Source organism: Cydia splendana, chromosome 15 (assembly GCF_910591565.1).
Source record: "Cydia splendana chromosome 15, ilCydSple1.2, whole genome shotgun sequence".
Lineage (NCBI taxonomy): Eukaryota > Metazoa > Arthropoda > Insecta > Lepidoptera > Tortricidae > Cydia > Cydia splendana.
The window spans coordinates 2,830,092-3,965,076 of NC_085974.1; the positions used below are offsets into that span (position 1 = coordinate 2,830,092).

At 38.4% G+C, this 1,134,985-nt stretch overlaps 31 protein-coding genes, 4 long non-coding RNA genes and 2 other non-coding genes across 42 annotated transcripts; 17 read left to right on the plus strand and 20 right to left on the minus strand.

Annotated features, from left to right (window-relative positions):
* Positions 1-41,880: 41,880 nt before the first annotated feature.
* Positions 41,881-61,251, minus strand: LOC134797414 (activating signal cointegrator 1 complex subunit 2). Its single transcript, XM_063769640.1, has 15 exons — positions 61,090-61,251; positions 60,933-61,010; positions 59,274-59,425; positions 53,096-53,276; positions 52,632-52,741; positions 51,809-51,896; positions 49,519-49,665; positions 49,167-49,270; positions 46,751-46,930; positions 45,787-45,927; positions 44,572-44,870; positions 44,141-44,378; positions 43,264-43,411; positions 42,640-42,806; positions 41,881-42,298 (listed from the first exon to the last, which is right to left on the minus strand). Exons 1-15 carry the CDS (start codon positions 61,117-61,119, stop codon positions 42,148-42,150), a joined length of 2,214 nt encoding a protein of 737 aa, XP_063625710.1. The 5' UTR covers positions 61,120-61,251; the 3' UTR covers positions 41,881-42,147.
* LOC134797418 (phosphoglucomutase) lies at positions 51,984-244,365 on the minus strand. The gene is made up of 12 exons (XM_063769644.1): positions 244,015-244,365; positions 243,461-243,542; positions 242,921-243,120; positions 241,584-241,740; positions 240,887-241,075; positions 239,112-239,227; positions 237,943-238,027; positions 237,211-237,418; positions 236,415-236,598; positions 234,673-234,752; positions 233,710-234,200; positions 51,984-52,013 (listed from the first exon to the last, which is right to left on the minus strand). The coding sequence occupies exons 1-11, from the start codon at positions 244,252-244,254 to the stop codon at positions 234,062-234,064; spliced, it is 1,680 nt and encodes a 559-aa protein (XP_063625714.1). The 5' UTR covers positions 244,255-244,365; the 3' UTR covers positions 51,984-52,013; positions 233,710-234,061.
* On the plus strand, positions 83,338-84,203 carry LOC134797236 (uncharacterized). Its single transcript, XM_063769460.1, has 2 exons — positions 83,338-83,713; positions 83,844-84,203. The coding sequence occupies exons 1-2, from the start codon at positions 83,438-83,440 to the stop codon at positions 84,126-84,128; spliced, it is 561 nt and encodes a 186-aa protein (XP_063625530.1). The 5' UTR covers positions 83,338-83,437; the 3' UTR covers positions 84,129-84,203.
* LOC134797432 (S-adenosylmethionine decarboxylase proenzyme) lies at positions 84,812-523,917 on the plus strand. Of its 2 annotated transcripts, none has more exons than XM_063769666.1 (9): positions 84,812-85,153; positions 87,849-87,935; positions 123,241-123,442; positions 125,072-125,168; positions 125,552-125,715; positions 126,044-126,136; positions 126,803-126,958; positions 129,917-130,104; positions 523,906-523,917. In XM_063769666.1, the coding sequence occupies exons 1-8, from the start codon at positions 85,029-85,031 to the stop codon at positions 130,049-130,051; spliced, it is 1,059 nt and encodes a 352-aa protein (XP_063625736.1). In that variant the 5' UTR covers positions 84,812-85,028; the 3' UTR covers positions 130,052-130,104; positions 523,906-523,917. The 2 variants fall into 2 exon arrangements, with proteins under 2 accessions (XP_063625736.1, XP_063625735.1); XM_063769665.1 differs by lacking the exon at positions 523,906-523,917 and adding an exon at positions 135,907-136,801.
* Positions 141,634-155,634, minus strand: LOC134797402 (fatty-acid amide hydrolase 2-like). Its single transcript, XM_063769625.1, has 12 exons — positions 155,460-155,634; positions 154,546-154,809; positions 153,079-153,205; positions 147,564-147,735; positions 146,986-147,110; positions 146,225-146,314; positions 145,527-145,672; positions 144,962-145,044; positions 144,463-144,649; positions 143,199-143,321; positions 142,345-142,482; positions 141,634-141,805 (listed from the first exon to the last, which is right to left on the minus strand). Exons 1-12 carry the CDS (start codon positions 155,496-155,498, stop codon positions 141,659-141,661), a joined length of 1,641 nt encoding a protein of 546 aa, XP_063625695.1. The 5' UTR covers positions 155,499-155,634; the 3' UTR covers positions 141,634-141,658.
* On the minus strand, positions 157,385-163,177 carry LOC134797403 (fatty-acid amide hydrolase 2-like). Its single transcript, XM_063769626.1, has 11 exons — positions 162,932-163,177; positions 162,602-162,728; positions 161,807-161,978; positions 161,316-161,440; positions 160,858-160,947; positions 160,293-160,438; positions 160,106-160,188; positions 159,435-159,618; positions 158,754-158,873; positions 158,304-158,441; positions 157,385-157,633 (listed from the first exon to the last, which is right to left on the minus strand). Exons 1-11 carry the CDS (start codon positions 163,160-163,162, stop codon positions 157,490-157,492), a joined length of 1,560 nt encoding a protein of 519 aa, XP_063625696.1. The 5' UTR covers positions 163,163-163,177; the 3' UTR covers positions 157,385-157,489.
* On the plus strand, positions 173,269-232,281 carry LOC134797237 (sodium-coupled neutral amino acid transporter 9 homolog). Its single transcript, XM_063769462.1, has 12 exons — positions 173,269-173,378; positions 177,909-177,986; positions 218,286-218,406; positions 219,800-219,888; positions 220,037-220,194; positions 220,738-220,899; positions 221,983-222,186; positions 225,552-225,748; positions 228,827-228,931; positions 229,379-229,447; positions 231,263-231,438; positions 232,060-232,281. Exons 1-12 carry the CDS (start codon positions 173,299-173,301, stop codon positions 232,229-232,231), a joined length of 1,611 nt encoding a protein of 536 aa, XP_063625532.1. The 5' UTR covers positions 173,269-173,298; the 3' UTR covers positions 232,232-232,281.
* Positions 228,354-231,659, minus strand: LOC134797238 (uncharacterized). The gene is made up of 2 exons (XR_010145056.1): positions 231,589-231,659; positions 228,354-228,491 (listed from the first exon to the last, which is right to left on the minus strand). It is a non-coding gene; the product is annotated as an uncharacterized LOC134797238 (long non-coding RNA).
* LOC134797450 (protein bicaudal C) lies at positions 278,722-300,085 on the minus strand. The gene is made up of 22 exons (XM_063769691.1): positions 299,820-300,085; positions 298,913-299,054; positions 298,793-298,836; positions 298,649-298,718; positions 298,138-298,217; positions 296,295-296,357; positions 295,149-295,298; positions 294,451-294,564; positions 293,847-293,972; positions 292,172-292,390; positions 291,351-291,519; positions 290,344-290,422; positions 289,733-289,881; positions 288,801-288,944; positions 284,014-284,099; positions 282,477-282,579; positions 281,534-281,629; positions 280,975-281,108; positions 280,518-280,634; positions 280,140-280,290; positions 279,357-279,476; positions 278,722-278,853 (listed from the first exon to the last, which is right to left on the minus strand). Exons 1-22 carry the CDS (start codon positions 299,898-299,900, stop codon positions 278,741-278,743), a joined length of 2,550 nt encoding a protein of 849 aa, XP_063625761.1. The 5' UTR covers positions 299,901-300,085; the 3' UTR covers positions 278,722-278,740.
* On the plus strand, positions 300,794-378,918 carry LOC134797422 (sialin). 2 transcript variants are annotated; one of them, XM_063769648.1, is made up of 12 exons: positions 300,794-301,007; positions 306,945-307,009; positions 332,183-332,355; positions 335,407-335,537; positions 342,754-342,956; positions 354,107-354,193; positions 354,771-354,907; positions 359,162-359,311; positions 376,113-376,260; positions 376,942-377,082; positions 377,962-378,047; positions 378,719-378,913. In XM_063769648.1, exons 2-12 carry the CDS (start codon positions 306,970-306,972, stop codon positions 378,887-378,889), a joined length of 1,467 nt encoding a protein of 488 aa, XP_063625718.1. In that variant the 5' UTR covers positions 300,794-301,007; positions 306,945-306,969; the 3' UTR covers positions 378,890-378,913. The 2 variants fall into 2 exon arrangements, with proteins under 2 accessions (XP_063625718.1, XP_063625719.1); XM_063769649.1 differs by lacking the exons at positions 300,794-301,007; positions 306,945-307,009; positions 332,183-332,355 and adding an exon at positions 332,398-332,484 and having other exon boundaries at positions 378,719-378,918.
* Positions 392,571-413,031, minus strand: LOC134797451 (zinc finger-containing ubiquitin peptidase 1-like). Its single transcript, XM_063769692.1, has 18 exons — positions 412,575-413,031; positions 409,093-409,241; positions 408,545-408,630; positions 407,985-408,123; positions 405,527-405,674; positions 405,093-405,148; positions 404,857-404,967; positions 403,822-404,166; positions 403,117-403,224; positions 402,633-402,746; positions 402,040-402,211; positions 401,412-401,535; positions 400,714-400,867; positions 400,213-400,304; positions 399,243-399,373; positions 397,640-397,728; positions 394,052-394,192; positions 392,571-392,999 (listed from the first exon to the last, which is right to left on the minus strand). The coding sequence occupies exons 2-18, from the start codon at positions 409,237-409,239 to the stop codon at positions 392,964-392,966; spliced, it is 2,193 nt and encodes a 730-aa protein (XP_063625762.1). The 5' UTR covers positions 409,240-409,241; positions 412,575-413,031; the 3' UTR covers positions 392,571-392,963.
* Positions 456,505-462,840, plus strand: LOC134797239 (lysozyme-like). Its single transcript, XM_063769463.1, has 4 exons — positions 456,505-456,744; positions 460,424-460,603; positions 460,905-460,978; positions 461,579-462,840. Exons 1-4 carry the CDS (start codon positions 456,669-456,671, stop codon positions 461,723-461,725), a joined length of 477 nt encoding a protein of 158 aa, XP_063625533.1. The 5' UTR covers positions 456,505-456,668; the 3' UTR covers positions 461,726-462,840.
* Positions 471,508-471,578, plus strand: Trnag-ccc (transfer RNA glycine (anticodon CCC)). Its single transcript has one exon. It is a non-coding gene; the product is annotated as a tRNA-Gly (tRNA).
* LOC134797442 (uncharacterized) lies at positions 499,999-740,655 on the minus strand. 2 transcript variants are annotated; one of them, XM_063769683.1, is made up of 7 exons: positions 740,471-740,655; positions 599,510-599,649; positions 533,506-533,593; positions 509,787-509,896; positions 509,060-509,194; positions 504,411-504,554; positions 499,999-502,143 (listed from the first exon to the last, which is right to left on the minus strand). In XM_063769683.1, the coding sequence occupies exons 2-7, from the start codon at positions 599,642-599,644 to the stop codon at positions 502,063-502,065; spliced, it is 693 nt and encodes a 230-aa protein (XP_063625753.1). In that variant the 5' UTR covers positions 599,645-599,649; positions 740,471-740,655; the 3' UTR covers positions 499,999-502,062. The 2 variants fall into 2 exon arrangements, with proteins under 2 accessions (XP_063625753.1, XP_063625752.1); XM_063769682.1 differs by having other exon boundaries at positions 499,999-502,140; positions 504,405-504,554; positions 740,471-740,651.
* Positions 513,925-513,997, minus strand: Trnaf-gaa (transfer RNA phenylalanine (anticodon GAA)). Its single transcript has one exon. It is a non-coding gene; the product is annotated as a tRNA-Phe (tRNA).
* On the plus strand, positions 620,324-621,613 carry LOC134797404 (mitochondrial import receptor subunit TOM40 homolog). The gene has a single exon (XM_063769627.1). The coding sequence runs from the start codon at positions 620,458-620,460 to the stop codon at positions 621,418-621,420; it is 963 nt and encodes a 320-aa protein (XP_063625697.1). The 5' UTR covers positions 620,324-620,457; the 3' UTR covers positions 621,421-621,613.
* Positions 740,656-794,499: 53,844 nt separating the features above from the next.
* Positions 794,500-795,799, plus strand: LOC134797240 (uncharacterized). Its single transcript, XM_063769464.1, has one exon. It carries the CDS (start codon positions 794,611-794,613, stop codon positions 795,796-795,798), a length of 1,188 nt encoding a protein of 395 aa, XP_063625534.1. The 5' UTR covers positions 794,500-794,610; the 3' UTR covers position 795,799.
* Positions 795,800-804,289: 8,490 nt separating this feature from the next.
* LOC134797436 (aquaporin-11) lies at positions 804,290-841,370 on the minus strand. Of its 3 annotated transcripts, XM_063769672.1 has the most exons (8): positions 841,153-841,370; positions 840,888-840,995; positions 826,960-827,143; positions 821,279-821,401; positions 819,503-819,654; positions 808,865-809,003; positions 805,915-806,019; positions 804,290-804,563 (listed from the first exon to the last, which is right to left on the minus strand). In XM_063769672.1, exons 2-8 carry the CDS (start codon positions 840,936-840,938, stop codon positions 804,337-804,339), a joined length of 981 nt encoding a protein of 326 aa, XP_063625742.1. In that variant the 5' UTR covers positions 840,939-840,995; positions 841,153-841,370; the 3' UTR covers positions 804,290-804,336. The 3 variants fall into 3 exon arrangements, with proteins under 3 accessions (XP_063625742.1, XP_063625741.1, XP_063625743.1); XM_063769671.1 differs by lacking the exon at positions 841,153-841,370 and having other exon boundaries at positions 840,888-841,069; XM_063769673.1 differs by lacking the exons at positions 805,915-806,019; positions 841,153-841,370 and having other exon boundaries at positions 840,888-841,065.
* LOC134797441 (trypsin-like) lies at positions 823,193-824,635 on the minus strand. Its single transcript, XM_063769681.1, has one exon. It carries the CDS (start codon positions 824,315-824,317, stop codon positions 823,475-823,477), a length of 843 nt encoding a protein of 280 aa, XP_063625751.1. The 5' UTR covers positions 824,318-824,635; the 3' UTR covers positions 823,193-823,474.
* A 1,570-nt stretch (positions 841,371-842,940) lies between the features above and the next one.
* LOC134797453 (uncharacterized) lies at positions 842,941-845,033 on the minus strand. Its single transcript, XR_010145079.1, has 3 exons — positions 844,902-845,033; positions 844,267-844,382; positions 842,941-843,640 (listed from the first exon to the last, which is right to left on the minus strand). It is a non-coding gene; the product is annotated as an uncharacterized LOC134797453 (long non-coding RNA).
* A 1,979-nt stretch (positions 845,034-847,012) lies between these two features.
* LOC134797405 (aladin-like) lies at positions 847,013-852,454 on the plus strand. Its single transcript, XM_063769628.1, has 6 exons — positions 847,013-847,219; positions 847,301-847,896; positions 848,317-848,529; positions 849,130-849,281; positions 849,823-850,021; positions 851,286-852,454. Exons 1-6 carry the CDS (start codon positions 847,097-847,099, stop codon positions 851,425-851,427), a joined length of 1,425 nt encoding a protein of 474 aa, XP_063625698.1. The 5' UTR covers positions 847,013-847,096; the 3' UTR covers positions 851,428-852,454.
* Positions 852,455-852,632: 178 nt separating this feature from the next.
* Positions 852,633-855,659, minus strand: LOC134797406 (uncharacterized). Its single transcript, XR_010145077.1, has 2 exons — positions 855,273-855,659; positions 852,633-854,188 (listed from the first exon to the last, which is right to left on the minus strand). It is a non-coding gene; the product is annotated as an uncharacterized LOC134797406 (long non-coding RNA).
* Positions 855,660-858,131: 2,472 nt separating this feature from the next.
* On the minus strand, positions 858,132-955,724 carry LOC134797449 (espin). Its single transcript, XM_063769690.1, has 15 exons — positions 955,563-955,724; positions 934,711-934,866; positions 907,740-907,923; positions 901,764-901,946; positions 898,098-898,202; positions 896,598-896,832; positions 886,565-886,738; positions 884,155-884,293; positions 883,508-883,591; positions 882,252-882,354; positions 880,763-880,964; positions 870,946-871,505; positions 861,632-861,840; positions 860,844-861,031; positions 858,132-859,856 (listed from the first exon to the last, which is right to left on the minus strand). Exons 1-15 carry the CDS (start codon positions 955,652-955,654, stop codon positions 859,756-859,758), a joined length of 2,715 nt encoding a protein of 904 aa, XP_063625760.1. The 5' UTR covers positions 955,655-955,724; the 3' UTR covers positions 858,132-859,755.
* On the minus strand, positions 912,790-1,068,275 carry LOC134797425 (26S proteasome regulatory subunit 7). Its single transcript, XM_063769653.1, has 11 exons — positions 1,068,086-1,068,275; positions 1,067,963-1,068,000; positions 1,067,709-1,067,882; positions 1,067,022-1,067,161; positions 1,065,252-1,065,420; positions 1,064,486-1,064,618; positions 1,062,783-1,062,909; positions 1,060,785-1,060,881; positions 1,053,569-1,053,777; positions 1,053,066-1,053,239; positions 912,790-912,805 (listed from the first exon to the last, which is right to left on the minus strand). The coding sequence occupies exons 1-10, from the start codon at positions 1,068,156-1,068,158 to the stop codon at positions 1,053,095-1,053,097; spliced, it is 1,305 nt and encodes a 434-aa protein (XP_063625723.1). The 5' UTR covers positions 1,068,159-1,068,275; the 3' UTR covers positions 912,790-912,805; positions 1,053,066-1,053,094.
* On the minus strand, positions 940,166-941,291 carry LOC134797438 (uncharacterized). The gene has a single exon (XM_063769678.1). It carries the CDS (start codon positions 941,082-941,084, stop codon positions 940,170-940,172), a length of 915 nt encoding a protein of 304 aa, XP_063625748.1. The 5' UTR covers positions 941,085-941,291; the 3' UTR covers positions 940,166-940,169.
* LOC134797351 (uncharacterized) lies at positions 971,207-972,106 on the plus strand. Its single transcript, XM_063769571.1, has one exon. It carries the CDS (start codon positions 971,207-971,209, stop codon positions 972,104-972,106), a length of 900 nt encoding a protein of 299 aa, XP_063625641.1.
* LOC134797408 (uncharacterized) lies at positions 1,039,851-1,042,141 on the minus strand. The gene is made up of 2 exons (XM_063769630.1): positions 1,042,121-1,042,141; positions 1,039,851-1,041,824 (listed from the first exon to the last, which is right to left on the minus strand). Exon 2 carries the CDS (start codon positions 1,041,814-1,041,816, stop codon positions 1,040,026-1,040,028), a length of 1,791 nt encoding a protein of 596 aa, XP_063625700.1. The 5' UTR covers positions 1,041,817-1,041,824; positions 1,042,121-1,042,141; the 3' UTR covers positions 1,039,851-1,040,025.
* On the plus strand, positions 1,043,398-1,046,032 carry LOC134797409 (TBC1 domain family member 31). Its single transcript, XM_063769631.1, has one exon. It carries the CDS (start codon positions 1,043,521-1,043,523, stop codon positions 1,045,918-1,045,920), a length of 2,400 nt encoding a protein of 799 aa, XP_063625701.1. The 5' UTR covers positions 1,043,398-1,043,520; the 3' UTR covers positions 1,045,921-1,046,032.
* Positions 1,045,964-1,051,460, minus strand: LOC134797410 (uncharacterized). The gene is made up of 9 exons (XM_063769632.1): positions 1,051,381-1,051,460; positions 1,050,450-1,050,581; positions 1,049,944-1,050,069; positions 1,049,409-1,049,581; positions 1,048,962-1,049,124; positions 1,048,385-1,048,458; positions 1,047,550-1,047,724; positions 1,046,888-1,047,146; positions 1,045,964-1,046,190 (listed from the first exon to the last, which is right to left on the minus strand). Exons 1-9 carry the CDS (start codon positions 1,051,435-1,051,437, stop codon positions 1,046,060-1,046,062), a joined length of 1,290 nt encoding a protein of 429 aa, XP_063625702.1. The 5' UTR covers positions 1,051,438-1,051,460; the 3' UTR covers positions 1,045,964-1,046,059.
* LOC134797455 (uncharacterized) lies at positions 1,055,327-1,060,719 on the plus strand. The gene is made up of 3 exons (XR_010145081.1): positions 1,055,327-1,055,390; positions 1,056,383-1,056,611; positions 1,059,966-1,060,719. It is a non-coding gene; the product is annotated as an uncharacterized LOC134797455 (long non-coding RNA).
* Positions 1,068,276-1,070,057: 1,782 nt separating the features above from the next.
* Positions 1,070,058-1,087,714, plus strand: LOC134797462 (GMP synthase [glutamine-hydrolyzing]). The gene is made up of 16 exons (XM_063769696.1): positions 1,070,058-1,070,245; positions 1,072,829-1,072,951; positions 1,073,308-1,073,494; positions 1,075,554-1,075,671; positions 1,076,320-1,076,476; positions 1,077,847-1,077,993; positions 1,079,029-1,079,125; positions 1,079,509-1,079,597; positions 1,079,707-1,079,861; positions 1,080,337-1,080,517; positions 1,081,390-1,081,524; positions 1,081,943-1,082,114; positions 1,082,626-1,082,743; positions 1,083,757-1,083,871; positions 1,084,432-1,084,623; positions 1,085,570-1,087,714. Exons 1-16 carry the CDS (start codon positions 1,070,216-1,070,218, stop codon positions 1,085,669-1,085,671), a joined length of 2,118 nt encoding a protein of 705 aa, XP_063625766.1. The 5' UTR covers positions 1,070,058-1,070,215; the 3' UTR covers positions 1,085,672-1,087,714.
* LOC134797461 (protein MCM10 homolog) lies at positions 1,087,471-1,090,163 on the minus strand. The gene has a single exon (XM_063769695.1). It carries the CDS (start codon positions 1,090,013-1,090,015, stop codon positions 1,087,922-1,087,924), a length of 2,094 nt encoding a protein of 697 aa, XP_063625765.1. The 5' UTR covers positions 1,090,016-1,090,163; the 3' UTR covers positions 1,087,471-1,087,921.
* Positions 1,090,164-1,090,322: 159 nt separating this feature from the next.
* On the plus strand, positions 1,090,323-1,095,734 carry LOC134797473 (protein phosphatase 1 regulatory subunit 7-like). Its single transcript, XM_063769707.1, has 6 exons — positions 1,090,323-1,090,460; positions 1,090,532-1,090,748; positions 1,091,445-1,091,573; positions 1,092,451-1,092,613; positions 1,093,963-1,094,271; positions 1,095,315-1,095,734. Exons 1-6 carry the CDS (start codon positions 1,090,454-1,090,456, stop codon positions 1,095,486-1,095,488), a joined length of 999 nt encoding a protein of 332 aa, XP_063625777.1. The 5' UTR covers positions 1,090,323-1,090,453; the 3' UTR covers positions 1,095,489-1,095,734.
* A 7,631-nt stretch (positions 1,095,735-1,103,365) lies between these two features.
* LOC134797463 (NADPH:adrenodoxin oxidoreductase, mitochondrial) lies at positions 1,103,366-1,105,107 on the minus strand. The gene has a single exon (XM_063769697.1). The coding sequence runs from the start codon at positions 1,104,871-1,104,873 to the stop codon at positions 1,103,464-1,103,466; it is 1,410 nt and encodes a 469-aa protein (XP_063625767.1). The 5' UTR covers positions 1,104,874-1,105,107; the 3' UTR covers positions 1,103,366-1,103,463.
* Positions 1,105,108-1,106,244: 1,137 nt separating this feature from the next.
* Positions 1,106,245-1,111,684, plus strand: LOC134797464 (fumarylacetoacetase). Its single transcript, XM_063769698.1, has 9 exons — positions 1,106,245-1,106,482; positions 1,106,632-1,106,742; positions 1,107,652-1,107,767; positions 1,108,242-1,108,382; positions 1,109,057-1,109,154; positions 1,109,442-1,109,597; positions 1,110,007-1,110,213; positions 1,110,632-1,110,780; positions 1,111,137-1,111,684. Exons 1-9 carry the CDS (start codon positions 1,106,405-1,106,407, stop codon positions 1,111,335-1,111,337), a joined length of 1,257 nt encoding a protein of 418 aa, XP_063625768.1. The 5' UTR covers positions 1,106,245-1,106,404; the 3' UTR covers positions 1,111,338-1,111,684.
* Positions 1,111,685-1,112,080: 396 nt separating this feature from the next.
* On the plus strand, positions 1,112,081-1,119,807 carry LOC134797466 (zinc finger protein 813-like). The gene is made up of 14 exons (XM_063769700.1): positions 1,112,081-1,112,244; positions 1,112,876-1,113,050; positions 1,113,772-1,113,897; positions 1,114,422-1,114,559; positions 1,115,046-1,115,429; positions 1,115,779-1,115,898; positions 1,116,156-1,116,293; positions 1,116,550-1,116,680; positions 1,117,006-1,117,234; positions 1,117,715-1,117,833; positions 1,118,156-1,118,327; positions 1,118,741-1,118,866; positions 1,118,966-1,119,160; positions 1,119,640-1,119,807. The coding sequence occupies exons 1-14, from the start codon at positions 1,112,159-1,112,161 to the stop codon at positions 1,119,805-1,119,807; spliced, it is 2,307 nt and encodes a 768-aa protein (XP_063625770.1). The 5' UTR covers positions 1,112,081-1,112,158.
* Positions 1,119,808-1,120,521: 714 nt separating this feature from the next.
* Positions 1,120,522-1,131,019, plus strand: LOC134797465 (H/ACA ribonucleoprotein complex non-core subunit NAF1). The gene is made up of 6 exons (XM_063769699.1): positions 1,120,522-1,121,118; positions 1,122,426-1,122,586; positions 1,124,319-1,124,425; positions 1,128,283-1,128,419; positions 1,129,694-1,129,855; positions 1,130,561-1,131,019. Exons 1-6 carry the CDS (start codon positions 1,120,739-1,120,741, stop codon positions 1,130,904-1,130,906), a joined length of 1,293 nt encoding a protein of 430 aa, XP_063625769.1. The 5' UTR covers positions 1,120,522-1,120,738; the 3' UTR covers positions 1,130,907-1,131,019.
* Positions 1,131,020-1,134,985: the final 3,966 nt, after the last annotated feature.

Consider the following 1,134,985-nt stretch of genomic DNA (forward strand, 5'->3'; position numbering starts at 1 on the left):
AACTAAAACAAATTTCGGAAGATTACGGGTAACTTCTGGATGAGTTTAGCTCAGGACCGGGACAAGTGGCGTACTAGAAGAGAGGGCACTCAGCAGCCATACTCAGTGTGCGATAAAGAGCTGATGATGATGATGAAACAAACTTTACGATTTGTCAGTTGACAGTGTGAGCGATCGATGGTAAAAAGGCGTTGTTGTTATGTTGGCATTCTCTCATTTACCAACAAAGTTGTTATCGTTGCGTCTCATGCGCAGTCTATATTTCACAATAAAATGTCAAACCATATATGACGAAGCGATCACTCTATAATTGAATTACTGCAATTATAAGTTCAAGCCCAGAATAACTAATGTTCTATAATTGCACTACGCGATTAAGATGGGTTAATGTCTTATTGTTTCATGACAAGCGTAACTTTCTTGACGCCACCATATTCGTAAAATTAATTCTAAGAACGAGGAAAATTATTGTAAGGTAGGTACGTCCACACCGTCTTCAATAATCGTAGTTAGCACCTTGCGAGTCAAGTCAGTTGTTTTGTGCCCAGGACTCGAACATTTATGGTGCCTCCAAACGTCACCGATAACGACTTAACGACCGATAACGCACGAAGAGTCTGAGCCCTGAGTTTGACACTGGACATATTCGCTAGCGTGTGCGTTAACTTTACTTTCTATGCATCTCGCTCTTGTTGGCATATTAGTGCGAGCGAGGTGTATATAAAGTAAGTTACGCAAACGTTAGCGAATACGTCGGTGTCAAAATTCTGTGTTCGTGGTCGTGGTAAGGCTGGTGTGGACGCACCAAAATACAAATACTTGCCAGTAGCAACATTGTTGCTTAGTTAAACTCATACACGTACCTTAAGTTAATTGATTTAAATTGTCTGACCATTTCTAAGTACAGCGGCATTATCCCATAACCTGAAGTAGTAATGTAGCTTTTGAGCCTTAATTGGAGGTATAATGGGGCCTGGGGCCGATTGGGTATTAAATAAGATTTCCGTAAGGAAATGGAAAATAGCATGATAATATATCAGATATAATGTGGTTAGTTACCTATAGTAGCTAATAGTAACGGTAAAACGTCTATTGATTTCAATTCCTGCCATTTTTCCTGAATGATACCTAATACTATAGTCTGTTCGGAAAAAGAAGAGTCGTGGAATGTATTGGGCCCCATACATTCCACGACTCTTCTCTTTCCGCACAGACTATTAAACACATTTAATTTTCTTAAATGAGGTCCTTAAAAAAACTAAATGCTAAGCTAAATCAATTTCTCTTATTGTAAAGCTTTTATACTTAGACAATGGCGGATGACGTTTAGCCTCATCCGCTTAGATTGATCTGAGTGCTGACTGTACTTTGTTACAAACGAATATACAAGATATTATATTGTGTATTATTATACCATCATCGATATTTGATATGCATAGTCTCCTCTACGGGATAGATACGTCAGGCAACCTGAAACTACAAAATCAATAAAAGGAATCTACAACTGCACCACAAAATTACACGCACATTAACACAGTTCGAAATCAAAAATGCATCGGCATTTTTTACATCCTTACGCAACTTTGAAAAAGCTATTTTCGACCTTGTATCGCATGACTTAAGATTTAAATTGTATTGCTTTAACACACAGTAGTGTTGGTACTAACAACGTTTTGGAACCCATAGTGTTTGGTTGGACTCACGCTGGGAGAATAGGTGTTAATGCGGTCTCCCGCCGCGCCGGGACATCACTACTGTGGGCAAGTTTTTGTTATCTGTACGCGATCTATGGTATTAAAAAAAATGTTGTTTTTGACAGGCGTGGACAGAAAACTACGACAATTTTTTTTTGAACCATTTAATGAGCGTGTCAAAGTCCCAGTAGATCGTATCATGCATTTCTACTGATTCGGTCAAATTGTGTTTTTTGAAAAACTAATTATAGCCAGCCTTTTATGAATGTAGTATGATACCTTAGGATATGGTGCTTTACGCACACTAGCGTCCCTTCCCCTCCCCCTGACGCAACCCCCCCTTTTTGCATGAAATATGTCCCGGTTCACAGTTTTTTACATTTTTTGAGGAAAGTATACATTTTAGGAAAAAAGTGTCAATGAAAGAAATAATCCTTAATAAATTCTTAATAAAAAAGGTCATATTTTTTTTGATATGATGCACCATATTCATGTATTAGCTTGTCAAAATTCGAAATAACATAGTTTTTACTTAGGGTTCGAAACTGATTTATTATACACGGTGTAACATGAGGAAACCGAATAATTTTAACAGCGTATTCCTGATCATATTTAGAGAATAAAATGTCCTATAAGCTTACCTAAGGTATCATACTACATTCATAAAAGGCTGGCTATAATTAGTTTGTCTTCCCCATACATTAGAACACAATTTAACCAAATCATACGGGATTGAACGCAACTTGGGCATCTGTAGTTTAGAAAATTTCCCATCTTTGTCCTTTTTCACCACGACTTCTTTATAGCTTTTAACAGATTTTCTCCACATCTAAAAGACTTGCCAGATTTTAATAGGCTCATTGAGAATCTTCCGTCAACCAACCACCGTGTGTGTCAAATGCGCCGCACAATGGGGCTCCATAGCACGTCGGCGGGTGACGGCGCGCATGTCAATGCTAAAGGCCGGGACACACCAGTACGGCTACCACCAGTTTTGACATTGACATAACGCTCACGTTTACGTAACTTACTTTCTATGCATCTCGCTCGTACTGGCATATTAGTGCAAGCGAGCTGTACAGAAAGTAAATTACGTAGACGTGAGCGTTATGTAAACGTCAAAACTGGTGGTAGCCGTACAGATGCATATGCATTGTTACTTAAGGTGACTTGAGTTCGGTTCTCGGGCATTTATCAATTATCATACTCCTGGAAAAAAAATACAGGGACATTCTTACACAAATTGACTAAGTCCCACGGTAAGCTTAGAACTTAGAAACTACGTGCATGCGTTGCGTTGCGTACCTATGACAAGATGTTTCTAAGCATACAAATTTCAAGGTCCAGATTTGATAATGCACTGCATACGTTGCGTTGTGTGGTCTCAGTTCGTCCCTACCTTTATCCTATCTTGCATGGAGTAAGTGTAGCCCAACCTTAAGAACGGTGCAGAGAGAGCGTGAAGTTAGTATATTCATGAGTATCGGTATTATTTCATGCAGGTATACAGCTAGTACAATCACGACTGTTCCTAGGGTACCTTACCTACCTACTTACCTAGGAAGATACTACTACACCATCATCGGCATAATATGGTGTCAAGAGATCTGGGGGCCTAGCAGTGGCGGAACGTCCATAGAACTCGATTCCTATCGGCTTGTCTGATATTCAGGCTCTTGGGCCATTTTCTTTAAACTTATTGAAGAAAAGGATGGGCAAATCAGCTACGGCTTGCCTACGAACAATCGCGCGCCGCCACTGGGGCCTAGCCAAGGTGACAATCGTTTGCAGAAAACGATACGAAACGCTAACATATATGTAAATAATTATGGAAATTATAGCGTTTCGTTTCGCTCTTCCAGATAAATTTTGACAGATGGGTACCTTTCATCATTTGTTAGTTTCAGTACGATAATCGTATAGTAGGTGTAGGTTCTACCACCATAATGTTTGTTATGATGTATTATGTAAGCTGTCGACGCCTCAATACTCGGTGACCTTACGCGCCGAACCGAACGGAACAATAGCTTAAATTATGGATATCACTGCCTACAGCTACTCTATACTTGAACATGGTATGTAACTATTATATGTATTAAGTATAAAATAGATAGCGACGGCCAGTTTGTCGTAACACCGCTTTTGTTCTATAGAAATAAGGATGTGGATGTGTCCTGATATATTTGGCCACTTTAGCCGTCACTATCTAATGGTAACATTCCATTTCTAACCGCAGCTGCACTACCGGTACTGAACGCGTCGCTGTCATTGTCAATTTCCATAATAAAATTGACAGTAATGCAGCTGCGAATGGAATGTTACCCTAATTGAGGCTGACTGCTATATAATTATTAGATGTGCCTGACGATTGTATGACATAACAAGGTCTTCATGGCTCTACAAATAAAATTGTGTCATATATTTTGTGTACGACCGAAGGTTCGTTTTCTGCCAAAAATCTATCAATCCTTTCGAGTCTTTCGAGCGCGCCGAAACTGTATTTTCAGTGGTGCCCGGCCAAAGTTTCGGTTTCAGCCGAAACCACAGCAAGACCGAACATTCGGTTTCAGCAAAAAACCGGTTTCGGTCGGATATATTTCGGTTGCTAAATGTAATAGTAGTTACTCCTACGCCAATTATTTCAATTACATTTTCTTAATATGTACTTAGGGGCTGTCCATAAATTACGTCATCGATTTTTGACGATTTTGGACCCCCCCCCCCCCCCCTATAATCATCCAAAAATCATGCTTCAAATGACCCCATTTCCTCCTACTTCATGCTACCGTCATCCGATGTCCAGACCTCCCCCCCTAATTTGAAATGACGCAATTTATGAATAGCCCCTTAGTAATTTACTATTACCTTGCTTAATTATCACAGTTTGCTGTGTACATAGCATACAGCTTACCAAAATAAATTACAACCCAAATTAGACTTTAAATCCATCCGATATGGATTCTATTCCCGCAGAGGTGTACTTACATTGCAACGCTTTTGTTAATAACAGTGTAAAATATTTCTCAACTTTGTCTCACGTTCCTGTTAAGTTGTTTATGAGTAGGCATCTAACCTTTTTAGGGTGACCACGTATATCGGCACAACTTTGAAAATAACAACGGGTTGCACTCCGGGAGTGCCGGCAGAAGTGAAAACTCAGTGACATTGTAACAGTTTTTCGATCAGGTCACGTGTCCGTCTTGCGAATTTTCAATCTGTCGAATCTGTCGGCCACGTGACCTGTCGCGAGTTTAACATTTTTTCCCCATCACAATAAGTGCACAGCGCCGCTAAAGAAGTTTACACTTCAAAAATCTCGTATCTCACACACTGCTACTGAAAGTTGAAAGGCAGTAAATCTGTATGCATCCCATACATAGATAACACATTTCTCTTATGATAGACAGAACAAGATTCGAGTATTTTTCAAAGTAGTGCCGATATGACCTTAGTTAGCACTAGCAAAATTTTAAACAAACGTATATTTTCAGAGTGATAGAGGTAAAACCTGTAGGTAACGTTTTTTTTGCCTACATTTTGCACTTCTACTTATTCTGTTCTATTATATTTATGGTACTTTCTTATTGAGCTTACTGTGGAACTAGGTCGATCTGTGTAAAATTGCTATAATATTTATTTATATTGAATACGTCAATTAGGTACGTGGTGTTAAGTAATTAGAGATTTTTTTACATCTATTGTTTTAGGTATAAAATTCTTATTTTAGAATAATTATGTATGTACTCGTACATACATATTACGATATTACCCACAAAAAACGTGATATGACCTTATAAATATAGAGTCATCTTATACTTTCTTTGGACTCTACGTTAATACTTAATATTCTCACAATAAGTAAGTGTAACCATAAAATACCACTTTTTACTTCAAACCGTTACGAAATCTACATTTCAAATATTATCACCCTTTTTTCTAATTTCCTTTCAACAAAGGATTTCAGGGTTAACTTTGTTAAAACAACGCAATAAAGTCATGCCGACGTCGGTTGAATTTATAAAGAACAATCAAGCTATTTTGGACCTTTTATTTTCAACAATAAGGCTCAAATTGAATGGATGTGTTTAAACATATGGTACTTTAGTAAGGCTATCCAATATTGAACTTTAAGGTCATACAAATTAAGTCCAGGAAAGGATTGTAGTGTAATCGTTGTTTAACGATCATTGTTTCAAATTGCATTTACAACAGGAGCTTTGTTACAACTCACAACAATACTTATATTGTGGGGTTTTCAGTCGTTATCCAGGAACAGCTGTTATGGCCTTATTGCGCTGTTCAATTGTTTTGATTATCAGAAGGTCGGTAGAGGAATTGAAGCGATTATCCAAATGCTGCCGACAGCTGTCTTTTAAGGGGCCCACTGATTAACAGTCCGCCGGACGGTATCGGCCTGTCAGTTAGAACATAATTTTGACAGTTCCGAACAACTGACAGGCCGATACTGTCCGGCGGACTGTTAATCAGTGGGCTCCTTTAGAGAAACGTGGAAAACCTCTAGTTCTATATAACTACGATCGTAATATCCGTACTGATACAATTTTACTTTTCGATTTGCGTTTGTCGATGCATAGGTAGGTATACATATAATTGTCGTCTAAAATTTGGTGAATAAAATAAATAAAAAAACTTTTTTTCTACCACACATACTTCAAACAAAATAGATATATAACATTAAAGTAAAAGATAACTTAAAAATTAACTTAAAAGATATGTGGGCCCCTTTCGGGTAAAAGCCTCCCCCAAGGAATTCCACTCCTCTCTATTTTGGGCTGTCTCTAGCCATTTTGGACCCGCCGTTTCTACTAGCTCGTCTGACCATCTGCCACGTGGTCGGCCTTTGCCTCTTGAGCCCTGCGGCCCAGACCACTTTACTGTTCGTATGGTCCATCTGTCGTCTCTATATCTGGCAACGTGTCCTGCCCATTTCCACTTTCTCTGGAGTGAGAATGTTAAAGCGTCTGTAATTTTTGTTTTTCTTCTAATATCATCATTCCTCACTCTGTCCTTTAATTTTATGCCTAGTAGGCTTCTCTCCATTCGCCTCTGCGTAGTTTGTATTTTTTGTTTGGTTGTGTGGTGAATAGATAGAGTTAATTCTATAAAATTTGGTGAATAGATAGAGTTAATTCTATACAATATAATCGCAATTTCAACGTAGGTATGTCCTAACAAAATTGCCCTGAGCTACGAAAACGTATGGAATTTTGTTAACTCGACGAAAAACGAAATAATTACATTTTATTGTCCCAAATTGAGATCGTGTTTATTCTATTCCGCTCAGAAATGAGGAGCTCTTCAAACTTGCCATATTATCAAAATATCAATATCAAATTATAAATCGGCCCATTTGGAAAATTTCACATTTTTTTACCTTTTCAACGGCACATCAGTATTACTAGTCGTATATATTATTATATAAAAAGCATTTAAACCCATTATTTTAGCTCTACCCGTTATTTAATTATAGTTAGAATAAATTATATCACGAATAACAATGATATATAGCAAGAGAGCGCTTTATATTTTGACACCTGCCTTAGGACCTGTTTGGCCGGACCATATATCTTGTTTTTGATTTAGAACATGGCCAGAGAGAAGATTGAATTATTAACATACTTAAACATATAAATTCATAATCATACTACTATATTATATTGATTGTTGGGTTGAGAATTTTGTTGCTTCAATATTTTAAGTAGGTAGAGCTTTGAATATATTTATATGTGACGTTCCACGGGAAAAGGTACCTTATGAGGGTTTCTAGTTTCGGAGATATTAAATGTTTTGTAAAGAGGTGAAAAAATGCTCAATTTTTTTTTATTGTGTGATCTGAAACCTTAATGCGTAACGTTTGTTTACCTGTTTTTATTTTTGTTATAAGTTAGTTATAAGCCTAGTAATGTCGTCTCAGAGTTTAGTAGAAAAGGTACCTTATGGAAAAAAGATTGAAAATTCCCAAAAAAACTAGTCAATACGGGAAAAGAAGTTTGGTAGAGAACTGTATTAGCATTCTGCAAAACTAATTTGATAATTTCAGTTCTGGTTGGGGCGCCTCGCAAATATTATAACCGTACATAGACCGACATCACAAATCCAAGTAGACTGCTATTATACCAAAGTTACTCTCGTCAAGTCTTTCTTAACTAGAATAATCTTCATTTGGTTTGGTCGCATGCAGTAAATCAGCCATTGGTTTGCTGAAAAATGCCAATACCCGACGCATTACCTTATGGAATATCTGAGGTCATTGAACCTCAATGCCGCTTATCTTCAATAGCAACCGAAATATATTATTGATAAGAAATAGACGATTTATACCATCTTAACCCCAAAATATTATTAGTTTATCCTAACTGTTCCATCATCATCATGCCTCATCATGTAACTTGACCACAAGGTACCTTTTCATTACATACAAATTATTGGTCTTTTTTAAGATTATTATGACGAAGAACTAATTAAATTGGGGGCAGTTTAATGTAAATTAATATTTTCTATTCATAAAAGATAAACTATAATATGATTGATATTTTGTAGTGATGTATTATTAGATTTATTTCCATAAGGTACCTTTTCGTAAATGTATGGAGCAAATACTGTTATTGTTATGTAAGTTTAAAGTGGCATAAGGGGTTAAATATAGTATTTAGTTGGGGTTTTAGGATTTATTTCATTTGAATGACAGAATTTATTTCATATGTGCTCAGAAAAATTGATTGTGTGTCACATTAAAAGTAAAAATATTCAATTTTGTGATTTTATATGAAAAAGTCAGAAAATACATTTTCACCTCTAAATCGGTATTGTTTTTTGCTTAAACTGTCTGTCAGTGTCGTTTTCTAATAGATAAAATTTAAATCTTGAGAGCTCATTGCAATCAATCGTGAAAATGAAATAAAACTTTATTTTCAAGAGATTGGTTAGTATACACATAAATCAGTCGATATCAAAAGTTTCTATTTGCATTACAGAACAAGTCGCAATATTTTTTTAATCTCAGATATATAAGGCATTATTATTTGTAGTCAACTATGTAACTTACTTCAGGAACATAGTTTTTTAGGCGGCTAAACTTAAAACTTCTCTATCGTAAAGTTGCTCATTTCACAACATTATTTTCAAAAAATCATATCTCTGTAACTACGCAACCTAGAAGGTTGATCTTTTGTGTTATCGATAGCTTATTTATTGTAGATTACTGGGGTATGCATAACTCCATACCCGCCATAAGGTACCTTTGACCGTGGGACGTCACATATTTGCTTATAAGCTATAAGTAACGTAGTTACTTAGGTACCTACATACCTATCTACTACATAATATTTTAACAAGCGTTGGCGTTAAATTTGTGAAATTTGCTAATTAATCAGAGTAAGCGAGAATATTTTTAAGGTAAATACTATATTTTTTATGAAAAAAAATCATATAAAAGACGTGTAGGTACTTAGGTACAAAATATTCCTAAAAATTCTTTGCAACTTATTTATGGGCTACACTGTTATAACGTTATAACGTCACATCACCCACGATGCCAGCTAGTTTACAATTTGCAATCATATAAATCATATTTCATAAGTTTCATGTAACTCAATACCGAACCAACGATCAACCACCATTCAATTACCGACATCCCAATTAAAAACAAAATACTGCGCAGCGCGCAGTCATAAGGACGGAGCCAGACAAAATCACCATTAAAAGTAGACCTGCGCTTTTATAAAATAACTACAGTGCGACATAAAGTAGTAGAAATTAATTAAACTAACAAAATTCCATACTACATTGTTGCCATGTTAGCATTTTACGTCAAAAATGTGAGTTACGTAGGAAGTGGCGCCCTCATTTAAGGCCTGTGCACACCGGCTTGCGTGTGCGTGACGTGCACGTGCGCGTGCGCTAAAATGTTGGAGCCGCACACGCACACGTCACGCAAGCGGTGTGCCGTCTCTCATAAGGATCTGTATACTACAACGCCGCCCGCGCACGTGCACGTCACGCACACGCAGCCGGTGTGCACAGGCCTTTAATCTCTACAATTTCTTGTCGGACTATAGTGTCTGACCAAAGTTTCTGTTTCGGTAGGTTTCAGCTATATATTATACAACTCTTTGGTTTCAGCTTAAAAGTCACACATCAGGGTGCTTAGCCAACGTGCCAATCGTTAACGCTCCTTAGCGTAGCGTAGTCATCTCTCTCTATCACTCTTCCATATTAGTGCAACAGTGACAGTTGCGTTTCGTTCGCTACGCAGTGTTAACGATTGGCACGTTGGCAACGCACCCACAGCTGAGAGATCCCCATCAGTGTGATAGCTGCGAGGTCTTGATATAATGGTAGCGGCTTGCTCTTCACAATTATGTACAATTAAGCTATCATTAAAGGTTTTTCTCGTAGGACGCAATTTGTCACGCACGCGGCGCGCGCGCAGCCCCGCGGGAGGGTGATAAGGGGGAGGGGGGAGGTCCTAATTAAATTGGCTCTTATAAGGTTCGAGAGGTTTTGATCGATCGCGTAGATCAATGCTACGTCAATTAAAGGTGGGAGATTTATACCGGATGATTCGCAGAAAAAAACTAGGAACAGACGTGAGACTTCTAGATCTAATCAAACGTCGGTTTATATTGATCTAAAGCTTAAAAGGAAAGGGGATGGCCGCATTCCATACAAACAAATATGAAAAATATTTTTACATAATTTGATGTATATTAACCATAGCCCCCTATAGGCTATGCCCCTACGTTTGATTATTTTCGATTTTTTGAATATTGTAAAAATTTGGAGAGTCAAATAGATTTCATACCGGAGCGGGTCGCTAGTTAGCTAGCTAATAGGTATGTCAGGTATTAGTTTATGTTGCTAAAATTTTTAAAACAAATAAAATAGAGCGATAGCTCGTAGACGCTACCATAGATGACAAATCTAAGGTACACACTCGTCGAGACACCCCGAGACAGGCCGAGAACGAGTGCATACTGCTCCCTCCTCGTCTCGCCGTTCTCCGATCGGTTCGGACTTCGGAGCGGTGATATGAGACGAGACTCTTGGCGAGAGGCTCTCGACGAGTGTGTACAGCCCGCATAGGGTTCAGATAATAATTCTAATAAAAATTCTCTACACCTACATTCATTCAACACAAAGCGCACATTACAAGAACCCGATCTTCCACGTACTAAGTCTAAAGCCGCCGGTATTATTTATCGGGCGTCTAATTGAAAGCAATTAAAGCCTGCGTGGGATTACGAATGGCCGCTAATGGCCAAGATAAAGGCCATTAACTGGAATTCGATTAAACTCAACACAAAGCTAGAGCGATGAAAACAAATGCATGGTTTTAGATCAAGTTTCAGTCAAGTGTTTAAGAGTTATTACAAGAACCCGCCGTAATAAAATAGAGCGAGTACAGTCTGTGCGGAAAGAGAATAAGAGTCGTGGAATGTATTAGGCTCCATACATTCCACGACTCTTCTCTTTCCGCACAAACTCTACCTAGAAGTTTTGTAAATAAATATGACAAACTTCTAACAGGGCGAATATTTAAACGGTGGGATGGAATAGGATCTAAGAAGTATGTTGAGATAAATTTTACTTGGAAATACAATGAAAATATGAACTTAATATATTAACCATACAAAATAATTCGGCTCGCAATAAAGCAACACGGAATAAAGGATGACTCACGTTAGACCGAGCCGTGTCCGGGCCGGAGCTTCCGGGGCTTACTTTTTTATGACATGACAGGTGATACTTTCCATATAAAACGATGCGCCGGAAGCTTCGGCCCGGACACGGCCCGGTCGAACTTGAGTCATTATTAAGTTTCGAGATTCCAGGTTTGTTAAAGTAACTGTCAACGCTTGTTGACAGTGAGTATTAAAGGCTCGTATTAGTCGTATTTATTTTATTTCGTATAATGTCATGTATTGTTATTTGATTGTTATGTCTCGTAACGGTAAATTTTCAAAAATTAGTTGCGGGGTCATAATTAAGTGAAAATTAAAAAAAAACTTTTCATTACTTAATGATTACACGGATAAATTGTATATCTGATTTACACACTGTAGGTAAATTGATTGTGCGAGAATGTTTCAGAATGTCGAATGGATAAATAAAGTTATATCTTTGGTCATTGTTAAATAGATGCATATATACTTGCATAGCCACTACCCAATTTTATTATCACTCAAGTTCCGTTGCTAAAGCTATTTAAAACCCCAAAGATCCGGGAACTCACTTTATTAAGGCAATTAAACGTCTTCTCACGTTTCAATCTCCATCCCATTTCTTTAACGCCTTTCCTGTCTAAAAAGCAACTAAAGGGTGCTAATACTGCTAATCTAAAAAAATGCCTCAAAACTAAAAGTTAGTTTATTTCTAAGGTAGTATAGTTGATTTTTGCGTGTGTTGAAACGCAGGTAATAAACTTTTAACATGACAACACGAAATTAAAGAGTATTAAAACAACATGCTCGGGACAATGAAGGAGCGGCGTCTCAAAGAGGGCGGCGGCTTTGATGTTTGCCGGCCCACACGGGCGTTGCAATGCATGCATGCGATAGGGCAATAATGGCTATTGTTGTGGAAAACTAGTGAATGGACTGGAAAATAATATTGGAGGTTTAGGATTCTTGGGCTGCTCGCGGTGATGTTTTAATTGTAATGCAGCTGCAATAGATGGACACATGAACCCAAAACGATAAATTGCTATTGGCCAATAGGGTATTTTCCTACTAATCAAATCAATTAGGTACTTTTTTAGAACTGTCAAAACTATTTGCTAATATGGAATTTATATGAAACATTAGTAAAATTACATCGTGACGTCACGGTCAACTCGCCTACTTCTTATATTTCTATCCGATTTATTAAATAGAACTTGTGTTAAAAAATAACTCCTATCTGTGTTTCTCTAATAATTATCTGGTGCTTTATTTCATGCATGGTGTAAAATAATTTATTTTAAATACAGTATAATTTTACGCAGGTAAAATCCTGAAAGCCTCCACGGCTACAAACTGCGGGATCGCGTGTTTGGATGAGGCCACGAATGCTTGGCTGGCTGGATCGAGCCCAAGCTTGCCATCCAAACCCACACAACAAAGAGCATGGGACACAATAGCCTCCGTTGCCACCCTGAACTCTCTCGTGGCAACATCTTCAGGCAAAGACCTCGCGAGGCTCTTAGCCGTGTCCAAACCAGAGTCGGGTCACTGGCTTCACGCCTATCCCTCGCCCAACGCGGGTACTTTAATTGACCCTGGTACCTTGCGCATAGCCGTTGGCCTCCGGCTCGGAATCGAGATATGCACAGACCACACTTGTGCTTCTTGTGGGGCCCAAGTGGACCGGCTTGGCCACCACGGCCTTTCCTGCTCCTCGGGCGCCGGCCGCCTGTCTCGCCACGCTGCCCTCAACGACATCCTTAGAAGGGCTCTTGTCAGTGCCGGCGTCCCCGCAGCTCTGGAGCCCCGGATCGCGCGGGACGATGGCAAGCGCCCGGACGGGATGTCGTTAATCCCATGGAGAATGGGCCGCGCGCTGGTGTGGGACGCTACCTGCGCCGACACGTTGGCGGCGTCCTACATCCAAGCAACCAGCAGAAATGCCGGGGCAGCGGCGGACGCCCGAGAGCGAGCTAAGGCCCATAAATACAGCTGTCTCGGCGCCAACTACGAGTTCGTAGCTTTTGGCGTCGAGACACTCGGACCGTGGGGTAGAGGAGCGCGTGGGCTCCTTAAGGAGCTTGGTAAGCGGTTAAGGGAGGCTACAGGGGACTCTCGCGCGGGCAGCTTTCTCGCGCAAAGGATTGCCATCGCTATACAGCGCGGGAATGCTGCCTGCGCGATGGGCACCTTGCCGAGGGGCCTAGGCTTAGAAGGTAGGTTTTAGGGATTTTTTTTTTTGTTAGGTTTAGTTTTAGTTAATTTATTTTATAAGCTACTTGTATTAAGTTTGTTGTATAATTGTGTCTTTTAATAAATATATTTTCTTTCAAATATATTTAATATACAGACATATTCTCATATCTCAAGTATAATACCCTATTGTCAACGTATACCGGGTGTGGCCTGTAACATGAGCAAATAATTAAAACATAGATTGTACTCCTCAAACGGTGACACTTTTGTTCAACAACTTTAAAAAATTATGAAGTATTTAGACTCCCTATTTTTCATACAAAATAAATATTATTTGCAATGGACGCCATCGCCACGCCATATTATTGTGATTGACGTTGCTTGTCACGCCTTTAAACATAACAAAATTCGCAATACATTGCATCTTTGAATAAACTTTAAAGTGTATTAAAAATCAAACCACAAGTTATTTTTAAAAGTTGCTGAAAATGTTGGTCAGTATGAGGAGTACAGCCTACAGTTTAATTTTTTGCTCGTATTACAGGTCACACCCGGTATATACAATGAATGTACTATAGTGTAAATAACATTATTTGCGGTATTTGACGTCTGTCACTCACAACAGCAATACTACGTAAAATGTTTTGCACATCGAAATCACAAAGGAAAACAACTGCACTGCGAACGTTTACGTTCTACGTCTTTTTTTTTTTAACTTTAGGGTTGGCCGGACACCACCGTTATGAATCGGTAGTCGTCTAAGTAAATCGATATGAATTTTTCATTTTTCTTTTAATAAAAATAAGGAAAAGGTGGATAATTAACTGTAAATATGGATATATTTATCGTCACTTAACAGACAACAAATTTGACACAGAAATAACATAAATAAACTTTAAAATAGATCCCCAGTTACTTTCAATTTTGACAATGGGTGCGACCTACTCGGTCGGTGTATTTAATACACCGACCGAGTAGGTAGCTTGCGGGAAAACCATATAATTCTAGCTTTATTTAAATCTCAAATAAAAATTCATTATACGTCACAATTCGATACCTCAGTCTACGTGCCATCCAATCGTAATCGCTTGCTGTGACAATCGATTTGCGTTAGTTACATCTCTATATACGTCAGTCATAATGTGTCAAATACCGCAAATAATGTTATTTACACTATACGCGAATAGCATCTTTAACAAATATTGGGGTATTCAGAAAATAGTGTATTTACCCAATTAGCGTAGCGTAGTTAGTACCTAGTAAAGATAATCGCTAACCAAAAGTAAGTTTAGTATTAATTTAAAGATTAGTTTTATTAATTTTTAGATTTAGTGTGGAAGTAAAAATTAAAATAAATGTAAGTATTTATTCAATAAATTTATTATTATAACCATTTTGTAATAATCAAAAAGTTAAAACATCATACGGCCTTACTGCTTGGTGGAAATCATTCACACACCTTTTAGTATATTGTCTCCAATAGCTAAATACTCATCTTAGGGGCTGTCTATAAATTACGTCATCGATTTTTGACGATTTTTGACCCCCCCCCCCCTATAATCATCCAAAAATGATGCTTCAAATGACCCCATTTCCTCCTACTTCATGCTACCGTCATCCGATGTCCAGACCCCCCCCCCCCCCCTAATTTGAAATGACGTAATTTATGAATAGCCCCTTATTGACTTTCACAATCTTAAGAGCATGACATAATTGCAATTGAAACATATGTAATAGTTGCAACACTGCGGGCTCAGCATGGTTCCATTTTTATCGACTATCACTATGCCCGTCACTTTCGCACTTACATACTTGTTAGAACGTGACAGGCATGGTGATAAATGATAAAAATGCGACCGTGCTACTAGGGCTGGTTGTTGAATATAAGTGGTATTACAGTCGTTATCTAGTTAGCAGTTGGATAACATTATTTACTGCAGTGAAAGTGAATCTAAACGGCCTGTTGGCAGGCGCTTTTGTAATAAAAATGGTGTGATTGTTTTTGAACTAGGTTTCCGGTTATAGTAGTCATATTTTGTTATATCATTCTTTGAATAGAGCTCTTACGAATGTTATTATTATTATTATTTATTTATTGGGAAAACCAACAGCACATGAAACATATTAACAATATGTATAAAAATCGGAGGCCATGCAATTATAGGTTCTCACAGACTATGATCTTTTATATGAAGATGTGTTATACACGTTCCAAAATTGAAGCACTCACCTCGTGTCATGTGTACGAGTTTGTCTCAGTCTGCCTGACGCAAGCGCGAAGTGTACACCGGTTAATACTTTTCCACAAATAACGTGTATTAAGCAACAAAATGCCGACCTGCGTTATGTTGAAATGCTCAAATTATCCGCGGAAGCGCAAAAAAATTGACGGCGTCACATATCATTCGTAAGTAAAAGCTGAAATAATCCGTTTTTCTTCGGTTTAATCTTGAAAGAAATAAAGCTGCCCGCCATTTTCGCCGGCTGACAGAAAGAGATAAGTTTATGTTCTTATCAGCGAGAATGACAAGGACGCACCAACTGCGTACATAGATTATCATAGCAGAGGTGTCATGGTAAGTTGCATTCATTGTTTGGTGCTTGTCGTACAAATAAGAGAAGTAAATTTCAACTTTAATATTAAAGTTTTTAACTTGCACGCATTTTTTCTTGTAATTAATTACAACAATTGGCAAATTAAAGATTATTATTATCCGGGTCGCGTCAATTAAGTAAATAGGTACCTACATTGCTGTTTATACAAAGATTACTACAAAATTAAGTTACAAAAGTATTTTTTTTAGGTATTTCATTTTCTCACACAATAACAATTATTATAACATAAAATTGTTAGTAAAATAAAAGGTTTTGTTGTTATTGAATTTGCTTTTTTTTAACTCGGTTTCGTGGAAAGGAATATTGTTTATTTACATAGTTATATATTTTTACCGCTTTATTTACATTTGCGTATGAACTGTGCGAGTACCAGTATTCGCCACCACTTGATCAAAGGGAAGGTGAATGTTATATTAATAGTATTCACGAAATAGGTAGAATCCAGTACATATAAAATATAAAAATAAGGGGTGAAATTTTAACCACCATACATACATACTCTGCGTACTGAGTTACTGACCTAGCCAAATTTTTTTTGTTACAAAAGTAACAATGATAAGTATATAATATATTTTATTTACATAACTAAATGTGAAAACTTTTTACTTCGGTAGCGAGTACATTACTACATAGAACTGCACTAAAATGATTTGCACCTTCTGTCAAACATCTTATTCTTTGATATTTTTTTTCTTAATAAGTTTTACGGTTCGCGCCATCTCCACTATTTGCCGTCGTGTTATGGTGGTATCACTGATTTACCAAATTCACGCGCAAGTGACAAACACTAGCCGTCTCTTTTTTACTTAGGTATTCTTTTAATTGTGCCGTCTCTTTTACGCATTTGCGTATGAAGTTGTAAACAAATTGTAACTGATGCTGCCGTGACGTTGGCAGTATTGGTTAGCATCATTTTTTTCGCTTGATATGTTAGTGTATGGCATATCTACATATAAAAGATCATAGGCTTACCCGTTTTGCGCAATTACTCAACTTACTCTCAATTTTAACGCAAAATCAACCCTACCTTCCTACAAATAAAGTTCAAATTTGAGATCAATATGCAAGCTTTAAAATTTAAAATTGTGTTTCGAAATTCAACCTTCCGACTTGGTGATAAAGTGTAATTTGGTAGTAAAGGAGCGATAAGAGCTTTTGGAAAATCTTTCGCGTGAAATTGCTGTTCTTGGAAAAAATGACGTCCCTGGAGATAAAGCTTGTGTTAAATAACAATCAAATTTTGCATGAGTAGTCATATGTATGCGTCGAAGAAATACAAAAATTACGAGCCTATTAACATCATATTTTTGTATTTCTTATGCGTCATTTTTAGGACTATATCATGAGGCGATGAGGCAATCGTGTATTTATTTAAATCTGGTACTTAATGCATAGAACAAAAGACATTAACGCATCTCTTACACTTCGTTTTTGTGCAGAGGGACACCTGAAAAATGTTATTTTAAAATATATCTGACGCTCCCTTTATTTAAAACCTCTTTTTATTTTGTTTTAGAAAGATAAGTATATCTGAATTTCTATTTATTTGTGACGGTTACTTTTTATTCGTGCCAAAAACCAAAGTGTACTTTTTTTAAATAATCGATTAGAAGAATTAAAAACAAAATGCCAACTTTTTGCCCTCGTAAACCTTTTAATGAGCAACGAAATGGCAGTGCAGAAGATAATATAAATCGAAGACTCTGAATTAAGGAGATAAAACGCTGCTTTTATACGCCGCACCGATAAACAACCAACTTTATTGATGGTCACAATGTTTTGAATATTAAGATTTTAGTGAACTCATAAAGTGTGAAGACGTTATGCACAGGTATAAGTAGTACCGTAAAATGGGGTGAGTAGGGTCAAAACTGAAATTCAAACCTCGATAACATTTTATTTTTACATATGAAAACTGAATGGTGTATATAATAAGTGTTCCGGACGTTTGTATTTTAGTTTTTATTTTATTTTGGGTAGTTCCATTTCATAACTTTGACGATAAAGAGGAAAACCCACCTCACCCCGTAGTGCCTCGTATTTGGAGTGAGAGGGGTTTTCATACAAAGGTGATTTTGGAAGATTGTTGGATCGACTTTTTTTTATTATGCGTATTACTATAGCTCCATTTTAAATTGGAATACATTATTTTTGTAGCAGTAGCCTTAAAATCCCTTCCCACCCCCCTCTCAAACCTTCTCTCCCCATTCATAACCCACCTCTCCCCGCGAAACCTACTCACCCCGTTTTACGGTACCTAGTTTATGTGACTGCTACATAATGAAAGGCATTAAAATACGAGTGTGGGTTTATCGAGCTGAAAGCGAGTTTCATAAAAACATCATGTAGAAAGCAGTGTATGTATTCAGTCAGCAGCAAAAGTTGCTAAGCGGGCATGGTGTTCAAAATTACCTTGACACAACTATTAGAAGTATTAGAACAAATTAAATTATTTTCAGAAAATATTTTAATTTGTTTTTATTTCAAGTAGAAACACTACTAATTATAAATTTATATGGCCATCCGGCCACCGGGCCACAGCGGCATAGGTCAAATTTTTCCAAGTATATGCACTTCTTACTTCTTACTGAAGGCTTATGCCGCTGTGACCCGGTGGCCGAATGGCACAGGCACCTGCCGTGATAGCAGAGGACGCTGGTTCGATTCTAGCCTGGGGCACTGGAGGCCTTGGTCACTTATTCTTAGTATATGACATTTATTTCAGTTTACCTTGACACGCTCTTATTCTCTTAACAATAAAATCACGTCAAGATCATTTTGAACACGTCGCCCGCTTAGCAACTTCGGCTGCTGACTGTAAAAAAAGAACATAACAGGAGGATACCTCGCAGCGTAGTGCTGGCGCAGTCTGAATCTGAACGTCACCTTTACCTGTATTGATTGACCTTAAGGCCCCAGTACTCAATGGACCATCGCCGGCCACTCCAAGGGACGCAGCCATGCGTTAGAATGAGATAGCAATATCACTTGCTCCCTCTAACGCATAAATGCGTCCCTTGGAGCTTGGAGTGGCCGGCGATGGTCCATTGTGTACTGGGGCCTTTACATGACTTCAGAGTGGACCATCGCTATAAAACCGGTCAAGTGCGAGTCGGACGCGCGTTCCAAGGGTTCCGTACATTACCCAATTTTTTACAATGTATTTTTTGTGTTCTGTACAAAACTTTGTTCACGGAACACTTATGGGACCACTTCGGTCTTGCAAATCAGTTATTTTATGTGGAACGTGAATGAAATGTCTTTAAAAACCCGTAGGGGTCAGTCACGCGTGAGTACGCGTGACTGCATATTTCTAATAGGTTTTCCTGTCATCTATAGGTAAAGAACTATTTCGTGTATTTTTTTCAAAATTTTAGACCCAGTAGTTTCAGAGATAAAGGGGGGAATGGTCGGACAGACAGACAGACAGACGCACGAGTGATCCTATAATGGTTCCGTTTTTTTCAATTGAGGTACGGAACCCTAAAAATCGTGAAACCATCATTCTCACGACTCAAACCAGCATCAAACCAATACCAGATAATAATAATCTTAATTAATAGCATTCCATATACCGATGTCTATCGAATAATTATATACAGGACGAAACAAAACTATTAGGAGTACAGTCGGCTGAGCTTTCAATGACGGCTAATGAATGTCGGCGTTTTATTCGTTTTGGTGTCCGTCACGTGGATATAATATGCTGGATACGCCATTAAACAGATTTGTTGGTTCAAATGTGTTTTGTGTTCCCGAAAGTTTGTGTTAAAATGGTAACCAAAATTACCTGGTGTTCAAAATTACCTTGACACGCTCTTATTCTCTTAACAATAAAGTCGCGTCAAGATCATTTTGAACCCCTGGCCCGCTTAGCAACTTCTGCTGCTGACTGTACCTGGTGTTGAAACTGCATCAGGGGTTTGGAGTCACAACACATTTAAGTCACAGTGAATGAAACTAATACTCTGGTTTCCTAGGATAGCGGTGCCGTCATATAGCGGCCGTTTCCATACAAATACTACGACATCCATATTTAGCCGTATTATTTAGTATGGAGACGGCCGCTATATGACGGCACCGCTATCCTAGGAAAACAGTGCGGGAGGGCCTTTGAGTAGTCAAATCAGCTTCTTTTTCGAACTATCCAAACAATTAGGTAAGCTCTAGTATAGGTGTAGGTATGGTAGGGACCCAGACCCAATATTAAGTCATCTTTATTCTTTTTTTTCGAGGACAATTTTTCTGCTCTATACAGCACAACCGAAGTTTGAACTCACGATTTTGACAACCGTGTGCATAATATAATATCAAAAAGGTTGAATACTTAAACTAATTATAAATCTATGGGTTGAATATATAACAAAAACCTTATTTCATTCCAGTAGTCGTGGATCAGTGGCGCAAGACGAATCGTGCGCCGGAACAATGACGTCACCATTTTTTATCCAATAAAACATCTCGGAGCCTTAATATCGATATCTATTGAAATATTTCGGGCTATAAAACTTTTTGCTGCACTTTAATAGAAAACCTGTGATGAAATAACAATCAATGCTTTGTGAACGTACACTTGAGGTCATAAGGTCTCGATTCGTGATATTTTGATATGTTTTTTGCAACAAATAATAACCAAAAGACATAATTCGACCCATCCTCATTTGGTCTTCCAAGGAACTCACTGATAATTTCGGTGCCTCAAAATCGAAATGTCATAAGTCCATTACGTATTACACACGAATATGATGCTTATTTTTAGAAGTTTGTACCTACATTAAAAATGCGTGAAGAAATACTTGTTCGTGGAATACTTTGGCTCTCTAGTAAGGATTTCAGAGGTTTCATGTAGGGTTGCCAACCGTACTATATTATATAGTATTGTACTATATTTTGGCTCTCTGTACTATATACTTTTGGAAAAATATATAGTACACTAAAATACTATATTTCCGATTAAACGTATATTACACTCATGTTTAGTATTTTATCTACAAGTACTATATTTTTTTGAAATGTACTATAAATACTATAGTCTACCAAAAAAAAGTTGGCAACCCTAGTTTCAGGTGACAATTTAGTCACTAGTTAAAAAAAATTGGTCGTTGACATTAACTTTAATTGTTCAATGGCAACCATTTTGCGACCGGTCTGGCCTAGTGGGTAGTGACCCTGCCTATGAAGCCGATGGTCCCGGGTTCGAATCCTGGTAAGGGCATTTATTTGTATGATGATACAGATATTTGTTCCTGAGTCATGGTTGTTTTCTATGTATTTAAGTATTTATATATTATATATATCGTTGTCAGAGTACCCACAACACAAGCTTTCTTGAGCTTACCGTGGGGCTTGGTCAATTTGTGTGAAAATGTCCTTAATATTTATTTATTTATTTATTTATTTATTTATTTATTTAACCATAATAAAAGTTTTGATTGGCTAAAATAAAGTCTTGCCAAACTGCGCGCAGTAGGTACAATATGGAGTCGCTCGCGGCACAATTCCCGTGGGCACGGACTAGCCTATACCGTGATATAATTATAATTATTGGGCTCTAGTTCTAGTCAGACTCTCAGACTTCTACGTCACTATCTACGTCAATTCATGGGATTAAGTAGTTGTCAAGCGGACCCCAGGCTCCCATGAGCCGTGGCCAAATGCCTGATGTATTGGATAACGCGAGGAAGGAGAGTTCTAATCTTCTATAGTTATTCTAGTTCGTTGATGGCGATATATTGTGTAAGCATTAGAAGTTGTCACTGTTAGGTGACACTAGGTTAAGATAAACTACACAATTATATTAAAATGCCCTTTTCTTTGCAAAAAGCTCTTTCATTATTCCAATACCCTTCTCTGTATGTAAGGCTTTATAAAGGTTAGCGTGCCGTTTGGGCGTGTGATGTAACTCGTATGACCTTGCCCTTCAGAGCCCACTCACGGTCAAGTGGCATATTCTTATTGCTTTACTCTCTAGGGGTTATTTTTGAGGACTTTTCCTAAGCTAATTATACGGTTTAACTCATGTATATTAGTCACTCGCGCGACATGTTTCGGAGAGCCTAGGTCTCCATTTTCAAGCACTAACAGTGCATGAGTAGCGGTCACGATGTCCGGCGCGCTGCGAATTTTCCGTGAAGAAGAAGCAACAGGGAAACTAGATATACTTACCTCATCTTGTTTCTATTAGCAGCAAGATAACAGAACTACAGAAAGTGCCCAGCTAAATGATAGATGTACTTAGTAGGAGGCGTTCCACGAAATTATCTACCGTGTTCCCGTACAAACGCGAATTTTTTTGTTTGAGTTTCTTTATTCTGAGACATATGGTCAAAAATATACCTTCTATTATACGAAATAAAATGCGTTCGTACGGGACAGCTCGTGGAATGCTTCAGTAACACCTTATAGAATAGAATAGAATAGAATAGTTTTTTATTCGTTTTACACAGACAACAGACATACATTGAAAAAACATAGTGAAAAATAAAGTGTCACGAAATGGTCCCATCTCAGCTCTCAGCTCTCAGCTCTATGCCAGAACGCTCCAGTAAAATTGACAGACACTTGACCTAATAGGATAATGGGGATAACATTAAAATGTACCCCGTAACACGAAATGGAGCAAATTGTGAGATTTATTCGACGCCTGAGTTACGAGCCTAATGCCTGCCGCAATCAACCGCACACCGTAATCAAATTGTGCCACAAAAAATATCAAAATCATCGGTGGATAATGCCGGGACGGGGACGGGGCATCTTTGGCCGGCTGCGTTCCACTTGTTGACTTGATTTTAAAATGGGCGCCAGAACTAGGTTATTTTAAAAGTGTATTGAGCTTATTACGATAGGTTTTGGGGTGAGTTCAGGCAGTCAACATGTTCTTGACTGGATTGGACAGTCTAGACTTTAAAAATATCATACAACTAATACCGTTATTGTTTAATTGGATATTTTGAAATCATTGTCTAAAAAGATCACTCGACATTTGTGCTTTCCAATGCTTCAAAAATAAGATTATTTCTGAAATCTTGGATTAATTCACATGTAATTATGAAGACAACACCTTATTGAATATATGTTAACATTCACAAGACACGGACAGCTAAGCTAAAGCTGGCGACTGGAACGAACGGCAGCGGGAGGTCAAATTGACATACTTACCATATTATCAATTTAGAGTGTTGAAAGAGATCAGTGTCTTCGTGGAAATTGTGATTATCGGATTCGCTGAGTACCTATATTATCAAATGCAAATTATGAGAAAGTACCAAATATACTGCGTCAAGCAAATCTTGTCAGTAGAAAAAGGCGGCAAATTTGAAAAATGTAGGCGCGAAGGGATATCGTCCCATAAAAAATTCGAATTTCGCGCCTTTTTTTACTGACAGGATTTGCTTGACCAGCTATATTAACTCTTACGATAACCTCGGCGGCATCCAAAAAAACTATTGAAACACACCTTACCACAAACTGGAACGCACCTCCGAGACAAACAAAAAAAAAAACAAAAAAAAAAACAAAATGGAGGCACCGAGCTTTGTGGCGGCCGCCATCTTTGCGTCCATTACCTCGCTCGTAATTACCCGTCATTAGGGCTCCCGTGAGGAAATTAATGCCGCTACAAGAGATATTGCCTTTTAATATCGCTGCATTGGCATTCGGGATGCATCGGGTAACGTCTTGATATACTTGGAGTAACGGGTTTTCTCCGCGGTTGTGTGTTGGGACTGTTGGGATTGGAAAATAAATATTAATATTGTGAGAATACTCTTACTCTTACACAGATCGACCTAGTCCCAAACTAAGCAAAGCTATACTAACAGCTAGGTAGTACTAATTGCGTGGAGAGCACGGACCTTCCAATGCCGAATAAGCAGGTGCAATGAATTCAGAGGAGGCTGTATTTTACAGACGCATTGCTAAAATTTAACCTTACTAAGCTTTACGAATATCCAGAATGTGGGCGCGGAGTGCTATTAGGGTCGGCAACGCGCATGTAACACCTCTGGAGCTGCAGGCGTCCATAGGCTACAGAGACTGCTTACCATCAGGCGGGCCGTAAACTTGTTTACCACCGACGTAGTATTAAAAATAAAGATAAATGCGGTATCAAATATAAACACTAAGAATCTCACACACGCAAGGCAAGGGCATTTAAGCAGGTATTCAAATAATAGCTGAATCTCGGTGTTTATCACATCGGTCCGTCGGTCCCACGGCGGACGCTCGTTATTATATGTCATCAGAGGTTTGGCGTCACTAAAAAATAATTAGCCCTTTAGATGGCCGACCAGGGCCGTTTTTAGGTGGCGACTTCTTTACGACAAGCCTGCGTTTTGGAAAACTTGAGGTGTTGGGGGTGAGGTGGAAATAACTACTGTATTTGGTAGGTACAAATATAAAAAAAAATTCAGCACACCAGCTCGTAAAGTACTACACTACGATGCAACTTGAATGCAAGTAAAGATCTCTCTCACTCTCTCTCTCTCTTTTATTACCTATATTCTCAAATACTAAACGATTCGTTTTTTTTTTTCAAATAAAAATAATAAAAATGTAATATTTGCCGTTTTTTAAGTACCTAATAATCTTGACATCCGCTAAATACCCGCGGATGTCAAAAAAACTGCATCCGCAACATCCCTGGTTTAGACGTACGATCTCGTTGTTCACTATATCCTTTAAAATCGTAGCCGTATCGTATCTGTAAAGCTCCTCAACGGTATAATTTTGTACCGCCGTTTTTGTCCGCTAACATTGTCATTCCAACCCGGCGGTTCCACTAAATAGAGCACGGTGCCTTTGTCGTTAGTCGCTAGATGACATTTTTGACGACCTATAATGACCATTAATTGTGGACTCTCGGCCATTTTCAGAATTGTAGAGATGCTGTGTTTTTTTGGGATTGAGGGAAAATAAATAAAATGTGGGTAGATAGGTTGCTTAAGATATAAGTACTATATACATAATATAACTAAATAGATATTTAGTCACCAGCAGTTCTTCCTACCCGTAGAGCACACAGTAAGCGTTTCACTTTAAAATCTCGAAACTCGAATCTTTCGCTTTCTTGGGTATCAATATTAGCATGAGGAACTATTTAGATAACAAAGGTTTCACTCACTTGAATTTTTAGTCGCTATTGGCGACATGTTTCGGGCCCGTCGGGGGTCCTTCCTCAGGCTCGAGTGCTCACGGCGGCTGCACTTCGTGCACATGTCGCCAATAGCGACTAAAAATTCAAGTGAGTGAAACCGTTGTTATCTAAACAGTTTAAAATATGTCTCACGAAAGTTTAATTTCGATTAGCATGATGAGGAGTTTAACTTTTCTATACGTAGAACACCTAATAGTACCTAGGTGAGACTATTCTGAGTTCTGCGCTACATACACAGGAATATAGGTAGGATATATATTTAGGTATGTATGTACAGTATATATTAAATACGCAGGAATGCATTCGTATCATTTCATTTATTTATAATCTAGAATGAATCGGTAGAGCGGGTGGTTTGAGCAAAACAAGTTCCAGCGCAAGACGGACAGGACAAAGTCAGACGGAGCGGCTAGCCTTATGGGTATCCTAGGGTTGCCAATGCTGCTCTAATAATTCACTAAGACAAGCAAAATAGGTTGTGTGGGACTGAAACCGGTTTTTTTTAAACCGAAACCTAAACCTACCTAACCTATAAGTGGTTTGATCTAGTTTCGGCCGAAGAATGATTTTTATGCCGAAATCTACCGATCCGCAAACCAAACTTAGCAAGTATTTTTTGTAGGTAATAGCAGTAATAGCTAATGGAAATCTCTATAAAAATGAATTAGTTAAAGCTAGAATAGGGGACACATACATATTTAATTTTATAACAAAACTTAAAATGAATGAATAGATAGAAAGTGAACAATCTATCACAATTATTGAACACAAAAAAATTAAGAATTCACACAGAAAAGAACGGAGATTCAAAACTAAAGTTTTTTTTTTTCAAACTTAAAAATCAATTCATGATAACCCTACCACAGCACACGGTAAAATTGAATGTACAAAGCGTTCATCATCCGGACAATTTGAGCTCGGTGCGGCGTGGCAATCGGCGCGACAACCCCGAGACATTCGTACCTTCAACCCGATTGCGAATTTACAACTTATGGTTTCGATCTTATTTTGATACGACCTTAAAGATAGCTCACGCTATTGGTGCATGTAGAGATGGGTCGCGGGTATTTACCCAATTTACCCACCCAGGTAAATACCCGGTAAATACCCATCTACCCGGTATTTACCCGTATCTACCCAAATGGACGGGTAGATTCATTTCTTGTTGCACATGTCGATTTGTGTTAAAGTGGAGATTATTGTGTGTCATTTAAAATGAAATGGTTTAGTGAAACCTGCAGTTATAACTAAGGAATTTTTAGTGCAATTTTGATAAATATTAAAAAAGGCCGTCATAAGAGTATTTTCTTTAGATTTGAGTAAATTATCGTATTTATACGTTGATAATAAACATTCCAACTTCGGTCGGCGGGGGGTGTGGTTGGGGGGAGGGGGGGTAAAAGTGAAGTTTTTCATATTTCTTGGAATCTGTCATTAATATCGAAAAGTGTTGTATGTACAAACTAAAGTAGACATAATTTTCTACAAAAAAGGTTATATACATTTTTGTCCTAAATCTAACTGTATTTAACTTATGAGCTTCCCAAGTTGTGATACTGCACATTCATAAGTAGTCTTTATTTTCATCTTTCTAATGTATATATTAAAAGCGTTTTAAAACATTTCCGGAAGCCAGGGAATGATTTTACACGATTTTCATAATTGTACTGATATGTTAAAATCAAACTTCACCTCATTTCGTTATTAGTTTGAACATACATTTTATGTAACATTATAAAAAAATACTTGAATTAATCTTATTTATACTCACATACCATTAAACACATCAAATTTAGAAGAAAAACGAAAATACACCCGTATTTACCCGCGGGTAGGTAAATATCGGGTAATTACCCGTTCTCGGGTATTTACCCGGGTAGTTACCCATCTCTAGGTGCATGCGAAATGATGTCAAAGTCTTGGTTGAGATGCGCGTCAATCACTGAGAAGGTCGTATCAAAACCACCCGCGACCGCTGCATGGGACCATCGAGTGCGCCGACTTCTGGCCGAAAGGTGTAGTGTTCCGGAGGTTCCGGGGCAAACTGCCGAATCCGACACAAGACCAGACGATTCAACTGAGCCACGCCGTTTTGTGTGTAGTGTTTAGATTTAAGTTTATAAAATAAATATGTATGTAGTCTGTAAGGTATTTGTAATATGGGCCTTGTTGACTTATTTATATTTCTAAATAAATAAATCCCGTGCTTTTAAACGTAACAACTTGTTAAATTTAATTCTGGCTCTTTTTCGCCTTAATCGCGCGTTTCCTGACAGCACTGTATTGCTTCAGAAAACGGAAATAGAAATGCTATGGAAGTTGTATATGAAAAATTTTAAATACTAATTCCACGCAGACGAATTTGCGGGCATAAGCTATTTACCTAATTATAATTTATGAACGTAACAGAAGCCGCAACCTTTCAGCCTCAACTAAGCTTATCAAATAATTAACATAATTTATAGCTAATATGGAAGCTAAAAGCTTAATTAATGTGGGCAGCGTAACCTTTCGGTCCATTAGCGAGCCGATATGGGGATTAGACAAAAAATAATAAAGACATCGGCAGGTGCACAGATATGTTGATTTTTATATGTCTGTATATATATCGCGCATGTTAAGACACGGATAATGTCCTGGTTTGTGAGCGAGCAGGCTTCAAGGCTCTATTAGGAAGGTTGAAGTTAAACAACAGAAAATCGGCCACGAAATTCGTATAAATATTATGTCGGAGAGCAGCTGAATCATGCATTCTATCGCATTTAAGAGAGTCGGGATTGTCGGGAATCTCATGATAACGTCAAATGTTTCGTTGATCATGTCATGACAACTTTGACGAATATATTGTCAAACTGGTGCTATACCTTATTAGAATATGTAACGCCTAAGTAGGGTTCGTAAGCAGTGCCGCCAAGGCGTAATAGAAGGCGCTGTTAGTCCACAGCGCCGCTAAAGAAGTTTTCACTTCAAAAAAACGCGCGTTGACGGAATTTTTCGTATGACGGATTTGGCCGCATTGACCTTAGGTTAGGTACATACTCGTAGGCATAGGTAAGTACCTACTACGCAGGGAGCCACATGCCGATGCCGTGCTGCAATACGCATGCGGTGTGGTCTGGTCTTTACTCTATTTAATAGAGTTTGTTAAGCCCCCTCCAGACTATGCGCGTGAATCAAGAAAGATGACATCGAGAACAATTGAAGCTATGCCAATTAATCTCGGAACGGGAGAAGTTGACGTTGGTAGCGATGGCGGTGCCTGGATCTACTGTAATATAATATTACATATCCTCATAATTAAAGAAAGTATTGGAGGCTCCAATACTCGAATTTGGAGCTTTCTTACCGTTTATCGTCGGCTAAAGCTTGCAACAGAAAGGTATCGCGGCTAGGTCGTTAAAGCCGAGCTTGCTCGATAACGTGCATTAATTCCAATATGTAAACTCGTATGTTTTAATATGCCGGGTCCACACCAACCAGACTTGTATAGACTGAAGAAAGGTCATGGTTTCACGATGTTCAAGTGACGTTCCTTTTTCAATCAAGATAGGTATCCATATTTTTATTAAAATTATTTTGATAATAATTTCCCCCATTCAAATGAAATAAATAATATTATCTTTTCAATAATGAAATGCTGGCCAAAAGGTGTAATCTACTGCAATCTACATGATTGGTGATATAATTTTTATAGACGCCGTTTCTTTTGTTTCATCTTATGTAGCTCAAATAATCTTTAATTTAATTAGTATTACTATGTATTATTACTAATAATACATAGTATTAGGTACTTTTCGAATGTCAACCATTCTGTCAACGTTTCTGAGAAGTTCGGTTACCCGTTTGGTTGTACCGTACCCGATTGATACCATAGCGGCATACTTATTGTAATTAAATTACGATAAATGTCAGCGAGATAAAGGGGGAATTTATTGCAGCTGAGACATCCGGACGATATGGGAAAATGATTCATTAATTACAAACTGTTTAACAGTACTATGTTAAAAACTCTAACAGTACCTATACATTAGGGACATAGTAGTATACATATACCTAGTTAGTCTGGGTATTTTTTTACATAGCCAAATCTTGTCAATTAACAAATCAAATATAATTTATTATCAAGCAACAAAAGCTGATTGGTACAGTTAAATGTAAAAATATGGGTGCATACAACTTACTCAAAAATATGTCCCATAGTTCTTAATTAGTACTCAAAACTGAGTCGTAGGATCGTAGGATCCATAGTCCTCAAAACTGAGTCGTAGGAACAAGAAATGTAAGCGCAAGCAGGTTGTCGGTTGGAATAAGTACGTGAGGGAAGCTCATGAGCGTGCAAGGATGTACTTTCGGCAGTGGCAGCTGTTTGGGAAACCAAGGGCAGGGCCGTTTTATGAAGACATGTGTTCTTCTCGGAGAATATTCAAGGATAGGCTGAAGTGGTGTCAGGACAATCAGACTCAAATTAAAATGGACATATTAGCTACTCACCACCAAGCCAAAGACTTTGCAAAGTTTTGGAAGCACACGAATAAATTAAATCCCAAAACGGGTGTCCCTGCCGCGGTTGACGGCTTCTGTGAACCGGTTGACATCGCTAATCTGTTCAGAGCTTCCTTCAAGACTGTAAAGCAGGTCCCTGAACGGATGGCTCAGGTGTTCTCTACTGATGGTCGTCACGCCGATGTACAAGTAAGATTTTCTTATAAGGAGGTTGACCACATCATTAAGTCCATGACCAGAGGGAAGTCCCCGGGGCATGACGGGCTCAGTATAGAGCACCTGGTACATGCGGGTGTTCACTTACCTCGAGTGCTCAAACTGTTATTTAACTTGTGTATCAGCCATTGTCATCTTCCGGAGGATCTCATGAAAACGATAGTTGTCCCAATATCAAAAAACAAAACTGGGAACGCCTCCGATAGTTCCAATTATAGACCAATATCACTGGCAACTACGGTGGCCAAGGTGCTTGACGGTCTGCTTGATAACTTACTGGCGAAGCACATTCAAACTCATGACGCGCAGTTTGGTTTCAAACCGGGTCTGTCAACAGAGAGCGCCATTCTTTGTTTCAAGCATACCGTTAAGTACTATGTTGAAGAAAAAACTCCCGTAGTTGCCTGCTTTTTGGACCTGTCGAAGGCGTTCGATGCGGTGTCATATGACATACTATGGGATAAGATGGAAAAGGGCACGAGCACTCCGAGGGAGGTGATTAACCTGTTTCGGTACTGGTACGGGCATCAAACCAACCAGGTGAGATGGGCGGGCGCGCACTCGGACGTGTACAGGTTGGAGTGCGGGGTGAGGCAGGGTGGACTCACCTCACCGCGCTTATTCAATCTGTACATGGATGAGCTGATTGCTGGACTCAGCGGCACGAAGATCGGATGTTCCATAGGTGGCACCACGGTGAACAACATTAGCTACGCAGATGATATGGTGCTGCTGTGTCCATCAGTCAGTGCGCTAGTGAAACTCTTAAAGGTGTGTGAAGATTATGCGGTCGCTCATGGTCTGAGGTACAACACAAGTAAAAGCGAACTGTTAGTTTTTAAAGCAGGTAACAAGGCTTTTGACGAACTACCACCTGTCAGCTTGTGTGGTGTCGCTCTTAAAAGGGTGACGCGCTTTAAGTATCTCGGACACTGGGTGACCGAAAATCTCCACGATGACGTAGATATAGAGAGGGAGCGTAGGGCGTTGGCGGTGCGTTGTAATATGTTGTCTCGCAGGTTTGCGCGGTGTAATGGGAATGTCAAAGTAACGCTATTTAAAGCGTTTTGCCAGACCCTTTACACGTGCAGCCTGTGGACAAATTATACTAAAAGAGCCCTCAATGCCCTGCGCGTCCAGTACAACAATGGGTTCAGGATGCTGTTGGGACTGCCTCGTTTTTGCAGCGCGTCCGGAATGTTCGCGGAGGCGCACACTGACAGCTTCGGTGCGATAATACGCAATAGAACTGCCTCTCTGATGCGTCGCGTGCGTGACAGTTCCAACAGCCTCTTGCGCCTAGTGTTAGAGTCACCTGCTTGCGCCTTCTGGAAACACTGGGACGATGTACATATGGGCTCCAGAGGCGTAGTATATAAGTTGTTATAATTTATTAATTTTGTTATAATTTTGTATAGGTTTAAGTACTAACATAATATTAAGGGAATGTATACTAACACTATGGACATGGTCTGAATTAAATAAATTGATTGATTGATTGATTGATTGATTGATTAATTCGCTGACATAAGAGCAATGGGACATATTTTTGAGTATGATGAGTGCACCCATATTTTTACACTTGGCTGTAGGTACCTACATACCTTACAGACTAATATGCAAATAATTATAATCTTAAAAATATAAATTATTCTGACAGATTTTGCTGCGGTATTTGCTCTGCTATAGTATTCAGCAAACTCCCACGGAAATACCACACCCTTCGGCCAAAAGTCCGAGCTCGCGATGGTCGTGACTCGTGCTGATAGTTGGTTGGTATGACTCGAAATTCTAGTCTGCTCTACTTATATGAGTTCATAGTCTTTCTAAACAAAGTTAGCTGTGCACCCGACAACATCGCATTTATTCGAAATAAACATAGAATTTTATGAACCGGGGTACCATAGATAACTTTGTCGCTGCAAACCTTAAAATTTGTGAGGTCACTCAATAGGCACGAACCCACTTCCTGTGAGAATTGTATTTATCTAGACCCTTTAGTCTCAGATTGCTCACAAGGCACCAGTCATAAAAGTTTATGAGGGACCACCTCGGTGGGATTTGGGCGTGACGTGCAAAACATGGCACAATTAGGGTTCGTGGTTAGACAAAAACTATATTAAACTGCATTATAATTATGTGCCTGTAAGAAAGGGGTTGTAACCAAACCCATGAATCCAAGTGAATTTTATCCAATACAAGTTATAATGGATGTATTTTACTTTTACGTGTCATGCATGTTATTTCAGTCAGTCGCAGCTAGGGTTGCCAGATCGAAAGGCGCTATTATCGGGAAACAATATCAATTTTTCGGAATTTCGGGACTTAAGTCGGGAAAAAAAATTAGAGATGCCACGATTGCCACGATGCCATGATTCCGCAACTATTCGGTATTCGCGCCTATTCGGACACTTTGCCCAATATTCGGTATTCGGCCGAATGTTGCCTACTATTCGGCCGAATACCGAATATCTGTTGCATCTACCTAAAAAGAAAAATTACCAAAAACTAGGTATATTTAATATTTAAAATGTATTCTTGGAAAGTAGTTAAATACGAAGGCACGTTTTTGAGCATTTATCGATTACAAAATATTTTATTTTTATCATGGGTCTGATTTGATTGACTCTAATATACATTCATTAATTCTGTTCAACATAAAAATATATCTTAGCAAGCAAACGTAGTGCTTTATTTGATGGCGAACAGTTTGCATAATAATTGTGACTCAAAATGTTCGCATGTCATGCCGAATATTCGGTATTCGGCCGAGAGAGGGGCCGAATATTCGGTATTCGGCCAAATTCACTATTCGGGGCATCTCTAAAAAAAATACATTCAAATTAAAGTAATTGTATTAAAAACAACGATATTTTACATTATTGGCACTACGTCAGCTCGCTCGCTCGACGACAGTTCGGAACTTGAAATTATTGTTTTATAACGTAAAGCTGTTTTTCGGAACAGTTTACACTTTGTCGGGAATCGGGAACACCTGCAAAAATCGGGAGAATCCCGCCAAATCCCGACCATCTGGCAACCCTAGTCGCAGCACTCGCAGCACAAAAGGTACTGAGGCTGACTGAAGCAGCATGACAAATACGATTTTTTTCGAGAAAATACGATGGAATAATACCTATCTTTCTGACAACAACAATCGTCCACATGTATTACAAGTTACAGGCATTTATAAATCGGCCCCCAGACATAGTTGACATCAATTCTAAAACGATGATTGCAATACAAATGGCCGAATTAATTCAAAGACCACACCTGGCTCTGATCGTTATCTACTCAATCGATTTCACATTATTATTCCTATACATCAATAATCGATAACTAATTATATAATTGCCTATTATAGAAACTTTTTCTTTAAACGATTGGGTTTGGTTGATTTGATATTATATAATAATGAACTTTCTTTTTACAATCCTTACCATGGTCAAAGCCATGGTAGTAAGGCAAAGCTCAGCTTTCGGTCGTGGTTGCATGATGTGATGAGATGGATCCATTGAGGATAATGCAGCCCCTGCAATGCGCCTCTACCTACTTGATACGGTTATCAGCGTCATGGCTCCTCTTCACCATGGACCAGCAGCGCTGGACCAGCGAGATGGTCATGCGATGATTATTATGGCTCCTCTACACGACGGCCCAGCGCTGTTCCAGCGAGATGGCCATGCGATGGTTAAGAGCACGCACTATGGAATGCGCCACGTGTAGATGCGTACCTACGGACGAAAACCGACACCGTGGCCATCCCATCGCCATCCGCCATCCCGGCGCGCCATAAGCCATCCGACACCACTACCCTCTATACACGTTGACCCACATCGTGTAGAGGAGCCATCACGGGAACATCGGACCATGGTAGTTTGTGTCGCAGCTTTTATCTAGGCCAGGCATTAAAATAAGTACCTACTTGAATAAATGGTTCCTCAGAAGTCCAAGAATTAAAGATCTATTTGAGGAGTATGAAGCCAGGTTAAAAGACACATCAATGCCGGAGCCTGCGCAATTACGGGACAATGTAGCGCGGTTCATGCTTTCGGGGAACAATAATAATCGACGCGCACTGAATGAGAAATAAATTACTCACGACGCCGTAGGGATGGGAAAAGGTAAGCATCAGCAGGTGCCGATATTTTCTCGGGATTTATTTTTTACACGGATATTTCTTTTACACGTGTGTGGGCCATTTTATTTAAAGTGGTATACTTCGCTTTTTTTATTAAGATTTTTTTTCATTTAATCGTAATTTAGGTGAAAAAACTATCCCAAGATTTAAATTTTCATTCCGATAACATTATTCATAGACTTTGTATGACGGTCACGGAATGGAAGGAAAGGCAAATTATATGGAAATTTTGGGATACCTACCTTTTTTCTCCTATTAGGATTGAAAGAGCACTTGATTTGATTTTGAGTTACAAAAGTGAGGTACAAATTCTCTAATTTGGAAAAAACATTAGTTAACAACCAACAAGATTAAATAAAACGGCCAGTGAGCCTACTCGTATATCGTCTATCAATTTTTACTCTCTGAAAAGATCCGAGAATGTAAGTAAGTATAGGTCACGTAACAATTAAGTAACACCTAACAAACAAAAGAGGTCCTACCGCGATATATTCCGGATACGACGTATACGATAAACCCACTATCGACTTTGTCCCGCCCTAGCTGCGCCCGCGGCGCTGCGCGGGCGCTCGCAATTTGCCGCGCCGCTCGCTTATTAAATCCTTCCGCCCCGCCCTAATACCCCCATTACCAGCCGTATAATAAACGCACTGTCCTGCGTGTGCAGCGCGATTTATGTTCAGCCTTTAATTGATATCTTCAGGTTCTTGTCCCTGACACAAAACGCATGGTACTTATTATACAGGATGACATTTAAGTCGTGAACCGTAATGTTTTTCTAACTCCTGAACAACGAACAATTTAATGCCCCTATTCTTACTAAAATCAGACAAGATTCTTTTATTTTTTTGTTTATTTTTTGTCATTTATTTTACTTTTATAAGGGCAATGTGTTATTATACCCTGTATATGTTAAAGTTTGTATACACAAAATCGTAAAAATACGCCAAATTATGGAACAAGCCCACGCGCAAAAGATCCAATCAATCGAGGTTCTTAATATGAGTAGGTACATACCAAACGTACCAAATAAGTACAGTAAGCTGCAGCGATGACTGACCCCCTGCAAACAAGTTTCTACGCAGTAAGTATATTTATATATATTTTCATAGAAACTAATTTAATTTGTTCATTTCATTTATTGACTGTAAAGTCATGTAGGTAGGTACCCAGGTACATATACATTTTATAATTAAGGTTCTCTTACAGTGGATAACTGAACAAAGCATACCATCAACCGGGGTGAATAGGGACAAAACTTGAAATGTGATTTACCTGATAATTTCTTACAAAATACCCACACAAATTGTATTATACATTACTACTATTTTCAATCGAATGATATAATTCGTGTACGTATATTTTAAGAAATTGTCAGGTAAATCACATTTGAAGTTTTGTGTCTATTCACCCCAGCCGTCCCTATTCACCCCGTTTGACTGAAAACCTGTCTAGACCTCCCAATGCACAGCCTAGAATATAACAGCACATACTGCTATGTCGATGAACCTCGGGGTATGAAGACATAGCTCAGAGTTATGGCTCGAGCTTACGGCTGTTTTATGAAGGCGGCAATCTTTGATGCTGGGGTATGAGCTTAGTGACTAATTAGCAGCGATTTTGAAAAAAAAAAACTGTATTTAGTAAGTTCCTTAGCCCTCTTGCTCTTACTACTAAAATAGGCTTCATTTGTTTATGGCGTCTATGTAAATTAAGCTTATAATATACGAGTACCGTGACTTAATATCTAATTTAATTACCTTTTAGATTACTCAATAAGCAATAAGTAACGCTTAAAAAAATAAGGTACAAATGATTTACTTGGCCCATCATAAGCGACATAGGTACTTAACCGTGCCGAAGCTGCAATATGATATACCTATGATATGATATATTATGATTATTGATTTATCTGTTATATCTCAAAATATACAATTTCACTTAAAATTACACATGGTAAATTTTTAGGAATTTATATTGTGATTGTCAGTTTTTAGGGTTCCGTACCCAAAGGGTAAAACGGGGCCCTATTACTAAGACTCCGCTGTCCGTCCGTCCGTCCGTCTGTCACCAGGTTGTGTCTCACGAACCGTGATAGCTAGACAGTTGAAATTTTCACAGATGATGTATTTCTGTTGCCGCTATAGCAACAAATACTAAAAACAGAATAAAATAAAGATTTAAGTGGGGCTCCCATACAACAAACGTGATTTTTGACCGAAGTTAAGCAACGTCGGGCGGGGTCAGTACTTGGATGGGTGACCATTTTTGCCGTTTTTTGCATTATGGTACGGAACCCTTCGTACGCGAGTCCGACTCGCACTTGGTCGGTTTTTTACATTATGAATAATTGAATATCAAAATGAACACTGACGATCAAAATTTCATTCAAAATGAAAATCGCAAACCGCCCCGCTCATCACCGCGCTCAACGCCCCGCGATGAGTTATCGCGATTGCTTGCGATCCGTTCGTAATAACAGGCTGTATGACCCGTGCTTTGTGCAAGGCATTGCATACAGAAAACCGCTTACTATACTATAAACACACGCTTTAATATCTATTTGTGCCAGATACTTACCGGATTAGGATGTAGGTAAGGTAATTTTCCTTTACTGATATTTGCAATCACTTATTTTATTTTGGCGATACGTATTGCAGATACATATTATACGAATTGCATACGAGTAAGTATGTGTCCGATTATGTGTCCGATGCATGTGTTCTCGTCTAGTCAACCCACTTTTTGAGGTTCTCCTGTTTGTACAAATATAATGTTTTTAAAAAATCACAAATAATTTATGCTAATACATGGCTGATACTACAGTAGTTTAATTTTATACGGAAATTGTCTGTTTGTACCTAATGAACGAAAAAATCCCGTTTTTTTTTCGGGTAGAAATATAACATAGAAAGGGCTATTGCCAAGGAAAGCAACACGGCTCTGCCAATGTACTGACAATTTTGTGTCGAGCATGCAGAAGTGCCCACTAGGTAATATGCATCAAATATAAACCGCAAACCTATATAATACGTTCTATGAACATACAAAGTTAAACATATAACTGAGAACAGGACGTAAGCCAAAATCGTAGAAAACAATTAAATAAACGGCAAGTTAAACAGATTTAATTTAAACCTTAATTTAATACATATACGGTTGAATTTTGAATCAGTTTCGGTGACGGTTATAGGAATGATGGGTTTTATGGGAAAGGTTCGTTTTATAGTTTCGCAGACTTGCGATAAATTGTACACATCTTACATTTAGTGGGTTAATTATACGTGTAGGTCTAGGTAGAATTTGCTTTTCTTTGAATCTAGTCATAAAATCCGTAATTATTAGCAGGTACTTTGACTAAATAAATACCTAAATTAGTTTTCCTTGAAAAGTTAACAATTTTAAAATTGTTTTATGTAGCTATTGTACTGTCTTGAAGCTTGATTGTGGGTATGGCGTCATTTTAAGATGGCATGCGTCACAGGCAACATAAAAACTGAGGACAAATCTAATACCTTTATACGAGCCATTCTTGTAAGTATAGGTACATATATATTGATTTATATATTTCGGGGATTGTTCGGGTATCTCGGAATCGGCTCAAACGATTTCGATGCAATTTGCTATATGGTGGTTTTTGGGGCCGAAAAATCGATCTGGCTAGGTCTTATCTCTGGGAAAGCGCGCATTCTTGAGTTTTTATATGTTTTCCGAGCAAAGCTCGGTCTCCCAGATATTTATTGTAATAATAAATGCCATAGCACTCAGGCTGCGTTTACGATGACGTGTCACATATACGTGCGTTTAAATATTGGAGCCGTGCACGCACACGTCACGCAAGTGTGCCGTCTTTTATAAGGTTCTGTATATTACAACGCGCATGTGCACACTTACGTACTCATCTGGTCAGCACAGGCCTTAAGAGCCAACGGGAGTGGTCATTTCTCCATACAAACGTACTCCTCGTTTTCCTCCGTGGTTTTTGAAGCTAGAGCAATGATTTTTTCAACACAGATTAATATTGCCAATATCTGTGTTTTGCTTTTTTTGATATTTTTGTTTTTTAAGGCGCTAGAGCCCTTCAAAAATGGCCATAATGGCCTAATTGACTATGCCGCAATGAGAGGCGTGGCATTCAAAACTGATATCAATTAGCCAAAAAAGCAAAACGGTCCGACACAGATAATTTCATAATCATTTAGATTTCCAAATTTGTTTACGATTGGTTACGTTTTGGAGGAGGAAACAGAGGAGTACGAAACCTCGATTTTTGAGATTTTTACGCAGGATTTTTCGCCTTGTCCTTATCGCACTACTTTTAGGTGCCGCTTCCGTTAGCGAGACGGGTATATTTACACTAAAATATATAAAACTCAGCTCCTGTTTCGTTTTAAAGTGGTCATTCTATTTCAAAATAGAACTGTGTAATAAGGAATTTAAATTATAAACTTTATGGAAAAGCGCTGGTGGCCTGGCGGTAAAAGCGTGCGATTTTCAATCCGGAGGTCGCGGGTTCAAACCCCGGCTCGTACCAATGAGTTTTTCGGAACTTATGTACGAAATATTATTTGATATGTACCAGTTTCTTTTCGGTGAAGGAAAACATCGTGAGGAAACCGGACTAATCCCAATAAGGCCTAGTTTCCCCTCTGGGTTGAAGGTCTGATGGCAGTCGCTTTCGTAAAAACTAGTGCCTACGTCAAATCATGGGATTAGTTGTCAAGCGGACCCCAGGCTCCCATGAGCCGTGACAAAATGCCGGTATAACGCGAGGAAGAAGATGGAAAAGTAGGTAAATAAAAAATACGTGTAATAAATAGTTTTATTTCACCTGTATTGACAGTTAGTAATACCTAACAGTATCTTAGATTGGTATTCCAATTTCTTGGTCCAATGTGTATTTGCGTCGCAAATTTTGCTTAATGAGAGAGTGAGACGCAAGGCACATTGGACAAAAAAATTGGATAGGTGGAATACCACCCTTATTGACAATATTGACAAAAATACAGTAAAATGTGTAAAGTATATATTGGTGATGGTTATTTTAGTTTAACATTTATGCCACGGCGGCGGAGCAACGTTTAGTTATATATGAAGCGGGCCAGGTATCCAAAATGGTCTGCACACCTCGTGGTCTCTTAGGAACAAAGTTGTTCTCAGGACATTTTGAACACTAACCGCTTAGCTACTTTTGTTGCGATTTGCGAATTGTAGATACTAGTAGAGCTGGAAAAGTGCATACCCGTTTTATGATTGGAATTCATTTAAGTGGATACGCACTTTTGCAGTCTGGTGTAAAGTCTATTTCAATAGAACTTGCTAACTATGTAAACAAACAACGTAACTTTGTTTTATCATTGTTTCTCTTTGAATTTTGAAATAGACTTTATATTATTAACTCGGTCACTTCGCTCACCGAGGCAAATAGAAATGTAAGTAGGTATGTGAACGCAAGATACATTGAACATGATCTTTTAGTTACTTAGAACATTTAGTAACTGGAGATGTGATCGCTGTAATTTTCTTTACGAAACAGTCTGCCGATTTTTGCGGGGGAGGGGACGTCAAATGTATTGCTATTTCTACATGATTTGTACGTAACGTACAAATAGCCATGTCAGTCCATACAAAAGTGTGCACAATTGTGCAAGTTTTTCGGCAGAGGGGTAAGCTCTTAAAGGAGACTCCAGTTATTAAATGCTCTAAGTTTAGTTACACTGTACATTTTTTGCATTAGAAAAATAAGTACGATTTGCTACTTTTTACAATAAAAAAAAGTCCTTGCAGCGCATGACACTTTCGCTAAATATCACGATCATCACTATGTACGTATGTATGTTCTTATTAAATTTACAGTACATCTGGTACATCACGATACCAGGTGCTGTAATAAGCACATTATGAGAATTTCCATAGTCTAATAAAACATGGTCTTATCTTCCCAGAGTGACACAAGCCTACGTCACAATAACATTGCCACTTTATATAGCGCTATCGCGTATTATCATATAGCGCTGTCGCATGATGACGTAGGCTTGTGTCAGTCACGTGACCACGAAAAGACGGGAAGAGAGTACCAGGCGGAGTATATTATTATACCTTGAGAATTTCTAAACAGGTAGGTAACTCTTCAATAACTTCCTCATATCCTTCCCTTTCTACATTTGGATGTCTAAAGTTAAGGGCTCCGGACGTGCCTCTATTTTTACAAAATGTATTTCTCTTCCTGCTCTTTGTCGGCGTCCTCCATAACTTCTAGACTGAGTCATCACTTCTGTTCTTGGTAATACACGGTTTTACTTTATTTTTCACGTCACCTATTCGGAAAAGGGCTTTTTCTTCCCCGCTAGGAGGGATCGAAGTGGCACTTTTCCTCCCTGCTAGGGGGGATCAAAGAGGCACATTTCTGTTCTAGGATACTGTATTTGTTATTTTTTGCATTCTTTTTTTAGCTTGAATAATATTTTGAAACATAATAATTGTGTCAACGTGTGATTTTTTTTATTTTCCTCATAGTTGATGTGAAAAGCAGTATGTGTCACACGGTATCAAAATTATTTCGTCTTGGGCGTTAATACTTGAATCCCTCATTACGCTCAGGATTCAATGTACGCCCTTGACGGAAATTTTGATTCATTTTGATCCCTTGTAACACAAACTACTATTGACAGCCTTTAGGATCTGAGAGACCCTGATAATGCTTTTTGATAGCATCTTCATCACGATCGCCATCTACATTACAAAGTACACCTCTACTTTTACGACATGGTGAAGCTGTGTGGTTTATACTTTGTTGTTTTTTTTTTTGGCGCTACGGGTGAAATTGATTCAAGTGGCCGTATCAATCAATCGTACCGATTTTCATACTTTTAAGTTAACACCATTTGTTGCGATTATTACCAGCATTATTTTACAGAATTTCGGGGTGTACCTCTAGGACAACATGGACGCCGCACCGCACGGCCGCGCCCCACACGAACGTCCAATCAATTAGCATTTTATTTAATACATTTTGTAGCAGTTTTGGACCTAAAATTAACTCCTAACCAACAAAACGAATGTATACAGACTAGAGATGCACCGGATATTCGGTTACTATCCGGTATATCCGGCCCTTAATCTAATATCCGGCCGGATACCGTATAGTAGCTTTGCTTGATTTCGGAGTAATCAAATTGGATTTTAGAAACAGTTACGGTCATAATCGTAATCGTTTATTATTTTAATGGCTCCTCTACACGAATGGCCAACGCCGGCCAATCCAAGCGCCGGCCAAGCCATGCGGTAGACTGAGATAGCAATATCACTTGCTCCCTCTAATTCATAAATGCGTCCCTTGGATTGGCCGGCGTTGGCCGTTCGTGTAGAGGAGCCATAAAACAATTTAAACATTCCACTTACTTCCTACTAATTTCGAAGTTTTCGAACCAAGAAATGATTTCACTACGAAAGTTACGAAACAGGTCAAAACCTGCACAATGCCCACCTGATAAAACGAAATGTAGGTAAATTTCTGCCGGCCGAATATTCGGCGGCCGGATACCGAATATTCGGCCGATGGTCAGGCCAAACATCCGCTATTCGGCCAAACAACTATCCGTTGCATCTCTAATACAGACAATAGTTGACTGAATGCGGTATTTTTCGAAAGTGCCATTATCCGTCGAGTACCCTATGCATAGACTAGGAATCCTCTAGACGGAGTTTAGAGCAGTTATTTCAACAACCGATGCTGCCAAAAATACTGGGGTGCGGGGGACGAAGTGAGCAAGTCCCGTGCCGTGATTGGTCCGTTCAAAGGCACGGACGTCACACAAAGACACTTTGACTCGAAAATGGAGTAAAACTACCGTATATTTGTGGCAGAGGGGGTAGCGCTACTATGCTCAGCCTGGAGGATGTCTTGTCTGTGACCCTGTGTCAGAAGGGAAACCCTAAAGTATGTTATGAAGGCATCATCCCCTGGCTCCGTTTCCACTGTGCGCCCTGTCTCCTGGAGTGGTTGCCGCGGGCGCCTTTATGTTTCTCCTTGCGATCCCGGTTGGCCAACACCTCCTTCTCTTGCCCCTGCCCGCGGGGCTTGCCCACCACGTCCCTGAAAAGAGGGCTCATGTTGCAGTTTGGTTAAGCTACTCTAAAGCCCGTCACAGACGGAGCGATAATATATCGGCAGATACCGACAGATATCTTAGAGCAGGGTTCTCCAAACCCCGGCACGCGGGCCAAATCCGGCCCGCGAAGCGTTCCAATTCCGGCCCGCCGACAGCGTTTCAATCCGGCCTGCGGGAGCCAGGCCTAGAGCCTGGATTCAGCCCTAACAGCAGCGAAATATACCAAAATATATCGTAATATACCGAGGTATAACATCTTAAGGTATCTTAAGATGCAAGCACAGCAGACCTGTTGAACGAGATGTAAATAATAAGGTTTACTAACTTGTTAGGCGGCGGTGGAGGCCGATGGCCGCCGCGGCCTCGCCTGGCCTGGTAGTTGGCCTCTCGCCTCGCTCGGATCTCCTCAGGGTTTTGGCAGAAGTCCATTCGGTTCCGCGCGTTGTAGCTAGATGGCGCTGGCGTCGGTTCTGGTTCGTCTTCGGATGAACTCTGTAGATTGTAAGATATAATAGTTTTTGTATAATTTAGGGCAATTTTATATGCATAAACCAATTATGCTGGCTCGAAGAGGATTTTGGCGTCCGACACCAGAAAATTTGTACCTATCGTGGTATTCGTTCTAATATGGATGGTGTTGTAATAAGGTTACCTCTTGTCGTGTCTGCAACGCTCTTGGTGTGACAAATGGTCTCCGTTCGTCGGTGGGGTCTGCTGGAGCGGGCGTTACGCCATCAGGATCGTATATATCGTGGTATTCGTTCTAATATGGACTCTACGGTGTTGTAATAAGGTTACCTCTAGCTCCTGTCGTGTCTGCAACGCTCTTGGTGTAACAAATGGTCGTCGTTCGTCGGTGGGGTCTGCTGGGGCGGGCGTTACGCCATCAGGATCGTATGTATCATCGATTCGTTCTAATATGGACTCTACGGTGTTGTAATAAGGTTACCTCTAGCTCCTGTCGTGTCTGCAAGGCTCTTGGTGTAACAAATGGTCTCCGTTCGTCGGTGGGGTCTGCTGGCGCAGGCGTTACGCCATCAGAATCGTATGTGTCGTCGTATTCGTCGCTGTACATCGCTTGCTCGTCGCATACCAAACTGAAATAAAAGTTTACATTCTTTTAGTTTATATCTTAGACAGTGAGCGAGTTTATTGCATTGTAGTGGGTTACACTCCCTTAGTTTAGCCCTATATAAGCTCTTATTATTTTATTATTATTTAGCCTTTAGTCGGACAATACATTATTGATGTTCATATTCATATAAGCTCTTACATTATGTTATTCAATATATTAATATCTGGGAGACCGAGCTTTGCTCAGAAAACATAAAAACTCAAAAATACGCGTTTTCCCAGAGAAAAGATCTAGTTAGATCGATTTTTCGCCCCCGAAAACCCCCCATATAGCAAATTTAATCGAAATCGTTAGAGCCGTTTCCGAGATCCCCGAAATATATATATATATAAATATACAATAAATGCGCATTTAAAGGTATAAGATAGATCTATACTCCAAGCGAGTAGTTTCATTTAACGTCCAACACTACCTATCGCGACCGTAATAATAGCATAATGCATACCTCTATTAAAACTAACCCGTTGACCGTCAAAGACGTCAACTGACGCGCGCGGATGCAACCTATGGGTGTCAGCTGAGGTCATATTTCCGATAACGCGCCGCGCACGATAGGCGTGGCGTGCAAAGGGTTCATTTTGACCCCGCCGGCCGTCCAGTGAGTTTTTTGGGGTGATTGAGACCCACGATCATTGAGACTAAATTGAAAATAATCTAGAAAATAGACTTGAGGATAAATCGAAATACTCACTTATACTTGCTATAGATATCCACCCGCTGCCTAACATCGCTCTTATCATCCAGCAACTCTTTAATATTCTTATGTTTATCCTTCCTTTTCCCCACATGTATTTTAGATAAGTCCACGTCGTCTCGAGTCATGATGTCGAATTGATCTCCGTCGAACACGTTCAGTCTTTGCACGCCGGTCTCTAAGAATTTCTCGTCGAGTAGGTCTTTTGGTATGATTGGGAGGGACTGGTCTAGACCTGGAAATGAAGCATTGCATTATTTATATTGCACAATATTGCATTATCACCGGTTTTTGTACGTAAGTACCAGATTTGACCCCATCTAACGTCAGAACATGGTTCTAAAATCTAGCGTCTAAACTAACACAAGTAACACAACGTAATATAAAATAAAATATTTTGTAAAATGGAAGAAAAAAAGCGACTTTACCTCTTAACGAAGCATCCAAAGTATCCTCCAATATACTATTAATAACCCTCTCCGAATTGAAACCATAATGCTCCAAACATTTCAAAATGAAACCATCGCCCAAATGTGGCAGAATATCTCTCACTTCACTGATCAGAGACTCCTGTCTTATGTCTATGGGTATTTCATGGTCTAAGGCCGGTGGGGGGTTAGGGGGGTCGGGTGAGGGGTCGGAGTGGCCGTTGGTGAGGGGTTCGGGGATTGGTTCGTCGAGGTTGGAGTAGATTGCTTGGAGGATGAAGTCCGTTTTCACTGGGTCGCTGGGTATGTATAGGAAATGTTGTGACAAAAAATGTATAATCATTAATCGAATAATTAGTAAGGGTGGTATTCCACCTGTCCAATTTCTTTGTCCAATCTGTATTTTGTCTCACATTTTGCTTAATGAGAGAGTGAGACGCAATGACATTGGAGAAATATATTGAAAATGAAATACCACCCTAAGGTAACTAAGGTAGGTATAGACTTTATTCCCGATCCCTAAAGACCCAGGCCACAGACTGCATATATACAGGGCGTTTTTTGAACAACTAGCCATATTGTACGAGGTGATTAGGTAGACCATACTGAACAACTTTTTCTTTATATTTATTTCTACATATAAGAGTTCTTACTATCTTGCTGAATGAATACTAAACTTGTTTGCCACCTTCAAGCAATAAAAAAACAACAGAAAACGTCGGCTCTATCTAAAAGAGCCAGTGCCAGTGCCAGCCAGCGGAACAGACGGACTGCAACCCAACTGCACCCTGTATGGGAACTGCACGCCGACTGCAACGTCGCTGACTGCAGTTCCCATACAAATTACAGTCGGGTTGCAGTCCGTCTGTATCGGCCTTAAGAAACTCGGCAAGTTACATTTTTCACAAATCAATCAATAATATAAATAAATAAATAATAATAAATATTATAGGACGTTCTTACACAGATTGACTAAGTCCCACAGTAAGCTCAAGAAGGCTTGTGTTGTGGGTACTCAGACAACGATATATATAATATACAAATACTTAAATACATAGTAAACACCCATGACTCAGGAACAAATATCTGTATCATCATACAAATAAATGCCCTTACTGGGATTCGAACCCAGGACCATCGGCTTCGCAGGCAGTCACTACCCACTAGGCCAGACCGGTCGTCAATAAGCTTTTTATTATAGGTTTAAAAGGATACACATCAGGGTATGCCACCCTCAGCATCTCCAGATCCTCATGGACGGGGTAGCAGGCATGGTAGTCGCTGATGAGGAGCCGCTCCGAAAGGCCATCCATCATCACAGCCAAGTAGTCTTCCACGTGGGCGCTCACGCTGCCTCTGAAAATATATATTAGTTCGAAATCAAATGAAAGATGGCGCTGTTCCGTGTAGCAAACCTCCTACATCGCGCTATTAAGATTTTTCGTGGGATAATAACCTGAACGTATTCAAATTTCAGTTTAGTTACTGCATTGGTCGCTAGATGGCGCTGTTTCCTGAAGATAAAATTCTACATCGCGCTACTAAGATTTTTCTTGGTTTAATGACCCCCGACTGGTACATTTTTTATTTAGTTTACAAACCTGACCCAAGATGTCGCTGTACCATCTAATTTATTATGATTTTTCTTGGGATAATGACCCCAATGGTAGCATACATTTTGATTAGTTAACTAATATGACGCAAGATGGCGCTGTTATCTGAAGTGAAAATTATACATCGCGCTGTTAAAGTTTTCCTCGGGATAATGACCCCAGTAACAATTTTATATAGACTGTTCGGAAAGAGAAGAGTCGTGGAATGTATGGGCCCAGTACATTCCACAGACTAAACTCACAACCTCACGGTAAATGACTGTTCTGTGTTGAAAATCATGTAGTGAATTTTGTAAATTCTTAATGAGATAATAAATGTCTTAAACCATAAATGCTGAATCGCGCTATCAATATTTTATTTTCAATTATAGTGTGTTTTGATTACTGATATGCCGACGGAAACTTTCCAAAATTGCGAAATTTTCCACATGGGAAAATTTCAGAAATTCTTTATTTTATTGTATGGGGATTGAATCTTTCCGAAACGTAAAATGGAAATTTCTTAAATTTCAGACAATATTTCCGACCTTTTGGATTTAGTATCAGTAGTTTTGATATTTACTCACTCTCCATTCAAAATGGCGTTCTTATACACCGCCAGCATTTCTCTGAATATGTCTATGAGTTCTGCGCGCGCCGTGTCTATGTGCCCCTCCACTTCTGTACACGCGACGCTGGTTTCATCCCCCACCTCTTTGAGCTTATTGTACAAGTTCGGTATGCCGTATTCATAGAGTTGCACTATACTGAAAAAGATACAATATCGATGTAGTATTGTGTAAGAATTTTTAAAATAAAATAATAGTACATTATTGTCGAGGCTCGGAAGTAGCTACTTGCAGGCTGAGGATTCGTTTTAAACGGACGACCTTGGGAGTCCGTTTAATTGAATCCGAAGCCAGCAAGTAGCCTTCCAGCCGAGTCATATATAGTGCTTTTCTCAAAAATGGTGCAAGAAATATAAATATCATAGAAATATTTTACAAAAGCAACGTTCTTACGTATATATTTTGGCTACAAATATAATGACCACCAAAAAATACTTTGGTACCCTAAATAAAAAAATCATGCTTACCAAAAAAAATTACTGAACACCAAAAAAATAAGGCCTAAAATTACAAAAGTACCACCGTTTTAATTACGACTGCACTTCAAATTGTATTCGAATACCAAATATATTGAATGATCACCAAAAATCATTAATGATCACCAAATCTTGAAGACCAAATTAATGCGATATTTTCACCTAAAATTTATACATATCACCAAATAAAGTAAAATGATGCCAAAATTACTAGCCCCTCCCGTTCAACCCCCCGTACCCCGCACCGCATACCTAACTAACCTAGGTTTGAACTGCTATCAGTTAAGTGGGCTAGGTTAGCACTGCGACCCTTACAGAAACGAAGTGCTACTAGAAAAGTGGGTTAGGTTAGGTTTGAACTGCGACCCTTACAGAAAAGAAATGCTCCTAGAAAAGTGGGTTAGGTTAGGTTTGAACTGCGACCCTTACAGAAAAGAAATGCTACTAGAAAAGTGGGTTAGGTTAGGTTTGAACTGCGACCCTTACAGAAAAGAAATGCTACTAGAAAAGTGGGTTAGGTTAGGTTTGAACTGCGACCCATACAGAAACGAAATTCGACTAGAAAAGTGGGTTAGGTTAGGTTAGAAAAAGGTGACGAAGTGGATTAATTAATTTAATAGGATAACGATATATTAAATATTTGCACATTTTTAATTAAAATGTGGTTAAAATTTTGGTGGTCATTAGGTACTATTTTTGGGTTTACAATGATTATTTTGGAGTCATTTGCTTTAATAGGATAGCAAGATTTAAGAATTTGGTTATAATTTTACATTAAAATGGAGTTCTAATTTTGGTGGTCATTTACTATTTTTGGGTTTACAATGATTATTTTGGTGTCATTTTATTTAATAGGATAGCAAGATGTAAAAATTTGGTTATGATTTCACATTAAAATGGGGTTTGAAATTTGGTAATCATTTACAGTTTTTGGGTTAATAATGATTAGTTTGGTGTCATTTCCTTTAATAGGATAGTAAAATGTAATAAAATTGGTAATCATTTCACATTAAAATGGTGTTATAATTTTGGTGATCATTCATTATTTTAGGGTGGTAAAGTAGATTTTTTTGGTATTAAATTTTACTAAATCTGGTGATCAGTTAAATAGCAGCCATATATTTTCACAGAAAAAAGTAGAAACAATTGAAAAAATTAGCTTTGTCGCCTTTTTATTTTTTTAATAAAAAAATAGAAGTGTATTTTTCTGCCGAAAATACGTCAACCTATTTGAGACAGCTAAATTGTCGCGGTACTAATCATCTGTTTGGCTGTTTAATGGGCCTGTGCCTTCATTTGATATGGTCATTTCAACTTTTAAAAAGTTTGGAACTCGACAAATAATGGAATTTGTATGCAACATTGCAGTCCCAAAATCGAGACTGCAATGTTTTTAACTTTTTAATTTTTGACTGACCATAAACTACGCGCTTCGCGACCTATTTTTTAAACGGCAAAGTCGACTTTGCCGTCCATTTTTGAGAAAAAATGTTAATATTCACCGCCTCCTGTTAGGCTGCGTTTCCACCAGAGATGTGCGAGGGATGTGTTTGTTAACACATTCACTGCCCTTGTGCGCACATGTGCGTTCACCGCCATACAAGTTTGTTCCTAGGCCACGCCCCCTGGCAGTGAATGCGTTAAGAACCAATAGAGTCACTCCACGCTGGGCGAGCGAAACAAATGAATTGATTCTATTGGTTCTTAACGCTTCGCATCCTCGCACATCTCTGGTGGAAACGCAGCCTTAGGATCGAACTAACATATAGTTTTGAAGTAAAATAAGTCCAAGTTTTAAAATTGTTTTTTTTTTCCTAATTTTCTCCACTAACTTATATTATAATAAAAGATATATTATATATTTATGTTCTAAATAGGTATATTTTTATTCAACTTACCTATTTACAAAATTAGTCTTCCTGAATATCTTAACTCCCTTAGGGTACGCTTCCAGAAATATCCTCAGCGTCATCGCCATATCCAACAAATGTATGACCAAATCCTACAACATACCATTAAAGTAAAAAAATTTTTAGTACAGATGTAATGCATAATTGTACTATTTTCCTTCGTATTTTCACGGAAACGTACGAACGTGTCTTCCTATTTCAGCCAGTCTCGGTACAAAAAGTACTGACGTTGACTGAATTAGCATAAAAAATACGAACGTTTCCGAGTAAATACGATGGAAAACAATTATATATGCACAACAAATGCGTTTTGAATAAGTAGACGTTTCAAAAACCGTACCTTTAATATACTAAACGTGAGGGGTCCCTGTTCCTTGCTGTTGGGAGGTCTCTTAATCTCGCTGAAGCCCTCGAAGGTCTTGGGCAGGTTCGGCGGGTCTACGGCGTCGTAGTCTTTGTTCACTTGCAGGATTATGTATTTGAAGGCCTGTAGAATAATAGGGTATTATACTGTATTTAAAATAAATTATTTTACACCATGCATGAAATAAAGCACCAGATAATTATTAGAAAAACACAGATAGGAGTTATTTTTAAACACAAGTTTTATTTAATAAATCGGATAGAAATATAAAAAGTAGGTGAGTTTACCGTGACGTCACGATGTAATGTTTCATATAAATTCCATATTAGCAAATCGTTTTGACAGTTTTAAAAAAGTAGGAAACTAGTAGGAAAATACCATATTGTGTAAAATTTGATTCGGTGAAAAGTCGTTAAAGTCAGTGGCGTAGCTAGGTGTGGGCGAAGTGGGCCGTCGCCCACGGCCTCGCGCCCCAGGGGGGCCTCGCGCGAGGCTTCTTCGGTCGTGCACATTGAAAGAAAAGGGCCTCGCAGATGCGACTTGCGACCAGGGCTCGATTAGTTCACGCTACGCCACTGGTTAAAGTTCTCAAGTCAAGGATTTAAAAACCGCTTATTTTAATTTGATTTCAAAATATTGAAAGAGGTTCTCAAGTTTTTTCTTATTATTCGATTTGCTCAAGTCTTTTTATGGTGGAAAGAGCTTCTCACGTCTTAAGGGTGACTCACGCTAGACCGGGCTGTGCCCGGGACGAGACGACCGACATGTCATTTTCTATGACAACTGGGGCCCGTTTTTCAAAAGCTTGTAACTTGTAATACAAGCAGATTTTGCTAGAAAGGGATTTCCAGTTGTATTACAAGTTACAAGCTTTTGAGAAACGGGCCCCTGATCGGTGATCACCAGTGATCGGCACGACCCGTGACACACCGCGGGATTCAAAGAGGAAATAATAATATGGACATGACATGATTCGCAAAAATTAAGAGTTATGTATTTGTAAATAGAAGTCAGAATATTTAATAAACTCATAAAATGTATCATTTTTCATTAAAGAAAATATTGATTAACTTTGGTTTTATTTTATACTGCGTAAAATATTACGTGCACTCATATAAAATATGTAAGTGTTAAAATATAATCATTTGAAGTGCATAAAAACCCTTTTCCCTACCTGGCTACTACTACCTGGCATGTCGAAGGTCACAATCGTGTTTTCTATTGTTTGCGTTTATGACCAAACACATAGTTTAAAAAGACAGCTAATAGTAATATCAACAGAGTTGATGTCATCCTTCTCTAATTTACTGATAAGGAATGCAACCAATTTCTAACAACAAATATGTTTACTTTTACTTATGTTCTTCAGTTCATTAAGTTCGGACGTGGTGATTTAAAGTTATTTACTCATAGTTTATTTCAACGACTTTGGCTTGTTTTACGGACCCTGTGATAATTTCTTATGAATACTGTGGCTTACTCTAACTGGACTTTCTATTTGCTTGTGATTGGATTAAGTGAATGATTCGAATGCTGGAATCCCGAGGAATATCCATATGATTGAAACATAATGATTGAGGTCATTGACACCATGTGGCACGGGTCGTGCCGATCACTGTTTCCATAGATAACTAATTTGAAATGAAATTTTGTTTTAGCTTGCCATGAATAAATGAAATTATTCTTATCCGGCCCGGCCCGGGCCCGGTCTAGCGTGAGTCACCCTTTATTCTCCTAAGGCTCAAAGTCCTACGTATAGTACTTATTAAGTCTGATGATACTCAAATAATTTTCAAATGGACTAGAGTAGCATTTCTTTTGTTAAGATTTTTTTAAACAAAGAAAAATCTACTATATTTATTACGCTTTAAGTTCAAATTCACTGGCAAATTTCGTATTTTTTCTAGAATGGCTGGGCCTTAGGAGGTTATTAAACTGACTTCAACATTTTAAATATGTTTTTTTTTAAGTGTTTGGATTTCAAAATTATAATTTTATACTCTAGTCATCTATAGTCTGTACCTCTAAATAGGTATATAAAAAAAAGTAAACAAACAATTTGTAAATTTTCGGGTAGTAATAACATTTATTGATTAACCAACCAAATACAAAACCGCCTGGATTAGTCACTGAACGACCTGATTTTAACCTACATTATTTGATCATGTAATGTTTTCAACTACCCTCAACTGGCTTAAGGAGCCATTTGAGGGTAGATTTTGTTTACTTTTATTTAAATACCTAAAGATACAGAGTACGGTCTCACCTCATTGACAAAAGCCACGGCGGCCGCCGCGTCGCCCTCGTACCGCGGCTGCAGCGTGAACACACTCTCCAGCACTCGGGACACGTGCCTAAACATAAATAAAATAAGTTTTTGGCAAATATTTCATTTTGGTACAACTTAACGCCATCTACTCGACAGTAGGCCAAAGGTTATGGCGCCATCGCTCGAAACGATTGCACCATACCTTTGACCTACTGTCGAGTAGATGGCGTTAATTTCAATATTAAACAAATTAACACATATCAGTGAAAGAATAAGGATCAAAGTCAAATGGCGTTCTAACAGTTTTAATCTTCTGTTGAAAGAGAGCAGTAAATTTACTGTGGCTACATAATTTTCCATGACAGTAATCCTCCATACACTCGTCTATTCTCTTTGGTACAAGCATTTGATATAGGTAACCGAAGAAAGGACCTTAGTAACTTTTTATCATTCGTCCCCCACGGATCCTCCAAAAGTGCTATAGAGGTTTTAAATTTGAGTGCCAGCCAAAGTGGCCAAGTATTTCGCAACAAAAGTAATACCGTATATGAAGTCGGCCATGTATTCTTTACTTGTATAGTTATAGTTACCTAGTGTTGTCCACGCCGTACACCAGACACGTGTCCCATAGTATAGGTATCATGAACACGAAGTTGTCGTATATGAGATCGGCCATGTATTCTTTACTTGTATAGTTATAGTTACCTAGTGTTGTCCACGCCGTACACCAGGCACGTGTCCCATAGTATAGGTATCGTGAATACGAAGTTGTCGTATATGAGATCGGCCATGTATTCTTTACTTGTATAGTTATAGTTACCTAGTGTTGTCCACGCCGTACACCAGGCACGTGTCCCATAGTATAGGTATCGTGAACACGAAGTTGTCGTATACGAGGTCGGCCATGTATTCTTTACTTATCCACTGGGACTGAAAAACAACACAAGTATTATAAATGCACGATTTACACGATTCCACTCGTTTCATGATGGCTTCTAACTTATATAGTTCAGATCAGAAGTCACTTACTACTAAAATAAGTCAAAAAGATACTTCTGCTAGTATTATAACCTAAAAGCTGATTATATTGGTCATACACTTATTTTCTGGTCATTCCTTTAGCGACAACTGATGATAGTTTTGAAATATTATTCAAAATGTTGTAGATTGGGCTGAATTTATTAAAGAAGGTGAAAAACTTTCAACCCCAAGTAATTAACGACTTCTATATAAACGAAAGCGTAGGCGGGGGCAAGTTATAATAAAATTACTGGTACAACATACCTTACTCTCCTTATTAGTAATAAGCCTGCTAAACACAACCAGGATCAGCCTTCTAATTTCGCCATACAGTTTCTGTACGTCTCTACTCTCGTGCGGCGGCATGTACGGCGGGCTCGCCTCCTGCAGGAAGGATACCAACGAGTCCATGCACTGCGGGTGGTATAGCACTGTGCTCCAAAATCTGCAGTGTTATATTAATTAGGGCTTAGTCAAGTCAGTCAATCATTGAAAAAAAAACCATACAAGTGCGAGTCGGACTCGCCCACCGAGGGTTCCGTTCATGAGATACAGCCTGGTGACAGACGGACAGACGGACGGACGGACGGACGGACAGCGGAGTCTTAGTAATAGGGTCCCGTTTTTACCCTTTGGGTACGGAACCCTAAAAACAATTGCAAATTCGTTGTTAAAATATTTTTGTTGTTTATTTTTATTATCCTTCTTTTTTAAGTACGCGGAAAGCACAATTTTTACGAGTCCGAGGGTCGTTGCCTGAAGAAAAATCTTAATAAAGCGATGTAGGATTTATGTTATATGAAACAGAGACATTTAGCGTAGGATTCATAAACTAGACAAAATTTGTGTGTCGCTGGGGTCGTTAGCAAGGGAAATCTTAATAGCGCGATTCAAGAGTGTTATTCGTTTACTAAACGAAATACAAACTTGGAATCATTATATACCCAACAAGAATAACCTATAATAGTACATTACTACAGAGGCTGGGAAGTAAGGGGTTGCCGGCCGAATGCATATAGACGGCCGAACGTAGTGAGGCCGGATAGTTATGAGGCCGACAACCCCTTTTAGCAGGAGATCTAAGGTCCCGTTTTCTAAGGGGACCTTGCATTTTGGAGACAAAGCAAACCGCTTGGAACAGGTGTTCCTGGGGGTGACCTGAGCTGATTAAGCCCGGTTGCCAAGAGGTTCCCCCCTCGTAGGTGGGCAGGGGAGGGGGGGAAATAGTGCCTCCGGCGCGCCTCACTCTAAGCTTAATATCTGCATACATCTCGCAAATATATCAAGTTTGGTGTCATTTTCGTATAATTCGAGGATTTAGAATTCATTTCTGTGATTAAATTTTTACTCACCCATACAAAAAATTCGAAAAATTCAAAATTCCAAAAAAATCTTTAGATTTTTGTTTCCAAAATTCTCTACAAAATGTATACTATGAGGATTTGCTCTAGAAAAAAAAATACCTGTGAATAGCCCAGTTATCCTACTATACAGAATAGTAAACTTGTCAAACATTTTTTTTCATATCTCTGTTAAAAAAAAATGTTTTGTGTCGCGCGGCGTACCTGCATTGTAAGAGCGGTATGCAACGTTTAGGATTTTTAAGTATGTTTAGATGATTTCTGATAAGTTGTTATTCTTCTGGTGGTAGATTACATTAATAAATGACTTCTGGACGTGATATATATATACATATATAAATAAAGATGTTGGGAAAACTTTCGCTAATAGAGTTAAGTATTATAAATGTGATAAAATTAACATAGGAGATGTTTGACAAAAAATGCGGGTTAAAATAAGATATATATTGTTCGTAATTGCCATTACATGCCCATGGGACTGTGCATTTTAGGTTTTTTTAACGCAGCGGCAACGATTAAGCTCTAAACAAGCAGCAGCCGCCGCAGGTAGGCTTGTCCATATGGGCTCGCAATAACCATGTTGTTTGGACCAGCCCCAGTCAGCAGGGCATGGTGGCTGTTGCTGAGGGGCTATAATCTGTCCCCAAACATAGACCAAATCCTACACCGGAACATGCGACACAACTGAAAACCGCCGTGTCGCCGAAATAATTTTCAACCAGGTTGACAAGGTGCAGAAAACCCTAGAGGAAAAGCAAACCGCTCTATGTGCGTTCCTTGATGTTGAAGGTGCTTTCGACAATACGCACAAAGACCATACTCAATGGTATGAAATTAGAGGGAGTAGACGAAACCACCAGATGGGTACATAGCATGCTCTCGAACAGAGTAGCCACTCTGACCATCAATACTATATATAGAGCATGAATTTTATACCACTAAAGGGTGCCTACAAGGAGGGGTTTTATCCCCACTATTATGGACCCTAGCAGTGGACCAACTTCTTACAATCATGTCAGGCCAAGAATTTGATACACAAGGATATGCCGACGACCTTGTAGTCATCGTCAAAGGCCCTTGCCTCAACACAATATCCAACCTAATGCAAGGAGCTCTAAACACAATATTCAAATGGTGTAGAGAAAATGACTTGTCCATTAATCCGAGCAAGACTGTAATAGCCATTTAACCATTCACAAGGAAATGGAAGCTCGATAAACTCACAAAACCAAGACTTAATGGACAAATAATACCGTTCTCGGCAGAGGTCAAGTATCTAGGGGTCACCTTCGACCAAAAGTTAACTTGGAACCCTCACCTGAGAAACATTATACAAAAAGCGAAAATGGCCATGTGGTCATGCTGTCGAATGGCAGGAGCAAGATGGGGCTTAAGACCCAAATTGCTATGTGGTTATACACAGCCGTAGTGAGGCCAATTGTCACCTACGCCTCCGCAGTCTGGTGTAACAAAACCAGCCAAAAGACAGCAATAGACACTCTAAACAGCCTGCAACGCACGGCTTGTTTAACAGTAACAGGCGCCTACTCCTCGACACCGGGAGCGGCCCTAGATGCACTGCTGGACATCATACCACTCCACTTGCAGGTGCAAAAGGAGGCCAAGCAGTGCGTCTACAGAATATACACGCTCAACAGGCAAAAATGGCGCTCTCAGGCATTAACCAATCTAAAGGCCTGGGTTTTCGCGAATAGAACCCCTAGCATGCCCACTGATGACACGCACACCAAATGTCATCTCACCAAACTGTACACAGTAGAAATACCTCCTAGAGACAAATGGGTCAACAACCAAATGTACGTCGAAGAGGGAAGCCACATCTGGTATACAGATGGTTCCAAGAAAGGCAATGATGTAGGATGTGGGATCTATGGTGAGAGATCTAAGCTCAGAGCTAGCGTCAGCATGGGCACACTGGCCTCAATCTTCCAGGCAGAAGTCTTCGCCATCAACAAATGTGCGGAGATCAACCTGGATAGAAACCTAAGACACCAGCATATCTACATCAACTCAGACAGCCAGGCTGCTCCGCTGGCACTAGAATCCCTTGAGTCAAACTCAAAACTAGTCCAGAACTGTAAAACAAACCTAAATGCACTGGCTTACTCCAACAAAGTTACACTTAGATGGGTACCAGGGCACTCCGACATTAACGGAAACTAGGAAGCGGACGAACTTGCAGACACACTCCTGGTCGGCCCAGAACCCTTCTGTGGAAGCACAAAACGAGATGCATATTCTCTGCTCAGCAACTTAGAAAAAACGAGAGCAATCGATTGGTGGAAGTTCGTTAAAGGACAAGAACACTCGAAAGCTCTGATCAAAGGGTTCAACAGCAAAACTGCTAAGGAGCTTTTAAGACTCAAAAGGCACAAAACCTGCGCGGTGACCAGAATACTGACTGGACACTGCAAGTTGAACAAACATATGTTTCAAATTGGCAAGAAACAAGATGCAACATGCAGGTTCTGTCAGGAGTCAGAGGAGACTGCAATGCACATTCTCTGTTCTTGTGGACTACTAATGTCAACAAGAAGTACCTACCTAGGGCGACACGTAGTGCAACCCTATGAGGTACAAAACATTACGGCCCAATGAAATTGGAACTTTCTGGATGCAACGGGCATTAGTAATGAACTTAAAGGGCCGTCACAATAGATCAATGCTGGTCAATGCGACACTCAAAGGCCCACAACACCACAATAATAATAATAATGTCCCGCGGGGGCAGCTTGTGGCGAGCTGACGGTGAGTGGCGACACCGCGGACCCCTATTCCAGAGGGCCCTGTCATCTGGCCCTCGCCTCTGTGCTTGCCTTGATTGGCCGGCCAGAATGGAGAAGCAAAAGCGGGACCTATGCTCCAGGTTGGAAGTGTAAAATGTCATAACGCCGGCGGCCTGCTGAACGCATTACCGGGATCTGGCTACCGCAGACTCACCTCTCGACAACCTCACAGCCACTCCAAAGTGTTGCCCTGTTGTCGCACTGTGCGTGCGGCCATTGCGGGGCCCACTCAATGAGTTGGCGAGTCACCACCTGTCATTTACAATTTTGAGACTGATTGTCACGGCAGATGTCCGCTAGTCTCTCCCATAGCCCATTATCCAGTCCATCCAACTTTCAAATCTATAGCCCATGACCTTAGTTCCCATCGCAGCACAAAAGTGCTGCACTGCAATAGTCTTTGCACCTGGCGGGGACTATCTCCGGATGTATCACATTGTGCGTTCGGGGATAGTATCCACCACATGTATCCCTTGCTTTTAGATTAAAGTGCCTTAAAGGGCCTCTGCGCTGTTGGCTTCGGCCCCACGTACGCCTCCCAAAGGTCCGGGACCCCATGGTCCCGAGATATGGAAAAGACATACAAATAATAATGTTAATTTTATCACATTTATAATACTTAATTCTGTTGGCGAAAGTTTTCCCAACATCTTTATTTATATATTTAATTTATATTTGTATATATATCACGTCCAGAAGTAATTTATTAATGTAATCTACAACCAGAAGAATAACAACTTATCAGAAATCATCTAAACATACTTAAAAATCCCAAACGCTGCATACCGCTCTTACAATGCAGGTACGCCGCGCGACACAAAATATTTTTTTTTAACAGAGTTATGAAAAAAAATGCTTGACAAGTTTACTATTCTGTATAGTAGGATAACTGGGCTATTCACAGGTATTTTTTTTCTAGAGCAAATTCTCATAGTTTAAATTTTTTAGAGGATTTACGAAAAAAAAAATTAAAAGTTTTTGTTTTTAATTTTGAATTTCTCGAATTTTTTTGTATGGGTGAGTGAAAATTTAGTCACAGAAATGAAATCTTCAACCTCGAATTACACGAAAAAGACACCAAACTTGATATAGTTGCGAGATGTATGCAGATATAAAGCTTAGAGTGAGGCGCGCCGGAGGCACTATTTCCCCCCCTCCCCTGCCCACCAGCTGGGGGGAACCTCTTGGCAACCGGGCTTAATCAGCTCAGATCACCCCCAGGAACACCTGTTCCAAGCGGTTTGCTTTGTCTCCAAAATGCAAGGTGGTGGACCTTAGATCTCCTGCTATTTTCACGCCGAGGTATGTATAGTGCCTTTCTTAAACATGCAATGAAATAATAATAAAAATTGATGATGATGATTGTTTCATGTCCTAATGTGATAGGTTATTACTTGCGTGGGGTTCATGAGGGGAACGAAAATTTTATTATTTTTGCGCTACGACGCACGGTTTAAGAGCATTATAAAGTATTTTTAGTTTTTTTTTATCTTTTTCTTTAGTTTTTTTTTAAATATTAATTAGGGGTTTCTTACAGAGGAACGAACATTTTATTATTTTTGCGCTACGACGCATGGGTTAGGAGATACAGCCCTATAAATATTTTTAATGCTTTTTTTTATTTTTTTTCTTTTCTTGTGTTTTTTTAAATGTTATTAAGAGGTTTCCTAAAGGTGAACGAAAATTTGATTATTTTTGCGCTACGACGTACGGTTTAGGAGATACAGCATTATAAAGTTTTTTTTTGTTATTTTTTATCTTTTTTGTTTTTTTTAAATATTAATTAAGGGTTTCTTACAGAGGAACGAACATTTTATTATTTTTGCGCTGCGACGCACGGTTTAGGAGATACAGCCCTATAAAGATTTAAAAAAAAAGAAATTGTACCATAAACCATAAACTGCCTATAGTTTTTTTTTAAAGCGGTGCGATAGTGTGTTATCACTTTAATGGCTGAATGCCACGATGGTGTGTCACACATATCTGTGAAATGGAAATTTAAAAAAAAATTACTTCCCGGCCTAGGCCTTAAATTTTGTATGAAATTCCTTTACAGTTCTCTGGAGTTGCTCCGCCCTAAACGTGATACTTCGAAGCCTGATATAACGCCCGGAGTAACGACATTTCATTGCATGTTTGAGAAAATAACATGAATATCTTTTTTTTTTATTCTGAATGGGCTTACTCATGGCCACAGAAAACAATTGAAACGTCTGAAATCTATTGTTATAATTTTAAAGATGATATCCAACTAGAAATATGGAACAAAATTACCTGTAATGTTCTAAACTAAGAAGCCACTTCAGATCTTCCAAGTATCCCTCCATCCGAGTCTTCCAGGCATCTACAGCACCGAGAACCAGCCCACTGCCCGACGGAGGGCTCTCATACACTATCATCTCCCTTGATTCCACCCAATATGGGTCCTGGAAACACAAGGTATGTCTTTATTCCATTTGTCTTTTGGAATAAATGGAATAAAGACAAATGACAGACAAATAGTGAGGGTGTTAAGTGCAAGAAATTTAATGTTGTCAATAAATAATAAACAAAAATTACACTTAAAAAATTAGTTTTTTTGAGTTTTTTTTAATTTTTTTCTCTAAATTGCAAATTTTTTATACCAGACATGAATTCTACGTTATTGATTTATCCGAAATTGATACCAAATATGACCTATTAGGTAAACGGGGCCTGCTACAATTTTGCCAGAGGGGGGGCTCCTGTGGGCTACCGATCTAAATCGGCTTGTTTTGATATAAGGAACAACTGTGCCAAGTTTCATGCTTTAATCAAGAAAAAAAAGGTTCGACCTTATTTTGTCACTTGCTAAAATGGAGCAAACTAGTCACGCAATGGTACCCAAGAGATGGAAACAGAAAGAAAACCAGACCAAGGAGAAGGTGGGATGATGACATAAGACAGGTCGCAGGAACAACTTGGGGTAGAGTGGCCATAGAAAGGCCAGAATGGAGAAGATTGGAGGAGGCCTTTGCCACCTGGCAAACGGACACACAAAAATGGAAAAAAAAAGTGAAATATATGAACATGAATAAAAGAAGAAATGTACTGTCTGACTAAAGGCTAAATAATAATAATAATAAAAAAGTCTTTATTACACATATTAAGGATATGCAAGTTGCGGCAAGTTTGAAAAAAGTTGTAAAGTTCTCAGAAATTTCTATCCCCATACAAAAATATGAGGATTTTCAATGTATACATTTCACAATCTATAGCTTGAGTGTTATTATTTTTTGTTACAAGTTGTGATAATTTCATACATCCAAATCTTATCATTATCATCTAATTCTATGAGACCTACAAAAATTATTAATTTGATAAACTTATTGTTTAGGTACATAGTTCAGAACTTCATTAATAAAACAATTTTAGTAACATGGTACATTATAGTATATAGCAGGGATCATCAATTAATTTCTTCAGGGGTCTGGTTCTTAAAATAATATGACGGTTGCCATCTTTTTCTACTTGAGTAAATAAAATAAGCAAAAAAATTAAATAAGTCGGATCCGGACTGCAGACCGCAATTTGGCGATCCCTGCATTTTTGTATATTTTTGTCCATTCTGTCCATATACATAGTAAAAGGTATGGAATGCTGATGGGAATATGTATGGCATAGTACTCTGTAGTAAATAAATTCAGACTATAGCAGGTTGTAGTTTGGCTGTAGATACAAATCTACAGCCAGTACACAAATCTAAGAATTGTTAATGAGACATGGTGTTATCTTAAATGTTTTATTTCAATTTGTAGTAATGAGTACAGAGTCTACAGACAACTATTATACTCATTATCTGTTACATTAACGCCGCATAGCAACAGCGAGTTTGGTACAGTTTACAAATGCCACATGAGTGCGTTCATATTGCACAACCTTGTACAAAAATCAAAACAAACTACAATGTCTCACCAACGCTTTGATTTGTCGCATAACGCCCGAATCCGACACCGACAGCAATAGCCTCTCGGCTGGCAAGTTCTGCGGGTTCTGAAAACGATAAAAGTTTACAGTAAACCAATTTAATTAACTTCGATAAAAAGTTATTCAGTTAGTGACAAATTCTCACCGAAAATTCAACATTTTTGTTACTCATCATACGTAAACGTATTTAAATAATTGAAGATACTAGTTACTAAATTACGATATGAAATTTTAGTTTTAAATACACTTAATGGAGTTAAATAAATTATTTAGCAGATTTCGTTCTTCACGTACAAAACCACGATTGCAATATTCAATTCATGTCAATTTTGACATTTTCATTTTTGACAGTCTTGATGTTTCGTCGAAATCCCCTAGCACGTCGGGTAATTTCAGAACGTCATTGTCTCTGGTCGTCATTTTTTTTGTGTTCTTGTCGGAACGGAACGCAGCCATAACCAGGGCTGTTTCACTTAGAACTACCAATATGAAGTATGGGGGGGTCTGTCTTGACAATTATCTAGAGATGTCGCCGGTAACGGCAACAATTTTACCCCTCACCCACTTGTTTTATTTCCTGGTGCAACATTTCACGGTGCTCAGCGTTTAGTTATACGCAGAAAAAAAGCGGTGCGGTTAGTCTGTTACGGCTATCAGTATTTATGGTCTGTAAAAACGCGGAAAATTTAAAAAATATAAGCGGGATGGGTTATCGTCCCATAGACAATCAGAATTTCGCGTCTTTTTCTACTGACACAGTTGTTTGACCGGCTATACTTTTGTTATTTTTGCTACATAAAATCATATTGTACTGGCATAATGTCACTGCAATGAAATAAAAAAATACCTAAACTGTCTTTCAATTGTCTTTTTGACTTTTTACTAGGTAACCTGATTTTCAAAACAAACATTTCTGAATATCGTGACTTGTGTCTTGATTTTTAGTTTTACGGCCAACTCGGCGGCGTAGATAATGGCCGCATCTGAAAAACTTTGCTGCGTTCGGGGATGCAGCAACTCTCGTAAGTAAAATATCGAGCGGGAAAATTTAAAATAATAGTGCTAACCGGCCTGTACCGGCCCGGCGTGCGACCATGATGTGTTTTTCATATATAATAATCGCTCACGCTGATTAGTACATGCGAAATGGATTCTAAAGCGTATTTTTAATATGCAAGCTATAATACATGTCAAAGAATTGTCATCATAACATGATATAATATTTATAATTCATGCTATTTTCCCGTTAGTTTTGCCTAAAACACTACTAGAGTTAGACCAAAAGAAGTCTGCAACGATTTTGATAGCACACGCAGTGCAAGTTTGACGTTTAAAATAACACTTGCACAGCGTGTGCTATGTAAATCGTTGCAGACTTTTCTTAGGTCTAACTTTACACTCAAGTCTAAACCATGAATCTAGTACCTATAACTGGATCAGGCATGAGGGGTGGGGGATATGACCGAATGGGAGAGTTTTATGTATCTTTCAGTAGGAGTAGCAGAGAAAGCGCTAATTGTTTGTCCTTGTCGCAGTATCACATTTTTATTCCCCAGCGTAAATTTAGTATGCTTTATGGTGGGCAACAAACCAATTCGCATTGCTTATGTTCTGTCCCTCACGGACGCACGCGTATAGCACATCATATATTAAGATCATCTATGCTCTAATCCAGGGCTCTCCAAACCCCAACCCGCGACGCGTTCCAATGACAAAGCATCCGGCAGCGGGAGCCCTGCTCCAGGGGTTCAGGCCTAACAGCAGAGCAACCAGATACACCTCACCTGACTCCAATGACCTGGAACCGGATGAGAACCAATTTAGCGGTCAAGGTACAACAAATAATCTATATCTATAGTTGACCCAAACCAAACGGACGACCGGGGTCGTAAAACTTCTCATACACGCTCGCATGATTGAAGGTGGGGTGAGAGAGATAGAGATATGATCCCAGTCGTCCGCTTGGTTTGGGTCTAAATATAGCCTATGTGTACTTACTTGTACAAAACAGTGTGTAGTATCAATGTGTGAATGCGTTGAATTTGCTATAGTAGATAGGTAGGTAGGTAGGTACCTACTAAAGCAAATTGTGTTTGTTTACACAACGTGTATTTTGAATTAGAACTTAGTTGTACTTATTAATAAATTTTTGCTTACCCTGTAAGACTGTTTTCCCGAAGAAGGTCGTAAGTGCTATAGATCCCGATGGCGCTTATAGATTGTTCCTCGTAAAAAGACGGGACATTTGTATAGGTATATTTAATTAGACTCAAATCTTTAATCGACAAACGCCAAACGATAAAAAGAAATGTATCGGGGTGATAGATGCTGCGAAAAGACACGCACTATTTAAGTTTCTATTTTCTATTGTGATCTTGGCACCCTGGGCATTTCGCTGTTATGTGTGATGACTTGATGAGCAAGAAAAAAATTATAATTCTTCAAGTAAGAGGTTCACAATTTTTTTTATTTGGGTTCTGTACCCAAAGGGTAAAAACGGGACTTTATTACTAAGACTCCGCTGTCCGTCCTTCTGTCCGTCTGTCTGTCTGGCTATATGTCTGTCTGCTTGTCTGTCTGTCTGTCTGTCTGTCTGTCTGTCTGTCTGTCTGTCTGTCTGTCTGTCTGTCTGTCTGTCTGTCAACAGGCAATAACTCATGAACCGTGATAGCTAGACAGTTGAAATTGTCAGATAATGTATTTCTGTCGCCGCTATAACAACAAATACCAAAAACAAAATAAAATAAATATTTATGTAGGGCTCCCATACAACAATAGTGTTTTTTTTGCCAATTTTTTACATATAAAACGCTCACGCCGCGCTCACGCCCCGCCCGGAAAACGCGCCTGTGTGACGGAACCTTTAAGTAGATGCTCACATAACGCTCATGCTCATACTTTACATACATTACTACCTGCGCCAGCTATCGGATGCCCTATGTCATTCATACAATTTTGTTAATTAAGTTAACTTAGGTAGATACAGCTAATAGGTAAGTAGGTAACGATGCGAGTTGGGTTATAAAGTTCAATAGTTATTATGGGTTAGCTTAGGTTTAGTTTTATTTATAGTTAAGTTTATTGCAATCACATTTATAACACCACAAGTATTGGTATAAGTACAGGCGCTATTTATAAGAAAGGAACTGCCATCGGAAGTTTAACTTCAGAAAGAAATCTAGGCTTTATTGTGATAAGATTTTTTTACGATATTTTTCCTCATCGAAGATGATCAGATCGTAAATATCCCTGTCCCAAAATGTGATAATGAAACTGGAAATCTTTAAAGGAACCGCGGTTCACGTGATCGTTCAGTGATATTTCGTTACTACCGGTCTATATTAACAGTAGGTAGGTATAGGTACTTGAACACTATGAAGTTCCAGGACCTGAGTGATGACCTGACGTACGTGACACGCTAGACGCTTACCAAAGCCGGGCGCCTTCGGCGCCCTCATACTCAGCTCATAGCGTCGGGCGTACGAGGCCCGCTGTAAGTATGCATTCCAGCCGGTCCTGATGTTCATGCATGATTTATGATGGCGTGCATATCCAAATCCATGCCATTATTGCAGCTTTCTAGCACTAACGATCACGGAGGTAAAGTATAAAGTATACAGTTTGTCAAAATCCATTTTTGATGATGGGATCGATGAGGAAATGAGGGAACTCTTAAAATATTATAGGCTTACATTTAGTGATTTTTATTATTGTACAAAAAGTAACATAAAACAAGAAAAAACACACATCATTTGTACAAATGCGAACATACTCGTATATCTCTTTCAGGGATCTTTCCAGTTAATCTTAATGGTGTAATGTTGGCGCACGATGGGAACATAAGAAAATCAAGAAAGTGCGATAAGTGCAGGGGGGCAATTTCAACTGCGGGAAATTTCAACTAATGGAAATATAGGGTCATTGCGCTAGTTTCCGTCCGTGCTCTAGTTTTCGTCCACTTGACAGAAAAGCAAATAATAATATATATGTATTTGATTTTTAATTTTCTAAATGCGAAATATCATTTTTATGTACTTAGACAGATATATTGTTTTGACATTAAGGATTGCAATACGTACAAATTTGTGCACTAATGTAGGTTGGTTTATATTCAAATTTCATCAAGTGGTCGAAAACTAGATCTGGACGAAAACTAACACACCTACCCTATTCCATGTTTTACATTATTAACTAGAGTGCTTATTATTATTATTTTACATTATGAACTATCAAACTCTGACATCAGTGTCTGAGGTATGTTCATATGGGTTAGTTTTAGTTAGTTGAGCACACAGACAAAACATCCTCCAGACTTAGCATAGTCGCGCTACCCCCTCTGCCACGCATACGGTAATTTTACTCCATGTTCGAGTCGAAAGTGTCTTTGAACGGACCAATCACGGCACGGGACTTTGCTCACCTCGTCCCGCGCACCCCCGCATTTTTAACCGACTTCCTTGGCATCATCGGTTGCATGAAATAATTGCTCTGAACTCGGTCTAGAGAATTCCTAGTCTATGGTTGAGCACAAACCATTTCGTATTTAGGTGGCGCACCGCAGTCCAGCATATCTAGAGTCTTCAAAAGGCGAGTGGGCGGACAGGAGGACGCCGACACCGACCGGTCGGGACGCAGTACGGCAGTACGGCGAAATCAGCAGGGAACAGTTCCGAATCATGTACGAATCATCGTCATAATTATTATTGTAGTATGTATATGTATATGTAGTATAGTATAATGGACACGTGTTTTGCTATTTGGGCTCAAATGGTGTACTGCCATCTCGCCGAAATATTTTTCGCCTAATTTCACTTCCCAACCAACTTATTGCAGTACTTTTAGTTGGCAAACCAATACTTAGCATATTATTATTTAGCATAATTTTTATTTGAACACAATTTTATTTAGCAGATGTTCATTTTACCACGATTCATTTAGAAAAATAGTTACTAAGCAAATGTTTTATTATACCTAACTATTTATTGTTAAATAACGTTTGCCCAAATTGAAATTTCGCATACTTTTTATTGGATCACAACTATATTTAGCATTTTTTTTATGACCCGTAAAACGAAACTGCTCCCAGAGATAGGTAGGTTATGGTTATTTTTTTTAAGACCCTAAAAACGAAACTGCTCCCAGAGATAGGTAGGTTAGGGTTATTTTTTTTTGATGACCCTAAAAACGAATCTGCTCCCAGAGATAGGTAGGTTAGGGTTATTTTTTTTTTGGTGACCCTAAAAACGAATCTGCTCCCAGAGATAGGTAGGTTAGGGTAATTTTTTTTATGACCCGTAAAACGAGACTGCTCCCAGAGATAGGTAGGTTAGGGTTTTTTTTTATGACCCTAAAAACGAAACTGCTCCCAGGGATAGGTACGTTATTCACAATATTAGGCGAAAAATAATGTATGCCTATCAATACATTCGACATAACAATAAAAGACATTTTGAAACATGACCAACTAAATATTTTGCTATACGATAATATTGTAAATAATCATTTGCGACATGTTATATATGCGGGCTCAAATTCATATTTTACAAAAAAAAACACACTTCAAAATGTCATACTTGTCATCGTTTCACGCGGGTTTACTAATATGTGGCCGAAAATTGTATGGCAAATTATCACTACCCAAACTATTTTTCCCATAGTATAATTTGGCAAAACTATCAGATGGCAGACCAATGTTTCGCATATATAACATGTCGCAAATGATTATTTACAATATTATCGTATAGCAAAATATTTAGTTGGTCATGTTTCAAAATGTCTTTTATTGTTATGTCGAATGTATTGATAGGCATACATTATTTTTCGCCTAATATTGTGAATAACGTACCTATCCCTGGGAGCAGTTTCGTTTTTAGGGTCATAAAAAAAACCCTAACCTACCTATCTCTGGGAGCAGTCTCGTTTTACGGGTCATAAAAAAAATTACCCTAACCTACCTATCTCTGGGAGCAGATTCGTTTTTAGGGTCACCAAAAAAAAAATAACCCTAACCTACCTATCTCTGGGAGCAGATTCGTTTTTAGGGTCATCAAAAAAAAATAACCCTAACCTACCTATCTCTGGGAGCAGTTTCGTTTTTAGGGTCTTAAAAAAAATAACCATAACCTACCTATCTCTGGGAGCAGTTTCGTTTTACGGGTCATAAAAAAAATGCTAAATATAGTTGTGATCCAATAAAAAGTATGCGAAATTTCAATTTGGGCAAACGTTATTTAACAATAAATAGTTAGGTATAATAAAACATTTGCTTAGTAACTATTTTTCTAAATGAATCGTGGTAAAATGAACATCTGCTAAATAAAATTGTGTTCAAATAAAAATTATGCTAAATAATAATATGCTAAGTATTGGTTTGCCAACTAAAAGTACTGCAATAAGTTGGTTGGGAAGTGAAATTAGGCGAAAAATATTTCGGCGAGATGGCAGTACACCTTTCACGCGCTTCACTTCAAATACCGTGTGTTCACGTCGCCCGCCCGGCGCCGCCAACACGTTGCCGCGCGCCTAACAGGGTATTCAAATATTTCAAATGTACACTTTTAGGATCTTTGATGTTTCAAAATATGCTAGGACTTAATGTCCAAACCGGTTTACAACCATGATAACATTGATAACATTTTCTTCACTACCGGGAAGTTTTTAGTTTTCATGATAAAAAAAACGAAAAGATAACTAACGTGAAGTTCGAGTGAAAGGATAAGAATTATGAAACTTTGAAGAGTGTTTTTTTTTGTAAAATATGAGTTTGAGTCGAAATAACAAAACACGTGTCCAGTATTTTTTCATGTTCTGTAACGTATATGCAAACCAGTAATTAACTTGAAATTTGCTTGAATAAAACTCTCTACAGAAGTTAGAGCGTTTTGTCACTTTTCAGTACTTTGGAGGCCAATTTCTCCCAGGAAGTTGAGTATGGGCAGCTAAACAAAACACGTGTCCGTTATTTTAGACTACCTACTCTATAACATATATAAAAATTTATCAAATTTGAGCTGACCAGTTGGGTACCCTTCCGTGTTAGAAAACAGTGTTTTATATTAACTGTAACAGCCTAGTTTTTGTAAAAAGGATCTAGTATGTTGGTACATAGTATAACTAGTAAAAGGTTTTGAACATAAAATCAAATTAATAAAACCGATAGACTACAGTAAGTTTAAATACCTACCTACTTATAATAACCGTAATACCTATCATAAAAGTAGGTACGAAAATAGATTAGAAGCTAGTTTGTTAGTAATAATACCTGCTTAAGTTAGTTTGGTACCTATAGTAATTTGTAAAGATAGATAAAGCAAATGAGAAATAGTCCTTAAATATAACGGAATAACCAGTTAATTTGTTACCTAATGAAAATATGTAAGATAACTTGCTGTGCTTGTATATAGGCGGTATCTGTACCTATGAGGTGAACAATAAACAAAGTGTCAGACAATCGATTCTGGAGTGGTGGATAACGTGAGAAAGAAGAAGAATAATGCAATTAAGTCAAATTGAGATCATAATATATTAGTACCTAGGCCTAGCACAGGACGGATACGACAACAGCATCTCGCCTCGCTCGCGAGACAAGACTACCCGTCTTTTTCAGATTAAGTATGTATTTATATAAATAGGTTGAAGCGAGACACAGCGATCGGACCTTTCGTTTCCATCTATGGTTGTCGCTGCCGCCGTCGCCAATCGCTCAATGACGTGGTCGAGCCGTAAGTCCTTTATGCCAATTTCCGCATTATAAAAAAATCCAAAATTTGGATCGATAAACAAAAACTATATTGTCATGGCGTGACATGACCAGATGGTCACAAAATTTTACGAAAATAATCATAGGAAGACTACTAATCCAGTAAACTTGTCGAATTTTGTAACGTGGCTCTTCTGCGTCAAATCCGGTAATAGTTATATAGAGGTTCACAATTCCTTTATTTAGTTTCGTTTATATATAGCCTATAGCCCTTTTCGATCGACCGAGCAAAGCAAAGCAAAGTTCTTACATTCAACTTGGAACTCACGGGCCATACGGCTGGCTGCACTTTCGCCTTGGATTTTATCAACGATCGGCCAAATGTCGCAGGTAGTAACGTGAAATCCAACATTTGACTAAATGTGTAAACCTGCAAATTCCAGAGGGAGTAATACTACCGACGCCAGTCCACCTGTGGCTCCGGAGAGCACACAGTACTGCCCTGCTGATCCTGGCCGTCCTGGGACGCGGCGCCTGTGACGTCCCGCCGAGACCTACGCGCACACTCCACCACAGCGCCGCCGCCGCGCCGTGCAGAGAACGTGCCACTCTTTTTAACCAGGTCACATCAATTGGCTAATACCTAATAATAAAACAAGTAATAAAATTAAGAAACTAAAACTGAAAATTACAAAATAACTTTTACACAATACACAATATCCAACTTTCAAAAATGCTAGAAAGATCTCAGGGAGCGACTACTAGTTACACTTTAAGACTTGACTTTGGTTTAATTTCTAGGCTCTTCTAGCTCCATAACACCTTCATCGAATCTGTAGGTACGGTCAACCAAGAAAGTGATCTACCACTTTCTTGGCTGACTGTACATAGGCAGGGTAGGTGGACTGTTGTTTGATCAGCCTAATCCAAAGGATTAAATAATAAATATTATATGACAATAATTACACAGATCGACATAGCTCCACAGTAAGCTCAATGAGGCTTGTGTTGTGGGTACTAGACCACGATATATATAATACACACAAATATATACCTATATAAATACTTATATACTTACATAGAAACATCCATAACTCAGGAACAAATATGCATTATTGCGATAAGTTAAGTTTTCTTACTATTAAGTTATTCCTTATCGAAGAGATCGTAAACCATTGTACTGATGTGATTTTAAACCCTGACGATGGAACTGGAACTGTTTAAAGGAACCGTGGCCGTCATTTCAGGCCGTGCTGGCGAATCGAACGATCACAGTGATAAGCATACATCGGATTCTAGGGGGCAAATTGTATGACGGGATCCCTATCCGCCATACAATTTGCCCCCTAGAATCCGATGTTTGGTGATAAGTGTACGTAACTTTGCTATCAAGATCTATAAGTACTTACTTTTTAGATTTTTTACACACAATTCAACGAAAATTTATTTATTTAATTCCACGCAAACGAAGTTGTGGGCGGCAGGTAAGTAGTCCGACATAATTATAGGCTATTATAGTAAAATATTTTTTAAGAAATATAGGGCCATCTCATCCATCACCATCAGCCACCCAACATTATAACATAACACAGACATCATCCAGACGTCACTAGGCTGCTGAGGAAAGAAAATAGAATAGTACGTTTTGGAAAATAATGAAACAATTCGTCTCTGTACTATACGAGTATACGTATTAAAATTAAAAGTCTCGGGGATCGAACTCAGATACTTTGCGAACAATTAGTGCCAAGCCAAAACATACGCTCGATCGTACCTCTAAGCTAAACCGAAAAAGTGGCAGATTATGATGTTGACTCCACGGTAGACATTATAAGTAATAATGGGACTGATGGTCATCATTATCCCAAGAAAAATCGAAGAAATAAAGGAGAAGAAGCCTGGCCGTGAGCTCCATTCCCAGTAAATAAAAAGTTAAAAACCATGATTACGCGAAGCAGAATTTTGACTGCACGAAACAGCGACATCTACGTGTAAACTTATCTAAATGTACGGATATTTGTTCAACTTTCAATTGTAATTTATATATAAGATACCTATTTATATTCAATTGTAATTTATTTTTGTTATTGTACATAAGGCCGTAGGCCCGACGTGAGGTTGTCAAGACACTTTTCCTACTGGGTCGTGTTTAAGCTCCAACTTCCCCCTCTCGTGTGACGCTTCGGGCCTTCAACCCTACGCGGAACTCGGCCTTCGGCCTTCGCGAGCCTCGACAATACTTAACTTTGAGTGTATACCCTAAAAATCTACCGATCACTATGCCTATTTTATAAAGCTACAAATTACAATTTACAAGCGGAAGTCTCGTTCTAACACATAGGGTTAGAAAGAGACTTCCGCTTGTAAATTGTAACTTGTAGCTTTATAAAATAGGCCACTGGTAGGTACATACCTCTGTACCTGTATTCTTTTTGTATGATGGACTTTTAAAATTACAGGTGAGCCCCATGTTTCCAACCAACAAGACAAACGAAAGAGACTGCAGGCTACACAAGTACTACTATTGGATATCTAGCAGGTCAGCTAAATTCAATTAAAGAGAATTATGAATTTGTCACTCTAAATACGCCGTAATGGGAGTAAACGAGAAATATGCCCGCAATTTGCAAACTTCGGTGTTCGCGGTAGACTCCCAGCGCTGATTTAAATATCGTTTTAAGTAGATAATTTATAATCCATGCATTAGTCGTCCTACGTCTTGAAATATATTTTTCATTAGATAGCTTTATTTTTCCACTTTGAGCTATGTGAAGTAAAATCTGCTTGAGTGTTTGATTACAGTCAACAAAATAGGTATATCTATTCATGCACCGCAATATAACAGCGATAGGTACAGGAATTGCGAACTTGTGTTAATTAAGACGAAACAGGAGCTGAGTTTTAAATATTTTAGGTAAATATACCCGTCTCGCTAACGGAAGCGGCTCCTTAATTAAACTAGTGCGATAAGGACAAGGCGAAAAATCCTGCGTAAAAATCTCAAAAATGGAGGTTTCGTACTCGACTGTTTCCTCCTCCAAAACTTAACCAATCGTAACCAAATTTGGAAATCTAAATAATTATGAAATTATCTGTGTTGGACCGTTTTGCTTTTTTGGCTAATTGATGTCAGTTTTGAATACTAGGCCTCTCATTGCGGCATAGTCAATGAGGCCATTTTTGAAGGGCTCTAGCGCCTTAGAAAACAAAAATATCAAAAAAAGCAAAACGGTCCGACACAGATATTGACAATATTAATCGGTGTTGAAAAAATCATTGCTCTAGCATCAAAACCCATGGAGGAAACAGTCGAGTACGTTTGTATGGAGAAATGACCACTCCTGTTGGCTCTTAAGCCATTCAATACACACTCGTGTGTAAATTTATGTTTAAAATATCTGGGAGACCAAGCTTAGCTCGGAAAATATATAATAATCTCAAAAATCCGCGTTTTCCCAGATATAAGACCTAGTAGCTAGATCGACTTTTCGCCCCCGAAAACCCCCATATAGCAAATTTCATCGAAATCGTTAGAGCCGTTTCCGAAATAAATAACAAGAATTGCTCGTTTAAAGGTATAAAATAAGATAAGATAAGATACCGCCCATTAATTTCTATATTTTTTTTGTAAATACATAATTTACATCGCGGTCGGGGATCGAACGTACGACACGGGTTTAGTTATTCATTTTGAAATCTTTTACAAGCTTTTATTTAGTTTCACCTGTCCCGTTGTCTGTAATCAAATCTTGCAAGTTAAATTTGATCTCCACTTCCCGGTGTCCGATTGAGCTGAAATTTTTCATGCATGTATAAATCGGATGACAATGCAATATTATGGTACCATCGAGCTGATCTGATGATGGAGAATTTAAAAATAATATACGGCAAGTATGTAACAATTATGAATCTAATACGATCATTTATATTCTTCTGCTTTCATAAGTAATAGCAAAATAGTTACTGATTTTTAAAACGCGCTTTTCAATTAAAAGACATGTCAAGATCGCTTACCTTCTTTCAAGTTATTTCTAATGCTAAAAAAACGAACTATAACAATTAGTAAAGAACATTATTTATTTAGCTGAAGCATATTTTTTTAATCTTGTTAAAACTAAAAAAGGATACAAATTGCAATCAAAATTACAAATAATAATTAAACACAAAAAGTTCACCTTTCCTGGGAATCGAACTCAAGTCACTTATGCGATCACACTTTCTGACGAAGCAAAATGCCAGCAATATGACTGTAAATGAGGGCTAGCGTTTCTTTGCTCACCAGTTGGCGCCACTGTTGATGGTGGTCCAGAAAAACAGAAGATATCAAAATTTTTACATGCTTATTTTTCTAAATGCATATAAGTATTTTAGTTGGCACTTTTTTTATAAGTACCACTAATATTTATTGAGCTATAGCTATGGTTTACCATGATTACAATCAAAGATTTATCACAATTATGAATAAGGAGTGAAAAAAGCGATAATTAAATGAATAAGGAGTGAAAAAAGCGATAATTAAAAGCTTGAAACCCTCAAAACTTCTATACATTTGACATTTTGAAAGATAATCCATCCATCTACAATAGCGCGGGTTTACTTATTAATTTTGAAATAAATATATTTTAAAATAAACACAAAAAGTTCACCTTTCCTGGGAATCGAACTCAGGTCATATGCGTTCACACTTTCTTCCGAAGCAAAATGCCAGCAATATGACTGTAAATTAATGAAGTTGTTTTTAGAATTTTTAGGTTATTACAATAGTTACATAATGTTTTAAAACTCAATAAAATTTTCTTTGTTGCTTTTTTTTCAGAACACAAGAAGAGTCTCAAGGCTGCAGGAGTGCACTTAAACAGCGGACGATTTATAAATAGTTACGAAAAGAAGGTACTTAGTTCCAAAAGCTGCAGAACAATGTTACGGGCTGTGACTCCAATCTTAGGCGGTTGGTAAAGAACTTGTGCGGTAGTTTTCTAATAGAAGGCAACTGAACTTTGGGACTAAAACTAATTAAAAAATATTATACTTTTCTCAGTGAACATAATAAAAATGACCTTGATCCAGGCAGCCTACGGACTGGGTCAGTTAGTAACTTCTTACCAATCGCCTCAGTTAGGCCTCTCACTAAAGTCCAAGAAGCAGCGAGCAGGAGGGACCGAAAGTCAATGAGTAAATTTTTCACTCGACGACTATTTAAGGCACATCACACACTACCTGAATCAGTACCTAATAGTCAAATGGCACCTGTCTTTTTGTATAATACCGGTTATTACATCTACCCGGGGCCCAGGGCACTCTTTGTAGGAAGGCCGGTCAACGGTTGCTATACCATCCTAGTAAGCATTCTTACAGCAGTTTTCCGTTATACTTAATATCTAATAATACGTAACCCTTCGTATGCCTTTGTTAAACATTTGCTACTGATTTAATAACCTACTGATATGAATGAAAATTGTAAATTACAGTCCAAATTGTGTGGTACGTACTATCACGTACACGGGACAAGGCATACGAAATTTTAAGAGGAAATAGGACAGCCGCTTCAAACAAACGTAGTCCCCATTTTGCTCTCAGGATATTGACATTATGGAAAATTATTTTTACATAATTTAATTTATACTTATTATTCTTATTAACTATTATTACTTAGCTATGCCTCTACGTATGACATTTTTCTCTGCAGCTGACTGGTGGCAGACCCTCCAACGCGTTCGGTCCCTATAAGCTATAGCTCAATAAATTCAAAAAATAAAACGATGCGGCATGTCTGTGATTGATATGTACCTACTTGACATCAAATTGTGTAAAAATATTATAAATTATAAATTGAAATAGATGATTTGTTATGAAAGGTGATTTTGCGCCGGTCGACTTTTCAAATAGTTATTGTTAACGATCTTTTGATATTTTGTGAAAGGGTAACAGCCCAAAATGTAAAAAAAAAAACAAAAAGTTCTCCCGTGGCGGGAATTGAACCCAGGTCACAAGCGAACACTTTGCGTTGGGCCAAGCATACATAGATCTGCTTGCTAGATTAAGACCAAGATAACTCTGCAGAGATTTTCATAGTAGTCGATTAACAAAATATCTTTAATAATGTTAGTTATAAATTGAAATATATGTCCATCTATCCAGAGATAAATCTATCCTGTCATCCACTTTTATTCTATAAAAATGAACTACATTCATTTAACGTTTTTAGCAAATCAAGATAAAACATTTTTTTAGTTTTAAAACATTGTTAACGATCTTCTGATATTTTGTGAAACGGAAAAGTAACGGAAAAAATAAAAATAATAATAAACAAAAAGTTCACCCTAGGTGGGATTCGAACCCGGGGTCACAATGCGTGCACACTTTATGAAACCATGTTCTAAACCTTATTACAAAAAGCATAAGGTCCACCGATGGATAGTTAAGAGTATTGCTGTTTGTACCTAAGCCGGTTTTCTGAAAGAAGAAACTCAGCGCAAAAAGTAAAAAAAAAACAAAAAAGTTGACCGATGGCGGGAATAGAACCCAAGTCACAAAGCGAATACTTTGTGCTAAGTCAAACATACCTAAGCTGCTAGCTAGATTCAGACCAGACATGCAAGTGTTATATTTTAAATGTCAAACAGCTATGAAATTATGACTTTAAAATAACACTTTGCAAGACTTTGCTTTGAAAAACACTGCAGCGTTACCTTGGTCTTACTCTGCCACCCTAGTTAGTAAGCATGCTAAAAGCAGTTTTCCAGAATTATTAGTCGATTAATGTCTACAAGGAAAAATGACAAATTATAATAATGTAAAAAAAAAACCGCCCAAGTGCATGTCAGTATCGCGCACGAAGGGTTCCGTTACTCAAAAACCCTAAAAACGGGGAAAAATCACGTTTGTTGTATGGGAGCCCCATTTAAATATTTATTATAATCTATTTTTAGTATTTGTTGTTATAGCGGCAACAGAAATACATCATGTGTGAAAATTTCAACTGCCTAGCTATCACGGTTCATGAGGTACAACCTGGTGACAGACAGACGAACAGACAGTCTCAGATAACGGTTAAGTATACTATTCAGTTATATTAGTGTGACAGAGACATTGGGCGTTTCGTTCGCTACGGAGTGTAAACGATTTGCAACTTGGCTAAGCACCCAGCTTCCTCGCACATCTCTGGTGGAAACGCAGCCTAAACCTGTCATTTTAAGCATCGCCTTGGTTACATTGATTTAGAAAATACGATTCTCGACATTTTTTTTCGGACTATTCTCAGTTAGACTTTTAGTTTCATTTTTGTACTTCGTTATTGATACTTTTAGTCTTTTAAATTTCTTGACAATAATAGGTATTTAGACATTTTAGGCGTTATCCGTTTTCCGTTCCACATAATATCAGGACACTGTTACGTCCGTTACCAATATACTTTTTAAGAGGAAAGGTGTCGAAAAAATATTAATCATTGAATATTATCGGCAATTCAAGGCAAATATTTTTTTTTATTTTAAAATATTGTAAACAATCTTCTGATATTTTGTGAAACGGAAAAGTAACGGAAAAAAATAAAAATAATAATAAACAAAAAGTTCACCCTAGGTGGGATTCGAACCCGGGGTCACAATGCGTGCACACTTTATGAAACCATGTTCTAAACCTTATTACAAAAAGCATAAGGTCCACCGATGGATAGTTAAGAGTATTGCTGTTTCTACCTAAGCCGGTTGTCTGAAAGGAAAAATTCAGCGCAAAAAGTAAAAAAAAAGGAAAAAATTCACCGATGGCGGGAATAGAACCCAAGTCACAAGCGAATACTTTGTGCTAAGTCAAACATACCTAAGCTGCTTGCTAGATTCAGACCAGACATGCAAGTGTTATATTTTAAATGTCAAACAGCTATGACATTATGACTTTAAAATAACACTTTGCAAGTCTTTGCTTTGAAAAACACTGCAACTAACGTTACCTTGGTCTTACTCTGCCACCCTAGTTAGTAAGCATGCTAAAAGCAGTTTTCCGGAATTATTAGTCGATTAATGTCTATAAGGAAAAATTACGAATTATAATAATGTAAAAAAAAACCGCCCAAGTGCATGTCAGTATCGCGCACGAAGGGTTCCGTTACTCAAAAAACGGGAAAAAAACACGTTTGTTGTATGGGAGCCCCATTTAAATATTTATTATAATCTGTTTTTAGTATTTGTTGTTATAGCGGCAACAGAAATACATCATGTGTGAAAATTTCAACTGCCTAGCTATCACGGTTCATGAGGTACACCCTGGTGACAGACAGACGAACAGACAGTCTCAGATAACGCGGTTAAGTATACTATTCAGTTATATTAGTGTGACAGAGACATTGGGCGTTTCGTTCGCTACGGAGTGTAAACGATTTGCAACTTGGCTAAGCACCCAGCTTCCTCGCACATCTCTGGTGGAAACGCAGCCTAAACCTGACATTTTAAGCATCGCCTTGGTTACATTGATTTAGAAAATACGATTCTCGACATTTTTTTTCGGACTATTCTCAGTTAGACTTTTAGTTTCATTTTTGTACTTCGTTATTGATACTTTTAGTCTTTTAAATTTCTTGACAATAATAGGTATTTAGACATTTTAGGCGTTATCCGTTTTCCGTTCCACATAATATCAGGACACTGTTACGTCCGTTACCAATATACTTTTTAAGAGGAAAGGTGTCGAAAAAATATTAATCATTGAATATTATCGGCAATTCAAGGCAAATATTTTTTTTAATTTTAAAATATTGTAAACAATCTTCTGATATTTTGTGAATCGGAAAAGTAACGGAAAAAAATGAAAATAATAATAAACAAAAAGTTCACCCTAGGTGGGATTCGAACCCGGGGTCACAATGCGTGCACACTTTATGAAACCATGTTCTAAACCTTATTACAAAAAGCAAAAGGTCCACCGATGGATAGTTAAGAGTATTGCTGTTTCTACCTAAGCCGGTTGTCTGAAAGGAAAAATTCAGCGCAAAAAGTAAAAAAAAAAGGAAAAAATTCACCGATGGCGGGAATAGAACCCAAGTCACAAGCGAATACTTTGTGCTAAGTCAAACATACCTAAGCTGCTTGCTAGATTCAGACCAGACATGCAAGTGTTATATTTTAAATGTCAAACAGCTATGACATTATGACTTTAAAATAACACTTTGCAAGTCTTTGCTTTGAAAAACACTGCAACTAACGTTACCTTGGTCTGCCACCCTAGTTAGTAAGCATGCTAAAAGCAGTTTTCCGGAATTATTAGTCGATTAATGTCTATAAGGAAAAATAACGAATTATAATAATGTAAAAAAAAACCGCCCAAGTGCATGTCAGTATCGCGCGCACGAAGGGTTCCGTTACTCAAAAACCCTAACGGGAAAAAATCACGTTTGTTGTATGGGAGCCCCATTTAAATATTTATTATAATCTGTTTTTTTGTTGTTATAGCGGCAACAGAAATACATCATGTGTGAAAATTTCAACTGCCTAGCTATCACGGTTCATGAGGTACAGCCTGGTGACAGACAGACGAACAGACAGTCTCAGATAACGCGGTTAAGTATACTATTCAGTTATATTAGTGTGACAGAGACATTGGGCGTTTCGTTCGCTACGGAGTGTAAACGATTTGCAACTTTGCTAAGCACCTAGCTTCCTCGCACACCTCTGGTCGAAACGCAGCCTAAACCTGAGATGTTAAGACATCGCATTGGTTACATTGATTTAGAAAATACAATTCTCGACATTTTTTTTCGGACTATTCACAGTTAGACTTAGTTTCATTTTTGTACTTCGTTATTGATACTTTTAGTCTTTTAAATTTTTTGACAATAATAGGTATTTAGACATTTTAGACGTTATTATTTTTAGTCATTTTTCCTTACGACAATAGTCGCCTAATTCGTTTTCCGTTCCACATAATATCAGGACACTGTTATGTCCGTTACCAATATATTTTTTAAGAGGAAAGGTGACGAAAAAATATTAAGCCTTGAATATTATCGGCAATACAAGGCAAATTTTTTTTTTTAATTTTAAAATATTGTTAACAATCTTCTGATATTTTGTGAAACGGAAAAGTAACGGAAAAAAATAAAAATATAAATAAACAAAAAGTTCGCCCTAGGTGGGATTCGAACCCGGGGTCACAATGCGTGCACACTTTATGCAACCATGTTCTAAACCTTATTACAAAAAGCATAAGGTCCACCGATGGATAGTTAAGAGTATTGCTGTTTGTACCTAAGCCAATACTGCTACCGGCTGTGGTGCCGGTAGACAGGTAGAATAACGTTTTTCGATTTTGTGATGTTGGCTGTAGTAGACCCTCAGATATCATTCGCGCGCCAAAAGTCTAGCTGTAAATTACATTACGACTGTTACGAGTAATAAAAGCCCGATATAAGTCGGTCATAAAATAAAAAAATAAATTGTTTATTTCCGAAAAATATTTCTTGGATACAGTTATAACAAAGCATACTAAAGCAATTCACATAGGTACCTTACTTATTGTGTACCTACTTAACTGACGGAAGGGGCGCAGCTATACGTTATAGTTATCGACAGTGATATCAGCATTTCACTTCTACTCTACGTATTGTTTACGTATTAAGCGTCGGGCGATACGTATTAATTATGTGAAACTAGACGAGTTTATTTTCGAATAGAGATTGAAATAAATCTAATTATTTTACTACAAATAGGTGTACCTAAGTATAGTATGTCAAAGGACTGTCTAATTTCAAACATAGACAGAGAGAATCATAGTATCTAAAGATCTTACACTAGTGCTAGCATCCAAAAGCAAAATATAGTTTTATTGTTCTTATTTACTGACAAATTGGTTTGAGCTACCATATCCATACTTTTTGAATATAATATAATTTAATATTTAATATTATAAAAGGAACTCTATCTGTCTGTCTGTTACCTCTTCTCGCTTAAATCGCTGAACCGATTTAGATGAAATTTGGTATTTAGATTGTCCGAGTCCCGAGGAAGGACATAGGATAGTTTTTAACCCATAAATCATCCCTGAAAGAGGTGAAATTTTGTATGGGGACTTAACAACAACTGCATAACAAACTTTGTCAATAGGAACTATACCGCCCGCGAGGTGTAGCACCGGCGCTGGTGTACGATTTAGTTGAAATTTGGTATAGAGATAGTTTGAGTCCCGGGGAAGGAGAAAGGATAGGTTTCATTCAATAAATCACCCTTTAAGGGGGTGAAAAGGGGCGTCGAAGTTTGTATGGGGAATCAACAAAACGCAGTATGGATAAAATAATAGCTACCTAAATTACTAATTCCACGCAAACGAAGTCGCGGGCAAAAGCTAGTAAATTATGAATTGAAATAGATGTCTTAAACTAAACAAAAAGTAACCACGCCCTCTAATTGCTGCCGAGGCCACAATCGACCATCGGAAATCCATGGTACAGTCAACGGTAAAAATATGGGTGTAGACAACTTACACAAAAATATGTCCCATAGTTCTTAATTCACTGACATAAGAGTTATGGGACATATTCTTGAAATGATTTGTACACCCATATTTTTACCGTTGACTGTACACCCGCCCTTTCGAAATTGCTCGGCAATGGTTTAATGTAATAAAAAGCGATATAAGCTATAAGCGCTTAGTAAAAAAAATATGTATACCTACTAGTCACGGTACTAAATTAATTAATAGGGTATGAAGCGTATTACTTAATTCTACTACTTTTTCTTCTTCATTTGACATGCCCTAACGGAAGTCGGCGACCGCCTTTGCCATCTCTCTCCTGCTCTTAGCCATTCTTACCAGTGTGGCTGCGTTATCCATGTTCGTCCACTTTTTTACGTTGTCAAGCCAGGTGACCCTCCTTCTTCCCCTTCCTCTCTTGCCATCAATTTTTCCTTCGAATGTTAGTTGTATTCTACTACTTAACTAGTGACAGTAGTGACCATATATTAGATTCCCGGAGAAAAAGAAAACTTCTATTTTAAAAAATCAGTTCGCGTGTGATATGCCGCAGAAGTGTGAAAAAGTGCCGAGCGAGAGCGGGGCAGCCTTTTTAAAAGTTGACACAGTAATATATATGAACATGAAAGGTATTGAAATCTGTAATTTTATAGTTTGGTAAACAAGTAATTGTCAGTAAAAAACTGTTACGAAAAAGAGAGTACTGAGCTATAACCGCGAAAATGAAAAGTTCGCAAATGGCGGGGATCTTTCTCTTTTACTCCAATGAAGGCATATAATTTTTCATTGCAGTAAAAGCGAAAGATCCCCGCAATTTGCGAATTTCGGTTTTTGCGATAGCCTCTCTGTTCTTTCTGCTTAAAATGCTCCACAGAAAAACGACTCTTCCCAAACTATAGATTAAGTACAGGTAAGTAGTTTACCTAGTTTATTTAAAATTAGCAAATACCTAAGTTAACAATGTAACGTTAGGTATATGGTCTGGCAAACCAAATTTGTTAGAAGAAAAGGCAGCAAATTGAAAAAAAATTGGCTGGAAAATTCTATCTCCCATATGAAATTTGAATTTCGCAACTAAATGCTTGGTTTGCCAGGCGATATTAGATATGTATCTGTATTTGGATACATGTGGCCACTACATGTGTATAAGTGGGTGAATCAACTTGTTTTACCACTTATTGCCATAGTTATGGTTTTCTGAACTACAAAACAATGGGTACTCATCCCTTTCTTTTGGGTGCTAGTATCAGCGTAACACTACAAAGACTCTTTCTGAAAGATTATTTGTCTAAAGTGTAATTCTATGGAACTTGCTAACTACTTATGTAAACAAAAGTCAGAAGTAAGTTCATCATTCAGAGACAATTTCAATATGTTTACGTAGTTGTATGTTTACATAGTTAGCAAGTTCCATAGAATGACACTTTATGTTTGATATGAGACAGTCCCTGGACACAATAGGGCTTATTACACTTATCCTGCCTTCAGACGGCTAACGATGAGCCGCGACGTCGGCCCCGATATCGGGCAAGGATCGTTTTACGTTTCATGTGGTTTCATGAAATATTGTCACATCGTTCACAATATTTCTTGGTGTAAAAAATAGTTCAACTACAAAAATATCAACCATGATTGCCAATTCGAGACAAAGTATATGTTACATGTCAAATATTGTTGACGATGCTCTTATATTTCGTGAAATGCAAAACGATCTTGCTCGGGCGCACCGTCGGCCACGATCGTATTAAGGCCCGACGGTGTGGAAGTGTAATAAGCGCTTATAATGTACATAACGTCAAGGAATAGTTGATCCACCCATTTTTTTTACTAGTTGTGACGTGGCTTCGCCAGTCTCCTTTGTGTCTTTTGAGAGTGTGTGGTACATGTATGGTAACGAATATTGTCAGCTAGAGGTCGGTTCTGTAACTTCCAACAACTTCTGTAAACAGGATTGACATCCGTACAAACATAGCTAACGTAATGTTACATTTTAAGTAAAAATTAAGGATGACTCACGCTAGACCGCGCGGGATCCGAGCCGAGGCGTTCGACACGTAATTTTCTATGACGGCTGATCGGTGTTCACGTGGTGCTTTCCATATAAAACGAAGCGCTGGAGCTCCGGCTCGGTCTCAGCCCTGTCTAATAGCGTGAGTCGTCCTTTATGGTGATCTCCTTAATAGAAATAGAAGGGCTAAATCTATCCTCTCACAAGTGTAACAGGATAATTTCTGCTGTGAGAGACAGCTCTTAGTAGCAAGTTAGCAGAAAGTATCCGGTAGCAGAAAAGGTATAATCCTTAGCCAGAAGATTCCTCCGACGATCTCACTCCTCACATTTTTTTTAGACAGAATAGCATAATCTAGTTATTTATTTGTGACTATATCCTAGAGCCTCAGCGCCCGTTTTTGTACCCGTTTACTATCTGTGAATTATGTAGAATATTGTAAAATATAGGTAGTAGGCAATATAAACTGACTACCTGATAATTATATATATTTTTTTATAATCAGGCAAACCACTAAGCTTATAATGTTTAACGTAGGTATTTTTAGACACTCGCGCGACTTGTAGGTACCTTTACAAACACCACCACCAGGCCAGTACAAACGGCAAATATCAATTTACGCTTTTCCTACTGACATATTGGTTTGCCAAACTACAATTATAATGTACCATAATTGGAATATGCTTAGGTATCGACTGCAATGTATTATTAGTTACTGCAATAAAGAATTTGTATTTCCAGTTCGATTGTCAAAGCCTCCATTAGTAGTACCTAGGTGATCATAGGTCCTAGATCCGGGTCATCCGGGGGCTTACGATAACTTGCTTACTCGTCAAGATATGACGAGTAATTATTGTATTTTAAATTGTTAAAAGATTTTTATAGTACTTATTGTTGTGTTGCTATAACTTTGTTAGTGGATTTGTTTAAAATTGCTGTTAAATGTTATAAAATTTGGTAAATAAAGTAATTTAACCATTTTTAAAGTTGTTTTACTTAATGATTAACAGGATGCCTTTAGTTTTTAGGGTAATCAAACTATTTATTATATTAATTTAACCGTACAAAGAATAGTTTTATTACCCTAATCAACCATGAACAGAATTAAAATTTCCCTAAAAAAAACCCTAGTGCAAGTTATTTTGACATATTTCGCTAGATGGCGTAGTGTCTCAACGCTGAGTGTATACTCTATCTCAGTATATATAAGTTACTCTATGGCCATAACGAAATGTCAAACAATCAAAACAAGGCTGTTACAAATTACGGTTTTAGATGATAATTTTGAACCTTTAATTTAATTGTTAAATTTTTTCGTATTTTATAATGAACAGGTGTGGTGTCGATCCAAAAGTGAAGAAAACACTTGTCAGGAACGTGGAACGTAAAGTTAGGCCTACTGCGCGTATGAAAGTGGTACACAACGTTGAAAATACCCCGTCCACTGAAGACCCGTCTGCATTACAAGCAAGGGAATTAGATCAACCAACACTTTGTTCGAGTGAATTATTGGCTAATTATTTATCTGGAGTTAAACATTCTCTTCCACCACCCTTATCTTCTAAAGATCTGTGTGAAAGTAAAACAGAAATATGTACCAAGGTAAGTGTAAGTTAATTATGCTGATGCTGCTAACATCCAGTCGGAATTTCGGTGTGGACTGTATCGTCTGTATCTATTTTTGTTACCTATGAATCATAACAGTTTGATTTCACATCTACTTCTGTTTCAGATGACAAAAAAGTTGAACTTCCACATAAATGACCGAATGTACAAGGATCTTATAGAATTAAATGCCACTATTGAAGACCAAAAGACAAAAAGAGATATGCGGCCCTCAAGCAGCACTAGTTCTGTTAAACGGGATACAGAGCCAAATATTGAAGACTTTTTTGAAGAAGAGACAGACATAGACACACCGCCTAAAATAGGTGTAATAAAACCTAAATTCAGACGTATCCGGAAGGTGGATGATGGTGAACTACATAAGTTAGTTGCTACTTTTGAATGCTTATGACATGCATATGCCATTAAAACCTATGCTCAAGCTGGTTCAATTATTAAAAATTGTAATAAACTATTTATTTTATAACATATTTTTTTTTATTATGTAGGTATAATATAGCATAATTGGGCCACAGCCCATTACTGCAAAATTTCTCTCACACTGGGCCATGGTCAGACAACCGTTATTTGGGGTTGTAGCATCATTATGTGACATACACGTATTGTAGTTTTCTGCTACAATAGAAAAAAACTCATTTTAATTAGCTAAAGAGAATCCTTTGAGATTTCACACAATGCACAGAAGCTTTTCAACTTGTTTGAGATATTATCAAAAACGCCAGGATAACGATGTCTAAATATTTTTATTTTAACCTCAGGTGAACTTAATAATTAATTTACTGAATTTTATTCTCTTGAATTTTATATTTTATTTAAATATAAAAAAAACACATATATTTTTAAGCGTTTTAAACAATAGCTCTATTTTACTGTGTTATCAATTTTTCTCACCATAGACAAGGCTATATAAAGAAGAGAAGCATCTGAGGGGCTACCGCGAAAACCGAAATTCGCAAATTGCGGGGATCTTACTCTTTTACTCCAATGAAGGCGTAATTAGAGTGACAGAGAAAAATGCCCGCAATTGACGATTTTCGGTATTGGCGGTAGCCCTACTGTCTGTCTGTGTTTTCTGAACGCACCCGCGCCGCGTGTCGACTCGCTCGTTCAGTAGAAAGAGAAGTTCGTGCTCCGTCTCTTCTTTCACCTGCATTTTGCCAATAATTTTGTTTCGTTCAGTCAGTCAACTTCCGACATTTCTTCTTTGTGGTTGTGCCCGAAGTCGTCTAGTCAAAACCCAGTGGGAATAAAATTCTCTATATAACAAAAATAAAGGGAATAATCTATCGCTATGGCTGAAAAGGAAATAATATCAAGTAATCAAATTAATAATGATCAATTCTTTGAAGGTGTTGAAAAGCTAATAGAAATTTGGTTTACACCGGCTAAAAATGCGGATTTAAGAAAAATTACACGGTAAGTTTCACTTAGCAATAAAATGGGAAATGATGAAATAAAACTTCTGTTAACTTTATTGGTGCGATGAAATTGTTAGTAGGTATAGGTTACCGGCATTTTATTACGAGTTCATAGCCGGCTGAATAGTTGGTTCCTAGCAGCAACTTGTTCGTTAAGTTACGAGAGAAGTTTTCCTCTTGAATTGTTTTTTTTTTGTGTATTCTGCCACTAGCCGAGTACCTATGTTTGTAAAAAAATTAGAACGATGTGGAACGTTCTGGAATCAGCTGTTGTCGGACGCGGCAGTTGGTCGCTACGTTGGCCAATGGCCACCACCGCCGGTGCCGCGATGTTCGAAAATATTTTCTCCTGATTACAATCCTAACAGATGCTCTCTCGTTATTTATAAACAAGCTGTGGGTTGTATTTAGATTAGCAGAATTTGATTTATAATAAGACTTGGTAGTTAGAATACCATGTTTCCTATTGCTTAATTTGTTGGAGTATCAAAGCCATAGACCTATATAATAGGGACAAGACATATTGTTCTATACGTACAATTGCTTATAGAAATAGCACCCATTTTGACGGCACACACATAAATATATATCTATCTCGTTTTTACTCAGCACTGTAACCCTTAGCAAAAAAAGATGACAGTATTTCAGTACGTACATAAAGTGTTCCATGAAAATACGTAAATACCTAATGCGGCCGAAAATCCGCCATGTTTAGTCACCCAAATGTCATTGTCTGTCAGTTCAGCCGGTACTTGTCCTGTCAAAAAGTCGTGGTGAAAATTAAAATTATTAATTATCTTTCAATATTTTGCTTGTGATTGAAAATAATTGAAGCCAAATGTGAATAATTACGTCGCGAATATGCCAGTGTGTAGTGTATTAGGGTGCGGCATAAGAAAACCACCAAATCAGCCATCTTTAACCATACACAGGTACGCTATAATTTACATGAAAAATATTGGTTATTGTTAATGTTCCTGGGAAATTTAAGGATGTTTCACATTATAAATAGCAAGGTTCTTCTGTGCAGTTATAGATCATGAAGTGATTGGATTTATTTAACTATATTTTTACGCTTAAATAATGTAAACATTTCAGCTAGGGTTGTACTTTATTTATCGACTTTGATATCGATATATTATGATTGCCTATTTATATTTTCTTATTTTATTATGCTACCCCGCTTCAAACCAACTAAATTATCTTAATTTAATAATTAAATCATTTTTTATAGGTTACCAAGAAATGAACATAAAAAGAAAGACTGGCTGGAGATGGAGACCCTGACCGACTCTCGGGAGCACTCGGGTAACTCGGGTCCGTGGGGTCGTTACTCCACAAGCTGCCCTGCGGGCTTTTTTATATCGTTATTATAGTTTTTTTATAGTTTTATAGTTATTCGACATTAAGAGACCATATACATATAGTTGTAATTTATAAAATGGTTAATGTATTGTTATTATTTTTGCTTGTATGTAAATTCAATGTTGACGTATAAAAATGCCCTTGTGGCCTATTTGCTGAATAAATGTTGAAGAAGTTGAAGAGCGGAAGTCATTCCTTATTTTTGTAATAAAAAAAATGTTCTGAAGGTGTTTTGTTTTTTTTCACCCGTCGCTTAATAAGCTTGAATTTTGTATCGCTCTCACTTATAGATATGGCGCACCAAGGTCGAGGTGCAGTGCGGTAGTGTGTTACAGACTTTAGGGTTAACAACACAACGAAATTGATTGTAATAGAGAGGTAAAGTCCAAGAAAAACACGTACACTTATTCTGACATCCAAAACAGATGGCGCTGTACTGCGCCATGTGTTTTGCGGTCACTAAGTTGTCAAACGTCAACTTTTGAAAATCAGAGTTACCGCAAAAAATCGTAATATGTATTGAGTAGTACAGCGTCATCTGGTTTACCTGTCAAATTTGAAGCACGAAATTGTCCTAGACTCCACACATCTTACTCAATCAAAGTATCTTTTCACATAACAATATACTAATAAAGAATTTTTATTTATTTACTTACTTGCTATTAAAACATAAACTCCACAAATAATACATACTTAGTATTTTAAATAAAATGAGCCGAACACGTTAAAAAGTTATCGATGTATCGATAAAACCTAGTAGCAGTAAAAATCTTCTGGGCAGCACTAAAACCGCCATGTTTTGTTCCCGGATGACGTCACACTGGCACGCATTTTTCGTTGACGTTTCACTTCCATAGGTTTCATATTTCAGTGATCAAAGCAGACTTAACCTATACATATTGTTAAAAAAAAAGTTATAGGTTCATCTTTGATACACAACCACTCTGTCTGTAATATGTAAATAACAATCTACAAAGAGATGATATTAGTTACTGATATTCTATATGTTTATCTTATTACTTTACTTTCATTATCACTCCTTATCTTTTGAAAACCAGATTTTGCCCATGTGAATTAAATAAAGCAAATTCCATAAAAGGAAAACATAGGTATATGACATTTTCAACTAAAAGGTACTACATTGTTAGTTGTCGATAAGGTTGATTTCAAATTGAAGCTTTATGGAAATAGGGCCTTACTGACAACCGACAATAAGTATCCTCTTGGTTAAAAATGCCACATATTCTAAGTTTAAAAATTTGTATCATGACATCTGAATCTAGTCTGTGATTTTGCATTGTAACTTATCTATGGTGTTTTTCCTGCAGCCAACAATGGGAGAATGTGCTGAAGATTGTGCGGTGCGAGATCATCTCTTTCACACAGAGCGAGCAAGTCGACGCCTACGTCCTCAGGTTAGTCTTATTATAATTCAGCCTGATTTTCAATTTATTTCTATTGACTTCTTCTTCAACCTAGCGTTTTCCCGGCCTAGCGCCAGGGTCCGCTTTCCTACTCAATCTTCTCCACTTTGCCCAGTCTTTGGCATCCTCGGGTGTGAGATTGTTCTCTTCCATATTTACTAAGGTTATTTTTTGTGAAATGCGTCTTAGGGATAAATTGGATTTAACATATATCTTTTTAGTATTTTCCATCTAATTTTACAGAATAAAAACAAAGCTATTCATACTTAACTAAATCTTATCTGTTCATACTTAGTATTTTTATAATATTATTGCAAAAATATAGGTTTTTGTTTTTTGATCATTCAATTTCAATTCGAATTTCTTTGTTAGATAAAGACAATTAATTGAAATGCTGAATTTGATAGATTACTACTATTTATAACAAATATTTCAAGTGTTAACTATCAAAATGCTTTCACAAGTTTAGCATATCAGTTATCTCTATTGATCCAAATGTTTTATGAGTACCATGAGTAGAGTATGAGATATGAATAATTAGTATAATTACATCATACATTAACAAGATAAGGATTCTGAAAGTTCCACTCACTTGAAGGGATCGGCTTATCTCATGTGATGTGTCAAATTAGACAGAATTTATAACACTATAGATAATAAATTACAGTTTAATATTTAAAACTTTCGCGTTTTGAACACATATTAACTCACATTTATAGACGGGTCTATCGCCACCACCAACCAGTGAAACCTGTGTCGAAACGTCGGTAAATAACGATGATAAAATAAATTCGCGATAGACCCGTCTATAAATGTGAGTTAATAGATATTACAGTTTTCCACGCATCTACTAGGTTAGCTGGAAGAGATCCCTTAAAGGGTTTGCCTTTGTACCTCAATTTCTGTAAATTTTATTTGAACCTGCTTTTGTACATTAAAGTGATTAGGTACTATGGTAATTCGCCAGTAACTGGCCACCGGCCAATAACTGGCCACCTGAAACTAAAAAAGAATTCTATTCACCTATAAATATAATTCATTGTAGTATAAGGTTTCAATAACTAGCCACCTTGTACTAAAATGAATTCTGTTTATAGGTGAATAGAATTCTTTTTTTTTAAGTTTAGGGTGGCCAGTTAAAATTGTTTTTCAAACTGTTAAAGCAGCTACCCCTCTCCAAATCTCAGAGAAATCGGAAAAATAAGCTATAGTCAGTAGTGTAAAATTGTAAATAATAAAGGCTCCGTCACACAGGCGCGCCGCTTTTACAAATAAAACGCTCACGACATAAGTATAGTACCTACATATATCATAATATCATATCAGTTTTACCAAGTTTTACTAAGCTTGGGCACATTTGTGACGTTCCACGGCAAAAGGTACCTTATGGCGGCTGGCGCTTACGTCGCATAGCGCCGCAATAATATTGGAGCGGCGTTAATAATAGCGTAAGCGCCAACCACCATAAGGTACCTTTACCCGTGGGACGTCACATTTAATCTTAAATTACATAATTGTTGCGTGGACGGCAGTTCATAGTAATAATAGGTGTAATTATCAGTACAGAACTACAATTAGTACAATTACTAACCAATAAATGGGTGTCTCAGATAAATTCACCTTAATGTAATTTTTCTAACATTGTTGTGGCATTATCTAAGCGGCACCATTGAAATGTTCTGATTAGTGTTTTTAATTATAAAAAAACCGTTCAAGTGCGAGTCCGAGTCGTCCACCGAGGGTTCCGTACTTTTTAGTATTTGTTGTTATAGTGGCAACTGAAAAATTTCAGCTATCACGGTTCATGAGATACAGCCTGGTGACAGACAGACGGACGGACGGACAGTGGAGTCTTAGTAATAGGGTCCCGTTTTTACCCTTTAGGTACGGAGCCTTAAAAAAGGACTCGGTAGGAATGCATGCACTTCTGAATTGCAAAGTGGAAACCCTCACTTCGCTCAAACGTCAACATTTTACTCAAGTATCAATTAACTAAAGTAAATGAACTTAGCCGATTGGTCATACAGATAAGTAATCGATCAACTTTAACGATGTTTACTATAGGCACGCGTTAACGTTAGATAACAGGCGAACTATCACGAACTTTGGACGTGAACTTCAGTTGAAAGGAATAACGTAATAACTGCGTTTATCATACAAAATTAGTCATAATATTTGCCTCGAGAAGGATGTCTATAGCGGAGTGGTGTTAACGGAATTGGTATAGATAATTCCAACTGAAATGGTAAATTAAGGTTAATATTAACGTTATTAACGCTAATTAATCGTTAGGGTTGATTTGTTTATACCAATTCCGTTAACACCACTCCGCTGCACCGAAAATGCTATAAAATTTACGATGTCAACTCATAACGTACTTACTACTGTACTCATATAAAGATAAGGCGGTACACTTGACCCTTTTATCTAATATTCCATACATGGAATATTGGTGAAATCGCACTAAGCTGTTACTTATTTTCCTTGTGGAAATCTTCTATGGAATAGGTACTTAGTGGATTTTTTTCAACCGTTAAAATGACTCATTTAAATTGACCTTGCGTGTAACTTAGTGATAAAATACCTATGATTTCTCTGTCTGATATTTTTAGATCGTTTATAATTAATAAGAGGATTATTTCATAGAATAGTTCAAGTCACTTTTATAGTATAACATTAACAACGTTTTCATGCCAAATTTAACACTAATCGATAGAATAAGACCGTAAAACTGTAACTAAATAAAAAACCGTAATGCGATTGTATGGTCGTTTTAATAATTTTATTATTGACATAATAGTAATCGGTTCCGCTTGACTGGTTATACGTAACAAAAACATGTTGTAAACTATTTCGTTCAAGGTTATCTTTTTACACCAAATTAAGACTTGCGAATTCAGTAATCTGCAATAATGATTAAAGTTTTAACGATGATTTTGGTGACTGTCTCTTTACTTTTCGCTTAGCTAACTTCTATGTAAACAAACGCACAGACCGGATAGCAACAGCATCGCAAAAACAAATATCTAACCAACTAGGATTTATTAGCATGCCCATAACAATATAAGTGTACCACTGTCCACCCCGTTTATTGACTCATTTTAAACCTTATGACTAAAGACATACGGTTCACCGATGGTCAGTTAAGATTGCTGTTCGGTACAGTCGCCATCAGATATATCGTAGCGACCAAGGTGCTCTCAAATATCTGAACACACCTCTATTGTCAAGGCGTTAGAGTGCTTGTTCAGATATTTTTGAGCACCTCGGCCGCTCCCATATATCTGATGGCGACTACACCGGAGTAACTTTCCGGCTGTCAGCCGTAGTCTTTTTTTAACCGCCAATTTATCCATCAAGCAAGCATTATATTTAGATAACTGACAATTGGTTTGGATTAGGGGTAAGACAGACGGAACGACTTTACGTGGCGGATGTTATATAGAGACATTTATGTATTATCCGTAGGTACCAAATTGGTTAAACGGAACAATTATGGACATTATGGTATCACCTCAGCGTCTGTCAGAGATTGTTTGATTGTTTTATGTGCTATACCCGTTCCCCTATACGGCTATGCGGGCTATGTGCTGCCTAAATAAAAACCATCCTTTGAAATTACATAATTTCAAGACCCGCAGGGCAACTGCATAGGTATATGTATAATCTCAGTCCATTAAAGATTCTCTTTGATTGTGAATGATCACACTAAAAAATATGGCAGTGCAACGTTGACACACTTAAAAATTTATGGCGAAAACGTAACTGTGCTGTGTCAAATCTTGCATGGTATGGCCAATTCTTTAGTCTTTTGGCAATACATATATCTGGCCCCTTAGAGATTATGTTTGTCTCAATCGAGTGATTTATTGATCAAGTGACCCCGACAATTGCCTCTTGACCTTCTTGTAGCCATTTGAAAGTTACAGATGTAATACAATAAATTGTCCAAGGGTAGAATTGCTCGAAATTGACTTTTGGCAAAGTAGTTTGCCTTATGAGTTATATGTGCCACCTTCCCGTGAATAGAATTTTATTTGGTGTCCTATTAAGACCAAAAGTTTTGGTATATGAACATTAGCTTGTTTAATGTTTTCAAAGACACACAGCTCTAACAGCTTTTTTAACCCTTTATAAGGCATAAGGGTGTCAGGAATTATGCAAAATTTAACCCTATCACTTTAAAATAAAGTTCAAAATCAGGTGGGAAATATATTCCCTCTGCCCTATAAAGGCTTAAGACAGTTTTTAGATTTAATATACATACTTTTAATTATTGGACTTGTGATTGTGATTTAGTGTTTACTTTCTCTCAAGTATTGTTATGGCAATTTGCAAGTGTTAAATAAAATGACGGTAACACGTTATGAACTATCAAAAACGAAATTTTCTACGACCATGGTCCCGAGTTCGAAGTTCCCGCTATGTTACATAGATAAAGCACAATCCTCATACACAATTAATATAATTTTCCACAGCTAAAGCGACATAGTTAATGCCTTCCAATTAAGTACATTGATTCTTGACACGCGCATCCCCGTCTGTGCCTCCAAGGCTATCGTCAACTATAGGTTATCTCCAATAGTAAACTACGCATGGTAATGATGTGACGTCACTCGTTAATCGATATCGTGTTGCCATGCAAGCGTCAAGCGGGGCAGGGTCATTGATAAACATTATCATCTTCCTAAATTGCCAAATTGTGATAAAAATAACGAGTATATGCGTCGAAATCATTGCAAGATCACCAAGGGCATCTTAAGGTTCAACATCAAATATACGTCTAGAAACATTTATGTCGGATTATTAATTATAACTGTTGTTTGTTGCGGATCATATTTAAAAAAAATAGACGCTCTGCCAAATAACGCAAATCTCGATTTAAAAATATTCGAATAGTGATTTTGATCCCGATGCCGTTGCCACATAAATATTGGACGGGTCTACGCCGTCTACGTTAAATATTGCCATACACAAAATCGTGGACGGTATTTATGTCTCCTTCGGGACATCCCGGCGTCAATATAAGGATGTGATACCTAAAAAAAAGGTATTTATGTGTATTATGCATTTGTAGCTTTGCATCTGAGTTATGGCAAAATACATTGGGGAAATGCAGTACTTAGGTGGTGGGTATATACAGAAATGTTGGCGTATAAAGATACATGGGTTTTAAAATAGGGCTAGACAAGCAGGAAATGCCAAAATACCGTAAATAACAAACTACTACTTTATAGTATAGGTATCCCTTTGGCACTGGCTAATTCTTACAAACAGTCACCTGTTTACGTAATTCGCTACGTCGACGTCGCCAGACGCATTCGGTGACGTCGCTGGCAGGCTGCCAAGAGTGAAAGCCGTATGCGGTATATCTGCGAAACTTCACGCCTGAAATGTACTATTGAATGTTTTCATTGTAATAGCTATTATTTATTGCCAATGAAAGAATAATGTTCTAAAGATTCTGCCAAGTTCATATGAGGTTGGATTGTTAAACATCCCGTTTTCACGTGAACCTAAAGTGATTAATTCGTGCTTTGAGATATTTACTTAGTTACTTTACTTCGTGTTTTTAGAAACTTTATGCAAACGTCTTTGGTCTGATTTTTCGTCTTAGTTGTACAGTCAGTGTAAAGATATGGGTGCATACAACATACTCAAAAATATATCCCATCCTCCTCCTCGCGTCGGTATCCTCATTGCTGAGGGTCGTGAAGTCCCAGTGGGATCAACTTTCTTCTGACGGTATCTCGCCATCTGTTTCGGTTCTTGGCATCGTGTAATGCGACTAGGGCTTGCAATATCCGCCCATTTTTTGTATCCGGATATTTCGAATATTAACTATTTTACTATCCGGATATCCGGATAAAACGGATAATTCGAATACTTGCTTTTTATTTAACAAAACTCACATGAACTTTATAAAATGTGTAATAGAATCAAATTTTACGTATAAAAGGTTGCGTAACAGCAAGTGTTAAGGTATTTTTAGGTGTTCTACCTTTTCGTCGAAATTGTATTGTCCGAATTTCACTTCGAATTTTTTTACGTTGAAGCTTTACTGTGACAAACAACCTTCGGCAATTTTTATTTATGAGAACCGTATTATTTGCATCAATTTTGCAAACGCATATGATATGACTTTATCGATATGTATTTGTAAAAAATTATAGTTTATGCACTGAGAGAAAAAACTAACAAAAACACACTTAGAATTACAAAAATAAAACTTAATCCGGGGACAAGGAGAGTCAACTAATAGGAACAAATAGACTTTTGCAATTTCCATTTAGTAGGAAATACAACTTCTATATTTGTAATTTGAAGTATGCTAGAGTAATTTCAGAAATTTGGTTTTGTTATTCCGAGAGGTGCTTTAGCAATATCGGAGGTGATGACGTCATGGGTGAAAACTAACCGTTTTGTAATTCTAAGCGTGCTTTAGCAATATCGGAGACGATGACGTCATAGGTTTTACTAAACTGTACTGCGATTCCAAGCTAGCTGTTGTTATTCTAGAGATAATGACGTCACAGGCAAAAACTAAACTGTTTGCAATTCCTCCGCCCCTAGCAAACGGGCGCCGCGAGAGCATGTCGCGCGCGTGGTAGCTACCCGTCTCTATTTCTGTCTGTATTAATAAAAAAGCATTTGGTAGTATATCTCTGTACTAAAGAGGCACTATAAAAGCCTGTCGAGATATTCTACCCATTTCTTTCTTATTCATACAGTCAGAAAGAGACTAGTAGTTATTACGCGCGCAACATGCTCTCGCGGCGCTCCTGTGCTAGGGAGGTTGGAATTGCAAACAGTTTAGATTTACCTTTGATGTCATTATCACTAGAATAACAACAGCTAGCTCGAAGTTGCAGAACAATATATTCCTGTAGACCCCAACTACACAGTAGGTCGCGGGTTAATATGTCCATGGCCCACAATATATCCTAAATTTATTATTTAACTTAAGTATGTTTTAAACAAAGAAGACACGAGACACGCCCGCCCGACATCCGACACAATACTAACTCTAACCAAATGAACGTAGCAAGTAGCTGTGTTGGTATTACAAAACTCGTTTAGTGATTGGTACAACAATGAACGTAAACACAACAAGTCTATCTACTAAATACCAGTAAACTTTGTAATGTCGCTATAGTAACAACTGAATTGTTATTTTAAATGGGGTAATGTTATTCCCGCGAACTCGTTTTTTAGATATTACAAAACTATGTAAGTGAGACATTTACTAAAATCATAACTTGAAATCACAGATGCTTTTTTCCAAAAATCACAAACTTTACTAGTAAAAATCGGAGAATTTTAGTAGTAATAAAAATGGATTGTAACAAATACTGAACTTTGTTTAATGCTCCATTTACTAAAGTCTGTTTGCTGAAATTAGATTTAGTATTACTGAGCTGTTTGTAGAAATAAATAAAGTTTACAGAAATAGTGAAACTTCCATGATTACTACTAAAACTTCATTTTTTCCCCCAGTACAGAACGGTTTATTAATTCCTGGTGGTGATTTTTCTCTCAGTGTGGAGATACTTCAACCCTCCGCTTAATATTGGCAGCCTGCGCTGTGAAATTCATTTCTTAATTGACTTCATATGATCACGCGATATCTGGCGTTATTTTATGTCAATTTTACAACCATGAATTATACAAACTACTACTATTACTAGTAGTCAAACTATTCTTCAGTTAAGAAATCTGTCTTATTGGCATATAGTATAGTACTGGCCGTGGTTTTGATGATATTTAGAGAATCGAATACGTCTTCTAACTGTTGAGACAGTCTCTTTTTGTTGAGATATTACATTGCATTTAAGCTCAATCAAGGTTTTCATTACAGATTTATTCAAATGCAGAATGCTACAACTTTCTTATCATATCTGCTAAACAGCTACTGCATCTCGTTCAGTTCAGCAGTTCAATATCATCCGATGTTCTCCTCCATTGGACCCATTTTAATTCTGTTCGCACGTTATTAATAATGTATTCAGACGCTAACAATAATGCAGCGCAGCGCATTTGACAGGAACACGGTACAAGTACATTCAAAATTTCAAAGTTATTTTGCACATTTTATGGAGCTAGGTCGGTCTGCATAAAATTGTTCCCAAATATTTAAGAAAATAAGGGAGTAGTCGGCAATGAAGGAGAAATACTTATATAAACAGTTTTATATCGTAAAAATGTATCCAAATAAAGAAATAAATCAACCGACATCGTTTGTACGTTATAATTTTCAACGTTTTTGAGATATATTTAAAAAAAATTGACTGATATTTTTGTCATAAATGCTATTCGAATTATTCGTTTTATCCGGATATCAACCTCATCTAAATCCGGATAGTAAATTGGACGGAGATCCGGATAAATCGGTTATCCGGATATCCGGATTGCAAGCCCTAAGTGCGACGTGCAGATGTCAGTCGTTTGCCATCAACGGAAGAGGAGGAGGGTACTAGAGGTATTGGATATCAGAGCTAATAACCTAAACTTCCCACTTAACTCTAGATCAAAATGTTCATTCATCCTTCTTAGATACGAAAGACTTCATTTCAGATTGGTATTCAAACAAGGAACTATACGATAGAATTTAGACCATATATCTAGTGTTTATTTACTTAAATGTAACCATACTGCAGTGATTCATGATTCAGGGAAGTTAATGCTCGTATGATTGTTTTTTGATAACGTTTTATTTTTACACTCGTGCAATCACTTTTACATTATCATTATTCACATTAATATTTAAAGATCGGCTTCCTCTTTCATTGTTAATTTTGATTCAAAAAACATTCATCCTTTCATATATCAGTGGCATTGTACTCTGTACGTTGAAAATTTGATAACATATTTTGACGTGATAGAGTCGGACCAAAAAAAGTCTGCAGCGGATTTGATAGTCCACGCAGTGCAAGTGTCATTCATACGTCATAATTTCATAGAAGTCTGACGTTTAAAATAACAGTTGCACTGCGTGGGCTATCAAATCCGCTGCAGACTATTCTTGGCCTGACTCTAACGTCTTATAAATTGATGAACACCGGTAGCATGCACGAAAAAGTGTCACGTTGTGGACATATCTCCATGGTAACGTTGTGGACGGATTTCCATGGTAACGTTACGGCCACGTTTTCTTATAACGTTATCACGCAAAATTATCGTCCGTAAACCGACTTTACAGACAACCATATTTTTTAATTATTATATTTCCATTGATATAATGTTTGTATGGCAATTGGCATTTACTATACATATCTTCACTGTGTAGCTGTCCTCACTTTTTATAAACAAGTCTTTGCCAAATTCTAATTTATTTTATTCCGAAGAGTTTTGACGTATATCCACTAGTGTCCGACCGAAGGTTCGGTTTCGGTTTCGGTTTCGGCCAGTTTCGGCCAAAAAATCATGTTTCGGCTGTAGTTTCGGTTTCGGCCAAAAAACGGCCGAACCTTTCGGCCGGGCCGAAACTTACGAAGTGGTACTTCAAATCAGACAAAGACCAAAAGTTGGGCAATAAGGTGGCTACGCTCAACTAGTGCCGCGAAGTTGATTTTCTCAATAGTTAATATTTTGCGAGGCTGAACAGCCAACTATTGATTAAAACGAAGAAAAAACCCTTAAAAGTGTCCCCAGTACAGGTTTTCATACGAGTGCTCGACCTTAGCCTCACTTTTTACCTCGATTTACAATTTTTTTGTGTTCCACATGTCCTCTACTTCAGCTTAGCCTTTGGCCTCGCCATGCTCGGCCTGCGGTCTCGCTTTTTAATACAATGGACATTGGTTGGAGTCTGTGCTCAACTACTTATCCTGAAGCCTGAAACACGGCTTTGACTTCGCATGAAAATTCGCCTCACTGACGCACTTCGGACTTTTAGGCCCAGGTTAAGATCGGTACCCGGCCTTTCAATATTGTCAACAAAAAATTTCGCGCTCGCTACGCTCGCGTTTCTGGTTCATTCTTGGTTGACCCTGTATCTACATGTTAGCATACGCAGTGTAACTGGTGCAAATGTTATTTATACGTCATAATTACATAGAAGTTTTGTCGTTTAAAATAACACTTGCACTGCGTGTGTTATCAAAATCGTTGCAGAATTATCTTGGTCTAACTCTAGTAATTTTCTTAAAAAACTGCTTAAGTATCATCAATTTCAAGGACATTGGGTGTTGACAACCCCATAATATGTGTGTAAAAGCGGTTTTAGGAATTTTTTTCAACGATTTTAACAAGTCTACAAAAGTTTCGGTTTCGGTTTCGGCCGAAACTAGAACCAAAGCCGAACATTCGGTTTCGGTTTCGGCAAAAAAACATGTTTCGGTCGGACACTAGTTTTTATATTTAGTCCTATAGTTTGCTAAAAAGGTAAGCTTACAAAACAGTTACAGGACACTGTTACTAATAGTAACATTTCACAAGCGTAAATACTCTCAAGATCATTTGTTTTTATATCACACTCCTATAGTTTGCTACAAGACAAGCGCACAAGACGGTTACAGGACACTGTTACTAATAGTAACATTTCACAAGCGTAAATACTCTCAAGATCATTTGTTTTTATTTCACACTCCTATAGTTTGCTACAAGACAAGCGCACAAGACGGTTATAGGATACTGTTACTAATAGTAACATTACAGAAGCGTAAATACTCTCAAGATCATTTGTTTTTATATCACAGTCTTCTAGTTCCTTACAAGATTATCCTTAAAAGACTCTAATACGTATAAGTATCCTATAATAGTCTGCAGAAAGATTAAATAGTCCTGAATGATATTTGATCCTATAGTAGTATTTTGTAAGAGAACAAGATATAGTAATACACTAAGCTGAGCTTATTATAAGTTTGCTTCATTAATAGACTTGTTCAAGATTCTTTTAAACGTAATTGTACTTGGTTAGAGCGATACAAGATTAAACAATCCCTTAAGATACTCGATCAATCACTTTACTAGTAATACATTTTAAGAGCCAACAGGAGTGGTCATTCCTCCATACAAACGTAGTCCTCGTTTTCCTCCGTGGTTTTTGAAGCTAGAGCAATGATTTTTTCAACACAGGTTAATATTGTCAATATCTGTGTCGGACCGTTTTGCTTTTTTTGATATTTTTGTTTTTTAAGGCGCTAGAGCCCTTCAAAAACGGCCAAAATGGCCTAATAGACTATGCCGCAATGAGAGGCGTGGTATTCAAAACTGATATCAATTAGCCAAAAAAGCAAAACGGTCCGACACAGATAATTTCATAATCATTTAGATTTCCAAATTTGGTTACGATTGGTTAAGTTTTGGGGGAGGAAAAAGAGGACTACGAAACCTCGATTTTTGTCATTTTTACGCAGGATTTTTCGCCTCAGCTGCAGTTGTCCCTATCGCACTAATTTTAGGGGCGGAGTCAAGTTTCTAAATACGTACACAGCCAGAAAAGTGATGGGCAATAGTCGACATTTAATGTCGATAATCTAGTGATGTAAGAAGTTATCGATAAACCGTCTTGTGTGAAAATATCTAGATCCTAAGATACAAGGGGTTTTGGGTTGAGAGTAGGGAACACATTTTTGTAGTTATGATATACAATCTATTATGAACTTTTTGATTCTATTAATATTTCAAATTAGAAATCAAAATCAAAAATATTTTATTGCATGGTTAAAATGGGTTAACAAAATTTTTAGGTACTTACCTACAGGCACGCTTCGTAATTGTCGAGCAATTTAGGGTCCTAGCTGAATTGGTTGTTCCATACTTACTCGTGCTCTATGGAATGTCCAATTTAGCTAGAACCCTAAATGGCTCAACAATCACGGAGCGTGACAGTACAAATGATTCATGTTCTGTATATCCTGTCCTACAATGGCGTTAATATTTGGTTGTCATGTCTATACTTCGTTTTTAAGCATTATTGAAAAAAAAAATAGTAAATACTAAATATACTAATATTAACCACTAAGTACATAACTATTACAAAAAAAGCTAAATCATTATACGATTGCATGCTTAAAAAAGACACGTCACCTTCACTCTAATGCTAAACAAACGAAGAATAAGAACTAACAGCGATAAGACCGCCTGTTGCTACCTTTATCTACATTGTAAATCGGTTTTAGGTTTCCGTACCCAAAGGGTAAAACACGGGACCCTATTACTAAGATTCCGCTGTCCGTCCGTCCGTCTGTCACCAGGCTGTATCTCACGAACCGTGATAGCTAGACAGTTGAAATTTTCACAGATGATTTATTTCTGTTGCCGCTATAACAACAAATACTAAAGACAGGATAAAATAAAAATTTTAGTGGGGCCTCCCATACAACAAACGTGATTTTTGACCGAAGTTAAGCAACGTCGGGCGGGGTCAGTACTTGGATGGGTGACCGTTTTTATAAATAATGGTACGGAACCCTTCGTGTGCGAGTCCGACTTGCACTTCGCCGGTTTTTTTTAAATTTGTTTTTATGTTTGTGGTGTAATAAAGAATATTTTAGAGTCAGACCAAGAAAAGTCTACAGCAATTTTGATAGCACACGCAGTGCAAGTGTTATTTATATGTCATAATTTCATAGAAGCGACGTTTGAAATAATACTTGCACTGCGTGTTCTATCATAATCGCTATAGATTTTTCTTGGCCTAACTCTACTTTAAATTACAAAGTAAGGCCTAAATTATAAAATAAGGCCCATTGATGTTTTTTTTTTGTGTTTATTAAACTTGATATTTTGTCTATAGTATTAGCGGACATGGCCTCAAAATTTAAACCCGCTTAAGAATCGGGCCTTATTTCGTGCATTATATACAATACTACCCATTTTTGTGTAGTCATTATTTATACTATAGAAGCATTGTTTGAGTAGCCAATTATTTAAACAGTATTTTTTTATCTGGATAATAAGATACAGATCTTAATAAGGATATCAATGTAAGTGAATGTTACCATGACTACCAAACAAACAAATGTGATAGAATTTGCCAGCTGGCATTGTAACATTCAGACAGTTACCTATGTACCTAATCTGAAATATGAATAAATTAGTAATATTTTAAACAGGAAAGTAAACCGAATTTTGGCCTTTTGCTGGACACAATCACAATAGTAATTTGTTTTACAAGAGGGCAAAGTTTATCGCCACCGGTTGATGCATTTGCAGCACCAATGGTAGAAAATGCAAGCTCATCATCAACTGCATAATCGACGTTTGATATGACTATTGAATCCGAGCTTTTTGATCATGAATCATGATAAAACAAAATTTTAGAAGGTCGCAGAATAGTGGATTTAAAATATTTATTTTCTGTGATCTCAAATATCAGGCACGATCATACAAATTGTACATTTGCTGATCTTGCCTTTGTCATTGAAAGACGTAAGGGTTTACACAGAGAATATATATTTAAGTGTAATATGTGCAAAAAAAAGGAAACGATACACTCTGAAGACCCAAAAAGAAAATGTTAGTAAATACTGCTCCTCCCCATGGTTACTTGGTTCCTTATTCAACCTACCTGAAATTAAACGAGTAGGTTAGTAAATTATATCATTTTACATTATAAAGTTAAATGTTTAGGTATCTCAATCACTTACTCACTGGTGGACATGGACGCAAAATTTTTGCCCATCTACTTATACTATCTTATAAAAAATGAAATTTTGAAAGTTAGCACGCTTAAAGTTCGTTTTTTTTGCATTAAGGTAACAGATTTTGACATGTCTTATTAAAAATTACCATTGAAAAATAAGTCATAGCAAATATGTTAGAATTATAAATCATATTAATCATATTAATGAGCAAGAGCACCCTAAACCGGCGAGCGTGTATGAGGAATGTTATGAATGTGAAGGAAGCGAAAGTGGTATGTCAGGATCGTAGCAAGTGGAAATCCGTGGTCTCTGCCTACCCCTCCGGGAAATAGGCGTGATTGTATGTATGTATGTATGTATGTATTAATCATATACTTTTTTATATTCTTTTGCTTTCATAAGTAATATAAACTAATTTTTGAAAGCGTTTTTCAATAATTATTAATAAAAAGACACGTCATGATTGTTTACCGTCTTTCTAATGCTAAAAAATAACGAACTATAATAACCGGGCCTTATTTGGTACAGAACCTTGATTTGATAGGTACATCGGATATTCTGGGCCCCTGAGTTTGTTACGTAAAGGACAAAATGGTGACATGTGGTTAGAGCTGATACTGTTAAACTAGTGGTTCTGTGCGCTAAGTATAAAAAATAAGCTTCAGCGAACTCATTAAGCCTAGAAAAAACCCTACACCCTACTGCCACTTAAGTCAGTCTTGAGTCTTTGAATCAATTTCCGTAGTAGTACTACTACTACTAAGGTACTAGGAGGTAATAAGGCCTATAGTAGGTATAATAAGGCCTACCTGAAAAATAATGTTCTTACAACAGTGTAACCGTGTTAGTTATTTGAGTAACATATATGTAAAGTGATACAATTAAAAGCTAACAGCAAACCAGTACATAAATTATATCTTATGTACTTCTTATGAATTACACTCTTATAAAGGTTTCGGCTAATTACGCTTAATTACTTGAATAAAGGTAGATGAATTGCGTGCGGTCCAATAGGTAACCACAACTCACGGAGTCCAAAACAATAAGCTGATCAGCAAAGTCAAGTAAACAAAGCCAAGTCACAGTAGTAGAAAGATTATCGAGTTCCGTAAACGTAAGCCGGGTCAAAAAATTCAATCGCAACACAGTAAGTAATAAGTGAACGCCTCGTGGCAGTAACGCACGAAAAATAACATTGCAAATTGTCGGCAATGAGGCGCGCGCGGGTGCAAGCGTACGCATCTGTGTGCGTGCATTACACACACAAATACAGTCTCTCACGCCCCGTCAGAGCGACGGGTATATTCAGCTTGAAATCTCAAAATTGACTTTTAGCTCAGCTCCCGTTTCGTCTTAATATGGAGGCGAATTATCTTGATTGAAACTGATATAAGTGCAAATTTACCTACAATTGTCTTATATCACACTCGATGCAGAGTATTTTCAAAACATGGCGGATATTCGTAATAATTGTACGAATATTATTTTAATAACTAATGTTATATGAGCTTCTTTTCGAGGCGCATTGTAAAATTAAACAAATTTTGGTAGACATTTACAATAAAAAATAATTCCCCGGCGAGATCACACACTATACATACAGTGTTTACAATACTTAGATTATGTTCTACAATGAAACAAATTTCATTAAGTTACAGATAAAATATACTTAATTACGTTTTGTTTTCAATTATTTATTCTTCGTAACCGACCGGCCGACACAACGAAGAAATGTTTATGAAACGTACTTATAACTAATAACTATAAGAACGTTCGTAGACTTCGTAGTTCATTATAAACAATATTACTCTAATAAGATACTTATGTCAGATACTTATAAGAGTATTTGTGTTTAAAAATGTGGTTTCTCAGAGCATTATAGAAAAAATTGCGCTTCTGAAAGTGTATTATAAGATCGTTACAAGTAAACAATGCTCCTATAACTGCGCCCATAGCCAAGATTATAGCAATGCATATGTATCTTATAAGTATAAGTACAAGAATACTATAAGTATCTATTTTGCTAGTTGGGTGATTGATGTCTGGAACATTATTTAGTCCGTTCTTAATTATTATGTCCACGTTCTGTTTGTTGGTTTCCATGCGATATTTATCCTACACATCACCGGTATAGAAGAAATTCCCACTTTAACTGAAACTTTTCCTACGAGACATTTGAAGTAGTTTAGTACCCAGACGTAGGTACTTGAGACGACGTTAAAAATTACACGAATTTTCTTAACCCAACTTATCTTGAAGCATAAAAAAGCGGGTGCTTTAAACCTTTTTATTCCAGCCAGACTTTAAATTTGTATCATAATGTAATATTGTACGGTATCTATGTGTATTATGCATTTGTAGTTTAGCAATTGAGTTATGGCACACTACACTGGGGAAACGCAGTATTTAGGAATATAATGAGTATATATAGGAATATTTGGCGTCCATTGGCGTCTAAATCGGTTAAAGCGTTTAATATAATATTGTAGAAAACGAAACGATAAATGATTTCCTGTTCACGACTTTTATTTACATAACGTCTATTTAGTACATAACGACTATTTTATGTAGTAAACGTGTCAACTGAACCACGAAGGGGTGGGTTGCCTCGACGCCGAGCCGGGATTAGTGATAGCGGTACAGCCTGAAATTCGGGAATCAGCTGCAAATGGTGTTAAAGGTATGAAAATCGGCACGATTAATCTTTAGGCCATTTGAATCAATTGGACCCGTAGCACCAAAAAAAAAACAAACGGAAAGGAGTTATGACGTCATCTTTTTTTGTATGAAAAAAAAACAAATTTTTGTTCAGAAACCTATCGTGTGTGGTATTAAATGAAAGGGCAATTTGAGCCGGTTCTAAAAATATATTACATTATTATATTTCCGTCGCTTGCATTCAATTAAAATATAAAGAATTTTCAAAACATACCAAGTTTGGGCTCCTCCAGATACGAAACCGTTGAATTATTTTATGTAAAATATACCTCAAGTAATACCCAATAACCTCATATCTAACCCCAAGAAATTAATTTCGAAAATATTTAGTTTTAGTATTTGTTTTAATTTTTTTATTATTACACATTGTGATCTATCAATATATCAATGAAACGGCCTCCTAGCCTAGTCGATAGTGACCCTGCCTATGAAGCAGGAGGTCCCAGGTTCGAATCGTAAGGGCATTTATTTGTGTGTTCATCACCATCATCACACAAATAAATGCCCTTACCAGGGCTTGTATATATTGGGCAATAAAAAAATTAAAACAAATACTAAAACTAAATATTTTCGAAATTAATTTCTTGGGTTAGATATGAGGATATTGGGTATTACTTGAGGTATATTTTACATTAAATAATTCAACGGTTTCGTATCTGGAGGAGCCCAAACTTGGTATGTTTTGAAAATTCTTTATATTTTAATTGAATGCAAGTGACGGAAATATAATAATCAGTGGCGGATTTGCCCTAAGGCACAGTAGGCGGGCCTAGGGCGGCGAAATATTAGGGGCGGCAAATTGTGACAAAAAATTCGCTAATGATAACAAGAAATAACTCAAAACTCAAAATTAGGCCAGGCAACGAATTCTCAAAAAAAGGTATAGAGGGAAATGCTTGGAACACAATGTTTGACTAATCAAAAGTCCCCAGCCGTATTAGCCCTAGAGCCGGGGGGTTTGAAGGTACCAATTTTCTATGCGTCCTTCAGACCCCCCCGGCTCAAGGGCTAGGCAGTTAAAATTCTGTCCCAAGCATTTCCCTGAGAAAAGGGCGGCTACAGGGCCTGGGGCCTAGGGCCGCAAAGACTGCAAATCCGCCACTGATAATAATGTGATATATTTTTAGAACCGGCTCAAAATGCCCTTTCATTTAATACCACACACGATAGGTTTCTGAACAAAAATTTGTTTTTTTCCATACAAAAAAAAGATGACGTCATAACTCCTTTCCGTTTGTTTTTTTTTGGTGCTACGGGTCAAATTGATTCAAATGGCCTAAAGATTAATCGTGCCGATTTTCATACCTTTAACACCATTTGCAGCTGATTTTGGTCAACCGCTACTACTAAATATTATATGTCGGGTCGCCATGCCGTATATACCACATGCGTCGCGTTCGATCGATCTTACATTACCTAGAGTTTATGATTGCTGGGTTCTAGGTAATCGCGTGAATTTGCTGAGGTTATGGCGATAAATTTGAGTGCACTAGCACCTACCTACTGGTAGATCGGTATAACTATTTCGTTCTATGTCATAAAATGTTGATGTATAACAGTATGTTAAAATTACTGTATTATACTCCCTCCTGACTCCCTCTTAATACAAGTATCTGTTTACTTAAAAAGAGGTACCAACCCTGTACAATGTAACCTAACACTTATAATGAATAAACAATTTTATTATTATTCTCTTTATTTATTTTTCGTCTTAAGTTAGGTTTGTTATAATATGAATATAAAAGTAAAATATAAAAACACTTACAAAACAATAAAAAATACATATAAACACATTATAAAAAACCTAACCTAGGGTGCCGCCGGCAGCGGGGCTTGGCCCAAGCTGCCGGTGGTCAGGGCCGCAGAGTGAGGAACCGACGTACTATACGCGCCGTGTCCAATATTACCGCCTTCTGCATCTGACCCTTGATCCAACCACCCAGCGAGAGTCTCTCTAGGTGTTGGTCGAGACTCTTCGCTATGAGACCGTTCGCTGACACAACTATCGGAACAATGATCGTCGAGTCAACGATTATTATTATTATTTATTATTATTATTATTTATTATACTTGGTTACCCTTTGCAAAAAAAGTGTTTTTAATGTCATCGTTCATTATGTATAAGATGTTCCAGAAAATGCATAATGTAATCAAATCAAATCTTAATGACCTAATTTACAGTTGAGTTCGCTACTACCTAAGCAAGCCTCAAATCAGGCATTTTTCTAATCATAATATGAAATTAATTATAACCTAATCTACTACCTACCTACCCTATTAGGGATCCACCCCGAAATAAAAAAAAAACGTCAGTACTGTGAAACCGCAAAAACACCTTTACTTTCCAGAATTAATTGGGACGAAGTCATAGAAATAAGTGAGCTTAAAAGTGCTTATTTCTATATATCTTCATTTCCTTTACGATCTAAAAATATGTATATATATCTATCTACATATATGTATAGCCATTTATTTCCGATCCTTGGGTACAACGGTTATTAAAATGATATTATCTTTTTTTTTGTAAACTACAAAATGTCCCGCAGTTCGGTGTGCCTCTTGACATAGGCCTCCTCCAACCTTCTCCACTGTACTCTGTCTTCTGCAACTCTGGACCAGTAAGGCCCCAAGGTTAAGCGGATTTCATCCACCCATCTTGTTTTTGGATGTCTTTGTTTTCTACTTCCGTCTCTTGGGTACCATAGGGTAACTTGTTATAAATATATAAATAGGGCAATATAAATCCAGAAGCTTCGATGAAGTACTTCCTCAAGATTTGTTATCAGCCACTATCTCGAATGGCCGCCCGGGTGACTGACTTTACATGACTCGGTTCAATGCTATAGCGTCTAATCGGACACCGATAGCTGAAGGCCTACCGCGAACCACGTTCCACTTTTTGCCTCTCTGTTGCATTTGTAAATTCGTACGTATTAAGTGTGACAGGGAGGCAACACGTCGAACGTGGTTCGCGGTAGGCCTTCTGAATTGCCCTTAAGGTCCCTCGCAATCGATTGTGGTGAAGAAATAAAACAATGTACTTATTAACTTGACTAATAGTTAATGAGAGAAATCTTTCGATGTACGAATACTTAAATATGGATACTGATCATACTGATGCAACTATTACGTTACGTATAGGTTTACATTTAGAAAAAGCTACATTTTCTTTGGTTTGGAAATGAACTTTTTGTAAGCCCCCTTACAAGTTTTTTGCTAAAGCATTTTCGTCGCATTCATTGTGCAATCTGTGCATAGACACTTTAGACCCAGTTTGGGCCAAAAACTATCGAATTTTGCGGCCGCGCCGAAACATACAAGATTGTAATTTTCGGTAGTGACAGACCGCTGTTTCGGTTTCGACAGATTTCGACATAAAAATCATGTTTCGGCCAAAGGTTCAGTTTTGGCCGAAATTAGAGCAAAACCTAACCTTTGGGAAAAATCCGTTTTCAGTCGGACACTAGGATAAGTATCGATCGATAGCTAGTAAACAAACGCTTCCTACGGCCCGTGACTCATGTCACACGTCTATTTCTGCACGCGCCGATCACGCCGCACGCGCACCACCGTAACTCTGTTTGACACGTTCAAGAAAAACGGGGCACTTTGTTTGGATATATGTTCATAGACGACGATGACCGCTTCCCATCAGTCGGCTTTTCTGCTCGTTAGCTGATTATTAATTAAAATTAATATATAAATCGCCCCGTTTGTATTGCTCTCGAGCGTAGATGGACTGGTGACTTATCTAGAGGTCAATTTATAATAGGTGCCTATGAAGAGGAACGAATAAGTTGGCTTAAGAAGTGGGCAACTCGTTTTGTGGGACAGATTCTCGTTCAAGATGAATGAGAGATAAAACCTAGATAACTTAAAAAGAAGATTGGTATTCACACATAATCTTTTCAACCGCCTCTCTTATCAATTGTAACGCTAGTTTTGATCGCCGATACCGTCATACCATTACATAATCGCAAGTAGAATAACGAAGCAGCTATCAAAACAATAATATCAACATTCCCCATCTATTTTTGCCTACGAAGCGTATCATGACACAAACACCATTAACACAGCCGTTAGAAACCATGACCACGATGTTCTTTTCCACTCAGTTTGTTAAGAAAAGTCGGAAATAGTCTGTGATACGTAAAGATTTTTTTCGAAATGTATTAAGTACAGCGGCGGAAGCTAAGTGGTTCAGGTGTTCACAGCGACGGAAAATATGCAATGTATGGACGAACGTACATTTTTGATTTCGACGACGAAAACGAATCATATGACTGACACATAACCAGCTTAATATTAAGCAACAAGAATTCTCACATAAGAAATTTGTTCTAACAAAATAGTCTAAAGTTTATTCTCGTGCCGGTCGTAATTTGCAGTTTCTGAACGCATCATAGTGGGTTTATGTATTTTATGTAGTTACTTAGGATAAAACCCAAGCGCCTGGTAATGGGCAAGGTTTATTTTATGAACGGCTATAAACCTACTTTTGCTTAATAGTATTTCTACCGCCTCGCGGTGACATTGACACCCCAATTTTATCCACCGCAAAATGCTTAGCTTCAACTTTCTTGCCACGTAACCCGATTTTCGGCAGCATGCACCGCTTCGCAAACTTCTTCTACTTCGCCTTTTCCCATATCATTTGGGGTCGGCTCTCCTGGTCATTCTTCGCTAGGCCTACCTGTTCTGGGCCGTCGAGACATCTATTTCGGTTTTCTTTAGGTCTTTCAAAAACTTCGCAAACTTGTTGATGTGAATTTTTTTCCAGCATATTAAACTCCTTCCCCTTTGTATTTTTTATAAATATCTTGGTGACAAGGAATGTTCCTACATTATTGAAGATATTAATTAAATTATCTACATTTTTAAATTTTTTGGCTGCCTTACGAACTTGTCCAGTCGCCATCAGATATATCGGAGCGGCCAAGGTACTCAAAAATATCTTCCTGAATCTGCACTTCAATTTCATGATAATGCTCAGATGTTTGTGAATACCTTGGCCGCTCCGATATATCTGATGGCGACTGTCACAAAAATTATGTACCAACAACTCGAAGTATTTCCACATATTGAATTCACATTGGCTTTAGTAAGCAGCTATCAAGCAGACACTGTTATCACACCATTGTCCGTACTTAGCCTTATCAGCAGCCGTAATGACCCGGCCAATGACCTGGTTACCTACATTCTGAGCCTAATAAAACACGTGATCATAGGGCTCATCTAGCCTTTACCTACTTCGTTTCTAGTATTCTGGTCAAATCTAATGTTCAGAGTCGGGTTAATTTAATAATTATTAAGGACAACACAATCTTACAATAATTGACCTAGCTTCTCGTCTTTTAATTGAAAAACACATTTTAAAAATAAGTTACGGCAAATATGTAAGAATTATGAATCTAATATGATCATGTATATTCTTCTGTTTTCATAAGTAATAGTTACTGATTTTTAAAAAGCGTTTTTCAATTAAAAGACATGTCAAGATCGCTTACCTTCTTTCAAGTTCTTTCTAATGCTAGAAAAAACGAACTATAATTATTATAATTAAGGCATGCTATTCATATCTAATGCTTAGCTACACTTGTATAAAATACGATCTAATTCAATTCAATATATTAATTTTCAGACCATGTCCATAGTGTAAGGGCTGATTTAGACGGCGCGCGTACTCGCATGGGATTTTAATTTAGTTACATTGCGGACTGTTGGTTACGTCCAATTCAACCGACCGATCAAAAACCGCAATGTAATAAAACTCGCATGCGAGTTCTCGCATCGTCTAAAATGAGCCCTAAAGTGTACATTCCCTTAATCCTATGTTAGTTAATCCTATAGGATAGGGCCCACTTTCATTAACCCGAGGTTAATCGGTTAAACCTTGAGTTACCATGGTTACCAGTACAATTTGATACTGGGTTGACGGTTTAACCGGTTAACCCCGGGTTAGTGGGTAGGTGCAAGTGACGCTAGGTATAATAAATTATAAACTAAGCATCTGGGTACATCACCCCCGTGTTTCCAGAAGGCGCAAGCAGGAGACTAACACTATATTAGGCGCAAGAGGCCTACACATACAACTACAAACATTTCATTTGCCAAAATATAAACTTCCCATTTTAATACACGGCTGTTCTATTTGGTTATTTATAGAATCTTGTTTATTTATATTTAGCATTAAGAAATTGCTCTCCCAACCGGTTAGTCATTTACAAAGTTTCCTCAAGAACCCACAGTACGTCCAAAACAAATTCTTGGTCCAAACTAAGACTTATGTCGTTCCAACAAGGTTCACTATTGGCTAATTGTATTCAATGGTTCAAATGTTTGATCAAACCAACCCGACATTCGTCCTTGCCCACGTCCCATCGATTTCCTCGTTAAAAATATAACAAAGAAATGAGTGGGCCGGATCCTATTTTAAGGATTCGCGAAATAGATTAACAAAGACGTTGCTTTTAAGAACCTTTACATAATGGAATATTTTTTTTCGTTTACTACCTATCCCCTTAAAGCCTAGAGTTAAAAAGTTTAACGTTTTGTTTGGTACATTTTCTAGACGCAAAAGTAACCTAATCTCAGCTAAATTAAATAATGTCTACCGGCACAGATTAATAAATAGTTACTACGTAACAGATACTTCATTCCCAAACAAAAGCAAAAATACCTACGCTATAATAGCCTACAGAACCTTAATAATAATACCTGCTGCTCAGGACAAGAAGAAATGTACCATAATTACGCGCACAAAGAGTCGAGACTGTGTTGCCCGCCGTTCGAGTCACGTGCCAACGCGTCATCGTAAGAATGCGCTAGGGTTGTAGCTACCCTACCTATGATGATTATTGTAATAAAACGAATGTTGCGAATCAATTATGTTTTAGTTTTAATATAATGATTTATAATTTTTTCACTTCTCGGAATTCTCTGTTATTAAAATTTAATAAGTAGTTGAAAATATCCTAAATCGCGTAAATAATTTTAATAAATATTCAGGAGCAAAGCAACGGACAATCAACGGTTTTTAAAAGTTGTAATACCAGGCTCCAATTTCACCACGGTGACAGGTGCGACAATTGTAAAACATCACTGTTGCTGACGTCACAGGCATCCATGGACTACGGTTACCGCTTACCATCGGGCGGGCCGTATTCCTGTTTGCCACCATTATTGTTTTATTAAAAAAAACTTTATTATATCGGAAAAAAACAGATATTTCTCTTGCTAAGTTTATGACAATTGTCACAAGAAACACTACAATTGTCACGAAATTCCGACATATAACTCATTACCTGTCAAGAATTACCTACAATTCTTCTAAATCTTGACAATTGTCAGAAACTTCGCAAAAGAAATATCTGTTTTTTTCCGATATAATAAAGTTTTTTTAAATAATACAATGATGGTGGCAAACAGGAATACGGCCCGTCCGATGGTAAGTGGTAACCGTAGCCCATGGATGCCTGTGACGTCAGCAACAGTGATTTTACAATTGTCGCACCTGTCACCGTGGTGAAATTGGGGCCAGGCCGATTAATTATTACGTCGTCAAAGTTATTTAAAAATACTTTTTCTAACCCTTCAATATAATTATTAAACTTTCAGGTGGGACCTTTAGCCCGCCATAAAAAGATGAATTTTTATTATAGGCTTTTTCCTTTGTTTTTTTGACTTTTTCACCCATCTACTGCACAATAATTACGTGGTTTCGGCATTTCGAAGCATAAGCGCGGGAAACGCGCGGTGCAATGCGGTGCGAGCGCTGAGGCGGGCGTTCGGCGGCCCTCTGTCGGTTGTATCGTCGACGATACGCCGAGCGGTAGGCATATAGCGCGTGGCCTTGAGCGTGTGACGGAGGCCTGCTACCGGTTCGTTTTTATTGCTACGAAGTTTATGATTGTGAGGTTTTCTGCCAAAAAATCCCTTAGTCGCTCTTAACATAAACGATTTTTCGGTCAGTCTTCATCGTCATGCCAGACAGGAGCGCCAGGGCCTACCGCGAAAACCGAAATTCGCGAATTGCGGGGATCTTTCTCTTTTACTCCAATGAAGGCGTAATTAGAGTAAAAGAGAAAGATGCTCACAATTTGCGAACTTCGATTTTTGCGGTTATAGCCCAGTAGCGCCTTTTTAACAACAGACAAATTCGTCAAAAACGACATACATAATGTAACGGCTGCGTATACTCGTGTTCCACGTAGTTGTCTACACAAATTGTATGTTGGCGACATCCAGAACGTTCTTTCGCCACTCGGCATATAAATTCTGTCGCCTAACAAAGTATCCAATAATTTATAGTTTGACCTCACTACGGGAATTCGGAATGTTAACGCCAACGCTTTCGCTTTCAGTTGTTTTATTATTCACGGCCCTGAAATTTATTTTGGGTACAAGTTTGAGCTACGAATATTTTGGGTACAAGTTTGACCTACGAATATTTTGGGTACAAGTTTGAGCTACAAATATTTTGGGTACAAGTTTGAGCTACGAATATTTTGGGTACAAGTTTGAGCTATCCAATAATTTATAGTTTGACCTCACTACGGGAATTCGGAATGTTAACGCCAACGCTTTCGCTTTCAGTTGTTTTATTATTCACGGCCCTGAAATTTATTTTGGGTACAAGTTTGAGCTACGAATATTTTGGGTACAAGTTTGACCTACGAATATTTTGGGTACAAGTTTGAGCTACAAATATTTTGGGTACAAGTTTGAGCTACGAATATTTTGGGTACAAGTTTAAGCTACGAATATTTTGGGTACAAGTTTGAGCTACGAATATTTTGGGTACAAGTTTGACCTACGAATATTTTGGGTACCTACAAGTTTGAGCTACGAATAAAGTAGGGACACTAGAGACTGTTCAATTATATCCTCAGAGTACTTTGTAACCTGTTTTTTCATCATTGTTCTGATTACACTTGAAGCAGTAGAGTGAAGCTTTTTATTAAGAGTTTTTTTTTTTCATTTTCTTACAAATATGTAGGCGGAATCTTATTACGGATTTAATTACATATTCAATATTTTCTTTTATTGGATATTTTCCGCCCGATCAAGATAACATCGCACTGAAATGAATTCTTGCCAGAATTGTAGCTCCATTTAATGTATATTCAGACAGTAAAGATTCCTACTTATAAAGCCCTTTTTTAATATTTAAACCTAATTTACTGTAATCAACCAAATGAAGTATAACGAAAACCTGCAAACTAGCAAACGTCGAACTCCCCACCTCCGGGGGCCATTATTCATCCCCCCTACCTGGGTGTAAGGTCAAGGACAGCGCGCCTGCGCACTGCACCGCTGCAAGTGCATACAGGTAGATGATGGGTATTGATTAAATTTGATTTGTCACCTCATAGACTACCTAAGCGTTCTGCATATCTTGGCGTGTAAATAGGTAACTAAAATGGCGGATAGGGGTCGTCCAGAATCATGTGATCGTTTGGGGGGGGGGGGGGGGGGGGTAAAGAAAAATAATACGAATGAACACAATGGGGGAGCTTCCGTCAGAGAAGATATCACGTGTAATTTTTTTCAAAGCGGGAAAGCCAAGAACGACAATATTACTCAAAAATTTAATCAGCCTTTGTGCCTAAATAAATCAAAGGAGCTATCCCATTGCGTAATACTAAACAAGTTTGAAGCGCTAAATCCCAGCCGCGTCGAGCTGTCCATTAACCTATTGAAGTCTAGGCATAGAGAGATCTGGATCAATTTCAGCACTTATCCTAATACAATATAAACAATCTTTATGTAGCCTAATCATTCCAGGGCATCTAGGCGAGTTGAGCTACTCAATTTACTTAATTAGACCTCAACAAACTATGCGTAAAAGAACATGCATGGGGTTCTTTTTCCTACTCTTACAGACTCTATATGCCTACTCTAGAAGAGGACATATTGGTCATACTGTATGACTTCGAGTATGACCAATCAACCCCAAAATCTCTGCGTAGATTTTCCGTTATTTTGTCAAAAATAAATTGTCCATTTTGGAGTTGGTCTTAAAGGAAAAGTCGTTTAGTATGACCTGCATATTTTGCACTAGTTTTGGCCAAAACCGAACCGACCGAAACACGATTTTTATGCCAAAACCTGCCAAAACCGAAACTTTGTCGGACATAACCGAAAATCCAAGTTTCACCGCGGTCGAAACGTTCGGCAGTTTTTTGATCGAAACCGAACCTACCGGAAGACGATTTTTATGCCGAAACCTACCGAAATGGAAACTTCGGTGTCGAACGAAAGAAAACACAGCTTACTCTCTCTCTGGTTCACCTGAGCGTTCGACTCTCCCGTATTCGATAAGCCATTGGAACGAAAACCCGGTTTGTTGTGGCGAATAGCACGCAAAAAACCGTCACAGCCGTCCGAACAGTAATCGTCGGGTTCCGTCGCACAATTGACAGTAAAGGCCTTCGTCGATTTATTGCTCCGTGTTGCCATGCCGCGGTGACAATCATTGACAATGCAGAAAGGTATCATTGTGAGCACGACTTTTAAGTAAATCCCTAATTATAGAAGTGGACTGTCACATATATAAACATCACAACCTATAGGAATTACAAGAAACGGCCATATTATTCGCTATTTCGATGTTGTTCCTCTAGTAAATGATCAGTGTGATAGTATGTGTGCAGAATTTTCAAATCCTCAAGATGGGCGTACTATATAGCATTATAAATGCCGGCAACGCGTTTACAACCACTCTGGTGTTGCAGGTGACCATGGGCGACAGTAATTGCTTACTATATCATAAAAAAGTGATTTACATCTTCACTTTGTAAATGATAGTTAATTAATTAACACCTCTTACATTAGCATTTGTAGCAAAATCCTTATTTCAGTAGTAACTAGCTATCCTCATCTGTAAATAAATAAAATACCTAGTAGTAATAATAACGTAGTATAGTAGTAGTAGTAGTTAGTATATACTAACTCGTCCCCTCCGAACTTGACCTAAATTGCCCAAATGGCTGACCTTTAAACGAAAATTAAACTCAAGAAGGCTTGTATTAAGATGCGTTTGAGACGAGTGGCCCAGATTTTAAATGATCTAAAAGTCTACTATACTGTCGAACCAAGCTAAAGTGGCATGGTATTCGTAATAAAAAGCGTCGCCAAAAACTGGTTTAACCTTCGTATTGTGGACGTCTCGTCCTGAAAATAAACGAACTGAAATAATGATAAGAATCTTAGAATAGCTACGTCATCGACGCGTTTCAAATGTCAAGGCCAAGAAATCTATTAAAAATTAAAAACTAATGAATGTCGTATAACACTTAGTGCACCATCCCACAAACCCGGGATTAACCGGCAAAACCTGGAGTTACCATGGTTACCAGTAAAATTTGACACTGGGTTAACGGTTTGACCGGTTAACCCCGGGATAGTGGGATGGTGCAAGTGGCGCTTAGCATTTTATTAGCACGTGGTTATTTTCGTAATGTACGTAATATTTAAGTTTTGATTAGCGTTTTCTGTCACTATCACCGATAGTCATTTTGGTTAGGCCCTCGGTTCAGGCTCAGAAGCGTAGCATCTAATTATTCGATTGTTTATTGTATCACGGCCATCAGAGATAACTCAGATAACGCTGGTGTGCTATCAATTCTCGGTATGCATCTCACTGAAACTGCCATAACAAGACACAAGAATCCCGTTAATAATTTCTCTGAAACCAAACGTGCGAACCTGCAGCTTACAACCTGTTGTTGCATTCGGTCGGCAGTTCTGGCTAATTGTTGATAATTCTGGAGTTGCTGCGTCATTTCAAGTCGGAGAAAGCATTTTAAAATTTGAAGGCTGGACTTTTTTAAAATTTAGTTTACTAATTACATATTTTAACCTTACTGCTAAAGATTTTCATTTTTTATTGTAGGTACTGTCTCCAAGACATGTAAATAAATAAACCAGAAAAACGAAAGATGCCTTTAAAAAGTTTAAAAGCACATGTTCGAGGCGAAGTGAATTGAAACTACCTTTTCAAAAACGGTGATCCTTACATAATAGATAGTCATAAATCCCGTACACATTTGCATCATAGCATATGCAGAGGATCGATAGTTTCTGGAAGGGCCGTTTGACGAATGCGCCTGCCCGCAACAGAATGGCGCTTCAAGCCGCCTATTGATCGGGGCCTGCGCGCAGCACGCAACAGTTCTACCATTCACCACTCACCAGTCACCAGTTCATTCACCAGTGACTCCAGTACAGTACTCGCTTTAGGTGTTCGAAAGTCAAGTTGTGGTAGACGAGTAGCGAGTAGGTGTGTTGGTGAATACAGTTGTGACGCAGTACGCTGCAGCCACGAGGGTTTGATAACAAATAACCTCAACAGGACTTATGCTCGCGTTGCGGCAGCTTTCCCTTTCTGTGGTGGAAGGATGCTTTATGTATTATCTCCCTTTCTTATTATATCTAAACAAATATATATGTACTTAAATAACCGGTGGTCTTAACTTTGCTAGGAAAACCTCTTCGTGGCGTTACTTCGCGTATTGTGATTGTGACCTTTTAGTATTATGAAAGTCAGGCTAAAGCGAACACTACAATAATAAAATTGCGGAGCCCTATGTGCGTTGTAATCCATTAGTAATCCTTATTATTCTTATTAGGTCTGTTATGATTTAAGTTTCGTTTGAACGGATTATATTTGAAATAGGGACTGGATTTGAAATTTGGTGGTTGGTCGACTTAGGATTTGATTCAAAGTACCCTTTATTGTTTTTAAGTATCTGTATTTATATAGCAGGAAGTCTCTGAATTCTTGTGTTGTCGAAAATGTCACAAGGATTTCCAGTAAGATTCAGTTGTTTATCCGAGAGGAAAGTAACGCGACATAAATATGAGACAATACGGCCTCGAGGCCTTTTGGTTATGACTATGGGAGCCCGACAACGACGTCAGAGGGCTTATACATAAGTGGGTTAGGTAAACCGACACCGAGCGCGCTCGATAATATATTATGAAAACTTTTATACATATCTTGCCTCTTTTGGGTACTGCTATGACTTTTATAAACATTATTTTACATAATATGTTTAGTATCTTAACTGTATTGGGTACTCCTCATACTGTTATAAACATTATTCTTCAGTCCATGTATTTACACACGTAGTAAGTAAGCAGTTCATATACATCATACATTAGGATAAGGCGAGGCCGTAAACGATGTTTGTATTTTTCTAATTACACATGTATTTAACACATTTTCTAACTTAGTTTTCTCTCAAGCGGGCAGACAAATGTGATCTGTTTCACGTATAGTAGGTACAAATGTACAAACAAGAAGCATATAAAATATAAATGAAAAAAAAACTATTGGTCACTCATACCATCGTATGGCAAGGTTGCACACGTTTCTCAAGCGTATTGGCTTTACGTCAGATTAGCCGTTGAAGCTATGTTGTGTCATGTTACAGCTAATATTTATTTAAAACACACAGGAATAAACACACGGACAAGGTTGTATCGTGTATGTGTAAGATATTGTTTTTTTCCTAGTTCTGATAAACTTAATACCACTGCTTCGCAAGGGAACAAGCACGAAACATAATATTGAGTAGAGTATGTAGAACGGATTCAGGGATGTCACCACGATCCTCTAATGTAAATTGTAATGCTATTCAATTTTGTTGCCAAGTACCATAGAAAACCACCAGAAAAATACAAGTAGAAGCTGCACTGAAATATAATTTCGAGAACAGGGGACTGGTAACATGGATGAACTATATTTGACGATAACAGTTTTGAATGATTCACGGTTAGTTCCACTAGAGTTGCTATGTGGCCCTTGGCTGCTAAAAGGTTGCCGACCGCTGCACTAGACATATCGACCGGGATATGGACCGTGATTACCTTTTCGTATTAATATCGGGAGCTCGAAAACAATACAAAATGTAATCACGGTCCATATCCCGGTCGATATAAGTCTAGTGATATTTGACGTCTTAGAACTTTTGGGGTCAAGTGAATTAGATTGCTCGAGCTACGGCCACGGACGCAAACATAGGAATTACTCCACTTCTACTATGGTTGGCTAAGGAATGTAGGTCAACTAGTCCCATAAACTGAAAACAACGGCGATTTTTATCCGGCTCGTTTCTTTAATTGTCGCGAGGTCTTGAACCAATAGTAATTTAAACAGTTTGTTTGAACATAAATTTAATGTTGTGTTTCGATGATTGTTCTGTTTATTGTTTTGTTGTTTAAGATGTCTCAACAAATTGAAAGATAGACTACTGTGAAACCGTAAGATATGGGTCAATAACGCACATAGTATAGCTATAGATCCTCATAGACGACTTATGTTAGGCAATATGTAATCATAATCATATTTATTTGCAGAAAAAGGGTTAGTTACAGGTCTTAAAGTTAGGTTAGTAATTGATCCACCTTGATCCGCTATCTCATGACAGCATGCAAATTTAAAATTATTCTTAAAACTACAACATTCATATAGGTATTTACAAAGAACATTAATTATACTTATACACAATACATTTACATTAATTTATGAACAATTAACTAGGTCACCCACATTATGTTTTTTTTTGGCTAGTATTAGTTTTAGTTTTGTAGGTAGTTTTAATTTTAGGTTACTTTTTATTGTAAGTTTGTTATTAATTATGTCAAGTTAAAATTATGCCAAATAATAAGAAAACAAAAAATTAAAAATCAATACATTTTTCAAGTCATCATGTTTTTATAATTCCAAAATTCTTTCACTAAGATACTATCAATAAGATATTGCCATATATCAAAGATATTTCTTGACTTTTCGTGATATTGCCATATATATCAAAGAATGGTTTCTTATCATTGACAGCCAGCCCTTTTCCAAGTAATTAGTAGCAACATATAGTATGTACACAGACGGACAGACACTGTGAGAAACTGTTTAGACGCCTGATTACAATAGGTCCTAAATATAGCTATTTCTATTTGTCTGCACCGATAAGTAGGCTATGTGTGTTGTGCTAACACGAGCTAATGATAAATCTATACTCGTACTAGTTCAATGTAACATTATCAATTATCAGTCAACCTCACATTGTGAGAAACTAAAATTAAGCAAAGTGAGAAACTGAAAAGTTTCTGGACATGGACTCTAAAGAATTATAAAAGAATTTGAGGTGTGAGATGTTTTACAGGCCTATCCGGATTTCGAGCAAATCACAAGATCTTGAGACGATTTAGAGATCAACTAGATCTACATTAGATATCGACTAGATGTGACTTGGATATCTAAGTCATAACTTGTCGAAATCGTTCAAGAGGACCTCCAGAATCGCGGAAACGTCAAATTTGACATATCTATCCTACAAATATCTTTAAATTACCCGTATAACTTGTTGAAGTCTAGCAGAAATCTAATTCATTTTCCGAATCGAGCCGTTTCAATTAGGTTTCGTAATAACGTTTTTAAAAAAACCAAGAGCAAGTTCGACGCGCCCACCGAGGGTTCCGTACTTTTTAGTATTTTTCGTTATAGCGGCAACAGAAATACATCATATGTGAAAATTTCAACTGTCTATCACGGTTCATGAGATAAGCCTGGTGACAGGCAGACAGACGGACGGACAGATAGACAGACAGACAGACAGACAGACGGACACTGGAGTCTTAGTAATAGGGTTCCGTTTTTACCCTTTGGGCATGGAACCCTAAAAATACATATACATATGTACAACAATATATGTGTAACGGTAATCAATATATTACAACATTTCCCTGGCAAGCTGTTTTATAAGGTTTGTTTGTATACGCAACATTAAATGCTGCAACATTATATGTCTGTGTCTCACGGAAGTTATGTTATTAAAACATTAAATGCTATTAAAGGTTATGCATTACATAACATATTAGCATAAGAAACACAACCCTTTGCATCAAATGTGGTCTAGTCAACGAAACGCGAGCTGCATCAAGACATCACACTGATAGACCCTGACCGTCAGTGCAACATGACTCACTGTCCCTTATGTAACATGTAAACAGTATACAGTAAAACGTGGCCAATGTACTGCGATGATTAAGCTTATAAGACATTTTGGATTTGGATAGCCTGTTTTATGTAACTTTAGTAGCATTAATAATGCGTTTATTATATAAGGTGCACATAATAAACGCGTGTAAAGCTAAATAGGATTACCTACTGGTATATATACAGGGTGGCTAAAAAAATACTGCATTCCCGTTGCCAGGGAGGTTTTGGGATTATACTGAGCAACTTTTACTATGGGACTAACCCCGAAATCGCGTAATATGCAAGTCGCATAACATAGAGTCTGTGTGTATGCCCCATACATTCCACGACTCTTCTCTTTTCGCACAGTCTCTACCTACGTATTTGTAGCGCTGTAATTCTTACGTAGATATAGTGCAGTAGTATATCATGCGATTTTTTTTTATTTCACCAACCGAAGCCGAAAAGCTCACCTGATGTTAGCTCTAGCTACCATATTTAGTAGCCGACCAATGTCGTGTTAGATTCTGGCCGGACCTTGTGAAATGCGGAGTTTTTGTTATGGGATTCTCATAGTCATCCTTAGGGCTGAAACTTTGAAAAGTATGATTTATTTTCAGTTCGTTTTTTCAGTTCTTTTAATTTTGTTGTCGGTAAAGGTACTTTGGCCCCTGGCATAGCTGTTACATGTATATGGGCAAAATACTACAACTGAGTTATAAACCACATCGTTTTCTGCATAGATAAACAGCAGATTGACGCATGCGCGGTATCAGCGACATGTGTCGATCTCCTCGTGTCGCTACTCTACTACGCCGTGCGGGCATGTGTAGGGTTAAATATGAATTCATTAGTAGGGCGTGGATGTTGTTTGTTTCTATTAGTATCGGATCGCCCTATAAATATCTCCTGTGCGTCTATAAATGAAGGAGTAACATCTGTAGTGATTTCTGCATTTAGGTATTTGGCAACGCGAAATCATGCTTTTTGCTCGTACGGTTAAGGAGTTTGATTTACTGAGCGAATTCAGACCATTTCACCGTGACAATAATGATTAAATATCACATCCCAGCATATCCCAGTATAATAGCAGCTTTTATATTGTTTGTCACTGTGACGTAAACTTTCGAAACCGTACAATTAATTATACTTATCCGTTTTGTTTAAGTAACTTAAAGGCTAAATTTTGCATGCAAAATTTGACAGTTTTATATTGTATACTCTCTAATGTGTCTCTAATAAATAAACAGGACCTACACTCTTTGTGCCTTTTTCATTCAGGAAGCTAAATTTAGCCTGTAAAGCGGCCTTAACTTACGACATAACTGTATATTGAATCGTTTATCCAACAGCCACACACACACACTCGCCAACAGAGTAATACTATGTACTATAAAAGCGCAATTTGCAGTAAAACTAACAAGTAGGTGCCTTCACTTCCGTCATAAATAATAATTTCTCTATAATCTACAATGTTATATTTTAATTGGAATTTTAACACAATGTAAGATCGCTTACACGACAACATCATGTCGGCCTAATTGCGATAATAGGCCTTATCACTTACCACACTACGTTGTATTTTGTGATCTAAAGTGGATAGTAAATAAAGATATTAGAGATCACAGTGGTTCCGAGAAATAGTAGTAGATGATCAACATAGTCGTTGAAAAGATGCACCTATAAATTATCTCTGTGTGCAATAAGTTTTTCCAAACTTTCGCTCACAGGGTACCTACTTATACTTAATATACTCGTAGTATATTGCCTGTGCAGTGTAATCAACCCGTTGTGGTAAAATAAACCATATGTTATTTACCTAGATATATTTGAACATTCACCCACAACTACTTTATTTAGTCAATGATTCCTTTGTCCTATTGCGGATGTCATTATCTCTGTTCGTTAGTTTTTTCTCATTGAACTCATGTTGTATAATAATCACTCCGATAAGCCGTACGTATAACCTTTGGTCTTGTGAGTTTTGCTATCGTGAGTTTTGTTCTGGAATGAACTTTGTAAAGACGTTGATATAAGTACTTATCTACTTTACGTACGTATAATTACAATGTACGGGATCGGTCTTAGAACCTATGGCTAGAGAATCAGCTAAGCTAATGGTGACGCCGCTTAACAGAAAACTGTTATGCTAAATGTCTTTTTTTAATTTGTTTATAATTAAATATACATTAACTAAACCGTCTTGCTATTAGGTAACTCTTAAAACTAGGCGCCATTTCTTATCTTTTCTCTCAAATTAGGTGACACTAAAACGTAAGCCACTTAATTTATTAAATAAGGTGCATGAAATCTTATGAAATGTGCCAACTGTATGAAATTTTATATAGCCAATAGGGCGTCAGTAACTGGCCACTGTTAGTAATTGGCCACCAAATGAATTCTATTCACCTATAAACAGAATTAATTTTAGTATAAGGTTAAAATAACTCGCCAGCCAATAATAACTAGCTGCCTTATACTAAATATAATTATATTTATAGGTGAATAGAATTCATTTTTAGTTTAGGGCGGTCAGTTACTAAAAGTGGCCAGTTACTTAAGAATTACCCTACTTGCTTTTATTTGGAATCAAAATATCTTAACGACTCTAATGAAAAGTTAACTTAAGAAAGTAATAAGTTTGGGGCATAAATTATAATATTGGTAGAAGCTTTTATCGCTGACTGTACTTTTCTTTCCATGGGCAACTAATACTCGAGACAATTTCAAAAATCCCAAACACAATTATGTATCTTATTTTATCACAGAGTCCCTATGACCACCACCTGTCTCCATCATCAGGTCAGCTCGATGGTACCATAATATTGCATTGTCACCCGACTGACATAGCTAAATATATGCAAAGTTTCAGATTCATTGGAAGACGGGAAGTGGATCAAATTAAATTTGCAAGATTTGATCCGTACAAACAGATACATACATTCCAAGTTAATTAAAAGCTTGTAGAAACCATTATTAATGAAGTCCATTTGGTTGTCTATAGCGAGAGCAGCATGTTCGTGTCCCGCCGCCGCTGGATCCTGAAGACGTGCGGCACGACGACGCCGCTGCGCTGCCTGCGCGCCGTGCTAGCGCTGGCGCGCGACGTGGGCGGGCACGCGCGCGTGGACAACGTGTTCTACTCGCGCCGCGAGTTCGCGCGCCCGAGGGCGCAGCGCAGCCCGCACGACAACTTCGACAGCGAGGTGAGTGACAAGACAGCCTCGCCCATCAAACGCTCCGAGCATATACGCTCGATGCTGACGCCGACCGCCGTACGTTGGTTAGAAAGTGGGTATACCTCCTCTCCCCCTCTCAATAGGAGAGGATGGCTGCAGGAGGGAGTCCCACATATCCCCCATGGATTTTGGATGGATTCCGTAACGCCTTTTGCCACCCCGTTAACAAAAAAAAGGTGTAGGGCGGTGAGCGTTAGCGTCTGCCGCGTATGCTTGGAGCGTACGTTATATGTGTGTAAGGGCTTGGCCACGGGAAACGGTGCGGCGGCGCAGAAATTCACGGTGTCTCACGCCGCAGACGTGGGGATTCAGGGCACCGCCGCGACGTGTTCGGCTATCCCTTTGTGTGCTGGGCAGCCAATCAAGTGCTGCGTCTTAAATAATTATCTCCAATGCGTCCGCACGAAAATTATAATAGCCAGGACTACTACCTTCTACCTTACTATCTGCATTTTAGTGTCGAAAACCTTAAATGCTAACATCCTAATTCCTTTTACGTGTTTATGTATTCTGTATTTTGATTTGACATATCTTGGCATATAGTTTGGTAGGTAGGTACATTCATTTGACGAATCAGCCAAAGTTTCGGCCGAGACATCTGGTTTCATTGTACTCGCACACCTACTTAAATATCTATCTTTCGACCTTTCATTACGGTTGTTATGGTTATCGAACTCAAGTGTGAACGCACATTACTCGCTACATTGTAGAATATTTCCAACTACATCACACATTGTCTGCCTGATCACTCGATTCCAAGAACAGATAATTCAGTGAACGGCATATAGGTCCTGAACCCAGATAACGGTTTACTAGACGTTTTTAATTGTGCAAATTATATCTCGCTTGATTGACGTTACTAGAAATTGCGTCACATTATGCCTATGTAGTGATTATATGAGTAATATTATTTTCCGTAAAGCTGGAAATTTTCCCATAAGCAAATATTTTCATAACAGTTATGGTTTCCAGTTAGAATATGTTTATTTCCGTTTCAAACCGATTTTAGATCTATTCAAAGTATCCAACAACAAATTAAGCTGCAGATAGCTATTAATTTATCAATTTAAAGTGACATTCTTGTGACGAACTGAACTCGTAACCCTTAATAAAATCCACATTGAGATCATAGATAGCCTTCCTCGTGTGACACGTTTAAAGTTAATTCGTTGATGAAGAGAAACAAGAAACAACAACCACATAACATAACGGAAATGGAGTTGTCATTTTCCACACCGGACGCGACGTAACTTTTGCAACGTTAACTGTATGAATACTTTTGTCTCAAGTGACATGCCGCCTCTGATCGCTTCTAAGAAAAATAACTTTGCGTTCTTGCAATTTTTGCTTGTATGGTGCTCGGTTATTTTATTAATTCACTGAACTGTTTGTAAGACGACACTACATACTGCTGCATATATGCTGGCTGTGTGTATGTATACTTCCCTAAATGAGTATTCCTTAGGGTGGTATTCCATCTGTCTAATATCTTGGTCCAATGTCATTACGTCTCACTCTTTCACTCATCTCTCACTAAGCTAATTGTGAGACAAATTACACATTGGACTAAATGTTTTTTTTTTCTGTGGTTCGCAGGTGGAACTGCTAGATTCGTTCTTCGGCGACGGGCGCGCTTACATCATGGGCCCGGAGAAGGACTGCTGGTATCTCTACACGCTGCTGCCACTTGAAGGTAACCCCATCATATCATCTATAACAGGGTTTTATAAATACCTTGCCCCCTTTTTAGGCTAAAAAACAGATATGTTCTTGTCTATGTGTGTTATTTTATTACTTTTGTTAAACTCGGGCTTTTCTTTTACACCTGCTGGTGTAGTCTTTCATCCGAACCTCCGTCTATGACTCACTCATTTTTATGGTGTTGACTCATATGCATTCTCTAATTACACAAGATTACAAGTACAAAATACCTAATAACTTAAGATTTTGCCTATTACACCAAAGCATTTAAATTTCTATAGATAAAACCTGTAAAATGTCTTCTGCCCTCGCAGAAAAATCTAAATTAAAGCCCTATTCACAGAAAAATATGTAAATTTCTCCAAAACCCCTCAGGGACAGTAGATGCACTGGAGAAGGAGGAGCGGAACAGCCGCGAGGCGGCGGGCGCGCTTCCAGAACCTGACCAGACCCTCGAGATCCTCATGTCGGACCTGGATCCAGAAGTCATGGACATCTTCACACGTGCAGCATCCGCAGACGCCAAGCAGGCCACCAAGGTAACTACCTACAATATCTGAAACTACTGTATCACTTCTTTGAATTATCTCGAATCAGGATACCCATCATACCTATAGTGTTGGTAGGTAACCCAAACTTTAAAAGTGCCTACCGAGCGGTGACCGAGATGTATCGTGTGAGATTCGCCGTGTTAATAAAATGAAGTAATAATCTTATGATTTAATATGACAGAGCAAGACACAAAAATATGTAGAAATGCGAATTAATTATGGCCATGTTGGTTGCTCTCTCTACCACTCAGGCATTAACCAAAGTAAAACTGACCCTACATAAGTGGCGTAGCTAAATAACCTATTTGTTTTACAGGTGTCGGGTATAGACAAAATCATTCCAGGCATGGTGATCGACGATTTCCTCTTCGATCCCTGCGGGTACTCCATGAACGGGCTTGATAAAGATGTAAGTAATATCAAACTATTCTCGTTTGTAAATAGCTTTTTGTGAATGAATCCGCTAATCAGGTTCAGGGGAGTCGGCAATATACTTATTTTTGGGGTACAATTGCTGTTCTTCAAGTCACCCAAGAAATTAACAGTCAAGAGTTTTTAGACCACTAAAATCAACATTTGTCGCTCTTTGCGATTCCTAAAACTGGTGAATCTAAGAAATTAACAGTCAAGGGTTATTAGCCCACCAAAATCAACATTTGTCGCTCTGTGTGATTCCTAAAACTTTCTATTTCTACTGCGGATGATTCTTCTCAAAAGTATTAGATGCTTTTTAACCTTTTGAACGCCAAACGGAGCATCCATTTACCGTGCCTCTGACGCCACGGGGGTAAAATTTAGTTTTGTGAATAAATAATACCAACCTAAAAGTGGGGTGTTTTTCAGTAGATTTTCATCAAAAAACGATCGACGTCAAATGCCGTCTTTGGCGTCGTTGTCACGATTTTGCGTTTACGTGAATTGCCGTCTGGCGTGACTTGCGTGAATTGGCGTGTGGCGTTCAAAAGGTTAAGAAATTAATATTGTTTGATTGATGTGTCTAATTAGTTATTTGACGACTAAATACGTAGATTTTTATGAATTATGGCTTCAAATCTTACCATATATTGTGTCCCAGGGCTGCTACATGACGATCCACATCACCCCGGAGCGGTCGTGCTCGTACGTGTCGTTCGAGTCCAACTGCCCGGTGGCGAGCTACGACGACGTCATCGCGCGAGTGCTGCACGCCTTCCGCCCGCAGCGGTTCGTGCTCACCGTCTTCGCCACCCCGGTCAGTGCTCATACAATACTGCCAATATATTCAAATAACATAACCTAGTATTTTTGTAGGCAGTTAATTACTTAGTACCTGGGAGACTGAGCTTTGCTCGGAAAACATATAAAAACGAGATAAAACCTTGCTAGAACGATTTTTCGCCCCCGGAAACCCTCACATACACATAGCAAATTTCATCGAAATCGTTACAGTCGTTTCCAAGATCCCCGAAATATATATGTCCTTGTTTAAAAGTATAAGATTATCTGTGTGTTACGCGTATGTTGTATATATTGTAGCCACCCACTGGGTCTCGCAAATTGTAAGGCATCACAGTAGTGAGTAGACCTCGTTGGAGATGGAGCTTGACGCCTTTGCGGTGACTGACGGGAGACTTCTATGGACTGACGTATCTCTATACGTGCAAAAATAAGGGTAGAGGCATTTTAGGCTCCGTTCGGCTCAGCATTGCTCCGAGCAATTATTAGGGTTGGCACAAGTTGACGTCCCTTTGTGTGTAAGAGCACAGATAAGATAATAACTTGCATTTTGACAATGCTAAATAGCCAAAACCTAAACAACAAAAACCTAAATAAACCTTTTGGCTATTTAACCAAAGTTTGTTGTCCTTTTCTTACATAAGAAAGGGACAGCATGATTCGTCCCTGAATCACTGTCAAACTTTGGTTTTGTAGGAAGTGTACGGTAGTACTATTATTTATTCTGTGGCAGTGTGATAATATGGGCTCATAATAATAATGTCATGTTCATGATGGTATAATAATATACTCCGCCTGGTACTCTATTCCGAGATTCGCGTATGACCTAACTGACACGGGCCTACGTCATCATGCTGTTTACAGGTTCTCAAACTTTGAAATGTGGGAGAATTTTAACCAACGGTGAAAATTATTTTAACGGCATTAATTTTAAGTTATTAATGTAGAAACTAGTGTCCGACCGAAGGTTCGGTTTCGGTTTCGGCCAGTTTCGGCCAAAAAATCATGTTTCGGCTGTAGTTTCGGTTTCGGCCAAAAAACGGCCGAACCTTTCGGCCGGGCCGAAACTTACGAAATGGTACTTCGGACAAAGACCAAAAGTTGTGGAATAAGTAGGACAACAATATTAATACATACCTACATATACCGATTCATGTATAGGTACAGAAATTAATTGGTTTATTATAAAACACAATTCCACTAATGAGAGCGCCACTGGACGGTCGACGCAGTCTTAAGAGGCTGTCAATACCTATAACGCGCACACTGTCTAACTGTATCGGAGTGAATGAGATAGCACTGTCGCACGTAGCCGTTGGCCGAGTATCAGCTCGGCACGAGTCGAACGATGTCTTTTTCCCTCTTATTCACTCATTTTTCTATCTACCTCTAATGGCAAATTTTAAGCGAGGCTAAAGGCTACGCTCAACTAGTGCCGCAAAGTTGATTTTCTCAATAGTTAATATTTTGCGAAGCTGAACAGCTGACTATTGATTAAAACGAAGAAAAAACCCTTAAAAGTGTCCCCAGTACAGTTTTTCATACGAATGCTCGACCTCAGCCTCACTTTTTACCTCAATTTACCATTGGTTTGTGTTCCACATGTCCTCTACTTCTGCTTAGCCTTTGGTCTCGCTGCGCCATGCTCGGCCTGCGGTCTCGCTTTTTAATACAATGGACATTGGTTGGAGTCTGTGCTTAACTACTTATCCTTGAAGCCTGAAGCACGGCTTTGACTTCGCATGAAAGTTCGCCTCACTGGGGCACTTCGGACTTTTAGGCCCAGGGCTATAACCGCGAAAATCGAAGTTTGCAAATTGCGGGCATTTTTCTGTCACTCTAATTACGCCTTCATTGGAGTAAAAGAGAAAGATCCCTGCAATTTGCGAATTTCGGTTTTCGCGGTAGCCCCTCAGGTGAAGATCGGTACCCGGCCTTGCGATATTGTTAACAAAAAATTTCGCGCTCGCTGCGCTCGCGTTTTTGGTTGGTTTTTTGGTTGACCCTGTATCTACATGTTAGCTTGACTGGTGAATGAATAGAGTTAGACCAAGAACATTTTGCAATGATTTTGATAGCATACGTAGTGCTACTAGTGCATATGTTATTTATACGTCATAATTTCATGGAAGTTTTTACGTTTAAAGTAACACTTGCACTGCATGTGTTATCAAAATCGTTGCAGAATTATCTTGGTCTAACTCTAGTAATTTTCTTAAAAAACTGCTTAAGTAACATCAATTTCAAGGACATTGGGTGTTGACAGCCCCATAATATGTGTGTAAAAGCGGTTTTATGACATTTTTTCAACGATTTTAACAAGTCTACAAAAGTTTCGGTTTCGGTTTCGGCAGAAACTAGAGCCAAAGCCGAACATTCGGTTTCGGTTTCGGCAAAAAAACATGTTTCGGTCGGACACTAGTAGAAACATAGTAAAATAAAACAAATCTAATGTATTAAATTAAACTTTATTTATCTATACATGACAAACGTTTGAAAAACTAATTCACAGTTACACATTAATTACCAAGCTTACGACGTGAAAAGTTTGGAAAACACTGCGACTGCTGACACTGAGCGAGAAGGAAATAACAATTAACACGCGTTCGACAAGGATGACGGTCAGGGCATGAAGTTATCTAGATCCGAATTGTCAAATGTGACAGCGCTATCCTGTGTTGCCAGTAATGTAAACAGAATTACCCGAACGTCTGAAATTTCTTTCGTGAATCGGAAGATATTGCTAACGAATAATTAAAAATGACGTGTTATTGTAAAATTTAAGATAAAATACATATAAATGAAAATTATAAACTTATAAAGAAATATTTTAACTTATTAACCATAGGTATAATGTACCCATGTAACATGTTATGTTGAAATAAAGTGGCAATGTTATTGTGACGTAGGCCCGTGTCACTCTGGGAATAGAAGACCATGTTTTATTAGACCATGGTCATGTTATTGTTAACAGGAGCCGACAGCCACCGAGCCGCGCTCGCTGAAGCGCTTCTCGTCGCTCCGCGAGTACTCCACCACGGACGCGCACTACTGCCGCTTCGCCAACTACGAGCTGCAGTACGCGCTGTTCGCCAAGTTCCCGAGCTGAGGCCCGTCACTCCCGGCGCGCGAGCTCGACACCCGCACTAGACACAACTACAGGTGACTTACTTGGATTAAGAAAAAACGGTCAAATTGACTTTCATGGTTAAAAATTTGATGTCGAAGTAATTGATGGTAACGGCATCTCTCTCGCTAGCCCGGAATCACCCTAGTTTATTCGGGTAGGAGGTACAAACTGTAAAGTATCCAGTAAATCCCTCGGGATATTTATATTAGCGGGAGCACAAGGAAACACTACCGTTAGGAATCTACATATATTGCAAGAATGAGTCTTAGATCTACCCGCGCTGTCAAGCGTTTATTAATGTATTTGTATGTACCTACATTACATCCCTCCACACTTAATTACAATTACAACCCAAATGAAGGACTTATCTACTTAACCTAAGGTAACCCTTAACCTAATACTTATACTTAGGAGAATTGTCTACACGACATTGTCTCACATGACGCTCAGGGCGAGTCTGGGGCGGTACAGGTGCGTTCGACGCTTTAGCAGGGCTCGGCTGAGGATCTTCGCAGTCGGCGTCGTGCCACATCTCTTCTTCTCCCTCTTCTTCGAGCTCGCCATTACCTACGCCCTCACCCAACTCTTCGGTCCTCACCACTGGTTCCTGTGTAGTTTAAACCAAATCTTCATTTGGCCCTACCAGCGAACTTAACCTACTTGTCCTCCGTCTCAACTGATCGATATGTCTGTGCACTTCCTTACCATCCTTATCAATAACCTTATAATTTGTTCTGCCTAATTCTTTTGAAACCGTACCTGGAACCCACTTCTCACCTTGTAAGTATTGTCTGTACCACACTGTGTCTCCCGCCTCCACCCTCCGCTGCGTCCCTCCCGCCGCCTCCGTCTGTTTTTTCTGTGCGGCTAAGACCTTAGCTCCGGTATCTGGCTTTAAAGCGTCTAACCTAGTGCGGAGTCTACGATTCATTAGTAGCATAGAAGGCGTTTCCCACGTTGAGGAATGTTCCGTGTTACGGTAATGCAATAAATAAGTATTTAAAGATTCTGAAACCGGTTTCTGTTCCGATATAGCTTTCTTTATCACTCGTTTCACAGTTTTAACCGCGTTCTCACAGGCCCCATTGGACGCGGGGTGGTAGGGCGCTGTGAATATGTGCTCAATAAAATTACGACTGGTGTGTTCTTTAAATTCCTTACTGGTAAACGGTGGGCCATTGTCAGAGACCAACTGTTTAGGCAAACCGTACCTACTCCACAATTCAGTTAGTATATTTATAGTAAAGCTAGCGGCCGTACTTGGCACTTGAAATACCTCAATCCATTTCGACATGGCGTCTAGCACGACGAGATACATTTTTCTTTAATAGGTCCCAGGTAATCTAAATGCAGCCTCGCCCAGGGCCGCGCGGGCCAGGGCCAGGCGCGGCGGCTGGTCCGCGTGCTTACTTTAGCCCTACAGCTCTCCGGTATCACTACTCTATGGCCCCGCATTAGGCAGCCGAGCTCTTCGTAAAGCTCTTGTTTCCTATTAAAATATGGCCTTAAGTTATCTATGTCGCATTCTGGCGGCCAACCGTCCCTAACGTACGATAAAACACTACTAAGCATGGCGTCCTTAGCGGTTTTTAATTTTACTACATTGTAATCTAGCAGTAAAGCCTCTTGAGCGAAATGTAAATATGTCTGCTCCGTAATAATAGCCTCCTCCGACCGCCCCGCCTCCGGCAACCGACACGAGCCGTCCGCGCAGTTCTCTGTAGTTTTGACGTATTCTATCTCGTAATCGTACGCGGACAAAATAACCGCCCACCTCTGTATTCTACTAGCGGTCATTTGAGGAATGTTTTTATGTTGGCCGAATATTGAAACCAAAGGTTTGTGATCGGTGCGTAATAAAAATTTGCGACCGTATAAATATTGGTGAAATTTCTTTAACGCGAATATTATAGCTAACCCTTCGCGATGAATCTGCGAATAATACTTTTCCGCATCACTAAGTGACCTCGACGCAAACGCGACTGCCCGCTCGCGCCCCCTATAGTCCCTTTGTGAAAGCACTGCCCCGACGCCCCTGGGGCTCGCGTCACAAGTGAGTACCAGCGGGAGGTCTGGATCGTAGTGAGCCAGTACCTCCGCGCTCGTCAGCAATGTCTTTACTTCCCGAAAAGACCACTCACATTCCCCATCCCAGTTCCAGATTACATTTTTCCGTAATAAGTTATACAGAACGTATGGAATGCCTTTTAATAAGCCCGTCATTATTCTTTGGAAAATACCTACACTTGATGCCAGTCCATAAACTAAACGATTATACCTGAAAAGGCCTCGATGCGTATTTATTACTGTGTACATCTTAGACTCGTCCAGTTCCACCTGGTTGTATGCCTGCGATAAGTCAATTTTGCTAAAATATTTATTACCGTTCAAACCTACTAGCACATCGTCAATTTTAGGCAAAGGATAACGATCGATCAGTAAGACGGGGTTCAAAGTAGATTTATAATCCGCACACAGTCTAAGAGTGCCATCAGGCTTAGGAATAGGTACCAGTGGCGAGGCCCAGTCGGAGTGGTCCACGGGCTCGATGACGCCCGCGCGCAGCATGGCGTGCAGCTCGGCGTCCGCCCGCGCGCACCGCCAGCGTCGCCTTGCCGCCCGTGTACCGACCCAGACCGCCACTGAACAGCTCCTTATATCTGTCGAGTAAATTTACAATCTTGTCATTAACATGCTTTAATTCCTCTTTCCCAGATACAAAGTTACAGCTAAATTTGGGAATAGGTATATCTGGAACCTTAATACCTAATTCGGCCAACCATTGCCTTCCTATTAATGAAGTCGTAGCGGAATCTATTATAAACAATTGCAAAACTTTCGTTACATTGCCGTATCTAACTTTAGGTCTAATCATGCCGAATGGTTTAAATTTACAATTATTAATAAATGTGAAAACAGTATTTCCGGGTTCTAACCAAAGAATATAATACTCACTAGTTCTAACTCACAATAGTTAAAAAGGTCGTCATACCTACATCTTTTTACTTATACAGGCCATTGCGGTGCCTGTGTCAATCTCCATGGTAACAAGTTTATTGTCTATATACACAGAAACACTTACTGGTTTATAGTCGTTCAAGCACAGATGGTTTAATTCTTGCTCGACGTCATACTCGTTCCCGCTGATCTCCTCGTCCTCCGTCTGTTGCGCATTTCCGAAATGCAGGCCGCTTCTATCCGCCCTTGCCCACTCTGGGCAAACCCGGCGTAAATGACCCGTGCGCTGGCACTTGCTGCAGACAAAGGTCTTATAGCGACAGCTCCCGTAAGTATGGTTTTGTGCGCCACAGGCCCCACAAGACGAATAGCGCTGTTGCGGCCCGACTGTAGGGCCCCCGCTGGGCCGGTTGACCCTCCCGAAGCCCGCCCGCTGCTGGCTGGCCCATGCCGGGCCCACTCCGCCACCTCCCCGCTTGCGTAGGCCGCTCCCGCCAGCCGGCGCGAGCGCATGTACCGCGGCCGCCTCGCCGCCGCCGCCGCTCCCGCTGGCCTCCGACTCCCGTGACCCCTTCGCCTCCACCGCGGCCGAGTCCCGTTCCGCCGCCTCGAGGGCGGTCGCGACCTTCACCGCTCGCGCATAGGTCACGCCGTCACTCTCAGCACAGTATAAGAACAGTAGTGAATCTTCATAGAAATGTGCCGCTACCGGCTTGAATGTGTGCGTGCGCGCCGGGCGCCGTGTACGCACTTGCTGCCACGCACACATTAGCATAATATACGGGGGAATACGGTGGCGGCAGTGTGGGCCGTACCGCGACTGTGATCGCGCGCATTCGAGTACGCTACCCGCCCGCTCGCATTTGTCTGCTCTGACGGTACGCCTTAATTTTATTGATCATGACTATGAACAGAGGCAATAGTATAAGTAAGGTACTAGATTGAAAAGCTTGATTATATCACTATTGTATACAATACTTTTTCTACGAATCAACAAAAATAATACTTTAAACTAGTAGAATCATACAAACAAACCAAACCAAAAGTATACACTGTATACAGCTAAGATACGGGAGCAGCCGCGATACCTTCATAATACTGGTACGCGCCCCGGCCGCCGCGTTGGTTGGTCAATGACACCTTCTCGTAACTCGTGAGGCCCTGGTACTTGCTCCGCGCTAAATTCAATTTTTAGACAGTTGTTTTCCCGATTTTGGCCACCGTAGCCTATGGAGACTAACAAGCAACACTAAGTGGTTTTCGTAGTCTATGGATGTTGTTATATTAAGGGTGTCACATGCGCGTTTCTGATTTATTACCCAATTGTTTCTACTATACAACCTAAAATTAATAATTAATTTGAGCTATGGTTTTGTTTCGCCCTCTTGACCGCGGCGAGCTGTAATTGGTCATTTTCATTATAGTTGACTAATCTGTATCGAAATGAATATTATAGTTGAGTTGGGAGCCCGTACATTAAAAATACCCATTTGCAGTTTGGTATAAGAAATCTTAATTCAAAAATTACAGTCGTACAGTAGAAAAAAAATATAGTGTCTCAATAACGACTCCTCAAACCCGGACTTGTCATTCTTCATAATACCTACTTGCCCATGCTTCCCTAAAACCTTTTTACTAAATTTATACGTAAGGATGAGAATTTACTTTACTTTAACCGCTAACAATAAAGCGTTCCGAACATGCAGAAACCGGAGGATTTTTTTCTGTATCGAATTTATATTTTTTTTAATAACTGCCATTTCCTAATGTTAATATTTAAAAAGCGTTTTATTTATACTTCATTTATGAATTGATAGAACATTTCATTATATTATAATAAATAGAAACGTAGTGCTACTCATAATATGCAAATAATATTTAACTAAAAATAAAAGTGACAACCCTAAGCGCCAACGCAAGAGTAGGCAAATAACTTGCCGAGCGGCCTTAGATTCACTACTGTTCTTAGTGTACTGTGCTCTCAGCAAATAACCGCTGGCGAATAATGTCACTATTTATTCCACACACGAACTGATCCCGCATGTTGTCATCCAGTTTATCTCCGAACTTGCAATACCTTGACAATTTTTTTAATTCCGCAACATAACCGGCTATAGTTTCATCCGCGCCCTGTCTCCTTTGTCTAAACCGGAACCGCTCTGCCAACGCCGATGGCGCCGGCTGTAAGTGATCACTCATGCACTTTACCGCCTCGTCAAATGTTAACTTTTCAGGTTCTTTCGGGCTGGCCAAATTCACTAATAGTTCATATGCTTCGTCCCCCATGGACGCGATATAAGCACTGGTAACTTCATATCGTCCGCCACTTTATTAACCTTTATGTACATTTTGAGCCGATCCACGTACGACGACCACACCCCGCACTTAACGTCGAACACACTTAATTTTCCGATCGACATATCGAACTCCGGTGTTAATTTTAATGTCCGTCGAGAGGTAACTTATTTAATTGATTCGTCGCCACTGTAAAGTATCCAGTAAATCCCTCGGGATATTTATATTAGCGGGAGCACAAGGAAACACAACCGTTAGGAATCTACATATATTGCAAGAATGAGTCTTAGATCTACCCGCGCTGTCAAGCGTTTATTAATGTATTTGTATGTACCTACATTACACAAACCATACTGTTCTAACTTAGAGTTGGCTAAAAAGCGCTGTAAGTGCTTAAGGAATTGCATATATTTGAGAAAATTCTACTCTCGCCGCCGTGATTTGGGTGGCCGAAAGGTTTAAGGCATCTGCCGCGAATGCAGAGGACGCCGGGTCAATTCTAGCGCTGGGCACCGGAGGTCACTTTTTCTTTCGTATATGACATGTATTTTAGTTTATAATGTAGTATGAATTGTTTGCAGGGACATCAACAGCATTCTAGCCGTAGCGCCGGACCACTGGGCGGCGGCGTGCAAGCCGCCTCCCCTGCTCGCCCGCCTCGCGCGAGCACCCGCAGAACTACTGCGCGCGGCCTGCGCCGTCGCCCGCGCCTGCCAGCAGCGCGCGTGACCGGACAAGCCCGGCGCGGACCTTCTGCGCCGCAAGTACCAGTGCGAACAGTGAACTAGTGTTACTGACATACCACCAGCCAGGGCAGGGGTCTCTCGACTTCCCGTAGGCCCGGCCCGAATTGTATGTAATTTGGTAACTGTCCCGGGCCGTAGTTTGGAGATCACCGCTTTAGCGGATCATATTTGTCGTCGGACGTCAAAGACGCCAGCGGAAGCGTTACGTGTTGTCAAATATGACCTCCAAATAGCCGAAGCCCCGCGACGTACGCTCGTATCGAACGCAGCGTGTGACGCTTGAAGCGTACGCGTGCCGGACTTCGCCAAGTGAGACGGTTTCAGAAGCCTCGCTCGCCACCTTAGCTTCGTGTTAGATGCTTGCCTCCGTAGTGAGCCCCTAGGAGCTTCTCCTGTACAAACTAAACTAAACTAGAGACCCGCCGCGGTCTGTACAAACTAAACTAATTGTAAATAGTTAGCGTAGGGCGCGGCCGTTGTGATGTAATGTTCCATTCCGATGAAGTGATTCCCGGGTGATATTATTATTAGCGTAGCCTGGACGTCGATGTTCGAGTATCGAAATGTATTTTTTCAATCGAATCTTCCATTTAGCGGATACTTGGGCGTGTTTTTCGTCTGTAGAATTGTGTAACATATCATTAAGCCCCCTAGTGGTAGGCGGATGTGTAGTGAGCGTCGAGAGTGGCGGCCGGAGGACTATCCAATCAAATAAACGATTTTATCTCAATCATGTTTCATTTTAATCCTATTACTTTAATATCCGTAAATTATATTAATCCAACATACTTTAGCAAGAAAATATATGAAATAAATAAACCTAGTATGTATCAATTGATTTAAGACAAGAAACAATCTTGCTACTTAAATCCAACAGCATAATAGGCATAGCATTATGTAATGAAACTAGACATAAAATTTCTCACTAAATTTAACCCTTACCATGATACGAAGTCACATACGGCGGATATGATATTCAACTCTATTGACAACTGTTAAAGTTCAAATTTCAATAAATATTTTTTTATTACATGCAGTAAGGGTTAATACGATTTTTATGCCATATGCACACGTTTTCATGCTTTATTAACATTTCACAAAGACAGTTTAACGTGTAATATCAAGCATATTACATAAAAATACATCTGTAGTAATTCAGAGATACATAGAGGCATCTTTACGTAAAAGGGTGGTATTCCACCCAAATTCCACCTGTCCAATGTCATTGCGTCTCACTCTCTCATTAAGGCGCTCTTATACTCGAGTTTTACGTTTTCAAGGGGGTGAAGCAGACGCGTGGTAGAACGGGCAGGCGGGCGCCCCGCGCGGCGCACCGCACCATTCCCGCGCAGCACGTCTACGTCCTTATTCTGACGACATCGGTATTCTGAATTGTCAGTTCCGGGATTTTTTCCGGCAATTAATATTGAATAAGATTTATTAGCAAATTCGAATTTTGATGAGTACTTAATGAAATTAAAAATGGTAGGTAAGACGGTGAGTGTAAATAATTATTAATTATATACAATATAAGTGTATACCGCGACAAACTGAGAATCTAATCAAATTATACCAAATTATTATGAGACAAAAAATAGTACTTACTAATAGACATTAAAAATGTAATAGAGCTAAACCAAGAAAAATCTGCAACGATTTTGATTGCACACGCAGTGCAAGTGTTATTTTAAACGTCAATCTTCTATGAAATTATGAATAATACTTGCACTGCCTATGCTATCAAAATCGTTGCAGACTTGGCTCTACTCTACTCTTGGCTTGACTCTAGCAGTCAATTTCGGGCAAGTAGGTAGTGAAAATAAGGAAGAATACTAGCAAAGCTAAGATAATTTGTGGGACTATTGAGTTATGCATAGCTCCAATAAGTACATAAAATTAGCTGTCTTCACAAGAAAGAATTATAACAATTTATAACTCTAACTGTAATACTTACTATTTTTCTAATTTTGAATTGACGAGTAAAAGTCAAGCATTTAAAGATTGTAATGACAAAAAACACTTCTACTTCGACATTCGAGTTAGTTAATAGCTCAAGAAAATAAAAAAAATCTGCGGAAATAATTCGTATAATTTTGAAAATTGGCACAGTTATACCTTGTGGTGTCCAGATAACCATACTTAATGTCCTCGAGCTTAGCGGGTGTGCTGAGGGTGTAGGGGGGAGGGGGGGTGAAGGTCCCTTTTTTTAGTTTTTCGTAAATAACTCGTAAATGGTGGCCAATATAAAAAAATCTTATTAAACGTTAATAATCTACACAAAATTTTGTACAAAAAAGATTCAGTACACTTAGCAGGGATCAATATTTAAAAAGATAATAAAGAGAGAAAGTTAATTATATTAAATTCTAAGGTTCCTTGTTTTTATTTTTTCGTTAATAATTTGAAAAGTATGACTCATAGCAAAAAAAATCTTATACATAAATAATAAACATAAAATTTCCTACAAGAAACATGTAGGACACTTTTCGCTAGGATCAATATTAAAAAAAACCGGGCAAGTGCGAGTCGGACTCGCGCACGAAGGGTTCCGTACCATAATGCAAAAAAAAACGGAAATAAATGCAAAAAGAAAACGGTCATCCATCCAAGTACTGACCACGCCCGACGTTGCTTAACTTTGGTCAAAAATCATGTTTGCTGTATGGGAGCCCCACTTAAATCTTTATTTTATTCTGTTTTTAGTATTTGTTGTTATAGCGGCAACAGAAATACATCATCTGTGAAAATTTCAACTGTCTAGCTATCACGGTTCGTGAGATACAGCCTGGTGGTATACGGACGGACGGACAGCGAAGTCTTAGTAATAGGGTCCCGTTTTACCCTTTGGGTACGGAACCCTAAAAAGACAAAGCAGCGGGTAAGTTGTTATTTATGTAGATATAAGATTTTTTTTGCAATGAGTCATACTTTTCAAATTATTAACGAAAAAATACAAACAAGGAACCTTAGAATTTATTATAATTAACTTTCCTTCTTTATTATCTTTTTAAATATTGATCCCTGCGAAAAGTGTACTGAATCTTTTTTGTACAAAATTTTGTGTAGATTATTAACGTTTTACAACATTTTTTGATATTGGCCACCGTTACTTACGAGTTATTTACGAAAAACTAAAAAAAGGGACCTTAGAAGTGATTATAATTGAATTTCCCGCGTTAATATCTCTTTGAATATTGATCCTAGTAAAAAATTGTACTAAATCTTTCTTGTAGGCAATTTTATGCAAATTACTTATGTAATAGAATATGTTTTGCTATGCGCCACCGTTTAAGAGTTATTTACGAAAAACTAAAAAAAGGGTCCTTTAATATCAAATATCTCACTTCCGGTCAAGAATTCGATCAAGCAACCGGCAAATTCGGATTCAGCGGGGTCTAATTAGGTTAAAAAACCCGGTCGCCAAAAAGTAATACGATTTGCCAGACGAAATCGATATTATGAAAAATATGACCAGTCTAAAATATTTGAATCCTGTATATCTATGTTTAAAAATTATTCAATTTGATTAATTTTATAGCCTTTTAAAATATGTTTACACAATTTATCAATCGTGACTGAATTCCGGATTGGTTAGATGGGTGTGTGCCTTTGCTGCCCAACTTGTTATAAAATGACAATATGACGGACGAATGTCTGAAATGTCACCGTATTTAAGAATTATTTTGCTTTTCTTCGTAAGCATGTTGAAAAACATTGTGTGTATAACATATTTGCATATTTATACTGTGATTACCCATTTTATGAAACGTCCGCTAAACTAGCATAGGTCCGACGCCGACAGTGGTCACGGGCGTACTGGCGTGAGGAATGGGCGCAAGGTATTGCCGCGTAGGGTGTAATTTAGTAAGCAAAATGTTGAATTCATCAAATGATGAATGAAAACATTAACGTTTCGATAAAAGGACAAGCAATAATGAAGATTTACTTAAAAGCTATCGACTGAAGTAAGTTTCATAAACATTTTCGTCGTAGTACTTCTAACATAAGGAAATAAAGACAGTGGTAGGCATGTTTTCAACTTAAGATTCTATCGAGAAAATTATGAGCCGTCGTGTTCCTGACAAGCAATAACGTAGTTCAAGGACTCAAGTTATACATACTAGAAAATAATGCATGAAATCCTTGTAAAAGTCTGTAAATATGGTGACAAAAAAGCGCATTTTACTACACACCGCGCCTTAAGCAAAATGTGAGACGCAATACACATTAACAAGCATCGAGGTTTCATTTTGGAATCCCTGTTTTGCGTGTTATCTTTTGCTTTTTCTGGCGTAAGGAGCGCAGCGTTTCGTTTCTGAAGCTGGCGGCCATAAGCTTAAATAAATCCGTACGTCTTAAAGCAATAGTAACAGTAACTTTAAATTAAAACAGATCCGAATATTTAGGAATGTTCTGAAGGTAAAAAACTTGTATAAAAAAAAACAATTTAATTGAATAAATCAATAGATATAATTATTTAATACTTGCACCAACCCATGATAATCACATTAAAATATCAGTCTACAAATATCAAAAATATTCAATGCAAAACATTTAAAAAATCTTAACTTAGTACCTACTTAATCATTTAAATGCAAGAAAGTAATAAGATTTTTAATCTTAGGATGGTATTCCAGCTGTCCAATTTCTTTGTCCAATGTGCAATGCGTCCCACTCTCTTATTAAGCAAAATGTGAGACGCAAATACACATTGGACCAAGATATAGGATGGATGGAATACCATCCATACACATAATCTGTATATTCTTAAAATGAAGGCATCTTTTGTGGAGTAAGGCCAGTCCAGGCGGGACCACAATCCTGCGAAAAATTTATCAACTAATTTAATCAGCGGGCTCAGCACGGTTCCATTTTTATCGACTATCACTATGCGCGTCCCTTTCGCACTTACATACTTGTTAGAACGTGACAGGCATGGTGACAAGGAATAAAAACGCGACCGTGCTAAGCCGCCAGATTTGGTTAAATTTTGTTTTATCTCAATCATGTTTCATTCACATATAAGACGCAAAAATAAAATTTAAGAACATTAGATTCATCACTTAATGGTTTATCACTTATATTGTGTACGTGTGGACGCGAGATTGTGATTGACAATCAAATTGCCAATTTTCTTGTCCTGTCTGGAATGGCCCATAGCGTGTAAGATCCATTTGCAACTTGCAACCAAATAGTTAATTTTAGTTATCAGCAGAGGTCGTTACTTTGAATTGAAACTGTAGACCATTATTCTTGCTCGATGCCTAAAATCATTATAAACACCAAAACGTCGCGCTCTATCAAATTGACTTCCAGCCTATATTCTGTATCTTTAGGGTATTTAAATAAAAGTAAACAAAATCTACCCTCAAATGGCTCGTTAAGCCAGTTGAGGGTAGATAAAAACATTACATGACCAAATAATGTAGGTTGATGTCAGATCGTTCAGTGACAGATCCAGGCGGTTTTGTATTTGGTTGGTTTAGTTAACCATTAATAAATATTATAATTAAATACCTAAAGATACAGACTTATATATGCAACCGTTCCCTTTTGCTTCAAACTAATTTAGTAATGTTTTAAGTGGTTAGTGTAAGACCCTGCAGGGTGGTTTGTATCCCCCGAAGAGGTCCTGCAGATGTCGTGCCACCGCGAGGCACAGCGCCTCCTGCCGCGGCGCCGCCACCACCTGGACGCCGAGAGGAATGCCGGCCGAGTTTAGACCCAATGGCACCTGGAATAAGGTGTAAGTAAGCACAGAATAAATAATAGTACTACCGTACAGAAAGGACACTTCCTACAAAACTGTCCCTTCCTAATGTATGGCACTATCCCTATCGGCTATTTAGGGTTGTCAAAATTCGAGTCATTATCTTATCTGTGGTCGTGCACGCAAAAGGACGTCAAGTTGTGTCAACCCTAATAATTATTAGCAATTGCTCGGAGCAATGCTGAGCCGAACGGAGCCGAGAAGGCCCGAAAGGAGGAGTGTCGCCCCACTGGTGTACGTAAATATGTAATGTGAGTCAATGCCAAAGGGTACACTACAATTTATTGCTGCGCTCGTGAAGGCTTCATGTGTCATTTATAGATCTCCTTATACTAGTCTGATTGTAATACCAGTAAAGTAATGTACAGAGCTGCAGAGAGAGCTGTCTAACTGTAACTACAGTATTACCTCAGTACACGAAGTTAAGGGCTGGACTGCAGCAGTGCTATAGTACCGGCGGGAACAGACAACCCAGAATAGGCTAGGGCCGACTGTAACTGTACCTGCGCAGCGGGGAACTTGATGGCGTTGAGCACGCCCCAGTACGCGAAGTTGAACGGCCGGAGTAGCAGCGAGTAGTGATACGGCGCCACCATGGGCGCTGACGGGAACAGGAGAACGCCGGAATCGCCTAACACCGTCTGAAATACACCAATATCACAGAATAAATAATAGTACTGGGTACAGAAGGTTCATTCTCTAACAAAACGCGTCTATTACGACAAATATGACCGCAATGTGGCGCACGCGCGAGCAGGCGTCCGTTCCGTAGCGGTGCGCGGCAACTACTACTACTAGACACCAAAATTGGTGTGGGCCGCATGTACTGAACCACGCCTGCCAATATTAAATTTGTGGAAAGGTAGAAAATGCAATAGAGTACCTTCTCCAGGCAGGTGTGTGGGTGGCCGAGGTCTGTAGAGAGTTTACTAATTGTAATTATTACAACTGACATTCGGAACTCCTTTAGAACGACGTAGGAAATGTTATGGCGCTTCATAGAAGGTTACACTCCTTGTATGGAAGCAGCTCTACTAACGCCATCTGCCTACCCAGAATTGACACGGAACTGGAATTTGCCAAAGCGTCTTGAATTTCATCTTCCAACCCAGAGAGCAAACTAAGCCTTGTAAGACTCTGGTTTCCTCGCTTTCACTGAAGAGCTACTGATAAATATTAAACTATTAAAAATATTGATAAATATTTCGTACACTAATTTCAACGAATTCATTGGTATGAATCACACGACCTCCAGTGAGGAAGCCGCACGCTATAGCGCTCGTTTACCAGTTCAGTGCTAAAAATGGATTCTGGTTTAGTCTTCGTTCGTTACGGGTAAAACAGATAAATATATTACCGTAAGATCTTCCACCATCTTGGCAGTGAGCGCGTCAGCCCACTCAGCATTAACCGGTGGTAGGACTTGTTCATCTAACAGTTTCATGATGGCCGCCAGGGTGTATGGAGACGTGCCGATCAGCTGCAACAACAGGGAATATTACGCAAAACTCTGCGTATAGGGCGTCACTAATACAATCACAGAGCCTACCGCAAAACACGACAATCGAAAATTCGGTTTCTGCCTCTCTATCACTCTTGCCTATTCGATCGATAGAGAGACAGATAACGAAATTTCGATTTTCACGTTTCGCGGTAGGCCACCTGTAAACAAACCGCCTTAATGCATCAATGGCACAGTGAAAACTTGTCCTAGTATGTATAGGTAAGTTACTCTACTTATGGTTTACTGTGTGCACTAGTGCTGCACTCTGGCGGCAGAACATTACAGTAATACTCCCTATTTAAATGCATTTTAAAGTTTCACTAACTTATTTTCGCGTAGATATAGTCTGGCCAGTATGTCGTGTCAGAAACAAACCAGTTAAAAAACCTTACGTGACAATAAATAAATAAATAAAATAAATATTAGGGGACATCTTACACAGATCAAACCTAGCCCCAAACTAAGCAAAGCTTGTACTATGGGTACTAGGCGACGATATACATACTTGTATAGATAAATACATACTTATATACATAGAAAACAACCATGACTCGGGAACAAATATCTACATCACACAAACAAATGCCCTTGCCGGGATTCGAACCCGGGACCATCGGCTTAGCAGACAGGGTCACTATCCACTAGGCCAGACCGGTCGTCATAAATAAAATTTCTAGTCATGATGTAAAAAAATCATTTGGGTTAAAATTAGTTTAAACAGCACATTAATGTTGAGACAGGGAATGAAGGCATTTGCTGGCTTGAGTGTAAATTCCAATGGAAATGCTTGGGAATCTGTTTACTTTAATATGAAGCTAGCTAAGTCCACATTGCCAGACTTTCGAGAATATAGTACCAGTGGGGAGACACTCATGACTTCGTGCAAACTCGGCTCCATTCGGCTCAGCATTGCTCCGAGCAATTATTAGGGTTGGCATAACTTGACGTCCCTTTGCATGCACGACCACAGATACTTGAAATTTGACAACCCTAAACAGTCGAAAGGGATAGTGCCATAAGATATAAAGGGATATCATGATTCGACCCTGAATCGCTGTCAAACTTCGGTTTTGTAGGAAGGGTCCTTTCTGTACTATTACTTATTCTGTGATAGTACCTTCTTTCCCAACTCGGTGAGTCCATGAGCTTCTCCGTTATTATTAGTGAGCATGCGCGGAAAACTCTCAGTTTCCTTCGTCATGCCGTGCTTCCATAATGCGAACATATGGTCGAAGCCGCGGTGGTAGTAGGGCTGCGGGGAAGACGCAGTCAGGCGGGTCACGTCTGACAGCTTCGTTACTACTCTGGAAATTTAAAATGATTAATTTGTAATTAAGATAAGGAATATGTTAGTGGGCTTGGATTAAGGATCGGTCACACCACTGCTCAAAATACGCTGACGGTACGGAATAGCAGTGTTTACTATCCTTACTTGGAGGGTATGCGATTAAATTGAGACATTCACGTTTTGAGTACAATTTAAACCACCATTCCTCCCCAGTCTGCCTGTGACCACGAACGTAACGTCACGTTCGAAACGTCAGGCCATAAATAAACGTAAGTTTTTCGCGATTAAGTTCCGTGTTGGTTATAAAAGTACAAATTAAAAAACTCACAGATTCATGGCCTCTCGGAGCTCGGCGCTGATGGGGCTCACGCGCAGGTCCTGCGCTGTCTCCACGTAGTACACTTTTACATTCTGTTGATTAAAACAAGTATATCACCCGATGGAAGCCATCTTGTGAGGAGTTAGTTTAATTTGGACATTGTAAGTTTTGTATTTTCTGTTATCAGTTATTATTGTGAAATTAAAGGTTATTTTATTTATTTAAGGCAGGGACGCACATTAATCCACGTACAATCAGAAACCTGAAATTTGTATGCTTATAGAAACATACTTGTCATACGCAGCGCAACGCATGACAAGATAAGTGTGTTTCTAAGCATACAAATTTCAGGGTTCAGGTTTCATAATGTATTGCATACGTTGCGTACGTGGGCTAATTGTGTCCCTAGCATTATTATTGTAAGTTTACCTTCAAGTCTACTTAATAAGTTTCTTGGCCTTGTCGGCGGCGACTATTCTAGCCAGCAGCGTGAGATCTCAATCTCTACATACTTGCTGATCAAGCACATGGAAGCCATCTCGTGAGGAGTTTAACTAGGTTATTGTAAGTTTACCTTCAAGTCTACTTCTCTGTCCAAGCCAAGCTCCTTGGCCTTGTCGGCGGCGACCACTTTAGTGAGCGGCGCGAGGTCCTCGACGTGTTTGCTGATGAAGCCGATGGAAGCCATCGTAGGGTCCAGTCCGGTACGCAACGCGGAGCCTGAGACAATCAGAATATGTGTCGCTTAACTTGAAACTCGGGTACATCCATATGACCCTCTCAGCAAATATCTACCGTATTACCTTTTCTTAATACCAACATCGCATAATCTGACGGATGGATTTACCCGAGTTTGAAGTTAAGCGACTCATATTGAGTGAATGTATCGGCTTCTTAGCTAAATCCCTAGTGACCCTGCGTACGAAGCTTGAGGTCCTGGGTTGGATTCCCGGTAAAGGTAAGTAACATAAATGTATAAGATTGTAGTTGAAATTTTTTGAATTCGACACGCAGATAATTTATACCTAACCAAGAAAAGTATAGGATACTTTTTGTTCCAGAATTCATAACTTTGAGACTTGTAGTCATGGGCAGCCTTGGAGCTCCAATTTTAAATACAATGTCCCTCTGCCCTTCTTAGGCCTCCGGCGATATCAACTTGAGTTCACTGGCTGGCTACGCCCTCGCTTGTAGTATGTACAAACGTATTAATTTATCTACACCTACAGTAACACGTGAAAAAGAATAGGTAGTCAATGGTTAGATGTTTACCTTTAAGACTGGTGTATCCGGCGGTGGGGTTGAGCGCGAACAGGCCGCAGTAGAAGGCCGGCATGCGCGTCGAACCGCCGATGTCAGAGCCTGTCACATATGGCATGGTTATCACATGTATTTCAATGATATCAACTAGGTATTTATAAAAATTTGGAACCGAAACAGTGAGTACCTACCACCATTTAAGACTAATGAAAAATAAAGAACCTATATTACAGTATTACACAGTTGCATTCTACATACAAATTATTTATGTTTAAGCAGAAACTTCTGCACAGTACCAATTTAATGTAGTATGGGTTAATCAGTGAATGGAAGGGTTAATGTTTTGTTACCAGTGAACTCTCAATACAACTTGAGACCTTCTGTAGCCGTTAAAAAGTTTTCGTCAGATGTCTCTAGGGCGCCCATAAGGTCTCGCTAGAGGCAGTAATTTTTTTCTTTATCTATTTGTTACCTTATAAAGACAACCAAATGCAATCTACTAAACAATAAACACGAACGACGACGAAAAGTCTCAGTCGGCCTATAAAAACTTTGAGTGTGAATGATGTACAACTAGCCTTTTTTTTTTTAAGAGGGGTAATGCTTTACGCATACCACCCGGCGCGGGGACGGGCCGGGATGGTTATGTGGGACTCCCTGTTGTGGGCTAATGAGACCCCAGGTTTACCCACTAAAACCCCTCTGTTGCCGCCTCGCTGCTATATGGCGAGGTCCCAGGAACGCCGATGTACAACTAGCCTACGACAACTCACACAGGGAGATGGGCGAGGCGAGCGCGGCGTGCAGGGCGGCCTCGCCGCCGCTGGAGCCGCCGACGGTGCGGCCCGTGTGGTACGGGTTGCGGGTCTGGCCCAGCACCATGTTGCGGGTCTCTTGCCTGCAAAACATAATACATATATGTGACGTTTTCAACCAAAAGGTACCACACTGTCCGTTGTAGATAAGGTTGATTTCAAGTTGAAGCTATATGTAAATAGCGCCTTATTGACAACTGACAATAAGTACCCTTTTGGTTGAAAATGGCACATATGTTACGACTTATTGTGATAAAAATTATACACAGAATAGGTATCTAAATGTGGTATTATTATTGAATTCAAAAAAACAAGAAGTGCAAAGGCAAAATGTAAAATGTATTTTTATTTATTTAGAATGAATGGGCCCCGCACGTAGGCTCGACGTGTGCTGCCCAGTACATACACTTGTTAATCTCGGGCACATTAGTGACGGCCACTGCGATGGCGCCGGCGGCCTTCAACAGGCGGACACATTCCGCGTCCTCAGTGGCCCGCACGTTGGCTCGGTGTGTGCTGCCCGGTACATATCTTACCACTTGTTAATCTCGGGCACATTAGTGACGGCCACAGCGATGGCGCCGGCGGCCTTCAACAGGCGGACGCACTCCGCGTCCTCAGTGGCCCGCACGTTGGCTCGGTGTGAGATGCCCAGTGGGTGGAGAAGGCCGGCTACTGCGTGACTCTCTTTGGCCGTGAATGGGACGCCTTTGAACAAAAAACAATGTAAATAAAAACAGTTTTGAATGATTCACGGTTAGTTTCACTAGACTTATATCGACCGGGATATGAACTAAAGCCAGGCGTGGCTCACTCCGCGATTTCGTCGCTTTGCTACAGGTAGCTAAAAGTACATCCGTTCCACACCAATTTTGGTGGCTAGCCATAAGCCGCGCGTGGCGCTGTCGCCACCTAGATGCCATATCTGTCCTGATCCTAACAGACGCGTTTTGTTAGAGAGTGAGTCTTCTGAACCTAGTACTATTATTTATTCTGTGCTAAAGCCTAGAACTTCCACGTCACGAGCAAGTGTGTTGAACAAGTCTATAGATAATATTTCTTGAGTATCATAAGAGCGCTCTTACAAGAAAAGTCGAAATAATGCAAAATTGATGATACTAGTCGACGAAATTCAGGACTTTGCGCTCATTATTAGAAACAATGAGTACTTGTTCCAGTAAAAGCGTCTTCTTATCTTTATAAATATCGTTGTAAATATTAGAAAAAGGACTTATTAAATTAGTAATGATTTTTTTTCTGATGGTCGTTTCCGAAAAACCCCGTGAAGCACTGAATGGCGAGCTCTTATTTGGAAATGTTGAGAATTTTACTCTGCTAAACCTGGCTATTTTGTATTACTAATACCCTGTACTTTAGGCATATCAAACTATATTTTTCCTACATACCTTTGAGAAAGAGAAAATCAAAGTAAAACGAACTCGATTTTCTCTCCGAAACAAGTGTCAATTCCTACGAAAATCTACTTAATATCGAAGTCATTTTCATACTCAAGCAATCTGCAACGTTTGCTTATACTGTTGGTATACATTAGTGTTTATGAAATTCTACTATAATTTTTTGGCAATTTTTTGAAAACTACTCTATATTACCGATGACGCGCGCTGCGCCAGCTCAGTGCCGCGGCAGAGCTTGTAGAGGCAGGACGTGTGTCGGTCGGCTCCGCACATTTTCAACGGCGACGACGAGGTTTTTTATCATTGTGTGCGGCGGGCGCCGTGTAAAACGCTATACTGTGTGCGTGTAAACCGCAACGAGAGACTTTGATCCTAGCACCGTTTTTATAGTATTATAATTTATAATGGTACAGTTTAATAAACTACCGGACAGGATTAAAAATATTTGAAACGACCTGACATTCTATATGTATTTATTTGACTCAAGATAGTACTCAGGGTCTGATGATGGAGCCGGAAGGTGGTCACCGGTACCAATCAACCATGCAACTAAACCACTTCGTGTTTAGGCTCGTTTTATTCATCTCAACAAGATCTTTGACACAAGATAGTACTCAGGGTCTGATGATGGAGCCGGAAGGTGGTCACCGGTACCAATCAACCATGCAACTAAACCACTTCGTGTTTGGGCTCGTTTGATTCGGCTCAACAAGATCTTTGACTTAAGATAGTACTCAGGGTCTGATGATGGAGCCGGAAGGTGGTCACCAGTACCAATCAACAATGCAACTAAACCACTTCGTGTTTAGGCTCGTTTTATTCGTCTCAACAAGATCTTTGACTTAAGATAGTACTCAGGGTCTGATGATGGAGCCGGAAGGTGGTCACCGGTACCAATCAACCATGCAACTAAACCACTTCGTGTTTGGGCTCGTTTGATTCGTTTCTATAAGATCTTTGACACAAGATAGTACTCAGGGTCTGATGTTGGAGCCGGAAGGTGGTCACCGGTACCAATCATCCATGCAACTAAACTACTTCGTGTTTAGGCTCGTTTGATTCGTCTCAACAAGACCTTGGACACAAGATAGTACTCAGGATCTGATGCTGGAGCTGGAAGGTGGCCACGGGTACCAGTCTACCGTGTAACTGAACCACTTCGTGTTTGGGCTCGTTTGATTTGTCGCAACAAGATCTTTGACACAAGGTAGTACTGAGGGTCTGATGATGGATCCGGAAGGTGGTGACCGGTACCAATCAACCATGCAACTAAACTACTTCGTGTTTGGCTTCGTTCGATTCGTCGCAACAAGATCTTTGACACAAGTTAGTACTCAGGGTCTGATGATGGAGCTGGACTGTGGCCACGGGTACCAGTCTACCATGTAACTGAACCACTTCGTGTTTGGGCTCGTTTGATTTGTCGCAACAAGATCTTTGACACAAGGTAGTACTGAGGGTCTGATGATGGATCTGGTAGGTGGTCACCGGTACCAATCAACCATGCAACTAAACCACTTCGTGTTTGGCTTCGTTCGATTCGTCGCAACAAGATCTTTGACACAAGTTAGTACTCAGGGTCTGATGATGGAGCTGGACTGTGGCCACGGGTACCAGTGTACCATGTAACTGAACCACTTCGTGTTTGGGCTCGTTTGATTCGTCGCAATAAGATGTTTGACACAAGATACTACTCAGGGTCTGATGATGGAGCTGATGATGACAGACAGGTACCCGTCGCCACCTTCGCGCTCCATCATCAGACCCTGAGTACTACCTTGTGTCAAAGATCTTGTTGAGATGAATAAAACGTGCCTAAACACGAAATGGTTTAGTTGCATGGTTGATTGGTACCGGTGACCACCTTCCGGCTCCAACATCAGACCCTGTGTACTATCTTGTGTCAAAGATCTTGTTGAAACGAATAAAACGAGCCTAAACACGAAATGGTTTAGTTGCATGGTTGATTGGTACCGGTGACCACCTTCCAGCTCCATCATCAGACTCTGAGTATCACCTAGTGTCAAAGATCTTGTTGAGACGAATCAAACGATCCTAAACACGATGTGGTTTAGTTGCAGGGTTGATTGGTAATGGTACCTTCCAGCTCCATCATCAGACCCTGCGTACTGTCTTGTGTCAAAGATCTTGTTGAGACGAATCAAACGAGCCCAAACACGAAGTTGTTTAGTTACATGATAGACTGGTACCCGTGGCCACCTTCAAGCTCCATCATCAGACCCTGTGTATCTTCAGTGTCAAAGATCTTGTTGAGACGAATCAAACGAGCCTAATCATGTTACTACATGGTTGATTGGTATCCGTGACCACCTTAATCATCATCAGATCCTCAGTACCAGTTCGTTTTTAAACCCTCGTTGATACAAACTTTACAACCTATAGGTTCCAAATGCAATGACGAAACATGTAAATAAGCGAGTAGGTACCTATAATTTCTTTCGAGTAATATACCTTCATAAGTACAAATCAAATCGTCAAAAATAGATGACGTAATTTATGAACAGCCCCTATGTACATTTGCACTGCATTTAGTATTTTCGTACTTACCAAATAACAGTTTTAGAACTTTAAAAGTTAAGTACAGTTAGTGTTGTTATGGTTGATTTCAATATGCTTCGCGAAGGATCAAGAATGTTTAATCCATCATTGTAGTGCGAGTGTGGTAGAAGGGATCGGCGTACTGAGCTCGCACGGCCTGCCGCAGCGCGTAAAATACCTAAACTCGCTCAACGCCGAAATGTAATAGCGCTCTTAATAATCGACTGCAAGTTATATTTTGCTTGAAACGTGAACATACTTTGGCTGGCATATAAGTAGAGTATAAGGACTATAAGGGTGAAATCATCACTAAAACAGTAATAGTAGACTTTAAAACTGCCTTGGTTTTAATTTTCTTTGCGGATTCGCACGCCGCTGCCTGAGACGCCATCGCTAACTGACAATATAGTTTTCACACAACTTCTTTCTACCTAGACTAAATATAACATGGGAAGTAGGTATTCATTGTAAATAGAGTCAGACCGAGATAAGTACACGCAGTGTGCTACTTTAACCTCTAGCGCCCAGAGGCCTATAAAAAGGTCTCCCGTTCCATTCTAATTTGAATCCTTATTTTGACAAATAAAATTGCATTTGTATTGGCAAGTTTTGATGTCTGGGCGGCTAGAGGTTAAACGTCAAACTTCTATGAAATTATGTCGTATAAATAACACTTGCACTGCGTGTGCTATCAAAATCGTTGCAGACCTACCTCGGTCTAACTCTAAACGATTTTAATCAGTTAACACAGACATTTCATTTAAAACATAGTTAAGCTCATAGGATAGGTAAACTCTATGCTCTCGCAGAACCAGTAATAATGTAAGTATCTGAAATTACAAAAAGCCGATGGTAATCGTCTTCTATGGACGCCCCGCCACTGGTATAGTCTGTCTATAACACAAAAAAAGTCTGCAAATTTAACAAACGTAGGCACCGAAAGTAGATGAATAATCCCTTCCAGACATTTTGAATTACGTGTTTTTTTTAGTAACGGAAACGGTCAGTCTGTGCGTATTTTACGGCCGACTAGTAAGTAGGAATCTGGATCATTTCTGTTTATTACTTCGTGAACGAAGCAGCGGAACGGTTAGAATCGCGGAGAAAGTGAAAGGTCGAGACATTAATGGAAGAGATTGAAGCACGTACATTCTACATTACTTCTTAATGAGAGTTTTATGACATTAAGAGCCCATCAACGTGCACACTAGCGCCACTGCTAAATAATCGTGATTATTTAAATTTGTGAGTGTGCACGTTGATGGGCTCTTAATGAAACTACAGTTGTATACATACAATCGCGTTTTACCCGTCCAAATTAACTCACATTAGGGCTACGCAATCTGTAGTTGTTAGGTCCCTTTAGGCTAGCACTTTTTAGAAGATATTTCAATAATAATTACACTTGAAAAAAAAATTCTCCTAGATAGATTGATCCACGAAAGCTGGCGCGGATTTTTTTGGGATTATGCCTCATTGACATAGATATCTAGGGACTGGCCTTACGGGCAATAATAATGAGGCATGATAGCGGCCAGTACGGCGGTGTGACATCGCTGCAACGCGATTGGTTGATTAGTTCGCATCACGCGCGCGATTCAATTCAATTCAATACTTTATTTCCAAGAATATGGTACATACAATGTTGGTTAGTAAAAGGTGTTAGGTCAGCATATTCTGCCGCCATGCATCGGCGTAGAAATATTTACATAACTATGTACATGAGTAAAATTAAATATTAAAAAATTAAAATTCAGTCAGTATAAGATTAGCAAAAATTAATTAACAATTCATAATAAATGTCATTTAAATAATTCATCTACAGAGTAAAAACATTTTTCAAGTAACCACAGAAACATTTTTTTTTTCAAATTTACATGTCGGTGGATTGGTCGCAACTAGTTGCGTTAGACTGCACGATTCGTGAGTGACACCGCTGAACTAGTACCATTTTTAGTGCCCGTAAGGCCAGTCCTCAGATATATACGTCAATGTTTTGACTGTTCAGTCAGTGTACAAATCTCGCGCCCGCTCTTATGGAACAAGCTATAAATAAATAAATAAATATAAAACTTACCTAGGAAGGGTTTCTGTTCAAAATAGTGATCTGGGAGGCCATTTTCTATCTGTTTGTCAATTTCTCGCGCCTCTTTTAATGCTTCGTCGAACCTCTGGTCCACTACTGCATTTAACACTGGATTTACCTAGAATAAATTAGTTTTTTTTAAATCATTTATTTACATACAATATATATACATATACAGTGGTACTACTAAACGAAAGTAATAACTAGATAAATTAGTTATTTAATTTATGTTTGAGCTGACTAAAAATATATTTATACAAAACAATTTAATTTTGAAACAATCTAGGTTCTGTCACACAGACGCGTTTTCCGGGCGGGGCGTGAGCGCGGCGTAAAAGTATATGTAAAAGCGGCGCGCCCCGCTCACGCGCCGCCCGCAAAACGCGTCTGTGAGACGGAGCCTTAACTTTGCCTGGTTGCTTTTTGTGAGTGAATGCTGCCAATTTGATCGTCAATACATAACGAAACAAAAGTAAAATCAAAATTAAATAACTGTATACCTAAATAAATAATTCACCATTTTTTTTGGCTGTTTATTATTTTGAACTTTGAACCTTGTCTTTCAACTTGCAATGTGCTTATTATGGCAATCTATAGGGTAATTGCGTCAGCTTACCGTCCAGTGCCAGTTTCCGTCCACTTGACGGATTAGCATATATTAATACATTTCATTTTTAATTTGCTACTAGCGAAATATATTTTTTATGTTGATAGATAAATTGTTTAGATATTAAGGATTGCAATAAGTCCAAATTTGTGTGGCAATGAAGGTATATATTCAAATTTCGTCAAGTGGACGAAAACTAGAGCCAGACGAAAACTAGCGCAATGACTAGTCTGTCTAAGCTAAGTTTTCTCTGACTTGAATAGGACAAACTGAGGAGATGTCATCTACCCAAGCTGCCCAGGACCGGAGTCAGAGGAAGACAAAGAGTCGAGTCCTACACCCCAGTAGGGGGTAACAGGATGGAAAGAAGAGTGTGCATATCATATTTAGCACATTACCTGGCCCCATAGATAGCATGCCAATCGCTAACACTCTGTAGACACACACTCTGTAGTCACACAAACAAAACGCAACTTACGGGCGCGCGTTTTACGGGCGGCATGTGAGCGGGGCGCGCCGCTTTTACATATAAAACGCTCACGCTCCGCCCGGTAAACTCGCCTGTGTGACGGAACCTTTATATGGAAGAGTGATAGAGAGACACAAAGCAATTCAATGGCGAAGCGCAAGCGTTTGTCACCTTGGCTAGGCCGGCTGCTTACCTACTGCTGCTAGCTATGTCATATGAATATATTTCTATCTATCTATTAAGCCCTTTTATTATGAGTTAGAGTATGCCTCTAAGCTCAGTGTGCCGCTTGGCAAAGACTTCCGCTAGCTCTTTCCGGTTGAGGTCTGTTGTGGGCTCAGGGCATGAATATATTTGCAATTTCTTTAAATATCAAACTCACAGCTTGTATCCTCTCCACACAAGCCCGCACCAACTCCTCAGACTTCAAGGTCTTATTCCTGATCCTTTTAGCCAGCTCCACGGCACTCTCAGCCAGCATGGCATGCCTCGCCTCTAGGTCCGGAATGGCCTGGCGCTCTCCGTCCCAGATGAACCCAAAGACCAAGTCTAATGCCAGGTCCAGGTAGTAGCGGAAGAAGAGGAATGCGTGTTTCAACATGTTGAAAGCCATGCCTTTGAGTATTTTAGTAGTTTTGTTGGGTTTCTGAAAGGTATAAAGAATTTAGGTTAATACATTATGTAAAATTTCTTAGAGTGTGTGAAAGCTAAAAATAGCATAGTCCTGTTTTAGCAGGTGCCAAATATAAATCTACTTGACTAAATCATAAAAAAGCACCATAATTGAAATGTTACCAAGTGAATATTTCTATAAGGATCAATTTCAAATAAAAGCATGTTGTTGTTGGCATTTTGTTTTGATTTTTATCAAAATAATCTGTTGTGATGGTTCCACTACACTTGAATATAATTATTATCATGCATGAATTCTTGAGTTTCATTCATATTACTTACAAAAACATGGTTGTAAAGGGCAGTATTGAATCTAAATACAATGTGAAATTATAGTCGTCAATAAAATTATTCATAGCAGTATGGAGTTTTGGAATCAATAGGTAGATAAGATAATCCAGTAAAAGCAGTATGTACCCTAAAGTAGCTGTAAAACTATCAGTCAAACAAATCTACCTTCTTTTAATAGATACATCCAACTCATTGAATTTTTTGCGTGGTGAATAATTAACTAGCACTTATAATTCCAGTATTCCAGTATACATATGCATTAGGCACGGATAAACTGGTAAATAAATAAAAATGCGGCTTCGTAACTTCGTATATTCCAATTGTTTCACTTACTTTTTCTTTGATCCCTTTGTCAATCTTGTTTGTACACATTTTCCGTTCAATCACAGAAGATAGTAATTAAGAAAATAAATTATAGCAACTTTCTAAAGTAATATAAAATTAAATTAAAGCTAAAGACACTATACGGAAAGTTTTTAAGTACTTTGCACTTTGTTTGACAGCAGATGCTGAAATGACAGTGACAACGCAACGACGCAATTCGGTCCGGCCCGGCCGCCTCGCCGGTTCCGTATTGCAATGGAAATGCAGTGAGCGAAAACCTGTTTTATTTCGTGTTCGTTTTGCTACCCTCACATGCATTTGGCGGGCTATTTAAGTTACTTATTGACCTTATTGTACTTCTTTCTGCATTTGGCGGGGGTTTTAAAGCAAAGAGAATATAATTATTCAATATTTAAAACGTAAAGTAAAGTAAAGTAAAATCGTAGTGTTGAAATCTTGGGGGTTTTTGATATGAGGGGGTTTTGGTATTTGGTATAGAATATAGATGATCAGTGGCGGTATCATGGTCGGATTTTTATCACTTGTCATGTCATACGTCACTTTCGCACTTAATTGTTAGAACGTGACAGGCATGATGACAGATGATAAAAAACTGACCATCTTAGCCCTACTGGACTATCAGGAGATTAATTTAAATAAGGATATTAGAAATAAAACAATTCATATATAGATGGTCAAGCAAATCTTGTCAGTAGAAAAAGGCGCGAAATTCAAATTTTCAATGAGACGATATCCCTTCGCGCCTACATTTTTCAAATCTGCCGCCTTTTTCTACTGACAAGATCTGCTTGACCAACTATACTTATTATTTTTTATTAAATAGGTATTTAATCAAAATATCAATCTTAACGTAATTAAAGTACAAATTAATTAGAAATTATAGCACCGGTAATGAGATTAATACTTTTTACGACTTATTAATACGAATAAAATCCCTATAAATGATTAATAAAATTACAAATAAGCACCTAATTAGGCACCAAACAGTTATGTTTTTCATTTAGCCCAGCAACCTAACCAAGTATATTTTTTTTAAACATATTTATTTACTTTTAACAAATTTCATGATAACATTTTTCATTCCTGATTTCTTAGCATGAAACGCGTATTTATAGTTCGTTTTTTTTAGCATTAGAAATAAGGTAAACAATCTTGATGTGTCTTTTAATTGAAAAACACGTTTTAAAAATAAGTCACGGCAAATATGTAACAACTATGAATCTCATACGATCATTTATATTCTTCTGCTTTCATAAGTAATAGTTACTGATTAAAAAAAAGCGTTTTTCAATTAAAACACTTGTCAAGATCGATTACCTTCTTTCTAATGCTAAAAAAACCGGGCAAGTGCGAGTCGGACTCGCGCACGAAGGGTTCCGTACCATAATGCAAAAAACGGCAAAAAAAAAAACGGTCACCCATCCAAGTACTGACCCCGCCCGACGTTGATTAACTTCGGTCAAAAATCACATTTGTTGTATGGGAGCCCCACTTAAATCTTTATTTTATTCTGTTTTTAGTATTTGTTGTTATAGCGGCAACAGAAATACATCATCTGTGAAAATTCCAACTGTCTAGCTATCACGGTTCGTGAGATACAGCCTGGTGACAGACGGACGGACGGACGGACAGCGGAGTCTTAGTAATAGGGTCCCGTTTTACCCTTTGGGTACGGAACCCTAATAATAGGGTCCCGTTTTACCCTTTGCGTACGGAACCCTAAAAACGAACTATAGTTTAGAGCCAGCACTATAAAAGTTTCAAATGAATCTGCTGCCTGAGTGCCTGACGCACTGGGTACCTACCTACCTACCTACCGTGCTAAGACAGACATACAACCAGCAAGGACGCTGAGCACAAAGAATTTAGTATATTGACCCGCCATTTCCTATCTATATCGCCCTTAAAACCCTTTACCAGGCTAACAGCACTTAACATGTGTTCTATTTTCGATGAGTAAGACTGACATTCGATTGTCATTTTTAAAATGTGAGCCTGGTAAAGGGTTAAGCTATTATTTATAGAGTTTTGCAAGGCATGACGGCCCCGCTGAACTCCTTCTCCAAGAACTTGGCGACGGAGAGACAGAGCGCGTCGTTGTACGGAGCGGCCACCACTTGGATACCGATGGGAAGACCCTGGCTGTTCACGCCCAGGGGCACCTGTGGACAAGGTAGCAGTTAGAAATGTCGATCATACATAGCAATGCTTTGAGAATAAATATTGGAGGCTTTTATACACGCCTAAATATATCGTCGCTCGACGTTTACGTTCGGTGCATGTTATCAAAGAGATATTATTTAGGTACCTATCTAATATGTTCGCAATAAATGCTTATAACTTTGACTTTGTTTATCATTGCGAAAAAACAGCAGTAGGTATATAACATTACATGTGTAGTACGAGTATTAAAGATATAATAAGTACCTACCTATTGTTTTTTCGATGAATGAGTGATTCCTTGTCGCAACAGCATAATATTGGGTCCAAAGGTCAGACATAACTGACATAAGCTGTTTTTCTTCAGTTATTGTCTAAGTAACATTACCTACGTGTGACAATGTTAAATAAAACGTAGAGTTAGACCAAGAAAAGTCTTCAACGATTTTGATAGCACACCCAGTGCAAGTGTTATTTACACATCATAATATAATAGAAGTATGACGTCTAAAATTTATAACACTTGCACTGCGTGTGCTATCAAAATCGCTGCAGACTTTTCTTGGTCGAACTCTAGCATATTTGGTAATGCTTTAAGAGGTATACGAATCAAGCCGTCGCCATACAAACGAAGTTACGCTGGTCTATATTTGTTAAACCAACATTATATACCTGAGTGGCAGGACACTTCAGGACGTTGACGGAGGCCCAGTAGGAGAAGTTGTAGGGCCGCAGGAAGCAGGAGTAGTGGTGCGGGGCCGCGTGCGGAGCGCTCGGCATCAGTAGGACTCCGTTGTCGCCCAGCTTTTCCTGTTACAAGTATACAACGATGGTAAGGGTTTGTCGGATTTTCCACGTGTTTTCTATGAGGTTACCAGCTTTTTACAGTAATAAATATTATGACAAGCTAGCAAGCAAGCTTACGACAGTCCAAGGTGACCCTGAGCGGGAACCATGAGCTACTACCCAGTTGGAACCCATCAAAGTCGTCAGAAACCTCGTTAAATCATGTGTTTTTTTAATGAAGTAGTTTACAATGTGCAAGATAAAAAGTATGTTATAATTATTTAATCGGTAAAGAAAAAAAACGACCAGAATAATGTATGTATTTTGCAAACTTACCAAAAGATCTTCCTTCCATTGCTTGGTAAGATTCTCAGCCCAGTTGGGATACAGTGGCATGACCTGCGTTTCCAGCAACCGAATGACAGCTGATAAACCGTGCTTGCTTAGGCAAAACATCTGAAAGAAGATGTCATTTGTGACTTATGCAGTGACATTAAAAAACTAAAACATATTTAATTAGGTAACCAAATGAAATATTCTACTGTTATCCAAAACACAATCAGCCAGTCTTCACACTCTTCACTATTTGTGGGATATGCTTAGATTTATGTCTTTAGGTCCTGATTTATATGTATATGGCTTACATAAATAAATCAGGCCCTAAAGACATAAATCTTTAAACACATCAGAACATTTTGATCCTGGTCACGGCACCAAATTGTAATGAACGACAATAGAATTATTATATTAGAACAAGCTGACAAAATATTAGATATCCTTGCTCACTTTATATTTACCTTACGAGCAGGTACATGTGGTAGCAAATCCCTTTAAATGTCACTCATCCATCCCAGGAACTCTACAAAGCCAAGTTAACGGCTTTGTGGAGTTCCACTTCTGTTATTGTTGAACAGACTGGCGAAGTTATGAGGCTCCTTGCTCATCCAGTAAGACCACAACTGGTACATGTGGCCGAAGCCTACATTTTTTTTTTAAATCCCTCTAAATCTAACTCACCCATCTAAGGAACTCCACAAAGCCGTTAGCTTCACTTTTGTTATTGTTGAACAGACTGGCGAAGTTATGTGGCTCCTTGCTCATCCAGTAAGACCACAGCTGGTACATGTGGTCGAAGCCCTCGTGGTGGTACGGCTGTGGACTGTTCTCTGGGGACACTTGCTTGCTGATCTTTGATACTGCGCTGTGGAGCAAGGGGCATTTATCTTTTCAATAGAACCTCGATTATCCGAACCCTCAGTTATCCCAACTTTTTACAGGTATTGTATATTTTAACGTTAATTTTTACGTCAAACTTTAATTATACTGTATTATTTTTATGTAAAAAGGTAAAAGGTGTTGTTTTTGTTTGATCTCGTCCCAAAAAACATGAATTAGTTTATCCGACCTTTGTTTATTCGAATTAGTCTCGGTCACAATCAGTTTGGATTATCAAGATACTGTCAAGTTACTGTATTTTAGAAGGATTTTATCGATCCGCTTAAAATTTAGTTTTTTCTTTGCAAGTGTGATGAAAAACATTGTGTGTAACTCCGGAGAAAAGAAAATTGTAAACTCGAGTCTTTAATTCACTCCAGCTTGCGGTTGTCGTGAATCTATAGACTCTCGTTTGCAATATGTCACTTACCTCCCTCGTTGCACAATGTACTATTTACATGTACTTTACTCACTTAGTCATAGCGTCCTTGAGTTCTGGCCTTATTGAGCTTACTCGGCAGTCATTAGACGTTTCCATGTAGTAGAACTTTATGTCCTGGAATACAAAAGTATTTTATTTATCAAAACATAAATTTATGAAATTCCCTAATTAAAGAAGATACCACAATTTATGTAAAATCAATTAGTTTAGTGTTATACCTTGATATCAATATTACGATCTAACTTGAGAAGTGGGGCCTTATTTCCTGCGATGACTTTGGTCAACGGAGCCAAATCCTCGACATGTTTTGTGATGAAACCCAGACTGAACATGGACTCCTCGACACCTTTATGGAACATCACTCCTGGAATACAATTGATAATTTAATTTACAATCTAGATTTTTCGCTCATTTATTACAAACAATGTTTTACATTATTTATAATCATTGAATAAAGATAAATAAAGATGACTGACGAAGTAATTATTGATTAGATTAATTTACACTTATTTGATAAAGTTATCAGCATTGAATAACCTTGTGTTTAATGTTTAATACAATGAAATTCTCATCAAAAGGTTTCTTTTTAATTCAAAGAAAAATTACTGCTAGGTGCTAGCTGATATGTCTGTGACACACTTTCTTCAGCAATTAGGTTTACTATTAGTTAAGCTTATTGCAAAGATTGGGTTTGGGTTGGGATACTTGGGATTGCTAAGAAACGTAGGTTGTTACAAATTGGTGCCGTGACCAGGATATAAAGGAACTGATATGTGAAGGTACCTCTGATGTTCGTGGTTCCAGCAGTAGTGTGGTGTCCGAACAAGCCGCAGTAGAAAGCTGGCATACGGGTGGATCCTCCCAGGTCAGAACCTTAAACGAAACGATAATCATAAATCATAACGCAACCCATAGAAATATAGTTGTGAATTTATTTTCTAATGAAATATTCTTACATTATCTTTGCATTCAGAATCATAACCACATTAAGATACCAGTAGGTATATCTAGGAAGTGATAGAAGTAGAGTTAGACCAAGCTAAGTTGGCATCTTGGGAGCGATTTTGATAGCCCAGGTGAGATGGTGCAACTGTTCTTTTAAACGTCTAACTTCTATGAGATTATGACGTTTAAATAACATTTTGCACCGTCTGGGCTATCAAAATCGCTGTCACATTAGCTTGGTCTAACTGTAGAAGTTATTTTTGTTTTCCAATATGTATTCAAGATTGAATGCTTACACAAACTGATAGGCGTCGCGTAGCTCGCAGTGAGGGCTGCCTCAGCGCCGCTTGAGCCGCCGGGCGTTCGTCCAGTGTGATGGGGGTTGTTCGTCATCCCGTATACCGGGTTGCGGGTTTCAGGCCTGTGGAACAAATATCACGATATTGATGGATTCCTATGCACAGTTATAAATGGCCGATTACAATGATAACGTGAAAATTCCACGTCGACACCTTTCATTTATCAATATTCTTGCTGAATATGACCGCACAAAATGGAGACAAATCACATGTGGTTTCGATCCCCAGCAATGAGGGAACGAGGAAGAAGAAGAAGATTCTTGCTGAATCTTTTCGGTACCATGGTAAACCCTCGTATCGTATCTCCACGCTCCTAACACCTCTACAGTTACAGGCTATAGGTAGTCATAAGTCAGGGCTTTCCATCACACGAGCTTAAGGCTACTTGACAATACTTCCGAAATATTATCTATACTACCACGACTTACCAAAGCAGTAATTCTGGGAGGTTAGTAAGAGCTACTGGAATAGCCCCGGCTTCTTTAAGCAGGACTATGGCTTCGCTGTCTTCATCAGCTCGAAGCTCCCGCCGCGACCAAAGTCCCAGGGTATACCGGAAGCCTTTCATGGCCTGACTCTCCTTTGCTGTGAATGGGACTCCTGAGGAAATACAATTTGATTGGAGTGGGGTCCAGAGATAAATTATGACTTTATGAGTCAGTTCAAATACTTTACAAATATTTTAATCATGGGTAGGTACGTTATAAAACTATAGTGACAGTTAAGGTTAAAGATATCGAAAGACAATGTCAAAGGCAGAAAAAAGTGGAGGAGATAGCCCGCGAGCCAGGAATAGATCTCCATGACCAAATTGACCAATAGTATGACGGGCGATAACTCGTGAAGTAAATGATAATTTATTTATTTTATTTATTTATGTGTAATAAGCCCTCGTGGACGTCAACTGCCACTTCGTTTGGACGGCGAGCTGCTGAATATTATGCAGCACAATATTTACTGACTTTTTGTAAACTTTATTGTAATGATTGGGTCGCTAAGAGAGGTCAGATTGTTACAAGTTGGTGCCGTGACCAGGATAAAAACGCGCTACGCGTTTGGGTGGCTGCCGTTCCTCAACCCACCAACAACCCACAAGCAGCTTATGTCCTTATCGCCCGGGATGCAACCGACGAAATTTGCGCCTGGTCCACGGTCAATTAAGAAAAATGCAATCCCAATCCCACCACGATGTGGGGTACCTAGTTAGGAAAGATAGTACAAACCTAAGAATGGTTTTTTAGCCGCCTCCTCCTCAGAAAGTCCGGCCGCTATGAGGTTGTCTACTTCCCTGGCTTCTGCTAGCGCGGCCTCGAAGCGGTCTTCCGTTATTGCGTTTATGATGGGGTTCACCTAAAAACCGAAAAAACAGATTTCACTAAATCCAGCTGACTAGAGGCCATCTAAGCTAACTTTGCACCGACTTCAATAGGGCCTATGAGGGAGTGACATTACAAACGTCATATTTTCATATGACATTTTCACACTTAGTCATTTTAAATAGCATGCAGAGTTACTTTGGTCCCACTCTTTCAGAAGGGCTCTAAGCTACCTACCTCTTTTATTCGCTCAATGACAGCCTTCACTAAATCTTCAGACTTGAGTTGTTTTGCTTTAATCTTCCGAGCCAGCGTGACGGTGCTTTCAGCCAGGAACGCGTGTTTCTTACTCAGGTCAGGAATGGACTGCTTCCTGCCGTCCCAGTACAGGCCGAAGAAAAAGTCTATCATCTTGTCTATGAATACGCGGAGGCAAGTCAGGAACGACTTGAATGTTGTGCACGCCATTTTGAGGTCGCGTTTCTGTGAAAAATTATACGTCTTGTTAGAAAAGCTTACGAATTAAATTAGTGAAATGAAGAAGGCTGTAGGGAAACTAAATGATCGCACTCGACGTGGCAAAAATGTGAACTTTCCTGGCTCAACTTTGTGGACTATTTGACACCAGTCAACTAACGAATGTGATGACAAGATGACAATCGTACATCGACAAACGCCCAACCAAAAGAAAACATATCGGGATTAGAAGCGGTATCATTTTATCACCTGTCATGCCATGCGTGACTTTCGCACTGTTAACATATTTGTTAGAACGTGACATGCATGGTGACAAATGATAAAGAGCCGACCGTCATAGCCCTACAGGTGCTACGAAGTCACGTGACTATTTCCATACTTCATGTTGGTTAAGGCTCCCAGGGTGAGCGCCTCTGTCGCATAATATAATAGATAGGCATCAAAACGACGTAATCCGGAGTAGGGCTTGCAATATCGGATGGTTTCCAATTCCGGAACTGTTTTCGATATTGGATTCCAATTCCGAAATTCCGGAACTGGTTCCGGAATTAGGGTTTATCATATTTTTATTCGATTTTTTAGTAAAAAACAACAAAAAATGTGAAATTATTATACTTTACGTTTATTAAAATTAGTATTGTTTAACAGAAATTTAATTTAAAGTAGGTACGTTTTTTACCACGTTATTAAAATGGTTACTTTTATTCACTTCAATGATACTGGGTATTTATTTGAGGAAACTATAGTTGCTAGCAAACCATTCGATGCATAATTTTATAAAATATAGTTAAATATAATAGCTTCCTACTCTTCCTAACCTAGTAGGTAGTGGTGTTATTTAAGAAGTTGAAGGTCTAAGTTTGGCTTTTTCCTTCCTAGTTCCTAATTATGATTCAGAATATATCTAATAATCTACAGGATTCGAAATCGTTAATAGAGAAAACCTCTTTTTCTCTGAATTCAATTCAAGATAAAAAGTCCAAATATTATTAAATTTCAATTCTACAAATTCGCTTATGTAGGATTCAGACTATTCTGATTCTGACTATTCTAAGCAAGTAAATCGCTCTGCTTTATTGTTTTTTTATGTTTTTATTATCAGCCCATTTTGTCCCACAGCTTTAGCAAACGGAAAAGTAAAATATACCTATACTATAGCTCACTGAATGACTAAGAAGCACTTAATAACGACAAAAAACACCCGTACAGTGTAGTTTCTTAACAATTTTTAATAATAAAGGTATTAAAACCTACAAAAAGTACTTAAATCCAATTCCGGATATTTCGTTTTCGATATTGAGTGTTATCAATTCCGGAATTGTAATATCGGAAAATTTGTCCGAGATTCCGGAATTTCGAAATTCCGGAATTCCGGAATGCAAGCCCTAATCCGGAGGTCAAGGTGCATTGTCGACTAGACAACAAACAACAGTTCAACAGACTTTGACCTTGTCTTTCTCTGACTTGCGTCTCTTTCTAACAAGCGCAATTGTAAGAAAGAGACAGGGATTACGGGTTACAGCCGTACAGAACTTTTAAAATACCTACCTAGAGTTAGACCAAGATAACTCTGCAACGATTTTCACAGCACAGGACAATCGCTGCAGACTTATCTTAGTCTAAATCTATGCCACCATGAGTTCAAACATCAACATACGTTCGCAACCTCCAAACTGTACATTATGGGCAACTCGGTGTGATTTTAGTGGGTAGGTTGGTAGGTAGGTGGGTAGGCTTTCTCAATAGAAAGATACGGGAGGTATAAGAGTGTGTCCAAAAGCTCAGTCATAAGTCAGCCTCGGGCGATGTAAAACTGCATTCTCACACCGCCAAAAAAAGCTGTAAGTACAACTGTGTTCGACAAGTACGATGACTCACTCTGCATTGTGAAATTGACAGTAATTATTATTCACTAGTCTTGCTCTGACACACATTTAAGGGTGCGCAAACGCAACCCACACATAAAGTCATCGACCTCTTACGCCAGGTAGACGTAAACGTTAATCGTTACGTAACTGTTACGCACGATGTAACAGAACGTGAAATAGCGGGTTTTTGGACTTCATTTGGTTATATTCGGAACTTACGCGACTGGCAAAAACGTGCAGAAATACCTACTAGTTGTCTGCTAGTTGGGTTATAATTAAGTATTATAATCAAGTTAAATAGTAGGTACTTAGATTGTTAATCAAGGGATGATATGGTGCCTTTCACCCGAGTTAAACATTCTATTTTTTATTTCGAATAAGGGGAAAGTTAAAATACATGTGCATTAAAACACGACTAAGTATATAAACTTCAGGGTACTTTCAATTAAAAATGTATGTAAAAATATCGTTATTTATGGCATGGGGAATTAATTAAGGGGGAGTTAATTAATGGAAATTGTACAACAAATCCATTTAAACAAAAATTTGACTTCCTTGTCTTAATAAAAAAGGAAAAAAACGTACTGTACAAAAAATAAAGAAAGTACCTACGTTGATGAATGATCTAGCTTGAGTATATTCTAGAGCAGAAACTTATTATTATCTGCACACTTTAGAAAACAACAACTACCCACTTTCAGAGCGTGAGAAAAGGAAATAACAGGTTTTTTTCTGTTCATTAATTTGTTGATTCTTCGAATCACGGCGACGAATTCGATTGACGACAAAAACGCCCCCGATTTAGTTAGTGACAAAAGACAGCCTTGGAAGAGCGATCTCTTCCAGACAACCTTTACCGAAACTTGTTTCTTCTAAGTCAAGGTTTAAAATATCGAGTTGATTGTATAGTAGGTATAACATAGCTGTGCCGGTAAAGATACCAACATTTTACTAAATATACAAACACTTGAAAAATTACACTTTGTAAACATATGTTTTTAGGCGGCTACGGCTAGGTCAACGGAGTCAAGGTTTTGACTGACACAAGTGACACATGCAGCAAAAAGTAGTAAAAGATATTTTAAATAGTAGTAGGTACCTACGTACCACGTACCTACCTATAGGTATAGGTACCTACTTCTACATTTCATATACATGTAACAGTACCTAAGTAAAAATTCAACCTAATAAAATAAACTGTAGGTAAGTGTAGATTATTTCTAGAACTTCGAACAGTACTTGACACGAACTTTTATTCATGGATCATGGGATGTAAAACAATTCCCACAATCACTTAATCATATATTATAACTTAATGGTAGATTTCCACAACCGTATTATATACATTATAAATAATCAACAATAATATACATGTTACCTACAGTTTTAAATAAAACAAAAGCATCTCACCTCACGCGAATCGTTAACCGCCAAAATTATACAGAAACCATTCGCTTTCGTAACTTTTTAAAAACGGCACAGGCGTTCACTTTCAATGTTTGCATTGGACTGCAAAACAAAATTTAATCAAAGCGCGACTGTGTACGCGTGACGTTATGTCGTCTCTTTCTATAACTGTTGCTATTCAAGTTTTACCAGTACCGGCGAGGGAGTGTTAATATAATAACAAGTTTTGGGATATAATCGACTGCATTGTATACTTACGATTCGACTTTTTTAACTACTAGTCGTGACATGGTGGTGAGGTGGCTATAAGGGGATGTCCATTAATTACGTGAGGCGTTTTTGTAGACCCTATGGAATGTGTATGAAATTGGCAATTGCTTAAAGCACAAAGCACAAGTCTTTAGCCATGCCAGACAACTAGCAATGTCACGAGTCGCCAAATGACAATAACGAATTTAGCCCCAGGCTTTTTATTTAAATATTTTTAAATTTATTGGAAATTTCAAATGGATATCACTACAACACCGCGTCTGTCTGTATGTATATATGTATGTTCGCGATAAACTCAAAAACTACTGAACAGGTTTTATACGGTTTTCACCGATAGAGTGATTCTTGAAGAAGGTAGATGTGTAATTTGTAAAGGTTTTAAGGCTCCTCTTCACGTTGGGCCAACGCCAACGCCAACGAGGGACGCAGCCATGCGGTAGAATGAGATAGCAATATCACTTGCTCCCTCTAACGCATAAATGCGTCCCTCGTTGGCGTTGGCGTTGGCCCAACGTGAAGAGGAGCCCTTAGCTTTGCCAGACAAATCAGAATACGAATTAATCAAGCCAAGACTTCTGGGCGAACTCTGGCCTTTATATTTTATAATATTTAATTTTGGACCTTATTACAAGCCAGTAAGATCTAATAAGCCTTGCACCAAACGCCTGTTCAATGGTACTAGCTTTTTTTGAGGTAGCTTTGATGTTAGAACTTATAAATATTTAAAAATTAATTCAATCAAAAGCTGAAAAGTGATCATATATAAAATGGAAAAAAATTATTATGCAATAATATTATATAAACAATGAGTTTTAATACTATTTTATCACGACCGTGTGCTGAAATTCTGCAATTAGCTAACTTTGTAAACGGAACAGTCAATACAAATGACCTTGAATTTGACACTTTTGACACTGACAGAAGGTCGTGCGGTGTGGATTGGATTTTCATTCATTAAATTTGTATCTTGTATTGCATCACTTTTGCTAATCTAAGAAATTACTGCAAAATGGGAAGCACCAACGCAAAAGCCGTGGAAGCTAAAATGCCCGACGCACCGGCTCCGGCAGCAGTGGAAAAGAAATTGAAGCCTTGCTGTGCCTGCCCGGAAACGAAGAAAGTACGAGATGCTTGGTAAGGTTATATTCCGTATTTACCTCGAGTTATAAATTATGCAATCACGGTAATTATATATATCTAGTTATTTCCAAATAGCTTACAGTCATCAATAACTATATGCTCAAAAATTTGGCGTGAATTGAATCGAGAAACATAAGATTTATGCTATTTTTTTAAGCACTTCCTTATTACTATGTATTTGCTCAACCGTTGCCAGGATAACCGCAAAATCCTTACTAATCTTGTTTTTTTAATCATGACTTTGTGAATGACACATGAATTGATCTGATTACGACAAATATATTGTCAACCTCATTATAATTAACATGTGATTTGTATGTTTTTAAATATTCCTTCTTGGAACTACACAGTAAACTAGAAAGTAAGGAAAGTTTTCACAGAGCACTTACAGGATCACCATTAAAGCTTAATTTTTGCGATTAAAATTTAATTTACATGATTACTGGATGTAATTGTTGGCGCAACTGAAATAAGTGGTATGGGACCTCTAATGTATGGTAACCTTAATTGTCTTATGTGTGCTCCGTCTAGTAGTTGAGGTGATCTGCAGCCTAAACTAAAGGATTACTAAGAATTCTTAACTTAACACTATACTTCGTTTTTTTAGCATTAGAAAGAACTTGAAAGAAGGTAAGCAATCTTGACATGTCTTTTAATTGAAAAACGCTTTTTAAAAATCAGTAACTATTACTTATGAAAGCAGAAGAATATAAATGATTGTATTAGATTCATAATTGTTACATATTTGCCGTAACTTATTTTTAAAATGCGTTTTTTAATTAAAAGACACATCAGGATTGTTTACTTTATTTCTAATGCTAAAAAAAAACGAACTATAAGGCATAGGGAATATATTCCCCATCTGATTATGAACTTTATTAAAGTGATAGGGTTCAATTTTGCATAATTTTTGAACACTTATGCTTTATAAAGGGTTAACATTCATGCTAATATTTTTATTTCCAGCATAATGGAGAAAGGAGAGGAAAACTGCGGTCATCTCATAGAAGCACATAAAGCCTGCATGAGATACTTGGGTTTCAACATCTAAAACATTGTATCTTTTTAAGCAGGTACTTCCTTTGGTAATATTTGACAAATATTTCTCTACAACTCTGACATGACCATACAGCGGAGTTTTTGGTGCGGGAATGATTTCAAAAATGAAAAATTTACTTTGTTTATTGATAATAATTACCAAACTATGAATTTAAAATAATTAAGCTCCAAATGTGCTTAGAAATGGTAAAATAGTATTGGCTATCACAGTTTTTACCTATTTCTTGGATAGTGTATTAAAACATTCCCACACCGTAAACCCCGATGTATGGACATGACACAGATATTTGGCAAATATTGTCAATTGAAGCACACATAATCAGGACAAGCAATCTTGGGTCACATGGTAAGGTTCAGGCCAGTAACCAACTTTACTTCACCTCACTATGGATTTCAAGATTGTTTGATCCTAGGTCCCTACATCTGACACATTATTAGTAACAATTTTTTTTAAATAATAAATTACTTATAAGCTGCTTTCAAAAAGCACATGTTTCTTTAAGTTAACCCTTTAGTTTGTAACGGCTATACTTGCTGTCATAATTAAAACAAAAACGCATCTCTACTATAAGAATTACGGTTCGAAATTGAATGAGTAGAAAGGAAAAGGAATGTCAAATGGTTAACCTCCTAAGTCCCTGCGTAAAATTTTCTGTACATATTCCAAAATCTATTTTGAACTTTATAACTCTTGTGTCTTCATGGAAGAAAACCTCTATCCATCAGACAATTTCGTGGAATACTCTGGCAGTTTAAAATGTCGATGGAGTGCTATCAGGTGTGGAAATATCACTTAAATTTGTCCTGTTCTCCTATGTATATGAATAATTTCACTAATAACATCATTACTTATTACAAAGATTGTGAGATTGTGTAAAATTGCATTTTATTAACTAATTTTATTTGTGTAGTACTTAAATTATTAGGATTTCCAACCAAATAATAAAAACAAATTTAAGGGCAAGTAGTATAAAACTGAGTGATTATTTAGTATTGTAGTTTTAGTATGGTATTTCAAAGTTAAATCTCATTTATGTAGGTAATTCATACTTGACTGTCTGACAAAATTGTTTTCAGCTTTTGAAAAATGTAGTTTTTGTTCAAATAGACCACATGTATGAATTTTTTTATTGTAAATTAATAATTTCATGTTAAGGTTACTTCCAAAAAAAAATTTATGAAAAATTACACTGAATCAACTTCACAAATGCAGACACTGTTTATTTCCATTTTATTAGTAATTGTAACAAAGTTTGCATTAGGTACATATTTATTTTCATTAATGTAAATATAATAAATATTTGTTTTTGTTATATTCTGTCAGTATTATTTTCAATTCCTCGTCCATAGTCCATTCTTGTTTATTTATAAGTATATATATTTCGGGGATCTTGGAAACGGCTCTAACGATTTCGATGAAATATGCTATACGGAGGTTTTTGGGGGCGATAAATCGATCTAGCTAGGTCTTATCTCTGGGAAAACGCGCATTTTTGTAGTTTTTATGTTTTCCTAGCAAAGCTCGGTTTCCCAGATATTTTTCTATATACAACATCTATAGCCTGTTTTTTTAACTTTAAACTATGACTTATGAGGTACTGCCCAAAGGAAATAGTATGGAACGCTCATTTAATTGTGGTAGGGGAGCCCAAGAGGGGATTTTTGTGTTTACTCGAGCGCGTCAGATTAAGATATGAGTGATAATATATCTTGCTACCCCGTGTAGTCTCCCTTTACCCCTTTTAGCCATCTATGATGAGCCCTTGGTTGGTGGGGGGTTCAACAAATTGTTAAGCAGATTGTGTATTTGGTCATATTACTCCAAATTAACGCTAGAATTGCGCTATTACTAAATCTGATAATTATTTGCACGCATTTCCTTAATCTGACGGTTACAATGTAAAAATTAGGCGCCCAACTTGTGTTCGTCAGATTAAGAAAATGCCTACAAATAAGTGTTATACAATACAATACAATACAATACTCTTTATTGCACACCTCACATACACGTAGTTTACAATAAATGAACAATAACATAAACAAAGACAATAGAGGTAACAACAGGCGGTCTTATCGCTTAAGAGCGATCTCTTCCAGACAACCTTTGGGTATCGGAGACATAAGAATTAGAATATACGGTAGGTGGCGCAAAGAAAAAATATGAAAAGTAGAATTGAATATAACTAAACAACACAAAACATTAATATAGATAAACATACTTAAATACGTATAACCATAAACATACATAGACATACACACATACATAAAAAGTATATATTAAATAAAGAAACAACAGTGTCAATATTATAAAAATAAAAACGAAGGTAGGGAAAGATAGTATTCCTTAAGGTTTGATTTGAAGGAGGTAATAGATTGAGAACGTCTTAACTCAACAGGGAGAGAGTTCCATAGTCGAATTGCCTAAAAAGTAAATGAGCAATTATAAAATTTGGAAGAGGAAGATGGCACAGATAGGAGCAAATTTTGAGAGGATCTAAGAGAATTAACATAAGGGAAACGTTCTTTGAGATAGCGGGGAGTTGCAGGATTAAAAAGTATAGAATAAAGAAAAGAAAGTATGTGAGAGTTACGACGATGACGGATAGGGAGCCACTTGAGTTGGGATCGGAAACTGGAAATATGGTCATATTTGCGTAACCCGAATATGAACCGAATGCAGACATTTTGAATGCGCTCAAGTTTATTGAGTTGCTCCTCAGTAAGGTCGAGATAGGAGATATCAGCATAATCAAGAATGGGGAGAAGTAATTAACTGTTTGAGCAAGCGCAATTTTAGTAGGTATAGGCAGAAAATTACTAAGTCGCCTTCTCAGGCCCAATAGCGGCAAACATCTTCCTGCTCACTTCACTCACTTGAGGTACCCAACATAGAGAGCGATCCATAACAACGCCAAGATTTCTCACTTGGCTGGAATAAGGAATTTGGATACCATCAAACACTATCGGACGAAGCTTAGCGAAGTCGATTTTGGAAATCAGCTTACGGCTGCCAATCACAATTATCTGAGTTTTCAGTGGATTTACTCTAAGGCCATAATTCTGACTCCAATTGGATAAGCGCATCAAGTCAAGATTCGTGCCCTCTATGACTGAATCGAGATCACTAAGAGCACCCTGCGAATAAATTTGGAGGTCGTCGGCATAGAGGTGATAGAAAGAAGAGATATTAAGAGTGATGGAATTGATAAATATAGAAAATAATAGGGGAGACAGCACACCGCCTTGTGGAACACCAGCCAGCGTGCTGCACCAAGAAGAGTAAGAAGAATCAATCTGTATTCTTTTGTTTTATTAAGTTATAGAAAAAATATAGCATTAACGTGGAAAAAAACGACCAAACCCACAAACTGCTTAACGATTTTTTAACCCTCGACCAACCCCGAAATAAAAAAAAATTGTAGACGCTTTCCGACTCGCTGGAAAAAAAACTTTATATAACTTTTTTTTCTTCTTATCATCTAATATTTCGATTCCAATAGGTCTGTACGACGCTCGAGTAAACACTCATTTAGCATCGTCGGCTCCCCAACTAATTGTTTCTTGCATAGAAAATGTATGGTGTAGTAATTCATAGTTTTAAAAAAACAAGACTTACTTACCTATTGCAACTCTACCACTTAACCCTTTTCCAGGCATAGTAAGATTTATAGAATCGACAACATACGCGCCAATAGAAGTTCAACTTTAGCATGCCGATTTAAGGTTCGAATTAGATTGCACTTTCGGGAAATGAACCATCAAAGCTCGATTGGAATATATTTTTGCCGCCTGGAAAAGGGGTAACTGAGATGACTCATGAGAGTAGTGAAATCAGTCGCACACAGTTAAACCTTCAATCAATCACGCCACAGTTAACCTGCTCTGCTCATAATAAAATCTTACATAGCCGACTCAGGTAGGTAAGTGGGTAGACTTGAGTTAAGAGAATTATATATATTAAGTAAGCTTGTAAAGATGTAAACAGAAATAGAAAAGAATTTGATTAATTCCCTAGTATACTTAACATTTTATTTTCGCAAAATACATACTTGGATAGGAGGTATTTAACAGAGCTATAAAATTTTCCTGTTTTATTTTTAAAGAGGTCCCAATATCTCTCTCTCAGCAGGTAATAAATTATAAAAATTCGTAAAATTTCAACGGTCAACTCGAATACATCATATAAATTGACTACATTAATAGGTCATTGCACTCATTGCCTTTCTTCAGATTCGCATATGCCACCCTAAACACAACTAAAAGGTCTTAACTCCCATACAATTCATACAATACTTTAATATATTTCTTCTAACCAAACAATAGATAAATCTGAAGCTGTACTGTTTTTATCAGTACTTCGTTGACCGCGGCCCCGTACACGTGATGGTCAAAATTAACGCGCGCAGAAACGTGAGACATGACTCGCAGAGCTCAGGAAATTCGGCTTCTGACGACCATTTTGAGTGAGTCTTTTTAATGTTTGACCATGGATCTATGAGGCATATGATTGTTGATTTACGCTGCAGGATATTGTGTGACTTTTTAACTCCAATTCGAGTGAGTTTTATTTCTGCGTCACTTATTTTATCTCGTGTTATTTCACGCTCCGGTAAACATAAATTTATTCGTCTAACAAAGTATGTACCTCTGGATACTTAGTGCTTTTCAAGAGTAGGTACCTACCACCCTATGTGTACATAGGTACAGAGCTAGTATTTATTATTTCATTGGTCTGCTTCTAGACGTAGGTACCTAATAAGGGTGGTTCCACCTGTCACATTTTGCCTAATGAGAGAGTGAGATGCAATGTACATTGGACCAAGAAATGGAACAGGTGAAATCCACCTTAAGTTGGTCTGTGACTGTGACCTAAGCCCAAACGGGACGCTTTGTTTTGAAATGTGGGGAATCGTTAGACTTATTGTCTAGGTTTTAAAAGGATGTAGATCTCCTTCTTCCTCGCGTTATCCCGGCATTTTGCCACGGCTCATGGGACTCATGGGAGCCTGGGGTCCGCTTGGCACTAGTTTTTACGAAAGCGACTACCATCTGACCTTCCAACCCAGAGGGACAACTAGGCCTTATTGGGATTAGTCCGGTTTCCTCACGATGTTTTCCTTCACCGAAAAGCAACTGGTAAATAGCAAATGATATTTCGTACATAAGTTCCGAAAAACTCATCGGTACGAGCCGGGGTTTGAATTGAACCTCCGGATTGAAAGTCGCACGCTCTTACACCGCACCGCTAGGCCACCAGCGCTCAATTTAAATTAAAAGGATGTAGATATTTTTTAAGTATATAAGTACAGTATATAAGTATACAAGTAGTTTACATCTTTGACTTCGTGTTTTGATATACATTATGTATAAGTAGTAAGTACCGGTCTATCTTTTGTTATGTCTTACAATACAATTAGATAAAGATAAAGCGCCTGAATAAATTAAGTAGTATATACCTATGACAGCACTTTGCCAGCAAAGAAGTCATCAGTATTGTGCACGGAATTTTTTGTGTGTTGTGTTTCATCTTTGTTAGTACCTGGGTAGGTGCTTTATTTATAATAATAGGTAGTACTTCCAGATCTTATAGAACAATAATCACTCCATATGGTTGGAATCTATACCTACTTAGGATTCAAAATTAGGTAGGTACCTACATTCCTATGTAGTTTAAAATATGTAATTACTTACCTACCTACTTAGAGGACGTAGGTAAATGGTATGTGATTTGTTTTTTTTTCTAGACCTTAGATTACAGACTTTCTTTAGATTTTAAAAAGCCATGCAAATTGACCGCTGAAGATGATGGCGCTGTACGGTACAGATGAATTTTCAAACCTCGACTTTTGACGACCAGAGTGACTGCATGGCATACGGAAGTGTACAGCACCATCTACATTAGCTGTCAAATTCTAAGCACGACTTTGTTAAGGACTTTACACTTACCTACGTTAATTAGATTTAACATAGATATACTAGGTAAGTACCTAATACCTAGGTACCTAAGTTGTATAACCAAATTGCATAGATTTATCCCCATCTATAAATAACAGTAAACACTAGGATGACGAAATATCGATTAGAGTTTCGTCATCATATCATAATAATATGTCGCAGTTTGCGTGTCAATTAATAAATCAATAGAAAGGGCAGCGATAATTAATGCAAACAGATAAAACGTCGAAATGGAGGAAAACCGACTGTCGGCTGTTTCTAAGGACCCATAGTATGTACTGTCAGCAGCAGAAGTTACTAGGGCGAGGTGTTCAAAAATAACCTTGACACGCTCTTATTCTCTTAACAATAAAGTCGCGTCAAGATAATTTTGAACACTCGGTCCGCTTAGCAACTTCTGCTGCTAACTGTACCTACACAAACAAATAAAATTTACGGTTCTCTCGACCGGCTAGTATGGGGTTCTTCATAAAAGGAGTGTACAGGATTTTAAAGGGTTGGCAACGAGTATGTAACACCTCTGGAGTTAAGGGTGTTCGTAGACTACGGCGACTGCTTACCATCAGGCAGGCCGTATGCTTGTTTGCCACCCTATAAACGAAGCAAGGTGTAATATACACACCCCTCAGTCCTCAGTTTGAAAGTTCAAAAAAGCCAAGGCGTGGTAAGGATGGACGTTATGATGCTCTAAATACTAGGCATATATCTAGATCTAGACATCATTCGTCTGATCTAATTAGACCTATTCCTGAGATTTTGATGCTGAGGGTGCCCTGAAGCAACCGCTTACTTTGGAGCCTTAGGTTGGGCCATCCGGAGCTAATCTGGGTAGGTATTAGCTAGGTATAATACCTAATTTACTTATACTATTTTTTTTATTAAAATGTATAAGAGATTATAGCCATTATAAGATATGGTTTTATTTATTGCCTAAATGTTTGTAGGTAAACTGGTTGTCTCGTACTCTCGTCAGGAATCTATTATGCACCAAAGAGCACAATCTATTTGGCACGTGCTATATACAGCGCAGACAGGTAAACAACACAGACTGCCAATTTAAGTTCGCGAGCCGCATTCATTAGATAACGCTACGAGCGAAGTATTATTCAAAGGTACTAGCGCTATGATTTTTTTATACCACGTCGGTGACAAACAAGCATATGGCCTGCCTGATGGTAAGTAGTCACCAGTTTGATATTCGTTAAATACTAACGTAATCCCCTAAGCCGACTCAGAAATAGACACTTAAACGACGATGATAGTTAAAAATTCTAAATCCAATTCGAAAATATGAGGATTGCAACCTGCAACATTACATGCAAGATGCATTTTTGACGCCCCTATTTGACGCCATCTACATCAATACCTATATATGTATATATGTCTTGAAACACAACTTTGTATGTTAACTACCAGTCAATATTATTAATTTGTCTCTGTACCTATATAGATAAGAAGTTGAAACTGGGCTTCATCTGATTATGAATTATTTATACTCCAAATTACAATTAATAATATGTTGCTAATCGTCATTCAAATAGATTCACGATCATATGTAGGCGTTGCTATTTTTGGTCTTATCAGAATATTCAGAATGTGTACCTACATGTGTGATATCTACTGAAGTGTACCTACACACTTAAGTAGATATCAGTTTGGGTAGGTACATAAATCCTGAGAGACTCAAAGATACAAAAAATATCGGCTAGGCGGTCTTCATATTAATCGGTAGCAAGGCGATGAAATCGCGGAGTGAGCCACGCCTGATATTGCATTCGAATTTCGAATACGCACAACGGAGTGCCATGCGGCTCCGCATGCGATAACCGCGTAAAAGTGATAATCAAGTGAAAATGGACGTGATAACGTAGGTATGATAAAAATTGTGATCGAATCGGAATAAACCAGCCAGGGATCAAGGCAGGCGGCGGCGACGTCTCCGCTCGGCCCTTGAGTCACCGTGTATCGTTTATCGGTTAATTTGTGCGTCATTTAACCCCGTCATTGCACCTGATACTTAACTTGATAAATATACAAGGAGGGATCCTAAAGGAATACACTATACCTAACTGTATTATAGTTCGTTTTTTTAGCATTAGAAAAAAGTTACACGGCAAATATGTAACAATTATGAATCTAGTACAATCATTTATATTCTTCTGCTTTCATAAATAATAATTACTGATATTTAAAAAGCGTTTTTTTTAATTAAACGCCGTGTCAAGATCGCTTACCTTCTTTCTAATGCTAAAAAAACGAACTATAGGTATAGTAGTGACTCCATCTACCGTCAACAACCTACAAGCAATTTGAAAAGGTGAAGTTATAATTTTTTACGGTATAAGAATAAATTGCTGTACCGTGCCCTGTGCCGTGCCCTTACAGGACCAAAAAAGATGTTTTGAGTTGAGTTTGAGTTACCGAGTAGGTAGAACCACTGCGTTGCTAAAGGGTGCACTCCTAAAACTCCACTTGTTTAAGTCAATACATTGACCCATTTCTGCGCAATAAACTGGTGATGGCCTATAAATCTCTCAGATTAGTGTATTCTTACTGTAGCTATAGCAACTTAATTGTTTATAAACATGCATCTCGAAATATAAACAATGCAGATATAATGTGCTGACGACTTACTCTCTCCACATTCGATCGACCGTTCTGGGGAAGACCACGCTAAAACGATTTTTTAAGTTTGTTTGTTAATAAACCAAAGGTACGTTTTGTATTCGCTATTTAATAGGTAAGTAGTTGTTAGTATTTAGGGCGTTTAGGATTTGTTTGGGCTTATTCTTGACGTGATAAATGTTTTTTGTTTTAAATATTTTTGTTGGCTAATAAAGTAACAGCGAGGTTTTTAAAGCACTGCCTGCCTAGCAGAAGTTACATATTATAACAGCTAGGTAATATAAATGAGAGGCAATCTTAAAAAACGATTTTATCCGAAAAGTAGACATGATTAGGAGCAAAACAAAAATTATAATTTTAACATGCCTACTTTAGTTTGACGTAAGTATATTTTTTTGGTTTTTTGTTTACAGATTATTTGGCAGTGGAAATTCAGATCTTTCTGAAGACGAAAATTTCTTAGACGACAGGCAACAATCATACGCGTATGCGTAAGTAATTTATTATTTCCATTTCATTCTTAGGCCGCGGTACTCGCGGTAGGAAGATATTCTTTTTGTATTTTGAGTCTAAAAATACCTTTTAGACTTTAAGCATTTTGAGTACCTAAACCATTCTTATTGTGTAAATAGGAAAATTGAGAGTAAAAAGTACCTAGGTATGCGTGAAATTAATTCAGATCGAAATGTTTCTGAAAGTTATCTAAGTACCTACTTTATGATTGCTAATGAACTTGAGTATAGGGTAGGTACTTAACTTAAGGCAAATAAGTATTATATATATTTATTTTATAATTAAAATAATACATAAACCAAACGTAAAACAATATATATACAGTGGTACTACTAAACGAAATTAATAACTAGCTTAAATCTAAAATAGGCCCTTGAGGCATTGTACCAAGGATGCTGGCGGCATTTCCTCGCTGTATCGCAATGCTGATACTGGTAGAAGAGCCGGCCGCAAAATTTCTAACCGACTTGATACCACGATGAAATGCACAATGGTTTCCCAGAAAAGTTATGCTAAGTCCGAATTCGATAGTCTGCCACGGCGGAACTTGCCGAAAGTACGAAAAAGAAGGCCACTTCCGGTGCGAAAAAAGGGGCTGATTTAACCCATCTGATACCGAGATAGTAGTTATGGCAGCAGTTAGAAATTTACATGTAGACACAGAAAAGCGAAGTCTGCCACTATTTTTTTTGCCGGAAGTGCTTGGCAGACGCTCTCAAAGGTGACCATCGGGACCCCTAAATTAACCCATCTGATACCACCATGAAACCAATGCCAGTCGGTAGGTATGAACTCTCATGTCAGGAATATATAAGTCTGCCAAGGCTTTTCCTGCCGAAACACCATGGCAGACGAGATTATGTAAGCAAGGTCGCCATCGGTTACCCTACACTAACCCATCTGATACCACCATGAAACCAATTCCATTCGGTAGGTATGAACCCCCATTTTAGGAATATATAAGTCTGCCAAGGTTTTTCCTGCCGAAACACCTTGGCAGACGAGATTATAAGCAAGATGACCATCGGTTACCGTACACTAACCCATCTGATACCGCCATGAAACCAATTCCAGTCGGTAGGTATGAACCCTCATTTCATGAATATATAAGTCTGCCAAGGCTTTTCCTGCCGAAACACCTTGGCAGACGAGATTATGTTAGCAAGGTGTACATCAGTTACCCTACATTAACCCATCTGATACCTCCATGAAACCAATTCCAGTCGGTAGGTATGAACCCTCATTTCGGAAATTTTTAAGTCTGCCAAGGCCTTTCCTGCCGAAACTCCTTGACAGACGAGATTATGTAAGCAACATCCGCATCCGTGGGACCGGTATACGTGATTACTGTAGGCTTATTTATTACTTTATGCTTTTACATATTTGTATATTATTATGTTATTAATGAAATATATTTATAATTTATTAAACCTATACCTAATATATTGGGAATTCATTACCTGCTTACGGCAGTAGTAGGGAGTAGTGGGTGAGTTCTGGCTCACTTAGCCAGGCCAACAGTCCCTCCCCCTTTTTTTCCCTTGTTGAGGCCCTGCAACCTTACCTTGAACCCAACCTAATGTCATTGTAGCTCGAATCTAACCTAATCTATTTTTATTGCTTTTAGAAAATATTCTAATAACAATTATCTACTTTTGCAAAGTTAAATGTTGAATTCTTTATTTCGCAAAATGGAATTTTAATGTGACTATAATGTATGTGCAATCTACTTAGAAACTGGGTTTAGAAATATAAAAACACACATTTTATATAGGATAATAAGTTTATTCAAGTAATATTCTGAACATATGAGATATAGTAACATCATTACTTATTCTGTGTACAGTGGAGAAAACATGCAAGTTGACATTTTTCGTTTTAAAATAAAGATAAACTAAACAGTATTTGCCACAAACCGATGTAAAAAAAACTTTGCAGTTGTTGATTACAATACCATATCTTAAGGCCCCAGTACACAATGGGCCATCGCCGGCCATTCCAAGGGACGCATTTATGCGTTAGAGGGAGCAAATGATATTGCTATCTCATTCTACCGCATGGCTGCGTCCCTTGGAGTGGCCGGCAATGGCCCATTGTGTACTGGGGCCTTTACAATTTCTCTCCATGAACATTTTATGATACCCAACCAACCTTCCGGTTTTCGCCCGAATGAATTAAAATATTCACCAACACCATTGACATCAATATAAATGGCTATCCGATGTCAGCCAGGTTTAAAATCCGGATCTAAATTGATAATAAGCAATTTAAACAGGTGAACAGGTAGCTGAACAAACATTGGCATTTTGTTGGCTGCAAATACATTCGATTCCACGCCTATATTCATTTTACTCATATAGTGTTACACAGAACTCATTTGCTGTCAAGAATTACCGACAATTGTCGTGTTTCTTGTGACAATTGTCATTAGCTTCGCAAAATAAGTACTTAGTATTTGGCGATATAATGGAGTTTTTATTTTATTAACATGTTGGTGGCAAACAAGCACACCGCCCGTCTGATGGTAAGCGGTTACCGTAGCCTATGGAGGCCTGTAACGTCAGTACCAACTGTGATGTCGACAAGTGTCGCACCTGCCACCGTAGTGAAATAGAGGCCAGGCCCCAATTTCACATCGGTGACAGGTGCGACGAATTGTAAAATCACTATCGCTGACGTCACAGGCATCCATGGGCTACGATTACCACTTACCATCGGGCGGGCCGTATTCCTGTTTGCCACCATCATTGTATTATTTAAAAAAAACTTTATTATATCGGAAAAAACAGATGTTTCTCCTGTGAAGTTTCTGACAATTGTCAAAGATCTAGAAGAATTGTAGGTAATTCTTGACAGGTAATGAGTTATATGTCGGAATTTCGTGACAATTGCAGTGTTTCTGTGACAATTGTCATAAACTTAGCAAGAGAAATATCTGTTTTTTTCCCGATATCATAAAGTTTTTTTTTAATAATACAATGACGGTGGCAAACAGGAATACGGCCCTCCCGATGGTAAGCGGTAACAGTAGTTCATGGATGCCTGTGACGTCAGCAACAGTGATTTTACAATTCGTCGCACCTGTCACGTTGGTGAAACAGGGGCCAGGAGTTAAGTCAAAAGCTAGTAAACAGTAATCTCCTCCATAGTCCTCTCTAACTTTCAGGCAGTTTTATTAACTTCTTATGGTATCAATGTGGAGTATAAATAGTCTACTATACATATATCCCAAAAACTTTAACGTTTACGTTTTTAAATACAGGGTGACCTTAGCCATTGGACAAACCCTGAAATCCCACATAGGGTTACTTCTCAGAAATGCTCTAACGGTAATTTCTTTTTAATTAGAACAAAAGATAAAACATTAAATTATCAAACAAAAGTTAATTCCAATAATCGACAACAAAAAGAAACATACTGTATTAATCATTGGCAGTGCTTTTGACAATTTGTTTGAAAATGTGCGGCAATGATGACATTTGTCAAAGGTCAGAATCTTATTAATGTCATAAATAAAAAAGATAATCAAAACGGTCGAAGAAAGTTTTAATTAATTTAATTTAATTTAATTATTTAATAATTAATAATTAATCTTATTTAAAGCTGCAACACGACTGATTAATTGACATGATTGTTCTCCCAGAAGGAGGTTCGTGGGGTGTGAGACTTTGGTACGGTCGTATAGAAGGCGGTCTCGTGACTTCAGAAAATTCTGACTTTTGGCCTACCGCTTCCGGTCAGAAAAATGTTCGACGGCCCGGCCAAACGGTGGGAGGTAGGTGGGGGGTGCTCGACCAAATGTCATAGAGGGACCCTGGCAGTTTTTGACGCCGCCATTTTTTTTCAAAATGGCTGACTTTTTTTTTTAATTTTTTCAAGTTTGTCCTAGCGCGCTGAAATTTTGGTCACGGAATCTCGGGGTCCTCTAGATTCGTATGGGAAAAAAAATTTTCGAAAAAATCCAAGATGGCGGAAAAAATGGCCCCTTTTATTTTGTATGGCAACTTTTAAACGGTGCGAGATAGGTGGGGGGTGCTCGACCAAATGTCATAGAGGGCCCCGAGACAAAGTAAACTGCATTTAAAAATTTTCAAACGGGCCGACTTTTTTTTTTTTTTTTTTTCAAGTTGGTCCGAGCGCGCTGAGATTTGGCATGGCGAGAGATAGAAGCCTCTAGATTCCTATGAAAAAAAAAATTTTTGGAAAAAATCCAAGATGGCGGAAATAATGGTCATTTTAATTTTGTATGGCAACTTTTAAACGGTGCGAGGTAGGTGGCGGGTGCTCGACCAAATGTCATAGAGGGCCCCGAAACAAAGCAAACTGCATTTAAAAAATTTCAAAATGGCCGACTTTTTTTTTTAATTTTTCAAGTTGGTCCGAGTGCGCTGAGATTTGGCATGCGGCGAGCTAGGGGGCCCAGCATTACCATGTAAAAAAAATTTTTGGAAAAATCCAAAATGGCGGGCGACAAGGGCAAAATTCAAATTTCCAAGTAGGTTAAGCGAGCCCGAAGGGCGAGCTTCAGGCCGGGAGGCCGAAGGCCGACCCCGCGTAGGGCCGTCAGGCCCGGAGCTTCACCCCGAATATCCAAGCGTGCCCCACCCCCAGTAATTTTGGGCGAGGCCGAAGGCCGAGCTGCGGGAATGACGAACAAAGCAAAATCCTATACAAAAAGTGTGTTAAGCGAGCCCGAAGGGCGAGCTTCAGGCCGGGAGGCCGAAGGCCGACCCCGGCGGAGGGCCGAAGGCCCGGAGCCTCCACCCCGACTCCCAAAACGCGAGGCCGAAGGCCGAGCTGCGTGAATGCAGTTCCCCCAAGCGTTCTACAAAGTCAACTGTCTTGATAAGCGAAGCCGGCGGGCCGAAGGCCCGACGGCGAAGCGTCGAGGCTCGCGAAGGCCGAAGGCCGAGCTCCGCGTAGGGCCGAAGGCCCGAAGCGTCACACGAGAGGGGGAAGTTGGCCTACGGCCTTCGGCCTTCGGCCCGCCGTTTCGCTTGTCTAAGACACTTTTCCTATTGGGTCGTGTTTAAGCTCCAACTTCCCGCTTAAGCCCCGAAGCAAACCCAACCCTCCCAACTGTTTTAATACGCGAAGCGGCGGGCCGAAGGCCCGACGCTGAGCTTCGAAACCCAGCGAAGGACGAAGGCCGAGCTCCGCGTAGGGCCGAAGGCCCGGAGCGTCCCTTACGAGTTCCCAAGCACGCGAGGCCAGGCCGAGCTGCGGGAATGTACTTAGTGCTTTCACGCGGATCTTTTCGTCCTAGCAAAAGTACAACTTTATTTATTTTTCCCTTTGGAAAACAAACTACTACTACTACAAAAACAACAGCACCAACAACAAACTACAAGAAGACCGCGGGGCCCTCGGGCCCCGCGCACAGGGCAAAATCTAGTCATACTATTTATTACCTCAGGAGCTACTAACACATACAGGTTGCTCCAAAGTAAAAAAATCGTAATTTGTTATGATACTTTGTATACTGGTTCTAAATACCATTGACGTGTAAAATTGTATTGATTTTATGAATAAATTATTGAATATTGAATATAAATACCCTAATGCATGGACAACCTGTATATCAACTTGAAAGAAAATGTTCAATATTTCTTTATAGTGCGACTCCTTAGCTCGATTTAGTATGGAGGTAGAGTCTGGCTAATAAAAGATGAACCTGCAAAAATGCGGTCCTGGTCTGTCCCATCCTAAATCCTGTCCCATCCGGCAGAAAGCACGAAACTTGGCATGCAAACTTCAAACTTCAACATTTATTCAGCAAATAGGCCGCAAGGGCACTATTACACGCCGCTAAAGAAATTTTCACTTCAAAAAGTTTTGAGATGTAATGTGAAACCAAGTCGGTTATTTTAATCAGTGCCAGGGGGTGTTAAAACAGTATCAATAAGATATCTTTAATTTGTAATTTTTAGCGAGTTTTAGCGGTGGGCAAAGTAATCCGGTGATTTGGCATCCATACCAACATTGCCCACCACCAAAAACGGATTAGGGTTGTCACTTTCATCTAATTTACCCAACTTCGCATGTAAAATAAGGTTATGTTTGTACACTAAAGTAAGTTTATAAATATATACTGTATTTAATTTGTCTTATTATCCTTTACTTAGATGTTTTATCCCGTTAACTAATGAAAAACACAGCAAAAATCATATTTTTGGCCATTAAACTATTGTAACAGATTTTCTCAAAAGTGACAACCCTAGCCTTTGTAAAATGCTTAGGCGAGCCTTATATGGAAATGAGCAAAAACGGGTAGGCAACATTGCCCAGCAAATTTATTTAAAAGTTTTTACACTTATCGCTAAGTTATTAACAGGGAATCGTAGGATTGCCCAAAACCAGTGATCCTTAGACATCATCATCATACGAGCTGTATTTGAATACCAAATTGACGTGGGCAATGTTGGCGAAAACTCCGGATATCTTTGCCCACCCTCTAAAACGCAAAAAAATGGGTAAAAACACGATAAAAATATTTTTTCTTCAAATAAACTGATGCGTTTGATCACAATGGACGTGCTGAGCAAAAAAAGTAATTACGATTTGTTTTTTTTTTGAGAAATTCGTGTTTTTTTTAAATGCGGGAAAAGTTGGTGATAATGACCGGTACCTACTCTTCGAAGGCCGCAAAAATATATGACATGCTCTTATGGTTCTACAAATAAGATCGTGTCAGATATTTTTGCGGCCTTCGTTGTGTGTTGTGTAACATAAATTGCAGGTGACTGTATATTAGGAATAATTATTTTATTTAGTTTCAACGAAAGTTTCAAGTTTAGTACGAAAATACTTCAGATTACAATATGCACAAAATGTAGACCTAATCGAAATAAAACATTGCTTTTTATAGTAAATTTTTTTTAAAAACATTCGATACATAGGTATACATAACAATAACCAGGCCACAGCGGTATTGGCCTGTAAGCTTTATCTCGGTCTCCAAAGCCGCAAAAACTCGCTAGTACTTCGTGCTGGTCTAGCCGTTATTTTTTCTTGAAGATTTTCAGAGAACAGCACGTACACGCATTATACATATAGACGGAACGAACGGCATAATCATAATCATTTATTCGTCGCAGGTATTACTTATACGAATTACATAACGCTTTCTGTTAATAGGCAATATTTTAAGATAAAAGTTCTATAATATATTACAAGATTACAATTGTCATCAAAATTAATTGACGTACAGAAGTCAAATACGTTTTTAAAATGACGCAAAATGAAAATTAATCCCAATCAGTAAAGGATGAGTCTTTAAACTTTTTTCATTTTAAGCGAGTTTTGATTTGAAGGAACATAATACTTAAATTCGACTGTAATCGTATTGTTTTAAGATAGTTTACTGAGGTTTTCAACCATTATGACCCGTAAATAACAGCAAATCAAATTTAAAGGAGACGCGAGCTGATATTTATGTACCCTATTTTTTGAAATACAATTTATATATCTACTGGTATACTTTCTCGTGTGCGTATATGATTTCAAAATCACACAATAATTCAATTACTGTCAAAGACAAAATTGTTTTGCTTCTTTCTCAAACGGAACTCCATATTTTGATATTTTGATACTTTTATTGTCGATTTGTAGAGAATAACAGCAAATTAAAAATATAATGGCATGAAGAGTCGGTACACGGTTTCCTCGTGAACAAATTTACGTGTAATAATAATAATTATAATATAATATATATTATAGTGGTTTTCCGGGTCAAGGTCCGGGTCCGAGTCCGGGTCCGAGTCTGAGTCCGAGTCCGGGTCCGAATCCGTGTCCAAGTCCGTGTCCGGGTCCGAGTCCGAGTCCGGTTCCGAGTCCGGTTCCGAGTCCGGGTCCGAGTCCGAGTCCGGGTCCTAGTCCGAGTCCGTGTCCGAGTCCGAGTCCGGGTCCGAGTACGATTCCAAGTCCGGGTCCGAGTCCGGGTCCGAACCGGATCCGGATATGAGTCCGGTTCTGGGTCCGAGTTCGGGTCGCAGTCCAAGTCAAAATCGAAATTAGAAATCACCAAACGTGTACTATGCGTCGTTGAAGAGTTTTGTTCTGGTCATTCCACTTCATCAAATGCGACAGTTTTTAATGTAAATGCTTGATTTTATGACGAAAATACAAAAAAAATCTATACTTATGCCTTTAATATTTGAGGAGTTCCCTCGATTCCTTATGGATCCCATCATTAGAACTCGAGCTTGACAAAAATGTGGCTTTAAAACTTGACTTGCTTAACAAACATAACGTAGAGGAAAAATCGCCAAACGTGAACTATGCGTGGTTGAAAAGTTCTGTTCTGGTCATCATCAGCAGTTCCACTTCATCAAATGCGCCAGTTTTTAATGAAAATCCTTGATTTTCTGATGAAAATACAAAAATGTCTATACGCATGCCTTTAAGATTTGAGGAGTTCCCTCGATTCCTCATGGATCCCATCATCAGAACTCGAGCTTGACAAAAATGTGGCTTAAAAACTTGACTTGCTTAACAAACATAACGAAGACGACAAATCGCCAAACGTGAACTATGCGTCGTTGAAGAGTTCCGTTCTGATCATCATCAGCAGTTGCACTTCATCAAATGTCACTTTTTTGAATGTGTATGCTTAATTTGATGATAAAAACCCAAAAATCACTATATGTATTAGATATGAGCGCCGCGCCGGCGCGCCGCCGCCGCCGACAAAATTTTCGCGCCGCCGCCGCCGACGCTGCGCTATCGGCGTGGCATCGGCGTGACCTTGTTAGATACTATACTACTACTTTCAGAATCAGATAATATATATTTTATCTAGTTTAGATCTTTAACGGCGCCAGTCTGAATAGCTTATAGACATTCAAAAGGTATTTTAGATCCATATAATTCAAAAATATTGATGGTAAATTCAAACTTTTCTGTTTGGTAACCGCGCTACTAGTGTCAGGGCAACGAAATGACTTATTTTGCCAGCTGGCTAGCTCATCCGTCTTCACCGCGAATTTAATCATTGCAACTACTGCAACCATGGTTTGAATGTCTTTAAAGGTGTAAAAAGGGGTTAATTTCAGATATTAAGCGTTTTCACGCTCAAAGGCCCGGCCGTTGGCTTCGCACGGAAGTCGTCGAAAACGGAATCGGGTCTCATTTAAGCTTGGCCATTGTTCAAATTTCAAGCTTTGCTCTCTCGCAGCTCAATCTTTGGCCTCGCATCGCTTGCATAGAAGTAAGACGCTACCTGAACCTCCAAGTTTTCGGCCCTGTTTGGAGCCTAACTTTCGGCCTCGCATTTAAAATGCATTCTTCTCCGATCTTAGTTCCACTTCAGCACGGCCTTTGGCCTCGCACGAATGCACCTGCAGAAAGCTCCTGGTCTTTAACACATGGCATCGGTCTTTAACGGCCTTCGGACTTGCTTACACTGGACCAAGTTCAATTCTAAGCTCTGCTCTCTTGCAGCTTGGCCTTCGGCCTCGCACAGAAGCGCGTCGTAATCGGCGCTCCGGGCTCACTTGGCGTTCGATTCTAAGCTGTATGCTTACTTGCAGCTCAGCCTCTGGCCTCGCATGGGAAGGCGTCGAAATCAGGTGTTCGGGGTTAGGTTGAGCTCGGCCTTGGGCCTCACTTTTTGACATAAATCGGTTTGTTGGGTCGATATTGGTTAATGACGGAGCTTGATTTTCCTCACTTCGGCTCTTTGGACTGTCGACCAGACGTATCCCTGATACAGTCAATCCGCTACTTTTTACTAAGCACAAAAGACAAGGGCCTCGCAAAGATCTTCTGGCCAGGGCCTCGCCAAGATTAAGACCGCATCTGATGCCGCGCAATGCCGTTTAGACTATATAAAACTTTTTTCGTACCTTTATTCAATACAATTTGCTTGAAATTGAAAAATAAACTTATTTTATAACTTTCTTACAGCAAAAACATGTTTTTTCGGTAATATTTTGGTTTGAATTCTTTTTTCATTAATAAAAGGTGTTTCAAGGCCACGCCGCCGATTCGCCGCCGCCGCCGACCGATTTTGACCGGCACGCCGCCGCCGGCTAAATGCCTATCGGCGCTCATATCTAATATGTATGCGTTTAAAATTTGAGGAGTTCCCTCGATTCCTCATGGATCCCATCATCAGAACTGGGTTTTGACAAAAACGGAACCAATCTGTATGCATATACATACAATCAAAAAACTAATTTTCAAAATCGGTCCAGGAATGACGGAGATATAGAGTAACAAACATAAAAAAATAAAAAATAAAAAAAACATACAACCGAATTGATAACCTCCTTCTTTGAGATTTGGAAGTCGGTTAACAAACTAATATTAGCCCAAAATCTAAAATAAATGAAGTACCGATCACATAAAAAGTAAAAAATTAAATTAAGTAAATAAAAACAGGAAGGTATCATAAAATGTTAATGAAGAGAAATTGTAAGAGATGGTATTATGCCAACCAACAACTGCAAAGTTTTTTAACATCGGTTTGTGGCAAATACTGTTTAGTTTATCTTTATTTTAAAACGAAAAATGTCAACTTGCATGTTTTCTCCACTGTACACAGAATAAGTAATGATGTTACTATATCTCATATGTTCAGAATATTAATTGAATAAACTTATTATCTTATATAAAATGTGTGTTTTTATATTTCTAAACCCAGTTTCTAAGTAGATTGCACATACATTATAATCACATTAAAATTCCATTTTGCGAAATAAAGAATTCAACATTTAACTTTGCAAAAGTAGATAATTGTTATTAGAATATTTTCTAAAAGCAATAAAAATAGATTAGGTTAGATTCGAGCTACAATGACATTAGGTTGATTTCAAGGTAAAGTTGCAGGGCCTCAACAAGGGAAAAAAAGGGGGAGGGCCTGTTGGCCTGGCTAAGTGAGCCAGAACTCACCCACTACTCCCTACTACTGCCGTAAGCAGGTAATGAATTCCCAATGTATTAGGTATAGGTTTAATAAATTATAAATATATTTCATTAATAACATAATAATATACAAATATGTAAAAGCATAAAGTAATAAATAAGCCTACAGTAATCACGTATACCGGTCCCACGGATGCGGATGTTGCTTACATAATCTCGTCTGTCAAGGAGTTTCGGCAGGAAAGGCCTTGGCAGACTTATATATTCATGAAATGAGGGTTCATACCTACCGACTGGAATTGGTTTCATGGCGGTATCAGATGGGTTAGTGTACGGTAACCGATGGTCATCTTGCTTATAATCTCGTCTGCCAAGGTGTTTCGGCAGGAAAAACCTTGGCAGACTTATATATTCCTAAAATGGGGGTTCATACCTACCGAATGGAATTGGTTTCATGGTGGTATCAGATGGGTTAGTGTAGGGTAACCGATGGCGACCTTGCTTACATAATCTCGTCTGCCATGGTGTTTCGGCAGGAAAAGCCTTGGCAGACTTATATATTCCTGACATGAGAGTTCATACCTACCGACTGGCATTGGTTTCATGGTGGTATCAGATGGGTTAATTTAGGGGTCCCGATGGTCACCTTTGAGAGCGTCTGCCAAGCACTTCCGGCAAAAAAAATAGTGGCAGACTTCGCTTTTCTGTGTCTACATGTAAATTTCTAACTGCTGCCATAACTACTATCTCGGTATCAGATGGGTTAAATCAGCCCCTTTTTTCGCACCGGAAGTGGCCTTCTTTTTCGTACTTTCGGCAAGTTCCGCCGTGGCAGACTATCGAATTCGGACTTAGCATAACTTTTCTGGGAAACCATTGTGCATTTCATCGTGGTATCAAGTCGGTTAGAAATTTTGCGGCCGGCTCTTCTACTATACGGAGTTTTGAAAAAACTCGCACTTTTCTTTTTGCAATCTAAGCCCTGCTTCATTTAACCTATGCAATACTTTTTTCAACCTATCCATATGTGTTATTTTATCGGGGCCGGTGACACAGATGTCATCGAGCCAACAACTTACTCCATCGATACCTGAAAGTAACATCTCCATAGACTTCTGAAATATAGCAGGCGCATTGGCCAATCCATACACAAGACGAGTGTATTTATACAGACCTTTCTGTGTATTGATGGTCGTGAGCTCCTGTGACTCGTCACTTAGTACAAATTGGTTATAAGCGTTTTTTAAATCTATTTTGCTATAATGCTCGCCCCCTCCTAGTTTTGCAAATACTTCCTCTATTTTCGGTAGGGGATATTTATCGATAATCAGGTCTTTGTTAAGAGTCACCGAGAAATCGCCAGCAATCCTAAGTTTTCCGTTTTCCTTTAATACCGGTACGATAGGGGTGGCATATTGTGAATAGCTAACCGGTACCAAAATACCTAAACTGACTAATCTGTCTAACTCACGTTCAACTTGCCCTTTTAATGCGAATGGAACTGCGCGAGGCTTAAAAAATTTTGGAACACTGTTAGGCTTTAATTGTAAATGTACTTTTAATTTGTTAAACGTCCCTAACTCATCTTGCCATAACTCAGGATATTTAGGCCAAGAAAGGTACGCTCGGCTAGTATGGCGGAATGGAAATAATTAGTAATAGCTGAAGTTTTCGGTGTATGGGACAGATAATAAATCTAGTGATTACGTCGACACATAATCCAAATAAATATATTACATTTAGGTATTTAAAAAAAAATGTAAAAATATAAAAATTCACAGAAAATTTGTAAAAAATATTAATAACATTTTTTAAATTTATACTCATAGAGAAATATTTGCTTTATGACATTAAGCATGAATCACACAAAAAATAATTCTGTATCCTACATTTAAAGTAAGTAACCTACGGTTATTATTAAATTCAGTATATTTCCGTCCTCAAAAATGGTAATAGGCTATTTTTTCTCTCATTATTTCCAAATTACAATAAGTACAAGCGTTGAAATTTAATCGTACACTAAATAATACCGTATGGTGGGTTTTATGGGGTTGTGCATTAATTGCCTGGTTAAAAATGGTAATAGATCAATATCATATGGGATTTTCATTATGAGTTCTCTTTCGTCGAATACTGTAAAAATCGGCTTGAAATATGATTCGTAACACAAAAAACCATCAAAAACGTTATCGTTGCTTTAAAGTTGCCGCGCACGAGCCAGCGAGCTAACGCGATTGGTCGTTGCATGGAGCGGGGCGACGGAACGATGAAACTTCCATCGCCCCGAGCGCGAATATTTAAAAAAGTATTTAGTATATTTACTATTTACTCGGTCAAAACATATGTACCAGTGAACGTAAAAAATATGGGAGACTAGATTCGAACTAATTATCAGCTTTAATCTGGGCAAGAGTGCTGTAAATAAGAAAGTAAATTTTACGTAATTGCAGTCTTTGCGTGCGCGTTAAATTTAATACAATAATAGGCCAATTATCATAGTCTAATAAAACATGGTCTTCCATTCCCAGAGTGACACGGGCCTACGTCACAACAACATGGCCGCTATATATAGCGCTATCGCATATTATCATATAGCGCTGTCGCATGATGACGTAGGCCCGTGTCAGTTAGGTGACCTAGAAAAGACGGGAATGGAGTACCAGGCGGAGTATATTATTATACCATGGCCAATTATATAGGGCTATTATACTGACGCAAACCCAATTTGATAGCAGAAAAAATTATATAAAATTAAAATTTTCAAAGGGAAATCAAATCTTCGCGCCTATAAGTTTAAACCATTTAAGGTTAAAATAGCGGTCATTTAAGTACCACCCCTCACCACTAAAATGTAATTATCAAAAACGACAGTTGCTAATGTTCCGCAAAGTAAGCATTTCTAGTTATTGCTGCATTACAGTGGTACCGGGCACCTTGCGACGCAAGGCCGAGCAGGAATCGCAAACCTTAAAATATTTAATAATAAAATAGGGCAATAAAAGTCGGCACCATAACCAACAAATTAACAAACAACAATAACCAACAAATTAACAAACAACAAAAATTTGCAGTAATATTCCAAAACTGGACTGAACGCAAGCGCACCCGAACCGTGTCGCTCCCCTGACGCGACTCAGTCCTGTCATAAAACGAAAGGCCGTGGTATTAACGTCAGCGGATAGCTGAGCGGCGAGCGGTGACTGCAGGCGGCAATAAGGTGTTCAGTTAATGTTTTTATAATTTGAAATGACTTCGTTTCCATGTAGAAATAACCAAACAGACTTTAGAAGCATTTAATATTTTATTTGTGGCCGTATAAATTATGTTTTATTGGTAAATTAACTACAATTATTCATATTTGTGGATAAAACAATATACATACTATAATTAATACTAAATTAACATTAAATAAATACATTATTTATGTCATAAAAATACATTGCGCGTATTTAACTACTTAGCACTGTTTAATTACGATACTTACAAGCAAGTAGTAAAGTATATGGCTCCATCCTATCCTGTACCACGATATACAAGCGATAACATTTTTGCGACAGTTTTGTATAGATAATGGATTTGTCGCTAGAAAATTACGATATCGAGATAAAAGTCAGGTCTCTGAGCGCTATTCAAACCTTAAATGCTTTTTACTTATACATGTTTTAAATTTGCCGCGCTTTTTCTAGTCAAGTTGAATGTGTTTCACTATAGAATAGTAATCGAATTGGTTCAGATTTAACGTTTAATGCATATAAATAACATAATTAGTAAATAACATAATTTTGGACTAAGTACATTATACATACCTACATGACATCAGGCTATGGTTTGGCGCACCGTGACCCTGAACGGCGCGGTAATGTGCTACGGCTGTTAAGTGAAGTCCAGACGGGATGATCAAATCGACCGATTTGATCAGAAATGAAATTGGGGTCAATCTCCAAATTAAGCAACAATTAAACAACTGTACCGATATTTGGAACCTCAGAATAATATACCCAGCCGGATACCGGATAGTAACTTTGCTTGATTTCAGAGTAAATAAATTGGATTTAAGAAACAGTCACGGTCATATTGTACATTACTCGTTTATTATTTCAAAACAATTTAAACATCCACTCACTTGCACGCGTAGGTACCTACTCATTTCGAACATAGAAATGAGTCCGCGCCAACGTTCACCACGAAACAGGTTAAAATCTGCACAATGCGCACCTAAAAACCGAAATGTAGGTATTGTTAAATTTAGTTTGTAGTTAATTAGTTTTTTGGTGTAAGTGTATGAACCAAGGTCTGAAATAAATGATTTTTTATTTTTTTTATTGTTCCGCCGGCCGAATATTCAGCGGTCGGATACCGAATATTTGGCCGACGGTCAGGCCGAATATCAGGTATCCGACCAAACAACTACCCATTGCATCTCTAATTGAGAGTGGCAACACTGTCGTAGGTCGTATTGCCCTTTTCTAGCATATACGTCCTTCGCTCCTACACTCCCACCACACAGGCAGGTTGCGTTGTCAGTTATACAAGGCAAATTTTCAAGTCATTGGCTTGCTGTTTTTCCATCTGGAAGGTCGTGAAGCTAAACTGCTGGTGAGTTTTTGAATTTGTACCTCAGTTTAGCTGACTATATTGAAATAGTTATTTATTTTACAAGGGGGCAAAGTTGTTGTTTAACCGCTCGTGCTAATATTGATACTTGAGCAAGTAAAACATTCGAAACATGGAATCTTGAGCGTTGCGAGGGTTTCAAAGCACGAGGGTTAAACAAAATTTGCCCCAAGTGAAACACAAAATGTTTCACCATACCAACCCGAAGCAAATATTAAATGTAAAAATATCATACAAAATCAAATACAAATGAATGTTATTAAATATTTATGATTTAAAAGTCAATTCTACCAGCAAACATAAGAATACAACTCAAAATTTGCATTTGATTACTTCGCCTCACTTGTGAATAAAATGAAACTTTGCTCTCAGTTTTTGAAGTGAAAGTAAGCCTTTCCGAGCTGGTGTGGTGAAAAACAGTTTCTAACGGCTTATGCCGTTCGAAATAAATAATTAAATTATTCACGCCACTGTTCGGAAATGTGGCAATAGATGGTCTAAAACCAAGCTGGAAAGTAGGCAATAGCTGTAGCACCTGAACCACCACTACTACAATGTTTCATTGTTATCATCATCTGTCATTGGTGACAGTTCGCTACAGCAATGAGTATAATTTAAAACATAAAAATCAATAAAAGGTATTTTTGGGCGCAACTTTTTCCTTCAAAAATAAATTTAGGTTATTTATAGGACCACTTTCTTGTTTAAAAAAAAACGAAATGTCAAACTATTCATTCATTCAGTCAGTTCATTAGATTCACGCTTAAGGCGTTTTTACTTTTGTAGCTGTTTGTGGTTTTTTTAGCAAAAACGCTTCTAAGTTTAGAGTCGGTTTGAAGCAAACAACAGAAAAACGCCTCTTAAATGTGATAAAAAAGAAAAAAGGCGGGATCGGAAAATTCTCACTGAATTGGATAGTACTATAAAATATAAGAAACACGTATCTACGCTCGGTATAAAAATGAGTTCTTCTAGTGAAGAAAATGATATTCTTACGCTGACGCCTACCGAAATTCAAGAGACAGCACAGGCAGTGGCTAGTAATTTGCTACCAGAGAAATCGCGGGCTAGTACTTATAGTTATGCAAATGTTTCCTTATTTCCTCGCAGTAGTCGTGAAAAGCACTATGTAATGCCTCGGCCGGAAACGCTAAAGATGGAGTCGTATTATTCTAAGCCTCCACCAACGTGTCGGCCCTCAAACTCACTCGTCCATCTTTTAGCGGTTTTCCGTCCTCTCCTACAATGTACTATAGTTGTCTGTTAAATTATCTAGCAAATAAAAACGATCCGGAATAGTGATGTGAAAGTGCAAGAGGATATTAGAAAGAGAGATGCCTAAGAGTACCATACCATAATGAATACATGTGTCTTAGCTGTATATTGTATTGTTATAAATAATGTTAAAAATGCTTTATGTTGTTAATGTGTTCCAAATTGTGCCGCTTTGGCATTAGGGAATGCAAATCGGTTATTTTTTGTATGGAAATAACCGCGGTTTCGGTTAATAACCGATTATTTCCATACAAAAAATAACCGAAAATAACCGATTTGCATTCCCTATTTGGCATTAGCTGTAAGATGCAATTTGTTATTTGAAATAAATAAATAAATACAATAAATGTTAATTTTACAAAATGTACCTATCAAATTGTATACTTTACTAAATATCTCTCTCCTCACAGGTGTTACAATAAAGGGTTTACGTACTACATAATTAATTAAACACTCATAATATAATTATAGATGGTCAAGCAAATCTTGTCAGTAGAAAAAGGCGCGAAATTCAAATTTTCTATAAGACGATATCCCTTCGCGCCTACATTTTTCAAATTTGCCGCCTTTTTCTACTGACAAGATCTGCTTGACCAAGTATATATTACATACACATAATAAGTATATTATAGGATATGTATAATCACATTGGTTTGGCGTCTTCCCACCACCAGGCGATAACAAACATGTTTCAATATTATTCTTAGGTTCCGAATATCGGTACAGCTGTTAAATGACAGCATTTACACAAAAATAAAACGCTAATTAAATAACTTATCATATTCGGAACTACAGATGCAACGGATAGTTGTTTGGCCGCATACAGGATACCGGATGTACGGCCTAACCATAGGCCGAATATTCGGTATTCAGCCGCCGAATATTCGGCCGGCGGAAATATACCTACATTCCGGTTTTTCAGGTGCGCATTGTGGAAGTTTTGACCTGTTTCATAATGAACTTTCGCGCAGTCTATCAATCTATCAATAGGTACGAAATTAGTGCGCGAGCTAGTGAATGGAACGTTTAAATTGTTTTAAAATAATAATCGAGTACGATTATATTCCGATATCAAGCATAGTTACTATCCGGTATCCGGCCGGATATTAAAATCCGGTGCATCTCTATTCGGAACCTAAAGTTTTAATCCTGCATGGTGCAAATATGTATAATTTTGAGACAATGACTTGAAAATTTGTCTTGTATAACTGACAAAGCAACCTGCCTGTGTGGTAGGAGTGTGGGAGAGAGAGGGACGTATATGCTAGAAAAAGACAATACGACCTAGGGGCTGTCCATACATGACGTCATCTATTTTTGACGATTTTTGTCCCCCCCCCCCCCCCCCCTAAAATCATCCAAAAATCATGCTTCGAATGACACCGTTTCCACCTGCGTCATGCTACCATCATCCGATGTCCAGACCCGCTCCCCCCCCCCCCCAAATTTGAAATGACTTAAATTTATGAATAGCCCCCTACGACAGTGTTGCCGCTCTCAATATTATTTATTCTTAGGTTCCGAATATGGTAAGTTATTTAATTAGCGTTTTATTTTTGTGTAAAACGCTGTTATTTTAATGACGTACTTTTCGCCTTATTACAAAGGAGTAAGGTGCAAAAGTGTAAACATATATTTGACGTCGACTCTTATTATACTATGTTATACTTATTATGGAACTTAGGAACGTAAACTATGAATAGAAAGAGCACGAAATAGTCAATATAATACGTTTGTTGAAAAAAAAGTCTACAGACGCTTAGGCGCGAAGTGTTATTGTCTCATAGAAAATTTGAATTTCGCGCCTTTTTCTACTGACAAAGTTGTTGGATAGACGTTAATATCAAATTAAAGAGTGGGCCTACACACTTCGCTGTGACAGAATGTGAAAGTGTCACCAAAACTGTCAAATGACTACGATAATAAGTATTCCTTTTATAATGCCACTCCACACTATGCCATTCTGAAATTAACACATTCAACACCAAGAACCCGACTGTCGGGTACACTGTTCGTAGCGACTACGCGCTACATACGACGAAACCGTGGCTACGCGCTACGAGCGTAACCCGTAGCACTTAGTGGTATTGAATGTGTTAAATAAGAACGATAGATAGTCATGCGCAATTTTTATTTTTGTAGTGGGTCATAATTTACGTATATAATTACGAATATAATTTGAACATCAACCAATATTAAACTAATATTGGAAATGATATCAGTTATTTTTAATCAGCTATCATTCACGCGCGCGTTCATTTTGCTCAGACTTGGCCGCACAAATATTTGGTGCAAGCGAGACGCCCGCGCACGTTCGAATTGGCCTGTCACTTGTAGTAACTTGTAGGTAAGTACATACTTACCTACATACTATCCACGCGTCCTTGGCACGAACTCCCGCCACCGCCCGCATTGAAACTGTCCCCGCGCGCGGCAAGGAAATGTAATCCTTAGCATTAGCGCAAAGAGTTCAAATTTGGTAGTTTCATTTAGCGAATTTGTTAAAATGCACTTATTTATTACATTGACCATATTTTTGTGTGATTATGTATTGAATATCACTTTGATCGTTATCAGAACAAAGTCTGCAAGAAATTATATCTATAACCATTTTTTCTAGCATGTTTAAGGCGTAAATATATATACAAGTGATACAAATAATATTGATGTCGGATTCTCGGATAAATAGCTTAATAAGGTAGTTTTATGGTAATTCAATCAAAGACCTAATTATTACTTGTTTTTTATATCAAGTTACGACGTATATCCGTGAGGCCCCGCCATTTATTGAATTAGTTATTTTCCGTGTTAATATTTTGACTGATTCTATTGTCGACTCATTATAAATATTATTTTCGTCACGTTTACGAACTAAAAATACTATTACTATTTTTAACAAACAAGAACGGCTCTTTTTTTAAACTATTTTTTTTTACCTACTTCCGGACAGAAAGTTTGTTGGATTCGAAAATAAAGTATCTTAAAATGAACTAAAGAACAGGAATAAAAAAAAAATTGCCTATTACTAATTAATGTTTAACGTAACCGTATCTTTACTGGAGTAAGAAGGCAACCTACAGGCCAGTGTATTTGACTCCCTCCTTATCGCCCGCGGGCATGGTGGATAAGAATAAGTCGCCCTATTCCGTGTATATAAGTAGATCAGTACCCTAGCACACACACGCACTAATCACGAGGGAAACTCTGCCGCAACAAAGACTAAGTGTAATATCAGTCACGACAGAAGTCTGTCCCCGCAACCAGCACTAGTATGAACCGGAGCACCGAAATATATAAATATATTTAACAGGAGACCTAGTCTCAATTACTGTCGACTTCAGTGGGCAGGATTTACACCCAATGACGCGCACGTGACGTCCCCACATCCATCTAAACAGGGGGCCTTGAGACTAGTGAGATAATTCGTCTCTTATGTTGATATAAAAGAGACGCCGAGTCCTCTCAAACTCGGAACAAAAGACTCCCAACCATCCAATCCTTTGGCACCGTTAGGTGGATTGAATGCTTAGCAGGACAAACTGTCAGTCCAAACAATGATCTGGTTTTAAAATAGCAAAATTACCCCATAGAAAAACACTGAGATCTCACAATATCAATTAACTATAAACAAAGTGAAATTCCCTTAAACACTGTTATCTATATTTAACGTTACGAGAATTTCTTCCCGCAAAATCAAACAGAGACACAATCCCAAGCCCCGGCTATGCAATGCAACGACATTGTCCCTGCATAACATGACGGCACTTAGAACACACAATGTAGAAAACTTCACAAAACTAACTCCCCATACATGGCAGTAAAGAATCTCTACCAAAATCCAAGTCTAGCGTTACGATGACATAGTCCTCGTAAAACCAAACAAAGACACAAAATTTTAATTCTAAGTTTAAATTTACCAGGATAATTCCAAGTAAAAACAAACACGTAGAAAAAGTAGCAGAGAAACTTCACTTACCAGTATTACGTTACGCCCGAAAACCAGTGTCACTGTTAGTCCGTTGGTTGAAGAATGAATACGCGACCCCTCCTTTCAGCCCTTTTATATGATTTTTTGCTAACTCAGACACGCTAGTTCAGACAGAACACCTGTGTCGCACCTGCCTACTTCAGACATTTCTTCCAAGAATTATGTCTGAAGTACAGGCGCACCTGCACTCTACCCCTAGTTCAGACACATTCACCTTGGAAATCATTCCTACTTTCAATGAATTATCTACAAAAATTAACCTTACATCTTTTATTTAAGACTTATTTAGGCCCGACGAAGTAGTTCAGACACGCTCTGTAACCCAGACATTTGATACTTTAGAACAAAAGGTCGTAACGACACATTTTCTGTGTAGTCCTTGCGCTTCTCATTTAAGATTTACTTTTGATTGACTACGATTCCATCATAACTTAGAGCCATCAATGAAATTTCTCACACAACTACTTGAACGTTAGATGATTTGTTGATAACGCTTCAACGTCAATACGTAACTTGGTATGTACTTAATTCCCTTCGCGGTGTACAGATGGCGTTGTTTTCAAACGTTTTAACTTTGATATTTATATTGGAATATGAATAAAGACTAATTCATTTTCATAATAAAGGCGTTTTACTACATAAATGTTTTATATTTATAGATAGGGCTTACGGCTAGTTACAATAGGCACGTATTGTCCTTAATCCATCCAATCCATCCAATCCAAAATGATTGAGCCATGTGGGTTCAAGAGGTCTTGATATATATGGAACCGGGAGCGATAGCAAGTAAAACGACCGTTTGCATTGGCGACTGATTTATTACTGACTTGTAGGTAGATCACAAAACTACATACAGATCATATCCTCCACCATTAATTTTGGAACCTGTTAAACAAACAAACACACTCATTAACACGTGCTTATACTTAAAAATACTTTTTAAAATCTACGTTGACCCTGGGACGCAAGCGTTGTTGGGCGGACGGCAAATCCTCATTATGTTCAGCCGTGTTATCAGACCCGGCGGCTGCCTGCGGCAGATGCGGAGCCTCCGCTGCCGGCACATGAGGCATTTCTCGTTCACCCTCTGTGTCAGCGTCCTCACAGTCATTCCACTCCTCCCTGCCCTCTGCGGGTTCATTATTTTCACTTAATTCAATTTCTGGGAGCTCTCTGCTCGGTTCAGGTTCAGTGGTAGCCGAAGGTGGGGCAGGTGGGGTTGAAATTGATTGTGACTGTGACATAACGGTTTCACTTATTAAATCGTCAGTTTGTTCCGTTTCCTGACGCTTAAACATTTGGTCAACATGACGAATACATTCGGTATTATAATCAGCTACAAATACGTTATACATTCTACGGCCTATTGAATTTAGCACTTTTCCTTTTACCCAACTTTCTTTTCTATCAATATACCATCTAACCCATACTAAATCGCCGGTGCAAAATTCCCGACTAATATTAGAAGCTTCCTGCAACAAAAATGTTTGGTCACTATCTTTTGGCAATAATAAGTCTAATCGTGTCCTTAATTCGCGACCAAACATTAATTTTGCAGGTGTCGCCCCAGTAGAAGTATGTACTGTATTTCGGTATGTGAACAAATATTCTCGTAAGGAGTCATGTACAGTTTGTACTGGCAAATTTTCTTTTAATATTGATTTTAAGATTTTTTTACAAATTTTTACACTTATTTCCGCCTGGCCGTTACTACAGGGGTGATAGATAGGAGAAGTCATGTGTTTAATACCATTACTGGAACAAAATTCTCTAAATTCCGCGGAAGCAATTTTTACGTCATTGTCAGATACAAGCAAGTTAGGGATGCCAAAACATGAAAATATTTGCTTTAACTTGCTAATCAATGCCTTAGTTGTCGTTCCATTTTCCATATAACAACACTCAATCCATTTACTGTACGCATCTACCAGTACCAAATACGTTCGAGAACCGATTACCATATAGTCAATGTGCACGCGTTGGAAGGGTGCGCCCGGGCGCGGCCACGACGCTGGCGGCGCCCGCGCAGGCGCGGCGCGCGTCTCGGCGCACGTCGCACACGAACCGGCCCTCTGCTCGATATCGTTATCTATACCTGGCCACCACATCCTACTTCGTGCATTACTTTTCATCTTTACTATTCCCGGATGTGAGCTGTGCAATTCATCTAATATGCGGACCCTGAGTGCTGCGGGAACTACGACCTTGTGGCCCCGCAATAGGCACCCGTTTTCATATTGTAAATCGGCCTTATTGCGGAAATAAGGAAGTATCGACGTACATTTGATTTTTCTAGGCCACCCCCGTTGCATGTACTTAATAACGATTTGTAATACATTATCAATATCGGTCGCTTGCTGAATGTCTTTATGTAAAACAGCTGGTGAACATGAATTCAGAAACTTTAATGAGGAATAGGTATCATGCTCATGGTCACTTTTGCAACAAGTATTCGCTAACGGTGCGCGAGAAAAATAATCGGCCACTACATTGTTATCGCCCGACGTATACTGCACATTGTAATTGTAAGCGGATAAAATTATTGCGTACCTTTGCAAACGCAGCGCTGTTGTCATTGAAATGCCCGTATTATTATTAAATATCGATATCAACGGCTTGTGGTCAGTTTTCAAAATAAATGGCTCGCTTCGACCGTACAAGTACTGGTGAAATTTTTTTACTCCAAATATTATAGCCGTCGCTTCTTTGTGAAGTTGACTGTAATTTTTTTCACTAGCCGAAAGCGACCTTGACGCGAAAGCGAGCGGCCGCTCAACTCCGGTGACGTCACGTTGACTAAGTACCGCTCCTAGACCTGAGGGTCCCGCATCTACCCCCAAAACGAGTTGTGCCGTGGGGTCAAAATGGGCCAGGACTCTCTCCGAAGCCAACTCACGTTTTACGCGTTGCGCAGCCTCTCGCTGACGCACACCCCACTCCCACTGAGCTTGCGCTCCGAGCAGATCGTATAAAGGTCGCAGAACACTAGACGCATTAGGGATGAAATTCCTATAATAATTAATCATCCCCACCAAACGCCTAACCTCTGCCACATTGGTAGGATCAGGCGAGTGCAATATGGCCTTGACTTTAGCGGAACTACTTTGCAAACCACTTTTACTAATTGAGTAGCCGAGATAAGTTACTGGTAGAAGAGCCGGCCGCAAAATTTCTAACCGACTTGATACCACGATGAAATGCACAATGGTTTCCCAGAAAAGTTATGCTAAGTCCGAATTCGATAGTCTGCCACGGCGGAACTTGCCGAAAGTACGAAAAAGAAGGCCACTTCCGGTGCGAAAAAAGGGGCTGATTTAACCCATCTGATACCGAGATAGTAGTTATGGCAGCAGTTAGAAATTTACATGTAGACACAGAAAAGCGAAGTCTGCCACTATTTTTTTTGCCGGAAGTGCTTGGCAGACGCTCTCAAAGGTGACCATCGGGACCCCTAAATTAACCCATCTGATACCACCATGAAACCAATGCCAGTCGGTAGGTATGAACTCTCATGTCAGGAATATATAAGTCTGCCAAGGCTTTTCCTGCCGAAACACCATGGCAGACGAGATTATGTAAGCAAGGTCGCCATCGGTTACCCTACACTAACCCATCTGATACCACCATGAAACCAATTCCATTCGGTAGGTATGAACCCCCATTTTAGGAATATATAAGTCTGCCAAGGTTTTTCCTGCCGAAACACCTTGGCAGACGAGATTATAAGCAAGATGACCATCGGTTACCGTACACTAACCCATCTGATACCGCCATGAAACCAATTCCAGTCGGTAGGTATGAACCCTCATTTCATGAATATATAAGTCTGCCAAGGCTTTTCCTGCCGAAACACCTTGGCAGACGAGATTATGTTAGCAAGGTGTACATCAGTTACCCTACATTAACCCATCTGATACCTCCATGAAACCAATTCCAGTCGGTAGGTATGAACCCTCATTTCGGAAATTTTTAAGTCTGCCAAGGCCTTTCCTGCCGAAACTCCTTGACAGACGAGATTATGTAAGCAACATCCGCATCCGTGGGACCGGTATACGTGATTACTGTAGGCTTATTTATTACTTTATGCTTTTACATATTTGTATATTATTATGTTATTAATGAAATATATTTATAATTTATTAAACCTATACCTAATATATTGGGAATTCATTACCTGCTTACGGCAGTAGTAGGGAGTAGTGGGTGAGTTCTGGCTCACTTAGCCAGGCCAACAGTCCCTCCCCCTTTTTTTCCCTTGTTGAGGCCCTGCAACCTTACCTTGAACCCAACCTAATGTCATTGTAGCTCGAATCTAACCTAATCTATTTTTATTGCTTTTAGAAAATATTCTAATAACAATTATCTACTTTTGCAAAGTTAAATGTTGAATTCTTTATTTCGCAAAATGGAATTTTAATGTGACTATAATGTATGTGCAATCTACTTAGAAACTGGGTTTAGAAATATAAAAACACACATTTTATATAGGATAATAAGTTTATTCAAGTAATATTCTGAACATATGAGATATAGTAACATCATTACTTATTCTGTGTACAGTGGAGAAAACATGCAAGTTGACATTTTTCGTTTTAAAATAAAGATAAACTAAACAGTATTTGCCACAAACCGATGTAAAAAAAACTTTGCAGTTGTTGATTACAATACCATATCTTAAGGCCCCAGTACACAATGGGCCATCGCCGGCCATTCCAAGGGACGCATTTATGCGTTAGAGGGAGCAAATGATATTGCTATCTCATTCTACCGCATGGCTGCGTCCCTTGGAGTGGCCGGCAATGGCCCATTGTGTACTGGGGCCTTTACAATTTCTCTCCATGAACATTTTATGATACCCAACCAACCTTCCGGTTTTCGCCCGAATGAATTAAAATATTCACCAACACCATTGACATCAATATAAATGGCTATCCGATGTCAGCCAGGTTTAAAATCCGGATCTAAATTGATAATAAGCAATTTAAACAGGTGAACAGGTAGCTGAACAAACATTGGCATTTTGTTGGCTGCAAATACATTCGATTCCACGCCTATATTCATTTTACTCATATAGTGTTACACAGAACTCATTTGCTGTCAAGAATTACCGACAATTGTCGTGTTTCTTGTGACAATTGTCATTAGCTTCGCAAAATAAGTACTTAGTATTTGGCGATATAATGGAGTTTTTATTTTATTAACATGTTGGTGGCAAACAAGCACACCGCCCGTCTGATGGTAAGCGGTTACCGTAGCCTATGGAGGCCTGTAACGTCAGTACCAACTGTGATGTCGACAAGTGTCGCACCTGCCACCGTAGTGAAATAGAGGCCAGGCCCCAATTTCACATCGGTGACAGGTGCGACGAATTGTAAAATCACTATCGCTGACGTCACAGGCATCCATGGGCTACGATTACCACTTACCATCGGGCGGGCCGTATTCCTGTTTGCCACCATCATTGTATTATTTAAAAAAAACTTTATTATATCGGAAAAAACAGATGTTTCTCCTGTGAAGTTTCTGACAATTGTCAAAGATCTAGAAGAATTGTAGGTAATTCTTGACAGGTAATGAGTTATATGTCGGAATTTCGTGACAATTGCAGTGTTTCTGTGACAATTGTCATAAACTTAGCAAGAGAAATATCTGTTTTTTTCCCGATATCATAAAGTTTTTTTTTAATAATACAATGACGGTGGCAAACAGGAATACGGCCCTCCCGATGGTAAGCGGTAACAGTAGTTCATGGATGCCTGTGACGTCAGCAACAGTGATTTTACAATTCGTCGCACCTGTCACGTTGGTGAAACAGGGGCCAGGAGTTAAGTCAAAAGCTAGTAAACAGTAATCTCCTCCATAGTCCTCTCTAACTTTCAGGCAGTTTTATTAACTTCTTATGGTATCAATGTGGAGTATAAATAGTCTACTATACATATATCCCAAAAACTTTAACGTTTACGTTTTTAAATACAGGGTGACCTTAGCCATTGGACAAACCCTGAAATCCCACATAGGGTTACTTCTCAGAAATGCTCTAACGGTAATTTCTTTTTAATTAGAACAAAAGATAAAACATTAAATTATCAAACAAAAGTTAATTCCAATAATCGACAACAAAAAGAAACATACTGTATTAATCATTGGCAGTGCTTTTGACAATTTGTTTGAAAATGTGCGGCAATGATGACATTTGTCAAAGGTCAGAATCTTATTAATGTCATAAATAAAAAAGATAATCAAAACGGTCGAAGAAAGTTTTAATTAATTTAATTTAATTTAATTATTTAATAATTAATAATTAATCTTATTTAAAGCTGCAACACGACTGATTAATTGACATGATTGTTCTCCCAGAAGGAGGTTCGTGGGGTGTGAGACTTTGGTACGGTCGTATAGAAGGCGGTCTCGTGACTTCAGAAAATTCTGACTTTTGGCCTACCGCTTCCGGTCAGAAAAATGTTCGACGGCCCGGCCAAACGGTGGGAGGTAGGTGGGGGGTGCTCGACCAAATGTCATAGAGGGACCCTGGCAGTTTTTGACGCCGCCATTTTTTTTCAAAATGGCTGACTTTTTTTTTTAATTTTTTCAAGTTTGTCCTAGCGCGCTGAAATTTTGGTCACGGAATCTCGGGGTCCTCTAGATTCGTATGGGAAAAAAAATTTTCGAAAAAATCCAAGATGGCGGAAAAAATGGCCCCTTTTATTTTGTATGGCAACTTTTAAACGGTGCGAGATAGGTGGGGGGTGCTCGACCAAATGTCATAGAGGGCCCCGAGACAAAGTAAACTGCATTTAAAAATTTTCAAACGGGCCGACTTTTTTTTTTTTTTTTTTTCAAGTTGGTCCGAGCGCGCTGAGATTTGGCATGGCGAGAGATAGAAGCCTCTAGATTCCTATGAAAAAAAAATTTTTGGAAAAAATCCAAGATGGCGGAAATAATGGTCATTTTAATTTTGTATGGCAACTTTTAAACGGTGCGAGGTAGGTGGCGGGTGCTCGACCAAATGTCATAGAGGGCCCCGAAACAAAGCAAACTGCATTTAAAAAATTTCAAAATGGCCGACTTTTTTTTTTAATTTTTCAAGTTGGTCCGAGTGCGCTGAGATTTGGCATGCGGCGAGCTAGGGGGCCCAGCATTACCATGTAAAAAAAATTTTTGGAAAAATCCAAAATGGCGGGCGACAAGGGCAAAATTCAAATTTCCAAGTAGGTTAAGCGAGCCCGAAGGGCGAGCTTCAGGCCGGGAGGCCGAAGGCCGACCCCGCGTAGGGCCGTCAGGCCCGGAGCTTCACCCCGAATATCCAAGCGTGCCCCACCCCCAGTAATTTTGGGCGAGGCCGAAGGCCGAGCTGCGGGAATGACGAACAAAGCAAAATCCTATACAAAAAGTGTGTTAAGCGAGCCCGAAGGGCGAGCTTCAGGCCGGGAGGCCGAAGGCCGACCCCGGCGGAGGGCCGAAGGCCCGGAGCCTCCACCCCGACTCCCAAAACGCGAGGCCGAAGGCCGAGCTGCGTGAATGCAGTTCCCCCAAGCGTTCTACAAAGTCAACTGTCTTGATAAGCGAAGCCGGCGGGCCGAAGGCCCGACGGCGAAGCGTCGAGGCTCGCGAAGGCCGAAGGCCGAGCTCCGCGTAGGGCCGAAGGCCCGAAGCGTCACACGAGAGGGGGAAGTTGGCCTACGGCCTTCGGCCTTCGGCCCGCCGTTTCGCTTGTCTAAGACACTTTTCCTATTGGGTCGTGTTTAAGCTCCAACTTCCCGCTTAAGCCCCGAAGCAAACCCACCCCCCCCAACTGTTTTAATAAGCGAAGCGGCGGGCCGAAGGCCCGACGCTGAGCTTCGAAACCCAGCGAAGGACGAAGGCCGAGCTCCGCGTAGGGCCGAAGGCCCGGAGCGTCCCTTACGAGTTCCCAAGCACGCGAGGCCAGGCCGAGCTGCGGGAATGTACTTAGTGCTTTCACGCGGATCTTTTCGTCCTAGCAAAAGTACAACTTTATTTATTTTTCCCTTTGGAAAACAAACTACTACTACTACAAAAACAACAGCACCAACAACAAACTACAAGAAGACCGCGGGGCCCTCGGGCCCCGCGCACAGGGCAAAATCTAGTCATACTATTTATTACCTCAGGAGCTACTAACACATACAGGTTGCTCCAAAGTAAAAAAATCGTAATTTGTTATGATACTTTGTATACTGGTTCTAAATACCATTGACGTGTAAAATTGTATTGATTTTATGAATAAATTATTGAATATTGAATATAAATACCCTAATGCATGGACAACCTGTATATCAACTTGAAAGAAAATGTTCAATATTTCTTTATAGTGCGACTCCTTAGCTCGATTTAGTATGGAGGTAGAGTCTGGCTAATAAAAGATGAACCTGCAAAAATGCGGTCCTGGTCTGTCCCATCCTAAATCCTGTCCCATCCGGCAGAAAGCACGAAACTTGGCATGCAAACTTCAAACTTCAACATTTATTCAGCAAATAGGCCGCAAGGGCACTATTACACGCCGCTAAAGAAATTTTCACTTCAAAAAGTTTTGAGATGTAATGTGAAACCAAGTCGGTTATTTTAATCAGTGCCAGGGGGTGTTAAAACAGTATCAATAAGATATCTTTAATTTGTAATTTTTAGCGAGTTTTAGCGGTGGGCAAAGTAATCCGGTGATTTGGCATCCATACCAACATTGCCCACCACCAAAAACGGATTAGGGTTGTCACTTTCATCTAATTTACCCAACTTCGCATGTAAAATAAGGTTATGTTTGTACACTAAAGTAAGTTTATAAATATATACTGTATTTAATTTGTCTTATTATCCTTTACTTAGATGTTTTATCCCGTTAACTAATGAAAAACACAGCAAAAATCATATTTTTGGCCATTAAACTATTGTAACAGATTTTCTCAAAAGTGACAACCCTAGCCTTTGTAAAATGCTTAGGCGAGCCTTATATGGAAATGAGCAAAAACGGGTAGGCAACATTGCCCAGCAAATTTATTTAAAAGTTTTTACACTTATCGCTAAGTTATTAACAGGGAATCGTAGGATTGCCCAAAACCAGTGATCCTTAGACATCATCATCATACGAGCTGTATTTGAATACCAAATTGACGTGGGCAATGTTGGCGAAAACTCCGGATATCTTTGCCCACCCTCTAAAACGCAAAAAAATGGGTAAAAACACGATAAAAATATTTTTTCTTCAAATAAACTGATGCGTTTGATCACAATGGACGTGCTGAGCAAAAAAAGTAATTACGATTTGTTTTTTTTTTGAGAAATTCGTGTTTTTTTTAAATGCGGGAAAAGTTGGTGATAATGACCGGTACCTACTCTTCGAAGGCCGCAAAAATATATGACATGCTCTTATGGTTCTACAAATAAGATCGTGTCAGATATTTTTGCGGCCTTCGTTGTGTGTTGTGTAACATAAATTGCAGGTGACTGTATATTAGGAATAATTATTTTATTTAGTTTCAACGAAAGTTTCAAGTTTAGTACGAAAATACTTCAGATTACAATATGCACAAAATGTAGACCTAATCGAAATAAAACATTGCTTTTTATAGTAAATTTTTTTTAAAAACATTCGATACATAGGTATACATAACAATAACCAGGCCACAGCGGTATTGGCCTGTAAGCTTTATCTCGGTCTCCAAAGCCGCAAAAACTCGCTAGTACTTCGTGCTGGTCTAGCCGTTATTTTTTCTTGAAGATTTTCAGAGAACAGCACGTACACGCATTATACATATAGACGGAACGAACGGCATAATCATAATCATTTATTCGTCGCAGGTATTACTTATACGAATTACATAACGCTTTCTGTTAATAGGCAATATTTTAAGATAAAAGTTCTATAATATATTACAAGATTACAATTGTCATCAAAATTAATTGACGTACAGAAGTCAAATACGTTTTTAAAATGACGCAAAATGAAAATTAATCCCAATCAGTAAAGGATGAGTCTTTAAACTTTTTTCATTTTAAGCGAGTTTTGATTTGAAGGAACATAATACTTAAATTCGACTGTAATCGTATTGTTTTAAGATAGTTTACTGAGGTTTTCAACCATTATGACCCGTAAATAACAGCAAATCAAATTTAAAGGAGACGCGAGCTGATATTTATGTACCCTATTTTTTGAAATACAATTTATATATCTACTGGTATACTTTCTCGTGTGCGTATATGATTTCAAAATCACACAATAATTCAATTACTGTCAAAGACAAAATTGTTTTGCTTCTTTCTCAAACGGAACTCCATATTTTGATATTTTGATACTTTTATTGTCGATTTGTAGAGAATAACAGCAAATTAAAAATATAATGGCATGAAGAGTCGGTACACGGTTTCCTCGTGAACAAATTTACGTGTAATAATAATAATTATAATATAATATATATTATAGTGGTTTTCCGGGTCAAGGTCCGGGTCCGAGTCCGGGTCCGAGTCTGAGTCCGAGTCCGGGTCCGAATCCGTGTCCGAGTCCGTGTCCGGGTCCGAGTCCGAGTCCGGTTCCGAGTCCGGTTCCGAGTCCGGGTCCGAGTCCGAGTCCGGGTCCTAGTCCGAGTCCGTGTCCGAGTCCGAGTCCGGGTCCGAGTACGATTCCAAGTCCGGGTCCGAGTCCGGGTCCGAACCGGATCCGGATATGAGTCCGGTTCTGGGTCCGAGTTCGGGTCGCAGTCCAAGTCAAAATCGAAATTAGAAATCACCAAACGTGTACTATGCGTCGTTGAAGAGTTTTGTTCTGGTCATTCCACTTCATCAAATGCGACAGTTTTTAATGTAAATGCTTGATTTTATGACGAAAATACAAAAAAAATCTATACTTATGCCTTTAATATTTGAGGAGTTCCCTCGATTCCTTATGGATCCCATCATTAGAACTCGAGCTTGACAAAAATGTGGCTTTAAAACTTGACTTGCTTAACAAACATAACGTAGAGGAAAAATCGCCAAACGTGAACTATGCGTGGTTGAAAAGTTCTGTTCTGGTCATCATCAGCAGTTCCACTTCATCAAATGCGCCAGTTTTTAATGAAAATCCTTGATTTTCTGATGAAAATACAAAAATGTCTATACGCATGCCTTTAAGATTTGAGGAGTTCCCTCGATTCCTCATGGATCCCATCATCAGAACTCGAGCTTGACAAAAATGTGGCTTAAAAACTTGACTTGCTTAACAAACATAACGAAGACGACAAATCGCCAAACGTGAACTATGCGTCGTTGAAGAGTTCCGTTCTGATCATCATCAGCAGTTGCACTTCATCAAATGTCACTTTTTTGAATGTGTATGCTTAATTTGATGATAAAAACCCAAAAATCACTATATGTATTAGATATGAGCGCCGCGCCGGCGCGCCGCCGCCGCCGACAAAATTTTCGCGCCGCCGCCGCCGACGCTGCGCTATCGGCGTGGCATCGGCGTGACCTTGTTAGATACTATACTACTACTTTCAGAATCAGATAATATATATTTTATCTAGTTTAGATCTTTAACGGCGCCAGTCTGAATAGCTTATAGACATTCAAAAGGTATTTTAGATCCATATAATTCAAAAATATTGATGGTAAATTCAAACTTTTCTGTTTGGTAACCGCGCTACTAGTGTCAGGGCAACGAAATGACTTATTTTGCCAGCTGGCTAGCTCATCCGTCTTCACCGCGAATTTAATCATTGCAACTACTGCAACCATGGTTTGAATGTCTTTAAAGGTGTAAAAAGGGGTTAATTTCAGATATTAAGCGTTTTCACGCTCAAAGGCCCGGCCGTTGGCTTCGCACGGAAGTCGTCGAAAACGGAATCGGGTCTCATTTAAGCTTGGCCATTGTTCAAATTTCAAGCTTTGCTCTCTCGCAGCTCAATCTTTGGCCTCGCATCGCTTGCATAGAAGTAAGACGCTACCTGAACCTCCAAGTTTTCGGCCCTGTTTGGAGCCTAACTTTCGGCCTCGCATTTAAAATGCATTCTTCTCCGATCTTAGTTCCACTTCAGCACGGCCTTTGGCCTCGCACGAATGCACCTGCAGAAAGCTCCTGGTCTTTAACACATGGCATCGGTCTTTAACGGCCTTCGGACTTGCTTACACTGGACCAAGTTCAATTCTAAGCTCTGCTCTCTTGCAGCTTGGCCTTCGGCCTCGCACAGAAGCGCGTCGTAATCGGCGCTCCGGGCTCACTTGGCGTTCGATTCTAAGCTGTATGCTTACTTGCAGCTCAGCCTCTGGCCTCGCATGGGAAGGCGTCGAAATCAGGTGTTCGGGGTTAGGTTGAGCTCGGCCTTGGGCCTCACTTTTTGACATAAATCGGTTTGTTGGGTCGATATTGGTTAATGACGGAGCTTGATTTTCCTCACTTCGGCTCTTTGGACTGTCGACCAGACGTATCCCTGATACAGTCAATCCGCTACTTTTTACTAAGCACAAAAGACAAGGGCCTCGCAAAGATCTTCTGGCCAGGGCCTCGCCAAGATTAAGACCGCATCTGATGCCGCGCAATGCCGTTTAGACTATATAAAACTTTTTTCGTACCTTTATTCAATACAATTTGCTTGAAATTGAAAAATAAACTTATTTTATAACTTTCTTACAGCAAAAACATGTTTTTTCGGTAATATTTTGGTTTGAATTCTTTTTTCATTAATAAAAGGTGTTTCAAGGCCACGCCGCCGATTCGCCGCCGCCGCCGACCGATTTTGACCGGCACGCCGCCGCCGGCTAAATGCCTATCGGCGCTCATATCTAATATGTATGCGTTTAAAATTTGAGGAGTTCCCTCGATTCCTCATGGATCCCATCATCAGAACTGGGTTTTGACAAAAACGGAACCAATCTGTATGCATATACATACAATCAAAAAACTAATTTTCAAAATCGGTCCAGGAATGACGGAGATATAGAGTAACAAACATAAAAAAATAAAAAATAAAAAAAACATACAACCGAATTGATAACCTCCTTCTTTGAGATTTGGAAGTCGGTTAACAAACTAATATTAGCCCAAAATCTAAAATAAATGAAGTACCGATCACATAAAAAGTAAAAAATTAAATTAAGTAAATAAAAACAGGAAGGTATCATAAAATGTTAATGAAGAGAAATTGTAAGAGATGGTATTATGCCAACCAACAACTGCAAAGTTTTTTAACATCGGTTTGTGGCAAATACTGTTTAGTTTATCTTTATTTTAAAACGAAAAATGTCAACTTGCATGTTTTCTCCACTGTACACAGAATAAGTAATGATGTTACTATATCTCATATGTTCAGAATATTAATTGAATAAACTTATTATCTTATATAAAATGTGTGTTTTTATATTTCTAAACCCAGTTTCTAAGTAGATTGCACATACATTATAATCACATTAAAATTCCATTTTGCGAAATAAAGAATTCAACATTTAACTTTGCAAAAGTAGATAATTGTTATTAGAATATTTTCTAAAAGCAATAAAAATAGATTAGGTTAGATTCGAGCTACAATGACATTAGGTTGATTTCAAGGTAAAGTTGCAGGGCCTCAACAAGGGAAAAAAAGGGGGAGGGCCTGTTGGCCTGGCTAAGTGAGCCAGAACTCACCCACTACTCCCTACTACTGCCGTAAGCAGGTAATGAATTCCCAATGTATTAGGTATAGGTTTAATAAATTATAAATATATTTCATTAATAACATAATAATATACAAATATGTAAAAGCATAAAGTAATAAATAAGCCTACAGTAATCACGTATACCGGTCCCACGGATGCGGATGTTGCTTACATAATCTCGTCTGTCAAGGAGTTTCGGCAGGAAAGGCCTTGGCAGACTTATATATTCATGAAATGAGGGTTCATACCTACCGACTGGAATTGGTTTCATGGCGGTATCAGATGGGTTAGTGTACGGTAACCGATGGTCATCTTGCTTATAATCTCGTCTGCCAAGGTGTTTCGGCAGGAAAAACCTTGGCAGACTTATATATTCCTAAAATGGGGGTTCATACCTACCGAATGGAATTGGTTTCATGGTGGTATCAGATGGGTTAGTGTAGGGTAACCGATGGCGACCTTGCTTACATAATCTCGTCTGCCATGGTGTTTCGGCAGGAAAAGCCTTGGCAGACTTATATATTCCTGACATGAGAGTTCATACCTACCGACTGGCATTGGTTTCATGGTGGTATCAGATGGGTTAATTTAGGGGTCCCGATGGTCACCTTTGAGAGCGTCTGCCAAGCACTTCCGGCAAAAAAAATAGTGGCAGACTTCGCTTTTCTGTGTCTACATGTAAATTTCTAACTGCTGCCATAACTACTATCTCGGTATCAGATGGGTTAAATCAGCCCCTTTTTTCGCACCGGAAGTGGCCTTCTTTTTCGTACTTTCGGCAAGTTCCGCCGTGGCAGACTATCGAATTCGGACTTAGCATAACTTTTCTGGGAAACCATTGTGCATTTCATCGTGGTATCAAGTCGGTTAGAAATTTTGCGGCCGGCTCTTCTACTATACGTTGTGCGAGGTAGCCGCCAGCTCTTCGGTCACCAGTTACGTCAACCAGACGCTTCGCGATTTCAGCGAACAACTTATGCGCGCTGGGACCCCATGGACCTAGAGTTTCAACACCAAATGGTACAAAATGGTACTCTCTACCGAGGCTCTTATATTTGTTACGTTTTAGAATTTCGGCGCTTTCCGCCGCTCCGCCCGCTTTTACAGTAGTCCGTTGGAGGTGGGACGGTGCCAGTGTGTCTACGCAGGTAGCATCCCACACCAACATCCGTCCCAAGCTCCAAGGAACAAGGACACTATTATATTAGGTATCGAGTTTGAGCTGTTTGAGGCAAATGAAAATATCACTACAAATAGTGTAGGTTAACTTCACTATAGCATGCAAGCAACCCAAGGCTTCGAAATACTTACCTTAACATTGGGTCAACAATAGACTGAGATAAAACGTTATTACGTTTTATCTCAGTCGATCCACACCACACATTAGGGCGTAAACACATACTTATCTTAATAGTTATATACGTACTCGAATATTTGCGTACTTTGGTAGTATTTAGTTTATTGTATCTTTAGTGACTGGGTGGATTTCAAAATCCTGCGAAAACTTATGGTTCGGTCTTTATAAAAAAAAACCGGCCAAGTGCGAGTCGGACTCGCGTTCCAAGGGTTCCGTATATTACACAATTTTTAACAATCAGTGCCGGATTAAGATATGTTGATGCCCTAAGGATTTCTAGGTGCCCCCTCTCCCTCGGGTCATCAAGATTACATTGATTTTTTGGTAAATTGAGAGAAGTTCATTGCCGCGTTACAGCTGAGAATGGAAATCAGTCACATCATTTTATCACGTCACAAAATTGACAGTGCCGCAGCAGTAATGTTGCAACAGAGTACCTAATGCTGTTGCAGCCGCCACCCGAATGTCACCTTTATCATAGCTTAGAAAGTAATAGAAACACGAGCGAAGCGAGCGCGAAAATTTTTCGATATAAAAACGCAATATGATAGACAGTTGTAAATTTTTACTTTTAGTATGGAAATCAGTCACATCATTTTATCACGGAAGTTGACAGTACTGCAGCAGTAACGTTGCAACAGAGTAATGTTGCTGCAGTCGCCACCCGAATGTCACCTTTATCATACCTTATAAAGTTATTGAAAACGCGAGCGAAGCGAGCGCGAAAATTTTCGATATACAAACGCAATTTTACTTTTAGTCCCAACCAGGCGCGAATCCAGGATTTCATACACAGAAGGGATGGGACAGTTTTCTATCAGCCTAGCTTCACATAGGGCTCGATATTTCTTAGGCTTCGATATTCGAGGTTGTTTTCATGCATAACATATGCAAGAAAGCAGAGCTTGGAATTGAATTGGCGAAGTGTGAGAAAGGCAGTAGGCCTAGCTGCGAAAGAGGAAAGCTTGGATTTGGATCCACGCCCAAGTGTAATTAAGGCAGAAGGCCTCGCATAAGACCTAACGCCGAACCGCAAAAGAGTGGGTTGAAATCGAATCTATGCATGTAATCACGACTCTTCTACTGCTACCGATTGTTTCCCAAAGAATTACGCGCCATTATTTTTGCAAATTAGCTTTTGGACAGCTAAAAAAAATCGTGTGGTAAACGATGTGTCTGTCCCTAATTTTAAAATTTGTTCACCTTTTTCAACATGGCATTTTGGTGCCCCTCCTGAACGTGGTGCCCTAAGCACGTGCTTGTTTTGCTTATTGGTTACAAAGTCTTTATTAATTCAACCATTAAAGTCGACGAGTACAAAAAACTTTAAACTAGCTCTCAATTTAACATTTTTTTTAAACATTATTTTTAATTTGACCTTACAATTACTCGTAAGTAGGTAAGACCGTTAAATATTTAAAATGATTATCTTATCAGAAAATTATCACCAATTACTCTAAGAAAACTACTACTCTAAGTAATCCGGCACTGTTAACAATGTATTTTTTATGTGAAACGTGAGTGAAATCTCTTTAAAAAATCCGTAGGGGTCGGATTAAAAACTGTAATTAAGTCCGACTCACGCTTGACTGTACATTTCTAATAGGTTTTCCTGTCATCTATAGGTATAGACCTATTTTATGTATTTTTTTCAAAATTTTAGACCTAGTAGTTTCGGAGATAAGGGGGGGGGAATGGTCATTTTTTGCCTATTTTCTTGAATAACTTTTAAACTGTTGAATCGAAAATTATAAAAAAAAAATTTGAAATCCTTACAATAAGCTCTTTCATTTGATATGTAACATGATATAGTTTGAAAAAATTTTTTTTTTTAATTTTTTCATTTACCCCCCAAAATTAAATGTTTAAAATTCATTTGTTTACGTTATATGTCCGTATTCGGGTCACAAACTTACATATGTGTACCAAATTTCAACTTGATTGGTCCAGTAGTTCCGGAGAAAATCGGCTGTGACAGACGGACAGACAGACAGACAGACAGACAGACAGACAGACAGACAGACGCACGAGTGATCCTATAAGGGTTCCGTTTTTTCCTTTTGAGGTACGGAACCCTAAAAACTAGTAGGATGTGCGAGTTGCAACTTTTTTATATGTTTTTAAGAACTATTATCTTCATGTTCCTTCAATTACCATCTCCAATAACTTAATAGTTTTTTTTATATAAAATGTTTTATGTGTCTAAAATCATCACCGTCTACTGGAAAAATCTGAACTTTTTTGTTTGCAGTGAAAATTATAGCATACCTATCGTACGATTGCGATTTTTCTTTTACGTTTATCTTTTCCATGTTGTTGTTTAACACATGAAAAAATATGCAATAATTCCTCCACCGAGAAAGTACATCTAATTTTTTTTAAAATTTTGTCATGAATATTCGTCAACACCGTCATTGTAATGTCAATGTGAGCTTATCTCCGTGTAGGACCAACGAAATACCGCTAAAGGTCCTTGTCCTATTTTTCACTTTAGTATAAAATGCAAAAAAATATTTCACTATAAAGTCACATCATTGAATCGTGAGAAATATTACGAACAAATTTGTAAAACGTAGTTTGTCACAACAGAGCATCATCACCGTTATGCTTTGGTTTAAAAAAGTTACAAATGATATATTAAAAGTAATTACTGAAATGAATGGCAAAAGACATGAAGTTTATTGTATAGCATAGACATTAACTACTATTATTCGTATTCTAGAAATAAAAACAAGAAACTCTCAAATCGTCAACACCATACCCATCATCACCGGGAAAAAATGACGACCGGTGATGATTTCATGTGTATGGTGATGACGGTTCTCAGAAACTTTTCTAGTTATTTTGCTATATTTCATTACGAAATTAAGCTGTATGTTTGAAAAATGTTCTCTATGTCTTCTAACACTATATAATGTCTACCTTATAAATGTAGAATAAATGTAGAAGAAGATATGTCTATTTCTTTCACACTAGAGTATGGTTAGGTTTTAAATAACATTTTGACTGAAGTAGGCAAAATTTAGGTCACTTAGAACTTAGAACATACAAATTATTATTTTTTATAATCTAATAATGTAAATCGTGCAACTTAGAGTCTGTAATTGCATGTTAGTCGTGTTAAAACAAAGTGTTTAAACAAGCAACATATATTAAGTTTTAAGCGACCATAGGCTACGGTACTGGCTCACTATCGTAATGGCCTTATGTTTTTTGATAATATTATATTAATTGACGTATATAATTACAGCAATTAATAATTATACCATTGGGTAATAGTCACCGGACCCAATACCTAACATTTTGTAACTTATGACATGCATTACAAGTAGGAGTCTTGCAACTTATAAAACACTGATTATATATAAATGTTTAGCTATTAAACAAAATATATCTGAATTTAAAACATTATAGCTATTTTTAAAGTTAATTTATAAAACAACAAAAATACAAACTTATGCAATTAATCAAATTATCAAAAAAAAGTAATATATCATAAAAATTAAGCTCATTGGTAAGCCAGCAATTTTATAATATGATATAAATACCAAGTTATGCAGTAGATAAAAGAAGATGCGGGTTTAAACTGATAATAAGAGTACAATATTGTTAATATGATTTAACATTGTAAAAACGCAAAAATATAATTGAATACATAAATTGCCTATTTCGGAATATAATATTTAAAATTATGGAAAAAAAAACCTTATTATATATTTATTTATATGAGTAAATGTATTTTTTATAATTTTCTAAAAAAAATTTTGGAGCTAGCCTTATGTTCAAAAACAGTTATTTGTAATGTTTATTAAAGTTCTAAAGCCTTACAATTAAAAAAAGTTGTTGTTTTTTTAATACGTTTTTAATACATATATAAATTAGTTCGCAAATCGTCATTACCGTACATGCAGTATCATCACCGTCCATAAAAGAGTCATTACCATACCATGGTTGTCATCACCATCTTGCGTTTTTATTTTCCGAAAGCGATAACTTCAAATATAAGCCACAAATGATTGTATAAATACCATAAATATCCTCAATATACAGCCCCCTATTACTTTACCCAGCTAGAATCGTGTTAAATTAAACATTAAAAAAAATATTTTTTTGTATGGTCAAATTTTTTGTGATGAAATCCACCCGACTTCGTCGTAGTAAAGAAGAGGGTAGATTGTTGTAGAAACTGGTAAGTCTTGGCAATAAGTCGCGTTTAGATTTTTGTAAAAACATGGTAAAAATTTACTCGTTACCTAACCAGAAATAGAAGACGTAATTATATTGAGTTGTAATGTATTCGTGAATTAAAGTTGGGTACTTTTATTTAAGTATTTATGTTATAATATAATAATAGTTATTTACAGTACATATGTATATGGTGCTATTTTACCGCACTACTGCGATAATTAGCACATTACGTAACTATGACGAAAATTTAAAGGGCCATATGTTCTGTAAAACGTTGTACAATACACGTGCGAAAAGGTAATTCACATTTTTCGCACTTGTATCGTAATGTATAATGTACTATTATCGTTACGTAATGACTTTCGTTCACAGATCAGGGAGCAGCGTGAGCTTGGAGACAGTTAACTACAGGGAAACCATGGCGCGGGTAGAGGCAACGCCGTTGCTGGGCTCGGCCCAGCCGCCATATAAGAGCATCGCTACACATAGTCCGGTAAAGCTTCTATTATTATTTATTTAATCTAGTAATTGACGATTCGCGCCTCCTGTGCTGAGGGCCTACCGCGAACACCGAAGTTCGCAAATTGCGGGCATCTTTCTCTGTCACTCTAATTACGCCTTAATTGGAGGAAAAGTGAAAGATGCCCGCAATTTGCGAACTTCGGTGTTCGCGGTAGGCCCTCTGGGAGCCTAGCCAAGATGATAATCGTCACAAAGAGAATGAGTCGGGATGACAGACCATCGAGAACCGCGAATTAACGAAACTCGCATGCAAGTTCTTGAACCGTCTAAATGGGGCTTAAGTCTGCCTAACCCACAATTACTCGTACGTAAAATCGCTGCAGACTTTTCTTGATCTAACTCTAGATACTTGCCTGCATACTACGTAATAATAATATATGTATACTACAAGTACTTACCTGCGCCTGTTCTCGAGAATGGTCGTGCCACGCTCTATTGGGATCGATCTATCATCACTGACAGGACTATTGTCGCCAATAAGCCTGACATCGTGCTGATAGACCGATCGCAGCGCCGGACCGTGCTCGTCGACGTCACCATCCCCCATGATGAGAATCTCGTGAAGGCCGAGAAGGACAAGTCCAGCAAGTACCTCACGACTTAGCTCACGAGATAACCGCCATGTGGGATGTTGACTCGACAATCATTGTTCCGATAGTTGTGTCAGCGAACGGTCTCATAGCGAAGAGTCTCGACCAACACCTAGAGAGACTCTCGCTGGGTGGTTGGATCAAGGGTCAGATGCAGAAGGCGGTAATTTTGGACACGGCGCGTATAGTACGTCGGTTCCTCACTCTGCGGCCCTGACCACCGGCAGCTTGGGCCAAGCCCCGCTGCCGGCGGCAACCTATTAGGTTAGGTTTTTTATAATGTGTTTATATGTATTTTTTATTGTTTTGTAAGTGTTTTTATATTTTACTTTTATATTCATATTATAAATAACCTAACTTAAGAGGAAAAATAAATAAGGAGAATATATGTATTACTTAGGGTCGGTTGCACCAAACTGTTCGTATCGTTAAAGAGTTCGCTTTGTGTATGGAAAGTTTCATATAGTAAAGCGCCGGGGCGCGCCGGCTGACGTTGATCAGTCGTCAAATGTGGTTGGTGCAACTGGCCCATAGGGTCGGTTGCACCAAACTGTTCGTATCGTTAAAGAGTTCGCTAAATTTTTATGTATGGAAAGTTTCATAGTAAAGCGCCGGGGCGCGTCGGCTGACGTTGATCAGTCTGTCAAATGTGGTTGGTGCAACTGGCCCTTAGTGTATCAAAATCAAAATCAAAATCAAAAGTATTTATTGCACACTTATCTTTTTGACATGTTTAGAAAGTCAGTTTTAATTCGATTATTTTATTCTTTTCAGGACCCGACAAACACACATTACGAATATAAGAAGAAAATAGATAATTCAATCAATGTAGACTCTAAAAAACAAAGTTCTTTAGTTACAATGTAAGTATAAAAAATCGTGTGAGTGGTGACTCAAAAGAAGTTACAAAAGTTCAATTTCCTTTTATGTATGTACATTTCAAATATTATCAAAATCGTCTTACCTACACACTCTTTTTGTAATGCCTCAAAAAATTTGGTTTTGTTCCAGTTTCTCAGTATGGAACACAGTGATGGGTTCTTCGCTGCTGACCATGGCTTGGGGAGTGGAGCGCGCTGGTCTGCCGGCAGCGCTGGTGCTGGTCGCTTTGATGGCGGCGTTGTGTTTATACACGGCTTATGTGCTGCTCAGAGTCAACAAACACCATGGTAAATATACTAGAAGGATTAGGATTAAATCTAGAACCTAATACGGTTTGCAAGGTTGAAGTGGCAATTTGCGGGTGAGCCACATAGCCCCATGACCAAGGGAAGCAGATGGTGGACGGTAGACAGGCTTTAAAAGGGTGCAATTTGCAGTTTTCATAACGAAAGTGCCATTTAATAAGCGGGTACCATTTTGATGACGTCATTACGCATAAGACCTTAAAGGTCTGTGCCATAGTGTCTGCTTTGGAGTCTCAATTCAACAACATACTAAAAGGTGTCTAGATCAGCATGGATATCAAGGTTACACTTTTATCGCCTATCATGTCTTCAATGCGTCACTTTAGCACTTTGGGGAAGTAGGGGACTCAATGGTCCCCTACCTCCCCAACATAGGTACTTCTTAGAATGTGACAGCCACGGTGACAGACGTCCGGTAAAAAGGGACGGCCATATCTTAACCACACTGAACTATGTTCACATTATTCCATGATAAGCCGCAGAATCTTCAATCTATTAAAGATGTTTGTTTAACCATGTCGACAGGCACAGCGACGTGTGAGGTCCCAGCTCTATGCCTGTCCCTCCTCGGGCCTTGGGCGGCGCGCGTGGCGCATGGATTCAGTCTGCTAGTACTTCTGGGCGCCAACGTGGTGTACTGGATACTAATCACTAACTTCCTCTACTTCACCGTTAACTATTTAGCGGGTGAGTCTGTCAGCTTATTGTATCTATTGAGGTGAAGCACCTTATTCTTTGTTTCTCACTCGTGAGTTAGGCGGCGCGCGAGGCGCACGGATTCAGTCTGGGCCGTCTTAAGTATGCTGGGGCCCTTGGGCACATAAGAATTTGGGGCCCTTTTGGAAAGTAACTAAAGAAAGCGAATTAAGCTAACATTCTTCAACTATGATCTTCTATTTATTATGGGTATAATCAAATATACTGTTACTGTTTGTCCTTCGGGGGCCCCCTGACGATGGGGGCACGGGCCCCGTGTGCCCTTATGGTAAAGACGGTACTGAGTCTGATAGTACTTCTGGGCGCAACGCGTCGTGTACTGGATACTAATCACAAACTTCCTCAACAGGTCAGTCTAGCTAGGGTCTCTTGAGGAGTAAGAACTCCTGTCTCTCACCAGGGGGGTGTCACACTACGCAGTTTAGGTACATTTGGCCGGCGCGCCGCCCGGGCCGGCAGGTGTATGGCAGTAGGCTGCCGCTCGACCGCACGATAGTCGTGTCACGTGGCGCTCGCGCAAAGAAGATTCACCGTTCGTGCGCGGTTATAAGTTTTAATTTCGTTGCAGGCGGCGAGTATAGGTATAATTTAATACCTAAATCTGACTTTTGTGAAGGAGTGAATTTTCTGTACGGTAGTAGGTAATATTAGTTATTCTGTGATCTCACTCTGGGGTTTGTGGTTGCGCGTGGCGCCCATTTTCACTTTTTTGGTACTACGTCACCGTACTGCGCACGTCGTAAAGCTCGTAGGTGTAATTTCTAGTAAGAGTCAAGAGATAAGTGGTACACATTGTTAAATGTATCCCTACAAACAGAGTGAGACCTTAATTACAAAAAGGAATCAAATAATATTGCCTCACTTATTTGAACAGTGTCATAGTTGACATCCCTAAAGATTATATTATTAAAAAAAACATTATGAAAAGGAAAAACAACTATAATATAGGTATTATAATATAGGTATTATAGTTGTTTTTCCTTTTCATAATGTTTTTTTTTTATATAAGGGTACGTATTTTTTTTTAGTTACCTATATTATACTTTTTCACAGACCTGTCCAGTCCAAACGCAACCTATCCAACAGCGCTGCTCTGCCCAAAACAAGATGGCGTCAACGGCTCCCTGTTAATACCGGAGCCCCACGACTCCAGTTACTGGGGGCTCCACACCACGGTGCCATTTTACGTGGCGCTACTCGTTTTTCCATTACTCAATTTTAGCAACGTATCTTTCTTCACCAAGTTTAATTCACTGGGTAAGTCGCTTCGTCGCTTCCTATACAAGATTTTCTTTTACCACTTCTATCCGTTACTAGATGGCGCTACTAGTACTTGCATTCTCAACAACGCTAGAGTGATTGACGAATCCTCACCACGATGATTTTATCAATACAAAACAGCTTCCTTTTTTTAAGGTACTTCTATTAGGCACTTGATGGCGTTCCTAGTACTTTCATTTTCAACGACACCGTTTATAGGAGCTTCACATCATGGTGCCTTTTTAATTTTACGTGGCACGCCTCGTTTTCCCACTGCTCAATTTTATCAACATGTCTTTCTTCATCAAGTTTAATTCACTAGGTATGACTAGGTAAGTAATTTCGACCATATAAACTTTATATGGTCAAAATATATTATAAAGTTATCTTACTTTTAGTACTTCTATCCGTCACTAAATGGCGCTACCAGTACTTGCATTTTCATTATAAACATAATAACTATATAGTTAAATGTTTTGGCTACAAATGTTCTTAAAGTCTAAGTAGAGTCGGACCATGCTAATTCTGCATGGCATTTGCAATAACAAAGTGTGGAAATGTTATCATTAACCCATTCAGGGCCAGCGACTCAGCGTATGGGTCATGCTCAAACAGTTCCGCAGGGCCAGTGACTCACATGTGAGTCTTGAATAAATTGTGATTTAAACTTAAATGAAACGTACTTTGATGTAATAACGTAAGTATCATATAAGCTAAAAACCATTTCTATAAGGTATATTACGTAAAAAAATTATAAACACGTATTTTTTAATGAAAACAGGGTCTAGAATATTCAAGTTTGGTTTACTATCAGTGCAATGTAGTAAATATACTGAAATTCTAGATACATATGCGATGCAAGCAAACAGAAAAATCCATATTTAAAAAATACAAAAAATATATATATTTCAGAAGTTATTGACATGGCTCAAGGTATGGGTCACCGTGGCCTGGCGCTACTTGTAAAAACTACTAATGTTTCCGTAGCAGGCTAAAATAAACTTTATTGGCTGGTTTTAAAGCTTATTTCATGTTGAAGCTGTTTGATATTGTACCATTTTACAACCGATTACTGTTTGGATGATGGTAAGCCACATTTTATAGGAACCAAGCCGTAGTATAATAATATTTTGTTTTGTATGAGGGGCAAGGCAACTAGGATTTTCTCCCACTGTACTTTTATGTCATAATATTTGGTGATCGTTGTATTGTATCTTAGGCAATTACAGTAGAGTCCGGTTATAACGACGCTCAAGGGACCGCTGCTATTACGTCGTACTAACCGGACGTCGCACTAAACGAACTGCCAATTTAAATATATTTTTTAAGCAAAATAATGACATCATTTAGTATTTATTAATACATATGCGATAATCAAAGAAAAAAAAAGACATTTCAATTAAAATATTTATTTACGTTAGTATTACAACCCTTCAATGGAGAGACTTTTGTGTGTTTAGTAGAAGGGACTTTTGTAGGCAACGCGTAAGACTCATCATCCGCGAAATACTCGAATCCCGTAAAATAAAAAGTCGTCATTCTTGGGAATCTAATCAAGATGACAATTAAAAAAGTTAAAAAAACATTTCAATTTTCACTCAAGCTTTTATCGCTGATTGTGTACTTTTGTTTCAACAAACAACTTATACTCAATTGAGTCAATTCTTACATACACAAACTCAATTAGGATGCGTTTTGTCACACAGTTACTATGGCCACCTCCTGAGTCCATCATCAGATCAGCTCGAAGGTACAGAAATATTGCATTGTCATCCAACTAAAATAATTGTGTATATGAAGTTTAAGTTTTAATAATGGGATTTAGGTTTTATTTTGTTTGCAATATTACGAAAAGTCGCATGACTATTTCATCTTGCTGCATGCGTATAAGCAAAGGGGGGAGAGGAGTTGAGTGCGCGGGACGGAGTAAGTTTCTTACCAACAATTTATTTGTAAAAACTACGTCGCTCGTCGTTGTAACCGGACTTGACGGATGAATTTTGTGTCAATTTCCGTCGTTAAAAGCGGTCGGTCGTTATAAGCGGAGTCGTTCTAAACGGTTGTACTTTCATAGTAGCTTGTACTAAAACTAAACAAGTGCCTATACTTACGTCGCTATAAGCGGTTGGTTGTTATAAGCGAAGTCGTACTAACCGGACTCTACTGTACCTACTAACAATGATGTTAGGGTTCATTTTTTTTTTAATATATAACAAGGCGGTTGAAACAGTCATCACTAACTAATATGTATTGTATTACTAATAGTTTGTCTTTGACGACCGGTCTGGCCTAGGACGATTTATTCGTGGGCGACTTTATACTCCTCCTGTGCTGTTTAGTGATTTCGTATTTTGTGACCATGGCTATGGATTACCGGAATTTGAACCCGCCTAACCAAACTGTAATAATTAGTTTTTTTTTATAGGTACAGAATAACGGTGGTTAGTAAAAATGTTGCATAATGCTGTTCAACTGGCCAGCTTCATAAGCGGCGATTTATTTACCGTGCGCGCCAGGCTCGAGACCCATAAGCTGAGTCATACGTTTTAGCTAAAAACGGTTTGTATGGTGGCCCGGCGTATTGTGTACGCTCAGCGGTTCGTGGCCATGAATGGGTTAATGTTAAAAATGTCTATGTCAATCTGTGACACTGCTTCACTTTTATCTATTCAAATCGATGCAAAGTTAGCTTAGACGGTTACCTATATGTAAGTACCATTTTCTTTAACTACTTTTTTTTCTATTTTTTTTTAATGCCGTCTCCTGCCGGAGGTGGCTATCATTAGGGCTATTTTGACGCTGCAGTTCGAAACAGCGATCTGGTGCTCATCTTGAACCAGCACCTGAGGTTTTTGAGCCACGAGGTACGTCTTCTTCCACATTTTCGTTTTCCCTGGATTTTCCCCTGTATTATCAGCTGGAGGAGGTGGTATTTGTAATTTCGTAATACATGATCAAAGTACTGCAGTTTCCTAATCTTTATAGTATCCAAAATGTCTCTTTTCTTTTGCACTCTCTGCAGGACGCTGTCATTGGTTACTCTATCCGTCCATGAGATTTTCAGTATTCTCCTGTACACCCACATCTCAAACGCCTCTAGACGTTTACTTATAGCTTTAGTAAGTTCTTAAACTACGCAAAAAAAAAGAAATTAAATGAATTTGATACCCGTGTTTTTTTTAATATAAACTATAGTCCGGTTAGGTAACTTTGCATCGACTTGAACACAACAAAGTGAGGTAAATAGAACCATATGGAACGAAACAAAACAACTGAAAGTTTTTGATTGCAAAACACGAGCTTATGCTAGCTAGCACTGCGAAAGATACATCCTCTGCTATAAAATGACCTCTCTTTCCCAGGAACCCTGTCCGTGGTCTACCTACTGATCTTCGTGATAGTAAAAGGCTGGGGTTGGGGCATCCACGTGGCCCCGACGCCAGGGGAGCTCCCCGCCAGCACGGACGCGGCAGTTTTGAGCGGCATGCTGGCGCTCTCGTTCTATATACACAATATCATCATCACAATTATGAGCAATAATGAACGGCAGGAGAAAAATGTGAGTGACGAGAATTATTTTCATCTACTGATCACTAGGTGGCGTTAGTAGGTGGAGCATCAACTTAGCCCTAAGACCAACCTAATGCCGGAACCACACTTCGCTATGCGTTATTTGTTATGCGACTCAGGGCCGGATTAACCCTAAGTCAAAGTAGGCAACTGCCTAGGGGCCCCGCCTCGGCTAGGGGGCCCCGGCGGCTCAGCGCACACCAAATAAAATTTTGTTCCATAGGGTCAAAATTCATGAGTAATTTTTTTATTCTTATAATAATGAGTATGCTTTGTTATTGTTTTTTTTTCGATCAATTCTTTAAATTAATGAAATACTGTAATAAAATTGAAGCAATACGTTACAGTTTACGGGCCGTATTCTGCGTACCTGTTGTAAAGTTGTAATAATAGGGGTTTTCAGGAAAAATGGTTCAGTTTTTTTCGAACAACCAACAACTTTTGGGTTATTTCGACTCAGAATCACGAGGACTAGGTATTGATTAAAACAAAGAAAAAGAAAGAAGATGTAAGTGTCCCCAGTTTTTCATAGGAATGCTCATAGGAACGCAACGGCCGCAGCGTCAGAGTCGCTGCGTCAGTGTCGCAACGTTAACTGACGCAGATTCGCTTACGAGCGGCGCGACTCCGGCGACAGTCGCAGTTGTTATTCCTTACGGTGCAGACGTGATGAACCGATTAATTATGAAAATATTATTAGAAGAAGAGGAGGATGACGATCTTTTGCTTCGTTACTTTTACTGTGGAGCGAAGCCTACCCAACTCAATTTTCAAAAGTAGAATAGGGTAAAGGCACTTATAGCATCTTGAAAAAAAAAAAGCATTTAAACGAGAACGATGACAAATTCAGGAGCTTTAATATTCATTTTTTAGATATTCTAATTATTGACATAAGCTCAAAAACACGTGCGATCGCAGCGACTGCGCGACAGTGCTTGCGCAGACGTAGCACGGCCGCTATCGCCGAGCGATACTGACGCGGCGCCACTGTCGCTACGATAGTGACGCTGCGCTCGGAAGTAAGTTCATACATTTCCATACTGCATAATACTATCGCTCTGTCGCCGCGTCAGTGTCGCTGCGTTAGTGTCGCCGGAGCCGCTTTGCTCGGAAGTCTACCTTTAGCCTTTGGCCTCGCTGCGCAAAGCTCGGCCTGGTCTCGCTTTTTAATACAATGGACATTGGTTCGTGTCTGTACTCAACTATTTATCCTGAAGCCTGATGAAACACGGCTTTGACTTCGCATGAAAGCTCGCCTCACTGGGGAAGTTCGGACTTTTAGGCCCAGGTGAAAATCGGTACCCGGCCTTTTAACACGCTTTCACAATTTGCGATATTGTTAACAAAAAATTTCGCGCTCGCTGCGCTCGCGATTAAATTTGCTTCTTTAATTGACCCTGTATCTACATGTTAGCTTCACTGGTGAATTAATAGAATTAGACCAAGATAAGTCTGCAATGATTTTAATAGCATACGCAGTGCAAGTGTTTTAGTTATACGTCATAATTTCATAGAAGTTTTGACGTTTTGCGAGTGCTATCAAAATTGTTGCAGGCTTATCTTGGTCTAACTCTAGTACTTAATTTAAGTAATTTTAACATATGGGAATTCTGTATTATTAGGTTGATTCTATAGTCAGACCGTAAAAAGTCTGCAGCGATTTTGATAGCCCACGCAGTGCAAGTGTCATTTTAAACGTCAAACTTCTATGAAATTATGACGTATACATAACACTTACTCTGCGTGGGCTATCAAATCCGCTGCAGACTTTGTTTGGTGCTACTCTAATCATGTGGCTCGGCTTTTGGTCTTATGGTCGGACAATCGCTGTTCAGTCTCGCAAAATATGAACTATTGAGAAAATCTACTTTGCGGCACCAGTTGAGCTTAGCCTTTAGCCTCGCTTAAAATTTGCCATTAGAGGTAGATAGGCAAGTGACGCTGAAGCTCTCATCTTTGGTATTCCACTGGGAATTGGCCTTAAGCCGAAAGGGCTCTCCCCACACTTGACGCGACGCGGAATCCGCAAAAACCAATAGAATAAAGCTTTATGTCCACGCAATACGAGCGAAAAAGACATCTTTCGATTTGGATCGGCTCGGCCGACGCCTGAAGATTGAAATTAAAAACGCAAACTTATTTCCCTGTACTGAAAATGCTGTGTGCAGAATTGACTGTAGGGGGCCCCGAGCCTCGCACTGCCTAGGGGCCCCGGCATGCTTAATCCGGCCCTGATGCGACTACACTGTATTCGCTCAAATATTTGTTATGTGAGCGAACAACAAACACGGCATCCACACTTCGTGCCGGTGTGCCAAACTTGGTGCCTTGTGTCCTTTGAAGTGTGTCAAAAAACCGACAGGTGGACGGATAGGCGTATTTGCTATTCGCGCTTATGCGTTATGCGGGCAAATATAGACGAATGAACCCTCCACACTTCGTCGTATGCGGCCGAAGAACGCGCATAACAAATAACGCATAGCGAAGTGTGGTTCCGGCATAAGACTAAAGTAGTTTTGTGCGGCATGCTGGCGCTGTCATTCTACATACGTAATATCATCTATCATCCTCATCATGGTTCATCATCATCATCATCTTCCTCGCGTTATCCCGGCATTTTGCCACGGCTCATGGGAGCCTGGGGTCCGCTTGGCAACTAATCCCGAGAATTGGCGTAGGCACTAGTTTTTACGAAAGCGACTGCCATCTGACCTTTCAACCCAGAGGGGAAACTAGGTCTTATTGGGTTTAGTCCGGTTTCCTCACGATGTTTTCCTTCACCGAAAAGCGACTAGTAAATATCAAATGATATTTCGTACATATACGTTCCGAAAAACTCATTGGTACGAGCCGGGGTTTGAACCCGCGACCTCCGGATTGCAAGTCGCACGCTCTTACCGCTAGGCCACCAGCGCAACGGCAGGAGAACTTTGTAAGCAGGTAATTAACAAGAATAATCAGTCCCGAAAAAATGTTACTGAAAATTCGGTCAGGAACCCTATCATATACACAGACAAGGGGTTCATTTACTTGTATGGCTTGAACTGTAACTATCTTTATTTTTCAGGGCAGAGATTTGACGATAGCGTTTGTGCTAGTAACCATGACGTACCTCTTAGTGGGCGCAGTTTTCTACATATGTTTCCCTCTTGCCAAGTCCTGCATAGAAGACGTAAGTTTAATAGCTCTTTATACTAAATATTATATTAGGTATTTTTTGGAATTATTCTTCACAAGATTTGAAAATAAATAAGTTTGAAACGGTCTGTTGTACCTTCCATTCATCACAGACCCACATAAACGTACCGCTACAGCTATTCAATAAAATGGCAAGTATCCAAAACTGATGTATGGAGTGAGCATCACTCTATTCCATTCTATTCTTACTATATTTCTCTATGGTATAAATAAAGACCGTAGTAAACGCACTAAAATGGCTGGTCCATCCCATCAACTACTGCGACGGGCATCTTAGATGGCATTAATAAGCTTCATATGAAACGTCACTTAAATAAACTTAACATTTGAAAATGTACCGTACTCGTCATTTAACAATTCGTGAGCCTTTACAATATACGCAGGTACCTACTTTTGAATTTATTGTTTATTTTGTTTGCAGAATATACTAAATAACTTCGAAATGCATGACACTATGACTGCAGTGGCGCGAGCGCTGCTGCTGTTTCAAGTAAGTTCAAATAATTATTACTTTTACAATTATCGTAAAGTAATTCAAAATATCCTGCTGTGATACCTCAAAAACGTATAATATTATTTAGATTCGTTTTGCCGTAACACGGCGTATTGTAGCCGATATATTCGACAGCTGACGTAAATGGCGCTGTACTACCTCGTACATCAGACACTGACTTGGTTTATAAAAGTTACGACGCAGTTTACAGTGTGGTAGTAGTAGGATTTCCTGTGGCTTCAATATAGATGGCAGCACTCACGATATTCCATATACTGTCGATATTCCAGGTTTCAATCCAGTCACAGAATAAATTATAGTACTAGGTACATACAGAAGGTTCACTCTCTAACAAAACGCGTCTATTAAGACAGATATGACCGCAAGGTGGCGCAAGTGCGAGCAGGCGTCCGTTCCGTAGCGGTGCGCGGCAACTACTACTGTTAGACACCAAAATTAGTGTGGACCGCATGTACTTGTAGCGTTGCTACGAAATCGCGGAGTGAGCCACGCCTGACCCTGTTAAAAATTCACAGATTTCGTGCCTCACACGACTATCGAGCACATTGGAAATGAATCTACGGAATTCGAAAAAATATTGAGATAAATGACGAGAAAGTCTGGATAAGGAAAAAGTTACAAAATAAAACTACAACGTTGAATGATAATTATTTTATTCTTAGACTAACACAAGTATCCTGGACATAACGCATGTGAACAAACAAATTGCAAAATTTCCACACGCGTATCCAAGTTTGAATAATTGTCGCCGTGGCGCATAAGTATAGGTACATATTTCATTTTTCGATTAATAAGCAGGATATATTAATGTTCAAAGTACAAGAAAATTATTACACGGCAAATCCGTAGTCAACTCGAGAAGTGGATGATCGGCAGCGGCGCCAGCGGCCCATTTGCTGCAAGATATGAAATTTTCTTGACAGCAGTTTGACGCGACGAGAGATGACCATAACAGCGTTTGTCTATGTTGCACCAAACCTGAGTTCCAATAGGTACTACCAGGGTTCAGCATCAGCTATCTTGGGTAATGCTCATCATGACGAATCGGCTATCTGCTAGCAGTAGCCAGCAACATGCTCTCATCTCGCTCTCGCTCTCGCTCTCCCTCTCCCTCTCCCTCTCCCTCTCCCTCTGCCTCTACCTCTGCCTCTATCTCTATTTCTATTTCCACCACCACAAGAATGCATAGATTGTCGAATAGTGCGTTATCTACGCCCGTCTCAAACAGGATAGATAGAGTTAGACCAAGAAAAATCTGCAGCGATTTTGAAAGCCCACGCAGTGCAAGTGTTATTCTGCCGTCATAATCCCGATAATTCACAACAAACACCGATAACGAACTCTGCGAAACATGAAGTCATAAATGTCCTGTGAAAAATGTCGTTCTGACTTTTTGACTATTTTAAGGTTAGGCTACAGGGCAAACCCTTAACCCGATCGTCTTTGTTTTAGGCTCAAATTGTAGCTGACTAAATTGTCCAGAGCCGTTTTTCTCAAATTTTTGATATCATTCTTCGTTTCCAAATTATCGAGCACCAAAATCAAAAATTCGGAAAAAATTGAATTTTATTTTCACTATTTCGATCATAACTTTTTTTGTTTTTGACTTTCTCGAATAATTATTTTTGCACCTTACAGCTCTCGTGATTATGCGTCTTTTGAGCCTATTTTTTAATATCATATCTTCACAACTTTCCGAGATATAAGGGGATCGCACTTTTTCGTGAAATCGGACCGTATACTGGAGCGAACGAAAAGACATTTCCAATGTCAAAAATGTTTATATTTCAGGTTATAACCGTGTACCCGCTCGTCGCCTACATGCTTCGGTCCGAAGCGCTTCTCCTCTTACCAATCAGCAACGTGAACAAATCACGCACGAGATACACTGTCGCCATCAATGTGGTAATCGTGTCAATGTGCGTCACTGTCGCCTGCCTGTGTCCTAACATAGGGACTATTATTAGGTGAGTTTATTCCTAACTAGCGACCCGCCCCGGCTTCGCACGGGTTAACAAATTATACACCTAAACCTTCCTCAAGAATCACCTCTATTGATAGGTGAAAACCGCATGAAAATCCGTTCAGTAGTTTTTGAGTTTATCGCGAACAAACACACTAAGGCCTTATTGGGATTAGCCCGGTTTCCTCACGATGTTTTCCTTCACCGAAAAGCAACTGGTAAAATATTTCCACCATATCCCTCATCTATCATAAGAGCAACGGCTATTGAAGTTCCAAGCCATATTGGAAATTCACCAGTAATGATTCACTATTTTCTATAATTCTCACTATTGTCAGTGAGGAGACACTGCTGACTTCGGGCAAACTCTTCTCCGTTCGGCTCAGCGTTGCTCCGAGCAATTATTAGGGTTGACACAACTTCTCGTCCCTTTGCGTGCACGACCACAGACAAGATAATTACTTGAATTTTGATAACCCTAAATAATCGAAAGGCATAGTGCCATAAGTTAGAAAGGGATATCATGATTCGACCCTGAATCGCTGTCAAACTTCGGTTTTGTAGGAAGTGTCCTTTCAGTACGGTAGTGCTATTATTTATTATGTGCTATTGTCGTCTCTTTCAGATACACGGGAGCAGTGAGCGGGCTGGTGCACGTATTCGCTCTCCCCTCCATCCTCCAAGTCAGGTCCCTGCAGCTCCGAGGCAAGCTAACGTACTGGAAACTGCTGCTCTACTTCCTCATTGTCGTTTTCGGCGTTGTCAATTTGGTCATGCAGTTTTTTATCAAAGAGTGATTAGCGCAAAGAATCTCGTACGTTCACCCGTTATTTTCTATCTATATCGCACACGCATAATTTTATTGCTATCTCTCTGGCACAGAGCGTTGACCGCCGGCATCATGGGCGTGCCGGGCATAATAATTATGCGCGTATGATATAAAGGTCGTTTTTTTATTATTTTAGCATTAGAAAAAGACTATGCGATCTTGACGTGTCTTTTATTTAAAAAACGCTATTTAAAAATCAGTAATTATTACTTATGAAAGCAAAAGAATATAAATAATCGTATATGATTCATAATTGTTACATATTTGCCGTGACTTATTTTTCAAAAGTGTTTTTCAATAAAAAGACACGTCAAGATTGTTTACCTTTTTTTCTAATGCTAAAAAAAAACTAACTATAGTTCAGTACAAGTGACCTTTGAAGCGAAATAAAAATTGAAATGACGAATGGCATAACAATAAGACTATTAATAGTGATAGCTGAACGAGATTTGTTGTTAAGTAATTATTTAGATACAAAATTAAACCTCATGATAATAATTTAAAGGATCCATTAAATTAAACATTATGTTTTAAAAAATAACATAAAAAATAGTATAGGTATAATAAATAAATGCTGCCAGCCTTCTGGGCACGCTGCCAATAGACGGCGATTTGGGCCAAATTTTCTATTTATAGTTTATTTTAAGCTTAGTCATTAATTTTAGTTTGTATTTTTTATTTTAAGCCTTTTTATTGTTTTTTTATGTCATAATATGTATATAAAAAAAGTAACGTATTGCTATCTAAATATAGAAAGAACTTAGAAACTATCCCATCTAGTCATATTTTATAATAATATAGGTTGAGTTTTGTGTTCATAAATAAAACCTTCGTTAAACATATGTACTACTTACTTATTTTTATTGTATAAAACAAAGTTCAAAACAATAATATTCATTTGGTAACAGTTATCTTGTTAGAACTTTTTTTTAAATATTGCAACTTGCGTCCCATAATATTACAGATTATTATAAGTTTTTTATAACTTTAAATATAAATCGTGCAAAACACTTTACATAATAGTGTACCTAAAGTAAATTTCATTCATATTAATAAAATCTCTTAAAACAAATATTAAACAAACCGCAAACCTGTCATAAAGAAGTATATACGAATTTTCAGATTTGAGGAAAGATGTTATGTTAGTTAAATAATTACGGTCCTCATCAATCCATCTTTTTACAGATATGTATAAAGTTTCTTTCGAATCTGTATTTAGAAATAAACAATGAAGGCCGGGTCGTTTAACTTAACATAGCTGTATCAAAGAGAAAAGAGTGTATAGAGAGTTACTGCCATAGTAAATTTTGTAGTCACAGTAAATTTACTGCCATCTTTCGACAGATGATTAAAACTTTTAGAACGCCATTTGACTTTGATCCGTTTTCGTTCACACGAGAATAGGCCAAAGGTATGGCGCCGGTGCTAGAAAATATGGCACCATACCTTTGGCCTATACTCAAGTAGATGGCGATACCTTTTGATATTTAACAAATTTAACACATATCAGTGAAAGAACAAGGATCAAAGTCAAATGGCGTTCTAAGTTTTAATCATCTGTTGAAATCTGAAAGATGGCAATAAATTTAGGTACTGTGGCTACAAAAACTATTTTGACAATCCAACTCTATACTAAATTATCTTTGGCTGTATTAACGCATTCACAGGGGGCGTGGCCTTGGAACAAACTTGTATGACGGTGGACGCACATGTGCGTCGGGGGCAGCGAATGTGTTAAGGATGCCTATGGATTTACCATATCTGCGCCACGTTTGCAACCGCGACGACAGATGGCGTCTTATGTGATGACGGTGGGGGCGTTGCGGCCGGTGTACTTCTGGAGTTGGGAGAGCTGCAGCGCCACCTCGATCAGCGGTCGCAGCATCACCTGCGCGTCGCCCAGGACGTCCTTGGCTTCGTACGAGTCGATGTATAGTCTGAAAAATAAATCCGAATACAATGTTTTTCTTTTTGTGTGATGTTAAATGTACGTCGACTGGGTAGAAAATAACGAATTGTTTTGAAGAAATACTTGCAGATGTATCGATGTATAAGGGAAAAAAACACAGGATGATTAACATGCCTTCTAGATCCACCAAAGACACATCAGCAAATCTGACTTTAATGTCTATGGTTCTAAATGACTAAAATGTGTTTATAAACAAATCAATAAAATTTAAATCTGATGAATTTCGTCTTAAATCCAGCCTGTCTGTTTTACAAAATTTGACAATTCTGTGTGACATATTTCTATGACCACACATCAACACACACATTCAAATTAGAATTTCCGAAGGCCCCAATTTCACAAATATATTCGTGATCATTTGCTAGCATCTTACGCTTAGATATATCTCAAAGCGGCTATAGTTGAAAATGATCTTCAAATAAATAGTATACAATATTTACCGGACGGTAGCTCCGGAACTGCCGGTTCCGCTCAGACGCAGCACGATGCGAGACCCGTCTTCGAAGATAATCCTCAGACCCTGAGGACCAAATGCAAAACATGCGATACATTCTTTCTTATCAAACAAATAAGGTAAGATATATTGTGCTTTCTAGTCTAGCGAGTACATAGTAATGTTCTAATTGGATTTTTTCCTTTTGACTGATGCTTGTTTGACTGGGCGAGCGTGCCAATTAAGCCACATGTTTTGGACTTTCGAAGCGATTATAGTCAAAAGTATTCATTTTTTTTTTCGTAGAAACCTAAAAGTTGTATCGTGTTTAGACTGATGGAAGGACAGACGGAAATGACGAAATTATAAGGGCTCCGTTGTTGCCATTTCGGCTACGGAGCCCTAAAAATAGTCACACTACGGTCTGGTCCACGTAGGACGGTTTATCAACCACTTTAACGACGTAAGTCTTTCATCACTAGGCAACATTACTACTCATACAAAGCAACACATACCTGTTTCATAGCCTCGCCACGGTCGATAGGGTCCTTATGGGTGCGTAACGGTCCATATAACTTTTGATATATTTTTAGTCGATATAACGATTGAGGGACATAATGCACTTTTGCTATAACAATACATGGTATATTCTTAGAGAGTCTAACTATCGTCAAGTATAATGAACTTGTAACATAACAACTTCTAATCTAACATTAACAGCGTATAACGTATATGTGATATAATTATGTTCGATATACTTAACGCTCAGTTGGCATAATGTAGTACTGGTATAATTTGTAATATTTACTACTATTATAACAACCTACGTATTCGAACTTAAGGCAGGTCTCAGTTAGGTACGACGACGAGCGAAGCGAGGAGGAGTGTTAGGCAGAACTGCGACCCTACAGCGCGCGAGCCGAGCGAGCGAAGCGAGCGTGCCGCGGTAGCGGCCGGCGAAGCGCCAGAACCGACTTTTTTTACTACTTTATTTTTTTTAGGAATAAGTAATGGAAATCCTCGACACGTTTCGCTTCTCTCTGCAATCTCAACGAGTTTAGAAAGAAAACAATAGTCACAAGTTTATATATTTATATTCAATACAAACAATGTAAAACAAAGGAAACCACTAATTTTTTTTATTTTAAATTAAAGGCAATTGCTCGTAAAAAGCTGCATTCGGTATATTCATTTTTTCTTGCTAATATATTATCAATCTTTTTTTGTTGATGTATGTACATACATACATTTTCTTCTTTTTCATCACTGGTTCACCATTTATAAGTTGTTCAATATTACAATTAAATAATAATATTACAATTTAATATTATTATGTTGTTGTTAGGTATATATTATACCATAAATACTTATAACAAATATTCATTATATCCAGTAAACGTTGTATCGAATAGCTTTTATATCGATTAAACATTATACCCCATGAAAATAGTTATTTTGTTGTTATATCAAAAGTTCATTATACCGCTTAAGTGATTATACACCATGAAATTATATCAAAAGTTGTTATATCTTTTGAAAATATATCAAAAATTGTTATACGGATCATTATACACCCGGTCCTTATAAGAGAAATTATCGGCCACACTTTAATGACGTAGGTTTTGGAATCCGACGTGTGAGACGAACCAACGAAGCCGGGCACGGTCATGGGTTAGTTTTTAGTCAACATCTTGTTTGAAAAGTATTATTAGATTCCTATCTTTACAGGGCGACCCTGCCAAGACATACCTGTTTCATAGCCACGCTACGGTCGATAGGGTCCATGTAGGAGAAGTTGTCAGCCACTTTGACTACATAAGTCTTAGAGCCGGACGTGTGAGATGACCCGACGAAGCCGGACGAGGTCATGCGTTGCTCGAGGGCGGTCATCATCTCGTTGCACGGGTCGCTTGCGCATTCTTCGTAGTCGTATCTAAAATAAAAATCATAAATTGATATAGGTATGGGTACGGGTTTCCCACTTTGCCAAGGGATTTAGAACTTTAATAAAAGACAATAAGACTCGCCTAGTAAAGTAATTCTTTCCATATTTAGCCCAGTGTTCCTTCAGGATGTCAACCGATTTGCCGGTGATAGCGATGACAGATACCCAAGCTATAGCCCGTCCTTTTCTCACGCATTGTCTGCGCCAAAGCTCACTTTCCCACATTAGCTTGCCAAGGGATTTAGAACTTTAATACGCACCTAGTAAAGTAGTTCCTTCCGTATTTGTCCCAGTGTTCCTTCAGTATTTCTTCTACAGATTTGCCAATGACAGCTATGACTGAGACCCAAGCTATAGCCTATAGCCCGTCCTTTTCTCACGCATAGTCTGCGCCAAGCTCGCTTTCCCACACTAGCTTGCCAAGGGATTTAGAACTTTAACCTTTCCGACGCCGTGTCAAACATAAAACTCAAATTGAACTTTATGCATATGCACGTAGGTCTATGTTGCTCAGTGGTCTGTGACCGATTAATCCGTCTTTGGCGTTGGACCTGCGGTGCGGATATATCGGTCATTGGCGTCCAAAAGGTTAATACTGACCTAGTAAAGTAGTTCCTTCCGTATTTGGCCCAGTGTTGCTTCAGTATCTCCTCCACTGATTTGCCGGTGACAGCTATGACTGACAGCCAAGCGAGAGCGGCCCATAGTCCGTCCTTTTCTCGCACGTGGTCTGAGCCGGTGCCGAAGCTCTCCTCCCCGCAGAGGGAGAGGCGACCGGCGTCCATTAGGTTGCCGAAGTATTTCCAACCTTAATGAATAAAATATAAGGTTAATATTAGCATCTCTTTAAGTACGTACTAAGGAATAAAGTAAGTGACTGTGAAGAAACGTTAATAGAATAAGTTTGCATCATTGACCGAGTGAGCGCGAAGAGCCTCAGTTTAAGAAAGTTAAAATGCTTACGGAAATATTCATTTACCTATTTATTTATTTATTGAAAAACATGTTTACATGACATTACGGTGTATAACTAATATTCATGCATGTCCGGCTTTCTTCTGCAGGTCGCATTTTTTAACCTACCTTTTTCGATTTCGTTTTTAGAAAAAATTCAAGGCAGAGATAGTTGTTGCGAGGTTCACAGACCCATTAGTACACACTACACAGGTAGGTACATATATCGATACCCTAGCTAGTTCACACTCGTACTGATTATGCGGAAAATTAGGTTGTAATTGTAACTTTAGTTGGTCCACTATGGTACTACGTGATTGTGATTACAAAATGTTTAACGTAATTAGTGCGAGTGTGAAGCAGTAAGTATTTTCATACCAGTAGGCACTTCGAATATCTCCTTTCCCAAGTCCTTTGCGACGCGGTCGACGGCGGCGGCGGTGGGCATGGAGCGAGCGAAGCCCTTTAAAACACAACAAAAATGTTTCAATTCATTTACTAAATTGCTATGATGTCCGTTATAAGGTAAGAGTGACGGCGGACATCTTTATTTTATTTTACGTACAAAAATGACCCCCCGTCAACTTTCAATCGAGATTTAATCGAAAATTTATTCGATTAATATTCAGATTAATTCAATTTCAATCGCATGTTAGGTCGACTAAATTAATCGCGATTAAAATTTGACGAATAACTTTTTTATTCGATTAGTTAGTCGAATAAAAAGTTAATCGATTAATGCCCATATCTGGGTAAGACTTTTGTACTGCTTTGCAGTCAGTTCCATATAATATTTTCTTATTAGTTAAAAAAAACCGGGCAAGTGCGAGTCGGACTCGCGCACGAAGGGTTCCGTACCATAATGCAAAAAACGGCAAAAAAAACGGTCACCCATCCAAGTGCTGACCCCGCCCGACGTTGCTTAACTTCGGTCAAAAATCACGTTTGTTGTATGGGAGCCCCACTTAAATCTTTATTTTATTCTGTTTTTAGTATTTGTTGTTATAGCGGCAACAGAAATACATCATCTGTGAAAATTCCAACTGTCTAGCTATCACGGTTCGTGAGATACAGCCTGGTGACAGACGGACGGACGGACAGCGGAGTCTTAGTAATAGGGTCCCGTTTTACCATTTGGGTACGGAACCCTAACGAGCAAACATCTTAAAATGTTCAATACATCTTTGGTTTTTCGTACTAAAAGCTCTAAGTGTCGAGTGTTTGGGTGTCTTAAAGAGTCGCATGCCGCTCTCAAGCCGCGGTTTGCCGATCACCGGCCACAGAATAAATAATAGTACTTACAGAAGGTTCACTCTCTAACGAAACGCGTCTATTACGACAGATATGACCGCAAGGTGGCGCAAGCGCGAGCAGGCGTGCGTTCCGTAGCAGTGCGCGGCAACCACTACTGCTAGACACCAAAATTGGTGTGGCCGCATATACTTGTAGCGACGGGACGAAATCGTGGAGTGAGCCACGCCTGCCCCGGCTTAGATGAACTCTAGATTGACATCATAAAATAAATCTAGTCAACATGCGAAAAGTACCTTGACTCCATTACGTTGGAAATAAGGAATCAGAGCCGCATGCGCAGCCAGTACGGCCAAAGAGTCAGATGGAGTCACGAAGAGGGCGTCACGGCCTATTATCATGTTGCGGTCGCCTGCGAAACATAATTAAATAAGCAATTTTTATCAAAAATAACCGGAAATAGACATTTAGCTCATTTTAACAGCCTGGGAAAAATCAAGTTGCGGTAGGAACGCTAAATTGTTATCTAGATACCTACTTCCTGTGGCCTATCCCACAAAACTTACAATTACTATTTTACAAGTGTCAAGTTACAAGTTTGTAATAATACAAATGTGCGTACCACAAAATATACAAGTAACAAATTTGTAGTGGAAAATTCTTACAAATATGTAAATTGTATCGATAAGTCTACAATTTATTGTATCACAAAACTTTACATACGCTACATATCTTTTCCGCAAAATGTATAAATTTGTAGCTGACAATTGTTTTGTGCTACATTAAATTGTAGTAATAATTATACATATATGTAGAATTGTACCTACAATTTAACAATTCTCTAAACGTGTGTCGCACCCTCTTGCTACAATTGCTACTGTACGAATACTAGTAATTGCAGTATATTTTATCATATTTAGCGATTCCAACCCTTTGTATATAGGTATACCTACCACGAAATATTTAGTTCAAGTAGCAGTGATAGTGATCCTAGGTGTCATGAATTTCATATATAGGTACATATGTAACCCCAATTTTACTTAGCTTTAATTTAATTTACGATATACTCATAGGTCCTGGAAAAAAAATCATATTTTCAAATTGAGCTTACCATCGTACTCCTTTTTCAATTTTGCCACATAGTGTCCCTTAAGTATTTCCGATCTTTTTCTCTCATTATTCCTAAATCATTTAAATTTTGCGTTATCTCCTTCAATTTGTTTATTTACACAGTGTGCGTAATGGTCAGTTTAGCTTGCAAATCCACTGTAATGTCAATTGGTATGTAAATGCTAGTAGATAGATCACTATATAAATATAATTAATGTAATTCTTGCGTATTGCGTATAAAGTGAAACTACCTTCAACATTAAATAAGCAAAATAAATTGTTACATATTTGTAGTTGTAACATTACAAATTTTCGCTTGTATATTTACAAATCAACAATTATACAATTATGTAGCTGTCGTGACATACCTTTATTCTTTGTGATACGCTTTCACAAAAATGACATATTTGTATACTGCAGACTTGTAACGAATAGATATTTGTAATTATTGTGGTACATTTTTTTGTTTACAATTTAACAATATTGTCGAATTGTAAAGTTTTGTGGGATAGGGCACTGGCCTTTATTGATGTAAATGTAGTAGTCTCCGATTATTTGAATTTATTTAACGCGTTGCAAAATCAAATTATTAGAACCTAAAACATTTAATCCTTAAATTATACAAAAAAAAAACTCAACAAATAATTAAAATAAAACTTCACTACACTAAGCCCAAAATAACCCACCTTGCATCGTACCCGGCTCAAAGGTCCCCACAATGCCTGCAGCATTCCCCCGCTGAACTGCTATGGAGACCTGTTGAACCAAGTACGAACCAGGACCACCACCTCTCTCCCGCAAACGCCGGCCTATTTCCCCAAAAAGTCGGCGAGCTTCCACTCCCCACGGCGGCCCCGCTGTGTCTAAAGCCTCCTCTATCCTATTTATTCAGTTTAAAGTTATGCAAAGACAGATTCGCGAAGTCTACAGCGCATCTACAAATCACAGCCTTACTACTTACCATCGCCATCAAAAGCGGCCCCCAAATCATAGTCCCCTCCCTTGACCGCCGCGACCAAATCCGCGGCATACGTCAGGTTGGGGTCGGGGTGGGCGCCGCCGAAGTCCTCCAGCGGGGTCACGCGGCGCACGTTGGTGGCCGACGCGCCGAGCTCATCGACGAAGATGGCTTGCACGTATGGGCCGGTTACTGAAAAGAAAATGAAAGGTTAAGAGTTTAATTTGAAATAATATTTAGAAATTAGGGTCTAAAGTCAATTACAAAAAACTAAAAAAAAAATAGAATCAATGAGTATGTTGAACAGGTTTGCATAATAAATTATTTCTAAGATTAGTCAACCCTAGTGTTGTTTAGCCGGCACTCATTGAAAACATTCCATTGCATTACTGAGTACGCATTTAAATCGGTTGGTATTTGTATTTTCAATGATAAATAACAATATTTTCCGTAGACCTGTCAAAGTTTTATCTTATTTTATAAATTTACGCCCTCATTTATAATTTTACTTACTTTCCTCTAGCCTATTGTACTCAGTCTACCGTTCTTCATCAATTCTCATCAAAGGTTAACTGGAAGAAAACCCCTTAAAGGGATAAGTTCGCCTTGGTACCGCCTATCCTGTGCCATAAATTTGTGTTTTGTACAATATAGAGTTTAAACATACTGTCATACATACGAGTATAATGAGTAAAATTACCTCCGCTCATAGAATCAATGAGTACGTTGAACGGTTTCCTCTGATCGGTGCCTTGTATGAGTGACTTAATTTTCGGGAAGTCGAAGATCTCTTTCATGTAGCTCACATAGTCCTGGACGGGGTCGATGACCTCTACCACGAACGGTTTGTTGTCCACCTGTAACAATGTGTTGTTTTTATTTCAACCAGGCGTGGCTCACTCCGCGATTTCGTCGCTTTGCAACAGGTAGCTACAAGTACATCTGTTCTACACCAATTTTGGTGGCTAGCCATAAGCCGTGAGTGGCGCTGTCGCCACCTAGCGGCCATATCTGTCCTGATCGTAACAGACGCGTTTTGTTAGAGAGTGAGTCTTCTGTACCTAGTACTATTATTTATTCTGTGTTAAACCTAAGTATGTACTTTTAACCCGCATTGGGCCAGCGTGAGGACTATAGCCCAAACCCTTTCGTGCTTGAGAGGTGGCCTGTGCCCAGCAGTGGGACGTAGGTATATAGGCTAATTTTTTTAAATTTTTGTATTACTTTTATTAATCCTAACACCGCCAAAGTAGACAACAGACGCGCGCGGCTACAGCAACAATATCAACCTTCGTGCCTTCCGACAAGGTTCATGATAGCGTGGCCTTCAGAGTTATTGGAAGTTTTGAATTAAGCCGGATTTTCTTTTAAAAAATCAGTGATTTACTGTTAAATTCAGTAATGAAGAGATATACCTATAGTCTGTATCTTTAGGTATTTAAAAAAGAGTAAACAAAATCTACCCTCAAATGGCTCCTTAAGCCAATTGAGGGTAGATGAAATTTCATTACATGATCAAATAATATAGGTTGAAATCAGGGTGTTCAGTGACTGATCCAGGCGGTTTTGTAATTGGTCGGTTAACCAATAAATGTTATAACTACCTGAAGATGTAGAAATTATTTGTTTATTTAAGTACCTAAAGAAAGATACAGAGTATAGGCTGATTGGTCGTCGTCAAACTTGCAGTAATGGGGGGAAATAATGGCAACTATTTAGAATGAATGAATCGTACCCTAGGATTGGTACCCTAGGTTGCACACGGAGCCAGAGGAGACCTCGAACAAGATGGGAGGATGAACTCAAACTCACAGCGGGCCCGAACTGGAGAAGAGTGGCCCACGACAGACCCAAATGGAAAGAGCTGGAGGAGGCCTTTGCCAAGCGGCACATTGAGCTAAGAGACATACTCTAACTCAGAATAAAAGGGCTTAATAGATAGAAAGATAGATAAATTTAGAATGAAACAGGACAGCTGTTTTATCTTACCACAAATAAAGACCAATCAACACTTCACGTGGTAACTATAATACTCACAGTAAAGTTGAAGACACCAGTTTTATCAACAGGGCAGTTGAGGTCCGGAACGGTCTTATACTCCTTGATGGTGGTGGTGAGCGCATGAATCTCGTTGGTCGTGTGATCAGGGGCCGGACCGCCATTGCTGCAGTTGAACTTGATGCCGAAGTCATTGTTGATGCCGCCGGGGTTGTGGGAGGCGGTTAGGACTATGCCTCCTGAAAGAGATTATAAATAATTATGAAACCTCAATCGCCAATTTAATGGCATGTCTATAGTGGCCTAGGAATCAAATTGGTTGACTGTGCACCGGGCCCAAGTTAGAGTGGCTTGGAAAGCACTCACAGTTGTTACGTCCCTCCCGATAAGAGTGGTATTCCATCTGTCCATATCTTCTCACTCTCTCATTAAGCAAAATGTGAGATGCAAATACACATTGGACCAAGATATTGGACAGATGAAATGGAATACCACCCTGAGACATAGAAAAAGATTAACACTGGCAGTATAAAAATGTAAAAAATATTCGACATTTTGAGTGTGTAACAGAGGACTTACCAAGAGTATTGTATTTTCTGATGATGCATGACACTGCTGGAGTGGAAAGGATGCCGTTTTGGCCCACTAATAGTTTGCTAACCTAAAAGAATTGATGAAATAAATTTCATTGAAAAAAAAAAAAGATAAAACCCATGTTTTCTTGTTTATGGCTACTTGGCTAGTAAGTATTGTAAGCGAATTTTGGACAATGAATTATACTTTTAAGATTGTACTATATTACATTTTTACTTTATTACAGTTACAGTTTATTAATTGATAAAAAAAAATCAACAGAATTATTTTATCTCTAACTGCAACACAAAAAGTTAACTATGTATATGATGGTAATTTAGGATAGTCTGTGTGGAAAGATACCAGGCTTAGAAAAATATTTGTTATTTATTTTAAATTACATTTTTACGATAAAACAGAGACTTAAATTATTCAATAATAAAAGCTAAGCCGCAACTACGTCGGGAATGCAGTAAATCGTATTTTAATTGTAAGAAAAAAAACTTTAATAGGTTATTTATACGGTTGTTGGATAAAATAATGAATATTTATATACGTACCCCGTTTCCAGCGCTGATTTTTATAATTTTATCCACGACTTCTTTAACAAGGTATCTTCCATCTCCGCCCACCACGAGCGTGGAATCCACGATACTATCCTTGTTAGCGTCCAAAATACTCTGGATAAAGTTTTCTGTGTAGTTTTCTTGCAGAAAAACTTTGACTTTTTTACGTAAACCACTAGTACCCGGCTTTTGCCCTTCGAAAGGGGTTGTATTAACAATAACAACGCTAGGCATTTTCACTGAACAATAGATAGGTCTGGGTCGCAATTTACGGGCGAGTTATCTCGCCGACGCACTGTTATAAAATAAGTTTATTTATCTCGGTTCGTATAAAGGTCAACGAGTACGGCCCAGGCTGACGCAACTAGGAACAAAAAAAAGTTTTGTATGGAAAATAGTGACCTAACCATAGCCAATAAAGCAAAACAAAACGTCAGTGCTATTTAGCTGTCAAGTCAACTTAGTCAACTGTCAGCCATATTGCTTTGCTTGTCATGGCGCCTTGCATGTATTACTCGCGTATTTCTTGGAGTTTAATTTTCAAAATCCTTTACCATTTTTAAATACAATCAAATGTGATAAAAACATATAGTGACTTCATAGATTTTGTGTAAATGCCACCGAAAATCAGAGCCTTTAAATGCGAAATATGTGGCAATCTCTACACTCGCGATGTTCCCGAAAAAAGGAAATTCATGGCGAAATTCCCGTTGGATGAAGACCGGTAAGTATTGCTTTAGATACTTTTAGCTTTATTTTGGTGTAAACACACCAAAACACATCGAAAATTTGATATTTCATATCCTTTTCATTGTCAACTAGGGATGTACTACAAGTATCGATAACTTCAGCTTTGTTTGTTTATCAATGTAAATAATATAGTAAGACGAGTGAAATTTCCTGTTAGAATTTGACCAAGAAAAGTCTGCAGCGACTTTGATAGCCCACGCGGTGCAAGTGTTATTTCTACGTCATAATTTCAAAGACGTTTGACGTTTAAAATAAACACATGCACTGCGTGGGCAAGGTATCAAAATCGCTGCAGACTTTTCATGGTCTAGCTCTATCTTGCATGCGATATGACTATAATTAATTCTCCGAAAATTTTCCCAGATCTATATCTTCCTTACAGAAACAGAAACAGTCACATAACTTCCCATTTTACAAGCTTTTATTTGCCTTCACCTGTCCCGTAGTCTGTCAAATCTTCGAGCTGATCTGATGATGGAGACAGGAGGTGGCCATAGGAACTCTGTGATGAAACAACGCAACCTAATTGTGTTAGGGGTTTTTAGAATTGTCTTGATGAGTATTAGTTGTCTGTCATAAGAAAAGTACAGTCAGCGATAAAAGCTTGTACCAAAAATGAAATTTTTGCCAAAAACTTATTTAGAATCTTCCTTTCACGCTACATTTTGCTTGCAAACTGTAATTATATAACACATTTAAATGTTTTCAGGTGGTTTCAAGCAGTGGGTCAAATTAATTGGGAACGAAGACCTGGTATATCTTCCCTTAGAAAAGTTACATGAATTAAAATTTGTATGCGCAGACCATTTCGAAAAAGAGCTTTTAATAAAAAAAACAATCAACTTAAAACGTCTGCCATCTGCCATACCTTCAAAAAATTTAAAAGCTGATCCACTTCCTGATGAAATGCTGCTTAATTTTCCTTGTCATGTTTATTCGAAAAGGAACATTCCTACGAATCTCGACCCTCTGGCGATCAGTGACAATGAAGTTTATTCACTACCCCAAGTAGAAGCCATCGCTGGGCCTAGTAACTCGGGTAAGTTTTAAACCTTTATTTGACAGTTATACCTACCTCTTTTAGATGAGATGAGTGATTTTAATTATATTTTTACACTAATTTTTACAGAATCATTCATGTCTGGACAGCAGCTGCCATCTCAAGCCATACCATTAAAAAAGCTTGAAGCTATTCCAATCGCTGATGAAACTCTGCTGAATTTTTCCAATAATGCTTATTCAACATTGTTGATAAAAGGAATGACAATGAAGTTTCACTACCTCAAGTAGAAGCTATCGCTGGGCCTAGTAACTCGGGTAATTTTTAAACCTTTATTTGACAGTTATAACTTATATCTCTTTTGGATGAGTAAAGGATTTTTATTATATTTTTACACTTTTAATATTTACAGATTCATTCATGCCTGGACAGCAGCTGCCATCTCAAGCCATGCCATTACAAAAGCTTGAAGCTATTCCAATCACTGATGAAACTCAGCTGAATTTTTCCAATAATGCTGATTCAAACATTGTTGATAAAAGGAATGACAATGAAGTTTCACTACCTCAAGTAGAAGCTATCGCTGGGCCTAGTAACTCGGGTAAGTTTTAGCTTGTATTTGACAGCTAAATCTCTTGAAACGTTTTCCATTAACATATATCTAAGGACGGGCCTTAGGGCACTATGAATGGTGCTAGTGCTAGTTCAGCGGTGTGCCTCACGAATTATAGCCAATAGTGCAGTCTAACGCAACTAGTTGCAAACAATCGCGCGCGCTTGATGCGAACTCATCAACCAATCGCAGTTGGTTGATTGTTGACTGCACGATTGGCTCGAATTCGTGTCCGTGACACAGTTGTACTGGTGGCACATTCTTATTGCCCGTAAGGCCTATCCTACGTTTTCAGTAGAGTTACTGGCTACTGAAATATTACACAAAGTTTTGGCGGGAAATTCATGTTCTTGTTAATAATTTCTAATTAATTAATTGTGTCTTCGTAAACTAAAAGAATCTTGTTTTATAGGTAACTGCATAAGCGCACGTGGAACAAGTTTAAATGTTTGAATAAATATACAGCTTTTGTTCGCGTGCGTGATGCCGTCACGGTTTCTGGTATATCATATGATAGTAGAGATTTTAAAACGTGTGTAGCGTGTGTACAGGGTAAGGCAAGTAGGGTCCCCTTTCCTAAGAAATCTCTCAACAGGGCTAAAGAGGTCCTGGGTTTAAGTACATGCAGACGTCTGTGGGCCGCTACCATCTCCCTCATTCAGCGGTGCGAGGTATTTCTTGCTTTTCATAGATGACTATTCTAGAAAGAAGTTTGTGTACTTTTTAACTAAAAAAGGTGAAGTATTTGATAGGTTCAAAGCTTTAGTGGAGAACCAGACAGGTAAAAAGATAAAATCGCTACGTAGCGAAAATGGAGGAGAATTCACAAGTTCTGCTTTTCAGGCGTATGTCAAGAGCAATGGCATCGTGCATCAAACCACTGTTCCTGGCTCCGCTGCTCAGAACGGGGTCGCAGAACGCGCGAACAGGACCGTGATGCAGGCTGCAAGATGCGGGCCTAAGCAACGAATTCTGGGCGGAGGCCGTTAACACGCGTCAAAAACCGCTGTCCTACGAAAGCTGTACTGGGGAGCACTGCCGAAGAAAAGTGGAGTGGGTGTGGTGTTCATCAATAAATAAGCAGATGGCTGGCAACACTGGTGCGCAGGATGGCGGCCGCGGTGTTACGGGCGCTCTGTATGGACCGAATAATAAATTGATTTATTTACCTATAATCAATATAATTCCTCTAAAAGTAAACTAGATTAATGATGTTAAGTGAACATCACAAGTGGCGACGAGGTAAAACCGTGAGTAAGTACCTATGAAATTCGCAAATTGCAAATTGATGAAATATTGGCGCCATATTGGTTTGTAAACAGGGCCGACGATTTGCAAAACGAACGCATGTATATCAGAACAAAATAAAGTACAAAACAATGAAATCGTGAGAAATACAAGATATGAGTGACTTTCAGATGCCTGTAATGGGTGTAACTCGGAGGCGTCTGAGGATTAGGAAATGGTGTATGGTTCTTTTGGACATTCAACCAAATAAAGTACATTGGTAGATTGGTGGATGACAAATGTTGAATTTTATAATACAGTCTGTTGAAATAATAGAGCAATTCGTCAAAATTAATTTGATAATATAGAAATACCTAAGTATATGGAAATACAATACAAGATTAAGTTATAACTAAAAGTTATTTTTCTTTTTAAAAGGGAAGAATGGATAATTGTATCAAATATTAGATTCCTTATCTATTTCATATGGTAAAATACAAGATGTTCTATAAAATAATAACTTGTATTTTGTAGCAGTTTCTGTTTCAAATACTTTTTTACATTTTATGCAAGAATACATGTACCTATGTAGTTGCCTTGCAAACTATAAACGATGTACATATTCACCAGCAAAATATAAATTTACTTGTTTCCATATTTCCAAAAGGTCTAAGTACCTGCTGTAGGTACTGCATAGTAAAGTCTGTTTTGTGCTTGGAGTATGATGGTCAAACTAAGAACATTTGTGTTGACCTTTAACGGATCTCATGTAAACATTAATGATTCTCAAAATATACTGGCACAAATGATATAATTAATTACAATGTTTGTCATCTAGGCTATTCAATTCAAGATCTATGAGCGATTGCAGTGATTGTGTGTACATATATATGTACATAAAATGCCAACAAGTTATTGGCTTAGGCTGATGCCGAAAGTATGATGTTAACAACTTGTACGCCAAGTTGTAATACAACATCATAAACCCCATAAAATGATGGGAAAAAAATCGTTTGAAACGAAAAATGTCAAAATGACTACTGGCTGTTGCCGAAATGATGATGTTAACGATTTGTACGCCAAGTCGTAAAGGATAACATCATCAACCCCATAAAATGATGGGAACTAATGGTTGATCATGAATCAACAAGATGGTTAATGGGAAATTTCCATACCTACATATATTATGATGTTAAGGAACTCATACGGTTGAGTTTGCAAAGTAATAGCAACATTTAATGATGTAATAAATAATATACTTAATACCATGAGTAAATGGAACGTAAAGAAGTGAATGTGAGTTGTATTGTACTTTATTAGTTCTTAACAAATCCTGTAATGTGAAGCTGGCAAACACAAATTTGTTAGTAACATGGAATAGAAAAACTACTCAACCTTTCTTTGGGTGCTAGTTCTAGCGTAAGAAAAAGACAGTATGATTTTGTCTCTCTATGGTTGAAATGAGACAGTCCCTGGCTAAACTATCTACAGTACTATAGAGTCCATTGCTACTGTCAGATGTCACAGATGTGTCACTTTTGACACTTGACAGATAGAGATTGTTTCAGAACAATGTTGTGTGTTTAGTTAAATGTTAATAAATAAAAGTAATGTTCCAGATTAGATTCAAGACAATATTGAATCTACTAGATTCTTATATGTACTCCAGGAATGTGTAACTATGCTCGTTACAGTTTTGTGGCAAACATGGACTAACAGGTTGTGTAAGTTTTCAGGTTTCTTGACCATCACCAGATTTTCCAAACTTACGGAGCAAAATGTAGATATTGGATGTTGTTGCAAGTGTTAAAATCATGGATATGTCACAATATGTCCTAAATATAATATAAAAAAGTATAGTTTAACACATTCAGACTAGCAACTAAAATAAGTACAATGTTGTTAACTATATAATTATATTTGCAAGACGTCTATATAGGTGTTGTACGACATTTTCGAAGAAATATCAGTGACCAGAAATGGAGACTGGTTTAGCAGCGTGAAGTATAAGGATCTCATCACATATGGTATGTTACGAGCCATGTTTGGAAAGTATATTGTACAACCCTAAATGTCTGGAAATAGGGTAAGTGTAAGTAAAAGAAAATCTCAATGAAGTTTTGATTTAACCTAACTAGTGACTATGACAGAACTGTCAAATCATGAATGTCAGTGATTCAAGTCACATTGTCGAAATCAGAAACAAATTGGACATATCGGTATTCATATTTTGGACTTGTATCGTTTGCATTTGTAAAAGTACTGCTTTACTGCCTGCCTGTATATGAAATAATAAATACATTAGGTCCGGTGGTATAAAATCATCTTTTGTAAGGGATTATATGTTGTACCCTTATTAAACTCAATAATTCATGAAAATGTGTACATTACAAAGTAGAAATGAATATATGTGGTAAAATTATTTAAATGGATGTCAAAACAAACATCATTAGAATCCCCAATAAAATACATTTTTTATGGTCATACAGTTATGCTTGTTATGCTATTTTAGCAAAACACACCCTTACAAGACAAACCATCCTACCAAAGCTGTTATCAAGCAAAACTGATTTAAACAAAAAAAAAAAAAAACCTTTTTTTTTTCTTTAAGAAGTTATCTACTTAGTCTAAGTAGTTAGACTAAGTAAATACTCTTTTGGATGAGATCATCAGAATAAAATAATTACCTACCACTGTATAGTTGTATACTGCTTATACTACCAGTCAACAAGTCTACTGTATTAGTCAAGAATGACAAGATCAAATGATTAGTCCATCAACTTGATTAGTGATTAATGGTTCACAACAGACAACTGTTTGAATTTCTCATACCTACCCAAATAGGTATAAACACACCCATAGCGTAACAGATGAATTTTCTGTATTTCTCTTACAGGTGACAATGCCAAAGATATGTTGGAATATGCGGCTGACAACTGGCTACGTGCTAAACAGTCCATTTGGGATGTGATGCAAAACCATGTGCGTTACAGTATATCGCTTGTTCAGATTTCTGGCGAAAGGTCTGTGGAGTCCTGTTTGGTGTTTCCAAAGTTTGGTATTGGATTCTTTATTAAGTAAATAACGATACGACACGACATTGTATATATTTATATGACCAGACAACTGATTAAAATTTACAAGTTTAGATCATATTCATACACAAGTACCTATTAGGCAACAAAGGCAAGTAGTAAATAAACAAGTTTTGTTAATAGATATACCAACACAGGATTTGGACCAGATATTCAGCATATTAATTCCTTACTACATAAGCTTTTCAGTGTTACACATCTGTAAAGTGCAGTCATTGTTAATATGATAACAGCAAAGTCATAGTAAGATATATTTAACTATGTATATTTAAATTTTCAGTAAGTAACTATACATAATTATTTATGAACAATGATGTAAAATTTATGCACAGATTATAGTGGTTCTCACTAGATAAGTGACAGAAGTCTGTAGCCTAAAGATATGTTTAACGATTATAGCGCATTTGCGTTAAGTTTGCATATTTATCTTTATATTTACTTGTAGAACTGTGTATGATACAGGAATTTAAAACTATGTGAAACTTGTTGAGATGTTTTTCACTATTTATTATTTATTTTGAAATATGCTATTTTTATGGTGCAAAGGAAAATTCTAAAGCTCCGGCTTGTCCAAGAAAGCTATAGTACGTTACAATTTCACTATTTGTTGATGCTTTTGACAATCTGGTCGCATTAAACACTTTTAGGTACAAGTTGTTAATAATACTTATAGGGGTAATAAAAGTGGCATTTAAACTAATATTTTTACCTAAACTAAATAATATAAAATGTTATTTTATAGAATGTAGCAAGCTAAGAGTTTTAGTTACTAAAAGTTGTTATTTGCAGTGCCCATACAGGGTTCATAACTGTTTCTTATTCAAATGTACCACCTTATGTATGTACCTATGAAAGCAACTAATGACTGATTACTGATTAAAATTATGGAATAGAATGTTAGGAATTTGATAAGGTAACTGGCTCCTATATAAATATTTTAAACTACTAAATTATTGCATGGAATTTTTATGAAAATAATATATTCTACATGTATTTAACTGTAGAGGGTTAATATACAACTGATTTTATATGTATGGATAATTGCTAGTATACCTACTCTCTCTTCCTCGCGTTATTCCGGCATTTTGCCACGGCTCATGGGAGCCTGGGGTCCGCTTGACAGCTAATCCCAAGAATTTACGTAGGCACTAGTTTTTACGGAAGCGACTGCCATCTGACCTTCCAAACCAGAGGGGAAACTAGGCTTATTCGGATAATTGCTAGTATACATTGTAATACAATTTAATTTTAAAGAAAGAGAGAGGAAATAGATAATAATAATAAATGTCATGTATGTAAATACTAATAAGTAAGAAACAGTTATTGTTACAGATGTTACATGTTATTGATGTGTCAGTGAGCAGTCTACCTTAACCATGTTAAGGACTATATTAGACTCTAGTAAAAATATATATTGTACTACAAACTAGTGGTTAATATTGTGGTCTAACATCACTCATTGTTCTTAACATATGATGGCTGGCTAGATAATATATAGTTGTAATCAGACTGTAAACATATTAAAGAGGCTATCTGTATTGTAGTTGTTACTTTAAAAATGTATATGTTACTTGATTACTTATAACAGCAATTAGAAAATTAATTAACTATTAGTAGTTTAGTCATACGTATGGACTTGTGATATTGTAAACTTCCTATTTTACTACACCCTTTTCAGGGTCCATGTATATGTATGTAAAATACCTGGTATGCAAATAAATATCTCTATTTATCTATCTTTGTATACTAAAGGGTATATTTACAAGGAATAAGGTTTCTAAGACTATGTGGAAAGCTGTAAGTTTACTTATTTGTAATTGGAGTATCGACTTCTTCATATTTATCATCATATAAACACTGAGTTATAAAAGTGTGTCGTGATTTAAGAGTTTAATAGTTATGTCAGTGTCTGTAAATGCATTGTTCAAATTGTTATCACTCAATTGGTTAAAGCTAAATGCTGATTAGAAATGTGTTGTGTTGCAAGTTAATTTTGGTTGTACAGTACTGTACAATGATTCATTTTATGTATTCTCCTACAATTTCAAATTTGTTAAAAAGGAAGAGATGTGGTGTTCATCAATAAATAAGCAGATGGCTGGCAACACTGGTGCGCAGGATGGCGGCCGCGGTGTTACGGGCGCTCTGTATGGACCGAATAATAAATTGATTTATTTACCTATAATCAATATAATTCCTCTAAAAGTAAACTAGATTAATGATGTTAAGTGAACATCACAGTGGGAAAAAGGTATCTCTAAGTCATTTACGTATCTTTGGTTCTGTGGCTTATGCGATGACTTTGATGCGTTCAAAATTAGATCCGAAAGGCAAAAAGTACATTTTTGTTGGGTATTGTCAGCATACAAAGGGTTATTATAATAGTGACGGAAATATAATAATGTGATATATTTTTAGAACCGGCTCTGAATGCCCTTTCATTTAATACCACACACGATTGGTTTCTGAACAAAAAAGTTTTTTTTTCCATACAAAAAAAGATGACGTCATAACTCTTCTACTTTTTTTTCTTTTGGTGCTACGGGTCAAATTGATTCAAATGGTCTAAAGATAAATCGTACCGATTTTCATACCTTTAACACCATTTGCAGCTAATTCCCGAATTTCAGGCTGTACCGCTAACACTAGTAGTGAGTGGTAAATCATAAATCATTTATTTTTCGTGATAAACTTATTTTACATACAAAAGTAACAATGATAAGGTTAGACATAGGTACATAATTACATATTGTTTACCATGAAATGGGCTCGCCTCAGCATAATGCCGACCCGAGAGTCGGCGCTGGTCTTCCGGCGAGTCCATTTTTGTGGGCCACGATCACAGCTGTGGTACGTCTGATGATGCCAATTTGACATAAAATTCTCAGAGTACGAGCGATCGAACGAGTACGGTCATAATACATGATTCGTCTAGCTCAGGTGAATGTGATGATCCGGCCGATGCAACTTATATTCCAGAGGAGGAGAGTACGGATACTTCGGACAGTTCAACGGGTTCTCCACATTTTGGATTCCTAGCGGGCACGTCCAATCCAGATGCTCCACTATACAAGAAGCACTGAGTGGTCCAGACGCTGACAATTGGAGGGAAGCAATGTCTTGTGAGTACAACTCATTATAAAAAAAACATTTTATTTTTCTTCTCATTTTTTAAATACTTTTCGCGGTGGTACACCTACAAAAAAAATATGCATGAGTAGCCACTAATACCCACTACATACACATATAAAAATATTTGCATAAATCTTCGTGCGTCATGTCAAAAAATAACCTCCGCGAAAAGTATAAAAAAAAACGAGAAGAAAAATAAAATGTTTTTTTTTTTATAATGAAGTATAAGGACATGATGCAGGTTAAACATATCCATTTTGTAGTCTATTTTATTGTTGTCAAATATAATTTTGTTTGGTTTATCTAACTTGAACAGTTTACAAAATATGACACTTTCAATGATACACTGATTATTTTACATTATCTTGAATAACTCGAAAACAAAAGAAGATCGAGGACTGATATTAAGCATAGAGTGTTCTTAGGACCTGCCAGTACACCACCTGAAAGAATGACCAAATCCGTCGTTGGGGGCACTTCTTGTTCGCTTAGCCTGCTAGACCCTTTGAAGCTTGTGGGTATGCAGGGTATGCTAGAAGTATCTTAGAATTATGATGATCGGTGAGCGAGCGAGTGAGTGAGTGAGTGAGTGTGTCAGTGTCGAAATTAACACATTCAATACCACTAAGTGCTACGGGTTACGCTCGTAGCGCGTAGCCACGGTTTCGTCGTATGTAGCGCGTAGTCGCTACGAACAGTGTACCCGACAGTCGGGTTCTTGGTGTTGAATGTGTTAAGGAACTTTGACGTACAATAATTCTTAAACTACAAGTTCAAATTGAATGTTTTTGAGATTATATGTAAAGCATGTTAAGCCCTATATGTCACTGAAAATTTAGGGTTCTAGCTTTAGCCAGCACAAAATTACAGGATGTCGAATACTCCCATGGAAACAGGACTTAATTCACCTAGGGGCAATCAAAGAGATGATACCTATGATTATAGAGGTCTTGTAGGTTCTCTTATGTATATTGCTATCTGTACCCGACAGACATCTCATACGCAGTTAGCTACTTGAGTCAATTTAATGAATCATTTACTTACAGAGACCCACTGGAAAGCAGCCAAAAGAGTCTTGCGCTACTTGAAAGGTACCTTGGATCTCCGTTTGACTTTTAAGAAAAGCAAGCAGCAGCTGGATATCACTGGATATGCGGATGCAGACTGGGGCAGTGACGACGTAGACCGCCGGTCGTACACGGGCTACGTCTTTAAAATAGGTGAGTCAGTAGTTACTTGGGAAAGTCGCAAGCAAAAAACAGTTAGCCTTAGCTCTACCGAAGCCGAATACTACTCTTTGTCAAATTCTTGTAAAGAGGGTTTGTTTATTAGTACATTTCTGAAAGAAATTATAAATAAAGAAATTGTACCGACAATTTTCAATGACAATTAGTCAGCGCTAAAATTGTGTAGAAGCTCTTTACATCATGCTAGGACCAAACATATCGATATACGGCATCATTTTATTAGAGAACTTGTAAATAGTAATAAGATTACTATTGAGTATCTGAATACTAATGATATGTTGGCAGATATACTGACAAAAGCGTTGTGTAAAGTTAAACACAGTAAGTTTGTGAGACAACTCACATTACTGTCATAGGTAAATGCATATAACTATGTATTCTATGTAATAATTGTGTTCTTAATGTAATTACCATCATGGTTATTTGTTGGTTTAGTCAAACATGATAGTGATTACATGAAATTAAAAGACTCGTTTATTTTATAAACATTTATTGAATTACAATTCATAATGTGGATAACTGAACTTTGTTGATACGGTGTAGCGAAAGTTCAGTGCATATGTTTTTGTTAATTTACTTTTTTATTTATTAGAAGTGTCGGTCACTACTTAAGTTTTGTGTTTGTGTGTTTAAACAAGATTGCTTTGGTTTAAGGGCCAGTGTTGGAAAGTGTCTTCGTAAACTAAAAGCATCTTGTTTTATAGGTTACTGCATAAACGCACGTGGAACAAGTCACAGAGTAAATAATAGTATAGGTACGAAGACTCACTCTCTAACAAAACGCGTCTGTTACGATCAGCACAGATATGGCCGCTAGGTGGCGACAGCGCCACGCGCGGCTTATGGCTTTCCCCAAAATTGGGGCGGAACGGATGCACTTTTAACTACCTGTAGCAAAGCGACGAAATCGCGGAGTGAGCCACGTCTGAACAAGTTTAAATGTTCGCGTGCGTGATGCCGTCACATTCGTTTCGACCTTTCTGCTGAACAGCCTAAATTTGTAATCAGTGCTTATTCCTCGACAATATACATCTTCATATGGACTTATCATAGTTTCCTTTACGCCCAGGTTTAAAAATTCAAAAGATCTTGGGCTGGTCACACTTTGTGTAGTAAGAATTAGTTTTGATACTAGAAAATATTTTTGATTTTCTGTGCACACATAAGGTACCTAAGGAAATAAATTAAATATACGTTGACGTGCACTCAAAGTTGGCGCACATAATTTCTACCACTATGTAAAGTACAGTCAACGACAAACAGACATGTTTACGATCCAATGTTTTGATTTTATTGATATTTTCCAGAACTTCTAGTTTATCCGTTTCTTTACACACTTATCCTGTTTATGAGATTATGGTATTAATAAATTCACATACTTTAATCAAAGTTATAGGCAAATGTTAGAACTAGCACTTAAAGTATCAAAATATATAGAGCACCAACCTACTAAATTTTTTACGCTTGTAAACATTGCAGTTTTTCGTTATACAACGCTTCACGTCGACTTCGCACATCATCGTAATATTCGTAATTGTTTACGAGCTTAAATAGTAGTTTGCGGACCTCACTCGGTATAGTAATTATTAATATTATTTAAAATAAACCCCTTATAAACCGCAAACAATTTGAATGAATGACATAAATTGACAACTGACCTTTTAGCTTTTTTGACCGAAGCGTAGCGAAGGTCTACGTTTTGACTCGGGCATTTTGCTTTCGTATGTCCGGATGTTCTCCTCTACAGGTCACAATTCTCAACCGATTCTCGTGAAATTTTGTGACCAGATTCTATGATTAAATAAAATTTTTATGTCAATCCAGTTTTTGGAAATTTTTAAAAATGGCGGAGTCGTGATACCTCGCGCCTAAACAAATAGTCGTATCGATATCATAAGAAATTTTTCTTTTTGAGATATATTTATAGATTAAATGGCCAAAAATTCAGAAAATTTATTTCGCTGGTTTCGGAGGTATTGAGATATTTAATTTTAACTAATTTTAAATTGAGAATGAGTAGCTAAATTTCGTCAGCTTATCTAAGAACTATTTGGCTCAGTTTGTAAACGTTCGCTTTTTTTGTTTGCACAGAGAGCCTGGGTTCGATCCCCAGTATTTGTATGCTGGGATATAACTTTTTTTATTTTTTAACCGACTTCAATTTCATAGAAGGAGGAGGTTCTGTATTCGGTTGTGGCTATTTTTTTTTCTATGTACGGTCACCGATTACTCCGACATCCGTAGTCCGATTTGAGTAATTCTTTTTTGTTTGAAAGGAGCTACCTCCGAGTTGGTCCCATTTTAATTTGGTTCTGTTCTGATGATGGGATCCATGAGGAATTGAGGGAACTCCTCAATTTGTAAAGGCATGTGCACTTCAAACATATCAGTTGGTAACGCATAGACTTCAAAAAGGATAATATTTTATTTCATCCTTTTTGAAGTCGGTTTGCTTTTTTTGTAAAAAGTTTTTATTTACACGTAAATTTCGTATTGTTTTTTTTAATTTACTATATTTAAAGCTCTTAGCACCATATAATTTAAAGCTCTGCTCGCGAGGTCTACAGCTCACAGAGCCACTAGTTTTTAGATGATAGACAATTGGTGATACAACAAAGAAATATCTGTCAACAATATTTGGCTGGCCAGACTCTATTTAGATTATAATTATATGCTTTGAATATTTACAGAATCATATATGCTCGAGCAACAGCTGTCAGGTCAAAGATTAAGTCACAAATAAACATCCCAATCACGTAAAAGGAAACGGTGACACAGTTCAGGTAAATAGAGTTAATAATGTTAATATACTTGGTCAAGCAAATCTTATCAGTAGAAAAAGGCGGAAACACAAATTTTCTATGGGCCGACAACCCTTCGCGCCTACATTTTTAAATTTGCCGCCCTTTTCTACTGACAATATTTGCTTGACCATCTATATATGATGCACCAGTCACCTGCAATAATTTACAGGGTGAATATAATAGGTCCTACTCAGCAACATTTAATATGGGACCAACCCCGAAATAGCGCAATATAATTGACGCTCCCATACAAAATATCAACAAAATGTTAAATTGGTATTTTCGTGTAAGCAATACATGTAGACAGCAAGACCTGCCGTAGTCGAGTAAAAATATTAAAATGATATAGGTAGACCCTTATTGGCCCATGGCCTGGCACTAGAAATATTAGAAAAATGTAAAGTTACATACCAGTACAGTGAGCTGCGAAAATGCATGGAGAAATTATGAATGAAGTCATTGATAAAGTCGCCATACACTTTTACGGATACAGTACTTCTTAATAATTATCAACATTTTACAGTACATTATGGCCCTTTAAACTTTCGACATAACTATGAACGTGTTGTGCCAATTACTGCACTAATGATTTTTTAATTTACAGACCCACCTACATCAAGACAGTCGCATTTACTGGATCATGATTATTGTAAAAAAAACAAGAGCAGCTTCCAATCACCTAAAAGAAAAAAGTTATCTGCTTCAGGTAAACTCTGCTTGTGTTTCTGTTTTCTTTTGCGTTGTTTCCTTTTATTGAGGTGTGTAATATAGTATTTGTATTGTATTGTCAAGTTTGAGTCCTGATGATGAGATCCATCAGGAATCGAATGGACTCCTTAAATATTACAGGCATATATAGGTATTGTGATTTTAGTTTCACTTCAACAAATCAAGCATAATATATAATATGTTTAAAAAAACCGGCCAAGTGCGAGTCGGACTCGCGTTTCTAGGGTTCCGTACATAAGTCCGACTCACGCTTGACTGCACATTTCTAATAGGTTTTCCTGCCATCTGTAGGTAAAGAACTGTTTTGTGTATTTTTTTCAAAATTTTAGACCCAGTAGTTTCGGAGATAAAGGGGAGGGGAATGGTGATTTTATGGCTATTTTCTTAAATAGCTTCGAACCTATGTATTTTAAAATTATAAAAAAAAACATGTCCCTCTTTGGGTCACTAATTTACATATGTGTACCAAATTTCAAATTGGTCCAGTAGTTTCCGAGAAAATAGGCTGTGACAGACGGACAGACAGACAGACGCACGAGTGATCCTAAAAAACGGAACTTTTTCCTTTTGAGGCACGGAACCCTAAAACGTGGCATTTGATGACGTGGAACTGCTGATGATGATCAGATTGAAATTCTTCAACGACGCCTAGTTCACGTTAGGTTTTTAGCAAACATCTTAGAGATGGTAACTCCTTATTACCAAATGTAATAAAATATTTTATTCATAATTACAGAGCCATCTACATCGAGACAGTCGCATTTACTAGACCATGATTATTCTAAAAAAAAGAAGAGCATCCTCCAATCACCTAAAAGAAGAAAGTTATCTGCCAAAGGTAAACAGCACTGTGTATTTACATAAAGATTTCAGAATCAGAAGGATCCTTCCCTTGTTTTTCAGGGTTCCGCACCCAAAGGGTAAAAACGGAACCCTATTACTAAGACTCCTCTGTTCTTCTGGCACCAGACTATATCTCATGAACCGTGATAGCTAGACAGTTGAAATTTTCGCAGATGATGTATTTCTGTTGCTGCTATAACAACAAATACTAATTAAAAATAAGTTCAAAAACTAAAACCCGACTACTACTGCTAATCGCGCTGTAAAAAGTATGAAATGAAGAAGAAACCTTTTTCAGACGAGTTCCTATATAGTTACTATAATAAACATCTCTCCGAAATAGATTGCTTTCAAAATTCGACGTCTAGTCTAAAAACCATAGTTAAACGTAAGTTGTTTTAGTACCTAAGTACTGATAACAGTTTTTTCTATCTGATATTAATATGCAGTAGTTATAATTGTACTTACACAGTTAACATAATTTATAATTTATGAACCTCCAGGTCTTTTTTTTATTGTATCTTTTGTTGCAGTACATCTTTTGTATTGTATTTTTGATATGTTTATATGACTGTTTGGTTTTCTCAATAAATAAAAAAAAAAAGATAGAATTCTTATCTAAAAATATAATACAGGAAATATAGTCCCCAATCCGCATTGGGCTAGCGTGGGGACTATAGCCCAGCAAGCCCTCTCGATGAGAGGAGGCCTGTGCCCAGCAGTGGGACGCTTATAGGCTGATCTTTTTTTTAAATTCATCATTCTTCTTAGGCTAGGGTTTTTATAATATGAATATAAAAGTAAAATATAAAAACACTTACAAAACAATAAAAAATACATATAAACACATTATAAAAAACCTAACCTAGGGTGCCGCCAGCAGCGGGGCAAGGCCCAAGCTACCGGTGGTCAGGGCTGCAGAGAGAGGAACCGGCGGACTATCCGCGCCGTGTCCAAGATCACCGCCTTCTGCATCTGTCCCTTGTTCCAACCACCTAGCGAGAGTCTCTCAAGATGTAGGACTCTTCGCTATTTAATTAAACCGTTCACTGAAACAACTAGCGGGACAATGGCCGTCGAATCAACAAACATACAAATTATTATTATGTCTGTCTTTTACAATTTCTCGGAACCATGGGGTCCCGGGCATTTGGAAGGCGTGCGTGGGGCCGAAGCCAACACGTAGAGGCCCCTTGTAATAAGACAATTTACTCTACATGTAATGTGACACCAACCGACGATTATCCCTGTTTGCACTATAGTAGTGCACCCAAGGACAAGCCCCGGTTAGTGTAAGACTATTGTAAGAAAAGGTACAAAAATAAACCGGGCTATTGAGTTGAGTTGCTAGTGGGCTAGTAACCGGGACTATGGAGGAGACTATGGCACCTGCCCTGCTCATATGTTAAAAAACATGAAAAAATGGGCCAGGTGGTGACTCGCCAACTCACAATATGGGTCCCCGAAAACGGCCGCTCGCACGGAGCGACAAGGGGACAACATCACGTGAGCGGCTCAGGGCGTGGAGAGGACAGGATGTGCACCGCTTTCTACCCAGTGGCTGTAAGCAGCCACTGTGCCAACTCGCGTCTTAGGCATATTTCACTTCCGCCCTGCGAGCATATAGCTCTGACACCCCACTCTGGACGGCCGGTTAAGGCAAGCCAGAGGTGAGAGTCCTGCGGCCCCTGCTCAGTGTTCACTCCAGCCGGCCAATGAAGGCAAGCCGGAGAGAGGGGCCTGACCGACTCTCGGGGGTATGGGACCCAAGGGACGTCACTTCCCATTCAGCTCGCCACAAGCTGCCCTGGGGGCTTATTATTATTATTATTATTATTTGTATGTCTTTCCATATCTCGAGACCATGGGGTCCCGGACCTTTGGGAGGCGTGCGTGGGGCCGAAGCCAACAGCACAGAGGCCCTTTAAGACAAGTTTGATGTTATGTAATACACCAGCTAGAACCCATTCACGGGTACAAATAGATACCCGTAAATCGGTCCCAGCTGGCGTAGGAGCTATTGTAAATGCAATGGAGAAGAGTGCCGGTTATGGTCAGGGCCGGATTAAGCATGCCGGGGCCCCTAGGCAGTGCGAGGCTCGGGGCCCCCTACAGTCAATTCTGCACACAGCATTTTCAGTACAGGGAAATAAGTTTGCGTTTTTAATTTCAATCTTCAGGCGTCGGCCGAGCCGATCCAAATCGAAAGATGTCTTTTTCGCTCTTATTGCGTGGACATAAAGCTTTATTCTATTGGTTTTTGCGGATTCCGCGTCGCGTCAAGTGTGGGGAGAGCCCTTTCGGCTTAAGGCCAATTCCCAGTGGAATACCAAAGATGAGAGCTTCAGCGTCACTTGCCTATCTACCTCTAATGGCAAATTTTAACCCAGGCTAAAGGCTAAGCTCAACTGGTGCCGCAAAGTAGATTTTCTCAATAGTTCATATTTTGCGAGACTGAACAGCGATTGTCCGACCATAAGACCAAAAGCCGAGCCACATGATTAGAGTAGCACCAAACAAAGTCTGCAGCGGATTTGATAGCCCACGCAGAGTAAGTGTTATGTATACGTCATAATTTCATAGAAGTTTGACGTTTAAAATGACACTTGCACTGCGTGGGCTATCAAAATCGCTGCAGACTTTTTACGGTCTGACTATAGAATCAACCTAATAATACAGAATTCCCATATGTTAAAATTACTTAAATTAAGTACTAGAGTTAGACCAAGATAAGCCTGCAACAATTTTGATAGCACTCGCAAAACGTCAAAACTTCTATGAAATTATGACGTATAAATAACACTTGCACTGCGTATTAGGGTGGGCCGATATTGTATGAAAAAATATTTTTTTGCGTAAATCGTACCTGGGGGGGTCTAAAAAGTTGCTATTTTGTTTAAGCTCTTATATTCAGTTAAAAAAATGTTGATTCGTTATATGATTTAGCCCTCTACAGCTGCTCAAAGTTTTAAATTATTGAAATATTCGACGTCAGTTTCGTGTATGATTATTTATATTTTTTTGTAGTACTAAATAATAAAAACCACATGTATTGTATAAAACATAGTCTAATTATTTATAAATAAGCCATTTTTGTTACAAAATAAATGCATAATGTCGAAAGTTTTAGTGTTGAAAAACTTGAATTTTAACTAAATTAGCAGTTGTATTGTGCCTTATTGTCAAAAGATGGCATTACAGATCTGGATTTCAGTTTGGTCCGAATAAGTCTTCGAGCAACACCGGCTTCCGACACATCGGAAGGGAGGGGCCCAAGCGATATCTCACCGTACAAATCTTTCTGCCATTTTTCGCGGGGGTAAAGGTGCACACAGTCACACTTCTCACACACTTACATACAAAATCCAATCTGTAATGACGACACAAATACATAGAAAATGACACACGTCAAAGACAAATCTTGCAAACCTCGATCTCTTTTTGTGTACGGACGAGTGACAAGTGTCACAACACGCACACTAACACATTTTCGTTGAAGTATGTTATTATTGTATTCTGAAAGATGAGAAGTCGGATTTGTCGCTCGACCGATCCGCAATTTGTACTGAGCGAGCAAAATCGATAAATCCAACAATTACATGAGACTAAAATATAATAATTGTGTTTGAATGTAATTAAACGTATGATATGTAAAAAAAATATTACATGTGAAATGTAACACTTTCTTTTTGTAAATTTGATGTTCCCGACCTCTTTTTATAACAAAAAACCGAGCAAACAGGCATTTTTGTGCAGCAGTGTTCACGCGCGCGTCTGGACTCGGTCTAGTGAAAAATCCAACTGCAACTAGTTTTATTACCCGCGCTAGATTAGATTGACGCGCTAATCTTGTACCTCGGCAGAGGGGAAATAGTGCGAATGCCGCCTCCCTTCCGTGTTGCTCGAAGGAATAAGTCCATCCCGTGCATTTTTTGAAGCCACCGTAATCGATGCTTCCGTTACAAGTTTTATGCACCGTTCTACTGCTTGCGTGTGACAGGGAAACTTAGAGAAAACGACATCTCGAGCTAGCGAGACGTCATCTATCATCTTCTGCAAATCCTCCTCAGACACATGGCTCATAATCGGCGGAGGTGTAACTTGACACTCAGCCCAGATTATCATGTCTATATAATCAGTTGCATTAAAATTGAGCTGAGGCAATTTAAACACTCTGACAGAACCAGTGATTGGCTGTCGTCTTGCTTGTAAAATTTTTCTTAGAGCAAGTTCTGTCACAGATTTTCTCTCATCCGATATCATAGCCACCAGTATGTTTTCAGGGTGAGCAAAAAAAGCATTCCTCTGGATTACTGGATCAATAATAGACCTCACATCGTCACCGAATGATCTAGTTAAACGTATTAAATTAAATACGTGGTGGGCTCCATAAATACACGACGATTTTTTCTTTATTTCAAACCAGACCGGTGCGTACACTTTGACAATGTATTCTGTTAGAATTTTCAATTTATTCGACGGTTTCTCACATCCAATATAATATCGTAATATACGATTTGCTGTGGTAAGCCAACGAGAATGAGCCATCTTTCCAGGTTGTCTATTTGCGAGTTCTGCACTACAAGTTCCCGTCGACACAGCACAACACATTTCGTACAAATACTTTTGGTCCGTACTTAAAGATTTTAGGACATTTTGGTCTATATCAGTAATACCACTAGTAATAGCTGCGTACTTTTTTACACGCAGTTTATCACAGGTTTCTAGAGCTTTTCCTATGGGCCCCGAGTACTCTCTAGGTCCACTTGTGCCTCCATCCAGCTGACAAAATAAGTGTCGTAAAGGCAACTCATTGGCATGGAGTTGGCATACAAGCCACTGTAATGGTTTTTGCAACTTCAACTCAGTTAATCTAATAACTCCTGCTTTCCACCCAGTATTCGTGGCAGTCCTATCACAACCTATACATTTTAATTCATTTAAGTCGATTTCGTGGCTTTGACAGTATTCAACGATTGAATTGCAAATTTCTTTGCCAGTTCCTGTTCGTGGTGTCGTGTGTCCTAAGTATAAAGAGCCTGGTTCACTTATAAGCGATATATGTTCTTCCACAGTAAGTCTACGATAGGAGCGACCATTCGAATTTTCGATAAGCAAGGTTTTGTCCTTCCTGCCGTCAAAATAAATCGCTTCCAATTGATCATGACTCATATTCTCCTGCAAGTTACATCTTTCGTTATTTCGAGCCCGCCATAGTTTGTTTTTATCCACTACTAAGTTTTTGTCGTCGTGAGATATAAGTCCTACGTCTTGCAGCACAGCAGTTGCGATTGCAGCTCCGGATCGATTTGAAATTCCGTACCGATCACACGTCTTCGCCAGTTCTGGCAATCTTAGGGTGTTATAAGGTGTATCAGTCTTCGGCAGTGATATTACAGATGGAGTATCTATGATGGCATTCGAATCAGTATGTGAAGCAAGCGAAGTACGTGCTATTTTTCGGTTGGAGCTTAGACCTGGTTGAGAGTTATAAAAATCCATCATACGGTTCTGCAACTTTTGCTGTCTTTCAATTTTTGAGCAATTTTTTTGAGTCTGAATTTTGTCTACACCAGCTATAATCATTTGTCTGTGAGATCGTTGATCTAGTAGAAATTTTTGTTCGATGACTGGTACTTTATTTTGTTTAGCACAGGAACAATAATCGGTCCTCAGTACAATCGTGCACTTGCAAGCTGCAATGTCGAAAAGTTGCGTTAAACAGCCGTTTTTAAAGCTCGTCAACTTATCCCTATAGTTGTCGTTTATTTTACTTTTAGGGTACCGTATTACCTTTAAGTATTCGTCGTAATACTTTTTTAACAACTCCTTTATTCTCTTGGGACTTACAGTAGGAATAGAAGCGGAAGCCCAGATCTTCTCGATGTCGCAGCTCACACAAGCAAAAACATGGGTTATTGACGGTTGTTTTCCGGAATTAAGATCTTGCATACGGTGTCTTACGATAAGTATATACTTAATAGTGTCTGATATCGTCGGTAAAAGTTTCACGTTAAGATCTGAAGGTGGTCCAAACAAAGGGCAAGTAACTTCACTTCGTGTTTTGACGGTAGATTGCTTAGCACTCATATTTATGAACAAAACTTGAATAAAGTTGAATTATTATAGGGTTTTCTAAATGTTTAATAAGATTTTCACTTGGTTTTATTTATTTTTACTTAAAAACTATTAATGAGTTATGAAAACAACTATTTGACAAATTTATGAACAAATTGGCGGGTAACGCGAAAATTGAGTTGACAGTTTTGACGCAAGAAAGCTTACTTTTGTCTATGATTTAAAAAAAAGACCATTGTAATGTACGTTCCGATACTCGCAATGAATGAATAAACTATAAAATTAAATAAAAAAGCTTTCGGACACATTTTAGATACAAAAATAAAAACGTCGAAAAATATATAATTTAGAAATATTGAAGCCATGGTAGAGGGCTAAAAGTTATATAGGTTTTTTTTTTGATTATTTTTCTGATGCTAAACAGACCAAAACGCAACTTTTTAAACGTACCCAGCATTAAAAATATTATTTTTACAAAATCGACCCACCCTACTGCGTATGCTATTAAAATCATTGCAGACTTATCTTGGTCTAATTCTATTAATTCACCAGTGAAGCTAACATGTATGCATTAAAGAACCAAAAATATCCGCGAGCGCAGCGAGCGCGAAATTTTTTGTTAACAATATCGCAAATTGTGAAAGCGTGTTAAAAGGCCGGGCCTAAAAGTCCGAACTTCCCCAGTGAGGCGAGTTTTCATGCGAAGTCAAAGCCGTGTTTCATCAGGCTTCAGGATAAATTTAATAGTTGAGTACAGACACGAACCAATGTCCATTGTATTACATTGTAGCGACAGTGGCGCCGCGTCAGTATCGCTCGGCGATAGCGGCCGTGCTACGTCTGCGCAAGCACTGTCGCGCAGTCGCTGCGATCACACGTGGTTTTGAGCTTATGTCAATAATTAGAATATCTAAAAAATGAATATTAAAGCTCCTGAATTTGTCATCGTTCTCGTTTAAATGCTTTTTTTTTTCAAGATGCTATAAGTGCCTTTACCTTATTCTACTTTTTAAAATTGAGTTGGGTAGGCTTCGCTCCACAGTAAAAGTAACGAAGCAAAAGATCGTCATCCTCCTCTTCTGCCAATAATATTTTCATAATTAATCGGTTCATCACGTCTGCACCGTAAGGAATAACAACTGCGACTGTCGCCGGAGTCGCGCCGCTCGGAAGCGAATCTGCGTCAGTTAACGTTGCGACACTGACGCAGCGACTCTGACGCTGCGGCCGTTGCGTCAGAGCCGCTTTGCTCGGAAGTCCAGCTTAAGCTGAAGTAGAGGAGATGTGGAACACAAACCAATGGTAAATTTAGGTAAAAAGCGAGGCTGAAGGTAGAGCATTCCTATGAAAAACTGGGGACACTTACATCTTCTTTCTTTTTCTTTGTTTTTAATCAATACCTAGTCCTCGTGATTCTGAGTCGAAATAACCCAAAAGTTGTTGGTTGTTCGAAAAAAAGTGAACCATTTTTCCTGAAAACCCCTATTATTACAACTTTACAACAGGTACGCAGAATACGCCCCGTAAACTGTAACGTATTGCTTCGATTTTATTACAGTATTTCATTAATTTAAAGAATGGATCGAAAAAAAAAACAATAACAAAGCATACTCATTATTATAAGAATAAAAAAAATTACTCATGAATTTTGACCCTATGGAACAAAATTTTATTTGGTGTCGCTGAGCCGCCTGGGCCCCCTAGCCGAGGCGGGGCCCCTAGGCAGTTGCCTACTTTGACTTAGGGTTAATCCGGCCCTGGTTATGGTGTTGAAGTTTGGCTGGTCAAAAGATTGGGCTATTGCCGAGAGGTCCGGACACCTGCCATAACAATGTTTCTATACGTTATCGAGGCAGGCGGTGTCTTGCCACTAACTAGGTGGGCCCCTGAAAGTCGTCGTAAAGACGACCAGGAGCAACACTGATGTAAGCGGCTCAGGGGTGTCGAGAGGTGTGCGCCGCTTTCTACCCAGTGGCTGTTATAACAGCCACTGTGCCAACTCGCGTCTTATGCATCTTTCACTTCCACCCCTGGAGCATATAGCTAGCGACTCCTCTCTGGACGGCCAATGAAGGCCAGAGCTGAGAGTCCTGCGGGTCCCCTTGGGGTCCACTCCGACCGACGAAGACACGCCGGAGACGGAGATCCTGACCGACTCTCGGGAGCACTCGGGTCCGTGGGGTCGTTACTCCCCAACAGCTCGCCACAAGCTGCCCTGCGGGCTTATTATTATATTATTATAATTTTTTAAATTAAAAAATACCACGTAATATAATTTACTATTTTCTTTATATATTTACAGAGATTCAAAGGATCGCCGTGGTCGTATGCCACACAATTATAAACTTTAAGGTAACGTGGCATACGACCACGGCTATCCTCTGAATCTCTGTAAATTTATAAAAAAAAAATAGTAAATTATATAACGTTATATTTTTTAGTTTAAAAATGATAACATTAATAATATTTCCAGTATGATATTTTCAGAATTCTATCTTGTTTTATACTTTTTAGAGCGCGATTTACAGTAGTAGTCGGCTAGTCGTGTTTTAGTTTTAGAACTTATTTTTAATTTAATTAATTTTGGGGTCATGATTTCGTACTGATGACTATTTGAAGCATAGACTAGGAATCCTCTAGACCGAGTTTAGAGCAATTATTTCATGCAACCGATGATGCCAAAAATGCGGGGGTGCGCGGGACGAGGTGAGCGAAGTCCCGTGTCGTGATTGGTCCGTTCAAAGACACGGACGTCACACAAAGACACTTTCGACTGGAACATGGAGTAATGCGTGGCAGAGGGGGTAGTGCGACTACGCTCAGTCTGGAGGATGTTTCGTTTGTGATTTGAAGTCACTTTATATTACTTTTGCGAGGGCGTCGTCAATACAGAAATACACACAGAGCGCCGCATATATCGGACTACGCCTGACTCCTTTGGCTTTGGGACGCGTACACCGCGCCACGTACGTTGGGCTACGCCCGACTGTTTTAGTATATGACGCTCATAGTACATAATATAATTATATTAACGTTCGTGATGACTTTATGACCTCTAGAGGGCGCCGTGTTCAACCAGCGGACGACTAAGGGCCAGTTGCACCAACCACATTTGACAGACTGATCAACGTCAGCCCCAGCGCTTTACTATGAAACTTTCCATACATAAAAATTTAGCGAACTCTTTAAACGATACGACGACGCCGACGGTGTAAACGGTACGTTTCTGAACGATAGGTACCTATCGGTTTGGTGCAACCGACCCTAAGACGATTCGAATGACATGTCGTTTGTCAAATTATAATGAGTACTTTAGAAGTTATGAGGGAACAGATGAACGTACATATATACGAGTACATACCCACATACATACCAGTAAAAATCATAACCCTCCTTTTGCGTTACCGTAGTCGGGTAAAAAGTACAGAACCCTTGGTGGGCGAGTCCGACTCGCACTTGTCTATGTTTGTTACTCCATACGGCAAAGTGCGAGTCGGACGCGCGCACGACGTGCTCCGTACCATTACGGCAAAAAAACCACATTTGTTGTATGGGAGCGACACTTATATATTTATTTTATTCTGTTTTTAGTACTTGTTGTTATAGCCTCAACAGAAATACACTGTGATGTGACTGGTTCATGAGATGTATCTCATCGCTGGCGTGGCGGCTGGCTGGCTGGCATTTCCATCTCCATGTATCCTCGACAGCGATTTTTTTTTAAATTATCTGCATTTAAATAGTGGTAGGTATTTGTTGAAATTGAACTGCTCATGAAAACTATGAATGAAAATCCTCTAAGGCAGCGGTCGGCAACCTGCGGCCCGCGGGCCGCATGCGGCTCGTGAACCTGTTACTTGCGGCCCGAGAGCCGCCTTGGCTATTTTGTATGTAATAGTGACAAACGACAATGTCTCATAAAGTCATAAATATTAACAAAGTACGGCCCGCGTCACCTCCGTTAACTACTATTTGGCCCTTGGCTGCTAAAAGGTTCCCGACCGCTGCTCCAAGGCATAAGATTTTTGAAAGTCTTGATGCACTATGGTTGAAAATAATTTAAATGGCATTGAAAATTATTTATTTCAATTTATATTTTATCAGAAATAAAGAAGTATTGTAAATAACTCGGTTAAATAAGGTATATATTTTATTTTTACAGATTTACAAGTGACACCACGAAAAACAAAATTATTAAAAAAAAATGATTTCTACAAGCAGAAAATAACAACATTGCGTGAAGGAAATGTATTGCCGCGCATTAAATCATTAGCTCTGAAGACCTTAATCACTGCGTATTTACGCAACAACCGTAGAAATGCGCGAGGAAAGAGATGGAGTCCAATTGAAAAAGCATTGGCAATAGCAATTTACAAGAAATCTCCCAGGACATATCGTCATTTGTTACAACTGGTGGCCTTGCCCAGCATTAGAACATTGCAAAGAGAACTACAAAAAATGAAATTAGAGCCGGGCATCAGCCCGATTATATTAAATCATTTAAAAAAGAAAGCCACAGCAATACCTGAAAAAGATAGGCTGGTCGCGTTACTTTTTGATGAGATTGCTTTGACAAAGCGTCTGATTCTAAACACCAGATCAGATAAAGTTGAAGGATTTACGGATTTAGGAGAAACTCGATACAGAAGTGCAGAAGTGGCAGATCACGCCTTAGTTTTCATGGTACAAGGCTTACATAAAAAACTGAAGCAACCGATAGCCTACTATTTTGTTAAGGGGACGATATCAGCGCAAAACCTTGCTGGTATTATTAAAGACATAATAAAGGCACTTGCTGATATTGGTTACACGGTGGTTACCACAGTATGTGACCAAGGACCCACTAATATTGGCAGTTTGAATTTACTCAAAAGGTGGTGTGGCACTACTACCAATTATTTCATATTGGATGATAAGAGAGTTTATATAATGTTTGATATTCCGCATTTACTGAAATCGGTAAGAAACAATTTTCATAATGGAGGAGAAATTGTAATAAACGGGAGAAAAGGAAAGTGGTCTCACCTACGAGAAGTGGCAGAAAAAAATAAAAGTTCCTTACATTTCAAAAAACTAACAGCCCTACACGTGAATCCTACATTTCGGTCGAAAATGAAAATAAAACTAGCTGCTCAAGTGCTCAGTAATACCGTCGCTGCTATTTTAAAACTCATGGCTGAGAAGCACGGTGATGATGATGTTGAGAAAGCTCAGGAAATCTCGGATACTGCCCATATCATAGAAGATCTTGATAGGCTTTTTGATTGCACAAATGGTCCCTCGTCCAGAAAAGACATTATCAAGGGCCGACGAGAGAATGTTTCCAAGAAAACTAACCACGTCGAATTGTGGAGACATTATAAATAAGTCATGAGTACTATGTATTTCCTAAAGACTGATAGTTTTTTAAGACTGAAGAACGTCCGATGCGTACAGGGATACATTACCTCCTTATCATCACTGGAAGACATTTGGAAGTATGTTGAATCGAAAGGATTCAAGTACTTAAATCTTCGGCAGCTAAACCAAGATAGCTTAGAAAACCTTTTCGGAATGATTAGGCAACATTGTCCCACAAGTCGAAACCCAACGTGCCATCATTTCACAGCCGCCTTAAAGTCAAATATATTGACAAAATTAAGCACGCCAGTAGGTAGAGCAGCAAATTGTGAAGAAGATGATAATGAAGCTATTATAGATTTTGAAGATTTCTTCAAAAGTGTCAAAATGACTGAAGAAATGGTAATACCTGAAGATGTTCAAGCTCCTGTACACTTACCAGAAGAAGCTGAAGCGCCAGTTTTACATTTACCTGATGCTTTTGACTTTCCTGAAGACGATGCAGGATTTCTGCAAATTGAAAGCAGTCTTTTCGAATCGTTGGACAAACAGCCTACCGTATATGTCGCGGGATATTTAGCCTCAGTGGTTTAAAAAAATATACGATGGGAATGTGAGAACTATACGCGAAGCTTAAAAACTGAAGAGAAGGAACAATGTGATTCAGCAATGTATAGTTATATTAAACTTCGGGAGTGGTAGCCAGAGAAAACAAGTCTTACGTATCCAACATTAAATCTTTGCGTATTAGTAGATACATTTACCTCATATTTTGAAGCTGAAATCAAACCGATTCTTCATGAGAGACATATTACTGAGAAAGCTGTCATGGTGTTGCTGACGAAATGTGATAATATGCTATGGATATGTAATGATCACAAAGCTCGTCTTCTCCGTGTATTGTTAGTTCGTCTTAGTCATCTTTTAATCCGAAACGAATGCCATAGAGCAAATCTAGCTTTCGTTAAATCTGAAGAACCAACTGCTGACATTATCAAAAGGTCACAGCAACAATGTACATCAAAATAATAAAACAATAAAAACAGCTTGTCATGGATAAAGCCAATCACTTAGAGTTAGTCCAAAAGTTCTGTCAAAAAGGTTTTTACTGATAAAAAGGTTATAGGTAGGTACCTACAGTTTCCTTATTATTCGTACATACCTATACGTATAATTAAAACATTTATTAATGGTGAATTCATTCCAATATATTTTTTCTACTCGTCGACTGCAATTCTTTAATTAAGATTTCGTAATTGCAATTGGGTACTTTTAATGTACGGGCTCCCAACTCAACTATAATATTCATTTCGAAAAAAGCCATACCTTAAATTCATTATTTATTTTAGGTTGTATAGTAGAAACAACTTCTTCGTAAGTTAGAAACGCGCATGGTACACCATTAATATAGCAACATCCATAGACTACGAAAACCGCTTAGCGTTTCTTGTTAGTTTCCATAGGTTACGGTGGCAAAATTGAGAACAAAAACTGTCTAAAAATTGAATTTAACAAGGAGCAAGTACCAGGGCCTCATGGGTTACGAGAAGGTGTCGTTGACCAACCCGCCGAGACGCGTTCGTGTATGAAGGTATCGCAGCTGCTCGAAGGGTAACTTAGCTGTATACCTTTGGTTTGTTTAACTATATGATTCTACTAGTTTAAAGTGCAATTTTTGTTGAATCATAGAAATATACAATAGTGATACGAGTATAATCAATCTTTTCAATCTCGTACCTCGCTTAGACAATTCTCTATTATATCACGATTGTATTGTACTATTAACGTTATTTTCTTTCGCAGTTTTGGAGCGCGCTGGTGGCCTAGTGGTAAAAGCGTCCGACTTTCAATCCAGACGTCGCGGGTTCAAACCCCGGCTCGTTTCAATGAGTTTTTAGGAACTTATATATGTACTAAATATCATTTGATATTTACCAGTCGCGGTAAAGGAAAACATCGTGAGGACACCGGACTATTTCCCATAAGGCCTAGTTTCCCCTCTGGGTTGGAAGGTCAGATGGCAGTCGCTTTCGTAAAAACTAGTACCTACGCCAATTCTTGGACCCAAGGCTCCTATGAACCGTGGCAATGTGCTGGGATAATGCGAGGAAGATGAATTCGCTTCCGCAGGTTTGCATAATTCGCACAACTTTCGTTTTATGACAGAGCGTTAGCGAAGGTCTCCAGTCAGATTTTCCGGATGTTCTCCTCTGCAGATCGTATTTTTTAATCGATTTTCGTCTGATTTTCGTGAAATTTTGTGAGCCGGTTTGGTAATTAAGTAGATTTTTTTTCGTTAGTAAGTACTAAGAAAATTATAGGTACTTAACCCTACCTTTGGTTACTAGAACTAGCGTAAGACAAAGACAGTATGATTCTCTCTGTCTATGTTTGAAATGTGACAGTCCCGTGCCAAATTATTAAAATAGGACATTCTATATCCACTAGACTATTTATTAATTACCCATTTACCCGTTGACTGTCTGAGGGATTTACTTTCAAAGTTTTTATTGTACATAAGAATCATATTTTAATCATTATACGCAATAAAATTCGATTACATATTTTTATTTCATAATTCAAATTCAAAATGGCATATTTACAGCGCGGGCGTACATTGAATCCTGGACGAAACAGGATTCTAAAATAGAATCTTGAGCGTAGTAAGGGATTCAAGTGTTTATGCCCAAGATGGAAATAATGTTGCTACCTATGGCACATACAACTTTTAACATCACCAATGAGGAAATTATTATATTCTAAAATGTGACGTTCCATGGTAAAAGGCACCTTATGGCGGCTGGCGCTTACGTCACATAGCGCCGCAATAATATTGGAGCGGGGTAAATAATAGCGTAAGCGCCAACCGCCATAAGGTACCTTTACCGTGAGACGTCACAAATATTATACATATAACCTTAAAAAATATGCCCCTGCTCCCAGCAGGGAAGAAAAGTAACACTTTGATCCCTCCTAGCAGAGAAGAAAAACCCCCTTTTTCGAATAGTGGATGTGAAAAGGGCTTTTTTTCTCGCTCGAGAAATCAAAGAAACACTTTAGTTCTATAGGACGTTTATTTTTTTGCATAGATTTTTAGCTTAAATCATACTTTGAATTCTTCGCTTCGTTCATATTTCTATGTACGCCCTCGCCGTAAATAATATGTCATTTTGCTCCATCCTCCAAAATATTTCTGGTCCACATTTAAGTCCAACCATGTACCTATTAGTCCACTCAAAGAACACTTAAAATAACGTACGACTTAAATGTGGACTCGATCCTGAGTACGAAATTTGTTGACAAGGAGCCTATGTTTCAACCATACCCATTTTATCGATATCGATAAAATACGCAAGCGTGTAGGTTACTACACTATGTAAGTCTGTTATGTTGGTACTATTGTTCTTTGACAGTTCTTTGACGTACATGTTGGTAATGATTGGATAACCAAACATACACACAGACTAATCAAATCGCTAGTATGGAAGTCCCGTCTCTTAAAACGTAGTGATTATATTCTCTTTGGTACGGCCGCCGAACAAATTCGAAGCTGTCAAACGCAATGTCAATCAAGGTCAACGAATGGCTGCGTTCAGAAATTGCTCGGATTTATATAGAATGGTTAATGATTTTAAAATTATGTACAGTGCATGAAATTTAATACTCTTTACTTATTTTAATCTTGTGATTAATTAGTGCTATTAAAAATAGCGATCTCGAATGTTATAGTTTTTATCCTGCCATTCATAACAACGTCAGTTACGATGATCGCAGGCGAAACATTAATTAAGAATATTGAACCTTATTTCTATATGGTAAGATGTAAAGTCAGCTTAGCATTGTTTAAAGAGCGCGATAAGCAATTAGTTTCAAACAATATACTAACTACATATTAGGCCTTTCATCTAAAATTCGGGCCACGGGGCAAATGGCGTAGATTTTAACTTTCTATTCAATTAAATAAAATTCAAATAGACATTCCCGCTACAGGATTTTGCCTGACGAAGGACTAATCAAGAAAAAAGTAAAATGTACTTTTTCTATTTCCGTATTATGCTTTTAATATCGTTGGGTACCTAAGGGTATTCCACTTGTCCAATGTGTATTTGCGTCTTACATTTTGCTTAAAAAAATGTGAGAGGCAATGCATAAGCATATTGGACAAATATCTTGGACAAGTGGAATAGGTAAGTAAGGCTGTGCGTACAAGTAGGTAAATCAAAACACGAAATCTTATAAAAATTAACCTTCAACCTTTAATCGAACAAGCAAAACTTAAAAAACGACCGTGCAAACTTAAAAAAAAAAAAAACAAACAAAAATGCAAAAACTCCTAACCCATCACTTATCTTAATTAAACATATCAAATTAATAGTAGCTTGTAGGTAGTATTTTATAAACACTAAAAGTTAACACTAAACATCTCATAATCATACTTTAAAACTATTTATCAAATCACAAGTTCATGATTAAAATTACATCAGATCTTAAAAGAAACCAAATAAAAAGTGAAAGAATCGATACATAATTCCATGGTTCACTTTGGGTGATTGAATTTAAAAAAACGGCACTGTATCATGAAAATTATGTACCAACACTTCACTATTCAACACAAATATATGAAAATACATCATTATAAAAGCATTCACAATAAATTAGCATGTTAATATGGTTAAAATAAAAATGCACATGTAAAAACTTAGTAAAAAACCTAAATTCATAATCATATACATAACGATTACTGATAAATATTAAAATGTTAACTGATTAAAATATAACAGTTTTTTCGTGACTGTCCATTGGTAGTTGTCACTTAACCTTTTTGTCGCCAGAGCCTGGATAGAGTCAAGATTTAATTAAAGCCGATTTAGACAATGCCAGTTGCTGGCAGAAAGCAACTGGCATGCAAGTGCCGAAACGGACCGTACATTAGTGTGTAAACTGGCTAGTGCCATGAAACTTTTCCAACTAGGGACTGGCACAGTTTTTTTTCGTAGTAGGTACTACCGTTTCAACACTGGCATGCTAGAAAAACTGGCTCCCGTCACTGACATCACCCAAAACAGCTTTAACACTAAGTATGACATTCTAAATGGCGACGAAAAGGTTAAAAGGTATGTGAGCATCTATTCTGTGTACTAAAATGAGTCCTTTTTAAAATCAAGTCAAATTGCGCGATCCTTAATATTTCGATATTTGATTATTCTTAGTCAGAAACCAATTCCGATTGCTTCCTTTAGAATCATATTCTTCAGAATATGTTTTAAAAAGGAGTAACGATTGGTGTTTTCCTGATTTTCGATAATTGAAATAAAAGAAACCGTCGCCATATTCCCAATAGTGAAATAATCAAATATTAAAAGCATAGAAAATGTAATAACGAAAATCATTTATATTTAGTCGTGACATAATGCTAAAAATGGATGGTTAAAATCAAGAAATAAAACATGCTTCCTCTAAAGCTAAATGATTACGATCTAAGGTTATTATAGTTAATCTTAACACTAATTTATTGGCGCTAGGCCCGTTTACTTCAACAATAGTCTTTCAAAAATTGTCGTATCGCTTTTAGCTATCATAAAAATCTATAAAAAGGAAACAACTTAAAACTAGATATGTAATAAAATCTCATAGCAATCAACGGGCGATCTACGCGAGGAAGGACATTCCATAAAATCTATACATATAGGAACATCTAGTATTTTAAACAAATAATTGTACCTTTTTGGGCATTTCGATTATTTATTAATCTACTGGCGCCGTTTCAAACTTGCTAAGCACAAAAAAAATCGGCTTGACAAGAATGTAAATGCGGCGTTACTCTCTTAATTATAAAGCTGTGTTTAAATGCGCAACGAGCTACAGCGAACAATATATATCTATATCTCATTTAAATTACTTAATTTGTCTAGTAGTTTCGGCCGTTGTACGCAGTAGCTAGGTACCTACTATGTAAACGCAGCATAAGGCACAAACAAGTCTTCGTTGATCACTGATTTAGAGTAAATTTATCAGCGTACATAATTACTTTATTTACTCCAGTCATAATCAGTCTTAATAATCAAATATTTGGTCATGATTGAGGTATTTAATAATAGTACAATCAGCAAATGAAGATATGACCGTCAGTCAAGTTTGCACGTCGTTTAGTTGAGTTGAATCTCTATTATTTATCATTGATTTAAAACATGGGTCATTATATTCATTTGTGATACACATTTGTTCAGTCTATTTAGCCTCATTACATTAGGTAGTTCTTGATTCTGTATGTAAAGGTACGTTTACACGAACACAGAGCGGATTTCTTATTGTAAAAACGTCTAAAAATATAAGGAATTCTGAAAAACTAATCAATAATTCCAATGAAGCATTGCTGATCGTAAGAAAACTTATGTTAAATATTTTTGGACATTTTCTTGCGAAATACGCACTGCTTTGGTACTTACTCCCACTTGACGACAATTTATATTAAACTTAGTTTTTTAGTGCATATATCCGTGGACGTATTTTGAAGCATTTTCCGACATTGAAACAATAGATAATGCAACCAATTTTATCGGTGTATGTCCAAGAAAATGCTTGAAAAATACATCATTTAAAGTCGTAACACACTACCGCACCTTACCAAGGTCGCGGTGCGGTGCGGTAGTGTGTTACGGTTTTTAGAGAGGTGTACTTCGGTCCTATTATGTCTGGCCTGCCACTGTGACACGGTCTAGTGTAGGGGATGTCTACGAGACACCGTCTATGCAGACCCCAGGCAGTTTGGGGTTAGGTCTTGTCATTTTGTAAGCAGTTTTCTAAACTTAACGTCCAGCGTCAGTTCAGTATCCAATGTCTGTGACATTTTAAAAGGTTTTTGGTCATACTCACCGAAGTAGAACGAACATAACCCTTATTTTCCTTTAAGAATAAATACTGAGACTATTTTGTAATGGAATATCAAATATCGACCTATATTTTGCTTGCTGAGATCAAAAATTATGGTTATATTGAATGATAGGCTGATATAGAGCTAAGAATCTACACAACCCGACTACATTTGAACAGCAATCTATAAGAGAAAAAATGCCTGTATGCAGTTGTAGTGTTGACGGTGCGTCTGATCTTGACGAGAGACATTAATAAATTGTCGTCCTTCGAGGAATAAACGTTTGACCATTAATAGAGCTTATCTCGTCACAATAAGGTTTACTAATGATCATTTAATAGTGAAGAGGTCAGTTACCAATGCATATAAATAAAGAAAATTCTACAGATCAAGCCAGTCCATTTATTTTTTTGTTGCTAACTTGATTACTGGCCCCGTGTAAAAGGACTATTATGATTTTGCGCTCGTGGTTCTAAATGCCAAAATGATACTACTTAAACAATTTTCCCATGGGACTAACCACAGAATCGCAAAAAAAAAAAACTAATAGACTCGAAGGCCCGAAGTAGACGAAACATGAGCCTATGGGTATTTATTCACGATTTTCATTACCGGTCCCATGGGAAACCATCAAAGTATGATCATCTTAAAACATTTTTGATCAGGATCACGACTCCAAAATCACCCAGTATAATGGTTTAATGTAGGCTTAGTGAACTGTCTGGATTACTGGCCCCGTGTGAAAGGGCTATAATGGTTTAGTGCAGCTATAGGTACTCAACCAGGGGCCACAAAGATGGTTTTGCCTTGTAGTCCCGGGCCGCAAGATGAATTTGCTTAAAGGTGATTGGATGGCAAGGATCTAACACCAGGATCTGGCGGGCCACCTAAAAATTACCGGTGGACCGCAGGTTGAGTACCGCTGGTTAAATATGTGTGTTTTGTACTGTCTTGGTAACTGTCCTCGTGTATGGTCCGTACTGTGAGTGTGCTACCACTTGTCCTGTGTGAGCGCGGTGGTGTTGTAGGGCGGGGAGGCGGGGAGCTTGCGCTCGGCGCCGGGGGCGGCGGAGCCTTTGAACACGCTCGCTTGTTGTTGCAGCTCTGTTCAATAAATACAGGTCATATGTTGTAAACGAACAATCACTTGTAATAACTCACTAACTCACTTATAATTAAAACAAAAAAAATGGTCTTCATCAACAATTCTCATTTACCAAATCTTTCTGAGAGCAAATGCACGAGTAACTAGTAAATATCCACCCCATCCTTGCATAGGTTCCTCATCACTGAAGGTCATCTCTAGGGAACAACTTATCTCTAATATCTAATACCCTGTCGCAACCTTTTTCTATCTGCATATCAACATATATACAGTGGTACTACTAAACGAAATTAATAGCTAGCTTAAATCTAAAATAAACCCTTGAGGCATTGTATCAAGGATGCTGGCGGCATTACCTCGCTGTATTGCAATGCTGATACGTTGTGCGAGGTAGCCGCCAGCTCTTCGGTCACCAGTTACGTCAACCAGACGCTTCGCGATTTCTGCGAACAACTTGGGACCCCATGGACCTAGAGAAAGCCAATATATAAGAGAAGCATACCTGCGATGATTAGCAGCATCTTCCTGCGAGCTCCGAAAGCCGTTACGCCAATCTCCGTGAGGTCCGCCTCGTTCAGCGACGCGAAAGTAGACATGTCTAGCTCATGCTTCTTGAATAGATCTGTGAAACAAATGAAACAATACATACCTACTCTTCAACATAAAATCATCAAAAACTCATAGAAAGAGGTAAATTCATTGTCATGTCAGTCTCACAGGTTTTATACCATCTTCATATATACTCTGTATCTTTAGCTATTTAAATAAAAGTAAAATCTACCCTCAAATGGCTCCTTAAGCCAGTTGAGGTGAAAACATTACATGATCAAATAATGTAGGTTAAAATCAGGTCGAATTCAGTGACTGGTCCAGGCGGTTTTGTATTTGGTCGTTTAACCAATAAATGTTATAACTACCCGAAAATTTACAAATTGTTTGTTTACTTTTATTTAAATACAGATTATAGTAAAGGGTCTCCCCAAACCTTTCGACGCGGAATAGACAATAGCCGCGAGAAAATAGCTTTATGTCTACGCAATAAGAGCGAAAAGGATGTCGTCATGTCGTAAGGCGTCGGTCGAGACGAGCTGAGCGACGTCTTTTTCACTCCTTGCTCAGAAGCTCAGCACACTATTACTATTGTGGTTCGCTATGGACACAAATGAGTGTCTCAAAGATCACCAATGTGAAAAGCTATTTATACCTATGTACAGTGGATATTTAGTACGGAGAAATGACCATAACGCAGACAGCTGTCTTGTCTGCTAGCAAGCAAGCGACTTACCAATGTATTTATGCAGTCCTATCTCGCGAAGCAGCTCATACAATTGCTGGTAACGGCAAGGTTTCCCGGCACCCTGGGCAGCTTGAGGTGGAGAGGGTTTCTCCATGATGTTGGGGCGCACGAGCTCCGACCTGTTCCAGCCTTTTTCAGGCTGAAAACAACACAAGAATTTGTTTCACTTTCATCTGAAACTTTCAATGCAATTTGTTGTATTGTATGTAGGTACCATCAGCTGTAAAAGTACACGGCGTGGCGACTTTTTCAATGAATTCATTCATAATAATTTCTCCATGCAATTTCGCAACAATCGCAACTCACTGTACGTCAATTTTATTATTCAAGATATGCGGGTATTATTTACTTGAAGGTTTAACTTACAGTAGTGGTCATCTCTTCCTTCAAATTAATAGGTCCAGGGGAGGTGTGGCTGAAGTAGTACCCCGACCAGCGCGGCGTCGGCATGCGATAGTTGCTGCCCACTTTCTCTTGCATGGCCTAAGGAAAAATAACATACTTAGAATAACATACATAGTTTTTATTTCATACCCCCATAGAAGAAAACAATTCAGTGGGCTTAGCACAAGAGCGCCGCGACAATATCTCGTGCGCGAGAATCGCGAGATAGACTATCCGTTTTTTATAACTACCTACTTATATTAATTTGAGAGGGAAGGGTAGTCTATCTCATGGATCCTCTTAACACAATGGCAATTTTCACACAATTTCCCCACGTAGTCCCCATTGTTCTTTCTGGATATTGATCCAGAGAGGAAAATGGGGACTACGTTTGTATGGAGAAGCCATCTTCCATTTTTTTTTCTTAAGTTGTAGGTACCTTGCTAGCCTCGGCCTTCATCTTGCGGTACTCGGTGAGGGGCGACAGCTTGCCGAGAGTCTCGAGGGTCTTCTTCTCGCAGCCCGGCGCGCGACGCTCCGATAGAGGCAGATCCGAGATTATGCTCGCTATTTCTGGAAGTGATATGGTATAAAATTAATAGATGTCTAGCAGAAACAAGATACAGTCTCTCTCATAGTTCGTAGCTCTTATATAACGATGATTGATCGACATGTCATTGAAATTGCATGTATAAATAGTACAGGCGTTTTGTATGTGTAGGTAATGAGTTTGAAAATTTAATTGAAATGCAACTCGATAACAAGCTCAAGGTCAAATTGACTATCAAAATAGTTAAAACCTAGCACTGGTGTAAGGTGGTGGTACTAGTGCTCGACATGCTAATGCCTAATAGATGACACCCTGCTGGTCACCTCTATTGACAATGACTTAAGTTTCAAGATGACATGTAGGTACTGGGACCGCGTCGAGCACCAATACCACCACCTTATCACAGATATTCTACAAAAAAACCGCAGCTAAATAAAGCAAAACATACCTTGTTGAGAGCGATCAGTGTCGGAGGAAGGCGCGGGGCTGTGCCCCTTGCTGATCGGAGACACGGACGGAGACGCGATGTTGCTGCCGTCGCCACCTGACAACATACATCAATGTGTGAACAGCAACCTTTCTTTCTCTACTAACTTCATCGCTTCGAAACCTGATTTTTAAATTTGAATCAACTTTAGCTCGATAAAAACAATCGCGTACATGTTTCATTTTTAATGGTGTGAAAAACACACCATTAAAAATGAAATATTATTTACACACAAACTAAAAATATGAAAATACTTCTAAAAATGCTCAATTTTATTTTTGATCGATCTCATCATTACTTTTTTTTCGTTAAAACTAACTAAATAAAACAATGATACATCCGCGATCCCAGGAACGCACAGCAGTCTCGGTCTTGCTCACGCTCAGTGAGAGTGAGAGAAGAACCTGAACTTACGGCGCCTTAAGGCCCCTGTACACAATGTGCCAGCGTGGGCCATTCTAGGGGACGCCTTTATGCGTTAGAGGGAGCAAGTGATATTGCTATCTCATTCTACCGCATGGCTGCGTCCCTTGGACTGGCCGGCGCTGGCCCATTCTGTACATAGGGTTGCCAGATGGTCGGGATTTGGCGGGATTCTCCCGATTTTTAGCATGTGTTCCCGATTCCCGACAAAGTGTAAACTGTCCCGAAAAACAGCTTCACGTTATAAAACAATAATTTCAAGTTCCGCACTGTCGTCGAGCGAGCGAGCTGACATAGTGCCAATAATGTAAAATATCGTTGTTTTTAATACAATTACTTTAATTTGAATGTATTTTTTTCCCCGACTTAAGTCCCAAAATCCCGAAAAATTTATATTGTTTCCCGATAATAGGGCCTTTCGATCTGGCAACCCTATCTGTACAGGGGCCTTTAAATCAGTAGCTCGGTTTGCGTAACTTACCAGAAATGTTCTGCGTATCCAAGGACACGGAGCTTCCGGTGAAATTGCTCTGGTATCCGCTGCTCGCCTGCGAGCTGGAGTTGAGGAGCTGGCTCAGCGTAGTCTGTGGATCAATTAATCGATTAAACCAGCGGTCGGCAACCTTTTAGCAGCCAAGGGCCAAATAATAGTTAACGAAGTTGACGCGGGCCGCACTTTGTTAATATTTATGACTTTCTCAGACATTGTCGTTTGACAATATTACATACAAAATAGCCAGGGAGGCTCGCGGGCCGCAAGTAAGACGATCGCGGGCCGCAAGTGAGACGATCGCGGGCCGCTGGTTGCCGACCGCTGGATTAAACTATTGGCTATGGCTATGTCTATCAAGTCTTGATAGAATCAACATGCGATTAAATCAAGTGTTGATTTGATGTAGATGCGAAATCTGATAGCTATAGTTGTTCTTACATCTCGAATGCCCTTGTTAGGGTTCCGTACCCAAAGGGTAAAACGGGACCCTATTACTAAGACTCCGCTGTCCGTCCGTCCGTCCGTCCGTCCGTCTGTCACCCGGCTGTATCTCACGAACCGTGATAGCTAGACAGTTGAAATTTTCACAGATGATGTATTTCTGTTGCCGCTATAACAACAAATACTAAAAACAGAATAAAATAAAGATTTAAGTGGGGCTCCCATACAACAAACGTGATTTTTGACCGAAGTTAAGCGCAAAGTCGGGCGGGGTCAGTACTTGGATGGGTGAACGTTTTTTGCATTATGGTACGGAACCCTTCGTGCGCGAGTCCGACTCGCACTTGCCCGGTTTTTTTTTATATTTCAAATAATAAAATGTGACGTTCTCAATCAAAAGGTACACTTTGTCGCTTACCATAAACACGAAATTTGCTTGCATCTTTATAAAAATAACCTGTTAGAGCGTAATATGGCAAGAGACGACCCTGTGGTACCTTTTGATTTTTCATCTATTTCTCATTTTAGTTCAACACGGGTTTTGTAAAAAAGGGGTCATCCATTAATTACGTCACACGTTTAGGGGGAGGGAGGGGGTCAAGAAAATGTGACATGTTGTGACATGGGGGAGGGGGGAGTCACAAACATTGTGATGTCACTTTAACTTCATCAGTAACCGAAAATTAATTTATATTTTTTTATTCGCTGTACAGTTAAATAATGAGATTTTGGATGTAACTTTCGTTGTGTTATAAAATTAATAATATTATTTATATTACAAAAATATTTTTTATTAAAAAAATAATGCCGAGTTAATATTGTTGATTTCGTTGAAAACAAAATTGCCTAAAATGTGACGTCACACCAGGGGGGGGGAGGGGTTTGCAAAATGTGACCAAGTGTGACAAGGAGGGGGGGGAGGGGTTAAAAAGCCTAGAAATTCGTGTGACGTAATTAATGGATGATCCCAAAGAGGTGTACGGTTGAAGCCGGTAAAGGTTTATTTGACGTTCATAAGCGCATTGTAATATGCCTACTTGAATAAACTATTTTTTATCTTTTATCTTTTTTATCTTTAACTTACATGTCTACCCTCGGGCATTTGCTGATAAGTGGGCTGCAACATCATTGGTGGCTGCATGCTGCCCATGTCCGGACCGTTTGACATCGCTGCGAATTAAAGTTTTATATTAAAGGTACTTACAATACATTCTACAATGAATAAACAAGCCCCTAAAAAAATATAGTTGTGATTGGACAATAAAAGTTTTGCTTACTTACCTAAATTAAAATTCTATACAGATGTAGTGCATAATTATTTTCCTTCGTATTTTCACGGAAACGTACAAATGTGTCTTGCTATTTCAGTCTGTCTCGGTACATAAAGTACTGAGGTTGACTGAACTAGTATGACAATAACAATAACAATAACAATATTTGTATTGACAGTAAAAGTTTAACAAATACGAACGTTTCCGAGAAAATACGAAGGAAAACAATTATGCACTACATATCTATAATGTCAAACCTCTTGCGCGGCATTAAAATGTTTGACGTTGTCTAATTGCGCACTGTACATTTGAATTTCTCGCGGCACCATAGACTTGGGGTCATTTTTGAGCTAGTCAGGCTTATAGTTCGTTTTTTTAGCATTAGAAAAAAGGTAAATAATCTTGACGTGTCTTTTTATTGAAAAATACGTCACGGCAAATATGTAATAATTATGAATCATACGAGCCCCAATGCAAATTATTTCGTCTAGTTCCACGCAACAATTTTGTTTATTCTAATAAATTTTAGATATGAACATAAAATTACCCAGTAATGGGAACCATAATAGTAATGTTTAATGCAGTTTATTTGATCGTATAATAAATCTGCATGAGACTTTTATTGCTGAAAAAACGTACTTTTCAAAAACGCTCTCCTACAGCACTGCTGCATGCATGGGCTCGAAATAAAATTGTCAGTACATTGGCAGAGCCCTGTTGCTTTCCCTAGTAATAGCCTTTTTCACATCTGTTATAATCCTACCCGTCAATAAAAAAATAAATAATCGTTATTTTTTTCTTTCAGTACAAACGGTATTTCTTGTATTTGGATTTAGTTATTGCAGAGTATTACCATATAAAATTAAATAACATTAGTATAAGCATTAAATATTAGTAATTTTTAAACTAAAACATTATTTTTGAACAAACGCGTGAACCTCAAAAAATGGTCTGACTAGACGAAAACATGTGCATCGGGGCTCGTATAAGATTATTTACGTTCTTTTGCTTTCATAAATAATAGTTACTTATTTTTAAAAAGCGTTTTCCAATTAAAAGACACGTCAAGACTTTCTAATGGTAAAAAAAGAACTATAGTAGTGAGGCTTCTATAGGTTACTTATTCTAGTTCATTGGTACTTACGGTTCCAAGCGTTATTCTTGTACATGATCACCATGCTGGGGTAGTGGAACTGCCCGGCCCGGGGTTGAGGAGATGGTATCAGCCAGGTGTTCGGGTAGACTGGTGGTGTGATCGCTACCGGCGACAGTGGGCTGTAGCCTCCTGTTACCAGACATGTCGGACGCCCCGGCCCGGTCTAGCGTGAGTCATCCTTTACTCTAGTTGATAGGTACTCACGGTTCCAAGCGTTATTCTTGTACATGTTGACCATGCTGGGGTAGTGGAACTGCCCGGCCCGGGGTTGAGGGGATGGTATTAGCCAGGTGTTCGGGTAGACTGGTGGTGTGATCGCTACCGGCGACAGTGGGCTGTAGCCTCCTGTTACCAGACATGTCGGACGCCCCGGCCCGGTCTAGCGTGAGTCATCCTTTACTCTAGTTGATTGGTACTCACGGTTCCAAGCGTTATTCTTGTACATGTTGACCATGCTGGGGTAGTGGAACTGCCCGGCCCGGGGTTGAGGGGATGGTATTAGCCAGGTGTTCGGGTAGACTGGTGGTGTGATCGCTACCGGCGACAGTGGGCTGTAGCCTCCTGTTACCAGACATGTCGGACGCCCCGGCCCGGTCTAGCGTGAGTCATCCTTTACTCTAGTTGATTGGTACTCACGGTTCCAAGCGTTATTCTTGTACATGTTGACCATGCTGGGGTAGTGGAACTGCCCGGCCCGGGGTTGAGGGGATGGTATTAGCCAGGTGTTCGGGTAGACTGGTGGTGTGATCGCTACCGGCGACAGTGGGCTGTAGCCTCCTGTTACCAGACATGTCGGACGCCCCGGCCCGGTCTAGCGTGAGTCATCCTTTACTCTAGTTGATTGGTACTCACGGTTCCAAGCGTTATTCTTGTACATGTTGACCATGCTGGGGTAGTGGAACTGCCCGGCCCGGGGTTGAGGAGATGGTATCAGCCAGGTGTGCGGGTAGACTGGTGGTGTGATCGCTACCGGCGACAGTGGGCTGTAGCCTCCTGTTACCAGACATGTCGGACGCCCCGGCCCGGTCTAGCGTGAGTCATCCTTTACTCTAGTTGATTGGTACTCACGGTTCCAAGCGTTATTCTTGTACATGTTGACCATGCTGGGGTAGTGGAACTGCCCGGCCCGGGGTTGAGGAGATGGTATCAGCCAGGTGTGCGGGTAGACTGGTGGTGTGATCGCTACCGGCGACAGTGGGCTGTAGCCTCCTGTTACCAGACATGTCGGACGCCCCGGCCCGGTCTAGCGTGAGTCATCCTTTACTCTAGTTGATTGGTACTCACGGTTCCAAGCGTTATTCTTGTACATGTTGACCATGCTGGGGTAGTGGAACTGCCCGGCCCGGGGTTGAGGAGATGGTATCAGCCAGGTGTGCGGGTAGACTGGTGGTGTGATCGCTACCGGCGACAGTGGGCTGTAGCCTCCTGTTACCAGACATGTCGGACGCCCCGGCCCGGTCTAGCGTGAGTCATCCTTTACTCTAGTTGATTGGTACTCACGGTTCCAAGCGTTATTCTTGTACATGTTGACCATGCTGGGGTAGTGGAACTGCCCGGCCCGGGGTTGAGGAGATGGTATCAGCCAGGTGTGCGGGTAGACTGGTGGTGTGATCGCTACCGGCGACAGTGGGCTGTAGCCTCCTGTTACCAGACATGTCGGACGCCCCGGCCCGGTCTAGCGTGAGTCATCCTTTACTCTAGTTGATTGGTACTCACGGTTCCAAGCGTTATTCTTGTACATGTTGACCATGCTGGGGTAGTGGAACTGCCCGGCCCGGGGTTGAGGAGATGGTATCAGCCAGGTGTGCGGGTAGACTGGTGGTGTGATCGCTACCGGCGACAGTGGGCTGTAGCCTCCTGTTACCAGACATGTCGGACGCCCCGGCCCGGTCTAGCGTGAGTCATCCTTTACTCTAGTTGATTGGTACTCACGGTTCCAAGCGTTATTCTTGTACATGTTGACCATGCTGGGGTAGTGGAACTGCCCGGCCCGGGGTTGAGGAGATGGTATCAGCCAGGTGTGCGGGTAGACTGGTGGTGTGATCGCTACCGGCGACAGTGGGCTGTAGCCTCCTGTTACCAGACATGTCGGACGCCCCGGCCCGGTCTAGCGTGAGTCATCCTTTACTCTAGTTGATTGGTACTCACGGTTCCAAGCGTTATTCTTGTACATGTTGACCATGCTGGGGTAGTGGAACTGCCCGGCCCGGGGTTGAGGGGATGGTATTAGCCAGGTGTTCGGGTAGACTGGTGGTGTGATCGCTACCGGCGACAGTGGGCTGTAGCCTCCTGTTACCAGACATGTCGGACGCCCCGGCCCGGTCTAGCGTGAGTCATCCTTTACTCTAGTTGATTGGTACTCACGGTTCCAAGCGTTATTCTTGTACATGTTGACCATGCTGGGGTAGTGGAACTGCCCGGCCCGGGGTTGAGGAGATGGTATCAGCCAGGTGTGCGGGTAGACTGGTGGTGTGATCGCTACCGGCGACAGTGGGCTGTAGCCTCCTGTTACCAGACATGTCGGACGCCCCGGCCCGGTCTAGCGTGAGTCATCCTTTACTCTAGTTGATTGGTACTCACGGTTCCAAGCGTTATTCTTGTACATGTTGACCATGCTGGGGTAGTGGAACTGCCCGGCCCGGGGTTGAGGAGATGGTATCAGCCAGGTGTGCGGGTAGACTGGTGGTGTGATCGCTACCGGCGACAGTGGGCTGTAGCCTCCTGTTACCAGACATGTCGGACGCCCCGGCCCGGTCTAGCGTGAGTCATCCTTTACTCTAGTTGATTGGTACTCACGGTTCCAAGCGTTATTCTTGTACATGTTGACCATGCTGGGGTAGTGGAACTGCCCGGCCCGGGGTTGAGGAGATGGTATCAGCCAGGTGTGCGGGTAGACTGGTGGTGTGATCGCTACCGGCGACAGTGGGCTGTAGCCTCCTGTTACCAGACATGTCGGACGCCCCGGCCCGGTCTAGCGTGAGTCATCCTTTACTCTAGTTGATTGGTACTCACGGTTCCAAGCGTTATTCTTGTACATGTTGACCATGCTGGGGTAGTGGAACTGCCCGGCCCGGGGTTGAGGAGATGGTATCAGCCAGGTGTGCGGGTAGACTGGTGGTGTGATCGCTACCGGCGACAGTGGGCTGTAGCCTCCTGTTACCAGACATGTCGGACGCCCCGGCCCGGTCTAGCGTGAGTCATCCTTTACTCTAGTTGATTGGTACTCACGGTTCCAAGCGTTATTCTTGTACATGTTGACCATGCTGGGGTAGTGGAACTGCCCGGCCCGGGGTTGAGGGGACGGTATCAGCCAGGTGTTCGGGTAGACTGGTGGTGTGATCGCTACCGGCGACAGTGGGCTGTAGCCTCCTGTTACCAGACATGTCGGACGCCCCGGCCCGGTCTAGCGTGAGTCATCCTTTACTCTAGTTGATTGGTACTCACGGTTCCAAGCGTTATTCTTGTACATGTTGACCATGCTGGGGTAGTGGAACTGCCCGGCCCGGGGTTGAGGGGATGGTATTAGCCAGGTGTTCGGGTAGACTGGTGGTGTGATCGCTACCGGCGACAGTGGGCTGGGGTAGCCTCCTGTTAAACGTTTAAGTTTAGATTAGACCAGAGTGGAAATATATTATTTTTAAGTTATAAGATGTTTCTAAAATAATAATTATCATTTAATTTAGTGTCATTAAACTCAATATTAAAGTACAATACATAGATGCACAATAATGTACATAGTTAAATACATACATTATTGCACAATTAGGGAATAATCATAAGTCTAAACCTAAATTAGCCTGAGGCATTGTGCCCAGGACACTGGCCGCGTTCCCCCTCTGCACAGTGTATGGGGAGCACGGGGAGTTGGTGACGGTCGGGTGCGACGGCGAGAATGACGTGTGTAAGTATTGTGTGTTCCCTCTCTCTCTTACCAGGGGTGGGTGTCTGGAACATGGGGCTGGCGTAGTTGGTCATCTCGGACAGCTGCAGGTTGTATGGGGAGCACGGGGAGTTGGTGACGGTCGGGTGCGACGGCGAGAATGACGTGTGTAAGTATTGTGTGTTCCCCCTCTCTCTTACCAGGGGTGGGTGTCTGGAACATGGGGCTGGCGTAGTTGGTCATCTCGGACAGCTGCAGGTTGTATGGGGAGCACGGGGAGTTGGTGACGGTCGGGTGCGACGGCGAGAATGACGTGTGTAAGTATTGTGTGTTCCCCCTCTCTCTTACCAGGGGTGGGTGTCTGGAACATGGGGCTGGCGTAGTTGGTCATCTCGGACAGCTGCAGGTTGTATGGGGAGCACGGGGAGTTGGTGACGGTCGGGTGCGACGGCGAGAATGACGTGTGTAAGTATTGTGTGTTCCCCCTCTCTCTTACCAGGGGTGGGTGTCTGGAACATGGGGCTGGCGTAGTTGGTCATCTCGGACAGCTGCAGGTTGTATGGGGAGCACGGGGAGTTGGTGACGGTCGGGTGCGACGGCGAGAATGACGTGTAAACGAACGGCATGGATGACAAGGCCGGAATGCTGTATAAAAAATATTATATGCAAGAAATTATGACTTTAAATATTAATAATTACAAGTCTTAATTAAGAGTTTAGAAGCTTCTAATATACACCGTGTTTCTTTATATTTCCGTTAATTTCAAGGATGCATTCCTGAACTTAAATTTAGTAACTTTCTCAAAGACACCGCGGTATTCTAATTAGCTTAATTTTATCTAATTTTAGTACGTGTTTATACATTTTCTACTTAACGTAAGTAGGTACCAAAGAGTAAAGTAAGTATTTTACTATATACATTGGGTCGAATGAAAAAACAAACAAAAACCTCACCACATAGGTAACACCAAGGGGGTTATATAGGTACTATCTCGGACGATCGATGTTCGAAATGTCACATGCAGTTTTCAATTTGCAATTTGCAACTCTGACGTCTACTAGAAGCTTCCGAATGGTAAATAGACATTCGTCATATAAAGTCCTCACCTGTATGATTCCGGGATCTCTGCCGTGATGACCGGCTCCTTGCCACCGAGTAGTTCTCTGCGTGCTTCGTACAGGTCACCTAGTAGATAATACAATATTGTCAATGATTTCAGAATTTAAGGCGGGCTTAAGAACTTTTATGTCAAAACTGAAGAGACGCAAACAAAATAATGTATGAAAAAAAAAATGACGTCCCGCGCCTATTGCTACTTGAAAGTTAGGGACTCCCCCAAGCCAATGACCTTCGATCTGAATCCCTTAGTTTTCTTGTTTTTTTGCAGCAACAGCTTTAAGCAATATTTACTTCAAAGTTCATTGCTTTCGAGATATTTGGCATCAAAGTTGAACAAATTTAGGCCAAAAAACTGGTTTTCTGGCCATTACTTTTGTGTTAATTAGTTTAAAAATAAAATCTTAGATACGTTTTTCGAGACGTCAGAGACGAACCCAAATATGTTGATTTAGTATATGTAAGATCCTTCACAGCAGTAGCTTCTATAGATACGAAAAAAAGTGTATTTTTAAAATTTTTAGACAATTTTTTGTTAAACGCGCAACCTCCAGTGTGTCAATAAGTACGCTTCCTGTAACAAATTATAAAACAATATTTCACCTGCACATCTCTCAATGCCCTTGATGACGACGGACACGCGATGCCCTGCTTCGGTTTGCGACGGATGTTGATGTACACGTTGTATTTGTGCATCAGTTAGACGGCAGCCTCATGATCCAGCCTCTACTGTTATACGTACTCATGATTCCTGTAGCATACTATGCTTGGTTGATTGGTGAGAACAAAATGATATTTTACCTGCACATCTCTCAATGCCCTTGATGACAACAGACGCGATGCACTGCTTCGGTTTGCGACGGATGTTGATGTACACGTTGTATTTGTGCATCAGTTTAGCAGCAGCCTCATGATCCAGCCTCTACTGTTATAGGTACTCATGATTCCTGTAGCATACTATGCTTGGTTGATTGGTGAGAACAAAATTATATTTTACCTGCACATCTCTCAATGCCCTTGATGACAACGGACGCGATGCCCTGCTTCGGTTTGCGGCGGATGTTGATGTACACGTTGTATTTGTGCATCAGTTTTACAGCAGCGTCGGGATCCAGGCGGCAAGCTTCCTCGGGAACGTCGAAGATCACTACCAGGGGCAGGCTTCCCTGTTGAGGAATTGGTGGAGGTTAATACTAATGAAAATTTTAGAAAAATTGTAAACATGAAAAATTTTAAACGGTGTTTAAATAGGATTTCATGACTAGTGTCACAATTTTTGAAGTCTTTGTTTTATATGAATGCAACCTGACCATGCAGTACGTGTTTTTAAATATTTCTTTATGTTTATGTTTATTGTGTGACAACCCTATCATACGGTAAATGAAAAATCATGACCGAGGGCGGGTAGTTGCAAATTCACGATATCGAAACGTGAAAATAGGTAGATAAATGAAGATTTTGATAAAATAAAGTGTAATATTACAGTTTAATTTAGGTAAGTATTTAATGATTTCATAATGGACTAATCTGTCCAGTTATAGTCACACAACTCTTCTTGATCACAGGTATGTTGAGATTTGAGATCATCAGCATCAGGAAACATGATTTGAGTATTTGTGTCCTTTATGATGACCTTGACCTTCTATATGACCTTTACTTACCACAAGTTGCTGCCTCGCCGTATAAACATCCTTTATTTGTCCAGTTATAGTCACACAATTCTTCTTGATCACAGGCATGTTAGGGTCATCAGCATCAGGGAACATGATTTGTGTATTTGTGTCCTTTATGATGACCTTCTAATTAACCTTTACTTACCACAAGCTGCTGTCTCGCCGTGTAAACATCCTTAATCTGTCCAGTTATAGTGACGCAGCTCTTCTTAATCACAGGTATGTTGGGATCATCAGCGTCAGGGAACATGATTTGTGTGTTGGTTCCCTTCATGATGACCTTGAGTTGCTCGGCGCCGCGGCCTACGACCACGCTGTGGTGGATTGGAGAGATTTCTAGCGACATTTGGACGTGAGTTTGGCTCTGAAAAAAAAGGTATTAACTAAGTATTTAGGCACATTTAGAGACAACGATGATGTGATGATGGGGCATTCCACAAAAAGTCGGAACGTGACGTGTAAGGCAACGTTAATAACATGTAGAAATCTGTACCCATTTAATACCGTTGAATTTAAAGCTGAGTTATCAATATCAAACTTTATCATGCCAAATATCAGTTACTTATTAGTTTTATCAACAGTGTTAAAAAACAGCGTCAGGTACCCCACACTTTTCTGGAATGCCCCATGGGTACTAGGCACTTTATTAAAGGCTCATATCGTCACGTGTCAACCAAAAATGATGTGATGCAACAAAATGTAAACCAAAAATGTTATTTTTGATAGACCCGGGGGTTTTCTGAAAAAATGATACCATATACTTTTTCGAAAAAACACCAACCTTTGGGTTATTTAGACTCAGAATCACGAGTACCTACATTGAATGAGACGAAGAAAAAAAGTGTCCCCAGTTTTTCATACAAATTTTGGGTGTCAGTTTTGTGACGGTCCAAACAAAATGTTTGTGAAAATGTGTCACAAAAGTGACATTTTATTGAGACACGTTTTTTTTTCTTTTAAAGTCGTTAGTGCTCGTGGTTCCGAGTAGAAATAACCCAAAAGTGTTAATGGGTTTAAAAAATAAAGTAAATGGTAGGTACACTTTTAAGAATGCCCACCTACACTTGGAAATCCTAGGTCTAGGTCTGGTTCGTACCTGGTCCAGCGTATATCGTTGGCTATTCAGCGCGGAAACGCTGGTATTTTGGGGACGTTTGTGCCAGTTAGAGTTAGATCTAGAAAAGTCTGCAGGGATTTTGATAGTCCACGCAGTACAAGTGTTATTTTAAACGTCAAACTTCTATGAAATTATGACGTATTAATAACACTTTCACTGAGTGGGCTATCAAAATCGCTGCAGACTTTTCTTGGTCTAACTCTACCAAATTAAGATATAGGTTTATGGCTCATTATTGTTTTTTTTTGTAATGACCGATTTCCTTTTAATTTTGACGATGCGTGTTGCGGATGACATATGAGAAAATGTACGTTTTAATTTGACGAAACCTGAGGTGGATGAGCTTTCTGTATTATTAAGCCTGTGCTGTGGATCTGGGGGTATTCTGTTATTGTTATGTTTTGTTTTGGTGAATAAATGATCTCTTGAAAATGTATGATATAGCCCTGTAGCTTCCATGGTGGCCTGCACCTCCCATTGTACTCCCTTTACTACTAGAAGATTTGCGTGGAGCTTGGGACGGTTGCGGAGCATGACCTGTTAAATGTATGACTTACCGCGAGCTGACCGCACATGTAGTTCATGAGCAGCCCCGTAGCTTCCATGGTGGCCTGCACCTCCCATTGTACTCCCTTTACCACCAGAAGATTTGCGTGGAGCTTGGGACGGTTGCGGAGCATGACCTGTTAAATGTATGACTTACCGCGAGCTGACCGCACATGTAGTTCATGAGCAGCCCCGTAGCTTCCATGGTGGCCTGCACCTCCCATTGTACTCCCTTTACTACTAGGAGATTTGCGTGCAGCTTGGGACGGTTGCGGAGCATGACCTGTTAAAAAAAAAGTTTTTTCACATCAATTCGGAAAAGGGCTTTTTCTTCCCCGCTAGGAGGGGTCAAAGTGGCACTTTTCCTCCCTGCTAGGGGGGATCAAAGTGGCACTTTTCTGTTCTAGGACTCTGTTTTTGTTATTTTTTGCAATCTTTTTTTGGCTTGAATAATATTTTGAAACATAATAATTTGTGTCAACACTAAGATTTTTTTATTTTCCTCATAGTTGATGTGAAAAGCAGTATGTGTCACAGCTAGGGTATCAAAATTATTTCGTCTTGGGCGTTAACACTTGAATCCCTCATTACGCTCAGGATTCTACTTTAGAATCCCTCACTACGTTCGGGATTCTAATCTAGCCAACTAATACATATTATGACTTCATAAAATTTGCTGTACACCTAGGCAAAATAGGCAGAATGTGAGACGCAAATACACATTGGACAAAGAAATTGGACAGGTGGAATACCACTCTTACCTGCACATTATATTGTTCTTGTATTTGCTGCACGTATGGGGAGTTGATGTCGGGCAGCGGCTGAGACGGCGCCACTATCGGCAACTCGAAGCAGAACACCAGTGGAGTCAGCGCCTGATGAAAAAGGTCAACCAAGTTGCAATGGGTTGCCATACGATCAATAAAATAAGTTGCAATGGGTATTTTTGTAGGCGCGAAGGATTTTTTTCTGCGTTTCCGGAATACCCCGAATACCGGACAGGTCATTGGTGCTCAAGACCCAAGTTTTAATTTAATACACACAGATGTCAACAGTCTATTAAGAGCCCATCAACGTGCACACTAGCGCCACTGCTAAATAATCGTGTTTATTTAAATTTAACGAAATACCTAGGTATATTTAAAAAAGGGGGCCGCTAGGTACTGTATTTTGTTGCTGGATTCGTCGATCTATGATCTCAAAAAGAAAAGGGCCGTTTTAACTTTGGACGCATAGATTGACGAATCCAGCAACATAAAAACTAGTTTGATGTATTCAAAAGGTACTTAAATACAAAATACAGTACGTAGCCGCCCCCTTTTTTTAATATCTTTCGTTAAATTTAAATAATCACGATTATTTAGCAATGGCGCTAGTGTGCACGTTGATTGGCTCTTATGGCTCTTAACGAATAAACAGTCCATAAGCCGCCAGGGCGGCGCCACAGGCATGAACTTACCCGAACGCGAGCCCGGGCCCTCTCCACACGCTCCATATCGCCGGCGATAGAAACTTGGTTGCTCTTCTCGATGGCGCTGGTCCGGTTTGAATCCGGGAAGTGGATGTGGCAGCCGGTCTCCTCCATCACGCGCTTTATTGTTAGACCTCCCTAGAAATAGTGCATAATCATTTTATTGAGTAAAACCGGACAAAGTGCGAGTCGGACTCACCCACCGAGGGCTTCGTACTTATTAGTATTTGTTGTTATAGCGACAACAGACATACATCATCTGTGAACATTTCAACTGTTCTATCACCGTTTATAAGATACAGCCTGGTGACAGACAGACGGACAGACAGACGGACGGACAGTGGAGTCTTAGTAATACGGTCCCGTTTTTACCCTTTGGGGGCTATTCATAAATTACGTCATTTCAAATTAGGGGGGGGGGTCTGGACATCGGATGACGGTAGCATGAAGTAGGAGGAAATGGGGTCATTTGAAGCATGATTTTTGGATGATTATAGGGGGGGGGGGGGGGTCAAAAATCGATGACGTAATTTATGGACAGCCCCTTGGGTACGGAACCCTAAAAATGTCGTCATGTAGGTACTTAACCAGTGGCACACGAGGGCACCGTAGTATCTCGAGCGCCAGATGGACCATCCACTTTTTCTACTGTATAATACAGTATAGAATATAGATTGCTAGTACATACCTAATTTGAATTTTTAACGGGACGGGTACCTAATAGTGCGCGCACGCGAGACACTATCACAGTAGGTACATAAAATGATAGTTTGAAAACAAGGTTCAAGTCATATAAGAAGTTTCTTAGATCCATCTACTACCGCAAGGGGGCTGTCCATAAATTACGTCATCGATTTTTGGCGATTTTTGACCCCCCCCCCCCCTATAATCATCCAAAAATCATGCTTCAAATGACCCCATTTCCTCCTACTTCATGCTACCGTCATCCGATGTCCAGACCCCCCCCCCTAATTTGAAATGACGTAATTTATGAATAGCCCCAAGGAAACTCGCTTTCGCGCAAAAAAAACGCATCGAAATCGGTCCATCCGTTGGAGAGCCACAGACAGACAGACAGACAGCACTCCTCTTTTTGCGTGGGGGGTTAAAAAGATGAATTTATTAATTTATTACCTTTCCAATGATGTGCGAGTGATCGGTGTAGCTGACGTCGATCTTCATCGTCACACGGTTGCTCTGCCGACAACGTATACATAACTACTAGTGGAGTATTTAATTCTGAGGTTATCTATGAAAAGGGACCTGGGATAGTCAATGGCGCTTACGCCATTATTAACGATGCTCCGATATAAATACAATGCCGCGCGACGCTGTGCGGCGTAAGCGCCATCGACAATAAGGTCCCTTTTCATAGATAATGCCCCAATTAATCAGAAAATAAGACTATGTAACGGCACCAGTAAAGGACATTTTTTCCAAAAACTAAATTTTTCAGAAACGTACACTATATTTTTAAACTGACAGCAATATGTTCAGGTTACTGATGGCCATAATAGCATGTCCATGATTGGTGCCGTCACCTAATCAGAAAATACTTAGAGTCGGACCAAGAAAAGTCTGCAGCGGATATGATAGCTCACGCAGTGCAAGTGTCATTTATACGTCATAATTTCATAGAAGTTTGACGTTTAAAATAACACGTGCACTGCGTGGGCTATCAAATCCGCTGCAGACTTTTTATGGACTGATTCTAATTAAATATGCATATTGAACGTCACTAAGTGAAGGAAGCGAAAGAGGTATGTCAGGATCGTAGCAAGACTAGCAAGTGGAAATCCGTAATCTCTGCCTAAACCCAGGGAAATAGGCATGATTATATGTATGTATGTATGATCGTTACTCCACCCCCGCCTCCTACTTTATCCACTGTATCAGGGAGACGCTGGCACGGCTAGATCGGCTACTCAAGTTCAACTTCAACTTCAACATTTATTCAGCAAATAGGCCACAAGGGCACTTTTACACGTCAACATTGAATTTACATACAAGCAAAAATAATAACAATACATCAACAATTTCATAAAACACAACTAGGTACTGCAACTACCAATTCAAACTAACGTATTACATTTACAAGCTAAACACTAGTCAGGCCAAGGTAACTCTACAGCGCATTTAGGCAGCACAGAGTGTTCAAGTGTTATTTAAAACGTCATTATTCATAGAAGTTTGACGCTATACTATCAAATACGCTGCAGAGTTAGCTTAGCCTAACTCTACCTGTACCAGAAGGTATTAATACGCTCTTCAACCCCTAATACAACTCTAACGAGTTAATAAATAAGTACACACCCATAAATAACCGCCGCCATAATGAAATATGTACACTTTTTTACGAACTCAATGATGGCCGGGGCGGGGCCGTAGTACTACCGTGTAGTAGGTAGGGCGCAATACCTGTATTATCATTATCAAAGTCGATGTTAAGAAATACTGTAAGCTAGGGCAATGGGATTTTAAGGTAGGCCATTGCCCCATAATTACAGCCCTGACGGCCTGACGATGGCTAGGACACTTTGATGACCTTGGAGTTAGGACGCGCCTTCTCTAACAACGACTGACGCAAAACAGTTATGCTATTGTCTGTCACAAAAACTATAATTAATCAATACAAATTCCTTTTGCAATTGATGTGTTTTACAATTCGCACAGCTAATGAGACTAAGTATACTTTGTTGCTATTGCTATGCTACAACTTATTTGTTAAATTAGTGCCTACCTACAGTCCTGTACGAGCCTGTTGATATTGAATGTAATGCCGTATAGCATTACATTCAATATCAATTTATCCAAATTAAATAATTATGGCATTAAGATAAAATATGTATGTATTGAAGCTTTCGCAGGATTTGAAGGGTCATTAAATAAATGGACGCTTAGCATTCTAGATTATTAACAAGACCAACTGCGAACTGCAATGCAAGACCTACACCCATTAGTTAAAATTATAACTTACCCGCGTGTCCAGTAACTGCATAATCTTTTCTCTTGCTAATTTCACATCATCGACCCTGCCTGCCACTCTCACGTGAGGATCTAAAGCATAAAAATAGTATCACTATTACGACAAACAACTTTAAGGTTAAATATAGACAACAATTATTACCAAAAAAATCACTAAAATTATTATCACGTATTTTTCTAATAAGATTATACAATAATTCATCACTATTCTCTGTAGAAACCATGATAACTTCATTTAAATGCGTATAAAATAAAAAATTGATTGGTAATTTTGGTTTTAAGTAACGGACGACGCGTTAATATTTTCAAACTTAATGCAAAGTGAGCCGGACTGGCGCCGTTACGACGAGACTTTTTGGCGCCGGCGCGCGCGCCAAATTTTGAGCCCGCTGATAGGCTAACCGAAATTTTGAGTTTTAGGCTGCGTTCAAAAATAGGATAAGTACTTTCACTTCCCCGTTAAGTTGCCGTCCTGATTTTTATTTAAGAAAATTGTGACCAACCTTTTTTTGAGCGGGCTCCGATTTTTAAACGCGTTGGCCAGTTGATCAATGTGTTAGTGTCATTCATTATCTGAAATAACAATTTTAAATTAACAATTGAAGTGTTGACTTTGTTTAAATTAATTTGATCGTAAAAATAATTACCCGGTGGAAGAAAGCTTGTGCCGTTTGAGATTCGTCCAAATTATCTAGAATGCAAAGGAGAAAGTAAAAACTTTGATCCAACATTAAAAAAAAAAGTCTTTTTTTTTAATCTTTAATTACCAGCCAGCATTGTCTCCAACCGGCGTCTGTCAACACGGAATCGTTCTTGGTATACATCTTCGACGCTATTCAAGCCGAGAATCACAGCGAGTTTTTGGAGGTCTTCAGCTGACGTAGAGTTGCTCGTGCCGCTTTCTGACGCCTGTAATAATTAATTACACGACATTCATGTATAACTTAATATCTATACTGTTACAGAATGTGGTTATTTAGTACGTACACATTTGTATTATGTACTTCTTTTTTAGGGTTCCGTACCTCAAAAGGAAAAAACGGAACCCTTATAGGATCACTCGTGCGTCTGTCTGTCTGTCCGACCATCCCCCCCCCCCCCCCTATTTATCTCTGACACTACAGGGTCTAAAATTTTGAAAAAAATACACAATATAGTACTTGACCTATAGATGACAGGAAAACCTATTAGAAATGTGCAGTCAAGCGTGAGTCGGACTTAATTGTACAGAACCCTTGGAACGCGAGTCCGACTCGCACTTGACCGGTTTTTTTAGTACTTACACATTAGTCACATTACACTAGAATCTATGTATAATATAGGTACCTAGTCTACATAGATTGTTTATTTTTAGGTTGAACTGTTGTATCTGTTCAGCGTCATTAAATTATAATTAAGAGTACCTATAGGATCAAGCTACAAGATAATTTGTCTGTGAACAAAGTTTGCAAATTAGGAAAAAAAAAACAAATATATTTTTCATGTTTACGTTTAAAATAAAGGTGAATTAGATTTTTATTTTTAAATTTTGTAACTAAGTAACTAAACATAAAAGCGTGAAATAAAATTATGAGTCATGCCGTTAAATCTTAAAATGGCGGACGGTTACAGAGTTCCAGCCAGAAATACTTTTAATATCGAAACATAAAAATACGAGTTTTGTTTATCACTTACCTCACTTATTGTATCCTTGTCCGAATTATTTTTAAACTCCGATAAATGAGTTTTAACCGTTAAAAAATTACCTGAGGCCATGATTATAATACAATATAGATTCTTGAATGTTATTAATAGCCGTCAAATAACAAAACACATATATTATTCTCTATAAATAATTTTGAATAAATACATTATTATAATAAATAATTCCTTGATTAAAATTTATTATATATATTAGAACGACTGCACGTATTGCTTTGCTGGACCTAACTAGTTCTACAAAAAAGGTCAAGATGTCCATAATGGGTAATCTTATTAAAAAATGAGGGTAGATATTTTATTCAATTGTTGTTTCATTTCAAATTTAAATTTTTTAGAAGTAACGTTTTTAAAAAATATGACTCATAACGACGCTCGTACTTTCACATAATTTTTAGCAATCCATTTATTTATGTTATAAATATGGATTGCGTTATTCATGCTTTTTTTAAGTACTCCTTTTTTGTATCGCATCGCATTTAGAAGGAAAGAGGTTTGCAAACATATATCTTGCCTGTGGAGGCCCGGCATTGCTCAGCCAATCACAGCGCGTCCCGCCACAGGATGTAGCCAACGCGATGGCGCCAAGATGATTAACGAATGTACGACGACGTCGAGAACATTTCAATCATAATTATTCATAAATTCACTTATTTAGTACGAAACCCTAGTTGTATTTAAAAGAACACACACGCATAGTTATTCAAAAATATAGTTTTTTTTAAATAAAGCGTGATCAACTCATCAAGTTTATAACTTTCAAGTAATTAAAATTAGCTGTCAATCAATAAGGAGGTACAATTTATTTAACGTTGACACGCAGTTTAAGAAGTATTAAACGAAATCAATTTTGGTATTTTTGGTATTGTCGGATTTGCTGAAAATGTGGCATAAAACCTTTATCGGAGTCATTGAAACCGAACGCAGCGCTCCCACCTTTGAATTGAAAATAAACTATCTAGTAATCGCCACATGAGGTCGCGCCAGTCGGGTTTCTGCGCTTGTTGGTGAAGGGTGTGCGTGCTCTCGGCTCTAGAATTTTCGTATTTCGTTTTTATTTTATAATTACAATTTAAGTTATCTTCGCTATATTGAAGTTTATTTGAGTGATCGCTAAGTGTTGTAAAGTTAAGTGTGTTTATTAATTTATCGTAGTGTTTTAAGGTGAGTTGATCGGAAATTTAATTTTGGTTAGTGTAAAAAAATATGTCCGTTTTTATAAATGCTTGTATTGTAAGATAACTATGTAGGATTTGTTAAATGTCGTAAGATATTAATAAAATAGTGTGTGGAGTGAACAGCTGTTGATTTAGGTTGCTAACTGCCGGTCGGGCACCCGCAGCCGCCGCGTATTGTTACAAAATTACCTGCCGGTGCTTCGGTATATGTCTGGCTGTGTCTGTAATGCGAGAACGATGTCAAATGTTATAAAATTTATTCAAAATTCATGGTATTCAAGTTCATACAGCTAGCATCTGGCCAGACGGCGGAACGATCAGATTGTCAATTTGATCAGAAATTAAATCGGCGTTAATCTCATCTAGCGCGTCCACACGTACCTACTTTAATCACCAATTTATAAATCCTATGACATTTGTTGTAAGGTCTATAGAAGCCTTAACCTACCGATTTGCGTTTAGTTTTTGAAAGTTTCTTATCTTTCTCTTTGAACGTCAAAATTCATATCAACATGATATCAACCTTGTTTATAATATTTTTCAAACTCGAAGAGTAGGATGACACCTGTCATCTCCATATAATTTATAGTGTCCGACCGAAGGTTCGGTTTCGGTTTCGGCCAGTTTCGGCCAAAAAATCATGTTTCGGCTGTAGTTTCGGTTTCGGCCATAAAACGGCCGAACCTTTCGGCCGGGCCGAAACTTACGAAATGGTACTTCGTACTATGTGACAAAGACCAAAAGTTGGGGAATAAGTAGGACAACAATATTAATATGTACCTACATAATATACTGATTCATGTATAGGTACAGTAATTAATTGGTTTATTATCAAAACAATTCCACTAATGAGGGCGCCACTAGACGCAGTCTTAAGAGGCTGTTAATACCTATAACGCGCACACTGTCTAATTGTATCGGAGTAAATGAGATAGCACTGTCGCATGTTACTGGGCCTGGGTAAAGGAATAATAAGAAAACTCATCATCTTCCTCGCGTAATCCCGGAATTTTTGCCACGGCTCATGGGAGCCTGGGGTCCAATTGACAACTAATCCCAAGAATTGGCGTAGGCACTAGTTTTTACGAAAGCGACTGCCATCAGACTGACCTTCGAACCCAGAGAGTAAACTAGGCCTTATCGGGACTAGTAGTAGTAAGAGTTTACTACTACTACTACTCTAAATATCTAAATCTATAAGTTCCGGAAAACTCATTGGTACGAGCCGGGGTTTATACCTGCGACCTTCGGATTGAAAGTCGCACGCTCTTACCGCTAGGCCACCAGCGCTCAAGGAAATATCTCGCTTTTTAATACAATGGACGTTGGTTGGAGTTTGTGCTCAACTACTTATCCTGAAGCCTGAAGCACGGCTTTGACTTCGCATGAAAGTTCGCCTCACTGGGGTACTTCGGACTTTTAGGCCCAGGTGAAGATCGGTACCCGGCCTTGCGATATTTTAACAAAAAAATTCGCGCTCGCTGCGCTCGCGTTTTTGTTTTGGTTGACCCCGTATCTACATGTTAACTTGACTGGTGAATGAATAGAGTTAGACTAAGAAAATTCTGCAATTATTTTGATAGCATACGCAATGCAACTAGTGCAAATGTTATTTATACGTCATAATTTCATAGAAGTTTTGACGTTTAAAATAACACTTGCACTGCGTGTGTTATCAAAATCGTTGCAGAATTATCTTGGTCTAACTCTAGTAATTTTCTTAAAAAACTGCTTAAGTAACGTCAATTTCAAGGACATTGGGTGTTGACAGCTCCATAATATGTGTGTAAAAGCGGATTTATGTCATTTTTTAAACGATTTTAACAAGTCTACAAAGGGTTCGGTTTCGGTTTCGGTTTCGGCCGAAACTAGAGCCAAAGCCGAACATTCGGTTTCGGTTTCGGTTTCGGCAAAAAAACATGTTTCGGTCGGACACTAATAATTTATAACCTAAAAACGCCAAATCTCGTAAACTTGTATTGAAATGGCAGATGTCATCCTACCCTTCGAGTTTAAAAATATGAAGTTTAGAACATAGCGCGACTGATCCATCTTGATCCTTGCCAAATTTATTGACATACCTATCTCGTATTAAGTCGTATGTAGGTATTTTTAGTTCACGACATGTCAAGCTATCAGGAAGACCCCGAAGACCCGAAGTAATTTAAATGCAACGGATTTGCATACGTACATTATGTACGACGCACGTCATTGTTATTGTTCTGTGAGGAACCTAATAAATACTTAAATAATAATATTAATAAATAGATTCTTAAGAATCTAGGTGAACAATGCGATATCCTACCTCTGTGTGACTAGTGACGAAACGTTTAAATTATCTGTGGTTTAACCGCGAAAGGCGCATGCTGGTCATAATTGAATGTTAAGTTTCAAAAATAACTTTTATAATATACTGTTGAACTTAATGAGAGTGATACAGTACAAATACTCTTTGCACACCTCACATAGTTTATTTAATTGTACAAAAAATTTAACCAACCAAATGATTTTTCATTCCTACCCTTTGGTACAGCTCAGCCCTATTATAGGTATGCCCTATTATAATAATGTATGTAAACAGAGAAGATGAGGAGTTGTAGGTTAGCGTGGTATGGGCATGTAATGAGGAGGGATGAATGCCATATAGGCAAAATAATGTTAGGGATGAATGTTGATGGAGGACGGAGAGCGGATGGTAGACCCAAAAAACAATGGATGGATTGTGTGAAAAAGGATATGAGAATGAGAGCAGTAAGTCCTGAGGTGTCGAAATTAAGACAGGAGAATGGAAGAGAAAAAACATGTGCCGACCCCACAGAACGTGGGATAAGGGCAGGAAGAAGAGAAGAATAATGTATGTAAAGTAATATGTATAGGCGAAGTAAACAAAAAAAAACACAGGATACTGATTTATATTTTTATTTTTAAACGACTAACCCAATAAAAATACCGCCACATTATTACAAGTTGATGAACCATTGTCACTACATATTTATTAAATAACACACCGGTTTGTTGGTAATCTTGAACTGCGCGTGAGACGCGGAAAAGCTCGAAAGTTTGCCGCGAGGAAGTGCGGAAGTCCTCAAGGAAGGTTGTGTTGTTTTTGCTGCGACACGTATTTTGTGAACGCTACCATTGGTAGCGTTGGTAGCCTACCAAAAATCGTAATGAATGAACACTGTTCATTGATTTACTTATTGAAATGCAAATATTAATGAACTGTTGCGTGTGTAAGGTGTAAGTACCGTCACGCTACTAGCGTGTTTACTATTTACTCTCTGTACGTCTACCATCAGTTTTAACATTGACATAACGCTCACGTCTACGTAATTTACTTTCTGTACATCTCGCTCGTACTCGCATATTAGTGCAAGCGAGATGTATAGAAAGTAATTTACGTAGACGCGAGCGTATCTGTCAATGTCAAAACTGGTGGTAGCCGTACTGGAGTCTCAGGCATTTGAGGAACGTTAAGTATTGAATACGGGCGTCTCGCTACCGATCAAAAGTTTCCAGCAGTTTTTTTTATGATAAACTGCACTAAACACTAAGCTATACACGTATATCAGAATTAAATTATGAAGAATTTATAAAATTAATAACCAAAATGTACGAAATATATTCAATATACAGGATGATTCATGAGACATGAGCAGGACTAATCCTGCACAGTCAGTAACTGATAATTGATCGATCACCGTCGTATTTAGGAGAAACAACCACACTTTTTCCTATTTTTAAATTTTTTGGTGAGGGCAAATTTAATTCTCAACAATCATGGTCACCCTACAGGACCTAATTAATAAACATTGGCATTTTGATTACGAAGAAAATAAACCGTCAAACTTGAGTGAGATACGAGTTTTCAAAAGTAACCAGACCGTGATGACAGTAATGACATTCAATTTGACACAGAATATCGGTAGTTTAGTATTCTAATTTTAGGGTGACCATGCATGTCGTAAAAAAATTAATAACTTTTTTTTTCAACACGACTAGAAAATTAACGTTAACCTCAGTAATACTGATACGAAACAGTTGCTTATAATTAACGATATGCGCAGTGTTAGTCCTGCTCACGTCTCCTGAATCACCCTGTATATTGTCTCAGGTCCATTAAAGGGAGATTAGCGGTACTTTTTTCATACACAAATGACATGATGACTAAATAACGTCGGTGCTACAATTATCGTGAAAAAGCCTCCAGGTGCCCAATTTCCCATACACGAAAAGTCAATGCGAAAACCGTGTTTGATCGATTATTTAATGGGCTTGACGTAAGATGTAACCTTGGCATACGATTGAAATAGATTGTGAATCTGCGATTTACGCAATTTAGTCTCAGTTGAATTCACCACTTTTACTTAGGGGCTATTTATAAATTACGTCATTTCAAATTAGGGGGGCGGGGGGGGTCTGGACATCGGATGACGGTAGCATGAAGTAGGAGGAAATGGGGTCATTTGAAGCATGATTTTTGGATGATTATGGGGGGGGGGGGGGTCAAAAATCGTCAAAAATCGATGACGTAATTTATGGACAGCCCCTTAGAAGGTATTTCTCGAAAACAATAAATATGTAGTTTGCCTCTGTATAAAATATACGTTGATTAGACAACATGTCAATGTGTCGAATTATTTTAACATTTGTGAGCTAGAAACCATTTGTTTTCCAAACCAAAACCTTTTTTACTGATCATTTCTTCTCAAGCATCTAAAAGTATTTGTCATAATAAATAGGTACCTACACAAATAACAGCAAAAAATACTTACACTCGGTTTTACTTCCTCGTAACATACATTTTACCAGTGAAATAACGATGGACCGGCATTTGTATCAGAAAACATGACAAGGTACAAATTGCACATCGACTTATCGTCCCACTTAATTAACTTAACACCTTACTATGTTTAAAAAACCGGCAGGAAAAAAGGACTATTTTTCCTGCTCTTAACCTCATTGTCTGTTAATTCACTGACAGCATTTATTCATTTCCGTTGCAACGTTTTATTTTTTTGCATTGGACCGTAAAAGGAGAATCCGTTACCGGCGCCAATCGATGGCTCCGTTTAACGGTGTATTATGTAATGCTAATACGAGAAAAAACATTGAAAATCTAAGTATGTAATACTAAATGTCTTCACGTCGTGACACTGTAAAATTCGAATGCCCATATCGAATCGATTTCAGTTCCCCTCCGAACTTGGGCCCCCTTTGGTGCTCGCCCTATCCCAATACCATTATAATACCTATCTATCTACCTGTTTCTATAAGTACTACTTGCCCGAGTGGAAATAAATCCGAATTTCTATGTCCTCTCTAGCCTACATTTTTGTGAGAAGTTTTTTTCATTCACGCTTCAGTAGTATCAGTAAATGGAACATGCAAATTGCTCATTCGGCCTCACACCCGCATGCTACATTCATGATCTTTAGATAAGTAAACCATTTTTCGCTTTGTTACTACGAAATAAGGTTCAAAAATGTATACCTATTTATGACTGACTGTAATTATCGCGATATTCGCCTATTAGCTGTCACATTTAAACTTTCTCGTCACACATACAATTACCGAATTTTAAGTGTCAAATAACTAGACAAACGTATTTGTATGTCTCGAAGCATCTATAGTCAGGTTAATTAGTATTTACTCGTTAAGCTGATGAGTAGGTCGAATTGTCAAATCGTTAATGCGTAAATAACTGTCGCATTGAGGTTACTGCAAGGGAAAGTGAACGCATTTTTTTGCGACACATGTCAGTGAATGTGAATAATATTTTTAGCCGATCGTTATCGTACGGTGGACATCTGTCCTGCATACATTTAAAGAATCACTTCGGGTCCAGTTATGCTTGGTCATTCAGTTCAAATAATTTTAAATAGTTATGCTTACATAATTAACATTAACTTTTTCTTTCCAGATCTCTAACTCATTCCAAAGGCAGCATGTCTAAAACAGAGAAGTCATTTCCGAGAAACTTCACAGGTAAGTCGTTCGACTATAAATTACTTGTAGCATCCATAACTTGTCAGAGCTAACTGGTAATCGATTTATGACACTATTAGGAAATATAAGTAATGTTTAAATAATTGGCAACGGCCAGACTAACCAGTGACGGTTAGCTTCAGTGACGTATGGCAGATATGTTGGCATTCGGCCACGTGCTTGGTTAAAAATAGCGTGCGAATCTGCTCGGTGTAATCGCACTTCCGGCGCTGTTATCCGTTAGAAAATCGCGAATTTAGTCCAGTGATGTAATTTTAAACGATTTAAGGGGTAGTTGAATTATTTCGTTTAAGCATTTAAAAAACTCAGTAAAAAAATATTTACAGGCTATGTCGCTTTTCTTCACACAAAGTAAGTAAGTAAGTAAACACTTTATCGTACGAAAAGAAAGGAATATTGGTTACATCAGATAATACGTAAATGTGTAGTACAAAGGCGAACTTATCCCTAAGAGGGATCTCACAATGTATCAAATATAAATGATTTCTAATAATTTTAATTAATGAATTTATCAAATAGACTTGAGTTATTATAATTATAATTTCAACGCAAATCGTGCAATATGCTATTGGCACCTAGGTATTATGTAAAATACAATTTTTACAGGATTTTTACGTTAACTATGCTTACTGCAAGGCATAAATAAATAATTATTCATTAATTACGGCTTATTAGCGAGTGCTTTGCATAATTGGTTATGTACACAATAATTGCCTAATTTAAATACCGCCACACCTAGTCTAGTTTTAACGTTTTTATTAATTTCATGATAATTCTCTATTCAACCGAATAAACCGTATTCAGAGTAAATTAATGAATAATAAATATATAACGAATAATAAATAATTATACTCAAATAAATAAATAATTTCAAGTATCAAAATGTTTTTAGCGTCAATAATAATTTGACAGTTAGAGAGTGCGAAAAACATGTCACTTTTTCCTTTGACATCCGGTCAAGAAACCCCCATGTGACCATAGAAAGTGGCTAAACTAGACATCAAATCCTTACGCTAAGTAAATTAAAAACATGACAGTTTTTTTACATCGTGAATGAGGTTAGTTTACACGCTTCATTCGGTGGCAGATTGTTTATCGCCACAAAAAATGCAAAACCAGTCCGGTAGCGTAAGTAATTAGAAGAGCTGTCAGTAAAGATTGAAAGTGTGTTTGTATATTAAGAATGTATAGATATTAGGGACACATTTTAAAGGCGTTATTCATTAAACGCTTGTTAATTTTAACAAGCTCTTGATAATCATTTGCCCTTATGTCATTTTGACATTTGATGTTTGTTAGAAAGGGTTAAAAATTGACAGGTTTGATAAGAAATAAGGGGGTTAGTCTTGTCTCCGCTATTTTAAATATTCCTTTCATTAAGATTGTGCGACAACCAACGTTTGAGCTTGAAGTTTAGGAACATTTAATAAATGTTACATACCGTATTATTTAAGTCATGTTGTGCAGATTATATTGAGCACTTTCGCGCAACTATTTTCGCTACTGACTGTACTCAAGTCACTAGCTTTAGTCAGGCTATAACTATTTATCCATCTCAGTTCAATTAAATTTAGAGTTAGACTAAGATAAGTCTGCAACGATTTTGATGGCGCACGCAGTGCAAGTGTTATTTATATGTTATAATTTCGTAGAAGTGTGACGTTTAAATTAACACTTGCACTGCGTGTGGTACAAAATCGTTGCAGAATTACCTTGGTCTAACTCTTCTAGACAGTTATTCCAAAACGCCGTGTATTATTTATTTCCCAAGTAAACGTACATAGACCAGTAAAACCCACGCAACCTGACAGCTTGTCTCATTATTTCACCATGAAGCTGGAGAAAGTTATTGCAATTCAGATTTCTATGCAATCGAGCGACTGTGTGTAGATTGCTTAAGCTCATTGAATATTTTGGGGCAATATTGGTAAAATTAGTATGTCTCACTATTGCAACAGGTGTTTATTTATTCAGTTCTGGACCCAGAATTGTCATGTTCTAAAATTCATAAATTTGAAGGCCCGGGCGAAGGGCTCCGTCGACTTAAAAATGCCAGTATTCTTTTAGAGTTAGACCAAGCTAAGTTAGCAGCGATTTTCATAACCCAGACTGTACAAGTGTTAATTTAACGTCACAATCTACAAAATTACGACGTTTAAATAACACATGTGCAGTAGATATGTGTCGTTCACGAGTGAGAAACTCCAAGTATTCCGAAATCTAAACATTACAAAAGCATAATCTCTCAAAAAGATTCTGTGACTAACATTCTGTGATAGTGCCAACAGTTAAGTACCAATTAAATTTAGCGAACAATGCCAAGAATGTTTACGCGCAATAGAACATTATTTACTGCGCACACGTTGAACTATTCTTCCGGTTCATGAGCACGAGTGCATTGGTTTTTATTTCTGTAATCTAATCTGATCTTATAATTATACTACACTTGGCTGTGCGGTTACCACAAGTTGACACTTACGTTTACGTTAACGACTGCTTGAACTCGATCTCGTGACATTTGTGACCATCAGCTAGTGATCCAAAGGACTCGAGTCTTTTAGCTCTTTTTTTAGGGCTCGCCTCATTTCTTGACGCCTAAAAGGCTAAAAGCCTATTTAGCTCTTTAGCCCCCGAGCCTAGTTCTATTTAAGATCCTAGACTCTTGGGGCTAATAACCGTATTAAGGCTTGGGGCTAAATAGCTAAATAGGCTTTTTTTAGGGGTTTAATAAGGTTATTAGCCCCAAGAGTCTAGGCTCTTAAATAGAACTAGACTCGGGGGCTAAAGAGCTAAATAGGCTTTTAGCCTTTTAGGCGTCAAGAGATGAGGCGAGCCCTAAAAAATAGAGTTCCAAAGGCTCGAGTCTTTTGGATCACCATCAGCGGTAGTAGTATGGTAGGATTTTTATCAACTGTCACTATCGCACTTACATACTTGTTAGAACGTGACAGGCATGGTGACAGGCGATAAAAATGCGATGCGGTGAATTATGTAGCTTGTGAAGGAACCTTATTTAATCATATGACTCCAAAATCACAATCTCTATTAATATTCAAACCAAGTATCAAGACTGTTTAATCCGCTGCAACCGTCAAAATTACTTCCGATGTTTAGGATTTAGCAAATGAAATGCCAATTTCATGAGGTTACAGGAAAACAATCAACCTTGTCCTCGGAACGTGTCGCTTACATTAATCAGTTGTATGTGTGAGGTATATGTGTATGAGTCACTGGTTGAGCCGGCATGTGTAAGGAAACGGTTAATAAATCCCTGGCATGTCGTTTAGTTTATGCATTGATGCAATAGTTCCATGACCCGCGCTGAGTTTATTTCAATTGTAAATGACAGGTGTACAGAAGTGTCAGAAGTAGTCATCAAGGATAGTAGGTACCCGTTGATGTGTGTACATATGTTTGACAAATTAAATGTAATTTTTGACTCCTTTTTTTTGTATCTGTGCTGTTGCTACCAGATTAGCTCTAATATAAAATTCCAGCTAGTTTCAATGTTAAGGTCAATAATATGTGGCGTACCTTGCCTAAAAGATCCTTATGCTCATGCGCATATTTAAGCTTCTATGTATGTACATACATCATGCAAAATTTATCAATATATCATTTCATTTTACGAGCGTTACTTTTATTTTTATATTTGTGACAGGTCACAAAGACCTTTTTTGTCACTTTTGTGTTATTTCTAGTCAGGATCGCGAGCCCTTTTCATCCTTATAGGAGAAAAAAATTGTCCTAAAATTTCCATAAATTTTTCAAACTTTGCTTTTTGTTACGCCATACAAAGTATATGGGGAAATGGTAACACAATAGGAAAAAACTCTGGGCGCTTTTTTATTCCATTAGGATCGAAAGAGCTCGTGATTCTGAATAGAAATAACATAAAAGTGGCAAAAAAGGTCACAATATATAAAAATGGCAAAAAATAAAAGAAACGCTCTGTAATTTGTTGATTTGTGTAAGTACATGTGTGATGTATGGCCCGGTTGCCATGGCATTTTCGTCATGTATATCCAGCTTCGAGCAACACGGAAGGGAGGCGGCATTCGCACTATTTCCCCTCTGCCGAGGTTCAAGATTAGCGCGTCAATCTAATCTAGCGCGGGTAATAAAACTAGTTGCACTTGGATTTTTCACTAGACCGAGTCCAGACGCGCGCGTGAACACTGCTGCACAAAAATGCCTGTTTGCTCGGTTTTTTGTTATAAAAAGAGGTCGGGGACATCAAATTTACAAAAAGAAAGTGTTACATTTCACATGTAATATTTTTTTTTCATATCATACGTTTAATTACATTCAAACACAATTATTATATTTTAGGCTCATGTAATTGTTGGATTTATCGATTTTGCTCGCTCAGTACAAATTGCGGATCGGTCGAGCGACAAATCCGACTTCTCATCTCTCAGAATACAATAACATACTTCAACGAAAATGTGTTAGTGTGCGTGTTGTGACACTTGTCACTCGTCCGTACACAAAAAGAGATCGAGGTTTGCAAGATTTGTCTTTGACGTGTGTCATTTTCTATGTATTTGTGTCGTCATTACAGATTGGATTTTGTATGTAAGTGTGTGAGAAGTGCGACTGTGTGCACCTTTCCCCCCGCGAAAAATGGCAGAAAGATTTGTACGGTGAGATATCGCTTGGGCCCCTCCCTTCCGATGTGTCGGAAGCCGGTGTTGCTCGAAGATATCCAGCGATCTCGAAACACTCACTAGGATAAGGCTTGCAAACAGAAAAGGCGATGGGAATCGAATCGAGTTCTAGGTTCTATTACTTAGCTAGCTACGACTACGCGCAAGAAAATTACAATAAAATTCGACAATATGTTTTAATGCAGTTTTACATAATCATCTCTCATTCGCGAATATCCTTTTATGCCTCTTAGTCACTATAATCTGTCGTTATTGAACCAATTTTATCCCGTTAAGCCACTACTATCCGTCGTTATTGAACCAATTTTATCCCGTTATGACACTACTATCCGTCTTTATTGAACCAATTTGTGTGTCGTAAGCGGATGCTCAAGAATTGTTAGTCCTAGCAATTTATCAAGGCTTGTTGCATTATGATACCAATATAAAAGATAGATGTACGAGTATGAAGTCAGCGACGGAATATATACATACGAAGCTCTCAGTACATTTATGACTTCGAAAAACTATCCGTATCCAATCGTCCGCTCCCGGACACTACTTAACATTTTTTTTAGTTTTTGCACCTGACAGCGACTTGCTTGCCGACAAACATCATAAGCTTTATAATGTTTTTTTACGTTTTTGTGAATCAACACAGTCAGCATCACAATAGCTTAATTATTGTCATATTCATCATATAATTTTATTACTATAGCTTTACTAAAATATATTTGATTATACAGCGCATTGGCGCTATTAGCTGTAATGCTGTAAAATTATCCCTGAATAAATATCAAATAATTATTACTAAAAGTTATCCCTCCCTCCATCCCGCGTACTCTCTTTTACACCTTCGCCAACATCTTGCTATTCTTGTCGTCTGAAGCAGTAGATTTTTCATATTAGATGTCTCGCTGGCAACTGTTGCCATTCATCATGCAAACTATTTCTCTTTTATTACGATTATGACTCACTTTAGTAATCTGTTCTTTACGTTATCTATGGATTAGCATGCGTCTCTACACACATCTTCAGAGCTAACGGTAGAGCCGGTTCCACAGGCTGTTGAATGAACTATGGTTTTCTAAAAATAGGGATCATATGTTTTTTCAAGCGTTAATCTGTGACGTCAGTAGATTAGGAAATTCTGTTCTATTATTATCATTATGAGAGTCTGCTGGAAATAAAGCGTTTCCTACAATGCAAACGTAATCAAATTAAGGAAGTGGATTTCAATATTTCCATATTTATTTAACATTTTAAATCAGGCAACAAGGCCCGTATTACAAATACCTTACAGGCTTACACAATTGAGGCGACAAAACGGCGTGGCTCCGTTGAATCGTCTGGTCTTGGTTAATGTACTGACCGAAATGGCTGAATGAATGGTTTATCTGGGGGCATAACTGGCATAAAACGAGATGCCATCGTACATGGACATTGGACAAACGAAAGGAAAAACCGGCCAAGTGCGAGTCGGACTCGCGCACGAGATTATGGACTAAATGCTTTAGTCCAACCCCTGATTTTACACACGCCTACTGACACGCGCGAGATTTGGCATACTTTCATTTATTTCAAACCATCTCCTTAACTGTACTATATTTTCTTTCCGAATACTATATATTTTATATATAATTTTGCAAAATACTATATTTCACTCAAAAAAAGTTGACAACCCTAAGCAGCAGCCATAGAGTTGACTAGACGCCGACGCTCGAGAGATGCTAGTGTGGGATGGCCCTTAAGCACGTTGCATTTTGCCTATATCTTGTCTGTCAGTTAATTGCACTGAAGAGGCTAACGGTGAGCCTTGCACTTCGCTTTGTCGGTACTTTTACTGCTTTTAGTGGTTTTGGCACATTTAGGTGGGAATACATTTGTGGCCACGGACGAGCGGGGTATGAGTTTCAGTTTTGTAACTGTGTACCTACAATAAAACGTCTAAAACGAAAAGTAAGCTGCATCAACTATACACAATAAAACCTACTATACAAAATAAAATCAAGTACAAAAACTACTCTAAATGTTTAAAAAGAATAATACGTTACAGCCAGAAAAAAACAAATGAACAACATATTACACATGCGGATAGCATAGCCAAAGCCACCTGGGGTCTTATTAACCAATCTTTTGGTATCAAGCAGCCAAAGAATATACTTAGTAAAATTAAGTTTAAAGATAAGCACACAGAAGATCCAATGGTAATGGCTAATATGTTTAACGAACAATTTATACAAGTAGTGGAAAATAACAATAACTTTGTGTCTAAATTTGATACCAAACTAAATGTTGAAAACTCAATATTTCTGAAACCTACCGATGTGAACGAAATAAGCAAAATAATTAAAGCACTAAAGAACACAGGTTCAACAGGGTATGATGAATTGCCAACACGTCTTCTTAAAGAAAACTGCACTGCCCTGGCCCCACCCTTAAATTGTATTATAAATCAGTCCATAGATCAAGGTATATTTCCGGAGCAGTTAAAAATTACAATTACCAAACCTGTTTTCAAAAAGGGCGATCGTCAGGATTCTGATAACTATAGGACAATAGCATTGATACCAATCCTGGCTAAAGTCTTTGAAAAGGTTTTATACATATAATAGAACAATTTCTTTTTTCAATAAATATGACATATTGTCAAAGAATCAATTTGGCTTTAGCAAAAGTAAATCGACTGTTATGGCAATTTATGAGGTATTAAAAATCATCATGGCCTGTAGAGATAAAAATATTCCAGTGATGACAGTTTTTATGGACATGTCAAAAGCTTTTGACCGGGTATCACATGATATACTACTGTCTAAGTTATACAGATTAGGAATAAGAGGTAATGCACACAAATGGTACAAATCTTATTTGCTAAACCGACTGCAGTGCACTGAAATAACTAACTTCTGCCATAAAACAAAAACAGTAGTGACATATAGATCGAATTTCAGTAATGTTAGATATGGAGTACCACAGGGAAGCATCTTAGGACCTCTTCTTTTCCTAGTCTATATTAATGATCTGCCTGATGTTACAAAGCATAAAATTGTACTGTTTGCTGATGACTGTTCTCTGGTTGTACGAGGCGATGACCCTATGTCCTATGAGTCTGAAGCAAATCTAGCATTCAAGATAGATAGATAGATAGATAGATAAAACGTTTATTTGGATGCTGCAAAAACACACAATTTACAAATAGGTGCATTACAAACAGAACAAAACTAAAAATATGTACAGAGTTTAATTAACAATAAAAAAATACTTAAACACGAAAAGATGGGTTTACTTGCTGTACACTGTGTGTATTGCAGCAAAAACAAAAGGGTTCCGACTCAGCTATACGCTTCGCTCTTTTGAGCAAAGCACTGATATTCTGCCGGAACCCAGATCACGTTACAGTTGGGTAAATATGATGGTAAAAAAGTGTGTAGTTAAATGGTGTTAAAATGTTCCGAAATAAAAATACATAAATAAAACAGAAATAAGAATATTAAGTGGCCATAAAATAAAATAAAAGTGAGTAAGTGCATAGGGTCTGGTTCTAGTTCTCCTGGAAATCCTCCGAATTACCGATTAGATCCTGAAATCCGCAACCAAAAAGCCATATGGCATTCAACAATATAATTACATGGTTAGAAAACAACAACCTTAAAATTAATGTTACAAAAACAAAATTTATAGAGTTTTATGCGCCCCAAGGTAAACCTAAATGCGTCCGACTACTGTGCAATGAAAATTGTAATCAACAGATCGAACAAGTCTCCTCTATTCGTTTCTTAGGAATTACTGTGGATTGTCATAATGATTGGTGGTCACACTGTAAATCTTATTGATAAGTTGAGCCGATTTGTTTTTGCACTTAAGCGACTCAGATACATCACATCCCAAAAAACCGCCCTTCTGGCTTTTCATGGTTACGTAATGTCTAATCTTAGATATGGCATAATACTATGGGGTAGACATGTGCGCCGCGCCGCCGCGCCGCCGCCGCCGACGATTTTTCCACGCCGCCGCCGCCGATAAATTTGACCGGCGTATAATCGGCGTGGAAAATTTTGATACCTATCGTGTCTTATTCCATGTTGCGTAGTGAATAGATAGTATCAGAGGTATAATTTAAAGATCCTTATGCTTTTTCGCTTATTATTTGCCGGTTGAACCAAATTAGCATCATTTTTGTCGTTGCGGTGTTAGCTGTGATAACGATTTAGTGTTAATTTAAACAAGATCTAGTTTCTGGATCTCAGGTTATTATTTGATATTTTTTCACACAGCTTTTTTGTAGAACGTAAATGAAATTGTATATTGTGTGATAAATAAATATGATTTATTTATTTATCTCATAATATACAATTTAAAATATAAATAAATATGATTTATTTATTAATCACATAATATACAATTTCATTTAAAATTACAAACGATCAATTCTTAGTAATTTTATGGTGATTATCAGCTTCTTGTACTTAACAATATACAGCGTGACCTTAGCCATTGGAAAAACCCTGAAATCCCACGTAGGGTTACTTCTAAAGGGGCCCACTGATTAACACATTCGACACCGCGTACCCGACTCTCGGGCACTCGTAAACTTTACTCAGATGCCGGCATACCCGCTAGTCGGGCAAGAGCTATAAACCTACACGCGACGCCGAAGTGCCCGACAGGCGGGCAAGCATTGCATCTTCACTACCTCAGGGCTGCCACTGCCACTAACAGAAAAAATTGTAAGTCTTCTGATTATTATGTGGTCGAAAAGTTGGTACAGTTGATTATTATATTTTATTACTTCACTTTGTATTTTTATTTACTTTATCTAATGCGATTACAAAATAAAAATTCTTATTAGTTGGTTACGTGAAATTGCATACACGGGTATGTATCAATAGGAGTTAGAATTAGGAGAAGAACAAAACGGGGAGCCTAAACAGATGAGACAGCAGATTTAATTTTATCCACGTACTTATACGAAAGTTACTTGGCACAGCCCCGAGCGTCCGCCGCTTGCCCGACTAGCGGGTTCGCGGCGTGCGGCATTGAGTTGCACGTCGTTGCCCGACTAGCGAGTACTGTCGGTTTCTGGGGTATTGTTTGAAATTTTGCCTGGTTGCGAAAGTGTTAACAGTCCGCCAGACGGTATCGGCCTGTCAGTTGTTCGGAACTGTCAAAATTTTGTTCTAACTGACAGGCCGATACCGTCCGGCGGACTGTTAATCAGTGGGCCCCTTAAGAAATGCTCTAACGGTAATATTTTTTTATATATAAGTTATTTCCAATAATCGACAACAAAAAGAAACATACTGTATTAATCATTGGCAGTGCTTTTGACAATTTGTTTGAAAATGTACAGCAATGATGACATTGATGATTATCAAAAGTCAGAATACTCAGAATCTTATTAATGTCATAAATAAAAAAGATAATCAAAACGGTCGAAGGTTTCATACTATTTATTACCTCAGGAGCTACTAACACATACCAGGTTGCTCCAAAGTAAAAAAAAAGGTAATTTGTTAATTTCTTCGGAACCGCTTCACCGATTGTTATGATACTTTGTATACTGGTTCTAAATACCCTAATGCATATGTACATTTCAGCTTTGTCCAATGGCTAGGGACACCCTGTATATTTCAATCAAAATTATAAAAATCAGTCTAAATATGGGGTAACAGTACAAACGTTTCAAAAGTATTTCTACTTCAAAAAAAATGCCTGCGCGCAATTTACGGGGCTCAACAAACTGACTCGTGTCGACCAATTTTTAAAAAATTGAACATATTAACACTTCATTCGCTCTATATTTATGAAGCGAGTCTATTTGTTAAAAATAACATAAGCTCATTCTGTAGCTTTGCTTCAACCTCAAGATATAATACTAGACATGGTTTAGACCTACATTATCCGGGAACAACCTCTGCCCTTGTTAATAAAAATATAGTATTTATGTGCACTAAAATTTATAACTATCTCCCTAAAGAGCTGAAGGAATTGGACCTACCGGAATTTAAATCAAAACTATTTAGATGATGTTTAGAAAAAATGTATTACGCCAACTCGGAACACTTTGCACTCGGAACGACGCAATAATGTAAATATAGATATAAGTCCTGTAAATATAGTTGTAAGGTTATTCAATTTGTATGTCTGTAATAGGCCGAAAATGGAGACACTGTCTATAGAATAAGATCATTTATGTATACCCATTTTTATACGAATAAATAATTTCATAATTTCATAACGTCCTGCATAATGAAACCAGCAGGATCAGTAATAATACAGTAAAATTATACATTTTGCGTTTGCGTCAAATCCGGTAGTTCTGATTTTTTGCAGGCTTGTTTATGATGTTGGCCCAATGAATAATCCAAGTTTGTGACCTCGAGCGCCGAACGCAACTTTGTCAAAAATCTAATAAACCGCATTTTTTTTAGATTTGGGCGATTATAACCCTGAAGTACTAGTTTTTAAAACTGACGTAAAATTATAAAATTTTGAAAGGCTTTATCTCGGAAAATATTAGATGTACAGAGACAATTATAGCGTCTTATTGTAGCAAATTTAGTCAACTTTAAAAACGCCCTAGGAAGTTACTATCAAAAACTAGTACTTCAGGGTTATAATAGCCCAAATCTAAAAAAAATGCGGTTTATTAGATTTTTGACAAAGTTGCGTTCGGCGCTCGAGGTCACAAACTTGGATTATTCATTGGGCCAACATCATAAACAAGTCTGCAAAAAATCAGAACTACCGGATTTGACGCAAAAGAGCCAGGTTACAAAATTCGACAAAGTTACTGGATTATAATGGGCATACGCATTTTATAGTATTCTTAACTCGATGGCGTATTTCCTAATATTCCTATAGAGTATAGACATATCTTACAGGCGGGATATATTTTACCAGAGTCGTAAACTTTTATTGTATTATCCACAGAAGTGACCTTTTTCTAAAACGTGTTTGACCTTAATGTCTTTCTGTTTAATATGCTAAGTAGAACATTTTATGGATGCTTAGTATAATTATGATATTTGATTGCATATTCAATTCGTGGACGACTTTATGACACCAGTAGTAAGTTTTGTTTCTAGTTTTAATTACTTACCTAACTTGAGAATTTCGTAAAAGTAGTCACTTTATCAGCGGCCCTATATGGACGGCATTTTCCACGTGACAGAGTAAGCGTCACGCGCGATTTTATCATTTATCACGCTGTCACGTCGATAAGCCCGACCCTACTATCCATTGCGCCTTGCGCCTTTATTGCGCACTAAAGTATTATCACCAGTTTCAAAACTGGAACTCTCCTATTGATAACTTTAAAATCCTAAATTTCCTGGTAATCAGTTATTTTCCAATCTATTCTAGAACTTTGACAAACGCGTCATGTATGTGTTACGTATTGTTGACTCGTTCACTTATCGTCGTGGGCTCGTCTGCTGCGTAACTCGAAGTTTGGCCAAGATTAGAGTTACGTTGTAAGATTGACATTTCTTTTTAGTATGAAGGACGAAGGAAAGGCATATTCACAAATAATTTTCTGGCTGAAAGTTAACATCCATATTTTCTTAATAAGAGCCGTTTCCATAAGATTCAGAGGCACGAGACGACATATCAAAGCGTTCGAATGCGAAGACGGAGCAGGAATCCTGTACTGAAAATTTTACCGAATATCCCTCAAAATATATACATGTATATATACGTGTATATAATACAAGATATATATACGAGTATATTATATTTTTTATAACTTTTACTGTCTCCTCCATGTCCAAAGTCCAAATCGAAATAAAAAGGAATTACAATATTATTAGAATCGGACTTAGCTAAGTATGAGTATTCCTGATACTTAAGTGTAGTGACTACGAAGTTGGTGCAAACTTAGCGTTAGTCGGAGCCGAACTCTCGTGCCATTCTTATTATGTACTTAATAGTCTCTGGCCCGCTTGCCCCCTGGCCCCCTACCGATATCTATGCCCGAACAATTTATTTTACAAAAATGAAATTGTTGGGAAAAAGTCAGTTTTTCCTTGATATGGTATCAACTGATATCCTAACTAATATAACTTACCCAATTCCTTTAATTAAGATATACTTCATTCGTTTCGTACTTTTTGTACTCTAGTCAAGCGTTTTCATCCCGTTGTCAAGTATTCTCCAGTAGTATTTTTAGTTTACTACGTGTTTTGTTAATTCGCTTCTTGCCAACTTTTTCGCAAATTTCTGCATAGACTACAAAAAATGAAGACGTATGTTTTCGTAACCTTGATGGTAAAAATATGTCTAGTACGTAACGTAGTTATTTGCTGTTAACATTCATGCGCAGAATAATTCATAACGACGAATTGTATAATATTTTTAAAGTAAAAAAAAATACCGCCTCGGGATAAAGATAAAAAATAGTTTATTCAAGTAGCCATATTACAATGCGTTTATGAACGTCAAATAAAGCTGTACCGGCTCCAACCGTACACCTCTGCCTCGAGAAGATTTAAATCCCCCCTCAATTGGAGGAGCTCGGCAACAAACTCGGCGGGACACATCTTTTCAAAACATTATTGCATCTTATAATTAACATGCATTACGAGTAAATAAGAAAATACAATTTAAATTATTATAGAATTCATGCAATTATACACAGTAGGTATATTACTTTATAGAAATTAGATAAAAAAAAACCGGCCAAGTGCGAGTCGGACTCGCGTTCCAAGGGTTCCGTATATTACACAATTTTTAACAATCAGTGCCGGATTAAGATATGTTGATGCCCTAAGGATTCTAGGTGCCCCCTCTCCCTCGGGTCATCAAGATTACATTGATTTTTTGGTAAATTGAGAGAAGTTCATTGCTGCGTTACAGCTGAGAATGGAAATCAGTCACATCATTTTATCACGAAAATTGACAGTGCCGCAGCAGTAATGTTGCAACAGAGTACCTAATGCTGTTGCAGTCGCCACCCGAATGTCACCTTTATCATAGGTTAGAAAGTAATAGAAACGCGAGCGAAGCGAGCGCGGAAATTTTTCGATATAAAAACGCAATATGATAGACAGTTGTAAATTTTTACTTTTAGTATGGAAATCAGTCACATCGTTTTATCACGAAAGTTGACAGTACTGCAGCAGTAACGTTGCAACAGAGTAATGTTGCTGCAGTCGCCACCCGAATGTCACCTTTATCATACCTTATAAAGTTATTAAAAACGCGAGCGAAGCGAGCGCGAAAATTTTTCGATATACAAACGCAATTTTACTTTTAGTCCCAACCAGGCGCGAATCCAGGATTTCATACAGAGAAGGGATGGGACAGTTTTCTATCAGCCTAGCTTCGCATAGGGCTCGATATTTCTTAGGCTTCGATATTCGAGGTTGTTTTCATGCATAAAATATGCAAGAAAGCAGAGCTTGGAATTGAATTGGCGAAGTGTGAGAAAGGCAGTAGGCCTAGCTGCGAAAGAGGAAAGCTTGATGGATTTGGATCCACGCCCAAGTGTAATTAAGGCAGAAGGCCTCGCATAAGACCTAACGCCGAACCGCAAAAGAGTGGGTTGAAATACTTGAAATCGAATCTATGCATGTAATCACGACTCTTCTTCTGCTACCGATTGTTTCCCAAAGAATTACGCGCCATTATTTTTGCAAATTAGCTTTTGGACAGCTAAAAATATCGTGTGGTAAAAACAATGTGTCTGTCCCTAATTTTAAAATTTGTTCATCTTTTTCAACCTGGCATTTTGGTGCCCCTTCTGAACGTGGTGCCGTAAGCACGTGCTTGTTTTGCTTATTGGTTACTAAGTCTTTATTCATTCAACCATTAAAGTCGACGAGTACAAAAAACTTTAAGCTAGCTCTCAATTTAACATTTTTTTTAAACATTATTTTTAATTTGACCTTACAATTACTCGTAAGTAGGTAAGACCGTTAAATATTTAAAATGATTATCTTATCAGAAAATTATCACCAATTACTCTAAGAAAACTACTACTCTAAGTAATCCGGCACTGTTAACAATGTATTTTTTATGTGAAACGTGAGTGAAATCTCTTTAAAAAATCCGTAGGGGTCGGATTAAAAACTGTAATTAAGTCCGACTCACGCTTGACTGTACATTTCTAATAGGTTTTCCTGGCATCTATAGGTATAGACCTATTTTATGTATTTTTTTCAAAATTTTAGACCTAGTAGTTTCGGAGATAAGGGGGGGGGAATGGTTATTTTTTGCCTATTTTCTTGAATAACTTCTAAACTGTTGATTCGAAAATTATAAAAAAAAAATTATTTGAAATCCTCTTTCTTTACAATAAGCTCTTTCATTTGATATGTAACATGATATAGTTCGAAAAAATTTTTTTTTCATTTTTTCATTTACCCCCCAAAAGTGGCCCCCATGTTTAAAATTCATTTGTTTACGTTACATGTCCATATTCGGGTCACAAACTTACATATGTGTACCAAATTTCAACTTGATTGGTCCAGTAGTTCCGGAGAAAATCGGCTGTGACAGACGGACAGACAGACAGACAGACAGACAGACAGACAGACAGACGCACGAGTGATCCTATAAAAGTTCCGTTTTTTTCCTTTTGAGGTACGGAACCCTAAAAATAAACAAATATGTACATGGCATCATACAAATACGTAGCTCTTTCAGAAAACATATCAAATTTTTACAAAAGGAAAAGAAAATAAAGTCAATAAAAGAAATGACTTTATTATTGGCATTCGGGTGAGAATCAAACTCGCGACCTCTAGGTTACTATACCGGCTCGTTCTACGAAATGAATTCGAAAATCAATGAAACTCTCCTTACGCTTGACATTTACTTTACATACTGCACCGACTCGTCCTTGTGTCACATTTTAAAATTAGTCCCCAGAGACATATATCTAAAAAGACCACGCAAATTTACACAAGCTTCGCTTGATTAAGATCGTAATTTGCAGAACTCATTTCATACAATTTGATACCTATAATTAGAGTTTTTTGCAACGTTCAATAAATTGAGAGTTTTAAGTGTTGTGTACTTTTTCTCTCTACATGTATTTCTTTAGTTGTCTGAAATAGTCTGAAAGCATTGATTAAAATTCGTAATGTGTAAGCTTTGCTCATCGATAAATACTCTAACTCTACCCTAGTAACGTTACAAAAGTCAGCAATACCCGAATTACCCCGGATGTGTGATGTGGACGGGTATAGATATTTCAAGTGTGATTCTTGAGTTTTTCATAACATTCGAACGTCTAAAAAAGTCCAACTACAACCCAAGCGTTTTACTGCGCAGGGAGCCGTGTCGCATTGTGTTGTGATTCAGGCTTCAGAAATGATCACGTTTGGGCATCCAAATCACAACACACGTCACGTGGTATCTATGTCGGCGGCCGATCGTAAGATCAGGCATATCGTGGAATTCCTAGGCATTTCGTGGAACGTGAAAATCCTTGACTCGTTCCCTGAGTCGACGAGCCCCGCTAGGGCTCCTATTTCTGAGCAGTTTGCCCTTCGGGCATCTGAAGCAACCTAACGAACCTATCCTAAACATTACACAGGAACATTACGATCTGTCCGATCTTACGATCAGCCGCCGACATCTATGTTTAAATGTGTCGGTGGCCATCACCCTTAGCGTAACCGGTATCTTGCATAATTCACATACGATTATTCTCCAAACCTGTTCCAAACAGTGAATAACTGTTCCCACGATTATTTTGTCAACATTTACATTAATTGTTTCTTAATGGCTAGACGAAAGCAGTTTGGTCTGGATGTTTACACAATATCTAACTTATGTCAAGTAGGTTTCAAGCTTAGTATTTCGATTTAGTGTGTTACAGTGTCGTAAATGTTATTGTTATGTTTTGAAAACTTGTAAGACATAGACGGAGAATGGCTGAAATGTGCCATCTATCGCCTTCAAGAGCCGTTTTGTCATGCAAACCTTGACAAATAGAGCAAACTAGGGTGTTACGTACACTTGAGTGGCGTTCGACGCAGTTCCGCCAAGACGTCATAGAGTGCGCTCTTAAAACAATTGAAGTCCAGAACAATTGAAGTTATGCTGTCAATCAATCTTCAGAAAGAGCACGATGAGAACGAACGGGAGAAGATGACGTCTGTGGCGGCTCCTGGGTCTAATCCACTGGTTTGCTTAAGATAAGAAACGTAACGCGTGCTATGATTTGTAATGAGTCTTGTGCAGTAAAGATTGTGACTTGAACATCGTATTTCATTGAAGGCCCTCGTCATCCACGATTGAACGTTCTGATGTGCTGCCGATAGTATGATACGCCCACAATTCGATCCTTTGCCGACTAAGTAGTAGGTTCATTAAATTGATCTAACTTTTTGGCGAACCGCGAGTTCTCAGTTCGGGGCGAACTACTAGTTTAAATCAAACTTACTAAACATTTTAACCATGAGATAACGGAGATGATACACGCGTCTTGGGTGAGAGGCCATTGTGTGCGTGCGGCCAAGTATCTTTCAAACGGATAAACTAATTTCATCGCTGTTTTCTGTGATCCTAGCTAACATTTTGAGGTAATGATTAAAATGGCAAATAGATCTGGATCAAGGTATCAATGAAATCAAATAAGAAAATCTATTAGTGGGAACACTAAACTTTTAGGGAATACTAAACGTTTAAGTAAAGAATAGGTGCGCAGATAATGTTCATAAAATCAGTTAAATATGGAAAACCATTTATTTTCGAGAACTCAATACAAGATGTGTTTCAACTGAGGGGAATCTCTGTGGTGAGGTTCATTTAAAAGCTAGTTTGTATTGTATCTTTATGGTGATATTATTTTCACGCTGTTTGGATTATGGTGATATTATTTTCACGCTGTTGCATTTTAAGTCTATAATGAATTGTTCGAAATGTATCTCTACCCCATTTCCGTTGAAATATGGCCTGATTGAATATCGTGATGTTACTGATGCTGAACTTGTTCATTCACAACAATGATCTATGTGCGTGTTATTGAAAGAGTTGAGTTGAGTTGCCTGTCAGTATCCAAAAGTTATGGAGGAACTTACTTTGGTCAGGTAGGCCGAGCAATGAGCTTAGATACCTCAGATTGTTGTATTCTGTCCGCAGATGTATGCAGTGATGCATACAATGTCAGGATGCCGTGGTGGTGCAGATGATCTGCGCTCTACAGTCTCTTTTGGGAGGAGAAGATCTCATCTTCGCTCTAGTCTACCAGTGAAAATCATAAAGGGGGATGGATAACGTACGGAGGGACCCGTACAATGTCAGGTTGGCCGTGTCGGAGAATGGCTGAAATGTGCCATCTATCGCCTTCAAGAGCCGTTTTGTCATGCAAACCTTGACAAATAGAGCAAACTAGGGTGTTACGTACACTTGAGTGGCGTTCGACGCAGTTCCGCCAAGACGTCATAGAGTGCGCTCTTAAAACAATTGAAGTCCAGAACAATTGAAGTTATGCTGTCAATCAATCTTCAGAAAGAGCACGATGAGAACGAACGGGAGAAGATGACGTCTGTGGCGGCTCCTGGGTCTAATCCACTGGTTTGCTTAAGATAAGAAACGTAACGCGTGCTATGATTTGTAATGAGTCTTGTGCAGTAAAGATTGTGACTTGAACATCGTATTTCATTGAAGGCCCTCGTCATCCACGATTGAACGTTCTGATGTGCTGCCGATAGTATGATACGCCCACAATTCCCGACATATTAATTGCTCGACTTTTTATTTCCCAAGCACATACAGGCAGTGTAGTGTAGGGACCTACACAATAAAATGAATGACAGATAATGAATTAGATTTTAGGGCTAAGATGGTCGGCTCTTTATCATTTGTCACCATGCCTGTCACGTTCTAACCAATATGTAAATGCGAAAGTGACGCATGGCATGACAAGTGATAAAAATGCGACCATGATACCGCTGCTGGATTAGTTATCTGTCTGTGTCAAACTGTGACATTTTTGATTTAAGAAAAGTGTCAGTGATAATTGTAGTTTAAACACCATAGGAGCGATAACAGCGTAACATCTATGTAACTATAGTCTAGTTAGATGTTACGCCAAACGCCAAACTAGGTGAAACTTTCGTACTATATTCTGTGACGTCATCACAAAGAGGTGTGTCATGGGTGTGAACACATTTATCTCCTTCGCTATTATACATAATAGTTGGGGAGCCGACGATGCTAAATAGTGATTGCAATCCGGATTATTCGAAGTTCAAAAATCCGGATTTCGGAGCGTTTGAAAATCCGTTTTAAAATTCGGATTTTGAAAAGAAAAAACCGGTTTTTCGGATTTTTACCCACCAGTACTAATTTGCTCAAAATTAATGCTAATGCGAAATAAAAAGCGGTGCACATGAAGCGGTAACGCGGGAGAGCTATTGCCAGCCGGGCATTGCGCGTCGCGCATTCGCTCGCACCTGTATGCTTGCCCCGCGTCCGCTTTTTTTATTGGCGTAGCAGCCCAAGTAACAAAATTTGGTACTATAAAAGTCCTGAGAACGTTTTGGAGCGTGCTAATTAGTGTTCATGATTAGCACTATAATGGTGTTGTAAACGTTTACAAAACCCCAGATAGGCCCTAGTTTTATCACTGATTTATTCTATAAACATTACATAAAGGCTCTCACGGTGATAAATCAGCTATTGGTTGAAATGTAAAAGTGACGAGAAACGCTCTTTAGTACTAAAATAGTGCTGTCTGCAACGTTTATGTCGCAATTTGGAATTATAAAAGTAACCAATGAAACATGTTTATAGTGCTATTTTGCACCGTAAACGATTCCAGTGATCTTTTTTATCATACTTGCGTCGTGGGTGCCTAAAATATTAAATAAGTACATTCGCCATTGTTTCTTAAAGTGACATTTGTATTTAGGTAATAAAAAGGATGTACTAAAAAGCATTTGTGGACCGTTACTATGCCGGTACATTGTACATGCGAAAATAATTGTATCGATAGAATCATTATGCTGCTTTCAAATTTGACAATGCGCTCTCATAATTTTCATGTTTTAATTAAATTAAAATTAATAAAATAAGGACTTGTTCCAACTGTGGCTGCTATAGTACACATAGGCTCCAGCCGTGCCGCTAATGTGCTATTATGGCAGAAAACAGCAGCCATTTTATAAGTTACGATTTAAGTTATTTAGCAACGTACCAGGTAACTTTTATGGTACTATATAGCACTATAGAAAAACTTTCATGACTTTTAGAGAACTCTTCTAGCCTTATAGCGATGTTAAGAGAGCTTTTAAAAAGCTAAAACGTTACGTAATGGTCGTGCAAAGTCCTTTTATAGTGCAGATTGATCCTCTAATAGTGTTTACGATACTGCTACAATACTAGTACTATAAAAGTTACTTTGACGCATTATTAGTGCAAAATAGGTACATAAAAGCATCAGTAAAGTCGTCTATAGTATTAAATAGCTGCAGTCCGCGACGAATGGCGCCGTATTAGCAAGATCATCACTCATCGAGATTCACAATGATGACCACGACCACTCTGGCAAGAGTGTACCGACTAAGAAGAAGAAGAAGAATCGCTTTTTGCATATCTATTACAGTGCAGCACTTTAAAGATTCTTTTGTATGATCCTATAAGCGTTCTAAGAGCTAAATTATAGTACTTAAAAGGTCTTTAATCTTATAGAAACAAAACGCTTTGTTAAAAACCTTTATAGTACAAGCAGTCACAATGGAAACCATTATAGGCCTACTATATCACTGTTTGGTGATAAAATGCCTTAGTTATAGAACCTTTTGTTACTTGGGAGTGTACGTATGTATTTTGTTTTTATTGTTTTTTAAACTTTTGTTATTGGCGTAGCAGTGTACGCATTCTGTTTTTTATTTTTAATAAAAACAACTTAATTTGATTGTTTGTTTCACTTTGCCTTTATGCCACATATTCCTTTCTTAAAATCCGGATTGAATCCGAACTTCGGATTTCGGTCAAACCAAAATCCGAAAATCCGGATTTGAAAAATGTTCACGGATTTGCAATCGCTAATGCTAAATGTGTACTTACTCGAGCGTTGAGCGACAGAGTCGACAGACCTATTGGAATCGAACTATTAGATGATAAGAAGAAAAAAAAGTTATATAAAGTTTTTTTTTCCAGCGAGCCGGAAAGCGTCTCCAATTTTTTTTAAATTTCGGTAGGTTGGTGGAGGGTTAAAACATCTTTAAGCAGTTTGTGGGTTTGGTCGTTTTTGTCCACGTTGATGCTATATTTTTTCTATAACTTAATATAACACTTATTTGTAGGCATTTTCTTAATCTGACGAACACAAGTTTGACGCCTAATTTTTACATTGTAACCGTCAGATTAAGGAAATGCGTGCAAATAATTATCAGATTTAGTAATAGCACAATTATAGCGTTAATTTGGATTTTGGACTAATATTACCAAATCTACAATTTGCTTAACAATTTGTTGAACACCCCACCAACCCCCCACCAACCAAGGGCTCAACATAGATGGCTAAAGGGGTAAAGGTACACGTGGTAGCAAGATATCACTCATATCTTAATCTGACGCGCTCGAGTAAACACAAAAATCCCCTCTTGGGCTCCCCTACTATAAGTAATAACTGTAATAGAAACTTGGTGGGTCAGTACAATGTTGCAAAACGCATGTTGTCAACCTCAAGTAAATTGTGACCTCAAGGTAATTTAGGTGCGCGTTTAATACAAGGTTTATGGTTGTTCTTATGGTAAAATACTATTTGAAGTATTGAACAGAATTGAGAAATATTGGATTTTAAATAACAATTCTGTACTATGTATCCCAAAAGCCCAGTATTTTCAAAATCACTGAAAATTAACCCGACGGAATGACACTGGTGCCCTGGAGCATGGGTCGGCCGCTATTGGGACGCTACTTGCGTTGATACCCTGGCACCGTCCCATGTTCCGAGCACCAAAGATTCTGCTGGCGCTGCGGCTTCCTCAGCCGAAAGCCTCAAGCGCCGCAAATATGCCGCTCTGGGAAACAGCTACATATTTGTGGAGTTTGGTGTCGAAACTTTGGGGCCGTGGGGGCCAAGTGCGCGTCGACTGTACAAAGACTTGTCGGCGCACCTAATGGCTCCTCTACACGATGGCCCAGCGCCGGCCACTCCAAGGGACGCAGCCATGCGGTAGAATGAGATAGCAATATCACTTGCTCCCTCTAACGCATAAATGCGTCCCTTGGAGTGGCCGGCGCTGGCCCATCGTGTAGAGGAGCCATAATAGAAGCTTCTGGTGACCAAAGGGCTGGTCACTATTTCGCCCAGCGAATTAGTATCGCCATACAGAGAGGGGAAATACGGCCAGCCTTCTGGGCACCTTGCCTAGTGATCCAAAAGACTCGAGCCTTTGGAGCTCTTTTTTTAGGGCTCGCCTCATCTCTTGACGCCTAAAAGGCTAAAAGGCTATTTAGCTCTTTAGCCCCCGAGCCTAGTTCTATTTAAGATCCTAAACTCTTGGGGCTAATAACCTTATTAAGCCCCAAGAGTCTAGGCTCTTAAATAGAATTAGGCTCGGGGGCTAATAAAAGAGCTAAATAGGCTTTTAGCCTTTTAGGCGTCAAGAGATGAGGCGAGCCCTAAAAAAAGAGCTAAAAGGCTCGAGTCCTTTGGATCACTAACCTTGCCCGTTGACGGCGATCTGGGCCAAATTTTTTATCTGTAGGTATTAAGTTGTATTATATATGTTTGTTTATTTCTTTCTCCTGAAGATTTGATTTATTAGATAAACGTAAACGAAACAGCAAGAAACGTTTGTGTTACGATTTCTGAGCCATAGACGTCATAGTAAAAATACTCAGGTCGTATCATATCCAGATTTCTATTCTTTCATTATACGTAGTGATAATACAGAGTAAGTAGTGATTTTATTGAGGCTGTGGTCTTTTGTAAGGTAGTACTTTGCCACTTTGGGCTGGTCCAGGTCCAGACAGAGAGACCAGACACAGAGTTGCATTCTCGCGCGCATCTCCATACATCTTGCGCGACTTCAAGTAGCTAGAAGGTCAGATTTGAGCGAGATGACATATCGCCGTGTTCCACTATTTGGTCTTGGATGTAATTTAGAACGTAGGTTTATTAGGCCAGGGGGCCTACCGCAAACCACGTTTGACGTGTTGCCTCCCTGTCACTCTTACGTACGAATTTACAAGTGTGCCAGAGAGGCAACACGCCGAACGTGGTTCGCGGTAGGCCCTCTGACTCCACGCGTTTGATGACAGTCGTAGCGTTAATTAAGTAATTACCCGCGCATTCACAAACTTGAATGAAGTTTTTACCTACAATCAAATACAAGTCCAAACACTATCAATATTAACAAAGGAACTTCCGTCGTAAACATCCAAATTGCATGTTAGTTTCCGACTGCACCACATACCAAGCTATTCCAAACCTTATCACCAAGACTTAAGGTTCACAATCACACTAATGTGCCGTCTAATCGCCGCGGTTGGTTAGGCCGGCGACAAAGTGGGCGATCGATTGCAAGTGACAATGGTTAGACGTCGTGCCCATGCAAGCGAAGCTAACAGATTATTTATACTATGAAGTATTTGAACAAATTAAATTATTTTTCAGAAAATATTTTAATTTGTTTTTATCAAGTAGAAACACTACTATATAAATTATAAACTGAAATAAATGTCATATACTAAGAAAAATTTGACTAATGTCGCTGTGGCCCGGTGGCCGAGTGGTTCAGGCACCTGCCGCGATAGCAGAGGACGCTGGTTCGTTTCCAGCCTGGGGCACTGGAGGCCTTGGTCACTTTTTCTTAGTATATGACATTTATTTCAGTTTATAACAGATTATTTGTTGCTAAGGAAGACGTCTTGCTTTTACTTGTTAAGTTAGAAGTGTTAGAACGAGATAGAATGTGACATTTGCATCGCATATTGACGGGACGATTAGTCCTGAATGTTTTGTTGGATGAATAATTTTGTCTGTAGCTCGTCGCTTTACGACGTCCCATACCATAGCTAGTAGGCCGAGCACATGATTGGCGCGACAGTATCTCGCGGCGAGATATAATAGACTACCCGTCTTTTCTAACTAGGTATGTTAATAAAAGAGGAACGGGTAGTCTATCTCGCCGCGAGATACCGTCGCGCCAATCATGTGCTAGCCCGGAAGGGATAAGCTTACGTATAGTCCGTTTTTTTAGCATTAGAAAGAACTTCGCAGAAGTAAGCTTGTGGTTCCAAATCCGGCACTTTTAGCGGTAATAATTTGAAGTAAATTATATATATTGACCATGCTACATTAGATAATTCTATAATTATTAACAATTAAAGAACCTAAAACTATAAAAACTGCACGCTTGCTTCAGTGGAGTTCTTTCTAATGCTAAAATAACGAACTATAGCGTACAGTGAGCTGCGAAATTGCATCGTTTCTGTCAGACGTCAGATGTGATTAGCAAAGTCGTTAGAGTTAGACCAAGATAAGCCTGCAACGATTTTGATAGCACACGCAGTGCAAGTGTTGTTTTAAATGTCAAACTCCTATGAAATTATGACGTACTTATTAATAACACTTGCACTGCGTAAGTGCATATGCTATCGAAATCGTTGCAGACTGATCTTAGACTAATCCGCGCCACCGATTAGCAATGCTATATCAGGCGCTAGAAATATATTCATTACTCATCATATTTGACTTTGTTATTGTCATTTGATAGGCGATTAGATAAAGTAATTGACACAGTTACGACCTAGACACCTAATGCGGCTAAATCTAAACATTGAACTTGATCTCTGTGGTATTCGCTATTTTTAAAACAAATGTTTTCCCACGTTGATCATTTACGTAAGGAAGTTAGTGGTTGTGGCGAAGCGAAGCTAATTTTTTTATTTATTATAGAATTGACTGTATTTATAACTACATTGTTAAAATGCACATAATGCTGACTTCCTTAGCCAGTGACTCACAATCTTGGCCTCTGACACAAGAGAACGCCACTCTGCCCTATTTTGGGACATTTCACTGGTACTCCGATGGCGATGGCGGATAGGTCTTTTAGGGCTTCGGTACTCCAGCGGTATCAGGAACCCCAGACTTATTATATTCCAGCTTGGAGCACTAGAGGCCTTGGTCACTTTTTCTTAGTAGGTATATGATATTTGTTTCGGTTTATAATTTATATGTAGTGTTTCTACTTGAAAGAAAAACAAATTAAAATGTTTTCTGAAAATAATTTAATTTGTTCTAATACTTCTAATAGTACTGGACTATTTCCATTTCCATACATAAGGTAAACGTACTAGTGCTCGACATGCTAATGCCCAATAGATGACACCTTGCTGTCACCTCTATTGACAATGACTTAAGTTTCAAGATGACATGTACTGGGACCGCGTCGAGCACCAGTACGTTTACCTTATTGGCTTTATCTATCAACGATTGTCACCTTGGCTAGCCTCCCAGGGAGAGTTAATCGTAGTAATATTAATGTTACCAGTGTGGCTCCATTTTAAATGCATTTTCTCTTGTCCGCAGGATGTCTAACATGCGTCCAAGTGTTAAACATTATGGTGCTCCTCGGCTTCATGCTGAATTACGCGCTACGAGTGAACCTGACCATCGCCATCGTCGAAATGATCATACCGACCACCAACACTACCAATGTTACCGACACGGCCAATGTTACCGACATGTTCAATGTTACTGAGGTAAGTTACTTGCTGAATGCGTCTAATACGAGAGAAACTATCGCCATCGTCGAAATGATCATACCGACTATCACCACTACCAATGTTACCGATACGGCCAATGTTACCGACATGTTCAATGTTACTGAGGTAAGTTACTTGCTAAATGCGCTACGAGAGACCCTGTCGCCATCGTCGAAATGATCATACCAACCACCAAGGCTAAGGCTATCAGTGTTACCGACACGACCAATGTTACCGACATATGTTCAATTTTACTGAGGTAAGTTACTTGCTGAACGCGCTACACACCAATGAAGTCAATTTCTACGACAGAATCCGACCATATCTTTGTCGAAATGAGCGCACCATGCAACCAACACCAATCAGTGTTGCCTTAACGGTCAATGTGATGGGCCAGCGCCGGCCACTCCAAGGGACGCATTTATGCGTTAGAGGGAGCAAGTGATATTTCTATCTCATTCTACCGCATGGCTGCGTCCCTTGGAGTGGCTGGCGCTGGCCCATCGTGTAGGGGAGCCATTAGGTACCGACATCTTCAATGTTACTGAAATAACTACCTACTTCTCATCTTTTTGATCAAATGATGCCTCACGGTTTCATAGAAAAGCGCCTCTTGCTAAATCGATTCCGTAAAATATTGTCTTGATTAAAACAAGTGACATTTTCAGACATAACAAAAATAAACTATGACGAATCCTGAAAAGGCACTTGAAAAGGAGATTTACAATGTATTACGGTTTAAAAAGACTGACATCATGTCTTGTGTAATTTCTAGGAAACGCTATTAAAGACAAGTATGTGATTTATCTGGCCACTTCTAAGTAATTCTTAAGTTGACGAGTGTCTTTCAAAAGGGCTTATTTCTCTATGAAAACTATACAATAATAAGCCCGTTTGGAAAGACACTTCTCTATTGTTCTATAATAATTATCCATCATTACCTTACACGTGTTTCTTTCTTTGTTAACACTTCTTAAAGATAAACTAATGTAAGTATGGATATGATTCGGCCTAGTGTCAAATGGACTTGCACGCCGAGGGTTCCGCTAGACCAGTGTTTTTCAAACTTTATGGTGTCACGGCCCTTTATGACCACAAAATTTTTTTCGTGACCCCAAACCCCGTTTCTACGTTTTTCTATCTATATAGAGTCTGTGCGGAAAGAGAACAGTCGTGAAATGTATGGGATCCCATACATTCTACGGCTCTTCTCTTTCCGCACAGTCCATCAATGGTCGCTATCAAAACAAAAAAAACCGGCCAAGTGCGAGTCGGACTGACAAAAACTCGTTTGTTGTATGGGAGCCCCACTTAAATATTTATTAAGTATATTCTGTTTTTAGTATTTGCTGTTATAGCGGCAACAGAAATACATCATCTGTGAAAATTTCAACTGTCTAGCTATCACGGTTCATGAGATCAAAAAAAAAGCGTTTTGAGGAATTAATTCCCAGCAAGCTGGAAATCATTTTAATACCTTCATTTGGTCCTAAATGCGAATAATCAGTTTACCTATCTAATAATGTTTTGTTTTATTGATATGTACGTTAACGACCATTAAATTTTAAAGGATTGGATTATTTTTAAGTTAAAAATAATGAAATCTGCTTTCCATAACTTTCTTTCAAAGCTGAGCTTCGCGACCCCCTTGGACAAGTGTCGCGACCCCCCTGGGGGTCGCGACCCACAATTTGAAAAACACTGCGCTAGACCGATCGGCCACCTGCATGGGCCACGCGGCTTGGGTGGAATTTTCTCAAGTGGTCAGGGCATCTGCTGCGAATGCAGAGGACGCTGGTCGTTACCAGTCCTGGGCACTGGAGACCTTGATCATTTTTAGGGAGACCTTGATCCGTACCCAAAGGGTAAAAACGGGACCCTATTACTAAGATTCCACTGCCCGTCCGTCTGTCTGTCACCAGGCTGTATCTCATATGAACCGTGATAGCTAGACAGTTGAAATTTCACAGATGATGTAGTTCTGTTTCCGCTATAACAACAAATACTAAGAACGGATTAAAATAAATATTTAAGTGGGGCTCACATACAACAAACGTGATTTTTTTGCGTAACGGTACGGAACCCTTCGTGCGCAAATCCGACTCGCACTTGGCCGGTTTTTTCTTTCATATATGATATCTATTTCAATTTATATACTTAGTAGTGATTCGGTGTTGAAATATCAAATATTTTCATATACAATTTCATTTGTTTCCTATTAGGACGAAAATACACATATGTGTATATGTGTTCGATCTCTATGTTTACATCAGTGGAACGACTCACTCGTTTCAGTTAGCAACAAGTTGATTCACATCTCAACTAGGTTAACTGCTCCATGACTCAGAGTTGACTAATTTAATGAATATTCACTCGAGAGAGACATTTAATAAGCTGTGGGTGCATTGTTCGCTCAAGGATAAATATATACCTTATTACTATACAATAAGATACAAATTTGTAAATCAATATCTGTAGAAAATGCATCTCGTCTCATACTACGCTACTCAATGAGGTTTTACAGTTCATCTAACCTCAGAGACAATGGGAGGGTCAAAAACAGAAATATCAAGGAAATCTGGTTTAGGATATGCATACCTTGAACTAGCTTTTGATGAGTTACCTTCATTGTACGAGTAGAATGCACTGAATTATTTCAGAACCCTGGTTACAGCCTGTTAAAAGGCAAGGTAACAGCCTGTTGCAGAAAAGTATTAGTCCGGTAGAAGAAAGATACTATAGACGTACTCCTTTAGTATTCAGAAATCACAGTGCTTTCCGAGTTTCTATCATTAGACAAATCAAATTGGAAAAGAGTTTTAATAACAGAATGACCGTTTTGCTAATGTAAAAAAATCCGACGAACAATCTACATTGGCTTGCCTTGGCGGTGAAAGAGCATTCTATTATAATGTCCAGTCAGCATGTAAATGCAACTGGCCTTAAATAATTCAACAAGTAAACGATATACATAGATTTAATTATTGATTTTGTTAAGTTTTAAATTGTGAAAAATTGAACGGCGTTATAATACCAAAATTTTTACAGCATCCGCACAGAGAGCAGACCCGTTACCAATGGGACACGACACAGAAGAACATGCTTCTCGGCTGCTTCTTCTGGGGCTACGTGCTGACAGAACTACCGGGAGGGCGGCTTGCCGAAATCATCGGGGCCAGGTGAGGACCAATCTCTTCACGAAGGCTGGTTAAGCTGCATTTTCACTGAGGCGATGATGACGAGGAGACATGTGGAGAAAACTTTATTGCACAAAATACAAATAAAATGTACAAAAGGCGGCTCTACCAGTCAACCATAGGGGCTAAACAGAGATGTAATAAAAATGGTGCAAGAAGAAAAGTAAGAGAATTGAATTAGGAACTAACAACTTGAACACACTTGAACTTGAAGCATTGTTGTAAACCACATCTCTTCTTCTCCGCTGGATTACAACCGATGCTATTGGTTTATTCGTGCGTCTCCTCGCATCTCTGCTCATCTCCGGCTCGATATGATCCGCAGCACGGACCATATGAGTTTGATGAGGTGGCCCATTTTATTTGGGCCACCTGATAGAAACCACATTTAGAGGCTCTGTTGGTTATACTTATGTCTCTCCTGCGCAGATTTTTTCCTCTACCGCGACTGCCCTCCGCAATTCCGAGAATGATTTGCGCATAGTAATGTCTAAAAAGTTCGCACTTTGACCCATATGTATTAAATTACGAGCTACATGACCTGTGTTGACTGCATCCTGTGGAATTTTGCGGTATTTTGTTATAGGTTAGGTACCTATAGTGTGGCATACCAAATTGTATGATCTCAGTCGCTTATTTAGGTTATGTAACTATCTTCTTCTTTGTCGTATCCTCATGACTGAAGAACTGAACGACTGTGGACACTTTTCACCAGTGCTCTTCAAGCCTATTTATGTATTTTGGGCCCGGTCCCGGTCCATGCTAGATTGTAATGTGGCTTGAATCACTAACGTTATTCTGTTCGCCCATCGCGTGGCCATAATACGTCCATCTCTACGCTTCCTTGCCATGCGGCCAGTGGTCATGAGATTTTCCAGACTATCTGGTCCTGTTCTGTTCAGATGGCCGATGACACTAAGTACGCATTGGGTACGTGCAAACAGTGGAGAGCGCCGTTTTGATAAGTAACTAATAACTTGGAATAAACAAGAAACTTTCCTAATGTTATTTTAGGTCAGGTTTCCGTTCGGAATATTTTCAAATCATCGTCACTACGGGTCCATTGTTTATTGACACGGTCCAATTGTTAGACCACCCAATTGCATATGATAATTACGTCAACGAATAAATTAGCGATCGAATTCTATTCGGGATTTCGAACTAGGTTCCGAACTAACTTTATGTAATCGTGTAACCACGTAGCAAGTTTCAGTTTTAAACAGACAGACGCGGCGGGGGACTTTGTTTTATAAGGTGTAGTGATCAATTATTAAGTTTAAAAAAAATGTTCCATAAATAACTAGACATAATATTAATTTGCAATGCCCTACCAGGGTGCCATGTATTCTAAATTTTTTTATTGTATAACAACTTTATTATGTAATGGTTCGCAATAAAGGATTCTATTCTATTCTATTCTAAATATGTGTTTATCGTGCATTTATTACTTAAATGTTACATTTCTAAATAATCTGTGTTAAACTTAAAAAAAATGTCTACAAACATTTTACGTGACAACTACTCCATATAAAAAGGAACTGTATACTTAGTAACTTTATTATAAGTTCGCTCAATAGAAAATCGAATGGAAAATTTCTCAATTAGACACCGTCTGAGATTTTATCGCTGTTTTTCTGAATTACTGGCGACTACTAAGTAGTCTTATCTTAATTATCAAGCAAAAACAGTGGTTTCCCACCGTCATTAACTTTTTCTATATCCCAGACAGACAAAAAGTGTATTTAACTGAAAATCCAGTTCTGTGACCGCCCGTGAAATACCTAATTCATAACTTTTAACAACAACGTAGGATCTAAATCTAATTCCAACCTTACTTAGTCCTCTGAAAGTCTAAATTTGTTTGAATAATGAAATCATGGTCTGCAAAACGAAGTTAACCCTTGAAATGTGAATTACGGCCCCGCCACTCGGTTTCGTGGAAGCCGGGGCATTGGCATTTGGCATTGACAGTGCAATTATCATCGATTAGCTTGGGCTGTCAGTCATGACGGTTTAGTCACAGTTGTGTGTGTTAGTGACTGTTGACCGGTCTGGATTAGCGAATAGGGTACTTTTAAAAGGTATTTTAAGGCTCTCCGCCTCAGTTGAAAGGCAGCCTTAAAATACCTTTTAAAAGTACCTTATTCGCTTGGTTGTAAATTGTAATCCAGCAGAGCGAAGAAGACAACCAATGCCGCACGTCTCTCATCTACGCTCATCTTGGCCTCAGTGGAAAGGCAGCCTTAAATCAGATAAAGAGGTTAGCACTGTTAGCAGCTTTAAAAGAGCTCCTTATACAGGGCGTCCCATAAGTGACACGTCACAGTGACACTGGAGGTAGACCAATCCAAGAGGACCCAAACCAACTTAACATGACCCCAGTAAAAGTGGCACGGTTTTCGAGTTATTGCCAAATTAAGGTTTTTGATGAATTTTGACCGTTTTTAACATTGTTAGTGCCAGTGTGCACTCGGAAAGGTCTCGAAGTTAGTTTTTTTTTTGTGTACGGCATCATGAATAGTGAATTAAGATAACAGAATAGGTATTTTATCGATAAACAATGTAAAATGCAAGAAAGTACTGGTTTAATCTTGAATTAAATTCACAGCGAAGCATTAATTTCGACTTTGACCACCTGTCGTGAAAAAAAATACTAGAAAAGTAATGAGCAAATAACGTCAAAATATTGAGCATGTTATGCAGATTCAAAAATGGTATAACACATGTACCTTCCTGCAATAAAATATGAATTATTAATAATCTTTCGAAAGCCTCATAAAAAATAAGTTAAAACTTGGAAATCTGCAATCCGTTGCTACTTATTAAAAATAACGATTTAAGTTAAGATATCTCATTCTGGACACAGAAATAAAAAAACGCCTATTCAGTATTTGCCGAATGCCTAAAAGAAAGAGATGGAAAATGCTTATCTCCCTTTTTAAGGATATCATTGAGTTGATAAAGGTTCAAAGAAAACAATACAGGTTGAAGTTTGAAAGGGTAGATTGTAATAATTTTACAATAGGTGCTCGAATTGCTTTTCTTCGGCTCGTGCACGTTTGGCACCGTCTTGTAAAACTTCAAGTTAATTTTCTTAAATTAATTTCGGATATGTTTCGGGCTGCCTCGAACATGCTGCCATAGTTCCTCTTGGGACCTTATTGGGTTGGAGTAAAATTTATCTTTTAAGTATCCCCAATAAAAAAATCGAATGGATTTAGGTCCGGGGAACGTAGGCCATGCCACTTGTTCCAGTCGGCCGAGCCATCTTCTTGGAGCTGGAACCACAGCAATATGGCTGCCCAGAACACTACGCTCGCGATGTCCGCGACCACCTCACACAGAAATTCCCAGATGGATCAGCCGTTTGGGACCAGTGGCATGGCTTCCGCGTTCCCCGGAGTCCGGACCTAAACCCATTAGATGTTTTTCATTGGGGATGCTTAAAAGATAAAGTTTACTTCAAGCCAATAAGGTCCCAAGAGGAACTACGGCGGCGTATGTTCGAGGCAGCACGAAACATATCCGGAATTAATTTAAGGAAATTAACTTGAAGTTTTACAAGACGGTGCCAAGCGTGCATACGAGCCGGGGAAAAACAATTCGAGCACCTATTGTAAAATAAAATTACTTCAACAAAAATGTTAAACTTCAACCTGCAGTATTTTATTTTAGTTGAACCTTTATCAACTCAATGATATCCTTAAAAAGGGACATAACCATTTTCCATCTCTCCCTTTTAAGCATTCGGCAAATACTGAATAGGCGTTTTTTTTAATTTCTGTATCCAGAATTAGATATCTCAACATAAATCGTTATTTTTACTAAGTAGCAACGGATTGAAGATTTCCTAGTTTTAACTTATTTTTTATGAGGCTTTCGAAAGATGATAATAATTCCTATTTTATTGCAGGAAGGTACATGTGTTATACCATTTTTGAATCTGCATAACATGTTCAATATTTTGACGTTATTTGCTCATTACTTTTTCAGGAATTTTTTTTCACGACAGGTGGTCAAAGTTGAAATTAATGTTTCGCTGTGAATTTCATTCAAGATTAAACCAGTACTTTTTTGAATTTTACATTGTTTATCGATAAAATACCTATTCTGTTATCTTAATTAACTATTCATGATGCCGTACACATAAAAAAAAACTAACTTCGAGACCTTTCCGAGTGCACACTGGTACTAACAATGTTAAAAACGGTCAAAATTAATGAAAAACCTGAATTTGGCAATAACTCGAAAACCGTGCCACTTTTACTGGGGTCATGTTAAGTTGGTTTGGTTCTTGGCCTGGTCTACCTCCAGTGTCACTGTGACGTGTCACTTATGGGACACCCTGTATAGACGCCACGCTAGTGTCTGAATAATTTCCGACAATCACCAAAAACAGGAATCCTAACTCCATTAATAAGTTTTGCAACGAAGTTAACTCCTTACTGCATGTTTAAAAAAATATTTGTTGAATTTTGAATTTTAATAGCTATCAATAGAGTTGAATATTATATATGGCTGCTTATGCGGTAAAGGGTTAAACGATTGAAGGTTGGAAAGTGCTATCATGACAAATGATTACGTCCATCATTTACTGTCAGCATATTTAGGTCATACCCTACATTCAGACTTGGCAAGCTCCGTTTCTACAAATTACATATGAAACTTTCCAGACCCAATAGAGGGGTCAGAATGTCAACAAGCTTATTTCTATCATATGTACTTGTAATTGATTCCAATGAGATAAAGATATGATGCGCACAATGCTTCGTTTGTGATCGTTGATTTAATTGACTAGTTTGATTTATGTTGCCATGTTCACAGTCATTTAGGTCATATTATGGGTGCTAACGTCATACGAACCAATTGAATGTAAGACTTGTGATATGTTTATGATCTTACGCTCTGGGGCTCGTCTTTTCTTGTTGAGGTATTTCTTGTAGGTATACATATATAGGTAAGGTAGGTAAACGTACTAGTGCTCGACATACTAATGCCCAATAGATGACACCTTGCTGTCACCTCTATTGACAATGACTTAAGTTTCCAGATGACATGTACTGGTACCGCGTCGAGCACCAGTACAGTACGTTTACCTTATGTGTATGTATGATCGAATAGCGAAAGTGACAGAGTAGTGTTCGACCGGAACCGGATCTTTTTCCGAAACTGAAACGGAAGGTTCGGTTTTGATCTAGTTTCGGCCGAAACCGCAGGTTCGGCTGAAGCTTGATTTTATGCCGAAACCTACTAAAACCAAAACTCTGGTCGGACGCGTTGCAAAATCGCTGTTCAATTGAATGTGTACGTTTGGAGTTAGGTACCTTCCGGTTAGAATCATCCTCACATAAAGGTGTGTCAAGTGATACATTAACAATTACTCTAGTAAAACAATAGAATACCGCTATCTTCTGATAATGAATCGTATAATCAATTATATTATTCCCTTACACAAGATATTACATTGTTCAGTTTCAAGTCAAGTGCAATAGTAGGTATATCATTACTGCCATTAGAACTAGTAGTAGTAGTAGTAGTAGTTGTAGAGTTGTAGGCATTCGAGCTTACGAATTGATTCCTTGAATGTTTATTATCAATTGCTATCAGCACTGATTCAGTGGATTCAGTGGGGCATGGATATGGGCAGTCCAATGATGAAAAAAAAACCGACCAATTACAAAAACATGATTACCTATGAAATAACTTGTCCACGGCTGATATCCATCAAAAATAATTAAGTGGATATATTAGCTGAAGCCCTTCTCAGATTTGAGATTTTTAGGTAGGTACCTAAATATCTCCGTCGCGCTGATGGAAACGGCTCCTAAAATTAAGACGACTGACAACTGCAGCTTCGGCGAAAAATCAGTTTAACCGTGACATATAGTAACAGACGAACATACAGAGTTTTTCGCCACCTTTCGCATCACCCGGAAACTTTGTGTCCAATTAGCTAAGTCTTGCAAATTGTGTCTGAGGAACGGTACTTTTTAGTTAGACTATTCTCAGTAACGTAACAATAGCGACTCAGTTAAAGATTCAAATTAGTAACAATTACAACACACTGGTAAAACACCAGTTGTCATCGACATTATAATCATCAGCCCAAAAGACGCGATTCATAATTCGCAAAAATAATTATATGTACTTAATGACCTCGGTAACTTCCTATTAAGTTTATTCCCAGTAACGTACCCTAACGTACCCAGTAATAACCCTCTGATTCCTCTGAATCATGTTTGATGATGCTACTGAAAACCTGTCGAACATTCCAGTCGCCCGCATCTCTTATCGCGTCGTGTGGCACTCGCAAAATGACAGCGTGTTTTTTATCAAAGCGATGTAGGTGGTTCATATGGTTAATATGGTTACTGGTTAGTTGCACGCAGCATTTGGCGTTGCTATGCTCAAAATGAAGAAGGGATTTTAGTTGGGACATTGTTCGACGATGAGTTAGCGAGTTTTTGCCAAAAATGTTGTTATATGATAATATGTTTTTATGAGGTAGTGCGGCAAAAGAGTTATTTTTTTATAAAACACCTACGATTGAGGGTTTCATGTCAGACCAGAGCACGGATTTACGGTCCAGTACCTACCCATATCCAATTGAATTAGATTTATGCATTTTCATCTAAGTTAAACATCCTCTGCACTCTTGTTGCTCTCCGGACTTATTAATACGTAGGTATTTACATATGTATTTCAAAAAGTAACTGATACATTTTTACTACCACTTTTTGACTTTTTTACTGCAGAAGCCAGTGTATCTATTTATTAACAACACCGTGACTTACTTACCAGTTCACAACGCAGAATTCAGTCTACTGGGTCAAAGTGCAACCGGAAAGGGTCCTAGTTAAATAAGATAAGAGCACTTACAGAGTAACAAATTGATTCATCTATAGTTTGAATATTTGATCGCCCGATAGGAAAAACACGGGGACGAAAGCCAAGATCTTTAGGCTGCCTTTTCCACTGAGGGGAAGATGAGACAAATCAACCAATAGCATTGAATCTAATCCAGCGGGGCGGAGAAGAGGTATGGATTTGAACCAATGCTATTGGTTGATTCCTCTCATAAACTCTTCACTGTTCAAGTATATATCTTTAAACTTAAGTCATTGCCAATAGAGGTGACTGGGTTTCATAAGCAATTACCATGTCGAGCTCTTGAACTAATAAAATAAATTGTTTACAGACGTGTCTTCGGCTACAGCACCCTATTAGCCAGCATCCTCACCCTCTTAAGCCCTGCTGCTGCCGCTGCAGGCTTCGGATGGATTGTCGCCCTCCGAGTCCTCCTAGGCTTCCTACTAGGAGCTACATGGCCCGCCATCCTGCCTATGGCTTCGAAGTGGATCCCGCCAATGGACAGATCGAAGTTCATGTCTAATATGATGGGTAAGTAACTTTATTCAGCTACAGAAGCTTATACGCCAGAATTCTCATCCTTCTAAGTCATGCGGGGCTGCCGGGCTGCCGCACCCGAAACCAGGCTAGATTGTCGCCCTCCGAGTAATCCTGAGTTTCCTATTGTGAAGTACATGGCTCGCCATCTTACCAATGGCTTCTAAATGGATCTCGCTAATGGACAGATCCAATCCAAATTCATGTCCATGATGGACAAGTCTTAATTCTTCAGCAACAGTACAATTGGGCAGTGCTGTGACTCTCCCTGGTGCTGTCGCTGCCGGCTTCAATCAAAATACATTTTTGAAAAACAATTGCCAAGCACAAGAGCACATGCCGAGCACAAAAACCTATTAGGCTTTGTTACATCGTTTATTTAAATAGGGCTGTTTTATCAAAGGAACAATGTAGTGCGGTTTCTCAGTGTTAAAAATAGCCAACCACACATTTTAATGAGTCATAACTACAATCCCAACGCACTTAGCAATGAATACTACGTTGCAAGATGAGTAAGATGACTGACATGACATCAACTGTGGATAGTTTGCGGTTTCCGTTTAATGGTCGATAATATTACATGTGGGCGTAACTGATAACATTAACTAAGCTGATTGAATCCTGCCCGTTAATTCCAAGAAACTGTCGCACCATACAACTGTAAAACTTGTTATTAGTAGATCTAAGGTCATGTGGGGTAAGACAAACATAGTTTATTTTGTTCAGGGCAAGAGAAACAGTGTGAGGATTCTTTACAAGTGTTTGTCTTATCCCACCTAACCTTATTAATGAAGAATATTTATTGTCCAGCAGTCCTTGTTGTATTTAATGAAACAAACTACCCTAATTCTAATAGTTTTTTGCTAAGCCTCTTTCTGTTGGCGGATCATATGCTTCAATACAACATCTGTTCCATGTTGTTGTTGGAAAATGAAAGTAACAATACCCGTATAAAACATACCGTCTTATTTATTGTTCTGTTTCTTTTCTTCTGCTTGTGCCTTTTGTTTGAGTCATAAACAACTATGACTTCATTCGGTGATTGGTTGATTCTTAACATGTTTGTATGGTTAACTAACTTTTGCGTATTCAATGTCAAGAGTCAAACGACGACGGATTAATTAAGATGATGAACGATCTATTAACAGGATGACGTGAATTATTCCATTGCGAAATGAAAACAAGACAATTAAAGTCGCCAATTGATAATTCGTTTGCAATTCTAACCATTTTTGCCTTGACCGCGGGTCTTTATCGAAATAACAATCGGTCGACGTCAGCGGTTGTGATTCCAATCATTTGTTGAAGGGTGGCGAGTATTTGCCTCATCCAATCTTGTAAACGCCTAGGATACTGTATCGTTGGTGTTTGTATCGTCGTTACAGACGTTGTTGTGCCAATCAGCTGGAACCCATAAAGTTAATAGCCGCACAAGAAAGGTTTAGAATGTTTAGATCTTTTAGTTGAATTTTCTCCAACTAAAATTTTGCTTTGAGAACAGCTTTCAACTTTCAACTTTCAACCGAGGATTTGAGAACAATGAGAACTACTGTGAGTTTAAGGTTCTTCAAGAGGAGTTCAGGATTTAATGACTCGGCAACGCTAATCTGACTAGCTTGAAATGGTAAGGGATCGTAGCGAAGGCTAGGCCACCGATGTGGTTTAAAAAAATTCTAGAGATCACACTCATGCTAGCTCACACGAGGCGAACTACCTCTAAGCATTAAGAATAACGGTCTAATTGCGCTTGCGTTTGAATTGTTATCGCGTTCGAAAGTGGCATGGCGGCGCGGAGGCGCGCGCAGGCGTGGTCGCTGACGTCACGGCGTTCGCGCGCGCTGATTGGCCGGCTATAGTTGACCGCGCGATTTAACCCTGCAACAGTTGCTAAGCGGTGTTCCGAGAAACCGCGGGCTATTTTAACCGCACGTGGTTACATTACAAGGTTACGACGGGATTTTGTTACCCAGTGTGGGTCGAAAACCGATCTGCCGTTGACGTTCTTTTAAGTCTATTTTTTTTATCGTGCGATGTTAGTTGTCTGGTTCGCAGAAAACTTATTATAGGGATAAAAGGGGAAATGTCTCTTATTTTCAGTTACTTACAAGTTTAATTAGGTAGTAACCACAGTCTGGCGTTACATTGTGCAAACTCAAGGCACGTGTAACGTCAGTACAGCCAAGTACAGCACGTAGTGTAACGGATAAGATTGAGATATGTATACGAGTAACATGCTTGACTCACCTGCTGTCTCAATCGATTCTATAATTGCTTATAACTGTTTAATATCTGAGTATCACCTGTATTGAAATTGAAATTAAATTGAAAAGCGGTTACTAGCGGAACAGCCTCTAACACAAACTTAGCCTACTTGACAATAGATTCGAATCGCTTAAAATATTAGTAATAATTAATAAAGAATTAACTACCTATCATATCTTGACTTTGCCTATAATAGGGATGCGTCTACACCTGTTACTGATATGACTTCGAGAGGACGTCATAGGCCTGATCCCGAGATTCCCGAGTCGCTCCTGAAAATGAGCCTACCGCTACCCATCATATTTTCGGCCGTACTCGGTCATTCAAACTCATTTCTACTGACGGTTAAGCAGGCAGAACTGCAGGCGTTTACTCAGCTAGCAATGCACGCACGAGAACTTTCCAAAATTGCGAAACTTTCCACATGAGAATTTCTCGGTAACTTCTGAGAATGTTCTCGAGAACGAGAATTTATTTATTTATCATAGTTTATACCATGTATATTCACGATAGTTTAGGTGTAGTATCCTTACCCCCAGAAAATTCCGACTTTTGGTCTACCGCTTCCGGTCAGAAAAATGTATGACGGCCCGGTCAAACGGTCAGACCTAGGTGGGGGGTGCTCGACCAAATGTCATAGAGGGACCCTGGCAGTTTTTGACGCGGCCATGTTTTTTTCAATATGGCCGACTTTTTTTTTTAATTTTTTCAAGTTTGTCCTAGCGCGTTAAAAATTTGGTCACGGAATCTCGGGGTCCCCTAGATACCTATGAAAAAATTTTTTTAGGAAAAATGCTACAATTGCGGTAAAACTGGCCACTTCTATTTTGTATGGCAACTTTTAAACGGTGCGCGATATGTGGGGGGTGCTCGACCAAATGTCATAGAGGGCCCCGAGACAAAACAAACTGCATTAAAAAAAATCAAAATGGCCGACTTTTTTATTTTATTTTTTCAAGTAGGTCCGAGCGCGCTGAGATTTGGCATGGCGGGAGATAGAGGCCTCTAGATTCCTATGACAAAAAAATTTTTTTGGAAAAAATCCAAGATGGCGGAACAATAAATTTCCATGTTGCAGAATGTTCTGAGAACATTCTCGAGAACGTTTCCGCTTTTTGGGAATGTTCTGCAATTTGTACATTGCTATACTCAGCATGAAATATAATCGGCGCGGCGGTTTCGGTTATAAAACCTATTCGTTTCTGTACAGGATCTTTCCGAGCCTTGGCTAAACGGCTGGTAGACGTCACCGAGGATAAAAAAACTAAAAAAGCTGGCAGCCTCCTCACTCAGCGCACAAACGAATAAACATCAACAAAATGCCATTCAGCAAAGAAATGCTGCCAGCGTCCTCAGTTACTGAGGGTCAGTATCGTGCCACATTTTTGAATAAGATTTACTTTAATCTGTTAAGTAAGTTGCACGTTGCGTAGATAATAAAATTCTATTCGTTAAAGGAATTTGTCGTACATAAAAAAATTCACAGATTTCGTGCCTCACACGACTATCGAGCACATTGGAAATGAATCTACGGAATTCGAAAAAATATTGTAGCTGAGCGACGAGAAAGTCTGGATAAGGAAAAAGTTACAAAATAAAACTACAACGTTGAATGATAATTATTTTATTCTTAGACTAACACAAGTATCCTGGACATAACGCATGTGAACAAACAAATTGCAAAATTTCCACACGCGGATCGAAGTTTGAATAATTGTCGCCGTGGCGCATAAGTATAGGTACATATTTCATTTTTCGATTAATAAGCAGGATATATTAATGTTCAAAGTACAAGAAAATTATTACACGGCAAATCCGTAGTCAACTCGAGAAGTGGTAGCCAGATCGCCGTTATCGTCACTCGAGTCTTGATCGGCAGCGGCCCATTTGCTGCAAGATATGTATTTTTCTTGACAGCAGTTTGACGCGACGAGAGATGACCATAACAGCGTTTGTCTATGTTGCACCAAACCTGAGTTCCAATAGGTACTGCCAGGGTTCAGCCTCTCCCTCTCCCTCTCCCTCTCCCTCTCCCTCTCCCTCTCCCTCTCCCTCTCCCTCTCCCTCTCCCTCTCCCTCTCCCTCTCCCTCTCCCTCTCCCTCTCCCTCTCCCTCTCCCTCTCCCTCTCCCTCTCCCTCTCCCTCTCCCTCTCCCTCTCCCTCTCCCTCTCCCTCTCCCTCTCCCTCTCCCTCTCCCTCTCCCTCTCCCTCTCCCTCTCCCTCTCCCTCTCCCTCTCCCTCTCCCTCTCCCTCTCCCTCTCCCTCTCCCTCTCCCTCTCCCTCTCCCTCTCCCTCTCCCTCTCCCTCTCCCTCTCCCTCTCCCTCTCCCTCTCCCTCTCCCTCTCCCTCTCCCTCTCCCTCTCCCTCTCCCTCTCCCTCTCCCTCTCCCTCTCCCTCTCCCTCTCCCTCTCCCTCTCCCTCTCCCTCTCCCTCTCCCTCTCCCTCTCCCTCTCCCTCTCCCTCTCCCTCTCCCTCTCCCTCTCCCTCTCCCTCTCCCTCTCCCTCTCCCTCTCCCTCTCCCTCTCCCTCTCCCTCTCCCTCTCCCTCTCCCTCTCCCTCTCCCTCTCCCTCTCCCTCTCCCTCTCCCTCTCCCTCTCCCTCTCCCTCTCCCTCTCCCTCTCCCTCTCCCTCTCCCTCTCCCTCTCCCTCTCCCTCTCCCTCTCCCTCTCCCTCTCCCTCTCCCTCTCCCTCTCCCTCTCCCTCTCCCTCTCCCTCTCCCTCTCCCTCTCCCTCTCCCATTTCACAACAAACACCGATAACGAAATCTGCGAAACATGAAGTCATAAATGTCATGTGAAAAATGTCGTTCTGACTTTTTGACTATTTAAAGGTTAGGCTACAGGGCAAACCCTTAACCCGATCGTCTTTGTTTTAGGCTCAAATTGTAGCTGACTAAATTGTCCAGAGCCGTTTTTCTCAAATTTTTGATATCATTCTTCGTTTCCAAATTATCGAGCACCAAAATCAAAAATTCGGAAAAAATTTAATTTTATTTTCACTATTTCGTCCATAACTCTTTTTGTTTTTGACTTTCTCGAATAATTATTTTTGCACCTTACAGCTCTCGTGATTATGCGTCTTTTGAGCCTATTTTTTAATATCATATCTTCACAACTTTCCGAGATATAACGGGATCGCACTTTTTCTTGAAATCGGAGCCTATACTGGAGCGAACGAAAAGACATTTCCAATGTCAAAAGGCTAAAACCGACAACTGTTTTTATGACTAACAACGTAACAACAGCTGTTGGGCCGCCTGTGCATTCTTTATATTTTACGACCAATCTGACTTTCAAATAACCCCACACACTATTACAATGGCATACCTACCTACATCTCGTGACAATAGTCCTTCTTTGCATAATAATTACTGGCGATAGGTATCTAGTCATAGAATGTTCTAGAAGTAACGGATACACTTCCTTACGTCGATGAGGAAGTTTTTGCGAATTTAAATACTTAACAATATATCTCCGTTGAAAGGTACCTACATGCTACAGTGGAAACTGGATAAGTGGAACCTGGGTTAGTGGAAAACCTCTTTAAGTGGACCCAAGTTCTCGGTTCCAGTCCCTTGGCAAAGAATTACCTCTATAAGTGGAATTTTGGGACCTCTATAAGCGGAATCAATTTTTTCGAAAATTTCTTATTTTTACCTCTGTAACTGGAAGCAGCCGTCTCCGAAAGCTCTATGAGTGAAATAGCTCGGCGTTATAAAATTTGTATAGTTAATAAACCGTCACAAGGAGGGTAGTTTGTTTCGTTAACATTATGGTTCGTGTTTTAACTACGTATTTTGTATGAGATCACACATCGTTCAGTTTTTTTTGCATTAAAGTACAATCGGTACATTGATTTATTTAACCATACTGGTTTCTCTTGCATAAATAAATATTAGGAGTGATTTTGTTTTTGTAATTTTGAAAATTGTATACGAGTAGGTACTGTGGATTATTTACAGTATTGCCTTTTTTAAAGTCAGGATTACATACCTATTTTTGTTAATACATACATATCTACATACATATTTAATAAAAGATGATTATTTAAGTCTTGATCATACAATACGTGACCTCTATAAGCGACATTACTAGCATCTACAACCTCTGTTAGCGAGAGCCTCTGTAAGTGAGAAAATGTTTTATTTGAACCTGGTTTAGTGGAAAACTGGATAAATGGAAAACCTGGATAAGCGGAACTAAACAGCCGGTCCCTTGCGATTCCACTTATCCAGTTTCCACTGTAGTTGTTTAGAAATTAAAACAGGGGTTTGAAATATTAATTTCAATCATAATATTATACTAGTTAAGGGTAGTTATGAAAGGTGGATTAAAGAAATAAAGTAAAACTAACTTGAAGTAGCCTATCAAGTTTCCTTATGATCGCTCATTTTAAATACTCATCTACGAAAATGACGCAAAGTTTATTTTTTAAAGTTTAATCTTGTAAATATGTACTACCTACATACATCGAATGAATACTATCCACTATGTTTTTAATTAGGTACCTATTTTTTAACTTACAAATATAATTATCTTAGTTATCATTTGCTTTTGTATGTTTTGCATTTTGTATAATTCATACAAAAAAGCACTTATACTATACTGACTGCTCTCTTTCGCAAAGAAGCTCTATAAATGCATAATCTGATGCAATGAAGGCCCTATAATCATGACGATTGAGTGGCGTAACGTAAGTAGTAGGCACTTACAGATTTATAACGGAAATATACAAGGCAAATGTTTCTTATCATATATGTAGTACGGTTTGCCGGCATATCGGCGTCTTCAGAATCAGATACCTATTTATTTGTAAACTTTGACTCATATCATAGGTCTGATAATCAATTTTGCTACTTACAATAAAGTATGACATCACCAGTGGACGTAGCAGGTAAAATCGTAGTAAACATGACTTATGTTATGTCACAGTAATGCCTTTGTGAGTCGGTAATAGTTAAAATAATTATCGTTAAATAATAGTAATAACAAATGTATGTCAGTGGTCAGTGACGTATGTCTAAAAATTCCACAATATCATAGTCACTGCGTCAATCGATAAATTACATTACAATAGCTCTGTAAACGTCATCTATTGTGCTACAAAAGGAGTAAAGACCAGCTAATCTCACCATAAAAGCACCAACCTTGTCACCGAAGTAGGTCTAGGCGTATTTAAGGAAGATTATTCGCATGCATTATCTTTCCATCTCCTTCGGCGTGCGTGCGAATTAGTTTATAAGGAAACGGCCTTCGTATTGAGCGTGAAATTTAGCTAGTTCCTTGTGTTACCGCCAAATTGCTTGTACTTGGGTGCTACTTTGTATGTTGTGCTGTTGATGGTGAAGGTCTCCAGAACTCTTGAAGATACTTTCTAATAGAGACTAAGGAACGTCTTACAGGATTTTTTATAGGATTTATGGTGAGACTGCTGTTGCAGTTAATATCGTCCGGCGAACTGGTAATCTGTGGGCCCCTTTAAAGAGGTAGTTACAGGGTAGAAAGGTATGAAAGCAGTCAATATTAAATTTTTGGAACTCGGACGCTTATAATTTTGTTTTTATTTACTTCAAAGACTACAAATGTGATTTATAGAGGTGGCAGTGGCACCGAATGTCTGAATGAATGCGGAGGGGTACACTACATAATTCCGAAATATTTTATGCCGAATTTTAAAATATCGAATTTTATTATTCCGATTTTTAAATGCTCGACCCATCAAAATTCCGATTGTCGTAATTACCGAACGATGAAAATCACGAAGTTTTATATTTCCGAATAGTAAAGCCGACGATGTTTTAAATTCCGAACCACATAATTCCGAATATAACAATTCCGATAGGGAGAAACACCGAATTTAACATTTACGATTTTTGATATCACGAATTCCGAATTGTCATAATTCCGAAATTTTGAATTCCGATTTGACGTGATTCCTATTTTTTACTAGCACTTTTCTAGTAGCAGTTGGTTTCCGTAAAGGTCGCAGTTCTAACTTAAGCCACTTTTCTAGTAGCAGTTGGGTTCTGTGAAGGTCGCAGTTATAACCTCACCTAACCCACATTTCAAGTAGAAGCTGGTTTCTGTAAAGATCGCAGTTCTAACCTAACCCACTTTTCTAGTAGCAGTTGGTTTCTGCGAAGGTCGCAGTTCTAACCTAACCTAACCCATTTTTCTAGTAGGAGTTGGTTTCTGTGAAGGTCGCAGTTCTAACCTAACCTACTTTTCTAGTAGCAGTTGGCTTCTGTGAAGGTCGCAGTTCTAACCTAACCTAACCCACTTTCCTAGTAGCACTTGGTTTCTGTAAAGGACGCAGTTCTAACCTAACCTAACCCACTTTTCTGGTAGCAGTTGGTTTCTGTGAAGGTCGCAGTTCTAACCTAACCTAACCCATTTTTCTAGTAGGAGTTGGTTTCTGTGCAGGTCGCAGTTCTAACCTACCCTAACCCACTTCGCTAGTAGCAGTTGCTTTCTGTAAAGGTCGCAGTTAACGTAACCTACTTTTCTAGTAGCAGTTGGCTTCTGTGAAGGTCGCAGTTCTAACCTAACCTAACCCATTTTTCTAGTAGGAGTTGGTTTCTGTGAAGGTCGCAGTTCTAACCTAACTTAACCCACTTTTCTAGTAGCAGTTGGTTTCCGTAAAGGTCGCTGTTCTAACTTAAGCCACTTTTCTAGTAGCAGTTGGGTTCTGTGAAGGTTGCAGTTCTAACCTAACCTAACCCACTTTTCAAGTAGAAGTTGGTTTCTGTAAAGATCGCAGTTCTAACCTAACCCACTTTTCTAGTAGCAGTTGGTTTCTGCGAAGGTCGCAGTTCTAACCTAACCTAAACCACTTCGCTAGTAGCAGTTGGTTTCTGTAAAGGTCGCAGTTCTAACCTAACCTAACCCACTTTTCTGGTAGCAGTTGGTTTCTGTGAAGGTCGCAGTTCTAACCTAACCTAACCCATTTTTCTAGTAGGAGTTGGTTTCTGTGAAGGTCGCAGTTCTAACCTAACTTAACCCACTTTTCTAGTAGCAGTGGTTTCCGTAAAGGTCGCAGTTCTAACCTAAGCCACTTTTCTAGTAGCAGTTGGCTTCTGTGAAGGTTGCAGTTCTATCCTAACCCACTTTTCTAGTAGCAGTTGGTTTCTGTAAAGGTAGCAGTTCTAGCATGTCCAAATGATTTAAATGCATTTTTTTTGCAGATCAATTTTAAAAACGGCTGACCATTTAATTACTTCCCTTTTGAAAATCACGAATTTCATTATTCCGAGTTTACAAAAGATCGAATTTCTGAATTCCGAATTATTTTATTTCCGATCGGTCAATGATTTTTCGGAATAGACAAATTCGGAAAAAAAATTCGGATTTTTTAATAATCGGAACTTTAAGCTTTCGTTCATATGACAATCGGATTTTAAGTATTCGGAAATAGCGCAGTCGTGATTTTCTTCTTTCGTGGTTTTCAAAGTCGTGATTTCGATATTTCGGACGTATAAAAAATCGTGATTATGAAAATCGAGGTTATGAAAGTCGGAAAAACATATTTCGGAATATTTGGGTGTTCCCAATGCGGAGTCATATGCGTAAGTATCATTCCATCAGAAAAGGGTGCTTATGCACATGGAGAATAAGAAAGCATAAGGACCCTTCTCTAATTGAAAGCCACATATTCGTGCCGAAGCTCAAACACCAGTTTTTGGCAAGCTCGTGTATTTTGGTAATGAAATGAATATCACCATGTCAACAAGCGACACAAAACGTTTGTTTGGCTTGTTTGACATTGACCGATACGGATCGGCATTTGTTTTGGTCATGAACTTGGCAAGCGCACCGAACTACACTCTACAACAATATAAACGGGTTATGAAAAATTATTCACCATATGAATGAAAATGACAGCGCCCTCTTGACAATGATCATATATTACTGGTCAGGCTTTACCTATCAATATTGTCGGAATAACCGTACAATTCAAACCAATGAATGATTTATATATCATTCCATGTGCAACGTGTGTAGGTATAGTCAGACCGTAAAAAGTCTGCAGCGATTTTGATAGCCCACGCAGTGCAAGTGTCATTTTAAACGTCAAACTTCTATGAAATTATGACGTATACATAACACTTACACTGCGTGGGCTATCCAATCCGCTGCAGACTTTGTTTGGTGCGACTTTATAAAGTATTTATTGCGAATATTTACAAGTGTCATTAGTGACACTTGTGTGGTTGAAACGCTTTACAATTCGCTACGGAAGTTAATCTAACAATGTGATTTTCCGCGTAATTTGCGCTCATAATCTATTGAAATGAATTGTTTGCTCTATTGTAATATTTGTAATGTATTCAATTTTATTTCATTATTTAAAACGTGGAAAACCAACTGCGCTTACGTATTTGTGTAGTATACCTACTTATTTAATCTTCATAATTTCAATTAGTCATCATTTCTTGTAAGTTATTTAAAAAACATACCTTACAAAAGTTCGGATACAACCCTAAAATCCTGACATTTCCTGGAGGGTCATTCCTCCAAACCCAACGGGACCCTCTTTTATTATTAGGCCTGCGTATCTCGAAGTTTTTTTAAATCTACTGTAGCTGCAACTCTAAGATAAGATAAAATTTATTTTCCAAGTAGGCATGTTACAAAGTGCTTATGAACGTCAAATAAAGCTACGCCGGCTCTAACCCTACATCTAAACTTTTAGTTAGCTTCTAGTGGTTAGTTGAAGTTTCTTAAAACCCCTGACATTCGCGGAATCCCCGCATAACCCCGACAAACACTAAATCATGACATGCCTGGCCTGAGCCAGGAATGACTTAAGCATTAAAGAACCATGAAAATTTTGTGCATAGCCGAAATTTATTATATTAATCAATGTAATGTTTCATTCTGCAGCGTCTTCTCTCGGTGCGGCTATTACGATGCCGATCTGCGGGTTCCTCATCGCGCATTTGGGTTGGGAATCGTCCTTCTATTTCACTGGTGAGCGACTATTTCTACAGTTAGTATACTTACTAGTTGGTGACTAGGCACTTTCGCCTCGGTTACGAAAAAACTGCAGGCTTACAGAGTTTTTCAGTCGCTTTTAGACTACAGTAAATTTTAATATATTTTTGATCCCGAAAATTGTATATTGTTGAAATATTGTTTTCACTAGTCGCCAACGAATCACAACTTACTGAAACAAATTTAATTTTGATTTGTTAAAATACTTAAAACTTGAAAATAAAATCGAACGGAAAAGCTTTTTATAGGCCTCTGAGTGCCTAAAGGACATGGTGGCATAAGCAAACCCTTATGATCAATATGGTGTATTTGAATGTTTCCCATTGTACAGTGTACATAACTGTACACAGCACATCCTCAGGAACTTTTTACAAAACTAACTAAATACAGAAGAATACAAATCTTTGTCAGCTTACACCATCTCTGAGACCTTTTTGGTGACTTCCGTCCATTCTGAATAATTTTTATTACATTTGACTCTGACATGCATAGATATGATATAAAATTTATACCTACTTAATAATTCGTTTAATAATTTTACCACAATTTCCAGGGATAATCGGCCTTATGTGGTCACTGGCGTGGTTCGCTGTTGTATACGACACTCCCGCCGAGCATCCCCGCATATCAGACACAGAGAGGAACTACCTCTTGAAAGTTCTTCCTCAGGACGAAAATGCGACGAAAGGAGTAAGTATTACAGCTAGTTAGAATACAATCGGCTTGATGTGTCTGGTGTGGTTCGCTGTTGTATACGACACTCCCGCCGAGCATCCCCGCATATCAGACACAGAGGAACTACCTCTTGAAAGTTCTTCCTCAGGACGAAAACGCGACGAAAGGAGTAAGTATTACAGCTAGTTAGAATATAATCGGCTTGATGTGTCTGGTGTGGTTCGCTGTTGTATACGACACTCCCGCCGAGCATCCCCGCATATCAGACACAGAGGAACTACCTCTTGAAAGTTCTTCCTCAGGACGAAAACGCGACGAAAGGAGTAAGTATTACAGCTAGTTAGAATATAATCGGCTTGATGTGTCTGGTGTGGTTCGCTGTTGTATACGACACTCCCGCCGAGCATCCCCGCATATCAGACACAGAGGAACTACCTCTTGAAAGTTCTTCCTCAGGACGAAAACGCGACGAAAGGAGTAAGTATTACAGCTAGTTAGAATATAATCGGCTTGATGTGTCTGGTGTGGTTCGCTGTTGTATACGACACTCCCGCCGAGCATCCCCGCATATCAGACACAGAGGAACTACCTCTTGAAAGTTCGTCCTCAGGACGAAAACGCGACGAAAGGAGTAAGTATTACAGTTAGTTAGAATATAATCGGCTTGATGTGTCTGGTGTGGTTCGCTGTTGTATACGACACTCCCGCCGAGCATCCCCGCATATCAGACACAGAGGAACTACCTCTTGAAAGTTCTTCCTCAGGACGAAAACGCGACGAAAGGAGTAAGTATTACAGCTAGTTAGAATATAATCGGCTTGATGTGCCTGGCGTGGTTCGCTGTTGTATACGACACTCCCGCCGAGCATCCCCGCATATCAGACACAGAGGAACTACCTCTTGAAAGTTCTTCCTCAGGACGAAAACGCGACGAAAGGAGTAAGTATTACAGCTAGTTAGAATATAATCGGCTTGATGTGCCTGGCGTAGTTCGCTGTTGTATACGACACTCCCGTACTAAGTCACACGGTGTACAATTAATGAGAGATATTCTAGAGATATTATTTCTGTCAAGTTATTACACTAGTTGTACTTATTAATTATTAAGTGAGTACCATTCACATTACACAAGTGGCTCTAGTTCTAAAAGACTATTGTATTATTGTTCCGCACTTAGTCTGGTGGATCGTGGACGCTAGACTTAAATTTAAATATGTAAATGTGACTACAAGCTTTGTTAATTTTAATAAAACATAAAATTAAAGTGTATTGTTACATTTTTGCGCGTTAACCTACGCCCAATTGTACAAATAATATATTTGCTGCTTGTATTTAATGCTCATAAAATTGACAAACATAAGTTACATATATAGTGGTTACATAAGTACCTAAATGCAATTTTTCACGTGACTTTTTATTACTGATTACCAGTTCGCCGGACGAACGATATCAGCCTGTCAGTTAAGCGCAAAATTTGACAGCTCCGAACAACTGACAGGCTGATACCGTCCGGCGAACTGGTAATCTGTGGGCCCCTTTAATGTAATTTATTAACCGACTTCAATTTCATAGAAGGAGGAGGTTCTGTATTCGGTTGTGGCTATGTTTTTTTTTTTATGTATTTTCACCGATTACTCCGAGACCCTCCGAGACCCGTGGGTCGATTTGAGTAATTATTTTTTTGTTCGAAAGAAGGTACTTCCAAGGTGGTCCCACATTAATCTGGTGCTGTTCTGATGATGGGATCCATGAGGAATTGAGGGAACTCCTCAATTTTTCAAAGCACATGTATGGTGATTTGGGTGTTTTCTTAAGCAACTCGAGCATTTTCTCTCGAAAAGCACCAATTTGATGAAGTGGACCTGATGATGATGATTGTTTTGATGATAATCATGACGATTTCTTAAAACGTAGGACGTTCAGCGATTACTCCGAGACCCGTGGTCCGATTTGAGCAATTCTTTTTTTGTTCGAAAGAAGGTAATTCCAAGGTGGTCCCACATTAATCTGGTGCTGTTCTGATGATGGGATCCATGAAGAATTGAGGGAACTCCTCAATTGTTAAAGGCACATGTATGGTAATTTGGGTATTGTCTTAAACAAATCAAGCATTCCCTCTTGAAAATCACGAATTTGATAGAGTGGACCTGATTGATGATAATAATGATGATTTTATAAATGTAGATTACTCCGAAACCCGTGGTCCGATTTGAGTAATTCTTTTTCGTTTGAACGAAGTTACCTCTAAGGTGTTCCCATAACATTGTTGGTTCTAATCTGATGACGGAATTCATAAGGAAATGAGGGAACTCCTCAATTTTTAAAGGCACGAGTATGGCGACATCGTTGTTTTCTATAGTAACTTAAGCATTTCCCCCCGAAAATCACCAATTTGATGAAGTACAACTGTAGCCCTACCAAGAGTTTGACACTACTACATATTCGCTAACGTCTTCGTAACTATCTCGTTCGCACTAATAGGATGCCAGCACGACGCATAGAAAGTAAGTTACGCACACGCTAGCGAATATGTCAGTGTAAGACTTATGGTAAGGCTACTGAGGAGTCGGGAAATGGCGGTTGAAAGGTTGGTGGTTCAGGGTCGAGGGGTTCCGTGATCAGGGGTTGATGTGCTGTGAGGTTGAGTGATCGGGGGGTTGAGGGATTGGGGGGTTGAGGGATTGGGTCAGTGGCGGGGCGGAGGATGGATTTTGTGTTTGTGTAGTGACAGGAATAATTTCGAATTTAGTGATACGCATTATTATGCTTTTCATTTATGCGTCACACGTCACTCATAAGCTTTTAACAATGCCTTAAAACTAAAAATTAAAAAGTAAAAACTTTTACAAAAAAAAAGAAAACCGACTTCAAAAAGGATGCAATAAAATATTATCCGTTTTTAAGTAAGTATATGCGTTACCAACTGATATGTTTGAAGTCGGTGCCACGACAAATAGTAACAATACCGGTCAAAAATAATCAGGTTTATGTCTATAATTCACATTACAACTTTACTAATATTATAATGGTGAAAGTAATTCTGTCTGTCTCTTTGTCACCTTTTCGGCTAAACAACTGCCATGTAAACTGGTGAAATTTGCCATGCAGGTAAAAAGTTAAAGCCCTGTAGATGGTCCTTGGATTGTTTTATATTTTGAAATCAAGTTTTCTGGATAAGAGGCGGGAAATAACTCAGTCCCAATCCCACACCAGAGTACTATGGACAGTTCGAAAATTTGTAAAAATTGCTCTTTAAAAAACATATCGGCAATCGCATTGGTTTTATACTAGTACAGACAAACATGGTACGGACTGCGCCAAGGTGGATTGACGATGTGTTCTTAGGTATCTACAGAAAGTATGATCATTGCTGTCGTGTGGTGTAAGGTAGGTAATCCAACGTACATACACACATACACTCTTACACGTACATTCTTATCGAGTCACCCTAAAATCATGGTTTGCTTCAAATTTGGCTTGGCACCGACTTCAAACATATCAGTTGGTAACGCATATACTTAAAAACGGATAATATTTTATTTCATCCTTTTTGAAGTCGGTTTTCTTTTTTTTTGTAAAAGTTTTTATATCTTTACAGATACCTACAATTCCTGTACCTTAAATACTTTAATAATTAGCAAAATTTTGCGACGTTTCCTTCAACCTTGGCGAAAACATCGTAAATATTTTTCACTCGATCTATTTTCACGCGACTTCAAAGCGATGTTGGCTCATCCTTGAGCCGATGACGTCAGCATAAACTGTGCCACGCCTTCAAAATGTATGCCAATGCAACTGTGCAACGCTAGTTTGTATTTACAAAATTTACTTGCACTTTGCCAATTGTTAAAGCTTACGAATTGTTTGCATTTGGCCAGAACGTTGTTTATTTGTATTTGAAATAGATTACGAATTTGCAAACTGGCTCTCGGTGTATAAGATTTTGCTCGGCAGATCCCTCGGCTATATCACTAGCTATTTTGTACTAAAATTATACTGCTATGGTATGCAGGGTAACGATATGCAACTGAAAGTAAATGTAAATTAGTGGCTTTAATTTTTTTTCAGTCAGGAAAATCCGTTGAGCAACATTGAAGAAAAATGAGATTTCTTCATGATTAATTGATCCGTCCGTACCCACTTTGCTGGAGTGATGCCCAATTGCCCATTGTGTGGCAGTTTCCACTAGTTATGTACTTAATTTTCTCCCATTTGTGTTTAAGAATAAAATAATTCTTATATTTAACACCAACCACGCATTGTCCACAGCACATGCCGGTCCCCTGGTGCCAGATGCTCACCTCCCCTCCCGTCTGGGCCATCATCATCACGCACGGCTGCTCGGTCTTCGGATACTTCACCGTCGTCAACCAGCTGCCTACTTATATTGAGAGCATCCTTCATTACAGCATCAAACACGTACGTATTTACTTTTTCTTTTAACTGTAAGGATCCCACTGCTAGTATCGGGGCAGCAAATATAATCAAAAATTTGAAGGTTTAAATTTAGTATACATGTATTAGGTACAATTAGGTACAAGTATATCTACAATCCATCTAGGCAAGGTTTTAGCGAAATCTCTTGACTGGCATCCATGGAATCGTAATATGTACGTAACGAGTAATAGGAACTTACCTAAGTTTAGATATTGCATCGCAAAGACAGGCCACAAACATAACCCGACATCAGACGTAGATATATAGACATACAGTCATTTAGATTATTTAGTTATAGCATTAACAAGATCTATTTAGTATTTTGAATTCGTTTAGCTTTATTCGTTAAAATAACAGTAAAATAAGGGCTAAAATAAAGCGTACATATGATCCGATAGTAAGTTGATGTGATAAGATATAGGCATCATTAAAGTCATAATACCTACCAAGTTGAATTTTCCAAATGAGGTCGTGAAAAATCTTGTTGTATTGTATGCTTTACTGCCTTCTACGATTAAGCCGGTTAACCCCTTTTACATTTTATTAAAGCTAACATAACACTTTTTATCTTATGAGCTATTTAAAATCACAATACTGGATAACTATGCTATTAAAGCGCAACACTGTAAGTGTAACGGAACAGGAAATATATGAAACTAAGAAACAACTCAACTAATAAAAGTCCCGTTACACGGTTATCAATTATGTCACCTATCCACGTAACTGCTCATAAAACCGGAAAACACAATATTATGCACGATTATTTTACAAGTTTCCGCAATATCAATTAAAACTAATCTATATCCGATTTTACCTACGTACTCCAATTTCAACCGTGCGTCTTAGACTGCTAAGTCTAAATTTGAATACTGCAAAAATATAGCAACATCTATTTATTTCCACTATTTGAAAGTCGAACTTATAAGCTTATTATTAAAGTCGTTTTTGCGATGTCTGAGGTAATTCAGGTGTGACGTCACTAGCCCGCCCGCGAGGCAATAGTGTGACCATGTAAATAGCGAGCGAAAGGACAGGACTTGTTCAAACATGTTGGTTGCGTTTCGTTTGGCGACATTTATTTTTATGGTGCCTTTGTAACCCGTATCGTAATAACATGTTTTATTACACATTTATTTATTAAGTAATATTTGATTACGTTCTGCAGATAGGTCACGTTTACGTTATTGATATGACTCATTACAAAGCTATTAACTATGCGGGTCAATAATTATAAAGTAACCAACGAAATGCAATTATATTTGCATCTGGTATCTAGGTCTACGGAATTAAATTATATACGTGCATCATTCTGCACGTGCATACATTCATTGACTTTTGTAGTCATTTCGTTATAATGACTTTGCGGTCACTATGTCGCATTGCTATATTAGTGGAAGATTTTGATTTAGGCTAATGAAATTGTGCTTACTCATGTATGTATGTACTTAAGCAAGTATTTTGATATAACGAATGCGTTGCTCTCATGTCACCTCAGATAGTATGCCTAATTAGCGCAACGTATGCGTAAGCGCGCAATCTACAGCGAACTAGCATGCGCATTCTTAGATCTGGACACACCTTAAAGTCCTTGGTTGCATATGGAAAAACGACTATCTGTGTTTGCATCAATTGCCACGTTATATCGGGTTACAGTACCGCGGAGTCATTTTCCATTATTCAGTTTAATTAAGTTCAAATAACATGTTGTAAAACAAAATAAAAATATTCTTTTTTCTTATACAAAGGGACTGAGATCAAATATAAAATTGATTTAACAATTTAAACCTAACTCAACTTGTGATAAAGCTGAAAATGCAGTGTCACATAGTCTCTGAACTTCCTGTGTTCTCACAACACGTTCCATATACAACAAACATAGTAACCGTTACCAGCTTGTTTACTTTGCCTCCACTCCACGTGTCCCGCAAGACTTGTATGAAAGGGCTTATGTGTCCTATGACAAAACACACTTAAGGTATTAGGACTAGAACAGTTAGCGCGCTTACTTTGGATTTGAGTAGTTGAATGTACAGTTATATTTAGCTGATGATTGATTTATGAGCTATTGTGAGAAAATATTTTGTGTAGATTTAGAGGTAATCCCCACTTATTGAAACGTAATTCAATTATAAGTGCCAGTAATAACACTGCGGTCATTTCCCTATAATTGAAAGATAATTGTAATGGATATATTAAAAAAAATAGCCATGACACGTGGAATTAATAGAAAATAAATCATCACTATCATCAGTGATTGATTGTTCTCTTACGTCAATATTCAGTATCTATTCCATAATTTAATGAACCTTTTGCTTCAAACAAGGGACCTACATATGTGTAGGTCATGTATACATGATATCCCCACTCACATAATGAGTTCATTAAATATCCAGTTAGGCACATTTCTGCAAAAATATGCAGAAATTTAAAACACGTTACCTATTCAGTTCCATCTACAGAAATACTTCAAAACCTACCTTAAGTTTATATATTTCTAAACTTAAATACTGAATAATCAGCAAGGTTTGATTCAAACGAACCATTTTCAAATTTATACCTTTTGGTCATACACTAACGATTCTTTTTCGCTTGAAGACCCTCTTGCATGCAGCAAAGATTGTAAACAAGCATAACGCAAGCCACCCACCCTATTGCATCAGCCAAAAGTGGTCCACCTCAGCTTTTATACGCAGCAGGTTTCCACACCTCGCTAACCAGTGAAATCGATCTAAATTTACTGCCAGTTTTTTTGACAGCCGATTAAGGCCAAAATCATGAAATTTTTCTCCGATTATTTGTCATATTGACCTCAAGATGGAATATCATTTTGCAAATTTAACGGCCAAGGTATCGTCATTAGTCTTAATGATTTTAGATCTTAATCTACCAGAAACGATGTCTCGTTAAGTTAATGTGTTAAATAATTAACTGTATTTTTACGCCATGATTTGTGAGGAAAATTCTAAGAATTGATTGATATTCTTTAAGGGACAATAGGAACAAGGGATATTCAGAAAAGGAGCTAAGGTGCCGATGTTTGTGTTATAAAAATGAGGTTGAAGTATAAACCGTTGAAGTGTTTGGTAAAATCCTGTCTGCAATAATCACATAATATTTTAAAACAGGTATAAATGGTTTTAAACATAATTATGCAGGTGTAAATATTGCAATAACTGTATCAGGTCAAGACCGTATATTAATTTATCAAATAGGTTAGAAAACATTTAGTACAGCATACCATAAGTAAGTACCTATTAGAAGTTACAAGAGGCAGGAACTACGCCTAGTAGCGCTGGTTATGAAAACCCTGTAGGTATATTGACATAAGCTACCGGTTGTAGTGAAAAAATACGCTTGAGCTCGCTAGGATTACTAGGAATATGATGCAATAAATCCCTGTTTTTTTTCAGGTTTCAAATTTAGGGATTTAAAGAGTCAAGACTTGAGTGTTCTCAATAATTAAAGATACAGACACTTGTTCAAAAATCTTTAAAATTACCGCCTCTCAATCAATCTCATAATTTACAACTTAATAAAAGCTATTTTTGGCGACGAACACGGCTATACACTTTGAATATCTTGTCTAAAGAGAAATGCGAGATGCGAGAAACGGATATACAAATTCTGTGACAGACGGACAGACAAAGACGCCGTGCACGAAGGGATCCATTTCTACCTACAACATAACAGTAGAATTGATTTGAATGGGTAAAGTCTAGCGACTTCACGACCGTAACTGACAGTCGACAGTGCTTCTGGCATATATTATGATAATCTGTGGTCTGGGACAAATCAGGGTAAAATTCCAATTGTCGGCGCCCGATGACATTCTGAAGCTCTTATTAGACGATTCACCTGATCGAAGTGAAACCAGATGCCTGTCACTTGCCAACATTTAAGCCAAAAGTACACCTTAAACCCGCATTACATACTTGAAAAGTGCATGTATAGTCATCATAGTCAGTTAATTTGGTCAAACAATATTGTCTAAATGACTTATTTAATTTGTTAGTTTAATGTGTAACATATTGAATATAAAATAACTTTCGCGATTCTCGAACCCGCGGGCATGGCGAGGGACGATGGCAAGCGCCCCGACGGGGCCACATTGGTGCCGTGGAAACTAGGTAGGGCCCTGGTGTGGGACGCAACGTGCGTAGATACCTTCGCACAGTCCCATATCCAGGCGACCCGCACCCAGGCCGGCGGCGCGGCTGACCAGGGCCAGGTTCTCAAGCTCCGCAAATATTCGTCCTTACTTAAGGACTACGAGTTTGCGGCGCTCGCGGTAGAGACACTGGGCCCTTGGTCAGCCGACATGCAGGCCTTTGTGAGGGCCCTGTCGGGGCGGCTGATTGACGCCACAGGGGACCCCAGAGCTGGCGCGTATTTCTCGCAACGAATCGCCCTGGCGGTTCAGCGAGGAAACGCCGCCAGCGTAGTACATGCCACAGGCGGACCTGCTAGAGGGGGTATTCTTTTTATAATTAGGTTTTTATTTTATAGGTAAGTTTCTTTTATTTTAGTATTAATTTTAATTTCTTTGTAGTTTTAGTTTATTTTAATAAGTTATTTTATATTCAATATGTTACACATTAATCTAAATGACTAATAATCTGAGAGTAAATATGATGTCGTCAGACTAAATAGTTGTCGGTGGCAGTTTAAAAATTACTGGTGACCATTTTAGGCTACCTAGTTATAAAAATAAATAAATACTTAACTGCCAACGCAGCTCCTAAAATGTCGTATTTGATATTATCTATGACATTAGTCTCTATACAAATACTCACACTTTTTTCCAAGAAACTCATATGTTTTGTCAACAAACGTCAAGTCAAATATTTGACACACCATAAATATCTCGCTTGATTTGGAACGGTCTCATTATGACCCCAACACATTATGACCCCAACATGGTCACATTAGCGGCCATATTAAAGCGACTGAGTTTACCGCCAATCATATGTCAATTAACATGTGCCTTATTTGTCACTGATTATACACATTTATTTATTTTACACGTATTTTTCTCGATTTATTATAGAAAAATATTGACATTCCTTAGCCGTCGGTACTTGAAATGTAGACACCTGTACGTGTAGACTTTTCAATGGTTCTAGGAATGATCTCATCGAAACTTTAAATATGTAGTAACAATCATATCGTTTATTTGACATGCATCACAAAAAGGCAATGCGTAACTCACACTTTTTCTAAGAAATGTATATATTTTTTCAACAATCGTAAAGTTAAATATTTGACACACCATAAATATCTCGCCTAATTTGAGACGGTCTCATTATGACCCCAACATGGTCACATTAGCGGCCATATTAAATCGCCCGAGTTTGCCGCCAATCATATGTCAAATTAGCCTGTGCCTTATTTGACACTGACTATACAGATATTTATTTTACACGTATGTTTCTCTATTTATTATGGTAAAATATATTGACATTCCTAAGCCGTCGGCACTTGGAATGTAGACACTAGACACCTAAACATGTAGACTTTTCAATGGTTCTAGGAATGATCTCATCGAAATTTTAAATATGTAGTAACAATCATAACGTTTATTTGTCATGCATCACAAAATTGCAATGCGTAACTCACACTTATTCCAAGAAACTAATTTTTTTTTTCAACAAATGTAAAGTTACATATTTGACACACCATAAATATCTCGCCTAGTTTGGGACGGGACGGTCTCATTATGACCCCAACATGGTCACATTAGCGGCCATACTAAATCGCCCGAGTTTGCCGCCAATCATATGTCAATAAAATTAGCCTGTGCCTTATTTGACACTGACTATACACATTTATTTATTTTACACGTAAGTTTCTCTAACTTTTATTGACATTCCTAAAACAGCGGCAGTTGAAATGGAGAGTAAACTTGTAGGATTTTCAGTGATCCAAGAAATGATGTCATCGAAACTTTAAATATGTACTATGTATGTATATGTAGTAACAATTATAACGTTTATTTGGCAAAAAGGCTACGCATAAGATTTGTTAGGTAGCTAACCCTAAGGTAGCCTAAAGTGTATTCGGTTATTCCGAATGTCTGGTGGCCATATTTTATATCAGATTTGTTTTGATATATATGATTAATGTCAATAAATTATTTACCTATTTATTGAATGATCAAAACAAAACCTTAAAAATAATCCAGTTTATATGTAAGATATCTGCAACGCAGGCATCGTCCGGTGGCTACAAATCAGAAATATGCTTCGTTCCAAAATGTCAATTGATTAAAGATTAAATTGAAAAAATTATATACCTACATATTAATGAGCTGCTGTACTTGCGAATGTCAAGTTACTTTGCAAAAGGTTCCACATTTATTGAGAAATATTATCATTATCACTTGTTAGAGCTGTGTCCCACTGACATCCAGGATCCAGTTTTCTGTAGTATGCATGCTGGATCCCGCAAACAGAATCCTCGTGTGAAAGTTACTATATTAGCACCTATACTACTAAAACGGGATCCTGCAAATAACCGTACCCGCAAAAAACTGGACGTCAGTGGGAAAGCGGTCTTAATCTCGTTACGGTACCAATGCTCGTCTCATGATGCTTATGTTATCTCTATGGAACTTATGATTGCCCCATAAAATGAGACCTAGACGTCTGGGCTAGACACTTAAACCTAAATGACCTTTCTCAACCTCTCAGTGTTAGTATTAGTGACTAACGCCAGCGATTATTTGCATTTTTAGCGGCATTCCACATTCCACAAAAAGATCAACTTTAATTGTAGGGACGTGATGCATATGGCAGCTACCTTAATAACCTTCAAAAATTTGTATTATATACCGTTGAATTTTAAGCTAACTTATCATACTTTATCATGACAAATTTCGGATTTATAGCTTTATCAGAAGTGTTAAAAAAATTATGTAACGTATAGTCCGACAATAAATTGAAGAAAATTATTGAGGGCGCCACTTCCTACGTAATACGTAACTGTCACATTTTTTAGTTAGCCGGGACCACGACCAGTGAAACCCGTGTCGAAACGTCAGTAAATAAAGGTAATAAAAGAAATTCTGGATAAACCCGTCTATAAATGTGAGTTAATATGTGTTCAAAACGCAAAAGTTTTAAATATTATGTCACATTTTTGACGTAAAATGCTTAATTGACCGAAGCGAAGCGAAGGTCTACGTTTTGACTCGGGCATTTTGCTTTCGTATGTCCGGATGTTCTCCTCTACAGGTCGCAATTCTTAACCGATTCTCGTGAAATTTTGTGACCGAATTTTATGACTAAATAAAAATTTTTTGTCAATCCGGTTTTTGGAAATTTTTAAAAATGGCGGAGTCGTGATACCTGGCGCCTAAACAAATAGTCGTATCGATATCATAAGACTTTTTTCTTTTTGAAACATATTTACAGAGTTAATAGCAAAAAATGCAGAAAAAAATTATCGCTGGTTTAGGCGGTATTTAGATATTTAATTTTAACTAATTTTAATTTGAGAAGGAGTAGCTAAATTTCGTCAACCCATCTAAGAACTATTTGGCTCAGTTTGTAAACGTTCGCTTTTTCTGTTTGCACAGAGGGTCTGGGTTCGATCCCCAGTAATTGTATGCTGGGATATTATAACTTTTTGTATTTTTTTACACATAAATTTCGTATTGTTTTTCTTTAATTTACTATACACCGTGTTTTTATTGAATTCCGTTAACTTCGGGGTATAGTTAAGTACGTTTATAAGAACTAAATGGCATAGTTAATTTAAAAAAAAAAATTTTTTTTTTGTTTTTTTTTTTGTTTAAAAAGTAATTAAATGTAGCATATAGCGTTGTTGTAACACGGGCATTACATTTAACTCAACCAAACAATTGAAATCTGTGACATATCAATGTCATTTCGTACATCAATCGACCGAGATTGTACTTAAGTTTAGTAGCAAATGTATGAACTCATTCTAAACACTAATCAATATGTAAGCCGGCCCTAAGGCAAGTGTACACGCTTGTAGAGGCCTTATAGTAAAAAAATTAATTATGGATTATCTCCGAAATGGACTTAATTAGAACATCGGTGTCTTTGAGAAAGTTACTTGATTTAAGCTCAGGAATGCACCCTTGAAATTAACGGAAATCAAAAAAAAACACGGTGTATTTAAAGCTCTTAGCACCATGTTATTTCAAGCTCTGCTCGCGAGGTCTACAGCTCACAGAGCCACTAGTTAATTTAATTTCTACTATTTTATGTCGCACTATACCCGACACATTTCTGGAATGCCCCTTTACGTGAGGAAGTTATTTAAGATGCCAAAGGTTTAAGCATAATCGGTATATAACAATTTGAGCCCAATGCTTTTGTCTTACAGTCCATATTTGTTAGACACGTTCTTTTCATTATTAAGTGAGATATAATATGACGGTATATAGTTGTACGGATGAATGCATTGCTAAATTGGATTCCGCATTTTTCTAAAAGAATGCCAATAAAAATTACGCAACATTATAAGAAAACATTGCGTTTCAAGAACGCGATAAACATAGGAATGCAGTAATCTGGCAGCGAAGTATTGCAAACCGCATAACTGACCTGCCTAACATGGAAAACGTTAATTTTGCTTCCATTTTAGAATTTTTAGTCTCTTCACTTGAAAGATTGTTTGCACGAAGCTATTTTGTAAGATAATTACAGTTACACAGTTTTTTGCGCAATAATGAGTCATATAATATCATCCTTAGTTTTAAATAATAACCCTTAAGTTTAGGGTCTCTTATACCCCCAATTTATTTTTCTAAGAAAGTAGACTAACCTGTAATACCTACTAAAATAACATAGCATATAGGCTCCAGTGTCCGACACAGCTCCAATAATCGACAATTTCAATCATAATGTTATAGCAATAAAATTGACAGCAAGGTGTCGAAGATTGGGTCTTAACATGTCGATTATTGAGGTGTTTACGCTACCTACTTATTAATATTTTAAGAGGAAAATCCTTTTTTGTTATATCCTAGTTATGTACTAAAATGTCAGACTGGCCAAGTCTTCAACCCAGTCTACTCAATCCAACTGCCATTTTAGTAAAAAACAAATAAATAAATTAAGGCATATGTTACTGTCCAATAGTGTGCAAGGTCACGGATGTTGTAAAACGCGTAGCCAATTTGAAGACCGATTCGTGGAGTAAACAACTACTCGAGTGGCGACCATGGGGGGAAGAGCGTCCTCAAAGTAGACCCAAGATGCGTTAGGACGACGACATCAAAAGGACTGCGGGGAAGAAGTGGCTCCAGGTTGCACAGGACCGTGACGAGTGGCGTAAAATGAAGGAGGCCTACACCCGAAGGGTGGAAAAGGGCTAAAGAGAGAGAGAGAGAGAGTGTCCAATATTTCCAATATGAATTCTTGTTGCATGGTCACCGTACCAACGGGAAGGTACCGATAACCGTTCACTTACAAACGGGTTTCATTGAACATAAGTTACGTTAACTATGTCCCAGACCGGTTAGTAGGTACATTTATATTACTACGATTTTGATAACAAATTGATAAAGGCCAGTAGGCTGTAAAATATTTGTACTTAAAATGCCAAGTTATTTAGATAGTTAGATATTTTAAAACCAAGACTATTTCTGTTTACGATACAGGCAAAAACTATTGGAATGATTTAGTTGCGATTTTCACTAAGGTGTAGCTTTGCATAAACACTAAAGGGGCCCACAGATTGCCAGTTCGCCGGACGATATCAGCCTGTCAGTTGTTCGAAGCTGTCAAATTTTGCGTTTAACTGACAGGCTGATATCGTCCGGCGAACTGATAATCGGTGGGCCTCTTAAGCCCCTTTTCACTTAGGCGGAGATGATGAGCATAGAGTTATGAGGGACTCGAAAAAAAACAGTCAAGTGCGAGTCGGACTCGCGTTCCAAGGGTTCCCTACATTACCTACTCAATTTTTAACAATGCATTTTTTATGTGGAACGTGAATGACATGTCTTTAAAAAACCCGTAGAGGTTGGATCAAAAACTAAGTCCGACTCACGCTTGACTGCATATTTCGAATAGGTTTTCCTGTCGTCTATAGGCAAAGAACTAGTGTATTTTTTTCAAAATTTTAGACCCAGTAGTTTCGGAGATAAAAGGGGGGGGGGGGATGGTTGGACAGACAGACAGACGCACGAGTGATCCTATAAGAGTTCCGTTTTTTTCTTTTGAGGTACGGAACCCTAAAAAGAGCGAGAAGAGACCAATTGAATTGAAGAGGCATTTTTTTTTCATTTATTGGTTCAATCCCGCACGTCTCCTCTCATCTTTGCCTCAGTGGAAAGGCAACCTTAGCGTGATCTGCTTCTATTTGACACTATTGTAATACTCACGTGTTTTTTCACAATGCAAACTGGCCGTTTTCGAATTCCTTTAACCTAAATTCAAATTAGTTCTCGTAAATGTTGAAGGTTACAGTATAGGCAGTAAACTCGAGGCTGTGTCCCGTCGCCCGCATTCTAAATTATGATTGCCTTTCCTCCCATAGAATATATTATCTATGACTATTTTATTAACAAAAAAAAATAATAATAATAAAATACCTATCAGCTTGGGCCAAGCCCCGCTGCCGGCGGCATCCTAGGTTAGGTTTTTTATAATGTGTTTATATGTATATTTTATTGTTTTGTAAGTGTTTTTATATTTTACTTTTATATTCATATTATAAATAACCTAACTTAAGAGGAGAAATAAATAAGGAAAATACCTATGTATAATCAGGTATAATATAGTTGCGTTATATAGATACTAAAAGACAAAGCACATCCTTGAAATCGAAATATGAAACATAGATTGAATAGTTATTCTTCAAATATTGTTTAAGGACGTCACATCCATCCGCATTGGACCAGCGTGGGGACTATAGCCCAAACCCTCACGTGCTTGAAAGGGGGTCTGTGCCCAGCAGTGGGACGTATATAGGCTATTTTTTAGGGTTCCGTACCGAAAGGGTAAAACGGGACCCTATTACTAAGACTCCGCTGTCCGTCCGTCCGTCCGTCCGTCCGTCCGTCTGTCTGTCACCAGGCTGTATCTCACGAACCGTGATAGCTAGACAGTTGAAATTTTCACAGATGATGTATTTCTGTTGCCGCTATAACAACAAATACTAAAAACAGAATAAAATAAAGATTTAAGGGCTCCCATACAAAAAACGTGATTTTTGACCGAAGTTAAGCAACGTCGGGCGGGGTCAGTACTTGGATGGGTGACCGTTTTTTTTTGCCGTTTTTTGCATTTTGGTACGGAACCCTTCGTGCGCGAGTCCGACTCGCACTTGTTTATTATTGTTTAAGGAATCATTGTTGGAAATTTATCCTCGAAAAGGGTTAGAAAACTTCTAGTCTTTCTAGTTTTTCTTTTATTTCAACGAGATTGAAAGTTTTTAAGATTTCTATCCGTAGGCACGATGTTCTGTGGCGGGTGCTAATTTTCAAAGGATTTTGTGCTTACTTAGACTTGACATAGTGTTATTTGTTATTTACATAACAAATAGCGTTGCATTAAATATCTACTTAGTCATCTTTTCTAGAATAAAGGAAGGATAATGATCGCTGGAAAATTGTAAGGAAGTAATTTTCTCAGTACCTAATCAATAAAATACTACGTTCTAGATCACGAGTTATAAAGCTACATTCTTATTATACTCAGGTTCTTTCCATAAAATAAATAGGTACTTATTTCTAGGTAACTTCACACGTCCGTTTCAACAACATATGTGCACAATCACAACAGCGATTAATTTTTATCTCTTAGTGCGCAATCTAAAACATATAAATTATGGTCATTATCTTCATGGTGTATGGCTGAACCTTGTTATGGTGTTACATGGGGTGGCTAAGTGGATTGGTCAAGTGTTTATCACGATTGTTACAGTCCTATTGACGTCATAAGTTAAATATAGGTAGGTACTATCATAAGTTCCTAGTACCTATATTTAATATTGTCTTCGATTACCGCGATAGTTACTCCTGAAATAAAACTATTGAAACGGATTATATCGCGTACTTATATTGAATTCATCCCGACGTTTCGAACCCTTTACAGCGCTCGTGGTCAACGGGTGACTCAACGTCGGGATGAATTCAATATACGCGATATAATCCGTTTCAATAGTTTTATCTCATGAGTACCTATACTTGTTCATATCATTTTAGGTTAGAAATCCAGTCGCTTTCGAAATACTAGTACTACTTACGTTAATTAATGAAATTTAGTGAACCGTCGCACAAAACTGCAAAAGCCCTTGTACCTTCTACCCTAACGCCTTGACAATAAAGGCGTGTTCAGATATGTATTTGTGAGCGCCTTGGTATGATAATACAAATTCTGTGGCCTTGGCCGCTCCGATATAACAGATGGTGCTGATGGCCACTGTAAGTGTGATATGACCGTTAATAATTTTCGCCATCTACAAACACTCAGAAAGTTGTCAATCTAGCAAGAATGCGAGATTTATTGTATGTCTCAGTTAAATTGTGGACATAGCTCGGACCAAGGTCTCCCATGGAATACTAATGACTCGGACAATCGCAGGAGGTGAACGGACAATGGTACAGGCGAGGAGTCAAGTGTATATTAGATATACGATGTATAAGCCAATACGGCAGCGGCAACCACGACCGCAAAACACGCAGGTGTAGTGTGCCTGTGGCGAACAGATGTCGGGCTGATGACGCTTGCCTCGCTTGTGTCTTAAGCCAAGCGTCATCGTGGATTTTGCGACCGTCGAACACCAGTTTGCGCCACTTATCTCTGTCCTCGGCAAGCTCCTCCCATTTATGGACCGGGATGTTGAAGGAGTGCATGTCTCGAATATAATAGAATACACTAATTGTCAGTGGCAGATTTACCCTAAGGTAGGGCCTAGGCTAGGGCGGCAAATTATGAAAAAAAAAATCGCTGATGATAACAAGAAATAACTCAAAATGTAGTCAATATGATGGGTGCTGAGAAAGGGGTGGCCACAGGGCCTGGGGCCTAGGGCGGCAAATACTGCAAATCCGCCACTGCTATTTAAATAAAACACCCTCTAATCTATAAGTTCCAAGAACCGGCTCATTAAAGCTATTAGTACAATGATCCCCGTTGTTAGCGCAAATTGCACGTTATTTACCGGGTCCTTAATTACAAGCTCAGGAATAATTATACCGCTATTCAAAAGTAGTTGCCTGCTGCAGACCTGACTTGTATAACTTCACCCCTAGACTCGTGGGGGGATCCAGGCGGCAGGGCCCTGGGCTGGGACAATAGTAGATATTTTTCTAAAATGGAATAAAAAATTATAATAACAATAAAAAAAACAAAACAAAAAATAACTTAATTTCATTTCTTTTTTTAAAAAAGGGAGCCTTCAAAAAACCAACCCACTGAAAAACACAAAATAATTTTTCGCGAGATAATTGCGGACATACATACATACAAACATACGGGTCAAACTGAGAAACTTGCCTTTTTTTTGAAGGCGGTTTCAAAATATTTACCGAATTCCAGCCAGCCAAAAACTCGGAAGCGCCGAAATCGATACCTGGGAGCCTAGCCAAGATAGGCCTAAGTACCTATCTTGGCTAGGCTGTGTGGAAATTGTCAAGTGTTTTTTCTCTATATCCTTTTAGCGTTGTCGATGTACGAACTTGGCTAGGCCCCCGCCGTACCTGGAATTTTTCAGAAGACTATATACTAGTTTTAAATTTAAATAACACGAGTTAATCATTCTAGGGTTTGATAATTCCAATAGTTTTCAGTCTTTACCGACAATACATTAGTTTGAGAGGTCAGATTTAACTGGTCCGCCTACAGCAGGCGTAACTTTGTTTAAACCGGTTTCTTGGCGCCAGCAAACTGGATTTCAGTTTTACGGTCTAGGGTCTATAGGCTGAGATTATCCTTTAGAAAGTTGGTGTAAGCTGCTTATTGGTAATTAGTCTTCCGTAAGGAGAAAAATAATGGGACAGACAGAGACAGAAGTTTTTAATATTACCAATATTACCATAACACTACTAACACTGCGATCATTACTATCATTAGTGATAGTCATCATATTAAGTACCTAACTGTTAAATTTAGCTTATACACTGTTTCTTTGGACTTTCACTAACACCAAAAATATTTAGCGAACTCAGCGAAAAACTCGGAATCGTCGATATCGATACCAGAACTGCAATCGCGGATCTCTAAATTGGAAGGATTTCGTTGTCCATCACTGTCGCTCACGTTTCGATTGTCAGGTACCAAGAAGCTCGAATATCGCTTCGATACATAAGCAGATAACGAAATTTCGATTTTCAGAGGAGACTCTAGATATATAGTTAAAGAGTTGGACCAAGTGAACTCATGGCATTTGCAATGACAAAGTGTAGAAATTTCAACATTTAAGTAGGTATGTCAAAATTCTATGATAATGTGACGTTTACAATGAGTGAATAGAATCAGGCGTTACTTTGCGGAAATCCATATTAATTAAAACGAAAATATTACTCAATGACTCTTCCTCACTTTGTTCTATCAAAGTGCAAAGTTATCTTAAACGGACTACACGCTTACGTGCACGGCTGTACCCTGTCATTAGTCAGCTCAATTTGCGCAGGCGGCAGACTGCCGGCGCCGGCGCCACGGATCGGCGCGGATCCATCGATCAGCAGGCGAAAGTAACCCGTTACATGATGATTTGATGACTTCGAAAAATAAAATAATTAAGAGAGAAAATCTACAACTAATTATCGAATCTGCGAACAAAATTTCATTACATTTTCAGAATAAGTTAAGAAATGCCAGTTGTAGAGGAAAACATCCGTAAATCCCGAAATAAGAAACATTTGAAAGCTGAAACGGAGATCTTTGATTCACTCAGTGTACTTATGGATTTCAGTTCAAATCAAGTAAAAACAGTAAAAAAAGTTGAATGTCAGCATATCACAACTAGAGATGCCCCGAATAGTGAATTTGGCCGAATACCGAATATTCGGCCCCCCTCTCGGCCGAATACCGAATATTTGGCGATCGAATATTCGGCATGACATGCGAACATTTAGAGTTACAATTATTACGAAAACTGTTCGCCAACAAAGCACAACGTTTGCTAAGATATATTTTTATGTTCAACAGAATTAATGAATGTAGTTAGAGTCAATCAAATCAGACCTATGATAAAAATGAAATATTTTGAAATCGACAAATGCTCAAAAACGTGCCTTCGTATTAACCACTTTCCAAGAATACATTCTAAATATTAAATATATATACCTAGTTTTTGGTTATTTTTTTGTAAAAAAAAATCTTTTTGGGTAGATGCAACAGATATTCGGTATTCGGCCGAATAGTAGGTAACATTCGGCCGAATACCGAATATTCGGCAAAGTGGCCGAATAGGCGAATACCGAATAGTTGCCGAATATTCGTGGCATCTCTAATCACAACCTCGGTTGCTTGAAAAAAAGCTTGCTAGAAGCTAAAATAGAGCACATTACAGAGACAATGCGGTAAGATTTTAAGGAAAATGCGGTTGATATACCGCAGCCACTTTCCTCATAATCACGTTTTATTAACACTCATAATTTTATTATTGGTTCTCTGAACTGCGGTTTTCCTCTAACTTGCCTACTGGTGATTCATATGGAGGTGTGTCCTCTTCTATAGTTAGAGTCGCCAGGGCCCTGAATTTCGATAGCACTTGCACTTGGAGTTAAATTGTTTTAAGATCCACATATTTATATTTTATATGATTATATGTCCACTGACAACAAAATTTTAAATTTAAACAATGTATACGTAATAGTGGCTCTGTGAGCTGTAGACCTGGCGAACCCACGTATAGCACGGCTGTTTGGAAAAAAATCCAAAAATTTAATCGTCAAAAAAGCGATATAGGTATGTATTTAATTATCCAACCTACTCACAAAAAATGTGACTTGTATACGAGAACATCCGGTGGACAGCGTTCTAACCACGTTAAGTATTTGAATATTACTTATGTGTGCCATGTGATCATGCCATATGGGCGAGCTTAGGCCTTCGAGAGTAAAAATAGTTGGGATATTTCTCGGAATTAGCCAAGGTTCTTTTTTATTTGAATGGCGATTTCTTGGTAGGCTCCGATGAGTTATAGGAACGTTGGCATAATGCTCATTCAATTCATGAATATCTAATTTACATTCATGTTGGTAGTTCATAAATAATATCAATGCGACAAGTATGTCACTAGCCTTTAAAATGACTACGATTTAAAGAATCTGTTTTATCAAGTCAGTTCAATCAATCACACCATACCATACGTTATTTGAATTATGTCTTGTGGACCTTGTGGTGAACTTGTATTAAGAGAATATATTCAAATATAAATCTTACCACCCAAGCGACAGAAAAAAAAATGCAATAACAGGGTCAGATGCCGACCTTAATCAGATCTCAAGGCTCGAGAGGCGCCTTTAAACGGTCTCTGCCTTTAACAGGGTGAATGTACCTGGAGACCGCTGACCAGAAAAAAGACATCGCGATATATTTAGCGCGCTCGCATGACTAAACAATCGCCTAACCGTGTGGACCATGCAGTCAATGTGACATTTTTAGCAAAAAGTTGTCGGTTATTTATAAGGGCGACTTTGATATTGCGAAGAAATGTGGAAGCGCCTTATTCAGAACCGATACGAGTATTGTTACCACCACCTCTTAAAACGGTGGTACCAATTTATATTTTTAAAACGAACTGATTGGTTTCCACACGCAAGCAACGCAATCTTACGAAAACATATTTGTTACAGAACGGTCTGCTATCCTCCCTACCCTACCTGGGCAAGTACCTGTGCGCGCTAGCTTCCTCCGTGCTGGCTGACAGCCTTCGTCGAAGCGGCAGGCTGTCCACCACGTCAGCCAGGAAGCTGTTCACCGGCTTCGCTGTCGGATTACCCGGTAAGATCCTACCTGGGCAAGTACCTGTGCGCGCTAGCTTCCTCCGTGCTGGCTGACAGCCTTCGTCAAAGCGGCAGGCTGTCCACCACGTCAGCCAGGAAGCTGTTCACCGGCTTCGCTGTCAGACTACCCGGTAAGATCCTATCTGGGCAAGTACCTGTGCGCGCTCGTTTCATCCGTGCTGGCTGACAGCCTCTGTCGAAGCGGCAGGCTGTCCACCACGTCAGCTAGGAAGCTGTTCACCGGCTTCGCTGTCGGATTACCCGGTAAGATGGAACTGACATCTTCCAAACCCTCAGCCGTGCCCGCCAGCATCGACAGCGCAAGTCCACCCCCAACCGGTAATTTCTTTGCGCGTCCAATAACAGAAATACAGGCAGGGCAACGAATAACAGAAATGGAGTATGCTGCGTGTGGGCAAAATGAACCGGTCCTCAGCGTGGTTCTTTAAAACATTGACGAAAATTATTTTTCCGCATGTAGGTAACTTTGCAACCAATTTTTGGCATAATTTTATTTTGCCGAAAGTAATAAAATTCAATTAATGTTAGTTTATGTTAGGTACAAACAGCAACACTCCTAACTGTACATCGGTGGTACAAAGGAGGCATAAGTTCCACCGATGTACAGTTAACAGCGTGGGCCATGGTACATTCTCAGTGACTTTGTATACTTCTCCAGGAGTCCTGATGGTCGCGCAAGCGTTCTTCGGCCACGACCGAGTATGGTCGGTCGCCATCTTCACCATCGCGCTTACCATCAACGGCGCCGTCACCGCCGGCTACCTCGGCAACGGGCTTGACATCGCTCCAAACTTCAGCGGTGAGTACATTATATTGGTGGCATGAGTCACGAGTTCACGACCGAGTATCCACCAGGAGTCCTAATGGTCGCGCAAGCGTTCTTCGGCCACGACCGAGTATGATCGGTCGCCATCTTCATCATCGCCCTCACCATCAATGCTAGTTACCTTGGCAATGGACTCGATATCCCACCTAACTTTAGTGGTGAGTATCAGTCATCATAAGCAGTTGGGCTATATAAAATTAAATTACAAATGTTTTGTTGTAAAAACTATGCAATTTTGACTACATGACGGAAGATTTATCTACAAGTCGTTACTTGCTGTAAATCAAAACATAGGTTTTTGAAAAAAGTTTGACCCCCGGGCGCAACTTTTCTCTAAGAACATACCATTTATACACAGTATTAATGTGTAGTTAAACACATGGTATAATAATATACACCGCCTGGTACTCCATTCCCGTCTTTTCTAGGTCACCTAACTGACACGGGCTTACGTCATCATGCGACAGCGCTATATGATAATATGCGATAGCGCTATATATAGCGGCCATGTTGTTGTGACGTAGCCCCGTGTCACTCTGGGAATGGAAGACCATGTTTTATTAGACTATGGTTAAACATTCAACGCATTGCCTGAGTACAACAGGACCCCTAGTTCTAGTTCAGAGTTGAGTTTGGGTTGTACCAAATGATATCATCCACAGTCCACAGTGGATCGAATCAACACTTGATAGAATCAACATGCAATAAAATCAACTGTTGATTTGAGGTGAATGCGAAATCTGACAGTTGTGCATGTCGAATTTGGCCGCAGGCGTCCACAGGGGTTTGTGACCGGAATATGAACAATTTACAATCACGGTGCATATAAATAATTGTTTGTTATTACCACAGGAACCATTTTCGGGATGGCGAACACGTTGTCTTCGCTCGGCGGGTGGCTGTCTACCTTCATGGTCGGGGAACTTACCAAACAACATGTGAGTGATAGTTTTACAAGGGGGCAAAGTCGAGATTCCGGCGCTTACTTTTCTATGACATGAGAGGCGATCACGTGATGCTTTCCATAGAAAACGATGCGCCGGAAGCTTCAGCCCGGACACGGCCCGGTCTAACGTGAGTCATCCTTAACTTCTCGTGTTGCTAAGAAGTGCATATACTTGGAAAAATTCGACCTATGCCGCTGTGGCACGGTGGCCAAATGGCACAGGCACCTGCCGCGATAGCAGAGGACGCTGGTTCGATTCCAGCCTGGGGCACTGGAGGCCTTGGTCACTTGTTCTTAGTAAATGACATTTATTTCAGTTTATTTCAGTCCTCGTGCTAATATAGCGAGCAGATGAAAGATTTCAAATTGATCTACGAGCGGAGCGAGTCGTAGTGAGAAATTTTCAAGGCACAAGTTTTAAACAAACTTTCCTACCGAATGAACTCACAATTTTTTATCACTTAAAAATCAAATTCTTTCAGCCAACAAGAGAAATCAACCTAAAAGTTGCATAGAATTACTTTGTCACTCTTGTGGTTGAAATGCAACTTTCTTATCAGTTTATGATGAATAAAGAGCCTTTATTAGCTGTTGTACTCGCTGTTTCGTACCTTTGAACTCTTATAATCCTAAAATTTGTAATCATAATATTGTCTCCCACAGAACACGTACGCCCAATGGCAGATAGTATTCTTCATCCTCGCGGGCGTGTACGTAGTAGGAGCGCTCAGTTTCATCATCTTCGGCTCCGGCGAGCTGCAGCCCTGGAACGCGCGCCAGCCAATCAGGGAACAGGAACCCCTCAACGACACGGAGAAAACTGAGAAGGCGTAAGAATAAGGTGTTTTATATACCAGTTACTAAAATTAGTATTTGATAGCTCGATTGGCCGTACTAGTTGTTTTTGTGCCATTTTGGTACCCAAATGACATCGGTGGCACAAATCGGGGCAGTACGTTTTAGTGTCTGGAATATAAATAGGATTAGGCTGTTGAACGAGAAAGTGGTTCTAGTAATACTCTTTAATCGATCGATTCACTGCAAATAAACTTATGGGGCGCCTTTAAGGGCGAGAATAAGCCCAAGAAGTGGGGTTACTATGAACACATACGCGAAATGACAGATAGTATTCGTTAGTGAGAGCGCTCAGTTTCATTAGTCACCCTGTATAGGTAGATTCGTTGAAAATTCGAATGAGCCAGCGACATCTATTCTAGCTAATCGTGTCTAAAGAAGACATTCGATTTAAAGATAATTCGACAGTACCGGTGACTAATATTAAGGCGGGATTCCACCAGTGTGCGGCACAAACATTTTAGTACTGAATATGCTTGTGCCGCACACTGGTGGAATCCCGCCTTTAACGCATTCACTGCCAGGGGGCGTGGCCTAGGAACAAACTTGTATGACGGTGGACGCACATGTGCATCGGGGGCAGTAAATGTGTTAAAGACGACAGTCGTGTCGTCTGAACCAGGTTTTCAGGGATCGATAAGTGCAGAACAAATTACTTACAACAAATAAGGTCAGCCGGCATATTTAATTGCGTCAGAGTAAATGCGACTTCTATAAACTTAAAAGAAATTGATGCAATTTCACCAAGGACGCATTAAGACCACTTTACTAACGAAAGTTTTGCTTATGTACATGTACAATGCCTTACCGTATATAGCCCCAACACATGAAATTATCTAGATTGGCCTTACTTGAGTGTAAGTAACATTTTGTATACAATTTATATTCAAACTGTACGTATGTTGAATACTGTAGTAAAACATAGACCACTTTTTCGCTAGAACAGCTAATGATATTAAAGGGATTATTTTTTATCATCATAATCAGACAGGTTAGATTGATATTAACATTTTAAATATGAAGTTTTGCCTGTTATCTAAAATACGTTTTTTTTTAACAATCACTATTGATTGAGTCAAAGATTTTATTCTACAACTGATGATATAATAATTTAGTAATTTCATATGTTATTGTAATAATCTCTTTAATACTAAAGTCAAAAGTAAAGTTTTGTTTTATCTCTACAAAACATCTGCGTTAAAACAAAATTTCACTTCACTAATAAAAATTTTCGATTATATTTTGTCAAATCAAAATATTCGATCGATTAAAATCAAGCGTAAGAAAATATTCTTACCATTATACGCAAAAATGGTAACGACATTTTCTGAGCTAAATGAGAAAAACGGAAAAACTCAAAAAAAGGCTGTTAAGTATAAGAATGTGATGTATTTATTTACTTTCCGGCTAGCGCAGTGAACTACGCATCTTTAGTCAGTGGTGTAGCGTGAACCAATCTAGGCGTGGGCGAAAGCTACATCTGTGAGGCTCTTTTCAATGTGTTTTCCCAAGATGATGAAAAGGTTGGCTTTGCGAGGCCCCCCTCAGTGCGAGGCCCCATTCGCCCACGCCTAGCTACGCCACTGTGTTTAGTCCTTTACGCGACCAAGAGACTATATTCACTGTCAATATTACTGACAATATTTCTTCAATACAGAAAAGTACTCATGAATATTTATGACTATATTTTTAAGACTTCCGAATCGTAAAAAGGGCTCTTAAATAAGATCTGGACACCATACAAAAATTAACTATACTGCTTAATATAGTAAAATATTGGATTCGGAATTCTTCTATTAATTAGACTTCTATTAAGTAAACTACTTATCAAATGATGCACAAAAAACCAACACATCGTTATTGCAAACACACAAAATAACACAAATTACCTAAAGTAACTACATGTTTCGCCCGATAGCATATGAAGACATAGTATTATTGATGTTTCTTGATCAATTTACTTATATTATTTATTATTGTTTATTTTCAAGTAAGACAAGTTTTTTTTTTACTTTGCTTGGTCGCTTAGAGGACATTCGTACATATGAAACCCGACTCATTGTAAAAATGATTATTTAAATAGTTAGCTAAGGCACGAACAAGTAGTATATTTGCCCTAATACGCATTACCCTATTCGATTCGATGTATCATGGCCGTAAAAGAAGCACTAAAAACATAGACGATAGAATTTTGGTTAGATTAAAAAAAAACGCAAGAAATAATTCATTAGATGCGAAAAATGATGCAATATATTGTAGGTACCTCCTGATTTGAGTAACTGATGTAGTTTGAGTAGATTTGAATTGAAATTAAAACATTATCGTTTGACAAATTTGCACTACTTTTTTCGCCTTATTCTTTTGTCTGTGAAAGAAAACTTCTTGAAACGTGAAACCTTTTTTTTTGCATGATATATCGAATGTTAGTAGGGTATGCAAATTAGTTCTGTAATAGCAGTTTTCCACTATTTTTTAACTGATTTAATTTTGACACGTCAAAATGAACTGATAGGTTAAAGGAAATCTGCAGGGACCAAACAGGGCGAACTATGTGCTTGAACATACGAATAATAAGTATTTTTTGTATAAATTAACTATTATTTATTTAGATGCATCCTGTAAGTCCATAGCTAATGTGGTGTAACTGAGCTTGCTAGCATTTCTGTGTAACAACAATTCTTTAATCTTTTGGACCCCAAGAATTACTAAAGTCATTTAATCTTTTGGACCCCAAGAATTACTAAAGTCATCTTGAGTACACTTGGGTGTGTGTAGCTCTAAAACACTTATACGCCAAGTGTTATGGTGTACATTGTTAGTTAATGTAACCTTCATGCTTTCAGTTAAGGTAATGCGGCATTGGCACGCCTGCGTCCATTATTTTGGCGTTTGAGTGACGTTTTTGTACATGAAGTATGGCGGTCAAAAGGTTAAAAAATATATGCAATTTTCGATGGGTAATAATACTAATAATGCCTCTACAAACATCACCGATAATCGCATGCGATTTGCAATACAATGCGGCATTTGATCGCTCGATTGAATTCGTTGCTCCTACCTAGCCAGCAATTATCTAAAATCGCGTGCCATTCATTGCAACGTCTGTAGAAGCCTTAAGGAGCAAGCAAGGCTTCCAGTTACACTGACCATAGACAAGTCTCGTTACTTATACCGTAAGACGTAGATATAAGATAAAAGCCATGTTTGAACTAGCTTTATTACAAGGGACGATGCATTGCGTTTGCATTTCGACAGCTGTGATAAAGAGACAGTCTATGGCATACTTTTTTTCTCTAGAATATTCTGTGCGGTTCAAGGCCAGTCCAAACGGGACAATTTTTCGCCAATCTGATTAAATTGTCAGATCCTACTTGATTCGATTTTAATATTATTACCGATCAAAAGGAGGCGAGGACGCAAGAATGCTAATTTTTGGCGCTAGAGCGCTTGAATGTCACCATAAGTCAAAAGTTGCTGAGTAAATTGTGTACGTGTGGACGCTCGATGAGATTGACGCCAATTAATTTTTCGATTAAATCGGTCGATTTGATCATCCCATCTGGACGGGCCTTCAAATTTGAACGTACATTTTTTTATCGGTTTTGTAACGGCTACAAGCAGTTCCTAAATTACGATCAGTATTTGGATATGGTTTAGTCGAATTTTATTTTTCGAATATCGTCTCCATAGACAAGATTCATTCTCCTTCCAACTGTTGCAGGGTAAATAAATCCATAGAGTACATTAAAACAAAATAGTTATAATAGTAAGTATTTTATATTTTGTCTATGGAGATAAGTTGTTTTTAATTTTAAGATTTTTCTTTTGTAACTAATTTAAATACCTATAAGATAAAATGTAATACTGAATCGCACCATTTTTAACCGAAACATACATTTCATCCAGTTTTATGGACATTTTCTAACAATTTTAATATTTACATAATATAGGGTCATTGCGCTAGTTTTCGTCCGGCTCTAGTTTTCGTCCACTTTACGAAATTTGAATATAAACCTTCATTGCTGCACAAATTTGGACTTATTGCTATCCTTAATATCTAAACAATGTATCTATCTACATAAAAAATATATTTTATAAGAAGCAAATTAAAAAAGAAATGTATTATTTGTTAATCCGTCAAGTGGACGGAAACTGACACTGGACGGTAAACTGACGCAATTACCCTATTCCTAACATTTTCAAATGTTGTAGGAATTAGTTTGGTATTTATATAAAATTATTCCATTTCTTATCGTTAATATTTTATTCGAATATGACATGAATGTTTGGCAATAATTCTACATGTATTATTGTATAATAGCAAAGAGGATTTGAAGTAGAGAGTTACTGTCATGGTAAATTATGTAGCTACAGTTCATTTACTGACATCTTTCGACAGAAGATTAAACCTGTTTGAACGCCATTTGACTTTGATCCTTATTCTTTAACTGATATGTTTTAACTTTTTAAATATTAATATTCACGCCATCTATTCGAGCATAGGCTGAAGGTTGTGGCGCCATTGCTCGAAAAAATGGAACTATAGCTTTGGCCTATAGTCGAGTAGATGGCGTGAATATTAATATTTAATAAGTTAACACATATCAGTGAAAGAATAAGGATCAAAGTCAAATGGCGTTCTAACAGTTTTATGTTCTGTCGAAAGATGGCAGTAAATTTACAGTGGCTAGATAATTTACTTTGACAATCCGTCTCTATAGACTTTATTCTCTTTGATAATAGTTAGTATGTACGCGTGACGACTTCGGTTGAATGAGCATGCTGCAAGCTGCAAGTAACGTATTTATCATATTAGTGCATGTGTATGATTTTTAATATTGTTTTGTCTTTTATGACAGCTCTGTAATGTCAACCGGTTTATTTGAAAATAAAAGTTCTTATAAAAATAAAGTTTCTTTTTTCAAAGTAACCCGACTTCAATAATTTGGTCATATCAGAGTTTGTAAGAATTATTCATTAGAGTTATAGAATTTAGCCGTAGTCAGGCGTGGCTTACTCCGCGATTTCATCGCTTTGCTACAGGTAGCTAAAAGTACATCCGTTCCACACCAATTTTGGTGGCTAGCCATAAGCCGCGCGTGGCGCTGTCGCCACCTAGCGGCCATATCTGTCCTGATCGTAATAGACGCGTTTTGTTAGAGAGTGAGTCTTCTGTACCTAGAACTATTATTTATTCTGTGCCGTAGTCTGAATTATTCAGTAGAAAAAGAGCAAAATTCAAAATTTGTATTGGGCCTCTCCAACCAACTCTTTGTGCTTATATTTTTGCCGCATCAAAATTGGTTTGCTAACCCAAATGGCGGTTATTTTTATTCCTTGTGTTTTTATCCCACATACTAAATATACACATAAAGCGTCCCGCAGATTACCAGTTCGCCGGACGATATCAGCCTGTCAGTTAAACGCAAAAGGAGACAGTTCCGAACAACTGATAGGCTGATATCGTCCGGCGAACTGGTAGTCTGTGGGCCCTTTAACAGTTTCGTATTGATAGGTATAAACTCGTAAGACCCAGGGCAATTTTGGCGCTTTTGAATTTGGAACTTTTTGTTTCTATCTGAGTTCAAAACTCTAATTTAATTTGTACTTGTTCAAGTACACGGGGACTTATGATAAATAAAAGAGCGTGTAGGTAACTTAGAATAGTTTATTGAAGAAACATTACAAGTAGCACAGCCTAGCTGTCCCTACGAAGCCGCCGCTCCCGCTACCCTACAAGGCAAGGTGACATACATAACATACATTCTGGGGCCGATTGCATAACAAACTACAACTAATATTACAAGCGGAACTCCTTATTTAATAAGTGAAATTAGAAAAGGAGTTCCGCTTGTAATATTAGTTGTAGTTTGTTATGCAATCGGCCCCTGGTCGCTCCAACAACACTTGACGAACGTTTACTCCAATACCTCAAATGGGATTTTTTTTTCTGTTCTCCGTGAGGAAAGCGTCAACTTTCGTCACGCTGCGCTAAACGAAGTGGTTGCTTTCCGGCTCAGTCGAACAGAAAAATAGTTTACCTCCCTTCACATAGTCTGACTAAACTTTGCCACATCTTTTAGCAGAGCAACAAATAAATATGTATAAATCAGAACGCTATCATATATTTGTACTGACAGAAAATAATGCCCGCATGAACATTCGAATATTGTATATTTGACGTGGCTGAAAAATTTGTAGATCCACAATCATCATCTAAAAGAAAAGTTGAGAAAAACCCCACCCTAGGTAGTATGTATAAGTATAAGAACTTCTTAGGGCCACCCCACACTATTAGCGTCTCCTGACCGTCGGCGTCTACTCAACTCTATGGCTGCTGCTCGACGCAGCGTTGTCGCAACTGCTCAGCAACGCCAATTTCCATAGCGTTGACTAGACGCCGACGTTCAAAGGACGCTAGTCTGGGGTGGCTGGTCTCAGTTTGGTAACAATTTGTAGTGGTTGGAGCGACCTCTAATGATTCGATAACAAAACGTGACATCAACACTCGTTTTATCACAGGTTTCTCTATCAGTAAGTGCAGTTGTGACAATCTTCTCGGTTTTGTAGGTTCATTTAGTTGTAACCTACCCTTTGGCGACTTTAGGACAAATCAGATATTTAACAACAGATAGGATTCTTAATACTTTTTCGCTTAAACCGAGAAGATTAACACAGACTGTCGGTGACAAAGCAAAATTTCCGTCTTTAAGCTTTTGCCGACTCCGCGACGCAAACATCAGTAATATACCAGAACGGCAAATGATTGTATCATCAATTCATCATCACGACCATATATATATATATACTTACGTGTAGTGACACGTGGCAAGGTGGGCAACCACGTTAGCACAATGCGGATTGGGTACTTCACACACCCCAATTAATGTATGTTATAAAACTTATAAATATTGTATTTGTTATTTAAAAAACACTCAATATCGAATCTTACCAACAATAAATTCTAGATTGATCGATTTTTCTGCCTCGTTAGCCTTCGGTTTAAAAATTAAATCGCATCATTACTTTACAATTGAAGGGATGTTTACAAAAACAACATAACTGCTTAGAGCGGTTGACACTTTTTTAAGAACGTTGTTATTCGTTTCAGTTGTCAACCAGTCTAGTCAGTTATGTTGTTTTTGTAAACATCCCTTCAATTTAGTACCCCCCAGGCTACCGTGAAAACTTGGGCAAACTAATAATTTTCAAAATGATAAGCTTAATAGAATTGTCGTTTTCATACGCCCCTGTATTGAAAATTTCATCGAAATCGATGTAGCCGTATCTGAAAATATATGATAGATTATTTGCCACTGCCGTACATATTTCTTACTTAATTTAGTTGTTGTGTTGCGGAGGTCAAAAGGCATACAGACGTTAACAAACTTCAAGCCCGATACAAGCTCAATCAAAACATGAAACAGTGAACATTGTCGTATTTTTTCAATAAATATCACATGAATGAGTGCATTTAATACTAATATAATTTAATATATGCAGATCTGTATGTAAAACTGTTTAAATACTATGATATCCTTATTGGCTGGTTGACTTTGAAGATAGTATTCAAACTTGAGTCAATTGCCTGGAGCCATTTTTATTATTTTTGTATTGGGGGCATACCAGAAATGTGTCGGGTACATGACGCTATTTTAACACTTCTGATAAGACTAAGTAACCGATATTTGACATGATAACGTTTGATAACTTAGCTTTAAATTCAACGGTATATAGAGTTAGACCAAGAAAAATCTGCAGCCATTTTGATAGCCTATGCAGTGCAAGTGTTATTTATACGTCATAATTTCATAGAAGTTTAACGTTTAAAATAACACTTGTACTGCGTGGGCTATCAAAATCGTTGCAGACTTCTCTTGGTCTAAATCTAATACAGATTTAAGCAGGTTATTAAGGTAGCTGCCATACGCGTCACATCCCATCACCTCCTTGTTCACCTTTTTGTGGAATGCCCCACTGGATGTAACAAAAAATGTTTTTAACAAACTTTCGTAACCACTCACATGCTTTTAGCAACTGTAGTTGCACGCTGTCACCCTTATTTTATCATAATATTCATAATATTAGAGGTCACTGAAAAACATCAATCATGTGAGTGGGTAATAATACAATTTGGTTACTAGTGGCATAGTCACCCTGCATATAAACAAGGTTTAATTTGAAATCTTAATTTGTTTTTCCCCTATTTTAAAGCAAATTCTAACTCTACGTCTACGCGTTGAGCAAAACAATGCTTTACTTTCACCACAATAAAGTCTGATATCGCGTATTTAAACAGTTCCACATACAGACGCACCTAACTATGATTATCTAGTAGTTACAAACTAAATAATTACCAACAGCACTGAATTCGATCCTTAAATGTAGCGTTTTGTACTAAGCCTTCCTCCTCTATTCGTAGTTGACCTAGGTTTCTATAACATTCTACCAGCAGGTAGATTAGGCACCCATTTGGAAGTTTAAACATGAACTTTTTTTTACATTGTCCATCAATTACGTTAGTCTAGTAATTAGATAGTACGGAAAATATACCTACTCTGGAAAGCCAACTTATATTTGTCAGAAGAAAAAGCCGTAATAATCAAAATTTGTATGGGAGATAGCTGCTTCGTGCCTTTTTTCAAATTTGCCGCCTTTTTCTACTGACAAAGTTGTCTTACCAGAGAGTATAGTAAAATACTGGTTAAAAAGAACTCGATTTTCGACTTAATAAGGCTAAAAAAACGAAATAAATAAATTGAAAATATTCCAGTCTTTACAAAATTATAATCAACATAATTATTTTGAGTCATTCCAAAAACTTTAGGTAGGTACCCTTTACATTGCCTGAAATTTACAATGTTACAGAAACCTAGTCCTCATTAAGCTATATTGGAGTGTTCAAAATTGAAAACAAGTTGAAGTTTCGATTAAACTTTTATATAAAATTCATATTAATAAAACTTTATTAGTAAGTACAACGTGAATGAGAGTTCGCTTGAAGCGAAGAGTAAGCTTAAAAGGGATTGATTTTTAAAATGTGGCATGTGTGACTACAAAAATGATTTATACAATTTTTATCAATCTCCATTAGGAGTGCTTTGATTCGCCAGAACAGGTATTGCCTGCCTCTTATTACTAAACGACCTCGCTTACCCTCCGCCGTCATATGATACTCGGCTCGACAATCTTTTGTTTTGTTTTAGCGATATTTTGTTTATATCATTTGAATGTAGTGCGCGACGCGTTATTGTGAATTAAGCAATTATTTTCTGTAGTCACACAAACAGGCTGACAGTAAAGGTAATAGTTGGTTACTATATTACAGCGTTACAGATACTAGTCAACAATGCAAAGCCTTGTTCCCTTCGTTCAACGCAATTCATAAGGAATTTAATGTAATAGTCACCTTTTACGAGTTCACAATCACAACGTAGGGGAGAAATGGCATTCTTTACATTTCTGAACTTCTAAGCCATTATTTTGTATCTAATGACCTACCATAGGGCATTCCATGAGTTGTCCCGTATAAACGCATTTTATTTTGTAAAAGTATTCTTTAATTTTATTTCTAATTTTTTATTTGGTGATGTTTACTGAGCATTTTTCACAAAAATCAATTTCAATAAACAATTTCGTGGAACACACCCCATGAAATGTCTAATCATTTCAGATTATCAAGCTCCCTTTAGATGTATTAAATATATTAAAAACGGGTCACTCACGTATTTTAAGTCGAAAAACGCTCGACATGTTTCACTCCGTACCGAGGAGTATCATCAGGAGCTTGCGTTTACGGTGACGGCCCGGCGCAGACTGCGGGCCGCAGCCCTCCGCGCCCGTGCACGAGGCGCGGGCGCCGGTGGCGGCAGGGGGGCGAGGAACTACCCTCATGTACGGCATTATTGTCAAACGATGGGTTGCACACAACACTCACTACGTCATTCGCTAATGGTTCGTCCACACTGTCCACCGACGTAGTACCCAAAACAGTTTTCCAGCTTGTAGGCACTGACCAACCACAATCACGGTTAAAATTCGGATGACGACTAATTTCTATAGCCTCCCGTACTTTTCGCTGAATCACAAACTTTTCGAGCGTTTTTCGACTTAAAATACGTGAGTGACCCGTTTTTAATATATTTAATATGTCTGTGTCTCACGGAAGTTTTGTTATTAAAACTCCCTTTAGATGGCCCACCGCCGACGATAGACGAGAAGCGAGTAGTAATCAACAACACAACACTCTACATTTAATCAATTGTTCTTTTTTTTGTATCTTTTTACTATCTAATGAGCGAGTTTTTCTTTTCCTAGAAAAGGTACTCTCCGGCAGTGTGAACTCCCAGCAATCTTTTTGATACAAATAGATAGGTAGTGTATTTATAAAATAAATTTTGATACCTACTCGTACGTAAATTTCGAACTAAGACAGTATTCGTACGCTTTTCCCTTTCTCGCCACCCGTCAAACAGATGCCTATATCTATCTACAACCTTGGTATTAAGTTTTTCATATAAATGCTTAACAATTTGAACCTTGTCGCAATGCACGAAGGTTGATATTGGGCTGTAGTCGAGCGCGTCATTTGACGTCTTTTGTGGTCAAAACGTTAATGCTTATACAGTTCTATTCTAAAATAAGTAACATAGCTAACCTACTAGGCTATTACTAAAATTAATACGATGTTCTTTGGGATATTAGGGTAATCCGCAAGTAACTGGCCACCCCAAACCAGTATAAGGTGGCCAGTTATTGAAACCTTATACTAAAACGAATTCTATTTATAGGTGAATAGAATTCATTTTTAGTTTAGGGCGGCCAGTTACTGGTGAATTACCCTAAGATAATATTTTAATAAATTAAGTATTTTTTTAACAATATTACGCCATTTCTCCCCTAGTTTAATAAATATTAAGACTAGAAACAATGAACAACACCCATTAAACAACAACTTGGTCAATTGACAGACATGATTGCCTTACACCTGTCAAAATCACTATTGACAGGCGCGTTTAAAATAAGATAACAATACGGGCCTGCCTCGTATACCAAGAGAAATTAAGAAAACGTAAATTACTATGACATTAAAAACTAGTTAAAACATGCCTATTTAAAAAAAAAGTCGTATAGAGTTAGAGCAAGACAAGTCTGCAACGATTTTGATAGCATAAGTGCAAGTGTTATTTTAAACTAAATATTCTATGAAATTATGACGTATAAATAACACTTGCACTGCGTATGCTATCAAAATCGTTGCAGCCTTTTCTTGGTCTAACTCTATTTTATTCGTGCTAGGGTAATTCGCCAGTAACTGGCCACCGGCCAATAACTGGTCACCAAATCTAAGAATGAATTATATTCACCTATAAACAGAATTCATTTTAGTATAAGGTTTCAATAACTGGCCAACCTTCAATAACTAGCAACCTTATACTAAAATGAATTCTGTTTATACGTGAATAGAATTCAATTTTAGTTTTGGTGGCCAGTTACTGGTGAATTACCCTATATTGATAAAATGATAAATCTACTTTTTCTTGTCTCGTTGCCATGGTTACGTAATTCGAGGCAGGACGTTAAAATAACATAAGTATAATTAGAAAATTTGTAACTTCTAATTGACATAATTAATATTGATAAGTGACAATTGTTTTGGTATATTTTGTACAATAGTTGATCTAACAACGCATTTAAAACATGAGATTCGTAAAGTTTGATTTAAAGTATTAAAGTAACGAAAAATATATACTTACACAGATGAGAAATATTTTCAGTTTACTTGCTGATTTTAAAAGTATTTAAATATCTTATCAGATTATTATTGCGTTAAATTGGAAACTTAATATCAAAATGTTTCTTTAGTTATTTCAGGTTCAATATAAACATGTCTTCTTTGTGGAATAATATTTCGAGGGATGGGCGGTCAAACCCGATAAGTCGAGATATGTTGTCATTTAATTAAATAAGAACTTTACGCACGTCACATAGACATGGACTGAATAAGCATAAAAATTTTCAATTGCATAGCTCTTATACTTTAGATTTTATTCATATCTAAAAAAACCCGTCACTGACTCACTTACTCACTGATGATCATCAAAATCTTTAGGGTAGTTCCTGAAGTCCTAGAAAGCTGAAATTTGGTATGTAAGATAGTATTAGTACACAAACAACAAAAAAATCATAAACGAGACTAAGAAGACTGTTTTTTTATTTAAATTGAACCTGAAATAACTAGAACGGACTACAAGCACCAGACCCTTGTTCCATACCAACCGTAAGTTTAATACTAACTGCGTTACTAGTGATTGTGCAAAACAATGTTCGTGATTGTGGTACAAGCTTATCTGCAGTCTTCCACGTAGACAAATATATACTGCCATTTATTCAATTCAATACATTTATTTCGAATAAAAAATCCATATATTTTTTATTTATTTATGATCAAACTCTTAAATATTAACTCACATTTATAGACGGGTCTATCGCGAATTTATTTTATTACCTTTATTTACCGACGTTTCGACACAGGTTTCACTGGCCGTGGTCGCGGCTAACCCCCGCCGCTAGGAATAGGATAAAATCGCGATAGACCCGTCTATAAATGTGAGTTAATATGTGTTCAATACGCGAAAGTTTAAAATATTATAAAATCTTAAATCATTTCAAAACCCTCTTAGCACTTGCACCATCCAGGGTTAGACACTGGAGTTAACCGTTAACACAGGGTTAAATTGTACAGGTAACTCCCAAGTTTAACCGCTTAACTACGAGTGGCTAACCCTGGATGCTGCAAGTTGCCCTTATTCATTTTAAACCTCTACAATATTACCTCTGTTTTAATTCCACATCAGTGGCAAAAACGTATATATGTTGCAGTCAAAAGTGTGAACTGGTCAAAAGAACTTTTAACCGACAAAAACAGGCAAAACTGCTTTTGACTGAGCATGTTGGTCAAAAGTAGTTTTACCTGAAAATCATACCTATTTCTGGCAGCAGTTTCGTTTTTAGGGCGTAGCATAAAAAAAAATAACCCTAACCTACATATCTCTGGGAACAGTTTCGTTTTTAGGGCGTAGCAAAAAAAATAACCCTAACCTACCTATTTCTGCGAGTACTTTTGACTGATAGTAACAGTCACAATTACTATTAACCAATGATTTTCAGGTAAAACTACTTTTGACCAACATGCTCAGTCAAAAGCAGTTTTGCCTGTTTTTGTCGGTTAAATGTTCTTTTGACCAGTTCACACTTTTGACTGCGACATATATATCCCGTCTGATAGTAAGTGGTAACCGTATCCTACGAATGCTCGCAACTGAAAGGGTAACACATGGTCGACCCTAAACACATCTAATATTAAACATTTCATAGAGTATTTCGTATTTAAAGCCCCAATTAAAAAAAAAACATACTTTTTCTTTTTCAATTTGTTATGGCCAGAGTTAATTTTGATGTAATAAGCTGTTCTATAGTATTTGTTGCATTAATCACACATAATAATACATTATATTATTTATTTTGCTTTTAATACTGTAGTATGTATTCGTCTACGCGTAAGAATAACTATTTAATATTTATATCACTGTTTAAAACACTAAAGTACTCTTAAATATCGAAGGCATATCACGAAGCCATGTTCACTATAAACAATTTCTATTACTAATCGACCGACATTTTGTATTTTTATTGTTTTTATAACTATTTTATTACAACGCGTCGTTGATTATGAAAATATTGTGATATTTGAAATAAAATTGAATTATTTAAGAAATTGGCGAAAGAAATATGAGGTAGTATTATGTAAATTACATTCGTGAAATATTTACTAATGAACATGATATTATTATAAATTATTCCAAGAAGTGAAAACACGATAAAATATGCGCATTAAAATTATGAATACACACATAATGATAATCAACTTAACCATTTTTTTTAAACCATACTATACCAAATGTCCATAGAGATGTGTTGAGCCGCAGCCACCGGGAAATGAACTGTATGTGGCCTGCATAGAGTTGAGAATGGCGGAGCGACGCTGCCTTCACTATGGGATGCGGACCGACTGTAGTACTTTACTGGCCTGTAAATTAAATATATAAATTTTTGTAAATTAAATTATTTAATTTAATTATATATATAAATGTTTGTAAATTAAATTATTTAATTTAATTATATATATAAATGTTTGTAAATTAAATTATTTGTCGCTTTATTTTCGAGTGTGTGTGATCCATAATGCCTATACATGCATGCATGCCTATGCATGACCACTTTAATATTAATTAATTATTTTCATGATGTGGCTATAGTTCGTTTTTTTAGCATTAGAAAAAAGGTAAACAATCTTGATGTGTCTTTTATTTGAAAAACACGTTTTAAAACAGCCACGGCAAATATGTAACAATTATGAATCTAATACGATCATTTATATTCTTCTGCTTTCATAAGTAATAGTTACTGATTTTTAAAAAGCGTTTTTCAATTAAAAGACATGTCAAGATCGCTTACCTTCTGTCTAATGCTAAAAAAACGAACTATATTCACATTTGCATCTCGGCCGTTAATCATCGTGTCAATTTCAGTCCATGATATTTTTTGTGCACCAAGTTATCATAGTTACGCCAATGGAGCTTTACACATCGCCTGTACTGACAAATCGTGCGCGATATAATGTATAAAACATTCGTAGCGCATTCGGGCATTTTTTAGTATTGGCTAAGGTTCGTCTTTCGTTTGGACGTTAACAAGCATGTTGAAACCTATTTCTTAAAAACTGTATGATGTTTTGGTAAAATGTAGCCAAATCGTCCACGGGAGACACGTCCGTTTTCTTGAACGTTTTTAACCCATTCTCTAGATTTGTTGGTGGTTGGTTGTGTCCTTGTGTCATACTGACGCCTCATCACTCTCTCTTCCGCATTTCTGCTACGGAGATTCTCACTCTCTCATCTCACCTCACACTTTATAACGTAGCGTCGGAGAGCGGCGTATCTAAGGGTGGTATTCCACCTGTCCAATGCGTATTTTGTCTCACATTTTGCTTAATAAGAGAGTGAGACACAATGACATCGGTCTAAGATATCGGAGAGATGGAATACCACCCTAACAGTCGTAGCAAAAACGGTAACAAACCTCATACTCGTGTTGGTCTCGCACGACGCCGGCCACGGCCAGCAGCTGGTACTGGCGCGCGCGCAGCGCCGGCGCGCCGCGGCGCAGCAGCCGCAGCGCGGCCGCGCACGCCATCACGCTGCCGAGGAGTACTTGCCGTACCTGTACGTACATTTAACCAAATAATCAGACAATAGTTATTTTCACCTCAGCAGCTCGAACAAGGGTACTTTGCTTCTTAAAAACAGTGAGCAAAATGTGATTTTGCTCACTGAGTCATTTTGTCTCACTCAGTGAGCAAAATCGCATTTTGCTCACTGAGCGTGTTTCACTCAGTGAGCAAAATCGCATTTTGCTCACTGAGTGAGACAAAATGACATTCAAGTGACCTTTATAGTCAAATGTCATTTCAACATGCGGGGTCTAATACAAGTTCGATATACTTGGGTTCTATTATCTCTGTCCCTCTAGGTATGTTCTCACTGCTTAGGGTGAAAAATTTTGTGTACTACACGAGATCAAAGTTATTTACATCTCGTGCGCTTTTGAATCCCTTACTACGCTCAAGATTCTAAATTAGATTCACTCGCTACGCTCGTGAATCTATTATAGAATCTTTCGCTTGCACGGGACTCAAAATAAGCACTCGAAGAAATATCAAACTTTGATCTCTTGTTGTACAAATAACTATTGTACAACAAGAGATCAAAGTTTGATACCTTGTTGTACAAATAACTATTGTACAACAAGAGATCAAAGTTTGATATTTCTTCGAGTGCTTATTTTAGAAATAGAATAGAATAGAATAGAAATACATTTATTTATGACAAACAAACACAGATGACAAAAACATGTTGACAAATATACAATGTATAACATTTAGTGAAAAATGCCATAAAAGGGTCACAACTCAGCATGTTGCTGGCAAAGCCAGCGCTGTTCTTCCGTTGTAACCCAGGCTTACGCCGTTCGACGACGAGGCGGTTATGCTATAATTTACTAAACTAATTAAAAACTAGAACTATACCTAAAACATAAAATTGAAACTAAAACTATTTAATATACAACTTCAACATTGCGGCAATTGCCGTATCTGGAACAGGCCTGACAGCCAAATGACAGCTGGCCGCCACGCCATGGCCACGTCACACGGCACGACACCAGCACGGCCATATTTGTGCTATGACATAGCTATCCACGTGTACATTTTGTGCAGAAGACTTAAAAACTTCTAGTCGTAAAAGCTTTAAACAAACCAAAACTATATCACTAAATTAATTATTTGGAAAAGACGTACAAATTAAAATAAAGTGACAAAAAATAGTGCAGAAATGGTTGGCTCATGGGACATAACTACAGGTATGTGAAAAAAAAAGGCTTCTTAGATAAAACTAGTATCACATCTTAAACTTTCCTGTCTTTGCTGATGTTCATATATCTCTTTTTTTAGCGTAACTTTGAAACTATGCACACTTTTCAGGTTCCTCAAAGGCGGAGACAGATTGTTCCAGCATTTTGTTGCCAAATATCTAAAACTTCCACGGAATGCAGCCGAACAGTGACGGTGCGTTAACAACTGCAACCCACATTGTCGAGCTACACGAGTCTTACGGAAGGAAAGTTTCTCAAAGAGATACGCAGGAGACCGCTGGTGCACTACCTCAAAAAGAAGACTTGCCAGATGAAGCTTACGTCGGTGTAGCATTTTAAGCATGTTGCATTTGTTTAAAAATGGGGTTACATGTGCCCTTAACGGAATATTGAAGCAAAAACGGGCACAAGCGTTCTGAACTCGTTGCACCAGTCGCTTTGTTTTAGTGAGTAGTCGTGGACCATATACTATATCCATATAATTTAATTTTGACAGAACAAGTGAGTCAACTAATTGGATGCGTAGAGTTTCACACAAGAAAGGTCTTATCTTGTACAAAACTTTTAACTTATAGAAACAGCTCCTAACTAAATTTGAAATATGTTTCTCATACCTGAGCTCCGAATCCATTAATAGGCCTAAGTTTCGTGCTTCACTGACACGCTCGATGGCATTTCCCATTAATTTTACATCCATTGTAGGATTAAGCCTAGCCAGCTGATGTTTACTGCCAAATGCTAGGTACTTTGTTTTGGCAGGGTTCAATAATAAGCCATTACTGGTAGCCCAGTCCGCTATTCTACAAAGATCCTCATTTAGTTTGCCTATTGCATTGTCAATGTCCAACTGCTTGAATGAGATATACACCTGCACATCGTCTGCATATATGTGGTATTTACAATGTTTTATATGCCTTATTATGTCGGCAGAGTACAAAATAAACAAGATCGGGCCGAGGATCGAGCCTTGAGGCACTCCTCGTGCTAGTTTCATTTTGAGTCCCGTGCAAGCGAAAGATTCTATAATAGATTCACGAGCGTAGCGAGTGAATCTAATTTAGAATCTTGAGCGTAGTAAGGGATTCAAAAGCGCACGAGATGTAAATAACTTTGATCTCGTGTAGTACACAAAATTTTTCACCCTAAGCAGTGAGAACATACCTAGAGGGACAGAGATAATAGAACCCAAGTATCGAACTTGTATTAGACCCCGCATGTTGAAATGACATTTGACTATAAAGGTCACTTGAATGTCATTTTGTCTCACTCAGTGAGCAAAATCGCATTTTGCTCACTGAATGAGACAACTCAGTGAGCAAAATGCGATTTTGCTCACTGAGTGAGACAAAATGACTCAGTGAGCAAAATCGCATTTTGCTCACTGTTTTTAAGAAGCAAAGTACCCTTGTTCGAGCTGCTGAGGTGAAATAGTTATTTGTTTTACAAGGGGGCAAAGTTGTTGTTTAACCGCTCGTGCTAATATTGATACCCGAGCAAGCGAAAGATTCCAAAATTTAACCACGAGCGTAGCGAGTGGTTCGCAAAATGGAATCTTGAGCGTTGCGAGGGTGTCAAAGCACGAGGGTTAAACAAAATTTGCCCCCGAGTGAAACACTAAATTTTTCACCACACCAACCCTAAGCAAATATTAAATGTAAAATATCACACAAAATCAAACCAAATCAAATCCAAATGAATGTTATTAAATATTTATCATCCAAAATCATCATTTTAAAGTCAATTCTACCAGCAAACATAAGAAAACAACTCAAAATTTGCATTTGATTACTTTGCCTCACATGTGAATAAAATGCAACTTTGCTATCAGTTTTTTAAGTGCAAAGTAAGCCTTTCCGAGCTGGTGTGGTGAAAATACATAATTTGCATTCTGACCACCAGCTTCAAGGAATGGGGTTGGCCGGTCGAAATATTTAGGAGGTAGACGGCGCCAGCATAGCTTGCCCTCTCAATCCCTAGAACGGTGTCAAATTTTTGTTTTTTTTTTCTTCTCAGCCAATGTATCTTTGGCTGTCACAGAAATACTGCAGGGATAGGATAAACTATGTAAATACGCGTTGACCACTCACTTGTGCCGGCGAATGTGAGGGGTCGAGCACCAGCAACGTCGCCTTGCCGTCTTTATGCTTCTCGTACCCTATTATCGTCCGAGAGTGCCCTGGAGACAATCATATGTAATACTGCAGGGATAAACTATGTAAATACGCGTTGATCACTCACTTGTGCCGGCGAATGTGAGGGGTCGAGCACCAGCAACGTCGCCTTGCCGTCTTTATGCTTCTCGTACCCTATTATCGTCCGAGAGTGCCCTGGAGACAATCATATGTAATTTTATATTTAGAGTTATTAAAAGTGTGTAGGCTCTTCTGCCTACAGTACAGTCAGCAGCGGCAATGCCTATACGGCCCCGTCCAGACAGCAGCAGAAGTTGCTAAGCGCGCCAGGTGGTCAAAATGATCTTGACGCGACTTTATTGTTAAGAGAATAAGAGCGTGTCAAGGTAATTGATTTTTGTAAGATGTCCCTAATATTTATTTATTATTTATTTATAGAGAATATTACGCAAAACTCTGCGTAGAGGGCGTCATTATCTCGATCACATGGCTTACCGTGAAACACAAAGTTCGGTTTCTGCCTCTCTATCACTCTTGCCTATTCGATCAATAGAGGCAGATAACGAAATTTCGATTTTCGCGTTTCGCGGTAGGCCACCTGTAAACAAACCGCCTTGATGCATCAATGTCATAGTGAAAACTTGTCAAAAAACTGTTCAAGGCGTAGTATGTATAAGTTACTCTATGGTTTACTAAACAAATTAGTGCTGCACTCTGGCGGCAGAACATTGCAGTAATACTCCCTATTGTTAAAAGTCGTAATTGGAAAAAGGCGCTTACCACAAAACGTAGCGCGAACGAAACCAAAACTACTATGCCAACTTTTATTAACCAATAGGGATATTTCCTGTACTTAAAATAAATTATTTCAAACCGTGCACGAAATAAAGCACCAGATAATTATTAGAAAAAAAACCGGGCAAGTGCGAGTCGGACTCGCGCACGAAGGGTTCCGTACCATAATGCAAAAAAAAAACAAAAAAAAGCAAAAAAAAAAACGGTCACCCATCCAAATACTGACCACTCCCGACGTTGCTTAACTTTGGTCAAAAATCACGTTTGTTATATGGGAGCCCCATTTAAATCTTTATTTTATTCTGTTTTTAGTATTTGTTGTTATAGCGGCAACAGAAATACATCATCTGTGAAAATTTCAACTGTCTAGCTATCACAGTTCGTGAGATACAGCCTGGTGACAGACGGACGGACGGACGGACGGACGGACGGACGGACGGACAGCGAAGTCTTAGTAATAGGGTCCCGTTTTACCCTTTGGGTACGGAACCCTAAAAACATAGATAGCAGCTATTTTTAAATACAGTTTGTATTTAATAAATCGGATTGAAATATAAAAAGTAGGTGAGTTTACCGTGACGTCACTACATTCGTTTTCATATAAATTCCATATTAGCAAATCGTTTTGACAGTTCTAAAAAAGAAGCTGATTTGACTAGTAGGAATGTAGCCTATTGATTTGTTTTTATGGCGATTAGTAACTATGCTGCATTTTTAACTGCCTTCAAAAAGTTCGAATACCCCGGCCACACACTCGACGAGTGGTATGGGAAGTAGTGAGGGAAGCATGCAGGGCGGTATAGCGGCCGACGACGAGTAGCGTGGCCACACTACGTCTCTGCCTACTTCCCATGCCACTCGTCGAGTATGTGGCCTAGGTATTAAACGTTTTTCTTGTCACTGTGATGTTTTACCTTGATGCTGCAAGTATAGAGGTGCCTTGAACCCGTTGGGGTCTTCGGTGAAGTATCGGAGCACCCAGTCGAACAGAGCCGGGTGGCCGCCATCTGGACTCGTTGGTTTGTGGAAATCAATCAGTTGACATCTGTTAAAAACATAAAAGAAATCTTAAATATGACTCCAGCATCTTGTTATATGTATTATGTAAGTACCATTACCAGCTAAGAGGAAAGCTGGTAAACCGGTCAAAAGGTGGACCGATGACATAGTACAGGTTGCAGGAAGAGACTGGGTGTACAATGCCAAACACAGACATTTATGGAAGAAATGGAAGAAGACCTTTACCCAAACGGGATCCATACCTCAAGAAAGGAGGAAAATAAACAAAAACAACAACAGCATAAAAACATATTTCAACCGAATCTAAAAAATTGCAACTATATAATTTGTAAGAGTTATGGAAATAAAGAGGCTATAATAATAATAAGTACCTATGAACCCGGGACCTCCTGCTTCGTAGGCAGGGTCACTACCGACTAGGCTAGGAAGCCGTTAAATATTGGCTATGTGCGAAATGCGCGGAGGGAAAATAGCCTCTTACTCTAGCTAGCCAGCGCTTTTATAAACTATTGTACGTTTTTGCTATTTTTTTTTAAATATTATTATATCATATCATATCATATTTATTTATTGCAACCATGGTATTTCTATAGATATTACAATGTCTGGGTAGTTCCACATGGACCCTGTGAGGGCATAGCAATATTACATGCTTAGGATCTAATCTTAAATCTATGTGTATAATATGAAAGTAAGTCAAGTTTTTATATGAAAGTCGAATTGAACCAGTAATTGTCAGTATGTGTATTCAATACAAATAGGCAACGAATTAATTATTAAGTGATGTCAAGTTAATGAGTATAAAAATAATGAGAATGTAGATTTAATGCAGTAAAAGTGGATATTAATTTCCAAGTTGCTCACCGTATCCTTAGCGAGGAGAGTACGGTGACAACCTCGCAGGCCCCGATCCATTTGCGAGTGTTATGTAGTTTACAGCCCAGCTGCTCCGAACCCTGCAATCATAAAGAAGTAAACACCCCCTTTTAATAAAAAAACCGGAAAAGTAAGAGTCGGACTCGCCCACCGAGGGTTGCGTACTTTTTAGTATTTGTTATTATAGAGGCAACAGAAATACATCATCTGTGAAAATTTCAACTGTCTAGCTATCACGGGAGAGACACAGACGGACAGTGGAGTCTTAGTAATAGGGCCCATTTTGTACCCTTTGGGTACGGGACCCTAAAAAGCATCAGTACCTGTGTGTCGAAGCCCATCTGCCACGCCCGTTCTACTAGGAGTTGTAGCCGCGGTATGGAAGGCGCACATTCGCCGTCGTGCTCTGTCATACAGCTGAGGAGTTTGCTGTATTCAAGGTGTATAGCCATACTGTGTGGGATGTGTGGTTGTTAGCCACCGCTGTACCTGTGTGTCGAAGCCCATCTGCCACGCCCGTTCCACTAGGAGTTGTAGCCGCGGTATGGAAGGCGCACATTCGCCATCGTGCTCTGTCATACAGCTGAGGAGTTTGCTGTATTCGGGATTCCGCATTAGGGAGGAGAGGAGCATCTGCATATTCCTGAAGATAGGTAACGGTTAATTAATGCTAAGACAATGTTTATAAAACTGGCCAAGTGCGAGTCGGACTCGCTCACGCAAAAAACGGTAAAAAATCACGCGTGTCGTATGGGAGCCCCACTTAAATATGTATTTAATTATGTTTTTAGTATTTGTTGTTATAGCGGCAACAGAAATACATCATCTGTCAAAATTTCAACTGTGTAGCTATCACGGTTCATGAGTTACAGCCTGGTGACAGACAGACGGACACCGGAGTCTTAGTAATAGGGTCCCGTTTTTACCGTTTGGGTACGGAACCCCAAAACACACTGTATGAACAATATTTAACACAAAAAGATTCTATTGGGACTAAACTAAACTAAGTCAGAGCAACAAAAGTCTCACAAAACGATGGACCGATGATTTGGTGAAGATCGCAAGCAACTGGCCTAAGGAACCCCCGTGTTCAGCAATAGACATCTTTCTTTTGATTTATAATGTTGGTATTTCTTCTATAAGCGTATCACCCAATCCTTAAAAAATAAAATGAATGTAGTACAGACCTATAGCCACATCCCCAGCCGCGGTCGCCGTAGGTACTCGCGTAGTGGTCCACGGCGCTGCAGAGGTAGGTCCTCACGATGCTCTGGTTTTGGGCGTTCAGGACTGTTATCCTCTCCAAAATTCCTAAGGAAAAAGATATTTATTGGATGAGAAAATAGACAGGACAGGTGTAGAGAGGATGACTATGGGTGGAATCACATCTGTCAGCATCGAGCCGCATTTTATATATGAGAAATTGCTCGTTAGTATGAAGATGCGTACGCATCGAAAAGCTGAAAGCATGCGTACGCATTTTCATACTAACGAGCAATTTCTCATATATAAAATGCGGCTCAATGCTGACAGATGTGATTCCACCCTTTCTGCAAAAAGTTGTATGAAATTATGAATAGAGGAACAGCTGTTTGTACATTATCTTCGTTACGAAAGTGAGAAATTGTATTCAAATTTGTTATAAATTTATGAGTTAGTAACAAAATTTCCTGCTACAGACAGAGCCCCGGAATACACAGCTAGCTTCAAGTAACCTGCTAGAGCTGAGGCTTAGCGGAAGCCTACACTTCTCTCATAGTATCCTGCTATTGATAGAACTCCAGATTATACAGCTTGATTAAAATAATATCTTACCACTAGTCCTTGAGGAACCGGTGTCAAGGCCGGAAGCTGAGGCACGGCGAAGACCTACGCTCCTCTCGTAGTATCCAGCTACGGACAGGGCCCCAGAATACACGGCGCGCTTTAGGCTGTTACTGGCGCGGTTTGTGTAGCCCTCCTCATCCTCTTCCATACCATATTGTTGCTGGAAAAAGATATAGGTTATTAGAATATTAGTTCTATCCAGTTTTGAGTAGAAGAAATATCTACGAAAATTGGTTTGCCTAAATCAATTCTCATAGTGGTCCATCTAGAGTTCTAGACCCCTATTGGTCCACTGCGCTTTTCAAGGGTTCCATGACTGAGATGGATATTCCAGACTAAAGGTCCGAATCGTGAGGCCCTTGGTCTTTTTGAGCTGCGCGTTTCAGTCAGACAGACAGACAGACAAACGCACACGTGATCCTATAAGTTCCTTTTGAGGTACGGAACTTTTTGTCACGAATAAACTTTATTCTATTCTATTCTATTCTATTCTAAAAATGAGCAAGTGCTTATAACACAAAATGTCTGGCAAAATTTTAGCGTAAAGGTAGAGTCGTGACAAGATATAGAAATAAAATTACCCTTAACATTTGAAATTCATGCTCTTCCCTGTTTCTTTGCTGTTCTCGCTCTGCCGCGCTCAGCGCTGCGCCGCACTCCTCGCCGCGCTCGAAATGTTCTTCTATGTGTTGAATCTAAACATAAAAGCATTTAATAAATACCTTTATTATTAATATAAATATTTAGTTTAGGTTCCTGTTAGTTATTCATACTCCTTGTCCTTGTTTTGGGACTATAAGTATGTAAAATTTTGGTCTCAAACTAAATTAAAAACATTAATTGTATCTAATCACAAATAAGTTTATGTCACAGATATAAATTAAAGTTTTAATTATAATGGTTGACTTAAGTTTGCTAAGATTCGATTTCAGAGCCATTGAATAACAATGATTGAATGATCAAATAACAATTCTTTTATATCTATCTAAATAGTAATGTAGCTAAAATTGCATGTGAGTTTGCTTGCTGTCTAAATGAGGCCTAAGGCCCAACAACAGTACTCACCAGTTCATGTTGAGACAGTGGCAGTGGCTGGCAGCAGACAGGGCAGTTACTCACTGGACTCTCTTCCATCATGACCACATCATCACAGGAGGCATTGTCCACCTGGTCCTGAAATCAATTTCCTCTTTGACTTAAACTGCATAAATTTAACTTTCAATCCCGCTGGCTTCTCTAGTAGCCTTACAACATGAAGGTTGCCTTGTTGCCCTGATTTTTTGTTTAATTTAAATATCTAATAATCTAATCTCTAGTCTTTAGTACACTTTAGTTTTAACATAATATAAATTGCAAAAATAGTGATGTGATCTTAGGGTCATTTGCAATTTTTATGTACCTTTGTCTAATTTTTTCTTGACATTCTCAGTTTCGTAACAAATATTAACCATACAAAAATGCAAATTTGTATAGCTAACATTCGTAACGAAACTGAGAAAATTAAGAAAACTTAATCTCATCTTTTCTTAATTTTCTCAGTTTCGTTACGAATGTTAGCTATACAACAAAGTTTTTGCTAATTATGAAGAGAATACTGTTGTAGATGTTAAAAAATTACCATAGAAATACAGAAAAGAAGACTTTAAGGGCCTTTTAATTAAAGGATAACAGATATTCAGCACTCTCAGGCATTAATAATTAAAATACAGCATATAAAATCGTATATAAAATCAAAACAAAGTTTACAATATGAATAAACAAAGAACTTACTGCTTTCTGCGGACTCAAAATATCTCTATGCTCCACATTAACATGCATTTCCACATCTGAACCATTCGTGAACTCTCTCTCGCAGATCGGACACTGGTAAGTCGAGCTATGAGGCCCTGGTGACATCGCCATCGCACTGTACGCTAACGTCGGGTTGTCCAACGTGTTCGTAGGATTGTCCAGGGTTAATGTCGGATTGTCCAGGGTTAAAGTCGGGTTCCCAAGGGTCACTGTGTTACTGTTAGCGTTCCCCATCACAGAAGGAGAGGTCAGGTCGAAGTGAGCGCGATTGATATGTTCTTCCAATTTTCTTGGGCATGTTGATGTGAAATCGCAGAGGAGGCACTGTTGATCAATTTTGGAAATGGTTATTTAACTTATTATTATAGATATTTATGTCGTCCGCTAGAGGCAAACTTTAGCGAATTTCGTTCAAAATAAATAAGTGTTTGTCAATAAAAAATTGGCGGACACACGTTGTTTTGAATCGGAAAATTAACTGTCAATGTCATTAGTGTCATGAGTTGACATTTGGATTGCGGTCCTAATTGCACTGGGCTATAACCGCGAAAATCGAAGTTCGCAAATTGCGGGCATTTTTCTCTGTCACTCTAATTATGCCTTCATTGGAGTAAAAGAGAAAGATCCCCGCAATTTGCGAATTTCGGTTTTCGCGGTAGCCCCTCTGTTTTCATTAGGCACACATTATATTATTATACTGTGGAAAATTAATATTGTTAATATTAAATTAATAAAATCAATTTTTAAAAATATTTCATTCTTTTCGAGCGATATAATATAAACTTTACAAATAATGCCTTAAGCGTTTGCTTACTATACTCTGGCAAACCCACTTAGTCAGTAGAAAAAGGCGAACAACCCTTTACACACACAATATTTAAATTTGCCGCCCTTTTCTACTCACATAAATGGCTTGCCAAACTATATTTGGATCATTGCAACTATACTTTCTAATTATTTCGCCCGTAAAATTTAAAAAACTTGTAAAGTCAGCTGTTTAAGTGTTCATATTACCTGAACTGTAGGGCTTGGAGTGGGCACTGACTTTTTAGGTGTGTTAGGTTTTAGTTTTAATGCTAATTGTGATCTCAGCGGGGAACCTTGTCCTGCACTTGCCATTGTCAACTGAAATCAACAAGAAATCACTTAATCACTCTCCCAATTAATTTGAAACATATATGTTTATATTTTTGTTGAAAATACTCATTGTCTTACAACGTCGTTAGAATAACTAGATATTAAATAGGCACCTTATTCTTGTTTGGTGATCCTTCATAACTTCCAGAATTGTGGCTTGGGCTGGAATCTGAAAACAAGGATTAAGGTCGTTATTTTTCCTTTATTTCCTATTTCCAGTATTTTGTATCTATAGTTTGGCCCAGGACTGTCTCATTTCAAACATAGACGGAGAGAAGACAAACACAGACAGATAGAGTGTTAAACTTTGTTTTATGCTAGTACCTACTAGCACCCAAAAGAAAGGGATGAGTACAATTTTCCTGGTTCTTACTTACTGACAAGTTGTGTTTTGTGTTTAGACATTATGGAAAACAATACAAACGTATTCTTCAGCCGAGGCTGGAATCGAACCAGCGTCTTCAACTTACGATGCTGACGCATTAACGTAGCTACCCAGAATTGACTAAATATCATAAGAATAATAATCGAACTAAAAAAATCATACTTTTCTTGTCATGCCCGTTGACCATCTCTCGTTCTCTGGAACCTTCCCGACTCAGTTTCTTTGGAATAACGCCGTTGCTGGTGTTGATGTTCTTCAAGCCGTTGGTCAAGTTGATGTTCTTTGGAGACCTCTCTTCGAACTCTTTCTCCTGGAATCCGTCAATAATTACATTTTATTTATATTTATTGACTACTGTATTTAAATACTTCGCTGTCTATACTTTCTGGAGGCTAATAGAATTAGTAAAATTGTAATCTTGAGCATGGTTGAAGTAAAGACAACGGTTGGGTCAGCAACTTGCATTGTCATACGCCACCCTGGTGCTGATGCTGAAAGTGTTCTTAGGATACCTACGGTAACCGCTTGCCATCGTGCTGGCTGTATAGGTATAAAACAACTATTTTATATGCAAAATAATTTTAGTGAAATAGCTTTGGGTGTTTGAAGCGCTGGCTGGACGTCGTGACAGCGGACATGGAAGAGAACAATCTCACACCTGAGGATGCCGAAGACCGAGCAAAGTGGAGAAGATTGAGCAGGAAAGCGGACCTGGCGCTAGGCCGGGAAAACGCTAGGTTATTTATTTATTTATTTATAGGTTCACCAACAGTTATTACATTGAGCTTACATCTATACAAACAATGACAACATGCTGAATGTATAACTAATTACTGGTAAACACCACATGCAAGTAATTAAAAAAAAGCAAAGTCAACAACAGAGCCGGCACATTTAAACACCTTATTATTGTAGAATAAGGAGCAAAGCCCAACCATGATGTCAACTGGTTAAGTGAATAAACTAGATAAATATGGAATTAAAACTAAATATATTAATTACTAGTGAATAAATTTCTAATTTTGGTCAGAGAGTCAAAGTGAATATCGAATCTGTTGCTATATTTATTGATTAAATTGCTCAGGCGTGGTACCGGGGAGTTTGACCCTAACACAGTTCGGCGCTTAGGGCGAGACAGTGGTTTGATAGCAAAACGCGGTGTTCTTCTAGGCACTGAGAATCGAGAGCTACTCAAAAGTTGTGGACAATCTATGTTATTTCTTAAAAGCTTAGTGAGAAATTTTAAATCCAGTAGATCTCTACGGTTCTCAAGGGATAACATTTTAAAATGTTTTAACCTATCCTTATAAGAGAAAGATCTATTCGCAAGACCTACCGATCGAGACAAGTGCCACATAAATCTTTTTTGCAATCTTTCAATCCGAAGACAATGAGTTGCATAATGTGGTCGCCAGACGATACTACCATACTCTAAGTGACTGCGTACTAGACTATAATAGAGAAGTTTTTTGGTTTGTATCTTACGAAATACCTTTCCGTTTCTTATGACAAATCCTAACATACATGAAGCTTTTTTTACTATTGCATCGATGTGAGGAACGAACGTGAGTTTTGTGTCAAAAATAATTCCCAGGTCACGTATGGTTTGCACTTTAGGAAGACATTCGCCAGCAATATGATATGATGAAGAAACTGTATTGATTTTACGAGTAAAACTAATAGACGAGCATTTTTTGGCATTGAGAGACATACCATTTTCTGAACACCATTTGTTAAGTCTGTCAATGTCAGCCTGGAGAAGGACGACATCAGAAGGACAATTTACCACTCTAGCGAATTTGAGGTCGTCTGCATACATGAACGGGATGGAGTGATGAAGTTGGACGGGCAAATCATTTATAAATATATTGAATAATATAGGGCCAAGGTGGGAGCCTTGTGGAACGCCGGAAGGAATATTATAAGTCCGAGACGAAAAACCATTAATAACTACATAAAATGATCGGTTACGGAGATATGAGTCAATCCATTTTAGTAGGGGACCCGTAACGCCGTAGGAAGAAAGCTTCTGAATCAAGACCGTATGAGAAACTCGATCAAAGGCCTTACTAAAGTCAGTGTAGATAACATCGATCTGCTTATTAGTATCAACAGCCTTAGTGACATACTCAGAGAAGGAGACAAGATTGGTGGAAGTTGACCGTGAAGTGACGAAACCATGTTGGTGTTCGGTTATATACTGTTTGAAGTGACATTGAATAAGGGACAAATAAGGGATTCAAAGATCTTGGCAAAAGTGCAAAGTATAGATATCGGTCTATAATTCTTTACTACACTAATATCATCGGCCTTGTGTATTGGGGTAACTTTAGCCCTTTTTAGGTTAGGTTGAAGGAGAAGCAGAAGAGCTTTGGATGTTTGAACTTTCCAGTAGTACTAACGTTGCCATGGTCATCTGGTAAATGTAAACATTGTCAACGGCCGAGTTCTTAAAGCCCCTTACTTAAAACCCGTTGTGATGGTTCTTGGAGATGGCACCATTATGAAATGAAGCAGATTCAGGACTATGCCAGCCGTTCACGGAGCCAGGAGTGTTGTAACTGCAGCTGTCTGTTGTGGTCATCTTTGAGCCTCCGTCGCTACTATTAAGGCTTCGTACCTGAAACCCGTTGTGATGGTTCTTGGAGATGGCACCATTATGAAATGAAGCAGATTCAGGGCTATGCCAGCCGTTCACGGAGCCAGGAGTGTTGTAACTGCAGCTGTCTGTAGTGGTCATCTTCGAGTCTTCGTCGTACCTAAAATACCAAAGTCAATTCGGTTAAAGATCAGATTTTGTTTGTAGGTATATATGTGATAGAAAATCACCAATCCACATTAGGCTAATAGTGAGCAGATTAATATTTTGTGAGGATGATATGAAAATTTGGTGTGGAGGTACCTATAGGTATTCTCCAGCAGAGAATTGCTAAACGTTGAAAAAATACCCTGTATAATAATCATGTGCTCAAAAAGTATCAGAGGGCCCACCGCGAACCGCGTTCGACGTGTTGCCTCCCTGTCACACTTACGTACGAATTTACAAGTGCGAAAGAGAAGCAACACGTCGAACGTGGTGCCTGTAGCCCCTCAGGTTTCAGAGAGTAGTACCTACTTTGAGAGCGGTTTATGACTTCGTTTGTCTAAGATAAATAGCCAAGACTGTAAAGTTGAACTTACCCTGGACTCTGGTCATCTATGAACGCCATAAGCTCCCTCTCCGGCGTGAGGTAGTGTAGATGCGCCCTCTGCACGTGGCCTGGTAGCTGTAAACAAGTAATAAACACAAATAATGCTACAAATCTGAAAATAATGCTGGGCTTCTTGGAGGTGCTAGGTTGTTAAGAGTAGAGCTACAAACTAGGCAATAGATGTTGCCCCTAGAGTATGGGAACTTGGGAAACACTCGTACTTATGTCTGTTATGGAAATTATGGGATAGGTGAAATGTACCTACATATGTATCTAATCTGTGTTGGAGCCACAGAGCAGTAGCAGGAGGGGACTACGACATGAGCCTAGGGTCGGAACGCATCATCTTGTTGTTGAGGCCCGCAGTATGGCTCGCAGGTGTATGGGATTATCTTACCTGTGGTGGGAGCACAGAGCAATCGCAGTAGGGGCAGGAGGAGCGCCCTGCGACGTGGGCCTCTAGAGTGTGGGAGCGTATCATCTCGTCCGTAAGGCCCTCTGCGCCGCATAGCTCGCAGGTGTATGGGATTATCTTACCTGTGGTGGGGGCACGGAGCAGTCGCAGAAGGGGCAGGAGGGGCGCCCTGCGACGTGGGCCTCTAGAGTGTGGGAGCGCATCATCTCGTCCGTAAGGCCCTCCGCGCCGCATAGCTCGCAGGTATATGGGAATGGGCTGGTCGACATGGCTGAAAGGTAAGTACGATTGCTGTAAATGCGAGGAATATATCATTATATCAATATAGTTACGCGCGATACGCGACCATCAATCGTTTAATAAGGTACAAGTAAGAAAGTTGTTTTCTTGTATTACCTAGTCTCTTTAACCCTACTTTAATTTTCAATTAAAAGGTATGTAGCCAATCCTGGCTATAAAGAGAAATTGATTGATACCTCATTATTCGAATCGGCTTTGTTGCTTTGTCGCTAAATCCCAAATCGCAATTGCATTTTTGATAGGTAACATTTATTTTAATTGAAATTTCGTTTATCTTATTACAGCGTCATCAATTCATCATTCATCAACGTTCTTTATATCAAAGAGAATTTAAACTCTATTCTAAAGTGAATAGAGTTTAAATTCTCTTCAATCATACTTTCAAAAGTTTCTACTGCCATTTCATGTTGGTATTTAACGTCGGTATTTAAAAGTTGACGTGTAGAAAGCACTTAACCCTACATTTGCTAATGATGGAGTATGGAGTACCCACACGACATGTAGGCACTTTAGTATTCCCTAAACAATTAGTTAAGTAGACTGAGTATTATGTTGAGTGACAACTTAGATTTTAATGCTCGTGTCGGCAAAAATACAAGAATATACATTTTAAATAACCTACCGCCGTCATAAGAAGTACATTGGTATGTATAAAGATGTTTCCTTCTATGTCATACTAGTACCTAATGTATATTGAAGGTTGCATATATGCGCAAAAGGACTATCGGCTCGATTCGGAAAATGAATTAGATTTCTACTAGACTTCAACAAGTTACGATACGGATAATTTAAAGATATTTGTAAGATAGATAGGTCAAATTTGACGTTTCCGCGATTCTGGAGGTCCTCTTGAACGATTTCGACAAGTTATGACTTAGATATCCAAGTCATTTTTTAGCAGCTCTTTTTCTTCAAAGGTCATCCGATATGCGATGACAGACAATGTAAAAATATTCTTACAAAGGAAAGCTACGGTGCTACGTCGTAGCACACGTAGCATCGTTTTCAGCGTGTGTCAGCGAAAACTGTTCGTAGCTGTAGAATGGGAACGGAAGCCAACAAGCGTACTAAGTACCTATTAGGGGTTTCTTAATGATATTTTTCCGTTGTGTTTATTATAAATATTATAATTCAATCTTTGTAGCTACCTATTTATGTATAATAGGTTAGTATTTACATTAGCAAAATACAAAAACCGGCCAAGTGCGAGTCGGACTCGCGTTCCAAGGGTTCCGTACATTACCTAATTTTTAACAACGTATTTTTTTTGTGGAACGTGAATGAAACAGGAGCTGAGTTTTAAATATTTTAGGTAAATATACCCGTCTCGCTAACGGAAGCGGCACCTAAAAGTAGTGCGATAAGGACAAGGCGAAAAATCCTGCGTAAAAATCTCAAAAATAAACCAATCGTAACCAAATTTGGAAATCTAAATGATTATGAAATTATCTGTGTCGGACCGTTTTGCTTTTTTGGCTAATTGATATCAGTTTTGAATGCCACGCCTCTCATTGCGGCATAGTCAATTAGGCCATTTTGGCCATTTTTGAAGGGCTCTAGCGCCTTAAAAAACAAAAATATCAAAAAAAGCAAAACGGTCCGACACAGATATTGACAATATTAATCTGTGTTGAAAAAATCATTGCTCTAGCTTCAAAAACCACGGAGGAAAACGAGGAGTACGTTTGTATGGAGAAATGACCACTCCCGTTGGCTCTTAAGTCCGACTCACGCTTGACTACACATTTCTAATAGGTTTTCCTGTCATCTATATATATAAAGAACTATATTGTGTATTTTTTTCAAAATTTTAGAGCTAGAAGTTTCGGTGATAAGGGGGGGAATGGTCGGACAGACAGACGCACGAGTGATCCTATAAGGGTTCCGTTTTTCCCTTTTGAGGCACGGAACCCTAAAAAGCTAAATAAGTAACAATCCCGCAGTGTGATTTAACGGTAACATTGTGTCGAGTACGAATAGTTGAGTAGGTACATTAGAAACGGAACGCGTGGTCACGCGAACGAGTGATTGCATACGGGGCAAGTTCATGATTCAAATACCTATTCTAAAAGTAAGCCGCTAAAAATGTTTGAGGAATAGGGTAATTGCGTCAGTTTACCGTCCAGTGCCAGTTTCCGTCCACTTGACGGATTAGCAAATAATACAATTCATTTTTAATTTGCTACTTGCGAAATATATTTTTTATGTAGATAGATAAATTGTTCAGATATTAAGGATCGCAATAAGTCCAAATTTGTGCAGCAATGAAGGTTTATATTCAAATTTCGTCAAGTGGACGAAAACTAGAGCCGGACGAAAACTAGCGCAATGACCCTCCCTATTCCGAAAGTAGGCCGCAAAAAATGTTTGAGGACATTTATTCAACGCAGCATTTTCGCTATATATCGGGAAAACCATGCCATCGGCTAAGACAGAGCTACGCGTAGTTTGACGGCCTCCTAGCCTAGTTGGTAGTGACCCTGCCTACGAAGCTGGAGATCCCGAGTTCGAATCCTGGTGAGGGCATTTAATTGTGTGTTTATCACAAATATTTGTTTCTGAGTTTTGGATGTTTTGTAACTATAATATATTATACTAGTGACCCGCCCCGGCTTCGCACAGGTTAACGAATTATGCATCTGAACCTTCCTCAAGAATCACTTTATTGATAGGTGAAAACCGCATGAAAATCCGTTCAGTTGTTTTTGAGTTTATCGCGAACATACAAACAAACACACAAAGGTTTTTTTTTTATTAAACTAAACTGTATAATTACCGTTAACGACAGATCACAGTAGTGTACATAAATATATTAAAAAACATAGTACGAAAACGTGGCAGTGTAATTTATTTGTACTGCTATTTACAAAAAAATCGCCAGCAGTTAAAAAACAAATGTTGTTTCAGCGTGCTTTGAAAAGTTTTACGAAAACACACCTCAGCACTTTGTTTACTATTCGAATTTTAAAAAGCACACTACAACATGGCCAGTTCACACTCGTAATCCATTTAGAACACAGGTATAGCCTTTAAAAAATACTCACGATCGACTATTACTTACGAGAAAATTGATTTGTCTCATAATTGCGTTCACATAGAAACCAAACACAATAACGATATTAGCTCCAGGCTGAATCGATAAATTTACCGCAGTTTTGTTTTCAAGGAAATCATAGATTTTCCTATAGCTACCATTTACAAAACACACAAGAAATAGCTAAATCTTCACTTAAAATAATTGTTTTGAACGAATAATAAGTCCAATTTAAAGCTAAAACGTTTTAAAAAGAAAAATATAACTTACCTAAGCGGCCAGTGTTTTTATTGTCGATGTGTTGCGGGTTTTTCCGCTTTTTCGCAACACTACCTATTAGTTTCACCTTTGATTATGTAGTAAATTAGAGCTATCATTTTCTAACATTAATATTATAATTTACAATAAAACTGGCGACAGGTTGCGGGACACGCCATTCATGAATTTTATGCACACTGAAAATAAAGGAACTAGTAAATAATTCTTCAGCGAATCGCTACACTTTCCACTCATTGCGTACTCTACTCTGACAGAGACCAAAACACCAATAACGTATACCTATTTCAGTCACACTTAAGATATTGTGAACGGAAAAACAGAGCATATTGACATCTGACTTGCTAAAAATATGTCTCCCTCTCTTTTTATCTTGGCTTGTTGCCGCGCCTTAGTCCCAGTAATCCTGAATCTATGGTTCGACGCATGCGGAGAAGAATCGACAGTGGCGCCCCTGTCGGAAGTTGGCCTGTATTACGTAAGACATTCGCGCTAATCGCGCTATTCGTAACCCAGTGACCGTGTATGTAACTTATTGAGTTATGGCTTGCGGTAGTTACACGGGGTAGTTTGAGGAAATTATGCTAGATGGCGCTTTATTTTGGATTGTTTTTGTGCCGGAGACAGTTAAAGTTTGGGACAGTATCGTGTTTCTTAAACTTTAATACTAGATAGCATTACGCCATCACTTCTATTGATAACTATCGTTCTACGAAAACGAAAGACTAAAAATTGGACATAAAATGGTATCTCAATAGAACAGTTCTTTAACCGGTAACCGCAAACGGAAACGAAATCCTTTTTGTTCCCGGTTGAATGAACGTAAAAGCCTTGAAAAATAAAACGGTTTTCAGAGCCCACCTGTAGGAGGTATGTGTGTTTTTTAAAGTGTGAGTATCTTATTTAGACGAAAGTGGACTACCGCCCCGAAATCGCCTTTCCATACAAACGTACTCCCCATTTCCTCAGAGGAAAATGAGGACTAATCCCCTTTCCTCTTAATAGTGCCTCTTGTACAAGGCAGGCAAACAGCACACCAATAACATGGCAAGTAACAATAACAGTACAATAACTACACCCTATTTGTGCAGTTCGGTGCCAAAGCCTCGGCGCGGTGCCATCGGCACGCGCTCTCGCCGCAACACAGTCTAAATATCGCACAAGTAATACCAGTATATTATCATCATGTTGTGCAATAAAATTAATATCCTGAAAAAACAAAAATACTTAAATCCGTTCGATTCTATATTGTTTACGATGTCGATAAAGTCAAAATTATGCATTTAGCCCGCAATTTTGATGTATACTTATACCTACTTAGTACTTACAAGCTGAAATTATTTAACTTCCGCACCAAACTTTTAGTTTTAGAAACAAGGCTCCAGTAGCTTTAACTTTTGGAAATAGAAAAGAGAACAAATGTTTTTCTGTGTGTGTGTATGACCCACAGCAACAAAAGCCTAAGATTTGGTGGTTAAACAATGTGATGGTTTGGGGGCATTATTTAATTTCAAGCGTTCGACTGTCACCATAAATCTAAAATTGGTGATTAAATTTTGTAAGTACGAGTACGAATGGACGCTAGATGAGATTGATGTCAATTAAGTTATTGATCAAAATGACAATTTGATGATTCCGTCTAGAAACCCATTAACATTTCCTCATATTTACTCATGTTTACCACATATTTCATATATGTATATACACTCTTCCTCCCTACCGCTAGCCTTCGGCGATATTAACTTGCCCCCCTCTGGTCCATCGGTTCGCGACGCTCTTAAGCTCCTCCGTGTCGACTTTGATGTAGATTATAAGATATTTTGATATTACAATAAACTGGTGGCACTCCTCAGACTGCGCCGCAATATTCGACTGGGTGTAAACAAGCCACGGACGACGTCACGGATTGCATCGAATTTGGTCTTGCCGTCACGCCTGCGAAATACAACTAGCTTATTACTGTTGAGACTGGGATCAATTAAAACCATGGAAATAATGTAGGTACCCATATAACCATTCCAGTCGCAGAATCACAAAGTGGTAACTAAATGTCAGATGTGTCGTAACAGAGTCCACACAATGTGTCTAGAATTGTTTCGAAACAAAGTGTCGTCGCCGTGTCTACACTTTTCCGTAACAAGGTGTCGACACATTTGTGTGCACTTTGCGTGCGGTTTGCGACTAAATCTGACAGCAAATTTGTGACAGCAAATGTCAATATAAAATACCTCTTGAAAACCAAGGTTTGTCAAACTACTATTAGTGTCTCGTGTGCTCGTAATTCTAGTAAGTCATCATGGGCAATGCAAATGATAATAATCGACCGAAACCATATAAACACCCAACACCCGTCAACCTTTTACAGAAAAGTTTTTAAAGAAATGCAATAAGCTACTTAGGTCAGGCAACGAATGCTCCAAAAGTTGTAGAGGGAAATGCTCGGAACACAATTTTTGACTCCGTAACTCGGTTTGACAAGTTAGGAGGTGAACATATCAAAAGTCCCCGGCCGTAGCCCTTGAGCGGGGGGGAGAGAGGGGGCTTTGAAGGTCCCATTTTCCCGTTTTTCGATTATATCTCGGAAACTATGCATCTCAGCGACATGGCCACTTATACAAAATGAAAGTTAATTTAATTTGTTACAAGTTTATTCAGTCAATTTTTTCGATATGTTGAATAGTTTTTGAGATATCCGCTCTTGAAAGTTTATTTAGGGCTCTCAATTTTATCTTGATATATCTATATCAGTGAAGGTGCTAGGCCGTGTTTGGTATCGTTTTCGTATAAATCTGGGGTGCTGAATCCATTTAAGATATCACATTGACACCATTCCACAAAATAAAAATAAATCTTTTTAGGGTTCCGTACCTCAAAAGGAAAAAACGGAACCCTTATAGGATCACTCGTGCGTCTGTATGTATGTCCGTCTGAATACACAAAATAGTTCTTTACCTATAGATGACAGGAAAACCTATTAGAAATGTGCAGTCAAGCGCGAGTCGGACTTAATGTACGGAACCCTTAATACGCGAGTCCGACTCGCACTTGGCCGGTTTTTTTTAAACTCTTCTTGACGCTTAACCGCTGAACCGATTTCGTTGAAATTTGGTATAGAAATAGTTTGCGTCCCGGAACAGGACATAGGATAGATCTTATAACCAAAATCATCTTTTGAAGGTGTGAAAAGTGGCGTGGAAATTTGTACGGGAAATCAATAACCGCTGAACCGATTTATATGAAATTTGGGATGGTCTACATCTTTGATTTAGTTAAAAATAATGAAAAAACATGACTTCAAACCTAAACTTAAACAGTATTAACTTCAAGAAGTCAATTCTGAATTCCCCCCTACACCTCATTTCACACCTTTAAAGGATGATTTTTGAGATAACTTATTATATCCTGTCTCGGGACTCAAAATATATGTGTACCAAATTTAAATTAAAACTGTTCAGCAGTTTAAGCGTGAAGAGGAGTGTAGAAAGTAATTTATTTTAATAAGTTTATATGTTTTTACTTCGGAATGGTGTCAATGTGATACCTTAACTAAATTTGGTACTGCGAATTTATACGAAAACGATACCAAAACATGGCCTCGTAGCTTTACTGTTGTAGAAGTCAAAATAAAATTGAGAGCCCTAAATTCTTATTACTTGGCCAAACTTGTGTAGAAGGAAAAGGTAAAATAAAAGTCTTCGGCAGGAATATAAGACACAAATATATATTTTTTTTGCGTTACTATTTCATTCATCAAATATAAACATACCTTGATTATACTATTCTAGTGAGATCCTCATAGATAAACAAAAACATTTACTTAAAAAATTACAAGGTCGAAATGTCACGGAACTTGTGAGAGTAATATGTGAAAAATATAAACTTTTATGACAAAAAAAATCTGGACACAATTTAAGAATCACCCAATTGCGTCGAGGAATCATCTGTATTTTTGCTTGTTTCATTACCTCCTCGCTTCTTTTTTGTCCTTTGTATTCTGTAGCAATTTGTTAGATCTGAAAATAAAGATAACTTGCGTCGTCACGGATGTCGATTTATAGGTTTTAGGGAGTGCAGAATTCGAAAACGATGATCATTTTATAATCCAAGATGGCGGCTACGTATTTTGTCATAAAAGTGGAATCCAAAATAGTCATTATTTTCGAAATCTGCGCCCCCTAAAACCTATAAAACGACATCCATGACGACTTTTATGACATAGTGCATGGCCGCCATCTTGGAATCCAAAATAGTCATCATTTTCGAAATCTGCGCCCCCTAAAACCTATAAAACGATATCCATGACGACTTTTATGACATAGTGCATTGCCGCCATTTTTAAATTGAAAATGTTATCATTTTCGAAATCTGCGCCCCCCAAAACCTATAAAACGACACCCATGACGACTTTTATGACATAGTGAATGGCCGCCATTTTGGATTCCAAAATGGTCATCATTTTCGAAAGCGGGGCCCCCTAATAGACCGGGAGATAGTGACACATTTTACTGGGTCATTTGTACCAGTATGGCGGTTCGTCAGGGGTCTAAGCATGTAATGAAGGAAAGAAAATGCTATGACCATAGCGCTGGTACCGGCGGCCCAAACGCGTGGGCGTTAGTCGAACGTGTCGGATAAAATACGAGTGTCGAACGATTTGTACCACAAAAATCCTCGTATTATTCGATAGTCCATAAAAAAGAAGTAGGCGGTAGCGTAATGCCATACTTCTCCGGTGTGACTTACAGCCCGCCATACTGAGGCGAACACGTTAATTAAAAAAAAACAATTCAACCATTTGTACCAAGCTAATTTTTGCACAGGTGATCATCGTCGAGCAGCCATTCATGGACATCACCATGCCATACTTTTCGGATGGTTCCAAATGCCCGCCATACCGCCGCAAGGAAGTTAATTTTTTTTTTTGCTAAACGATTTGTACCAGTATTGCATTTAAATTTTTGGAGAGTATTTGATAAAATGTGACCGTTATTATAATTGCCATACTTATAGTAGGGGGATAAAGTGCTGCCATACTTGAAAAACTTATTTAATCGACACGTTTCAAAAATACGACTATGTATACGTAAAATAATTTTTTACAGCATGGCATCATCATATTCTGTTTGTTTGGATACAATTGTACCTAAAAAAATATATTTCCGATTATAACTACGGGGCGGACGACTGTGAGACTTAAGCCAAGACTTAAAACAAAAAACAATTTTTTGACGATTTGTACCAGTATGGCATTTGGATTTTTGGAAATTATATGATGCAATGTGACCATTATTATATTTGCCATACTTCTAATAGGGGGAAAAAGGGGCACCATACTTGAAAAAAAAAAAATATTGTACACATTTGCCACCTCCTACAGGTATGGCATTATGAGATTTCCATTTATGATCACACAGAAAGTGTTGAAAAAAAAATTCAAGATGGTACAAATCGTTTAGCAATAAAAAAAAAATTAACTCCCTTGCGGCGGTATGGCGGGCATTTGGAACCATCCGAAAAGTATGGCATGGTGATGTCCATGAATGGCTGCTCGACGATGATCACCTGTGCAAAAATTAGCTTGGTACAAATGGTTGAATTGTTTTTTTTTAATTAACGTGTTCGCCTCAGTATGGCGGGCTGTAAGTCACACCGGAGAAGTATGGCATTACGCTACCGCCTACTTCTTTTTTATGGACTATCGAATAATACGAGGATTTTTGTGGTACAAATCGTTCGACACTCGTATTTTATCCGACACGTTCGACTAACGCCCACGCGATTGGGCCGCCGGTACCAGCGCTATGGTCATAGCATTTTCTTTCCTTCATTACATGCTTAGACCCCTGACGAACCGCCATACTGGTACAAATGACCCAGTAAAATGTGTCACTATCTCCCGGTCTATAAAACCTATAAAACGACATACATGACGACTTTTATGACATAGTGCATGGCCGCCATCTTGGAATCCAAAATGGTCATCATTTTCGAAATCTGCGCCCCCTAAAACCTATAAAACGACACCCATGACGACTTTTATGACATAGTGCATGGCCGCCATTTTGGAATCCAAAATGGTTATCATTTTCGAAATCTGCGCCCCCTAAAACCTATAAAACGACACCCATGACGACTTTTATGGCATAGTGCATGGCCGCCATTTTGGATTCCAAAATGGTCATCATTTTCAAAATTGGGGCCCCCTAAAACGTATAAAACGACATCCATGACGACTTTTATGACACAGTGAATGGCCGCCATTTCGGATTCCAAAATGGTCATTATTTTCTAAATCGGGGCCCCCTAAAACCTATAAAACGACATCCATGACGACTTTTATGACATAGTGCATGGCCGCCATCTTGGAATCCAAAATGGTTATCATTTTCGAAATCTGCGCCCCCTAAAACCTATAAAACGACACCCATGACGACTTTTATGGCATAGTGCATGGCCGCCATTTTGGATTCCAAAATGGTCATCATTTTCAAAATTGGGGCCCCCTAAAACGTATAAAACGACATCCATGACGACTTTTCTGACACAGTGCATGGCCGCCATTTCGGATTCCAAAATGGTCATTATTTTCGAAATCGGCACTCCCTAAAACCTATATATCGACACCCATCTCGACTTTTATGACAAAGTGTTTTGCTACCATCTGCATGCAAGACATTTCTATTATTTTTACGTACAAAAATGGCCCCCTGTCAACTTTCAATCGAGATTTAATCGATAATTTATTCGATTAATATTCAGATTAATTCAATTTCAATCTATGTTAGGTCGACTAAACTAATCGCGATTAAAATTTGAGAATTAACTTTTTTTATTCCATTAATTAGTCGAATAAACAGCTAATCGATTAATGCCCATCTCTGACCACGGCATTTTTACACTTTGAGAATATCTGAAAACAAATCAACACAAGGAGCCATTTTGCAAATCCAGTAACTTTGTTATTACTTTTGACAGCGCGTCTCATGTGTCAACATAGAGTCGACACAAAGTCGAAACATTGCAACTACTTTGTGACTGCAATATTTCTCAGCCTTAAACCATATTTATACATCATAATTAACAAGTTTCGTAGTATGTAAAGCGTTATTTCTGTTATTTAAGTATAGTATACGCATCGAAGTACTAAAAATGCTTCAAATAATATAGTTATGAACACAGGCACTGAGAAGTAAATAATTACATTTCCGGCTAAACTAAAACAATGTGGTGGCGCGTTGATTATATTACACTTAGTTTATCAAATCACTCGAGCAGTTTAATTCCCCATAATAATTTAAGTCATATTGTAATATAAATGCAAACAATATATAATTACGTCTTGTAATCCGTTTTAGAGATGGCGTATTAATGTCACTTATTTTTATTTAAGTATTTTTCCATCTGACAGTTTCCATTTGACAGGAACAAAATGAACGAATGAACGAATGATTTTGGCATAAAGTAGTCGCAAACCCGAAACAATGTGTGCACACGGCGACCACACTTTATGTCACTTTGTGTCATGTGTCGACCCTTCCCCATTTCTGGTAACTGTGTCGACACGGCGACGACTCTGCGACTGGAATTGTGACCGAAACAGACGGTGTCGACACAAGATGTGTCAACACCGCGTCGTAACGGCGACTGGAAATGGTTGTATGGGTAGGTACATACGTTTATAATTCTCCTCTTAGCAGTGGGTTAAGTTTTGCTCCTCAGACCATTTTTTTTGCGTCTCGTCGTGTCTTGTTCAGGATTCAACTTTTTATACACACTAATCACTCGAGTAATATTGGTTTGAACTTAGAATATCGATACCCTAGTTCACAATCGTACTAATTACGCGGAAAATTTGGTCATCGTAATATAGACCTTTTGTTTGCGCACTGTGGTACTAAATACTAGAGATGCCACGAATATTCGGCTACTATTCGGTATTCGGCCTATTCGGCCACTTTGCCACATATTCAGTATTTGCCCGAATGTTGCCTACTATTCGGCCGAATACCGAATATCTGTTGCACCTAACTAAAAAGAAAAAATACCTACACAATAAAAATTACCAAAAACTAGGTAGGTATATTTAATATTTAAAATGTATTCTTGGAAAGTTAACTTTACTACAAAATTTAATTAATTACCGTAAAACGGGGTGAGTAGGTTTCGTGGGGAGAGATGGGTTATGAATGGGGAGAGAAGATTTGAGAGGGGGGTGAGAAGGGATTTTAAGGCTACTGCTACAAAAATAATGTATTTCAATTTAAAATGGGGCTATAGTAATACGCATAATTACCATGTATGTTGTGGAAATGAAAAAAGTGTTTATCTATCTATCTATCTATCTATCTATCTATCATAATAAAAAAAATCGATCCAACAATCTTCCAAAATCACCTTTGTATGAAAAACCCTCTCACCCCAAATACGAGGCACTACGGGGTGAGGTAGGTTTTCCTCTTTAGCGTGAAAGCTATGAAATGGAACTACCCAAAATAAAATACAAACCTCCGAACCACTTATTATATACACCGTTCAGTTTTCATATGTAAAAATAAAATGTTACGGAGGTTTGATTTTCAGTTTTGACCCTACTCACCCCATTTTACGGTACTTCTAATAGTAATTAGTACGATTGTGAACTAGGGTGACGATATGCAAACCAAGGCAACAAAGCTATTGGACAGTAACTAAACAATGGAAAACTATTTTCATAACCCGAAACAATTTATTATTGATAGTTCACCCATGAATTTATCATAACGCAAGCATTCGCTTCGGTTGCTCTGTATTTCAAACAGAGCCACAGACAACCGCCTGCAGATTACGCTTTATCACATGAATGTTCTTTCGTGTTTCGTAGTAGTTCGTCCGTGTGGAACTGAACGTAATTACTGGATCCTTGTGAAACAATTACCTGCAAGATAACAAACAGCGACCTTTGACTTGTAAAACACACACCGCGCGCAAGCCGCCCTGTTTTAAAATCTAAATAAGTTTCTGGCAAAAAAAAATATTTTTGGTGCAAGCTTTTATCGCTTAATGTACGTTTCTTTCCACAGGCAACTAACCCATCGAGACATATCTAACAACCCCAAAGACAATTAGTTTGCGTTGTTTTATCACAGAATTAACATGGCCACATCCTGCCTCTATTATAAGATCAGTTATATGCCATCATAATATTCCATTGTAATCCGATTTAAATATGAATGCAAATATTCAGCTCATTCGGAATATTCGGAAATTAGGAAGTGGGTCAAATTTAGCTTCCAAGATTTGACCCACACTAACATAATTGACCGAAGCGAAGCGAAGGTCTACGTTTTGACTCGGGCATTTTGCTTTCGTATGTCCGGATGTTCTCCTCTACAGGTCGCAATTCTTAACCGATTCTCGTGAAATTTTGTGACCGAATTTTATGACTAAATAATTTTTTTTTGTCAATCCGGTTTTTGGAGATTTTTAAAAATGGCGGAGTCGTGATACCTGGCGCCTAAACAAATAGTCGAATCGATATCATAAGAGTTTTTTCTTTTTGAGACATGTTTACAGAGTTAATAGCAAAAAATGCAGAAAAAAATTATCGCTGGTTTAGGCGGTATTTAGATATTTAGTTTTGTATTTCCGGATGTTCTCCTCTACAGGTCGCAATTCTTAACCGATTCTCATGAAATTTTGTGACCAGATTCTATGACTAAATAATTTTTTTTTGTCAATCCGGTTTTTGGAAATTTTTAAAAATGGCGGAGTCGTGATACCTGGCGCCTAAACAAATAGTCGTATCGATATTATAAGAGTTTTTTCTTTTTGAGACATGTTTACAGAGTTAATAGCAAAAAATGCAGAAAAAAATTATCGCTGGTTTAGGCGGTATTTAGATATTTAGTTTTGTATTTCCGGATGTTCTCCTCTACAGGTCGCAATTCTTAACCGATTCTCATGAAATTTTGTGACCAGATTCTATGACTAAATAAAATTTTTTTGTCAATCCGGTTTTTAGAAATTTTTAAAAATGGCGGAGTTGTGATACCTGTCGCCTAAACAAATAGTCGTATCGATATCATAAGAGTTTTTTCTTTTTGATATATATTTATAGATTAAATGGCCAAACATTCAGAAAATTTGTTTTACTGGTTTCGGCGGTATTTAGATATTTCGTTTTTACTTGAGAATGAGTAGCTAAATTTCGTCAGCTTTAGTAAGAACTATCATGGCGCATTTTGCAAACGTTCGCTTTTTTGTTTGCATAGGGAGGTCCCTGGTTCCATCCCCAGTAATTGTATGCTGCTACATAACTTTTTGTATTTTTTTATACTTAAATTTCGTATCAATTGTTGTTTTTTATTTTGAAAAAATGAAAAAAATCGTATTTTTTATTTATCAAGCGCGGGCTAAGCGCATTCGTTTATTTTTTGCAACAGATGATGGCTTTTTGCGCTTTAAAGAAAATTTGATTCTTGAATATACGGCGCCATACCTTTGGCCTATGCTCGTCTAGATGGCGACACCATTTTATATTTAACAATTTTTACTCATATCAGTAAAAGAACATGGGTCAAAATCATATGGCGTTTATTGATATTTTTTTTATCATTTTCATTTTAATCCTGTATCGAAAGATGGCAGTAAATTTACTGTGACTACAAAATTTAGTATGACAATAACCCTCTACTACATATAGGGACCGTGCGCGTTGGAGGGTCTGCCATCTTGTGGCCTGAATCGGAAACATGTACATTGCCAAAACAAGTTCTACCATCTACCGTTCTTGTAGGTACGTTTCCTTATGCATAGTAGGTTCTGTCATCTTGTGGGCTACATCGGAAGCATAAACGTCACATTTACGCCTCACGCCAAAAATCTGACGGCTCCTATGCAACCCCCTATAGTTCACGCACGCCCACTATAGGGACCGTGCGCGTTGGAGGGCCTGCCATCTTGTGGCCTGAATCGGAAACATATGTGCACATGTACATTGCCAAAGCAAGTGCTACCATCTACCGTTCTCGTAAGTACGTTTCCTTGTGCATAGTAGGTTCTGCCATCTCGTGGGCTACATCGGAATCATAAACTACACATCTACGCTTCGCGCCAAAGATCTGACGGCTCCTGTGCTGCCCCCTATAGTTCATGCACGTCCCCTATACACTTTATTCTCTTTAGATTAGATATTTAAATTCTTACTCGAGAATAAGTAGCCAAATTTCGTCAGCTCATCTAAATGCTATCATAGCGCAGTTGGAAAGACGCTTACAAGCAAGGATATGGGAATAGGTACCCGGTTCGATCCCCAATAAATGCAATTTTTTTTATTTATTTTTTGCACTTAAACATCGTATTGCTGATTGATCAAGCGAGCGCGAAGCGCGAGGTAAGCGTATTCGTTTGAGTTTTTGTTTGAATATTTTTTTAGCGGATTTAGTTCAAGGGCATGGCTGTTCCAGGAGTCAATTTCCACTTACGTTTATAGCATGGGCGGTCACCATCCATAAATCGCAGGGGTTAACATTGCCTAGGGTAGTGGTCGACCTTGGGCTCAGGGAACTAGCTGTAGGTTGCTCGTACGTTGCGCTTTCCCGGGCTCAAAGTCTAACTAACAATAATGTTAGTTAGACTTTGAGCCTTTTAATTTGGATCGCCTCGGGGTCATTCCATCGTTTCGGGTGTTACACTTGAACTCTTAAAATAAGGTTTTATTCGATATTGTAACAGGAACTAGGAGGTTATAACTATTGATTCATCTACTACTTTGATAATATTTTCTTTTCCTGTACACACATAATTAAAGTATAAGAGCAATAACGAGAGAATCACTAAAAAGTAGCTGTTTCGGGCGTTACGGGAATTGGCCTACACCTTCTGACCATCAGTACCAAAATACATAATTTAGCGAATTTTGTCAAGGAACCTCCAGTTTTATTTATGTCAAGTAATAATAGTTAGTATAGTCTACTGAAACACTGAAGTAACACTTAGTATCACTTTTCAATTAATTTTAATAAAATAAATTACCTGTTTCGGGTGTTACTCATGGTTCGTTTCGGGTGTTACGAGTACGAAATTAAGACAGATTTATACGAAATTATGGCTCATTTTATTGAAATTATTGTCTTTTTAATAAATTCGATTAAAAACATAAGTAATAAATGCTGAATTATTATAAAATACATTAATCTTAACAATAAAAACTGTTTCTCGAAAATATCATAATTATTTTTCTTTCGATGCGAATATTACCGAAAATATTCACTTAATCAAAAAATGGTTGATGGTGACACCTATTCATTTTGAAAGATCTATCCAACGACACCCCACATCACAGGATTAAAGTCGCAAAAAAATTAAAAATATTTTGTACAGGAGCAAACCTAAAAAAAATTTTTTTTGTAATTTTTGTGCTACTACTTTGTCGCCATGATTGATTTATGTATCCATGACAAATTGCAGCTTTCTAGCACTAACCATCACGGAGAAAAGCCGGGGACGGACAGGCGGACGATCAACACGTTTCGGGTGTTACACAACTTCAAACTTTAAAACATACGACTAAAGCAGACGCTAAAACAACAACTATTACACATTTGTATAGGTTCACATCATAGCCTTTCTTTGGCAAAACATGTTTGGCTATAGTTAATTACGGGAAAAGTTACACATACTTTTATCTCTTTTTCGTTTCGGGTGTTACTTTGAGACCACAGTCTAGAATACTCTTCTAAAAACCGATTAATCCATGCTTTTTAATATTTTTAAAGACAAATTATAAAATTACGATATTTTACCTGAAATAACTGCGGGAAATTTGTAACAGTTTACAGTTACTTTCTTTTTAATTAGTCTTGCCAATATCGCTGTATAAAATTAGTTTTACGCCTATCATTTAAACGTTGCGATCAAGTACATGAAAAACATGTAAAATTGTTTTTTTTTTTTCGGTTTTTTTTTCTGGCATGAAGGTTTGGTATGTTTTCTATGGAAATAGGTTAGTGTTGACTTCTTAAACTAATTTTCATTTTTGAACCCTTGGTAGCGTTTATTATGGAATGACCCCTCGCTAAAATGGCCCATAATTTCCGCAAATAATTTTTTCTTCGAGGCAATTACTCCGTTCTCATTTTTTCCCTGTGGAATTTCTTCGCTTTATTTAATTTTTCGTGTACATTTTTTCATAAACAAAATTTTCCTTTTCTCAATTTATTCCCTTTTCTTTTTAATCCCAGTAGTTAAAATAACCAGTAGGTTTTTTTTTCACTAACTAAATATTCTCTATCTCCACATTTTCTCTTTTTTTAATGCTAGTGGTAAAAATAACCAGGTTTTTTTTAAATATGTACGTTAGGGTTATTTTTTTTGATGACCCTATAAACGAAACTGCTCCCAGAGATAGGTAGGTTAGGCTTATTTTTTTTGATGACCCTAAAAACGAAACTGCTCCCAGAGATAGGTAGGTTAGGGTTATTTTTTTTTTGATGACCCTAAAAACGAATCTGCCCCCAGAGATAGGTATGGTTAGAGTTATTGGCTGACAGCGTTTGGTTTTTTACTTGTAGTTTTTTAGATTATGTTTTAATTTTAGTGTTTTTGATATTTGTTGTATGTGAAATACCTACAAGTAACAAATATAATTACTACACTATTAACATACAGTAACAAGTAAATATTATCCTAGATATTTAAAAGAACGAAAACTATAAGGAAAAGATTAATTTAAAAATATTAAAAATAGGCGATTGCGGAAGAAAACCATTGGGAAAATATGGGAACGGAGTAATTGCTACCGAGAATGAATGATTTCGGGAAATTATGGGCAACGCAAAATATGAGAACGGAGTAATTGCCTCGAAGAAAAAATGATTTTCGGAAATTATGGGCCACACTCGCGCACGAAGCTTCTTAGTTGCAGTTTACAGGTTAATTCGAAGGTAATGTTGGTTTCCTAACATAGGTAGAGTTAGACCAAGAAAAGTCTGCAGAGATTTTGACACTGGCACAAATAACATTGGCACTGCGTGTGCTGTCAAAATCTCTGCAGACTTTTCTTGGTCTAACTCTATCCACTTTTCTATTCAATTAGTATGGCGACGTGTATACTTAAGGGGCATCGACCGTACACTGACATCGGGATGATATTTTTATCATGTTATTTAGTAGTCATCGTGCGTCTCGCTTGCGCCAATACATGTACGGACAAGAACGAGTGAAATGCACGATAACTAAATGACATCAGTTAGATGTCTTTCTGATATCAGTGTAAGTTTGAATTGGCCTGTTAGCCAAAAATTGTTTCGTATGTCCATATGTTCTACTCTACAGGTCGCATATCTAAACCAATTCCCGAATTTTGTAAGCAATTGATAGTTAAGTTTTTATGGTAAAATTAGATTCTCTAAATTCTTCAAAACAACGGAACCATACATTTATTCAGTTTTAAACTCTGCTCGCGAGGTCTACAGCTCACAGAGCCACTAGTATACTAACAGGCCAAGTTAAATAAAAGCTTATAACAGAATACTAGGAAAGAACACAAATTAGCACATTTACATATATTTAGACATTTTACATTTGTACACATTTAGAACTAATGTTCTCTTACCTCCGTATGATACGTGGTTTTACACTTATAATTCCGATGAGTACAAACGCGGACGACACTGCATGATGCTGGTAGGTATGAGTACCGATTTACCAAATCCGGTGACCTCCATTCATTGTATAGGTACATGATCTATCTACTCGGTAGTAATCTATAAACTGAGCACATACGCGTGAATAATGAATCAACTATGTTTTATGGACCGTAGATACATGTCGGTACATGTTTATGGTACAACATATTATATGTTTAAACTGATAAATAATTTATAATATGCCTGGCAAGTTGGCATAGAAAGTATTAAGCGGGATACACCGTGGGCCCCAATAATCCGATATACGCTGTAAAGAATTGAAATTAAAAAGCACAGTCAACGAACAGACAAATATTAAAGTTGGTCAAGCAGATCTTGTGAGTAGAAACAGGCGGCAAATTTGAAAAATGTAGGAGGCGCGAAGGGATATCGTCTCATAGAAAATTTGAATTTCGCGCCTTTTTCTACTGACAAGATTTGCTTGACCATCTATAGCTTTCAAACACCATCAAACACTGATTGAAACTTTTTCGATTTTCACACATTATTATTTACAAAAACGGTCGGTTTTTCCCCGTGTCCACCGGGATAATGACGTCTGAAACTTAACGCGAACGCGTATGTCATTTTTCATCACACTTGCTCGGAAAAGATGTATTTACACGTAGGGCTTGCGGGCGGGAAATTGAATTTTTCGCCCTAGGGCGGAAAAAATCTTTTCCGAGCAAGTGTGATGAAAAACACTTATTTACACGTAGGGCTTGCGGGCGGGAAATTGAAATTTTCGCCCTAGGGCGGAAAAGTGTTTTATACAGAAGTTTGTTTTTATTAATTCTCCTTTTTTTCCTTACAAGTGTGATGAAAAACATTGTGTGTGCCACGGGCGGTAAAGAAATTCCGAACTCGTGAACATTTTAAGCCCTCGCTTCGCGTCGGGCTTAAAATTGACACTCGTTCGTAATTTCTTATTTCCCGCCCTTAATACACAATGTACTATTACGCTATCGAATGAAATGTATACTAGGGGTTCTGGCTGTGATGTTCATATTTTGATTCATCAATCTAAGAACTCTTGTCAGGGGTGCGAAACTCCTCCCTTCGGGCAAACTCGGCTCCGTTCGGCTCAGCATTGCTCCGAGCAATTATTAGGGTTGACACATCTTGACGTGCCTTTGCACGACCACAGATAAGATAATGGCTTGAATTTTGACAACCTTAGAGTATTTTGATAGCCGAAAGGGATAGTGCCATACATTAGAAAGGGAAAGCATGATTCGACCCTGAACCGCTAACAAACTTCGGTTCTGTAGGAAGTTTCCTTTCTGCACGGTAGTACTATTATTTATTCTGTGCTCTTGTAGGTACCTATATGCCATTAAGTTTTGTAAATAAAAATCATCAAAACACTCAAAACTACATCCTCAGCTCCAACATAATGTTCATGTACACAATAAATCAGCTTGGAACCGCTCCTTAATGTTCACGGGGCCGTTCCGAAACCCCCGGCACCCATAATCCTGTAATTCAGTCCGTAATCCTGTAATTCAGATGGTAATCTTGCTGAATTACGGGTTTGATAACAGTTTTTCATGGGGCATATATTGTTTTGAGATAGCTAAAGGGTAAGTGATTAATTAAAAGATTCTACGTAACATGCTATAAGTAGTCAGTTTTTTACAGATTCGAAATTTGATAACCTCAAAAGTAGTGGAAACTTTTTTCCTCCAAAATTTATTCTGAGTAACTATGCACTGAATTCTAGTGTCGTTAACATATTACTGTATCGCAATATTAGATAACATAGGAACCCTAGCATTTCGGAAAATTTTAATTACCACTGCTTTTGAGGTTAGAAAAATTCTTATTTTAAAAAACGGGATTCCTACCCAAGACTCGTGACTATTTAAAAAACAACTTTTATATTAATGTCTATATAAATCAAAAACATACGAATGGGGGTCACTATATGCAGTATTATTTTTAAATTTAAGACATTTTTTTCATATACTTATATAAAATTAGTTTTAAATAATTGTACTTTATTAAGTGTAAACTCCTTAAAGCGTTTGAAACGTTTTAAGCGCTATCTTGACCTTAAGTGTTGTTTGACTTGAAATATTGTCCTTTACTTATATTCCAGAAAAGTAAGAGCAATCCTTGTTTATTTATTTATTCAATTCAATTCAATTCAACATATTTATTTCAGACTGCATAGGTCCATAAAATTGTTAGTATTACAAGTACTTACATTTAAGAGTTAGTGCCTACATACTAAACATACATTAAAATAATTAATAAATATTATAATATCCACGACACAAAACTAATTAACATGTAATAATAATATATCAAAATTAAAATTAAAATCAAAATTAAACAATTAAATTCCTAATTATCTTACATTAAAAATGAGAGGTCTGTCGCCTGTATGCAAATAGTTCCAATGCCTCATAACAGGGCACTCACACTTTTCAATAACAGCACTCAGGAGGCTATTGGTACTCTCTCGCACTCTGCGCGTCAGTACGGTTACCATCAGTTTGTCACTGACATAAACGCCGTCGAGAACGTAATTTACTTTCTATACATTCCGTTTGCACTAATATGCGAGTGCGAGCGAGATGTATAGAAAGTAAATTACGTTCTCGACGGCGTTTATGTCAGTGACAAACTGATGGTAACCGTACAGGGGGGCAACACGTTTCCGCAGTATCGTATTAAAGCCATCCGTGTACATATTTCGGGGATCTCGGAAACGGCTCTAAGGATTTCGATGAAATTTATTATATGGGGTTTTTTGAGGGCGATAAATCGATCTAGCTAGGTTTTATCTCTAGGAAAACGCGCATTTTTGAGTTTTTATGTTTTCCGAGCAAAGCTCGGTCTCCCAGATATTAAAAGTAATTAGCTTATGATATGACATTTAATTACGCGTAAGGGCCTATTCGTAACTACATTAAGAAAAGTACCTTTCTAAAGATGTAAGCATCTTTCCTACCAGTAAAACCGATACATTTTTTTTCGATTCCAAGCGTTAGACACCATAAATACTATATAGACTAACATCATGAACATCAATCAAAAAGATGTACTTAATTAATTTGCCTTGCCCCTTAAATATGTTGCCCGTGCAAGTGAAGAATTAATGACTTGTTACATATTAAATCATATTAATGTGCAGATGTGCTCGTCGGGCCTAAAGATAAATAAGATGAAGGTTTCATAAGGTCATCGTAAATTACTAAGTTCGAAGAAGTCAGTACATGAGTACCTACATTTAAGTAGAGAGCATAGTATAAGTAGGTATGTACTTAGGTTTTTTGTTTGGAAAAATCGCAGACAGAGATTCATTAGAATCATTACCGTACCGCTTCTCCGCTTCAGCTTATACTTATTTCGTACTAGCTTTTGCCCGCGACTTCGTCTGCGTGAAATTAGTGACAGCTGCTAAAGTAGGTATAGCGCCTGGATAATGCTAATAGCAATCATTCAATTCGCGCATTGCTTACTTCAATTACTAGGCAATTCATTAACTCTTTCAATTTCACCCCCCTTTGCACTCTCTTCAGGGATGATTTCTGACATAAAAACTATCCTATGTCCTTCCCCGGGACTCAAACTATGTCTATACCAAATTTCAACTAAATCGGTTCAGCGCCTTAAGCGTGAAGAGGTAACAGACAGACAGACACACTTTCGCCTTTATAATATTAGTTGTCCAAGTATAATAATAGCAGTTGTCCCAAGAGCGTTTTCACATTGTCCGATCCGATATCGGATGTAGGATCCTACATCCCCGTAGTCAGGCCGCGAGGGCGCGCCCGGCCGCCGTCTTTAGCGGTCACGCACACTACAATAAACATTATGCCTACACATACGCACACAAACAAATATTATCGGTCCGACAGCTAACGGTGGGCTCCGACATGGCTGAATTTATCGGAAGCGCCTTTCCTATATCGGATGTCGGAAGGCGCCTATGGCAAAAACAGCTGCAGGAGAGTGCCATTTTCATTAAGTCCGTCTTTTTTGTGCTGTCTATCGTTTTTAGTAACAATGATTTATTAAATGTACCTATAAATAAATACAGAGAAACACATATTTCTGACATTTTCCGTCCTTCCGACATCCGTACGGTTACCATCAGTTTGTCACTGACATAAACGCCGTCGAGAACGTAATTTACTTTCTATACATCTCGCTCGCACTCGCATATTAGTGCAAACGGGATGTATAGAAAGTAAATTACGTTCTCGACGGCGTTTATGTCAGTGACAAACCGATGGTAACCGTACTGATATCGGATTGGACAATGTGAAAACGCTCTTACCTTACATCGCTTAACTGTCTTTCGTGAAATTTTGTGAGCAGTACGGTTACCATCAGTTTGTCACTGACATAAACGCCGTCGAGAACGTAATTTACTTTCTATACATCTCGCTCGCACTCGCATATTAGTGCAAACGGGATGTATAGAAAGTAAATTACGTTCTCGATGGCGTTTATGTCAGTGACAAACTGATGGTAACCGTACTGGTTGGACTTTTATTGACGATTCTATTTTTTTTTCGAAATGGCAGAGCCTCTACAGCTCACATAGTCTTTAATTGTGTTCATGTGATATGACCAATAGTCTGGGAATTACGTCATCACAAAAAAGGAGTAAAAAAAACGCTTTAAAAAAAAAAATTGATCCACTTCCCGGTTACCGCTTGAGCTGAAATTTTGCATGCATGTATAAATCGGATGACGTTGGGCGCCACGTGTAACCGGGGATGGTCAGAAGGGGTCCTGTGATTTACACGAATAACTAAAGAAGGGATCACTCACTGAAAATTATCGTAAGGTCGCGTGCGTTGCATCTCGATAGGCAAACGGAATCGGACTGCCAGCATGGCGCACGCGAGGTGATTGAGTGAATGTGATGAATGGTGAGTGTATGAAGATTAGGGGGTTCACAGACGTGTGTATGAGGGTGTGTCTACACGTCTGTGTGGAAACTAAGGGCTGTGCTACAGGCTCCCCCTTCGGGCCATGGGGACGTCCTCGCCCATGGGCCGACACACAGGTTGCTTCTTGCGTGGTCTTCCTCTTTTCTTCTCACCAGCTGCAGGTGGAGTAGGGGTAGCAGGTGTTCGCTTCGGCGGTCTACCTCTCTTCCTTTGTGGCATGATAGGTTCTGCAGGTTCATCGCCACTCTTCTGATGGTATGTAGTCAAGTCTGACACGTGGTATTTACCAACAGTTTCACTATTGTTTGTTAACATATAAGTAGTCGGGCTGACTTTCTTCGATATGATGTACGGTCCGTCACGTCGGGGCGCAAATTTGCTAGTTATGCCCTTTGTTTGGTTACTTAGGACGTGTGTTTTCAAAAGGACCTTATCCCCAATGTTATAATTTTCATGGGGTCTACGCTTCTGATCTGCATAGATCTTCCTGCGTTCCTGTTGTTGAAGATTATGTTCTTGAGCTCGGGCGAGATTATCGCTGAGTCTCAACAGATAGGGTGTTATCTGAGGTATAAAGTTCTCTGCTTGGATAACTGCCCGCAGGTCGTGTCTATTCTCTACCGGTGGTCGCATCTCTCTCCCGAAGGCGAGGTAAGCAGGCGATTTCGCGGTGCTTTGGGTGACAGCGCTATTCATGGCGAAGCGTATAGCAGGTAAGGCGCTCGGCCAGTTAGTATGGTTCCCTTCCACTATGATGGCGAGTTGGCTCTTGAGGTCTCTATTTTTCCTCTCTACTGGGTTTGCTTCTGGATGGTAAAGAGGCGTTAAGTTCTGCTCTACTCCTAGGGTGTGCATGACTTTCTGAATGACTTGGGACACAAACTGTACACCATTGTCTGATATTACTCTCCTAGGAAATCCATATCTGAGGAAAACTTCTTCAACCAGGGTTTTGGCGCAAACTTCTGCTGTTGCTGTAACTAATGGGAAGAGCTCGACCCACTTAGTCGCAGTATCCTCTATAATAAAAGTCCATCGTTCATCATTCTTTCCAGTAGGTAAAGGTCCAAATAGGTCTATTGCTAGTACCTCAAATCTCTGAGCTGGTACAGGGGTCTGCAATAAGCCTGCAGGTTTCAAGTTAGATGGTTTGTAACGCTGGCACTCATTACAATCTCGGATATATTCTGTTATATATCTCTTCATACCAGGGAAATAATACCTTTGGCTCACTCGTTGGTATGTCCTTTCAACTCCGTTATGTCCAGCCGTAGGAGCATCATGTAGTTCCTTTAAAATCTCCTTCCTCGTGGACTGTGGTATGACAAGCTGAGGGTCTTCACTCTCGACGTCAGGGTTAAAGTGATATAGCACTCCCTGTGACATATAATAGCCGCGCTCAGTCCAGCGTGTAGCTGCTTCTATGTTGTTGTTTTCAAAGTCTTTGGCAATCTTCCAAATTTCTGGATCTTCTGCTTGAGCGTTCCGTAGATCAGTAGGTGACACGTGTGGCATATCTACTATGACGGTGCACAGGTTACAGGAATCCTTAGTGGTATTGTCATGAATTTGAAGTTGTCATTGAATATTTTCCTATCGTTTTGTTTTAGCGTAATAAAGCCTAAGATTCAGGTTTATTATTTATTCTCATTAATCTCATACCATGTCAATTTATTACGCTAAATTTCCTTTAAAACTCGTGTAAGACAGAACAGTAAAAATGGAAAAGTATCTTAGACCCGAAAGATTCGAAGCAGATCCGTTGGATAGCCAAAATGCTTCAAAATGGCTCCATTGGAAAAAGACTTTTGAAAATTTTCTTCAAGAATGCAAAGCCGAAACTGATGCGGTAAAATATAAACTGCTTATTAATCGCATAGCGCCAAATATTTACGAATATATCGCTCAAACAAGTGACTATAACAGCGCTATGTCTACGCTGGAATGTTTATTCGTCAAACCGAAGAGTGAGATATTCGCACGCCATAATCTGGCCACCCGACGTCAACAAAATGGTGAGACTGTCGACCAGTACCTTCAAGCGCTTAAACTACTCTCTAAAGATTGCTGTTTTAAAGCAGTTACCGCCGACCAATACGAAAAAGATTTCATCAGAGATTCATTTATCGCGGGTCTATCGTCTTCCGCAATTCGTCAACGATTACTTGAAAATATGACTCTTACGCTAGATGAAGCTCACAATCAAGCTCGTGCCTTAGAATCTGCCCAAATACAATCGCAAAGTTTCATTCCACAACAAACCGCTGCAGTCAGTCAATCCTCGCCAATTCCTGCACAATCCACGCCCACTGCCGCAGCTACAGCTTCAACTCGGAAACCTAATACATATTTGACAAATTCTCAAAATGAAAAATGCTACTTCTGTGCAAACCCACGCCATCCTCGTCGATTGTGCCCTGCTTTTCAAGCCACCTGCCTAAAATGTGGCAAACAAGGCCACTTTGCGAAAGTGTGTAGAGGGAACGCCTTGCAAAACGCAGCTATAGTAACAAACGATGACGAACAAAGTGGAAACGAGTCTTTATTTTTGACACTAGCAGCAAGTGGGACAGAAAAATGCATCACAACTATCGAGGTAAATGGAATAAGTCTCCGAGCCTTGATCGACACAGGAAGTTCAACGAGTTTCATAGACGAAGAAGTCATTAATCAATACGGTCTAACCACGAAGCCCTGGGGCCAAAGCGTATCAATGGCGACATCAGAGCACCAATCAAACGTTACTCAAGTCCACTCAGCAACCATAACCCTAGAAAATCGGACTCATTCTGGCATAATCCTTCGAGTATTGAAAAATCTGTGCTGCAATGTTATATTGGGTCGTGACGTACTGAGGCAATATTCTTCAGTAGAATTAGATTTTGGCGGTCACTTACCTCCATTAAAACTGTTCGCCTTAGAAGAAGCTTATATCGACCCCGTCGATTTATTTGCCAATATGTCACCTGAATGTCACCCGGTTGCAGTGAAATCTCGCCGATTTGCGCCTCAAGATCAAAAGTTTATCGAAGATGAAATTAAGAAACTTCTAACTGACGGAATCATTGAAGAAAGTAATTCGCCATGGCGCGCTCAGGTCCTCCTGACAGGCGGCGCGCAACACAAAAAACGTATGTGTATAGACTACTCGCAAACAGTAAACAAGTATACTTACCTAGATGCATATCCTCTTCCTAACATCGAAGACGTTATTGCGAAGGTTTCAAACTTCAAAGTATTCAGCAAAATCGACCTAAAGTCAGCCTATCACCAAATTCCCATTATTCCTGAAAATAAGCCCTTAACAGCCTTTGAAGCAGCGGGCAATTTATATCAATTCCGCCGTATCCCGTTTGGGGTGACGAACGGTGTTGCATGTTTCCAAAGAGCTATAGATTCAATAATCCGAAAAACAAATATTGATGGAATATTTCCATATTTGGACGACATAACTGTATGCGGGAAAGATAAGAAAGACCACGACGAAAAACTAAATACATTTTTAAAAATCGCAGATAAGTATCACCTGACCATCAACAAAGAAAAGAGTCAATACGCTTTGACAGATATCAGTATTCTTGGATATAATATAAATAATGGAATTGTAAAACCCGACCCAGACCGACTACGTCCGCTCCTCGATTTAGCATTGCCTCAAGATTCAGCATCCCTAAAACGAGCCATAGGACTGTTTTCACACTACTCTAAATGGGTGCCCGACTTTTCAAATAAGTTACACCCGCTAACACTAGTAGAGAAATACCCTTTGGACTCCAGACAAGCAGCTGCATTTGAAGAAATTAAACGCCTTATATCTAAGTCTACGCTGTCCGCTATCGATCCTGATGAAACTTTTACTGTTGAAACAGATGCATCAGATTATTCCATCGCTGCCTCGCTAACACAAAATGGCCGACCTGTAGCATTCTTTTCGAAATCTCTAAGCGACAGTGAGAAGAACTACCCTATCATCGAGAAGGAAGCTTACGCTATAATAGAAAGCCTTAAAAAATGGAGACATTATTTACTCGGACGATCATTTTATCTCGTAACTGATCAAAAATCAGTAGCTTATATGCTACAAGGGCATGCCAGTAAAATAAAGAATGATAAAATTCAAAGATGGAGAATAGAACTTTCAAATTATACTTTTGACATCAAATATCGTCCAGGAAGTCAAAACACTGTAGCAGACGCTCTGTCAAGGCAAGTTTGCTGCGCAACGTCAACCGATGACCGTCTAAAGGAATTACATCAATCACTTTGTCATCCGGGTGTGGCTCGGCTAACACACTGGATTAGGTCTAAAAATTTACCATTTAGCTGTGATGATGTAAAGAGAGTCCTATCATCATGCCCTACATGTGCGGAAATCAAACCCAGATTCAGCAAATCAACCGGGACTTTAATAAAAGCTACCGCTCCTTTCGAGAGATTATCTATGGACTTCAAAGGGCCAATACCATCAGCAACGCGAAACAAGTATATTTTGACAATCATAGACGAATACTCAAGATTTCCTTTTGCGTATGCTTGCTCAGATATGAGCACGGAAACCGTCACAAAACACCTGAGCGAACTATTTTCTGTATTTGGATACCCGGCAACTATTCATACAGACCAAGGGACTTCTTTTATGTCCACTGAAATGAAAGACTTTTTACACTCTAAGGGCGTGTCCACAAGCAGATCCTCACCTTACAATCCTCAAGGAAATGGACAGGTCGAACGCCTGAATGGCACTCTATGGCAAACAATTCGCCTTGCTTTGAAAACTAAAAAAATGCCTATCACCATGTGGGAGACTGTGATGACACAAGCGTTACATAGCATCCGCTCTTTACTTTGCACCTCGACTAATAAGACACCGCACGAGGGAATGTTTAACCACTGTCGACGATCTTCGTGGGTGCAATCTATGCCAGCGTGGCTACAGCCCGGCAAAGTCCTCCTCAAAAAATTCATTCGTGCAAGCAAGTACGACCCTCTGGTAGAAGAAGTTGATTTAATAGAAGCAAATCCCAGCTATAGTTCAGTGAGATTATCTAACGGAAAAGAGATGCTGGTTTCGAATCGCCACCTCGCTCCCAGGGGTGCAGTGCCACTAACGGAGACTAACACAAATGACCCTACTCCTATCCCCTGTAGAGAATGAAGAAAATCATGATTTTGAATTCCATGGAAATGAAGTACTTACAGATCCCATTGCTGGGCCCTCTGACCCCGCGACTGAAACAACCCAAAATGTCGGAGCTCCAGACGTGACCACGGAGCCAACTCCTAGCCCTTTTATTCCGAATGAGCCACGTCGTTCGGCTCGAGCTCGACGGCCCCCTTCCCATCTGTCGGACTACGTTCAGGACTAAGGAGGGAAGAATGTCATGAATTTGAAGTTGTCATTGAATATTTTCCTATCGTTTTGTTTTAGCGTAATAAAGCCTAAGATTCAGGTTTATTATTTATTCTCATTAATCTCATACCATGTCAGGTATCATCACACACAGGTCTGCTCAAGGTGTCGGCAACAACATTCTTATTTCCGGGTTGATATTCAATTTTCAAATTGTAGGCCTGTATCTTCAGGGCCCATCGTGCGAGACGTCCTGTAGGTGTCTTTAGAGTCAGGATCCATCTCAGCGGTTGGTGATCAGTGACGAGGGTGACTTCAGAGCCTTTGATATACCCACGGAACTTGTCAAGGGCCCAAATGGCAGCAAGAGCTTCACGCTCTGTGGTCGAGTAATTCCGTTCGGCGCTCGTGAGTAGTCTGCTCGCATATTCTACGGGTCGCTCGTCATAGCCTTCGCCTTGAAGCAGTACGGTTCCTAAGGCGTATCCACTCGCATCAACTTTTAGAATAAAAGACAAGGTATAGTCAACCTGCCGTAAAATTGGTGCAGATGTGAGGCGTTTCTTCAACTCTTTGAATGCCTTGACTTGATCTGATCTGATGATGGATACAGGAGGTGGCCATAGGAACTCGGTGATGAAACAACGCAACCTAATTGTGTTAGGGGTTTTTAGAATTGTCTCGATGAGTATTACCTAGTTGTCTATCGTAAGAAAAGTACAGTCAGCGATAAAAGCTTGTACCAAAAATGTAATTTTTGCCAAAAACTTATTAAACATATATTAGGTTCTAAACTGAAATAGATGTCACATATTAAAGAAAAAGCGACGAAACACTCCAGCGGCGAAGGCCGGATTCGAACCGCACAAAAAACACAACTCAAAATATTTAATAAAATAATTTGTTTTGTTCCCAAAGTTTTATATTAGGTCCGCCAAACTTACATTTAACGGCGAAATGATGCACTCATTTCCAACGTTAGTACCCTAATCTAAGTTACATGATATTTATCCACTTCTAACAACATTTCAACTTCAGCGCCACCTGCACCTGTCACAGTGACCCTTATACCTCCGTGGAGGAGAATCGTTCACCCCGTGTTCACCCCCACTTGATTGAGATGTCTAGACTGAGTGTCTTATCTGTGCGGTGGTCGTTCCAAAACGAAAGAAAATCTAGTGGCAATTTGAGGTGAGGCGTAATATTATTAATAGGGATGGAAACTGTATTTAATAGTTATTTATGATATTATTATGATACAAGTGCGAATTAACGTAACGTTTTACAGTACATATGGCCCTTTAAATTTTCGACTCTTCGACGTCGCCAGCCAACATGCCAATCGCTTACGCTCCGTAGCGATCGAAACGCAACTGTTACTGTCGCACTAATATGGAAGAGTGATAGAGAGACACAAAGCGTTTCGTTGTCGAAGCGATAGCGATTGTAACCTTGGCTAGGCCGGCTGGTCTCGCAATGTAGCACCAGCTGTAATACCTACTGTAAAATAAATTATTTCACCAGAACATTAATTGAGAAACCTAGACTGAAGTTATTTTTAGACACAATTTCAATCTTATAGAAAATTAAAATTTGTAATTGCTTTTAGCCGCTCCAATATTCTATTAAAGCTGGAATGAAAATATAGTTGGTCAAGCAGATCTTGTCAGTAGAAAAAGGCGGCAAATTTTAAAAATGTATTAGGCGCGAAGGGATATGGTCTCATAGAAAATTTGAATTTCGCGCCTTTATCTACTGACAAGATTTGCTTGACCATCTATATTGTAACACGGCTGTTTTAAAAGGGGGTAAAAATAAATAAATGAAAAGCTCCGGCCTGACTGAAATGGAAACAGCTATGTTGACAAAATAAAATAGAATCAAAATTAAATTAAATAAACCAAATGGAAACCTTGCTGTAGGAAAGCTAGGAGGAGAAACAACAATTAAACAATAAAAAAAAACTAATTAACCTAATCGTTACTGTAAAAGCTCAGTGGTAAAGTTGGGTCGCTTCACAGGTTCAAGTTATGAGGGTTTACACCAATTAATTAAATACTAAAAACTAAATTTTGCAATACCTAAGTTTTATGCACCAGAACTTTCAAAACTTTAAAGTGAAATATATTAAAATATATTATTATTTGTATGTCTTTCCCATCACGGAACAATGGTGTTCCGGACCTTTGGGAGGCGTGCGCGGAGCCGAAGCCAACACGTAGAGGCCCTTTTGACACTTTAATGAAATGTAAGGGGTACACCGAGCGGATGCTGCCCTTACCCGTGTCATGGGACGCACGCAGAGGCAGCACCCGCCAGGGTGTAAGGGCTATTGAGAGTTGATGGAATCTAAAATGAACTAGGTTATTGGGTGAAAGCGATGGACTAAGTACTGAGCTATGGGGTAAAAAACCGGACGCCTGCCTAATAAAACGGTATGCAATATATATTATTAAACCATTTTAAATTTTGTAGTTGAGCGCTGAAACCACTCAAAAGTTATGCAACGGACCGACCTCTCTCCTCCTCTCTTCACTCGACTTTCCATGGGAAGCTGGCTGCTAACCTGGTTGGAGCCGGCCGCTGCAGAAGGCGTGGAACAGATCCCATCTTCCAAAGAATTTCAAAAGAAATCGAAAGCTCCCGGCTCCTGTAAACCGAGAAATGGATACATTAGCCGACGCCCTTTTGGCCGCTAGAGAAAATATGAAACGATTTGAAATTTAGCTCACCGCACTGGAAGCTGTTAGGACTTCTGGCGGAGCGCTCCCTTCCCTCGAGTAGAAGACAACTGTGTAAAGAACCAAAAACCTGGTTAAGAACAAACCCACAACGTTTCGCGCCATTGTGGAATTTATCTCAATTAAATTCCACTTATACTTACTCAGTGGAACACACCGAAGGACTCGAACTGCTTCCACCATTTTGACTACCATGTCGAATGTGTGGTCTTACCACAAATAGGGCTCATGCGAGCGTGCGTCCCCGGAGGGGTCCACACATCAAATGTGCATGTCATCTCAGAATGACCTCCTCATATGTTGAGTACAAAGGGACAAAACAAAAGTAGGGTGCCAATCCCTTGAAGACACAAATCCTACGAAATTTCTTACTGATTTATTTAACAATTCACTCCTGAGCCTAAGAAATATATTTTTATCATTAAATCTAATAACGTTTCATTCCAGACCCCCTTTAGAAGTCTGTAATTACTATGTTTTGTTTTATATCTAAATTCTCTTGTATTTAAACAAATCATACCTAACTCATACAAAGTTTTCCTGGAGTGACAACATAAATATCTCAAGTTGCAATTATTTTTATTTTTATGACAACCCCGACCACAGATAAACATCAAGAGGTGCATCTAAGTGCAACAGATTATGCATAAAAGTGCAACCAATCGAGTTAGTTTGGGATATTGTTAAAATCGTTGAAATAAGAAAAGGAAATCAACCCAAAATTATTAATTTAAAATTTAAGAACATGTCTACGTTACAATATTTAATTTAGGAACTTGACCTCCCCCCCCCCCCCACCCCAGAAAGTGTAAAAGAAAAACTCGCGATGTTTATTTTATTTGAGTGACAACCGCGCATCTGCATAAACCGGCGCTCTGTATGCGGCCGTCCCGCATAAACTTGCTGGGATCTTACCGCAGTTCATAAATGACAGTATCACAACTTGATGACTTGAGGGCGTTCTTGGGACGACCGACTGGCTGCCCGATTCGAACTTTAAGATACGTCAATTAATAGATCTAGAAACGATATGGATTAGATGTGTCAGTGTCAAAAGTGGCGTTTTTGTTAGAAGAAATGTCACATTTCACACTGACATATCTAATCCATATCGTTTCTAGATCTATTAATTGACGTATCTTAAAGTTCGAATCGGGCCGTGGTAGCCGTACGGTGTGTCGTCCTAGGTATCGCTGGGAAGACAGTGTGACGGCGGATCTTCTTCAGCTTCGCGTCAGTAACTGCGCAGGATCGAGATAACCTCTAAAGTAGTGGTAGTTAATTAACTTTTTCTTCCGAAATGCTAGGGTTCCTATGCTATCTAATATTGCAATAATATGTAAACGAACTATATTTATATTTATTATATCAATATGTATGCACACTGCAAAATTAGCTTATTATTTAGCGTGGCCAGAGTCTAATCGTATGAATTGGAGCGTTTGATGTAATCGCTTCGTAGCGGAAAAATTGTGCTACGCTGTTGGCTACGCTACGGGTTTCATGCGTAGCACACGTAGCACACGTCAATGAAACGGGTGCGTAACGGTCCATATAACAACTTTTGACATATTTTTAGTCGATATAACGATTGAGGGACATAATGCACTTTTGCTATAACGATACATGGTATATTCTTAGAGAGTCTAACTATCGTCATGTATAATGAACTTGTAATATAACAACTTCTAATCTAACAGCGTATAAGATATATGTGATATAATTATGTTCGATATAATATAACGCTCAGTTGGCATAATGTTGTACTGGTATAATTTGTAATATTTACTACTATTATAACAACCTACGTATTCGAACTTAAGGCAGGTCTCAGTTAGGAACGACGACGAGCGAAGCGAGGAGGAGTGTTAGGTAGAACTGCGACCCTACAGCCAGAACCGACTTTTTTTATTACTTTACTTTTTTTAGGAATTAGTAATGGAAATCCTCGACACATTTCGCTTCGTTATTTTTATACATTAGAATACATTATACCATAAATACATTATATCCAGTAAACGTTATATCGATTAAGCATTATACCCCATGAAAATAGGTATTTTGTTGTTATATCAAAAGTTCATTATATCGCTTAAGTGATTATACACCATGAAATTATATCAAAATTGTTATATCTTTTGAAAATATATCAAAAATCGTTATACGGATCATTACACACCCAATGAAACTACGGTCATCTTCACTAATAAACTTTTACTACCACCAAAATCACACAAATGCACGATCAGCCGTATTCGAACAATGAGATACGTCAACTACTAGATGTTGAAACCAAAGAGAATTGTTGAAACGATATGGATTGGATATGTCAGTGTCAAAAAAGTGTCAAAATTGTCGTTTCTTCAAACAAATACGTCACTTATGACACTTGTTTGACACTGACATATCCAACCCGGGGATATCGTTTCAATATCTAGTAGTTGACGTATCTCATTGTTCGAATACGGCTGGATAGCTCAATACATTTCGCTTCTACGTATTTACAATCTGTACCTACGTGAAATTAATAAGTACGTATGTATGTAAATACATATTAGGTAATACCAAAAAGAATAGATAGTATAGAGGGGTCCTGTCATTGTAAATTTTGTAGTCACTGTAAATTTACTGCCATCTATCGACACACGACTAAAACTCAAAATGAAAACGTATAAAGTTATCAAAAAATGTATATATATGGATAAATGATTTTATTATTTTTATATCATTTTGATCCATGTTCATTCACTGATATCTATGTGTTAAAATTGTTAAATATGAAACGGTGTCGTCACGCCATCTAGCCGAGGATAGCCTAAAGATGTGTGCGGCATCTATTCGAGAATGACTTTTACTTGAATTCCGAGGCACGTTTTTTCCTTAGACTTTATTCGTCTTATACGAAGTTACATATGTCTTTGGTAATACGAAATTAATTGGTACGTATACGTACTAAAATATAAATCGGTACCAAATTTTAAGGGTGCAGATTACCAGTTCGCCGAACGATATCAGCCTGTCACTTGTTGGGAACTGTCACCTTTTGCGATTAACTGACAGGCTGATAACATCCGGCAAACTGGTAATCTGTGGGCCCCTTTAGAGTTATACTTGAGAGGCTTTAAGTTAATTTTTGCAGTATGTATTTCGTTAAACATAAAATACTGTCTAAAATAATTTAACCGCGATGATGTATATTTGCAAAATATTATACAAGCATGTTCCTGCAGTGACAGGTTGGCTGGTCGCCTGGAAAATTGCGATGCCACGGTAGTGTCAACTTCATGATAATTATATTGATTTGTGGCTGAATGTTGTATTCTCTTTGTAAACTCTTTATTGTACTAAAAGACATATTAAAAATAACATACAATGATTAAAACATTTATTTACATACAATATATATACAGTGGTACTACTAAACGAAATTAATAACTAGCTTAAATCTAAAATAGGCCCTTGAGGCATTGTACCAAGGATGCTGGCGGCATTTCCTCGCTGTATCGCAATGCTGATACGTTGTGCGAGGTAGCCGCCAGCTCTTCGGTCACCAGTTACGTCAACCAGACGCTTCGCGATTTCTGCGAACAACTCATTCGCGGTCTGAACGTCGGTAGAGTCAGTTGTGGTACACTGTGATAAGTGAAATTTTGATCTACCCTCAATCATGCCTCCTACTAAAAAACTTCCAAAATGTGAAAAGTGCCAAAAATGCATAAATAAAAAAGGACCTGGCCTTGAATGTAGTAAATGTAGCTATATTGTTCATGCTACGACGGAATGCGCCAACCTCACTAACAAGCAAATTGCTGCTATACGAGCCTCGGACAACTTGGAATGGGTATGTGAGGGCTGTAAGATGATAACCCCGCGAAGATCATCATTCATTGTCCCTGAAGAAGAAGAGCAAGAAAACGACAGCTACAACAACTTGTTTCATAAAAGCAAAAACAATAACATACCTTTGGATGTTAAGAAACTCCTGGAGAACATATCGGTCGATATTGAGAAGGCCGTCAAAAAACAACTTACGCAGCTGCAAACATCTATAGATTTTTGTAGTGATAAAGTGGATGAATTCAATGAAGAAATAGAGGAAACGAAGGACAGAATAAAAACTCTAGAAAAGAAAAATGAATACCTACTTAACAGCAACAAAAATCTACAAACAAAAGTGATGGCCGCTGAACAAAGATGTAGCGAACTCGAGCAAAAACTACTACTAAATTGCATCGAAGTGGTAGGAATACCATTCCAACAAAATGAAGACTCCCAAAAAATTTGCACAAACCTCGCCAAGAAACTAAATTTGGATGAAACCATGGTAAAGTACACAAAAAGACAAACTAAACTCGGAAAACCCGACAACACCCTGTTAATTAAATTGAAGAAAACCGCCGATCCTACCAAATGGGTTCAAGCTGCCCGGAGTACCCGCCCCACAATAGCAGATGTTATAGAAGAGTCATCATCATCAGCTGCCGAACACGTAAACGATAAAATATATGTAAGACATTCACTAACAACATATAACAAAACTCTCCTGTATCAAGCGAAAGCCGCTCTTAATAGCAAATACAAATTTATCTGGGCAACTCGAGAAGGTAGGATAATGGTACGCCAGGACGAAAAGAGTAAAATCCACGTCATAAGATTTGAGGAAGACATAAAACAACTGCATTGAGTACGTATTTACAGAAAAAAAAAATTGTTTCTGCGTACCACTAACCTATTACTAAATATTGTTTAATTAATGGCTACTTTTAATACTAATATCGTTGAATTATTTAACTGCCCGAACCTATGTAACTATTTTTCTCATATACCTAACGCCTGTCTAAATTTCACCTGTATTCATATTAACATAAGATCTATGATAAAGAATTTTTCGAAATTAGAATGCTGTATAAATGATTGTCGAACTAAAATAGACGTTATTATTGTCACCGAAGCCAACATCTCAGAGGGAATTAGCTCACTATTTAATTTACGGGGGTACACAATGCACACAAAGCTACGAAAAAATCAACGTGGAGGGGGGATTATATTATATGTACAAAACAAACATAAATTAAAAATAGACACATATAACACTTTATATTGTGAAAACTTAATCGGAACCATTACTACACAAAACAACTTTAATTTAACTTTGTGTGCACTGTATAAACCACCTTCCAAAAGTAAACACTTGTTTTTAACACACGACTTAACATGTATACTTAGACGGTACGAGTCGCGACCTAATTTCATGCTTATTGGGGACTTGAACATAGATTTAAAAACAGATAGCAGCATAAAGAACATGTACCTAAGCATGTTATCGGAGAGAGGTCTTCTATGTGCTATATCAGACTTCACAAGGATAGAAGAATATAACGGTAAAATTACGCAATCTTGTATTGACCACGCATTCATAAAAAATCACAGAGAAGACCTTTACTCCGGGGCGCTCGGCACTGTTCTGGCGGATCACCGAATGATTTGTGTAACGTTCGCAGGCTTGAAGCGACTACAGGATGATTCAAAAATAATCGCAAAAATAAACACGCAACTTGTATTGGAAGAACTTAAGCGCGTTCCATGGCACCGAACAAATGAAATGAACTGTCCATTAGAAATATATAACTTCATAAAAAGTAACTTCGTAACTATATATGATAAATGTACCGAAAAGATCAAAATATCAACGAAATCAAAACGAAATAAAGAAAAATGGGTAACAAAAAAAATACGGGACAAATGTAATGAGGTAGATTGGTTGTATGAAGAATGTAAAAAAGATCCGACTAACAGAATCCTACGATCAGTATATAACAGAGAAAGAAATAAAATACATAAAAAAATTAATTATTCTAAAAACAAATTTATAAACGATAAAATTAACGAATGTAAAAATAACCCTAGGAACTTATGGTTAATACTAAATCAACTAACTGGTAGGAATAAAAATACAATTGAAAATATAATAGATAAAGCATTTAGTTCTTATAATTTCACTCAAAAAAATATTGCCGACAACTTCGCAAAATCTTTTCACAACTCAGTTTGTGTTACAGTACCTCAGTGTGACAAAACGATATTAAATAAAGCTAGCTATACACGACATTCTGATAAGTCAATCTATTATAAAACATGTAATGAGTTCGATCTTCACAAAATAATAAGCCGTATGTATAGACCAGCGCAAAGGCCCAGGCTGCGACTCCATACGTCCCGTTGACATAAAACTGACAAGTAAGTACATCTCTAATGCAATAGCAAACCTAATTAACAGGAGCGTAATGACCGGAATATACCCTAAAGAATTAAAAGCAGGAATCGTTAGACCTATTTATAAAAAAGGACAGACAGACATCTATGAAAACTACAGACCTATTACAATTTTACCAATAATTGACAAAATCTTTGAAAAATATATATCTAACTTAATATTTAACTTCTATGACTCACACAACATACTTACAGATAGGCAATTCGGATTTAGGCCCAAAAAAAGTACAACATTGCTTCTTTCAGAGTTCACAGAGGAAATAAATACTCATTTAAATAATCAAGAACATGTGCTCCTAGTATTGATAGACTATAGTAAGGCCTTTGACACGCTAAAGCATGATCTATTAATAGAAAAATTAGATAACACTGGTATAAGGGGACCTGTACTTAACTGGTGTAAAAATTATCTCAGCGACAGAAATTATAAAGTTAAAATAGGTAATTCTATGAGCGAAGAAGTTGACGTGACAATCGGCACAGCACAAGGATCAGTACTCGGTCCGTTACATTATCTAGCGTACGTGAATGATGCGGGTAGCGTAATCAAACACTGTTCCATCTACCAATATGCAGATGACACGTGTTTGGTCATATCGGACAAAAATTTAAATGTGGCCCTTAAGAAACTGCAAGCTGACTTCACCGCCATAAGCAAGTGGTCCCATGATGCAGGACTTGTGCTGAACGCCCAAAAAACCCAGCTAATACATATCTGTTCAAGTCGTAGATTAGCACCAATGAATATTAACCTGATAGCTCACAACCATAATTGTCTTCATACCCTGAACGAAAGCTCTCCTAGATGCTCGTGTCCAACAATACAGCAGACTAATCAAGCCTCATATCTTGGGGTTATTATAGATGAACGCTTTAATTGGGGTCCACACATTGATGCCTTATGCGATAAATTGCGAGCAATCCTTTCCAAGTTTTCAGTCATTAGATATAAAGTACCATACAAAATACTAATAAACATGTACAATGCACTAGCTGAATCAATCATAGCATATGGGCTTACAAGCTATGGCAGAACATTCAAAAGCTACTTAGATAAAATATACAACCTACAACTAAGATTACTAAAACTAATAGTTCCCAGAAAAATAAAAGATCAATTTAGAGACGACTATAGCAAACTGTTTAAATTTTGTAAAGTTATGCCCATTCAATGTAAAATAAAATTCTTAATTTTAATGGAAAACATTCATAACAAACGAATAATGAAACCTATTCAATCAAAAATACATATAAGAAAGATTTCTCAAAAGAAAGTTACAACTATCAACAGTAACAATAAATACGGAGAAAGAACAATAGCATATATAGCACCAAGGCTATATAACGAACTACCCATAAATTTAAAAAACACTATAAACGAGAAAAATAAAAAGAATTTACTAAATAATTACTATCTTGATGGCGTCTCAACATAAACCTATCTACATAAAGCATTCAATATATATATATATATATACATACGTATTTATATATTACTCAATCTGGTCTCCATTTCAATATTAAATAAACAATGTTAAAACGTAATAATAATAAAAAATCTTAATATTAACTACATAATTAATATATTTATCAATAACTGTAATATTCTTACCAGAGGTTTTTAACTGAATAAATTAGATCATCCTGTAACCGCTGCACGCCCCACTCGGTGCATACTCAAACTCGTTCGATCTATTGTAATTAACGCCTTACTCAATTAATGGCATACGCCTTAAGGAAAACCGGAGCCGCTTAAGACTTTCTTGACACGTAAACCGCACAGCGATAAGGAATGAACGGCCGGTTGCGTACTCGAGTGGGCTATTTAGTTTTACCCGCTAATTTATTTATTGTAGAACTTAAGTAATTTTATATAACTTTTGATTATCCTATGTATCACAACAATGTTTAATGTAAAATGTACCTATCCACGAATGTTGTGTCGGTACAAACCCGATAGGGTTTCACGGCACTTTTCTGTTTGATTCAATGTAAGATTTTACTATAGAATAAATAAAAAAAAAAAAAAAAAAACTTATGCGCGCTGGGACCCCATGGACCTAGAGTTTCAACACCAAATGGTACAAAATGGTACTCTCTACCGAGGCTCTTATATTTGTTACGTTTTAGAATTTCGGCGCTTTCCGCCGCTCCGCCCGCTTTTACAGTAGTCCGTTGGAGGTGGGACGGTGCCAGTGTGTCTACGCAGGTAGCATCCCACACCAACATCCGTCCCAAGCTCCAAGGAACTAAGGACACTCCATCGGGCCTCTTGCCATCATCTCTGATAATGCCAGTCGGCTCAAGAAGAGCAGGCACATTGATGGCGGCAAGAGACCGACGGACTATGTCATTAAGCGACGCATGTCTCGAAAAACGGCCTGCACTTTTTTGACAAGATAATCCGTGGTGTCCCAGTCGGTCCACGTCCGTGCCACAAGAGCATATGTGTGGCGTACACACCGAAACCCCGAGTCGCAAACCAGTCGCCAGTCTAAGGGAGGCCGGATCCAAGAAAGTACCAGTATTGGGCGAAGGATGGGCATGTAGCCAGTAACCGGCTTCCCGGGCTCCGACCGCCAAAAGCCTCGCGCGGTCTGGACCTGTACAGTTGTTTAGGAGAGTATTGTAAGTTAAATCACAGTAAACATTATCCCAACTCCTTTGTGAATTTGGGTTGTCTGGAAATTGTTTGCCTGGGCAAGCAATTTTAAAAGCATTTTTGGCATCCTCAAAGCCCGCAATCTCACAGTTTGTGGGCAAAGCCCTTAAGATATTTCCTATGAGACCAGACGTGCTATGAGTGGACGCCAAAAAGGCTGGGGAAGTACAAAGGCGAACTTATCGCTTTGAGGGATCTCTTCCAGTTAATCTATGAGTAGATGAGAGGAGAAAGTGAAAAGAGGGTGACAAATGCAGCAAAATGTACAACAAGGTACCAGAAAGATAAAGGATATAAATACATACAAAATTTATAGGATAAACATACATATATTACACAAAAAGGAATGGGAAAAATACACTAAAAATTGGAAAGAATTAGAAAGATATAAAGCAACTATACAATAGAAATATAGACAAATTAATCAGTCAAATCAGATAACCATAGCTTCTTTAACCTCTCCTTGAACGACGCAACCAATTTTAATAGGGAAATTTTAATAGGGAGGATGGATTTAACTTATCGCCAACTTGGGAACCAGTGATACAGAAGTTAAAGCCAAGGGATCTATCTTCGGATGTGTGGATTGTGAGTATTAGACTATTTGACAATAATAAAAATGATGTGTAGTGAGTGGTTTGAAAATGTGATGTCCCCAAACTTTTCCATACACTTTTCGTCGGGTAGTTGCACAAATCCCTGTTTTGACATTTTATTGGACTGATGTCCCAACAAAATGTCATTAGCCGCGACCACGACCAGTGAAACCTGTGTCGGAACGTCGGTAAATAAAGGTAATAAAATAAATTCGCGATAGACCCGTCCATTTAAATGTGAGTTACCTAATATGTGTTCAAAACGCGAAAGTTATAAAAATTAAATTAACTACTTAATTATTAGGCTAATTTTAGGTTCTTAAGTATTTCTATCATAAATCATTATGTATGGATCCTCCCATCACTGGAATTATTCTTAAACACATACAAGAAAATAATATAAAACTTTAACGGCTTTACTTGCTCTACTCTTTCTATAATACTTGTCATCTTATATCTATTGTCCATCTGTCATTTTAAGTTGGTCAAAGCATTATCAGTAAGTACCGCATATAAAAAACCCAATTTCCTGGAACATATACTCTTTTTCTACTTTTCCTGAAGAGAAAATGTTCACAAGTAAATGAGACGCTACCAAATTATGTCACGTTAATTTTAAAACAGAGTGCGAAACGGATTTTATCAGAGTAAAGCAGCGATATCGCTGAATCTCATTAGTGGAAATGAGAAAGACCGCAAAAAAATATATCATCAAGTCTTTTTTAAATTTGCTCTCATTTTCAAAATTCAGTCTTATTCACCTTGTAATAACGGCGAGAATGAATCTAGTTCAATTTGCGAACCGCAAAATAATATTTGCACTGGAAAATGATGGAAAGGGGAGCGGGGGCCACGCGAATGACAAAAGTGGACACGGTAATGATGGTACGGACGAAGAATGGCCACGGAAATGACAATATTAGAAATGGGTGATAACTTTTTAGCGTCCAAGTTTTTAAGATTTTGTTTTGTTGTGTTGTTTGAAGGAATAAGGGAATCTTTTTACGAGTTTGTGTTTACTTTTTGAAAGCCGTTTGGGTTATTATGACTTTTGTTTCTTTGTTTTGTAACTATACAAATATTAGGTATTATGGAGAAGTATTTTGTCATCTACAAACAAAGATATTTAGTGCAAGCTGCCTCGAAACAGAGGAAATATAAAGCCTGACCAGGAATATATGATGGCGCGCCATGTTGCGGAATTTCACTAGAACTATTTTTTTCATACTATATACTGATCTGTCACCAAACTGTCACCATTTAGGATAACAGCGCCATCTTGACAATGATCATATATTACTGGTCAGGCTTTAATCTTCGTTTGACGTATTCATTTTCTAAATAAACGCAACACGCAACGAAATAACAACCGAATTTGATTTGACCACGCCGTGGCCGATGGTTGACATTTGAAAATTCGAATCGAACTTATTCGGAACGTTAGGCGTTTCTTTCATTTATTCGTTTCTTTTTGCCTCTCTATCGCTCGAATATGCAAGAGTGATAGAGCAAGATAACGAAGTTTCTATTCCCGATTTCGCGGTAGGCCCTCAGGATCTCTTGAACTATGTCGTAACGGCACCACATTTCTGCCTGGCAATATCGGGTTCCTTGAAGCCTAGGAACACCACTATACTTGCTTACAAGGTTCAGAAGCTAAACTGTGGTCTAATAATTATGCATACGACACAGTTCTAGACATCCAGCCGGCCTAGCCAAGGTTACAATCGCTATCGCTTCGACAACGTAACGCTTTATTTATTTATTTAAAATTTAAGTCAGGCAAAAAGGCCCATATTACAAATACCTTACAGACTAACATACATATATATTTTATAAACTTAAAAACTAAACACTATTTATGCGACAAAACGACATGGCTCCGTTGAATCGGCTGTTCTTGTGTCGGATTCGGCAGTTTGCCCCGGAACCTCCGAAACACGACACCTTTCGGCCAGAAGTCGGCGCACTCGATGGTCTCCTGCAGCGGTCGCGGCACGCGCACCACAAAAGAGTTGAAGTGCACGTAGTGGCGCGATCGAAGCTGGAACACCCTCAGCGAGTAACCGGTCTTCTTGTGTACGTACTCCACCACTTCAGCAGCCGTGGCGGTGTAATGCAGGCGCGACACATATAGCGCCTTACTCGGTGTAGCAACCCCCAAGCCAGAGTTAGCCGGTTCGGCGGTACCACACTGAGTCTTAAGAGGCGCCGTGCGAGCCTTCTTCTTTCTTGATACCAGTGTGAAATCCTCCTCATCCACACCGTCTTTGTGTCTCTCTATCACTCTTCCATATTAGTGCGACAGTGACAGTTGCGTTTCGATCGCTACGGAGCGTAAGCGATTGGCATGTTGGCTACACGGCCTGGTCTATTAACTTGAGCGTGGCCTCATGAAGTTAGTGACGACGGCTACTAGCTAAACGCTCTTCGTTAGCGGCGAGTGCAAACAGCATTAGTAGTCAAACGCTAAGGCTGCGTTTAGGCTGAAGCGATTAGCGTAGCGGTAAGCGGCACGGACGAATAATTTGGTCATAGACTCTTAGACCAAGAAGAGTCTGCAGCGATTTTGATAGCCCACGCAGTGCAAGTGTTATTTTTTTAACGTCTAACTTCTATGACATTATGACGTATAAATGACACTTGCACTTTGGGCTATCAAAATCGCTGCAGACTTTCTTGGTCTAACTCTACATTACAGGGTGGGCCATAAATACCTTGACAAAGTAAATAAAATAAAATGATTTGTTTCCTAGTTGTAATATTTTCTTACTTTAACGTCTCCTACAAACTGTCAATTAAAAAAATTAAGCTATATTCATATCACTAAAAAAAAATATTATCTATCTTTGGGTCAATTTTCAAATAGGCATTTTTTGCTGTCCCACGGCTGTAACTCGAATTCCATAGGACTAAAATACTGGGTATGTATATGTCGGCGGCCGATCGTAAGATCAGGCATATCGTGAAATTCTTAGGCATATCGTGAAACGTGAAAATCTTTGACTCGATCCCTGAGTCGACGGAGGCCCGCTACGCGGGGCTCCTATTTCTGGGCAGTTAGCCCTTCGGGCATCTAAAGCAACCTAACGAACCTATCCTACCTATTTATTGGTTTAATGTGACTATCGTCAAAACATTACACAGCAACATTACGATCTGCCTACGACATATATATTTTCATCCAATGTATTGTGAACTTTAAATAAAATATACAACTGTACCTTAAATATTATTTGTTTCTGACAAAATCGCATTTGAAGTTCCAAAAACGGCGAAATTTGCCGTTTTTTGCGTGTCCCAGTGGCGGAACACACCCAATAAAAACAGTGGCGGCATAGCGCAATAAAAAACATCATAACTTTGGATGTAGGCAACGTATTATGAATAACTTTATATTTTCATAAAGAGAATAATTTCGATAATTTAATGCGTTATTCAATAAAACAAGAGAAGCCTTTTTATCGTTGTCCCGCGCGGCACTTGTTTTGTTATGTCTTAAAGATACCCCCCGAAATTTTCTTTGTCTATTGAATAACGGTTAAATTAAATTTACGACGCAATAGTGCGGTTAGTTGGGCGTCGATTAACGTCGAATGTGGACGTGGAAGCAGTTTTATTTATATAAAAACAGCCAAGAATCTCTTTCGATATATTTTGGTACAACTACAACGACATTTGTAAGGACGCTTAAAATGAATAGAATAGAATAGAATAGAATAGAAACACTTTATTGACAAACTGTGTACATAAGATGACATTTATACAAGAACATTGTCCCAACAGTTACCCGACATGGGCGTGCAATGTTTACTTACATCTACTTAATACCTATATTTACATGCAAATTATGTCTTAGTTAGTTAATTAGTTAGGTACTACCTAGAACTAATAGTTAGTTTTCGTGACTTAAAAGCTAAGTGTTATACAATATTACATATCTCTATCATATTCAAAATATTCTTTAATGTTGTAAAATGCTCTCTGTATTAGCCAATGTTTTAATTTATATCTAAACTGATTGCCCTCTAGACATTTAAGTTCATCGGGGAGATTATTAAATATATCTATTGCATTTATATATATACTGTTTTTAAAAATGGAGGTTTTTACTCTAGGACGAACTAAATCATGCTTATATTGGTTACGCAAGTTACTTTTAGTTTCCGATTTCTTAACAAAATATTCAACGTTATTCTTTACAAAACTACATAATTCTAAAATATAAATTCCAGTTAGCGTAAGAAATTCTTTCTCCTTAAAGTAGGCTCTATGTGATAGTGCTTCCTTAATATTAATACGGTAAATGGTTCGTAGACACCTCTTTTGTAGGATAAAAGTAGACTGGACATCTGTAGAATTTCCCCAGTAGATAATTCCATAGGTAAGCAACGGATAGATATTCCCATAATATGCATTTCTAGTGATTTCTTCCGAGCATGTTTCAGATAGTATAGATAAAGCGTAGCATTGACTAGATATGCTTTTATTGATTTTTTCTATATGGGATTTCCAGTTTAGATGTGGGTCAATGTTTACTCCTAAAAATCTAATGCTGTCCACAGTTTCGATGGTTACCCCCGCTTCGCTAATATTTAATGTCATCGGGATTGTATTGTAACTTCTGAACTGCATAACATTTGTTTTAGTTAAATTTACATTTAGGTTTAGTTTTCCTAGCCATTCTATAACTTTCCTTAATGTGCAATTTATGTTGTTCTCTAAATTTGAGACATTTGACTTTGCATCAGAAAAAAGTATCGTTACGTCATCGGCAAATAGTACGCAGAGTTCATTTACTACCTTCGGGAGTTCATTCACGTAAACCAAGAATAAAAGAGGTCCAAGAACGCTACCCTGAGGCACGCCTGTATTTACTATCTCATATTCTGATTGATATTTTACAATTGTTTTGGAATTTTTACAATATTTTGAAATAACAGTACGTTGTTGTCTATTAAAAAGGTAGTTTTCAAACAGTTTTAAAGCATGACCTCTTACGCCTGTGTTTTCTAATTGGCAATGTTGGTATACTGTCTAAATAAAAATGTGTATTTTACAATAATAGTTACAAATACAGTGTTAAAATATATCGTAAAATAAATAAGTGAATCGGTTATACTGTGTAGGAAATTTCGCAAAAAAATATTATTGGCAACATTTGTATGGCGACATTGGTACGGCTAATTTGACCATATAAATGTCGATTGTGGTATACAAATGTCGATATACTGCCATACAAATGTCGAAAAGGTGCCATACAAATGTTGTCAGAGTCTTAAAAATGACACAAAAACAATAAATAGTGCCATAAAAATGTTGATACTGCCATACAATGTCGAAAAAATGCCATATACGTGTCAAAAGCGCCTTATAAATGGCTAAATAGTGCCATACAAATGTCAATATTAAAACGTCCATATCTAGCTAACTATAAAAAGTAGAGTGGTGCCTCGTACAGTATATTTTTTGTTGTTAAAAACCCTTTCTAAAACGATGATTATAAATCAGATTTTCCAAAAATAAAAAATTGCCATACAAATGTCGAAAAAACACCCTCTTCAAAAATTGACCCTATTATCCTTTAGCTTTGACGCGCAAACTCAAACGTTTGTAAAAATTATTAAGAAAATGGCACTTGGGTACGGAACCCTAGGTTCACACGGCGTTAATTTTTCCCGTATACCGTATACGGGATTTTATCGAATACCGTAGTGACAGCAAAATTTGTATAGAGACGTTCCAAATCGTTCAGACGGCTAGACGGCTTTCCCGCATAGACGCCGTGTGAACGACTTTGAACGTTTCCTTACAAATTTGGCTGTCACTACGGTATTCGATAAAATCCTGTATACGGTATACGGGAAAAAATTATGCCGTGTGAACCTAGCCTAAATATAACTTGTGTCACGCTACTCACTGGCCACAGCCTAACGAGTTGGCACCGACCCTGTCAGTCGCGTTGAGGTTCGTGCCAAGATGAATTACTGGCATGTCCTCGTGTGCTCTGTGACTGGAATCGGCAGATAGCTTGTTAAGTAGAAAGCTCTCGAATTTAAATGTATTTCAGGCCATTTCCATGAAGTGTAGTTACTGTTTAATTATAGTCTGTATCTTTAGGTATTTAAATAAAAGTAAATAAAATCTACCCTTAATTGACTCCTTAAGCCAGCTGAGGGTAGATGAAAACATTACATGATCAAATAATGTGGGTTAAAGTCAGGTCATTCAGTGACTGATTCAGGCGGTTTTGTATTTGGTTGGTTAACCAATAAATGTTATAACTACCCGAAAATGTACAAATAGTTTGTTTACTTTTATTTAAATACCTAAAGATACAGACTACAAAAACAGAATTAAGTACTTGAGTGTTGGGAAGCCACAATTTTTATTGACGGAAATGGCTTAATAAACTATAATTATTAATTAACCTTTTTGATATTGATTGATCGTTCAAGTACGAAGCAGCCAACTTAACCTAGAACCACATTGCAACTTGATTTGAAATTTACTTCACAATAACAACAGTGCATCTCGCTCGTACCTACTTATATATTGGTGCGCGCGTGAACTGCGAGAAAAGTCAAATAAACATAAATACTCGCATTTTTAAAGTCAGAATACGTCTACTTTTAACATTCAAACCAGTTTCTTGCGCAGAAACCTGATCCAAAACGCGCTTCTCGTATTTATGATAAAACAAAACAGTTTAACTATGCCTTGAAAGGCAGATGGTTGTTGACCATAGAGCTCCATCTATTTTTAAAACCTTTACGGCCAGTGACTTAAAATTAAAACGAGTAGGAGCGCGGGAAAATATTTAAATTTCGAATTTGGTGTTCGATTTTACGAAACGTTGCGTTCAGTGATTCGGTCAGTTTTTAAAGATGAGAAGGTTTATTAAAGTTTTGTTTCCTTTCATAGGTGTAATGCTGGGTTTTTACTGCATAACAGGTTCCACTGGTAAGTCTGTACACTACTTATTTTTCTTGTACTTGAACTATAGTTGGTCAAGCAGATCTCGTCAGTAGTAAAAGGCGGCAAATTTGAAAAATGTAGGCGCTAAGGGATATCGCATCATAGAACATTTGAATTTGGCGCCTTTTTCTACTGACAAGATTTGCTTGACCATCTATATATTCAATATCATGGCACTGTTGACACTTCACTCTGAATTTAGTTAAAGCAATTTATAGAGTCAAAAAGACACTTATAAGGGCCATCACTTGCACTATTCACTAACCCGGGGTTAACTGGTTAAACCTGGAGTTGCCATGGTTACCAGTACATTTCGACACCGGGTTAACGGTTTAACCGATAAACTCCGGGTTAGTGGAATGGTGCAAGTGACGCTAAGTTACATATTAGCTAGAATTGTACTTTTAAGCTTGACCCATTTTTTTGTCTATCAAAACTAAAGTGTTGAAATGCAGATCAACGCAGGGAGCACAAAAATAGAACAAGTTACGACCACTAAACTCCTCGGCTTTGTGCTCGATAGCTCCTTTTCTTGGCGGGAACATATCGATGGTGTATGTGCACGACTAGGCCGAGCATGCTACGCATTGCGGCGCCTTGCATCTACAGCTAGCAGGGCTACAGTTAGATCTTGCTATTTTGCCACCGTCCATTCGATTCTATCGTACGGCACTGAGCTGTGGGGCCGAGCATCGGATTTCGACCGTGCCTTTCGAATGCAGAAGCGCGCAGTGCGAGGCGTCGTGGGTATCCGCAGTGATAAATCTGTTCGCGATCACTTCAAAAACCTACGCATTTTAACCCTACCAAGCCTAGTTATTCTCCAAATAGCGACCTTTACCCACTCAAATATAAATAAATTTAAACGTAAAGGCATAGTGACGTCACATAATCTACGAAGTAATTCACATCGAGACCGCCTAGTTGCACCGCTTCACAAACTCACAAGGTCAGAGCAGTCGGTTTACGTCACAGGCCCTGCGATATACAACCGCCTCCCAGATAGCATAAGAGATGCCCCGTCCCACAAATCCTTTAAAAAGAGTTTAGAATCGTGGCTGCTCTCAAAAAGCTTTTATACTTTTAATGAAATGATGGAATTACCAATGACAATGTAATATAATAGAATTGTATATCTTGATTTTTTTTTATTTTTTTTTATTTATTTGGCTCACAAAACAAGTTACAGACATTTACAGGAATTTCATTAATAAGCTAACAGTTCAGATCTGGACTATAACTCCAAACATGTGTGCACGGAAGGATATGAACATTCAGTTAGAATATAATGCTAGAGGGATGAGATGTCAAGAAAAATTATATAAATGGTAGTAAGATTTACACATTGCTTGAGTTATCTAATTAATTATACTAGGTCTAAAAACTAAACAAGATAAGACTAATTAAACTAGGTCTAAAACTAAACAAGATAAAATATTTAAACATTTTAAAACTAGACTAATAAGATGAGTGCGAGCGCAGCTTATGTACAGAAAGTCTTAAGTATTTTATTTTTAAAAGTGGCTAAGCTGCGTTCGAATATGTCTATGGAAGGATTCTCAGCCACGGTTTCGTTGTATAATCGACACATTCTTGTCACTGGATTGTAGTATGAGGTGTTGTTTTTATAAATCTGTAGTTGAAATATTTTGAGCGAGGGGTTGCGAGATTTGTAACGTGTGATAAAATTGAGAAGAGAAAGAAGAGAGGGACAGTCAATTTGGGAGTGTATAATTTTGTAAAGTATTAGTAGTTCGCTGCATTTCCTACGACTTGTAAGCGATGGCATATTAAAGTGCTTGAGCCTGCTGGCATAAGATCTGAGACTGCGACCAAGCTGGAGCCTGTAGCTAAGGATATTAAGAAATTGCTTTTGCACTTTTTCTATGCTGTCAATGTGACTTTTATAGTAAGGTGCCCATATTACAGATCCGTACTCTAAAGTGCTTCTGACCAAGGAACAGTATAAATATTTTAAGACATTTAAGTTTTTGAAGTCCTTGGTAAGGCGAGATATAAATCCATTTAGCTTGAGACCTTTGGAGATTAGGTTCTCATAATGAGTATGAAATGTTAATTTGTCATCAAAGTAGATACCAAGGTCCCGGATTACAGATGTGCGATTAAGCGTGAGATTATTTAAAGAATAGTCGAAAAGTAACTTTTGTTTAGATGTTGAGAAAGATTTAATCCATGATTTCTCCTACTATATGAATCAATGACATTACTATACTATGTTGTGTATATTTTCTGTCTAAATACTCTGTAATGTATATTTTTGTATTTTTTATGTTGTACAAAATTAATTGTATCCGACGTGTACCTGTATTGTACCAATAAAGATTATCTTATCTTATCTTATCTTATCTAAAGGAGAATATTTTGAAGATAATACGGTTTGTTAAATACATACTTATGTACTTAGAAAACACACAAGACTCAGGCACAAATAACTGTGTTCATCATACAAATAAATGCTCTTACCGGGATTCGAACCCGGGACCATCGGCTTCATCGGCAGGGTCACTACCCACTAGGCCGGATCGGTCATATGTACATGTATCTATATATTTTAATACACCAATTTTGTCAGACTATAATATATACCATAATTGCACATTTACTTGTAATGAAATGTAATGCAATAAATAATGATGTCAGTTGTCACGTGTCTAACTGAATTGAAATTCCATTTCCAACCACAACATAACATTTGATTGATATTTAATCAATGTCCAATCTAAACATTAATTTAGTGAGTGCGAACTATGAACACCACTGATTCTTTATAATTACATACTTATCAGAACTTTTTCAATTATACTTAATTGGTTTTGTTTTTGATAGTTATAAAAAAAAGTTTGATAAGAATATGGTCCCAGTACATGTGTCTGTCATCTTGAAACTTAAGTCATTGTCAATAGAGGTGACAGCAAGGTGTCATCTATTGGGCATTAGCATGTCGAGCACTTATACCTTATAGAGCTTACGTATTTTTCATCGTTGCATCATCAGAAATATGTGTAGGTATGGTATCTATGCAGGGACCGGAAAACGCCTTTATATTATTAATATTTTCCTCCTAAGGCTCACCTAAAGGACATAGGGTCGTTTTTTTATCAATCATTATCATCATTTCATGCAGTCGAAGTCGTGGGTGAAGCAAGAAGCTAGTGATGATGATGATGATGCTCTTCTGACCGATTTCGGCCACAGCGACTGTGTGCTCTGGACTGGAGTAGGCAATTTTTAACTCGTGTTATTAGAGTGTAGCTGATCCACTCTCTGGTGCGTCCTTAGGTGGCTCACGTACCCTATTATCTTCTTGCTAAATACCTATCGAGCGCATTATGGGCACGTCAGCGCACCACCTATATAGTTGTAGGGAATTGAGGTTGGCAGCCGAGCCTTAAGCTCATCTCGTTTTCTGTCGAGCTCACTGCGGCGCTCTGTCTCAAAATCGCTGACTCGATCATGAATGAGGCGCCGCCATTCGGGCCGCTGCGCTGCATCCCGCTCCCAGTCAGAGGGCTCTAGTTTGCATCTCTTCATATGTCTAATAAGCTAAGAAAGAAGAAGCTTAACGAGCTAGTAATAAATAATTCAAAGTGACGCGATTCAAAGCAAAGTGACGACACACTTAATATTTTGTCAAACTTTTCAGGCCTGTACATCTCAAACCTGTCGCAAGCGTGCTACCGCTGCCTGTGCCACGTTGCTACAGGCTGCGATGTGTCTCACGGCTGCACTGCAGGGTACTGCGGGCCTTTCAACATCTCCAGAGTGTATTGGATAGACGCTGGCAAGGTCACGCTTCCGGAGGACGATCCTGAGAGGAATCATGGTAAGTGTCTGTGTTCTGCAGATTTGCAGGCCTGTGCCACGTGACTACAGGATGATGAGATGTCTCGGTTGCACAGGCGGATACTGCGGGCCTTTTAACATCTCTAGGCGGGGCCGGATTTCCCTCTAGGCCCACAAGGCCCGGGCCTAGGGGCCCAGGCAACCTAGCAACCTTCTTACCAAACTGCAACATGAAGCAGTAATATGATACAAATTATAATATTAATGCAAGACGAAGAACGAACATGGCGACATTTTAGTATTAAGTATCTAATTACAAAATTATTATTATTTATTTACAGCGTGGGAAGACTGCGCGAGAAGCTATCACTGCGCTTCAAGGATCGTCGAAGGCTATTTGCAGAAATTTGGAAAGGTAAGGTAAATTGACAAAATTCACCCTGCACCCTCTGCACAAGAGCTCAGATTTGCTCGCCCGGAAAACAGATCAGACTACGCGTCAAAAGGCTGACTACATGACGCGAAGAACATCCCCCGCTTCCTCAGCTCAAACATGGATGGAACTCGTGGTTGGATTGTGGATTGTAGTTCACCTTTCATAACCATATCCTTTACATACCTATCTGTTACGAACATCTTGAAATCGAGATGCGTAAAATGTATACTACTTATTTATTTATTTACTTTCAACATCTTGCTTTCTTTCACCGCATCGCGCGCCGTCGGCAGCGCCATGCTTTTATCCTGGAACATAAATGGTCGTGTACTGTGCGGTTTCAGAGGAGTTTTCTCCCGCAAATGTTCCGGTTTTGGTATTATGAGTAACTACCTCTCCCTGCCAAGGTTTTCTCAAGGGTAAAGGATGACTCACGTTAGACCGGGGAGCTTCCGGCGCTTACTTTTCTATAAGAGGACAGATGATGACGTGATGCTTTCCATAGAAAACGATGCGTCTGAACGATGCGAACCTTCCTTCCTCCATTTGAAGAACCAACGTTTTGTTTGCTTATTTCAGGATTGCAACAGCGACGGCGTAACAAACTGCTTCGACTACATGATGATCAACGGTAACGGCGGGTACGGGTGCACGGCGCCGCTCAACCGATCCGCCAACGGGCGGCGGTGGCTGCGGAGATTCCAAGATTGTGCACTCAATTTATAAAATATGATTTTTCACTACATCAGCTCGTGAAGGCTCTCTTTATATCCATAAACTGATGAGAAAGTTTCATTTTATCCACAAGACTGGCAAAGTAATTAGAAGGAAATTTTTGATTGTTTCCTCATGTTGGCGAGAGAAATTTAGTTTTAAGTGATGATTTTGAATGATAATTATTTAATAGCTAAACGCTACACAACACTAGCAGTAAACATTAGCAGGAGGAGTTAAACAAAAACTTTGCCCCCTTGTAAATCAAATACCTAGTTACATTCGACGTCGAGACCCTATTAAGGTCTAAGTACGTTGGTGAGGTGAAAGGGTCACCTAATGGCCAGTTGAAGAAACTCAGAGACGCCACAGAAGACCGAAAAACTGGACCTCACATTCCGAGGAAATTCTGCCAGCATTTTCTTTACCGAGCTGTAAGGACTTTATAGCTTTATATTAATTTTAATTTAAGTAGGTACCTACTCCATGTCTGTAAATTATGTTATTTATAAACTTTAGTGTAAGATCATTTGATTTAAAAACAGACTAAACGTAACACAGTATTTTTGAATTACAGTTTGCATTGCTAATGAAGTATCCACTTAAATACAATCGCCACAAAGTAACAAGCTCGTGTCAAGTACCGGCTTTTATAAAAAAGAATTTAAAATTCCTGTTTAACGAGTATCTTTATGGTAACATGCATCAAACATGCTGTAAAATTAAATAAGAATGTCGTGTCTAAGCATAGTTTCATTGAAAATGAACGAGCACACACTATCCTTTATGAAGGTGCACTTAACATCAATCCCTATAATTCACTCCAAAATTACCACACTTCATCCATCCACTGCCGCTCCGTACGCTACAAAGTGTAGTATTTACTTTGCTAAAGCAGCGATGTATGCTAAACGAGGTAAAATTCCTTTCCAGGTGAACTTTTTAGGTAGTGAGGAAGGAAGACAAGTATGACATGAATATGAATATTCAAGGAAGTTGGAAATTTGCGCCACGTCAATAGAAGGTAGCTCCTTGAGGTGTTAAAGTGGGGTCGGTGTGTTGGCGGCGCTTAATTTAATTTGGTGTATGATTAAATAGATGGCGGTATTTGTTCAGAGATAATGACATTTAAGGCCGTGGGAATCATCATTAAAGCTTGTCATTTACAATGGCAAAGGGTATTTAAATAATATTTATCTATTAGGGTAAATTACTGTTTGGTGGGCTTCTAAAATGTACGTCATTAGCTCCTTGTTTTAACCAGAACAACTCTACAAGACCTCTATTGTGATTTGAGGTTAGGTACGCAATAGAAATGAGTGGCAAAAAAGTGGGATTACCAAGTTTAAAAGTTGGTTAAATGTGATACCATAATAACTAGTTTTCCACTTATAAAAATTAGTTTTTTTTTACAATACCTACTAAAAATCTTTTAGACTAAAAATCATTTCGGCGACACAGTTTTCTGTGGCTGTGGCGTCATCCGTTCCGGTGTAAGATGCGTCAGATTCTCACGGAATCGCCGAAATACCACACCCAAGAAGTCCGAAAAATTAGATTAGGAGTCAGAGAAGTTTAAATGGATAGGTGACTAAGGTGACAGAAGAAAGAAGAAGACACCACATCACACTACACACGGATGGAGCCCATATGGGCATGACGCACGTCGCACACTCCAGCCTGCCTTAGCTGCCGGTCACCTTCACTGCGGCCTCGAAACCCGGCCCCGCTCAAACAGAATCCCCGGGCTAGGGGTCGCGGGGTCGGGTAACGGTCGGTAGCGATAAAGCTGGCCTACACCTGACGATGAAGGACCGCCCCAGGATGGGGCGCGAATGGAGAGCTTCCGTAGCGGAAATGCGGAACCCTCACACCCTTGCAAAAGAGTGTCCAAAGAGCTACACACACAATGGATAGGAATATTTTTTGACAGCTAACAGACGAACCACACCTATTTCTTGCTACCTACTTATTAAGTCGTGACTTCAATTAAAACGGCAAATGGCAGAGTCTAAAGATAGCATAAATGGAATATTTATTTTGGAAGGAACAAGATAGTCTAAATATAACGGTTTAAGTACCTTAAATTTCGTAAGCAGTTTATTATCTGTCTCTTGTCTCCAGTGTTTATTGAGAGCTCTACTTTTTTTTTCATTTAATCTAAATATTACCTATATTTGAAATTGAAAAACTGATCATACTTTTTTGTCTAACAGGCGTATTCTGATTCTAATATCAGGATATGAAGGATTCATTCATTCTTTTAAAATTATGGCTTCAGCCCATTGGGGCTATTTCGCCAGTGTCAAGGTCGTAGTAGCAGGGTAAAACGATTGAAATTGTACGGTTAGTACAAGACAGTGTACGGTGATTTAGCTCTTGTAAAGCGATAGCGGGCTTTACAAGAAACACGTGGACAACCGGCCGTAGACTCCAAAATGATGGTTAAACGTGCTTCAAGATAAATTCTCCATTCACTGCACACTACCACGTTAGTTTACTGTATAATAGGCTATCGATATTACACTTTAAACAATATTAATGAGCAAAACACGAATCAATTAATCTCGCCGCGTGCCATCAAGATGGCGCTCGAACCGGAAGCCGGATATGAAGGATATGAATCTACATGACCTGACAGTGTCAAAAGTGACATTTCTTCAAACACATAACCATAACGTCACTTTTGCATTAGTGTGTATTAGATTAGTAAAAAGTACAAATTTATTACAATTTCTCTAGTATTTAAGTATCTTGCTATGTTTATACTCGTAGTATCCCTATAGCTAGAAGTTACAACCTGAACTTCACACTTAATCCATCATTGGGAGCCGCATCAGTCTATAAATTCCCAAGTTGGACCAACTTAGGACCAACTTGGGACCGACTTCAGCCAATTTCACTTGAAACGATCGCTGGCGCTGTCACACACAAACGTTTCAAACTTCTGTTTATTAGTATTCTATGAGCGTCTGTTAATTTTAAGATTGGTTTGTTTATTTTCTTTGAACACATTTTAGGTATTTATTCTGCGTCTGCCGAAATTATTTTGCTCTAGACGATATAAAAGCAAATAGTATACTATTTTTATGCTTAAAATTATTATTAAAGTTAAAAATGCCAATATTTACATGCCACTTGACTATTGATCCTATTGAATTGTTGCTAAAAATAAATACTAGATGCTTTCATTAAAGGCTTTATAAGCCCGCCTCTTGTTAACTAGAGCCTCTACCATCAGTTTTAACATTGACATAACGCTCACGTTTACGTAATTTACTTTCTGTACATCTCGCTTGCACTATTGCTCGCATATGCGAGTACGAGCGAGATGCATAGAAAGTAAGTTACGTAGACGTGAGCGTGTATGTTAATGTCAAAACTGATGGTAGACGTATAGGTCTTATTTAAACTTGTTTCATTTTTCGTGTATCTTTTTAACTTCATGGAGAATATTTAGTTACAGTAAATAAGGAATTAGAAACAGTAAATAAAGATGCTTTAAACTTGGCTTATGGCTTAATTAATTATGATAAAATTAGATAATTCTACTGTCCATTTATTTTGATTAATGTCTCTTTTTAGAGTTTTGTTCATATATATGGAAAACTAGAAGTCTAAATCGGCCTAATAGGTGGCAAAATAATCTTGTACAAAATAATGGCAAAATAATCTTGGACGCCGATATTTTTTTTCAGTCATTTCCACAGCACCGGTTATTTTGAACACTAATTGTTATCGAACTTTAAATAAGGTTCACTTTTGTTAACTTAACTGAATATTTGAATAATTTGTACGTCAGCCTCCTCTAGTTTGTATCTTAACCGCATATTACGTAGTCCCAGATCCTCCTTAAGCAGCTGTCTGACCGGCGGCGAAGATAGCGAATAGCGAACAATTTCATTAATTTCTCGCTCAAGAAACATTCATGTGGAGCCGGCCCATGCTAAGTTTCCATACCTACGTCAAGTGTGGAGCTTATAGGTAAGGTATAGGTATCTATGCTTCTAACTGCCTGTCTGTAAGTCTGTGTAAAGGTAGCGTTGTCAGAGTCTAGGTAGATGTGGATCCCGCGTGTACATAAATAAGAAAGATTAATTCATTGATGATTGCTGACTTCCGACGTGTAAAATTATTAATAGTAAGATAGTAACGGATAGTACAAAACTACGTGCCACCATCTAATGGTTTACAAATGTAGACCATTGCCTACTCCTACAGAAGTAACTGAACCATTGAAGATTCTGAGTGTACTATTGATGTTTTTTAAGAGAAAACACACGCTCGTAAAGAATAGGCAGGTGCCTTAAGGCGGTACTCTCAACACCGACACAATCGGACAAGCTGACTGAAAAATGGCTTCATTTGCAACTGGCAGGATTTATGTCAGAGGTATGCTAGTTAGTCAGATAAGGATAAATAATTAAATGTACTAGTCTTAGCAGACAATGAATGTTATAAGGATAGGGATGAGAGTTGAGGGCAATCACACACAGCTACATCGCAAAGAAAGATTCATTGAAAATTTTCGCTAATTGTCAGTGGTCGGGCAGGTGCCTTAAGCCGAGCGATACTCTCAACACCGACACAATAGGACAAGAGCTGACTGTGAAAAATGGCTTCATTTGCAACTGGAAGGATTAATGTCAGGCGTATGCTAGTTAGTCAGATATTTAAGGATAAATAATTAAATGTACTAGTCTTAGCAGACAATGAATGTTATAAGGATAGGGATGAGAGTTGAGGTCAATCACACACAGCTACATCGCAAAGAAAGATTTATTGAAACTTCTCGCTAATTGTCAGTGGTCGGGCAGGTGCCTTAAGCGGTACTCTCAACACCGACGCAATCGGACAAGCTGACTGTGAAAAATGGCTTCATTTGCAACTGGCAGGATTAATGTCAGGGTATGCTGGTTAGTCGGGATAATTAAGGAGATAGAACGGGTTAAATATACCTATGATACTTATATACCTTATAGTCTTAACAGACGATGAATGTTACAAGGACCTAGTTAGTTTTTTTTAGCATTAGAAATAAGATAAACAATCTTGATGTGTCTTTAATTGAAAAACACATTTTAAAAATAAGTCACGGCAAATATCTAACAATTATGAATCTAATACGATCATTTATATTCTTCTGCTTTCATAAGTAATAAATACTGATTTTTAAAAAGTGTTTTTCAATTAAAAGACGTGTCAAGATCGCTTACCTTCTTTCAAGTTCTATCTAATGCTAAAAAACGAACTATACTAACTGCTCTAGTCTAAAGTTCTAAACCACGACGATTTAAGAGTAACATTAACCTAAAGCCCCCTCCAGACTATGCGCCTGAATCGCGGGCGAAGCCGCGAACGCGAGTGTGGAGTCGATTTCGCAGGTCTGTGTTCAGGACTCCACACTCGCGTTCGCGGCTTTGCGCCGCGATTCGCGCACGAGTGTGGAGGAGGCTTAATAGCCCCCGCCATACAATATGAATTACGCGTTCGGATATAAGAAGCTGGGACAGAGTAATATTCAGGTAATATTATAGGTACCTGACCCGGGTATGTCCTTAAACTACGTCCAAGACCACCGGTGGACGGGCAGCAGCGTCCCTCAAATTCGGTGTACTCGACTGCGATCGCCAACCCGCCTGCCAAGCGTGGCGATTATGGCATTCACCCCCCCAAATGGGGAGGCCTATGTTCAGCAGTGGACGTCTTATGGCTGAGATGATGATGATGATGATTATAGGTACCTATTGTTATGATCAAGTCACTCTGAGAACTGAAAAGATGCAACCTTATTGAATCTGATATTCTTACACATTTAAACATTTAGGTAGCCCCTTATTCATAAAACATTACGGGCCTGATTTAGTTAAATTATGTTTTATCCCTTTCTTACAAATACATAAGTCAAAATGACAGATAAAGACAATCGATTCATGTCTATCTACTGAGTGAGTGATTCCGTTTTTGCGAGGTTTCTTTTATAATACTCGTGCGTTGGCGTTTTTAAGACCCAAAGTTGCAAATCATTTGTTTAAATTAGTACCTACCCTTCGAAAACAAGTGCCGGTTTAGATATGCAAACTGCCCAGCTTTGTAAAACAGGGCCCAGCTGCTTTACAAAGTGTTTGAGATGACACCACACGCACCTGTTGAAACTGCTTAGAATATAGGTACCGCTGTTAAGGGTCCTTTCCTTACCTAGTCTTACTTGGTGTGAACGAAGTCACATACCTTGCTTTTATGTAAGAAAAGGTAAAACTAGTATTACTAAGTAACTACTAACTAAGGGTAAACCAAGAAAAGTCTGCAGCGCCCACACAGTGCAAGTGTTATTTATACGTCATAATTTCATAAAAATTTGACGTTTAAAATGACGCACTGCGTGGGCTATCAAAATCGCTGCAGGCTTTTTTCGGTCTGACTCTAAGTACCTACCTATAAGTATAACTTAGTAAACTTAAGTAAGTAAATAGTTAAATAATTATCCTTTATTGCACCATAAAGTAAAAAAAAATACAAAAACTAGGTAACAACAGGCGGTCTTATCGCTAAAAAGCGATCTTAAGTATTACTATAAGTTAAGTACTAAGAACGTTTAATTACCTTGGCTTTAAATTGCAATTTTTTCTCACATATATTTTAATTTAGCTTTTAAGCTAATACAGTGAAACCTGGATAGCTGAGACTTCAAGGGACGAGCAGATTTGTCTCACTTAAAGAGGTATTCCACTTACCCAGGCTCTCAGTTAGCCAGGTACAAATAAATTTCTGTCTCATTTACAGAGGGTCCCATTAATAGAGGTGAGAATAGAGAATATATCTCAGTTATAGAGGTGGTTAATAAGGTATTTTGTAATTATCTTTAAATGTTTAGGTAAAATAATCCTTGTCCCTAAATATTTTTTAAGTCTGTTTAAATATTTCTTTGAATTTATTTTGAATGATTTTCCAAAGGATAGATTTTTCAATTAAATTTGATACGGCCTTCATTGCGTCTTAGAAATTAATTAAATGAAAATTTGTTTATTCTTGTTACTTATCAAGATTTCAGCTTTCGGTTCGATAGTTTTAACTACATAAAGTAACTAAATGAAACTTGAAGTCGTTTAGACACCATTAAGCAAATGCGGAATTTGTGGATAGACTAAGAGTTAGTAAGAATACGGAAATAGATCCATAAAGTCCAAGTTAGAGAGGTCATAGATTGACGTTATCTCAGATACAGAGGTAAGTCGTATAAAATTCTAAAAAAACAATTAGGAAAATGTAATCTTATAAATATAGTCTCAGTAAAAGAGGTAAAATACACTCTCTGTCTCAATTATAGAGGTAAATGTGACTATAAAATCACAACAATTAATCCCAGTTATAGAGGTTCGTTTTATCTCACTAACAGAGATAATTCAGTGCTAAAGTGTCGGGACCGCACCATGAGTCCCAGCTATAGAGGTTTCTCACTTATCCAGGTCCCACTTAACCAGGTTTCACTGTATATAGATAATACGTTTAACTCACGCAATAGATCACACGGCCGCGATGGGCCTAAGAAGCGCTTACTGGACGTCGTGACAGCGGACATGGAAGAGAACAATCTCACACCTGAGGATGCCGAAGACCGGGCAAAGTGGAGAAGATTGAGCAGGAAAGCGGGCCCTGGCGCTAGGCCGGGAAAACGCTGGGTTGAAGAAGAACAATACAATTCTGCCCATTGTATTCCGTAGTCCGCCCCCTTAACAAGTAAACTACCAAGGACATTAGAGTATACAAAGTGCCCTGAACTTTTGTACCTAGCCTAGAGCAGGTTTTATACGACGAGACTGCGCGCAGTTGTTTCCAACTTTTTTTTTCGTTTTATGACTGCAGATACAAAACTTAGAGGATATAAGTATAACCAAACGGAGTAGCCATTAACAGGCGTTCCCCTGTCGAAAATAGGCGGCCAATGGTCATACACATTGTTGGCTATTTTTACGTTACGTATACATTTGACGTGCCTTTCCCCCGCAAAAAACGGCAGACTGTTTTGTACAGAAAATTACAGGCAAGGCGTCTTCGTTTGGTTATATCCTCTAAGATACAACGCGATACGGCTATGTGCTATGTACAGCGAGCTGCAAAATTGCATGGCCAAATAATGAATTTATTTATAATGTGTTTATGCGATTTGCAGCGAGCTGTACAGTCAGCATGAGTAGTAGCGGATACTCGTAGAATAAGTGCCAAAAGTATTTGACATAAATATACCTACCTGTTTATAAATAGTTTACTGTACTTGGAAATTGTCTGAGGTGATTTTTTGGCCTTAAATCCCTATACGAAAGGTATTATTGTTTCTTTATTATATTGATTTTGTATATTGCTGAACTCGGTTGTGAAAAATCATGAACAGATTTTGAAGCAACGCTCAATAAAAATCGGTCAAGCGCCATTCAGACTTATTGAAGTAAAAACGTCGACGAGAGTTTACTGAAGACTCGTCGATTTTGTCTGGCCATTTAATGATAAAACGAGCAATATTTTTAAAAAGGGGTATTTTTTTCAAGTATTGCATTTTTAAACAGCATGGGTCCGGTCCGGACCGGCACGGACGTCATATCAATACTATATTGCGAGATTTTGCCTTTTAAGGTTATACATATATTGTGTAGAGATGACATGTGACCAACATGTGACACCGTACCCACTACCCACGCTGTTTGAAAAATATTACATTATTTTGGTGATTACAACAAACAGGTCATATTCAGCAACTTTTACGACGGGACCAACCCGGAAATCGCAGAAAAAAAAGGCTGATCAATCTAAAACCTGCCGAAATAGCCACTGAAATTTCGGCCGGATACTACCTACCAAAAGTTCAGTTCAGTCCTAAAGTCATTAAAAGAAATCCATCATACATCAAAGCAATAAAACCTTAACTACCTCACAAACTTTAAGCCTAACGTATCTACTAAGCGTTGCCAACATAACCCAACAAACCTAGAAACTCGACGTAAAGCAAAAACAACCTTAACAGCTACATTATAGAGTTTAATTCAGTGAATGACTGTCAGTCATCAAACAGAGTGAGAGTAGCTAGGCTTAAAATGTTGTTCCAAGTTTAAATTACGTCCATGCAACTGGCTGAAAGTTGAGCCTTGAGAAGTGATGCCACATGAACTTTACACGTAAGTATAATATTGAGTTAAGAAAATGTTGCCATGTTGAGAAAGTAATTTATGGTGTGGTTTTCTTGCTGGGAAATTGATGGAAATTGGCTTGAACTACTTGAAACCTGCGTATGATATAATATGACTTAATTAAAAGATACAATTTTGGAAAAAAAGCGATTAGTATTGACAGAAATAAGCAATTAAGGACTCTACAAAACGTAGGTACCTATGCCAGTTTTCTTGATAGGATGTGGCTGTCAGTTGTTAATTTGCATAATTATGTGTAATTTAAGCTATAGGTACAGTCACCTGCAATAATATGTTACTCTTCGAATGCCGCAAAAATATCTGACACGATCTTATTTGTAGATCCATAAGAGCGTGTCACATATTTTTGCTGCCTTCGAAGTGTAACATATTATTGCAGGTGACTGTACCCAGAATTTTATTGCATTACTTAAATTCTTGAATGAAATTGCCATTGACTACTTCCAATAGTAATATTATTATCAAGTATCATCACCTAAAAAAGGACTCTGCCCGTATGATGTCAAGGTTTAAAATTGTATATCAAATTTTGGAAGCAGTAGCCATCTTGTGCGTAGCATAACTAGTATCGACATTTTGCACTACTGTCAACAAGCACTGCTGGTGTAGTGGTATCATGCAAGATTCCCATTCTTGCGACCCGGGTTCGATTCCCGGGCAGTGCACGTTTTTTGGTTGATTGACCCTACAATTCCTACAAATACCTACCTAATTTATCTTTCTTTGGTTATAGCTGGTTTGTTACTGCACACCGTTGTATGGGGACCTTGCACTTTGAGACTATGCGCTGAAACTTGGCACAGTTGATTCGTAGCTGGTCTTGAGTAGATACAGACCGGGAGCCGTCGAGAGCCACCTCTCATTTAGTGGAGGGGGGGAAAGGGAAAGTTCGACGCTGCCGCGCTTCACTTGGAGCAACATTTCTCCAAAACTATACCTATTAGGGCATGTAATATATCATTTTAGGATAAATTAAGGATGAGGAATCTAGTTTTAGAACAAAAACAATGCACTTTCTAACAAAAAAAAAGCATAAAGTAGAAAAGACTAAAAAACGTATTTTTGATTTTTTCATAATTACCATTTTTTTTAAAAGTGTAGCAGGAATCTGAAAACAAAAAATACAGTCGTAAAGCTACACTTATTACGTTTAAGAAAATATATAGTTTAATATACAAAACTCTTGATAAATGGGAGATAAAAAATAATATTAAGCGTGGGTCAGAGTGATCTCAATACAAAATATCATGAACGTGGGAAAGTTACTTATAATTTGTTCTACAATCGTTTATTTTTCTTGTTTTTCATAAATAACTCGTAAACGGTAGCCCACAGCAAAAAAATATCTTTTACGTAAATAATCTGTTTCAGATTTCTTATAAAATAAGTACTACTGTTTTTCGCTACCATCAATATTAAAAAAAATATTGAAGGGAGAAAATAAATACTTAGGTCCCCTTTTTTAGTCATTCGTAAATAACTCGTAAACGATGGCCAATAGTAAAAAATTTTTTAGTACATGAATAATTTACATAAAATTTCCTACAAAAAAGGTCATTCAAACTTTTTCGCTAGGATCAATATTAAAAACGATATTAAAGAGAGAAAATAAATTCTAAGGTCCCCTTTTTAAATATTGATCCTAGCGAAAAAGTTTGAATAATCTTTTTTGTAGAAAATTTTATGCTAATTATTCATGTGTTAAAATATATTTTGCTATTGGCCATCCTTTACGAGTTATTTACGAATGACTAAAAAAAGGGACCTTAGTATTTATTTTCTCCCTTCAATATTTTTTTTTTATATTGATCTTAGCAAAAAAAGTAGCACTTATTTTATAAGAAATCTGAAAAAGATATTTTTTTGCTGTGGGCTACCGTTTACGAGTTATTTACGAAAAACTAAAAAAATAAACGATTGTAGAACAAATTATAAGTAACTTTCCCACATTAATAATATTTTGTATTGAGATCACTTTGGCCCACGCTTAATATTATTTTTTATCTCCCATTTATCAAGAGTTTTGTATATTAAACTATATATTTTCTTAAACGTAATAAGTGTAGCTTTACGACTGTATTTTTTGTTTTCAGATTCCTGCTACACTTTTAAAAAAAATGGTAATTATGAAAAAATCAAAAATACGTTTTTTAGTCTTTTCTACTTTATGCTTTTTTTTTGTTAGAAAGTGCATTGTTTTTGTTCTAAAACTAGATTCCTCATCCTTAATTTATCCTAAAATGATATATTACATGCCCTAATAGGTAACAGTAACAGTAGTAACAGTTTTGTATAATAAACTATATATTTTCTTAAACGTAATAAGTGTAGCTTTACAAATATATTTTTTGTTTTCAGATTCCTACTACACTTTAAAAAAAAATTGGTAATTATGAAAAAATCCAAGATACGTTTTTTTGTCTTTTCTACTTTATGTTTTTTTTTGTTAGAAAGTGCATTGTTTTGGTTCCAAAAAAAAATTCCTCATCCTTAATTTATCCGAAAATGATATATCACATGCCCTAATAGGTACAGTTTTAGAGAAATGTTGCTCCAAGTGAAGCGCGGCGGCGTCGAACTTCCCCCCCTCCCCCCCACTAAATGAGACGTGGCTCTCGAGGTCTCCCGGTCTTTATCTACTCATGACCAGCTAAGAATCAACTGTGCCAAGTTTCAGGGCATAGTCACAAAGTGCAAGGTGTCGTGCACTAACAAACTAGCTATTATCATAATTTTAGTAATCACAAGTAAAAATCAATGCATTATTGCAGTGGCAGGAAAACCGCAATTTGAATTGCAAAATGTATTATATTTTTTATTATATCCCAAATTTTTTGCGTTGTACTCCAAAATGTTGTACTCTATTATGAAAAATATTCTACAACTATCTATGCGTGTACTTATACGTGCCTTGCATAGAAACTTGTTTGCAGGGGGTCAGTTATCTCGGCAGCTTACTGTACCTATTTATCTATTATAATTCAGTCTGTTTTATTCTTATTTCATGTTTCTAGTGACAAAGATGTTACGATATATTTGGTCGCTTTGGTCATCGCTATCTTTTTGATGTTGGCTACACGTATCACATCCTTACGTATGATATCCGGAGGTCCTCGTTTCGAAGCGGGAAGAGAGCCGGCCTTATCGCCAACATTGCTATCAGGATTTGCGCGGCTCCGTATCTTTAATTCCGTATGTGCCGTCCTTATTCTGTCTCACTACCTCACATAACAGCCGTAACTGTTAAACTAGGGAACAAGTCAAATAAGGTATATTACTGTTTAAAATAAATTAATTCGCACCATACGTGAAATATAGCAGCAGATAATTATTATAAAAACATAGATAGGAGTCATTTCTAAACAAGTTCTATTTTATAAATCGAATAGAAATATAAAAAGTAGGTGAGTTCCATGTTCCATGTAAATTCCATTTGGTTGGTTAACTAACAAATTTCAGAACTACCCGAAAATTTACTTTTAAACTACCTTTAAAGACACAGAGTATAGTATAGGAATAAGAAGTTTCAGAATAAGCCCTCAAATAATATTAGTGAAAATTCGTACACGGAAACAGTCTCGTTCCCGGAAATCTCCGTAACGGACCCCAATATGGCCGTCATGGCCGGATAGGTCCGGGCAAACTACGCCCAAGATTTCTCATTTCTATTATTGTAAAAGGTTTGCTTAGGAGAAACAAAAGTAACTATACGTTTTGATACCGGTCGAGTACCTATATGTATTCAAAAGATGATGAAATCTGTAACAAGTATAAGTATATATTTAATCACTATAAAGCTAAACCTTCGGTCTTATCCGTGACCACGGGAACAATGCTGTCCTCGAAATGTCGGAGAAAAACTTAATCATACGCGATTATGTCTCGTTATAGTTTAAATCTCGTAATTGTCCTCGTTAAAGCTAAATCTTTTCCTAAAAAAAAGGAATCTTTTTGTAAACCTGTGTTGTGTACGATAAAGTGATTACTAATATTACTCGTAAATATGGGATGTTTGTTTAAATATGGGATAGCCATTATTTCGAGTTTTTGGTCAGGGTAGCCCCCAGAGTCAGGTTATTTAATATGACCTAAATACTTGACCTCTCATGCATGCAGACTATGGTCAGTGGTGACTCTTCGTATAAATACGTACCTATATTGTACAATAACCGTGTATTTTCAAGTTGTACACAACTAAATCAAAACGACACCGGTCTTATTCTTCTCGTCCCCAACAAAAGGCTGCCAAGCAGTCCCTCGGCAATCTCGCACATAACTTAGGTACCTTAATAAAACAATAAAAAGTTACCATGAAAAATGCGACCTTTACGGCGCTCGGCGCAATCGAGAACTTAGAAGTCGGAAGATAAAGTCCCTTTACAGCTCACAACATTACAAGTAGGTATGTAGCTAAGTATGTTGAAATGTTACCATACTATGTAAACATTTTTATAGACTCCTGCCAGCTTAGAAGGCTAGTATGTCGTCCGCGATACTCATCTTTAACTAACTGTAAAAAATAAGGTTGAATAAGTGAAATAGAAAGGATAGTCTAACTTGCGCGCGACAGTTTCAGGCCATTTCGAACGTACACTTATATCAGAAATCTAACAGATGTAATTCTAATAAATTTGGGTTAAATACCCATTAGGACAAAACGTTTAGGGCAAGTGATTTTAGGACAAAAGTTGTTAGGAATGTAGAGGGAGATCTATCGGGATTTCTAAAGTGTCTTCTCCTATTTTTGCTTTCCCTAATACTTAAAACTAAAAATAAAATTTTAATCATAGTTGGGCGCTTTTGGACTAGGTATAGTTGGGTTAATACTGTGCCATTTTCGGGACTAGCGCTTTACTTAGGGTCGGTTGCACCAAACCGCCTGTCAGTCCTGTCACCGTTAAAGCGTGCGCTAAATTTTATTGTATGGGAATTTTCATAGTTTTCTGTTGAGTGATGTCGATCAGTCTGTCAAATGTGGTTGGTGCAACTGGCCCTTAGTCTAAGGTACTAACTCTAACCGTTATGTTAACAACCTATTTTTGTGCTCTTGGCCTTTGGCCTTACAGTTCAACCTATACTCATTGCCTTATAGACTTTTCATCACACTCGCTCAGTAAATGTGGAATTGCACGCAGGTTTAACGGGAGTTATAGAAAAAGCGTTTTCCCTAGGGAGTTATGAAGTTTCTAGTGCCATAATTAACAGTTTTTTGTCTTTAAACTTCATTTTTGTATCGCATGTGTGATGAAAAACATTGTGTGAAACTCAGGGCGTAATAATATTGCAAACTCGAGTCTATAAATCGCTCCGGCAAGCCGTCGCGATTTAACTATACTCTCGTTTGCAATATTTAACTTACGCTCCATGTTGCACAATGTACTATAATTCTTTCCGCGTTCTATCCCTTGGGACACGGTGTATAATAAACGAAGTCATTGCTTGCTTCCGAGCATACAACCAAAGTTGCAGTTTCAAGCCATGGCCCTTGGGATGCGGACAGTCGGAGAAGATTGGGAACTGCAACAATACAAACAGACGGGAGATTGCACACAGAACAAACATTTGATGAGATAAAATCTAAGATTTAAGCTAACTCTTTACCCATTCTGAATTAACAAAATAATTCGACGTTTTATGATAGATTGATCCCACGCTCTGTAACTGTAAAATTAACGATGTGCAGAGTTATCTTGGTTCGACCAAAGAGAATTGGTTCGACTCTTTCGTTAACTATTTACTATTTTTACATTGACATTTTTCATATTGTCAACTTTCTTATTTTATGAGTTGGTAAGAAAGAAGATGAAGTTTTAAGAGAAATTTTCCAATCCATTTTTTTTCAGTCTTTACCACTTTTTTCGAAACTATTATGGAAGCCTTTCGAAAACATGAAATGTTGTCATTATCACGTTGGCTAAATTCCCGTTCGTTCGTTCGTTCCCAAACACCCATTCCCTTGTTCAGATTATCTCTTTCTGAATTACCATTCGCGAAATTCCTCCATCATCCCATTATTAAAATGTCCGTGGCCCTTCCGGTTCCGGGCCAGAATGACCTGTCACATAATTTACCGTTGACGGAAAAATATAAATAAAAACCGTCGGGGAAACTTCTTGGTGAGTTCGAGTGTTGGGGTTCCGTGAGTTTGTGCATAACAACCGTAAGTGACATTGGGAAAGTTTGAATTTGGAATTTATTGCATAAAGTTGGTCAAGCAGATCTTGTGAGTAGAAAAAGGCGGCAAATTTGAAAAATGTAGGCGCGAAGGGATATCGTCTCATAGAGAAATTGAATTTCGCGCCTTTTTTCTACTGACAAGATTTGCTTGACCATCTATAACTTCGTTACCTAGGTACAGTCAAGTGTAATAATATGGGTGCACAAATCATACTCAAAAATATGTCCCATACCATAACTCTTAGGTCAGCGAATTAAGAACTATGGAACATATTTTTGGGTAAGTTAATTGTCTACCCATATTTTGACACTTGACTGTACGCAATTGAATTAGTTTTAAATGTTACTTGCCAGTTGCCTTGTTATGCATAACTTGCATAAGTATCGTGTTGTCCCAAACATTCTTAGGATTATCATAGTTAGGTACTAGGCAAATTTTTTATATTGTTTTTTGTATTGATTGTTGACATTTTATTTTATTTATGGAATATGACATTATATGACCTAGGAAAGCCCTAGTATTATATACAAAATAGTTTTAGGTTTTAGTTAAGTTTTATGACATTTTAATTTGATTTCTATTCTATTTTATTTTTGACATTATTGATTCACAATTTACTATTTTTTATTATTCTTTTAATTTTGTTTGTATACACTTGACGATCTTTTTGTGAATTTCTGCTATTTTTAAGGAAGAATAACATGTAAATTTTCAATCAGAAATAAATATTATCTATCTATCTATCTATCTTTGTATGGAATTATGAGTTTCCAAAACGTCCCGCTTGGCGCGCTGTTCAAAATCCCATACAAAAATAGACACAACGCAAACGAGAACGAACATTTACACTAGGGGTTCTGTAGTGTCCTCGTCCCTAATATTGAGAAACTTTTCAATACATTTGTACTATGAAATATTTAGTAGTCATGGAACCTCCGAGTTTCTTCGCAAAACTTACTTAACAAGAGTTTTTTACGAGTTCGCGGACAGGTAACGGACCGTTTTCGGCCCTAGTTGGATAAAAAGGTTCTTTCTGGTCTGAGTAGCAGCTACGTAACCGTTAAATTGCGTAATTTATACTGTCTTTTTTTCATATTTCATTGTTGTTGTGCAAAAGTTTTTCGACGGAGTACATCGCCTGGTAAAGCAATTTCACCAGACAATCACAATTTTTAGTAAAATAAAACAGTATGTTATTAATAATCTTTTGAACTCATAATTATGATTGTCTCTGAGTAAAAAGCGACCCTTACAAAAAAAAAAATCTGTTGAAGGTGTTGCCAAGAGATTTTATTTCGAATTAGGGTTTCTAGCAATTTTTATCAGAATGCTCTTAAAAATAACCGAAAATAACTTTTATATTTTACAAGATGAGAAAATGAGGTGAATATGATCAAGTATAAAATAACTAGGTATCTATCTAATTGTATTTATATGGAACGGAAGTCATTTTTTGTACTGACGCCTTTCAAACTTCCTTGCCATATCCGGAAATGGCGACTCCATCAACAATTCTTATCCGGATTATTAAATACCCTAATGTGGCTCGCAAAACCTAACTTTGTCTTGAAGATGCGGTCACGTCTGGTGCCTTTAATTACGTGCAATCAGAAAAGAGAACACTTAAAACAATTATTTTAAAAGAACGAATCAAAACAATTCACTTATAAAAATTCTCAACTCGCTCGAGCACTGGAAACGGGTAAGTAATATAAGACATAATAACTTATACTCTAATATTCATATTATATACGCTCATATTGTATAAGTTTGTTTTGTATACCGTTCAAGGTGTATAACGAACGTTAGATATAACATCAAAATATCTATTTTTGTTAAGTATAACGTTATTAAAGTATAATATCATTGTATATAACGATCATTATGTATAACGTTCATAATATCTCAGATTTATAATGTATATTACTCAATACATCTAACACCAAAATGCATAATGCTCGTATAGAATAGAATAGAATAGAATAAAATAGAATAGAAATAGTTTATTCGTGGCATAAAAAATTGGTAACAGACAAAAGAGAAAAAAAGAAGAACGAAAATTAAAATTTACACTTAACATTACAACACATATCATTACATAACAGAACAAGCATAGAATAACCTAACCTAACCTACTTTTCTAGCAGCAGTTTGTTTTCTGTAGGGGTCGCAGTTCTAACCTAACCTAACCTACTTTTCTAGCAGCAGTTTGTTTTCTGTAGGGGTCGCAGTTTTAACCTAACCTAACCTACTTTTCTAGCAACAGTTTGTTTTCTGTAAGGGTCGCAGTTCTAACCTCACCTAACCTACTTTTCTGGCAGCAGTTTGTTTCCTGTAGGGGTCGCAGTTCTAACCTAACCTAACCGACTTTTCTGGTAGCAGTTTGTTTTCTGTAGGGGTCGCAGTTCTAACCTAACCTAACGTACTTTTCTGGCAGCAGTTTGTTTTCTGTAGAGGTCGCAGTTCTAACCTAACCTAACCTACTTTTCTGGCAACAGCATGTTTTGTATAGGGGTAGGAGTTATAACCTATTTAGTATATCATACGCTATTATATTTTATAATCATTATACTAAAAGATAGTATATACTATGATCGATATACGTTATGTATGTTATATAAACTGAATTTATAGTATTTGAGTGTTATATAAAAAATCATTATACAAAATGAGTATTATGTTAAATGACCGTTATTACTAATAAAAATATTGATTTTGATGTTATAGCAAACGTTCATTATATCTTGTGAACGTTATTAATATGAAATTATATATTATGTAGTTATATCTCGTGGGACGCACCCCTGGAAACATAGAGCTCTAAACAGCTTTTACGAAAATGAAAACCATCCAACAACGCCAAAAGTCAGGACACTCGCATTCACACAAGTGACAAAAATCATATCACGTCATGACGTTAATTTCACAGTCACGCACACGGGACGGCACGGCGCCGTACGACAATGACGGACGGCGAGACGCCGGATAAATGTTTAGATTTATTATGTTCTCTGGATACCTAGGGGGCGCCACTATCCATCACAATCTGGGGGTCTACCGCGAAACAACAAAATCAAAATTACGTTATCTAACCGCTCTATCACTCTTGCTTATTCGAGTAATAAAGAGGCAGATAACTAAATTTCGATTTTCGTGTTTCCCGGTAGGTTGTAAACAAACCGCCTTGATGCTAAAATGTCATATTTTATTATCTTTGAAAACTTTAAAAAATCAGTTTAAGGCACAGTATGTATAAGTTACTCTATGGATGTCTATGGTTTACGATAGGCGCTAGTGCTGCACACTGGTGGCAGAACATTGCAGTAATCCCCCTATTAATAGAAGCCGCCAGCTCTTTTGTCAACCAGACGCTTCGCGATTTCTGCAAAAAAACTAGTGCGCACTGGGACCCCATAGACCTAGAGTTTAAACTCCAAATGTTAAACTACCTGTACATGTAAACAAATACAGTATATTGTTGTTCGGACAATAACGCGATCTGTTAACAAAGAGGGTGTCCATATTTCACATATAAGTAGGTCGTAAATAAAATTTAAATAGAGATACGGATGATATAGCTGTCTGGATGTTTCGCAAAGGATGCTGCGGTTCATTTAATGTCTCGTATTTGAATTCGAAACATAATATGTGACGTTATCTATGAAAAAGGGACCTGACTGTCGATGGCGCTCACGCCATTATTAACGATGCTCCGATATAAATTCAATACCGCGCGACGTTGTGCGGCGTAAGCGCCATCGACAATAAGGTCCCTTTTCATAGATAATGCCCCATATATATTCAGGGTAGCATAGAGGTACAGGGGGGCTACCGCGAAAACCGAAATTCGCAAATTGCAGGGATATTTCTCTTTTACTCCAATGAAGGCGCAATTAGAGTGATACAGAAAGATGCCCGCAATGTGCGAACTTCAATTTTCGCCATTATAGCCCAGGGGGCCTAGCCGAGATGACGTAGTCGTTCGCAGAGAAATGAAACGAAACGCATCTGTCTCTATCGCACTAATATAGAAGAGTGATAGAGAACAATAGCGTTTCGTTTTATTTTCTGCAAATGTTTGTCATCTTCGGTAAAAACTTGGGCCTCCGCCAATTCTTGGGATTAGTTGCTAAGCGGACCCTAGGCTCTCATGAGCTCTGAGCTGTGGCAAAAAGCCGGGACAAGGCGAGGAGGGTGCTTACGTAGAACTCTGGAATTTAAAGTAGATATAGGTAGCAATTATTGACTCAATAAATTAGAGAAAAAAAAACAACGGGTTGCACTCCGGGAATGCCGGCAGAAGTGAAAACTCAATGACATTGTAACAGTTTTTTGATCAGGTCACGTGTCCGTCTTACGTCTTACGCTCTCGCGAGTTTAACATTTTTTCCCCATCACAAAAAGTGCACAGCGCCGCTAAAGAAGTTTTCACTTCAAAAATCAAAGAAAATCAAAGTGTTTTCGAGTGAGCAAAACTTTGCTCGTTGCATTGCAAAAATCGATTTTTCAACGAAAAGCAATTATAAACATTCAAAATAACTTAAAAACACAGTTTAGTGAGGCTACGAAAAATCCCGATCGGAAAAACCGTCGGAATATTTGAAATCGCTTAAAGCGTTTTACTTTTTTAAACACTATTTCGGAGAAATTCCAGTGTTTTTGGATGGCGAAGCATTTGGGGCAAAATGCGAACATCGCTCAATTTAATTAGTAGAGTAGGTACAGGTACAGTTAATTATAGAGCAAGTTAAAGAGCTTAAATTGAACTGTTTTTAGAAAATTACATAGGATCTTAACTATAGCCGGTCAAATAACTTTGGCAGTAGAAAAAGCCATGAAATTTTCTATGGGACTACCCGTTGCGCCTACATTTTTAAAATTTGCCGCTTTTTTCTACTGATGAAAATGGCTTGACTGAAAATATTAACTTACATTTATAGACAGGTCTATCGCGAAATTTTATTACCTTTAAGTATAATATGTGTAAATAGAGGGCAAGCGAGCGCGAGGAAAAGCACCCACGAGATGGTCTGATGTTGTGAAGAGGGTGGTTGACGGCAACATGCAGTGCGTGACCCATATGGCCTATGATCGCACACTGTGGAGACGTAGCATACGTGGTCGCGATCCTCAGCAATGAGGGACCGAGGAAGAGATAATATGTGTTCAAAACGCAAATTTTTAAATATTATATTGACAGAAAATATTTACTTACTTATTTTTGATTTTCGAATGTAGTAATAAAATGTCCAAAATTGTAGCCGTGCACTTTCCTCACTAATGGCCGTCGAGTCGAATTGCAGGTAAATTCCACTGTTTTGGACGTCAGAATATTCTGCAGAGAATGGGGAGCGCTTAATTTAATTAGTGTGCTATTCCTCCGGACGGTGACGGACGGCGCAACGGACGTCAGCAACAGTAGTGGAACATCAGATACTATTCATTAGGAGCCCGTGCATACTCTGGAGTTGGCTGGCCGCTGACCGCTTGACATACGAAAGCGTTCTAACGCACACGGACGCCGTTTAATTTTAAAAGAATGAATGAATGACATTTTATCAGCATTGTCGAATAGGGAATATTACGCGAACCTCTGCGTAGCGGGCGCTACTACCACAATCCATCACAATCTGGGTGTCTACCGCGAAACAAGAAAATCAAAATTTCGTTATCTAACCTCTCTATCACTCTTGCATATTCGAGCGATAAAGAAAAGAGGCAGATAACTAAATTTCGATTTTCGCGTTTCCCGGTAGGCCCTTGTTAGAGTCGGACCAAAAAAAGTCTGCAGCGGAGTTTATAGCCCACGCAGTGCAAGTGTCATTTATACGTCATAATTTCATAGAAGTTTGACGTTTAAAATAACACTTGCACTGCGTGGGCTATCAAATCCGCTGCAGACTATTCTTGGTCTGACTCTAACAATTGATGCATCAATGTCATATTTTATTCTCTGTGAAAATTTGTCAAAAAACAGTATGTATACATAAGTTAGTCTATGAATTTACTAGAGTCGGTAGTGCTGCACTCTGGCGGCAGAACATTGCAGTTATTATCCCCTATTGTCTTCCTTTGTGATTTCGATGTGCAAGACATTTTACGTTGTATTGCTGTTGTGAGTGACATGTGTTAAATAATGCAAACAGGAATATTTTTAGTATAGTTTGTGTTCTTGAACGTGCCACAATGTAGGTAACATTGCTTTTGTGGAGCCTAGAGGCTGCAACGCGAGAAGAATAAGGCTAAAGGATGACTCACGTTAGACCGGGCCGTGCCCGGGCCTGGGTTTCTGGAGCTACGTTTTCTGTTACCGATGAGCCGTCATAGAAAATTACATGTCGAACGCCTCGGCCCGGTCACGGCCCAGTCTAGGTGAATCATCCTTAATTCAGTAACATTTTTAACGAAATATGTATGTTAATTCTTGGAGATGAAACTGACTATATGAGAATCTCTTTTTTCAAGTCCATTAATAAACATCAAGCTATAATGTAATAGTTAAATCTCTCTGTTTTTCAGGCAAAGGAGCTAAAATTAATCTGGTAATTAAAAAATGCAGGGAGAAGACTAATAACACATTAGGTAGGACAGTGTCTAATCACTCTAAAAACATGTACCCTGTGCAAGTGTGCCCACGGACTGTCCATAAGGACATTGTCAGGATTTTTTTTTCCATTTTACCCACCGAAACCTTCAGTTTCTCTACTGCCTTTCTCTCTACTGCGATGCACTCCAAAAACGAGCGAAGGCACTAGCTGTTTAAATGCAATTAATTATGTATTTTATTAACTAGCCGCTGCATTCTGTGCCCGAACCGCTCAGTGGCACCACGATTAATGCGATTGTTAGTACCCACACTAGCGTCTTCCGAACGTCGTCTAGTCAACTCAACGGCTGCTGCCATTCTCCATAGCGTTGACTAGACGCCGACGCTCAAAAGACGCTAATGTGGGGTCTCTCAAGGTGCCATTCGAATGGCAACTGCAGCGATTACTTTGGCGGCATTACTGCAACGGCGTTAGAGCGGCCGCTGTATCTGTGAATTCCCTTGATAAAATGAGAGGCGTTCGCCGCCGCATTACGGCTTGGCCACGACATCGAGCGACTTGCGACGGCGGCAGCGATAACCATAGGTTGGAGCGTGACACAGCGATCGGACCTTTCGCTCCAACCTATGGTTATCGCTGCCGCTGTCGCAAATCGCTCGATGTAATGGCCGAGCCGCTATACTGCCGCGATTTTTACGTTCAATTCAATCCATTACCTTTTTATGCTCGCCATAATGTGCGGTTTTTAAATGATCATCATCATCATTTATTTATTTTCAGGCAACTAAGGCCCATAGATACATACCTTACAAACTAACACCATAGAGCACCATAAATGCACTATAGAGGTGATAGTTGGTTTATTGTATAGGATAGGATAATCTAACTAAATAAATGAAATTCATCGAAGCGCAATCGTGGTGGTCTCTGCATCAGTTACCGGCCATTTCCGGTATAAACCGGTTTATATCCGGTTATTATCGAAATATTGTTCTAAGCCCCCGAACGTATCCGGGTGCGTAATTAAATTCATACACAAGCTTGCATTAAAATTAACAACTTTCGATGCAATATATTGTTTTAGATGTGTCGCTTAAATCTTTTTTTTTTTTCATATTTCGTAGTATTTTGTATTTTTTATTTTTGTTTCGTATTTTTGACAGCACAGACTGCAAGTGTTATTTTAAACATCAAGCTTCTATGAAATTTAAAATAACACCTGCATTGTCTGTGCTGTCAAAATCGCTGTCGAGTTAGCTTGGTCTGTAGTGGCAGCGGATTATTATAGTGTTATAAAAGGAAATAATTTACGCAATCACATGTTATTTTTGAATTCAATACCTACTTACAACGCAATGATTACAATGACACTTTGACATCATACCAATTTTGGATTCCAAAATCGTCATCATTTTTGAAATTCTCACTTCCTAAAACCCAATATTTATATTTTATTTATATTTATCGTAACATGGCCTTACAGTTGCTGGATTTAAATAAAATAAAATATTAATTAACGATTAAATTAATCTAGAGATTGAGGTTTGCACTTTTCAGTCAGATGCTCGATGGCCCTTTCACTGTGCTTCCCCCACAGACAAGACATCCTCCAGACTGAGCATAGTAGCTCTACCCCGTCCGCCACAAATACGGTAGTTTTACTCCATTTTCGAATCAAAAGTGTCTTTATGTGACGTCCGTGTCTTTGAACGGACCAATCACGGCACGGGACCTCGCTCACCTTGTCTCCCACACCCCCGTAGTTTTGGCAGAATCGGTTTCAGGAAATAATTGCTCAAAACTCCGTCTAGAGGATTCCTAGTCTATGGCTTCCCCATAGGAGGCTAAAACCCATAAAACGGCATTCTATAAAACGCATCTACACCGTACATCCATCAGATCAAACACACCAACATGCTATCGGTTTATCCGGACCTATTTAGAATTATCGCCTGTAATCAGATACTGTGTATTTTAGGAGTTTGCGCTCCAATCAAACACCGGAACGTTTAACGTACAAAGTTAATTAGACCAGAAAGAAGTTAATTAATATGTAATAGTACGTAAGTAGGTACACATCATATGACCTAAAGGACCTAAACTATAGTAATTGAATTATTATTACTACAACCCGACATCAAACTATGGAAGCGGAACGTGAATCTCACGACCTAAACGCGTAAACGCCATGACTTTCACGGCGCTTACGACGTTTTTGGTCGCGTGGTTCACGTTGCGATTGCGACAAGTTCATTGTTTGGTATGGCTTCTCTATATGAAATAATAATGAACTCATTGAATATCTATTTATCTATATATCGATTTTTATTCACACTAACGGCGCGATTCGGGAAATGAATTAGAGATTCACTAGATATGAAATAGTAAAGATATGTGATGTTCCACGGCAAAAGGTACCTTATGGCGGCTGGCGCTTACGCTTTTATTAACACCGCTCCAATATTCAGCCGGGGCAATGGTACCTTTTTTCGTGGAGAGTCACATATCTTTACTATTTCATATCTAGCGAATTTCTAATTAATTTCCCGAATCGCGCCGTAAGACTTTTTGGGACATGATAGTGCTCTTAGACAAAGGGAAGCTATTCTGTACACGTGCAAGCACGGAATGCTGCCCCGGCCTTTATCACATAATCTGGAGATTATTAGCGACCCTAATATTCTGCAAAACTTTTTATTAAACGCGCTCGGGACAATACGCACGGGTGTTCGTTAGGGCTGTCGCGTCGAGAAAGTTTGGACATTTTGAGTTGTTACTACATACCTAATTTTTAGGGTTCCGTACCCAAAGGGTAAAACGGGACCCTATTACTAAGACTCCGCTGTCCGTCCGTCTGTCACCAGGCTGTATCTCACGAACCGTGATAGCTAGACAGTTGAAATTTTCACAGTTGATGTATTTCTGTTGCCGCTATAACAACAAATACTAAAAACAGAATAAAATAAAGATTTAAGTGCGGCTCCCATACAACAAACGTGATTTTTGACCGAAGTTAAGCAACGTCGGGCGGGGTCAGTACTTGGATGGGTGACCGTTTTTTTTGCCGTTTTTTGCATTATGGTACGGAACCCTTCGTGCGTGAGTCCGACTCGCACTTGCCCGGTTTTTAATGTATGGGGAAAATAATGCTCGTTTATCCAAAAAGTTGTAAGTACATATCTAAATACATGTATATTCGTGATACAGTATAACGAACGAATACTCTAACTAATTAGAGTATTCGTTCGTTATACTTTATCACATAAATTAAAGACGACGTAAATTATGTACCTAGTCAAGTATTTATATCCCAGTTAAATACTAAATTTGGCAAATTCAGAACCTATAGGTATCTGCCCGATTTAACAGTAAGTTTTGTTGAAAACCAGATATATATTGGTACCTTGTAGATTTTTGGATAATAATATGGGTTTCTATTGTTTTCCAAATAGTTTTAAGTCATAATGTGTTGTTTGTCCGAATTTTCGTTAGTCATAATTGGTTTTACTCAGAAATGCGTAACTTTTCAGGATGGCCATAAAACAAACCTAACCTAACCTATATATATATAGAATAACCTTACGAAAATCCTGAAAAGTTAACGGTTTCAGTTTTATGACTAACAAACAATAAACAATACATTATGACTCAAAACTTTATGGGAAACAAAGGGACCCCTAATAATATACATATGTAGAGACGACGTAACGTCGCCTTTATCAACTAAATAGGCAGTTTGCTCTTTCTACCTACCTAACATGCCAAATTTAAACCTAAAAGCTTCGAGCAACACCAGCTTCCGACACATCGGAAGGGAGGGGCCTAAGCGATATCTCACCGTACAAATCTTTCTCCCATTTTTCGCGGGGGGAAAGGTGCACACAGTCGCACTTCTCACACACTTACATACAAAATCCAATCTGTAATGACGACACAAATACATAGAAAATGACACACGTCACAAGACAAAATCTTGCAAACCTCGATCTCTTTTTGTGTACGGACGAGTGACAAGTGTCACAACACGCACACTAACACATTTTCGTTGAAGTATGTTATTGTATTCTGAGAGATGAGAAGTCGGATTTGTCGCTCGACCGATCCGCAATTTGTACTGAGCGAGCAAAATCGATAAATCCAACAATTACATGAGACTAAAATATAATAATTGTGTTTGAATGTAATTAAACGTATGATTATGTAAAAAAAAAATTACTTGTGAAATGTAACACTTTCTTTTTGTAAATTTGATGTCCCCGACCTCTTTTTATAACAAAAAAACGAGCAAACAGGCATTTTTGTGCAGCAGTGTTCACGCGCGCGTCTGGACTCGGTCTAGTGAAAAATCCAAGTGCAACTAGTTTTATTACCCGCGCTAGATTAGATTGACGCGCTAATCTTGTACCTCGGCAGAGGGGAAATAGTGCGAATGCCGCCTCCCTTCCGTGTTGCTCGAAGCCTAGAAGGTAACTTTCAGATAGGTGAATACTTGAACAGGCGGAAATTTAACTCCACTGTTTCATGTGAGTTGCGATGTGATAGGTACGCTGAATATAGGTACTGTTCGCATTTAGACTTCGCCAGGATTACTGCTGCATTATTGGAGCGTGCGAGTGAGCTGCATTGCTGCCGCAAATGCCATGATGCTGCTCGGATTTTTGACATTTGAGACAGTAATGTCCCGTTACAAGACTGCAGCAGTAGGTAATACTAGTAGGTATATGTAGTCTGAATTCGTTCGGTTCCTTTAAATTTAAATATCTTCGAGGGAAGAGTTGACTTAGGTGTGGCCAGCCAGACTGTTATCTGCTATTTTACGACGTCTCAAATGTCCCAATAATTTTTCGATAAGTTGCCAACCCTAGCGAGCGGCCATTCCGCCAAAACACCCGTGACAATATTAGGGTCCTCGCGACGTGACCGCCGCACTCGTGTCGTGTTATTAAAAAAAAACTAATATTCAGACGTATTTGCATTTTATTTAAATAAAAAACGTGGAAAAAGTAGAGCCCTGGCAACACTTAAGTGTAGTCTTTATTTTTAAAATGGACTATTTTATACAGAATCTTCGAGTGGTGCAACGTGGCATGAGGTTTTCATTCTGATTTTATTCTTTAATTATTTTTTTTATAGTAAAATATATTTCTTTCTGTTATGAATGCTCTTTGGACTTACGGCACCTTAAGTTTTACTTGTCCTCGTACTTTTTAAACGTCAAACCTAATTGAATGTTAATAACGCCATACATATCTACAGATATTAGTCTATCTATAGTGCGTTATTAGATCTTATTAAACAATTTCAGCATGTTTCTAGAGTTTCCCATCAAGCAATAAAACTCACATTTTCTTACATTGTACGTACGTGCCATATTACGTCAATGTTTACTGACAATATTTATTGACGACTCGCGTCGATATTGCCACTTTAGACACGTCCGATGCGCGATAAAGTAAACGATGTTTCTATAAAATGTTCAATTTAGATGTACAATTGTACGACTGCAAGGACGCCAATTCTGTTTTATGAAATTGATAAGGTTTTTTTTTATTCGATCTTGAGTTATGTAATAAGGCATTTAGGGCAATAATAAATGTCGAACCCTCCGCCAAAAACCCGCTCCCATACAATGGAAGTTACGATCTCGTTTTAAATATAAGGTCACTGTGGCGAAGTCCGGCATACTTTATTTTTTTTTGATTTTGGAGTGATCTAGTTCCGTTAAATATTCACCTATGTTACTGCTTGTAATCGCATACGATGAAGAATTTAATAATTAATAGTTTAGCCTTAGTGACAGATCATTTCAAGCACAAATTAAGCAAGAACACTGGCATTTTTTAAAATGCGGCGAGTAGACGGACTTCCCGTGCAGTTTAAGGGAAGTCCGTCTAGTTATGATATCAGCCAATCTATGGGTGCGTATATGTTCGTAGTCAAATTCCTAAAAAGAACGGATCAAGACAATGAAAAGTGTATTTTAAACTTGTTAATATACGGTTCAGATTCGAAATAAACACCATTTTTCTAAAACAAAGGCAAGTCCGGCATATACTACCAAAATGGGGTGGTAAACATTTTTTGGCAAATAATTAAACATAATAATTTTTTTGATTTCCGAAATAAAAGATCAATAGTAATTTTAAAATGAATTTTAATCGTTTCTTTTAATTTACTGAGATCAAAATTTAATAAAGTAACGTCATGCGTAAAGTCAGGAGGATTTTTTGATACCTTATCAAATCGTTATAATATTAAAGTCGCAAAAACAGTTGGTAATCTCTGATTTAACGAAAGTCCGGATATGACGGACTTGCCTTGAACATAATAGACGGACTTCCCAACTTAGTCAAATTTTAATATGATAAATTGTAGAACGTATAATTACAAAACTAAGCTAATTTCTGATATTTTAAAAATAGAATAAAGACAACTGGTTCTTATGCTACCTACGTAGTTACTTTCTGATGCACAATCTTTTCAAAAACTATTTTTAACAATTTTTTTTCGAACGGCTGTCGCACTATGACTTCGAGTTCAAAACACGAAATGACTTGTTGAGGCGGATTGCTCTGAAGTTGGTTGGCACAGCGCCATCTGTTTTACAGTGACGGAACTAGCGCGAAAAACTGGTTAATCGACTGGAGTCCAAAGTCGCATACGCCTTCAAATTCAAAAGTTATAACGTGTTGACGGACTTGCCTTGTAGACGGACTTGCCCACAGTGACCTTATTCAGTTTCAACGTATTCGTAGCGCTACGCTCGTAGGCGACAGCTTTTTCCCGTTTTGTAGAGGAAAGCGACGAAAACCGTCACTCAATGTGCTAAAACGACAACCGAAACTAAACATAAATGTATTGTATTACTAATTAGTTTCCTGTGTGCCAACATAGTTTCTTAAGTATTACCTATTGTTACTAAACATATTTAATTATATTACTTTAGTTAATTTAAATTTAATGAAATAAAACTATTGAAACGGATTAGATATATCATGAGTAACTATTGCGGTAACCGAAGACAATATTAATTTTAATTTACTTTAGTTATTTTATTGCAAATGTAATTGTATAATGGAGTTTTTGTTCTAAATTAAATTAAAATAAATTATTTGAATTGAATTGAATAAACATTTAAGCATAAGGCATAAGGAATATAAGGGGACTCCCTCTGGTCGCATAACAACTTTTGTCATATTTTTAATTGTCATAACACTTTATGTATAAAATTGTAAGTCATAAAAATCTTTAGTCAGAATTATCCGGAGCATAACTGGGTTTTTGTCATAAATTAGTTATGTCATAATTTTTGTAGTCATTAATTTAATTCGCATAAAATTTTAAGTCATCTGCTTGATATCCATAATTGTTTTTCGTTCGAAGTATTGCAGTGCATAGTATTAATATAGTCATAAAAAATTAAGTCATATATTTAGTGGTCATAAAAGAAACTAATCATAATAGGTAGGTTAGGTTCGTTAGGTTACTTTAGATGCCCGAAGGGCAAACTACGCAGAAATAGGAGCCCCGCGCGAGCGGGGCTCCGTCGAATTAAGTGTTTGGACGGAGATTAGGGAAAAGGTTTTTTTCGAGGAGTTGTTGAAAGGCTAAAATTAGTTTCTTAAATTATTTATGTAAACCATTATGGTTGAAAATTATTATGCTACAAAACGTTATACGTAAAAACCTTATAAATATCGATAAATATGCTTTTAGCTGGTATGACATTTGATTCATTATAATCAAAACCTATATGCACAAAAAATGTATGACAACTGCTGAGTATGTCATCAAATATTATGGCTAAAAATGTATGACACAATATAATATGACTTTTCATTTGTATGCGCAATGATGATTATGACACAAGTTGTTATGCGCATCAAAGGTATGACCTAAACTTGTATGCAACCCAATATGGACCCGAATATAAGTAAGTATTGCTAAAATACCTAATAAAATAACTACTTAATTAACCTTATCTTTGGCTGTATGTTACCGAAGTAACTATTAGCTTTTTTATGTAATTACTTTTTTTTTAAACCGAATCTGATGGCTGCCACGTGACGCTAAAGATACAGAGTATAAGTATCTAAGAACGAGTATAGGTATCATAGTAAGTATTTTAGTTTATTTAAGTATATTTACCAACAATGTTTCTCATGAACCGTCAGCGGGAGTCACCAGGGCCCCGAGGGGCATCCAACTTGGAAAATAAATCACAACTTACACCGTCTCTCGAGTTACATTGTTGTTTGGAAGTAACGCTTATCGTAATCGCACCGTTGAAATAAATGTCAGTGAATAAGACATTTTGTACAACAATACATATACTTAGGTATTTATTATTTATCTTATATCTATATATGTCTGTAGCCTTACCACGAGTTTGACACTGACATATTCGCTTGTGTTTGGGTTACTTTTCGTTCGTAGGTACTGGCATATTAGTGCTAAGTTAGTGCTAAGGCATTTCGATTATCCGCATTATCCGATCTGATATCGGACGCGACCACGAAGAAGCAAAAGTGCCTTTTTATATTTATTTAGTCATTCTATAAATGTTTATTGTTAAAACGAAAGCGATACTTTACAGCAGCTGTCTTTCTCCAAGGATCATGCAATATCAGGTATCAGATCGGTCGAAGTGAAAACTCTCTTACGTAATATTTATATCAGTCGAGGAGTCGCAGTTGCCTCGTGGAAGCACTTGCCCCAACATACCTCATGCATAATATGTATTATAAGGACGCTGTGTACCTTCGAGTAACACCAGGAAGGGAGTCGGCATTCGCACTAGGTTTTTCCCCTCTGCCGAAGCACATGCCCAACTGGGCATGCACACAACTCACGCGGTGCGTGTTGTGACTCATCCGTACAGAGTCCGTACACAATAAGTTTTTGGCAAAAATTACATTTTTGGTACAAGCTTTTATCGCTGACTGTACTTTTCTTACGACAGACAGCTAATACTCATCGAGACAATTCTAAAAACCCCTAACACAATTAGGTTGCGTTGTTTCATCACAGAGTTCCTATGGCCACCTCCTCTCTCCGTCATCAGATCAGTTCGACAGTACCATATTATTGTATTGTCATCAGAACTACATACAGCTGCCAATTTTCATGACGCTACGATCCTTGGAAGATGGTTAAATTAGTTACCTTAGATTCCATTACATGTTAGTTACATACAGGTCGACCTAATAAAAGCTTGTTAAAAAGAAATCGAGGTGTGAAGATTTGACGTGTGTCATTTTCTATGATGTATTTGTGTCGTCATTACCGTCATTAACAGATTGGATTTTGTATGTAGTGAGTGAGAAGTGCGATAGTGCGCACGCTCCCCCTGGAAAAAATGGCAGAACGATTTGTTCGGTGAGATATCGCTTGGGATCCTCCCTTCCGACGTGTCGGAAGCCGGTGTTCGAAGGTTTGTACAGATCTTGAATTTCCTTATTTTCCCGTCAGACGTTAATTTCAAAACTTGTTCATTCCAAGCCCGGAGCAATCAGCAGATTTATTTGACTTGTAGCTTTGTTGAAGTTATTGCGAATATATAAGAGGCTTAGTCGAGAAATGCAAATTTCTCGTGGAGCACGATTGGTTCAGGCGGAGTATGTCACTTTCTTAGGACGTCACATTCTGAGGACGTCAAATTCTGAGTTCGTCACTTTCTGAGTACGTCACTTTATGAGAACGCCACTTTCTGAGGACGTCACTTTCTGAGTTCGTCACTTTCTGAGTACGTCACTTTCTGAGTTCGTCACTTTCTGAGTACGTCACTTTCTGAGAACGCCACTTTCTGAGTACGTCACTTTCTGAGAACGCCACTTTCTGAGTACGTCACTTTCTGAGTACGTCACTTTCTGAGAACGCCACTTTCTGAGTACGTCACTTTCTGAGGACGTCACTTTCTGAGAGCGCCACTTTCTGAGGACGTCACTTTCTGAGTACGTCACGTTTTTTAGCATAGGTACGATATCATCATCATCATCATATTTCCAAGCAGATGAAGTCGCGGGTCGAACTTGCGCAACATATTATCTACAGTCCGTAGATATAAATCTCTCCATAACTCTCAGAATGACCTTCGGATTTTAGAAAGATACATCGGGTATCGGCGGTAGCACGCGAAGGTGATACTGTTGTTCTGCTTTCTTACTCACTCGCAAAAAGTTAGGGATACCCTATTGTCTCAATGTAAAACAAGCCCTAATTTAATGACGTTATGCTTAATATTTGGTTGATGACTATATTGCGATTTGACTTTTTGTCATAATCTAAATAAAATAGAATCAGAATTTGAAAGCAGAACGTCACACCGTCATTTACTACTTCTCGCTGAAATTATACAGAGTGGTAATAATAACAGGCATATTTTTTTGTAGGTAAGTATATTTTTTATAGTTTGTGTTTGTTTTTATTTAATCTCTAGTTTTAATTAAAATTTACTTTAACATAAAAAAGTAAATTAAAACAAAAATTTTAAATTTAATTTGTAAATAATTTTACAGTACTTAAAAGTCACATATTTTAATATGAATATAAATATTTACCTACTCTATACAGGTTGGTACAAACCTCGATGTCCAAAATTTTTAAGTGAAAACTTCTTTAGCGGTGCTGTGCACTTTTTGTGATGGGGAAAAAATGTTAAACTCGCGACAGGTCACGTGACCGTAAGATTCGTAAGACGTAAGACGGACACGTGACCTGATCGAAAAACTGTTACAATGTCATTGAGTTTTCACTTCTGCCGGCACTCCCGGAGTGCAACCCGTTGTTTTTTTTTTTAGATTCTTCACTACGTGTGCTATCAGATTACTAATTTGGGAACTTTCCACCTCGATTCCTTTGAGCGGTGACTCTGTCAAATTATGACTATTGTCACTTTTTTTTACCTTTAAAAAAAACTTAGGGACTAGCAGTTTCTAAAATAACCAAAAGTCGTTGAACTCGCATGTTTTTTTTAATTAGGTAAAATCTAAACTTGACCTGCTTGAACGTAAAACTTTGACTTTTGTCTTTTTTTTCAACTCGCAGCCAAGTGAGGATGCTGATTTTTTTAAGCAACTGCGTCGTTTGTAAAGGATTATGTTATAAAAAGAAACATTCAAAAAAGTTCAATAGTTTTTTTAAATAAATTAATTGGTTCGGCCCGGAATTTCTTAACAAAAGTTAAAAGTTCAAAAATTCATAACTCGAAAGCTACGAAAAACCGGCTAACATATTCTATAATTGAATTGAGGAATCTAAAAAAAATTTGGACGTCGTGGTATAGACCACCCTGTATAGTTTTGAGTGTTGGATTGCAAGTTGCAACTAAATCAGTACGACGCTGTCATTTTCTATTACGCGAATACGTCCGATTTTACCCGAAAAACGAAGTTCATTCTGAGAGTTAACGGACTGTAAGTGGTCAAACAAATTTGTCATTAAATAAGAACAATAAAAACTACACTCATCCTTTTCTTTTGGGTGCTAGTACTAGTGTAAGACAAAGATAGTATGTTTATCTCTGTCTATGTTTGAAATGAGACAGTCCTTTGACAAACTTTATAACCTTTTTGTAGTTTCGGATTTTAAATAGAAAAAAAATCAGCGATATCAAATCGGCGACATGATAGATTTTTATTGTCAGGCTAAAAGTACAATGTAATATTAATTTAAAAATTCATCGTGTAACCTATATAGGAAGAAAACAAACAAATAAATTACATTAAATATATGCAGAACATGAGAACTATGAGAGTATGGATCACTCCATACGCAGAAGTGATTGATGGCTGAACATATATTCTGAATATGCCGTTGCCGATATGAAGAAAAAATCCTTTGACGCCTATTCTCCACAGGTGACACGAGAAGAAATATTGTCTGAACCAAAACTGCAAGAGCTGATTTTTATACGCAGATATCCAAAATTTACACTATCATCAGAAAAAAAGACGTGAGTTTATGGAGACATGACAGAAGACGCGGTATGTTGAAGAATATGTTGTCACGAAAGGAGCGGCAGTTCGTTTAAATGGAAATATGTGGGAATGACCTTCTACTGGTGTCAGCGAGCTTGCCATGATACCTTCACCAGCTAATCACAGCGGCGAATGATAAAATCATGGTTCCTACTGTGCGAAACATTTATGTGTATTGAATCGAAGCTGTTGCCGGCCTAACTCCAATCTGTGGCTAAATGTTTTGGTGCTTGTAGTTTCTAAGTATTCTGAATTAAATAATGATTTAAACATAATTAGATTGTTTTTTTATTATTTATTTCTCTATTTTTCACTTTATTGCACGAAACATAGGACGTTTTGCCAAATGGAATTCTCTACCAGTCAGGCGTAAGGCAAACAGAGATTGGTATTGGTATGTAGGATATAAAAGCGACCGTATGTCGAACAGCTAATCTGGTTGCTGGCAGTATACATTTTTCGTGCAGGTATATTATACTGTTAAATCGTATCTATGCTAAAAAATGCGACGTACTCAGAAAGTGACGTCCTCAGAAAGTGGCGTTCTCAGAAAGTGACGTCCTCAGAAAGTGACGTACTCAGAAAGTGGCGTTCTCAGAAAGTGACGTACTCAGAAAGTGACGTACTCAGAAAGTGGCGTTCTCAGAAAGTGACGTACTCAGAAAGTGACGAACTCAGAAAGTGACGTCCTCAGAAAGTGGCGTTCTCAGAAAGTGACGTACTCAGAAAGTGACGAACTCAGAATGTGACGTCCTCAGAATGTGACGTCCTAAGAAAGTGACATACTCCGCCTGAACCGCACGATTGGTTACGGTTGCACAGACGGGTTAATATGAAGACTGTCAATCTGTATAGGAACTAAGTCATGCTGCAAATAAATAATAGTAAGTACTGTGGCATCTCCTCTAGCTGTCACTGTCGACGTCGTGCCACAAGATTCTAAAAGATGGCGTTAGGGAGCTAGCACGCAATTTGGTAGAAACCTACATCGCGCTTACGTAGTTTCAAATGTTACTTACTATAAATACTCCTGACTAACTCTCAGTGGACTTCGTTCCCCAGGCATAACATTAACACCCGTCTGGAGAGAGTACTCTCTATTGCCCTCTCTACCGTTCATACAGTACCGTTAAACCGCCCAAGTATAGGCAAAAGCTCCCAACTATGATCTAAAATTATCGGAGGAGGAGAGGTATCTTTGTTCTGCAGCTGATTGTACTCGCTTCTTGATGCAAGACACGTTCACTTGCCTCAAACCGCTGTTACAGTGTAATAAAGAGTACTAACGTACAGTATGGACACTCCCTGCCTCCCGTTGAAAGTGCCGCCCACCCGCTCTCGGTTACCTCACAGTTACCGGGTGGCAAGGACGCGACGACGCGGTGCGCAGAGCGGATGCCACGTAAAATATTCAAATATTTACAAAACCTATCAGATCACACTGAAAACAACACAATATATATCTATATGAAAAAAAAAATCATGTTTTCAATTTACGTAATATTTTTGTGGCCTGAATTTCCTTACAAAAATTTTGTTACTTCGTTTATACTGATTCAAAATAGGAAACTATTGTATAAGTCGAGCTTAGATACCCACCTTACAGCATAATAAGATTCTTATTTCTTCCTAATTCGCGCAATGAGTTTTGAGTCATTGAGGTCATCGAACTTGACAACAAAATAGCGGGAACCCTAGCACGTCTTATCTCACTCACACAAGCTGCACACTGTGTGCGTAGGAACGCGTTTGTTTCATACATTTGATCGCCAGTGTCCGAGGTGTGCCGCTGTATTCAGACCATAAATCTTTATTCATAACTTGTCTCTGGATTAAGCAAAATTGCTTATTAGGTACTCGAAGATTAGGAATGTCAATATTTGCAATAACTTCATAAAAAATCAATTAGGTTTCATTTTAATTTCATACTTACATTTATCCAATAAATAACTAATTGAATATAATAACGCTATAAAAACGTCAAAGTTAATTAAAATATATTTATTTCTACTATGTTAATATTGGTATGGAAATTAGATTTTATTAATTTTGAACTTTGATAGACTTACCATCGCTCACACTGTTAACTGTACATCGGTGGCCCAGAAGCCCCCTACAGACTATGCGCGTGAATCGCGGGCGAAGCCGCGAACGCGAGTGTGGAGTCGATTTTCGCAGACAGCGAAATCGACTCCACACTCGCGTTCGCGGCTTCGCCCGCGATTCACGCGGATAGTCTGGAGGGGGCTTTATGCCTTTTGTAAATTACATATCCTCTAGCTAGTGTCCATCCGAAGTTTCGGTTTCGGAAATGTCATATACTATAAGAAAACCGGGCAAGTGCGAGTCGGACTCGCGCACGAAGGGTTTCGTACCATATTGAAAAAAAAAACGGGAATAAAATGCAAAAAAAAAACGGTCACCCATCCAAGTACTGACCACGCCCGACGTTGCTTAACTTGGGTCAAAAATCACGTTTGTTGTATGGGAGCCCCATTTAAATCTTTATTTTATTCTGTTTTTAGTATTTCTTGTTATAGCGGCAACAGAAATACATCATCTGTGAAAATTTCAACTGTCTAGCTATCACGGTTCGTGAGATACAGCCTGGTGACAGACAGACAGACAGACGGACGGACAGACGGACGGACGGACAGCGAAGTCTTAGTAATAGGGTCCCGTTTTACCTTTTGGGTACGGAACCCTAAAAAAGTAACCATCAAGACCTCCAGTGCCCAAGGCTGGAATCGAATCAGCGTCCTCTGGTATCGCGGCAGGTGCCGGCCACCTGGGTCACGGCGGCATAGGTCAAATTTTTCCAAGGTAATGCATTTCTTACTGAAGGCTTATGGCGCCCCCTAAATAATCAGGTTTCGGCCGAAGCTTCGACTTCGGTCTCGGCAAAAATTCCGGTTTCGATCGTACAGTCAAGTGTAAAAATATGGGTGCATACAACTTACTCAAAAATATGTCCCATAATTCGCTGATATAAGAGCTATGGGACATTTTTTTGAGTATGATGAGTACCTATATTTTTAATCTTGATTGTACCTACACTAATATCCTCCTTGGCATTTGAATTAGGACTTTGTGGGTTTGTAAATAAAACACAAATTTCAAAAACACTGAACGCTATATTTGATAGTCTAGAGACAACATTCAAAGTAGCAGAGTTCCAACAACTGTTAAAATATAAAACGTGTGTACATTAAGAGACGCTTCGGTGTGTGAGCGAGACAGCGCTATGCAAGTGTATAGCGGTGTCCTGTTCGCACACATGAGCGGTGTGCATCCGCATCCAATATGACGCCATAGGTATATTACTAGGCGTACAGTCAGCCACATATTAGAGCTTTCATACTATTACAATACTGTTAAAAACACAGACGTTGAAGTTGTGGAAAGTTTAAAAAAAGTAGGAAATGTTTTCAGAAATTTTATAGGAAATTAAGGAAACTTTCAATTTAGAAACGGAAAATTTAATCCCCATACAAATATATGATATTTCCGAAATTTTTAATGTGGAAATTTTGCAATTTTAGGAAAGCTTTGCGACGGCACATCATTATTTCAAACTACGTTATTGTGACGTACCATTGAAAAAGGTACTTAAGGGTATAAGACCATACGGGTCTATGATAATTAATACAATCGCCCAAACGTTCCTTTTCCGCGACCCGACACAATTTGTATTGTACACTATGATCATCGCTCTAGTATATTAAACTGACTTTATATAAATATAGATATATTATAATAACTTATATTGAATTCTATCTAAAAATATAAGAATTTAAAGTACACGAAGATTGTTACCAAACAATTAGCAAGGCCTAAGGCATTTTTTTGAAATATAACTTTATTAAAATTGATGTTATATAATTTTAAAACACAACGGTTATCTAGCCTGACTAAAGTAACGCTATGTTTCTGAAATTTTAGTGAAGAGTTTAGTACAAGATTGCATTGAAATTTCAATCGTACAAGAAAAACAAAATGGTTTAAGCGACGTTATTTAATTATGCTATAAAATTGCGCTTAAAAGAAATGTTCATTTTAAATTGGACGAATATAAAGCCAATTTAAGTTATTTAATTACTCTTTTCTTGTAGAGCGTATTGGCGCCTAACTGTCATTAGACAGTTAAAATAAATAAATAAATTAGTATTCGAGGATAAACTATTGATATTATTTATCGCTTGTCAGTAACGGTAAAATGTCTTTTAAACCATTTTGTCATGTTGCGATTTGCGATGATAGGGACAAGAAATTTACAAACGATAAACTAAATAAGAATGTAGCTGTATTGTGATATGTAAATATTTTAACAATGAAAGAACCATCTAATGAAAACTATGTTTAAGTTAATAAAAGCAATATCCTCAATACAACTATATTTAAATAGGTATACATAACATTACCCAGTAATTAAAGCTAACATTGAATTTAAAGCTTGTTATCGACTAACTACATGAAAAATAATTCAAAACAAAAGTAATAACGATCAGGCTAAAGTTTACTTAAAATAAAATTATAATTATTGAAAATACTTTTTTCATTGTAGCTATGTCGATAGCTTGTCATTAGTTCTAAAAACAGGCATTTTCCACACTTATTTTGTTACTTTATAACAATTTTTTTTTTGTGAAAATTTTATTGTAGCATGCCTATTTTGCATGCATACGAGTAGGTAAGGTACATTCAATTATGAACGACTAACATATTAAAATAAAATAAAGTATATAAGTATTTGTTGAGGTTATGAATGAGGTTTATTTACACAAAATATTAACAAATAAAAAATCTGAAATGTACTGAGTCGCAAGCATCAAAGACTAAATTTAACATCGTTACGGTACAAAATCTAACGTAGCAAACATGGACGTGGTTACCTACACCTGGACCATTATTTAATTGTATTGTCCATCATTGTGCATCATAATTTTAATTATTTTACGTATGTATATCACAAACTATAAGAAAACGCTTCGCATCGACAAACAACCACATTTATTATTTCTACTGATTTATTATACAGCGCATAAAACGTTGGTCCTACTGAAAAAAATATAACTCGTAATTTTTATAGCTATACACCAATTTGAAAATGCTAGTATAATAGAAAAACACTAAGTATTTTATCTATATTTTATTGTATATGAAAACACTTATTTTCCGTTACATATTATCTTTTTACATTTTTCATTAGAATATTACGCTGTCGCTTTTCTTTGACATTTAAATAACATTTCAGTACCTTTTTGATTTAAACAAGTTTTACGAACTATTTTGCGTTCAACACTTTAACCGTTCGTATATTTACATATTACATAATTCATGTGACATTGCTAGGCAAGAGGTACTTTGCATTATTTTGACGCTTTAGTTTTTTTCTCCACTACAACAACGTTGAGGTAAACAAAACTTCTAAGCGACAAAACGAGTGTGTCTCATATCTAGCAAATCACTTTTTAGACAGGATACTAGTTAATATATCATATTAATTTCACTCACTAAGCGCCTATGTGCCTCAAACCATCGTATTAAAATTTCTCCGTCTCTTTTCGAGAAGAGAACAACTATCGTCGTCGCTTAAGCCTAACTTTAAGCACACTAAAATTAAGGTTTTAAGTGACCACGATATAATTGTTCTTCCTACCGGGCTAGCACGTGACTGGCGCGACAGTATCTCGCGTCGAGATAGACTACCCGTCCCTCTTTAATTAATACATTTAGAAAAATACGGGTAGTCTATCTCGCCGCGAGGTACTGTCGCGCCAATCATGTGCTAGGCCTAAAGAGTTTCGTTTACGAATTTCCTATTATAGATTATCACAGGCTCCTTTTACTCCCAAATAGCTTCTTAGATTGCACCTTCGTTTCACTGATATTTCTCAAGGAAGTCCATCCAATCGTCAAAACGGCATCCGCCAATACTTAACTAACTTTATACATTTAATTCTTAAATTACCTAATTAACATTCCAAACTTGAAATATCAAAGTAATACCTAATGTTTTCACACGTCAAAATTGAATTTGTTAGCCAACATTTCAAACAAAGATTTCGATAGCATCAGGAAAGGTTATTTACATCACTGATCAGACCAAGAATGACGGCGTCACCGCCAGCCACAAATGCTTAAAACCCAGGCTTTGGACAAAAGCAATTGCTTCGTTCTTCTAACATTTTACATATCAAGAAGTCATGGCCTCGTTTTTTTGTATATGACATTTTCCAGCTATTTAACGTTTGAATTCTTCGCATATGGCGCTTAGGCCTCTGTACGAATGCTCAAGACGCCTTGGGCAAAATTGGGCGTTTTTTTAAACATTTTGCAGCTCTTTATCGTCTGAATTCTTCCTAACGGCGGTTAGGCTTTATCTAGAAACGTTCGCGATGGCTTAGACGTCGTGCGGCCACCGCGAGGGGTGGCCGGCCCCGGATCACATGACGCAGCAGCTCTTGGCGCGCCCCTTCAGCTCTGCCTTCAGGTCGCGCTTGCTTTTGCTGCGGCCCACTTGCTGCTTCCCCTGGAAATAGAAAAAACGTTTTGGAATGTACAACTAAATGATAAGGGGTTGTGCACAAATCACGCGAGGTATTTTCGGCTACTTTTTGACCCCCGCTCCCCCTTGGTGATATTTGGTGAGGTTTTTGGCTATCCCCCCTCCCCTACACAACCTCACGTGTATTTTTTTGATTTTTTTTCATTCGACTTAATTTTAAGATAAATACATAGTAGGATTGTATATAGAAAAATCTTGTTTATTTTTCAATTTTCGTTAAATAGACTCGCTATTTCGAAGTGCAGAGTGAAGATTTATGTTTAACGAAGCCGAGAAAAAGTATCTACTCATGTGGTAGGCTTTTTTTTTCTTAGTTTCGTTCACTGTAGAAAAATACACGTGAGGTTTCCTTATACCCCCCTCCCCCAACGTGATCTATCGTGATTTTTTCGTGACCCCCCTCCCCCTATCGAACCTCGCGTGATTTGTGCACAAGCCCTAATCCACTTGACCTTAGTAAGTAGACTTTGAAATTTTGCCCTCACACGCCTTTACCAACTAAGCTACTGATTCTGTGAAGTCAGTAGCTTAGGTGATACCTAAGGCGTGTGATTTTCAAACCTACTGGCTACTGACCCGATTGAGTCGCTCGTCAGATTAGTCGCCGAAAAGGTTGTCATGCGGATTCACACACTTTAAGCTCTCGCGTTTTGTAAACATATTTAGTGATAAGAACGGTTCTACCGCGATAAAATTTCATTATATATCCCCTTTAAGGATGGCTCACGCTAGAATGGTCCGGCACGGACCGAGGCGTCCGACACTTCATTTTCTATAGAAAGCATGACGTGATCACTAGACAGAGATTTTTCTAGCACGAACGAGGCAATGCTAGTGACTTCCTTCCGATATTTTGTTTATTCTTGTTCATTTATTTCCAAAAGTGGCCTTTGTATATGAAACTTATAAGATAGGTATCGATAAACTAAATATCGGAAGGAAGTCACTAGCGTTGCCCCGTTCGTGCTAGAAATAAGTTTTTTGCTAAAATTTCATTTTTGGTAGGTACAAGCTTCTATCGCTGACTGTACTTTTCTTTACTTAGGCAACTAATACTCATCGAGACTATTCTCAAAACCCCAAACACAATTAGATTGCGTTGTTTTATCACAGAGTACCTATGGCCAACTCCTGTCTTCGTCATCAGATCAGCTAGATTGTGCCATCATATTGTGACACCCTACTTACATATGTATACAAATTTACAGCTTCATCGGAAACCGGGAAGTGGGGCAAATTTAACTTGCAAGATTTGACACGTACAAACATAGTTACATACATACATAGGTACATTGCAAGTTAATTAAAAGCTTGTAAAATCTCTATGTCTAGTGATCACCGATCACCCGTCATGGAAAACGAAACAAAGTGTGTGATTTTAGTGAGCCGTGCAAATTAAAAAGCCGAGATAGCAAGATGATGAATGTTGATCGATTGCTAAAGCCGTCAACGCCGGTTTACTTGTTTTTTTACACCTTCTGGATTATATTCAAAATGATTGTGTGGAGACTGATAGCCTTTTACCAATTTAATAAATACCACGAGTAGGTTACCAAATACAGTAATTAATGTATCCTGTATAAAATATTTCATTGAGCAGGTTTGTGGTACTTACCACAAAACATTTTCGATTAACTGTTGAAAACCGCACTTTGAGCGGATTTCAATAGTTTAACTAATTTTAAACTAGATGTTATTGCAAATATAGCCATAGATACTTATTTCAATAAATAAAACTTAAGTACGTAAGTATTAATTACGTATGGCACCTAGGCTACTCATGAAAAAATTGTATAAATATTGTTTTCAAACTATAACCTATTTGTATAGATGCAGTATTTATGAACACGTGGGTCAAAATTGTCAAAAATTTTTTGAGTATTAGTTACCTATGTGACTTTCCTGTAGACTGTAGATCATAATTTAACATTCATAACAAAGACGGACTTTAAATATGTACTATTTTTTGTACTTTTATCCATATCGATATATTAAAAGCTATTTTAAATTTGTATGATACAAGTCTTAGAAAATGTATCCAAATTGTTAAATTTTGAAATATTCACAGGATAGCCGCCTTTTTGCCGAACGTTTTTGGCCCATGTTGCGTATCGTTCCGTATACGAAGTGACTGTATTTAAAAATTAATTAATTAATTAAAGGTGGTAAAAACGGAATCGAATGTTTCCTACGAAGGCCAGTATTAATATAAAGACTACACTCACTTGTTGTTTCATTTGCTGTTTGTTCAGTTTCCCCAGCGCGGCAAAGGCGGCCACTTCGAAGGCATCTTTGACACCTTTGCTGGACGCCCGCGCCGAGGTCTCCACATAAGTCGTGGCGCCAAGCTGTCTCGCTACGCCTAATGCCTGAAATAGAAGGAAGATATTAGCTTTTGGAAAGACGTGTTAACATATTGGTGAGACAAAAACAACGTACTTATTTTCTTTTCTGAGTGACCATATTGCTTAAGCTGTCAGTCTAATCAATCACACATAGGTTAACAATTGTACAGACGTAGTGCATAATTATTATCCATCGTTTTTTCACGGAAACGTACGAACGTGTCTTGCTATTAGAGTCAGTCTCGGTACAAATAGTTTTGAGGTTGACTGAAGTATCATGACCAGGGATCGTACATTTTCCAGCATTTTTGGTGCACGAAGTGTTGTTAACGGAATTGGTATAAATAATGTTAACCCTAATGATTAATTAGCGTTTATTACGTTGATATTAACCTTAATTTACCATTTCAGTTGAAATTATCTATACCAATTGCGTTAACACCAAGCGAATCGATTTGGTGCAGCGGAGTGGTGTTAACGGAATTGGTATAAATAATTTCAACCCTAATGATTAATTAGCGTTAATTACTTTAATATTAACCTTAATTTACTATTTCAGTTGAAATTATCTATACCAATTCCGTTAACACTACTCTGCTGCACCAAAAATGCTGGAAAATGTACGATCACTGATCATGACAAATACGAACGTTTCTGAGAAAATACGACGAAAAACAATTATGCAATACATCTGTAACATCTATGGGACAACTAACTCAAACGAACCTAGCCACCGCCATACAATCGAAACAAAACGACATTCTAAAATAACATTAAATTTGACATTAAGTAACATTCAAGTAACATATATCTATGTCTGGTAATGTCAGCAGCAGAAGTTGCTAAGCGGGTGAGGTGTTCAAAATTACCTTGACACGAATGACACGCTCTTATTCCCTTAACAATAAAGTCCGTCAAGATAATTTTGCACACCTGGCCCTCATAGCAACTTCTGCTGCTGACTGTACAAACAGCAACACTCCTAACTGTACATCGGAGGACCGTATTACAAAAGGCATAAGATCCACCGATGTACAGTTAACAGTGTGGACGATGGTACTAGTTTCCGTTGTCAGAAATTGTAATAAGTACAGAGAAATTAGAGCGAGTAGTTTGTATGTAAGACTTCCTATATTAAATCCAAAAGTGCTTATCGGCCCGATTCGAACTTTAAGCTAAGTCAAAAATTTTAAACTAAGCGGTGCAGACTCTGTATGGAGGCAGAGGACATCCTCACAGAGTGCCCTTGCCTAATGCGTACTCGTGACTTAATCCTGGGCTGACACATATTGCGCCCGGAGGAGGTAAAGTCTCTCGAGATCAAAAAGATCCTGCGGCTGTTTGAAGTTGCAAGTTTGGATCGAGAGTTGTAGTAGGTGGTCACAATAGATCAGCGATGGTCGCAGTGATACATAGGCTTGGAGCCTTATATAGCCCCTAACACGAAGAAGAAGAAGAAGAAGTCAAAAATTTGCTGTGTTCAATGTCGTGTCTTTAGAAAATTTTTGACATATCTTAAAGTTCGAACCAGGGGGCCGATTTTTGAATTTCGACCACTGGATTTCGTGTATTTCATTAAATAATATCTCCACTACTAGGCATTTAAATTCTACTAATAGAATTGAAATCGAGTGGTCAATACCAATAGATTCCAAATTTCGATCGCTCGTATTTCAAAAAGTAGCATTTCGCCGTTTTCCACCGTTTTTCGAGTGACGAAATCGAGCGACTGAAATTCAAATATCGGCCCCCAGGTCGTACCTATGTTGAATATTTCGCTTAAACTTTTATTACATGAAATAAATATAAGTTTATTAAGCTCATGACATGTAAGATATTTGCCTAATACTGTGTTTAAGAGTAGTTAAATTACTCGACGAAATCCAACAAAAACACACGGATAATTTGAAGTCGCGTTTACCTTAATAGAAAAAGTTCTCTTTTATATTTTAAACTAAAATCTTTTTACAAAAACTACTTCAAGTTAGGTTCCCGTCCAGTAATCTCGCAGCGAGAGGAAAATCATTCGCTATTTAAAAGCTCATTGGAAAGTTTTTGAAACTACCGACGTATTGGGATTTTAGAAGTAAAAATTGAGTTCTTTTTAAATGTTTGTTAACTAGGATTTTTCAGTGGGATAAAACTGACAGGCAACGAATTTAAGTTTATTTGAATTTCCTATTCAATACTGTGTTATTACATTTTTTTAAACTACTTAATAGTACAATTCAAAATAAAAACGAACGCATTCATAGTCCTATGCTAATAAGTTTACTCAATAAGCCGATAGATGTCGCGAAAGGAACTCGGCGATTTCTACATTTATTACATTTGTACCTATTTAAAAAAAACATTATTATTAACTAAGCTTTACTAAAGAGATATCCATTGTTACTCAGTTGTTTCGTTAAAAATCGTATTAATGTTCATTTACCGAATGGATTTAATAAAAATAATAAATCAATGTACACAAAAACCAATTTCATTTAACGCTGTTCCATTTAAATTTAACCTCAATTTCAAGCGCACATCGATGTATATGTATACTTTATGTAGGTACATATAGGTAGTACTAGGTAGGTAGGAAGTTTAGAATTCTAGATACTATTTAATAACGTATAGACGTAAATTAAATAGTATCTAGACTTGCAAAAATCCAATAAACGCCACGATTCGTATCATTTAGACGCTAACTGACGCAAATAGATTAGTTCAGTGTTAAGGGAATCCCCCGCCGATCCCTAAGGCCTCAATTAGGATCAAACTCAAGTCTCGGTGTTGGATAAAATATCACAGTTTAAGGAAAATACAGTAATCTATCTGAGAATATTTAGGAATTCAAGTTCAACCTATATATTTCGGGCGCTACGACTATAGTTTGTATCTTTAGGTATTTAAAAAAGAGTAAACAAAATCTACCTCAAATGGCTTCTTAAGCCAGTTGAGTGTAGATGAAAACATTACATGATCAAATAATGTAGGTTAAAGTCGTTCGTTCAGTGCCACAGTATTTGGTTGGTTAATCAATAAATGTTATAACTACCCGAAAATGTAGAAATTATTTGTTTCCTTTTATTTAAGTACCTAAAGACAGAGTAAAGGTAGAAATTCGTACCTAATCCCAGGGGGCCTTGCCAAGATGCCAATCGTTTGCGCTACGACAACGAAACGCTTTGTCTCTCTATCACTCTTCCATATTAGTGCGATAGTGAGACAGCGTTTCGTTGTCGTCATCTTGACTAGGCCCCTTGATTCGCCTAGAGAAAGCGACAAAAGGTGGCATAGCTATAAATAAAACTGACTAATAATAAAATATAGGCAATATCGCGAACTGTCAGAACTTGGCATAAGAGATCGGCATCGGCAAACGACAAGAATTAAAAATATGGTATACGCTTTTGATATTTAGTATAACGATTATTGGTATTTCGACGCAATGATTACGGAAGTCATGTGTAACTATCAGTTATATTATAGTAAACGGACCGTGCGCGTTGGAGGGTCTGCCATCTTGTGGCCTGAATCGGAAGCATATGTGCAGATGTACATTGCCAAAGCAAGTGCTACCATCTACCGTTCTCGTAGATACGTTTCCTTGTGCATAGAAAGTTCTGCCATCTTGTGGGCTACATGGGAAGCATAAAGGTCACATTTACGCCTCGCGCCAAAAATCTGACTGCTCCTATACTGCCCCCCTATAGTTTATGCCCGCCCCCTATAGCACGTTTAATTTTATAGCAAGCGTTTGTTAGAATGTATAGACAAATGAAGCAAAATATAATAGCCGTAAACTTTACAGCAATTAGTGACCAATAGATTGCCAAACGTTAGCACTAGACAAGTAGACAACCTACTTATAGTTTCCGCAAACCGCTATATTCGGCTTGGTATTTCTTTATCTATAGTATGAAGGTAAACTACTCTATATACTCTGATTGAATCGAATAACACCAATCACTCATTCCCAACCGTCCAGTTTATTGAAATGACCTTCGAATAGTTTGGAGTTATTAAATACTGAGGAATGCCAACGGTTGATTAATTGGGATCATTCATGCGTTGCCTATTTTTTATATTATCGTTTGAAACTAGGCCGAACAGTCTAATATAATAACATAGGGTAAATTATTTGAAACTTTAATTACCTGCCAGAAGTTTTAGGTATATTTACATAACTATGTAGTTTCAGGATCCATTTGTATACCGCTTTAGGTATATAAAGACAAAGTTTTGAATAATGAGAAGGCACACTGAAAGGTTAGGACAGATGTCGCCACTGCAACTGGACATTGTTTACGTTTTGTTGTCATGTGCGATTTTTTTAATACTTGTGATTATTAAAGTAAAATGTATTCATTTCTGACTGTACGGGAACTGCAAACCGAGCTTCGACGAAGAAATGCTAATACGGGTGGTGGAAAAAAGGCTGATTTGATACAAAGATAATCACTTAAAATATTTGAGGTTATCTTGTGTATTATTTTACCGTCTATTAAAATTTTCGAAGGCTCATGATGATGGCGACTTACCTCTTCGCTTGTGACAGGGTGTGCTTTAAGCTTAGACAGCATGGTGAGGGTCTCTTTATCGTGTCGTAGGTCAGCTTTGCAGCCGCAGAGGAGTACAGGAGCTGAACCGCCGTGCGTACGAACTTCTCTGTACCACTGGAGAAAACGTATGGTATGGTTAGTTTTGTCAGACAAGATTTTCTCTACAGACTAGTCTTCAGACTTTTTGGACCCCAGGGCTTAGCCAGGCCGTTGACTCTCACGCTTTCTTTTGACTAGCTGGCATTTGGAGATCTCTTAACATTTTGTGACGTTTTGTTCAAGTTCAATAAGGAAAAATTATATCTAACCTAGATTAAATACCTCACCAACCGTCTGAGTTATGTGCTATAATTTAATTGGTGTTTATAATTGACTTAACACACAGTAGTCGTAAATCTACCCCTGCCCCCTTCCCGGTACTACTCACTTTCCAATTATTAACCCCTATTTTATTTATCCGGGGTGTATTTCGAGATAAAAAAGCAGAAACTAATAAATACGATTAGGTGTTTTTTAAGTGACTAAGCGCCACTTGCACCATCCCACCCTGGGGTTAAACGGTTAAACCTGGAGTTGCCATGGTAGCCACTACAATTTGACACTGGTAAACGGTTTAGCCGCTTAACCCCGGGTTAGTGGGTTGGTGCAAGTGGGGCTAAGCAACAAATATTAAACGTAGGAACAAAGTTCCACATTTATAATATACCTTGGCTGCAGCATTGTGGAGGGATTCTGGCTCAGCTACGTTGAAGCATAGCATGAAGATCTTGGCGTCCTGGTACGCCAACGGCCTGACCGTGTCATACGAGGTTGTTCCTGAGGACAAACAATATTTAATTCAAATAGATGGATTGACACAGAGACTGGACTATTTCCACTGATTCATTGCTCCCTATCCCTACGTCTTCTTCTTCCTGTCTTTATCCTACGTTATGTGGGGTCGGTATAACATGTTTTTCTCACCTCACCTCAGCACTCACTCCTTTCTTTCTCATATCCTTTTTCACACAATCCATCCATCGTCTCTCCACCTCTACCATCCGCTCTCCGTCCATCAACATTCATCCCTAACATTCTTTGCCTATATGGCATTCATCCCTCCTCATTACATGCCCATACCACGCTAACCTAATACTCCTCATCTTCTTCGCTACCGGTGCTACTTTCAAACTTCCTTCCTTATATTATACTCATTCTTAATCCGATCCTTTCTCGTCACTCCTCACATCCAAACAAAAGGTACAGTGAAGTAAAATATAGACATTACATAAAGTTATTCTTATTTTATTACATAGCTGCGCACAAATCGTGTAGATGAATAAAATTTCAGTAAACACGTGAAAGCTGAACGGTGAACTGTTTCTATTATTCAGTAAGTTTCCTACCAGCAATCATATTTGCGTTCGTAACTTCGTGACTAGGGGGCTCCGGACAACCTTCACGTCAAAGTTGCGCTAATGGGTGCTTGGAAATCTGCAGGGGAAGAGAAATTGAAACAAAGTAAATAAGGTATAGTCCGAAAAGAAATTGTAGAAAATTATTGAGGGCGCCACTTCCTACGTTCCTAACTGTCGCATTTTGACGTGAAATACTTAAACATGGCAACAATTTAGTATGGTTTTTTAGGGTTCCGTACCCAAAGGGTAAAACGGGACCCTATTACTAAGACTTCGCTGTCCGTCCGTCCGTCCGTCCGTCCGTCCGTCCGTCCGTCTGTCACCAGGCTGTATCTCACGAACCGTGATAGCTAGACAGTTGAAATTTTCACAGATGATGTATTTCTGTTGCCGCTATAACAACAAAATACTAAAAACAGAATAAAATAAAGATTTAAATGGGGCTCCCATACAACAAACGTGATTTTTGACCAAAGTTAAGCAACGTCGGGAGTGGTCAGTACTTGGATGGGTGACCGTTTTTTTTTTGCTTTTTTTTCGTTTTTTTTTTTTGCATTATGGTACGGAACCCTTCGTGCGCGAGTCCGACTCGCACTTGCCCGGTTTTTTTTAGTTCCATTTTATTTAATTTCTACTATCGTATGTCGCACTATATTATTGGGATATTTAGATTTACTAGATGAATACATTTTTGTATATTCGGTCTTCTTTGGGTTTATTTACTAAGGGCTGATTTAGACGACGCGCGAACTCGTATGCGATTTTAGTTACATTGAGGACTATTGGTTACTTCCAATTCAGCCGACCAATCAAAAATGTAACAGCAATGTAATGAAATTCGCATGCAAGTTCTCGCACCGTCTAAATGAGCCTTAAAAGTTGTAACTTGTACTAATTATAACGAACAGCAAAAAATCAAACAGGGTTGGCATTTTTGTTTTGTTTAAAACAAGTGAAGTATCGGATGCTTTGAAACAAATAAAACATTAACATTTACAATACTTCGGGTTTTTAAGCTACCATATTAACGGTTATTTTATTAAATAAACAAACTAAACATCACAGACACTGAACAATAATTAGCTGAACTCATTGAGTATTTAGAAAAGAACTGAACTTAAGTAATCTTCTTCTTCAACCCAGCGTTTTCCCGGCGTAGCGCCAAGGTCCGCTTTCCTGCTCAATCTTCTCCACTTTGCCTGGTCTTCCGCATCCTCAGGTAAATTTTGCTTAATATTCTAAAAACGATTCTACTCGTATAAGAGTTAACACATAGTTCGCAAGTCCCATTTTTTGTGTAAGGAACCTAGTAACAAAATATTTTGTTACTGTTAAGCAAAATAGTGAAACGCTAAAAAAAACAAATAAAACAATTACAAACAGTAAATAAATCCACAGGTACATTACACTAAACCCAGGTGAGCAGACAAAGCGCTTAAACAATTTCCAAGGGAAAGACACCCTCGTCAGAGTAAGCCGTGCTTGCCACCGGATTATGGAGAACGATTCTGTATTAGCGATTTGTTATGGTTTTGATCTTTCTTAGGGTTCCGTACCCAACCCAAAGGGTAAAAACTAGCTAGCTAACTGTGGGACTAGATCGATTTGAAAAAAAAGTTTACCTCCCATAAAAAATGGACCAGCCAAAATGTATGAAACAGCCAAATTTTTTTTTCGCCATCTCGGGGTTGGTCCCGTAGAAAAGGTGCTCAGTATAATCCCAAAACCTCCCTGGCAACAGGAATGCACTTATTTTTTGGCCACCCTGTATATCGTCGTCTAGTACCCACAACACAAGCCTTATTGAGCTAACAGTGGGACTACGTCGATTTGTGTAAGATTGTCCCCTAAAATTAATTTAAGTATTTTATTTTTATAAAAACCATATCAAATTGTTATACCAGAATCAGCAGAGATCTAATGTACAATTTGTTGTCATTTTTAAGGTTATGCGAGGTTTTAGTAATCCTTTTTGGGTGTAAATCAATTTAAAGGTTTAAATGGCTCGTACATAACCGGGAAATGTGTATAAAATGTTACCACTGCGCGAAAAAGGGACACATCGTAATATATGGCTGATTATTTATTTGGGTTTTGTTCACCCCCTTTTTTTTAATGGAAATTAAATGGGAGAACCTGAAGAACATGTCAAAAATGAGAAGTATGAACATACTTGTAAGAGCGTAACTTATTGTTTTTTAAACTAAAATGACACGAATGAATAAATTTTATTTCTAATAAAAACAAGAGACACCGACGGAATGTAGTTGAATTTCGTAATATTAATCTTTAATTTTTTTTTGCTGCGTTATCTAACTTTATTTTCAGTTTCAGGTAGATACATTAAAAATAAAAATAAACTAACTTATCTATAAAATTAAACCTAAAAACGAATACTAAATAAAATTAAAATACGTCTAAGAATTTAATAGTAATACCTACATTTTTGGGACATTTTCAAGATTCGGAAAATCCGGTCGTCTAATACGAAACGGTAAACGTCGGAAATAAAGGTTACAAAATAAATTCGCGATAGACCCGGTATACATATATTTTAAATTTTAATGTGTTCAAAACGCAATAGTTTTAAATGTTAAAATAAATTATAAAAACGAAGTTAGACTAATGACTGTAAAATACCGTACCTAATAACATATGTGGGGCATTATCTATGAAAAGGGACCTTATTGTCGATGGCGCTTATGCCGCACAACGTCGCGCGGCATTGTTTTTATATTTTATATCGGAGCATCGTTAATAATGGCGTAAGTGCCATCGACAATAAGGTCCCTTTTCATAGATAACGTCACATAATATAAAGCTCAGTTCCCACTCATTAAGTCAACGCTTTCTTCCAGGTAAGTAAGCCGAGTAGGACTAACTTTACTTCATCACCATAAACCAAGATTTAATGAAGGAAGTTAAACATTATGTGCCAACTCTGGATTAGTGAGAATAGAATAATTAAGTCAAGTCATAATGTAATAAAAAATTTTTTTATTGGTTTTAACAGATAATCTACATTTTACTTTTTTTTACACTTTTATGTCATTTTAAATTTAATATGTAATTCTTTGTTTTCTATGGGTGCTTGCCAGAAATAAAATAAATTTATTATGATTTTTTTTATAATTACATAATATAATATTATTAATTAAGTACAACTAATTTAAGCTACAGTGATAGCATTAGGGAACAAAAAAAATATTTTATTAAATATTTGCTTGGTAAAAATAAATACATATAAAATAAATTCTATAAATTAATAAAACTAGGTACATTTGCACTTTATTCTAAAAAAATAAAAAATAAAATAATACAAAATTATTGTTGAGTGTTGAAATTTTCATTGTAAAAAAAACAAAAAGTATTTGCACTTAAATACTTACATAATTATTGTTTTGAGTGTTGAAATTTTCATTGTAAAAAAATGCAAAAAGTATATTCTGCCGAAACCAGGGATTGAACCAGGGACCTTTAGATCTTCAGTCTAACGCTCTCCCAACTGAGCTATTTCGGCGGTGATAGACCGTGTGAAATTACCGAGCAGTAGCGATAACACTTTTTTTTTATGTGATACTATCAGACTTATCTCGAGGTCACGATATGGAGATACCTCGATCGTTACACTTATGGCAAGCGTTACGATAATTACGATACCTAGCCATCCATGGGTATGATTTATAATAAATAATTCTTAAAATGTATGTAGGCACTTACGTTGTTGAAAATTGTGACTAATTGGCCTAATTGCATCAGAACTCATTGCATAAGGAAATACTGTGGATATCTTCGCTAAACTTAACATAATTTATACCCTATTTCAACTGACAGCAGTCTTGTCCCACAATAGCTTCAAACCTACGCGATTTCGCCACTCACACTCACAATTTCAAAAACGACGTAACCGACTTCAATTCCCTTCTAAGTTACGTCTTTTTGTCAATAAGTGAGTAACTTAGTATTTTGGATTATTCACGATTGTCAGAGAGGGCTACCTATTTATTTTCAGAGATTAGGTTAGGTACCTATTGTACTTACCTAACTATGTACTGTATACGTCGAGCAAACCAATATAACAAGACCTTTGACTAGGGTTGCCACCTTTTTTCTCCAGAAAAATAGTATTTTTGTTAAAATATAAAAAAGGACACCGATTTGAGGCGTTTAAAAATCCAACTCGTATACATTGCGATATCGGTCACTTTTTCTAGGTACTTACCCCTTTCTTTAGTGATGAAAATATGGGTGGCAACCCTACCGAAACACACAGCGGAAATGTCATAGTATAAATCTGACTAAAGCACAAAAAACCGGCCAAGTGCGAGTCGGACTCGCGCACGAAGGGTTCCGTACCATTCCGTAATATCGAGCAAAAAAACGGCAAAAATCACGTTTGTTGTATGGGATGGGAGCCCCACTTAAATATTTATTTTATTCTGTTTTTAGTATTTGTTGTTATAGCGGCAATAGAAATACATCATCTGTGATCAACTGTCTAGCTATCACGGATCATGAGATACCTACAGCCTGGTGACAGACAGACAGTGGACTCTTAGTAATATTAGGGTCCCGTTTTTACCCTTTGGGTACGGAATCCTAAAAATGACCCCACGGGAATGCCGCGAGCGTATTGTTTACTCAATCTGTTAAAAGTGACGTTTGGATGTCAACTTGCGGCTGAGGGCCTACCGCGAACCAACGTGTTGCCTCCCTGTCCCACTTAGGTACGAATTTACAAGTGCGACAGAGAGGCAACACGTCGAACGTGGTTCGCGGTAGGCCCTCTGTTCTACTGTTACGGCGTAGTTGTTGCTGCCTCTGTACCTCTCAATTTCTTGATAAAATGGATGACATTCGCCGCGGCATTGCTGCCGCGATTAAAACGTTCATTTCGTCACATTATCGAAATAGGAACTCCCTAAAAGGACCCACAGATTACCAGTTTGCCGGACGATATCAGCCTGTCAGTTAAACGAAAAAGGTGACAGTTCCGAACAACTGACAGGCTGATATCGTCCGGCGAACTGGTAATCTGTGGGCCCCTTAAAGTCTGACCGGTATATATGATCACGCGCTATATTGCGGAATTTCACTGCAACAATTTTTTTCATACTATACTGAACTGTAATGAGAATAACAGCGCCCTCTTGACAATGATTATATATTACTGGTACTAAATTTTGCCCCAAAAGTCTAATGTCTGAATATAAGTCAACATTATACTGGTTACCTGTGGAGGCTGTGGGTATATTGTTAAGGAATTATGCACAATATTGCAGTAGGTGTGAGAAACATTGCAAGAGTGGGAGGGAATGAGTCAATCCTGACCCTATCAAGTTGTGAAACTGCAATAAATCATGGATGTATTGTGTGAGAACTGAATTGTATAATTAAAACGTAATAGAATTGATGAGTTAATGTTTTTGTTCATTGATTAAAGTCAGACGCATTGATTGCGTTTGCGTTCACTTTTTATAATTGAGCGTTTCTTTTATTTTTTGCCATTTTTCAATATTGTGACCTTTATTGCCACTTTTGTGTTATTTCTACTCAGAATCACGAGCTCTTTCGATCCTGATGGGATAAAAAAATGTCCCAGAGTTTTTTTCCTATTGTGTTACCATTTCCCCATATACTTTGTATGGCGGTAACAAAAAGGAAAGTTTGAAAAATGTATGGAATTTTTTTTCTCCTATAAGGATGAAAAGGGCTCGCGATCCTGACTAAAAATAACACAAAAGTGGCAAAAAAGGTCACAATAATAAAAATGGCAAAAAATAAAAGCAACGCTCAATTACCCTACAGAAGGCGGCCTTCTTTTAATTTGTTCATCTCACTTTTCACTCTTGAAAAGTAAACTCGTTAACCTTTTAACCGCTGTAGACTGATACATGAGACATACAAATCCGGCTCATTTCGCCGCGGTATGATAAATACGACAAAACTTTGTGTACTACCGCCGGCGACACGAGCACGCTCGATGAAAAATTCTATGGCGGTTAAAAGGTTAAGGATGACTAACGCAGGAGGTCCGGGCCGAGGCGTCCGACACTTCAGTTTTCTATAGAAAGCATCATGTGATCACCGATAACACTCGGCCCGGGGTCGGACCGTTCTAGTGTGAGTTATCGTTTAGAGATGGGGACAGGCAATGTTTTTATTTCAATTTACACAATTTGTCCTTACTGTCACGTGGTAGCCGTGGTAGGTAAAAAAAGTAATCTATAATAGGTCATAGTACTCATAGTTAAAGAAATTATGTAATTCAAAGAAAGAAGTGTGTGTGTGTGTGTGTGTGTGTGTGTGTGTGTGTGTGTCTCTGTGTGTGTGTGTGTGTGTGTGTGTGTGTGTGTGTGTGTGTGTGTGGTGTGTGTGGTGTGTGTGTATGTGTGTGTGTGTGTGTGTGTGTGTGTGTGTGTGTGTGTTTTGTGTGTGAGTGTGTGTAAGGCTACAGACAGAGATTGTAATAATGTGTTCCATTGTCGCTCAGCCAACAGGAGAGTTCTAAAACGTTAACTGCATGTCTGCCGTGCATTCAACATGCAGCAACTGCGGTAGTTGCAAAGTCAATAATTGAGGACAGTCCATGTTCCAACAGAATTGCTAGGCGCGCGAGTCGAGTTTTAGGATGAACCAGTGTATAGTTAGTCTGTCCGGTTTTCTAAGATCAAATCGGACAGGCTATAAATATAAGGTGAAGAAGAAATCAGTTAAGATCAATACCTACGGATAAGGTTGGGATGTTATCATAATCATTTTTGACGACCGGTCTGGCCTAGTGGATAGTGACCCTGCCTGCGAAGCCGATGGTCCTGGGTTCGAATCCCAGTAAGGGCATTTATTTGTGTGATGAACACTAATATTTGTTCCTGAGTCATGGTTGATTTCTATGTATGTAAGTATGTATTTATCTATATAAGTATGTATATCTTCGCTTAGCACCCATAGTACAAGCGTTGCTTAGTTTGGGGCTAGGTTGATCTGTGTAAGATGTCCCCTAATATTTATTTATTTATTTATTTATTTATTTATTTATTTATACTGTACCTTACAGGTATCTACAGAAAAAAATACCTGTTTGTAAGACTCCATGTGTAAGTTTATACAAATTAAAGAACCCTACATAGCTTATCGATAATCGACCTGTTACGCATCCAACAAGGGTACGTAGTTCCAGAGACAGTTCATAGATGGCGCTGTAATCAAAATAAATTAATTTAGGATAGCGAATTTGTAATGTACTCATGTCACTTCCATTATACGCCATAAAAAGCACACGTTCTGACTCCAACTCCCTCAAGATTCTCCAACCCCCGTCCACAGTCCTAGTCCCTAGCTCCAGCGGCGTCGGCAGTTTAGAGCTGTTTCCCACTGACGTCCAGTTTTTTGCGGGTACGGTATTTGAAGGATCCAGTCTTCTGTAGTATGCAAGTGTAGTATGTAGTATTCCGCAAACAGAATCCTCGTGTGAAAGTTACTATATTAGCACCTATACTACTAAAACGGGATCCTGCAAAAAACCGTACCCGCAAAAAACTATTGTGTGGGAAACAGCTATTAGGCTATTGGAACCTCATTGGAACAGTCCCGGGTTCAATACTCGACGGTTCAAAGTTTTAAGTGAATTTCGACGTACGCTTCAACTTATACTGCAGGATGTGGAGGTAAACAATACTCAACTCAACGAGCTCTCATGCCTCTGATATTCCATTACATTGCTATGTGAGATGCAGAATACATGCTCACGATTTGAATATATGTGTGGAATCTGTGGTATATTTAGGTATCGGAGTTGCGTTAAGTATTTGCATTTACACTGGGATATGTGGGGAAATGGAAGTGCTGAAGACCGGAATGGTCGTAAATTTAATGGCATTACAAACTGTGTTGTGAAGTCGGCAATAATATGATTGTTAAGTTCAGTTCAGTTTTTAGTTCTTATGGCTTCTGTCCATTGGGAAAATTTGGCCAGCATCAAAGTTGGGGGGGCCAAAAGTTCAATTCCAGGTCGTGATCCAGTCCGTGTAGATGCTTGATCGGTTGAAGAATCTATATAAATATGATTGTTAAAAGTTGACATTTAAACAATCAATAACTTATTGGACCAATCACAAGTATCTAGAGTTCGAATACCGCTCTTAGACTGTTACCTACAAAGCTCACCAGCTTTAACTACCAATATAAACCAGACTTTTATTACATGGAGTTGTTACGAAACTGTAGGTCAGATTATAATAGGTGTTGAACATGAACACAATGTTTCGGGAATTGAAAAGGATGCGCTGTAACTATACTTATGTAAACTGAAACGTACATTTGCACTGGCCGACAATTCAATCTGGCTTAATTTTGTGTTACATTTTTTATTAAAAGCGGCCTAGTGTTTTGGAAGCAAAACATTCGATAACTACTCGATGACGTTAAGTGAGTAAACTACAGTCGATTAGTGTTTTGTTAACATTCGAGAGTGACATGAAACCTGACACTCGCCATTCCGAAAGTTAGCGCACTTCGAAAATATTTGTGACGTCCCACGGTCAAAGGTACCTTATGGCGGGTATGGAGTTATGCATACCCCAGTAATCTACAATAAATAAGCTATCGATAACATAAAAGATCAACCTTCTAGGTTGCGTAGTTACAGAGATATGATTTTTTGAAAATAATGTTGTGAAATGAGCAACTTTACGATAGAGAAGTTTTAAGTTTAGCCGCCTAAAAAACTATGTTCCTGAAGTAAGTTACATAGTTGACTACAAATAATAATGCCTTATATATCTGAGATTAAAAAAATATTGCGACTTGTTCTGTAATGCAAATAGAAACTTTTGATATCGACTGATTTATGTGTATACTAACCAATCTCTTGAAAATAAAGTTTTATTTCATTTTCACGATTGATTGCAATGAGCTCTCAAGATTTAAATTTTATCTATTAGAAAACGACACTGACAGACAGTTTAAGCAAAAAACAATACCGATTTAGAGGTGAAAATGTATTTTCTGACTTTTTCATATAAAATCACAAAATTGAATATTTTTACTTTTAATGTGACACACAATCAATTTTTCTGAGCACATATGAAACAAATTCTGTCATTCAAATGAAATAAATCCTAAAACCCCAACTAAATACTATATTTAACCCCTTATGCCACTTTAAACTTACATAACAATAACAGTATTTGCTCCATACATTTACGAAAAGGTACCTTATGGAAATAAATCTAATAATACATCACTACAAAATATCAATCATATTATAGTTTATCTTTTATGAATAGAAAATATTAATTTACATTAAACTGCCCCCAATTTAATTATTTCTTCGTCATAATAATCTTAAAAAAGACCAATAATTTGTATGTAATGAAAAGGTACCTTGTGGTCAAGTTACATGATGAGGCATGATGATGATGGAACAGTTAGGATAAACTAATAATATTTTGGGGTTAAGATGGTATAAATCGTCTATTTCTTATCAATAATATATTTCGGTTGCTATTGAAGATAAGCGGCATTGAGGTTCAATGACCTCAGATATTCCATAAGGTAATGCGTCGGGTATTGGCATTTTTCAGCAAACCAAATGAAGATTATTCTAGTTAAGAAAGACTTGACGAGAGTAACTTTGGTATAATAGCAGTCTACTTGGATTTGTGATGTCGGTCTATGTACGGTTATAATATTTGCGAGGCGCTCCAACCAGAACTGAAATTATCAAATTAGTTTTGCAGAATGCTAATACAGTTCTCTACCAAACTTCTTTTCCCGTATTGACTAGTTTTTTTGGGAATTTTCAATCTTTTTTCCATAAGGTACCTTTTCTACTAAACTCTGAGACGACATTACTAGGCTTATAACTAACTTATAACAAAAATAAAAACAGGTAAACAAACGTTACGCATTAAGGTTTCAGATCACACAATAAAAAAAAATTGAGCATTTTTCACCTCTTTACAAAACATTTAATATCTCCGAAACTAAAAACCCTCATAAGGTACCTTTTCCCGTGGAACGTCACATTTAACCTCGACAATGTCTTTATTTTGTGCGTTGACCCTTACGCCTAATTTTCTTGATGGAACCTAATATCTTAATGGAAATAATAATCGGCATGATCAGATCAAACTTTCTACTTTTTAAAAACTGTTTTATGCTCAAGTATTATGGAATGTACCCATATCGTTAATAATTATATTTTCCGGTAAGTTTTTGACCCTGATATCTTCACTCAAAGTTAGAAAACTCGAAATTGTATTGGTGTACCCATTTCTCTGTCTTCAACTGTGTACACTCAATGTCCGACCCGTAAACACAAAACAGTCGGGCCAGTGATTCAGCCACCAATATCCCTGATGTGTGACACGCTCTATGCCTCTGTGACGTCGGGCGAGCCGAGTAAATTTGAGTATTCGTAGGTACAGTCAGCTGCAAACAAGAGGTACCCCCTTGCACAGAAGTTTGTATGCACAGGTGCTAAACTAATACTCGGTCACCATGGAGATACGGCCATGAAATCTTGACCTATAAGTACTGTTCTTGAAATTCTGGTACTTCCAATAGTTCCAATATTCTATTTTGTTTTTTTTTTTTTTATTGAGAAACAAACAGTCTTAATATAAACATATGAGCAACTTAGCTAGTAGCTACAAATTAATTTCGGTATAGACCTATAGTTCCCTAATTTACAAAGATAATTTACAAATGTATAAAATTAGTGTTAACTTATAGTACCCAATTACATAAAAATAGAATATATGTAAAAGAGAAAAGACTCAAATTACAAGTATCCGGTTGCTTGCAACATTTCACACTTACTTTACTTCAATAAAGAATATACAGTTTTCTTAAACAGACCTAATGAACTGCCAAACAAGTTCTCTTCAAATTCAAGTTCAAATTCTAATACCTATATACTTACCTTTAACGTACGAAGCGAAAGTACCTGTATATAGATACATAGCTATTATTCTACTTACGTACGTAGGTACGTATTTCATCATCATCTTCCTCGCGTTGTCCCGGCATTATGCCACGGCTCATGGGAGCCTGGGGTTCGCTTGACAACTAACCCCAAGAATTGCCATAGGCACTAGTTTTTACGAAAGCGACTGCCATGTGACCTACCAACCCAGAGGGGAAACTTAGCCTTATTGGGATTATTCCGGTTTTCTTACGTTGTTTTCCTTCACCGAAAAGCAACTGGTAAATATCAAATGATATTTCGCACATAAGTTCCGAAAAACTCATTGGTACGAGCCGGGGTTTGAACCCGCGACCTCCAGATTGCAGGTCGCACGCTCTTACCGCTAGGCCAACCAGCGCAACGCTTCCTCATTTCAAGCGTTAAAAACGCATTAGATATAACTATATATATCTAAACATGTCACCAGACTTACGTAGTGGGGTAGGGTAGGTAAGTGCGTTACTCGAATCCAAACAACCTAAAACTTTACTTATACGTAACACATTGTAGCCGCAGATAAACATAATATTTCATATTGGAAACGTAACAAAATCAAAGCAATTGCGGACGATAGCAATGCGGGAAAATAGAATCGGGTCACATTGCAACTCGAAAACTTGGCTGTCCGACTTCGGAATGTAGTTATCGACTTATCGATGTCTCTTGTGGGACATGTTTGATGTGAGTTTCATATTCGAATCAAGTTTTGTTAATATTTGATTTGATATTAAATTAATCATTGCTTTTAGAATGTAGAATTCGTAACTATTTGAGTGCAAATAACATAATACTTACATATTATTATATGGTTGTCAGATAACTGAAAAACTAAAAATCGGACAAGTGCGAATTGAGTCGGAGTCACCCACCGAGGGTTCCGTACTTTTTAGTATTTGTTGTTATAGCGGCAAAAATATATAATCTGTGAAAATTTCAACTGTCCAGCTATCACGGTTCATGAGATACAACCTGGTGACAGACAGACGGACAGACGGACAGTGGAGTCTTAGTAATAGGATCCCGTTTTTACCCTTTGGGTACGGAACCCTAATAAAAACACTTGCTCAAAATATAATTATGGTTAAGACGAAACAGGAGCTGAGTTTTAAATACATATTTTAGGTAAATATACCCGTCTCGCTAACGGAAGCGGCACCTAAAAGTAGTGCGATAAGGACAAGGCGAAAAATCCTGCGTAAAAATCTCAAAATTCGAGGTTTCGTACTCCTCTGTTTCCTCCTCCAAAACTTAACCAATCGTAACCAAATTTGGAAATCTAAATGATTATGAAATTATCTGTGTCGGACCGTTTTGCTTTTTTGGCTAATTGATATCAGTTTTGAATGCCACGCCTCTCATTGCGGCATAGTCAATTAGACCATTTTGGCCATTTTTGAAGGGCTCTAGCGCCTTAAAAAACAAAAATATCAAAAAGAGCAAAACGGTCCGACACAGATATTGACAATATTAATCTGTGTTGAAAAAAATCATTGCTCTAGTTTCAAAAACCACGGAGGAAAACGAGGAGTACGTTTGTATGGAGAAATGACCACTCCCGTTGGCTCTTAAGGTCCTCGAAACGTGTAGTAGATTGTATAGCCTATACCAGTGGTGGGCAAACTTTCTTCATGGGGGGGGCAAAGTTTAGGAAATTTAAGTGGAGGGCCAGAATTGTAGCCAAAATTTATTTTGATTTGTGATAATCGTGGGCCAGTGCCATATAGCCTATATTCTAATTATTTCATACGACCGGCGGCAGGCCGGATAAAATCCATTCGCGGGCCGCAGATGGCCCGCGGGCCGTACTTTGCCCACCACTGGCCTATACATTCGACTCTCAAAATGTGATTGACTCGTTCTTTAGGTATATGTCAATTTATTTTAAATAATTGAAATATATTTATTTAGGTGTCCCATGGTATAATAATATACTCCGCCTGGTACTCTATTCCCGTCTTTTCTAGGTCACCTAACTGACACAAGCCTACGTCATCATGCGACAGCGCTATATGATAATATGCGATAGCGCTATATATAGCGGCCATGTTATTGTGACGTAGGCCTGTGTCACTCTGGGAATAGAAGACCATGTTTTATTAGACCATGAGGTGTCCGTGCCTCCGCTTGAACCACATATCAAATAACAAACGCCCGTGTACCTAACTCAGTGAATTCCTCAACAATCAGCGTCATCTATCGCGCCACTCAAGTACTAATGTCAGCCGGTTGCAAACATACACACAAATTCAGTGATCTGAACCTGTGGAAATCTAGATCATTATATAGAGGAGTACCTACATACCGGAATGTTGCCGATATTCATTTAATATTGTATATGATAAGAATCACAGATTATGTGTTCTCTCAACCTAACCAAAATCTGCAGCTTAAGATTTTAGATACCGAGTAGAAAGAGCCTAAGAAATTGCGTGATTCCGCCATTTATTGCCTTACAGAGACATCAGCGGGCGCAGCATGGTTCTATTTTTATCGCCTGTCACTATGCCCGTCACTTTCGCACTTACACACTAGTTAGAAAGTGACAGGCATGGTGATAACCGATAAAAATGCGACCGTGCTATCGCCGCAGGTGAGCGACGAACACGCGCCGAACAGTGATGGATCGAGGCTTAACGGGAAAAACGTGCCAAAACGTGTCATTTGTATAATGGTTTAACAAAAAAATGCCGCTTTATTTACGTAAATACCATCACCAGTACGGTTACCATCAGTTTGTCACTGACATAAACGCCGTCGAGAACGTAATTTACTTTCTATACATCTCGCTCGCACTCGCATATTAGTGCAAACGGGATGTATAGAAAGTAAATTACGTTCTCGACGGCGTTTATGTCAGTGACAAACTGATGGTAACCGTACTGATCACAACTTTAGAAATGAATTAATTTAAAGGTTGTCCATCGCGGTTCAACGCGGTAACGCAGCAAGTGTGATGGGCACCTTTGCGCGGGGGGCGATACGAGGTGGGTTATTTGATTAGTTTTTATAGGTTAGTTTAGGTTTAGTTGTAATTTATAGTATTAGAGTTTACTGATAGTTTATTTCTTAGTTCTTAAGTGAAATTAATGTTTATCCTATGTATGTAATTGACCTAAAAAAAAAAAAAATTTTTTTTTAAATATGATTATCGCCTCCGACCAGGTGAGATGACGATCTGCGAAAGACTGCAGGCAGATGCTGGATGCGGCAAGCTGAAGACAGGGCGCTATGGCGCTCTTTAGGGGAGGGCTATGTCCAGCAGTGGACTACTATAGCCTGATGATGATGATGATGATTATCGCCTGAAATCTTGCCAAATATCGGCACCACTATTGGAATAGAGTCGGACCAAGCTAACCTTGCATGGCATTCGCAATATATGACGTTTATATTGATATTACCTACCTTACCAGGCGTGGCTCACTCCGCGATTTCGTCGCTTTGCTACAGGTAGCTAAAAGTACATCCGTTCCACACCAATTTTGGTGGCTAGCCATAAACCGCGCGTGGCGCTGTCGCCACCTAGCGGCCATATCTGTCCTGATCCTAACAGACGCGTTTTGTTAGAGACCGAGTCTTCTGTACCTAGTACTATTATTTATTCTGTGCCACTATTTAACCTTGCATGGCATTCGCAATACTTAATATACTTATATGACGTTTATATTGACATTACCTACCTTACTTCGTTTTATTCGGTGCAAACTTAGCTTAGACTTACGGGCTAATTCGAGTCTTAGTTATTCCATCAGTATCATATCGGAAACATATCGAATGACCAAAACTCGAATTGGCATGTACTAGCTAGAGTACCCTGCACTAAGGTATATTTTCCTGTGAACATACACGTATATGTACGTATTATACGTTAGAATGCAACGTTATTCCCCAAGGAACTGAATAAAATAAACGTCTAGACGGTTTATGAAGGATGTGAAACGTTGCAAGACTTCTAAACTGAAGGTTTTTCAAATTTCATCGCTGGCGTTTTCTTTCAGGAGTGTAATGTGTGGAATTTGTCAGCTCCGATCCGATATCGGAAAATGCGCTTAGGTACGCTATTCTCGCTTATACTATGTTTTTTATACTTCAGTATTACGACTAGGGTTGCCAACCGTACTATATTATATAGTATTGTACTATATCTTGGCTCTCTGTACTGTACTTTTGGAAAAATATATAGTACGCTAAAATACTATATTTCCGAATAAACGTATATTACACTCATGTTTAGTATTTTATCTGAAAGTACTATATTTTTTTGGAATGTACTATATTTTTATTCCTTATTCTGGAAAATACTATATCCACCAAAAAAAAGTTGGCAACCCCAATTACCACTAGGGAAAAGAAAATGTGGCTTTCCATCAGAGAAGGGTCCCTTATGCTTCATGTGCAATAAGGACCTTTTTATCAGAATTTCTGTTGGAATTTCAGATGGCAAGGACCTTATTGTACTTGAAGCATAAGGACCCTTCTGTGATGGAATGCCACATATGTCCTAAATTTGTCGGTTCACATGGTCAATTCATACATTCTGAAAGAAAGCCTTGCTCTCTTACTAAACACGATTATTTGATACTAGCGCCCCACCCCGGCTTCGCGCGGGTTACACAAAAAACCTTAAAAATTCTTTAAGAATCACTCTATTGATAGGTGAAAGCCGCATGAAAATCCGTTCAGTAGTTCTTGAGTTTATCGCGAACATACATACACACAGACAGGCGCGGGGGACTTTGCTTTCGAAGGTGTAGTGATTTATTACGGGACCTTATGTCCTATTATTATTACGGCTGGCGTCAGTTTGTAATAAGCATGAATCACGCTTAGGGTTGCCAGATGGTCGGGATTTGGCGGGATTCTCCCGATTTTTAGCATGTGTTCCCGATTCCCGACAAAGTGAAAACTGTCCTGAAAAACAGCTTCACGTTTTAAAACAATAATTTCAAGTTCCGAACTGTCGTCGAGCGAGCGAGCTGACGTAGTGCCAATAATGTAAAAAATCGTTTGTTTTTAATACAATTACTTTAATTTGAATGTATTATTTTTCCCGACTTAAGGCCCTAAATCCCGAAAAATTTATATTGTTTCCCGATAATAGCGCCTTTCGATCTGGCAACCCTAATCACGCTAGACCGGACCGAGGCCGGGACGGAGCTTCCGGCGCTTCGTTTTCTATGAAAATCACCACGTGATCACCGATCAGCCGTCATAGAAAATGACATGTCGGACGCCTCGGCCCAGGCCCGATTCAGTCTAGCGTGAGTCATCCTTTAAATAGTTTAAATTCCACAATAAAGCTCGCAATCTTTTATTTTTCAAACAGCCGGTACACTTCACCACAATTTCAAAACGGCTTCCCAACGCGATCACATAATAAACCGAACTAATAAACTATACAGCCAGTTCGTTTACGACTGTACATATTTACGAGCGCGATTGTACCCGTAAAGCCGTCACGTGCTCGTAAAGGTTTCACACATTGTATTCGTCATAAATAATAGTGAATAAATTCTGATCCGACATACTGTTAGTGTTCTTTCTGTTTCTGCAAAGAATAGTTCACAGCGCAAAAGATTCTCCGAACTTTATATTTCCTTCCGCTAGGCCACCAGCGGTCAGGTATTGACTAATACCAAAGAGAATTTAGACTAGAGGAATATTGTCAAAGTAATTATGTCGTCAGTACGTTTTTCTACCATCTTTCGACACAAATGATTAACACATTTAGAACGCCATTTGACTTTGATCCTTATTTTAGTAGTAGTAGTAGTAAACTCTTTATTGTACAAAAAGACATATTAAAAATAACATACAATTAGTAAGAAGTACAAAGGCGAACTTATCCCTTTTATTTTTTCACTGATATGTGTTAAATTTGTTAAATGTCAAAAAGTATCGCCATCTAGTCGAGAGTAGGCGAAAGGCTCGACATCGCTCGAAAAGATGGCACCATATCTTTGGCCTATTAAGGATCAAAGTCACATGGCGTTCTAAAAGTGTTAATCATTTGTGTCGAAAGGTGGCACTAAATGTACCTACTGACTACATAATTTACTTTGACAATATTCCTCTATTTCAAATTCTCTTTGCTAATACAAAGTACACTTCAGTACGGTTACCATCAGTTTGTCACTGACATAAACGCCGTCGAGAACGTAATTTACTTTCTATACATCTCGCTCGCACTCGCATATTAGTGCAAACGGGATGTATAGAAAGTAAATTACGTTCTCGACGGCGTTTATGTCAGTGACAAACTGATGGTAACCGTACAGGTAGGTACAGACCTATCCAGGCCTGCGTTATCTCGCCAAAGCACACAATCCTGTAGGCATGACAAATGGTGCGTTTTGCATCCAGATAGGGCAATTAGTGTCAAACTTTAGGGAAAAACGCTTTTGCCACTAAACTTTGACTAAACGCAAGTAGCAAATGTATGAACTCGTAATTACAGGGCCCGTTATGAAGGCCAGTTACACTTATCCCGCATCAGCCACGTATCTTTAGGTAGGTACTTGTATTTACGGCCCTACCATTGTCACTTAACTGATCATTACCCTCATAAACCCAAAATATCGGACGTGCTTCAAGGCCGGCACTAAGACCCTCTAAAGTCTGGACCCTACTCATCAATTATTAACCCTAGTAAACAGCAGAAGGGCATCTCATTTGAAGTTTACGGCCTCGGTAACGGCCAAGAATTTAATTCGGTCGTTGGATGTAGGTTCGATTGTGTCCAAGGCTCTTTACAAATACTTTGATTTGAATCCGGGTAAGTTTCGACCAGATAAGTTTGAACTCTTCTCAGCACATTCGTGTCCACTGTTGGACTGCAACGAACTAGAATACTGTTTCCAACGAATGACACCATTAGGGTAACATTCCATTTCTGACCGCAGCTGCACTACTAGTACAAACGCGTCGGTGTTATTGTCAATTTGCATAGTAAAATAAATGGTAGTGCTGCTGTCGTTGGAAAGGGACTGTCACCTTTAAGGTGACAGTCCATTTCTGACCGCAGCTGCACTACTAGTACAAACGCGTCGGTGTTATTGTCAATTTGCATAGTAAAATGAATGGTAGTGCTGCTGTCGTTGGAAATGGACTGTCACCTTTAGGGTGACGTTCAGATGGTATATGCATTACTGTTGCGACATTACTGCTGCGGTCTTGACGTAGACGCTATATCTGTCAATTTGCTTGATAGAATGAGTGACGTTCGCCGCCGCATTTGCCGCGATTATGATATTCAATCCGTCACACATTTTATCAAGGAAATTGCTATCAGCGGCGGCATTAATGCCGCAGCAGTAATGTCGCAACAGTAAGGGTAACATTCCTGTTTAGTTTTTAATGCATAGTTTCACCTCATTTCATTCCCACCTTTTTATATATATATTGTCATTTGGGGAAAGAAGAAAAAACAGAAGAAGAAAATCTGTCAATAAAAAGGCAAACGATCGGTGCGGACAATTTGTCGCGTAAAATTATTAATTTCGGAAGAACTGCGGAATACATTGATTGCGGAGGACCTGCACCACGACACAGGGGGGTGAGTGTAGGGTTCTTATTTATTTATCTTATATTTTGTGTTTTTTCCACCCTTCATATGAAACGGGTGTAGTCTTGGCGAGGCCATTGAACCAGCGCAAGGCATAAGTTAAAATCCACGCCGAACCGGCTGGAAGGCTTAATTTTACATTTGTGGTCCTTCGAGCCGGATTTGTAAAAATTCGGGCTCACCAAATGTAAAATTAAGCCTTCCAGCCGGTTCGGCGTGGATTTTAACTAAAGTAAAGTTTAAAAAAGTAAAGCAAAGGCCTAACTATAAATAGATGAGCAAGCGTCAAGACCTCAAGTTCATGAGGATCTTGGGACAACGGGCATAACGGACGACAAAAAAATTAAGAACCGCTTCTAAACCTGGTAAATACCGTTACCAATTCGTCGAACGTCAAAACCTGTGACCTATGACACGCCGCAATAATGGTATAGGTAGCCGATTTTACGGTCGCCTCAAATAGACCACCGAAATGAGATAGCTTGGCCGCGCCGTCGCTAAGCCCTTGCTGTACTTCCTGAGAAGCCAAATATCTCCGCACATAATCCAAATACTTATTTGCACCCAGATAATTACTTCCGCAATTTGAACTTATCACACTCAGCATACCGCGTCGAGATGTGAATCGCGTCAAAGCCGCGAGAAAACCTTATTCTTGGTCAAGCAGTGGACGTCATCCGCAAACTCCTCCTGCTGAACCAATTTAATTAACCGCTGCAAAGCGAACCGTCGCTCTGAGACTGTCAATACCCCTATCAGACTTTCAGACAAATTCATGGCATTGCTGACAAACCGGAAACAATATGCTACGACCGCCTATAACATATTCAACCTACTAAACCGCGTTAAAACAGTGAACGTTAAAATATTATCTTTGTCAACAATCCCGACTAAGACCCGAACATTTACCTTCATCTTCCGCAATCCAGGTAATGGATCTTCCGCATTATCCATTTTATTCCTGGGCCAGGTCTCCGCATCACCTGACAACTAATGAAGACCCCCAACATAAAGGGTGCTCAAGGAGCACTGATGCGCGACAACCGCAATTCGCGACATCAGCAGGGTTCATTTCTGAAGGTAAATGTCTCCAGACTATCTAAACCGCAATTCACAATTGGTGAACTCGATTCCCCTTCGCGAGGAACCGCTTTTCCATAGCCAAGAACCGCTTCGTGGCTAATGGTAATTTACATTCTCCGGGGCATCAGATAAAGAAGTCGTTATAGTGGCTGGGCCTGACAGCACGTAGCCGAACACCGTTTTCGTCACCCGTGGAATGTGATCCTTGATTTTAATGCGTCCGCTGAGTACAATATCACCAAGTAGATCTTCGCCTATTAAAATATCAATCTGTCGACTGACAAAGAACTGTTCATCCGCAAGATACAGTCCTCGATAATTATCCGCTAATTGGGCCGGCAACGAATATCCAGGCAAGTCATAGGTAACTTCATTTAAGACTGTAGCCGTGGTCACTAGCACAGGCTGATCCGTCAGCCTAGGTGCCATGGTTAGGTTAACTGTCCCCCTACAACCGCTTATAGGAGTACAGTTCAGTCCTGTGATTGGGACGTCAGACTTAAACCGTTTTAAGCCCAACTTCTGCACGCAAGCCTCCGATATAAATGTGCTCTCGCTGCCTCCATCCAGTAAGGCCCGCGCCTCGTGGAAGCTTCCGCTGCTGTCCAGTACTCTTATTATTGCCGTTGCAAGTAGCACCTTCCGCTGATACCTATCTGGTTTGTTGGCCTGTGATGCCATTAGCCCAGTGACTCCAGGGACCGCACTTCCTGGGTTGCCGCTGGCCAAAGGTGCACTCACAATAGGAGCACTTGGAGAGGACAAGGTAGCACTGTGAGCCTTCCCACTTGTAGCAACATTGTTTGAAGTCAAACGTTGTTCACAATCTGAACCAGTTGCCGGAAGATCGAAATGTAATAAATAATGGTGTTTAGCCGAATTACACTTGTAACAGTTCTTGTTATAAGTGCACTGGTTAATGTTGTGACCATTCAAACACTTGAAGCACAATCTAAGAGATACCACCTGACGCTTCCTAGCCGCAGGTTTCATCTCCAAGAATTTATCACACCTAGCAATGAAGTGTCCGCTTTTTCCGCACAGTCGACACGACGGCGTCGAACCCGCACCCTCAAATGCCGCATGAGCCTTTACCGCATGGCTCTGTCCACTTTCACTACGCCTTTCCGCTGACGTACCGGCCTGTGGCTCCGCACTGGATTCCAAAATCCGTATTTCGGTTTCCAAAAACTTTATAAGGTCCGAGAATGTGGGTAACTCTTTATCGGCGTGCTTGTCTTCAAAATGTTTCTTCAAGTTGCCGTCTAACTTTCGAAAATTAATATAAAACAGCAAATAGCACCACGAATCAACAGGAAACTGCATCTTTTCCAAAGCTTTTGTGTTTTCAATCAAAGTATTTAAAAACATTTTTAAACCACTTGCCCCCTTAGTGGTGACATGAGGTGCACTTAACAAATTGTGCAACAAACGATCCGCCAACAACCTTTTGTTGTTATACCGTGCATTTAACAAATCTATCGCAACCGAAAAATTGTCCCCTGTGACCGACAAATGCTGGGTCAAGGACTTTGGTTCACCTAAAAGCGACCCCGCCAAATAATACATTTTTTCAGTATCCGACAAAGTGGTATCATTGCCCACCAAAGATTGGAACAATTCCATAAAGGGAACAAACTCTTCCACCTGTCCCGCAAAGGTAGGAAGTTTGACTTTAGGGAGAACTGCCCTATTCCGCGCGCTCTTAGGATTGTCATTACCGTTACCGCTGCTACAGCTATTGTCCGCGTTAGCTGAAGCGTTCAAATTAGTCAACCCTAAATGGCGTTGTTTTATAAAATAATATTTCTTGTTGTACGCCTCGTACTCCTGAAGATGACTTTCTAAATCAAAGCTCTCTATATCCGCAGCAGAGAGCTGAAGTTCATAAAACATTTCCGTAAATGCCTCATAAACTTTCTCTAAATCTTGAAACCGCACGAGAAAATCACTTTCTTGTTCCGAAGACAATTCGGGATTACGAGCCAATCCACCCAACACATCCATACTACGACATGCTGTATGATATTTCATCTGCAGCAACTGTATCCGCCTAGCTGCCGCCATGTTTACGTTGGTATTCGATAACGAAATCCAAATAAATATAATCAATAGGATCCCGAATCCGAACAAGAACCACACCATGAAAACTACAAATTACAATTATACGTTATTTTTAATTAACGTACCGCACCGCAATAAATCATTAAACCGCACTTTGTAATAATATATTGAGTTTTTACCGCTAACTTCAATATATATTATGAAATATTTATTCCGCAAACTTTGAAAGAAAATGTTTAGAACCCCTGAAAAATTTATTCATGTACCGAAATAGCATTAAATACCGATAAATAATGCTCTATACCGCTTTCACTGGAAATATAAATGTTTAGAAAAATACAAATATCCCACCTTTGCTGAGGATCGAACCCTCGACCTCAGTAATAGTAAGCAACTACTACAACCACTAGGCTAGTATAGCAGTTACCTAACAAGACGAAATAACCCTATAGTATCTGAACCTAGCGATATGGTAACTTAGCAACCAAAACTGTTTTAATTTAAGATGTCAAAACCAATAAAATAAATTTATGACAAATTGAATTTCAAAAACCCGCGACGAATAAAGATGGAATGTATGGAAAATGAAATGAAATAAAACAAAATCCCCAGTCAATATAATAATATATAAAATATTAAAAAATGTGACCTAAAAATAAATATTTCCCCCAAATTGGTATGAAATGAAACCGCAATGATAAAATGAAAGAAACGGGTGAGATTTGCCGAGGCGCCGACAAAGTGAGCCCGAATTTTTACAAATCCGGCTCGAAGACCAAATGTAAAATTAAGCCTTCCAGCCGGTTCGGCGTGGATTTTAACTTATGCCTTGCGCTGGTTCAATGGCCTCGTTCAATTTCTGACCGCAGCTGCACTACTAGTACGAACGCGTCGGTGTTATAGTCAATTTCCATAGTAAAATGAACGGTAGTGCAGCTGTCGTTGGAAATGGACTGTCACCTTAATGCAACTGTAGTTGACATCCGAATGTCAAAATTGCCTAAATCCGATGATTTACTCTATAGTGGACTTCGAAATTTTTACCGCTAGTATACATCAATGTCAATGCAGCTATAAAAGTACCATTACCACGAGTAACGTGACCTTATTCACTAGCAAATACGTAAACTCACTCAAAAATCTCGCTCGAACTCATTTATAATCTGTAAGGGCCACTTGCACCATCCCACTAATCCGAAGTTTAGCGGTTAAACCGTTAATTTAGTGTCAAATTGTACTGGTAACCATGGTAACTCCAGGTTTAACCGGTAAACCCGGGGTTACTGGAATGGTGCAAGTGGCGCTAAGGGAGCACATAACACAAAGGTAACGATCGGTCACTCACCCGACGTGTCCCAAACGGAGAAGTTGACTCTGAAATCCGCGACTGTACACGTGTAGCCGTATTTCTCGAAGCCCGTCGGACTGTACGCCTGTAACAAACAGAATGTGAGATTAAGTTCCGAGACAGGAGATACAACAGACATTGTGATTCAATTACGTAGTAATAATGGCGTGGGAGTAATGAAATAAACTTTTTATGGTTCCGTACCCAAAGGGTAAAAACGGGGCCCTATTACTAAAACTCCGCTGTCCGTCCGTCTGTCTGTCACCAGTTATATAGGTACCTACTGGATTCATGGTTCATTCCGTCACTCAGTTTACCAAGGAAATTGAACGGTATAGCGGCAACAACATAGCCGCAACAGTAATTAATGCTACTGCAGTTGAATATCTCCATGATAAAAGTAAATAATATTGACAATAATAATTGAATTATAGTTTCTAAAATTTTCTAAGTTAAAAAAAACTCTTGAACAACTTTCGACAAACGTTTACAACTATATTTTCACCACACCAGCTAGGAAAGGCTTACTTTGCACTTCAAAAACTGATAGCAAAGTTGCATTTTATTCACATGTGAGGCAAAGTAATCAAATGCAAATCTTGAGTTGTTTTCTTATGTTTGCTGGTAGAATTGACTTTTAAATGATGATTTTGGATGATAAATATTTAATAACAATCATTTGGATTTGATTTGGTTTGATTTTGTTTGATATTTTACATTTAATATTTGCTTCGGGTAAGTGTGGTGAAAAATATTGTGTTTCACTCGGGGGCAAATATTGTTTAACCCTCGTGCTTTGAAACCCTCGCAACGCTCAAGATTCCATTTTTCGAACCACTCGCTGTGCTCGTGGTTCAATTTTGGAATCTTTCGCTTGCTCGGGTATCAATATTAGCACGAGCGGTTAAACAACAACTTTGCCCCCTTGTAAAACAAATAACTATTATGGGTTTAAATGTAATTAAAGATTGCCACACTATTATTCTGTTCTGTCAGCACAAACCGCAGTGCTTGCCGGGACCGCTAATAGTCACACAACGTTTAAATTATCCGCGAACACCTCATTATGGCGCCGAATTAAGGCCCGCTGAGGATGGAGGTCAACTTAATATATTGTTATATACAGCGCGTCGGTGAACAACAAGCGTAGTCTTGATGCTAAAATGTTATTGAAATCTATACATATACACAGATTCTTTAAAACGTTACATGTCATGTATAGGGCTACAGTTTGCCACACTATTATTTCTGTCAGCACAAACCGCACTGCTTGCCGGGACCGCTAATTGTCACACAACGTTTAAATTATCCGCGAACACCTCATTATGGCGCCGAATTAAGGCCCGCTAAGGATGGAGGTGAACTTTTCACGTATGTTGTTATATATATATAGAGTCGGTGGCAAACAAGCATACAGCCCGCTTATTAAGCAGTTATTGGAGCCTAATATACGTCGATCCTTTAAAAATCCTATAAACAATTTGACCTCATGTCTAGTAAAGTCTATTTTTAGGGTTCCGTACCCAAAGGGTAAAACGGGACCCTATTACTAAGACTTCGCTGTCCGTCCGTCCGTCCGTCCGTCCGTCCGTCTGTCACCAGGCTGTATCTCACAAACCGTGATAGCTAGACAGTTGAAATTTTCACAGATGATGTATTTCTGTTGCCGCTATAACAACAAATACTAAAAACAGAATAAAATAAAGATTTAAATGGGGCTCCCATACAACAAACGTGATTTTTGACCAAAGTTAAGCAACGTCGGGAGTGGTCAGTACTTGGATGGGTGACCGTTTTTTTTTTGCTTTTTTTTCGTTTTTTTTTTGCATTATGGTACGGAACCCTTCGTGCGCGAGTCCGACTCGCACTTGCCCGGTTTTTTTTATTCGGTAGACTAAATTGACATTTCTTAGTATGAACTAGACATGTGCGCCGCGCCGCCGCGCCGCCGCCGCCGACGATTTTTCCACGCCGCCGCCGCCGATGAATTTGACCGGCGTATAATCGGCGTGGGAAATTTTGATACCTATCGTGTCTTATTCCATGTTGCGTAGTGAGTAGATACAGTAGATAGTGTCAGAGGTATAATTTAAAGATCCTTATGCTGTTAAACAAATTAGCATCATTTTTGTTATTGCGGTGTTAGCTGTGATAACGATTTATCGTAAATTTAAACAAGATCTAGTTTCTGGATCTCAGGTTATTATTTGATATTTTATCGCACAGCTTTTTTGTAGAACGCATTTTGTTTTACATCAATACTCTCTTGATTGTCAATTTAATCAATGAACTAAAGTCAAGAAAATAGCAGGTTCATATCACGATTATAATTGCGTATTTTATGATTTCTCGTATGATGCTGGTGACACGCATAAGAGTCATCATATGATCGATATGATTTGATTTATTTATCACATATGTAATATACAATTGCTAGCAACTTGTATCTCAAGGACAGCTTAATCTTGTCGCAAGTTGGGGCTCAACAGGGCGATCCTTTGGGTCCTTTGATTTATTGCTTGGCGATACAAAAGGCCATTGTCGCATTAAACTTAATGTGTGGTAGATATGAGCGCCGCGCCGGCGCGCCGCCGCCGCCGACGAAATTTTCGCGCCGCCGCCACCGACGCTGCGCTATCGGCGTGGCATCGGCGTGACCTTGTTAGGTACTACTACTTTCAGAATCAGATAATATACATTTTAACTAGTTTAGATCATTAACGGTGCCACTTCGAATAGCTTATAGACATTCAAAAGGTATTTTAGGCCCATATCATCCAAAAATATCGAAGATAAATTCAAACTTTTCTGTCTAGTAACCGCGCTACTAGTTTTAGGACAACGAAATTACAAATTTTGCCAGCTGGTTAGCTCATCCGACATTTACCGTGAAATTAATCATTGCAAGCATGGTCGAATGTTTTTAAAAGGTGTAAAAAGTAGGGATGTACGGACTAGTCGGGAAAGCCGACTATCCGGCCACATTTGTAGTCGGCAAAAATGGCCGTTTAGTCGGCACTTTATTAGTGAAAGAAAAACAGAAAAAAAGAAATCATCAGTCAATATTTACCATATGTTTTATGCCTATTTTACTAAAATAACTATTTAAGCTGCAAACGAAAACTTTTTTTGCATAGATTTGACCGTTTGATCGTTATCGTATGTTGGTGGGCTGGTGTTTTCCTCTATAGGTCAATCTTAACTTTACTGATTCTCGTGTAGTTTCATGTGCAAGTTAAATAATTTTATTACCATTCAGTTTTTTTTAATGGTGGAGCCATGGGGAACTTCATATTAATATTATTGCAAAATTTAGAGACTTAGACAGGGCAGGTTGCTCGTAAAGACGCTGACCACAGGGGATAGGCTCTTAACTGCCGACTACGTACGGGAAATAGAGCCTTGGAAATACCTCCTACAAGCTGTACCTACTGGCAGTCTGCTCAGGATCGCAAAATAAAGGAAATAGAGAAATTGAACGAGGATTCTTGTGATAGGTCTTTGAACCTGTAAAGAACACCTTTTAGCCAAGCTAATCTAATACCCTTAAACGAGCAATTCTTGTTTATTTATTTATATGTACATATATTTATTTATATATATATCGATTACCGATGGTCCTAAAGGCGGTGGGCGCGTGGGGTAGTATCTCGATGTATTACTTCACAGCTAAACCAGTATACTACCATGCTACCAGTGCATGAAATAAACCTTAGGACTCGTTAACCATACTAGTGCCTACTATATTTCAGAACTAAATGATGAAAAGAACTTAATTGCTATTAGAATGTTGACTGGTTAAAATGAGAATGAAAAGATCACATGAAACCGTTCAAATCTTAATTCAAGTCAAGCTAGGCCGGCTCCAACCCTACGCCTCTGACATGAGAAGATTTAGCCCTATATGGGACCGGCAACAAACTCAGAGGGACAAATCTTTTCAAAACAACACATAACACATCCTTTCTTTATTTCACAAAAGTAAGCTTCTAATGAAACATAAGAAATCAAAATGACACTTGAAATAAAACACTTAGCTAAATGGTTAAAGAACGCGGGATTCTATAAGCTATCAGAATAATCCTTCAGGTATAAACCTTCAGGAACGTAGCGAGTTAGGCACGAGGTTGGCTAACGAGTACGTCCGATCTCTAGCGCGGTCCGATCAAGAAGAACTACCAGCGGCGGGGCCTCTCCGCTCCCGCCTCAGTCAAGTTGGCAAACCTGCTCGACCAGTCTACCAACATACCGACAAAAACGCCAACTTGTGCCTACGCTCACTCGAGAGAAACCTCTCGACGTTCCAAAGCCTTCTACCTGACATCTCAGTTCAACAACACGCCAATAGATGGCGTTACTCTCTACGCAACTTTATTTCAACAATGCGCCAATTGACGGAGTTACTCTCTACACAACTTTATTTATTTTGTTACAACCAAATAATACGTAGCTCAACATTGCTAATCGATTTTATACAGGCGTCTAAAATAATGAACTATAACGCTGCAATACGTCTTTCTGGTGTCAGGGTCCGACATATATATTTCGGGGACCTCGAAAACGGCTTAAACGATTTCGATGAAATTTGCTACATGGGGGTTTTCGGGGGCAATAAATCGATCTAGCTAGGTCTTATCTCTGTTTTTATATGTTTTACGAGCAAAGCTTGGTCTCCCAGATGTTATGATGAATAGCGCAACCAAAGGAGCAAAACTATTGGTTTTCACCTGAACTTATACGAAACTAATGATCCGGCCCACTAGCCGACCGACTAATCGGCCATTCGAGCGCCGATTAGTCGGCTAGTCGGCCAAATCAATAGTCGGTACATCACTAGTAAAAAGGGGTAAATTTCAGATAGGTATTAAGCGTGAAAACGTCCAAAGGTCCGGCCGTTGGGTTAGCACGAAAGGGCGTCGGAAACAAACGGGTCTCATTTAAACTTGGCCATTGTTCAAATTTCAAGCTTTGCGAGAGCATTGAAAGATTGATCTGCGAGAGATCGCAGCTCAATCTTTGGCCTCGCACGGATGCGCCTGCATCTCCAAGTTTTTAACACAATGGCCTCGGTCTTTATCGGCCTATCGGCATTCCTGATGATACAGTCAATCCGCTACTTTTTACTTAGCACAAAAGGGCCTACGCCGGCTAGGGCCTCACCAAGATTATAAGACCGGCTCTGATACCGTGCGATACTGTTTTTACTATATAAAACTATTTTCGAACCTTTATTCAATAAATTATCGTTGAAATTGAAAAATGCACTTATTTTATAACTTTCTTACAGCAAAAACATGTTTTTCCGGTAAAATTTTGGTTTGAATTATATTTCATTAATCAAAGGAGTTTCAAGGCCACGCCGCCGATTCGCCGCCGCCGCCGACCGATTTAGATCGGCGCGCCGCCGCCGGCTTAATGCCTATCGGCGCTCATATCTAATGTGTGGTACCTCGACGATGGTACCATTGGTGGATCGCCTGAAGCGGTAATCGAGGACCTAAAGAAGCTTATACCAGCTTTGAGGATTGGGTTGGATGTAAACCCAACAAAGTGTGAGCTCTACGCTTGTGGTCTCGTACCGGATGCCTCGTCAAGATCTCTGGAAGAGTTGCTACCAGGTATTAAGAAGGTCAATAAAGCTTCTCTTTCTTTGCTGGGGGCGCCAATATTTCCTGATGGGGTCAGTGCGGCTCTGCAGACTAAAAAAGAGGCTCTTGAAGCAGTGCACCCCGCACTTGGGGTATCTGTCGTCCGATGACGCTTTAACATTGTTGCGAAATTGTTTTGCCACTCCGCGGATGACTTATATTTTACGGACGTCGCCGTCGTGGCTTTTTGTCGACGACGCGAGGGAGTTAGATGGACAGCTGAAGTTGACCTTGAAATGGAGCTAGTTCTGAACGTGGAGCTCAGTCAAGCACAGTGGGTTCAGGCGGCACTCCCTGTTCGGTACGGTGGTTTGGGGATTCGTCGCGTGGAGGATGTGGGACTAGTGGCGTTTCTTGCGTCTTCGTTTGGAGCTGAGGGTCTTGTCACTCGCATTTTTTCTTTGAATGGTGGCATTTCCCCGGTCCCATTCGTTGCTGAAGCGCTGGCAAGATGGTCGGTCACAGTCCCGGGCGATTTGCGGCCTCACAACCCTGCCAGCGGGAATGGGACGACGTGTGGAGCAAACACGTATACAGCTCATTGGGGTCTGGTGCCTCGGGAGCAGATCTGGCGCATCTCAAGGCCATAGCGAAGCCAGAATCAGGGGTGTGGCTCCATGCATTGCCCTCACCTCAACTGGGTACCATGCTAGACAATGACTCGCTGAGAATAGCTGTGGCACTCAGATGGGGGCAAAAGTGTGTGAGCCTCACCGCTTTGGCTGTGGAGTGTGGAGCATGGGTGGCGTAGAACGGGCATCATGGCCTGAGTTGCCGACGATGCGCTGGCCGTTTTCCGAAACACCACTCTATAAATGAGATTGTGCGGAGACCATGGTTTCGGAAAACATTCCCTGTGTGTTGGAGCCGCCGGGTCTCAGTCACACGGATGGGAAGAGGCAGGACGGCCTTACGTTGGTTCCGTGGCGGAGAGGACGCTGCCTCTTGTGGGATGCAACTTGCGTGAGCACGTTCGCTGCATCCCATTTGGGGCAGACCATGCGTTGTGCTGGTTCGGCGGCGGAGACTGCTGCCAAGCAAAAGCACATTAAATACTCCGCACTGGCATCTGCTTACGATTTTGTGCCGGTAGCACTAGAGACAGCGGGGCCGTGGGGAGTGGAAGCTCGCCGACTTTTTGGGGAAATAGGCCGGCGTTTGCGGGAGAGAGGTGGTGATCCTCGCTCTGGGTCGTACTTAGTTCAACAGGTCTCTATAGCAGTTCAGCGGGGGAATGCTGCAGGCATTATGGAGACCTTTGAGCCAGGTACGATGCAGGGTGGGTTATTTTAAGCTTAGTGTAGGTTAAGTTTTATTTGAATTATTTTTAGGGTTTTTTATTCTTATGTATAATTTAAGGATTAAATATTTACGTTATTTTATTGAAAAATAAATATACAATTTCATTTAAAATTACACACTCAATACATAGTCATTTTATGGTGATTATCAGCTTCTTTTATTTAACAATATATATTTCAATCAAAATTATAAAAGTCAGGTAAAAGCTTCGTAATAAACTATACCTTAACAATTATACCTACTTATAGGAACTTAAATCACCAAGTATCATCACTAAGCTAGCAGTAAAGAAAACTAAGTAGACCTTAATATTCTATAAAACGGGACACTTCAAAGACATTCTTTTGAGCGAATCAACCTGCCAGAGACGTTTACTTTCGAAAACGATGACATCTTTATTCTAACATACATTTCTGTTAAACTTCAGTCCAGACAAATGTAAAGTATAGTTCATCATTATTTCGTAACCGTAACAAATCCTAAGTGAAGCGACAGTGGCTGGGAAAAGTCAATATAGATTTAAGACTTATAAAGATTTTTTTTGAGTTTTATTTGTATTCCGCTTACAAAGTAAGTAAAAATACTGCCTAAAATGTAGCGTTTTAAAGTATCCTTTTTATTTTAATATTTAAACATACCATTGGTAACCGTTAGGTTGGTATTGGTAATAAATGGTTGCCAAGTGACATGATGGGATATAATTTTCGGCAATAATTTAGAAAACACACATAATATGTTTTAGATAGCCTAGTAAATACTCAGAGGGCTTTAATGTAGAGTTTCTACAGCCACGTTCTCATGCAGTATCAAATATTATGCCACGCCGATTTCACGCCGATCGCGCCGCCGCCGCCGGTCAAAAAATCATCGGACGCCGCCGCCGATGATTTTGCCATCGGCGCACATCTCTAGTATGAACATAAAATGTCATTTCATAGTATGAAATGTCATTTTAGTCTACCGAATAAAAAAATTGACTTTTAGGTATAAGTCGAGATGGCGTTTTAAGGATGATCTCACGTTAGAACGGCCGGGTCCGGGCCGAGGCAACCTACACTTTGTTATCTATAGAAAGCATCACGTGATCACCGCCATCACCGGTCACCTGTCATAGAAAATGAAGTGTCGGTTGCCTTGCTGGCCCGGACCTGGGCCGTTCTAGCGTAAGTCATCCTTTATTGAGTATGTGATCAAATACCTCAATGGCTGTCTCACGACAGCCATTGAGGTTTGGTTTGGTTCAACACATGAGAGCGTTTGACATAATAATATGTGTGTAGATAAAAGCACTGTATACATATAATCAAAACTATATTTTTCATTATATGTACTACTACTAGGTATTAAAATATTTGTACGAGTAATACAATGACACGATTCCGGTAACATCCCTCTATTATAACTCCCGCTAAAACTAGATGTAGGTTATGCTCAGAGAGCTAAGGCGATTATACCTAGAATGAACTAGCTCCACCACAAATTATCACACGGTGTGAATTCACCGCGAGTATCATCTCATTAGTGTACGAGCTAGATTCAGATTTTACCATTTGATACGGTTTTGAACTGGTTTAGTACGATTTTGACTAGAGATGCAACGGATAGTTGTTTAGCCGGATACCGGATATCCGGCCTGCCCCACGGCCGAATATCCGGTATCCGGCCGCCGAATATTCGGCCGGCGGAGCTATACCTACATTTCGGTATTTCAGGTGCGCATTGTGCAGGTTTTGATATTTCATTTTAATTTGGCCTGTTTCATACTAGAACATTCGGGGTAAGTAATATAAGACATAAGAACTTATACTATAATATTCATATTATATACGCTCATATTGTATAAGTTTGTTTTGTATACCGTTCAAGGTGTATAACGAACGTTATATATAACATCAAAATATCTATTTTTGTTAAGTATAACGTTATTTAAGTATAATATCATTGTATCTAACGATCATTATGTATAACGTTCATAATATCTCTGATTTATAATGTATATTACTCAATACATCTAACACCAAAATGCATAATGCTCGTATTGTATAACCTAACCTACTTTTCTGGCAGCAGTTTGTTTTTTGTAGGGGTCGCAGTTCTAACCTAACCTAACCTACTTTTCTGGCAGCAGTTTGTTTTCTGTAGGGGTCGCAGTTCTAACCTAACCTAACCTACTTTTCTGGCAGCAGTTTGTTTTCTGTGGGGGTCGCAGTTCTAACCTAACCTAACCTATTTTTCTGGCAGCAGTTTGTTTTCTGTAGGGGTCGTAATTCTAACCTAACCTAACCTACTTTTCTGGCAGCAGTTTGTTTTCTGTACAGGTTGCAGTTCTAACCTAACCTAACCTACTTTTCTGGCAGCAGTTTGTTTTCTGTAGAGGTCGCAGTTCTAACCTAACCTAACCTACTTTTCTGGCAGCAGTTTGTTTTCTGTAGGGGTCGCAGTTCTAACCTAACCTAACCTACTTTTCTGGCAGCAGTTTGTTTTCTGTAGGGGTCGCAGTTCTAACCTAACCTAACCTACTTTTCTGGCAACAGCTTGTTTTGTATAGGGTAGGAGTTATAACCTATTCAGTATATCATACGCTATTATATTTTATAATCATTATACTAAAAGATAGTATATACTATGATCGATATACGTTATGTATGTTATATAAACTGAATTTAGAGTATTAAGTATACAGGGTGGAAAGGCACGACGATCCTTTCCGGAAATGGGAGATAGTTTAGCCTAAGCTCTATATTTTCTCCATAGAAACTATGTTAATATGGGCAACCGTTTATAAATTATGGCCTTTTAAACATCCATGCAAAAAACTACTTTGTTCTAACCCTAACAGGTGACAGGGTCAATGAACTTACTTGTAAACAATCAGTATACGACAGGAAATTATGCTAATTTGTTGCCATCTAACCATTTTTAGGTCTGCTTACAACACGGTAAGAATCGTTGCAGGATTTTCGATTTTTTAGTGGTTCCACTTGTTCAATACTTGAATGAAGTAGTTATGTTATTCCTTAATATTAATAATACTAACCACAACATTGTTTACAACGACAGTTCAAATGGTGACATTGACAACCACTCAAAAGTACGCAATCGTCTTATAAATATCTCTGGTTTCCTTGACTGATAAAAAGGTTTTAGTTTCTTAACACGTTTCACAAAATTATTTTCGAATAAATAGAAACTATCTAAAATAATAAAAAAAAATTTTTTTATTATAAGTAGGTTGTGTTTGATGCACCAAATGTAGGTACATGCAAAACAGAACATTAGAATAAATCAAGAATATTACTCTTCAATACCAAACTAACAAACCTTCTTGCGTGGTAGGAAATAGACAAGACGTCATCAGACGTCAAACAAACATCAGTTTGAAATTAAATTTTTATTGAACTTTACTTATTTAATGTCATATTTTTCAAATAAAAATGCCGTTGTTAGATGCTCGTGGCTATTTAAATTTGTGGGGCTGTGTAAAAGATATGGTGTACCAAACGGAATGTGAAACTGCGGACGAAATGAGACAAAGGCTAATTGGTGCTTTCTGCGGAGGACAATCTGCGGAGGAAAAATGACGAAGAGCATACACTATCGCATGTGCATCGACATACTCGGGCACGGGCTGCGGCGGCCTTGTAAGACACGGAGGTACATTTGAACACCGTATGTGAAGAGAAGATAGTGTTAAATATTGGCAAAAAATAATTATCTAAGAAAGTAATAAAATTGTTTATAATATTTTTGCATTCATTTGATTTATTTGACATTTATGCGACATTCATACATCATTGCGATTCTGTCAACGATCGGAAAAAAGTGTAAAGTCCCGAGCTTTCCCGACGGAGATCCTTAATCTATAGCCGTGATGTGCACATGCTATAGGGTTGTCACTTGTCACCACAGTTAAAAAGTAGTAAATTTGCTATTTTTATTTTTTACTCAATTAACGATTCTTACCATTACCAATCGTCTCTGTATCACTTAAACGACCTAATACTTCCGGGAAGGATCGTCGTGCCTTTCCACCCTGTATAAAAAATCATTATACAAAATGAATATTATGTTAATTGACCGTTATTCCTAATAAAAATATTGTTTTTGATGTTATAGCAAACGTTCATTATATCTTGTGAATGTTATTAATATGAAATTATATATTATGTAGTTATATCTCGTGGGACGCACCCGAACATTCGCGCGGAATCGTTTTAAGCAAATGCGCGTGCAAGTCAGTGGAATGTTTAAATTGTTTTATAATAATAAACGAGTACGAATATGACCGTGACTGTTTCTTAAATTCTCTCATTTAAAGGTATAATAAAAACATAAAAACGTCAAAGGTTAGCTAAAACAAACCTCATGGCATATTTCCATAATTATAGTGCAATAATATAACCTGGACCGAGTAAATCTCAGTGGCCAAAATTACCCACCAGGGCTAAAGTAACCCGACTTTACGGTATATATTTTTTTGTATATTAGTGTAATTGATTTGAGTCAATCGGTCCTCGCTAGAAATACGGGCGGCCGTTTGCTCTTTGTTTCAGTAAGAGCTGTATTGGTAGTGGATTCCGGTGTCTGTTTAGTGGTTTTGGGCATGTTCCCACAATGGTACGGGCGAACCTGCCCCATATCAAATGATATTTGATATACACTAGCTATTTAAATTATTACCCGCTTACATGGCCCTTCACCGTATTTTATATTATTTACAGGACAATGGAACAAGATAACCATCCTCGTTTAACTCACTATTAAACGAGGTGTAAAATTTACCAGTCAACTCATTACATTACCAGTCGCGCTGAATTTCAGCCCGCCGGGACGCTGAAATTCAGACGGGTTTGCACGTTGACAGGTCGCTGAAATGATAGTAATTTTTATTCAAGCGCCGTTTACTTTTATGATCAAAATGAAATGCGTATTTTATTTCAAAGGAACTTGGAGACAGCTGAGTGATGCGATATAAAAATAATTACTCCCTTAACTTTGTTGTCGACTTGTCGCAGATATTTCTTGACTGCGAAAGAAGACCCGTAAAACAAGCTAATTAAAACGCTTTTTGCATATTCATTTATCTAAACTTATGTAAGAAAGTTTATAGTTTTCACCGAGGCAGTTTGAGAAACTTAGTTTGTACAAAGGTATTTGAACTAATTTTCGGAACCAGTTTCAATAAACTGGTGTTTGTGTGTAACGATATACATACGTATTACTGAAACTCCCCTCTATTCAAACACATTATTTTGGTTTTTTTTTAAACACTTTTTAAATCATTTATTTACATACAATATATATACAGTGGTACTACTAAACGAAATTAATAACTAGCTTAAATCTAAAATACGCCATTTTAGTTATATCATGTTATAATTACCTAACCGCTACGTGCCGCTTATAAACGCTCATGTAACTTGGGTATTTTATCCATTATTTAGACTAAACTAATGATAATAATGCTCTAATGAACCATCCAAATAATTAGTAAGTTCAAGCAACGCAATGCGATACATAAATTCCTAGATAATTCTACAAGGTTCTGGCTTGTTACAATTCCTTTCTAAAATTAGACCCACCAATATAATGGGACCTCTAGGTCTATAATAATTATGAGAAATTAGAGACCCTGATTATATTGGGTAGTATGGAATGAGGATTAGATAACGTACTTATATGAAACTTCTGTATGGAATTCGTTGTACATATTGCCTACTACATATAATGTTTTGCTAAAACTTGTTTAATTTTGGTTAGTTTCGGGCCGTTTGCCACTTCTTGGTGATTTACGAGTAGTAGTCGTGTTGTGAATTCAATACTTCCAATTATACTTAACATTATTCCGAGTTTGGTTGCACTTTTGATTTTGACAGGCAAAGTTGTACAGTGTAGATCTGTGGGGTGTTAAGGATGACTCACGTTAGACCGGGCCGTGTCCAGGCCGGAGCTTCCGGCGCATCGTTATCTATGGAAAGCATCACGTGATCGCCTGTCATGTCATAGAAAAGTAAGCGCTGGAAGCTCCGGTCCTGACACGGCCCGTATTTTCACGGAAACGCACGAACGTGTTGCTATATCAGTCAGTCTCAGAGGTTCACTGAAGTAGCATGACAAATACGAACGCTTCCGACAAAATACGATGGCAAACAACTATGCACTACATTTGTATGGGCTGTGTGTACGTTACGTGTTTACCTCACAGTGACGTCACACATTGGCAAGCCGAGTTAAATCATAGGATACCGCATATTACAAAGCAAGTGTACTTAAGAGACACATTCCAGCGAATGCAAGTAGTGAGATGCGTTGCTATTATTTAGAATTGTTTATTTGTTCGATTCTTGTGATTAAAGGATGACTCGCGTTAGACCGGGCCGTGTTCGGGCCGGAGCTTATACTTTTCTATGACATGACAGGCGATCACGTGATGCTTTCCATAAAAAACGATGCGCTGGAAGCTCCGGCCCGGACACGGCCCGGTCTAACGTGAGTCATACTTACAGGTAAGTATTATTTATTGAAGTTTAATTACCAATTAATAAATATATTCCGTTTGCAACTAGCTTAAACATATGCAAACCTAGCGCAAATTACCTTCCTCCCAATCCAGATTGCAAAAATCCTATCAGTATTCATACCACGCAAAAACCTTAATAGCCACTTTACTGAGATTCTCCGATCGTTTGCCTTAAGGGTTCTAGCTAGCTACATATTGCTGGTGCAATGCACTGGGACAAGGAGGTAAAAGTGGGGGTAAATGCACTGAGGTTACTGAACTGATTATTTGTACGTAACTGGGTCATAGACAGAAAACAACAATCATTCTTGTGTTCTGCGGGCTCAGCACGGTTCCATTTTTATCGACTATCACTATGCGCGTCCTTCACTTACATACTTGTTAGAACGTGACAGGCATGGTGACAAGGGATAAAAACGCGACCGTGCTAAGCCGCCTGGATGAATTTACAGCGTTCGTGGTCAACGGGAGACTGAGGAAATATATATTTAATGATATAGGAGGCAAATGAGCAGACGAATTGCCTGATGGTAAGCGATTACCGTCGACCATGGACACCCGCAACACCAGAGGGGTAAGTGCGTTGTCGGCCTTTAAGATGAGAGTACACCCACATACAAATATAATGAAATAAAATTAAAACTATATATTTTAAGGCTGGCCATACATGCAAAATAGGCATAAGGCTATAATAGTTATACATTACAACTATTCTATTGGTACTAAACGGTGTAAAGCAGACGTCTACAAACCCCGGCCCGCGGGCTAATTCCGGCCCGCGACGCGTTCCAATCTGGCCCGCCGACATCGACACCCAAAGTGGCTCCAGGGGTTCAGCATTCATTGCGACTATTGCGAGTGGAACTGTTCCTAACAGCAGCAACCAGACGCAAAAACTCCGGCGCAAAAACCGACGGTGGCGCTCCCGAAAGTTTCTGAGGCGCAATATGGCCCTCAGGTAAAAAAGTTTGAAGACCCCTGGTGTAAAGGGGCCCACTGATTAACAGTCCGCCGGACGGTATCGGCCTGTCAGTTAGAACAACATTTTGACAGTTTCGAACAACTGACAGGCCGATACCGTCCGGCGGACTGTTAATCAGTGGGCCCCTTAAAGGGTTTGAAAAGTCGGGATGTATTTTAAATTCATTCTACGCGATGTAATACGTTTAATACATGGTTTCATTTCATGAATGACTATCTCGGTAACAGAACACAATAATATAGAAGATACCAAGTTGGGCAACATGCGATGAATCATTGTGGTAATCCTTGATGAATATTTTCATTTAAAATTGGAAAAAGTAAAGTAGCACATTCTTCTTCTTATTATAATCCTTGATGAATATTTTCATTAAAAATTGTAAAAAGTCTTAAGGAAGTAGCGACATCAAGACGGGTGCAACGAGTTCAATGAACGGCAACCTTTTATGGGAAGCATATGCAAAGCAAATTTTAATACGTAATGCCTGTTTTCCTGTTTAGCAACTTTTCTGAATATGTTGTCAATTGGTCCTGTTCTGAGACGACCAATTAATATCTAAAGGGACTGACTGCATTGCATTACTACATTAGGGCGCGTGAAAACTTATGACTGATTAGAAGTCATCAAAAGTCGCCTTCGTGTAAGGCCTGAGTGGACGCTCGAGTTGAGCGTGCAGCGGGGCGGGGCGTACGGCGTGCATGAAACAAATGCAAACGTATAGGAGCGGCCTTAGTGCACGCTGCTCAAATCACTTGTGAGCTCGACGCCACGCTGCACGCCCCGCCGAACGCTCCACTTCGAGCGTCCGCTCAGGCCTTACACTTCGTCTTACCATACAAGCAGCTGCCGCGGTTGCACGGAGCGGGTGAGCGGGATAACGAAAAATAGTATCGGCCCTAACGGCTTGGCCACGACATTATGCGACTGGCGACGGCGGCAGCGACAACCATAGGTGGGAGCGAAAGGTCCGATCGCTGTGTCTCGCTCCAATCTATGGTTATCGCTGCCGCCGTCGCAAGTCGCACAATATCGTGGCCGAGCCGCAACTGACGTGACCATATTTTATTGTCTGTGAAAACTTGTCAAAAACAGTTTAAGGCACAATACGTATAGGTTACTCTATGGTTTACCAGTGCTGCACTCGGGCGGCAGAACATTGCAGTAATACCCCCTATTGGTCTAGTACATATTAAATAAAATAATGTAGATTTGTTAAACAATAAGTAGGTACTTACACATATTTATATTTAACTAGCTTTTGCCCGCGGCTTCGCACGCGCAGGAGAGTTTTTTTAATTTTGTTTTTTTTTTTTACGGACTGAACAGTGACTGACCTTAGTCTCACCTGCTGGAAAGTGATGGCAAGGCCGAAGGTGTAGCTCACTATTTCAGTAAAAGCTTATTCACAGTATTCACTCTTGACTTGAAGACACCAGTACGGTTACCATCAGTTTGTCACTGACATAAACGCCGTCGAGAACGTAATTTACTTTCTATACATCTCGCTCGCACTCGCATATTAGTGCAAACGGGATGTATAGAAAGTAAATTACGTTCTCGACGGCGTTTATGTCAGTGACAAACTGATGGTAATCGTACTGAATTGTAATTATATCGATTAATCGAGCTCGACTTATTTAATATAATCTAATGTACGTTTTGTACCTAACACGTTTTAATTTATATTTTTTATTTATGTAGTTGTAGCCTTTTGTACCTATAGCACCTCCTTATACACTACATTAGTGGTTCTCCCTTGGATTGCTAGAGGACGATAAACATTGGGACTCAACTTTAGAGGAAGCTGCGTTGTGCGATTCTCCCTTCAAGCTGCGTGAACTTTTCATAATAATGTTAGTTTTTTGTCAACTTACTGACCCGTTTAGTCTCTGGGAAAAATATAAGGACAGTTTTTCGGACGACATTAAACGGCAACTTGAGAGAGAATTGCAAAATGGTGCGGAGTTTTACATGGATGAAGTGTACAAGTGTGTGTGATTTGCTGATACCTAGCGGAGGTGTCACGGTTTACCTCGGGGTGGGTTTGCTGATACCTAGCCGAGGTGTCACGGTTTACCTCGGGGTAGGCTTGCTGATACCTAACTAACTACTGCTTCTCTGTGTACATCAGGGTTCATTTTTTGGTAATTGCTTACGGCAGCTTGGTGATCTGATGATTTGTTTTGCATATATTTATTTGCGGCAGCTTTTAGTTGTTTGTTCCGTGTAGTATTCGTGAACCTGGCACGGCGTTTTTTAGTAACTGTTTTGGTAGCGGTAAGAGATAATGATGAGTCTGATTCTAAATGGGGTGGTGGGGTGGTAATCTCTTCATTCCTTCTCGTGGTAATCTTCTTGGCAACCACAGAGAGGAGTGAAGAAGGGGGCTCTGATATTGTGGGTCTTACGAGTAATTCACTGCGAATATATACGTCAAAATGACCGCTAGACAAATCACTTGAAAATTGCCCCACCGGATTACCCACAGTACCAACTCTCATATATAGCTAATTGTTGCGGTAAACTTCGAAAACCCACGGAAACAGTTGTCCTGCCGCTACCAACTCGCAGAGACTACCGTAAGTAAACGGGCGCGACATTTCAAGGCAGTATTCAACGGAGCTGGAGTAAATATCACCGTTACTGTTATGAGACATAATAACAAACTCCTCCCAGTTGGCCACCACGTGACTAACGATTTGCTCGTGCACCTCCCTGGCCATCACCTGCGTATCATACAGAAGATAGGAGATGGCGCGAAATAGCCGGCCTAGCCAAGGTTACAATCGCTATCGCTTCGACAACGAAAAGCATTATGTCTCTCTATCACTCTTCCATATTAGCGCGATAGTGACAGTTGCGTTTCGATCGCTACGGAGCGTAAGCGATTGGCATCTTGGCTACGCGGCCTGACAGGCTCCATCTCCAATTATAGGTACTACGGTGTGAGCCAACATGGTCCCATCAATATCCAACGATTCAACAGCCATTGTAGGTATTAGTGAAATTTTCCCTGAGCTAATAGCTAAAAAAATTTACTTTAAGGCATTGCATTCTCAAAAGTCTGGATCACGTGTGGCTGTAAATCAGCGTGTATGTTACAACCGTCTATGCTATCTTCGTAATTAGCATTCCCCACCAGGGGCCATACTTCACGTCGGCTACGTTATATTTTAATTTTGATCCCATTTTTGTAATTAGCGTCCCACAAAACCATGGAAATGATACCCATATTGATATTTTGAAATTTCAACCCCATTGCACCCCCACCAGGGGGATGATTGTTCACTTCGGCTACGTTAATTTTAATTTTGATGCCATTTTTGTTATTAGCGTCTCAAAATACTATGAAAACGATACCCATATTGATATTTTGAGATATCAACCCTATTGGGGACTTTTCCCCCTCTTAGGGGTTCAATTTTCAAAAAACCTGAAACACGTGTTTACTCATTTATCTTTAGGTATACTCCTGTGAAATTTGGAATAAAATAGTCTAACTAATCTCGTTTCCCCATACAAACTTTGGACCCCCATTTCACTCCTTTAGGGGATGAATTTTGAAAAATCCTTTCTTAGTGGACCCCTAGACCTTACAAGGAATCTAGTTGCCAAATTTGGACTTTCTAGTCCCAGCAGTTTGGGCTGTGCGTTGATTTAAGTCAGTCAGTCAGTCAGGTCTTTCACGTTTATATATTTAGATTACTCGAGCTAAACCATTACGACAAATAATGAATTCTCATTCGCCATGAATACAAATCTATTCAAAACGATAATTACCAATTGAAATGTTGTTTATGCAAACTTGGAAATCAAAGCAAACAGCCGCGTAACTGCGAGATTCTCTTGGGAGGATATTTACTGTGAATAACTAGCATGAAATAAATGGTAAATATCATTTGAATTCATTTAAAACTAGAGATGGGCCGAATATGCAGTTTGACGAATACGAATATTCGGCCGAATATTCGGTTCAGATCAGGCCGTCAGTAGATGAGCGTTTTTTTATTTTTTGCCATTTTTATATATTGCGACCTTTTTTGCCACTTTTGTGTTATTTCTACTCAGAATCACGACTCACGAGCTCTTATTTCGATCCTAATTGGATAAAAAAATGTCCCAGAGTTTTTACTATTGTGTTACCATTTCTCCATATAGGTACTTTGTTTGGCAGTAACAAAAAGGAAAGTTTGAAAAATGTATGGAAATTTTAGGTCACTTTTTTTCTCCTATAAGGATGAAAAGGGCTCGCGATCCTGACTAGAAATAACACAAAAGTGGCAAAAACAGTCACAATATACAAAAATGGCAAAAAATAAAAGAAACGCTCAGATATTCCCTTGTATATGATACAGTCATTTGTTATGTAAGTAACGATATCCATATCCGTTTATGCGGGCGGGTCAACAACTCCCGTGGACATGCACTTATCCGTATAATCTGGTTTGGCGACTCGGGCGCCGTATTATCTGCAGTCTGCCTACGCTTGTTACCTAGATGTCCTAGACTAGATTATACCTTAAGTAGCCATTTGAGGGTAGATTTTGTTTACTTTTATTTAAATACTTACCTAAAGATACAGAATATAGGTATCGGCAGGCAAGTTGAGGTGAATGATTACACACACAGCTACACGGAGTACTAATCGCAAAAACAGTAATGAATGAGTGAATGTGACTTTAGCGCACAATACCAAAGACATATGTAACTTCGTATAAGACGAATAAAGTCTAAGGAAAAAACGTGCCTCGGAATTCAAGTAAAAGTCATTCTCGAATAGATGCCGCACATACCTTTAGCCTATCCTCGGCTAGATGGCGTGACGACACCGTTTCATATTTAACAATTTTAACACATAGATATCAGTGAATGAACATGGATCAAAATGATATAAAAATAATAAAATTATTTATCCATATATATACATTTTTTGATAACTTTATACGTTTTCATTTTGAGTTTTAGTCGTGTGTCGATAGATGGCAGTAAATTTACTGTGACTACAAAATTTACAATGACAGGACCCCTCTATACTATCTATTCTTTTTGACAATACTAAGCTAAAAAAAACATCTCTGAAGAAACTTTTTGGTCCATCTTGCAGTTGGCGTTTCAACTGGCTATCGGTACGAAAAAAGAATACTAATTTCATAATCTCACTATTATTATAATTTTGTTGTTATGTGCGTGACTTCCACTCTAGTGCCCATACCTATACCAGCGTTTTAAATGAATTCAAATTATATTTACCATTTGTTTTAGAGATGGGCCGAATATTCGGTATTCGGCATATTCGCCATATTTTTCAATGTTCGCATGTGGCCGAATAGTTCGGTTCGAACTGCCGAATATTTACCGAATAAACAAATTCTTTTTAAAGGGCGTCCCGTCCGATAGCTGGCGCGGGTGCACCTCGCGGTTAGGCATGAGACGGTTCCGCTTCTTTTCATAAACATTCGCGGCCGGTCCAGAAGTTGGAGCAAAAACAAAAACACCTGCGGAGTGCAGATCACGGATCTTGTTTTCAGCATTTTAGGCAGTTTTACCCCAACCTATTCGGTTCAGATCATACCGAACCGAATAGTTCTTACAGTGAATGTTATTCTGAATAACTTATTCAATATGACTAGCCACTGGAAAGTACGAGTATTTATACGAAAGTACGCCACGGGTATGCTATAATAACCGACAAGAAATCCCCATTAAGAATCCACCTACCGATTAAACTGGAAAGTGGATCAACTCTTGAGCAGTATTTTTCAACGAACCGCCACTACAGCTGCGTTTCTTTTAGTATAAAATAAAAGGAGTCAAAAGACGAAGCAGAGTCACAACTTATCCTACAATAAGCTAACTACTACTACTAACTACCAAGACTAAGACTACTAAGAGAACTACTACTACTAAGACTAAGAGTACTAGAAGTACTAGTAGTTGTAGTAGAAGTTAGTATGTTCTATTAGTACTAGTGCACTAAGATAATTTTACTGGTCGTGCATTGAGAATGTCCATTCGCCGATGTGTTCAATTAACTACTTAGGGCCACTTGCACCATTCCACCAATCCGGGGTTAACCGGTTAAACCTGGAGTTACCATGGTTACCAGTACAATTTGAACTGGGTTAGTGAGACAACGCAAGTGGCGCTTAGACTACTTCATATTAACTCGATGTTGATTAGAAACACGGCTATGGTAAGCCCGAAACCTCTTTTGCAATGACGAGAGTTATCATTAAAAATGAAAAGAACTTAGGTATCATAAAATTATTATTTTACCTTTGATACACAAACCCAATCGTTTGTTAACCCGTGGAGCGCCCTAGTATCACACGTGTGATACTAACTCAATTTGGCTCGTAGCGAGCGACTCAGTATCAGACGTGTGTTACAAATCAATATGGGTCAAATTGCTTTGCATCAATTTGTTGTATGATGGGCGTTCGACGGGTTAAAATTAAAATTATAAACAACATGCCGCAGTAAAAAAATGACAAAGTATTTTTGAGACATTCTGTATTTACTTGTTCTGCCACTCTGGTTTGTTTCTTTACTCGTGCGATATAAAAGCATATACCGACCAGCGACCGGCTAAGAGTAGCTCATTTAATGCTGTGGGGAAATATACTAGCATTGTATTCCCGTTGCTAGGCGAATATATATACGGGCGAGTCGTATCATGTAGTGTTGGCAGAAACTTGAGTCTTTTGTAAAAATAACTGCATTCCCGTTGCCATGGTTTTGGGATTATACTGAGCAACTTTTACTATGGGACCAACACCGAAATCGCGAATAACAAATTTACGCACCCGAGCTGCATACATCGCCTTTGTAAGTAGCTCGGTACTACTTACAGGGCTAGCGTGTCTTATTTGAAATGTTTGTAATTTTTGGGCAGTTGTGTAAAAGTATATGACAACTCTACTGTCGGCCCTATTCGAACTTTAAGATACGTCAAATATTTCGGCTAGATACGATATGAATTAGATATGTCAGTGTCAAATGTGACGTTTCTTCAAACAAAAATGACACTTTTGACACTGACATATCTAATCCATATCGTATCTAGCCGTAATATTTGACGTATCTTAAAGTTCGAATCGGGCAGTGTGTGTGCGGTGTCGGCATTTACACAAACTTCAAAGGCGTCGGTCCACTGTTACTTTTTACACTGTGCCCATATTACAACAACAGTTCAGCCCCTTTCCTAGTAAGCACCAAAGTCGAATAGCCAAAAAAAGCGACCTGTCAACCCCAAACATGATGCTGAATAACACAAGAAATTCCCAGTAACAAAAAAAAGTTCAAAGTTAACCAAAGCGCCACTAGAACGCCACAAAAAATGGCGGTAAGAGATAAATTTCTACTAAACTATCCGCAAACGACTCTTCATATCTCATTCACACTTGCATGGCCGCACTAAGAGTAAAAGAGATAGTATTACAATTATAAATAGCGTGAAATAGACAAAAAATGTCAGCAGTCAAGTTCTCACGGATGTAGCAGGTAGATCTTTTGTCAATATTTTAATTTATTTTTAAACGTTGGAGAAAGTGGCATTTTGTAATTTGTTAATGAATTCACTGGTAATACAGGGTGGCACAAAAACACGTTGACAATTTTTTTACTGTGGTAAGTATATTGTTGATAATATCGCTCCTTGAGAAACACAGTGTCATTAAGCGAAAAACGTGTTTTTTGGGTACAGAGCTTTAAAATTTTCGAAATCTTCAAACGTCTAAAACTAACGTTCTAGTGATAAAAGTAAGATTTTTTTGCTATGTTTTGTTAGATTTTTAACTAAGCTTGTTAGCCGTTAGAGTAAACTGTGTTGTTTTTGTTTAATTTATAAGATAATTCAATTAAAAGAAAATTGAAATGTCACTTTTCCGTTTATTTTTGCTTAATGTCACTTGACGTCTTCGCAATATAGATTCAATTTCTGGAAAAGTGACACTATATCCTGTTATTTGAAATAAATTAACCTTTATTTCAATGAAAACCCGCAAATAGAACCATTTTACATGGATGTCAATTAATATTTATTAAAGTAAGCGACATTCAGTTCCAAAAAATTAGCAAATTAGACTATTTTTTCTTTAAAATTAGAGTATTCTTAGCTTGTTTTGTTTGGCCATATTTTTACGATCAAAACCGTTAACCGTTAACCATTTTGGAACAGCCAGCGGACAATATGGAGTAGGCTTTGTCGTCAAAAAGAAGTGGAAGAACAACAATGTCGGGTTATCAAATTACTCCGACAAGGTGGCTGTGTTGACGTTAAGTATATCCCAAATCCAAAAGTCATATACATTAACCCCAATCAAAACTTACGCATAAACATCTACACATTGCGATGATAAGATTGAAGAGTATTACGAGATTATGAGCCCCTAAATCAATCTAGCAATGAAAAGCAGGAAACATGGACCATTGTCCTTGGTGATTTCAACACTAAAGTCAGATCAAGCACAGATTGGATACCTAACATACTGCTGCTGCTGCTATGATGCTGACATAGTTGGACCACATATGGCCTTGGCAGCAGAAACGACCGTAGTTCTCGGCCTATTCCATTTGCCTTTGGTCAAAACATGAGCGTAAGTAATTCCTTCTTTCTCAAAAAACCTCAAAGTCGCTGGACCTGGACTTCACCTGGCGGAATATCACACACGAAATTGACTACCTACTTATATATTTTTATCTGACAAAAGTTTAATTAGAGATTTATGTAGGTAGGTACGTACAATCAATACGTTTAAATTTAGATCCGATCACAGACCCGTGACAGCATAAATAAATTAGCAATTAGGACTTTAGCAATTAATTCATAAATAGGTAAAACACCTAAACAGAGATACACTCTTATTTGTAATTACGATCAGTTTAACTTAGAATAACGAAGTAATTTTGACACCTTGCAAGAAGACACAACAAATACACATTCAGAAGTTCAAATTCAAAATAACAACATTATAAATAGTTAAAAAACATCCGGTATCAAAATTAAACCAATCCGGAAAAACAACAAAAAACTCACAAATGACACATTACATTATTAGAACTAGCTCTTCTGATAGGGTACGAATTCTTCGTCATCATCAGTATTAACTTTATTAACATTATCAACTAAAAGAGTAGTATCAACTTTAAAATTTGTTGTCTTGAATTGCGTTGAGACATTTCCTACTGTAACAGAACAATAGTTTTATGGGTAATGAATAGTGATAATAATAATTAATGTGTGTTTTGTGTCACCTTGTCAGAAATAAAATTGGAACATAACAGACATCTCAAAAATAACTTGCTATTTTTGATTAATGAAAAAGTATCACACAAGACACAAATAGTATTATATTATAATTAATAAATATGGGAATCTTACACATACCAACCTAATTCCACAGTCAGTTCAAAATACGGCTCGTACGAATCCCTTCGTTTGACATAATTAATGAAAGTCATGATGTACTGTTTGTCAGATCATCGTTAGTCATAATTCTGAAACCGTTTACTTTTCAGGATTTTCGTAAGGTTGTCCCTATAGATAGTTTAGGTTAGGTTAGGTTTGTTTTATGGCAATCCTAAAAAGTTACGCGTTTCTGAGAAAAACCCGCAGGTAGGTGTAGGTATTGTTTGTCCGCATTTTCGTTATGACTAACGAAAATGCGGACAAACAATACCTACATTATGCCTTAAAACTTTATGGTAAAAAATAGAGACTCGTAATGCGGCTATATCTATCTAATTATAAATAGTCCTCTAGTAGGTACCAATAATACAACCCCATTATGAACCTTATTGAACAAATACAACACAGTGACATTAAGCAACGAGTGACATTCATTAACGACACCTTTATAAGCGTTCTGTACCAGTTGTAGTGGCTTTAAGCTTAAAACGACATTTTTCACTTAAGCACGCCCAGTGTCGCTATGGTAAACTTAGCTAGAAATATGACACTACACAGATAATGACGATTGACCTGCTTAAACTGCTGTCAGCTTCTTAAAATCACAATGACACTTAAAGTAAAAGAACAGTACGTTTTTATTTTTTGTCAGCATTATGGCTTTGATTTTTAAGCAAAACCGTCTTTATAGGTATAATGTCACTTTACTTATTTCAAAACATTAAAAAATGCAAAAGTACAAGTGTCCTTAAAGGGAAAAGTACAATATTGCTTTAAATTGAGTTTTGATTTTGATACCATATTATAAGTTCAAAGTGACATAGTACGTATAGATACACTATTTCTTATGAAAAGTGACGTACTTACCATTGTATCTCATAGAAAACCGTCACTAAGTAAAAAAATACAACATTCTTCTCTTTAATGACATTGTTCCTATAAGGCAGGCACCTATTCCCTCTATTCGTCATAACGACATTAGCGCCCTCTGGCGGTTCTAATAGAGCTAGGGCGATAGGTGTCTTCGTATTGCGTGCGTTACGATCATATGAGCTAGATGGCGTTATTAACTCAAAAACCCCATTTTTTGGATAATGACGTTATGTTTCTCAAGGAGCGATATATTAGCGTTGCGTTTGCATATCAAACTAAAATTCCAATCAAAAATCTGTCGAACTAATGTTATCTAGATGATAAAAAGTTGCTTTTAGCTCGTGTCACAAAGCATTTAGCAACTTCAATAGTTATTTGTACAACAAGAGATCAAAGTTTGATATTTCTTCGAGTGCTTATTTTGAGTCCCGTGCAAGCGAAAGATTCTATAATAGATTCACGAGCGTAGCGAGTAAATCTAATTTAGAATCTTGAGCGTAGTAAGGGATTCAAAAGCGCACGAGATGTAAATAACTTTGATCTCGTGTAGTACACAACATTTTTCACCCTAAGCAGTGAGAACATACCTAGAGGGACAGAGATAATAGAACCCAAGTATATCGAACTTGTATTAGACCCCGCATGTTGAAATTACATTAAAGGTCACTTGAATGTCATTTTGTCTCACTCAGTGAGCAAAATCGCATTTTGCTCACTGTGTAAGACACACTCAGTGAGCAAAATCGCATTTTGCTCACTGAGTGAGACAAAATGACTCAGTGAGCAAAATCGCATTTTGCTCACTGTTTTTAAGAAGCAAAGTACCCTTGTTCGTGCTGCTGAGGTGAAAAATATTATTCTAACCGTAGTTAATAATAATATGTAGGTATTCTATATCACACATATGTATCACATGTTTTGCCACTAAGATTTGTGCAAATAATAAATAAATAAATAATTGTACGTAATAATAATAATGAAAGGGTCATTCAGTAATTTAATGACTGAAACAATTAATTCCATAATTAACATCAACCCATTCAACCCACATAACCTACATTGTTTTAGACAATTCTATGCCAACGTTTCTTCCCACTTAGACGGCTCATTACTCGGGACGTCATACATTACAGCCAGTTTAGAGTTTCAGCGTATTTGTTTACATAATAATAGGCTTTCAGTTTAGGGCCACAGCACACTAGCGTCGGCGTCTACTTAACTCTATGGCTGCTGCTCGACGCAACGTTGACGCAACTGCGCAGCGACGCCATTTTCAATAGCGCTTACCAGACGCCGATGCTCAAAAGACGCTGGAGTAAAGGGGTGGCACTTAAAGTACTTCATCATCATATCAGCCCTTTATCGCCCACAGCTCAGCATAGGCCTCTCTTCTAGGACGCCACTTGTCCCGGTCCTGAGCTAATCTCATTCAGAAGTGACCCGCAATTTTCCGGATGTCGTCCACCCAACGACAAAGTACTTAAACCCTCTTAATTGTGCTATTCTCCAGAAACTTCTCGGTCGATGATGAGATAAATTAATAAATGCGTGTGGACTTCAGTCTTTCTCTTAAGCTTCACACATAGTCATTTTAGAGCCATTTTGCTAGTAACTCATCATCTTCCTGGCGTTATCCCGGCATTTTGCCACGGCTCATGGGAGCCTGGGGTCCGTTGATCCGTTTGGCAGCTAATCCCAAGAATTGGCGTAGGCATAACTTTTTACGAAAGCGACTGCCATTCGACCCTCCAACCCAGAGGGTAAACTAGGCCTTATTGGGATTAGTCCGGTTTCCTCACAATGTTTTCCTTCACCGAAAAGCGACTGGTATACCTATATCAAGTACTCGTAATATTTCGTAAGTACAGTACTTTATTGCCTGTACATTAAGGTCGTGTATACATATTTTTGGCACTTTGCCTGTATTCATAGCTCTGTTGTTGACTGTACGAGCCGGGGTTTGAACCCGCGACCTCCGGATTGCAAGTCGCACGCTGTTACCAGAGATGTGAAAATACTTTATAAAAAGTATTTAAATACAAAATACAAATACTTCCTTAATATACTATTTCAAATGCAAAATACAAAATAGTTTCTGAATTTGTATTTCAAATACAAAATACAAAATAGGTATTTTCAAAATACTTTTTAAAAATACAAATACTTTGCCATAAAAGGTACTCTGAACAGTGAATACCTAGTCTGAATTAAAAAGTTTACTCGGAATTTCCGAGTTGAAAAGATTCTCTTTATTCTTTGAAAACAGTGTGTCAATCAGTCTTCTATCTAATGTGCAAATTTCTAATTGTTTGCTCATATTAACCGGTAGGATGGATGGATGATGGTTTTTAACGGCCAATTTTTAAAAGCATTAATTTAGATTTGTAATGTTTTACAGCTAGTATAATGCCTCTCGTTGGTGTGATGAAAACGTCTCGTGTGTGTTTCACCAGGGCAGAAAAGTTTGTTCTCCTCTCGTACCTTGAAACCCTCGCAACACTCAGGATTCCACTTTTTAGGGTTCCGTACCCAAAGGGTAAAACGGGATCCTATTACTAAGACTCCGCTGTCCGTCCGTCCGTCTGTCACCAGGCTGTATCTCACGAACCGTATATATGTATTATAACAACAAATACTAAAAACAGAATAAAATAAAGATTTAAGTGGGGCTCCCATACAACAAACCTGATTTTTGACCGAAGTTAAGCAACGTCGGGCGGGGGGGTCAGTACTTGGATGGGTGACCGTTTTTTTTTGCCGTTTTTTGCAATATGGTACGGAACCCTTCGTGCGCGAGTCCGACTCGCACTTGCCCGGTTTTTTAACCACTCGCTACGCTTGTGGTCATGTGCGACGTTGCAGCGACGCCAGGATTGTAACATCAGAAGAGATGTAACTCCTACCTACATTAGCTACTATAAAGTATTTTGTATTTTGAAAATAGAAAATAGGTCCCAAAAACTATTTCAAATAAAATACAAAATAGTTTTCTTCAAAAGGTATTTAAATACAAAATACAAAATAGGTATTTTGCATTTTGTATTTGCATTTTAAATACAAGTATTTCAAATAAGTCACATCTCTGGCTGTTACCGCTAGGCCACCAGCGCTTCAACTCATTTTGCTAGTAACTAAGGTATCAAAATAGACCCTATACTGAATTAATTAAAGTTCGTGTTGCTACGCCACAGTGTTAGCTTTCAAGTTGAGCTATATACAAGTCATATACACGGATATGTCGGCTATTTATCTCAATAGACTTCACATGTTACGCGATTTTTGCTAATTACTAATTTACTACTTTTCTCAGTCGTAGTCGCTGATAATGCTCGTGCGTGCAAGATGTACAGTCTGCCTGAGACCACGAACATAACGTCACGTTCGAAACGTCAGGTCATAAATAAACGTATGTTTACGCGATGAAGTCCCGTGTTAGTTATAAAAGTAAGTACATTAAGTCCCGTATTAGTTATAAAAGCATGTACAGTCAGCATCAAAAGTAGGTAGCGTATCAGAGTAGGTATGCGTCACAAGACAAGTAGGTATCTTATCTACCTTTCTCTGATATCTTAACAAAGATATATATGCCTCTATATATAAAACAATTAGATTGTTGCAGATCGAGTCTGTTCGGAAAGAGAAGAGTCGTGAAATGTATTGGGCCCCATACATTCCACGACTCTTCTCTTTCCGCACAGACTTTACTTTTGGATGCTGTATGTAGTGATATACGTCATATTATAGATTTTCTATAGGTATATCAGATTTTTTTGCCGTTATGATATTGGTCCAATAATAAAAGCCATTTAATATGGCTTACATATTCAATTCGTGGAGTAAAAATCGCTAACGATTGAAAAGACACCCGATTGGAATAGAAACCGTAGAATGGCGTAGAACATGTAAATACGTGGGTATGTTTGAGTAATCTACGTAAAATATATCTGTCAGCACATGAATATTCCAAAGTTCGTTCTGAACCTAAGCGACATCTTGAGTTTACACGTCGGGCGCCATTTGCTAATACATAATTGGGAATTATGGATGTGGGGAATGTTGGGTTGATTAGAATGTTAAGTAAGTTTATTAACTTAATAACTTCAAGACTCGCTTTGTTACGCAACGGTTAAGTATTTTGCCACCATGAAATAAGGGAGGACTTAGAAGTATAAGATTTATAAGAGTATAAATGAGGTGGTTGGAGAAGGTGGAGTGGAAAATCGAGCTCTACCTTTATACTCCCCAACAGACAGAGGGAAACAGGATGAATAGAAAAAGCAGAAATAAGGAGAAGAAACTGTAGAAGTATTTTCACAATTTTACTTCAACTTGGTTGCGAAAGGCAACCAAAGAGACGTCTGCAATGTCGCGACGCAATATGCAGCAGTAATGCTGGAGGTCCCTTTGTCTCACATAAAGTTTTAAGTCATAATGTATTGTGTTGTATTATCATTAGTCCTAAAATTGAAACCGCTTTTCAGGATTTTGTTAAGGTTATCCTATAGATAGATTTAGGTTAGGTTTGTTTTATGGCAATCCTGAAAAGTTACGCGTTTCTGAACCAAACAAATTATGACTAACGAAAATGCGGTATCGCGGACAAATAATATATTACGACTTAAAACTTTATGGGAAACAATATAGACCGGTAATGATCTGGCTAGGTATCTTTATAGGTACTACGCGTGTCAAACCTAATAAATAGGACGAAAAGTATATAAGTGGTACGTAAAACACCCTATTACATAAATAAACAGTCATTTTACGACTGACTGTCCATTTTACGCGAAGCTGAATGCAACATCCTCTGACCCGATTCGCGGTCGTCACTTCGTTGCAAAACATTGCGAATAGTGAATTAACTTATACGTGAACTAGATACCTACGTAAGAGTTTAAAACAGTTCCAAACAAAACAGGGAACTTATCTTGCTAGAATTTAAACAACTGTATCTATTCAGAATAGGGATGCTGATGCTACCAGTTAATAGTATATAACATCTGGAAGACCGAGCTTTGCTCGGAAAACATATAAAAACTCAAAAATGCGCGTTTTCCCAGAGATAAGACCTAGCTAGATCGATTTTTCGCTCCCAAAAACCCCATATACTTACCAAAATTCATTGAAATCGTTAGAGCCGTTTCCGAGATCCTCGAAATAAATAAACAAGAACCGCTCGTTTAAAGGTATTAGATTTCCGCCCTCCAGCCGGAAAGCGTTAACTTTCGGCCCGCTGCCCTAAACGAAGTTGCAGATCGGTCCATCGTCAAAAAAATAGTATATAAACCACATAGTGTAGTGTATGGTGCACAATAAAGAATATTTATTATTATTATTATAGTGTGCAAATGGGCCTGAGTGAATAGCGGTACTTTTTACTAAATTATTACTTTACATAATTAAAAGTACAGGAAGCTACAGTGATAACTGTACATTTATCCATTTCTTTTCAAAGGAAGTACATTTTAAGCTCACGCAATCTCAACGAGTATCTTTTTCATTTCCCGTGATTAAATACAAAAAAACTATAAAATTATTACGCCAATTAAACAATATTTTCATTCTTCGGTAGCCTTTCTTGTATCAAGCCCAATTCAACCCTATCACTAATCCTTTTAAGTCCAGAATTGCTTGTAGGTAAGTCGACAGTTGGTGTGCACATCGTTGGAGGTCGAAAAAAGTTTTTGACGAGAATTCGCCGGGAAGCTGTAACGAAATATCTTTGTTTTCGTGTATGAAGTTGCTTACTGATTTATCGTGGGAAACAGTGCTTTTGAGATTTTATTTTGCGTGAAATAGCACGCTTACCTACTGCACAAGTGTGATGAAATGGTTACTTATTTAGGGAGAAGTCACATCTATCAGCATCGAATCGCATTTAGCTGAATGATTTTGGACACACTATATGCATCGCAAGTTAAGTATGCTTACATGTTTTCAGCTGCTAAAGGGTGCTATCGCATGGTTTTATCTGCTAAAGGGGGCTATCGCATGCTTTTAACTGCAAATGTATGCTATCGAATGCTTTTATCTGCTAAAGTATTTGCTATTTATTTTCTTTACATTGCGGGTTTTGATCGGTCGGTTGAATTGGCCGTAATCAACAGTCCGCAATGTAACTAAAATCACATGCGACATACGAGTGCGCGCGCCGTCTAAATCAGCCCTTATTCGAAATTAGTGCTCGCTTAGGACCAAAAGTTTAGCACTAATGACATGTCAGCGCTGTTGCCTAAATTAAATTAAGGCACTTAAAACTATGTCGACTTGTTTAAATGATATCTCAAAACATGGTGGTTTCCGCCAATTTCGCGCCATTTGTGACAGAGGGCTATTAAACTGGCAACATTTCATCCTTTCATTTCATTACAACAGTTCATGATAGATGTAAGTATTACATTACTTAATTGTAAGGTTTGTAAGGTATTAATTGTACAAGACATCGGTAAATATGGTTAATGTCGTGATACGGCGGTTACCTATATCTCAAGATTTGTAATATTTGGTGCTAAGAACGGGTGAAACTGTCAACATCGTTTTAAATAAAAGTACCTACTACCTACCTACTTACGAGTATGTATAATAATATATTTTTCACCTCAGCAGCTCGAACAAGGGTACTTTGCTTCTTAAAAACAGTGAGCAAAATGCGATTTTGCTCACTGGGTCATTTTGTCTCACTCAGTGAGCAAAATCGCATTTTGCTCAATGATTGTGTCTCACTCAGTGAGCAAAATGCGATTTTGCTCACTGAGTGAGACAAAATGACATTCAAGTGACCTTTATAGTCATTTCAACATGCGGGGTCTAATACAAGTTCGATATACTTGGGTTCTATTAACTCTGTCCCTCTAGGTATGTTCTCACTGCTTAGGGTGAAAAATTTTGTGTACTACACGAGATCAAAGTTATTTACATCTCGTGCGCTTTTGAATCCCTTACTACGCTCAAGATTCTAAATAAGATTCACTCGCTACGCTCGTGAATCTATTATAGAATCTTTCGCTTGCACGGGACTCAAAATAAGCACTCGAAGAAATATCAAACTTTGATCTCTTGTTGTACAAATAACTATAATCTCATTTACCTATTCATCTCATAATTTCATAAAATATAATTTATTCCACTTTATGAAATTACCTACCTACATAATTATTAATTATATGAACTGTTTCAACTTAAAGACTGACCTATAGTATTTTTCAAACTGGAAGGATACGATGATAGATGTCTTCTCCATATATTTAATTTATAACCAAAAAATTCCAAATGTCCCAAAATTATATTGAATTGACGTCTATCATAGTATACCCTTCCAGTTTGTAAAATACTATAGTTATAGGTTTGAAATGAAATTTTACGATCAGAAACATGCTTCCAGCATATGAACATGAAATTCTTACGCTCACCAGTCCCAGTCTGCGGTAAAACTAAAACATTTTCAGTTCCGCCAACCTGACGAGACAAAATTAAAAAGAAAAAGCTTAAAACGCTCGCGTAACCAGCTCATTGCACTCCAAAGAAACTGCGCAGTCGGGCGCTTTTACCATCAAGAATATTATTCCGATAGCTTGCCTCGCCATTACTTCTCAGTCAGTACTGAGAACCTATTACTTCTCAGTCGTGAAACTATTACTTCTCAGTCGTGGTACGAGTACTACCACAGAATAAATAATAGTTTTAGGTACAGAAGATTCACGCTCTAACAAAAAGCGTCTTTTGGGATTAGGACAGATGTGACTGCTAGGTAGCGCAAGCGCCACGCGCGGCTTATGGCTAGCCACCAAAATTGGTGTGACACGTGGGACGGATGTACTTGTACTAGTACCACGACTGAGAAGTAAGAAGTATTCTATAGAGATAATAAGGGGGAGGGAAATGACCGAACGGGTTGGTCTTACATAACTTTCGTAGGAGTAGCAGAGACAGAACTATTATAATTTGTCCTTATTATAGTTTCATTTATCACTTTTAACTACTAACTAAAATAAAAAGTCGGTGCCGCGTCTAAACGGTAAGTGTCTTGTTATTCCCCACCAAAGCTTGGTGGACGACAAAAAACCCGGCTAAATTGCGAGTAGTTTATGATGAGCGCAATGTTAAACCGAGGTTTAAATTCGCCGCGTTGCGAAGGTCTATTGCAGCGGTTCTCAAACTTTTAGGTGACGGAACCCTTTTGGGAAGTGAAATATTTGACGGAGCCCCATACATTTTTTTTCTCTCATCACTATTATTCAACTGTGGACCAGACATATACAATGTAGAAGAGTTGGTTTTTGTTTTTTTTTTTTGTTTTTTCTGGAGAAGCCCACAGAGGTTTTGCGGAGAGGGCTCCGCGGAGCACACTTTGAGAATGGCTGGTCTGTTGCTTTTAGTACAGAAAACAATTGAGTTAGGTCCCCAATGAAGAAGGAGAAAGAAGAAGAAATACATTTATTTTAACGCCACAACATAGTACATGAAAAAAAAAGAAAAGAAAGGCACGCAGACATAAAATACATTTGGACGCCAAAATAGGATCCCCACTCAGCATAATGCCGCGGCAAACCGTAGCGCTGGTTTTCTGTGGGACCTGACTTTAGATTAAGTTGATGGCGACACGTACGATGACTGCTAAGCCGACTACTGACTAACAGGCCGCCGGACGATATCGGCCTGTCAGTTAGAACAAACATTTGACAGTTCCGAACAACTGACCGGCCGATATCGTCCGGCGGACTGTTAGTCAGTGGTCGGCTTTACGGCTGTGTGTTAAGGCAGAATGGTGAACCAGACTAGATTAGTTAGCTCGAGACAAGTACTGGCACGACGGGAATAACATCGGTGCATTCAGACTGTTCACTTTAATGTAGTTCAATGGAGACAAAAGCAGCGAAGGTAATGGCTGAACGTTGACGAACTTTACTGTTTTAAATCGAAAAGAGACAGATCTCAATCGTAATTGAAAATGAAATTGAAAACTTTTTAGAGTCGGAAATGTCCGCCTTGTGACCGATTCCGTTTTAACAATCTCTGTATCTTTAGGTATTTAAATAAAAGTAAACAAAATCTACCCTCAAGTCGCTCCCTAAGCAGGTTGAGGGTAGATGAAAACATTACATGATCAAATAATGTAGGTTGATGTCAGGTCGTTCAGTGACTGATCCAGGCGGTTTTGTATTTGGTTGGTTAACCAATAAATGTTATAACTACCCGAAAATTTAGAAATTGTCTGTTTACTTTTATTTAAATACCTAAAGATACAGAGTATAGTTACGGTTTTGATCTTATTTTGACATGACCTTGATCATCGCTCACGCTGAATGTTGCATGCGAAGCGAAAGTGAAAGTCGTGCGTGAGATGCGCTATTCACCAAGACGATCGTCAAGTTCGTATTAAAACCAGTTCAAAACAATAACAAATTATTAAATTAGATTAGAATAGAATAGAAGATGCTTTATTCAAAAACGCTTAATTTAAACTTACTTATAGGATCAACCTCCAGACGGGCTAAGATGGCCGGCTCTTTATCATTTGTCACCATGCCCGTCACGTTCTAACAAGTATGTAAATACGAAAGTGACGCATGACATGACAGGTAATTAAAGCGCGACCATGATACCGCTGCAGCAGGCCAAGCACATGATTGGCGCGACAGCCGTGATTCTCGCCGCGAGATAGACTACAGGTATTTTTCCAACTGTATTAATTAAAGAGGGACGGGTATTCTATCTCGAGGCGAGATACTGTCGCGCCAATCATGTGCTAGCCCGGCAGGTGAGCTAGATGTCAGCGACCTAAACTTTCCTATAATTTCTAACTCAATCTCGAATTCAAACTCCGAGCGCAACGAGTGTTGTCTAAAACACAAGTTGATAGTTATCCTGCGCGAGTTTAATAATAGTTTTATACCCGCAATAGCGCGATGCGGGAGTTCTTTAAAACAATTTATTTTTAATCTACGCCGGTATATCTATTTAGCGAGAAACTTCCTGGAGGTATTTTTAATTAAAAACAGTACTTTTCTATTTTCAAGCTGATACGTCGGGCGGTAACACAGAACAGGTATAAAGTACAGAAGGACTACCTCATGTGTATGAGTAAAATAATACAATTAGGCTTAGTTAATGAAAAAAGTACAGTAAAACCACCTAACTACTTATATTGGGCCATTGCGCTAGTTTCCGTCCAGCTCTAGTTTTCGTCCACTAGACGAAATTTGAATATAAACGTACCTTGCCGCAGAAGTTTGGACTTATTGCAATCGTTAAGGTCTAAACAATATATCTATCCAAATTAAAAATAAATTATTTTTTTATTTGGACGAGAACAGCGCAATGACCCACTATATATACCTAGTCCAAAAGCTGCAAAAGTGACTCGTATATCCTTCAGGTGTGACTACTATTTAAATGTCGCAGTTTGAAGGCAAAATATGTTTATAAATAGAAGAATACCTAAACTTATGTAAGTTGCACTGCAGTCTGCAATAATTAAAAAGTTTTCCATTGTCTTCTATTTCTTTATTTCATTCCCACAAGGCTCTATCCGCACAAATTGTACAAGTTACACAGTATCCCACGTTCATAAATCAATAGATATGATATAATACATACATTCAATTTCTAAATAGGGGATATTACTGCAATGTTCTGCCGCCAGAGTGCAGCACTACAGACTCAGTAAATCCATAGACTAACTTATACATACTGTGCCTTAAACTGTTTTTGACAAGTTTTCACAGGCAATAAAATAATTATGACATTGATGCATCAAGGCGGTTTGTTAACAAGGGCCTACCGGTAAACGCGAAAGTAGAAATTTAGTTATCTGCCTCTTTATCGCTCGAATATGCAAGAGTGATAGAGAGATTAGATAACGAAATTTCGATTTTCTTGTTTCGCGGTAGGCCATGTGTCAATGTGGTTTGTTTACTGTATGTGCCACAAAGGTGCCACCTACGCAGAGCTTTGCCTAATATTCCCTATTGTCGATGGCGCTTTTGTAGATTCAATAAACAAAAAAGAAATTATGTGTAACGATATAGTCGGACCAAGCTATTAAATAGGCATGGCATTCGCAGTAACAAAGTGTGGAAACGTCATATTATCAATGTCAATTTTCCTTCGAGCAACACCGGCTTCCGACACATCGGAAGGGAGGGGCCCAAGCGATATCTCACCGTACAAATCTTTCTGCCATTTTTCGCGGGGGGAAAGGTGCACACAGTCGCACTTCTCACACACTTACATACAAAATCCAATCTGTAATGATGACAAAAATACATAGAAAATGACACACGTCAAAGACAAATCTTGCAAACCTCGATCTCTTTTTGTGTACGGACGAGTGACAAGTGTCACAACACGCACACTAATACATTTTCGTTGAAGTATGTTATTGTATTCTGAGAGATGAGAAGTCGGATTTGTCGCTCGACCGATCCGCAATTTGTACTGAGCGAGCAAAATCGATAAATCCAACAATTACATGAGACTAAAATATAATAATTGTGTTTGAATGTAATTAAACGTATGATATGTAAATAAAAAATATTACATGTGAAATGTCACACTTTCTTTTTGTAAATTTGATGTCCCCAACCTCTTTATATAACAAAAAACCGAGCAAACAGGCATTTTTGTGCAGCAGTGTTCACGCGCGCGTCTGGACTCGGTCTAGTGAAAAATCCAAGTGCAACTAGTTTTATTACCCGCGCTAGATTAGATTGACGCGCTAATCTTGTACCTCGGCAGAGGGGAAATAGTGCGAATGCCGCCTCCCTTCCGTGTTGCTCGAAGCAATTTTCTATAGAAACTTGACGTTTATAGCGACACTCCTTCACTTCGTGTCGGTGCAAAGTTTGCTTACTGTTACTGGCATAGAAAATCAAATTGACGGTTATATAATACCCCTTTTCTATTTAACCAGAACAAAAACCCCACTCACAAAAAAAAGATTATTATTACGTTAAATATTGTCTGTGGCAACATTAAATATAATCTAGTCTGTGGCCAAAATGGCGGCAATGTTTATGAATGGCAGTTCGCGGAATAGCCGGGCCCTTTTAGCCGAATTCTTTAATGGGTTCGGGGAGTTCACGGGTTATTTATCTTAATGGTTCTTTTATTAGGTACTCATGGAAAAAAATTAAGAGTGAAAAAACTTTTATTAACTTGGTAAGGATAGAAATAATAGTCTGGCACACAAATACCGTCAGTAAATACGAGTACTAACCAAAAACTGGTTAACCAAAAGATACATTCTCATTTTTATATGTATTTTAAGAAAAGTCTGCAGCGATTTTGATAGCCCACGCAGTGCAAGTGTTATTTTAAACGTCAAACTTCTATGAAATTAAGACGTATAAATAAAAATAAAAAAAATAAATATTAGGGGACATCTTACACAGATCAAACCTAGCCCCAAACTAAGCAAAGCTTGTACTATGGGTACTAGGCGACGATATACATACTTGTATAGATAAATACATACTTATATACATAGAAAACAACCATGACTCAGGAACAAATATTAGTGTTCATCACACAAATAAATGCCCTTACTGGGATTCGAACCCAGGACCATCGGCTTAGCAGACAGGGTCACTATCCACTAGACCAGACCGGTCGTCACATAAATAAATAACATTTGCACTGCGTGGGCTCTCAAAATCGCTGCAGACTTTTCTTGGTCTAACTCTAATAACATTTATGAAAAGCCTGATCAGTAATATATGTATGATCATTGATCACGCGCCATGTTGCGAAATTTCACTGGAACGAATTTTTTCATACTACCTATACTGAACTATCACCATATAAATGAGAATAACAGCGCCCTCTTGAAAACGATCAATTGATCATAGGTAGGTATCTTTTACTTACTGGTCAGGCTTTAGATCGTCTTACAATATGACTGTTTACATTGAATGGACAAATTCCATAACCATAAATAAAACACTTGAAACCGACCAGCAATTATGTGGAGCAATAAATGTAATTAAAGCTGAAAGGTTTCCCAACGTATAAATTCACACGAACTCGTAATAAATTTAGCCGTCTGGCGGAACTTATCAAAACCGCGAACGCGTCCAAAAATTAAAAAGTAAAATTAAAAAATATGAATCTAAATAATTGCGCCAAAAAACTCGCTAAATCTCGTTTTCATATTCACTCTGCGCCCGTGTCGATTGCCTTTACAAACACAGAGAGCTACGTTTTCGAACTGAAATCCGAACTCCTTGTTTTATTTTACAGTTTTATTTCCCGATAATGTACTCTATGTCTTTATGAAAAAGGCGTTTACAGATGTAGTTTTATTTTTGGCTGCATCCAGCGAATTTCTCGTGTTAGTTTGGTAATGAGTCTTTTTTCTTGCTCAGTTCGCGAACGCACTCGGAATAGCGAGAGAAAAATACGCGGAAAAGTTGTCTTTGTCTATGGCATGCTTTGTACAGAACTTTTTTTACGAAGGTATTTGTGGACCAAGTGAAGTACTACAGAAAAAAGCGCGACCGAAAGAAAAGTCCAACTTTGGATAAAGGGAGCAATGACGTCGAAAACAGTCATATACTTATATGTCATTATCATCAAAGATATGTCATATAAAAAAAACCGGGCAAGTGCGAGTCGGACTCGCGCACGAAGGGTTCCGTACCAATGCAAAAAAAAAACAAAAAAAAAAGCAAAAAAAAAAAACGGTCACCCATCCAAATACTGACCACTCCCGACGTTGCTTAACTTTGGTCAAAAATCACGTTTGTTGTATGGGAGCCCCATTTAAATCTTTATTTTATTCTGTTTTTAGTATTTGTTGTTATAGCGGCAACAGAAATACATCATCTGTGAAAATTTCAACTGTCTAGCTATCACGGTTCGTGAGATACAGCCTGGTGACAGACGGACGGACGGACGGACGTACGGACGGACAGCGAAGTCTTAGTAATAGGGTCCCGTTTTACCCTTTGGGTACGGAACCCTAATAACTGTACCTTTCGAGGTCGTATCCAAATAAGATCATTGTTATACTTTAGCTTCGTCAGTAGAAAAAGTCGGCAAATTCAACCTCGTAAGTCCCCTCGTACTTGTACGAGTACAAATTAAATTCAAGTGAACTCTTACAGAAATAAAAGAAAGTTCCAAATTCAAAAGCGCAAAAATTGGCTTGGGTCTTACGAGGCTATAAAATGTAGGCGCGAAGAGTTGACTTCCCATAAGAAAATTTGAATTTCACGCTTTTTTTCACTCGTAATTTGGGTGTGCTTGAGTTGGGTGTGTTTGTAACGTAAACCGAGCTCCAATTCGTTCTGTGGAACAAAGAGGTGATCTTTAAATTTGTTCAGACTGAAATCATTCGTGTTAATGAGAGCCAAATGAGAGCTAAGTGCAAGTAAGAGCATTCCTTTGTACTCATTCGGCTCACCGTTTGACCAAAAGTAAGCCTTATGCCGATGTTATATGGTTTACAGATAGTCAATTGTTGTTTGTACACGTCCAAGAGTTGTGAATGAGTTAAATCGAGCCTGGAAAACGTTTGAAGTTGGTCTCATTCGTAAAAAGTTGCACACATGTTATACTAAGCTATGGAATGTTACGAAAATAATCACGCTATAGGTATGAATGCACATACATTCATGGACAAATTTAGAGGAACGAAAAAAAAAATACTTTACGTACAAGTGATTTTGGTCACGACTTACGCAATCACACCGGCTAGATTGCCGAATGCAAAAGAGTATGATGTTGCTAGGCAACCGACATTATTTGAACGACTGAATGATTGCCCCATCAGACTAGACATCTTGGTTAAAAAACTATTCACTCAGCAGTGGGATATTCAAACAGGTTAGTCATTATAAAAATATGTAACTTAAAATCATCTTTCGCTTGTGCTTATCCCATTCATTTGGGGTCGGCGCAGCATGTCTTTTTCTTTCATAACTACCTCTCGCTCGCCCGTCATCTCATCATTCACTCGCGTTCGTTTCGTATCATCTCTCACACAATCCAGCATCCGCCTTTTCCTCAGTTCTTTTCTTTATAGTCCGACAAGAAATTGTAGAAAATTTTTGAGGGCGCCACTTTCTACGTAACTGTCACATTTTTGACGTAAAATGCTTAAGCATGGCAACAATTTAGTATGGAATTATTTTAGTTCCATTTTTTTTAATTTCTACTGTTTTATGTAGCACTATACTTCTCTCCATCAAAAATATACAGCTTTAAAATACATAATATTGCGGCCAAGGGCGTCCGTCACGTCATAAACTGTCACATTATGCGGGAGGCAGTTTTCTACGAATAACCCGTAACATATGGTAAAGTGATAAAAATATTGGCGGCAGAAATTTTCAGCTTTAACATCATTCCACTCTTTGATGGCTATATGAGAGAATTCCGGGTCCGTTTTGCTGGTTAAAGAAGTTTCGAGCCGACTTTATCGTACAGATGTACCTAGTGCATAATTTTGTTGGTTTCCATCGTATTTTCTCGGAAACGTTCGTATTTGTCATGCTACTTCAGTCAACCTCAGTACTCCTTGTACCGACTGACTGAAATAGCAAGACACGTTCGTATGTCTCCGTGTATGTATGGAAAATAATAAGGTATGCACTACATCTGTAGAGTCTGGTTGCAAATATGATAATTTTCCATGTGAATATTTTCATGATTAAAATGAGTAATATAATAGCTCATCTGAAATAGATGTCATAGGTACACTAAAGAAAAGGTGACCAAGTCACAAATAAAAAAAATTAAAATAAAATAATTTGATTTGTTCCCTATTTGAAATACCAAATCCTCTTCGAAAAGATAACGATTTTGAATGCATACGCAGTACAGGTGTTATCTGTACGTCATAATTTCTGTAATATCTGTGGTAATAGTATCCGAAACAAAGAAAGAGCGTTTCCGAACGCATCTTTAAAAATATGTATGTTTAATATCTAATGGGTGACCACGCCCTTTATTGCCGGAAACTTCTCTAACGATAAGTACTTGCAGTAAAATAAAACATAAGTGTTCCTCCAAGCCTGCGTTTCACTAAACTCCAAATACTACATAGCGCAGAAGAATAAAAGCTATTAACAGTATTAAAAGTACCAGTAATAAAAAAGAGCTACAAGTGTTTCTAGGAATGGTAAATTACCTAAGGAAATTCGTTCCTAACCTAGCTAAAATTGCATCACCACTTCAATTACTTCTTAAGAAAAATGTAGATTGGTTACGGACAGATGTACATGAAAATTCGTTTAATAAAATAAAATTGCATGTCACCGAGGCACCTGTTCTGCAAAACTTTGATGTAAAACAACCGGTGGTTATACAATGTGATGCTTCAAAGCATGGCCTTGGCTGTTGTTTACTTCAAAATGGAAAACCTGTTTGTTTTGCATCGAGGAGTTTAACAGCATCAGAGAGGAATTTCTCACAAATAGAAAAAGAGCTTTTAAGTGTAGTCTGGTCAACCAGGAAATTCCATTAGGTACTATATTTATGGGCAAAAGTGCATCGTTCTTAATGATCACAAGCCACTGGAAACCTTACTTAAAAAATCTATACATGAGGTTCCATCGCCCAGACTTCAAAGATTAAAATTAAAATTACTCAATTATGACATTGAATTTCAGTACCTCAAAGGTAAATTTATGTATATTGCTGACCTGCTGTCACGTGCGGTCATGACCGGTAATGAAACTGATGAACCAGACATGTATGATGTCATTCACTGTGTCGGCCTAGCAAATAACTTGCAGTGCACTAATGAATTTAAAAAAGAATTAATTTCTGAAACTAATAAAGATACAGAATTGTCAAATCTTAAAGAATTTGCTAAAAATGGATGGCCAGATAAAAAACATATTCCTGCGGGCTCAGCACGGTTCCATTTTTATCGACTATCACTATGCGCGTCCCTTTCGCACTTACATACTTGTTAGAACGTGACAGGCATGGTGATAAGGGATAAAAACGCGACCGTGCTAAGCCGCCTGATAACATGCAATATTATTTTAAATTCAAAAATGATATTGCTGTTGATGATAATTTGTTGTTTATGAATCATAGATTATTGATACCTAAATCTTTACGGACACACATAATGGAAAAATTGCATGAAGGCCATCTTGGTATGACTAAAATGAAAAATCTAGCTAGAAGTCTGTATTATTGGCCCAAAATTTATGAACATCTAGATAATTTTGTAAGACAGTGTTTTGTTTGTCAAACTTACCAAAATAACAACACAAAAGAGCCACTATTAAGTCATAACATCCCAGACTTACCTTTCTCAAAGTTAGGAACAGTCATAATGGTATATAAAAATAAAAGCTATCTAGTGATATATGACTATTTTTCTAAATGGCTAGAAGTAAAACCAATAAGTAATAAAAGTGCCAAGACTGTCATAAGTAGTCTTATAGATATTTTCTGTATATTTGGTGTACCAAGTGAGATACTCTGTGATCATGTTCCCTTTGACTCACGAGAATGTAAAAATTTTGCTAACATATGGGGATTTAAATTTACCTATACCAGCCCTAGGTACCCACAGTCAAATGGTATGGCGGAAAGAGCTGTACAAATTGCTAAAAAAAATACTTATTAAATGCCAGGTGGACAACACAGACTACAGGGTAGCGCTTTTACAATATAGATCTTCTCCTGTTTGTGGCACTAAGTTTTCACCAGCTGAATTGTTAATGAATAGAAAAATAAAAACTAAATTACCTGTAACATCTACATATTTAAGACCAAGACTGAATATTAATATTAAGAGTGAGTTTCATAAGACTGTATCTAGAAATGTAAATAACTATAATGTTAATACAAAAAGTAAAAATAATTTTGTTGTAGGCCAGAAAGTCTGGTTTAAAAAACCGGGCAAGTGCGAGTCGGACTCGCGCACGAAGGGTTCCGTACCATAATGCAAAAAAAAAAACAAAAAAAAAACGAAAAAAATACAAAAAAAAAATGGTCACCCATCCAAGTACTGACCACTCCCGACGTTGCTTAACTTTGGTCAAAAATCACGTTTGTTGTATGGGAGCCCCATTTAAATCTTTATTTTATTCTGTTTTTAGTATTTGTTGTTATAGCGGCAACAGAAATACATCATCTGTGAAAATTTCAACTGTCTAGCTATCACGGTTCGTGAGATACAGCCTGGTGACAGACGGACGGACGGACGGACGGACGGACGGACGGACGGACGGACGGACGGACGGACGGACAGCGAAGTCTTAGTAATAGGGTCCCGTTTTACCCTTTGGGTACGGAACCCTAAAAAGACTGTAATAGTAATAAGTGGCTACAAGGCTAAATTGTTGAAAACAATGGACTGAGGTCCTATGATATTATAGATAATAGTAATGTTAGGTACACTAGGACTTCTTATCATGTTCGACCTGGGTGATTGGTAGTCTTCCGGCGCTCTGCTACTGGTTGAGTGTGGGGCTACATAGATTCTTATATTGTGTATGGTACTTATTATAGATACATTATTAGTCATAAGGTAGTATGTCAGTAGAGTCACATACTGATTTTTTTTAAACCAAATTTGTAATGGTAGTTAAAACTTGACTTCCTTTGTAATGCAGCGTTACTTAAAAAAAAAGGGAAAGAGAATATTTTTTTTTTTTAAAGAAAGGGGAAGATGTAATATATGTGGTAATAGTATCCGAAACAAATATATCATTGTAGAGCGTTTCCGAACGCATCTTTAAAAAAATGTATGTTTAATATCTAATGGGTGACCACGCCCTTTTTTGCCGGAAGCTTCTCTAACGATAAGTACTTGCAGTAAAATAAAACCTAATATTAAAATAAAACATAAGTGTTCCTCCAAACCTGCGTTTCACTAAACTCCAAATACTACAATTTCATAGAAGTTTGACGTTTAAAATAACACTTGCGCTGCGTGTGCTATCAAAATCGTTGCACACTTATCTCGGTCTAACTCTACCAGCGAGGTTGCACTGCAGCCAACGTAACAAACTTAGCAAAGGTACTTACATACAGTCGGAGACCAGAATAAGGACAGTTACACACGAACTAGCAATAAAGACAGTTAATAGTTACACAGACTAGAGATGCACCGGATATTCGGTTACTATCCGGTATCCGGCCCATCCGGCCTTTTTTTTTACATCCGGTCTGATACCCGATAGTGGCCTACTATCCGGCCGGATACCGGATAGTAACATTGCTTGATTTCGGAGTAAACAAAATTGGAATAAAAAACAGTCACGGTCATAATCGTACTCGTTTATTATTTTAAAACAATTTAAGAGCCAACGGGAGTGGTCATTTCTCCATACAAACGTACTCCTCGTTTTCCTCCGTGGTTTTTGAACCTAGAGCAATGATTTTTTCAACACAGATTAATGTTGTCAATATCTGTGTCGGACCGTTTTGCTTTTTTTGATATTTTTGTTTTTTAAGGCGCTAGAGCCCTTCAAAAATGGCCAAAATTGCCTAATTGACTATGCCGCAATGAGAGGCGTGGCATTCAAAACTGATATCAATTAGCCAAAAAAGCAAAACGGTCCGACACAGATAATTTCATAATCATTTAGATTTCCAAATTTGGTTACGATTGGTTAAGAGCGCTATTACATTTCGGCGTTGAGCGAGTTTAGGTATTTTACGCGCTGCGGCAGGCCGTGCGAGCTCAGTATGCCGATCCCTTCTACCACACTCGCACTACAATGATGGATTAAACATTCTTGATCCTTCGCGAAGCATATTGAAATCAACCATAACAACACTAACTGTGCTTAACTTTTAAAGTCCTAAAACTGTTATTTGGTAAGTACGAAAATACTAAATGCAGTGCAAATGTAAGTGTGTGCAGTGTTCATAAATTAATTTTTCATCTATTTTTGACGATTTTTGACCCCCCCCCCCCCCCTCAAATCATCCAAAAATCATGCTTCGGATGACTCTGTTTCCTCCTACGTCATACTACCATCATCCGATGTCCAGACCCCCCCCCCCCCCCCCCTCCTTCTATTTGAAACGACGTAATTTATGAATAGCCCCATACTCGTACTTATGAAGGTATAAGTATTACTCGAAATAAATTATAGGTACTCGCTTATTTACATGTTTCGTCATAGCATTTGGTACCTATAGGTTGTAAAGTTTGTATCAACGAGGGTTTAAAAACGAACTAGTATTGAGGATCTGATGATAATGATGATGATTAAGGTGGTCACGGATACCAATCAACCATGTAGTAACATGATTAGGCTCGTTTGATTCGTCTCAACAAGATCTTTGACACTGAAGATACACAGGGTCTGATGATGGAGCTGGAAGGTGGCCACGGGTACCAGTCTATCGTGTAACTAAACAACTTCGTGTTTGGGCTCGTTTGATTCGTCTCAACAAGATCTTTGACACCAGACAGTACTCAGGGTCTGATGATGGAGCTGGAAGGTGGTCACCATTACCAATCAACCATGCAACTAAACCACATCGTGTTTAGGCTCGTTTGATTCGTCTCAACAAGATCTTTGACACTAGGTGATACACCAAACACGAAGCCCAAACACGATGCCCAAACACGAAGCCCAAACACGTAGCCCAAACACGAAGTGGTTCAGTTACGTGATAGACTGGTACCCGTCGCCACCTTCGAGCTCCATCATCAGACCCTGAGTAGTATCTTGTGTCAAAGATCTTGTTGCGACGAATCAAACGAGCCCAAACACGAAGTGGTTCAGTTACATGGTAGACTGGTACCCGTGGCCACAGTCCAGCTCCATCATCAGACTCTGAGTACTAACTTTTGTCAAAGATCTTGTTGCGACGAATCGAACGAGCCCAAGCACGAAGTGGTTTAGTTGCATGGTTGATTGGTACCGGTGACCACCTTCCGGCTCCATCATCAGACCCTGAGTACTATCTTGTGTCAAAGATCTTGTTGAGATGAATAAAACGAGCCTAAACACGAAGTGGTTTAGTTGCATGGTTGATTGGTACCGGTGACCACCTTCCGGCTCCATCATCAGACCCTGAGTACTATCTTGTGTCAAAGATCTTGTTGAGACGAATCAAACGAGCCCAAACACGAAGTGGTTTAGTTGCATGGTTGATTGGTACCGGTGACCACCTTCCGGCTCCATCATCAGACCATGAGTACTATCTTGTGTCAAAGATCTTGTTGAGATGAATAAAACGAGCCTAAACACGAAGTGGTTTAGTTGCATGGTTGATTGGTACCGGTGACCACCTTCCGGCTCCATCATCAGACCCTGAGTACTATCTTGAGTCAAAATTAATACATATAGAATGTCAGGTCGTTTCAAATATTTTTAATCCTGTCCGGTAGTTTATTAAACTGTACCATTATAAATTATAATACTATAAAAACAGTGCTAGGATCAAAGTCTCTCGTTGCGGTTTACACGCACACAGTATAGCGTTTTACACGGCGCCCGCCGCACACAATGATAAAAAATCTCGTTGTCGCCGTTGAAAATGTGCGGAGCCGACCGACACACGTCCTGCCTCTACAAGCTCTGCCGCGGCACTGAGCTGGCGCAGCGCGCGTCATCGGTAATATAGAGTAGTTTTCAAAAAATTGCCAAAAAATTATAGTAGAATTTCATAAACACTAATGTATACCAACAGTATAAGCAAACGTTGCAGATTGCTTGAGTATGAAAATGACTTCGATATTAAGTAGATTTTCGTAGGAATTGACACTTGTTTCGGAGAGAAAATTGAGTTCGTTTTACTTTGATTTTCTCTTTCTCAAAGGTGTGTAGGAAAAATATCGTTTGATATGCCTAAAGTACAGGGTATTAGTAATACAAAATAGCCAGGTTTAGCAGAGTAAACTTCTCAACATTTCCAAATAAGAGCTTGCCATTCAGTGCTTCACGGGGTTTTTCGGAAACGACCATCAGAAAAAAAATCATTACTAATTTAATAAGTCCTTTTTCTAATATTTACAACGATATTTAAAAAGATAAGAAGACGCTTTTACTGGAACAAGTACTCATTGTTTCTAATAATGAGCACAAAGTCCTGAATTTCGTCGACTAGTATCATCAATTTTGCGTTATTTCGACTTTTCTTGTAAGAGCGCTCTTAAGTTTTGGAGGAGGAAACAGAGGAGTACGTAACCTCGATTTTTGAGATTTTTACGCAGGATTTTTCGCCTTGTCCTTATCGCACTACTTTTAGGTGCCGCTTCCGTTAGCGAGACGGGTATATTTACCTAAAATATTTAAAACTCAGCTCCTGTTTCGTCTTAACTCACTTGCACGCGCACTGATTTCGAACCTAGAAATGAGTCCGCGCGAACGTCCACTACGAAACAGGTCAAAACCTGCACAATGCGCACCTGAAAAAACGAAATGTAGTTTTAGTTCCGCCGGCCGAATATTCGGCGGCCGGATACCGAGTATTCGGCCGAATATCCGGTATCCGGTATCCGGCCAAACAAATCCGTTGCATCTCTAACACAGACTAGCAGTAAAGGACACAAACTGCAAGTAAGGACAAAGCAAATTGTTTCTGGTTCCTAATTCGTTTTAGACTGGATCCGGAGGACGGTTAACTCTATTTACAGAGCTTTAACCATAGACACCGCTGTACAGCGGGTTAAGAATACTGTGAGGAATAAAATAAAATAAATAAATATTATAGGACATTATTACACAAATGGACCAAGTCCCACAGTATGCTCAATAAGTCAAATATACATAATTATATATTTATAAATACTTAAATACATAGAAAACACCCATGACTTAGGAACAAATATCTTGAACACAGATATCATCACACAAATAAATGCCCGTACCGGGATTCGAACCTACGACCATCGGCTTCACAGGCTGGGTCACTACCCACTAGGCCAGATCGGTCGTAAAAACTAACACACACACACACACACACACACAGAATATAGAGGCAAACTAGGCGCTCGTTTTATTCAGTTTAACCCTTTGAGCGTCACGCCTAACGCAAGTCTTAGTCAACCTTCTCGGAATGTAGTCGCGCGCGTGTCAGTGTTTGCACAGTACAAGAACAGTAGTGAATCTTCATAGAAATGTGCCGCTGCCGGCTTGAATGTGTGCGTGCGCGCCGGGCGCCGTGTACGCACGTGCTGCCACGCACACATTAGCATAATATACGGGGGAATACGGTGGCGGCAGTGTGGGCCGTACCGCGACTGTGATCGCGCGCATTCACTGTACGCTACCCGCCCGCTCGCATTTGTCTGCTCTGACGGTAGGCCTTAATTTTTTTGATCATGACTATGAACAGAGGCAATAGTATAAGTAAAACAAGATTGAATATCACTATTGTATACAATACTTTTTCTACGAATCAACAAAAATAATACTTTAAACTAGTAGAATCATACAAACAAACCAAACCAAAAGTATACAGCTAAGATACGGGAGCAGCCGCGATACCTTCATAATACTGGTACGCGCCCCGGCCACCGCGTTAGTTGGTCAATGACACCTTCTCGTAACTCATGAGGCCCTGGTACTTGCTCCGCGCTAAATTCAATTTTTAGACAATTATTTTCTCGATTTTGGCCACCATAGCCTATGGAGTCTAACAAGCAACACTAAGTGGTTTTCGTAGTCTATGGATGTTGCTATATTATGGGTGTCACATGCGCGTTTCTGACTTATGAACCAATTGTTTCTACTATACAACCTAAAATTAATAATTAATTTGAGCTATGGTTTTGTTTCGTCCTCTTGACCGCGGCGAGCTGTGATTGGTCAATTTCATTATAGTTGACTAAACTGTATCGAAATGAATATTATAGTTGAGTTGGGACCCGTACATTAAAAATACCCATTTGCAGTTTGGTATATGAAATCTTAATTCAAAAATTACAGTCGACGAGTAGTAAAAAAATATTGTAGTGTCTCAATAACGACTCCTCAAACCCGGACTTGTCATTCTTCATAATACCTACTTGCCCATGCTTCCCTAAAACCTTTTTACTAAAGTTATACGTAAGGATGAGAATTTACTTTAAGAACCGCAAACAATAAAACGTTCCGAACATGCAGAAACCGGAGGATTTTTTTTCTGTATCGAATTTATAATTTGTTTAATAACTGCCATTTCCTAATGTAAATATTTAAAAAGCGTTTTATTTATACTTCATTTATGGATTGATAGAACATTTCATTATATTATAATAAATAGAAAAGTAGTGCTACTCATAATACGCAAATAATATTTAACTAAAAATAAAAGTGACAACCCTAAGCGCCAACGCAAAAGTAGGCAAATAACTTGCCGAGCGGCCTTAGATTCACTACTGTTCTTAGTGTACTGTGGTGTTTGTCTTTAGTGGTCAAGGGGTTAATTATAAAATTCATTATTCTATTCGTCACACTTAATTCTTTTATATATTTGTAATTTACATTGAGTATTAGTCTCAAAAGTGAACGCAGATTCAACTGAAATTGGCAAGCATATCGCGTTCTCATATCAAGTTCGTATGAGAGCGCTAATGATATGTGGCTGCGAGTCCTCTTGTATGCTCCGTCATTTTGTCAGCCACCTGTACGTCTACCATCAGTTTTGACATTGACATATACGCTCACATCTACGTAACTTACTTTCTATGCATCTCGCTCGTACTCGCATATGCGAGCAATAGTGCAAGCGAGATACAGAAAGTAAATTACGTAGACGTGAGCGTTATGTCAATGTTAAAACTGATGGTAGAGGCTCTGAGAGCTCACGAACGTCGCTCTCGATAATCAGTGCTATACAGTCACCGTGGTCGAAACTGGCCAGGACGGTATGATTCTCCGTCTAAAAGTGAGTGATCTGTGGATTTACGTTAAACGAGTACTAATCGGTCTAGATTTACGTTGAAACTTCTTTATGGATTTCAGAAGAGGCAGTACTAAGTATCCCACTGCTGGGCAAATGCCTCCCCACGTTTAAAAAAATATTGTTTATTAGAGTTAAACCAAGAAAAGTCTGCAGCGATGTTGATACCCCACGCAGTGCAAGTGTCATTTATACGTCATATTTTCATAGAAGTTGGACGTTTAAAATAACACTTGCACTGCGTCAGCTTATCAAAATCACTGCAGACTTTTCTTGGTTTAACTTTATCTATGTCATCAATTTTTCAACATGGGCAAGAAACAGATCATTAATCAATTGTAATTTATCGTATACTATAATTTTGTATAGCATCGTAGGTGTGAGTATAATAAACGTAAAGATGAGCTAAACATAGCCATCTCCACCCACTGAAATACATTTTTTATAATGCCACTCTGTGGGATGATCATAAATCATCAATCTGTGACGTAAATAACGTCAGATCTTATCTGAATTTATAAGAATTAAGATACTGAAAATAGTACAGTCAGCAGCAGAAGTTGCTAAACGGGCGAGGTGTTCAAATTACCTTGACACGCTCTTATTCTCTTAACAATAAAGTCGCGTCAAGATCATTTTGACCACCTGGCCCGCTTAGCAACTTCTGCTGCTGACTATAGAGGTACTTATATAAAATCAACGACTTTAGGGACACGTGTGTGGACTAATAATTAACCAAAAATATTTAAGGTCAATCACATCGTGTGGAATCCAGGAAAATGAGAAGGAATTCAAATATACATACATATACCTGCAATATGAAGCTCCCGATGTTTTAATTTTCAATGATTATGTTTACGATGACTATACGAATACCTAGTTCAAAGTTCCACTATAGTTTCGCGAACTAAGACACTAAAAAGTAGTTTATAGTTCAACTCGACAATAACAATTATAGTGGCTAACTGGTTCTATTCTCATTGCTAGTATAGTGTTCAATCGAGTCGACATTTTGAAAGTTGTCACACTACCTACTAAATAAATTATAAACTTTTAGTATACCTATAACATCTATTTAACAGTTTATGATCTCTGCAAATAATTTTCTTACAAGACCAGTGTATAGTACCTACGACATAAAATAGTTTAAATAATAGAAATAAATAAAATTGAACTAAAAAAATTCCATTCTAAATTGTTGCCATGTTTAAGTATTTTACGTCAAAAATGTGAGTTACGTAGGAAGTGGCGCCCTCATTTAAAATCTACTATTTTATGTCGCACTGTATTGGAAGACTGTTTTGCTCTACTGTTCGACTCTACTATGCTTCCGAAGCCTATTATAATCACACTGATCCCTAAGCCCTTGTTGTTAAATTAATTAAATTTGTTCGGCTCCGAACGACGATAAATTTGTTATATTAAGACCCCAAGTTATGGGTCGGATCTTGGGGATTACTAACTTGTTTTACGCGGCCCAATTAAATGTAGCTATTTATTCATTATTATATTTAGATACAATAGGCCTGTTGCAAGTAACAAAGAATCACGGACATAATGGTTTCAAAGAAACATATATGTTAATATGATTCTAAAAAATGGCCCAATCTCAGTATAAACTGAAGGATTATTAATATATTCAATAAAATAAAACTGCAAAATTCTCCAATCGGCCATTATTATTGAAACGCCAATCAGAAGCGTTTCAAACAGTGACGTCATCAATCCATAACATATAGATGGTCAAGCAAATCTTGTCAGTAGAAAAAGGCGCGAAATTCTAATTTTCTATGAGACGATTCGTGAAATATGGCGGCAATGATTGACAAGACAGCGCTCACCACAGTGCGTCTCGTCAGAGAAATCCCCGCTATCCCTTCGCGCCTACATTTTTCAAATTTGCCGCCTTTTTCTACTGACAAGATCTGCTTGACCAACTATAGCCAACTATAACCAACTTAGAGCAACATAGACAACCTCATTGACCGAAATCCATACGTTCTCACCAAAGAGTTCGAAGGTGCAAAAAAAATGTTATTTCGCCACTAAACATTTATTACGTCCAAAAAATATTATTAAACGATATAAAGGAGATATCTATTTGTTATTATCTAAATAAAATGCTAAATAATACGATATTTCACCAACAAACTTTTTTAATTATTTGGCTGAATGGAACTATCATTGCCATGTTGGCTGTCGTAACTAGAAAAAATGAAAAATGAAAAAGTAAAACCTTTTCACTCAAAATTTACATGTATCTAAATAATTCATCTTAAATTGCAACCGTGTGAAAGTTTTTGTGTAAAATGAGTTATTGTGATACATTTTTGTAATGTATTTATCACCCCTAATCGTAAATAAGGTGCTGAATTAACAATATCATTCGGATTCAAGGGAAATTCGTAACTGTAAGTATGTAAACAATATCTACCACCATACCACCAACTAAATGGTGACGTCACAAATGTCGTGCGAGGCGTTTTCGCGCGAGTTTTAAACTAGCTATAATAAAATGCAATTATTTATGTTAAATCTTATGAGTATAGCTGAAATATTGTGTTTTTCGGAACCAATACAAGTGTACCGACAATAATAAAAGGGATTTCAAAATTTGTCATCAGGCCTATTACGAGAATACATATAGGTATCTCCTACTGGCTTTAAAAGTTTAAATACAGGGTTCGATTCTATTCGCTAAACTGAGCTACTTTTATTACGGGACCAACCTCGAAATCGAGAAAAAAATATTGACTTTTTCATACAATATGACTGATCAGATATATCGATATCCGAATGAATCTGAACTTGCCTGTACGGTGTACACATCTTACATTTCATTCTTATGTTTATTTATGTCACGTACGTAGAACAATAAGTAACGAAAATATCCGGAAGAATATCTAGAAATTGCGAAAAACTTACTCGTATTCCAACTATTCCAAGCAAGCCACGTAAATGTTGAAAATTCGTCGTATTTTAAAACAAAGTATAAGTCTCAGAGTTACAACCATCTTAATTTAAGACTTAGCTTAAGGTACTGACTTGAACAGTGCAATCCAGAAAAGGATTCCAGTATAAAGTTGTGGCATCGTAAAGAAAATCAACCACAGAAATAAGAATAACACAGCATTTCCACCTTAAAAGTCATACCTGTAGCAATGTAAAATCAACTTTACTCCAAGCAAATAAACATCAAATTCAAAACACTCGAGTTATCATAATAAGAGCTTGCTAAAGCTATCCATCGATTTACACTCTCCCCGTAAACAAGAATTACGATAGCATCGCTACACATTTATTTAGCGATCCAACGATCCATATCATCCACTTGATATCTCTCTATCCTTTAAAAACGTGACTTGGATAACGAACACTGGATTATCCTCGTGAAAACGATTCTTTGAAGAGGGAAAAAACATGTGAATAACGTTGCGAAAATACGGAGAAAGAAAATGAGTGATATGTTTTTCGCTATTAGGCAGTTTTTATCAATTGCTGTCTATTTTTCGTCTTGATGTTTGGCAGGCCTTATTTGATAAATGATGGATTAAAACCTGTCAAAGATGGATGTCATAAAGTATAAATACGTCCATAAATAAATATGAAGGCTTAGAATGTGTTCTTTATTGAATAACGTTTAGTATGTACCTATACATATAAGATGTGATATTTTTAAAGTAGTTTTAGGCAGACAGTTAAGCTTAAATTTTAATAATAATTTAAAAAAAAATCGCGATTTCGGGGTTGGTTGGTCCCACATAGTAAAAGTTGCTCAGTATAATCCCAAAATCTCCCTGGCAACGGGAATGCACTTCTTTTTTGGCCACCGTGTACATATTTTATGTGTGTAATTGTCAAAGTACAATAAGACGGTACTCGACGCGTTTGTATAATTAGATAATTACCTCTTTAATTTGAACTTTTCATTCGTTTTCACGTAACTCGAAACCTGGTTGACATCTCTGGGTCACTGCGTGAAGAATTCTTCCATTCTTTAAAAAAAATATAGATATAAAAAATATCGAAACCTCTTTGAGACGAAAATTCGTTAACACGAAATTTTTAGCATTACCCTTGAGTTACGAGGTATCGAGGTTTGACTGTAGTATGACTAGAAAGCCCAAGAAATCAATACCATAGACATAGGTATTCCTAGCATACCTATACCTATAGGGTGCTTTGAAAAGTCTCTCACGAAACCTAAGCCTACAAAGCAGTCTGGAGATTGAGGGCGTCGTCAGAATTTAATCTGTCTAGATAAGAGGGCTTTTTACATCGCTTTTTGAAGCCTTTTTGTGCCAGTAGGTATAGTATTTTTCTAAAGGGGCCCACTGATTAACAGTCCTCCGGACGGTATCGGCCTGTCAGTTGTCCGGAACTGTCAACATTTTGTTCTAGCTGACAGGCCGATTCCGTCCGGCGGACTGTTAATCAGTGGGCCCCTTCACTGTAGGATAGTTTTAGCCCTCTTCATGGGTTGGTATTCACTATGTATTTGTATATGTTTTAATAGTGTATTCGTTGTTTTTAATGTACTAATTAATCTTCAAGTTTGGAACATTCTAACGGCTGTCTTTTGGTGTATTTTTAATACAATATATATAGAATTGAGAGATACAGCGCTCGCATCAGGTCGCAGCAGTAATGTCGCAACAGTAATGCAGCCACAGTTGCCTTCCGAACATCACCTTAATAAAAAAATGCGTTTTGTTCGTAACTTCGTAAAGTCGCATTTGGTATTCGAATGTCACCTTAACTTTTGTATTTGTATTATTACTAGGCGTAGGTTATCAGTTATCATCATTATGGCTCCTCTACACGTTGGCCCAACCTATTGGTCCAATATGTTGGGACAACGTGTAGAGGGGGTATTGGTGTCGGTTGGCTTTTGGCGCGCGGGATGGCGATGAGTTGGCCGCGGTGTCGGTTTTTCGGCCGCACATCAAAGGGATTGGCCAAGCGATTGCGGTACGCATCTACACGTGGCCCAATCCACAGTGCGTGCTCGAACGCGGTCGAGTGCGGACGTTTGTGCTCAGTATCCATTTTAGTTCTTTTTTAAATTAAAATGACGAGTATGTGGCCTCGTTATGGAAGTAATGAAGGAATAGGAAATTTACGCATACAGTACATTTACAATTTAAATAAATAAATATAACAATACATACTTATAGTTAAATAAATGAATATTATATACATATCTAACTATATATAGTAAGTACCTACATTGCACAATTTGCACAGCTATGTTGATAAGCTAGTAACAAAATAAAATAAAATAATAATATGCTCTAAAATAATTTAAGCAAATTATAAGGTAACATGAAATTAAAAAAGATATTTAATTAATTTAATTCTTTAAAAAAATCTAACATTCATTTATTTTCGGGAAGCAGGTATCATCAAAAAACTCTTGCAGCTTCTACGACATTTTTTTAAATTACTTGATGATAATAATGGTACGTGGCATATCTTAGATAAATTGCTGCAACGGCTAATGCTTCCACGTCCATCTTGGAAACCGGTCAGATCACAACTGAAATTCGCCATCGTGTAGTAGCGTTCCGACCAAGGCACGGCCAACTCATGGGCCAAGCGTTGGCGGAGCGTTTGGCCAACGTGTAGAGGAGCCATTAGAGATACCTACTTCACTTATTACTTATTCCATTGTGTAAGATTTATTATTTAATAATGGCAGTCTCGTTAAGGCAAATAAATAAGTCTTACAATTTGAGTAAACGAGTTTACTGCAAACGAGCGCCATAAATAAATTACGTATACAGTTCTTTCGTTTTCAGTCTAAATTCAGCGTATTTCTGTTTGCATAATGTTAAAGAGTTGACTGGAAACTCGAATTTTATTTTAAGATAAAATGTGTCGTTCCACGGGTAAAGGTATACCTATATAATGCTTATAGTGGTTGTCACGCTATTCGACTGCCCGCTCATTAGGTACTGGGCATTGTCATAGTCATTGGTAGGACTGTGTCTAAAATGTCACTAACCAAATATGGATCACTTTTGGTCTGAAAGAAAGAGTTTTTATTTTAGTTTTATTATTACGATACTAATGCGGTGCTACGTGACGTAAGCGCGACCGCCATAAGGTACTTTTTCCGTGTATGTCACAAATTAGGTATACGGATTATATCACGTTAAGGTATAGTCGGGATTCAGACGGCACCAGTATTACTGCAGTAATACTTGCAGCGCGACTGCGGACTGCACTGCACTGCTGCCGCAAATGTCAAAAATCCGGGCAGCGACAACGATTTTGACATTTGCGGCAGTAATGCAGTCGGCAGTAATGTCGCGCTGTAATTGTACACTCTAGTTATTCATATTAATGAAATAAGAATTGAGACGCCATTTGCAACACAATTAAATTATATTTAAACAAGTATACCTACATGGGCTACATGTTTATGAATATTGCAAAAACATAAAAAGCATGACAGGCCGCTGCTTTATGTAGGTTGCAGGAAACTCGTAACGCGCGATGTGTGCAGAGCAGCGCCATCTACCATTAAATCGGGTAAACCTTCTTGCTTAGCCGCAACAGTAATACTGCAGCAATTTGCTGGCATAGTCTGAATCCGAACGGCACCTTAAAATCCATTTAAAATAAATCCATGATTTAATGCGAAAATATGATTTGATAGCATTAAGATGTTTGAAGAGTAAATGGGATTTGAAGAAAATTAATGAATGTTTGCGAGTACCGCTTTTATTTGCTGTACGTGCCAAACATTTTTATAAAGGTATGTCATTGAGGTCAGACTGGTAGATCAAATCAGTTAAGGAGGTATAGGTATCGGCAGGAGAGTTGAGGTGAATGATTACAAACACAGCCACACAGAGTACTAATCGCAAAAAGAGTATCGAATGAACGAGTGTGAAAAAAAAACCTTAAGATTTTTTGGTTCGTCTTGCAGTTGGCGGTTCAATATCGTTACTACCTTCAATATCTATAGCAATATAGGTACGAAATTCGAAATATTGCTGTCGTTACATAACATAATATATTATTCAAAAGGCTTACAACGACCACAAAAATGCATGTTTGGTTAATTTAAACGCCATAAAACTAGGATTCCATGAGTGACCCAGGACCGTAACCATGACAACGAGTGAGAAGAAAAAGTTGATTCACCCAATCTCATTGGCCTGCAGTATATTTTAGGGGCATGATAAAGCTAGTAGCGCCCTCTCTTGGGCCAATTTAAAACGGTTCCGTAACAAATGATGGGTCCGTACGCAATCTAACAAATTGTCTCTTGGCTTCTCGTTCACCAAACGTTGTACTTATCTATGCTCGTCCCTAGTGTAACTTGACTTCATTTTTAGGGTTCCGTACCCAAAGGGTAAAAACGGGACCCTATTACTAAGACTCCACTGTCTGTCTGTCTGCCACCAGGCTGTATCTCATGAACCGTGATAGCTAGAACAGTTAAAATTTTCACAGATGATGTATTTCTGTTGCCGCTATAACAGTAAATACTAAAAAGTACGGAACCCTCGGTGGGCGAGTCCGACTCGCACTTGTCCGGTTTTTATGATATAGGAGGCCAACGAGCAGACGAATCGCCACATGGTAAGTAATCACCGTCGACCATGGTCACCTACAACACCAGATTGGTTGCAAGTACGTTGTCGAAATTTAAGATGGGAGTACGCCCTTTTCTTGAAGGTTTGAAGATGGTATCCATCCGGACACCGCGGGCGACATTTCATTCCACAGTTTACACAGTCAGAGGTGCGAGAAAAAAGTTTCTGGAGAAACGCATAGGTAATCTATAAATTGTAAATACAGATGTCAATCACAATGAAAAAATCAACGATGATCAACTCTGGCCAACTTGGGACTCGAATTCACATCCTTGAAACGCATAGGTAGTTGAGGATCAGCTCTGCTCGCTGCACTGACTAGGTATAGCTCGTTCGCATTACTAAGGTGTTGGACTGTTGGTACTGGTGCTCGACGCGGTCCCAGTACAGCATGTTATCTTGAAACTTAAGTCATTGTCAATAGAGGTGACAACAGGCTGTCATCTATTGGGCATTAGCATGTTGAGCACTAGTACCACCTTATAGTTCGTTCGCGTTAAGAATGCAGTAAAATCATAATTTTCCGCCGGCCTAGCGATGCTCGTAACCAAATCGTTCCTAATTAAATTACGTAATTAGAAAGTAGGCCTTTAACTGGTCACTCTGTAAACTTGACTTTCTAATAAGGAACGATTTGATCGGTTATGAGTATCGTTAGGCCGGCGTAAAATGATGATTTTACTACATCCTTAGGTAACGCGAACAAACTACGAGTAGGTATATTATAATGCTCAAAATGTAACGCAATCTCAGCTTAAAGGATGACTCACGCTAGACCGGGCCGTGCCCCGGCCGAGGCGTCCGACATGTCACGTGGTGCTTTTCATAGAAAACGAAGCACCGGAAGCTCCGGCCCGGCCTCCTTCATCATCATCATCCTTTACACCAAAATGTGAACAAACCAGTGGTCACCATTATATTGGACGGCCAAAGGAACTGATCGGAGATTTTCGTGAATAGCTCACTGCTTCTATCTCCAGGCTTATGAAGGCGCGTTTTTGCTGAGCGTAAAGCGATATTTTATTCTTAGCGTGCGACCTCGATTAGTTTGACTTTAGCGATTTAAAGGTTTTGTTCACTTCTGTGTGATGTGAACTGAAAAATAGGTATCGAATGAACCCAAGAATATACACGATATGTTTTGTACTTTTATTTTACCAACCAGTATTCTGTTTTTGTCTTTAGACACGACGGATTTGTTAACTAACCTAAGTTATAAGGGTTAAGGATGACTCACGCTAGGCTGGGCCGGGCTTCGTTTTCTATGGAAAGCACCACGAGATCACCAATCAGCGCTAGAAAATGACATGTCGGACGCCTTGGCCCGGTCCGGCCCGGTCCAGCGTGAGTCATCCTTTATTTCTACTAGTATTCTCTCACCGGACACTTTCTGCTATCGAGCTGCTATGAGGGACAGGGAAAAAACATATATATTTTTCTGTCCTTCTCAGCAGCAAATGTTTTGAAAAAGGATTGATTAACTCCTTTGGTAGTAGTACCTAAAAGTTTTAAGTTTGTCAACACTAGGTTTCTGTCAGTACAGGACCCTTTCACTGGTGCCTTCAGTAGGTACCGGAGAGTACAAATATTGGGAAATAAACGCATAACGACAGTAACGGCTCGGCCACGACATTAAGCGACTTGCGACGGCGGCAGCGATAACCATAGGTTAGAGCGAGACACAGCGATCGGACCTTTCGTTCCCACCTATGGTTGTCGCTGCCGCCGTCGCAAGTCGCTTAATGTCGTGGCAGAGCCGTAAGAGGAATTTTATCACCTAGAGACGTAAATAGGTAGTAGGTACATCTGGAATATAATTTCCACACTCTAATAATTAGGGTAAATGTATCAAGAGGTATTTCTCAGAGTTCAATGCTCTCATTGGCCTACAAAAACAAAGGCTGATGAGTGTTCCACCGCAGACGAGGAAAAATCTAGAATACCCGTCATTAACACTACACAGAATGTAGGTAATAATGCGGACAATACCTATACCTACATACCTATATCTATAAGGTTAACGTCCCAATGTGTGACATCCTAAAGGTACCGTTCCGATTGGAGGCCTTGGAGGATATAACCAAACAGAGTAGCCATTAACAGGCGTTCCCCTCTGTCGAAACTCTATGACCAATGTCATACACATTGTATGGACTGACGTTTACAAGATGGGAGGATGATATTAAAAAGATTGCAGGCCCACTCTGGAGGAGAGAAGCAGCAAATCGGGCTGCTTGGAGGAGATTTGGAGAGGCGTATGCCCAACAGCGGGCGCATACTCGCTGAGGAAGAAGAAGAGAGAGACGTTTATGTGACATAGCTATTTTTACGTTACGTATACATTTGACGTGCCCCTCCCCCGCAAAAATCGGCAGACTGTTTCGTACAGAGAATTACAGACAAGGCGTCTCCATTTGGTTATATACTCCAAGACACCAGCATTACTGCAGCAGTATTGCAGCGCGGCATTACTGACTGCATTAATGCCCTTAAATAAATGCCTTACCAGGATTAGAACACTGGGCCTCCTGCTTCGTAGGTCGGTCACTAACGACTAGGCTAAGCCTGTACAGATGTAGCGCATAATTGTTTTCCTTCGTATTTTCTCGGAAACGTTCGTATTTGTCATGCTACTTCAGTCAATGTCAGTTCTTTTTGTGCCGAAACCGACTGAAATAGCAAGACACGTTCGTAAGTTTCCGTGGAAATACGATGGAAAATAATTATGCACTACATATTTCAAAAAATTCAAATTTATTTATATCAAAAAGACACTTAAGACTATATTTTACAATATTTTCGCCAAACTGAGACAGTTTGTTGGCGAATAGTGCGCTCTCAGTATTATATGTACTTATTTTAAATCTTGTTATAACTATACATACAGAATACAAAACAAACTGTGGGTATATACTTAAGTTTACTTATTATCTATTAATACTATATTTTTTACTTTTTTTTATGTAATAGGAGGTTAAATAAAACACGTGGAAAATGCATATCGTCACGTCTTTCAGTGCAAATGAGGCTGTCCTACATCCAACCGCCAATTAGGCACTGTAGTGTGTTGACAGGCCTTGGTGACATTGCCGTCGCTACTGTGCATGTTAGTCTGTAAACTATATTTTTATGATGCAGGAGGTAAACTAGGAGAGCCGACCCCAAATGATGAGACTAAGGCTAGGAAGAAGTTCTAACTAAGCAAGTGCAAAAGTGACGCATGATTGTGATAACAACGTGCCCATGATACCGCTGCAAGCGTACTGGTTTGTCCGAAATTTAGACTCGCCTACTCGTTTGACCAATGGGAACACCACGGACTAGATCAGCTTTGCACAAAGCTAAACGACCACTTTGCTAAATACCAGTATAAGCCAGACCTCTGGTCACGTACCATTGTGATTAACTGAGGGTTCAAACTACACTGGAGATGGAGCAGAATGTTTTGTTAATAGATACAGGAGATGTGGTTTCATCAGTCTGGTGCGCTCGCTCGCCTACGTCGCACGTGTCCACCTATTAGCCTACGCAACTTGTCTTAGTAGCCAGTGTTTCTCAAAGTTTCATTTTGTATCCAAATATTTCTATCATGGAGTGTGCTTTGTGTGGTGACGATGTTACTGACGCTATTCGCTGTGGATCTTGCGAAAACAATATAGGATATTGCTGTGCTAACCAAACGGAGCAAGAATACAGAAAACTCAGCGCTAGTCGAAAAGCGGCGTGGAAGTGCCTAAAATGCAAAAAGACTACACCTACAACTTCAAAGGCAACTGACCTTGATTCGATTATGGCGAAGCTGAAACAAATGGAGGCTCACCTCGCGTGTCTCCCAGGTCTAGTGCATGACGTAAAAGACATAAAATTGGAGCTGACTGAGGTCAAAAATTCATGCGAGTCAAATAGTGCTAATTTGACTGAATGCAATTCGCGATTAGACGAAGTTGAGAAGAAAATACCTGATCTCGAAGCAAACAATGTCAAAATTAACTCACTTACCCAACAGATAGATCAGCTTAAGGGGGAAATCACAAATCGTGACCAATGGTACCGTCTAAACAATTTAGAAGTTAAAGGTGTCCCAATCAAGAATAATGAGAACCTTTTCACTATCATCGAGCGCATTGGCGAGACAGTTGGGTACCCGATACAAACCTCCAATATTAATTACATATCCCGGATTCCCGTTCACAATTCTAAAGAAAAATCTATCATAGTTAGTTTCGTTAATCGTTATGTCAAAGAGAACTTCATTGCATCAGCGAGACAAAGGAAGACTATATCAGCGGAAGAACTCGGATTCAAGGATTGTCATAATAAGATCTTTGTGAATGATCATCTAACACCTGATTACAAAATGCTGCTAACGAAAACGAAAACCCAATTGAAATCTAAAAACTATAAATATGTGTGGGTGAAATTTGCGAAGATTCATGTACGCAAGGATGACAACTCGAAAGTTCACGTCATTAATAATGAAAGTGATTTAAACAAATTACTTTAATTTGTATCTTAGCTTACTTTTTGTCTCTATTCCAGTCCGCTACAGTTATGTCAATTTGTGCTATCAATTATTTTGGCCATGTACGCCAAAGTTTGAGCATCACTGATTGGCCCGGCCCGGCCGGACCAGCTGCTTATTGTTATCGGGTGCACGGCTTATCGCTATTCGCATTCCAGAATCGTCGCTCAGGGCATGCTCACTTAATTATATTTGTCTTTGTCCAGCATAGACCTTTTAAGTTATGCTTAATCACTCGCTCTTTCGCACTTACTATAAATCATTTATGTCTTCTTACGATTTCTACTTTGTGTTGCATTTATTTACAGTCCCAAATGAAGCTCTTTTACCGTATGCGCTTATTTTATTTTAGTCAATGTTTACCAGGCTCGATTAATTTGTTGATATTATGTTATTATGCATATTGTAAATGCAAATGGCTTTAAATAATAACGGGGGAGGTAATTATCCTACAATTTATTACCAAAATGTGAGGGGACTCCGTTCCAAAACTTCTTTATTTTATCGTAACTTAAGCATTGCATCTTATGACATAATTTTACTAACAGAGACGTGGCTACTAGATGGAGTATTGGACACGGAGTTATTCGATGATCGATATGTCGTTTGGCGGCGAGACCGTGATCCCCTTTTAACTGGTCAAAATCGAGGAGGAGGCGTTATTATAGCTACTCGAAGGGAGTTGGCAGTCATTCCTCAACCTACCTACCATTCATCAGCGGAGGATCTATGGGTGACATTGACTATTAAGGGCCACCATAACACATCAATTAAACTGCACCTATGTGTTTTATATTTGTGTAAACAAAGTAATGGTAATACTTTCTCACAGCAATTATCGAATTTCCTTAATAGCCTAGGTGAAGCTGTATTACGTGGGTGTGATGACAAATACTTAATAATAGGCGATTTTAATATGAGCAATATTATATGGACTCGTCAGCATTCTACTTTGATGCCCTCGAACTATAAAACTAACGATGAGTGCAGTTTCATTGATGAGTTATACACCCTAAACCTAAGTCAATACAACGATGTCCGTAACCATTATGGTAAGTTATTAGACCTTGTTTTATCAAATGATGTAGTACATGTTAGTGAGTGTTTGGACCCTTTAGTACCGATAGATCCGTATCATAAAGCTATATCAGTTTCGATTCAATTTGCAAAAATAAGTAGTTTAAAGCCCGCTTCTCGCATAAAATATTTTTATAATAAAGGTGACTATATTTCCATTAACAATGAGTTGACCTTAATTAATTGGGAGGATGAATTCTCGCGACGCTCATTAGAAGAGTCGGTTAGCTTTTTTTATTCCACATTTAAAAAACTGCGTTTAAAATATATTCCTAGCAAAATATGTCATACTGATAGTTTTCCTAAGTGGTATTCGCCTGCGCTTAAAAAAGCTATCAAAGAGAAATCTAAATATCTAAGAAAATTTCGTATATATGGTAATATATCTGATCTAAACTCTTTTAATATTCAAAGGGACAGAGTCAAAAAACTTGAACAGTCATGTTTTGCAACATATGTTCGACGCCTTGAAAATAATATTGTTAAAGACCCGAAGCAGTTTTGGTCCTATATTAAATCGCGTTCTAAGACACATGGTGTACCGAGTTGTCTAAAGTATGATGAAAGATTGGTTAATACAGCCGCAGATATATGTGAGGCTTTCTCAAACTATTTCTACACAACATTTTCTGCGCCTAGTACTGACCAAGTGGTGCCGATCGACTCTGTGGCTAGTTCTATCTCGCATATAACTAATATAGAAGTTAACTCTGATGCTGTTGTAAAGTTATTGTTAAAATTGGATCCGTCAAAATCAGCTGGACCCGATGATATGCCGGCCCTATTTTTGATTAATTGCGCGAATACTATTGTGATTCCTATATCTCTACTATTTAAGCGCTCATTTGTTGAATGTAACGTCCCTTCGATATGGAAATCGGCCTACATTACACCCGTTCATAAGAAAGGCCCAAAAACAGAAGTAACAAATTATAGGCCAATCTCAAAACTTTGTATACTTGCTAAAGTACTTGAAAAACTAGTTCATACTCAAGTTTATGCGGCAATTAAAAATCATTTTAGTCCTTTCCAGCATGGTTTCCTGCGATGTAAGTCTACCGTTTCAAATTTAATACTCCTTAATGATTATGTGACTAAAGTCATGTCTGAAGGTAGTCAAGTAGATGTAGTATATACAGACTATAGTAAAGCGTTCGATAGAATTGACCATAAATTGCTAATCACTAAGTTAAATAATATGGGTATTCACGGTGATCTGTTGCGCTGGTTCACGTCTTATATTAATAACAGGTCGCAAGCTGTCGTCATTAACAACTATATGTCTGGCTGGGTAACTGTTCCCAGTGGCGTTCCGCAAGGATCGTTGCTGGGGCCTTTGCTTTTTAATGTATTTGTAAATGACATCAGTGATTGTTTCCATTTTTCTAAATTGCTTTGTTTTGCTGACGACATGAAAATTTTTACCAAAGTAAATTCATTAGATGATTCTGCTCTTTTACAAGATGACCTTACGCGTCTCGTTGCATATTGTCAGACCAATAAATTAGACCTCAATGTATCTAAATGTTTTACATTAACCTTCACGAGACAACAAAATGCAATTCCAACTACATATAAGCTTAATAATCATGTGCTCAAAACTGTGTCATATATGAAGGACCTGGGAGTCACCCATGATTCAAAGCTATTATTTGACGCACATATAGATAATATAGTAACTAGTGCTACTAAGGTATTGGGATTTATAATGCGTAGCTCCTTACATTTTACCCAAATTAAAACCATTAAAGTTCTTTACTGTACATATGTAAGAAGCAAACTTGAATATGCGTCTCAAATTTGGAACCCATGTTATAATATTTATGTTAACAGAATTGAACGTATACAGAAAAAGTTTGTAAAATATCTCTGTTTTAAATTGAAAACTCCTTATAATTCGTCAAATTATGACAGTATCTGTAAAAAACATCATCTTGTTCCATTACATAAACGTCGACAGATTGCAGATATTACTTATATACTTAAAATTTTAAATGGTAACATTGATTGTCCTGAATTGCTCGCTAAGCTCTCCTTCAATATTCCATCTAGGTCTAAAAGATACTTCCCTCCCCTCTCAATACCATTTTCATCGCGAAATTATAGAAAGAATAGCTTTCTATTACGAGCTGGTAAAAGTCTAAATGAACTATCGAAAGAGCGTGATATTGACGTTTTTAATAGCAACATCACAACTATAAGACGTATTCTGACAGACAGATTATTTAAGTGAGCGAGTCGTATGCGATAGCATATTACTGTATCGATAGATGTATATTATTAATAAGTTTTGTTTTCCTAGTTCAGTATGTACCATAAAGAGTATTGCTTTGTATTGTAGAATAATATAATAAGTATACGTATTTTAGAATATTAGTGGTAACACGTTGTAAAATTTAGTGCTAACCACCATTTGTTTGTTAACCTGTTGCTATTGGCGGGAACCTATAATTGGCTTTCTGTTATCTATATACATATCTATTGTACAATTGATAGCTGTTGGTTCTCCGAATAATAAATAAATAAATAAATAAATAAATAAATAAATTACCTGAGGCTCCGCAGAATGTACACAATCACAATTCTGTTGTATTTGAAAAGCGACTTTATTGCACGTTTATAGGGTCCAAATTTGAATAAGTATAAGTTGACGGGAGGCTTAGGTCCGTTGATTTGTGCTTAGATGTATCATAGGGTTATAATATAATGCAAGTAGGAGATTAATAAGAACCTGATGGCCTACCGCGAACCACGTTCGACGTGTTTCCCTGTCACACTTACGTACGAATTTACAAGCGCGACAGAGAGGCAACACGTCAAACGATCGCGGTAGGCCCTCTGAGTCTAGAGCTAATAGTGTAGATTTTCCACAGGTTTGGATGACGCTTACGCTTAAAGATAATTGAAGTGTGTAAAAGGGAAGCCATCACGTATATGAAATTTTCATGCGAGCGAAAGAGACAGCTGGCTTATGTCAAGAAAATGTGTACAGGGACTGTGCGCGTTGGAGGGTCTGTCATCTTGTGGCCTGAATCGGAAACATAATTTATTATATATAGGTACATTGCCCAACGAAGTGCTGCCATGTACCGTACCGTTCTCGTACGTTTTCTTGTGGATAGTAGGTTCTGCCATCTTGTGGGCTACATCGGAAGCATAAACTTTACTCTGATCTGAGGTCTCCTATGCTGCCCCCTATAGATCATGCACCCTCCCTATTAAACTCATAAATTTTGACTCACCTCAATAAAAGTATCGGAGACGAATCTCTGCACCAGCGAGGTTTTTCCGCATTGCGTGTCTCCCACTAAGACCACTTTGATCTCCTCTTCGGTGGGAGACCCGGGAGCTCCCTCGGGCTTCTTGCTAGCCCACATTGTCACTGTAAAGAAGAAAACACAGTTGTATTTTTGGCGAGATATTAATCGTGAATACTTATGGCATAAGTCATACTCTATTAAGCCTAATATTATGTCTCCTTTTGGATTTCACGGGCCTATAAATCCCGGTCTTTTGATAGGCTTGCGTGGGGATAGAGATCCAACACGTAGAGGCCCTTTGGAGAGCTTTAATGTCATGTAGAACGCCTGCTTGAACCCGTTCACAGGCGCAACAATAAACACCCATGAACCGGTTGCAGCAGGCATTGGGACTATTGTAGATAAAGTGAAAATAGTATACCGGTCTATAGATTGAAGTTTGGGTGGACAATGAGACTGGGCTATTGTAAAGAAGTCCGGACACCTGCCATAACAATGCTAACACACGTTATTGAGGCAGGTGGTGACTTGCCGCTGACTATAGATGGGCCCCTGAAACTGCCGTTGTGAAGACGACCCGGACCAACATCGGTGTGACCAACAACAACAACAGCGGCTCAGGGGTGTCGAGAGGTGTGCGCCGCTTTCCTATATTTATTAATAAAGTTTTTTGATTTGTTTTCGACAGAAACAAAATAAATCCAACTAGGTTCAACTGACAGTGATTTAAACATCATTGAGTCCTGAGTCCCTGAGGCCCTTATAAAGGATTTACTTGAATTATGAATTAAAATGGAATACAAGAAGGTTCCAAATTCAAAACTGCAATAATGACAAGGGGGACTCCGGAGGACGTCATAATCATAGCCGAAATTGCAGCGATGAACGTCACTTCATTTTATCAAGGAAATTGACCATAAATTGACAGATATAGCGCTATTGTCACCGCAGCCAAATTCAAACACTTCTAAAATGATCCATTTCTTTCGGGTACACTTACAGAAAATACAAAAAGATGATTTAACTAAATTTAATATTCTCAAAGTACCTTTTGCATTGTAAGGTCTGTAAGCAAGCAATCTATCTTCACCAGTCGTTTCATTCCAAGCAGTAAATCGTACTAATCTCAAAAGACAATTAAGAATTAAGCATTAAACTGAGAGGCTGTAAAACCGAGATACAAGCGTTGGAACATTTTTCATAAAATCCTCCTAAGGCCCGAGGTCCTACCTATAGCACTTATTCAGTTTGATGAAATTTAAATAATATTCAATTGGAATAGAGTCGCATTTGTTTTCTTTCGTTCAATTTTCAAACAAAACAAAAAACAAATATATTCCCTGCACTATAGGTTCAAATTTCAGTGACAAATTCTGGATTTTTCATTTGTATGGAGGCCTTAGGAGGTTATATCGCCGCACCGGGGTACAGGTTAACTTGAGTTACCGAGGTTGCCCTTTGGTTTAAAAGCTCTGTGACCGGAAAACCGAGAAATGGTTACCTTTTTATTAAAGACGTTATTTGAGGTTTTAGTATTTTGAGGGTTGTTGGTAATGAGAAAAATATCTGGAAACGCGTAATATCCGGTCGGATTAAACGGAGTTTAAGAAATTCTTGGGCTTTGATTTAAATAATTCTGAAAGAGAAAACGGTCGAAAGGACCGTGGACAAATTTTTACATACTTATATTGTACTCCTTAAACTTTTGTAACAGCTTAAAAAGTATGCACAGTCTTACACTTCCTATTTTTCATACAAATCAATTATTATCTTCAATGTGAACATCATTGTACCCAATTGAATTGACGTTGATTGTCACGCTTTAAACATAACAAAATTCGCATTACATGGCGTACGAGAATAAACTTGAAAGTGTAGGTAAAGCCTGACCGAATATTATGATCACGCGCCATGTTGAATACTGAACTGTCATGATCATGAGGATAACAGCGCCCTCTTGACAATGATCATTATTATACAGATTGACTTCAAATTGGTAATACAAAACACTTGATAGTGACTCAGTTAATGCCAAATAGTATTCTACATTAACCCCGTTGTTAAAATTAGCTGTATTTAATTATCACTAATTTTCTAATAAAACAAATAATGAAAGTCCCGAAGTGTGGTTACCCCACATTAAATACCTAACTGTCATACCTGTCACTTTTAATTACTTTGACAAATGACGATTACTAATCAAAACACGGGTACCTACTTCATAAAATACTGTGGCAGGTGATTGATAACCAAAGAGGAAAGTGTTCATTTCAAATTCTTTTAACTTCTTTGTTAATCATTACGTTAGGATAACCATGTGAAGCCTAAAAAATGGGATAAATGAAAACTTAAAAAATATGGTTGTCTGTAAAGTCGGTTTACGGACGATAATTTTGCGTGATAACGTCATAAGAAAACGTGGCCGTAACGTTACCACGGAGATCCGTTCACAACGTTACCATGGAGATATGTCCACAACGTGACACTTTTTCGTGCATGCTACCGGTGTTCATCGATTTATTATTTTAAATATCGATTTATCTTTTGATTATTTTTAAAACATGAGACTTATTTGAGGGGCTTAGTTTACGGAAGATGTGTGTAAAACATTGATTTTGTATTATTTGAAGTCAGCCTGTATTAATAAAATTACTGGTCAGGCTTTACCAGAAAGAGTAGAAAACACAAGTTATGGGCATGTGATTGCTGTCCGTGTGTCATGGTTCTTCTAGTGGGTATGGTTACTCTACTATTAATACTACAACAATGGAGGTACTTGCAGTTACTCTGATCTGACCAATCCTTCACGATGTGTCCTCTTTGACCGCCTCAACCCAAGTGAACGAGCTGACCGAGCCTGTCCAACTGGCTCCGTGTCCCCACTACCTACCGTGTTGCCAGTAGTATAATGTTATTTTCCCAACCACCCCTGTATTAATCAGGGTAATGCAATAATGTTGCCACATTAAAATTATTATTCAACGCTATCTTTAATGTAAATATAAATAAATCATGACACGTGTCCATACAAGAAAAGAGCGTAAATAATGCGTTTATAATGGCCATGATACAAAACATTCATCGGTGCAATCGACCTTCCTTTTTATATACAAAAAGCCATCACCGTATTGGAAATAAAATAAAACGATGTTATTTTGTCTGTACAGGTGTTTGAAACAGCTCCGTTTTATGGTCTTTATTCGCATTTGTTTTAGAGATTGGTGTCAATACTCCAGTCAACGGAGATTTAGTTCTCCGTACAAAGCTTTGTTCACGGAGCACTTAATTGTAGTATCACTTCGGTCTTGAGCCGGTTTAATGATTTTTTTTGTATACAATTTGTTCACTCACTACTGCACTGCACTTATTACTACTACCTATTTGTATTGAACCACTTCACTTGAGAACTTAATACTCATTTATTCGGAAACCACGTTATAAAGGGCTGTATAAAAATTTTAATATACTTAGCCGATGGAACAGCGACATCTAGTATGATATTGGGCAACTATATAACTAAGCATTACTACACAGTACACGTTTACACGTAATACACGTTTTATCAAATAAACTGTGATGTGAATGTCGGCTTTAGGTCAACAATTCAGCTGATCTGATTTTTTGTGTGGGGTATCCAATTTTTTTCAGTGTTTTAGTTCTTCCTTCTTAGTTGGCACTGTTGGAAGATGAACATAATACCACTCCTTGCACTTTGGCAGCATGAAATATGGCCCTGGGAAATCCTAATACTTCCTTTTTGAAAATTCAAGTACTCCTATAATTCATTCTAGTTAAAAGTAACAATATTTCATGATTCAAAATATTCTTTATTCAACTAGACCTCGCAAAACACTTTTAACGGGAGCAATAAATGCAAATAACTTATACAGGGTTTATGGTAAACAAACGAGAGTTACAATTATGGTCCCAGAGCATAATGACGACGCAGCAACTTAATCAAATAATCAAAAATAAATTAGTCAACGCTAAACTAAAGCTAATTATGATGATGATTATACGTCGAATTCTATTAACGGCCTCCTAGCCTAGTCGGTAGTGACCCTGCTACGAAGCAGGAGGTCCTGGGTTCGAATCCTGCTAAGGGTATCTATTATTGTGTGTTTATCACAAATATTCGGTCGTCCTATAATATTTAATTATGAAATACTTGTAAACTACGAGTATTTGAGGTGTGCAATAAAAAGAAACAGTATTGTATTGTACTTGCGCTCATTGACGTATATCTCAGGACTGGCCTTACGGGCAATCAGAATGGGGCTAGTACAGCGGTGTGACACCGCTACTACGCGATTGGTTGATGAGTTTGCATCACGCGCGATTCGTTAGTTGCGTTAGACTGCACGATTGGCTCGAATTCATGAGTGACACCGCTGGCTGAACTAGTACCATGGTCTAATAAAACATGGTCTTCTATTCCCAGAGTGACACAGGCCTACGTCACAATAACATGGCCGCTATATATAGCGCTATCGCATATTATCATATAGCGCTGTCGCATGATGACGTAGGCTTGTGTCAGTTAGGTGACCTAGAAAAGACGGGAATAGAGTACCAGGCGGAGTATATTATTATACTATGACTAGTACCAGTTTTAGTGCCCGTAAGGCCAGTCCTTAGGTATACGCCAATGCTTGTGTTTCGTTGATCGGACTATGGCAGCAGGTAAGTACTGGATTATTGTATGTTGTGAATTTTAATATTTTGCGTGGCCATTTGCGTATCGGCGCTGACCAGCCGTTGTTGTTTTATGAGTTGTTTTTAAAAATTCACGTTAGAGACATGACCACGAATAATTAGGCAATTGTTTTAATAAATTTGAGGATTTATTCGTAAATGAGGTATAAAAATAAGTAAGTACAAAATGGTTAGCTGCAATATTGCCTATTGTATACTTAGTAGGACTAGGACCTAGTGTATTAGAGATACATTTTACACGAATTATTTCATTAAATAGAAAACACAGACATACATGTAAAAAAATAACTTCAATGCCTTCTATGAAACTGACAATGTAGCTTTTTGAATAGAACTTTTTTTTGTCGTATTTTTTAAAATTTTAATTAGTTCAAGGACCGAATAGCACAAATAAATAATAAACGTATACAGAAACCATATAATTCATTACCTGGAACACTTTAAATAACTTATTGCTTCACGCAAAGCTAGGTCTAGGGAAAAAATTGAGGTAAGTACATTTTTGTTAACTTCGAAATTAAATATTAATAAATACTATTGCTCATAATGACGTTTATTTATTTAAATAACACATATTGACAATACATTAAAATTAAAATCGATAAAAAATTAAATTAAAAATTAAAATTAATAACATAAAACTTACAAATAACAATCTAAACTATATATTATTACAACTAAAATTAAATACAAAAATACTTAATAATTAACTTAACTATAACCCCCCCTCCCCCCGCTCATAAAAAGATCCTCCTTTTGCTCATATATGCACATATTTACATAGCCAGTATTTCACGTATTTTCACAGCAATGTGCTGCGCATACATGTAACTTTATTTCGTTTTTCTTTTTAATATCATACACACATTCAGTCAGCAAAGGAACGCAGAATCGATTTCGATTCAGAGATTGTTTAGGGTTGTCACTGTCGAAGTTTAGCTTTTTTTTGTAATTTTCTTGATTTTAAGAACACTGTATATTATCACGTAATTGTAAAATAGATATGTAGGTATGTATATAAGAAAAGTTAGTTTGAAAGAACGGAACCAATAGTTCGACTTAATATTCGAATTAAATTCTATAGCAAATCCAAGTACCTAATTAGTTATAAAAAAAAATTGCATCTTAAGCTGTTACAGACCGACTAAATAAATATGTCGGTCTGTTAACTACTCGTAGGTACTGTAGGTAAAATTTGCCTTTCTCGTTACAAAAATTTAGCTATCTTAATTAATTACCTATACTGTTTAAAAACCGTTGTTATTCATGACAGCGTATATCACAATTTGTTGGTAACATTTGTTGTTGTTTAGTGGTGTTTTATTTTAAGTACACTAGAAACATAGGAGAGGCCCGTTTTTGCACTTTAGTTTTTGTATATTTATTTTGACTTGATTGACTTCTTTTAATAGTTTGTCAAACATATTTTGAATAGTTTGAAAACGGAGCTCTAAACAAAAAGAAGGACGGCTTTTGTTTAGGAATTCATGTTTGAAGAGACAACCCTAAAGTTGAAACGAAAGCCTCGGCTTGGCGCTATACAAGTCCATTACTCGGTGTATTTACCCACCGAGCCAATAGTAGTGGCATTTACCTACCTTGAATTATGACTTTATGGGAAAATACTTTCACTAAATAAAGTGTTGGTTATTAATGTGGTTAGAAATGAGAAAATGATTTTCTTCGATAATAACTACGAGTTAGAATCGGCATTGATGTTTACCAGGCAAAATGAATAAGGTAGATACCTGAGGCAGGCGTGGCTCACTCCGCGATCGCGTCGCAACAAGTAGCTACAAGTACATCCGCCCCACACCAATTTCGGTGGCTAGCCATAAGCCGTGCGTGGCGCAGTCGCCACCTAGCGGTCATATCTGTCCTAATCGTAACAGACGCGTTAGGTTAGAGAGTGAATCTTCTGTACATAGTACTATTATTTATTCTGTGCCTGAGGGTAGAGTCTGTTCGGAAAGAGAAGAGTCGTGGAATGTATTGGGCCTCATACATTCCACGACTCTTCTGTTCCCGCACAGACTCTAATAAGGCCGAGCTAAAGGACTTTATTCAAAAAATGAAAAATAGTCGATTGAATCAATAATTTTTATAAATTTTAACGAGATGACAAAGTGGTGTGTGCACTGCAGCACTGCATTCAACCCAATAGGGAACATTACGCAAAACTCTGAGTAGAGGGCGTCACTAGGCCAATCACATGGCCTACCGTGAAACACGACAGTCGAAAGTTCGGTTTCTGCCTCTCTATCACTCTTGCCTATTCGATCGATAAAGAGGCAGATAAAGAAATTTCGATTTTCGCGTTTCGCGGTAGGCCACCTGTAAACAAACCGCCTTGATGCATCAATGTCATAGTGAAAACTTGTCAAAAAACTGTTTAAGGCCTAGTATGTATAAGTTACTCTATGGTTTACTAAACAAATTAGTGCTGCACTCTGGCTAATACTCCCTAATCTCCCTATTAATGTAGTAAATAAAGGTAGTGGACCCCGCAGTAATTCCTCAGCCAGAAAAAACTTTACAGTATGATAAAGTATCAATAAATAAAAAGTATTGTATAAATTTCCAAAGAATAATAATAATAGAATTAAAGTAAATACCTAAAGTTTTAAATCGTTAATATCTTTTTACGGAAAAATGCTCCGTTCAAACTTTCTTCACCAGACATATTCATGTAACGTATTGCAACAATATATGAAATATCAAAAAAATATCCTAGCAGAAATACCAGTATTAATAAAATAAAATTTTTTGGCGTGTCTTGGACCGGAAAATTGCTCAGTCTAATTTTTTCACTGGAATGCCATTTTATTGCCGTTTTATACCTACAAAATGAAAATCTAAAAATTTTCCACTCTCAGTTTTTAATAGTTCTATAATGCATACATTTCGATACGCATTTTTTTTGGATTTTTTTACCCACTGCGCCAAATTATATTCTAAGATCATATAAGAAGAAAAAAATGACAGAGCAATTTTCCGATGAAAATGAGCGTCAAAAAAATGAAGTATCATAAAAAAATATTCTCATGTTTGACGAAACTTTTAGATTTTTTTCTAGTATCACATACTGATACAAATAACTTATTTTGTAAAATAATTTTGGACTGAGGAATTACTCGGTTCAATATATAATCAGATTTGTGTTTTTACCTAACTTAGAGGAGTGTTTTTTTTTGGATATTTATAATGTTAGTCTCGGCTCATACTATACAATAACCAAGCTAAATTTCATCGACTGAGAAATTAATGCATGGGTCTCCATACAACAACTTGCTTCATTTACTACACTATATTGACTGGACTAAATGAGCAAAGACACTCATCGAACGTGTCAAGTTACCTCGGAACAAGGTCCTAAGCGCCTCAAGACAAGCCACTTACACTCTTGAAACACTCAGATACGGCACGTTAGGGCTAGCACTCAATGCCATAACATCTCAAAGACAGCTTTATGAAGCGTTAACATTGTGAGGTCACTTGTAAAATGCCAAGTCGGAAACCTTAAAGCGCCAACAGACGGGCGTACCGGACCGCGACCTTGGTCCGGGGCTTGTTGGATCAAGCAGAAGTTGGCTGGTCCGTTAAGGGGCTACCCGAGGTTTTGAATCGTATCTCGTACTTTTGCACTTCAGATATAATTATAAGGCAAACGGCTATCGGTTCCTCAATCTTTTATCTCCATTTTTGTCTAACGGATTTTGAAAGAAATGAATACTTATTTTTTGTGTTTTTTTAAACATTGTCTAAAAAAAATACTTTTTAGGGTTTCGTACCTCAAAAGAAAAATACGGAATCCTTATAGGATCACTCGTGTATCTGTCTGTCTGTCTGTACGTCTGTCACAGAAGCAGATCAGAAGGAGCGATGGTCGTCCTTTCTGTCTGTTGTCGTGTCGTACAGCTGCGTTCGTGACCCACAAATGGTCTCACCGGAAGATCAGCGCTGACTTTTGGGTTAGCATTATGCTGAGGCGGGACCATTTCGTGGTAAACTATTTATTTATTTTATGTTTAACTTTCTTTGTTGTTCTGTACTCGTGTATGTTATAGTTTATCGTGAATAAATGCGATGATTATGATTATTTTGCGCGACGTTCCACTCACATGCATTGGGTAACTGTAGCTACCAACTGTCACCCTTATTTTATAATAATAATAGAGGTCACTGAAAAATATAAATCATGTGACGGTTCTTGCCCGAACAGGCCTATTCGGATTTCGAGATAATCACAAGATCTTGAGACGATTTAGAGATCAACTAGATCTACATTAGATATCGACTAGATGTGACTTGGATATCTAAGTCATAACTTGTCGAAATCGTTCAAGAGGACCTCCAGAATCGCGGAAACGTCAAATTTGACATATATATCTTACAAATATCTTTAAATTATCCGTATCATAATTTGTTGAAGTCTAGTAGAAATCTAATTCATTTTCCGAATCGAGCCGTATGACATGAACGGTGCCCGATGCCGATCTTCTACCCATATCTTATCTAAATTTAAAAACATCAGCTCAGGACTTATACCTAAATGATGACTGACGCTAGACGGCGCTTCGTTTTCTATGAAAAGCACCCCGTGATCACCGATCAGCCGTCATAGAAAATGACATGTCGGACGCCTCGGCCCGGGCCCGGCCCGGTCTAGCTGGAGTTATCCTTTACTCTTTATCGAAACGTGAAGGCTTTATTATTTATTACTCAGGAAAGTTGTACCTTTAGAGTTGCATAATACTTGATAATACCTAATTCAGTTTCAGAATAGTACATTTCGATGCTAGTGCGGAAGGTATGTCATTACTTCACGAGTACCGAGATATCTTGCCACGAGCCGCAGGCGAGTGGGAAGACTCGGGACGAGTGAAGAATGACATTTCCGCACGTGTATCGAACGACGTTTTTTAATACAGTTGCGAAAAAATAAGTAAAACATTGTTAATCGTACACTAAACAAAAGTGGTAACAGTGACAGCTCGCTTAGACGTCGTCTTTAAGTATATTATATCTATGGGCGTTTGGCAGCTATTCCGTTCCATTCAGACACCTTATTAAGAACGGAATTTTCAATATTCAATATTAAAAAATAAACGTGTTATAATGATGAAGAGGTAAGTATTAAAATATGAAATATGTATATTTTTCATATTCTTACATTAACAGTAGGTTTTTATGCTGATTACGACGTTTAAAGGAAACTAATATTAACACTCATCAATAAGTAGTCGTGAATTGGAACAAGTATAAATTTAAAAAAATTGGAAAAGTAAAAAGCACTAGTTCGACATAACCAACTTTCCGCACGCTAAACAGCTACGTAAAGTAGCACTTTGTGAGCAACTGTATTAAAAATTAACTAACATCATTTGAGTATTAATTAGTAAAGTTATATTGTTCTTATGCGTTCCCGAGTTAGGCATAACAAAATTATTTTCATTACTGAAAAGGTTCTATTATTGTACGAGTTGGCAGTAAATTTAGCAGTAAAGCTGGAAACAATTGGAACTAGAGGTTATTCGTCGAAAACGGGTATTTTAGTAGGTACCCAAAGTTCCAAAATACCTATTAGGAATTTGAAGCTACGCTGCTACGATCATAATAAATAATACCTACTTACATTAATTACGGATATTTTATTACAAGTTTAATGCAGATTATATACATTAAGTAATCCCCTTATTAAAAGAACTTACCAAACTCTTACAAGTCTCTGTTAAATGCTGTCTTCCTCTTTCTAACAAACAGAAATGTCAAAATGACGGATAGGGACAAACTATTTTCAACGGTTTGTTAGATTTTACAAAAAAACATGAATGACGCCAGTAAGCCATTCGCGATGGCTATTATGGGTGCTCTTTATATATTGTGAATTCTAAGTAGAAATCATTTCCCGATCCTTATATACAAACCAAATCAAATTTCGTTAGCGCGATGTAGAAATTGCGCGCTCGGTCCAGCACCATCTAGCGTGATATTCGGTAAACCTTTTTGTTTGAACGTACTCAAGGACGCAAACGGAGCGGGCCAGCGCTACATTCGACTCACAAAATGTCAATTTCATAAATAACCTGTCCGTTTTCTAACATATTCCGCTTTTTACGAGTTGTTCTACTGATACAGATGCATACAGTTCTGAAAAATTAAACTCTATTCAATAAAATACATAAAAAATCCTCGTCTCGTTAAAACGAGTTCAAAGGTATGCCATATTTAATCCCATTCCTTATGTTGCCGTCCGCACTTCCTCGCCTTCCTACTTCTCTGATCAGGAATACGATACGATACATAATAGCCTTCTTAGTTCCTATTCATTTTACCTCACGACCGCCAAAGACTTGGCCCTAAGAAGCATACAAATTGTATGAAATCAGGGGTCAGACTTATTTTGGTCACCGAGCTTATGCGATCGGTCGTCAGGAATATCATCCGCGAACCTATCGGCATCCAAAAGAAATAAAACCAAACTGCCTTTATAATCTGTAACGATCTTAATACATATTCACCATCGATTAGAATCTGAACTCTAAATCCACGCTACAAAGTAGCTTTTTGAGTGACGTAGTACACTCTGTTATGACTTTTTGAAATAGCGCCGTTATCGTTGCCGATTTTCAGATTATCCGATAAGGGAGTTGCAGAGCTTAAAAATTGAACTTTAAGATGATTACGTAAGATCTAGTTTTGAATGTCATGATTTATTAAGATATGAGCTTGCGATAGTTGTTATTTATAGTGGGCTCGAGGACTCTTAACCCTCTAGATGTTTATAACACTTTTGTTTCAGTTCAATTATTGCTTTAATCGGAGGAATCATTGAATTTTTACTGATTTAAAGTGACTGGGTTTAATATTGTTAATCGAATAGAATTCTGAATTTTATTGATCTTATTGCCTCATGGAATTCTCCTGTGGAATTCTCTACCAATCAACCAATAGGGCCAAATAGAAAAATGTCAAGGTGGGTGCAGTGAGAAGCGTTTAGTCTGACTATGGGGCTCATGGGGCTGATTGGATTTTGAAAAGATTTCTTAGACTTTTTACGTCCACAACTTTTCATATTTATCTCTCCATTTACTTTTATTAACCTCCAATTTATCATTATCTTCCTCGCGTTGTTCCGGCATTTTGCCACGGCTCATGGGAGCCTGGGGTCCGCTTGGGGTCTTTACGAAAGCGACTGCCATCTGACCTTCCAACCCAGAGGGTAAACTAGGCCTTATTGGGATTAGTCCGGTTTCCTCATGATGTTTTCCTTCACCGAAAAGCGACTGGTAAATATCAAATGATATTTCGTACATAAGTTCAGTAACACTCATTGGTACGAACCGGGGTTCGAACCCGCGACCTGCAGATTCAAATTCGCACGCTCTTACCGCTAGGCCACCAGCGCTCCTGCCTATACTTAACCTCCAATTACTATGAATTGTACAGCCACCTGCAATAATATGTTACTCGTCGTAGGCCGCAAAAATGTGTGACACGCTCTTATGGCTCTACAAATACATATTATTGCAGGTGACTGTACAGTTGTACACTGGCGTTCAAAAGTGCATGGAGATGTTTCAACCGTAATATTAAGGCATTAAGGGGCCCACTGATTAACAGTCCGCCGGACGGTATCGGCCTGATGTCAGTTAGAATATAACTTTGACAGTTCCGAACAACTGACAGGCCGATACCGTCCGGCGGACTGTTAATCAGTGGGCCCGTTTACGGTCGACATCTATCCATGCACTTTTGTACATCGAAGGGTAAGCTAGCCCCTGTACACAATGGGCCAGCGTGGGCCAGTCTGGGGGACGCATTTATGCGTTAAAGGGAGCAAGTGATATTGCTATATCATTCTACCGCATGGCTGCGTCCCTTGGACTGGCCGGCGCTGGCCCATTGTGTACAGGGGCCTTAAGAAATGTACCCTGCAAGCTTTGTTTAGAGGTCGATAAACACAAATAGCAATTTGGAAAAAGGGTTGGTCTGGTCCCCTGGGTGAGGTTACGATATTCAGCAGACAGGAAGGTAGACAGATTTAAATAACTACGTATTGGACCATGAAGCGAGGAAATTAGAAGGAAACTGTGGACGTGGCGACAGAAGATGTGGACGTCGCGCGGATTCTTATTCTTCATCTCAATCATTCTGAAAAAAAAATTAGATACTGGGCTACGGGATATAAAATGGACGTCTAGCTACTAAAATATAATAATATAAAAACCCAACGATATTACATAAATATAGTTGGTCAAACCAATTTGTCAGTCAGTAAGAACCATGCAGGAAAACTATTAGTGTAAGACAAAGATAGTATGATTCTCCCTGTCTATGATTGAAATGAGAGAATCCTTTGACAAACTATAATATATAATATCGTTGGGCATATAGAGTGGAGGCAGATAGATCTCCGTGAGCTCGACGTGGGCGAAAGCTGGCGTGATACCCTGATACCGCTCTGGACCGAGCAAAGTGGCGTGCTCTTGTGTTGGAAGCCAAGACTGACTGCCCGATTCCAACCGATGTAGAAACGATATGGATTAGATGTGTCAGTGTCAAAAGTGACGTTTTGTTTGAAGAAACCTCACATTTGACACTGACATATCTAATCCATATTGTGTCTAGATCTATAAATTGACGTATCTTAAAGTTCGAATCGGGCCGTCATATTGGGTCATCGCGCCAGCCAAGTAAGTAAAGTTGGTCAAGCAGATCTTGTCAGTAGAAAAAGGCGGCAAATTTGAAAAATGTAGGCGCGAAGGGACTTCGTTTCATAGAAAATTTGAATTTCGCGCCTTTTTCTACTGACATTTGCTTGACTGTCTATAGTAAGTAGGTACGTACTAAAATAATCCAATAATATTATTATGCCACAAATAATCCCATTAGTAAATTCTCTGAACTAATTACAATATAATGAGGCGATAAATAAAAGTAATAAAAATGGTAATCAATATTTAGGCAGTCTTCGTCTTATTGTTCTGTTCTAATTTGCATATATAGGAATGTGTACACAATAATTTGGAATTTTATTTAAATATACTTTTATTTACTAGAGTTACACCAAGAAAAGTCTGCAGCGATTTTGATAGCCCACGCAGTGCAAGTGTCATTTATACGTCATAATTTCATAGAAGTTTGACGTTTAAAATAACACTGGCACTGCGAGGGCTGTCAAAATCGCTGCAGACTTTTCTTGGTCTAACTATACCCGTCAAATATTGCAGAATATTAAAGTTAGTAACTTAGTTTCAATCCGGAGGTCGCGGGTTCAAACTCCGGCTCGTACCAATGAGTTTTTCGAAACTTATGTACGAAATATCATATAACTAAATATAATATTTGAAATATAATATTTGCCAGTCGCTTTTCGGTGAAGGAAAACATCGTGAGGAAACCGGACTAATTCCAATAAGGGCTAGTTTCCCTGGGTTGGAAGGTCAGATGGCAGTCGCTTTCGTAAAAACTAGTGCCTACGTCAAATCATGGGATTAGTTGTCAAGCGGACCCCAGGCTCCCATGAGCCGTGGAAAAATGCCGGGATAACGCGAGTAAGAAAAATAAAAGTTTATCCTTATCCATATGGTATCACATGACAAATGTGTTAGTTAGAAAAAGACACAATCCAACAGAGGTTTGCTAAGTTTTATGAATAAAGCCCTTGCTAGACGGTCGCCGACAAGCCTTCTAACCGTCTGACCTTGGTCTGTCCTTGGTCAGTTTTGGTCAAATTTTGTTGGTAACAACTGTCTACACGGTCCGGGACGGACCAAGGCCACGCGGTCTGGGGCCTTGTCGGCGATCGTGTAGCAGGGGCTTAAGGCAAGTCTGTTTTTAGTACTTTGTCGCAGTAAAGTTTATTACTCCAACAGTTAAAGTGACAAGGTAGCATAATCGACAGTCATGTGCAAGTCTCGTAGGAATTTCAGCTCTGAGGTTTGATTTTACACCTTTTGTTACTGGTGTTAAGTAAACAATTTGATTGACCTGAACATAGTAGGTACTTTTAAACAATATGATGAATACGAATCTTAAGTCAATATTTATAAAATATGATACATAAAGTTTGTCAAAGGACTGTCTCATTTCAATCATAGACAGAGAGAATCATACTATCTTTGTCTTACACTAGTACTAGCACCCAAAAGAAAAGGATGAGTAAAGTTGTCCTGGTTCTTACTGACTGACAAATTGGTTTGACCAACTATATACCTAGTCCGCCTTATACGACAAATCTGCGACGGTTTGACAGTGTGGAAACGCCTCATTATGCGTCAAAGTTAAAGGTTTTTACAGATGGCGCCAGCATAGGTTTTGTCTCTAGTTTTATTCAATGATATTTGGCTTCAAGGGCTAGCACCCAGGACATAAAATTCCAAAAAAAATCAAGAATTTGAAACTATTCGGGGGATTGACCCCCGGGGGATTGAGAGTATAGTATGTATTTGACACATAAAACCACCTGTAAAATAGGGAGTATTACTGCAATGTTCTGCCGCCAGAGTGCAGCACTAATTTGTTTAGTAAACCATAGAGTATAACTTATACATACTTAGGGTTGCAAATAGAAAAAAAAACATGAAAAAAAACCTGGCACCATGGTTTTTTTTCTAAATTAGGTTTTTTTTCAGATGAACAAAAATATGCCACAATAACGGTTTTTCGTGATTTATTTATATAAGTAACTTAAAACTAAGTAATTTTTGGGGAATCCCTGAATTCCCCGATGCGGCGACGAGAGGTGTTGGTGTTGCCAACAGTAAATTGCGATAACTACCACTACAGATTTCATTTATGTTGTTATTAATCAAAGTTGTTAAATTAAATTGGTTTAATGGTTAACATAAAGTCTAAAACAAGTAAAACAACCGTATAAAAGTATTAACTGCCTTGCAAATTTTGAGTTTTCATACTTTTGAAAAAAAACGTACTCCAGAAAAAGAACGTTTTTTTTTTCACGGTTTTTTTTTTCAAGTCAGAAAAAAAACCGTTTTTTTACAACCCTATACATACTACGCCTTAAGACGAAACGGGAGCTGAGCTAAAAGTCAATTTTGAGATTTCAAGCTGAATATACCCGTCGCTCTGACGGGGCGTGAGAGACTGTATTTGTGTGTGTAATGCACGCACACAGATGCGTACGCTTGCACCCGCGCGCGCCTCATTGCCGACAATTTGCAATGTTATTTTTCGTGCGTTACTGCCACGAGGCGTTCACTTATTACTTACTGTGTTGCGATTGAATTTTTTGACCCGGCTTACGTTTACGGAACTCGATAATCTTTCTACTACTGTGACTTGGCTTTGTTTACTTGACTTTGCTGATCAGCTTATTGTTTTGGACTCCGTGAGTTGTGGTTACCTATTGGACCGCACGCAATTCATCTACCTTTATTCAAGTAATTAAGCGTAATTAGCCGAAACCTTTATAAGAGTGTAATTCATAAGAAGTACATAAGATATAATTTATGTACTGGTTTGCTGTTAGCTTTTAATTGTATCACTTTACATATATGTTACTCAAATAACTAACACGGTTACACTGTTGTAAGAACATTATTTTTCAGGTAGGCCTTATTATACCTACTATAGGCCTTATTACCTCCTAGTACCTTAGTAGTACTAGTACTACTACGGAAATTGATTCAAAGACTCAAGACTGACTTAAGTGGCAGTAGGGTGTAGGGTTTTTTCTAGGCTTAATGAGTTCGCTGAAGCTTATTTTTTATACTTAGCGCACAGAACCACTAGTTTAACAGTATCAGCTCTAACCACATGTCACCATTTTGTCCTTTACGTAACAAGCTCAGGGGCCCAGAATATCCGATGTACCTATCAAATCAAGGTTCTGTACCAAATAAGGCCCGGTTATTATAGTTCGTTATTTTTTAGCATTAGAAAGAAGGTAAACAATCATGACGTGTCTTTTTATTAATAATTATTGAAAAACGCTTTCAAAAATTAGTTTATATTACTTATGAAAGCAAAAGAATATAAAAAAGTATATGATTAATACATACATACATACATACATACAATCACGCCTATTTCCCGGAGGGGTAGGCAGAGACCACGGATTTCCACTTGCTACGATCCTGACATACCACTTTCGCTTCCTTCACATTCATAACATTCCTCATACACGCTCGCCGGTTTAGGGTGCTCTTGCTCATTAATATGATTAATATGATTTATAATTCTAACATATTTGCTATGACTTATTTTTCAATGGTAATTTTTAATAAGACATGTCAAAATCTGTTACCTTAATGCAAAAACTAGGGTTCCGTACATAAGTCCGACTCACGCTTGACTGCACATTTCTAATAGGTTTTCCTGTCATCTATAGGTAAAGAACTATTTTGTGTATTTTTCAATATTTTAGACCCAGTAGTTTCGGAGATAAAAGGGGGTGAATGGTAATTTTTTGGCTGTTTTCTTAAATAACTTCGAACCTATGTATTTTAAAATTATAAAAAAAACATTTCCATCTTTAGGTCACTAATTTACATATGTGTACCAAATTTCAACTTAATTGGTCCAGTAGTTTCCGAGAAAATAGGCTGTGACAGACGGACAGACAGACAGACGCACGAGTGATCCTATAAGGGTTCCGTTTTTTCCTTTTGAGGTACGGAACCCTAAAAACGAACTTTAAGCGTGCTAACTTTCAAAATTTCATTTTTTATAAGATAGTATAAGTAGATGGGCAAAAATTTTGAGTCCATGTCCACCAGTGAGTAAGTGATTGAGATACCTAAACATTTAACTTTATAATGTAAAATGATATAATTTACTAACCTACTCGTTTAATTTCAGGTAGGTTGAATAAGGAACCAAGTAACCATGGGGAGGAGCAGTATTAACTAACATTTTCTTTTTGGGTCTTCAGAGTGTATCGTTTCCTTTTTTTGCACATATTACACTTAAATATATATTCTCTGTGTAAACCCTTACGTCTTTCAATGACAAAGGCAAGATCAGCAAATGTACAATTTGTATGATCGTGCCTGATATTTGAGATCACAGAAAATAAATATTTTAAATCCACTATTCTGCGACCTTCTAAAATTTTGTTTTATCATGATTCATGATCAAAAAGCTCGGATTCAATAGTCATATCAAACGTCGATTATGCAGTTGATGATGAGCTTGCATTTTTGTACCATTGGTGCTGCAAATGCATCAACCGGTGGCGATAAACTTTGCCCTCTTGTAAAACAAATTACTATTGTGATTGTGTCCAGCAAAAGGCCAAAATTCGGTTTACTTTCCTGTTTAAAATATTACTAATTTATTCATATTTCAGATTAGGTACATAGGTAACTGTCTGAATGTTACAATGCCAGCTGGCAAATTCTATCACATTTGTTTGTTTGGTAGTCATGGTAACATTCACTTACATTGATATCCTTATTAAGATCTGTATCTTATTATCCAGACCTTAAAATATTGCCACCGTTGCCCTTTAAAAAAATACTGTTTAAATAATTGGCTACTCAAACAATGCTTCTATAGTATAAATAATGACTACACAAAAATGGGTAGTATTGTATATAATGCACGAAATAAGGCCCGATTCTTAAGCGGGTTTAAATTTTGAGGCCATGTCCGCTAATACTATAGACAAAATATCAAGTTTAATAAACACAAAAAAAAAAACATTGATGGGCCTTATTTTATAATTTAGGCCTTACTTTGTAATTTAAAGAAGAGTTAGGCCAAGAAAAATCTATAGCGATTTTGATAGAACACGCAGTGCAAGTATTATTTCAAACGTCGCTTCTATGAAATTATGACATATAAATAACACTTGCACTGCGTGTGCTATCAAAATTGCTGTAGACTTTTCTTGGTCTGACTCTAAAATATTCTTTATTACACCACAAACATAAAAACAAATTTAAAAAAAACCGGCGAAGTGCAAGTCGGACTCGCACACGAAGGGTTCCGTACCATTATTTATAAAAACGGTCACCCATCCAAGTACTGACCCCGCCCGACGTTGCTTAACTTCGGTCAAAAATCACGTTTGTTGTATGGGAGGCCCCACTAAAATTTTTATTTTATCCTGTTTTTAGTATTTGTTGTTATAGCGGCAACAGAAATAAATCATCTGTGAAAATTTCAACTGTCTAGCTATCACGGTTCGTGAGATACAGCCTGGTGACAGACGGACGGACGGACAGCGGAATCTTAGTAATAGGGTCCCGTGTTTTACCCTTTGGGTACGGAACCCTAAAACCGATTTACAATGTAGATAAAGGTAGCAACAGGCGGTCTTATCGCTGTTAGTTCTTATTCTTCGTTTGTTTAGCATTAGAGTGAAGGTGACGTGTCTTTTTTAAGCATGCAATCGTATAATTATTTAGCTTTTTTTGTAATAGTTATGTACTTAGTGGTTAATATTAGTATTTACTATTTTTTTTTTCAATAATGCTTAAAAACGAAGTATAGATATGACAACCAAATATTAACGCCATTGTAGGGCAGGATATACAGAACATGAATCATTTGTACTGTCACGCTCCGTGATTGTTGAGCCATTTAGGGTTCTAGCTAAATTGGACATTCCATAGAGCACGAGTAAGTATGGAACAACCAATTCAGCTAGGACCCTAAATTGCTCGACAATTACGAAGCGTGCCTGTAGGTACCTAAAAATTTTGTTAACCCATTTTAACCATGCAATAAAATATTTTTGATTTTGATTTCTAATTTGAAATATTAGAATCAAAAAGTTCATAATAGATTGTATATCATAACTACAAAAATGTGTTCCCTACTCTCAACCCAAAACCCCTTGTATCTTAGGATCTAGATATTTTCACACAAGACGGTTTATCGATAACTTCTTACATCACTAGATTATCGACATTAAATGTCGACTATTGCCCATCACTTTTCTGGCTGTGTACGTATTTAGAAACTTGACTCCGCCCCTAAAATTAGTGCGATAGGGACAACTGCAGCTGAGGCGAAAAATCCTGCGTAAAAATGACAAAAATCGAGGTTTCGTAGTCCTCTTTTTCCTCCCCCAAAACTTAACCAATCGTAACCAAATTTGGAAATCTAAATGATTATGAAATTATCTGTGTCGGACCGTTTTGCTTTTTTGGCTAATTGATATCAGTTTTGAATACCATGCCTCTCATTGCGGCATAGTCTATTAGGCCATTTTGGCCGTTTTTGAAGGGCTCTAGCGCCTTAAAAAACAAAAATATCAAAAAAAGCAAAACGGTCCGACACAGATATTGACAATATTAATCTGTGTTGAAAAAATCATTGCTCTAGCTTCAAAAACCACGGAGGAAAACGAGGACTACGTTTGTATGGAGGAATGACCACTCCTGTTGGCTCTTAAACAGTGTTTTGACAAGTTTTTACTATGACATCGATGCATCAAGGCGGTTTGTTTACAGGTGGCATACCGCGAAACGCGAAAATTCGTTATCTGCCTCTCTATCGATCGAATAAGCAAGAGTGATAGAGAGGCAGAAACCGAACTTTCGATTGTCGTGTTTCACGGTAGGCATGTGATTGAGTTAGTGACGCCCTCTACGCGGAGTTTTGCGTAATATTCCCTATATTTCAAGCATAGGAATGGGTCCTAATGAGAATGTGACATTTTTGACATTTAGATTAAGATAGCCCTACAATTCCTTTTTAATTTCAGTCTCGCTCCCTCTAACATATTGGTGCGAGAAGGACACAGTAAGTGAATATCATATTTTTCACAAACACTGAAAAGCAATGAAAACTCTTTACAAATGGTACTCATTATAAACGGAGTTTTTATTTGGCAAAACCATAAACATTGAACTAAAATACTACAGAAGAGCGTTGCTTACATGTGAACACATCTTTAGAACAATTGTACCTTTAAACGCGGCACAAAAGTTAATCCAGCTTAGATTCGCGGGAAACACCGAACATTAAGGTCTAGACCATTAGAATATCTACAAAATTATAGATTAAAAATAAAAGCAAACGTTATATGTATAACCGATGCAGACGCAGATATTCAATAGTAACGTAATCACGCGTAACACGTAAAAATAAATAGGAATAGCGCATAGAGATATAAATACTCCTTGCACCGGACGACTGGCCGCCGCGACGCATCGCCAGTTAAAAATACCGACAGACAGGTCAATGACGTTCAACCTGTTATCGCACAAATAAAACATCAAAATCAACCAAATAAAATGGACATCAATGACCAAACATTCAAGGATGAATTCAGCAAGTTTATCTCCAGTCTACAGAAACTCCTGCCCAAGAAAAAAGATTTCATCAACATCGAACCGTTGAAACCCAAAGTGATAAGACTCGCGGATGTTCACAATGAAGCTAAGAGTGTCTTCCCAAAGTGCTTCATCGGTACCAAGCTCGTCATCATGAGGGAAATCCTGGACAGAGTCAAGCTCCTCCAACAGTATAACTACGGAAGATCCAAGGAATCTTACAAGTGCTACGACCTTTTTATCCACAAAGAAATGGAGCCTAAATCGCCTCAAGAAGGATTGATAGTCGACTGGACCGGCTCTGCAACAGCTACGTACAACGAGAGCTTCGACGGGTACGATATGCGTCTAATCTCCAAAATTAAGGACTTGATCTCATCAGAAAATGAGATCACGCTCGAGAAATGTGGCGAGAAAACAATCGCGTCTGTATCCTGCACAATGAAAGACGTGGACCCGAATACTGCGCAGTTGATGGCTCATTGGATGTATCAAATAGTACCAGAATTAGCCATTGGCACTGAACTTGGTATCCAACCGATGATCTATCCGCCTACACCGACGGTTTCAATCAGTGCGAGGTATGAAAAGCCTTCATTCACGCTTTCTGGTACGCTCAGCCGTTTAGGTTTTCAAGGATGTTTATTCAAGCAAATGGATTCGAATCTCCGGATAGCCACAATAGTGAACGAGAGTCCCAAAGGCCCAGCGACTATAGGTATCGCATTGTCTAAGAAGTACATCAATGGGAGCTACGTGAAGATATTCGTGGATTCTCAACGTTGCGGTGGCTTCACAGTTCAAAAAGACGTGCTGTTCCATGACCCTCCGAATGAATTAAGAGTAGTAAGCCTGGTTGCAAGCGTTCTTCTAGACCGACAGAGAAGAGTACGCCTCGGCTTTGGTTTCAACCTCGACTTCTAATAACCCAGTGTGTTTTTTCTAGCATTATTTATTTGTATATAAGTATACATATGTTTTAACTATCAATTTATTGTGCGGTGTTTAGTGAGCTTAAATTTACAAACACGAAGACTTAGAAATGTTGATAAATCTCATATCGTGTTTTTACATTTGATTTCTAGAATTAAAATCAATAAAAATAGTGTTCGTCATATTACTTACTTAATTTCAGTTCCGTGAAACCCTAATACTTTAGTCCAGCGGTCGGCAACCTTTTAGCAGCCAAGGGCCAATAGTAGTTAACGGAGGTGACGCGGGCCGTACTTTGTTAATATTTATGACTTTATGAGACATTGTCGTTTGTCACTATTACATATGTACAAAATAGCTAAGGCGCCTCTCGGGCCGCAAGTGACAGTTTCGCGAGCCGCATGCGGCCCGCGGGCCGCAGGTTGCCGACCGCTGCTTTAGTCTAAAGGCTCCCAACTAAGTCCAAAATTTCCTCGAATATTATCGTTCAGATATGACTTTCATTAAATTTGAAATTCGTAGTACTCTAGGGCAAAATACATCACTACACCTTATAAAACAAAGTCCCCTGCCGCGTCTGTATGTTTGTGTGTTTGTATGTTCGCAATAAACTCAAAAACTACTGAATGGATTTTCATGCGGTTACCTATGGATCTGTGGAAAAATTGGGGGGAGGCTTTTACCCAGCAGTGGGACACGTAAGGCTCCAAATAATAATAATAATACCTATCAATAGAGAGATTCTTGAGGAAGGTTTAGGTGTATAATTTGTTAACCCGTGCGAAGCCGGGGCGGGTCGCTAGTTTTAAATACACTGCTAGTGCTACATATTGCATGCTACAGTTATAACATGTAAACTCTAATATCACTAAGAACATTAGATTCGTAGTATAATTTCACAGCCATTCCCGAACCCATTGACTCTCGCCACAATGCCGACCTCGTCACTGTAACTGTTTCGACAGATAATTCTAGGTATTAGACCTAGTTTCAGTACTAGGAATTGCCGTTCTACATGAATTTAGATAGCTAAATTTGCAGTGCTGTCAAACTTGGTCACGATAGTCACGAAACCAATTGTTGTCACATCTAATACCTTTAAACCAGCAATTCTTTTTTAGGTATTTATATATATATTTCGGGGATCTCGGAAACGGCCCTATTTCGATTAAATTTGCTATAGGTAGGGGGAAGCGGGGCAGCTTGGTACACCTTTTTTAGAAATCGTTTTTAGGCCTCAAAATGAACTCTAAATATATTTTTTTTGTACTTAGTAGATAACAAATTTACTAAGGTATACAAAATATATCTTTTTTTGTTAAATTTATGGCCAGTAAAAGAGATATATGGATTTTAACAAAAAATGGAATTTGTTCAATTGTGCCCCACCTGCAGGGCACTTTGATACATTACATGGGACACTTTGATACATCGTTTTAGGGTACTTTGGCATGTGAATTAAAGTGCCCCGTAAGTGTTTCAAACTGCCCCGCAGAGCACACTTTACAGATCAATTCAGTTAGCTGACCAGTAGTAAACTTTTTAAACATTACAAAACGTCTATTCAGAGCGGTGCTATTAGAACATACTACAATTATTAAGCAGGTGCACTAAAACTACAAAAAAAAAACTTTTAATGAAATCGGTGTCAGTTTTTCACAAAAAGCTACTTTGGTTGTTTTAACTTTTCTTTGTCAATTTTTTTTCTCTTTGTACGTTCGCACTATTCAGTAAAAAAAAATTTCACAACAAAAAAACTGGCAGGGGCACTTAGATACACTAGAGGGGCACTTTGACATGTTCAAAACTGCCCCAATCTTTATTGTACCAAAGTACCCCAATGGTCAAATAAATGAAAAATAATTTATTAAAAATATACTATTAAGTATTACTTTAAAATAATAAGCTTACTCTATTACTGAATAAACGTACTAAGCGCTCATTATGATGTTCATCCGGTAAAGTCTAAAATTTCGCACCACAACTCGATAAAAAAATCATAATTTATTTACTATGCGACCGCGGAAACACGTTTTCACGCACTAAGCGGCAACGGCTGGCAGGAGAGATGTGCCGAAGCTGGTACCTCACTCACACATACAAAGCCACGTTTTAGTGTTGCAGAAGGTGAACATAAGTTTTTAGTTAAGGATTGGTGTTCAAAACTGCCCCTTGTGCCTATCTGCCCCGCTTCCCCCTATATGGGAGTTTTCGGGGGCGAAAAATCGATCTAGCTGGGTCTTATCTCTGGGAAAACGCGCAAAGAATAAAATAAAATAAAATAAAGCTCGGTCTCCCAGATATTGTCTCTGTTTCTCTCAAATTGACTGTAACAGATACTATAACCCCCTTATTCATAAACGCCCTACAAACCTCAATTAGCTAAAATCGTTTGTCTTTATCTGTCATTTTGACTAATGTGTTTGTAAGAAGGGGATAAAACATAATTTAACGAAATCAGCCCCTTAAAGTTTTATAAACAAGGCGGCAATTTTTTTTTGCTAGTCTATTATGGTGTCCCACTGCTGGGCAAAGGCCTCTCCCCTTGTCTTCCACGACTCCCGACATAGCGACAGTTACCGAGAAAGGTGTCTAGGTCGTCCCGCCATCTCCGTCTGCGCCTGCCGCGTCCGCGCCCTTCTTCATGGCATCCACTTGGTATAATAATAAATATTTTCTCAAAAATGGACGGCAAAGTCGACTTTGCCGTTTAAAAAATAGGTCGCGAAGCGCGTAGTTTATGGTCAGTCAAAAATTAAAAAGTTAAAAACATTGCAGTCTCGATTTTGGGACTGCAATGTTGCATACAAATTCCATTATTTGTCGAGTTCCAAACTTTTTAAAAGTTGAAATGGCCATATCAAATGAAGGCACAGGCCCATTAAACAGCCAAAAAGATGATTAGAACCGCGACTATTTAGCTGTCTCAAATAGGTTGGCGTATTTTCGGCAGAAAAATACACTTTTATTTTTTATAAAAAAAATAAAAAGGCGGCAAAGCTAATTTTTTCAATTGTTTCTACTTTTTTCTGTGAAAATATATACGTAAGAACGTTGCTTTTGTAAATTATTTCTATGATATTTATATTTCTTGCACCATTTTTGAGAAAAGCACTATATATGACTCGGCTGGAAGGCTACTTGCTGGCTTCGGATTCAATTAAACGGACTCCCAAGGTCGTCCGTTTAAAACGAATCCTCAGCCTGCAAGTAGCTACTTCCGAGCCTCGACAATAATGTACTATTAATATATTGCTAATATTTATCGGTATTTGAAAAAGTATTCCAGGGTAGCAGATACTTTTGCCGCGTTGTTTCAAAAAATATACAGCGTTTATGTATGTTTACGCCGTAGGTACTAAACATAAATTTGTAGGTGTTGGTACTGCAACGTTATTTATGGAGCGACTAACTTCACAGCGATACGAGTTTGCCGGCCAAGAGATAAAAGAGCTACTTTGAACGCGTGTTCAATTTTGCAAAGCATACCGCCACAGACGTAAAACAGTAGATACTGTAACTAAGTAAAAATATGTCCGTCTACGAACGTCATATTTTCATAGAATTATGTCAATATTTTTCCACACTTTGTCATTGCATTGCAAAAGTGTGGGACCAGGGCCGTCTTAAACTATGCTGGGGCCCTTGGGCACATAAGAATTTGGGGCCCTTTTGGAAAGTAAAAAAAGCGAATTAAACTAACATTTTTCTACTATGATCTTCTATTTATTATGAGTAATCAAATATACTGTTACTGTCTGTCCTTCGGGGCCCCCTGAGGATGAGGGCCCTGGGCACGGGCCCCATGTGCCCTTATGGTAAAGACGGTACTGTGTGGGACTATAGCTTGGTCCGACTATAGTAGAAGTACGAGTATTGGATCCGCAGTTTTGAAGCGAAATAATGTTTGAACTCGTAAATGTATCCCATTTATGAAACCTGATGAAACTATAGGTATCTTGCCTAAGTTCTAAGGCAACACACATTCAAATCACAGTCAGACCTGTACCCGTATCATGAGTGACAGTGTCAAAGCTGACATATACGCTAACGTATACAAGCATATTAGTGCGAGCGAGATGTATAGAAAGTATATTACGTTCTCGATAGCGTTTTATGTCAGTGCCAAACTGGTGGTATAGCTACACTGAACACCTGCCTAGTTAGCTAGCATATTGGAGTTAAATAGGGAGTATTACTGCAATGTTCTGCCGCCAGAGTGCAGCACTAATTTGTTTAGTAAACCATAGAGTAAGTTATACATACTAGTACGGTTACCATCAGTTTGTCAGTGACATAAACGCCGTCGAGAACGTAATTTACTTACTATACGTCCCGTTTGCACTAATATGCGAGTGCGAGCGAGATGTATAGAAAGTAAATTACGTTCTCGACGGCGTTTATGTCACTGACAAACTGATGGTAACCGTATAGGCCTTACAAAGTTTTTTGACAAGTTTTTACTATGACATTGATGCATCAAGCAAGGAGTTTCTTTACAGGTGGCCTACCGCGAAACGCGAAAACCGAAATTTCGTTATTTGCCTCTCTATCGATCGAATAATCAAGAGTGATAGAGCGGCAGAAACCGCTTTCGATTGTCGTGTTTCACGGTAGGCCATGTGATTGAGTTAGTGATACCCTCTACGCAGAGTTTTGCGTAATATTCCCTATTAACTGATTGGGGGCTTTAGGACGACAGTTGATGGTTTTACGGTATCTATTCATCGTACATCTGCGTATACTTCGTTTGCGCGGGTTTTCGCTGGCACTTTGTAGAGTGATTGTGTGACATAGAACGAGTAAACAAGTTAGTTATTCTGATGAAGTTCGTCAGGTGTCAGAGTTCGTTTTAAATTGGCAAAGAAATTTAAATTGGGTCAAAGAGAAATATAGTAAGAATAGACTGCTCACTCCATATAATACATACAGCTTGGCAAAAAAGAGTAGAAATTCCCTTTCAAACCAATGTATACAAGAAAACGGGACGACACTACAATGTTGCCACTTTTTAATTTCTACTCTTTTGCCAAGCTGTAAGTTTTGATACCAAAACGACTATTAATTTTGCAGTCGACTAGATCCCCGATCTAGCATCGAGCGGAATTATCAGTACCGCAGTAAAAAATTTGGCTGTTTCATACATTTTGGCTGGTTCATTTTCTATGGGAGGGTATTTTTTTTTTCGCGATTTCGGAGTTGGTCCCATAGTAAAAGTTGAATGCACTTATTTTTTGCCTACCGTGTATAATACGAGTGTTTGTATATAATACAATCCCTAGTAAAATGCAGGGTACCTATTTAGCTACGTTATCCGCAGGTACGAAAAGTTTTAACGATTCCAATACAGAATGCAATTATAAAGTACGCTTTTTGAAAAGCGAATGCAGACAACGCACACTAGGGTTCATTAGGGTTAAGCTTCCAGCGCACTTCGGAATTGTGTACGTGTGCAATTTTAACAAATCGCAATTTAGATTCAAACGGAAAAGTTACTACTTATAGTTAATTATGTATCTATTATATTATAGTTATAGTTTTATCTTAATAACTGTACTGTGGCTGGTGCTGCGCCCAACTACGCTCCCTATAGGTGTTCACGGAAGACCAGCGTCAGGTACTACTCCAGTAGGACCCGGCATTATGCCGAGTGTTCACCTTTTTCAGTGTAGTTACAGTGTACAAGTTATAAGTCTTTTTTTTTCTTCTGTGTATGTATTGTATAACTGTGTACTTATACTGAAATAAATGGTATTCTATTCTATTTAAATAGGTAACTTAGTAACTTTCAGTTTTACTAGTTCGAAGTTCTGAGATGACAAAAATGAAAAACCGGTCAAGTGCGAGTTCGTTTAACTCGCACACCGAGGGTTCCGTACAGACTTTCAATTATCTCATGTAACTACCCAAGTAACAATTTGTGGTTCTATAGTAGTCGATAGAACGTTTCCCAAATACCACCTAAGGTCCTATAAAAGACCAAAGAAGATTGTATAAAGCCGAAATGGCGCATCTTATGTGCCATTCAGTGATATAGTAGACCTGTAGCAGTGTCAGTCGTGACGTTTTAGGTCTATAAAAGTGATGTGATGATCACTTTTGTGCTAATTGGTTGTCAGTAACGCCATTATAGTGTTAATTTATACTATAGTGGCATTTGAGATTCCATTATAGTGCTTGTTTTATACTATAGTAGTATTTGAAATTCTATTATAGTGCTTTTTTATACTATTGTAGAATTCATAGTTCCTTTACTACGAAATTTGCTATCAAGTTTTCCATCAACTGTTGTGAGTGGTTTTGTTGTGTGTTTACTTCACAAAAACGGTACTAAGTAAAATGGTGATCAGTAAAGACTTTATATTAATATGCGCCATTTAGATGTCGAATAATTAGGTCCTTAGTGCAAAAAGTATATGGGACGGAAGTTTTACCGTTAGAATAGTATTAGTTTAATGAGGAATTTTAAATGCCCCCTCGATTTATTTATGTTTTTAATAAAATAATTTAATAAAATATTATGATATTCACCATAGTTACTACTATACAGCCAAGAAGTAAATCCGACGCTTTTATAGGCTAACTATAGAACTTACGACGAAATATTCACCGCCATCATGATTCAAATTAGGGTTCCAAAAGAATTTTGCTGTGACCCAGTTACACCTACAAACTCTTTAGAAAGATATAGGATTTTTTTTTAATTTAAATGTAGTCATTACTGTTGTTTCCTTTTTCAGTGTGATTGGTAAAAAAAATGTGCTAATAATGGATGTCGATAAATATCTAAACCGTCACGATTTTATGCTTGTATTAAATCATTGATGATAAATCTCACCTACAGTCACTCATATTACTGGGGTCTTTTTTATCAATTCATTAAAATATAAAAATATTTTGTACGGAACCACATTATGTGGCTTAGGCCTGAACTTATATAAGCAAGATATAAGTAGCCATTACAGATCAAATTTATCATTTACAAGTAGTCGTTTTCTACCTTTATGTATCTAACTCGGTTTATAAAAGACATTAAAACTCAACTATAACGCTGTTGTCTTTTAAAAGAAAAAACAAAACCACTATACAACAGTTTTGTGATATAAAAGAGTCATTGTGACGTTTACAGCGATGAGATATAATAGGGATTTAAAAACTACTAAAGCGCTTTTTAACGCTATAAATATGTCCCAAAAACGCTACTATAGAGCAAAACAGTTCTATAATAGTGTTCATATGACTACTAAAGTATTATGTACTATAGCAGTGATCTCTAAAGCCACTATATCCTGAAATCGTTGTATAGCTGGGTTTTTGTCACTGTTAGAACACAAAACTATAGCGGCTAGCAGGGAACCTTAATAGCGCAAACTACTAAAGTACTATGAACTATAGCAGTGATCTCTAAAGCCACTATATCCTAAAATCGTTGTATAGTTGGGTTTTTGTCACTGTTAAAACACAAAACTATAGCGGCTTGGCAGGGAACCTTAATAGCGCATATTAGTTGCATAAAAGTGATTCCAAATACTATTATACAGTAATATTGCTCTATAGTGGTTATATTTGAACCTGTTATAGTACACGCCTATAACGGCTCTATAAAATGATGAAATAAACCTTTACATCAATTGCTTATAGAATATATTAGCTGTATAAGCCTATAGAGCAAAAAGGTGTTGCCAAGCGCTTTTATACGACAGGTGGTCACCTCTGAAACCTTAATACGACGTCTATACAAGCTTTTAGCGATAAAAACTAAAATTATAGGACTAAAATGTTACTTGGGTATAACAACAAAAACTTTTGACCAGAAGTATACTAAGCATAATTATGTACGCCATCTATCGGCAAATCGGTTAACTAATTTGTGCGACCTGTAGTAGGTATGTAAGTTGGTTTATCAGGGATAATTCTTTATCATGTGAACCGAATCAAAATATGTTTAGAAATTTACAATTTCAGCTTTTTCATGCGATACCCCACTTGACCTAGTAATTAGACTATTTTTCATCCTAAAAACTACTAAAAACATATACAATTGAGAACCTTCTCATTTTGGATGGTCTCCTAGTCGATAGAAGCAAACTTACGAAGTAAAACTAAAAAAATGTCCAGAACTAATTTTATTACCCAACGGACTGGGAAGTTTCCACGCGCATTTAAAACCTCTAAGATTATTTCGCTAAAGTTTAGTTTTTCAGTCGTTATCTGGAGTTAAACTAAACCCGACAAATTCCAGTTGAGGAGTTGTATTCAGCGAATATTTCAGTTCCAAGGAGCTTGTTTCTTGTCAGGATTGTTAGTACTTCTTTGTAAAGAGGATGGTGAACTGCCGAACTTTCTGAAAAACAGATGTTTTAATTAGAGTCGTACTAAACTATACCAGGCGGTCTAGCTTAAGTTGCGTTCTCGCGCGCGATCCATACTTGAAGTCGCGCTTGATGTAGTATGGAGTCGCGCGCGAGAACGGAATTCATGCTAGACTGTCAGGTGTGGCTCACTCCGCGATTTCGTCGCGTCGCTAACTACAAGTATTTTTTTTATACATGCGGCCACACCGGTTTTGGTGTCTAGCAGTAGTAGTTGCCGCGCACCGCTACGGAACGGATTCCTGCTCGCGCTTGCGCTACCTTGCGGTCATATCATCTTTCGTAATAGACTCGTTTTGTTAGGGAGTGAACCTTCTGTACCTATTACTGTACTTCCAGCAGGCGTATTATGGATGGATTTATCCACTGCACGTGACAAAATAACCGTCGCTTTTTCACCGGGCAAATGACAGTGACGGACGCCGTTTTATCACGCTGTCACGTAGACAAGAACGCACGGATATGCCGTGCAGGGACCACCAAGGATCCCCGCGGAACCCCGGTGAAGAGCTACTGTTTAACAGATAGTTAGTGGTTTAAGTAACAATCGATTATTAGAGCTACGATAGTTAGAAATCCCGCTCGGACCGATTAAAGGATGACTCACGCTGGACCGGGCCGGAGCTTCCGGTGCTTCGTTTTCTATGGAAAGCACCACGTGATCACCGATCAGCCGTCGTAAAAAATGAGTAAAATGACACTTCGGACGCCTCGGTTGGGCCCGGCCTGGTCTAGCGTGAGTCATCCTTTAAGCTCTATAAAATGCAGGTATAATAACATGATCCTTCACCAATAACATGGACCGATTAAGTTAAAGACTCGTCATCCACTGCTTTCTACACGGTCGTCAAAGACGCGTTGGACAGAAACCGGTGGAGGCAGATCATCCGCTCCAGATGCAACCCTGATACTGACCACGATCCTCAGACATGAGGGACCGACCAGAGAGAGAGATAATAACATGATCCAAATTGACAGTATTGTTATTTTAATGTCTACATCTAACACATTCATGAGCACAACAATATCAAGGAAAAGCCTTTAATAAGCAAGTAACACGACACGTGAACATTCCATCATTTTTTAATAACCCCGCATTAGGGGGTCGCCATGACCCCTCTGAGTGGAAACCCCTGTTCACGCGTTCGAAATATTACCGGATTAGGAGTACTTAAGAGAAACATATTCAGGGTTCCTTGGCTTTTGCTCCAGTTTTACTCTACATAAGTAAAGAAGTGTTTTAAAGGGATTTAAAAGTACTCGGTACATTTTTGACTTGGAAAAACGCTCAACATAACTTGACATAACTAAGATATACACGGCCATACAAGTTTGTCAGTAGAAAAGGGCGCAAAATTCTAATGTTCTATGGGGTGATAACCCTTCGCGCCTATTTTTTTTTAATTTGCCGCTCTTTTCTACTGACGGAAATAACTTGACAGAGTATAACACTTATCTGATAATCAATCATAATTACCTACGTATCACAATTTCCCGCTTTTAGTAGTGGGCGCTCTGTACAGTTAGTTTCTCGAGGCAATAAGCCTCGAGAAACTGTCCAGTGGGTCATTTTTTAGGTCTAGGCAGACTTCTATAGTTATTCTAGTTAGTTGGAAAACAGAATTTAAGGCATAAAAATAGTTTAAACACTACCTAATCACCTACTGTGTAGGTGGTACCGTTCAATGTAGTAGTAATCTTTACTAAATAAGATGTGTCGATCTCAAAACTTTTTTTTTTTGTTTTTTTTTACTAGCCTATTTGAGTGTCCCACTGCTGGGCAAAGGCCTCTCCCCTTAATTTCCACGACTCCCCATTTGGTGCTTCCTCCGGCCAGTTGTTCAGGAAGCTGTCCAGGTCATCTCGCCATCTCCGTTTGGGCCTACCGCGGCCACGTCCCTTCTACCGGCATCCACTTGGTGGCTAAGCTAGCCCACCTCTCCGGATGCATCTCAAAACTATGCAAGAAAAAAATTGAAATACCTTACTTGTGTTATAAAAATATCTGATAAAAAGGAAAGCTTTATGCGCTGGATAAAAAACAATAATCCACGTAGTTGCTTGTGATAGGAGACTACTAACTTCTTAGTTCTCTAGACTAGACGAATGATGGGTTGCAGTGTTGCAGTAACGACATTAAGCAGTATTTTGACTTCGGTATTCAAGCAAGGAGGCAGTTGAAGGCGGAAACGTAAAACCATCCTATAGGACCTATAGGTATAGGTTTCGTGGAGGAGATGGGGTGGTTAGAGTAGAGCTACCTCGTTTATCACGCAAAAAAGGCACAATCGTTGTCGATTTGCGGGAAATGCTCATTAAAACTAACTAACTCAGTATTACCTAGTGCAAATATTTACTAAAGTTTTGTAACCCGTAAAACCACCCAACCCAACTATATTTCAAAAGCACCCAACTATGGTCCATATTAAACACAATTACCAATTACCAATGTGTTAAATAAACTTGATGACAACTTGATTGAATTTGTGAGCCATAGGTGTAGAACTGGACTATACTCGTAAGACATACGATACAAACTTTCCCTATTTTTAATTTGAACCTTGGTGTAAAGTAGATTAGGGTGACTATATCGTTTGTTTTAGAAAACAATGAAACAAAAGAAATTGTACTTTGTTCAGTAGGTTCAAATTAGAATGAAACAAAGTGTTCATTGTATAGTGTAAATCTTTTTAACAGAGCTAGTTTACTAAAGTATTTGAACAAATTAAATTATTTCAGAAAAATATTTTTATATCAGTTTAGAGCTAGTTTACTCAAAGAGTCTCAAGAATACAATACCATTGAGTGGTAAACCACAAATTAGGATAACTACCTCGTAGTAAATGCAGATTCTAACCGCCTTGAATTGTTACTATAGATTAACGACTCTATTTCTTTAATCAATAGACTGCAAAATACACTAACTAAATAATGGCTAACATAACTTTTTTTGCATTTTGCACCAGACTAACTTCTAACTTATTTTGTAAGTAAACTGGTTGGCGCCTACGAGAACAAAAGCAGATAATAGTACTTTTTTTATTGTAAAAATGTAAACATTTGACCACAATCTCACCTGATGGTAAGTACCGATGCTGCAGTCTAGGATGGCCGACTTTTAAAATTTGACTAAGAAGGTGTTAAAATACTGTAACTATGTACTGTGACTAAAGTCTCATATCGCGTCCGGAACCACCTGTTTACACAGCCTTTAAATCTCCGATATTATGAACTTCTCCTAGAAATCCTCAGGTTGAGCGCGATTTATTGCACAGAATATGTCAGAGTCGACTTCCTGCTTTCATATGTCTTGTGCACACGGGTATTACGGTTTCTAAAATAAATTTATTCCACGCGTTTATATTAAAAACAATTTTATACACAAAAATAAGTAAAATATAATTGATTATAATGATTATTCTAAGGCGTATAAGAAGGAGGAAATATTCGCCGCCAACGGGTAACGGCGCGATTCGGGAAATGAGGGTGTGTAATGCTTAATATAATTATAAAAAAAATATCATACATTTGTTATAACGCCATTTTATATATTATTTTATGTTATAATGTAATTTTTATTATACGTTTCCTTTGTTATATTGTGATTTCATCTAAACATTCATTGCTATAATGCCTATTGTAATATAATTTTTAAATAGTATATAGACATATTTTATAATGACATTTGTTATATTATATTTTTGTATAACATAATACTTCACACAATTTTATCAAGTATAAATACATATATTGTAAAACATTTATTGTCATATTTTATTTAATAATAAGATAATAACGTAAAGTTTTACATACTTTTTATAACTAGTACGCAGGCCTACTTCTTTTACTAGCTATTTTATTCTAGGGAGGTGGCAGTTCTAACCTAACCTAACCAATTTTTTCACGGTTTTCGATTCCGCGGGGCCCGCAGTTCAAACCGAACCTAAACCACTTTTTTGCTAGGCATTTTATTCTAAGGAGGGTCAAAGTTCTAACCTAACCTAACCCTCTTTTTGCTAGGTAATTATTTGTTTGTGCGGAGTTGCAGTTCCAACCTAACCTAACCCATTTATGTCATGCAACTATTATGCCACACAAATAATTATGTGATGTCACTTGTTATAATAAATAATATGCTTTAGAGTATATAATAATTATGGCAATGTATATTATACCAAGTGTAAATATACCTTATGACCATTATACCAATTATAACATTATGTATACCGTTAATTAGATATTACGGTAGTATGCCATTTATTACGTTATTCAAAATAACGATATAACAAACTATAATATATGAAAAGTAATTATAACAAATGTAATGCACCCGGGAAATGAATTAGAGATTTACTAGATATGAAATAGTAAAGATATGTGACGTTCCACGGCAAAAGGTACCATTGCCCCGGCTGAATATTGTAGCGGCGTTAATAATAGCGTAAGCGCCAGCCGCCATAAGGTACCTTTTGCCATGGAACGTCACATATCTTTACTATTTCATATCTAGTGAACCTCTAATTCATTTCTCGAATCGCGCCGTAAGTCTCGGTAGCCCAATTGTTAGACCGGCCGGCTGGTATCCCGGAGTCGTGAGTTCGAGTCTCGGCCGAGACACAGTTTTTAGGGTTCCGTACCCAGGGTAAAAACGGGTCCAGTGTCCGTCCGTCTGTCTGTCACCAGGCTGTATCTCATGAACCGTGATAGCTAGACAGTTGAAATTTTCACAGATGATATATTTCTGTTGGTATTGCCGCTATAATTACAATATTGCATTATATAAAGAAATATAGCATTTAAATTCGTATTTATTATCATTAGTGTTAACTAGATTCCATAATTAGTATTTACTGTGATGAAAGTAACTAGATATTAAGCAATACATATAATATGTTTTGTAAGGTAATTTTAAGTATTTAGCTATTAAGGTTAACTTGCCATACCCTATTCAGGGTCCATGTTGTTCAATTTAATTTAAAATACCATCTGTACATACCATGGAATGTAATAAATAAATGAAATACTTAAAAGTACGGAACCCTCGGTGAGCGAGTCCGACTCGGTCGTCCGGTTTTTCCACTCTTCCAGATTGTGCCAAAATACCTATCAGTAATAGGCTAGAGATTTGACTTATTTAGTAGTACAGTCAACTGTAAAAATATGGGTGCACAATATCATCTCAAAAATATCTCCCATAGCTCTTATGTCAGCGAATTAAGAACTATGGGACATATTTATGAATAAGTACAGGGCTACACCCATATTTTTACAGTTGAACTTAGAATGTCCAAGAATGTTCAAGTTAAAGAAAGTATAAAAACTGATAACAATAAAAATATATTGATAGACAGATGTAGTTTAGTTTAAGAAGCGTCAAAAACTCAAACAAAATCTTATACAAGCATCCTTTAATCTTCGTATCCCTAGACAGCTTCCAAATCACTATAAAATTATAGTGAACGCATATAAAAAGCCTCCATGTCTATCCTGCAATACACGCAAAAATATACCTTGCTCATCATTACCAAAGTTCAAAACTAACTGCCAAAATACTGCGAGAACAGGCAAACATCGTTGCAGCTAGTATAAGAGCAAATCTTAATAAGGTATGAAAATGCCTCGTAAAGTACCGTTACCAAAAAAGGGTGAGCTAACAAATTCATAAAAGTGGATAGTTATTGCTCGTGAGGTAGCGTCGGCAGAAGAGTCCTTATTTTTAAGTTAGACGCCGACGGTACGGAGTTTGTCATACTTTAGCCCGAATATGGGGCTTTGTGAGCAGGGCTAGCATGAGTGTTGAGAATGATATTTACCAGTCGCTTTTCGGTGAAGGAAAACATCGTGAGGAAACCGGACTAATCCCAATAAAGCCTAGTTTCCCCTCTGGGTTGGTGGGTCAGATGGCAGTCGCTTTCGTAAAAACTAGTGCCTACGCCAATTCTTGGGATTAGTTGTCAAGCGGACCCCAGGCTCCCATGAGCCGTGGCAAAATGCCGGGACAACGCGAGGAAGATGACTGAGAATTTATAACCTGACATTGACATTTCTTCGTCATACCATCAGATCAGCTTACCATCAGGTGATCCGTCTGTCGTTTGCCTCCTTATCTTAAATAAAATCCTAGTTTGACGGGTGCAATTTGGTTTGACGTTTCAAAATTGCGACGAAAAGTGAAACTACAAGTGGATGTCGATGAAATTACCTATGCAGGGACCGGAACCGGTTACCTTAACCGGGGTTTTTCATAGGGTTATTTTAGAAGTGGTTATAAAAACCCCTACCATAACGGTAACCGTCTGATAAGGTAACACTTTGATTCGGTAACCGTATCAGATCGAGTTAACCTCGGTTACCGGTAACCGAAATAAAAACCCAGTCGATTCAGTTACCTCATAATAAGGTTTTGAACCAGTTCAAACGATTGCAATCTTTACGCACACTTAAATTGAACTTATTATTGAATAACCGTGGTTGGCATGGGCGGTCTATTAAGTCTCCAGCACAAACATGTTTCTTTGTCGGTAACTTCGCTTATTGTCAATTCAAACAATATTGTACTTTGACTCCTTAAGCTAAAATTGAAAACATTATTGGGCGATTACAGTATTATTTTGGAGCGACAGCCGCAGCGCGGCCATTCCTTTGTTAATCTTTATACTTTTATACCTGTGTGTTCCTATTGTTTTTGTTCATTTCGGAGCAATTCTAGTTTGGAATTTTTAGAAAAGGGCTTCCTGCAAGTAAACACCATCCTATCCTAGCAATATCTGTTATTGTTTAGTAATATTTTTAATGCTACTTAGATATTATTTTTCTATTTTCGGGTTCAAACTTGGTATGTACCTACAGATTAAAGACTGATTTAAGGAAAAAATTTAACCTAACTAGTAATTTTACTGGTAGTTATAGTTTATCTTTAGATAGAGTGATTAAAAAAATCACGTTGTGATAAAGATACATGCGTTAGCGGATTGTGGTAGTGTGGTAGATATTTAACCATTGTTGACAACTGACATAATACCTAGTTATTATGAGCTTATTTTATAATAAGCAATTACTTTTAAACGTTTTCAGATGCGGTAAGTTGTGTCAGCTAAAAGTCGTAATTTACCTTGTTTTGCTTAATGCAGCGAGCAGAAAATATATATATTATCTATAGCAGTGATAACCTTATTTTAGTACTTCAAATCTTTCATTTATACCAGAATTAATTATATTTATTAAGTATCTGTAACATTGGAAAGGTGAAATAATTTTGATTAAATTAAATAGATACATACTTAGTAAGCAGTGTTGGGCATTCAAGAATAAAATCATTATTTGAATAAGAATTCCTAAGAATAAAATCATGTTGATTTATTCCCGTCAAAATTATTCAAATAAAAAAATTAATAAGAATAATCTCATTCTTAATCAAGTAAATGTAATCATGATTTTATATTCTTAATAATATTCCTGGATTAAAATGTAGTCTGGGTGCCGTATAGATAGAAGTAAATAATAATAGTTGTCTAATTTATACCTAATTTTATTCAATAAAATCTTAAGAATTTAATTTACTGCCGCATAGTCTTTGTATTAGTCGATACCCGTATTGCTTTTAATCTGATAACTAAATCATCAGGTACAATTCAGCTGATCTGCTCGGATGGTGGATAGCGAAACACTTCAATGGCTCAATGTGCCTAATTTAATGTAAAAAAATAAAATACCGGCCAAGTGAGAGTCGGACTCGCGCAGGAAGGGTTCTGTACCATTACGCAAAAAACAGCAAATAAATCATGTTTGTTGTATGGGAGCTCAACTTATATATTTATAATATTCTGTTTTTAGTATTTGTTGTAATAGGGGCAACAGCAATACATAATCTGTGAAAATGTCAACTGCCTAGCTATCACGCTTCATGAGATACAGCTTAGTGACAGGCAGACGGACAGCCGAATCTTAGTAATAGGATCCTGTTTTTACCCTTTGGGTACGGAACCCTAAAAAATATGTTTTTAAAGGTATGATAAGGAATAGCTCGATATGGTGTATTCCTATTTCTCTCCGCCGGGCACAGATGGGAATAGGCACTTCATTTAAATCATTCCCATACGTCCCCACCTCATGTATCGCGGCGGTCACGTTGGGCAGGAACAAATGGGGAAAGTATTCATGATTTTTTGTTTTCGAATTATGTTTAGTATGTAGTTTCAGTGTCCGAGTTACTACCGAGACTCATTGTGTTTTTAAAAGTTCAGCTGATATTTAAAATTTGTACTCATTATTAGACGGAAATGAATAGGTATTAATATCGTTTGACACACCGCCTACCGCACGTGTTTAGCAAATGCTGACAAAAAATTCACCACGCCACGACTTAATCTTATTGTTATTGCCAATGAGTAATAAATGACGGTCTCAAGTGGAAACACAGCAAATAATACAATACAATTCATGCTGCGATCTGCGACATTCTGCAAATCTAGTGATAAGCGTAGGACTATTTTCTTACCTGTTGTAATTTGCTATCTCATTCACTTTCCGTAGGTGTGAAAGAGATAGCATACGTAAAGACCTCAAGGCTGATAAGAATAATACACAAAATACATACTTAATTGGCAAAGGAATATACATTGAACCATCATAATTATAATTTCGCAGTTTACTTTATATGTAGTTTCATTATCAAATTATCATCGCCGTTTCGAAGGCTCCAAAAAATGTACATATCTATCACAATATAATCTTTTACGCTAAAAAAAATTCAAATCAATCCGACCGTTGAAAAGAGGGGTGAAATTCATTTTACTAACTTTATACATTGTACTACAAAAGTTAAATTAATTGAGTATAACATTCTAATTTAATAAGACGTTATTTAGAATAATCCTACATTAGGAATAAATATTCCGTTTTTTATTATTCATTTAAATAAAAGTGACATGATTTATTAACTTTCATTTTATTCTAAAATAACGAGTGCAAGAATTATTCTAATTCAAATCTATTGGATTAAGAATAAAATTACTGTGTTTATTCTTCTTCGTATTCAAGTAAATTTTAGCCCAACTTAGTATGCTTTCTACATTCCAACAAAACTTTCTTCTACAATTCACGGGATTTTTTTAAACCCGAAAGAGTAAAAGGAAATAGGTAGTAGTAGGTAGTAATGTATGTAGTATTTTTTTAGACTCCGCTGTCCGTCTGTCTGTCACCAGGCTAGATTATGTATTTCTGTTGCTGCTGTTACAACAAATACTAAAAACAGAATATAATAAATAAATTAAATAAAAAAAGATATAAAAAAAATAAAAAAAAAATTAAAAAAGTAAATAAAATAAACAAAATACACAAAATAAACAAAATAAACAAAATAAACAAAATAAACAAAATAAACAAAATAAACAAAATAAACAAAATAAACAAAATAAACAAAATAAACAAAATAAACAAAATAAACAAAATAAACAAAATAAACAAAATAAACAAAATAAACAAAATAAACAAAATAAACAAAATAAACAAAATAAACAAAATAAACAAAATAAACAAAATAAACAAAATAAACAAAATAAACAAAATAAACAAAATAAACAAAATAAACAAAATAAACAAAATAAACAAAATAAACAAAATAAACAAAATAAACAAAATAAACAAAATAAACAAAATAAACAAAATAAACAAAATAAACAAAATAAACAAAATAAACAAAATAAACAAAATAAACAAAATAAACAAAATAAACAAAATAAACAAAATAAACAAAATAAACAAAATAAACAAAATAAACAAAATAAACAAAATAAACAAAATAAACAAAATAAACAAAATAAACAAAATAAACAAAATAAACAAAATAAACAAAATAAACAAAATAAACAAAATAAACAAAATAAACAAAATAAACAAAATAAACAAAATAAACAAAATAAACAAAATAAACAAAATAAACAAAATAAACAAAATAAACAAAATAAACAAAATAAACAAAATAAACAAAATAAACAAAATAAACAAAATAAACAAAATAAACAAAATAAACAAAATAAACAAAATAAACAAAATAAACAAAATAAACAAAATAAACAAAATAAACAAAATAAACAAAATAAACAAAATAAACAAAATAAACAAAATAAACAAAATAAACAAAATAAACAAAATAAACAAAATAAACAAAATAAACAAAATAAACAAAATAAATAACATTAATAAAATGAATATTATTAATCAAATAAACTACATTAATAAAATGAATATTATTGATAAAATAAATAACATTAATAAAATAAATAATATTAATAAAATAAATGAATTATAGTAAATAAATAAAAAAGTAAAAAAAAACTAAATTAAGAAAATTAACAAAGTTAACAATTAATAAATTAACTATTTTTTTTTGTATTTTACTGACGGCACATCACTAAATACGGATGTAGCAAACCTATAAGCAACCGATAATAAAGGTTACCATAACTGAATAAAAACCTGTTAAAAACCCCTAACAAAAACCCTATCGCGATGGGGTTTTGAGATTAACTCGGTTAAAGGTTAGGGTTACCGTTTCAATAAGCTTACCATTACAATCAGGTAACAGCATGATAGGGTTACCGAATGATACGGTAACCGAATCGATTGGGTTACCGAATGGATAGGATTAAGCGTAAAGAGGGGTTTTCCGGTCCTTGTACCTATGAATATGATGTAAGGCAGCCACCGTTAGGTAATTTTTAAATATTATAATTGTTTTAACAATAAAATGAGTTGAATTATTATTCAATGTAATTTTAATTATTGTCAGAATGAATTGAGTCAATGACAGATGTCGAATACCTACTTACAGGTGCAATAAGAATAAATGAAACAGTTTTACAAATAGATAATAATAAGACTTTAATATAATAAAATAAATATAATTTTATATACATACTTACTTAAGTATACCTACTTAATGGCGCAGCGACCCAAAATGAGTCTTGGCCTCCGACACGAGTACACGCCAGTTGTCTCGATCCTGTGCCATCTCCCGCCAGTTATCGACATGGAGAACACAAGTCCGCTCATACACATACATACTCATACACATACTTACATATTTTTTATACAACTTACGGCGAATTCTAGAACACCAATCCTTACTTAGGCATAACTCTCGCTACGCTTGGACTAATGTCTATTACCAATTACTCTCTTTCAATGAAATAATCACAAGTTTCATAAAAGCATTGAATAGGCCTTTTCACCGAGCGGCTAGTTGGAAAACTAATTGGATGAAATACATGAAAGTAGACCCCAAACCGCCGAACAGACGAGGTCATGTGTTAGGTCATTTAATAAGACAAGTAAAGGTGAATATTTCGAGTAGTTTATACTACTTACATGTGTTTTACTAGGTTGTTTTGTTTACCACACTATTTTTCTTGAAAAGCCAGGGAGTTCCTTCCATCCATGTGGACTTCTTGTAAAATACCATTAATTCTTGTAAAATTTTCCTAATGTAAGTAGAACTTTACCGTCAATTTTCGTAATTGGCGTATGTGTAAATCGTTCATATTATACTAGTGCTCGACATGCTAATGCCCAGTAGATGACACCTTGCTGTCATCTCTATTGACAATGGCATAATATATAATATTGAATCAAGATGACATATACTGGGACCGCGTCGAGCACCAGTACGTTTACCTTATAAGATAAGCATGCTAACCCTGCTGCGGGAGGTTTGCCAACAACCGGGCTCGGCGACCGTGTGTTATTGAACACTAGGAAACATCGAGGCTGATTTAAAATTGACGTGTTTTGAACTTTGCTAACATATAGATCGTCTTAGAAGTCCATTTTGAGAATTTAAAGAAATAGGCTAATTCGAATTTTAGTTATTCGATCAGGATGATACTGATCTGTCAGTGTCATATCGTTTCAGCCGGTGTATTATGGATGGCTTTATCCACGTTTATCCACGTGATAAAATAATTGTCACTTTCTAACACCGCGGGATAGAAAGTGACGGATACCGTTTTATCGCGCTGTCACGTAGACAAGAACGACCATCATATCCGTGCTGGTTAAAGAAATGTCACTTTTGCTGACAGTATCATATCGGAAACAGATCGAATAACTAGGTAAAACTCGAATTGGTCTGTAAAGGTTTCAAAATGGACTTCGAAGCTAAATAAAATCAAAACGTTACCTACTCGTAAAGAAAACTTGTGTTCGTCAGAACTGTGCAATTTTCTCTCCTGTAGGCAATAAGTTAATAGCTTGTGGGCATGTAGGTAATAATGAGTAGGTACCTAATGATTTTATCCTCCTGAGACTAAATGTATGTACATTACCATGTACATATTCGTGCAATCTATAATTTGAACCTTTCATGAACCAAATAAAGTAGTATTTCTTTTGTTTTATTGTTTTTTAAAACAAACGAAATTTGTTCCAATTTACTTATAGAATAAGGTTCAAATTAAAAATTTGATAACTTTGTATTGCTGGGTCTTACGAGGTTAACACACTTATCCAAATAATAGGAGTACCTTTTCATGGATGGATTTTAAGGGTTGAATAAGAAAATTAAGCTTTATAACCCTTTACTTTTAGGTATGTCTAAACTCTAAAGGAAAGACGTGAACACAGTTTTGTGTTGGCCCAAATAAATTCGTAACTCTTTTGGCCAATAAAAAAAAAAACAGCCTATATACGTCGCACTGCTGGGCACAGGGCTATCACCGCGAAAATCGAAGTTCGCAAATTGCGGGCATCTTTCTTTGTCACTCTAATTACGCCTTCATTGGAGTAAAAGAGAATCCCCGCAATTTGCGAATTTCGGTTTTCGCGGTAGCCCCTCAGGCCTCCTCTCATGCGCGAGAGGGCTTGAGCTATAGTCCCCACGCTAGCCCAATGCGGATTGGGGACTTCACATATACCTTATTTCTTCGCAGATGTATGCAGGTTTCCCCACGATGTTTTAAAAAATTAAAAAAAAAACAATAAAATAAAGCAATGAAATATTGCAGATGTTTAAAATGCTGTGCAGTTTCTTTGAAGCAACGTGCACGAAACTGCCGTTGCCCTCAATAGAGTAAGTCCAGAGTAAGTCCCGGAAAAAAGAACAACAGTACGGCTACCACCAGTTTTGACATTGACATAACGTTCACGTTTACGTAACTTACTTTATATGCATCTCGCTCGTACTCGCATATGCGAGCAATAGTGCAAGCGAGATGTACAGAAAGTAAATTACGTAGACGTGAGCGTTATGTCAATGTTAAAACTGATGGTAGAGGCTCTGGCGAAAGCAAAAAGCGAGAAACATTCTCAGAAAGGACGCTTTGAGGTTTCAAGTTTTCATCATTCGCTGTTTATTCTGTGAAAAAATAAGTAGTGTATTTAATTTAGTAGGGAATATGAAGTAATACGTGTCAACGCAATTTAGCGATAGCTTACCTATAGTTCGTTTTCTTTAGCATTAGAAATAAGGTAAACAATCTTGATGTGTCTTTTAATTGAAAAACGCATTTTTAAAATAAGTTACGGCAAATATGTAACAATTACGAATCTAATACGATCATTTATATTCTTCTGCTTTCATAAGTAATAGTTACTGATTTTTAAAAAGCGTTTTTCAATTAACAGACATGTCAAGATCGCTTACCTTCTTTCAAGTTCTTTCTAATGCTAAAAAAAACGAACTATACTACTAAATATTGTATCCTGAAAAACAGCCTCCCGCCGTTTTTTTTTTCAATAAAATTACAGCTTTAAGCCAAATGATGTAAGCCGTACGACTACGCGACAGCAGTAATGTCGCAACAGTAAAGGATGACTCACGCCAGACCGGGCTGTGTCCGGGCCGACGTCCGACATGTCTATGACGGCTGATCGGTGATCACGTGGTACTTTCCATAGAAAACGAAGAACCGGAAGCTCGGGCCCGGCCCGGTCTAGCGTGAGTCATCCTTTATGCAGCTGTAGTTGCCATCTAAATACGTCATCTTTAAGGGCTAGTTGCACCAACCATAGTTAACAGACAGATCAACGTCACGCAGCAGAGTTGTATGAAACTTGCCATACAATAAAACTTAGCGAACGCTTTAACGGCGACAGACTGTTTGGTGCAACCGACCCTATGTTGTCAAAAGTGTTCATAACAGCGTTTTGATGATGTACTTAGCTGTTTTCAAAAGTGAACTACATATCTACATTTTTATGTAAGTATGCATACTTGTATACAAACACACACAGTGTGATTCACTTTTGTATGGAGAAAAAAAAGTTGTAATATTTTTCCAGACTTTGCTCACCGATGGAGTCTCTCCACACTAAAAACTATCTATTTCAATTTTCAAAAGAATCGAATAACGTTTAGAGGTTGCACAAGTTGAAAAGGTAGAGTGAGAACCCCATACATTGCGTGAAAATTAACTATGTTCTTAAATGGCAAAATATAATGAACTGATACTAAAATCGCGTGAGAAAACTGAATTTTGCGTCTAAAACACGATAAAAGCACTTTTTCTTTGGAAACAGGTGGAAAAACCGAAAAATCTTAATTAGAACATTTATCGAGTAACCAAATCCAAGTTTACTACTAATTTTAAAATTTATTTATATGTAGAAGGTTCAGTATCACACTACTCTCCGCTTTGATGGTAGCCGCTCAAACTATTTTCTACCCTCCGATGTAGAGTCGTTGGTTATTTGAAAAATCTTTGTTGATGTTGTGCAACCTCTAAATGTTGGCCGATTTTAATTTTTTTTAACGTATAATATTTTTATATCAGTTAGAACAAGAATTCGAGCAAAGTCAGATGAAAATCGAAAGTTCGGAAAAATGAAACACCCTATCACACACACACACATATTGCATAAACAGTGTTTATGCAGTCCCAAAAAATCGTCAATTACATACCTTACTAGCGCACACTGGGCACCCTGCCAATATATCCCGACAAAATAAATGCCCGGCAAAATTAACGCGTTATTTTGACTGGACCATCTGGCGTACTGTGCCGATGAACTTTTAATATCGGAATGGAATTTACCTGGAACAGAGAAGTCTATATTACACAGGAGAGTTTCCAATTTTAACTACAGGTCAATAACAGGCAGGAGAATTACCAATTGAAATACATAGGTAACAATTGTAAGTTAATTAATGAAGTTTAATAGCAGAAAAACCTTTGTAGTGACATTCTCATGACGAAGCAGCATTATTGTAAAGATAGATAGATAAGATAAGGTAAAAGATATTTATTCGTGACTATCACAAAACATGTACTGACAACAACAGCAAGAAAAGAAGAAATCATTAAGTGTGCATCACGAAATGGACCCAACTCAGCATAATGCTAGCTATAAAGCCAGGGCTTCCGTAGAGCCCATTCGGTGATGCCACGACAGATAACACAAAAAAATACATATTAAAACATTAGACATAGTCGCCATCCGAATGTATCATTAAAGTTGCTGCTGTCGTTATCCGAATATTACCTTAATTCCTTTTACAAAATTGAACGCAACGGTTTCAATGAATCCAAAATGGCGGCCGTTAACAGCCAACAACATTACACGAGACCAACTGCGATATTTACTGACCCGGTACACAATTAGTCCGGCGGTTAATGGGATGCCTAATGATTTCCCCTTTGGCGCCATTCATTTATTACGTCAGACGTTATTTGCCAGTTATTTACCCCCTCCCTCCATATGTAAGACAAATAGGACATGTTCGACCGCTTTCACCTTTAATCGTCTGAACGAATGGCATAAATACAATTTTACTTTTCGATTGGCGTTTATTGATAAACTATTATAATTATCACTTATCCTCTTGGCTAGATCTCCAGCTCAAGCACACCCATTGCTGGATAAAGGCCTCTTTCGAAGATTTTCATTTAAAACGGAGCCTTTTTTGATGTACCCATGAATCAATTTAAAACAAAGTATAATTTTAACAAGGCCATTATAACTTCCCCATCCAGCCTTTTCAAAACCAGAGCCCACAATAAATAGAAAAGAAAACCCCTTTCAAACGTTTTTACTTACGTCGAGACAATTTTGCTGCCACATATTTTTCAAAACGTCTTATCTCCATAAGAATCTCATAATAACTTATGACGTTTTTAGGGTAGTTGAGGCAAATACGAGATTTTCAATTGCTCTAATTGAGGAAACTGCGACGTTGATTCAGCTCAAAAATACTCATTAAAATGGCGCTGTAAAGTTAATTTAGTTGAATGGGCAGTATTGTCAATAAAATGTGTACCAATATAAATTAAAATGGCTATTGGTTTTAATGTCGTATTTCAGTTTTGCAGAATGGCGGTTATTGGATTGAATTTATTTTAGTTCCATGAGCACATTCGAGATCAAATTAAATGGATTAATATTAAATTTTCTTGGGAACAAGGTTGAACAAAATTTGCTACCTACGTATAATATGTAACGCGTTACTTTATTGTCCTCTGAATTATAATTTATAAAAGTATTAATAATACATAATTATAATCAATATTGTAGGACATTTTACACAGATCGACCTAGTCCCACAGTAAACTCAGTAAGGCTATTTTATAATACTTGAATAATGTGAGTTGTAACCTGTAATATATAATAATAATATATTTTGTAATGCGTGATATCCGCGAGACGCGACCTAAGCCCTCCTACACATACACCCTCAACTCGACTGGACAACTCCATTGCGAATCGTGTGACCGCATCTTCAAGACAAAGTTTGGTTTTGCGAGCCACATTAGGGCATTTCATAATCCGGATAAGAATTGTTGATGGAGTCGCCATTGTCGGATAGGGCAAGGAAGGAAGAGAGTTAGATTTCATAATTACCAATAAATTGTCTACTCGTATGTCTAAGGCTTGTGTTGTGGTTACTAGACGACGATATGTATATAGTAAATATTTATATACATAGAAAACATCCATAACTTAGGAACTGATATTTGTGATAAACGCAATGCGTGACGCGACGTGACTTACGCGTTAAGTGTCATTTTGTATGGGATTTTGAGATTCAGCTGTTCAAAATCCCATACAAAATGAAATTTAAACTAGGGGTTCTGAAATCAAGTCACTTATTCTCGTCAAGCGGAAAGAACAATTCAGCATATAAATCATGAGAAACTTTTTTCATTCGCAAAACCGTGAAGATTCGCAAGAACTTTGTTGTGTCCGCTTGAAACGATTTCCTGCTTTCTGCTAATGGCTTTAAGTAGAGTTTTTGCTTGAAATCGCGAGGCAGGTAATTTGTGCGAGGCATGTAAAAGAGAGAAGTTTAGTCGTCTGATGGAATGGTTCTCGATGACATGTTTTTGTGGTGTGTGTGAATTTATTTACTTATATTATTGCACATAATAAAGTATTGCACAAATGGCGAGCTTGCATAGGACCAAGCTCTAGACCAGGTGCGGAAGTACCATCATCCATAAAAGGCATAAGGTCCACCGATGGACAGATCTCATTAAAGTTTCCAAAGGGCCTCTACGTGTTGGCTTCCGCTCACACGCCTCCCATTTTCGTGAGATTTTTGCAAACATCACTTTGAAATTAGTTAATTTTCTAATGACAGACAAAATTATATAATATACCTAATTATATATAAAACGGGTCACTCTAAGTTTGATTAGGTAGTTAAAAATACGTGAGTGACTCGTTTTAATATGTAAGTGACCCAATGCACTGCGTCAGAAGATAAAATTGTGTTCTTTTTCAGAACAAAAGCCGTTCTAAATTGATAGTGTCAGTGATCTGCCGGATTTGCCGCGGATTATGTACTCGCTTCGACATTCGCTATCGGTATTCACTGGCACGCATGTGTACATAGTACCTACATAGCTGGTATTCCGTATACGGGGGTTTTCAGAAAAAATGAAGGTACCATTTACTTTTTTTCGAAAAACCATTAACTTTTGGGTTATTTAGACTCAGAATCACGAGTACTATTTGATTGAGTCCTCGTGATTCTGAGTAGAAATAACCCAAACGTTGATGGATTTTCGAAAAAAAGTAAATGGTACACTTTTAAGTGAAAATGCCCATACATCTATTTTACAAGCTTTTATTTAACTTGCAATGCACCTATGTAAGTATGTAGCTATGTTTGTACGGATCAAATCTTACAAGTTAAATTTGACCCACTTCCCGGTTTCCGATGAAACTGAAAATTTGCTTACATATGTAAGTCTGGTGACAATGCAATAATTTGGTACCATCGAGCTGATCTGATGATGGAGACAGAACGTGCCCATAGGAACTCTGTGATAAAACAACGTAACCTAATTGTGTTTCGGGTTTTTAGAATTGTCTCGTTGAGTATTAGTTGTCTGTGGAAAGAAAAGTACAGTCAGCGATAAAAGCTTGTACCAAAAATTGAATTTTTGCCAGAAACTTATTTATCCCTTCACCTGTCTAGTGTAAATTTCATTCGCACGCGTTTGCGTTATGTCTATTTTCAATGCATTGCATGCCATAATATGCATATTATAAAATTTCCTTTTTTAAGCTATTTAGAAAATGAACGTACATAAGTACATACCTATATATAATATATACAGTGTGGAAAGAATTTTTTTTTTCTTCAATTTGGCTTGTCTAAAAAAATTAGATTTTATGGATATTTTATACGACAGACGAGTGTAAGGCCTAATGTTTCTTGAAGAAATGTTATCATTAACGTTAACTGTATCGAATATTAGTAGAATAAAATTGCGAGCGTTTATTTTTTTGAATTTTTAGTCGGTTCGAGTCCCGGGCGAGGCAAGCGAGTTTTAGAAAATCTTTGAATGCAGTTTTGTTTCTTTTTATAAATAAAGGAATGTCTCCTTTAAGTAAAATGAGCCAGCTTAAGGATTTAAGGTAGTTTCCCTCCAGGGCCCGACTTATCTTTCCACACTGTATAATGACTTCAAAGAAGTTTAAATAAATGTTAATTTCATTTTTCCGACAAGCAGGTACTTCATAAGCTAATAAATAGTGGATAAAAGTGCGAACAACTCAAGTTTAATTCGGTTATAAAAAGACTGGCCCCTTAAAAACAGCTACGTATTCCATCCGCGCCTTGTTCAGCTCCCAACTTTTATGTTTATGGCAGTTTATCCTCTAGGTACTTATTACCCACATAATTTATCCAAACAGACTGTATCCAGAAAGCCAATTCTGTTGTAACAATATGATGTAGTTTTGATCTCATTGAGTCATATCCTCAAGCCCTTTTCCACGCTGAGAATAGGGACCGTGCGCGTCTTGTGGCCTGAATCGGAAACATGTACATTGCCAAAGTGCTGCCATCTACCGTTCACGTACGTTTTCGTGTGCGTATTAGGTTCTGCCATATTGTGGCCTAAATCGGAAGAATAAACTTCACAATTACGCGTCGCGCCAAAAATCTGACGGCTCCTATGCTGCCCTCTATAGTTCATACACGCTCCCGAATAGGCCTCCTGACACTGACAATTCAACGTACATTGCTGGTCTAATTCCAATAAACATAGGCGCTGTGTACCGTCTTCACATACCGAATCAGAAACGAAGAAGAAAATGTCAATGTTAGGTGTCAAAAGTTGGTGAAATAGGCGCCAGGCATCTTAGGCGCAGGTATAACGCGATAAGTGAGAGCGAGATGCCTTTTGACTACTCCTGCAGCGGTATCATGGTCGCGTTTTTATCACCTGTCACGTGACTCACGACATCTGTCACTTTCGGACATACTTGTTAGAACGCGACAGCCATGCTGACAAATTATAAAAAGCCGGCCATCTTATGGTAACATTCCATTTCTAACCGCAGCTGCATTACTGTCAATTTTACTATGGAAATTGACAATGACAGCGACGCGTTCAGTACCGGTAGTGCAGCTGCGGTTAGAAATGGAATGTTACCATTAGCCCTTCTGACTGCATTTCATCAAGACCAAATAGCGTTAACGACTCACGCTGATTGGTGCAGCATCGTAGCTTCATGTCATATCAAAACAAGGTGACAACTATATCAAATTGTTATAACAGAATCTGGTACCGTAACCTCCCGAATTACTTTTTCTGAAAACAAATTGCCCGAGATGTTAGGCGGGCAATAAAAGTAGCCGTTTCATACTATGAGGGCAAAATTACAACATATTTTCATAGAACCTTTCCACACGCTGTATTTTGACCTAGAACCATCAGAATTGTTATTGCTTACTTACCGATAATAAATAATGGCCGCTTAATAAATAATATTAGATATGCTGACGATACGATATTACTGGCGTCAAATCACAAAGAGCTGCAGAGTTTGCTTCAACGGGTAGATGTCGTTAGCTCAAATTTTGGACTATATATTAACTTAAAAAAGACCAAAATTATGACAGTAGGAAAGCCACAAAAGTCAGGAACATCTGTAACAGCTGATATAGTTGTAAGAAATCAGGTAGTTCAAAGAGTCCAGTCTTACAAGTACTTAGGATGCATTGTAAACGACCAGAGTGATCACAGCGTCGAAATTAAGTGTCGAATTGAACAGGCGCGTAATGCGTTCATGAAGCTTGGACATCTTCTCTGCAACCGTTCGTTGAAAATTTCTACTAGGGTGCGTCTAGCACGGTGCTATGTTTTCTCGGTTCTTCTGTACGGAGTAGAATCGTGGACACTGACCGAGAATATGTGTAAACGCTTGGAGGCTTTCGAAATGTGGGTGTACAGAAGAATCCTGAAAATATCATGGACGGATAGAATAACCAACGAAAGAGTGCTGCAGTTAGTAAATAAAGAGGTCGAGGTTTTAAAGACCGTCAAAAAACGGAAGCTACAGTACCTTGGTCATATCATGCGAAACGAGAAGTATGAACTCCTTCAACTCATTATACAAGGAAAGATCCAAGGGAAAAGATCATCCGGACGAAGACGTAACTCATGGCTCAAAAATCTCCGAACATGATTCAAACAGAGCACACGCTCATTATTCCGCGCAGCTGTGTCTAAAGTTCGTATAGCCCTCATGATAGCCGACCTCCGGTAGGAGATGGCACTGGAAGAAGAAGACTTACCGATACCGTATGTGCTAGGGGTAACAATAATAGGCAATAAAGACACCTCGCTTTTGAAGAATTTCATGCCAATTGGCCCCAAGATATGAAACAGTGTGTGATCCTCAATCGCCTTGATTAGCCGGGTCCATAGAGAGCGAGCATAGGTACGCAATTTGGGTTAGTAGCATGGGGTCTAAAACGCAACTCGCCTAAGGAGCAGCTCGTCTAAGTCGCAGAAGGTCTACTTCGCATCTCGTCTAAATAGCAGTTTGTCTAAAACGCAACTCGTCTAAAGAGCTGATCGTCTAAGTCGCAGGTGGTCTGAATCGCATTTCGTCTAAATAGCGGTTTGTCTAAAACGCAACTGGTCTACAATTTATCTAGAGTCGCAACTCGTCTATATACTCGTAGCAAGTGGTCTAATTCGCAACTAGCCAAAATAGGAACTCGACTTAGTAACATTTTACCCATTTGGTCATCTGAGTAATGTTAAAAAAAAGTAATATAATATTTTGTACAATTTTAAAAAATGTGGCATTTTCTTATAATCTTCAGATGTTTATTGCAGGGTTCAGAACAATTTAGATAGAGGGTCTTCGATAGAGAACTTCATCTGTCATTCAGTCGTTTTAGTTTCATTTGAGACCTCCTCATCTACTACTTATAACTTTTGCATATAACTGGATGGATTGAGACACCGGCATTCTGAAATAGATTTTATCGAAGGCCAAAGGCAGCGCCCCTGTCTTCTATATAAAGGTTTTAGATATAACCTAAACAAAACAAACAAAACAGATGCTTCGTCTAGATTTTCGATTATTGTGGCAGTCAAGTGATAGACCCCTAGTTAGCTGTCATATCAATTCAAACGTCAAGGTCATAATATTTTTTAATAACGCCATTATTCGTGATAGGCAAAGGCCATCACACGATACACCACACCAAACGACTAAAATGTCACAATGAATATTCAAAAAAATATTTTGAAAAAACGGCATGTTATAAAAATAATACAATTACATGTAATAAGGTTTACTATCGGTAAAAAATATAATATTGACACTTTCAAAAAACTCAAGGTAGCCAATTCTACTCATCTATGAAATATTGTCAATTCCCACGTCCTTAATACTTGCGAAGTAGACCACTTGCTATTTAGACGAGTTGCGACTCAAGAAAAATTGTAGACCAGTTGCGTTTTAGACAAACCGCTATTTAGACAAAATGCGATTCAGGCCACCTGCGACTTAGACGATCAGCTCTTTAGACGAGTTGCGTTTTAGACAAACTGCTATTTAGACGAGATGCGAAGTAGACCTTCTGCGACTTAGACGAGCTGCTCCTTAGGCGAGTTGCGTTTTAGACCCCATGCTACTAACCCCGCAATTTCCTCGCGCACAAAACGGCCGGTGTAGACGTGCCTCGGTCGAGGCGGCGCGCTAGACGCACGTATACACTGCCCGTTTTCTGCGCGAGGAAATTGCCTCGCGCGTATGTTCGCACTGTGTGGACCCGGTTATTAACAGCGATTTTTTTTTAAATCGACCGATTAAGGCCATTGAGAGTCGCTTCGTATTGTTTTGTTTTGTTTTCCCTTGACTTTTCTTGGTCTAACTCTAGTAGTAGTAGTAATACTAGTAATGTAGTATATTAGGTAGATAACTAAGTAAGTATTAGTTTTAGTACCGTAACACGTTCGCGGACGCTCAGTCACACCAGTTGGACACCTAAATTTTGTATGGAAATATTGGGACTGTTATAGCATTCCTGTCACTACAAATATGTATATCTTTTAGGTTTGTATATGACGCGTAATGCTATGCAAGGCGAATGCAATATAATCCGCGTCAATATGAAGTAGGTATATTTTTTATACGCTATATGTGACAACAAATGCTGCACAAGCATGTCTGTCACATGACGTAGTCACGATGGGATGGATCTTATATGACATCGCATGTTATAGATTTCATTCATCGTACTCGATGGACTTAATGGCTGAGACTTCTGACTTCCTAAAGGCGCGATTTTTGCTCTAAAGACTTATTTGCTGACCTCTTCAAACATTTTTCTACTTCTGTTTAGTTCCCTCTTTGCTTATCATTGTAATATTGAGTCTTTCTCATACATGCCCCATCCCAAGCACGTTCGCTATTCATTCGACCTAAAATTATGTGATACTATACCAACGCTTTATGCGTTGGAGACCGCATAATATGTCGGAAGAATCTAAAGGCCTAGTAGTCATGGGTCTCACAGCATGTTGCAGAGAGCCGAGTGGCAATGTTGAGCTCTCTTAAAATGAGAGGTTTGTTCTTCTAGCTGTCCAAGGTATATTACGCAGCATTTTACGCCAACACCACTTCTCAAAAGCGTCAATATGTACCGCATAACACTTTTTGAGTTCCCTGTAAAGCACCGCCGCGTTAAGTTCTGGACGTAAATGGTCCACCACTTTTCCTGCCAAGCGATGATTCACCCAATTGTATATTCTTTTTCGGATGCATCTGTAGGGTTCGCGAGGAGAGTTGGGTTATGAATGGGGAGAGAAGGAATGAAAGGGGGGTGAGATGGGATTTTAATGCTACTGCTACAAAAATAATGTATTCCAATTTATAATGGAGCTATAGTATATAATAAACCAATGTATTACTATAATTACTATTAACCAATGATTTTCAGGTAAAACTACTTTTGACCAACATGCTCAGTCAAAAGCAGCTTTGCCTGTTTTTGTCGGTTAAAAGTTCTTTTGACCAGTTCACACTTTTGACTGCAACATATATGTCGCAGTCGGATCGTATAATCCGCCGTATTACATTACGGCTAGCCGTTTTCAAAAACAGCGTTTTAAAATGCGGCGGTTTAATGATTAGCCGGATTGAATGCGGCTGAATGAGAATCCGCCGGAATGTATTCGGCGCCATACGTTCTTCAACACGGCTAGCCCTAATGTTATACAGCGAGTCATTAGTCGCCGCTTTGACAGTTTTTAGTTCCCATTTTTAACACCCGTGGCGCTGCCTGACAAACGCTGGGGTGTCCATCAAATCTGGAGTTCGTCGGACTGTTTTTTTTTTTAAAAACATTTCCTTCACAACTTAAATAGACGGAGCCCCGCAAGCGGGGCTCCCATTTCTGGGCGGTTTGCCCTTCGGGCATCTGAAGCTACCTAACGAACCTAACCTACTTACCTATTGATTTAGTGAGACGTCCGTGAAAACATTACACTTTGGGGAAAAAAGCGTAGGTAGGTAAGTAGGTTAGGTTCGTTAGGTAGCTTCAGATGTCCGAAGGGCAAACCGCCCAGAAATGGGAGCCCCGCTTGCGGGGCTCCGTCTATTTAAGTTGTGAAGGAAATGATTTAGAAAAGAAACACATGTAGTGCGGTGGGACCATGGTAAAAATAAATTAAATTGCAAACATTGTCAAACTTCGGTTACGTAGGCGACCGAAAGAACTGGTCACTCTACAATCTAAAATAGTAGTACGATGCGGCTAAACGTAGGCCGCCTTATTGAAGAACGTATCGCAATGACAATCCGGCTAATCGTCGAACCGCCGCATTTCAAAACGCCCCTGTTTTTTAAAACCCTAGCCGTAATGTAATACGGCGGATTATACGATCAGACTACGACATGGTGTATGGTGTATATTTTTTATACCGAAACTGAATGGTGTATATTCAGTTTGCATATGTAAAAATAAAATGTTATCGAGGTTTGAATGTCAGGTTTGCACCTACTCTTTGTCTATAACTTGAACCGTCTCAACTTCAGCTTACACAAACAAGCCAACTTCGCACTTACCATGTTGTTAATTAAAATTGGAAGTTACGGCTTCCGGCCCAGGTGTTTTTAACCGGAAGTTATTTTTAACCGGCGCTTTCCTCGTTGTTTTAGGATTATGAATGAAATGTGTTACGAGATTACTTTGTTTTGATAGGATTCCTTGTTTATTTTATGGGACTAAACAATATGGAAGGGAGTATATTTTGATAAGGAATCGTAAAATTCTAAATATTATGGAATGTTTTTACAAAGCACATTTATAATGTAATTTAAAATAGGGAGTATATTTTGATAAGGAATCGTAAAATTCTAAATATTATGGAATGTTTTTACAAAGCACATTTATAATGTAATTTAAAATATTTCACTAAGCTGTAACATTAACAATGTCTTAATAACAGTAAAAAATGGGTTCTAGTTCTAACATCAATAAATGTCTATTCCAAAGAAAACACAGAAATTTTAGATGTGTTGTTTTAATTTGAAATACAAGTTTCTTCTGTTATTTTAAGGTGTCATTTTATTGCCATACCTAAATATCTAACAAACAAAAGGTGAATATTTCGTACATACACCAAAAAACATTGTAAACATAAGTTTAAGAGCAACGTGAGCAGGTCGCTTTGTACAGAAACTTTCTGTCAGAAAGTGACCCCTTTCATTTCTCTGGAGTGTATACGTCGGTAATGATTGGCTCTAGTTAGTTAATGCTCTTACATACCCTAAGAGCATCAGACAGTCTGAAACCCTGAAAATTAATTAAACTGCAAGCTTCTCTAATAGGACTTAACTTACAAGGAAAAGTGAAGGCCCTTAGAATATTTTTTAAGTGTCGTGAGCTGAGGGCCTACCGCGAACCACGTTCGACGTGTTGCCTCCTTGTCACACTTATGTACGAATTTACAAGTGCGACAGAGAGGCAACACATCGAACATGGTTCGCGGTAGGCCCTCGAAGTCTTAGGGTGCCATTTGATAACAATCGCTCGCCTAGCGCGAATTTGATTAGAATTTGTTATTGATATGATCTGTCAGTGTGACATTTCTTCAACCAGCTTCCTGTATTCTTCTCATTCTCTGTTTCAAAACAGATTCATGACAAATAAAAGGAAGTTGAGCGAGTATACACCCGGAAAAATGCTAAACTAAGACAGAATACTTAAATACACTCAAAAGGAATGAAAACACTTGCTTTGAAATGTAATTTCCATACGTACTGACCCATATTTTCCCTTTTAACTAGAGTTACACCAAGAAAAGTCTGCAGAGATTTTGACAGCACAGTCAGTGCAGGTGTTATTTTTAACGTCAAACTTCCGTAAAATTATGACGTATAAATAACACTTTCACTGCGCGTGCTGTCAAAATCAGAGTTTTCTTGGTCTTACAGACAATACATCATCCTCCAGACTGAGCATAGTAGCTCTACCCCCTCTGCCACAATATACGGTAGTTTTACTCCATTTTTGAGTCGAAAGTGTCTTTGTGTGACGTCCGTGTCTTTGAACGGACCAATCACGGCACGGGACCTCGCTCACCTCGTCCCCCGCACCCCCGTATTATTGGCAGCATCGGTTTCATGAAATAATTGCTCTAAACTCCGTCTAGAGGATTCCTAGTCTATGGTCTGACTCTATAAACAAAACTTATGTAAATTCGCGTAACGTAGCTTTCAGTAGTCATGTCTCGATCAAGTTGAAGATATCAGAGAGCTCGAAATTGTAGCAAACTTCCTTTTACTTTAGTGTTTAGTTTATAGCAGTTGAAGTTGTTTGATAGCCTGAGAGTTCAACTACAGTAATTTATTACGTTTCACTGGACATACTGAGCTGTAGGAATGTTGCTATGGTTGATCTAGCCCGAGATATTTAGTTATATCAAAACATTAAGTATTATTCAACGAACTAGAATAACTATAGAAGTTATCCCTTCTTCATAAATGTACCCCGCAACATTGAATATTACCCAATTCACAATTTCAAATACATAGTCACTAAAAGTTTTGATTGCCTAAAATAAAATTACATATAAGCTATAAAATTATATATCTTGCACGGCATGTGCACGGCATTATTATAATCTTTGTGCACGGCATTACAATAAACAATATTTGACGTTGTCAAGCGGCGCGCAGTACTGCTAAGTTGCTAGCGGCACAACTAGAAGGCCGTTTTTTCTGGCTTTATATATGTCTTTTTATTTGACACGCCCTACAGCCCAAAGGGCTGGACGGTTTTTGACAAATGAGGTGTGGTTGAATTCGTCAGATTGGTGGTAGTGACACAGGCTATATACATTTTGAAAATGACGCCCGTAAATGAAAAATTGAGGGGGGGGGGGGCTTTTTTTTTCTTACTGCAGCAATATGGGTACCAAATGAAAGCTAGTGAAAAGACCACTACAGAAATATATTTCAACAGTCGGGTTTTTTGTTTGTTTTAATAATAGTTGTAGTTTAATGTAACAGAAAATTATACTTTTTTCAACTTGATGTACTTTTCTTATTTTTTAATATATCTGGTTAATTATTTTTTAACATTATAAAGAGGATATTCACAGTCATTTGGTATATATTTTGGACTAATCCATTCAGCCATTTTCAATTTATAGCAGTTCGAAGTCAACTGTAAATTGTGAAATTTTTGAACGTTTTCTAATAATTTGTTAGATCAAGTATTGAAAATGTTACAGTATGTTATATATTTGTGATCTACTCATGGCATGTTTAAATGAAAATAAAAAAAAGTTTGTACTGCCGACTTTATGACGTCACAGCAACTACCCCCACCACTTTCGCGCTTGTCGTCTCATATATTTGTGTTCAGGGGATTACACTGAATGCATCGATACCATATTCACCCATATCCGAGACGACATGAGCGAAAATCGATTTCTAGAAGACTTTTCTTTCGTTGGCCGGGCCACTAAACACATGTGGGGTCATTTATGTCGCTTAACTTCAAGCTCGGGTAAATCCATCTGTCAGATTATGCGATTTTGGTATTAAGAAAAGGTAATAGGGTAGATATTTGCTGAGAGCTTAGAGCATTTAGTAACTGGAGATGTCACGGCTGTCATTTCCTTCACGAAACAGTCTGCCGATTTTTGTGGGGCCTCGGGACGTCAAATGTATTGCTATTTCTACATGATTTTTGCGTAACATACATATAGCCATGTCAGTCCATACAAAAGTTTGCATAAATGTGCAAGTTTTTCGGCAGAGGGGTAAGCTTTTAAAGGCGACTTCAGTTATTAATAAGTTTTTGGCATAAATTCCAGTTTTGGTACAAGCTTTTATCGCTGACTGTACTTTTCTTACCACAAACAACTAATACTCATCGAGACAATTCTAAAAGCCCCTAACACAATTAGGTTGCGCTGTTTAATCACATCAGAGTTCCTATGGCCACCTCCTGTCTCCATCATCAGATCAGCTCGATGGTATCATAATATTGCATTGTCATCCGATTTATACATGCATGCAAAATTTCAGCTCAATCGGAAACCGGGAAGTGGATCAAATTTAACTTGCAAGATTTGATTACAGACAGACAACGGTCAGGTGAAACTAAATAAAAGCTTGTAAAATGCTCTAAGGCTGAGAGGGTCGAATGGATTTACCCGAGTTTGAAGTTAAGCGACACATTTTTGAGCTTCAGATAGATTTTTATAGTTATTCTAGTTCGTTGTTTGTAAAGTACCTATCCCTCATCCCTATTAACGTAGTGTACAGTCGACCTCAAAGATATGTTTACACTTTTCGCCTTATTACAAAGGAGTAAGGTGCAAAAGTGTAAACATATCTTTGACGTCGACTGTACGTAATGCATCGAGACGTATCACATTAAGCAAGCAGTTCAAGTAAAGTTAGAGCTACACTAACACAGGAAAGATAAATACGGTCCGCATTCACGACGTCGTTAGTAAAGGCCGCAGGCGAAGGCTAATGTATACCTAGCTTTATGGGGGAGGCAAAGATCGACATCTAGGGGTGGGTGTCACTTGCAAAATTGATATTAACTGTGTTTCTAATCACCATGTAAGGCATGAAAATTTGCTACCTGTTTAGCATGTTTTGTCGACAAAAGCTTCTGTACAAACAACAACACTCCTAACTGCCCATCAGTGGACCTTATTACTAAAAGCATAAGGTCCACCGATGGATAGTTAACAGTGTGGGCGATACGTTCGCATTATTTTATACTCTGTGGTAAAAAATTACGGCCTTTATTAGCGAACCACAGAAGACGTAGGTCGCTAGTGTAACCTTAGCTTTATGTGGTTCATATAGACACCAAATAGACACTTCGACATAGCACAAGGCGTTTCCGTACGGAGCGGAACCGCCGCTAGCGATGTCGCTCGCTAGTGTGGCCACAGCCTTATGTGGGTATGCTTGTATTTCTAGAGCTTAGACGTGCATTAGACCTGCCACAGTTGATACTAATGATGTCTTTAATTAAATGTTATGTTTACTTCGCTAAAGCAACTAGCAACTTGCATGTATCTTGCATGTATTATTTTTGCTGGGATTCATTATTAGTATCATGAACCCGTTAACGCATTGAATTCGCTTTTTTGATAAGAAATTCTTGTAAAGGTGATATTAGAACGCCAACATGCGTTAATTTCCTTGATAAAATTAACCACGCCGCCGAATTACTGCCGCGATTATGAACATCAATGCGTCACTCATAATGAAAAAAAAATGTTTATTTCACACCATGAGATCCATATTTTGTTAGTTGATCAGAAAAACTTACAACCATCATTATGAAGGAAGTTAAGATTTTTGTCGTGTGTGTTTGAGTTGTTGTGTGTGACTTGTGTGAGGAATTGAGCATACTGTAGCAGTTAGCTGGTGTAGTCAGGCGTGGCTCACTCCGCGATTTCGTCGCTTTGCTACAGGTAGCTAAAAGTCCATCCGTTCGGCCCCAATTTTGGGGTTTGCCATAAGCCGCGCGTGGCGCTGTCGCCACCTAGCGGCCATATCTGTGCTGATCGTAACAGACGCGTTTTGTTAGAGAGTGAGTCTTCTGTACCTAGTACTATTATTTATTCTGTGGTGTAGTCTAAATCCAAACGGTACATATAGTGTCCGACTCCAAGTTGTAGAAAACAATTCAGTACAAACAACTGACCTTTGTTGGACCTTATACCTTAGGAATAAGGTTCAAAATTTGTCAGCTAACGTCTGTACAGTTTCCTGGAATGTTTGTGACGTTCTTCCGCTTCATAATTAATTTAATTTACTTTAGGAAGTTGGATGCCAGTGGCAAGTTGCAGTTTGCTAATGCTTTTCTGAGCAAATTCTACAGATAAGTGAAGCTACAAAACAACGGCTTGAGCTCCATTTTTATACCAAACGGTCGGTGGCAAACAAGCATGTCTGATGGTAACCTGTGGATGCTTGCAACTCCAGCGGTGTTACATGCTCGTTGCCGGTTCTGCAAAAACCCCTCTCGTTTTTTGTAGCCCTTTATTGTAGCCCATCGAGAAAACATCGGCAGGGAGCTCATTCCACAGCCGGAACTTCCGCGGGAGGAAATTCCTCTTAAACTGCACAGTGCGCGACCATTTAGGTTCTAGGGCGTGAGGACGAACACCCTGCCGACGCGGTGTCACTCATTAGTTATTATCATAGTCTAATAAAACATGGTCTTCTATTCCCAGAGTGACACAGGCCTACGTCACAATAACATGGCCGCTATATATAGCGCTATCGCATATTATCATATAGCGCTGTCGCATGATGACGTAGGCTTGTGTCAGTTAGGTGACCTAGAAAAGACGGGAATGGAGAACCAGGCGGAGTATATTATTATACCATGGTTATTATTTCATATGAAAGAAACAAAATAAAATAAATAAAAATATATTTATTTCATCATCTTCCTCGCGTTGTCCCGGCATTTTGCCACGGCTCATGGGAGCCTGGGATCCGCTTGACAACTAATCCTAGGAATTGACGTAGGCACTAGCCGAAAGATATTTAGTACCAACACAAAAACAATGAAGTACAATAAAAAATCAGGTAGAATTTACAAATATTTGTGCAGTAAAATGGATGAGACTCAGCGAGACCGCTGATTTTCAGTCCTCATGCAACCAAAAAACTTTTAAATAAATTATTAACCTAACTAACCAGATTTTAGATGCTGGTACAGCACAATTTAACTGTTTAAATAGATAAGTGTATCTTTGAATACCTACATGGCAAAATAAATTTGTAATTGAAATATGTAGTTGGTTTCTCTGTAAGATCAGCACTCCGTGTCATTGTTATCTGACTAACTTTATATTATCTTCTTAGAAATTCCATGTCGCTTAAGACGTTCATTACTGGAGACTACAGGAAACGGATGTTGCAGCAAATTGCCGTTTCGAATGTTTGTTGTATTGTCTATTGAGAAGGAAATTGTTTCTTGCGTGAAATTAAATTGTACTTGGAATTGCTACAAATTGATCTGCTTTAGGATGGTATTAAACCTGTCCAATTTCGTGGTCCAATGTTATTGCATCTCACTCTCTCATTAAGAAAATTGTGAGCATTAAAGAAATTGGACAGGTGAAATACCAATCTTAGATAATGTTTGTGTATGGTATTGAAAATTTAGAAAAATGAACGACGAAATTTGGTAAATTTAGATTTCTATTTTGTTTGTGATTTACTCAAAAGAGCCGAAGTCCTATAAAATGAAGAGTACATTATTCAAGTTCAATTTATATAAGGTAAACGTACTAGTGCTCGACATGCTAATGCCCAATAGATGACACCTTGCTGTCACCTCTATTGACAATGACTTAAGTTTCAAGATGACATGTACTGGGACCGCGTCGAGCACCAGTACGTTTACCTTAAACCATACATTTTGGTCTTTTCGGTTTCAATGAGGTATGTACATAGAACATTCTGTAAGTATGTAGATATGATATTATATCAAGATCGAATGGGACATGTGGTTTATTCCGTGGTTCACGGGACCGTGTCATGTGATTTTTTTACTTACATTATTTTAAGCTCCATATGGAATAAACTATGGACTTTTAAAACCAAAGTACTCCAAACATGAGGTAAAATGCAAAGGATAAGATTCAAGACGCATTTTCCTGATAACTTTGTATACCCTGATTACCAATACAGTTGCATTTCTACATAGAAACACGATACGCGCTCTGCGCGCAGGTTGGAGCCTTGAACGGTATCTAAACTCTAAACTGCATATTGGACCGTGATATCTAGACGGCTTGTGAAGATAGAAATTTGAATAAGTCTGTGTTCATCTCTATTTCTCTTGCATTGAGTGAAGGGGATGCAGACAGAAAATTATCGAATTTCGAAGTAGCTACCCGTTGATTCTAGAAGAAAACAGATAATGTAAATGTCTGAAGTTGTATCGAATTTAGCGGTTTCCGTATAGATAAGGCTTTCAAGAATAAGTTCTGTTTTAGTTAAGTTTCATATCTATGGTACTGTTTTTTGAATAAAGTATTCATGCCTTTTAAGATAGGTATATGTTTATTCTTTTGTAAAATAAGGATTTTATAATAATTTAAATTAGTAGTCGAATTTCCATAAGGCTGCTTATTAAATACATTAAATATGTTACGAGGGTCACTCACGCTTTTACGAGAATTGCTATTTTGAAGCGAAAAATATATCGAGCAATTTATTATTTAAAAAAAAACATGAGTTTCCCGCTGCATGAGAGATGATATGAAACGAACGCAAGTGAATGATGAGATGACGGGCGACAGAGAGGTATGGAAGAAACTTAAGACATGCTGCGACCCCAAGTGAATGGCTGCCCGATTCGAACTTTCAGATACTTACGTCAAACATTACGGCTATATACAATATGGATTAGATATGTCAGTGTCATAAGTGACGTTTTTGTTTGAAGAAACGTCACACTTGACACTGATATATCTAATCGATATCGTATCTAGCCGAAATATTTGACGTATCTTAAAGTTCGAATCGGGCCGTGGGATAAGGGCAAGCGAATGATGATGAGTTTCTCGCTGTAATGTGATTAATCAAATATACTTGGTCAAGCAAATCTTGTCAGTAGAAAAAGGCGCGAAATTCAAATTTTCTATGGGACGATAACCCTTCGCGCCTACATTTTTTAAATTTGCCGCCTTTTTCTACTGACAAGATTTGCTTGACCAAGTATATGTAAAACAAAACATGAATATTTATGATACTTAAACACTATAAGAAGCTGCCTGTCAGACTTTTATATGAAAAAGACCAGCTATGTTAAAATTATATGAACTTTAGGAAACCATTTTCATTTTTCTAAACAGAAAAGGTTCGCCAGAAGGCTCACTCTTATTAATTGGCCGCAGCTGTCGTTCTGATCCAATTAGCTTTATTGACAATCCCGCCGTAATGAAATCTACCGCCTAGGCCCTTTATTGAACAATGTTTATTAAATACTGAGGGAGTTCTCAAGTTTTTGGGGATAAAAAAGGATATAGAGGCATGATTGCTTCAAAAAGTGAATCGTCTTTAAGACGATAACGAATATTAAACCGCTTTTTTCATGAAAGAAAATACATTACTGTCTTTGAATCCAACATGAATTTGTGACAAATACTTGAGTGATTTTAATTTTGAAATAAATTTTATAAAAAATTTCAGTACCTACCTAGTTAAGGATGACTCACGCTAGACCGGGCCGTGCCCGGGCCGGGGCATCCGACATGTCATTTTCTATGACGGCTGATCGGTGATCACGTGGTGCTTTCCATAGAAAACGAAGCTCCGGAAGCTCCGGCCCGGCCCCGGCCCGGTCTAACGTGAGTCGCCAAATTTAAATGAGCTGCAAAGCTGCAGGAGCAGATTCGCTTCGATTTTGTACACTTGTATAGATATGAATCCGACCATCTTGCAGCCCCTGCAAGATGGTCGGATTCCATTAAACAAGCATGTGGTTCCATGCAGAGGGCGGCCCACATAGCCCTTGTTTGCGATAAATGGAGGGACATAGTTATTGGTCACGATCCTCACTCATGAGGGAACGAAGAAGAAGAAGAAGAATAGATATGAAGGTGGAAAAGTCTATATAATATATAAGTCTATAATAAGGTAAGTCCTTCCTCCGGGAGCTGGGTCGTCGCCTGCTTGAAAGGGGCCTTGGCCCCCGCTCCGGGTTTTTCCTGATGCAAAGGTTGTCCATCGCAATCCAACGCGGCAACGCATCGAGCGTGATGGGCACCTTTGCGTCGGGCCAGCCCGGCACGGGCTTCAGTAGGCCATTTATTTTATACTTATTTAGTTTATTTAATTTATGTTTAGTTTTTAATTAGTTTTATGTTTGTGTTAAGTATTTTAATTATGAAATAAGGAAAATCAACAATATCGATCAGTGGCCTATTTTATAAAGCTACAAGTTACAACTTACAAGCGGGAGTCTCGTTCTAACACATAGGGTTAGAAAGAGACTTCCGCTTGTAAATTGTAACTTGTAGCTTTATAAAATAGGCCACTGGTCTTGAGACCTTATTTATTTGACATCTAAGCGCTAATCTTCTTATCTATTCCAGAGCGTCTGTGTGTCTACTTTTTCCTTCAAAGTCTCACGCCTACAACTAACCTCAGTCCAAACTTTCCGCTCTCTTTCCTCCATACAACTAACACCTCCCCAGCCCACACTGTTAATTGTCACAATGTAAACCTTATTCCAAAGACATAAGCTCCACATAAGGTCAGTTAAGTGTTGACAGTATCCTACTTCTCGGACACCTGATCCGTTGCGACCCACTGCCCAAGTATCATTTACATGTGTCGTAATCAAAGGGACAAAATTCTTCTGCACACTGGTCCGTTTTATGCGACTGATTAATTAGTACACAGCCTTCCAATTGATTCTCAAAACTGTGAAATGAGCGTTTCTTTTATTTTTTGTCATTTTTATATATTGTGACAATTTTTGCCACTTTTGTGTTATTTCTAGTCAGGATCGCGAGCCCTTTTCATCCTTATAGGAGAAAAAAAGTCTCCTAAATTTCCATACATTTTTCAAACTTTCCATTTTGTTACCGCCATACAACGTAGGTATATGGGGAAATGGTAACACAATAGGAAAAAAACTCTGGGACATTTTTTTATCCCATTATTAGGATCGAATGAGCTCATGATTCTGAGTTGAAATAACACAAAAGTGGCAAAAAAGGTCACAATATATAGAAATGGCAAAAATTAAAAGAAACGTTCAAATATAAGGGTTCCGTTTCTGCTATTTTGGCTACGGAATCCTAAATATGGATATATTAGGTAATGTGATTTGTAATAACCACAACTGGCAGTTTTGTAGCTGAAATGGTTAATTATCAAGATGGAATACATTAATGCTCACGAGCATGTCTAATCTGATGACTTAGAAAAATGGGAGATTAACTTATATTAGGAGAGATAAATTATTACAGTGCCTAGGGCTTTTACTAATTTCTAAGTAAATTACGTACTCAGACCTTAGCCATTTAAGTAGGTACCTATCGTAGATATTTTTTAGTGTTCCGTACAAAACTTTGTTCACGGAAAACTTATGGGATCACTTCGGTCTTGCAAATCAGTTAAATGAGTTTTTTATGTCTACGATACCTAATTTTACAGGAGGGTAACGAAACCTAAATACGTACAGATTTAGTGCATAATGGTTGTCCATCGTATTTTCTCGGAAACGATCGTATTTGTCATGCTACTTCGGTCAATGTCAGTACTTTTTTCACCTTATTGCAATGGATTAAGATGAATAAATGTTTAATGAATCTGAGTGTACCGTTTCAGTTCCGTTGTGAGTAAAAATTAATTTATAGCTAAACCCATAGTTGATCTCGTAATAACCCAGGGAACTAGTTGTCAGCCTAAGCCCGGTCCATCATTAATTTGGACCGCTGGGCCCCCGACAGACCAGACCACTTACTTAGATAAACGGACCATAAAGGCGACATTCCGATGCCATTTATAATAGTGTGCATGAACTATAGGGGGCAGCATGGGCGCCGTCAGATTTTTGGCGCCAGGCGTAAATGTGTCGTTTATAATTCCGATGTAGCCCACAAGATGGCAGCACCTACTTTGCAAAAGGCAACGTACCTACCGACGAGAACGGTAGATGGTAGCACTTGCTTTGGCAATGTACATGTGCACATATGTTTCCGATTCAGGCCACAAGATGGCAGACCCTCCATCGCGCACGGTCCCTATATGCTGGATGGATAAAATGAGTGACGGATAGAACGTCATAGTCTCAGCAGTAATGCGGCAGCGAACGTCACACATTAAATTGACAGATTCAGCGGCTTCATCAACGCCGCCGCAGTAATGTCGCAACAGTATTGCAGCTGTAGTTGTAGTTTGTGTGAGTAGACCAAGAAGTCTGCAGCGATTTTGATAGCCCATGCAGTGCAAGTGTTATTTATTCGTCATAATTTCATAGAAGTTTGACGTTTAAAATGACACTTGCACTGAGTGGGCTATCAAAACACCTGCAGACTTTTCTCGGTTTGACTCTAGGTTTGTGGCGAAGTATTTTACTTGTACCTAGGTACATAGCGTCTATGTGTGGTAACCTCGAATATTTGTTCATAACGCGGCATCCACGAGGGGTAGTCCATGATGAAAACAGTGAAATGAAGAGGGTCGCTTAAGCCTCATGCCACTCTTAAACTTTTAGTTTGAGGAGTCGAGCATTTCAAGTCTTTGGTTTAGGAAACTGGAAATAGATCTTAATGGACGATTTAAAGTTATAAGTATCCGTCATGTCAACATCTACCACAAATGCAAACTGCAATAGATGTGTACACTGTACCTGCAATAATATGTTACTTTTCGAAGGCCGAAAAAATATGTGACACGCTCTTAGGGCTCTACAAATAAGATCGTGTCAGATATTTTTGCGGCCTTCGTTGTATAATGTATTATTGCAGGTGACTGTACTAAAGAAAAAATGACGAAGCCCTCCCGTGGCGGAGGCTGGATTCGAAACTTGATGAAACTATTATAGGCATTATAGCATAGCAAATTAGCAATACAAAAAAGTAAACATAATATTAAAATATAAATACATTACTATGTATTTTTCTGTTTGGTTCTAGTAAAATCTTAGAGCATTTAGTAACTGGAGACGCCTTAGCTGTCATTTTCTGTGCAAAACAGTCTGTCGATTTTTGCGGGGAATGGGACGTCAAATGTATTGCTATTTCTACATGATTTGTTTGTAACGTACAAATAGCCATGTCCATACAAAAGTTTGCACAATTGTGCAAGGTTTTCGGCAGAGGGGTAAGCTCTTAAAGGCGACTCCGGTTATTAAATGCTCTAAGTAAAATATATAAATTAGAAATTGTCAATGCTCCTTACAAAAGGACAATGAAGCAATACTTCAATAAGGCACCAACCAACCTCTTTATACACCAACAATAGATTACCACAGGCAATGTCCGGCGATACAAGACTTTCCGGCCTCGGTGGAAAAGGGACGGAAGAGACAAGCCTGCTCAATAAGGGGATGTCCACTAATTACGTGACGCAATAAAATTAAAGGCAACGAGAAGGTACTGATTTTTAGTTACCTATAAGACCTATTCTAAATCCACAAAAGCAATAAATAAATGAATGAAGGAATGAATCAAGCCTTCAAGAAAAGAGCGTACTCCCATCTTAAATGCCGGCAACGCACTTGCAACCTCTGGTGTTGCAGTGCAGGTGTCCACGGGCGACAGTAATTGCTTACCATCAGGTGATTCGTCTGCTTGTTTGCCACTTATACCATAAAAAAATTCGAGGGTCAAAGTGTTGTCAAAAGGAGTATGATGTGGCGTGATGGGGTCTCTATTGTTTCCCATAAAATTTTAAGTCATATTGTATTGTTTGTCCGCATTTTCGTCAGTCATAATTTGGTGTTTCTCAGAAACGCGTAACCTTTCAGGATTGCCATAAAACAAACCTAACCTAACCTATCTATAGGATAACCTTACGAAAATAACTAAATAGAAACGCTCTACGAATATAACGAAACGGGTAACTCACGCTTTTAAATCCCTCCCCCCTCCCTCTTTCTTCCCCTAATATCTTTTAGTCCCCTAATATTTATTTATTTAATTCGTTATAGGTACAGCGAAACATGTCACGCAATTATTAACTTCAGTACATCTTAAAATACAGATTGTTTTCTATAAAGGGTTAAAAACCAGAAAATTTGCCTTAACGTAATCAGTTAACGGTCCCTAGACTCGCCAAGCCCTTCTATCACATTTCCTGTATTGCTGTATCGCCGCCGTTTCACTTCCCGGCCGGAGAAAGTTCGATATTACTGCGCGATCTGATTCTGCAATGTTGCCATTATTGCTATTGGATTTGTGATCACCATCATCACTAAGGGATCAGAAACAAAGTTGCGTTGTCTGGAGCCCGGTTCAATCTTAGCATTTAGAAACTTTTGTTACGATTTGGTCTTGCGATTTTGAAAATCTCTACAAAAGTACTCGAAACAGCTATTAGGTAAGTATTTAAAGAATAAGGCAGTTAGTTCCCATTTCATATTCATATGTCGTTTAATATGACCTATATATTCGAATCGCTTCGCACATATTACGAAACGTAGACAAACTTATTATTAAACAGGAACTTGGTATTAAACAGCGTCTTTCTTCCATCGTCCAGTGTCGTAGTCTCACTTTCTTTGGACATATTACACGTCGAGATGATACATCTGTGGACCGACTTACAGTGCAGGGAAAAGTCGAAGGCACAAGGCACGGTAGGTCAACAATGCGTTGGTCAGACCTAGTCAAAAGTGCATTCAATGAACCACTCCATGAATGTACAAGAAGGGCTACAGTACGGGAGGAATGACGACGGATTGTAAAGCTTGCCACCAGCCCTGATATGACGACCACGACCACTGACAAGAGTGTGACGACAAAGAAGACAAACTTATACGAAGCGTAAAACCGCGTAAGCGTATTAACATTCAAAACAATGCCCTATTACCCCTGTTTAATACTGAGTCCACTATCAATCTGAGCTTACCGTGGGGCTTAGTCAAATTGTGTAAAAATGTCCTATAATAATAATATAATCCCAAAACAAAACAATTTTTTATCGCACCAATAAAAACACTGAAACTTTCCGTACTAGGCCATCAACGAGCATGTTACCTATAGCATCAATAAGTTTTTCTGGCAAGTTTCCACCCCGCCGGCTCCGATATTAATATCTTTTTTCACCGATGACCAGCCTGCAGCGATAAAAGAGGGCTGTGATTTTAATAATAATAAAAGTTTGGCTCGGACACTCGCAAGCAATATGGGAGTAAGTACCTACATTTTAAATACTGGATTAAAGGTAGGCAATCTGTGTAAATCGCTTTTGACATAATGGTGCTTTTACAAAATTCTATTTTAGTTTTTGTTCTGAAACTGTTACCTGGGTATTTTCACTTAACTGTGTACCATCATGGTAATAGTACTTGCCGTTAATGGTACTACCTTAACGGCTGGTTAGCAATCCTTACAAAACTGACGGTCAATGTTGAATCCCATACATTTTGCCAGGAATGTAACGGTTAGACGTTACTGAAACACGACTTAAGTCGCGCTTTTAAGTACAACTACAAGTTAAAATGAAATTGCCCACATATGGATTTGATATGTGGATCTGTAAAGTGTCATTTTTGGACCAGAAGTATCATTTCAGACAGCTGCATTTGCAGATCAAGAAATTAAAATCAGTATCGGACTCAGGGTATGTGTAAAAAAGGTAAATTGACGAATTAACTGTCACGGTCGAGATTCAAACTAAAGTTAGACCAAGAAAAGTCTGCAGCGAATTTGATAGGCCATGCAGTGCAAGTGTTATTTATACGTCATAATTTCAGAGAAGTTTGACGTTTAAAATAACATTTTGCACTGCGTGGGCTATCAAAATCGTTGCAGACTTTTCTTGGTCTGACTCTAGTCGCTCTAGAACACCGGCCCACCGTTTTAGGGTTCCCACACGCCTGATCCGACGCGTCGGCGGCTTTTTCGCTCTTATCTCGCGCGGACATAAAGCTTTTTCCTATCGGCTTTTTGCCGAATGCACGTCGATATATCTGGGAAGACCCTTACTGACTGAGCTATCGAAGCTTGCCAAAGAGCCAAATTTTTAGAGAATGACCATTATGTATATTAAAACAAACAGTAGATAAGGTACTATATAATGTTTTCATTTAAATTGTCGGACTGTAGAACTAGTATAAAGATGGAAATGTCGTCTAAACACAGAGCGCTCGAGTCATATCACGTTTAGCTCTCTGTTCAGCAAATAGTACTAAATAAATATTAGTCCACGGTCCATGTTAACCCAATACTTAAAATTAAATTCTTACCACGATTGCGAAAACCGAAGAGTATATTCGTATGTTTATTAAAATCTTGTCTGTGTATATGATAAGGATTACTGACCGAATATAATATTTATGATTATTTTTTCTAGACCGTTTTTTTTTTACACAACGGAGGTTTGAATTGAACCCACGATTTTAGACCACCAAATGAAAGTTTAAGCATTTGAATAAAACTAGGTACCTGTTAGAAAATAGTCGTCTGAGTTTTAACTAGGATAAAGGATGAGTCGTCACGTTAGACCGGGCCGTGTCCGGGCCGGAGCTTCCGGCGCATGTTTTTCTATGGAAAGCATCATGTGATCGCCTGTCATGTCATAGAAAAGTAAGCTCCGGAAGCTCCGGCACGGACACGGCCCAGTCTAACGTGAGTCATCCTTAAATCGTAAACCACAGCCCGGAGAAAAATTTAACGGTTCATTTCAAATACAAAACGCCTGTATGAATTAACAAAAATATATTAAATCCGGTCACTCACGCCAGCGACTTCAAGTGTGACTGGTGAAATATTTGATATTTTAGAAATGCTCATTCTATCCTCGACCTATATCTCGATATATATACGGACTGCAACCCGACTGCAACTTGTATGGACTGCACGCCGACGTTGCGTCGGCGTGCAGTTGGCGTGCGGTCCCCATACCAATTTCAGTCGGCTTGCAGTCCGTCTGTATCGGCCGCCCTTACGCTCGGACCGACAAAATTGTCTCGGATAAAATGGGTTACTTTTTACGCTTGTTGTATAATCTACTTATTAATAATGCAAATTATTTTATTACCCTAAGGGCCACTTGTACCATCCACTAACCCGGGGGTTAACCGGTTAAACCTGGAGTTACCATGGTTACTAGTACAATTTGACACTGGCATAACGTTAACCGGTTAACCCTGGGTTAGTGGGACGGTGCAAGTGGCGCTAAGCGGCACTTCCTTAAACATAGATAAGTTTCTCAAACATTTCCAACAAATAAATAACATGTGTAATGTGTGATATACGCCAAATAATGTTCCAAATCCTTAACCCTTTTCTTATCCGATGTCAGATAAAAACATTGGGGAAAGAACGTTCTCGAAGGGAGGGTTAACTCAGGAGTGGGGAGGGGGCTAACGCATTTAGCATTGGCCGAGTAAAGTTACACCAATAACGAAAATATTAGTTTTCCCGCTGGTATAAAAAATGGAAGTAGACCGATCAATGAGGAGGGAGAATTTGGTGGGCTTTTATGATGGCGATTGGATAAATAAGTAAATTCAGTCTTCTCCGAGACCACGGGGACAACGCCGTCCTCGAAACATCGGAGGTAAATCTTAAATACGCGATTAAGTCCCGTTGTACAATTTAATCATAAGTAAATTCCTTGATAGGAAATATAATAGCATGGGAAACAATCACAACACCTACTATTATTAACTTTAACGGGAATCGCGTATGCTTAAAATTACCTTCGATGTTTCGAAAACAGCTAAGCCTAGCTTACATCGCTATAGTGGCCAGTGTGCAAAATGTTAATTAAGACCAAGTGCGGGTAGTTTGAAGTAGAATATGTTGATGTCAAGTTTAGCCAGTCTTTCGCCGAGACCTCAGGGATAATCCCGTCTTTAAAACGTTGGAGGTACCTAATTTTAAAGCTTAAACTTACCCGATTAAGTCCCGTTAAAATGTAAGTTTGTTTTTACTTGTGAAATGCTAAGTCTACTAAATAATTGGAAATAGTTTCTACAGAATCCGCCAACCTTTTTGACTGAACTAGCCGGGAATCGGAAATCAGCGAGCCGAGAGCGGTGTTTTTTGCCGATCGCAGTAACATAGCTATTATGAGTTCCGCGGTATTGTTTCCGCGATTTTTTTATAGTTTTCTAACTTTTTTGGCTTAGATTCCCGAGCCCTAATATCGAAGTTGGTTATTTTTCTAGTTTGTTTTTCATCCGCAGCTAAAGCCGTGAGGTCCACCCTCACGGCTAGACTGACTAAGGACGCGGGACGGCTAAGGATGACTTACGCTAGACCGGGCCGGTGCCGGGCCGGAGCTCCCGGCGCTTCGTTTTCTATTAAGCACCACAATTATCATTTTCAATACAATTTTCGTTAGTCGCGACACTAGAGAATTCTAGTATCAAGTAGCAGTACTGATAATTCCGCTACTCGATGCTAGATGTCGACTACGAAAATAATAGTCATTTTGGTACTAAAACTGATGTATGGAGTGAGCACTCATATATTTTTTCTCTATGGACTATACAACGCTTGGTGTTCGCTTATACGCTTACAAGTATTTTGACAGGTGACATTGGATTTGTCTGACAAATTAAAAACTCCAAAGAGATGCGACTTCATAAAACTTTTACCAACACTGTCATAGCATTAAGATACTGCAGAGCGGCCATAATTGTATCAAAGCCTCGTAAAACCGGGAATGCTTTTTAATGGACATTAAAACTTTATCGTGCAGAATCCTCAGGAATTGTTGCCACTGAGAAAGTTGCCTGGTATTTTTAATACAATGTCTAGTTGGAATATTTCTTTTTTCGGCTGGCAACACTTGCCGCGAGCGCAAGCGGATTATCTATAGCTTACATTTTAATTAAATAAATAAGCTTTTCGACTATAAATTGACGATTTATCCAGTAGTATTAGTTATCACACGTTATAAAAGTGTTAATCTTTCGTGAATTACATAATAATATCTCTTCGCTTTGTGTCAGTGATCGTTGTAATTGTTCGCGTGCCCTAACGGTACTTGGTGACTTTTATGTCGTGCTAAAGTCCTGTCAGTACCACAGTCCGGACTTCTGGGAGGTGCAAAGTGCAAAATGAGCTGTGCCGGCTGCTTCGTTAAGATTGATGGGTCCCGGTCCCTCAAATGCAATGCTTGCCATTCGTCGTTTTGCTGCGAGTGCCTCAATGTTCCGCAAGAAATGGCCTCCTCGTTGAGCAAAGGGTCACTGGCCTCCCTTCAGTGCCCTTCCTGTACGAACGTCACGAGACGCAGACCAGGCAATCTGAGCCCCTCGAATGGCGCTATGAGTGATAAAACAAATAATAATGCCCAAGCCGTCACCCTTGACAGTATCAGCCGCCTGCTCGACCAGAAACTTGCGCCATCTTCTACTTTAATGATCAATTTGCGTGAGTCCCTCCGGGCCGACTTTAAAGAAATGCTTACCTTTGAGGTTAACAAATCTGTTCAGACATTAAAGAACGAATTTACGGTAACCACAGATCACATATCTGCATGTCAAAGCGACTTGCAGGCCTCATTGACTGCTAAGGTGAAAGAATTCAAGTGCCTCGAAAATAAATACCAGTCGCTACAAAATGACATGACGGCCCTTCAGTCTCGCCTCAAAACTATGGAACATATGTCAAGGAACTTAAATGTGGAAATTCAGGCGGTACCTGAGGGTCGTCATGAAAACTTGCTTGAACTGTTTAACACCCTGTGCGCCAGCCTAGGTTTACAAATAGCAGACAATGATGTGCGAGCCTGCCGTCGTGTAGCGAAAATCAATCCTTCCTCACCCAGACCCCGCAACATAATTGTGACATTGGCCTCACCCCGACTGCGTGATACCTTGCTATCTGCTGCACATAGATTCAACAAAGCTAACTCATCTGTCAAACTCGGCACCACTCACATGGGTCTTCAGGGTGATCATTCCAGAATTTATGTTGCCGAGCACCTATCGCCAGAATGCAAAAAATTACATGCAGCAGCCCGGAGCTTTGCTAAAGACAGGGGATTCAAATATGTGTGGGTCAGGAACAGCCAGGTTTACATTAGAAAATGTGACAACAGTAATGCTGTACATATTAGGGATGAAAAGTCATTTAATAACTTTGACAGTAGTGATAAGCAGGTATGATTTACATCTACAAATGTTTTTGAGTATACTGTCACTCTTAGTTTGTCCCCATTGCTCGTGAAGCCTTGCTCTTGGTGGTAAAACTGCCTGGTACCTATTTGAATTGATTTTGTTGAGTTGGATCAAGCAATGCTTATATAGTTAACAGTTAGTTGTTTATAATGCTAAAATTAGATTTAAGTTCTACACAATACTTGATAATACTTACCTATAAACAATATTATTATTAATATTATTTTTTTGCTACTTCTACTCAGTTGACCTGCTTACCCAGTATATACCTAGCCTTACACTGACTAATGACTTTTTTCTTAATTTTGATACTTAAGTTATTATTTAGCTGTTCTTTGTGGTCTGATTGATGCTATGTAACAATGAATATATGAATAAACTATTGAGTAATGGTGCTCACTGGGAATAAGGTATGTTGTTATAGGGGCTCGGCGGCCGTCAAGCTACTGCAGAGAGCGATCGGCAGGGCGAAGGATTTAGCCGAGGAGGAGATGCTGGAGACTCTAAATAACGATCCGTGGGGGAGGCCGTATAAAATGGTGAGGCGCAAGCTTCGCCCCTGGGCACCCCCGCTAACGCAAACTCTCCAGCCACAGCTCCTCGAGCAGGTGGTCGGTGCCCTGTTCCCGACAAGGGACGAACACATACCTCCGCCAATGACACCTGCCAGGGTAGCAGATGTGGGTGAGGCGCCGGAAGTAACGGAGGGTGAACTGGGGGCAGCGGTGCTCCGGCTCCGAGCCAAAAACACTGCCCCCGGCCCCGACGGAGTCCCCGGCCGGGCCTGGGTTCTGGCGGTGGGCCCACTCGAGCCGCGCTTGAGAGCGCTTTTCAGCGGCTGTTTGGCGCAGGGGCGGTTTCCTCGTGTGTGGAAGTCGGGAAAACTTGTCCTTCTGCGGAAAGAGGGGCGACCGCCGGACTCGCCCTCGGCTTACAGGCCGATAGTGTTGCTGGACGAGGCCAGTAAGCTGTTGGAGCGCGTGGTGGCTGCTCGTCTCGTGCGGCACCTCGAGGGGCTGGGACCGAACCTCAGTGTCCATCAGTTCGGTTTCCGTCGGGGCAGGTCCACGATCGACGCAATTGCGAGGGTGAAGGCTCTAGCGGATGAAGCAGTGTCCAGGGGTGAGGTGGTTTTGGCGGTGTCTTTAGACATCGCCAACGCATTCAACTCCCTGCCCTGGGCTTGTATCAAGGCGGCACTGAAGCGCCATGCCGTGCCTGAGTACCTGCGGAAGACGGTGGAGGATTACCTCACCGATAGAACCGTTAGGTACCCCGCGCGGTGCTTGGGAGGAGAAGGGGCTGTCGTGCGGCGTTCCACAGGGGTCTGTCCTAGGACCACTCCTGTGGAACATCGGGTACGACTGGGTGCTGAGGGGGGCCAACTTGCCGGAGGTGAGCGTGACCTGTTACGCCGACGATACACTGGTAACGGCTCGCGGCAACAACTTCAGGGAGGCGTCAATTCGGGCCACAGCGGGAGTAGCGTCGGTCGTGACTCGGATCAGGAGGCTGGGGCTGGAGGTGGCCCTTAACAAATCAGAGGCCTTGTGTTTCCATGGGCCTCGGAAGGCCCCTCCGGCGGGTTCCAGCTTAATGGTGGGGGGAACGTCCATTGGTGTCAAGTCGACAATGCGTTACCTAGGCATAGTCCTTGACAGCCGTTGGACGTTCAAGAAACATTTTGAGGGCCTTGCTCCCAAACTAATTGGAGCGGCGTCGGCACTCAGCCGGCTTCTACCCAACGTCGGTGGGCCGAATGTGGGCTGCAGGAAACTGTACGCGGGTTTTGTGCGGTCGATGGCCCTATATGGGGCGCCCATTTGGGCATTCACCCTGACCGCCGAAAATCAAGCCCAGTTGCGGAGGCCGCAGCGGGTTATGGCGGTCAGGATGGTGAGGGCATACCGCTCCGTATCCCACGAGGCAGCGTGCGTGTTGGCGGGGACTCCGCCCTGGGACCTCGACGCAGCAGCGCTCGCTGATGTTTATTGGCGTGTCTCTGAGGCGCGGGCCAGGGGGGTTCAACCACCTCTGGAGGAGGTAAGACGCTGGAGACTTGATTCCCGTCGAGTGCTCCTCCAGAAGTGGAAAGAGAGATTGGAGGCGCCAAGTGCCGGCCACTGGACCGTCGAAGCCATCCGACCCGTTCTGGAGCGATGGATCAGAAGAAAGGGGGGGTTCCTCTCCTTCCACCTTACTCAGGTCCTCTCGGGGCATGGTTGCTTCGGGAGATACCTGTGTAGGAGGGCGGGACGGGAACCAACTATGCAATGCCACGACTGCGGCAATGCCGAAGACACGGCGCTACACACGCTGGCCATTTGCCCAGCGTGGGCTGATGAGAGGGCCGCACTCGTGGCCGTAGTGGGGAGAGACTTGTCCTTGCCAGCGGTGGTAAAAGCCATGCTTGGTGGGGAGAGTCGATGGAAGGCGGTGGCCTCCTTCTGCGAGGACGTGATGGTGCAGAAGGAGGCAGCGGAGCGTAGCAGAGAGGAAGATCCGGCCTCTCAGCCAATGCGCCGCAAGCGCGTGGGGCGGCGGCGGTTGGCATACGACCGCCGGTTACCCCCATAAGGGCACTTGTGGGCGGCAGGCTCGGGGACGTCTGTCGCCTACACAAAGGTCCCTGCGTGGGCGGGCGCGATGTGTAATCAACGCGCCCACTGAGGTGAAGGGGTGATTTCCCCTAGAGTCGGGTCCGAGTCCGGACGGCCGCTGGCGAGGTTGCGGAAGAGTACTTCGGCGTTCCTGGGACCTCGCCATATAGCAGCGAGGCGGCAACAGAGGGGTTTTAGTGGGTAAACCTGGGGTCTCATTAGCCCACAACAGGGAGTCCCACATAACCATCCCGGCCCGTCCCCGCGCCGGGTGGTATGCGTAAAGCATTTCCCCTTTTAAAAAAAAAAAAAAAAAAAAAAAAAAAAGGGTCTACATTGTAAATGTGCAAACATAAATGCAATAATACAAATACATATATTTTTTGTCAGATAATGGAGAGTAAGTACCTATCGCACAATGTGAATTTTCCTGTTGTCTATTAAAACTGTTTTCACAGTACATGTGTCCTTAACGTTTATAAATGTTGTTTTTTCAGAGTCTCAGGATTAGTGCCAACTTGTTACTAGTGTGTGTGTTTTTTTTTTTGGAATATGTCATGATAACTATCAGTACCTACATATTACATGCTGTGTAGACATTTTTAGCTTTAGGTGATTATGTACAATTATTTGATAGGGCTATAATAATAACTGAATTTCATGTAGCCATGTGATTGTCATGCAGGTCTATGAGTATGATGTGTGTTTATTGTTGTTATTTCTAGCATAATATAATTATATCTTTTTCTTCTCAGAGTGTAATATTCGCTGATCATAAATATGAAAGTGTGTTCATGAGACAATTTATTGTAATTTAGGGTGTGAAAGTCTAATTTTAGGTATTTACCTTACTGGATAAATAATTACATTTAACTTGTTATTTACAATACCCATAGTAATGTGAACTGTTTCCTCAAGTACCTAGTCACAATAATTAAACATGTTCCTTCTATTACATACCAGGGGTTTATTCTTTGTTTTCTGACTGTGGTTAACGAGCTGTTGTACCGTTGTAATCAATCTCTGTTTAACATATAATATAAGTACATACTTACCTAATATTATAATTCGATTAATTTGGCTGTGCATCTCTAGATATTTAATGTGGTTTTTTACCTTTTCCTTTGTTGACTTTAATTAATGTCCCTCCCAGTAAGTTTGGACTGGTTGCAATACATACAGTAAAATTGTAACTAACCACTTACTTTTCTTAACTTACTTTCTTTCTTTGTTTTTCATAGTTATGGATATGCTTCTTTAGACATGCCCTATTTTTATTATCAAAATGTTAACAGAATTAGGTCAAAGCTGCCAGAATTTTATGTCTCTATATTAAATTCTAACTATGACTTTGTATGTCTTTCTGAGACAAACTTAAATAAAGGTGTCTTTGATGCTGAAGTATTTGATATGCGCTATAAGCTGTACAGGAGAGACCGTGATAGTACTTGTATAAATAAAACAGAAGGTGGAGGTGTCTTAATAGCTGTTAAAAAACATTATAATGTCATCCGTCAGGTTTCTTGGGAGAGTAGGGTGGAGGATGTTTGGCTAAGTATTTTACCAAATGATGCCAGGGGGGACTATTGGCATGTGTGTGTCTGCTATTTGCCACCTGACCTGCCCATTAATGAACTACAACTTTTTTACCATAACATTCAAAATATTTTCTTAAATGCTAAGGCCGGTGACAAATTTATTTTTATAGGCGATTTCAATACTCCCTGCATCACATGGGTACGATCAAACAACTCTAGTAATTTTATACCACAAGATCCATTAGATGCTAAAGCAAAACTACTTTTTGAAACTATATCACTGTGCTGTTTGTCACAATATAACAATGTGCCTAATCATAATAATAGATTTTTGGATCTTGTTTTATCCAATGTTGATTTAGTCAAGGTTTATGGTGCTGCACCAATGAGTAGGCTGGATGTGCATCATCCTTCTATTGTGATTGATGTAAATTTCACTGCACATGGAAAGGTTATGGATACTTGTCATGTTGAGCGCCTTAACTTTAATAAATGCAATTTTAGGGAGATCAAGATGGAGCTAGGTTCGACTGACTGGTCAGCATTATTGTGCTCAGACGACGTCAATGAGTGTGTTCGTGTATTTTATAAAAAATTAAATCTAATTATAAAGAAGCATACGCCACTGCTAAGAATAAAAAATGTTGCAAAATTTCCTTCGTGGTACACTAAATCATTAAAGCGTAGTCTTAAAGAAAAAAACAAATATCATAAACTATACAAGTTGTATGGTAATCCTAGAGATTATGATTCCTTCTCCCTGTTACGTGCTAGATGTAAGAGCCTTATCGAACAATGTCATAAATCGTTTTTGTTATCAGTTGAGAATGGTCTTAAGGTTGATATTAAATCATTTTGGCGTCTTGTTAAATCTAAAAAGGGTAGTACATCTATTCCGCAGACCATGAAATATGGCCATAGTACGTCCTCCGATGTAATCTTTTTTCTGAGTACTTTGGTTCTGTCTTCGAACATCACAGCCCTGCTGACTTAGCCGGTTTGACTTCTCTTCCCCTTGATTTGAATAGACCCATCCTGTCAGACATCTCTATTAGCCGAACTGACATATTGAAAAAAATTAAATCTCTAGATGTTGGTAAGGGAGCAGGTCCGGACGGGATACCTGCCTCGTTTATCAGGGAGTGTGGTGAGGAGTTGAGTGCTCCTCTCTATATTTTATTTAATAAATCCCTTTGCACTGGTGTATTCCCTAATCCATGGAAGATTGCGCATATAGTGCCGATATTCAAATCTGGTGACAATTCGTCTTGTGAAAACTACAGGCCTATAAGCATATTGTCCTGTATAGCTAAACTACTTGAATCTATGGTACACACATTCCTGTTTAACCATGTCAAGCCATTCTTAGCTGATCAGCAGCATGGTTTCGTTAGTAGTAGGTCCACAGTTACTAACCTTTTAGAGTATAAGCACTATTTGTGCAACGTTTTCGCAACACGAGGTCAGGTAGACTCCATATACACAGACTTTTCGAAGGCGTTTGATAAGGTTGATCATAATATTCTCTGTCACAAGATTGAGGCCTATTATGGCATTCATGGTAGCCTTCTTCGCTGGGTTCATTCTTACCTTCAAAACAGAAGTCAGCTAGTCGCCATCAACGGGTTCCTTTCTCCTGAGCTCCCCATAACTTCGGGCGTTCCTCAAGGGTCTCACCTGGGCCCGTTGTTGTTTGTCCTATTTATAAACGATCTTGCTGATTGTTTAACATGCCCCTGCTTACTGTATGCAGACGATCTTAAAATTTTTAAATCTAATAATGATATGAGCGACTATTTAATGTTACAAAAAGATCTTACACAGATATCAGACTGGTGTCATCGAAATCATATGTATCTAAATGTTAGCAAATGTCATGTAATCTCATTCTCGAATAAGAAGTGTAAACTCATTTATGACTATGAGCTATCGGGACAGAGTCTTGACAGGAAATCAGTCGTCAAGGATCTTGGAATACTGTTTGATGATCAACTAAGTTTTCGGCCACACTATGATTATATAGCTAGTAGGGGCAGGCAATTGTTGGGTTTTATCTGCAGAATAACCAAGGGCTTCAGGAACCCAGATAGTATGCTTGTATTGTTTTTCAGCCTGGTGAGGAGTGTACTGGAGTATGGTTCCCCTATATGGACCCCGCATTACTCTGTACATAGCATCGCTATAGAAGCGGTACAGAAGCAATTTTTGAAAGTTCTTGCGTGTAGATTTAAACTGGGACGTACATACAGATCGTATACTAGTCGACTAATCAAGTTCAATATCCCCACACTAGAGGCTCGTCGTAAGATGTTTGACTTTTTGAATTTATATAAAATTGTACACTCAAAAATTGACTCTCCTGCACTATTATCATCCATTAACACGCCTAGATTTAGAGGTCGTAACACTAAACTTTTCGCACTTAGAGTGTACAAAAACAACACTTCATTCTATAATCCAATCACAAGAATGTGCCGCCAATATAACGATTTAATAGCCGGGGATCATCGCGGTAGGGGCACTGATACTGATATTGATATTTTTGACCCTCACATCGCTAGGTTTAGGAAGTGCTTGGCTGGCGTCCTCTTCCCCTCTTCTCCCACTTAACTGATGACATCTGCCTTAATCCTCTAAGTTTGTTTCAGTGATGTTTAATAGTCTTTATAATGTAAAGTTCGTTACTCGTTATATTGTAATGTTTAGATAGTTATTTCTTCTCTGATATTTTTCACTGTAGCTATAGGAATATGGTGTTAATTAGTTTGTAATATTTCCGCTCAATTGTAAAACATGCTGTGTACACTTGTTTTGGATCTCGTGCTAGATTTAAGCCATAATGTGCAATTGTATTACTTACCCATGATATTGTACGATGTCTGTTTAGTGTACCTAATAAAGTAATAAAAAAAATAAAAAATATGAATTGGTTTTAATCGATTCGTGCAAGCTTTAGGCGTAATCTGATTTAAATAACAGGGGGCCTATAGCCAAGATGCCAATAATTTGCGCTACAACAACGAAACACTTTCTGTCTCTCTATCACTCTTATTAGCGGCCTATATTAGCGGCTGTGCACAAATCAAGCGAGGTGTTTTCGGCTACTTTTTGGCTACGGCTGCAACGATTTCAATGAAATTTACTATATGGGGGTTTTCGGGGGCGGTAATTCGATCAAGCTAGGTCTTTTCTCTGGGGAAACGCGCATTTTTGAGTTTTCATATGTTTTCCGAGCAAAGCTCGGTCTCCCAGACATTACACTTTAAACAACATAAAAAAGTAAAAAAACTAATAAATATTCACGAGACCACTTCGCCATTTTGAAGTTCAACCGAAAGTTTTGTCAGTGAAATTTTTTTTATTATTTATTATGGATCATATGGATGGTTTTATCCTCGTGACAAAATAACTGTCACTTTTTAACACCGCGGGATAGAAAGTGCCGGCGCCGTTTTATCACGCTGTCACGTAGAGAAGAACGACCATCATGTCCGTACAGATCAAATTTATAACCTATTATTACATAAAAAATACGCCACCTAGTAACCGATCCCCTGAGGGGTGAAAGTCAATAATAAAATTACTATAAATGAATTCAGTTTTACATAAAATTCTGAAAAAATATATTTAACGATGGAAATTATTTGCGCAGGATAGTGTAAAAATAAAGAGAAAGATACGTTTTTTTAGACAAAAGACTGATGGTCTAATACTGAGTTAAACTTTGAATGCAAATCGGGAAAATTAAGACCCTTTTTCAGGACAGCCATCTGTTATTCTGTAATCGGCTCTTGTACCCAGAGTACCCTTCACTAGGGTTGTTACAATTCATTTGATCGTTTTTACAAAAGTATGTTTACAAATTAGCACATCATCATCATCTCAGCCGAAAGAAGACGTCCACATGTATAAATTCAATTCGAGTTTTAAACTCTTAGCGCCACTTGCACCATCTTACTAACCCAGGGTTTACCAATTAAACCGTTAACCATATGTCAAATTGTACTGGTAACCATAGTAACTCCAGGTTTAACCGGTTAACCCCGGGTTAAAGAGAAATAAAGGAAAGTTCCAAATTCAAAAGCGCAAAAATTGTTGTGGATCTTACGAGGTTAACATTGTTTTTCGTATATCGATTTATGTACGCAATAATTCTCAGCGGTTTTTTTTTAGGTTCCCGGTTAGCGGCAAGAGTCCTTAAACATTAAAAACTAACATAATTGTCGGGGAAAAGTTCTCTTCGAACTTTTTTTTTATAACACGAAAAGAAAAGAGCGTACTTCGCATCTTAAATGCCGGCAACGCACTAAGAACCTCTCTGGTCTTGCGGGTGTCCATGGGGAACGAATGTGTCTGTTCATTTTCCTCCTAATTATATAATAAAAACGTGACATTTTAGGAATTATTTTGTAAAATATAAAAAGACAACAACTAAATAGGAATAACGCCATGTTCACTGTTTTTTTTTTTGTTAGCCTGGTTTAATGTCCCACTGCTGGGCAAAGGCCTCCCCTCCGTTCCTCCACTCAACCCTATCATTTGTACGTTCCCGCCAATCCGGATAAAATGCGTCCAAGTCGTCCTGCCATCTCCTTTTTGGTCTGCCTGCACCCCGGCCAGCACCATCTATGGTGCTCCGTGGGTCCCACTCGGTTACCATTTTGGCCTACCTTTCAGCATGCATGCGGCAGACATGTCCCACCAGTCCCACTTAAGCTTACCGGTTTTGACACCTACATCTACAAATCGAATCCTGGAGCGCAGTTTTGGGGTTTCTGATTCGATCAGTTCTGCGAACACCTAGTATACTGCGCTCCATCGCTCACTGCTATTATACTAGTGGCTCTGTGAGCTGTAGACCTCGCGAGCAGAGGTTTAAATTACATGGTGCTAAGAGCTTTAAATATAGTAAATTTAAAAATAAACAATACGAAATTAAAGTGTAATAAAAATAAAAAAGTTATAACCCATCCCAGCATACAAATACTGGGGATCGAACCCAGACTCTCTGTGCAAACAAAAAAAGCTAACGTTTACAAACTGAGCCAAATAGTTCTTAGATAAGCTGACGAAATTTAGCTACTCATTTCTCAAGTTAAAATTAGTTAAAATTAAATGTCTCAATACCTCCGAAACCAGCGAAATAAATTTTCTGAATTTTTGGCCATTTAATCTATAAACATATCTCAAAAAGAAAAAAACTCCTATGATATCGATACGACTATTTGTTTAGGCGCGAGGTATCACGACTCGGCCATTTTTAAAAATTTCCAAAAACTGGATTGACATAAAAAAATTATTTAATCATAGAATCTGGTCACAAAATTTCACGAGAATCGGTTGAGAATTGTGACCTGTAGAGGAGAACATCCGGACGGACATACGAAAGCAAAATGCCCGAGTCAAAACGTAGACCTTCGCTACGCTTCGGTCAATAATATTGTTATGTTATTTTTAGGGATGTTGACACCCCTAATTCTTGCCCGGGTCGAGTAGATAAAAAACGTGCCCAGAACATTGGTCATTTGAGAGCCCCGACTGAATGCTAATGAAACTTATGAAGTGGCTTAATAACTTATAAAAAACCGGCTTTTACATTTACTTACGCCATTAAAATAAATTATTTCAAATTACAAATAAAGAATATTTTACTTTTATTGTAATTTACTTACCTTTTATATTTATTTTATTCATTTAAAAAAAAGGTGCCGCCGGCAGCGGGGCAGGGCCAGCTGCCGGTGGTCAGGGCCGCATATCAATTTTATTATTAGTAAAAAATACCATCAAACTACAAAAACGCTCACATGAACTACTAAATTTTCCCAACTAGCGAAGACAAGGCTATAAAGTTATTAAAAACATCAAGATACTTTATCAAGCAATATTTTCCTTACAAATTCCAGGAACTCAATGTTCTTCCTAATAGTTAAGAAGTCTTCTTCGTAATGCTCAGCCTTCGTTCGCAAAGTTACTAAAGGCTTCGCAACACTAGACCAGTACAAGTACCTACTTACTGGTATTTCACCAACGAACTTAAACACCTATGAATCTGACTAGAGCTCAAAAATAGCCGTACGTGTGTTGTGCTGCGAGCGACTCAATTGTATAATTATACTGCTCACAGCTTGACAAGTAAATATTTTAATTCTATATAATTAAAATATTTAAGTCTGTGCGGAAAGAGAAAAGTAAAATGTCTTGGATGCCATACATTTCACGACTCTTCTCTTTCCGCACAGACTCTACAAGAGGTTTGACATGAATTTTTAACCGACTTCCAAATCTCAAAGAAGGAGGTTATATTTTAGCCAATCAACATAGTGAGAGCGACCAATCACAACTTTTTTGTAATAGCGGGATATAGTGTACATATTTATGGAAAAGAGATAACTATCAGCGTGTCAGATAAGTATCAATACACACTACAAAGACACACAAGCGACTCAAGTATATTGTACAGCATATCTTGAGTCGCTCGCGGAGTCGCGGTTCATTTCCCGTGGGGTCATGTTTGAGCTCTAATCATTCTATAGTTATTCTTTTGACGACCGGTCTGGCCCAGTATGTATAGTGACCCTGCCTATGAAGCCGATGGTCCCGGGTTCGAATCCTGGTAAGGGCATTTATTTGTATGGTGATACAGATATTTTTTTCCTGACTCATGGTTGTTTTCTAGGCATTTAAGTACGTATATTTATATATTGTATATGTATATATCGTTGTCTGAGTACCCACAACACAAGCCTTGTAGAGCTTACTCAATTTGTGTAAAAAAAAATTACATATAATATTTATTTATTCTAGTTCTTTGGTTACCCTCGAATCCGTTGATTCTTATTGCAGTAAGTCGTAAAGTTTTAAGTATTTCGAGATCAGCTTACACTAGTTAAAGAATTCAGATGCCTGAATAGCAGTTGCTCCGACCTTTTTAATTATCTCGCGGAGAAGCTCTTGAAAAGTGTAACTGAGAACCTAAGCGACCCAGTTATACTAAACTTTCACACGTTTCTAGGACTTAAGTTCTTGGAATTAAGATCAGAATTGCGTGTAGAATAATAAGAAACTAGTAGGCAAATTCGAGCTTTAGTTGTTATCTGTTTCCGATATGATACTGATCTGTCTCCTGTAAGCTACTCGTATTTTAATATGGACATTGACGCCTAATTCCCTAAAAAATGCAACGCAAAATTCGTAAATCCGTGCAAGACTTAGCAAAATGGCGCGCTCTTGTGTTGGATGCGTAGAATCATTTTGAGTCATCGCGCCAGTGAAGTAAGTATACCTAAGTAAAAGGCAAATTCCTATTCGTTAGTCCCTTTAAGTTTTAAGGTATAAATTTTATCTTCCTTCATTTTTGTTTGTGTGTTTTATGTATTTTTGATTAATAAATAATTACATACCAAAAATCAAGTAACTAGAGTCCTTTAGTACAATTTTGGTCTAGTTTTTAACGTTGATCCTTACCGAGCCTTAATGATTTGCACTCGTTACTTTTATTTTGGACTTTCATACACTAGTTAATGCTCTTTCTATATTAGATACTCAATTTAATTTGAAAAATACTTATACATATTTTACTGGAACTTGAATTTGGACCATAGTTGTAAGTTTTGGTCTAAAGTTACCTGATTTTACGGTAAAAATAATAATATATTTACGATTTACGGTAGTAAAATTCCTATTAAAATGTGATGTTAATAGCACTTTGTCGGTGCAGAGGTTACCTTAATTAAACGGACGACTTAAATTAATCGAACTCGCCAAAGATCTGTCCATTTACCTGCAACAAAAAAATCCAAGTCAGTGATTTTTGCCAAGTCAGAACGTGCTTAATCTTCATCAGGCTAATCATTTCCAAGTAAAGACCGGAAGAAATTGTAGAAATCGTCAAAAAAATGTATTAAAGAAAGGTCAAATAACAAATAATACATTTATTTGATGTTACAGTCTGTTTCAATTAAAATACGTAATAACGTAAAAACATAAGAACACCATCTAAAGTCGTCAAACAGCTAGTTTTCATTCACCTGGAATTAGAATAAGTGCTACTTACTACCTAATAAAAATAAATTAATTTAAAAAGTTAGGTAGTATTTCGTGTCGTATGTCGAAGAACACTGTTTGTTTAAGTATACCGTTAGCTTTCAATATCTTATATTGTTCTAAAAACTATAAATTTCAATTTAAAACTTGTATTTGTACCTACCAGACATGCTAGCATGAGTTGTGTTCTCGCGCGCGACTCCATACTTCTAGCGCAACTTCAAGTATGGACTCGCGCGCGAGAACACAACTTAAGCTAGACCACCATCATTCGCCTACATATTTACAGGGAAAATTACCCGAGAATCTATAAATACTTATTGTTTTTGGGAAATTTCCGTACACAACTATGTTGTTGTTATTGGGTATTAGGAGAGTTAAGAGCTTAACGATACTTAAGAGCCCTTACCACAGTAAATCACAGGTAGTTTATACAGGGTGATTCAGGAGACGTGAGCAGGACTAATACTGCGCATTTCGTAGATTATAAGCAACACTTTCGTATCAGTATTAGTGACGTTAACGTTAATTTTCTAGTCACGTTGAAAAAAAAAGTTATTAATTTATTTACGACATGCGTGGTCACCCTAAAATTAGAATACTAAACTACCGATATTCTGTGTCAAATTGAAAGTCACCACTGTCATCGCGGTCTGGTTACTTTTGAAAACTTGTATCTCACTCAAGTTTGACAGTTTATTTTCTTCGTATTCAAAAATTAAAGAGGTTTTATGCTTATTAATTAGGTCTTGTAGGGTGACCATGATTGTAGAGGATTAAATTTGCCCTCACCAAAAAATTAAAAAATAGGAAAAAGTGTGGTTGTTTCCCCTAAATACGACGGTGATCGATCAATTATCAGTTACTGAGTGTGCAGGATTAGTCCTGCTCACGTCTCATGAATCACCCTGTATATTATCGTCCTAAAATAAAATGGTAACATTATGTAGTATCTTCTAGCCACTGTGAACCTTAGGGAATTAAAAATTAACAGAAAGTATACATAGGTACTACTTCATATTATTAATGCGAAAGCACGCGAAAGTAACTCTTGTCTGTCTGTTACCTCTTCACGCCTAAACCGCTGAACCAATTTAGATGAAATTTGGTATGGAGATATTTTGAGGCCCGAGGTTTAATAGTTTTATATATCATCATCATCTCACACAAAAGAAGTCGCGGGTAAAAGATAGTTTTCTATAAACCTAATGTTCTTTATTCTGAGCTGAAATGTTAAGGGGCTACCCCACGCCAATGACCTTCAATCTGAATCCCTTATATTTCTCTTGTTTTTTGTAGCTTATTATATTAACAGCAACGGCTTTAAGCAATATAGTATCCCATATTTACTTCAAAGTTCATTGTCTTCGAGATATTTGGCATCAAAGATTTCAGGCTAAAAAATTGGTTTTCTGGCCATAATTTTTGTGTTAATTAGTTTAAAATTAAAACTAGACACGTTTTTCGAGACATCAAAGACGAACCCAAATGTAGATTTCTTACATGTAAGATCCTTCACAGCAAACTAGATAAGTAGGAAAAAAGTCTTTCTTTAGACAATGTTTAAAAAATTCATAAAAAAATAAGTATTCATTTATTTCAAAATCCGGTACACAAAACCGGAGATAAAAGATTGAAGAACCGATAACCGTTTGTCTTATAATTCTATCTGTAGTGCAAAAAAAGGAGATACGATTCAAAACTTGTCAAAAATCGATGAAAACCTCGGGTAGAGTTTGTATACATACATTTCACGACTCTTCTCTTTCCGCACAGACTATCTAGCCCCTTAACATTTGCAGTAAGCCGACCTAACGTGGGATGATTAGCATAGGAAAGTGGGATTGGAACCTTTTAACCTAATCGCATTTTAAACCGACTTGTTGTTAAATGAAAGTGCCTAGACTTGTCACATTTTAGAGACTAGTATTAATGTATGAAACATTTAAATAAGGACTCTGGTTCATTGATTTTTGATTTTAAACTTTCTAGTACATTTTTGACTTCAAAAACTGCCCACATGAGTTAGCTTAAAGGATGACTCACACCACACTAGACCGGGCCGTGCCTGGGCCGAGGCGTCCGACATGTCATTTTCTATGACGGCTGATCGGTGATCACGTGGTGCTTTCCATAGAAAACGACGCGCCGGAAGCTCCGGCCCGGACCCAGCCCGGTCTATACTCTGTATCTTTAGGAACTTAAATAAAAGTAAACAAATAATTAGTACATTTTCGAGTAGTTATAACATTTATTGATTAACCGACCAAATACAAAACCACCTGGATCTGTCACTGAACGACCTGACTTTAACGTAGGTACATTATTTGATCATGATGTAATGTTTTCATCTAACCTCTACCCTCAACTGGCTTAAGAAGCCATTTGAGGGTAGATTTTGTTTTTTAATTTTCAAAGATACAGACTATAGCGTAAGTCAACCTTAATCCGTAAGCTAACTAATGTGGATAGTTTTTGAAGTCAAAAATGTACTCAGAGCTTTTCTGTCGCTGTGCAAAATACATCAAAGTACGTAAACGCACCCGATGCCGAGCCGAGTCTATTGAACAACTTGTCATTATGAAAATTCTCATTTGTCTCCAGTTTTACTTGTTGTTCTTGGAGTGGGAGTTCCGCTGTTCGTTATTTATCGAGTTTATCCTTTGTTTTACGTTGTATTTACGACAGCGTCTTAATGGGTTTGAAGAGGAAAGCAATTTTGACATTGACAGCAAGTTATTCGTAAAGCTTTACCTTCACATTCTGCCGCGTCTTGCTCTGCAATGCTTAATATTTGAACTTTGAACTATTTCAAAATGTATCGTTGGTATCAGACTAGTACACCAGTACGGCTACCATCAGTTTGTCACTGACATAAACGCCGTCGAGAACGTAATTTACTTTCTATACATCCCGTTTGCACTAATATGCGAGTGCGAGCGAGATGTATAAAAAGTAAATTACGTTCTCGACGGCGTTTATGTCAGTGAGAAACTGATGGTAACCGTACAGATTAAAGGATGACTCACGGTCGACCGTGCCGTGTTCCGGCGCTTACTTTTCTATGACATGACAGGCGATCACGTGATGCTTTCCATAGTAAACGATGCGCCGGAAGCTCCGGCCCGGTTACGGCCCGGTCTAACGTGAGTCATCCTTTACTGGAACAGTATTGCAGCGTGACATCACTGATGATTGTATTGCCGCATGCTGTCGCAAATATCAAAAACCTGGACAGCAAAATCGATTTTGACATGACATAATGTTCCTTGTTTCCTTTTTGTTAATGTTTACTACTTCATAGTACTTCGAAATCCTCTCAAGCAACTTACTTGAAAAGGTGGACTGGAGTGGAGGATTAACCAAGACAAATTCCTTTAGGTTTTGTGGGAAAATAAGGATTCGGTGAAATGAATTGCGTAGTGGCTATTTTCGTTATTTTAGGGAGCTCAAATATTTGTATTACAGAATTTCTTAGATTAATCAGAGGTAGAGGGTACTAATTCAAATTTGTTGTAAAATTATACCAAAAATAAACAAGCAAACTAAAAATTTAGAGTTTCAACTTTTAGATTTCAAGATAACATGGTTACCTATTATCTTGGGATATACTTTATAGATGTGCCCGTTAAATCTGTCTAGCAAATTTGTAGAGAATTGAAGGACATTTCTGTAGGTATTTTTCATAGCTATGGTATACTATTCACATTAAAACCAGTTACATACGACATATTATCCATGAAAATTCGGCGTTAAGTGTTTTCAATAGTTACTTCGTGAACCTGGCGATGGCGCCTGCAACAGTGCCAAAATATCGGAAACTTATTTCAACAGCAATTTAAGAGAAACAGTCAGATTTTTTTCCATGACAAAAAGATTTCGGGATCAATTTCCGTTCTAAGAATAAAAAAGTAATCCGGAAAACGATTCTTAGATTTTAATCAGTAATATGCAGCCTTTTTGGTTGAAGTGCCTAAGACTACGCATAACCCATTTTCACGGTCTCATTTAGAACATTAAAAGGGTTCAGCAGTATTCTCGGAACCCTAATAAAACCTAGTAATGTGTGAAATTGTGTTCCATTCAATTGGAAAAATTGTTAGGTACCAGTTTATCAGAACGGGTATTACACGTCTGTCAAGATTTGTTGTGTAATGTTGCGAGACTATCGAGAGATTGTTAGGAGGAAAGTAGTTTTTTTACCTATTTATTTTAACAGGTTATTCATATTTGACTTTTTCGGCGTAGATATAGCTACCTAGATTACCTAGTTCAATATTTTTTGACCACGACTATAGAAATACATATACATGTCTATATTTATAAGAGTATTCCAGGATTATAGTGATGTCTGTTTTCTCTTTCCACATTTTATTTGCGATGGATTGCGTTGTTCTATTACTTATAGTTAAACTTTTAATTATACAAAAATATTTAAATAAAAGTATCTTACTATGTATAGAAAAAGGTAAGTACAATGGCTAACTCATCTCTTCCAGTGATCCTATAGATACAATTTTATTAAGCATGCAAATTCTTTCTCCGATTTCCCAATTTGTCTAGCCAGCTTTGTAAGAGAGTTTTTGCGATTAATTCTCCCCCAGTCTGAATAAGCGTTTTGTAAATTTACTTCCAATTTGTTCCAAGTCTGAATAATTCCGGCACTTTGTTGACGTGTGAAATAAATGGGAACTGGGTATTGTTTGAAATATTACATTTGACTACGTAATAATATGGGCGATGAAATAAGAATTTAGATGAGTAAAGGACCCCTCGTTTTTTTTTTCAAACTACCCCTTGATGGCTTAAGTATTTATTTATTTACTTTTGTCTCTAATGTTTTTTTACTTCTTCATTCAATTTCTTTTTGTTATGCACATATATTACTCGTATAAGTATCTTGGTATGAAATCATCCGTTCAAATGTATAAATCATCTTAGTAACGTTTGTCTTGGATTTTGACAGAGAAGGAATAGGTATGACGCTAGGTGATCTAATCCCAAGAATAAAGCAGGTGCCAACTTTTTTAAGTAAACTACAATCTGACATTCCAACCCAAAGGGGAAAGTAGGAGCCCAATTCAGATTGTAACCCGTAATGGTTTTGATCTGGTTTTGAAACGACCTTTTATATTGGATCAGCTTTCGGCACGATGTTTTCCTTCAAGAAAAGACTGGTTAATATCATATTGTATTTATATTTATTCAAAATCGCACGCTTACCCCTAGGACATCAATTACATACAAAAACATCCTGTCACCTCCAATAGCCTAAACAAATAGGTACCTACAATCTCTTGATCATCCAACACAAAAACACACAAAACCCTACTGTCACAAACAAATGGAACTTTACCACAGGTACCGAAGTCACAATCAGAAAGTCCCTTAAGAAGTTCAGAGACAAGATTGGTTCCGCTCCCGTTATAGCTGTTTCGGGCTAAAAATAAATAACAAGTGAAGATCGATGGGGGTTCGAAATCAATCTTTCGCTATTTCTGGAGTTTTCGCGGGATTGAAATACAATGTTCCGTAATTTGTTTGTCAATTATTTAAATATACTTTCGCGCATAATTTTTAAGGGACGTTAATCGCGTACACTTACTTTTATTTGTTTATAAATATGACATAAATACAAAAATAGGCAAATGGTTTGTAGAAGTTATACATACAATCCAATTTTTGTTTGTATAATAATTTTAGCAAACTAAAGTAGTACTGAACAGAGCTTTATATGTAACGTAATTGGCCATGTATGTAATTTAAGCTTTTTTTTAATGAGAGTGTAACTTGGATTGTATGGGAGCGGCATTTCGGCGCGACTCTTAACCGCGGAGTTTTTGAAGTGAAAACTTTAGCGGCGCTGTGCACTTTTTGTGATGGGGAAAATATGTTAAACTCGCGAGAGCGTAAGACGTAAGACGCTTCGTAAGACGGACACGTGACCTGATCGAAAAACTGTTACAATGTCATTGAGTTTTCACCTCTGCCGGCACTCCCGGAGTGCAACCCATTGTTTTTTACTATGTATATTGTTGGGTGCACCGAACAATAGAGATGCAATGCAACTCTATGGCATCTTTATTGAAAGATATTGTGCCCTTTGCTTAAGATAATTATTGTACAAAGCACCTGCGTATAAATAGGTCAAACATAAAAATGTTTTCAACAGCTGCTCTAGTCTAGTCTTAATAAAAAACCGGACAAGTGCGAGTCGGACTCGCCCACCGAGGGTTCCGTACGTTTTAGTATTTGTTGTTATAGCGGCAACAGAAATACATCATCTGTGAAAATTTCAACTGTCTAGCTATCACAGTTCGTGGGATACAGCCTGGTGACAGACGGACGGACGGACAGACAGCGGAGTCTTAGTAATAGGGTCCCGTTTTACCCTTTGGGTACGGAACCCTAAAAACCGGCCAAGTGCGAGTCGGACTAGCGCACGAAGCGAACGGCAAACAAGTTTGTTGTATGGGAGCCCTATTTAAATATTGATTATATTCTGTTTTTAGTATTTGTTGTTAAATATAGCGGCAATAGAAATACACCATCATCTGTGAAAATTTCAAGTGCCTAGCTATCACGGTTCATGAGATACAGCCTGGTGATAGACAGACAGACGGACAGCGGAGTCTTAGTAATAGGGTCCCGCTTTTACCCTTTGGGTACGGAACCCTAAAAAAGTAGCAATTTGCAATTAGGTACCTATTTCAGAGCTCTAACTAGAGTCTTTTAAAAGCTGTTTTTTATAGTTTACAACTCTGAATATTCATTACAATTTAAACCTTGTTATTTTAAATGTATTCTTAAAGGTTAAAAATGCGAGTTTAAAGCAATAAGTCTAATTGAAAATGTCTACAGCTGTTGTAATTAAATAAAAAGGTCAACTGTAGCTTTAAGGGCAAGGTTTTACGCTACGTCTTACGTAAGCGAACAACTCGCGACGGCGGCGCGGCGCGGCGCGGCGCGGCGAGGAAGAAACAAAACGTTGATACGTATAGGTGTGTCCTACTCACACATGAGCGATTTAACGCGAAGCGGCGCGGCGCGGCGCGGCGCGGCGAACGCGCGGCGAACACGCGGCGCGGCGCGGCGCGGCGAGGTGAAACAAAACGTCGATACGTATAGGTGTGTCCTACTCACACATGAACGCGGCGAAGGCGCGGCGCGGCGCGGCGGCCTTGTCCGACTAGGGAGACACTCCACGATCGCCATGGCCGCACGCAGAAACGGTTTTTAGTAAATTCGTATTTAAATTATGAGTAAACTATGTCTTTATGTGGTTATGCAAGTAAGTGCAGCGTTCTTCGTTGTCTAAAATTTTGGTTTACTGGGATTTTGAATTGGCACCGCCATCAAAAACTAAGTACACAATTACCCGGGTGGTTATTAATTTGCTTATTAGGTACTAGCTTTTGCCCGCGACTTCGTCTGCGTGGAATTAGTAATTTGGGTACCATAATTTTTAAACAAATCTGCTTTTTATTACATCCTTCTTTTCGCCCCCAAAATGGATGACTAATTACAATTAGTCAAAAATGCGAACTTTCTTTATTTGTAACGAAATTAAGATATTATTTTCTTTTATTTATTAATTAATTTTGACGTAATAACGTCTTATAAATCGATGAACACCGGTAGCATGCACGAAAAAGTGTCACGTTGTGGACAAATCTCCATGGTAACGTTGTGGACAGATCTCCATGGTAACGTTACGTAATGTAATGGTTATGTTTTCTTATGACGTTATCACGCAAAATTATCGTCCGTAAACCGACTTTACAGACAACCATATTTTTCTATCTTAACATCACTTCCACCTCCACTCCAACTTGGAGGTTCGAGAAGTTGAAGAAGTTGGAGAAGCTGTAGAAGTTGGAGAAGTTGATAAAGTTGAATAAGTTGGAGAAGTTGAAGTTGGACAATTTAAAGTTGGAGAAGTTGGACAATTTGAAAAAGTTGAAGAAGTTCGAGTTGGAAAAGTTGAAGTTGAATTTGAAGAAGTTGGAGAAGTTGAAGTTGTAGTTGAAGAAGTTGAAAAGGTTGGAGTAGTCGAATTTGAAGAAGTTGGAAAAGTTGAAGTTGAAGAAGTTGAAAAGGTTGGAGTAGTATAAGTTCAAGAAGTACGAGAAGTTGAAGTTAAAGAAGTTGGAGATGTCGAAGTTGAAGAAGTTGAAGAATTTCGAGCTGGAGAAGTTGAAGTTGAAGAAATTGAAAAGGTTGGAGAACTTGAAGAAGTTGGAAGGTTGGAGAAGTTGAAGTCTAAGAAGTAAATGTTGAAGTTGAAGAAGTGGGAGAAGTTGAAGTTGAAGAAGTTGAAGTTAAAGAAATTGGAGAAGTCGAAGTTGAAGAAGTTGAAGTTGAAGAAGTAGGAGAAGTTGAAGTTAGAGAAGTTGAAGAAATTGAAAAGGTTGGAGAAGTTGAAGTAGAAGAAATTGGAGAAGTCGAAGTTGAAGTTGAAGAAGTAGGAGAAGTTGAAGTTAGAGAAGTTGAAGAAATTGAAAAGGTTGGAGAAGTTGAAGTTGAAGTTGGAGAAGTTGAAGAAGTTGGAGAAGTTGAAAAAGTTGAAGCAGTTAGAGTTGGAGAAGTTGAAGTTGAATTTGAAGAAGTTGGAGAAGTTGAAGAAGTTGAAGTTAAAGAAATTGGAGAAGTCGAAGTTGAAGAAGTTGAAGTTGAAGAAGTAGGAGAAGTTGAAGTTAGAGAAGTTGAAGAAATTGAAAAGGTTGGAGAAGTTGAAGTTGAAGAAGTAGAAGTTGAAGAAGTGGGAGAAGTCGAAGTTGAAGAAGTTGAAGTTGAAGAAGTAGGAGAAGTTGAAGTTAGAGAAGTTGAAGAAATTGAAAAGGTTGGAGAAGTTGAAGTTGAAGAAGTAGAAGATGTTGAAGTTGAAGAAGTGGGAGAAGTTGAAGTTGAAGAAGTTGAAGTTAAAGAAGTTGGAGAAGTCGAAGTTGAAGAAGTTGAAGATGAAGAAGTAGGATAAGTTGGAGGAGTTGAAAAAGTTGAAACAGTTCGAGTTGGAGAAGTTGAAGTTGAATTTGAAGATTTTGGAGAAGTTAAAGTTGAAAAGATTGGATAACTAGAAGAAGTAGATGTTGAAGTTGAAGAAGTGGGAGAAGTTGAAGTTGAAGAAGTTGAAGTTAAGGAAGTTGGCGAAGTCGAAGTTGAAGAAGTTGATGTTGAAGAAGTAGAAGTTGAAAGAAATTGAAAAGGTTGGAGAAGTTGAAGTAGAAGAAGTTGGAGAAGTCGAAGTTGAAGTTGAAGAAGTAAAAAAAGTTGAAGTTAGAGAAGTTGAAGAAATTGAAAAGGTTGGAGAAGTTGAAGTTGGAGTTGGAGAAGTTGAAGAAGTCGGAGAAGTTGAAGTTGAATTTGAAGTTGAAGAAGTTGAAAAGGTTGGATAACTTGAAGAAGTAGATGTTGAAGTTGAAGAAGTGGGAGAAGTTGAAGTTGAAGAAGTTGAAGTTAAAGAAGTTGGAGAAGTCGAAGTTGAAGAAGTTGATGTTGAAGAAGTAGAAGTTGAAGTTAGAGAAGTTGAAGAAATTGAAAAGGTTGGAGAAGTTGAAGTAGAAGAAGTTGGAGAAGTCGAAGTTGAAGTAGGAGAAGTTGAAGTTAGAGAAGTTGAAGAAATTAAAAAGGTTGGAGAAGTTGAAGTGTGAGAAGTTGAAGAAGTTGGAGAAGTTGAAGTTGAATTTGAAGAAGTTGAAGTTGAAGAAGTTGAAAAGGTTGGAGAATTTGAAGAAGTTGAAAGGTTGGAGAAGTTGAAGTTGAAGTAGGAGATGTTGAAGTTGAAGAAGTGGAAGCAGTTGAAGAAGTTGAAGTTAAAGAAGTTGGAGAAGTCGAAGTTGAAGAAGTTGAAGTTGAAGAAATAGATGTTGAAGTTAGAGAAGTTGAAGAAATTGAAAAGGTTGGAGAAGTTGAAGTAGAAGAAGTTGGAGAAGTCGAAGTTGAAGTTGAAATAGGAGAAGTTGAAGTTAGAGAAGTTGAAGAAATTAAAAAGGTTGGAGAAGTTGAAGTGTGAGAAGTTGAAGAAGTTGGAGAAGTTAGTTGAATTTGAAGAAGTTGAAGTTGAAGAAGTTGAAAAGGTTGGAGAATTTGAAGAAGTTGAAAGGTTGGAGAAGTTGAAGTTGAAGTAGGAGATGTTGAAGTTGAAGAAGTGGAAGCAGTTGAAGAAGTTGAAGTTAAAGAAGTTGGAGAAGTCGAAGTTGAAGAAGTTGAAGTTGAAGAAATAGATGTTGAAGTTAGAGAAGTTGAAGAAATTGAAAAGGTTGGAGAAGTTGAAGTTGAAGTTTGAGAAGTTGAAGTTGGACAATTTAAAGTTGGAGAAGTTGAAGAAGTTTGAGAAGTTGAAAAAGTTGACTAAGTTTGAGTTAGAAAAGTTAAAGTTGAATTTGAAGAAGTTGAAGAAGTTGAAAAGGTTGGAGAAGTTGAAGTTGAAGAAGTAGGAGATGTTGAAGTTGAAGAAGTGGGAGAAGTTGAAGTCGAAGAAGTTGGTGAAGTTGAAGTTAAAGAAGTTGGAGAAGTCGAAGTTGAAGAAGTTGAAAAAGTTGGAGATTTTGAAGAAGTTGGATGAATTGAAGAAGTAGGAAGATAAATAAGTTGGAGAAATTGAGGAAGTTGAAAAAGTTGGAGAAGTTAAAAAAAGTTGGAGAAGTTGAAGAAGGTGCAAAAGTGAAAGAGTTAAGAGTTGGAGAAGTTGAAGTTAAATTTGAGGAAGTTGGAGAAGTTGAAGTTGAAAAGGTTGGAGTAGTTGAATTTGAAGAAGTTGAAGTTGAAGAAGTTGAAAAGGTTGGAGAATTTGAAGAAGTTGAAAGGTTGGAGAACTTGAAGTTCAAGAAGTAGGAGATGTTGAAGTTATAGAAGTAGAAAATGAAGAAGTTGGAGAAGTTGAAGAAGTTCGAGTTGGAGAAGATGAAGTTAGAGAAGTTGAAGGACGAGTTGAAGAAGTAGGAGTTGAAGTTGAAGAAGTTGAAGTTAGAGAAGTAGAAGTTGAAAAGGTTGGAGAAGTTGAAGTTGAAGTAGGAGAAGTTGAAGTTGAAGAAGTTGAAAAGGTTGAAATAGTTGATGACCGCTTCCCATCAGGCGGCTCGTCTGCTCGTTTGCTGACTATAACATAAAAAAAAAAAAAAAAAAAAAAAGTAGGAGAAGTTGAAGTTGAAGTTGAAAAGGTTGAAGTAGTTGAATAAGTAGGAGAAGTTAAAGTTGAAGACGTTGAAAAGGTTGAAATAGTTGAAGAAGTAGGAGAAGTTGAAGTTAGAGAAGTTGATGAAGTTGAAGAAGTTAAAGAAGTAGTAGAAGTTGAAGTTAGAGAAGTTAAAGTAGGAGAAGTTAAAGTTGAAGTTGAAAAGGTTGAAGAAGTTGAAGAAGTTGAAGTTGACGACGTTGAAAAGGTTGGAAAAGTTCGAGTTGGAGAAGTTGAAGTTAGAGAAGTAGAAGTTGAAGAATTGTTGAAGAAAAGGTTGTTGATTCCCCATACAAACTTCCACCCCCTTTTTCACCCCCTTAAAGAGGGATTTCTGGGATAAAAACTACCCTATGTCCTTCCCCGGGACTCAAACTATCTCTATACCAAATTTCATGAAAATCGGTTCAGCGGTTTAAGCGTGAAGAGGTAACAGACAGACAGACAGACAGACAGACGGACACACTTTCGCATTTATAATATTACTAGCTTTTGCCCGCGACTTCGTCTGCGTGGAATTAGTGACAGCAGCTAAAGTAGGTATGGCGCCTGGATAATTCTAATAGCAATGATTCAATTCGCGCATTGCTTGCTTGAATTATTAGGCAATTCATTAACTCTTTCAATTCCACCCCCCCTTGCACTCTCTTCAGGGATGATTACCGACATAAAAACTATCCTATGTCCTTCCCCGGGACTCAAACTATCCCTATACCAAATTTCAACTAAATCGGTTCAGCGGCTTAAGCGTGAAGAGGTAACAGACAGACAGACACACTTTCGCCTTTATAATATTATATATATTTATAATATTAGTATTAATATAGTATGGATAGTATGGATTAATTACGTTTTGGCAGAAATTGGCTTTACGACGGGATAGGGACTGGACAAGGATAGGGGTGGGGTCTGGTATATAAAAAAATATTTTGTGCTTTTCAGTGGGTTGGAAGGACCTCAAAAGGAAACAACGGAACCCTTATACTCCTTATAGGATCACTCGTGCGTCTGTCTGTCTGTCCGTCTGTCACAGCCTATTTTCTCGGAAACTACTGGACCAATTAAGTTGAAATTTGGTACACATATGTACATTAGTAACTTAAAGATGGACATGTTTTTTTTATAATTTTAAAATACATAGGTTCGAAGTTATTTAAGAAAATAGCCAAAAAATGACCATTTATCTCCAAAACTACTGGGTCTAAAATTTTGAAAAAAAATATACAAAATAGTTCTTTACCTATAGATGACAGGAAAACCTATTAGAAATGTGAAGTCAAGCGGGAGTCGGAATTATGTACGGAACCCTAGAAACGCGAGTCTGACTCGCAATTGGCCGGTTTTTTTAAAGAAATTATATTAAGTTAGTTTGCTTTTATGTTTGTTTTTTTTAATTGATTTATTTATATTTTTACTTTTTTATTTCGTTTTATTTATTTTTGTCTCATTATGACGATCGATTGATCTTGCTGCGCGCACGTAATACAGGGACCCACTCCCTCTCCCACTCGCACTCGCACTCGCACTCTCAATCCCACTGAAAACCGCATCAAAATCACGGACAAACATACATACATAAATACATACCGGTCAAACTGAGAACCTCCTTTTTTTTAAGGCGGTTAAAAACCAAAGTAGTTGCTCTTTTCTGTGAGCTGTAACTTCGCAATTAGCTTAAAAAAATTAAAATAATGACATAAATTACTTTGCCGAATCTTTATTACAGCGAACTCAGAATAGTCGTAAGTGCCATAGACGCTACTGGAGTTAAGTCTTTTATGCCAATTTCCGCGAATTTGAATATTTTTTAGTTTTGTGCCTATAGATTACAGGAAAACCTATAAAGAAATCAAACGGGAGTCGACTAATCAAATCATAGCCGGTAATTCTATATACGCAACGCCTCTAGCCGCGTCATATTCGCGTCTAAAAATCAAATGGATTGATCGCGCCCGTTCCGCGCCACGCCGCGCCGCCGCCGCGCCGCTTCGCCATCGCGTCAAAATCGCTCACCTAGGACACTTCCATATGCAACAACGGTTTGTTTTTTCCGTGCCGCGTCTCGCCGCGCCGCCGCCGCGCCGCGCCGCGCCTCGCCGCCCGACATTCGCGTGCAAATCGCGCCGCGCCGCGTTCGCAACGAGATCGCTTACGTAGGACACTTCTATGGGCATCAAAGGATTGATTTAGCCGCGCCGCGCCGCGCCGCGCCGCGTTCGCGCGTTGTTCGCCTACGTAAGACGTAGCGTTAAGGTCACCTTTGTATTGACATAATATTCCCGTTACTTTGGGTAGACCGCGGCAGGCCTCCGTCACACGCTCAAGGCCACGCGCTATATGCCTACCGCTCGGCGTATCGTCGACGATACAACCGACAGAGGGCCGCCGAACGCCCGCCTCAGCGCTCGCACCGCATTGCACGGTGCACCGCGCGCTTCCCGCGCTTATGCTTCGAAATGCCGAAACCACGTAATTATTTTGCAGTAGATGGGTGAAAAAGTCAAAAAAACAAAGGAAAAAGCCTATAATAAAAATTCATCTTTTTATGGCGGGCTAAAGGTCCCACCTGAAAGTTTAATAATTATATTGAAGGGTTAGAAAAAGTATTTTTAAATAATTTTGACGACGTAATAATTACTCGGCCTGGTAGCACCGTATTACAACTTTTAAAAACCGTTGATTGTCCGTTGGTTTGCTCCTGAATATTTATTAAAATTATTTACGCGATTTAGGATATTTTCAACTACTTATAAAATTTTAATAACAGAGAATTCCGAGAAGTGAAAAAATTATAAATCATTATATTAAAACTAAAACATATTTGATTCGCAACATTCGTTTTATTACAATAATCATCATAGGTAGGGTAGCTACAACCCTAGCGCATTCTTACGATGACGCGTTGGCACGTGACTCGAACGGCGGGCAACACAGCCTCGACTCTTTGTGCGCGTAATTATGGTACATTTCTTCTTGTCCTGAGCAGCAGGTATTATTATTAAGGTTCTGTAGGCTATTATAGCGTAGGTATTTTTGCTTTTGTTTGGGAATGAAGTATCTGTTACGTAGTAACTATTTATTAATCTGTGACCGCGGCGAATCGGATCACAGGGGGAATCGGACAAAAAAAGACATACACATATCAATGCAACAGGTATTACAAAATTACAAATATCAACGAAAACTGAAGAGAATGGAATTAAATTTGCAAGTCTCCATAGTGGCCTATGCCATCTTATAATGATATATGTAAGTATTTCATCATATAGATACAGTACAACCCACATCTCAGAAATGCCTTATCAAAATTACACTTACCGCCAACCACACAAAGTTCAAATTCCCTTATCACCAATAGGGCAATGGTTCATTAAACTCCTCCAATTAGGTGAAAGCGCCGCCATTGTTGTCCCGGCGCTTGCGCAACCTTACCGACCGAATATGCCCTCCTTACGTCTATAGACATAAGGTCCATATTTGTGACTACTGAGCGCTATTTTAAAAGCTTACTGACATGGTTTAGTCTATTTCTGAGGAGAACCAGTAGAAGATAATAAGGTAGAGTTTGTAAAAATTGGAGTCTAGTGAGTTATCCTAATTAGAATAGGTAACCACGTCGGTGGCAAACAATCTTACCACTCGGATGGTAAGCGGTCACAATAGCCTATGGACGCCTGCAACTCCAGGGGTGTTACAAGCGCGTTGCCTACCCTAGTTGAATGCTGTAGTATTACTTTAACTTAAAATATTTTAGAGACTTTGACTCAACAAATAACTTTTTTAATATATATAATTATTATAATGAATACCTGCTACAGTAAGTCTTTTAACGAATACTAAAATAATTACGCTCAAGAAAGCAATTCGGACTTGAATTGCGAATTTGATCTCATTTTCACGTCACGAATAACAGAAAAAAACGTGTTGCCTCCCTGTCATACTTACGTACGAATTTACAAGTGCGACAGAGAGGAGACACGTCGAAAATGGTTCGCGGCAGGCCCTTCAGTTCTTGAAGGTCACATTACACTGGGTGGCACGAAAACTGGGCTCGTATGCGCAAACGCATCCTCTACAGTCTACAACACAGCTTACTCAAGTGAAAGTACACTTGAATGTCAAGTTATGCGGATCAATTTGGCGAATAAAAACGGTTTACAATGCCGAATTACTTTTTGTATGGCATTTTGCTCATAATGGAGCATTATTGCATTAAAGTTACTTTAATGATACTTCTTTTTAAAATGTTTGGTAATAGGTCGGAAGTGAAGTTCTTATTTCGAGTTTTTTATTCTGTATGTTTTTTTTTTCATGGGAAAATTGGTGTTACTATTTTCTCGTGCACGAAATATATGTCAATGTACGGTAAACGTACTGGTGATCGACGTGGTCCCAGTACATGTCAACTTGAAACTTAAGTCATTGGCAATAGAGGTGGCAGCAAGGTGTCATCTATTGGGCATTAGCATGTCGAGCACTAGTACGTTTACCATAGATCCAGTGTTAATAAAATAAATGCATATAAAAAAAATAGACCCATGCTGCCCTAAGTCGGGTGACCTAGTAGTTAAGACGTCTGCCACGAATGCTGAAGACGCTAGTTCGTTCCTAGCCTTGGGCACTGGGGTCTGGTCACTGTTTTTTTCGTATATGACATCTATTTCAGTTTGTTGGTACTTATATAAAAAATATTAATCTAAAGGTAATACCTTTCGGATTCAGACAAGCATTACTGCCGGCTACATTACTGTCACAAATGTCATAAATCCGGACGCAGCATCGATTCTGACATTTGCGGGTTAAAACTATTTGTACTTATTTATTTCTTCAAAAACATTTTTTTCTAAAGATTTGTAAAAGGAAGATGCAACGGCTTTTTAAAATCAAAGCGTTCAGTACGGATATTATGATGGTCGTTCTTGTCTAAGTGACAGCGTGATAAAACGGTGTCCGTCACTTTCTATTCCACGGTGTTAAAAAGTGACAGTTATTTTATCACGTGGATAAAGATGGATAAAGCCATCCATAATACACCGGCAGATAAAAGAAAGTTTATCAAATAAAGCATCAAACAAATATTCTTTGAAAGTATTTTACCCCCTAAAATAAAATAAGCTATTTACTTTTCTGTAAACTAACTAACAGGAAAGGCTTAAAGTATCTAGTTTAATAAATAACGCACTCGCATCGCATTGTTTCCTTGGACAATACAAATTGAAAGCGCCGTACGGCCGGTGACGCAAGTTTAATGGAGTTTATTCCCTGGCGGTATTTATCGGAGTGAGAACCCTGTGCAGTTTATATGCATTAAACGGTTTGTTTGTTTAAATTATGGCGTTTAGTTATAGTGGTTGTTGAAAGGATTATAAACAGTAGTTATTCTGATATTATCCGTGTAGACTTTAGAACAAGAACATTTTACTCTTATTTTACTCCAGCCGGTCTAGCATTAAAGTAGCGTTCTCGCGCGCGAGTCCATACATCTAGCGCGACTTCAAGTATGGACTCGCGCGCGAGAACGCAACTTATGCTAGACCGCCTGACATCCATTTTTTAGGGTTCCGTACCCAAAGGGTAAAACGGGACCCTATTACTAAGACTGTTTTTTTTTTGCCGTTTTTTGCATTACGGTACAGAACCCTTCGTGCGCGACTCCGACTCGCACTTGCCCGGTTTTTTTCTCGATGCATGGAGTGGCGCGCGAGAACACAACTCATGCTAGCAGGTCTGAGATCCACGAGAACGTCGTTAACGAAATGGTATTCTTCTAATACTTCTGCAAATGCTGAGAAAATGATATTTGATTTGGTAATATTTCATGGCCTGGCTAATCAATTGGCAATGTATTCTGGAGCTTAACGCATTTGACTGAGGTAGCTGACATACAAGGCAAAATCATTTTGTAAGCTAGATGCGACTTTTAAATCAAGAATTAAATGTAATCATAGAGATTGAAGCGAATGAATAATAAGTTACAGATATTTTCCAAACAAGTGCCGGCGCTTTTAGTTACAGAGCGAATTTACCGACATAGCTGCAAAAAACTGAAATCTATTTGACATTTAGTCAAAAAAAAAAAAAACAGACACAGACAGGTTCGTTAGCGACTTGCCGACAGCACTTCCCTGCACCCTGTCATCGGTATGCCAGTAATTATGGGGTCGGGATGGAGGTGCACGGTGCAAGGAAAACAGTAGGGCGTCATTGAATATATTTTTCATTTTCTAGAAAAAGGACGAAAACTAAATTGACAGGCAAGCTTAAGAGCCCATCAAATGCACACTAGCGCCACAGCTAAATAATCGTGATTATTTAAATTTAACGAAAGATATTGAAAAAAGGGGGCCGCTACGTACTGTATTGTGTATTTAAGTACCTTTTGAATACATCAAACTAGTTTTTATGTTGCTGGTTTCGTCGATCTAGGAACTCAAAACAAAAACGGCCGTTTTAACTTTGGACGCATAGATTGACGAATCCAGCGACATAAAAACTCTTGTTGGGCTCTTAAAGGCAATGTTAAAATAACGGTGAGACATTTTTTTGACTTATTCACTGTGTAAGAGTTCGTACTTCCTACCTATGATGTAATGATGTTCCATATTTAGGGTTCCATACCTCAAAAGGATAAAACGGAACCCTTATAGGATCACTCGTGCGTCAGTCGGTCTGTCTGTCTGTCTGTCCGACCATGAAAATGATATTCCATCTTTTCATATTGCAACCGTAGCCGTGAACAAAGTTTTGTACGGAGCACTAAAAATGTCAACTGAGACAGAACCAATATTAATTGACATAATCGATCACTTACATAAAGAATGCCAGGGTAAACCATTGTGATCAAATTGTGATTCATAAAACTCAGTAGTGACATTGACTTTATTATAATTCCACGATACCATCGATATTCAAGTCATGCCCACTATTTGATTATGCAAATAAGTGGTACAGTCGACGTCAAAGATATGTTTACATTTCTGCATCTTATTGCAACGGAATAAGGTGCAAAAGTGTAAATATATCTTTGACGTCGACGATACCATAAAGCAATACCTTCACTTACGAGTAAATAATGTAAAGCAAACCTTTGTATAAAATAGTAGATTGTACAACAAGGGCATAAAGTGACCCATTTTTACCCGAGGCAATTTTTTGGCAAGTCTGAGCGAAGCGAAGACCAAAATAGTAGACGAGGGTAAAAATGGACATTTATGCCCTTGTTGTACACTCTGCTTTTCACTTCGATTGCGAGGAAAATATACAAAAAATCAAATATTTTAGGTTATTTTAACGTATTTATTCAAGACTAAAGAAAATTGTTCTTGGGCCGGTCGGAGGCGCGGGGCACGCCGATCGGGAGAGCGCCGGTCGGGGGCGCGCCGGCAGGGCTGGCAGTTTGTATGGCAGAATTTGGACTTTATTGCTAAGTCAATAAGGGTCGTATTAGATGATTTTACTTTATGCTCTAGAGCATAAAATGCGATTTTATGTCGTCTACGCACGACTTAAAGGTGCACTTTTTGAGCATGAGAAGTGAAAAAGTTATTTATTAAATGAGGAAGTGGAAACTAAAATAAATATTAAATATGTAGGTATTATGTATATTTCTTTTATCACAAATATTTGTTCCTTTTATGGATGTTTTCTATGTACATACTTATAATATAAGTATTTTATATCGTCGTCTGGTAGGACTTACAAACAACACAAGCCTCATAGAGCTTACTGTGGGGCTAGGTTGATCTGGTGTTAAATTGCCCTATAATATTTATTTATTTAATTAATTGAGTTTGACCAAGGTACCTTTGCACAAATGTTACAATGACAGACGTCAGATTCTTGTGAAAATATGACGTTTACATTGGTACGTCCATAGTTTCTCAATGTAAAGTTGGTCCTTAGTTAGCTTAGACAGACTCTCTCTTCTTCCTCGCGTTATCCCGGCATTTGCCCACGGCTCATGGGAGCCTGGGGTCCGCTTAGCAACTAATCCCAAGAATTGACGTGGCACTAGTTTTTACGGAAGCGACTGCCATCTGACCTTCCAACCCAGAGGGGAAACTAGACCTTATTGGGATTAGTCCGGTTTCCTCACGATGTTTTCTTTCACCGAAAAGCGACTGGTAAATATCAACTGATATTTCGTACATATAAAGTTCCGAAAAACTCATTGGTAGGAGCCGGGGTTTGAACCCGCGACCTCCAGATTGAAAGTCGCACGCTCTTACCGCTAGGCCACCAGAGCTTAGACAGACTCTAGAATATTAAAATGATACTGGTAGTTTTCTAAAGTGTAATTAATATAAAGTTACTCTACGCGTTGATTGCATACTGTGCCCAACGCAAACAATTTCAATGCAGCTAAGTGCATGTGCAATATACGAAGTGTTGTTCTTTGGATCTACTCCGTTTAGAACGGTTTGCTACATAAACAACCATTTAATCTATCTAGGACTAGCGACCCGCCCCGGCTTCGCACGGGTTAACAAATTATACACCTAAACCTTTCTCAAGAATCACTTTATTGTTAGGTGAAAATCGCATGAAAATCCGTTCGGTAGTTTTTGAGTTTATCGCGAACAAACATACAAACACACAAACTGACAGACTCGCCGGGGGACTTTGTTTTATAAGGTGTAGTGATGATAGTGATGTGCATAAAACATACGACATACGAGTAAATAGAACGAATAGAAAACTTACTATCGGATGCTTTTAAATGCACGTGATCAGGATCACATTGCAATGCTTTAAGCTCCTTTCCTAGGATAGCGGTGCCGTCATAAAGCGGCCGTCTCCATACAATACGGCTAGATACGGATGAAGTAGTATTTTGTATGGAGGTGGTCGCTATATGACGGCACCGCTATCCTAGGAAACCAGAGCGTTAGGGTACATGACACATGACTCACGCTAGACCGGGCCGTGCCCGAATTTCACAAATTGCAGCCGCCGAATGGGGGCAAAGTATGTCTTGTCATATCCGCCATTTTGTAAAGCATTTGCCGGTAGGATCGAAGCTAACAAGCACTAAACGGTGCTATACGGTGCCTGGTCAACCATTAACCAATAATAGCGCTTCCTTTGTATCCTGTCCAGTTTTAGAAGGATTCCAAATTTAAACTTAGACGTTGCTTTGCGTTGATTGCCACTGATGTGTGTTCGAACCTAGCTTGATAATTTTGAGTTGTTGTAATTTCGATTTTATTTTAAGTAATCAAATTTCAAATTTAAATGACGTAAATTGTCCGGGAGCCGGTTCCTGCCACTTCAAGGGTTAAAAGTGTAATCAACACAATACATACATAGTTCGTTTTTTTAGCATTAGAAAGAACTTGAAAGAAGGTAAGCGATCATGACATGTCTTTTAATTGAAAAACTCTTTTTAAAAATCAGTAACTATTACTTATGAAAGCAGAAGAATGTAAATGATCGTATTAGATTCATAATTGTTATATATTTGCCGTAACTTATTTTTAAAATGTGTTTTTGAATTAAAAGACACATCAAGATTGTTTACCTTATTTCTAATTCTAAAAAAAACGAACTATAGGTAGTCTGCGCCGGTCCGTCACCGTAAACGCAAGCTCCTGATGAGACCTCTCGGTACGGAGTGATACATGTCGAGCGTTTTTCGACTTAAAATACGTGAGTGACCCGTTCTTAATATATTTAATACATAGGTACTTAAAACTTCTTGACACCTTCAAACATAACAGTTGCTAGCTAGCGCATATAAAAGGGAATAGGGTAAACCCTCCAGTGAATGAACACCCCCCAGTGAATGAACAAAATCACGTTTTTTGTCTTAAATAAGAAATATAGCAATTTCTACCACTTGTCGTATTTTTTTTCTTATTAACAACTCTATTTCCTATGCATTTTCAACCCCTGCTAAATTTATTATCGACCAGTTTGAACGTGACTGGCGTTTGAAGTTTACGTATTTTTGGTTTTGAAGTTTTGTATGCAAAAATTATATCCCAGATAAGAACAGTGTACGTTTGGAGCAACATATGAAGTGCTTATTTAATGTTTACCTGTACAAAGTTTGGTTATTTGGTTAGATTAAGAGTTAAACCTTCTATAAATGTACACTTTGTCGGCGTATTATGTGATTAAGTCTTTATTTTTTATAGTTCCAATACTGGCTTATCAAATGTACTGAAACCAGTAAATGAACGGTGTGTTCATTTACTGGCGTTGTCTAGATTTAATTTTTTTTCTAAATGTATGTGTAAACGAATTGGTATTGAGCTTGTTTTTAGTGATTCTGCATAGAAAACGATTCTGATTCTTTCAGCCAGTATTGGAACAAACAAAATTTCTATGGTCCATTTACTGGATTTTTCATGCCTATGTATGAACAATACAACATTTGGGGTGTCCATTTATTAGATTTCCACTAATTCTATGTATGAACAATGTACCGACGAACAATGCAATGACAAGTTTATTATTTTAAGCATTATTTGCTGATCCTAACCTTTTTTCATCAGAATATGCTCGTTGTTTCTTGTTTTAAAGATTGATTCTCCTTTTCTTATTAATATGTAATAGGTTCTGGTGAATAACCAATATAACCATCATTTTATTACATTCTAATTTATTTGAAATCAAATCAAATAAAAATATATTAACGCTTTCGCTATACCTACTGAAATAGAGCTGAAAACGTTTTTGTGTTAAAAATGTTTTTTTTTAAAGCTGATTAAAAAGATCTAAATTATGTTCATTCACTGGGTTTTGCGGTGTTCATTCACTAGTTTTTATGTTCATTCATTAGGTTTTTGGGTAGTTTTTGATAAATTCTGCTATAACTCAAAAACTATGAAAGTAATCAAAAATCGCAGAAATTACTTTCTTATTTATTAAATGAGGATTCATTAAATTGCAGATAATTATTGAAATTATTAATGAATGCTGAGAAATGATTTTTCAAACTTGGATAATTCCTTAAGTGTTCATTCACTGGAGGTCTTACCCTACTTACCTAATATTTTATTTTATTCTTTTGAGGTCGGTTATGCTTTTTTTTTGTGTTTTATTATTAAGTATTTGTTGTTACAGCGGCAATAGAAAGAACACGCACTCTGTAGTTTGCGTAATTTTTAACCCTATATGCTGATTAATACGTACTCTAACGTCAGATGTTAAAAACACCATAAATCACGTTTATTTGGTTTTTTTTTCAGCGTATTCCGTTTTGATTCCCCTCTCGTGTCTATTATTCTTAATATACATTAATGACCTGCCTAAAATACTTAATGAAACGTGTGTAATGTTTGCAGATGATATCTCTATTATAACATCTTGTAATGACAATGAAAACCTATGCGCTGACCTAAATAACATACTCACAAAACTCACACAGTGGTTAAAAGAGCACAATTTAGAAATAAACTTCACAAAAACTAAGATGATGCAATTTAGACCCAGACAAAAAGATCCCTTGCAAATAACATTTTCATTTATGGGAACCCAAATCGAGTGTGTCGATACTTTCACGCTCCTCGGACTAGACATCGACTCGCACCTGAATTGGAAGGCACATGTGATAAAAATTAAAAACAAACTGTCAACATTCATATACGCCTTAAGAGAACTAAAGAAATGCACCGACCTAAGAACAGCTCTCAATGCCTATTACGCATATGCCTACTCGTGGTTAAAATACGGTATTATTCATTGGGGTGATGCTACAAACATTGAAGATTTGTTCATACTTCAAAAAAAATGCGTTCGTATTCTTGCCAATATCAAAAGCCCAGAGAGTTGTAAGCCGCTCTTTGTAAAACACAATCTACTAACCTTAACATCAATCTATATCCTAGAAATATGCAAATTTGTTCGGAAATACCCTCAATTTTTCACAAAAGTCGATGAACAACCACGACGATACCCCGCGAGATACAAAAATAATTTGGCAATTACAACAAATACTAATTTAAAACTGTACCAAGCAAGTCCAAACATGATGGCTATTAAGATTAGGGTTGCCAGATCGAAAGGCGCTATTATCGGGAAACAAGATCAATCTTTCGGGATTTTGGGACTTAAGTCGGGAAAAAAAATACATTCAAATTAAAGTAATTGTATTAAAAACAACGACATTTTACCTTATTGCCACTACGTCAGCTCGCTCACTCGACGACAGTTCGGAACTTGAAATTATTGTTTTATAACTTGAAGCCGTTTTTCGTGACAGTTTTCACTTTGTCGGGAATCGGGAACACATGCTAAAAATCGGGAGAATCCCGCCAAATCCCGACCATCTGGCAACCCTAATTAAGATATATAACAAGCTCCCAGATAAATTAAAAAACGAAACATCTGATAATAAATTTATACATAAACTTAAACAATTTCTATTAAATAACAACTACTATAGCCTTCAACAATTTATTGATGATACCGAAGAAAAATGACAAAATATCGTCGGTCTGCCTCTATTCACATTATTAGCACATTATTACAACCTACACAATAAGAAATGACATCAATAATTTAAAATAAATTAATAATAAATTGACACATTATTACAAATAACCATTAATCAATATATTGTTGACGTTATATACTTACTTAGACTTAGTTTTAAGCTTTGACGTCATTTATTTTTTAATTTAATTTATTACTAATAAGTAAATGTTATTAATGTTATTATGTTGCCTTATAGACTAGCCTAGAATAGAATAGAATAATAATACTATTGTGTGCCCTAACAGGGTGTCATGATCTGACTATATATAATGTAACACCCAATGTACATGACAATACAATATGAAATAAATGATAAATGATAAATGATTTCAATACCGCTGTAAATCAATTAATTTTATTTTTATGAAACATCCCTATTTTGGAAAATATCATTATATTTGCACCCTCTGCTAAAGCCGCTTTATTAAACCATACCTATAATTTATCAACATGGATTTGCATGTACTCAGCGAAAGCGAATAATTTCAGTAAATTTAGGTTAAAATATTGTGACCGCAGTAGATTTATGGCTATATAAAGTTGGCGGGCTTAACCGAGCCTGTAATGGCGTACTTAACTAAGGGCCTACCGAAAACCACGTTCGACGTGATGCCTCTCTGTCGCACTTGTAAATTCGTACGTAAGTGTGACAGGGAGGCAACACGTCGAACGTGGTTGGCGGTAGGCCCTCTGGTGTCGGGACTTATCTCTGTGCCCGTCAAATTTTTCATAGGAAACTATTGTAAGGATATAGCGTTTGGTCCTTATCTAAAGGGCGCGATTTAGTTCTTTAGACTCCATTCTTTAGACGAAGTAGGCTCCATAAAAGGGTCCGTCTGACTGATCTGAAATATAGGTACCTATCAACGAAAGTTATCTCTTCTCAATCCTATAGGCCCCGTGCATGAACTATAGGGGGCAGCATAGGAGACGTCAGATTTTTGGCACGAGACGTAAATGTGTATTTTATGCTTCCGATGTAGCCCACAAGATGGCAGAACCTACTATGCACAAGGAAACGTACCGACGAGAACGGTACGTTTCCTTGTGTGCTAGCATCTGCACTTGCTTTGGCAATGTACATGTGCACATATGTTTCCGATTCAGGCCACAAGATGGCAGACTCTCCAAGTCCTCCAACGCACATAGTTACCTATACCCCGCCCGCGTCTTTGAATTACCCAATACATAAGTTGTGATGGGTAAATAAAAGTTTTGATTGGCTAAAATAAAATTCTTATGTCAAATCAAACCTCTTGCGCGGTGGAAAAATATTTGCCGTTGTCACACTGTTAACTATACATTGTTGGACCTTATGCTTTTTGTAATAAGGTCCACCGATGTACAGTTGAGTGTCTCTGTTTGTACACCCATATCAAAGCAATATTATAATTTCAACAAATTATTCTTAAGGGGCCCACTGATTAACAGTCCGCCGGACGGTATCGGCCTGTCAGTTAGAACAAAATTTTGACAGTTCTGAACAACTGACAGGCCGATACCGTCCGGCGGACTGTTAATCAGTGGGCCCCTTTAGTCAGATGCGTCACGGTCTACTCTAAACCTCACGACTCAAAGGTCCAATACTACAAGTAAATGAAACCGTAATATTAATTTATTTTTATGCCATTTGGGGTTGAGACCCTTGGCCCGTGGGGTCCTAATGCTCTACAACTTTTTAAAGAGCTATCAAAAAGACTACTTCACTGGTGACCGAAGAGCTGGCAGCTTTCTCGCACAACGTATTAACATCGCAATACAGCGTGCAGCGGGGAAACGCTGCCAGCGTCCTCGGCACCATGCCAAAGGGGCCCAATTTCTTAGACATAAATATTTTAATTTTATTTAGTATTAGTTTTTAGTTTTATTTTATAGATAAGTTAGTTTTTAGGGTTCCGTAGCCAAATGGCAAAAAACAGAACCCTTGTGGATTCGTCATGTCTGTCTGTCTGTCCGTCCGTATGTCACAGCCACTTTTTTCCGAAACTATAAGAACTATACTGTTGAAACTTGGTAAGTAGATGTATTCTGTGAACCGCATAAAGATTTTCAGACAAAAATAGAAAAAAAAACAATATTTTTTGGGAGTTCCCCATACTTAGAACTGAGACTAAAAACTTTTTTTTGCATCAAACCCATACGTGTGGGGTATCTATAGATAGGTCTTCATAAATGATATTTAGGTTGCTAATATATTTTTTTTCTAAACTGAATAGTTTGCGCGAGAGACACTTCCAAAGTGGTAAAATGTGTCCCCCCCCCTGTAACTTCTAAAATAAGAGAATGATAAAACTAAAAAAAATATATGATGTACATTACCATGCAAACTTCCACCGAAAATTGGTTTGAACGAGATCTAGTAATACGTTTTTTTTTATACGTCATAAATCGTAAACCGCAATTTTATTATGTTACTCAAACTCAAACTCAAACTCAAAATATACTTTATTCATGTAGGCCTAGCAACAAGCTTTTATGAATCGTAATTAATCTTAATCTAATTAACATTGGATTATTATACTTGCTGCTACGGAACCCTTCATGGGCGAGTCCGACTCGCACTTGGCCGCTTTTTTTTTATGTATCTACTATCTACCTGAAACAGGAAATAAACCAGTATCCATTTAATGTAAATATATCTGACGACTTTTGCCCAGCAGTGGGACACTTAACCAGGCTAATAAAAAAATAAAAAATCTGACGACAGATCAAATTCAAGATTCACGATAGACGATTTCCTAAGTTTTAAAGCTACTTTAACTAATGTACACTACGTACAGTCGCCTAAATTTTGCCTCAACAAGTTCTAGTTACAGATGTAAAACACCGCCGCATATCTGCATGCCAAATTGAATGTTGGACACACGACTTGAATGTGTGACCCTTGTGTCCTGAGCTGTTAAGTCTATTATCGCGTGTTACATTTGAGCTTAGGGTTGCCATGAAAGGATTTGTAAATGCCTGATAAATCCCTTATTTTGATAATTACATTTGTTGTCTTGATTTACTTTAGGTAATGATAATGATACATATATTTGCATTTATAGACGGGTCTATCGCGAATTTATTTTATTACCTTTATTTACCGAGGTTTCAAAAACATGTGAAACCTGCTGTGTCGAAACGTCGGTAAATAAAGGTAGATACTAAAATAAATTCGAGGTAGACCCGTCTATAAATGAGAGTTAATATATTGTGTTCATAACGCGAAAGCATTAAATATGATAAGTCGATAACATACAGTACAGGACTTAAAAAATAGTTATAACAATCGTTTTTAGCCGTGAACGGCATGCAAAATACACAATGTTAATATCTTATAACACACACCACCATCCCCACAACAACATTATGTATCTTAAAGTAAGTTTATATATATTATACATATATGTATTTGTATAAAAACGAACACGGTAGCTGTCAACTGATTCAAAGTATTCAGACATCTTTTAAAACTGAAGGCCTGAGTTCGAATCCTAGTTGTGTCAACTATAAGTAACGACTTTTATGTAAATTAGTGGCAATTTGGCATCTCTTAAAATAAGGCAGCTAAGCGGACTCTAAAACCCTTTAGGTTCCACCAGAAAAACTGACAAGAAATCTCGGAATCAAGAAAAATCCTTACACCTGGCGGCTTAGCACGGTCGCGTTTTTATCCCTTGTCACCATGCCTGTCACGTTCTAACAAGTATGTAAGTGCGAAAGGGACGCGCATAGTGATAGTCGATAAAAATGGAACCGTGCTGAGCCCGCTGGTATCCCTATTTATACACCAAGAAGCGAGCGCGAATACATGATTAAAACATGTGTCCCGTACGTCCTGCGCTGTAACGTCTATTATCGCACGTAGAACTTTGTGGCATAAAATTTGCATTTACGTCCATATGCTTTGAATCAGTAATCCGTGGGCATAACCGGACTGGGACCTTGGTGTAGGTATTATGTAGAAGTTGAGTCAGTGAGTACTTAAAGTATTAGGTGTGATTATATCTTAAGGTTAGTTGAAACACTAGAGACCTAGGATTTATCGTAATCCTGTGACTACGTAATCGGACTAATCGGGTGTATTGGTGTACCTATAGTTAATAATATTTGTGTTTTTAGGTAAGTACTTAAAATTGTTTAAAAAAAAACTAGGTAATTTTCTAAACTACCGCGAAAAAGTTCAAAGGTGTATGTGAAGTCCCCAACCCGCAATGGGCCAGTGTGGGGACTATAGCCCAAACCTTTTCGCGCGTGAGAGGAGGCCTGTGCCCAGTCTTATTGGTAAATTAATTTAGGTAGATTTAACTAATTTCAACTTCAACTTTTATTCATCAAAAATAGGCCACAAGGGCACTTTTACACGTCAACATTGTCAACGTTAAAATTGAAATAAAAAAGTCATATACAAACCTCGCAAACTAGTTGTAAGGCTTAAATAGTCTTGATTTTCCAAAATTACAGTCATGAAATCTCAATCTGAATTAAAATTGAAATTATAAATAGCAGTACCCTAGCGTGGCAGTTTTCATCCGCTATAAGTATGTATAACTAAATAAATAGAATAAAACAATAATATTTCAATTACCTATTCCATGTCGTCTACAACACTGACGATTCTCGCGGCTTTGTATAAAGGGCTGTCCCTTCTCTTTATTTACTAGATTCTGACGAAATCAAATATTACATACATACTACCTAATTACCTAAAAATAGATTCCATCTGGTTTAATACAGATGATTATTTCAATACCTACACTGTACTTACAATAAAAAATCATACTTAGTCACGTAGCTAAGACGAAAAATAGTCAGCATTTGCAAATAAAGTATCTTCTGTCATTTTAGCACTGTCGACTTTTCCAAGATTAGATATTCTTGAAGGTCTCCTCAATTTGAAGAGAGCTTACGTGATCTGCAGCTATGGAATACCAAATACGGACTGAGTTACAGCTAGGTCCTGTGTTACGTACAGTTAAAGTACTTCTAAGCTAACTAACTCCTATTTTTAGGGTTCCGTACCTCAAAAGGAAAAAACGGAACCCTTATAGGATCACTCGTGCGTCTGTCTGTCTGTCCGTCTCTCACAGCCTTTTCTCGGAAACTACTGGACCAATTAAGTTGAAATTTGGTACACATATGTAAATTAGTAACCCAAAAATGGACTTTTTTTTATAATTTTAAAATACATTGGTTCGAAGTTATTTAAGAAAATAGCCAAAAAAATTATCACCCCCCCTCCTTTATCTCCGAAACTACTGGGTCTAAATTATGAAAAAAATACACAAAATAGTTCTTTACCTATAGATAAGCGTGAGTCGGAATTATGTACGGAACCCTAGAAACGCGAGTCCGACTCGCACTTGGCCAGTTTTTTAAACCTAGGTAAACTTACTGAAATATTATGGCTTAAGTCTAATATCCAACATGAAGTTAGTAGACGATGATTTGCCAAAATTAAGCCAAAAGCAGACAAAAAACGAAATAAAGGTAAGACTAATAAATTCTTTTTAAGAAGAACTTGCTTAACGAATCAACATGATTGAATTAAAACAATCCTTTACGAGGTATGTATTTGAATCACGTCCGTTTTAGGCAAGCTGCCAAGGCCACTTATATGTATAATATCAGACACTAAGTAAATAAGAAAGACTGTCAACCAGAACATGATCGCTTCCTTCAAAAATCAGATGAAATTACGCTCCAAAAGTATCTGCCACCTTGGCATACTTTTCCTATTAGACATAAGTCTAATTGTTCTACAATACCCTCGTAAGACCCAGCATGTATTAAAGCTTTCAAATTTTTAATTTGTTATTATATAAGTAAATACGAACCAATTTCGTTTGTTTTAAAAAGCAATGAAACAAAAGAAATGCTACTTTATTTGGTTCATGAAAGGTTCAAATTAGATTGCACAATTATGTACATTGTAATGTACATTTAGTCTCAGGAGGATACACTCTTCTCTTACACATATGTCTCTCGACGAGTGTGTACAATTAATACAAATACAATATATTCTATTCTATTCTACAGCCGACATTACACGGATATACCAGTCCTTATTGTTTCACTAGTCTCAAATACCTAAAGTTGCCGTTTAAAGACAGAAAAGCCTATAAATATCATGGTATAATAATATACTCCGCCTGGTACTCCATTCCGAGATTCGCGTATGACCTAACTGACACGCGCCTACGTCATCATGCTGTTTACAGGTTCTCAAACTTTGAAATGTGGGAGAATTTTAACCAACGGTGAAAATTATTTTAACGGCATTAATTTTAAGTTATTCATGTAGAAACATAGTAAAATAAAACAAATCTAATGTATTAAATTAAACTTTATTTATCTATACAAGAGAAACGTTTAAAAAACTAATTCACAGTTACACATTAATTACCAAGCTTACGACGTGAAAAGTTTGGAAAACACTGCGACTGCTGACACTGAGCGAGAAGGAAATAACAATTAACACGCGTTCGACAAGGATGACGGTCAGGGCATGAAGTTATCTAGATCCGAATTGTCAAATGTCCTCAGCGCTATCCTGTGTTGCCAGTAGTATAAACAGAATTACCCGAAGGTCTGAAATTTCTTTCGTGAATCGGAAGATATTGCTAACGAGTAATTAAAAATGACGTGTTATTGTAAAATTTAAGCTAAAATACATATAAATGAAAATTATAAAATTATAAAGAAATATTTTAACTTATTAACCATAGGTATAATGTACCCATGTAACATGTTATGTTGAAATAAAGTGGCAATGTTATTGTGACGTAATCGCGTGTCACTCTGGGAATGGAAGACCATGTTTTATTAGACCATGATAAATATATGCCATCTAAATGCTTTCTAGGTAACTTATTCAAGTTAGGTACGTACGTTGACGTGTGCTATGAATATGAGATTAAAATATGGCCCTCATTTACGAAACAAGAATCCTTGGCAGAAGTGTGGTATATAACTTATATAGGACGTTAAAGCCTGCCTACACAAGCGTGAGATAATTTAGTAGGTGGTATACCGTGATGTACACGTGTAGGACGCCTATTGTTCAGATTTCCTCCGGTTTTCCGTGTACGCGCGTGTACACCGATTGTAATGTGAGTAGTTGTGTGTTAGTTAGTCAGATCTCACAATGTGATGTACCTCGTCTATTCATAATTCGTAAGACGAATGTAAACTCGAATAGTTCGATTATTGAAATGTTATACGATTACATTAATATTTTTATTTAACAACTACATTATTAGTACATTACTACAGAGGCCGGGACGAAAGGGGTTGCCGGCCGAAGACATATAGACGGCCGAGCGAAGCGAGGCCAAATAGTTCTGAGCGCGGGCAACCCCATTTCCCGCCGAGGTATGTACATATAGTGCTTTTCTCAAACATGCAATGAAATATATGTATATACAGTGGTACTACTAAACGAAATTAATAACTAGCTTAAATCTAAAATAGGCCCTTGAGGCATTGTACCAAGGGCAATGAAATAAATAAAATAAAAAATCCACGAAACCCAAGTTTTATTTATAGAAAAAACTAAAAGTAAACTACACCCAAAATATAACCAACACGTACCTATATCATTATCACGCGTATGTTTTACACGAGTCGTGTATTTTTACTACCCGTATATTTTCATGTATCTTTGATTTTTTCGCCTTGTATCCGTCTGACTGTCGTTTTCGTCACATAAGTTTACATAGTCTTTCATGTTGATATCATGTTTCACATACATCGTTGCTTTATGCATGGAGTAAATAAGTATAATTTCCACTGTGTTGACGAGTTTGTAGTTACATTCATTTAAAATATGCCACAAAACTGTTTCTAATAAACTGTAAGCCATTTTTCTTAGTTTCTCAAATAATAAAATTGCCATAAGCAACCATATACATATTTCGTCTTTGACTTGGCGGCAGAGACAGCAAGTTATTAAAATCAATTCTGCTTACGCTGCCAATTCCAACACCTATACGATTACAATTAATATTAATTTCATTATTTCGTCGGAACTCATATTAAAGTAAAAAAATCAACAACGCACCATAAATCCAATAAAACAGAATGAATATTTTTCAACTTTACCTCCATAACAATTTAAAAAATATAACTACGCGTGTTTGAGTAGACCTTTTTACCGCTAACGTTTAGATGAAATATTTTAAATGTTTTTATTTGTGTAGTTAAATTTATAACTTAAAATTATAAAATAATTGAATGTATTATTTATTAAGTTCATGTTGATTTTATACTTACAAATAAAACTGCAAATTATAGCAAACATTGTTTTTTGTTTTTTTTTTATAGGCGTAGTGGCAGAGTGTCATTACGAACCATAAAGCAAATACTGCCTCTAGTTTTTTTTAATGGATGAATGCCACGATGCTGTGTCACAAATATCTGTGAAATGAAAATTAAAAAAGAGGACTTTGCCGGCCTAGGCCTGCAAGATGTGTATGAAATTCCATTAACGACCTTTTGTCCTAGCCGCACCTGAAACGTCATATATTCCCAGCCTATTATAAGGACCATAACATCAATATTTCATTGCATGTTTGAGAAAAATTAATTAAATTAAATTGAGTTTATTTGAAATGGCCTTCTATGTTTTTTATTATAGTCATTTAATATGTTTACTGGTGGGAAAGTATCGGAAGTAAAAAAAAACTGTAATAAAAATATTTCAAATTATACACCGAAATATTGAGAAAGGCTTCGACTATTATACTGAATACGCAATATTTAATTACTTGTATTGTGGTGGGGAAGACATTTTCATAAGAAGGTAGTATTTTTCCTCCACGTGTTGGATCTACCTCTATATCCCCACCAAGCCTATCAAAAGACCGATACTCCAGTAAAGATACGGTTACGTTAAACATTAATTAGTAATAGGCAATTTTTTTTTTATTCCTGTTCTTTAGATCATTTTAAGATACTTTATTTTCGAATCCAACAAACTTTCTGTCCGGAAGTAGGTAAAAAAAATAGTTAAAAAAAAGAGCCGTTCTTGTTTGTTAAAAATAGTAATAGTATTTTTAGTTCGTAAACGTGACGAAAATAATATTTATAATGAGTCGACAATGGAATCAGTCAAAATATTAACACGGAAAATAACTAATTCAATAAATGGCGGGGCCTCACGGATATACGTCGTAACTTGATATAAAAAAAAAGTAATAATTAGGTCTTTGATTGAATTACCATAAAACTACCTCATTAAGCTATTTATCCGAGAATCCGACATCAATATTATTTGTATCACTTGTATATATATTTACGCCTTAAACATGCTAGAAAAAATGGTTATAGATATAATTTCTTGCAGACTTTGTTCTGATAACGTTCAAAGTGATATTCAATACATAATCACACAAAAATATGGTCAATGTAATAAATATGTGCATTTTAACAAATTCGCTAAATGAAACTACCAAATTTGAACTCTTTGCGCTAATGCTAAGGATTACATTTCCTTGCGGAGCGCGGGGACAGTTTCAATGCGGGCGGTGGCGGGAGTTCGTGCCAAGGACGCGTGGATAGTATGTAGGTAAGTATGTACTTACCTACAAGTTGCTACAAGTGACAGGCCGATTCGAACGTGCGCGGGCGTCTCGCTCGCACCAAATATTTGTGCGGCCAAGTTTGAGCAAAATGAACGCGCGCGTGAATGATAGCTGATTAAAAATAACTGATATCATTTCCAATATTATTGGTTGATGTTCAAATTATATTCGTAATTATATACGTCAATTATGACCCACTACAAAAATAAAAATTGCGCATGACTATCTATCGTTCTTATTTAATTTCAGAATGGCATAGTGTGGAGTGGCATTATAAAAGGAATACTTATTATCGTAGTCATTTGACAGTTTTGGTGACACTTTCACATTCTGTCACAGCGAAGTGTGTAGGCCCACTCTTTAATTTGATATTAACGTCTATCCAACAACTTTGTCAGTAGAAAAAGGCGCGAATTTCAAATTTTCTATGAGACAATAACCTTCGCGCCTAAGCGTCTGTACACTTTTTTTTTTTCAACAAACGTATTATATTGACTATTTCGTGCTCTTTCAATTCATAGTTTACGTTCCATAATAAGTATAACATAGTAAGTTCCATAATAAGTATAACATAGTATAATAAGAGTCGACGTGAAATATATGTTTACACTTTTGCACCTTACTCCTTTGCAATAAGGCGAAAAGTACGGCTTTAAAATGACAGCGTTTTACACAAAAATAAAACGCTAATTAAATAACTTACCATATTCGGAACCTAAGAATAAATAATATTGAGAGTGGCAACACTGTCGTAGGGGGCTATTCATAAATTTAAGTAATTTCAAATTTGGGGGGGGGGGGGGTCTGGACATCGGATGATGGTAGCATGACGCAGGAGGAAACGGTGTCATTCGAAGCATGATTTTATGATTTTAGGGGGGGGGGGGGCGACAAAAATCGTCAAAAATGGATGACGTCATGTATGGACAGCCCCTAGGTCGTATTGTCTTTTTCTAGCATATACCTCCCTCTCTCCCCCACACTCCTACCACACAGGCAGGTTGCTTTGTCAGTTATACAAGACAAATTTTCAAGTCATTGTCTCAAAATTATACATATTTGCAAAAATTTAGGTTCCGAATAGAGATGCACCGGATATTCGGTTACTATCCGGTATCCTATCTCGCCCTTATTTTAATATCCGGACGGATACCGGATACTAAAGTAAGGGTACTAAATAACTATGCTTGATATCGGAATATAATCGTACTCGATTATTATTTTAAAACAATTTAAACGTTCCATTCACTAGCTCGCGCACTAATTTCGTACCTAGTGATAGACCTATATACCGCGCGAATATTCATTACGAAACAGGCCAAAACTTCCACAATGCGCACCTGAAAACCTGAATATTTCCGCCGGCCGAATATTCGGCGGCTGAATACCGAATATTCGGCCTATGGTCAGGCCGTACATCCGGTATCCTGTATGCGGCCAAACAACTATCCGTTGCATCTGTAGTTCCGAATATGATAAGTTAGTTAATTAGCGTTTTATTTTTGTGTAAATGCTGTCATTAAACAGCTGTACCGATATTCGGAACCTAAGAATAATATTGAAACATGTTTGTTATCGCCTGGTGGTGGGAAGACGCCAAACCAATGTGATTATACATATCCTATGATATACTTATTATGTGTATGTAATATAATTATATTATGAGTGTTTAATTAATTATGTAGTACGTACACCCTTTATTGTAACACCTGTGAGGAGAGAGATATTAGTAAAGTATACAATTTGATAGGTACATTTTGTAAAATTAACATTTATTGTATTTATTTATTTATTTCAAATAACAAATTGCACCTTACAGCTAATGCCAAAGCGGCACAATTTGGAACACATTAACAACATAAAGCATTTTTAACATTATTTATAACAATACAATATACAGCTAAGACACATGTATTCATTATGGTATGCTACTCTTAGGCATCTCTCTTTCTAATATCCTCTTGCACTTTCACATCACTATTCCGGATCGTTTTTATTTGCTAGATAATTTAACGGACAACTATAGTACATTGTAGGAGAGGACGGAAAACCGCTAAAAGATGGACGAGTGAGTTTGAGGGCCGACACGTTGGTGGAGGCCCTCGAATAATACGACTCCATCTTTAGCGTTTCCGGCCGAGGCATTACATAGTGCTTTTCACGACTACTGCGAGGAAATAAGGAAACATTTGGATAACTATAAGTACTAGCCCGCGATTTCTCTGGTAGCATATTACTAGCCACTGCCTGTGCTGTCTCTTGAATTTCGGTAGGCGTCAGCGTAAGAATATCATTTTCTTCACTAGAAGAACTCATTTTTATAGCGAGCGTAGATACGTGTTTCTTATATTTTATAGTACTATCCAATTCAGTGAGAATTTTTCGATCCCGCCTTTTTTCTTTTTTATTACATTTAAGAGGCGTTTTTATGTTGTTTGCTTCAAACCGACTCTAAACTTAGAAGCGTTTTTGCTAAAAAACTTTATGTATTAGTGGCTAACCGGAGCCCGATTACTAAGCTGGTCAAATTTGGAACTGTATGCAATATATGTATGGAAATGTAAGTTTAAAAAAATCACTTCCAATTTCAAAAACTATTTATTATTTATATACTTATTTTTGGTAAGGTTTAGGCTATGGTAGCCACTTACCACCATACTTGTTTGTCATTGACGTAGTAAAATAATTTGATCGTTATTGGTTATCTATAGCTACCAGCTGTCACTGGTTATCTACAGATTATTAGCAATGCGGCTAACGTACCTAACTTAGTAAAAATAAAATAAAGAAGTAGCTTGCCTGAGTGCATAAGGTTCCATCTTTGTCAAACTGATAAAAAAATCACTAATGCATAATGTTCCATATTAGTCCAATCCTTCTAGCTTGTAACGCATAGTGTTCCATTTTAGGAACAAACTTTCACGACATCATACATAGTAATTTAAATATAAATGCTTTCATGTTTTACCATTAAATCTCGCGGCATCTATTTTTCTAATACTCAGCGCTGGAAATTTATTTATTGCACTAAATATAACAACGAAAAGCTAATTACAAAGTAGTCAATCACACTTGCAAGTAAAATTGCCGGACGTCGGTGGAAAAGATAACGTCATATGGACCATAAACTAGTTAGAAGCTGTATCAAGTACAGAAAACGTTCAGTAGTATTCATAGTGTCGACCTCTTACAAGTTCATTAAAACAGATGACACTTATATCAATCCACGAGGATAATATCATTACGTTCCAAATTTGGACCCATATGCGGTAAAGGGTTAAGCGTGAATCGAATGAACTGACTGAATGAATGAATAGTTTGACATTTCGTGTTTTTTTTAGACAAGAAATTGGTCCTATAAATAACCTAAATTTATTTTTGAAGGAAAAAGTTGCGCCAAAAAAGACCTTTTATTGATTTTTATGTTTTAAATTATACTCATTGCTGTAGCGAACTGTCACCAATGACAGATGATGATAATAATGAAACATTGTAGTAGTGGTGGTTCAGATGCTACAGCTATTGCCTACTTTCCAGCTTGGTTTTAGACCATCTATTGCCACATTTCCGAACAGTGGCGTGAAAAATTTAATTATTTATTTCACACCAGCTCGGAAAGGCTTACTTTGCACTTCAAAAACTGAGAGCAAAGTTTCATTTTATTCACAAGTGAGGCAAAGGAATCAAATGCAAATTTTGAGTTGTTTTCTTATGTTTGCTGGTAGAATTGACTTTTAAATCATAAATATTTAATAAAATTCATTTGTATTTGATTTTGTATGATATTTTTACATTTAATATTTGCTTTGGGTTGGTGTGGTGAAACATTTTGTGTTTCACTTGGGGCAAATTTTGTTTAACCCTCGTGCTTTGAAACCCTCGCAACGCTCAAGATTCCATGTTTCGAATGTTTTACTTGCTCAAGTATCAATATTAGCACGAGCGGTTAAACAACAACTTTGCCCCCTTGTAAAATAAATAACTATTTCAATATAGTCAGCTAAACTGAGGTACAAATTCAAAAACTCACCAGCAGTTTAGCTTCACGACCTTCCAGATGGAAAAACAGCAAGCCAATGACTTGAAAATTTGCCTTGTATAACTGACAAAGCAACCTGCCTGTGTGGTGGGAGTATAGGAGCGAGGGACGTATATGCTATAAAAGGGCAATACGACCTACGATAGTGTTGCCACTCTCAATTAGAAATGCAATGGATAGTTGTTTGCTCGGATACCGGATATTCGGCCTGACCGTCGGCCAAATATTCGGTATCCGACCGCCGAATCTTCGGCCGGCGGAACAATAAAAAAATAAAAAATCATTTATTTCAGACCTTGGTTCATACACTTACACCAAAAAACTAATTACATAACTACAAACTAAATTTAACAATACCTACATTTCGGTTTTTAGGTGCGCATTGTGCAGGTTTTAACCTGTTTCGTGGTGAACGTTGGCGCGGACTCATTTCTATGTTCGAAATGAGTAGGTACCTACGCGTGCAAGTGAGTGGATGTTTAAATTGTTTTGAAATAATAAACGAGTAATGTACAATATGACCGTGACTGTTTCTTAAATCCAATTTGTTTACTCTGAAATCAAGCAAAGTTACTATCCGGTATCCGGCCGGGTATTCTGAGGTTCCAAATATGGGTACAGTTGTTTAATTGTTGCTTAATTTGGAGTTTGACCCCAATTTCATTTTTGATCAAATCGGTCGATTTGATCATCCCGTCTGGACTTCACTTAACAGCCGTAACACATTACCGCGCCGTTCAGGGTCACGGTGCGCCAAACCATAGCCTGATGTCATGTAGGTATGTATAATGTACTTAGTCCAAAATTATGTTATTTACTAATTATGTTATTTATATGCATTAAACGTTAAATCTGAACCAATTCGATTACTATTTGAAACACATTCAGCTTGACTAGAAAAAGCGCGGCAAATTTAAAACATGTATAAGTAAAAAGCATTTAAGGTTTCAGTAGCGCTCAGAGACCTGACTTTTATCTCGATATCGTAATTTTCTAGCGACAAATCCATTATCTATACAAAACTGTCGCAAAAATGTTATCGCTTCTATATCGTGGTACAGGATAGGATGGAGCCATATACTTTACTACTTGCTTGCAAGTATCGTAATTAAGCAGTGCTAAGTAGTTAAATACGCGCAATGTATTTTTATGTCATAAATAATGTATTTATTTAATGTTAATTTAGTATTAATTATAGTATGTATATTGTTTTATCCACAAATATGAATAATTGTAGTTAATTTACCAATAAAACATAATTTATACGGCCACAAATAAAATATTAAATGCTTCTAAAGTCTGTTTGGTTATTTCTACATGGAAACGAAGTCATTTCAAATTATAAAAACATTAACTGAACACCTTATTGCCGCCTGCAGTCACCGCTCGCCGCTCAGCTATCCGCTGTCGTTAATACCACGGCCTTACGTTTTATGACACTGAGTCGCGTCAGGGGAGCGACACGGTTCGGTGCGCTTGCGTTCAGTCGAGTTTTGGAATATTACTGCAAATTTTTGTTGTTTGTTAATTTGTTGGTTATTGTTGTTTGTTAATTTGTTGGTTATGGTGTCGACTTTTATTGCCCTAGTCGCCAAATGATGTTACTAGTGAAATTTTAACCGACACCACACGGTAAAAATAAGTTTAACAATAATTACTTAATTAAAAATCGAATAAAAACGGTATTTCTAATACATAACTTATATTTTTTGCTATTCAATTAAAGAGTACTAACAAAATCCTAACTCAATTAATTAGTGCAAATATTTTAAGGTTTGCGGTTCCTGCTCGGCCTTGCGTCGCAAGGTGCCCGGTACCACTGTATTGCAGCAATAACTAGAAATGCTTACTTTGGGGCACATTAGCAACTGTCGTTTTTGATAATTACATTTTAGTGGTGAGGGGTGGTACTTAAATGACCGCTATTGAAACCTTAAATGGTTTAAACTTATAGGCGCGAAGATTTGATTTCCCTAAGAAAAATTTTAATTTCGCGTCTATTTCTGCTATCAAATTGGGTGTGTGTTGTGTGTCAGTATAATAGCCCTATATAATTGGCCTATTATTGTATTAAATTTAACGCGCACGCAAAGACGGAAAGCCTGCAATTACGTAAAATTTACTTTCTTATTTACAGCACTCTTGCCCAGATTAAAGCTGATAATTAGTTCGAATCTAGTCTCCCATATTTTTTACGTTCACTGGTACATATGTTTTGACCGAGTAAATAGTAAATATACTAAATACTTTTTTAAATATACGCGCTCGGGGCGATGGAAGTTTCATCGTTCCGTCGCCCCGCTCCATGCAACGACCAATCGCGTTAGCTCGCTGGCTCGTGCGCGGCAACTTTAAAGCAACGATAACGTTTTTGATGGTTTTTTGTGTTACGAATCATATTTCAAGCCGATTGTTACAGTATTCGACGAAAGAGAACTCATAATAAAAATCCCATATGATATTGATCTATTACCATTTTTAACCAGGCAATTAATGCACAACCCCATAAAACCTACCATACGGTATTATTTAGTGTACGATTAAATTGCAACGCTTGTACTTATTGTAATTTGGAAATAATGAGAAAAAATAGCCTATTACCATTTTTGAGGACGGAAATATACTGAATTCAATAATAACCGTAGGTTACTTACTTTAAATGTAGGATACAGAATTATTTTTTGTGTGATTCATGCTTAATGTCATAAAGCAAATATTTCTCTATGAGTATAAATTTAAAAAATGTTATTAATATTTTTTACAAACTTTCTGTGATTTTTTATATTTTTTTTACATTTTTTTTTAAATACCTAAATGTAATATATTTATTTGGATTATGTGTCGACGTAATCACTAGATTTATTATCTGTCCCATACACCGAAAATTTCAGCTATTACTAATTATTTCCATTCCGCCATACTAGCCGAGCGTACCTTTCTTGGCCTACGGGATTTCTAGGCCCGTGAAATCCAAGGAGATACAAATAATATGATACATGTCGAAAAATATTTAATCGACTTTCGTTATTCTTATGAAATTTTGTGTCGTCTCAAAACTTATGAACAGACGAAGTAGAATACACGTATCTCTATTTGGAAAGATACTTTTGGAGCTTTGTTTCATTTCATACGTTATTATCGACGCTGACTGTGTCAGATAATATATAATAACCCAACAATTTGTTCATTAGTCTAAGGGTCTGGTTTCTGCGTAACCAACAAACACTTCAATTACCCTCCCAATAAATTGATTACATCTGACAGCCGGCTATAAACATTGTTAGGTCAGGTCTGTAAGTACGATGCCGATGTATTAATTATGAAGCTAGTATGGGATGTGCTTCATGCCTTTAAATAGGAGAATTATTTCAATGCACTAAATAGTACTAAAAGAGGAAGGGTCCAGCAAATTAAAAATATAATGGCATGAAGAGTCGGTACACGGTTTCTTCGTGAACAAATTTACGTGTAATTTAATGCAATTATTAAACATTTATTGAACAAATTATGGTTACAAAGTGAGGTCTAAATCGAAAACGTCATATACCTACCGGCCCCCTAAAAGTCGCACGCTCTTACCGCTGGGCTACCAGCGCTTGCCTACCTACCTTATACTTACCTACAAATTAAATAATCACATTTTTAAAATCAAACGCCGTAAAAAGTCTTTGAGATGGAGACACGTATTCAGACAACTTTAAATGCCTTTTCACACGAAATATTAATAACATAATAGCATTACCACACGAGTCTTGAGACGTCTCTCAAGTCATTGAATCTTTTATTAGCCAATTGAAAACCCAATTTTATTCCATTAATATCATCGATTGAATTCGTAAATTGAATTTGTAAATTGAATTTAGCTATCTTGAAATATGATCGCGATAATATCGTTTACCAATGTTTGGGAGTGAAAGATGAAGAATTGTGAATGATGTCTTGAGAACCTATTTTTAGGCCTTTATTTGAATTACGATATTTAAATGGGGGTTTTCAGAAAAAAATGGCACCATTTACTTTTTTTCGAAAAACCATCAACTTTTGGGTTATTTAGAATCAGAATCACGAGTACTATTGAATAAGACAACGAAAAAAAGTATCACCAGTTTCTCGTACAAATTTTGGGTGTCGGTTACAAAACCGACCCAAAACCGTTCAAAACGGTCCATACGGAATGTATGTGAAAATGCGTTACAAAACTGACATTTTTTTGGGACACAATTTTTTCTTTTAAAATCGATAGTCCTTGTGATTTTTAGTAGAAATAACTCAAACGTAGATGGATTTTCCAAAAAAAGTAAGTAAATGGTACACTTTTAAATCAAAATGCCCAATAGCTTTCATACAAAGATGTTTACCAAATATCACGCGAGATGGCGCTGTACCGGGAGCGGCGATTTCTACATCGCGCTATTGAAATGTTCATAGGGATTGTATATAAGGGTTTGGGATATATTTTCAATATATTGGCTTTATTTGTGACTCATCATCATCATCATCATCATCTCAGCCATAAGACGTCCACTGCTGAACATAGGCCTCCCCCTTGGACCTCCATACGTGCCGGTTGGAAGCGACCCGCATCCAGCGTCTTCCGGCGACCTTAACAAGATCGTCTGTCCATCTTGTGGGTGGACGTCCTACGCTGCGCTTGCTAGTCCGTGGTCTCCACTCGAGCACTTTTCGACCCCATCGGCCATCTTCTCTGCGTGCAATGTGGCCTGCCCATTGCCACTTCAGCTTGCTAATCCGGTGGGCTATGTCGGTGACTTTAGTTCGTCTACGGATCTCCTCATTTCTGATTCGATCACGTAGAGAAACTCCGAGCATAGCCCTCTCCATAGCTCGTTGAGCGACTTTGAGTTTTGAGATGAGGCCGATAGTGAAAGACCACGTTTCGGAGCCGTAAGTCATCACTGGTAACACACATTGATTAAAGACTTTCGTCTTGAGGCACTGAGGTATGTCGGACGAAAAGACATTACGTAGTTTCCCGAACGCTGCCCAACCGAGTTGGATTCGGCGGTTGACCTCTTTCCCGAAGTTGGACCTACCTAATTGGACTACTTGTCCTAGGTAGATGTACGAGTCAACAACTTCGAGTACCGAGTTCCCAACAGAGACTGGGATGGGCACAACATTGGCATTTGACATAAGTTTCGTCTTGTCCATGTTCATTTTCAAGCCCACCCGTTGTGAAACTCGGTTGAGGTCATCGAGCATCATGCTGAGTTCCTCCATCGACTTTGCCATGACTACGATATCGTCGGCAAACCGAAGGTGAGTGATGTATTCGCCGTTGATGTTGATGCCAAGTCCTTCCCATTCCAGGAGCTTGAAGGCGTCTTCCATTACGGCAGTAAACAGTTTCGGAGAGATAACGTCTCCCTGCCTTACGCCTCTTCGCAATGGAATCGCCCTCGTGCTCTGCTCCTGTACTCGGACCGACATGGTGGCGTTACTATACAAACACTTCAACACTTCGATGTACCGATAGTCAATATGGCATCGCTGAAGAGACTCAAGCACCGCCCATGTTGCCACCGAATCGAAGGCTTTCTCATAGTCCACAAACGCTAAGCATAATGGCAAGTTATACTCTTCGGTCTTCTGTATAACTTGCCGCAGCGTATGGATGTGGTCTATGGTACTATAGCCTTTTCGGAAACCGGCTTGTTCGGGAGGCTGGAAGTCATCAAGTCTGTGTTCGAGACGGTTCGTGATGACCCTTGAAAACAGCTTATAGACATGGCTCAGAAGCGTGATGGGTCTGTAGTTCTTCAATAGGTTGTTATCACCTTTTTTGAAGAACAGCACCACCTCGCCTCTACTCCATGTTTCAGGCGTTATGCCCTCGGACAAGACGGAATTAAAGAGCTTCTGGAGGACTTTAAGTACCGGTGTTCCACCCGCTCTCAGAAGCTCTGAAGTGATTCCGTCTTTGCCCGGCGCCTTGTTGTTCTTAAGCTGCTTCAGGGCCATCCTAATCTCGTACAGACTGATGTCCGGGATATCTTCGGTATAATGTCGGGACAGCTTGGCTCTTGGATCTCCTACCAAGCTGTCAACGGGCTTTGCGATCGAAGTGTATAACTGTCCATAGAACCTCTCGATCTCACCTAAAACCTCCGCTTTGCTCGACGCTATGCTGCCATCTTCCCGTTTCAGCTTTGTCAGCTGGCTTTGCCCAATAGACTTGTCCTTTGCGAACACTTTGGAGCCTTGGTTTCGCTCAATAGTCTCTTTAATACGGTTAGTATTAAAGAGACGCAGATCATGTCGCAGGGACTTAGATATACGTCTATTGAGCTGCCTATATGACTCCGCGTCATCGGGAGACTGCAACTGTAGCGAGCGTCGTTCAGCCATGAGGTTCAAGGTTTGCTCGGTCAATTTCTGAGGTCTATCTTTACGGCGGGATCTAAAAAACTTAGACCCTACTGTGTGGACAGTTTCCACTAGCCCGTCGTTGATTTCGTCCACTGAAGCCAAGTTCTCTAGGCAAGCAAAACGGTTAGAGAGCTCGAGTTGAAAGCTTTCGGGGTTTTGAACATAGGCTCGAGTAGGTCGGAGCGTAGACTTCATCAGGCTGGACCTTTCAAGTTTAATATTGATATTCAGTGTGCCTCTTACGATTCGGTGATCACTACCGGTCTTTACCCTGTTGATCACAGAGACATCACTGAATATCCGTTTCTTGTCGGTCATGATGAAGTCTATCTCGTTTCTCGTGGAACCGTCAGGACTCATCCAGGTCCATTTCCTGTGAGGCGGCTTCTGGAAGAAAGAGTTCATCATGAAGAGTTCCTCTCTCTCCAGAAAGTCGGCCAGCCTCTGACCCCTAGGGTTCCGTTGCCCATACCCAAATTGCCCCACTCTCAACTCATCCCCGCTTCTCTTGCCCAACTTTGCGTTGAAGTCCCCCATAACAACAGTAAAGTAGGTTTTAGAAGTATGTATGGCCCTACTTACGTCCTCATACATAGCTTCTACTTCATCATCGGAGTGTGACGAGGTCGGTGCGTATACCTGAATGACCTTCAGCGAATATCTTTTGGATATTCTGAGTATTAGGTATACCACCCTGCTCGACACACTGTCGATGGTTATTATGTTGTTTACGAGGGACTTGTGAACGAGAAACCCGACACCACCTTGGGACTGTTGGTCGCCCTCCCGGTGGTAGAGCAAGTTACCAGACTTCAGGGTTGTCGTGTCCTCCCCCTCTCTACGGACTTCGCATAACCCTACAATGTCCCAGTGTAACCTGCTCAGTTCCTCTTCCAGCTCGCAGATCTTTTCGTCAGTCCTCATAGTGCGTATGTTGTGTGTTACCAGGGCCAGTCGTCGTCGGGGCGGGTAGCCGGATCTTTGCCGGAGATTCTTAGCACCCCTGACCCCGCTAATGCCCTGACCGCTACCATAGCCAGAGCACCGGGGGTCGCCGGAACCTCGGGGCCGTGGTTCTATTGTGCTCATCATGATGGGGGGTGAATGCCATAATCGCCACGCTTGGCAGGCGGGTTGGCGATCGCAGTCGAGTACACCGAATTTGAGGGACGCTGCTGCCCGTCCACCGGTGGTCTTGGACGTAGTTTAAGGACATACCCGGGTCCATATTTGTGACTGGTTGTTTATTATCATAGTCAATCCTTCATTAGTAAAGAGCGCCTTTTTTGATAAAGTTAGTTAAGTTAGTGCATACAAATATGTAGAGTCAGACCGAGAAAAGTCTGCAGCGATGCTATCCTAGCCTTAAATTGAACCTGTGAACATATTTTGAGTTAAAATTAAAAAGTAAAAAGCGTTTATTAATTAATAAGTAGGTATTAAAAAGTAAAAAAATAGTTATTTGTAAACTTGGAGGCATTTATGTTACCTTTCGGTCCTTTAAAGTCTTTAAACCAATGGTCAAGATATTGATTACCACCAGAGGAAAAAAAAGAGACAACTTATCTTCGTTCTATTTTCTTGGCATAACAATTTTCAAATACCCTAATACCAGACATCTTATCTTATCCATGCCTAGTTTCATGTAATAAGCATATAATTTTAAAATGAGAACGTATAACTTCGATTGTATGGGAGCGCCTTTTTGGTGGAGCGTTCGTGAAACTCTTAAGGGCAATGAAAACGGGGCATTGTGTACAAAAAGTAACCTATTTCCATTACACTTTACTGTATGTGCAGCAAATCTATAAAAAAAAAAATTGATGCAGATTGCATATTTCAGTCTACATCTCTTATATCGCGAACGGCTGCGTCGAGCCGATTGATATATGGAACCACTTTGAACGTTCTCTCTTTTTAACGTAAGTTAGATTGTATGGGAGCGTTATTTGGCGGCAAAGTCGTGTGAGTTGAGGGTAATGAGTAATTTTAAATATACAGGGTGGCCCATTTAAATCGGTCTGTATAGGAAAATCTGAAACTATAAGACATACGACGATTTCTTCTTCAGGAACTATGTCATTGATTAGAAAAACTGCATTTATGCATTAAAAAAAATGTGTACAGTTGTGATTTAAGTGTTTTTATGGAAACACTTGGAACGTTCTCTCTTTGAACGTAACTTCGATTGTATGAGAGCGACTTTTTGGCGGCGGGTACGTGTGGCTCTTAAGGGCAATGGGTCATTTTATATTGAAATTTCTACAAAAATAATCCATTTCCATTGCTCCCAAATGTACATATGTGCAGCAAGCCTATAAAATACTTTGATGCAGATTGCATATTTCAGTCTACATCTCTTATATCGCGAACGGCTGCGTCGAGTCGATTGATTTATGGAAACACTTTGAACGTTCCCTCTGTTATTTTCACGAGTGCAGTGTTTGTATGTCGATATTAAGTTTGGAATTTCCAATTCTATGAGTTACCGGGTTTCATAATATTGTTGTGTTATTGGTTTGTTAATAAGTTCTAGCATTACCGGTTGAACTTCAAGATAAGAATAAGAATGGTTTACTGCCACATACATGAAAATAACATAGAGTTAAATATACTTACATAATAAAATACAACCGTTAAATTATCAATTTATACAGAGCAAAAGGTGAGAAGATTTTTGTATTAGGCAAAGGGTTCCAGTCTCAGACCAAGATGACGAATTCGAGAATATTTGTTTTGTTTTTTGGTCATTAATGTTGTTTAACCCATTAGCACCCATTGTACCCACTCGGGTACACCTGGGTTACGGCGTTTGATTCGATTTTCTACTGTAAAAGTTAACAGTACAGTGAAACCTGGTAAATTGGCACCTGAATAAATGGAAAACCTCAATAATTGCAACCAAATGGCCGGTCCCGGTCCCTTGACGACAAAAGGCCTTTATAGTAGCAATTTCGGAACCTGGGTTAAATGCAATTCTGATTTTAGAATGATCTGATTTGAGAAATGTATTAGAAAAACCGGGCAAGTGCGAGTCGGACTCGCGCACGAAGGGATCCGTACCATAATGCAAAAAACGGCAAAAAAAAAAACGGTCACCCATCCAAGTACTGACCCCGCCCAACGTTGCTTAACTTCGGTCAAAAATCACGTTTGTTGTATGGGAGCCCCACTTAAATCTTTATTTTATTCTGTTTTTAGTATTTGTTGTTATAGCGGCAACAGAAATACATCATCTGTGAAAATTTCAACTGTCTAGCTATCACGGTTCGTGAGATACAGCCTGGTGACAGACGGACGGACGGACGGACGGACGGACAGCGGAGTCTTAGTAATAGGGTCCCGTTTTATCCTTGGGTACGGAACCCTAAAAATGATGGGCTCCCAAAAGTGGGTGTAGGCGCTAATGGGTTAAAGGGTAATTAATATTGATAGCCTATTTAATTTATGGACCTACGTGGAAGTGTGCAGCTAATGAAACATTAATCTTGAAACGTGTTTAAACATTCTTTAGTCAACACCTCTCTAATAATCTAAAAGTCTAACTACCACTTTAGTAAAAGCAACTACCGTAAAATGGGGTGAGTAGTCAAAGCTGTAGTGTCAAAACTGAAATTCAAACCTCGAACACCTTTTATTTTTACATATGAAAATTTTGGAAGATTGTTGGATCGATATTTTTTTATTATGCGTATTACTATAGCTCCATTTGAAATTGGAATAAGTACATTATTTTTGTAGCAGTAGCCTTAAAATCCCTTCTCACCCCGCTCTCAAACCTTCTCTCCCCATTCATAACCCACCTCTCCCCGCGAAACCTACTCACCCCGTTTTACGGTACCACTTTAGTAAAAGCAACTACCGAACAACGTCATGCTCTACAAACACACTTTTGACATTATTTATGATTCCTTATAATTTGATGGAAACCATTTTTGTAGATCGTGTAATTCACGAAGACGCGTGCCTAGGGTGTGCACGACGGATCCGAAATGTATGGGAAGATCCGCGGATCCGGATCCAGAATATCCAGATCCGGATAATTGCATACATTTCGGATCCGGATTGCAAACCCTACGCGTGCCTTAACTCGTATTGTCATGTTATTAACGGTTAGATTTGATTAATCTGCGCGTGATCGTAATTACATGAACTAAGTACAACCCCCTGCACAAAAAGAGGGGTGTTATATGTTTGAAGCCAATGTATGTCTGTCTGTGGCATTGTAGCTCTCCAATGGATGGACCGATTTCGATGCGTTTTTTACGTGAAAGCGAGTTTCCTTGCGGTGTTTCTTACCTATGTTTGATAGAAATCGATCCAGCAGTTTGAAGAGTGTCAGCTCTTTTGTTAAAGTAGCTATATAAGGCATTTTTGGCATATAATGGATTTTTTTACAATAGCGTTGGGGTTTTTTTTATTTTTCATTTAATAGTTATTTAAAAGAAATAATAAGGTGCTTTACATGCTACTGCCCAATGGATGACACCTTGCTGTCACCTCTATTGACAATGACTTAAGTTTCAAGATGACATTTACTGGGACCGCGTCGAGCACCAGTACGTTTACCTTACTAAATATCCCTAGATATCATATCAAGGTTTTGTAGGCCGTATCCGTATTTCTTGTCAAAAGTACGAATAACTTAGTTAAACTTTTATCGATATTCCGGTTCAGAGCCGCAAAATTTGCGGAATCCTGTCAGAGACTGATCGATGGGCGATCAACCTTAATTTGCCTGTTAGGAAAGTTTTTAAGGCTCTTAAGAGGTAATTTTCAGTCTGACATGGACGAAAATAGATAAATATCCCAGTTTTTCGGGGGCAATAAAGTGCCAGTTCAATTGATCAATTTAATATCGAATAAAGTCTTCGCTCCTAAAATGTCCGCCTTCATTACACACCTCGGTCAGGCGTGGCTCACTCTGCGATTTCGTCGCGTCGCTACAAGTATATGCGGCCCACACCAATTTTGGTGTCTAGCAGTAGTAGTTGCCGCGCACCGCTACGGAACGGACGCCTGCTCCCGCTTGCGCCACCTTGCGGTCATATCTGTCGTAACGTAATAGACGCGTTTTGATAGAGAGTGAACCTTCTGTACTATTATTTATTCTGTGCCTCGGTGAAGCTATCGCCGACCGCTGGAACAGACCCCTAAGGGTCTCCCCAGATATATCGACGCGCATTCGGCAAAAGCCGATAGGAAAAAGCTTTATGTCCACGCAATAAGAGCGAAAAAGCCGTCGACGCGTCGGCAGGCGCCGGCCGATGCGAGCCGAGCCGAACGACGACTTTTTCGCTCTTATTGCGTGGATATAAAGCTTTTTCCTATCGGCTTTTGCCGAATGCGCGTCGATATATCTGGGGAGACCCTAAGTGTCGTAATGGGTTGGCTTAGATCAAAAATCACAATTTCGATAATCATAGCCATACAAGTATGTGCATCCGTGGGGCACGACATAGATTTAAACCTATAAAAATAATCCTAGTCTTACAACAGCGGGGCAGCCCTACCGCAGCCCTAGCCCAGAACTCCACCATTAACCTGATGACTTGTTGTAGCAATAGCAAGCAATTTCTAAAGCAAACAAATGTGAGATGAGGGACCCGGCCACAAGGCCAAGAACTCTCGTATTTATATACAGGTCAGGCGTGGCTCACTCCGCGATTTCGTCGCGTCGCTACAAGTACATGCGGCCCACACCAATTTTGGTGTCTAGCAGTAGTAGTTGCCGCGCACCGCTATGGAACGGATACCTGCTCACGCTTGCGCCACTTTGCGGTAATATCTGTCGTAATCGACGCGTTTTAGTAAACCTTCTGTACCTAGTACTATTATTTATTCTGTGCCTACGTATGTCACTCAGACAGTCAGAGAGGCCTCCTTCTGCTCTACCGATCTTCTGTAAGTGAAGAATATATAGTACAAACGCAAAAGTTCCCGACGGTTTTCCCTTATAGACGTTCTTCACTTAATGAGTACAAATCAGATGTCATTAAAGTAGCAAGAATAACAATTAATATGTATCTTTAATTACTACAACTACATATACCTTCTCCACGTAGGTACTTAATAATACTTAGAGTAGTGCGTACCTAATAAGGAAATGTGACGTCAGATGACAAAGGCTTTGTTAGCAAAGGCTCTGCTATCAATCTTAGTTACCCACCGTTGACATAGGGAACTGGCCATTTGGGCAATTGAGAACCTTATATTAACGGCATAAGATTCATAAATGGTCAGCTGTGTCCCTGTTAGTACATTACATCATTTAATTTGCAGGGATAATAAACAATCCGTCAGTTTGTATTAAGGGGCTACCCCACGCCAATGACCTTCGATCTGAATCCCTTAGTTTTCTAATGTTTTTTATAGCTTATTATATTAACAGCAACGACTAAGCAGTATCCCACATTTATTTCGAAGTTCATTGTCTTCGAGATCTTTAATTGGCATCAAAGTTGAACAATTTTAGGGTAAGAAACTGGTTTTCTGGCCATAACTTTTGTGTTAATTAGTTTAAAATTAAAACCCTAGACACGTTTTTCGAGACGTCAAAGACGAACCCAAATATGTAGATTTCGTACATGTCAGATCCTTCACTACTAGATACAAAAAAGTGTTTTTTAGACAATGTTTAAAAAATTCATAAAAAAATAAGTATTCATTTCTTTCAAAATCCGGTGGACAAACCCGGAGATAAAGGATTGAAGCACCGATAACCGTTTGTCTTATAATTCTATCTGTAGTGCAAAAAAAGGAGATACGATTCAAAACTAGTCAAAAATCGATGAAACCTCTGGTAGCCCCTTAAGAGTAAGAAGAACTTTGAAAATGGCCGAATTCGCACGTACTTGATTGATCTATATTTGATCTCATCTCTTGAAATGCCCGCCTGAATCATTAGAGTCAGACCGAGATAAGCCTGCAACGATTTTGATAGCACACGCAGTGCAAGTGTTATTTATACACTTAAATAAAAATATTTCATTATAATGATTTTGTTTTCTCTTTTAATTCCAGCTTTACAATTATAATAACTCGATTGTTCACTTAGATAACACAATCCTTCCAGCTCAGTCTCTAGAAATGTTCCACCCTGTATATTATAGGGGTAGAGCATGTTGACAAGACTGTAGGATTCACACGACATTATATTATGCTAGTAATCTGTTTAGGACCCCGGGTTGGGACGGGACGTGTTTCGCCTATGGCTATATTGGCTATACCGCTTTGTTTAACGATATACGGTTATCGCTGGGGATTGTAAACGTGGTTTTCACCAATTTGGCAATCGCTTTAAAGCTGTCAATAATTACGTTTCGAACAGGTAGGTAATAGAATTTCAACCGGTGGTCGCGGGTTCGAACTTCGGCCTAACAAAGTTTTTTGGAACTTATGTAGAAATTTCACTCTATGGTGATTAAAGGATGAATCACGCTAGACCAGGCCGGGGCCGGGCCGGAGCTTCCAGCGTTTCGTTTTCTATGGAAAGCACCACGTGATCACCGATCAGCCGGCATAGAAAATGACATGTTGGACGCCTCGGCCCGGGCACGGCCCGGCCTAGAGTGATAGTCATCCTTAAAGATAAAGTCGGCGCGCGGCGTCAAAGATATGTTTACACTAACACTTTACTCCTTTGTAATAAGGCGAAAAATGTAAACATATCTTTGACGTCGACTGTACCTTAGCAAGCTCTTGAAAAGATGATATCTAACTAATGTATAACTGATATGATTAAAATATCGTACGTTCCGCTCGTACATGTAGGCATTAGTGCGGGCGAGACGGAATATTCAAATATCAATTTAATGTCAGTGTACGTTCGAATTAGCCTGTTGGGTGTTAATATATTTTTGGAACATTCTGCCCTCCTAAGCCAGCCGCCTCACTCCGCGATTTCGTCGCTTTGCTACAGGTAGCTAAAAGCATGGTATAATAATATACTCCGCCTGGTACTCCATTCCGAGATTCGCGTATGACCTAACTGACACGCGCCTACGTCATCATGCTGTTTACAGGTTCTCAAACTTTGAAATGTGGGAGAATTTTAACCAACGGTGAAAATTATTTTAACGGCATTAATTTTAAGTTATTCATGTAGAAACATAGTAAAATAAAACAAATCTAATGTATTAAATTAAACTTTATTTATCTATACAAGACAAACGTTTAAAAAACTAATTCACAGTTACACATTAATTACCAAGCTTACGACGTGAAAAGTTTGGAAAACACTGCGACTGCTGACACTGAGCGAGAAGGAAATAACAATTAACACGCGTTCGACAAGGATGACGGTCAGGGCATGAAGTTATCTAGATCCGAATTGTCAAATGTGCACAGCGCTATCCTGTGTTGCCAGTAGTATAAACAGAATTACCCGAAAGTCTGAAATTTCTTTCGTGAATCGGAAGATATTGCTAACGAGTAATTAAAAATGACGTGTTATTGTAAAATTTAAGCTAAAATACATATAAATGAAAATTATAAAATTATAAAGAAATATTTTAACTTATTAACCATAGGTATAATGTACCCATGTAACATGTTATGTTGAAATAAAGTGGCAATGTTATTGTGACGTAGGCCCGTGTCACTCTGGGAATGGAAGACCATGTTTTATTAGACCATGGCTAAAAGTACATACGTTCCACACCAATTTTGGTGGCTAGCCATAAGCCGTGAGTGGCGCTGTCGCCACCTAGCGGCCATACCTGTCTTGATCGTAACAGACGCGTTTTGTTAGAGAGTGATTCTTCTGTACCTAGTACTATTATTTATTCTGTGCCTAAGCTAAAAGGACGTATTTTCAATGAAAATTTAATGCAAATACCGCTTTTTAGCTTAGAAGGGCAGCATTGGCTTGTAAAAATGTTTGTGAACACGACTGTACCTCAACACAGATCCTTTCAGTGAGGTGACATAACCGACCAAACAAATATTATTCAAGTCCGCGATATGTACGTCAAATATTAGATTTGTCACGGTATGTTATGTTAGGTTAGGGATGTGGCTTGGTAAACAATGATAGTTGAAGATATCTTTGTTTTGTATTGCACGTAGGATGTCCGCTGGGGCAAAGGGGTTCTCTCGATGAGATTACTATTATCTTTGTTTGGTAAGTACTAGTTTTCGTTGCTAGGTATTGTAATACAAAGGGATTTCATTAGAACGAGTATAGAAGTGTTACTCGAGTTTGGGCTCATTACTTCATTAATGAATTATTAGTTGGCTCGTTGGGTGGATGATATTCGAAAAATCGGATATTGACAGTGATATTGCTCGTTTCGTTTCTCTGCTGCAACACGGCGGCAGTCACGCTGCAACACGGCGGCAGTCACGCTGCAACACGGCGGCAGTCACGCTGCGGCTGCAGTCGGAATCAATATTAAGCATTTACAGTTACACCCAAAAATACTACGTACCTACACCTACATGTTGTGTTATTATTATGATAGCTAGTAGTAGATATACTTAAGTGTACCTAATCGAATGTATCTTGAAATTAACCGAGTGATAGCGTGTTATCACTCGGGTAATTTCGAGCCATTATTGATAAGTAATAAGTCCAATAACCTACAACATCAACCTAATCAGTGTTTAAGGGTAACATTCCATTTCTGACCGCAGCTGCACTACTAGTATGAACGCGTCGGTGTTATTGTCAATTTCCATAGTAAAATTAATGGTACCTAGTGCTGCTGTCGTTGGAAATGGACTGTCACCTTAAACTGAAGCGGTAGTAACAAAGCATTTAAATTAAAAACAAACAAGATAACACTATTATATAATATTAAACAATGTAAACTTAATTATGTTTAATGTTCTACCCACGTTATCATTTTAAACTCCGAACTCCGATAAGAAACGATATTTAAATCATTGCACAATACACCACATGTTTTCAATGAATGACTCATACAAATACTCATACACGTGTGTGTGTGTTTACTAACTTGGCGGAATATGCTCAAAATGGCAAGTCAATCGAAAATAATTGCAAATTGCAAAACACTTCACTAGGTCAAGTAGTACTTGTGAACTAAGCCGTTCATTATGGTACTTATATTTACATATTAATTCTTGGCAGTTTTACTTAAGCCTTTCATTTTATTTCAAGAATTTAAGCCTAACAAACATATAAAAAAAACACATAAGTAGGTATCTGTATCTACTGAAGGTTTGATTATTAAATATAGGTACCTACTTACTGATCCAAAATGCATCAGACTTGAACTAAACTCAGAATCGTAATGAGATTCCAAAAAAAGTAAGACAATGTTGCCACTGCAGTAATTTGTTTGTAAAATACTTACTAATTTTCTTTTTATAAATAAACAAGCTAAGATAATTTTATTTATTGGCAATTTTACTCTCCTACGATTTAAAAAAGTACTTTTATTTAAGTACTTATTTTTACATAAATATAAGATGCGCTAGTCTAGTAAAAAGTGGCAACATTGTCTTACTTTTTTTGGAATCTAATTACGATTTTGAGTTTAAGTAATTTCTTTTTAATGAAGGTAGTCTTATTTTATCTTTTTTTTTGTCCTTTAGTCTTATATTAGAATTCCAAAGAACATAACCGAACACTGACATTTGGCGTAATTTAAAAGTATGTACATACTATTTGCACTTAACACAAAACACGACAAAAACACTTGTCAAGCAAACGGCATGAGATTGCCAACGGTCCCACGGTGTCCGGCAAACCGGCTAGCATTCCATCCGCTCTCAATTAAAAAAACTAGTAAACTTACCTTTAAAAACAATCCAACGTATTCAAACACTAAACTGAACACATATCAAAACTTCACTTAGTAAAATCAAAGAAATGAAATCCAGGATATTAAAACACTCGCGATTCTAAGCACACGCGAGAAGAGCGTTCGGAGAATCGACAACACGCCTGTTCTCGTCCGAGCTCTGAGCGACACTGACTTTGGTGATTGGCGGATTGGCGCGCCTTCGAACACCAGATATTCCATTCGCTTACAGAACGCAAGCGAATAAACTGTATAAAACCACTGTATCGAGACCTTTAGATCTATAGTATTTATGGGTAATCATAGAGCTGTTACACTGGAAATTACTAAGCGTGCGATTATGTAAGCAATCGTAACAAGATCTTTGTATGAACGTGAGCGGTCCATTCTCGAATCCCAGAGCCACAACCTACGGTCATTCAGGTATGTGAACCTCTTAACACTCCATTACAATATAAACCTTAAGCTTTAGTAATAACGTCGTAATTCGCTTGGTAGTAGTTTGTGATAAGGCTGCGTCGATATCACTGCGTCTAAGAGAGAGGGAGAGCAGATTCATTATTAGGCGGGTGGGAAGGAGACGATTGTTTCGACATTTAGATGATTGAACTGTGAAATTTTTATATTCACTTTGCAAAAGCGCATCTTGACAATAGTGCATTGTTCCGTTATAGTGATGCGCCGTTCCCAGTAATATTCCTGAGTGTTCCTGACTTAAGGGAATGATGGGGAACTTTAAAATAATGTTTTGTTAGGGAATTCCTCCTGTACTGTGGGTAGGCACATGACGTGATGAGTGTTTACAGTCAACACGTCATGTGACATTTAAAGAAATAGAAAATATATTTAATTAAAATGAACAATTATAATTACATTTATGTAAAGGTCACCTAAATACCACTCACGTAGACCCATAGTATATAAGCCCGTTTTTACTTAATAAAGGTTTTAACTAAATAACAGACTTTCTTGTATTAATAATTACTACCCGAACGCTAGCTAGCTTTTCATGGCGACCCTGCCAGTCGGGCTGCTCGAGGCAGCCCCAGCTTAGCTAACTTTTCACTCCGCTAGTAATTTTATGATGCTTTTCGAGATCATAGTACCTACGACTTGTAGGTACCTACAGTTCTGATTCAGATTATCTATACCAACATTACTGCGACAGTATTGCAGCACAACATTACTGCCAACTGCATTGCTGCCGCAAATGTAAAAAATCCGGGCAGCAACATCGATCTTGAATTCTTGACATTTGCGTCAGTATTGTCAGTAATGCAGTCAGCAGTAATGTAGCGCTGCAATACTGCTGCAGCAATCCTGCCAATAGCATTACTCCGGCAAATGTCAATTGTAATATAAATTTCTCTATTAAATGGCCGTTAAGACGTTTCCTGCGGCAATGCAATCGGCTGCATTACTGTAGCAGTATTGCTCGTTGTCTCGTCAAGATCGTATCAAAATATAGTTGGTCAAACCAAATTTGTCAGTAAATAAGAACAAAAAAACTGTACTCATCCTTTTCTTTTGGGTGCTAGGACTAGTGTAAGACAAAGATAGTATGATTCTCTGTCTATGTTTGAAATGAGACAGTCCTTTGACAAATTATAAGATCAAAACCATACTTACTTACTTAACGGCGCAGCGACCCAACATGAGTGTTAGCCTCCGACACGAGTACACGCCAGTTGTCTCGATCCTGTGCCATCTCCCGCCAGTTATCGGCATGGAGATCGCGCAAGTCCGCCACAACCAAGTAGTCAAAACTAAAGATGCACCAGATATATTCGGTTACTATCCGGTATCCGGCCTCTCCGGCCCTTATTTTAATATCGGGCCGGATACCGGATAGTGCCCTACTATCCGGCCGGATACCGGATAGTTTTTGCTTGATTTCGGAGTAAACAAATTGGATTTAAGAAACAGTCACGGTCATAATCGTACTCGTTTATTATTTTCAAAACAATTTAAAAATTCCACTTACTTGCACCCGCAGTCGCGCACTCATTTCGAACCTAGAAATGAGGCCGCGCGAAAGATTCTACGAAACAGGTCAAACCTGCACAATGTGCACCTGAAAAACCGAATTGTAGGTATAGTTCCGCCGGCCGAATATTCGGCCGATGGTCAGGCCGAATATCCGTTATCCGGTATCCGGCCAATCAACTATCCGTTGCATCTCTAGTCAAAGCCATAACAAGTTTTTAAATCCGGATCATGCTTTGGGAATATTATCGCGGGACAACACTATCTATGTTGTCCCTCGGGAAGAAATGGACTTTTCATTATTTTAAAGCTGTGGAATCTTCTTTTAATGGGTCTGGCTGGGAAAGAATGACAATGCTATCATTAGTTCAATATTAATGACAGGCCAAACACTCTCATTATGCCTATTCTCACTACACCGCATTCAAACTTTTAGAATTTGATCTTGATTTGATATTGGACATTATTCGCAATACCGGGTTAATCGCGTATTTATTTTGTTGGTGTGACCAATGTGTAATAAAATAATATACAAAATAAATTTTGTTTATCAAGCCATCATCAATATACATTAAATAAATGTCAGTGAGTTCGAATATCGAAGTGTTACCTTATCGAGCAAGTGACCTAGATTTTAATTTTATCATTAGGTGCTGATAAATGATTGATTGATTGATTGATTGATAATTATTAAATAGGTACTTAAGTACTTACTTTCAAAACAAGTGCGAGTCTGACTCGCGTTCCAAGGGTTCCGTACATTACCCATTTTTTAACAATGTTTTTTTTATATGTGAAACGCGAGTGAATTGCCTTTAAACAACTTGTAGGGGTCGGATCAAAAACTAAGTAATTAGTCCGACTCACGCTTGACTGCATATTTGATGCATATTTCTAATAGATTTTCCGGTCATCTATAGGTAAAGAACTATTTTGTATATATATTTTTTTTATTTAGACCCAGTAGTTTCGAAGATAAAGAGGGGGGAATGGTCATTTTTTGTATATTTTCTTAAATAACTTCTAAACTATTTATTTTAACATTTTAAGAATATATATTTGAGATTCTCAAAATAAGCTCTTTCATTCGATAAATATGTAACACGATATGGTTTAAAAAACATTATTTTTTAATGTTCTCATTCAACCCCCCCAAAAGTGGCCTCCATGTTAAAAATTTATTTGTTTACATAAGATGTCCATCTTTGGGTCACGAATTTCCATATGTGTACCAAAATTCAACTTAATTGGTCCAGTACTTTTGGAGAAAATGGGTTGTGACAGACAAACGCACGAGTGATCTTATAAGGGTTCCGTTTTTTCCTTTTGAGGTACGGAACCCTAATAAAGATGCCTTTATCAAGGAAATTGACAGATACAGCCACAGCAAAATAACCTAACCTTAAGTACAGTCAGTAAGAAAATCTATGCAGTCTGTTAATTATCTCCACTTGCATTATTAAAGGTGTAAATTAACCTTTAAGAAACAATCTCAACAATAGATCCATTGTTTACCATGTTTGTATTACATAAGTTATGGTTTATGGTAACATGTGAAACATTATCAATTGTTACAAAACAGCTGTTATATATACATAGTTATGCACTAAAGGTTCTGTCACACAGGCGCGTTTTCCGGGGGGACGTGAGCAAGGCGTGAGCGTTTTATATGTAAAAGCGGCGCACCCAACTTACGCGCCGCCCGCAAAACACGCCTGTGTGACGGAGCCTTAATACTGCAAAATGCTGTTCACCAGTTACGCATTTTGATATGAAAATGTCATGCATTTTGTTATCATTCGCGCGTGCATTTCACTCGCACATGGAGACCAGGCCAATTCGAATATTTTTTTCTTTCGGACTATTATTTCCGAAAAATATTAACTTACCAAAAAAAAATTATTTGCTTTGAAAGACCTTATCTAACGATACCCCACACTATGGTCAAAGCGAAGAAGAAAACATTTTGTATGGGAGGTACATACGTTGCAATTTATATTATTTTTAGGTGCTGCTAATTGCGAATCTCTATCGTATTTTTACGTATTGAGTAAAGTATTTATTGAGTAAACCTAATTATGACTTATAGGTACCCTAAAATTTTTTTTGTAGTTTTTATTTTACCGTTCAGTCGCATGATTTATGTATCCATGCCAAATTGCAGCTTTCTAGCACTAACGATCACGGAGCAAAGCCGCGGACGGACAGACGGACCTGGCAAACCTATAGGTAAGGGTTACTAGGTGACTACGAAACCCTAAAAACGGGGTATAGCGAGTGACTTCTTTGCTCGGCTGTCTAATCCGCTCCATATATCTCTTCCCAGCAATTGCTCTGGACAGTGATTGGTCCGCTCTGATGTATGGCCCCATCTGTCCTAAACGGTGCCAATTCGCTTCACTACAGATGATACTGCGCTCAATCTGTATTGTACTTACTTTATCTTAACTTGGACGTATTTCTTAATCGAGCAGATTTAAGGAAGAATAATAGCCATAGCACACTACCGCACCGCACCGCGACCTTGGTGCGGTACGGTAGTGTGTTACGGTTTTAAAAAAGCAAAATCAATTTGTTCCATATCGGAAAATAACTCAATGACAAAATAAATCATAGCGCCTGAAAATATCGTTGTACCAATTACATACGAAGGCCAATTCGACATCAGAATGATATATAAATAATGTCAATTAGTTTCGGCGCGATTCGGGAAATGAATTAGAGATGCACTAGATATGAAATAGTAAAGATATGTGACGTTCCATGGCAAAAGGTACCTTATGGCGGCAGCAATAAAATTGGAGCGGCGTTAATAATAGCGTAAGCGCCAACCGCCATAAGGTACCTTTTGCCGTGGAATGTCACATATCTTTACTATTTCATATCTAGTGCATCTAACTATTTTCCCGAATCGCGCCGTTTTATCGTGCGTCTAAAAATACGAGCGAAATTGTACTTACGGTGCATCATTCAGTTCAGTTTATGACGAATACAAGTATCAACCAGTCTTAAGGTGGTATTCCACATTCCACCTGTCCAATTTCTTTGTCCAATGTCTCACTCTCTCATTAAAGCAAAATATGAGACGCAAGACGCAATACACATTGGACAAAAAAATCTGATGGGTTAATACCACCCTTACCCAATCAGTTTTTGTGTGGGAGCCCTTTCAATTAACAAAAAAAAACTTTTGTTAAATAGCAGACGTACGAGTATACCGGTTCAAATTCAATACATTGTTCGTTAGTATTCCATACAAAACGTCATGGAAGTAGTAGTAAAACACATGCATTTACGTCGTTTTAAAAGGACATGACATTTTGTACATCCAAGGAATAAACACACTTGTTTCGACATGTCGTGACACGATCATGCAGTTTAATGCACCTGCATAATAAGAAGGGTAAGATGCAATGAGGCATCGAAATCAATGCACAAAAGTGCCTTTGTTGTTTTTGCGTCAATTGAATCGTGATTTTTTTACCGATTGCAACAAGAAGTTCGATAGGTTTTGACAAAGAGAATTTGAAATAGAGATTTACTGTCGTGGTAGATTATGTAGCTATAGTACATTTACTGCCATCTTTTGACAGAAGATTAAAACTGAGAGAACGCTATTTGACTTTGATAATTATTCTTTAACTGATACCTATGTGTTAACTTGTTAAATATTAATATTAACGCCATCTACTCGAGAGTAGGCTGAAGGTATGGCGCTGTCATCGCTCGAAAAGATTGCACCATACCATACAGTCGAGTAGATGGCGTTAATATTAATATTTAACAAGTTAACACATATCAGCGAAAGAATAAGGATCAAAGTCAAATGGCGTTCTAACAATTTTAATCTTCTGTCGAAAGATGGCAGTATATTTAGGTATGTTGGGGTAATATCGGATGCGGGGGAAGAACGTAGGAAATTCATTTCCGCCAAAATAGGCTTTATTTCTTAATTTTGACAACAATGTGCAAGACGCTATTTCATTGCGCTTCGGACACCAGTGTCCCTCCGCCGCTCAGTGATATCGGATGTGTTCTACGCGCCTTTAAAGGGAGCAAGGTAATTTTGGTCATTTTTCTGGCCATCCGATCTTCGCCCTGTAATTTATGTCGAGTATTGTGATAAAACTGTGGTTGTTTTTGTGATTCAGTTGATGTCAAATTTCGTTTTGAAGGTTTATCTTTAAATTAATCCAATCAAAACAGACCTAGGACTGCTGTAGACCGATTTCCGATCTTTACCCTTGCAGGTAAAGATCGGATAGCAACAATCCGACCTTTACCCATTTAAAATTCAGCAGTGATTGTCAAACTTTGTTTTTTTATGACTGCAATAACTCTGTTTTTATCGTAATTATTTCGTTCCTTTATTTTTATTCGAGGACGGTAATTCAAAAGGAAGATATATTAGCAGTGTACGTTGCTATATATGTATGAATGTATTACTTAGGAAATTGTTTCTATTGACATATCACACTTTGAGAGCCACAGATTTACCAAATTTTCGTATATGGGTCAAGATCGGATGCAAAAATGCAAAGTTTTAAACATTTGAGGAGAACTTTTAAGTTTCCAGCTATTCGTGGCTGAAATTCATATACGTTGGAGGAGGTTAAACATCGGATATACTCTTTTAGATACCTTATTATCTGAGCATTAGAACCGGTTTTTTTTCGCCATCCGATGTTTTCCCCGGGATGACAAATTCATCGTTACCCTCGAATAAAAATATGTCTCATCTTTACACTCGTATAAAACTGAAACCGTTGAACATTGAAGGTTGCCAATATTCAGGCTTAAAGTTCGGTTATTATTTAACGATTTGCACCATATTTCTAGAAGCTGACACGTACTGAGCTCGAGAAAAAAAAATATTTCGCGAGGTCTCCCAATTAGTCCCAAATCCGTCCGGTATTACCCCAACATACTTACAGTGGCTACATAATTTCCTTGACAATCCGGCTCTATACACACTTTGGTTTTGATAAAGTTTGGTGGATAGGGCCACCCCACACTAGCGTCGCCCGAGCGTCGGCGTCTAGTCAACTCTATGGCTGCTGCTCGACGCAACGTTGGCGCAACCACAGAATAACTAATAGTACCTACTACCGTACAGAAAATTCACTCCTTCACAAAAGTCAGATTAAGGTATAAAATTATACCTATACTCGCCGCCTGCAACAAAATTGAAACTTATAACCGCGCACGAACCGTGAATCTTCTTTGCGCGAGCACCACGTGACACGACTATCGTGCGATCGAGCGGCAGCCCACTGCCATACGCCTGCCGCCCCGGGAGGCCCGCCGGCCAAATGTGCCTAAACTGCGTAGTGACACCCCCCTGGCGCAACTGCGCAGCGACGTCATTTTCCATATACTAGACTAGACGTCGACGCTCAATTCGCTCAAAAGACGCTTGTGTAGGGTGGACCAAAAGTATAGTATTTTCGTAACTAAACCGAAAAGGACATATTTTTCGAGACTAGTGATGATTTCATGCCAAAAGGAGCTCTTCAAACCTGCCGAAACTTATCAACTCAAAAAAAAACCGGTCAAGTACGAGTCGGTATCGCGTTCCGAGGGTTCCGTACATTACCCAATTTTTAACAATGTATTTTTTTATGTGGAACGTGAATGAAATGTTTTCCTGTCATCTATAGGTTAAGAACTATTTAGTGTATTTTTTATTATTTTAGACCCAGTAATCTCGGAGATAAAGGGGGGGGGAGGGGTCGGACAGACAGACAGACCATATTCAATATACTCTATGAGACAGACGTACGAGTGATCCTATAAGGGTTCCGTTTTGAGGTAGGTACGACACCCTAAAAATGACATTTTATTTTGCTGCAAAATAAAAATCGCCCATTAATTACCACAATTTTCTTTTTACGGCCTTTGTAATAATATGCCTATTATTAAATACAATGCAATTTTGTAGATAAAAGAACCATTGTTGTTTATCCAAGCCATATGCAAAAAAACGATTTAATGCATGAATTCCACGAAATGTGGCAACTTCCGGTAGGAAAACATCCGTTTATTATAAAACCTATGAAAACCATTCTATTTTCAGTGCTTTCGTAAACATGTATGACAGCAAATGTATGGTACTGATTTTAGTGTTTTTGGCGATATACTGGAAATATTCTTTGGTAAGTCTCAAAAGTGAAATGCTTTATACTTACCAAAAAAAGGCAGAATCATTGTTTATTTAACATGCAATAATACTATAAATAAACTTAAAATTAATAATATATAGGTATTTAAGATTTTAAAAATCTAAAACGTCCTCCAAATCGCTGACGATGGTAAGTGTGCCCAGAAGCCTGGCCGCATAGTCATATTAAATGGCAATGCTTATACGCTGAGCGAAATACTGGCCAGACTTCTGGTCACCTGTGGTGTCGACAGGGCGCGTCACTAATAAAGTCTTGTAGAGCAGAGCCAAAAGTCGCGAATATACAGGTTGGCTAAAAAATAAGTGCATTTCCGTTGCCAGGGAGGTTTTAGGAATATACTGAGCAACTTTTACTATGGGACCAACCCCGAAATCGCCATAAAAATAGGCCAGCCAAAATGTACGAAACAGCCAAATTTTTTTTCGCGATTTCGAGGTTGGTCCCATAGTAAAAGTTGCTCAGTATATTCCCAAAACCTCCCTGGCAACGGGAATGCACTTATTTTTTAGCCAGCCTGTATATCATATCTATTTCTACAATTTGAATTAATGACTAACTTATTTTAATGGTAGAGTCTACAAGTGATACCCGAGCGAGCAACGATGAGATACATAAATGAAAAGTATGTATACAACTCAAGCATCGTTGTAAAGAGATATGGAAGAAAAAGTGGATACTATATCAACGTAGAGAGTACCCATTTGATGGAATTCGGAAACAATGTTTCGGTAAATAACATTTATGCATACAATATGATCTGAAATATTTTATGTTCTAATACCTATTCACTTTCGTCTTAAGAGCTACCGGTTATACATCTACCATGCATCTACCTATATGTATATGTTTCTCCGAAACCATTAATTTTCGCCGAAAATTCATGGGGTCCTTTATCTGATCCGTAGGTACTGTAAGCTATGCCGTGTATTATGTATAATAACTTTTTCATTTTAGTTGAGCTTAATATTCTTTGAATATCTGCATAACGAGTACAAACGCAGTTTTGTAGAGATGAAGTTTGAGAAGATTTGCGACTCCATAGAAAAGGATCCTTATGTTGGCAGAACTGTTAAAATGGCTGGTTTGCCGTGTCCGATACCGAAGGTTAGTTCTTTTGACTCATAATTAAAAAACCGGCCTGGTTCAAATTATTTTCTACTTTCGAAGCTATTATTTTAATCTACCTAAATATGCACTTCATCAAAAAACTTATATAGAAAACTTAACCTTATTTTTAAAGGTCTAGAGCTAGACCAACACAAGTCGGCAACGATTTTGATAGCACACGCAGTGCAAGTGTTATTTATAAGTATGCAATCTATATTTTCCCCCGTTCTGGGTCTTTGCTTGTCCAACGAGTTTCCATCGCCATAAAGCCAGACTTTTGGACCGGGCTTGATTCAGAACAGGCCTATTTTTAAATAAATGTAGGTATATTTTAGTATTTCTTTGTAATAATAATTGATATAAGTTTAAATTGTAATATTTTGTTGAACACGTGAATGTTTAATACTTTAAAAGAAAAAATGACTATACTATAACCATTGACATACTAAGTGTAACTAGTGTAAGTCATATGTAATAAGTGAACTTGTGATATTATAAACTTCCTGTTTTGCTACACCCTTTTCAGGGACCATGTATATTTTTTTATGTATAAAATACCTGGTATGCAAATAAAGATCTCTATCTCTCTAAGTCTTTCTCTATCTCTATGTCTATCTCTATCTCCATGATTAAACAAATTGCTTATTTTCAGGGCCACATTAAACTCATGAACATGTCAGTGCCCTCGCAAGACTTTCCAAACGTCTGGCCATTCGAGAGATGTAAGGTCGAGGCCACACTGTCACAGAATAAGAATAAAGATGTCATCGCTATTGTTGATGTATACATTCAGTTCAAAAATAAACTTAGGTTAAACAGGGCTTAAGCCGAAAGGTATCCGTGCGAAATCGCCTTTTTATAATACAAGCGTAGTTCTCTTTTTCCTCTCTGGATATTAACAATATTGAAAATATTTTGAAACAATTTATTGTATTTAAACCACAGCTATGCCCCCATTCCCGTCCGTGCCCGTTTCCCCAGTTATGACTTAGTGCGACCAAATATTTAATTAAAGTATAAATTATATTTTTATTAATATGCTAATGTAAGTGTTAGGAGTTATTTTTATTCACGGTTTGGATCTTGCAGCTAGTAACTACGTTACATTTTACATTTGATTAAATATGTTCTATTCTAAAATACAAGTGTTACAATAGTGAATTATCTCCGAATTTTACCAAATCCGCTTATCGGCTTATCCTTTGAAAGCATCGAGTAATATTATTATAAATACGGATTAACATTACGGATTTTTCTCACAATTTGAACTAAAAAAACCCCTGAAAATGTGTTTGTGTGCCTACAATAAATTTTGAAGTTTGTATATCAAACATAACTATGCCTCTTCGTATAGCTTTTTCGATTTTTAAATAAAGGGCCCTCCACACTCATGCGCGTGTTAGAATATTGTTATTCTATGTACAAATTGTATTACGTATAAAACTGACCTGTTTCTCTTTGACGTTCAATGTTGATAATATATTACACTATTTAAACACTTAACACAACATTACGTGAATTTTACAGAATTTGCTATTTATGTGGGTAGGTACGATACGAAACCACCGTTGACAAGAGAAACAGTAAGTCTGTTAACTTACTACTTAAATTTGTAAACTACTTTGAAGTAATTATATTTTGAATTAATATTACTGATTAATAATTATGTATAACGGAGTTTATTGAAAATATATTCTAATAGTTTTATTCTGCATGATTCGATAAATGGACGAGGTACATGAGAAACTACTTCTGTGACGTCACTTATCGAATGACAAGTGGCATGATAAACCAGTTGCCAGGTAGAAATTGGTATAAAAGGGACCGACCCATCCATTACTGATCATTCTGCTTTGAGCATTCTGCATTCTGCTTTGCCCTGCAGCACTGAGTTAATCATCGCCAAAGGAGTATTGAAAGTTAAGTAAATACTATGTTGGTAATTATTGTAATAATTATGTACTTACTTGATTAATTAGATGTATTAATTAATTAATAATTAATTAAATCATCTCTTACTGAATTATAAACCAATAGTGATTGTGTATAAGTTGTTGATGATAAGGTTAATAAATTGGATTATTTAATTTAATAAAACAGTTTTATTTTCAATTACATCTGTTTGTTATTTTATTTATCTTACTTAAAACTTAAATAGTATCTAGTTATTGATTTAGCAGTTTTACATAATTATGAATCAAGGTAAATAAATAACTTCCTGACAAGTTTTACCTTGAAAATAATATTTACTATCAGTTTTGTGTTTTTAATATTTAATATTTTAAAAAATTATTCATTTATCTAACATCAGAAGTGGGATTGTATCCAGCTACACTACATATATACTTATATAATTTCAGACGAATTTGGAAGCTGTGTGAAGCCTTCTGAAAGCTGTCTCCGGTGCTCGCAGAAGAGACAAGGACATCGCTTTGCCCACCTTTAACCCGCTACAAGCGACAGTGGAGCAGAGTCCTGGTGTACCACGAAGCTATGGTCAAGTAGAAAGATGTGTAGCAACTGTAATTAATATGTTTAACACAATGTGCAATGATACGTCAGATTGGCCGAACGATCTTTATGTTATGTAGGTAAATATTATGTTACTCTATATTTGAATAGTTAATATTTATTGGTCAAAAACACTTAAAAGTGATTGATTAAAGTTATTCATTGATTGATTATTTTTTATTGGATTTGTAGCGATGAAGTTGAACACTTTCGCTGGTCGGCCTTTCATTTGGTGTTTTTCTGTCTCACTAGCAGCGAGTGAATGAGATTGACATGTCTAGATGATTGGCAAAGTGTTGAGTTAGTTAAAGCACTCCGCTGGTCGGCCATTTGTTTGGTGTTTGTTCATTTCATTAGCAGCGGGTGAATGGGACAAACATGTCTAGATATCTGGCAAGTGGTCAAAGTTAATATTATTTTAATCAATCACTATCCTATGATTATGCTATGGTGTTTTTTTTATTATTATTAAGATTATTGATTAATTGTGTACTTCGAGAACGAAGTATACGTCAGTATGGCCGTGTTAGAATATTGTTATTCTATGTACAAATTGTATTACGTATAAAACTGACCTGTTTCTCTTTGACGTTCAATGTTGATAATATATTACACTATTTAAACACTTAACACAACATTACGTGAATTTTACAGAATTTGCTATTTATGTGGGTAGGTACGATACGAAACCACCGTTGACAAGAGAAACAGTAAGTCTGTTAACTTACTACTTAAATTTGTAAACTACTTTGAAGTAATTATATTTTGAATTAATATTACTGATTAATAATTATGTATAACGGAGTTTATTGAAAATATATTCTAATAGTTTTATTCTGCATGATTCGATAAATGGACGAGGTACATGAGAAACTACTTCTGTGACGTCACTTATCGAATGACAAGTGGCATGATAAACCAGTTGCCAGGTAGAAATTGGTATAAAAGGGACCGACCCATCCATTACTGATCATTCTGCTTTGAGCATTCTGCATTCTGCTTTGCCCTGCAGCACTGAGTTAATCATCGCCAAAGGAGTATTGAAAGTTAAGTAAATACTATGTTGGTAATTATTGTAATAATTATGTACTTACTTGATTAATTAGATGTATTAATTAATTAATAATTAATTAAATCATCTCTTACTGAATTATAAACCAATAGTGATTGTGTATAAGTTGTTGATGATAAGGTTAATAAATTGGATTATTTAATTTAATAAAACAGTTTTATTTTCAATTACATCTGTTTGTTATTTTATTTATCTTACTTAAAACTTAAATAGTATCTAGTTATTGATTTAGCAGTTTTACATAATTATGAATCAAGGTAAATAAATAACTTCCTGACAAGTTTTACCTTGAAAATAATATTTACTATCAGTTTTGTGTTTTTAATATTTAATATTTTAAAAAATTATTCATTTATCTAACACGCGAATCACGGCGCGAAGCCGCGAACGTAAGTGTGGCGCCGATTTCGCAGGTTGTTCACGCCTTCGCGCCTAGTTCCCCGTTTTTGGTCGGCTTTTTGGCCCACATTTCACACTATTTTGGCTCCTCTGTGGCAAAATATATATTAATTATATTAATATTATATTATATTAAGCAGCTATATTTTACGGTTTTACAACAAAACAAAATGGAAAACAGCTAAATCACGTATGATGCCATAGATAACTAACAGTTAAACTCGATCAGCTGAAGCTTTTCCGCCATCTAGTCGCAAACCAAACTGCGAAATCGCCGTGAAGTGTGCGAGTGTGGAGTCATACGTCAACGTCGCGATAAGTTCGTTCCGCGAAGTCACGCCGCGATTCACGCACGTAGTGTGGAGGAGGCTTTAGAGTTAGGAGTGAAATAAAATTGCAAATCGTTATACTTACTATTATTTTCTTCGACGGAGCCGGAAAGCGGCAACTTCGTTTAGCTCGGCGTGCCGAAAGTTGAGCTTTCCGCATGGAGAACCGAAAAATAAATTACTTATGTATATAAGTTTTTATCAGGTTTAGACTGTGCCAATATTCCCAAGATTATCGCGAAAGTAAAGGAAGGCCTCATCTTTAATTCATACCACTCCAAAGTTTAAAATTAAAAAACCAATAGGAATCAGTCCCAAGCCGGCAATTTTCTGTTTTATTTTGGCAAAGTTTAAACAGTAATTACTTAGTTTGCTATAGGATTAAAACTCCTGCTTTTAATTTAAGATTAGTTGGGTCGTTTAGCTGGTATTTTGCAGGCTTAAGGACTAAAGTTATGCCGGAAGTCTGTATTTGATATTGTTATAATCTTAATAGTTATTTATTTAGGCTTTCTTAAAGCTGTGCGTAGCGATATCTACTGGTAGAGTAATAAGGTAAATGCAGGCATTAACGCCCCCCTTAAGGCAATTTTAGAATCGATCATAGTTTTTAAGTATATAGGTTGCCATCTAATATACTTTTCCATTTTTTTTTTTTTTTTTTTTTTTATTTAATGGGGAGGAACTAATTTATTAAATAACAAAACTTATACAAACTTTTATTAAAATTATGTATAAACTAAATAAATTAAAACTAAAACTAATAAAATAAATAAATAAAACTTACCCACCTACCTTAGGTCCCCCAGATCTGTCCCCTGCGGAAGGGTGCCCATAAGGCTGGCTACATTCCCACGCTGAATAGCTATGCCTATTCTTTGGCCTAGGAATGAGCCAGCCCTAGGGTCACCCGTGGTTTCCAATAGTCTTTTTTTTTAGGCCCTTAAAAAGATTGTGAGCGTCACGACACCACGGCCCCAGGGTCTCTACCGCGAACGCCGCAAATATGTGGTTGTTTGTAAGACCAGCATATTTGCGGCGTTTTAGGGTTTCAGCCGCTGCCGCCGCGTCGCCAGCTCTCTGAGACGTGGCGACTAGATGGGACGGCGCTAGGGTGTCTACACATGTGGCATCCCAGATGAGCGGCCGTCCCATCTGCCAGGGGATGAGGGTTATTCCATCGGGCCTCTTGCCATCGTCGCGCGCCAGACCGGCTGGTTCCAACGCGGCCGGCACGCCCACGCTGACAAAGGCCCGACGGATGACATCGTTGAGGCTGGCGTGGCGGGACAGGCGGCCGGCACTCCTTCGGCAGGAGAGGCCGTGGGAGCCCAGACTGTCAACTTCTGTTCCGCAGGGACAGCTGTGGGGGACAACTATTTCGGCGCCTAGGCGGAGGCCGACAGCCAGTCTGAAAGAATTGTTGTCCAGTAAAGTTGCGCAATTAATGGAGGGGAAGGCGTGTAGCCAAAAGCCGGATTCATGTTGGGATGAGGCAAGAAGGCGGGCTTTTTCTGTGTTGGATTGTGCTGAATTTAGTAGCCAGTTTTGTACTTGATGGCAGAGCGGTTCGTCCCAAAATCGTTGGGTTGTTTTTTCGGCCGGCATGTCTTTGTTCGGGCAAGCTAGACGCCACGCATTTTCTGCTTCCGACAGGTACACTACCTCGAAGTCACGCAGTGACGGTGTGAGTATTTTACCTACGAGGGATAGTGTACCATGCACGGAAGACAGAAAAGCGGGCAGTGCGACACTAGATATCTGCCTTATACCTAGGCCACCAAACCGTATAGGCAATGTGGCGTGGATAAATTGCCTATTGTCAATATTAATATTGATGATTTTTTGTATTTCGATGTGTATAATTTCATCGACCTTTTGACATAATTGTGGATATTTGAAAAGAGGGCTGCATCGCATTACGTACGTAAATTTAGGAACGAAAAGACAAAACCGAATGATAAAAAAAGCCATGTGTGAATTAATTTGTAGAAGGCGGTCCGAAATTTCAGAAAAACGATGAATTTGGGTATCAATGTATTCTGGAATTGATTCTTCAAACACTGGGGCTCCAAGGAGATGAAGCGAGCTTTTGGTGAGTAATTTTATGCCAGGGCAGTTATTTCTAAAGTCGTTTATAATTTGTGTATCATTTTGGACATCTGGGCTTACAAAAAGTTCACATTTGCTCATATTGAGCTCCAGGCCGATTTCGCTGAATTTGGTAACTAAAAAGCGAAGATCAGCGAGAACAGAGTTCGCATCACCGCCTATGGTACCGTCATCGAGATACCAGATGTTGAATTTAGAATTTAGAGCCGAAATAATTGGGTGTATTGCTAAGCTAAAGATGGCTGGCCCGAGTGGATCACCTTGTTGACAGCCGACCGAGGAGGGGATTTGGTGGTGTGTGTACATGAGGTTGGAAGGATGTCTGTAGCATTGCCAAAGATAAGGGTAGAGCCCAGGGATATTCTTCTGTATTTCAGTCAGTAAGGCGTTGCGGTTTACTGAATTAAATGCATTCTTTATATCCACTTTGACAAGCACCTGTTCTTTACAACTTTCTAAATAAGTTCGGCAGGCGTGAACAGCGGCTTCGCAGCCTCCTTTTCCATTTTTCCATTTTTATATGCTAATATTAGGTTTATAAAAGGTAATTACTAAGTTACCTGTACCTAAATAAAGGATTATGATATAAAAAATAATTTATAAAGTTACTGAGTCGATTGTTACTATCGCCGACCCATAATAATGGCTGTGAAGTTATTAACGATTTTTAAGCAGCTATTTCCGATCGTGATAAGAGAAGGTATGTGCCCAGCAGTGAGATGCGACGTATACCTATGTAAACCTAGTCTGGTGTGGTGACATAGTGTCCATAGTGGATAATTATGAACTAACATTTTTATAAGGAGACTAAAATTTTCTATTTCCAATATGAACGAACATTTTCCATAATTTTCTAGAAACTATCACGCTTTGCTTAGTTTGGGGTTGGGGATATTGATCTGTGTCAGTTTGAGTGTGTGTATTTATAATAATAGGTGCCTATCATGTCACAAAAGTAAATGAAATTATATATCTGCCATCGGTAATAGCTTCTTATTATGGTTGCTATTACCGATTCCTATGAGTCGGTGATAAAATATTTGAGTACGAACTTAAAATGCATCACCGACTCATAAAAATTATATCATTTTTATTTAATTGACCATGTGACTACAAACCAGTATGTAATTATGTAACAAAAAAAATATAAGCACATACACGCAGTTTCAAGTACCTAATAAAAAGTTTTCCTTTGATGTTGTTACTACACAACATCGGTCCCCCAAAAATATCAACTGTGGTTAATTTTACAACGCTTAAATAAGAAAATTAGATAAAAACGTGTATGTCGGTAATAGATTTTTAGAAAGACTAATTGTTGGAGTTTAAACGGGTCCATATAAATACTTGTGTTGGTATGTTATAATAATATAAAAGAATGAAAAACTAAACATTACGTTGTGGCCGTTACCGACTTACGGATCGTTGATAGCTGCTACAACTAAAAGTGGTGACGCTATTACCGTCTAATTTAATTTTATGGTTTTAAATGTCTTGTTTTTGATAAATTGTGATGTTAAAACAAAAATTTACACTTGTATGAATACATTTATTAATAAAAAGTAAAGAACAGTAGTCAATTATTTAAATAAACGTCTTAAACAGAAAAGTCACATTCTTACTTGAAAGTACAAGGGGTCAGTATTACTTAAGCTGCGTCCACGCCACCCGCGCCGTTATTTGTGTATTTAATCTTTTTTCGAACTACCACCCAAAATAACGTTAAACTACCCGATACCCAAAGAACAAACGCTTGTGGAAGTTTACCTACCTACCACTGAAATATATCTGGCAACGACAACATATGTGGTATTATCTATGAAAAGGGACCTTATTGTCGATGGCGCTTACGACACTAACATCGATGAGCACAAAACGTAGTAGTTTAAAATTGGAGATTCTGGCCCAGTTTAGTTATTTTGATTTCCAATTTAGCAATTAAGTTTCTTTGATTACTGGAACATTCAATGTTGCTGTCTATCCAATGCGGAGGTCAATTTATGTTATGTGACGCTGATGAACTTATCAGTCATCGGGTTTAAAGGTCCCTTTGTAGTTTTTTATAAATAACTCGTAAACGGTGACCTGTAGCAAAAATGTTCTGATACATAAGTAATCTGCGTAAAATTGTCTACATTAAATATTCTATACACTTTTTCGCTAGGATCAGTATTTAAAAAAATATTTAAGGTAAAAAGTTAAATATGATCAATTGTTAATATTTTTTGTAAATAACTCGTAAACGGTGGCCTGTACCAAAAAATGTTCTGATACATAAGTAATCTACTTAAAATCTACTCACACCAGAGGATGCTGAAGACCGGACGCTTAGCTAAAACGCTAGGTTGAAGGAGAAGAAGATTGATCCTAGCGAAAAAGTGTATAGAATATTTAAGGCGCTCTTATACTCGAGTTTTACGTTTTCAAGGGGGTGAAGCAGACGAGTGGTAGAACGGGCAGGCGGGCGCCCCGCGCGGCGCACCGCACCATTCCCGCGCAGCACGTCTACGTCCTTATTCTGACGACATCGGTATTCTGAATCGTCAGTTCCGGGATTTTTAGTTCGGCAATTAATATTGAAAAAGATTTATTAGTAAATTCGAATTTTGATGAGTACTTAATGAAATTAAAAACCGGATAAGCGCGAGTCGGACTCGCCCACTGAGCCCACCGAGGGTTCCGTACTTTTTAGTATTTGTTGTTATAGCGGCAACAGAAATACATCATCTGTGAAAATTTCAACTGTCTAGCTATCACGGTTCGTGAGATACAGCCTGCTGACAGACGGACGGACGAACGGACGGACAGCGGAGTCTTACTAATAGGGTTCCGTTTTACCCTTTGGGTAGGGAACCCTAAAAATGGTAGGTAAGACGGTGAGGTCGGTGAGTGTACCTAAATAATTATTAATTATATGTATACATATACAATATGAGTGTATACTTGACTGATCATGTTTTTGTAAAAATCGATTTCGACTGGCCAAACATATTAACCGGGCAACCGGGTTTTTTAACCTAATTAGACCCCGCTGAATCCGAAATTGCCGTTTGATTGATCGAATTCTTGACTGGAAGTGAGATAGTTGATATTAAAGGTCCCTTTTTTTAGTTTTTCGTAAATAACTCTTAAACGGTGGCGCATAGCAAAAATTTTCTTAAACATAAGTAATCTGCATAAAATTGCCTACAAGAAAGATTCCGTACAATTGTTCGCTAGGATCAATATTCAAAGAGATATTAAGGCGGGAAAGTTAATTATAATCAATTTTTGAAGGTCTCTTTTTTTAGTTTTTCGTAAATAACTCGTAAACGGTGGCCAATATAAAAAAAATTGTTAAACGTTAATAATCGACACAACATTTTCAATAAAAAAAGATTTAGTACATTTTTAGCAGGGATCAATATTTAAAAAGATAATAAAGAGGGAAAGTTAATTATAATAAATTCTAAGGTTCCTTGTTTTTATTTTTTCGTTAATAATTTGAAAAGTATGACTCATAGCAAAAACAAATTTTACACAAATAATAAACATAAAATTTCCTACAAGAAACATAAGAATAAGAATAATAATGGATGTCTCAAACCATTAATGAGAACGTCATGCGCGCCTACTATGGGGCTACAGAGGGGGGAACCAACTTATGCGCGTACCGTGTCCGAATGCTTCCACTGTTTCAGGCCCTCGAACCGACCATCGACGTGACTGCGCAACGACTATCGGATCAGGTGCGAGTCATCCAGCGGCAAAAGCGGTTGGATGACTCGACACTTGATCGGCTTCGCCTGGAGGCTCTATCTGCTCGCGCAGCTTCTACCTCGGCGCGGGATCCGCCCGCCACGTCGCCGGATCCGGTGCCGGCACCCGACCAGGCACCGGGGGCGCCGCGGGTAGATCTCAGTGCCGACGAGGAGGAGTTCGCGCAGAGTGTGGGTAGTACAGCCAATGAGCAACTGAGGAGGACTCTGGACGAGGCGATTACGCGGTACCGCTCCACACCCGATACTAGGCCACGATTACCACGTTTGCCTATGAATAGACACAATCTAGCGCTAATGGGAGCCCTAAACGCTTTACTAGAGCCATATTTGCGGACTAGTAAAGATTTAGATGATACGCACGCGATCATGTATTGCGGAGCCATCGCGGCGTGCCGTGTTGCACGAGTCAAGTTTCCGGACTCTGAACGTGCACCTAGGACCGCCGGAGGTGCCCCCGCATGGCAAATACGGATCGAGCGACGTATCAGCTCTTTTAGGACTCTTATCGCAAAGCTGATCTGCTTCAGGGGGGGCAACAATCGCCCCCGAGTAATGCGCTTTGTAAACCAGGCATTCGTGGGGACGGATATCAGGCCCCGCGACTACATGGCCAACGTTACGGAGCGCATCGACTTTCTAAAGCAGAAAGTCTATGCATGGGCAAACCGTATTCGCCGCTACAGAGAGCGTGTGGACCGATTCCAGCAGAATCGTCTTTTCCAGAGTGACCAAAGGAAGATGTACCGAAAGTGGGAGGAAACCAACCTTCGTGCATCCGACTCGCGGCCACCGGATGCTACTGTCATGAATGACTTCTGGCGTAGCATCTGGTCGGTGCCTGTCGGACACACCGAGGGGAGTTGGATGAGTGTTGTCGAGCGTGAGTGCGAGTCCATTGAACCTATGGGGGCAGTCACCATCAGCCCCGATGACGTAAGTTGTGCCATCCGCACGGCCCAGAACTGGAAAAGTCCTGGGCCGGATGGATTGCACAACTTCTGGCTAAAATGGTTCCGATGCTCGCACTCCTACTTAGCAGCACAATTTCAACAAGCCCTGCAGCACATTTTAACAACTGGTGTCACCTTCCTGCTCTATAAGTCCGGTAGTACCACGGAAGCGAAGAACTACAGACCCATCACATGCTTGCCTACACTCTACAAGCTCCTTACATCCATTTTGAGAGCAAAAATCAACGCGCACATTGTCGCAAACAATATTTTGGCCTCTGCTCAAAATGGATGTAGGGTTGGGTCCCGTGGTACTAAAGAGCTCCTCCTTATAGACATGACCATCTGCCAACAAATCCGGCGGACCAAGGGGGCCCTCTCAGCCGCTTGGATTGACTACAAGAAGGCCTATGATTCGGTGCCTCATTCATGGCTGGGGAGGGTCTTAGAGCTGTACAAAGTTGATGCAGCTTTGAGAGCCTTCCTAAGCGCGTGTATGGGGCAGTGGACCACAGTCCTTCGTCAACCAGGAGGCGGGGATGACCGACCTGGCCCACAGGATTTTATAAGGATTGAGCGAGGAATATTTCAGGGCGACAGTCTGAGTCCGCTATGGTTCTGCCTAGCTCTGAATCCCCTCAGCACCTTGCTGAAGGATTTGGGACTAGGTTGCCGGCTTCGGAGAGAGGGTGAAGTTATTTCTCACCTTCTGTACATGGATGACCTCAAATTATTTGCACCAAATACCCAAGGCTTGTTGGAGCTACTGAAAACCACCGAAGTCTTCAGTAGTGCCATCAACATGGAGTTTGGTGTCGATAAATGTGCGGTTATGCATGTACAGCGGGGGAAGGTTGTAAATTCAACAAATTTACAACTTTCTGAGACAATGTCTTTCAGGCTCCAATTTCACCACGGTGACAGGTGCGACAATTGTAAAACATCACTGTTGCTGACGTCACAGGCATCCATGGGCTACGTTTACCGCTTACCATCGGGCGGGCCGTATTCCTGTTTGCCACCATCATTGTTTTATTTAAAAAAACTTTATTATATCGGAAAAAAACAGATATTTCTCTTGCTAAGTTTATGACAATTGTCACAAAAACACTACAATTGTCACGAAATTCCGACATATAACTCATTACCTGTCAAGAATTACCTACAATTCTTCTAAATCTTGACAATTGTCAGAAACTTCGCAAAAGAAATATCTGTTTTTTTTTCCGATATAATAAAGTTTTTTTTAATAAAACAATGATGGTGGCAAACAGGAATACGGCCCGCCCGATGGTAAGTGGTAACCGTAGCCCATGGATGCCTGTGACGTCAGCAACAGTGATTTTACAATTGTCGCACCTGTCACCGTGGTGAAATTGGGGCCTGGTCTATCTCTGAATCAGAGACCTATAAATACCTTGGTATGTCACAGTCGTTGGGTATTGAGGACGAGGGTATTAGACGGTCGGTGAAGGAGCGCTTTTTCAGTCGGCTCACAAAAGTCCTTAACAGTCTTTTGTCAGGAGGCAACAAAGTGCGCGCCTTCAACGCCTGGGTAATGCCTCTTCTCACATACTCCTTTGGCATACTAAGGTGGACTCAGACCGAGCTGGACGCCCTGGATCGGAGGGTCCGGTCACTGCTCACCACACATCGCATGCTACACCCACGCTCGTCAGTTATGAGATTGTACATCCCACGGAAGTGTGGAGGCCGAGGCTTCCTAAACGCCAAGGATCTCCACAACCGCGAGATATACAATCTCAGGAATTATTTCCTTAACAACGAGTGTGGGATGCATCGTGATGTGGTGGCAGTAGACAGGAACCTCACGCCGCTCTCCTTGGCAAACGAGAACTGGCGCAAACCTGTGGTACTAAGTACTGCGGATCGCAAGGCGGCATGGGAGAGTAAGGCGCTACACGGGCGGTTCTACAAGGCCCTCACGGGACCCGATGTGGACCTGCTCGCGTCGGTGAACTGGTTACGATTCGGGGACCTCTTCGGAGAAACCGAGGGTTTTGCCTGTGCAATTGCGGACGAAGTGATGATGACGAACAACTATCGGAAATATATCCTGAAGGACGGTACGGTCGACATTTGTCGGGCATGCCGCCGTCCCGGAGAGTCACTCAGGCATATCATTTCCGGTTGTTCTCATCTTGCTAACGGTGAGTACTTGCACAGACATAATCTCGTAGCCAGGATTATTCACCAGCAACTTGCTCTTCTATACGGCCTTGTGGACCGCGAAGTACCGTACTACAAGTACTTACCTGCGCCTGTTCTCGAGAATGGTCGTGCCACGCTCTATTGGGATCGATCTATCATCACTGACAGGACTATTGTCGCCAATAAGCCTGACATCGTGCTGATAGACCGATCGCAGCGCCGGGCCGTGCTCGCCGACGTCACCATCCCCCATGATGAGAATCTCGTGAAGGCCGAGAAGGACAAGTCCAGCAAGTACCTAGACTTAGCTCACGAGATTACCGCCATGTGGGATGTTGACTCGACGATCATTGTTCCGATAGTTGTGTCAGCGAACGGTCTCATAGCGAAGAGTCTCGACCAACACCTAGAGAGACTCTCGCTGGGTGGTTGGATCAAGGGTCAGATGCAGAAGGCGGTAATATTGGACACGGCGCGTATAGTACGTCGGTTCCTCACTCTGCGGCCCTGACCACCGGCAGCTTGGGCCAAGCCCCGCTGCCGGCGGCACCCTAGGTTAGGTTTTTTATAATGTGTTTATATGTATTTTTTATTGTTTTGTAAGTGTTTTTATATTTTACTTTTATATTCATATTATAACAAACCTAACTTAAGACGAAAAATAAATAAAGAGAATAATAAGAATAATATTTATTTGAAATAACCTTGTTGACAATATATATATATATCCTGTGGCCCCACACTAGGCTATGCCTGTGACGTGGCAGCCGAGTTTTCAATTTGTAAGCAAAAGGTTAAGAAGAAACTAATCTAATAAACTAATAATTAAGGAAATTATGAAATTCAAAGAAAGAAAAAAGGAATGAAAAAAATGGTGCGTGTGTATGTGTGTGTGTGTTTGCGTGTGTGTGTGCGAGTGTGTGTAAGGCGTAAGGCTACAGAGATGGTTATCATGTGAGGGATTAGATGATGACCTTCAACAGCATCTCAGTTCGAATATAGTTAAGATCTTTCAACCAATTCTTAATTATAAGTTTTGCTTCAACAGGAGACTTTTCAGATATGTTGCATGCCTTTACTACTGAATTGTAAATATACGGATGCAGGAAGTTAGGAAAACGCCTCGCGAATGTGGTTTTTACGATGGGCGTAGGAATTCTAAAGACTCGATTACGGATTAGGGTAATATATTCTTCAGAGTTTATAGTTTTTTGATGCACGTGAGTTGCAACTCGTAGGATTAATAATTGCCTGACACTAAGAACATCCGCGTCTTTATAAAGGGAAACAGTCGGAAACAACCCGGGTTTCCCGAGCATGATCTTGAGCACAAACCTTTGGGTCCTTTCGAGAGGCAGTAGTGCAGAGCTAGTGGAGCCACCCCACACACCAATGCAGTATGATAGGATGGATTCACAAATCGAAGTGTATACAAGCTTAAGCAACTCCCTCGTAGCAGAATTTCGTAGCAGCTTCATAATGAATACAACCTTTCGGACTCTAGCAGACAACAATTCGATGTGCTTTTTGAAATTAAGATTTTCATCAAGCGTAATGCCCAGGTACTTTACGGTGGTACAATTACTAACCACATCGAAAACTCTACTCGAGTGAATAGCTGGGTCATCCTCTGCACTGCCACAAGAAAGCTTGAGATCTGGTCGCGAGCTGGGGGCAGAAGAGGCCGTTTTATGAAAACATAAGTATTTTGTTTTTGAAATATTAAGTGAAAGCAGGTTGTCAGCGAGCCACTTGGCAATCACAGTCAAACCTGTCTCTGCTACCGCGAAGCAACGAGCCCAGGAGACATCGTGAAACAGCAGAGCAGTGTCGTCTGCGTAGCAGATAATTTCTGCCTGACTGACGGGTAGAGAGATTAAGTCATTGAGGTAGATCAGAAATAGAGTGGGACCGAGGACGCTTCCCTGTGGCACACCAAAGGTTATCGGGGCTGAATCACTGACTAAAGTGCCGAGTCTTACACACTGCTTCCGGTTTGTAAGGTAGCTTTGGAACCAGTTCCATGCGATACCGCGAATGCCTAACAGTTCAAGCTTCCTTAGCAAAATCGGGATTGAGACAGTGTCAAACGCCTTGGCCAGATCTAGGAAGATTCCCACGCAGGATTCTCCTCTGTCAAGATAGGACGAGACAAGGTTAACCAGTAAGGTGGCGGCTTGTTCAGAAGATCTCTTTTTCCGAAAGCCATATTGTCTTTGAGAGAGTAGGTGTTCTGATTCAAGGAAGTTGATTAGTTGTTTATTAATAATCTTTTCCAGTATTTTAGACAGACTGCTGAGAAGAGAAATAGGGCGATAATTCCCGGGGAGGGTCTTGTCACCTCCTTTATGAACGGGAACTACTGCAGCTACTTTCCAGCACTCCGGAAAAGAACCCGATGAAATGCTGAGGTTAAAAATATGTACAAGTGGTTTGACGATATAGTTTTTTAGGATTTTTAAAATACGAGTGTTTAGTTTATCAATGCCGGACGCGCAATCAGGGTTTAAGGACATGATTAATTTTTATACTTCAGTATCGTCGGTAGGATTTAAGAACATTGATCGAAGAGGGGAGTTTGTTAAGGCTATTTCAGTCGCAAGTGTGGCCTCACTCTTGTTTTTTTCAGAGAGTATAACATTTGCTAGGTTTTTGCCCACTGAGGAGAAGAATTCATTGGTGTGATTTAGGGAGTCAGAAAAATTAGGCTTGATGGTGGCTAGTTCATGGGGTGTATGCCTATCCCGATTTAGGTGAGATATGTCTCTAATAATTCTCCAAAGTTTCCTCGGGTGTTTTTTATTATCCAAAAGTTGTTTCCGGTCATAATCATCCTTGGTTTTTCGTAAAATGCTTATATAAAAATTTCTATATCTAGTATAAGTTATTTTGGCTATTTCATTATGGGGGTGTTTCCTGTGATTGATATGTAGTTTGTCCTTAACTCTAGAGCATTTAATCAAGCCTGGAGTCATCCAGGGTTTTATAATAAATTTTGAATTACTAACTGATCTGCATGAAGAATGTTTTGAAATTAGGTTAGACAATATGGAGTAAAAGGCTTCTGCGGCTTCATTAGCTGATGTTTAACTAGTGACTGTGTGCCAGTTTTCTTCTTTAAGTGCCGCTCCGATGGCTTCAAAATCCTGGCTGATCACAGTTTTGGATGGCTTTGTAATATTAACCTTATTGGGGATTGAGATACCGATCATAACTAGGTCATGGTCTGTAATGTCAGAGACACAGACCACTGACGCAAAATTCCTCACTGACCTTACAAAGAAGTGATCCAAAGAGCTATTGTTCCTCGTAGGTTTATCAATTGCAGGCATAAACCCCAGACTAGCCAAAACACATAAATACTCGGATGCATGGGTGTAGAACACTTTTCGCTAGGATCAATATTTAAAAAGACAAAGCATCCGGTAAGTCAATTATAATCAATTTTAAAGTCCCTTTTTAGTTTTTTGTAAATAACTCGTAAACGGTGTCCCATAGCACAATAGGTTTTTATGAATAAATAATCTCCATAAAATTTTCTGCAAAAAACATCTGAACACTTTTCTCTAGGATCCATATTTAAAACGATATTAAAGGAAGAAAGTTAATCACATTCAGTTCACAGGTCGCTTTTTTTTCGTAAATAACTCGTAAACGGTTGCAACGGGGGCAGTTGCAAAAAATATTATACATAAATATTGAACATAAAATTGTCCACAAAAAAGGTTTTGTACACTTTTTCGCTACGATCAATATTTAATGAGGTATTAAAGGGGGTAAGTTAATTATAATCAATTTCCAGGTCCCTATTTTAAGTTTTTCGTAAATGACTCGTAAACGGTGGCCCATAGCAAAATAGGTTCTTAATGTTAACTAACCCCCCTTGGCTAAAAAGTGGCCTCCATATTTAAAATTCATTTGTTTACGTAAGATGTCCGTCTTTGGGTCACGAATTTACATGTGTGTACCAAATTTCAACTTAATTGGTCCAGTACTTTTGAAGAAAATGGGCTGTGACAGACGGACAGACAGACAGACAGTCGCACGAGTGATCCTATAAGGGTTCCGTTTTTTCCTTTTGAGGTACGGGACCCTAAAAACTAAAAAAAGTGACATGTGAATTGATTGTAATGAACTTTCTTCCTTTAATATCGTTTTAAATATTGATCCTAGAGAAAAGTGATCAGATGTTTTTTGCAGGAAATTTTATGTAGATTATTTATTCATAAAACCTATTTTGCTATGGGACACCGTTTACGAGTTATTTACAAAAAACTAAAAAGGGAGTTTAAAATTGATTGTAATTAACTTACCGGCTGCTTTGTCTTTTTAAATATTGATCCTAGCGAAAAGTGTTCTACATGTTTCTTGTAGGAAATTTTATGTTTATTATTTATGTGTGATCAACAGGGTAAAGACCGGTAGTGATCACCGAATCGTAAGAGGCACACTGAATATCAATATTAAACTTGAAAGGTCCAGCCTGATGAAGTCTACGCTCCGACCTACTCGAGCCCATGTTCAAAACCCCGAAAGCTTTCAACTCGAGCTCTCTAACCGCTTTGCTTGCCTAGAGAACTTGGCTTCAGTGGACGAAATCAACGACGGGCTAGTGGAAACTGTCCACACAGTAGGGTCTAAGTTTTTTAGACCCCGCCGTAAAGATAGACCTCAGAAATTGACCGAGCAAACCTTAAACCTCATGGCTGAACGACGCTCGCTACAGTTGCAGTCTCCCGATGACGCGGAGTCATATAGGCAGCTCAATAGACGTATATCTAAGTCCTTGCGACATGATCTGCGTCTCTTTAATACTAACCGTATTAAAGAGACTATTGAGCGAAACCAAGGCTCCAAAGTGTTCGCAAAGGACAAAGCAACGCAAGCAAAGCAAGGGTCTATTGGGCAAAGCCAGCTGACAAAGCTGAAACGGGAAGATGGCAGCATAGCGTCGAGCAAAGCGGAGGTTTTAGGTGAGATCGAGAGGTTCTATGGACAGTTATACACTTCGATCGCAAAGCCCGTTGACAGCTTGGTAGGAGATCCAAGAGCCAAGCTGTCCCGACATTATACCGAAGATATCCCGGACATCAGTCTGTACGAGATTAGGATGGCCCTGGAGCAGCTTAAGAACAACAAGGCGCCGGGCAAAGACGAAATCACTTCAGAGCTTCTGAGAGCGGGTGGAACACCGGTACTTAAAGTCCTCCAGAAGCTCTTTAATTCCGCCTTGTCCGAGGGCATAACGCCTGAAACATGGAATAGAGGCGAGGTGGTGTTGTTCTTCAAAAAAGGTGATAACAACCTATTGAAGAACTACAGACCCATCACGCTTCTGAGCCATGTCTATAAGCTGTTTTCAAGGGTCATCACGAACCGTCTCGAACACAGACTTGATGACTTCCAGCCTCCCGAACAAGCCGGTTTCCGAAAAGGCTATAGTACCATAGACCACATCCATACGCTGCGGCAAGTTATACAGAAGACCGAAGAGTATAACTTGCCATTATGCTTAGCGTTTGTGGACTATGAGAAAGCCTTCGATTCGGTGGAAACATGGGCGGTGCTTGAGTCTCTTCAGCGATGCCATATTGACTATCGGTACATCGAAGTGTTGAAGTGTTTGTATAATAACGCCACCATGTCGGTCCGAGTACAGGAGCAGAGCACGAGGGCGATTCCATTGCAAAGAGGCGTAAGGCAGGGAGACGTTATCTCTCCGAAACTGTTTACTGCCGTAATGGAAGACGCCTTCAAGCTCCTGGAATGGGAAGGACTTGGCATCAACATCAACGGCGAATACATCACTCACCTTCGGTTTGCCGACGATATCGTAGTCATGGCAAAGTCGATGGAGGAACTCAGCATGATGCTCGATGACCTCAACCGAGTTTCACAACGGGTGGGCTTGAAAATGAACATGGACAAGACGAAACTTATGTCAAATGCCAATGTTGTGCCCATCCCAGTCTCTGTTGGGAACTCGGTACTCGAAGTTGTTGACTCGTACATCTACCTAGGACAAGTAGTCCAATTAGGTAGGTCCAACTTCGAGAAAGAGGTCAACCGCCGAATCCAACTCGGTTGGGCAGCGTTCGGGAAACTACGTAATGTCTTTTCGTCCGACATACCTCAGTGCCTCAAGACGAAAGTCTTTAATCAATGTGTGTTACCAGTGATGACGTACGGCTCCGAAACGTGGTCTTTCACTACCGGCCTCATCTCAAAACTCAAAGTCGCTCAACGAGCTATGGAGAGGGCTATGCTCGGAGTTTCTCTACGTGATCGAATCAGAAATGAGGAGATCCGTAGACGAACTAAAGTCACCGACATAGCCCACCGGATTAGCAAGCTGAAGTGGCAATGGGCAGGCCACATTGCACGCAGAGAAGATGGCCGATGGGGTCGAAATGTGCTCGAGTAGAGACCACGGACTAGCAAGCGCAGCGTAGGACGTCCACCCACAAGATGGACAGACGATCTTGTTAAGGTCGCCGGAAGACGCTGGATGCGGGTCGCTTCCAACCGGCACGTATGGAGGTCCAAGGGGGAGGCCTATGTTCAGCAGTGGACGTCTTATGGCTGAGATGATGATGATGATGATGATTTATGTGTAAGATTTGGTTTTGCTATGAGTCATACTTTTCAAATTATTAACGAAAAAATAAAAACAAGGAACCTTAGAATTTATTATAATTAACTTTCCCTCTTTATTATCTTTTTAAATATTGATCCCTGCTAAAAATGTACTGAATCTTTTTTATTGAAAATTTTGTGTAGATTATTAGTTCATTTTTTTTATATTGGCCACCGTTTACGAGTTATTTACGAAAAACTAAAAAAAGGGACCTTTAATATCACATATCTCACTTCCAGTCAAGAATTCGATCAAGCAACCGGCAAATTCGGATTCAGCGGGGTCTAATTAGGTTAAAAAACCAGGTTGCCAAAAAGTAATATGTTTTGCCAGTAGAAATCGATTTTTACAAAAATGTGACCAGTCTAAATTATTCAATTTGATTAATTTTATAGCCTTTTAAAATATGTTTACACAATTTATCAATCGTGACTGAATTCCGGATTGGTTAGATGGGTGTGTGCCTTTGCTGCCCAACTTGTTATAAAATGACAATATGACGGACGAATGTCTGAAATGTCACCGTATTTAAGAATTATTTTGCTTTTCTTCGTAAGTATGTTGAAAAACATTGTGTGTATAACATATTTGCATATTTATACTGTGATTACCCATTTTATGAAACGTCCGCTAAACTAGCACAGGTCCGACGCTGACAGTGGTCACGGGCGTACTGGCGTGAGGAATAGGCGCAAGGTATTGCCGCGTAGGGTGTAATTTAGTAGGCAAAATGTTGAATTCATCAAATGATGAATGAAAAAATTAACGTATCGATAAAAGGACAAGCAATAATGAAGATTTACTTAAAAGCTATCGACTGAAGTAAGTTTCATATACATTTTCGTCCTAGTACTTCTAACATAAGGAAATAAAGACAGTGTTAGACATGTTTTCAACTTAAGATTCTATCGAGAAAATAATGAGCCGTCGTGTTTCTGACAAGCAATAACGTAGTTCAAGGACTTATACATACTAGAAAATAATGCATGAAATCCTTGTAAAAGTCTGTAAATATGGTGGTGGTAATCAAAGAAACTTAATTGCTAAATTGGAAATCAAAATAACTAAAATGGGCCAGAATCACCAATTTTAAACTACTACGTTTAGTGCTCATCGATGTTAGTGTCGTAAGCGCCATCGACAATAAGGTCCCTTTTCATAGATAATACCACATATGTAATTACTTGAATAGATCGGTAATACCTGCAGATTTTCGATGGGGCGTTGATAGCTGCGTTTACCTTACACTTACTAAGGGAAACGACGTCACAAACTGATAAAACATATTGAAAAGTCATAAAAAGGTAGGCATTTGATCACAATCTCACCTGATGGTAAGGGCCGATGCAGTCTAGGATGGAACATGCTTACCTATAAAATAAGTATGTCTATTCACTCTCGATTTAAAAAGATCCAGTTATAGTGAACTGGGTATTGATTTGCAGGAAGGGAATTTCCACTCCTTAGCCGTTCGCATGATAAAGCTGGATTGGATGTTTAGTACGAATCAGTGGCAGAGAAACGACGTAAGGGCAGGCGTGGCTCACTCCGCGATTTCGTCACTTTGCTACAGGTAGCTAAAAGTACATCCGTTCCACACCAATTTTGGTGGCTAGCCATAAGCCGCGCGTGGCGCTGTGAGTGCATGAGTCTTCTGTACCTAGTACTATTATTTATTCTGTGGTAAGGGTGAAACGCAAGTCCGCGTTTAGTCCCACGGTGGCAGAACGGAGATGGGGGGATTAGATTACTATGTAATCCCATCGCACACTCCCCGAGCTACCCCAGAGCAGTAATCCTAGTGCAGTATGTAGTTGAATGTTATCTTTATTTTCGCATCTTGTACTGCTGTGCGAGAGTAAAGGTTCACGCTAGACCGGGCCGTGCCCGGACCGAGGCGTCCGATATGTCATTTTCTATGACGGCTGATCGGTGATCACGTGGTGCTTTCCATAGAAAACTAAGCTCCGGAAGCTCCGGCCCGACCACGGCCCGGTCTAACGTGAGTCCTTAATGCGTTTGTCTGTGTCTGTTAGGTATGATGTCAGTAATTGGTCACTTTGGTCAGTAATAGCAAAGACATATGTAACTTCGTATAAGACGAATAAAGTCTAAGGAAAAAACGTGCCTCGGAATTCAAGTAAAAGTCATTCTCGAATAGGTGGCGCAAACACCTTTAGCCTATCCTCGGCTAGATGGCGTGACGACACCGTTTCATATTTAACAATTTTAACACATAGATATCAGTGAATGAACATGGATCAAAATGATATAAAAATAATAAAATCATTTATCCATATATATACATTTTTTGATAACTTTATAAGTTTTCATTTTGAGTTTTAGTCGTGTGTCGATAGATGGCAGTAAATTTACAGTGACTACACAATTTACAATGACAGGACCCCTCTATACTATCTATTCTTTTTGGTAATAGTAACAGTTGCTCAGGTTTAGGATTAAAGTTTAAATCCATGCAATTATTTAATAATTCGCATGATTACTGTGTTTTGTCATGGTATTCTGTACTGTTTCCGTACCTGTACCTACTGTGTTTTCCATCATAGGTGTACCTGCAGAGTATAGTACGTTTAAGTAACTTATTAACAAAATGTAAATGGAGAGAGAAAAGAGAATGTGAGGTTCTTTCAATTGAACCGGTGTCACAGAGTAAGTAATAGTACTACCGTACAGAAAGGACACTTCCCACAAAACCGAAGTTTGACAGCGATTCAGGGTCGAATCATGATATCCCTTTCTAACTTATGGCACTATCCCTTTTGACTACTTAGGGTTGTTTAAATTCAAGTCTTATCTGTGGTTGTGCACGCAAAGGGGCGTAAAGTTGTGTCACCCCTAATAATTGCTCGGAGCAATGCTGAGCCGAACGGACCCGAGATTGCCCGAAGCATTGACGTATATAATCTCAGGACTGGCCTTACGGGCAATAAGAATGGGGCCAGTACAGCGGTGTTACACCGCTACAACGCGATTGTAAATTGAAACGCATCACGCACGCGATTGGTTGATGAGTTCGCATCACGCGCGCGATTGGTCGCAACTAGCTGCGTTAGGCTGCGCGATTGGCTCGAATTGGTGAGTCACACCGCTGAACTAGTACCATTTTTAGTACCCGTAAGGCCAGTCCATAGATATAATACGTCAATGGCCCGAAGTCAGGAGTGTCTCCCCACTGCCGGTGTTCCAAAAGGTCGCAAGTTCGAGTCTTGCCCGAAGTCAATTCGTTCTTTTCGATAACAGCCCTAGTAGCATTTTCGTTGGGGCCCACGGTGCCAACGGTAGGGAAAACGTTGGGATGAGGTTCGTTCCGTAGCCAACATTAATTTTGTATTGGCCCACCATCGCATTTACCAACATTCGCTGTGGCACAGATGCCCAACAATGGGCCTTTGTGTATTTTGGTACCGTTGGCTAAACAACGATAATATTCGTTGGCCCAATGATGACATATATCGCATTTACCAACATTGGCAGTGGCAGTGATGCCCAACAATGGGCCTTTGTGTATTTTGCTACCGTTCGCTAAACAACGATAACATTCGTTGGCCCAATGGTGACGAATACCGCATTTACCAACATTGGCAGTGGCACGGATGCCCAACAATGGGCCTTTGTGTATTTTGGTAACGTTGGCTAATCAACGATATCATCCGATGGCCCAATGACGACAAATATCACATTTACCAACATTGGCTGTAGCATTGATGCCCAACAATGGGCCTTTGTTTATTTTGGTAACGTTGGCTAATCGACGATATCATCCGATGGCCCAATGACGACAAATATCGCATTTACCAACATTGGCTGTAGCATTGATGCCCAACAATGGGCCTTTGTGTATTTTGGTAACGTTGGCTAATCAACGATATCATCCGATGGCCCAATGATGACAAAAATCGCATTTACCAACATTGGCTGTGGCACTGATGCCCAACAATGGGCCTTTGTTTATTTTGGTAACGTTGGCTAATCAACGATATCATCCGATGGCCCAATGACGACAAATATCACATTTACCAACATTGGCTGTAGCATTGATGCCCAACAACGGGCCTTTGTTTATTTTGGTAACGTTGGCTAATCAACGATATCATCCGATGGCCCAATGACGACAAATATCGCATTTACCAACATTGACTGTAGCATTGATGCCCAACAATGGGCCTTTGTGTATTTTGGTAACGTTGGCTAATCAACGATATCATCCGATGGCCCAATGATGACAAATATCGCATTTACCAACATTGACTGTGGCACTGATGCCCAACAATGGGCCTTTGTTTATTTTGGTAACGTTGGCTAATCAACGATATCATACGATGGCCCAATGACGACAAATATCGCATTTACCAACATTGGCTGTAGCATTGAGGCCTAACAATGGGCCTTTGTGTATTTTGCTACCGTTCGCTAAACAACGATAACATTCGTTGGCCCAATGGTGACGAATACCGCAATTACCAACATTGGCTGTGGCACGGATGCCCAGCAATGGGCCTTTGTGTATTTTGGTAACGTTGGCTAGTCAAAGATATCATCCGATGGCCCAATGATGACAAATATCGTATTTATCAACATTACCGGTGGCACTGACGCCTAACAATGGGCCTTTGTGTATTTTGGTACCGGTGGCTAAACAACGATAACATTCGTTGGCCCAGTGAGCACAAATATCGCATTTACCAACATTGGCTGTGGTACTGATGCCCAACAAAACCAGTTGAGTTTGCTTGTGGCGTCACTAGATGGCGTTACTCTCTCCAAACATCGAAGTTATAGTTATTTTCTCGATTATTCCGGATATAATCATAATATTTTTTTAAAGTAACTTATAAATCTAATAGCTATAACTATAAAATTTATACATAAATTTAAAAAATTGTATTTTACCAACATTTTCTCAATTTAAATCTCAAAAAACATAAATCTCGCTTACGAAGTTTCGAAGTTCGGTTAGTATATATACAAATTAGAGTGTATAGTAAGTGTACTTGCTTCGGCAGTACATATACTAAAATTGGAACGATACATAGCAGGAGATCTAAGGTCCCGTTTTCTAAGGGGACCTTGCATTTTGGAGACAAAGCAAACCGCTTGGAACAGGTGTTCCTGGGGGTGACCTGAGCTAATTAAGCCCGGTTGCCAAGAGGTTCCCCCCAGCAGGTGGGCAGGGGAGGGGGGGCAAAAGTGCCTCCGGCGCGCCTCACTCTAAGCTTTATATCTGCATACATCTCGCAACTATATCAAGTTTGGTGTCATTTTCGTATAATTCGAGGATGAAGAATTCGTTTCTGTGACTAAATTTTCATTCACCCATACAAAAAATTCGAAAAACTCAAACTTAAAAAAAATCTTTTATTTTTTTTTCGAAAATCTTCTACAAAATTTATACTATGAGGATTTGCTCTAGCAAAAAAATACCTGTGAATAGCCCAGTTATCCTACTATACAGAATAGTAAACTTGTCAAACAATTTTTTTCATAAGTCTGTTAAAAAAGAATGTTTTGTGTCGCGCGGCGTACCTGCATTGTAAGAGCGGTATGCAACGTTTAGGATTTTTAAGTATGTTTAGATGAATTTTGATAAGTTGTTATTCTTCTGGTGGTAGATTACATTAATAAATTACTTCTGGACGTGATATATATACAAATATAAATTAAATATATAAATAAAGATGTTGGGAAAACTTTCGCTAATAGAGATAAGTATTATAAATGTGATAAAATTAACATAGGAGATGTTTGACAAAAAATGCGGGTTAAAATAGGATATATATTGTTCGTAATTGCCATTACATGCTCATGGGACTGTGAATTTTAGGTTTTTTTTAACGCAGTTGCACCTCCCTGCGTATTTTGTTTTGCAGCGGCAACGAATAAGCTCTAAACAAGCAGCAGCCGCCGCAGGTAGGCTTGTCCATATGGGCTCCCAATAACCATGTTGTTTGGACCAGCCCCAGTCAGCAGGGCATGGTGGCTTTTGCTGAGGGGCTATAATCTGTCCCCAAACATAGACCAAATCCTACACCGGAACATGCGACACAACTGAAAACCGCCGTGTCGCCGAAATAATTTCTGCACCTTGTCAACCTGGTTGACAAGGTGCAGAAAAACCTAGAGGAAAAGCAAACCGCTCTACGTGCGTTCCTTGATGTTGAAGGTGCTTTCGACAATACGCCCACAGAGACCATACTCAATGGTATGAAATCAAAGGGAGTAGACGAAACCACCAGATGGGTACATAGCATGCTCTCGAACAGAGTAGCCACTCTGACCATCAATACTATATATAGAGCATGAATTTTATACTACTAAAGGGTGCCTACAAGGAGGCGTTTTATCCCCACTATTATGGACCCTAGCAGTGGACCAACTTCTTGCAATCATGTCAGGCCAAGACTTTGATACACAAGGATATGCCGACGACCTTGTAGTCATCGTCAAAGGCCCTTGCCTCAACACAATATCCAACCTAATGCAAGGAGCTCTAAACACAATATTCAAATGGAGTAGAGAAAATGACTTGTCCATTAATCCGAGCAAGACTGTAATAGCCATTTAACCATTCACAAGGAAACGGAAGATAAACTCACAAAACCAAGACTTAATGGACAAATAATACCGTTCTCGGCAGAGGTCAATTATCTAGGGGTCACCTTCGACCAAAAGTTAATTTGGAACCCTCACCTGAGAAACATTATACAAAAAGCGAAAATGGCCATGTGGTCATGCTGTCGAATGGCAGGAGCAAGATGGGGCTTAAGAGCCAAATTGCTATGTGGTTATACACAGCGGTAGTGAGGCCAATTGTCACCTACGCCTCCGCAGTCTGGTGTAACAAAACCAGCCAAAAGACAGCAATAGACACTCTAAACAGCCTGCAACGCACGGCTTGTTTAACAGTAACCGGCGCTTACTCCTCGACACCGGGAGCGGCCCTAGATGCACTGCTGGACATCATACCACTCCACTTGCAGGTGCAAAAGGAGGCCAAGCAGTGCGTCTACTGAATATGCACGCTAAACAGGCCAAAATGGCGCTCTCAGGCATTAACCAATCTAAAGGCCTGGGTTTTTGCGAATAGAACCCTTAGCATGCCCTCTGATGACACGCACACCGAATGTCATCTCACCAAACTGTACACAGTAGAAATACCTCCTAGAGACAAATTGATCAACAACCAAATGTACGTCGAAGAGGGAAGCCACATCTGGTATACAGATGGTTCCAAGAAAGGCAATGATGTAGGATGTGGGATCTATGGTGAGAGATCTAAGCTCAGAGCTAGCGTCAGCATGGGCACACTGGCCTCAATCTTCCAGGCAGAAGTATTCGCCATCAACAAATGTGCGGAGATCAACCTGGATAGAAACCTAAGATAACAGCATATCTACATCAACTCAGACAGCCAGGCTGCTCCGCTGGCACTAGAATCCCTTGAGTCAAACTCAAAACTAGACCAGAACTGTAAAACAAACCTAAATGCACTGGCTTACTCCAACAAAGTTACACTGAGATGGGTACCAGCCAGTACCAGGGCACAAAACCCGACATTAACGGAAACGAAGAAGCGGACGAACTTGCTAGAAAGGGCGCAGACACACCCCTGGTCGGCCCAGAACCGTTCTGTGGAAGCACAAAACGAGATGCATATTCTCTGCTCAGCAACTTAGGAAAAACGAGAGCAATCGATTGGTGGAAGTTCGTTAAAGGACAAAAACACTCGAAAGCTCTGATTAAAGGGTTCAACAGCAAAACTGCTAAGGAGCTTATAGGACTCAAAAGGCACAAAACCTGCGCGGTGACCAGAATACTGACTGGACACTGCAAGTTGAACAAACATATGTTTCAAATTGGCAAGAAACAAGATGCGACATGCAGGTTCTGTCAGGAGTCAGAGGAGACTGCAATGCACATTCTCTGTTCTTGTGGACCACTAATGTCAAAAAGAAGTACCTACCTAGGGCGACACGTAGTGCAACCCTATGAGGTACAAAACATTACGGCCCAAAGAATCTGGAACTTTCTGGATGCAACGGGCATTAGTAATGAACTTAAAGGGCCGTCACAATAGATCAATGCTGGTCAATGCGACACTCATAGGCCCACAACACCACAATAATAATAATAATGTCCCGCGGGGGCAGCTTGTGGCCAGCTCACGGTGTTTGGCGACACCGCGGACCCCTATTCCAGAGGGCCATGTCATCTGGCCCTCGCCTCTGTGCTTGCCTTGATTGGCCGGCCAGAATGGAGTCGCAAGAGCGGGACCTATGCTCCAGGTTGGAAGTGTAAAATGTCATAACGACGGCGGCCTGCTGAACGGATTAACGGGATCTGGCTACCGCATACTCACCTCTCGACAACCTCACAGCCACTCCAAAGTGTTGCCCTGTTGTCGCACTGTGCGTGCGGCCATTGCGGGGCCCACTCAATGAGTTGGCGAGTCACCACCTGTCATTTACAATTTTGAGATTGATTGTCACGGCAGGTGTCCGCTAGTCTCTCCCATAGCCCATTATCCAGTCCATCCAAATTTCAAATCTATAGCCCATGACCTTAGTTCCCATCGCAGCACAAAAGTGCTGCACTGCAATAGTCTTTGCACCTGGCGGGGACCATCTCCGGATGTATCACATTGTGCGTTCGGGGATAGTATCCACCACATGTATCCCTTGCTTGTAGATTAAAGTGCCTTAAAGGGCCTCTGCGCTGTTGGCTTCGGCCCTACGTACGCCTCCCAAAGGTCCGGGACCCCATGGTCCCGAGATATGGAAAAGACATACAAATAATAATGTTAATTTTATCACATTTATAATACTTAACTCTGTTGGCGAAAGTTTTCCCAACATCTCTATTTATATATTTAATTTATATTTGTATATATATCACGTCCAGAAGTAATTTATTATTGTAATCTACAACCAGAAGAATAACAACTTATCAGAAATCATCTAAACATACTTAAAAATCCTAAACGCTGCATACCGCTCTTACAATGCAGGTACGCCGCGCGACACAAAACATTTTTTTTTAACAGAGTTATGAAAAAAAATGTCTGACAAGTTTACTATTCTGTATAGTAGGATAACTGGGCTATTTCCAGGTATTTTTTTTCTAGAGCAAATCCTCATAGTTAAAATTTTTTAGAGGATTTACGAAAAAAATAATTAAAAGATTTTTTTAGAATTTTGTATTTCTCGAATTTTTTGTATGGGTGAGTGAAAATTTAGTCACAGAAATGAATTCTTCATCCTCGAATTACACGAAAAAGACACCAAACTTGATATAGTTGCGAGATGTATGCAGATATAAAGCTTAGAGTGCGGCGCGCCGGAGGCACTTTTGCCCCCCCTCCCCTGCCCACCTGCTGGGGGGAACCTCTTGGCAACCGGGCTTAATCAGCTCAGATCACCCCCAGGAACACCTGTTCCAAGCGGTTTGCTTTGTCTCCAAAATGCAAGGGGGTGGACCTTAGATCTCCTGCTAACAGAGAAGATTAACAACAACTGCTGCCTAGCCTAGGGCCTTCATGTGGATACAACCAATGCCTACCGTAGTGTAATTGTAATATTTATCAGCAAAGGCCCAACGTCGTATTACACAACCACTTACTTAACGTAGGGTAACTGTAGGACTCGTAAACAAAAGCCCATTACATAATTAGACTGTAGGCACACTATAAATTACACAACTATTTACCTACGGTAGTATTGTAAGAATCCTACACAAGGCCCAACGTTAAAGTTACAATGTTGGCCCTTTGTGGGACAAGCTGTGTTGGGCCTTCAACCTGGTGCACGACTACCTACCGACCTACCTGACTTGCCGTTGGGTAATTGTTGAATTTGCAAACAGAAGCACAACGAAAAAATTGCCCTTTTTTATTTTTTTGCAGTTGGCCCTACAGCAAGCCATACGGCCAAATGTAACAATTAACCAACCATCAAACAAATGTGTATAGGGCCAACCACGGCCCAACCAAAACCACCACCGTTGAATAATTGTATGATTTATTTAAATAGGCCCAACGAAAAAATTACTCTAATGGCCCTCTGTTGGGAATCTTCGGGAGGGCCTTTGTCGAGGGCCCTCCAGCAAATCGTACGGCCAAATGTAACAATTAACCAACCATCAAACAAATGTATATAGGCCCAACCACGGCCCAACCAAAACGACCACCGTTGAATAATTGTATGATTTATTTAAATAGGCCCAACGAAAAAATTACTCTTATGGCCCTCTGTTGGGAATCTTCGGGAGGGCCTTTGTCGAGGGCCCTCCAGCAAATCGTACGGCCAAATATAACGGTTGCCCAACTAATACGTAAACAAAGGCCCAACAAAATCCCTACAAGAAAATGCTATTAGGGAGACAGCAGTATAGTATAATCTGATTATATACAGAACACTGTTTGACCGAACAATAGCGCTCGTTGGCAAAAATTAGTTTCATTCGATGGTTCGGAAGAATTGCGGTTCGTTATTGCACTACCCCACAATCAGACAAGTACCGACAGCAAATAAAGGCTATAAGTTTGTCTTTTTGACCCTTTAAGGATCAAAAATGATATGGAAAACACAACATAACAGCTACACTGAGAAAAAAAATCGTTTAAAACAATTGAAATTGCATTAACGTTTAATGCTTTAAACAGTTCCATATGAGCCTATCAAGCAGGAAAGTTTATTGTTCGTACATTACGTACGTACATTAGTTGATATTGTATATTAGCAGTTAATCTTAATGAAATCACTTTAATGTGTGCTCGATAGATTATATTTTTTTTCATTATAGCAGTTTGCAGCAAGTTTGTTAGCAGTTTGGACCCGGGTATGTCCTTAAACTACGTCCAAGACCACCGGTGGACGGGCAGCAGCGTCCCTCAAATTCGGTGTACTCGACTGCGATCGCCAACCCGCCTTCCAAGCGTGGCGATTATGGCATACACCCCCAAAGGGGGAGGCCTATGTTCAGCAGTGGACGTCTTATGGCTGACATGATGATGATGATGATGATAGCAGTTTGTATCTATAACCGTATTATAAACTAACCTTTATTATAACCGTCAAATTAATATAAGTAAAACATCTCAAACATCCATGCCAGTTACATGTCATTAAAATTTCATCCTACTCCAGCTGAAAGAAAGAGAGAGAACTGCAGTTTAGTTCATCAAAAACAAATAAACAATATCTAAACACTATACCCACTGTATTTTTGTTTGATATTTGTCGGTTTTGCCGACCGTACGCCAGTCGCATGACAAATTTAATTAAAATCAACAAAGCAATCAATTTCTATGGGTAATCTATACATCTGCGTCGATTGCGTTTTGCTGTTATTTTATGTACTCCTTTTTGACTTTTGCCAGTAAATTGACATCGCCGATACCTGCGGCCCGTTTCTCAAAAGCCACTTTTTGACAGCTTTTGTTAAAAAGGGACTTCCACTTGTATTACATGTTACAAGCTTTTGAGAAACAGGCCCCTGATGTAGCGCATAATTATTTTCCATCGTTTTTTCAAACGTACAGACGTGTCTTGCTATTTCAGTCAGACCCGGTACAAAAAGTACTCAGGTTGACTGAAGTAGTATGACAATATACGAACGTTTCCGAGAAAATACGATGGAAAACAATATCGTCAGGTGACAAGCAAACGTCACTAATTACTAAAAAAAAATAAACAAAAATCGACCTTCTTTTAGTACTAATATGGTTCAATATGGCTATGAACTTGTGGTGGTAATTAGTGAGTTTTGCTTGTCATCTGACGATATGCACTAATACATCTGTACCTCCTTTACCCCTTACTGCATATAACAAAAAATATTTGTTGAAATTTGAACTTTAATAGCTGTCAATAGAGTTAAATATCATATCGGCCATATATGGCTTCGTATGCGGTAAGGGGTTAAATCTTCAAGATCCCATCACTGGAATTATTCTTAAACACATCTAAGAAAATAATATAAAAACTTTAACGGCTCTACTTGCTCTACTCTTTCTATAATACTGGTCTTCTTATATCTATTGTCCATTTCTTATTTTTCTCCTTATGTTGGCATGCTACCTAACTATCAAAACTATCGCCTTTCCCGCTCTTTTTCTAATAAACTGTACATATGTCATGTGATGTCTGTGATGTCCATAACAATAAATGTTTTTGTTTTAGGTTCCCAGCACAATTCCTATTACCAAATCAAAATTATTCACCGAACATTCTTATCGTGCGTGGTACGTCTTAAAACGTCGTCATTAGCAAAATTCCTCCTGCCAAAACACACAAGAGGGGAAAGCCATTAAAAAAAACTTCAAGAAAAGAGCGTACTCCTAAAGCGGGTTAGTTACTAATCGAGCCTAGTTATTCTTTCTGAGTTAAACGTGTTTGAAAATCGTATGTCTGCATACGATTTTCAAACACGTTTCGGAGAGCTTAGATCTCAATTTTAAAGCATTCAAAGCACGCAATGATTAGGCCCTACGGCGAAAAACGAAAATCTAAATGTCTTCTCAGACTCTTCTGCCCTTTTATCGCCAGAATATGCAAAAGCGACAGACAAGCAGATAACAAAATATGGATTATCGTTTTTCGCGGTATCGCCACTGGTTTGCGCTTATAGTCTGACAAGAAACTGTAGAAAATTATTGAGGGCGCCACTTCCTACGTAACTGACACATTTTTGATGTAAAATGCTTAAACATGGCAACAATTTAGTATGGAATTTTTTTAGTTCCATTTTATTTAATTTCTGCTATTTTATGTCGCACTATATAGCGCGTCGATGACTGCAGATTTTTGTGTTTCGTTTCAAAGTCAATAACCGTTTCCAATTTTATATTGGAAAACTCGACAGAATTACTATCAAAATTACAGTAATTAATCGTCATTATACAATCGTTTGCTCCTTCTAAACAGTTGATTTAATCACCACCGGGCCATTGGAGCAATTAACGGCTGTAATTAGTGAAAATTACCGTCCAATTCGGGTTTTAATGGATTTATTTGATGTGTGATTTGGTTTAATCTGTTTGAAGACAATTGCTATGTAGGGACTCGATTCGAGCCCCTGATCGTTTAAAGTTTTCTTTGTATTGCTGACTCTGAGCTTTGGACGGGGTTTACAGGGTTCCGATGTATTGGTTTTGTCTGAGTTGTTCTTCCACTTATACTAATATCTTGCCTTTAAACTACGACAATCTACAACAAAACGACGATCAAATAATAGTCACAGCTGAATGATATTTGAATTAAATTTGGATCATTGGGGGTAAGAAGCTTTTGGACTTTAGGTACCTACCCAGTCAATTGGATGTTTGAGATCATTAGTCTATTGGATAATGTGTGAGTGTAATTGGAGAAAGTGAATATGACTCCGAAGGAAATGTTTAATATTTATTCGTGTCGACCTCTCTGCCACCCTTATCAACGGCCGGCCATTACATAATGTATATTTAATAGCGTTATTAGGTTTGATTAGTTTGTAAGTTTAGTTTGTAATTTTATTGCAGTGCCCTTACAGGGTTGTTTTGAAACATAATACAATAATCATAAGATCTTTTTGTACACACAAAGCAATGATTAAATGAATGAATGAATAATTAAAATGAAATGAAGAATGCAAATAAAACAAGTCACGTATAAAATAATATTTATAATAAAGTAAGGAGTAAGGACGCAAATTTTCAAGAATTTCGTACATCAACCCGCCTCGCCCGTTCCGATGATGCCGGCGGTCAATGCCACTGTGCGACCGAGACAGCAATATTATAATGCGCGTGCGATAGAAATAGAACGAGGCGGGTAAACGTACGATATTCTTCGTGTTTCGCATCCTTAGTTTAAACTTTTTTTACTTATTCAAAGCGTCGCCCTGCCCAACGAATCTAACGATACTCTCATACAGAGAATACAATCTTCTTCGTACCTGGTTGTACAGGCTGATATCTCCATTGGAAGGTACATAGCTATTGTTCCATATCCAGGGCATAATCGGCTGCTCCTCAAGTATTCGGCCTTTGGGTCCGTATGTGATCGTCACTATGTTAAGGATAACAGCGCTTGTGGCCAGCAGTATGTGTAGGCCAACTGTAATAAATAAAATGTATACTGTCTCCCACATCACAAAAACAATATGACTGACACCTCTTCCTCTTTTAAATTTACGATAATTTGACCAATTTCAAAAGTGTGCTCGTCGACTAAGCTCGTAGAGCATGACTAGCATGAGGTTGTCCGGTAGTTACTTTTGATTTTAGTAAAGTGATAGTTGGACTTTACAAATAGCCACGATTGATTGCCGGACGTTGACTAAAGAATTAAATGCGTTTCAAGACTATTTCCATAAATATTTTTACAGTACACATGGTCCTATTTTCCCGCACTAGTGCGTAAAATAGCACTTTTCGTACGTATGTCAAAAGTTTAAGGGGCCATATGTACTGTAAAACGTTGTACGATACACGTGCGAATAGGTAATTCGCAACTCGTGTCGATTTGAAACACTCCCTTCGGTCGTGTTTTAATTTATCGCCACTCGTTTCGAATTTCCGCACTTGTATCGTAAATAACTATTATAACACAAATAATACAACATTAATAAGAAAAAAACAAAAAAGTATTTCCATATGACTTCGCCAATTTGAAGTTTAACCGGGAATCCGACCTCATTAACTAAAATTGGCTCAGAGTTTTGACTTATGTAACCGTAAAATACTTTGTTTTAATCTTAAATTCTAGCTGATTTTTTTTTATAAATAAAATTCTTATCATTTTATTACTTACGCACACATGTTGCCAAGCAAAATTTTAAAGTCATTATATCCTTTTATTAACTGATTAAATAAAAATAACCAAATAAATAGCCATGATTTTAAAATATTATATGAATCATTTATAAAAAATGTACCTACTAAGTACTCATACGTTCGAATTTCTTAGTTAAACCAAGTTAAAACCAATTTCAAAGTTGTCAATATAATCTCCATAGTTCATTACGTTTCTAGTAATAAAAGTAGAATTACCGTAACTGAAATAATACCTTTTGCCACACGTAAAATTTCTCCAAATAAAGCCTGACCAGTAATATATGATCATTGTCAAGAGGGTGCTGTTATTTACATGTATATCTATAGGGTGACAGTTAGTATAGTATAGTATTAAAAAATTAGTTACAGTGAAATTCCGCAACATCGCGCGTGATCATATATTCCTGCAGCGGTATCATGGTCGCGTTTTTATCACCTGTCATGTTATGCGTCATTTTTGCACTTACATACTTGTTAGAACGTGACAGGCATGGTGACAAATGATAAAAAGCCGGCCATCTTAGCTCTCCTGGTCACGCTTTAAATGTCTGCAATACATACTGGCCCCGTAGACAACATGCGAATCGCTAACGCTCCGTAGCGAACGAAACGCTACTGCACTGTCACTCTAATATGGAAGAGTGATAAAGAGACACAAAGCGATCCGATGGCGAAGCGATAGCGATTGTCACTTTGGCTAGGCCGCCTGCTTCCGCAAACGTCAGAGATCTGGACAGCCACATCGATTTTAGTCGAACGATGACGATTTTAGTCATCTGTGCAGTCGGTAGTAATATCGCGCTGCAATACTGCTGCAGTAATGCTGGTGTAGTGCGAATCCGACCTGCCGGCGTATTAAGGGGTCCACTGATTAACAGTCCGCCGGACGGTATCGGCCTGTCAGTTGTTCGGAACTGTCAAAATTTTGTTCTAACTGACAGTCCGATACCGTCCGGCGGACGGTTAATCAGTGGGCCCCTTTATGGATGGCTTTATCCATCTTCCTCCATCCGTACTTTACGGATATGATGCTCGTTCTTGTCTACGTGACAGCGTGATAAAACGGTGTCCATCACTTTCTAAACCCACGATGTTAAAAAGTGACCGTTATTTTATCACGTGGATAAAACCAACCATAATACGCCTGCACGGATATCGGTCGCATTTTTATCACTTGTCATGTCATTGTCATTGTCACTTGTTAGAACGTGACAGGCATGGTGACAGATGATAAAAAGGCGACCATATTACGCTACGTCTTACGTAGGCGAACAACGCGCGAACGCGGCGCGGCGCGGCGCGGCGCGGCTAAATCAATCCTTTGATGCCCATAGAAGTGTCCTACGTAAGCGATCTCGTTGCGAACGGGGCGCGGCGCGATTTGCACGCGAATGTCGGGCGGCGAGGCGCGGCGCGGCGCGGCGCGGCGCGGCGGCGGCGCGGCGAGACGCGGCACGGAAAAAACAAACCGTTGTTGCATATGGAAGTGTCCTAGGTGAGCGATTTTGACGCGATGGCGAAGCGGCGCGGCGGCGGCGCGGCACGGCGCGTAACGGGCGCGATCAATCCATTTGATTTTTAGACGCGAATATGACGCGGCTAGAGGCGTTGCGTATATAGAATTACCGGCTATGACTTGATTAGTCGACTCCCGTTTGATTTCTTTATAGGTTTTCCTGTAATCTATAGGCACAAAACTAAAAAATATTCAAATTCGCGGAAATTGGCATAAAAGACTTAACTCCAGTAGCGTCTATGGCACTTACGACTATTCTGAGTTCGCTGTAATAAAGATTCGGCAAAGTAATTTATGTCATTATTTTAATTTTTTTAAGCTAATTGCGAAGTTACAGCTCACAGAAAAGAGCAACTACTTTGGTTTTTAACCGCCTTAAAAAAAGGAGGTTCTCAGTTTGACCGGTATGTATTTATGTATGTATGTTTGTCCGTGATTTTGATGCGGTTTTCAGTGGGATTGAGAGTGCGAGTGCGAGTGGGAGAAGGAGTGGGTCCCTGTATTACGTGCGCGCAGCAAGATCAATCGATCGTCATAATGAGACAAAAATAAATAAAACGAAATAAAAAAGTAAAAATATAAATAAATCAATAAAAAAAAAAAAACATAAAAGCAAAATAACTTAATATAATTTCTTTAAAAAAACCGGCCAAGTGCGAGTCATACTCGCGTTTCTAGGGTTCCGTACATAATTCCGACTCCCGCTTGACTTCACATTTCTAATAGGTTTTCCTGTCATCTATAGGTAAAGAACTATTTTGTATATATTTTTTTCAAAATTTTAGACCCAGTAGTTTTGGAGATAAATGGTAATTTTTTGGCTATTTTCTTAAATAACTTCGAACCTATGTATTTTAAAATTATAAAAAAGCACAAAATATTTTTTTATATACCAGACCCCACCCCTATCCTTGTCCAGTCCCTATCCCGTCGTAAAGCCAATTTCTGCCAAAACGTAATTAATCCATACTATCCATACTATATTAATATTAATATTATAAATATATATAATATTATAAAGGCGAAAGTGTGTCTATCTGTCTGTTACCTCTTCACGCTTAAGCCGCTGAACCGATTTAGTTGAAATTTGGTATAGGGATAGTTTGAGTCCCGGGGAAGGACATAGGATAGTTTTTATGTCGGTAATCATCCCTGAAGAGAGTGCAAGGGGGGGTGGAATTGAAAGAGTTAATGAATTGCCTAATAATTGAAGCAAGCAATGCGCGAATTGAATCATTGCTATTAGAATTATCCAGGCGCCATACCTACTTTAGCTGCTGTCACTAATTCCACGCAGACGAAGTCGCGGGCAAAAGCTAGTAATATTATAAATGCGAAAGTGTGTCCGTCTGTCTGTCTGTCTGTCTGTCTGTTACCTCTTCACGCTTAAACCGCTGAACCGATTTTCATGAAATTTGGTATAGAGATAGTTTGAGTCCCGGGGAAGGACATAGGGTAGTTTTTATCCCAGAAATCCCTCTTTAAGGGGGTGAAAAAGGGGGTGGAAGTTTGTATGGGGAATCAACAACCTTTTCTTCAACGTCGTCAACTTCAACTTCTTCAACCTTTTCAACTTCAACTTTAACTTCTCCTACTTCAACTTCTCTAACTTCAACTTCTCCTACTTCTTTAACTTCTTCAACTTCTCTAACTTCAACTTCTCCTACTTCTTCAACTTCTTCAACCTTTTCAACGTCTTCAACTTTAACTTCTCCTACTTATTAAACGACTTCAACCTTTTCAACTTCAACTTCAACTTCTCCTACTTCTTCAACTATTTCAACCTTTTCAACTTCTTCAACTTCAACTTCTCCTACTTCAACTTCAACTTCTCCAACCTTTTCAACTTCTACTTCTTCAACTTCAACTCCTACTTCTTCAACTCGTCCTTCAACTTCTACTTCTTCAACTTCTCTAACTTCATCTTCTCCAACTCAAACTTCTTCAACTTCTCCAACTTCTTCATTTTCTACTTCTATAACTTCAACATCTCCTACTTCTTGAACTTCAACTTCTCCAACCTTTTCAACTTCTTCAATTTCTCCAACCTTTTCAACTTCAACTTCAAATTCAACTTCAACTTCTCCGACTTCTTCAACTTCTCCAACTTCACTTCAACTTCTCCAACCTTTTCAATTTCTTCAACTTCTCTAACTTCAACTTCTACTTCTTCAACATCAACTTCTTCAACTTCGACTTCGCCAACTTCCTTAACTTCAACTTCTTCAACTTCAACTTCTCCCACTTCTTCAACTTCAACATCTTCTACTTCTTCAACTTCAACTTCTCCAACCTTTCAACTTCTTCAAGTTCTCCAACCTTTTCAACTTCTTCAACTTCAACTTCTCCAACTTCTTCAAATTCAACTTCAACTTCTCCAACTTTAACTGCTTCAACTTTTTCAACTTCTCCAACTTCTTCAACTTCTCCAACTTCAACTTCAACTTCTCCAACCTTTTCAATTTCTTCAACTTCTCTAACTTCAACTTCTCCTACTTCTTCAACTTCAACTTCGACTTCTCCAACTTCTTCTACTTCAACTTCTCCAACCTTTTCAATTTCTTCAACTTCTCTAACTTCAACTTCTCCTACTTCTTCAACTTCAACTTCTTCAACTTCGACTTCTCCAATTTCTTTAACTTCAACTTCTTCAACTTCAACTTCTCCTACTTCTTCAACTTCAACATCTACTTCTTAGACTTCAACTTCTCCAACCTTTCAACTTCTTCAATTTCTCCAACCTTTTCAACTTCTTCAACTTCAACTTCTCCAACTCGAAATTCTTCAACTTCTTCAACTTCGACATCTCCAACTTCTTTAACTTCAACTTCTCGTACTTCTTGAACTTCTACTACTCCAACCTTTTCAACTTCTTCAACTTCAACTTTTCCAACTTCTTCAAATTCGACTACTCCAACCTTTTCAACTTCTTCAACTACAACTTCAACTTCTCCAACTTCTTCAAATTCAACTTCAACTTCTCCAACTCGAACTTCTTCAACTTTTTCAAATTGTCCAACTTCTTCAACTTTAAATTGTCCAACTTCAACTTCTCCAACTTATTCAACTTTATCAACTTCTCCAACTTCTACAGCTTCTCCAACTTCTTCAACTTCTCGAACCTCCAAGTTGGAGTGGAGGTGGAAGTGATGTTAAGATAGAAAAATATGGTTGTCTGTAAAGTCGGTTTACGGACGATAATTTTGCGTGATAACGTCATAAGAAAACATTACCGTTACATTACGTAACGTTACCATGGAGATCTGTCCACAACGTTACCATGGAGATTTGTCCACAACGTGACACTTTTTCGTGCATGCTACCGGTGTTCATCGATTTATAAGACGTTATCACGTCAAAATTAATAAATAAATAAAAGAAAATAATATCTTAATTTCGTTACAAATAAAGAAAGTTCGCATTTTTGACTAATTGTAATTAGTCATCCATTTTGGGGGCGAAAAGAAGGATGTAATAAAAAGCAGATTTGTTTAAAAATTATGGTACCCAAATTACTAATTCCACGCAGACGAAGTCGCGGGCAAAAGCTAGTACCTAATAAGCAAATTAATAACCACCCGGGTAATTGTGTACTTAGTTTTTGATGGCGGTGCCAATTCAAAATCCCAGTAAACCAAAATTTTAGACAACGAAGAACGCTGCACTTACTTGCATAACCACATAAAGACATAGTTTACTCATAATTTAAATACGAATTTACTAAAAACCGTGTCTGCGTGCGGCCATGGCGATCGTGGAGTGTCTCCCTAGTCGGACAAGGCCGCCGCGCCGCGCCGCGCCTTCGCCGCGTTCATGTGTGAGTAGGACACACCTATACGTATCAACGTTTTGTTTCACCTCGCCGCGCCGCGCCGCGCGTTCGCCGCGCCGCGCCGCGCCGCGCCGCTTCGCGTCTAAATCGCTCATGTGTGAGTAGGACACACCTATACGTATCAACGTTTTGTTTCTTCCTCGCCGCGCCGCGCCGCGCCGCGCCGTCGCCGCGCCGCCGTCGCGAGTTGTTCGCTTACGTAAGACGTAGCGTTAGCCTTGCTGCGGTACATATAACACTTGATGTTTTCAGTTATATTTTTGACAACATAATGCGATGTGCTTTGGAAGTTTGGACAGATTATAGAAAAATTTCGCAACTCAGTAAAATAATACATTCCCTGCATGTCTAGCTAATATATTTCTCTACTGTCTGGCCCAAACATAAATCATGTTTGTAAAGAAAAAAACTACAAGAAAATGCCATTAGCACCCAAGGCCGGTAACTAAAAGCATTTCTTTATTTGGCTGTAATTCCATGAAATATTATTATTACCTATATAAAACATCAGCTTGTTGACTTGTGTTTAAGAAATAAGACTTGGTAATTATTAAGTGGTTACTGAGTGGGACCCACGGAACACAATAGACAGTGCAGGCCGGAGTTTAGGCAGACCGAAAAGGAGATGGCGGGACGACTTGGACGCATTCTACCCCAAATGGTGGGAAAATGCCGATGACAGGGTCGAGTGGAGAAAACGAGGGGAGGCCTTTGCCCAGCAGTGGGACACCAAAATAGGCTAGGAAAAAAAAAATTATACATAACACAAATCAAAGTACTTAAATTATTTTTTTATCAATATTTACAATTTGCTACATGCTTGCTGCGAGAGTTCTACAGCCTTATTCGAACAATGAGATACGACAAATACTAGATATTGAAACGATATGGATCGGATATGTCAGTGTCAAACAAGTGTCAAAATTGACGTTTCTTCAAACAACAAGAACAAAAATGTCACTTTTGACACTTGTTTGACACTGACATATCCAATCCATATCGTTTCAATATCCAGTATTTGACGTATCTCATTGTTCGAATACGGCTGAAAATCTCTCCAACCAGAACCAAAGGACTTTAAATCGCTACCCATGAGCTCCATCGTCCGACACATGGATATGGTGGGAAAAGCTCTTGAGTAGTTGACGGATCTTCTCTAGGGGGTAATTGCACAAAAGATCCCTATGGGTCGAAGTGTATCCGCAAGGGCCCCCGAAAACAATAAGATAAGATAAGATAAGATCAGATAAGATAAGGTGAGTAATAAAAATCTAATAAACTGGCATCCGTGGAACGCGAAACTTTTTAATTAACCTAATACTGGGAGTGGATTCCTTCAACGAACTTCATTTGAAAGATATTTTAATCCTTTTTTTCTTTTTTAATGAAGCACGTGATAAATTAGGAGAGCTTAATGAAATTTCTTTAAGCTCGTTTTTCTTTTCAGCTATGCGATTGCACGATCGACTTTAAAAAAATATAAGTTAAACTTACTGGTGCTCGACGCGGTCTCAGTACATGTCATCTTGAAACTTAGGTCATTGTCAATAGAGGTGGCAGCAAGGTGTCATCTATTGGGCATTAGCATGTCGAGCACTAGTATGTTTACCTTATGGAATTTGTTTTTTGCTCCAAACTTTTATAAAAATATAATACAAAAATCGGATTTTCATGCGGTTTTCACCTATCAATAGAGTGATTCTTGAGGAAATATCCAGAGTGGAAAATGGTGACTACGTTTGTATAGAGAAGCGGTCGTCCGTTTTCCTCTTAAGCCTCTTTTTATGTTCTTCTATTTAAAAAATATCAAATTTAATTTAATATACTGAAGTTGTATGTTTAAATAATATGTGCAAATTATTGTATGATAAGTAGTAATAATATCGGATCCCTTTGTTAGACATAATTATTGAAAGGCATAATCATTACTTAGTCATAATCTCATAATTCTGAAACCGTTAACTTTTCAGGATTTTCGTAAGGTTATCTTATTAGATAGGTTAGGTTAGGTTTGTTTCATGGCAATCCTGAAAAGTTACGCGTTTCTGATAAAAACCAAATTATGAAAAGCAAATTCGGACAAACAATACATTATGACTTTAAACTAGAGACCCAGTACAATATACGTCGTATTGAAGTCATTTGACGATAGATTATCTAAGTATAAGTCATAAGTCATATACATTAAGTCTTATGTTTTAAACCATGTAAATAATTTACTTTTCACGCCACTGTTCGGAAATGTGGCAATAGATGGTTTAAAACCAAGCTGGAAAGTAGGCAATAGCTGTAGCACCTGAACCACCACTACTACAATGTTTCATTGTTATCATCATCTGTCATTGGTGACGGTTCGCTAAAGCAATGAGTATCATTTAAAACATAAAAATCAATAAAAGGTCTTTTTTGGCGCAACTTTTTCCTTCAAAAATAAAATTAGGTTATTTATAGGACCCATTTCTTAAAAAAAAAGAAATGTCAAAACCATTCAGTTAATTTTTTTAACAATTAATCATTCAGTTCATGTTTAAGGCGTTTTTTACTTTTGTAGCTGTTTGTGGTTGTTTTCAGCAAAAACGCTTCTAAGTTTAGAGTCGGTTTAGTAGTGTAAAGTGATAAAAAAAGTAAAAAGGCGGGATCTGAAAATACTTACTGAATTGGATAGTGTAAATTGTGTTTGACTAAAACGAGTGCGTTTGAGGGCCTCCACTAACGTGTCGGCCCTCAAACGCACTCGTCCATCTTTTAGCGGTTTTCCGTCCTCTCCTACAATGTACTATTGTTTTTGGGTTGATAATTTTAAATTTTATTGCAGTTTATTTTATTTAACCCATCCAATCCGATAGTCTTGTCAGGCCGACGAGATTGTAGAGTATGTAGAGTACCTATAATTATCACACATATAATGTCTAAATATTTTAAAAGTCCGTGTACATTTAAAAGCTTTCTGTATAACAACTCACGAGACGCTTAACGCCACGGCCATTTGTCCACATAGCCTGTAATTTGGAACAACTTACTTCGTCGTCTGAGCAGTACTAGGAATGGCTTTTACTGGGAATTTAAGGGGAATCATGCCTTCAATGCTCATGGGTATAAAAACATAAGTAGGTTTTATTTATTTATTAACGGCCCGATTCGAATTTTAAGATACTTACGTCAGTTAATGGATCTGGAAACGATATGGATTAGATATTTCATACATGTCAGTGTCAAATGTGACGTTTCTTCAAACAAAAACGTCACTTTTGACTGTGACACATCTAATCCATATCGTTTGTATATCTATTAATTGACGTATCTTAAAGTTCGAATCGGGCAGTAAGTATTTAAAATACTATAGGTAAGACAAAATTATGCATGATTTTGTAAACCTTATTGTGTGAATTAAGATAAATGTATGGAGAAATAAAATTCTTTGTACGACCAAAACGACAGTAGGTAATTCATAAAAATATGTAATAATAAGTAAATATACAATGTTTGGGATAATCATACAAATTGACCTTGCCCCGGGTTAAGCAAAATTTATTCTTTGGATACTAGACGGCGATATACTTTAAATAGTTACTTACATACTTTGATACAATAAAAACGCATTCAGTATTTATTAATTAGCTTAATTATCAATGTGTAATTTATTTGTATAATCAATCGTGAACTTTAAGTAAATTATATAAAATGTTTTTTAACTTAACCCTCTCGTGCTTGAGAGGAGGCCTGTGCCCAGTGGGACGTATATAGGCTAAATTATTATTAGATTTTACACTAACTTATAAATTATAATAAAATAAATCTCGTTACTAAAAGAGTTACCCGATGATATTATTTGTAATTATATTTATTGGGCAGAGGTAATTAAATTACCTAGGTAGGTACATTAATGATATAGGTAGATAAAAAAAATGTTCTTTCATAAACTTTGACTTCCGTAACCCCTTAAATATAAATGACGTCGTGTAAGCATTTCCGCGGCGATTATGGAAAAGATACAAGAGACGTTTTAAAACGGTCATCACATAAACTGTCTCGCTTCACTTCGAGCAACATGTTTACGTGGATTTTTAGCACTTTAGTGCTCCTTATTTGGATATTTAACAACGGAGATGCAACTGAAATAAACATTTCTAAAATAATTAAATTCGAAGGTGAGAAAAGCCCCCTCAATGATGAATCGCTGATAGAGTGCGTCGTTGATCTTACCCAAATAACAATTATCTTTTCACCGACCATACTGATTCTGGAATCAGATACTGATGACAAGGATGATATATTTATTAATAAAATTATAGAGACTTTTGCCAAAAGAGACATTCCTATTACAATACAGGATAAAGACAATCACGATGTGAATCAAACACTTGACGTTTACGACGGTAACGTTATTGTTATTGTAAATTTCGAAAATAATGAAGCGCTTTTTGACTTCGAAATAGATCATACAGACAAGAGAGTTAAATACCTTGTAATAATTTCTGAAATAACTGAAGATCTGAAATTACACGCTTTTGTACAAGATAATATTGATCGTGATATAACCTTTATCATACCGGATCCGAAAGCTGAAAAGCATTATGTTATTACTTTTCCACCGGCGTTGAATGAAACAACGTGTCAACCTGTGGAGAAATTTGAACGAAATATAATAAACATCTGTCTCAACGGCACCTTAGAAACGGATGTTATTTTCCCTGAATTGATTAAAGCGAATTTCAAAAATTGTTCGCTCAGAGTGGGCATGGCTACAATGTTTCCGTTTTCGAAGATTCCAAATGAGCATAAATTAAAAAATTACGACTTGATACCCGAAATTGAGGGCTCTGACGTGGAAATTATTAAAATAATCGCTAACTACTTCAACGTGTCGATAATTTGGCATTATTTACGCAGAGACCCGCAGAATCCGTACACTAATACTGAGTTTACAGAATTTATTTTGAATGGGAGCGTGGACGTGTCCGCTGGTGGGCTATACAGGATCTATGGCGATCGCGTGTCGTACTCTGGAATCTATACAATGCAAGCTGTGATTTGGATCTATGCCGCCCATAGGCCTGGCCGTTCGTGGGTCAATTTGCTACGCAAATTGAACGAGATATACTTCTTTGATATCTTTTATTTATTGTACTCAATTACATCTTATTGTTTTCGCAAATACGACAATGAGAAATGCTCTTTTAAAGACATCACATTGTACAGCTGGGGTGCACTCGTGGGTGCATCGTCTTTGCTAGAACCTAAGTCTTTGAAACATAAGATGTTAGATGTATTCTATTTGATACTATGTATTTTTGTGTCATCTTACATGAACATTCAATTGGTTAGTTTCTTAACAATTGATGGGCCTTCGGTCTCTTTTAAAACCAATGATGACGTTATGAACTCCGGTCGTATTCCTTATTTGCATCCAAGAAACAAGTATTTTATACAGGAGAGTAGATATTTGGCCTTTGCTAACACGTCGAAGGATTGCGGTGATTTCTTTGATTGCTGCGACAAGGTACTTGAAAGCGACGGTGTGACCGCAATATTAGATGAATATTTTTACCCCGTGCAAGCGTCTACGGCTGTCAAGGATGAAGCTAAGATACTGAGAGCTTCGCACAGGATAATTACTCTATATCAAGAAATGTTGGTCAAGAAAGACAGTTTGATTGTGACGGGGTTCCAAAAAGTTCTGCAGAGATTATTTGAAGCTGGTATTTGCGAACATCTTTTTAGGCAATCTATTGGTATAAGCGTGGTGACGAAGGCTAACAGTGCAAATCAGGTAGCGCTCAGTAACAGCTATAGCTGTGAATCGGGCTGCGCCATTACTCTTTCGCAAGTTGGGGGAGTATTTTACTTTTGGGTCTTGGGATGCGTCGTGTCTGCGAGTGTCTTTTTGTTAGAATTAACGTGGACAAGGCAAACGCGTTCCGTCTGAATTTCATTTTAATTGCGTGACATTAAGAAATAAATTAATTATTTATTAACGTACCTACTTGTTTCCTTTTTGTAGCTTTTACATAAGAAACGTGTCACATATTATTTCCATAAGATTATAGCCAAACTGTTGATAGTTGCAGTATTTGAGTATGTTTTTGTAAGTACCTAATTAGGTATAAGTAAGGGTTCTGTTTTTGCTATCAAAAAAATCAAAAATCAATCAAAACTGAAATACCTATTATAATATGAGTAGTATGATGACTTCGAGCTGATCTGATGATGAAGCCCGAGGCTCAAGGCTGTTCATTAGGAACTAGAATCTAGTTACTCTGATATAACAACGCAACCTCATTGAGTTTTCATTTGTTAAAATAATTTCTATGAGTAGTTTTAATAAAGGTAGGAACAGCAATAAACGGTTGTTTATAAAATTTATTGATTAAGATTGTTTATTCTTATTGGAGGTTGTCTATTGTTTGTCCGAAAATTATATAAAATAATACTCATATGCCCGAATTTTATTTGCCCGAATTTCATTTACCCGAATTGTTTGTTTACCATAAAAATGATGTGACATACTCTTTGTTTACCCGATTATTAGATTCCAGAACGTACGAGTGCCATACGTGTTGTTGTCCATATTATTAATTGTAATAATATTATTTAATAGAATTGTTTATAGAATATTTAACCTCACCTAACCCACTTTTCCAGTAGTATTTCTTTTCTGTAAGGGTCGCAGTTCAAACCTAACCTAACCCATTTTTCTAGTAGCATTTGGTTTCTGTAAGGGTCGCAGTTCAAACCTAACCTAACCTACTTTTCTAGTAGCATTTATTTTCTGTATGGGTCGCAGTTCAAACCTAACCTAATCCACTTTTCCAGTAGCATTTCTTTTCTGTAAGGGTCGCAGTTCAAACCTAACCTAACCCACTTTTCCAGTAGCATTACTTTTCTGTAAGGGTCGCAGTTCAAACCTAACCTAACCCATTTTTCTAGTAGCATTTGGTTTCTGTAATAAAATTATATTATGGCTAGTGATAATTATGGCTTACAATGATGATGACAAATGATATTATTGAAATTGATTTTATGGGAAACAAAGTTTCTGGCACGTGACTAATATAGTAAACAATAAGTATTGTATATGTAATTATGGGAAACAATATAATGGCTGTTGACTATTATGGCAAATGAAATTATGGCAAATGAAATTCTGGCAAGTGGGTGTATACCCTTATTGGAATGCTAATGCTACATAATATAATAACATTTTCTTATTTAGTTATAAAGTAGTAACATTAATATTAATTATATTCTATTACAATAATAGCCGCAACATCAGTATTCGGTATTTCTCTAAGATCCCCACGATACAGGCTGAGCCTAGTGTGGGGATCACTGTACTGCTTTTATTGAAATTTCTGTAGTTCTTGATATAAATATTTTATTTTATTTTGAAACTTGAATTTTTGAGTTTGAATTGTTGTGGTAAAATCTTTTATAATCATATCATAGGTATATTAATGACAATAGTCTAAATTAGTGATGTTCCATTGGCCAATACCACTATAAGTCAGTCCCGGGGTCTTTGCTTTGAAGGTGTTATCTGGAAACGCGAAATCAAGGCATTTGTAACAGATATACTGTCCTTGATTACCATCATCTATATTGTAATGATTTATCTGTCTTTCTATTACTTGATTCAAAAGCTGATTTAAATAATAGCAATCCCACGGATTCCCTGAAAAGAAAAACTGTTTTGGCTGGCTCAGGCGAGAAATGAAGTTTTCGGACAGCTGAGTTATTCTGTTCTTCGATATATCTAGTTCTTCAAGGTTTCCGATATGTCTGAACACGTATTGCGAAATATATTGAATAGCATTATTTTGAAGACGTAAATGTTTTAGCTTGGTTAAATTAGCGAACAAATTGTCCGGGATGAAAGTTAATTTATTATAATCCAAGTAAATCGTCTCGACGTCGGATAGGGGCTGGAAAATGTTTTCTGGAATGAACTGAATCCGATTATGATCAAGTTGCAGGATTTTCAATTTTGGTAATGATGAAAACGTGTCTGGATCCGGAAGCGTGATTTCGTTCTTGCTCAAGTACAAATGTGTTAAATTTGACGCTTGTTTAACAAATAAAGGCACTTCAGATAGCGAAGTATCCTTCAGATGCAATTCTTGTAAATTGCGAAGTCCTTCAACCAGATCATCCGGTGCTTCCCTCATGTCGTTTCCGTTCAGACCAATTCCAAATAATTGACTGCACTTTTGAAATGCTCCATGAATTATTTCTTTTCCCAAAAATTTGTTGTCTTCCAAACTTATATAGTTTACTCTAGTTAGATGCTTGAATATATCCACGTCGATCTGCTGGATGTAATTATTTCTTAAATCGACCCATCTCGCGTTTGGATAGTTGAAGTCCGAAGGCGATATTTCCCTGATATTACAATTTTGTAGGTTTACGTTCAGTTGGTCGGTGTTGTCTGGAGTTTGGCGCGCTTTTATGCGCGTGCAGGTTCCATAATATGGAAGATTTGGGCAAGGACATTCAGGCCAGCTGAGCATGTCGCCTGCCACGCTCGCTACAAGTAGTGCCAGCACTAAGCACCAACACAAGGTTGCTCGATCCATCTGAAAGGTTGTACAATACAATGCTATATTCTTTATTGTTCACTAATTATAAATAAAAGCAAAAAACCGGCCAGGTGTGAGTCGGACTCGCACACGAAGGGTTCCGTACCATTATGCAGAAAAATCACGTTTGTTGTATGAGAACCCCACTTAAATATTTATTTTATTCTGTTTTTAGTATGTGTTTGTTATAACCAACAGAAATACATCATCTATGAAAATTTCAACTGTTTATAGCTATCATAGTTCATGAGATACAGCCTGGTGACAGACAGACGGGCGGACAGTAGATAGTGGAGTCTTAGTAATAGCGTCCCGTTTTTACCTTTTGGGTCCGGAATCCTAAAAAGGAGTATTTATACTAAACATTTAGATTGCAAAACTGCGAAAGTAGCGAAAAATAACAAATACCTACGAGGTTATCATTACTTAGATAAGAACAATACCTAACTGACCCCTGTGACGATAGCTGTCCAGTCCACTTAGCTTATAAAATAGAATAACAAGTCAGAAGATACATAAATTAAAATAATAAAATTTACCTAATAATGTTCATTTTAAGTTTATCATTTTTTTTTTCATAAAGACACTTAAGACTAGGTATACAATATTTTCGCCAAACTGAGACAGTTTGTTGGCGAATAGTGCGCTCTCAATATTGTATTATATGTACTATGTGAAGGAAAACATCGTAAGAAAAAGGACTAATCCAAAAAAAGACCTAGTTTCCCCTCTGGGTTGGAAGGTCAGATGGCAGCTTCGCTTTCGTAAAAACTAGTGCCTACGTCAATTCTTGGGATTATTTGTCAAGCGGACCCCAGGCTCCCATGAGCCGTGGCGAAATGCCGGGATAACGAGAGGAAGAAGAAGAAGATATGTACTATTATACACCGTGTTTTTATTGAATTCCGTTAACTTCGGGGTATAGAAGTACGTTTATAAGAACTAAATGGCATAGTTAATTTTCAAAAAAAATTTTTTTTTGTTTTCTTTTTTGTTTTTTTTTTTTGTTTAAAAAGTAATTAAATGTAGCATATAGCGTTGTTGTAACACGGACATTACATTTAACTCAACCAAACAATTGAAATCTGTGACATATCAATGTCATTTCGTACATCAATCGACCGAGATTGTACTTAAGTTTAGTAGCAAATGTATGAACTCATTCTAAACACTAATCAATATGTAAGCCGGCCCTAAGGCAAGTGTACACGCTTGTAGAGGCCTTAAAGGAAAAAAATAAATTATGGATTATCTCCGAAATGGACTTAATTAGAACATCGGTGTCTTTGAGAAAGTTACTTGATTTAAGCTCAGGAATGCACCCTTGAAATTAACGGAAATCAAAAAAAACACGGTGTATTTAGGTAGACGTGTATCAGTAGCAGCAGTTTCAAGGCAAATTCAAGAAAAAAGAACTGATCACGGATTGTAAATTAATATTTAAACTAGTTAAGGATGACTATCACTTTAGACCGGGCCGGGGCCGGGCCGGAGCTTCCGGTGCTTCGTTTTCTATGGAAAGCACCACGTGATCACTGATCAGCCGTCATAGAAAATGAGCGGCAACAGAAATACATCATCTGTGAAAATTCAGCTGTCTAGCTTTCACAGTTCATGAGATACAGCTGACAGATATATAGACGGACAGTGGAGTCTTAGTAACAGGGTCCCGTTTTTACTATTTGGGTACGGAACCCTAAAATTGCGATATATCAATTTCTACTAACACTAAACGAGAAAAATTACACCCAACCGTAGTCCAAAAGCTCCCAACTATGATTCAAAAATTTACAAATAGAGATACAGGCGGGACAATTATTTATTTATTTATTTAAACTTTATTGCACAAAACATAAAAATAATGTACAAATGGCGGACTTAATGCCTAATGGCATTCTCTACCAGTCAACCATCGGGCCAAACAGAGACATTTAAAAATGGTGCAAGGAGAACAGAGGAATTTATTAGAACAATGGAAAACAACTAAACAACTAATCATTTTGATAAACTACATAACATAATTATAGAATACACAAATAAAAATACTAGAATATTTATATATAATTCATATACTTACATATTTTATATATACAGTAGAGTCCGGTTATAACGACGCTCAAGGGACCGCTGATATTACGTCGTACTAACCGGACGTCGCAATAAACGAACTGCCAATTTAAATATATTTTTTAAACAAAATAATGACATCATTTTGTATTTATTAATACATATGCGATAATCACAGAAAAAAAACATTTCAATTAATTTTTTTATTTTTTTTTAGAGATAGAGATAGAGATCTTTATTTTGCATCCAATGTACATATTTATATTACATACAAGTAAACTACATAGTAACATACATTTACGTTAGTATTACAACCCTTTGTCTTCAATGGAGAGACTTTTGTGTGTTTAGTAGAAGGTACTTTTGTAGGCAACGCGTAAGACTCATCATCCGCAAAATACTCGAATCCCGTAAAATAAAAAGTCGTAATTCTTGGGAATCTAATCAAGATGAGAAGATGACAATCAAAATAGTCAAAAAACATTTCAATTTTCACTCAAGCTTTTATCGCTGACTGTGTACTTTTGTTTCAACAAGCAACTTATACTCAATTGAGCCAATTCTTACACACACAAACTCAATTAGTATGCGTTTTGTCACTATGTTACTATGACCACCTCCTGAGTCCATCATCAGATCAGCTCGAAGGTGCAGAAATATTGCATTGTCACCCAACTAAGATAATTGTGTATATGAAGTTTAAGCTCAATTGAATAATGGGATTTAGGTTTTATTTTGTTTGCAAGATTACGAAAAGTCGCATGACTATTTTATCTTGCTGCATGCGTATAGGCAAAGGGGGGAGAGGAGCTGAGTGCGCGGGACGGAGTAAGTTTCTTACCAACAATTTATTTGTAAAAACTACGTCGCTCGTCGTTGTAACCAGACTTGACGGACGAATTTGGTGTCAATTTCCGTCGTTAAAAGCGGTCGGTCGTTATAAGCGGAGTCGTTCTAAACGGTTGTACCTACTTTCATAGTAGCTTGTACTAAAACCAAACAAGTGCCTATACTTACGTCGCTATAAGCGGTTGGTTGTTATAAGCGAAGTCGTACTAACCGGACTCTACTGTACTCATAATATATAATGATAATGATGGACGCTATACTCGAAGTCTTGATGCAGCAGATAATTATGTACGAGTAACAACCGCTTGAAAGCTAACTTGCTCGGGGCTTGTCTAATAATCAACTAATAATACATTGGTAATTGTATTATGTCTATGATAAGATATTTTTATATATTTAATGGAAGAAAAAAAAACGGAACCAAAAAGTATGTAATTTGTATTCGTATTTCTAGGTAATTAATTACGTATTTAAACTTGTGGAACATAGTTGAGTTATAACTGGATTATAATTGTGTGGTTTTACGGGACTTAATTTATTAAACAACATGTACAGTACCTCTGTTAACACGACGCAAAAATATCTCCACACGAGATGTACTAATTCACCCGTTCTTTCTGTTTGTAGACACAGACACTAATACGAGTAGCACGGCAACACTTCACTTTAAATAGTTTTCCAATTTCTCTATCGGCTTCTCTTCTGATAACTTTTGAACCTTAAATATACCTAACCTTTGAACCTTAAAGATATCTTAAACATTCATAACAATCATAACTTACCTACTTCATTTGGTGAAAGATGAAATTATTTTTGGATTAAACATCTGTCGAAGAATTAACCAGGGATCAGATACCGGTCATACCGGTATTTTTTGTATGGGAACGAAACCGGTATTTTTTCGTTCTTTGTTAATTATTTCATTTCTAATTGAGCAATCTAATAATACGAAGACGTTCCCTAAAAACATAACTAAATCCTAAGTACATTAGGAGTATAAAATAATTCGAAATATGTAGGTACCTATATGGTTATTTCGAAGTTTTTGCAAGCAACCGGTTCCGATCCATGGAATTAACTGAAAATTGTAGTTACTGAAATGCAGTACTTTATTGACCAAGCGATAGCTATAGCTCCGTTTTAACCTGTTGACCGAGCGATGCAAAGGGGCCCATTTCAGCTTCGGCAAAAATATGGCTTTCCATCAGAGAAGGCTTCTTATGATATTATGCATGAGGAGTTTTCCACCAGAAAGACATTTGATGAATTGCAATAGGAACTATATTATTTTTCTAAATTAAATTAAATTCAATTTTTGTAAATAAAAAAGGCGTAGCCATGGAGATTCTTTAGGTCTACAGCAGTACATAATCGTAAAAAGCGTATTATATGCAAAGTCGTCTTCCATAACAAATTCGCCTTCTTCTTCGCCTACGGCTAAAGGATGACTCACGTCAGACCGGGCCGTGTCCGGGACGGAGCTGCCGGCGCATCGTTTTCTATGGAAAGCATCACGCGTTCGCCTGTCATGTCATAGAAAAGTAAGCCCCGCGGCCCGGTCTAACGTGAGTCATACTTAAATCGCTTCGCCCACATTTTGTTTTTGATCTCTCTCTTATGAAACGGTTGCTGCACGAAATAAGGCTCCAAATAGTGTAAAGGATAGCTCACGCTAGACCGGCCCGAGCCCGGGGCGAGGCCTCCGGCACGTCAGTTTCTCTGTCGGATGATCGGTGACCACGTGGTGCTTTCCGTAGAAAACGAAGCGCCGGAAGCTCCGGCCCGGCTCCGGCCCGGTCTAGCCTAAGTTAGATTTGTCTCTCTCAAGGGATGACTGAAGCCCTAAGGGACATTTTAAATGAAACACAAACATAAATAAAACATTTATTATTTATTTACAACGGGAGTACGTAGCACTTATTATATTTTTGGAAGGGCCACTATAATAGTTGGATATAAAATTATAAAATCTAGGGGTCGTAATCAGGTTTTGAAATATGTCAATAGTATTTTAAACATCGCTGCGAATTAATGTTTCGTACGGAGGTGTAATAATTCGTTATTTTAGGTTATTTATCATATCAACATTATGTGTCAATTTTTTAGATTAGGTATTATCGTGTTAAAATAATAATTTAATTAACTAGTTCATATCAATAACCATTGCTTAATTCAAAACACTGACCCCAGAATGACTAGCATCAATATCGCTTACTGGTGACGAAAATTTGATATTTTTTTACCATAATGCAATGTTTCACATAATGTCACTGTCACTAATAATCTGTGTACTTTAAAACGTTGTACGATACACATGCGAATAGGTAATTCATACTATTATGAATCTGCTTGGTGATAGCACATTACATTACGCGAAAAAAAAATATCAATGTTACACCAATAAGTATTAGTAGGTTATGTTTGTTTAACCAAGAGTAGAATTTATTCCTAGATAAACCTAGGGACTAGTTGCCCTCTCGATTCGCATTTGGGTGCTCTCTCTCACACACTTACGGCTATCAGCAGACAAGGGTATCCGTATTAGGGTAACATACCCCAAGTTGAGAGTTACTAAAGCCTTAATTGAATAGTTATCCACATTAAATGATTTTTTTTTCCTTATGTGATACTTTTGTATGCTTTTTTTTTGGGTTTCACGGGCCTTTAAATCCCGGTCTTTTGATAGGCTTGCGTGGGGATATAGATCCAACACGTAAAGTCCGTTTGGAGAGCTTTAATGTCATGTAGAACGCCTGCTGGAACCCGTTAACAGGTGCAACAATAAACACCCCATGAACCGGTCTCAGCAGGCATTGGGACTTTTGTAAGGCATTGGGACTTTTGTACTTGTATGCTCATTATTGTTCATAGGAGTAACAACTTTTGTTTTGAAATATATATGACCGTAAAACACAATTTTCACGGTTTTTCTTGGATTAAATCATTACTCTTTAGTCAAATCGGCCCTAGAATTAATCCTCCTTGTTATCCCAAATACTGTCACCATTGGCCTCAGTATTGCTTGGGGCTAGGTACTTCTGGATGGCCGGCAGCTTGTACACGTAGACTGAGAGGATAGAGCCGGCGCACGCGCCGATCCAGTAGACCACAGCATGTTCTAGAAGGGTGTGTCCATCGCAGCCAGCCTTCAGCGACGTCGCCAGGACCGGGTTGAAGTAGCCACCAGAATATTCGAATGCTGGAATGAAGAAAGCGTTTGATGCTCTGTTTTATTTAGTCTGTGGACGTTTTGTCAAATGTTTCCATGATGCTAATGAATTATGTTAATAATTTTTAACCTACTTGTGTAGTCTGTGCGGAAAGAGAAGAGTCGTGAAATGTATGGGATCCAATACATTCTAGGATTCTTCTCTTTCCACACAGACTCTAGGAGATTTACAAACCAGTGATGGAAAATACCGATACTGAACCAGTGATACTGCCCGATTCAAACTTTAAGATACGTCAATTAATAGATCTAAAAACGATATGGATTATCTAATCAAAAGTGTCAGTGTCAAAAGTGTCGTTTTTGTTTGAAGAAACGTCACATTTGACACTGACATAATAATATCTAATCCATATCGTTTCTAGATCTATTAACTGACCTAAGTATCTTAAAGTTCGAATCCGGCCGATTATACTTTTCAATGCCACTTTGATATAGAAAACTTTATTAAAGATTATTTAAGTAGGTATTATAGATTTATTTTTGAAAATTTCAGAATGATGATAAAAAAACTGCAATTCTGAACTTGTTATTAACCTCGTTGGCAATTTGATCAAAACATCCGTAAAAGCTTTACTATTTTACACCTAATAATACACTGAAAGGCAATGAAAACAGGTTGTTTTTAGGGTAATATCCATAAAAAGTGACCCGTTTTCACTGCCACCAAGTTAACCAATGCGCAATGCCATGATACTAGACGATTTCTAACATGAAAAGCTACTGAAGCTACCGACATGAAGCGTGACCAATGCATATTTACAATTAACATGAAAATGATGGGTTTTCCTTAGCTGTTACCGCCACTGTTGTTTCTACTTAGCTAACTAAAAAAAAACCTAGTTGCAAACTGAAATTTTAATTTAAACTTTGCATCAGGTAGCAAAATGTCAAATCGCCTGTCAACCATATCACTGCCCTGGAGCTAGTTCTAACAAAGATACAAAATCAAATGGATGGAATGGAAAACTTGTAAAAAATGTACTGTCAATCAGGAACTACATAGCTTTGAAATACATAAATATCAATCTTTCAGTGCTTAATTAGTAGGTAAAACTAGACAGTAAGTACCTATAGAAATATAATAGAGCAGCTTACATATATTTAATTACACAAACGGGTCTACCGCGTATAGGCAGAAAAAATATGCCTCCATATTGAAGTTGAAAGAGCTAGGTAATTGATAAAGAGAGATGAGAATACTATTAATTTAAACTACTTTTCCTTTGCTAACATAAAGTTCTATATTCTCAAGTAAAAACAATAGGGCGGTAGCTAACTCAAACCCAATATTAGTGGACATCTAAATGTCTAAATGTACCTTTTCCTAAATGCACTTTGCAAAAGATGGACACGCTTAGGTCGTCATTGGCACTAAAATTGTCCTGATACCGGTAGACGAATACCGTGTGCCTATTGAGGACTCCTGCAACGTGAAAAGTGGGTGAGGTGCATGTAGTCGACAAGTGCTCTCTTTCTATTTAATGAAACATGAAAGAGATGTAAGCTTTCTTGAAAACGAAAGACATGAGCTGTGTGAGGATGGCCAGTTTGAAAGATTCTAAATTTAAATGAAATCAAGATTTTGGGTCAGTCGCACCAAATCGTGTGGCACCGTCAAACCGTAGGTACAAGGTGAGCGACATGATCACTTGATCAGTCCGTCAAATGTGGTTGGTTTAACGATACATAATTTGAAACTCTGTTATGTTTTTTACTAAAGTTATGTTTGTCAGAAGCTTACAAAATTCGTTTTGCACTTGCCACCAGAAATAATTTTTTAAAGTCTTTCAGGTACGATCAAAAATACACTGCTCAAATCTGACAAGTTTTCCGTTGGCACTTAGTATGTCAATGTATGTATTTGTGTTTAATAACATGCAATTATTAAATCAGTAAGTAAAAAATACACTAGCATCCTACCTAAATATACCTTAAAATGTAAATAGACAGCATATTAATGTCCCATCAATTATTTCCGCTGTCTATTTACACGACTGAATTCTGCCAAAGTTCGATACGTACCTATTTAAATAAGGGGAGACATAAGCTATGGCTTAAGTCCCTTGACTTGGTTAATGCATTAACTTTCTCTTTATCTTATTTCTTGTGACTTAATAGAAGTTTAGAGTTAGCCGGGTATAGAAAGGAAATTAACATATGTACAGTAGCGTGAGTCTGGTATATCGAAGTTTGAAAAAAATACGTAGGACAATCTCTCCTTTGACGGTGTTCGATTTTCGCAGAGGCAAGTATCGTAACAATGACTGTTTGTGTGTGTATACCTAGATATTTAGAGAGGACTTAGACACTCCAGACATCGGTTACACGCTAATTCTGGCGTCAGTTCAGTCCATCAGTCCATTCGAGTTTTGACTGATGCCAGAATGATGAAAATTAGACACGGTTACACGATCAGTCCAGACTGACAACAGACTGATAAAATTACGACACAGTCGCCGTTTGGACACAGAATGCAACACAGTAATTTAGTCTTGTCTAATATGGTGACTGACGCGAGAATGACACGAACAGGTTACACGATCAGCCTCATGTCAGTTTTCTGTCATTCAAAATGGACTGACGAATATTATTTAAAAATTTAAATTTTCATCAGTCCAGACCATCAGTCCAATGTCCGCGTGTTACACGATAATTCTCCCGTGAGTCTGACTGTCTGTTGGACTGAACCGACGCCAGAATTAGCGTGTAACCGATGTCTTAGACTTGAATAAAAGCATCTGTGCAACGCCATCTAGTGAGCTTATAAAGATAATGCATTTGCATATAGTATCTCTAGTAATAGCTTCTTTATCAGTCTGATACCCCTTGCCTCTCATAAAATTGACAAGAAAAATACATTGACATTGTCGCTACTTGTCTTTGACTGTTTTTAACATCAACATAGAGTTAGACCAAGAAAAGTCTGCAGCGATTTTGATAGTCCACGCAGTGCAATTGTTATTTATACTACGTCATAATTTCATAGAAGTTTGACGTTTAAAATAACATTGCACTGGGGCTATCAAAATCGTTGCAGACTTTTCTTTGTCTAACTCTAACAGCTACTCATACAAACATTAAGGAAACATAATATTAAGCTGCATATCATTATTTTTATACAAAATACGTTCCTACTCGAAGTTTTAATTAGAAATACCTACTCGATTGTTCTTACCAGACTTTCATATTCCAAATGTATGTTACTAGCTATCTACTTAATTTTCTCAACTTCATTTTGAGATAAAGCTCCGCAATGTTGCATTTTCTGTACAGGGCTATAACCGCGAAAATCGAAGTTCGCAAATCGCGGGCATTTTTCTCTGTCACTCTAATTACGCCTTCATTGGAGTAAAAGAGAAAGATCCCCGCAATTTGCGAATTTTGGTTTTCGCGGTAGCCCCTCAGATGTACGGAGTGTGGGTAATGCGACGTAATCGTAGATTTGTTTCGAAGGAAGTCATGTGAATCGGCGAAGAAGATTTAGTTTATGTTACCCTTCCATTGAATATACGAAGAGAGCTTGATTTTAATGTGCTTTTTGTTAATTTTGAGTTAGTTTATAGATATTGGATTACTTATTTTAATCGTACTTTACTATCATAAAGGCTAATTACTTATTAGTATACTATAATTAGTTAGGTATTATAAGTAATAAGTATATTTACGAAAAAAGTAAGTGGGGACAATACTTGTTCATAAAATTTAATATTAATGAGTGCACATAATATAAAATGTATAATTAATATAGCAATTACTTACAAGTTATGTTTTTGTAGGTATATATATTTTTACTATATAAGTACGCGCAGTTTTTAGTAAATTTATGTGCGAAGTGGGGCGCCGAAAGCGATGACAGCACACATGATAGGTATATGTACTATTTTATTTAAATATGAAGTTTCGTTATTACCACATTCGCTTACTTCGTCAGATACTTAATCTGACAAGGGTCGAATGATTATTACATTTATTACGGCGAATACTTCGCCGTCACATACAAATTGCAATGTGCCCTTTTTTACAAGCACATATATTATATGTAGTGAAGTGTGCACACTAAGTGGACGCTCGAGCGGGGCGACAAGCGTAGCGTGCGGCGTGGCGTCCATGTTAAACAAATCTAAACTACAATAAATGTGAGCGGCCTCAGTGTAGGTTGCTTAAATCCCTTGAACGCTTGTACGCTCCGCCGTACGCGCCGCTTGACGCTCGTTACTAAGCCTTTCACTAAGGAAACCATTATTATATTAGTTTTTTTTAATACTAACCAGCAACGACAAGAGAGGTCCCAATGAAGGAGTCAATGGCGGTCGCGAAGCGAGGGTTGAGGTCTCCCAGACTTTTGGAGGCGAGGCGACAGAGGCACGTCGCTATGCCTTCCACTACGGCGCCGTATAGAACTGGCACCTGCAACCGTATGGTTTAGGAATTAGGGTTGAATTTCAAATGTCATGACGGAACGTGTCTGTAAAATTAGCACACTAATTGCCAACGTTTTCGTAGCGCTCTTAGCCGATGTCAGCGTTTTCCCGCTCCGTAGAGGAAAGCGACTACGAACAGAGAACCCGCCGAGCGGGTTCCCGGCACTCAAGGTATTAAGAAATGTATGTAAAAAGTGTCCAGTCGGTCGATCCAAGTATGCTCTCTTTACAGTACGATCCTGTAGGTCGTTCAAAGTGTCGGTGGGCGGATCGAGTGGATGCAGATCTCTGATCTCGGCGACAGTGAAAACTGGCGTGAATCCGCGCAGGACCGAGTAAAGTGGCGTGCTCTTCTGTTGGAGGCCAAGACTCATTTTGGGTCATGGCGCCAAACTAGTAAGTAGTACGTAGTAGTAAGTAGTACGCGGTACGTACTTTTTACGTAGGTAGTATGTAAAAAGGGTATGATCTTCGCTATAAAACACAAAACGCTGCTACGGACTACGGCGTAGCTCTCTCAGCGTAACAGGGAAGTAATCTGGAGGCCAAGTCAAATTTTATTTATTTATCGTATGGCATGCTTTACATGTCACTGCAGTATAAAATTAAAATTTAAAACTAGAATTCTTAAAATAATCCACGGCTTTCCCAGTCAAGGTCTTGAGCTCTTCAATGTTGCCACCGAATTTGGTGTTGGGGCATTCTAGCACCATGTGGCGGATTGTTTGTTCGGGTTTTCCACATCCGCATGCCGCCGATTCACTCCATCCCCATTTATTTCTGTGGTATGCGGAGTTGCCCACGTCAGTTCTGAAGCGGTTCAGCAGACACCAGACACGTCGTTGGGTAGTGAAACCTGGAGGTCTTGTACGGGGGCTTAGTTCAAATGAGTCGGTTGGCGCCTTATTGGATTGCCACTCGTTAAGCCAGGCATTCTCTACCTTCCACAGGGGGTCCATGGCGTTTAACCTAGCTAATGGTGGATTACGGGACTTAAGCCTGCGATCAGTCCTGGCGAGCACATCGTCGTGAATGGGTAGAGTTGGGTCTCTCCGTATCTTATCAAGCTCGCGGTAGAGACACTGTTCCCGGCGTAGGTGGGGTGGGGCGATGTTACTGAGGGCAGGTAGCCAGTAGGTAGGTGTAGGGCGTATACAGCCTGTGATGAGGCGCATGGTTTGATTTAGCTGCGTGTCAACAGCTGAAACGTGGGTGCTGTTAATCCACACAGGCGAGCAATACTCTGCCGAAGAGTAGACCAGTGCGAGAGCGGTTGTTCGGAGGCACGCAGCATTGGCTCCCCAGGTTGTTCCGGTCAGCTTCTGCACTATGTTATTACGGGTCCTCAGTTTCCCAGCAGTTTTGTTCAGGTGGCTCTTGTAGGTTAAACTTCGGTCTAGAGTGACACCAAGGTATTTTGGGTTTGGGTTGTGTTTCAGAGCCTTTCCCATAAACTCCACGTTCAGCTCGGTGCTCGCTAGCTTGTTGTTTAGATGGAAACAGCATACCTCGGTTTTATTTGCGTTAGGGCATAGTCGCCATCGGGAGAAATAATCATTCATGGTCAGTAGATCTTGTTCTAACGCTACTTCGGTTGTCTTAATGTCCCGGTTTTGTGCACCTACTGCAATGTCGTCAGTGTATGCGAATTTCCTTGAGTCGGTTGCAGGGAGGTTGTGGGTGTACATATTAAATAGCAGCGGGGCAAGCACCGATCCTTGGGGGAGACCGTTATTTAAAGTTTTGATGTTACTGACACTATTACCGAGGTGGACTTGAAAGACTCTGTTCGTGAGTGAGTTTTCCACAAGTTTACATATTTTTAGGCACGGAACCAGCTTGATGAGCTTATATAGGAGTTATATAGGAGGAGGAGGACTCCTATATAAGCTCATCAAGCCAAGTCAAATGACATTCATCTATATATATAAAACAAAGTCGTGTTTGTTCCAGCATCCATAACTCGAGAACGGCTGGACCGATTTTCACGGTTTTTGATTTGTTGGATTAGTCTCGGCCTAGAATAGCAGAATAACCATTAAAAACATTGAAAATTTTTACGAAAACAAAATAATGAAAGAATGATCATTCCCATACAAAATGTTCTTAGGTATCTTACCTGTCAAACATTTGATCTTCATCCCGTCGATAAGGTAAACTCTCACCTCAAATTAAAGAACGTATTTTAAAAAGGGTTTCGAATCGACAAGATATATCCACAATATTAGGATTACCTGAAGGTTGTCTGGAAGAGATCGCTCTTTAGCGATAAGACCGCCTGTTGTTGCTTAGTTTTTTATTTATGTTAATTTGCTGTATTTAATCATGTTTTCATTGTGCACAATAAAGAATATTATTATTATTATTATGTCTGTCTGATTACAAATTCTCGGGACCATGGGGTCCCGGACATTTGGAAGGCGTGCGTGGGGCCGAAGCCAACACGTAGAGGCCCCTTGTAATAAGACAATTCACTCTAAATGTAATGTGACACCAACCGACGATTATCCCTGTTTGCACTATAGTAGTGCACCCAAGGACAAGCCCCGGTTAGTGTAGGACTATTGCAAGAAAAAGAAACAAAAAGAACTGGGCTATTGGGTTATTATTATTTATGGTTGATATTTTATATATCTCCTTTTTCAAGGGTTGTTTGTTTATTATGCGGGCCATGGCCAAGCATAATAAAACATTTCTAAGTATTACAGAGTATCATTTATGGTCGATGAGGTTAAAAACTTCCTAGTTAACCGGCATGTATTTAAGATTGTGGCTTTTTGTATTGTGTATATGAAGTAAGAGGGGATCTGTAGGGTTTTTAGGCTATTGTTTAAGGTTTTGGGGACTACTCCAGTTGTGGAAATTATGATTGGTACTATATGAACTGTATTTGCATGCCATTGACGTCTGAGCTCTATTGCCAAGTCCTTATATTTTGTTAATTTTTCATTGGCCGTTGACTGCAGATTGTGTGTATTTGGAATCGCTATATCTATTATGTAAATGGTCTTATTATCTTTGTCAAAAAATGTAATGTCAGGTCTATTAAAATGAATTGTTTTATCTGTTATTATTGTCCTATCCCAGTACAGTTTGTATTGCTGGTTTTCGTGCACCGTGGATGGAGTATATTTATAATATGGTTTTTGTACTTCAATAAATTTGTATTTGTGGGCTAGATATTGATGGACTATAGAGGCTACCTGATCATGACGGTGTTTGTAGTCTGTTTGTACTATGGCTTTACATGCACCTGTTATGTGTTGGATGGTTTCGGGGGCACTATTGCAATGTCTACATGAGTCAGTCGGTCGGTCTAAGTCTTTAGTGATATGTTTCCTGTAGTTGCGGGTGGCTATAACTTGATCCTGTATTGCCAACATAAAAGCTTCGGTTTCGGGGAAGAGTTCACCCTTCTTCAGCCAAGTATTTGATAGATCCCTATCTACAAACGTTTGAGCAAGATCAGCGTGGTGTCTTCCGTGAAGCGATTTCTGGGCCCATTCCGAAGATTTTTGTTGTGAGGTTACAATTTGTTCATTACGTTGGATATTTTTATCGCGTAGATTAAGGGGGGTGTAGCGGTCATCTATTTTTACTGTGTAGGAGTGTAGTGTTGACTGCTCGGCTTTGGTGTGGAAATAGTGCCTGAGGGTGGTTATTTGCTTATTATGTAAGTTAGTTAAATCTATTAAGCCTTTCCCTCCCTCTCGCCGCTGTAGAGATAATCTTTGCGTGCAGGATTTTGGGTGGTGTTTCCTGTATTTTGTTGACGTTGTGTTTATTGTGCGCTGGAGTTTCTTTAAGTCGGACTGTGACCAGTTTATGATGCCGAAGGAATACGTTAAGACCGGAATTGCAAAAGTATTTATAGCTTTAACTGTATTTCGTGAGTTTAGGTGTGATTTGAGGATGATGCCAAGTCTATGTCTAAATTTTCTCCTAAGTTCGAGCTTCGTCTGCTTTTGATGTATCTGTCTGGACTGTTGAAACCCTAAATACTTATATGTGTCTTGTTCAGTCATATAGTCAACACGCTCTCCAGTGTCTAAGGTGTAAGTGTTATTTTGAATTTGTCCTCTATGAAATGAGTGTATTTTGCACTTATCTACGCCAAACTGCATACCTATATCTGTGGAAAACTCTTGCGTTATGTCTGCGAGCCGAAACAGTTCTGTCACATTATCCGCGAAAAGTTTTATATCGTCAACATACATAAGGTGAGTCAACCTGTAGTGTGAATTGTCGTGTTTAAGTTTAAAGCCTGCATCAGTCCTGTCAAGGAGTTCGGATAGAGGGTTTAATGCCATGCAAAACCATAACGGGCTAAGAGCGTCTCCTTGAAAAATACCTCTCTTAATACTAACAGGTTCAGTAATCAATGTTTTTCCTTCTTGTTTCAGAGTGAGGGTTGTCTGCCAACTATGCATGGCAGTTTGTAGGAAGTCTATAATCGATGGATGGATTTTGTAACGGTGTAAAATATAAACGAGCCAGGTGTGGGGTACTGAATCGAACGCCTTCCTATAATCAATGTACATGGTGTGAATATTTCGTTTTCTTCTCATTGCCTGTTTCATAGCTACTGAATCTATAATTAATTGCTCTTTACATCCTTGGCTATGTTTCCTACAACCCTTCTGCTGCTCTTTGAGGATATCATGTTGTGACAGGTGACTATATATGATCTCGCTAATGCATGCGGTTAAGATTTTATAAAAGGTTTGAAGACAGGTGATAGGGCGGTATTTGGCGGGATTTACAGTGTCATTGTCTTTAGGGAGCATATACGTTCGGCCTTGTGTGATATAGGATGGCATTGTTTCCGGAGATTTTATAAACTGATTGAGGTATTTATGAATATATGGGTGTGTGCAAGTAAGTTTTTTATACCAAAAGTTGTGTATGTTATCAGTTCCAGGAGACTTCCAGTTATGTGTGCGCTTTATTACCTGTACAAATGTGTCTATGGGGATGTGCTCAAATTCCATCATTGGGATGGCGGGTGTAGTGCTGGGTTCTTCATCGTTGATCCATGTTGCATCTTCGTTGTGTTGGACCGGCCTTTCCCATATATCCGCCCAGTATCGGCGGAGTGAGTCCATAGTAGGGATTTGAGTGTTACCTGACTGATTTTGTTGTGCTCCTGCTGGCGACGACAGTTTTCTGTAGAACCCGCTCTCGTTGTTTGCAAACAGTGCGTTTTGTGATTTCCTCTCCGTACAAGTTAAATATCTCTTAAGTCTACTAGCAGCTGTGTTTAATTTTTGTTTTAGGGTATCTAAGAAATGTTCAGGTAAGGTGTTGGGGTTTTCGAATGTAGCATGCGTATGATATGTTGTTTTTATCGTTTCTACTGCTGCAACTATCCTTCTGCTTCTATTACCTCGTATATACTGTGTTAGGCGACCTATATCAGCTCTATATTTATTTATTCTGAACTTATTATTATTATTATTATTACCCCGTATTTGAGATTTTGAAATTGTAAAATAGTGACAGTAATGACAAAGGATTGACATATTTTTATTTATGCATGCGAACATGCATTATAGTGATGAGGCTTATCGTTTGTCAAATGGAGCGATTATAAACTCCCTGTTAAACAGTTTCGAACGCACCCATAAACAAAATGACAACCAACAAATACATACATACTAAATAATAGTACTACCTTAAGGCCCCAGTACACAATGGGCCATCGCCGGCCACTCCAAGGGACGCAGCCATGCGGTAGAATGAGATAGCAATATCACTTGCTCCCTGTAACGCATAAATGCGTCCCTTGGAGTGGCCGGCGATGGCCCATTGTGTACTGGGGCCTTTACTCTTTGGTACTACCGTAAGTACATAATGGACACTTCCTACAAAACCGAAGTTTGACAGCGATTCAGGGATGAATCTTGCTATCCCTTTTTAATGTATGGTACTATCCCTTTCGGCTATTTAGGGTTGTCAAAATTCAAGTCATTATCTTATCTGTGGTCGTGCATGCAAAAGGACGTCAAATGGTAGCAACCCTAATAACTGCTCGCAGCAATGCTGAGCCGAACGGAGCCGAGTTTGCCCGAAGCACAGAATAAATAATAGTACTACCGTACAGAAAGGAAACTTCCTACAAAACCGAAGTTTGACAGCGGTTCAGGGTCAAATCATGCTATCCCTTTCTAATATATGGCACTATCCCTTTCGGCTATTTAGGGTTGTCAAAATTCAAGTGATTATCTTATCTGTGTTCGTGCACGCCAAAGGAAGTCAAGTGGTGCCAACCCTAATAATTGCTCGGAGCAATGCTGAGCCGCGCGGAGCCGAGTTTGGCCGAAGTCAGGAGTTTCGCACCCCTGCCCGAAGTCAGGAGTGTCTCGCCACTGTCTGAGGTGCCACAGGATTAAAAAAAAACCGGCCAAGTGCGAGTCGGACTCGCGCACGAAGGGTTCCGTTCCATTACGCAAAAATCATCAAAAAATCACGTTTGTTGTATAGGACCTTACTTACTTACATATTTATGTTGTTCTGTTTGTTGTCTTAGCGGCAACAGAAATACATCATCTGTGAAAATTTCAGCTGTCTAGCTATCACGGTTCATGAGATACAGCCAGGTGACAGACAGACAGAAGGACAGCGAAGTCTTAGTAATAGGGTCCCGTTTTTACCCTTCGGGTACGGAACCCTAAAAAACAGCGTTAAATTTACGTGTCCTGCATGACTGACTGACTGACTCATCATCATCACGCAGAACCGAAACTACAATTAATGTTAGAAAGTTGACATCTGCACACCATTACAGATTACATTTGTAATGTGTACAAGAAATAAGAACAGATTTTGAAGTTAGCACCTCTATTTTATCGGTCATAATCTTAAGGCCCCCAGTACACAATGGGCCATCGCCGGCCACTCCAAGGGACGCATTTATGCGTTAGAGGGAGCAAGTGACATTGCTATCTCATTCTACCGCAAGGCTGCGTCCCTTGGAGTGGCCGGCGATGGCCCATTGTGTACTGGGGCCTTTACAATCGAATAAAAGGGAATCGGCAAGCAAAATGGAGTTTGCAACCACACCACACCACCTGATTCGATCAAACAATTTAATCAGATTGGAGCAAGACTGTTCCCGTCTGGACTAGCATTAAGTTAAGCGGTTTAGTTTTAAGTACCCTGATCCAATCTATGGTAAATAATAAGCGAATTCATTTAAATTTAATCATTTATTATATACGTAACCTAGCTACCGAATGTAACACACAACAAGACCTACGTTTCAACACTTTCAATAAGTAGATAAGTGTGCACCTACTTTAACTAAACGTATTTTAAGATGTATTGAAAATGACCACCGCTTTTCTGGACACATAAATCTGATTCTTATGAATACTCTTGAGATTATTTAGTCTGCCAAGAATAAATTCATTGGTTTAACAGAATTGAACACCTCAATTATCTTTTGGCGAAGTTCATCGAGGGTATTTAATTCCCGTGCGAAGATCGGGACTTCGAGGCGGCTATGCGACTGGGCCGTTGCGTCCAATCCATCTGCCAGGGAACTCTTGGTCTAAATGATATCGCACACTAATTAGAGTTAACTGTGCTGGCGCACAATCTTGCTGGAAATGGAGGTTCTCCAAATTTTGCTCCTGCACCTTTTGTAGCAAACACGTTTCTCAGGTATTGTTTTATTTAAAAATTTATCGTCAAATCAAAATTTGCGGAAAATCTAATTTTCAATTGACAAGTGACAATTACTAATCAAAACACATTTATTTCATAAATACTCTGACAGGTGATTGATAACCAAAAAGGAAAGCCTAAAAAAATTGGATGAATAAAAAAATAGTAGTTTGTGTTACAAGGGATCAAAATGATATATTTCCGTCAAGGGCGTACATTGAATCCTGAATGAAGCGATGGATTCTAAAGTAGAATCCTGAGAGTAATGAGGGATTCAAGTGTTAACGCCTAAGACGAAATAATTTTGATACCGTGTGACACATACTGCTTTTCACATCAACTATGAGGAAAATAAAAAATCTTAGTATTGACACAATCTGATGCTTAAACAGATTATTTAAGCTAAAAAAATAATGTGCAAAAAAAAGAAAAAATTGTGTGCTAGAACAGAAAAGTGTTACTTTGATCCCTCCTAGCAGGGAAGAAAAGTGCCACTTTGATCCCTCCTAGCAGGGAAGAAAAAGCTCTTTTCCGAATAGGTGGTGTGAAAAAATACTTTTAATTATTTTAAAAGCATGAGACTTCATTGAGGGGCTTAATGAAGGGAAGATATATGTAAAACATTCATTTTGTATTACCAATTTAAAGTCACCCTATATAGTAGAGGGACTAATCTATAACAATTTTTTTCAGGCCTGGCTGCAGGCGTTCGGAATGTTCATTATGTTTCCGTACGGAATGACAGGTGGGATCGGGACGTCGCTCTACAAATGCATGGTGCTGTCTCGCTTACACATCATGTCAATCAGTACCTACATAAAATTCTGAGCGTGTGCGGCCAGGCTAATCCGTGACGTGCCAAAAGAAGACATAATATAGATAGGTGATACGAAGTTCACCGGGTCAGCTAGTTTAATATAAAACGCCAAATGGATGAAATTAATGACATAATTTTTCTGTTCTAGGGGTTTTCATTTCTAGATATTAAACAATTGTCACCTTGGCTAAAGAAGCATGTACCCTAACGGACTCTGGTGCGTGCATCTATTGCAAATGCAGACTTGTCTGGGCAGGGCTTTGATGTCGCACCTCTCGTTGAAACCGAGGGACTAGTGCCCTCTCGATTCGCATTTGGGTGCTCTCACTCACACACCTACGGCTACCAGTACACAAAGGTATTCTATTTAATTATTTAAACTTTACTGCAAAACATAAGAATGAAACACAAATGGTGGAATAAGCGGCACTTGCACCATTCTACCCGGGGTTAACCGGTTAAACCGTTAACCCAGTGTCAAATTGTACTGATAACCATGGCAACTCCAGGTTTAATCGGTTAACTCCGGGTTAGTGACTGATGCAAGTGGCCCTGACTTAAGTTAATTGGATAGAAAAGCTTATTACCCAACTTGTTTACTGGTATGGCCGCTAAAGACCGATTAAATTTAGTACCTACAACACTCAAAAACAAACTGACAAACTCACAAGAGCAATTGCACACACGCATTCAGTTAAGGTACATGCTTTATAAATAATATTATTATAATATATAAATATAATACCGTTAACTGGGGTGAATAGGAACAAAACTTAAAATGTGATTTACCTGACAGTTTATTAAAAAAAATTATCGTAAAAAAATCTACTAAGTATTTACAGTATTTAAACCTATTTTCAATCGAATGATACAATTTGCGTGAGTATTTTTTTTAATTGTCAGGTAAACCACATTTCATGGTTTGTCCTATTGACCGTAGCCATCCCTATTCACCCCAGTTGACGGTATATATAAAAAAACTGTTTTATTCGTTTAGGTTTTATAGTTACTAATTATTGTATGACATAATTTATATAATTTGCACACTTTACTCTATCGCAGGGTTTCCCGCGGGGCACGGACAACGAATAAGGTCATCCTTATCATGTTTGTCTCTCGTCTATATTATAGCAATTCGTGACTTCGACAGGGTATTAAACTAAAAATAATATTGGTGTTTTTATAAACCCTAGAACTTAAATATGAAATGAAGGAAAGGACAGGCCCGAGGACTTTTAGTTGGAATCCCATAACGTACGTGCAATTGTACATACTAGTACCTACCTATAGGTATGTTTTTATCCCTAAATTCGTATATATGTTGTACTGAATGTGATAATGTATAATTTATAGTCATTGCACTAATATTAAGGATGACTCACGTTAGGCCGGGCCGTGTCCGGGCCGGAGCTTCCGGCGCATCGTTTTCTATGGAAAGCATCACGTGATCACCTTTTATGTCATAGAAAAGTAAGCGCCGGACGCTCCGGCTCAGACACGGCCCGGTCTAGCGTGAATCATCCTTTATTTAATAGACAAAACAAAGATCAATCGTTAGTGAAAGCAAAGAGAATTTAAAATAGAGGCGTATTGTCATCTTTTCGAGCGATGGCGTCACTTTGGCCTATGCTAGTGTAGATCGACACATTTTGATATTCAACAAGTTTAACACATATCAGTGAAAGAACAAGGATCAAAGTCAAATGGCGTTCTAAAAGTTTTAATCGTGTGTCGAAAGATGACAGTTAATTTACCGTGGCTACCGCCTCTGATACTAAAATTTTCTTTGATGAAAGTAAGCAACATAAACACAAGTAGAGTTAGACCAAGAAAAGACTGCGGAGATTTTGACAGCACACGCAGTGCCAGTGTTACTAAACTTATACGTCATAATTTCATAGAAGTTTGACATTTAGAATATCACTTGCACTGCGTGTGTTGTGAAATTATCTGCAGACTTTTCCTGGTTTAACTCTAAACACACAACCAATAAACCTCACCTGCAAATCAGCCTTGCAGTCCTCAAAGGCCTTGTCCTTGTGTGTCTCTGAGATCTCCAGGGCCCAGTACATCTGGACGTACTTGAAAACGAGCAGGCCTCCGGCAAGCTCCGCCCAGGTCTTCAGCAAGGCTTTGCGGACATCGCCTTTGCCTGGATTAGGAAGAAAATAATTGAATATCATTTCGAAGGAATTGGGACTGCACATAATTATTTGAACTAGACTGGATTTTTCGGGCTGCCAAGAGGGCGTACCTAGGAAAACCGATTGGTGGCCGCCCGGTAGGTCGGCCCAGATACCGCTGGGGAGACAACTAGTGTGGAAGCGGATCTGCTTCAGCTTCAAGCCGATTATTGGCAGGAAACGGCGCAGGATCGGGAAAAGTGGCGTGCTCCTGTTTCGGAGGCCAAGACCCTCTTTGGGTCGCTGAGCCATATTAGTTAGTTAGTTAAACTGCATTTTATAAAAGGTAAATACGTAAATACCATCATATCCCGTGCTGCTATGTCAAAATTGTCTTAGGAGATAATTCCTAGTTTTTTAAGTAACGATAATTAATTGGCACGCAAAATAGGCACAATTGGTGGTCGATTTGCGGAAAATGCCCAGTCTTCTTCTTCCTCGCGTTATCCCAGCATTTTGCCACGGCTCATGAGAGCCTGGGGTCCGCTTGACAACTAATCCCATGATTTGACGTAGGCACTAGTTTTTACGAAAGCGACTGCCATCTGACCTTCCAACCCAGAGGGGAAACTAGGCCTTATTGGGATTAATCCGGTTTCCTCACGATGTTTTCCTTCACCGAAAAGCGACTGGCAAATATCAAACAATATTTCGTATATAAGTTCCGAAAAACTCATTGGTACGAGCCGGGGTTTGAACCCGCGACCTCCGAATTGAAAGTCGCACGCTCTTACCGCTAGGCCACCAGCGCTCCCATTGCGGAAAATGCCCAGTATAACTAACTAACTAACTTGGCATTTACAGGTTTCAGAACAAAATTATGAAAGTAACTAATTTAAAACATGTTTTTCATTCATTTAACGTTAGGGAATGTCCTCTAAGACCATTTTGACGTAGCTGTATCAGATCACTGTAGGTATTTGTATTTATTGATAATTTGGCAAAGGTGGGTAGCATCATACTGCATACAATAAACCAGTCTCAGCTCGGTGCCCATGTTTGATTCACAACTACCAAACTACGCAGTTTGGGAGTCGCCAAACCTTGACATGGCGCAGCCGGTGGGATACTAAATATAAACTGCAAAGTAGATACCCACTTTTGCAGCTGGGTGCATAGGGCCATAGTCTAATAAAACATGGTCTTCCATTCCCAGAGTGACACGGGCCTACGTCACAACAACATGGCCGCTATATATAGCGCTATCGCATATTATCATATAGCGCTGTCGCATGATGACGTAGGCCCGTGTCAGTTAGGTGACCTAGAAAAGACGGGAATGGAGTACCAGGCGGAGTATATTATTATACCATGCATAGGGCAGAAGAGGCAGAGGCAGAATACCCACACGCTGGTTTGGCGCCGTTGAGGAAGTCACACGCGTCAAGTTCCAGGGCTCTATGCGGAAGGCAGAAGATCGGCCAGGTTGGAGAGCAATCCAAGATAAAGCGACTTATGGCGGTCACGACCCTCAGTCATGAAGTTTCGACGAAGAAGAAGAAGAAGAAGAAGAAGAAGAAGTAATCTGATCGGTGCCCTCAGTGCCCCACCTGAAAAAACTTCCATGTTTAAAACTTAGATGTTTTGTCTTACCTTCAATGATATCTTCAATATGGGTGTACGGACAAGCCGTCGCCTCCCCCCAGTTGAGCGACCACCAGATTGTGAGCGCGAACAAGAAAATGGCGTACGTGCCCACGCCGAAGTTGTCTGCCACTGAAAGCAAAAATAGTAGATTGTTAACCAAGGTATGAAAGGCACTCATTTCTGCCGAGGGAGTTTGTCGTTCGAACGCAGTGAGCTTCAGCTATATGTAAAGTCCGGTGATAAGCAACGATTTCAAAAGTAAAGATAGGCCCGTTTATATAATTCCGACTAAACATTCTCGTTTGATGTGGAATGGCACAACGCGATTGGTTGATGAGTTCGCATCACGCGCGCGATTGGGCGCAACTACTTACGTTGCAGATTGGCTTGGCTCGCATTCGTGTGCCCACCAGCGTGCTACCTCATTTTTGGTGTCCGTAAGGCCTGTCTTTACGGAGAAATTTATAAGTCAATGGTGACAAGCCTACATTTAAACTGGATCCGTCTCTTATGTTACAAGGTTTCATAATTTATTAATTAACAAATGCAGATAAAATGCTTCTGAGAAACATCTCATAACTTCTCTGGATTGTTTTCTGTTTACTTGGCGTAGGTACCTTTCACTTGTTGATAATAAATACGTATTCATATTTGTAAGCAGCGCGAGGTTACTTTAGCTGCTTTTTAAGAACGATTGGGAATAAATATCCGAATATACGAGGGTACATTAGTGGTAATTTTTCCTTACAAACGTTCTCGACATTTTCCTGTCTGGATTCTGGCCCTAGATGAGTATTTTTTATATGAGTTCAATATTATAGACCGACAAGAAATTGTAGAAATTAAAAAGTGGCAACATCGTAGTGTTATCCCTTTCAAATCAATCTAAGAAAACGGGACAACACTACAATGTTGCCTCTTTTTAATTTCTTTCTACAATTTCTTGTCGGTTTATACTAGTATCTGTGTCTGTACGTTTTGCTTTTTTGATATTCTTGTTTTTATAATAAGAACTAAGTTACTTCAAATAGCGCTTCAAAAGAAGCCTGGTGTGTAGACTTCTTTTTAAATGGAATAGGGATGAAATATAGTTGTCGAGTATTAAAATGCTTGCCTTATTTTTACCCGAGTCTTATATTTACCGGTCACCTTTATGGTCGAAATTTACATAATTAGGTGAAACAGAATTAACTCTAATAAAATACTTAATATTTGCGGACAATAAACAGCTTTTTTAACCGGCTTCAAAAAAGGTTCTCGTCAGTTTTTATTGAAATATTTCTCAGACGCATCACAAATCGATAGACTAGCGTTCGCTTTGAATGAATTTAATCTCAGGGCATTTTCATATTCCACGAGAAAGTTGAAGGCAAAAAATAGTTTAAAATGAATTTTTCCTCATTAAAATATTATTAAGTTTAAGTTTGTTTACGAACTTTTCAACAAAGTGCTGCAGTCAATTTAGTAGGTATCTAAGATATTGTTGTTTGTTTAATGTTTAAAAGTAAAATTTGTATATCGTTGAAATGAGTGAGTGCGTTCTTAGAAAATGTCGGGAAACTTTTAGTTTAGAACTGAGCAGTAAATACTAAAAATAACTAACTGAATATATTCAATATTTCTACTTTATTGGTAAAAACATTACATAATGTGATGTTATCTATGAAAAGGGACCTTATTGTTGCTTGTTGCTAGCGCCATCGACAATAAGGTCCCTTTTCATTAATAATGCCCCATATTTATTCCTAAAAGGTAGGTAATTATTGACGTCATTTTGTTACTCTATGATAAAACTTTTCTTTCGTAGATTCATGCCCATTTGACTTGACAGAATGATTTGATTAGCTATATATATCCTAATAGGAGTAACGTAAAATAGTTGTCTAATGTTAAGGGAATTGAATAATCAAACGATTTAATGGGAAATGGTTAATGCCCGAAGCCATATTTTCTCACAAAATAGAAGTAAACAATGTCAACCCCCAAGAACTACCAAAACATTTCAATTCAATATAAATTAATAAGAAGCTAACGTAATAGTCTCCACGGAAATTATGTTCTTAGTGCCACAATCTCAATGGAACTGTGCTTTCTCCTCCGTTGAAAAACCTCTGTCTACAGTTCTTGCAAACATACTCCATCACTTCAAACGATATTCTGACTGACGAAATTCTTAAATCGAAACCAGATACAATACCCACTTCAAGATAACTTGTAACCATGAATTTTCATTGTATTATGTATCCACTGCAAGTATGTGCTGACGGCTGCGTAGTGCGCAATATTATCTTGACTTGATGACGACATAGCCACCCCCACTATTCTACCATCATATATTAACGGACCTCCTGAATCTCCTCCGCGGATACCTTGCTCTCGATTTGAGCATTTAGGTGCAATAACTAAACATGGACCTTGGTTTTCGTTATAAGGACTTATCACAACTGCCTCACCCACTTGCAAGGGCCTATATTCATCCTCTAACTGCCATTCGTACGAGTCTTTTGATGTTGCACCGAAACCAGCATATTTAACCGCGAGACCGGTAAGGGCCCTGTAATCGATAGCTGACAATCTGCCAATAGTCTTATTGTAAATAAATGAAGTTTTAATTAGAGCAATATCGTTATATATTACATGCACGTCTTTTGTATAAATGAATGATGGATGAAGTATTATTTTAAGCACCTTTGCTACTCTGATTTTCCCTTTTCTTATGGTGAAATTTGTATATCTTATAATATATTTTTGTTTATGGATGCAATGGGCAGCAGTGATAACCCAGTTGAGAGCGATAAGGCTGCCTGTGCACCATCTGTCCCCTTGACTGTCCTGCAAGCTGACCGCAAACGGGAATTCGTTATGGACGTCTGTCATTCCTCTGAAGACTCTGAGAGGCTGTCTTAACTGTCTTCGCCCTTCGCCGCAGTAACACAGCGCTACAAGTACCACTGTTTGCCACATTTTCAACGGTCGAAGAGATGGCACAAGTTTATAAAATATATCTTTTTTTGTTTGGATTGGTTTATAATTATGATGTTTCATTTGAACATCGTATAAAGCAGGATAAGCGAAGTGCTTCTGCCCCAGCGAGTTTAGGCTTGTAATTTCTTGGTGGTGTGGTATTCATGAAATGTAATCGTCTTCAGACAACACTAAATACATGTGACGCATGCAGATTTTACTTACATTACATATAAAAAAAAGGAAGAAAGAATTTTATTAATTTAACATGTGCGTTTGAAATTTTGCATAGGTATGGGTTACTTAAGTAAAGGCACGCCATCCAAAAGAAATACAAACCCAATCTCGCTAGGGATAGAATTACTTTTTTTATTGTCTTTAATTTTATTGATATCGCTAGCCATTTCGAAACTAAACTGGGTTCTCTAATCGAAAATAAAATTACCTAGTCACGTATATAAAAATACAAATGCTTACATCAAAATGAAACTATATTATTGCGTTTCAATCGATAAGCACTTCAACAACCTACATCATGTACCTACCTACTCAAGCCATGAATTGAATTATCTGAAATCAGATACCCTTATTATTTAGGAATTTAAAAAAATGATTAGTGATTTTTCTATACATATTGACATTTCTTGTCTAAATATTATATGTTTTTAACAATACGGATTTAGAATATGGTACACAAGTATCATCGTGCAATAAATTCCAAATGCATACTAGTTTTTCAATGGTTGCTGCAAATGTCATAACCCGTTAAGAAAAGCATAAAAATCTATAATTATGTAGGTACGTGCTTCCATTACGCGGTAATACAGGAAAAAATTGACAAAAAGGGTTGTCAGTAGTACATTCATTTATATAATGTCCCTGACTCGTTTCATAACTTCGATAGCATTGTTACTAAAGTTTAAGATCTAGTCAGATGCAATGTAGGCTTCATTGATAGCAATGGATAGGTATTGATTCTCCACGCTTGTCCGAAAAGCCTGCATGCATTTTAGGGTGGTATAGTAGGGATGTAAATCCTAATAGGAGTAACGTAAATTAGGTGTGTAATGTTAAGGGTATTGAATAATTGAGGGATAGTCATAGTCATACATTTTATTGGGAAAGGTTTTCACGCAACAGAGAGAAACAACCAATGGCGATCCCCAAGAACTACCAAAACATGTTTTTTCAGAAGCTAACATAATAGTTGATAATAGTCTACAGAGCACTTCCAAGCCAAGTTCTTATTGGCGCCATCACAGTTGAAATGTGCTTTTGTTTCAAAGCTGGTCTTCTTTATAACAAATAAGCAGCCTTCAAGCATGGGCAGTACGCAATTCAATTAAATTCAAAAGGTTAACTAATGCATTATTAGGTATCCACGTAAACGCTAAAGTAAATAATTCGTTTTTCAAAAAAAAATCAATGACGAAATTCTTAGATCGTAACCAGAACCAATACCCACTTTACAGTTACAATTTTTGGATTGATTTAAAATTGATGTTTCGCTTGAAGATCGTATAAAGCAGGATAAGCTAAGTCATCTTTCCCCCGACGGGTGTGAGCTTGTATTTTTTTGGATGATGTGGTGTATAGCATATCCCTTAATAGGCTAGATGACAAATTTTTATTAATGGTATCAATCGATCAGGTTTGTTTTGTGAATCAAATGTCTATATGGGACTTATTTATTTATTTATTTATTTAAAATTTAAATCAGGCAACAAGGCCCATATTACAAATACCTTACAGACTAACATACATATATATATATTATAAACTTAAAAACTAAACACTATTTATGCGACAAAACGGCGTGGCTCCGTTGAATCGGCTGTTTGCATAAAAGGCAATACAAAAGTCAGAAAGGTAACAGTCTGGCAATCGAACGCTACCCAAGAAACGCTCCTAACAAAACGGCAACCAATCGAGAGGTCACTATAGCTGGAAAGCAGTCTTTAAGTACAGTCGCCATCAGATATATCGGAGCGGCCAAGGTGCTCACAAATATCGGAACACGCCTCTATTGTCAGGGCGTTAGAGCGCGTGTTCAGATATTGTGAACACCTTGGCCGCTCCGATATATCTGATGGCGACTGTACTTATGGATTATGGAAAACAAGGAAATCGCAAATTTAACCAGTGGTTCTCCGATCGAAAATAAGCCTGCCTACTAAAAAATATAATCGCTTATTACGAAATGTTTTTATTTAGCTATTGCATTTTCATCGATACGCGCTGCAACAACCTTACTATATACTTTTTAGTATATAGGTAAATATTCTGATAATAAATGCGTATGTCCTGACTGACTGATTCATCAACGCAGAGCCGAAAATACAAAAGCAATTTACACACCATGTTCCTCCTATATCATTTGATATTTGCCAGTCGCTTTTCCGGACCGACTAATCCCAATAAGGCCTAGTTTACCCTCTGGATTGGAAGGTCAGATGGTAGTCGCTTTCGTAAAAACTAGTGCCTACGCCAATTCTTGAGATTAGTTGCCATGCGGACCCCAGGCTCCCATGAGCCGTGGCAAAATGCCGGGACAACGCGAGAAAGAAGAAGGAGAAACCCTTAACTCTTTACAAGGCATAAGATTGTCAGGAATTATGCAACATTGAACCCTATCACTTTGAAATAAAGTTCAAAATCATGTGGGAAATATTCCCTCTGCCTTATAAAGGCTTAATTGGGTTAAAAGTTAAAATGTGACTTACCAATAATAAGTTCAAAGCAGCAGCCGCATAACTCCGCAGCAGCAATGGCTTCTTCTAACAGTACGCGAACAAATGATTCCTTGACAAGCTTCTGAACCAGGCGTCTCGCGCAATGCGCCAGCAGCGACGTTAGGAGGATGAAGAGGGTTGATACCACTAGGGGGGCGAAGGTTACTTTGTTTACCTGGAATTTTAAGGGTTATGTCAGCATTTATATGTGGGTAGATTGAGATGTAGGGTAGGTTGTATCGGCATGCAAGAAATAGTTATTTGATTTACAAGGGGGCAAAGTGCTCGTGCTAATATTGATACCCGAGCAAAATTGAATTCGAAATTCGAAAAATGGAATCTTGAGCGTTGCGAGGGTTTCAAAGCACGAGGGTTAAACAAAATTTGCCCCCGAGTGAAACACAAAATTTTTCACCACACTAACCCGAAGCAAATAGGTATTAAATGTTAAATATCAAACAAAATCAAACCAAATCAAATTCAAATGGGTGTTATTAAATATTTATCATCCAAAATAATCATTTAAAAGTCAATTCTACCAGCAAACATAAGAAAACAACTCAACATTTGCATTTGATTACTTTGCCTCACATGTGAATTACTGATAGCAAAGTGCAAGTTTGCTATCCGTTTTTGAAGTGCAAAGTAAGCCTTTCCGAGCTGGTGTGGTGAAAAATAATAAATCAGTCTATAATCAGCTGAGGTGGTTTCATTGTACAATTCCTAATACTTTACATGGCGCAGTCGGTAGGATAAAAAAAAGATTAACTTATCAGAGTGGTGGCCTTTCCATACGTCACTGATCGTGATCGCATGCGATTTGCAATACATTGCGGCATTTCGTCGATCGATTGAATTAATTGCTCCTATCTAGCCAGCAATTATCTAAATCGCATGGCATTTGTTGTAACTTGTAACGTCTGAAGAAGTCTGATTTAGATTATTAATACTTAAAAATCTTTTTATATCAAGACAAAAAAGTCATGGAGACAACTTAGTTGGCCAAGGTAGATCAATTCATCGAGATTTGCACTTAATTATAGAGTAAGACCAAGAAAAGTCTGCTTAGATTTTGATAGCCCACGCAGTGCAAGTGTTATTTTAAACATCAAACTTCTATGAAATTATGTCGTATAAATAACACTTGCACTGCGTGGGCTATCAAAATCGCTACAGACTTTTCTTGGTATAACTCTATCATTACGGTTAAGTGTGGCATACGGATAAGTGTGGCTGGCCTTCACAATGGGGCCTGTTTACACAATAACTAGTGTTTATTGCGTTTTCATACTGTTCATATATTTACTACTTGCTTTTAGTGGCAAAAGTATGAACTTGCAATACACACCAGGAATCGGATGCCGGTATTTTGTTGTATGGGAACGAAAATGGTATTTTTTCGTTCTTTGTTAATTATTTCATTTCTAATTGGGCAATGGGCAATCTAATAATACGAAGTCGTTACCTCAAAATACAACTAAGGTCCATTTTGAGTACAAAATAATTCGAAATATATGGTTATTTCGAAGTTTTTGCAAAAAACCGGTTCCGATCCCAGCTATAGACTCTCACTTTTCTTAAAGTTCGTTTTTTTTAGGATTAGAAAGAAGGTAAGCGATCTTGACATGTCTTTTAATTGAAAAACGCTTTTTAAAAATCAATAACTATTACTTATGAAAGCAGAAGAATATAAATGTTCGTATTCGATTTATAATTGTTACATATTTGCCGTGACTTAATTTTTAAAAAGTGTTTTTCAATTAAAAGACACGTCAAGATTGTTTACCTTATTTCTAATGCTAAAAAAACTAACTATAGCACCCTGCCGAAGTTTTCTCGAGGGGCTACAGTGTGAGGTTCGTCAAAAAATTAAGTGTACTGTACGTCTACCATCAGTTTTGACATTGACATATACGCTCACGTCTACGTAACTTAATTTCTATGCATCTCGCGCGTACTCGTACTGCAAGCGAGATGTACAGAAAGTAAATTACGTAGACGTGAGCGTTTTTTAACGCGGTTTTTAACGGCTTGGCAACGAGCATGTACCGATGTAACACCCCTGTAATTGCAGGCGTCCATAGGCTACGGTGACTGCTTACCATCAGGCGGGCCGTATGCTTGTTTGCCACTGACGTGGTATAAAAAAGAGCAAACTTGCTTTTTTTTTAAATTGGAATTTGTATGTGTAAAATCGTTACTTGTAATGATGGAATTTGTATGTGTAAAATCGTTACTTGTAATGATTTTACACAAACAAATTCCAATTTTCCAACGTAAACAGAAAGTGTTATTCACCCCGTTCCGTCTACTTTGTAGATACTTCGGTAACGAAGTAAATCTGAAAGGAATACATGTTTTGAATGTAAATTTATACCCATAGAGAAGTTACTTATTGCTGCTAGCTATCTCATTAACATTTTGTTAGTTTATATTTGAAAAGTATTAGCTGCAAATACAGACAACAACAATTGCAAGTGCGAGAATTTGGAAAAGTTCTCGGTAATTACGGAAATGTTTACAGAAAATAAAGAGGGAACTTTAACTTCAGAATTGAATGATAATGGAATTTATATGAAACATTACATCGTGACGTAACGCTCAACTCACCTACTTTTTATATTTGTATCCGATTTATTAAATAGAACTTGTATTTCTATTTTTAACAAAAATGTGAAAATTTATCGTTTTATTTCTATGTGGAAACTTCACAATTTAAGAACTTTCACATGGCACATCAGTATGTATTAAAATGGAATCATTGTATTCGAGTTAATTTTGGACTATATAGATAGGAGCTTTTCGACTATAATTGGGTGGTTGTCTACGACTTGTAGGGTTCTAACACAACAAATATCTCAAACTAAAATATAATAGTAAAATGTGAGTAGTACTCGTAGTCGGGTGTTAATAAACTTCAATCTTTAGAATGCAGGGATGAAAAACTTCAATTCTTCATTTATTTTTATTAGATGAAGACTCCTTTTCATCAATATCTTCATAGCACAAGTTTGATCAAGATCCTATAACTGAGGCGCCTTTCATCGAGTTTGAAATTAGCTCATTCTCTAAGTAGATTCTCACGTTTTCACACCTGGGCGATTCCATTTATAATAAGGTAAAGATGAGGTAAGGGAAACACCGGGGCAAAAGAAACACTTGCTGCTTGCCCCGAGCAAAAAAAAACCGGCCAAGTGCGAGTCGGACTCGCGCACGAAGAGTTCCGTACCATTACGCAAAAAGCAGCAAAAAAATCACGTTGGTTACTTAAATATTTATTTTATTATGCTTTTAGTATTTATTTGTTGTTATAGCGGCAACAGAAATACATCATCTGAGGAAATGTCAACTGTTTAGCTATCAGTGCTATCACGGCCCATGAGATATATATAGCCTGGTGACAGACAGACAGACAGACAGACAGACAGACAGACAGACAGACAGACAGACAGACAGACAGACAGACAGACAGACAGACAGACAGACAGACAGACAGACAGACAGACAGACAGACAGACAGACAGACAGACAGACAGACAGACAGACAGACAGACAGACAGACAGACAGACAGACAGACAGACAGACAGACAGACAGACAGACAGACAGACAGACAGACAGACAGACAGACAGACAGACAGACAGACAGACAGACAGACAGACAGACAGACAGACAGACAGACAGACAGACAGACAGACAGACAGACAGACAGACAGACAGACAGACAGACAGACAGACAGACAGACAGACAGACAGACAGACAGACAGACAGACAGACAGACAGACAGACAGACAGACAGACAGACAGACAGACAGACAGACAGACAGACAGACAGACAGACAGACAGACAGACAGACAGACAGACAGACAGACAGACAGACAGACAGACAGACAGACAGACAGACAGACAGACAGACAGACAGACAGACAGACAGACAGACAGACAGACAGACAGACAGACAGACAGACAGACAGACAGACAGACAGACAGACAGACAGACAGACAGACAGACAGACAGACAGACAGACAGACAGACAGACAGACAGACAGACAGACAGACAGACAGACAGACAGACAGACAGACAGACAGACAGACAGACAGACAGACAGACAGACAGACAGACAGACAGACAGACAGACAGACAGACAGACAGACAGACAGACAGACAGACAGACAGACAGACAGACAGACAGACAGACAGACAGACAGACAGACAGACAGACAGACAGACAGACAGACAGACAGACAGACAGACAGACAGACAGACAGACAGACAGACAGACAGACAGACAGACAGACAGACAGACAGACAGACAGACAGACAGACAGACAGACAGACAGACAGACAGACAGACAGACAGACAGACAGACAGACAGACAGACAGACAGACAGACAGACAGACAGACAGACAGACAGACAGACAGACAGACAGACAGACAGACAGACAGACAGACAGACAGACAGACAGACAGACAGACAGACAGACAGACAGACAGACAGACAGACAGACAGACAGACAGACAGACAGACAGACAGACAGACAGACAGACAGACAGACAGACAGACAGACAGACAGACAGACAGACAGACAGACAGACAGACAGACAGACAGACAGACAGACAGACAGACAGACAGACAGACAGACAGACAGACAGACAGACAGACAGACAGACAGACAGACAGACAGACAGACAGACAGACAGACAGACAGACAGACAGACAGACAGACAGACAGACAGACAGACAGACAGACAGACAGACAGACAGACAGACAGACAGACAGACAGACAGACAGACAGACAGACAGACAGACAGACAGACAGACAGACAGACAGACAGACAGACAGACAGACAGACAGACAGACAGACAGACAGACAGACAGACAGACAGACAGACAGACAGACAGACAGACAGACAGACAGACAGACAGACAGACAGACAGACAGACAGACAGACAGACAGACAGACAGACAGACAGACAGACAGACAGACAGACAGACAGACAGACAGACAGACAGACAGACAGACAGACAGACAGACAGACAGACAGACAGACAGACAGTGGAGTCTTAGTAATAGGGTCCCATTTTTACCCTTTGCCATCAAACCAAATCTATTTGCACTGCGTAGGTATGCTTTCAAATTCGTTGCAGACTTATTTTGGTCTAACTCTAAACTTAAATTTAATTTGATTAAATGAAATGAAATTGAAAGAAACCCTACTATGTCCGTATAAAGGAACTCTAGCTTAGGGTTCATTGACCTCAATGCTAAGCCTAACTCGTCATAAATCCGAAGGCCGTAACTTTGCACACAACGTTGCATTCAACTGACGCTTTTGAGCGTGCATTTGGTGCAGTGTTAATGTTTTGACAGGATTGACGCCTACAATCCTACTAGCCAAATCAGCTTCTTTTTTAGAACTGTCAAAACGATTTGCTAATTATGGAATTTATCTGAAAACGAGTGTAGAGACGTCATGGTTAACTCACCTACTTTTTATATTTCAATCCGATTTATTAAATAGAAATTGTGTTTAAAAAGAACTGCTCTCTATGTTTTTAATAGTAATAATTATCTGGTGCTTTATTTCATGCATTGTGTGAAATTATTTATTTTTAGTAGAGGAAACATCCCACTTGCCTAATAACATTGAATAATAAAGTGGGTCTTTATAAGGTTTTGTTCGAAAGACCCAACTTGGAATATTTTTTGACACAAATGAAAATAATCAGTAATCACCACATCGGATGAAACTCGGACTTGCTGCTCTAGTATATTATCTCTACATTACGCGTTTAAAAGTATTTGTAACAATCTAATTTTATTGTTATACCTACATATTGGTACATAAAGTTGGTCAAGCAGATTGTCAGTAGAAAAAGGCGGCAAATTTGAAACTTGTAGGCGCGAAGTGATATCGTCTCATAGGAAATTTGAATTTCGCACCTTTTTCTACTGACAAGATTTGCTTGACCATCTATATAGCACTTTTTGTTAAGTTATTAGAGAGTAGATACTTTGGTGCCGACTGATGTAGGTACTTGTGTAGTTCTTCGATAGTTTTTTTCGAATATGATGGTTTCGTTAGCGAACGGCACTACAGAGTTATTATAAAAATTACCTAATGACACATCTCTCACTGCTCAAAAATCTCAATTTTTTTATTAAAATCAAAATACAGCGATCCTGATACTTCACTAATTCGTCACTGACACGGACGCCTAGCTGACAAATCTGGTTGTAGCAGCTGACTGTTTGCGACGGTTCAACGCATGGCAACACCTAACACTGGAGCCATGGGTAGTTTAAATCAGCAAAGTGCTAACCTTTGGATTAATTATATTTAGAGCACAATTTATTTTCTTGAAAGCTTACGTTACTGGTGCCTGCACTCGTTGTAGTCGCAAAGTTGCACATTGTTCGAATATTCGTAAAGGTTACATTTCGACTCCATAAACATAGCTTGGCCATTTTATTTCAAGTCGTAGGTACACCAATTTTTTTGTATTCGGATTTTTTAATGTTATTTCTACATAAAATCATGAGCTCTTTCGATCGTAATACCTACGAGAAAAAAAGACACAAGATTTCCATAAATTTTTCGTTCTCTCCATTCCGTAACCGTTATACAAAAGTCTATGAAAAATGGTAAGAAAATGAAAATAAAAATTTTAGGACACTTTTTCTCACATTAGAAGAGCTAAGAGCCACAGAGTAGAAATAATAGTAAAAGTCCCAAATCTAAAAAAAAAATGGTGTAGGTACAACTTTTAATAAAATGGCCCAGCTGCGTGGCATTGCAATATGCGTTGCAACGTACTGCATGAAACCGGTGGTGCCACTGTCAATTTTCTTGATTGATGGGGGGCAGCCAGTGAAAACTAATTGTAGATGACACCCTTCCGGTTCCAAACTATGCATTAATATTCATATACTAACGTATGCCCGCGACTATTTCTGTGTAAAATAAGTACTTCCGTAGAAAATTCCTCCCCCCTTTTCATTCCTTTAATTTGAGGGATGATTTCAAGTATAAGAACATTATCGCCATGGCTAAGGACTAGACATGTGCGCCGCGCCGCCGCGCCGCCGCCGCCGACGATTTTTCCACGCCGCCGCCGCCGATAAATTTGACCGGCGTATAATCGGCGTGGGAAATTTTGATACCTATCGTGTCTTATTCCATGTTGCGTAGTGAATAGATAGTGTCAGAGGTATAATTTAAAGATCCTTATGCTTTTTCGCTTAGTATTTGCCGGTGAACCAAATTAGCATCATTTTTGTCGTTGCGGTGTTAGCTGTGATAACGATTTAGTGTTAATTTAAACAAGATCTAGTTTCTGGATCTAAGGTTATTATTTGATATTTTTTCGCACAGCTTTTTTGTAGAACGTAAATGAAATTGTATATTATGTGATAAATCAAAATATGATTTATTTATTTATCACATAATATACAATTTCATTTAAAATTACACACGATCAATTCTTAGTCATTTTATGGTGATTATCAGCTTCTTTTACTTAACAATATATATTTCAACCAAAATTATAAAAATCTGTTTAAAGCTTCGCAATAAGCTATTACTTACTTCCGTTGGCGCTACAACCCTTTGTGGGTCTTGGCCTCCTCCACAATCTTCCTCCAGTTGTCGCGGTGTCTGGCGACCTTCTTCCAGTTGGTAAACTTTCCCATCTTCCTAAGATCTTCTTCTACACAATCTATCCAACGCTTCTTAGGCCTGCCTTTCGGTCTTTTTTGTTGCGGCGTCCACCTTGTCATGACTTTTGCTGCCCTCTTGTACGGCATCCTTTCAAGGTGACCCGCCCATCTCAACCGCTGTGACTTACAGACCTTGACGATGTTCTCGTGCTCTATGAGTACATCCAACTCGTGGTTCATGCGTTGACGATAGGTATCATGTTCTATTACAGGACCATAGATCTTTTTGAGCACTTTTCTTTCGAACACTGCAAGTTTTAGTTCGTCTCTCTGAGTTAGGGTCCAAGTTTCGCAGGCGTAAGTTACGACAGGCCTGATGATGGTGCGATAGATAATAAGTTTGGATCTAATACTAAGCAGTTTAGAGCTCAAAAGTTTGCTACACGCGTAGAAACATTTGTGCCCAGCAGCTATGCGCGCCCTTATCTCTTCCTCGGTTTTGTTCTGAGAGTTAACCGTCGCTCCTAGATACTTGAAGCTGCTCACACCTTTGATGTCCTGATTGCCGACAGAGATGTTTGTTGGCAGTCCAGTCTGCCTTGATGTCGCAAGGTACTCAGTCTTGGATACGTTTACACGTAATCCAAACGTGGCGGCTTCTGTCTGCAGGTTTAGGCAGTGATCGGCCATTCTGTTTCTCGACCTACTGGTAATGACAATGTCATCGGCATACGCAGCAAGCTGAGTTGTGTTGTAGTCGATCAGCCCATTGATGTTTAATTTACGCGTTGCAGCCTCAAGTACCAGGTTGAAAACTATGGACGAAAGCGCATCTCCTTGCTTCACTCCCGAACGAATCTCAAAAGGCTCAGATAAATCGTTTTGTATCGCCACAACGGATTTGGAGTGTTTTAAAGTGGCATCCACAAGTCTAACCAACTTGCTTGGCACACCCAAACACAGCATGCTGGAGAGTATTTGTGCGCGGTTAACACTGTCAAATGCCTGCTTGAAGTCCACAAACATGTGATGAAGATCGATGTTGTATTCGTATGCGTTTTCCAGTGTTTGCCGCAGTAGGTGAATCTGGTCTACAGTAGAGCGGTTAGGCCTGAATCCGCATTGGTATTCTCCTAATATCTCTTCAGCATAGCCGCATAGGTGCCTATACACGACTCCTGATAAAACTTTATAAGCCACAGACAAAACCGATATACCTCGGTAATTGCTACAGATGCTCTTGTTTCCTTTTTTGAAGATAGGCACAATAATACCTGCGATAATAAATAAGAGCGCTGGTGGCCTAGCGGTAAGAGCGTGCGACTTTCAATCCGGAGGTCGCGGGTTCAAACCCCGGCTCGTACCAATGAGTTTTTCGGAACTTATGTACGAAATATCATTTGATATTTACCGGTTGCTTTTCGGTGAAGGAAAACATCGTGAGGAAACCGGACTAATCCCAATAAGGCCTAGTTTCCCCTCTAGGTTGGAAGGTCAGGTGGCAGTCGCTTTCGTAAAAACTAGTGCCTACGTCAATTCATGGGATTAGTTGTCAAGCGGACCCCAGGCTCCAATAAGCCGTGGCAAAATGCCGGGATAACGCGAGGAAGAAGAAGAGGCACAATAATACCTAAATTCCAATCTTCTGGCATCTTTTCCTCTTCCCATATCATAGATACGAGTCTAAACATTCGCTTCTCGAGATCGCTGCCTCCTTTTTTGAGTAACTCTGAAGCAATAGTATCAAGCCCCGGCGCCTTGTTATTCTTCAGGCAACGCATAGCCCGCTGGACTTCTAACCGAGTAGGCGGTTGTAATCGTTCTTCAACGTCAAAGTAAATGGGCACTTTTTCCGTGGCTGTTTGCGGAATGTTCAGGAGATCGTTAAAGTGTTCTCTCCATCTCCTAAGCACATCTGCCTTTTCCGTGAGAAGACTTCCAGAGGTATTTTGGCATGCATTGGTTTTAGGCTGGTATCCACTACGTAGGCTGTAAAAAGGTCGTACGAAATGACGCACCCTCAAATCCTCCATTCTCCTAAACCTCTCCCTTTCCATATTTCTATTTTTGCGTCTCGCCATTTTTCTGCATTTGTTCCTCTCATTCTTATAAAGTTCTTTGTTTTCTAAGCCATCGTTTTGGAGATATTTAAGCCGCATTTCATTCTTTTTATTGAGGGCTTCCTCGTATTCCTTATGAAACCATTATATTTTTTGAACGTTTTGCTTCTCCGATAGTGCTCTTAGCTGAACTTGTCACTGCTGTTTTTATACTCTGCCACTCTTCGTCAATAAGCTATACTTAAACAATTATACCTACTTATAGGAACTTAAATCACCAACTATCATCAATTCATCACTAAGCTGCAGTAGTAAAGAAAACAAAGTAGACCTTAGTATTCCATAAAACGGGACACTTCAAAGACATTCTGTTGAGCGAATCTACCTGCCAGAGACGTTTTCTTTGGAAAACGATGACATCTTTAATCTAACATTACATTTCTGTTAAACTTCAGTTCAGACACATGTAAAGTATGTAGTTCATCATTATTTCGTAACAAATCCTAGGTGAGGCGACAGCGGCTGGGAAAAGTCAATATACATAGATTTAAGACTTAACTTAAAAATATTTTTTGTGTTTTATTTGTATTCCACTTACAAAGTAAGTAAAAATACTGCCTAAAATGTAGCGTTTTAAAGTATCCTTTTATTTTAATATTTAAACATACCGTTGGTAACCGTTAGGTTGGTATTGGTAATAAATGGTTGCCAAGTGTCATGATGGGATATAATTTTCGGCAATAATTTAGAAAACACACATAATATGTTTTGGATAGCCTAGTAAATACTCAGAAGGCTTTAATATAGAGTTTCTACAGCCACCTTCTCATGCAGTATCAAAAATTATGCCACGCCGATTTCACGCCGATCACGCCGCCGCCGCCGGTCAAAAAATCATCGGACGCCGCCGCCGATGATTTTGCCATCGGCGCACATCTCTACTAAGGACGATAGTCCTCGGCATATACCTACTTTGTGGCATCCATTTTGGTGTCCTGCGGGCTCAGCACGGTTCCATTTTTATCGACTATCACTATGCGCGTCCCTTTCGCACTTACATACTTGTTAGAACGTGACAGGCATGGTGACAAGGAATAAAAACGCGACCGTGCTAAGCCGCCTGGATTAGAATAAGATATTAATGGTTAACCTTGGTTAACGTTGGTTGGTTAACACCAAATAAACTATTTCTATTCTATGTCCATTTCCGGAGGTCCTGGGAAAGGACATAGGATTATTAGATACGATAAACTGTCTTGATAACCTTAAACTGTAAGATTTAAATTCTAAACGCGTGCTCTCCCGTTATTACATCCGTGATCCGACACAGCACAGATCTCGTCCGGATAACCCAACCGGATAACGCCGGATGAACTCACTCGTAAATTGTCCGGGTCTGACTGATCCCTTTGTAGGATTGTAGTAGGTTTCAGGAAGATCGACAGAAGCAGTATTTGGAATTCTGGAACTTTGATTTGAAGTAAGAAGAAATGTACAGTCAAGTGTAAAAATATAGGTGCACAAATCATCTCAAAAATATGTCCCATTGCTCTTATGTCAGCGAATTAAGAAGATGGGACATATTTTTGAGTAAGTTGTCTACACTGTGAAACCAGAACCACTGTGAAGACAGAGTGAAACCAGATGGAACCCTGGCACACTCCGTGTACAGGAAGCCCACACATACTGACAGGTACCTACAAGCATCTTCCCACCATCATCCGAGGCATCTACAATCGGTGGTCACATCTCTGGTTAACAGAGCACGAGACTTATGTGACGCGGAACACATAGATAGTGAGTTAGCCCATGTTCAGGAAGTGCTAAAGAAAAATGGGTACTTGCAGAAAATCCCACGCACGACTAGGAAAAAAGAAAGACATCCGGAGGTTAGTAGGCAACCAGCCTTTTTGCCGTATGTGAAAGGGATAACGGACAAAGTTGGATCAGTACTGAAGAAATTCTCCATTAAGACTGTATACACGCCGTTATCTAAAGTAGCAAGTCTTTTACGCAGCCCAAAGGATGTCATTCCGTACCAGAGTCCGGGTGTCTACAAGATAGAATGCAGTTGTGGAAGTGCGTACATTGGCCAAACTAAGCGCACATAGCAGCTGTTAAAAATCACCATGTAAACAAATCCGCAATAGCTGAGCACTTGCTGACAACAGGAACGAATCACTGGATTGAGCTACATAAACCCAAAGTCCTCTCCAACGAGCGACACTATTATCCGCGGATCGTGAGAGAGGCGATTGAAATTAAAAAACACCCTAAAAATTTCAACCGAGAGGACGGGTACAAATTAATAGTCTACTTGGGGACCAGTGATTCAAATGTTGAAACCAGCGGATATATCTTCGGACCAGTGTACGGATACTGTGAGTGTTGCGTGTCGTGCCGTGGACAATAAACATTAAACTTTAACGGGTAGCTGCAATTTCTTTGTCTACCCCGAACATTTTTATAAACTAATTTCGGGTATTTTAGTGGTGTTTTATTAATATCTCTGTTGACATTTGTTGGGACGTCAGTCTTTCCGTGACCACAGATGGTGCAACTCAGCTGAAACGTCGGAATTAAAGGTAAAAACAATGAAATTATATCGCGGTAGACCCGTTTGTGTAATTAAATATGAATATTGCACTACCTTATTCCCAATTATGTCAAAGAATGGTAAGCCTAAAAGTGTTCTTGCAGTTTATTTTATTTTATGCGTAATACAATCTTAGCTAACGAACTTTCCTAAATAAAAAAGCTAAACTGCCTAGCAAGTTTACAAATAAAATTTAACTAAAAAGATATTATTTTAATTAAGCTCTTACTTTATTGCTATAACTCTAACCTACCTGACCTACCACAATATAAAGTTATAAATACAAAGTTTTTTTCATAGTTATAGACCGTAAATACCAAATAGTGTAAGGCCCACTTGCAATATCCCACTAACCGGGGGTTAAGCGGTTAAATCGTTAACCCAGTGTCAATAAATTGTACTGGTAACCATGGTAACTCCAGGTTTAACCGGTCCACCCCGGGTTAGTGGAATGGTGCAAGTGGCACTAAATTGACAAATACAAAAACAATCTACAGCCGCATCCCTCTTCCCTCTTTTCAGAAGGGTTAAGATGGCAGAATCTTTATCATTTGTGACGATGCCTGTCACGTTCTAACAAGTACGAAAGTGACGCATGACCTGACAGGTGATAAAAACGCGACCATGATAGCGCTGCAGATATGCGTTCCATACGACTTAAAGGGGCCCACTGATTAACAGTCCGCCGGACGGTATCGGCTTGTCAGTTGTTTGGAACTGTCCAAATTTTGTTCTAACTGACAGGCCGATACCGTCCGGCGGACTGTTAATCAGTGGGCCCCTTTATTATGCTTTTCATTATTGTATTTTTGGACGTTCGCCAAGATATTAACGGGAGAGTAAACGTCCTGATTGTTATGCAATCTGACATCAAAGATCGTTTATTAACTTTTTATAACTTAATAAAGCATAATTGTTTTAATGCCGACAAAAATGTTGACGTTAATACCTTTTTTTATCGTCCACAGCAATCAAAGAAAACTCCTAGTGTAATTTTAATAGCAATTTTTTTAATGAATGCTTCACCAACGATACCTTTACGGTTACCATCAGTTTGTATAATATGCGAGTGCGAGCGAGATGTATAGAAAGTAAATTACGTTCTCGACGGCGTTTATGTCAGTGACAAACTGATGGTAACCGTACTTATCTACATATTATGCATAAATCAATTAAAAAGGTCACAGCCATGTCACAGCAATGTCACAGCATAATTTACATTCCAATATAAATGAAATCATCACATAATAATACATTTATCAACAAAAATAAACTACACCGCGTTGCCAAAAAGGTAGCCATTGATATTTCATCATCAATATTGCCAAAACAATCAGTCAATACAAACATATTGGATCGTGTGATGACGGTTTATACTTCATTTATATGCCGTGTATTCACTGTGACCACGCGGAAGCGTTCTCATTACCTTGGCCAAATAATACATACCAGAATTATCATAGATACCATAGAATTAAAGTAACTCTATTGTGGTAATAATTCCGTAATATGCACATGTTATAACGAATAAAATCGGAGGAAGTTTCATTCAAACATTTCTTAAAATTAAAGTTATTAAAATTAACACTTACCCTAACTACTACTTTTAGAAATATGCCCAATACGTCTATTGTGAACTTCATTTTGCTAAGCCGTCTTCACTTTTCAAAAGAAATTACACTTCGATTTCACTTCACGGACTGAAAATGAGAAAAATGCCAATTAGAAAAAAGATAGAGAGTTTGAATAGTGATATCACGCGGGCATTTTGTAGTTGAAACTAAACGGGTCAAATAAAATTCAAGATCATGCGAATTCTATTTATAAAACATCTCATAACACTTCAACGCAACTCACCATTATATCAATGTCTTTTTACTAGAGAAGTTAACACAAATCACAGTTAAATTTCGTTTTACGTTGGGAAAATTCGAATTCGAGAAAAAATATAATATGTACTACGTTTGGTTTTTGTTGAGAGGCGGGTCTGTGTGCGCGCGAGCATCTTGGCGAGTCGAGGCCGGCCGAAGGCGATCTTAATTTAGACGCCACCGACGCCGAACTACGGATCGAATCGCCCTGGGATTCCGTTTTATACTATGAAGAGGCAAGAAAATAGAAAAATGCAGCAAGCAGCAACGCCGGGGTCTTGCACATGTGTGTTGTAAAAAAGGAATTGTTGATAAGTTTCCGCTGCGACATGTGGTGGCAAAGATTATTGGCGATTATGCTGATATTGATGGAGATACGACAGTGATTTGCTAGTAATTTTGTAAGATATCTTATCATTAATGATAATCGTATCTTTCTGATCATGTACCTAATGGTAGAAATCCACTACGTCGCATGCTAGCTCCAAAAGCGAGCCACACGCCACACCCCCCTCCATTTCATAGTCCGAAACATATCAAATACCTACATGCAGCGTCACTGTGCGAGTGTCAATCTTCATTTTGCTATGCGGCGCCGTGCTTTGCAGTGGGCTCCAGTTTCCAGTACTCTTTCATTTCTCTGTATTTTCATCTTCGTCCTTTTTTGGGCAGTCTTGTAAAAAGGATCAACACGAACGAAACGGAACGGAAACAAGAAACGGACTCTTTGTAGCACTAAATACCATAGACATTCGTCTTTGAAAAGCTTTATTTGTTATAAAAACAATTCTGAACTTGCCGAGTTGGTCATCACATTGAAATATTTACTTACATATGGAATTAAATTGATGTTTACTAAGTACATTAACATACCATCATCAATTAGAGAAGCTGTTAGGTATTTAAATTCTCGAAATGACGAAATACTTAAATATACTTATCTTTTTTAAAATCACTCACTCTATAAAACCTAGATAATAGTTATTTGTACAACAAGAGATCAAAGTTTGATATTTCTTCGAGTGCTTATTTTGAGTCCCGTGCAAGCGAAAGATTCTATAATAGATTCACGAGCGTAGCGAGTGAATCTAATTTAGAATCTTGAGCGTAGTAAGGGATTCAAAAGCGCACGAGATGTAAATAACTTTGATCTCGTGTAGTACACAAAAATTTTCACCCTAAGCAGTGAGAACATACCTAGAGGGACAGAGATAATAGAACCCAAGTATATCGAACTGTATTAGACCCCGCATGTTGAAATGACTATAAAGGTCACTTGAATGTCATTTTGTCTCACTCAGTGAGCAAAATCGCATTTTGCTCACTGAGTGAGACACAATCAGTGAGCAAAATGCGATTTTGCTCACTGAGTGCGACAAAATGACTCAGTGAGCAAAATCGCATTTTACTCACTGTTTTTAAGAAGCAAAGTACCCTTGTTCGAGCTGCTGAGGTGAAAATCAATTTTTTTTACTCATTGCTTACAAAGTCAACAACTCATTGGCATTGAAAGTACTAATGTCTGTTCTCGTCAAATAGGTAATCTTTGCCTCTCTGCGTGAGAGTCGTGAGACCAATGGAACAATTCATTGTCATTCATGGTCTTGCCTCTTGCACGTTTCCTAACGAAAACACTGTTTTTTTAGTAAAAGAAAACGTATCTATATACCTACCTGTCCCACCTCTTATCTGGGCTTATAACGGCCTTACAAGGCGCATGTTTTATTTTTATTGAAGAATTATAAGACTTGATGGATTATAAAATAAACAAATCGTGTTTTTAAAAGTTTATTTGTTTAGGTTAGGGCCACTTGCGCCATCCAGGGTTAGCCATTAACTTGGGGTTAACCGGTAAAATCCGGAGTTACCAGTGGGTACAACCATGGGTTAACGGTTAACTAACCCACTTTGAAGCTTTATTTCCTCGGATGCTTCATGGCTTGTAGCTTGAGAATGAGCAGGTAGGTGTTCAGGTGTGTTAATGTTCTTCGCCACTGGGCGAAAGAATGGCGCTTCCTCTGCCTGCTGACCACTGGGCTAAGCATAAAGAGCGCCATTTTCTTTCCTGTGTCTTTGGTTTTGACACAACAAAGACACAAGAAAGAAAACTCCAAATTTATATTAGATAGACCTTTGATAGTTGACTGGTCTCAAATAGACATAGTGTCTTTCGACTTTGTGTCTGAAGATTGCAGCACGATAACAGGGAAAATTCTGGCAGGGTCGCTATGTATCGTAATCAATTTGGTTTAGTGTTTTTATGTGTGTGAAACTCCGGTTTTTTTTTTGTTGAAAGCTGCTAGTAGCGAACATGAAGATTATTTCCCGGGATGTCTCATGGCTTGTAGCTTGAGGAGGTGTTTAATCTTCTTTGCCCAGTGGTCAGAAGGAAGAGGTAGCGCTTCAACCTTATTTGTGCCCTGCAAAGACTCAGTCCATGGGCGGAAGTAGAATTGCCGTTGTTTTAAGTAATCCTGCAATTACGATATAAATTATATTAACTTAGTACCTACCATGGAGAAAAACTTGACAGGAATAAGGAAACAGGGGCCTTACCAAACCATTACCATACCACCACCACCACCATTACCATTAGGGGCCTGTTAAGGACCTAAACTTAATCGCAATAAGGACATCATGTAAAGCCCCTGGACAGAGTGAGGAGTAGCGCATCAGAGATCCAAAGTTGACATAATAACGCGGATTGACCAACAAATGTGGAGATAGGTCACAAGTTACGCGGTCCACAAGAGAAACCACCAGAGTAGAGGTCACCAATAAAAATGGGAAGACGACCTGACTGGACACCACAAATAAAACGACCTGGACATGACTGGAGAAGGGTAGCGCGTGGCTTGGCGTCAAGCCAAGAGGCAAACCCACCGAGGGTTCCGAATTTTTAGTATTTGTTGTTATAGCGGCAACAAAAATACATCATCTGTGAAAATTTCAACTGTCTAGCTGTCACGGTTCATGAGATACAGCCTGGTGACAGACAGACGGACAGACGGTGGAGTGTTAGTAATAGCTGGTAATAGTAGGGTCCCGTTTGTACCCTTTGGGTACCTACGGAACCCTAAAAAACTTCATCAACACTTACTACTGTGACATTAGTATCAACTTTATTATTTCGACGCCCGTGATGGTTTCTTGCAAATCCGACGGTAACGGCGGATAATGCTATTACCAGAACTATCACGTTGATAAAAGATAATACTGAAAAAAAAAATCTCCTGTAGGTAACGTCTGTAGTTTATCTTAAGCTATACTCTGAAGCCATTTCCGTCAGTAGAGAAGAGCAGCAAATTTAAAAAATGTAGGCGCGAAGATTTGAATTTTGCGCCTTTTTCAATTGACAAATTTGTTTGACCGGCTATACCTATAATATCCTATTCTCGTGCTAATTTTGATAAGCACCAGAGCAAGCGAAAATTTTCAACATTTAACCACAGTGGTTCCAAAAGTGAAAATCTTAAGCGATGCGAGGGTTTCAACTAACTAGGAACTTTTTGTAGTTAAATATTTTTTTTTATAATTCCAAAGCGAGGTAAAGTGTCATTCTATGGAACTTGCTAACTATGTATACAAAAGTCCCTAGTAAATTCATCATTTTTGACAGTTTCCATATGGCGGTTGTTTTACATAGTTAGCAAGTTCCATAGAATGACACTTTAGTAACTTAGTAATTTTATATGTACCTATGTAGGTATTTTAACATAATTATTTTATACTTACCATTTTTGACTCGTAACATGTTACCACCTCTTGGCAATGCTAATGAAGTGCAGATATGCCATAAAAATTGATTGGTCACATTAATTATTTCTTATCTTTTAATTATTTTTTAACTGCTTCTTAGTCTAGTCGGCACCAGCAGTGACCCTGCCTACGAAGCAGGAGGTCCCGCGTTCAAATCCTGGTAGAGGCATTTATTTGAGTGTTGATCGCAGATATTTGTTACCTAATACTAAGTTACGGATGTTTTCTTGTATATAAGTTTTTATCTATATCAGTACCACTAGTGTAAATTTTATTCGATGGCGTGACGTGACGCGTTTGCGTTAAGTCTCATTATGTAGGGATTTTGAGTTTCTTAAACGTCCCGCTTGGCGCGCTGTTCAAAATTCCATATAACATGACACTTACAGAGTACGTACGTCACGCTATCGAATGAAATTTACACTAGGGGAAATTTACACATCTATCATATATATATTGTCGTCTAATATCTAACCACACCCACAACACAAACCTTATTGAGTTTTATGTGGAGCTAGGACGATTTTTGTAAGATTGTCCCAAATTATTTTTTTAATACCTTACCTTACCTGTGACTGGTACAGTCGAGATTACAATTATTTTTACAAGCTTACGTAACTAAATAAGTACTGATTTACATAATATATATGAAAGTACCTGTTGCATAAATTAAATAATATGTATCGTGTTATCCAATCTCCAATCCCGCCCAAATTAATGTCTACAAATGATTTTCAGATTCTCTTTCAGATTCAGATTCAGATTCCGATTTTTATTGGTAAAAAAATATACAGATTTTTACACGTCAAAATACAACATAATTTAAGATTTAACTTAAATTTACGATAGATAATATATTATAATACAATTTCAAAATGTCGATTATGTGTGGCACATGTCAGAATGAATAATCAAGGAATTATATTATAAAAAAATTGATTTAGAATTATATATAAAATGTGTGACTTTCCTAAGTGACTTTCATGCACCTATTCATAAAACAAAATTCGCCATCGTCATTTTGCACCTATCGCCACACAGAGTCTTCGATTTATAATAACTAAGCATATTCAAAGGTTAGAGTTAAATTGGAAAATTTGCGTTCAAAGTCTGAGAATTGCCCTGAAAAATGTCCCTATGCAAAGTTGCCAGTGCAAAGAATCAATTACCCCGCTGTCTCCTCTCCTTATAAATCGCACGTCCCTGGCAATAAATCTTTGACTAGGTACATTATTATTCTTCGCATGCCAACCTTTATAATATAACTTTTTACTTTGAGTGCAGACTATGCAAAATAGGTTATTTTACGGATGAGTACGTAGTGGAGAATCTGGAGTAAAATATTAGCTTAAAAACGTATTTCGATGCTTTAAAGTACCTAGGTACAGTCAGCAGCAGAAGTTGCTAAGCGGGTGAGATGTTTAAAATTACCTTGACGCTCTTATTGTCTTAACAATAAAGTCGCGTCAGGATTATTTTGAACACCTCGCCCGCTTAGCAACTTCTGCTGCTGACTGTACTTATCACAGGTAGACTGCGTGTATCTATTTTTATTGCTACTTAAGTCTTTGATGCGTGTCTAATTTGAATTGATTGGCAATATTGGCATTCGATTAGTTAAATACTGCAAATCAAAAGAGAATCCAGAACTTAAGTCTGTCAAGCCATTTCCGTCAGTAGAAAAAAGCGGCAAATTAAATAAAATGTAGGCGCGAAGGGTAATCGTTCCTAAGAAAATTTGAATTTCGCGCCTTTTGCTACTGACAAACTTGTTTGACCGGCTATACCAAAAAAAGAGGTTTATTCTTTTTTTATATCAAATAACGCTTGCACTCGTCACACGTTAAGTGCTTACAGACGGGCGTACTGGACCGCAACCTTATCTCGACCACTCCCGATTCTATTTACCCTTCGCGCCACCATTTTAAAACTTGCCGATTTATTCTACTAACGGAAATGGCTTGACAGACTTTATTTTTTCTCCTTTGTCATTTTATAATTTTTGGGCTTTGAGAAGAAAAATACTGCTATCATCATACAGGATTTCTAAACGCTTTAACTGTCAGTGAACTGTCAAGAGTGTCAAGTGAAATGAAATTGACACTTGCAGTTTGAAAAAGCGTTGTATAGTGACCGGCCGTTTCACGTTATAAACAGTGATAAAATCGAAAATGTCAGCTTTTCATGGATTTCCCGAATTGCCGGGACCTGATGAAACAGCCTTCTGCAAACTAAATGAAGTATATTGCTGCGGGAACTGCCGATATGGCAACATTTCAACATTTACCAACACCGTAAGTTTAACCTCATTTTGATGGTAAGAATATGAACTTAACAATGTTTTTTAGCTATTTAGAAACCAATTCTCTTTTCAGACTAAGAAACATCCAGTGATAAACGTAACAAGAGAGATACATCATCATCGTGCCACCGACGAAAATGTATCCATGTACGTCGACGTTGAAGACAATTTACTGAAAAAAATAACCAGTGTGTGGTACAAACAGGGGTTTCTAGAAGCTTTGAGCGTAGCCGCAGACCCTAGCGTCAATCGAGAAAGCCCAGTACTCGCTCTGACCGCGTCATACCTTTTAAAAGTCGCTAATGTGTTTACGGCCTTTCATTATTTCATGCAGCCACATTTAAAAGATATTGGGCCTAAAATCGTGGCAAATTACTCTAAGACCAGGAACTGGGGGAGTGGCCCTATAAAATGCTTGGCTTGGCACCCTCATACTACTAAAATAGCGGTAGCAACCACTGATGATAACATAAGAGTGTATTGCACGGAGGCTTCGTTTGTGCCGATGTTGAAATGTAAAGCGCAAGGACACGTGTCTTCGCTTAGTTGGAGACCATATTCGGCTTCGGAGATAGCTGTGGGGTGCGAGCAGGGAGTAATTGTGTGGACAGTGGACCCTAATTCTACATTTACAAAGCCGTCTTCGAGTAATGCAGTAGTTTTGAAACAGTAAGTTAATTTTTATCATAATAGAAGTATTAGTAATAATTTTTAAGACTAGTGCAAGACTGACTGACTAAGGAAACCTTAGTTGGTTGAAGACGTCCAAGTTTTTTGTTGAAACTATGTCACATACAAAAACATAATGTTAAAAGTTAACTAGTCACATACCACAATCAGTATATTTCAACCTAGTTATATGTAAATGTTATAATGTTTACAGTTATGAGAGTACAGAAGATTAGAATACATTACAATATAGATGCAGCATAATTCCATCATACTCACATAAACCTTGAGATAGCATACTTAATTTGAAACTTTATGTCAATCAATTAAATATCAAATTTTATTGACTTTATCTCCCATAATTCTGCCTGTCAGGCATAAGAAAATATACTTACATAATATTATATTCATAAATTCCAGAAATAACCACAGTCCAGTAACAGACGTAAGCTGGTCACCCAATGGTGACCTCCTCATCAGCTGCAGTGGAGCCGACACCTCCATGCTCATATGGGATGTCAGCATGGAAACGGCAGTGCCATTGAGACGTGTGGCCGGTGGTGGTATAGTCTTCTCTCGGTGGTCGTTTGGCGGGAGCAAAGTGTTTGCCGCCACATCATCTATAATATTTAGGTGGGTATTCATTAATAAAAAATATGAATACAGTCACCAGCAATAATGTGTTACACAAAGAAGGCAGCAAATATATCTGACACGATCTTATTTGTAGAGCCATAAGAGTGTGTCATATATTTTTGCGGCCTGCGAAGAGTAACATATTATTGCAGGTGACTTTACATGTTTTATTAATTAATGCACACCTTATTAAACAGTACAAGTTGAGGTTGATTCATCCACATTAATGGGTGTGTGCCATTCTCAATATAAACCGGTATTTACCCATTGTTTTTAACCCAGAACTCCACGCCTATCGTACGCGGCGCCTCGTCGTGAACCTTATCTGAATGCACAGGGGTCTGCAGTCTGATTGCTGCGACCCATACAAAACGTATAAAAAGAGTCATGGCAATTAGACGCAACCGCAGACATATTCTCAGAGAATGACCCTACAATGGTTGATATTGAGCTGTAGGCGTGCACGTCAGTTGACATCTTTAGCTATCAAAGGGTTAAAGCCCAGGTACTAAAACGGGAACTTATTTGCCCCAATCTGTCAGACCAATATCATAGAAAATTTAACACATAAACAGAGAATTATCTTTGCTTTCTCAGGGTGTGGGACACTAAACAGTGGACGCCGGAGCGCTGGTGTGCGCGCGGCGGTCGCGTGGTGGCTGCTTGCTGGGGGCCCGGCGATCTTCTGCTATTTGCTGCCAAGAGCGAACCTATGGTCTATGCGCTTAGTAGCACTGGGCTTATGAATGGTAAGTTCTCTGTACTTAGTGGCTCTATGAGCGAATCCCTTCGCTTCGCCATTTTGAAAAATTTTAAATCAATGTATTGACAAAAAAGTCCATAATTATATTTAGAACAACCTCCGAGCCTATCCCGTAGTGATCATGTCAAGCGTGAGGTCCCGTGTTCAAATCCTAGCAAAAGCATTGTGTGTGTTCATCACAAATATTTGTTCCCGAGTTATGGACGTTCCCTATGTATTTTTTTTTATATCTTTAATATTATATAATATATTGTCTAGTATGCACAACACAAGCCTTATTGAGCTTGCTGTGGGGCTAGGTCGATTTGTGTAAGATTGTCTCATAATATTTATTTATTTATCAAACCCTGCTCAGAAAATTTTACGAGGTTGAGAAATGTGACCCTGTAGAGGAAAACAGCTGGACATATATGGAATCAATAAAAGCCGAAACTGAGACTTCGCTCGCGCGTTGCACTACAATATAAAAAAATTGTAAATTGTAAACCAACCAGTTACTCTAAAAAGTATCATTTTTTGTCTCCCAGGCGCCCAGAACATGAAAGCATTACCAGTACTGGACGTGACAAAGACTGAGCTACCATCAGGTGACCCCGTAGGGGGTCCTATATTAGACATGTGCTGGGACCCCTCGGGCCGATACCTGGCCCTCATGTTTGAGGAGTCTGCACTTGTGGCCGTCTTCTGCACTACTAATATCATGATGCAGCTTAAAATAACACCCTGGTAAGTGGATTTTGTTTACGCCAAATTGTATTTTAGAAACTTAGGGTGGTATTCTGTCCAATATCTTGGTCCAATGTGTGTTGGCGTCTCACATTTTGCTTAATTAATGAGAGAGTGAGACGCAATGCACGTTGGACCAAAAAATTGGACAGGTGGAATACTTCCTTTAGTAGATTATTTTACCATTTTTTATCAGATTACCATAAAATGGGGTGAGTAGGATTCGCGGGGAGAGCTGGGTTATGAATGGGGAGAGAAGAGTGAAAGGGGGTGAGATGGAATTTTAAGGCTACTGCTACAAAAATAATGTATTCCAATTTAAAATGGAGCTATAGTAATACTCATAATAAAAAAAATCGATCCAACAATCTTCCAAAATCACCTTCGTATGAAAACCCATCTCACCCCAATTACGAGGGACTACGGGGTGAGGTGGGATTTCCTGTTTATCGTCAAAGTTATGAAATTGAACTACCCAAAATAAAATAAAAACTAAAATACAAACGTCCAAAACACTTATTATATATGTTGCAGTCAAAAGTGTGAACTGGTCAAAAGAACTTTTAACCGACAAAAACAGGCAAAACTGCTTTTGACTGAGCATGTTAGTCAAAAGCAGTTTCGTTTTTAGGGCGTAGCAAAAAAAAAATAACCCTAACCTACCTATCTCTGGGAACAGTTTCGTTTTTAGGGCGTAGCAAAAAAAAAATAACCCTAACCTACCTATTTCTGCGAGTACTTTTGACTGATAGTAACAGTCACAATTACTATTAACCAATGATTTTCAGGCAAAACTACTTTTGACCAACATGCTCAGTCAAAAGCAGTTTTGCCTGTTTTTGTCGGTTCAAAGTTCTTTTGACCAGTTCACACTTTTGACTGCGACATATACACCATTCAGTTTGCATATGTAAAAATAAAATGTTATCGAGGTTTGAATGTCAGTTTTGCGCCTACTAACCCCATTTTACGGTACGGGAAGGGTTATGATTTTAACGCGGTCATCGCTCGTAGTAAGGAAATTTTTATATTATTCTAGCTGCAAAATTGTTTCATTGGTCGAATCATAAAATTAACAAATTGGGGAGATCAGAAAATATAACCAAATATCACCCATAGGCGTGAGAAGGGTCAAACAAAAACCAGCCAAAAATCTAAGACGCGATTAATGGACAACTCCTAATTTTAGGGTCAGAGATCTGTTTAAAGGGTTAAAACAAAAAAATCTGACAGAGAGGTACACTATTATTTTCTTTCGTTGCAGCTGTTTCGTATGCGGTATAGAGAACGAAGTGCCACTGACTATGGCGTTCCAACAGAATTTCACCGACGGGGCCTGTCTGACAGTGGCCTGGTCTAGTGGCAGAGTTCAACACTTCCCTATCGTGTACACTGATGGTTACTAGAGTTACCATTCTTACCATTGCTAAGTGATCATGGACTTTAGCAGAACTTCGGGCTTGTCTTTATATGAACATGGACTAGTGGTCCATATTATTAACATGTTCATAATATATCTACAACTGAAGCTCAAAGTGAGTACTAGAGTGACCTAGTGAGTGAAGCGACTACCATTTTAGAAGAATTTTACCGACGGGGATTGTCTGACAGTGGCTTGGTATCGTGGCAGAGTTCAACACTTGCCTATTGTGTACACTGATGGTTACTAGAGTTACCATTCTTACCATTGCTAAGTGATCATGGACTTTAGCAGAACTTCGGGCTTGTCTTTATATGAACCAGTAATATGGACTAGTGGTCCATATTATTAACATGCTCATAATATACAGCTGGAGCTCAGTGGATCCTAGAGTGACCTAGTGAGTGAAGAGTACAGTACTAAAGCGACTACATAATTTTAGAAGAATTTCACCGCCGGGGCTTGTCTGAAAATGGCCTGATCTAGTGGCAGATTCAACACTTCCCTATTTATAGACAATCGCTGATGGCTACTAGTTATTATTGCACTATACCAAAGTGATCTCGATTTCTAAAATGTTTGAAATGGCGACTTCACATCCACTCCAACCCTACCGTAAAACCACCCAAATATAATCCAATACTGCAACTATGATTCACAAGTTGAAAGGTAATTAAGTATAAGTACTAGGGCGGTTTGGTAAGTAGCTTGGTTCGACCTGAAAACAAATGTGTTGAGGAATGTTGTGTACTTTATGAAACCAAGCTTTATAAAAATGTGCAGAACTCACTCAGTTGAGATCCGTATGGCTTCATCTAATTCGCGTACTTTTATTTTTCTGCCAGCTAAAACTATATCTTGAATTTCTATCGAACCAAGTTACTTCTCAAACCACCAATACCGTAGCAATGTTATTTTAGATATTGTCTGAGTTTTTTCTTTGTCTTAGAACTACAAAATTCGAATAAAATACACTTTAACGAAGATAATCGAGTTAATTTTGGGCTATAGTTGCGTAGTTTTACGATACTTGTATTTCTTTTTTTTTACTTAATATCTAAGTCAAAATATATTTTTATATAAATATAATAAATTGTGGTTTTATTTTCTTAATGACCACCAAGTACTTGCCTTTAGCACCTTTAACTAATGTTAATGTAGATGCTAGGTAGATAATAACACATTATAATCCTCAGTTAATTTATTCGAATTTATATTAATTTATTCTATTAAATCGCGTTGTGAAAAACTGAGAATGTAATCTCTGCCCCATATGCGTAAAAATTAACAGCTATTGAAAAATCAGTACCCTTACTTAGTTTTGCTGTAGCATGTTTGGAATGAATTACACATTTTAGACTTAATCTTTTCTAGCACATTGACCAGTTCTATATCAGTGTTAGTCATAATATCTGTTTTTACCGGATTTTGCATTTTATTAGGTATTCTTCTTATTTCGTCTTTTAAAGCATCATCCACCAACGTTTTAACATGGTTAACAGTCGCATCAACAAATTTAATAAGTCTTGCCACTTTTGCATCAATGTCAGGCATAGAATCCAGATTAAGTTTATAAATTTCATTTATAAACGTTTCATTAAATTTCTTATTCACCCGATTATTTGTATCCACCATAAACAGCAAAAACTTATTTTGTTCGCTGCTGCTTTCTTTCGACACGTCAACTAGATACATCTTTTTGTAGTTATGAAACACTAGATCGATCGTACCTAAAATATTGGCTGAAAAATCAGCTAAAAACATTTTTAATTCAAAGGGGCAGATTGAATGAATTTGACATTTGGTACTATGATTTCTGTCGCGAAGTATGGATGGAAATTTATAAGGCATAGAACTTTTGTTATCCTTTTTCGGTTCCTTTAATTTTTTTTTAACAACATTGCATTGTAGATCGTCTTGCATGGTAAATTTTTTGAAAGAATGGTGCATTTCAAAAAATAATTCCCGTAAATCCGCAAGAAACTTTGAGTTCTCTTTGCTGCCAAAACGATATCTATCAATTAGTTTATCGAATTCGCTTTTGTATGACTGTAACATTGACTTTATGGCTGCCTGTTCAGGTTTGCCTACTCTGAACCTCATATTTGACGACAGATCTTCAGATGATCTGAAAATGCACTTGTGATTAATTTGATTTATCACTTTATCGAAAGCATTGCTTATTAAACTTTTCGTTTTATTAGATATTTGTTCTTTATGTAACAGATTTCCTATTTTATGTTGCAATTGTTTATACTTTTCAGAACGGTCATTGGTAACGTTGGTTGTTATTGGTTTTGGATCAATATTCCTTCTATTAGGTTTAACTTCAGTTGAACTCTGATATTGTAATATAATGGTTTCTTCACTGTCCTCTATAAGTGCTTCGTCGTTAGGATTAAATCTTTTTTGTATTTTGTCTTGTGGGTTAATGTTCTTCAAAATTGAAGAATCTTGTAGATTCTTAACAACGTCATCTATAAATATTTCTTGGCTATAATCTGTAAGTGATATTTCGTTGTCCGTATCATTATCACCATTTTGTACTTTTTTCTTGTATTGTTTCTCAATTTTGTTTGGAGTTAAATAATCTTGCACATCGTCTCCAGAAACTTGTAAATTGACGGACTTCAGAATCGGCGCAACGAGGTTTTCGATGACGGAGTATATATCTTTAAGAGGAACTGAGTTTTCTTTTGCATTGGCAGTCTTGAACACAATAAGAACGACCAAAGCGTGTATCAAACCTAAAAAGTGAAAAGTTTAAAAGCACAGGAATTCTACGAAAACTATTAATTAATTCAGGGGGCCGATTTTTGAATTTCGAGCATTCGATTTCGTCACTCGAAAATCGGTGGAAAACAGCGAAATGCAAATTTTTGAAATACGAGCGATAGAAATTGGGAATCGAGTGGTATTGACCACTCGTTTCCATTTGTATTAGTAGAATTTAAATGCCAGGTACTGGAGATATTATTGAACGAAATACACGAAATCGAGCGGTCGAAATTAAAAAATCGACTCCCAGTAAATAAAATGTTTACCGGGAAGATCACTAAGTATTATACAAAAATATGTACTGGCACTTTTGCTATGGCCTAGATATGGCCCAGAAAGCGACCGAAGTTAAGCAAGATGCCAGCTATCAAGAAAGACAGAACAGTTCGGTTATCTCGAAAACCACGAAACTTTTACTATAGACCTATAAGTGCATTTGGTGCCAGCCTATGGTGCCCTGTCGGTGGTTAGGTTGTCCATTAATAAAATTACTGGGCACCCATATACATGAAAGATTGAGAGAATCGTATTTCGTCTTCAGATTAATTCAAATTCAAAATATATTTACTTATTTCAAGAAATTAATATTACAATATAGGCTCAGCCTGTGGGGGGATCTTAGCGAAATACAGAGTACTGATATGTCGCGGCTATTATTTTAACAGAATAGGTATATTATAATTAGGTACCTACCTACCTATTCTATTACTTCTCTTCATGGCGACTATGCGTATACAAATTACGCTCATATCGGCTTTTACGACATCGAGCCATCGCTTTTTTGGTCTGCCGTGGGGTCGGGATTTGGAAAAGTAATCAAAGATGGCAGATACTTTTGGCGCGTTGTTTCACCCGCTACTATTAATGGTGTCTGTACACCTATCAATAGGTGTACCTACATACCTATAGGTATTGATTGTGTCAAACCTCTCATGTGATCTTGTACGCGTCACTGGGAGGGTGGCTGCAGTGTGCTAGAGATCGCTCCTTATGGCGGTTTATGGGATAGGCCTATGTCCAGTCCAGCAGTGGACGTCCGTGGCTGATACGTACCTATGTGTTAAATTAAACAACATTTCTGACCTTTAATTAATAACGAGCACTTTATCATATCGATTTTCTTCTGCAGTTTACTATATAAAGCTGTTTCCATCGCGGCCGTTATTTCTGAAACTGTTTACGAGATCTCGTTACCCGCGCCGCACTTGAAGTAATAAATTCGATATTTTACTACAGCAATGCGAATGTTTTAGTTGGCTTTACTTTGCGACAGTTATTGCTTAATGCATTTTACGACTCTGTTTATATCCAGAAAGGCCTTACGAAACCTGATTTTTAATACCTAGTTGCTATAAAACTTTTACTAATGCCACGAGAAAGTTTACATGCAAGACTTTGTATGATATAATAATCCTTGATATTGTAACATGTTGTACATTTCCGGTACACGACGGCTTAAGGGAGTTATGTATGTATGTAATTATGGAATATTATTTTGATTGTGTATACCATTGGAACCTACCTACTAGACTATAAGTACCTATACCTATTACTTGCCAAAATAACGGTGTTCCACAGGGAAACTTATTTTGCCTTTAAATATGTATATAGATCGATTTCATCTTTGACTTCTTAAACTTCTCATGGCTTCTAAGGCATTATGTAGCGATTTCTTACGCCATTAAGGCATTTTAAATGTGAACATTATAATGGGCTAAACTCGCTGAGAATCATCAATTAATTGTGTAATTATGAATAAATATATTGATTTATGAAATATTAAAAAAAAACCGGCCAAGTGCGAGTCGGACTCGCAAACGAAGGGTTCCGTAACGTAGGGGTAGGGTTCATTATCTATAAAAACGGTCACCCATCCAAGTACTGACCCCGCCCGACGTTGCTTAACTTTGGTCAAAAATCACGTTTGTTGTATGGGAGCCCCACTTAAATCTTTATTTTATTCTATTTTTAGTATTTGTTGTTATAGCGGCAACAGAAATACATCATCTGTGAAAATTTCAACTGTCTAGCTATCACGGTTCGTGAGATACAGCCTGGTGACAGACAGACGGACGGACGGACGGACAGCGGAGTCTTAGTAATAGGGTCCCGTTTTACCCTTTGGGTACGGAACCCTAAAAATTAAGTTCATGCTTTTACAAATTAGTAATCTACAGTGAAACCTGGATAAGTGAGACTTCAAGGGACGAGCAGATTTAATTTGTCTCAGTTAAAGAGGTAGGTATTCCACTTACCCAGGCTCTCAGTTAGCCAGGTACAAATAAATGAATGTCTCATTTACAGAGGGTTCCATTAATAGAGGTGGTTAATAATAATAAGGTATTTTGTAATTATCTTTAAAAATAAATAAGGTAAAATAATCCTTGTCCCTAAATATTTTTTAAGTCTGTTTAAATATTTCTTTGAATTTATTTTGAATGATTTTCCAAAGGATAGATATTTTAAAATTAAATTAAATTTGATATTTAAGGACTTCATTGCGTCTTAGAAATTTATTAAATGAAAATTTGTTATTCGTGTTACTTATCAGCTTTCGTTTCGATAGTCTTAACTACATAAAGTAACTAAATCAAACTTGAAGTCGTTTAGACACAATTAAGCAAATGCGGAATTTGTGGATAGACTAAGAGTTAGTAAGAATACGGAAACTGATCAATAAAGTCCAAGTTAGAGAGGTCATAGATTAACGTTATCTCAGATACAGAGGTCAATTCCTATAAAATTCTAAAAAAACAATTAGGAAAATCTAATTAGGGTTCCGTACCCAAAGGGTAAAACGGGACCCTATTACTAAGACTCCGCTGTCCGTCCGTCCGTCCGCCCGTCCGTCTGTCACCAGGCTGTATCTCGTGATCTGTGATAGCTAGACAGCTGAAATTTTCACAGATGATGTATTTCTGTTGCCGCTATAACAACAAATACTAATAAAAACAGAATAAAATAAAGATTTAAATGGGGCTCCCATACAACAAACGTGATTTTTGACCGAAGTTAAGCAACGTCGGGCGGGGTCAGTACTTGGATGGGTGACCGTTTTTATAGATAATGGTACGGAACCATTCGTGTGCGAGTCCGACTCGCACTTGGCCGGTTTTTCTTATAAATATAGTCTCCGTAAAAGAGGTAAAATACACTCTCTGTCTCAATTATAGAGGTAAATGTGACTATAAAATCACAACAACTAATCCCAGTTATAGAGGTTCGTTTTATCTCACTAACAGAGGTAATTCAGTGCTAAAGTGTCGGGACCGCACCATGAGTCCCAGCTATAGAGGTTTCTCACATATCCAGGTCCCACTTAACCAGGTTTCACTGTATTTAAATCTCTAGCGGCCCACCATAATATCAAGTAATATTGGCATTATAAGTACTTAATTTAAATGTAATACAATTGATTAACAATATAATTGAATTAGCTTTGTTCCGAAATCGAACGACACAAAACAATTGCAAATCTGTTCGAATAAAAAATGTCTTAAATTTCATTGAAGGTACCAAAGTAATTTATAAGGACCGTGAGACGCTAGGAGGTTAAAGCGGTATCCAGACGGGATGATCAAATCGACCGATTTGATCAGAAATGAAATTGGTGTCAATCTCCAATTTAATCACCAATTTTAGATTTATGGTGATATTAGAGCCCTCTTAATTGAAAAAATGCCCCAGAACGAAAATACTGGCGCCACAAATTGGTATTCTTGCATCCGCACCTCTATTTATCGGTAATATCAGTCATTATCGGCGGTTGAATTCGGCGTGCCAAATTGGCGTTTGCGTCCGCACGTCCTGATTCGATCGTGCAATTTAATCAGATTGGCGAAAAATTGACTAGTCTGGAATTCTGGATACCGCTTTAAAATAAAAGTTGGTTTGGTACCAAATAAAACAATATTAAAGCAACAGCACTTTTATTAACAAAAAACATAAATCGTTTATACAAGTTACACAAAACGTTACGACGTATAATCTCGGACATAAGTTAGCAAAGCCCTCGAACTTAATCTAATATTGCAACCATGGTATCACTTGCATTTTAGAAAACTCTTAGAAATACATACAGTCATTAAATATTTTTTCTTAATTTAAAAGTTATTTTAAGGTTCCACTTAACATTTAAAGCCGATAATTTCATAATTGTTTTGGTCTACAAATATTTTTAATTTAAAGACTGATTAAAATAGTATTTTTTTTAAACAGGTATCTTCAATATCTCATTTATTACACATAGAAATTATATTTCCAGTAATATTAACTTAAAAATTTAGTAAAAGTATAAAAGTGTATAATTAGAAAATATAAGAATGTATTTACATCGCATGTTCACTAATTAGATAAACTATAATTACTTACAAATATTTTTCTATGAACGAAAATGTTTGTAATTAATTTCTGAAATACACAATCAGCATCAACGAAGGATCTTTTAATAATCAAAACTCTTCATGGAAAGAATTTGGATTAAATTTTGAAATGGATATATTTGGACCGCTGCTTAACTTATTTAAGTACTAACTAATAACTAGCAGCTTATTCGTGTCGGCTATACAATGCTTTTATGGCATTTCACCTAAGCTATGCCTGGACAAAGTAAACCTAGCCAAGCACTTTATCGACAAGCTAAACTTTCAGAAGCAGTTTTCTTTAATATTGTATATTTTATACAATTTCCATATTAAATGTTCATAATTATTGTATTATATGACATCAGGGGCCCGTTTCTCTAAAGCTTGTAATACAAGCGGATGTAACTTTTTGACAGATTTTGTTAGAAAGGGACTTCCACTTGTATTACAAGTTACAAGCTTTTGAGAAACTGACAGTAAAGTGTGGCTAGGTTGCCTTTATCTGGGCTCTATCACTATTCGATAGATATTTAGATAACCGTGCGATAAAAGTCACCGTTGTAGAACTACATAACGCCTTCGGTCACCCCAATCTGTCTACAATATTATATATACCTCTATTCTTAATTTTTATTCAAGAGTCATTCGATCATAATGTAAAATTAGCCACTGACAAATATATCTTCATATATATGGACCGAAAAAGCCAATTCAGCCAATTCTTTTGACATTCTTGTAGATTTTGAGGCCCAGCCGCCCATGGGACATCCTCAGGAGTTTGAACCACCCATCATTGTCGTTTTTGACATTTTGCAATAGTTCACTAGCTTTAGTACAGATTCTAGTTTCTTATCTCAAATGTCTTCCAACTACAGCCCTTGGGCCCTTACTATCGCCCGTGAGAAGTCTGGAAGGCCGGCCGTGGCGGTCGATAATTTTTACAGACATCGCAGGCAAACGTGAGACGTGATCTACCTCCCCGCAAAATTCAACCTGATCCTATTACCCGACACTACAATAATCATCTGTAAAAGATGATGTGGCCAATAATGATTATGCCAATAGGTGCCATCAAATATACATAAAAATATGGAGTGGACAAAGAATTGGCGAGTTTATGAGTGGCTAGATTGGGGCGTCTTCCAGCTAGGGAAACTTACAACCTAACTAAGCTATTCGAGCAGATTCAGCTTGCTGTTGGTTTTGCGCAGCTGCGCTCGCCACGGGATGATCTTTGCGTCTGCGTCTTCTTCGTGTTTACCATTTGTGAGGCCTGGAAAAGAGGTTTTAATTTGCAGCTTTATTAAAGAGAGAAATAATAAGACGCAAATGGGCATTATCTAGTACAAAAGATCTTCCAATAACTGCAGGACTTTTTTGATCTCAAGAAGTTTTAACTCATCCCAGCTTATAAAGAGTCCGGCTAGACTGGCTATAGAGGCTCAGTTTTATTGGTCGGTAGGGCCCGCATGCGGGGTATGAGAGATTTCCATAAAACATGCCATAAAGGCCCGCATTCAGAAACTGTCTTCATTAGTCGATAGACCCCGCATGCGGGGTGCGATATTACCAAAACGCATGCCATTATGAGTTTTACCGCCTTAAGTACCCTATGGCGAGTCACCGCACGCTGTATATCAAACGAGTTAAGTATTGAGCAAGGGCAATCCGATGTGCATGGAAGTAAAAAATGGATGGCTTTACCATTACAATGCTCAGTAGAGAGTTTGGCCTCCGAGGGCGCCCGCATGGGTTGCGAGGGGGTGTCGTAGCATAGCGTACCTAACGTTGTCTATGGACACGGCCCTCTACATGCCGATGGGGGTACAACACAGTTTACAGTACTCACCATTACAGTGGTCAGTAGAGAGTTTGGCCTATGACGACGCCCGCATAGACTGCGAGAGGGTGTCGTAGCATAGCCTAGTATTGTCTATGGACGCGGCCCTCTGCGTGCCGATGGGGTACGACCCAGTTTACAGTACTGACCATTACAATGCTCAGTAGAGAGTTTGGCCTCCGACGGCGCCCGCACGGGCTGCGAGGGGGTGTTGTAGCATAGCGTAATGTTGTCGATGGACACGGCCCTCTGCGTGCCGATGGGGTACGACACAGTTTATAGTACTCACCATTACAATGCTCGGTAGAGAGTTTAGCCTCCGACGGCGCCCGCACGGGCTGCGAGGGGGTGTCGTAGCATGGCGTAATGTTGTCTATGGACACGGCCCTCTGCGTGCCGTTGGGGTACGACACAGTTTACAGTACTCACCATTACAATGCTCAGTAGAGAGTTTGGCCTCCGACGGCGCCCGCACGGGCTGCGAGGGGGTGTCGTAGCATAGCGTAATGTTGTCTATGGACACGGCCCTCTGCGTGCCGTTGGGGTACGCGCGCCATTCGCCGTTCGTCCCGTTAGTTTCTTCCACTTTCGGGGTGTAGAGGGTTTGCCTGGAAATATGATAGGTTTCATAACTTGGCTTAGGTATATTATAGTAGGTATCTACTTATATTTATGTAGCTGCTTTCTTCTGTAATGATAGTTATTCGATTGTAATAATTTAAAGTCGTTTTCACGCGATGTCTGGCAAGTTTTGAATGGTAATTGGAGGAAAGAAATGGCGCCGTAGCCGTATAAAGCCAAACTATAAATTTTACAGTCATTTACTAAGGGCCACTTCCACCATCCCACTAACCCGGGGTTAACCCGTTAAACCGTTAACCCAGTGGCAATTTGTACGGTACCAAATATATCTGACACGATCTTATTTGTATAGCCATAAGAGCGTGTCACATATTTTTGCGGCCTTCGTAGAGTAACATATTATTGCAGGTGACTGTACCGGGTTAGTGGGATGGTGCAAGTGGCGCTAATAAAGCAAATTATAGATCATATTACCTTACAGAGAAGTTTATGGGATCCTGACTATAGTAGGTATATTTTTCTTTACTTATTTATTTCTTTACTTAAAGATCAACATATTATTATGATAAACCCCCTCTCTAAATCCCTCCTCGCCTCAACTCTCCGTGTCACTATATGCCGCTTACCTCAACCTATTCTCCGCTTCCTCCCTCCTAGCCAGCAGCTGCCGCTTCCACGCCGGCACCGCCGCCGCGCGTCTCCTCTCCGCTTCACCCGCCAGTTCCCTCTCCAAGTCCCTCCTGGCCTTCTCCGCCGCTCTTCGTGCCAGCATCTGCCGCTTCCATGCCGGAATCACGTTCCCTGCGGCGTCCCGTTCCGGTACCTGGGGGCAACCCTGCGTCGACCAGCCGAATTGATTGCTTCAGTTCTTAGGGTTGATTCAATTTGCCTTTGTACATAGCTAAGCGTTAAGCGATTTAGTGAAATTAGTAGGTTTGAATGTTGGTATTAGAGTATTATACAGTGATTGAATCAACCCTAGTATCTTAGAATTATAGGTTTGGATGAGTTAAGTCAAATTAAAATGACAATAGGGTTTAATCAAGTGTCAAAAAGGTCGAGGTGATAGCGAACTAAAGATATTTCTTATTATACGTAAAGGTAAGTGATCGTGGTTAGGTAATGGTAGGTAAGGTAAATTTCGTAGCTAGTATGTTAAATTTTAATTCCTGATAACGTATGGCCGCTCCAAACGTCCACCGATAATCGCATGCGATTTGCAATACATTGCGGTATTTCATCAATCGATTGAATTCGTTGCTTCTAAAATACTTAGCCGGCAATTATCTAAAATCGCATGCTATTTGTTGCAACGGTTGTAGAAGCCTTAGGGCTGATTTAGACGGCGCGCGAACTCGCATGCGATTTTAGTTACATTGCGGACTGTTGGTTACGTCCAATTCAACAGACCCATCAAAAACCGCAATGTAGTGAAACTCGCATGCGAGTTCTCGCATTGTCTAAATGAGCCCTTAATGTGACGGATCCACGACCTTGACAGTATAGAAACTTGCAAATCGCAAACGAATATTTCTCATATTAATAATATTGGATAAGGATCCCGTTACAGTCACGGTCAGCGGCCGCGCATCGCGTGTGATGCAACGTTACGTGTCAGAATAACGGTGCTTTTTCAGCTCAGACGTACGTTAAGCTAATCTAAACTAGCTTTATGTTTTTTTATACCACAATGGGGTCTGCCAGACTTTTTACTCAGCATTAATAGAGGAAATCAAGGAATAGTAACTTTATCCTTCAATTTAAATAAGGTAAAAGCACCAATGATCGACGCTGCACCAATGTTCGACATGGCACTTATGTCAAAGTAATAATATAGTTTAAGTTTGAACAACGATAATTTTCTTTATTCAAAATTAATTCCTGTCACTTTGACCTAAAGTACTTATGTCGAACACTGGCTAAAAGTGTCGATCATTGGTGGTTTTCCCTTAGGCAATTTGCAAAAACTAATACCATTGATAAATGGTACTGGTACAGTATATACGGTGGCCAAAAAATAACTGCATTCCCGTTGCTAGGGAGGTTTTAGGATTATACTGAGCAACTTTCACTATGGGACCAACCCCGAAATCGCGAAAAAAAGTTTGACCGTTTCATACATTTTGGCTGGTCCATTTTCTATGGAAGGGTAAAATTTTTTTTTGCGATTTCAGGGTTGGTCCCATAGTAAAAGTTGCTCAGTATAATCCCAAAACCTCCCTGGCAACGGGAATGCAGTTATTTTTTAGCCACCCTGTATAGGCAACACGTAAATTGCAATAGATAAAAATCAGCTTTTCCATAAAACACTTAAAAGGAATAAAATTCAACAACTGACTTGATATTTGTGCAAAAAACGCATTCCTTTGAGCTAATGGGAAGCGCTTCGCGGAATTGGCTCAGCAATCGGATATACTGACTCCTAAAAAAACGGAACATCTAGACATAATAAGGAAACGTATAAATCTGGCAAGAAGTGATGAAGCATTATGTAAAGATCTAATTAGCCCGCGTATCATTGGAAAGCCGTGATTACGGTAAAAGTGCGTGGTGGTGGAGAACGGTAGAAATCGCAGTCGAGTGGTTTTCGATGCTTCATGTCCTCAAATATACTTGAGAGTGAGACATGTTTATTTTACGCATTTTAGCTTAAATCGGAATGAATCATTAGTTTTGGCGGAAGCTTAACAAATAAAGTAAAGAGTGAGACCTATAGAAAGTTCATTGACTTTTCCGATTTGATATTAAAACTAATATTCTTTGGATTTCGCTGCGAACTTTAACCTAAGTGTAGGTACGATATTTATTAAACCTAGGTATTCTGAATGTTAACCCTTTGAACGTCACGGCTATCGTGCCCGGCGCGTCACCGTGAACCTTACCGGAATGCACGAAGGTTGATATTGGGCTGTGTGGCGGTCAAAAGGTTAAAGGCCGGCTGCATCAAACCGTCTGACACGGTCAATAGTACGCTAATTTTTTTAGCATGGAAACTTTCATAGTTCTCTGCTGTCGCCGATTTTGGTTTTATTTTGTGCCATTAAATATTATTATCAGAGGCCACCACACTCAGTTGATCATATACATAGGCATAAAATTCAATACGAAATCTTTTTTTATTTCTTTTTCATAACTTAAATAGGTAACTCCAAGGCTGTTGTAGTAAGCCAGATAATTATAGGGTCAAGTAAAAGCGCAAGGTAGCGAGTATTTTATAAACCTTAAGTATACTCGAAAAGTCGTAATATACATATAGGTACGTATCGGTGGGCGGATAGAGTGGAGGCAGAACTCCGGGAGCCCGGCGTCAGTGAAAGCTGGCGTGAATCCGCGCAGGACCGGGTAAAATGGCGTGCTCTTGTGTTGGAGGCCAAGACTCATGGGTCATCGCGCCAAACTAGTAACTAAGTATAATATGAATAGCGTGCAACCGTGCACACCATCAGCTCAAAAATATTTTGTTGATATTTAAAATCAATTAATAAAATAAGCACGTTCGCACGAATAATCTACCTAAATCAGCCCACGATTATGTAAGAAACCTCAACATTAATCTAGATTAATAACGCCGAGACACCCAAACTATAATTACGTTCACTTGATGATTACTTCCTGTTGTGATGTGTTGGGTATAGTTACGTTAATCGTGCTATATTAACAAAATAGCACGATTATAGCAGCATCATTGTTACGTTGAATACCTAAGTAATATGTATATCGTAGTTAAACTTCTGTAAGTTTTGACAAATCGAGTTAAATTAATTGACTTGAAAAATATTCTTACCCAAAAAATACCTCACTGTGGTTTGTTTACATTTTGTTAAATACCTAAAATAAATAAATAAATATTTGGGACATCTTACACAAATCGACCTAGCCCCAAACTAAGCATAGCTTGTACTATGGGTACTATACTAGGCGACGATATAAACATACTTATATAGATAAATACATACTTATATACATAGAAAACACCCATGACTCAGGAACAAATATTACACAAATAAATGCCCTTACCAGAATTCGAACCATCGGCTTCGCAGGCAGGGTCACTACACTCACTACCCACTAGACCAGACCGGTCGTCAAAACACTCTATAGGTTCGTATAACTCATAATTTTAAATTAATTGAATGAATCCTGTACACACGAATGTAAATAAAAGTCGTGAATCTCGAGAGAACCTCTTAGAAAGCGTGAACGCCACGTTCCTTTTAAATCTAGACCCAATTGATACGATGCATAAAAGAAGATTTCGCTTGCAGAATGCAACAATAAAGTTATTGTTGGAGTTTTGAATTCTGTGCATTAATTAGCTTCGTGATTTCGATTATGTAAGTAGTTCTTATTCTAAGAGGATAATGGTTACTGCTATTGAATGAAGATGAGACACTTTGATAATAAATAATCATTATTCAGGTTTTGAACAATATCGTATTAGACATGGTGTCCTAAATAGATAAATACTATCCGTACGAAAGGAATACGAAAATGGTACAAAATGAGCGGTTTTGATTGCTCGCTAGTCAAAAACATTATAACTATCTTCGGAATATTCCTTAATCTCGTAAGGCCTATCATACAATTTTTTCCTAATTTTAATTTGAACCTTCTTATGTAAGTGAGTTATGGATTTTATTTGTTTGGCAACGAATATGTAGGTACATGGGTTAATTTATATGAGAACATTAAATATGTATATTTTTCAGTCGCTCTTCATGCCACCTTGGGAGTTAGTCTAGCCTAGTTTTCGCATTAACCAGTTACCTACCTATTCTTTTCATAAGGGTCATAACATAGATTTAGATTTATTTATTTCATAATATGAAATTACAATATAAATTATTTTACACTAATCTATATGAATTTATATTATAAGTACATAAGTAGGGTACTTGTCTCTGACGATCGGGTACCTAATTAATAATTCCCACATTGGTACAGCAATTTTTATGCAGCTTTCCGCGTGATATTTTTATTTACAAAAGTTAGCGGTAAATATCAATTAATACACCGTACACCATTATAATTACTTGAGACTCGAAACATGATAACGTTATAAACTTAAAATGTTACTATTACAAATATAGGTACTTATTCCAACAATCATCAACTGATAACGATAATCCGATAGTGAACGAGTATGGTAATTGAAGAGTGTGCAGAAAGGTCGTTTCATCACATTGTTGCCAGAACTTAATTAACCTAATATTCATAAATTTCATTACGTAACGCTCATTAGCGATCATGTTTTCACCGTTGTTTTGGTCATATAAGGATTTAACGTTTAGGCTTCGCGGTTGTTTCATTCACAAGTCTGTAGAAATAATCCCTATCACAATGATATTTAATAGCAGCTAGCCAAAAAAGGGTTAGGCAGCTACATATTTAGATCGAAACTCGTCACACTAAAAAGAGTTTCAGCTCTATTGTCCTGAAAAGTGTTATACCTACCAAAAAGAATAGATAGTATAGAGGGGTCCTGTCATTGTAAATTTTGTAGTCACTGTAAATTTACTGCCATCTATCGACACACGACTAAAACTCAAAATGAAAACGTATAAAGTTATCAAAAAATGTATATATATGGATAAATGATTTTATTATTTTTATATCATTTTGATCCATGTTCATTCACTAATATCTATGTGTTAAAATTGTTAAATATGAAACGGTGTCGTCACGCCATCTAGCCGAGGATAGGCTAAAGGTGTGTGCGCCATCTATTCGAGAATGACTTTTGCTTCAATTCCGAGGCACGTTTTTTCCTTAGACTTTATTCGTCTTATACGAAGTTAGATATGTCTTTGTACCTACTAACACAGGAAAAGCTCAGATAGACTCTATCAACTATTTTTAAAACGAGCTCCATTGAATTTCTTGTTTGAATACACATTTTCGCCTTTTTTAAGTAAAATAATAAAATATATCCATGGAAAATAAGTATATTATGGAGTATTATGTAATTTGACGTTGTAATTTATTTATTCCCAAATTTATTGTTAACAAATATTGCAAAATGTCTTACATCAACATCATGCATTTCAAAAGCCCTTGCATAGGCAATATAGGCCTTTCATGCTGTCCTCAAACTTTTTCCCGCTTTAAATACCTATATCTTGTCAATTTGCTCACACCACAATAGCAGTGCATTGCCGATTATAAAGATAAAAAACATTGTGTATAAGTTTTTGCAACGAATTGTCCAACCATGAAATTGCTCAGGCCTTCGTAAATTGATTACGTTATTTTACGATACAAGTGCATACTTACACCTTGCTTAAGTTATTTCATTATGATGCCAAAATATAGTAAAGCGGCATAGTAATTATAAACGGTTTTCAATTATTTTTAACGGTTCATTGGTCAGTTGCGAGAATCTGCGGTTTTGTGTCCGCGATGAACATAATGGTGATCACCATTCGACTGTCATAAACATAGAGAAATATAGTAAGAATAAAGTGCTCACTCCATACATCAGTTTTGGTACCAAAACGACTATTATTTTCGTAGTCGACATCTAGCATCGAGTAGCGGAATTATCAGTACCGCTAGTCGATACTAGATGTCTCTCGTGTGGCGACTCACGAAAATTGTAAAAGTTGAAAATAGAGTTCCCGTTAATCCGGTTATAATATTAGCTGAAAATTGTTGAGCATTAGACTTTTCGGTCGCCGCGACATCTATTGTCAAGTAGCAGTACTGATAATTCCGCTACTCGATGCTAGATGTCGACTACGAAAATAATAGTCGTTTTGGTACCAATTTTCTCTATGGTCGTAACGGAAAATAATGTAAAATATCTCGCAAATTGACGTATGTTCCTAAAATGTAGACTAAAGTAAATAGTCGTATAATGTAGGTATTTGAATATGTAAGTTGTGTCTGTATCTTCGAGGTATACGAATATACATATACCTAGTCTATGGATATATTTTACTTAACAAAGGTAAAAAATGTGTAAGTATTCTAACGGAAAATTGAATGAAGATCGTTCTAAAAATAGACGTTAAAGTCTAGCTGAGCTTCTCCGATTTTAGTATAGGAGCAATAGCACTTTTCGGGACAATACAGCCGAAATTAATATTTGTTATCCCCGTTCTTTTAAGATTCGATTCTTTCGAACCTCAAAAGCAGTGGTAATTAACTTTTTCTCCTATGATAAAAAGTTAATTAGGTTCCTATGATATCTAATATTACGGTACAATAATATGTAAACGACACTACAATTCAGTGCATAGTTACTCAGATCTAATTTTGGAGGAAAAAAATTACCACTACTTTTGAGGTTATTATTTTTTTTATCTGCGAAAAATGGACTACCTATAGTTGGTCAAGCAGATCTTGTCAGTAGAAAATGGCGGCAAATTTGAAAAATGTAGACGCGAAGGGATATCGTCTCATAGAAAATTTGAATTTCGCGCCTTTTTCTACTGACAAGATTTGCTTGACCAACTATATATAGGTACCTACAGGAACTACCCCCAAAATACAGATGTGCGAGTTGACGAAAGTTTCCAAAAAGTTGTAAAAGTTCTCGGACATTTCAGGAAAATCTTACAGGAAAAAGGAAACATTAATTTTGGAAATTGAACGTTTCGGTTTCCATACAATAATTTGAGACGTTTCTGAAATTTTTGTTTGTGTAGGTAGGTATGTAAGGTTTACTCGGGTAATTCCGAATGTCGAAAACTGTCGGATAATTCCGAAGAGAGACTTTTATTATGATGGAATTAAGGGTGATTTTCATCTGAATTTCGGAATTATCCGACATTCGGTATTACCCGAATACACCTTATATGGAAATTTCGCAATTTTAGAAACCGGCGGCACATCAGTAGATTGCATTGCAATTTAATTATTTACTGTATTGTTATTGTAATTTTATGTCACAATAAATATCGAATATTTTACTTCAAAAATATTAACAAATATGTCCGATGATCAATATACGATATTAGGTGATAAGTATCTTATTTATTCATTTACATTATATATGAAAATTGTTTAGAAACATAAATAAACTAAACATTTCATGGAATATAATCCAGGTGTCAATACACTTCACGCCTACTTAAAGTTAAATCAAAAAGATTTAATGATAAATCTCGTTTAATAACCTAAAGATCATTTCCTAAGATACTCCAATCAAAACCCGAGATCAACGTACTCAATTAATTAACTTTGAGATAATTACCTAAGCATGCAACAATTTCCTCCTACAAAAGAAGACATTTAAGTGACCAGAAGTCGATCTTATGGCTTTGTGATAAGGTTTAAAACGAAACAATAAAATACATTCCTTGCACGATGCATTTCGCGGATAGTCTCATACTTTGATAAGGACGTATATGTTTTAGTTTCATATTGTCTTACGCCTATATCGATATGGGGAAGGATTATCTTTAATCAATAAGGACGTATGTGTCTTTCGGTTTCATAGTGAGTTATGCTCTTTTAAAACTGAGACAGACGGGTAGGGGGGAAAATGGATCAGTGGGTTAGTGTACGGAAGCGGCGGAATGCTGACGGAGATGCATGTGGAGGAAATTTGACGTGTTTTGTTGACAGCTGGTGACATGACTGTATTGTGTATTAATACTTAGTGGCTTTTTGCAACCCGTGGTAAGGTCGACCACGGTGAGTTAGTCATATTTTTTATTGACACTATTGCTGTCTCTTTCTGTGATAAATAAAGTCAGATGAATCCAAAACATGAGATAAATGTTTCAACAATCGTGAATTTAAATATTAATTGTTTAAGTAAAAGGACTTAAACATGCCTGTAGTTTTACTTTTCCGAAGAACAACAGTTCCATTAGAAAATTTGCATCATTCTTGTGTTATTTACTATTTGCAATTGATAGCATGACCACTTCTTCTTTAAAAAAATCAATAGGTGGACATTTTCATTTAAATTGTACTTTAAAGCGCGACTTAAGTCGTGTTTCAGTAACGTCTAACCGTTACATTCCTGACAAAATGTATGGGATTTGACATTGACCGTCAGTTTTGTAAAGATTGCTAACCGGCCGTTAAAGGTGTTCAATTAAGTGAAAATGCCCAGGTACGAGTGTCGAGTATGTTTGTCAGTTTAAGTAAGTACAGTCAGCATAAATAGTAGCGGATGAAACAATGCTCAAAAAGTATCTGCCATCCGTTCGTGATTCTTTTCCAAATAGAGATAGGTATATCTCTACAGTTCGCGTTTCAAAGTACCTATCTGTCACAGTCTAAATTGTTCTGCATACAGGAATGCATGTTTTTGTTAAGCTATTACGAAACGGTATATATATTGCAGTCAAAAGTGTGAACTGGTCAAAAGAACTTTTAACCGACAAAAACAGGCAAAACTGCTTTTGACTGAGCATGTTGGTCAAAAGTAGTTTTACCTGAAAATCATACCTATTTCTGGCAGCAGTTTCGTTTTTTGGGCGTAGCAAAAAAAAATAACCCTAACCTACCTATCTCTGCGAGTACTTTTGACTGATAGAAACAGTCACAATTACCAATGATTTTCAGGTAAAACTACTTTTGACCAACATGCTCAGTCAAAAGCAGTTTTGCCTGTTTTTGTCGATTAAAAATTCTTTTGACCAGTTCACACTTTTGACTGCGACATATACACTTGACGCGTAGTCTAATCCGTTACTTTTAATGCTGACTGTACACCCGTCTTAGAATGAATTATAGACATCCGTTTTTTTAATATCTAACGCTAAGAATTGCAAAATAACTAAGTAAATAAGTAGGTAGGTAGTATTTACAAAATGTTATCAAAACTTGCATGTTAATTCCATAGATCTTTGTTTAGTGATCACGAAAAGATCAAAGTGTGCAAATAGAAAACAGAGAGTGCAGTCTCTCATGATTTCCTCCGTAACTTTCATTTAGAAAAGCAATATCACCTCGACCTTAAAAATAAAAACGCGACACTCACCTGATCGACGAAGTTCTCCGCTGTGAACCGCTTCGTGAACTCCGTGAACGTCTCCTTATCCTGAAGACTTTCCCTCCTCGCCCGCTCAACCTTCATCTTCTTGATCCCAGTGATATCCTTCGACATTTTCAGTTCTTCTATCAAGTCTATTTTCACGCTTTTGTAGTTCTCCGCTGCGCTCGGTAAGCATTGTAGGCTGACTGAGCGGGCGGGCGGCGGAGCGGAGAGCGTCTTAGCAGCCGGTGCGCGTAAGCGGACAGCGCACAGCTCGGCGCTGCTGATGGCTGCTAGCGGTTGGGCGGCGGTCATAGGCGGTTGCGGGGGTGGCGGAGGGGGCGCGTTATCGCTGAGCGCGGGCGGCGGCGGCGGGCGCGCCTCCGCCGCCGCGTCGTCCCGCTTGCACGGCGCCGTGATTGTTTTCAAGTACTCCGAGGGCTTGATCAGCCTGTCAGGCGCGTTATGGGGGAAGGCCGGCGGCACGAACGGAAGCACGGCTTGCTTGTTCACGAGATTGAGCCCGCGCGGCCGCTCCTCGTCTGCGGACGCCGAGCCGCGGCGAGCTGAAACATGGCGCCCGTTAGGAGGGGAGAGAAAGTCGCGCGCACGCACCCTGCGCCGACGCAACCATGCGTGCACGATCAATAATTTTTAAAACTCTTTAAACTATTTTGTAATAATTTAATTACATAACTAGTGTAAACAAAATCAACTAAAAAGACTTAACTAATCAATTAGGACTGATAAATGTTTGAACAAATTAATAACGATGAGATGGCATGTTCATTGAATTCAATAAACACAAGAGAATGAGTGTCAACACCACAATGCGTATAAAAACTGCTTATATCACTTGACACGCATCGTGCTGTCAACGGATGCTTTATGTCTCTGTAATTAAAGCTATTTTTCTCTGCTCAGTGATTAATTAAGTTGGTCGGTGGCGAGTAAATGGTGGAATGCTTGCTTGTCAATCGGTGCGTAAGGTTATTTTCTATAAAATTGTGTCTTCATTCGTTATTCATAGCTCGTCGCCTGTTTGTCATGCACATACGTTACAACACTTAGGCATAAAAGTATTCTTAGCTGCGTTAATTCGGAGGGGCTACCGCGAAAATCGAAATTTCGCTAATTGCGGGGTTCCTTCTCTTTTATTCCAATGAAGGCGTAATTAGAGTGACAGAGAAAGATGCCCATAATTTGTGAACTTCGATTTTCTGGATTATAACCCAGGTGTTATTGATACGGCGGTAAGCAAGTTCGAACTGCCGTCACCCCTACAAAATGTACCTACCTATCCCAGTTTACAAAGTCTTTACGGCACGGAGTTTTAGACATAGGACGCTTAGACTATACATTTGTATTTTTACTACATAAGTACATTCATTCAACGCAAATGGATATATTTACCTAAATGTGTATTAATAGAGTATTTTTGCTAATTATGGATTAAGAAATCCAATCTCATTCTCCCACCTAATGTTGAAATTGAGAAAATTCTTTTTTTCATGAGAAAAGAGGTAAACAATCTTGACATGTCCTTTTATTGAAAAACACTTTTGAAAAATTAGTCACGGCAAATACATATGTACTCGTATTATAACAATTATGAATCATATACGACTTTACCATTATTTTACTTTCATAAGTAATAGGTAGTTACTGAAATATTGATTTTTAAAAAGTGTTTTCCAATTAAAAGACCCGTCAAGATCGCGTAGTCTTATCCTAACGCTAAAAAAACGAACTATAGGTTTATCATTATTACGATACTTTGTCTTCACTACGGCGAAGCAGAACTTAATCTTCCTTAATTACTTTAATAACTTTAATTAGGTTTCAGTATTTATCAGACAATAGGTACTGTTTGAAACGATCCGCTCCGGTGACTCTTTTTGTGCACCTTAGTGGGGTTTACGTAAAATCAAGAAATCTGCACGAATTTGCAATATCTACGGCGAAACTCTACACAAGGTCAAGTCTAGATGTTTTTTTTTGTATTATAGTAGTAAGTGATCTTAGAGTAGGTATAGTCAGCTTCAAAAGTAGCGTATCAGACTGTGCGTCAAAAGTATCTGCCATACCATTCTCCGATAGCTTAATAAAAAGACATATGTCTCTGAATATTGAACATTTAAACTGTTTCAGATACTTCTGAAAGCGAAGTATCGAGATACACCTATCTCTATATATTAACTCTATTTGGGAAAGTATTCGATGGTGGCAGATACTTTTGGCGCGTTGATTCATACGGTACTATTGATTGACTGTATTTATTTTGATATGTAGTGCATTTTGACAAAGTTTTAATTGAAGGGAAGTTTTAAAGGACTTATATATCCAAGTTTTACATATTGTAGAAATCCTAATGCAAAAAGAAGATTTATTTTAACTTACCTACTCTACAAATCTCCAATGAGATTCAAAGTAAGCTATTACAATGCAGCCACGTACCAAAAACTGTAAAACAATTGAAGAGTTTCATCACACAGAAAATGTATACCAAAAAGACTTAACAAAGATCGTCAAACAGATACACTATTAGCTCTGTCAGCTACCGTTTCACTCTGCTTGAAGCAGCATTTAGACAATTATAAATTATAATCCTAATTAAATAATAATAAATGCATGCCCACCGCGTTAAACAATCTCACGAGTAAAGGATGTCTCACGCTAGAACGGCCCGGGTCCGGGCCAAGCTTAGGCTTCCCACACTTCATTATTTATGACGGGTGGTCGCGGTCACCCCTCGGCTCAGACCCGAACCGTTTTAGCGTGAGTCATCCTTTTCTCTCACTGAACTGAGTATCTATAGTGTTATACCATTTGTAAAGATATTTGTTTGCTTGATAATTAATGATTGTTCTTCTTATGGGTTTCTTGAATTCAATGGACACTAGATAGCATTAAAGTAGCCATTGAAAAATCAGTTTGAATTTGAAATGTGTTACATGAGTTTACAGTAAACAATTGAATGAGTTTTCCAAACGCCGTTACGGTACAGTCAGCAGCAGAAGTTGCTAAGCGGTCCAGGTGTTCAAAATGATCTTGACGCTACTTTATTGATAAGAGAATAAGAGCGTGTCTAGGTAATTTTGAACACCTCACCCGCTTAGCAACTTCTGCTGCTGACTGTACACCTTCTACGGGTTTTTAATTTCCTGAACATAGGAAATTGACGTATTATTTTATTGAATAATTTTACGGTTTAGACTCACTTGTTTTTAGTCACTCTCATTTCTCAAGCACTAACAGTGAGAGCAGCGTTCACGACGGCCGTGTATCGCGTACTGCGTAAAATTAATTAAAACTGCGTTAAACCGTAAAATTATTCAATGTTAGTATGTCTCGCAACAGTCTAAATTCGATTATTATTTTATTATTATTATGAGCCCATATTGTCCCACTGCTGGGCAAAGGCTTCCCTCCCATTCTCGGAAAATTCCCCCCAGGCTCTGTCAAAGGCCTCAAGCTCGTCCCACCATCTCCGACGAGGTCTACCGTGACGCCTTACAATTTGTGGGACCCAACGGGTGGCTGTTTTGGCCCACAGTAATCCCACATACGGCAGCAGTGTCCTGCTTGACATTTTTACTTGTGTAAAGTCATTATCTCGTAAAATATTCATAGAATTATCGACCGAGCGTTAGCGAAACGGAGACCCCGTTTCAAGTTGGGCAAAAATACTTTCGTATGTCCGGATATTCTCCTCTACAGAGGGCCTACCGCAAACCACGTTCGACGAGTTGCCTCTCTGTCACACTTAAGTATGAATTTACAAGTGCGATAGAGAGGCAACACGTCTAACGTGGTTCGCGGTAGGCCCTCAGGTCGTATTTGTCAACCGATTATCGTGAAGTTTTGTGAGTAGGTTCGGTAGATTGATAAAATTCTCTGTCGTTTCGTTTTTTGGAAAAAAAACAAAATGGCGAAAATTGACTTAAATGACCTAAGCGGCAGTAAGGTCTAGCCTAGACCATTGTGAATTGCTGTGATAATGAGTATAATTACTCAACGAAATATTTTAAATTTTTGAGCTAATCGCGAGCTCACAGAGCCACTAGTCTAAAATTAAAATAAATATAAGAGTCTAGGTTAAAGAACCCCACAGCCAATCAGTCCGTATAGTCTAGGAAGCACTGTAGTTAAACGGTTACCTCGTCGAACAACGAGCCGTGACTAAATTGTTGTTATTTCTGTCTGTCGGTGGAAATCAGATTAGATCTACATACATATCTGCTTTCAGTTTTGCTCGCTGAAAGTCGCTTTCGCGAAATCTGAGAGTATTTTACGAATGTAGTTTTACAATTCGTGTTAGATGTTGTATAAATGTTAATTTTAATGTTTTCTTCTACCTCTTTGTCAGGTAAATGTAAATCAACAACATTGGTGTTTGACTTCCTTTTTAGGGTTCCGTACCCAAAGGCTAAAAACGGGACCCTATTACTAAAACTTCACTGTCCGTATGTCTGTACGTCCGTCTGTCTGTCACCAGGCTGTATCTCATGAACCGTGATAGTGACAGTTGAAATTTTCACAGGTGATATATTTTTGTTGCCGCTATAACAACAAATACTAAAAAGTACGGAACCCTCGGTGGGCGAGCCTGACTCGCACTTGTTTGCACGAGTGTGCCGCTTCAGACTTCTAAAATTGTTACTTGTAACTTTATAAAATGGCCTTTCAAAATGTGCCTCTTGCAGTCTTGGTCAACTAAAGACTAGAGTTAGACCAAGAAAAATCTGCAGCGATTTTGATAGCCCACGATGATGATAGTGATTATAGAAGTTTGACGTTTAAAATAACACTTCCACTGCGTGGGCTATCAAAATCGCTGCAGACTTTTCTTGGTCTAACTTTATTCGCGTTATTCATAAACCCGCTACAAACCTTAGTTAGGTTAGGTTAATCGTTTGACTTCTGTCTGTCTCTCTGTCTGTCATTTTGATTTATGGATTTGTTAGAAATGGATAAAACATAAATGAAACTAATTGAGGCTTGCATAAGGGGGTAAATACCAAATAGATGCAAAGTTTCAAGCCAATTATCACACTTTGAAGCCATTCTTCTGAACCGGCCATAGCAGACTAGATAGGTTAATTCTATCGTATGTTATCTCATTCCTTTTAAGGATGACTCACGTTAGATCGGGCCGTGTCCGGACCGGAGCCTCCGGAGCTTACTTTTTTATGACATGACAGGCGATCACGTGATGCTTTCCATAGAAAACAATGCGCCGGAAGCTCCGGCCCGGACACGGCCCGGTCTAACGTTAATCATCCTTTCTTTCAGCGGCTACAAGTGAGATGGATTAGATCACTCTCAACTTGAATAGAATAGATTCGAGGATCGAGCTAGATTTCAGTACAGACTTTAATCGAAACGCGCCAAATTTATTACTAGCAATGCTGCGATTGGGTTATCAAAGTGTCTTGCAAATTTATTAGTTCCAATAGATTTTACTAAAGCGTGAACTGAATCTGTTAGTTTCATCTTTAGTACCCCAAAGACCTCTAAAAACTTTATACCATTCAATTTTGAATCTATCATTTCACAAATTAAAATTGCATTTTTATTGGAAAGTTTTGACGTGACGGCATCTTACAACCTTTCAAAGTTACGAGTAGATAGCTTGACTAATGATGTAATGTTTGTATAAACTTTAAAATATTTAATATAAAACTATTTGAGGAATTCCACGAGTTGAAATAAAAAGAATTGCCTTGAAAACAGTTGTAAATAAAATGCAAAGCCCAAACGACTTGTGCCAGATTCGATCAAATTTGCGAGTGCAGAGAAAGACGAATGGATCGAATGTTGAATTGAATGAATGGAATTAATTACACATACCGTAAAATGGGGTGAGTAGGGCTCGCGGGGAGAGTTGGATTATGAATGGGGAGAGAAGGAATGAAAGGGGGGTGAGATGGGATTTTAAGGCTACTACTACAAAAATAAGGTATTACAATTTAAAATGGAGCTATAGTAATACTCATAATAAAAAAAAAACAATCCAACAATCTTCCAAAATCACCTTTGTATGAAATCCAACTCACCCCAAATACGAGGGACTACGGGGTGAGGTGGGATTTCCTGTTTATCGTCAAAGTTATGAAATGGAACTACCCACAATAAAATAAAAACTAAAATACAAACGTCCGGAACACTTATTATATACACATACACCATTCAGTTTGCATATGTAGAAATAAAATGTTATCGAGGTTTGAATGTCAGTTTTGCACCTACTCACCCCATTTTACGGTACCTAAAACCTAGACTGATTTGTATAAGATTGTCCTATATATACCTACCTATTTATTTAATTATTTGCATTATCACTATTCGTTTACAAACCCGATCAGTTTCCAAATCGTCACGAAATGGAAAGTGAACATTACTTAATTCTTCAGCCAAAATCATTTCCATAAATTATTTTATTGTTTTGACTGTACTTACGGTACAATCAGGCCGAGACTAACAGCCCATTACACGTAGAAAGTGAACTAAGTTAATTACTTACTGACTTAAATTGTATTTTCTCTTCATTACATTGCAAATACGTCGAAGTTAGGCAAAATACATCAAAATGCGGTTTTAAATTTTGCTTGTTCATTGCTGGAATCTTCCACGATTTCGCGAATTTACATAAACAATAATCACTGGACACTCTAACCCCCATTCATAAGCGCGTTATAAACCTCAATTAGCTAATAATCGTTTGTCCTTATCTGTCATTTTGACTTATGTATTTGTAAGAAAAGGATAAAACATAATTGAACTAAATCAGGCCCGTAAAGTTTTATGAATAAGGGGGTAAGAGTACACCGCTATATTTTGATACACTCATTATATCAGCCGGACCATATACTGATTTTTATAGGTCTCCCAACTGTATCCACAACGATCGGTCGTGTATACTTAGGTTGTCAAAATCAAAATTGTTTTTAACATGTATTGTATTAATTATTCTTTAAAATGAACTTCTTCTGCATTTCACGTGTAATTTTTTGGACTTTTATAATGCTACCTGCTACTTGTTATTGTGACACGAGTCTTAATTTGTAATTGTTTTTGGTTTTTGTTTGTTTTGTACAACTTGCGATGCTCGCTGATTTACTTTAATTTTACATGAAGTGAAATGTACAATTTCTTTTGAGAAAATAAGTTCTTTAAGCATAAAATGTTTTTTTTTCTTCCTACGGAGAGGAGAGGAGGAGGGGAAGATCTTAGAGGGGATGCGTAGGCATAACATCCGTAATGCCAGTAGTCTCTTCTGTACGCAGCTACAGCCAAATGCTGATACGCTATCGAACTGAACGGTTGTTATAGAACCTGTTACCTACTATTATGTTCATTTGTATCTATAATAAGATAAATAGTTACAGATGTCGTGCATAATTATTTTCCATCGTATTTTCACGGAAACGTACGTGTCTTCCTATTTCAGTCAGTCTCTGAAGTAGCACGACGAATACGAACGTTTCCGAGAAAATACGATGGAACATATAATTCAATTTATGAATCTTAGATACCAATAAAATAAGGATTACTTTAGCGCACAAAAAATAGTAATGGTAATCACAACTACAAGTCGTGCTGTATTTCGTTACGTGAATTACTTGCCCTGCCTCTTTTACATCAGATACGAATGTTGCTGATTTTAATCTCTTATATTTACAACATATAATTATTATAACAACTGTTTTGTTTCCAGGCTTATAATAGCACACATGTTGCACGGAACTATATCTGAAATATACCTGTAATGTGAACAGTGGGTATAAAATAGGTACGGCTGTCTTAGAAAGTCGATTTCATAAGTCTAGTGTAGCTCAATGTGTATAATAGAAAGTAGCGTGATAAGTAAGTATCTCTAAGGATAAATATTTGACGTATTGTTCAATACAATACAAACATTTACGGTGATCCTCTCTTTAGCTGTATTATATCATCTGCATAAGTCGTATGTAATGTAAAGGGGCCCACTGATTACGAGTTCGCCGGACGATATCAGCCTGTCAGTTAAACGCAAAATTTGACAGCTCCGAACAACTGACAGGCTGATATCGTCCAGCGAACTGTTAATCTTTGGGCCCCTTTATTATGTAAGTTTTTAGGTAAGTACGACAAAACGTTGATACAATCCTTAAAGATATTTTTGCTCGCTTGATCTTGCAGAATATTCTTGCAAGCGAGTTAAATTTAGTCATGTAGGTATGTTAGTGGAATCTTATTTCATAACTTTTAACCTGACAACCTCACATCTTCCTGAAATCACACACAGTTAATAAAAATACTGGAAAACAGATACAATAATTGACGATCAGAGAATGTCATTATCCATTGTCAGTCAGTCACTGACTGCATAATCATTAAAAAAAAAGCGCTGCTGCATCATCATCATCATCATATCAGCCAGAGGACGTCCACTGCTGGACATAGGCCTCCCCCAAAGAGTGCCACAATGACCGGTCCTGCGCCACCCGCATCGAGCGGACTCCCGCGACCTTTACCAGGTCGTCAGTCCACCTTGTGGGGGGGTCTACCCACACTGCGCCTTCCAGTACTTAAGTTTAGCGATTCGAAGGGCTACATCGGTTACTTTGGTTCTGCTGCGGATGGCCTCGTTTCTGATGCGGTCAAGCATAGCCCTCTCCATTGCCCTTTGGGTGACTTTGAGCCTTCTTATGAGGCACACATAGCTGCTGCATAGTACGCATCTATTTAGTACACAATCTACTTTTTTTACTTACCCAGCCTTCTTCTTAGTTACGACGGGTTCTACGCCGGTTCTTCCAGAACGGCGGGGGGCGGCGGCAGAGGAGGTGCTCCTACCGCCTGAAGACACGCCGGAGGCGGTGGCTTACACGATGGTGGACTATTCGGCTACAGAGGCTTATTATTATATACATACCTCATACCTTTTTCTTCTTTGTCGGCACACTCTTGTCAGAGTGGTCTTGGTCGTCTTATCAGAGCCGGTGGCAAGCTTCACAATCCGTCGCCATTGTTCCCGTACTGTAGCCCTTCTTGTACATTCATGGAGTGGTCCATTGAGTGCATTTTTGACTTGGTCTGACCAACGCATTGGTGACCTATCGTGCAGTGTGCTTCGACTTTCCCTGCACTACAAGTCGTTCCACAGATGAATCGTCTCGAAGTGTAATATGTCCAAAGAAAGTGAGAATACGACACTGGACAATGGAAGAAACCTCAACTCCTACCTCAACCTTATAAATAAGTCTGACATTTTTGTAGCTTCTTAAAATAGGACATTATTTTTGCTACATAATGTACAATTTATCATAAGTCTTACCACTATAGTCCGTTCGCGCTCTAAGATTTTCGTGTATACCTACTCTGAAGCAAAAAGAATAGATAGTATAGAGGGGTCCTGTCATTGTAAATTTTGTAGTCACTGTAAATTTACTGCCATCTATCGACACACGACTAAAACTCAAAAGGAAAACGTATAAAGTTATCAAAAAATGTATATAATAATATATGGATAAATGATTTTATTATTTTTATATCATTTTGATCCATGTTCATTCACTGATATCTATGTGTTAAAATTGTTAAATATGAAACGGTGTCGTCACGCCATCTAGCCGAGGATAGGCTAAAGGTGTGTGCGGCATCTATTCGAGAATGACTTTTACTTGAATTCCGAGGCACGTTTTTTCCTTAGACTTTATTCGTCTTATACGAAGTTACATATGTCTTTGTCTGAAGTCTTATGTAGGTACTTACTCTTTATTCACTGTTAATGGCGCAGTTGTATTTTCTTTAATTCTGTTCGATTGTTTTCACTTACCCAGCCTGCTACGCAATTCCGAGGGCTTCAACGCCGGTTCTTCCAACACGGCTGGTGGCGGCGGCGGCGGGGGCGGCGGAGGCGCCTCGTCGCCGGAGCTGCCGCCGGAGGACACGCCGGAGGAGGCGGAGGCTTGGACGATGGTGGTCTCCTCCGTAACGGAGGCGCGTCGGCTGCCGGCGGCTGAGGAGAGGCGGCTGGCCTGGTGGGGAGAATATATCATTTCGTATGTTGTTGTGTGTATAATTCACTTGTATGTGTGTGTGTGTGTCATCCCACACGTACCTATACAGAAAAATGTAAATCTTTCAGTGAACATAGAAAATAATCCAAAGACATCCTGATATACCTATATCTTAATTCAAGCTGGGTGTGCTTGACAGATACAGCGGTAGCAACAACGACGCCGCAACAGTAATGCAGCTACTGCAATACTGATGGCATACTGAAAATTTCTGGAATGGCCACTTAGAAAAATAATTCGTCTCATATATCAGAATCCAGAAACTTTCAGTATGGCCCACGTACAGTTGACATCTGAACGTCATCTTGAAGTAAGTATGCTTCGATCGAAGTATGTATCGACCTACATAGTACTCAGATAATAGAGCAGTAAACATTATTTAAGGAGTTTGGCACACACAAAATGGCCGAGGTATCTTATACCTATTAGTTATACAATTATAATATTCCCGTTTCGGTTTGTAATGATAGCCTAATCGTTGATCAAGGCGCGATATCCACTATTATTAACAGACATCGTAAATTTTATAGCATTTTTGGTGCAGCGGAGAGGTGTTAACGGAATTGGTATAGATAATTCCAACTGAAATGGTAAATTAAGGTTAATATTAACGTAATTAACGCTAATTAATAGAGATGCCCCGAATATTCGGCAACTATTCGGTATTCGGCCTATTCGGCCACTTTGCCAAATATTCGGTATTCGGCCGAATGTTGCCTACTATTCGGCCGAATACCGAATATCTGTTGCACCTACCTAAAAAGAAAAAATACACAAAAAAATAACCAAAAACTAGGTATATTTAATTAAATTAAAATGTATTCTTGGAAAGTAGTTAAATACGAAGGCACGTTTTTGAGCATTTGTTAATTACAAAATTTTATTTTTATCATGGGTCTGATTTGATTGACTCTAACGACATTCATAAATTCTGTTCAACATAAAAATGTATCTTAGCAAACGTTGTGCTTTGTTGGCGAACAGTTTTCATAATAATTGTGACTCAAAATGTTCGCATGTCATGCCGAATATTCGGTCGCCGAATATTCGGTATTCGGCCGAGAGAGGGGCCGAATATTCGGCCAAATTCACTATTCGGGGCATCTCTACTAATTAATCATTAGGGTTGCAATTATTTATACCAATTCCGTTAACACCACTCCGCTGCACCGAAAATGCTATAAAATTTACGATGTCTGATTATTAACTTTTCTTAATAGTATTAACACTAATTTCGGTACTCACGAAGTTCTGTGCTTTATGCGTGAGCGCGGCCAGTTTGGTGGCGATGGTGGATTTGGCGTGGCTCTCGGGCGCAGGAGACACCTCTTCGTATGCCTTGCTTATGCTGTCCAACAGAAACAAATGTGTTAAGTGTTAACACTGTTAACCCTTTTCCAGGCCGCACCAATCTACAAGGTTTTCCCGAAAAATCCAAATATACCTTTTATATATATAATATAAATATAGATTCAAATTAATCCAGCTTTGATGATTCATTTGAAGACAAGTCAAATTTCCCGAAAGTGCAATCTAATTTGAATCTTAAATCGGAATGCTAAATATGAAATTCTAGTGGCGCGTATGTGTTTGATAAATCGTACTATGCCTGGAAAAGGGTTAAAAGATTTAGGGTTCCCCCTCCCCCACATATGTCGACGCGGAATCGGCAAAATCAGATAGGAAAAACTTTACGGCTCGGCTACGACATTATGCGACTGGCGACGACGGCAGCGACAACCATAGGTGGGAACGAAAGGTCCGATCGCTGTGTCTCGCTCCATGGCAGCGATAACCATGCGCTATGGTTATCGCTGCCACCGTCGCAAGTCGCTCAATGTCGTGGCCGAGCCGTTAGTCTGCGCAATAAGAGCGAAAAAGTCATCGTTCGACTCAGCTCGCATCGGCCGGCGCCTGCCGACGCGTCGACGGCTTTTTCGCTCTTATTGCGCGGACATAAAGCTTTTTCCTATCGGATTTTGCCGAATGCGCGTCGATATATCTGAGGAGACCCTTAGAAGTCCCAAAATATACTGCCCCAAAAAAGAACAGATTTAGGTAACAGCATGATGTCCTGAGTCCTTAAAATGTTATGCAGATTAGGTATAGGTAATTCAGATATTACAGAAATCAGTGCTTTATGTGTAATAAAAAAAGCAAAATATTACCAGTGTAGGTAACTACCTGGTCTACCTAACCAACTGGTCTCCCCTAACTTAGTAGCCCAAAGTTGACAAATAGACAGAGGCAGGGTCGCTAAGACAAATCTGCGACTTCATGATTTCGGACGTAGTTACTCAAATTCGATGAATCCATGTCACGCGTGGAACACACAAGGAAATCGGCGTTAGTTTTGTGTTATTACTTATTAGACTTGTTAGAGATTACACCTCTGGCTAGGTACTTTTATGTATCTCTACGACCATCTAAACTAGATTGAGAGAGAACTAGAACTACGATCGTCTAAACTAGATGACGCTGCAAGCTTCGCTGGTACTAACCTGTCGATGCCTTCTTTGGTGGTGTAGTCGACGATGAGCGCCGCGCTGCCGGGCCTGCTGTGGCTGCCGGAGTCGCGGGAACTGCTCCTGTACAAATATACAACAACGTCAAACTAATAGTATATATAGTAAAGACAGACTTCTGGAACGGTGACCGCCTGGAATAATCAGGATCTCAGCTTTCACTGACACAAACAAAGCTACCTACCTCCTTCTTTGGTATTGCTCTTGTTTGGGCATGTAGATGTCTTCATAGTGATGATCACGGCACGTTGCCTTTACTGTCAATCTCAAACTGTTCTAGAAAGGTGGTGGCTAAAGCTAACTACCTCCTTCTTTGGTATTGCTCTTCTTTGGGCATGTAGATGTCTTCATAGTGGTGATCGCGACGCGTCGCCTCAGTTCCACTGTCGCTGTCTGACTGTTTGGGAACCGTGGTCGCTTCGGATCTGTAGACCTCGGTTTTTACTGATAACAAAGCTGCCTACCTTCTCCTTTGGCGTGTCTCTTCTTTGGGCATGTAGATGTCTTCATAGTGGTGGTCGCGACGGGTCTCCTCGGCTCCACTGTCACTGTGTGACTGCTCGGGAACCGTGGTCGCTTCGGATCCGTGGACCTCGGCTTTTACTGATAACAAAGCTGCCTACCTTCTCCTTTGGCGTGTCTCTTCTTTGGGCATGTAGATGTCTTCATAGTGGTGGTCGCGACGCGTCGCCTCGGCTCCACTGTCGCTGTCAGACTGCTCGGGAACCGTGGGCGCTTCGGATCCGTGGATCTCGGCTTTTACTGGAAATAAAAGAATAATTTTAAATTAGATAGTTGTTAGTGTAATTGATAGGACCTATAACTAGAGAATTTGTATTAAAATTGTCGAGAATCTAAAACGGGTTAAAATACAGAATGTTAAGGTGTGTTCAGATTGTCCGAATACACCTGGAATATGCTGCTCTTTTTTAAAAAGAACCTTACAGGAGTCGCTCTGAGGGCCTAGCGCGAACCACATTCGACGTGTTGCCTCTCTGTCGCACTTCTAAATTCGTACGTTAGTGACAGGAAGGCAACACGTCGAACGTGGTTCGCGGTAGGCCCTCTGATTAGACGCGCAATTTAGCTAAACATCATGCGTGCGCACATGTGTGCGTGCGTGTGAGCAGTGCGCGTGCAACGGTAGAGCGACGCATTCGGTCTATCACTATAGTCAGAACCCCAGTACCCCTAGCAGTGGGGAGACACTCCTGACTTCGTGCAAACTCGGCTCCATTCGGCTCAGCATTGCTCCGAGCAATTATTAGGGTTGGCACAACTTTACGTCCCTTTGCGTGCACGACCACAGATAAGATAATTACTTGAATTAGTCGAAAGGGATAGTGCCATAAGTTAGAAAGGGATATAATGATTCGACTCTGAATCGCTGTCAAGCTTCGGTTTTGTAGGAAGAGTCCTTTCTGAACGGTAGTACTATTACTTATTCTGTGCCCCTAGTGTCAATTTCATTCTATAGCGTGACGTGACGTACGCGTTTGCGTTAAGTCTCATTTATATGGTATTTTAAGTTTCCAAAACGTCCCGCTTAAGGCGCTGTTCAAAATCCCAGGAGTTATGGATGCACTTTTGGTTTAGCTATTAAACTAAAAATGTAAAGTTCCACAGTAAAAGTTTTAGGAACTTTAGTTAAAGTATGAGCTTTTGAAACATCAAATTTTAGGCTTTAAGCTTCATAAGTGTATATGCATGCAATACAATGATACAAAATTGGTTAGTAATTGAATTTAAAAGGTGTTTTTTAAGTATTTACGCAAACAATTATATCGTGGTTTTATTATTTCATAATCAATATGTTCCAGTTGAACAAACTAATTATTCTTTTCACACTTAGTGCGTGAATAGTCGTGTAGGAAACGCAACCAATTATCATAAGCTATGAACCGCAAAATTCAACAAAATACCATTTTAAAGTGTTATACGAGTATTAGAAGAACTTCTAGGAAATAAGCTGACTAAACTTGGGTTGTATATAAATAATCATGTTAAAGAATATTTAAATACCTACCTAATAATCCTATTTAAGCACATTATTTTGCATGAAAAACTCTATCCATCATTCCGTAGTAAAAGAAATGCTGATCGTGCGGTGGTGCGACTTCGTGTATACCAGCCGCTGGTCTGGTGATAGATGAGGAACAAGAAGATACAGGCGCCTTATGTCTCTTAGCCGGCACTCTTGGCCCAGGGGAGCGAGTGTGGAACAGGTCTCTGACTCGCTGGTACAGTGCTGCTGGTGTGGAGTTACCACTAGGAGAACTAAAGACTTACCAGTCATAACAGGCGCCTCCTGCCCCTCAGCCGGCACTCTCGGCCCAGGGGAGCGGGTGTGGAATAGGTCTCTGACTCGCTGGTACAGTGCTGCTGGTGTTAGAGATGGTGTGAAGTTACGTGCTACTGGTACGTTAGGGACTGTTATGGAGATACCAAGTACTGAAGACTCTTACCAGTCATAACAGGCGCCTCCTGCCTCTCAGCCGGCACTCTTGGCCCAGGGGAGGGGTGTGGAACTGGTCTCTGACTCGCTGGTACAGTGCTGCTGGTGTTAGAGATGGTGTAAAGTTACCTCTAGGAGAACTGAAGACTTACCAGTGCTAACAGGCGCCTCTTGCCCCTCAGCCGGCACTCTCGGCCCAGGGGAGCGGGTGTGGAACAGGTCTCTGACTCGCTGCTACAGTGCTGCTGGTGTTAGAGATGGTGTCAAGTTACCGCCAGGAGAACTGAAGACTTACCAGTCATAACAGGCGCCTCCTGCCCCTCAGCCGGCACTCTCGGCCCAGGGGAGCGGGTGTGGAACAAGTCTCTGACTCGCTGATACATTGCTGCTGGTGCGTTGGGGGTTGGGGTGGAGATACCAAGTACTGAAGACTTACCAGTCATAACAGGCGCCTCCTGCCCCTCAGCCGGCACTCTCGGCCCAGGGGAGCGAGTGTGGAACAGGTCCCCGACTCGCTGGTACAGTGCTGCTACTGCTTAGGGACTGTTAAAGAGATACCAAGTACTGAAGACTCTTACCAGTCATAACAGGCGCCTCCTGCCCCTCAGCCGGCACTCTCGGCCCAGGGGAGCGCGTGTGGAACAAGTCTCTGACTCGCTGGTACAGTGCTGCAGGTGCGTTGGGGGTTGGGGTGGCGTTGTGGAGGTACCAGCCGCTGGCGTTGCTGGCGTCGGCGTCCGAGGCGGAGCAGGCTGTAAGGAAAATTCGGAATTTAAACTTTTAATTCTCCAACTCCACCAACATTTGGATAGCACACGAGAGTTCACAAATGGTAGACTATATTTCAGAGTATCACTACTATCCCTATAGGCTCCGTGCATGAAGTATAGGGGGCAGCATAGGAGCCGTCAGATTTTTGGCGCGAGGCGTAAATATGTCGTTTATGCTTCCGATGTAGCCCACAAGATGGCAGAACCTACTATGCACAAGGGGTACGTACTAATGAGAGCGGTAGATGGTAGCACTTGCTTTGACAATGTACATAATATGCACATATGTTTCTTATTCAGGCCACAAGTTGGCAGACCCTCCAACGCGCACGGTCCCTATAATACTAGTTAATGGTGTCAACAAATGGATTAAATGAGACACATACCTATTAAGTATAAGTCTAAGAATGATACTCTGTACGTTAAACTAGTTTACGATGGTGTTCACTATTTACGAAATTTACGAATACATAGTTCAAACTCTCGGAGGGTATTAATTTATTCAAACAGTACTTTAATAAAATAAATAATACTAATTAGAACAAACTGAAAATAACAATCGCTTTTGTTTCAATTTAATATCAGAAATCTGTACGCTGAAAATATGCACTTTAATTACTTACTTATTTTGAATAGGTAGGTACTCGTAATTATCTAAATCAAGAGACTTTTTCAGATATTTTATACTTGCAAACAGTAATGAATGTGCTTAATCTAAGATAAAATTAAAAATTCCACCAAAAAAATCATACCTCCATAACCGTCAAACGGCATCGAATGATGCTCCACCGTCCACGACCGCCACATAGTCTTACTAACCACACTCATCTTACCAAATAATTCACCAAGCAAACAACTCAGAAAGAAAAGCGCATTAACATGACACGACCACACAACACCACACCAGGAAAACTAATGATCATTCATGTGCAAAAAATTACCTAACTAATACTTCCTGCACCCTTATTCACCGTAGCACTAATCGACTATCGAACTTTCATTGTACTGCTCTAACTCGATTAGAATGAAGAGGATGGCTAATCGGTTCGATTGTAATTGAATACTTCCGTCCTGATATCGCCCTATTAGATGCGGCGGTGATTTTTAACGCCTATCAGTTGGTATAGTCCGTGAGCAGGTTGAAAACGTTGCTACGTCGACGTATACATCTCGGCGGCCGATCGTTAAATCAGGCAGATCATGCAATTCCAAAATCTTTGTCTCACTGAGTTGACGGAGCCCCGATGCGCGGATCTCCTAATTCTGTTTGCCCTTCGGGCATCTGAAGCAACCTAACGAACCTATCCTACTTACCTATCTGTAGGTTTAATGTGACTAACGTCAAAACATTAAACAGGAACTTTACGATCAGGAATCACAAAAGGATGAATGTATAGTCCCTAGTGCTGATATGCAGACCTTTTTTAATATAAAATTACCGAAATTGTGCAAACTTATAATAGCTGTAGCTGTTCTGTCAAAAATTTAAATGATGTTTGGCATGACACAATCCGACCATCCATATTTTACGAAAATAAAGTTTTGAGAATTATACAATTAATTATATCCACTAGATAAAGGTAACCTACCAGCAAAGCAATTCACTTGATAATTTGTAATCAAGCTGTATAGCTGAGTATGTTTTTTTTCGGAGATATGAATGCATGTTTCATCACACGATAGTTAATTCTTGCATTGGCCTCCCTGACTAGTATTACAACGCTCCAAACAAATGGATTATCTTCAGAAGATTGGGTGTTACGTATATATTACAAAGTTTGCTATTTGTAAAGAAAAAACACTGTATTACAGTGTTGCGTATCAAATCTTATAGATCAGTGTGTTGCATCAGTGATAATTGAAGCTAAAACAGGTTGGATTAGCTGTGTTATCATCAGTAATTGTATAAGCTATCATACGTAATAAGATGCACACCTTAGTCAGCAGAATAAGGAGATTTTTTTATACACGCTTGCCTAATGTGTAATTTTAAAACATTTTTATTTCATTTGGAGGTTACAGTAAGGAGGAGGTTATGAATTATTATTGTTTCGTATGTTTGTTACCTCAGAACTTCGTCATTACTAACCCTGCACTGTACCATGTAGATTTGAAAGTGGCCCAAAACACCAAAAAACCCTGCGTAAAAATCACAAAATTCGAGGTTTCGTACTCGTCTACTCGACTGTTTCCTCCTCCAAAACTTAGCAATGGGAAAATATGAAACTGTCGGACTTTTTTTGCTTTTAGCGCTTATAAAAACAATAATATCCAAAAAAGCAAAACAGTCCGACCAAGATATTAATAATATATATATCTCCCGTTTATTTTTAGGGTTCTGTACCCAAAGGGTAAAACGGGACCCTATTACTAAGACTCCGCTGTCCGTCCGTCCGTCCGTCGGTCTGTCACCAGGCTGTATCTCACGAACCGTGATAGCTAGACAGTTGTAATTTTCACAGATGATGTATTTCTGTTGCCGCTATAACAACAAATACTAAAAAGTACGGAACCCTCGTTGGGCGAGTCCGACTCGCACTGGTCCGGTTTTTTTAATCATTGCTAGGTCAAAAACCACGGAGGAAAGATTCCAGTACGTTTGTATGGCGTACCGTGTACTCTTATGTACCGGGGAAACCTCATTGGGTGTACCCTGGGTGTACCTTAAGCAGCCCGTGTGGGTGTTACATTTGTTGTATTTTGTAATCGAGCCCATAATTGGCCAAAACATTAATCTTGTGTATTCACAATGAATCAACGAAGACACGTAACAATTAAGGTACGCTAATTTCGAAGTAAGGAAGTTTACTATTACGATAACTACCGAGACAGATTGTGTAAACTGTGACGAATGAATGCGCAGACGACCATGGGTGTGCAAATCAATAAGTCATGGGGTACATTTAAACAGTAAACGGGAATTTGCATAACATTTTTGAGTTTGAATTGTGTTTTTAACACCTTAATTCGGCAACGTCCATATAATACTGGACATACTGGAATAACCTTTAACCCTCTTTTTGTATTTTTTTCTTAACCAGAATCATCATTATTGGGCGCAGAGGAGGTCACGACCTTCCGTGTTTTCTGTCGATTTAAGGGTTAAAGAAGCCCTGTGCTTTTTACGGAACCCCTACTCTTTTTGCTAAACTCCATTATGGGGTTATCCAAGAATAATCCATTTTAACAAACTATATTGAGTTTGTGTATCAAAGCTAAAGGAGAATATTTTGAAGATATACGTTCTATTTTATTTAAATGGTTGTAGTTTTTTTATACTTAATGACATTTTGAAAAAAAAAATTACTTAATTAAGAAAATATTCCTAAAAATTATTTGACGAAGTATTTTTGCCAGTCAGTAATAAAATTTCTTTATTACAGATGTAGTGCATAATTGTTTTCCATCGTACTTTCTCGGAATCGTTCGTATTCATCATGATACATCAGTCAACATCAGTACTTTTTGTACCGAGACTGACTGGAATAGCAAGACTCGTTCGGGTATACACCCACTTGCCAGAATTTCATTTGCCATAATTTCATTTGCCATAATAGTCAACAGCCATTATATTGTTTCCCATAATTACATATGCAATACTTATTGTTTACTATATTAGTCACGTGCCAGAAACTTTGTTTCCCATAAAATCAATTTCAATAATATAATTTTGTCATCATCATTGTAAGCCATAATTCTGCCCTCCTAAGCTAAAAAGCCGTATTTGCAGTCAATTTGTATGAAAACTGAATGCAAATACGGCTTTTTAGCTTAAGAGGGCAGAATTATCACTAGCCATAATATATTTTTTTTTACAGAAACCAAATGCTACTAGAAAAATGGGTTAGGTTAGGTTTGAACTGCGACCCTTACAGAAAAGTAATGCTACTGGAAAAGTGGGTTAGGTTAGGTTTGAACTGCGACCCTCACAGAAAAGTAATGCTACTGGAAAAGTGGGTTAGATTAGGTTTAAACTGCGACCCTTACAGAAAAGAAATGCTATTGGAAAAGTGGGTTAGGTTAGGTTTGAACTGCACCCCACACAGAAAATAAATGCTACTAGAAAAGTAGGTTAGGTTAGGTTTGAACTGCGACCCTTACAGAAAAGAAATGCTATCAGAAATGTGGGTTAGGTTAGGTTTGAATTGCGACCCTTACAAAAACCAAATGCTACTAGAAAACCGGCCAAGTGCGAGTCGGACTCGCGTTCCAAGGGTTCCGTATATTACACAATTTTTAACAATCAGTGCCGGATTAAGATATGTTGATGCCCTAAGGATTTCTAGGTGCCCCCTCTCCCTCGGGTCATCAAGATTACATTGATTTTTTGGTAAATTGCGAGAAGTTCATTGCCGCGTTACAGCTGAGAATGGAAATCAGTCACATCATTTTATCACGAAAATTGACAGTGCCGCAGCAGTAATGTTGCAACAGAGTACCTAATGCTGTTGCAGTCGCCACCCGAATGTCACCTTTATCATAACTTAGAAAGTAATAGAAACGGGAGCGTAGCGAGCGCGGAAATTTTTCGATATAAAAACGCAATATGATAGACAGTTGTAAATTTTTACTTTTAGTATGGAAATCAGTCACATCATTTTATCACGGAAGTTGACAGTACTGCAGCAGTAACGTTGCAACAGAGTAATGTTGCTGCAGTCGCCACCCGAATGTCACCTTTATCATACCTTATAAAGTTATTGAAAACGCGAGCGAAGCGAGCGCGAAAATTTTTCGATATACAAACGCAATTTTACTTTTAGTCCCAACCAGGCGCGAATCCAGGATTTCATACAGAGAAGGGATGGGACAGTTTTCTATCAGCCTAGCTTCGCATAGGGCTCGATATTTCTTAGGCTTCGATATTCGAGGTTGTTTTCATGCATAAAATATGCAAGAAAGCAGAGCTTGGAATTGAATTGGCGAAGTGTGAGAAAGGCAGTAGGCCTAGCCGCGAAAGAGGAAAGCTTGGATTTGGATCCACGCCCAAGTGTAATTAAGGCAGAAGGCCTCGCATAAGACCTAACGCCGAACCGCAAAAGAGTGGGTTGAAATCGAATCTATGCATGTAATCACGACTCTTCTACTGCTACCAATTGTTTCCCAAAGAATTACGCGCCATTATTTTTGCAAATTAGCTTTTGGACAGCTAAAAAAAATCGTGTGGTAAAAACGATGTGTCTGTCCCTAATTTTAAAATTTGTTCACCTTTTTCAACCTGGCATTTTGGTGCCCCTCCTGAACGTGGTGCCCTAAGCACGTGCTTGTTTTGCTTATTGGTTACAAAGTCTTTATTAATTCAACCATTAAAGTCGACGAGTACAAAAAACTTTAAGCTAGCTCTCAATTTAACATTTTTTTTAAACATTATTTTTAATTTGTCCTTACAATTACTCGTAAGTAGGTGAGACCGTTAAATATTTAAAATGATTATCTTATCAGAAAATTATCGCCAATTACTCTAAGAAAACTACTACTCTAAGTAATCCGGCACTGTTAACAATGTATTTTTTATGTGAAACGTGAGTGAAATCTCTTTAAAAAATCCGTAGGGGTCGGATTAAAAACTGTAATTAAGTCCGACTCACGCTTGACTGTACATTTCTAATAGGTTTTCCTGTCATCTATAGGTATAGACCTATTTTATGTATTTTTTTCAAAATTTTAGACCTAGTAGTTTCGGAGATAAGGGGGGGGGAATGGTCATTTTTTGCCTATTTTCTTGAATAACTTCTAAACTGTTGATTCGAAAATTATAAAAAAAAAATATGTGAAATCCTTACAATAAGCTCTTTCATTTGAAATGTAACATGATATAGTTTGAAAAAAATTTTTTTTTTCATTTTTTCATTTACCCCCCAAAAGTGGCCCCCATGTTTAAAATTCATTTGTTTACGTTACATGTCCGTATTCGGGTCACAAACTTACATATGTGTACCAAATTTCAACTTGATTGGTCCAGTAGTTCCGGAGAAAATCGGCTGTGACAGACGGACAGACAGACAGACAGACAGACAGACAGACAGACAGACAGACAGACGCACGAGTGATCCTATAAGGGTTCCGTTTTTTCCTTTTGAGGTACGGAACCCTAAAAATGGGTTAGGTTAGGTTTGAACTGCGACCCTTACAGAAAAGAAATGCTACTAGAAAAATGGGTTAGGTTAGGTTTGAACTGCGACCCTTACAGAAAAGAAATACTACTGGAAAAGTGGGTTAGGTGAGGTTTAAATATTCTATTAAATAATATTATTACAATTAATAATATGGACAACAACACGTATGGCACTCGTACGTTCTGGAATCTAATAATCGGGTAAACAAAGAGTCACATCATTTTTATGTTAAACAAACAATTCGGGCAAATGAAATTCGGGCAAATAAAATTCGGGCATATGAGTATTATTTTATATAATTTTCGGACAAACAATAGACAAACAATAGGACCCGGGTATGTCCTTAAACTACGTCCAAGGCCACCGGTGGACGGGCAGCAGCGTCCCTCAAATTCGGTGTACTCGACTGCGATCGCCAACCCGCCTGCCAAGCGTGGCGATTATGGCATTCACCCCCCATCATGATGAGCACAATAGAACCACGGCCCCGAGGTTCCGGCGACCCCCGGTGCTCTGGCTATGGTAGCGGTCAGGGCATTAGCGGGGTCAGGGGTGCTAAGAATCTCCGGCAAAGATCCGGCTACCCGCCCCGACGACGACTGGCCCTGGTAACACACAACATACGCACTATGAGGACTGACGAAAAGATCTGCGAGCTGGAAGAGGAACTGAGCAGGTTACACTGGGACATTGTAGGGTTATGCGAAGTCCGTAGAGAGGGGGAGGACACGACAACCCTGAAGTCTGGTAACTTGCTCTACCACCGGGAGGGCGACCAACAGTCCCAAGGTGGTGTCGGGTTTCTCGTTCACAAGTCCCTCGTAAACAACATAATAACCATCGACAGTGTGTCGAGCAGGGTGGTATACCTAATACTCAGAATATCCAAAAGATATTCGCTGAAGGTCATTCAGGTATACGCACCGACCTCGTCACACTCCGATGATGAAGTAGAAGCTATGTATGAGGACGTAAGTAGGGCCATACATACTTCTAAAACCTACTTTACTGTTGTTATGGGGGACTTCAACGCAAAGTTGGGCAAGAGAAGCGGGGATGAGTTGAGAGTGGGGCAATTTGGGTATGGGCAACGGAACCCTAGGGGTCAGAGGCTGGCCGACTTTCTGGAGAGAGAGGAACTCTTCATGATGAACTCTTTCTTCCAGAAGCCGCCTCACAGGAAATGGACCTGGATGAGTCCTGACGGTTCCACGAGAAACGAGATAGACTTCATCATGACCGACAAGAAACGGATATTCAGTGATGTCTCTGTGATCAACAGGGTAAAGACCGGTAGTGATCACCGAATCGTAAGAGGCACACTGAATATCAATATTAAACTTGAAAGGTCCAGCCTGATGAAGTCTACGCTCCGACATACTCGAGCCTATGTTCAAAACCCCGAAAGCTTTCAACTCGAGCTCTCTAACCGCTTTGCTTGCCTAGAGAACTTGGCTTCAGTGGACGAAATCAACGACGGGCTAGTGGAAACTGTCCACACAGTAGGGTCTAAGTTTTTTAGATCCCGCCGTAAAGATAGACCTCAGAAATTGACCGAGCAAACCTTAAACCTCATGGCTGAACGACGCTCGCTACAGTTGCAGTCTCCCGATGACGCGGAGTCATATAGGCAGCTCAATAGACGTATATCTAAGTCCTTGCGACATGATCTGCGTCTCTTTAATACTAACCGTATTAAAGAGACTATTGAGCGAAACCAAGGCTCCAAAGTGTTCGCAAAGGACAAGTCTATTGGGCAAAGCCAGCTGACAAAGCTGAAACGGGAAGATGGCAGCATAGCGTCGAGCAAAGCGGAGGTTTTAGGTGAGATCGAGAGGTTCTATGGACAGTTATACACTTCGATCGCAAAGCCCGTTGACAGCTTGGTAGGAGATCCAAGAGCCAAGCTGTCCCGACATTATACCGAAGATATCCCGGACATCAGTCTGTACGAGATTAGGATGGCCCTGAAGCAGCTTAAGAACAACAAGGCGCCGGGCAAAGACGGAATCACTTCAGAGCTTCTGAGAGCGGGTGGAACACCGGTACTTAAAGTCCTCCAGAAGCTCTTTAATTCCGTCTTGTCCGAGGGCATAACGCCTGAAACATGGAATAGAGGCGAGGTGGTGCTGTTCTTCAAAAAAGGTGATAACAACCTATTGAAGAACTACAGACCCATCACGCTTCTGAGCCATGTCTATAAGCTGTTTTCAAGGGTCATCACGAACCGTCTCGAACACAGACTTGATGACTTCCAGCCTCCCGAACAAGCCGGTTTCCGAAAAGGCCATAGTACCATAGACCACATCCATACGCTGCGGCAAGTTATACAGAAGACCGAAGAGTATAACTTGCCATTATGCTTAGCGTTTGTGGACTATGAGAAAGCCTTCGATTCGGTGGAAACATGGGCGGTGCTTGAGTCTCTTCAGCGATGCCATATTGACTATCGGTACATCGAAGTGTTGAAGTGTTTGTATAGTAACGCCACCATGTCGGTCCGAGTACAGGAGCAGAGCACGAGGGCGATTCCATTGCGAAGAGGCGTAAGGCAGGGAGACGTTATCTCTCCGAAACTGTTTACTGCCGTAATGGAAGACGCCTTCAAGCTCCTGGAATGGGAAGGACTTGGCATCAACATCAACGGCGAATACATCACTCACCTTCGGTTTGCCGACGATATCGTAGTCATGGCAAAGTCGATGGAGGAACTCAGCATGATGCTCGATGACCTCAACCGAGTTTCACAACGGGTGGGCTTGAAAATGAACATGGACAAGACGAAACTTATGTCAAATGCCAATGTTGTGCCCATCCCAGTCTCTGTTGGGAACTCGGTACTCGAAGTTGTTGACTCGTACATCTACCTAGGACAAGTAGTCCAATTAGGTAGGTCCAACTTCGAGAAAGAGGTCAACCGCCGAATCCAACTCGGTTGGGCAGCGTTCGGGAAACTACGTAATGTCTTTTCGTCCGACATACCTCAGTGCCTCAAGACGAAAGTCTTTAATCAATGTGTATTACCAGTGATGACTTACGGCTCCGAAACGTGGTCTTTCACTATCGGCCTCATCTCAAAACTTAAAATCGCTCAACGAGCTATGGAGAGGGCTATGCTCGGAGTTTCTCTACGTGATCGAATCAGAAATGAGGAGATCCGTAGACGAACTAAAGTCACCGACATAGCCCACCGGATTAGCAAGCTGAAGTGGCAATGGGCAGGCCACATTGCACGCAGAGAAGATGGCCGATGGGGTCGAAAAGTGCTCGAGTGGAGACCACGGACTAGCAAGCGCAGCGTAGGACGTCCACCCACAAGATGGACAGACGATCTTGTTAAGGTCGCCGGAAGACGCTGGATGCGGGTCGCTTCCAACCGGCACGTATGGAGGTCCAAGGGGGAGGCCTATGTTCAGCAGTGGACGTCTTATGGCTGAGATGATGATGATGATGAATAGACAACCGCTAGAGCATAACAAACCTGAGCTATCCTCCCCCGACGAGCTATGATGTGTGACCGTGGTGGACGCCCTCTGAATCGGGTTGACATACAGCCCATCCGCTGGCCCGGAGCGGCTTGAGCTAATGGACCCAATCGGCGTGGAGGGTAAGGAATCCCTACGCTCGGCTACGGAACCCCAGCGTGATTTTTTGGAACCCCCACCGATTCTGCTAAAATTCAATATGTAACTTGTAACCCTAAAAAAAGCAAGAATATAACAAACCTGAGCTATCCTCCCCCGACGAGCTATGATGTGTGACCGTGGTGGATGCCCTCTGCATGGGATTGACATACAGCCCATCCGCTGGCCCGGAGCGGCTTGAGCTTATGGACCCAATCGGCGTGGAGGGTAAGGAACCCCTGCGCTCAGCTACGGAACCCCTGCGCTCGCGTTCTGGCGCGTGGAGATAGAAGGGCGAGCGGGTTCCGTTGGCGTTTATGCAGTTTGGTAGAGCGCACTGCAAAAATAATTAGATGTTTTAGTTTTTGGTGGCCTGAAGTAGGCAATACACGGTCCAGTGTCTTCCGTTGGCATCAAATAGATAATATAAGTGAAAGTGGCCAAATATATCGGAACATATCTTTATTTCTATGTTAACAGGTGTGTAAACATAAAGATATTTGGCTACTTAGAAAGATATTTGTGACATGGTATGCTATACTAGTATGTACCTATATCTCAATTTTAGTAAAAAACATGGCATCATCAGCTACGTTACCAGTCACTTTATTGTAGAGTTAAATAGGTCTCCTATAGAGTAGATAGAAAGCATGGAAACGCAATTGGCCAAGTACTAGTAGTATCGAAGCAGCTTGAATAGCCAACAGAATCAGCATTTAATCAAACGGTAATCGTAAAATTAACATTAAACGTCGAATACCGAATTGAACAAGTCACATAAGTACATAAATGCCTAAGTTATGGGTAATTAAAGAAAATAAGAAGGATACGATCTGAATATCCAATTATGGTAGGAGTTTTTAATGATTGCCACTATTTTCCGCTAACTTTGTGGTTGTGTGTTTTCGGCTACTTTTTGACCCCCCTCCCCTTGGTGATATTTGGTGAGGTTTTTGGCTACCCTGCCCCACATAACTGACATAACCTCACGTGTATTTTTTTAAATTTTTCTATCCGACCGATCAAGGCCACGCGCTCCAAAGTTTCGTAAAATAGACTCGCTATTTTGAATTGCGGAGTGAAGATTTATGTTTAACGAAACCGAGAAAAAGTATCTACTCATGTAGTAGGTATTTTTTCTTAGTTTCGTTCACTGTAGAAAAATACACGTGAGGTCTCCTAATATCCCCCTCCCCCAACGTGATCTGTCGTTATTTTTTCGTGGGGGGTCATCCCCCCGTCGAACCTCGCGTGATTTGTGCACAAGCCCTTTCAAGTTTTTATCGTGAACTAAGTTCTGATCTGAGCGACACATTACAATAATACCAGTGAGTTTATACCTATTACGTATTTTCAAGGTTAATAACAATTCGCGATACATGGACTCATTTTAATAACGAAACTTTTGCAGACACAGATACAGACATATTAAATATATTAAGAACGGCGCGCCGAGGTTGCGGCCCACAGTCCGCGCCGGTCCGTCACCGTCAACGCAAGCTCCTGATGACACTCCTCGGTACGGAGTGAAACATGTTGAGCGTTTTTCGACTTAAAATACGTGAGTGACTCGTTCTTAATATAGTTACAACAATGACTTACTCTGGCGTCTCCCGGAGTACACGCGCAGGAGTGCACCGCTTTGTATGAAGACAACTGCTTGCTGTCGGCGCCAGCCGCGCCTGCCGCTACCAGCACGTTGAGACACTGTCAAATAGAAAACAAAACATTAATTATATTATTTATTAATTTTACTTTAACGTTAGTACACAAAATACAAAAATAATATACAAATAGCGGGCTAATGTGTAATGGCATAAAGAGCTGATGGGGTGGGTCTCCATTTTTTTAAGGAAATGCTTCTAATTTTAAAACTTTACGGGAATCATGATTCCTATAAACTTCATGAAGTTTATATCTAAAAAAAAAAATTGTTCTTTCAGGGAGCGTATCATGAACTATAGGGAGCAGCATAGGAGCTGTCAGATTTTTGGCGCGAGTCGTAAATGTGAAGTTTATGCTTCCGACGTAGCCCACAAGATGGCAGAACCTACTATATGCACAAGAAAACGTACGAGAACGGTAGATGGTAGCACTTGTTTCCCTACAAATGTTCCTCTGCCCCATAGTTCCTCTTATCCCACCAAACCTTAACAGACTTACAGGAACGTTGTTTTTTTTTTTACTTTAATTTAGCTTTAACTATAGGTACTGATTGAAAATGTACTTCCGGACCACACATAACATTGAACTACCCGCGCCTAAAACAATTCGTCACATTATTATTACAATAATACCTACAGGATGGCCGATATCATTGTTCGCGTATACGCATGTTAAAACAAGGTTATTGACAGGGTCAGGTATGGTGACACTGAGGTCAAAGATATGTATGTACCTACAATCGCCTGCGCTCGCGGTGTTCCAGTTAAGGGGCTCCAGTTAAGTTTTGAATCGTATCGCCTTTTTTTGCACCACAGATAGAATTATAAGAGAAACGGTTATCGGTTTTTCAATCTTTTATCTCCGGTTTTGTCCACCGGATTTTGAATGAAATGAATACTTATTTTTTTATGAATTTTTTAAACATTGTCTAAAAAACACTTTTTTCGTATCTAGTTTGCAGGTTCGTCTTTGACGTCTCGAAAAACGTGTCCAGGGTTTTAATTTTAAACTAATTAACACAAAAGTTATGGCCAGAAAACCAGTTTTTTAGCCTAAAATTGTTCAACTTTGATGCCAAATATCTCGAATGAATTTTGAAGTAAATATGGGATACTATATTGGTTAAAGCCGTTGCTGTTAATATAATAAGCTACAAAAAACATTAGAAAACTAAGGGATTCAGATCGAAGGTCATTGGCGTGGGGTAGCCTTTAAGAAAAATTTGCCTTGCACCTTACTACCTGCTACCTGCAAGGCGTTCAAACGAAAATCACCCTAAGGGTGGAACACCGCGAGCGCAGGCGATTGTACCTACTTATGTATAGCCTTTGCCAAATGGGACCCGAGTCAAAGAAAAGTCTAGTAGTCAATTTTGTATTTATAGCTCTAAAACCACCCAAAAATTATTACAGTGCCCGTCATTGAAGTATTAAAAATCCTTTAAAAGCGCACTCAATATTAGGTAAGTTCAATGGGGTTATTCCGTCCACTATAATAGCGTTATTCTCGAACAACGAACAATTATTAATTATAATTTCGTCGACAAAGCAGCGATTGCTTTTAGTTTCAGCAATAAAAAGCAAATGGTATTTTTTCCTACGATTGAAAATTAAAGAAATATACGCTCGTGGACTGAATAGCCCCTATGACGGAATTAGCCACATTGACCTTATACATATAGTTCATCCGGTTGGGATTTAGGAGACCTTACGCAAACACCCACATACACATCCTTAAAACGGGATTATATAACAGTGTTTAAAAAAATGGAGGAATATGTTTTTTTTTTATCTTTTTTTTTGTTTCTTTTTTTACAGCAACTGTGACAAACAAACTTAAGGCCCGCATTATTTTATTGTACCTTATGAATATCACTTATTGCACATACACGTTAAACTTTCATTTCAAACTTAATTTTTCAAACTCAATTATCGTTCCAAACTTTCAATTATTTAAAGACTAATAAATTTAAAAGACTATTCACACCTTACGTTAAAAGATTAAATACCATGAGCATACTGAAGCCTAAATTATATTAATTACTCACACGACGCTATCTAGCAGAGTGTGACCGGTGAAAATTATACTTTCCAAACGTGATCTTGGCTCCATTGTTCCTGTGATCTGCCGTAGACTACCTCATTTAGACACCGCTTTATATATAAAGCGATTACAAAGATATTTGATCACTTTACTGAAGCTTTATTTTACTTGTGAAATAATGACTAACATTTTTAGGTATTTTTAGGCTCATTGGGAGTTTTTCGAGCTATGGGAAAAAAATCGCTCCTACCACTAGATACTTGTTACTCATAATAATTTATGATTAGCAGGGGAGAGAGCCAGTACGTTTCTCGAATGACGAATCTCAAGAAGTTCAGAACAAAAACTAGTTCTGGACATATATGTTTTAAGCAGGAGCCGTACCTATTGCATTTTACACTATTTCTAACGTACGATGGAATAAATGGCGTTATAATATAAGTTTAACATGTGTATCTGTGTGTCTGTCTGTATCGTCATAGGTCCCAAACAGATGAACTGATTTGAGTATGAAAGTGCTAATGTGTAGGAAGTGACGAGTCGTCTTATTTGCTGCGTCTAGTTAAATGATCTGTGTCTACGGCAATTGACGGCAAATGACGGCAAGTATTGTGGACAATATGGTGCCAATGATTCCGACGCTTAAGGCGTAAATGCCGTGTAAAGATTATGATGACAGTCTATTGTTTTTGGGTGACATATATTTAGGCTATGAGACATTTCAAACTCTTCAATCTAGAAAAGGTTGGGTATACTCACATCTAAATGGTGCTTTTCTGTAGCATCAATAGGGATTTTCCCATGTCTGTCCAAATGTAGCCTAGCTCCGTTTCTTAGTACCTATCTATATCTACTAGACTCTACTACTCTAGTAAGATATCCACCAAACCATACCAAACCTGGCAAAGTGGAGATATCAAGCTATCCCTGTCGCGCGCGTATACATATCCATAATCTAGAGAGAGGTGGTCATTAATAGGGCTTTTCCCTTGTCTATCCAAATGTAGCCTCGCTCCATGTCGCAGTATCCACTAGAGTCTAGTAACTAGAGTAACTAGACTCTAGGAAGATATTTATCAAATCTGGCAAAGTGGAGATGTCAGGCTATCCCTGTCACAAGCGTATAAATCTCCTCAATCTAAAGAGAGATGACTAACTATACTCACATCTAAATGATGGTTTTCTGCCGTGTCATTAATAAGGCTCTTCCCATGTCTGTCCAGGTGTAGTCTAGCCCCGTGTATCAGAAGCCAGCAGACTGTAGGCACATGTCCACGTGAAGCGAAGTGGAGAGGCATCGCGCCATCTCCTTCACACGCGCATAAATCTCCTCAATCTAGAGAGAGGTGCCTGCTATACTTACATCTAAATGATGGTTTACAGCCGCGTCATTAATAGGGCTCTTCCCATGTCTGTCCAGGTGTAGTCTAGCCCCGTGTCTCAAAAGCCAGCGCATGCACTATAGTCAGATGTCCACGTGAAGCAAAGTGGAGAGGCATCGCGCCATCCCCTTCACACGCGTATAAATCTCAATCTAGAGAGAGATAGGTATATACTTACATCTAAATGATGGTTTTCTGCCGCGTCATTAATAGGGCTCTTCCCATGTCTGTCCAGGTGTAGTCTAGCCCCGTGTCTCAATAGCCAGCGGACTGTAGTCAGATGTCCACGTGAAGCGGCGAAGTGGAGGGGAGTAGCACCGTCTCCGTCGCGCGCGTTGGGATCTACGCCTCGCTCCACGATCTAGAAAGAGAAAGAATATGAGTACTCATGAATTAATTCGACGATATTATTATCAGTTGGTGATCTTTAAATAAATAAAATAATAATAATCATAGTTGTGTTTATTTCAAACCTCTTCTAGCTTATGTCGCTGACTGTACATTTTTAACAAGTGAACGTATGAAATTATGTTTACATAAGACTCAGAACAACATATTCATCGGAAATCGATTCAATCGATAATGTGGCGTATCGATTTCGTGCTTTTATGAAATCGATAATTTATATCTTAAAACGTAGTGTCCATTTTGTTTTAATTGTGGGATCAGAAGAGAAAGTATTAATTGTTGTTTTCGTAAACGCGTTGTACCATATTTGTTTTGAATTAACCGAAGTAATTAAGAATTCTAACAAAAAAAATAAAAATATTGAAAATTAATTAATATAGTATTAATATTTATGTTATGAAAGTTGGTTTTAGATCGGTAAATTAGTCTGTTAATCAACAATGAAAACTAATGAAAGTTATATGCAATAAACTAAGTATAAGTATATTTAAATGATGTTGCACGTCTAGCCCAAGTGCGCAGCGACACTATGACATGGAAGACTAAGGTACTACCACCCTCTTTCTAATTATTAGGTACGGTACGGTAGGTACGGTTAAAAAGAAAAGGAAAATCTTGTCTTGCACGCAACAATACAGTTACAGCGCACTTGCGCTAGCATTCATCATCTTCCTCGCGTTGTCCCTGCATTTTTGCCACGGCTCATGGGAGCCTGGGGTCCAATTGGCAACTAATCCCGAGAATTGGCATAGGCACTAGTTTTTACGAAAGCGACTGCCATCTTACCTTCCAACCCAGAAGGTAATATCCCGACTAGAACAGTTACACACCCGGAAACAACGTGTATACCGATAGCGCCGCGTTTCCAGGAACATAACACTATTATAAAAAAATAAAATAAAAAAAACCCAGAGGGTAAACTAGGCTTTATTGGGATTAGTCCGGTTTCCTCACGATGTTTTCCTTCACCGAAAAGCGACTGGTACCTAAATATCAATAAAAACTCATTGCTACGAGCCGGAATTTGAACCCGCAACCTCCGCATTGAAAGTCGCAGGCTCTTACCGCTAGGCCACCAACGCAGAACTAAACACCGAATCACCGAAAATCTCGAAGAGTTTCGTTGTTAATTAGTACATACCGATCATGAAGGGCTTTGGGAACAAAATGTACATGAAGTAAGTCATAACATAAGTAACGAAATGCTGCCCCGCCCCTTTTCTTAGCGATTAAATAATCTGTTATTAAATACTTGTATTTCAACTACGCCCAGGTGTGTCCACGCCCCTATACTTTAAAATATAATTAACCACAATTAAGCTAAAATAACGTGGAAAACGTGAAAGTTTAAATCAAAATAACTAATATTCTCAACACGAGACTGTAAACCAGTCAGCAAAGCTGCAATTGGTAGTTATCGACGGAGTTAGTTTCACTTGCCGTCTACAGGCAGCAATGATCTCTTAACGACTTAATGTCACTAGTCTGATACTGTACGAGACAGTACAAAAAAATGTTGGAGATAATATTTCAATACCAATATACATATATTTCAAGATAACGAGCAAATATCAGTTAACTTAGTGAAGTTATTACTTGCGATTTGATGAATCTATGCCTGAATATTATTTAGCTAAGATTTCTTATATCGTTATATTTACGGAATAATCGCCTGAATACAGTAATAAATAAGTATCTACACCGTGTGTGTGTATATGTACTGACGCAAAGATAATGGAAGATAAGATTTGCAATGTTATTTAAAAACGAATACCTATGTAAGTAGTTAAACAACCACAATACAACATCTTAAAAAAGTTTTATTATGTTTGTTTATTTCTTTCTTTGTTTTTACATCTTAAATTTGTGACAAGATTGTTTTAATTCTTAAATTTTTTGCTAAGAAAGGGGTCATCCATTAATTACGTCACACGTTTAGGGGGAGGGAGGGGGTCCAGAAAATGTGACATATTGTGACATGGGGGAGGGGGGAGACACAAACTTTGTGACGTCACTTTAACTTCATCAGTAACCGAATTTTTTTTTTTATTATTTTATTCGCTGTACATTTAAATAACAAGTTTTTAAAACGATAATCGTTTTTATTCTTTTAATTTTCTTTCCTAAGCAGTTTTGGGTTATAAAATTACTAATATTTATATCGTCAAAAATATTTTGATAAAATATTAATAATACTTAGGTACTTACTTAATTCGATTTGGCGATTTCGTAGAAAAAATGTGACGTCACACTAGGGGGGAGGGGTTTGCCAAATGTGACCAAATGTGACAAGGGGGGGAGGGGTCAAAAAACCTAGAAATTCGTGTGACGTAATTAATGGATGACCCCAAAGTAACAATGTCAAAATTGTTAAACTAAATAGATCACGGTGAGATGCAAAGTTGAGTGCCTTAAAACTAAATATCTAAGAGTAAAACATGTAGTATAAAAAAAAGGATTACTATGGATAAACAAGAAAGCAATGTTAACTAATATAGTATGAAACTAGACGCATTAAAACTAGCCAGCAGTTGCCAAAGGCTATATCCACGCTATAAACAAAACCTGTCTAACTTTCAATGACTAAAACTGCCTCCAATGAAATGGATGAAAGTTCTGTTTACTTTACTCTTAAGGTTTGAAAGCTGGTATTAACCTTATTGACAATACTTTACCGATCATTAGTAACTAGAAATATTAGTTTTGTTTTATTAGACGAAGTTAAAACGCCGCGCCCTTATTTTAAAACAACATGTCGACATCTTGTAAATAGCATGAAACTTGCCATAAGAGAGTATTCAGAAAAAATGTACCGTTTACTTTTTTCGAAAAACTAACAACTTTAAAAAAGTATCTGCAATTTTTTATACCTACATATTTTGGGTCAGTTTTGTGACGCTCCATCCAATTTGTATGTGAAAATGTCTCACAAAACTAAAAAAAATACGGCTTTTTTCCCTTTTAAATCGATATTCCACGTGATTTTTAGTAGAAGTAAAACCCAAGTTAGTGGTATTTCGAAAAAAAGTTAATGTTACACTTTTAACTTAAAATGCCCATGAATATTATAGTTTAACAAATATCTATATTAAGGTAAACAACGAATAAACCTATATTATACAGAATGAACACATAAAAGGGTTAAAATCGATATTATTTGGAAGCTATTTTTAATGACACAATGATAAGTAGTTTTAAGTACCCGAGAAAATGCAATGCAAAATAAGAATGTACAACTCACCATTTTTATAAAGCCAGTGCTAGGAAAATAGAAAGTAAAGTAACTAAATGGCAAAAGCATGGCAGATTGAAGCACGCAATGCTGCACCTTCCACATAACCTGAGCACAAATCGAGTTGCAATATTATACTAATCAACAAGAAAACATAATTTCTTTGTAATAAATATTATAATATTAATCAGCAAGAAACCTAACTAAGGGTGGTATTCCATCTGTCTATCTTGGTATAATGTCTGTGCGTCTCACTCTCTCACTAAGCAAAATGTAAGACGCAAGACACATTGGACAAAGAAATCAGACAGGTGGAATACCATCAGCAAGAAACCTAACTGAGGGTGGTATTCCATCTGTCAATCTTGGTTCAATGTCTGTGCATCTCACTCTCTCACTAAACAAAATGTAAGACGCAAGACACATTGGACAAAGAAATTGGACAGGTGAAATACCACCCTGAGTTATCATTATAATCAATTTCTAAGGCACGTCATCATACAGTCAGCAGCAGAAGTTGCTAAGCAGGAGAGGTGCTCAAAATTACCTTGACACGCTCTTATTCTCTTAACAATAAAGTCGCGTTAAGATCATTTTGAACACCTCCCCCGCTTAGCAACTTCTACTGCTGACTGTAGGAAATGCGAAGGAAAGTTGCAATTTGCATCACATCATTCACATCACATGCGTTGACAGTTAGACGTACGGCCCGATTCTAACAATCCTTATAAGATGTCACAGCGATACGATTCCGGTCTGTCAGTGTCAAAAGTGACGTTTTTGGTTTAAAAAAAACCGGACAAGTGCGTCGGACTCGCCCACCGAGGGTTCCGTACTTTTTAGTATTTGTTGTTATAGCGGCAACAGAAATACATCATCTGTGAAAATTTCAACTGCCTAGCTATCACGGTTCATGAGATACAGCCTGGTGACAGACGGACGGACGGACGGACGGACGGACAGCGGAGTCTTAGTAGGGTCCCGTTTTTACCCTTTGGGTACAGAACCTTAGAAAATGACACTTGACACTGGACATATGGGCTATAATCGCGAAAATCAAAGTTCACAAATTCTCTGTCACGCTAATTACGCCTTCATTGGAGTAAAAGAGAAATATCCCCGCAATTAGCGAATTTCGATTTTTGCAGTAGGCCCTCAGTATCGTATCGCTGTGACATCTTATAAGCGTTGATCGAATCGGGCCGGTGGTTACAATGAGTTCCGAGAGATCGATCCGTCGGTCGGTGAACTTGCTATACTTTTATGACTTTTATGTAACATGTGACTATGATTTTTCTATGGTAATTTATCAATCACACATCGCTGAGCTTGAAGCATTTAGTACTTGACATACATACTACACATATACACACTACATACACACACTACTTCCCATACATACTAGTGATGCAATAACTTACCAAAAGTGGATAGATCTTAGAATACTCTTTATTGGGACACCCCAGTAAAAGATTAACGAAATACAATTGATTATACAACAGGCGGTGTTGTCGCTAAAGAGCGATCTCTACCCACTCACATGCTTTTGGCAACTGTAGTTGCCAGCTGTCACCCTTATTTTATAATGATAATAGAGGTCACTGAAAAATATCAATCATGTGTGTGGCTACCTACTCGTAAAAGAGAAATAAATTAAAAATATTTTTTCAATTATTTAGCTTTTAACTTTTGCAAGAAAAATATTATAACATATTAGAAATGGGGGAATCTCTACCTACTCGTAAAGGAGATAAAAAAAAGGAAAAGCATTTTTTTACAGATATTTAGTTTTTAACTTTTGCAAGAAAAATATTGTAACATACCTATCGGAAAATAACCGACTACTTTTGTAAGCTATATAAATGCTACCATGCGTAGTCATTACAAAGAGCTCTTCCAAGATTGATCGATCGTTCGGTCGGTGAACTTGCTAAGTTGCTACAGGTTTACGTAAGACACTAACTTTTATGACTGTGTTCCGATGTGCTGAAAGTGTTAAATATAATGTAGGTACTATATATGCGTACGTAGATAGTGTAATATATGAGTACCTATACTAGCGACCTGCCCCGGATTCGCACGGGTTATACAAAACTTTAACTAATTATACACCTAAACTTTCCTCAAGAATCACTCTATTGATAGATGAAAACCGCATGACAGTCCGTTCAGTAGTTTTTGAGTTTATCGCGAACATAGATACACACAAACAGACCTATCAAAACCCGCAATGTAATGAAACTCGCATGAGAGTTCTCGCATCGTCTAAATGAACCTTAATTGTCCCTCTCCATCAGTTAAATACTCGTACTTAGTAGAAATTAAATACAGTAAACTAGCACTCACTGGCAACTTCGTTACCTACCAACTTCGACTAACCTGGGCTACGGCTTAGGGCCCCAATTACGCATTGATTAGTGATTAGACTGATTAGTGTGAATGTGAGTTTATATATCTAATATAAACTCACACTCACACGATTAATAACAACGCCCTTAGAAATATAGTACATACCATCCATTTAACGCAGTCTAAGCACCCAGTCTGCGCGGCGGCGTGAATTGGCAGCATCCCATCTCTGGCGCGCGCGTCTAGCCGACCCCCCGCTTCTAGTACTAAGTACTTTAATACGGCTAAGTGTCCCTCTTGTGCGGCTAAGTATACTGGTGTGACGTCATTGTCCATCGCCGTGTTGGCACTGTAAAAGAAAACGGCTGTTAGTTTATAAATTCTACAGGATTCTATACAAACGGGACTCTGAAACTGCATCAGATAATAATACCAATAAGTTCACAAATAAACATGTTAACTGAAGATTATCCTATCGCATCGAATGATAGACCCTATGATAGTTCATTTTTATATAGAGTCTGTCATATAAAATGTTTGTACTTTTTTTTTTTAATTGGGCACATTAATTTATTTAGTAATGTAACATTTTAGTAATAAAAACACGGTAAACACATATTTCTTTATTTATTTTTTAAATTAAGCCCAATCAAAAACATAATATTTTATTGAACTGTCATATTACGTAGGAACCATCATTCGACGCGCAAGTTATACCTACTAATTTTTATCTTCGAACTAAAGGGGTAGGTAGGGTAGGGTAGGTACACTGTGCATTAAAAGCAGGAAACTGGTTTCCCGTTTTCTTTCCTGAGAGGGTAGAGCTATATAATTTCCTTCTAACGGGTATACATGACTGACATGTCACGATACCGCTATTAAACATATTGATAGAAAATTCTCTAATACAGTAGGGTCATAATAGAAAAGTCAATAAATGTTAATACTTCATACGTATAAAACGGTACCTAAATGGTTATACTTAACTACTGAAATGTAAATTTAATAATTTAATAATAATTTATCCTTTTTATTGTGGGACGTACCACATTATTACAATCTATAAATTGTAAATACAGAATACAGATGTCAATCACAATTAAAAAAACCTTAAAGAAAATAGACTTAAAGCTTTAAAAGCTTGAAGGTTGTAAACCTTAGAATGCAGATGTCGCTAGTGATGTTGTCACAGTTGCAATGACTAAATTCGCGTTGATTGACGGATGGTCAACTGACGGAATTGGTAACGCATTGGACCAGCAATCCAAGGATGTGGATCCGAGTCCTACGTTGGCCAGAGTTGATCATCGTCGATTTTTTTCATTGTGATTTACATCTGTATTTACAGTTTATAGGTTATACTGAACTTAAAAGCTTACACCAATGAAGAATAATAAAAGCTTACACCAATGAAGAATGAAAGTAAAGTAACTTGCTACTAAATTAAACAAAAGATAGTAATCTCACGATAAAGGAATGAATGAAAAGTAGGTAAGTACTCTCATCGACCTATAGAAATAATTCGCAAATTATGTAACATGAACTTCCATGGACAAATAGCCATTAAGCAAGAATTAGTTTAATTATGCTCGTGGGATAATAGGACAATTGTTCAAATAAATGCGCCGAATATTGTAACAGATAACAGATAGTCATAAGAACAGTGAGAATCATAAAGATATACGTTACATTTTTGTTATTAAGGTTAAGAAGGCGGAGTGTAGAATATTAATGTTTCAACTTGACAGATTGAGTATTAATTCGTCGATTAAACATGCGCGTCATTGTTACGCGAATATGCTTTAATAGACGATTGGTTGTACGTAATACTGTATTGTTATATGAAAAGGTCATATTCACAAGATACCTATGGTCTATGGAGTTCCATTTAGAAATTTTACAGTACTGGTCCTACATTCCCGCACTAGTGCGGGAAACAGCACTTTCCGTGCGTATGTCAAAAGTTTAAAGGACCATATGTACTGTAAAACGTTGTACGATACACGTGCGAATAGGTAATTCGCAACTGGTGTCGATATAAAACACTCCCTTCGCTCGTGTTTTAATTTATCACCACTCGTTGCGAATTTCCTTTTCTCACTTGTATCGTAATATACTATTAAGGTTTTGATGTTATTTTGATACGATCGCGAAGATCGCTCACGCCGGTTGGTGCATGCGAAACGAAATTAAAGTGCACGAGATGAGAGCCATTCACCAAGGTCGTATCAAAACCAACCAACCCATAACAAATTGTTAGATTAGAATCGATCTCATGGAATTTTTTAAGTACAATAAATTATGCTTACGTTTGGAAAACTTTACTAAAAAACGAATTTCATAAACGAAGTTAAAAAAATAGGATGTTGTAAGTGAAATTGGGTAAGGCCGGCTTATTGACATACTTATTGAAATACATATTATAAATATGTACCTAACACTATTCAGAAAAATTTAACAGGAAAAGGGCGGATACAGTAAGAATTTTTGTGGTAAAGATAACTTTTTTTTTAATTAGGAACTGACCTGTAATAATAAGTAGGATCTGCCTATTGAAGAAAATAAGTATATAAAATATTATGTATTTTAAATAATGAGGATTGTCTGAATAATCAAACCATCCGTAGCTCTGTTTCCTCTGCCACTAATAAATCGAATATTCTTTAGCAAATTCTCAGTTCATTTTAACTAAGAGCATTTAATAACTGGAGTCACCTTTAAGAGCCCCTCTGCCGAAAGCCTTGCACAATTGTGCAAACTTTTGTATGGACTGACATGGCTATTTGTACGTTACGTAGAAATCATGTAGGAATAGCAATACATTTGACGTCCCCTCCCCGCAAAAATCGGCAGACTGTTTTGTACAGAAAATGACAGCCATGACGTCTCCAGTTACTAAATGCTCTAAGCATTTTAAACAAGCTTTTAAGGTGTAGGGCAATCATCATTACACGGTCAACTAATATGTTTATACTCACGAGTACCCAGTTTTGGTTTCTTGTTAATATAATATTGTACATTATTCACACAATGTACCTTCTGCAAACATAATTTTAGCAATTATTTATTTTGGGTATCCGATTAGGCATTTTTGTTGTGTTATTTTTCTATGGTCTGAAATGATTATCGGTGCTATAAAGGTAAAACAAAGATCTAGTGGCTAATTGGGCGTTTTCTAAAATAAATATTGAAAACCCGATTCTCACAGATCCTGGTGTTTTTGGGTTCTTTCAACTCAGAATCACTAGCATATTCAATCCTGATGATAAAAAAACTTGTCCCAAAAATTTGTATGAAAATTGTACATTCCACTACGTCACGTCCATACAAGTGAAAAAATTTCTCATAATAAAACGTGACGTAATGGAATGGACATTTTGGGACATCTTTTTTTAATGGAAGGATGGAAAATGCTGTCGATTCTGAGTAGAATGACCCCAAGAATGTCCAGATTGGAAAGAATCAGGTTTTCGATATTTATTTTAGAAAACGCCCAATTAGCAACATGACAAGAGTCCAGTAAGATTACGTGGTCCAAAAATTTGGTTTATGGAATTGCAAACTATTTTTTTCGCAGGTTTTAACAAATAAACAAAATATCAATGTAATACCTATTGAAAATAAACCACATTGGATAAGTACATACATTTCTATGTATATATACCTAAAATACCTTGCTTGGTGGTAAATCATTACTTACTTATATTATGTAATTATTTCAGGTATATACCACCACCATCACCACCACCATAATACACTGTATGGGTGTGAAATCCCTCATTATAAGCAAATTATACGGCACTTTTCTTCCGCGCCTCAAAATCAAAACAAAATCTATATTACCGCGACTAAATCTAGATTCCTGTATAACCGCGACAATACAGTCAAACTGTCAATCTAATTTAAATCCTCCTACCTAAACAATAGGGTCGATATTTGAAATAGTTCATCTCAGGTACAAGTACATATCGATGGATCACGTTTCACTTTTCCTCGCACAGAAGTGTAACGGCGGGGTCACAAGTGTTATCCAACGGATACAAGTGTCTTTGGTTATGCAACCGCTGTTTTATTTGTCTGTGACATGGAGAGATTTGGTTATTTTAGTTAGAAAAGACTGGAAAAGTTTATCCTAGGGGAGACTTGGTCCATTGTAAAGGTAAGTATATTAAATTTTAAATAGATCTAAAATATAATATCATTTTCACCTCAGCAGCTCGAACAAGGGTACTTTGCTTCTTAAAAACAGTGAGCAAAATGCGATTTTGCTCACTGAGTCATTTTGTCTCACTCAGTGAGCAAAATAGCATTTTGCTCACTGAGTGAGATAAAATGACATTCAAGTGACCTTTATAGTCAAATGTCATTTCAACATGCGGGGTCTAATACAAGTTCGATATACTTGGGTTCTATTATCTCTGTCCCTCTAGGCATTTTCTCACTGCTTAGGGTGAAAAATTTTGTGTACTACACGAGATCAAAATTATTTACATCTAGTGCGCTTTTGAATCCCTTACTACGCTCAAGATTCTAAATTAGATTCACTCGCTACGCTCGTGAATCTATTATAGAATCTTTCGCTTGCACGGGACTCAAAATAAGCACTCGAAGAAATATCAAACTTTGATCTCTTGTTGTACAAATAACTATTCTAACTCTCTTACGTTGTCAAAACCAGAACATTATAGCGATTGGTTTATTTCAGGGCAGTTATTTGTTTATATCTGTATAGTTTAAGAAGAACAGACAGCCATTCATTAATCATTATCATTAAACATTCGATAAAGCAGCAGAAAATATACCTACCTATAGTTTCCTCAATTTTCATACTTATCAAAAAGTTGTAGCTAATGCACCATTAAATAAATAAAATCGTATGTATAATGCAAACAAGTTTTTTTATATGTATATGTACCTACTTAAACCTACCTACCTACTTAAACAAAATTTTATAAGCTTGTCCACACAAAGTTAAAAGCAATTGCCATAAAAAAGAGAAAAGTAAATCACAAAGTCCTATTTTATTAGCGTTTGTGCTTGTAAAGTAAGTTACACTTGTTGCGGTATTTTATTTTAATCTTTAAAAAATGTTATTTACATAGAGTTTAATAATTTACAATATATTTGTATATTTTGTTAGGTACCTAGTGAAATTGTTTTTGAAAAAAGCTTTATAAGTAATTCATAATATATGTAATTATGTATGTCCTGTCAATTTTATAAATAAATAACTTAAATAAGATTCTGCCTCTCGCTAACGCCATAATATATGTAGGTACCTATATGACATATGCCATATATATTAAGTACCTATGGAAAGACATTCGAAACAAGATGTATAATATCAATATCAATACAATAGGGCTAGTCTTGCAACTAAGCCTTACTAAAATTTACAACCTTAACAAATATATTTTTTAAGTAATTAAAATAACTTTTTTTTCATAATAACACCCTTACCGTTCCCTTCCGCTATATGTCCCCGCTTTCATTTTGACATATCGTTTATTTTTCTTCTTCTTCCCAAACAGCTTACTAGTCACCCTATTATACGGCTGATTATTATTTAACGTCATCTCCAATCACATAAAAAACCGTTAAATTTAGAATAACCGTTATTAAATACACGCCACTAACACAACGCGTTTAAAAAGAAAAGTTTTTCGAATTTCGAATATTGAACGCCGCAGTCAAGCGCGGCGGGCAACGGCAAAGACCTTACTGAGCTTAAGGCTGCATTTTCTCGCGAAAATGGCGAAAGTGCTAGTAACTCTTGTAAGCGTTCCCATATGTAAGTTTAATGACATAAGTTGATTGTCTTTGGGTTTGTTGATCTGTGTTGGTTTGATTGAAATGAAATTGTGTTATTTATAGTTATTGAATAGGTGATATGTTTTAGGGGAAGTAAACGCAGGAAAAGCAATCAACCCGCCGAGAATAAGTTTTTTTTAAGAAAGTGTAATTAACAAGATTGTTCATTAGTAATTCATTGTTTGTAGTTTAACTTATGTGTTTAATATTGTATGTTCAATGTTCATTACTATCCGGCTCGAAGGACCAAATTGTTCTCCCAGTTTAACTTTTTTTTCCATCCAAACACTGACTTACGTAATAACTAGTAACAAAAACTATCCCAGATATATTGTATTCTTTCTCTCACACCACCTCATCTATCACGTCTTGTCATGTCATGGTATGACATGGCTGTTTTATGCTTCTAACACTTTCGCTTCACGCTTACAAACTTATGTCTGCCGCTGATTGCGGCGCCACTATCAAACGCTTTAAAATATTAGTATGCAAAATTGTTAATTCCACATTTCCTCACCCGCGTTTATAAGTTTGTATTTTACATTTGGCCAGTTTAACTTGGTCCAAGCCACAAATAATATTGGTTGGGGACGGAGGTCTATATATTTTGGACGTATGTAAAATAATTTCATTGTTATGTTACGGATGGTGTATATGAGGTAATAAAGTCAAATTACACATAGCGTATATTACTGTTACAAGTAGGTACTTACTGTCATTAATTTTAAAGACTTAAAAATAGTGCAGGGATTCAATTAAAGGTAATGACGAATCAAAAACATGTAGCTAATTAAAATCTTTTGTGACAATAAGAAATTTCAACAATATTAACATTTTCTAAGAAAATTTCCCTAGTGCGGTAATTAGCACAATACGTGCCTATGTCGAAAATTTAAAGGGCCATATGTACTGTAAAACGTTGTACAATACACGTGCGAAAAGGTTAATTGCAACTCGTGTCGATTTAAAACACTCCCTTCAGCCGTGTTTCAATTTATCGCCACTCGTTGCGAATTTCCTACTTTTCGCACTTGTATCGTAACTATAATTGCACATTTAAATACTTACGGTTATTATGGTTTTTTTTTCGAAAGAAATGTAGGTAAACCTCCTCAGCTCAATAGATATTTATAATTTACAAGGATCCTGCATTGTACAAAGGACTGAGTTGAAATGTTTACTCAAAGATTCTGATACACACACATTGACAGGTTGACGATGATGCGTACGTAAGTTTTTTCAGTTCAGGTTCGCATGCACGCATGCTAGAAATTGACCTATCAAGGTCACAATTGTTCGATTAGAGAAACGCGCCATGAATGTATCAGTAGTGGTGTTTTTGCCGCTATTTTCCCAGCGTTTCTACTCGTCAACAGATGGCGCCACAAAAACTTGCTCTTGTATTGTTTAAAGTGCAGCAAAAACGGTGGGTCATCAATGAGTGATACAATTTATTGCTATCCGGAAATCTGATTTAGTTTATTTCTGCATTTATGTTTGTTTGGATTTTGCCAAACATATTTTTTCATTTTTCATATTACAAATACCTATACCTTAGATGACCTTAGGTAATTATAAGAGTTTTATGTAGGTAGTGCTCGCTCTATACATGAGTTTTATTACTTAATAATAATAAGTTGTATGAGAGGTATGATAAAACGCATTATTAATAAGTTTAAAACTTAATACCTACTTGTATCTTTTTTCCCTAATAAGTTTTCTCCAACCCGCTTATAATACCACTTTTGTAAATGGGTTTTTATCTAGGTATGTATGAAGTGAACACTCGCTTATAAACTGAAATTCATAATTCATAATTCTTTATTGCAACCATGGTACAGTATAGATGTCAAATATAATATATATATGTACAATGTCTCACATGGACCCTGTAAGGGCACAGCATAACTTACTTATAACTATTATAATTTTATTGTATTGTATGTACTTAACAAAATTGTATTGTATGTATTACATTTTCTCAAAATCAGGTTCAGATCTGTAATAAATGTATTAAAATAAATTAATTAATGTACAATAACATATCATAAAATTAATTTTAGTTATAATTTAGGTAAGTATTTGTAAATGTCATTGTTTTAATTATAATAAATTATTTAGAAGGTGTCTGTAACATTATCATCGAAGAAGTCCTTTAGGTTGTAATAACATTTATTTATTAGAAAGTCTTTCAACATTTTATTAAATTTTTTGTAATTTGTTTGAGCTTTGATGTCGTTTTTAAGGTGATTATATATTTTAACTGCCATGTAGTTTGGACTTGTACTATGAAGTTTTAGTTTAGAAGTTGACGGCAATTAGGGTTAGACCAAGAAAAGTCTGCAACGACTTTGATAGCCCACGCAGTGCAAGTGTTATTTAAAACGCCAAACTTCTATGACATTATGACGTAAATATAAATAACACTTGCACTGCGTATGCTATCAAAATCGTTGCAGACTTATCTTGATCTAACCCTAGACTACTCTAAGCCTACTTATTTCTTTATGCCGCCTCGTAGTTACTAAATTAGGTACACCAACAATTACAAAACAAACCCGGTCACTGCCCGTTGCCCGTTAACGTTTTTTCACACAACGAGTTACGACCAACACTTTCCCTAATTGCTTATACATGGCAATTTGCGTATGGACACGTGTTATTCTTACTGACTGCCCATAACGAGGATAATTCCGTTGCAATTTCGACCGTAGGTTGAACTAATAAGGTTAACTTTTAACCCTTCGTATACATATATAGACACTGATCACTGCGAACGAATTTAAAGCTATTGTACGAATACGAAGGGTTAATTCGTTCATGAGAAATCGAAATAATAGTACTTAACAATATTTTTCATGATTCACGATTAATTTCACTAGACTTATATTATACCGGGATTACCTTTTGTATTGTTTTCGAGCTTCCGATATTTCGACGCAGTTACATGCGTTTCGTTTACGGGTACCTAACTGAAGATAGTGGATGGGTGTCAAAGTTGTGTAGCCGCGCCAAAGGTAATCACGGTCCATATCAGGGATGTTGCGGATGCAAATTTTTTGACACCCGCGGATGCGGATGCGGATACGGATATTTAAACACTCACATTCGCGGATGTGGATGTCAAGATTAGGTACTTAAAAAACGTCAAATACTACATTTTAGTAATTTGTGTTAAAAAAAACGAAACGTTTAGTATTTGAGCAAGAATATAGGTGCGTCATATTGAATAAACAGTAATTTTTGGCCGACCTTTCTGGATCTAGACGATTTCATTATAGGTAATGATGAAATTAACTAGCACTTACGCCGCCGCTAAGATGTTCCTGTACCGATTTGTTCGACATCCGCATCCGCATTAAGCTCCGCATCGATTTTATGCGGATGCGCATTTTGAAAATAGGGTACGGTGGTCTAAGACTGCGCACTTAAGGTTTGAGACGCGATAAAATAAAAACAAACGGTATAAATGAAATCAACTTTTGTTATTTTCTTCCCGAATAACAAGACAACATAATTTTAAACACTTTTTGTAAATGAGATCAATCAATCTTGATATATTAGAGCATAATTGAAAAATGAGAAATGCGCATTCTTACACTACCTGTGTTGTAAGAATGCGCATCAAAACGTGTAAGTCTGCGTGGGTAGGGTAAGAATGCGCGATACCCAAAAAGGCTATAATTATTTACATAAGTCACAAGCAAAGGCGGCAGCACCCGTGTGCGCTGTGCATTGTTTATGCCACCATTCATTACAAGCGATGCACGCGATCCATTCTTCAGTAATAGGATCTTTATAGATCTCGCCACATCACGGGCATATCCAAGAGGGTCAACATGATTTACAACAACATATCTTGGCTTGTAAATTGCGCTTGATGTGTTTCTTTGCCTTCAGCAAAATCAGCCTCGTTTTATCGTTCTATAATATCGGTTACAGAATTAGCCAAGAAATCAGCTTCAGTGAATAGCTCTGGATTAAAAGGCGATATTCCTGTAGTTTTAAAACTTTCAGCATCACATGCGGGGTTTGCAGATTTGAGACAAGCTGGTTTGAAGGTTTTACGTATTTGGAATACAGTTATAGTTCTTCCTGTGGTATTTCTGAGCCATTTTTCACATTCATGTGGAAATGGATGTGCAAGACTGCGCGCGCATTTTTACACGGTCGTACCATGCGCATTCTTACACATTCCTTCATTTTCACTAAAGCATACTGGTAACGCCATCTATGCAAAATGACGTGAAGTAGCGACTCCCATTCAAACGTGCCTTCGTATACGCGATGCATATTCAAGATCTCATCTTTTAATTTACTTAAGTCTATTTAGTGTCAATAAATTTAAATTGAAGAAAAATAAGATCAAAATATGACAAAAACTTCAAACTCACCTAGAGTGTCGTATTTTCACAGTAAACTAAATTAATTCCTGGAGCAATAACAGGTGGCAATACACTTCAAAACAGCACTGAAGTTAGCCACGAACTTCACTTTGAATCTAAGTTATGACGTATGCGCAATATTCTTATCGACCGCGCAGTCTTAGACCACCCTACCCTAATGCGGAAGTTCCGCGGTTGCGGATGCGGATGCGGATATTCGCAACATCCCTAGTCCATATCTGGTCGATATAAGTCTACAACATCTACCTATGTTGTTATTACGGAACGGATAATCCCAGTCGTAAATTCAGTTAAATCATACTTTCTCTGTATTGCGGTGGTCATGGCTGATCGAAACCAATAAACTGAGGCGTAATATGCGGGCTCGGATTTTCACTTCATTTTACTGTGACAGGCAGTTGAAATTGCATCTATTTGACACGTTCTGCAAAAGTTATAAAGTATGTAGAAATAGAAAATATTTATTTGGCGTAAAACATTAAAACTAGAAACAACAAAGAAAAAACGGAACCCTTATAGGATCACTCGTGCGTCTGTCTGACTGTCTGTCCGACCATTCCCCCCCCCCCCCCCCATTTTTTATCTCCGAGACTACTGAGTATAAAATTAAAAAAAAAACACAAAATAGTTCTTTACCTATAGATGACAGGAAAACCTATTAGAAATGTGCAGTCAAGCGTAAGTCAGACTTAATTACTTAGTTTTTGATCCGACCCCTACGAGTTTTTTAAAGACATTTTATTCACGTTCCACATAAAAAATACATTGTTAAAAATTTCATGATGCACGGAACCCTGAACACTTGACCGGTTATTTTTGTATCAGAAATAGGTACTCGTAATAGTTCCTAACTGATATACTGTTAAGTATGTAGTAGATTTAATCAATAGAATGTATTTATCATTATCGTAACTTTTTATAACTAGGTCAACTATAAGTCAGCTACGATCACCAAAGGCTAGATTGTAAAGTTATGTAAATATCTAGATTAAGTGTTATTTCAATTAATGACCTCGGTGTAATGTAAGGCAGGTTTAATTTTTGGCCTAAAGTTTAGGTGCAATAACAAAAAATCTACTCAATATGACAAGCTACGACTTGAATCCTATCTTAGTTCTTGCTGTTATACCACTTTGAAATGTAAAAATGAAAATTGATTAAATAGGTTACAGGTTTTTAAGCTTAGTTTTTAATTTTAGTTTGTATTTTCTATTTTAAGGCTTTTTATTGTTTAAAAAGAGTATTTGGCTGTATTTAAAATAAATGAGGTTACAGGATACAGGGGTTACAGGTCAAAGTTATATTTTTTTTTTAGTTAAGTTAAGTTTTTAGTTTTTGGTTAATATTGCAACAGTATATTACAGCTGCACTTGAAATCCGAATGTTACCTTTAAGTGGCCCACTGATTATATACCAGTCCGCCGGACGAGGCCTGTCAGTTAAACGCAAAATTGGCAGCTCCGAACAACTGACAGGCTGATATCGTCCGGCAAACTGGTAATCTGTGGGCCCCTTTAGGATTAAATCTTACTGATTTAAATACCTATATATTTTATGTTACCTATTGATTTTTATTTTATTCGTTTATAATTAAAGTTCATTCCCCTCACTAATTAAATAAAATTAAATCAACATGGCCCATTGGCTATGGTTTCAGAACGGAACGCAGGCACCGTTGCGTCCTATCGTGCTACCATCCCCCAGTTCATTGCGTACATTAATATGGATGAGCCTGGTAAATGGACCAGCCAGTGTTGCCAACCTAACTGGACTTGTATCTTGTAACAAGGAGTGATCGGCAATCTATTCGCGAATGTTCAATGTTGGCTGGACTTGTAAGAGCGTTTTTACATTGTCCGATCCGATACGGATGCGGGATGGCGTTTGAAGAAAAACAGCTGCTAGAAAATGCCATATGGCATCAAGTGCTTTTATTTGTGGATTAACTATTTCTTTGAACAACAAATAATAATGAAATGTATAAAAAGGCTCTTTTTACATTTTGCTTCTCTCTAGTTGTATCCGACATCCAATATCGGATCGAACAATGTGAAAACGCTCTAAGTCTTGTAACTTGTAAGTTGTAACAATGGGGTGGTGGCTATCGTTGTTTCGCGAATGTTCAATGTTGGACGCAAAAACGATACAATTCATAAAAATATAAATTATAGGAATGTAGTGAGGTTGACTGCGACACTTTCCAATTCAAATTGGGACGAACTATTACATCGGGCAACACGTCGATTTGTGAAAGAAAATCGGGTTTCGGATATTTATTAAAATTAATTGCTTTAATACTTAAAGTTCAGTTAATTTTTTAAATTACTTAGGGCCAGTTGCACCAACGACGGTTAACAGACCTCGGAGTAATTAACAATGGAGCCGCCATTAACAGGCGTTCCCCTCTGTCGAAAATAGGCGGCCAATGGTCAACAACTTGTCAACCATATGTATGGACTGACGTTTATCTGACATGACGTACCTATACATTTGATGTGCCCCTCCCCCGCAAAAAACGGCAGACTATTTTGCACCGAAAATTTTAGACATGGCGTCTCCGTTGGTTATATCCTCTAAGTAACAGACTGAGCAACGTCACGCCGCAGAGATCTATGAAACTTCACATACAATAAAAATTTGCGAACGCTTTAACAGTCACAGACGGTTTGGTGCAACCGACCTTTAATGGGTTAGGCAAATTATTATTTTTCAGTGTGACAAGAAAATACGAAACTCAACAACATCGTCCACATCACTACGTAAATTCCAAACTATTACTGATCCTGCATGCATTTTTCACTAAACCCAAACAAGCCCATACCCAGCAATTGAAATACGTGGTTTCACCAGCCATCATTAAAATAATAGCCTAAGCAAGCACGAGTTACGATGGCTAGATAAACACTGTGGCATCAGAAATGCGGCCGGTTGCTACACTCGCTTAATTTAAAGTAATTAAAATGTATTACTACTGGTTTCCTTCTGTTATGATATGATAGAATGTGTGAGTGTGAGTGAATTTTGCTTACAGGAGCGCGGAGGTAGGAGGCACGGCGGAGGTAAAAGATCCAATCCAAAATCCCGTGTACTGTCGTATGGCTCTACAGCCCATAATAGTTATTTTAGCAATACTAGGATGATAATTATGTACTTACAGAGTGTTGAATTAAATACGATTGAGTGAAATTTATGTAAATAATCCAGTAAACATATAAATAGTTCATAGTAGTAGTAAGGTTGGAACTTAATCTAGTGATATTTTCTATGATTACATGATTACCTACACAAAGCTAATTAAAAAATAATAATTGAAAATTTGATACCATTTGATTTTTATTTATACAGGCTCGACCTTACATTTTAAGCCCTTACAATAAGGATTACTCAATGTTAAAGGATAAATTTTGTTTATGAAGAAATGTAGTAATTCTTCATTTAGTGATTTTAGTGTTAACAAGAACTAATTCGTGTCACAGTCTTAAAACCAAGTAGAATTTGTGCGGAAATAGAAGAGTCGTAGAATGTATTGTTTTCCATATATTCCAATTCCACGACTCTTATTTCGGCACAGACTCTAAAACTTATAAATAAATAAATCCGGTTGGCAAACCATTTCCGTCAATAGAAAAAGGCGGTAAATTTAAAAAATGTTACGCGAAGCGTTGACCTCCCGTAGAAAATTTGAATATCGCGCCTTTTTCTACTGTCAAAATGGGTTTGCCAGAGTAAAAATAAACTTTTTTTACCTCAAAAAAATCATACCTGAGCAAACTGGCTGGAATAGTCTTGGAGTACTTTAGCCGCGCAGAGGCCGACCGATTCGGCCGCGAAGGTCGCGGACACGTCGCCATTTTCTTTTTCAATGTTCCAAACTCAAAACATCACATGAACACGCAACACTGAGCTCTGAGCTCTATAGCGTTCGATTTACAGTTCAAATTCAGGTGCTCCACGAATCGTAGATGCTCTACGATTTCCTTGAGATAAAAGTTAAGTTATTTTTTGCCTACCGTTACCTTTCAAATGCGAGTTTATTAATTTTATAATTGAAGCTTGAAATAACAAGTAAGTACATAATTTATAAAAATTGTAAGTATACAACACGTAACATAACATGGCATTCGGCGTAGCATGGTAGATTAGCAAAGCTAAACAATAGAAATGTACTCTCCCTTCATAGTATTTTATCATGAAAACTGTCCTAAGTTATCAGTATCACTATTTATCATGAAACCAAAGCAGAAAGAACAAATTAATAAATACTGTATATAATACTCGCGCTCTCTAAATGTCCCGATTAGCAATTTATCTAACACACACCTATCGTAACACTGTTTGTCACGAACAAAATAAACACTGTAGAAAAACAACTAATTTTGCTCAAAATTCTGTCACTGTTGAATATTCCCACCACTAGCCCCATAGATGCGTCTGTCTGTCGTCAGGTGGTCGTCAGAGAAAACAGTAATTTTCCGGTTCTCTAATAAGTTCTATTGACAGTTTATCCGCCTGACTATTGACTAACCTCCATATATAGGTGTATAAGTCGCATATCGCAAAGCCGTAGCTATATTTTACAGAAAGTAAGACATATTGTTACAGTTATTTATCACCAAAACAACACTGTACTCATGAACAACAAATGTTTCTCACAATTTTGTCACTGAAGTACCAACACACAACAATACGTGACAGTCCTATAGACGCATCTGTCAGTGAAAACAGTAATTTTCGCGCTCTCTAAATGTCCCGATTGACAGTTTATCCGGCTGACCGACGGATTAGGAATATCTGGCAGCCAATAGCGCGCGACATTTTATCACGCTTGCGCAGAATTCTCATCATTTCGACTTGGTTTAGTGGGATGCGCACTTAAGTTTTTGTACAGTGAAAATGTTTTTCAATTTACGGTAGAGGATGATAAATTGATTGTTCTTTTGTTTTTATCGGTGATTTCACTGTATTCATGTCCTCGCACATTTTCTTTACCTATAAATCTAGTTTATCAAACTATTTCTATCACACTTTAATGCTTAATTTCGGTTTTATTGAAGTGAAAACTTCTTTAGCGGCGCTGTGCACTTTTTGTGATGGGGAAAAAATGTTAAACTCGCGACAGGTCACGTGACCGTAAGATTCGTAAGACGTAAGACGGACACGTGACCTGATCGAAAAACTGTTACAATGTCATTGAGTTTTCACTTCTGCCGGCACTCCCGGAGTGCAACCCGTTGTTTTTTTAATAGAATAATATTGATAACGCACTGTCTTTTACAATGAAAATGCTTTGAAATGTACAATAGAGAATGATAAATTGACTGTTCTTTTGTTTTTATCGGTGGTTTTATCATGCATCTATGTCATCACTTATTTCGTTCACTTTGTTTACAGTTGTATCGCCTTTTATTCCTGTCTTATTTACAAATGTGTCCACACATTACAAAGTGTCCACTTTATAGTATCGCATGCCTATGATGCAATCGCTACTTTGCAGTTACCAAACTTCCTAGGTAGGTACGTTGCCTATCAAAGATACTGCGGATAAATAATTACTTCTACATTTTATTTTATTGCAGGCCTAGGTTTTTCTATTGTCTACTGTCTATCCTCAAATCGTGGCGCAACTCTACTTTGCATGTTATGAAACATAGAATAATTCGCAAATATTATTTAAATAAACCACTATAACATTTTTGTTAGTTTAATAGAAATCTTATGCAAAACAGAGCATGAGCGTTACTTCACGTTACTTTCCTTAAAATTCGAGAGTGAACGCGTAAATATGTAAATTCTAGAGAATCAAATAAATTAAGTTCTCTTTTGTTTCACTTTCGGTATAAATTCCTAATCTTCATAGTGGATAAAATCTTTATCTAACGTTGGTCAATGTTTAATTGTTATGTGTAACTTAATTACGCTATGACTCATAGCGTAATTAAGTTACACATAGGACATGTTATGTCTATTCTTTGCTCATAGCCTATGAGCAAAGAATAGACATAACATGTCCTAAGTGTAAGTCTGTATCAAGTAATAGGTACACTTATAGATTCTCTTTTTTATGAGTTTGTTACATGGGTTCTTCAGACAAGATACATTTCTGCTGAAGGGTGTTTTAAACGGGCTATTTTTTGCGTATAACGACAAAGATGATTAATTTCTTTTCAAAGAAAAGTGGACTAAATACCATTAATACCATCATGATCCGCGATTGTTACGCCATGTATGGTCCTAGGTAAATGGCGTAACAATCACGGAGCGTGACTGTACTAAACTTTGTTTTTATATTAAATACGAATACTAAAGTGACAGTTTGGTTAGCCCGACTTGTTCACCTGGTCTCAATCTGGTCTTCATTTTAGCACGAACTGAAAATGACAGATTATCCCAATCTGACAAAACGACCTGTTATAGTCCGACAAGAAATTGTACAAAATTATTGAGGGGGCCACTTCCTACGTAACCGTCACATTTTTGACGTAAAATGCTTAAATATGGCATCAATTTAGCATGGAAATTTTTTAGTTTCATTTTATTGTATGTCCCACTATATTCTAGTGCAACATTAATACAAAAACAAATGTATGGGGAGTAAAGTAGACAATTAACGCTCTAGAACTAAGTACTAAAGGGTCAAAAACGTTCGGGAAAACCTGCCTTTTTTCAGTAGACATTACAAAATTTATGATTTGGATACATTTTCTAAGACAAGACTGCAAATGGGGCAATAAAAAGGAATGTTCAAAAAATATTCTAAAATAATAGGTCAACAACAATAAGTTATTGTTTTGATTTTAAAGGGCCCTTCTTGTCACGGTTTTGTCGATATTATTAATGTTACAAAGGGCATTGTTAACCTATGTCAAGGTTATATAAGTATAGTACTATATATTGTTATTAAATAGTAAATGTACAGGAAAGGCGGTCTAATGCATTTTATTTACCGGCAACCAATACCAATCTATAAGTTTGTTTTGTGAAAATCACGTAGTCTAGATAGACTGGGTGTCCTTCTGAATCCCTAACAACGTTTGTCCTAAAGTCACTTGCCCTAACTAGTTTGTCCTAATGGGCATGTGCCCTAACGATCATTTGTCATAACGATCATTTTCCATGTAATGGTTAGCTTAAGACTCATTTGTCCTAAGCATTTGTACCATAACTATCAAGATCCCTAATGTTTTTTATCATATTCTTCGAAATCCCTAACAATGATTGGCATAAAATAACATGCTCTAACTGTTTTGACCTAATGGCTATTGCCCTATTGATCAATTGTCATAACAGTTACTTTTCCTATTGATCAATTATCATAACAATTACTTTCCATAATGAATGGTAACGAACTGTTGCCACAAAAGTGGGTTAGGTTAGGTTAGAACTGTGATCCTCGCAAAAACGAACTGCTGCCACAAAAGTGGGTTAGGTTAGATTACAACTGCGATCCTTGCAAAAACGAACTCTTGCCACAAAAGTGGGTTAGGTTAGGTTAGAACTGTGATCCTCGCAAAAATGAATTGCTGCCACAAAAGTGGGTTAGGTTAGGTTAGAACTGCGATCCTTGCAAAAACGAACTGTTTCCACAAAAGTGGGTTAGGTTAGGTTACAACTGTGATCCTCGCAAACACGAACTGCTGCCACAAAAGTAGTTTAGGTTAGGCTAGAACTGCGACCATTGTAAAAACGAAACGAAATAGGGAAATCAAAATTAGGGCATACGAGTGTTAGGTCAAGCAACGATAGGCTAAGTAAAATTAGGTAACATGATGGTTAGGATATATAATTTTTAGGCCTAACAATAATTAGGCAAAAAAAGAATTATGCTACATAACATTAGGATAAATACTCAATATGGAAAGTGCCATTAGGGAAAAACATATTATATTAGGACAAAAAAAATCGGCCATTCGATAATAGGGAAACCAAAATTAGGGTATACGAGTGTTAGGACAACTGATCATTATGACAAACAATATTAGGGAAGGCAAAGATAGGAGAAAAGCCTTTAGGGATTCAGATATAGATCCGATAGACTGATCTCGCCTTGAAAAGAAAGTATATTAATTTTATATAAACGGTGTATGAGCTAATAATAACATACCACAGTATTCGTACGTATTGTATTAGAAATATTTTTTTAAATACTTTTGCCGTTTTTTGTGGAGGCGGGCCCATCCTGTGGGTGGCTATTCGCCGTCTGCCAAAAATATTTCAATTGCATAGGTACCATAATAATTATATCAATCAGTAACTGTCTTAAGGGCATATACTATACATCCAGGAAATATAAGAAACCCGAAGCAAAATTTGTGTATTTTATTATCCTTGAAGTTGTATATGGTCTACCAAAAATTAAAGAATAATGTATACCAAAAGCTTAAATTGTGGTTTAAGGAATTACCTAAAACGAGTACCTATTAAAGGGACACTGGGCTGTCCCAATCCCAACTTAGTGGGCATATATTTCACAAATATTTTTAACTTCGTAAAAGACTAATGAAAACCTAAACTTGTGCCAAAAAGAATAGATAGTATAGAGGGGTCCTGTCATTGTAAATTTTGTAGTCACTGTAAATTTACTGCCATCTATCGACACACGACTAAAACTCAAAATGAAAACGTATAAAGTTATCAAAAAATGTATATATATGGATAAAATGATTTTGTTATTTTTATATCATTTTGATCCATGTTCATTCACTGATATCTATGTGTTAAAATTGTTAAATATGAAACGGTGTCGTCACGCCATCTAGCCGAGGATAGGCTAAAGGTGTGTGCGCCATCTATTCGAGAATGACTTTTACTTGAAATCTGAGGCACGTTTTTTCCTTAAACTTTATTCGTCTTATACGAAGTTACATATGTCTTTGCTTGTGCTTTACCCAACTGACCATTCGGCGTACAGCGAGCTGCAAAATTGCACGGACACATTATAAACGAATTCATTCATCAAGTAAGCATACCAATGTTGCGGCTGGATGTACAATAAATTACAAGGAGTTCTTTATTTTTAAGAAATTCAGAAACACGGGTAGGTATTGCCTATCTAATTCAATATTCAAAAAAAAACAAAACCAGATTGAAAAAAGTCCTAAATCACATCACAAATAAGAAAACGAACCGAGCACTGAAAAGTCCGGAATTCGCGTTTCACTGTGCGCACGGACGCGCATGCGCGGAGCTATAGTAGACTAATGCGCGCTACGCCGCTACGGAGATCTACTTGGGGTTAGGGAGAGGATCTGTGGTGAGAGCGAGCGGGAGCGAAGGCGGAGGCGGTTTTGAAAAGACGCAAGTTGGCCTAAAAATACATGAGAGAAACGATAACGCGTCATCTTATGAAAAATGTTGTATATAAAGCGACTAGTTTTCGTTGCTTTTGTGTGTATTGTTATTGACATACATCACATCTTAGGTTTTCCATGAAAACCAAGATTCTTTATACTTACTACATTTTTAATAAAAATCAAAACATAATACGTGGTAAGCAAAGGGTAGATATTAAGCCTTACTAATAGAAGCACACATATAACCTAACCATTGATAGGCCTAATCTCGCCGTAACAAGATACATAAATAATAAGCTAACTTTATCAAACATGGTTCTTGATGACTACACTATTAGATGCTTACTGGAATGCTAGAAGTGCACTCAAATATGTATATTTTATTACATAGGTATTCAATTTAACTTTAATGTTGGAACTGTACAATCATACTCGAAAACCAAAATAGATAATATCAATCAGAAATCAAAATCCGTTAATTCCGCTATAACGAATGTTCATAAATTTTCCGCTACCGCTCGCTATTCCAGATGTGCCTCTTGCCGCTCCCGCTTCGTCTATCACAACACCAAATCCCTAAGCATCAGTTACCCACTTATCGCTCTCCTTCAAGTATGTAATTATTTTTTATTTAATGCTTTATATGCCGTTATTGCGAAAGGTATTCATTCTAATTTAATTAGCACTATCTTCACAAAACTTTATTATAACGAAAGATATTAAAAATGAAAGTTGACACGAATTTATTAAAAATATTACGTGTATTTTATTAGTAGATCATAAAATTATTAGTTTTACGTATGTTATGTAGCAATTATTTATGACGCGCTTTGTACACGTATGTTGTTACGTGTGGAACACTAACCGGAAGTATGGAATACCAACATACAAAGTATACAAACATTCACACTTCTTTCTTCTCAAGTTTATGGCATTGATCATTTTTACCTGCATCAAATATCGTACGTTTTATAGAGGTTTCTAAAAAAGGTTTAAGTAAGTACCTACATATATAATTTTACCTGTAAAGTATGTGAAAGAAATTGGTTTTTCCTCAGGAAGGGAGCGGGAAAACGGGTCATCGAGCTTTCTGCTTAAAAATATCGATTTTAAAGCGCAGTTTAACATTACAGCATTTTCGGGGGTCCGAACATACGAACAAGAATCAAATATATCCGGCGGGATGAACACTATCAATAATAAAGTCATTATATATAGTAATATGCGTGTCGACCAATTTTCGACCAGACGACCAGAGTCGCCGATATGAAATTCCAACAGCAATTCTGATAAAAAGGACCTTATCGCACTTGAAGCATAAGGATCCTTCAGTGATGGAAACATTGACGTATATATCTCAGGACGGGCCTTACATGCACTAAAAATTATACTAGTTTAGCGGTGTCACTGACGAATTCGAGCCAATCGTGTAGTCTAACGCAACTAGTTGCGACCAATCGCGCGCGTGATGCCAACTCGTCAACCAATCGCGTCGTAGCAATGTCACACCGCTGTACTGGCCCCATTCAGTCCTATTCTTATTGCCCGTAAGGCCAGTCCAGAGATATACATAATGGATAGAAAGCCACATATATTTATATCGGCGGCGGCGGGTAGGTTCGTATGACTAGTAAGTGTTTACATTTCTAGGACGTATCTATCAACCCCTTGAAACTTTAAGCTACGCAACAAGTAGTCACGGTTACTTCATAGCTTGCATAATGACTAAATTATTCGCACACCAACCTTGCAGCAAGGATACTAATGATTCTAATGAATGATAGACATTAGATGATTAACATTAATTAATACGCATATGCATTGCCGGAAATCCTAGATCAATCTAGAAAATCGAATGCTTACAAACTTGCAAAATTACCTTTTACCGGTTTTTTATACTATAGTTTGGTTAAAAAAATTACACATAGTCCATGTTTCACAACACTTACCTGAAGTTCAAATGTGAAAATATTTCAGAAACTACATAATTAATTATTATTTATAAATAACAACACGAAGGTTATTTCTCGGTACTAGGTATGTATTGTTTAATAAAATTTTGATTGTTATCTTTATGGTTCCGGGATATGATAAATAAGTATTCCTGCTTACTTAAAAGTAAAAGTACCTGACATCAGTCAGCTGGAGTAGCGCATTTGTACACAACATTATACACGAAGACTTCGTGTATACGTCGATTAGACCCATTCTACAGAGGTGCAAAGACAAAAGTTGGATCATGATCATTATCGATTGGAAATAATAAATTATGCCTTTCACTAATAAACATCTCAATCACAAACTCATGCGCAACATTTATCAACGGCAATAAATTACCATCCCCCTGAATACCACTATTTATAACCAAGAAAGTATTTAAGTGTAAAAATTATAACGAAATGATACATCTAGAAAGTGGCTGTAAATTACCGACTAAAACTAAATAAGCGTAACTTTACATGAAGCTAGTAAAATGCCTAAAAATATTAAAAATAAACCTTAAAACAACTACGTAAAGTCTACTAACGGTCACGTAAGTTCCAGTTTCGTAATTACGTCGTTCTGCGATTGGCGGTGGTCGTGATGCGATCAGATAATCGCTGGCGCATCTTTACAGTGCGCGATCCTGGTGCCGGTACGGGCGCAGATCGCTGATCTGATGAACGGGGTCAGGAGTTTCACCGCGATGTCGAAAATATCTTAGATGTAAAATAAGGACTACTTACTAGTTATATATAAAAGGTTTAAAAATGGAGAAAATTATAATGCATCTGTAGCCGAACCGAATATAATGGGTGAGACCAAAGCACATCGTCTCCGTTGGCTGGGCCACCTCGAAAGAATGGATAAAGATCGTGCTGTAAAGAGAGCATACTTGGGTCGACCGACTGGACGCCGTCGTTCTGAGTATCAGTGGGCGGATCGAGTGGAGGCAGATCTCCGGGAGCTCGGCGTCAGTAAAAACTGGCGTGAATCCGCGCAGGAACGAGTAAAATGGCGTGCTCTTGTGTTCGGCCAAGACACATTTTGGGTCATATCGCCAAACTAGTTAGTAAGTATAATGCATCTGTTTGTTTACACAAGTAGGATAAAATTAAGAAGCCGCTGCAAAATATATTTAATGAAAGAGTTCACCAGTGTCACACTAAATCGCTTACTACATTAAGATACAGCCACCACACGGAATTGTTATGTTATGCCATTTAGGGTTCTTGATAAATTGAAATTCTATAGCGTAAGTATTAAACAACCAATTTAGAAATGGCGCAACAATCGCGGAATGTGTTGGTACAAATTTGGTTCTTTCCTGGCCTTGCTAAGATGCCAGAACCGTTCCAGATAAATAATTATTCTTTGGCATATTGAACCATAAGTAGTTTTTAGGGTTCCGTACCCAAAGGGTAAAACGGGACTCTATTACTAAGACTCCGCTGTCCGTTCGTCCGTCCATCTGTCACCAGGCTGTATCTCACGAACCGTTATACACTGTTAAAAATTATGTAATTTTACATGCAAAAAAATTACATAATCCTGTAAAATTCCCGAAAAATCTGGGAAATTTCGTAAATTTTTACGAGAATTACGTAAAATGTCATATTTTTCCGTAAATTTCCCAGATTTTTCGGGAATTTTACAGGATTATGTAATTTTTTTGCATGTAAAATTACATAATTTAATTTAAAATTACATATTTTTTAACAGTGTAGCTAGACAGTTGAAATTTTCACAGATGATGTATTTCTGTTGCCGCTATAACAACAAAATTCGTCGTTGAGAATGCCAAATCCGGTATGTGCGCGGTTCGCGTAGTATTCGGTGGGCGAGTCCGACTCGCACATGTCCGGTTTTTTTACTACATGACATGACATGAGTGATGCATGGACACCATGAAACTAAACCTAACAAATTGGAATCACCAGTCAGAGTGACAAACTGTATTGCTATGACATTAATGATTCGTGCTCAATACGGACTCGTTAATGTAATAGACTAGCCCCGTTTTGATGTACAATAACGGTCCGAATCACAACAGGTGCATCGTGAAATGATTGATAGGTATGTAACTAATGTCCACTTATGCTCGATTCCGGAGATGACATGATGATTACATTGTAACATTTATGTTAATATGAAATACAAGATCGGATAGATAAGTTATTGCATTTGATTTAAAATAAGTTCCATGGACCTATTGGTTTACATAAAAAAATACTACGCGCCGGTGCAGTACCTTATATTTAATTATTACGGAGATATAATAGCACCCTGTGAATATCGGTTAGAGAGATATACACCAAGAAATGTAATCGGTGATCAGGAACCGATTTTTCTAATTCAGTTATCGATGGCGATCACATTTAACTATGGGACCAACCTCGAAATCACAAAAAAAAATTGCCTGTTTCATACATTTGGGTTGGTCCGATGTTGATATTTTCTATGAGAGAGTTAATTTTTTTTTCGCGCTTTCGCGGTTGGTTTCATAGTTAAATGTGATCGCCATCGCTGACTGAATTAGAAAAATTGGTTCCTGATCACCGATTAAAAATCATCGTGTATATGTATAAATAGAACATGTTGGTTGTTAGAGGGAACAGAAAGTACAGTTGATAACCGTTGGAAATGGCCATAAGTATCTGCCAAACCGTGAATATTATAGATAATTATTTTGTTTTTATGTTTAACAAATATTTTAATTTTAGTGCCTTTTTAATGTCATATTAATTTAGTAACGTCAAATTAAAAAACTTATAATGTACATTATAATTACTGAAAAACATTGACAAATATCTTACGTGCAAAGAAGCAGAACGTACAGATACATATACTCGTATTAGCTCTCTATCTGTCTAAATATCTGACAAAGCAATAATTTCCGCCAGCTGCAATCAGCCAATCAGATGCAGCTAATTAGAGCTGGCCAGGCTGCATGCCCGTTACGTGATCGTGCTGCACAGTTACGGATGCAAAAACTGATAATGCACTTCTTGTAGAGCGGGGATAGAGTGGCTAAAGATAAACTCTGACCACGCTAAATTTTCACAAACTTGGAAGAACAATAAGAATCTCTCCCTTAAGACTAAACATGATTGAAGTGTTTTATGCTATATATAAAAGACTTTTATATATTAAAACTTGAGGTTGACTGCACTTTTATTAAACGTGCAGTCAACCTCAAGTTTTAATCTAGTGTTGCTTTGAATTTGTCATTGTATTAATAATTGTATTTTACCAATAGGTACCTTTATACTTTATACTAAGTAGTATATACAAGTACAACTGTAGAAGTCGGAAAGACAGGAATACTGTTATTTGCGTGAGTTGCAAAAGTTTGAAAATAATACACTGGTTGGAATGTGTGTTAACGCATTTCTTGTGTGGAGTGCAACAGAGTGCGCACTGCGCAAGTATCTCTTAATAATACATGGTAAAATAATTAAGATAAATGCACAAAATTGTAGCTAAAATCTATAGACGGTTCTCTTGTCGAAGATCCTGAAAAATCGATCGAAACATGTCAAGCGTTTATTTGACTTTATAGAGTTAGACCAAGCTAAGTTTGGAACGATTTTGATAGCCCAGACTTTGCAAGTGTTATTTTAAACGACAAACTTCTATGAAATTATAACACTTTACATATTTTGCTAAATAAATATTGCAGCGGATTACCCTAATTATTTACTCGCTCGTCTTGAAATTTGCCATGCATGAGCGGCCCCGATGAAAATGCAATCTAAAAATTAAATTTTAATCAATTTTACTTGCTTCATGCAATACCTGTCTAGTTTGTTTTTTGTGGTTTGGGTGATTAGTGTTCGTTTAAAACGGATTACATCTGTAGCCTTTGCGTCTTTGTCTTTGATAGCTAGACAGTTGAAATTTTCACAGATGGTGTATTTTTGTTGCCGCTATAACAACAAATACTAAAAAGCATTTTATTTTGCGTCTTTGTAGAAACCATTTGCTTATTGAAGCACACGAAAGGCATTTCGAGTAATGTTAAGGTCGTACCATAGACCTAACAAATCTATTTGGGTTTTTTAAAGTTCGTATAGGACTCTAACTGATTCATCAAGACTGACAAGAAACAAAATAAAGTTAAGCTAATTCATAAAGACTAGGTACTAGGAACCTAAATAAGATGACATTTATCAATGCTTGAGTTGTGTTATGAAGTTACAATATGAAATCAACTGATATATTGTAGAAACAAGTATTTTGACATGCACACAAATATATTTTTAAAACTATAAAAAAAACAGTTAAATATTATACATAACAATTGCTAACTGTAAAATAGGGAATTACGTGCTCAGTACAGCAGTTCAGCTCAGTTGCACAAATAACAACACATCACATCACACTCTAGTTATACTGATGTAAAGATTTATCTCCATGGAAGATTAAACTTCTAATTATATTTCCGCCATAAGAAAGAACAGGCACTGGTACGAGCATTGTAGCGTGTTGCAATAGCTAGAGATAGACAAAGCTAGGGTTACCAGACACAAATACATTTGAATAATGTACATAATACAAAAGTCTGCTAATTCACTAAAATTCCTGACATTTTCGTATTCCAGCCGCATTCCTGACAAACGGCCAAAATTCCTGACATCTAGTAAGTTACTAGTAGTAACCCTACGTACAGATGTATCCGTCAGATCCGTTAAATATGTTGTATAGTTTTATAGTCTATGTAACTATTGAATATTTTTACAGTTGTATTTATGACTAGACAGGACGCTATAAAGCTGTCTTGCTTAGGGCCGATACAGACGGACTGCAACCCGACTGCAATTTGTATGGGAACTGTACGCCGACTGCACGCCAACTGCTACTTCGACTTGCAGTTCCCATACAAGTTGCAGTCCGTCTGTACCGGCCCTTACGGTTATTATAATTGCCACGGTATTGGTATGTAAGAGGACGCTATAGAGGTTATAATAGGAGCTGTTCTCAAGTAAAAGTGTATTTGTTCAATGAGATTTTTATTTGTAAACTGACGCAATCAAAGATACAATAGGCACTATCCTCACGCAAGCGTTTAAGAAAATTTAACTTACTTGATTTGTTAAAGGCATTTTATTAAATAGTAAATAGAATCAGGCGTTACTTTGCGGAAATCCATATTAATTAAAACGAAAATATTACTTTGCTAATCCGCGAATAGATAACGTGCTAGTCAATCAGTGCTAACCCGTTATACTTACTTGCGTAATTTTACATGCAATTAATATTCCCACCCTGAACCGCAAAAATAAATACGCAAATAAATATAACAAACCACCACCAAAAGAATAATCCTCGACACGGGTTTCGCCTCTCTACGAGGCATCCTCAGGAGTTGTTGACGGTGTGACGCCCGGCAACGGAAACATATTATTATTATTATATTGGATTTTATTAACTTAAATACTTAAAGATGATGTGTACTTTCGAGACGTCAAGCGTGGTATTAGCCAGCAGACGCACGCAGTCGAGACATATTTTTTTGGTTTGCAAACGGACGCAATCAAACTTACATTAGTCGCTGTCCTCACGCAAGATTCGGAATTTTGTTAAAGTCTTGGATCGTCAACAAAGTGAATGCAGTGGATCAATCTAATTATAAAAGAGTATACTTACGAGACATCAGGCGTGGTGTTAGCCAGCAGACGCACGCAGTCTAAACATCCTCGCGCCGCCGCGTAGTGGAGCGCGAGCGCACCATTGTTGGCGCGCCCATGCGCGTGCGGCATCGCGCGACCGCACCACCAGCCCTCGACAGCTAGGCGACCGCTCCTGGAAACAAAGATATTGTTTAGATTAGTGTTTCTTGACTTTTAACCAATCGATTTTTTTGTCAAGGACCACTGCGAAATATACATATGTACATGTATGTTAAATGAACATACAGTGAATAACGTCAATAGAGGGTTGTCCTATTTGATTTAGACATTTGCGGCCGCAATGCAGTCGGCAGCGGTAATGTCGCGCCGCAATACCAGTGCAGTATGAAACCGAACGGCTCGTATTTATAAATTTGCCGAACCTTTCGGACCACCGGTTTAGAACCACTATCTTAGATCATTGGTTTAGCTATAATCACACATGACTATAGGTATGTATTTGCAAAATAATCGTGTATAATTTTTACAATATGACAAACAGAAGTAGCGCAGTGATACAACGCTGTAAAAAACCACGAAGTGAATAAGAATACGACTACCTCTACGACGAGTAAAGAACATCAACGCGCATTTAACAATTTTTAAGTTTAGCGCCATCTATGCTTGAAGCAACGAACTAACACGGCGACTCGACTGTTGCAAGGTATGTTTCCACTTACTTCCGCTACTTGACGGTAGATGGCGCTACACGCTGGGAAATATCACAAGCCATTTTTAGAATAAAATTGGAAACCTTTAGATACTTGTGTTGTTTAATGATCAATCAATTATTTTGCAATGGTACATATGTCGCCAAAGCTTAAAGTGGTTTTTCTCCCATTTTCCTCTCTGGATATTGACATTATGGAAAATATATTTACATTATTGGATGTATATTAACCATAGCTATGCCCATTACGTTTGACTTTATTAGATTTTTTGATTAAGGTAAAAATCTAAAAATTTGGAGCGCAAATCAGATTTCATACAAATTTTTAAATGCTCATAACTCCTTTTTTTTTCTTAACTCCTATCCTCAAAAAAATCAAACGTAAGGGCATAGCTGTGGTTGATACACAAAAACTTGTGCCAAAATATTTCCTATAATGTTAATATCCAGAGAAAAAAATGAGGACTACGTTTGTATAAAAAGGCGTTTTCACTTTCGTCTTATAATAACAGTCATTTTGAATATGAAATATGAATCAGTGCAAATAGTTGTCAAACAATTCGTGTAAAAATAACTAGGTATAAGAAAACTGGTCGTCAACGTCACCATGCGGCTTAGCACGGTCGCGTTTTTATCCCTTGTCACCATGCCTGTCACGTTCTAACAAGTATGTAAGTGCGAAAGGGACGCGCATAGTGATAGTCGATAAAAATGGAACCGTGCTGAGCCCGCAAGTCACCTTCGTATATTGTCACAATTTCACAATATAAAGAATACCGTATAAATTAGTAATTTATACGGTAATTTTAAATTACCAATAAAATTCGCTCAAGTTATTAAGCAAATTTAATTTGAATTTGTTGCAACAACTATTTTTGTATTTTCATTGTGAATTTAGCAATAACTAGTGAGAAAAACAGAAATATTTCAAAAATAATATTTTACACTTTTGGACAGTTAAGTAAGTAGAGTCTGTGCGGAAGGAGAAGAGTCGTGGAATGTATTGGGCCCCATAGGTTCAATAACCATAGACTTTAATGTATGGAGTTTAATTTTATAACCAACTAACGAAGGGTGAGCTATGGTTTTAAATTAAATATTAGAAACATATTGTTAGGTAATAGGAAAATATAATATTTGAAATAAAATACAATAATGTAAAAGCACCGTAACTGTTGTATAAATTATGTCTCAATGTTTTCTTGAAATATAATTAAATAAAAAAAATATTTATTCTAATACAAACATAACTTCAACATAACCCATAAAACTGCTTTGTTAATTAAGATCAATTGAATTTCAAATGAAAATACATCTTTATCTCGATCTGTAATAAAATTCGCGAGTCTATTCCATTAAAAAATAGACTTAAATCATATTGTATAAAGACTCAATATTCATTGAAAGATCGAGAGGCAATCTTAAGATAAAGTTGTCAGTACCGTAGTCTGGCCGAACGGTATGGTCAGTGCGTTATATTATTATGGTAGGTAAGTACCTATATAGATGTAGGTCGTAATGAACTGTTGTTTAATTATAATTACAAAGTAATTGACTGTAAATTAATGGTCCATAGTCGTAAACTCACTCCTCGCGCCTCGCGAGAATCAACCATAAAAGCTAGATTCCAATTAGGTTGAAAATAAGAATGTTTGTTTATTTTCTTAATATTTGGCAATTTAATGCATGTACAGTAGCCATCAGATATATCGGAGCGATCAAGGCGCTCACAAATATCTAAACACGCCTCTATTGTCAAGGCAATAGAGTGCGTGTTCAGACATTGTGAACACCTTGGCCGCTCCGATATATCTGACGGCGACTGTGTGGCGTACGTGTGGTCATTATGCACGCCTTCATTTTCCGAAATCGACACCTGTTTCTATTCTAGTGGTAGAACACTTACTATAACATTATAATAGAATCAACATTTACAACCAATTGAAGGGATGTTTACAAAAACAACATAACTGCTTAGAGCGGTTGACACTTTTTTAAGAACATTGTTAATCGTTTCACGTGTCAACCAGTCTAGTCAGTTATGTTGTTTTTGTAAACATCCCTTCAATTAGCTAGGCCCTCAGCTAATTGGTTGAAAATGAGATTTTTTTATTACATACATATTTTAATATTTTGCCGAATTCCAATATGGCCATATTGCACGCCTCCATATTTCTGAGTAGTGCACTCACCTATGGTATATCGAAAGAGAATTTGAAATAGAGGAATATTGTCAAAGTAAATTATGTAGTCAGTACATTTACTGCCATCTTTCGACACAAATGATTAACACTTTTAGAACGCCATTTAACTTTGATCCTTAGTTTTTCACTGATATGTGTTAAATGTCATGTCAAAAAATATCGACATCTACTCGACGATAGGCCAAAGGTATACAGCCATCTTTTCGAGCGAGCTACTCTACATATATAATATATTCCTCTAGTCTAAATTCTCGTTGGTACCTATATCGTAAAACAGTGGAAGAAATTATTACACAAATTAAGCCAGAAGAGGTCATTTGCAACGCAACTCAATACTATGTCAACTACTTATAATCACGACTCATCAATGATTGCGCACATAGCATCGCGTGCTTTGAACTTGCCAGTAAATAGTGTAATTCGATTCTGTAGTTTATGAAAATTATGAAACTTGAACATACACGAAAATAAAACGATTCTTTCACGATTCGAACTTTAAGATACGTCAATTAATAGATCTAGAAACGATATTATGGATTAGATGTGTCAGTGTCAAAACTGATGTTTTTGTTTGAAGAAACGTCACATTTGACACTTGTTTCTAGATCTATTAATTGACGTATCTTAAAGTTCGAATCAGGCAGACAGTGTGTAAATCCAATACCGTATACAGTAGGCAATAAATTAAACCAGATATAGAATTTATCCGTGTAATCATGAATGAAGAGATTTTTTCAAGTTACACTTTAAATCGCCAAATATATTATGTTTAAACCGAAATATGTCATTAGGTCAAAATCTTTTCGTTGTCTTGTTTTTCGTCCCCAAAAAATGTGACGGAGTGGAGCTTTTTGTATGGGGTGAATTTTGGTTTTAAATTTTTCTGTAGAGATTTTTAAACTGCAGCTAGAAAGACATGCAATAGCAGTAAATATTTTTTCACCTCAGCAGCTCGAGCAAGAGGCTTTGCTTCTTAAAAACAGTGAGCAAAATGCGATTTTGCTCACTAAGTCATTTTGTCTCACTCAGTGAGCAAAATCGCATTTTGCTCACTGAGTGAGACAAAATGTCATTCAAGTGACCTTTATAGTCAAATGTCATTTCAACATGCGGGGTCTAATACAAGTTCGATATACTTGGGTTCTATTATCTCTGTCCCTCTGTGTTCTCACTGCTTAGGGTGAAAAATTTTGTGTACTACACGAGATCAAAGTTATTTACATCTCGTGCGCTTTTGAATCCCTTACTATGCTCAAGATTCTAAATTATAATAGATTCGCTTGCATGGGACTCAAAATAAGCACTCGAAGAAATATCAAACTTTGATCTCTTGTTGTACAAATAACTATTTATTGATTTGATAAAAGACCAAAATGCGTAACAGAGTGGTCAGAAATAAGACAACGAAAAGAATTTTGACCCCATTGACGTATCGTACCTATTTATTTTACACGTGCCTTTATTTTCTAATTTGGGCAAAAGCGATCTGCACGCCTATATTCGACACTTTGAATAGCCACATTCACTCATCATATGTCCAATATGACCGCAATAAGAGCAATATTCGTGGTCAATAACACCATTCTACGCCAAAAGGTCGTATATCAATCTATACTGTCGCGTCGAATGTTGGTCTCTCTGACCAACATGGTGGCATTTACATGGAGTAACTCTCGCGTAAAATGTTTATTGGAAGTTTAGCACATTAATTTATTTAAAAAAATATTTAGGTAAGTAATAAAAAAACGGTAAAGCATATTTCTTCAATAGGGAATATTAGGCAAAGTCAAAGGTAAGTAATGTCATATTTTATTGTCTGTGAAAACTTGTCAAAAAACAGTTTAAGCCACAGGATGTATAAGTTAGTCTATGAATTTACTAGAGTCGGTAGTGCTGCACTCTGGCGGCAGAACATTGCAGTAATATCCCCTATTAAGCCCAACCAAAAGAGACTTGAAAGAACTGAGAAGGAGAGCGAGGGACCATCATTCGACGCGAGAGGTATAATTTTATAGCGTCATATGACGTTTTGGATCATGTCATTGAACGCGAGGGTGACGACAATACGTCACGGCTGGCTGCGCAGGCGCTTCCGCCCGATTTCCAACTAATATGCCTAAATATGACCTTTACTTTGTGTTTGTGGTGGAAAATGTGTCAAGATGATTAATGTATGACTAACATGCGATTTAGAGTTGTGGTTTTGTCTATGAATGTTTAACTTAATTATAAAATTTTTCGAAAACCTTTAAAAGTAGATACAAAGTCTGTTCGGAAAGAGAAGAATCGTGGAATGTATTACGCCCCATACATTTCACGACTCTTCTCTTTCCGCACAGACTCTAATAGGTATTTCTAGCTAAGTAAAAGCAACGAATTGAATCGCAGTGTACCTACCGCAAATGGCACGCAAGTATCGGTGACGTTTAGAGAGACCATTGGGTATACATATCATAGTTTGTCTTACAAACAGTTACAGTGCTCTACCAAAACTTGTCTCCGAAATATAATAAAGTTTCGTTCGTAAGCGACACTGGTGGTATACTTTAGCAGTCCAAATATTTACCTAAAATTCCCGGCGCGTAAAGCGATCTCCAGCGTGTCGAGGTCATCTTCATAGTCGTGGCACAGCTCCATAGTCGTATTCCGAGCCTCATGAATGTCGAACACCACAGCCCCATCCCCCAGTTTATCTGTCATCACACTCTTATATGACCGAGTCCCGAAACTTGACGTCAGAGACGTTCCACGGGGAAACCGACGTGGAGGTATGTTCGTATTCTGTATATAAGGCTTCCTTAAACGCTTCTTCATATACCGTCGCATTCTCAAAGACAGCATCACACGTATCCGAATGTGACGTTTAATATTCCTATCGTAACGCAGCTGCTCTTTAATCTTTTTCTCTCTTTTCTTCTTACGAGGCACCTCATCTATCCGTTCCAGGTAGCCTCGGTTGCGCTCGATTAGACGAGAATCGAGGGTAGGCGATCGATTGAAGAAATCCGTGTTGTTGTTTTTCCACGCTTTGCTAAGCGACCAGTTTTCGCCGCAAGAGGAATTTTTCAAGCTATTTTGTATTGGTTTTTCATATATGTCTTCTTCTAGAGCGAACATTCGGCGGGACAAAAGAAAATTGTCAATGTTCCTTCGTAAAGTACTATTTTGGGAGCTTAGTGTAGTGTTAACTAGATTTGAAGTGAGCGTGTCAGTACTTTTTTCTAAATGATTGTCTTTGCTTAATTTCGGGGTTTCAGGGATAGCATCTCTATGTTTTCTTTTGGCTAGAGTCATAATTCTCCGTCGCATGGCAGACATGTTTGTTAGTTCGCTTTTAAGAAAGGGCCCTTTTCTTTTATCTGGGGTCATTTCGGGGGACCAGGCTCCGTTTTCGGAGCAGCTGCAGAGGTCTTTGATCAGGCGGGCGATAGCGTTGCAGCTGTCATTGTCATCTTTAGGACGCGCTTTTGGCATCATCACATTAATTTTATTTAATTTGCTAAGAGCATTAGCATCACATTGAAAGTCGATTGAAGCACAGATTCGTTATTTAACTGTCACTGCTAAGAAAGAGCACAGAAAATCGTAGTCACCTAAAAAGAAGGGGTTAACGTGATTAGTGTTCTCGTTGCGATCCGATTGCGTAACGATTTTAAAATGCGATCGTGTCCGAATCCAATGCGACCGACTGAAAGGTGAGTTATGGCTGTTTAACCTAATTTACTGTTCCTGTTTATTATTGTAGTATTGTTGTTGTTGTTTATGATATGAGACGTTTAAAACGTGAAAAAGAGAATGATGAGATGACGGGCGACAGAGAGGTATGACCACGGTATGACGCCAAGTGAATGGGGCAAGGACAAGCGAATGATGACTGTTCCTGTTTGCCTGCCTTATAAATATAATATGGATATTGGAATATGGAATTAATATACGATATAAATATGCCACAAAAAAAACATTTTCATGTAAAATGTTGGCAAGATGGCACCATATGGCTCGTACTGTCAAAAAGTTGTCAGATCTCCCGCAGAGCCAAGCTTCTAACTCTACAAACCCTAAATTCACAAACTCTACATCTTAGTCAAAATATGTGGCTTGAATTTAGGCATGAATTACTTTAAATATATCAATGATGGTGCAAAAAGTGGTAAAACATCGTGAAAGTTAGTCGTTAATTTAATTTGCAAACTTTATTTGATTTTTAGGCAGTTTCGTGAGATTTTTCCGTGAAAGTAGCACAGTTCAATCGTAAATCTTTACATATTAGCATCGCACCGATTATCGGCAGTTATTAAAACGATTTATTTTGATTACATAATCGATAACCAACTGTTGTTGATTGATCACGTCGGCTCAATCTGTCAAAGTGCCGATCTAAACGCTAACAACGAATGAAATTTTACTTTTAATTTTTTTTATTATGTCATTGTATACTTAAAATATCGGCATAAATTGAAATAAAAAAAAAAAACATTATGTACGACCTAATGATTGCTGTTCTACAGAAATATATAGGTACCTATTCATAATCAATTAGACAAATTTTATAACACTCAAATTTCGACGTTCTGTCTTAAGATTTAAACTATATTTTCCTTTTTAGGTTATATCGTGTTCGTAAACAATTAAATGTAAAATACCAATTAGTTGTCGCTCAGTACAGGTGGTAAAAAAGCTTCCTACTGGCGTTCCAAGTGCTTCGATTGATTTATAATTAAGTAGGAAGGCGCGTTTTGTACACGCATGGCCATTTTGCTGTGAATTATTTTTAAATGCTACTTTGTCAGTGTTACCAATTTTCATAATAAAGCAATTGAGATCATTAATTTAGTAGCTAAGTCAAATTCTGAACTATAATTACATCCTATCTAATCCTAATTGAACTTAGCACCCATATAGATCTCAATTCTTTTGCCGGCGAAGTCAACAACGACGCAAATTCTTGATAAGTTGGCTCTCATTTCACATTTATGTTTTTGATGGGATGACATCTGATTAACGTGTTTTCCTCGGGGTGGTATTCCACCTCTCCAATTTTTTTGTCCAATGTGTATTTTGTCTCACATTTTGCATGAGAGAGTGAGGCGCAATGACATTGGACAGATGGAATACCACCCTTAATGACGCAATTACACTGGGCCGTTCGCTGCATGAATACAATGTCAGTTGCCTGGCATTTAGTGAAATAGGTGAACCTGGCAAATAGACGAACGACCTAGATTCTGTAGACATTTATTTTATACTGCCATAAAAAATGCAATCAGAAATTTCCCGCATCGAAACATTACTAGAGTTAGACCAAAAAAAGTCTGCAGTGATTTTTATAGCCCACGCAGTGCAAGTGTTATTTATACGTCATAATTTAATAGAAGTTTGACGTTTAAAATAACACTTGTACTTGGGCTATCAAGATCTCTGCAGACTTTTCTTGGTCTAACCCTCCTAAGCTAAAAAGCGGTATTTGCATTCAATTTTCATTGAAAATACGTCCTTTTAGCTAAGGAGGGCAGCATTTACCTCTAATAAATAAAATGATTGACACTAAAAACTTCGTGAGCTGATGAAGACACAATTCTTTAAAACATTACTATCCATTGTTACTTAAACTCGCACCTACAGCTCACGAATATCGCGAATACATAATACACATTAACATTATGTTAACTCGAGAGAAACTCTCCCTTTTACAAAAATCTGCTCCGTTACATAATTATAATTAACTCGGCTAATGTATTATTGTTAAGGAAACCGATTCTCTTTTAACAATTTTGATCCTATTTTGATGCGACCTTCAGTCATCGAGAGGCCAATTCGAACTTACATTTTGATATGAAAATTATGTCATTTTTGTCCGGGCGAGACGCTTCATGAGGGCTCATTTAGGCGATGCGAGAACTCGCATGTGAGTTTCATTACATTGTGGGTTTTCATCGGTCGGTTGAATTGGACGTAACCAACAGTCCGCAACGTAACTAAAATGGCATGCGAGTTCGCGCGCCGTCTAAATCAGCCCTAAAGGGGCCCACTGATTAACAGTCCGCCGGACGGTATCGGCCTGTCAGGGAACAAAATTTTGACGGTTCCGAACAACTGACAGGACGATACCGTCCGGCGGACTGTTAACCAATGGGCCCCTTAAGACAACTCCAGATTTGATTTCGTGAGGACCAACCAGTATTCGCGGCTCACTGATTGGTGCAACGGCGCACGCTGACTCAAGGTCATATCAAAATGAGGTCAGAACAGAACAGCATCCAATTGTTTAAAGCAGAACCGGCCTCAAGCTCGCCAGTATATTATTGCTACCGAGTAGGCACACGGTCGTTGTCAAAATTGTTTATGCTTTTTTGCACCTTACAGCATTGTAATGAAGATGGATGGAAGGATGTATAAGTGCTTATTTTTGATAACGTCTTTACGTCGTAATATGTAAATTAGATTCCAACAATCTTTATTCGCAGTTTGTCCTAAAATTAGCCATTGTTATCGTTACCTAACTATCCTTTTTTTTTTACTTGTCTACTGTAAGTTTTAATTTCTTTAGTGTTTTCGTTTTGAGGAAGCTGCTTTTCAAGGCTTCATAGGTTTATACGATGTGTTTTCTTTTGTGCAATAAAGATTAAATAAAAATATCAGTATGTTACATTTAATAAAATAGATGAAACAACTACATTAATCGGTTCAAAATCTCTTATTCAATTTATAGCAATATTTACGACAATTGCTTATTATTTACTAAATATTATTTAAAGCTTATTATTTAAAACTTCTTCCTCGCGTTATCCCAGCATTTTGCCACGGCTCATGGGAGCCTGGGTCCGCTTGACAACTAATCCCAAAAATTGACGTAGGCACTAGTTTTTACGAAAGCGACTGCCATCTGACCTTCCAACCCAGAGTGGAAACTAGGCCTTATTGGGAGTCCGGTTTCCTCACGATGTTTTCATTCACCGAAAAGCGACTGATAAATATCAAATGATATTTCGTACGTAAGTTCCGAAAAACCCATTGGTACGAGCCGGGGTTTGAACACGCGACCTCCGGATTGTAAGTCGCACGCGCTTACCGCTAGGCCACCAGCGCTTCCTTACTTTTCTTCTTCTTCTTTACTTAACACTATTAACTAATAGCAAAATATTATTTAAAACACGTGTTTACCAACCGTTTAGTGACTTTCTATGTCGTGTGACATGCAAATGAACGTAATAACTAGCTAGGATACTGATAAACATCTATCTCTGAGATAATGGCTACTATGTAATTGTGACTGGCCAGTACTATATGTGGTCATTATCATCGATTCAAGAAAAACGAAAGTGTTATCGATTGCGGTTCGATTAGCGCAGCACTAGGTATTATCTATGGTCAATTTTTTTTTTATTTGCTCATCTATCAAGCTGTTTTTTACATGTTAGGTAAAGTTGGTCAAGCAGATCTTGTCAGTAGAAAAAGGCGGCAAATTTGAAAAATGTAGGCGCAAAGGGATATCGTCTCATAGAAAATTTGAATTTCGCGCCTTTTTCTACTGACAAGATTTCCTTGACCATCTATAATTACTCTTAATTGTAGACAATTAAATCAAAATAAAGATAAAAGAATAAAGATATACTAAAAGATTCTGATAGATAATAAGCCACACGCACTGTAGTCCATAATTTGCTCCCAAATAAAGAAGTGGGCCTATAATATGCCTGGGTACATACCTATAGAAAACATAAGGTAAAAAACAAAAAAGTAAAGCTAGAAGACAAACGTAAAAGTGTAAAACACTATACACTGTAAACTAAAAACTGGTTAAGTATCCTATTTGTAGCGAGCGACACGTGTTTTGAAAATACTTATTTAAGAGTATGTACCTACATTGAAAATGTAATAATAAAACTGTTAAGAAATCACGCAACCAAGTTATTAGATATTCGTCACTATAAATGTCACTTTTAATTACATATAAATCAGTAACATGACAAGATAACACGAACCGCGCGTTTTTCTTCTTTTTATAAACGATTTATGGTACCATTTTCAGTCAGTTAACGTACGTATTTTGTCCAGCCGCCCAGAGGCCTATAAAAAGGTCTTCCATTCCATTTTTAAATCTTTAATTTTAAAATTGCATTTGTCTTGGCGTATCTTGATGTGTGGGTGGCTAGAAAGAGATGTATGATAATGTCCTAAATAAATAATCAGCATTGCTATGCGTACCTATTTCATGTCCAGGTAGGGAAGTACCTATACAGGGAATGTGAGAATGTGGGTATTAACAGTATTCATAACATAATTTCATATGTATAGCTAATTTTATTTCCCTATCCAAAAATCCGATGCCAGTGTTAGGTACATTTACAACTATATCAACTAAATTTTCCCATCCCTAGTACCAATAACTTCTTTATAACCTGTCAAAAGGTCAATAAACAAGTCAACAAACCGTCTGATCGCATTAAATGAAAGGTGACAATTACGCATGCGCATAAGCGATACGCAGTTCCCAAGTTTTTCCGACGATTTCCACTCATTTTCCCAAGAACCTGGCACTTAGCCTTCCTACTTAAAAACTAATTAAGCCATCGCATTAGCCAGTAAAGAAATCTATAAGAAAAACAAGCCATAACTCAGTAATATTACACACTAAATCGGTATAAATTATCATTTAAATTAAGTAGCAGTCGATTCGCAATTTCATCGCCATTATCTGACTCTGTAACCGTTATTCCAATGGTACCTAAAAATCCGGGGCAACATTGCACAACCAAGTATGCATACACTATAATTTGCCAAAATTATAAAAATCCATCAACATCGTAGAATTCTGCTGTTGCGCAACCACATTCACTCTCACGACACGTTAAAATGTTAATTCACTGGCACGAAACGAGTTTCGATAAATTCACTTTCCGAAAAACGCGGGAACGTTGACGTTTTGATTTTTTCCGCGCGGCGTTTCGTTCGCGCTCATGACAATGTGGTAATTATGAACAGTTGACCATGTCGAATTGCGCGTGTGGAGCGACTGCCGGTGCGGGCAGCGGCCTCGCTCTTTCTCCCATTCCTACATAAGTGATGATGATCCACTGTTAATGGAAATTATTCGCGCGAGCATTGTTCATTTGACAGGTGCTCGTTGTACCGCACAGACTACACAAAACAGAACGCTACCGAACGCATGACATGCTCAAAAAACTTATTTATTAACGTATGATATTTTGATTACGTTCGAGACGAAGTTAATTGATATGCAGTCGTGAATTGCGTAATGGTTATTGATTGTTAATTTATGGTACTTTTTTAATTAAAGGAAGATAAAATTTGGTAACGTATAGTATAAGTAAGTAGGTATGTCCAGGTGTTAAATATCGATGGTCAAGCAATCTTGTCAGTAGAAAAAGGCACGAAATTCAAATTGTCAATGAGACGATATCCCTTCGCGCCTACATTTTTCAAATTTGCCACCTTTTTCTACTGACAAGATCTGCTTGACCAACTTTATATCGATATCGATGCATATTAAAATGCTCTAACCAATTTAAAAAAAAAAAACTGAATTTTAACATAATATATTTAACATAAAAAGCATTATTTAATAACGATAATATAAAACGGTAGTAATTTATGATAATTATGATTAATTATTTGAATTACATGTATTAGTTATATCTTGAAACTAATAAGGAACTTATTTACGAAAAATGAATGACATTTAAAACTGGTCTAATTCCTATGCAAACTGCAAATAGGATACGATAAATTATAATTAAGCCGAATTATTAATGATCAGTACAAAAAAAACATCTTATGAAATACGGGTTCAAACATAAAACACAAAATTTATACAAAAATCAAGAACAAGTACCTATGTACCTATTGGTATATGGATTTTGTGAAAGGTATATGCGGCTATATCCGTCTGCGGGGAATTCCCTAAACGAGCGTTTTTTTTTTTTCAAAAAATAGTACACACGGTTGTTAACTTCATCGACAAAGCATTAATTTTAGTTTCAGCAGTCAAAAGTAGGCTCTAGATTTCAAAGTAGGTTCAAAAATAAATTCCAGATTCTATAAAATCTAGAACAGCTAAATAAGGGCATCATTTTGAATTCTGTATATTTATACGCAATGCCTTATTCCAACGCATGTACTTAATATGGATCGCTTTTGGTTTGAAATAAAGATTATTTTAATGTACCTAATTTGTAGCGTCTATTAGACTCTAGACCGTAGACCGTAGACAATCAAAGTGCAAATAATATTCTCGGTCTCATTATTACGCCTATGGGCGTAACTAATTCTTGTTTTCACATTACAAAAAGTTTGATTGCGATGATTTGTCTGTCTAGACAATCTATAGTATTTTTAAAACTGGAAGGGTACGAAGATAGAATCAATTCAATACAATTTTGCGACCTGGCATTTTTAGGTTATAAATTGTATGGAGATGACATCTATCATCATACCCTTCCAGTTAAAAAAATATTATAATCAATCCCTCGAGATTAAAACAACAACAACAAATTAAAGAAACCATGTCTTGCGCCCGCGCTCTTTTGCTTGATTGGTTTTTTGTCTCGTGTGAAGGTAAGGAATCCTCCATTATGCTAGGTCAGACGCGCACTTGGCCTTTTATTGCAGATGACCTACAGCGTACGCCGAAATTCACAAATTGCGGGCATCTTTCTCTGTCACTCTAATTACGTCTTAATTGGAATAACACCCCCAATTTGCGAACTTTTTTTTTACTAATAGGTAAGTATTATTTTTCGTTCATTCGAAAGTGCCACGCTTGACAACGCTTCACGTGATATCACATGATATAATATTCAAAATAACGCAGAACGCGAATAATTATTCAAAAAATTATAATACCTAAGCTAATAAATTTATATGTTTCCCCGTAAGATTAAAGTTATTTAACTTACTGTATGTAAGTTAGAGAACAAAACTCGTTACATAATTTGGAAGTAGGTAAAATAGGCCCCTAGTCTTGACGCTTTTTTTGATTTGGAACCTTATGTTTACCAATCTTAAGTCGCTTTTTGGGTTTAACTTTTTGATGAATCGGTGTGTTAGTGAGGAATTAAGTAAAATAATGATCTATGAATGAATGCAAAATGTAAATGATTAATTAAGTCTTCTCGACAAATAATTGTGCAACTTCTACAATTACTTGGATGTAACCGATTCTCGTAGGATTTTCGTCTCACTTTCAACACTTAGATCTTAGAATTAAGTTAGGTTATGCAAGCTGTCTGTGGGTTGACGCGATTAGACTTCTACAGATCTTGCAATTTTAGATAAGTACCTAATTGCAGGCTAAGTAAGAGCAACGAATTTTAATCCGACCTGCGGATTGCAAGTAGCACGTCCTTACCTGAGTAATTTAGTCATGTATTTCTATTGGTCTTGTCAAAATCAATACTACAGGACAGGAGCAGTTAGAACTAAAGAAAACCTCAAACAAATGCCATCTAGTCATAGTTTTAAGGTATTTATTTGTGGGCAATTAGTAGTAAAATAAAGACTTTCATTCATTCATTCATAGGTATGCTTCAGAATATACAACCGGATTATACTCATTCAACTCAAAGAAGTGGTTTCTAAGTGAAGATGACAGACTGGCCAGCATTTAGCCCACTTGTGTGAGTAAATAATATACGATTAATTTGATCAAGTTAGGCACAATGAAAGACGTAACGATGTCGCAACCCATATGAGCCGTAGATTTAGTTTATAATTGTATTATGCAAAGAGTTTTAGAGCGGAAAGCGGCTTAAAAAACTTGGATAAAGCGAAATAGATGCATAGATAACTATAAATGAGTTAATAAAAAAAAATCGGAAAGGGCCAAGAACTAAGTTTATGCATCTTTCTGTTGCTAACCGTAAGCGATATCTATGTATGCTTGATACGTTGTTTAAATTTGAATAATGTTCCTTTTTAGGTATAATAGAAAAGTATAATAGAATAGAAAAGTCTGTTAATTCACTAAAATTCACTAAAATTCCTGACATTTTCGTATTCCGGCCGCATTCCTGACAAACGGCCAATATTCCTGACATCTGGTAGCCCTAACCATACATGTATATACCTACCGTTGTAAGTATTGTATTATACGTTCAAGTACATAGCCCTAGCCATTCTCAAAAGTTATACTCGCTAACATTACTTACACACCAACTATATAATTTATAAACGGTGGCACGCAGCACCTGTCAATTAAAGACGTCCACTCTATCACTAGGAAGTTCGTCCACTATAATTGATAGAACGCCAGTTCCTATTCGCTAGATCTGAATCGTTTCCTTGTGATTCTATCTGAGCGGGCATTGCATGATATGGAGACAGGAAGGTAATAAAGACTGGTCACGTGTCCGTCGATCAGGTCACGTGTCCGTCTTAAGTCTTACGAATCTTACGGTCACGTGACCTGTCGCGAGTTTAACATTTTTGCCCCATCACAAAAAGTGCACAGCGCCGCTAAAGAAGTTTTCACTTCAAAAAGTCCCTCGCCACGTCTGTCTGTGTGTGTGTTTATATGTTCGCGATAAACTCAAAAACTGCTAAACGGATTTTCATGCGATTTTCACCTATCTATAGAATGATTCTTGAGGAAGGTTTAGGTGTATAATTTGTTAACCCGTGTGAAGCCGGAGCGGTCGCTAGTAGCTAATAAACAGATATCCATCTGTCTAGAAGCGACAAGTCGACAACATTTCCATCTTCACCACGTTAAATAATTGACAGTCCTCATCTGTGCGTTTTTCAAGAAACTTCCTGCCTCACACAGCTAAACTGTGGAATGAACTGTCCTCAAGCGGACTATAGGTTCTTGAGCCGTGGCAAAAAGCTGGGACAACATGACTTCTCATGACCATTCGGTCATTCTGTGAAAATATGTCTGTGGTTGCGTCTAATTGCCACGACTCTTCATACATTTTGGAATGAAAATATATGAGTCGCGGCAATAAGACCGCAGACATATTTTTTGAGAATGACCGAAAGACATGATGAGATTTATGGCAGACACGCTTGTGACAGACATTCCTAGGAGATTCCTAAAGGGCCCCACTGATTAACAGTCCGCCGGACGGTATCGGCCTGTCAGTTGATCGGAACTGTCAAAATTTTGTTCTAACTGACAGACCGCGATACCGTCCGGCGGACTGTTAATCAGTGGGCCACTTTAGAGGGCTTTGCGCTTTTATTTTAGGTATATGCCTGTAGATCTCTTCGCGGCGCCATCTAAAACAACTAACGAGGAATTGTGTGGATTAAGAGTCTTTATGTATTACCGGTCTCTAACCATAGTGTTTTCAATGGCTCAGGAAATAACGGACCGTTTTCAGTGTTAATTTCAGGTTTAATGTATACTTAAATGGTTCTTAAAGAGTATTTTCCGCCTATTTGGCTGGAGCAATAAAGCTACGCCCATTAAATTGATACACATATAACTCTACTGCTTCTCTCAGGCGGTAAAGAAGTTGCGCAGTAATTTTCTACAATGTACAGTTTTGGGACCAAAACTAGTTTATATACAGGGTGATTCATGTGACGTGAGCAGGACCAACCCTACACACTCAGTAACTAATAATCATCATCATATATCGTGAAAGAATCAAAACTTTTTTCTGTCGTTTAACTTTCTGATAAGTTAAGATTTACTTCTGTACAATCATGGTCACAGCATTTGTGACAGCATTTTTCATTAACAGATTTATCGATGTTTCTTACCGCCGCACCGCCATTTTGAAAATTTTCTAAAAATTGAATCGAAAAATGATCGATTTGTCATTTTCTATGAGGGCTGATCGGTGATCACGTGGTGTTTTCCATAGAAAACGAAGCGTCGGAAGCTCTGGCCCGGCCCCGGCCTGGTCTAGCGTAAGTCATCCTTAAAGGCCTACCGAGAGAACATCAATATATACGAAAGCATTTTTGCCGAAGCTGAAAAGGAGAGCTTCGCTAACGCTCGGTCAATAATGGATAGTTCTAGAATGACTAAGTTCATAGTTCGTTGTTTCATAGCCGTTACTGTTAGTATTTCCCTAGTTTTATTGAACAATTGGTCGGTGGAAGCCATTTTTGATGCATTTCCGATTGACCGTCCGACTGATTTCACCTATGTTTTGTACACTATGTAATTATTTTCCTACCTTTGCGTTTCGTAAATTTGTAAGTATTTAACATGCCATACAGGAGGAGGTTTAGAATTCAACTTTATTTTTATATGGGTATGTTAATATGAATACTTCGTTTCTCATTATACATATCAGAGAGAATAGAGAGTTACTATCATAGTAAATTTTGTATATAATTTACTGCCATCTATCGACAACCCATTAAAACTAACAATGAAAATGTATAAACTTTTGACGACCGGTCTGGCCTTGGCCTAGTGGGTAGTGACCCTGCCTGCGAAGCCGATGGTCCTGGGTTCGAATCCCAGTAAGGGCATTTATTTGTGTGATGAACACTAATATTTGTTCCTGAGTCATGGGTGTTTTCTATGTATATAAGGATGTATTTATCTATATACGTAAGTATGTATATCGTCGCCTAGCACCCATAGTACAGTCACCTGCAATAATATGTTACTCTTCGAAGGCCGCAAAAAAATCTGACACGATCTTATTTGTAGAGCCATAGGAGCGTGTCACATATTTTTGCGGCCTTCGAAGAGTAACATATTATTGCAGGTGACTGTACAAGCTGTGCTTAGTTTGGGGCTAGGTTGATCTGTGTAAGATGTCCCCAATATTTATAGAAAAAAAAAACATCAAACAATTTATATATATAGGATAAATGATTTTTTTTTAGAACGCCATATGTCTTTGACCCATGTTCTTTCACTGATATGTGTTAAAATTGTTAAATATCAAACGGTGCCGCCAACGCCATCTACCCGAGCATAGGCAAAAGGTGTGGCGCCATCTATTCTAGAATAACTTTTACTTAATATCCGAGGCACGTTTTTTCTTTAGACTTTATTCATCTCATACGAAGTTACATATATCTTTGTACTTACATTTATTAATCTCTCAACTCCCAATGGTTGATATTAGTATTTAATTTATAGTTGGATTTTAAGTATCTTTGCTGACCCAGTATCGAGCCGTTGGGCTTCAAGAGATTCGGATATTTTTTTTATTTTAAAGCTTGAATTACGACATCCTAATAAAGAGTATGTATATTAGAGTATTATATCATGAAAATCTGTTCCTGAGGGGCTACCGCGAAAACCGAAATTCGCATCGGGGATGTTTCTCTTTTACTCCAATGAAAGCGTAATAAGACTGACAGAGAAAAATGCCCACAATTTGCGAACTTCAATTTTCGCGGTTATAGCCCTGACTCGCGGGCTACTGTGCACAATTCGACATTGAATCACATGTTACATTGTTACACGCTTTCTCGCCAGACAAGATTTGCTTGTGATTACAAATAATTGGCTGGTTTTTGCTCGTCTGGCGATGTAAATTAATTTGTCGCCTCTTCTTAGAAGAGCGCGTGACGCGAGGAATCTTTTCGAACGGCTGGACACGGGAAATTTGCATATACTGCAGCGAAAAGGTCTATAACGGGTGGAATAGAATAAGGGATCGTTAAAAATGTCATACAGTACCGTAAAACCACCCAACTGTACTCCAAAAGCTCCCAACTAAGGTCCAAAATTAAATTTTCTTCGTTCAGGTTTGACTAGTATTTGAATGTCATATTTGTAAGGAAAATGATTTGTATAAATGCATGAAAAAGACACACAGAAAAAAATAAAAGAACACTGAATTGATACTTAAAGATGCATTGAACTTGGGCACCATAGATGTAGTAGGTGTCCTATAGTTGGGTGGTTTTACGGTATCCAACTCTATGCGATATCGCCGCATTCTTTTACTGACAAAGTGGCTGTGCCAGAGTATACTTGAAATCACTGCCCCAGTAGGTAAGCTTTATGATTTAAAAATTGTGTCATTTTTAACAAACTTTGGAAATGGAAACAGTACCTTTGAAATTTCACCCTGTATAAACATTCGAATGATTATAAGATATTTTAGAGCAGCTACCGCGGTGTGCAAGTGTTTCAATGCGATGCTCACAGATGGCATGCAAATAAAGTCATTAGTTATTGAAAAATGATCGGACGTGTGATTATCTGTGGTAGATGATATATGTGGTATTCATTGTTAAATTCAAAGCATATACTTACCTCCTGATTCCAAATACTTCGCATTCCTCTTACAAAACTGTAAAATTTTGTCTATATCTATTAGATAAGTAGCGGCGCGTGAGAATTTTTGCTAGGTAACCCGTAGTAAAAAAAAAAAAACCTACCTAACCTAACATTAGGTACTTCTTCTGCGCTAGATGTGACCTTGGACGCGAACCGTTGCAGTTAGTGTAGCCCCTAGTAGTATATAATATAACCTTTGCCGTACTTGTCATCACTAATTAATCTCAAAAGATAGCGTGGTAAACGTGTTGACTCATTTAGCAAACAATTTACAACACAACAATCAAAATGGGCTGTAAAAATACCTATTCTTAAAAAACACGAACTGACCTTAAATACACCTGCACTGCGAACAATACACAACACTTACACACAAAATACTAGCAAAACTAAATTTCACTGGTTAAGTAAGTTTTAAATATCAATTTATGCACAAAAGTAACTAAATCACATATAATTTTCCAATAACAAATGTTTGTAAAACACCGGGAATGGCGTATGAATGTTGCCATGATAATATATTCTTTTTCATCCACGAATTAAAAAAGCTAGATCTAGAAACAGGACTTTCTTTGAAGAAACCTCCGTTAATAAATAACTCAATTTGAAACTACATAAGATTCTTGGGCTCAGTAATAAAAGTTATCTGTATTTTCAAGGTTTCCACAAAATATGATATTAATAGCAGCGAAATACGATAACATTTTCCACATTAACATTCACTTAATATTTTATTTGGCAACATTAAAGAATTGTGGAAAACATTACACACTCCAATTTTAACCTTATTGCCTTGAATTATGGTTTATATTTTTCAAAAGAAGCAATTTCCACAAAATTATGGAAAATTACACACTCCAATATAAACCTTATTGACTTGAATTAAGGTTTTTATTTCAAATGAGGCAAGAAAAAATTGTGGAAACACTACACAGTACACACTCCAATATAAACCTTATTACCTTACACTTAAGGTTTTTATTCAAACAAATAACTCGACGCAGGACCGAGTTATTTTTGAGCTTTTATACGCGGACTCGAATAGCGGAGTTTATGCGTGTGTGCGTGAATTTTCGTATCTGTGGTGGTGGCTCATCAATGAATAGTGAAGTTTAGACTCGAGACGCTACACTTCGCGCGCCCGCTATGATTGGTTGAACAATCTATTACAAAGCTTTAGTACTACCAAGTACTACGTAGTGTTTTCGTTATGGATAATAAGTTTGGTATATGTAGCAAGAAATGTTAGGCAAGCCGGTGGGAATCGGGTTGTATGGAGTCGCCGCCACTATCTAACAAACACAAATGTGAAAACGACAGATAGTGACCAACAATTATCAACGGCTTGTTAGTTAGAGTTAACACTGAACAGACGTTTATAAAATAAATAACGCCATTAGTCTCGTTAAACATGATGACGCTCTGATAAATAGATTAAGGGCCAGTTGCACCAACCACATTTAGAGGACTGATCAACGTCCCTCAGCAGTTGAACTATTGAACTTCCCAATCTTCCCATACAATATAATAAAATTTTGCAAAGCTCGGTTGTGCTGTATAGCAGAGAAAAGCTTTCTCGAAAAAAATGCAAAAAGTGGTCTAAAAGGTCAGGATCCTTACCGAGCTATACGTATACCATCCACTGAGATTTGCATTTTGACATTTGTTTGTGATGCACCTAATAAACTAAACTTACCTTTAATAACATTAATTATCAAGTAAATACGAACATTTGGCACGTGTGGTGCGGCGGCTGCGCCTGCTTCCGGCGGAAGTGCTCGAGCAGCCATATTAGAAACAATGCCACTATTATGTACCACATCACACGACCTTTGCGATTTGGCGGTCCACAGAGTAACTCTACACACTTTAAAACTAGTACCCAACATTAAACAAACAAAAATCAATCATTAAATAAGATTTCTTTTTGAATGGGAACATCGTCACTTATTCTAAGACATATTAGATAACAATCAAAAAAATTTGACCATAGATAACGTTAACACAAAAAAAATTACAAAACCATTATGTTTTACACTGCAACCATTTTAGGAATTAACACAAAACATAAGCGTCACTTTGTTTCACATAAAATTTAATACCAAAATCTTAAACAAACAAAATTAGAATTTGCACTGCAAGCGTTTAAGAATCCAAACCCATTGTTACTGGTTTCCGAACGCCACTTTTGAAATTCGAACGAATCAGCACGTCACCAAAACCGAACAACAATTGTTTTCAACACGCGACACATTTTCAAAAGTTCAAAAGTGGAACACGTAACGTTGACGGAACATACCCGACTCATAAATAAGACCGTTGACGGAACATACTCGACTATATGAGTTCTAAATGACAACTAAGCGACAATAACAACTATGCTATGCGCATAGAAAGCAAGATGCGCGTCGTGCGAGTTTAATATTCGAACGATAATGGCGCACTGGGTAAGTTTTCCAATAAACAATGGATTTCTAAAGAGATATTAATAACTAGAGTTTCTATTTATAGATTTATAAGGTCATTGTTTTTATATTGGCTTTTTAATTGAATGGGCATTATTCAATGAATGAAAGTTTTAATAAACGTCTGTCGACTCTAACAAGCCGTTGAGAGTCGTTGGTCGTTATCTTAGACATTATATTATTCTAGTAAATACTATCACAAAACCTTTTAATTGCTTTGACAAAATTAGCCCATCTCACAACAATGTAAAATAAAAACTTTTTTGTCAAAAATTTCATTTTTCTTCTGTACAGTCGACGCCAAAGATATGTTTACATTTTCGCCTTATTATAAAGGAGTAAGGTGAAAAAGTGTAAACATATCTTTGACGTCGACTGTACTTTTCTTTCAGGAGGCAACTAATTGAAACTCATCGAGACAAATCTAAAAACCCGAAACACAATTAGATTACATTGTTTTATCACAGAAGTAATTTCCACCTCCTGTTTCCTTCATCAGATCAGCTCGATGGTACCATAACATTGCATTGTCACCCACCCAACATACATCTGAAGTTTCAGCTAAATCAAATACCTAATGGGAAGTAGATCTAATTTAGCTTGCAAAATACATACAAACATGGAAAGTTAAATAAAAACTTGCTAAAGGGCCCCTTGAACCATTCACCAACCCGGGGTTAACCGGTTAAACCTGGAATTACCATGGTTATCGGTACAATTTGCCACTGGGTTAACGGTTGAACTGGTTAACGCCGTGTTAGTGGGATGGTGGAAGTGGTGTTAAATAAATAAACAGTGGTACATTTACCACAACAATGTCTTGTAGATTATTGAATCTTTTCAAATCTTGTAATCTCAACCACATGTTTATGGAGCCTACTAGAGTGACTGCTACTTGTGCCACCTGTATAGATAATATATTTTCACTGATATTTTTCCTATTACTAAAAAAGTTATCAGCAATTTAGAATCAGCTTGCTAAAATACAACTGTGTAACTTGTGTAAGTAATCTCTGTATGTTGCGTACTCTGGCCACTGCAGACCGCGCGGCCGCCGGGCATTCTTTCGTAACGATCTGTGCATCAGATGCACTTTCGTTTCGTGTCTCTTGCCAAAATCATCTGGACGTGACAGCGTGAGAGAGGAATTTTATTTTTTGATTATTGTTCTAGATTTATTTCAAGAAAGTTAAGCAAGTGCTCAATAAACAAGCTATAATATATACTTACACACTCAATATAATTCTCTCTCTGCACCAATAGGCCTGATGACAAATTTTGAAATCCCTTTTATTATTGTCGGTACACTTGTATTGGTTCCGAAAAACACAATATTTCAGCTATACTCATAAGATTTAACATAAATAATTGCATTTTATTATAGCTAGTTTAAAACTCGCGCGAAAACGCCTCGCACGACATTTGTGACGTCACCATTTGGTTGGTGGTAGGGTGGTAGACATTGTTTACATACTTACAGTTACGAATTTCCCTTGAATCCGAATGATATTGTTAATTCAGCACCATACATTACGATTAGGAATGATAAATACATTACAAAAATTTATCACAATAACTCATTTTAGACAAAATCTCTCACACGGTTGCAATTTAAGATGAATTGTTTAGATACAAGTAAATTTTGAGTGAAAATCACCGAGCGCCGGTTTTACTTTTTAATTTTTCATTTTTTCTAGTTTCGACAGCCAACATGGCAATGATAGTTCCATTCAGCCAAATAATTAAAAAAGTTTGTTGGTGAAATATCGTATTATTTAGCATTTTATTTAGATAATTACAAATAGATATCTCCTTTATATCGTGTAATAATATTTTTTGGACGTAATAAATGTTTAGTGGCGATATAACATTTTTTTTGCACCTTCGAACTCTTTGGTGAGAACGTATGGATTTCGGTCAATGAGGTTGTCTATGTTGCTCTAAGAAATATGTTATGGATTGATGACGTCACTGTTTGGAACGCTTCTGATTGGCGTTTCAGTAATAATGGCCGATTGGAGAATTTTGCAGTTTTATTTTATTGAATATATTAATAATCCTTCAGTTTATACTGAGATTGGGCCATTTTTTAGAATCATATTAACATATGTGTTTGTTTGAAACCATTATTTCCGTGATTCTTTGTTACTTGCAACAGGCCTATTGTAAGTATCTCTGTTAGGCCCTATGGTTGACTGGTAGAGAATGCCAGTTGGCATTAAGTCCGCCATTTGTATATATTTTGTGCAATAAAGTTTAAATAAATAATAAATAATAGTACTGATTAGGGTCATTCTCAAAAAATATGTCTACGGCCTAATTGCCGTGACCCATACAAAATGTATGAAGAGAGTCGTGGTAATTATATAGGCGCAAGCGCAGACATATTATTCTCAGAGGATGACCCATTAGGCCCCATTCGCACGACAGCTTAAAAAGCGTTGCGTTAAAACCTGACGTTGGCGCTTTTTTACCGTTACCAATATTTGTGTTCATATGAACGCTTAAAAATCACTTGTGAGTCGTACTGCCACGTACGCATCTCAGCAAAGCCATACTTTATTTGCTATTACGACGTATTATTTGAATATAGCTTGAATATTTCAGGAATTTGTAAGCATAAGTTGACATTTTTAAGGTGAAACTAATAATAATCTTGACGATTGACACCAAAAATTGACACTTGACAGCCAACTGACAGCAGCGCCGGCGCTTTTTTAACGCTTGTGAGAACAGATACACGGAGTTCCGTATGCTCTATTCATTTTGACGCCAACGCTCAACGCCGAAAATCGAACAGTGCTCGATAAAAAAGCGCCGCGCTTAAAAACCGCCTTCGTGTGAATACATACATGGTTATCCATTTGCGTCATTCAAACGCTTTTTCAACGCGCGTTGAAAAAGCTGCCGTGCGTACGGGGCCTTAATGAATGAGCTTTCTGTACCTTTTCCACCCTTTCCTTTTCCAACCTTGATCAAAACTAAAGTTTGTTACTGTTTTTTCTGTAAATCCTTTTTCTATAAACAATAAAAAACTTACAAAAATTGGTTTTTCGACAGTTTTATTCACGAATCATGATTCATAAGAACAAACACACAGCCACTCCAGTTAGTTACAAAATTAGAATAGGTACCGTTCAAATACCTGGTGCGTATCAAATAAATTGTGATAAAAAACTACTTACAGTGTTTTATAGGTACGATAAATGTACATAATTATTAAGATGGTGTAAGTAATAGTGCCATTGCAATTTATAAGATAAAAGACTTTAAGGGACCCACTGATTACCAGTTCGCCGGACGTTATCAGCCTGTCAGGGAAACACAATTTGACAGCTCCGAACAACTGACAGGCTGATATCGTCCGGCGAACTGGCAATCTGTAGGCCCGTTTGAGCAATACCTAACAAACTGACGGATAACCAGAATTTTCACTTCTTACCTACGAAACTTTATAAACTAAGAAAACGATTTAATACATTTGGTGCTACTTTACCGTACTAGTGCGATAATTATCACATTACTTAACCTATGTCGAAAAATTAAAGGGCCATATGTACCTACTGTAAAACGTTGTACGATACATGTGCGAATAGGTAATTCGCAACTTGTCTCGATTTAAAACACCCACTTCGGTCGTGTTTTAATTTATCGCCACTCGTTGCGAATTTCATACTTCTCGCACGTGTATCGTAATGTACAGTCACCACACGGGATTGTTATGCCATTCAGGGTTCTTGCTAAATTGTAAATTCTATAGCGTAAGTATTGAACAACCAATTAAGCTAGGACCCTAAATGGCGCCACAATCGCGGTGCGTGATGGTAGGTAAGTACTATTTAATCTTAATCTAAAATAAAAACAAATCCGTATAACGTAACGTAGGCATATTGTATAATGTAGAAGATCCAAATATAAACAGTGGTTAGGTAACATGAACTTGTAGCCAGTGGAACTGGTTTGCTGGTCAATATGGACTTTCGCGGGCGACTTTTACTTTCGGCGCTTTACGGATTTTGCTGGCTCGGGGAAATAGTCAGCGGGAAACTGCGCATTGCGGGCGACAATAAAATGTTTAAAGTGTCATTCTATGGAACTTGCTAACTATGCAAACAAACCGCCATACTGAAATCATGATTTAGTGACAGTTTAAATATGGCGGTTTGTTTACATAGTTAGCAAGTTCTATAGAACGATACTTTACCTTAAAATGTGCCTACTTTGTGCTTTTTATAAAGTGTGTCAAGTTCCGGCGGTTCCGCGGCCGGCTCCCTGACACTGCGGGGTTGCGAACTGCATCGCAGCCATAATTGTGTAAGTTTTAAGATTTTATAATAATATGTATGCTAGTTTTAAGGTATTTATCTATGGGCCAATAATTGCCTGAAAATAAATATTTTCATTAATTCATTCATTTGCTCCAAACTTCGCTCCCAAATACAAAATGTTCATTTAAATTTTTAAATTATTATATTGTGGTATGTACTAATGTACTGTATTTGTATGCAGGGATGCTAAGTTCTCTGTAGCTTTATTAGGTTTAGCTGATTGTACCTACTACATAAAATTGTAGAAATTAAATAAATTGGAACTAAAGGCGAAACAGAGTGGTAACCCAAGCTGTCTTGTCATTAAAATAAAATTTAAGTATCATGTTTGTAAACATCGTTTTATTTTAAAATATTTCTGTATAGGTATCAATGGTAAAGTTCTCGGGAATTTCAGGAGAATTTTACAAGAAATAAAGGAATCTTTGGTTTTGTATATGGAAAGCTTCGATCCCCAACCCCATATATGAGAAGTTTCCTATTTTTTTTCCATATATACATTTCGCACTTCTGGAAACATTGCGACAGCACATCAGTACAGAGGGCCTACCGCGAATCACGTTCGACGTGTTGCCTCTCTGTCGCACTTGTGAATTCGTACGTAAGTGTGACTGAGAGGCAACTTGGTTCACGGTATGTCCTCTGGCCGGCACAGCATAAACATCCAAAATTATACAAAAAGTGTTAAAATTCTATTTAAAATAATGACTCCATTAATTGCTTTACACCTTCACGATAAAAGCTATGTTGTTTCAATGTAGGGCATGCAAATTAATTACGATTACGAAATTACAATTACACAATCAAACATATTACGTCCCTAAGAAACTTTTAAAAATAAAGAGTGAATGCCGGCCGTTATCCGTTTGGGAAATGCAATTAAAAATAAATTTGGTTGCCTTTAATTTAATTTAAACGTTACAAAAATGGTTACATTGATTATCAAAAATGTATGTTAATCTCTACGTATATGTAAGTTAACGAATTTTAAATTGTAGGTATTCATATATCACGTTCTATAATAAATAAAAAATTGCTTTTTAGGGTTCCGTACCCAAAGGGTAAAACGGGACCCTATTACTAAGACTTCGCTGTCCGTCCGTCCGTCCGTCCGTCCGTCCGTCCGTCCGTCCGTCCGTCCGTCTGTCACCAGGCTGTATCTCACGAACCGTGATAGCTAGACAGTTGAAATTTTCACAGATGATGTATTTCTGTTGCCGCTATAACAACAAATACTAAAAACAGAATAAAATAAAGATTTAAATGGGGCTCCCATACAACAAACGTGATTTTTGACCAAAGTTAAGCAACGTCGGGAGTGGTCAGTATTTGGATGGGTGACCGTTTTTTTTTTGCTTTTTTTGTTTTTTTTTTTTTGCATTATGGTACGGAACCCTTCGTGCGCGAGTCCGACTCGCACTTGCCCGGTTTTTTTTTCATCATAATATGATAGTTATTATTTTATTTTTTATTAAATTACTAAAAAATGTTACGTCACATAATTAAAAATACTATGAAGTCAATGTAGTATTTAGTTATTTTCACTATTTTCAGGATGATTTCAGTTTATACGATATTTTGAAAAGGATTATCAATACTTATTTCAATAATTAGGTATTGTTAACATTGTTGGGTAAAGCGTAACTTGTTTTTAAATGGAAACTAACAGTTGATATTGAACATACAGCTCGCTAGCGCCACCGCACGGCTGCGTGCTAAAGTTAATTGTAACAATGTAACATTACAATGCTCACGCGCACTTCACGGTAAGTGCGCTCGATAACTTCATACATTACATTATTAGAATGCAGTTTGGCCGCTCAACGATAGATGGCACAGTATGTCAGGCTGAAATGTATGTATACTGGACGTCTATTTGACATGCGCCCAAGTATGTGCTGGCAGGCGTGGCTCACTCCGCGATTTCGTCGCTTTGCTACAGGTAGCTAAAAGTACATCCGTTCCACACCAATTTTGGTGGCTAGCCATAAGCCGCGCGTCGCGCTGTCGCCACCTAGCGGTCATACCTGTCCTGATCGTAACAGACGCGTTTTGTTAGAGACTAGAGAGTGAGTCTTCTGTACCTAGTACAGTCACCTGCAATAATATGTTACACAATGGGGGCCGCAAAAATATCTGACACGACCTTATTCGTAGAGTCATAAGAGCGTGTCACATATTTTTGCGGCGTTCGAAGAGTAACATATTAATGCAGGTGACTGTACTATTATTTATTCTGCGGTGCTGGGTAAAAATACAACAGCTGGAGGTATTTAGATATATTTTTAAAGGACAAGAGGGCCTACAGCGAACCACGTTCGACGTGTTGCCTCTCTGTCGCACTTGTAAATTCGTACGTAAGTGTGACATGAGGCAACACGTCACCTTGGCGATGGAAATGAGCATCTTTTTGTTATCCGTTCGCTGGGGGAAGAAGGGTTTCCCCGGTGGACAGGGTGGTCTGCATTATCTAAAGCACACCGAATTCACCAAATCCTATGAGAGTGGGACAGCGGGAACAGCTGTATAACATTCAGGGTGAAATTTTAACCACCATTCATACTCTGCGTTAGTGACTTTATAGGATACCGGACAACTTTAACTATGGGACCAATGCCGAAATCGCGAAAAGGAAAATCGTCTGTCCTATAGAAATCAGCGACATCACATCAGCCGGAATGTATGAAACAGCCAAATTTTTTTCAAATTCAATTTTCACTCTCGCTTTATTACTTTAATACGACAATTCCGGCGCGCGGCATTCAGATTTTAAGAATCTTTTTCTTCCTCGCGTTGTCCCGGCATTTTACCACAGCTCATGAGAGCCTGGGGTCCGCTTGACAACTAATCCCAAGAATTGGCATAGACACTAGTTTTTACGAAAGCGACTGCCATCTGACCTTCCAACCAAGAGGGTAAACTAGGCCTTATTGGGATTAGTCCGGTTTCCTTACGATGTTTTCCTTCACCGAAAAGTAAACGTGGTAAATATCAAACGTACATAAGTTCCGAAAAACTCATTGGTACGAGCCGGGGTTTGAACCCGTGATTGCAAGTCGCACGTTCTTACCGCTAGGCCACCAGCGCTTCAGATTTTAAGAATATCAACTTGTTTATTGCGCTTATTGGTTCGAGAGCACTAGCATATCTCCAAAACAGCTAGACCTGGTTAGCGGCAACGGTACGGAAGAGCGTCCTGCTAACCCAACGGTCCGCGGACGCAACTGTTGTCGATTAAGTAAGTACGTGCGCTAGTTTGTACGAGCCCCGATGCAAATTAGTTCGTCAAGTTCCACACAACAATTTTGTTTATTCTAATAAATTTTACACATAAACGTCATAAACATAAAATGGCCCAGTAATGGGAACCATAATAGTGATACTTAATCTAGTTTATTTTAATCGTATAATAAAATTGCATGAGACTTTTATTGCTGAAAAAATGTACTTTTCAAAAACGTTGTCCAAATCATATTCTCCTCTCCTACATCACTGCTGATGCATGCATGCATGGGCTCGAAACAAAATTGTCAGTACATTGGCAGAGCCGTGTTGCTTTTCCTAGTAATAGCCCTTTTCACATCTGTTGTATTCCTACCCGTCAAATAAAAAATAAAAAATCATTATTTATTTTCTTTCGGAATTTCTTGTATTTGGATTTAGTTATTGTAGAATATTACCATATAAAACTAAACTACATTATTATAAGCATTAAATATTAGTGATTCTAAACTAAAATATTATTTTGTACAAACGCGAGAACCTCAAAAATTGGTCTTACTAGACGAAATCATATGCATCGGTGCTATAGTGTTTACGAATGTTACTTGAAATTGTGATCCCAGCATCTCCACCAACTATGATCCTTTAATGTAGAGTTAAACCAAGAAGCCTAGACTGCAGAGATTTTGACAGCACACGCAGTGCAGGTGTTATTTTAAACGTCAGACTTCTATGTAATTAAGACGTATAAATAACACTGGCACTGCGTGTGCTGTCAAAATCTCTGCAGACTTTTCTTGGTCTAACTCTTCAAACTTTTATCCATAAGACCCTCGACTAATTATTTTTGCGGGGGATACCAAGATCGGTATCCCCCGCAAAAATAATTAGTCGAGTCACTCGAGTGTTCCCCTATTTGACAGACCGTAAGTTCCAAATTTAAATATTTATTTATCGTATGGCATTACATTACATTAGGTGCACTGTTCATTAACAACTTCATATTTGGTAGAACAGTGAACAGTGTAGTAAGAACCGTGAGATCTTATGGAAGACAGTACGGTTGCCAGTTATAAAATTGTTGACAATGTTGACATTGAATAAATAGTGTATCCACGCAGCCGTTGCTAGGGGATGCTCAAAGTAAATTGCGCACGAAACATTTACATAACGTAATGCAACGTTAGGTTTTACTTCTCATAAATGTTCATACCCCGGGCTTATACCTGAAAATCGATTATTGGGTGTATTTTCAAAGTGCGATTTCTCCAAACAATTAGAAAAATAGCAATGACGGAGGCATTTTCCTGCTAATACCGTCACTTTCCTGCTACGGGCATCATATTCCTGGTCCAAGTTATTTTAATGAATTATTTCTTCTAAGCTATTTACTTAAAACCCGTGCCTTATGTATCATTCAAATTATATTACGAAGGTGTTTCTTATATCATAGTTATTTTTCTCAAAATCTAAAGAAAAGAACTGAGCAGAAAAATGACGCAAAAGTTTAATTTCAAAAATACAGCCTCTTATGAAGTAAACTCCAATAACACACCAAAATGTACAAAAGACCATAACAACTATGGAGCGTAGAGGTACCTCTACCCTCCATAATAACAATAACAGCCATTACGTAAAAAGTCATAAAGCGCCACAGTATCGCACCTTGACATTTCACCTCCAGCGAATCACCAGACTAATTCATAGCAATATCAATCAGGCTGCGAAAGCATTAGAAAGCACACTTATTGTCGACACGGCTTTGTTCAAGTGGCCTACAAACGAGCTGTTTGTAATTATTGTACCATCGGGAAACAATACGCACATGTGCATGTCAAGGTCAAAAATATGTGTACAATTTGTAACCTTATTTCAATGTATTAAGGTCTGTAGGTACAGGGTTAACTTGAGTCTCCAAGTCTGAATAATTTGCGAAATGTCTGGAACTATAAATAGGAGATATAAGGGTAGTTTTTTGAGAGAACGGGAAAACTTTTTATGTCGATACCACTCAATACCTACTTTATCTTTCAGGATTATTCACTTGGTAGAAAAAAATATTTTGAAATCTTATAGTTATTTTTAGCACGGGATCAAATGACGGTACACGGTACCTAATGTTTACTGAAAAAATAAGTAAGTACCTAAGTAGGACAAGGTACTTCAGATAAAAAGGACCTTATTCCACTTGAAGCATAAGGAGTACATTAGTATAAGGACCCTTCGGCGATGGAAAGCCACATACACTTGTTTTACGTACAAACTATCCTTGGTAGTATTAAAAGTAAGAGAGTGGATTTTACAACGTTTTTCCTGTAAATTTTCTAGTCGCTACTAACTTTCAAATGCACTTAGGCGTATTACGGGTAAATAATATTTAATAACATGATGTTGCACTTTAAACTCTGCGTTTTGTACGCATATTTATTTATAGTTTTTATTACGACCCGTTTGTGTAATTAAATATGTAAACATGATGTTGGTTTTAAAATTAAATGAAGCTCAGTTTTCACTCGGGTCATCAGGGCCCTATTTCATCAAGGTGACAGGTCCGGCAATTGTCGACATCACTGTTACTGACGTCACAGGCCTCCATAGGCTACGATAACCGCTTACCATCAGACGGGCGGTGTGGTTGATTGCCACCAACATGTTAATTTAAAAAAAAACTCCACTATATCGCCAGTTAATAAGTACTTATTTTGCGAAGCTAATGACAATTGTCACAAGAAATACGACAATTGTCACGAAATTCCGACACAGAACTCATTTGCTGTCAAGAATTACCGAAAGTTCTTTGAAATCTTGTGACAATTGTCATCATAATCATCATAAACATCGCAAGAGAAATGCCTGTTTTTTGCCTATATAATAAACTTTTTTTAAATAATACAATGATGGTGACAAACAGGAATACGGCCCGCCCGATGGTAAGCGATAACCGTAGCCCATGGATGCCTGTGACGTCAGCAACAATGAGACTTGTCGAATTGTCGCACCTGTCACGTTGGTGAAATAGGGGCCAGGTCACGAGCTCTTTCAATCCTAGTAAGTAAAATGAAAAAAGTCCCAATATTTTTGTGTCCATTTTTTACCATTTTTCATAGCCTTTTTTGTGTCAATAATGGAATGGAAAGAACAAAAAATATGTGGAAATTTTAGAACCCTTTTTTTGCCTAGGATATCATAAAAATACCCAAATTAAAAAAAAAAGATAGTGTACAACTTTATATAAAATGGCCCAGTTACGGGTGTTCCTGTTAGTGTTAATACATTACAACACGTAGGTATAATGAACATGATTATCATAAACATTCATAACAATTAAAACGCTACACTTGGAAACACCTCACACTTGCACATAATTCGGCGAACAATATGAATAATTGAATAAATTAAGGTCATGATTGTTAACAAGCTGAAAGTGAAGCGTTTCGTACACCATCCGATATTGTGTCTGATATTTCTTAATCTATCTAGTCCAGTCATTATATCCAAAAATCCGACCCTACCCGTTAATAATCAGTTCTTGGATTTTTTTTTTGTATGTCTGTCGGGGTGTCACTAGGAGTGTAAATTCAAAAAGTAGACTGAATCAGGCTCCTGTGTATATTCGAAAAACGGTTTTCATGAATAACTCGGCCATTTTTGATTTTACAGTAAAACCGTGAGGACAAAAATTGTAGAAAATTTGATTCTCTACAAGTTTGGTTCTCACAATTTTTCTTCTAGGATCGATATTTTGGAAATTAAATTTGAAAAAAGCGACAAATTCAAAATATTTTCATCATCTCGTTTATTTTCAACTTTACGGCATAAATGAAGAGGACTAAACTTGTAGAGAATCAAATTTCCTACAATTTTTGTTCTCACGGTTTTACTGTAAATTCAAAAATGGCCGAGTTACTCAAGAAAAACCGTTTTTCGAATATACACAGGAGCCTGATTCAGTCTACTTTTTGAATTTACACTCCCTGTGACCCCCCCGAGGGACCTACGAAACAAAAATCCAAGAACTGATTATTCACAGATCAAAATCTATAATGACTGAACTAATCCTCCTAAGGCCCAAGGTCCTACCTATAGTACTAATTCAGTTCGATGAAATTTATATCATATTCAATTGGAACATAGTCCCATTTTGTTTTGTTTCATTCAATTTTCAAACAAAATCAAAATCAACTCTATTCCCTGCATTGAAGGTTCAAATTTCAGTGACAAATTTTGGATTTTTCATTTGTATGGCTGGGCCTTAGGAGGCTAATTATATTGTATGTATTAGGGCAGGGGTCACCAAATAGCGGACCGCGGTCCCAATCCGGACCGCCGACCTATATCATTTTAATACTTATTTAATAAACTGAAGTAGAAACGGACCACAGTGGTCATATTATTTTGAAAAATTGGACCCCTGAAGAAACTAATTGGTCACCCCTGTATTAGGGTATCAGTTTTATCAGATACCAGCGTTTAAACCTGGTTTTCACACCCGAGGTACTAAAATTCGACAGGCCCAATTGACTACATAATTATAAAATCAAAGACATAATATCTGCATACAGTTTCTAGTAAATGTATTTTCAATGATTATTTCGTGCGATATCGTGAAGGATAAAATAGTTCTGATAAAATAATACGTCGAGAATCGCCTGAATCGCTTCGGGAAAAGGATGGTACGGCCGTGCGGCTTTGTTTTGCTCGACTTGGCGGGGGCACTGCCGTGCCCCCAGATAGTACTGGTATTTGGTGATTTTTTTTGGTAAAATCCTTACCAAAAGAAATCAAAGTAACAAATTGCATAAAAAGGAAAGTGAAGTGACAGCCCCCGTGCCGAGAAAGGCTTAATTAGACTCTATATATGCGCGTACGCACCTACCGAGCCTAGATCATAGATCTCTTCACTGGCGAGACTAATCTCGTCATCAAGCTGAAGCCGACCATATATTAAAAAAAAAGAAAGTGATATTTAAATTTAGACTTGCCAAGAAGAACGCAATTGTGATCTGTAACAATTACAATAAAAAAAAATACAATGGAATTGAAAGGTGGCTATAAGGATAGTATCACAAACTGTAAATTTATAAAGTACAGTCAACAACAGAGCTATGAATACAGGCAAAGTGCCAAAAATATGTATACACGACCTTAATGTACAGGCAATAAAGTACTGTATACATATTTTTGACACTTTGCCTGTATTCATAGCTCTGTTGTTGACTGTACCATACAAAAATAAATATTAAATCGAAGACGTAAGCATGATCATCATCACACATCATGAATCATATCATGATGTCAAGGCAAATCTATGTTACACGTTACAACTATGTACAGTCGCCATCAGATATATCGGAGCGGCCAAGGTGCTCACAAATATCGGAACACGCCTCTATTGTCAGGGCGTTAGAGCGCGTGTTCAGATATTGTGAACACCTTGGCCGCTCCGATATATCTGATGGCGACTGTACAGAAGAGACAGCCAACGGGCATTGTTTATAAATAAAGACATTGCTATTAAAAAACCGGCCAAGTGCGAGTCGGAGTCGCGCACGAAGGGTTCCGTACCATTACGCAAAAAACGACAAAAAAATCACGTTAGTTGTATGGGTATGGGAGCCCCACTTAAATATTTATTTTGTTTTGTTTTTAGTATTTGTTGTTATAGCGGCAGCAGAAATACATCATCTGTAAAAATTTAAACACTCTAGCTATTACGGTTCATCAGTTACAGCCTAGTCAGACTGACGGACGGACGGACAAGCGGACAGGCGGACAGCGGAGTCTTAGTAATAGGGTCCCGTTTTTACCCTTTGGGTACGGAATCCTAATAAATGTAGGTACTCATAGTAGATCAAAATAAATCGAATTACAAAATTACATGCCTACCTATACTTATTCTAGACGCTATGGCTTTTACCAGTAGTCATGATAATTTATAGAAATGCATTATTTCCGTGGGTTTAAATAAGTCCTCTTCCGTGCAAAACCAGGTACCGTAAAATGGGGTGAGTAGGGTTCGCGGGGAGAGTTGGGTTATGAATGGGGAGAGAAGGGATGGAAGGGGGGTGAGATGGGATTTTAAGGCAACTGCTACAAAAATAATGTATTCCAATTTCAAATAGAGCTATAGTAATACTCATAATAAAAAAAAAACGATCCAACAATCTTCCAAAATCACCTTTGTATGAAAACCCAACTCACCCCAAATACGAGGGACTACGGGGTAAGGTGGGATTTCCTGTTTATCGTCAAAGTTATGAAATGGAACTACCCAAAATAAAATAAAAACTAAAATACATTAACGTCCGGAACATTTATTATATACACCATTCAGTTTGTATATGTAAAAATAAAATGTTATCGAGGTTTGAATGTCACTTTTGCACCTACTCACCCCATTTTACGGTACTTACTATTATACCTACGTTAATGTTAATTTAAATAAGTCTGATGAAAGGCAACCGGATACTCGTTTTGGCAAGAATCTGAACACTCGCGTGCAAAATGAGTGTCCAACTGGAATAATAATTAGCGAATGTATAATTTTTACACAACACTTTAATTATATATATTCTGTGCGGTATACATACATAGGGGCTAATATATGTACCTATAGGCATAGGCAGATAGTGTTGAATAAGCGTGTTGTAATTTTTTATAGCATATTATATTAGGTATGTGGTGTAACCACTATACTTCTATTAAGTGCATGTACATAATAATAAATAATATAATATTTACTTATATACATAGATAGCATGTAATATTAATACCAGATATTTACAACACTAAACATAAATAATAAAGTTACACATACAGTAAATATAAATTATTAAATACAATATATATAAATATAAACACATAAATAAATATATAAAAACATTCACTTTCACTATAGTAACACACATGCAATATATAAATAAATAAACATATTTTAAAATCAACATCAATACAAACAAATTATCCTATCTACTGTGTCGAAACTCCGGACGCGGTGGACAGGCCGCCATGACGTCACACCAGAAACCGGCTCGACGAGGTGCGCGCCCGCGCCGGCCGCGCTGCCCCGCCACGCCAGTCGGACACCCAACCTGACGGCGAATGCATGCCGCTCCGCGCTGCGCCCGCGCTCGCTTACTGCTTACGATTTACGCATTTGTTTACATTATCTTTCCTTCGCTTGTGCTTGAGACTATGTACCGCTTTGCTACAATACAGCTGTGAAAGTGATTCGGTTGTTTTCTTTGGAGTCAGATCCCGCTACCACAACTACACTGGTGACCCCTATTTTGGACGAAGATCGCAGTTTTCTTCTGGATAATTACAACAACAGCCTAAGGAAACAGTAAGTCAAGCATAATGTCTGATACTGAAGAGAAAGATAGCTTTAAAGATGCTAAAGTTAACACGCCTGCGAAAGATAACGGTACCGAGCGCATTACCACTGGTGTCGACACATTCCGTGTCGGAGTTAAGATACCGGCGTTTTGGCCACAAGAACCTGAGGTGTGGTTCAAGCAAGTGGAAGGCCAATTTATATTGTCGAACATTACTTCCGACACGACAAAATTTTATTACGTCCTATCGCAACTAGAGCAGCAGTACGCAGCCGAAGTTAAAGATATAATTATATCTCCGCCTGCAACAAACAAATATGAAAAGTTAAAAAGCGAGCTTATTAAACGCCTGTCAGCTTCGCGGGAGAAGAAACTGAAGACACTCTTGCTCCACGAAGAATTAGGCGACAGAAAGCCTTCGCAATTTTTAAGACACTTGCAGCATATCGCCGGCCCGGACGTTCCTGAGGACTTTATGAAGACCATTTGGACTAGCCGTTTGCCGCATAACATTCAAGGAGCCGTAGCAACCCAGCCGCTGTCAACCCTCGATTCTTTGGCAGATCTAGCAGACCGTGTATGGGACATCAATCCAGGTACTCCACAGGTCGCAAGCGCCTCTAGCCAGCCCGGCAGTTCAGCTATGGATCTAATGGCTAGTCAAATTGCTGCACTTACGAGACAGATGCAGGAGCTCTCCAGCGAAATGCGTTCACGATCTCGTCCCAGATACAGAAATGGAGGTAAGCCGCAGCACCGTGAACGTAGCAACAGTCAGCGACGCGGAAATAGTCAGCAGCGTTCGCAATCCAGCTACCGCAAGTTTCCAGTGTGCTGGTACCACTTCAAGTTCCAACAGCAGGCGACGAGATGCGTGAAGCCGTGTGACTTCTCATCGGGAAACGATCAGGGCAATCGATAATGGCGGCCAGCGATTGCCCCAGTTCCGGTCGCTTATTCGTCACAGACCGACGATCAAAGATGCAATTCCTCGTTGATACCGGAAGCGATCTTTGCGTCTTTCCTAAAACTTCATTGCGCGAATATCGACCAAAAACCAATTACGAACTCTTCGCTGCTAACGGGTCAATCATCAGTACTTACGGTCACGTACAGCTGAGTCTGGATCTCGGGCTCCGTCGAGACTTCAGTTGGCAGTTCGTCGTAGCAGACGTCACCAAGGCTATCATCGGGGTCGACTTCCTATGTTTTTACAATTTAGTCGTCGACTGTCGCCATAAGCGCTTGCTGGACTGTACGACATTGCTGTCAGCGATTGCCACAGCCGTGACTCCAGAGGACACCGTGTTTTCAATCAAGACCCTCCATGGTGAGTCGAAGTACAATGATATCCTGAGAGAGTACCCGGAGATAACACGCCCTCCCGGTATTCATCGCGAAATAAAGCACAACACTTTGCACTACATCACGACTACCGAGGGACCACCGGTGCACTGTACTCCAAGAAGGCTAGCTCCAGATAAGCTGAAGATTGCCAAGGCGGAGTTCGAAGCGATGCTCAAGAATGGAACAGCACGCCCATCGTCAAGCCCCTGGTCTTCGCCATTACACCTTGCACCAAAGAAGGATAACGGCTGGAGACCCTGCGGGGATTATCGACAGTTAAACGCGCGAACAGTCCCTGACCGCTATCCCCTCCGTCACATCCACGACTTTGCCCACCAGCTATCAGGTTGTAAAGTCTTCTCCACCATAGACTTGGTAAAAGCGTACAACCAAATACCGGTAAATCCTGACGACATCGCGAAGACTGCCATAGCGACGCCCTTTGGATTGTACGAGTTTCCTTATATGACATTTGGACTCAGGAACGCTGGGCAGACATTTCAAAGGTTCGTGGATGAAGTCACAAGAGAAATGGACTTTGTATTCGCCTACTTGGATGACTTTCTCGTTTTCTCTGAGAATGAAGAGGCTCACACGGAACACCTGAAACAGCTGTTCGGCAAGCTTCGTGACTACGGGATCGTCATAAACCCTTCCAAATGTATCTTCGGCGTACCGGAAGTAAAGTTCCTCGGTTACCACATTTCCGCGGAAGGAACTAAACCACTGGCAGCGAAGGTGGAAGCAGTCGAGACATTTCCAGCTCCGAAAACCATCAAAGAGCTAAGAAGGTTCTTGGGAATGATAAATTTCTATCGTCGCTTTATTCCTCAAGCAGCACAGTTACAAGCTCCACTGCACAACTTACTGATTGGATCAGCCAAAGGATCACAGCCAGTTGTGTTGAAGGGCGATGCGATGAAGGCTTTTAACGACTGTAAGAAAAGTCTATGTGATGCTGCCCTACTAGCACACCCTGACGGTAAAGCTGTTCTGGCACTGGTCACAGACGCGTCAGACACGTCGGTTGGCGCGGCGCTACAGCAGAAGCACGGGGACGATTGGCAGCCAATTGCGTTTTATTCGAAGAAGCTGAGCCCCGCTCAACAAAAGTATTCGCCGTATGACCGGGAGTTGCTGGCAATATATAACGCAATCAAATATTTCAGGCACATGCTAGAGGCACGAGTATTTACGGTATACACCGACCACAAGCCTTTGTGCTTCGCCTTCGCGTCACACAAGTCGAACTGCTCACCAAGGCAATTTCGCCATCTTGACCTGATATCTCAGTTCACCACGGACATACGCCACATTTCAGGGAAGGACAACGTGGTTGCTGATACACTGTCAAGGATAGAGGAGCTAGAAAAGCCTGTCGACCTTGTGCAACTTGCGAAAGCTCAAGGCAAGGACTCAGAGCTGAAACGCATTTTGGACGGTGACACAACCCATACCATCAAACTGAAGAAGATGATGATACCCGGTTCCGCCACCGAGCTATACTGTGATAGTAGCACGTCAACTCTGAGACCTTACGTGACTCCTGAATATCGCCAGCAAGTCTTCAATAGTCTGCACTCGCTTAGTCACCCTGGAATTAGGGCATCAGCGAGGCTAGTAGCAGAACGATTTATCTGGCCAAACATGAACAATGATTGTCATGACTGGGCACGAGCGTGCACAGCCTGCCAACGCTCTAAAATAACGAGGCACGTCCAGGCACCTTTGGGAACATACCAACTGCCTAAAGCCCGATTCTCGCATGTCCACATTGATATCGTCGGACCTCTGCCGCCATCTCAAGGTTACCGCTACTGTCTTACTGCCATTGATCGCTACACACGCTGGCCCGAAGCTATTCCGATGATGGACATCACAGCCGAAACAGTCGCCAAGGCACTCCTGTCTGTCTGGATATCCCGATTCGGATGTCCTATGGACATCGTCACTGACCGCGGAAGACAATTTGAATCGGCACTCTTCGCGTATTTGGCAAAAATAGCTGGATTCAAACACAGACGTACAACGGCGTATCACCCTGCCTGTAACGGATTAATCGAGAGGTTCCACAGGCAGTTAAAAGCAGCCATTGTCTGTCACGCGCAGGAGAACTGGACGGAATCTTTACCACTAGTCTTACTAGGAATAAGAAGTGCGTTCAAAGAAGACCTGCAGACGTCATCCGCAGAGCTCGTGTACGGAGAGACCTTAAGGCTACCTGGCGAGTTCTTTCAACCCAGCGAAGCTACGACAACCGATGTCACCGATTTTACTGCGCGCTTGCGTAATATAACCCAGCAGCTGCACCCTGTGCCTACTTCGTGGCATGGAAATAAGAGAACTTTCGTTTTTAAAGACCTGAAGTCAGCCACTCACGTCTTCGTAAGAGAAGATGCTGTACGTGGCGCATTAACGCCAGCCTACACTGGGCCACACGCAGTAATAGAACGAGGAGACAAAGTCTGGAAGGTGAGGGTAAATGGAAAAGAAAACACCATATCCATTGACAGACTAAAGCCAGCTTATACGCTCGAAGATAGCACCAACAGCAACGTCAGAGAACCTGAAAAGAAAGAAAAGATGAGTACACACCCCCAGAAGACCAAAGAAACAGAAAATAATAAGCCGAAAACACATACCAGATCTGGCAGACGAGTGAAGTTTCCAGATTATTATCGCCCGTAAGACGGTCTCTGGGAGGGAGTGATGTGGTGTAACCACTATACTTCTATTAAGTGCATGTACATAATAATAAATAATATAATATTTACTTATATACATAGATAGCATGTAATATTAATACCAGATATTTACAACACTAAACATAAATAATAAAGTTACACATACAGTAAATATAAATTATTAAATACAATATATATAAATATAAACACATAAATAAATATATAAAAACATTCACTTTCACTATAGTAACACACATGCAATATATAAATAAATAAACATATTTTAAAATCAACATCAATACAAACAAATTATCCTATCTACTGTGTCGAAACTCCGGACGCGGTGGACAGGCCGCCATGACGTCACACCAGAAACCGGCTCGACGAGGTGCGCGCCCGCGCCGGCCGCGCTGCCCCGCCACGCCAGTCGGACACCCAACCTGACGGCGAATGCATGCCGCTCCGCGCTGCGCCCGCGCTCGCTTACTGCTTACGATTTACGCATTTGTTTACATTATCTTTCCTTCGCTTGTGCTTGAGACTATGTACCGCTTTGCTACAATACAGCTGTGAAAGTGATTCGGTTGTTTTCTTTGGAGTCAGATCCCGCTACCACAACTACAGGTACTATGGTGATTCATTCCGATGAAGTGTCGAACTCAGTCAATTTTAATGAACAAAGTGTCAATTGGTATATAGGGTAATAGGTACCAGACTCTAGAAAAGGAGGAAATTTAGTCTGTAGTGAGGTTAAAGTATAAAAACGTTTTACCTTGTTTTTTTTTTATTACGTATACATTGTAACAAATAATACAATGCCAATTTATGTGCGAAACAAATTAGAGATTAACACTAGGTCTGCTTGAGTTTCTAACACAGTCCTCATACTACCCGGTAATTATTAAAACGACCAATTAAAAAATGGTCGACGCTTCGGGAGACCATAGGGCTGGCGCTTACCTCTCCCAGCGCATATCGCTGGCAATACAGAGAGGTAACGCAGCCAGCGTTATGGGCTCAATGCCGCAGGCGGAGGTTCTAGAAGGGGTATTCTCTTTAAAACTTCTTTTTATTTTTATATATTTTATTAGTATAATTTAGTTTTTATATAATATTATAAGTATTAGTTAAATTTTTAAGTAGGTTTATTTTAATTTTAGTTTAGTTTTTAAATCTTTAATTCATCAAGATTGTTTACCTTATTAAAAAACCGTTGATCACATCTTTTACGACGTCAAATTATCTCAATAGGCATATCCTCAATAACCCCAATTACTGATTAATATCCTAGTAATCTGCGTTTAATTTGTGTAACGACGGCAAACGCGTCACGTAACGCAGCGGAAGATTGGTGGTTAATTACAGTGTGGACGCATCTTCATTTGTGTTATACAACTTGTGACCGGTTTCGGTATGACCATAGTGTTCGTAAGCACGCGATGTATATGAATTACGTTACGTCCTTTTGGTGGTGAAAGAAGTACTTGTCGAGATGTAATAAAACAATTCTGACTACATAATATACCTATGTACTGCAAAGTACCATGGTACCCACAGTTAACTGACAATGGGGTTGGCAACTGTCAAAGGTTTGCATAGATGGCGCCATCATAGCTTGCCCCTTTTTTTATATGAGATTTGGCTTAATGGATCCAGGATAGAGGATATAAAACCCAATAAAAAAAAAACAAAAATTTGACACAATTCTAGGGATTAACAGGGCAAGCTATGCTGGCGCCATCTGCTAATTACTTTGACCGACCAACCCCATGGGTATACCTTATTTCTAATAAATTAAATGATGACTTATTTCAAATAATTAAATGCCAAATGGCAATTTGAGTAGTATAAAATGGTGTGACTTATGCAACTGAGCGAAGCAGCGCTGCGTAGTATTTTAGAATAGAACAGCGTGTGTGGTTGGCATCTCACTTGGTTTTCAGAGGGCCTACCGCGAACCACGTTCGACGTGTTGCCTCCCTGTCACACTTACGTACGAATTTACAAGTGCGACAGAGAGGCAACACATCGAACGTGGTCCGCGGTAGGCCGTCAGTTTTCACAAACGCTTCAAAAGCGGTGTCTACACGTGGTGGTCTATGTTATAGTCCTATCACTCGCGATCCAATGTGTCTCAGCGTGTGGTCAGATAATGGTCAATTTGCGAGGAAATGGCCTAGGTTTCCGTTTAGGAGTAATACCTATACTTATACGAGTAGTTATTGCAATACGATCAAGGTACAGATTATCAGTGCCTATCGTACTTCGATATGTTGAACTTAGGTACTTATTTTGAGTTTAGCTTACTTAGGTCCACTTGCACCATTCCACTAATTCGGGGTTAACCGGTTAAACCTGGAGTTACCATGGTTACCAGTTATATTTGACACTAGATTAACGGTTTAACCGCTTAACCCCGGGTTAGTGGGATGATGCAAGTGGACCTTAGATTACCTACTAAATCAGATGCCACTCAAGAATCATAGATTAAAAAAAACAACCTGAAAGCGCAAAATATATTTGATCTCGTTTTTTTGTATTTCTCTATATTCGATTTCATGAATGCTGTCTGTAAAACATCCCTATTAAAAACTTCTGTTGTTGCCTACCATACAACAATTAAAAATAAATAAATAAAATAAAATATATTACCTAAAAATTACCTCATTAGTTTTTTTGTTTATTTTTTTGTAATTATAAACAAATTTGAATTTATAATTGGTTGTTCGTAGGCGTACTAAACTAAATGCAATTCCCACAAAGTATTTTCCCACGCCATAACTTGCCAAAATAACTGCACAGCATATCGCATTAATTATATCAAGTAATTTTTGAGAGGATTATCTTCACATCTCATTTCTGGTGGTCGAATGATACTTCCTTCAAAATGTTACTTTATTGTTTAAATTATAAGGTTCAAGTTGCTGAAACTTTTATAAATAGTCGGCCATCTCAAAATTCCAGCTATACTTAACATATCGTACATATACGTGTACCGTTACAAAGAATTGCATGTGCATGTGCAACTGCAGGCCGATTCACACTTACAAATTGATGTCAAGTTGATCTCATTTTGGCATTTTCTATTTTTTTGTAATAGTTTTGTTGTATGATCATATTCTGAGATGTATATGCAGGTAAATTATAATATAAACGGAATACGAATAATGATTTAGTGATGCAGTGGAAACAAGTTACGGCGATTAAAAGTGGCTATAAATAAATAGGTATGCAATACACATTTACAGTACCCCAAGTGTAAATTTCAGCAGCAGAAGCAAACCGGGACTGGAACCTCAGGTGGCATGAGTTTTCTCTGCCAAAAATGTGGGAGGTCGTGCCGCTCACGCATAGGCCTCCACAGTCACCAAACCCGTACGGTTACCATCAGTTTGTCACTGACATAAACGCCGTCGAGAACGTAATTTACTTTCTATACATCTCGCTCGCACTCGCATATTAGTGCAAACGGGATGTATAGAAAGTAAATTACGTTCTCGACGGCGTTTATGTCAGTGACAAACTGATGGTAACCGTACCGTTGTCTAAACAGCAATGCATAAATCGTCTGCAATAGAGGAAAGGCCTGATAGTGTAAATTTCATTCAATAGCGTGACGTGACGTATGCGTTTGCGTTAAGTGTCATTCTGTATGGTATTTTGAGTGTCCAAAACGTCCCGCTTGGCGCGCTGGTCAAAATCCCATACAAAATGACTTAACGCAAACGCGTACGTCCGTCACGCCATCGAATGAAATTTACGCTAGATAAGGTAGAAGTACTAGTGCTCGACGCTGCACTAGTATTCGACATGGGCACTTTATGTCAAAGTGACAAGGATTAAATTTGAATACAGAAAAATCTTCGCCGTTCAAATTTAACCTATATTGCTCTGACATAAAGTGCCCATGTCGAATACTTCTACCTTACTGTAGGTGTAGACAAAATTATAAAGTATGATTTACTATAATGCAATGGAAAGTTACGAAGGTTGAAAAAGTGTTGAAAAGGGGTTCATATAAATATACCCAATGCAAGTATCGCACGGGTTTTCTTGGAACTTGGCCGAACAAACTACCTACCGTGCGTCTCGATCATAGCTTTTACTTCGCTATAATGAGCTTTTGTAATTAAAAGTAAACTCATAAATCATTTATAGATCTACTCACACCTTATACCTCATGAGAACTAGCAACAAAAACCTGTGATACATGTAGAGTTAATTAATATAATAGTGAAAGTGACGGCATCACGCAACATTATGCTTATGGGATCATATTGTTCATTAGATCACAAAATACCAGCATAGATTGAGACCTATACTCTGTATCTTTAGGTATTTAAATAAAAGTAAACAAATAATTTGTCAATTTTCGGGTAGTTATAACATTTATTGGTTAACTAACCAAATACAAAACCGCCTGGATCAGTCACTGAACGACCTGACTTTAACCTACATTATTTGATCATGTAATGCTTTCATCTGCCCTTAACTGGCTTAAGGAGCCATTTGAGGGTAGATTTAGTTTACTTTTATTTCAATACCTAAAAACACAGATTATAGGTTGGTTAAAAATGCTTTATCGGAGTTTAGAGTGACCCCACACTGGCCACACTAGGGTCTCCCGACTCTCCCGAGCGTCGGCATCTTCTCAACTCTATGGCTGCTGCTCGACGCAACATTGATGCAACTGCGTAGCGACGCCATTTTCCATAGCCCCTTATACGATTAAAATTTAAGTAATGTGAAACATTCTATACCTAATAGAATGTTCATACCAATTACAACAACAGTCAAACTAAAAACTGAGCACGCACCACGCTCTAATTCCTTAATGTGATGCGATAGTCTGCTATACTACGAAACCTCGTATCTTAAAGAAATACATCACTCTAAAAACGACCATATAGTAAGGCACATAAAGTACAAAATTCAAGCTAAGACAAGTGACAGGCATGATGAAGATGTAGTAATTGATCGTTGTACAGTCACCCACACGAATTCATGTGCGAATTTCCAGCATGCAACGAGAACATTTCCGTGAGTTATTGGGAAAATGTTTACATGTGAACGTGGTTGATTGTAAACGTGAAACGTTTGAGAAGATTTGTTGATGAGAGATAGTTTTCATTAAATGTCTAATTTACATCGAAATATGCGTTGCGGATTTGGTCTACGTATTTCATCATTCTAATGCCAATCTACACACGTAAATGATCTAATCGGGTGTGGTGTGTAATCTGTGTAATAAATTGTTATGACATTAGGTACCTATACTACCTACTTAAAATTGAAATTCATGTTCGTGGTATAACGATAATGATTGATAGAAGTTATCCTAGGTCCTTGCCCGGGTATCAAACTATCTCCATAGGTACCAAATTTCACCTAAATTGGTTCCTTTAGGCGTGAATAGGTAACAGACAGACAGAGTTTCATTCGCATTTATACTATTATATTCAAAATGTAATAAGTATATTTAATTACATATTTAATATTTATGAACATATTTAATTATTTTTAATTCATTGATTAATTAAATTTTGAAGTAGTTTTATTTAAATTTTAGTTGAGTTTTTAAATGTTTAGTTGATAGTTTTTTTTGTACTTACTTATTAATTAATAATATTACATGATTGGAAACCTTTTCAAATTAAATTTATAGTATACACCAGTACATAATGTATGTACATACGTCGATATACCTACATCTACAAATAGGTATGATTTTTCTAGATTACTATCCTACAAGCACCCAATAAATGCATTCTTTATTTTGCAAGCGATAAATTATAGAAAAAACCGGGCAAGTGCGAGTCGGACTCGCGCACGAAGGGTTCCGTACCATAATGCAAAAAAAAAAAAAGCAAAAAAAAAACGGTCACCCACCCAAATACTGACCACTCCCGACGTTGCTTAACTTTGGTCAAAAATCACGTTTGGGGCTGTCCATAAATTACGTCATCGATTTTTGATGATTTTCGACCCCCCCCCCCCCCCCCCTATAATCATCCAAAAATCATGCTTCAAATTACCCCATTTCCTCCTACTTCATGCTACCGTCATCCGATGTCCAGACCCCCCCCCCTAATTTGAAATGACGTAATTTATGAATAGCCCCTTTGTTGTATGGGAGCCCCATTTAGATCTTTATTTTATTCTGTTTTTAGTATTTGTTGTTATAGCGGCAACAGAAATACATCATCTGTGAAAATTTCAACTGTCTAGCTATCACGGTTCGTGAGATACAGCCTGGTGACAGACGGACGGACGGACGGACGGACGGACAGCGAAGTCTTAGTAATAGGGTCCCGTTTTACCCTTTGGGTACGGAACCCTAAAAAAGATGTTCCGAAAATATTAATCATAACCTTATTACGTCACCAGCCCATCACTTTTAAGCAAGTATGTTAAATTCATATAATTTACGCGATCTAATTATTCCGTCCACTTACCCAACCGACCGGAGAAGGTTCCACAGTCATTCGCATTCTAAAACAACTAATAAAACCTCACCTTGATTCAACATCAAAAATAACTGCACATTTTTCGTCTTATTACAAAGAATTAAGGTCGAAATTGAAGTTTCACGTCGACGTCGACGATTTGACGTCGATTCACAAACTTGAAAAGTTTACAAGTTTACATATTGCACAAGGCTTTTCCTTTCCAGTTATTGTTGCAATTAAGGAATTTGCATTTCAAAACTATTTTTTAAGTGTCAAAACATCCTTTCGGCGGTTAACGGTGTTAGGTATTCTTTTTTGTATTCATTTCCGGTGTAGTGTGTTTAGAGCTACATATTCTACATAACTTTTAGTTGGTTTGTTGTTATTATGTTGTCTTTACTCTGTGTGTTTTGGTGTTATTTAAAACACCTAAGGGGTCATCCATTAATTACGTCACACGAATTTCTAGGTTTTTTGACCCCCCCCCCCCCCTTGTCACATTTGGTCACATTTGGCAAACCCCTCCCCCCTAGTGTGACGTCACATTTTTTCTACGAAATCGCCAAATCGAATTAAGTAAGTACCTAAGTATTATTAATATTTTATCAAAATATTTTTGACGATATAAATATTAGTAATTTTATAACCCAAAACTGCTTAGGAAAGAAAATTAAAAGAATAAAAACGATTATCGTTTTAAAAACTTGTTATTTAAATGTACAGCGAATAAAATAATTTTAAAAAAAATTTCGGTTACTGATGAAGTGATGAAGTTAAAGTGACGTCACAACGTTTGTGTCTCCCCCCTCCCCCATGTCACAATATGTCACATTTTCTTGACCCCCTCCCTCCCCCTAAACGTATGACCCCTAAGTCTTAAACCAGTCATAGTACAGTCAGCAGCAATACTAGCGGAATTATCCTGGAATACTTTTCCTAATAGGGATATATCTCTACTAGGAATCTCAGTCTAATTTTATCTTTTTGTAAATTAAGAATGGTACCTAAATACTTTTGGCGAGTAGTCTGATCCTCTACTTTGATGCTCACTGTACCTAAGTACTGTCAAAATCAATTTCAGTTTAAATTGACCAAATATATTTGCAACAAAACCGATGGGTGGTCGATATATTAGGTCACTATATAATAGTATATAATATGGCTGTCATCAAGTTAATCAACTATGTATTTGATAGTGACAGGAGGTACAATGATATGTAATTTTTGCTCAACTCTCATCTCATATATTATATCACCTGATTCACCTGTTACCTACTAATTTGCGTGCACTTAAGACGAAACAGGAGCTGAGTTTTAAATATTTTAGGTAAATATACCCGTCTCGCTAACGGAAGCAGCACCTAAAAGTAGTGCGATAAGGACAAGGCGAAAAATCCTGCGTAAAAATCTCAAAAATCGAGGTTTCGTACTCCTGTTTCCTCCTCCAAAACTTAACCAATCGTAACCAAATTTGGAAATCTAAATGATTATGAAATTATCTGTGTCGGACCGTTTTGCTTTTTTGGCTAATTGATATCAGTTTTGAATGCCACGCCTCTCATTGCGGCATAGTCAATTAGGCCATTTTGGCCATTTTTGAAGGGCTCTAGCGCCTTAAAAAACAAAAATATCAAAAAAAGCAAAACGGTCCGACACAGATATTGACAATATTAATCTGTGTTGAAAAAATCATTGCTCTAGCTTCAAAAACCACGGAGGAAAACGAGGAGTACGTTTGTATGGAGAAATGACCACTCCCGTTGGCTCTTAAGCAATTTTAATATAAATCCGTTTAAGCAGTTGTGTTATGGTTATGGCCACTAATAACTTAGGACTTTCTAGAAAAAGTTGTACGAGACCTACATATAAGTTTGTCTATGCATCAGCCTCTTTACACTTGGGCTCCAGAGTAAATGATATTCATCTGATTGCACTAGCTAATGACGTGCACGATCACTATGATCAGCTTAAACATATCATGACTAAACAAACATAAGAAGCAGCTAGACTTTCGCATATAGGTATAAATATAAACTGATGAACCTAAAGCTAGTTGGTGGGAACTCGATTCTTTTAAGTAAAAAAATTGTCTGAGAGAGAATTTTATCAAAATTAACAAAAATACAAGACGTTATTGTTTGATTTGGGTACCTAACTCATGAATTGTAAAAAAAAATAGAGTTCTCTGAAAATAAGGACTAAATTCTCTACAAAAGACTAGAGTCTTTAAGTTGAAAATAACTCAAGTTTCGACTTAACTATTACCCCCACTGATTACCAGTCCGCCGGACGACATCGGCCTGTCAGTTAAAAGCAAAATTTGACAGCTCCGAACAACTGACAGGCCAATATCGTCCGGCGAACTGGTAATCTGTGGGCCCCTTTAGAGTCTGCAAAAAAGAAGCGAGTCTGAAAGCGGAAGACTCGAAGGACTCGAGTAGGTATTAACCAACACTACCTATGCTATGACGCCTACGTTTCGTGTCTATGTAATGCGTTACGTAAAGCTCATTACAGTTTTTTAGGGTTCCGTACCCAAAGGGTAAAACGGGACCCTATTACTAAGACTTCGCTGTCCGTCCGTCCGTCCGTCTGTCTGTCACCAGGCTGTATCTCACGAACCGTGATAGCTAAACAGTTGAAATTTTCACAAATGATGTATTTCTGTTGCCGCTATAACAACAAATACTAAAAACAGAATAAAATAAAGATTTAAATGGGGCTCCCATACAACAAACGTGATTTTTGACCAAAGTTAAACAACGTCGGGAGTGGTCAGTACTTGGATGGGTGACCGTTTTTTTTTGTTTTTTTTTTTATATGGTACGGAACCCTTCGCGCGCGAGTCCGACTCGCACTTGCCCGATTTTTATCATGCCTACGGGCACGGAGAGCGTGAGGTTACGGTAATGTAATAATTAAGCGGTTGACCGATATTTGTTCTTACTGATGCCGTCGGAAAGTTTCCAAATATGAGAAAATTTCAACACGGAAAAATTTCGGAAACTTCTCATATATTGTATGGGAATCGTATTTTCCCATTACAAAACTAAAGTCTCCTTGTTTCTTGTAAAATTTTCCTGAAATTTCCGAGAACTATTTGCGAAAAAATTGAAAGGACCAACGAGTATTTAAAGAGGGCTAACCTCAATCTCTAGTTTAAATTTGTAACCTAGATTATATCCAGTGGCTGCAATAAATAAATGAATAACCCTAATATAATATATGGTAACACGAAGAAAACTCGCTTTCAACACCGCAAACACTTGACAATTTTCTTTGCCAGTTAAGTGGCAGTTGCACTGGGCGAGTAGCTAAATGAGTAAGTAAACAAGTAGAGAAACCACGTGAAACCGAGCCTAAGTACGAGTAGCTTGCACATTTGCTGTCTCGTCTGAGGATTATTACCAGAGGTCGGACAAATCATCGCAAAACCATCAAAAATAATTTATATCTCAAAATTGGACAAGATTTATTAAACTCATATTATGTAGGTACACATATCTTTATAAAATTTCCAGATTATACTCAAAAACTGCAGTTCAAAATTGTTAAAAAATTTGTATCGTGTTCCATACAGGGGCGTATTTACCCTAGGGCCATCCTGGCCGTGGCCCGGGGCGGCATATGGGCCGATTGGCGCCCCTGGCGAATTGCATTTTGTTTTTCTTCCTTGACTCAGAACAGAAGTCACTGCCCAGTGCCCAGAGGGCGGCGAAACGTATTGGCCCGGGGCGCGAAATTTCAAAACACGCCCCTGGTTCCATACCATATTTATTTTTGCGATAAATTGTCCGACCTCTGATTATTACACATAAATAAATAAATATTGTAGACAACTTTACACATATCGATCTAGTCCCAAAGTAATCTCGGCTTATGTAATATTTATGTATGTATTATGTATAAAGTCTTTGTTGCACAAAACATAAATTTATGGCACAGGATAGGTAGTACAAAGGCGAACTTATCCCTTTAAGGGATTTCTGTTGTGGGTGCTAGACGACGATATATATATATATATATATATAGTATAGTTATATACATACTATAATGTACATAGTTATATCCATCTGTGCTATATTTCTGTCTGCTCTTAGCAACTAGCGCAAGTTATATATTATTTTCGTATAATTTAAGGACGGTAATGGACCTGGGGAGGCGAGTCTTTCCTCCCCTCTTTGTGGGGGGTAGATCAGGTTTGTTTGACCTACGGAACAATCGTCGGCATCGTCTGAAGCAAAAGTGCATACTCACTGCACTTATTTACCCCTACAGCTCGGTCTACCCTATTATGTGTTATGGCTCTACTAGTCATATGAAAATATAGAATCAAATTGTAAACCACCTCCTGTTTTGAAAACATTTTGAAATTAGTTTTTGGCAAAGTTTTCATTTTTCGTTGTCAGCCGACTTACATATGTATGCAAATTTTCAATTCCATTGGAAGTCGGGAAGTGGGTCAAATTTAACTTGCAAGATTTGACCCGTACATACATACATACCTACATAATAGTACTTAAACTAAAGTATGTGATGTTGAATTTTCCATAATTTTATACTTTTATTTTATTTTTTACTTGGAGGCATATTGCACAAATATAAGTTTATTGCCAAATAATTTCTTATCTAAATAATATAAAAATAATAGTGCTATCGCTAAAATATAATAAAACGAATTTCTCATATTATAATTTTAGCCTAGATCGGCTTTGTGTGAACATGCGCTTGCGCGGAAGCTACTGTCGTGCTCTACTAAGTAACTAACTAACTACTGACCGAGAAACAAAGCTGGGGAACCTGTCAAACTACGAGTAGGTAACATAAAATAACTCATGTTTACTTTTACATTTTATTTCCAATTAAAAAAAAATCGAGCTGGGTTCCTAGCCAAGATGCTAGTCGTTTGCGCTACGGCAACGAAACGTTTTCTGTCTATATCACTCTTGGGTAATTCTTATTCTTATGCATTTTTTGTGTAACACGTAAGAATAGCATGTATTTTTGTGAAAATAAGTACACTCTATATCAATATACTTAGCAATTTACCTCTAGTTTTAGGTCAACCTAAATGTATTGTCCTAAGAGTATTAGAAACATATTTAAAAAAAATTACTAGTGCGAAATGTCACGGACCGTGTAGTGTGACTTCCCCATATATTTGATTATTTTTTTTAAATATGAAGTGATTTTGCAATAATTTATATCAAATATAAAACACTAATCCTTGTTCTACAACACTGTTTAAAAATTGTATGGATTTATAACGATTTTATATAATTTTAAACAACATACATTTTGTGATTAGTTTTCGCATCACCACCGCGCGTGGGAATATAAACATGCGGTACTCGGTAGAAAATTATCTTTACTACTGGCAGCCTTATTAAAGTTTTTTTAGAACAGCAACACTGTGTTGTTGTCAGGTTTTCAAATGGCTGAAGGGAGAAGTTTTGTCGAAAATTATTTATTTGTGTTCATTTGAAAAAACGGTCAACCTTAACGCGTCACCGCCGTGTTAGAGTTTTAAAAGTAAGTTGCAGTTTCACGTTATTTTTTGTAACATAAGATATACCTCATACATTGCAGATTAAGGTAATTATTTAACATTTGCAAAATCAAAGGAAATGTTTATGTAATATCGAACATGTTCCAAATTATCACGACCGTGGCCTCAAAAATCTGTCACCACCACGGACTTTTGAGTCCACGTTCGTGACATATAGACACGTGGTCGTGTCATTCTTAATTCGTTTGATTAATTTAGAGGCACATGCACTTTTCAGAAATGCATTTTTATTAGCTACAGATCATTTGCTATTATTGCCCGACTGCCAAAACAAAAAAAATGTTTTTCGCTTGTATGTATGTATGATGTGTATCGAATTCTTTGTCACGCTCTACAGCCTTTATAGTTAGACGGATTTCAACGTCTGAGCTGTCATTAGGTTTGTCGTAGTCATAGGAGTGACCTAGGCTATGTTAAAAATCAAAATAGCCGAGTTGGCCACCATAATGCCGAAATGTCACGACTGAGGGACACTTTGTCACAACCGTGTTTATGTACTCATTTTATTTACCCCTCCTGAGGGTATTACGCTTGACCATGTGAATCTAAAAATTGCTTTTTGTATGTACTTTTGATATATGTAATAATATGTGAAAAATAAAAACGTTTATGAAAAAAAAATTTTTTGGTCACAATTTAAGAATCACCCTCTTATATTAGTGCGATAGAGAGACAAATTATTGTGTGTTTTGTTGTCGTAGCGCAAACGATTGGCATCTTGGGTAGGCACCCTGTATTTATCGCGATTATCTTCGACGCAGTTAATTGCTCAATTGTGAACCATATTGGAAAGGAATAAGGCTAGTTACGTGATTTTTTAAATTTTAGGTCACCTCGAACATAATATTTGACAGTGCTTAATATTTGATAGTGCTTAATATTTGACAGATCTTGAATATTGCATTTCACGTATTAAAATTATGTCTAAAACGTATTTTTATGGGTGCGTTCGCGGTTCGGGTGATAGAGCAGTGCATTGACATTATTATTGAGTTTGAATAACATTTTTGAACAGACCAAAGAACTAAAACTATTTCACGTGCTCTAACGACTCTACAAATAGAGATCCGTCAGATATTTTTAAGCATGTGTTACTAGCCATATATTACTGTCCACAACATCACATACTAGAGATATAGACCAAAAATCCCATATTTATTTTCTTTAAACAGAGTGAAAATCGACAATAGAAGCTTTTTATATAAAACTCAAAGCTTCGACCACAACAATAGTAGCCGGTGTAAACAATGATTGTTATCAATGGATAACAACAAAAGATATCAGATAAATACCGGCGTAATGTGATATATACTTAAGTAGGCACACATTTCATGTAAATGTAACTTGAAGATTAACAATGCAAAGCTAACAATTAATATTTGATTTAATTAACAACATGTCAAACATAATTTATAAAAAAAAAAACTCACCCGGCGGTCCGATCGTATTATGAATAACAATCCTCAAACACAACACTAAAGTACTGGCACATCACAATTTCTCTCAACAGAGAAAACGAACGTTTAAAAAAGTTTTTCGAATTTCGAACGCGACCTAGAAGCGAGAAGCGCGCGCATCGCCGGTCGACGCGAGAGTGCGTGTGATGCTCGTATGGCGGTTACGTACCGTACTAGTATTACGGTAATATTTGGTTTTGGTAATACGGATTAAGTTTCGGTATCGGAAGTTTAGGCATTGCTTTTAATGATGTTTTTTTGTTATGTTATGCAACGGTATCCGTTAGATGTATTAAATGGCTTCAGAACGGGATATTTATATTTATGACTCTATATAGCATCCTGCATGCGTATTATGGATCGATTTATCCAGCTTTATCCACGTGATAAAATAACTGTCACTTTTTAACCCCGCGAGATAGAAAGTGACAGACACCGTTTTATCACGCTGTCACATAGACAAGAACGACCATCATATCCGTACAGTACGGACAGTTATTTTATCACGTGGATAAAGATGGATAAAGCCATCCATAATACGCCGGCTGTTAGATTACGTATTAGCACTAAAGCTATTTATATGAATGTATTCCTTATTACTTATTACTTACAAATGAAAGGATGAGAAGGTCGTTCAGGGAGAATACGATATGTCAAAACTACGCCGTATTTGGGGCTAAAACTCCAACTAAAAAAGGGAAACTGATTTATTCAAAGAAAAAATTAAATATTTTCTAAATTACATGCTCTAGCAACTGATATGGTTGAAGGCAGTGCCAAGCTACGGCGGTGGAATGAGCACTAAGCACATAACCTTACGACCTCCGAATTCCAAGTCGCATGAAACACTCTGCTACCATCAATAACCAATAGTGAATATCTATTATGAACTAATTATTGACCTACAGAAAAGTGACATGATATAACTAGCAAAAAGCAGAGCTTTGTAAGGGCTCGCGGAGTTTTTTCTACCTATATAGGTAGTTATAATTACTAAGGTAGTTTAATAAGAGATTCATCTTAAAAAACCGGACAAGTGCGAGTCGGACTCGCCCGCCGAGGGTTCCGTACAAATTTAACGTATTTATTTACAAAAAAAAATAGTTTCCATTTTCACATATTTTGCCAGTACTTGTAATTTGTAATGTAAGACGATATTACTTGCCAAATTTCATTGTTCTAGAAATTCTAGATCAACGGGAATTACCCTACTTACAGCGATATCGATTTCGACACATGCGCGCTGCAATACTACTGCCGAGTGTGCCGACTGCATTACTACCGCAAATGTCAAAAACTCTGGCAGCGACATAGATTTTGGCATTTGAAACAGTAAGGCAGTAATAATAACGCACTGCAATACCTACTGCTGCCGACTGCGATATTACTGCCAACTGCATTATTGCCGCAATATCGAAAGCAGTCACGTGTGATTTTAACCGCCATAGCAGGTAGTAAAAACGATTATAGATTCAATAAAAAAAAATATAGTCACGTATTAAATTTCACTCATAATTAATTATTATTACTAATAGGGTATTTGACTGTATTTAAAATAAATTATTTTACACCATGCAAGAAATAAAGCACGAGAAGATTAATAAACGTAGATAGCAGTTATTTTTAGTCACATTTCTACTTTAAAATCCGTATAAAACTATAAAGAGTAGGTAATTTGATTGTGACGTCACATGCTAGTGTTTCATATAAATTCTATAGTAGCAAATCGTTTTGACAGTTCGAAAAAAGAAACTCATTTGACTAGTAGGCAATAGGGTATTTTCCTACTAATCAAATCAGTTACTTTTTTTGAACTGTCAAAACGATTTGCTAATATGGAATTTATATGAAACATTACATAGTGACGTCACGGTCAACTCGCCTACTTTTTATATTTCTATCCGATTTATTAAATAGAACTTGTGTTTAAAAATAACTCCTATCTGTTGTTTTCTAATAATTATGTGGTGCTTTATTTCATACATGGTGTAAAATAATTTATTTTAAATACAGTATAATACCCTATTACCCTTCGAGCAACACGGAAGGCATTCGCACTATTTCCCCTCTGCCTAGGTCCAAGATCAACTGATCTAGCGCGGGTAATAAAACTAATTGCGCTCGGATTTTCAACTAGACCGAGTCCAGACGCGCGAGAGAACACAGCAGCAGAAAAAATGCCCAATTGCTAGGTTTTTTGTTGTAAAAAGAGGTCAGGGACATCAAATTTACAAAAAGAAGGTGTTACATTTCACATGTAATATTTTTTTACATATCATACGTTTAATTACATTTAAACACAATTATTATATTTTAGTCTCATGTAATTGTTGGATTTATCGATTTTGCTCGCCCAGTACAAATTGCGGATCGGTCGAGCGACAAATCCGACTTCTCATCTCTCAGAATACAATAAAATTCTTCGACGAAAATGTGTTAGTGTGCGTGTTGTGACACTTGTGACTCGTCCGTACACAAAAAGAGATCGAGGTTTGCAAGATTTGTCTTTGACGTGTGTCATTTTCTATGTATTTGTGTCGTCATTACAGATTGGATTTTGTATGTAAGTGAAGTGCGATTGTGTGCACGTTTCCACCCGCAAAAAATGGCAGAAAGATTTGTACGGTAAAATATCGCTTGGGCGCCTCCCTTCCGACGTGTCGGAAGCCGGTGTTGCTCGAAGCAATTGCCCAATTATACTGAGCCAAAAACCCAGCGCATTTTTAACGGAACAACCTTTAACCTTGTTACTACTAACGCCATCTGTTAGAAAAATAAATAACCAACATTAGTCCAACAGATGGTGTTAGTAGTACACATTATTGACCCTTTTATTTATTTTTTATGTTTATAAAATGATATTTTTATGTTTGATAACACATCTAGACATTAATTTAAATTACTATGTTAAATCTCAGACCTAACAGTGCGATAGTTTTTCCGTAAAGTGTACCACAAGAATGCATAGATTGTCGAATAGTGATAGGGCTCGCAATTATAATGAAAGTGTAATGACTCAAGATCAGTACAACACTCGTATTGAACGTCAATCTGTCGCGTCACCGCTTTTCTATTTGCAGTAGTGACCCATTCATAGTCTGCCGACCATCTCAAGGGAATGACTAGGCCATTTTTGCCTATCACTTTGCACGAATTTACTTAAATATAAAATGTTCGTACTCATCACACACAAATCTCCTTCCAGAATTCGGACCCAGACCCACTAGCGTACAACTAATTGATGTATACCTACTAAGATTACTAAGCTAATATAGCTACGGAAACCTTCATTTGGATAACCTTTAAACAAGCAATTCTTGTTTATATATATATATTTCGGGGATCTCGGAAACGGCTCTAACGATTTCGATGAAATTTGCTATATAGGGGTTTCCGGGGTCGAAAAATCGATCTAACTAGGTCTTATCTCTGGGAAAAAGCGCATATTTGATTTTTTTATATGTTTTCCGAGCAAAGCTCGGTCTCCCAGATATTTTATATATTTATGTGTCCATTTATTATCAAATCTGTATGGAAAAATGCAGATTTGATAATAAATGCATATATATACAGCTTTGTATCGACTATCAACCCAACTCTTCTATAGGTACCTACATTAATTTATGTCACTTATTAGGCCAGATATAGTTATTTGTACAACAAGAGATCAAAGTTTGATATTTCTTCGAGTGCTTATTTTGAGTCCCGTGCAAGCGAAAGATTCTATAATAGATTCACGAGCGTAGCGAGTGAATCTAATTTAGAATCTTGAGCGTAGTAAGGGATTCAAAAGCGCACGAGATGTAAATAACTTTGATCTCGTGTAGTACACAAAATTTTTCACCCTAAGCAGTGAGAACATACCTAGAGGGACAGAGGTAATAGAACCCAAGTATCGAACTTGTATTAGACCCCGCATGTTGAAATGACATTTGACTATAAAGGTCACTTGAATGTCATTTTGTCTCACTCAGTGAGCAAAATCGCATTTTGCTCACTGAATGAGACAACTCAGTGAGCAAAATGCGATTTTGCTCACTGAGTGAGACAAAATGACTCAGTGAGCAAAATCGCATTTTGCTCACTGTTTTTAAGAAGCAAAGTACCCTTGTTCGAGCTGCTGAGGTGAAAATTATATTGCTATACAGGGGGGCGATTTTTGAAATTCGATCGCTCGATTTCGTCACTCGGAAATCGGTGGAAAATAGCGATATACTAATTTTTGAGATACGAGCGATAGAAATTTGGAATCTAGTGGTATTGACCACTCGTTTTCAATTCTATTAGTAGAATTTAAATGCCTAGTAGTGGAGATATTATTGAACGAAATACACGAAATCGAGCGGTAGAATTTCAAAAATCGGCCCTAGGTGAAAAACCAGAAGCACCAACTATTACTCTACTATCTTATGAGTGGAAGAAATGTTATACATATAAACTTACACAGACTTACGACAGTTAGACAATCGGGGGAACGCAGCCGAGATGTCACTCCTTACATGTATCGCGTGGCAGTTTCTTAGACTAGTCCGTGAGATAAGTGGAGATTTAGGTACCGTATCGAATAAAATACCTACATGACGAATTCATAGGTCATGCCTAAAGGTTGCTTATTACTGTTTGACAGATACTGTCAAAACTTTGTTCTTACGTTCTTACGTTACGTTATGTACAGTCAGCATCAAAAGTAGCGTATCAGACTATGCGTCAAAAGTATATCAAGTAATAGAGACACTGCCTCTATACATATATAGAACAAAGAAAATGTCGACCCGTTTCGAACTTTAAGATACGTCAAATATTACGTCTAGATATGGATTAGATATGTCAGTCAAAATTGATGTTTTTGTTTAAAGAAACGTCAATTTTGACACTGACATATCTAATCCATATCGTATCTAAATGTAATATTTGATTTATCATAAAGTTCGGGCCGTGTTGCAGATACTTTTAAACGCGATCTGTCGATATTTCTGTATTTGGAAAAGTACCTATACGAGGGTAGCATATACTTTTAGTGCGTTGTTTCAGACGCTAGGTACTATTGACTGTACATGAGACATCCGAAGCTGAAGCTTGACTTTTATGGCTCCTCTACACGATGGGCCAGCGCCGGCCACGCCAAGGGACGCATTTATGCGTTAGAGGGAGCAAGTTATATTGCTATCTCATTCTACCGCATGGCTGCGTCCCTTGGAGTAGCCAGCGCTGGGCCATCGTGTAGAGAAGCCATTAGTATAATTTACACCTAGTGTTTATAGTTGGCGTGATTGATGGCACAGATGGCTTAAATAAATAAAGGTCCGTCTCTCGGACTAGTTTTCTACAAGTTGTGTGAGATTCCCTTGTGACTAACTAGAAACGAAACTAGGCTTCTTATTTATAGGTAAGCTAGTCTTTTCTTAGTTCAAGTTTTATATTTTCTCATCTATATATAAGTTCCCGTTACATAGATTCTGAAAGACAGCGCGCAGGCTAAACTACGTAAAAGCAAGTTGCGAAAGCTGCCAAAAAAAGGAAATGTTCTCGGAAAATTCATAAAAATTTCACAGGAAACACAGGAAATTTTTATTTTGGATTAGGCCATTTCGACTCCCCATGTAGTCATTTCACAATTTTGGAAACTTTCCGACAGCACATCAGTAGCTTAAACCGTTGAAATTAGAGCCTTGAATTTCGAAACACATTTTAAAATCTTACGAAAGCAACGATTATTTTGAAATTGAACCTCTAGTAGGGTGACAATGGCAATTGGCGAGAGGTCGCACGGGACCGAGAAAAGTGGCACTGTCTTGTGTCGGAGGCCAAGTCTCATTTTGGGTGGCTGAGCCAACGGAGTAAGTAGGGTGACAATGGGGCTGAAAGTTTTTATCAAATTTTAAACGTTCGAATAAATATATTATTGTACAAACAGTTAGGCCAAATTTTCTTATTAAACAGTTAGGTATTTTGTTGTTTACAAACACCTATAATTGGTATTAAACTGGATGACATAACAGTATTGAATGCACTTTTATACCCAAACGTCAGTCGTAAAGTTTGATAAAGTGTAACATGTAAGGTTCCGCAGAAAACCAACATGAATGCGTCTAAATTACTTGTTTAACATATATTGAAAACTTTAATATGTTCGTTATTCGACACATTAAATATTATTTGTTGTAAAAAATAACCACGACTCAAACTAAGCAAGTGCCTAGTTATGAAATATTTCCAAAAATTTGGAAAAGTCTCAGAAATTTCACAGGAAAGAAAGGCAACTTTCATTTCGGAAATGGAAAATGTCGATTCCCATTTCCCATACCAAAGTACGAGATGTTCCCGAAAATATTCCATGTGGAAATTGATTAAATATATTAAAAACAATTTCATGTGAAAATTTGGCTATTTTGGAAACTTTCCGACATCCTTCTCATCTTTCCGATCGTACTGTTATTTATTACAAAATTAGTACAAAAGCAGGATTGGGTAGTAAATTGGCCAACCCAAAAGCCATTTTGGGAATATTAAAACTAAATTGAGTCTTTAATGTTCTTGCTCAAGCACTGAAAATAATAGTAGATTGTTAGCCAAGGGTTGAAAGGCACCCATTTCTGTCGAGGTAGTTTGGCGCTCGAACGCAGTGAGAGCGCCAATAGTCCGAGACAGAAACGGTGCCTTTCACCCGAGTTAAACACTCTACTTTTCATATCGAATGCGAGGAAACCAAACAAGACAAGGCAATTTCGCAAAATCAGTAATTGAAGTACATAACAGACCTACGGCCATGATTTTTTCCTTAGGACTTACTTGCAATCGGAGACTTTACATGCGTGAAGATTAATCACCCCTAGCGAAAATCATTTAGATTGCAATATTTACGAAAACACACATTTTTTAACAAACTACAACAATTTTAAAATAATTTGTTCATTATAGTATGAAAATCAGCGGGATTGCCTCGTACTTTTTTAATTTTATACTTTTTCGTTCTAAAAGCCGCAACAGACTGCCGGACCGCACCGCGACCATGGTGCGCCGCACAACGTAATAATATAATAAAAGTATTTTTACTATTAAATAACAATTTAATTAATAATATAAGAATTTTTTATCTTGTATTTTATTTTATTTTAATGAATATAGTTCTAAATAACTTTAAAAACCAATTTAATATCGTACAAACGTTTAACTGTGGCTGTATAAGATTCTGCCTTTGCTCATTTACGCAAGCGTAAGGTTTAAAAAAATATTTTTGGTGTATTCCTTTTGGTTCCCGCTTTATGAAATCGAGTAAATAGAATTCAACGAAAGAAATCAAGAATAATTTGTTTTTAACAAATTACTTACATCATTTTTTATAAAAAAAGGGATCAACGTGGGATTTGTAAAATTAAAGAATTACCAATTGTTCCAGACGAGGAAATAAAGACACTATTTTTCCATTTTGTTTCCACCCAGTTGTTCATGGGACGGGGACGCAGAGGAGTACACCACTTTTCTGCGCTAGAGCATAAACGTATCACTTTCTGCGCACCTTTTAGAACAACAACGACCCACTTTCAGAGCATGAGATATGAAAAAATAATAACTGAACTAAAGTAAATAGAGAAATGAATTTCGCTTAATATCCTAAAACCGTTTCTGTAACAGATACCCAGTGGCGTAGCTAGGCGTAGGCGAAGTGGGCTATGACCCACGGCCTCGCACTTAAAGGGGCCTCGCGGAAAGCCCACCCTTTTTACTATCTTTGGGAATACATATTGAAAGAAAAAGGCCTCGCAGATGTGACTTCGCCCACAGCTAGATTAGTTCACGCTACGCCACTGCAGGTACCGAACACATAAGTCATAAATCATTTATTTGCGAAAGATAGGGTATACATATAGGATGTTACATTTCATAGTTAAGTGAGCCAAGCTACTTTGTCACACAGTGACATGCAAATTGTATACCTAATACCAAAGACATATTTGTAACTTCGTATAAGACGAATAAAGTCTAAGGAAAAAACGTGCCTCGGAATTCAAGTAAAAGTCATTCTCGAATAGATGCCGCACACACCTTTAGCCTATGGTCGGCTAGATGGCGTGACGACACCGTTTCATATTTAACAATTTTAACACATAGATATCAGTGAATGAACATGGATCAAAATGATATAAAAATAATAAAATTATTTATCCATATATATACATTTTTTGATAACTTTATACGTTTTCATTTTGAGTTTTAGTCGTGTGTCGATAGATGGCAGTAAATTTACAGTGACTACAAAATTTACAATGACAGGACCCCTCTATACTATCTATTCTTTCTGCTAATTCTAAACATGCACTTAGATAATATCTAAAATTAATTCATATTTACATAACAATAATATTAACATACAAAATAACAAAATTTAAAAACTAATTATTTGGTATAGGTTGATCGCAAAGTCCCAATTTTTGGTAAGTAGTAAAAAAACATTTTGTTAGTATTAATGCAGAGATTTCTTTCAGTGAAGGGTAAAGAGCATGAAGATGGAACCCTAATGTAATAAGAAGCAGCACTACCAAGAATCAAAACAAACACACAATGGCGATTGTTTTGCAACTAGAACTGGCATACATCCTGAACAATGCAGGCAGGTACCTTGACCGCTTACCCGAGTACCCGACCAGGGGAGGGTTATGATTTAGGTTAAGTTATCTTATCTTAACTTACGGGTCGGAAGGTATCCTTAAGACGAAAGGAGGACCCGCGCGAAATCGCCTTTTCATACAAACGTAGACCTTATTTTCTAGGCCTCTCTCTGGATATTAACATTATTGAAAATATTTTGATACAATTTGTTATACAGGGTGTTTGGTACATCGTTTGCCAAATTAAAACGGCAGATAGGTTGAGTCATTTGCTATCTTCTCCTGCCTAGAATCTGCCGTTTTAATTTGGCAAACAATGTACCAAACACCCTGTATATTAACCGCGCGCGAGCGACAACAGCGACAACAGCGAGTAGAAGTTTTAAACGTAAATTTATGTTTCTACTCACTTTAGGTACTTATATGTAAAATTTCTACTCATTCTTCAAATATTGTTTAATACAATGTACCTACTAAAAACCGCCCATCTCTTCCTATCAAGCACCAACTGGTATAAAACAAGTGGCCTAGCCTAGATGATAAAAAAAGCTTGTAATGATAATCGTTTGCGCCGTAGCGACCTAAACGCTAATGTCTATCTATCACTCTTCCACATTAGTGCGACAGAGAGACAGATACCATTTCGCTGCGGCGCAAGCGAATGTCATCTTAGCCAAGCCCCCAGAGGACCTATCGCGAACCACGCTCAACGTGTAGCGTCTCTGTCGCACTTGTAAATCCGTACGTAAGTGTGACAGGGAGGCAATACGTCGAACGTGGGTCGCGGTTGACCCTCAGGTACTTAATCGTGCGTTTCTTCTTTGGTCTCCATATTTAGAACATCGGTAAATATCTCTAAAACGTGCGTGTATCATTTCCGCGTGTCCATAAAATATGTAAATCGTTACGAGATGCGTTATGAAAGCGAGTTTTCTAATATATCTCCAATTCATGGCTACAATACTTGTAGCTTTCTCGGTCCTTGAAGTGACTGATAATTATTCTTACGTAGGCCGTAGGTAAAATAAATAATGAATTTGTAGGTCAGCATGCAGGTGTAATAGGGTTGTGCACAAATCACGCGAGGTGTTTTTTGGCTACTTTTTGATCCCCTCTCCCCCTTGGTGATCTTTCGTGAGGTTTTTGGGTACCCCCCTCCCCCACATAACCATGAGTATAGTTAGAAAGAACTTTGCAGAAATAAGCTTGTGGTTCCAAATCGGGCACTTTTTGCGGTAAACTTTTGAAGTAGACTATTAAGTATTCGACCATGCTACATTAGATAATTCCATTATTATTAACAATTAATGAGCCTAAAAAACTGTACGCATACTTCTGTGGAGTTCTTTCTAACGCTAAAAAAACGAAGAACATAATTTCATAACCCCGCTAACCTTCAACTTTGAAGCTGATAGTTTCTTAGCTGTTATAGAACATAAAATATAGCCACTATACTCATCTAGACTCACGTGTGTATAAATTATTGGCGAGGGTGGCCGTGGAAAGCGACCTTGCGGACCGGTTCTTCATAAATCAGACTAATAAATAATATATTAGATGAAGCTTATGCTTCTACTACCTTGCCTTTGCTTACCTAGCTCACCAACCAAATAGTAACCAAATAGTAATTTAGGTAAACTCAAAGATGACTTACCCCGTCGTTTAGACTGTCCTCGTCACAATGATTTCCAAATTCAGTGTGATTTCCTCAGCGGTGGGTGGCGATATATTAACTTTAGCGGAACTACAATTAAAGCGGAATTATAATATATTATAGCGGAAATAATACCTAAGTTTAGATCATTGGTGGATCAGGTTTCGATGCGTCAGCATGTCAGTTGTCAGTTATGTCAATATGTCAGCGTCTCGTCTCGGTGGCCAGTTTGGGTGGTATTTTGTCCAATGTCAGTGCGTCTCACTCTCTCATGAAAGCAAAATGTGAGACGCAATAGACATTGGACAAAGAAATTGGATAGGTGGAATACCACCCATAGTCACCTTCAGAAATGTATACGAAAAAGGTTAGTGCGGAAAGGCAATTTGGCACAGTAGCGCCACCATCTTGGCTCGGTCCTCTGAAGTCTCAAGCGTCCCCAAGCTGCTGTGTCCGCTTGGCAACGTATGTGTTAAATGCAAAGCAAGGTCCTAACCTAACCCTCCGCTCATCTTATCGAGCGCGAGATTACGTTATATGAAAGTGAAACCTGTCGTCTGCATAATGCGAGCCGGATCCGGTCAACACTCCTTGTTCATTACTAAATTATAACTTTCTTTAACTTGTTTTAACTTGGTGATACTTGGGTTTGGGTTAAGTCACCGAGGCATATGGTTATCAAAATGATGGGTTTTGCTAGCAAAATCGTTTACGTATATGTACCTACATACGTAAAGTTTGATTTAATGGTTTTCTCAAGTGTATACTCCTAAAAAAATGGTAATAAGCTGTATCGGGGATGCAACCGCTGTCTTGTGTGAGACTGTAATATATGTAGATAGGTAGTATCATGGTATCTACTAGATACCATGTAGATAAGATACTACCAAAACTGATAGATGTATTTTTTTCTCTATGATTTTATATAAAAACGAGTGTAGTGACGTCACGGTCAACTCACCTACTTTTAATAATTCTATCCGATTTATGAAATATAAATTGTGTTTGAAAATAATTGCTATCTTTGTTTATCTAATAATTGTCTGGTGCTTTATTTCGTGCACGGTGTGAAATAATGTATTTAAAGTAGAGCAACTGCCCTGTTATAAGGCACGAAGCTTTGCAACGAAATTACACACTTTAATTTAATCTTTGTTCATTGATAACAGCGCAAACACTACAAAGCTGTAATAAAACGCCATCTGTGAGCAAGTAGTAGAATTACTGCACGCGGCAATTGCGGCACATGTTACGCGTGGGTGCTGTAGCTCAACTACTCGTCGGTAGATGGCATGGTTTTCAAACCTAAAAAAAATATGAATTGAATACAAAATAATTTATAAATCTTTTAAAGTCACGACCTAAATATTTTACAAGCTTTTAATTAACATACCCTGTTAGTATGTAAGTTTGTTGGTTTTTAGTTTTGTAGTGGTTTGTAGTTAGTGAGGGTCAAATCTTGGAAGCAAAATTTGACCCAGTTCCCGATTTCCGATTGAGCTGAAAATTTGCATACATACTGTGTGTTGCTGACCATGGGGCTTTAAATCCAGGGCTCGATTGTACTCGCTAAACTGAGCTACTTTTACTATGGCACCAACCCCGAAATCCCGAAAAAAATTTTTACATTTTCATACATTTTGGCTGATCATGCAGATGTCGACGTTTTCTATGGAAAAGCCAAAAAAATTCCCCGATTTTAGGGTTGGTCCCGTAGTAAAAGTAGCTCAGTTTAGCGAGTAAAATCAAGCCCTGGATTTAAAGCCCCATGGTCAGACACACCATGTATATTATGTAAATCGGGTGACAATGCAATTATAGTTATAGTTGGTACCATCGAGCTGATCTAATGATGGAGACAGGAGGTGGCCATTAGGAGCTCTGTGATGAAACAACGAAACCTAATTTAGTTTGGGGTTTTTAGAATTGTCTCGATGAGTAGGTATTAGATGCCTGTGGTAAGAAAAGTACAGTCAGCGAGAAAAGCTTGTACCAAAAATGATTTTTTTTTCCAAAAACTTATTCATTGTGATTTCCTTAGAATCGACTGAAGTAAACAAATGAATGGGTTTCTAGAGTCTTTGCGGAAAGAGAAGAGTCGTGGAATGTATGGGGCCCAATACATTCCACGGCTCTTCTCTTTTCGAAGTTCCGAACAGACTCTATAAAGTTAAAAATGTTTTTAATAAACTATTTTCTAATATCAGAGGACTTTCCATCTCAGTGAGCGATAATAATTGAAAACAAGTGAAAAGTGGCAATACCGACATGGTCGAACGGGCGAAGTAACGACCACTTTCCTAGCCCTAACCAAGTAACCACTGGTCATTCCCCTTACTTTAATAACCTATAACGACCGGCAAGAGGTGCAAATCTATAGAATTTATCCACTTCTTTATTCTAACAGCAGTGCTTCTGTAAAGTAAACCTTATATTGAGAGGGAGAAGATTGCTAATCGCACTTGTTAGATTACTCACGCATGTAAGAATGCAGTTGTATGCAATGAATTTATGAGGGTTAAGAATTTATTGTTAGAGGTTTATTAGTAGATAGTTATTTTATGAGTTGTTATAAAAATAAAGAAGTAATGATCTTAATTCTGCAAGTAGGCATCTGATGCACAAGATTACCAACGACATGGTAGGTAGGCTGTTTTTTAGTTTCTTCTGCAAGTCTCCTTAGTCTTTTTTAGGGTTCCGTACCCAAAAACAAACGGGACCCTATTACTAAGACTCCGCTGTCCGTCCGTGTCTCATGATTCGTGATAGCTAGGCAGTTGAAATTTTCACAGATGATGTATTTCTGTTGCCGCTATAACAACAAATACTAAAAAGTACGGAACCCTCGGTGGGCGAGTCCGACTCGCACTTGTCTGGTTTTTTTTTAAATATAATGGTTAATGAATGACTATTACGCCGTGCGTTTAGTTGTTTAACTAATCATAAGCCAAACTTAGTTCATTGTGCATTGTGCAACCTAATGACATGCATCATTATGGCCTAAATGTTAGGTACACAACAACAACCCACAAATCCCACAATATGTATTGTGTTTTTGTCAAATACCACCTAACCTACCTAAACTGCTGAGATCATCGGTGTCACACAGTATATCAAACATCCATTTATCTTTGTATTTATTGCAATCGAATTTTTCAAAACAAACGCAACTTGTATGTAGGAATACCAAAGCATTTGAGATTAATAGTCTGTTACATTGACGTAAATATCGGATGGATATCACTGAAATATCAAGAACCTAGTCTAAACCTTAAAGACAGTAACGACAGAGCTTGAGCTTAAGCTCACTGGGTCAATAACTGCCTAGATATTTACCTACTCCTGCCTGCTTTAAATAAACCTGGGGCCAAATTCGACATGTACAACTGACAGATATCGCATCCACGTCAAATCAACAGTTGATTTTGTGAATAGAATCAGGCGTTTTACTTTGCGGAAATCCATATTAATTAAAACCAAAATATTACTTCGCTAATCCGCGAAAAGATAACGTGCTAGTCAATCAGTGCTAACCCGTTATACCTACTTGCGTATTTTTTTACACCCTCCCTTCGCAAAAATAAACCATCAGGCGATTCGTCGTTTGAATCCTATTATCATTAAAAAATCCACTGGATTGAGGCCCCAAAATGATGAATCCTCAAGTGCTCAACAAAAGTAAATGTTTTTCATGTCAATCGTAGTAATAAGTAGCGCGCGGTTCAATGGCGGTTGTATAATCGCCGATAAATCAATGTTCCGCCAACGGCCGACTTTTCTTTTTTAATTCCACTTTCGATGTGTTTCACGGCTTCTAATTGTTGTTTTACAAACGTGTTGTATCGTTGGGTTAAGAAAGTGAGGGTTAACAAACAACTTATGATTCCGGGCCCGATAGGTACCTATCTATAAAGTAAGTAGCGTCTAAAGAGTAATTCTATGGAACTTGCTAACTATGTAATCAAACCGCCATTTTGAAATTGTCAAAGAATGATGAATTTACTAGTGACTTTTACATAGTTAGCAAGTTCTATAGAATGACACTTTATGGAAAATACTTAGTATCGAGTAGCATGCGAAAAAATATATCTATAAATAATACTAAAATAAAACAAGGAATATAAAAACTACTCAAAGAGGCCTCCCCGCGCTACACCCGGCGCAAAGGTGCCCATCACACTCGCTGCGTTACCGCGTTGAATTGCGATGGACAGCCTTTGCACCAGGAAAAACCCGGAGTGCGGGTCAAGGCTAGGGTTTGCTCCCGGGAAATACCGGAACCGAAAGTACCGGGAATTCCCGGGATTTAGAGCCAAGCAAAGAACCGGGATTTCAAAATGAAATTCCCGGTACTTTCGGGATTTTCGGGACTAATATTTCCGGAACAATATTTGACTGTTTTCTGTTACTTAATTATGTTTATTAAAGAAATATATTGTATCAATCTAAGCCTGACGCTAATACTTTTACGGCTGACCACATATTAAAATCAAAACAAAAATAGTCAATGGGTTTGACAATGCCGACAATATAAAATTGCATATTTTGAAACTATACGGGCATAAGTCTACGATAAATAATTTTATACGAATAATTTGTTATTTATTTGTATACTAAATACGAGCAAGAGCGAGAGAATTGTGTAAATAATAAAATATTCCTTTTAATTCGAATACGGGATAAGAAACTCTCATTGATAATAACATTTAAAAATGAATTGAAATATTACTTAATTCTGGCTACGACCATGGACCTAGAATACTACGGACGTAGTTTTGCTAAGACAAAAACTGTGATTCCATCATCCACCAATTTCCTAGTATTTACTCTCAGTATATATAAGTTACTCTATGGTATTTACGCGTGACACACACACATTGACAGTTATGTATGTATGTATAAACTCTTTATTGTACAAAACACAAATTTATGGCACAGGATAGACAGTAGTACAAAGGCGAACTTATCCCTTTAAGGGATTTCTTCCAGTTAACCTTTGAGTAGATGAGAATTGAAGAAGAACGGTAGACAAATATAGCACTGAGTACAATAGACTAGAGGAAAGTCAATAAAATTATAAAAAAGAGGGCAAGAATAAATAATATAAGATAAAAATTTGAAGTAACAATATAACAAATATATAGAATACCTACGTTAAATATAATAAATAAATATATAATATCTATAGTCACGAACAAGTTAATTCCGGTCCGATAGCCACAGCTTTTTTAACTGCCCCTTAAGCGACGCAACGGACTGCGATTGCCTTAAGGAGGGAGGCAACTCATTCCAAAGTTGAACAGCTCGTACCGCAAAAGATTTACCATACGCACGAGATTTGTGATGAGGTGTTGCCAGTGCAAGATTGGTACTCGATCGAAGGCGATGGCCACTACCATCTGCCAAAAACTTGAATTTTTGTAAAAGATAGAGAGGAGAAGAAGGATTAAAAAGAGCATTAAAAAGAAGAGAAAGAATGTGTAGATCCCTGCGACGGCGGATGGGAAGCCAATTAAATTGAGTGCGAAATAGAGAAACATGATCGTATTTCCTTAGACCGAATACAAATCTTATGCACATATTCTGCAGGCGTTCAAGCTTGTCAAGCAGTTCCTGTCTCAGATCGAGAAACGCAATGTCGGCGTAATCGAGAAGTGGAAGTAGAAGAGACTGAGCCAACATAATTTTAGTCGGAAGCGGGAGGAAATTCTGCAGGCGCCTCAGGGAATGGAGAGAGGCAAAAATCTTTCGGCTGATTTCAGAGACATGAAATCAGCCTGCCTGCTGCCTGCGACTTTGTGGTGTTAGCCCGAAGGATGATGCCCATACACGGATAGACTCCAAGTCGGAGTTAATTTGGCTGACTAGAGAACTGATGTCATCAAGGTTGGACGCTGAATAAAGCTGTAAATCGTCTGCATAAAGGTGGTATGACGAATGTAAATTTTTGGTTATGCTATCAATAAAAATCGAAAAGAGTAAAGGAGATAGTACACCTCCTTGAGGGACACCAGCCGAAAGTTCAGTCCATTCGGAGACCTTGTCATCAACCCGAACACGCTGCCGTCTCCCAAAGAGTCCCAGTTATCTCAATGCCCTCATCCACCAATTTGCCGTCAGACGGATCGAAAAGTCAGTGAAGTAAATTTGTCCAAGAAAAATGTAAAATATGCCGCCGGCATGCGTAGTTAAATCCTGCAAGAATTGTACCGATCGAAAGAAAAAAAAGTGACGGAATAACTTTTCATAGCTAATTTTATCAATTATCACGGTATAGTACATAAAATCTCCATATTTCATTGTTTATAAATGCGAAACAGGAGTGTGACCAGTAAGTTGAATAGGGTAATTTCCCGATAGTAGGGTAATTGATGCCCTTCTTATTAAATCATTATGTATATGTCGGCGGCCGATCGTAAGATCAGGCATATCGTGAAATTCCTAGGCATATCGTGAAACGTGAAAATCTTTGACTCGTTCCTGAAAATCTTTGAGTCGACGGAGCCCCGCTACGCGGGGCTCCTATTTCTGGACAATTACCCTTCGGGCATCTGAAGCAACCTAACGAACCTATCCTACCTATGTATTGGTTTAATGTGACTATCGTCAAAACATTACACAGGAACATTACGATCTGCCTGATCTTACGATCGGCCTACGATATATATAAGAGATAATTTAGGATATTTAGGTAAATAGCTAAATTATTGATTTTGCATTTCAAACTAGGTCGGTATGGTAATTTCCCGATAATAAGGAGATTAAAGACGTGTACATGAATAATGTTTGATAGTTAACGTTTATTTGTTATGTAAGGTAAACATACTCATGGTGCTCGACGCGGTCCCAGTCCAGTACATACATGTCATCTTGAAACTTAAACCATTGTCAATAGAGGTGACAGCAAGGTGTCATCTATTGGGCATTAACATGTCGAGCACTAGAAGGTACATTTACCCTATATTTATTTTTTGTTTAAAACCAGATGTGTTACAAGTAAAATATCATTAGGTATTGAAAATAATAATTGCACAAAGTAATTTGCAAGTAATGCGCATTTTCAAGACCTATAAAATCAGTTAGGTACACACTTTTTTATTGTCTAACGTGAAACTGTCCTACTTTAATATTTGAAAACAAGGACGATATTGAAAATCATTGTTTCACCATTAGAGGCTCGGAGTAATTAACAATGGAGCCGCCATTAACAGGCGTTCCCCTCTGTCGAAAATAGGCGGCCAATGGTCAACCACATGTCAACCATATGTATGGACTGACGTTTATCTGACATGACGTACCTATACATTTGATGTCCCCTCCCCCGCAAAAAACGGCAGACTATTTTGTACCGAAAATTTTTGACATGGCGTCTCCGTTGGTTATATCCTCTAAGATTAGGGGAGAATTTGTGTTACATGGTATCACTCATCTACACGCACACTTTCAAACCGTCCGCCATTGCAGTGTCACAGTTTGGCTTAAGTGACATTCCCTCTGTCAAATATATCCCACCAAAAACATTGCATGTAAAGTGTTGCCAAGACTAGGCGCATAAAGCTTTTACACTAAAAAGTTATCTGATCCCGTAGTAGGTACCAAGACTTTTACTCTCTAAGTCCTAACTTTATAAGCTCTAAATGTATAAAGCCAACATCTTGGTCAAACAGTACGGCTTGGCCGTTTCGTTGCTGCCATATTTATGAACACTTTCAGAATTTGTAAGACCTGTGTTACTACTTTGTGCAAAAAGTCCACCCAGGCAGTGTTTATGTGACTGCAACGAAACGGCCAAGCCGTACTGTTTGACCAAGATGTTGGCTTTATACATTTAGAGCTTATAAAGTTAGGACTTAGAGAGTAAAAGTCTTGGTACCTACTACGGGATCTGATAACTTTTTAGTGTAAAAGCTTTATGCGCCTAGTCTTGGCAACACTTTACATGCAATGTTTTTGGTGGGATTACATTCATTTTTGTAAGAGGTGATATACCAGTTAGAAATGACATATTCGTTTATAGAACCTACGGACAGGGTCATATAAACGGGAATAATTTTAAAAGATTTTAACATTCAGGTTTTTATAAAAGTTACGTATTGCTAGCGCCCTCTATGTAGGGCCTATATAAATTATACAGTTGACTACTACTACACATCGCGAAACATGTCGGCCGAGTGACTTAAAACAAATGAGTCTAAACCGTAAAATTATTCAATGTTAGTAAATGTCTCACAACAGTTTAAATTCGACTTTATTACCAACTAAATTAAACTTCAATACAAACCCCACATTTTAATAAAATAATACATCTCCACATAATACGAGTAGGTACTTGACGTTGGTTTGGTACCTGTCTAAAGTGCTCGAGAAACCTTTCCTCAACTTGCACTGGCACGGTCCCGTGCATGGCCCTTTCAGGCTGACCAGGGGCGATTGGCCTATTCTCACTGAAAAGCCGGTGGATGTCGTCAATTTGGGAAGTGTTTCAGATAAAGCCTTAAGCCTTGAGCTGCAGTTCCACGTGTATTAACAACTCTCGAGTATCGTAACCCATTTTAAAGAAAATCTAATACCAGTTTTGCAAATTTTTTGGTTTGTTTTGACAACCCGACGTGTTGATGACTTTTGAAATTGTCATGTCACAGTTTACAAAAAACTCTTTAATTACTGTATTAGAACCTCCATACATGAACGCAATGATAAGGACGACAATCATTTTGTGATAGTTGTCTCAGTTTTTTAGCCCGTCCCCGTACCACGGCATGCCTCGTACCTTGCTCGTACCGCGTGCTTTAGCGATATGAGAAACGACAATAGGGAATATTACGCAAAACTCTGCGTCACTAACTCAATCACATGGCCTACCATGAAACACGGCAGTTGAAAATTCGGTTTCTGCCTCTCTATCACTCTTGCCTATTCGATCGATAGAGAGGCATATATAACGAAATTTCACGGTAGGCCAACCTGTCAACAAACCGCCTTGATGCATCAATGTCATAGTGAAAACTTGTAAAAAACTGTTTAAGGCCTAGTATGTATAAGTTACTTTATGGTTTAGTAGGTGCACTAGTGCTGCACTCTGGCGGCAGAAAATTGCAGCAATACTCCCTATTGTATGTATTACAAATTGTATGTTTCTAGAAATTTAAAAAAATGATTCACGATGAATTTTGTGTTCTCGTGTTTTTTGATTCAGTTTATGGAAAATTTACAAAATGACGGAGTCATTGTATTTAGATCAGCGCCTAAAGAAGTAGCGGTTTCGATATCATTAGACATTTTCAGGGTTCCGTACCCAAAGAGTAAAAACGGGACCCCTCTTACTAAGACTCCGCTGTTCGTCTGTCCGTCTGTCTGTCCGTCTGTCTGTCCGTCCGTCCGTCCGTCCGTCCATCCGTCCGTCCGTCTGTCTGTCACCAGGCTGTATTTCATGAACCGTGATAACAGTTGAAATTTTCAATTTTTTGTACAGATGATGTATTTCTGTTGCCGCTATAACAACAAATAGGTACTATAAACAGAATATAATAAATATTTAAGTGGGGCTCCCATACAACAAACGTATTATTTTACCTTTTTTTTGCGTAATGGTACGGAACCCTTCGAGCGCGGCGAGTCCGACTTGCACTTGGCTGGTTATTTTTAAAATTAAAATTTGTACTATTCTGTATTAAGGATGAACATCCTCTTTACACTTGAAGTGTTGTCTTTTTAATATATTCTGTTGCTATGAAACATTGTTGATTTTACTGTTACTTTTGACTTATCTAAATACAATAATAAACGCAAACTCTATTCTTGTTATACTTTAATATGGTAGCGGATCGTGGTTCGAATTAATGTTACATTATTTGCAATTGTGGTGAAGAAAGCGAAATTCCCAAAAATGCATTCGACTATTTCGTCGGGTATAAAAATTGAGATTGGTCGTCTTGACGGAGCCACAAACTGGCAAACCTGGCGGTATAAGATACAACTACTGCTAAAAAGTACCCCAGGTACGTTGGAAGCAATACAAGGTACGTTAATAAAACCTAAAACCCCAGATGAAAAAGCAACATCTGAGGAGAAAACAAAGTATAAAACGGAAATGGAAGCGTTTCAAAAATCAGATAGTCAAGCGCTGCTAATCCTCACGACTAACATGACAGAGGAGACACTACAAAAGGTGATGCGTTGTGAAACAGCGAGCGAGATGTGGAAAGAGCTCCATAGACTCTATGACGGGGCAAAAGAAGACCGAAGCTACGACCTGTGCATGAGGTTCTTCCGCTACCAGAAGAGTGAAGAGCACGACATGGCTACGCATATTTCAAATCTTAAAACTCTATGGTATGATCTGAACAAAGAAATTGAGGGAGATAACCTGCCAGAAATGCTATTAATATGCAAAATTTTGGACACACTTCCTGAACAATACTTTAGCTTCAAATCAAGTTGGCTTTTAATGAATAAAAGTGACAGGAACATAGAGAACTTGACTACACAAGTATGCGCACACGAGAGGTCTCTAAATCAGAAAAGTAGTGAAGAAGCCGGAGGAAGCAACGAACTACTTATGTTACGAGGGAATAAACAGTACGAAAAGAAAAGAAATAAGAAGTTCAAGAAATGCAATTACTGTGGAGAAGGCTTTCACAAAGTCACAGCCTGCAAGAAGTGGATTGCGAATGGTAGACCTCCTAAACCTCCGAAGCAAACCTCTAATATTGCGACATTGACACTGACTGACCTCGCTCTTACCTGCGAAATAAAGAATACGGATCCATACTCGTGGTATGTAGATAATGGCTCGACAAGCCACGTCTCTAACAGAAGAGATATATATCAAAATTTCGAAAAGTTTGACGAGTCTTCTACTAGAGTAATGACAGCCAGCGGACAGGAGATACAAGCCCTAGGAAAAGGCTCAATCCATCTTGAAGCTGACATTAACGGCCACAAAGAGATAGTAATCCTTTCAAACGTATGGTACATACCAAGCATCAAACGAAACTTATTTTCCGTGCTGTACGCGCAAGATACGCTGAAAAATAGCTGTTTTAAGTCAAATGGCCTGTCTTGTAGTTTGAAGAATGATGAAAGAGTGCTATTACTTGGAAACCGAGCCAAATATGGCGATTTATACAAACTTAACGTCAAGGTATTGATGCCGAAGCTTGAAGTGAACCAAACAATCTCACGGCTGGCTTCACTGGCCGCTACTATCTCCGCCTCTGTAGATGATAGTGCGATGACAGTTTGCTTCGAACTGCGCCATGATATTGCTGAACCAGCATATAGGCATAATATTCCACTAGTGGAGCACCCCGTCGCATCGTCTCCACCGTGATCGGCATCGCTGTAGCACACCAGACGCTTTTCACCTTTCTTATACTCAAGCCCTGTATCGACAGTTCCCTTCAAATAATAACCAATTATCGGCACCTCAGAATCTTCAACTCTACCATGAACGCCTGGGACATCAGAACAAGAGACATGTGACAAAACTGATACACCAAGAGCTTGGAGTAAAGTTAAACTCAAGTTCATCAGATATTTGTGAAGGCTGTGTTTTTGGAAAGAGCCATAGGCAAAAATTTGGTATGAGACCAAAAACCACAAAAGCTGGAGAAATAATAAGCACCGACGTATGCGGTCCTTTCCCCTACTCGATCTCGAAGTGCAGATACTATGTCCTGTTCAAAGACGCTTACTCCAAGTATCGTTGGATATACTTTCTAAAACAGAAGTCTGAAGTGCACGCTCGGATGAAGGATTTTCTTGCTGAAGCGAAAACTTCTGGACACGTAATTCAAGAACTATTAAGCGATAATGGAGGAGAATTTGACAACGAACTGGTGCGGAATACTTTGAGAAAATACGGAATCAAACAAAGATTCACCATGCCATACACTCCTGAGCAGAATATGCCCACAGAAAGAGAAAATCGCACGGTCGTAGAGATGACAAGGACACTGATGCACGCCCGCAATAAGATCCCAGAAGGTCTATGGGCTGAAGTAACAAACGCATCTGTGTACATCCTAAACAGGACAGGGCCTACTCCTGTAGAAGGAAAGTCTCCGCACGAGCTTTGGTATGGCAAGAAGCCTAGAATTGATCACCTAAAGGTAATAGGATGCGACTGCTACGTCCATATCCCAAAGCAGAAAAGGACTAGTAAGTTGGACAAAAAAGCAAAAGCAGGAATACTCATTGGGTATGATGGCGATGAAGGTTACAGAGTTTTTAATATAGAGGAGCTAAAACTTGTCAGATCCCGAGATGTTGTCTTCGATGAAGCACCTCTACCTGAGAAAACCAAGATTGGTAGAAACTTGAAAACACGTCAGCCTGAAACAAACACCTATGACTTTCCTTTGTCTCTTACAGATTCTGAAACTGCTAGCAAGACGAGTCACTCTCGTCGACTTGGAGAGGGTCCCATCGAAGAGGGTTGCCGTGAGGTGAGTAGTGACACTACTACACCTATAGAAGCAAGCGTGGGAGAGGACTTCCGCGAGGTGAGTCACACTGGTGCACCTTTAGAAGCAAGCGTCGAAGATGACTACAGCGAACAATGCCATGCTCATCCACCTTCAGAGGCAAGCGTCATAGAGGATTATGAGTCAATGGAAGAAGAAGAGACAACAGATATTGAACCTCCGACACGACAGCTACGCGATCGGAACCAGATAAAACCTCCGAAGTGGTTTAGTTTTTATCAATTTCTCAATGAGGCTATATCTGTCTCTGAACCCACCTCGTACCAAGACGTCCTAAGAAGCCCTGAAAAAGAGAAGTGGATAGAAGCTATGAACAATGAAGTTCAATCCCTACAAGGAAACCAAACCTGGGAATTGACGACTCTACCTAAAAATAGAAAAGCACTAAGATGCAAATGGGTCTTTAAAATCAAAAGAAACCCTGACGGTACAGTCGACAAGTATAAAGCACGATTAGTCGCTGTTGGATATACACAAAAGAAGGGTATCGATTATGACCAAACGTTTAGCCCTGTAGCGAAAATGAGCACAATCCGGATGTTACTTAGTATTGCTGCTAATGAGGGTTTAATACTCAGACAGTTTGACGTCGCTACTGCTTTCCTTTACGGAACTGTCAAGGAAGAAATCTTTATGCGACAGCCAGAGGGATACGACGATGGAACGAATCGAGTATGCAAACTGAAAAGAAGCCTATACGGGTTGAAGCAGGCGCCTAAGTGTTGGAACGAGTGCATCCATGACTTTCTTATATGGTCAGGTTTCATTCAGAGCGAAGCAGACCCTTGTGTCTATGTCAGAGAACGAGGACAGAAGAAAATACTGCTCGCACTATATGTAGATGATGGATTATTGGCCGCGTCAGACGCAAAAGAGGCTGATGACTTCATTAACATTGAATTAAAAGGACGTTTTAAAATCACCACGAAGGTACCGTCCTATTTTCTGGGGCTTGAAATAGATCAACACAAAGATGGTACTATTAAAGTCCACCAAACGGCTTACACAAGAAAATTGCTTGAAAAGTATGGAATGAGTAACTGTAAGGAGGTTGGAACACCCATTCTAAAGCCTGAAAGAGAAATGGAGGATCGTAAAAGTCCTGACCAGTTAGACTTCCCTTACCGGCAAGCCGTTGGGTCCCTATCGTACTTAATGGTTGGGACGAGACCAGATATTGCATATGCAGTTGGAGTTGTATCACGGAACCTAGATAAACCTACCTCAAGCAATGTACAACAAGTAAAAAGAATACTTAGATATTTGAAGGGAACTGTCGATACAGGGCTTGAGTATAAGAAAGGTGAAAAGCGTCTGGTGTGCTACAGCGATGCCGATCACGGTGGAGACGATGCGACGGGGTGCTCCACTAGTGGAATATTATGCCTATATGCTGGTTCAGCAATATCATGGCGCAGTTCGAAGCAAACTGTCATCGCACTATCATCTACAGAGGCGGAGATAGTAGCGGCCAGTGAAGCAAGCCGTGAGATTGTTTGGCTAAGGAGATTGTTCCAAGACCTGAAAATAAAACTTGATACGCCAATTTTGCGCATTGACAATGAGTCTGCAATCAAGCTTGCGTACAATCCTCCATATGAGCAACACCGGAAGACGAAACACATAAAACTGAAACACTTCTATGTGAGACAGTGTGTATCTGAAAAAGATATAACAATTGAGCAAGTACCGACAGCAGATCAACTTGCCGATATGTTTACGAAACCTCTTTACAAACCAAGATTGATTAAACTGTGCGAAGCCTTAGGCTTGCCTTTGGCTTGAAAAGAGAGGGAATATTAAGGATGAACATCCTCTTTACACTTGAAGTGTTGTCTTTTTAATATATTCTGTTGCTATGAAACATTGTTGATTTTACTGTTACTTTTGACTTATCTAAATACAATAATAAACGCAAACTCTATTCTTGTTATACTTTAATATTCTGTATTGACCAAGCGAGTGCGAAGTGCGAGCTAAGCGTAACCGTTTCAGTTCAGCAAAAATATTTTCTTGTCTCCGGCTGTTCTCCTGTACAAGGTATTCTTTTCGAGCGATCATCATCTTGGTGACACTTTTTGATATTTAACAAATTTAACACATATGAGTGAAAGAATAAGGATCAAAGTTAAATGGCGTTCTAAAAGTTTTAAACATCTGTCGAAAGATGGCAGTAAATTCACTATGACAATCCGCCTCTATTTCAAATTCGCTTTGTAGAGGAAGTAAGGTTTTGAAAAGTTTACGACAAGAAACAGTGCCAATATAGAGGGCGCTACTTGGCTGGTTTACGTGAAGCTGGTTCAAATCTGAACTTCGAAAACTTTTTGGTTTTTTTTATTGTGTTTTCTTTATTAGCACTCCGATCACTGCTCCCACACAAAATTTCACGATTCTAGTACTTCAGGAACCAATGTTTTCAGGTTTACGGCAAATTTTAGGTACCCCCCCATTTCAAGGGGTTGCAGGGCGAAAGGTACAGATTTCTTAGCATACAGACCTATCATTATATGCCAAATTTCAGCCTTCTAGGTCTTCAGGAAGTAGTCTGTATTTTCTATGACACGAATTTCATAGGGTTCGGACAGTGAAAATTAAAGAATCTATAAAATTTTAAGTATAATAGGTAGCCTAATAAAACTTGGTGTTTTTGATAAGTTTACTAACGCCATGGTATACTAAAAATTTCAGCCCTCTAGCATCATCCAAGCCGAAACTACGAGGGTTCGAAAATACGACGAAACGTGCCGAGAAAAGATATGCACTGCCTTTTGCCCTTTGTCTCGTCTTGGCGGGGGCACGGCCGTGCCCCCAGATAACTCTATGGCTACAATTATTTCTTGATTCTTCATATTGATCGTTCTGTTATTATTATGTATGTAAGACTGTAAGTAAAATGTTTCTGCCACAGTCAATTTTCAAGGTATGCAAAACCGATTACACATTTAAAATATATGATGATATTACCTGAACTACAATTCAGTTTTTGCCGATGCTTTTCAACGGAGATAGTAAAAATATATTGAAAAATATCAAATGTAGTTTATGAATAAACCAAATTATATTATTTAGTAGTATAGTACGCAGAAGCATTCCATATCACAGTTAATGGAGGCAATGATTGTGTGGCTTAAAGTGGCATATATAATCGTAAAAAAGTGTGTGTACCTTCATTATGGTACTTTTTATTGAGTAATACACTGACGTTGGAAATATAATATATATTTAAATTAAACCATCATAACATTATAACACAATAACAGATATTCCTTTCTTTTAGCGCTGTGACATTTTGACATAGAACTCTAGTAAATTCATAATAACATTGATAACTAACCTGCCAGTATAAATCTATACATACTCAACACGCCTCCTTAGATTTATACATATTGGCAACACATAAACACTTGCAACACTAATCTACAATAATAAATTAAATAGAATTCACATTCTTTGAACAATTACTATTTTCAAACTTTATCTTGAACACGATGTATAACACAGTGTATATTATGTTACATTTAACATTTGTCTAAATTTAAAGAATTTAACATGATCTAACGATTTAGTCAGGATATCCGCTGCATTATCTTCAAAATTCACTTTTATAATATCTATAACTGTTCCACTAACCTGACCTTATAGAGATCGTTGGTTTTCTTCATAATCTTCAGATACACCCATTTAAAATCAAGTACCTTTTTGTTCTCTGGAGCATTTACCAGCGTCCAAGTATTATTCTTCACAAGACTGTTCATCTCTCTATCCATTGTCTCTTTCCATTGATCTGCCTCGTTACATTTGGTCGCCTCCTGAAAAGTATCTGGAATCATCGCATCACAATAATTAACAGTTATACAATAGTAGCCGTATTCTTCGTCGAAACGGACTGGTGCTTTAATTTGTCTCTTAGACTTTCTCGTCTCATCGATTACGTTGTCGTCATTATCATTATCATTCTCTTGTATTGTATCTTCAGGTTCAATTTCATTTAGGGTATCTTCCCACTTTTCTTCTTCTTTTTTATTTTCCTCTTTAACTTCTTCCTCGCCGTCAAAAGCAATTAATTTCACATCTTTTTCAATTATATCTACATGTCTTGCTATGATAATTCTGTCATTAATCAGTACTCTCTAACCAACATCAGTATATCCGAGTAGAATTCCCATTTCTGATTTATGGTCCCATTTTGACCTTCGCCTTTCTTCTGGCGTTCTAACATAAACTTTACTGCCATACATTTTTAAATATTTTGCAGATGGCTTCTTCTGGAAAAATAGTTCATAGGGAGTCTTTCTTTCTTGGGTATTTGTCAATATTCGGTTCTTTAAATAAGCTGCTGTTTTTACGGCTTCTGGCCAAAATCGTCTGTCAACTTTTGCTTCTGCTAAAAGGCATCGTGCCATATTCATAATCGATCTATTATATCTTTCTGCTGTAGCGTTCAACTCATGCACATAGGCTGGGCAGGGCTTAATCATAATACCCTTTTCTCTCGCAAAATTAAAAATTCTTTTATTAATATATTCTCTACCGTTGTCGCATCTCAATTCCTTTATTACTTTTCCTGTTAAATTTTGTAGCTCATTTACATATTCCACAAAACAGTCATATACTTCTTCCTTTGATCCGATACAAAATACTTTTGCTAACTTGCTAAAATCATCTATAAATGTTAGAAAATATTTTTCTCCTTGATGTCCTGTCGTTCTATGTGGTCCATTAACATCCGTATGCACAATCTGTAATATATCTTCTGCTTTAGTCCGATTATTATTAAATGGTAAGTTATGCATTTTGTTTTCAACGCAGATCGCACATTTCATATAGTCTGACTCTAATTGCTCAGGTATTCCTTCCAATAGTTGTTTTCTGCACATAACGTCAAGATGATTGAAATTTACATGACCAAGTGTTCTATGAAGTTTTTCTTTCAATGTCATATTACTGCTTGCTACATTTACACCAATTGTTTTTGTAATAAAGCTTGTCATTTTATATAATCTGTCCTCTTTCTTCGCAATTGCTATTAGTTCTCTATTCCGGTTATATATCTTTGACAAATGTCCTGACGAAATTATTGTATGATTGTCTGTAATCTTCGCATAGCTCAACAAGTTTGCGCTCATCTCTTTTATGTAAAATACATTACCTATAACCACTTTATTTTTATTCTCATAAACAGGAAAATATGTTGTAATGCTGCCAACTTTCGTTGCGTTCAAAAATCTTCCATCTCCAACTTTTACTTTTACGGGCATCTTTAAAGTTATATATTTGTCAAAATATTCATCTGTATTTGGGTCAAACAGATCACTGTGTTATGTCTTTCCTGTAGACATACACAAAAGTTAAGGGCTATAAAGGTTAATTTTCTTATTTAACCCTTATCCATGTGAAAAGGTCCTCCTTTTATTTAAAGAACTATGATAAAATCATTACTTACATGCCCACAAGCTGTTAACTATTGCCCACAGGAGAGAAAACTAGTGTGTTATCGCGAACAGTACATTTTTCTCTCCTGTGGGCAATAGTTAACAGCTTGTGGGCATGTAAGCAATGATTTTATCATAGTTCTCTAAATAAAAGGAGGATCTTTTCACGTGGATAAGGGTTAAATAAGAAAATTAACCTTTATAGCCCTTAACTCTTGTGTATGTCTACAGGAAAGACATAACACAGTGATCTGTTTGACCCATTTACGATGTGGTCTGTGCAGCCGCTGTCTAAAAGCCAATTTATCTGACCCAACTTTACCGTATTCTCTTCACTTTTCGTCGAATTATGCACAATTGATGTGTGGAAGCTATTTCTGTTATAATATGTATTGCTCTGGTTAGATCCTCTACCTCTATTTGGTCTAAAATTATTGTCACCACGTCCACGACCATGATGTGGACCTGAATATCCGCTGCCGCGACCACGACTTCCGTGCCAGCAATCTCTGCGCACGTGACCGGGCTTTCCACACGTAAAACAAGTCGGTTTATTTTCAGTATTTACTTTAAATGCGTTCGATCGGTTAGGTAGCACTTCATCTACTTTTTGTAAATTTTTCATTCGTATTTTACTTTTCAGATATTCAACAGTTCTTTCAGTTTCCGGTAACACGTCTATTAAATCGCCTATGTAGCTGTAACTTTCCGGTAGCGCTTTTAGCATATAATTTAATTTTTCACTTTCAGAAATAATGGCGCCGGCATTTTTCAAATCATTGACACATCTTTCAAAATCGTCGAAGAAAACATTTATATCCGTATATTTAGCTAACTTTATATTTTCTAGATTATTTCTGCACACAATTTGTAAAGCGGTAGATTCTTTCAAATACATTTCGTCGAATTTTAATATTATTTTATATGCCGACTCTACCTCGCTTATATATTCTAACTGCCGGTTGGTAATAGCGCTGTAAATATAATTCGTGGCCTGAATATCCATCTCTTCCCATTTACTAGCATCGTCCTTTTCTGTTTTATCTCTAGTTGCTACTTCCTTACATTTTTTAAATTGTAAATATTTCATCAGCCGAATTTTCCAGTTCGCGTATTCAGTTCCGTCAAACACGGGTATAATTATTTTATCGCTATTACTCATTTTGCCACTTACTTGTCGATATCTTGCCGCTTATTCTTCATTAACCACGCTCTGCTACCATATTGAGTAATACACTGACGTTGGAAATATAATATATATTTAAATTAAACCATCATAACATTATAACACAATAACAGATATTCCTTTCTTTTAGCGCTGTGACATTTTGACATAGAACTCTAGTAAATTCATAATAACATTGATAACTAACCTGCCAGTATAAATCTATACATACTCAACACTTTTTATACTGTACCAATGTTAAAAGAAAGATTAATTATCGTTTTAGGTTTATTTACTGACGAATTAAGGTAAAAACTGATTTTTGAAGAAAGTACCGAAAATACCGGGAAATCCCGGTTCCATTTTTGCCTGGTACTGAAAATCCCGGTTCTTTTAAACAGTACCGGTTCTGCAATCCCTAGTCAAGGCCCCTTTCTTGCATGCGGCGACCTACTTCCCTAAGGAAGGTTTTTGCCTCAGCACACCAACATCCGGATGTCTCTACGGCTACTGGGACGAACAGGTATATAATTGGTGAGAGCTGAGTATGCGAAAATAATTGTCAAGTAGTTAAGGGTGTGATGGGCACCTTGCCGAGGGGCCTAGGCTTAGAAGGTACGTTTTAGGCATTTTTATTTTTTAGTTAGATTTAGTTTTAGTTATATTATTTTATAAGATACTTAATGATTAAGTTCGTATCATTTAATTTATTAGGTGTATATATACAGATTTAATAATTACAACCAAATACTCTTTTTAAACAGTAAAAAGCCTTAAAATAGAAAATACAAACTAAAATTAAAAACTAAGCTTAAAAATAAACTATAAATAGAAAATTTGCCCCAAATCGCCGTCTATTGGCAGCGTGCCCAGAAGGCTGGCAGCATTGCCACGCTGTATGGCATCATTAAATTGGTTATCTAAGCGTGTTAACGATGAAATTGTTTATTTAATGCAATTAATTTAATACAATACAAATCAAAGTGTATTCTGGACGAAGGTTCACAAATAGGTATTATTGTTTAAAACTCACAATACCTACTAAACTTCTTCTGTGTTACTTTTCTGATGTTTTAAGCTCGTACGGTTTTCTTTTTGTGTAAAGAAAACCAAGTCGCAACTCTACCAAGCCAATTGCATGTTCAGGATTTTTCCTATTTTTCATTTGAACCTTGTATTGTATATGAAGTAAATTGGGATGAATTTCATTTGAAACACAAAAAATACTTTATTTTGGTCTAATTAGATTGGAACAGATGGTACGGTACAAACCATTGTACCTTACGAGGCTAAGCTCTCTCTATCAATAGAGTTCTGCGGGCAATTTAATGCACCTAAGCTCTAACTAATAACACAAATAAGCTAAACTTAAATAGATGTCATAATTATATTAAAGAAAAAGTGACGAAGCCCTCCAGTGGTGAAGGCCGGATACGAACCGGCGGCGTCTTTAGCAATCCGGGCTAACGCCTTGAACCCCTGAGCCACTCCGCTACGGCGGAACCGGTCCCAATTTCTCGATTATATGCCATCTTATTAAGACTAGGCGTCTTTGACCAACTCTAAGGGCAAGCAATATGCGCTTGCACCTTCTTCTATACGAATTCCTTACGGAATGACGATAAAGCGAGAGAGACTGGTGCTGGTGAGGTTGTGTACAAATAAGCTAAGAAGTAATTTGCGTAGATAGTACTTATGTATAGGTTCAGTGAGTAGGTAATAGTGGAATATTTAATCATAGCCAACTACATAATTTTAAGTGAGTCCTTGAAGGGTGTGGTTTCCTTTCCAAGTTGTCGCTTTAGGTTCACATTGCTGAGTCTAGATTTTGTGGAAATATCCGGTGCTAGTTGATTTAGAACGAATGATCGCACGCAATGTTTCATAAGTATACAGGGTGAAATTTTAACCACCATTCATACTACGTAGTGACTTTATTTTATAGGTTAAGTATATCACAGAATAAATAATAGTACTAGGTACAGAAGACTCACTCTCTAACAAAACGCGTCTGTTACGATCAGGACAGATATGGCCGCTAGGTGGCGACAGCGCCACGCGCGGCTTATGGCTAACCATCAAAATTGGTGTGGAACGGATGTACTTTTAGCTACCTGTAGCAAAGCGACGACATCGCGGAGTGAGCCACGCCTGGTTATATTGAGTTAGTATCGAACCAATGCCGAAAACGCGAAAAAAAAATGGCTGTTTGTATTGTACATTCCGGCTGATGTGATGCCGCTGATTTCTATGGGACAGCCAAATTTTTTTTCGCGATTTCGGTATTGGTCTCATAGTAAAAGTTATTCAGTAATGATCTATAAAGTCACTACGCAGAGTATGAATGGTGGTTAAAATTTCACCCTGTATAATTTCAATGCACCAAACATATTCAAGAATAAGCGTAAGTGCGGTTTCTAGTTCGATTTATTGATTCAAAGCAATAAACGTCAACTTTTTGCTCTGGATTTATTACACTAAAACACAGAAGGCAAGTTTACTGTAAGTTTTTAGGGTTCCGTACCCAAAGGGTAAAAACGGGACCCCTATTACTAAAGGGGCCCACTGATTAACAGTCCGCCGGACGGTATCGGCCTGTCAGTTGTTCGGAACTGTCATAATTTTGTTCTAACTGACAGGCCGATACCGTCCGGCGGACGGTTAATCAGCGGGCCCCTTTAGACTGTATTATTGTCTGTCACCAGGCTAAAAGTCATGATCCGTGATAGCTAGAGTTGAAATTTTCACAGATGATGTATATCTGTTGCCGCTATAACAACAAATACTAAAAACAGAATATAATAAGTATTTATCTGTATGGACAACAAACTTGATTTTTTGCCGTTTTTTGCGTAAATAAACGCACAGAATAAATAATAGTAAACAGAAAGGAAACTTCCTACAAAACCGAAGATTGACAGCGGTTCAGGGTCAAATAATGCTGTCCCTTTCTAATATATGGCACTACCCCTTTCGGCTATTTAGGGTTGTCAAAATTCAAGCCATTATCTTATCTGTGGTCGTGCACACAAAGGGACGTCAAGTTGTGTCAACCCTAATAATTGCTCGGGGCAATGCTGAGCCGAGCGGAGCCGAGTTTGGCCGAAGTCAGTAGTTTCGCACCCCTGGTAATGGTACGGAAACTTTCGTGCGCTAGTCCGACTCGCACTTGGTCGGTTTTTACCTGTTTTATTCATAGATCAACCGACCGAGTAAAGTGCGTTAGAAGAATGCGTTTAGATCATTTGATTGGGGTCGTTAAACACATAATTATGTTTGCGTTTGTGTTCTAACTTTAATGTTTTAGATATATTCATACTCTGAGAAGGTAGTAGCGGCACAGGAGTACACAGAGTGTGCCAGCGAAAACCAAAAAACAAGTAGAGAGGACCTACCGCGAAAACCGAAATTCGCAAATTGCGGGGATTTTTACTCTAATGAAGGCGTAATTATAGTGACGGAGAAATATGCCCGCAATTTGCGAACTTCGATTTTCGCGGTTATAGCCCAAGGCTCTTTGATTAAGTACTCAATGTAGGTCATAAGTTTTTCAATTCAAAAATAGGCCAAATATGATCACATGATTTCTGGACGACCCCTTTACAGTGTTAGAAGACTTGCAAAGTGCGTGCCCAAAAAATTTGAGAACAGTGTTAGAACAGGAACCGTCTTTTTAACGACAAAAAAATATAATAATGGTACATTAGACATTGAGTTTTTAATGAGACCGCAAAAAATTACCGTCACCGCAAAATACGCGATTTGACCTTAAAATTAAAAAATTAAAGACGATCCTAACAATTAAGACTTTATAATCATTATTAACTTTGTTATATAGATATTAACATTACCAAAGTTTGATATTAGCAGGAGAATCAGGTACGCTGTAGGTAGGTAATTCTATCACTTACTAAGCGCCACTTGCACCATCCCACTTACCCGGGGTTTAGCTGTTAATACGTTAACCCAGTGTCAAACTGTACTGGTAACCATGCAACTCCAGCCAGCGTATTATGGATGGCTTTATCCATCTTTATCCACGTGATAAACAACTGTCACTTTTTAACACCGTGGGATAGAAAGTGACGGACACCGTTGTATCACGTTGTCACGTAGACAAGAACGACCATCATATCCGTACAGATTTAACCGCTTAACCCCGGATTAGTGAATGGTGCAAGTGGCCCTAAGAGTAGTGTTGGCGGGGTAGCGGCTGTAACCACTAAAACTCATATCATTATATTTTTACTAGCACTACTGCAATACTGAAAGTGTTGTAAAATTGACTTTTTCTATCAAAAATCTATGGTTAAGTACCTATTACCTACTATGTGCTGATATTTTTTTTTAATTTATGATTATAAAAGTATTTCAATCCCACCATTGTTTTTGTCCCTAAAACTCATTATTTTCCATAATGCTAATTTCGCGGTCATTATACGCTCAGCCGTGACGACTTTCTTCTTGGCATATAAATTAAACACTTCAATAGACAATAATGGATCACTTAAAAACAGTTTACGTTTTACGTAATTTATACCTACAATAGAATAGATAGAAGGAGATACTATTTTTGTTTAGGTACTTTCCTCTGGTGAAAAGTAACAAGTTTATGAAGTACATAATGTGCTCTAATCTTAAAATGGCGCAGTTCGCGGCTTTTAAAATAAGAGGTAAATATCCTGATGAGGTGGTCCAAACCACGACGTCCAAATTTTTTTTTTTAGATTTCTCACGTCGTGTGCTATCAGAATATAGGTACCTACCCCATGTATGTTAGCCAATTTTGCGTAGTTTTCGAATTATGAATTTTTAAACTTTTAACTTTGTTAAGAATTTCCGGGGTGAAGCTTTGCTTTGCTTTTATGCCTACTAATAATTGTTTGTGGTATTGCACTGATTACACGAAATAGCGATGGGGAAGTGACCCCATAAAATAACAGTAAGGTTGATGATGACAGTCAACGGGAGCAGGTAAAAATGAACCCTTTGTAGAGAATAAACCAATTATGTATTTACATACCTACTTATAACAAAACAAAACTAATCACTGCATTAAGTAGGTACCTAGTCTGTTCGGCGTGAATTTATCAATTTAGCCCTGAGCCATCGAAACACAACACCATTCAGCCAAAAGTCTGAGGGCCTACCATAAAAATTATAATTTTGTTATCTAAATCTCTATCTCTCTTGCGTACTCAATTGATAATTTTGGCCCTCTCCCACAGAATAAATAATAGTACTAGGTACAGAAGACTCACTCTCTAACAAAACGCGTCTGTTGCGATCAGGACAGATATGGCCGCTAGGTGGCGACAGCGCCACGCGCGGCTTATGGCTAGCCACCAAAATTGGTGTGAAACGGATGTACTTTTAGCTACCTGTTGCAAAGCGACGAAATCGCGGAGTGAGCCACGCCTGCCTCTGCGCGCACGATCCCGCCGCGCACGCGCACGCAACAGCGGTATTCAGCGTACGCGCACGGCCATCGATTCCGTGTGCGTTGATTGTATGCCGTCAATGTCAGTAGATAAAATGGTATTAATGCAGAACGAATGTAGCACATGTCAGTTACAAGAAGATTACAGTATTTACAGTGTTTGCATTCTTCCGGAGAAATGCGTAGTGCGTAAGTAAATAGAGTGAATTACCCTACTATATAATATACCCTATGTATAGACAGGTTAGAAAATACTTAAAGTTCGATCGCTCACTGCTGACGATTGTAGGTGGCTACTTTAAACATTTCTTTATAGGTATTATAATTTCTAGCAACGAAAACTAGTACACTCAGCGTCACGGAAATCACACACCTTTGTATGGTGCGAGCGATTCTAGCTCTTAATGAAATAGTTTAGCCTTATACAATTTGACATCATTTAAAAGCTAATTGAATAACCTTTAATTTGATGTCTCTTTTGTTTACGTGTTTTATTTATTGTTAAGATTGTTGGCCTTTGAAAGAATCGCCTGCACCCGAAGGTGTGCGATTTCCGTGACGCTAAGTGTAACATGTTACTTGATAGAATGGTTATGTCGAATTTAATGTTATTTCAGAAGAGCGTAACTTCGATTGTATGGAGGCGGCTAGGTTCGTGTGGCTCTCGATCATTAGGGCGTAAATATGGGTCTAAAACCAACTGCGAATGTCTGTCATTTGTGGCCGTAAGGATGTCTACTATCCTCTAACGTCCTCCTCGATGCTGCGAAGTAAAAATCCTCCGTGATGCTCCGAGGTTAGTCTCAAAGCATTCAAAAATTGAAATAAGGAAAAATATACATTGATAAATTTAAAGTTAGAGTTAGACCAAGAAAAGGTCCAACTTCTATGAAATAGGGAGTATTACTGCAATGTTCTGCCGCCAGAGTGCAGCACTAATTTGTTTAGTAAACCATAGAGTAACTTATACATATACTAGGCCTTAAACAGTTTTTTGGCAAGTTTTCACTATGACATTGATGCACCAAGGCGGTTTCTTTACAGCCTACCGCGAAGCGCGAAAGTCGGGATTTCTTTATCTGCCTCTCTATCGATCGAATAAGCAAGAGTGATAGAGAGGCAGAAACCGAACTTTCGATTGTCGTGTTTCGCGGTAGGCCATGTGATTGACCTAGTGACGCATGATGTGTCATTGATGATGTCAATGAGGTTTGTTTACTGTATGTGCTAGTGGTGCCACCTACGCAGAGCTTTGCCTAATCTTCCCTAATTTTATTTATTTATTTTATTTATTTAAGGATCACCAACGGATAATACATCTACACAATTACATAGAAACAAGGACATTTAACAATAACAGATGCTTAGCCACTTATAGGTGACCACAGCTCACACGTGTACATATCAAAGAGAGTATACATATAAACAACTAAAATTTACTTAAAGTTACTTAAATTAACTTAAAGTTACTTAAATTTACATAGAGTAGAGAAATATGAACAGGAAAACATGTGTAAGCATGCAGACATAGAATTAAAATAGTAATAAAGTACCATGGGATGAAATGTAGAGGCCATTCCTCTAGTGTGACTTATTTAGATGCGAGGCAATTGCGTTTCTGAATTTCCCTAATATGACGTTTAAAATAACACTTGCACTGCGTGGGCTATCAAAATCTGCGCTATGCTCCGCTGATTTGCGAAGGCCCTTATAATTGTATTCACTTAACTTGGACTCGGCCGTTATAGTGAGCGCTTGGAATAACATGAGATTATTGGAGATAGCACGCAATGGCATCGCCACGGATGTTGGCACTGCATTAACATGTATGATTACTACAGCTTATTAATGAAATGACAGAGCAGGCACTTGTCAGGAAAATACGCGGAAACTGTAATGTAACTATATGTATGTATGTAGCCATACGTAAACATTTGTAACGTCCGAAACGTAACTTTTAGGCACTTGCCAGAAGGTAGTCTCGTTACCGTAAAATGGGGTGAGTAGGGTTCGCGGGGAGAGATGGCTTATGAATGGGGAGAGAAAGATTGAAAGGGGGGTGAGATGGATTTTTAAGGCTACTGCTACAAAAATAATGTATTCCAATTTAAAATGGAGCTATAGTAATTACTCATAATAAAACTAGTGGCTCTGTGAGCTGTAGACCTCGCGAGCAGAGCTTTAAATTACATGGTGCTAAGAGCTTTAAATATATGTAGTAAATTAAAAAAAAAGAACAATACGAAATTGTAAAAAAATAAAAAAAGTTATATCCCAGCATACAAATACTGTGGATCGAACCCAGACTCTGTGCAAACAAAAAAAGGGAAAATCTACAAACTGAGCCAAATAGTTCTTTGATAAGTTAACGAAATTTAGCGACTCATTCTCAAGTTAAAATTAGTTAAAATTTAATATCTCAATACCTCCGAAACCAGCGAAATAAATTTTCTGAATTTTTGGCCATTTAATCTGTAAACATGTCTCAAAAATAATACACTCTTATGATACCGATACGACTATTAGTTTAAGCGCGAGCTGACACAACTTTTCCATTTTAAAAAATTTCCAAAAACCGGCTCTACAAAATTTTTTTATCGAATCATAGAATTCGGTTACAAAATTTCACGAGAATGGGTTAAGAATTGCGACCTGTAGAGGAGAACATCCGGACATACAAAAGCAAAACGCCCGAGTCAAAACGTAGACCTTCGCTACGCTTCGGTCAAAAAATCGATCCAACAATCTTCCAAAATCACCTTTGTATGAAAACCCAACTCACCCCAAATACGAGGGACTACGGGGTGAGGTGGGTTTTCCTGTTTATCGTCAAAGTTATGAAATGGAACTACCTAAAATAAATAAAAACTAAAATACAAACGTCCGGAACACATTATATACACCATTCAGTTTGCATATGTAAAAATAAAATGTTATCGAGGTTTGAATGTCAGTTTTGCGCCTACTCACCCCATTATACGGTACTGAAAACTTTCGTGAGACTCGGATATATCAATAGTATATTACTTACCTAGGGCAATAAAGTAAGAAATGTCTCAAGATCACATACAATTGTAGGCATGTGATCTGAAGCTTTCTTATTTAATGCCTATAGGTTTGTATACTATTTTACAGTCTCCCGTCCCTCCCTCCCTTCGGTCGTGTTTTAATTTTACGCCACTCGTTTCGAATTTCCACTTTTCCGCACTTATATCGTAAATAACTATTTCTGTTCGACGGAGCCGGAAAGCGGCGTTTAGCGCAGCGTGTCTGAAGTTGACGCTTTTCGCACGTAGAACAGAAAATATATTAAAACATGAGTGTGTGCGGTTTACGAGGGTTGCCTATGAGGTAGCCTAGCATTAAAGATAGGGCTAGTCGCTCTGAGCGATATTTTCCTATAGCCATCATTGTCATCATCCTGGCCTAGCCGGTTTCGGCCTCGGCGACTGGGTATTTACTGGCTAGTGAGAGCGACGACCGTGAGCTCTCAGGTGGCTGACGTAGCCTATTTTTGCGGTGAATGTACGTCCACACTCACCGCAGGTCAGCACCCCTCCGACAAAATTGTAATTTATGACCGCAGGTGGTCGAGCCTTTAACTCGTCACGCTTCGCGTCGAGTTCCACTCGCCTCTGCTCTTCAAAGGCTTGCACTTTTGTACTCACTGTATGCCTCCACTTCGGCCGATCTTGTGCCGAAGTCTCCCAGTGCGATGGTTCAATGTCACATCTCCGCATGTGACGCTTCAGCACATCTTTGTAGCGCAAAAGTTGGCCGCCCTGTTTCCGCTTGCCACTTTGCAACTCAGAGTAGAAGATGCGCTTAGCAACTCTGTCATTAGACAATAGACAATTTTCCTATAGGCCTTATAGGGGAATCTACTGGCACGGCAGTTTTGCTCCCAAGTGGTAGCGCTGTTTAACGCGTAAGCTATAATCATGTGTAATCTCAGTACCCAACACTTAGAACTTTAATGTAAAGCACTTATTTAATATTTAACTCTGCGGATACACTTTCATTTAATGGCAGGTGTTTTAAAACAGGTTTTTATGTTTTTGGGTGTAATAAGTATATTATAAGTACGTATGAGCAAATATAAAAATGAGCAAATAATAACACTTATTGTTACACGACACATAATCTTAGGAGCAACGTAATTTTTGAGCCGGACATAGCCTTATTTCCGCACTTTTTGACAAATGTTCGTCAAAGATCTAGAAATTAATATCGGATTTTAGATTATAGTACCTATGATTATCGCTTCGAAAATTGCTGTTTCTGATATTATGATAAATAACTAAGTTAAAAAAAGGCTTTGGCGATTATCCTTATACCTTTAGTACCTTTTGGAATATTAGGTATATTCTTTCACTGCGAATCGAAGTCTTATTTGAGTCGCCGAGATCCTGAGGGCATACCGCGAACCACGTTCGAAGTCTTGCCTCTTTGTCGCACTTGTAAAGTGTGACAAGGAGGCAACACGTCGAACGTCGTTCGCGATAGGCCCTCTGACCTGCACGGCTGCTACAAATGGTCCTTCGAGCCGGAGCATTCGTAAGAAAATGGGTAAGCATGTACAGTAAACTGCAGATATATCTATTTCCCTCGGGTTTACTTGTAGCTGAGAGTAGTTACTTACTTAGTAGCATGGAAATATTACAAGTACATAAAAAGCATCAGTTCTTACGTTGTAGGTCCATCTCATCCTTCCATTTACATAATATCCTGTATTACCTATGATCAACTTTCCCGTCTAATGCATGTAAATTCATACTGCATATCTTTATGGGTTTCTTTACTTCACCAAGGTAGTTAAAGTTGGCAGCATAATATTGAAATGAGGAATAAAAAACGATAGCCTGACAGTGCAAAAAGTAAACAAACATAATAGCGTGCTCTTTAGAACTACTGAACTCTTAATAGTAGTTTCTGTGACTGCTACATAATGAAAGGTTTTAAAACACGAATATATTATGGCTTTATTTAACGAGTTCAAAACGAGTATGTAAACGAGTAAACGTGTAATAACGTAATTTATGAATAGCCCCCTACTGAAAACATACAACGTGGTACCTTTTGGGTGAAAACTTCACATTTATATAGCTGTAATTAGTATGCCAAGTGGTAACCTAACCACAGGCTGTTCACTAACGTTTCCCATGTCGAACCGGCAAAAAAGCAATCGTTACATAAAGAGTTCTATAGAGTCTATGGGAAGCGGGCTTTTTGCGGACGGTTACTATTTATTGTGTTTCTATTTCATCCGTATAATATTTATGAATTGAACCCTATGCGAACAAAGATCAAAGTTCCTAGCAAGGCTATTTTACGATCTAATGGAAGAATTTCTAGGTTGAACTTAGTTTAATAAAAAGCTTAATAAGTCTTATAACTTATAATATAATAAGCTCAGATGCGTACGCAAGTTTTGGGCTTGACAAGCTTGATTGACCTTTTCCTGAAAAAATTTCGTGCTATTATGAAGAATTTCTTAGAGGCAATATGTATAGAACTAGGGACTGTGTAGGAAAAATATTCCGTTATTTTAAACGCCGCAACAGAAAACTGCGTCACGAAAATGATTTTTTAGTATTTAAGTTTTTTATAATTGTACATATATGTTAGTTTGTAAGGTATGTATCTATGGGCCTTAGTAGCCTGAAAATAAATGCTATGATTGATTGATTGATTGATTGATTATTGCTTCTCAAATTTGTATTTACTCCAGCGATAACGATAATAATTATGGTATACAGTATTTATTTCTTGCAAGCCATGGCACATATTTAGTTCTTCTACACAAGGCACGTGTCAATAAAAGTCAATCAATATATCATGTTCGATAGCTTTCACATGAATCGATTATCTAAATAAATAAATAGGTCACATTGAATCTAGAAAGCGAGTTTCATTTTCATCCACACCTCTATCAACTGAAGAGTTATTTTGAAACCCAGTAATTAAAGCATTCGCGATATGTAGCTTCTAATATGTAGATAAAATTATGGAGCTTAATGTGCTATTAACGTAGCTCTTTAAATAAGGGGAAACATATTCCAATCGCTCTGCGAGCTCATGTCGAATACTCATGGAAACTTGTGCGCATAAGATGGTTGCATATTTAATTACACAAACGGGTCTACCGCGATATAATTTCATTGTTTTTACCTTAAATTCCGACGTTAAAAACGTCGTCGTCGTGTCGTGCAATTTTTATAAGTAGTCTATTTATCGTCATTTGTAACTTTCGCACTTACATCATTTATCAAAATTAATGGTCACGATGACAGACAATAAAAGCGCCACTATTAGGTATCTAGGTAATATGCAATAAATGAATTATTCATTCTTCATTTCGATTAGGTATTACGCATAACAATTGGACGAATCTTTGGAATTAGTGCCTACGTCTGGAATTAGTTGTCAAGCGGAGCCCAGGCTCCCATGAGCCGTGGCAAAATGCCGGGGGATAACGTGAGGAAAAGGAGGAAGAACTTGGACGAATCTTTGAGCGTTTAAACCACTTGGGACTAGTTGGGACAAACATATTGTAGTTCCACGATTATTATCCCAACGGAAGGACAAGTCACAAAAAACTTTGATCAAAACTATAAAAGACAGCTTCGGTACAATATTACATAATTATTAGTATCCAACCGAAGTTCCGGTTTCGGCATAAAAATAATGTTTCGGTCGAAGGTTCGATTTCGGACACAAAACTGCCGAACTTTTAAGCCGCGCCGATATTCATGTATTTTCTGTAGTGTCCGACCGAAAGTTTCGGTTTCGCTTCGGTATATAAATCATGTTTTGAACGAAGGTTTCAGTTTCGGCAAAAAAATCCGCCTTCGGTCGGACACTAGGCAATTATAATAAAAAATAACCCTGGGCATCAACTCTCGCAACAATTCTTGCTGAGGTGCCAACGACAAAAAAAAGTCATATCATAGACCTTGAGATGAAGTTATATTGGCTAGTCGAGACTGTCGAGAGTTCGACTCAACAACCAATGAGAACCATGAGAACACACAATATATCGAAGAACACGCACGGCTGACTGCCATGCACTGACGATCACTGTATTCCCTAATTCATTTAGATACCAAGCTTCAGAACCAGAATAACTTTGATCTGCGATCACAAGTAGTTATTACAGATCTCGAGTTCAGTTTTATTCTGGTTATGTAGCATAGGAATAGCAGTAGGGTGGCCGTTTATGGGGAAATGTGAATAGTTAACTCACCGAGACGTTGATCTCTGATTGTACAGTCATTAGTCAGTCAATCGGTCAATATCCTGCCAGATAGGTAATGCAATAATAGGTGTTTGAAACTAGGAGTTGTGGCATAAGACTTTGACCTTAGACTATTAGACCGCCTCTCTGGCAATTTTAATCTGACCAACACTGAAGTCAAGATGCGAAATTATATTTTTGATATTTTTACTCATGACACATTTCAACTCCTAATCAAATATTCACATGATAAAAACGTCTTAAGATTATATACAATTACAATTAAAAATATGTAAATAAACATGCAAATTAAAAAATAAAATTCTTATTTGTGTATTAGCAGTGTCCCGGCGTTACGTCGAAACCACAGAGCCGATTTTGATGAATGAGGTGTCAATCGATTCGTCTTTAAGTAACTTTTGTTTCCATCGTCGGTATGACCTTGTTGTCTGTTTCCTGTGATGTCTGTTTGTCTGTTTCCTGTGACGTTATGGTCGTGAGTAGACAGTTAGGAAGCGGTCGTCGTACCTTGCCGCTTTTCTTAAGCATTCTTCATCATTATCAGAGCGTATAACTACTATATACACAAGTGTCATCTTGCTGCCGTGAACATTATGTTTTTTTTTATCTTTAAGTATATCGAGATATTTAGCGATGTGACAGACAGATAGAGCCGCTCGATAAGGGTAAATTTTTATCTTTTTGGTACGGATCCCTAGCTAATTATCACAATCCAGCCAGGACGACTACTTACCAGGCTAGCCGCGAATTTTTTTACAAATTTTATTAAACTTGCAATTATGTACCTATGTTTGTTCGGGTGAAATATTCCAAGCTAAATTAGACCCACTCCCCATTATTCGATCGGGCTGAAACTTCACATCATACATGTACAATTTAAGTTTATGGCAATGGTACCATGGCGTGCTGATCTGATGATGGATACAGGGGCAACCTAATTGTTCTCCGTTCTGTTGAAAGAAAAGTACAGTCAGCAATAAAAGCTTGTATCCTCAAGCATGAGAAAATGAGAAAAGTTTTGAAATCTACATCAACAGGTACACTTCTTAACTTTAAATAGCGCAATCTTCTCTTCTACCTAGCGTTTTCCCGGCTTTGGCTTTGCCTTTGGCAGGGCGGGGTTTGGTTTGGCAGCGCAATGGGGCGGTAAAATAAATAATGTTCAAGGGTTGGCGATAGACATATTACGATTAAGCGTTAATTTATTTTAGAATAATAAATATATGCACTGCACTATACTACTTATTTTAAAGGTCAGGTTCGCCAAACAGTCCGTCACTAAAATCGCTAAAATCTATTGTATAACAAGTTTCTTAGTTTACTCTTGTGTGACGTTGATCTGTCCAGTCCAGTAATTATGGTTGCCACAACTGGACCTTAGATTTCCAAAAATATCATCTTACTTGTCGCATGCCCTATTGGCGATTTGTAGGATACAGGCTCAGCCTAGTTTGGGGATCACCGGACACCACTGTATAGGTATCATAATTATTTAAAAATAAATTTATTCTTATTCTTATAGTAAGAGGACTCACCCGAAGTTCCCAGGATAGCATATAGGAAAGGGCCGGCAAGAATTGCCCTTCCCGCTGAAATGCTGACCGCCGTTGAAGATGACCTCCGAACAGCAAGGCGACGAGCACCTCCCGCTGTCACACTCCGACCCACACGACCTGGACACGCTGTCCCACTCCCGCCCGTCCCATTCAGGAGTCCCCACACAGTTGTACCTATGCTCCCATGTACTCAAGTCCGTGCAACGTTCCACGTAAGCCCCGGCCAGCTGCTCCATATACTGCTTGTACAAACGCTTCTGCCTCTGATTCTGAGACACGTGCAGACGCAAAACGTTTAGAAAACACATCTTAAAACTGCTCAGGACACGCTCTATGACGCTCGGACGCCGCACCAGCGTATACGTCCGCATATGTGACTCGAATGATAGAGAGCAGATAGATCGCGCCAGGAATTTCTTAATTAAAACCCGAACGAAACGCTCAATTAATTAACTTTCGCGGCAAAAGTTAACAATGATGTTTACGATGTTTACATGTTTGTTTATGGTGTTTGTAAACAGCGGTCAGGTGCGCGCGCACACGACGCTGCTGGTGCACTGCGCGGACGCCATGATCGCTTCGCGGCGAATTAACTCTCCCCCGTGATGTGAAAAAACGGGGCGGGGAAAATGCGCTGAAAATTAAAAGGGTCAAGGGTCAAGTTACGGGCGCTCTAGTTATAGGTTGCTTGTGGTACACAAACAAAGATTGTCTTATTTCGGGTTGTATCTTTTGACGTGAAACGTAGGTGAACGTCTTTAAAAACCCGTAGAGGGCTCGGATCAAAAACCGATGTAACGAAAAAGTGTTATGGCGCGGCGGCTTATATCTCCGAAACTATAATACCTATAAACATAGTTTTGATATATATATATAGAAGAAAGTAGCCATTACTCGGAACAGCCCGTGCCGCTGACATAGATGGTGCTGATTCTGCGCTGGACACGACGTATTCGGAGCTAAAATGACCCCTATTTTCAGTGTTCATTTTGTAATGACTCATCAGCCCATTAATCGATTTCGGTAAAATTGATGTCATTTGATAGATCTTATTTTATTTTAATAAAATATGAGTAAAATAAAGCATGCGGAATTATAATAAGCTGCTAAAAAATAAAAATGTCAGGTTTTACAGAATTTTTATCACTGCTCTTGTTTGAGGCCACCGTGTGTGAAAAAAAGGGCACACAACACAACTGACGGAAAATACCTGAAATCTATCTATCTATACATATAATAAAGCTGAAGACGGTCGAAAGTCTGTACATGGAAGATATTTGAAAAAAAGTTGGCTGGGGATACTTAGAATCGATAACAGAACACGTTCCAAAAGTTTTTAGAATTTTTGTCTGTTTGTCTGTTTGTCTGTTTATCTGTTTATCTGTTTGTCTGTTTATTTGAACGCGCATCACGTGAAAACGGCTGAACGGATTTTGATGAAAACTTTACTAATCTGTCGAGAAAATCCCCGGCCAGGTTATAGGCTATAAAAATTCAACCCCTAAAAGGGGGGGTAGCCACAACACTCGATTGACTTAAGTTTGCCCCTGAATCTTATGGCGCTACTTAGGAAGGAGGGGCAAACTTTTTTCAAATATGTGCTACCACTATTGAGTACCCTGGTAAACTAACAGATGGCGCTGAATTTAATACGTTGTGACATGAATAAGCCACCGAGGAAAGATTTTGCCAAATTAACTCTAAGTTTAGATGACACGGATATCAACAAAAATAATTGAATAATCATAGAGTTATATATTTGACAGAGGGAATGTCACTTAAGACAAATTGTGACACTGCAATGGCGGACGGTTTGAAAGTGTGCGTGTAGACGAGTGATACCATGTAACACAAATTGTCCCCTAATGGTGAAACAATTATTTTCAATATCGTCCTTGTTTTCAAATATGAAAGTAGGACAGTTTTACGTTAGACAATAAAAAAGTGTGTAGCTAACTGATTTTATAGGTCTTGAAAATGCGCATTACTTGCAAATTACATGCAAATTACTTTGTGCAAAAATTATTTGCAATACCTAATGATATTTAACTTGTAACACATCTGATTTTATACAAAAAATAAATATAAGGTAAATGTACTAGTGCTCGACATGTTAATGTCCAATAGATGACACCTTGCTGTCACCTCTATTGACAATGGTTTAAGTTTCAAGATGACATGTACTGGACTGGGACCGCGTCGAGCACCATGAGTATGTTTACCTTACATACGTTAACTATCAAACATTATTCATGTAAACGTCTTTAATTTCCTTTAGTTTAAAAATGCAAAATCAATAATTTAGCTATTTACCTAAATATCCTAAATTATCTCTTATATACATAATGATATAATAAGAAGGGCATCAATTACCCTACTTTCGGGAAATTACCCTATTCAACTTACTGGTCACATTCCTGTTTCGCATTTATAAACAATGAAATATGGAGATTTTATGTACTATACCGTGATAATTGATAAAATTAGCTATGAAAGTTATTCCGTCACTTTTTTTCTTTCGATCGGTACAATTCTTGCAGGATTTAACTACGCATGCCGGCATATTTTACATTTTTCGTGGACAAATTTACTTCACTGACGTTTCGATCCGTCTGACGGCAAATTGGTGGATGAGGGCATTGAGATAACTGTCAATGTGTGTGTGTCACGCGTAAATACAAGGAAATTGGTGGATGATGGAATCACAGTTTTTGTCTTAGCAAAACTACGTCCGTAGTATTCTAGGTCCATGTGAATAATTATGTTGATTTAATAAATTAATAATACATACTTATATCGAAAAATTTTCGCGCTCGCTTCGCTCGCGTTTTCAATAACTTTCTAAGATATGGCGACTGCAGCAGCATTACTCTGTTGCAACGTTGCTGCTGCAGCACTGTCAATTTTCGTGATAAAATGATGTCACTGATTTCCATACTAAAAGTAAAAATGTACAACTGTCTATCAAATTGCCTATTTATATCGAAAAAATTTCGCGCTCGCTTCGCTCGCCTTATTCTATTACTTTCTAAGATATGGCGACAGCAGCAGCATTACTCTGTTGCAACGTTACTGCTGTAGCACTGTCAATTTTCCTGATCAAATGATGTGACTGATTTCCATACTAAAAGTAAAAATGTACAACTGTCTATCAAATTGCGTTTTTATATCGAAAAAGATTCGCGCTCGCTTCGCTCGCGTTTTCAATAACCTTCTAAGATATGGCGACTGCAGCAGCATTACTCTGTTGCAACATTACTGCTGCAGCACTGTCAATTTTCGTGATAAAATGATGTCACTGATTTCCATACTAAAAGTAAAAATGTACAACTGTCTATCAAATTGCCTATTTATATCGAAAAAATTTCGCGCTCGCTTCGCTCGCGTTTTCAATTTATTTCTAAGCTATGGCGGCTGCAGCAGTATTACTCTGTTGCAACGTTACTGCTGCAGCACTGTCAATTTTCGTGATAAAATTATGTGACTGATTTCCATACTAAAAGTAAAAATGTACAACTGTCTATAGAATTGCGTTTTTATATCGAAAAATTTTCGCGCTCGCTTCGCTCGCGTTTTCAATTGCATTCTATTACTTTCTAAGATATGGCGACAGCAGCAGCATTACTCTGTTGCAACGTTACTGCTGCGGCACTGTCAATTGTCGTGATAAAATGATGTGATTAATTTCCATTTTCAGCTGTAATGCGGCAATGAACGTCACTCAATTAACCAAAAAAATTCAATGTAATCTTGATGACCCCCCATGGTCTAGAAATGCTTAGGGAATCAAAATATCTTAATCCGGCACTGGTCGTTTGCGGAGTCAAACGATTTGGGACTTGCATTTTATACGCAATGCATTCCCGAAAAAAATCGAATCATTCCCGAAAGTCTCGCAACGCATTGAGGTTACAAGGGACGCGTGGTCTTCCTCAGGAGTCTGAAGAAGACCACGGTGAGTGGCGGTCTAGCCAGGCAGGCCGCTTCGCTTTCGCTCGCGCGCGTATACCTTAAGGGGCCCACTGATTAACAGTCCGCCGGTCGGTATCGGCCTGTCAGTTAGAACAAAATTTTGACAGTTCCGAACAACTGACAGGCCGATACCGTCCGGCGGACTGTTAATCAGTGGGCCCCTTTACAGCTTAGGTACTGTATCGTCCGATATACACCTACTACTCTGTCGTTTAAGTCACGTGTAAAATTTGAATAAGGGCGAAAAAACTATTGACTTTGGAGTGTAGTTTTATTTAGTGGTACCTAATTGTAAAATATTTTATCTGGACTACAGTCCTCTAGCACATCCATCTGTCAACTTTACTTCAAGTTCCGCCTCCAGGGGAGAGGGAGAGAAATTAGGATTAGAAATTAGCCGCTTACTGACACAGACTGAATTCCACGCGGGCGGAGCCGCGGGCACAGCTAGTAGTAAGATAAAGCAAAACCGGTTTTTTACATACCACTTCTACCCTAGTAAAACATCATGCTGATCTCCTCAAATAATGAATTAGAATCTATGGCGGCGCGGCGGCGCGAGTTACTTTGATAGAACACAGAACGTATGACGGCTGCTTGACAATCTCGAGTTCCTATTGCTAATTACTATCTTATTAGTTGGGTACTATCTGATGTACCTATGGGTAAAACATATTTTAGAAAAGGTCACTTCTGTGGATAATACTATAAAAGGTAACGACTATGGTACATATATATCCCGTTTTTGTTATTTGAGTCTCAAGTACCTACTGAAAAAAAATATTCCGCCTGTAAAGGTGCTACGTAAAAAAATGCTTTTAGATTACCTTAAATTTGCGATGGCTACAGGAAAGACACGAACGAGTTTGCTATAAAACGTGTATTACCCGTATAAAATATCTATTCTTGTAATTTTGGTGTGTTATTTACAAAAAAATAGTACGTAATCGTTACATTCAATACTCCAAAATCAACTGATCATGTAATTAAATAGGTGTGACGCTGTATTTAACTATTTTAAAATTACCCATCAAATGCTGTATTCAAGTTCATTTAGAAACAGTGAATCATTATGACCCCAAATAATCTTTACAGATAAAATTTAAGATATTACTCAAAATTATTATCAAGCATTCGCGAGATGCGCGACTTCGGTATTCAAACACAAAGCAATACTACAAGAGTCTAACTAAATGCGAAGGCCGAAGGCTCTGCGTAGGACCGATTCGAAGGTCCGAAGCGTCCGACAGACGCGCGCCTCCCGTAACTTTTCCAAGTATTTTAAAGTAGAAGTGTATAAATCGCAAGATCCTAAGGCTGAAGTTGCGTAGGGCCGAAGGCCCGAAGCATCCAGGAGTTCAGTTCTAAACACAGGTCAATAATACAAATGTCTAAATGCGAAGGCCGAGCTCCGCGTAGGGCCGAAGGCCTGAAGCGTCCAGGATGTCAGTGGTTAAACACAGAACTGACAGCCTGGACGCTTCGGGCCTTCGGCCCTCCGCAGAGCTCGGCCTTCCGCCTTCGCATTTAGACATACTATTGTTATGTGTTTAAGCACTAACATCCTGGACGCTTCGGGCCTTCGGCCCTACGCGGAGCTCGGTCTTCGGCCTTCGCATTTAGACACTTATACTATTGTTCTGTGTTTAAGCACTAACATCCTGGACGCTTCGGGCCTTCGGCCCTACGCGGAGCTCGGCCTTCGCATTTAGACACTTATACTATTGTTATGTGTTTAAGCACTAACATCCTGGACGCTTCGGGCCTTCGGCCCTACGCGGAGCTCGGCCTTCGGCCTTCGCATTTAGATAATTATACTATTGTTCTGTGATTAAGCACTTAAATCCTGGACGCTTCGGGCCTTCGGCCCCACGCGGAGCTCGGCCTTCGGCCTTCGCATTTAGACACTTATACTATTGTTCTGTGTTTAAGCACTAACATCCTGGACGCTTCGGGCCTTCGGCCCTACGCGGAGCTCGGCCTTCGGCCTTCGCATTTAGACACTTATACTATTGTTCTGTGTTTAAGCACTAACATCCTGGACGCTTCGGGCCTTCGGCCCTACGCGGAGCTCGGCCTTCGGCCTTCGCATTTAGACACTTATACTATTGTTCTGTGTTTAAGCACTAACATCCTGGACGCTTCGTGCCTTCGGCCCTATGCGGAGCTCGGCCTTCGGCCTTCGCATTTAGACACTTGTACTATTGTTCTGTGTTAAAGCAGAGACATCCTGGACGCTTCGGGCCTTCGGTCCCACGCGGAGCTCGGCCTTCGGCCTTCGCATTTAGATACTTATACTATTGTTCTGTGATTAAGCACTTGAATCCTGGACGTTTCGGGCCTTCGGCCCTACGCGGAGCTCGGCCTTCGGCCTTCGCATTTAGACACTTGTACTATTGTTCTGTGTTAAAGCACTGACATCCTGGACGCTTCGGGCCTTCGGCCCTACGCGGAGCTCCGCCTTCGGCCTTCGCATTTAGACACTTGTATTATTGTTCTGTGGTAAAGCACTGACGTCCTGGACGCTTCGGGCCTTCGGCCCTACGCGGAGCTCGGCCTTCGGCCTTCGCATTATACACTCATACTATTGTTCTGTGTTTAAGCACTGACAGCCTGGACGCTTCGGGCCTTCGGTCCTACGCGGAGCTCGGCCTTCGGCCTTCGCATTTAGACACTTGTACTATTGTTCTGTGCTAAAGCACTGACATCCTGGACGCTTCGGGCCTTCGGCACTACGCAGAGCTCGGCCTTCGGCCTTCGCATTTAGACACTTGTACTATTGTTCTGTGCTAAAGCACTGACATCCTGGACGCTTCGGGCCTTCGGCACTACGCAGAGCTCGGCCTTCGGCCTTCGCATTTAGACACTTATACTATTGTTCTGTGTTTAAGCACTAACATCCTAGACGCTTCGGGCCTTCGGCCCTACGCGGAGCTCGGCCTTCGGCCTTCGCATTTAGATAATTAGACTATTGTTCTGTGATTAAGCACTTAAATCCAGGACGCTTCGGGCCTTCAGCCCTACGCGGAGCTCGGCCTTCGGCCTTCGCATTTAGACACTTATACTATTGTTCTGTGTTTAAGCACTAACATCCTGGACGCTTCGTGCCTTCGGCCCTACGCGGAGCTCGGCCTTCGGCCTTCGCATTTAGACACTTGTACTATTATTCTGTGCTAAAGCACTGACATCCTGGACGCTTCGGGCCTTCGGCCCTACGCGGAGCTCGGCCTTCGGCCTTCGCATTTAGATACTTATACTATTGTTCTGTGATTAAGCACTTGAATCCTGGACGCTTCGGGCCTTCGGCCCTACGCGGAACTCGGCCTTCGGCCTTCGCATTTAGACACTTATACTATTTAATTGTTCTGTGTTTAAGCACTGACATGCTGGATGCTTCGGGCCTTCGGCCCTACGCGGAGCTCGGCCTTCGGCCTTCGCATTAGCTGTCCACACCACGTTTCACGTGACGTGAACCATAGCGGCTGTGTCCCTGATACAGCCTACCTCCATTTTTTTTCTCGTTGTAATCTGAAATCATCTTGGGTCATGAAAATGAATAAAAAAGGAAATGCTATGTAAGTTGTGATTTTTTATTTCTTTAATCTTTACTAATACAGGGCATGAGAATAAAGGGCAAGCACCTAATTAAAATGAAGAAAATAATATAATTTGAAATTATAATCAATTTAATGAAAAAGTACAAAAAGAAAGCGCTTCAAAACGCAAGGGGAAGCTTACTACATTCTAAAGTTATTATTTATTTAATTAAGCTGAGTTGCAGGTAAAAGATTAACAAAGACTTCTTTAATGCTTTTGTAAAAACTAAGGACCGAAGGGCTAGTCTCGAACTTTGTTTCAAAAAAAAGCATTGGGTCATCATGTTTCTTCAGCTGCAGAAGAATATTGAACACAAAGGTACCATTATAGGTCTTGTGATAGTTCGTACATTTTAAATTTCCGCACAACATATTCAGATAGTTCACGTGCTGTAAACAATGCTGGAATTCAGCTAAATCATGAAGAATGCCTCTATTAAAGGTATTTTTGATATCTCCTTCATCAAAGTATTCTATCATAGCTTTGGCCGCCTTTAGGCAGTCTTTGTAAGTGTAGATTTGAACGTCGTCGTCGCCTGACTCCAAACTGCGAGACTCTGTTTTCTTTTTCCTAAGCAACCCAACTTTCGCTGACACGGGCCCAAGCATAACGTAGGACAGAATAATACTGTAAGCCTCTGTGGTGAAACCCCTATTGGCTTTCGAAATGTAGTACACCAAACTAACTATGAGCAGCCAACTATCTTCTGGAACATGCTTTAACAATGACCAATCAAAACCAGGCAGACTGTCTTCAATGAATTTCTCAAATGTCCCTTCTTTGTTGCTCCCTTCCTTCAAGGTCCCTTGATATTTTGGTGGCATAATAGCTACATGCACTGAGCGTCCCTTGCGACCGATGAAAGTTAAACTTTGCGGAGAATCCCACAAAAGACTGTGGACATACATAGCAATATCCAATGTAGGCAGAAGGGCGTCCCGTTTGCTTTCATCAAAAAGTACCCATGAGCCGGAAAATGTTGCCTTATTTTTTAAATTTATGTAAACACTCGGAATTTTGCCAGTCAGTACTCCATTCTTGAACCACTCTATCTCATCGTCCAAAATTGCAATCTGTTCTCCTTTAAAATAACTCAAAGCATGGGATTCTCTTCCATGAAAAATTAGATTTGTAAGTTCATCAATTGACTCTCGAAACATTTGTTTCTGTACCATTGTGGTTAACAGCATATCTAATTTGTCAATCACTCTCTCTAAGGACTCTCTCTCTTGTTTCCTGATCCAGTATAACAATGGTGCAACAGGCCATTTCGGGTTTGACCCTATAATTTCGGGAATCTTATCAAACAGCGGTAAATTCTCATCTATAATTGTCAAGAATATTGGCTTCATATCCTCATATATCCTAATATGCTCTTTGAAAGAATCTGGGGTTTGTTTTAGGCAAGTAATGTGATTTTTTGCTTCATCATACACAATTGTCCCCGGAATTATACAAGTCATGCCAATTAGACACTGTTCAAAGTTGTGGGTCAGGACAGGACAGTTGAACTCTCTGGATAGATCTAAGAGAGTTTGACGAGCATTGTACTCAGTCACACAATACCTGATTCCTAGTTCATCAAGCACCTCCCTATGCACACTTTTTGTAAAAATTTGTTCATAAAACTTGTCATCCCCAGGTTCAATGTTATCCCTATCATCTATGATATTTTGGTGAATAACCTTTCTCTTTTCTAAGTCTACATCCATTGCTCCAGTTAAGACCACATAGCAAGTCACATTGCTTTTAATGAAAGATTTTAGTATTGTTCTTAAATATTCAGCATACCTGTCATATTCGCCTCCGAGGATGAAATTGAATCCACTCTCTTTGTATTGTTGCCTGAAGAAGCTATCTCCTTCAATGACAAGAGAACAGTCTTTGAGAATATGACCATCCTTCTTGATTTTCAACCTTCGCATGTAATTTCTCAGCATTGAGTACTTCCCCATTGTTTCTTCTAAAAATAAATAAATAAACAGTGCAGAAAAGGATACAATAGATACAATGATTTTAAACTACAAAACTATCTGATTCATTATATCACAGGTAAACAAAAGATTATAGCGAAAGCGATTATAAACAATATAAAATTAACCTAAATGGATATAGTCACAGAAGTCGCGGGTTAAATTTAAAAATTTTGTTATTGATCACAAATTTGAGAGATTTGTATGTATTGTAGGACCATGTTTTTGATATAATAATTATTCTGATTATTTGCTATACTTATCACAAAAAGAACTAAGGACTAACCTTTTTCAAATGACTTTCCTGCTTTCCTGTAGTTTAACTTAATAAAAACTGAATCCAATACTACCTACTGCACTAAACGATCTCCGCTCGGCGGCGGCGCAAGCACAAGGTAAACAAAACATGGGTAGGTATAGTAAATAAGATATTTTCTGACGACATTTTACCATTCATTGACAACGTGCCATTTATTTTAACTTGACATGACATTGACACAACCCATTTCCGGGAAGTCCCAATTTTAAAACGAAATGTTGCCTGTAATTGCCATAGATTTAATATATAGAGATCCCGTCTCAGCGAGCTGTCACTGTTGCCACTTTTGTTTAGTGTACGATTAACAATGAGGCCCATAGACTTATAATATATAGAGACGGTGTCTCAGCGAGCTGTCACTGTTGCCACTTTTGTTTAGTGTACGATTAACAATGAGGCCCACGTTGCTGTAGCCATGTCGATAAAGTCATATCGATAAACTATCGACATTTCTTGCAATTTTAATATTACTTCAAAGGTTTAACGATACCTAAAATGAACAAAAACGCTTTTATTCTTTATTGTGGTTATCAGATCACAATTTTATCGTCACGCCCCAGCAGGGAACCAAGGGAAAGTTCAGATATTTAATTAAAATACATAAATACCTACTAAAATATGTGTTCCGCGATAATTGAATTATTTTATTACATTATAATATATTAATTATCCATTAGCATTTCAATTATGTTTATGTTTAACGAAGATATTGAAGCTTCAATTAATCGCTATTTCGTTCCGCTGTGTAGCGTTTATCGATATATAACATGATTAAAATCGACTTTTCACATCCCTAAAAGAGCACACATATACGCTTTTACGCACACATACACAGCCTGGGCGCATCAAAAAAGGCAACACTTGATTTGAAGTCCATCTTGTCAACAGTATGGTTGTCCTTTTTTGACAAACGGCATTTTTAAAAGAGCGAGGAGAGAGAGATGATACTAGTTGCTGCGCCGTGAAAGAGAACAGAAAACGTTGGGCCCTTGGTAATTGCTAAATGGACAACTCATGAGCAACTCATGAGTGATGGTGATGGGCCAATTAATTTCAAGATTTGTTATAGGACAGATGTTACATTAAACTGCATATCAAAATATTTAACAACATTTTAAATTACATTAAATCATTCATTAATTTAATTAGGTTAGTACCAAGTTAGTACGAAACTAAATTGTAATTTTGAACGCGTCCTTGTTTGACTTATTTGTAATTTGACACTGACATTGTTTTGTTTGTAGTAGTCTGTACCACTTGAATTTTGAACTAAATTTGAAAATAAGTCGGCCTAAACTAGTATGTTATTGCTTAAAAAATTATCTTGTTATGGTCTTCTCAAGCAACAAATGTGTTTTTAGTTTTAAATGGAATTCGAGCGGCATGATGGTACCGGTCATGTGCATAAGTATGATATTAAGTTGAAAACGAAACCCAAGGATGGAGTTATTTTACAATTACACCACACAGTCCGAAATCCGAACGGTGAGAATCGTAGAATTCGATTCTCCACAGGGGTCTTCGACGACTCTCAAGAGAAACTCGCATGTTCCGACACCGTAGGAAACCTCTTCATATTGGACTTTACCGAGCTCAAATTTTGGAAGTTTACCCATATCGGGCCATGCTCGGCACTCCATTTCATACCAAACAGAACAGAGGAGCTAGTAGTGGCTAATACAAAGAAATGCGACGTTTCGTTCCTTTCTGTTGAAACTGGAAAAATCTCTCTTACTTTGACTGGACACACAGCTCCGGTGAAGCATATCTCATTCTCAAATAACAAGCTTAATAATTTACTGACCGCGAGCCCCGTGGAAGCCATACTCTGGGAACTGACACACTACACCAAATATTTCACCCTCAATACATACTTGGGTGCCCAAATTCAACAGATATTATTTACACCGGCAGGCGACTACTTAGTGGCCTGTTTTCAAAATGACACAGTACAGATATGGAAACATGAAAACATGAAGTCTGTTAAACAAATAATACCAACAGATTTAAAGAATATGAAAAATATTGCATTTACAATGAATGGGAGAGCTATGGCAATGGCAGGTATCAGCCAAACACTGATACTTTTTAGCATGGATACATGGAAAGCCTTAAAATCAATAGATCTAACAAAATATGGTATATCGGGAGCTCAGCATATTGCTTTTATACCACAAGTATTTGATGGAGGTGCAAATAAAATCCTAGCAATATTGGGTAGTGACTGCACACTTCGCCTGCTGGATTTAGAATCTCTCACAATACTTCAGACTGTTAGTCCAGAGTCATCAGGTATACGCAAATTCGTCGTGAGCCCAACAGGTAAATATTTTCTTTGCATATTGAAACTGGGCGAGGTTAATATTTACAACTCTTCCTATGTAATGGATCAACCACAACTGCCACGGGCAAGTCCAAATACAGAATCTTTGTTACACACCAAGCCTATGTACAAAGAACAGGCTAAAGTAACCATGAGAGCTGAAGTTGAACACAAGATGCGAGTTTGTATGGACAGTGCCAGACTTCGGAGGATTCTAATGCAGTATGGAGAATATCCTGATAAATTCAGATCAGTAATATGGAGGTCTCTCCTAGAGACCCCTACAAACAAGGTGGCTTATTCAGCTTTGATTGAAAAAGGTAACCATCCAAGTTACAAAGACATTGAAAAACAATTCACAATCCACAGTTCAATCACACTGAAAAACTTGAAACGCTTACTCTCATGTCTCGCACACTGGTGTCCACTCTTTGGTGTAATGAAATGCCTGCCAGGGTTTGTTTTCCCATTTGTGAAAGTTCTTCAAAAAGATCCTCTACTGTTGTTTGAGTGTGTAGCGACAATTCTACTAAACCACTGTCAGTTGTGGTTCGAATATGCTCCTTTCCCTCCACTCAGCATACTGGCGATGATAGAAAATGTACTAGGAGAACATGACCCACAGCTACTGAAACATTACTGTGATGTTGGTATCAACAGCCAGACTTATGCTCTAAAGATATTAGAAACTGCCTTCAGTGAAGTATTGACCTGCACAGAATGGTTGATACTCTGGGATCACATCCTCAGCAATGAGCCAACTTTTATTCTAATGGCTGTCGTTTCATACAACATTGTGCAGAAAAATGCTATAAAAAAACTGAAAACACTTCAGCAGCTGGAGAATTTCTTCCACATGCAAAACCCAATAGATAAGAAAACATTCCTGAAAAAAGCTTACATGCTATTAAATGATACTCCAGATGATATCCATCCTAGGAGGTTCTTCAACAGTTTTGTGCCTCTGGATAAAGGTGTGTGCTACCAGCAGTTTACTGGCTATCCGAAAGCCACCATCTGCCTAAAACTAGCAAAGAAGGAAAGGGACAAAATTAAGAAACCAGAAAATGTAACACTGAAAGACTTAACTACTAGAACTCAAGAAAAGGAAATTAAAAATAGATATGTATCAACTTCCGAGTCTAAAATAACGCGGAGTGATGACGATGACGATACTGAAGAATTATTTACCAGTTCAAAATATGTCGGAAAACATGCAAAGAAAAAGCAATCATGCCTCAACATGGGAGACAAAAAACTATTCAAAGAAAGACATGCTACATATTTAGTGCCGAAGATTGATTTAAAAAACAAATTAAAATCTACAGCCAAAGATAAAGGTGTATGTAAGTTTTCGAACAAATGTAAAGGTAAGAGGACTGGTGATGAGTTAGAGAAAGTAGTTGAAATGTTGTTCAAAAGTGGGAGTGAATCTGATACCTAGCGATCCATACCAGCTCTAGTCTGTTAGGTATAATGAAACACTGTTATTAGTTTAATTAATATATTTAATAAAAGAGACTGCTATCCAATTTTAGTTAAATAAATAAATTTTAAAAGCATTTTATATATTTCTTTAAATGTTATTCCTTTTTTGGCGTAGGTCGGGGTATGGTGGATTTGATGTGGCTAAATCTCTTCTTTGTTGATGCACTTAGGTTTGGACTTGATTCGGATTTAAGTTTAGGAGTCACTGGCTTTGGCTTGAAGATGTCTGGAAAAAGAAAAATAAAATGTAATCTATGGTCTTGGTTATGCAAGTGAACTGCACAAGGGTTAAAATTCTAAACAATAGCCTTGTAAGGCTCAATATTGTGCTGATATGTGTATTAAAATTGTAGAACCTGTTTTAATGGAATATGAGGGCTCCGATACACTATTAAAACCTGTTAATAAAGTAACAGCACTGATAATTCCGCTACTTGACGCTAGATATCTACTACTACTAAATAATAGGCGTTTTGGTAACAAAACTGATGGATGGAGTGAGCACTCTATGCTTACTTATTTCTCTATGCCTGAACATACATACTTGCAAAGAGAATAGATAGTATAGAGGGGTCCTATTATAGTAAATTTTGTAGTCACAGTAAATTTACTGCCATCTATCAACACACGATTAAAACTCAAATGAAAATGTATACAACTATCAAAAAAATGTATATATATGGATAAATGATTTTATTTTTATATCATTTCGACCCATGTTCTTTCACTGATACCTATGTGTTAAAATTGTTAAATATGAAACGGTGTCGTTAACGCCATTTAGCCGAGCATAGGCCAAAGGTGTGTGCGCCATCTATCCGAGAATGACTTTTTCTTGATTTCCGAGGCACGTTTTTTCCTTAGACCTTATTCATCATATACGGAGTTACATATGTCTTTGATACTTGTAAAAATATCCTTACTATTTAATTTACTATTCTTATCCTGCGGTTTCAATTTGTCATTCTTGATGCTACTATTCTTCTTGAAGAAGTTAGGTGAGATGCGTCTGAGCTTGGAAGCCACCCCGCCATCTTTGTTGGGCGTCTGTTTCTTGGGCAGGTTCGAAGTGGACGCACTTTCTATTCTCAATAATTTGTTCTTCTTCATGTCTTCGTAGACAGTGCCAAGGCCGGAGAGGTTGGGGCTTGACGCGAACTGGGTTTTCATTGGTTCTGTGCCCTGAAAGGAAAGGGTTAGTGTTAATTTTTTTAAACCGTTAACCCAGTGTCAATTTGTACTGTTAACCATGGTAACTCCAGGTTTAACCGGTTAACCCCGGGCTAGTGGGATGGTGCAAGTGGCCCTTAGTATCTTTTACCTGCAGGCCAAGTCAGCCGCCGGCGGCCCACATTGATTCATGGCATGGTGATAAAGGTACAGAAAAGTCATAGTCGCTCGGAGAGTGTTAAGTATACTCTGGCACATCCACTTTGTCAGTCAAAAAGGCGGCAAATTAAAAAAAAATTGTAGACGCGAAGGGTTGGTCTCCCATAGACAATTTGAATTTCGCGCCTTTTTCTACTGGGAAAGTGAGTATGCCCGAGTATAGGTATTGTTGTTTCATTCGAAGATTCGAACTGACCTTCAATACGGATATCTTGGAGACATCGAGCACCAGCGAGGACATGGAAGAATCATCCTTCCCCTCGTCAGAAAATTGTTTGATAATCGTGGCCAGTTGTTGGCGGAGACCCTCGGCTGCCTTTTCCGCTGCTATTAGGCTCTCGAGTACCACGCTTCGGGGCTGCTGGAGGGGGCTGAAAAATTAAGAAAATGGATTAAAGCGCCAAGAGTTCAGCTCGCTGAGCACTGGGCGGCCGGCCGTGTGTGCCCAGGATCGGATTATCATTGTTATTGTAGTTTCGCCATGTCCGTCTGTCTGTCCGAGGCTTTGCTCCGTGATCGTTAGTACTAGAAAGCTGCAATTTGGTATGGATATATAAATCAATCAATCCAACAAAGTGGTAAAATATTTTTTTTTATAATGTTAATTTAGGTATAGTTATTAGTTTTAGAAGCAATTACTTTTTATGTTAGGTACCTAAAGGCAGTTGTGCAAAAATAATTACAAATTCTCAATGGTGCGTTTTAGACCTATTTCCATTGAAAGTTGTTTATAAGTAGTTGGATTTTTTTTAAGGTGAGGCTTAATTATATTCGGATTTCTGGTCGATAAAGTTACTAGAGAAATACCTAAAGAGGCTCAAGATTGCTATGCATATTTTTTGGCAACCGTAGGTATTATGATCTAAAGCCTACGAGTACATAGACTGCAAAAATCATAGCTACTTAACCCTTTCCGTAGTACCTATACCTAGTGGGATGGGTGGAGTGGATTAAAGGATGACTCACCACTCAAACCGGGCCGGAGCTTCCGGCGCTTCGTTATAGAAAATGACCTTAAAAAATTGACTCACCTAGACGTCTTGTTGCGAATTTTGACACTGCCCGGAGGTGACAACGTGTAGGTGCTTTGCCTTCGGCACATCAACTGAAAAATAAGAATTCAAAAGATTACAACGCACAAATCGTGCGGAGGCGCGTAGCGACATATTTATACCTACTCGCAGATACAGTAAGAGCAAAAAGAATAGATAGTATAGAGGGGTCCTGTCATTGTAAATTTTGTACTCACTGTAAATTTACTGCCATCTATCGACACACGGCAAAAACTCAAAATGAAAACGTATAAAGTTATCAAAAAATGTATATATATGGATAAAATGATTTTATTATTTTTATATCATTTTGATCCATGTTCATTCACTGATATCTATGTATTAAAATTGTTAAATATGAAACGGTGTCGTCACGCCATCTAGCCGAGGATAGGCTAAAGGTGTGTGCGGCATCTATTCGAGAATGACTTTTACTTGAATTCCGAGGCACGTTTTTTCCTTAGACTTTATTCGTCTTATACGAAGTTACATATGCTTTTGGTAAGAGTAATACCGGTGTTAAAAAAATATCGCTAAATTATTTAAAAAGCGTTGCCTTTTTGTTATCAGTAGTGACGTCATCAGCGGACGTGTCGGTGAGCACAAGTTTCTTCTGCAGCAACCCAGGCGTCGGCAACTGCTGGTCGGCCTCCTTCGCCGCCGTCAGCGTGTCCAGGGATCGGTAACGGGTCGGGGTTTCCGCTTTTAGCAGACTGTGTCTGGAATGGAAAGAAATTGGTAAACTCTGGCTAGCGCTAGTAAAGTCTTTCAGTAGATCAATGATATGGTCAAGATAGCAGGGAACCCTTGGATAGGTAAGGACAGATTCCTTAGATCCTTAGAGGAGACCTATCGAGCCTTTTGGTTGGTACGATGATGATTAGTTTTACAATCTCACCTCGACCATGTTGGCGAACTTGTTGGCCTTCTTGTTTTCGCTCTCCCTACCACTTAAATATGGAATCTGACAGCTGTACAGAAGGTTAAAATTCCTTTGTCTCACCTCTCCGGAGACACCTTAACCTCGATCATGCTAGCGGACTTGTTGGCCTTTTCCTTGGACTTGTCGTCGATATCGCCGCTCTCTCTGATGCAGCGCATCATCACGCGCAGCTCCGCGGACAGGCGCTCGCGATGCGCCTTTGGGAGCTGGCCGAGGATCGAGCAGCCAAACTCCTGGAATCATTTTAGGGTAAACGTTCAGTATTCAGCGTCAGCCAAACATGATCATTTACTTATCAAAGCGGAGGTCAACGAAATTATCTTAACCAGAGATACTCTTAACCTGTGGGCCGACCGCGTACGGCCCGCCAGGTGATCCTAGTTTAGATCCTTGCCACCCTATCACCACCAGAAGCCAATGCATCTGAATCCTGATGGCTCACCTTGTCGAGTCGCTGGCCGCCTGCTATCCCAGACACGTGCCAAGCGCCAGTGTTGTGCCGGCTGGCTTCAGGTGGACAGGAGCATGAGGAACTCCCGCTTTCCAGCACCACATGCAGCCCAGGAGCCAAAGCATCTAAACCCTGATGGCTCACCTTGTCGAGTCGTTGACCACCTGCTATCCCAGACACGTGCCACACGCCACTGTTTTGCTGGCTGGCTTCAGGTGGACAGGAGCATGAGGAACTCCCGCTTTCCAGCACCACATGCAGCCCAGAAGCCTGCAAATAGAATAATCTGTCAATAATATTACCTACTCGTCATACCTAGTACTCGTCGTACCTAGAATGTCAGAGAGAAGAGATTGTGAGGTTTCTGAGAGGAAATTCGGACCCACAAAATTTTATATGTAAACTAGTACTGTACCAATTTCCGGGGTATGACCAGAATCCATTATTAGAAACTGGGAATTTCTGAAATACTTGGGATTTTCGGAACATCTGTTCACCCTATCCTATTACATATACCTACACTGCAGCCAAAACTCGCAATGCGTTAAGGGCTTTACCGCTCGGCTGAGGCTTTACCAGTGCTTCACACAAACCAAACCTAACCCAGTTTTCCCAACAGTTGTCTTCGCAGGTTAACTCTTCAAACATACCTGGCAGTTGATCACCACGGTCCTGGCCCCATTCTCCTGACTCATATTGCCGTCGCTGGTATTGAGTGACTTCACGCTGAACCCAAGACATTGTAGCAGTGCGCATAGCTCCACCACGTCCGTGTACGCTTCCTGTGCTCAAAAAATTCAATTTCTAAACAATATGTTATAGAAGTATTTTAAAGACTTTAAAAACTCGGACCAAAGCCAGAATAGATGCGTTTGAAATGTGGTGTTGGCGCAAAATGTTAGGCATATCCTGGACAGCGCGTCGCACTAATGTGTCTATTCTGCAGGAGCTCAAGATCCAGACTCGTCTTTCTGCTATTTGCCGTGGGAGAATGCTTGGCTTTTTTGGGCACTTGGCCCGGCGTGAACCTGATAGCCTGGAAAAGGCTTTGCTAGTTGGGCCTGTTGAAGGCCATCGAAAACAGGGAGGGATACCCACACGCTGGTTCAACGCCATTCAAGAGGTTACACGCGAGGAGTTCCAGGGTTCCTTAAGGAAGGCCATGAATCGGCCAGGATGGAGAGCACTACAGCGCAGAGCGACTTATGGTGGTCACGACCCTCAGACATGAGGATTCGACTAGGAAGAAGATATAAATTATTTATAAGTAGTCAGTTGCAGCAAATTCAGATTCTGTAGACGCATCCGGCGTCTATTAGGACGCAATTAGGTATCCTAATAGTAGGTAATTGCAGTTAAACTAAGTACTAACATTTTTGTTCACTCAATTACCACGTTACCCAATCAGACCTTTGTTATATAACCTCCTGAGACCCGGAAGCAGCTTTTTTGTTGTTGAATTTGGAACATTTAGTTAAACAATAAAAGTTCAAAATTGATTGTGGAATTTGTACCAAAATTTGTACGAGGGGTTAAGAAATGGAACCGAAATTCACACTCAACTCCTTTTTAATAACTTACCGTTGTGGGACACATCGTGATGTTTTGTTTAATTACTTCTAACAACCAATCCAACATTAAACTTTCATTTATTAAATACACGATCAAAATCACTACCTAAAACATAGACTGACAATATTATGCGTTTATTTAACACTTATTCTGAAACTACCCTCTTTTTATTTAGGTAGGTACAGACACATCGTTTCGTTTTTTTCTCTGGCAACTTTTTAGGCATACCTACCATATGGTTTATAGTAAATTTTCATAAGTTAATTTCAGTAACAAATGATCCGTATTTAACTTATATTAATATGTTATGTAAGCTTAGGGGTAGAAAAAAAGGAAATCACATTGATGGTTGCTTGCACACCGTGGAAGTGGGAGCGTGACACCCTTGGAGGATATAACCAAATGGAGACGCCTTGTCTGTAATTTTCTGTACAAAACAGTCTGCCGATTTTTGCGGGAGAGGGGCACGTCAAATTAGCGGATGGTGCTGGGCCTAATAAAATACGGCGTTGCGTGAACAAGAGATTTCCTTCGGCAGGATTGGTCCTTAGGATCCAAGGATGGATTTAAGAAGTGGAGCCACCGAGATTTTTGATGTAAATTTTTATGACACCATTCAGAAGTAAACCCACATAAAATATGAAAAAAATACGTTTTTAAAAATTCCTCTTCACGCTTAAACCGCTAAACCAATTTAGTTAAAATTTGGTACAGAGATAGTTTGAGTTCCAGGGAATAACATAGCCTACTTTAAATCTCAAAAATCATCCTTTAAGGGTGTGAAAAGGGAGGTGGAAATTTGTATGGGGATTCAATAACCGCTGAACCGATTTAGATAAAATATGGTATAGAGATATTTTGAGTCTCGGGACTAAGAACATAGGATAGTTTTTATTCTCTTAAAAGTGAAAAGGAAGGTGTAAGATTGTATGGGGAATCAATAACGGCTGAACCGATTTAGATCAAATCTATGTCTACATCTTTGATTTACTTGAAAATGATACTAAACTTGACATAGAACCTAAACTTAAACAATTATTAACATCAGACGTCGCCGACGCTTAAACCCCCCCCCCCCCCCCCCCCCCCAGCTGCATCAAAAATCTGGGTGGCTCCACTTCTTAAATCCATCCTTGGGTCAAAAGGACCAATCCTGCCAAAGGAAATCTCTTGTTCATGCAACGCCGTGGTTGACCTTTTTATGCTCTGAGCACACTCAACTAAATGTATACTAAGATAACCGTCAGTCCATTCAGTTTCGACAGAGGGAACGCCTGTTAATGGCTACTCCGTTTGGTTATATCCTCCAAGGTGACACCACACGCATCTTACATAACTCATACCTAATCCTAAATCGTAAAGTACTAGAAATATTTTTTAGGATCCTATCCTAGTTAGGATAGGATGCCAGTTAGCACGACTGAATTAAGTAAGATGTTTGAATCGTTTAAGCATGAGCTTAAACGCTTAGAACGCTCTAGACTCCACTTTTCTGAGCTAAGTACTTGCTTTCCTCACAGCACAATCAGTAAAAAAAGAACATCGTTTTATTTCACATACTTAAATTATTTGTAAATCTATTTCTTAGGGTAGCTAACCCTACCATTTTTTGCCAGGTCACTTCAAAATAATATGGTGTAAGTATTTAAAAGTGTTTTTAAGAGAGATAAATGAAACAAAAAGTATGAATACACAATTAAATATTTATAAAGAATAAACCAATCTAGTTGTAGGTCATGTAACGCGGGGTGGCTGAGAACTTGGCGTAGCTCTTGATGACCTTGTTGACGGCTTCAAGGAAGTCCTTCTCGGTGGCGACCTTGCGGCGCGCGCGGATCGCGAACATGCCCGCCTCGGTGCACACCGACCTGGGAAACAGACCATTTTCAGACACAAACTCGATATTTTTACACGTTTTTTGGACATACGCTAACGAAATTATTATTTTTTTATTGAAAGAAAACTGCTACTTGCTGCCTTAAATTCGTCTGAGTTGAGACGATTCTAGTCTCCCCAAAAGCCCAGTCTTACAGTCTTACACGCCACGTCACCGGAGTGTCAAAACTGAAATTGAACTTTATGCATATGCACGTAGGTCTGTGTTGCTCTGTGGTTTGTGACGGATTAATCGGTCTTTGGCGTTGGACCTACGGTGCGGATATATCGGTCATTGGCGTCCAAAAGGTTAAGAACTTACCTAATTTCAGCCCCGGTGGAGTTAGGGCACAGCCTGGCCAGCAGGTCGAACCGTATATCCCTCTCCACGCTCATGGAGCGCGCGTGGATCCGGAAGATGTGTGCGCGGCCCTCGAGGTCCGGCAGACCGAACTCGACTTTGCGGTCGAGGCGGCCCGGACGCATGAGCGCCGGGTCCAGCGTGTCCGGACGGTTAGTCGCCATTAGGACCTGGGGAATTATTACAGGTTAATTTTGTGAGGTGAGCGTATAATGTGGCGACGACGAATATCCAGGGACCGGATCGGATAAAGTATTTGATAGAATTGTTTTTTACAAACCCTATCATTATCTTACCCGAACAAAAGGGTAACCAAATACATACAGTCAAAACCGTTTATAACGACATCGAAGGGACTGATAGATTATGGTCGTTATAACCGGTAGTGGCCAAGGCCAATGTCTTGAAATTGCACGAAAAAGAGAGGGGAGAAGGGTAACACAGGTAACACTATTAAACACATTAAAGCTATCTACCCTATTCAACATGGATACTACGTTATAAGTGGTTCCATATGGATTAGTCTAACACAATGATAAAGTAATCATTCATTTATTTATTTATTCAATCATATATTATGGCATGCATAGGTATTAACCATCAGGCAATCAGAGTACAGCTTTGTGTTTGTATCAATTCAGTTAAGAACGAATCAGAGTAAATCCATCTGGGTATATAACCATTTGCAGGGGCGTATTTTGAAATTTGGCGCCCCGGGCCAATACGTTTTGCCGCCCCAGAAGTCAAGGAAGAAAAACAAAATGCAATCCGGCATGCCGCCCCTGGGGGTTGGCATATGCCGCCCCTGGAGGTTGGCGTATGCCGCCCCTGGAGGTTGGCGCCCCGGGCCATGGCCCGGATGGCCCTAGGGTAAATACGCCCCTGACCATTTGTAAGATTTTTTTTAATAACCTGTAAGTCCTACTGTTGGGCAAAGGCCTCCTCTCTTTCCCGCTATTTGGTCGTAATCCAATGCACGCTCCCTCCACTTTACAAAATGTATCAAGGTCGTCCCGCCATCTCCGTTTTGGTCTTCCTCTACCCCGAGATCCATCCTGTGGGACCCAGTATGTGGCTAGTTGGGTCCAGCGCTCACGGTTCATTATGAGGTTTTCCAATCCCAGCGATAATCAAAATATAAATGTACTTGCAGTATCTAGCCGTGGGCGAAGTCGCATCTGTGAGGCCTTTTTCTTTCAATGTGTATTCCCAAGGTAATAAAATGGGTTGGCTTCCGCGAGAACACCTACACATTAAGTGCTACGGGTTACGCTCATAGCGCGTAGCCACGTCTTTGCCGTATGGAGCGCGTAGTCGCCACGAACAGTGTACCCGACAGTCGGGTTCTTGCATGCCGTGGGCGACACCCCACTTTGCTTACGCCTAGCTACGCCACTGTGTACTTGAAAGCCAAATTTTCTTATTGGACCTTAAAGGCATGTTCAAAACTTCTACTTCTGTTAAGTTTTGTTAAAGGCATTAGTAAAATTTACTTAGTTAATCACACTTCAAACACAAACACACATCCTATTAAACCATATAATTTATCATTTAAAAAGATTTATTCTCGCGAGCCTGCCCATAGCGACGTCGCATATACATTATGTATAAAATACAAAAATGCATAAAGTATGTGACGACATTTTTTATACGTGACTATTATGCAGTAACTGACAGCGATAATATTTATTATCTTTTGCAAAACTAGCACAGAAGTGCCTTAGAAGTCAAGCAATCATGTCGCTGACTAAAATTATTGTTGTAATCGTCTTTCTTAGCGCATGTAAGTGTTAAAGATTGGTCGCCTTCACTGGTGACCGAAGAGCTGGCAGCTTTCTCGCACAACGATATTAGCATCGTAATACAGCGGCGAAATGCTGCCAGCATCCTCGACACCATAACAAAGGGGCCGCATTTCTTAGACGTATTTTATTGCATTATTATTAGTTTTTAGTTTTATTTTATACAGGGTGTTTGGTACATCGTTTGCCAAATTAAAACGGCAGATAGGTTGAGTCATTTGCTATCTTCTCATGCCTAGAAAAAAAAATTGGCCATGGTTTTTTTTTACTACTGCACAAGTAAAAATTTGAAATTTACGAAAAACTGGCATAGAATAGAGCTGAAAAAAAAATTGCGCAAAATTAAAAATTTCTAGGCCCTAGAAGATAGCAAATGACTCAACCTATCTACCGTTTTAATTTGGCAAACGATGTACCAAACACCCTGTATATAAGTTAGTTTTTAGGGTTCCGTACCCAAAGGGTAAAACGGGACCCTATTACTAAGACTCCGCTGTCCGTCCGTCCGTCCGTCTGTCTGTCACCAGGCTGTATCTCAAGAACCGTGATAACTAGACAGTTGAAATTTTCACAAATGATGTATTTCTGTTGCCGCTATAACAACAAATACTAAAAACAGAATAAAATAAAGATTTAAGTGGGGCTCCCATACAACAAACGTGATTTTTGACCGAAGTTAAGCAACGTCGGGCGGGGTCAGTACTTGGATGGGTGACCGTCTTTTTTTGCCTTTTTTTGCATTATGGTACGGAACCCTTCGTGCGCGAGTCCGACTCGCACTTGCCCGGTTTTTTTATGTACCATATATATTGTAGATTATAGTGTTAAATCAAAGGAGCAAGAGTAACTACACTTTTTTGTCCATGAGTATATGAGACTGACTGAAATAGCAAGACACGTTCGTACGTTTGCGTGAAAATACGATGGAAAATAATTATGCACTTACCTACAAACTGTAAATGCATTTTTTCAGATTCAAACACCCTCAATTGTGCCGACATAGCGCCATCTAGCGGTGCCTTAAATTCGCCTACAGCTTTAGCAACTCAGTATGAGAAAGGCAAGGGACGCAGGAAGCGAAACGCGTTCAACCTGTACTATATGATTCGAGAATGCACTAGATGTAGTGCGTGGGATTTGTTGGGTTACGGAACCTACTGTGGATTCGGCGGGGCTGGTACACCGGTAGACGATATTGACAGGTGATTAGAGTTAGACCAAGAAAAGTCTCAGAGATTTTGACAACACGCGCAGTGCAGGTGTTTATTTTAAACATCAAACTTGTTTGAAATTATGACGTATAAATATCACTGGCACTGCGTGTGCTGTCAAATTCGCTGCAGACTTTTCTTGGTTCTACTATAATATCCCTACTAATATTTAAAATGCGAAAGTACAGATGTAGTGCATAATTATTTTCCATCGTATTTTCACAGGAACGTACGAATGTGTCTCGCTATTCCAGTCAGTATCGGTACAAAAAGTACTGAGGTTGACTCATGGTATAATAATATACTCCGCCTGGTACTCTATTCCCGTCTTTTCGTAGTCACGTGACTGACACAAGCCTACATCATCATGCGACAGCGCTATATGATAATATGCGATAGCGCTATATGAAGTGGCAATGTTATTGTGATGTAGGCTTGTGTCACTCTGGGAAGAGACCATGTTTTATTAGACTATGGGTTGACTGAAGTAGCATGACAAATACGAACGTTTCCGAGATAATACGATGGAAAACAATTATGCACTACATCTGTAACTATGTTTGTCTGTCGATTTATCTGTTACCTCTTCACGCTCCGCTGAACCGTTTCAGATAAAATTAGGTATGGAGGTTTAAGACCCGGCGAAAGACGTAGGATAGTTTTTATCAATCATCAATAATTCAATATCATTCCACGCAGACGAAGTCGTAGGTAGAAGCTAGTAGATCATATTAAGAGACTAAAAATCTAGACATACTTATTGACAGACATTATAGCATAGCTACTTTGTAATATTTTCGCGAAACTCTACTAGTTTGTTACGACGATTTCACAGCCTTCAGCTCCCTAAATAATCAATATATATAATAAAAAAAGTGTACAATGTGCGTGCCGCTAAAACTCAGAAATGAGTCCCGATACTATCAAGGAAGCTATATGGGGTGCTAGCCCTCTATCTCCCGTCCATGAAGAAGTTTTCCGTTTTTACCTTAAGGGTGTGCTTTTGGAGATATAAGGGCTGAAAGTTTCGCCCTCTGAGACCCAGAAGCAGTTGTTTTTGTTTTTGAATTTTGAACCTTAACTTAATAAAGGAAAGTTCAGAATAGATCGTGAAATATATACCTACCTACAAAAATTTGTACCTGGTGAGGTGTCTCGGGTCTCGGAGGCTAGATATTTCTAGAACAGTCCAGAACATTCGAGAGTATTCGAGAGCACTCCACAACATATCAGAACATTCTAGAATGTTGGCAAATATTCGAGAACATTCTAGATTATTGTGAACATTCCAGAACACTTTCGAATGCTGTGGAATATTCTGGTACATACGATGCCGTCTCGGAGGCTAGACATTTCTGGAACAGTCCAGAGCATATTAGAGTATTCGAGAACATTCCGCAGCATATCAGAACATTCTGGAATGTTGGCGAATATTCGAGAACATTCCAGATCATTGTGAACATTCCAGAACACTTTCGAATGTTGTGGAATATTCTGGAACATTCGACGCCGTCTCGGAGGCTAGACATTTCTGGACAGTCCAGACCATTTGAGAGTATTCGAGAGCATTCCACAGCATATCAGAGCATTCTGGAATGTTGGCGAATATTCGAGAACATTCTAGAACAATTTGAACATTCCAGAACACTTTCGAATGTTGTGGTATATTCTGGAACATTCGAAGCCATCTCGGGTACCGGAGGCTAGACATTTCTAGAACATTCCAGACCATTCGAGAACATTCCACAGCATTTCAGAACATTCTAGAATGTTGTCGAATATTCGAGAACACTCCAGATCATTGTGGAATATTCTGGACCATTCGAAGGTTTTCTTAGGATCATAGCTACCTATTGTGGTAACGTCGTGAGTTTCGAATGTTCAAGAACATTCCGGAATATTCTGGAATGATGACGAATATTCGGAAATAGCCTAGAATCCAGGATGCTAAATCACTGTGGAAATATAAATTCCGACATTGTATATTGTGAGATAAATAAATCATATCATATCATATCAATGTTCCATAACACACTCAAATGTTGTGGAATGTTCTAGAACATTGTGGACTATTTGAAGCCTTTTTTATCTTTCCATGAAGAAGATTCCCGTTTTTACCTGAAGGGCGTGCTTTTGAAGATAATTTCACTCTCTAGACATTTCTAGAATAGTCCAGAGCATTCAAGAGTATTCGAGATCATGCTACAACATTTCAGAACTTTCTGGAATGTTATCGAATGTTTGAGAACATCCCAGATCATTCTGGAATATCCCAGAATACTCTCGAATGTTGTGGAATATTCTGGAACATTGTGACCCATTCGAAGCCTTTTTTGTGTGGGTGGAGCTACAGAACATTCTGGAATATTGGTGAATATTCGAGAACATTCTATATCATTGTGGAACATTCCGGAACACTTTCAAATGTGGTATATTCTGGACCATTCGAAGCCTTTTGTATAGGGTTGAAGCTACCTATTGGTAGGGGTAAATATTTAAAGCAAGACAGATGTGAGGTTCGAATGTTCGAGAAATTTTCGGAATATATTGGAATGTATCCAAATATTCGTAAATAGCCTAGAATCCAGCATCCTAGATAATTGTGGAGTGTTCCAGAACATTCTCAAATGTTGTGGAATATTCTAGAATATTGTGGACTATTCGAAGCCTTCATACTCTCAGGACATTTTCGACAAACACTTCCAGTTATCCCTATTGACTATGCCGGAAATAAATAAAAAATGTATATAGGTAGTGTAGTTAGAAAAAAAATACCTAAATATATTTTAAAGTTTATCCTTTTATTACAACCACCACACAATTCTCATGTCAGCTCCCTGAGCGAAGCCGGGTACCTCAGCTAGTAATTAAATAATTTTGGTAGGTAGTAACTTAATACCATACAGCTCAGATTTTCTTTCATGTGAGCTTATTATCTGATTGAAATGTACCTACCTAAAAATATATCACTACACCTTATAAAACAAAGTCCCCCGCCGCGTCTGTCTGTTTGTATATTTGTTCGCAATAAACTCAAAAACTACTGAACGGTTTTCACCTATCAATAGAGTGATTCTTGAGGAAGGTTTAGGTGTATAATTTGTTAACCCGTGCGAAGCCGGGGCGGTTCGCTAGTTATTTAATAATACTTATCCAGTATGATTTGATATAAGTACACTTGGTAAATTACGGCTGATGCCCCTATAACTGAATACCCGGGTCCACACAGAGCAAGCATACGCGCGAGTCCATCTACACTGGCCGTTTTGTGCGCGAGGAAATTGCCTCGCACGTATGCTCGCTCTGTGTGGACCCGGCTAATCATGGCCTTCTTTTCTTCGTCAGATGCTGTCAAAAGCACGACCACTGCTACGACGATGTTATAAAGCGCCACGACTGTTGGCGCGTCAATATCTACATAATGCCTTACGATTGGAAAGTCTACGACGGGTCACCCTACTGCGGCGATGAAACCAATCGGTGTAGGAGGGGGATATGCCAATGCGATAAGGAGATGACAGAGTGTTTGAATAGGATTGGGTGCCCCTAATGTGACTCTAGATGGTTTAAAAAAAACAATATATTTTCGAATAAAATGAACTCATTCGCACAACTCACACGGATCGTGTATAGAATTCTAAGTTGGCAATACCATATTATATTTAGAAATATTGTCGCCTATACCAGTGGGGAGACACTCCTCCTTTCGGGCATTCTCGGCTCCTTTCGGCTCAGCATTGCTCCGAGCAATTCTTAGGGTTGACACAACTTGAAGTCCCTTTGCGTGCACGACCATCACAGATAAGATAATGACTCGAATTTTGACAACCCTAAATAGCCGAAAGGGATAAAGCCATTAGAAAGAGATAGCATGATTCGTCCCTGAATCGCTGTCAAACTTCGGTTTTGTAGGAAGTGTCCTTTCTTTAGGGTAGTACGTGGGCCATACTGAAAGTTTCTGGATTCTGATATATGAGATGACTTATTTTTTCTAAGTGGCCAGTCCAGGAATTTTCAGTATGCCCTAAGTACTATTATTTTTTCTGTGCCTATACTATTTTTACTTGTATATTATATGTGACTTAGTTCATTTACCATTCGTTTCATTCACCAATCACCATTCTCTTTCCAAAGCCTGAATAATTTTTGATTATTTTTATTCACCTTGATGTTGCCTCGAGGGTCGAAGCCGTCCAGCTGGTTGATAAGCTCCAACATGGTTCTCTGCACTTCGTTGTCGCCGCCGGCGCCATCGTCAAATCTACAATCAAAAGTTTTTGGTTAAAATACTATTTTTGGTACACGCTTTTATCGCTGACTGTACTTTTCATTCCACAGGCAACTAAGGGCTCATTTAGACGATGCGAGAACTCCTATGCGAGTTTCATTACATTGCAGTTTTTGATCGGCCGGTTGAATTGGACGTAACCAACAGTCCGCAATGTAACTAAAATCGCATGCGAGTTCGCGCGCCATCTAAATCAGCCCTAAGACTCATCGAGACAATAGGGTATTATACTGTATTTAAATTAAATGATTTTACACTACGCATGAAATAAAGCACCAGATAATTATTAGAAAAACACAGATAGGAGTTATTTTTAAACACAAGTTCTTTTTAATAAATCGGATAGAAATATAAAATGTAGGTGAGTTGACTGTGATGTCACGATGTAATGTTTCCTATAAATTCCATATTAGCAAATCGTTTTGACAGTTCTAAAAAAGTAACTGATTTGACTAGTAGGAAAATACCCTAATATATAACAACCCCTAAGTCCCCTAGCACAATTAGGTTGCGTTGTTTTATCACAAAGCACCTATGGCCACCTCCTGTCTCCATCGTCAGACCAGCTCCATGTCATCATAATATTCATATTGCAGTGTCATCCGATTTACATATGTATGCAAAATTTCAGATCAATCAACTGGGCCAAATTTAGCTTCCAAGATTTGTAGAGTTAGACCAAGAAAACTCTGCAGCGATTTTGATACCATACGCAGTGCAAGTGTCATTTATACGTCATAATGTCATAGAAGTTTGACGTTTAAAATAACACATGCACTGCGTGTGCTATTAAAGTCGCTGCAGACTTTTCTTGGTCTAACTCTAATAAAAATCCATACAAGAAATATTGGCAGTTAAATTTTAATAAATGAAATTTTATAATAAAATAAGATTTATTTCGTTTTTTAAATCCAACAAAACAAAAGCCTGTTCCATTTGTCTTTATCTGTCACTTTGACTTATGTATTTGTAAGAAAGGGATAAAACATAATTTAACTAAATCAGGCCCGTAAAGTTTTATGAATAAGGGGACTCGTAGTGTAAAACATTGTAGCCGCAGCCTTGACAGCTGAAATAGATAGCATTGTAAGTGTACGCACATTATGCGGTATCTAGGTTGTTAAGTGTTATCTTTTGAAGTTACAACTAAACGTTCGCCATAAACTACAGCTATCAAATTTGAGGCTAAGGTTAATGTGGCGAAGACCGTCTATAAGGGAAAAACGTCTACAAGCTCTTTCGTCGCTTTTAACTCTTGCGTTTGAGCACACAGATAAGGTGCAGGGGGACAATTTCGACTGCGGGTTAATTTCAACTAATCTAAATATCTTCCATGTTTTACATTATTAAAGTAACCAGAGTCACACACAACATCTTTTTCGCTGTCTGGACGTATATGGTACTCTAGTTAATAATGTAAAACATGAAAGATATTTCGATTAGTTGACATTACCCTGCAGTCGACATTGCCTCGCTGCACCATACTCCACTTACAGAAGTTCGATAGAGCAGAAGTGAAGCTCCTCCTTTCTGTGTCTGAGCGACGACGTACGTATACATACAAATACCACAGTGTAAAAAGTAACAGTGGACCGACGCCTTTGATGTTTGCGTAAATGCCGACACCGCAACACAGTAGGATTGTCCGACTTTTACACAACTACCCAAGACTTACACTAGACTTACTATAAGACACGCTAGCCCTGTAAGTATAGTACCGAGCTACTAACAATGGCGATGTATGCAACTCGGGTGCGCAATATGTATACAGTATGTAGTGCAGTGTGTGTATGTAGTGGCGCTCTCTACGCAGTTTTGCGTAATATTCCCTATTTAAACAACATTTCATAAGCGAATTTACTAAAGGATCTCACCTAGCACCTCCGATGGCGTCGATTTCGTCAAAGAATATAAGACAGGCCTTCTTGCTGCGCGCCATTTCGAACAGCTCGCGCACCATACGTGCGCCCTCACCCACGTATTTCTGGACGAGTTCCGAACCTGAAAAGTAGACTCTATGTTAAATGTAATACAGTATAAGTTAGATTGATGCACGGCTTACTAAATTTTCAGAAAGACAGCAGTGTACAGAGTGATTTTCTGAATCGTGCAATATAAAAATAGGTTTTTTAATTTACAATTGCGCTGCGAGTTGCCTGCATGATGTACAGCGAGCTGCAACATTGCATGGATACCAAAGGAATTCATTCATAGTTTTATTTATTTATTTTAATTAGACTTTATTTCGGACATCACAGATCCATAAATGATTAGTTAGGTACAATATTACTTATCTCTATGTTAGTATTGACAAAACAACTTATATTTAAGTACAATACATTATTTATGTACATTATAAATAAATTCAAACTTTTGCAACTCGCTCTACACTATGCGCGAACCTGAATCATAGATTGTATTTTTTAAGGAACAAGGTTTAAATTAGACTACCAAGAGATTCACCTATTCGAATGCACTTACAAAGTGAAAAGATACATTCTAAGACATCGGTTACACGCTAATTCTGGAGTCAGTTCAGTCCATCGTTGTGGTCAGAATGACGGGAGAATTATCGTGTAACACGCGGACTGATGGACTGATGGTCTGGACAAATGAAAATTTAAATTTTTAGATAATATTCGTCAGTCCATTTTGAATGACAGAAAACTGATAGGAGACTGATCGTGTAACCTGTTTGTGTCATTCTCGCGTCAGTCACCATATTAGACAAGCCTAAATGACTGTGTTGCGTTCTGTGTCCAAACGGCGACTGTGTCGTAATTTTATCAGTCTGTTGTCAGTCTGGACTGATCGTAACCGTGTCCATTTTCCATCATTCTGGCATCAGTCAAAACTCGAATAAGACTTATGAGTCTTATGACTGAACTGACGCCAGAATTAGCGTGTAACCGATGTCTAAGACAGAATTTGTATAGCAGTGTGTAGTTTTATCACAAAACTAGATACGATAAAAATGTTCATTGCTAAGTTTTATATTGGGGAAGTGTATCAGAATACTACCAAAGCTTGTGAATAGCATTCTTTCTTTATTCCCCAAACAAAACCAAAATAAAAGCTCATGTTGTAACTTACCACCTCTTCATAAAACTTTACGGGCCTGATTTAGTTAAATTTTGTTTTATCCCTTTCTTACAAATACATAAGTCAAAATGACAGATAAAGACAAACGATTATTAGTAAATTGAGGTTTGTAGCGCGTTTATGAATAAGGGGGTTACTGCATATCCTCGTGCCGTGAGGCCCCATATCTTTTAGTATCTTAATTCCGAGCTTCACAAATTTCACGGGCTGTTGCTAGTCCCTTGGGCGAGACCTATATGTTTAACAGTGAACGTCTTGGGCCTGATATGATGACTCACCTATAACTCTGATGAAGCAAGCGTCAGTGCGGTTAGCGACAGCGGAGCGCATAGTGTCCTGCCGGTGCCGGGAGGGCCGAACAAGAGCACTCCTTTTGATGGCTTGATTCCGAGCTTCACGAATTTTTCGGACCACTGGTTCCTTTAGTGAAGACTACTCCAGTAGTGGATATGTAAGGGCTATAATGATAACTTACCAATAACTCTGATGAAGCAAGCGTCAGTGCGGTTAGCGACAGCGCGAGCGCATAGTGTCTTGCCGGTGCCGGGAGGGCCGAACAGCAGTACTCCCTTAGGCGGTTCAATACCCAGCTTCACGAATTTCTCGGGCTGTAACAAGGAATTACTTTAATTAATAGTATAAATTTTAGAACTAAAAGCAAGTATAACTATACCGCCTACACACATTCACCCTCGCTTTTGAAGTGAATATGTAAGACATACGGAACTACTTTGACTGTGGGATTAGTCCCACATGTGGGATTTGTGGGATTTTAGTGTTAGCACTAAAATAACAAACAAAAATTGTTTCATACACTTCTGTTAGTCAGAGGGTGCTGTTAGTCAGAGGGTGCTGTTTGTCAGGCTTTTTTCGATTTCAGAGGGAGAATGGTAAAATTTGTTTGATATAATCTACATATATTAACCTTTCAGAGTAAGTTATAATTTACGTTAGGCAAGTGATTATTCTAGTCCAATTTTTCGAAACGTGTCATTAGTCGTATTAGTGCGGTTTTTTTTTTCTTTTTAGGAATATCATTTAATCTAGACTAACACGATATTGAAATGTCAGAAAAAAGGTTGACTGGTAGAGAATGCCTCATGGCATTAAGTCCGCCTTTTGTACTGTAAGGTTTTCTTTTGTGCAATAAAGATTAAATAAATAAATAAAAAATGCCTTTGGTCAAACATGGCAACTGGCAAGTCCATCATTAATCAAATTAACCAGAATAAAAAACTTACATGCAAAAGTGGGGTCTCGACGACCTCCCTAAGCTTCTCAATTTGCTCCTTGCACCCACCAACATCGCTGTAAGTCACATCCGGCTTCTCTTCAACCTGCATCATGGTGACTGTCGGGTCGATCTTCGGAGGCAACGGGATGTGGATCTGGTACTTGTTACGGTCAACCCTGTTGAGGAAAGTATCATAATTAGAATATTACAGTGGTAATTAATATTAGAATATTAAAATTAAATATGTTATTAGAGTCCTAGCTTCTGCCCCGTTTAGTCTGCATTCAATTCAGACCCTGATACCTTTTGGGCCCACGCTGGGATACAAGTCCCTTTGCATTTGCATAGGTCCTTTGTTGGTACCTCCCCTACTAACTTTATCCTTCAGGCCAGGCTACAATTAATTGGACGGGTAGGACGGGATGATTCTCAGGATAATAGACTTTTTTTACATTATTGAGTAAACCAATCCAATCCAATATTTCACATTCATAATATTATTCACTTACTATTAGTATTAGTTAGTCGGTGTAATAATATTTAGGTATTAAGTCAGAATCACATTACTGGTATGTATAGTTAGGGCAAGATACAATTTATTTTTGTTGTTCAAGGTAATAACTCAAAACAGTATATCTCAACCAGTCAAGCTGTTTTCAATGAACATTTGATGTTGGAGAGTTGTATCAGAAACTTGCTAAGCTGTATAACAATTCTCTTTCTTTACTCTCCTAATTACATTATACCAGGGGTTCCCAAACTGCGCCGCGGCGCCCTGGGGCGCCGTAGACAGTAGAGAGGGGCGCCGTGAGGCAATCCTCCTCACCATGTTGCCTATCTATTTCTAATAGCCTAGCTATACTCTGTATCTTTAGGTATTTAAATAAAAGTAAACAAAATCTACCCTCTAATGGCTCCTTAAGCCAGTTGAGGGTAGATGAAAACATTACATGATCAAATAATGTAGGTTAAAGTCAGGTCATTCAATGACTGATCCAGGCGGTTTTGTATTTGGTTGGTTAACCAATAAATGTTATAACTACTCGAAAATGTACAAATTGTTTGTTTACTTTTTTTTTAATACCTAAAGATACAGACTATCCCCCTTATTCATAAACGTTTACTAAAGTTAACAAGCCGATAATAATCGTTTGTCCCTTTCCATCATACCAATACGTCGGAAAGGGACTAACGATTATCATGATTATTATCGGCTTGTTAACTTTAGTAAATGTTTATAATAAGGGGGTATAAAGATTGGGAACTCCTGCATACAACAATAGTAAGCTCAAAGACAATCTAACCCAATTAGATAAACTATATTTAGTTTTGTTATGAGACTTATGAGCTTTGGTAAATTTTAAGGTCAACTGAAATGATTATATCTTTAGAGATGGGTAACTGAGTAATATCTCTTGACATAAATGTATTTTGATCTTTTTTTCTAATGAAAATTATTAGTTTAAATTTGAACTTTAATAGCTGCCAATAGAGTTTAATATCATATTCGCCATATATGGCTTCATATGCGGTAAAGGGTTAATTTTATGACAAAAAATATCATTCTAACAACTCAGAGTTGTAGTAGGTGGCGATCACAATAGATCAGGGATGGTCGCAGTGATACATAGGCTATAGCCCCTAACCAGAAGAAGAAGAAAACAGCCAAGACTTATAATCTTACTAACAGTGTCACATAGCCATGCATGATACTCAAGGCACTACTCTTACTGTCTGTGCCCTTTTTACGACTATCTTACACTCAAATAAAACTTACCCAACCCTCATGCCCTCTTCAATATCTGTGGGAGCGACTGAGTCTGCGAGATCCACCACAAACTTGGCAAACTGCTTCACATTAATTATGTATTTGGGATCATTTGAGTCTGCATTGATGATCTTTGTGCACCTTGCCACCTTAAAAAAACAATGATAGATTAATTAATGTTTAAGAAGAAGTGATTAACTCTAGTCTGAAGTAACTACCACATCAAAAATGTTTGGTAAGATATTCTCTACTCTACTACAAAAAAAAAAAGATTCATAAAGAATCAAAATTTCTTTACAAAAAGAGGAAATATCTATGTAAGTTCCTTATAGTTTTTGATAATTGGTTAAACATTATTCATAAATGCGCTACAAACCTCAATTAGCTAATAATTGTATGTCCTTATCTGTCATTTTGACTTATGTATTTGTAAGAAAGCGATAAAACATAATTTAACTAAATCAGGCCAGTAAAGTTTTATGAACAAGGGAGTAAATGTGCTATAATAACAATGTATTTCTGACTAACTAGACTTTGTTGTATTGTAAACAATGTTTATACAGCAAGCAACAGAAGCATGCATCCATAAACATTGAATTCCTATGAATACATGGGGTTTATAGTTTATTGTTGTACTTTCACACTTAGTCACTGCATAGTCGGATCACAGTTAGCTTAAACAGACCAATAACTAACCTGCAATGGCTGTTCATTCTGTAAAGTCTGTTTATCAGCTGCAAGATCCCATAATGCCGGAGGAGCCAGCCCTGTGTCTGATTCCTTAATACCCGTGAGTTCATTGACCCTCTTCATCACGGTCTGAATGCCTTCCTCTACTTCCTTGATGATCTTTGTGTATTGCCCTTGCCCCTAAAAAATAAGGCGATTGAAAAATGCCAGTCACTATGGAAATATTAAGGTTATAATATTTGTTGTTGAATAAAACTTACATAGGACTTTAGAAGAGCTATGTCACCTTCATCCAGCGCTGAAAAATTAAGACATGGTATTCATATTTTTATTATCAATCAATTTTTTTTGATGACACAAATTTGGATTTTTTTGTTACTTACATTTAATTTCCTTCTCTGGCTCTTCCTTATCATCCTTGACTTTCCTCATATCATCTCCTAAATGATCCGGCATTTTTTATGTTTATTATAATTAACTAATAACAAAATCTAATTCAGTTTATTCTAAAATCCACAAATCACACAAAGCGAAGTAGGTGACTTCAGAAAATGTCAAATTTTGTTGAGAAAGCGTTTACGTACTTCTTTACACGCAATTTTCTAACTGGTTGAATATAATTTCTTGTTAGTTTCAAACAAATTCGGAGTCTGGTTATAGAGAAATATTTGATATAAAATATATTTATATTTTAAATAAATCGATCACCGTCATTGAGCAATCAATATAGTATAATATGTTTAAAATGCAAAAAAAAATGCGTGCCTTGGAACGAATAATGATGATGACAAGTCGAAAATTCGGTAACGTTCATAATTTACGCATACGTTAATTCATGCTATAAATATTTAAAAACTCTCTTCTTAGGAAAAATATATGAATAAAATAAAGAAATTTGATGTGTATTAATCAAACGTTTACTCCATTTGATTTACTTTTCTTTTATTTTAGGTTAAATAAATAAAATTCAATCAAGATATTGAACGCATTGTCAACCAATGACTTGCGCCCTGCGCCACCGCGCGGCTGCTATCAGTACTAAAATTTTGTATTCGTAGTGCTGAATGGAGAACCACATTTTTTCGCGTTTTTCATGAATATAATCTTTTGAAATCTCAAATATAATCTTTTAGGTAAGTCAGAAAAAACGTCCTGCACCTTGTGTAGCCGCTATGACGTCGTTTAAGCGCTTAATTATAGATTCAGCAAACTCTAGTTCCCATTATGACCCAGAAACTAATGTCAAAGCCCGGTTTCACACGGCATTTTCATTGCACTACGCGCAGTTTTCTTCTTAGTTAATGTCTATAATTGCCTAAACGGCGTTGTATCTTTGAAATCGGCTGAACGCGCGCTTCCTGTAAATAAATACAAAAGGTGTGTTCTCGTATGGGAGTTGAAAATCGGCCGGTGTGGTGTGGATTAGGACTGCTGTCGTTGATGTAAAAATGCTTGGTATTATCTCCATGTTATCTGTGTTGTTATCATTCCATCACGATCATCTCTTTTCGTGTAAAAAATGTCATGACAAATGTGCAGTGTATTACTTGGATATGTTTTGTATACTGAAGAAGGTAATTGGCAGTTCTTTGTTTTAGCTAATTAGACCGAATATCTAATTGGCGCGCGTTATTTTAACGATAGACACGATTATTTGGTTGAGATTACATCACTTGTCTCAAGTTTGTTTGTGATGGCTGTCACCTGTGATAACCTTTAAAATGTAACTACTCATAAGTACATGTGATTGCATAGGGCCCCTAGTTTTTGACAAGACTGTTAGATAAGGTACGTTTTTTTAATTTATATATTTTTTATTTTTTTCTAATTTTTAGTCTCGAGAATTTAAACAAAAATCAGTTTAGGTATATAATTTCCTCGAACATAACACAAAAATAGTAAATATATTTTTGGGTGCTGAAGGTTAAGTATATTTGAACCGGTAAACTAAGTTAAGAGAATGATCTTACATGCAGATTTATGACAAATAAATCTTATAACACAGTTTTTATGCTGTTAGTGCATAAAATAATGTACTACATTATTATATTCACATTTTTTAATGAAATGTTATATGAGATATCAATCAGAATGCTATAAGAAACACAAATATTGTGATAAATATTGATGCTATTATTGCAATAAAACTCAATTAATTGTAACAAAATAATTTAACATGTATTAAGTAGGCTTATACATTTTTATATCACCTAAAACAAACAAATCTTACAAATACAGAATGCTCGTACAGTATCATTCATGTTGTCACTCCTATCCAGTATATATGTTTGTGTTTATTTTCTTCACGTGGGTGCTTTCTATAAATAACACTCACTCAGTTGGCTCAGTGGAGAGAACTGTCCAATGATATTCAGATAATTTCACTATAGTTTTATCAATCTCTCCTATTGTCTCTTTGTGTTTGACAAGTTTTTGTAATAACTTTGTGTTTTGACAGTTGAAGATGTCTACTGTTTGTGCAGATTTGTGTGTATTTTCTGTGTTGTGTTGTGATGTTGGGATTTAGACAGTTCTTATTAAAGGTATTTATTAGACTTAATTGCTCAAAGAAAAAACTTATCAAAGGAGAAGAAGACTTAGTGAATTAAAGCATTCGCTTCCAGCTAGCATTATACTTGTGTTCCCTAAGTGCAATCAGCCACACAAAGAACTGTACTTCTAACCTTTTTTTTTTTAACCAATTGTGTCCCACTGCTCTCTCCCTCTCATTCTTCCATGCATCTCTATGGTAATATTAGAACCTTTAGATTCTTTAGAATAAAGTACAGAAATGTATACATAATGAAGTTCACTGAGGGCCTACCATGAAAACCGAAATTCGCAAAATGCGGGGATCTTTCTCTTTTACTCCAATGAACGCGAAATTAGAGTGACAGAGAAAGATGCCCGCAATTTGCGAACTTCTATTTTCGCGGTTATAGCCCTGTATAGTTGTGTTTATCCCATTCTTTATAGTGATGCTTTCATTGTGAATATTGCGATGTCTATTTTTGTTTTTATTGCCTCACACTGAACTGAACAGAAATAGTAAAAGTTGTAGACATTCAGGCCAAGTTCAAGTTCATTGTCCTATTTTGTTATCTGTGTATTTGGGGGAGTAGTTATAGTATTTATGTATATATACTTAATGAGAATGACATTGCTGTAATACTTTTCTGGATTTAGTTTAATCTGGCAATGTTAATTATTTTCTTATTAGATTTGAATTAAATTTAAACATATCATATGGTAGGATTTTATACTTTATACTGACTGACTGATTTTACTAACTATTTAATTAACAAAATTGGTATTTAAGGGAATCTATACCTTTTCTTGACACTATCAAATTAACGATAAATTAACACTGAGGCACATGAGGATACACTCTTGAAGATTGAAACACATTTGCCAAAATATACGTAAAAAAGGCATTAATTATCGTATAGTAGGGCTTTTGTTACCTTCACAATAATTATGAACTTTTTTGATAAATTCAAAGGCAGTTTTGATCAAAACAGACTTACCAAAATGTTGCAAACCTATAAAAGTCAGTAATTTTGCAAACCTATAAAAGTCAGTTGAGGATTCATATTTGGAATACATGTGGAATACTATATGTTCACCTAGATCTAGAGGACTAGGTAGACAAAAGAAGAATTTAACTCCTCAAAAAAAATATGGTAGAGGGTGTTGAGTTTACAAATAAGAAACCCAGCCCTTTGTTTTATTTTTAATGTGTATAACTCAGATATTTATGATATTTAACTTTCGAATTAGTAACAAAACATGTTTCACTTTATATTCGTTGTCTGAGGTACCATTACATTCTCCTAACTCCTAACTGAATATATTAGATCTAATTTTATATATAAAAAATGATGCGTTTTATTGATTATTATCCTGCAGACTTGAAGCCTCGCAAATTGGCAAGCGCGTGGCGGCTACGGTATTATACATATTTAATGCCTTCATGTTTAATGCAATAGGTAATATGGAATTAATCCGAACACAGTTTTTGCACCGTAACAATCTTTTAGTGAGATACTTTAGCAAACCCACTTTGTCAAAAGCCACGAAATTCAAAATGTGTATGGGACATTGATCCTTCATGCCTATACAGTTTTCAATATTTGCCGCCTTTTTCTACTCGCAAAGAAGCATTCCATGAAATTGTCTGCCATTGTTCTGAAGATTTGTAGGTATGGAGTTTCTGTGACAAACATTCAAAAATATGCACATAAAAATAACCATCGTCTTTAAACGCCAATTAAAAAGTTGTAAATGATACATGAAATAAAATGCGTTTGTACAGGGCAGCCTGTGGAACACTCCAAAGCTAACTTGTAAACGACTTTTTACCCCTTAAGTCCTCTTAGAACCAATTCCATGAATTTGATAAGCACAATTTTTTATACGAAATATTTGACCTTTCAACCAAGAACGCAAACCAGGCCTTATTGGGACTAGTACTAGTAATAGACTGTGGCCGAAATCGGTTAGGAAAGAGAGAGAGATGGAATGAACACATTTTACGTGATAAAGATAGTTTATTATTCAAGTAGGCATATTACAATGCGCTTATGAACGTCAAATAAAGCTACACCGGCTCCGACCCTACACCTCTGCCTCGAGAAAATTTAAATCCCCCCTCAATTGGAGGAGGGTATCCCAATATAAGATAGGCAGATATTAGCTCAACTATGGTAAGGGCCTACACTGTTAAAAATTATGTAATTTTACATGCAAAAAAATTACATAATCCTGTAAAATTCCCGAAAAATCTGGGAAATTTACGGAAAAATATGACATTTTACGTAATTCTCGTAAAAATTTACGAGAATTACGTAAAATGTCATATTTTTCCGTAAATTTCCCAGATTTTTCGGGAATTTTACAGGATTATGTAATTTTTTTGCATGTAAAATTACATAATTTAATTTAAAATTACATAATTTTTAACAGTGTAAGGGCTACCTCAGTAGGGGGAGGTGCTTAAAGGCCTGCGCAAACCTGTGAGGCGCGAGCAATCACGTTCTCTACTATTCGCAAGGTGCGGGTGGAGGTGTGCCGCGTGACATTACGCAGTGTGACAAAGCCTTTATACTCATGCATTTTTTGTGTAGTGCTGCTGGCGGTTTGGCGAGATGCACACAGCCACAGCAGAGGGCCAGTACCGGGGCACCAACGGAGCAACACACCCGAGGGATAAAGTCGCCATCCTAGACGCTGGCTCGCAGTATGGAAAGGTAAGTCTACTTATCAGTTTTAGTAAAAGACATGTCAATAAAATCCACCTCTTGAGTTTGGATTGGAACCAGCTTCAAGTCTCGCGGCTGACGTCATCAATAAATAAGGGGCGATCATTTATGACCAAGTTACACAGCATCTTTGCACATCTCTGGTGGAAACGCAGCCTAAAAGAAATACTAGTAGTAGTAGTAAACACTTTATTGCACAAAACAAGTACCTACATAACACAGGAAGTATAAATGTGTACAAAGGCGAACTTATCCCCTCAAGGGATCTTAGGGATACTTATAGTTGAGTTGGTATTTCTGAGTAGTGTACCATTGTAGAATGCTCCTTTTTCTTATTTGTCCAGGTGATAGATCGCCGTGTACGCGAACTATGCGTGGAATCCGACATCTTGCCGTTAGACACCCCGGCGTACCATCTCAAGGAGGCAGGGTACCGCGCTATCATCATCTCAGGAGGCCCCAACTCTGTCTACGCTGAAGATGCGCCGAGATATGACGCTGATATATTCAAGATCGGACTCCCCGTGTTAGGTAAGCAATATGACATAGGTTACTAGAGCTATGGTTGATATACAACTTGTCGCTTGACGTACCACCTCAAGGAGGCGGGGAACGCCGCTATTGTCATCTCAGGGGACCCAACTCTGTCTACGCGGAAGATGCGCTGAGATATGATGCTGATATATTCAAGATCGTACTCCCTGTGTTAGGTAAGCAATATGACATAGGATACACTAGCTATGGGTGATATACAACTTGTCGCTTCACGTACCACCTCAAGGAGGCGGGGAACCGCGCTATTATCATCTCAGGGAACCTAACTCTGTCTACGCTGAAGATGGGCTGAGATATGACGCTGATATATTCAAGATCGGACTCCCCGTCGTAGGTAAGCAAAATGACATAGGTTACTAGAGCTATGGTTGATATACAACTTGTCGCTTGACGTACCACCTCAAGGAGGCGGGGAACGCCGCTATTGTCATCTCAGGGGACCCAACTCTGTCTACGCGGAAGATGCGCTGAGATATGATGCTGATATATTCAAGATCGTACTCCCCGTGTTAGGTAAGCAATATGACATAGGATACACTAGCTATGGGTGATATACAACTTGTCGCTTCACGTACCACCTCAAGGAGGCAGGGTACCGCGCTATCATCATCTCAGGAGGCCCCAACTCTGTCTACGCTGAAGATGCGCCGAGATATGACGCTGATATATTCAAGATCGGACTTCCCGTGTTAGGTAAGCAATATGACATAGGTTACTAGAGCTATGGTTGATATACAACTTGTCGCTTGACGTACCACCTCAAGGAAGCGGGGAACCGCGCTATTGTCATCTCAGGGGACCCAACTCTGTCTACGCGGAAGATGCGCTGAGATATGATGCTGATATATTCAAGATCGTACTCCCCGTGTTAGGTAAGCAATATGACATAGGTTACTAGAGCTATGGGTGATATACAACTTGTCGCTTGACTTGACGTACCATCCCAAGGAGGCGGGGAACCGCGCTATTGTCATCCCAGGGAACCCAACTCTGTCTACGCTGAAGATGCGCCGAGACATGATGGTGATATATATATATTCAAGACTAGACTACCTGTGCTGGGTAAGCAATTTGAAATAGATTTGTAGAGCTATGAGACTAATACCCCGTATTTTCGTTGGACACCCGACGTACCACCTCAAGGAGGCAGAGTTCCGCGCCATTAGGTATCATCTTAGTAGACCCCAACTTTATTTACGCTGAAGATGCACCTCGATATGACGCTGTTATGTTCAAGATTGGATTACCTGTGTTAGGTAAGCTCAGTTCATTTAACGCAATACCATTCGGACGTTCGTGAGTAGTTGTGGTTAGATTGTATATGATATGTTGTGCTCCAGATTATTATAACCTTGTTTATATACGAGGTGTAATGTTTTAGGTGATACAAAATATACATCTGCGACTGAACTCACTATTGTGAGCAACTTAGAGCAACCCTGAAGTCGCAAGAATAAGATCAGGTGATCCATACTAAAGTTCAAGTTGACAATTGTATGGAGACTAGATTTTGTGATTTCATACTTACTTATACTATTAAAGAAAAAGTTAATCATAGCAATGAGTACAATCGCGTATACTCGTATAGGGGCATTATCACCTAAAAGTGTACCATTTACTTTTTTTCGAAAATCCATCAACTTTTGGGTTATTTCTACTCAGAATCACGAGCCTATCGATTTAAAAAGAAAAAAATGTGTCCAAAAAAAATGACAGTTTTGTAACGCATTCTCACATATATTTTGTATGGACCGCCGTTACAAAACTGACGCCCAAAATTTTGTATGAAAAACTGAGGCCACTTTTTTTCTTTGTCTCATTCAATAGGACTCGTGATTCTGAGTCTAAATATCCCAAAAGTTGCTGGTTTTTCGAAAAAAAGTAAATGGTACCTTTTTTTATGAAAACCACCATATATTTTGCATCACCTAAGAAATTACACCTATTATTTGCAACTTGTTTTAGTTATATGTTAGAGAGATTCGGATTAGGTCTCCTAAACTCTTTATGTCAATAAGGTTGTTTATTTTCTCAGGTATCTGCTATGGCATGCAAATGCTGAACAAGGAGTTCGGGGGCTCCGTGCTGCGCAAGGACGCCCGAGAGGACGGACAGTACGAGGTCGAAGTGGAAACCACGTGCCCCCTGTTCAAGTGAGTGTGTCCTCCTTGCGTCGTATTCCTCATTACTGAGGGTCGTGAAGTTCCCGTTTGATTAGCTTCTTACTGATTCGCCATTTGTGTCGGTCTTTGGCGTCATGTTGCGACGTGCAGTTTGGTGTCCAGTGTGGAGCGGACCTGCCGGCCTTGGCAAGGTTACAATCGCTATCGCTTCGACAACGAAAGCATTATGTCTCTCTATCACTCTTCCATATTAGTGTGACAGTGACAGTTGCGTTTCGATCGCTACGGAGCGTAACGATTGGCATCTTGGCTACGCGGCCTGTACGGCTACCACCAGTTTTGACATTGACATATTAGCTCACGTCTACGTAAATTACTTTCTATACATCTCGCTTGCACTAATATGTGAGTACGAGCAAGATGCATAGAAAGTAAGTTATTTAGACGTGAGTGAATATGTCAATGTCAAAACTGGTGGTAGTGGTACTGGTCTGTCCATTTTCTTGGGCTGCGGCCCAGTGAGTGTTTACCCGACAAGAAAGTGTTTTAGATAAACAAAGTTTCTTAAAACCAAAAATATTAATTCATCTTTTTAAATAGGATCTTTAAAAAATCTTTAAAAACAGTTAGCTAAAAAATATGCGCCTCGAATCGAACATAAATTTACTTTTTCCACAGCCGCCTCGAGAAACTCCAGCCAGTACTGTTGACCCATGGAGACAGCGTGCAGAGAGTCGGAGACCGTTTCCGCGTCGGCGCCCAGTCGTCCAACCATCTCATCGCGGCCATATATAATGAGCAAATGCGCTTATATGGAGTCCAGTTTCACCCTGAGGTAATTAATTATTAATTCAACCTAGCCAGTGGAACTCGTATCTGGAGCAGCTGCATTCCTAGAGGAAGAAGTATTAAAGTAGGTAGGCTATTAAAATCGCTTACCATAAGGCAATCTGTAAGTTTGTTTGCAACCAACATGGTATGGTTAGAATTTTTTTAAGATGTCCGACTGGTAGAAAGAGCTCTCAATTAATATTGGACACCTAAAAACAATTCAAAATATATAAACTGTGGTACTGAGTCATGGAGACAGCGTGCAGAGAGTCGGAGACCGTTTCCGCGTCGGCGCCCAGTCGTCCAACCATCTCATCGCGGCCATATATAATGAGCAAATGCGCTTGTACGGAGTCCAGTTTCACCCTGAGGTAATTAATTCAAACTACCCTCACAGTGGAAGTCACTCGTATCTGGACCAGCTGCATTCCTAGAGGAAGAAGTCTTAATGTAGGTAGGCTATTAAAATCGCTTACCATTAGCCGATCTGTAAGTTTGTTTGCAACCGACATGGCATAGTGAGATTATTTTTTGTGATGTCCGACTGGTAGAAATAGCTCTTAATTAATATTAGACACCTAAAAACAATTCAAAATATGTAAACTGTAATACTGAGTCATGGCGACAGCGTGCAGAGAGGCGGAGACCATCGCAGCAATATATAGTTACTAAATGCGCTTTTATGGAGTCCAGTTTCACTCTGAGGTAATTCTTAACTCAAACACAGGAAGTGTAACACTCATACGGCAGATGTCGCTAGGGCGCCTCTAACCTAACACATTCACTGCCCCCGACGCACATATGCGTCCACCGTCATACAAGTTTGTTCCTAGGCCACGCCTCCTGGCAGTGAATGCGTTAAGGCGCATATGGTGGAAATATTCGCTTTCCTCGGGTGCAATGGGCTAGTGATCCACAATCATGAGTTCGATTTTTTCCACTTTTTTATTGTTATCTATATCAGTCTATCTATAGAGTTAAAATATCATTGCCTTTAAAACACAAGGACAATAAATAGAAACCCTTGGTAATGTAGGTCATGTCCGTCTCACATCCGTCTATTAAGCCACCAAAAACGGTGTACCCACAAAACGTCTGTGTAGACGAAAGAGAGACAATTGATGATCTGAATATTGCTAGAGAGCAGAATTTATTAACCTTTTAACCGCCGTAGACTGATATAAGACATACAAAAACGGGGTCGCTGCTGTCTGATAAATAAGACAAAAATTCGTGTAACTTCGTACCACCGGCGGCACGAGCACGATCGATGAAAAATTCTATGGATTCTAACCCCCCTATTCATAAAACTTTACGGGCCTGATTTAGTTAAATTATGTTTTATCCCTTTCTTAATAATTATTTTTTTCTCAGGTGGACCTAACCCCGAAAGGCAAACAGATGCTGTCTAACTTCCTGTTCGACATAGCGGGCATGTCGCGCTCGTTCACGCTCCGCTCGCGCCGCGAGGCCTGCGTCCAGTACATACGCGACGCCGTCGGAGACAACAACAAAGTTCTTGTAAGAATAACACCTTTATTAGACAAAGACATAGATATGTGTAACTCGGGTATAGCTGCTCCGGCCTATCGAAAGGCAAACAGATGCTGTCGAATTTTCTGCTCGACATAGCGGGCATGTCGCGCTCGTTCACGCTCCGCTCGCGCCGCGAGGCCTGCGTCCAGTACATACGCGACGCCGTCGGAGACAACAACAAAGTTCTTGTAAGTCTAACACCTTTCACATTACACAAGATATGTGTAACCCTGGTATAGCTGCTCCGGCCTATCGAAAGGCAAACAGATGCTGTCGAACTTCCTGTTCGACATAGCGGGCATGTCGCGCTCGTTCACGCTCCGCTCGCGCCGCGAGGCCTGCATCCAGTACATACGCGACGCCGTCGGAGACAACAACAAAGTTCTTGTAAGTAATAACTCCTAACCCCCCCTCTACAACCATATAACCTCCACCCCTGACCCTTGCCCAATCTCCCGATCCCTCGACCCTCAGACTGACCCCACAATCGCCGCTTGGCGCCCATTCCCCGATTTCTCAACCCCCCTACCGCCTCCACCTCCGACCTCAACCCCATACCTTCTCTACCTACCCCGGAATAACGACAATCGTCATGTAATCCAGATGTACAGTTATCTCTGCAGCTTACTGTACATCACATTTTATGCGTAATATAGTGAGGTATCCGTTCTTCTTCTTCTTGGTCGTGACCTCATGTCTCAGGGACGTGACTTCTATGGGGTATTCTTCCTATTACTGCGCTCCAGGCCTCTTGATCTTCGGCCATCTGCATCGTTGCCTGGAGCGTAGTCTGGGTAATATGGTACATCATTTTGTTCCCTCTGGCAGATGAATCAGGCCAAGAATATACATCATTTAATATCCTTATTACATACATACATTGAGAAATTGCACATAGGTCGCTTAGCTAAATGAAGTACCAAATGAAGAAAAAATTATAGTTTTACAGAATGGCCATGGCTCGACAACGTATAATGTAAAAAACAGCACCATAATATGACATTGTATTGTCTCTCTCAGGTTTTGGTGAGCGGGGGAGTTGACTCAACAGTGTGCGCTGCTCTGCTTCGGACCGCGCTGCGCGAGGACCAAGTCATCGCGCTACACATCGATAATGGTATGTAACTGACCATGACCATTGGTGTACCCTATGTCGTTGCATTAACGGCGAATTGTCAGTTAACAATATGGCCATTGGCACTATGTTGTCCCCGTCTCAGCGTAGGACAAAAATATTGCTCTTTGGTTACCTAGTCACAGAATAAGTAGCCTTTCATGATTGGCCACGCACCATCCAACCTCAACCTCACTTCGAATACAAAACTCGGTTCGATTAGCAACATGTGAAATGTTCAACTTTTTCTTATACCACGTTGCTATGGTTCCGCCACTATTTTCCCCTGAACAATGAACAGAAAGGGTTTTTAAACTGTTTCACCAGGCGTGCCATACAATTTCTTCGCCATCAGACGACACACTAATCATGATGTTTTTTTGTAGGATTCATGCGTAAGAACGAGAGCTCTAAAGTGGAGAGGTGTCTCCGTGAGCTGGGAGTTAGGCTTCATGTCATCAACGCGTCTCATCAGGTTTGTTGCTTTACTTTCTATAAACAAAGTTTTTCTTAAGTCTAACATTTGAAACCATCTTGGTTGACTCCAGATTCCAGACCTTCTCGACATATATTTTTATTTTCAGTTCCGGCAAGGCAGCACAGTGGTCCGCGAGGCCGGAGGCCGCACGCGGAGCACTCCACTGCTCTGCCACACACAGGCTCCAGAAGACAAGCGTCGCATCATCGGCGACGTGTTCATTCGTATCGCTGAGCAGGCCGTGCGCGACCTTAACCTGCAGTAAGTACCCGCGAGGCCGAAGGCCGCACCCCACTCCTGTTTATTCGTATCACTTAGCAGGCCCTGCCCGACTTCAACCTGCAGTTAGTAGCCCGCGAGGCCGAAGGCAGACTGCAAACCAGCAGTGAGTGATCACTGATTAGTGTTTGTTCCAGAATAGTCTGAATGATATTACGTCTTGATGCTGGACGCTGCTTATGGAAGCTACACGCGGTGTCTCTTGTTATTTTAGAGTATTGCAGCGTGAACGTAGGGTAAAAATGACTCAAATGACAATAACAAAAAAACAGTTGTGACGACTGAGACGGACATGGGATATCTGCTGAAAGCGTTGAGATAGAGAGAATCTGTTAATATGGTCTGGCAAAAGAGGCTTCAATTTTGAAAATGAAGTAGGCGCGAAGGAGCGGATTCCCATAGACTATGCCATAGTGTGGAATTTCGCGTCTGTTTCAATTCCTATTTTTTTTCCCAGGGAGGACCAAGTTCTCCTCGGTCAAGGCACGCTCCGCCCCGACCTGATCGAATCAGCATCAGCCTTGGCTTCAGGCAACGCGGCCACAATCAAGACGCACCACAACGACACGGATCTAGTGCGTGCGCTGCGGGCGCGTGGCAGAGTGGTTGAGCCGCTCAAGGACTTCCACAAGGATGAGGTGAGAGGCAGGGTTATATCTGTCTTACTCTAACTATAACTCGGTCACTCTTTGCCGACCTGATCGGGTCAGCATCAGCCCTTGCGTCCGGCAACGCGGCCACAATCAAGACGCACCACAACGACACGGACCTAGTGCGTGCACTGCGGGCGCGTGGCAGAGTGGTTGAGCCGCTCAAGGACTTCCACAAGGATGAGGTGAGAGGCAGGCGGTTATATCTGTCTTACTATAACTATAACTCGGTCACTCTTTGCCGACCAGATCGAGTCAGCATTAGCCCTTGCGTCCGGCAACGCGGCCACAAGCAAGACGCACCACAACGACACGGACTTAGTGCGTGCGCGGCGGGCGCGTGGCAGAGTGCTTGTGCCGCTCAAGGACTTCCATAAGGATGAGGTGAGAGGCAGGGTTATATCTGTCTTACTCTAACTATAACTCGGTCACACTTTGCCGACGAGTCAGCATCAGCCCTTGCGTCAGGCAACGCAGCCACAATCAAGACGCAGCACAACGACACGGACTTGGTGAGAGCGTTGGGCACCCGCGGACGTGTCGTGTAGCCGCTCAAGGATTTCCACAAGGATGAGGTGAGTTAATGCTATCTGTCTCACTCTAACTATGCGCTGGTCGCATATAAAGTATAGAGCGGGACGCGTTCTTAACTCATGTCACACTCGTCACTGAGAGACAAAGCAAAGACGCACCGCAACGACACGGACTTGGTCAGAGAACAGTGAACTGTCGTGGAGCCGTTCAAAGACTAACAAGGACGAGGTAATATGAAAATCTATTCAGTGTTGACAGGGTCGCCATGTAACGAGCAATGCTAGGAAAGAGTGCTTAGTTAGCAACTCCTATTTTCTTGTTGACAGGTCCGAGCCCTAGGCCTCGAGCTCGGCCTCCCGTCCGGCTTGGTGGCGCGGCACCCGTTCCCGGGCCCCGGGCTGGCCGTGCGCGTGCTGTGCCAGGACGAGCCGCGCGCCGAGCGGGACTTCTCCGAGACTCAAGTAAGTTCGCTAGGTGGCGCTGTTTGGAAACTGCCAACGTTGTGTCTACCCGCTTCGCTAGGTGGCGCTGACGATACCGATACGTGCGCCGAGCCAATGTTGTGGCAACGAGAACCATAGGCTCCTGCTTTTTTAGACTTCTTTACACTGCAGCGCAGCAACCACAGATACCACTCTAATTATGCTTTTTTTTTTGCCTGTTAAATTTTTAACACTTTTCTACACTTTACGCTTGCGCTATTTCGCATAGTATCTAGTGGTTTAAAACTAAAAATGGAAACTTGACATAATGCTTCGCGCCAATGATTAGGGGGCTTCTGTGCTGTCGTCTACAGTTCATGCACGCTCCCTATGAGCATTGACCAATTTGAGATTTTAAGATTTTTGCACATTGTAACTTGAATCAACCCTGTTCCAGGTCATAGTAAAAATAATGGTAGAGTACGCGAGCATGATCGTCAAGTCGCACGCTCTACTAGGCCGCGTAGTGAACGCGACCACGGCCCCAGAGCAAGCAGAGCTCAAACGCATCTCGTCCAAGTCGCCCATCGCTGCTGCATTACTGCCGCTGCGCTCCGTGGGCGTGCAGGGTAAGTCAACACAGACAGAGACGGACAGAGAGAGACAGGGACGCACTACCAGGCCAGTGAACCACGGCAACAGAACAAGCCGAGCTCAAACGCATCTCCTCCAAGTCGCCCATCGCTGCTGCATTACTGCCGCTGCGCTCCGTGGGGGTGCAGGGTAAGTTAACACAGACAGAGACGGACAGAGAGAGACAGGGACGCACTACCAGGCTAGTGAACCACGGCCCCAGAGCAAGCCGAGCTCAAACGCATCTCCTCCAAGTCGGCCATCGCCGCCGCGTTGCTGCCGCTGCGCTCCGTGGGCGTGCAGGGTAAGTTAACACAGACAGACGGACAGAGAGACAGACGCACTACTAGGCCAGTGAACCACGTCCGCAGAGCAAGCCGAGCTCAAACGCATCTCCTCCAAGTCGCCCATCGCCGCCGCGTTGCTGCCGCTGCGCTCCAAAAAACAAAACTAATCTTGTGTATGCAATTATGCAGTACCTGTATTTTATAAGGATGTATGTTACAGGTGACGCACGAACGTACAGCTACGCGGTAGCACTGTCGACGGAGCGCTACCCGCCCGACTGGAAAGATATGCACTACCTCGCCAAGATCATACCTCGCGTCTGCCACAACGTTAACAGGTATGAAGCGTAATTTCAATACTACTACCTTTGAGCGGATTGAACCAAGTTTACCAAGTACAGTCGCCAGCAGACAAATCGGAGCGTCCGAGGTGCTCAAAAATATCGGAACACGCACTTTAACGCCTTGATAATAGATGTGTTCAGATATTTGTAAGCACCTCGGCTCCTATGCCGATATATGATCGCGTTGGCGAATGTACAATCAACAAACTTTAAATGTAAAGGCCCCTATACATATTGGGCCAACGCAGGCCAGTCCAAGGGACGCAGCCATGCGGTAGAATGAGATAGCAATGTCACTTGCTCCCTCTAACGCATAAATGCGTCCCCCAGACTGGTCCACGCTGGCCCAATATGTACAGGGGCCTTTAAATGTGCCAGAGGTCATGAAACCGTGGAGTACTGTCAAACTTTCACCATACAAGCTGATTTTAACGAAATACGATGATGTTAACAAACGGTTTGGTGCAATCGACCGTAAATATTATATTTACTATAAAAACGAGGTATTTACCTTGCTTGATTGGTGAATAAAATAGAATAGAAACGTTTATTTGCAAGCATACGTATAGTTCGTTTTTTTAGCATTAGAAAGAAGGTAAGCGATCTTGACATGTCTTTTAATTGAAAAACGCTTTTTGAAAATCAGTAACTGTTACTTATGCAAGCAGAAGAATATAAATGATCGTATTAGATTCATAATTGTTACATATTTGCCGTGACTTATTTTTAAAACGTGTTTTTCAATTAAAAGACACATCAAGATTGTTTACCTTATTTCTAATGCTAAAAAAAACGAACTATAGGTACAGTCAGCTGTAAAAATATGGGTGTACAAATCAACTATGGGGCATATTTTTGAGTAAGTTGTCTACACCCATATTTTTACAGTAGACTGTACAGGGTGAGGCAAGGTGAAGAAAAAACATAACATCCCTAAATAAGTATTTATCTGCATTATCATATGTAATTTGAAAAATACTTAATTTTATCTCTTGTTTTGTGTTCAGGGTGTGCTACGCATTCGGAGGGCTGATCAAAGAGCAAGTAACAGACATCACGCCGACTTTCCTCACACAGCAGGTCATCTCAACTATCCGCCAAGCGGACGACATTGCCACACAGGTAATATTCTTACTCTTACAAGTTATTTTGTTATTTAGTTAAATAATTTGACTAACTGTATTTTACTCTTTTTCGGAGAGCCCATAGCAGTAGAGTATAATTGCCAAGTGTTTGAAGCAGTTATTAAAGTTGTCACAATTGCTTGTTCACTTGTTGGTCTGCTCCACGATTCGCATTGTCAGTCTGCGTCATTTTAGAAAATACATATTGATATTATGTTTCTGCAGGAAGGAGAAATATTCTTGAAATATTTGACTGTTGACTACAAATTTCGTGTATTTTATTTTAGGATTGGCAAACTTTTGAGAAGGAGGTCATCAGTAGTAGAAATTACCTGTTTTAGGAAGCTTAAGTCTTGTTGATTTCAGGGGTCTAAAAATCTCAAGTGTTTCATTTTTGGGTCACTATAAGAGCCACAAGTGTTCTTCAAAGAGCCGCATGCGGCTCGCGAGCCGCGGTTTGCCGACCCTTGGTCTAACGCATTTTTTTTGTGCGGAAATATCACTAGGCACCTTTTCTGCCTCGGTCAATTTAACAATAACAGTAATTATTAACTCCAGGTCCTGTTGTCAAGCGGCGCAGCATCCCGCATCGCGCAGATGCCCGTGGTCCTCATCCCCATACACTTCGACCGCGACGCCGCCACCCGGGCTCCTTCCTGCCAGCGCTCCATAGTGCTCCGGCCCTTCGTCACTTCGGACTTCATGACTGGTGTAGCAGCCCTGCCTGGTTCAGACGCCATGCCGCAGGATGTGAGTACCAATCTGTACCTTATCGAACAGACAATAAGGTCCATAGTGCTCCGACTCTTCGTCACCTCTGACTTCATGGCTGGTGTAGCAGCCCTCCCTGGTTCAGACGCCATGCCGCAGGATGTGAGTACCAAACTATACCTTACCGCACAGACATTATGGTCCATAGTTCTCCGGCCTTTCGTCACGTCAAAGGTTTTTTTACGAGCCAATAAAGCGGGGTGTAATATGCCTAAATTGACAAGTATAAGTAAATTTTACAGTAATTCTCATTAAATTTAAATAAAAGATCTGCTAGGCGTAACTGTTTCAAAATATGCCAAGATAATTGACTATCACTATTTATACTGTGCCACTGTGTTTTTTTTAGTCAGTTTGCATGCAGTGCACTTGCCACAAACAATATTTTGAAATCCAAAAGTACTACAACAAAATGATAAAGGACTAACGATATTCAATGTAATTATTATAGGAAAATAAAACCTAAATATTTAAACAAACTTGTTGCAATGAGATAAAGCCTAACGACTGGTCAGGTAAGTGTATTGCTGATAGTACCTACTTATACCTTACACAGTAGAGTAGATTAAGGAAGATTGTTGTTTGCTACCGTTCGCCAACAAACTGTCATGCAGTTTGGCGAAAAAATATGTTTAATGGATTACTGTGTATTTTTTATTGAGTAAATAAATTTAAAAAAACATCTAAAAAACATCTAAATTCACATAACACTGTGACACTAAGCTTCCAGCTGATCGAGTACCTCTCGATTTGGACAGATGGCGCTGAAAACATAGATTGACCCGCACCGATCCCTAACACCGCTTTGCATGCCCAGTTGTTAGATGTCGCTACGAGCATCCAATGAAGCGAGACATAAAAACTGAAGTTACGATTTTTAACCGTAACAACTATAGTTACTTAATCATATTTATTTTGTTGACAGGTGATAGACAGAATGCGCAAAGAGCTAATGAGCGTGCCGGGCATCTCGCGCGTGCTGTACGATCTCACACCGAAGCCGCCCGCCACCACCGAGTGGGAATGATCGCCCAACCTTTTATATGTTTCTACTCGTCTTGTACTATTGCACCCGGGGCAGTGGTCCACTTTGCAGCTCTGATGGCCTCTGGCCGATCACCGATAATCCCATGTGATTTGCTACATCGCGGCATTTGGTCGATCGATTGAATTCGGCAGTTATCTAAAATCGCATGTCATTTGTTGCAACGTCTGTAGAGTCTCCAGGCCGCTAGCTGCAATTTTATAAGTTGCAACACTAAGTGGCTACTTTACAGGTTACTATTTTACTAGTCTAAACCTGCAGCATAAAACCCAACAAGAATATTATACCTTTGACCGCCAAAGCAAAGACGTCAACTGACGCGCGTGGATACAGCCCAATATCAACCTTCGTGCATGCCGACAAGGTTCATAATGACAGGGCATAAAGGTTTCAGAAATTACGCAAATCTGAACCCTATTACTTTGGTATTTCAAAGTTCAAAATCTATGTGGGTTGCCTCTGTCTTAAACGCGTCATACGATAAGTCAAACGCGTCAGTGATACCAGTTTAGACTTTTAAAATTGTATCTTGTAAGATCTTAAATGCCATATTCAAATGTTGCCAGTAAAATTGAAGTATAGGTTTGGTTTGAACCTCAAATTTTAATTCCTTTAACACAAGGAATAGTTGTGTGCGTCTGAATATACTGATGAAGCTCAGTTATAGTCGGAATGGCGGCGTAAAGGTACAATCATATATGAAATAGTCATGATTTTAAGTCATAGCACAGAATAAATAATAGTAGTAAGGTACAGAAGGTTCACTATCTAACAAAACGCGTCTATTACGACAGATATGACCACAAGGTGGCGCAAGCGGGAGCAGGCGTCCTTACCATAGCGGTGCGCGGCAACTACTACTGCTAGACACCAAAACTGGTGTGGCCGCATGTACTTGTAGCGACGCAACGAAATCACGGAGTGAGCCACGCCTGGTCATAGCACTTACAAACTAGCCTCATATATTACAATTATTTCACTTATGCATTAGTACTTATATAATCGTTCGTAATATAAAATACGTAGTTACATTGTCCTTATGCCGCCATATGACTACAATTTATTTACACAATTCCACGTTGGATCTCCATGCGTGATTCGTCTGTAGTATCTATACTTTACAATTATACTATGTATGTATATATTTATAACGTAATCACAGTCAATTGTGTTCATATTATAAAAAAGCTACGCTCGATGTACTGTATTGAATTATTTTTATAATAATGCAAATAAGTGCCTAATTCGAATAGAAGCAGATGGTATGACTGTTTTCGAGACAGTAGCTTTCCAAGTGCAATTTTTCCTTGCGATCATGTAATAATTTATGTATAACTTTATTCACTATATACTCTGTTATCTTGTCTCACTTGTTAAATATCATTTGATTTTTCTGTTTCATATTTCATTCGGACCAGTCAATCTTTTTTGTTTCTATTGCCAGATATGATAATGTCTTTATGAAACTTAACTATTTTAAGTATGCAGTTGTTACGCGGTTATCAACTTATTACTGTGGATGTGCGCGCCGCTCCGGTGTGAGAGCGAACCAACGCTTTGTAATATGCGATGTCACGCTCGAACACTTGAGCCGCGTCCGGATCTGTATCCAATGTGAAGACCGCCTTATACAATGTGTGATTGTAGTTATTTATTTTGGCGGCTGATGAACTTTTGTTTTATTTAACCTAGATATTGGTGTCTGTTGGTTTTGTTTCACTGTTATGTGTATTATAATATAGATAGATAGTATATCTGTTCTGGACCACTGCCCGTCATTATAAAGAGTTGTAAATACATTGGTGTAAGAAACACAATGTCGAGGTTCTTGTTAGCTCCACTGATCAGTTTTGTAACTTGTAGTAATTTATTGTAAAGGCTGTGTAAAAATTATTAAAAAGCCCTTTAATGTTCCGCTCGACAAGATTATACTGGGGTCGTGTATGAAATCGAAAACAAATTGTTTTATGGAATGGTTCAGTGTTATTGACTGGAGGTTTCATAATAAAATTATATTATGCTTTATTTTCACAATGAGTTTTATTCTAAAATACAATAAATACAACACTAAAATGTCAATAGCCGGGTCAACACAGAGCGAGCATACGCCTGAGGCAGCGCGCGAGGCACGTCTACACTGGCCATTTTGTGCGCGAGGAAATTGCCTCGCGCATATGCTCGCCCTGTGTGGACCGGCTAATATGTACAGTAAAATCCTAAAATTCTAAAATGTCAGTTATCAGGGACTAATAAATTAATGTTCTTCCCTGCATTAATCTGTCCTCCTATATAGCCCTCTTCCTCACCCCTTATAGACAACCCTTCCGACAGGGAAGTGACCTTTTTCTCTCTCAACATAGGTGCCTTTTCCCACCGAGAGCTGTTACAATTAGAACAAGATTTCATTGGGATTAATTCAAGAGATACTGTCCTATTATTACAATCAAGACATTTGAAGAATCTCTTGAAAGTGTCCAGGACTTTAAGGGGATGTCTTTCATCTTTGCATAGTTGTGCAGCTGAAAATGCAGTGTACTTGCATTTGATGCACCTGACAGCCTTGCAAGCCAACTTGAATGTGTTCAACATCTTTTCTTCCATTGCTTCCTTCTTTTCCAGCTTATTAAAGTATTTGTCCTGTTCATTGTCATCATGTTCCTGAATCAGATTTTGATGGGCTGATGTTGCTTCTAGTATTTTCTTAAATCTTTCAGACTTTATACCATTCGTTTTCGTTTCCTCATTAGGTTTAGATTTTTTGCAGTCATTCTCATTATCACCATTCAGTTTTTCAAAAGCCCTTTTCTTGCCATTTTCAGTGCCTCTTATGTTATTTGGGTCTAGTTTCTCAATCCCTCCGCTCTGTTGTATAAGTCTCAATGCATTAGCTTTTGCTCTTTCAGCTGCTTTTTGGCCATAAGACATGTTAAGATCTACCGTCCCACTCCCTTTCAGTCCAAATCCTTTGCCCAATTTTGGTGAACTAGCTACTCTTTCTGCTAAGCTAGAAGATATATTGCTTGGAGATGCGGTTAATTTATTAAGTCTCTCTGTATCACTTTTTCTTTGAGTTGATGGACTGTGTAATGGTGTAGTATTGTTTTTCATGGGACCTGCCCCATATGGTGCTTTGTTCATCATAAGTTTGTCTCCCTCTGACTTGTAATAGTCGCTTAAAGACATCAGTCTGTTTTGATCTCTATCCTTAATCACCTTGTGATTGCCAGAAGTTGGGGCAGTGTATGCCCTCCCTCCGTATATCACAGTATCTTTACCTAAAACTTTTTTCTGCAAATTAACAAGCCCTTTACCCATGGTTGAGGACTGCAGCTCTGACCTTTTTGAGTATTTCTGATACTCCTGTTTCACATGATAAATGCAGTGTTCACATTGTGATAAATTAACAAACGCTGTGCATGGTTCCCCATTTTTCTTTTTACTCTTACAAGTGCCTAGGTCTTTAGATTGACCAAGTATCATGACTCGGTCAGAGGTTTCAACACTGAGGCATGCCTGGTCAGCACTGTTTTGTGAACGATCTAGTACATTAGGGTTCAGAACTGCAACAACAGTGCCCTCAGTTGTTTTCCAGAGATCATTATAAGCTTTCCGAAATAGAAACATTGAAACTGTCTTCAAGTCATCCTTAAGGTCACTGAGAGTCCAAATTAGAAATTGATTACCTTTCTGGGACTTTTTCACAGCACTTTTTCTGACGATGACACCAGCTGTAACCCAATCTTTTGATAAGTCTTCATTCTCTACATGTCTTTTCACTCTTAACATATTGATAGCCTCTCTCCCTTGCATGCGATCTAAGAGAGCTGCACTGGATATAAGCGGTTTTGTAATTCTAATTCCGAATACTGGATCGGTGTAAATGTCCGAAACTGCTTTAGTCTTGGTTTCTGGGGCACAGAACACATGCCTAATGTCTTGCTGTACTTCTTTGGGTTTACTTTTGTTTTTGTTAAATTTAACGTCATTATTAACTTGTCGCAACCTAGTTACAAAGTCCAACTGTTTCTCTACGTGTTCTTGTTGTTTGTCGTCTAGTATTTTTTTCACTTGCGAGCCGTAATCATTGTACTTGCGTTCGGTGTAGTTTCGTTTCTCCTCGTCGTCTGACGAGTCCGTGTCTCCGTTATGCACCTCGGAAGACTTCCCGGCTTTACTCACTGATACTTCTGGTTCGGATTGTGTGCTGGAGCTTGGTTGGAAGATATCCACTTCGCGTAATGTTTCCTTTTGGACAGATTCAGCCTCGTCAGCTAAATCGGCACGTAGCAACTCGTCCAACTCAGCTAATTCATCGATGTCAGACATTTTAATACAGTTTATGAACTACTTATTAATTTAATTGATATTAAATGTGATATAACGCATGCAACAACTTTAAAACTACTAGAAAAACATCGAATTCTTCTGAAAAGTAGATCACTTTTTTTTCGCGGTAAAACGGCAAACGTCATTTTGACATATTGCTGACATTGATGTGGGTTTGTTTCGCATCATTAAAAAACTGCTCTCACTAATGTCGATTTCAGTCCGAGAACAGAAGTTTAAATTGTTACTAAAACAGTTTGACCCATTTTTTTTTGACATTTAGAAAGACGACATTTGAAGTTTCGTGTTCATGAGGAAATCACAATTTACGTCTTGTGGATATATCGTGCCGGTTTATAATTAGTTCTCGTATCGGCTATTGATTTTGTCCATAAATAAATCTTCGGATCCAGAAACAAACCTCATACCGTAGGAACAATGGCAGGTAAGGTGTTATTTATAAACGATGTGTTAAGTGTACTTGTTGTTAGAAGTATACATATGCATTGTTCGCAGACAATATTGAACCTAAGCCTAAGAATGAGGCTGTAACTCCTGAGAAAGACGTTGAGAGGTGCGAGGAGACGTCTCCACCGCCTCCGCCGACGCCGCCAGCCGCGGAAGAGGACACCCAAGAAATCATTGTGGTGAATGAACTCACTAAGGAACTCGACTTGAATCATGGCAGGATTGGGAAAATTGAAAATCTTGAGGACTTGCGACGGTTAGAAAGGTAATTTACCCTGTAATTGTAATTTCAACTACAAAACATATGTTTTGTTTGTACTTCAATATTTCATCAGATATAATATTTTCTGATCTTCAATGAGTCATTATGCTTGGTAATGAAAACAGGTTTCTGTTGTTATTATCTGAAGAAGGGAATTATGTGTCACTCAACATAAACTATGTTTATTTCACACAACTGCCATAGAGATACGGGTAATGTTAATCAACTGTTTGTACAGTAGTGTGCAATATAATAGCACTTTATATTAGAGTAAGTTTAGTAAATAATTTCTTAAAATAAGTCAGAGATAGTCATGGTTTGGTGATATCACCTGAGAATTATTATTAGGGTTCTGTAGCCAAAGGGTAAAAACAGGACCCTATTACTAAGACTCCGCTGTCCATCTCTCTGTCACCAGGCTGTAACTCATGAACCGTGATAGCTAGACAGTTGAAATTTTCGCAGATGATGTATTTCTGTTGCCTTTATAACTACAAATACTAAAAACAAAATATAATAAATATTTAAGTGGCGCTCCCAATGCTCCCATACAACAAATGTGATTTTTTGCCATTTTTTACGAAATGGTACGGAACCCTTTGTGCGCGAGTCCGACTCGCACTTGGCCGGTTTTTAAAAACGTTTTTTTCTTAATTTAGTGTTATAGTTATGCGTAAGCTGTTATATTTATTACTACAGGCTGTACCTCCGTTGGAACCTCATAAAGAAGATAGAAGGGCTCGCCAACTTGACCACCCTGGTGGAGTTGGAGCTGTATGACAACCAGATCACAGTCATGGAGAACATGGATACACTTGTCAACCTAGAGTAAGTACTTTGACATTGCCAGATTTGGGCAGTTTTATGCCCTTAGCATTTACAGGCCATGATGCCCTTTTCTTTCCGGGGTCATCCATCAAATTTGATCGGTTTCTGAACGTTTAGTGTCCCCTGACATATGTAGTGCCCTAAGCAACTGCTGGTTTTTAGATTGGTTAATCCAGCCATTCTCAAAGTGTGCTCTGCGGAGCCGTAAAGCCTCTGTGGGGGCTCTGTGAGAATACTTGAAATACTTAATAAGAAAAAAACGTAACCCAGTTGTATAGAAGAGCTGTTTCTATACACTCTTTTTTTTCAATTGGGGCTCCGTCTCAGATTTCGCTTTCCAAAAGGGTTCTGTCACCAAAAAAGTTTGAGAACCACTGGATTCATCCATCACTGTGTACTTTTGTAAACTAAGAACATAAAAGTACATGAAATTTGTGTTGTTGAAGAGTTCCATTCTGCTCTTCTTCAGCAGTTCTGCTTCAGTCGACGGTACTCTTTGAATACGAATACAACACCTAAATATTTGTGCCGATAAAATTTTAGGAGTTTATTAAATTCTTCATGGATCCCATTATTATTATTAGCAAATTTGGGACTAATCTACAAACATATTCCTTTAAAAATCTCCCTTATGGTTCAATAAATGATGGACTATACACAATACTTCCATACGAAAAACATAAAATAGATATAAAATGTGGGTATGTATGTATGTATCAGTGGCGGCATGTCCATAAAAGCCGATTCCCACCGGCTTGCCTGTTTTTGGAGGTTTGAGCAGAGTTGTAAAGAAAATATGTAAACCAAATTAGCCCCGCCCCGGCTTGCCTATGGATATGTTTGACGCGCCGCCACTGGTATGTATGTATAATTCCAGATTACTAGACCTATCCTTCAACCGCATCAAAGAGATCCAAGGCCTGGACAACCTCACAAAGCTGACCAAGCTCTACCTCAGTTCCAACAAGATCACGGAAATCAAGAATGTGAACCACCTCACACGGCTGGAGATGTTGGAACTCGGAGACAATCGGATCAGGGTAAGATTTACATCATAAATTGTAGTCATACAACACTACAGACGTAGTGCATAACATTCGTATTTGTCATACTACTTCAGTCAACCTCAGTACTTTTTGTACCGAGACTGACTGGAATAGCAAGAGTAGCAAGACACGTTCGTACGTTTCCGTGAAATCATCATCAGTCGCCTATGGAAGAGACTGGTCAGCAACATTAGGACATGATGTCACGATCCTCAGCAACGACTGATGATGATGTTCCGTGAAAATACGATGGAAAATAAATAAAATAAATACGCCGTTACAATGGATGGGAGTGAGGTCACCCACAATGCTACTATTAATATGTAACGCCGCATATGTATAGCACTTCTACTTGCCGCGTCGCTGCAGTCCGCGGCCATAGGGCGTCCGCTAGCGTGGGCGGGTGCGGAGCGGGCGCACGCACGCGGGTGCCATTGGAGGTAAAATCCGTCGCTCGCGTCCCCGCCAGTTAGCGTCATACTATTTTTGGTTAACCCGCTCCGTGCAACCGCGCCAGGTAGCGGACGCCTTCTTGTAGTTGACGTGGTCCTGATCTATACCTAACATACAAAGTTTACAATGGCCATTGGCCACTTTATCTAATCAATGGCCCTGCCTTTGCAGATGTAAAAAACATTTGATGAATCATCAATTGTGACAAAAGGTTTTCACTAAAATCAAGGTCACGTTTTAAAAGATCTATAACCTTTGATGCGTGGGTGTTTGTCACAAACACATAAGAACTTAGGTACCTACATGCCTTTTATAAAACGCGAATCAGGTGTATTTTAGACATCATATGGGGCATTATCTATGAAAAGGGACCTTTTTGTCGATGGCGCTTACGCCGCACAGCGTCGCGCGGCGTTGTATTTATATTGGAGCATCGTTAATAATGGCGTAAGCGCCATCGACAATAAGGTCCCTTTTCATAGATAACCTCAGTAAGGTACCAGATTGAAAAGCTTGATTATATCACTATTGTATAAAATACTATTATGTAAAATGTATATGAATGGCAGTAGTATCTAAATCTTATTACTTATTTATTATTCTATGTTAGCTTAATATATGTGAGGTTATCTATGAAAAGGGACCTTATTGTCGATGGCGCTTAAAAATAAATATTGGTTATAATCCTAATGTTTATACTGAGATTGGGCCATTTTTTAGAATCGTATTTACGTATATGTTTCTTTGAAACCATTATTTCCATGATTCTTTGTTACTGTCATCAGGCCAATTTGCGAACTTTTGATTTTCGCGATTATAGCTCAGTACTCTCTTTTTCGTAACAGTTTTTTACTGACAATTACTTGTAGAAAATAGTATATTATTTACAGGAAATAAAAAACCTCGACGGCCTAGTCAACCTCCGACAACTCTACCTCGGCAAGAACAAAATCACCAAAATCCAGGGCTTAGAATCCTTCGCCGAGCTCTCGATCCTCGTCCTCCAAAGCAACCGCATCACCAAAATGGAGAATCTGGAACCGCTGGTGAACCTCGACCAGCTGTATTTGTCGGAGAACGGTATTGAGAAGATTGAGGGGTTGGAGAATTTGAGTAATCTACAGACGTTGGACTTGGCGCAGAACAGATTAACGTCGATTGATAATTTGACGCATATGATTGAGCTGGAAGAGTTGTGGGTAAGTGATGGTTAATACGTTTGTTCATTTCTTAAGTTCAACGAACTGATCAACTTTAACACATTCAGTGCCGAAAACCCGACTATCGGGTATTTCATGATTTCATTCCCAGGCCGGACGACCCGATAGTCGGAATCGTGGTATTACTGCTTTATATGACGAAATTGTTGTGGCCATGAATGGCAATGAATGTGTTAAATATGGCGATGGCGGCAAGTTACCTTAAACTTTTCGTGCAAGTAAATTTTAATGAACTGTTTTGATGTTGACAGACGGTTTGGTGCAGCCTGTCCCTCATGAAATGTACAGGTGCAAAATAGTCACATTTTTTTAAAAATCACTTGCTACTTCTTTTCTATTAGTTTCATTTATGAGTAGTTGATGCAATGGACAATCGAAAATAATAAGTATAAAACTATACATCAGCTCTTAGAGTAGCCGTCTAGGAGGCCTATTTTAGTTAGCCGTGAAGACATTAATCGATATTTGCACTCCAAACTTGAACTAAATTCCGTTTCTCGCCGTCACGTCGGTTGTCTTAGTAAAATTGTTATAAGGTGATAAAATTGGCGAGGTCTAGGTCAATTTGTCTGTGTCATAGAGAATCAATTTCTACAATTTGTTTATGGCGTGTTAATTGGTTCCATTCTTCCATTGAATTAAATTGTCACAGAACGTAGGGATGCTAAATATCAGTGAAAAGTGAAAAACCAACTTTTGATCCTGGACAGAATGGAGTCAATTGTCACCACCTACTTTTTGTCGCAAACTGTACATTTTTCCCTAGTTAATCAATCGTTATTAATAAAAAAGTTAAGGTAGATTTCTCGGACCACTTACGCGTGGAAAAGGCTAATTTTGTCTGGCGCTTTTAATAAATCCACCCCGTGTAACCCTTTAAATCGAATTAGAACGAACATAACTTTTGGACCTCTTTTTGCGTATTTTTCGTAAACAGAATTCAGAAGTCTTGGAGGCATGAACTCATTACCTCGACTATTTGTTGCGGTGTAAAGGGATAAAGAAACCATTTTTTTTTTCAGCTAAACGACAACCAAGTCAGCGATTGGGCAGACGTGGAACGCCTCCGGCCCAACGACAAACTGATCACGATATACTTGGAGCGCAACCCCGTGGCCACGGACCCTGCCTACCGACGCAAGCTGAAACTGATCATCCCCAGCCTGCACCAGATCGACGCGACCCTGTGTAGATAAGCATTAACTATCCAAGTAACCCCAATCATTATATACTTGGAGCGCAACCCCGTGGCGTCTGACTCTGCCTACCGACGCGACGCAAGTTGAAGCTATCATCCCCGGCCTGTGTGTGTGACTCCACCGTATGTAGATAAGTGTACTAGCCAATGTAACCCCAATATACTTGGACCGCAACCCCGTGGCTTCAGACCCTGCCTTCCGACGTAACTGAAGCTAATCATACCCAGCCTGCAGCAGATCGACGACACTCTGTGTAGTATAAATATATTAGCCAAGTGAATACAACATACTTGGAGCGCAACCCCATGGGCCCCATGGCTTCTAACCCAAAAGGGATAGTATTATACCCAGCCTGCATCATCGATATCGACGCCAACCTATGTAGATAAGCGACAAGCGTGTACCGGCCCAGTAACCCCAATCACGATATACAGGGTGTCCAGCGGCAAATTTCCGATTTCAAATCCATATAATTTTCGAACGCGTAGTGCCATGGAGACGCAGGGGTTTCTTTAGTTTCTTGAGTGTTACGGATTGAGTAGTGACAATGGATCGTTGGCCAGCTGAGCAGCGTGCACATGCTATTAAGGCGTAAAAAAACCGGAATAGTGCAAGCCGGACTCACCCACCGAGGGTTCGGTACAAACTTAACTTTTTTATTTTTTACATATTTATAGTTTTCAGATTTTTCCCTGTACTCGTAGTGTAAGACGATATTACTTGCCAAATTTCATAGTTCTAGGTCAACGGGAAGTACCCTATAAATTTTAATTCCCTTGAGAGTGTCGAAATTCACGTTTTTTTGCGGTATAAATGGGTGTATCTTTTTCCACGTTAACGTATAAGCTTGATTTTTCCACAGCTTCAAGGGACTGTAGACCTGAGGATATGGTTTTAATTTAAATTCGATACCTCTACGCTTTCTCGAGATTAGGATCTTGACAGACAGGCAGGCAGACGGACTGACAACAAGGTGATCCAATAAGGGTTCTGTTTTTTCCTTTTGTGGCACGGAACCCTAAAAACTGCTTTTCAGTACTGCAAGATCCCAACTTTGCTATTTGAATTTGAAAACAAGAAATTATAATCAGAATCGGGCTAAGGGCTAAAGGCGTAAGTTGTCATATTAATAGTAGATTGTTAACCAAGGGCTGAAAGTCACCCGAGTTAAACACTCTACTTTTCATATCGAATACGAGGAAAGTAAAAAAAAACACAGACGGAAAATGTAACAATATGTTTATTCAAAGTATACAATTACTTGAAATTAATGGAAAAATTAGAGCAATTTGCGAATGTAAATGTAACATTTTTGCCTGGAATATTCACATTAGATATAGTTTGTGAAATTTGACTTTCATTTTGAGGTATATCAGTAAACGTCGGAGAAGGCATTCTTATGTTGGTCATTGACGCTCGTAGATTGTCTTTTACTGGGTTCAAGATCTCTTCTTGACTTATATATTCGTAGTTATTAAAGTCTTTTGAACTACCTGGACGCGGCGTAGTGCAATGTACGTTTATTTTATTAGATGTTTTTTCCTTATTCTGCACTACAGCAGGCACAGTTTGCGAGACTTGAGTGTTGCTTTGAGGTGCATCAGTAAATATTTGATAAGGTATCCTTGCGTTTGACGCTGTTTGATTCTCCTTTACTGGTACAAATACTTCTTTGGTATGTAACTCTTGGAATTCAGGATAGTCTTTAGAAGTCCCTGGACGAGGCGAAGCGCTACGTAGGTTTATGGCATTTGTAATTTTATTTGATATTTTGGACTTATTTTGCACTGAGTCCTCTATATAACTTTCTGCCACTGTGCTCGATTTCCATCCGCCGTGCCGTTTCACCATTGTCAAGTCGGCCCCAGAATCGGCTAAAAGCGTTGCCGATGTTCTGCGGAAGCAGTGCCCTGAATATAGATCCGGGTTTGGCAATTTTAAAAATTCTGCAATTGTTTTGGGCATATTTGAGATTTTGTTTCTCCCGATATTTTGTCTTAGACAAAATTATATTTTGTTTTGTCCTCGCTGATAATTAAGAAAAAAACGATTTGTTTGCAAATTATCGGGGCGAAGCGCTTGATATTTTAACACAATTCGAACGAATTCTTCCCTCACAACGAATGCTCGGTCGATTTTTGTTTTAGTGTTGGGAAGCTTGACCAATAATAATTCACCGTGCTTTTCTATGTTGTCTACTGTAATGTTTGTAAGTTCAATGCCTCTGCAAGCACCGCATATACCCAAAATTAGCGCCACCTGAAAACAAAACAATTATAATTAAGACCTACTTATAAAACTATTATTTACGATTTCTATAGAAATTTAGTTACATTTACAACAAAAATATGATTATTTTATTACCTTTGTTGCCAAATAAACATCATCAGGAGCTTCATTTAAGAAGGTTTCTATCTCATTTGCAGAAAAAATCTTGGATTTTTTGCTTTTAAAGCCAACCGACTGCCTTTTTAGAAACGATGTCAGCTTATTGTAGTTTTTTAAATTTACATCATGTTTGGTGTTTAAAGTGGTTTTAAGCATCGAATATATACTCCACAGCGTTGATGGTTTTAATTTCTTCGATAAATCGCTGAAATAAGTTATCATCACACTTTCCGAGAAAGATTTTACTTTCTTTTCGGACCGCCATTTTATAAAATCCGTATATGATTTCATATATCTTTCTTTTGAAATTTGCGGTAAAAGGCCGTCCACGATAGATTGGGCTTCTGTTCTGATTAAATCAGGCGTTAAGTCGGTTTCAGAATCACTGGATGAAGTCATTTTAATCGCGAAAATGAATTTAACTTAAATTCGTTGAATAATACAAAAGTTCACACTAGTTTAGCTTCCCCGCCCTTTTACTTTTTTAAGCGTTGCGTAACTTTTTTTCAAGCACTATAATGCAAGTAAACTTAGCGGTGAATTCGATGTCTTAAATAGCATACAAATTTTATTTCTTCTTTTTCTAAAAACGTAGCTTTCGAGTGAGAAAGAGATGTCTCTTTCCCGCTCTCACTTATGGGTGCAGCGCACCGTGACCTTGGTGCGGTGCGGTAGTCTGTAGCGGCTATTAAATATTAAACGCTTGTTTTTTTGTGAAAAACTACTTATAAATATTGATATATGTTAAAAAAATTATAATTACCACTGTAATTATAATATTTTCACATTATTTGTATTTATTATTAGTATTAGTTGAAGAGTGGCAGTACGCGTTTCTGCCTTAGCTCACATGCACAAGTTTAAGTAAAAAAGTTTGTAGGTGTATTCCATTTGTCGCCACCTCATACAGCCTAGTGAATATATCAGCTAAAATAAAAGTAATGAATTTACAACATAAACTCATTTTATATTTAATAAAATAAATTCCACGAACTAGTAAGAATAAAATTACCTATTTCCCCTATGTCAGTGGCGAGGTAAGTACCTATTGATATCTATTAGAATTAGCTCCCGCATAATGCTTATGAGACGAGCACTAATTGGAACGCACTTTTTTTTCTGCACTAGAGCATAAACGTATCACTTTCTGCACACCTTTTAGAACAACAACGACCCACTTTCAGAGCATGAGATATGAAATAATAATTTAATATATACCTACGCCCTTATTGCGATGCACCGTCAACTAAACTGATTGAAAGCTCGGTAGAAAATGTAAGTTGCATAAAATTTACTCCGCATTCTTCTTTTTATAAAAATAAATAGTTTTGTTTTTTATATATTATTTTAGTTTTTTTTTATCAAATTTTCAATTCGGAAATCTGCCACCGGACACCGGCTAAAGGCGTAAGTTGTCATATTAATAATAATTTAATATATACCTACGCCCTTATTGCGATGCACCGTCATCTAAACTGATTGAAAGCTCGGTAGAAAATGTAAGTTGCATAAAATTTACTCCGCATTCTTCTTTTTATAAAAATAAATAGTTTTGTTTTTTATATATTATTTTAGTTTCTTTTTATCAAATTTTCAATTCGGAAATCTGCCACTGGACACCCTGTATAAACTTTGGGCGCAACCACTCTCAATCTGGACTCACCTTACAATAGATTCTTATAGATGAAAAACTTTACCTTAGAGATAACGTAACCCGTATTTACGGTACATAACTAAATTAAAAATAATACATTACATATTAGACCAACATTTAAAAAACAATAATGAAATTACTAACATTGAATTCATTGAAAGATTTAAAGAAATAAATAAGATGTCAAAAAGGTTCTATTTCGTGAGATTAGTTTAAATTTTTTATATGAAAAGAAAACATAAAAAAACTATGGTAATATAAATACAATTAACTAGTATGTTTAATATACATAAGTGCAGCTTTCTGTTATATTTATATTGTTTTGCATTTATTGAGTCCGTAGGTAATTTAATTAAATTTGTATTTTCATAATTGTTGCATATATGTTTCAATTAATAAGTATCCGCTATGTTCCTGTGCTAATATTAAAATTCATAATGTGTGTGTTATTTGTTTAATAGATGTAAATCATTGTCACATATCAGTTAAACTGAAATCATTCATAGCTGTGATTTGTACTGTGAAGTTATAATATTTTATTTTACCTTCTAAGCTATGTCTAAGGGTGGTGTATTCCATCTGTCCAATATATTGATCCAATGTCTATTGCGTCTCACATTTTGCTTAATGAGAGAGTGAGAGGCAATGGCATTGGGCAAAGAAATTGGACAGATGGAATACCACCCTAAAGTAAACTATTTAGTTCAATTCCTAATTTTAAATAGCTGTTTCTATATTATGCCATCTAATGGGGTTGGCAACTGTCAAAGGTTTGCACAGATGGCGCCATCATAGCTTGCCCCCTTTTCTATGAGATTTGGCTTAAAGGGCGGGCATCAAGGATATTAAAAAAAAAAACAAAAATTTGACACAAATCTAGGGATTGACAGGGCAAGCTATGATGGCGCCATCTGCTAAAAACTTCAACCGGCCAACCCCATTCGAAACTAACATATTTGTCTTCAATTCGTGGTACATTTCACTTACTATAAAGTGCCTAAAATAAGCCAAAATAATACCATCCTAATTATATAACGAAGTGTGGGACAGTAAAGTATTAGCAATTATAGGTAGATACGTTACGATTTTCACTGAACAACCAATTTTAGGAGTCCCCATACAACATTATTACTTCCAATTCGTTCCTTCAAAAACGATAAAGTAACTATGTATATTGTATAGCCGGTCAAACAACTTTGTCAGTAGAAAAAGGCGCGAAACTCTAATTTTCTATGGGACGATTACCCTTCGCGCCTACGTTTTTTAAAATTAGTCGTTTTTTGGGTTCCGTACCCAAAGGGTAAAAACGGGACCCTATTACTAAGACTCCGCTGTACGTCCGTCCGTCCGTCTGTCTGTCACCAGGCTGTATCTCATGAACCGTGTTAGCTAGGCAGTTGAAATTTTGACAGATGATGTATTTCTATTGCCGCTATAACAACAAATACTAAAAAGTACGGAACCTCGGTGGGCGAGTCCGACTCGCACTTGGCCGGTTTTTGTCTACTGACGGAACGGAAATGGCTTGACATGTTATAAAAGGCCCCAGCGTATCACCTTCATGCGGTCGATTTTTAAGTGCTGCCCCCTAACGGAGCGGCCTGGATCGTTCGGTGGAGACTCCGATCCACGAATGGCGCTTTAGAACCGTGGATCATATTTGGATCATTATCATTACTATCATTAGATTCAGTAGACGGTCCCTGCTATAGGAATAATTTAAACTGTAATACTTAATGAATATTAACGTGGGGAACGGATTATTTAACGTCCATTTCATTTTAAAACCCAAACAAAATAACTACGTCATAATATTAAGATGTAATTATATGTTTAGACTTTAAATGCATAGTGTAATTTAACCCTTTAATTAATATTATAGAGCTAACATATTTTTTGATGATGTTTTTTTAAACTCGAGTTTTCGGTGCACAGGGGGCCGATTTTTGAAATTCGAGCGCTCGATGTCGTCACTCGAAAATCGGTGGAAAACAGCAAATTTCTAATTTTTGAAATACGAGCGATAGGGATTGGGAATCGAGTGGTATTGATCACTCGTTTTCAATTCTATTAGTAGAATTTAAATGCCGGGTACTGGAGATATTATTGAACGAAATACACGAAATCGAGCGGTCGAAATTCAAAAATCGGCCCCCTGATTAAATTCATTATGTACTAAGGCATTTTTACCACAAACTTGCAAGTTATGCTTTATTAGCAATTTATTTTAAATGTAATTAATGCTTGTTTACAGTATAGTATTTATTGATTCCGTTACATCTATTACGACGCGTATTAATTATGAATATTTATGAATAATCATTGTTATATGTTAATTAAGTATATGTCGCTCTAGTTCAATTTAAACACAACACAAACATACATTTGCTCGCAAATAGCATACATTTATAGCTGGTCAAGCAGATCTTGTCAGTAAAAAATGGCGCGAAATTCAAATTTTCTATGGGACGATATCCCTTCGCGCCTACATTTTTCAAATTTGCGGCCTTTTTCTACTGACAAGATCTGCTTGACCAGCTATACGTGATTTACGAAGTCAGGCAAGGCACTATCGGTACCTAAATTGAAAACAGTGGCAGGCGTGGCTCACTCACTCCGCGATTTCGTCGCTTTGCTACAGGTAGCTACAAGTACATCCGTTTCACACCAATTTTGATGGCTAGCATGGCTAGCCATAAGCCGCGCATGGCGCTATCGCCACCTAGCGGCCATAACTGTCCTGATCGTAACAGACGCGTTTTGTTAGAGTGAGTCTTCTGTACCTAGTAATATTATTTACTCTGTGCCTAAATTGAAAACAGTGGTCACTTAAATCACTCCATCCATACTAAACTGGCAAACCGAAATCCACTTTCGGACCTAGGTATAAGATTTATTTTGGACTTGACATTATAAAGAGTTGGCGTGTTAGTTAAAAAGCTTTAATTTCAAAACATTCACTGACTTGTATGATAATGTACTGATAATGATTATTGTACCAGTAATAACTGATAAATTGATAATGTCTAACGACCTGATCACGAAAATTAACACACGATTTTTGTTTAAACCTATAAATTAACAATAAACGAATGTTCGACATGGAATTTATTATTAATAATAAAATTATAGCTGGATGTATGTTAGCAAATTTAAACAGTTTTTACAGGAGAACTGTAGGTATTGTTGATGATAAATACATTAAGTGTAAGCGTAGTCGCGTCTTCCACTTTCAATCTGGAGTTCGCAATAAATGTTTGCATATAATATTTAGTTTGATTGCTAACCTTTTAAGAACCCTCAAGTACTCGTAACATTTTGGCAGCCTTTAGCAAGTAGGACTTTTAAAATGGGCTTTTATGAATCCTGTAAAATGTCTACCTACTACTTTTTCTGCTGTCAGGATTAGTTCGCCACATGCAAACTGCGGGGTTATACCACCAAGTCCTTACCAGTGGTAACTACTGGGATTTTTTTCCCACCTTTTACTAACTCTGTTTGGTGGTAACTACTGGGAATTTTTTTCCCAGTACATACATAGTTACCAGTGGTAAAAGGTGGGAAAAAAATTCCCAGTAGTTACCACTGGTAACAACTAGGTGGTAACTAGTGGGAATAACCCAAACTGCGTGGAGGGAGAATAACGGTGATGACAACGCATTACGTGACAAAAGTGTGTACTATTCCAAAAAGTATGTAGTTAAATGTGTTCATAATGTTCATATCATGTTAACTATAGGTAAAGTTATTGTAATAGGAGCAAAGGTAGTAATAATAAGCTAGGTATTATAACAAAAATATTTATAATAACACTTGATAATATACATCTGTAATAGGAATAAAATTAATTTAATTACCAACTATAACGGAGTTACCATTATTATTGCATTTATAAAATTCATTCATAATACAAAACAATCCATATGGTTTTCAAGAATAAGCAATTTCCAACATTTTTGCTACATCACAAATTTTCTCCCTTGGCTTGCCCAGTTTCTTGCCCTGCTCTATCTCAAATCGATCGATTTTGATCCAGCCTTCCCAGTCAACTATTTCATTCCGTAACATTCTTTTCAGTTCATCAAATCCACCCCTGGCTCTGCTATTCTCTAACTTGCTAATATCTTCACATATTGTGTTAGCAACTTGAAATGCGTTGCCCATGGTGTGAAGTATTACACCTACAGGCCCAGTTCCAAGCCAACCGGCAACATACATCTTTGCCAAGCAAGGATGGGCATCCAAAATCCTCCCTTTATCATTATTCACCATTCCTTGAGGAAGCAACTCTAATTCCTCATCTACACTCACACTCCTATATCCAATACTTCTTAAAGCTAACCCACAGTCTAGTAACTCCTTCTCATTAGTAGAAACACACCTAAGCTCTTCAACATTTGTTCCTTTTCCATACAATCTATTTTCAAACAATTCCATCCCCTTTAATACATTATCTTTATCAATTACAAATTTATTAGGGCTTCGTAAAAATATTGGATATAGTCTCTTGCTATTTGTGTCTCCTTTCTTTAATTTATTTTCCTCTAAAGATTTTAACATAAGCTCCGTCAGCCGTTTACGTGGACGAGGAAGACTGGCTACCACATCTGCAACTCCTACAAAGTCACTCTCTCTCCAAATTGTGCTACAATCCTTCATCTTCAGCTGCTCTCGTAATTCTTTAATCGTAAAAGCTACTTGCAAAGGACCCCTACGTCCAATCAAATATACATTTCTAATGTTAGATTCAGCTAAAGCATCAAGTGCATGTTGTGTTATGTCCGTTTTCTTTAACTCATCTATTGGTGACAGCAGTATTCTAGCAACATCTAATGCAACATTTCCTTGTCCGAGGATAGCAGCAGTGTCATTTGATAAGTCTACTTGAAGGTCCCTATCGCTGGGAAGACCATTGTACCATCCGACAAAATTTCTTGCTGCAATCACATTATAAGCGTTCTCATTTTGAATACCCAGCACCTTATCTTCTTCAGCACCATAAGTCAATAACACAGCGTCATAATGTTGTCTTAACTGAGGCAATGTGACATCTTTACCTAATGTAATGTTTCCATAAAAATTCACGTTGTCCTGTTGGGCGACTTTTGTGAACTGGTTAATGACGTTTTTGACCTCTGGATGGTCAGGAGCGACTCCGTACCTGATCAGTCCGAAGGGCACAGGCAGTTTCTCGATGATATCGACGTGGACGTTTGCGAGTTTCTTCGTCAAACGCATCGCCGCGTAGAAACCGGCGGGGCCCGCACCAACAATGCAAACATGAGGCACTCTCGTACCGGAGGACATCAACCTTGTAAACATTCTTAATTTATTACTCATTTTTAAGCAAGCAATACTAAATTTTCAGTAAAATTTCACGTATTTTCGATTGTGACGAAATCGTCCTACTTTCTAAAAGCAACGCAAACAGATTAAGAGTATAAAATCTTTTGGTTTAGTTTGGCTTCCTCAAATTCCGAATTAATTGTAATATATTAATACCAAATAGTTTTTTAACATTTTCACTTAAACGAATTTCTATTTGACTTTGTAAATAAACAACCTAACTTTTTTGACGTTTTGTTTTGATTTATGCTTTGCCAGACCAATGAATGAAAGTGAACCAGCGTAAAAGTCGTAACACACTACCGTACCGCACCGCGACCTGTGCCGCCAACCTGCACCGCACAGAGTAAATATATACGCCGCACACATAAGTGAGAACGAGAAAGCGACACTTATGACCTTGGTGCGGTGCGGTAGTGTGTATACCGTATCACGCCGTACGTTTCGTATTTTCTTATCTTGAGCAATTCGTCAGATTATGTATGACTCCTCTTGACCTTATTACTTAATCAATATTTTCTAATTAAGAAAACAACATGCACTGCAATGGTATGCATTGCATGGTGCTTTGTTTGTCACATAGAAGGTAGGATTGTATAGAAGTGGTATACGCGTGCCTCCGTGAGGGACAAAACATACGCAAATGCGACACTGTGATTGGTCGAATTCATTTGTTGCCCACCATTATCCATACTAAAAAAAAGGTGGGGAACAAATAAAATGTGAGACTGTGACAAGGACAAACAATAATAGCTCTTTCGCTGCTACTCCTACTGAAAGTTACATAAGACTATCCCGTTCTGTCAGTTACCCCCACCACTCATGCCAGATTCCAGGTATATCCTAGATTCATGGTTTGTCAACATGATTTTCTCCATTGTGTAACGAAAATTACTCCTATATAAATAATAAGGCAAATCGGCGTTACACAACGGAATAAAATAAATTATAGAGGAAAGGCATTATTCATATCTAATCTATCGAAATTAAAAAAAAACCGTTTAATTGGGCAATTCTCCAATTACCTAGTTAAATTTACCTTGAGGAACTCTGCCTATATTTTTTTACGTTTGCAAAATCATGTTTATTATAATTATAAGAACGTACTTAATCTAAACTCAAAAGACAAAAAGATGATAGGTACTTACTGTTAGTACCTACCTAATTATAATTTGGAAATAACATATACATATGTGTACATGATGTTTATTTTCACATTAAAGTTCCTAATAAGTAAAGTAAAATATTTCCTTTCAGTATCACAAAAAAAAAAAAAAAATTAGCTGTGTAAATTTTATAAGATCACTCGAGCTCAATATTGACCTTGATAAGACTCTTCTCATAAAAAAGTGGTTATTGACGTTATAGTCAAGCCGCCGGCCACTATAAACCGGCTCATTTACCTTATTTCCATACCGACAAACCCACTATAAAGCCATTTTATAACCTACGCCACTGCTATCAGTACGCGTCAACAGTTGCATCCATATAGCAGGGCAGACAGTCAAAGTATTTTAAATCTAAAATGGAAGGAAACACAGACAAACCTAATGATTTCCCCATAGAAAATCTACCGTACGGAGTCTTTACCGGCCCTCTCAATGTAAGTTTATTTTGTATAAAGAATTGTATTGTTTTATTTTGACTTGCTATAGCACGACTAAATTCGAAAGTCCTTAGATGCTGGTGAAATTGAACGTTTGGCACTAACTTTTTTATTTGGTAGTCTTTTTAATTATTGTATGGTTGCAGGAAACTGTGAAACATATTGGAGTTGCATATGGAGACATTGTTATAGATTTAAATCACATCGCTAAATTCTTTGACGGGCCGCTTCTAAAGGATCAACAACATGTTTTTAAGGTAAAGTAACTTGTATGTTAATAAGTTGTTTACCGGCATTTGCAAATTGCGTAATGAATTGAAATGATATCTCGTATGTTAATGACACTGCTAAACGTTTATCTTATTTTAATCCCAAATAGGTACTTACTTACGTACCTACTGTGTTCTCATTCTCATCTTATAATATAGATAATAATAATATAATTTTTAGGGTTGATAACGCACATGTGACACCCCTAAAATTGCAGGTACTTATCCATAGGTAGTCGATATACTTTTACCATTTGGCGGGCCGTATGCTTGTTCGCCACCGTCAGGTTTCAAAAAACTTCTTTGTATTACGGTGGTGGAACGTAAGTGTATCTACCGGTCTAGGGGGCGTCCATTAATTACGTGAGGGCTTCAGTCAGGGGGGGAGGGGGTCAAGCCGAATCTCACCAAATTTCCAGTTGGGGGTAAGGGGGGAGGTATGGCGTTTTAAAAATCCTCAAAAACCTCTCACGTAATTAATGAATCTCCCCCTACTTGATGTCAAATGCCAAAACATTGACTGAACCTGAAAAATAACACATCCGTTATTTTTCAGGACACTTTCTGGTATGAGGAACAGGAGAAAGGTATATGTTGTTTAACTGCCCTCCTAGCAGCAAGATAGCAGAAAGTGTCCGCGGCGAAAGGATACATGTAATAAGCCCTTTGTCTCTTGTCGTTATAGGGGTGTCACATGCGCATTGCCGATTCTTAGTCGGAATATTGGAACGTGTGATGTACGTACCTATTACGTGATGCAGATATCTCACCATCCTTGTGGGTGTATGTTTATCTTTTTTTTAATCCTAGTGAAATTGTTTTAATTCCTAGTTAATCATAATAAATAAAATAAAAATAAAAAAGCCTTTAATCATAATGCGTTCTTACTAATTTCAGCAAGAGAGCCTCAACGCTTTCATGGGCCTTACCAGAGCACACTGGGTGGAAGCGAGGGAAACCATCCAGAGACTTATCAGGACTAATGATTTATTTACAGCTTCTCACGACAAACGGTACGTAAAAAACTGTTTCATACATTTTGGCATCCATTTTCTATGGAAGGGTAAAATTTTATTTCACGATTTCGGGGTTGGTCCCATAAAAGTTGCTCAGTATAATCCCAAAACCTCCCTCTGGCAACGAGAATGCAGTTATTTTTTAGCCACATTGTATATAATAGATAGCTCTTACGATAAACGAAGTGTTAGGTATACCTTTAAACGAGCAATTCTTGTATATTTAATTATATATATATTTCGGGGATCTCGGAAACGGCTCTAACGATTTTAATGAAATTTGCTATATGGGGGTTTTCGGGGGCGATAAATCGATCTAGCTTAGGTTTTATCTCTGGGAAAACGCGCATTTTTGAGTTTTTATATGTTTTCCGAGCAAAGCTCGGTCTCACAGGTATTGTTTGTATTAAATAAAAATTAAATTAATGCCAAAAACCTATTATTAAACTTTCTTATACTTATTGTTTACAGGCCCACTGTTCAGATGAGGTTCGTTAAGATGCACGTACCCGTGGATATCGGGGACTACACCGACTTCTATTCGTCCATCCATCACGCTACCAACGTGGGCATCATGTTCCGAAGCAAGGAGAACGCGCTCATGCCCAACTGGTATGTTAGGATATTCCACCTATCCAATTTATTTGTCCAATGTGTATTGCGTCTCACATTTTGCATAATGAGAGAGTCAGACGCAATGACATTCGACAAAGAAATTGATGGACAGGTAGAATATATACTATAACAACTATGCTCTGTGAGCTGTAGACCTCGCGAAGCCTAAAATCAGGAACTAAATCGGCAAAAAAGTTTGTATAATTATCGAACTTACAAAATTTCACGTGGATCGGTTGATAAATGCAACATGTACCTAGAGGACGACAGCCGGACAGCCCGAATTACGAAGCCATTAATTTTTTTTTGCCTAAGCTGAATGAAACGGAGGCGCTTCGCGCTCGCTACGTCAATGATGGGTAATGGGTAATGCTGGAAAACTTGCAGGTCGTAATAATGTGGCAGAATGAGACGAATGTGTGCGGCTGGTTGAAGCCCGTGCTGAACTTAATCATAATAAACTGGCTCCAAGAACACTTCAACATACTAAATTCCTGGTTCCACGGGAGATATTAGTAACTTAGTGGGTTGGGGTAAGATGAAAAAGGTTTTCTTCCGTCGGCCGAAGCATTACGGGCGACTTTTCATCTCGTGAGAAATCCTTTCAATCTTACACTTAGTTTAGTAAATTAGTTTTCAACTACGATAACTATTTCCTTTTGTATTTTCAGGAAATACCTTCCGGTGGGTTATCACGGACGGGCAAGCTCCATCGTTGTTTCAGGAACACCTATAACTAGGCCTTATGGACAAACATTGCCGGTTGAAGGTAAGGAAATGTAACTTATCTTTTCACAATATTGAAGTCAATGTGGAGAAGACAGCACATCAAATTTATCGCAGAGAATACCGTCACAGTCATATAGGGCAAATACACTCGTATTTGCCCATGACCATGTACTGTGGTGTTATGCCATTTAGGGTTCTTGCTAAATTGGAAATTCTATTACGTAAGTATAGTAAGCTAGGACCTTAAATGGCGCAACAATCGCAGAGCGTGATGTTATACTATAATACAATACCTACAATTGACCGGTTTTTGGATTTGCCTAACAGGAGCCGCTCCGCATTTCGGTCCGTGTCGTCTCATGGATTTCGAGCTGGAGATGGGCTGCTTCGTCGGAGGCCCGCCCACCGCCTTGGGTCAACGCGTTACTGCCCAGGAAGCTGAGGACAGGATCTTCGGATTCGTGCTGATGAATGACTGGAGTGGTAGAGATTTTGCTTTTGCTATTGGGAAAATTCGAGGAGTTAATAACATTGTAACTTCAACTCTATAGGTAGTGCCTTTTCGATTAGTGATTACTTTATATTGGACATTTTCGTGATGCTGAAATTGTACAACCAAATTGAACCCTTCAGGACTTAATAATTAAAGCCCTAGACCGTACAGACGGTACAGTATGTAGATACTTAAAGAAACTTGCATTTTCATGTATGGAGACCCTGACCCTGCCTGATTTGAAAATCAACAAGACGCGTGTAATTTGACAACAGTATAAAGGGCACATCAATTAATGCCAATTTTTATGAGGAATTTTAACTTGAAGAACACCTACCATCTCTAGCTACATTTATCAGGGTGACTGCCACATTTCTTTAACTGAAACGTTTTTTCCAGCACGTGACATCCAAAAATGGGAGTACGTGCCTTTAGGGCCTTTCACGTCGAAGAACCTCGGCACCTCCATATCGCCGTGGATAGTCACAGTGGATGCGCTCCGACCTTTCATCTGCGATAACTTCCCGCAGGACCCAGAGCCCTTCCCGTATCTCAAGCATAATGACAACTTCAACTTTGATATCAAGCTTGAAGTGGATTTGAAGCGTGAGTGTTTAAGAATTACACACAACATCTTATGGACAGTGAATCCATAGAAAGATTTTTTATACAGCTGATGTGAACGGTATCGAAGTCGATTTCTAAATCGATGGTAGTTGCTTACGTAAAAACTAGCGCCTGTGTCATAATTAAGTTCCCTGGGTCATCAGGCTATTTGTGTGAACGAGATTCACACGTTTGAAATATTTTCCTACCATAAGGGGTTATTACATCTTTACATCTATACTTATTTTTTGTATTTTAAGAATTATTAAGGATACTTTCGCTAGCTGAAGACAGGGAAAAGAATTAGGCTGTCCCGCTTAGCAGCAAGAAACAGAAAGTGTCCGGTGAAAGTATAAATGTAAAAACTCCTATTACAATGTAATAATAAATATTTACTTATAATAATTGATATTTTCAGCGGAGGACTCCTCGGCTTCCACAACGATTTGCCGATCCAACTTCAAGTACATGTACTGGACGGTGAAGCAGCAGTTAGCGCAGCAGACCATCACGGGTTGCAACTTGAAGCCCGGTGACTTGCTCGGCTCTGGAACCATCAGTGGGGAAGTAAGTATATTTGTGGTATAATATTGAACTGTATTGTATCAAAAAGTAATTTATTGTAACAGTTTACAGTTTGACTTGTGTTTTGTGGTCACTGGATTATCAAACGTCAACTTTCGGTTACTAGAGTTATAGTAAAATCATAGCCGTACAGCGCCATCTACATTAGCTGTCAAATTCGAAGTAGATATTTGTCATAGACTTTACCCATCTTATTACCTATGTATTCTATCTTGTGCCTTGTAAACAAAGTAGTTAGAGCTGCTGTCACTACTGTCAGGTGAGGCGTATGAAATAAATAACAGTAAAATTAATATATCATTAATATATAAATCAAATTAATTAAAATAATTTTCCAGACTCCAGACTCTTACGGAAGCATGTTAGAGCTGTCCTGGAAGGGCACCAAACCGCTCCGCTTGCTGAACGGGCAAGAGCGCAAATTCCTTCAAGACGGCGACACAGTCGTGCTTCGCGGGTACTGCGACAACGGACAGCTACGCATCGGCTTTGGCAGCTGTGAGGGAAAACTGCTGCCTGCAGTGCCTTTTACTCAATGAAACTGCCTCATATTTGCCTATATACGGCGACGGAATATATAGTTATAATTATTTTAGTTCGTTGCATAAATACCTTACTTAGGAAGGTTTAAATAAGTTTGGGGCCAATGTTTGGAACTTCAGTTGTTTTTATTCTCTTTTTGAATTTTGCGCCATTTTATGAGAACTCAAATTAAATTCGTACTATATTTAGTACATACGAAAATAAACTAAATTATTTACATACATAATTTAAAATGTTTAATCACACTTTTATACAATTAGCAGTTTATATATTCTTTAATATAGTGTACCTGTAATATAGTCGTTTATATCGTTTTGTATATTATAATAAATGTTACGCTGAATTTTAGACTTTTATTTTATATTGGAAAACAAGTTTGAATTTATAATGAACTAAAAGATTTAATGACTTTTTAAATTTGACATAAGGTTGTTATACTTCTTATGAGTAATAAAAAGTCTTTTCATTCCATTTCCGCTACACAGATGACTGCTAATGATGCATTTATACATTTTCGTTACACAATGGAACGTGTGAAATGTCTGTTAGTCCAAAATATTAGTTCTTTGCAAGTTTTTTCACATTTATAACTAAATTTTGTAGACAATGTCTCATACCTAAAAAATAAACAACCTTTATCATTTCTGAACGTGCTCGTTCTAGTTTCATCGATTTGACACAGATTTGACATTAGTGATTTGTGACTGACATTGACAATTCAATTTCTGAGTGTTTTGTTTTGTTTTAATTATTTATAAACAGTTTATAAATAAAACAAACTGTTGTTGCCCGTAGGGCTTCATTTGTTTCTTCAATAATGGTAGCTTACTGTTGTGTTAAAGGTTGCAGTAATAACAGCAGCAACAAGAAGAAAGACCCCAATGATGTGACATCGTTTCACGCGTAAATATAAACAGCTTATTTACCTTTTTTAGGGTTCCGCACCCAAAGGGTAAAAACATGATTCTATTACTAAGACTCCGCTGTTCGTCTGTCTGTTTGTCACCAGGCTGTATCTCATGAACCGTGATAGCTAGGCAGATGATGTATATCTGGTGCCGCTATAACAAATACTAAAAACAGAATAAAATAAATATTTAAGTCGGGAACAAACGTTATTTTCCCGTTTTTGCGTAATGGTACGGAACCCTTCGTGCGCGAGTCCAACTCGCACTTGGCCGGTTTCTTTAATAAAATTTTTACCAAATTTTACACCATTATTTGCACTGAAGTTTATAATGTCAGATCATCTATGCAAAGGTGTAATCATCGAGTGTCAAAATATAATGATTTTAGTTTGTACAAGATAAATAAAGTATACCTACTTAAAGTGCTAAAAAGTAAAAGGCATATTTAAAAGCTTGGATTCGCTTAAAACTCATTGTATCCATTACGTGACGAAAAATGGTCCTATATTTATATGGCAAACTTTTGTTACATAAAGGACAATTTAAATTGACAAAAATATGGACAAATTTTTTTTATAAACCTAAATTTACTTATCAACCAGTTATTCCTATAATACAATTTTCAGCTTCCCATCGAATACAGAACTCAAACAAAAGTGGCTGAAAGCTATTGGGAGGCCAGACTGGGCTCCACCGGCCTATGCCCGCATTTGCAGCGGACACTTCAGCTATGAGCAGATAAACCATGATGGACGTAGGATACGGATAAAGGATGATGCAGTACCTGTAAAATATTTACCTGTAAGTTGGTGTCATAAATAATATCGTAAAGACACTACAACTTGCATTATAATGTACAAATCATCTATTTAAATCCTATGTTCTTTTAGGGTTCCATACCCAAAGGGTAAAAACGGGACCCTATTACTAAGACTCCACTGTCCCTCTGTCTGTCACCAGGCTGTATCTCATGAACCGTGATAGCTAGACAGTTGAAATTCTAATAGATGATGTATTTCTATTGCGGCTATAACAACAAATACTAAAAAGTACGGAACCCTCGGTGGGCGAGTCTGACTCGCACTTGTCCGGTTTTTTTACATTATTTTGCAAATAAGTACGTTAATTGTAGTACAGCCAGCATCAATAGTAGCGGGTGAAACAATGCACCATAAGTATCCATAGTGATAAATCTCTATACTTCAATACAAATAGAGACATATCTACTTTTGTTAAGTTGTTAGAGAATGGTAGAATTGGTAGATACTTTTGAAACTATCTGTTACTTTTGTTGCTAACATACAATTAACATACTTATTATTGTACATTTACTGTGCTTTCTAATTTGGAACCTACATTTATACCCATGTTAAAACTTCTTAAAAACTTGTTTTTATTATATACTGTTTACTTTTCACATTCTAGTGTAATTTATTAACGAAAAAAATTAGTTTTATCAAACCATGATGCATTAAAAATTTTGCTATTTAAAAATAAAAAATATATATATTTGTATGCATAGGCCAACTCCAACTTTGAGGCGTCAGATGTGGAAGTCTGCAGGTTTTGTCTCACCACTGAGGTGCGCCTGCACAGCCTTCAGGATGGAGTGCACCGGTTATACTTGGAGTCTTTAGTAGGGTATAATGTAAGTACAGTACCTGGCAATAAAGATTGCACATAGGTCTTTAGAAAGGGAATATTGGAGACAACGAGAGAGAAAGAGACAACACTCTATGAAGCCGAAATTCCGATGTGCAATCTTTACTGTATTGTCTTCATTATTCTTGCTTGCTTGCATTATCAAACCATACAAATATGATTCAATACTTTTCAAAATTATTGACCATTACTTGTTTGTTAATATACAATTTTGATAACACCATTTTGTAACAAAATATCGTCACATACTTTGAAATCGAATGGTGTTCCATTTTTTTTGTCACTGATGGAATAAATCAGATTGTCGTGAAACTAAGGCATTAGCCGTGTCCACACGAGCATACGCGCGTCTACAGTTACACTGGCCGTTTTGTGTGCGAGGAAATTGCCTCGCGCGTATGCTTGCTCTGTGTGGACCCAGCTATTGACTATGGTTTTTTTATTGAATGAATAAAACAAGTACGTAATTACTGATCCAAATAGTTTTATCAATGTGGTAAATGTTTTCAGGTAAACTACAATATAGAAGGTCTTCCACAGTTTATTTGCTATGAGTGTGCAGCTCACCTGAAGAAATGCTACAATTTATTGGAAAAGAGCCTGACTGTACAAGCTACTTTACTTGACATTTTTGCACAATATGGAAAGGTAATAAACTGTTTTTCTCATAAATAATCATTGATGTAATATTAGGATCGTTTTTAGGGTTCCGTACCCAAAGGGTAAAAACGGGACCCTATTACTAAGACTCCGCTGTCCGTCCGTCCGTTCGTCCGTCCGTCTGTCACCAGGCTGTATCTCATGAACCGTGATAGCTAGACAGTTGAAATTTTCACAGATGATGTATTTCTGTTGCCGCTATAACAACAAATACTAAAAAGTACGGAACCCTCGGTGGGCGAGTCCGACTCGCACTTGTTTAATTTATCTGTATAGTCAACATCTGGATTAAGCTTTGATTGGTCTAGAATTTAATTTATTCCATTGTGTAACGAAAAATAGTAAAACATTTATAGTCTTCGTTACACAAATGATTCAACTAAATTCTGAACGAATTAAATTCCATAACTATGTCCTTTTTTTAAAATCTTATTTTATAATGACATGACAGTTAATGAATTGTTAATATTTCAGATCACAATAAACCTTATTAATGAAAAGAATCGCAAGGAGCTAAACTTATCATCGTCATTAAGCATACAAGTAATTAAGACATTTTATGAATTCAAACACAGCAATGATTTAGAAAACCATGAAAGTCACATTGAAAGTAAACTTGTAACAGATGACAATTACTTAAGCATACCGAAATTAGAAGTTACAGATTTAATGATAAATCCTGAAGATATTAAAGATAGTGAAAATGCCGTAATGTGTCTGAATGAGGATGTCATTGAAGACAGAAACTTGAAAGATGATGGTAGGTCAGATCCTTTGGACGATGCATTCAGTAATTCTACTGACTTGGGTTTAGAAGACGAAGTTAAATCTGAACCAGAAAACGTAGCACTGGATAAAGTAAGTTTTTTGAAACTTCATTGCGTATAAGTTTAAGTACTTATATTAAACATGATTATTTCAAATCTTTCAAACTATAAGAATTTAAATTCGTCCACAATTTAATTGACTCCATCGTGTAACGACATTTACCCTTTTAATTGTATGACGAATTTTCGTTACACCAATGAATCAATTAAGGTTGGCTAGCAGATTTAGATCTTGGGAAATTGAGGGGTTAAGGGTTAACTGAGGTCAAATCTATGTAGAAAAACTAGAAAACTGAAGAACTTCATCCATAAATAAACAATAATTAAAATAGCAAAGCAAGTCAGATGTTGTGGTTTATTAATAAATTTATTATTAACAGGTACCCAAACAAGACACACGACGAGCACGAGTGAAATACACTGTCAAAGCAAGTTTTCTTGCAGGGCTGACGCCTGACGAACGGAACATGCTGCTGTATTTTGATATTCGCTTTTTGAATGTAAGTAACTGGACATAAAAATCATAATTCAGTATTTTTTATATATATTATTGTGTACAAGTAAGCAGGGCTAACCATAAACCACTATGTTCATCTAGGTATTTGCCTCACACTCCAATTTAAGAGCGATAGAGAGGGGAATAACTCAAGAATTTTGATGGCTACTGTATCCATTTTTGTACCTTGTCGAAAAATAGTCCAATCTCACCTTGACAAATCTTGTGTAATTCTTAATTCGACATATTGTTTCTTTGTAGTTGGAACAACAAATAGAAGAATGGAGCAAATCAAAAGAGAATAAGGAATTTAGTGGAGAAACGTTTCAATGTAACATATGCTCGAAAGTGTTTGCACATCACAATAGCTATAAACTGCATACACAGAGTCATGACCCCGTAAGTAAATATAAGACATTTAATTTGATTTAAAATTAAAGGGAATGTTTAATGTATTCAATTCAAAATTCAATTTCCTTGTTAGGGTATTTTCTATCTTTTGTATTTTATTGTGATTCTATCTACTCATTTGTGTAACGAATATTTGATATTCAACCTAAGTTCAATTGTTGCAGGTTTTTGTGGATTAAATTCACCTAACTAACAAGTATATTGTAATGTTAAATCAATAAATAAGTACCGTTCATGTTGACAGAGCCGAGGCAGCGCCGAGTGCCCCGTATGCAAGGTCCGTTTCAAGAACGAGGTGTTAGCGCGCTCGCACGCTTATCGCTCTCATGCCAAGAAGTTCTACTGCAAATTATGTTCGAAGACCTTCAACAATGTGTAAGTGTATTAAGAATTTATCTTTTGATTTAAACAGAGAATCAAGGAACTGCTACTACATTGAAGTAACTTTTAATTTGGACTGCCTTTGATTTCCAGGATTCCTTTGGGTAACGAAAATTTTGCTACACTTGTTACAATTATACATATACTTATGTAAATGGTACAGCCGTAAGGTCGAAATACAGCGCTAAAACCTGCCTGCCTGAATACTTGAATTTGGTTAATAAATAGTAAAACGCCCACAAAAGTGTAAATCACCTACATTCAGAACCGGATAGTCAGTATTTGATATATGACTATATGAACCACTTTTTTAATCCAGCGGCGTAGCGAAGAAGCATCACTTGTGGCATGCGGGCTACATATACAAATGTAACCATCCACAATGCTCGTTCTCCACCGCGCACCCGTCGGCGCTGGGCGCGCACGCGCGCGCGCAGCACGCCGGCGCCGGCGCGCCCGCCTGCGCGCGCTGCGGCCGCGCCTTCGTCAGCGCCAGGGGGCTGCGGCTGCATGCAAAGACCGTCCATCGAGATATTCGAGAGGATGCTGTAAGTATATCTCTCTCAACGTATCTATGGCTATGTTCCGAATCACGCTCTCTAAAATTTTTTTCGCGCCTGTCCTGTCATTGTCGCTCAAGGTGCTTACGCCTCCCAGGCGTGAGCACCGTGAGCGCCGTCCATTGACGTCACGATATCTCATGTAAGCGCTGTGAGCGTGAATCGGTCCGATCGTGAGCGTGCTGTTGGCGCTGTGAGCGTGATTCGGAACATAGCCTATGTCTCTTCTTTCTTCTGTGCGTGCGTGTGTGTGTATGTGTATTTATGCGCGTTCTCTACCGAGCAACTGTCCACGCTTGGCGCGCATGCCTGCGCGGGCTGTGGCCGCGCCCTCGTCAGCACGAGGGGGCTGCGGCTGCACACGTGATATTCATACTTTTCGCGTAATCTCGCGTTTTAGCATCGAGATCACATCTCATACTCATTGATTGAAATCCCTATTATTCACAGATGAGCTTATTGTTCCAGGAGTCAGAAGATAATCCAAAATACAGATGTCATCAGTGCGAACTCAACTTCGAGTCGGAAGGGGCGCGTCGAGTCCATATACTCACGTCCAAGCAACACAAGAAGAAAACTAATCTATGGTAAGGGCTATAATTCATCCAGTATTTAATTGTTTCCATTGTGCAACGGGAGTTAGATATTTAATTCAATGACTAATTAACTATTTACTTAATTGATTCCATTATGTAACGAAACTTATAAGTAGTCATACATTCGATATTTTTTTTACTATTTATTGATTCCATATATGCAACGAATGTTACTTATAAATCCGATGACTCGATTTTCGTTACATAAAATGATCTGTTAAACTGTAGACGAATAAAGGCTCAATAAAAGAAATCGTTACGAATACATCATGAAATAATATAAAATGTACTTTGATATATCGTGTTTTTTTAGTGACGCAATAGTTGCGGAACAACAGAGCCTCAAAACCACTTGCAATAAATGCGGCATAGAGTATCTGACGCTTAAGGCGCTAATAGAACACAGAAGAGCGGAACACAGAAGGACCAAGAAGAAAACCAGCTGGAGTCTGCCAGGAGACTCTTACCCGACGAAGTGTGATCATGTGAGTACGAATTGAAAAGGTATTTAGACTATTTAGGTAGGTGAAGTCGCAACCACAGGGTTCCATTTCATTATTTCTTTTTTTATTATTATTTCCATTGATTAGTTGCATAAAATCATACTACTTAGTCGTAAAATCGTAGTAGTCGTAGCAAGCAAATTACGTGGCATTAGACTTGCATGTTCGTTAGATAAAAAAAAATTAAAGAAGCACAATGTAATTCATTTGTGTAACGAAAATTATACATATAATAAAATGTATGAGTTTTCGTTAAATTGAATTCACCGTGTTCAATAACTAGGTAAATAAGAGGTACCTATATGCTAATTAATTCTTATTCTTATGCGATCCAAAAGAAGTTCAATAAAAGAGTTCGGAAACATTTTTCAGAAAACTTCATTCGTTTTTTGCAGTGCGAGACTGTTGTGTCCAATCGTGCCGAACATTGGCGTCATGTTCGCATAACGCACCCGGCGCTACGCGCCACATACCGGCCCGTAGTGACTGCTGTTTGCGACACTTGCGGGAAAGGCTTCCAGGTAAATAATTAAAAAGATTCGGTATACATGTTATTGGATAATTTTACAAAGATCAACCATTTGTAAACGTTGACTGGAATATAACGTATGTTTTGACAGAACTCAACAAAACTGGCGCTACACGTGCTCCGTCACGGCGCGCCATCCGTGCCGTGCCCTCGCTGCCCGCGCGTGTTCTACGACAAGTACGCGTTAGCGCGCCACGCCGCTTCACACGCACCCGCGCGTCCACACCGCTGCTCGCGCTGCCCGAGGGCCTTTAAACAGAAAGCGAACCTTGATAGGCACGAAAGGGTACGTACTTTAGCATGTTCAGCCTGAAATCTGTATTTGGATAAATAAATAAAAAATAGGCGTGACGTAGTGTTATTTAATGGTATAACAATGATTAGTCATATGCCATATAATCATGAAATTATGTGGCTAACTCCCGTTACACAATAGAATAAATTACGAGTAAACCGATGGCCATGTTTTTTTTTTATAGATTTTTCCATTTATCACTCCATAATGTAGATATATTATTATGGCTTTAATTCGTTTACAATTTAATTGGTTCAATTGTGTAACGAAACTGAAATGACATATCATGAATTACTAAATTGACTACCTAACTTTTGTTACACAATGGAATCGATAAAATTGTATGATGGTCAAAGCTAAGTATATGTTTTTTTAAATCCTTATAATATCTGCCTACGGGAAACTGCATTGTTTTTTTTTCATCAGTAGGTAGATATACTAGAGGTACTTACTGCCTTTTCTTTTTACAGGTGCACACTGGAGTAACTCCATACGAGTGCTCCATGTGCGGCAAGAAGTTCAAGTATTCGACCAGCATGAACCTGCACGTGCGGACCGTGCACTACAAGTTGCCGCACCCGCGGAGGAAGAAGAAGAATAACAAACTGGATGAGAGTGATATTCATTACCAGAAATAAAAAATAAGTACATACCTAATAGAAGTCTTTGTTTTATTACTCATTAATAATTTTAAGAAATCATTCATAGAATAAAAACAGCTTTATTTTTGCCGTGATATCATCCATTACATTAAAAATGTATATAAAGAGTATCGTCACAGTCTATAAAACAATAGCATCGTCGCTGGTTTTGTGGAGTATGAGCTCCTTGCCGAGGTTTTCCCGAGGGTCTACAATAATGGGGTTCTTAGAAATAAATGTACAGGATTTTAAAGGGTCGGCAACTCGCATGTAACACCTCTGGAGTTGCAGGCGACTGCTTACCATCAGGCGGACCATATATTTGTTTCAGGTTTGTTTGCCACCGAAGTGGTATTAAAAAAAATCGCGACGCACTAACAGCCCTATCGTTTGGCCCTATCCCGAAATCCCAATCTCCGGGACTCATGAAAGCCTTTTTTTGTCTAGACCAGAAAGTAAAAATATCATAATCGAGTTTTATCTAATCGATAGTTGGATGGTGTTTAGCAAAAATGGGTCATCCCACATCCATTTTGCAATAAAATATCAACTTTAAGCGTCATTATTTTGAGTTGACATCTTATTGAAAAATTTATGTGGGTTGACACATTATTGCGTATCAGCATCCAGTTCTAACAATCGAAACGTTTTTAAATTAAACTCAAACAGTTTTCATTATTTTGCACATGGCAACACGACTACCTTGACTTTTTAAAAACGTGAATTGTCACTTCGCTAAACACCATTTTCGTGCATTTTCCTGTTTTTCTGTAGAATCTTTTTTTTTAGTTTCTCTCGAGAAATATTTGATATAGAATTAGTTAATAGCAGTTCCTGTTACAATAGTTTGAAACAGTGTGTTAAATATAATTTAGACTAGGTAGAACATTTTATTTAGTGCACGCGGATTCACGCACCAGTCGTCACAATGGCAAATCTCAATGAAAGCAATAATAAAAATGTGTCGTTAAGTTTAATAGCCGAATACGGCACCTCGGATTCCGACTCGGACGATACAGAGACTCGGTCTAATAACACGAACGATTCAGATGCCGCAGAACTAAGTGAAATGGTGTTGAAGAATAATATTATAAATGCTTGCGCTCATGGTCCGTTGTCGCGGCCTTCAGCACGCGAGGAGGTGGAGAAGTCCAGGCACATGATCATAGACAGTTCGGAGAGTGGTGTAGTGGAGTATGAAGTGACTGAATACCGTGAGGACAGTGATTCAGATTCAGACTCGTCTAGCGATTCGAGCGACAGTGATGTTGATTCAGTGAAGGATATCCTTGAAGAGTTGTCGAGCAGGTAGGTTTGAATAAGTGATAATTACGCAGTAATTGGTATTCTGTTTAATCAGTTGTTTTAAGTGTAGTTTTATTATGAGAAGATAATAGTATGTAAACATAAATAATCTAGAGTTTATTGGTCAATATGCATAACCTATTAAAAATGCAAGGTTTTAAAGATATACAAGACTTGTTAGACCAAAGGTCATGGGTATTCTAGGGTTAAGTCATGGTAAAGCGTGAGAATGCTTTTAATATATTGTAGCTATTAAAGAGGCCATTTAAACCAAAAAGTGACCTTGACTTAATGTTTACCATGAGTATAAGCATGCTTACAATTTTCTTAAATTATTAGCACAAAAATATTTGTTGTTGCTATATATGAGATCTTTCTGATATGTTAAAGATTACAATATCTGCAATTCGCAATAACTTATTGAAGGAGAAAAAGGAGAATTGAAAGTGTGATAAATATGTGTCAATCCTATGCACAGCAGTGAATCTTGTGGGTAATCTAAAGTGATTTAGGGTCATTGCGTCAGTTTACCATCCAGCCTGTTTCCGTCCACTTGGCGTAGTTGCTACAGAATTGTGTATAAATTTAATATATGCCTATATATTCAAGAAATGCGTATAATTTGAATTTATACTTGTATATTCAAATGATACGCAAGTTTTTGTAGTAACTACGCCAAGTGGACAGAGACAGGCACTGGACGGTGAACTGACGCAATGACCCTATATCATATCCTCCACAAATCAGCAGGATAATAGATAATAGGGTATTGTTGAATGTTGCAGTCATGTCAGAACATGAACATGTCAGTTTTTGTCATAAATCTTAGCCTTAGCCCATTTACATTGGGGTTTTTCAAACATACATGTCAGTTTGTTTTGGCATCAAAGTATGTAAAACAAAACTATATTTCTAGAAAATCTAACTTTAACAATGATAATTCCATTGAGATGTGTTTGCATTGGTTTGTTTTTAACTTCTACTTAAAAACTCATTATGATCAAATTATTTATAATATTAAAGTTAAGATTAATAGCAAGTTATATATACAAAATGTCTTTATGTGTCAGGGACCTCCCATTTTAATTGATTGATTGATAGTGTAATTACTTAAAACACAGGGAAAATAGGTAAGGTGGTAAAATAACTGGAATATTGTGCAACAAGTATCATATTGTATTGCATAAAGTTGTGTAACTATTAAATTATATCCTATGCACACAATAAAATTCTGTATTTATTAGATTTTTTTTCATCACAGAAGAAACAGTAATTTGTTGTATTATACTTAATTTTTTTACTTGTACCAGTGATGAGACAGAAACGCCTCGTGCGGAGAAAGCAGAGCCTCCACGTGTGCAGGGCGAGCTCGGGTTGGACGACCTGCCACCCATTGAAGATCTGGCCATCAGCCTGCCGGCACAGGAAATGACCAAGATCGGCACCATAGCCAGCATTGTAGATAGATTAGGTAAGTTTTAAGGCCAGAGCACACCGGCTGCGTATGCGTAGACGTGTACGTGCGCTAAAATGTTTGCGCTGCGCACGCATACGTCATGCAAGTGGTGTGCCGTCTCTCATAAGGATCTGTATACTACAACATGCACGTCTACGCACACGCACTCAGTGTCCACAGGCCTTTAATATTAAATCTTCCGTGAGACACATGCATATTAAATATATTATATTAGAATAGGTCACTCATGTATTTGAAGTCGAAGATTGTCATGTTGGTATTTGAAGACATGTTTAGTCTGTGTCCGCCAACGCGTGCTCCCGTTGAAGCTTCTCGTTATGGAGCGATACATGTCGAGCAATCTTCTACTTAAAATTAGCTAGGTGAGTTACACATTCAGACTGAACCTAGATACTTTCCTCTTTATCTCCAATATGCAAGTGCAATAGATATGGAGATAACGATATTTCGATGTTCGCTGTAGGCATTATGTCCATCTGCCTGCCGGCTCTGGACAGTAGCGCAGGGTGGTATTCCATTCCATCTGTCCAATGTGTCTTTAATGAGAGAGTGAGACGCACTGACATTGGACAAAGAAATTGGACAGGTGCATGGAATACTATCCGTAGATAGGCGTGGGCGAAACGGCCCCTCGCTCGCGGCCTCGCAGTTAAGGGGGCGCGCGAGAGCCAACCCTTTTTATTAGTCAACTACCCTTAAGTTGCGCCATGTCTGTCTGTCCGTCCGAGGCTTAGCTCCGTGATAATTAGTGCTAGTTATAACCTTAGGATACGCATTGAAAGAAAAGGGCCTCCCTGATTTCTCTCTCTCTCCGCGTTTGATTTTCTCGGAATCTCGGAGCGCCCCACATTTGACGACCTTGAATAAGCGTGTCGCCGGTCGTCCAAATTGACACACAACACAAGCACTTATCGCCTCATCATTTATACAAATATGAAATGAGGACACGAACGACTGATATATAGGACAATTCATATTGCAGGGGAGCCCGAGAGGGGATTTTTGTAGTTACTCGAGCGTGTCAGATTAAGATATGAGTGATATCTTGTTTACCGTGGAGTCTGTCTTCAGAACTTTTAGCCGTCTATGTTGATCCGTTGGTTGGTGGGGTGTAAAAAAAATCGTTAAGTAGATTGTGGATTTGGTCATTTTGTTCCTAGTTAATGCTATAATTGTGCTATTACTTAACCTAATAATTATTGGGCACATTTTCTTAATCTGACGGTTACAATCTGAAAATCGGGTTTAGAAATTGTTACCGTCAGATTAAGGAAATGCGTACTCGTGTAGTCAGATTAAGTGACAACAAAATTACAGCATTAACATTACTTGGACCAAAATGACCAAATCCACAATATACTTAACGACTTTTCGAACCCTCCACCAACCCCTTTTTAAAAACCTGCATGGAGACGATTTCTTGATCGCTGGAAAAGAAAACATTATACAACTTTTTTTCTTCCTATCATCTAATCTTTCGATTCGAATAGGTCTCTACGACGGTCGAGTAACTACACATTTAGCAACGCCGGCTCCCCAACTATTATGCATAATCACCACATAAATATACCTACTTCCTGAAATATATTTCTATCTATAGATGTAGCTTACTTTTGCTAAATTTTAGTTACAGCCGAACGATCAAAAATAACGCAATGTAATAAAACTCGCATGCGAGTTCTCGCACCGTCTAAATGAGCCCTTAGATATGTGTTTGTTTGCTCAGTTATAGTGCGGGCGTTTCCTGAGACCCCTGCGGTGGACCTGGACAGCGTTCTGTTCCTGGATAACGGCGCTAAGGCGCTCGGCAAAGTCTTCGACGTCTTCGGCCAGGTGAGTGCACTTCTCTCGCGATCCAGAGGGCAACGTATAGCCTCCTTGTCAAACTTACGTACGAATTTACAAGTGCGGCAGAGACGCAACATGTCGAACGTCGTTCGCGGTAGATCCTCTGGTGTACCGTACCGGCCCATACCAACTGCCTACCTAAGATTACCCCACTGCGGGGACGAGAGGCAAATCATTCATTTTCCCTTTATTCCAAAAATATATTTGGCTTTCCGTAGAAAAGGGTTCTTATGCTACAGTCAGCAGCAAAAGTTGCTAAGCGGCGAGGTGTTCAAAATCACCTTGACACGCACTTATTCTCTTAACAATAAAGTCGCGTCAAGATCACTTTGAACACCTCGGCCGCTTAGCAACTTCTGCTGCTGACTGTAAGTGCCTATGGATTTTTCCATCAGGAAAGGGTTTTTATGCACCCTTCTGTAATGGAAAGCCACAACGATTTGAAGGATTTGATTATATTCGGTTTCGTTATCAGAAATGCGCGCGAATTTAATGATCCTAGAGCTATCAAACTACTCTACACGGCTCTTGTGAGAAGTAAGCTTGAAGCGGCAAGTATTGTTTGGAACCCGCTGAAAGCACATACGCCCTTCTCGTAGAAAAAGTACAAAAAACATTCCTTATAGGTTCTTATATTAAAAATTTGTATACTTATTATCCATTTTTAGGGTTCCGTACCCAAAGGGTAAAACGGGACCCTATTACTAAGACTTCGCTGTCCGTCCGTCCGTCCGTCCGTCCGTCCGTCCGTCTGTCACCAGGCTGTATCTCACGAACCGTGATAGCTAGACAGTTGAAATTTTCACAGATGATGTATTTCTGTTGCCGCTATAACAACAAATACTAAAAACAGAATAAAATAAAGATTTAAATGGGGCTCGCATACAACAAACGTGATTTTTGACCAAAGTTAAGCAACGTCGGGAGTGGTCAGTACTTGGATGGGTGACCGTTTTTTTTTTTGCTTTTTTTTTTTCGTTTTTTTTTTTGCATTATGGTACGGAACCCTTCGTGCGCGAGTCCGACTCGCACTTGCCCGGTTTTTATATCCGACGAAGTACCTATTAGGATCCCTAGGTTTTAACTCCTTAGCAGTAAGGCGGAATAACAATCTCCAGTGACAGTATGCGGAATTTTACGTGGCGATACAGACTGTCCCGAGCTGATAGGAAGAGTTGTTAGACTCGCTGTTCCATTTGTGCCCGAAAATCTCCTTAGACCGCGAAGTCACAACCTTTTGGCAGTACCAATGGCCCGCGGACCTCTCACTTGCGGCCCGCCAGCCTCTCTCGCTATTTTGTATGTAATATTGACAAACGACAATGTCTGATAAAGTCATAAATATTAACAAAGTCAACTTCGGTAACTACTATTTGGCCCTTGGCTGCTAAAAGGTTGCCGACCGCTGCCTTATGGGATCACTCGTGTGTCTGTCTGTCACCATTCCCCCCCTTTATCTCCGAAACTACTGGGGCTAAAATTTTGAAAAAAGTACACAAAATAGTTCTTTACCTATAGATGACAGGGGTGAGTCAGACTTAATTACTTAGTTTTTGGTCCGACCGCCGACCCCTACGGGTTTTTTTAAAGACATTTCATGATTTCATTCACATTCCACATAAAAAAATATCTACATTGTTAAAAATAGGGAAATGTACGGAACCCATGGAACGCGAGTCCGACTCGCACTTGACCGGTTTTTTTATCTTTTAATGTAATGTATTGCTGTACGTTTTTCGTAAATACGATACGCTCGTGGGTAACCGCCGTTTAATTTATTTATGGAGCAAACAGTTTTAGCATGCGATGTCTGCCTCTGCCCGTGACCTTGGCACAGAAGGCCTTTTATTGACTTGTTTGTATTTTCCTTTGAAATTATGTTGGAACAGGCGAGGGAGGCGGACTATTGAAAAAATATATGAAGGTCAAAAAGTTTATACGCAATGTAAATTTATGATCGGTTGTATGAGCGTGTTGAGCAAAGATTTAACCCTTTACCAGGCTGACATTTCAGAAATGGCAATCGAACGTCAGTCTTACTCTTACTCATCGAAAATAGAACACATGTTTGAAGTGCTCTATGTGGGAAATATATATCCCTTAGCCCGGTAAAGGGTTAATAAACTACCTTCGGCATTTGGGTAAAAATTAAGTACAAAAGTACCTTGATTGAGTACCATATGAAAATATGTGTGGGTATGTAATGTCGGAGGTATTTCAATCAAAATTGTTATTACATTAACATGTTATTAGAAATACACCACAATTTCATGCCGATAAAATTACCCAATTGAGTAAAATCAAACCACAGCTAAATAACACTAACGTCAATTGGGCTAGGAATACTGGGACAAGAGAAAGAAATTCAATTTTCAAGTTGTTCCCTGGGTAACATGTTTTGTTGGGGCGTTAGGCTCACGATTGCTCCGAACAGACATTAAAGGTACAGTCGACGTCAAAGATATGTTTACATTTTTCGCCTTATTACAAAGGAGTAAGGTGCAAAAGTGTAAACATATTTTTGACGTCGACTATACGATCTAAGGTTGGTATTCCACCTGTCCCAATCTCTTGGTCCAATGTCATTGCATCTCACTCTCTCACTAAGCAAAATGTGAGATGCAAAAATGCTGGAGAATCAATCGACCAAGAATATAAATTAGGCTAATCGATACTCGGAAATCAGCGAATGTGACTGACCTTGTTTTTGTCGTTCTGGGAAATCCTCCCAGACACAGGCTGCCCTTGGATACGCCAGTTTATCGCGTTAAGGTTCCATTCGGATGCAGACTGCACCAGCATTACTGCAGCAGTAGTGATGCGCGATATTACTGCCGACTGCATTACTGTCGCAAATGTCAAAAATCTGGGCAGCAACATCGATTTTGACATTAGGGAACAAAATTTAATGGTTTGCGGGGAATTATACTTAAATAAATAACGATATAATATAATACCTGTTGAACTCAGGCCTTAGATATTTTCAATTTTACCGGTTAATCTTGTTCCACAAAAACAATAGACGAACGAATTTAGCATACAATGGTAAGTATAGTTGGTCAAGCAGATCTTGTCACTAGAAAAAGGCGGCAAATTTGAAAAATGTAGGCGCGAAGGGATATCGTCTCATAGAAAATTTGAATTTCGCGCCTTTTTCTACTCACAAGATTTGCTTGACCATCTATACAGGGTCATTTTTTGACCGTTAGCCATATTGTGCGAGGTGATTAGGTGGGTTTGTGATTTCGGGGTTGGTCCCATAGAAAAAGTTGTTTAGTATGGCCTACCTAATCACCTCGCACAATATGGCTAACGATCCAAAAATGACCCTGTAAATCAATAGTGCGTCCAGTTCAGCCACAAAATGTTACCGATTACGATGCTTTACGAGTATCTAATGGTGCACTAGCGGCACATTCGTCAAATCCTTTTAATTACCGACTTTTGCTACTGTAACCAAAGATAATAGATAGTATAGAGGGGTCCTGTCATAGTAAGTTTTGTAGTCACAGTAAATTTACTGCCATCTATCGACACACGACTAAAACTCAAAATGAAAACGTATAAAATTATCAAAATAATGTATATATATGGATAAATGATTTTATTATTTTTATATCATTTTGACCCATGTTCATTTACTGATATCTATGTGTTAAAATTGTTAAATAGTAAACGGTGTCGTCACGCCATCTAGTCGACCATAGGCCAAAGGTGTGTGCGCCATCTATCCGAGAATGACTTTTTCTTGATTTCCGAGGCACGTTTTTTCCTTAGACTTTATTCATCTTATACAAAGTTACATGTCTTTGCTGTAACTAAATCTTTATTTCCTTTTACAGGTAACAGAACCCCACTACTGCGTGCGCTTCAACTCGCAAGAGCACGTGCGCGAGCGCGGCGTACAGGCCGGCGCCGACGTGTTCATCGCACCGGCCAGTCAGCACACCAGCTATGTGTTCCTCACGGAGCTCATGAAGTGAGTATAAATAACAACACTACTGCGTCCACCTCAACTGGCAAGAGCAGGGCGTACAAGCCGGCGCCGACGTGTTCATCGCACCGGCCAGTCAGCACACCAGCTATGTGTTCCTCACGGAGCTCATGAAGTGAGTATAAATAACAACACTACTGCGTCCACCTGAACTGGCAAGAGTAGGGCGTACAGGCCGGCGCCGACGTGTTCATCGCACCGGCCAGTCAGCACACCAGCTATGTGTTCCTCACGGAGCTCATGAAGTGAGTATACCTATTACCTAAGCACAGACTAATGGTTATCTGTTTTACAAGGGGGCAAAGTTGTTGTTTAACCGCTCGTGCTAATAATATTTTCAATGTACGAGGGTTAAACAAAATTTGCCCCAAAGTGAAACACAAACTTTTTCACCACACCAACACGAAGCAAATATTAAATGTAAAATATCAAACAAAATCAAATCCAAATGAATGTTATTAAATATTTATCATCCAAAATCATCATTTAAAAGTCAATTCTACCAGCAAACATAAGAAAACAACTCAAAATTTGCATTTTATTACTTTGCCTCACATGTGAATAAAATGCAACTTTGCTATCAGTTTTTGAAGTGCAAAGTAAGCCTTTCCGAGCTGTTGTGGTGAAAATAATATTACTACGTACCGAAGTTCACTGTATAACAAAACCCCTGTTTAAGTATACCGAACGTGCCTAAACGTTGCTGATTGGACTGAGATTTTTCGAAAGGCGGGATATGGGCGTGGCTACCGCTAGAGTTGGCACCGTCCGAAGCTTAGCGATCTATCAAATTTGGCTGTATAAAATTGTATCAAAAATTATCCGTTCCGGCAACCACTGCTAGACACCAAAATTGGTGTGGGCCGCATGTACTTGTAGCAGCACGGCGAAATCGCGGAGTGAGCCAGGCGTGGGCCTGGTATAAGTAAAGGGTTTCGATTTTCGAAGCTAAGAAACTTTTGGATGTATGTACATAGAAGAGTGGCACTTAATCTACGTCCGTAGTGACCCTGCCAATGAAGCATGTGCTGGGACTTGGGTTTGAATTCCATTAAGGGCATTTATTTGTTTGATTACCTACATAATGAGCAAGGATGATTGCTGACTGAAGGAAATTCTTCCGGACAGGTAACCCGAAATAAGTAAAGGTACCTTCTCAGACCTATATTCCGGCAATCCAACATTGCCAGTAAAAGGTGAGAAGTTTAAATTTAGTTACAAATTCAGTATGAATATTAATACAAATATTTATTTCTCAGAGTAAAAGGCTCGGACGCGTCCTGGTTAAACGACGTAGAGCCGCCGCCGCACCAAGTTGAGTATTCCGACGACGAAGAAGAGAGAAGAGCTAAGAAGGCCGGCAAGGAACAGAAACAGAAGCCCGAGGACTCTGATGGCGAGACTTCTAAACGTAAACCCAGGTATACATTGTCATATTTATTAACCTTTTGGACTCCAATGACCGATATATCCGCACCGTAGGTCCAACGCCAAAGACCGATTAATCCGTCACAGACCACAGAGCAACACAGACCTACGTACATATGCATAAAGTTCAATTTCTGTTTTGCAACTTCGGTGACGTGGCGTCCGAGTGACAGCTATTGTGTTTGACACGGCGTCGAAAAGGTTAATAAGCATCGTTACCATAAAATAACCTCAAATTTTAAGGTGATCATCAGCCGTTCTTGTTCATCAAATGGTGCTTCCTGAGAGCAAATGCATAGATTATAAAAAATCTCTATAGGTGAAGCTTAAAATATTTGAAGAGTTCCTTCGTTCTATAGGATACTATCCAAAGATGACAAAGATCTTGACGTGATGATGTCGCCACCAACTGTGAAGAAAATCGTTACATTAAACGAAATTTCCAAACGGGTCTGCGTATCAAGAAATCGGGCAACAAAACAAACAACGTAGAAAAAACAAATCTCCCGATGAATCGAGACCCTCTTTTGAAATCTGTTAAAATTATCGTAGTAAACGTGTAGCCAAAGTTCATGTCGCTCAAGTTTGAAAGGCCAGGGGGGTAAATATAATCCAGGAAAAAGAAAATTATATGTATCTAATCGCCGTTTAGGAAATCCACAAATATTATTATTTCTCATGCCGATGTGTCTTTTCAGGAACCAAAGACCTTCAGAATCCAGCAGCCGGTTCGGCAGCGGCCCGTCCCGCGGCCGCAACCCCTTCTCCGCCGCGCGCCGCCCCGCGCCGCGCCCCGTGCCCGCCGCCCGCGCGCCCCCCACCGACTTCCTTCCCCCCTTCGCCCCTTCTTTCCCACCCCCGTTTAACCCCGCTACGCCACCCCCGTTCATGCCTAACGCTTTCCAGTTTGGGGGTTCGCCTCGGATGCCCCCCATGCCCCCGATGATGCCCCCGTTCCGCCACGCGGTCCCCATATTCGGAGCCAACTTCTGCGGGAATCAGCCGCAGTGGATGAACGGCCCCCCACCCCCTCCGGGTACTTAAATGCATGTTACGTATCTTATATTATAATAATTAGTATAGTTGTACTTCTAAAACAAAGTGTGGTTATCCAAAAAATCTATATTTATATGAAATAAATATACTGTGGTAAGGAAGTTTGATTTTTATTTGTTATCCTTCATTTTAAACTGAAAGGGAAGAGTACAGTCAGCGCTAGAAGTAGCAATGCGCAGGTCTCGGAAACCGTTTTAGTTTTCAAACCGGTTTCGTTCACTCACCCAGGAACGAAAAGGATTTCGTTTCCGTTTGCGGTTACCGGTTAAAGAACTGTGCTTTTAAGATACTGATTTATACCTAATTCGTTCGCTTTCCGTTTTTATGGAACGAAATTAACCGGTTAAATTGAAAATATCGAAGCGAGATAGAACGAGTAAGTATTGCTATCTCTTTCACGCATGACAACGAGTTTAACCGAGAGTCTCCGAAAGCCAAGAGTAATCGGTATTATATCGTTCCCTGCAAACCATAAAGTTCCGTTCCCTCTTCTTACCGGTTAGGAGAACGTAATTTTTTAGTTCGCGTTCCATCAATTAACCGGTTTTTTAATAAACGAAATAATATACCGGTTTTGGAACGATATTAACAGGTATTTCAATACCGGTTCCGAGCCCTGGCTGTGCGAACGAAGTGTTTGTACATAGGTGATTCTCTTGACATAAGTCTTTATTTTGAGGGTTTCATCCGCACAGATAGTTTAGTTGCTTATTGTACAATTACGAAATAACGTAAAATAGATGTGTCAATTTTAATAATGATTTGAAAGAGTCAAATACTAGGTACAGATTCGTCCAGATTTAATTGAACTGATATAAAGTCGTATTGTATAATTAAAACTCCACTTAATTTTGTAATTTCTTTATTAAATATTTCATTGTTAGAAAGTAACTAACGATTGAATTTCATAATTGTTAAAATAATAAAAAGAGGTTCATATAATAAAGATTAAATCTAAAAAATACTGCTCATGGACTATGCAGAACCAAACAAAATATTATGTCCGCTGCCCGTACGACGAACCAACTATGGTCACTAAACAAAATAATTTTGCACTCATATGATCACAACGTAAAATGTAAACATTTCACATACAGGAATATAATCATTCGACGTATAACTAAATAGCTTCGCCCAGTAGATTAGGAGCTAACCACAGACAAGACATCCTTCAGACTGAGCATAGTAGCTCTACCCCCTCTGCCACAATATACGGTAGTTTTACTCCATTTTCGAGTCGAAAGTGTCTTTGTGTGACGTCCGTGTCTTTGAACGGACCAATCACGGCACGGGACCTCGCTCACATCGTCCCCCGCACCCCAGTATTTTTGGCAGCATCGGTTTCATGAAATAATTGCTCTAAACTCCGTCTAGAGGATTCCTAGTCTATGGAGCTAACAAAATAAAACTATCCGTGAATGTCTGGACGGGTGATATGAGGTCTCTACTAGATGGTATATTTCGAAGACAATTTACACCCAACTACAAAAGTACTTATGAAAATTCCATTCATAAAGTGGGTACTTAAGTACTTTTGCACTGTAGAGTCGTCATTAGATATATCGGAGCGGCCAAGGTGCTTACAAATAACTGAACACGCCTCTATTGTCAAGGCGTTAGAGTGCGAGTTCAGATATCTTTGAGCACCTCGCCCGCTCCGATATATCTGAAGGCGACTGTACAAGTGTACATACAGTCAGCATCAAGTGGATAGCCTAAGCATCTAAACTACAACACACTTTTATTACCATAAAAATGTGTTGCGATATTTTTGTCACTGGCTGTCACTATTTATTTGATGCTGACTGTACTTCAAATATCTTCAACGGAGATCCATACAAATAAAGTGTGTAAAAAGCGAATGTGTTTATGTGAATCATATTCACATTTGTATACTTCTTTTTAATATCACAAACCCAAAGTATGTAATCAATACAGATCGAATAGCATCCAACACAAGATGATTGATCGATTAATTTTGAATACTAGTTAATTTGAGGTCGTGAACGCATCAATTGGGGTACCTAAATATTCATATTTATCATCAAGTAGAGACCTCAGCCGTTATATAATTTTGCCATCGTAAATAAACTAACATGATTTCACTTGTGATTCGATTACTACTCTAAACATTAAAAATATTAGTAACTAAACACGAACTTACTAATGAATAAATTACACACATTCCAATAAAGAAGATGTATGCGAGAAATGAATGGGGCTCAAACGTATACATAATGTACCTATTCATTAGCAAGCTTTCTCATAAGTATAAGTTTCAAGTCGTACATAAATCAACGTAAAAAATAATCATACGTTAGCAACTAAACGATATTGAGATAAAAAAGTTACATTGGCACAAAATAGAGATACGGTTGTTGACCTTGTTAACCTGCCAGATACCATACAAGATACCTAAAGGCCAGAAGACACCGGCTGCGTGCGCACACGTCACGCAAGCGGTGTGCCGTCTCTCATAAGGATCTGTATATTACAACGCGCACGTGCACGCCTACTCACACGCACCCGGTGTGCACAGGCATTTTAATCAAAACATTCGATAAAGCTGCTATTCGTTTGTATCTCTATTTGCCAACGCTCGCAAACATTGAATACACGCGGTACAATTGCGTCAATGCGATTTCACAACTAGCTTCAGCGAAGCTCGCCGCTTGTGATACAAAACTTATCTGACAATTGTCATGTCAATATCTTTCAAAATTATTTCAGAATTCAAGAAACTGACACTTCACTGATAGTGATAGCAAATTGTCAGTGTCAGGTGACAATTGTCAGGTTAGTGTGTTAGAAGCTTAGGCATTCTAGACCTAAATGTATGTAAATGACACATTGTCATGACATTTTCATTCAAGGTCAAGCTAACACAGCGGCCGTTCAACACTTAAAACTTAACGACAACACAAATTGCCAATAAGGCCATTATTAATAGCTAAATACGAATTTCAGACGTCAGTACACTATGGCATGGGATACGTTACATTTGCGGATGACAATAAATTAAAAGTTACCTAAGGTTTATTATAAAAATACAGATTCCTATATTAAATGATCTCGATAAGTTTAGCTTGCCGTCTGAGACTCACGTTAAATGCCTCTTGAAGGCCAATAAATGATTTCAGTAAATCAGTCAACTGTAAAAGCGAAAACTAACTTTAATAGAAAACATCAGAGCAGTCTTCCGTAAACTTAATGCATCGGCGAGCGATCCTAAACAATTCGACATATCACTAATTGTAAATTAGGTACTAAAATTACGATAATTTGATCGATTATAAAAATTAGGACTTAAAACTAAAACATAATTGATTTCAAATAAATTTACTCATCTACTCTAGTCGAGGGTTATAATTTTGTTTCGATTACATGTTAGGAACTATTCTACTGTACAGTTATGAAAATAATGATCGAGAATCCAAAGTAGTGAGTTATTAATACTTTTAAGACATCGACATTTAATGCGAACACGTTGACAGATATAAAGCGTACTTACGATTCCACACTCCACAGTCCGCATAAGTAAGGTACTACGGTACGAATTTGTTCTATCCAAAATAAAAGTCGCCATCACTGTTTGACAGTAGGCGCTAGCTGTCATGTCGGTCATTACACTATATTGCGTTATGTATCATTATATAAGACTACGATACGTTACTCATTGCTTTTACAGGCAAAACGATTAAAGAAATATATGTTATTACAATATCCATACAATAATGTTCTGGGGTACAATTTGACTTGACCAAGGCGACTTGGGTAACAAATTACTAATTTTGAATGAATGAAAAAGTAGCGATATAGTTGCCGTGTCACCAAATACTTTCTCAAATCAAATAGGGCCCCAGTTTAGACTTAACATCGTATCACTTGTTCGTGTGGTGTTGTTGTGTTAATATTTAGAATAAGTTTTATCTAAGACACTACTTCTACAGTACTAGTATTCACAGAGCTTGTTATAGCATAAGGAAGGCAGACGCCGTAGTCTTAATCAAATAAGAGAGATACTAGAAACGCTAATGTGGAATAACTATAGTTAATCCACTTTTAAA

Coding starts and splice junctions, on each gene's coding strand:
- LOC134797414 (XM_063769640.1), bottom strand. CDS start 61,119: ATGATGAGTAACAAAAATGTTGAATTTTCG. Junction 52,742..53,095: donor TTACTAATAAGGAGAGTAAG/GTATGTTGTACC, acceptor GTTGTTTTTCAG/TCCCAGTGGATAAGTAAAGA. Junction 42,299..42,639: donor CCTCCACCGCCGCCTAACAA/GTTAGTAAACCT, acceptor CCCTCTTTTCAG/GGACGTGGTGGGCAAGCCCC.
- LOC134797236 (XM_063769460.1), top strand. CDS start 83,438: ATGAACAGGTGTGGTGTCGATCCAAAAGTGAAGAAAACACTTGTCAGG. Junction 83,714..83,843: donor AAACAGAAATATGTACCAAG/GTAAGTGTAAGT, acceptor CTTCTGTTTCAG/ATGACAAAAAAGTTGAACTT.
- LOC134797432 (XM_063769666.1), top strand. CDS start 85,029: ATGGCTGAAAAGGAAATAATATCAAGTAATCAAATTAATAATGATCAA. Junction 87,936..123,240: donor GTCGACGCCTACGTCCTCAG/GTTAGTCTTATT, acceptor GGTTGTCTATAG/CGAGAGCAGCATGTTCGTGT. Junction 123,443..125,071: donor ACGACAACTTCGACAGCGAG/GTGAGTGACAAG, acceptor TGTGGTTCGCAG/GTGGAACTGCTAGATTCGTT.
- LOC134797402 (XM_063769625.1), bottom strand. CDS start 155,498: ATGTGTACAAACAAGATTGACAAAGGGATCAAAGAAAAA. Junction 154,810..155,459: donor ACAAAGGGATCAAAGAAAAA/GTAAGTGAAACA, acceptor TATACCTTTCAG/AAACCCAACAAAACTACTAA. Junction 147,111..147,563: donor GTGCCCGAGATTAACAAGTG/GTAAGATATGTA, acceptor TATGTTTTGCAG/GCAAGAGACCCGCAACATGG.
- LOC134797403 (XM_063769626.1), bottom strand. CDS start 163,162: ATGGCGTGCACAACATTCAAGTCGTTCCTGACTTGCCTCCGCGTATTC. Junction 161,441..161,806: donor CTCCCAGAATTACTGCTTTG/GTAAGTCGTGGT, acceptor TTTGTTCCACAG/GCCTGAAACCCGCAACCCGG. Junction 160,948..161,315: donor CGCGACGCCTATCAGTTTGT/GTAAGCATTCAA, acceptor GTTTCGTTTAAG/GTTCTGACCTGGGAGGATCC.
- LOC134797237 (XM_063769462.1), top strand. CDS start 173,299: ATGGTCAAAATTAACGCGCGCAGAAACGTGAGACATGACTCGCAGAGC. Junction 225,749..228,826: donor ATGAACGGCAGGAGAAAAAT/GTGAGTGACGAG, acceptor TTTATTTTTCAG/GGCAGAGATTTGACGATAGC. Junction 231,439..232,059: donor AACATAGGGACTATTATTAG/GTGAGTTTATTC, acceptor CGTCTCTTTCAG/ATACACGGGAGCAGTGAGCG.
- LOC134797418 (XM_063769644.1), bottom strand. CDS start 244,254: ATGCCTAGCGTTGTTATTGTTAATACAACCCCTTTCGAAGGGCAAAAG. Junction 236,599..237,210: donor GGAAGGAACTACTTTACTAG/GTCAGTATTAAC, acceptor TTTTTATTTTAG/ATACGACTACGAAGAATGCG. Junction 234,753..236,414: donor GTAGCGTGGCTATGAAACAG/GTATGTCTTGGC, acceptor TTTGGTCCTCAG/GGTCTGAGGATTATCTTCGA.
- LOC134797450 (XM_063769691.1), bottom strand. CDS start 299,900: ATGGCCTCAGGTAATTTTTTAACGGTTAAAACTCATTTATCGGAGTTT. Junction 298,218..298,648: donor CGGAGCCCGCTCAAAAAAAG/GTTGGTCACAAT, acceptor TTTATGCTTTAG/ATCCTCACGTGAGAGTGGCA. Junction 280,635..280,974: donor TGAAGGCCGAGGCTAGCAAG/GTACCTACAACT, acceptor ATTTTTCCTTAG/GCCATGCAAGAGAAAGTGGG.
- LOC134797422 (XM_063769648.1), top strand. CDS start 306,970: ATGTCTAAAACAGAGAAGTCATTTCCGAGAAACTTCACAG. Junction 307,010..332,182: donor ATTTCCGAGAAACTTCACAG/GTAAGTCGTTCG, acceptor TCTTGTCCGCAG/GATGTCTAACATGCGTCCAA. Junction 354,194..354,770: donor ATCGTCCTTCTATTTCACTG/GTGAGCGACTAT, acceptor CACAATTTCCAG/GGATAATCGGCCTTATGTGG.
- LOC134797451 (XM_063769692.1), bottom strand. CDS start 409,239: ATGTCGACCAGCCCATTCCCATATACCTGCGAGCTATGCGGCGCGGAG. Junction 404,167..404,856: donor CTCCAAGCCCTACAGTTCAG/GTAATATGAACA, acceptor ATTGATCAACAG/TGCCTCCTCTGCGATTTCAC. Junction 401,536..402,039: donor CGGTTCCTCAAGGACTAGTG/GTAAGATATTAT, acceptor CTTTTTCCTTAG/GAATTTTGGAGAGGATAACA.
- LOC134797239 (XM_063769463.1), top strand. CDS start 456,669: ATGAGAAGGTTTATTAAAGTTTTGTTTCCTTTCATAGGTGTAATGCTG. Junction 460,604..460,904: donor CGATCCTGAGAGGAATCATG/GTAAGTGTCTGT, acceptor ATTTATTTACAG/CGTGGGAAGACTGCGCGAGA. Junction 460,979..461,578: donor ATTTGCAGAAATTTGGAAAG/GTAAGGTAAATT, acceptor TGCTTATTTCAG/GATTGCAACAGCGACGGCGT.
- LOC134797442 (XM_063769682.1), bottom strand. CDS start 599,644: ATGTGGGCTAGCAAGAAGCCCGAGGGAGCTCCCGGGTCTCCCACCGAA. Junction 509,897..533,505: donor CTCCGTTTGGGACACGTCGG/GTGAGTGACCGA, acceptor GTTTGTCCTCAG/GAACAACCTCGTATGACACG. Junction 502,141..504,404: donor AAATGAAACAACAAGTGAGT/GTAGTCTTTATA, acceptor CAGGGGAAGCAG/CAAGTGGGCCGCAGCAAAAG.
- LOC134797404 (XM_063769627.1), top strand. CDS start 620,458: ATGGACATCAATGACCAAACATTCAAGGATGAATTCAGCAAGTTTATC.
- LOC134797240 (XM_063769464.1), top strand. CDS start 794,611: ATGGCTACAATGTTTCCGTTTTCGAAGATTCCAAATGAGCATAAATTA.
- LOC134797441 (XM_063769681.1), bottom strand. CDS start 824,317: ATGAAACATCATAATTATAAACCAATCCAAACAAAAAAAGATATATTT.
- LOC134797436 (XM_063769672.1), bottom strand. CDS start 840,938: ATGAAGTTCACAATAGACGTATTGGGCATATTTCTAAAAGTAGTAGTT. Junction 819,655..821,278: donor TATTGAAGATATCATTGAAG/GTAAGACAAAAC, acceptor TTCCTAATCCAG/GCAAAGGCGATGTCCGCAAA. Junction 809,004..819,502: donor ACTGCAAGGCTGATTTGCAG/GTGAGGTTTATT, acceptor ATACGGTTGCAG/GTGCCAGTTCTATACGGCGC.
- LOC134797405 (XM_063769628.1), top strand. CDS start 847,097: ATGTCAGCTTTTCATGGATTTCCCGAATTGCCGGGACCTGATGAAACA. Junction 849,282..849,822: donor TAGCACTGGGCTTATGAATG/GTAAGTTCTCTG, acceptor TTTGTCTCCCAG/GCGCCCAGAACATGAAAGCA. Junction 850,022..851,285: donor CAGCTTAAAATAACACCCTG/GTAAGTGGATTT, acceptor CTTTCGTTGCAG/CTGTTTCGTATGCGGTATAG.
- LOC134797438 (XM_063769678.1), bottom strand. CDS start 941,084: ATGATGCCAAAAGCGCGTCCTAAAGATGACAATGACAGCTGCAACGCT.
- LOC134797449 (XM_063769690.1), bottom strand. CDS start 955,654: ATGTGGTACATAATAGTGGCATTGTTTCTAATATGGCTGCTCGAGCAC. Junction 871,506..880,762: donor GGAATTGCGTAGCAGGCTGG/GTAAGTGAAAAC, acceptor GCCATGTTTCAG/CTCGCCGCGGCTCGGCGTCC. Junction 861,032..861,631: donor GAAGCGGAGAATAGGTTGAG/GTAAGCGGCATA, acceptor TCATATTTCCAG/GCAAACCCTCTACACCCCGA.
- LOC134797351 (XM_063769571.1), top strand. CDS start 971,207: ATGTCTGATACTGAAGAGAAAGATAGCTTTAAAGATGCTAAAGTTAAC.
- LOC134797408 (XM_063769630.1), bottom strand. CDS start 1,041,816: ATGGGGAAGTACTCAATGCTGAGAAATTACATGCGAAGGTTGAAAATC.
- LOC134797409 (XM_063769631.1), top strand. CDS start 1,043,521: ATGGAATTCGAGCGGCATGATGGTACCGGTCATGTGCATAAGTATGAT.
- LOC134797410 (XM_063769632.1), bottom strand. CDS start 1,051,437: ATGTTGGATTGGTTGTTAGAAGTAATTAAACAAAACATCACGATGTGT. Junction 1,050,070..1,050,449: donor CCGTGGTGATCAACTGCCAG/GTATGTTTGAAG, acceptor TTCTATTTGCAG/GCTTCTGGGCTGCATGTGGT. Junction 1,048,459..1,048,961: donor TCACTACTGATAACAAAAAG/GCAACGCTTTTT, acceptor CTTATTTTTCAG/TTGATGTGCCGAAGGCAAAG.
- LOC134797425 (XM_063769653.1), bottom strand. CDS start 1,068,158: ATGCCGGATCATTTAGGAGATGATATGAGGAAAGTCAAGGATGATAAG. Junction 1,060,882..1,062,782: donor GACGCCATCGGAGGTGCTAG/GTGAGATCCTTT, acceptor TTTTGATTGTAG/ATTTGACGATGGCGCCGGCG. Junction 1,053,240..1,053,568: donor TCCACCGGGGCTGAAATTAG/GTAAGTTCTTAA, acceptor TCTGTTTCCCAG/GTCGGTGTGCACCGAGGCGG.
- LOC134797462 (XM_063769696.1), top strand. CDS start 1,070,216: ATGTTGGGATTTAGACAGTTCTTATTAAAG. Junction 1,077,994..1,079,028: donor GAGACAACAACAAAGTTCTT/GTAAGAATAACA, acceptor TGTCTCTCTCAG/GTTTTGGTGAGCGGGGGAGT. Junction 1,081,525..1,081,942: donor GGGACTTCTCCGAGACTCAA/GTAAGTTCGCTA, acceptor ACCCTGTTCCAG/GTCATAGTAAAAATAATGGT.
- LOC134797461 (XM_063769695.1), bottom strand. CDS start 1,090,015: ATGTCTGACATCGATGAATTAGCTGAGTTGGACGAGTTGCTACGTGCC.
- LOC134797473 (XM_063769707.1), top strand. Junction 1,090,749..1,091,444: donor GACTTGCGACGGTTAGAAAG/GTAATTTACCCT, acceptor TTATTACTACAG/GCTGTACCTCCGTTGGAACC. Junction 1,092,614..1,093,962: donor TCGGAGACAATCGGATCAGG/GTAAGATTTACA, acceptor TATTATTTACAG/GAAATAAAAAACCTCGACGG.
- LOC134797463 (XM_063769697.1), bottom strand. CDS start 1,104,873: ATGAGTAATAAATTAAGAATGTTTACAAGGTTGATGTCCTCCGGTACG.
- LOC134797464 (XM_063769698.1), top strand. CDS start 1,106,405: ATGGAAGGAAACACAGACAAACCTAATGATTTCCCCATAGAAAATCTA. Junction 1,106,483..1,106,631: donor TCTTTACCGGCCCTCTCAAT/GTAAGTTTATTT, acceptor GTATGGTTGCAG/GAAACTGTGAAACATATTGG. Junction 1,108,383..1,109,056: donor AACGCGCTCATGCCCAACTG/GTATGTTAGGAT, acceptor TTGTATTTTCAG/GAAATACCTTCCGGTGGGTT.
- LOC134797466 (XM_063769700.1), top strand. CDS start 1,112,159: ATGGTAGCTTACTGTTGTGTTAAAGGTTGCAGTAATAACAGCAGCAAC. Junction 1,113,898..1,114,421: donor AGTCTTTAGTAGGGTATAAT/GTAAGTACAGTA, acceptor AAATGTTTTCAG/GTAAACTACAATATAGAAGG. Junction 1,118,328..1,118,740: donor ACCCGACGAAGTGTGATCAT/GTGAGTACGAAT, acceptor CGTTTTTTGCAG/TGCGAGACTGTTGTGTCCAA.
- LOC134797465 (XM_063769699.1), top strand. CDS start 1,120,739: ATGGCAAATCTCAATGAAAGCAATAATAAAAATGTGTCGTTAAGTTTA. Junction 1,124,426..1,128,282: donor TCTTCGACGTCTTCGGCCAG/GTGAGTGCACTT, acceptor TTCCTTTTACAG/GTAACAGAACCCCACTACTG. Junction 1,129,856..1,130,560: donor ACTTCTAAACGTAAACCCAG/GTATACATTGTC, acceptor GTGTCTTTTCAG/GAACCAAAGACCTTCAGAAT.